Raw genomic sequence first — 1,153,433 nt, 5'->3', positions numbered from 1 at the left:
AAATGTGGTTTGTTAACATTGAATTATCTTGCATTCCTGGGATAAATCCATATTTGTTTTGCTACCTAATTAAAAGTATTGCTATATTAATTTGCTAGCATTTTATTTACATTTTTGTGCTTATGTTTATAATTGAGTTTGATCTCAGTACTTCCTTTTCTTGTATGATATTTGTCTGTACAGTCCTTCAAGTATATATCAGGCTCATAAAATCAGTATGGCAACTGGGCAGGAAGGAGTTAAAGTAGCTGTACTGTCATTCTTCCTCCCAGGGAAAGAAGATAGGTGACCTCATGTTCACAAATCTTCATAAACATACTAATAACTGGATATCCTGATAAACAGGTTGATGATAGCTGCTGAGAGTTCTTAGTTTTTATAATGCTCTTAAGCAAGATGTTTGTAATTGAAGATCATCTGTAGTAAGAAAACCTAGAATCTACGGATTTGTGAGGCAGTGAGATTGTATGTAAACTATAGGAATTATCTGGTGATGTTTCACAACCTACATGCTCCCAGCCGTGGGAGGTAAGAATGTGTATACCTCATTAGTGGCTTCGTTAGAACTCTGAGCCAGAGAAGTGGGTCTGGGTAGAAGGCTCTGGACAGCAATGCGGGAGATCCAAGACCCTCCTCTCCTTGTTGCATGCTTCTTGATAACCTATGTTTTTGAAATTACAGTAAATATTGATACTAATTAAGATTTTTACCAGGCGCAGTGGCTCCAGCCTGCAATCCCAGCACTTTGAGAAGGCCAGGTGAGCAGATCGCTTGAGCTCAGGAGTTTGAGACCAGCCTGGGCAACATGACGAAACCCTGTATCAAAAAAAAAAAAAAAAAAAAACCAACCAAACAAACAAACAAAAACAACAACAATAACAACAAAAGATTTTTATCTATTTTCTAGCATAGCATGTATAGGAGATTATCTGTTCCATGGGCATATAATGAAGTTTAACTTCAAAATGGCATACGTTTTCTATTTTATTGGTGGTTTTTAACATCGAATTTCATTAATGACTTTGGATTATTAAGATTTTTAAATTTCTTCTTGACAATAGGAGTATATATGGAATTCCATGAGGTTATTATTTTTATTAAAGCTTTGGAATAAATTTGCATAAAGTTTTAAAATGTGTCCTCTTGACACAAACAAATGGAAGAACATTCCATGCTCATGGACAGGAAGAATCAATATTGTAAAAATGGCCATATTGCCCAAGGTGATTTATAGATTCAATGCCATCCCCATCAAGCTACTAATGACTTTCTTCACAGAATTGGAAAAAACTACTTTAAAGTTCATATGGAACCAAAAAAGAGCCCGCATTGCCAAGACAATCCTAAGCCAAAAGAACAAAGCTGGAGGCATCACGCTACCTGACTTCAAACTATACTACAAGGCTACAGTGACCAAAACAGCATGGTACTGGTACCAAAACAGAGATATAGATAAATGGAACAGAACAGAGCCCTCAGAAATAATACCACACATCTAGAACCATCTGATCTTTGACAAACTTGACAAAAACAAGAAATGGGGAAACGATTCCCTATTTAATAAATGGTGCTGGGAAAGCTGGCTAGCCGTATGTAGAAAGCTGAAACTGGATCCCTTCCTTACACCTTATACAAAAATTAATCCAAGATGGATTAAAGACTTACATGTTAGACCTAAAACCATAAAAACCCTTGAAGAAAACCTAGGCAATACCATTCAGGACATAGGCATGGGCAAGGACTTCATGTCTAAAACACCAAAAGCAATGGCAACAAAAGCCAAAATTGACAAATAGGATCTAATTAAACTAAAGAGCCTCTGCACAGCAAAAGAAACTACCATCAGAGTGAACAGGCAACCTACAGAATGGGAGAAAATTTTTGCAATCTACTCATCTGACAAAGGGCTAATATCCAGAATCTACAAAGAACTCAAACAAACTTACAAGAAAAAAACAACCCCATCAAAAAGTGGGTGAAGGATATGAAGATACTTCTCAAAAGAAGACATTTATGCAGTCAGCAGACACATGAAAAAATGCTCATCTTCACTGGCCATCAGAGAAATGCAAATCAAAACCACAGTGAGATACCATCGCACACCAGTTAGAATGGTGACCATTAAAAAGTCAGAAAACAACAGGTGCTGGAGATGATGTGGAGAAATATGAACACTTTTATACTGTTGGTGGGACAGTAAACTAGTTCAACCATTGTGGAAGACAGTGTGGCGATTCCTCAAGGATCTAGAACTAGAAATACGATTTGACCCAGCCATCCCATTACTTGGTATATACCCAAAGGATTATAAATCATGCTGCTATAAAGACACATGCACATGTATGTTTACTGTGGCACTATTCACAATAGCAAAGACTTGGAACCAACCCAAATGTCCATCAATGATAGACTGGATTAAGAAGATGTGGCACATATACACCATGGAATACTATGCACCCATAAAAAAGGATGACTTCATGTCCTTTGTAGGGACATGGATGAAGCTGGAAACCGTCATTCTCAGCAAACTATTGCAAGGACAAAAAACCAAACATTGCATGTTCTCACTTGTAGATGGGAACTGAACAATGAGGACACTTGGACACAAGAAGGGGAACATCACACACTGGGGCCTGTAGTGGGGTGGGGGTAGGGGGGAGGGATAGCATTAGGAGATATACCTAATGTAAATGACGAGTTAATGGGTACAGCACACCAACATGGCACATGTATACATATGTAACAAACCTGCACATTGTGCACATGTACCCTAGAACTTAAAGTATAATAAAAAAAAAGTCTACTCTTGATTTTTAACTCTCATTTTATCTTTGTCAATTCTATTTTTTCTCTGTCAGTATTTCAAGAAGTGTTTATTTGTAGATTTAGTGTTTTTAAAGAATCGTATTTTAGGTATTCTGATGTGCTGTCTTTTTCATTTTATTAAAATATGTTCCTATTTTTAATATTTGTTTCTTTCTATTTTCTGTAGGTATACTCTTTTGTTATTTTAATTTTTATATTTTATGTGTTATTTATATACTATATATTTTATATATTTATATTATTTATAATATAAATTATATATTACATATTTTTAAATTTATTTTTCTAGCTTCTTGAAGTCAAGGCTTTCTTATTTTGTAATAGTTGTAATTAATGCTATACATTTATTTAGCAGTGTATCATTTTGGCTGAATTCCATAAATTTTTCTGTATAATATTTAATTTTCATTTACTCCTAAATATTTGGCAGGTTTAACTGTGAGTTCCTTTTTAAGAATGAGTCCTTCATAAATACACGTTTAAGTATCACTTTTTGTTTGGATTATAAATCTTTTATTTTGATTTCTAAATTAACTTCATTTTTTCTGACAATGTAATTTATATGGTATAAATTATTTGAAATTTTTGAGACTTTATGAACTGGTACATGAAAATCTGGTGATATTCCGTATGTTCTAGATAGGAATGTATATTATCTATTTTGGATAGTGTAGGCTTTTACATGTATTAAGTTTTTACTTGTCTGTTGAAATCTTCCATGTTCTATTTTGGTCTTTTTAATTTATCAGTTTCAGATATTGTTATGGACTGAATGCTTATGTCCCCTCAAAATTCAGATGTTGAAATCCTAACCCACAATTTGACAGTATTAAGAGGTGGGAACTTTGTGAGATAATGAGGTCATGAGGGTGAAACTCATGAATGGGATTAGTGCTCTTACAAGAGACACAAGATAAATGATCTCTGCTGTGAGATACATGTGAGGATACAACAAGATGGACACCTGAAAACCAGGAAGTAGGCACTGGATCTTTAGGTACCTTGATCTTGAACTTCCTAGACTCCAGAACTGTAAAAATATGAATGTTTATGTTTAAGCCACCTAGTCTATGGTAATCTGTTACAGCAGCCAGAACTAAGACAGGGAGTTAATGTTAAAATATCCCGCTGTGGCTATAGACTTGTTACTTTTTCTTTGCTGTCTTGTCAGGTTTTGTTTTGTGTATTTAGGGACTGCATTAGTAGGTGTATAGAAGTTTATAATGAATGCATTCTTTTGGTAGGTTTTCTTTATTATGTAGTATCATTTTATTCTTAATATTTTTGCCTTAAGTTCTACTTTGTCTAACATTAATATTGCTACAATAGCTTTTTTCATATGTATTTGTGCGCTATTTTCTATATATTTATTTTCAACCATTCTATGAGTTTTGTCTTAGTTGTATTTTTTTTCTTTTTTTTTTTTTTGAGGTGAAGCCTCACTCTGTCACGCAGGCTGGAGTGCAGTGGAGCAATCACTGCTGCAACCTCTGCTTCCTGGGTTCAAGTGATTCTCCTGCCTCAGCCTCCCAAGTAGATGAAATTACAGGCATGTGCCATCACGCCCAGCTATTTTTTTTTTTTTTATTTTTAGTAGAGATGAGGTTTCACCATGTTGGTCAGGTTGGTCTCGAAATCCTGACCTCAAATGATCCGCTCACTTCGGCCTGCCAAAGTGCTGGGATTACAGGTGTGAGTCACTGCGCCTGGCCATATTTTAGTTGTATTTCTTTATAAGTAGCATATACTTAAAAAAAAAACAACCTATTTGATAGTTTTTAAATTAATAGTTTTACTCTGCAATATTTGGACTTTTTCTATTACCTTATTGTGTATATACAATATCCTTTTTATTTTCTTTGTTTTCTGCATGTTTTGACTGTTGTTGGATCTTTAATTTTTCTACATTCCTTTTTTGTTTCTATCAAATGATTTTGATAGAATATATTCCTGTTATTTTAGTGGCCATTTTAACATGCATATTTAACCATAAATCTTCTTACCAAAGTCTAAATCTATCTCTTCTTTTTCTTTACATGAAATAAAACTTAAAATGATTCAATTGCACATTGAACAATTTCACATTTATTGTTACTCAGAACAAAACTTACAACTACTGGACTGCAGATTGATTCTTCTCTAGCTTTGGATCATCTTGATACTTTCTGAGCTATTATGTAGAAGCCAGGAAGCTTTTTGGTTATAAGTAACAAAAACCTGGCTCAATCAGTGATAGCTTTTATTATCACATAAAAAAAATCCACAGGCAAGGTGTTCCCAAGGTTTGTTTAATAGGTCAGTCATCATCAAGGAACTTTATGTATCTCTTTGAGCGCTTTAAACATACTTAAAAGTCTTTGTTAACCTGTTCCATAAAATTGAGTTTCATCTGAAGATGGTGAAGTATAAAGTTAGAAATGTCTTCTTGCCATGCATCTTTTTAAAGGAAGCTAAAGATATGACTCAGGAAAACAAGAAAGTAAACAAAATAGAGAAAGACATTGATTTATGAAAATAGCATATCCAACCCAGGGGACCAGCAAGGAGAAGACCCAAAATGACAGGGTGCAGCAAGCTTAGGAAGCAACCAGTCCATTTTGAAGCAGGAGAATGGACAACTCCAGAAGACAGGTTCCCTAGAAAAAAGGAGACACTGGGAAAGAAGTGTGTTGTTTATGACAGTACCTGATATAACAGATTATTTGGGAAAAATATATGAGCACTAATTAGACTTAGATTTTTTTACAAAAGAAAAGCAATTAAAAACTCTAGGAAAAATAAAAAGCTATACAAGAAAGAATATGTAATCATAGATTTATACTTAACTTTGCAGAAAAAATTACATATACATTTTTGTAAATTAATAACATAAATACCAGTTACTTAACTGAAAATAGCAATATAATAAGTGTAATGAAAGAATGGGTGAGGCATGATGGTGTGTCAGTAGTGTAAGAAAGAGAATTTTTTATCACAATAGTAGTTCATAATGTCCAACATTTAAAATTAAGATACAAAAATAAAGCATAATATTTAGAAAAATGGGGGTTACAAGAAGAAATAACATAGGGATTTAAAAAAATCAGAAATGAGAACTATGCCTATGGGTGACAGACTGAAAAGAATTGAAGATTTCTCCTACTCTTTGGTTATTTTCCCTTTGGCTAATAAGACTAAATCATGCAAATAAAATTTGAACTCTATTTGCTTATGTAAACTGAAAAAGAATGACAGTGTATCTTTCAGACAAACTGCTGCTAAGAGATATTACCTGATTGGCTTTTTGAATGGCATTTAAAATTAGGAACAAATGTAATCCAAAAGAAAGCAGGGAATACTTCAATAATTTAGGAGTAATTAATTTTACTTTCTACTGAAATATCAACTCTTTGGATGTAGTTGTAATCTGTTTGATGAACAAACTAGGCTTGTTTAGATACAAATCAGGAAACAGCCTATTTGTCACTGGTCTTTCACCAGTACCTGCCACTCTGATGTCTGAAGTAAATGTCACATGAAAACAAGTCTCCTCTGAGTAAGTCCCTTCCCTTCCCTTCCCTTCCCTTCCCTTCCCTTCCCTTCCCTTCCCTTCCTTTCTCTTCCCTTCCCTTCCCTTCCCTTCCCTTCCCTTCCCTTCCCTTCCCTTCCCTTCCCTTCCCTTCCCTTCTCTTCCCTTCCCTTCCCTTCTCTTCCCTTCTCTTCCCTTCTCTCTCTGCTTCTCTCCTCCTTCCTTCTTCTCTTTCTTCTCTCCTCCTCAGTCTCTTTCTCTTTTTCCTTCCTCTACTTCTACCTCTTCTCTTCTTCCTTTCCTTCTTTTTAAAATGAGTCCTGTGCATATCTCCATTTCTTATTAATTCTTGTGGCCTCCTGAATTAGCTCATGAAAAATAGTTTCATGACCAAACTGAACTCAGTAGAATTAGAGCTATAAAATATTTTCTTAATGATATTCCCAGGATGATATCTTCAGTGATCTCACAGCTTTTTGAGTAACTTTCCATGCATTTATATAGAGTATTATTATTGTTATTATTATTTGAAATGGAGTCTTGGACTGTCACCTGGGCTGGAGTGCAGTGTATAGAGTTTTATTTCTAAATTTTAAAAAGTTCTGCCAACTGTAATAGAAAAAAAAATCTTTTATTTATCTTAACATTTTTCCCCTCCCTGCTCTTCAAATCCTTGTCAGATGTAGGATTAGAAGCCTGCAGTAGGGAGGGCACTGTGGTTAGCATTTCAGCGTTACTCCTGGGTCTTACCCTCCCTGTCCTTCATTCTGCTGGTTCTGGCTCCCCCAGGATTGGGTGAAAGGGAAGAAAGATGGGTGAGAGAAAGAGTGCTGTAGTCTCAGATAGCTGCTGTTGTCTGCAGCTCTCCTTTGGTTTCCAATGCCTTTGTTGATGGTAAACATCCTAGGGCTGGTTGTTCATCTCATCGCAAGCTTTGTTTCCCACCCCCTCCTTGCAGGAGGTTTCTATCTCCCTTGCTGGCTTTGAAACTAGTTTGCTATGTTGTGAGTTTCCTCTGGAGAGGGCCATGTGGCAAACAGAGCAGCCTCCAGCTAACAACCAGTAAGACACCAAGAACCTCAGTATGATACTCACAAGGAAGTGAATGCTTCACACAACAACATGAGATTGGAAATGTACCCTTCCTCACTTGAGCTTCAAATGAGACCACAACCCAAGCCTCAGTTGCAACCTTTCAGGGAAGCCAGCTAAGCCATGCCTGGACCCTTGACCCACAGAAACTTTGAGCTTAAAAAATATGTGTTGTTTAAAAAGTTGGTGGTACTATTTTTGCACAGCAATGTATGACTAATAACTAATAAAGATTTCTTCAGAGATTCTCCCACTGGAAACATCTGACTGGAGATCTCCTGATGTACTCTGACTAATGTCTTGTTGCTCTGCTGACGTGTGCCTCTTAAGCCTCTTTACTTACCATGCTATCAGGACAATTCTAGCAAGTTTCTTATCTTTATACTTTCTCCAAGAGAGTATCAGGCCCAGTCTCTGAGTCACCTAAATGCAAGGGGACACATATCCCAAAATAACTGTCTCCACACTCTTCTGAGCCCCTTCCATAGGGAGGGTCCCATATATTTTTGCAGGTTGGCAAGCATTGAACCAGGAGATGTTTCCCTCCTGAAAAGCATCCCCACATTCTATGAGTGGTTCTCTGGAATCCTTTCTTACCTGAAATTGAGGGGGGAGATGAGGGCTTAAGTTCCTCTGTCTGTTTGATTTTTATTTTTTATTTTTAAGATAAGGTCTTGCTCTGTTACCCAGGCTGGAGTGCAGTGGCATGATCATAGCTCACTGCAGCTTCAACTTCCTGGGCTCAAGCAATCCTCCCATCTTAGCCTTCTGAGTAACTTCCACTACAGGCACACACTGTAACTCCCTGGTAATTAAAAAAAGTTTTTTAGGCCAGGTGTGGTGGCTCACGCCTGTAATCCTATCACTTTGGGAGGCTGAGGTGAGTGGATTGCCTGAGCTCAGGAGTTTGAGACAAGCCTGGGCAACACAGTGAAACCCAGTCTCTATTAAAATACAAAAAATTAGCCAGGTGTGGTGGTGTGTGCCTGTAGTCCCAGCTACTCGGGAGGCTAAGGCAGGAGAATTGCTTGAACTCAGGAGGCAGAGGTTGCAGTGAGCTGAGATCACACCACTGCACTCCAGCCTGGGTGACAGAGCAAGATTCTATCTCCAAACAACAACAACAACAACAACAAACAATTTTTTTTTTTGGTCGATATGAGGTTTGACTAACATTGCTTAGGCTGGTCTTGAACTCCTGGCCTCAAGCACTCCTCCTGCTCTGGCCTCCCAAAGTGCTGGGATTATAGGCGTGAGTAACAATGACCAGCCCCTTTCTTAGCTGTTTGTATTCTTAGCCCTGGGGCCTTTGCCAATACTCTGTTGATGATCACACAATGTCTTGTCATTTAACACCCTGCTAGTGTCTTTACCTTTTTATTTTATGGTTGCTCCTCTTTCCCTAGCACCATAGTTGTGGGGGTGGGTTGGGAAGAGTGAGGTGAGAAACTGTTATTTAAGAAAAGGAAAAGAATGCCAATAAGTTACCTATTGTTTCTAAGAAGAGTCTCCCTTTTAACACTTTTCACAGAAATTATTAATTTCACTTTCAAAACAAAGAGAAAAGAGAGACAGCCTCTCCAAATTGCTGAGCATAAGGTCTTGAGAGAGAATTAGACTGAAGAATTAGAAACTTCCAAAAGATTCACTGGGATATAGAGTTCGGAAGAGACCAGAGGGATCCCTGTAAGTTAATATTAAGAACGAGCAAGAGAAGAAAAGGACAAATATTCTGCTCTCCGATGCTTGCACAGGCAGAGGCCAGGCACGTGCACACACACGTCCTTAAAATGAAGGTTAATTATATGCGTTCTTACAGTATTTCAACAGTTCTTCCCAAATACCTCTTACTCCATCATTCATTTTTTGAATAGAAAATGTCCCCTAATTGCTTTTGTAAAGTAGTGTTTTATAAACCAAAAATAAAATTCTAAGCCCCTGGTTGACTGACAGACCCTGCTCTCAGCCAAGGGAATTCCAAAGTTAACCTGAAAAACTAGTTCAGGCCATGATGCAGGGGGTTGGGGGGAGGATCAGCTATGCTGCATTATTCCCTGCTCTCTTTTGGAATTCAGGCACAGATCACCAGCATTAACATCTTAGAGACCTCAAGACTGATAGAACACACTCTAAGTCTGATAAGAAACATTTACAATCTGTTCTCTCTGAAGCCTGGTGCCTGGAGGTTTCCTATACATAATGGGAACCTTGGTCTCCACAACACCCTATCTTAACCCAGACAGTCCCTTCTATTGATGCTACCTGCATAATAGGAACTCTGGTCTCCACAGCCCCTTATCTGTCACCCAGGCACTGGCACGATCTTAGCTCGCTGCATTCTCAGTCACCTGAGTAGCTGAGACTACAGGCACCTGCCACCAGGCCTGGCTAATTTTTTTTTTTTTTAATTTTTAGTAGAGACAGGGTTTTGCCATATTGCCAAGGCTGATCTCGAACTCCTGGCCTCAAGTGATCTGCTTGCCTTGGCTTCCCAAAGTGCTGGGATTACAGACGTGAGCCACCATGCCCGGCCCACAACCCCTTATCTTAACCCAGGCATTCCCTTCTATTGATTCTAGGTCTTTAGACCATAACTTAACTCTTTCAACCAATAGCCAATCAGAAAATATTTGAATCGCCTATGGCCTGGGAGCACCTCTCCCTACTTTCTGTTGTCCTACTTTCGGGACTGAACCAATGTACATCTTATATGTATTGATCGATGTCTGCCTCCCTAAAATACATAAAACAAAGCTGTGGCCTGACCCCACCTTGGGCACATGTTCTCAAGATTTCCTGAGGGCTGTATCACGGGCCATTGGTCACTCATGTTTGGCTCAGAATAAATCTTTTCATATATTTTACAGAGTTTGATTCTTTTTGATGACAGTTTCCATAGCCCAGTGATCCAGGTGGACACAAATGATTATCTAGTAATCCAAAGAATTGTTTCCAAACAGGTACATAAAACATGGGCTGGTGACAAGAAAACTTACACAGTGGTGCTCAAACACGAACCATCCTTGAGTTCTGGTGGGTGAGACAACTGTCATTGATTTGGAGCCTTACAAGCATTCATTCTCTGTCTGGAACTGCAACATGGGACCAGAGGTGGGGCTATTGCTGATTGGGAGAATTAACAATATAATCCTCCAAATTTTCCACATGTCTGTATCCTGGCATTTGCTAAAGTATTCTCTGGCAGCCAGTGTGTCCACAGCAAGGCATGGTAGAAGTAATTCTAGAAACAGACATCCCAGGGGACATTCCTGGCTGTTTTGCACATGTAGCACAGAGCGGTTTCAGGTCTTTCTCGTCAGTCGCTTGCTTTAGCGTTGCTATTGAGTATTGGTTTTACAGCAACACTCAGGCAAATAACTCTCCCAGGGTTGGTCCTTATCCTAAGCCTGCAGGAGTTGGAGGGGTGGGTGTTACATACCATTGTAAATATTGGTCTGCAGGTTTCAACGATACTGACTGTTAAGTTCAGTCTAAGTCTGTCTCTACAAATCTTAAGTTTTGTCTAAAGTTTTCTCTGTACGTACTGAACTATAACTTAACTGGATGTGTAAACAAATTGGAACCACTCTTGTCCCAGTCACTGAATTTCAGCCAGTCACAGGGAGCCAACTGTTCAAACTGTGCTTGTTTTTATTTTTATTTTTTTTAATTTTTATTTTATTTATTTATTTTTTGAGACGGAGTCTCACTCTGTCCCCCAGACTGGAGTGCAGTGGAGTGATCTCGGCTCACTGCAACCTCCGCCTCTTGAGTTCAAGCAATTGTCCTGCCTCAGCCTCCTGAGTAGCTGAGATTACAGGCATGCACCATCCTGCTTAGCTAATTTTTTTTTGTATTTTTAGTAGAGATGGTGTTTCGCCATGCTGGTCAAGCTGGTCTCAAACTTCTGACCTCAGGTGATCCGCCCACCTTGGCCCTCCCGAAGTGCTGGGATTACAGGCATGAACCACCGTGCCTGGTGCTTAAATTGTGCCTAAATAAAGCAAATGCTGATATGTAACAAATCTAGCTGTTTCTGTACCTCACTTCCATTTTCTGTGTGTCATTTTCCTTTTTCCATCCTTAAATCTTCTCTGATAAAGTTGCTCTGAACCTGTTCTAGTTCAGGGGGTGACCAATTTGCAAGTTGTTCTTTGCTGCATTAAACTCTGTTAAATTTAATTTGTCCAAAGTTTTTCTTTTAGCATGGCATTCACCTCTTGTAGCATGGGAAATGCATACTGGAATGTTCTAAGAAAGTTTCACCAGTTTGCATCTCATTATAAGGCTTCTTACTAAACGTGCCAGAAAAATCTCTTTGATTTTATTTGTTTTTAAACTTATCATGTGGAAGTCAGGGTAAGGATTTAGTAAGTTTCTAGTGTATTTTCTCTACTTTTCTTCTTCACTGAATTTGCACGTTCCTTTTGATTGTTATTATTATTACAAAGAGATCAGAAATCAAAGAAAAGCAAAGTGATTTTTTCCTTGGCAGAAACTGTCCTACCAATGATGCTTCTGGACTTCTCATTTCTGTGTTTCTCTTTGGGTCTTTCATTGTATGCAGTTGATTAATGTAGTTGACTGCTAATCAATATTAGCAGCCGTGGTAGTGGAGATATTACTAAATTATAAATGATCTTTAAAGATACATTCCAAGAAGCAATTACTTTTAGGGCTGTATTTGTTATCACAACGTTGACAATGTTGATATCAGGATTTTAATATCCGGTGGGATAATGAAATTTCTACCCAACACAGATTTTCTCTGCCTTTGTCCTAATAACTGAATATTGCTTCAGGTTTGTAAATGGCAATATTTTCTTGGCTTCATTTCATATGAAGTTTCTTAAGAGGGTTTTAATTTTTTTCAAGCCATAGGATTTTATAGACATGAGGATAAAGTATCAAAGGCGAGGTGCCTATCTGAGAAGAGAAAATTTTGTTCTGTTAGCCTTCTAGTGAATCTTCTGCCCCAGGTAGATACTGCTGCAGGTTATATTTGGGCAGTTGGTCTCTCAGCAGCAGTTGACAGAACAATGACAAGAATCTAGGGGAAGAAGTTGCCTTTGTAGAGGTGAACACTGAAGAAAGGCTCAGCAGGAACCTTGCTGATAAGATTGTTCCATGGGCACAGAGAGTATCACAGGATCTCAAATATGTATGAATTTCTGCAATTACTAGGGCCAAGAGTGGCACAATAGTCCTCACTCCATTCATCTTGCTCCTACCCTGTATAGGTACAAGTCTCTTATGGCTAATTTTTTCACTTTCTTTATTTTGTTTTATTTGTGAATTAAAATAAAAATAAAATAAAAATAAGCCACTTTTTTTTTTAATGGAGTCTTGCTCTGCTGCCCAGGCTGGAGTGCAGTGGCGTGATCTTGGCCCACTGCACCCTCTGCCTCCCAGGTTCAAGCGATTCTTGTGCCTCAGCCTCCTGAGTAGCTGGAATTATAGGCCTGCACCACCATACCCAGCTACTTTTTATATTTTTAGTAGAGAAAGAGTTTCACCATGTTGGCCAGGCTGGTGTTGAACTCCTGACCTCAAGTGATTTGCCCGCCTTGGCCTCCCAAAGTGCTGGGATTACAGGCATGAGCCACCGTGCCTGGCCAAGAAGCCAGTTTTTACAGACTCTATTGGTATTGGTGGCAAGGTAAATACATGTTTACATTCTGAAAATTATCATCTTGGAATGCCTGTCATAGAATTTCTGGTGTTATTTGTTGTAAGTTATTAGTGGTATTAGTTAATGAGCACTGGCAGAGAATCAGTTGTGTTCTTAGCCCCAAACTAGGCCCTCCTAATTTCTAGCTCACCCTGCTGACAATTATATTTCATCTTATGCTACTGACATACACTTCTGTGCTCTAGTCTAGTTTCCTGAATCCTCTTATAATCTACAGGAGTCAGAGACCAGGCTATCTTTTCTCCTGATTTTTCGTAGCACTGCCCCCAGTCACTATGGATCAGCTTTATGGAAAAGAAAAGCAAAACAAAATCTCCATTCTGGAGAAACTTACTGTGGGTAACAAGGGTTATTTTTCATAGTTTAATCCTGAAATGTTTTTCATTCTTCCAAATGGTCCACTTCACAGTAAGTATCAGAAAAGCAATGGTTCTATAAAGATGGGGCTATAGGAGAACTCAAGGAAGTTACTCTAACCGCAAAGGAAGGTACTTTAACCCCAAAAGTGTTCTAAAACACCAGGGTCCCTAAATACATGAATGAGAAGCCATTAAGGTGTTACTAAGGTCCTATTGATAAAGATAATAGCTAACACTTCCACATGACAGGTCTGAGAACTTTATATGCATAATGTCTTTTTTTTTTTTTGTCTGCACCACAGCCCTAGGCGGTATTTGAAGATTGAAGAGTTAATAATTTGCCTAAAGTCACACAGGTAGTAAGAGGAGAAGCCAGAATGCAAACCTATGAGAGTCTGCAGTTTACTTTCTACATGTACTGCCTGTAAAACCCTGAAATGAGTCAGTCCTGGGAGATGTAGGGCCTCTGAGTGTGGCTGGTCTTTCCAGCAGCAGGTCCATGGCTGGACTGGGATTTGGCTTTTACTTCTGTTTCCATCCTACTGGCACAGAATATCCTGGGATGAAAAGTCACAACTTAGGGCTCATGATGTCATTTACAGAACGGCAATTCGTCATCTCGTGTCAAATTGTAGATTCGAGACACAAAATCAGAAAAGCCTGGTTAGGACTTTGATAAACAAAAAAGAACAAGAGCCCATAAGGCGCTCCATAAACATGTTTTTATACATGGCAGCAAGTGAGGATGTTATACTTAGTAGAAGTTCTTTTGGAAGTGGATTTAGAAGCAGAGTCAGCTTGGTGCACTAGAAAGAAGAGTTAAAATTCATAAGCACAGTAGAAACTTACGAGTATTCTAAGAGGCGGCATAATCAAACATAGCAGACTTTCTCCCTCTGCACAGCAAAGTGAGGAAAAGTGGGACGGCCTTTATTGCTTCAGTCTGAACTTCTGAAAATCCCGTCAAAGCATCAGAGATTAGGGAGAGGTCAACCTGAAAAGATTCATTTGTTAGAGAGCAACGAGGGTAAAATGTAGACATGAACTGAAGCGCTGACTGTGAGATTTCAAGAAATTAAAAAGAATTTTTCTGAAAAGATACCAGAAAGTTTAGGGAATACAGAAAGGAAGCTGCAAATGACAAGTGCTGTAAAGGAATAATGACCGCAGGGAGATAGACTTCAGACATAATACGCTTCTCTATTAGTAGAGATTTTAACGGCTCAGAAAGATGTTGAAGATATGAAAAGAAAATTCTACTAAATGAACACGATGCTTTTCTACCAATTGGCAAGGACCAGAGTCATAGACGGGGATATGTTTCATAAAATCATTAATATAATAAGCTGCTGTGACAGGAAGGAACCATTGTCTATGAGGCTGTGAAAGCTCTTGAACCTGTTTTTAAAGACAAGTGGTTAACTCCATATCCCCGGGGGATAAATAGGCCACAGTTAATTACTAAGGCTCCTAAATTCCCTCCTGGAACACTGTGCCCTGCACCAACTCTGTGTCCTTCTGTGTGACAGGAGCACAGGCTTCTATGTTACTGAGAAAGCAAAAGGAAACCGGAAATGTTCTAGATTCCATATATGTTACTCATGCCACCTGATTTCCTTTATGCTATAATGGATTTTTCATTGCTGATGGAAAAGTGGACAAAGTGAGCAATTTGGGCTTCTATACGGAACCATGTATAATTATCTATGGTTCTGAAGTAATTTAGTGTTTAATGCCCATGATGAAACACACAGAAGAAAGTCTGTTTTTCATGGTTCCTGTAACTGAATTAATTGGCATAGCTTACTTTCTGGCCTTAAATTTTTGAATTGATTTAATGTAGAATGAATTTGGGCTTTTACATTCGTCCATTTTCATGCTGCTGATAAAGACATACCCAAGACTAGGTATTTATAAAGAAAAGGAGGTTTAATGGATTCACAGTTCCACGTAGCTGGGGCGGGGGAGCCTCACAATCATGGTGGAAGGTGAAAGTCATGTCTTACATGGCAGCAGACAAGAGAGAATTGAGAGCCAAGAGAAAAGGAAAACACCTTGTAAAGGCATCAGATCTCATGAGACTTATTCACTACCAGGAGAACAGTATGGGGGAAATTGCTCCCATGATTCAATTATATCCCGCTGGATCCCTCCCACAAAACGTGAGAATTATGGGAGCTACAATTCAAGATGAGATTTGGGTGGGGACAGAGCCAAAGCATATCAGCCTTGGAAAGCTTGTGACCATATGAATGTCTTCCATTACTTATCATGTTAGAGTGAGTAACTGGTTTGCCTCACTAACTCATTTGTTTCTATCTGCTCCATTTTCACCCATGGGGAACCCTGATGGTCAGTGTGGTAGTATATGGTTCTCCGTAGATTATGAATTATTGGATTCCTCTTGGCAATTAGGGACCATGAACTTAAATACAATAGGATTGAGGTGAGGGAATAGAACAGAAGATAGAACAGAAAGTCGGTGTTCCAAGTCTGTATTCTCTTTAGCAAATCACCCTCCTGAAACCTTTCTTCGCTGAGGAACGTGTGGTAAAGTTTAAATGTACTCTACCTGTAAATTTCTCTTACCAAATGCTCTTTGTAAAACCCAGGGTGAAGTGTTTTTTTTTTTTTTTTTTTTTTTTTTGAGATGGAGTCTTGCTCTGTTGCCCAGGCTGGAGTGCAGTGGTGCAATCTCGGCTCACTGCAGCCTCTGCCTCCCGGGTTCAAGAGATTCTTCTGCCTCAGCCTCCCGAGTAGCTGGGACTACAGGTGCGTGCCACCACACCCTGCTAATTTTTGTATTTTTAGTAGAGACAGGGTTTCCCCACACTGGCCAGGCTGGTCTCGAACTCCTGACCTTGTGATCCACCCACCTCAGCCTCCCAAAGTGCTGAGATTACAGGCATGAGCCACCACGCCTGGACTCAGGGTGAAGTTTTATCCTATATATAGGAAGTTTTCTTTATCTGAAATGCTTAAAGTTTCATAACCAGATACCAGGTCTAGGACTGTATCTGAAATCTCTAAATCCAACATGTTGAAGGTTGAGATTAGGAATCAAAACCCACATACATACCCATATTATTTTATTGGATGGCATCTTTGTCTCACATTTGTCCTGAATTTATAGGCTGGCCTAATTGGAAAATGCAAGCGTCCTGATCCCGAAAACTTTTACAGAGTCTCTCATTTTTAAATAGCCTTCCAAGGAAAGTAAAGCTATTTTTATAACTGCTGGTTTCAAAGTGCTCTCCCAGCAACGGGTGTTATTTTATTTGTTCTTGCCCATTTTGTAATACAGAGTTCATTTTTTATTTTTTGGAGCAATAAAAGAAAGGAATATAAAATGGAACAAAACCTACACTGCTCTTCAACAAAAGTAATTGCTTTTTACCATTTTGAAATTTCTGTCTCAAACCCTGAAAGTGCTATTTTAACATAAGGACATTATATAAAAGTAGAGAAAAAGTGCAAGTTATAAATTAAAAAAATGCTTAATAGCTTAAAAACTTAGAGCTCAATAGCACAAACTAGCAGCTTGAGAGTTTGTGATCGTTGCAGAAAAATAATTGCCAAGGATTGAAGGCATCCAAAGAAGTGCCCGAAAGTCATCCAGAGCCATTTCTTAGTAATGTCTGGAATCGCTGCTCCCATGGCTCACGTAGGAGGCCATCCAGTTACTTTTTAAATAGAAACTCACTTTCTCAAGAGACCGGATGTTTTATTACTGGAAAGAAATTGTTCTTTCACTGAACTACAATATGTCTTTTGCAACTTCCATATTCTTCCTTTAGTTGTATTACCCTCAATAGCATAAGTTGTCTTTCTGTTTCCCATCTGGGCCTTCAAGTAAGTCGGACTCAGAGTAAAAAATATATATTTTACATCACAACCTGTGACACACACACAAAGTTTAAATAAATGTCTCACTCATGTCAGAGGCGTTTGAACCAGAGCAACTCCATCTTGAATAGGAGCTGGGTAAAGTGAGGCTGAGACTGGGCTGCATTCCCAGACATTTATGGCATTGTAAGTCACAGGATGAGATAGGAGGTCAGCACAAAGTACATGTCATAAAGACCTTGCTGATAAAACAGTTTGCAGTAAAGAAGCTGGCTAAAACCCACCGAAACCAAGATGGCAATGAGAGTAACCTCTGGTCATCCTCACTGTTACACTCACATCAGCGCCATAACAGTGACAGATGCCATGGCAATGTCAGGAAGTTACCCTATATGGTCTAAAAAGGGGAAGCACGAAAAATTCACCCTTTATTTAGCATATTATCAAGAATAACCATAAAAACGGGCAACCAATAGCCCTTGGGGCTGCTGTCTATGGAGTAGCCATTCGTTTATTCCTCTACTTTCTTAATAAACTTGCTGTCCCTTTACGGACTCGCCTTGAATTCTTTCTTGCGTGAGATCCAAGGACCCTCTCTTGGGGTCTGGATCCGGACCTCATTTCTGTAACACATTTAATACAGGCACATTTTTCTGGTATTTTCAATTCTCTTCTGTTTCATTAAGAAAGGTTCCTCATTAAGACGTATTGGATCCATCCCAATCCACTAAGTGACTCACAGTACTGGGTTTGGGAGACACCGCTCTAGGTGTTCCTGGTTTTAGTCCAAAAACTGGAACACAACGGTAGCTAAAATCCAGAAACGGAACTCTAAGACATTCTGACCTTGAAAGCGAAATCTGTAACGTATTTTTAGTGTGCATTTGACCTTGCAGAAGGGAGATCAATTGACTTATATTTTACTGATGTCTTCTAGGCATTTTGTGGGCATATGGCTGGCTGCAGTGGGGTAAGGCTGAGCAGATGTTGCCCAGAAGCTGAGTGAGAGCTCAAAGCAGCTGCCCATAGTTGTGCTCTGGGGTGGTAGTTATAGTCCTGGAAACACACAATTTAAGAACTGATAAGTCTCCCTTCTTCATAGGCATCATTCCCACATCTCCAATTCCTAGGGTATGAGCACTGCCCTTGGGTTAGGAGTCACACCAGGAGCCAGGGGCTGGGGTCAGGGTTTGGAACTAGCCACAAGGTCCAAGTTCAGCGGCCAGTCCTGAAGTGGATCCAGGGGTGGTAGATGTCATCTTTGAAGTCCAGAGTTCAGGAAATGGCTGATACTCCTGGTGGCTTCATTATAGTAAAAGGAGATGTAATTGCTTGATGAGCCTCTCAATTCTTAACTGCTGCCTTCAATCAGTGAACATTTAATGAAGTCTACACAAATTAATTCGTGTAAGTTGTAAATGCTGAATAAGCTTGAAATAAAGTGAAAGAGATAAAGAAGGAGACAACTGTGCTTTTTAAGAAATAGAAGAGTCACTTTCATTAGAAATGGCTTTGGGGATGACAAGTATTATGTAAAGAAAAGATGAATTTTCTTCTTTTTTCACACATACAGTAATTATGTTTAGAATTCATAGTTAAAAATAAAACCTAGCTCACTTAGGAAGACTGCTGTGTGGCACTTGAATTATGTAATATTTCAATATATCATGTGTGATGAATTATTAACATGAAAAAGATGATAATAAAAAATATTGGCTTTCAACCTGTTATAAAAAACAGAGATATTTCTGATTTTTAATGTGTTAGGCCAAAAAAAAAAGGCAGGAAGGAGACCACACATGTGACAGATACAGGAGACATTACGTATTATCCACTTCATCCCTTTTGGCTGTTCAATAAGCATAAATCGTTTTCCAAAAGAGGTAGGAAGAAAAATTCAACTTTGTCAAAGAAACACCATTTGGGACTAATCCGGAACAGAAACAGCCCCTTTTCATGTCTAGTAATGGTCCCACTTTCCCAAGTCACCTTGAAATCATCATTTCTTCCTCATATAGCCTTTAGGGTTTTTTGTTTTGTTTTGTTTTTACTTGACCATTTCACTTTTCTTTAAATAGCTCATCTAGCGGTATCAACTGGGTGATCCTAATTTGCCTGGCATAATTCTGGATTACACCAGTTGTTCTGTAGTCCCATCCAGGTTAGCATTTGTCTAAATTATTTTAAACATAGTTATTTTTCAAATTGATAATTGTGTCGACATGATTTTCAAGTTTTATTATGAATCTTACCATTAATAGCTGTGTTTAAAATAAGGCTGGAGGTTGTGTAGACCTTCAGTTTATCCTTGTGGTTTCTGCTGTGGGCTCTTCCACATTATGTTAAAGGCTTAGGTATAGAGTTCTCACTTTAATAACCTTAATACATGGTTACATCGTTTGTTTTTTGTTTTTTTTTTTTTTTTGAGATGGAGTTTCGCTCTTGTTGCCCAGTCTGGAGCTCAATGGTGCGATCTCGGCTCACTGCAACCTCCGCCTCCAGGGTTCAAGCAATTCTCCTGCCTCAGCCTCCTGAATAACTGGGATTACAGGCATGCACCACCACGCCCAATAAATTTTTGTATTTTCAGTAGAGAGGGGGTTTCACCATGTTGGTCAGGCTAGTCTTGAACTCCTGACCTCAGGTGATCCACCCACTTTGGCCTCCCAAAGTGCTAAGATTACAGGTGTGAAGCACTGCATCTGGCCAATACATGGTTACATTTTAATGCATGGTTAAATTAAATATTATATTGTAATTATATCTCTCTCTTTATGAGCCTTTCCAGACTGAAGATAACGAATATCTCCCTCCAGGGGCAGTTTGCAGGGCATCCAATGATAAGACCGAGTGCTCTTGGACACAAAAAGTGAGGAGCAGTTAACTTGTTTCTGTTTAAATATTTGACACTGCTTATCCACTCCTGCTTGGTGCATCAGCTAGTTGTGTGATAGCCTTATGACCTTCAAGGTGCATAGAAGCATCAGGCTGCCAGTCAGTTGGTAATGGGAAACGATAGGATATGTACATTAATATGTGCATACATAGGTGTTTGTATGGAAATTAGTGTTGAGCATTCCTACCACAGAGAATTTAGGGAGTGATGTGAATGTTCTTACTACTGTCATTTATTCTACAATACCAATATAAACCTTAAAAAATTGTTTGGTAATTTAAAAAAATTGCAACAAACCATCCAGAGCAATAAACTGTGAAAAAAGGAAATATTTCATGAAAAATTAAATACTAAATTTTTATTTCCTCAGGTATGCTGATGGTGAATGTGTAACTTATATTTATGATGATCTTCTAATTAGATGATGGTGACCACATGAAAACCAAAATACACGAGTCTGCTAAAGAAGCATCCTTATCTATTTAAAAATTAGTAGTTATTTTGAGACTATGCCCATAGATGACAAGATATCACATGCACTGCAGATGTGTTTACATGTCACTCTGAGAAGCATAACTTTTCATTTAGATCAAATGACTATTCTAAATTTTTTTTGTGTGTGTGCCTTTAGAGTAAGGATCACCCTCTAGAGTAGGGTCTATTCCTTAGGACTAATGATAGGACTGAAGTAGACCTGCTTTAACATAGAATAAAATAAAACTTGACAGAATTGAAAAGGTCAGTGAGTAATTAACTGCCCACCAGAGTACAATTTGGTATCATTCAAAGGAAGACAACATAACCCACTCTCTACAATGTGTCACCCACAGGGTTCAGCATACGTTCACAAATTACTAGACAGTCAAAAGGCAGAAAAATATGATTCATAATTAAGAAAAAATTAATAAAGCAGACCCTGAGATGACCTTGTATTATATTTAGCATAAAAACATATTAAAACTGCTATTACAAACATGTTCAAGGACTTAAAGGAAAAGATGAACATAATATATGAACAGATAAGAAAGCTCTGTTTTGTTAATTTCTTTAAAAACTAAACAAAAATAATATTTTTTGTGGGATTATATATGAGAGTAAAATATATAGTGTTGTGCTGTCAAATGTTTAATAACTGGCTCTTTGAAGAAAAAAAGTCAGTTGCCAAGTGACATGATGTAAATATCACTATTGCCAATTTCAAGTTATCAATGTTATGTCAATCAGCTTGCAAAATTTCTGAAAATTTAATGAATCACATCTCTGCTTAACTCCAGTGCAAAACTGAAAATGTATGACAATGCTAGCAAAGAAAGAGGGGCAAATGGAATTACAATGTATTCTTTAAAGATTCTTGTATTTTTTATTAAGTAGGAAAATATTAACTTTAAGTAGACTGTGCTGTTATACATTTATATCATAATCCCAAGTGGAACCACTAAAAATAACATAAAGATGTATAGCTAAATTATCAATAGTCAATTTTCAAATGGAATACTAAAAGATAATAGAATACAAAGGAAAAGAGGATAGGAGGGGAATACGGGACAAGTTGATAACAACAGCAATCTGGTAGACCTAACCATATCAATAATTACATTAAATGTAATTAAACACTATAATTATTAGATAGATATTGTCAGACTAAGTAAGATCTAAGTGAAAAGTAAGATCCAACTATACACTGTCTATACAAAATTTACTTTAAATACAAAGACCCAGATCAGTTAAAAGTAAAAGGATGAAAATATATATACCATAAAAGAGTAAGCTTAAGAACATTGGTGTGACTAAATTAATGTCAGAAAGAATAGACTTCAAGACAATGTGTATTATCATATTCAGAGAGATGTTTCATAATGATAAAAAGTTTAGTTAATCAGGAAGACATTATAATCCACAATGTGTATGCCCTTATAATTAGTTGGAAGTCTTTAATCAAAGCCCTCCATGAATAAAGCATAAAAAAATTTGAGTTTTGAAGATATTAGCTGATTCTAATTATTAAAATAAAGCCTGCAAAGAGAAAGGCATTAAAATTTATCCCTGTAGAAGCAAGGGAGGAACATAACAACTTGAAAGATAAGAGCTCAAGTTGTTACCAGTTTTAGAGTTCTATAATTGTTGTGTGGAATATCTTGATTTATGGCAAGACTCTTGGAATATAGCTTCTACTTTTAATTGGCTAAATTTGTATTATTCATAAGAATGAAGTAAAACTGAAAGGCCTAAGATTATACAGTATCTAAATGTAGCAAAATATTCAAAAGAATTAGTAAATAGAGGCAATTCATTTGACGTGTTTTATCTTTAAAAAGTGAAAGAAAGGTGCTTAAAAAGGGGTTAACAGTACTTATGAGAATATTAGGGCTTAAATATTTACATATTTCTATCTGAAAAAATAGTAATGAGAATATTTTGTATTTAGTAGAATTTCCTCTGGGTTCCCAATGTACTTTAGCACTTTAGGGTGATGTAAGTATAGACAATTCACATTTATTAACCATGAAATGAAACTTTGAACAAGTTTTAGGAAGTCTTATAAATAAAAATAAAGAGATGATGTAACATTCATTCATCAAAAAATTACTAGTAAAGAGTACTTGACACAGAAATGTTGACAAAACTGTTAAAAGTACACAAAAAAACTTGTTGTTTTTAAGTAGTCAGATAATCATATAGAAGACATTTAACATTTTTATAATATGCATGGTTGTTTTTGTTTATTAAAAAGTAATTTTATTTTTTTAAAAGGCATGCTATGTTTTAGGTTCATCAGTATAAATATTCATTGACTGATAAAAATGTATTTAAAAAAATTATTGTATTGATTATTTTCACTCTCAAAGTTGTCCTGGTTTAGGTGATAAGTTCAGGGTCATCGGCTCAGGGAACAAATTCACTGTCAATCAACCAATTGATAACTACTTCCTGATTACCTATTGCATGCCTGTTAATACCTTTAAAAGAGCAAATACATCTTTTATACTCTCAGAGAGTTTTCATCTACTTAGGGAAGGTTTATTCACTGTTATAGGTGAAGCAACTAGAGAATAATACAGTCAAATAGCACCACAGTTGGTCCTGCAGAATCTAAGCTATTTAAACTTGTTGGATTAACAGCATGAATAAGAATGATGGTCCACAGTAGATGTTGACTATCAATGATGTTTTGGTTAACTCTGGTGATGCCAATAATACATATCATTCTTTTCTGTTGTTATTCAATGTGACAAGAACTGTCTGTGTTTTGAATCCCTTTGGCTTATTCATTAGCCCTGGAATAAGTAATATTTCCAGGCTTCCAGGCATGTGTGTATTCTGATGACCTAGAGTTTTAACAGTGTGACTTATATTTTTCCATTTCTCTAACGTATTACATATTTTGAAGACTTGGTGAAGATGGGATTAATTATACAAACTCATTTGCATATGAATACCAATTTGATTATAATAAGAATAAAAAATAATTTTTATTATCTTTGGGAATTTTTTCTTAGACTATTAGTAATAATAATTTAAATAATTTCCCCATATATCTCTTCTTAAGTCATTTAAAAATCAAATATGAAGATTTCTGAGAGGAGGGGAATTAAAGGGAATGATTTTTTTTACAGACGGATGGAAAATAGACAATACTTTATCTGATTCACTTTTCCTATGGTTAAACCTGCCTTAGCTTTTGGGAGCTTTCACCTTAATTAACCCTACCTTTCAGCAGAAACCTCCCAACATGAGGACATTTTCCCATTTTCTATTTAACTACGCTAAATACTTTAAATATTATTCCAAGGATCTTAGAAATCTAAAATAGATTGCAAATTTTAGTGAAATGTGTACTGACCCTGAGCTAAGTTGTTTGAGATAAAAGACTAAGAGATCTAGGAAAATCTGAATGCTTTCCTAATCACCTCTCATTTGCACAAGCTTTTGCATAAACACACCTGTGAAATATTCTTATTTTTATTGTTTCGAGTTTACAGATGAAGATACTAAGGAATAGAGACATCAAATCACTTGTCTAATAATAAACTCGTGAGTCATCATTTGAACCAGGTCTTCTGACTTGAAAGACTGTTGTTTTCACCACTGCCTAATGATTATATCCTTAAATATCTCTCAGTATCAACCAAGCAAATGTAAAAATTCTTGAATGTTTCTAATTAGTAACCATTTAGTGGAAGATAAATATTTTGGGGAAATGCTCTATACTGTGTCTTGTTCTTGGGTATCACATGTTACGAGAAGTCCTGCTATAGTGACTCACAACTTATTTCAACCAGTGTTTTCCATTCAAACAATGACCCATGATTGTTTCATAGAACTCAGTTTGGGAGACAGTGCCCAATGAAGCAGGTCATTGTGGATTTTAAAAATAAAGGCCATAAACTTAATTTCTTATATTTATTATTAGTCTTGCCCTGTCTTTTCAGGGTTGATTTATTTTTCTCTGAAAAACTCATCTAAGAGTAAATTTTAAAAGTCAAGTATATAATCACCATTAATTTCCGTGGAAAAACATTTAAAGCATTTTTCGACCCTTAAATTAATACCCATTTATAGTAACATGGCATTGAATTTCATAATTGGCAATGATGGCATAGCAGGCAGGGGACCTTCTGTGATGAGTCTGCACTGTGGTGTCTTCCTGGCTTGCTGATCCAGCTTTGTGCAGATGACATATGCAGTAAGTAAAATGCAGCACGCAGGATGCTAGGACGATGCACACAAAAACTGCATACATATTGCTATGGTCTGAATGTTTACATCTATCAAAAATTCATATGTTGAAGCCTAACCACCAAAGTGATTGGTATTAGGAGTGGCTCTTGGCAGGTGGTTAGATCAGGCAGACAGAGTCTTCAGGAATGGGATTTATGCTCTTATAAAAGAGGTCCCAGGGCGCTACTTTTTCTCTTCCACCCTGTGAAGACACATTGAGAAGATGCCATTTAGGAACAAGGAAATCGGCCCCCCCGATACTGAATCTGCTGGTGCCTTGATCTTGGACTTTCTAGCCTCTATAAATTTCAGTTGTTGATAAGTTACCCAAGCTACGGCATTTTTAAAATTAACATCCAAATAGACCGAGACAAAAATGATGCGCAATGTCTTTATAATGAAACATTTAATTTCAAAAAGAACCAAACAGAACAGTCGAGACTGAAGAAATCAGTGAAAGCAAGACACCCATTCTGTAAGATTTTCATGACTATAAAATGGGCGAAGCATAAGTATTTTGAAAGAAGGATTATGGGTGACCTGTGGCAACCATATAATTGGGAGCACGATAAGAGGTGGCTCTTGTTTTACTGGGCAAGCTGCTGACGTGTAAAATCTGAATTTTTCCTCATTATTGAAAGGTAATGTGTTGAAATTAGAACTAGGATTCAAATGAATCTTTTCTCATAATTGAATTCTTATAATCCAAATGGATTTATTCTAGAGAGTGATTATGATGTCATTCAATTTATATCAAGATTCTATTCATTTTCTCATTTGATCTTTGCAGTAGCTCTCAGGTGGCCCTGTTAGGGCTCAACACCAAATTTTCTAACTCTAAGTCCAGTCTTATTCCGTTGGTCTTTTGGGCTTATTGTCTTAGTTCCTAGACTCTCTGTCACACTCCATACCCCAGGCTTTAAGGTGTTAGCTTGAGATCCTAGACAATTCTCATTTCCTTTGAGCATCTTTTAAAAAGGCAAGATCAGATTCATATTAAAGACAGTAAGGGCTCTGGAGCCAGGTGCCTGGGTTTCTTTACCTGTAAAGTGGGATAAGAACAGGACTCAATTTCAGAGAACTATTGTATTGTGAGGACTAAAGAGTTAACCCATAAAAAGTATTTAGAATAGCACATGGCAAATAAACAGCAGAAATAGTAATAATTGCTATCAGACCTCACAGTACAATTCAACAGATCCTTATGGAGCAGTCCATGAGCCAGGCCATGCCTTTGGAGGTGCACACCAAAACTGACATGGCTCCTTCCATGCTAGAGTTTATGGTCAGTGGTGGAGACAGACACAGAAAAGATAACTGTTGTATAATGAAGTACATGCCGGGATAGAATTATACATAGAAAATGTGTGATTTTTTTTAAACAGCTTTTTTGAAGTACAGTTAACAGAATAAATTGCACATGTTTAAAGTGTACAATTTGATGAGTTTTGGCATATGTCTATACTCAGGAACTTCTCACCATGACATAATGAACATTCCACAGTTCCGCAAAGTTTTCTCAAGCCTCTTTAGAATTCCTCCATTTAACCCTTCCCCCATATTCCCAGGTAACCATAGATATGCCATCCATTGTTTGAATTTTTTCCCAATTTTTAGAATTTTCCCCTTCATAATCATTTTGAGATTCATCTATGGTGTTATGCATATCACTAGTTCATTCCTTTTTATTGTTGCATAGTATTCCATTATACGGATGTGTCGCAATTTGTTTATTCATTCACCAGCTGACAGAAATTTGGGGGGGTTTATAATTGGGGGCTATTACAAGTAAAGTTGCTAAGAGCTCTTTAAAATAAAACACTTAAAGTATAAAATTTAGTGAGTCTGGACAGATGGATAAACCCACAAAACCATTGCTACAATCAAGATACAAAACATTTCTATCATCCTAAAATGCTTCCTTGTGGCCTTTTGCAGTCTACCTCTCCTTCCACCCAGATCCCAGTCAGTCAAGGATCTGTTTTCTGTCACTAAAGATAAGTTAGCATTTTCAAGAATTTGGTATAAATGGAGCAATGAAGTATGCATGCCTTTGTGCCTGTTTTTTACTCAGCATAGATTTTTTTTTTTTTTTGAGACGGAGTTTTGCTTTTGTCACCCAAGCTGGAGTGCAGTGGTGCAATCTCGGCTCTCTGCAACCTCTGCTTCCTGGGTTCAAGTGATTTTCCTGCGTCAGCCTCCTAAGTAGCTGGGATTACAGGCGCATACCACCATGCCCAGCTAATTTTTGTATTTTTAGTAGAGATGGGGTTTCACCAGGTTGGCCACGGTCGTCTTGAACTCCTGACCTCAGCACAGATTTTTAAATTCACCGCTACTGTGGTGTTTATCAGCATTTCATTCCATTTTGTCTCTGCATAGTATTCCACTAAATGTATATGCCACAATTTGCTTATTCATTTAATGGACATTTGTTTGTTTCCCAGTTTGGGGCTATTGTGAATAGCTGTGAATAACTTTGTGATAATTTAAAAGTTGTACTTCTAAGAATTCTCTACAAACTAACCCTGCACAGAGGCCAGTTGGTTACTCCTCAATGTAGTTTCTGAATCAGCAACTGTTCTCAACTTTCTGAACCCTGTGAATCTGTAACTAATTTTACTTTTCCCTTTGATTTGTTTCTCTGCACTGTTCAGAGGTAAATTGGAGGACCAGTTATAGCAGTCATAAAATTGTTATTGCATGTTTATTTTGTGTGCTGATATTATCCCTGACTTATTTTGCCTTCTATCATTTTATATACCCTCACCCCTAATTTTATCATCTATTAATTTTTTGTTACATTGTATATTTTTATAAGACACCTCAAATTCATTTTTTTAGAGGAGAAAGAGTGCAAATGAAAGAAGTGTTAAATGTGGCATAATATGAATGGTTCCAGGAAGTGTCCCTCTGCCCCCAAATATCTTGCCTCTCTACTTATGAGGAATACTTGAAATTCTTCCATTAGGGAGTCATTCCTTTAGATTAAGAAGTATTTCCACCAAGGAGGAAATCCTCAGAGAGAGACAACACCTTAATCTTAGGTCACAGACATGTGAATTTATTTTTTCTGAATGTTTCCAAGTAAACAGCTAGAGATTGAGGTCAATAGAAGTGAAGACAGTACAGGAAGAAGGAGAAATCACTACAGGGTAAAAAATGGAAAGGTATGAGAAAAGAACTGGAAGGAAGAAACTGGAGGAGAAGACACCATTTTCTGATTTTGCTCATCTCCTTCTTGAGAACTGAGAATTTTAGTTTTTATTTATGTTTTGCTTTTTTTGGGGGAAGCATCTTCCCAAGGTAGGAATTTAGTTAAATAACAATGACAACTAATACTTCTTTGCTGAACTACCTGGAAATCCGATTACTGAAGCATAGAAATAGAATTTAAAAGTGAATGTTAAGGGTCCCAATTTGAAGTCATCTAGTTACAGAGTAGAAATTGTTTATGTTTATTTTGTTCTCCTCAGTACTGAAGCAGGCACGTTGTGAGGTTGAAGTAAGGAACAGGCAAACTATAGACTGCGATGGAGAGAAAAATCTTATTTATGTACTGCAAAAGGTAGGTGTCAGACACAATTGGCAATTGTAAATACACACCCCCAAATCAATAAACTCGAAAAAGAGTCAATGTAGTACTTGAAAGCAATTCTGTAAAGAAACAGAAGAAAAAGGGAAAGACAAAGTAATCTCCCTTCCCCTTCCTCCCTCCAACAAACCAACTAAACAAAGTCATGGGAATGTGAATGAAAAACTAGATATCAGAAAAAGTATTGAGTGCAGGGAGCAATGATTCTGGCAGCAGAAAAAGAAAAAAAACCCATCAGCAAGCAGCTGAATTGTAGATTTAGAATACTTAGCAGTTTGCACATGACTTGCAGATGAAAATCTTGTTAATGGGAGCAAAATTCCTTATGATATCAAGTTCTTGCAAATATTTTACCCTTTAGAGATGCAAGTCTAAGTCCACTCCATGGTTTGGCAAATTTATGTTAAATGACTACATAGACTTGTCTTTGATTAAAAGTTCATTTTTGGAGCTACCAGGAGAAAAGTCAGTTAGGTTATTCTCCATTATAGACAACAGAAATAGAAAGGGAAAAATGAACGGTTGTAGGTCCTTTGGGGCAGTAGTTGATGGATATGCTTTCTGCATGAAGCCCAGGTTTCTTTTATTACTCAATCCTGAATCTTGATCGCAAATGGGAGGCGACATTTCCTTTTAGAGCTAAGCTATAAACATCGTAGTTAAGAAATCCAACTACAAAACATACAGGTTATAAACAGATGTACATTACAGCATTTTCTAGGAAAGGGGACTTGGGGGATAGTTTAACTGTACCACCCCCACAGTGTGGGAGCCTGAAAGGATGACAGTAAAGTGCCTCATGAATATTGATTAAAGTGGTAAATAAGGATGGCTGCGTGGGTCTCTATATCTCAATACAACAACATCCTGGGAGAAGAAAAATAACGCCGGAACCTATAAAGTCCTCGTTGCCACCTGTGTCAGGGAATCACATTACTCACAAATAGCACAGCCAGGCTGAATTGTAGCTATTCTCTCCCAGATCACAGTTATATTTTATTACCCACTCCATTCTCATTTAGTTGCTACCACTTATTTTCATTGCCTGTGGAGTCTCCCAGTTATTTTTCCAGAGACTCGCAGGTGGAGATACAGGGTTATATACAAGCTGAGCTTGGGAAAGCATGCCTGGGTCTCTGGTGCGTCATAGCCTCAGTGTACTAACATTTGCCATCGGCAATCATTTCTTATATGTTTTTGGATCCTACTTGAAGTTTTGTTTTTAAATTATCAGGGTCACAGTTTTAAATCTCTTTATCTTAGACTTCCCATTTTGCCTACTAGGCTATGAAGACATTGAAAATTAGAAAAATTATCCTGCAGGTAAATCTTGAGGTTTAATCTTGAGGACTGATTTATTTTTATTTTCCCAGATCAAGGCTAAGATTAGCAAACTCTTCTAAATCGAATTCATAGGTTGACCCTTTTGGACTGGATTCTTTTTTTTTTTTTCTTGAGATGGAGTCTCACTCTGTCACCCAGGCGAGAGTGTAGTGGCGCAATCTCAGCTCACTGCAACCTCCACCTCCTGGGTTTAAGTGAGTCCCCTGCCTCAGCCTCCCGAGTAGCTGGGACTACAGGTGTGTGCCACCACACCCACCTAATTTTTGTATCTTTAGTAGCGATGGGGTTTTGCCGTGTTGGCCGCGATGGTCTCGATGTCTTGACCTCGTGATCCGCCCACCTCAGCCTCCCAAAGTGTGGGGATTATAGGCGTGAGCCACTGCGCCCGGCCAGGAGTTACAGTTTTAAATCTCTTTATCTTAGACCTCCCATTTTGCCTTCTAAGCTATGAAGACATTGAAAATTAGCAAAATTCTCCTGCAGATAAATCTTGAGGTTTAATCTTGAGGACTGATTTAGTCTTATTTTCCCAGATCAGGGCTAAGATTAGCAAACTCTAAATCTAATTCATAGGTGACACTTTTGGACTGGATCCTTTTTTAATCCATTTTAAATTAACGTGTAAAGTCCCCAAATGGCAAAATTTTTATTTTTCAAAGTGAAAGGATTAAAAAATGAAGGTGGGAATTCCTTATGTTTCAGGCTACGGCTCAGTTAGGAGTCTGGTTATTGCTACAATAACTAACTCATCTAGGCTTTGCTAAATGCTTGTTGAACTGAATTGGATAAAACTAAGAAGGTATATATTTGTGTAATTAGAATTTCACATTGACACCTACTCTGTTTTCATGGGTTTTGAGATCATAGTGTTTTCCCAGCCACATCCCTGCCAAATGATGTGATAGTCAAAGTTCTGGGATCATGTTCCTGTTCCTGCATCTGTTTAGTATATTACCGCATTAGGTAATATAACCCACTCCATAGGCTCATTTCTGGTCTTCAGCTGTTGCCACAAGTGTGACTTTTCTAGCACAGTCCCTCAATTTACAAAAGCTCTTAGAATCCAGTTTTGTGCATCAAATAACTTTGCTCTGAAATCTTCAGGCTTTCATCTGAGTCCTTCAAAAGCCACAGCTGTAGCTTCTGTCCACAACATCTTGAGGAGATATGGTTGGTAAACATTGTTTACACTGTCTGCTGGATCTTACCATGTGTAACTGACTAGGGTACAAGTCAACCAGCACCACAGACAGTTCACGTTGCTTTGCATTGCAATGCTACGACTTCCTAACTTCAAGAGACAGAATTTGTGGCGATCCAGTTTTCCTGGCATCACGGCCCTGTGTTTCAATCTTTGTGACCGTCTTCAGGATGTTCAGGGAAGGTTTAAAAACCATGCTTGTTGATTTCTATACATGCCGTCTTGTGTTTCTGTTCATGAGCCAACTAGCCCGTCATAAGATAGGAGATATCATGAGCCAGCTAGCCCATCGTAAGATAGGAGATATACAGGTTTCAGTAGGTGATGGCATTTTCCCCTCTGCTTTTTTAGAGGCACACAGCTACATGACATACCACGGGAGACCAAAGCCAATACTTCATTTTCACAGACTATTGAAATTTCGATGTACCCATAGGATATTTTTTATTCACTTTTTTTTTCTTGCACATTCATACTGGCAATTGTTGCACTGCATCCTGGTTGATGCCAAATTATATACAATCTACTTATCTATTTTTACTAGACTTTAAGTGTAGACTGTAGTAAGGGAAAAAATCCTATTTAAACCTTAGTAATGGAATTCAGCTGTAAGTTCTGGAAAGGCTGGCAAACAGGCATTTTCCTGCTTAGATTCGTGCATTCTGTTAGTTTGAGAAAGAGTCCGTAGATGTTCTTGGGATAATTGAATGGGAGAAGAAGCTGAGTATGAGGAAACATTGACAACATTCAGTTCTTGCAGGGGCCTTATGACAGTTTTTAGTGATGTGAATTCCTAGAAAACAGATTTGAATACTCATGTTCAAATATAAATACCCAAATTTGCCTCAAGCTACATATAAATTTTGGAACATTATGCTTTTGCTGTGGTTAATAATGGCATGACCATTCCGTTTCAACACATTGGAATTTGAGAATTGAATGAATATCTTTGTTCAACTTTTTATCCTAATTCTGGTTGCCAGATTTAGCAAACAAAGATACATGTCACCCAGTCAAATCTCAATTTTAGATATGCAACAAAGAGATTTTAAGTACAAGTACGTTCCATGCAATAATTGGACAAATGTTGCATGTGGCACACTTTATACTAAGACATTCTTTGTGGATCTTAAGTTCAAATGTAACTATGCTTTTCTGGCAACATTAATCTTAATGTAGCTAAGTAATCCCATCAAAACCAGTCTTCATTTCGTTTTTATTTTGCCACTCTCTGATTTGGGACATCTGAATGAAAAGAAAGGTCTTCTTTTAGCATCATGCTGAGGATTCCACAAATTCGGTATTATTCACATCTGCAAAGAGAGGTAAAGGCCTTTAATAAGAGAGGCAAGAAAAGGAAATCTGACTTCTTAACTACAGAAATTCACATCTACAATCCTCTCCCAGTTCACCCAGCTCAAGTCATTAGCACATGATATTTTGCAGCTGGCTGGGCCAGCTGTTGTTACCGGGATTCAGGTGGGGATAAAAGGACATTTACAATTTTTATTTCAGAGCTCCCTTCCAAACCCAGATAAATAAATATCTAGAAGTAGGTGATGTGAAGAACCAATGAAAATAGTTGAAAACAGACAGAATGTCATCATTTGAACAAATGCAAAATGCAAAATCTAGCCTAGGGTATAAAATCCTGGAATGTAGCACCTGCCATTTGCTTTCCCCAGGTGGAATATTTTATATCTTCAGTGTGCAGATGTGTGAGGTTTATATTGCCTCACAGCGTCATTAAAAATGGGCCATCAGGGCCCCTCTGAGTATAAATTTGTCTACCAAAAATGGTCCAATTACTAAATTATTCTCCTGATTCTCGTGTTCAGCCCCATTTTCTGAGTCATAAGTTAGAGGAACATAGCCATTACTTTTGAAGTTTCCGCTGTTAAGTGTCCAGACCTGAGGCATTCAGGACTGTTCCTGCAACTAATATGCAGTCTCTAATTACTTCAGAAACACCACTGAGGTCCTGCTCTTCTTGTATCAGAGGCTTGGAATATTACCGTGTTTCGCACTTGAAGGCTGATGACTATCTCTTGGCAGGGCCACTCGGGACCAATGGTACAGTTAAACCATTATTGTTGTAACATTTCTGGAAGTGGGTTCAATTTCTAACATCCGCTTAATGATGTATTCTTTTTGAAAAGTTGCTCATTTGAAGTCCTTTCCAAAAGCAATAAAACCGTTTTTCAATTTCAATCTCAACTCAAAGTCAAGCAAACTGTTTTCTTTTTCTTTTGAAATCAAGCTTAATCTTTCTGAAAAGCTTGAGCAGCTCAAGAAGTATTCCTGCTGGGGCTTCAAATTGTTCACACAGCACACATGGGGCGGGGTGAATATCATGGAGCAAGTTTCCAAAGGCGTTCTTGGCCAGGGTGCTTTGATCCTCAGTGACACTTGAGAAGGATAAGTGAGTAATTCCATTTTCATGGCCATTGCTACTTGGATTACCCCTGGGATGACCAGAGCCTCATAGAGAGGTGGAAGAGGTAAGGATTTGGTTCTCCATATATGTTGCTCCTGCTATGAAACCCTCAGTCACTCCCCTTAGCTACCAAACAATATTCCCACTCCTTAGCCTGACTTTGAAAGCCTTTAAGGAGATTCAATTGGTCTCTCATGACATTTCAACTAGGCAACCCTTCATTGGGAGGGATTGGCCTGCACTTTGCAGAATGTTTAGGGTACATGGTTTTCCTGTCACTCTGCCAATCAGATATTTCCAAAGATCCCTAGGGGTGGGTAATGTTCCTGATCAGAGCCATCCTTTCAGAATATGGCCCCAATTTACTTTTTCCACTTATACTCCCATTATTCCACTGGGGGTGAGTACTATGCCCAGACATATTATTGGCTCTTTGCTACTGTGAGGATTAAATAGGATATTAGTAAAGTAGCTCATACAGTGAATTGCCCCTTGCACTTGGGAGCAATGCCCTGTATGAGCTGCTTTACTAATATCCCATTTAATCTTAGGAAAGGAGCAATTTTTAATCCCATTCATATCCCAGGAGAAATCAATATTCCATTTAATCCTAGGAAGGGAGCAAGGTGCTGTACCTGCACTAGCTTCCATCCTGTATATCACTTTGCTTTCACCCTTATTCCATCCATCTGGGTGGAATGCACTTCGCTGACCTTTGAATATGCAAATCCTACCTTCTTTTAGATACAATTTGACTGATATATAAAATATCTTATAATCTCCTTATTCTCTGTGTTCACTCACTGCTCAGAGTCTGGGATAGACATTCAAGGACTAAGTTGAGGAGACAAATGAAATTGTGTTTATAGTATGACAAGTACAATGACAAAGCTAAGCCCAGGCTGCAGAGGTGGCCCAGAAGAGAGTGATCATGGTAGGTTTTCTACAAGAGTGAGGCTTGGGATGTGTTTTGAAGGCAGATATTTGATTAGGTAAGGCCTGACATCATAGCTCACACCTGTAATCCTAGTGCTTTGGGGGCCAAGGTGGGAGGAGTATTGCTTGAGGCCAGGAGTTTGAGACCAGCGTGGACAACATAGTGAGACCATTACATCTACAAAAAATAAAAAAATTAGCTGTATATGGTGGCATGCATCTATAGTCCTGGCTACTCAGGAGGCTGAGGTGGGAGGATTGCTTGAGCTCAGGAGGTCGAGGCTGAAGTACGCTATGATTGCGCCACTGCACTCCAGCTTGGATGATAGAGGATATCCTATCTTTTTACAGTATAGTATTGTATTGTATTTTTTTTTTTTTTTTTTTTGAGACAGAGTCTCGCTCTGTCTCCCAGGCAGGACTGCAGTGGCATGATCTCGGCTCACTGCAACCTCCGCCTCCTGGGTTTAAGTGATTCTCCTGCCTCAGCCTCCTGAGTAGCTGGGATTACAGGCATGTGCCACCATGCCCTGCTAATTTTGGAATTTTTAGCAGAGACAGGGTTTCACCATGTTGGTCAGGCTGGTCTTGAACTCCTGATATCAAGTGATCTGCCTGCCTCGGCCTCCCAAAGTGCTGGGACTACAGGCGTAAACCTGGCAAGCTCTTATCTTTAAAGAAAAAAGAGAGTTGATTAGATGAAAGGGAAAAGTTAGGTTCAAAAGCCTGCTGGTAGTAGTTCATTTTGGTCAATGCAAATGGAGCACGTAGGGAAGTGTCAGGCAATAAGACCAGCAATGGAGCCAGGAGCCAAATCATCAAGAGTTTTGTAGGTAGGCTGTGGGATCTGGACTTTATTCTGCAAGCTGTGAAAGTAGCTGAAAGATTTTGTTTCTCTTATCACCTTTTTTTCTACCTTATGCTATAATTCCTTATGGATACATGAATATTTCCAAATGACACTATCCTCCTCATAAGCAGCTATATTGTTTCATCTCTGTGTTTTCTACGGCATTTATCAAAACCTTTTGCCAATCGCAGATTTGCTGGGGCTATTTTGGATTAATAAAGGAAGTAATGAGCCTCTTGGAATCTTTTTCTCATCTAAAGAATGCATATTCGTGTGTTTCATCTTGATAAATTGACATGGGATTTGGATTTACCTTTAAATCTATTTAGCAGTTAGCATTTTTTTTTTTGTATAAGCAGTTGACTTCCAATTTCTTGGGTCACTGATGGCCAGTTGTGAGTGGAACCACTAGTCTTTTAGTTCTACTATTTGTTTTCATATTTATAAAACACTGTGTCGAACAGCTGGTGGTCACATGGGTAAACATTTTTAAAAAAAGATAAATTAAAATCAGAGGCTGCAGCTACCCCCTCTTCCTTCTTTGGAAAAAAACCTGAACCCCAGGTTGTCCCATTTCTCTGTCCTGAAAGCGAGCAGGCCCCAGCCAAATGGCTTCAACAGAGGAAGAGAAGCTCAGAAATGTAGCTGGTTCATGGAAAAAGGCTTTTTCTTAAGTCTCCAAACTGTCAGCATTCACACCCTGCCTTATCTCAGTTGACAGAAAATTGGAGGAGAAATATTGAAAATCCTCCTGGGCCCTAAGGGCTGGAAAGCAGACAGACTGCTCCATTCCGAAGGAGCTGAAACTCCGAGTGATGGATTATCTTTGTAGAACATGAAACAGAGTGCATTTCTGTCATCTGTCTGCTTCTACCCATTCATGGTCTGAATGCTCATTCTCTGATTCTTTATTGAGAAGGGGGACATGACTAGAAGGTCACGGGGTTCCAGCTCAGGAGGAAGGTAGTTAACTGATTAAATTAGCCTTACATCAGCCCCAGGGCTTATGGGAAATCCTATTGGGAAGAATTTTTATAGCTCTAATGGCCAAGATTAATTAAGCTGATTTCATGTTCATAATAAACCCATATAACGAGGTGACACTTTTACAGATGTGCCAAACTTTGGCCAGCCAGAGACTCATTTTACCAGCTTCTTCTTTTACAGTTTAAATGAATAGAGAAAAAAAAAATAAAACGCGCATGATTTCTGTTTGCTTTGTGCACGTTGATCGGCCTTGGTTGAGGATCTGCCCGCAGATCTGGGATGAAGGGGATTGTCTCTTGCTTGTCATACTTTCCCCCTTGTTCTGCAGCCTGTGATGTGGATGGAGACGATGTGAGAGCGGCAGCAAAAAGAAAAAACACCTGATGAGGTAATGCCTGTGTTTTCTGTAGTGCCGTCTGGGCTATTTAAAATGTATGTCATGGCTTTTTTATGTGCAAGCTTTGAAAAGATTGGTAAGAGTGTGCATATGTCCTGCCCCAATCTGATCTCATTATGACAAATCATTACACCAGACTGACTCACGTATGATTCTGAAACATGGATGGTTTTCTGTTAATATTATGGCTTACTATATGCCAACATTAATTCAAGGCAGAGTTTCTCAACCTTGGCACTATGGACATATTAGTCTGGATAATATGTTGTGAGGGGTCATTCTGTGCATTTTGGGACCTACCACAGCATCCTTGATTTCTACCACTAGATGAAATAGTCCATTCTTGATAATTAAAATTGTGTCCAGATATTGCCAAATGTCATGGAGTGAAAGGTGGGCAAAATCCACTGTTCTAAGGCATATTGCATTTAATGGGTATTCACTAATAAAATTACAGCCTTAAATTCAAGAAGTCCACCTGCATAACTTGCATGTCCATGTATTAATAATTAGCCAGCACCCACTGTCTTTCCTACATAGCCAACGCTTAGCTAGATGATAATTCTAAACAATGGAGAGCACTTGGTAATCACTGTTTTGAAGTGCTAAGAGCTCCTAGTGAGGATACTAACCCATAGTTAAATGAATAAGCTGTTACACTGAAATTAGAGTATAAATGAATGAGATTCCAACTTGCCAATCACAGATGGACATTTGTCATAAGCTAAATGGGGCATCCCAGCAAGTACTGGGGCAAGTCTTGCTGGCTAAGCAAGGGCTGAATCCTGCCAGTTTTGGTTTTGTGGGATACTGTTTTCACGAAGCCTGTCATAATAAATTATGAAGGGGTTAACAGATACTTGGAAAGAATTCAAGTTCTCCAAAAGGTAAGGAAAGCATTGTGTTTATTTATTTGTTTGTTTATATCTTGGCTACTTTCAAAGACGACTTAAGATTTTTATAATAAAGTCATAATTGATTAATTTTTCTTTTCCAACTTTCCCTGGGGAAACTCACTCAAGTCCATGACTTCAACAATAACTTAGATGGATTTTTCATTTTTGATTGATCATTGATTTTTTTTCGGTGTCCAAAATTCTTTTTTTAATTGAGATATAATTCATACGTTATAAATTATATATAACCTCAGAAACATACATTTTACACTTTAAAGTATATAATTTAGTGGTTTTTAGCATATTTACAAGGTTATATAACCATCACTTCTGTGTAATTTCCAAACATTTCTCGCCTGAGGAAGAAACCCTGTGCCCATTAGCAGTCACATGTAGTCTCCCTGCCCTTTTCCCCACCCCCAGTCCTTGGAATTACTAATCTACTTTCTGTCGCTTTAGATTTCCCTGTTCTGGGCATTTCATTTCAATGGAATCATACAGTAAGTGGCCTTTGGGGTCTGGCTTCTTTCACCTAGCATAATGGCTTCAAGGTTCATCCTGAGCTTGAAACCTATTTCTCCAACAGTAAGCTTAATCAGCCTGTCTATGCCTCAGCTGATCTCACCACACTCCTCAAAAACTATCCCCACTCTCAGTCAGTGGTGTCCAGTTTCGCAAACTATAAACCTGGAGACCATCATAGGCAACTCCTTCTTCCTCATTTACAACTTCCAGTTGGTTAGCAATTCTTCTCCATCTCTGGTGCCACTGCCTTCAGAACCCCCGCTAGATTGGTTTAATAGCCCTTAACAGGTGTATTAGTCCATTTCCATACTACTATGAAGAAATATCCAAGACTGGGTAATTTATAAAGAAAAAGAGGCTTAATGGACTCACTGTGCCACATGGCTGGGGAGGCCTCACAATCATGGCGGAAGGTGAAGGAGGAGCAAATGCACATTTACATGGCGGCAGGCAAGAGAGCGTGTACAGGGGAACTGCCCTTTATAAAACTGTCAGATCTCGTGAGACTTATTCACTATCACCAGAACAGTACAGGAAATCCTGCCTCCATGATTCAATTACCTTCCACCAGTTCCCTCCCATGACACACGGGGATTATGGGAGCTACAATTCAAGATGAGATTTGGGTGGGGACACAGGCAAACCATATCAGCAGGTCATTTTGTCTTCAGGCTCACCACACTCCATGCATTCTCCACACTTTTTTCTGTAGTGATCTTTTGACCATCTCTCTCTCCTGCTTAATTCCTCTGTGGTTGACGTTTGTCCTCTGGAGCAAGGCCATAAGTCTCAGCAGGGCATATAAGGCCTCTTCTGATCTAGCCCTTTCTACTGACTTTCCTGCTTCTCCAATCTGTTCTCTTACTTTTTCTTCCACCCTGTACTCACACTTCAGCTGTAACTCACTTTTTGAGCTCTCTCAAAGACCCTGTGTGTTTTAACTCTGTCTTTGGATTAAACATGACAAAGGGATGTGCTGTTCTTTTAGTCTGGGATGCCTGGTTGCTCCTTCTTCTCCAGGAAGCCTTCTCTGATATCTCCCACCGTTAATCTGGGCAGTGGCTTTTTCTCTCATGCTTATATATGTCAGAGCAATTGCCACTCTGTAATTTTCTGTTTCCTACCTATCATTCCCTCTAAATAGTGAGGCCCTCAATATAGATATTGTGCTTTTGCATTAGTCTGCTGGGGCTGCCATCACAAAATACCACAGGTGGTTTAAAGTCAGGCATTTGTTTTCTCTCAGTTCTGGAGGCTGGGAGTCCACGATCAAGGTATTGCTGGTTTGGTTTCTTCTGAGGCCGCTCTTCCTGGCTGGCAGGTGGCCTCACTTTTGCTGTGTCATGCCTCTTATCTGTACATGCCTGTGTCCTAATCGCTTCAGTCATACAGGATTAGGGCTCACCCTAATGACCCCATTTTAATTTATTTACCTCTTTAAAGAAGATTCTATTTCCAAATACCATCACATTCTGGGGTTCTGGGAGTTAGAACTTCAACATATGAATTTGGAGAAGACACAGTTCAGCCCGTAACAGCCTTCCAATTTTACTTTCCCAACACCTAGTCCTTAAATAGGGTCTCAAAAACATAAGGATAAATAAAAGAATATAAGATTCAAGGTCACTGAGAGGAAGGTGATCAGAAAGGAGGGAGGAGGGAGAAAAGAAGGAAGGTACCAAAAAAACAGCAGAAACCCAAGGCTTAATTGCTAAGTCTTCACATCAAATTTAGTGCTGGGCTCAATTCTGACTTCCTCAGGCCAGGAATGGGGGAAAACACTAAGAATTACATTACAATTTAAAACAGATTATTTTCAGTATAGAGAGTTTATAACATTCAAAGAGATAGACATATTATAGAACTTTTTTTTTTTTTTTTGACAGTGTCTTGCTCTGTCATCCAGGCTGAGGTGCAGTGGCATGATCTCAGCTCTCACCAGCCTCCACCTCCCAAGTTCAAGCGAGTCTCCTGCCTCAGCCTCCTGAGTAGCTGGGATTACAGGCATACACCACTGTGCCTGGCTAAGTTTTCCTTTTTTGTTTTTTTTTTTTTTTTTAGTAGAGATGGGGTTTCACCCATGTTGGCCAGGCTGGTCTCAGACTCCTTACCTTAAGTGATCCATCCACTTTGGCCTCCCAAAATGCTGGGATTATAGGCGTGAGCCACTGCACCTGGCTGTATTTTATAACTTTAATTTTCCCTCTTTAAGAATATTCATTTCTGCCGTTTCTTTTTGGGTTGTGTATAATTTAGAAAACTAGAAAAACTTTGTGATCTAGGATTTATAAAGTTAATTATAAAATCTAATTTCATTCATTTACTTGGTCAGGTGGGGGAATAAAAATAAGTGGTATTTCAATTTAATTCGCTTCTAATGACGACTTTATTATGCCTAATATGAGCAGGATTGTCACCACATTTTCTGTTTCTGTCTTCAATATGATTAAGTCCTCCTACAGAGAATTTAGCACTGACATTTGAAGGAAATTGATAGAGAACTGGAAGCAGATAAGAAACAATTCTTTAGACTGTGACTTATTTTCAGGAAAGATGGCCTATGTAAGGTTGTGTCTAATTTAAGAGTTCAGTAAAGGTCTTCAATTTTGGGTGCTATTGACATTATGAGAAACACAGGAGCTTCAACGTGGTCTCATGTGACCTTTGGCAAGACAGTCACTCCATCAGGTGCTCAGTTTTTTTCCTCCAACACAGGAGAAGGTTAGTTCAGGATCTCCAAGGACCAGTCTAGCACTATCGTTGTGAAATTTTATGAATACTGGAAAGCTGCAGAAATTAGTATTTCTGATAGTCTCCCAATAATTTTAATCTAGTAACTGACATCACTATCAACCATCATTTTTGCCAAAGTTTATTAAATAATTAGCAGGTGGCCAGGCTGCGCTGAGTGAATGCTTTGTATACATTACTTATTCAACACTCCTCACAAACGAGGAAAGCACTATTATACCTTTATTTTACAGATAAGATGACTGAAGTTTAGAAAAAATCTGAAACTTCTGCTAATAAACAGAGGTGTGGCTGGGTATAGTGGCTCCTGCCTGTAACCCTGGCACTTTGGGGGGCCAAGTTTGGTGGATGGATTTCTTGAGGCCAGGAGTTTGAGACCAGCCTGGCCAACATGGCGAAACCTCATATCTACTAAAAATACAAAAATTAGGCAGGGGCGGTGTCGCACACCTCTAATCCCAGCTACTTCGGAGGCTGAGATATGAGAATCGCTTGAGCACGGGAGGCAGAGGCTGCAGTGAGCTGAGATCGTGTCAATGCACTCCAGCCTGGGCAACAGAGCCAGACTCTGTCTCAAAAAAAAAAAAAAAAAAAAAAAAGTAGAGTTGCTTCCAACTGAATGCTAGTTATGTAATTTTTTGGTTTGGTTATAAGTTCTAACCATTGTGTTATATCACCCACCGGAAATAAGTATTTGGTTAATACTGAGCTTAGACCAGGCTTATTAGAGAAGAGTTTAGCAAAGCATGGTGTGTCTACTATGACAGTATGTTAGAAACTCTAAAACGACATTAGAGCTTTTGCAGCCCAGCTGTCAAAGTCCACTGGAAACACATCTGAAGTTAGAGTTGAGATTCTTCATCTTGCTGCTGCATGGAAGAGTGCACAGAGCGAGTGAGGAACACCCAGTAGAAGAAGGTGGGAGCCACCTACTCTAGATGTTGGGCTTATGCTGAATGATTTTGAGAAGGGGTTGTCATGGGTTGAATTATGGCACCCCCTGCCACACACACACACACACACACAAAGATGTGTTGAAATCCTTATCCCCAGCACCTCAGAATGTAACCTTATTTGCAGAATTTGACCTTATCGGGTCTTTATAGAGGTAATCAAGTTAAAATTAGGTCTTTAGGGTAGACGCTAATCCAATATGACTGCTGTCTGTATAAAAGGGGGAACTTTGGACATACAGACAGATATACACAGAGGGACGATGAAGTGAGGACACACAAGGAGAAGATAGCCACGTGACTGGAATGAAGCATCTCCAGGTCAATGAATGTCAAGGATTGCCCACAAACACTGGAAGCCAGAGAGGTAAGGATGGAGTTTTCCCCAGAGGAGCAGGGCCCTGCTGACACCTGGATTTTAGGCTTCCAGCCTCCAGAACTACTAGACAGTACATTTCTGTTTTTATTTATTTATTTATTTATTTTTTAAATTATACTTTAAGTTCTAGGGTACATGTGCACAACGTGCAGGTTTGTTACATATGTATACATGTGCCATGTTGGTGTGCTGTACCCATTAACTCGTTATTTACATTAGGTATATCTCCTAATACTATCCCTCCCCCTTCCCCCCACCCCACGACAGGCCCCAGTGTGTGATGTTCCCCATCCTGTGTCCAAGTGTTCTCATTGTTCAATTCCCACCTATGAGTGAGAACATGTGGTGTTTGGTTTTCTGTCCTTGCAATAGTTTGATCAGAATGATGGTTTCCAGCTTTATCCATGTCCCTACAAAGGATATGAACTCATCCTTTTTTATGGCTGCATAGTATTCCATGGTGTATATGTGCCACATTTTCTTAATCCAGTCTATCATTGATGGACATTTGGGTTGGTTCCAAGTCTTTGCTATTGTGAATAGTGCCGTAATAAACATACATGTCTAGGTGTCTTTATAGCAGCATGATTTATAATCCTTTGGGTATATACCCACTAAGTGGTGGCTGGATCAAATGGTATTTCTAGTTCTAGATCCCTGAGGAATCGCCACACTGTCTTCCACAATGGTTGAACTAGTTTACAGTCCCACCAACAGTGTAAAAGTGTTCCTACTTCTCCGCATCCTCTCCAGCACCTGTTGTTTCCTGACTTTTTAATGATCACCATTCTAACTGGCGTGAGATGGTATCTCATTGTGGTTTTGATTTGCATTTATCTGATGGCCAGTGATGATGAGCATTTTTTCATGTGTCTGTTGGCATTCCTATACACCAATAACAGACAAACAGAGAGCCAAATCATGAGTGAACTCCCATTCACAATTACTTCAAAGAGAATAAAATACCTAGGAATCCAACTTACAAGGGAAGTGAAGGACCTCTTCAAGGAGAATTACATTTCTGTTGTTTTAAGACACCCAGTTTTGGTATTTGGTCACAGCAGCCCCCTGTAATGAACTCAGGGGTGCAGGGAGCTGAGGTCAGTTCTGGGTTGTTTGCCATCAGTTCAACAAATAGGTGTCTCAGTGAGCTTTGTCCAGAGGATGGGAGGAAAAAGGGGGCTCTGGGAATATTAATTGTAAGAATGCACTGATAGTTTAAAAGAAAAAATTGCTGGTCAATTTGCAGCTGCCTTGTGGCTTTGTATGGGTTTTGTTAGAAATATTGTTGTTCTGTTAGGAACATCCCAATCTGACTATCAATAGGGTTGATTTGCACTCTCTCAGATTTTATCTTAAGAGTCACATATTAATTTTTTTTTTTTTTTTTCTGAGACAGGGCCTGGCTATGTCACCCAAGCGGGAGTGTAATGGCACAATTTTGGCTCACTGCAACCTCTGCCTCCTAGTCTTAAGCCATTCTCTCACCTCAGTGTCCTGAGTAGCTAGGACTATAGGTACACACCATCACACCTGGCTAATTTTTGTATATTTTGTAGAGATGGTGTCTCACTTTGTTGCCCAGGCTAGTCTCGAACTCCTGAGCTCAAACGATCTGCCCACCTTGGCCAACCAAAGTACTGGGATTACAGGAGTGAGCCTTAATTACAGGAGTGCCTGCCTTAATTTTAATTAGTTAGTTCTTATTTATTTTTTAAGTAGCAATATACAGTAATAGACAAGGCAGAAAACTTTACCTTTGGTTCAAGTTTATTTATTTAAAATAACCTATGTTAAACTAGATAAATTACATTTTCCTTCTGACCCAGCAATACATTTGTTTTTAATTATGAATACCCCTGGAAGAATCAAAAGACTCTTTTTGTTCTTTATATTTTAATGAGAAGCAATTTCATTTAAGACATTTCTGTCCTAAAACTTAGCTGGCAACATTGATGGGGAGGGCTGCAGACCTCCGTATTACCATCTGTTAAGGATGGAGGTCTCTTGAAGGCAATGGTCACCTAGGACAATGGCTAGGTGAAGGAGATTGGGAAGATAATTATGCAAAGGGTACAGGCCAAAGACTCAAGTCATCTGCTTCTAAAGCTTGCCTAGGACCGGCCTTGCCATGAGGAAAGGGTGAGTGAATCCTGATCCATTGGCTTCCTTCTGTGCACACCTCATGGCAGGCAGCTAGTTTACATTCTTATGCTAGAACCAAGGGTTCCATTATTGACAGGCACTGTGGATAGGCAGGTTTTGAAGGTCTGCCTATAAATCCACCTGACAGTTGTAACCTTTTTTTACATTACCCGCCGTGGTCTGAATAATGCTTTCTCCCAAAATTCAAATATTAAAACCTAACCCCAAAGCAAATACTATTGAGAAATGAGGCTTTTTGGAGGTGATTTGAATGGGATGGGTGACCTTATAACAAAGAGGCCTGAGGGAGCTTGTTCACCTCTCTGCCACGTGAGCATGCAACAAGAAGTTTCCATCTTTGAAGCAGAGATTAAGCCCTCACCAGGCACCAAATCTGTTGGCATTTCGATCACAGCCTCCAGAACTGTGAGCGGTAGATTTCTGTTGTTTATACATTACCTGGTCTAAAGTACTTTATTACAACAGCTCCAATGGACTAAGACAATAACAAAGCTTCCCATTTACAACTGTCCTTGGAGCACAGCCCATTCATAAGTGCAGCTCCACATGCAAGCCCTGTCTGAAGAAGACAAGCTGTAAGCAGCCTCTGATGGTGAGCAAACACTGAGAGAGGCAGAAATTATATTTGCTTTATTTTTCTATTTTTTCCTAATTTTTTCTTATAACCTCTTGATCTCGTTAGTGTTGAATCAGGTTTAGCCTATAGCTGCCTCCTTAAATATTTTAAATTTGGCCTACAGGTTTCTGTGTTACATTGTAAACTATAGCCTAACTGGAAATGTCAACGGACAGTAATCTACTCTCGTGCCAATCACTGAGTTTTGGCGAGTCAAATGTGGTCCAACTGTTCAAACCATGTTCAAATAAGCCAAACACCAAGCCAAAACCAATCTGGCTGTTTCTGTCCCTCACTTCCATTTTCTGTATGTCACTTTCCTTTTTTCTGTCCATATATCCTCTTCCACCACGAGGCTGCCCTGGAGTCCCTGAGCCTACTCTGGCTCAGGAGGCTCCCCGATTCGCGAGTCATTCTTTGCTCAGTTAAACGCTCTTACATATAACTTGGCTGGCGTTTTTCTTTCAACATTAGTAACATCCTTGAGACTTGGATGCAGTCAACCACAGGTAAGTTAGATGTGGAACGAATCATATTTCTCTTCACTTCTCGTGTGTCCTAACCCTTATATTGTATTTCTCATTTTTTTTTCATTTCAAAAGGAGTCCAGTTATTGATTTTTTCATTTTTAAAGGTATTAGATGTATACTTTATAAAGGTATTATACATAAATATACATATATTTTAAAAGTATTACACGTATATACATATATGTCAGCATTTGACAAAAGCACCCCACTGTATATTCAACACAATCAATAGAGAGCAGTTCTAGTAACCCCTCACGCTACCTTGTAGTCAACCCATTCCCTAGCTTCTGACAATCACCGAATTGTTTTCTGTTCCTATAATTTTGCGTTTTCCAGAATGTCACATAAATTGAATCATGTAGCCTCTTGAGTCTGGCTTCTTTCACTTAGGCTAATGCATTTGAGGCTAATCCATGTTTTTGCGGGCTTCTGTAGTGTTAACAAGGTCATTGCTGAATAGTGTTTCATCATATGAAGGCAGAGGTTTGTTCACCCACTCCCCAGGTGAAGGACACTTGTGACAGTCCTAGTTTTTGGTAATTATGAATAAAACCACTATAAATATGCCTGTGTAGGTTTTTGTGTGAACATGAGTTTTCATTTTATTTATTTGTTTTTAATGTGAAATATGCTTAGGTCAATTAAAAACAGCAGAGAATCTCTAACTTAATGAAGACTCTATAACAACTTATTTAGGAAAATGAGAAATAGGTACCTAGTTGACAAACCCCCTGGGGGAAACAGGGAAACAGGAGAAGCTAATTAATTTAGGCCTGCATTTCTTAGTTGCCAACCGAACCTGCCAGCATTTATTTCGGCAAAAATATTTTTGGAACTAGATTCTTGAATTAAAGCAATGAGAGGTGTTAGGCCAAGTGAAGGGAGCTCCTAGAACAGATGTCTTGTGTAAAGCAGGCAACCAAATGGTTTGGTAAAATATGTCTTTTTCACCTAATCCTCATCGCTGCCTGATGCCGGTATGAGGTCAACTTATATAAATAAGAAGCAACACTTCCTATCTATTAGTATCTCTCGCCATGTAATTCATAAAAGCTAGAAGTTGATTGATTTTGATAAATGATAAGTGTGCATCCCAAGAAGACAAGTGTGAAATGGTCCTAACCAGTTGGTACAGGCGGAGCTGTTTAATGACGTTACATGTCATTGGCAACTAGGTTTCTATCCAACGGGGCTCGTTGTAAAATCTAAAAGCCTTATACAGTGATTTGATGCCCAGAGTAAGAAAACTCAGTGAACAAGATCCCTTCCAGAGTAACATATAGAAAAGATTTTTTGAGACTTTCTTTTATTTTCTTCTCCCCATTTTCTTGGGTTTCCATGCACCCTTCCTCAGCTTTTTTACATAGATCAATTTCTACAAAGGCATTTGCGAGCCGTTGAAAGCAGAAAAAAGCATTACCCATATTTCTTTTTTTTTTTTTTTTTTTTTTTTTTTTGAGACGGAGTCTCGCTTTGTCGCCCAGGCTGGAGTGCAGTGGCGCGATCTCGGCTCACTGCAAGCTCCACCTCCCGGGTTCACGCCATTCTCCTGCCTCAGCCTCCCGAGTAGCTGGGACTACAGGCGCCCACTACCACGCCCGGCTAATTTTTTGTATTTTTAGTAGAGACGGGGTTTCACCGTGTTAGCCAGGATGGTCTCGATCTCCTGACCTCGTGATCCGCCCGCCTCGGCCTCCCAAAGTGCTGGGATTACAGGCGTGAGCCACCGCGCCCGGCCGCATTACCCATATTTCTTTGGAGATCAAAGATGGAGGAAACATTCCTTCTAATTCATGTAGATTAAATCTTAGTCTTTTGTTTTTATATCAGCTATAATGCATAGATTTGAGAAACTGCCTCAAGTTCCAATGCTTTTTTAATTTGAAGCACCATTGTTGTGATTACAAATTTGCTGGGTTCCAACACCACAATTTTGCTTCCTTTATCAGTGAGTGTTTTGTTCCTAAGAAAATGTGTTTGCAATTAATGGAATCTTGTGCCTTTAAGTTGCTTTGGCCACAGGCCTGTAATTTGCTTTCTTTGCTTTACCTCCAGGCTTTTGTTTGTCCTTTCTGTTTGCCTCTAAGGAAGCTGAAATGGATGCAAGTTGTCTTGCCGTCCCAGGATCTTTTTGAACATCTGTGTAGTCATCTGATCATCCGTTTCCTCCTCCCACTCACAAAACCCCACAGAGACAGAACTTGCCCAGGTTTGCACATATGGTTGATGTTCACAGCTTGAAAGTGTCCAAGCTATTTAAGTTTGATTTTCATTTTAATGAAAGCTCATAGTTTTGCCCAGAGATGAAAGCAAGGTGTTAGAAATCCCCAGATTTCCAGGTCATTAGATCACTTAACAGTTCACCCACGGCTGATTCGTTTTCAGTAGAGCAGTGTTTTAATGAGCATAATTCAAAAATATCCACCTTAAAATTTTAGAGGGTCCGAAATGTACTTTAGGTGTCTGGTTTCGAGAGTTCCTTTGAACTTTGAAAATTCCATTTTAGTGGATTATATGGTTACCAAATAGTTTCTAAAAACAATCAGAAAAGCATTTTATGGAAACATCCAATTAGAGAAACAGTTTTTAATATTCAGTGCCCATAGCTGAAGGAAGAATTCTCAAGCTGGGATGCTGACCGCTGAAATTGTGACTAATCTTTTGAGCTCTACCTGGCTTGTTAGGTAATATCTGGAAGGGGATTTGGGAATTGTAAAAAGATAAAAGGATTTTGAGGATGATTGAACTCATACTTTTCATATCTTCAGGGCCTATCTAGCATACACCCTGGTCCATAAAAGGTTTCCAGTAAATTTATTTGAAACAGAATTAAACTTGGAAATGAAATAATAGTTCATGATATAGTTAACTGGAACACGATTATGCATGAACCAGACGTAATACATAATAACGTTCAAATATGAACTTCTAAACTTTTGATCTGTCCTCAATAAAAATTGATGATGTCCTCAACCCAGTGGGGCTGGGGAATTCTCCTGTTTCATCTTATGTGATTCATGTTCTGATTCTCTTTGGAGAGTCCTGCTCCAGACTCCTCTTATGTTACTCGCTGTTGAAACTGACTGATATATATACCTAGAGATTAAAAATAACTATTCTTTTTTTAAATTTTATTATTATCATACTTTAAGTTTTAGGGTACATGTGCACAACGTGCAGGTTTGTTACATATGTATGCATGTGCCATGTTGGTGTGCTTCACCCATTAACTCGTCATTTAGCATTAGGTATATCTCCTAATGCTATCCCTCCCCCCACCCCACAACAGTCCCCGGTGTGTGATGTTCCCCTTCCTGTGTCCATGTGTTCTCATAAAAATAACTATTCTTTTAAACTGTTAAAAAAATTCAGAAGCCTTAGTTTGTACTTATGCCCCTTCTGCCCCTCCCCCCCCAAAAAAACCCCTGGAAGTTCACCATAAATACAGAATTTTTATCAGTTGCTTTCCAGGCGGTTTATTCTCCATTCAGCATTCTGCAAAAACACCCACAGCTATGATTTATCACCTTGGCAATAGCATCCTTGATGTGATAGCATTGCAGTTCTTCTCTGTTTTTCTGGCTCTCTTGCTCAAAGGCATCACTGATTCACCCACTTAGCAGTGATGGGAGCAGTGGTTTTAATTTTTCTTTTCTTGGGAAGAATAACTTGAACTTTGAGACCAAGTGGAAAACATTTTCTGTGGGACAGGAAGCCATTTTATGACAATGCCCGTGCATCACTACAACATCATCTCTGGGCGAGGACACTTAACATTTTTCCTAATTTCACACCTACCATTAAACAAGCAACATCATATCCCCAGACATGGCTACTGTATTCTTCTCAAAATACGTGGGAGAGAATCTTAACAAAAGAGACTATGACAGCCTTGGAAAGGGTGGTATTTATAGTTACTTTTTTTTCATCTGCCTTTGTTTTAATACTATTAACCACAGAAACTCAAAAGTGACACAAAGCTTCTAGGCTGATGAAGATAAGATATAGTAAGAACTTTATTTTATTTTATTTTTTAAGTGTAAAGAACAATGAACATAATGGTTAATTTGTCAACACATTCTTTCTCTGCATTTCTTCTCATGGACTGATGTTCTGATAGGTTGGTGTAGAGGTCTTGAATCCCAACATAATCCCCAGAGTTTTGGCTCCTCTGTAGAGCAATGCTTCAAGCGTGCCCATGTTTTCCTGTATAATAACTTCCCCATTCCACCCACATGACATATGCAGCTGGGAACATCTCAACATGCTTTAAGGGACATCCCCTGCTTCCTCCTTAATCCTGTGGGTCTTTACTGGGTTCCACGCCTTCTTACAGCTGTAAAAGGCGTCAGACACGGAGTTGCATTTCCTCACGGGGAGCTGTGTCCAAACTCAGTGAGCCCAAAGTGAGAAACACATACCCACTTTTCAATCAGAAGATATTAAGCCAGCAGTTCCACATTTAACCCCATAAGTAGAGCTTCTGTGAAAGATGGTGACAGAATTTATAATAGGGAAAATGTGGAAAACAGCCGGAGTCATTGGTGCTGGGGAAAGGAAATCCTTTCACTTAGGAGAGAGGGCTATTTCATGCCCTGTCATGCTTTTAGACTTTGAATTCAGGGGGCTTGAAATGGAATCAGAAACTTAGTGTTTTGGTGAGGGCAAGAGGCCAGATGGAATTCAAGAATTTCAGCATTTTTTTCATAGCTCTTTTAATAACTTATTTGATCTTGAGCAACTTCCTCTGAGATTCAACTTTCCCAGAATCATAACTGGAGTACTTATTAGGAAGGCAAATTACTTTGTTAGAGAACTTGGAAACATGTCCTATGGCTTTTAGACATTTTCTGACTTGCTGATTTGGTTTGGGCTGGTCTTCCTCTGCATTTGGTCTATTCATCTCCACGGCATTGCACCATCTTTTCTCCCAGAGCCATCTCAACCTTTCCATCTACACCTCCTTTCTCCTGTGCTGTCTTTTCTGCAGCAATGTGAACCATGTTTTAAGGACTTTGAAGGCATATCATATATTCATATCTTTCTTTCCCTTGACAAGGTGAGAGTGTTAGCAAATAGGCACTCATTCATGAAATTGATTTTGAAATAATAATGCTGTGAACTTACTAGTTAAAATGTCTCAGATCATCAGAGCTCTCACAGGTGCTTTTAATTTGATTTGAGTTTATTGTGATTGACACTATGCTCATCTATGTCTCATTGTTAGTGCCAAATACAGTGAAGAAGAAACTACATCCCCTTTTGTTCTCAGGCCACACTTTTCTGGGGATAAAATGAGGACAACAAGAAGAATCACAAATAAGTGTTTTTCTCCGGCTCCTCCTTCACCTGCCCTGCCATTGCCCCTCTTTAAATTCCTCTAGACAAGTTAAGTTAGTTCCTAGATGATGGATTGTACGGTGCTCTGAGCACAATTCTTCTTGGTTGCCCTGTGGCATAATGATTATCTGTCGCTGCAGGATTTGCTTGTCATTCCTGGTGCTGTTGTTGACTGCGGATGCTGCAGAAGCAACTCCCTAATGCCTTCAGTGAGGCTCGTCGTGTCCATTGTCAGGAGTGCTGTGTCTGGTGAGGTCTTCCATTCCTGACTGCTTGTACCAATGCTCTTGGGTCTTGAGTTTTCAATGCCCCCAATGCTTTAAATAGTATTCCTGTATTTTATACTTTCCGCCACGCATCTGTGGGTGAAGGTCTAGCAGGTAGTTTGCAAAACAGAAGATCCACTGTGCTCGAATGGTCCTTCCTTTCCAATGGTGGGCCACTCTCCTGTCACCAAACATATGCACCCTAACTCTCTGTCAATAGGACAATAGGATGATTCTTCCATTCTCCCACAAATCACAGGAAGCTCCTTGGTTCATCTTCTGAAGATCCTGCCCTACCATGTCTCTTGTAATTCCAGATGCAAAAGTGAACTTAACTTAGGTTAATCTGCAAATCCTATGGCAGAAACTTCATCCAAGTGATAGCATTCATTTCACCCATCTTTTTAATATGGAAGTCTGGGGTCTATCTCTGCATCATGGCCTTGCCAGGGTGATCTTCTGCTTGCATATGGTCTACTTAGTCATGTGGCAGAGTACTCTAGCCAGTGAGAAGCTGCTCAGTGATTCCCACCCACCACCTGAGAGTTTTTAACGTGCACCTGGAATGAAGACCCCCTGGGCAAGGCATGGAGGTACTTCTGAGTTGGCTAAGGTTTTAGTGAGTAAGAAGAAAGTATAGTTTTGAAAGAAGGAGGTCTTCTAGTGAAGAATATAGCAGTCCACAAAGAAGGTAAGTGTTGTGGGACATTTACAAGTTCCTTGCATTAGTCTTTTAGAGCTGCTGTGGCAAAGTGCCATACCCTCCCTCTGAAGGCCCTAGGGAAGCATCTGTCCCAGGTCTCTCTCCCAGCTCCTGGTAGGTCCTTGGCTGGTGGCTGCATAACTCTGATCTTGGCATGGTGTTCTCCCTGCCATGTGTGTCTGTCTGTTCCCATGGTGCTCTGTCATAAGGACACCAGTCATATTGGACTGAGCCCACCCTATTTCAGGATGACTTCATTTTAACTGAAATAGTGTCATCTGAAATGACCCTATTTTCAAATAAAATCCCATTCTGGGATACTGTGGGTTTGGACTTCAATGTGTGAATTTTGGGGTGGCACAATTCAATCCATAACCTGCCTCTTTCTGCTCTATTCCTGGATGTGGAGCCAGTTTAGACTTGAAGTCAAACCAGGATAAAACTATTGTCTCTGTTTGCTTGACATTGGCATGACGCAGATGTACTGTTCACACACAGGATTCAGACTCTGAATTGCTGACATTTTTCTCCCAGACGAATACGGTTCCTGAATTTTAGAGACCTGTCTAAAATACGTTTGTCATGCAACCAATGGACTGCTTAAAAGCAATGACCCCGCAGAGGTAACTAAAAATGAGAAATCAGCAACACAAACCAAAAAAACCCAATTTCTAAAAACAAGAGTTTTACTTGCACTACTAACATTTGTGAATCAAATTACATTAGGTTAGACACTTCTATTAAGAACTGCAAAATATGAGAAGGATTTTTGTGCTTGGATCAGGACCTATTTTGGCCATAATGATAATTTAGAACACAGGATGTTACAGAGCTCTGTGTTCTACTGCTTGAAAAGAACAAATCTCCCATGAGCAATTAGTTCCTTTAAGCTACTTCTAATTTAATGATCAGACTTTAAATGGAAGAACCCTTTCTGGTACTGGCCACATTAAGGCAAGTACTCAGGAGATGAAGGAACCTACAGACTTAATTTTTCAACTTGCTACATTTACATTCAAGGGGAAAAGCCTGTTTTGAAAAGTGATTTTGAGGGAACATTTAAAAAAATATGCTCTATTTCTTTTCTTTTTTTTTTGAGATGGAGTTTCACTTTTGTTGCTCAGGCGGGAGTGCAATAGCACGATCTCGAATCACTGCAACCTCCGCCTCCCAGGTTCAAGCGATTCTCCTGCCTCAGCCTTCTGAGTAGCTGGGAGTACAGGCACCCGACATAATGCCCGGCTAATTTTTTTTATTTTTAGTAGAGACAGGATTTCACCATGTTGGCCAGGCTGGTCTCAAACTCCTGACCTCAGGTGATCCATCTGCCTTGGCCTCCCAAAGTGCTGGGATTACAGGTGTGAGCCACTGCACCTGGCCAAAATATGCTCTTTTTCTACCAACGTACTTGGCTATGTATTCAAAAGTGGGACTTTTCTTGTTTTCAATTTGTGCCATGTCCTGCAGCTTGGAGACAGAGGAAGACATATTTGGGGGCTGAATTTGGTGTGGAGAGACTGGGCCAGGACTTCTGGTCCTGTAATATGGCTTCTGTACTCAGGTCATGTGCTGTCTCACTGTCTCTTCCCCTATTTGCGCAGCCACATATAATAAACATTGCCATCAGGGGATATAGTGACCAAACTTCTACTTTACAGGAGGGGTGTGTGTGGGGACTTCAACACCACACTGGTTCATATGAGTAAGTCTTTCACATTAATTAAATCACCAGTGGATAGAGGTTATAACTTTGACTGTGGTGTCTTTAGCAGTTTCAATGAAAGATAATGGTTTCCTGTTTGATGACAGAGGTTTGGTGTATTAGTCTGTTCTCACACAGCTATAAAGAACTACCTGAGACTGGGTAATATATGAAGAAAAGAGGTTTAATTGACTCACAGTTAATTGGTTTAACTGGCTTAACAGGAAGCATGACTGAGAGGCCTCAGGAAACTTACAATCATGGCAGAAAGAGAATGGGAAGCAAGCACATCTTACCATGGCAGAACAGGAGAGGGAGTGTGAAGCGGGAGGTGCCACACACTTTTAAACGACCAGATCTTGTGACAACTCACTCACTGCCACGAGAACAGCAAGGGGGAAGTTCACTCCCATTATTCAGTCACCTCCCACCAGGCCCCTCCTCCGACATGTGGGGATTACAATTTGAGATGAGATTCGGGTGGGGACACAGAGCTAAACCATATCATTTGGTTATGCTAGTATTTACGGCTTTTCTTTCTCATACAACTAAAAGCGTCATTTGAGAATTGTATTTGAGATATTTCTACTTCTTATGTATAGCATTGTCTAAAATCAGAATGCTTTTGTTTGGGATTTACTGCTGTTAAACTCTCCTTTAACCTGAGATAGGAAAATGACACCATGAATTAAAAAAATCATTAATAGATTGTGGAATAGGGAAAGAGAAGGGAGAGAGATAAGCAGACATTTTTGTTTTCTCATTTTCCCTCCTCCTGAACTCCAGTCCATCAAGAAATCCTGTCTTTCTACATCTAAAATATGTCTGAAATCCACCCACTTCTCCGTAACTACTTCTCTCCAGTTTAAGCCACCAACAGCTCTACCAGGGTGACTGCATTTCTACCTACAGCTCTAGCGTTGGTACATTGCATCCTTCAAACCTAGTCTCATTCTGGAAACCAGAGCACTCTTGCATGAATCTAACACCATCCTACTTACTCTTTGAAAATCCAAAGTCTGCTTAGCCTAGGAAGCGCTTTGTGAGCTGTGCCTTGTGAACCACACAGAGCTCATCTACCTCCATGCTCCCCCCGATCCCTCAACCCCACATACCCTGGGCAATTGCTTTCCTTCCAGGGTCTGCGAAAGTGCTGAGGAGGTCTCTGTCTTGAGGTCTTCCCGCATACCACTCCTTCTGCCTGGAGCACCAGGCTTCTGTCACCCGCTCCCTGCCAGTGCACACGCACACTTGTGCACACTCACACATGCAACTCACACACACAGATGCACACTCACATACACGGGCACACACACGTACACATTCATGTACACACACACACACACACACACACACACAGCTGGCTCCTTCCTATCATTCAGGTCTTAGCCTCCGTGTCTGGCTGCTGTGTCTGGGTATGTTTTCCCTTCTGTGATTCTCTACCACTGCATCTTGTTCCTTTATTTCACATCAGCTCTGCAGTTTTGCTGCTGGGTATTTCTTGTTTATTGACCTCTCTATGTCTATTTTGTCCATGAGATAGGCATCACATCAGTTTTTAAGAAAAATCCAGACATACGTTGTTCTTAGCACATGTTTGACAAATCATAGGCATTACATATTTGTGGAATGGATAAATGAATGAGAAATAGAAAAAGAGGAGAAAAGAGAATGGGAAGAAAATGAGAATAAATGGGCCTCCCTCGCCTCAAAATGAGAATGTTGGAAAAAGCTTTTGAATTTCAAAAGAAGGAATGAATGGACAATGGTACAGGTAAATGGTTATTATGCGGGACTATCTTTACTTGGTTCGTTGTATGCCATTTGTCTGGGAAATTTCCTGTTCAACGTGTGTGTTTTGAGCAGAACTTCTACTACAGGTAGAATTATGCCACTATAAAAGTGCTTAGCCTTTAGTTGAGAAAAAATGAACTCAGAAATTATTCTATGGGAATCTCTGGTATATTTCATATCTCTGATAACATATCACATCTATATAGCTCTTCCTCACTTTCAAGATGTCTACTCTTTCCCGTACCACTAAATGAATCTTATTTCTCACCGTGGTCCCACTTCATTCACTTATTCAACATGCATTTTTGAGTACCTACTATGTTTCCAATACACCCCAGACTTGGCAATAATTTCCATCTCACTTCCTTTGTTTATTATTCCTAATTTAAGGATACGACTTTACATTGAACAAGCCTTTCTGGCTTTTTCAGACTGGAAAATCACTTCTTTTTCTTTCTCCTACCTACCCTTCAAAATCTAGCTTGATCCTCCTTTCTTCATAAAGTCACTTTGGCTTTAACTTGATTCCTCCATCTCTAAAAACTCCTGTTGCGCTTATGGGGTGTTATGCTAACATCTATGGTTTTTCAATTTTTTTTTTTTTCCACACGTGATAGTTTGCCTTTCACCAACAGACAAAAGTATTTGGGGGCTGGGAGTACATACCTTTCCTGGGTACATCATTTTGCTTGAGTTTCTGGCACATGGTAGGTGCTCACTAATGATCCATTCATAGGTTATTTATTTAATTATTTTTGAAATGGAGTTTTGCTCTTATCACCCAGGCTGGAGTACAGTGGTGCCATCTTGGCTCGCTGCGACCTCTGCCTCCCGTGTTCAAGCAATTCTCCTGCCTCAGCCTTCTGAGTAGCTGGGATTACAGGTGCCCACCACACCCGGCTAATATTTGTATTTTTAGTAGAGATGGGGTTTCACCATGTTGGCCAGGCTGGTCTCGAACCCCTGACCTCAGGTGATCCGTTTGCCTTGGCCTCCCAAAGTGCTAGGATTACAGGCATGAGCCACCGTGCCCAGCCCCATTCATAGGTTTATTAGTTGACATAATTGCTGCTGTGAGTACATAGGAACCACAGCAAGTAAGCCCTGTGCACACGTAGGGCATACAATACACAACCATCTCAAGGACTTGGGAATCAAAGGCAGCAGGTGGGGTTGCTTGCTGTGGTTGTTAAGGAGCAGAGCCAAGATACTATCCATAAGTGCATAAGCCAAAGGAATTGGTCTATAATGAAAGTATAGACAAAAGAAAGTATCCCTCAAGTCAATGCTCAGACATCCAAATACCATCCAGGGAGGAGGAGGCTTCGGTACAATAAATTGACATTATGGTTCCATCAGCAGAGATATTCCTGTGGCTGGTGAGAGGGCCTGAAGCACCTTGCACTGGGAGATTCATTTTCAGATCATCTCTACTCCTGTGTTCTGCTTCCATACACACCATGAAACCCTCTAATAACTTGGCTTCCCATATGCTTGCTTCTCATTATATCATCATAAGCAGGCATTTGGTCTCCGCAACTTGATTAAGGCAAGTGGTGCCTCTGAGGGGTGACAGAGCTACTTCCAGGGTACTCAGTAAAATCAAGTTTCTTAACTTGCCAGCTTGAGACCAGACCTTGGGGTGTAGTGAATTCATCAAGGTAGATGTAACCTTGTGGGAACCTTCTGTGCAGCCAGCCATACTATTTGAAACTTTGAAAAATCTCTCTGTATAGTAATTTTCACCTGCATCTTTGCATCTTGTTACATTTTTTTTCTGAATAGAGGAAGAAACTCTCACACCTTTGAACCCTCTGCTTCTCTCTGTCCTGGCAGCAATGAAGAAATCTTAGTCTAGACACCTTCATTTCTAGAGAAAGGGCAGGTAGGGCCAGATTCTCCTCCTTGGGCTACTGTCTCCTGCCTTGTTATTTAAGGTCAGCCTTTCCTTATCTGCAAATTTTTCTCAACTAAGAAAGTGGGAGAAAACAAGCTCTCAATCTGTGATGCCTTTAGAATTCTGTGTAGAATTCCAAGACGTCAACTTATATTTATATATAATTCTGTTGCCTGTTCTTAAAATTCAGAAATAATTCTAGAAATCACTTAGACTAATTTTCCTATGACAAACTTAGTAGCACACATATTGGGAAAGTGAAATGGCTTTGACAGATGAATTGCAGTCAGCATTAGCAAAATAGATCGTGCTGCTTGTTGATTCTTGACTGATTATTTGCACTTCCACTAATGCTGCCACCCAAACTAATCTGGCATTGTGAGTAGCCTCAAGCAGCAGGGGCTCCAACAAAAATATATGTGAGAATGATTATGCTCTTTTGGAAGAAAACTAAAGTGACAATGACAGTCATGTGCCTCTTTAATTTTTTTTTTTTTTTTTTGAGAAAAGTTCTTGGCCTGGGCTGGAGCACAGTGGTACAATCATGGCTAACTGCAGCCTTGACCTTCTGGACTTGAGCTATCCTCCCACCTCAGCCTCCTGAGCAGCTGGGACTGCAGGCATTGCACCACTATGTAGCACAGACCTGCAGTCCCAGCTACGCAGGATTTAAAAACTTTCCTGTAGAGGTGAGGTTTCGCCATGTTGCCCAGTCTGGTCTTCAATTCCTGGCCTCAAGCGATCTTTCCACCTCAGCTTTCCAAAGTCCTGAGATAACAGGCATGAGCCACCATGCCTGGCCCTCTTTAATTAGGTACAGAGTTTTTGGGAAAAGTATATGTTTTACCATCACAGATGCTGTTTAACTTTCTTCTGTATTTAGATAAGAAATTTTAAAAAGGTCATTGATGTTCCCTTTCCTTATTGAATTAGAAATTAGTATTTACAGCCATGTAGTCTGTCTTATGTTTCTATAGAGGAATACCTGAGGCTGGATAATTTATAAAGAAGAGAGGTTTATTTGGCTCATGGTTTTGCAGGCTGCACCAGAAGCATGGTGCCAATATCTGCTTCTGATGAGGGCTTCAGGGAGCTTCCATTCATGGAAGGGGAGCAGGTATGTCACATGCCAAGAAAGAGAGTGAGAGAGAAGGGAAGGAGATGCAAGGCAGGCTCTTTTTAAACAATCAGATCATGCCTGAACTATAGGCAGAGAACACACTTGTTAACACAGGGATAGCACCAAGCCATTCGTGAGGGATCCACCCCCATGACCCAAACACCTCCTACTAGGCACCACTTCCAACATTGGGAATCCAACATGAGATTTGGAGGAGACAAACATCTAAACTATAGCAACAGTTCTGCCTTCAAACACAAACAGAATTATTGCCTCCTTAAAAAATTAGCAAGAAGGTTTTGTGAAGAAAAAGGGTGTCCTGGATGCCTACGTGTCTGTGGGACCTGACAGACCAGCAATTCTGAAGCAATTCCTCTGTCAACATTTGGCTCTCTCACATCTGAGTCTCTGTGAGTTGGTAACATGGGTGAGAGACATTCGTCATGTCCTATTGTATAGTATTATTCCAAGGCCTTACCAATAATCTTCAAGACTATTCAAGGTACTAAATGTTAGACTAAAATTAATCTAAAAATACTTGCATTTAAAAAAGATATATAGAATATAAGGGTGAAGAAGCATGTGAATAGGCTGGTCATGGTGGCTCACGCTTGTAATCCCAGCACTTTGGGAGGACAAGGTGGCCAGATCACCTGAAGTCAGGAGTTCTAGACCAGCCTGCCCAACATGGTGAAACCTCATCTCTATTAAAAATACAAAAAAAATTAGTTGGGTGTGGTGGCATGCGCCTGTTGTCTCAGCTACTCAGGAGGCTGAGGCACGAGAATTGCTTGAACCCAGGCGGTAGAGGTTGCAGTGAGCCGAGATTGCACCACTGCACTCCAGCCTGGGTGACAGAGGGAGACTCTGTCTCAATAAAAAATTAAAAAAAAAAAAGAAGAAGCATGTGAATGAGTGATACTTACAATAGAAGAATGTAAATTATGTGACAGAGAGGATCCCACTTGCTTTGATTTGCAGTGTTGTCCAAACATCTTATGCTATGTTCCTTTATATGTGTTGTTTCATATTAGCATACAAATACATATCTATTCTTTAAAAGCAAACAATATACATTAAAGTGATAAGACTAAAAATATCTTTGAGGTCAGGTGTGATGGCTTGGCTCACACCTGTAATCCCAGCACTTTGGGAGGCCATGGAGGGTGGATCACCTGAGGTCAGGAATTCAAGACCAGCCTGGCCAACATGGTGAAATCCTCATCTGTACTAAAAATACAAAAATTATTTGGGCATCGTAGTGGGTGCCAGCTACTTGGGAGGTTGAAGCAGGAGAATCGCTTGAACCTGGGAGGCAGAGGTTGCAGTGAGCCGAGACCACACCACTGCACTCCAGCCTGGGCAGCAGAGAGAGACTCTGTCTCAAAAAAAAAAAGGACAAGAAAAGAATAAAAGAAAATTTTGAGTAGCTCCCATGACAAGGTCAAGGGAGCAATTACAAAGCTAAACGATGGAAGGGCTTTTGATGGGTGTGGTTTTGCAGCAGAAGGGCTGCCCCCTATGGTGAGGCATGATGCTGGATTTTCCAGAGGTCAGAGATTTGGATTTCTCCACCAAATTGTAGAAGCTTTAGATAAACAGACTTGTTCTAAAAGAACACAATGAGCATGAAAAATGTTTCTATGAAGATATTACCATAGCTTGAGAAAGAAATAGAAAAGGTCTAGTATTTCTTATATTCTCAAAAAGCAGGTAAAAGAAGGCCTAATGTTGACGCTTACCCCTGGGCAAACTCAGGCATGAACAGGTTGCATGAGGCTCCTACTCTGGAAAAAAGAAAAAAAAAAAGAGGAGGTTGAGGTGAAGTGAAGAAAATTGAGCAAGGTCACATGAGCCAACTTGTGGTTGAAAGTGGTAGAGTGGGGAAGGGTGTCCTTTAAGATAATCATGCCCAGACTTGATCTGCCCCAATGCTGGTCTCTAAGAAGATCTGATCCTGGCATCGGATATGACAGCTGGTGCTCCAGTCTCGGGAAGGGTATCAGTTAGTGTTAGCTGAGGATGTGTGTGTGGCATGGGGAAGGGACAGATCCCATGCAATTTGGGAGGATTCCTGCTTGTAGCTGAGTCAAGAACCCAGTGGCCAAGCAGGGGTTTAGGGATGTTGTCAAGCTGACTGGAGTTTTGGGTGGGTCCCCCTAAGAATTTAGGCAGAACCCTTGTTAGATAGACTTGGACAGAAGAGCAAAAGTCATCTGATGGTCAAGGTGCGATGGGCAGATAGACAACCTGGGTTTGCCCTGGCCTTCCTGGATGCTGGATTTCCTAGCAGTGAGTAGTTTCAGTTGGCACCAGCTGGTAAATCAAAGCCTACTGATCTCTGCTCACTTTGGTCAAGATTGATTTAGGAACTAGATGATTAGATGGGTTAAACCAGCACAGTGGTCAGAGGTGGTAAGAATAAATATTGATTCCAACAGATTTTTTTTGTGCTCTTATGTAAAAACCAAATATGAAAGCCAAACATCGGACACCTATATTAGCAGAAGTGAAGACAAAGTTGATTTGTTTATTTGAGCTCAAAGACTGCTCTGCCGAATTGACCTTTACAAAGGCAGGCTGGCCATCACGTTCTGAAGTATTTAGGAAGGTCTGTGCAAAGCAGAGACCTGGATTTGAGCTAAGTCCCTGTATTTGATGCTTTCATTGTAACAGAGCTCAACAGATACTGTGCTTTTTGTGAAACATTTTCCTCCAAACAGAAATATGAAGCTTGATAATTGTCCTCCATCACTTGGCTTGGCTCTGAATAAAATTATGGGTGTGCAACTCACATACTATCGGCAAACACTCTAGCCTCTGAGATCCAAAGAAAATAGACTTGTCTTCATACCATAAGTCCTAAAACATCAGTGTCCTTGAAATATCTCTGAAGATTTTTTGTTCTTTCTTTCTCTCTTTCTCTCTTCTTTTTTAATTTTTTATTTTTTTTGCAGAGGAACATTGGAAGAGGGAAGAGATTGTTTTCTGTGATCTCTGCTGCTCTGAGCTTTACTTTACTGAACTATTTCAATCTCTGAATGGTCTTGCCAAGTCTGTATGTTCTTTTTCTTCTGCCTTGTGCACATACAACCCCATTCTATGTCTTCAAAATGCAACAAATACAAAATTGTAAATGCAGCACAATTTTAATGACATTTTATAGCAATGGGGTAGTCGCTTATAATACTGTTTCTAGGTGGTTGAAAATAGAATATTAACCTTCCTCTTAGAAGTCATCATGCATTTTGTCACTGAGAATTTCTCCCTGGCTAGTTTTTCTAGCACCTAACCTCTGATCACGTTCCTCAGTTTCCACTTGTCTTTTTTCTCATTTTCCCCATTCCTCCTTTTACCGCCAAATTCCTGTCAATTCTTTATTCACAGCAGGTTAGATTTCTGTTTGTTTTGCTGATTTCTTCTAGACCATTGCTTTTCAAGTTGCAGGTAGTAACCAATTAGTGGATTGAGAAGTTTGTTCCATGATGCCTTAGTCCCTTTGGGCTGCTATAAAAATAGTGCTAAACTGGGTGGCTTATTAACAACAGAAATTTGTTTCTCATTGTACAGGAGCCTGGAAAGTTCAAGATCCAAGGTGCTGGCAGATTCCATGTCTGGCAAGGGCCTGCTTCCTTCATAGACTGAGATCTTCTTGCTGTGTGCTCACATGGTGGAAGGGGCTGGGAGCTTCCTTCCCCCAGCCCCCTGTCCTCTCTCTTTCTCTCTCTCTGTCTCTCTCAGGTCCCTCTTTAAAGGGCAGTAGTCCCATCATAAGCATTCTACCTTCATAACCTAATTATCTCCCAAGGATTCTACCTCCAGACACCATCCCATTGGGGATTCAGGCTTCAACATACGAATTTCAGGGCAACACAAATATTCAGTGTATTGCATGTGGGTAGAAACAAAGCATTGAAAAAAAAAAGAATCAAATAGGGAATATTCAAGTGTGGTGCTCATTGTAAGGTGAAATTTTGTTGTAGATTCCATTATGTTGTAAAACATGTTACTTTCTGTAGATAACAGTCAAAATACTTTGAACTCCACTGTTGCAGGCCGTGGAACACAGACCATCTTTCCATCCATATGTGCCCTATATGGTACTTTCCAAAACAAAAGACAGTTCTCCGCTACATAGGTACTCAAATATAAAATCTGCTACTCATGGAAAATTGTGCTGTCCCATTGCTGCTGTTGAAACAAGTGTGGCCCCAAAGGCTTTAAAAGCTGCCCTCAATGAGAAATGTCAGAAATCTTTACACAGCAGAAGCAAAGCCTCCTGCAGGGATACCTTTCTTGGTAACAATCTTTCTTTAGATGTATGCTGAGCTTTGTTTAGTACAAAATTCAGACTGATGTGTTAATATTCAAACTACTCCTCTGTTACTAAATACTTTAAAGAGGGAACGAAGAGTGTGGCCAAGGAAACTGAGGGAAATGATCTCACTTTCCAAACCCAGGGACTCCTCATCTAGGGTATTGGTGTTAATATTGCCCAACCAGTGCCTGCCATACTATAGTGCTGAGAAAGAGTATGTGTGTGTGCTTGTGTTGGCTGGGAAAGTTGCTGATGGGTAATTAGGGTAAAGGACTCCAATTAAATAAGCCGCAGAAGTTAATAAATAAGGAATTTTTTAAAACAATTTCTTTTTCTTTTTCTTTTCTTTTTTTTTTTTTTTTGATCATAGACCAAGAATTTCCATTTAAAATTATGACATCTTGGGAACGGTATTTTTTTTTTCTGCCATCAATTCCTAGAAGATCAATATCCCTAGAATGCACACAATTTATTTTCCAACAAAACTAAAACTTTCTTTGAACAAATTCACAAAAATAATTCTGAGACTGATTCAGCTAGTACACACAAGTGTCATGGAAAGAAGTCTTCATCTATGACAACCGTTAAAAAAATTGTATTTTTCCTTGTTGAGGGATACTATATGATTGATTAGTCATGGACATGCCAGGGCAAGAAAGCATTCTCTCAGACTAACGATGCTTTAAAATGTTTTTATGTCCCAATCTAGTGTTCTGATACAGAGAAACCACCTCTTTTAGCTCCATCCAGCTTGGGGGAGGAAGTACTTTGCTGTTGCAGTGGCAAATTACTCCAGATGACACTCTTTCAAGAGAAATACTCTTGAAAGAGTATTTCTAAACCATAAAGTATTCAGAGCTATTTGTGAAACACACTGATAGACTGATAACCATTCTGCATTTACATTAAAATCCATGATGCTAGTGCAAACTAAGGAAGGAGAACTTTGACCAAGATGGATTATAAAATTTTAGAGCCCATCCCATGCATTCTACGTCTGTGGTTATTTTCAGTTCATTGACCAAAAATCTTCATGAAAGTTTGATTACAAACAGTTACTGCCTATAACCAACTCTATTTATAGTAAATGCTATTTTAATACATAACAATAGAGGTCTGTACTTTAGGCAGATGATGTAGCGTTTCCAGTGTCAGCAGCAGCAGTGTAGCCATTTTTCAATTACTAGAATGCAAGACAGCATTTATTCCTCTTTATTTGTCTTGAAAAAGTACCACACGTCATTTTTCTCCCTTTGTGAAAATGGTTCTTGTTACTAAAGCACACTTGGTCATTTAGGAGGCTACAAGGAGTAAATTACACATCATCTTCCCTACACTAAATTTTAACCCATTATTAAGAACAATTGGTTTCCACTTCGGGTTAAAATGTAGGAGTGTGTGCAAGACCTGTGTTCCTGATGAAACAAGAAATGTTTCTGTATACCAAAAAATTATACTTTTCTTTAAACTATGAATTAGCTGTGAATGCAAAGAAATCTAAAAGAACTAAATTCCCAAAAGATGAGTTTGTTTTCCAGTGTAAGGACTATATGACCTAGCTGAATTTCTACCTTGCCTTAACTCTGCTTATCTTTAAGTAACAGAATGCTTGTAGTCAGATGATCCTCCTCGTGATCAAATTGGCTGAAATCGTGGAATCCAAGATGGCAGCTCATTTGACATATGAGGAACCTCTGACGTCATTATAATCTAATTTCTATGCTAAACAACACTTCCACTATTGCTGTAACAGTTGAAAATCACAGTGACAAAGACTGGAAGAAACTACAAAAGGACAAAAAGAAAGGCAGCACTCCAGTTCCAAGAAGTCCTCTGCCTGTTCCCAGAAAAGTCATAAATGAATATTCCTCCCTTTGCTGTTAATGCCTAGACCCTTCATTGAAGATGCCATTTATTTGTGGGCTCCTGGCTCTCATGACCTGAGAAGTTGATTTATGAGCCTGATGCTTCTTCTGAATTCCATGGCCATCGAATAAAGCCTGCACTGCTTGACACTTTTGGTATTGTATATTGCTTTCATGACACCAAAAGGGAAAGATCCTATTTTTTAGGGGACCAGCTTTGTCAGTAACAAGACCTTCCTGGTAACCAAGGGACAGAGGATACTTTCATATATGGAACCAGTTGGGCAGAGAAAGCCAGCTGGAGAAGGATGATTTTTATTCAGCTTAGGAAAAAGCAACTGGTCTTTGACAGACCTGCATGATATTGTGTTAGATTTGGATATAGAGAGTTCCAAACTCTCTAAGATGACTTTCGCCATTAAGCAATGGCTGAAAAGTGGAATACATAAGATAGGTGGTTGCCAGGGGTTGGAGCTAGGGAGGGTAAAGAGGGTCACACTATTCATTAGGCAGAGCACAGAAGATTTTTAGGGTAATGAAAATATTCTATATGATACTATAAAGGTGGAGACACACCATTAGACATTTGTTCAAACTCATGTAATGTACAACATTGAGAGTGAACCCTAATGTAAACTGCAAGCTTAGGGTGATAATAATGTGTCCATGTAGGTTCATCAATTGTAACAAATACACTACTCTGGTTGGGGATGCTGATAGTAGGGTAGGTTGTATGTGTATAGGGCAGGGAGTATATGGGAAATCTCTGTACTTTCTGGTCAATTTTGCTGTGAATCTAAAACTGCTCTAAGAAAGAAGGTCTATTTTAAAAAATGGAAGGCAATCTTATGATCTCACATTTTCACAGTCTCAAAATCCCCTACTCTTGAACACATAATTCTTCACCTTCCTGATCTGCATTCTCACAGCCTTGAGGCGTTAAGTGGTCTTGGAGTTTCATAGTCTTATATTCCTGCAGTTTCACAGCCTCAAGTTGTAGCAGTCTAAACAGCTCGCGTACTTGAAATCTTGAAGTCCTGCAAAATTTGGCCCCAGGATGCTACTAGAGGGAGAGGCCTAGACATCTTCAAAGTGTTTGTAGGTAAATGTGATCTGAGTCTAAAAAAAGCTGTAACCAAATCCCCACTCAATTCAACTCATGCTAAGATCAAAGGCAACTGTCTTGTGACAGTGCAGAAATATAAGGGGTAGTCTGAAAAACAAAGAAGTTCTTAGACTCCTGGACTTCATATTCAGAGGCTGTGCTAGTAGAAATAAAGCCATATCCCAGCCCCAGATTTCAGCCTCTACTGGTCTTTCGACATAAAGTCTGGCTGCAATTTAGAAAAGAGTTATATAAAAACACAGAAGTCATCCGTAGTCAAGAGAAAAATTACTCAATAGTATAGTCACAGACTATTTAGACACTGGGTTAGCAGAACTTAAAATAATCATGATAAATATTTAAAGAATATATAGAAAAAGATGGATATAATGAATGAAGATACAGTCAACTTTCCTTCAGAAGTAAAGTTTAGAAACTAAAAAAGAACAAAATGGAAACCCTAGAACTGAAATAAAAGATATTCAGGGAATTCAATTGATAGACTTAACAGCAGATGGGACACAAGAGAAGAAAACATAAATGAATTTGAAAACAGACTAATGGAGGTCAAAGTACATGGAGAAAAAAAGATGGAAAAATATGAAAAGAATCTTAATGACCTGTAGCGCAATATGAAGCACTCAAGCCTATGTGTAATTAGAGTTCTAGGAAAAATGGAGAAAGGGAATGGGTAGAAAAACATTTAAAGAAATATTGCCTCAAAATTCCCCAAATTTGATTAAAAATAAGAACTCAATGACAAGTGAAGGCTAAGTAAGATGATCATGATGAGCAATATACCTAGACACATCCAAACACCAAGACACAACTAGGACGACATCCACACACCAGAGCCTAACTTCTGAAAACCACATTAAGCTCTGGGGCAGGCGCACATCAGCTATGGCACCAGAAATCACATCAGTGGTCACCTGAATCTAGGGGATTGACTGGAAAGGGGCATGGAATTTTGGGGAGATGGGAATGTTTTGGATCTTGATGAGGGGCTCTACATTTGTCAAAATGTATCAAAGTATACACTAAGTCTGTGCATTTGATTGCATAGAAATAATAATGTTGATAAAAAAGGAGATAATGAATCCAGAATAGTAGAGACATACCCAATCATTTATTTACCTATTGATTTTCTACTATATACCAGGTAATTTTCAACCCAGAATTTCATATCCAGCCAAACAAAGCTTCATAAGCGAAGGAGAAATAAAATCCTTTACAGACAAGCAAATGCTGAGAGATTTTGTCACCACCAGGCCTGCCTTACAAGAGCTCCTGAAGGAAGCACTAAACATGGAAAGGAACAACGGTACCAGCCACTGCAAAAACATGCCAAATTGTAAAGACCATCGACAGTATGAAGAAATCGCATCAACTAATGGGCAAAATAACGAGCTCTTGGTCTCATTCTGTATCAAGGCATGGGTAGAGTACTAGAGCAGAAAAGTAACAACATAAAAGAAGTGCCCAATAAGTAAAAGCTATGAGCAGCTACAGATATTTTCCCTTTTGCAGCAACCCAAGGTAAAAATATATATTAAAATACATTAAGCTTGGTTTTTGGAAAATTTGATAGTGGATTTTGAAACATGATAGCTGTCCATGAGGAACAATTTCTTCATATTCAGCATGTCATATTTTAGAGCTATTGACAAGAAAACTTTGCTGTGATGAAGTGCAGGGCTTAATATTTTTTAGAAAGATCTAAAATAGACACCCTAACGTCACAATTAAAAGTACTAGAGAAGCAAGAGCAGACACATTCAAAAGCTAGCAGAAGACAAGATATAACTAAGCTCAGAGCAGAACTGAAGGAGATAGAGACATGAAAAAGCCTTCAAAAAATCAGTGAATCCAGGAGCTGGGTTTTTGAAAAGATTAACAAAATAGATAGATGGCTAGCCAGACTAATAAAGAAGAAAAGAGAGAAGAATCAAATAGACACAATAAAAAATGATAAAGGGGAGATCACCGCTGATCCCACAGAAATACAAACTAGCATCAGACAATACTATAAACACCTTTACACAAATAAGCCAGAAAACCTAGAAGAAATGGATAAATTCCTGGACACATACACCCCCCCCCCCCCCACCAAGATTAACCAGGAAGACGTCTAATCCCCAAACAGACCAATAACAAGTTCTGAAATTGAGGCAATAATTAATAGCCTACCAACCAAAAAAATCCCAGGACCAGACGCATTTATAGCCAAATTCTACCAGAGGTACAAAGAGGAACTGGTATCATTCCTTCTGAAACTATTCCAAACAATAGAAAAAGGACTCCTCCCTAACTCATTTTATGAGGCCAGCATCATCCTGATACCAAAACTTGGCAGAAACACAACAAAAAGAGAAAATTTCAGGCCAATATCCCTGATGAACACTGATGCAAAAATCATCAATAAAATACTGGCACACCAAATCCAGCAGCACGTTAAAAAGCTTCTCCACCATGATCAAGTCAGCTTCATCCCTGTGATGCAAGGCTGGTTCAACATATGCAAATCACGAAACGTAATCCACCGCATAAACAGAACCAATGACAAAAACCACATGATTATCTCAATAGATGCAGAAAAGGCCTTGATAAAATTTGACACCCCTTCATGCTAAAAACTCTCAATAAACTAGGTATTGATGGAATGTATCTCAAAATAATAAGAGCTATTCATGATAAATTCACAGCCAATATCATACTAAATGGGCAAAAGCTGGAAGCATTCCCTCCGAAAATTGGCACAAGACAAGGACGCCCTATCTCACTACTCCTATTCAACATAGTATTGGAAGTTCTGGTCAGGGAAATCAGGCAAGAGAAAGAAATAAAGGGTACTCAAATAGGAAGAAAGGAAGTCAAATTGTCTCTGTTTGTAGATGACATGATTGTGTACTTAGAAAACCCCATCATCTCAGCTCCAAATCTCATTAAGCTGGTAAGCAACTTCAGCAAAGTCTCAGAATACAAAATCAATGTGCAAAAATCACAAGCATTCTTGTATACCAATAACAGACAAACAGAAGCCAAATCATAAGTGAACTCCCATTCACAATTGCTACAAAAAGAATAAAATACCTAGGAATACAACTTACAAGGGATGTGAAGGACCTCTTCAAGGAGAACTGCAAACCACTGCTCAATGAAATAAGAGAGGACAAAAACAAATGGAAAAAACATTCCATGCTCATGGATAGGAAGAATCAATATAGTGAAAACGGCCATACTGCCCAAAGTTATTTACAGGTTCAATGCTATCCCCATCAGGCTACCAGTGACTTTCTTCACAGAATTAGGAAAAACTACTTTAAATTTCATATGAAACCAAAAAAGAGCCTGTATAGCCAAGACAATCGTAAGCAAAAAGAACAAAGCTGGAGGCATCATGCTACCTGACTTCAAACTATACCACAAGGGCACAGTAACCAAAACAGCATGGTACTGGTACCAAAACAGATATATAGACCAATGGAACAGAACAGAGGCCTCAGAAATAACAGCACACATCTATAACCATCTAATCTTTGACAAACCTGATAAAAACAAGCAATGGGGAAAGGATTCCCTATTTAATAAATGGTGTTGGGAAAATTAGCTAACCATATGCAGAAAACTGAAACTGGACTCCTTCCTAACACATTATACAAAAATGAACTCAAGATGGATTAAAGACTTAAACGTAAGACCTAAACCATAAAAACCCTAGAAGAAAACCTAGCCAATACCATTCAGGACATAGGCATGGGCAAAGACTTCATGACTAAAACACCAAAAGCAATGGCAACAAAAGCCAAAATTGACAAATGGGGTCTAATTAAACTAAAGAGTTTCTGCAGAGCAAAATAAACTATCATCAGAGTGAACAGGCAACCTACAGAATGGGAGAAAATTTTGGCGATCTATTCCTGACAAAGTGGTAATATCCAGAACCTACAAGAAACTTAAGCAAGTTTACAAGAGAAAAATAACCCCATTAAAAAGTGGGTGAAGTATATGAACAGACACTTCTCAAAAGAAGACATTTACGCAGCCAACAAACATATGAAAAAAAAGCTCATCATCACTGGTCATTAGAGAAATGCAAATCAAAACCACAATGAGGTACCACCTCATGCCAGTTAGAATGGCGATCATTAAAAGTCAGGAAACAACAGATGCTGGAGAGGATGTGAAGAATAAGGAATGCTTTTACACTGTTGGTGGGAGTGTAAAGTAGTTCAACTATTTTGGAAGACAGTGTAGCAATTCCTCAAGTATCTAGAACCAGAAATACCATTTGACCTAGCACTCCCATTACTGGGTATATATTCAAAGGATTATAAACCGTTCTACTATAAAGACACATCCACAGGTATGTTTATTGCAGCACTACTCACAATAGCAAAGACTTGTAACCAACCCAAATGCCCATCAATGATAGACTGGATAAAGAAAATGTGGCACATATACACTGTGGAATACTATGCAGCCATATAAAAGGATGAGTTCATGTCCTTTGCAGGGACATGGATGAAGCTGGAAACCATCATTCTCAGCAAACTAACACAGGAACAGAAAACCAAACACTGCATGGTCTCACTCACAAGTGGGAGCTGAACAATGAGAAAACATGGCCACAGGGAGGGGAACATCATACACCGGGGCCTGTCAGCAGATGGGGGGATATGGGAGAGAGAGCGTTAGGAGAAATACCTATTGTAGATGATGGGTTGATGGTGCAGCAAACCACCATGGCACGTGTATACCTATGTAACAAACTTGCCCATTCTGCACATGTATCACAGAACTTTAATAAAAAAAAGAAAGTGCTCAATTAATGTTAGCTTATTGAAATAATCTTTAATTATAACAACAGAAATTGTTGGTACTAGTATCTCCAATGAGAGGATGATTCACACTCGGTGTCATTTGGCTGAATTCTGGTTTTACGACTTGGACGTAGTTGTAAAAGGCTCAAGGGTAATTACTTTTTTGTAAATTGTCTTAAGGAAACAACCAAAAACTATGCTAAAATTTAGCCACAGAGTTGTTCACGGCAATATAGTTTATATGATTAAAAACTGAAAATAGTATAAATCTTCAACAATAGGTGTTAAACTGCTATATATTCAGGCAACATTAAAAATAAAACTATAGATTAGATTAATAGAAATGTTTATTACTAATATATAGGTATAAAAAACAGAGTCTAAACAAAAAAGAGGTTGGAAGGACAAAAGTCTGGCAGCAGCAATGGTGAGCAATGAAAACTATGACCTCACCTCCAGGCTGAGAGATCTACAGGTGTGGAGGAGAAAGCAGTCTACACTTAGGAGGGCTCTATGGAAGCATGGTTCAATGGCTGTCATTGGAAAGGAATGTTCTAAGCATAGCTGAAGAATTGGCTGATTTTGCTGTACGTTACAGAGGGTCTGGCAGAATGGTTTCAGGAGTTAGGGAAGAGTGGTAACTCGTATGGGGTGGAGTGGTATGGGAGAAAGTCACCGTTTGCATGAGTGATGTAAACCCATTGGGGCTCTTCCTAATGGTCTTCTAGTATGTAGTTGTGGTGAGGATTTGAGGATTTGGGGTAAGGAGGTACAACAGTGTTATCAGGATTACACGGCCTTCTGGCACTCCTTGTGGATGTAAGAAAGGCACATGAAGATCGTATATCTCCAATGTCTCACCCACGTGACTGGGATCTAATAAATACTTGCTGGCTGAATGAATGAACCAAAACTAGGGCTAAAATTAAATAATTCTGAAAAGGAGAAAAAAACAGAGTGATTCCTTAACCTTTCAGGATTCAGTGTTGTGAAAGAGCTCTATATAAATCCATAGAGGAAATGCCAAAGAAATATAGGACATAACCTTTGCCCTGGAACAACTTGGAGTTCAGATTTAAACACAACTCATGTTTGTCATAGAATATTGCATTGTTTTGGTGAGGTACAAAAACAAAATATAATACAAATGAATGTCCTTCTAGTTTTAGCATGAAAGACAAATACATTTGGCTTCTTGAGTCAGGAATGTAGACTTCTTTGCATACGGAGGCACAGGAGACAACTGGATTGTGAATGACAATGATCAGAAATGACCTTCATATTATTCTTGTCTAGGCCAATTAACTGTCTGGGATCCTGGGAGATTCACTTTCTCCCTATGGCTCAGGTTGTTCTTTCTGAAAAACAGGGTTGAGAATTTCTGAGTTTTAAAGTGAGAAATGCTAAAAGATGACCAAATACAGTTTTGGCTGGCCTTTAGAAAAAGTAGGAGTTTGCTATGGAGAGAGAAGGCATGAATGAAAGAGCAGTAGCCTGGTTCCTGCTGTGTCTGGGGAGTCTGTGGCTCTGTGAGACCTGACAAGAGAGGCAGGCTAGGTCTAGGTGTCCATTGAATGGTAAAGACCAGTTTCCCAGCCACTGGCAACTTGGGTTTGGTTTAATCAATTTGTTTATATCACGAGGTTTGGGACATAAGGAAATCATTTATAATTGTGTTTCCAAACTGCTAAACTGTTAAAAAATGATTTTTAAAGTCTTGAAAGGGGAAGACAGCTAAGTGCCTTGAAGAATTCAAATTTGATGATCTGTCTGCTATTTCAAAACTATCTTTTTAAGCCATGTTTGGTATCATACACAAATTAACTTGGTCACTCACCTCTCTTTGAAGCTCATTACTATCACAAAGATTTTTCTTTATATATATAAACTATACTTATCAATATGAAGATAACTTTTACAATGGCAGATGTTATTAAGAACTCTCAAAGTCTTAGCCATTGCCTGTATGACAGTGTTTCTCAAAGTATGCTCCAGGAAATATGGGGTTGGGGACCAAGATCCTTTCAGGGAGTCCACAAGATCAAAACAATATTCATAATTATTCTACTTTTCTTCTCCACTCTCTATCTTTTATGAATGAATAACAGTGTTGTCTAGAAAGTATGAATTATATTAAAAATATTTTATTTGTCTTATTTATATAATATTTACATACATTAACATGTAGTGAGTTTATTATTGTCATCTTAAAAATAAATTAGTAAGGCTGGGTGCAGTGGCTCATACCTGTAATCCCAGCACTTTGGGAGGCTGAGGTGGGCAGATCACCTGAGGTCAGGAGTTCAAGACCAGCCTGACCAATGTGGTGAAACCCCGTCTCTACTAAAAATACAAAAATTAGCTGGGCATGGTGGCGGGTGCCTGTAATCCCAGCTACTCAGGAGGCTGAGGCAGGAGAATCACTTGAACCTGGGTGGCAGAGGTTGCAGTGAGCCGAGATTGCGCCATTACAATCCAACCTGGACAACAAGAGTGAAACTCCATCTGAAAAAAGAAAGTCTCCATTTTAATTTTGAATATTGTAATTGTTGATAGGTGATCCTTGTAAACAAAAGCACTTGGAGGTTTTCAATAATTTTTAAGCCCATAAAGGGGTCTTGAGGTCAAAATCATGCAGAACTGCTGCTCTGCAGTTACCTGCTTTCATTGACTTCTATGGAGCTCAGCCTTTCTCTACCTGCAAAAACACCCCAAAACTGTTACCTCCCTCAGATGGCCAAACAACAAGATTTGTGACAGAAAGCTTTAGGATCTGAAGGTACAACCCTGTTTGCCTGCCTGCACTACTTTCCCTGGCCAGCGTGGGCTTCAGGCTCTTGTTGATGTACCTGAACTCATAGTAGACCCCAACCCTCACTATCTACCAATGAATTTGTCCTTCCCATCTGGAGTTTTGCAAACCTTGGATCTTTTCCTGTTGTCTGCTGAAAACTGTGGTCCTTGCCAGGTGATTTCAACAGGTAGAGACTTTTCCAATCATGGGTAAAGAGAGAACAACCTGGTTTTGGTACAGAGGTACCTGGGGAGGGAGTCATGAACTCCTGTGGTCCTAATTTGTTTGGACCTGTCTACTCTCTTTCTTCCTTAGACATCACTGGGTCTTCTGAGTACCTAATCTGTCTCCAGGGTGCAGGTTTTGGAGGTAGGTTAAGATATACTTTTTTTTGAATGAATAATATTCATTCTTATCCACATTCCATCTATTTGCTGACCTGGAATATCTGCCAAATAATTCTTCTATTCAGACCCAAACTTACTGATCTAATGTTCCTACATAATGTTGAGGCAGGAGAACAGGGAATTAGGGAAACCCAGGGTTAAGGCATAAGGAAGAGAGCAGCAGGTGCAGCCAGTTCACATAAGCAAGAGAACAGCAGGTGCAGCCAGTTCTAGGCAAGAATGGGCAGCATACAGGCCCCATCCTCACCCCTGTGACAACAAGACAGAGGTTTCCACTTCAGCCTCTGATTGGCCATGGGTCAAGTCTCCACTTCAGCCTCTGATTTGTTCTGGGCCAATCCTTCATAGCGTGTAACCAATTGGAGGCCTCTAAAGGTAATCTAGGGGTGTTACCAAATTCTTTTAGCCTAATAAAAACACTAAAGGAGATTGTAATTGGGAAGATCATGAGCTACTTGCTTCAGCCTGCTCCTGCTCTGTGACGTCTACTTTCACTTCAATGAATCTGTACTTTCATTGCTCCATTGTTTTGTTTCTTTGTCTTTCGTTGCCTTGTTCTTTTGTTGATTTGTGTGTTTTGTTCAATTCTTTGTTCAACATGCCAAGAACCTGGATGACTCACAGTCAAGATCTTCCATCCGACAACAACGTGAGCTAATCACTTATGAACTCACTGGAAAATTGTTTGCTGTTTGGTTTGATTTGTGGCTGGTGAAATAACCCTTTTTTGGTTGATAAAATTCAGAATGGTCATTCTTTCTTAACTGATTTTTCTCCCCCATCATTTAATTATGAAAATGTCCAAGTATAAAATTGGAAAAAAGTTTATAGTGAGCACATTTTTCCGCAGCCTCGTTTCTACCATTATTCTATTTGATTTATTCTTAATTTATTCATCTGTTCCTTTATCCAGCCATTAAATGTAATTTTAATTTAAATCTTACCAACTAACTCAACCAAAAATGAAGATAATTTTTTTTTAGCTAACAGTTTTCATGTGGGAAATCTAATGCAGTGAATTTTTTTTTTCTGAATCTCTTAAATCTTTCAAAGCAAAATATTGCTGTGAAAACATGCTGTTTAGAAACTCAGTGTGAAGATGGCACAGTTTGGCGTCAGCAGTGTCTCTTTTTCTTGGTGTACAGTGAGGATCTTCACATTTACTGAATTTTTCTGAAAGCTTCCCAGATGCCTTAAGAAACCAACATTAAAAAGTTATTAGGAACAGCTGAATCAACTTTAGGCAAGAGCCGAGGCCATTGGATTTTCCTAAAGAAAAAAATTAACTCTTTCAAACATTAAAAAAAATAGAGATCTGAACTTTGGTTTTACGGTAAGAGTGAAGTTTACAGGAAAGAAAATAGCTTTGCTCGGACCCTTCTAATTTATTTTTCACTGTACAACATTTAAGTTTGAGAAAATTTTTAAAAATCAGAATAATTGAAGCCTCTTTAGTTCATTAAGGTTTATCTTCTGTTAATACTCCAATTCCCTTGAAGACTTCAGTTATAGTGATTGCTTCTTGAAAGGTCTCCTAGTGTTTAAGTTTGGCTATCTTTTCCTGGCAAGTTATTGTATACATGAACTCCTGATTTTTCTATAATTAAAGTAAGGGGGGTGGTTTTATGACACCTGTTTCAAATTTATTTTGCTTTATTTTGCAATTAAGCTTAGAGCTTTCTTATCTATCTTTTGAAGAAGTAGTCACTGTGTTTGGCATCCTATAGGCTGGTTAAGACTTTATATGCCAAAATTAAATTTCCTCTGAACTGTCTTTTATAGGTTGTAAATTTCTGTTTTTATGGTTTCTCCTTATAGCTTTTCTTTGCCCTTGTATCAATAGCCTTGTGTTTTTAAAAACTTTTAAAAATGAGGTAAAATCCGAAAGAGATAGTGGCCAGGATTGACCATCAACTCTTAACCTTTCCTGTTAGGAATATAATCTAGAGTGCACCTTCAGTCTCACTTTTGATCTTTTTCTCGTTGGGTCTTGACATTTGAGGGACTCACATTATTTTCTTCATTTCATTGCTATAATTTCAGATGCCAGTCACCACTGGATCCTTAGATGTGTTTTTATATTATTTGTATGAGACATGCTCAACTTTATTGTTTTACTATTCCATTTCCTAGAAAAGTAGTTTAAATGGAAATAAGAAGTATTCATCCTTCAATAATTGTGGCTTAGAAGACATACCAGCAAGAATTTCCCTGTCAAAAGTACTGACTTCAAGATTCTGTTTGTGTTAAAGTGAGCTTACTAGATAAGAGTGGATTTCGATTTCTCTTCCCTGCTAGAAAATCTTATATCTCAAATAACTTAGATCTGGCAAGTACTTAAACAGGAAAGTCACAAGATATTCATTTAGGTGGCCTTGTTATTAAATCTAACCTACAATGCAGAAGAAAATAAATTACCAAAAGACATGAAAATCACAGTGGCTATTTAACTATGTAATAAATATAAAGAACACATTCAGTTGATATTTCTTAAAAATAAAAAGCACACTACCATTGTCTGTGTTTTTTAAAACCATTATGAATATGGCTTTCTGATTTCTTCCCTCAGAACCGATATTCAATCCCCATTAAGAGGAATGATTACCATCAGACCACAGGATATGAGAAGTCTCTGACCACTCACATCTCCAAGTAAGCAACTTCTTGCTGATAACTTAATATTCTCTATCTGCTCCATTGTTGCTCATTTGCAAAGCAGGATATTGTATTATTTGATGGAAAATAAGTGCTATTAAAGGAGAAGTACAGAATAAAACTTACTGAACTTTGAACATGGGGACCTGGGGAAAATCTTCATTCTGATGTGGCTTGACACAGAATGTAGTTGCAGCTTGACTCTTCATTGGGTGACTCTTGTCATAATAGATTCACAAATTTCAGCAGAAGTAGAGAGAGGAAGAGACTTGGCTTTTGGGTCTGTTGAGTTTATCTCTGACAGTAGGGGTAAATGCTTCCTCTCTCACTTCTTTAGCTCTCCATTACTTCTTCTGAAAAAATAAAGTGGATATAACTAGAAAATCCCTTCTAGTTCTAAAAGTCTTTCGTTTTTGGCTTATTCAAAATGTTGCTTTATAAATACCACTCAATCTGGGCTTATGTATGATGCCTTTTATAAAGAGATCATGTTATTTTATGACTGTTACTGTAGATAAAAGGATCAACCATTGTCTCTTTGAAAACACAAAGCACCTCTCCATATTTCCTTTAGTTAGACCTGGTGACGTATTTCTAGATGTATTTCTGTAAGTATTTCTAGGTGATCTGTGTTTATGAACTCTGATTTAAGTAACCAGTGTTTCCTACATGGTATTTCTGAAGTTAATTTGATTATGTGGTTGATGAAATATGATGAAGACGCCTCTTCCAGTTAAGCTATACAAATTGGACTAGATGTCTATGACTTTCAAGAATATGCCTTTCAAGTCTTGGTAGACACAGCCGTAGAAAGTATGGGGGCTGAGAAAAGGAAGATAAAACCCTCAGTAAGCTTTAAAGTCTAATTTTACATCTAGGTCAAACTTCCAGTTAAAAAAAAAAAAAGTCCTGAGGTAAATAGATACTCCTTTTCTGCTTTTATCTGAGTCTCCATATGACTAAATTACCTCTATGGATTCTAAGATCTTAACTTCCAGTCTTTTTGAACCTGAGCTTGAATGTCTCTATTACAAATGATTTATGCATAAAATCAAAAGTGTTAGCCCTTGGGGGAAAGGAATCTATGGTGTTGGGAAGATGTTTCATTCTGGGGTGGCATGTGGTCATGGCATTGACTCTTCATTGAATGATTCTTGTCAAACAGCCTCATAAGTTATCAGTGTAAGTAAGTAAAGGCAAAGGCTGTTGACTGTTGAGTCTGTTGAGTTTATCCTAGAAAGTGGGCTTAGAGATTCCCCCTTGAATGGAGAGTTGGAGAAGCAATGGAGTCTTGGGCTGCTATAGGGAACTAAAGATCACTGCAGTTTGGAGCCATATTATTTAATGGAGATTTAAAAATTTCCCACTTACACGACTGACTGTTTTGCATGCTATTTTCCAGAATTTCTAATATACAAACCTAAGTAATTTAAGCAATCATTCCCTATCCTTTCCGAAAATAACAGAACCAAGAAGAAAAGGTTATATCTGTCAGGCAGGATGGCACTTTTTCTGTAGTACTTGCTGAGTGTGTCGGCTTCTGGGTTATGCGAGATGCTTTCGTGCCTTCATGTGTCACCTTTTTTTATTGTGGTATTTGATGAAGGAGAGAACCTGGCACAAGATGCCTGGAAATGACATTAACTGTGGATCTGTAACATGTGTCAACAAATGTGTCTCCCTTTTCGAACACTGTCCTAAAACCACTTTCCTGAATTTGATAGTTTAAATCTTCCCAGATGACATACTTCAGCTGAGCAAGCAGGGTGAATAAGTAGGCGTGCAGCCAAATGTACTGTTGAGCAAAAATAATAGCAAAAATTGTTCCATTGGGACAAGAGAGCGTACATTCCCTCCTGGAATTGCTCTTAGTGGTTTGGGTATGTGTGGTGGTTGAGGGGGAGAGGCAGAAGGGTGAGGACAGGTGAGGAAGTGGTCAGGGAAGAAGAAAAGAGGATCACTGTGAATATAAATTTGGCCTCATTTCATGGAAAAAGCTCATACATGATGAATGTGATATATGAACCATTTGGGTCAGCCAGTAGCATTTAAAAAATATATCATAGAAATGACTCAAGTGTATTATTCTCTATTTTAACAAAGTTCTCAGAGAAACTCAGTGGTGGGGCCAAGAGAGGCTATTTTTGAGGAAAACAAATGGGTAAGAAGGCAACATAATGAGCTCTTTAACAGGAGGCAGGGAAGGTGATTGATTAACTGAAAGAAAGGCAAGTTTAGTCAGGTGTTATGCCTTCTTGAAAAAGTTTCCAGTTTTGAGAAGGCTTACATTGGAAGGTGAACGAAAGGGCATCTGAATGCTGTTGGATTCAACACTGAGGTTTCTATAAGGACTAAGAACCTGTCATTTCAATCTGCATGGTGCTCTCTGTTCTTTTTCTATAATTACATTGTTCTTCAAAGAGGAAGCCAAGTATGGTATGGAGATGTCTGAGGAAGAAAACGTGAACAATCTCCACAGGAATGAACCATTTAAAATGAAAGGATCTTTGATCCTAATTTTCAGATCATTTCATTCCTATCAAAATATTCTCTGAAGAGGTGACATGAGGTATTTAAGTGCTTCTCTTGAGGTGGTGTGGCTCCTTTCCAAGAGGAGAATTGAGGTGGCAAAGGTAGTGGTGGCTGGGTTTTGCTAGCTGAGGCAGAGAGGGAAAGACAGCAGGGCTAGTCTCTAGTTTGAAGGTGGGGAGTAACCTCCCTGATAATGGTTTGGCTGTGTCCCCACCCAAGTCTCATCTTGAATTTCCATATGTTGTGGGAGGGACCCAATGGGAGGTAATTGGATCATGGGGGGCAGTTCTTTCCTGTGCTGTTCTTGTGATAGTGAATAAGTCTCAGAAGATCTGATGATTTTATAAGGGGGAGTTGTCCTGCACAAGCTCTCTTCTCTTGTCTGCCGCATGTGAAATATGCCTTTCATCTTCTGCCATGATTGTGAGGCCTCCCCAGCCATGTGGAACTGTAAGTCCATTAAACCTCTTTCTTTTGTAAATTGCCCAGTCTCGGGTATGTCTTTATCAGCAGCATGAAAACGGATTAATACACTCCCCAAAGGGGCTTCGCTAGGGGCTCAGATGAGGGGATTCTTGAGGATTAAGGCAAAGAACTTCTGAGGGCTGTTTCTAGACTCTGAGATGAATATGCATTCTTAGAAGCTGCCCTGGGGTAAGAAAGTGAGGATAGGAAAAGCAAGAGTGGAGTTGGACTCTGTAACCAGAGCATCTGTGCTTGACTGGGCTTTATATTGGACTTCTCTGTGCAGTTTCCTACGCTAAGGGTTGACAAGTATAGTGGATGCTGCGGTGTGCTGCCTAGACTCTTGCTTTTTGGGTCAGGGCACTGGTTTCCCCAGCTGCTATGGATGGGCAATGCCTGATGATGGCTGAGATCCCATTTATAGGGGTAGCTCACATCCAGTGACAAAGATCTAGTCCCCAGCCTCAATTCAGGAGATCACTGAAGGGCCAACCCAGCTTCAGAGCTCCCTCAGGGACTGGCAGAGGCCTGTGTTAAAGCTGTCTCACAGCCTACCTTCCTCCTCTGCCCAGCCCCGCTTCCCTTATTCGCTTCCAGGTGTTACTCCTGAGTACCTCCCTGTTAAGCCACCTGCACACTGATTTCTAGCTGAGAGTGTTTCCCAGGTCATCGGGGGGCGGTGGTAGAGGGGATGCAGCAGCTGAAACACATGAAAACGACTGGACTAAGAATGCTGCAGTTTTTTTTCACACTGAGTATGTTCTTTTATTTAAGAGAAAGAATTTTTCTTGAATAAAATGTTTAACAAGAACCCATTATGTGCTAAGAATTATATGATCTGTTAACACTGACAGAAGACTCAGGGTGCACTGACTAAACTTGAATTTCTCCATGGTCTGTTTGGAATCACCACCCATATACAGCCTTAGAACACTGAGCATTGGTAACTGAAAGTCAAATCTGCCTACAAGTGTGTTTTTATGATCCATGCAGTGGCTTTAATATTTTGATTTGGTTACAAACTTTTAAAATGAGCAAATTCCACATAAAACCAAGATTCTGGGTGCTTTCAGAAATAGAAAAGTCTTGTGTGGCCAGAAGACCACACAAGACCTGCACTTGTGGAAGAAACAATCACCTGGAGTTAATTCATGGCTGTCCTGAAAATCAGTACCCATTCTAGTTTTCCGCAGTCCCCACCATGCCCTATTACATGACAGCTGGCCTACTTTATTTCTAGGCCCCTGTAGGCATTGCAGTTTGTGGCCTTTCTTAATCACTAGGTTCATAAGTGTTTCTCCCAAGCTTCAGACTTTTCCTAACGACCTTGGTTGAAGATTTGGGACTTCTTCCGCAGAGCTCACCTGTCCATGTGAGATGGTCTCAAAACTCTCTAACGTTCTTTTGAAGTGGAGCACAGCATTAAAAAAAATTATCTTCATTCCTTACCCATGCTTTTAAGGAAGTTATCCAGTGTGTATATCACATTAAGCACAGGTACCATTACAGAATTTTTATTTTGATTCTATTCTCACAGCTTAGCGTTTACTTTCAATAGCAGGAAACAAGCTGAGGGAGAGGTGTGGTGTTCCCGTTGTGACAAAGGCAGGATCGAAGCCCATTTCCTCTGACCTCCATCAGTGCTGTGGCTTCCAGTTTGGCCTGACTCTGGAATTTTATCTCGGCACACATGTAGATGCAGCAGGAGCGGAGATTGGAAATAATTCTTCTGCTGAGAGATATACACTTGTTCTGGTAAAGTTAAGGCATTGGCCATTATCTGGAATATTCACAGAAATCTTTGGCACTGGGTCCAAGTCAAGATAGGTTAAGACACCAACAAGAGAAGAAACAATTTCTCCTGTAAATCTAGCACCTGCCAGCTTTCCACATCACTCCTTCTTGTATCCAGATTTCAGGGATTCCTCAACCCCAACAAGACCCACCATCCATTGATCATATCCTTTTTGGTGTCCTTCATCACCCTCCTACTTCCTGTCTTAACCAGTTTACATTTCATGGCAGGTCATTAGAACCACGCTGTTGTGTGAACTGTAAATCCTTCACCCCTTTCTACTCTCATTGTCCTTGCCTGCCAAAGTCCCATGGTCTGGTTAGTTTGAGCTCTTAGCCTTTTCTACCCCTACACAGGTGCATCTGAATGTGGCTGCAGGAAAACAACCACTGAGAACCCCTGAAGTTGAGAGTGAGCTGAGAGAGAGTGAGGAATTCAAGGATGACCCCTCTTCTACCCCATGTCACCAAAGGCAGGAGTGGAGGTGGGCTTCAGACTCTTCCCCTCCTGCCCAGACTCACCTCCTGCCCTCAGTATAAATAATACAAACGAACAGTGGTATATAGAATTTCCTAATAATACATATGAATGATATTAACCATCTACCTTGAGAACATCAAGGCTACTGTGATTATACCCTGTACCCATCCCCACAAGCAGCACAGAATTCCTTATCCCCAGACTCTAATAATAAGTTATTTCCTTGCACATCACGTGCTTCTGTCCCCAGCTCCTACCATCATTCTACTGCCCTCTGGATCTCCCAGCCAATCATCTGCAACCTCCTCTCTGACAGTGACTGTTACCTGCTTGCTCTATCTGAAATCTGGCCCAGCCCTGAGATCATGGCATCCTCCCTGACAACCTCCTCAGGTGGTGGCCATTTCCTTTCCCACAGCCCTCTTTTCAGTGGGCCTGGATTTGGGAGTTTTAATCCTTTTGTCACTTCCAGATCGTGCTTTCTTCCTTAAAACCTTTCAATGGAGTGTCAGCTGAAGAATGGCAGGGTTCAGAAATTTGGAGAAAAGACCTATATTTCTCATAAGGGGTTGCAGCCTGCAGGGTGGCCATTCTGACAGGCTGGGGAGCAAAGCCTGCAGCCAGAAGCCAGAAACAGATACTTTAAGGGAGGTGCAAGGGGAACTGGCATGTATGCTGAGCAGGGTGGCCAAATATACATATTCATGAAGCAATAGGAGTCATGAATGTTTATGAAAGGAGAAATACTCACATGTGTAATGGAGCTTCATGGCCCTTCATGGGTCCCATGTACAAAAAAGCATTAGCGTGATCGGAGGGTGGAGTTTTTTACCCTCTGGTGTCAAAAGGCGAATCAGAGGATGCCAAAACCCTCACTGTGCATCCTCTGTAGACTGGCAGAACCACTCTGGTCTGCTCCTTCATCAGGCCAAAAAGATGGGGCCGTGTCAGGCAGTTGTTTAATATCAGCAGTAGAGTCTTTTGAAAGAGCTGCTCTCTTTTTAGTCCTTAGGGAAGAAAGCTCAATCGTGGTAAGCCAGGGAGGGGGTATAATGAGCTGTGTCTGACACCCCCATCTAATTACAGCTAAGCTTTCAAGGTTATTCCGGGGTCCCCTTGGTCAGGAGAAGGCCAATTTGGACTTGTTTGGGGGCTTAGGATTTAATTTTCATTTTTCAGGAGTTTGAGACCCCATGTCTGCTCCAGCCTATGGTGAGGGGCAGGCAGGGACCATTCCATGAAGTGTGTGCACCATGTTTTCAGACTATCCAACCCACAACCCCCAGTCCACTTCCCTTGACTCTCAGAGATTTCAGCTCCTGACTCACTGTCATTCAACTGTGTTCTTGTCAAAATTATGATGATTTTGATATCCACGGAATCCAACCATGTCTCATCACCTCTGTTGCTGCTCCCCTATTGCGAGGTTCTGCCATCTCTGGGTGATTTCAACAGCCTCTGATTTTTTTCTTCGTTTCCCCTCTTGTGCCTCTATGGTTGTATTTTCAACATAGTGTACAGGGTGAACTCCTAAACCACCTAAGTTAGACTATGACACCACTCTGCTGAGAACCCTCCGATGGCTTCTTGTCTCATTCGGGATGAAAGCCTGCACTCATTGTCACTTTCCAATTTTGTTCTTGTCAAAATTATGGGGATTTCAATATTTTGGCTATTTGAAATTTTTGTCTCCTCTCCCCCAATGATCCTATCCTCAGCCATGCTCACTTTAGAAGGTACCATTGTCAATAAAACATCTCTGTAGTCTCAACTTGAGTATTCTCCAGCCATCACCTGCTAGCTTTCTAGTTCACTCCCTCTAGCATCCATATTTCAATGATTCCTCAGCCCCAACAAGACCAACCATCCACACTGATCCTCCCAGCTTTTTGCTATCCTTCATCACCCTCTTACTGGTTTTCTTAAACAGTTTAGATTTCATGGTTTATCACTATAATTACTCTCTTGAGTGAACTCTCAACTCCTTCATCCCTTTTAACCCTTATTGTCCTGGGACAGCAAAGCCCCATGGTCCAATTAATTTATGCTCTTAGCCTGTTCTGCTCCTGCAATGGTTCACCTGAACATGGCTGCAAACAAACACAACCATGCAGGCTGATCACACCTTAAAGTCGTAATAATGAATGTTTACAGGTCCTTCCTGAGTGTTACCTGAAAATTCTGTTCAATTTCTTGTCTATTCAATCTCATATTGTACTTGATAAAAGTTTTGTCTTTTCTTGGATCCTCAAGCCTCTACTACTTCTCTGTCCTCCTTACCCTTAGCTGGTGACTTTGCTTCCTATTCTGTAAGAAGATATAAGCATTCAGAAGATAATGTTTTAAATTCCTGCTAACGCATCGATTTAGCGATTTTCCTGTAACATGGAAGACTTTCCCTGGCTCCTATCAAATACCACCCCTTCTATGCTTCTATTTGTGCATAGATCCTAGTCCTCTCACTTACTCAAGAGCATTGTTCTTGCAATTCTCCCCTCTCACTTCCGAATCATCAGTTTTACCTTCTCCCTTTCATTGCTGTTAGCATAAAAACATACTATTATTTCTCATTTATTATTATTATTTTTTTGATGGAGTCTCAGTCGCCAAGCCTGGAGTGCACTGGCACAGTCTCGGCTCACTGCAACCTCTGACTCCTGGGTTCCAGCAATTCTCCTGCCTCAGCCTTCTGAGTAGCTAGGTTTACAGGCACATGCCACCACGGCCAGCTAATTTTTATATTTTTAGTAGAGACGAGGTTTCACCATGTTGGCCAGGCTGGTCTCAAACTCCTGACCTCAGGTGATCCTCCAGCCTTGGCCTCTCAAAGTGCTGGGATTACAGGCATAAGCCACAGTTCCTGGCCTATTTCTCTTATCTTAAAAGTAATTTCCCCTCCACCTACAGTCCACCTACTGCCCAATTTATCTCTTTGCTACACACACATTCTCTCCTGGACTTCTCTAGGATGGTTAATTTTACGTGTCAACTTAGCTAGGCCATAGCATCCAGATATTTGGTCAAACATTAGATATTTCTGTGAGGGTACCTTAACGCAAGATGAACATTTAAATCAGTAGACTTTGAAAGAGATTATTCTCCATAATTTAGGTTGGCCTTTTCCAATCAGCTGAGGGCCTTCAGAGAAAATGACTGACCTCTTCAGAAGAAGAAATTCTACCTGCAGATGGCCTTGAGACCTGAGCTGCAACAGCAACTCTTCCCTGATCTTCAGCCTGTTGGCCTCCACAGTTATATGAGCCAGTTCCTTAAAATAAACTTCTCTCTCTCTCTCCATATACCTTCTATTGGCTCTGTTTATCTGGAGAGTCCTGACTTATACATTGTCTGTCTTATTTCTAGTTTTCTCCTCTTATTGTCACTTATTCCTACTGAAATTGCCTTTGGCCCTTATCACTGCACCAAAACTGCTCTCACCAAGGTCTCTGATGATCTTCATATGGCTAAACCCAAGGGTCAACTCTGAGTATTTTCTCACCCTATCAGTAACTATACTTAAACATGCACTAACCACCTCCATCTTGAATACTTTCCTTATCTCACCTGGGACTCCTTACTCTTGCTTTTCCCTCGGCCACACTAGTTGCTTCTCCTTGTACTTCTAAGTCCAAGTGACCAAGGGCTTGGTCCATGGACCTTGTCTCTTCATGTCACCTCCTAGGTAATCTCACCCTACTTGCATCTGTATATTGAAGACTCTCAAATGTATTTCTGCATGCTGGACCTCCCCCTGGCCTGCAGACTTGTCTATTTAACAGCCTAATGATGTCTTTTTGTGGAACTCTAACAAGGATCTTCAAAGGAACATGCTTAAAATCAAGCTCCTGGTAATCCCTTTATACCCACACTGTTCCTCCTGATAGCTTGATTTTAGTTTAAGCAAAAACCATCTTTTTAGTTACTCTGGACACAAGTTTAGATTTATCATGATTCATTTTTTTTCTTATGCCTTACAGCCAACTAATTAACAGATCACATTGTCTCTACTCTTACAATATATACAGAATGCAGCCATGTCTCACCACCTGTTGCCCCTACCCTGGTGTAAACTTCTCCCACCTCTGGATGATTCCAGTAACCTCTGAATTGTTCTGTCAGTTTTCCCCCCTGTGCCTTTATAGTTATATTCTCAACATAGTTTACAGGGTGAGCTCCTAAACCGCATAAGTTATATGATGACACCACTCTGCTACTCACCACCCTCCAACGGCTTCGTACCTCACTCAGGATAAAAGCCCACACCCTTACCATGTCCTGGAAGGCCCTATATGACTCGGCAACCTCTTACCTGACCTCTTTCCCTACCTCCTTCCCACTCATTCTCTTCCTCACACACACCAGGCTGTCTCCCACCTTAGTCTCTTTGCATGTGCTGATCCTTCTACCTGAATGCCCTTCCCCCAGATATTGGCATGGCTTGCTTCCTTATCTCCTTCAGGTCTCTGCTAAAATATTCTCTCATTGAGGCCTTCACTTACCACACTTCATAAAAGAGCATGTGTATACCAACCTCCCTCCCTTTATATCTATCTCTTACCACAACTTGATACATTATATATTTGCTCACCTTGTTGCAGATCCTTCGCAACTAGAATATAAGCTCCATGCGGACTTTTATTCACTGCTTTAACTCTAGAACCTAGGACAGTGCCTGGCACACAGCAGGTACTCAATTAATATTTGTCAAATAACAAGTGAGTGTAATTTCCATGGCCTGTTAACCAAAAGGTTGCTAATGATCTGAAAATGACCTAACTGTGGTTATCATTCATCTACATTAGCAGTGCCGTGGAGTTACCTACAGAACACATTGCAGAAAGTATGCATACATCTTTATTTTATCTTCTTCAAATCCAAGTCAGCTCTTTTGAGGGATTTAAACCTTCCAGCATGTACCAATTACCTTGTGTCTCAGTCAACTACAGTCTGTTCTTTATGGATCCTTGTAAATTTTTTCTGTTTTTTCTTTTGATGATCTTCTAACACTTCCAAGAGAGTACATTCATAATTTTGATCTATAGTCATGTTAGGTCTGAAAAAAGTAGTACTTTGGACAACAAACAGATGTTATGTTTTGAGACCTTTTATCTAGGTCAATTGATAAATTGTCAAGCTCTCTAAACAAATACCAGTGGGGACAAAAGATCTTCCCGTAACCAAGGAGTAGCCTTGGGAACATAATGAAATGAAGAAGCCAGGAGCCCTAAAAGAATGGGGTCCAGTCTTAGACAAATGCCACCAGGGCCAAAAGTAAACAGAAACCTCCCAGAGCAAGGACATCCTCCATGCTTAGGAGAGCCATTGGTTAAGGCATTCCAGTAAGACAGGCTTAGTGAAAAGGAGGTGACCTAGTCCTGGCAGCTCTCTTCCAGAGGTCAGCAAATGCAGGATAAATCCCAGACACACTAAATTGCAGCACTGACAAACAGACACATTTCAAATGGAGATAAGCCTGCAAATTGATGAGATGCAATGAAACTCATAATTAGAAAAAAGGATGAATAGGCAAAAATGCCTACTCCCTAGAGGAGAAAATTACATTGTCCCCCTTAGGAACATTTATTTGGACAAGATTATCTTCCAGAAATGGGTTTTCTGGAGCTTGGGTAAAGGCTTTACTTGGCTTGATCTCTTAGAGTTAATCTTGAGCTATTTTCAGCCTCCTTACTGTCTCTGGGTGGAAACGTTTATTTTTAAAACATGGAAGAAGAGTCTCTTTTGTCAGGACACAAATAGCTACCCCAGGTTCCCCTGGCATGAGGGCTGACCTTTTCTAACAAAACAGAATACAGACATATACTTAATTACAGAAACTAAAAAATTTAATCAGTTCTTAAAGAATTAAGTGATCTCACCTGCTTATTGACTAATTGAATCCTGAATCCTGTTCATTTCCTTTATTCCAGCCTTTCCCTTAAAAGATCTTAAAACAACTACAAACTCCTTAATCTGTAACCCCCTCAAACAGCCATAAACTACTTATTCCATCTTTTCATTGAAGCCTTTCAGAACTGCAGGCTACATATCTTGTCTCTTCATAGCACTTTCCCTTGGTTGGCAATAAACAGCCATTTGGATCATGGTTTGATTAATGACTAGCTTCTTGCACTGGAATGCAAGCATCATAAGAGTCTGGGCCATGCTCGACGTTGTTCACTGTTTTTATCCCTTTTGTTTTTTGCTACATCTGCACAAGGATGGTACTCAATAAATAGTTGTTGACTTAGTGAATAAATAACTGGGCTCAGCGCTGTCTTGAAAAAACATGTTTTGTTGTTTTTTTTTTCCAACAGAACTCTCTCTTTGCCTCATGCTAATTTCATCTATGGACACAAAAGTTACTTTTGTGCATTAAGTGAACTATTTGTCTCTGACGATAGTGCTGGAGAAGAGTTTGAGAGAAGGTTGTATTATATTTTTTCTTAACATTTGCATGAAATAAATAGGCCTTAAAGCATTTTGGTTTTTCTCTAATAGGCTATTATATATTTCTACTGCATAAATTTGTCATCTTGACACATTTCCTCAATGTACTTTTAGTCCATACTTCTTTGGAGTGTGTTTTTAAAAGTTGTATTATATCCATTCTTAGTTGATTTTGACCCAGATTTTTAAATATTTGGTGTTTGTCTCAATAAAGTGGGACTATTTTTCCTCAATCCTTGCGCCCCCAGGCTGTTTTGTCTCAATTTGCTATTTCATATAGAACTAATGTTTGAAAACTTACTTTGTGTTGGGCATTCTGCTAAGGATTTTGTTTTCCAGATACATATAATACATAAAACAATTCCGTGATAGGGCACTATCATTATTTCCATCCTACAAATGGGGAAACTGAGACTTAGGGTGTTATTACCTGGCTCAAGGTCAAATATTGAATAAGTGGTGGAGGAGATTCTGGATCCAGAAGACAACCTTCTTGTCAGCTGTGCAAATCTAAATGACTTTTAGAAAGTTTGTTTTTAACATGTGTGTTGCTAGTATAGCAAACACATTATGTGCTTTTTATACTGTGATGATTTAATGTTCAAGACAAATAGTAAAGTATTTGCTTATATATTTTTTATCTCTTAAAATGTAAAAAAGTCATATTTTTTATCAGGAGCTTTTTAAATGTGAGCATGCAACTCCCTCCCCCTTAAGTTTATTCATTATCAATGCCAGATACCTAAATGGTTACTCCCTTGCTCTGTCATTCAAATTCCCATTAGGGAGGTAATGAAATCAAGTAGAGGGCGGAGCTACGAAGACTTGTTCTCTGGTGCTTGAGTGACTCTGAATCCAGTTCCCTTTCTTTCTTTGTCCTGATGGCAAATGTATCTTTTATTTCCTGGAAGAATTTGCAGCCAGACTTTTACTCTAACATTTATGCTTCTATAGCAGGCTTCTTACAGTGGAGAAGGTTTGGGGAGGTGAAGGAAAAAAACTAAATAACCAAAGAAACACTTCTACGAAGAGAGAACGATACTTTTCGCTTTGCTTTTAAAAGCTACCTTTATTCATTAAAATAATGCATTTTCCTAATTCGTGGTTATGTATAACTGTTGGCTGAAGGAATATTCAACTTCTTCATTCACATTTTTATGGCTGGAGCAGTTTTTGCTCTCTGGGAAGTAGAAACTCTCTTGGGTGGAAGCAGAGAGTAGCCGAGTGAGGCTGCCTTTCTTATTGTCTCTGTGAGGGAGATCCAGTGGGCCCTAACTATGGTGTTTGCCCACAAATCATGATTTCGGCCTGAAGTCACTGTGAGTAAGAAGAGTGAGGAGTTTTACTAGCCACACTGAAATGATAATGGGAAACATCAAGGTGCAAATGCTGATTTGATAGTCACAGAGATTTGTTCAGAAATCCAGCAATTAGGAATGTGAAGGTTGGCATAAGCACAACAGAGGTCAAAAGGACAGAAGGGACCTGTCTTAGATCATTTGGAACTTATTTTTTAAAAGTCTTTTCTGAGGTGACTTAAGTGAACTTCTTGAAGTAGAATGTAAAATTAGATAATGATGCATGAACATAAAGAGGACATTTGAATCGTATCATTATTGAAAAATCCAACATTATAACAGTAGAAAAATTAAGAGGATATTTGGGGGCCATTCCTTACCTTTCAGGATTGACAATATCCACCTCCCTAGGCTCCCACCACTTACAGTCAACTCTTAAGTCTCCTTTTGGGTACCTAAAGTGATACTCTTATTTTAGAAAGATGATACCACTTCCTGCTGTCTTCGAGCTCTCCAGTGGGCAGCCATGCATCTGATGTTCTGGCCAGAAGTCAGCAAGGGGTCCTTCTAGCTATCTATTTTGAGGTGAAAGAGAAATAAACATTTCCAAATACTATCCCATGGGACATCTCCCTAGCTCACAGGCCCATAAATATACTTAAAAGCATCCTGACAATAGAGACATAAATTTTGTTGAGACACATCTTGAATGGAAAACATTTTATATTTCTAAAGTGCCTCTTCGGACTTATCTATCTAAGAATGAAAAAAATCTCACAAAAACAGATTTTCACAGCTAGGTATATCTTTGAAGCTACATGTGACATTATTACGTGGTCATAAGACATCTTCATACCTACCCACTCCACAACAAACTTGGGTATGTGTATGTACATGTATGTATGTGTATGTGTATGTGTGTATGCATTTTCTTTAATAAAGGTCTCAGACATTTTCTATTCTGAAGAAGGCCAGGTTTTTAACCTCTTACTGGAATCAACTTGTAAATTAAGCTTTGAGATTTTCAGAACCAATTAGTATGTACCAAGTAGTAGCTGATACATAGCAAAAGCTGAAATGCTTGTTGAAAGAATGAATGCATGAGCTCATGGGAATGTATTCTCCTTTGAGCACTCTAAGAGCTGTGAGTCTAGACCTGGATATTTCCACCTATTATTTATAGCTCTAGTGATCAGGAGAAATTTTTTACTCACAGGCATTTTCAGGAGGTTTTCTCAAGTCAAAGTCTTGGAATTACAGTTGCCATAAGTGAACACACTTCTAAATTCTTATGACTTCATTGTGGCCTTTAACATATATTGCAGTCACCTGGTGCATCCTTAAGGCTGCATTGTCATTGTGTAGTTAGACACTTTGCAGGATGACAGAGAATGTGTTGGATAATTGGTTGAAACTGTTAAATTATGAGGACAAGCATCCTGGGCCATATATACCATGTATAATGTGTTGAGTCATCCACAGATAATTGAAATCTGGACTATGTGTGCAGGTTTTATAGTGGCCATAATCTCTTGTTTTGACATTTGAGACAGGAAAATGCCTCCTGCATAATGAGAATTACTAGTTACCAAAGCCTTATATGCAGAAAGTCAACATTTTGACTAAAAATGTACCTAAAAGTGTGAATAATTCAAAATCTGGCTTATTTTATTTTAGATAGCCTGTTAACCGAATTAATAGAATAAATATAAAATAAAGCCAACAAACATCTTTCCTGCAATGCTAAAGAATAAATTAATTGTATCAGATATTTTAAAATACTTTGAGACAATTATAGGGATAGATTAACACTTGGCCTATTAAGTTTGCATTGATTTATCATCACCTAAATATCCCTTTTCTTCCCCAAGATGCTGACAAAAACCACAGGAATACAACTGGGAGTATGAGAAGAGCAGCTAATAGCACATCAACTACTGTTTCCTGACAGTTGTGTGCATGCCTCAGATAATTGGTTGAAGTTTCTTGCCTCATTGTAAGACAACATCTCCTCAGAGATCTCAGGAAATGTGCTCATTTTTCCCAAATTGCATTAAATCACATAAAGATTTTTCCCTCTAAAGATTAGCTTCTAGGAGGAATGGTTAACTATCAGGAAGCTGTACATTAGCTAGTCCAGTTATTGCTGCTCAGAATAAAAGCAAAGAATGGAAATATGAAGCCAGCAGCCTACACTGCAGATGAGCAGGGGCAGGGGATATGATTTAAAAGAAACCAGACTGGCTTCACTAACTTGAATAAGCCCAGCCGAAAGAAAGAAAAAAGCTGCTCCTCAGCTGAGAGGCTGAGGGACAGGTGTCTGGCTAGTTGCACTAAACCTTATTGATCTGACAAAAAGGTTAAATTCCTAGACATTGGAGTGCCCTTAAGTCAAAGGGCACTTTGTTCCTTCTATTTTGTTATGTGTCAATGATGCAAAATTAGCTCTTATTAGAACTTGATGTGTAACATTCAAATCAAAAGGAAGCTTGTAATTATTTTCAGAATTTATTCGGCAAAAATTCAACTTATATAGAATCAGTCAAGATATTTCAGGCAGTGGTGCAACTTCTGTAATGATTTGGCTGATTGATTCTCTTCTCCACTTCAATTGGTTTGTCTGATCTTACATCCAGTAAATTTCCAATATCTACATTCATGCTACAATCTCCATGCAGCCTGTCTAAGGAGTAAATAGAGTGAGAGGTAAGTAAATGACTACTTAATGGATATCTTTGAGAACAGGAAATTAGGGATAGAGATATTTTAACGTATCTTCTACTTTTAAACAGTATTATTCCCTTCTTTTGCATAATAACAGGTTTGAATTCATATCCTTTTCTGTTCTTACAACAGTAACAACAGCTCATTGTTGTCTCAGTATATTACTCATACTGAAAAATAACTTCACAGTGAAAAAGTTTTCAGGGTGGTCACAGTGACTCACACTTGTAATCCTAATTCTTTGGGAGGCCAAGGTGGGAGGATTGCTTCAGGCCAGGGATTTAAGACCAGCCTGGGCAACACAGAAAGATCCCCATCTCTGCAAAAAATAAAAATTAGTAGGGATGTTGGCACATGCCTGTAGTTCTAGCTACACAGGAGGCTGAGATAGGAAGATTGCTTGACATCAGGAATTCAACATTACAGTGAGCTATGATCATGCCACTGTACTCCAGCCTGGGTGACAGAGCAAGATCCTGTCTCAAAAAAAAAAAAAAGTTTTCAACACTCCCTTCACAAAAATTTCAAACATCCATCTAATTTTCTATTTTTGAAGTAGGTAATGCTAATATATCTTATTGGCAATATGATACTATATTGACATATTTACAACACAATATAATTACAAACCTAGAGAGAAAGTAGCATGCATACGTCTTGCTTGAAAGAGAAGTCTACAACCTTCTGTGAATACTGCATACTAGAAAAGCAAATTACTATTTCCAAGAAATTTGCTTTCAAATTTGTTTCATCACAGGCATACTAAGAATATAGAAAATATCACAGTGCAGACATTTCAAGAAGTATCCTACCTAGTTGGAATGGAGGCAGCCAGAGATGATTAGAAATACTGGAAGAGAATATTTGAATTAGAAAGGACTCATGCTAAAGTGGATATAATTACAAAATATAAATTAATGTATAAAATATTATATGAACGAGAGTAAAATTCAGAGGTTAATGAAACCAATTCTAGATTTCCATGGAATCTTATGCCTTGGGAAGTGAGGGAGAAGATACCAATGGTGGAAGGGAAACGCCAAGCCAGAGTCTCTTGGCCTCAGCCCCTTCTTTCTTTTTTTATTAATAGTGGGTGCTACCTAATATTAGGTGAGATAATATCAGACCAAAGAGGAACTATTTCCTCTGAGAATATATAGGAAGTCAATAAAAGAAGTACGTCACATATTTAAGTTTGACAATGTTAGACCTATAAGCTGTAATCTCATTCTATTAGTGGGTTTTAACTTTCTTAAGGAATCTCACTTTTTTCTTATAAACACCTAATTTTGTCCAGGCCTTCTAATGCTCTGAAGAATGCTGATACAATAGGGTTTATTCTGTCTGGATGTGTGTTATATCACGTTGCCCCCTACTGATCAAGAGACACTGGGATACGTCAACCAATCACTAGGACACCCATTAGTGAAATAAGCAAGATGGCTTAGCCAGATATCCATTGCTAGCCTCTATACAAGAGGTCAAAATAGAAGTCTTTATGGCACTAACAATTTATTATTAAAGCAATGAACATCACAAATGTTTGGCAGGTGCTACAATGAGTTATTTCTCTATTCATTTTCTTGAAGGTCAAAATTAATTTAAGAAGACAATCTTGTAAGGTGAGAATAGTTTCAAATTATATTGAATTCCCCTTGGATCAATTGAACAATTTGTCCTTGGAGGTCACATTCCTCAATTGTGATCAGTCTCTGTGGGTCAAATTCAAACTTAATGTTTTTGAATGTTTTTGATGGTTTTGAGAAAGTTTTTATTACATTTCACCTCTGCCAATAAATAGGTGTTCATTTCAAGGCACACTTCAATCTATTGTATATGCTTCGTATCTACTCTGATTCATGGGTCTGCACATAATGTTTGGCCTCTCCTTGCTTTTCAACATGCCGAGGCAAACCATAATTATCCCCACTCCTGTTACATATTACCTTTTAGCATGTATACCTAAAACATCAACTCCTGTTGGAACAAATGTAAAGCAAAGTGCAAGAACACGAAGGGAGTTTGTCAAAATATGTTGGACTAACATGTGGGTGAATTTATATGACACTATCAATTTGGAAATAATGCTTTCAATTCCCTTTTACTGCATATATCAAAACAATTTTTTATTAACTAATATGATATTTTGACTTTTGATTGCACTATGTTTTAGTAAAAAAAAATCTAGGGGCAATGTATTCACTTGAGTATATCTGAGAGGCAAATTGTTCAGTTGATTCCTCCTCTTAATCTCTTTCTCTCCTCATATTAAGGACTGTTTCCAATGCTGAAAGAAGCTCCAGGTCCTAATCTAACCATCTCTTCCAGAACCTTGGTCTCTTGCCTCCAATTTTCTCTGTCTTGGTTTTTCTCATCTGTGGAATAGGGAGACAGGACTACATAAGTGTAAATATTTTTTTCTGACTCAGATATACCTAGAACTTTATCTTGTTGCATCTTTCATTTTTAAAGTAAGTTATGACAAAAGTTCAACAAATACGTCACCTGGGAGAGCTTTGTTCATTCAGATAAAAGTGTATTATACTTGTGATTTGCCAGGAAGGTCTAGTTCTATAGTTAAGAAATCAGTTTCCACAGCATTTTTCCTCTCTGAATGGGAATTTTTAAAATCTTAAACAGATGTTCTATGTGGTCCAAAATTAAGGAAATAACCAGCTGGCCAACAACAAAAAACCCCTGCTTATATTTGCCATTTAAAAAATTCTTTCATGTTGCCTTGTATTCAGAAAACTGAGCATCTAAAAATGAATATATTTTTCTCTATGTAATCATACAATCTGTGTATGTGTACCTTTTGTTCTTGATGATACACCGGAAAATAATGGTTTGTGGAAAAAACCTATCTTTCTCTGGGGCGTAAGCCCCAGTTCTGACACCTACCAGCTCCGAGACTTGATCGCCATCTGTAAAATGGGAATATTAATGCCTATCACATGGGGTTGTAAGTAGGTAGCGTTTGTTCTTATAATAACATGTAAACTAGCTCAGGCAAAGCCTCATATAAAATATACACTTCCAAATGTTATAGTCTGCCAATGAATTATCATATAAATGTGAAATACAGTATAGCAGAGTGAAAGGAGGGTTTTGGGGGGTGAATATTTAAAACTATAAGAAAACTTTCCTGAAATTGAAGAGGACTTGAACATAGGTATGTAAATAGACATGCCACTTTTCAGGAAAAATGGACCCTGTAGACCCAACATGGGATATAGCCTAATAAAACTATTGAATTTAAATGCAATGGGCTTAAAAAGAAGCCAGGCAAAAGGATCACATCTCTCAGAAGAAGGAAACTAGATTGGCATCAGACTTCTTTATGGCGTCAGTTAATGCTAAAACAGGATGCAACAATAGTTAAACAATGCTGAAGCAAGGACAGAGAAAGCCAAGGATTTTATACTCAGGCAAGTTCATAGTACAAAGACACTTGTTATATAATAATCTTGTACAAAGGCACTTGCTGTATAATAGCCTTGAATATATAAGAACCTATGAAATGTTTATTCCCATGAGTCCTTTTGGAATTAAATACTAGAAGACAAATTTGAGCCAATTAAGAGATGATATCTAGGAATAAACTTAATGAGAAGTGGGCATGACCTATATGACAAAAATTTAAAACACTCCTTAAAAATTAAAAAAATAGACTTCAAAATATAAAGGCATACTATGTTCTTGGATGGGCTAATGCACATTATTCTTTTTAAATGTAATGTGATTTTAATAAAAAAATCAGTCTTTTTAACTAAGCAAGCTGATACTAAAGTTCATCTCAAAAATAACCAAGTAAGGATAACCAGGAAAACTATTTAAAATAAAAGCAATAAGGATATGTATCCCTAGAAGATAATTAAATACACTATTGCTTTAATAATATAGTGTCACTGCATGAAAAGGTAACAGACCAAAAGAACAGAGGAAAAGTCCATAAATACCAACACATTTTGGAATTTAGTATCTGTTTAACGTGACAGCTCAAATAATTGAAGTAAATATAGACTCACCATACCCTAAAAATAGGATTGGGAGAACCATGTAGCTATCTGGAAAAAGATAAGATTGTATTCATACCTCAATGTGTTGCATTAGAATTAAAGCACCATATTGAAACATGAGCTGATTCCTTCTTAACAAATGAAGACTTTGCTACTAGTTATTTGAAATCCACTAGCCATTAAAAACAAATATATAAACAAAACCCAAAATAATCCTATATCAATAAAAACAAACCCAAACTTTAGAAAGAGGGAAAATAAAACAACCAAAAAACTTCTGCATGGCTATATGAATTTGAAAGACAAATGAGAAATTAGAAAAACATTTGCAACTCATTCTTCTCTAAGAGAACTAATCTCCCTAATATATAAACATTATTAGAAATAGAGAAGAAAAAGACTAATGAGGCAATAAAGCAGTGAAAAAAAACCTGAGCAGATAGTTTACAGAAAAATACAAATGGCTTACAGGTAATAAGAGAATGCAAATTAAAATGACATATAAAGGCTACTTTTTTCACACCTCAGATTATCAAAACCCCAAAGTTTTACAACTCACACTTTTGACAGAGCTGTGAAGAAACAGGCACTCAGATATCCTGCTGGTGTACAGGGCAGTGCAAACATTATGGAAGATACCCATATAAATTACAAATGCATTTACCACTTGACTTAGCAATTCTACTTCTGGGAATTTATCCCACAAATAATTCTATATTTATAGAACGGCAAATATAAAAGATTATTCATTGCAGCAACACTTGTAATAACCCAAGACTGGAAATTACCCAATTTGTCCAACAATAGGAGTCTAGTTAACTGTAGTGCATCCACATAATGAAATATTGTGCATCTATAAGGAAGAATGGAGAAGCTCTTCAGGATGTATTAATAAATGAAAACAGCAAGGTGCAAATGGTGTATACAGTATGTTATTTAAGAAAGTGGATAACTAGTTTATATATTTGCAAAAACAGATTTGGAAAATGATATGGTTTAGCTCTGTGTCCTCACCCAAATCTCATCTTGAATTGTGCTCCCATGGTTCCCACCTGTTGTGGGAGGGACCTGGTGGGAGACGACTGAATCACGGGGGTGTTTTCTCCCATGCTATTCTCTTGGTAATGAATGGGTCTCACAATATCTGATGGCTTTATAAGGGGAAATCCGTTACTCTTAGCTCTCATTCTCTCTTGCTACCACCACGTAAGAAGTGCCTTTCACCTTCCACCATGATTGTGAGGCCTCCCTAGCCACGTGGAACTGTAAGCCTATTAAACCTCTTTTTTAAGTTACCGAATCTCTAGTGTGTGTTTATGAGCAGCTTGAAAATGGGCTAATACAGAAAGGATATAAAAACAACTTATAAAAGTGATTACCTCTAGTAGGTGGGAGTAGAGGATAGGATGCATGCCGATAGAAATGAAGTGGATCTTCCCAATGCATGACATTCTGTGTGGATTTTATTTGTGAACTAGGTGAATCCATTTCTTAAAAATAAAATCAAATAATAAAATTTACCAGTGCATGCTTTAGGAGTCTGCTTTCTGTATTTCAAATGGTTCTGCGTGTGTGTGTGTGTGTATGTGTGAACATGGGTGTGTATGTAGATGTGTGTGCACACGCAGAAAACTTTTACAGGGTCATCATTGCCGTATTTTTCCTCAATTATTCAGTAAAATCTTCCACACCCCAAATGTCTTGGCGAGTGGCTATTTTGTGAGAAGGAAGGGATAGGGAGAAAGAAGCTTGAGGAAAATTCCACAGTTATGTCGACATGGCTGGAAGTCTGGCCAGCAAACACAAGACAGTGACGCATACAGAAACTGAACTGATTCAGAAGTAGTGGGACTGGGAACCATGAAAATGTCTGCTCCCCATGAATTTGCAGAACTCTCCCAGATAGAATGGCATGGGCTTTCAGACAAATGTTATTTAGACTTTAAGAACTAAGTGTTCCCAGGTAACATGAGGGTTACAAAGCTCTGTTCTTTATTTCTAATTCTTCCAGAGTTTGTAAACCAAAATACCTAATTTTTAAAATGGATATGAAACAGAAGGAAAATAATATAGTTCTGAATATTAAATCCAGAGAAAAGAAAAAAGTAAAATTTAAATATATTAGTAGCAAATGTATTGTGATTTCTAAAACTCTGGAAGATTTTTTTTATATATTAGTATTATTTGAAATATACTTAGGTTGTAATCAAATAGGTGAATTTCCCTCCCATATTTCACCCCTAAAACACTAACTCATGCCCATTCAAATGACAGATCCAAAATTAAAAAGTAAGTTGGTATCTAAGATAAAATATTTATTCATGTAGCTCTAAATTATAATTATAAAATATTAAATTATTAAAAATGAAATAACTAAAAATAACCTAGTAGTGATAGGAATATCAGTATAAATTTTCCTTCTATCTCTGTTTTTTTTGAGAAATAAATTGAAAATCTCAGTAGCAAAGTTCCTGATCAATAAACCATTCTGCAACCTCTCTGACACTTCTGCTCCAAAGATCTTAATTATTTACACAGTTCCACTAGAAACTGCTTGAGGACACAGCATTGCAAAAGATACAAATTGTCACTACTTAATAAATGTCCTTGCCCCAAACACTGAAAACATAAGTCTGTTTTACAAAGTTTTCTTGCTGAATATTCTTAATTTTAAATAATATCAAATTAAGATGATATACCAGCATATTGCTGTTAAATATGTTGCTCAAGGATTTTTTTCCATGAAAAGTTTTGTGAATTTTTTCCTGATGAACACAACTTGAGAGAGACCCAGATTGTAAAACAATCAAGTTGGTTGGAAACTTAGGATGGACTATCTTAAATTGCTATCAGCCTCTGCTGTTTCCAGGCTACTGTTCCCTGGAGATCATTTAGTAGTGATCCTGCTTCAAGAAGGGAAATGGATTAGAAAATCTCTTTAGGTTCATTCACCCTTACCTTTCATGATACTGAAAGCTCTGATTGTCTTTGGAATAGGGTTCAAGAGGACCAAGACAGGAACTACAGGAGGAAGTGCTTCTCTCTGACATTTTTAACTGGGAGGTGGGTGTTTACAAATGAAGACAGAGAAAGGAACAATCAGAAGCAAGCTTGGGACCTCTTAGGCCCAGTTGTGTGGAGATCATTTTATTCGGGAACACACAATTTTAAAAGTCTTTTGAATCCTCAGGGCCAGCAGAGGCCATTGCCTCCAGTCGCTACCCAGAAAAAAAAAAAAAAAAAAAAAAAAAAAAAGAATCGTTCAGAGCCCACATTTAAGAATGAGGCCAGGAAGAGCACCATGGAACTAAAGAGGTCACCAGAAACAGGCAAGGAATCGAAGAAAAAAAAATTGCAAACAATGATTGTGTAGTTTCTCTAGTTCAGACTTATGATTTTTCTGGTTGTGGCCTCCCTTAAAATCAAACAGAAAACCTACAACCGCATTCCAAGAACGCACATGGTAAGCTAACAAGAACTAAATAAACAATGCTCTGTTTGCTCAAATATTTAGCAAATAGCTCAGGGCTTACTTGCATACACCACTGTGGAAATTCTAGCCAATTCTCAAAGATGTTTCTGTGCTCTGCTAATAAAATAACTCATGTATGTACAGTGGTGTACATTGTAATTATTTCCACATGGTTAGCACTTAGACAAAACCTGAGGGAAGAAGGTCAACATTTGATGAAAATTCATCACAAATCAACATTCACGACAGCACAGTCAAAACCCAAAATCCAACACAGGATAAAACCAACAGGTACAATCAGCTGATATGTCAGTACATATTTTTTTTTTCCTCAGGCTTTTTTCTACTTATCACTATTTTTTTTTTCTGGTTATGACTTGCTTATAGAAGGATGATAAAATGACAGGAAATAACACATTGAAGTTTTGTAGATAAAATCTTACAAAGTGTTTAGGGGTGTTTTTGTCTTTAGCTGTAAACACATAGCAAATCCTCGACTGTGAGGCAACAATTTGTAGAGGGAGAAACCTCAAAGAGAAATCTTTCGGTAATGCATCTGGATGATGGGATCAAATCCAAATGATTATGATTTGTGACTCTAATCTCAAGCAAAGCCTTGTTCTGGGATTATTTGTTCTTGTTGCCGTAATTCACTTACATAGTAGAATTTCTATATAAAGTAATAGCTGAATAGAAGAGAATAAAAACCTTTCTGATTTTACATAGTGCAGTTAATGACATTCAGAAAGAAGTCACGGGTCTTCATAAAAAGACTTAGCAATCTTTATGCCTAAAACTTAAAGTATATGTGTTTACAGTTTATAAAAAAGTAATGGTGTGGAATGTGTTAAGCTATCTCACGTTTTATTCTGGGGACCAAAGCTCAATCCATTGAATAGAACTTAGTATTTATTAAAACAACAATAAGTGGATTGGGATACGATTTCATTTTTTACTTTATACAGCTCAAGGATTAAAGTCAATATCTTCATATATCCTTCATTTATTCAGTAAGTATTTGTTGAGTGCCTATTAAGTCACAGGACTGTTCTAGACATCAGAAATAGAGCAGCGGGCAGAACACAGTCTCAGCTTCGTGGGGATTCTCGTTTGGAGAAAATAATATATAATATGATGTTACCATATATTATGCATATTTCAAAGAAAAAGCAGGCTAGAAGGGAAATACTGAGAGCAGGTAAAGAAACTCTTTTATGTAGGGTGATCAGGAAAGACTTGGAGGTTCCAATAGTTAAGATGAGACTTCAGTGAAGGAAAGTGAGACTTTCCATGAGAAAGTCTGGAATTCGGAGGAAGAGTCAGAAGGAAAAATGAGTACAAAGATTCTCATGCAGGACTAAATTTGCCTTACTGAGGAACTTCTAGCAAGTCAATGTTGCTGGAGTGAAATGAAAAGTTGAGAGAGGAAAGAAATGTAGAGGGTAGGGCTGGGTACAGTGACTCAAATCTATAATTCCAGCACTTTGGGAAGTCAAGGCAGGATGATCGCTTGAGGCTAGGTCTTTGAGACCAGCCTGGGCAGCATAGCAAGACCCTGTTTCTACAAAAAAAAAAATTGAAATACCATTAAATTTGAAGTTGTTACTGCATGGGTAGAGTCCAAATCAAGAAGAACCCTATAAAATCAGGTAAGAATTTGGACTCATTCTAAGTATGATGGGAATCACTGAAAAATGTTGAGAAGGGTGACATTATGTGATTAAGGATTTTACAAGTCTCTCTGGCCGTTTTGTGGAAGACAAACTGTATAGAGGAGAAGGATGACATGGGGAGGCCAAGCAGAAGGTTATTGTGCTAGTACTGGCCTTAGATGATGGTGATTTGTATTAGAGCTTAGCAGTGGAGTGAGAAGTGGTTTACTTCTCGATATATTTGGATATACTTCCTAGCCAGGAATACTAAGATTTTTCTGCTGGATTGAATAGGTGTAAAGGAGAGTGAGGAATTGAGAACAATTCCAAAGTACTTAGTCTGAGCCACTGGGAAATGGTTGAGCCAATTATTCATTCTTTTCTCAAGTATTTATTAAATATAATTTGTGCTGGAGGCAATAAAAGGTGCTTGGAAAATGTATTGAGCAAAATAGACAAAAATCTCTGGAAGAAAAGGGCAATAAAAATAAACATAAATAAATCTTAAAATATATTCCAAGGTTATACATGTGGTGGAAGAGAGACACCAACAGAGAAGGCTAAGAGGAGTGGGCAACAGAACAAGCTCCTTTATTTATTAGGGTGATCAGGGTGGTCCCACGGAATCTGAGCCAGGGTAAGGGGGCCAGTGTGTCTGCAGCTCAGTGAGCTAGAGGTAGCATAGGGTGGGTGATGGAGGAAGAGAAACCAGGAGGCATGATTGTTTAGGGCCTTGAAGGCCACTGGGGGTTGTCATTCCTTCTAAATAAAATGTGGAGTCATGTTAGGGTTTGGAGCAGAGGAATTGCATGGTCTGACTTATGCTCAAAAGTCTCACTCTGGCTGCTCCTCTAAGACCATATTGCAGGCAGCGGAGATCAAACAGGGAGGCTGTTGCAATAATCCAGTTGAGAGCTAATGGCTCAGTGGAGAGTGACAGCAGTGAGATAACAAGTGACCAGATTCTAGATATATATAAAGGTAGAACCCTCCTGATTTCCTGATAGATTAGGGAACCTTGATTTTTTGGCCTGAAAAACTAGAAGGATGATGTTGCCCTTGACTGAGATGGTGAAAAATCCTATTTGAATGTGAGGTGAGGGAGATTCAGTAGTTTAGTTTTGGACATTTTAGGTTTGAGATGTCTAGTAGAAGTGAAAGAATCATATTGGTGGTTGGATATTCAAGTCTGGAGCTCAGGAGAAAGTTTTGAGCTGGAGATATGCCTTCTTAGGTGGAGATATACACATAATATTGAGAACCACAGGCAGTGAAAGAGACCACTTAGGGAGTGAATGGAGACAGAAAGTCAAAGACTGCGCCCTGGGGGTAATCCAACAGTAAGAAGCAGTGAAAAGAAGAACTAGCAAATGAGGCCCTGAGGCCAGGGAAGAGCCAAGAGGATGTGTGCTCACCTAAGAGAATGTATTAAGGAAGGTGTGGCCCACTGTTGTAAATATTCTTGAGAGGCAAGTGCAATGAGTGAGAATTGATCACTGAATGTAGCAACATGAAGGTCATTAATGATTTTTGGGGAGCAGTTTTGGAGTTGCCATGGGGGAGAAAGTTTGGAAGAGAATAGTGATGGGGTGGAAAGGAAAAAGCTATTCACTAAAGTGAGGAACAGTGGGGGAAAGCAGATAGGGGCTGAGCATGAAGGGATCAACTAGAATTATTACATCTGTTGGGATTTATTTTCCTTATTGGCCACATAGAGCCAAGTTCTTAGGCAGATCTGAAGGAATGCTGCATCATTTATTTTCTCAGTGATTAGCATTTAATCACTTCATTTAAATATTTGTTGTTTTATTCAAAATCAATTTTGTACTTCTCTGTTTAAGCCTTCCGAAAATCCATCTTGCCAAAAGAAATATGAATCCTTTGTAGGGTTATTGTGGCTCAGAGACAAAAGATTCCTTTCTTTTTATTGAATTATTCGTGTTGCCCAGTCTGGCAATGCTCTGAATCTCATATTGTAATAAGTTAATATTTTATTGTACTGCAAACACAATAATGTGGTGTTTGGTGTTAACTATAAAAATAATTGGATTTTATATATACCTGCCTGTCCAAAGGCAAATGTGATTGTACAAAGGCTTTGTAAATAACAGTACATTGCTCTGTGATGTTCCTTGAACAGTTGTTTTATATTTAGCTTATATTGTTGATCTTCTGTATTTCTATCTGGATTATAAATTCTTGAAAGGCAGAGTGTATATCACGCATATCTGTCATAGCAAAGAGACACGTGTGTATTGAATATTATGACTTTTCTGTTAAATGAATGTTCTCTTGCTTAAAAACTGGGAGTAGGCCAGGCGCAGTGGCTTATGCTGTAATCCCAGCACTTTGGGAGGCCAAGGCGGGTGGATCATGAGGTCAGGATATCGAGACCATCCTGGCTAACATGGTGAAACCCCGTCTCTACTAAAAATATAAAAAATTAGCCAGGCTTAGTGGCATGTGCCTGTAGTCCCAGCTGCTGGGGAGGCTGAGGCAGGAGAACCGCTTGAACTCGGGAGGCAGAGGTTGCAGTGAGCTGAAATCGCGCCACTGCACTCCAGCCTGGGTGACAGAGCAAGACTCCATCTCAAAATAAACAAACAAACAAACAAATAAAACAAAAACTGGGTAGTAACAAAGGCAGGATGTAACTAGAATGTCTTGTAATTTGTAGCTTAGTTTTTCATAGTGCCAGTCCTTAAACTAGATCAGTATTTTAGGGGCTCTTTCATCCTACCTGTCCTTCCTACTCTGTGTTAAGCATTTTGATCACTGAAGTCAAATAGACCCTTTGGGAAGTAGTACATTGTACATCTCTTTCTTCCTAATTGGAATCTACATTTTAGTGCAAGTGGTTGTATTTAATCATTTGTTTTATAAATAAAGGCATTTAATAGCCTTTGTAAGTCTTGCAATTGGTAAGTGATGACTGACATATAATTTGATCCTCAATTTGTTGATTTCATTGCAAATTTCTTTGAAATGACCATTTTTCAATAGATTTTCATCTTTCCAAAATATTTATTAACAAATTTCTCCAAATATATGCAATTTTAAACTATGGTCTTATAATTTCATATAGGCCTTATAACTTGAAAATTTGCCATTTGTTACTTTAAAGTTTAACTTCTTCTCATGTAAAAAATTTGCTGACTCTCTGATAATCTCCTCATATGAAGTATTTTAAAAAATAAATAGAGGAGACCAAGTAAATATTATGAACTACAGAGAATTAAACAGCTTAGTTACCCAACTAAATAGGTGCCTCTTGAAAGAAATATCTGAATGGGCAATTTCTATTTAGTGCTTCAGTTGAAGAACATCACAGAACATTCTCTCTGGAAAGTCTCCTTGCCTTAGCTAGTTTGCTTTCTCTTCCAGCGTAGAAACTGGCACATACTTCTTGAATCTATGCAAAGCAGCTACGTTTCTGTTTGGTTCTTAAGGGCCTGGTAAAGACTTAGGACACACACAGATCGGTACAAGCAAAAACTTAAGTTTGCAAATTGTGATGGTGGAAACTTCATGGCAAAAATTCCCGCCACAGTAATAAAGTAATAAAGGGCTCTCTGGCCTGATATTTTAGAGTCTATCATTTATGAAACACTCTTCCTTAAGTCCTGCCATATGTCTTTAGAGTACATGCTCTTTCTTCCTTCATCTTGTCAAAGAGGAGGACTAGCTTAAGTTTTATGATCTACATCGTTAGGTGTTGTGATGTTAAGACATTGCAGCCAAGTCTCTTTGTCAGTTTATTCCTTTTAAAACTTTATTTATATTTATAGAATCTGAAACAGAATAAGGGTCTTTGGAAACATAACATGGCTGTTATTCTAGTGGAATGTGCACTCCTGCAATCATCAGATATCATCGGGTGTCTGCTATGTGCCAGACGCATTGCAATGTATTAGACATAGAGGCAGAAAAGACACAGTTCTTTCCTTAACAGAATTAGAGGGTAGTGGCATCAGTTTATTTTTAAAATGGGATCAGATGAAAATTGTGATTAGATGATTGCACTTGGTCTTTTCTCTCCCCTTGCACACTGTGGAGTTGTGACTTCTACCCCATCTTGCACTGAATCTCAAGGGGAGGGTTCAATGATGGACAAATCTTCAGGCTCTTGTGCAGAATCAGAGAGAAAGGGGAAGTGGAGACGACAAAGGGGAACAAGGCCTGAGTGCTCTGGATGTTTCACAATGGATCGTGTGATTAGTGAACAATTTGAACGTGAGAATTCTGTGTTTGATTGTGCAAAATTTCATCCACAAGAAACGCTAGTTGAATGCAAAAAATTGCACCATCTGAACAAAGCCACTTACAAATACATAAAATGCACCTCAAACCTCTACCAGCAATGTGTGTCAGGAGTCACTCTCACGCACACAGGATGTTACAACGTTCTCTCCCATTTCTGAGAACCTTCCTTCCACCTTCACGATAGTTCTCAAGCAGTCACAGTTCCCACACCCACTTCCTCAAGCAAACTGCAGGTCTTTTAAAGATAAGGCACCATATTTATTGTAGTACTTAAATATACTTCCTATCCACTTAACATGTGTAAAACTGTGCTGCTGTTGTTATTAGCATTTTACTTTCTTTTACGTGTCACTAAGTTTCTGAGTGGTGTTCCCCAACTCCAATTTTTCCTTAGTTCTGTGGTGTTAATTGCACCATTTTGGATAGCATTGGTAAGTTTTAGAAACATATGTCCCATTCTGTCAGAACTAACTGTATCTTTAATATTCCCACATATCCCATATTCCAGATTTTACAGAAGACAGCATGTCTGGAAGTGTAAACAGTTCGGAAAGAAAAGTATTAGCCCTACAGTTGTAGCCTGTGTATTGCTTTAATAATAGAACTTTTGGAAGATACAATAAAGAACTAAAATAAATTTGAAAGCACTGCTCTGGGTAAGAAGAGAAAAGTTAGAGAATGGGAGGCTCAAGCCAGAGTCAAAATGTGGTTGTTGAACACGCAGTGTTGAATGATCCTGTTAGCACCATGGCCTAGACTTGCTCATGTCTGGCATGATCTAGGTAGGTCATAGATAGGTATAATTTTACCAAGTTGTTTGTTTGCATTGCAGTAACTAGCAGCTAAATGTCAATCTTTCTCAGGTGACTTCACAGTTCTCTGGGACCTCCTTTGAAATAGTATTTGTGTACTTGACTACGGAATCCGCTCTACTGTCTCAATATGAGCAGAAGAGTAACAGTTTATTCATGCTGAGGCCAATGAGTAATTTCCTAATCTGATCAACAAACTCATTCTCTTGTCTTGCAAGCAAGACCATGTACTTAAAAAGTCCCATGATGTTGACTATGTGGTAGCTGTGAATAGCTTTTGAAGACAGGAGTCTGAATTAAACTCGATAATGCTCTAACTTTTCCAGTTAAAAAAGAATACATTTTAGTATATATAGGATAAAGATTACTGTCCCTGATGAGTTCTAAAGCAAATATTGAACTATCTCTATTGTTACCTACATATTATTCTCTAGATAATATTGCTATAGTTAAGGATGTTTTCAAATGTCGGAATAAAAGCTTGATCAAACTTACCTTTTTAAAATTTCTAATTGATATGTGTAGAACAGAGTAAATGGATACAACTGGCTTTCCCAGTAAAATTTTCCTTAGCTGTATTTTGGACCTCTCCCACTATTTAGGCTGGGAAGCTGAATTCCATTTTAGCTTAGTCTTTCTTGGCTTTTCAATCATAAACCAAGGTTGAAAAATGTCACATTTGGAAGTTACTTGGCAATGTTCTTCTCTTGCCTTCAGCACAGCTGACCTCAAAAACATATATTCACTCTTTCCAAGTGTTCAGTCCCAAATCCATGGTTATTTGTTTTGTTGTGGTGGTTGCTCTAGTATGGGAGCCTCTTCACTTGAAATTTTACCCTTGGTAATAAGACATATTTGCTCTACCCTACAGACCTTTGTTAATCCTACATCTGTCCAGCTCATCCAAATGCTATCAGGGAGAGCTAGAGGCAATCACAATGAAACCCTCATCAGTCAGTTCCAACTCCTTACATAATAATGAAAAGGACTTGGTGAAAATTTGCAAGATTGTGAAGTGGCTACGTTGTCTGTGGTAAATATCTGAGGTTCGTTGTCTCACACTAAGGAAATCAACGACACAGACACACAAGAAGTGAGTTGAAGAGCTGAGGTTTAATAGGCGAGAGAAAAGAGACAAGAAAAGCTCTCTTTCCTGCAGAGAGAGCGGGGGGGTGGGGGGGTGGGGGGGCTCCCAAGTGGGTCTTCTGGTTTCCTAGTGAAATGCGTGGGGTTTCATAGAGGAGCTTGAGGAGGCGGTGTCTCATTTACATAGGGATCAAGAGATTAGTCAGATCAGGTGTGCTGTTTGCATAGGGCGTGAAAGAAGCTGGACATCTCACCCTAATCTTTTATTATGCAGATGAGGTCTCTACCTGGCTGGCTCCATGCTTTTTTACCACTTATGTAGCGACAAAAGGGAAGACGGAACCTCCGTGTTGAACATACCTGGCCCTTAGGTAGTGTGTTTCTATTGGCACAGTTGCCACATTTACCTGTGAAAGCTTCTAGATTGCTTATCTGTGTCTGTGGCTTGATTTTACCGGCTGCTCTTTGTTAGAAAAGAAATGATTTGGGGGGTTGCTTTTGTTAAAAGGGAAGCCTTGCCAAGAACTCTCTTACCCTCATTAACTGCCTAAATAATTTCTTTTTATCTCCTGTATCCATTGAACATAGGTATTAACCTCTGCTTCTCTCTGAAGTTCCAGTAAATGACAGTTACATGATTTTTTTTTTTAAAAAAAAGGGTTTAAGAAAGAAGAGATGAAAGAGGAGAACAGAATCATCAAATTTCAGAATCCAGGAAGCAGGATAAATGACATTTTATCCCAGACATTTTATCTCAGACACAGGTCTGAGAAAGCTGATTCCTAAGGCAAACTCTACTAGGGATCTGAAGGCTGCAGTAGACCAAACACATCTGGGAGTAAGGTTAAGAATGACCAGAAATGAGGGATTGGTGAGAATTCAGCTCAAGAAGCAGGTACATCCATCTGAATAACAGGAAAAAGAAGAGAGAAAAGAAATTATTAGAGAAAAAAAATTCAAGAAATTAGCCAGAATTGTAGAAAATGAGTTTGTACATTAAGAGGGCTGTGATATAATAAGAAATATATATTTTGGTCTTTGTATTAGTCTGTTCTCATGCTGCTAATACAGACATACTTGAGACTGGGTAATTTATAAAGGAAAGAAGATTAATGGATTCACAATTCCACATGGCTGGGGAGGCCTCACAATCATGGTAGAAGATGAAGGAAGAGCAAAGTGACATCTTACATGGTGGCAGACAAGAGAGTTTGTGCAGAAGAGCTCCCATTTATAAAACCATCAGATCTCATGGGACTTATTCGCTATCATGAGAACAGCATGGGAAAGACTTGCCCCCATGATTAAATTACCTCCCACCTGGTCTCTCCCATGACACGTGGGAATTGGGAATTATGGGAGCTACAATTCAAGATGAAATTTTGGTGGGGACATAGCCAAACCATATTAGTCTTCCACTAAATATTTGATTTTATGGCATGTAGCTCCTAAAACCCTTGGAACCTCTGACATGATAAGCATCTTTTAGTATGCTAATGAGATGACTAGTGGCTGGAGACTCCTGGACAGGCGCTGGATGGGGCTGCTTGTCAGAGGAACTAAGCAAATGATTAGAGGGTTGGAACATCCAGCCACACCCTTCAACCTTCCACCAGTGGAGAGAGGGCTGGAGATGAACATCACAAACAGCCAATGATTTAATCAATCCTGCCTGCTAAATGGAGCCTCCATAAAACCCCAAGAAGACTGTGTTTGGGGAGCTTCCAGATTTCTCAACACGTGTGGGGGTCCTGGAAGGGTGGCTCACCCATGGAGGGCATGGAGCCTGCGTGCCCCTTCCCTCATATCTTAACTTAGGCATCTCTTCATCTGGCTGTTACTGAGCTGTATCTTTTTATAATAAACTGATAACAGCAAAGTGCTTTTCTGAGTTCTATAAGCCAGTCTAGCAAATTATCAAACCCACAGAGTTGGGTGTGGGAAACTCTGGTTTGTAGCCAAGTAGGACAGAAGTTGTGGGTAATCTGGGAACCTACTGTTTGCAACTGGCCTGCAAAGTGTGGGGCAGTCTTGTGGGACTGAACCTTTAATCTTTGGGGCCTACATTGATTCTGTTAGTGTCAGAGTTGAATTGAACTGGGGGGCACCCAGTTGGTGTCTGCCAAGAAGTGGATAATTACTTGGTGTGGTAACACTCCTCCCCTGTCTCTTGTCAGATGCATTGAAAGTGACGTATCAAGAAGAAAACAGTGTTGTTGTTTTTTTTGTTATTTATTTTTTGTTTTTTTCCTATATAAGGACCTATTGAGTGTACAGCATAATTTATAAAAATAAAACTACACCAAGCACTTCATTGTGAATTTCAGCCATGGGGGCAAAGAGGAGTACCCAAAAGCTACCAGGTAGAGGAACCTCCTTCTCCCCAAAGCAGCAGGAGGTTCTTATGAAGGATCAGGAATCAGAATGGCTTTAGATGCCTCAAAAACAATACTGGAGGGAAGAAGTCAATGCAGTAAACTTTTGATATCCCAAGGGAAAATGATTTACATTAGAAAATAGAGACATGTTCACATCAAGTCTTTGTCAAATTAGTTCTCCACACATGGATACTCTTGAGAATATGCTCCACCAAAACTATGAACTAAACTAGCAATAAAGACACAGGATCCAGTTATAGGAAATCCAAACCCAAGTTGGTGGTTAAGAAAGAGCCAGCTGGGGACTGGGAAGAAACGTGTCCAGATTAGAACAGGTCAGATGTCACCAGAGATGAAATAAAGATGCAATCAATAAAATTAGCTCATGTGTGAAGCTTAGACACTGGAGGAAAAGTTTGCAAAGTTAGTGACAGACATTTGCACAACTAAGCAAACACAATTGTGATGATTAACTTCAAGTAAAACCAAAATATTGCTCAAAAAAAGGAAAAGTTATTATAGATTAATATGTGACCCAGCATTGACCTAACTATAATAAGGTAAATACTGTATAGTAATCTAACTAAACTAATTAAGATGATACTTGGGGGTCAGTCAGGTTGAGGGAGAGTGAATGAGAGTGAATCTTGATTTTCCATGGAGAGAACCCGTTAGCCTCAAAATAGAAATATTAAAAGTAACAGCATGAGCTATTTAGAGTTATGGAAGTAACTGAGCAACAGCAACAAAAAATCTATCAGAATTTAAAACAGTTGCCTCTAGAAAGGGGAGAAAGCTCGGATATATTGGACAAGGTGTGAGGACCCTGTTTTAAGCACATTAGGAAGCCCATGGTCTTCCTACTATGCTTAAAAGAATTATGTGCATCTACAATTTTGATGAAATTAAAAGCCAAACTGAAATATGCAGAATAAAAGAACCAAAAAAAAAAGACAAAAACGTCACACGTTGTTCATTCATAATTCTGCCCAAGTAATTGTTTTTTCAAAAAGTCTGACATTAATCTTTTAAGCTCATCTCCCAAGATGGTGCATTTGTTTTTAATTGATTTCCATGGAAAAGAAGAACATCTAAATGAACACATAACCTAGAATGTTACCTAGAATTCAAGTGAGTAAATTGTTTTCAAACAAAGATGATTTATGATTGAAAATGATTTGCTGATTTGCTGTGTGAATGTGGTAAGAGTTCTTTTGAATGTTGAGTGTTTGATGAGCCTCATGATCACAGAGCATCTTCAGACAGTAAATTTTGACATGAAACAAAGTGGTCAGCACCTGCATCTTTTGCTGGTGCTCTGGAGCTTAAGACACCTGCATACTTATCAAGTGACATGATTTTCTGTTCCTAAATGTAAATACATTAGCTTATGATTCACAAATAGAAATGTGCTCAGTTAATAGCCACCAAGACAGAAGAAAAGGCAAAAACCTTAAATGTCATAAAACTCAGATGTCACTTTATATCAAGGATATGGCTAAGAAGAAACCCTCAATATATTTATTAGGTTATTGGTATATATCATGCTTAAGTTTATTAAGGCCTCTGCAAGGAAGTTACTGGCAAACATCTATCCTGGCTTTTCAGCTGTTGGAGTGACGTGTGTACAAGCAACAATGAAACTGTCATTTGTCAAATTATGGGTTAAGATAATACTAAACTTTAAATCTTGTTACAGACAATTGGATGAACTCTTTGGGATTATACATTTTATAATTTTTCCCCATAGAATTTCAAAACAATCCTTAACTGTGTAGAGCAAGAGTAGGGTAGATGGGTGGGAGACACAAGGAAAAAGTGAGAGTCACTGGGATTGTTTTTAAGCAGAGAGACAGGGAACAATGGAAAAGATGGAGGGGGAGGCAGAAGTTGTGCTTGTGACTTTCTTTCGTTTGTTTGTTTTTTTCATTTTTATTTATTTATTCATTTAAGATGGAGTTTTTCTCTGTCACCCAGGCTGGAGTGCAGTGATGTGATCTCTCGGCTCACTGCAACCTCTCCTTCCCAGGTTCAAGCAATTCTCCTGCCTTAGCCTCCTGAGTAGCTGGGATTACAGGCATATGCCACCACACCCGGCTAATTTTTGTATTTTTAGTAGAGATGGGGTTTTGTCATGTTGGCCACACTGATCTTGAACTCCTGATTTCAGGTGATCTGCCCACCTTGGCCTCCCAAAGTGCTGGAATTACAGGCATCAGCCATTGTGCCTGGCCATGAGTTCCTGTTTAGTTGCTTGTAAATCTGTGCATAGTTTGTGTACTAATAGCATTACCTCTACCCCAATATTTCACTGTTGAGTTCTACGGTGATATGGATTCAGAGAATCAGGGGTTAGGTTTGAGTCAGACATGGTTCACTTGGTTCACATCTTACTAATGGAGTAGTCTTGGGCAAGTCTCAGCTTCCTCCTATGTAAAATTAAGTTAAATTTTAGATATAGTATGTGGAATCATATTCATAATTATAATAGTGTGCTGCTGTGAGGATCAAATGGTATAATACATGAAAAGTACTCAGCACATTGACTGGCACGCAGCAGACACGCAATAAACACTACAAAAATGATGGGGATGGGAACAGAAAGGTAAATGGAAAGAACAGAGGAAAACGGAGTCAGTCAGGGAAAAATTGACGATGAGAATTCAGGCTCTTTATGTTCTTCATTTCCTTTCTGGCTTGTCTTCTAAATTTTGTTTTCTCACATCTGACTGCAATAAAGAATATGTTTGAATTCAGTTATGTGCTTTGGTCATTAGCTTACAGCTATCTATAGATGTAATTCATGATACTCTCAGCTCTGGTGAAACCGGAGTGGATTATGTAGAGAGAGATGGGTCGCTGTTAGTGAAATTCATCACTCATGCACTGAGAGTATTGTGTGAGTCGGTGATTGTGCTGGGACCTCTGGGAGGAAGATGGGCAAGGCTCATGTTCTGTCCTTAAGGTGTCAGGTTTACTGGAAATCACATTATTTCACTTTAGTTCAGTTCAGTTCCACTCAGTTCAGTTTATTTTAGTTCATTTCATGCTTCAGCCAGTTGTAGAATGAAACTGGATCTTAAAATAGCAGCACAAATTATCGAGGGTTCTGATCTTAGGTAGCTGTAGTTTGAGAGGAAAACAAAAAAATCTGCTAATCAGCTTGAGTCTTCTCTGTTCTTATCTGATTGTGAAATAAAGAGAAGTCATCTAGCAAGTAAAGGGGCTAAGATGTATCATTCATATCATCACAAAACATATAATCCTAAAAGAACAATAAACGTTATTTTTATAAAGGTGATCCAGAATTCTCAGCAAGTGATACATTCTGCAAAAAAGAATTTTTCAAGAAAGGTTCATAAGCTCACCACATGGATTCTTTATTTTTTCTTTCTGTTTGTATCCACTCTTACATATATGTGTATTCACTTCTCTAACTTGTTTGTGATTAAGAGTTTATTGTAGCAAAATTATAGCAAATATATCCATTATGGTAAGTTAGTTAAAGCAATTGAATAACTAGAAAGTTGTGTCTTAATCTGTGCTTTAAATTTACTTTCATCCCCCCAAAAATGTATATTATATATATGTGTGTGTGTGTGTGTGTGTACATTTTTTTTTTCTAGACCACCAAGAACAAATAGTCTGACAAAGTCAGATTTATAATGACCAAATCTTGGGAGATAAATAATAAAGCTGACACAGGAGAGACAAAAAGGTCATCAGACCCCTGGTCCAGTGAAAAACTCACACAAATTGGTGACAGGGAAGTCTTGAGTAGGTGAGATTCATAGGGTCTCAAACATACACATTATTATGGAGTTAGGGTCTCAGTTCATGGCAACGAAGATCTTAGCCAACTCTCTGTAAAACCTCCAACTTGTGACAGGCTAATGCGTTAGTCACAAATCACTATCAACAAACCCAGAGTCCGACAAAATCACATGTATTGAGTCAATGCAGCAAGGGGTGGCCTTTGGGAAGAGCTAGGAGTGCTGCATGATAGGAGGAAGTGTCTTTCACAAGGTCTGGGTTCTAACTGAAGAGCTTGGAGGAGGATCCAGCAGAAGCCAGTGGGGATCAGTTCTGATTAGGACAAATGAAGATTAGGGATTATGCCATGTCACGAGGCAAGGACATTTAGCAATTCTGGATCCCCAGGAATAGATGAGTTACAGCAAAGCATGTCTGTGAGCATCATTAGTGACAAGGCAGAGGTGATTCAGGAAGAGGGTTGTTATGGCATTGAGCAGCTGCTGCATGACCTTGGGAGAAATAGGGTTTCCTGTTAATTACACAGCTGGCCTTATGTAGCTGTCCTCTCCACTGGATTAGCAGAAGGACTCCTTGTTTCTTTTTCAATCTGAGTTGATTTTCACTCTTTCATTTCCGGACAGGTTCACTTTCTCTCTTTTTCTCTCTTTCTCTATATATGTAAAATTTATATTTTATATCAATTATGCATATGTATACTATTTATATATTTTATATTTACATTTTAATTTAAAATTATATACATGTAAAAATATGTATCATTTGGGAGCAAAGACCCTATTATCTATTCAAATAGTGAAATTTGATGCTAATAGATGCCTATAGGTTTCAGGTAAGAGAAAATTCTATTTTTAAGCTGAAGAGAACCGGTGAGTTGGAGCTGAATCTGGAGCTTCTAATCTATGATTTTTTTAAAAACAAATATTAGCACATTTTTCTGGACGTTTTAGTGAAGAAAGGGTTGTGATAGATTGTCGAAAGGTTCAAGATTAAACATCCTTGATTTTCCAGGGAAGGCTCTCTGCAGCTTTTCCGGAAGCCGTAGACCTGCTACAAAGATTCCATGCATACTCAGGAGAGAAATTAGCTGCTGTTAGTAAAAAAAAAAATCTGCCCACTCCACAGGTGTTGTCCACACACTGAGGGCTGAATTTACGTATTGTTTGACTTCCTGACACATCAAAAGATTGCATGACATGGGAGAGGTATGGTAATTATTTCCCTGTCATTACATGGAAATCTTGGTGATGAATGGAGAATCTCAACTGGCAATTTATAAGTTGTGTGACCAATATGTTTCTCTGGGAATAGATAAATGTCTTCTTTTGTCAAAATCATATTATTCTTATTTATTTGATTGACTCATGTTATCAAAGAGTTTCTATGATAGATTGGGAGGAATTCAGTTTTATTTATTATTTATTTTTATGTTCAAGAATTGCTGGGCATGGTGGCTTACGCCTGTAATTCCAGCACTTTGGGAGGCTGAGGTGGGCAGATCACTTGATGTCAGGAGTTTGAGACAGCCTGGCCAACATGATGAAACCCCATCTCTACTAAAAATACAAAATTAGCCGGGCATGTTGGTGCAGGCCTATAATTCTAGTTACTCAGGAGGTTGAGGCAGGAGAATCACTTGAACCTGGGAGGTGGAGGTTGCAGTGAGCCGAGATCCAGCCACAGCACTCCAGCCTGGGTGACAGAGCCAGATTCCATCTGAAAACAAACAAAACAACAACAACAAAAAAACCCAGAATGTGTTGCCTGGAAGCCACTTGTAGGGAAACTATCAGTACCTCTTACTTTTGTCTATACTTTCACAATGATTTGGGGTCTTCCAGAAAAATGGGTGCAATGACTTTGAACTAATAATACCACATTATCTCAGTGAAACTGTTTAAAGATTATAGGATGAATTTTCTTTACCCTTTTCTGCAAAGCAATGGCAAAGTCATCATCATCGTCATCATTATTATCATAATCATCATCATAATGATGTCATCTTTATAATTGTGGTCAAGTTTTCATTACAGTGACATTTTTATCAAGTACTAAAGACTTCAGATTAAACTGACCTTGGTCTTGCCCTCTGGGGAACTAAATTGTAAAAAAGAAGAACATCATAATAAAATGGATGCAAGTCTGTAATTAAATAAACATCAAGAGATTAAATGTGCATTCATTTAGTGTCAAAAGCTTATGAAATTAAGCAAGAAAAAAATTGCAGGCTTACAAAGTTTGGCTTCTGATAATCTATTTCACTTTTCAATATTTAAAATAGACTCAATATAATTCTTCCCTCTACCATCTCTGTGTTTGGGTTGCTTATGTTTCAATTTTTAGATTTTATTTCTCTGAGCATAACCAGATCAGAAATTATTCTGTCTTCCTTTTAGAATAAAAGTAAAATCAGAGATAATGCATTCTAAGATTAATTTCTGCCTCAGTTAATAAACATGCAGCAATCTTTATACTTACAAACAAATGTATCACACTAATGCCTGCTACATATTATATTATATTTTAGGAATTAATGCAAAATATGCATTATTGAGAATTGTAAACATGTGCATTCCTTAGTATCTCAGACTCATGAAGAGCAGGCTTTCCTTCTGGGTTAATTCAAACCAGGCATGTAATCTGCATATCCTTGATCATTTGGTCCAGATTAATCCATGAGTGGATATAGGATAAAACTTTATGAACAGGGTTCTGGAGTTCACACCATTTAAATTCAATGGACCTTTATGATTTGTGTGAAGATTTATTTGTTTAGACATATATAACAGCATAGCTCACCTTATCCAAGTCAGAGTTCTGTGGAAATAATCACAAGACAATTTACCTGTAAGTAGAGAGCTGTAGGACATTAGGTACAATAGTGAGTATAAAATTACAGCAATATTGAAAAAACAAATGATATTCTGCCACCTCTATAGTATTATTTACAATGTAATCTCAATATTTGAATGATTTTACATTTCCAACCCATCTAAAATTTTTTCTCAACATAAAATAATACATGCTTATTAGAATAAATAATAAAAGTAAAATTTTATAATTCTATCATTTAGAGAATCTGTATTTCCTTTTGGCCTCTTAAAATCATTACTAGCTTGAAATACATATATTTCTTTGTAAAAATGTTGAAATCATATTGTTTTTGTACATTTTTTCATTTAACATTGTATCAGAAACATTTCCCAATATCATTAAATAATTTTCAAGGCCTGACGTTTAATGAGTACCCATTTTTCCATTGTATAGAAGCACCATTTTTTCCCATTTCCTTCCTATTGTGCCTATTGTATTGTGCTTGTTCCTATTGTTCTTGTAGGTAACAATTCCTTTTGAGGATTCCCCTTTAGTATAATGCAGTACATAACTGTGGTGATGTATACATGTGCGTGTGAGATGAGAGCACACCAAATAGCTTAAGATAGGGCCTAACTGGAAAAAAATCCCTATAATTTTATGTAAGTGTTTGAGCTGGCTTAAGAAATGCTTTTGAACAAGTTGTCTTTTATTCGTTCATTAACTGTGTTTTGTAAAATGTAGAGGTTTAGAAATAATCCATTGTGGCTAATATAGGTATCGAAGATTTTTCCATGTTGTGATTTAATTTGCTTGACTAACTTTAAATTCCTCTATCATCTTCTCCCTGTGACCCCAGGAAATCTTGGTATCAATATTCAGGAAAGGAGTAGGGTAGGGAATAAGAATATGTTGACCTAAAGTATCCTGATGGCTCAACATGAATTCCACATAGCTTAGCAATGCCTTTGGGGACTGTATATAATTCGATGTTTACAGTTTTGATAAAATGAAAGGTGATACAGTACTGTATATTGTACTAGCTAAAACTTATAGCAGAAAATCAGTTGTTAAACTGTGCAGAGAAACAGCACATAACTACTGACAGTGGAATTTCCAGAATGCTGGACTCACAGCTTCAGTTCAACGAACAGAAATCTATTGATGAGTTGAATTATCCCTGATAGCTTTGATGTCCAGAAAATTATAAGATGAAAGTTGGAAAGAAGTTGGGAAGTTGGAAAAATGGAAGAAGAAAACTGTTTTTAGCGTGAACATAAGATAAGAAAGGACGTATAAATTCTGAAAAGCATTTTGTTAGACCCCCCTCTCTGTATATATATATATGTATAGTCGTGAGCTCCATAACATTTTAGTCGACAATGGACTGCATATATAATGGTGGTGCCATAAGATTATAATGCCATGTTTCCCCCTTCCTCCCTTCCTCCCTTTCTTTCTTTCCATTTCTTTCTTTCTTTCTTTCTTTCTTTCTTTCTTTCTTTCTTTCTTTCTTTCTTTCTTTCCTTTCTTTCTTCCTTCCTTCCTTTCCTTCCTTCCCTTTCCTTCCTTCCTTCCTTCCTTCCTTCCTTCCTTCCTTCCTTCCTTCTTTCTTTCTTTCTTTCTTTCTCTTTCTTTCTTTCCTTTCTTTCTTCCTTCCTTCCTTTCCTTCCTTCCCTTTCCTTCCTTCCTTCCTTCCTTCCTTCCTTCCTTCCTTCCTTCCTTCCTTCCTTCTTTCTTTCTTTCTTTCTTTCTTTCTTTCTTTCTTTCTTTTCTTTCTTTCTTTCTTTCCTTTCTTTCTTCCTTCCTTTCTTCCTTTCTTCCTTTCTCTCTTTCTTTTTTCCAAAGTCTCACTCTTATTGCCCAGGCTGGAGTGCAATGGCATGATCTTGGCTCACTGCAACCTCTGCCTCCTGGGTTCAAGTGATTCTCCTGCCTCAGCCTCCCAAGTAGCTGGGATTACAAGCAACCGCTACCACACCCGGCTAATTTTTGTATTTTTAGTAGAGATGGGATTCCATCATGGTGGCCAGGCTGGTCTCAAACTCCTGACCTCAGGTGACCCACCCACCTTGGCCTCCCAAAGTGCTGGGATTACAGGCATGAGCCACTGCTCCCAGCCACTTTACCTTTTCTATGTTTAGATACACAAATACTTACCATTGTCTAACAATTGCCTACAGTGTTCAGTATAGTAACACACTGTACAGTTTGTGGCCTAGGAACAATAGGCTACACCATGTAGCCTAGAAGTGTAGTATGCTATACCATCTAGGTTTGTGCAAATATGCTCTATGACGTTTGCATGACAATGAAATTGCCTAATGATGCATTTCTCAGAATGTATCCTTGTTAAGTGAGGCATGAGTGTATACACACACATACACACACACACACACACAATATTTTACTGCCTCTTGTAGTAAAATAAAGAGTGAAATACAGTAAAATAGTCTATCTACTATCATACAGTAAAGAGTAAAATAAAAGAGAATCAGCTTTTGAAATAAGAAGGAAACTTAGTATCCTACCACTAGATTTTACAGTTGAGGAACTGGGACTCTGGGAATGGAAGTGGCCAGATTCTGACCATCCAGTCCAGAGTGGTTTCCATGGCACTATAGACTTACAGGATGAGATGGATTTTGGTTGTTAAATTATGACAACACTTTTTACTCTAAGGAGTCACTATAACTTACAAAGACATGCATCTTCCTAGTAACTACTGAATTTCTAGGTTGTAGTCATTTCTTCAAGAATGTTATTTTAAGTCTTTACATTGGTGGTGATACAGAAAAAGGGGGGAAAAACAGAAAAGGAAGTCTTCTGTCAGTAAGGTCAATTATCCAGGCTGATGACTATTCCTATCAAAACTCATTTCCTGGGTAATGACATAGTTTAAATACTACCAATATGCTGATATCTCCAAGATGTAGTTATCTAATTCTGACCACTCCCTTAAACATCTAACTCGTGTATTTAGGTGACTGCTGGACACTCCATTTGGATGTCTAATAAGATAATCCAGTGTAACAAAACAAGTTTCAAACTTAAGCCTGGATTCCCCAGAACCCAAACTTGTTCCTCGCCCACAATCCCCTTTTCAGTAAATGGCCACCCCATTTTTGCAATTGTTCTAGTCAATACATTTGAAGTCATCTTTGAGTCTTCTCTTTCCATACCTGGCATCCATTCCTGTTGGCTCTGCCCTCAAAGCGTATCCCCAGTATGACCTTTTCTGTCTGACTTCACAACTGTCAGTCCCAGCCACCAAGCACCTATTGTTTGTCTATTGCAAAAGCCTCTCACCTTGTTTTCTGATTTCCCTGGTTACTTCTCAATAGTGCATTTTCCACACAGCAGCAAAAACAGCCCATTATACTCAACATCAGAGCAAGTCACTGCCTGCTGACCTTCCTCCAAGGCTTCCCATGTCAATCAGAGTCAAATCACCACTCTTTACCATAGATCAAAAGACCTACCACAGGTTAAGAATCCCTTCTCTAAAATGCTTGGTCCCAGAAATGTTTCAGATTTTGGAGTTTTTTTGGATTTTGGAATATTTACATTATCCTTACTGGTTGAGTGCCCCAAATCTAAAAATCTGAAATCCAAATGCTGCCAAATCCAAAAGTCTTGAGCGCCAACATGATGCTCAAAGGAATGCTCATTGGAGCATTTCAAAGTTTGGATTTGGGATATTCAACCTTGATCGCTTTCCCCCTTGCTCACTTTGGGCAAGCTTCCTCAGCCTTTCAGATGGTCTTAGAATATCCCACGCATACTCCTTCCTCAGCATCTTGGTCCTTGATGTTCCCTCTGCCTGGAATGCTCTTCCCTCCAATATGTATGTGGTTCATTCCCTTACGTCATTCAGGCTTCTTGTAAAGGTCTCCTCTAACAGGCCTTCCCTATCACCTTACCTAAAATAGTGCATTCCAGCACGTTTATCTCTTTCTCTTTTTTATCTGCCTTCTTAGAGCTTTCCATTCCCTGAAATGTGTATTTATGTGTTAAATTTTTTTTTCTTCCAGTTCCATTGGAATGTAAGGCCCCTGAGAACTGAGGTCTTACCACTTTTTTTCCCCTACTGCCTTCTCAGTACTTTCAATAGTCTTGGTACATCATAGGTGTCAATATTTATTGATTTATTTTAGAGACAGGTCGTTCCTCTGTTGCTGAGGCTGGAGTGCAGTGGTGCAATCATAGCTCACTGCAGCCGCAAACTCCTGGACTCAAGTAATCCTGCCTCAGTCTCTCAGGTAGCTGGAACTATAGGTGTGTGCCACCATGCTTGCTAATTTTTGTTCAGGCTGGTCTGGCACTGCTGGCCTCAAGCAATCCTCCCACCCAGGTCTCCTAATGCTCTGGGATATGAATGTAAGCTACCACACCCAGCATAATTTCTTTATTGAGTGAATAATGACATGTTTGAAGAGCCAACACTGGACCAATGGTTGAATTTCTAATGAAGGAAACAGAAAGTGTATCCGCTCTGGCTTTGAATAAGAGCCTGGCTCTTGTCCATTCTCTTTTCCCTCTTACAATATTCTGTGGCTCTGTGTAATTGATCCAGTTTTTCTCTGCCTCTCAGTCACCACAGTGATCAAACAGTTGATCCAGTGGCTTGGTTGTGATGTCTCTAATTTAGTTGTACTATATCTTCAATTCTCATATTTCTATTAATAGTTTTGGGTTAAGATCTATTAAAGTCAGAAAAACAAGAATGATCATGAGAAAAATTCTAAATAATTGATTAGCTATTTCTCTGTGCCAACCCTGGTGATGTGTTAATTTGCCAATAATATTTGCCCACATACAGAAAAATGTTTGGTTTGGGGTTCATAAACAATAAATTAATGACAAGCAGTAATGTGACAGCTAAATGAAAAACAGATTTTGCAATAAAAAATGCTTTTGATTAAAGCCAAAGAAATTGTTAAAAATGAATTTTGCTGTTTTTGAGTTCTCTGGCTAACACATAATGTTTTCTTCTTAACTGTCTTTGTTTGCTTGTTTTACATAAAACATTTGCTGCTTCATGAGGGAAAACATTTCATTTTATCTGAAAGTTCTCTTTGATCCCTTAATTTTTTTTCTAAACTTCATTGTAGATGTGGGAAATTAAAGTTCAGCAATAATTCCCATGAGGAGGAAGGGGCTGGAAAACTAATAAGAAAACAATTGGCTTTAAGAAGGTCCAGTTCACGCTTCTCTGTGTCTTGGGCAGACATCTTTTGCCATTTACGTTTTGGGAAGGTTAAGGGTGAACTCCAAGCCTATTTTCCTACAGAAGGAAAAGCTGGCTAAAATGAAACTTTGCTACTCGCTTGCTTTTTCTTTCTCCCAAAAAATAATCATCTATATTTGAAATCCTACTTTTTGTTGGCTTAGAAAGTTACTATACTTCTGCTACTGTCATCATTTCTTTCAAACACTGTTCTCTAAGTTCAAAAAATAATTCATGTTTGTGATGCAAAACTCATTTCTGCTAATGAGAAACGAATCATTATTTCACTACATGCTGTCTATTTATTGCAATAGAATAATTCAATCAAATTAAATAGTGAAAACATTTTTCACCAAGCACAACGAACAATCAGCCCTAACACAAAGCACATTGTGCTAAGAAACAGATAATTCAGTGATGAAGCTTTTCTGTAGAAAGCAAAAAGCTTCTGTTAAAAAAATACACTTAATAGGCTACATGGTAATAAATTATTTTTATTCACAAAAAAGAAATAGTAGTTAATGTTTTTGTTCTAACCTACTGGGAGCCAAGCTCTCAGTATTGTTGATCTAAATTATCAAAATAATTATTTTCTTCATTTTAAAAATGGAAAAACTTTGATGTTCTAAGAGTTCATAAGCTAGGCAAGGTCACACAGCTACTAAGTGGCTGGGACTGGATTTGAATTCAGCTCTGATTATAAATATCTTTTTTCAGTGTGACTACACTCTGTCTCTCCTTCATGCTATTTTGCATCAATCTGAAAAGCTTGAGTTATGTTGATATTTCACAACCCAAATGTTTCAGCTCATTTCCTACCCCCCATCAAAGTTTTCCTATAAGCATGATGTTCAAAATGCAAGACAGAGTATCCCAAGCTTGAGTCATTTGGGAAACTGTTTGTGTGCTCTGAATTATGGATCTGCCTTTCCATTATATTTAGGCCTACATATCTTATAAAAACCTAACTCGTGTCCTGAATACAGTTGTGGCAAGTGATTGGAACTTATGCCTCCCTGTAGAGAAGGAAACTTGAACTTGCTTTAGGAAGAGACCCACTCTTCTTCAAGAGAACTTAGTAAAAGGAAACCAGAATTTGATATGTAACTTAACCTTGCCTTAATGATGGCATTGCCCCTTTTTCTGTCTTCTATTCAGTATTTCTGTGAATTTAGCATGATGAAAATTTTAATGAGTATTGTACCTCATCTTTCTTACTGTTCTTCAAACTTGAGTATAAACACTAGTCATAGTTAGTCCATTTTGTGTTTAAGAAAATTCTTGAGTATTCTGTGTAACAGAATACTTGAGACTGGGTAATTTATAAACAATGTAACTTTATTTGTCTTATGATTCTAGAGAATCCAAAATCTTGGAATCTTGGAATCTTGAATTTCAAGACCATGGTGACAACATCTGGTGAGGGCATTCCTGCTGTGTCATCCAAGGCAGAAGGTGGAAGGGCAAGACAGTATGAGAGTAAGAGAGAGCAAGAAGGGGCAAAACTTACTTTTATAACAACCCACTCTTGTAATAACAAATCCATTCCCTCAATAATGACATTAATCCATTAATGAGGGCAGAGTCCTCATGACCTAATCAATTACCTCTTATTAGGCCCTGCCTCCAAACACTGTTGCATGCGGAATTAAGCTTCCAACACATGAACTTTGTGGGACATATTCCCACCATGGCAATCACCTATCACCTTCTCACTTGTTAGACATAGTTTTTGAAATTCTATTTCAGTAAGATTGAAAGGGAAGCTGGCAATTTTTCCATCCATAGAGTGAGAATCTGATTACTATTGGACCAGCTGGATAGTTGTTTCTCTGTAAGGGATACTAAAATACCTCCCGGGTAATGAAACATCACTGAAAATGTGATGAGAGGGATAACCTTTGTAAGGAATACTTTGATAAACTACATCAAAAGGAAAATGGAGAAATGAACAGCTAAAGCATGCTAGGTTTTTAGGACAGTGAAATTATTTTGTATGATACTATAATGATGAATGTATGACATTAAGCATTTTTCAAAACCTATAGAGTTGTGCAACAAAGAGTTGATTCTAATTTAAACTATGGCCTTTAGTTAATTATGTATCAATATTGATTCATCATTTGTAAAAAATGTACCAGACTAGTGCAAGATACTAATAAGGGAAACTATACTGGGGCAGGGGAGGAGGTATATTACTCTATACATTCTGTTCAATATTTCTATAAACCTAAACAGCTCTAAAAGTGAAGTCTATTCTTTATAGTCTACAGTTTAAAGTCTATGTAAAAGAGGAAATAAGAGGGGTATGTCTTGGTCACAGTAGAGTCATGTTTTAGTAACAATAAATGGCCCTTATTCCTAAAGTACCTTCTCAGGAGGATGGGAATATAGTTGGAAAGCTTCAGTTTTGCTGGGTGAGGTTTTAAGTGTGTTACCAGAGCTAAATTGCTCTGGACAACAGAAGAGAATGTCCTGTCTCTTACCATGTATTAAAGAACATTGATTTGAAGGGGCACCAAATGCTACGCCCAAGTGGCCACATGTTTTGGTCTCGGTAGCTCCTGTGCTCTGAGTCAGATTTGGAAGTGAATTCTGGCTTATTATCCTGGCTCTTGACTCAGCTCTCCAAGGCTCTCCCTGGTGCAAGAGCCTGGTGGGATCTCAGCCCTGTGAGTCATCCTTGCTGCCCAGACGACAGCTGCTACCACGCTAGGACACAGAGGCTGGGGGGCCTCCTCCCTACCCTACCCTTGCAGGATGCACTGGAGAGCCACCTTAGAATGATTCCACCATGGACCTATATTTTGACATGGTTTTTAAGAATTAATGTCCCATAAAGTGTTTCTGTATATTTTGTCAGTGAAAGAGAGACATACAGGTTCACATCATGACATGAATCCAAGATTATCTATGTTTAATATTTATTCCCTAATCAGGATGAAAAGTTTCATTCCATCTTGGAGTAAATTGAAGACATAGCTGGTTCTTTATTCATTTTTCACAGATTTCCTGCGTAGCTCAAAGCACTTAACGAATATAAAATTACTCAGTAAATGGCACGAAAGCCACCTTATAAAGTAGGGATATGTTTGAGTAGAAGAATTATTTGCCTACATATCTGTATTTTTTAAAAAGCCTAAGACAAGACAGTAATGTTAAATTCAGGATGGGCTATTTAGTTTTATAATGTCATAGAAAATAGCCTGGACAGAAATTTCATGATTGTTTCCCATTTCAAAAGTTTTGAATTTTTTATTTTCATCTGTTTTAAATAATATTAGCTCATAATTTATAATGGACTTATTAATGGTAGTATGGTAGTTTTCCTCTTGTACCTGACTTAAAGGGAGACTCAGCAACACATACACACGCACACACACAGACACACACACACACGGTGGGGGGAAGAGAGAGAGATAGAGAACAGTATGCAGAGAAAGCAGGCATATTTAAATCTAAAAAACAGTTAAGAAACTAAAGTCCAATTTGGGAAAGCATTATTTAAGGAGGGATTATAGACTAGAAAATGTTCAAATGAAGGGTAAAGATCATATAGCTTACCTTTTTAATTGTAAATGTTCATCGAAAATCACAAAGTTAAAGGCAGTGCAAGATTGTGAATTCTCCATGTTAATTACTTTTCCTGCTACACACCGGAAGTAACAAAAGGGATCTCCCTGCCTTTCCAGTCACCCTAGAAGGCCCTCCCATCAGACTTTTGTCCCGTGCACTGCTCTGAAGACCTCTTGTTAATGTCCCAAAGACTTTTCTGTTACCAGAATCAATATCGTTGTCATGTTGCCTACCTATTTCGGTACTTGTTCAGTTGATCACTCTTCTTTTTTAACACTTAATTTATTTAACTTTTAGCATATCCCTATCACTGACCTGTTTTTCAGTCTCCTTAGCTCATTCATGCTCATCTTTAGGTGTCTAAAGGCTGGCATGCCTTGGGGCTCAAGCATTTTACCTCTCCTTCACCCCTCTCACCTTCTCACCTGAAAATTACCTGCGGACTATAATCCTCCTTCGGAGAAAACACCCATTAAGGTGTTTGGAACTTAACATGTCAGAACTGAACTTTTAATTCCCTCTGCTCCTTAAATTTGTTCTCTTACCATAAATGACAGCTCTTTTCTTCCAGTGACTTGAACTGAAATCTTGGTCCTCTGACTGAAATAAAAACCTCAGGGAGCTTGTAAAAGGCAAAACTGTGTTGTTGCTTAATGCATCTCTCACTGTTAATTCTCTAGCATTGTCATGAAGGTTTCAACCCTCTTTCTTGTCTATTTCTGGATTGAATGGTGTTTCCCATAGAACTGGAGCACAGGCCTGGAATGTGGATGGAATTTGGATGGTTGCTAAGTTACTTGGTACATTCTATCCCCTGCTTGCTCTTGACAGTGAAGACTTGAATGTGAGATCTTCAGTAGGAAAACAAACCCTGTCAAGGCTTCCTTATGAAAAATCAGATCGTGAATCAAAAGTACAAATCAGAAAAAAAACTTTAACATCCATCCTTTTTGCTTCTGGAAAATAAATGTCTCAGTATAATGAATAGAATTGAAAGATAAAAAAATGAAGGTTTTCAGACTCTTAGTATCAACATACACAGTTTTGGCTATAGACTGAGCCTCTACAAAAGTATCACACTGAACATAGGCCCTGAAGTATGGCAGATTTCATTTAGATAAAAATGCACGAAAAAGAAAGGAGCTGCTATTTTAATTCTATGATTTTTTTGATACTGTCATTTACCATTCAAAAAGAAAAAAAGAGAATAATGGTGTTACATTGACAGTGTTTAGACAAGTGTTTTTTACTTTACAAGGAATGAAAGCAGGGTGCTTGGCTATCAGACTGCATTATTGTGAGATATTTCCCTGGTCAACTATGAATCACTGAACTCTTCATACAAATGATTGTTAAGGATGAGAGTTATTAAAAGTTCCTCATCAAATGTATTGTTTTCAAGGGGTTTATGGGACCAGGCCTCCTCATTCCTAGATCCTGATATCATTAGATTGAACCTTTGGGGTATATATATGTTTTTTTCTTAATGTTGGATAACCTCGGATTTATCAGTCAAATGTATATTTTCTTTAGACACTACCTCATAATGACATAGAGAAATACAAAAGGGAAGAATAGCTTTAACAGGTTAACCACAAACATGAAAGTGCATAAAAATGTTGTTTATAGAAATATCAACTGCCTTAAATGATGTAGCTAAAAGATACCACATAAGATCCAGTTATTTCAGCTTGCTATACAGTTTATGCCTATTGATAAAGCTAATTAACCAAAGTGACAGGCAAAAGTAATGTATTTCCATATAAGATGAATAAAATGAGAGGAAGATAAGTGTCATCTAAATAACCCGTCTTAAACTTTTTCTCAAACTTAGAGTCTAAGGATCAATAAATGATGTAGAAACCTAAGTAAATGACCTATAAATTCATATCAAGTAATATATTCTTATTATTTCAAGGCTTTTTGAGATGGATTTTCACACATTTTCTACATGAGCACACTTAAAATTAAAAAGAAATATGAAAAATATTGTTTCATTGAATATGTTTCATTCTCTATTAGTGTCTTTTTTTTTTAAGACAGGGTCTCACTGTGTCACCCAGGCTAGAGTAAAGTGACACGAACGTGGCTCACCGCAGCCTCAACCTCCCAGGCACAAGAGATCCTCCTGCTTTATCTCGCAGAGTAGCTGGGACTATAGCCATGCACCATCATGCCCAGCTAATTTTTTTTTTTTTTTTTTTTTTTAAAATAGTGATGGGGTTTTGCCATGTTGCCCAGGCTGGTCTTGAACTCCTGAGCTCAAGGGATCTGCTTGCCTTGGCCTCTCAAAGTGCTGGGATTACAGATGTGAATCACTGCTCCTGGGTATTAGTGTCTTTTTTTTTCCTTTTTCCTTTCCTTTTTTTTTTTTTTTTTTGAGATGGAGTCTCACTCTGTTGCCTAGGCTGGAGTGCAGTGGTGAAGTCTTGGCTTACTGCAATTTCCACCTCCTGGGTTCAAGGGATTCTCATGCCTCAGCCTCCCAAGTAGCTGGGATTACAGGCACGTGCCACCATGCCTGGCTACTTTTTATGTTTTTAGTAAACATGGGGTTTTGCCATGTTGGCCAGGCTGGTCTCGAACCCTGACCTAAGGTGATCCACCCATGTCGGCCTCCCAAAGTGCTGGGATTACAGGCATGAGCCACTGTGCCTGGCCTATCAGTGTCTTTTTTAGTAGTATTTAATAGCTATGGAAAAGATCACAATTTTTATATGATCTCTGTGATTATTTCAAATAAAAAATAAGTATTGGTGTATATGTGAAGGTGGTATTTCAAGATGTTTAAGAGCAAAGAAATATAGGTCTTCAAGAGCTGTACCCAACTCTACTGCCTGCAGCTTAACAGTATTCCAGAAAGCTTGTCTCCCTGCAACAGATCCAAAAGATATTTTTAAAAAAGGTCAGATGCACTGTACTGTATAAATATAACAGCTTTTATATGGCAAAAGTACCAAGCACACAAAATATATAACTATATATTTATATAGATACTATAAATATAAAAACATTCATATAGCAAAACTACTAAAAATATTTGCAAGGCAATAGACAAAAATATTATTAGTACTCTACAGATAGTGCTTACAAACTGATAAGGAAAAGACAATAAAAATTGTCAAGGTTATGAATAAATCATAGAAGATCAAGTGGTCAAGAAACACATGACTAAAATGATATTGATTTATATCAGGTCAGTGGGATTTCAGGCAATTTTTACTTTTTAAAATTGCTTGATCTAGGGTGTGAGTTGTATATAATGAATGTGTAGTCATTGAATCTTCAAAAAAGAGCTATTTTTATTGTGGATGAGAAAAAATATTTCAAGGACTCTAAACTATGCAAGGGTGCATGGGGAGACACGAACTACAACAAAGAACGTCAGCGAACATCACAGCATGCAAATCAGTTCTCCTGGTGATCCTTGGACAATTGTCAGCAGTTGGTAAAGTCCAGCTCAATTCTCCTATTGCTCTTATAATTTTCTATTCCTTTAGTAATTTATCCCTGATCACATATGCTGCTTCTACAACTTTCTAAATGTTCCCCTGCAAGAAGTTCAAAGATACCTTGGAAAACTTTATTTATCATCTCCAATTGATCTATTCTTAAAATATGCTCCCAAAATTATTCTAGCACTTCTCAGTATATATCCTTCACATCAGACCACAGGCAGGGAGAGGCACCTCTCTGATGCCACAAGGCTAGCTCTATCCCTATATGCACGCCACGGTGTCTCCACAAGCCACACGCATAAGGAGACAGATACACGGACACACAGACACCTGGATGGGAAGCCACACAGATACAGGAGAGTGGATGGACAGAAGTCATGGAGTGGATGAGAATGTGCACACGCATCAGGCAGTAGGCCGGCTGCTTAGGTCTTGGGGGTAGAGGTTGAGAGGAGACCTTAATTCTCCAAGACTCCAGGCAACTCTAGAGAGGACTGGCTCTCCCTGTCCCAGGACCCAGGGGCAGTATTGAGGCTGGGAAGGAAATGCCACCTTCAAAGGGCCTCCCCACAGGAATCTTGGAATGCTGGCAGCATCCCCAGGCCCAAAGTTGGCAGCGAGCAGTGGGGACATGCAGGATGGGTTAGATATCCTTGCAAGGAATTTCTGAATATATGCATAAGAATTTTCTCAATCATTCTAGAAGTAAAATCGCTACAGTGGTGCTGAGTGTGGGGAGTGGGGAGGAGAGAGGAGTGATAGAGGACATCTGGGGGACTTTTTTCCTAAGTTAAAATTATATTTTCCCTTTTATTTCCTGTTACTTATTAAATTTAGCTTGATCAATTCAGTTTAATTCAATAAGTATGTATTAAGTGGTTATCATGTCATTAAGATTGTGTTGTATATAAATAGGGCTTTGTAAGTGCTATGGGACATTGCCCTAACAGTCATGAAATTTGGACTTATTGGGAGACAAGAACTGTACCCATAAGACATTAGACGTCAATGCATAATAGTCCATAACAATTTATGTACCAAGAGCTGCAGGTGATATCATTCTATGACTTAATTCTGCAAATCAGGCTCCCCAAAAAGGATTTATCTCCCTCTTGTTTCCTATATTTGGGATATGCTGTTAGCAGGGGACATAGTATTACATGATATAAAGGAAAGGAATTTTGAAACTAATCTGGGAATCTGTCCTGAAGCTCTTTGTCCTTTACCACTCTTCTCTGGTCCTTAGTCAGTGTGTGTGCCTTGCAGGGTGAGGGGGGAGAAGAAAAATATTTTTCTCCATTAAATATTGTATGTGCAATAAAGACTTGTTTTATGAAATCATACTTGACCTTCAAATATAGAGCAAATTTGGAAAGTCAACAGCCCTAGGATATCATTAGACAACTGCCATGTTTAACTACTGTCAACCTCATTTCTTTCCTGTTTCCTTGATTTTGTCTTTTCTTATTAATCTTGACATAAAAGATACCAGGATTGTTTTGGTTCATTATTTTTGAGATATTAATAGAAACTTTTCTGTCAGTTTACCTTGAACTCAGGTTCTGTTCTTCTATGATTCTTTCTGCAACTCTCTCTCTCTCTTTCAGATAGCATGAAGAAAAGCCTCATAGACAATGGTTCTCACTAATAATGTGCAATTAATAATATACATAATCACATAATACATAAGTAATAGTTAATACTGTATTGATTATTTTTTCTTTTTAGTTGACAAATAATTGTACATATTGGCTGTGCACGGTGGCTCACGCCTGTAATCCTAGCACTTTGGGAGGCTAAGATGGAAGTATTGCTTGACCCTGGGAGTTCAAGACCAGTCTGGGCAACAGGGCAAAACCCCATCTGTACAAAAAATTACAAAAATTATCCCTGTGTGGTGGTTCATGCCTGTGGTCCCAGCTACTCTGTGGGCTGAGGTAGGAGGATTACCTGAGGTAGGGGAGGTCAAGGCTGCAGTGAGCCGTGATCATGCCACTGCACTCCAGCCTGTGCAACAGAGTGAGACCCTGTCTCAAAAAAATTACACATATTTATGGGATAAAGAGTGATATTTGATATGTGTATACAATATTTAATGATCCAATCATGATAATTAGCATATCCATCACCTCAAACATTTAACATTCCTTTGCATTGTGAACACTCAAAATTCTCTCTTTTAGGTTTTTGAAAATACACAATAAATTGTAGTTAACCATATTCATCCTACAGTGCTGCAGAATGCCAGAACTCACTCCTCTCATCTAGCTGTAATTTACTATCTATTAGCCAATCTCTCTTCATCCTCCCCTCCCCCTACCCTTCCCATCCTCTACTATCAATAATTCTACTCTCTACTTCTATGACATCTTTTTTTTTTAAACTCTCACATATGAGTGGCTGACTTATTTTACTTAACATAATGTCCTCCAGGCTTATCAATATTGCCCTGAATGACAGGATTTCCATTTTTCCTATGGCTGAATAGTATTCCATTGTATGTATATGTATATATGTGTGTGTGTGTGTGTGTGTGTATGTGTGTGTGCCACATTTTCTTTATCCATTCATCTGTTGATGGGCACTTGGTTGGTTCTGTATCTTGGCTATTATGAGTAGTGGTGCAATGAACAGGGGTGGGTACAGGTATTCCTTTGATATGTTGATTTATTTTTCTTTGGGTAAATACTCAGTAGTGAGACTACTGGATTATATTGTAGTTCTATTTTTAGCTTTTTGAGAAACCTCCATACTGTTTTCCATAATGGCTACATGAATTTACATTTCCACCCACAATATACAGTACAGGAGTTAGCTTTTCTCTGCATCTTCACCAGCATCTGTTATTTTTTGTTTTTTTGATAATAGCCATTCTACCTGGGGTGAGATGATATCTTATTGTGGTTTTGATTTGCATTTCCTTTATGATTAGTGATGTTGACAATTTGTTGTATATTTGTTGGCTATTTGTATGTCTTCCTTTTTCTTTCTCTTTTTTTTTTTTTTTTGGTCAGAGTCTCGTTCTGTCTGTCACCCAGGCTGGAGTGCAGTGGCACGATCTCGGCTCACTGCAACCTCCACCTGGTTGATTCAAGTGAGTCTTCTGCCTCAGCCTCCTGAGTAACTGGCGTTACAGGTGCATGCCACCATGCCGGGCTAATTTTGTATTTGTAGTAGAGACGGGGTTTTTCCATGTTGGCCAGGCTGGTCTCGAAATCGTGACCTCAAATGATTGACCTGACTCGGCCTCCCAAAGTGCTGGGATTACAGGTGTGAGCCACTGCACCTAGCCTGAATGTCTTTTCAAATTTTTTATTTTTTATTTTATTTAAAATTATTTTCTTTAAATTTGCTACGGGAGTAGATCTTGTCCTCACCCTCCTCCACACATGCACAAGAGGTATTTGTGTGGTGATGGAAGTTAATTTTATGTGACAGTCATTTCACAATATAAATGTATATCAAATCATGTTGTATGTCTGAATATGTAAATTTTTGTCAATTATACTTTAACAAAGCTGAAAAAAATTCCAGCCACATTTTGTCCCAATATCCTCCCACCCCTGCCCCTTGCAAAGAATGTGTCTGTACTAGATAATCCAAAATCTCTAAAATTGTGTTCTCAAGCACACAGGACTTTCCTGCTTGCTTTACATCTGTGTCTGCTCTTTATGAAGGATGTTTTCTTTAACTTCTAAATGTTTTTAGACCAGGAGCTGTTGGCTTGATTTACATGCAATTCAAAGGTTAACCAACTTTCCAGCAAATGTCCCTTGGGAACCAACCTAGTGATGGAATTCTTCATGCCTGAGAAAGAGGCAGTAAGATTTAAAATACAATGCATGTGAAATAAAAATTTAAAGAAAAGATTCGTATGGATCATGTGAGATTAGAGATAGCCCACTGATGATTGGTAAGCTTTGAGTAGATGAGGAAGTGGGAGTTGAACATTTGGGAAATGTTTGGAAACTGAAAGATTTTTCTTAGTCATCACACATTGATTTCAGTGGATAATTGATCGCTTTTTTTCTTCAGTCTGTTAGTGCCGAGATAGCTTCAGTGAATCGGCAGTTGTAATTTGTACCACCAAAAATAGTTCAATGAGTTTCAAAGTCTTTTCACAAAATGAAGGTAGTATCATCATAGTCTTAGCCTCCTTTGTAAGTGAACCGAACACAGATGGTTATTATAGAATAAAAATTTGTTTTTTATGTATGCAAGACTTTACTTAAATGCACCAGCACCACCAGACTCAAATGCCAAGAGGGCAAGAATATTCTAAATAAAAGACAGGATTCAGTTACACTGTGAGAGTGCCCAGTTACTGACTTTGCTACTGGGGACTTGAGAGAATGGCTAGAAAAGTTACAGTCTTTAGAGTCTGACCTTGATTAGCAACTGGGAAATTTCAGAAACAGAATTTTCTAAAAATACATTTGGCAGTTGTCAGTAACTTTTTCATAGGTGAGTAAGCACAATTTTTACATTAATATGCTCAGAATGGCTCAAGCTAAAGTTGTAAAGTAGAATAAGCTGGTTGTTTCTAAGCCACTAAATGAATATGCAGCTAATAACATCATAAAGTCTTATCATGGCAAGTATATGGTGATTTAATATTCACTGGATTATATTTGATGTGAAAATCTTTTGGTATTCGTGTGGATGTGTATTTTAGATGGTAGGTTTAGCAAACGCAGCATCTCTTCCCTTCTGCTAGAAACCCACTATTGTATATGTTCATTGTCATTTTCTCAAAAGCCTGTGTAGAATGGAAAATATATATTTAGATCTAATGCAAAATGGAGTAGTTTCTGGCATAGAAATTCCACCTACCTTAGAATCATTTGAACAATAACTTTTTTCTTAAACACTGGTCTTAATCACTTATCCACAGTCTTTATAATTTGCTAATCTCAAGACTTACTCCTTTTGTGAAAATTTTTCCCACCTTGTTAGTCCACAGTATACTCACTTTGTTTCCTTTCATTGTTTTATGGCACTATGAGATAAAAATTTGAAAGTATACTTTGCCTGAAAAAAATAAGATCTGGATGATTACAAGTCAGTTTGTGCTTGTATCTATTAGGGGAATAACTGCTGAAAAATATAGATAGGGAAAATGTCCCTCAATTTTAAGAAGGGGAAGTTCTGAAAGTTGAAAAGAATGAGACACGAGTCAGTGGGTTAGTGGACTCTTATTTCCTGATGGAATTGATACTGTATGAGAACAGCTAAGTTTATGTGTTCAGCTTAATGGGGACCAGTATGATCATCATAGAACTGGTGGGTCAAACCTCCAAGAAAGGCCAGGAGTCAGGAATGAAAAATGGCTACCCAATGTAAACTGCTACTTACATGCCTTTGGAACCTATCTCTATGGGAGTGTTCTAGAAAGATCAGGGATCTCTTAGTAAAATTCCTTCTATAGGCTTGAGTCTTCCCAATTCTCTTCTAATAATTTCTTGCCCTTTCTCGCTGGAAACACAAAGAATGAGCAAATTATGACTCTTACCTATCATTTATACCAATGTCTGTGTGTAACTTCCGTAGAATACGGTCATATGTATTACCACAGGTGAACCATTTAATATTTAGAAGTTCTCAGCAGATAGTCCCTTTATCAAGAGTTTTTTATATTGCTCTTAGTGAATAAAGGGGTTCTGCCCTTTAAAATAATGAAATTATAATTAAACGTTACCCATAATTTGCTATCCCTGCAAATATGGAATAGCAAAGAATGATGCTGTCCCATAGCATCAAAAATGATGAACCATATTCATCATCTGTTTTTCAGGGAAGTAATAAAACCTGCATCTTTTTCAGGGATCTTTCAATTATATCCCACCTTTTGGCTAACGGATGCAAACAATCTCAATGTGTTTGCTCCTCAAGACAGACACACTATGCCAGCTCAAAATTCTACTACTGAGACTTTTGGAATGAAAATATCTTTGTCAGTGGCCTGTGAAACAGGGTATGTAATACATGTGTGTTGTATAGCATTGTCTTGGTAAAGGCTAGAGGGAAGTGTAGGGGACCACTTTGACCTGACTTGTACACTGAAATATCCATCCTAAAAACATAGATAAGGGAGCTATGCCTGATAGGGGCAACCTACTTTAGAAACATTCGACCAATAATTTTGTTCTTAAACACTGACTTTAACCACTTATCCACATTCTTCATAATTGGCTAATCCCAAGACTTGCTTCTTTCAGGAAACTTTATCCCACATTCTTAGTCCACAGTGTGATCACTTTGTTCCCATTCATTGTTTGATGGCACTGTGAGGTAAAATTGGAAAGTGTATTCTGTCTTTTTAACTAAGATTTGGATTATTATAAATCAATTTGTGTTTGCATCTTTTAGGGGAATAACAGTTGAAAACCACAGATGGGGAAAATAGCCCTCCATTTTAAGGAGGGGAAGATCTGAAAGTTGAAAAGAGTGAGATAATAGTCATCCCTGATATGGGCAAGCAGCTAAGAAGTTGCTTGGTAACAGTCAGGTAACAAGTCAGTTAATTAACTCCCTCCCCATCCCTGCTTTTTTATATCACAAGTTTAAAAGCGACACACTGATGAAAACAATATGTCTTTGCACTCTCCAGCACACTTCCCTGTTTGATTCCCAATCCAAGGAAGCTTGTCTACTTGGCCTTTGTTACCATTCAGACATGTGTGGAGATGCATGAAGCCCCAAGGGGCAAATCGTAAATTCTTTTAGGATTTATCCCGAAGTCTCAACTTCTTTAACAAGTACTGCCATCACCAATTAATTTAATACTTTAAATATTGTTTTGCATTGCTCTTACTGTTTCAAATGTATTAGGGTGGTTTCTCCAGATTGTTTTCAAGATATATAATTATATAGCATTCTAGCAATATTTAAGAATTACAGCATATACTGGATGAGTGTTGTTCATTTAACGTAGTCACCTTGGGAAGCCACACCTTTATTTCGGTTATGTAACTTGTCAAAGTTTAAAACATCATAAAAAATACTCTAGAGGCAGGCAGAGCTGTACAGTGGTCACCATATTGTAAAGTTTGTTCTTTGGAAATTTGATTTTATTTCATACAAAAAGTTTATTGTGAAAATTTTTGATATTTGTTCAATCATAAAACTGAAAGATGGTTCCTAGAGAAAATTTGGAACATCTGAAGAATTAGAAAGGGAACTACAAGATCAAGTATTGATGCACTGTGCACTAATAATCTCCCTGGATCTTCCTGACCCCAGTGTGACTCCATAGAGTGGGTTTAGACACTCTCCACTTTACCCTCCCACCTGCAATGGCCAGCCTCAGCCAGCCGCAGCCAGCCCATGCTCAGCCTGGCTTCTTGCATTTCTGTGCTAACTGCAGTTGCATTTGTGGTGAGGATACAGGAGGGAAAAGCAGCTGTGTGTCAAATTTAAGCAAATAATTGGAAGGGATACGTTCAAGTGTGTTCACTCAACATTAACTGAGTACTTCTATTTTTGAGACACAGTGCTTGGCTTGGAGGTGCAAGGGAGAACAGGACCATCAAATCTCTCAACAGTTTAATGGATATTCACATAAGCAGGTTACTGTGAAGTAGATGTGAATCAATAGGAAAATATGCAAAGTGCTGCAAGAGTTAAAAGACGGATCATTTCATAGATGAAGTGGTATTTAGGATGGATCTTGAGATACCAAAGCAGTATATTTTTCTCAGGTCTTTCAGCCGTTCAGATCTCAGCTTTAACAGAGAGAGAAAGATAATGAGATCCTCCCAAAAGTCAGAGCCAGAATTATTCACATATCTATAAAGGGCCAAACATAACCTTGGTGCAATGTTGTGGCTTATAATGATAGCAATAAAAGTTGATGGCCATTTAATTTTTAAAAAAGTTATAAAGCAAAAGCTCTAGGTCTTTTCAAAGACTCCAGAGCGGTGATGCTTCTTCAGTGGTGAAATAGCCTATAATTTCTGTAACAGATTCTGCTAAATGGTTCCCTGAATCAGTTTTCCTAACATACAAACGAAAAATGAGCCTATAAGAATTGTGAATACCTCCAACACAGGCACAACTTTGTAGATAAAACAACAAGACTTCTGAATGCTGGAATGAGTTATGAGGCTAGCAAGTCATTTGGGAACAAAATGTACTGTCCCTGTCACTTGCTGACTGGACCTGAAGGGAATGGACGTTTCTATCACACATCTGACTCTCCGAGTATACTAAGAACTGGAGTCAATTATGAAGCTGACATATCCAGTTTGTCTGGAATTCTTTGAGAACATCAAGAATAATAAAGTCATTGTTACCCTCACTTTACCCACTGGAATTCTCTAGCATTCTTGATATTCTTCTAGGGGCTTATAGTGAAACTCAGAAGGTTGTTGCAAGATTATCTAGTGTTACTGATCATCCCCAGATTGAAGCAATTGCTCCTTCTTCTGAATGTTTATTACTATTACTTCTAAGTGATTCATTTAGTTAATGTAATCTTAAGTACATTTAATATCTTTTTCAATTTTCTCCACTTGAACTCTTCATTGGGTTGTATTACTTAAGCTTTCTTATGTCTATGCTTCATATAGCTGACAAAATTATAGTTACCATGATGCCCAAGATCTCAGTCTTACACTTTCTAAAATGCCCTTTGCTTGTGGCCTTTCAGTTTCAAACAACTTGATGTTATTTTGATTGTTTCTATTGGGAGACTTTTGTCTCAGAGGCTTTTTAAAACGATGATTGTAGAGATCTAAACCCCAAATTTTATTTGGGCTGCTAGTCTGTGTAGGGTTTAATGTGAGGGCACCCCAAGTAGGATGAGGGCAGTAAGCATCCTGGGTGCTGGCACTGAAAATGGAGTTGAAGAGCATCAGTGCACACTTGTTCCTCCTCAACTAGGACAGGTCTGTCCATTGTGTAGAGGATAGATAGGCTAATCCAGTGGAGAGGAGTTCTCTCCAGGATAACTGGCTGAGGATGAGGTGGACAGAATGCACAAACTCTCTAAGTGCCTTTTCTGTCACTCTGCTGTAGCATGGTCCCAGAGCTGAGCTGTAGTTGAGAGAGGCTCAGAGGGGAGGCAGAAAGAGCAGGCAGCATGCAGCTGAAAATATTCTGAGATAGGGTTGAAGAGGCAAGGCTTTTTGGTTTTCAGGGCACCAGGAGCTTAAAAAGCATATGTTCAACTTCGGATTTCAGCTCTGACAAGTCAAGAGTTTGGATGTCCTCACTCCCATCCTCACAACAAGATATAAGTGGAATAATCTGAAAATCAAGGACTTTCCTTGGATCTATTAGGGATCTGAGATTGTAGAGCAAATCACCCCCCAGATCTGCAACAACAGGAGAATGCAGAGAATCACAGTGAAATCAGCTTATCTGGAGTAGAAGCCACTGAAGCCATAAACCAGTAGGAACACTAAAATGATCATTTTGACAACTTGCTAAAGGCTGACTATGAACTAGCATGAGAACAGAAAACTTCCAGGGACCACATTCTTGGAGGAGAAGCACACTTTTATGACTTTTATCTCCAGGGACCCCAATAGGTTCTTATGATGAATAGCCAAGAAAATCTCTTTCATGTTTCTGGGGGAGAGATGGGGAGAAATGACCACTTCGAAGTATACCCACAGCATTTGCTATAACAAAGGCCCACTGCTTATGGGAAAAGACTTTCAGAGGCTTATTCACCCCTGGGAGGAAGGCAGTTACCCAACTTCGGCACCCTCTAGACTTCCCTCTAGACTTCCTGTCTTAACTAATTGTAGATTACAGTTAAGACACACTTGTGAAGGTCACATCCTAGGGACATAGGCCTCCAAAAAGACTGGGATTTAATCATGAGATTAGAGAAGGCTTGCTTTCTTCCACACTTTACCACCAAATCAACAGGGTTCCAAAATCATAACAGTGGATTGCAGCTGAAAGAGCTATAAGGCACAGACTTTATTTAAGAACGAGTCTTTAGGGAAATTTAAAGACCTACAGAAGAGGCAAAAATAAGGACCCTAGAGAAAACTGGAGTCTCTGACACCTTCAGTTACAGCAAACATTAAACCAGTCCAACTTCTAGCCAGATTAACATAAAACATCACACTAAAGATGTATTCACCTCAGTACCCATTACATCTGGCTTTTAACAACAAAATAATTACAAGATGTGCTAAAAAGAAAGACAAATTTTGAAGAGACAAAGCAAATGTCAGAATCAGATATGACACAAATTTGAAATTATCAGGGAATTTAAAATATAGTTCATATGCTAGGGCTGTACCAGTAAAAGCAGACAACATACAAGAACTAATGAATCTGACATAAGCAGAAAGATGAAAACTGAAAAGAATAAAAAGGAAATGTTAGAAATTAAAAAAACTGTAGCAGAAATGCAGAATACCTTTGATGGGTTCCTCAGGAGATTGGATACGTCTGAGGAAATAGTTGATGAGCTTGAAGATAATGTCAATAAAATTTCACAAACTGAAATGGGGAGAAAAAAGAGTGGAACAAACAGAACAGAAAATCCAGGAACGTTGGGACAATTTCAAATGGTGTAACACTTATATAATTGGAGTACCAGAAGGAAAAGAAAGAGAAGAAGTTTTGAAGTAATCATTGCTGAAAAGTTTCCAAAATTAATGGTATACACTAAACAACAGGTCCAGGAAGCCCAGCAAACAGCAAGTAGGATAAATATCAAAAAATCTGTTCCTAGGCATTTAATTTTCAAGCTACAGAAAACCAAAGACAAAAAGAAAATACTGAAAGAAATGGAGGAAAAAAAACACACTTTACCTGTAGGAGATAAAGGATAATAATCACATGCAACTTCTTGTCAGAAACCATGCAAGGAAGAAGAGAGTGAAATAAAATATTTAAAAGGGTCAAAAGAAAAAGACCACGGATCAAGAATTCTGTATCTAGTGGGATTATCCTCTACAAGTAAAGGAGAATTAAAGATGTTTTTGGATAAACAAAAGCTGAGGAAATTCATCAGTAGACCTGGACTGTTGAAAGTTTTCAGGAAGAAGGAAAGAATTTTGGTCATAAATTTGGATGTGCATAAAGAAAGAAAAAAATAATAGAAAGAATGAATAAGACCTACTATTTGATAGCACAATACGGTGACTATAGTCAATAATAACTTAATTGTACATTTTAAAATAACTTAAAGGGTATAACAGGATCATTTGTACCTCAAAGGGTAAATGTTTGGGGGATGGATACCCCACTCCCATGATGTGATTATTACGCATTCCATGCCTGTACAACCTCATGTACCCCATAAATATATGCACCTATGTACCCACAAAAATGAAAAGAAATTAAAAATCATTTTAAAAAAGAGCATCAGAGAAGGAATAAATGAAGGTAAAATAATTTTTGTCTTAGTTGATCTAGTATTCAGAGTGGTAATATTAACAAGGTATTGGGTAATTATAGGATATGGATAAATAAAAGAAGTAGCAGCAATGTTATAAGAAACAGGAAAGAGGAAGTAGGGATTCTTTGTTACAAGTTGCTTGCATTGCCTGTGGGGTGGTATAGTGTTATTCAAAAGGGGACTTAAATTAATTGTAAATATATACTGCAAGCTCTAGGGAAACCACTGAAAAAGTAAAAAAATATATATATAAATGATATTTTAAGAGAAGAGAGAAAATGGAATCATGTAAAGTGCTCAGTTAAAAGCAGAGAAAGTAGGAGGAGGGGGGGATATGGTGACACAGGATATTTCCTTGACCCCTTTGCGAGACTCGCAACAGGGGTGCCTCATTTACTCAGCCCACCATTCTCAACTCGTTGACGGACGGAACGCAGGAGCAAATGAGTGCAGGAACTGGAGTGAACAAGCACTGGAACTAGCCGGTCGCTTTGGCACTGGCATGATCAAACTCCACTCACTCGGACCTGTTACTTTCCACCTGTTGTGGGAGGGAGCACACAGGTGAGTGGGTGCAGGCATCAGAGTGGCCACTTTTGGGCTCTAGCAGGAGCAAACCCTATGCAGGCCCCACAGCAGCATTCAGATGGGGCTGCCTGCGACCCCCAAATCCCCAGAGAATATGTTACAGTGCTCTTTTAGCTCTGCCATCCATGGATTGCTTAAGTGTTAACAGCTCAGTGGGCCCTTTGCTTTTTTGCATGAGGTGGCTGCCCTCCACCAGCAAGGGCAGAGGGCCAGTGTGACAGCCTTTTGTATCCACACTAGTGGCTCCCAAGCTCTTGTCTAGCATCCAGGAAAAATGATGTCACATGAATGAATTGAAGGATGGCAAATGTGGGGAATTTTATTGCCAACGAAAGAGGCTCACAGTGGGAAGGGGAGCTGAAAAGGGGACTGGGCAGGTAGGTAATCTTTCCCTGAAGTCTCACCATCACCAGCCAGATTCTTCTCTGGAGTTAGGCCGTCAAGCTGTCCTTCTGAAGTCAAACCACTTCTCTTCGACATCCAGCTGTAGTCCCATCTACCGGGTGAGTCTGGGGTTTTTATAGGCACAGGATGGGGCAGAGGAGGGCCATGTGTGGTTTAGGAAAAGGCAACATTGAGCAGGAAAACAGGTATAGAAGTTATCACTTTGGGCTGTGGTTTCAAGCTTTTCAGCTTGAGGGTGGGGTTTCACCAGGGACCCTCCCTTTTCTGCACAGAATTTCTCTGTCCCGTCCCTATCAAAAGGAAGCATAAGTTGGAGTTTTCTTTGTTCCTGACTTGTGTGCCAATTTCTTGAACAATATTCTGACCTCTTTCTGCCCACAATGACCTGGTTGAAGTGCTTTAATTCTTTAAAAACAATTAATGTGTTTGTTGTAATGTGTAAATTGTGTTTGTTGGAAGTAGGCATTTGCATTAGTCCATTCTTGCACTGCTATAAAAGAGCTACTTGAGACTAGGTAATTTATAAAAAGAAAAAGAGGTTTAATTGACTCAAGGTTCTGCAGGCTGTAAAGGAAGCATGGCTGGGGAGACCTCAGGAAACTTATACAATCATGGCAGAAGTGGAAGGGGAAGCAGGCACGTCTTACATGGCCAGAGCATGAGAAAGAGAGAGTGAAGGGGGATGTGCTACACACTTTTAAGCAGCCATAACTCATGAGAACTCACTCACTGTTCTCACTTGCTGTTCAAGAGAACTCACTCACTCACTTGCTGTTCAAGAGAACAGCAAGGGGGAAGTCTGCGGTCAAGATCCAGTCACCTCCCACCAGGCCCCTCCTCCAACACTGAGGATTGGAATTCAACATGAGATTTGGGTGGGAACACAAGTCCAAACCATATTAGCATTTAAACACATACCTTAAGATAGACTTTCAGTACAATTGACTTGTGAGCAAGACAGGTTTGAACTGCATGGGTCCACTTATATGTGGCTTTTCTTCTGCCTCTGCCACCCCTGAAACAGCAAGACCAAGACCAACACCTCCTCTTCCTCCTCCTCCTCCTCCTCAGTCTACTCAACATGAAGACAGTAGGGTGAAGACCTTTGATGATCCACTTCCACTTAATTAATAGTAAACATACTTTTTTAAATGATTTTCTTAACATTTTCTTTTTTCTAGCTTGCTTTATTGTAAGAATGTAGTATATCATATATATATATCATACAAGATATATGTTAATCAACTGTTTATGTTATGGTAAAGTTTCTGGTCAACAGTAGCTAAATAGTAGTTAAGTTTTGGGAAGTCAAAACATATACACACGTTTTCGATTGTGTTGGGGATCTGCACCCCTAAACCCTGTGTTGTTGAAGGGTTAACTGTACTTTAAAAAGTTACACCAGCCACTAATTTTTGGAGAGTCACTTGCTCTTGGAAAATCATGTTAAAGCTTTGAGTTCACTCCCTAGTAAAATGCATAAATATCCAGCCTTATAAAATGTGTTATGTGATTTCAAGAAGCCCACACATCTCCTGCATCCACCCCTGAATCCTCCAGAGAACCATGAGCCCCATGTTATGAAAGCCTGCACTGTATTTTGTGCTTTTAAATAAAAATGTACATGTGTATTCTCTCATGAGACTGGAAATGGGGAAGAACATATAGAGGGTCTGTCTCTTCAGAGGTTTCTGCTCGGTAAGATTCAAGCCTTCTACCTTTGGTGGCGTGAGTCAGTTGTAATCCACTCACAGAGATGCAGGCAGGCTTCTGCCAGATAGTCATCAGTCCAGTGGAAAGTTATTTTTTGTTCAACTAGAAACAGTTCTGTTGCCAAAGCATTCAATTTCAAGACAGGAAGAAACCATCCATTTCACTGGTCTCCAAACTTTTAAAAATCACACCCCATCAGTAAAACATTTTGATCAAATTTTGCCAATAAATATATATTTATCTACAATTTATACCCAGGCTGGGTGTGGTGGCTCATACCTGTAATTTCAGCACTTTGGGAGGCCAAGGCAGGAGGATGGCTTGAGGCCAGGAGTTCAAGACCAGCCTGGCCAACATGGTGAAATCCTGTCTCTACAAGAAATACAAAAACTAGCCGGGTGTGATGGCATGTGCCTGTAGTCCCAGCTACTCAGGAAGCTGAGGTGGGAGGAAAGCTTGAGTCCAGGAGGTCAAGACTGCAGTGAGCCATGATCACAGTACTGCACTCCAGCTTGGGTGACAGAGCAAGACCATGCCTCAAAAAATAAATAAAATAAAATTGATAGCCATGTGCTCCTGTCGTTTTGTGCAAAATTAGAAAAGCACGATTTCAATCTTATTTTTAGGTTTAAAAATAGGTATCAATAGAAGTTTTAATATTTTCTCCACCCAGCTTAGTGGATTGTCTTGTGCACTCCCTAAGGTGCATGGATTCCTTTCTGGCAACCACTGTGCTAGGTGGAAATGGGAGCTGGGTAGATGTAGGTGCATTAATAAAACAGAGCCCTTGTGCAATGAAGGTGCCCTATGAGGTATCTGTCGTATCCAAGGGAGAAACTAAGTGAAAGTATCACAGCTCATTTTTCACTTAATTTCCAAAGAAAGCCAACTATTACTACAGATTTATTTCATTAAGTACATTGCTTAGCAAGTCCATTAGCACTTAGTATGTACCAGGCACTGTTTTAATAGCTTTACAAATACTGGCTCATTGAATGCTTTTAATAACCTTATAAAGTAAATGCTATCATTTTCCTAAAAACATAATAGCATACAAACAATTTTCAATGGTGTTCTCAAGTTTGTTGAGTCAATGCCATACTTCTTGGGGCTTGAAAATTTGCCTGGAGCAGTGGAGATGGAAGCAGAATGGCTGCTGGTTGGTGACAGTAGCTGGGTGCAGGGGTACCAGGAGGCCAACCCGCCTGAAGGCTGGTTTCCTGCACCTTTGTGGCTGTCAATTGCATCATGGGGTACAATCATATGCTAGCACCCAGGGACCAGGCGTAGTCCACGTCAGCAACCTTTGCAGTTGCTTTTTGTTGACTATCAAGGCAGCAACAGCTGCAATTTCCTGGAAGGAATCTGTGCTAAGGTTATTCTTCACCTTGAAGTGTTTAAGTGTGATTTTTTTTTTTTTTTTTTTTTTTTTTTTTGAGACGGAGTCTAGCTCTGTCGCCCAGGCTGGAGTGCAGTGGCACGATCTCGGCTCACTGCAAACTCTGCCACCCGGGTTCACGCATTCTCCTGCCTCAGCCTTCCGAGTAGCTGGGACTACAAGCGCCCGCCACCACACCTGGCTAATTTTTTTGTATTTTTAGTAGAGACGGGGTTTCACCGTGTTGGCCAGGATGGTCTCGATCTGCTGACCTCGGGATCCAACTGACTTGGTCTCCCAAAGTGCTAATATTACAGGCGCGAGCCACCGCGCCCGGCCTAAGTGTGATTTTAAAACAAGGGCCTGCACCAAAAGGGTTGATTTCATCTAAACTTTAGTGCGAGAGTCACTGGAAAAAGCTGTTTCTTTTATTTATTTTTTTGTTTAGAAGGGTCTTCTTGAATATGAAAACATGCTAAAGGAAGAAAAGAGTAATAAAACACAGCTGAACAATTCTCATTTTCAAAACCTCTCCTACCATCACCTCACACAGGTGCCTGAACAGAGGCCATGCCTTCTTATTCTTCCTTCATTCCCCAAATGCCTAGAAACATTCATTTCTAACTCCAGTTGATAGAATCAGTGGCACTAAAAAACTAGATGTCAATAGATGGGGTCTGTATACTTTTGTATCCTGAAATTGCTTTTCTCTTTGCCATTTATTCATGTAGCAAAGTCAGCTCTGTTTGTACATCCTAAGTTTTTAGCGTCCTTGTTTCAAATGGCATGCTGAGAGAATTAGTCAGTGTGCTGAGATCCTTTGAGTTGTTTGAAGGGAATGAGTGACTGTCTCTCTTATTTTATTTTTCTTCATACCCCATATAGCGATAATATCAGGAAACGTGTGTGTGTGTGTGTGTGTGTGTGTGTGTGTGTGTGTAGTCTGTCCATAAAAGCAAAGACTTTGTTTTGGTCACTGTTAGGTCTCCCAGATCCTAAAAAAAGTTTCTGGCACAGAAATGTCCTCAATAAATATTTGTCACAAGAATGGGTGGATAAGTTAATTTAATAACCATGAAGCATGTTGATTGTGATCCACACTGTCTTCCCAGATGTGCTTTATGGAAAAGCAAACCCTTCCCCTCAAAGGATTTGACTGAAATTATGTGACTAAAGCACTGCTGCCTTCACTATGATGTATATGAAAAAAATAGGAAATACAAGGCATGCTTATGGTGATGTGTTTTCCCGTCCAAAATATAGAGGCTCGTTGGAAATCTATCAGAACTTGAATGGCATACACAGCAGTTCTTTTGGCCTCTATTAAGTAGCAATATTTAGATGCCAAGACCAAGAATTGAAAACTTTATAAAGTCAAAGGTAAATAAAGATTGAAGCAGACTAATTTATTCTTCAGAAATGAATTTTAAAGAAATATTTGACTGGTTTACATCATATTGTGTATTAATAGTGTATATATTTTTAGTCTCCTGTAAAAGGTTGTTGTTTTGATTTGTGTCAACAGGTTTGACATGTAGAGAAATGTTTCCCTCTGGTACTTTTCAGATAGGTTTTCTTTGATTTCTTAAGTGCTTTTTTTGAGCTCTTAATTACATGGATAGGAGATAGGTTGCCTTGATATTTTTACTATATAAATCTCTTGTCCTGAAGGAGGCAAATTGATTTTTAGGAAATTTACAATGAGCTATTGATGAAGAGTCACTATAAAATGAACTTCTTATGTATTTGATAGTTAAAGGGAAAGTAATACCAGCTGTGTAACCTCATGAAAAATTGGTCCTTGCAATTTTCATTATACAAATTAACAATATAATCCCCTCTTCTATCAAATATGATGCCATCTACCTATTTATTTTTCTTAAAGCTTTCTATATTCAAATTACCTTAACAATGTAGCTATTTTATGCAAAATAAATAACTTTGGAATGTTTAAAAGAGAATAGCAAACTTATAAAGAGACTTTGAGTATTCATAGATTGACTTCCTTTTTTATCAAAGCCTATGATTTGGAGGATTTTTATATTCTAGAAGCCAATGTGAGTAGATTTCAGATCTTGGAATTTAATAGCTGCACAAATCATTTATTTTCTAAGTTTTCATAATCGCAAGCCCTATTGCTACCTGAGGCAGAACAGGCATGACAATAAATTACTGAAATACTTTCCCCACAGATGCTGGTAGCAAAAATAGGGTGGAATGAAATCTAGTTTTTATAATATAGACCAGTTAATTTAGCCTAGTGGTGAAAAACAGAAGGTGTAATGTCTGGGGATCATGTATTAAGTATTACTGCATAACAAACTCCAATGCTCACTGGCTTGAACAATTATTTATTAGAACTTACACATTTGTGGGTTGACTGGAGATCAGCTGGTCCAGTGGGGCTTGGTTTACCTCCACTGGGCATAGCTGATTGTGGCTGGGCTCCTTCCTGTGGTCTGGGGATTGGCTAACAGTTCTGCTCTGGGGCAGGCTTGGTGGGCAGCTCAACCCCATGTGTCTCTCATTCCTCCTGGGGCTGGTGGGCTCACTCACGCTTGTCTTTCTCACGGTGTTGGAAGCAGAAATCAAGAACTGGCCCCCCTTCACTTCTGCCTTCGTCTATTACCCAAAGCAAGTCACAAGCCCAACTCACAATCCAGGGGTAAGGAAAATCGATTATGCCTCTTTTTTTTTTTTTTTTTTTTTTGGCTCTTGTAAAAGGCTTTTTTTCCTACACAGCCTAGCAGAGAAGAAAATTGGGTTGCTGTATTCCCACCCACAGAGCTTTTTTGTTTTCCAGTTATTTGTCCCTGGTGTTTAATGACATCTGCCCTTCCCATTCTATCAGGTATTGAATTTAAGGTGCATAATCTATAATAACTATCACATATTTTCCTCTTTTCATAAAGATTTTACCATGTGACTTTTACCAAAAATAAATGTGTGACTTTTTTGGCAAAAAAAAAAAAAAAAAAAAAAAAAAGAGCAAAACATGTTTAAAGGGTAAATTCCTTCACATCCATATCCCTTATTTATCTAACAAAAACATCTTGGTTCCTTTTACTTCCTTAGCCCTTCCCCTTTTTGTCCTCAGTGTAGAAAGGCTGTATAACCACTTTTTTCCTTGGAGTGATTTTTTCCTTTCACAGGATTTTCATGACAATGGTTGCTGTTCCGAACTTCTGAAGACTAAGTTAGAACAATTGAAAAATGGTGTGAACTGTGTTTCATTTCATTCCTTTTTCTTTAAAGTAAAAGGAAGAATATCTAGTCATTGTTCATATTCCTACTATTCTCCTGGACTTTTAGGTTAGAAAGGATGTTTTCATGCTGGTAACTCTATAGTTTAAATAGAAAGCTTTATTCTTTAAGCGTCTCAGTATTTGTTGATACAATATCATGATATAGTTATTGTTTCCATTTATTTTATGAAAACAAATTCTATCAGAAAGCAAAGACTCCCTGGGAGTCAATGTATGTATCAAAGAATTAGTGATGGACTAATATAATATTTACAAACACTCGGTGAAATATTTATCAAGTCATTTATTCAGTTCTCTGAGAAGCAAATCATTTGCCTTCCATATAGAAGATTATTTCTAAGGGCACTGCATAACTGAAGGGAGAAAACCATTTAAAAAAACTATTAGGTACATTATTATAATTATCAAAGACCACATTTTCAGCTCTATCAATCATGCAGTTAAGAGTAATTTGTCTGGGTGCGGTGGCTTACACCTGTAATCTCAGCACTTTAAGAGGCCGAGGCAGACGGATCACTTGAGGTCAGGAGTTTGAGACCAGCCTGGCCAATATGAAGAAACCCCATCTCTACTAAAAATACAAAAATTAGCCAGGCGTGGTCATGGGCACCTGTAATCCCACCTACTTGGAGACTGAGGCATGATAATCACTTGAACCCAGGAGGCAGAGGTTGCAGTGAACCAAGATCATGCCACTGCACTCCAGCCTGGGCAACCCAATGGGACTCTGGTAAAATAATAATAATAATAACTTGACAAGTATAATTTCTGAACCAGTTTGCAAAAAAGAAACAGGGAAAAAATTGTGTTAATTTTGAAGACAATTCTTCTAAACTTGACCACAAGGCTTTGTTGTTTTTCTAAGAAGAGTGCATAGTATTCCAAATTGTTCACATCATAAAGCAGTTAATTCTCCTAAGACACATGATTATTTTCTGAATGTGCATCAGCTTCCAATTTCTTTTTTTCCCCAGTTTTAGAATTAGATTGTTATGATTAGCCTATAATCAGTATTTTTAACTTTTAAAATACATAATATTTCATTTTATGGAAACATATTTCAATATTGCTCTTGTTCTACAGTCTTCTTCTAGATCTAGCTGGAATGGCTAGCCTCAGGATTACCTGATAAGGTTCCCTATGTGGTTTGATTCAACCACATAAAATTTGTACCTAGCTCTTCCCTTCCCCCTTTGATCACAGTGCTTGTTATTTTACCTGCAGTAATTAATTCCTTTGGCATGAATTCCGTATTGGTCACTTTTAGTATGCTTTGAAGGTGTGACATATCAAATCAGTAACATGAGTGTCGATTACGTTCAGATAACTTTACTGCAGTGGTACAACTGCAGTAAAGAGAATTTGTGGGTAAGCAAGAAGGTTAGATTACCAAAGAAGGTTTTTGAAAGGGGTAAAAATGTGGGGCAAGCTAGCTTTCTTTACAGTTTCGCCTATAGCTAAAATAACTTATGAGGAGAATGAAGTGATCCCTGGTAACAAAACAGAAACCTTGCCACAAAGCACCAACTAAGGCCATGGGGATCCTTGCTTGGCCCAAAGGTCACCTGTGATGAATCTTCTGCTCCACTTTTTGCCTGCAAAGTTGGTCCTAGATCTAAAGGCCTGATTAGCCATAACTGGGCACATCATTCAAGGGCATCGTCTTTATTTCTGAAATTGCACTTGGTGAAATGTATTATTCTTTATTTATTCAGATAAATTGTGGAGCAAAAGGCTAAATGATTTGTTTTCATTTTGGAAGCCCATGTTGTTACATAGGCGCTTACTCTTTGAAGGTGTGTTAAATGTCATTCATAAAATAGTTATTTCAGGCCAGGTGTGGTGGCTCATGCCTGTAATCCCAGCACTTTGGGAGGCCAAGGCAGGAAGATTGCTTGAGATCAGGAATTCAAGACCAACCTGGGCAAAATAGATCTTGTCTCTAATTTAAAAATACAAATAAAATAAATAGTTATTTCACATGGTGGTATCTATGTGTTTATGAGTTTGTTTTGCATGTGAGACTGTAAACTTCCTGGGATACAGGGACAATGTTTTTTGTCCTCTTTGTAACCCTGCCTGGCTCATAGCAGGAACTCAGAATATGACTGCTGAAGATGGAAGAAAAGATTTGAATGAACAATGTTAGCAGGTTTGCTGGGCATCTCAAGATGCTACCATATATTATCGGTATTAATTTCTGATTGCTATTGTAACAAATTACCACAAACTTACTGGGCTTGATTTTAGCTCATTGAGACCCAATTGAACAGTGTCTTATTTAAAACTATCCTATATTTTATATTTAAACTATTTTATAGTTTTCGATTAGGTCCCAATGAGCTAAAGTCAAGTTGTCAGCAGGATTGTGTTCCTTATGGAGGCTCTAGAAGAGAATCTTTCCTTGCCTTTCCCACCTTTTAGAAGAATTCTGCATCCCTTGGCATATGGCCCTTTACTGCAACTTCAGAGCCAGCCACGTGGCATCCTCAAATCTCCCTCTGACTCCAACTCATCCACCATCCTCTTCTATTTACAAGTACCCTTGTGACTGTATTGGACCAGAATAATCCCCTCAACTCAGTGTCAGCCAGTGAGCAACCTCAACCCCACTGCAACTTAAATTCTTCTTTGTCATGTCACCTATTTACAGATTTCAAGGATTAGGACACAATTTTGGGGGGCTATTCTGCCTACCACATTGTACCAACAGCACTTTTTAATAAAAGGGTTTTCTATATGTACTGGATGACTGCATCTTTTTTCCATTTTACTATAAACCATGTAGAAGTACACAAATGGCACATAATTATTTTGAGAATGAGAGCCTCAGTATATAAATGAATCCCACTCAGCTTTCTTTCAGGCAAATTGTTTCCTTCTGCTTTATGTCTGTATAAATCATAAGGACCTGGCTGGGTGTGGTGGCTCACGCCTCTAATCCCAGCACTTTGGGAGGTCAAGGCATGCAGTTCACTTGAGGTCAGGAGTTCGAGACCAGGCTGACCAACATAGTGAAAGCCTGTCTTTACTAAAAATACAAAAATTAGCCAAGCATGGTGGCTGGCACTTGTAATCGCAGCTATTTGGGAGGCTGAGGCAGGAGAATCACTTGAACCTGGGAGGCAGAGGTTGCAGTGAGTCGAGATCATGGCACTGCACTCCAGACTGAGACGACTCCTCAAAAAAAAAAAAAAAAAAAAAAAAAAAAGGACTGCAGGAAGAACTCAGAAATCTGATGCAAATGAGAAAGTCCCATTTGAAACAAGTGTGAGCTTTGAAAATAAACCACGATTGTGTTTCAATAATAGCCCATTAACAAAGGTTAATTTTACTTAAATCCCAGAACATTTTGATTTTCAGGAATGAACTTCAAACAATTAGAATCTGTGGGGTAAACTTTTCAAACAAAATCTCAACATATTGTTCTGAGTAATACTATAAAAATATTTTCTAACTTAACATCAATTTTTTAAAGTAAAAAATCAGTAAGAAACCTATTTAAGCAAATAATAAGCAAACTGATAAACTTTTGAATTTACCAGAGAAAACCAGAACGCTCAATTTTAGCTTATAAAGTAATGAATACTAAATTGAGACCATTTCTGAGCAGAATGAACTTTGTTTTTCTTTTGTGGGAAATGGAAAGGGTACTAATTAGGAATATGAAACATTATCGTATAATGAAGCTGCTGAATTGCTCCAAATTTGTCCTGAGTTTTCTTAGCTTTAGGGCTGTGTTGGTAATTTTATTCTCTATCTTTTGTCCAAGAATCAGCCACCATCTGCCTCAAAGTAAGTTTACCTAAACTGGCACTTTTGCTATCATTCTAATGGTTTATTTATTTAACTAATGGATTCTGTCCTCATTACAGGCTGTTATACTAGAATTGTGATTCTGAGTCCAGAAAGAAATATATTGTATTCCAAAAATGTTAAGACTATCTTTTGGGTCTTTTCAGACTACTGTCTTTCTACATTTATATAAACAAAATTAAATACCACAAGTTAAGAGAGAAAACCCTTAATGTAAACCTCTTCTATTTTGAATTTTAAAAAGATGAAAATTAGGGAAAGAAAATAAATTTAGCCTATGCTCTCCTGCCCGAGTCTGAGTTCTACAAATATGCTCATAAAATAATTCGTGATCGCAACCTACATTCCCCTATCCAACTATTGAATATCAAAGCTCTACCTCTTGGATTCTTCCCTAAGAGTCAAAGACAAGATATTAGCAGTACCTGCCCAATGGGGGTGTTCTCTACTTCTAAATGACTTGTGTCACGTGAGGCTCCTTCTAGAGTAAACTCTGTGCGTGGGTTTGCATCTTCCTGGATTTTATCTTTAGAATGTGCTTTTAACTTGGTTCTGATATTATTTCCAATTTCCTCCTAAGATTGGGTCATTTTTGGATCTAGGCCTGGTGATTAGACCCTGACTTCCTGTCTAAATCCTGATAGCTTTCTTCCCCAAGGGACTTCAGCCTCTAACCTCCTCTCCTGTCATTGCATCCCTTCAGGGTAATTTCTCTTTTGGAAAATTAAAGAGTGATCTGTCTGATACTGAGCACCAAGATTTCTCAGGGACTCCTTCTTTTTGTCTTCCTCCCTGGATAAGGTGCAAGAGAATTCCTTCTCCTGGATGGTGGAAGAGGGGAGAGGCCACATGAGTAAAGAGAGGACAACCCTGGGCATAATTAAGGTTTACTTCAAATCACTTTCTTAATGGACAGATTTGCTGCCAACAGTCGAAATTCACTGACTAAACATTTCTTCTGGCTTAGGAGTGGGAGGCAGTAGGGAAGGAGCTACACTAAATTCCTGCTCCATTCCCAGTATCTACATTCTCCATTGCCTGCCAGTCCCCGGTGAAAGCAAATGCTTTAAACACTTCCAGTTCATAAGGTGCAGGTTAAATCTTCTAAGAAGCAGAAGGATTCTCAAATAACAAGCAATTATTCAGCATATCCACACTACTTAGAACAACAGAATGATATGTAGTTGATTTTTAGCATTTTGCTTATACTGGGACTTGTTCTCCCTTTAAATGAAATGTCACTAATCCAGTTTAATTACTCCCGGTAGTGTGAGTTATAGGAAAATGCAGCAAGAAGAATGTGACTCTGTGACCCATTTTCCCATTGTTTGTGTTTCATAAAGGCAAGAGATTTGATTTCTCATTTTGGTAAACTTTTAGCGTGATTTCATTCATTATTTTATTTTCTTAGCTAATGTAACTGAAGCACCAAATACAGAAGTGGCAAAAATATATCTTAAACGTCTTTTTTCACAGCATTGTTGAGGTTTAAGTGACATGAAATACAATTCCATAAATGTTGACATGTGCATAAACCCATAAGACCATATCCACAATCAAGATAATCAACATTTTTTACTCTAGGCTGTGTTCAGAATGCTCAGAGAACATTACTTAAAAAAAGTGGGGCCCAAAGCCTCCCGGTTCTGAAGTACGGCTTGGACTACAGCAGAAAGCCTTGGCCTGTGGGGACAGTGTGCGCTTTTGGCACTTTTTGGAGGAAGAAGCTGTGAGCTGCTATTATTGGCATACCTGGTCTCAGGTATCCTGAGAAGTTTTCCACTTTGTAAAGGTAAAGATGAACTGAAATGGGAATACAGAAGTCTTTTCTTCCAATCTTCACTATTTAATGGGAGTCACTTCAACTCAGGCAACTAAAATGAAGAGTAAACTCAAGCCCACTGTGTATTCTGTGCTTTGGTTGATGTGTTCTGGGATCCACAGATGTGGGCAGAGCACCTGCCTGGGCCCAGAACCAGGGAAGGCCATGGAGACACAGGTATGGTGAAGCATAGATGGGGCTAGAAGCCTCAAGTGAGTTCTGGCTCTTCCCATTCTCTCACTAGATTTGGAATAAACATGATGTACAGTGAAATCTGACCCACTCACCTCCCCAGGCTCACCTCCCACCACCCTCTCTGGTATCCAGCTCACAGACTCCTTCAGTTCCTAGAAAGTGCCAAGGGTTCTTGCTCCACAACTCCTTCCTGCCCACTGTCTCCTGTAATGCACTCATTTCCCTTCTTAACTTGGGTCACTCCTATTCAGCCTTCAGTTCTCCCTGAAACTTCATGTGTTCAAGAGGCCTTTCCTTATTCCCCAGGTGAAATTTAGCTTCACTGCTATCTCTTCTCATAGCATCACTTACCTTTCTATACTGGGACTTGGAGTTTCTGCCTACATATGTGTATAATTCTTTATTTTCCACCTACTGCCACTCTTCCTTTTTTCATCCACCCACCCAGCCACCCTCAACGCAAGCTTCATGAGGACCAGGCAAGTTTTGTTTACTGAACTAGTCTGTTCTCACACGGCTAATAAAGACATACCAGAGGCTGGGTAATTTATAAAGGAAAGAGGTTTAATGGATTCACAATTCCACACGGCTGAGGAGGCCTTACAATCATGGCAGAAGGTGAAAGAGGAGCAAAGTCATGTCTTACATGGTGGCAGGCAAGAGAGCATGTGCAGGGTACTCCACTTTATAAAACCATCAGATCTCATGAGACTTATTCACTATCATGAGAACAGCATGGGAAAAACCTGCCCCCATGATTGATTTACCTCCCACCGGTCCCACACACAATATGGGATTATTACAATTCAAGGTAAGATTTGGGTAGGGTCACATAGCCAAACCATATCATTCACTGTTGTGTCATCAGCACTGGCTGATGTATCTGACTCTTAATAAGTGCTCAGCAATGTTCTTTTGCTCCTTCCACTCTTGCCTGCATTCTCTGTCCCTTACAATCCATTCTCCATTCATTCACCTAATGCAGCAGAGTTAAGACTCTAAGATATGCAGTTGATCTCTCATTTGCTCACTCAAAAGCTTGGAATGACTCCTAATGGCCTAAAGGGTAAAATCTGAATTATAGTGTAGCAGGGTGTTCAAAACTCTTCACAACCTGAACTGGGGAGTTTTATTATTATTATTAAATATGTTTATTAAGCATACACTCTGCACCAGGCACTGTGTAGTCCCTAGGAATTCATCAGCAGACAAAACAAAGATTCCTGCTTTTGGTAGATGGAGACAGAAGAAATAAATAATTTTTATGGAGTGGCAGAAGGAGATACATGCTGTGGCAATAAGGAAAAGTTGAGCAGGGTGTGGGTGAAGGGGAATGTTAAGAGGTTCAGGGAAGATTGTAATTTTAAACAGGATGGTCAGTGTAGGTCTAATTGAGGGGGTGTTTGAGCAAAACTTGAAAAAAAGTGAAGGAGTTCTCTGATTTCTGTGGAATGGCTTCTAGGAAGAGAAAACAGCCAGTGTAAATGCTCTAAGGTAGGAGCGTGCCTGGTGTGTTGGAAGAACACCAAGAAGGTCAATGTGGCCTGAGCAGAGTGAATGAGGGGGTGAGGATTAGGGAATAAGGCCAGAAAGGCAACAAGAATCAGGTAAGACTGACAGCCATTGTAACAACTTAGACCATCACTTTGAGGAGCATGGAGAACCATCGCAGAATATTGAGTAGATAAATGATGTAGTCTGATCTAAGTTTTAAATGCATTTTTCTAACCACTCCACTGAGTTCCTCTGCAGATAACTGGGGAACTAAGATGAAACAAGGAGGCAAGTCCATGGCCCCTGCAGTAATCTAGGAGGCTTGGACCATGATGGGAAGTGTGGAGATCTGCCTGGGTGCTGTTCATTCCTCACCATGGTCAGCCTGCAGTGTACATGGGCAGAGCAGCTTTCTATTTGGAGAAAAGCCATAGGCCAAAGAGTACAGACACTGGCAGATGGAAGGTGGACTAAAGGGGAAAGGCCCAAGGAACATGAGCAGGGCATTTAAACAACATCTACATTGAGGTGTCCTGAAATAAAGAAAGCATCCAGTAAAGAAAGCATGTTCTAGGAGAGTAGGACAGTGGATGGACTAGTGCAAGATGGAAAGATTGCTGAGTCAGTTAAGGTTCAGAGACATGAGGGTAAAGTCTGTTAGTGTGGCTATGAGCTTTGCTACAGCCAAGTTCAACTGCATGGGTGTGGCACGGACTGGGCAGGGAATTGACAGAATGTGCAACAGTAGTGATTATAGCAATTGTCCATGAAACTTAACCCAAGTAAGATGAAGAGAGATGACATCAGAAAGACAAGAGAGAATGGGAGATGATAGGATCAACGGAAAGCTCTCAGGGGTCACAGGACTGGATGAACTGAGGCACCAGGAGGGGTGAGCTGAGAAGGTAGCGAGTTTTGGTCAGAGTAGAGTAAGTGAAATCGAGATTAGAGATGGGTGGAGACTACTGAATAAATTCTAGAATATGACCATGAGAACGAGGAGTGGAGGGAATGTGGAGGACAGATCACTGGCAGAGAAGAGCTCAAGGAACAGAAAAGCCTGGATGTTAGGAGGATCATCTATGAGACCATTGGAATTTCCAAGAATGAAGCTATTCTTGCGATATTATAGACAGTGACAATGAGCCAGATGCTAAAATTGTCAAGAAATGAGGGGAAATGTCCTAGGGTGAGTAGTAGAGTAGTGGGTGATATAATTTAAAGACTCTAGAGCCAGAGCTAGATTATTAGCTTAATTAATTTCTTACCATTCTTCCCCATCCAAACTATAACCATGAATTAAAACAGACATCCTTTTTTTTTTTCCCTGAGATGGAGTCATGCTCTGTCGCCCAGGCTGGCGTGCAGTGGCGGGATCTCGGCTCACTGCAAGCTCCACCTCCGGAGTTCACACCATTATCCTGCCTCAGCCTCCCAAGTAGCTGGGACCACAGGTATGTGCTACCACGCCAGGCTAAGTTTTTTTTTTTTTTTTTTTTTTTTTGTATTTTTAGTAGAGACGGGATTTCACCGTGTTAACCAGGATGGTCTCGATCTCTCGACCTCGGGATCTGCCCGCCTTGGCCTCCCAAAGTACTGGGATTACAGGCGTGAGCCACCGTGCCCAGCCAAAAACAGACATCTTTTGAGAATTTACTGTGAGGTAGGCTCCCCTGTGCCACCAAGTACTTTACATGAATGACCTCAATCCTCTTAACCTAAGAAACAAGTATTATTATTATGATTCTGATCTTACACTTAATGGTACCAAATAAAGGAGTGGCTAGGTAACTTCCCAGTGTCACACAACTACAGTAATGAGGAGAGCCAGGATTCAAAACTAGGCATGGCTCCACTAATCACAATCTTAGCTGCTACACTTTAATGCCTTTCTCAACTAAGACCTCGGTAAACAGAACCATTAGAACAAGTCATAGGCTGGATAATACATCAAAATTAAAGTTGATGTTCTCTGGGCATTGCTACCCAAGTGTAATCCATGGACCAACAGCATCAGCATCACCTAGGAACTATCCAGAAACGCAAATTCTCACCCCCAACACCAGATCCCAGGAATTAGACTCCCAGGAGCAGGACTCAGGAATCGCTGTTGTACAAATCCCACCAGGTGATTCTAATGCATTCTAAATGAGAAGCCCTGTAGGGACTCTTCACAAGTATAACACCTTGAGTATGGATATGACATAACATGAAATTCAAAGCAGGCATGACCTCCTTGCCATTTTATATCTATTTCATTATCTGATCTGACCCTGATTTTAAGCAATCAAGCCAGTCATCCTTCTGTGTACAGTTAGACTTCTTTTTAATTTTTTTATTTTATTATTATTATACTTTAAGTTTTAGGGTACATGTGCACAATGTGCAGGTTTGTTACATATGTATACATGTGCCATGTTGGTGTGCTGCACCCATTAACTCATCATTTAGCATTAGGTATATCTCCTAATGCTATCCCTCCCCACACCCCCCACCCCACAACAGTCCAGGGAGTGTGATGTTTCCCTTCCTGTGTCCATGCATTCTCATTGTTCAATTCCCACCTATGAGTGAAAACACGCGGTGTTTGGTTTTTTGTCCTTGTGATAGTTTGCTGAGAATGATGGTTTCCAGTTTCATCCATGTCCCTACGAAGGACATGAACTCATCATTTTTAGGGCTGCATAGTATTCCATGGTGTATATGTGCCACATTTGCTTAATCCAGTCTATCCTTGGAGATTTGGGTTGGTTGGACATTTGGGTTGGTTCCAAGTCTTTGCTATTGTGAATAGTGCCACAATAAACATACCTGTGCATGTGTCTTTATAGCAGCATGATTTATAATCCTTTGGGTATATACCCAGTAATGGGATGGCTGGGTCAAATGGTATTTCTAGTTCTAGATCCCTGAGGAATTGCCACACTGACTTCCACAATGGTTGAACTAGTTTACAGTCCCACCAACAGTATAAAAGTGTTCCTATTTCTCCACATCCTCTCCAGCACCTGTTGTTTCCTGACTTTTTAATGATTGCCATTCTAACCGGTGTGAGATGGTATCTCATTGTGGTTTAGATTTGCATTTCTCTGATGGCCAGTGATGATGAGCATTTTTTCATGTGTTTTTTGGCTGCATAAATGTCTTCTTTTGAGAAGTGTCTATTCATATCCTTCACCCACTTTTTGATGGGGTTGTTTTTTTCTTGTAAATTTGTTGGAGTTCATTGTAGATTCTGGATATTAGCCCTTTGTCAGATGAGTAGGCTGCAAAAATTTTCTCCCATTTTGTAGGTTGCCTGTTCACTCTGATGGTAGTTTCCTTTGCTGTGCAGAAGCTCTTTAGTTTAATTAGATCCCATTTGTCAATTTTGGCTTTTGTTGCCATTGCTTTTGGTGTTTTAGATATGAATTCCTTGCCCATTCCTATGTCCTGAATGGTATTGCCTAGGTTTTCTTCGAGGGTTTTTATGGTTTAAGTCGAACATGTAAGTCTTTAATCCATCTTGAATTAATTTTTGTGTAAGGTGTAAGGAAGGAATCCAGTTTCAGCTTTCTACATATGGCTAGCCAGTTTTCCCAGCACCATTTACTAAATAGGGAATCCTTTCCCCATTGCTTGTTTTTGTCAGGTTTGTCGAAGATCACATGGTTATAGATACGCGGCAATATTTCTGAGGGCTCTGTTCTGTTCCATTGGTCTATATCTCTGTTTTGGTACTGGTACCATGCTGTTTTGGTTACTGTAGCCTTGTAGTATAGTTTGAAGTCAGGTAGTGTGATGCCTCCAGCTTTGTTCTTTTGGCTTAGGATTGACTTGCTGATGAGGGCTCTTTTTTAGTTCCATATGAACTTTAAAGTAGTTTTTTCCAAATTCTGTGAAGAGAGTCACTGGTAGCTTGATGGGGATGGCATTGAATCTATAAATTACCTTGGGCAGTATGGCCATTTTCATGATATTCATTTTTCTTACCCATGAGCATGGAATGTTCTTCCATTTCTTTGTATCCTCTTTTATTTCATTGAGCAGTGGTTTGTAGTTCTCCTTGAAGAGGTCCTTCACATCCCTTGTAAGTTGGATTCCTAGGTATTTTATTCTCTTTGAACCAATTGTGAATGGGAGTTCACTCATGATTTGGCTGTTTGTCTGTTATTTGTGTATAAGAATGCTTGTGATTTTTGTACATTGAATTTGTATCCTGAGACTTTGCTAAATTTGCTTATCAGCTTGAGGAGATTTTGGGCTGAGACAAGGGGGTTTTCTAGATATACAATCATGTCATCTGCAAACATGGACAATTTGACTTCCTCTTTTCCTAATTGAATACCCTTTATTTCCTTCTCCTGCCTGATTGCCCTGGCCAGAACTTCCAACACTATGTTGAACAGGAGCGGTGAGAGAGGGCATCCCTGTCTTGTGCCAGTTTTCAAAGGAAATGCTTCCAGTTTTTGCCCATTCAGTATGATATTGGCTGTGGGTTTCTCATAGATACCTCTTATTATTTTGAGATACGTCCCATCTATACCTAATTTATTGAGAGTTTTTAGCATGAAGGGTTGTTGAATTTTGTCAAAGGCCTTTTCTGCATCTATTGAGATAATCATGTGGTTTTTGTCTTTGGTTCTGTTTATATGCTGGATTACATTTATTGATTTGCATATGCTGAACCAGCCTTGCATTCCAGGGATGAAGCCCACTTGATCATGGTGGATAGGCTTTTTGATGTGCTGCTGGATTCGGTTTGCCAGTATTTTATTGAGGATTTTTGCATCAATGTTCATCAAGGATATTGGTCTAATATTCTCTGTTTTGGTTGTGTCTCTGCCAGGCTTTGGTATCAGGATGATGCTGGCTTCATAAAGTGAGTTAGGGAGGATTCCCTCTTTTTCTGTTGATTGGAATAGTTTCAGAAGGAATGGTAAAATCTCCTCTTTTTACCTCTGATAGAATTTGGCTGTGAATCCATCTGGTCCTGGACTTCTTTTGGTTGGTAAGCTATTGATTATTGTCTCAATTTCAGAGCCTGTTATTGGTCTATTTAGAGATTCAACTTCTTCCTGGTTTAGTCTTGGGAGGATGTATGTGTCGAGGAATTTACCCATTTCTTCTAGATTTTCTAGTTTATTTGTGCAGAGGTGTTTGTAGTATTCTCTGATGATAGTTTGTATTCCTGTGGAAACAGTGGTGATATCCCCTTTATCATTTTTTATTGCGTCTATTTGATTCTTCTCTCTTTTCTTCCTTATTAGCCTTGCTAGCAGTCTATCAATTTTGTTGATGTTTTCAAAAAACCAGTTCCTGGATTCATTAATTTTTTGAAGGGTTTTTTGTGTGTCTATTTCCTGCAGTTCTGCTCTGATCTTAGTTATTTCTTGCCTTCTGCTAGCTTTTGAATGTGTTTGCTCTTGCTTTTCTAGTTCTTTTAATTGTGATGTTAGGGTGTCAATTTTAGATCTTTCCTCCTTTCTCTTGTGGGCATTAAGTGCTATAAATTTCCCTCTACACACTGCTTTGAATGTGTCCCAGAGATTCCGGTATGTTGTGTCTTTCTTCTCGTTGCTTTCAAAGAACATCTTTATTTCTGCCTTCATTTCGTTATATACCCGGTAGTCATTCAGGAGCAGGTTGTTCAGTTTCCATGTAGTTGAGCGGTTTTGAGTGAGTTTCTTAATCCTGAGTTGTAGTTTGATTGCACTGTCCTCTGAGAGACAGTTTGTTATAATTTCTGTTCTTTTACGTTTGCTGAGGAGTGCTTTACTTCCAAATATGTGGTCAATTTTGGAGTAGGTGTGGTGTGGTGCTGGAAAAAATGTATATTCTGTTGATTTGGGGTAGAGAATTCTGTAGATGTCTATTAGTTCTGCTTGGTGCAGAGCTGAGTTCAATTCCTGGGTAGCCTTGTTAACTTTCTGTCCTGTTGATCTGTCTAATGTTGACAGTGGGGTGTTGAAATCTCCCATTATTATTGTGTGGGAGTCTAAGTCTTTTCGTAGGTCACTCAGGACTTCCTTTATGAATCTGGGTGCTCCTGTATTGAGTGCATATATATTTAGGATAGTTAGCTCTTCTTGTTGAATTGATCCCTTTACCATTATGTAATGGCCTTCTTTGTCTCTTTTGATCTTTGTTGGTTGAAAGTCTGGTTTATCAGAGATTAGGATTGCAACCTCTGCCTTTTATTGTTTTCCATTTGTTTGGTAGATCTTCCTCCATCCCTTTATTTTGAGCCTATGTGTGTCTCTGCACATGAGATGGGTTTCCTGAATATAGCACACTGATGGGTCTTGACTCTTGATCCAATTTGCCAGTCTGTGTCTTTTAATTGGAGCATTTAGCCCATTTACATTTAAAGTTAATATTGTCATGTGTGAATTTGATCCTGTCATTATGATGTTACCTGGTTATTTTGCTCGTTAGTTGATGCAGTTTCTTCCCAGCCTTGATGGTCTTTACATTTTGGCATGTTTTTGCAGTGGATGGTACTGGTTGTTCCTTTCCATGTTTAGCGCTTCCTTCAGGAGCTCTTTTAGGGCAGGCCTGGTGGTGACAAAATCTCTCAGCATTTGCTTGTCTGTAAAGTATTTTATTTCTCCTTCACTTATGAAGCTTAGTTTGGCTGGATATGAAATTCTGGGTTGAAAATTCTTTTCTTTAAGAATGTTGAATATTGGCCCCCACTCTCTTCTGGCTTGCAGAGTTTCTGCCAAGAGATCAGCTTTTAGTCTGATGGGCTTCCCTTTGAGGGTAACCCGACCTTTCTCTCTTGCTGCCCTTAACATTTTTTCCTTCATTTCAACTTTGGTGAATCTGACAATTATGTGTCTTGAAGTTGCTCTTCTCGAGAAGTATCTTTGTGGCATTCTCTGTATTTCCTGAATTTGAATGTTGGCCTGCCTTGCTAGATTGGGGAAGTTCTCCTGGATAATATCCTGCAGAGTGTTTTCCAACTTGTTTCCATTCTCCCCATCACTTTCAGGTACACCAATCAGACGTAGATTTGGTCTTTTCACATAGTCCCATATTTCTTGGAGGCTTTGTTCATTTCTTTTTATTCTTTTTTTCTCTAAACTTCCCTTCTCGCTTCATTTCATTCATTTCATCTTCCATCACTGATACCCTTCTTCCAGTTGATCCCATCAGGTCCTGGGGCTTCTGCATTTTTCACGTATTTCTTGAGCCCTGGCTTTCAGCTCCATCAGCTCCTTTAAGGACTTCTCTGCATTGGTTATTCTAGTTATCCATTTGTCTAATTTTTTTTTCAGTTTTTAACTTCTTTGCCATTGGTTTGAATTTCCTCCTGTAGCTCGGAGTAGTTTGATCATCTGAAGCCTTCTTCTCTCAACTCATCAAAGTCATTCTCTGTCCAGCTTTGTTCTGTTGCTGGTGAGGAGCTGCATTCCTTTGGAGGAGGAGAGGCACTCTGCTTTTTAGAGTTTTCAGTTTTTCTGCTCTGTTTTTTCCCCATCTTTGTGGTTTTATCTACTTTTGGTCTTGACGATGGTGTCATACAGGAGGGTTTTTGGTGTGGATGTCCTTTCTGTTTGTTAGTTTTCCTTCTAACAGACAGGACCCTCAGCTGCAGGTCTGTTGGAGTTTGCTAGAGGTCCACTCCATACCCTGTTTGCCTGGGTATCAGGAGTGGTGCCTGCAGAACAGCGGTGGGTGTAGAACAGTGGATCTTGGTGAACCGCAAATGCTGCTGCCTGATGGTTCTGCTGGAAGTTTTGTCTCAGAGGAGTACCCGGCCGTGTGAGGTGTCAGTCCGCCCCTACTGGGGGGTGCCCCCCTGTTAGGCTGCTCGGGGGTCAGGGACCTAATTGAGGAGGCAGTCTGCCTGTTCTCAGATCTCCAGCTGCTTGCTGGGAAAACCACTACTCTTTTCAAAGCTGTCAGACTGGGACATTTAGGTCTGCAGAGGTTACTGCTGTCTTTTTGTTTGTCTGTGCCCTGCTCCCAGAGGTGGAGCCTACAGAGTCAGGCAGGCCTCCTTGAGCTGTGGTCGGCTTCACCCAGTTCGAGCCTCCCGGCTGCTTTGTTTACCTAATCAAGTCTGGGCAATGGCAGGCGCCCCTCACCCAGCCTGGCTGCTGCCTTGCAGTTTGATCTTATAGTGCTGTGCTAGCAATCAGCGAGACTCCCTGGGCATAGGACCCTCTGAGCCAGGTGCAGGATATAAACTCCTGGTGTGCCATTTTTTAAGCCCGTTGGAAAAGTGCAGTATTAAGGTGGGAGTGACCCGATTTTCCAGGTGCCGTCTGTCACCCCTTTCTTTTACTAGGAAAGGGAACTCCCTGATCCCTTGTGCTTCACTAGTGAGGTGATGCGTCACCCTGCTTCGGCTCTTGCACAGTGCACTGCACCCACTGTCCTGTACCCACTGTCTGGCACTCCCTAGTGAGATGAACCTGGTACCTCAGGTGGAAATGCAGAAATCACCCGTCTTCTGCGTCGCTTATGCTGGGAGCTGTAGACCGGAGCTGTTTCTATTCGGCCATCTTGGCTCCACCCTGTGTCCCAGTTAGACTTCTTAATCCACATTATGCTATTAACGAAGACTGAATATAGGAAAGAAGAAAATGGTATATGAGACAGATGAGGAGTTTGACCTCAGATGTGTTAAATGAGAGACATCTTCAGAATCCTGGGTAATTTTGTAGGAATCAGTTGGAAATAGAGGTCCCTGGTTTGGTGGTGAGGTCAGGTCTTTGAAAATAGATTTAGGAATGATGAGCCCACACTAATTGAAGCTGTGATTTCAGATGAGGTCATCTAGGTAGAAACCAGAGAGAAAGAACAGAAAAAAAATGAGGCCAACAGAGCAGGGAACACTAACATTTGAGAGCTGGGCTGAGAGGGAGTAGACTGCAAACATCTGAGAAGAAATGACATCAGATATAGGAGAAGAAGAAAGTGCTGTTTTAGAACTCAAAAGAAGAAATTTCAAGGAGGAAGGTATGGATAACAATGCTAAGACTCAGAGAAGATCAGTGGACTGAAAACTGAAAACAACGATTTGATGGTCTTTGGTGGTAACTATTATCAGAGAGTAGAAAGGATTGCAATATGTTGAGGAGTTAATAAAATATGAAAGCATGTCTTCAACAGTTTTTCAGGAACTACAGTGGCAAAGGGAAGAAAGTGAGTAGAGTGCTGGTCGGAGAAGGATGAAGGGAGACATTTTTAAGTAAAGTAAACTTGAAAATGCTTATAGGTTGAAAGAAGGAGACAGAGGAGAGACATGGAGTAAGGATGTAGGAAACAAGATTTATAATTTTTTGAGACTTGATCTTATGAAATTCTAAGCATTTTTTGTTCACTAGACACATAAGAAATATTTAATAGATGAATGAAATAATGGTTGGGATACAGTACATTTCAGAAAGAAAAGGAATAGCTCTTTTGTTAAGAAAGGTTCTAGTTCCCTTCAAGATGTACCCACTTCTCCAGCCATTGTGCACCTGTTCACCCCAAGAGCTCCATACCCTTCCCAAAATATGTTGTGCCTTCACTATCTCTTCACATTTGACTTTACGGTTTTACTGCTTTCTAAATTGTCCTTTCACCCACTCATCCTGCAAGAGTTATTGCCAATGTCATTTCCATCATGAAGCCTGCTTTTCTGTAAGGCAGAATCCATCATGGCCTCCCAAAGGCCACTACAACCTTGTGTTCTTGTGCTTTCTGGAACATTTAGCAAATTCATTACCATCACACTGTACGTTTGTCTGAATTCCCCTCACTGGACTGGAAGCAAACCTTGTATCTGCCTGTATCAAGCTCCTAGAACAGTGCTCAGGACATAGGAGGCAGTGAAAGACCATTTACTAAATGAATGAGTGAAAAAACTATTGAATATTGCTTTTCCAAAGCTAGATAAATTTTTACGAAGTTCAATTTTAAAAAATCAGCCTATAGGTTAGTCTCGGGAAATATATAGGCCCATTTGAAGATGTTGAAATGTCAAACCCTAGAGCAATGAGAATTATGGTCACTTGAATAAAGTTACAAAAGGATTTTAATTAGCTCTGCTCTAACATAAGCAAAGTAACAAAGTGAAACAATAGTCCAACACCTCTCAGAAACAGAAATGTGGGACTTGGATAATGTACAGATTGAACAATTGGAATTTTTCTAAATACATTCATTAACAACAACAACAACAAAAAACCCTTCTGTTATTATTGCCTGATACCAAGGCAACATTGATTGAGATACAAGATGTACCAGCTACAATCAGAACCATGTTGACAGGTATTTATAAACACACTGACACTGAAGGCATCTCCTGATAGCTTTTCAAATTAAGACATTTTGTTATTGCTGATGCATCAGATACAATTTTTTTTTGCCTCTCCAGCAGCCATTTCCAGTCTCCCTCCCTTGGTAGCTGACAACCAGTCTTGTCCAAACGTTTGCCACCTTGTGCTTCATGGGAACTGATGTCTTCACAGCCCTAGAAAATGAATCTTAATTAACATTAGTCAGTCATGGGAAGTCTCTTATTCTATCCAGTGGTTGGCTTATGGAAAGGCAGACAACAGAATTCTGGCCAATAAGACAGAAGGAATTATCTTCCTCTCATTCTTGTAAGGAATCTGAGAAAAGGGCCTACTTTCTTCCATTCTTTGGACACATGTGAAGATGTGATGCTTGGATCTGTGGTAGCCATATTGTGGCAGCCATATTTTAACCAGGAGGTGGTAGCCATATTGTGACCAGGAAGTGACAAGTCTGAGTGCAAAAGCCAATGCAATGACAAAAGAGGAAGGTGGAAAGAACTGAGTCCCTGGTGGTGTATTTGAGCTACTGAATCAACCAACGCTGTGAGGGCCTTACTGGTAGACTCTTAAAAAAAAAAAAAAAAAGATAATAAGTAAAGTTCCTGTATTGGTTCAGCCACTTGAATTTTGTCCTCCATAACCTTCAGCTGAATTCATCCTAAGTGAAGCTATTGATTTCAAGATTTGAGGAGAGCTTTTCCAGCACTACAGGCTACTTTAACGTTATACTATACTGTGACTTCTCAAGCTACTGTAAAAAGATGTTGTAAATTCTGTTACTGACTTTTAAAGATGAAAATGCCCAGGCTAATAAGAAATTATATCAAGTGCAAATTTCTTTATTCAGTATAGATTTATTTTTTAAAAATAAGCAGTCTTGAGAATTTGACCTGGTCAACGTTACCTCTCCAAACCACAGACAAGCTTTTTTTTTTTTTTTTTTTAATAGCTTTCAGTTCCAGACCCGACCTACTATCATGATTGATGACAGAGGATTTTTCTAGCATACTTGCCTTGTGGGTCACATGAGCTGAAGAAATTTCCACAACGGCTTTCATTTTGAAATATGTTGCAGGAAGAATGTGGCAAGTGTTTTCAGCTATTCTTACTTGTATATATTTAACACCATTTTAGAAAAGATATATTTAGTAATTCCAACTTATTTATGACTGAAAGAATGATGATAGTGAGAATAATTATTCTGACTTTAGTAAATATTTGTTGGATACTTGTAATGTACCACGGATTCCAGGGAGGAAGTGTAACATAATGCCAAAAAATAAGGGCTTCAGTCTCAAACAGATGTGGGTTGTGGCCTTGAAAGTATTGTGCATTTCCCAGAAAGGAAACACTGAAATGGGAGAATGTGTTCCCCACTTGATTCCAAGTGTGAATAGCTGGGATTTCCTTTCCTTTGAAGGAATTTCTCCTGGGAGAAGGTAAAACTCCTTGCCCACACCCTATTTCTCTCCAGGTAAGTGATTTTTCCTGACATGGGAAGAACTATGCCATGGTTGAGTAAGTCACTTCTACTCTCCTTTTGCTTGGAGAGGGCTCTAAGACTCAGTCCATGACAAGTCCTGCTGGTCAATCACAGCCCTGGAGAGTTTGACCAGGGGTATGGTTGACCAGCAGGATTTCTCATGGAGTGAGTCTGTCCAATTCAGCCTAGATTTTATCAGTGATAAAGCTGACTTTTTAATCTTCATAAATCTAACTCCTGCATGCCTTTCAGTTGAATCTGAACTCCTGCGAGGGTGGAGCTATTGTCCCTAGAAGCCCTATGAAACACTAGATTAGATGCCATTCTGCTTTTTTGCACATAGTATCAGGTGGCAGGGTTGCCATGGGAAGGGGGCAGGTATCTTTCTCATTTTGATTTTTTTCCCTAAAAATGTGTACAAAATCCCTTGTCTCAGTCTCTTGCAACCAATAGTTCTCTTACAAATTGACTCCTGGAAACCTTACCTTCCTATTCATTAGATAGGCTCTGAAATCTGCAACAAAAGCAATTGCTGCTGTTTCTGCAACCTCACTAAATGCTAGGTAGGGGTGTCTCACAATTGTATGTGAGATGAAGAGACATGTCAAAGCCAAGCAGAATTCTGCAAAGTTCTCACTGCATGTGCAGCTAGTTCTGCTAGTGTTCTGAAAGCAGCACAGGCATAGGAACATTGTTCCACAGAGCCTAGGCAGGAGTGAAAATGTCAAGCACTGCCCTCGGTAGCTGTGACTGCAAGGATGTTAACTAATGGGCAAAGAGGGGAAAAATATAAAAATGGAATATTGGTGAACACATATAAAACACCTCACTTACATCCAGCAATACTTGGAGGAGAAATTTTAGGAGGTGATTTTGGGTTATGCAATTTAAGAGCTAAGATCAGCACGATATTAATGTGACCCCAATGTGACTCATGGGCTGGAAAGAATAAGGGAGGGTGGACTGCCGTAAAAATTATCATGTTGATATGCTGGTGTCATAATGCTGGGTATGAATTCAATTTTGGAACATTATCATGAGTTTTTGTGCTTAGGTTTGAACATAACTTTTATTTATTTCCTATTCTTAGAATGTACCTTAAATTGTACCACTAGAGCATCAGGGATCTTGCCTCTTGCCTACAGGCAAGTCTTGCAAAAGAATCATTCGGATCATAGGCCTTGAGAATGGTTCTGATCCATTTCCTGAAGCCCAGCCTGCCATACTTTTTGGAGGGGATGTGGGGTAGGATTCCCAGCTAACCCCAGCACAAGTGCCTTCATATCCACCATCACACCCCCATCATACTCGAATCACACCTGCATCATGCCCACATTGTACTCTCATCACACCTTCATCATACTCCCATTACACCTGCCATTGTGCCACCATAATACTCCCATTACATTTACCATATACTCACATCATAATCCCACCACACCTGCCATCATATACCCACAATACCACCCATGACATCTGTCATCATACCCACATCATAGTCTCATTACATCTGCCATTGTACCGCCATAATACTCCTATCACATTTGCCATATACCCACATCATAATCCCACCACACCTGCCATCATATACTCACAATGTTACCATAACATCTGTCATCATACCCACATCATACTCTCATCACACCTGCCATTATACCTTCGTCATACTCCCATCACACCTGCCATTGTACCACCGTAATATGGCCATCACATTTACCGTATACCCACATCATAATCCCACCACACCTGCCATCATATACTCACAATTCTACCATGAAATCTGTCATCACACCCACATCATACTCTCATTACACCTGCCATTATACCTTCATCATACTCCCATCACGCCTGCCATTGTACCACCATAATACTCCCATCACATTTACCATATACCCACATCAAAATCCCACTACACCTGCCATCATATACCCACAATGCTACCATGACATCTGCCATCATACCTACATCATACTCTCATCACACCTGCCATTATACCCACATCATAATCACATCACACCTGCCATTATACATTCATCATACTCCCATCATATCTGCCATTATATGCCCATCATACTACCATCAAACCTGCCATTATACCCTCAGTATACCCCTATTACATCTGCTATCACACTCCCATCACACCTGCAATTATACCCACATCATAATCCCTTGCACCTGCCATCACATCCCCACCATACTTTTATCACACTTGCATCATAATCCCATCATACCTGCCATCGTACATCCATGATTCTCCCACCAAACCTGTATTATAACCCCATCATACTCCCATCACACCTGCCATTATACACACATCATAATCCCATCTCATCTGCCATCACACATCTATGATACTCCTATCATACTTGCCATCATACCTTCAGTATGATTTTAAGATTATCTCTTTATCAGGGTTTTTATCATCAACTTCTGGGATTTTTCAAGCTTAAAAAAACCTCCTTTCCACTTAAAGATATTGTTCTTAGGGCTGCCATAACAAAATCCCCTAAACTGGATAGCTTAAAACAACGGAAATTTATTCTCTCACAGTTCTGGAGCTAAGCAGTCTCACATAAGAGTGTGTTGTCAGGGTTGCTTCTTTCCCGAGGCTCTGAGGGAGAATCTGTTCTCCTCTCTCTCAGCTACCCATGGCTGCTGGCAATTCCTGGCTTTTTTTGGCTTGTAGATGTATCACTCCAACCTCTACCTTCATCTTCACGTAGCCTCCTCCTCTCTTGCCTCTGTCTCCTTTTCTCTTCTTACAAGGATACCTATCATTGGATTCAGTGCTTACCCTCAATCCAGGATGTTCTCATCTCAAGATTCTTAACACTTATATATGCGAAGATCTCATTTCCAAGTATGGTCAAATTCACAGTTACTAGGAGTAGGACTTGGACATATCTGTTTTGGGGTCACTATTCAACCTGCTAAAAATGAACAAGTATAATTGATATGTCTCATTTTTCTCTTCAAGTGGCTCAGAGTTGAGTCTACTCTTTATGTCTCCCATCTTGGTGATTATTTTCTTTTAAACACTAGTCCAACAGAGCTGATTCACATAAGGTGCAAATTGGCATCTCCCAATACATCCTTCTTTGTGCCCAGCTTCTGATGTTCACCTACTGCTCATAAATATTAATCATGACACCTACTGTCTCATGCTTCTTAATGTAACTTGTGGCTTGATTCTTTTGGGAGTTCCGAAGGATTGCTAATTAGTAGCAGACTTCCTAAGTTTCTAATGGCAGCTGGTTGGTCCAGGGAGCTTAGCTCTTTGGTGAGGCTCTCATTTTAGGAATGTACTCAGAGTTTACGCAAGTAAATTCTGTACAAGTTCACAAGGTGTCTACCCTTAGCTCAGGGCCCAAGGTCATTTACAATTGTGTTGCCGCAGAATTCTGTTGGTCCTCATATTTTCCTAGGCTTCTTCTAGCCAGTAAGATCTCAACTCAGGAATATAAGTGTGATAAACAGTAATGTTGTTTTAACAAATATTTCTGGCTCTCTTGATGTTATGTGATCGTAGGATTGCATTTCCTAGCCTGCTTATCCATAGGTGGAGCCATGTAACGTGTTCTGGTCTATAAATGGTCAGCAGCAGTGATGTCTGTCACTGCCACTTGGGAGTATTTGCCAGTGGAAGACCTTCAGAGTATTCTGACCCTCTGCCACAGTGACCAGCAGTGTTCAGATGATGGTTGCACCATCACTGTAGTTTTGGAGTGAGATCATGAGTGCAAAAACTGGACCCCATCTGAGCTTCTAGCAGAGTCACTCAGATTTTGGGATTGCATGTAGTTTACAAGGAGATTTAATAACAACCCCAAACTCTGTCATATTGTCCCCATAGTAAGTGAAAATCTTTAGGCAATTTGATCATTGAGAATAGCTTTGGACATCTTAGGCAACTGGTGGTTAAAAGTAAAATAAGTTATGTTATTGACTATAAGTCAAAATATTAGAGACATTCTTTATTATACTGTTATGAGATTGTATATGTAAAATCACTTTGACAGTTTTGGTTGGACAAGATTAATAGTGTTGTGGGTGCATTAAATAAACTGTTTATAGAAAGAATAAATATCTCCTGGGTAGACCATACTTACTCCAATTCAAAAGCACCTTTCTTTCTGAAAGCCATGCCACTACCAGCCCAATCTCCTCTTTAGGGCGATGCTAATACTTATTTATTTATTTTTTTTAAAAAAAATAGTATATAGCTACCATAATTCAGGATCTGGTGATGAAAAGGCCAAGATCCAAGAGACTTATGATCTGGAGGAGGATGAACTTGTATATAAACCAGCATATCTGGTAAAGGGCTATAGGTTCTGTGATCAGTCTTTATGAGGTATAGTGAGAAGCTCAGGTAGGATGCAGATGTGTCTCAGAAAAGGAAGTGAGCCTGTGGTCCAGGCATAATTAATAATAGTGCCCTGTTCACCTTGGACACTGTATGTATTTGGATGATAAATTATGTGGCCATTCTGGTCTAAGAAAGGGTGATCTACTCGACCTGAAACTTCAAAAAACATCAGCAGCATCTTACAGGTGAAGTTAACATCATTAACGTAAAAAGTGACTACTAATTTGTGAGTTGCCTGAGGTCTGAGTTTGTGACTTATGGTCTTCGGTGCTAAGCCTATGATGAGTGTGTGTATGCATACATTTTTCACCCCATTCCTTCTTTAATTTCAATTCTTCAATCTGATCATTGGTCAGTCCTTGCATATTAGGAGACAGAAATATGTCATGTTGTCATGTTGTGCTAATTCTTCCATTTCTAAGCAGAGGCGCTGCACCTTGAGCTGCCCATTATAGACCTGGCCCACTTGCACCATAAGCTCCTCCCGCTTGGTGCTCCCTGGCACCTGCAGCAGGAACTGGCTCTTGTCGCCCTACTTCATGTGCAGCAGAACCATGGCAGTCCTGTGTTAGAGTGAAAGTTAAATGAATATGCAAATTCAATGAGAGTATTTATTCAGTTTGAATAACAATCAACCAACTAAATGACTAAAATAATGAAATTACTAAATAACTAAAGTGATTTTTAAAAGATCACCTTTCTGAAATTTCAGTAGGTTTTTCTGGAGGCTTCAAATAAAACCATTTAGGAGAAAATATAGTGGTTTTACAAATAACCTTAAAAGTCAATTGGCCTTAGAAAAATCCCTTGAGTACTCATCGTCTTCATCCACTATGAGATAATGACATGAGGATTCATTTGATGGAAATCTCCGAGAAATTGCTGGAAGAAATTTGCTATAAATTTAGAGTTATTGTGCTTTGGTCCCAATGCAGTGGGAACTTGGGAAAGAAAGTGCAAGACTTATTTGAGAATTGTAGATGGAACTGGAAGTTAGGGTTAAGAAGGAAAAAGAAGCAACCATGTTTCTAGCTTTCTATGAGTTAACAAGTAATCAATAATCCACACATTTTAGTTTCAGACTTTTTTTTTTCTTTGAACCTTCAGGGAAGTCTTCACAAATGAAGGGGATTGGTCACATGGATGCCATTATGTTTTCTTTTTCTTTCTTTCCTTCTTTTTTTTGAGATAAGCTCTAGAGTCTCACTCTGTTGCCCAGGCTAGAGTAAAGTGGCATGATGATAGCTCACTGCAGCTTTGAAGTCCTGAGCTCAAGTGTTCCTCCTGCCTCAGCCTCCTGGCTAATATATATATATATATGTATATTTGAGATGGGTTCTTCCTATATTGACCAGACTGGTCTTGAACTCTTGGCCTCAAGCAATCCTCCTGCTTTGGCCTCCCACAGTGTTGGGATTACAGGCCTGAGTCACTGTGCCTGGCACCATCATCCTTTCTGAAGCATGGAATCATCTACTACAAGACTTTCTCCTTCTTCCATAAGCCTAGCCTGGGGAGTCCATATACAAGCTGATTTTGTATTTTGTGTGATTTTTAGCAGCCCCAGAGACCACCACTTAAAGAAGTTCTCCAACCTCTTGCTGGTACTTGGAATTCCTTCATCAGAGATAATTTTCACTCTGTACAGGAACAGGTGATAGGCTTAAAGTACAAATAGCTGCTAGAAGAGCTAATATTCTCATCCAAACAATTTCAGATGATTGTAAAATTGGCACATCCAATCCTTTAAAGTGAATAGGTTTTGATTAGTATAAGGCAGTGGAATGCAAAGATACTGAAAGATCTAAGAAAGAGATGGTTGAGGAAAGGACACATGGAGTTTTTTACTTTACAACTTTGCTTAGAACCAGCTCTGTTTGTTGTTCTTCCAAAGTATTGCCTCGAGACAGTTGGGAAAAGATAATAAGGGAAATGAAGACAATCACTCATATAATTGCATTTTACCGAACAAAAATATTACTAATTGAGGTTTTCATGGAATACTAAAATATTACATCTTGAACTGCAAAGGGGGAGAAGGGTGTGTGTGCTTTGCATAAGTTGATATATTCAAGTTTTCTGTATTTGCTCTAAGAGGCCTCAATTCCACTCACCTTACACTGCTGCCAACTCCCAAGAAAGACACTATTCTCTACATTTTTCAAGTACATGACTGTTTTGACAAAATAACACGATTATAAATTTTGTATGAACAAGAAACAAACATTTGGGGGACAATGGGACTATTTTAATGTTAAAGACTTCTAGCTTATTAAGATGCTTATTTCATCTTTAGAATGAAATATAAATAATAAAATAAAAATGGGGTCTTTCAATAAGGAAGCCATAAAATTTTTAAACAATTTCTTTCTTTAGTTAATTCCTTACTCGAAATTATTGTTACACGTTTTATGGTAGAGGCTTTGCATTTTGATCAAGCAGGATTTAGTTGATTTTTTTTCCAGAGAAGAGCTATCACACTTCACTGCCCCAATAACCTTCCCATGACATTCTCCCATACAAAATATTGTCAATGCAGAAGCTGCAATGGACTGCAGCCTATCTGTAACTCCTTCAGAATTGAAAGTGGGAAGATTAACATGTTTCTTATTCATAAAACTGGAGAAAAGGCAAAACCAGAAACTTTTGTGATCAGCATAGGTCCTTCTTATTACATCCCAATTCCTGTTTCTATCAGTAGAGCATGAATAATTTGTCTCACAAAATGTTCTTAAAACCATCCACTATAAATATAAGTAGTACATTTTTCTCAGCTTTTACTAGTATGCCTGTGAAAAAAAGAGTGGAGATGACTTCTATATCTTTGCATATTAACAGTGTTTGGAAGATAACATAAGGAATGTACTTGAGATGCACCTGTTTCAGTATTCTCCAGTAGCACTGACATAAGTGACCCAGCTGGGCAGAGACTGGCTAGCCAATCACTGAAACTATTTCCTATTTTTTTTTTTTTGGGAAAATAAGAACCTGCACTATCCAATATGGTAGTTATTAACCATATGTGGCTATTTAAATTAGTAATTTAATAAAATTAAACATTCAATTCCTCAGTTACAATAGCCAGATTTCAAGTGCAACATCGCCACATTTGATGAGTATCTACCATTTTGCACAGAGCACATATAGAATTTTTGCACAGAGCAGATATAAAATATTTGCATCATTGCCAAAACTAATGGACAATATTGAGCAAGACTTCATTTATCAGTTTCCTTTTCAGTTATTGAGCTGCAGTCAAAGAAATATGGGAAGTAAAACCTCCCAAATACAATTATTCGGTCTCTTTCCCCTTCTGTCAAAAACTTGGAAGTGCCCTGTTGCAAACAAAAGAGCCACAAATCAGTAAGAGCCTTAGTAAGTAACAAAGGCCAAGAAGAAATCACAGATGACTTGACTCAAGAAATCACAGATGACTTGACTCAGCTTTCAGCAAACATCAGATTAACGAGGTGGCCTATGCACCTATTTTTTGAGATGGCTTCTAAGTAGCTGTCATTAGTTGATTGAGAGGCATGGGAGGCTGGGCACTAAGAAAAAAAATCAGGCTTCAGTATTGTGTCTAGGTAGAAATTTGGGAAGTCAAAAAATAGATTAAAAGTCTACTAGCTTTTTAGGAAACCATTGGAAACCATTGCCAAGAAATGAGAAGCCTGGACTAAAAATTGAGATTGAAAAATACTCCTAAAATCTCAAACTTGCACTAGTGGCTGCAGGTTCTTCATTGGGGCCCCTTTCCAGATCCCAGTGTCAGCTGTGACTTCAGTGGACAAAAGATTAGATCTTCCCAGAGGGCAGAGCCAGAGGCACAGAGAAGTATAGGTAAGTGAGTTCCTTTCAGAAAATAAGAATCAGAGTCTAATCAAGAAGCTTCCCGCAATAAACATACATGTGCATGTGTCTTTATAGCAGCATGGTTTATATTCCTTTGGGTATATACCCAGTAATGGGATGGCTGGGTCAAATGGTATTTCTAGTTCTAGATCCCTAGGAATCACCACACTGTCTTCCACAATGGTTGAACTAGTTTACAGTCCCACCAACAGTGTAAAAGTGTCTCTTTTTCTCCACATCCGCTCCAGCACCTGTTGATTGGGAATTCAACAATGAGAACACTTGGACACAGAAGGGGAACATCACACACTGGGGCCTGTTGTGGGGTGGGGGGAGGGGGAAGGGATAGCACTGGGAGATATACCTAATGTAAATGATGAGGTAATGGGTGCAGCACACCAACATGGCACCTGTATATATATGTGACAAACCCGCACGTTGTGCACATGTATCTCAGAACTTAAAGGGTATATATATATAAAGAAGCTTCCCTCACCGCTAAAGCAGGGTCATCACACAATGCCTGGCCATCAGCCATCAGGATTCCGTTATTGCTATGGGCCAGGGACTGCTGTGCAGGCCCCATTCTTTCCTTTTGCAAATGAAAGCATTTGCCATCGTCATCCTAGCTTTGATTTGCCACTGAATTTTGAGCATGTGTAAGGGCAGAGGGACAAGTGGGGACAGATAAGTTGCCATTTTAATCAGAAGTCACCAGATAACATAGAGTCCCTTCCAGAGCTGACAGACAACACCAAACATCACCTGAAAATCCCGGACTTTAAGCTGGATTCAGTAACTGAGGGGGATTTTGAGTTGTCACCCTTCAAAATCCTGACTCCATTTGGTCTAATGTCATTTTAGCAATGAGAAAACGTGGCACTTACTTACTTAGAAGATGAAAGTGATGGGTCTAGGATCACATGTCAGAGTGAGAAATAGAGCCCAGGTCCCTGGACATCCAGTCCAATATGCTCTTCGCAGTTCAGGGTGTCCGCTCATTCTAACCTTACTAACAGAGGATTTCAGATTTTTCCAGCTGTATGTAAAAATGATATTGGCACTGAGGAAACAAACTTACAAATTGATGCAATATTTTCTAAAAAGCATTCATTTGAACCAGTAAATATTTCCACATTAAGATAAATTAATTACAGGCTGATATTCTAAGCATGTGTAGAATATTTGGTGTCATCACAAATTACAATTATTGCTCATTTCAAAGCTCCATGGAAATATTGTGGGGAATTTTAATATCTGCATTTATTCTCTCATGATACATTTCTCAAACAGCCCTGTTCAAAGAAATATTTTCTATTACTTAACTAAATCATGTTAATATTTGTGTTTTGTGTTTTTTATTCTTCTCTGTCAACTTTCTACGCACACAATTGGCATTTATAACTGGAGATACTATCGGCAAATTCATCATGCTTTACTGCTGTGCTGTTCTGAGATAAAGAAAATAAGGAATTACTATGTCAATTAACATTTTACATGAAGATTCTTAGAGTTGGAAGACATTCAGAAACCATTTAGCCCATCCCACTCACCATACAGATAAATAACCTGGATAATGGCCAATAATAACTATTACATGAAAGGAATCAATAAATATTTGCTGAAAAGAGTGCATAGATCTTCTTCTCAATCCAAATCATTTAACCAGTTAATGAAAATGTTCCAGGCATCTGACTCTCAAATTGATACTCTTTCCACTACATCATGAAGATCCATTTGACATATTTGATCTATTAATGATAATAATTTATATTAAACATATTTTCACTTGGGAAAGTCAGGCCATTAACTGCTGCTAGTCATTTCTCATTTTGAACAATCTCACATTTTGTTCTGGCCCCCAAAATATATTAATATAGTTGTAGTTTTGAATATTGTCTTTCTTCACTGGAGTCTCTTCTGTCTGTTTTGTTATATTTAGAGGCAAATCAAAGCGGGATGTTGTAAAATAGAAAATGAAAATTGGATGTAACTTTTTAAACCAAATTTTACATATTTCACCTTATTCTTTTATGCTTGGTAGTATTTTCATCTTTATCTTACTCACTATGGATGGCATCTTTAAACTGAGGACAGGAAAGTCAGGCTTCATGAACCCTGAGAACTTTTTCTGAAAAGTCGGCTCTTGTTTGTTGACTGACAGTTGGAGTTTTGGTGTACAGTTCTCAGTTTATATTAGTATTTTTTTGTCATGATAATACTTTATGTCAACTTTAACAAATTATTCATTGAAACCCATTTTCCTAATTTATTATTATCACTTCTCAAGTTTTTTCTTCTGGAAAAAGATGAATCCTTATATTTTATAATGTCTCATGTGTATTTCTAACTAGTCCTTATTTCTTATTTTCCTGCCTTATTAGAGTTTGTATTGTTCTCTATCACTTAAATTCATTTTATTTTATTCTCTCTGTCCTGGGCCGTTGGAGCCATATAATCTTATAACTCTGGAGCTAAGAGGAGCTTTACAGAGTTCAGAATCTCAAATTCTCTACTATTTAGGATTCCTTTACTAATTCTCCTTCTCCTTTGGGTTCTGTATTTTGAAAGACTTTCGTCTAAAAACAATGCATTTACTTTAGTAATCTTTAAGTTGTCTTTCTATCTTTTGCTACCAATGACATATGCGATTGCTATTCAGAATTTCTCATCAGAGCAAGACTGGTTGTCACTGGTTGTGTTACTCCACCAAGGTGATAACATTCTTGCCAATGGAGAAAAATAAATAAACAAACATACAATAAAACTTAATGTTTCCATACGCCCCCCCCAGTGTTATCTTGAGTGAATGCAGTTTTCCATTTGGAGATTTGAAATGCTGAAAATAGTTCACAGAATACTTCTTTTTAGAAACGCTTAGAATCAGGAAAGCTTCAGTTGTGATTCACAGATTTAATCCCAGGTAGGCAAAACAAGATCTACCCTTTAAATAGGGGATGGGTCAGACCCTAGTTTTATTTTGAGTCCTAATTCATGTCCCTTCCATTATTCCACACTTCCTAACTTCAATAAGATACTGGAATAAGAAACCACCAACCACATTGACATACGTGCCATAAGTCCCTGAAATGCAGTATCAATGTATGCAGATTCTGCAAACCCTAGGATACCGGATGCTAGCGTCACTGTGTGTTAAGAGGGTACTAAGTCAGGAAACAGAACTTTTGGTTAGGCAAACTCAAAACATCAGATGACTTTGAGACTCTCTAGAAATATTCTTAAAATATCTGATTAAGTCTGAAATGTGTGTAGCCTGGACTGGTTTAAAAATTTCCTGAATCTGACCTACTTCCACACAATACAGGGTAATTCTGAAGCTAAGGAGGTCACAGTTTCCCCTAGGAAGTCTTTAATTTAAGCTTCTATCTGTTTTAATAACTGCATTAAAGCAGGGGCCCCAACCCCCTGGCCATGGACCAGTAGCAGTCTGTGGCCTGTTAGGAACAGGTCTGCACAGAAGCAGATGAGTGGCAGGCAAGTGAACGAAGCTTCATCTGTATTTACAGCCATTCCCTATCACTCACATTAGTGCATGACCTCTGCCTCCTGTCAGATCAGTGACAGCATTAGATTCTTGTACAAACGTGAATCCTATTGGAAACTGCATATGTGAGGGATCTAGGTGGCATGCTCCTATGAGAATCTAATGCCTGATGATCTGCGTCTCCCCTCACCCCCAGGTGGGACCATCAAGCTCATGGCTCCCACTGATTCTCTGTAATGGTGAGTTGTGTAAGTATTTCATTTACAATGCAACAATAAAAGAAATAAAGTGCACAATAAATGTAATGCTCTTGAATCATCCCGAAACCATCCCTGGACCCCAGTCCATGGAAAAACTGTCTTTCACAAAATGGGTCCCTGGTGCCAAAAATGTTGGGGACTGCTGCTTTAAAGGCATCTGGTACTATTCTAAGTATTTCACAAACATTAACTTTTTAAATTTTCCTAACAACCCCAAGGGGCAGGTATGATTATTATTGCTACATTACCAACAGAGAACTGAAGCTCAGAGCAGGTGAGTATCACTGGAGATCGCACAGCAAGTTAATAATAAGGTGAGTTAGGACCCCAGGCAGTCTGGCCCAGAGTTTATATTTCTGCACCAATACATCATAGTGTCTGGCATCTTGCAGACTAACTTAATACTCTGTGGTTAAGGGGTAGTGAAAAGATGCCCTGGAGCGAGCTTCATCTTTGGGTTTAAGGCTTCATCTTTGACCTCAAGGTCATGGATTGGGCAGTTGTGTTTGTGTTTCCTGCTACTTATTTCTTGGGGTCAATACAATAACATTGTTACCAGGAGGGCAATTTGGAGATACCTAGGAGGGCACATCAATATGTACATATTTTATGATTACCATGTTAAATATGGTTAAATATGGTTTTATGATTAATGTTAAATAACATTACCATGTCATTTAATTGTTATTAACTATAAAGGGATTTTGATGGATTTAGGAGGCTGGTCATCATATATTAGCCATGGACAATGGGTGTCCCTCCCCTTCCTTTCTCCCTAGCAAGATGTAATTACTATTCATTCATTTTAATTCTGGCATGCCAATCTGTATTCATGAGGAAGAAATGTTAGTGTTGAGTCATTATTTTTCTGGTTTAACATTACACATTGTAAGGAAAACAAGGCAATATTTTTCCTCTGTCAACAAAAAATCACAGAAAAGTAACATTAGCATCTACATCACATCAGCACCATAGTAGGCAATCATCAAACTAGGAAAACACAGAATTCATCTTCTGTAAACTAGCAGGACTGCTGTGCTGTTGGTGAAATTATCCATGATTAAAAAGAGGAGAGTTCAAACTGGAGTAACCTGCTGGGGATGGAAATGTTGACCTCATTTTGGATTTTATTATTTAAAGGGAAACTTTTTTTTTTTTTCTTCCCTCAGGCAACATACATGTTAGAGGAAAGCAAAATAGATTATTGATGCTTGGGTCAAAAAAGAAATGTATTCCTCTAAGAGTGTTCCTGTAAGTCAGACTTTGTAACGTTCGTCTGTAGCAATCCCCAGGGGCTGTAGATACATTTGCTTGGAGACTATTCCAGCTGCCCAATCTTTAATAAAACAACTGGTGGACAATTGTTTCATTTACCTCCCACAGTTCAATGACATTGATTCCTGGGGCTTACCGGCTCAAATGTACCAAATTGGAGGAGATCGTGGCAGTGTATAATGTGGTCACAAGGAAGTATATTGTTTATTCTGTAAAGTGCATCGGGAATGACAGCTTCCTCTCGTGAGGATGTCTGTTCAGCTGCACAACTAGTCAGGATAAAGGAGAGTATAGTTCCCTGGGGCCTATGTTTCAAGGAGGAAGAAAAAGTGCTAATAGAAAAACGCTGTGTGGAAATGTTCTTTTTTTTCATTCTCTGCAGTGTATCTTTTGGTATCTGTTTGTTTGCAAATATCAATCACCTTCCAAACTATTATATAAGTTTACAACTTTACTTAAATTGTTAAATTTATTTAAAGTCTTACAACTTTATTTAAATTGTAAGAGATCACTTATGTAATAGTTTGGAAGGTGATTGATATTTGCAAACAAACAGTGAACTTATTTAAATACCAAAAACGCAATGCATTTTAAATTAAATAACTGTTGAGGAACCTAAAAGGAAAATACGTTCTATTTTTATCTGTTCAGGATCATTACAATTCCATTCCAGGTTCAGTCAATTTAGAGAAAAATTTATGTTCCTGTAAATTTCGTAAGTGCCCAAATGATCCCAGTTGGTCGTTATCATCTCACAGCATCTACTGAACAGCATACATATGTCTCTAGTGGGAAAACAGAATGCGCCAAGGGTATGAAATGAGCAACTATTAACCGCCTGAAAAAGACTTTTTACTTTGGCAGTTGGAAGGTTTTTGCAGGATAAATGAGTAACAATTATTATACTCAAGTTTCGTTTTTTCGAATAATAGGCTACCAACTTAATTAGTAAACATTTACTCCTGCCTGCAATCTGTAGAAAATGTGTATGAAGTCTCTGAGCATTTTCATCCATTTTATCATATAAACAATTACTGAAAATTGCCTTCATCTTAGTTATTTATTAACTTGGGAGATATTTAACTCCAGAAGCTGTTTCCCTAGATAGAAAATGCAAGGTCTTCTTATTAAAAGGCAAAATAATTGTATTTTTCCTTGGCAGTATAATTTTGTTTTGATGAACAAACACTTCAACCATCATCTGGGCCAAGGTTGGTGTAAGAAAAGTTACAACAGGAAATTATTCTTTCTGGAACCCTGTTCACCAATGCTCACTGGCTGATTCTCTGCTCGTCCTCTAATAGCCATGACTTTAGATTTTAATGGAAAATAGAAGATGAAGAGAAGAAAGGTTCCCAGATTCAGTAATAATGATGAAAACAGCAGGCTATGAACTTATTTTTAATTCTCAACGCCTAACTAGGGTAATGAATTTAAAATCCACTTTGCCAAATTGTGGGCTGAAAATTAAAATTTTTTAAGGTGACTGTGGATGTCACTATGTGGTCAAGAAATAGTGAGGTGATAATTAGGATAATGGTTTCAAACTCTATGTGGATCAAAATCTCCTGGGGAGCTATTGGAGTTGGGATATATTTGGTTATTTTTTTTACAAAAAGACCCTATTAACAATCACTTAAGCTATAAGGAACTCTGGCATTGAACGGACTCAATGACATGATAGGAGTTTAGCATCCAGAATGGTCTGACCTCTGTGCTTTTCTCTGATCTCTGTATAGCCATTCCATCTCTGTCTTCACATGACTTTCTCTACTTCTCAGTCCAAATGGCAGAAAACCCAGCAAACATTTAATCATAGAGAAAGAGGAGGGGAGACACAGAGAGAAAAGAGAGAGAGAGAGACAGAATTTCTTTCTCCTAATCCCAGTTGTGACATTTCTGGAGAATGACCTATTGGCCATTTTTAACTCAACTGCTCAACCCTAGACCAATTCTGGTCATAAGGGAGATGACAACAGGTTGCAAAATGGTTGTTCCTACACTAACTATGTGAGGGGAGGGGTGAGATGTGGGCACAGTTCACAGAAAAGGGGTCAGGAGCTGGGCAGGCCCAATAGTAAGGACTAGTAGAGGAGCTTTAAGAGACATATCCGGCCAGGCACCATGGCTCACGCCTGTAATCTCAGCACTTCAGGGGACCAAGGTGGCCAGGTTGGTTGACCCCAGGAGTTCAAGACCAGCCTGGGCAACACAGTGTGTCCTCATCTGTACAAAAAATAAAAGTAAAAAATTAGCTGGGCATGGTGGCACACCTGTAGTCCCAGATACTTGGGAGGCTGAGGTGGGAGGATTATTTGAGCTCGGGAGGTTGAGGCTGCAGTGAGATGTTATTGTACCACTGCACTCCATGCAGCCTGGGTGACAGGGTCTCAAAACAAATCAAAACAAAATATCCAAACATTTCTAGTTTCCACTTAGATGTAGATAGCTGGAAATCCCCTCGCTCCCAAATGTCAGTTTTCAAAAAACTAGAAAGACAATACCTTTGAACCTGTCTTGAATGTTCTTTTTCCTACCCATTGGAATAGTGGAGAGGCAACCAACCATCCCAGAGTCTAGGGAGAGACGGGTGCCTGCAGGGAGAGACAAGAGCTGCAAACACTGGCTTATCTGGGCAGATGCAGAGGACTCCATAAGCAGACTCCTGCTAGGGCTGGTGGGTAAATAGGTGGAGCCTGGTTGAGTGTGTACTTCAATGGGAGGGTGAATCCCCTGGGGGAAGTGGACTATAAATATAGGGGGGCCCCCCACGCTTGCAGGCTTTTCCTTCATGAACTCCTCTAGGTGGTCACAGAAGACTGGGAAAATCCTAGGAAAATCTGCAGGATGGGGATGGAGGCATCAGAGGCAAGAAACTCAGAGTGAATTCTCCTCTTTCTCCCCTATGAAACAAAATCATTAATCTGTGGGGACAAAAGCAAGAAATCGTCACCTGTAGAGTACTGGTGAAATTTCTTTGCAGTTCAGGGAGAGAAATTTTTTCTAAAAAATCTTGAGCATCAAGGGAGGGGTAGGAATATATTTTTGGGTTTATAATGACACCAGGATTATCCAGCATTGGGAAATAAACCTGTATCCTGAGGGTTTGTCAACCCTACCTGGGCTGCCTCATGGGAATAGCCAGGATGCTATCTAAGGATCTTGATACCCACAGGTCAGAGGTGGTGCCTCAGTCAGCTCAGACTGCTAAACAAAGTACCACAGACTGAGTGAGTTATGAACAACTGGCATTGATGTCTCATGGCTCTAAGGTCTGGGAGTCTGAGATCAGGATGCCACCATGGTCATGTTCTGGTGAGGACCCTCTTTCTGGTGCTGACTGCCCAACTTCTTCTTGTGTCCCTAAATGGAGGAGAGAGAGCTCTGTGGGTTTCCTTTTATAATGGCATTGTATTAGTCTGTTTTCATGTTGCTGATAATGACATACCTGAGACTGGGGAATTTATACAGGAAAAAGGGTTAATGGACTTAAACAGTTCCACGTGGCTGGGGAAGCCTCACAATTACAGGGGAAGGCAAGGAGGAGCAAGTCACCTCTTAGATGGATGGCAGCAGACAAAGACAGGTTGTGCAGGGGAATTTCTCTTTCTAAAACCATCAGATCTTGTAAGACTTATTCACTATTACAGGGACAGCACAGGAAAGACTTGCCTCCTGGGAGAAGTACCTCAATTAACTCCCACTGGGAGAATTCAAGATGAGATTTGTGTGGGGACACAGCCAAACCATATCAGGCACTAATCCTATTCATGGGGGCTCCACCCTCATGACCTAATCACTTTCTAAAGACTCTGCCTCCACTGGGAACAGTGGCTAATGCCAGTAATCTCAGCACTTTGGGAAGCTGAGGTGAGCAGATGACTTGAGGCCAGGAGTTCAAGACCAGCATGGCCAACATGGTGAAACCCTATCTCTATTAAAAATACAAAAATTAGCCAGGTGTCATGGTGCATATCTGTAGTCCCAGCTACTTGGGAGGCTGAGACATGAGAATCACTTGAACCTGGAAGGTGGAGGTTGCAATAAGCCAAGATTGTGCCACTGCACTCCAGCCTGGCTGACACAGCAAGACTCTGTCTCAAAAATAAATAAATATAAAAATAAAGACTCTGCCTCCTAACATTGTCCCAGTAGGGATTAGATGTTAACCTATACATTCTGGGGAGACACAAACATTCAGTTCATAACAAGGAGTGTGAATGGAAAAGCCCTGGCCACTACTATTTGTGTGGCATCAGAAAGGAGTGAAGTTCTTCTCAACTATATTAATATTTCTTGACCTCCAAACTGGAATATTTTGTACTGGTGGATCTGAAGCACGCCTTAAGAATCTAGATTAGAGGAGAAGTGAGGCAAGATGGCCAAATAGGAACAGCTCCGGTCTACAGCTCCCAGCGTGAGCAATGCAGAAGACGGGTGATTTCTGCATTTCCATCTGAGGTACCGGGTTCATCTCACTAGGGAGTGCCGGACAGTGGGTGCAGTGCACCGTGCGCGACCCGAAGCAGGGCGAGGCATTGCCTCACTCAGGAAGCACAAGGGATCAGGGAGTTCCCTTTCCTAGTCAAAGAAAGGGGTGACAGACAGCACCTGGAAAATCGGGTCATGCCCACCCTAATACTGTGCTTTTCCGACGGGCTTAAAAAACGGCCCACCAGGAGATTATGTCCTGCACCTGGCTCGTAGGGTCCTACGCCCAAGGAGTCTCGCTGATTCCTAGCACAGCAGCAGTCTGAGATCAAACTACAAGGCAGCAGCCAGGCTGGGGGAGGGGCGCCCGCCATTGCCCAGGCTTGCTTAGGTAAACAAAGCAGCGGAGAACCTGGAACTGGGTGGTGCCCACCAAAGCTCAAGGAGGCCTGCCTGCCTCTGTAGGCTCCACCTCTGGGGGCAGGGCACAGACAAACAGAAACATAGCAGTAACCTCTGCAGACTTAAATGTCCCTGTCTGACAGCTTTGAAGAGAGCAGTGGTTCTCCCAGCACGCAGCTGGAGATCTGAGAACAGGCAGACTGCCTCCTCAAGTGGGTCTCTGACCGCTGACCCCAAGAAGCCTAACTGGGAGGCACCCCCCAGTAGGGGCAGACAGACATCTCACACAGCCGGGTACTCCTCTGAGACAAAACTTCCAGAGGAACGATCAGACAGCAGCATTCGTGGTTCACGAAAATGCACTGTTCTGCAGCCACCGCTGCTGGTACCCAGGAAAACAGGGTCTGGAGTGGACCTCTAGCAAACTCCAACAGACCTGCAGCTGAGAGTCCTGTCTGTTAGAAAGAAAACTAACAAACAGAAAGGACATCTACACCAAAAACCCATCTGTACATCACCATCATCAAAGACCAAAAGTAGATAAAACCACAAAGATGGGGAAAAAACAGAGCAGAAAAACTGGAACTCTAAAAAGCAGAGCACCTCTCCTCCTCCAAAGGAACGCAGTTCCTCACCAGCAATGGAACAAAGGTGGATGGAGAATGACTTTGACGAGTTGAGAGAAGAAGGCTTCAGATGATCAAACTACTCCAAGCTACTGGAGGAAATTCAAACCAAAGGCAAAGAAGTTAAAAACTTTGAAAAAAATTTAGACGAATGTATAACTAGAATAACCAATACAGAGAAGTGCTTAAAGGAGCTGATGGAGCTGAAAGCCAGGGCTGGAGAACTACATGAAGAATGCAGAAGCCTTAGGAGCCAATGCGATCAACTGGAAGAAAGGGTATCAGTGATGGAAGATGAAATGAATGAAATGAAGCAAGAAGGGAAGTTTAGAGAAAAAAGAATAAAAAGAAATGAACAAAGCCTCCAACAAATATGGGACTATGTGAAAACACCAAATCTACGTCTGATTGATGTACCTGAAAGTGACAGGGAGAATGGAACCAAGTTGGAAAACACTCTGCAGGATATTATCCAGGAGAACTTCCCCAATCTAGCAAGGCAGGCCAACATTCAGATTCAGGAAATACAGAGAATGCCACAAAGATACTCCTCGAGAAGAGCAACTCCAAGACACATAATTGTCAGATTCACCAAAGTTGAAATGAAGGAAAAAGTGTTAAGGGCAGCAAGAGAGAAAGGTCAGGTTACCCACAAAGGGAAGCCCATCAGACTAACAGCTGATCTCTCTGCAGAAACTCTACAAGCCAGAAGAGAGTGGGGGACAATATTCAACATTCGTAAAGAAAAGAATTTTCAACCCAGAATTTCATATCCAGCCAAACTAAGCTTCATAAGTGAAGGAGAAATAAAATACTTTACAGACAAGCAAATGCTGAGAGATTTTGTCACCACCAGGCCTGCCCTAAAAGAGCTCCTGAAGGAAGCACTAAACATGGAAAGCAACAACCGGTACCAGCCACTACAAAATCATGCCAAATTGTAAAGACCATCAAGGCTAGGAAGAAACTGCATCAACTAGTGAGCAAAATAACCAGCTAACATCATAATGACAGGATCAAATTCACACACAACAATATTAACTTTAAATGTAAATGGACCAAATGCTCCACTTAAAACACACAGACTGGCAAATTGGAGAAAGAGTCAAGATCCATCAGTGTGCTGTATTCAGGAAACCCATCTCACGTGCAGAGAAACACATAGGCTCAAAATAAAAGGATGGAGGAAGATCTATCAAGCAAATGGAAAACAAAAAAAAAGGCAGAGTTTGCAATCCTAATCTCTGATAAAACAGACTTTCAACCAACAAAGATCAAAAGAGACAAAGAAGGCCATTACATAATGGTAAAGGGATCAATTCAACAAGAAGAGCTAACTATCCTAAATATATATGCACTCAATACAGGAGCACCCAGATTCATAAACAGGTCCTGAGTGACCTACAAAGAGACTTAGATTCCCACACAATAATAATGGGAGACTTTAACACCCCACTGTCAACATTAGACAGATCAACGAGACAAAGTTTACAAGGATACCCAGGAATTGAACTCAGGTCTGCATCAAGCTGACCTAATAGACATCTACAGAACTCTCCACCCCAAATCAACAGAATATAGATTCTTTTCAGCACCACACCACACCTATTCCGAAATTGACCACATAGTTGGAAGTAAAGCTCTCCTCGCCAAATGTAAAAGAACAGAAATTATAACAAACTGTCTCTCAGATCACAGTGCAATCAAACTAGAACTCAGGATTAAGAAACTCACTCAAAACTGCTCAACTATATGGAAACTGAACAACCTGCTCCTGAATGACTACTGGGTACATAACGAAATGAAGGCAGAAATAAAGATGTTCTTTGAAAGCAACGAGAACAAAGACACAATGTACCAGAATCTCTGGGACACATTCAAAGCAGTGTGTAGAGGGAAATTTATAGCACTTAATGCCCACAAGAGAAAGCAGGAAAGATCCAAAACTGATACCCTAACAGCACAATTAAAAGAACTAGAAAAGCAAGAGCAAACACATTCAAAAGCCAGCAGAAGGCAAGAAATAACTAAAATCAGAGCAGAACTGAAGGAAATAGAGACACAAAAAACCTTTCCAAAAATTAATGAATCCAGGAGCTGGTTTTTTGAAAAGATCAACAAAATTGATAGACCACTAGCAAGACTAATAAAGAAGAAAAGAGAGAAGAATCAAATAGATGCAATAAAAAATGATAAAGGGGATATCACCACCGATCCCACAGAAATACAAACTACCATCAGAGAATGCTACAAACACCTCTACACAAATAAACTAGAAAATCTAGAAGAAATGGATAAATTCCTTGATGCATACACCCTCCCAAGACTAAACCAGGAAGAAGTTGAATCTCTGAATACACCAATAACAGGATCTGAAATTGTGGCAATAATCAATAGCTTACCAAGCAAAAAAAGTTCAGGACCAGATGGATTCACAGCTGAATTCTACCAGAGGTACAACGAGGAGCTGGTACCAATCCTTCTGAAACTATTCCAATCAATAGAAAAAGAGGGAATCCTCCCTAACTCATTTTATGAGGCCAGCATTATCCTGAAACCAAAGACGGGCAGAGCCACTATCAAAAAAGAGAATTTTAGACCAATATCCTTGATGAACATTGATGCAAAAATCCTCAATAAAATACTGGCAAACCAAATCCAGAAGCACATCAAAAAGCTTATCCACCATGATCAAGTGGGCTTCATCCCTCAGATGCAAGGCTGCTTCAATATACACAAATCAATAAATGTAATCCAGCATATAAACAGAACCAAAGACAAAAACCACATGATTATCTCAATAGATGCAGAAAAGGCCTTTGACAAAATTCAACAACCCTTCATGCTAAAACTCTCAATAAATTAGGTATTGATGGGACTTATCTCAAAATAATAAGAGCTATCTATGACAAACCCACAGCCAATATCATACTGAATGGGCAAAAACTGGAAGCATTCCCTTTGAAAATGGGCACGAGACAGGGATGCCCTCTCTCACCACTCCTATTCAACATAGTGTTGGAAGTGCTGGCCAAGGCAATCAGGCAGGAGAAGGAAATAAAGGGTATTCAATTAGGAGAAGAGGAAGTCAAATTGTCCATGTTTGCAGATGACATGATTGTATATCTAGAAAACCCCATTGTCTCAGCCCAAAATCTCAAGCTGATAAGCAACTTCAGCAAAGTCTCAGGATACAAAATCAATGTACAAAAATCACAAGCATTCTTATACACAAATAACAGACAAACAGAGAGCCAAATCATGAGTGAACTCCCATTCACAATTGCTTCAAAGAGAATAAAATACCTAGGAATCCAACTTACAAGGGATTTGAAGGACTCCTTCAAGGAGAACTACAAACCACTGCTCAATGGAATAAAAGAGGATACAAAGAAATGGAAGAACATTCCATGCTCATGGGTAGGAAGAATCAATATCATGAAAATGGCCATACTGCCCAAGGTAATTTATAGATTCGATGCCATCCCCATCAAGCTACCAATGACTTTCTTCACAGAATTGGAAAAAACTACTTTAAAGTTCATATGGCACCAAAAAAGAGCCCTCATCAGCAAGTCAATCCTAAGCCAAAAGAACAAAGCTGGAGGTATCATGCTACCTGACTTCAAACTATACTACAAGGCTACAGTAACCATAACAGCATGGTACTGGTACCAAAACAGAGATATAGACCAATGGAACAGAACAGAGCCCTCAGAAATAATGCCGCCTATCTTCAACCATTTGATCTTTGACAAACCTAACAAAAACAAGAAATGGAGAAAGGATTCCCTATTTAATAAATGGTGCTGGGAAAACTGGCTAGCCATATGTAGAAAGCTGAAACTGGATCCCTTCCTTACACCTTATATAAAAATTAATTCAAGATGGATTAATGACTTAAATGTTAGACCTAAAACCATAAAAACCCTCGAAGAAAACCTATGCAATACCATTCCAGACATAGGCATGGGCAAGGAATTCATATCTAAAACACCAAAAGCAATGGCAACAAAAGCCAAAATTGACAAATGGGATCTAATTAAACTAAAGAGCTTCTGCATAGCAAAGGAAACTACCATCAGAGTGAACAGGCAACCTACACCTCTGACAAAGGGCTAATATCCAGAATCTACAATGAACTCCAACAAATTTACGAGAAAAAACAAACAACCCTATCAAAAAGTGGGCAAAGGACATGAACAGACACTTCTCAAAAGAAGACATTTATGCAGCCAAAATACTCATGAAGAAATGCTCACCATCACTGGCCATCAGAGAAATGCAAATCAAAACCACAATGAGATATCATCTCACACCAGTTAGAATGGCGATCATTAAAAAGTCAGGAAACAACAGGTGCTGGAGAGGATGTGGAGAAATAGGAACACTTTTACACTGTTGGTGGGACTGTAAACTAGTTCAACCATTGTGGAAGTCAGTGTGGCGATTCCTCAGGGATCTAGAACCAGAAATACCATTTGACCCAGCCATCCCATTACTGGGTATATACCCAAAGGACTATAAATCATGTTGCTATAAAGAGACATGCACATGTATGTTTATAGCGGCACTATTCACAATAGCAAAGACTTGGAAACAACCCAAATGTCCAACAATGATAGACTGGATTAAGAAAATGTGGCACATATGTACCATGGAATACTATGCAGCCCTAAAAATGATGAGTTCATGTCCTTTGTAGGGACATGGATGAAATTGGAAATCATCATTCTCAGTAAACTATTGCAAGGACAAAAAACCAAACACCGCATGTTCTCACTCATAGGTGGGAATTGAACAATGAGAATACATGGACACAGGAAGGGGAACATCACACTCTGGAGACTGTTGTGGGGTGGGGGTAGGGGGAGGGATAGCATTAGGAGATATACCTAATGCTAAATGACGAGTTAGTGGGTGCAGCACACCAGCATGGCACATGTATACATATGTAACTAACCTGCACATTGTGCACATGTACCCTAAAACTTAAAGTGTTATAATAATAATAAAAAGAGTCTAGATTAAAATAAACCTCATGTTTCCTATAAAAATATCTATAGCTAATGGGTTAAAAATTTAATAATTCGATTTTGTAATAGTATTAGCTATTCAGTGTTCTAAGCAAGGATATCTCAGTACCAGCACTGTGTGACTGGCAATCATGAGAGTTCAAATAAAAAGCAAAATAACTGAGCAGCTTGAGAGCAGTGCCTGGGCCCATCTTGTATACCAACAGGGGTTGCCAGATTTAGCAAGAATAGAGAACATGCCAGCTGGGCATGGTGGCATATACCTGTTGTCCCAGCTACTAGGGAGGCTGAGGTGGGAGGATCACTCGAGCACAGGTTGCAGTGAGCTATAATCATGTCATTGCACTCCAGCCTGGGTGACAGAGGGAGACTCTTTCTCTAAAACAGGAAAGAAACAAAGAACACCAAGTTAAATTTGAATTCCAGATAAACAATAAATATGCCCAATGCACTATTTGAATGTTTATCTGAAATTTAAACTTACTGGCTATTCTATATTTTTATTTGGCAACTCTAACACCAGTGCATCCTAAGCTCCATGTCTGGATTATAGTAAGTGCTTAACAACTATGCTCAGTGATTGAATTGAAGGATGTCTTTTAACTCTGAATATAAATTAAATTCATTCCTGGTATGAAACGAAAGAATCAAGTTTTAGACACATTGGCAATTGAATGGTCCTAGAGTGTTTAACCTCCATATATGCTTATATGTACTATCCAGGAGCTCAAATTTGCCTGTACTCTCACTCTGTGGTATCTGTTGCAATCCTTGTGAATCCATGCTTTCAGGAACCATGGCCTCCTGAACCTATCTTCAACAAATCTAATACTTTTAATAACTGCTGATGTTTAGAGAAGTGGATGACATATAAGAATTATGGAAGTGGGGCCAGGTGCAGTGCTCATGCCTGTAATCCCAGCACTTTGAGAGGCGTAGGTGGGAGGATCACTTAAGCCCAGGAGTTTAAGACCAGCTTAGGCAATATAAGGAGACCCCATCTCTACAAAAAAGTTTTAAAAACTAGCAAGGTTGGGTGGCATGTACCTGTGGCCTCAGCACTCAGGAGACAGAGATGGAAGGATCACTTGAGCTGGGGAAGTCAAGGCTACAGTTGAGCCAAATGATCGTGCCACTGCACTCCAGCCTAACTAACAGACTGAAGCCTGTCTCAAAAAAAAAAAAAAAAAAAAAAGCAATAAAGGATTATGGAAGTAAAAAGAAGTCTGAATAATAAAATAATTTTCTTAGAAATAAGCCCTGCTTTCAAGGGGTCTTTAAAGCTCATTTTTTAATTTTAATTTTTTGGCCATCCTCTTCTTCCCCTGTTACCTTTCCTGAAATTGATGGGTAATGACTGTTTTATCTGTGACCTACAGACAACGAGAGGGGACAATTCAATGGCTATTTTCTATATTTCCCATTACATGGGGTAGGCGCAATTCATTAGGAACATGGCATTCCAAGGCTGCAGGTATCTAATCTTTTCGACCTCCTCACAAAAAGTGACATGGGAATTTCATTCCCTCTTGAAGGAATAAACTGGTGGCAACAGTCTCTAGTCACTTGAATTCTAGCCCCTGGGTCTAATTTTCAAATCGCTTTATGGTAATACAAAAAGCAAGAGTAATGTAGAGACCAATAAGGAACTTAAACTCTTATTGTTATATAAAAATAGTGTCAGGTATGGAGGTTGACAAATCAAACCAACTTTGGAAATTTTTTTCATTCCAGAAAGTACAGCCTGAATGGCCACTTCTTGCTTGCAAATGAAAAATCAAAGATCCGTTAGTGTCTGGGGGAGAAGATGCAGCTGCACCCCTTGACTGAACCAAGCATGCGCTTTACTCTGAATGCAGAATTCCTACCCACTAGCATTTGGAGTTGTTGTTATGGCACTCAGCATATTTGCATAAGCATCAGGGGGTCTCCTGGAGTTTGGAGTCATTATAGTGAATGACATATTACCCCATTTTATTGTCCTAGAATAAGATGGTCATATGCAGTCTAAAGACACAGGAGGTTTTTGGACACATGTTTTTCAGCCTGTGACTCTGCATGGGTAATAGACACATACTTCCCTGTGTTTCTTAACGCTTACCTAACATTTACTCACCAAAGCTAGTTGAATAAAGATTGAACAGACTTTCTTGGGAATGTGGAATAGGGACAGTGAAAGACTGATAACGAACTGCAGTGTTGACAGAACACAAGGAATTGGGAGATATGGTGTATTAATCCATTTGTGTTGCTGTAAAGGAATGTCTGAGGCTATGTAATTTAGAAAGAAAAGAGGTTCTTTGGCTCATGATTCTGCAGGCTGTACAAGCATGGCACCAGCAACTGCTCCTTCCTCGTGAGGGCCTCAGGAAACTTACAGTCTGGCCAAAGGCAAAGAGGAAGCCAGTGTATTGCATGGTGAGAGGGGGAACAAGAGAGAGAGGAAAAGGTTCCGGCTTTTTTAAAGAACCAGCTCTTGGGTGAACTACCAGACTAAGAACTCACTCATTACCATGGGGAGGGTACCAAAACATTCATAAAGGATCTGCCTCCTTGACCGAAACACCTCTCACCAGGCTAACCTCCAACACTGGAGGTCACATTTTCAGCATGAGATTTGGAGGGAACACACATGCAAAACCTGTTATGTGGAATCTGACATTATTCAGAATGAAAGCAATAAGTTCAAAGAGGAAATGGGAAGAGAGGAGGTGTCTGAAGACAGCTGTATTCCTTATTTCTTTGAGGTTACCCCCAACTTTATGATACTTATTTTACTTGAATTTGCTAAATGTGCGTTTCTGTTCTTTGCTATTTATGATACCCAAGGGTATCATTTTTTTCCTCTCTGACTCATTTCTGTTAATTTTTTCCTAATTATTTTCCTCTGTGGAGGGTAGGTCTTCTTAAGTTGCCCTTTACTTTTATGGAAGATTTAAGTCATTCAACTCAACTCACAGTCATAAAAATTCATTAACATATCACATACCTTCTTATTTTAGGATGCCATTGGATTCCCAGGAAAACACTTGCTCTTTTAATGTAACAGTCTTTCCGTCAACAAAGGCTACTAAGCCAAAAAGAAAGAATCAGCAAGATTTCTGATGTTTCTATCATACCATAATACTGGGAAAGGTACAACTATTGTATTCATTGTAATTTGCTATTTTCAAAGACTGCTGCCAGTAATTAGGACTCATCAAAATTAGCTAGTATCCAGCTTGTAACTAAAACAATCTCTTTAGTTCTATGGCAAGTAGCTATGTGTTTGATTCAGTTAGAAGCTAGAGTCCACAAAAGTGTGTATTATGTAGCTTTGCTGACTAACTCCTATGAATGAGTGTAGGCGGGTAAGCATTCCTCCACTTCAGTGCTTCCTCTGAAAAAAAACGTACAGTTATACTATAACTTTATTCTTCTTATGTTAGAACTTTTCTTGTGTTTTCTGAAGCCCTATGTTAGTCAATCTGGGCTGCCATGGATGAAAACCACAGACAGTGTCACTTAAGTAAGAGAAATTTATTTTGTCACCCTTCTGGAGGTCGCAACTCTAAGATCAAGGTGCTAGCATGGTTGGATTCTGGTGAGGGGTCACTTCCTGGTTTGCAGACAGCTACCTTCTTATTGTGCCCTCACATGGCAGAGAAAGAAAGTATGCATGAGACTTTCTGGAGTCACTGTATAAGGGCACTAATCTTGTCATGAGATCACACTGTCATGACCTCATCTAAACATAATTATTTCCAAAGGCCCCATCTTTAAATACCATTATTACATTGGGAGACTGGCTTCAACAGAAATTTAGAGATGGGGAAGAGACACAATTTCACTCATAGAAGGCCCTAACAGAAAACTAACTGTGTCTGGGAATTCTACATCACATTGAAAGAATTCAGGAAATGATTTATTGGCATAAGTAGCATGATCGAATGGTTTTCCTTTCGATTTGCAAATGTCCCTTCCTTCTCTCTAATCTGTTCTTAGCCCTCTCCTCTGCATAGCTTGCCAACATTTCACCTGGCTTGTGAATATTTCTGGATTTGTTTAGATCACTGGGTGAGTTTGTGATCATGGCTTTTAATACTTTTCACTCTGGTGAGGATAAATGTTTATATTCTTTCTTTCAAGGGGTAGCTGTGTTTTTTTCTTTTAAATATGTTGAATAAGTCCTAACAAGGTTGTGTCTACTTTGTCTAAGTGAAATTTCCAGGTACTAAAAAATACTCCCTTGAAGCTTCAAAAGTTATTTTCATAAAGGGTTTCTGATGAACATCCTAAATTACTCTAAATGATTGAATCCCTCTCTTAAAGCCAACACTGGGGAGAGTCAACCTTTGCTTGATGATTTTGGCTTCTAATTCTAAACCTAGCTTTTTGTGACAGAGGCCAGGTATTAATAATACCATATTTGGGTCAGACAGATTTAGATTTAAATTTTTGTTTGTCCTTTACACTTCCTAGCCCTTACTTTCCTCATCTGCAAAGCTGTGACAATAACTACTACTTTGGAAGACTGCTGTGCCTTTAACTGTGTTTTTAAAAAAGTTGCATCTATAAGAAGATCTTTAAGGCTTTCATGTAAGTCTTCAATTGCAGTTCAGAAGTCTTCTGCAGTTGAGTAACATGTTCCTAGTATTTAATTTATTTTTGTTTGTGGTGGCTTGACCTTGCAGTATCACTGCCATTTTTTTATTGACCACAGTCTCCCACAATAACAGCTTGAGAATTGCCTGCTTTTTCTTTTTATCTTTATTTTCACAGAGAGTTACAACTTCCATTTCACAATCACTGGAATTTCTCTAATAGTCCCTTTCTTTTCTGGGATGTTTTTAGTGTTTAAATTTGAATAATTTGGTAGTTATGAAAATCATTAGGACACTCTGCTTCTCAAATTGTTTCAAAGATTTAAAACTTTGGAAGGGAGGAGCCAAGATGGCCGAGTAGGAACAGCTCCAGTCTACAGCTCCCAGCGTGAGCAACACAGAAGACGGGTGATTTCTGCATTTCCATCTGAGGTACCAGGTTCATCTCACTGGGGAGTGCCAGACAGTAGGTGCACAACATTGGGTGCAGTGCACCATGCACGAGCCAAAGCAGGGCGAAGCATCGCCTCATCCAGGAAGCACAAGGGGTCAGGGAATTCCCTTTCCTAGTCAAAGAAGGGTGACAGATGGCACCTGGAAAACTGGGTCACTCCCACCCTAATACTGTGCTTTTCCAACAGGCTGAAAAAACAGCACACCAGGAGATTATATCCTGCACATGGCTCGCAGGGTCCTACACCCACGGAGTGTCACTCATTGCGAGCACAGCAGACTGAGATCAAACTGCAAGGTGGCAGCCAGGCTGGGGGAGGGGCGCCTGCCATTGCCCAGACTTGATTAGGTAAACAAAGCAGCCAGAAAGCTCCAACTGGGTGAAGCCCACCACAGCTCAAGGAGGCCTGCCTGCCTCTGTAGGCTCCCCCTATGGGGTCAGGGCACAGACAAACACAAAGACAGTAGTAACCTCTGCACACTTAAATGTCCCTCTCTGACAGCTTTGAAGAGAGTAGTGGTTCTCCCAGCACACAGCTGGAGATAGAAGCACGGGCAGACTGCCTCCTCAAGTGGGTCCCTGACCCCTGAGTAGCCTAACTGGGAGGCACCCCCCAGTAGGGGCGGACTGACACCTCACACGGCCGGATACTCCTCTGAGACAAAACTTCCAGAGGAACGATCAGACAGCAGCATTCGCGGTTCACAAAATTCCACTGTTCTGCAGCCACTGCTGCGGAAACCCAGGCAAACAGGGTCTGGAGTGGACCTCTAGCAAACTCTAACAGACCTGCAGCTGAGGATCCTGTCTGTTAGAAGGAAAACTAACAAACAGAAAGGACATCCATACCAAAAACCCATCTGTACATCACCATCATCAAAGACCAAAGGTAGATAAAACCACAAAGATGGGAAAGAAACAGGGCAGAAAAACTGGAAACCCTAAAAATCAGAGCACCTCTCCTCCTCCAAAGGAATGCAGCTCCTCACCATCAACGGAACAAAGCTGGATGGAGAATGACTTTGATGAGTTGAGAGAAGAAGGCTTCAGACAATCAAACTACTCTGAGCTACAGGAGAAAATTTCAACCAATGGCAAAGAAGTTAAAAGCTTTGAAAAAAAATTAGACGAATGGATAACTAGAATAACCAATACAGAGAAGTCCTAAAAGGACCTGATGGAGCTGAAAACCAAGGCACGAGAGCTACCTGACAAATGCAGAAGCCTCAGTAGCCAATGCGATCAACTAGAAGAAAGGGTATCATCAGTGATCGAAGACAAAATGAATGAAATGAAGCGAGAAGAGAAGTTTACAGAAAAAAGAATAAAAAGAAATGAACAAAGCCTCCAACAAATATGGGACTATGTGAAAACACCAAATCTACGTCTGATTGGTGTACATGAAAGTGACAGGGAGAATGGAACCAAGTTGGAAAACACTCTGCAGGATATTATCCAGGAGAACTTCCCCAATCTAGCAAGGCAGGCCAACATTCAAATTCAGGAAATACAGACAAGGCCACAAAGATACTCCTCGGGAAAAGCAACTCCAAGACACATAATTGTCAGATTCACCAAAGTTGAAATGAAGGAAAAAATGTTAAGGGCAGCAAGAGAAAAAGGTCGGGTTACCCACAAAGGGAAGCCCATCAGACTAACAGCTGATCTCTCTGGAGAAACTCTACAAGCCAGAAGAGAGTTGGGACCAACATTCAGCATTCTTAAAGAAAAGAATTTTCAACCCAGAATTTCATATCCAGCCAAACTAAGCTTCATAAGTGAAGGAGAAATAAAATACTTTACAGACAAGCAAATGCTGAGACATTTTGTCACCACCAGGCCTGCCCTAAAAGAGCTCCTGAAGGAAGCACTAAACATGGAAAGGAAAAATCAGTACCAGCCACTGCAAAATCATGCCACATTGTAAAGACCATCAAGGCTAGGAAGAAACTGCATCAACCAACCAGCTAACATCGTAAGGACTGGATCAAATTCACACATAACAATATTAACTTTAAATGTAAATGGGGTAAATGCTCCAATTAAAAGACACAGACTGGCAAATTGGATAAAGAGTCAAGACCCATCAGTGTGCTGTATTCAGGAAACCCATCTCACATGCAGAGACACACATAGGCTCAAAATAAAGGGATGGAGGAAGATCTACCAAGCAAATGGAAAACAAAAAAAGGCAGGGGTTGCAATCCTAGTCTCTGATAAAACAGACTTTCAACCAACAAAGATCAAAAGAGACAAAGAAGGCCATTACATAATGGTAAAGGGATCAATTCAACAAGAAGAGCTAACTATCCTAAATATATATGCACCCAATACAGGAGCACCCAGATTCATAAAGCAAGTCCTTTCTGACCTACAAAGAGACTTAGACTCCCACACAATAATAATGGGAGACTTTAACACACCACTGTCAACATTAGACAGATCAACGAGACAGAAATTTAACAAGGATACCCAGGAGTTGAACTCAGCTCTGCACCAAGTGGACCTAATAGACATCTACAGAACTCTCCACCCCAAATCAACAGAATATACATTCTTTTTAGCACCACACCACACCTACTCTGAAATTGACCACATAGTTGGAAGGAAAGCACTTCTCAGCAAATGTAAAAGAACAGAAATTATAACAAACTGTCTCTCAGACCACAGTGCAATCAAACTACAACTCAGGATTAAGAAACTCACTCAAAACCGCTCAACTACATAGAAACTGAACAACCTGCTCCTGAATGACTACTGGGTAAATAATGAAATGAAGGCACAAATAAAGATGTTCTTTGAAACCAACGAGAACAAAGACACAACATACCAGAATCTCTGGGACACATTCAAAGCAGTCCATAGAGGGAAATTTATAGCACTAAGTAACCACAAGAGAAAGCAGGAAAGACCTAAAATTGACACCCTAACATCACAATTAAAAGAACTAGAAAAGCAAGAGCAAACACATTCAAAAGCTAGCAGAAGGCAAGAAATAATTGAGATCAGAGCAGAACTGAAGGAAATAGAGACACAAAAATCCCTTCAAAAAATTAATGAATCCAGGAGCTGCTTTTTTGAAAAGATCAACAAAATTGATAGACCACTAGCAAGACTAATAAAGAAGAAAAGAGAGAAGAATCAAATAGATGCAATAAAAAATGATAAAGGGGATATCACCACTGATCCCACAGAAATACAAACTACCATCAGAGAATACTGTAAACAAACACCTCTATGCAAATAAACTAGAAAATCTAGAAGAAATGGATAAATTCCTCGACACATACATCCTCCCAAGACTAAACCAGGAAGAAGTTGAATCTCTGAATAGACTGATAACAGGCTCTGAAATTGAGGCAATAATCAATAGCTTACCAAGCAAAAAAAGTCCAGGACCAGATGGATTCACAGCCGAATTCTACCAGAGGTACAAAGAGGAGCTGGTACCAATCCTTCTGAAACTATTCCAATCAATAGAAAAAGAGGGAATCCTCCCTAACTCATTTTATGAAGCCAGCATCATCCTGATACCAAAGCCAGGCAGAGACACAATCAAAAAAGAGAATTTTAGACCAATATCTTTGATGAACATTGATGCAAAAATCCTCAATAAAATACTGGCAAACCGAATCCAGAAGCACATCAAAAAGCTTATCCACCATGATCAAGTGGGCTTCATCCCTGGAATGCAAGGCTGGTTCAACATACGCAAATCAATAAATGTAATCCAGCATATAAACAGAACCAAAGACAAAAACCACATGATTATCTCAATAGATGCAGAAAAGGCCTTTGACAAAATTCAACAACCCTTCATGCTAAAAACTCTCAATAAATTAGGTATTGATGGGACTTATCTCAAAATAATAAGAGCTATCTGTGACAAACCCAAAGCCAATATCATACTGAACGGGCAAAAACTGGAAGCATTCCCTTTGAAAATGGGCACGAGACAGGGATGCCCTCTCTCACCACTCCTATTCAACATAGTGTTGGAAGTTCTGGCCAGGGCAATCAGGCAGGAGAAGGAAATAAAGGGTATTCAATTAGGAAAAGAGGAAGTCAAATTGTCCATGTTTGCAGATGACATGATTGTATATCTAGAAAACCCCATTGTCTCAGCCCAATATCTCCTCAAGCTGATAAGCAACTTCAGCAAAGTCTCAGGATACAAAATCAATGTACAAAAATCACAAGCATTCTTATACACAAATAACAAACAGAGAGCCAAATCATGAGTGAACTCCCATTCACAATTGCTTCAAAGAGAATAAAATACCTAGGAATCCAACTTACAAGGGATTTGAAGGACCCCTTCAAGGAGAACTACAAACCACTGCTCAATGAAATAAAAGAGGATACAAAGAAATGGAAGAACATTCCATGCTCATGGGTAGGAAGAATCAATATCGTGAAAATGGCCATACTGCCCAAGGTAATTTATAGATTCGATGCCATCCCCGTCAAGCTACCAATGACTTTCTTCACAGAATTGGAAAAAACTACTTTAAAGTTCATATGGCACCAAAAAAGAGCCCTCATCAGCAAGTCAATCCTAAGCCGAAAGAACAAAGCTGGAGGCATCACGCTACCTGACTTCAAACTATACTACAAGGCTACAGTAACCATAACAGCATGGTACTGGTACCAAAACAGAGATATAGACCAATGTAACAGAACAGAGCCCTCAGAAATAATGCCGCCTATCTACAACCATTCGATCTTTGACAAACCTGACAAAAACAAGAAATGGAGAAAGGATTCCCTATTTAATAAATGGTGCTGGGAAAACTGGCTAGCCATATGTAGAAAGCTAAAACTGGATCCCTTCCTTACACCTTATATAAAAATTAATTCAAGATGGATTAATGACTTAAATGTTAGACCTAAAACCATAAAAACCCTCGAAGAAAACCTAGGCAATACCATTCAGGACATAGGCATGGGCAAGGAATTCATATCTAAAACACCAAAAGCAATGGCAACAAAAGCCAAAATTGACAAATGGGATCTAATTAAACTAAAGAGCTTCTGCATAGCAAAGGAAACTACCATCAGAGTGAACAGGCAACCTACAGAATGGGAGAAAATTTTTGCAACCTACTCCTCTGACAAAGGGCTAATATCCAGAATCTACAATGAACTCCAACAAATTTACAAGAAAAAAACAACCCCATCAAAAAGTGGGTGAAGTATATGAACAGACACTTCTCAAAAGAAGACATTTATGCAGCCAAAAAACACATGAAAAAATGGTCATCATCACTGGCCATCAGAGAAATGCAAATCAAACCACAATGAGATACCATCTCACACCAGTTAGAATGGCGATCATGAAAGTCAGGAAACAACAGGTGCTGGAGAGGATGTGGAGAAATAGGAACACTTTTACACTGTTGGTGGGACTGTAAACTAGTTCAACCATTGTAGAAGTCAGTGTGGTGATTCCTCAGGGATCTAGAACTAGAAATACCATTTGACCCAGCCATCCCATTACTGGGTATATACCCAAAGGATTATAAATCATGCTGCTATAAAGACACATGCATATATATGTTTATAGCAGCACTATTCACAATAGCAAAGACTTGGAAGCAACCTAAATGTCCAACAATAATAAACTGGATTAAGAAAATGTGGCACATATACACCATGGAATACTACGCAGCCATAAAAAGTGATGAGTTCATGTCCTTTTTAGGGACATGGATGAAACTGGAAACCATCATTCTCAGCAAACTATCGCAAGGACAAAAAACCAAACACTGCATGTTCTCACTCATAGATGGGAATTGAACAATGAGAACACATGGACACAGGAAGGGGAACATCACACAGAGGGAACTGTTGTGGGGTGGGGGGAGTGGGGAGGAATTGCATTAGGAGATATACCTAATGCTAAATGAGGAGTTAATGGGTGCAGCACACCAACATGGCACATGTATACATATGTAACAAACCTGCACGTTGTGCACATGTACCCTAAAACTTAAAGAATAATAATAATAAAATAAATAAATAAATAAATAAACTTTGACATACTACACATTCATGTTGCCAGGTTGGTAGGACCTGTTGAATTTTATAAACTTTCATGGACCACACATCAAACAGATGTTTATTGGGTTCCATCTATCTGCTAGGAAATGTCCTGAAATTTGAGGAAATGATCAAAACAGCTAGAACTATATTCCAACCGATGGAGGCAGGCAAATAAAATTGCAAATCCACATGGAATCATATCTATGGATAAAAGTAAAGCCAGGCAAGGAGAGAGAAAGTTGTTAAGTGATGTTTGATCAGAACTCCAAACAGATAGAAGAAGCATGAAATTTTCTATTAAAGAGCATTCTGAGCGGGGCAAACAGCAGGTGCAAAGGCCCCGAGGTTGGAACGTGCTTAATATGTTTGAGGCATTGTATGGGAGCCAGAACAGCTAAATCAGAGTGAATGAGGGGAACAGTGAGGAATAGGAAGGCCAACAGGATAAGCAGGTAAGGTAGGATTTTGGCTCCAGCCCCATCAATCTTATTGCTGCTGCTTAAACCTTGTTCTCACCTCTGGGCCCCTGCCCTTGATCTTCACTGGAAAATGATTCTACCAGATTTTCAGATGATTTATTCCCTCATTTCTTTCATATGCCACCCTCAGGTGCCATCTCTTCAGTTATGCCTCTCCTCTGCTCACTTTCTTTCTTCCCTGCTTCATTATCAGTAGTATTATTATTGCTGTTATTATTTAGCATTCATTTAAGGCCAATGGTCTGTCTTCTCCATAAAATGTAAGCTCCATAAGGGCAGGAACTTTCACCATTTTGTTTTGTTCATAGCTTTTGGCTCAGTGCCTTGTACACATAATAATTATCCCCCTATGTTTGTTAAATAAACATGAATGAAGGCTATCATTGTATGAAAAATAATAGAAAATTGATTAAATGTATAAATAGTCATGAGAAAGGGGATTAAGGCAAAATATTTAGAAGAAAATAGTTTGAATCCTGAAGTATGTAATAGATATGTCAACTATAAAGTAAAGAGAGGGTAATACAAATTAGAAAAGAAACAGAAACAAACTGTCGAAACCTTGAAAAATTATGTTTCATCAGAGTGAGTTATTTGGACTGGCTTCCTGAGAGGGACTGTGAAGGAATAATCAAAGACGGGCTAGAAAGTTATTAGAAACTCAGTCATTGGAAGTCTTATATTCTACAATAAAAAAATCTAGATTGATTAGGTTCTGCAGTAAAGAGTCCTGGTTTCTGAGAGCAGAGTACTTAGAAATACAAATGGTGTTTATAACAGAATGTTGTAGTGTCACAGTTGAAGCAGGCAGTAAAAGGTGGATGCTATTTTTGGACACACTTGCAATGGTACCAATGAGATGTAATTGCAGAAATTTAAAGCTAGGAAAGCCTCTTAAGCATTGCTTAGCCTGAAATTTTCGTTTTACAGATGAGGAAAATGGGTTTCTTAAGTGATATTTAGCTGGGTATGGTAACTTGAGACATGGGAGGGACAGGAAAGTGTTAAAGGGGAATAAAAGAACAATGATTAGAGCCAGCTGAGAGCAACTCTGTGCACTAGCTAGCAAGAGCATCTGATATTTACAAAAAATACATCTCTCAGAAGAGTAATATATATTGGAAATAAAATAATGCCGATTTGGAAGAAGAATTGTTCTTAAGGATCCTGTGTCAGGGTCACCCAGAAAATTTGCTTTCTGATAAGCAATGGAAGTGTATTATCTAATTTCATGATGGCTAATTTCCTGATTCAGAGCTTTCTGGCAAATACAAGATACCATGATGTACAGAGCGAATGCAACGTTTGCTGTTTGTGTTAGGCTAAGAAGCATACTCTTCTGACGGGAGATGAGTTCAGAAATTTCTCATTCATGAACAGTGGCAGTCTAATTACCATGTTTCTTTTTTAACACTGCTTCTTTGAACTATCCTATGAGCAAAAGAAAGAATGTAAGAGAGATATCCTGGGAGTTCAGCATTTTCTTTGGTAACAGGTGTAAGAATGAATTTAAGTGATGTAAGTATTCTTCCTCATTTTATGGTCACACGTTGTCAAAGTAGTCATTCTAGGTGTCTGTAAATCACGTACAGGGAAGCTCCTTTTTTGGTGTAACTTAAAGAGGTCCTAACATCATTTTTTATTGTTTTATTAAATTTTTTTTTGAGATAGAGTTTCTCTCTTGTTGCCTAGGCTGGAGTGCAATGGCACAATCTTGGCTCATTGCAACCTCCACCTCCCAGGTTCAAGGGATTCTCCTGCCTCAGCCTCCACAGTAGCTGGGATTACAGGTATATGCACTATGCCTGGCTAATTTTTGTATTTTTAGCAGAGACGGGGTTTCACTGTGTTGGTCAGTCTGGTGTCGAACTCCTGACCTAAGGTGATCCGCCCTCCTCAGCCTCCCAAAGTGCTGGGATTACAGGCATGAGTCACCGCACCTGACCCCATCATTTTTATTGTGTATGAAATTTGGTTATAGATTGGGTGACCCTATATCCAGGTTTGTCTGGGACAGTTCCAGTTTATACCTATTGTCCTGCTATTATGATTAACAGCTCCTCAGCTTTTCACTCTCAAAAGTGTTCTAGTTTGGATAATGAATTATATGGTTGTTGGAGTCTACAGAAGATGTTCCCAACTGCTCTGTAGCTCACCAGCGGTCTTGTCCTGACTTTTAATTACAGGCCATTTATCTCTCCTACTCCATGTCTCTCACATATAAAAATCTGACCTTTAATTATGCAAGTCGTTTTCCAATAAAAATAGTAGAAATGACTCTAATTAATTGAAGTTGGTAGAGGGCTGTGGTGGGAGGAGATGGGAATAATTAACGGGTACAAAAATAGAAAGAATGAATAAGGTATACTATTTGATAATACAACAGAGTGACTATGTCAATAATAACTTAATTGTACATTTTAAAGTAACTAAGGGAGTGTAATTGGATTGTTTGGAACACAAAGAATAAATGCTTGAGGGAATGGATACCCTATTCTCCATGATGGGATCATCTCTCATTGCATGCCTGTCTCAAAACATCTCATGTACCTCACAAATATATACACCTACTATGTACCCACAAAAATTAAAACATTTTTAAAAATTGAAGGCATATATTTTTTTCTGGCATAAATTGTTTCCAACCGTGAATAAAAGGAAAGCAAATGATCTCTATCCTTAGCGTACTGGGTATGAGAACTCACTAGATGAAATCAGATTTGAGAGAGCGATCTCTAGACATGCATGTGGCCAATAGGCCTATCAAAAAAGCTCAACATCACTGATCATCAGAGAAATGCAAACAAAACTCAGTGAGATACCGTATTACATCAATCATAATGGCTGTTATTAAAAAGTCAAAAAATAACCGATGCTGGCAAGGTTATGGAGAAAAAGGAAGGCTTACACACTATGGGTGGGAATGAAAATTTAGTCCAGCCACTGTGGAAAGCAGTTTGGAGGTTTCTCAAAGAACTTAAAACAGAGCTACCATTTGACCCAGCAATCCCATGACTGGGTATATATCCTAAAGAAACTAAAACATTCTACCATAAAGATAGCTGTGTTCATATGTTCATTGCTCCACTATTCATAATACCAAAGACATGGAATCAACTCAGGTGCCCATCAATTGTGGGTTGGATAAAGAAAAAGCCATAAAAAAGAACAATATCATAGCCATTGCAGCAACATGGATGCAGCTGGAGGCCATTATCCTAAATGAATTAATGCAGAAACAGAAAACCAAATACCACAGGTTCTCACTTATAAGTAGGAACTAAACATCGGGTACACATGGACATAAAGATGGCAACAATAGACACTGGGGACTACGAGATGGAGAAAGGAAGTGGGGCAAGGGCTGAAAAACTAACTACTGAGTCCTATGCTCACTACCTGGGTGACAGAATCATTCATATCCCAAACCTCAATGTCACGCAATACACCCACGTAATAAACCCGCACATGCATCCCCTGAACCTAAAATAAAAGTTGAAAGAAAAGAAAAGCAGTCTCTAAGTTGGTTTTAACACTTCAGGCTTTTCATAGTAGGTGGGTACGCAGAACATCTTAGGTCAGTTGTTTCTTCTGCCCAGTAATTTAGGGTGTACATCAAGAAACACCATAGCTGGGACAAATAAAGATGCTATGATATATTATCAAAAAGCAATGAGTGAATGATTTCTCTAAAGATTTTAAAGTAAAAGATGAATAGCTGTTTTTCAACAATCTTTTGAATGGTATGTGTGGGAGTGATAACAAAGGAGAATCTTCGACGTTTTGTTACAACATATATAATTACATGTCACGCACTTTCAATGTCAATGAACGTTGAAACCCTCTCTGAAGGTGAATGACTGTTTTGTCTTGAGACCTCCTAGACAAAAAATGTAAAACTTTCCTAAGAATTTCTTGTGCTTTAGCACCTCTCTAGTTTTTCCTTTGGCTCATCAGGAATCATTTTTTCTTCTTGTTTTATTTATTTGTTTACTTTTATGCATATGTATTTATGGGGTACAAGTGCAATGTTGTTACATGCATAGATTGCATGGTGGTGAAATCAGGGCTTTTAGAGTATCCACCACCCAAATACTGCATATTGTATCCATTAAGCAATTTCTCATCATCCACCTCATTCCCGCTCCCTCAACATTTTGAGTCTCCGGTGTCTACCATGCTGTACTCTATGTCCATATGTACACATGATTTAGCTCCCACTTATATGTGAGAACATGCAAGATTTGTCTTTCTACATCTGAGTTGTTTCCATCACAATAATGGCCTCTAGTTCCATCTGTGTTACTGCAAAAGATATGATTTTATTCTCTCTTTATGGCTGAATAATATTCCATTATGTCTATATACAAATTTTCTTTATCCAATCATCAGAAAAATCTCTCACTCTCTTTAGGTCAGTTTTATTGTCTTGACTTTACAATGATAATTAAAAACCTTTCATTTCTTTTCTCATTGAAATCCTTTGTATTTTGAAACCAATTCTGATTTATTCGTTAGCCTTCTCTTTTTGAGGCTAACCTATAAAAATCCTTTATTTTCTCCTATCATTGGTAAGACAAGGAATCCCTTAGTAAGTCTATTGGATTCCATCTTCTCTCAAGGAATCACTGCCTAATCTGGATACAATATTATATTTACTAATTACAGATGCTTCCCACCTGTTTAGTATATGCATGGTGTTCAATGCCTGTAAGTAATTCTTGGATGAATGAATGCTGAGGCTCTTTTAAGTACCTGTCGTAAGGTAAAACACTATATAATTATGTCTTGCACTTTACATCTTATTAAAATTTTGATATCCTTTTCTAATGAGTCTCCAGTGCTGGCCTTGTAGTTAACACATGGCTAAATTAGGTCACACAAAGATTTCCTGTTAATTTTTAACCTTGTAACCAGCAAGCCTTCTTCCTTCTTGTATTTAAAGTTTGCCCGTTTAGAGAACAGCATAATTTACTTTGATGGCATCACTCTGATTAATAAATTATGTTTCAGTATATATTGTAAGTTTCATAAATTCAGCTTTCATTTCATTCTATAGATGACTCAAAGGAGAAACAAATATTTGTCAGATTAATAAATGGATGAAATAAATATCCAACAATATTTAAAGTACCTCTGTGGAGAGAAATTACAAATGGGATTCAAACCAAATAAAAACATCTTCCTGAGAGTCCACATCCTTTTGGAGGAAAAGTGGGCAGATTCCGTAGATTCTCACATCAGAAGGGTAGAAAGGAGGGGAAGGGAAAGGGAAAATGAGTAATAGCTACAAATTTTTTTAGCACTTATAGTTTACATATACCTTTTAATTCTCTTAATGCTTCCATTAACTACATATTACTATCCTCATTTTACAGGTGAGAAAACAGAAGCTCCAGAAATTAATTAGTCCTCCCCAGCTATAACTGCTGGTAAGCAGTACTTTGTATGAAGCCGATGTTCTCAAACTGTGTCTTGCTGCCATCCATCAATTGCAACACCCTGGAGTTGTCATAATAGCAGCAGTACTTTAAAATTTGGACAGCAATTTGAACTATAGACAAAAGTCACTACGGCCTATAATGGACTGATACAACAAAAACTTCCATAAGGGACACATTGGACATGGTTAGGGAAGAAAGGACATGAATCAAAAGAGAAGTGGAGTTTTTTGTTTCAACACATAGACATTTCTCAATTTCCTCACACAAATGGAAGCCACTTATGGGCTATAAAATTCAAAAAACATATCACACATGCACATGCATGCTTATAGCAGCGCAACTCGCAATTGCAAAGATATGGAACCAACCTAAGTGCCCATCAACCAACGAGTTGATAAAGAAAATGTGGTATATACACACCATGGAATACTCCTCAGCCATAAAAAGGAACAAAATAATGCTTTTTGCAGGAATCTGGATGGAGCTGGAGGCTATGATTCTAAGTGAAGTGTAATAACTCAGGAATGGAAAACCAAATATTGTATGTTCTCACTTATAAGTGGAAGCTAAGCTATGAAGATGCAAAGGCTTAAGAATGATATAATGGACTTTGGGGACTTCGGGGAGAAGGTGGGGATGGGGATGAGGGATAAAAGTCTACACACTGGGTATAGTCTACACTGCTTGGGAGATAGGTGGATTAAAATCTCAGAAATTACCACCAAAGAACTTATCCATGTGCCCCCAAAACCACCCATACCCCAGAAATTATTGAAATAAAAATAAAAAATAATTATTAAAACCAAACCAAACCAAAATATGACACTGTGGTACATAAATAGTTTGGTTTAAATTGGATTCAGTTTAGGATTTTTGATATTAGAATTAAATATAGTTTCCTTTCTGATATAACAGAAAGTGTAAATACCTCAAACAAGATGATGAAGGCAGCTTATGAATAAGTAACACAAAAATCCTCCCAAATAATTCCACCTATCAGGGTCTTTTTTCTAGAGCCAGTGTGCATAGAAGAATACCTCAACTTGACGGGTTAGTATAAGCCTTATGTCCAAATACACGTGTTTTCATCTATATTTGTTGATTGTGCCCTTCTTGAATTGGGGTGAAAGAAAAATCGTAGATGACTTCTTGCTCCATAGCCAAATATATGGAGAAGTAAAAATAAAAAAAGAATTTATTGGATAAACAGATGATGATCATTATGTCAATAGAAATTGGAAAAGAAGCTTTGATGTGAGTAATTTATTCATTCACCCAATTCATTGTATTCTGAGTTTAGAAAAATAGTACAAGATAAAAATTATTTCAGTATATAATCATTGCCTCCAGAAACTTAAAATAACATTAAACAGTAGCTTAAAAAAGCCCATAAATATGTTCTAAAGAGAGAAAAGAATCAAAGTACAAGAGAAAGTTGAGTCCAAAAGAAGACATATGTGTGGGAAGACAGAATCACTCCAGACACTCAGCACTGAGGAAGGACACTTGAGCTGCACACCTTAATGATTTGCAAAGATCAGAGCTGCTTATTGGGGATTTAATCTAGCCTGCAGGTATGTTTTCTTTAGCTAACTCAATTTTTTTAAAAACATTTTAAATTAGTTTTACATATTTAAAAATTAGGAAACTGCACACCAGATTCCAGTGTCCCAGCTTCTCTTAAAAAATTATAAGATCCGGTCACTCTGGGTCTGCATTTTGTCATGGCCTGGAGCTGTAGCATTGGAGTTTGTCACCTTGGTGTAGAAATAACAGAAAAGCAGGTGCAGTGATAAGCACGAAGGAAATTCGCCAGGGGCCTTCAGACTAATCTGACTAGGACACAGGGCTTTCAGGGAGAAAACTTTGAAAAGATCAGTTGGAACCAAACTAAAGGCATTTGGAAGTTCAAGGCAGGCAATTTGGATTTATCTGAAAGGTTCTTCCCACTATGTCCCCATAGATTATTCTTATTTTATGACTTGAACTGAAGTTTCTGAGGTTAAAATCAAATAATGTCAGACTTTTTCAACTTGTTCAAAACATAATTAATAGGGACTTTTCTTCACCCCATTTTTTTTTTTGCAATTTTTCTATCCAAAATATTTTTCTTGAAATTTGGCACCCACTGCTTCTGTTCATCTGCTAGCAAATGTTAGTCCATGTCAATATATGAAGATAGCCAAGGATGGTTTATTCCAAAATATAGACTTAGTTGATTGCATTTAGTCTAACAGCTTTTGCTTTCTTGAGATCTTTCCCTTAGAGTTTATATTTTATAGTACATATCACACAGTCTGTTAAAAAATATTGCTTCTAATTTGAATAATTAACATTTCATAGTTTTCTGTGAAGAGCATGGTATTTATCTAAAGGAGAGAGAAGGATATAAGATTTTTGAGTCTCTATCAAGTGCCAGGTGTTGTGCTAAGTGCCCTATATGTAATATCTGATTTTATTCTCTCCACAAATGCTTCAGATTAGGGGACAAAATCTCCAAGAGGACATGCACTCTACCCAAAGATGCATAGATAGCTACTAAGGGCAGGATCAGGATTTAACCCCAGGCATGTCTGAAGCTAAAGTACTTGCTTTTTTTTTTTTTTTTTTTTTTTTTAATTTATGACATTCCTGGAGCAATGTGACTTAGTTATTCTTGAACTTGAATACATTTGAGAATCATAACTGTAGGCAATTGGGAGCCACTGACTGTCTTTGTTCCTCATTGTGTGTGCATTTTTTGTTGTTGTTGTTAAATAATCCAGTATCCCGTATTTTGAAAGGGTGGATTTGGTATTGCAGTGTAGGATTGGTAACACAAAACAACTGAGGCAGGTATACTGACACATTGAAAATAAATGGTGCCCAAAGACAATGCAATGCATTTGCGCTGTCTCTCCCTATCTGGTGTTGATATTTGCCTAGACATGAATAAATACAGAAATAATATTAGGGACACTTTTATATGTTTCATGGACAACAAACATAAAGTTAGTAACTCAGTACAAAATTGCAATAAAAACATTCTCTGGCATCTTTTGGCAGCCTCACAAATTGGTGCCCATAGAATGTGTATACTTCTCAATATCACTTTTGCTTCACCTCTGAGCCAGCAGACCAATTAGGAGGCAGTTAGATTAGATGTGTAAGGAAACAGAGCTGGCTTAGTATGCTAGCACTAATTTTAAAAAAAGAAAAGAAAAAGGATAGGAGTGTAGTAGTCTAAATAATGGCCCCCCAAATATGTTCATACCCTACTCCCTGGCTCCTGTGAATATAACCTGATATGGCAAAAGGGACTTTACAAATGTGATTAATTTAAGCATTTTGAGATGGAACAGTTTAGCTTGCATTACCCAGGTGGGCCTGAGATAACTACAATGGTCCTTATGAGAGGGACACATGAGAAGCCAGAGGAGATGGCGATGGGATGTCAGAAGCAGAGATTGTAGTGATGCACTTTGTCAATGGAGGAAGGGGCCAGGATCCAAAGAATGCAGAAGACCACTAGATTATGGAAAAGGCAAGGAATTGGATTCTTCAGAAGGAGCCAGTCCTGCCAACACCTTAACTTATAGCCCAGTGAAACTGATAATGGTTTTATTCTTCTTTATTTTGTATGTATATATAAAGTATTTTTAAAAACCAATTCTGAGTGATGGAGAGAATGATGTCACCAACAATAGAAAAATGGAGCTTTCTCAGTGGGAAAATTGGTACACATCTACATTGCTTAAGGTACATGTTATTCATCACCTGTGTTGTACTTATTAAACTCATTTATAGTAGAGACTTAATTATCATTCCCAGGAAGTTTGTGTGGATGACAATTTTATGTAAGAATTTGAAGTACTCACTATATGCCAGACACTGGGTTATGCGCCTGACCAGCATTTTCTCACAACTTCCTGACCACCTAAGGAAGTGTTGTTGACAGAGAACCTAACACAGTCATCAGAAGTCAAGGTGTCAGAGCTGCCTACCTGGGTTCAAATCTTTGCTCTATCACACAGTACTCGGACCTCAGACAAATGACCTGATTTTTCTGAATCTCCGTTTCCTCATCTGAAAAAAATAGAATGGTGATAATAGTAGTTATCTATCTGATATAGTTTGGCTGCATCCCCACCCAAATCTCATACTGAATTGTAGCTCCCACAATTCCCATGTGTTGTGGGAGGGACCCAGTGGGAGGTAATTGAATCATGGGGGCAGGTCTTTCCTGTGCTGTTCTCATGATAGTGAATAAGTCTCATGAAATCTGATGGTTTTATAAAGGGGAGTTTCCCTGCACAAGTTCTCTTCTTTTGTCTACCACCATGAGAGATGTGCTTTCACCTTACACCATGATTGAGAGGCCTCCGCAGCCACGTGGAACTGTGAGTCCATTAAACCTCTTCCTTATGTAAATTGCCCAGTCTCAGATATGTCTTTATCAGCAGTGTGAAAATGGACTAATACACTATCTCATAGAGATGTTATAAATAATGATGAATTAACTTGTGCAAAACGCTTTTAACAGTATCCAATATGTTGTAAAAATAAATTAATGATAAATAAATGATTATTTATTAATAAAAATAAATTAATGAGTTATTTCACTTAGGATAATGGCTCTCCTAAGTGTTTCTCCCTTATAAAGGAATCTAAAAATCTTCCAAGCTGCAAATCAAGAGCTATTATTTTGGTCTTTTTCTTCTCCTGGGGCAGCTACTTCCTGAGGTTGTAAACAGCATCAGACCAGGTGGAAATTAGATGTACTAGGATATGAGTTGAGGTTCCTGAATCAGTATCACATTATGGTCCTAGAGGCAAGAAGGCAAGAACTTGTCTCATTCCACTAGTAAATCCTTGGGTGTTCTTAAAGCTGCCAATCATAAACTAAACTTTGTAAAAATCATCTGGAGAGATTATAGCATCAGTTCCTTTTCATTCTAAATTAGTAATAAATTTTAATATTATAAAAAAGTTGAAGAACCTGAGCCTTAGAGAATTAATCAAGGCCATACAACTAGTAAATGGTAGGTAGGACAGGAATGTCAACTCAGGCAGGCTGGGTGAATGCCAGTAGATAGAGCTAATTCAACTAATAATCAATAAATCCAGTGTGAACAAACTACACAAATCAGGATTTTTAAAAAATCCTTTGGACCAAATTACTTTCCTTGTTTGCTGACGTGAAAAATCGTTTTTTGCCTACTATGTTGTGTTTGATCAGTTAGACACACTGTATTTTCTTGATTCATTTAGAAGAACAGAAAAATGGTGACCCATAACCTGCTGAAAAATATACGTAAAAACTCACCATTATTGTTAAATAACTTTCATTGTATTCCTCTACTATAGAGAGAAAAATTGGAAGGATCCTCATATATCTCTACAGGGCAGTAAAAAATGAGTTCATGCTATGTTGACCTTTCCTATAGCAACTAATAATAGTTAAAATTAATGTTGGGAACTGTTCGTTATTTTTATTAAAAATAATATCTGCTCCTGAGTTCCTTCTGCTTTTTCCATGCAGTATGAGGAACTGGCCAAGGTCAGAATTATCAAGCCACATAGTATGTGCAAAAAGAATCTTGATTATCTGATAATTAACACTGATATTAAAGACTTAGTGAATTTGTGTGCTCTTTTGAGTTATTATGGGAATATTGCTCAAACTAGATATGTTTGAGTAAAACTAGCTTTCCATTTTGAATTAAAGCAGGATTAGATTCCAATCCACAGAGTTTTTATGATTATGTTTTAGTTTGTAAAAAATTTCACTTTTGTGAAGCAGATACCTGTTGAAGAAACTCAGATACCATTTTAAACTCACTTCAAGTAGCACGAGTTAAGTCACATTTTTCTTTAACGGATTAAAAGAGCTGTGTGTATTTATTTCCCCATCATCCCCAACATACACACAAATATCCATATCAAATCAAATGGTTAACTAGCTGTTGGTGTTGCAGAGACTTGAAAAATAATATAAAGCCTGTAGGTAGAAATGAAAAACCATAGCTCTATGGGTACTTATTCCGACATTGTCTTCAATGAACCATCATTTGACCTTCTTCTTGTTATAGTAGTTTTCAAGGCAATATAGTATCAGTTTCTTTTCATTCTGCAATCTCTCCACGTGATTTTTACAAAGTTTAGTTCATGATTGACAGCTTTAAGAACACCCAAGGATTTACTAGTGGAATGAGACAAGTTCTCACCTTCTTGCCTCTAGGACCATAATGTGATATTGATTCAGGAACCTCAACTCATATCCTAGTACATCTAATTTCCACCTGGTCTGATGCTGTTTACAACCTCAGGAAGTAGCTGCCCCAGGAGAAGAAAAAGACCAAAATAATAGCTCTTGATTTGCAGCTTGGAAGATTTTTAGATTCCTTTATAAGGGAGAAACACTTAGGGGAGCCATTATTCTAAGTGAAATATCTCAAAAACAGAAAATCAAATATTGCATGTTCTCACTTACAAGGGGGAGCTAAACAATGGGTACCCATGGACATACAGACTGGAATAATTAACACTGGAGACTCCAAAAGGTGGGAGAGTGGGAGGGAGGGCCAGGGCTGAACAATTACCTGTTGGTTACAATGTTCACTATTGGGGTGATAGTTGCAGTACAAGACCAGACTTCACCACCGTGCAATATACGCATGTAAGAAAGAAACCTGCATTGGTACCCCCTAAATATACAAAAATTTAAAAAATAATGAAAAATTAAAAAACAGGGAGTCATCAGATATCCCCACGAACTAAAATTGTCCAGCCAGTGGGTAGAGGGTGGAGAGAGGGCAAATGTGCTTTTCCTTGGAGTTTCGTTTTGGTGCTGGTGTTTGGAAGTTATGGAGGATGCTTATCTGTTCCTGCACATCCCATTTTCCCTCTCGGGGGAGGGTACTGTATGCACTCTTCATTAAGAGAAGCTGAGGTAAAGAGGTTTTTATTGCTAAGGGAATGCTTCTTAAACGATAAGCACAGAATTTTCAGCTGCTGATTAGTGAGAGCAAGGATAAGTTGAAGACTTTAATGTTTCTTATTTACTACTGCAGTAATGAAACCAGAGCTGTGGAAAATATCTCTAATAACCTCCTCTTTTCCTTGAACCCTACCTGAAAAAAGGGGCTCCAAAAGAACTTTGCCAGCAAGTATAAGACACATGAATATTTCAGATGAAGGGAAACAAATTACTAATGTGACTTAGGAGTGAAGCACAATAGTTGCTAATGAAGTCAGTCAGGTGACAATCTAAAGAGATGTTTTATAATCAATCTTTTTTCCAGTTCTCTTCCCTAATGCATTTGCCTGTTCCTTTCACCTTTTTATACAGACATGTGTTGCTTAATAACAGGGACACGTAGTGAGAAGTGTGCCATTAGGCAATTTCATCGTTTTGCGAACAGCATAGATTGTACTTACGCAAAGCCTTCTACACACCTACACTATAGCCTTCTACACACCTACACTATATCATATAGCCTGTTGCTTCTAAGGCTACAAACTTGCACAGCAGGTTACTGTACTGAATACTGTAGGCAGCTGTAACACAATGGTGAGTGTTTGTATATCTAAACATAGAAAAAGTACAGTACAAATACAGTATAAAATATTTTAAAAAGGTATCCCAATTAAGGCACCCCTATAAGTGTCCTACATGGGGATACTTATGAATGGAGCTTGCAGGACTGGAAGTTTCTCTGGGTGAGTAAGTGAGTGAGTGGTGAGTGAATGGGAAGACCTAGGACATTACACTATTGTAGACTTTATACACACTATATTAGGCTACAATAAATTTATTTAAAAATATTCTTTCTTAAATAATAAATTAACCTTGGCTTAGTATAACTTTTTAACTTTATAAACTCTTCAATTTTTAAAACTTTTGATTCTTTTGTGATAGCACTGAGCTTAAAATGCAAACCTATTACACAGCTGTACAAGATATTTTCTTTATATTCTCATTCCATAAGCTTTTTGCCATTTTTAAAATATTTTATTTTTTAAACATTTTGTTAAAAATTAAGACACAAACACACAGCGTGGAGCTGCCATCTGTTATAACAATGCTTTCTTCTTCTGGAAGATCTCCTAAGAGACCCGCCTGAAGCTCTTTTTGTGAACAGTCACTCTTTCCGGAAATATGTCCATGGTGGTTTGTTTGATTGGCTTCTCTTTTTTTCTGTCATACATTTGCCTGTAAGCAGATAATGCACCATGAATATTCTCTATTAATGAAAACATTTTGATGTTGGGGTCCATGTTTTCAAACTTTCAAGGAATTTGTTGAGGTCTGCAAAAGCTTCTGCTAAATTCGTCATTGTGAATTTTCATGAGGTTCTTCTTTATCTTCTCACGTGCTTTTCTTCTCTTTGGCCTCTCTTTTCAGCTGGGTATTCCTGTTCCAGTTCCAACAACTCCTCATTAGTCAGTTCATCAGGAACCACCTTTATTTGTGAGCTCCTCAATTTCATCCTCATTTACAGCTAGCTTAATAAAATTGTTTGCCATCTCAACCACACAGCCTTATTGATTTTTGCACCCTCCTCATCCTTTGCAAAATACTCTGAAGTCATGAACAAACCTCTTGAATATCTTCTTCCAAATGCCATTTACACACTCCTTGGTGACATTATGCCAAGCTCATGCAAGTTCCTGAGGCAATTATATATGTCATAATCCCTTCAAAATTGCATCAGTGTCTTCTGATTGTCCAATGGAGAAACACTACTTCCATACTGGGATGAAGATCACCAGTAAAGGAGGATGTGTGAGGATTATCAACAATAAGCAAAATCTTGAAAGTTCCCAATTGTGCTTCTCCATTTCTCTGGCATAGCAATTTGAGAGGGCACTTAGGAGAGGACGTGGGTCATTCATGACTTCTTATTATTCCTGTAGTCCACTGCCAGTGAAGTGCCTACTTATATACTTGAAGACCTGGGGTTCTCACTGTGCCATATCACAAAAGAATTCAATTTATAGCCTGCTCCACTGCTCCCAATCAAGACTGTTATCCTGTCCTTAAGAGCCCTGAAACCCCATATTGACTTTCCCTCTTTACAGATGAAAATATTTTCAGGCAGCCTTTTCCAGAATAGAGAAATTTTATTCCTACTGAAGATTTGCTCTGGCAAGTAATTTTCCTCCACAATTAACTTACTTACAGTTTCTAAAAATTCTTCAGCTTCCTTCACATTATCTCTTGCAAACTCACCATTCACTTTTACATTAGGTAATAATAATAATTCTTGAAATATTTATATTATCCAGAGCTTGCAGCAAATTCAACATTATAATGGGGTTCGGCCTTTTTTTTTCAACATCCCAGGCAAACTTTTTGCTTTGACCATAATTGTCACAATGCCGTGAGAAATACACCTGTGTGTCTGGTCTTCATTCCAGGTCGTTAGCAGTTTCTCCATGTCTGATATAGGCCCTTCTTAAAATTGTGTTAGTCTCCTTGCCTTCAATGAAGCAGATCCTCTAACAGCTTCCATCATTTTGTTCTTGTTCTTCCAGATTATAGTTACGGTGGAATGGGACATGTCTGACTGGCAAGCAATAGCCATCACTGACTTTCTACCTTTGTAGTCCTTACTTCACTTTTAATTTCATTTCGAAATCAGTCACTTGATGTGGTCTTTCGCTGGCAACATTAGCAGTAGATTTTGTATGCTTAGGGGCCATGTTGAACAAAGCAACATGAGTTTAAAATATGCAGAAGAGAAAATGATGCAATCAGCAAGCATGGTAAACACAAGATGTATGAGGCTGCTGCTGGTGTAAAACAACATACTGTTTCACAGTAAACTTATTTTTTATAATTTGAAGGAGTACATTGTAAAATCACGATAAAAAGTATAGTATAATAAATACATAAACCAGTAAGATAGTCACTTATTATCATTATCAAGTATCATGTAGTGTCCATAATTGTATGTGCTATACTTTTTTATGACTGGCAGCATAGTAGGTTTGTTTGTACCAGCATTACTATAATCACATGAGTAATGTGTTGTTTTATGATGTTATGACAGCTACAGCATCACTAGATGTCTTTGTTTTGTGTTGCTATAACAATCTTTGAGGCTTGGTGATTTATAAACAAAAGGTTTATTTGGCTCACAGTTCTGTAGGCTGGGAAGTTCAAGAGCATGGCTCTGGATTCTGGTGAGGGCTTTCATGGTGCATCTAAACATGGCAGAGGTCAAAGGAGAAGTAGATATGAGCAAGGAGAGACAGCAAAGGCTTTATAAAAACTCACTCTTCAGGAACTAATACAGTCCCATGAGAACTAACCTAGTCTTGCCAAAGTGGTAGCTCAATCACTACCACAAGAACAGTACTGAGCCGTTCATTGGAGATGTGCCCCCATCACCCAACACCTCCCACTAGGGCCCACCTCCCAACACCACCACACTGGGGATCAAATTTCAACATGAGTTTTGGTGGAGATAAACAAACCATAACCAAACCATAACACTAAATGTTAGGAATTTTTCAGATCCATTATAATCTTATGGGAACACAGTCATATATGTGGTCCATAATTAACCAAAACATCATTATATGGTACATGACTGTGTCTATTTGTGTTGTAGGCAAATTCTCCATAGTGTTTACAAAACTTTTGTTCTGTTTACATAGCAGATGGCCTCAGAAGGAAGAGATCTGTCCTCTGGGTCAGAAGGCTTACTTGTCTCATGACTAGTATAATAAATACTATGCCTCTCTCTGGGGCAATGCTTGGGCAGGTTTGCTTGCAGACCACTTTATAAGATTCAAGCGTTCCTACACTTAGAATTCCTCAGCTATGACACAGACCCTCTTGTATACACAGCAGGTATGTGGACCTGCCTCTTCATTGCCCCTGTGGAACATGAGGGACAAGAGGAGCCAAATGTGGACCTGAAGCTCATGCTGTCTGCTGTGCTGAGAATGAAAACACCCTTCCTCTCTGACCTTGGGGTCTCATATCTCCTAACATCTATGAAACAGTGGAAGGCTAATTGTTTAGCTTGAAAAGAGAGTAGAATTTCAGAACCTTTTCTATTTTATTGTCTTTGTTCTTGTTATACATTATTCATCTTTCCCTGATTTTAGGTTGGAAGTTGGTATGCTGACTACCCTTTGCTAAAGAACTCAAGGCACTCTTAGGTCCCTTAAAATGAAGGGTGACAACTAGAGGGTAGTGATGGTGTAAGTGGAAAACTTCAAACATGATTGTGTTAGGAATAAGTATTAATAGAATAAGTAGAACCAACTGGAAATTTCTCAACAAGCCAGAGCAGTAGGAAACCCCACCCTTCCTGTAACAAAATAGATGATGATTATCTCTTACAAATGGACCATTGCAATGCTGTAAAATACTAAGAAGAGTGTACTTTAAACTTGAAAATCTGTTAATAGGAACAAAAAAGAACTACGAGTTCTTTTAATTTTGTTGTAACAATTTCGTTTTAGAATGATGTCCATAAGAGTAAAATTCATCCAATATGAAAGCCTACTGCTTTTGGGGGGAACATATTTAATATTAAATGACCAGAGGATAGTAGAGTTATAGGAAGATATTTATTTTTAATTTTTTAATCTTTTGTAGAGACAGGGTCTTACTCTGCCACCCAGGCTGTAGTGCAGTGGTGCAACCTTAGCTCACTGCAGCCTTAAACTCCTGGGATCAAGCAATCCTCCAACTTCAGCTTCCCAAGTAGTTGAGACTACAGGTGCATGCCACCACACCTAATATTTTGTTGTCTAATATATTAATGGTAGAGATGGGGTCTTGCTATGTTGCCTAGGCTTATCTGAAATTCCTGGCCTCAAGTAATTCTCCCACGTTGGCCTCCCAAAGTGCTGAGATTATAGGGCATACAATATTTAAAAATGATATTTACTCAACTCCCAAATGAGTTGGTAAGCAAGGGGGCCATTTATGTTACTTTCTTATAAGGGCGCAGTACATTCCATCTGTTACATGCTTGTTCTTTTTGTAAAATTATCTTTACTAAAGATTGAATACACAGAAATACATATTTCTAAAATATGTGAAGTGTCTAAAGATTAAGAGTAACGTACATACCCTGCGAGTTTCTCATTTAGCTTAAGAGACATGACAATAGGAATTGTCTAGGAGTCCCACATCTCCTTCTTCAGTTCTATCCTATTCTCTCCACTACCTCTTTGCAGAGATAACATTGACCTGAACTTTGTATCTACCATTTCTTTCTTTTCTTTATAGTTTTCTGGTACATGCATCTATCAATCCACAGACAGTTTGAATTTTTAAAAATGGGAATGAGCACCTGTTGCAAATTAACCATCATTTTAACTTCACTATCAAAAAGCAAAGCTGATGAATTTTACAAGCATGTTATAGATGCATCATGAAAATTGTATTATTAATCTGTATCTAAAATGAAAACTGATTAAAGAAGCTAAAATAAAACTATCAAGAATTAAAACTAAAAGAATATTACAATTAAAGGGAAAAGTTAAAGGATTTTGAAGGAAATAGTCTTATACACGTATATTTGCCTAATGTGGAATTTATAACAAAAATGTGACAGGCTGAATAATTTTTTTCTTCTTACACAGTACTGGAGTTATACAAAAACTTTTGAAAATAAAAGAGCCCAACTATGAAGCAATTATAAAGTTTTTTTTTTTGCATAAGTGTTCTTAGTTAGTAAGGCAGCTAAATGAAGCACAAATAATGAAATAAAACATTGGCATTTAATGTTCTAAGCAAAGTGTGATCTGTTGTAAATGAAGAGCAAGAAAACTATTAAAATTTTTTTAATAAGAAAGCATGTTTCTTAGAAATGAATTTTAAAAAGCAGTTCTCTTTGAAAATATTTTAAATTATTTGTCCAAAATTTAAGCCACTCTGTCTCTGGTCTGCAAAACTCTCTAAGTGAACAGAACTACTCTTTTTAACTTGAAATTTAATTCTCACAAAGAGAAATGGCCATTATTATGGAAATAAAATGCTGTACATTTTTCTAGAAGTGAGTATATATATATATCATATTCACTTCCCTTTGATGATGTCGCATTTTTTTTGACGTGAAATTTTAAGCATTCAAATGTACTAATTTGAATGCAACTGGAAGTTTCATTATGCAGCTGATAAATGCTAGGTGTTTATGCCAAGAATGAGGAAGGGAGTAGTGTAATCATTTTATGAAGCTCTGTCAATTATTTGTTCATATAAACAACTGATCAGAAGGCATAGACATGTATGTGAAATAGCTACACAAGAAAGTTCCTCAGGAATCAACCTGTTTTACAGTTTACATCAACTGATATTAATTGTTTAAGCTACTTCATATTGATACCCTCATCCAATGATTGACATAGATTAAAATAGACATGATTTCCATCACTGGTTTAGCATTTGCCCATTAGTTTTTATTTTATTTTATTTTTATTTATTTATTTTTGAGACAGAATCTCACTTACTCTGTCGCCCAGGTTGGAGTGCAGTGGTGTGATCTCGGCTCACTGCAACACCTGTCTCCTGGGTTCAAGCAATTCTTCTGCCTTAGCCTCCCAAGTAGCTGGGATTATAGTTGAGCACCACCATTCCTGGCTAGTTTTGGTATTTTTGGTAGAGAAGGCATTTCACCATTTTGGCTGGGCTGGAACTCCTGACCTCAAGTGATCTGCCCTCCTCAGCTTCCAAAAGTGATAGGATTATAGGCGTGGGCCACCATACCTGGCCACTAGTTTAAAATCAAAAAAGCATGTTTAAAATGTATTAGGTTATTTTCTAGACCTAGTTAGAATATGTTTGTGTGTCTAAGACTGAGAGGTACAAATAGTTGTAGAAAGACATTCTCAGCTCCAATGATACCTGTCCATGGGGCTTTGCTTACTTCTGTCAAGCAGAAACAGCCTTGCAGCCAGTGACCCTTGTCCAGGTCTCTCCCATGTCACAGTGTTGTCTCCACTGACTCCCTGGGCCATCAGTTTTTCTTCATTCTAATCCATCCTCATTTTAATTTCTATGGTCACAAAACCCCAAGGGAATCAAATAATGCCACTTGTTTGCTTAAAGTGTTTTCCCAGCCTCATCTCCACCTGGCCACAGCACCATGAAACCTCACAGCTTACATGAACAGCTCACCTCCTCCAACTGCATTGTGGCCCCACGCCTTGCATGTGCCCTCTGTAGCAGGTTGAATTGTGACCCCCAAAATATATTTCCACTAGGAACCTCAGAATGTGGCCTTATTTGGCATTAAGGTCTTTTGGATGTAATAAAGCTAAGGATCTTCACCAGGTATGGCAGATCATACCTGTAATCCCAGCACCTTGGGAGGCTGAGGTCAGTGGGTGTATCACTTGAGGCCAGGAGTTCGAGACCAGCCTGACCAACATGATGAAACCCCATCTCTACTAAAAATACAAAAATTGGCTGGGCATGGTGGCATGTGCCTGTATTCCCAGCTCCTCTGGAAGCTGAGGCAGAAGAATTGCTTAAACCTGGGAGGTGGAGGTTGCATTGAGCTGACTGCACCACTGTACTCCAGCCTGGGCAACATAGTGAGACACCATCTCAAAAATTTAAAAAAAAAAAAAAAAAAAACTAAGGATCTCAAGTTTCACCCTTGATTAGGTAGGTTCTTAATGCAATGACAGGTATCCAGTAAGACAGAAAATAGAGATGCACAGAAGGAGAAGGCCACATGAAGACAACGGCAGAGACTAGAGTAATGCACCTACAACCCAAAGAACACCAAGGATTCCCAAGAGCCATCAGAAACCAGGAGAAAGGCATTGAACAGGATCTCCCTCAGCCTTCAGAAGGAACCGCCCCTGCCAACACCTTGTTCTTGGACTTCTGGTCTCCAGATCCATGAAAGAATAAATTACCAAGGTATTATGGCAGCCCTAACCAACGAACACATCTCTCCTCTGCTTCGGATGCCTGCACCTTTTTTCTATCAGGCAAATGTCTTCCCCAAGACTCAACTCAAATGTCTTATTTACCTAGCAGAGGAGGCAGAGGTAGATGTTAAAAGCCTGGGCTACCTAAACTCAGATCCCACTTCTGCCCCTTAATCCATTTATGCCTAGTGTTCCATTATTGGAACGCTAAGCTTGAGAGAGTTAATTATATCCTACTGCTCAAGGTCATCACCAAGTTCTGATTTTTCACAACAAAATTTTGAAGCTTCCAACATAAATTGGTTAATGAATTTTTAAAAACTTTGGTCCAGGTGATTTGACCTCTCCGGACTTCAGCTTTCTGTGTGCAAAAATGGGGATAATTGTAGAAGTTTTAATAAACATGCTGGAAGATATAAAGCATGTGGAATAATTTCCAATACATAAAAAATCCTCAAAAGATGTTAACTATTATTTTTATGTGCAAATGTCCCTACTTGAGGAAAATATTTGTCACCCACTCTTTAATGGGAATAATAGTATAAAACCATAAAATACTTAATAAATGAGCTAATGCATGACAGGCTTCAAGTAGGGTCTGCTCGTGGAAAGTGGGGAGCAAACATTCACTACTGTGATTATGTGCAGCATTCTCTAAATTCTTCCAGATGAAATCATTCTTTCCTCCAGACTTCTTGTAACAGATCCGTGTATATATATATGTCCCCATTGGAATATTGGGGGAGTATTAGTCTGGTCTCATGCTGCTAATAAAGACATACCTGGGGCTGGGCAATTTATAAAGGAAAGAGGTTTAATGGACTTGCAGTTCCATGTGGCTGGGGAGGCCTCACAATCATGGTGGAAGGTGAATGAGAGGCAAAGTCACGTCTTACATGACGGCAGGCAAGAGAGCGTGTGCAGGGGAACTCCCCTTTATAAAACCATCATATCTCATGAGACTTATTCACTATCATGACAACAGCACATGGAGACCTGCCCCCATTATTCAATTACCTCCCACCAGGTCCCTCCCATGACACATGGGAATTATGGGAGCTACAATTCAAGATGAGATTTTGGTGGGGACACAGCCAAACCATATCAGGGTGTATGAGATTCACATTGACAGGATCTTGCACACAGAATGAAGCTTATTAGGCAGGCAATCAGTGCCGAATAGATGAGTGCACTAATGGGCATGCACATGAATCAGCTGTCACTGCTGCCTCCTGACAGTTTGAACCTGCTTCTATTAATACTCCAGCCGTTTACTTGGATGTTCAATGAGTTGATTACTTGTTTGTCTCTGCTACGATCTGAGAAGCTCCTGGAAGATGGAGACTCTTGAATTTCCCGAAGATCCCAACATCCTGCTCTTCATGTTGCAGTCCCAGGGAAAAGCTCAACAACCAATGGAATTTCAGAAAGGACAGGAACCAGGGCAATTCCAGGGATTTAGTAGCATTTATTTAATCTTTCATTCAATACATATGTTTTTATTATCTACTATGTGCTAGGCAAATGTCTTCTTCATTAACAAGCCACAACAGGTACCTACCCTCTCCCATAGGAGTGAGAGAGGGAGAAAACAAGTAAACCAATAATGGCACATAGAAATTTCACATGACAAAAACAGCAATAAAAAACAATAAAGAAGACTGAGCATGGTGCCTCATTCCTGTAATCCCAGCAATTTGGGAGGCCAAGGTGGGTGGATCACCTGAGGTCAGGAGTACAAGACCAGCTTGGCCAAAGTGGTGAAATCCCATCTCTACTAAAAATACAAAAATTAGCCAGGCTTGGTGGCAGGCGTCTGTAATCCCAGCTACTCAGGAAGCTGAGGCAGGAAAATGGCTTGAACCTGGAAGGCGGAGGTTGCAGTAAGCTAAGATTGCCCACTGCACTCCAGCCTGAGCGATATGAGTGAAACTCTCTCTTAAAAGAAAAAAAAAGGAAAAGAAGTGGAAAGAAAGTGGCAAGGCAGGGAGATGGAGCTATTTAACATGGTATTCTCTGGAAAGTTCTTTCTGGACAACATGACTTTTGAGAAAAGATGGAAATACAATGGTAGAGGAAACCAGGTAAGTGTCTGGAGAAGAACATTCTGGTTAGAGGGACTGACAATAGCAAAGGTATTGGAGGCAGAAATGAACTTAAGAAGTCCCAGAGGTCCTGTGTTGCTGGGCTGGGAAGGAATAGATAGTAGACCACTTGTTTTCAATTTTTCTGTAGCTTAGCTCAGATAAACATCCCTGGAAAGTGCAATTTTATTGACCTAGCTTGGGTTGTGTGTCCATACCTTGGCCAGGGGAGACAAAAACATTAGGAGTGACAGTCCTACCCAGTTTGCAAGCTAGGGAAGCAGGAAAGTTTGTAGAGGAAAGTGTAGCCTCTAATTCTGTTACTAGAAGAAAGATTATGTATGGAAAGGTCACTATACAAACCTCTTAGGGAGAGTCAAATGCTTTTGGTGTCTCCTCTCCAGTTTAATACTATAAATGACTACTGAGTATGTACTATGCCCAAAACACTGGGTCTGTGTTGCGGGGCAGACAAAAGTGGAGATCCAGCTCCTGGATGATCAGGGAATAGTGAGGCATCCGGTAGAGATGGGACAGTTTTAACACTGATGCAGAGAAGACAGAGGGAGAGGAAATCTGTCAAGGAGGCTCTTGGAGAGGTTTACAAGCAGAAAGGCATTGAATATTCCATATATTGTGAGTTCTTAATACTCACTCTAGTAAAACACCATTCATTTTATTTTCTAAAAAAAATCATGCAGAGATTCTTGCAGTACTGGGCTGCTCTGATACTCCCTAAGAACAAACTGGAAAAAGCACATGTAAAAACTAAGTAAAATTTCAGTATTTTGTCTTTTCCAGGGGACAAGGAGAAGTGAAATTACAGGAAGACCCAAAATAAAGAAAATTAACAAACGATCAGGAAGCATTTGTATTGCATTTAAATATCAATAGTAATAACACTATGTGTTACAAATAATTAAATAATTCAGTCATGCAAGTTTTCTCTATTCCAGACAGCATGCACACCATGCCTATGAAGAATACTAAACACCTCTCCATGCATTTTATCTTGAGCTTTCAAGATATTTAAACTGCCTACAAAGTTTTTTCTTTGAAATTCCTGGTGGGTGGAGCCAAGATGGCTGAACAGGAACAGCTCCAGTCTACAACTCCCAGCGTGAGCGACGCAGAAGACGGGTGATTTCTGCATTTCCATCTGAGCCACCACTGTTCTGCAGCCACCGCTGCTGATACCCAGGCAAACAGGGTCTGGAGTGGACCTCTAGCAAACTCCAACAGACCTGCAGCTGAGGGTCCTGTCTGTTAGAAGGAAAACTAACAAATAGAAAGGACATCCACACCAAAAAACCATCTGTACGTCACCATCACCAAAGACCAAAAGTAGATAAAACCACAAAGATGGGGAAAAAACAGAGCAGAAAAACTGGAAACTCTAAAAAGCAGAGCGCCTCTCCTCCTCCAAAGGAACACAGCTCCTCACCAGCAACAGAACAAAGCTGGACGGAGAATGACTTTGATGAGTTGAGAGAAGAAGGCTTCAGACGATAAAACCACTCCAAGCTACAGGAGGAAATTCAAACCAAAGGCAAAGAAGTTAAAAACCTTGAAAAAAAATTAGACGAATGGATACTTAGAATAACCAATATAGAGAAGTCCTTAAAGGAGCTGATGGAGCTGAAAGCCAAGGCTCGAGAACTACGTGAAGAATGCAGAAGCCTCAGGAGCCGATGCGATCAACTGGAAGAAAGGGTATCAGTGATGGAAGACAAAATGAATGAAATGAAGCGAGAAGGGAAGTTTAAAGAATAAAAGAAATGAACAAACCCTCCAAGAAATATGGGACTATGTGAAAAGACCAAATCTATGTCTGATTGGTGTACCTGAAAGTGACAGGGAGAATGGAACCAAGTTGGAAAACACTCTGCAGGATATTATCCAGGAGAACTTCCCCAATCTAGCAAGGCAGGCAAACATTCAGATTCAGGAAATATAGAGAACGCCACAGAGATACTCCTCAAGAAGAGCAACTCCAAGACACATAATTGTCAGATTCACCAAAGTTGAAATGAAGGAAAAAATGTTAAGGGCAGCCAGAGAGAAAGGTCGGGTTATCCACAAAGGGAAGCCCACCAGACTACCAGCGGATCTCTTGGCAGAAACTCTATAAGCCAGAAGAGAGTGGGGCCAATATTCAACATTCTTAAAAGAATTTTCAACCCAGAATTTCATATCCAGCCAAACTAAGCTTCATAAGTGAAGGAGAAATAAAATCCTTTACAGACAAGCAAATGCTGAGAGATTTTGTCACCACCAGGCCTGCCCTAAAAGAGCTCCTGAAGGAAGTACTACACATGGAAAGGAACAACCGGTACCAGCCACTGCAAAAACATGCCAAAACGTAAAGACCATCAAGGCTAGGAATAAACTGCATCAACTAACGAGCAAAGTAACCAGCTAACATCATAATGACAGGATCAAATTCACACATAACAATATTAACTTTAAATGTAAATGGACTAAATGCTCCAATTAAAACACACAGATTGGCAAATTGGATAAAGAGTCAAGATCCATCAGTGTGCTGTATTCAGGAAACCCATCTCACGTGCAGAGACGTACATAGGCTCAAAATAAAGGGATGGAGGAAGATCTACCAAGCAAATGGAAAACAAAAAAAGGCAGGGGTTGCAATCCTAATCTCTGATAAACCAGACTTTCAACCAACAAAGATCAAAAGAGACAAAGAAGGCCATTACATAATGGTAAAGGGATCAATTCAACAAGAAGAGCTAACTATCCTAAATATATATGCACCCAATACAGGAGCACCCAGATTCATAAAGCAAGTTCTGAGTGACCTACAAAGAGACTTAGACTCCCACACAATAATAATGGGAGAATTTAACACCCCATTGTCAACATTAGACAGATCAACGAGACAGAAGTTAACAAGGATACCCAGGAATTGAACTCAGCTCTGCACCAAGCAGACCTAATAGACATCTACAGGACTCTCCACCCCAAATCAACAGAATATACATTGTTTTCAGCACCACACCACACCTATTCCAAAATTGACCACATAGTTGGAAGTAAAGCACTACTCAGCAAATGTAAAAGAACAGAAATTATAACAAACTGTCTCTCAGACCACAGTGCAATCAAACTAGAACTCAGGATTAAGTAACTCACTCAAAACCACTCAACTATATGGAAACTGAACAACCTGTTTCTGAGTGACTACTGGGTACATAACGAAATGAAGGCACAAATAAAGATGTTCTTTGAAACCAACAAGAAAAAAGACACAACATACCAGAATCTCTGAGACACATTCAAAGCAGTGTGTAGAGGGAAATTTATAGCACTTAATGCCCACAAGAGACAGCAGGAAAGATCTAAAACTGACACCCTAACATCACAATTAAAAGAACTAGAAAAGCAAGAGCAAACACATTCAAAAGCTAGCAGAAGGCAAGAAATAACTAAAATCAGGGCAGAACTGAAGGAAATAGAGACACAAAAAATCCTTCAAAAATTAATGAATCCAGGAGCTGGTTTTCTGAAAAGATCAACAAAATTGATAGACCACTAGCAAGACTAATAAAGAAGAAAAGAGAGAAGAATCAAATAGATGCAATAAAAAATGATAAAGGGGATATCACCACCGATCCCACAGAAATACAAACTATCATCAGAGAATACTACAAACACCTCTACGCAAATACACTAGAAAATCTAGAAGAAATGGATAAATTACTCGACACATACACCCTCCCAAGACTAAACCAGGAAGAAGTTGAATCTCTGAATACACAAATAACAGGCTCTGAAATTATGGCAATAATCAATAGCTTACCAACCAAAAAGAGTCCAGGACCAGAAGGATTCACAGCCGAATTCTACCAGAGGGACAAGGAGGAACTGGTACCATGCCTTCTGAAACTATTCCAATCAATAGAAAAAGAGGGAATCCTCTGTAACTCATTTTATGAGGTCGGCATCATCCTGATATCAAAGCCTGGCAGAGACACAACAAAAAAAGAGAATTTTAGACCAATATCCTTGATGAACGTCGATGTAAAAATCCTCAATAAAATACTGGCAAACTGAATCCAGCAGCACATCAAAAAGCTTATCCACCATGAACAAGTGAGCTTCATCCCTGGGATGCAAGGCTGGTTCAACATATGCAAATCAATAAATGTAATCCAGCATATAAACAGAACCAAAGACAAAAACCACATGATTATCTCAATAGATGCAGAAAAGGTCTTTGGCAAAATTCAACAGCCCTTCATGCTAAAAACTCTCAATAAATTAGGTATCGATGGGACGTATCTCAAAATAATGAGCTATCTATGAGAAACCCACAGCCAATATCATACTGAATGGGCAAAAACTGGAAGCATTCCCTTTGAAAACTGGCACAAGACAGGGATGCCCTCTTTCACCACTCCTATTCAACGTAGTGTTGGAAGTGCTGGCCAGGGCAATCAGGCAGGAGAAGGAAATAAAGGGTATTCAATTAGGAAAAGAGGAAATCAAATTGTCCCTGTTTGCAGACGACATGATTGTATATCTAGAAAACCCCATTGTCTCAGCTCAAAATTTCCTCAAGCTGATAAGTAACTTCAGCAAAGTCTCAGGATAAAAAATCAATGTGCAAAAATCACAAGCATTCTTATACACAAATAACAGACAGAGAGCCAAATCATGAGTGAACTCACATTCACAATTGCTTCAAAGAGAATAAAATACCTAGGAATCCAACTTACAAGGGATGTGAAGGACCTCTTCAAGGAGAACTACAAACCACTGCTCAATGAAATAAAAGAGGATACAAACAAATGGAAGAACATTCCATGCTCATGGATAGGAAGAATCAATACTGTGAAAATGGCCATACTGCCCAAGGTAATTTATAGATTCACTGCCATCCCCATCAAGCTACCAATGACTTTCTTCACAGAATTGGAAAAAACTACTTTAAAGTCCATATGGAACCAAAAAAAGAGCCCGCATCGCCAAGTCAATCCTAAGCCAAAAGAACAAAGCTGGAGGCATCATGCTCCCTGAGTTCGAACTATACTACAAGGCTACAGTAACCAAAACAGCATGGTACTGGTACCAAAACAGAGATATAGATCAATAGAACAGAACAGAGCCCTCAGAAATAATGCTGCATATCTACAACCATTTGATCTTTGACAAACCTGAGAAAAACAAGAAATGGGGAAAGGATTCCGTATTTAATAAATGGTGCTAGCAAAACTGGCTAGCCATATGTAGAAAGCTGAAAGTGGAGCCCTTCCTTACACCTTATACAAAAATTAATTCAAGATGGATTAAAGACTTACATGTTAGACCTAAAACCATAAAAACCCTAGAAGAAAACCTAGGCATTACCATTCAGGACATAGGCATGGGCAAGGACTTCATGTCTAAAACACCAAAAGCAATGGCAACAAAAGCCAGAATTGACAAATGGGATCTAATTAAACTAAAGAGCTTCTGCACAGCAAAAGAAACTACCATCAGAGTGAACAGGAAACCTACAGAATGGGAGAAAATTTTTGCAACCTACTCATCTGACAAAGGGCTAATATCCAGAATCTACAATGAACTCAAACAAATTTACAAGAAACAAACAAACAACCTCATCAAAAAGTGGGCGAAGGATATGAACAGACACTTCTCAAAAGAAGACATTTATGTAGCCAAAAAACACATGAAAAACTGCTCATCATCACTGGCCATCAGAGAAATGCAAATCAAAACCACAATGAGATACCATCTCACACCAGTTAGAATGGCAGTCATTAAAAAGTCAGGAAACAACAGGTGCTGGAGAGGATGTGGAGAAATAGGAACACTTTTACACTGTTGGTGGGACTGTAAACTAGTTCAGCCATTGTGGAAGTCAGTGTGGCGATTCCTCAGGGATCTAGAACTAGAAATACCATTTGACCCAGCCATCCCATTACTGGGTATATACCCAAAGGATTATAAATCATGCCGCTATAAGGACACATGCACACGTATGTTTATTGTGGCACTATTCACAATAGCAAAGACTTGGAACCATCCCAAATGTCCAACAACGATAGACTGGATTAAAAAAATGTGGCACATATACACCATGGAATACTATGCAGCCATAAAAAATGATGAGTTCATGTCCTTTGTAGGGACATGGATGAAACTGGAAACCATCATTCTCAGCAAACTATCGCAAGGACAAAAAACCAAACACCGCATGTTCTCACTCATAGGTGGGAATTGAACAATGAGAACACATGGACACAGGAAGGGGAACATCACACTCTGGGGAGTGTTGTGGGGTGGGGGGAGGAGGGACGGATAGCATTAGGAGATATACCTAATGCTAAATGATGAGTTAATGGATACAGCATACCAACATGGCACATGTATACATATGTAACAAACCTGCACATTGTGCACATGTACCCTAAAACTTAAAGTATAATAATAATAAAATAAAATAAAAAAGAAATTCCTATAAGAGAGTCCTGTAACTTCAAGTCTAATTGTAATTATCTGTTTAGAGTTTTCCAAGTAACCATTGTCTTATCTGTAAGTTTCCCAAGAAAATTTCTCTAAGTTTATAATTTCTCCAAATATAAATGCAGTAGCATGTATACTGGCAACATAAGACTGGTATAGAGAATGAAGAGAAAGATGGTGAAAGTAGTTTAGAAATAAATTCGAAACAGGTAAATGCAGGATTTAACTATGAGTTATTAAACCCAGGAAGTGGATATCATAAAATTTTACTGGAAGTAGCTTTCTTGAGAGCACTAGTTAGTTAAAGTGCAATAAATAAAAGTGGGAATGAGAAAGACAGGTGTTTTATCTTAAATAAATAAAAGGCAGGTGACACATTAATGAAAACCATTCCAACAAATGCATTCTCTAAAAATTATTTCATCATCTGACATATATCATTTCATCAGTTAACAAACATTATGTTTGTCATTAAATGTTTGTCATAAATATTCCATTTTGACAGTGCTTACTCAATAAAACTTAAAAATATAGCTTTAATAAGTCTATGAAATTTAAATAGCAATCATGCCAAAATGTATCTCATGTTCAACAAATTGATATAATATCAAACATCTTTTCTCAGGTATAATCCTCCGCAAATCTCACTGTTGGATTTCAACATTTATTGCTTTTATAATAAGTGTAGTTTCTTTTAAAAACACTTCTTTTTCTTCAAGCTCACTGACTTTCCTTGGCCGTGTTCAATCTATTAATGAGCCCCTCAAAGATATTTGTCATTTCTGTACAATGTTTTTGATTTCTTGCATTTCTTTTCAGTTCTTTCTTAGAGTTCCTATCTCTCTGCTTATGTTACTCATCTGTTCTTGGAATTTCTGTGTCAGTACTTATATTACTCATCTGTTCTTGCATGTTGTGTACTTTTTCCATTAGAGCTTTTAGCATATTAGTCATAGTTGTTTTAAATTTCCAGTCTGATGATTTCAACATCTCCTCCATATCTGAGTCTTGTCCTACTGCTTGCTGTCTTTCTTCAAACTGTTTTTTTTGTCTTTTAGTATGCCTTGTAATTTTTTTTGTTGAAAGCTGAATGTCATGTACTGGGTAAAAGGAACTGAGGCAAATGGACCTTTAACATGAGATTTTATGTTATTAAGCTAAGGGTTAGGCTATCTTTACTGTTTGCTTTAGCTGTAAGGATTAAGACTAAAATTTCTTCAGATGTCTTTTTTTTTTTTTTTTTGTCTCCTCTGTTGTCTTTGGGTTTCCCTAGAGAGTTCTTCTTGAATAAGGTCTGCGCCATGCAGCTCTTTCAGTTGTTTTCCCCTTACTGCTGGTTGCAGTGGTGTTTTCTTCTCCTGGGCTTGTGTTTCAGGAAGTTGTGATTCTCTGTATTTTCCTGTCTCTTTAACTTTTGGTACAGTGGTTTTCCTTGTGACCTCAATTCTCTGTTAGATGTAAAAAGGCTTGTTGATTTTCACTTTGTTTAGCTTGTTTCTTGTTGTGAGGATGAAACATGATTTCCAAGCTCCTTACATGTTGAACTGAAAACCAGAAGTCTAGGAAGTCTCCCTTTTTAATTTGGAAGAGTTGAAAAAATATTTATAAGTCATTATATAATTTCTACACTCTGTGCTCAAGGTCATCCTCACTTCTCTGGGTTAGTCCTAAATGATAGATCTTGAGGTATGGAATCTTGACATACCTTAAAATGAAACAAACTATTAAGTATCTTATGAATTAATCTACTTTCATCCTATTTTTTTAATATAAATGTGTCAGAATTCAGGATGATATGATTTTCTGAAGTCATTTTATGCTAGAGTAACATCAGTTACTCATGCCTACTCAAAAGGGGTTTCCACATTGTGCCTTGCTGGAGAGGCAGAGCAGATGTTCCATTTTTAATAATGTCACCTCTTAATGTCAGAATGGTAAGAATTTTTAGAAAATGGCTATTCACAATTTACCTGCCTAATATATGCCTGGCCACTTGCTGGTATTCTTTACATGTGATATGTCATTTTTCTCCATAATTACCATAGAAGATGGATGTTATAGATCCATCTTTGTTTACAGATGAGAAACATGAGGGTCAGAGATGTGAAGTGACTTTCCCAGGTTTCCATTGCTAGTGAGTGATATCTTACATTCATTTTTTTTTTTTGGTACTGTTTTTGAAAGCCTGTGTGTGCTTTGCACTTGCAGCTCATCTCAGTCCAGACTAGCCACATTGCAAGTGCCCATGAACTCATGTGGCTAGTGCCTACCATATTGGATAGCACAGGTCTAATAGGTATGCAATACATGGGGCCGGCAAGTACATGATTCAGCAACAAAATGCCATGTTTGTGTTTCAGATATGGCTACATTATAACAAAAGCTAACATATACATAGAGCTGACTACATGCCAGGCACCGTTCTGAGCACTTTGTTTTAACTCCTGAGAAGTCCATGAGTAATTTACTTTTGCTACCCACGTATTCATGATGAATAAACTGAGGAACTGAGAAGTTGTGTAAATTACCCACAGACACGCAGCAGGGACTCAAAACTGGGATTCAAATACAGTTTGGCTACAGGGTCTATTTTCCCACCACCTTGCTGTTCTCCTTATGTGATAATAGTTGGGCTTCCACATTTTTACTGTGTCATTTTTAAGTTCGGAGCAGAATGTCTGTACACCTGGCTGGAGTGAAAGAGGGTAAATTAATTTTCATTTGAAATTGAAATCACCAACTGTGTTTCTATCTGGATTTCTTTTAATCTCCCATTGATCTATGCCTTTAAACCTGGGAATGGAATTTTCAATAAGCTGGGCACATGATGAACATGGAGTGAGGTCTGGCATATACTTTAGCCACGCCAACAAGAAGCCAAAATGCCCTGTGGGGGCAATTAGTGCCCTTACCTCTTTGTGTGTTCTCAATAAGTCCGGTTATCTCAGAGCTCAGACTACTTCTAGGAGATAATTAGGGGCTGCTGAAAGCTGCATTAACTCTTCCAGGCCACAAGGGCATTGTACATCACTGCTTCTCAAAGAGACTCATCCACTTTCAGTAAGTTGCAACATCTCAACCCTAATCCCCAGAAGGGTTGAACATGGAGAGTTTGAATTGTTACATTCTCATTTGGAGGTTTTGAATATCTTTTTACAGAGGCTGACATCATTTCTGTGTTTTAAAGGTAACTTTGGCAACGTGAGGAGTTAATACCACCCATCCAGAGAAGCCTGGTTAAAAGATGAGGACATTGTTTAAAGGCTGGGAAAGAGAATCATTGACATTTTTGATTCATGACTGTTTGTATTTATTTTACAGCCAGCTTCTCACTCCATCTATCTTTCTCATACAAATTGTCAAGTTTTGCTGGGGCTGAATAGTGGTTGTTTATAAAACTCTTTTTAAGTATCCCACATTTTTCTCGTATTAGTTCTAATCCTACAATAACTGTGTTACAATGATGACAGTAGCAAACACATAGTAAAGAGTAAGAAGGTACCAGGTATGATTCTGAGTACCTCATGTATGTTTACCCATTGAATACCACAACAATGTACAAGGTAGGTACTGCCCATAATGTTTTTCTTATAGACTAGGCATAGCCAAGAATGAAGATAATGAATGATGTCCTCAACTGTCAAGCTGTGCATCCAACGTCAAACCCAGGAGTCTGCTCAGGAATTTGTTTTCTTTCTCCCTACATGACATGGCTTTTACATGAATTATAATTATAACTCTTCATATACTTTAGAGCAAAAAATTAAGGCACAGAGAGATGAAGTTACTTGCTCGAAGTCATGTAGTTTGTGAGGAAATTGAAGCAAGTCTGTCTAACTCCCAAGCCCACTCTTTCTTCTAAGCTGCAAGGGAAGAAATAATCCTTTCCACTAGGGGAGAAGCTTAGGACTACACAAATCCCAGTAATATTTGGCTGTGAAAACATTGTTTTTTCCAACTTAAGGAAAACATGTATTGTATATAAGTCGTGCTGTTGAAGATGGTGGCTTCCAGACTCTTGTGTTTCTCCTATGTATTGGATGAGTGGGGGAAAAATTAATATGAAAAAAGACCCTAAACGCAGTTATCACACTTTCTGTAAATCATCAAACAGTGCAAAAATAAATGTTTTATTTCATGACAGCCTTTCCTCATTTTCTACTTAATTAACAAGTATGCTATCATGGCAAAAGTTTCAGGATTACCATTAGAAATCTGTAAGACTCAAGTGGTTCTCAAGAAAGTTGATTTAGATATATGAATATCAACAACAGAATAAAAACAAGATGAAAAATCTCTGATAACCAGAATGCTCCTAAAGTTTTATTGGCCAGGACATTATTTTATAAATTTGTTTAAATCACCTGTGGTATGATGAAAATTAAAAAAATCTATATGCTTTATGCAGTCTCAATAATTTTTGGACTACTCATATCTTCTACCAATTAATGTATTCTTTTTATAAGAATATCTTGATGTTGAGAAATTTTAAAAAGGAGCTCAAGGAAAAATTAATGAATGCTTATATAACTACCACCCAAAATGACAGTATTAACATTTTATATACATTTAAAGTCCTTTTAATATTACTTTTAATATTCCAGGTAAGCTCAAATTCCCATTTCTTTCCCATGCACAGATACCTTTCTTTCTGTCTCCAGAAGCAATCCCACAGAACAGTGGAAAAACCACATCGTATATTTATATGAATTTATATATATGTTGTATTCATATGTATTTTAAGTTCATATAAGGGATTTCATACTTTACAATGTATCGTTCTTTAACTTTATGTCACTCAACATGGTTTTTGAGATCTATCCATATGAATGCATAAAGATCAAGCCTTTTCTGTTTAATATCCTTACAGGGTTTTATCATATCGTATACCACATTTGATTTATTCATTCTCCTATTGATGGCTCTTGAGTTTGTTTCTAAGAGTTCACTCTAACTCATAGTATAATCCTTTGTATCTCTGTAAGTACCCATATTGGTTTGTTAATTACAAAATATTTTGCCATTACAAAATACCATGAACTACATGGCTTGAATAACTGTTCTAGAGGCTGGAAGTCCAAGATCAAGGTGTCAGTGGATTGTATTTCTCCTGAGACCTCTCTCCTTGACTTGTAGAAGGCTATTTTCTCATTGTATCCTCACAAAACCCTTCCCCTGTGCACAAGCATCCCTGATGTCTCTTCCTTTCCTTATAAATACACCAGTCCTATTGCATTATAGCCTACTGTTATGACCTCATTTAATCTTAATTTTTCTCTTTAAAGGTCCTATTTCCAAATATGGGCATACTGGGGGTTAGGACTTCAACATAGGAATCTTGAAGGACACAATTCAGTACACAACAGGACCGTAGAAGGCAGTCTAAACTGAAGGTTAAGAATAGGGGCTCTGGCACCCGGCTGCGAGTGTTTGGTCTTGACTCACCACATTCCAGCCATGGGGCTTTAGCAAGCAGCTCAACATTGCAGCAGCTCAGCAACAATAATACCTATCTGTTGTAATTATTAAGGGAGCTACACATAAAGCACCAAAACTGTGCCTCACTCAAAATGAGCTATTGTTATATTAACAAGAATCTAAGTAAACATGTACCTTGGCTGGTTTAGGTGGCTCACGCCTATAATTCCAGGACTTTGGGAGGCTGAGGCCAGAAGATCGCTTGAGGCCAGGAACTCAAAACTAACCTGGTAAACAAAGTGAGACCCTATCTCTACCACAGATTTTTTAAAAATTAGCTGGTCAAGGTGGTAAGCGTCTGTTATCTTAGCTATTTGGGAGGCTGAGGCAGGAGGATCACATGAACCCAGGAGTTGGAAGCTGCAGTGTGCTATGATCGTGCCACTGCACTTCAGTCTGGGTGACAGAACAAGACCCTATCTATAATAAGTGAATGAATGAATGAATGAAATGTACCTAGTCATAGAATTTCCAAGGCATAGGGGACACATTAACAATTTTTCTGTCTACTGCCAAATTTCTGTCCCTGGTGGTTACACCAATGAACACTCTCACTAGTTAAGTAGAAGAATTCATTTTTCCTCATTTCCTGGCCAAGAATTCGTTTTTCCATACTTCAGCATTTCCATCCATCAGATATTTGGGGAAAAATGTATGTCATTAATACACTTTTTGGATATAGATTTCTTTCAGAGGATCTACAGACCATAAGGAGAAAAGTACACAGGTGCTCCTGTACATGTCTAATAGCCACCTCATAGCATAGTCCAAAACAGAAAAAAACACACAATACAAACTAAAACTCCCTTTGGCTAGAGTTGGATGAAAGCAGAAAGCCAGTTTATAGAGTGAAGTACCCATTTAGCTGTGACGATTTTCTTTTGGCTGAAGCATTGCTTCCCAAATTTCATTTTGCCCAAGAATCATCTGAAGCACTTGTTAACAGTGCTGATTTCTGGACTGCGCAGTCGGAGATTCTAATTTAACCCTAATTTAACCCTGATGTGATGACAAGAATCTGAATTTGTAACTAGCACCCCTTGTGATCCATTTTAGATATGTAACCTACAGTTTGAGGGATACACCTTTAAAAATAAAATGTTCTATGGACATATTTCTAAGTGGTAGGCTGTGATTTAAACACTTACTTGTATCTTAACCTAAATAGACATCCAGCGTGCAAGTAAACTCTGTCATAGCCTTTGGAAATTCATCTTCCCAAGCATGTTTCCTGTGTTTAATGTGAAAGCCATTGACTAGGGAATAATTTCTAAGGTCCTGTCCAGTTCCTATGTTTTATGTTCTGTTTCTGTTACATTTCTGTCATCACTCCCATTCACTGCCAATCCCGAGCAAGGACATGCTATTCACATACTGCAGGTCATTTAGCAACAATAGTGAATTGATCTCAGAAAGTTGCAACTGAGGGAAATCAGGCTGCTCACTTAACATTAAATTTATAATTTGATCTTATAATTTAACATAACAGATAAGATCATTACATTTGTCAATGTCTCGTTAGAAGGTGGAAAATCTCCCAGATAAAAATCTGCACTCACAGGATCTAAATGTAATTGGTGTTTAACTAGTATGAAATAAAGCTATTGGGGTAAAAACATATGTGGAGGAAATAATGTGAGGGCTGAGAAGGCATTAGAGAATGTGGAGTCAGAGTATCAAATACAGCCTGAGGAACCGGCATGCCTCTAGGCCCTGTCCAAAGAGGTGATTGTCCAAATTTCAGCTCTCATTTATCCCCATGATAAAAGTAATGCCTTAATCAAAACAATGATAGATGCCATTTTTAATGTTAGTTTTATTTTGTTTACAGTACCATTTTTAGCCAATTGACTGGACAAGTAAAGAGATTATGTCTGTGCTTGAGGATTTATTCACCATCATACACTACTAGCAAGATGGTAAATGGACACAAACTTTCTGAAAGCAATTGGCCCATATTATGAACAGCTTCAAAAATGTGTATTTTCATAGATTAATTTCAAATTTAAGAATCTAAGGAAATAACTAACCCATGTAATTTTTTTTCCTATGAAGATATTTATTGCATTGTTTCTATTACTATAAATATATAATAAAAGGAAATAAATTATGTACATTTTTATATATCACAAAAATGAAGTCTTAATTCAGAAATAACTCTAAGAATTATAAATGTTATTTTCATATGGAAAGCTAGAAACAATATATTTTCAATTAAAACAATCACTTTACAGTGCAGTAACTTTTAGTTAGAAAACATCTATCTATTCTCATAGAAAAAGAGTGAAGATAATATACCTCTATATCAAAAAATTCTTGACCAGGCACAGTGACTCACACCTGTAATCCCAACACTTTGAGAGGCTGAGGCGGGCTAATCACCTGAGGTCAGGAGTTCGAGACCAGCCTGGCCAACATGGTGAAACCCCATGTCTACTAAAAATACAAAAAATTAGCCGGGTTTGGTGGCACACGCCTGTAGTCCCAGCTACTTGGAAGGCTGAGGCAGGAGAATCATTTGAACCCAGGAGATGGAGGTTGCAGTGAGCTGAGATCGTGCCACTGCACTCCCGCCTGGGTGATAGAGTGAGACTCCGTCTCAAATAATAATAATAATAACTATTATTATTAGTGGTTACATCTGCATAGTATGACTATTAGTGTGAGGGTCTTTTTCTCTTCATTTATTTCTGTTTCCTTATTTTCTATAATGAAGGTATTCTTTATTTGTAATATGATAGGTAAAAGTTATTGCCCATTTTTAACAGAATTTTGGTTTATGTAATTGGTTTCTTTTGAGTGTCATTAAGGTCAATCCTTCATTTAGCAAACATTGTTTAAGTATGGACCATGTGCCTTGGACTACTTGAGTGAAAAAATAGAGAATCCTACCCCTTTGAAGTTGACCTTCTAGCTTGCATTCTAGCTGTTCCTCTGAGCAAGAGCCATGCTGTACATTGACCTTGCCTGGAGTTTGGACAGTGAGGGTGGTCCCATCTCACTCCCTGTGAACCTAAGGTCCCCTCCAAGGACCTGAGCCACCAAGAGGACCTAGAGCACAGCCTTGTCTGGGATACCTCAAAGGGTCACCATGGTGGTTGTTTTCCAAGATGAATAAACACCTCCCAGCCCCTCCCTGTGTGGTCAGGTCCCAGCTGCCAGGCTCCCTCCCCAGCTCCTGGCTTGGCTGAGGGAATCACAGCTGGAGTCTAACCTAACCTAGGTTTGAGGACCATGGTTGTACATAGAAACATGTGTGCTTGCAAATCTATGCTTGTGGGTGGGTACACAGTGTGCCCCCTCAAAATCCATTTGAATCCTACAAAATTAACAACTCTACCAAGATAATGCTACTGATGTGCCAGTGGCCTCTCAGGGGGTCTGACTATTCTCTCTCTCACTCTCTTTTTTTGTCTCTCCGTTTCTTTCCCACCCCTCTTCTCTCTGGCCAGTAAGTCTAGTGAAATATCCTTGTGAAATGTGATTATTTTTAATCCAGGGGTGTCCAATCTTTTGGCTTCCCTGGGCTACATTGGAAGAAGAATTGTCTTGGGCCACACATAAAATACACTTTCACTAACAATAGCTGATGACCTAAAAAAATAGGTCAGAGCATAAATCTCATGTTTTAACAAAGTTTGCAAATTTGTTTTGGGCCGCATTCAAAGCCATCCTGGGCCACATGCAGCCATGGGCCGCAGGTTGGGGAAGCTTGATCTAATACAATAAAAACTTGTTTCTTTTTCTAGCTGCTTCTGCCTGGTACAAAGACAAAGAAGAGACTAAAACATTCTGTTAAAATTTATCTTGATTCACTTCCATGCTTGATGATTGGTTGAGATCTTGTTTTTCATAAACAGTTGATATTTTATCAAATAGCAGTGGATCAGGCTTAAGAGTGATAGGCCTCTGATCTTCTAGTCATTATCCACACTGATCAGATTAAATAATCACTATAATGGCTCTGCAAACAGATGGTGGTGAGTGATTTTGGTGGTGGTAGAAGGAATGAATAAATTGGAACGAGTCTTATATCTTAATAACAGATTAGATTCACCCAAAACCCCATTGTATATTGAGGTACTAAGTCATTTTTTTAGATTCTCTGTGCACAGGTGCATTTTCCGATATTTCCACAAAAAGATACGTATATACACTTTTAGAAGAAAAATAAAACCAATAAGTGCTATTAAGTTAAAGAGGATGTGCAATTTTCAACATTCCACATGCTTAAAACCTGGCAAGGTTCATTGAGTTCTAACCTCCACTAATAATTTTATTTATATTAAGGGTGGGACTGCTTTGCTGCTCCAAGTCAGAAAACAAAATAGATCATTAATCCCTGACACAGCATTTCATTTACTGATGAAATCCTCAAATGCTTCTAATTTAGTCGGTCATTTTGCCCAGTGCTGAGCAGAGATTAGTAGGCTAAGCCAGTCAGTCTGGGCCTCCCATTCGATCACTGGGAAGGAAATATTTTCTCTTGTAGCAGAAAAGTACCCTAAGCAAACCTTTAAGAGGTTTGGAAAGTGATATTCCTTTGCAGACTGTCGAGTTTTAAGTGCTTCTTCAGCATTTATAAAGCCTCATTGCTTGAGAAGGGGTTCATTTCCCTGGCTTTCTTTAGTCTCCCCGCCACTGTCCCACTTTGCTTCACAGTCCTGAAATTCAGCTAGCGGAATCTTTTTATTAGCAATTGAAACAATGTCCAGTTCAGGAGAGAAGGCTTCTATTTGCACTTACAGTCTAAAATGCCCTCATTAGGGATAAAAGTCCAGAGTTCCTCTTCTATTTCTTAATTCTTATGGGAAAACTCCTCTGCCCTCACTGTCCCGTCATTTTGTAGTTAAAAGTCTCAACTCAGTCTTATCTCCAGTTCTGTCACTTGTGTTTGACATATTTCAGCAGGTTGTCAAAAATGCTCAGACCTCAGGAATAATTAAGCTACCAAAATTAAATTGGATTTTAAAATTTTTCATAGATACTGATCACTCACACAAGACACCCTTTGACTCCCCTCCTGTATAGATCCCCACTTCTCCTAGGTGGGGAGAGCACAAGGATCTCTTTACAGGAAGGACACTAAGTTTATATAAAAACAAACCCTGAATTTGAGCATCATTAGGAAGAAGGAAGTCTTTTGGCTGACGTCCTTTCAGCTCATGTTAATCCATCAGGCTTCCCTAATGATCTGCGTTTTCTTTCCAAATAAAATCTTGGTTGTGAAATAACATAGTATGTAGATTTAAAACTTCCACGAGTGGCACAAGTTCAGACATAACCAGGTCCATGCACATTTGTGTCTTTCCACAAGGTAAGACTTGTATTGATGCTATTTTAATTATAAAACCCGTGAGCTACATTGAGCTCCCAAGGAGGCACTTCTCCTTAGTATTAGCCATACACTCGGTAGCCAGGGCTGTGCGTATACATGCTCAAGCCACTCCACAGGTCAGTCAGTATTACAAAGTGTAGGTAATCAATACATAAGTAAAATAGATCAAACATTCCACATCAAACAAACTAACATTTAACATCAAAAGAAAAGGGAAAAGGAAAAAGGGGTTAATGAACCAGTCTAAGGAGAGTCACATGGACAAGGAGAGTGTCCTGGCTTGGTCCAGATGGATGTTAATATCTTGCAAGGAAAAGTCTTTGATTTGGTCAGAACCTTTGATGGCAGATGCCGGGTACTGATCACCAGTGGCAGCAAGACAGGGTCAGTCAAGACGGCCATGTGTAGCTGGTGAAGTCCTGCTCATTTTATGGCCCTTGAGCCCTCTGACAAGGACTGGTAGTAAATGGTTACACCTCTATCTGGTTGGGTGTTGTCTCTATTGATTAGGTAAGCACCTGGACCCGATGGCTTGATGCCTTTTAAAATGTAAGATGGAGTCTTTTTCTAAAATGGAGTCACTTATGTCAAGGGTATACAAAAACAATGGATTCAAGAAAAAGGAAGGACTATCTAAGATTTCAGGTGGCTTAGTTTTAACCCCAGAATGATGGAGTAATAAGAATGAGAGGTACAGTGAGGTATTAGGATGGCATTTTCCTAGAAAACTGCTGAACACACTATTGAGTCTCAGAGATGTTTGGCTCCCCCTGGGAAGGCACTCAATTTTCCTCACTTATCCTACAGTGTGTCTCAGGTATGGTTGCAGACAGAATAGATTTCTTGTGCCTCATGCCCACTTGAGGAATCCCAAAGCCAGTCTCATTCCAGAGGGTAAAGAGGGTCACAAACACCTCTAATAAGAGGTAATCCTATTAGAACAATCTGAAATGCTAAGGGTAGGTGCATGCTAAGTGTGCACTCTGAACAACAGAATCATACATTTCAGTGTTGGAAATACATAAAACCTATTGTTTTCATTGTGTTTAATGTTCTAAGCATTTCACATGTTTAACAACCCTTAAGTTTGATAAACAGCTGATTTAGATTCTTGATTTTAAGCATGAGAATACTGAAGTGAAGACATTTTATAACTTGGCTAAAGTCACACAGGGAGTTAAGGGCAGAGGTTGAACTAGAATCCAGGTTTCCCAGTTTCAGGAAACTGGTAGATACTTTTAATACACCATGGAATGAGCACATTTTGAGCTACCATCTCTAATTCAAAAGTCCACTGTAACAGGGAGATGTTTGCAATCAACCAAAACTAAGTGACATTATTAAGTTACTTGTTATACTTATGTGCTTATAATGGATTATGACACTTCCCAGAGGCAAGATGTACCCATCCCTAAGAAAAAGAGTGCAGTGAACTAGGTTGACCACTCTGGGTTAATGCTTTTCAGTGTTTTTCTCCTGTTATCTCCACATTTCTCAGCTTAGCCAAGCTAACTCTGCTACTTTATGTTTTCTAGGCTTATTAATCATGCCATTCAAAGCTTTTGGCTGAACTATGTACTGCTTTCTTTCTTTTTTTTTTTTAATCTCAGCTATATGGATCCTACAACATAGTTGTTTTTATGTCTGTTCACATTTATCTCATAAAACTTCTTGAAACTCTTCAGACTATAAACTGTGCCTTGTAATAAATGTCTAAGAAAATGGCACATACAAGCACATTTATTTTAGGTATGCTGTTGCTGTTCTGCATAAGGTATTGCTGTAAAAGAAGTAACAAGCCATTTGGTTCTAGTAGCAAGAAAGAACTGTAAGTATTAACTGCTTTGCATAATCATGATTTGGGGCTTATGTGACGATGTTTAATCTCACAACCTGACATCCAGCAATTATATAACTTTTTTATTTTTATGCAAAATAATAAGATGCCTTTTTACAGGAAAGGTCCAGACTCTACTTGTCAAATATATATTTTGTAGCAGCTTTGTGTGGTAGAGAGGCCTGACTCAGGCTTGCTTATAATTAAATGAGTAATGTGGGTTAAAATTGGATCTATAATTGCATGACGAGATGACTTCTTGAACTTTCATTTGGTGTGTTTTGAAAACAATGTTTGGGAAATGAGGTAGCCTCAACAATTAAAATTGTAATTTATAAATATGAAAATGATATGAGATATAAGTTGCTCTGATAATTTTGTCAAAACAACTACCCTCTAATTTATTATAGAGCTAAAAAAAGTAAATTAATGGGATACTAATAGAAAAACAAAAGGCAAAACATAAGATTAAATAATGTAGTCATCACACATCCGTGAAACAGTAATGGATTATGAAACAAATAATACCCAGACACTTAGCTAAATGTTTAGATCTACGTTTCACAGTATGCATTAAAATGAACTTCTACATCATGAAAAAATAAAATATATTAATAACAATCAGTATTTAAAAATTAAACACTAATGTTCATGAGTATTTTATGTCTAAATGGGGACTGGATGGGGACAAATTAATTGATAGAATACTATAAAACATTGATGAAAGAAATTGAAGATGACACAAATAAGTATATCCCATGTTCACGGATTGGAAGAATTAATATTTTTAGAATGTCCAAACTAATCCAAGCAATCTACAGGCTCAATGCAGTCATAATTTCAAATATCAAAATATCAATGCCATTTTTTCACAGAAATAGAAAACAATTTTGATGTTCATATGGAACCACAAAAACCTCAAAAGCAATCTTGATTTAAAAAAAGATGGAGACGTCACACTTCTGGATTCAAATTATATTACAAAGCTATAGTAACCAAAAACGCATGGTACTAACATAAAAACTGACACATAGACAAATGGAACAGCAGAGAGAGCCCAGACATAAACCCACATACAGAAGATCAATTGATCTGCACCAAGGGTCCCAATAATACAAAATGGTGAAAGTATAGTCTTTTCAAAGAATGTTGGGAAAACTTGATATCTGTATGCAAAAAAATATATATCGTATTGCACACACACACACATACACACACACACAAATCAACTGAAAAATGATTAAAGACTTAAACATAGGACCTAAAATCATAAAACTCCTAGAAAAAAATCGTAGGTAAAATGTTCCTTGACATTGGTCTTAGCAATGATTTTCTGAATATGACACCAAAAGCACAGGCAACACAATTCAAAATAAACAAGTGGGATGACATCAAACTAAAAAGCTTCTGCAAAGCAAAGGAAATAGCAAAATGAAAAGGCAGCATACAGCATGGAAGAAAATATTTACAACCATATACTTGATAAGAGGTTAATATTCAAAATATATAAGGAAATCCTACAACTCAATAGCAAGAAAACAAATAACTTAATTAAAAATGGACAGAGAACCTGAATAGACATTTTTTCCAAAAAAGACTAATGACGGTCAACACGTATAGAAAAGATTCTCAACACTATTAATTATCAGGAAATGTAAATGAAAGCCATGGTGAGATGGTGAGATATCACCTCATACTTGTTAGAATGGCTATAAATAAGTTTTTAAAAGATAACAAGTGTTGGTAAGGATGTGGAGAAAAGGGAACCCTGATACACTGCTGGTGGAATGTAAATTGATAGTCTTTATGAAAAACAGCATACGAGTTTCTCAAAAATAGAACTACTGGCCAGTCGCGGTGGCTCACACCTGTAATCCCAGCACTTTGGGAGGCTGAGGCAGGTGGATCACTTGAGGTCAGATGCTCGAGATCAGCCTGGCCAACATGGCAAAACACTATCCCTACTAAAAATACAAAAATTAGCCTGACGTAGTGGCAGGTGCCTGTTAACCCATCTACTTGGGAGGCTGAGGCAGGAGAATTGCTTGAACCAGGAGGTGGAAGTTGCAGTGAGCCGAGATTGTGCCACTGCACTCCAGCCTGGGGGACAGAGTGAGACTCCATCTCAAAAATAAAATAAAATAAAATAATAAAATAAAATAAAATTAAATTAAATTAAAATAGAACAAAATAAAATAAAATAAATAAAATAAAACAAAAATAAAATAAAATAAAATATAAAAAATAAAAACAGAACTACCACATATTTCAGCAATCCTTTTTGGTACTTATCCAAAATAATTAAAATCAAGATCTTGAAAAAATACCTGCACTTTTTTTGTTCATTGCAGCATTATTCACAGTAGCCAACATATGAAACAGCCTAAATGTGTCCATCAACAGATGAATGGACAAAGAAAATGTGGCATATACATATAATGGACCATTCAGCCTGAAAAACAGAAGGAAATCCTGCCATTTATGATACATCGATGAACCTGGAAGACATTATCCTAAGTGAAATAAGCCAGTGAAGAAATAACAAATACTGCATGATCTTACTTCTATGTGAAATCTAAAATAGTGAAACTCATAGAAGCAGAGATTAGAATGGTTGTCGTTTAGAGCTAGGGAAGGAGGAAAGGAGGAGATAATGGTCAAAGGGTACAAAGTTTGGGTGACATAAGTTCCGGAGATCTACTACAGCAGGGGTCCCCAATCCCCAGACCACAAACTGGTACCAGTCCATGGCCTATTAGGAACTGGGGCCACACAGCAGGAGGTGAGCATTACCGCCTGAGATGCGCCTCCTGTCAGATCAGTGGTGGCATTAGATTCTCATAGGAGTGGAAACCTTACTGGCAACTGCGCATGCCAGGGATCTAGGTTGCACACTCCTTAAGAGAGTCTAATGCCTGATGATCTGAAGTGGAACAGTTTCATCTGGAAACCATTCCTCTCACCCCTGACCCCACTGTACCCTGGTCCATGGAAAAATCATCTTCTGTAATACTGTCAAAAAGTTTGGGGACTGCTGTACTGCTGTACTACACAGCATAGTTTCCATAGATAACAATACTGTATTGTGTACTTAAAATTTGCTGAGAGGGTAGATCAGATCTTATGTTAAATGTTTTCAGCACACACATGTGCTTGTGCACACACAGAATAATAATAAAGGGGGCAGGAGGGAACTTTGGCAGATGATGGATGTGTCAAAGGCCCTGATGGAGTGATGGTTTCATAAGTGTATACTTATCCCCAAACTCGTAGAATTACATATATTAAATATGTATAGCTTTTTACATGTCAGTCATATCTCAATAAGTCATTTAAAAATAAAATCAACCAATAAAATCACAAAAAAGTGATAAAGATAATGATTGCACTATAGAAAACATGCACTAGCCATTAAATTATTATTAGCTTTAATGAGCTAATAATTCAGTGCTAAATTTCAGGTAGTTTTCTGAATGCATTACATAAATGCATAATTAACCCTTTTAAATCTCACAACAACCCTATGAGATAGTTTTACTATCTTCTTTTACAGATGAGCAGCTGAAACACAGGAAGTTAAATCACCTCCTCAAATAAATATGATTAGATCTCGATGAACAGAAGATCTTAATTTTAATACATTTAAATTCACCTTTTTTTCTATTATAGCTAATGCTTTTTGAGTCTTGCTTGCAAAACCATTATCCTCCCCAAAGTCAGCAAGATATTTGCCAATTAAACTAAATGTTTCCAAAGGTTTTGTACTTATCCATTAAGTCCTAATCCATCTGGAATTGATTTTTGTTTTTTGAGAGAAATAGAATCCTATTTTATTAAAAAATATATATAATTATTTATCTAGTTTTGTGAAAATTCCTTTTCCCATGGATGTACCCTTCACTGCCATCACTTCAACTCTTATATATTAATGGGTTTGTTTCTGGGCGGCCTATTTAATTGGTTAATGTGGCTATCTCTGCAATACTCCCATATTATTTCAATCCCTTGAGCTTCAAAATGAGTCCTGTGGTAGGACACCCCTTTCTTATCCTTCTTCTTCTAAAATGTTTAGACTCATCTTCACTCCTCATTCTTCCATCTACATTTTAGAAAAAGTTTTTTTAGTGCCATGAAAAACCCAACTGAACTTCTATTGAATTGCTCTGAAACTATTAAGAGATCTTCAAAAAACAGATACCATTTTAATAAATATTCTTCTCACCCACCAAATTAGCAAATATTTTTAAAGTGAGAAGACTCAAGGGAGAGGGTGGAGAGTGAAATTGTCTATCCTCATACATTACTTGTGAGAGTTTAAATAAGTATAATTTTTCTGAAAAGTTATTTGACATGTATATGAAGAACAACAAAGATAAAACATTTTCAACAATTTTAATTCAGTATTTTGAATTCTGCAAATCTATATACCATAGGGAAAAAATTTGAGTATTTGTCATGGTTTTATGCCTAAAGATGTTTACTAAAGATTGTTAATAAGTGAGAAAATTATTACTAAACTAACAATAGGATCAATTAATGACTTCTGATGCATCCATTTATGGATAATAAGTAGTGTTTTTGAAATGTTTTTAATGGTATGAGTAAAAACATGATATACTGTAATGTTACATGCAAGAAAGCATGCATCAAAGTTTCAAAGGCATGCCTCAGAGATATTGCCAGTGCAGTTTCAGACCAGTGCAATGTAACAAATAATGCAATAAAATGAGTTGCATGAATCTTCTGATTTCCCAGTGCACATAAAAGTTATGTTTACACTATAGTCCATTATGTGTGCAATAGCATTATGTCTTAAAAATTTATATATCTTAATTTAAAAATCCTTCACTGCTAAAATACTCTAATGATCATCTGAGTCTTCAGCAAGCTATAATCTTTTTGCTGGTGGAGTGTCTTGCCTTGATGTTGATGGCTGCTGACTGATCGGATTGGGTGGTTGTGGCAATTTCTTAAAATAAGATATTAATGAAATTTGGCACATTGGTTGACTCTTCCTTTAATGAAATATTTCTCTGTAACGTGATGCTGTTTGATAGCATTTTTACTCTCTACAGTTTCAAAGCAATTCAATAGACATTTCAGTAAAATTTCTTTTCAAATTGGAATCGATTGTGTCAAACCCTGCTGCTGTTTAATCCAACTAAATTTATGAAATATCTTAAATTATTTGTTGTCATTTCAATAATGTTCACAGCATCTTCACCAGCAGTAGATCCCGTCTCAAGAAACCACTTTCTTTACTTATCCATAGGAAGCAACTCCTCATTCATTCAAGGAATCTCATGAAATGTGGGATTCAGTCACATCTTCAGGCTGGATTTCTAATTCTAGTTCTCTTGCTATTTTCACCACATCTGCAGTTACTTCCTTCAGTGAAGTGTTGAAGCCCTCAAAGTCATCCATGAGCACTGGAATCAGCTTCTTCCAAACTCCTGTTAATGATATTGTTACCTTCTCCCGTGAATCATAAAAGTGCTTAATGGCATCTAGAATGGTGAGCTTTATGAAGAAGTTTTCCAATTCACTTTTCTCAGATCCATCAGGGGAATCAGCCTTTACAGCAGCTATATCCGTACACAATGTATGTCTTAAATAATATACTTGAAAGTCTAAATTTTCCTTGATTCATGGGCTACAGGAGAAACATTGTGTTAGCAGTCATGGAAACAACATTATTCTCCTTGTACACCTCCATCAGAGCTCTTGAGTGACCAGGCGCATTGACAATAACATTAATATTTTGAAAAGAATCTTTTTTTCTGAGCATTATGCCTCAGCACTAGGCTTAAAATATTCAGTAAACTATGCTGTAAACAGATGTGCTGTCACTCAGGCTTTGCTTTTCCATTTCTGGATCACAGGCAGAGTAGACTTGACATAATTCTTAAGGACCCTAGGATTTTTGGATGGGAAATGAGCATTGGCTTCAACTTAAAATCACTAGCTACATTAGCCCCTAACAAGAGAGTCAGGCTGTCCTTTGAAGCATTGAAACCTAGGCTTCTCTAGGCATGTAAGTTTTAGATGGCATCTTCTTCCAATAAAAGGCTGTTTGGTCTACATCGAAAATCCGTTGTTTAATGTGGCGACATCATCTTCATCAATAATTTTAGATCTTCTAGATAACCTGCTGCGCTTCTCCATCAGCACTTGCTGCTTTATCGTGCACTTTTATGTTACGGAGATGGCTTTTTTTTGACAGAGTCTCGCTCTGTTGCCCAGGTTGGAGTGCAATAGCACCATCTCGGCTCCCTGCAAACTCGTCTCCTGGGTTCAAGCAATCCTCTCACCTCAGCCTCCAGAGTGGCTGGGATTACAAGCACCCGCCATCATGCCTGGCAAATTTTTGTATTTTTGTAGAGATGGGGTTTCACCATGTTGGCCAGGCTGGTCTTGAACTCCTGACCTCCAGTGATCCACCCGCCTTGGCCTCCCAAAGTGCTGGATTACAGGCGTGAGCCGTTGTGCCTGGCAGAGATAGCGTTCTTTCTTTCAACCTCATGAACCAGCCTCTACTAGCTTCCAACTTTTCTGCTGCAGCTTCCTCACCCCCCTCAGCCTTCATAGAATTGAAGAGAGCCAGGGCCTTGCTCTGGATTAGACTTCGACTTAAGGGAATGTTGTGCCTGGTTTGATCTTCCATCCAGACCACTTAAACTTTCTCTAAATCCAAAATAAAGCTGTTCTGCTTTGTCATCATTCATGTGTTCACTGGAGTTGCATTTTACATTTCCTTCAAGAACTTTTTCTTTGCATTCACAACTCCACTGTTTGATGCAAGATACCTTGCTTTGGGCTTATTGTATTAGGGTTCTCTAGAAGAACAGAACTAATAGGATGATATTATGATATATATATATCATATACGATATATATCATATATATCATATGCGATATATATCATATATATCATATGCGATATATATCATATATATCATATGCGATATATATCATATATATCATATGCGATATATGCGATATATCATATATATCATATGCGATATATATCATATATATCATATGCGATATATATCATATATATCATATGCGATATATATCATATATATCATATGCGATATATATCATATATATCATATGCGATATATATCATATATATCATATGCGATATATATCATATATATCATATGCGATATATATCATATATATCATATGCGATATATATGTCATATATATCATATGCGATATATATGTCATATATAGCATGTGATATATAGCATATGTCATATATATCACATGCGATATATATCATATGTGATATCACATGCGATATATCATATGTGATACATATGTGGTGTATCATATGTGGTATATCATATGTGATATATATCATATATATCACATGTGATACATCATATATAATATGTGATATATATATCACATGTGATATATCATATATAATGTGATATATATCACATGTGATACATATATATATCATATGTGATATATATATGGGAGATTATTAAGTACTATTAACACACATGATCACAAGGTCCCACAATTGGCCATCTGCAAGCTGAGGAGCAAGGAAGCCAGTCCAACTCCCAAAGCTGAAGAACTTGGAGTCCGATGTTCCAGGGCAGGAAGCATCCAGCACAGGATAAATATGTAGGCTGCGAGGCTAAGCCAGTCTTTATTTTCATGTTTTTCTGTCTGCTTTACATTTGCTGGCAGCTGATTAGATGGAGCCCACTCAGATTAAGGGTTGATCTGCCTTCCCCAGCCCACTGGCTCAAATGTTAATCTCCTTTGACAACACCCTCACAGACACACCCAGTAGCAATACTTTGCATCCTTCAATCCAATCAAGTTGACACTCAGTATTAACCATCACACCTATCTTGGCTTTCAACAGGTTTTCCTCACTAAACTTAATCATTTCTAGCTTTTGATTGAAGGTGAGAGATGTGGGACTCTTCCTTTTACTTGAAAATTTTAGAGGCCATTACAGGATTATTAATTGACCTAATTTCAATATTTGTGTCTCAGGGAACAAACAGCCTGGAGGACAGGGAAAGAGACAGAGGAACTGCCAGTTAGTGGAGCAGTCAGAACACACACAACACTTGTTGATTATAATCACTGTATTATGTGGGCAAGCCTCATGGTGCCCAAAACAATTACGATGACATCAAGATCACAGATCATAGATCATAATACACATAATAATCATGAAAAAGTTTGAAAGATTGTGAGAATTACCAAAACGTCACACAAAGACACAAACTGAGCACCTGATGTTGGAAAAATGGCACTGATAGACTTTGCTTGATGCAGGGTTGCTACAAACCCTCAATTTGTAAAAGCATGGTATCTGTCAAGTGCAATAAAGCAAGTGCAATAAAATGAGCTGTTTCTGTATCTGCTGTATGATTTTAATCTTTCAAAAAGATCATTGAAAAAGACTAAAAAGAATATACTTAAATGTCAGAGGTTTTCCTTGGATAATAAAACTACAGGTAATTATTTTCCTATTTCTTATTCTTTCCTGTACTCACCCAAGTTACCTTTTAAAAAGTATCACAGATGCTTTTTCATGAAGAAAGTAAATAGAAATCTGTTCCTCAGCAGCCTTTCAAAATTGTGATAATATGAAAGTCTAAATGGAATGATGCAAACTTTGTGTTTCTAACAGTAAAGTGAACATCTGGTATCAACCATTCTAAAAGAGTGACATTTCACTTGACTATGTCCAGGATAGGTCCCTGGTCTCTCCTTTTGATGCACCACTGGAATATCTCAGAAGGAAACTCATTTCCACGAAGGCAGCTTTGTATACTTCATCAATATTCCACTGCCGCATTTCTCCCAAGACAAAATTCCTCAGGGTCAAAATGTCCAAGCCTTTGAATGGCACTAGAGTGTCAGAAACTGTTTCATTTTGAAATCAGATGTGTGGATTCCAAGCTGAAGGAGCTTAGATACACAATGAATTTTTAAGCTATGTGGAGAACCTGCGAGAGTAGGTGGGTGTATCTTTGAAGTTTTTGTGGCCAACTGTCATTCTGCAGATAATCAATAGCGAATGCTTGAGAAGCTCAGCTCCCAGAATCTTGCTGTGGCTATGCAGACATTCCTATTTGTTATCCAGTGAAGTGACTGCTACACACCGCCTTATAATAAAGCCACTCAGCTGAACTGAGTTGATCAGATGGTGAAAACTAGTAAGATAAAAATCCTGAAGAACTTGCATCAAAAACAGCCGAAGCAACATTGTGTACATGTGTCGGGCACATAAAATCATTCCAGATGCCTCAACATACGAGATGCAGTGCTGCAATGCCCGTGTGAACAGGGTCTACTCTTGCAGGAGAACATGATAAGTGTGAAGGAAAACCCCTCAAAGATTCGATGTACGCATTGTGGGAAGGATGGTATGAGATAAATGATTACATTGGTTATACCTCATTTCATAACTATTTAATAGTTTCTTATTTAATGACTGTGTTAGTCAGGGTTCTCTTAGAGTGACAGAACTAATAGGATATATATCCTATATATATGATATATATATGGGAATGTATATATATTTATAGGAGCTTATTAAATATTAGCGTGAATGATTACAAGGTCCCACAATAGGCTCTCTGCAAGCTGAGGAGCAAAGAGAGCCAGTCTGAGTCCCAATCACAATGACTAAACCATCACAATGACTAAAGAGTAGAGTCACCTTTGTATAATTATTATTATTAATGAGGCACTACACTGGCTTTAACACTGCTCATGACAATAATTCTGGAATGCTGTGCTGAACTAGAAGTGTTTGCAATGTTAGCAAGCAGCTATAAATTATGCATTTGTAACAGAGCTTCATCAGGCTTGGCACATACATAACTTATCACTCCTTATTTACATGCCAAACAGTTTGGGCATTTTAAAGGCATAAAGTAAAGCTAAAGGCTAAGGGACCTTGCAGTATATAATAGGCTTCCTTCCTTTAAGGGAATATAGTTTCTTTGAAAAAAAATAATTCCTCCAAAACTATTTCAAGTAATACTTTCATTGACCAAGGCTATGGAGCTGTCAGGTTGTCTTAATCTCGGGATTAAGACAGGAACCCTCCTTCAGCAGTTCTGGAGCCTCAGACTAGGACAGTTTTGCTCTTCTCCTTTTGCACATCTGCGGTTTCTTTTTTTTTTTAAGTTTTATTTTCACATTCATTTTCAGTTCAGGGGTACAAGTGCAGGTGTGTTACATAGGCTAACCTGTGTCATGGTGGTTTGTCATACAGATTATTCCATCACCCAGGTATAAAGCCTAGTACCAATTATTTTTCCTGATCCTCTCCCTCCTCCCACCCTTCCCTCTCTGAAAGGTCCTGGTGTGTGTGTTGTTCCCTTCTATGTGTCCATGTGTTCTCATCCTTTAGCTCTCATTTATAAGTGAGAAAATCCTGTACTTGATTTTCTATTTTCTGTGTTAGTTTGCTAAGGATATTGGCCTCCAGCTCCATTCATGTCCGTACAAAGGACATGATCTCATTCTTTTTTATGATTGCATAGTATTCCATGTTGTATATGTACCATATTTTCTTTATCTAATCTATCACTCATTGGCATTTAGGTTGATTCCATGTCTTTGCTACTGTGAATAGTGCTGTAATGAACATCCACATGCATGTGTCTTTATAACGGAACAATTTATATTCCTTTGGGTATATACCCAGTAATGGGATTGGAAGGTTGAATGATACTTCTGTCTTTAGGTCTTTGAGGAATCGTCACACTGTCTTCCACAGTGACTGATTTACACCATCACCAACGATTACAATCCAGGGTTTGTTTTCAAGTGCTTTGTTTCTGTGAAGTGACTTCTGGGCTGTCTTATCAAATTTGGCATGAATTGATCTACACAGGATGACCAAGCAGCTGTCCATAATTTGAGCTTGCACTGGATATGTAACAAGCAGAATATGTACAGTGAGTGTTTCCTGTGATAAGCTATTATTCAACTTTCTTTTTATTCTCAGCAGATTCCCTCACCGAAGATGCTATGCATGTTTGGGAGAACAGTAAATATTAGGGCTAAGCAGCTTCCAAACCAGAACTTCATTTCATGTCAGAACTGTCACAAATCACTCTTTCCAGGAAGCAAATTTAAAAATCTAAGAGGAAAGTCAAAAGAAAAAAATAAGCACAGTGAGAAAATGAGGACTCTACCCTCACAGTACTTTGGACACACAGCAGAGGATAACTTTACCACTTAGTTATGCTCTGCCTTACGACAGAAAGAATGTTCTGTTAAAAAAAAAAAAAAAAAAAAGACAGCTGACCATGCACATTTGGGCCTATTTCTGGATTCTCTATTCTGTTCCATTGATTTGTTTATCCTGACATCAACACCACACTGTCTTGATTATTGTTATTATATAATCAGTCTTGAAGTCAAATAGTCTCATCCTCAAATTTTGTTCTTTTTCAAAGTTTTTTTTTTTTTAGTATTTTAGGTTCTTTGAATTCCACCTGAGTTTTAGAACTATTTTAAATATTTCTACAAAATCATGGCTGGAATTTGGATTGAATCTATAGATCAGTTCAGGGAGGATAATATCTTAACAATATAGAGTTTCCTAATCAATAAATACACTATATTGCTATTCTTTTAGACATTTAAAATGTTTTCTTAGCAATTTTTGTAATTTTAAGTGTGCAAGTTTTGCACACCTTTGTGAGATTTATCACTCAATATTTAATATTCTTTATGTTATTTTAAAATTTCTGATTGTTCATTGTAGTATATAAAAATAAATTGATATATTATATGGATTATATTCTGAAGCTTCCTAAATTCGTTTATTAGTTCTAGTAGTTTTTCTGAAAATTACACAGCGTTTTCCACATATATCACGAACTCTCAGTTCCTGGGTGTCATGATAGCATTTTCTAAATAGTCCCAAATTTGATAAGACAGCCCAGAAGTCACTGTGAAGTTAGTATGTCCAACAATGTTCATACAACTGAGAGGTGCTTCTTCCTTTCTAACCTGAGTGCATTCGATTTCTTATTCTTGCCTTACTGAAGTGGCTAGAACTGCCAGGAAAATCTTGAATGGAAGTGGTAAGAGCAGAGAGAGACTCTTGTCTTCTTCCTGATCTTACGAAGAAAGCATTTCATATTTCACCATTAAATATGTTTGCTGTAGTTTCACACCGCCATTCATCAGGATGAGGAAGTTTCCCTCTGTTCCTAGTCGGCCGAGAGTTCTTATCAGGCATGCATATTGGATTGTGTCAAATGTTATTTCTACGTCTACTGAGATGACCTGGTAATTTTTCCTTTAAAGTTTATTACTATGGTGAGTTACACTGATTGATTTTCAAATGTTTAATCAGCCTTGCATTCCTTGAGCCTGCGTAGGATGTGTGACCAGCAGATTATATACAGTGTTTCCTGTGCTGAGCTAGTATTCAACTTTCTTCTTATTCTCATTTAAATTATTTAAATATTAAATATTTAAACACCATTTGGTTCTGAGATAATATCAGCCCCCACCCCACCCCCTCCACCCCCCCCCTTTTTTTTTTTTTCAGACAGAGTCTTACTCTTTCATCCAGGCTGGACTGCAGTGTCACCATAAGGGCTCACTATAGCTTAAAATTTCTGGGCTCAGGGGCTCCTCCCACCTCAGCCACTGAGTAACTGGGACTACAGGCGTGCACCACCACACTCAGCTGATTTTGTCTTTTTTGTAGAGGCACAGTCTCACTGTGTTGCCCAGGCTGGTCTTGAACTCCTGAGCTAAAGCAATCTGCCCAACTCAGCCTCCCAAAGTGCTGCGATTACTGGTATGAGCCACTACACCCGGATGAGATATTACCTTTTAATATATTAAATTTAATTTGCTAAAATGTTAAGAATTTTTAAATCAATGTTCAAAGAAAGTATTGGGTCTGTGTTTTTTCTCTTTTTCTGAAGTCTTTATCTGATTTCGGTATCAGGGTAATACTGGCCTCATAGAATACATTGAAAGTTATTTTCTCTTCTTCAATTTCCTAGAAAAGTTTATATAGAATCAATAACATTTATTTCTTAAATATGTGGTAGAATTCATTAGTGAAGCCATCAGATTCTGGATAATTCTTTGTGGAAATTAAAAAAAAATCTTTGCTGCCTGTTTGTTCTACTAGTTATTGAGAAAATAATATTGAAATCTCTGACTATAATTATCATTTGTCAATTTATCCCTGCAAATCTGACTTTTTAAAAGATTTGGTAGTATTGTTTGCTCTAATTCTACTTTGTCTAATACCAAAATAGATTTTTCCCCTTTTAAGAACTTTCAGGGTTTACATGTTTAAGAACAAATTAACAACATTTAACACATATCTGAGAGTCTATTTCATGTTAGCATGTTGAAACATACAAAAATAGTATTCCAACTCTTTTAGAACAGTGTTAGCATGCATGGTTTATCTTCTTCCATCCTTTCACTTTTAACCTATTATTCCTTTATATTTAAAGTCCATTTCTTGAAGGCAGTGTATCGTTGGATCTTATTTTTTAATCTAATATTTGCATTTTAATGGGGATATTTACAGGATTTTAATCTTAAAGGGTTATTAACATAATTCGTTTTAAATATACATTTTTGCTCTGCATTTTTTTTCAGTCTATTCTTCATTTTGTTTTTCTTTCCTGTGTGCTTTTGGATTAATACAGTTTGGTTTTGTTTTTGAGACAGAGTCTTGCTCTGTTACCAGGCTAGAGTGCAGTGGTGTGAACTCAGCTCACTGCAACCTCCACCTTCCAGGTTCAAGCGATTCTCCTGCTTCAGCCTCCCTAGTAGCTGGGACTACAGGTGCATGCCACTATGCCCAGCTAATTTTTGTATTTTTAGTAGAGAAGGAGTTTCACCATGTTGGTCAGGATGGTCTCTAACTCCTGACCTCGTGATCCACCCACCTCAGCTTCCCAAAGTGCTGGGATTACAGGCATGAGCCACTGTACCTGGCCCAGCTGAGTATTTTTTATGATTTCATTCTACTTTTTGACTTAGCAGCTAAATTTTTTTTTGTTTTGTTAGTTCTTGCCTTAGGATTAAAGTACATATTTTTAACTTATCATAGTTCTACCTTCAGGTGGTTTACCTGTATTTTTACAAGACTATATTTCCATTTCACACTTTTCAGTGTTAGTGCTATTATCATATTTTTTAATTTCTACCTATCTTAAAATCCACACTTAATAAATACTTTCTTTTAAGTTTTGCTCTGATCAGACTATTTAAAAAGTATGACTTCAACATTAAGAAAGAAACATCCTATATTCACCCACATCATTACTGTTTCTGGTCCTCTTTATTTAAATACATAGACCTATATTTCCATGGCATTATTTTCTTCTATTCTGAACTTCCTTTAACTTGTCTTACAGTACAAGTCTTCTAGTAATACATTATTTTAGATTCTATGTGTTTGATAAAGTTGTAATTTCACCTTTGTTTATGAAAGACATTTTACTTGGTATAGAATTCTAGGATGGCAGTTTTTTACATTTCAGTTCTTTAAAATGCTGCTTCAGTCCCTTTGTACTTGCTTTGCTTCCAGGGAGAAATCTGTTGTCATCATTTTTTTGGTTCTTCTGTATGTAGTCTGTTTTCTTTTTTCTTCCGGACACTTTTAAGATTTTTTTTCTTCATCACTAGTTTGAGCAATTTGATTATGCTATATCTTAAAATTGTTTACTTCATATTTTTCCTCCTTAGGATTCATTGAGTTCTTGGATCTGTGAGTTTATAGTTGTTATAAAACTTGTAATATTCACCCATTGTTTATTTAAATACTTTTCACGTACATCCACTTTTTTGAGGATTACAAATATTTTAGGGTGCTTTAAATTGTCACAAAACTTACTGGTGCTCTGCTCATATTTTTCCCCAATTATTTTTTCTTTTTGTGTTTAGTTCACTACTTCTTTTGTAGTGTCAAATCTGCTGTTAATCCTATCCGTGTATTTTTTACTTCAGAAATTGTGTTTTTATTTTTAAATTTTTTTATTTGCATTTTTTGTATTTTCAATATCTCTAATTGACATGTTTAATATTTCCTCTTATTTTTCGATGTATGGAATACTTTTAAGTTTTAATGTCAAATGTTACTAATGCTATCATTTGTTTTGGTTCTAGGGCTAGAACCAAAAAAAATTCCATACGTTGAAAAAATTTATATATATATACATTTATATATATATAAAACTCCTTTGTGAGTCATATTTTCCTGATTCTTTGACATCCTGGTAATTTTTTATTGAATGCCATTCATTGCCATTATTAACTTGATGGGTGCTAGATATTTTTGTCTTCATAGAAGCTTTGTTGTGGAATACAGGTCAGTTCATTGGAAGCAGTCTGATCTTTTTGAGTTTTACTTTTAAGCATTGTTAGGTGGGACCACAGCAACATTTAGCGTGGAGCTAACTCAGGCCCTCTACTAAGCAAAAACCTTCTGAGTATTCTCCTTATGTCCTATGAATTATGAATAGTATTTCCAGCCCTGTGTAAGTCCTTGAATTCTTGCCTGCGGTCTTTTTGAGTGATTTTTTTTTTTTCTCTAGAGGCGAGTAGTTTCCTGTCATGTATGTTCTTGCCGAGCACTCCTTATGGGTGCAGGGTTTATAATAGCTATGAAATTTAATTGATGTAGTTTAAAATCCCAGCTTCATTGTTTTTTAGCTATTTGTTCTAGGGCAAGACCTTTACATTTTTCAACTTCAATATCTTTTTTCAGCATTATTGTGGTACTGTTTTCAAAAGCAATTCCATGAAAATTAAGTGAAATATTTAGCTTGACGACTGCTACATAAATTTCAGAAAATGTTTTTAGAAAAATTAATGTGCTTTGAGAACTGTTATCTTTAAAAAAAATAGATTTTTCCCCTTTTAAGAACTTTCAGGGTTTACATGTTTAACAACAAATTAACAACATTTAATACATGTCTGGGAGTCTATTTCATGTTAGCATGTTGAAACATACAAAAAGGCATGCGATATAGTCATTAAAAAAAAGAGCCTGTACGGGCTATAACTTTAGAAAAACACCTCAGTCCCATGGCCGGGCGTGGTGGCTCACGCCTGTAATCCCAGCACTTTGGGAGGCTGAGGTGGGTGGATCATGAGGTCAGGAGATCGAGACCATCCTGGCTAACACGGTGAAACCCCATCTCTACTAAAAAAAAAATACAAAAAAATTAGCCAGGCGCGGTGGTGGGCGCCTATAGTCCCAGCTACTCAGGAGGCTGAGACAGGAGAATGGCATGAACCCGGAAGTCAGGGCTTGCAGTGAGTTGAGATCGTGCCACTGCACTCCAGCCTGGGCGACAGAGCGAAACTCCATCTCAAAAAACAAACAAAAAACAAAAAAAAAGAAAAAGAAAAGAAAAAGACCTCAGTCCCTAATGAATTGTTACCTAACTTCAAGAAGATTGTTGGAGGTATACTTTCTGTATTTCTGAAAATAATTAGCTCTTTGTAGTCCATTAGTGCTTTCAAATTCCTGTCTTCTGGGATGTTAGATTTCTAGACTGATAGGGCAGCTAATTGCCCTTTCATGGAGCTCTGCAAATATGTTTACATCCAGTGATGCTGTAAGCATAGTAAAGCCTATGAAAAAGTTTTCAAATGAATGATGCTAAAATTAATTAATTAAAAAAACAAAACAAAACAAAAAAAGCCAGCATCAAGGCCCGGGCACAGTGGCTCATGCCTGTAATCCCAGCATTTTGGGACAAGATGGGTGGATCACCTGAGGTCAGGAGTTCAAGACCAGGCTGGCCAACATGGCAAAATGACATCTCTACTAAAAATACAAAAATTAGCTAGGCATGGTGGTGCATGTCTGTAATCCCAGCTACTTGGGAGGCTGAGGCAGAAGAATTGCTTGAACTCAGGAGGCGGAGGCTGCAGTGACCTGACATCGTACCACTGCACTCCAGCCTGGGTGACACAGTGAGATTCTATCTCAAAAGAGAAAAGAAACAAAATGAAAAGAAAAGAAAAGAGAAAAGAGCCTCAAGTGTTAAAGAGAAAACAGATAGGAAGTCATAGGTATTTTTTAAAGTCTTTCTCTTTTTTTAAATCAATGAAATTCTACACAGCGGGGGTGGTTTTTGCATTTACAAGTATCACTATTAAAATTTTACCATTCACTGAGAAATATCTTAGACAGGTAGTCAAACAAAGAGGATTATTTTTCTCACAACATCAATAAAGGCATTTTCTTCAGACATCTTGTTTATACTCTGAGAGTTATATTCCACAGAATACATTTTCTATTGCAGGCAGTCCAGTGGCATTCTGGTGCAATGTCATTTGGGACACTGCATTCAAATGAGACATTTCTAACTGCAATCCCTTTGGTCCTTGTTTTAGACTTTTCCTGCTGGCCCTCATGGGGGATCTTAGTGCCAAGGCTTTACACTAGATGCTGCACTACACGACATGGCAGGAGAAAGAATTCCAAGTCACTGAATCACAGTAAGTCATTAGTAAAAAGAATCCATTGCCCTAGAATGAAAAAACAACCAATCTACCTTAAAGATTCAGGATCTAGAGGGCATTCCAAGTCTCAAAAAACTGTATTTGTCTACCTAAGAAAAGATGATAGTAAACATCATCATGAAACTTTAGAAGACTAGTCCTGGGAGAATTGTTACATTTTGGTATGATTTATTTTAGTCTATTTTAGCAGACTTCCACAGCAATGGTGACTCCTACAAATTCCAAATTATTTCCTCTCCCCTCTGATCTCACATCTTTGTATCACTCTAGTAATAATTTCCTATTTCAAAGAATTAAAGTATACTCACATGGAAAATTAGTGAAATGAATCCTTTACAGGATCCTGTCATCAAAACCTATGAGTTAATCATATTTAATGTTCAGTCTATGGCCTGAGCAATTGTGTCCTGACATTGATCACAATTTATGGACCATTCTTTTACTGGTCTGTATGCTGTTCTGAAATTCCTAGGTGTTTAATTCTTCTCGGCTTTACATAAAGACTTAATATCCATTGGGATGACACTGCATCTCACCCAAGTACCTGTGACTGAATAAGGATGTAAATGTCTTAAAATATATTCCTGGCCAGGTGCGGTGGCTCACGCCTGTAATCCCAGCACTTTGGGAGGCCGAGGCGGGCGGATCACAAGGTCAGGAGATCGAGACCATCCTGGCTAACACGGTGAAACCCCGTCTCTACTAAAAATACAAAAAATTAGCCGGGCATGGTGGCAGGCGCCTGTAGTCCCAGCTACTAGGGAGGGTGAGGCAGGAGAATGGCATGAACCTGGGAGGCAGAGCTTGCAGTGAGCCGATATCACACCACTGCAATCCAGCCTGAGCGACAGAGAGAGACTCCATCTCAAAAATAAATAAATAAATAAATTTGGGTGTTTTGCTCAGATTTTCTACGAACTATAAGACGATTCTTTTTTTAGGATAAGAGGAAGCAAATAGACAAGAATAAGCCATTTTGATAAAATGTTAAATATTTTTCTGTCCCTTTTCTGTGGGCTTCCTAATCAGTACTTTTAAAGTTACGGTGGAGGAGCCAAGATGGCCAAATAGGAACAGCTCTGGTCTACAGCTCCCAGCGTCAGTGACGCAGAAGATGGGTGATTTCTGCATTTCCAAATGAGGTACCGGGTTCATCTCACTGGGGAGTGCCAGACAGTAGATGCAGGACAGTGAGTGCAGTGCACCGTGCGCGACCCGAAGCAGGGCGAGGCATCGCCTCACCCAGGAAGTGCAAGGGGTCAAGGAATTCCCTTTCCTAGTTAAAGAAAGCGGTCACAGATGGCACCTGGAAAATCGGGTCACTCCCACCCTAATACTGTGCTTTTCCAACGGGCTTAAAAAATGGCACACCAGGAGATTATATCCCGCACATGGCTCAGAGGGTCCTACGCCCATGGAGTCTCACTCTTTGCTAGCATAGCAGTCCAAGATCAAACTGCAAGGTGGCAGCAAGGCTGGGGGAGGGGCGCCTGCCATTGCCCAGTTAGTTGTTTGATTAGGTAAACAAAGCCACGGGGAAGCTTGAACAGGGTGGAGCCCACCACAGCTGAAGGAGGCCTGCCTGCCTCTGTAGGCTCCACCTCTGGGGGCAGGGCACAGAGAAACAAAAAGACAGCAGTAACTTCTGCAGACTTAAATATCCCTGTCAGACAGCTTTGAAGACAGTAGTGGTTCTCCCAGCACGCAGCTTGAGATCTGAGAATGGGCAGACTGCCTCCTCAAGTGGATCCCTGACCCCCGAGTACCCTAACTGGGAGGCACCCCCCAGTAGGGGCGGACTGACACCTCACACGGCCGGGTACTCCTCTGAGACAAAACTTCTAGAGGAACGATCAGGCAGCAGCATCTGCAGTTCACCAATATTCGCTGTTCTGCAGCCACCGCTGCTGATACCCAGGCAAACAGGGTCTGCAGTGGACCTCTAGCAAACTCCAACAGACCTGCAGCTGAGGGTCCTGAATGTTAGAAGGAAAACTAACAAACAGAAAGGACATCCACACCAAAACCCCATCTGTACGTCACCATCATCAAAGACCAAAGGTAGATAAAACCACAAAGATGGGAAAAAAACAGAGCAGAAAAACTGGAAATTCTGAAAGTCAGAGTGTCTCTCCTTCTCCAAACGAATGCAGTTCCTCACCGGCAACAGAACAAAGCTGGATGGAGAATGACTCTGACAAGTTGAGAGAAGAAGGCTTCAGACAATCAAATTACTCTGAGCTACAGGAGGAAATTCGAACCGATGGCAAGGAAGTTAAAAACTTTGACACAAAATGAGACGAATGGATACCTAGAATAATCAATGCAGAGAACTCCTTAAAGGACCTGATGGAGCTGAAAACCAAGGCACAAGAGCTACACGATGAATGCAGAAGCCTCAGTAGCCGATGCGATCAGCTGGAAGAAAGGGTATCAGTGATGGAAGACAAAATGAATGAAATGAAGTGAGAAGTTCAGAGAAAAAAGAATAAAGATAAACGAACAAAGCCTCCAAGAAATATGGGACTATGTGAAAAGACCAAATCTACGTCTGATTTGTGTACCTGAAAGTCACGGGGAGAATGGAAACAAGTTGGAAAACACTCTGCAGGATATTATCCAGGAGAACTTCCCCAATCTAGCAAGGCAGGCCAACATTCAAATTCAGGAAATACAGAGAACACCACAAAGATACTACTCGAAAAGAGCAAATCCAAGACACATAATTGTCAGATTCACCAAAGTTGAAATGAAGGAAAAAATGTTAAGGGCAGCCAGAGAGAAAGGTCGGGTTACCCACAAAGGGAAGCACATCAGACTAACAGCGGATCTCTCAGCAGAAACTCTACAAGCCAGAAGAGAGCAGGGAACAATATTCAACATTCTTAAAGAAAAGAAATTTCAACCCAGAATCTCATATCCAGCCAAACTAAGCTTCATAAGTGAAGGACAAATAAAATACTTTACAGACAAGCAAATGCTGAGAGATTTTGTCACCACCAGGCCTGCCCTAAAAGAACTCCTGAAAGAAGCACTAAACATGGAAAGGAACAACCGGTACCAGCCACTGCAACAACATGCCAAACTGTAAAGACCATCAAGGCTAGGAAGAAACTGCATCAACTAACGAGCAAAATAACCAGCTAACATCATAATGACAGGATCAAATTCACACATAACAATATTAACCTTAAATGTAAGTGGGCTAAATGCTCCAATTAAAAGACACAGACTGGCAAGTTGGATAAAGAGTCAAGACCCATCAGTGTGCTGCATTCAGGAAACCCATCTCACGTGCAGAGACACACATAGGCTCAAAATAAAGGGATGGAGGAAGATCTACCAAGCAAATGGAAAACAAAAAAAGGCAGGGGTTGCAATCCTACTCTCAGATAAAACAGACTTTAAACCAACAAAGATCAAAAGAGACAAAGAAGGCCATTACATAATGGTAAAGGGATCAATTCAACAAGAAGAGCTAACTATCCTAAATATATATGCACCCAATACAGGAGCACCCAGATTCATAAACAGGTCCTGAGTGACCTACAAAGAGACTTAGACTCCCACACAATAATAATGGGAGAATTTAACATCACATTGTCAACATTAGACAGATCAGCAGGACAGAAAGTTAACAAGGATACCCAGGAATTGAACTCAGCTCTGCACCAAGCAGACCCAATAGACATCTACAGAAATCTCCACCCCAAATCAACAGAATATACATTCTTTTCAGAACCACACCACACCTACTCCAAAACTGACCCGATAGTTGGAAGTAAAGCACTCCTCAGCAAACGTAAAAGAACAGAAATTATAACAAACTGTCTCTCAGACCACAGTGCAATCAAACTAGAACTCAGGATTAAGAAACTCACTCAAAACTGCTCAACTACATGGAAACTGAACAACCTGCTCCTGAATGACTACTGGGTACATAACGAAATGAAGGCAGAAATAAAGATGTTCTTTGAAAGCAACGAGAACAAAGGCACAACATACCAGAATCTCTGGGACACATTCAAAGCAGTATGTAGAGGGAAATTTATAGTACTAAAAGCCCACAAGAGAAAGCAGGAAAGATCCAAAATTGACACCCTAATATCACAATTAAAGAACTAGAAAAGCAAGAGCAAACACATTCAAAAGCTAGCAGAAGGCAAGAAATAACTAAGATCAGAGCAGAACTGAAGGAAATAGAGACACAAAAAACCCTTCAAAAAATTAATGAATACAGGAGTTGGTTTTTTGAAAAGATCAACAAAATTGATAGACCGCTAGCAAGACTAATAAAGAAAAAAAGAGGGAAGAATCAAATAGATGCAATAAAAAATGATAAAGGGGATATCACCACCAATCCCACAGAAATACAATCTAACATCAGAGAATATTATAAACACCTCCACGCAAATAAACTAGAAAATCTAGAAGAAATGGATAAATTCCTTGACACATACATCCTCCCAAGACTAAACCAGGAAGAAGTTGAATCTCTGAATACACCAATAACAAGCTCTGAAATTGAGGCAATAATCAATAGCTTACCAAGCAAAAAATGTCCAGGACCAGATGGATTCACAGCCGAATTCTACCAGAGGTACAACGAGGAGCTTGTACCATTCCTTCTGAAACTATTCCAATCAATAGAAAAAGAGGGAATCCTCCCTAACTCATTTTATGAGGCCAGCATCATCCTGATACCAAAGCCAGGCAGAGACACAACCAAAAAAGAGAATTTTAGGCCAATATCACTCATGAACATTGATGCAAAAATCCTCAATAAAATACTGGCAAACTGAATCCAGCAGCACATCAAAAAGCTTATCCACCATGATCAAGTGGGCTTCATCCCTGGGATGCAAGGCTGGTTCAATATATGCAAATCAATAAATGTAATCCAACATATAAACAGAACCAAAGACAAAAACCACATGATTATCTCAATAGATGCAGAAAAGGCCTTTGACAAAATTCAACAACGCTTCATGCTAAAAACTCTCAATACACTAGGTATTGATGGGAAATATCTCAAAATAATAATAGCTATCTATGACAAACCCACAGCCAATATCATACTGAATGAGCAAAAACTGGAAGCATTCCCTTTGAAAATGGGCATGAGACAGGGATGCCCTCTCTCACCACTCCTATTCAACATAGTGTTGGAAGTTCTGGCCAGGGCAATCAGGCAGGAGAAGGAAATAAAGGGTATTCAATTAGGAAAAGAGGAAGTCAAATTTTCCCTGTTTACAGATGACATGAATGTATACCTAGAAAACCCCATCATCTCAGCCCAAAATCTCCTCAAGCTGATAAGCAACTTCAGTGAACTCTCAGGATACAAAATCAATGTACAAAAATCACAAGCATTCTTATACACAAATAACAGACAAACAGAGAGCCAAATCATGAGTGAACTCACATTCACAATTGCTTCAAAGAGAATAAAATACCTAGGAATCCAACTTACAAGGGATGTGAAGGACCTCTTCAAGGAGAACTGCAAACCACTGCTCAATGAAATCAAAGAGGATACAAACAAATGGAAGAACATTCCATGCTCATGGGTAGGAAGAATCAATATCGTGAAAATGGCCATACTGCCCAAGGTAATTTATAGATTCAATGCCATCCCCATCAAGCTACTAATGACTTTCTTCACAGAATTGGAAAAAACTACTTTAAAGTTCATATGGAACCAAAAAAGAGCCTGCATCACCAAGTCAATCCTAAGCCAAAAGAACAAAATTGGAGGCATCACTCTACCTGACTTCAAACTAGCCTACAAGGCTACAGTAACCAAAACAGCATGGTACTGGTACGAAAACAGAGATATAGATCAATGGAACAGAAAATAGCCCTCAGAAATAATGACACATATCTGCAATTATCTGATCTTTGACAAACCTGACAAAAACAAGAAATGGGGAAAGGATTCCCTATTTAATAAATGGTGCTGGGAAAACTGGGTAGCCATATGTAGAAAGCTGAAACTGGATCCCTTCCTTACACCTTATACAAAAATTAATTCAAGATGGGTTAAAGACTTACATGTTAGACCTAAAACCATAAAAACCCTCGAAGAAAACCTAGGCAATACCATTCAGGACATAGGCATGGGCAAGGGCTTCATGTCTAAAACATCAAAAGCAATGGCAACAAAAGCCAAATTGACAAATGGGATCTAATTAAACTAAAGAGCTTCTGCACAGCAAAAGAAACTACCATCAGAGTGAACAGGCAACCTACAAAATGGGAGAAAATTTCTGCAACCTACTCATCTGACAAAGGGCTAATATCCAGAATCTACAAAGAACTCAAACAAACTTACAAGAAGAAAGTGAACAACTCCATCAAAAGTGGGCAAAGGATATGAACAGACACTTCTCGAAAGAAGACATTTATGCAGCCAACAGACAGATGAAAAAATGCTCATCATCACTGGCCATCAGAGAAATGCAAATCAAAACCACAATGAGATACCATCTCACACCAGGTAGAATGGCAATCATTAAAAAGTCAGGAAACAACAGGTGCTGGAGAGGATGTGGAGAAATAGGAACACTTTTACACTGTTGGTGGGACTGTAAACTAGTTCAACCATTGTGGAAGTCAGTGTGGTGATTCCTCAGGGATCTAGAACTAGAAATACCATTTGACCCAGCCATCCCATTACTGGGTATATACCCAAAAGATTATAAATCATGCTTCTATAAAGACACATGCACACGTATGTTTATAGGGGCACTATTCACAATAGCAAAGACTTGGAATCAACCTAAATGTCCAACAACGATAGACTGGATTAAGAAAATGTGGCACATATACACCATGGAATACTATGCAGCCATAAAAAAGGATGAGTTCATGTCCTTTGTAGGGACATGGATGAAGCTGGAAACCATCATTCTCAGCAAACTATCGCAAGGACAAAAAACCAAACACCGCATGTTCTCATTCATAGGTAGGAATTGAACAATGAGAACACATGGACACAGGAAGGGGAGCATCACACACCGGGGACTGTTGTGGGGTGGGGGGAGTGGGGAGGGATAGCATTAGGAGATATACCTAATGCTAAATGACGAATTAATGGGTGCAGCACACCAGCATGGCACATGTATACATATGTAACAAACCTGCAAGTTGTGCACATGTACCCTAAAACTTAAAGTATAATAATAATAAAATTAAAAAAAAATAAAGTTACAGTAATATATACATTCATCTGAATGGTCTGTCTTTTGCACAGTTATGATCTGAGTTCTAGATGTATTATTAATGGCTTTAGAAGTGTGAGGCTATGAACGCACTGAGATCATAATTACTGAGGTATAGATGATAAAATACCCACTATAATATGGAATTAAGTAGAAAGCAGGGTACATTGGATCACAGCTATATGATTTTCTAAATGAAAATGTCAAATAGTACTCAACATCACAATCTCTTGTAGTGTAGCGCTACATCAAGGTAACTAAGCATACTGACAGCTGTATTTCAAGGCCCAGTTGTCCCACTTCTATCTGGGGTCTTTCAAAATGGTACCTACCACTTTATGTCTGTACTTCTCTCATTTGGTGGTGACACATGAAGAATATTAATAACACAAATTTTAGCAGGCTTCCACAGTAGTGGTGACTCCTACAAATTCCAAATTATTTCTTCTCTCCTTTGATCTCACATCTTTATATCACTCTAGTAATAATTTTCTATTTTGAAGAATTAAAGTCCTATGAAAAATCACTGAAATGAATCTTTTACAGTATCTTGTCATCAGAATCTATGAGTTAATAATATTTAATGTTCAGTCAATGGCCCTGAGCAATTGTGTCCTTATGTTGATCACAATTTATGCACCATTCCTTTACTAGTCTGTGTGATGTTTTGAAATTCCTAGATGTTTAATTCCTTCTTGGCTTCAAATAAATACTTAATATCCATTGGGATGACACTGCATCTCACCCAAGTACATGTAACTGAATAAAGATGTAAATGTCTTAACACATATTCCTGGCATCACTTAACAGCTATTTTCCAATCCAGGGAAAAGACAGGAAGTTTTAAAGGCTGCTAGTCACAAAATAAAGATGCCATGATTTGTAAACCAAGATCACAAATATATCAGTCTTGGATAAGTGTCCATGTCTTTTAAATTGCTTGTTCTTAGTTATTTAGGTATACCTTAACAGTCGTTGCTATTAAAGGAACTAGTAGCTTCTGGTCAGAGGAATTTTACTTTAAGCCCCAGCTTGCTCCTGTTTAAATTTGAGTTACTTTGAGCATCCACAGTAGTATACTGCCAGAGATAACGTATTTGGTGCATTCTATTATTGTACTTTAATTCAACATGCTTTTAGAGCAATTGATTGTGCTCAACAAATATAGCTGCATCATAAAAAAAATTAAGAAAGTAAAAAGAGAAAAAAGAAAGCCTGTCTGTGTGGGGCCAGCACATTTTAAGCAAAATATCCCTTATATCCTGTTTTCAGAATTTCTTTCTCTGCAAGTCTTAGTGTCACTACTGTGACCTTAGCAACAGGCAACATCAATGGTCCTGACAGTAACTTGACAATGAGCTTCCATAGGCATTTTGATCCTTTTGTGCAGGGGGTTTCTTTTTCTATTATTTAGTGAAATCATAGGAATGCAGGGAGAAACGTGGAGCCTTACTTCTCATTGGTGGGTTATAAATGAAGCTGAATGACCTCTAGTACTTGGTTCTGAGGATTTCACAGCAGGCATCTTGGAAGCACATATATTGATGGGGAGAGGGAGAAGCCCAGTGGGTAATACGTGGGAAATTTCTATCCAGAATTGCTGCTATTTTAAGTGGCCTCCAGAAATATGCACTTGCTTTGTAAGGTTTTTTTTTTCCCCCCAGAATTGAGTGGGTATCGGGATGGGAATGTGGGAGGATGGGAGAGTAGATTGGAAAAAGGAAAAATGCCTCCAACCTGATCTTTTGTTTCCAACCTGGAAGTGACATACAGATGGAACCCCTTTTACCAGATAACGCTGAAATGTCACAGCAGGGTTTATGCTTTTTATGTGGAGCATATGGTTTTAAGAAAGAACACAGGCTGCTAGGAATCAGAGCAGAAGCTAATTTTTTTAAATCAACTTTTACTGATTTTGAGTCATTTTTAGCAGTTTCATGGGCCTTGAATAGCAAAAGTTGGACTTTTAGCCTCTTGCAAAGATTAATGTAGCATGTTTGATTGAGAATTGCATTTTGTGTATAACTCCATGCACCTTTGAACAGAAAAGTGATGGATTTGTAAACCTTTTGGTACATTTATGTCCTTTGTCAACATGTGTTGTAATAAAACCTAAGAACAGTACTATAAGACATGTCCATTATTGTGTTTATTATTAAGAATATAAATGTTGTCAGCAACGACATCCAAATCTACCAAGTGTTTTCAGACATAGTCTGATAAATTACAAAAATATCATAAAACCAATAAAAGATACTGTATCATAATTTTTAAATCACTATGAACTCTGAAAAGCATCATCTGGAAAAGAAGACTACTTCAGAAACTCAATGCGAGGCGTCTGTGCAGTCGGTGGAAGTTAGTGGTTTTAATCGCGAATTGAGGATAGGTTAACTTGGCCTGCACATTAGCTCACTGCATAACCTTAGTTAGTTTATTTGCTTGCACTTTCTTTCATTTCTCAGACTGCAGGTAAATTTCATCATGAGTTGTTTCTCCTCCGGCTTCACTAAGGTTTATGTGAGCGGTACTGGCTCTCTTCCTGTCAGTCACTAGTCACTATGTCTCATATTTCAGTGTCACATGAGTTTTACATACTGTCCTTATACTGACTGGGTGAATGGTCAGGTGCCTCTTAAGCAAAAGGAAGGTATCTATAAAGGCACTCAGAACTTTGGGAAACCGAGGTGAGAAGATAACTTGAGGGCAGAAGTCCACGACCAGCCTGGAAAACATAGTGAGACCCCATCTCTAAAATATACATATATATATATATATATATATTTTAAATTAGCCAGGCATGATGGGGTGCACCTGTAGTCTCAGCTACTTGGAAGGTGGGAGGATCACTTGAGCCCAGGGGTTCAAGGTTATAGTGAGCTATGAGTGCACCACTGCACTTCAGCCTGAGTGACAAAGCGGAGCAATACCCTGTCTTTTGTCATTATTATTTTCTTAAAGGCACATGCCTTGAGCAAGATACAGTGCTGGGCTCATTTCTTCACCTTATTTCAGTTATTTCTCTTTATGATTCCTGAAGTGGATGTTGTTTTTCTCATTTTACTTATGAAGTTCAGAAAAGTTAGAAGGAACCAAGGGTCTTCTCTTCCCAACCTCCTGCAGAGATCTCATGTCTGTGAGCAATTAGAAAAGAATATTTATGACTATCCTAAAGGTTAGGGCTGTTTAAGATTTACTGAATTAAATGTCTTCTGTGGAAAAACAGTAATTGATAATTGAGGAAATGTGTTTGATTTGGATCAAAAATAATCAATAGACTTATTTGGCTATTCGTTGTATATATGCTGTCATATAAACTCAGTACATTTTCTTTACTTATAGGTAATTGTACATTTACAATTGTTAAATATATGTTATTACAGGGATAAGAAATCCTTTCATGATCTTCATATATTATTGGATCAAATAGGAAGACTAGATGTAAACTCTATGAGCTAAAATTCTTGGCCCATATAGAAACTTAGTAAATATTATTTGACTGACTAATTGAATGCATGAATAAAACTGTGTCTACTCAGACTTTATGGAATATAACATAGTACCATTGGCATTATCTAAGTCATTTGTGGCATCTGCTAAGAGACCCCAAATCTGATTTTCTTTTATCTACCCAAAGGCAGATGTTGGATGTTGTATTAGAATAATTTAGAGTTAATATCCTTTTCATTTCTTTAATAATTATCTAGTTACCTGGAAAACTGCCATCACTTTGTGATACTCTTAGCCGCCATAGACAACCTTGAAATGATCTTGAGAGCTGCCTCGGTGGTCCAAGGACTTTGCCGTCTGACATCATTGTCAGTTACACACACCATTTGTCGCTACAGGCATTCTGCTTGCAGCCAACCTCAAGGTTGATGGCATAAACCTTGTGTTGCCATATTTGGATTGAATGTATTTTTGCTTTGTAAGGCAGCTGCGGGTGAGAGTGGAAAAGCAGACAGGTTTTTTTGTTTAATAAAGCAGCTAACCAGGGAATTCACGAGAAGCACGCATTCCATTCCACACCCAGTTGATACAGGTCAAGAAACACAGAGCCCATTGGTTTCTTTTGTATGAATTTCCTTTAGAATCTCATTATGGGAATAATTGCCATTTTGGCCAACAACTTTGCTTGATTATATGTATGAATCTGTTTTTCATTTTCCTTAAAGGAAGACATTATTATTAGAAGCAGCCACATCCTCTAATCCTTGAGAGGCTGTTCTTTATTTAATTATGTTTAAGGCAGAATCCAAACACCTCAGGTTTTTAAATATTTTAAAAATGTATACACCAAAGATTTTTATTTTTCAGAAATAAACATAAAATAGCTTACATTATGCCTGGTAACATTCCTAAGACAGCAATAACAACATCCTTCCATTTTAAAACAAGTATGAAACCCACACATTAAAGTTGTAACATTTTTTACATGAGTAATTTTTTTAAAGCTTAAGAAGTTCCTGAACTCAGTGTATTCTTACTCTTAACAGATCATTGCACCTTCTATAAATTCCTTTTTTGAATTTTGTTCACTTTTTCACATTCTAAACATGTACTCTACAGAGAAAATTGGATTGTTGGTGATGGTTGTACAACTCTATAAATTTACTTAAAAATCATTGAATTGTATACTTAAAATTTTATGATACATAAATTACACCTCAAGAAAGACAAAAATGTAGGAAGGTTACCGATGTGCAAATGTTCTTTGTATGCTCTTTGCACATTAGAAACCTTGCCATATTTTTTAACAGCTTCATTGAGGTATAATTTATACATCATAGAACTCATTTGCTTCTCAGATTAATAATTAATGCTATTTTGAATTTGAAATGATTAGTTTGATGTAAAGATTTCTAAGGCAGTCTTCTTGCCATTCTAGCGATTAAAGCAAAAGTTCAATTCCACTCTCCTCCCTTGCCCACGTTCCGGAGTTCTGTAATCATTCATTAGCAGAAATTTTAATAAAGGGATTATGCCAGCGATAGTGGAGGGCTGTGATACATTTTGTTTCACTACCTTGACATTTGGCTTCTTAATGCTGTCTGTCCATCCGGTGCCTTGTGAGCACTGCATGCCCTAATGAGATAACCGTCAACCTTCTTCACTCAGTCTTAGCTTTGTAGGTTTTTTCCCTGCTAATGAGGACTGTTGCCTTTGGGTAGATAAAAGAAAATCAGATTTGGTGTCTCTTAGCAGGCTTTCAGAGAAAGTTACAAGGAGTGAATAAGATTGAAAAGGTTTTCTTTATTATGTTTCTTATTTGTTTGTGAAATCTACAAGGAATAAAAATCTCAAACATTTCCTGCAGTGTCTAAAAAAAAAAACAAAAAACACCAAACTGTGTTGTACGGTATGTCAAAAATTTCCACTTATTTATGGTTGTTTAAGAAAGAAAGAAATGACTTGACTTGCTCTGAAGGAAAAATACGTCTGGAGAGCAACCTTCCAAGGTGAACATTCCAACCTCATTCTCACTTCAATAAATTATTGCAAAGAAAACTCAGCAGTCAAATATTTTCTAGCTAAAGATTACCAATTCCTCTGTACTCATGTCCTGTTAAAAATTAAACATTTTATATGCAGATGTTGACGCACAAGCCTCTTTGATTAACATATGTAGGTCCAGACCCCTCTAATGATTGTGCTCTTGACATCCTGCTGGTGTCCTTTGCACATTGGTAAACTCATCTTATTTTTTAACAGCTTGATGGAGATATCATAAAATGCATTCATCTTAAGTATACAATTTAATGATTTTTAGTAAATTGATAGACTTGTGCAACCATCTCCACAATCTAAGTTAAAACGAAAGAAATCTTGTACCAAATTAGCAGTCACTGCCTATTCTTCCTCCCTTCCTCCCAGCCCTACTTCCAGGAAACCACTAATCTATTTTCTCTCTATACACATTTGCGTAATGTGCACATTTAATGTGAATGAATTCATTCAATTTGTGGTCTTTTGGCCGGGCGTGGTGGCTCACGCCTGTAATCCTAGCACTTTGAAAGGCCGAGGTGGGCAGATCATATGAGGTCAGGAGTTCGACACCAGCCTGACCAACATGGTGAAATCCTGTCTCTACTAAAAATACAAAAATTAGCCAGGCATGGTGATGGAGGCCTGTCATCCCAACTATCTGAGAGGCTGAGTTAGAAGAATCACTTGAACCCAGGAGATGGAGGTTGCAATGAGCCAAGATCATGCCATTGCACTCCAGCCTGGGCAACAAGAGTGAAACTCCGTCTCAAAAAAAAAAAAAAAAGAAAAAGAAAAATGTGGTCTTTTGTGACTAGCTTCTTTCATTTATCATACTGTTTTCAAGGTTCATTGATATTGTGTCAGTACTTCATTATTTTTGTTGTTGATGAATACTGTTCCATTGTAAAGATACACAATATTATATTTATTCATTTTCTTGTTGTTGATGAATAGCATTCCATTGATACACAATATTAAATTTATCCATTCAACAGTTGGTCACAATTTAGATTTCTTTTACCCTTTTGGCTATCATGCGTAACGCTACTGTGAACATTTACGTACAAGTTTTTTGTGTGGACATATGTTTTTCCTTCTCTTGCGTATATATACCTGGGAGTGGAATTACTAGGTCATATGGGAACTCTATGTTTCACATTTTATGACACTGCCAAACTATTTTTCAAAAACGGTTGCATATGAACAGTCCCACCTGCAAGGTTTAAAGGTTTCAATCTATATACCCTTGCCAAATTACCTGCCTTTCAAATTGTATCCCTTCTAGAATATTACTTTATTTTGGCTTTAATTTGGGTTTCCCTATTCATGACTTTAGCATGTTTTAAATATTCTTGTATATATACGATGCCTCTAAAATAATCCAAAAACACTTTTAAAGTCAGGAGAACAGTGAGGTTCATAGCTCTTCATGCCAGGTCCCCCTTCAGTTATATTCAGTTCATCGAAGCTATAATAATTAAAAAAAGGAGGCTTAATTAAGTAACAGTATTTTCCACACTGTCAGGGATGCCAATTCAGGAATAAAAGTTATATAAGCTGTCACCTAAGTAAAGTCATTTTTAAAATATATTGAGATACATTTCAACTACTGAAATTCGGTGTAGCAAAAGCCATCAACAATTGCGGGGTAATAAACTTCAGAGTTTAAGAAAAATACTTCTTCTCTCCCACTGAGAAGTCAAATAAAAAGTTAGAAAATATTAATAGACTTTCTTCTTATTTTCTGCAGGCAAAGCTGGTCCCTAATAAATAAATGAAGGAAAGAAGCAATTGTTCTGTTTTTGCACTGATGCAAGGGTTTCTTACCACTCATGTATTTCCCTGAAGCTTCTTCCTAAAGGCATTACTTTTTCATTTAGGCAAACTTGGGCTGTTGCCAATACTGTGTGGTATGAAGTCAGTGAATCCAGACATCAAGGACTATATAGAAACTGGAATTATGATTATGACTTTATTAATACAAGTATTGCATAATATCTAACCATGTGAATATCTATGTATTCCCTCCCTCAGAGAGCCTTGAATCTCTATATCATTTAACTACAGTTGACCTATGCCACTCCGAAGTTCATTAGAATTTCTCGTTCTTTTAAAATACAAGGACTTGGGAGCGAGCAGATCAGGGCAAATCATAACTATATTAAAATAAATAAAATTTATTCCCAGATTCAAGTGATCCTCCTGCTTCAGCCTCCCTAGCAGCTGGGACTACAGGTATGCACAACCACACCCAGCTAATTTTTGTATTTTTAGTAGAGACAGGGTCTTACCTTGTTGGCCAGGCTGGTCTCGAACTTCTGACCTCAAGTGATCCTCGCACCTCGGCCTCCCAAAGTCCTGGGATTGCAGGCATGAGCCACAAAGCTGGCCAGATTTCTCAAATTTTAAACCCAAATATTTGAAAGAAACAGAGTGCATGAGTGAGTTTATGTGTCTTTGTATGTGTGTGTGATAAAATATGATAAAATTGTTTATGTACAATGTGATCAAGTTATCTAAGTTCTCACCAACTTAAAGTTGTGTGGGAAAACAAGTCATCAATATTATTAACTAATGAGCAAAACAATGATAAAATTAGCACTCATTCAAACATTCCTCCAAGCCTAACCTCTTAAACATCCAATTATTCAATGCACACAGATTGCAAAATGAAACTGAAAATCTTGTGGAAAAAAAATACAGGACTTAAGAATTTGATGGAAAGGAAGGTTGGTGCACTGTTTCAATTACAAGCCAAATCATGGACACATGAGAAGTTGGCACCATTCACCAATTAAACTAAGGGGAAAAAATACACAATGATGACCATACAATAGCTACTTCGAAAGGGAATAATTAGATTATTCAAGGATTAGGCAAAACCCCTGGGAAAACTAATGCAACCTTCAAATATGACCCTCTCTATGCTGCAGAAATCAAACATGAAGTATATAATCAAGTAATTATATAAATTTGAGAAAGAAAAAGACCAAAATTGCCACTACTTTAATGTTCTCAATTCTCTACTCTCTAAAGACATAGCTCTAACAACATAGTTACATCTGTAACAGAAATTTAGTAATAACAATACATAAAATGAAATAAACTTATTTTATAATTCCAGTTCTTCTTTTTAAGATTAAGACTCAACCCAAACTGGATTTTGAGAAAACTGTTTATTATGAAATTTTGGTTCCCATCCAGTTACCAACTATTGGCCTATAGTAAAAGCCTCCTATTATATATATATTTATTTTAGGAAAGTCATAACAAACAAACCACAGCAACAATAATAACAACAACAATAAACAGAAATAGAATGACCATCCAGAGAACTCACTATTAGCATTTGACCTATCAACCTTCAAACTTTTTCTTCCAGGCAACTATATACATGTAATTAGAGAAGTGTTCTTCTACAGCTGCGATTTGTAGGTTTCATTTCTTACCAACTATATTGTTTCTATTAGAGTTTCCTAAGTCTTTTTCCCATGGAATACTTTCTTAGTTATTCACTTTTAAGAATAACTCTATTTTTGCTAATTTTCTGATCTGCTCCAGATTAAAGCAACAGCTTTTGGTGCTGTAAAATTTACTCATCCAAACACTAATGCCATAAAATGCCCCCATTTTATGAAATTCTGCAGTCAAATAGCCTGCTTGTCATCTTCTAGCGCAATATTACTCAATTTGTTTTCATTATTGCCCCCCAAGGAGCCTTTTTAGACACATTTTTCCTAATTGGCCACCAACGACATTTTAATACTACAGCTACACTATGTTTGTATTCTATGACCTTTGGGAAGGTATATTAATTGTCCCGCTATTTCTGCTATAATAAATTCCTACAAACTTAGCAGCAACAACACACATGTGTCATCTTACAGTTGTACAGGGATATCTGTCTGACACGGGTCTCATTGTGCTGGAGTGGGGGGATCACCAGGGTTGCATTTCTTTCTGGAAGTCTAGAGGCGAATGTGTGTCCAGCTTCTGGGGCCACCCATATAACTTTGCTTGTGATGGCCCTCCTCCACCCTCAAAGCAAATGTGGGATCTCTCTGTGCCTTTTTAGTCCATCTTTGTCTTCCATTTTTAAGGACTTTTGTGGTTACATTGGGCACCTGGTGAATTAGTCCATTTTCGTGCTGTTGATAAAGACATACCTGAGACTGGATAATTTATAAAGAAAAAGAGGTATAATGGACTCACAGTTCAAGTGGCTGGAGAGGCCTCACAATCATGGTGAAAGGTAAAAGGCACGTCTTACATGGCGGCAGACAAGAGAATGAGAGCCAAGCAACAGAGAAACCCCCCCTATAAAATCATCAGATCTCCTGAGACTTATTCACTACCACAGGAACAGTATGGGGGAAACTGCCGCCATGATTCAATTATCTCCCACTGGGTCCCTCACACAACCCATGAGAATTATGGGAGCTACAATTCAAGATGAGGTTTGGGTGGAGACATGGTGAAACTGTATCACCTGGTAATCCAGGCTAATCTCCTCTCTCCTTTCCAGGTCAGTTCATTAGCAACCTTAATTGCACCTACAACCTTAATTCCTTTTTCTCACCTACCATAATGAGGTCACAGGTTCTAGGGAGTAGAGAACGGACTTCTTTGGAAGGGTGAGGCCCTGGAAAAGCATTATTCTGCTTACTGAAAAGGGGAATAAACCACTGTAATACCTGAAGATTTTCTTGACCCCTAAGAATGAATGTTTACCCCCGTGGGAGCAGTGTCACCTCCTGCTGAGAATCCATGCTTACCAGGTGGTTCTACCATTATCTCTTCTTCTCTTCATTTTTGGACTTTCAGGCCAGTGTACAATATTCCTTTATAATCCCTCCAGACTAGATTATAAAGTTTTTTCTAAATACACATAGGCATCTTAATGCACACTTTTAAAAATAAAATGAACAACATTCCCATTTTTTCAGTATAGAAAATCTCATTGTTGACTGAATACATTATTGTGCTCTTTAAGAGCCTTTGAGCTATCAAGTTAGCCTAAGAGACTCATAATAGTGTCCAATGGAAATTTCTCCACGTAATCGTTAGAAATACTAGGTACTGAAATGCAGACTGGAAAAAATGATATGTACTTAAAAGTTTCGTCTAGATTGTTCAATATCTCTATCTCTTAAATCCATTTGCTATAAATAATCTATCTCTGGCACTTCTGAAAAATGGAATATAGAAACTACAGCTAAAAATATGCAGTCTCCAGGGAAATGATCAACCCTATAGTTTCCTTTTGTTTTTTTAACTGGAGGTATAGCTGCAGAACCAGCAAGAAATCTGACATTTTGGGCCTGGAGGCTATTCTCACTAAAGTCTTGTTCCTTTTCTTTTTTTTCTTTTCTTTCCTTTTTTTTAAGGCCTTGAGCCAAATCATTAGGTTTCTGTTCTCTCTGTTACATCAATTAATGGTACCTGAAAATCCAATTCAATTTAATTTTCTTGAAATGGAAACCTAGGGAAAACTCCTTCTCTTGTTCAAAGGAAACCTATCTGAAAAACTGTCCCCACTATCAAAGATAATTGTACTCTGGGCTTCAGGACATCAAAAGCACACTCAGAATAATGGTGTCTGGAAAATGGGACAATTTTGAAACACATTTATATCTATTTAGGTAATTACTTGGGAAGGAAGGCCCTGATTCTATGCATTAAAAATAAAATCACTTCCAATGGTTGGAGAATTCTTTCAGTGTTAAACTTTCCCATTTTGCCCTCAGTCATTTTAAAGTCAAAGGATTTGGTGATATCTTCTCCCCAGCCTCCAAAAGTGGTATTATTTTTCATCCATGAGTTTATTATCAACTAAGAAGTTCAATTATTCATTAAAATGTGCAAAGGATTAAGTCTGTTTTCAATAAGCCTGGCTTGACCACCCACTTAAGCCTGGCTTCATATCTATGCAACCTGGATCCCTCCCAAGGCTGTGCTGACACAGTGGGCTCTTCCTTCTTTCATCCTAATTGTGTCTACACATCACTTAAAACCTCAACCACCCTTTCTTCATCTGCTGGAGAAAAACCTCTATTTTCTGAATTAACAAGTAGCCAAAATGACCCACCAAACCCTCTTATTGGCTCTAATAGGAACAGTCACCACCGCCACCACCAGCCCCAGCTCCTAGGCAGAGCTGCTGCTCCTCTGGGTTCTTGCTGAAGGCTCTATGCTCCAACCAAAGAGTCCACCACTCCTGCCGTTCAGAGTAGTCCATGCAACCAGAGGGATCCGGTTGAAGTGGACTGTCACTCCCTTCAGTGGCTTCTCATCTCACTCAGAATAAACTGTAAAATTCTCACCTTGCCTACTGCTTCCTTCCTGATCCGCCAACCAGCCTTGTTTCTGATGTCTTCTCCAGCAACTCTTTGCTTTCCTCATGGTGCTCCAACCATTCACGTAGCCTCAATTTCCCTCGAATACATCAAACACATTCCCGCCCCTGGGCCTTGGCACTTGCTGTATCTTCCGCCTGGAATGCTCTTCCCCAGAGATCAGAATGGCTCATTTCTTCACTTCACTCAGGCCTCTGCTTAAATGCTACTACTGGGGAGAGCTTTCTCTGAACACCCTATTCACACACACAATATAGCTCCTCTCTGTCCCTCTCTCACTTTGTCTGCCTTTGTACCTTCTACTGTATAATTATGTGTTCATAAACCTCATGTCTCCCCTTGCTGTATGTAAATTCCATGAGATTAGGGTTTTTCCTTATTCACTACTGTATTATCTAGAGCTGTGCCTGGCACATGTACCTTGATATATATTGTCTATTTAGCAAATATTTAATAAGCATCTCCTATGTGGACAGCAGAAGGATGACTCAGACATGAAGCAGCCACTATACAAATTGTGGTACCACAAGAGAATAAACTGATGGGGTATGGGAGAATGAGAGAATGCTGACTGCACCAGAAATCAGATAACCAGAGTCAAGTTCAGTTAAGCAACTAGTAGATTTGGAACTTTATATAATGGTTCTACTCTCTTAGCCCTGATAGGCTCATCTGTAAAAATGGAAATGCCACATGAAGTTATTATAAATATTACATGAGATAATGTAGACAGAAGTGCTTAGCTTGGTGCCTGGAAAAATACAGGGAGAACAAAATATGTTTGCTTATCGCAAGAACAAATAAACTAACCAGCATGATGACACTAGTTGGAACAGTGTCTTTGCTACAGGCCACTTTTTAATGTCTCTTTATTGTAAGGTCATACTTAGAGTGTCCTTATGGGGTGGGATATAGGATACATTTGAGGCTGAATTACATTTTCTTTTCCTCAATATTTTTTCCACTCTAGGGAAGGGAAGATATCAATCATTTTATGGACTTTGGCTGAATTCTTCATTTGGAATTCCACTGTAGCATATTTAGAAATGAAAATAAAAGTTCTGTAAATGAGTAACTGAATCAGTCTTTATTGAAAGAAGAGAAATAATTCAAAGACATCAAAAATTCTCACAGCAAGCTCCAGTTATTCTTGGTAAAGCTTGAAAAATGCAAGGAAGGCCGGGCGCGGTGGCTCACGCCTGTAATCCCAGCACTTTGGGAGGCCGAGGCGGGCGGATCACGAGGTCAGGAGATCGAGACCATCCTGGCTAACATGGTGAAACCCCGTCTCTACTAAAAATACAAAAAAAATTAGCCGGGCGTGGTGGTGGGCGCCTGTAGTCCCAGCTACTCGGGAGGCTGAGGCAGGAGAATGGCGTGAACCCGGGAGGCGGAGCTTGCAGTGACCTGAGATTGCGCCACTGCACTCCAGCCTGGGCGACAGAGCCAGACTCCGTCTCAAAAAAAAAAAAAAAAAAAAAGAAAAGAAAAATGCAAGGAAAATTTGGTCAGATTTCAGGGACTCTGGATTCTTCATACTTGCAAGATTGTACTTCTCCCTTCTGGGTATGAAGCATGTTGTATGCCCAAAGGCAACGGGAACTAGAAGGCAAAGTCACTCTGTGTTTGGAAGAGTTGATGCTGATGGTGCACAATGCTAACCAGGTAGAAATATTAGTTTCCCGCATGCAGGTAAAGATGAAATGACTGTGTGAGGAAAAATGACCACTGAATCTCACAAATAAAGGGGAAAATGTTAAAACTCAATTATTCTAAATTTCCAAAGAGTATTAAGATGTGGGACCTCAGATTGAATTTTCATAAAAGAAGATGAGCATTTACCAAACAACCAAACAAGGGTATGAGTGTATAGAGAATTAATGATAGATTTGGGTAGGGATTGAGGCAAGGAAGAAGTAAAAGTGATGAGAGTGGAGGGAGACAGAAACAAAAGGATGTAAGCAAAATGTTTCTCACATTGAATAAACAAATGTCTTACCGAAATCACAAAGATTTGAGAATTGAGTAATGGTTTAGGCTGCTATCACACAATATCATAGACTGGGTGGATGAAACAACCAACATATGTTTCTCACAGTTCTGGAAGATGGAAGTCTGAGGTAAGGGGTGTCAGCATGACGGAGTTCTTGTGGAGGGCCCTTGTCTTGGTTTAAAGATGGGAACCTTCTCCCTGTGTCTTCACAAGGTATACAGAGAGAGAGAGAGAATTTCTTTGTGTTTCTTCTGATAAGGGAACTACTCCTGTTCATAAGGGCTCCATTCTCATGACCTAATTACCTCCCAAAGACTCCACCTCCAAATACTATCATGTTGACGATTAGAACCTCAACATATTAACTCTGAGGGGCACAAACATTCAGTCCATACCAAGTAAGTACCAAGACGAGAAATCCTTGCTCCCTTCTCAGACTCTGTGGACTTCCTGAGTTGGTGTGGAGTGTGTGGAGTGTTGGGAGCGTTTGACCATTCAAGACAGACATAGGCAACCACCCCGCCAGAAAAAAAACCTCAAGGTACTGAGAAGTGGCATCGTCTGGACTTGAACCCATTGTTTCTGACTTTGAGTTCAGCACTGTTTCAATCCCTAAAGATGCTTGGGAGAATCACAGAGCTGTTTGTTGAGAAACGGTTGAATCCAAAGAACATTTATACTCATAGTGGTGATTTCTGTTGTTGACACTGAGTGGTGGGTACAAATGGCTGAGTTTTAGATGCAATTTTTGAAGAGAATTTTTTTGTTTTTTTCACTAACACAACAGGTGTAGTCACTTACTAATAGGGTTAGGATTAGGGTATTTCATTCCTAGCCTTGCTTTAACTAATGTCCCACCATCACCACTACTTACTGTCACATTTTATGTCACTCATGACTATTGGGTTAAATACAAGATGCATATATTAATATTTTCAAAATTTCAACTCTTGCATCTCTTCAGTGTTGTGTAGCATGAAGACTACTTTTGGAATCTCTTAATATCAACTTCCTATGATCTCTTTTTTTTTTTTTTTCGTGACAGAGTCTTGCTCTGTCACCCAGGCTGGACTGCAGTGGCGCGATCTCAGCTCAGTGCAGCCTCTGCCACTCTGGTTCAAGCAATTCTTCTGCCTCAGCCTCCTGAGTTGCTGGGACTAAAGGTGTGTGCCACCACGCCCAGCTAATTTTCATAATTTTATTAGAGATGGGGTTTCACCATGTTGGCCAGGATTGTCTCGACCTTCTGACCTCATGATCTGCCCTCCTTAGCCTCCCAAAGTGCTGGGATTACAGGCGTGAGCCACTGCGCCGGGCCCCTATGATATCTTTTGCAGCTCAAAACCATAGGGGTTTCAAAGTTCATGCCTTTGCCATGAATTTAACAATGAACACCTTGGAGTACTAATTGTTGCATATTCTCTTTTTAAGTAGTAATTTGTCCCTTTAGAAGATACAAGTTCCTGTAAGTGTCATTTCAAAAGGCCTAACTGTCTGATGAACACTGAACATGGAAAGTCCAGAGTTCAGAAAAACATTTAATTTTTTTAAAAATTGGGAATAATTTGAAAATAGCCTGAGAAAGTCCCTTATGTAAAGTGAAGGACGTATCTTATTAGAAAAGATAACATACACACTTATTTTCTATCACTGTTCACACAGCAGATCTGTAGTATTTTAGCAGTTGTGAGTGTAGCGGGGAAGGGGGGCTGGGATAACAATTCATACTAAGAATATATTTATTTATTATTTCCTGATATTGATAATCAGAAAAGATTCAGAATTTGCACTACATCTATACACATATATGTAAAAATTACTATAAATATATATATCTTTTGATGAAATTTTAATTTATGATGTTATTACACTCATATGGAAGAGTTTTATGCACTTTTAAAGTTTTAAAGTTACTTCTTGAAATGTGCTCTGGCTTTTATGCTAGATTACAGTAACAACTGCTACACTGGCATTTAAAACGAACCAATTAAATTATTATGCTACAAATGGATTTTTTTTAAGTAAAACAATGTAAAAAGCATGGCTTATAATTTTCACAAGAGCTGTTAGAACTACCCAAACTTAATTTTAACAAATGGTTGTTTCCTTTTTTAAATAAACAAAACAGGAAAAATGGAGACTATCAATTACATTTAATGGTATCATAAAAGCATAAACTTGATCTTGAGCGTAATATTTACAAAAAAGGAGAAATAATAACTCTGTTTCCCAAAGAACAAGCAGGTCTTATTTCTTGTTACTTTAATTAATCTTTTTAATTGTATATGCATATAATAATGAATTGTTCCTTCCAACAGCCATGAAAAGAGTAGTCACGTAAAACCATTCTAGAGAATTTCAAAGCGCGGTCCTGTTTCCATAGTTTGGAAGGGCACATGACTCTAAGTTAATAAATCATATTCATTTTACATTTTGTCTTTTCTGTTATAAGAGACCATAAGGACTCCTAAACTTTTCCTTTCTTGCTTTTTCAGAAAAGTTTTGTCATTTAAAAAAATTGTCAGACTTTTATCAAGCATGTCTATAAAACTCATACCAGTTGGTAATAACCTTACACATTGGAGCACTATTCTAATCTCAGATGTCTGTGTCTGGCTTCCCATAGAGTTTTGGCTGAGAGAAATATCAAAAAAACCTAGACTCTATTTAATCAGGTAGTTCTGCTTGTCTCTGCAGTGCCTTTTCAGGTCAATATACGTGTAACATGATATCCTCATTTCCTTTGAAATGTGTTCTGAATGGCTCTGTTTGAGGACACTTTCCCTTCGGGAAATATACAGTGCATTCTCAATGATAATGAAAAAATATCTAGTGAAAGGCTGAAGGTTTTCATGTGTGCCAAAACTGCATCAACTTGTTTTTTATCATCTGATGCCCTTTATTGCCCTCAAGTTCATTTTAAAACTCTCCTCTTACCTTGGTAATGTCCTCTAGGCACTTAGAGAGGAATTCAGCTAATCTGCTATGATACAACTGAGAAAATTCCCATCTGACGCTCACCCCATCTCAGGCTCCCTTGACATTTCAATATCTTCCATTAGATGCCACAGTGGAAAATTCTGGTATTCACATTAGTCTGGCTGAAGCTACAATTTTATCACCCAAGAGTTGCCTTGAAACTCTGAAGAATAATATAATGGAAAGATTTTGTGTGTCAATTTGCTGCCATAATTCTAGGCAAACTTTTGGGTTCCAGGGAATCTTGATGTTGATTTTTGGACTCGTTGCCCTGAATCTTTTGGTCTTACTGGTCCAGCAGTGTTTGTGTTTGTGTTGTTTTGGCTTGAGAGATGCTGTTAAGTGGAAGTTAAAACATGTTATTTAACTTTTTCAGATATATTCCTTGTATATCACATGAAAGCAAAACATAAGCAAACAGAAAGAAAAGACTAAAATGAAATGTAACAAAACAGTCACAATTTTTCACTAGGTGATGGTAATGATCTTCCCTCTCTTCTCCTATTATTTTTTCCGAACTTTTTGTAAGAAGAAGCAATATACTTTTATAATAAATATAGTAAAACAAAAACCCACACACAAATTTTTAAAGCACACTGTTTCAGTAAGGGAAGAACTTGGCTCTTTAGAGATAAATGCTGAGATATTTCTGGTTAATCTCTGCAATTTCCTCTCATGATTGTTTAGAAAACAAACAATAAAAATTAAAAGCAGGGAGCCAAAATGGCTGAGTAGGAACAGCTCCAGTCTACAGCTCCCAGAGTGAGTGACGCAGAAGATGTGTGATTTCTGCATTTCCAAGGTTCATCTCACTGAGGAGGTACCAGGTTCATCTCACTGGGGAGTGCCAGAGAGTGGATGCAGGACAGTGGGTACAGTGCACCATGCGTGAGCCAAAGCAGGGCGAGGCTTCACCTCACCTGGGAAGTGCAAGGGGTCAGGGAATTCCCTTTCCTAGTCAAAAAAAGGGGTGACAGATGGCACCTGGAAAATCGAGTCACTCCCACCCTAATACTGTGCTTTTCCAATGGCCTTAACAAACGGCACACCAGCAGATTATATCCTGCACCTGGCTTGGAGGGTCCTACGCCCAAGGAGCCTTGCTCATTGCTAGCACAGCAGTCTGAGATAAAACTGCAAGGCAGCAGTGAGACTGGGGGAGGGGTGCCCACCATTGCCCAGGCTTGAGTAGGTAAATAAAGCCACCAGGAAGCTCAAACTGGGTGAAGCCCCCCAAAGCTCAAGGAGGCCTGCCTGCCTGCCTCTGTAGGCTCCACCACTGGGGGCAGGGCACAGACAAACAAAAGACAGCAGTAACCTCTGCAGACTTAAATGTCCTTCTCTGACAGCTTTGAAGAGAGCAGTGGTTCTTCCAGCACACAGCTTGAGATCTGAGAATGGGCAGACTGCCTCCTCAAGTGGGTCGCTGACCCCTGAATAGCCTAACTGGGAGGCACCCCCCAGTAGGGGCAGACTGACACCTCACACGGCCGGGTACTCCTCTGAGACAAAACTTCCAGAGGAACAATCAGGCAGCAGCATATGTGGTTCACCAATATAGGCTGTTCTGCAGCCACCGCTGCTGATATCCAGGAAAACAGCGTCTGAAGTGGACCTCCAGTAAACTCCAACAGACCTGCAGCTGAGGGTCCTGTCTGTTAGAAGGAATACTAACAAACAGAAAGGACATCCACACCAAAAACCCACCTGTACGTTACCATCATCACAGACAAAAGGTACATAAAACCACAAAGATGGGGAAAAAACAGAGCAGAAAAACTGGAAACTCTAAAAATCAGAGCACCTCTCCTCCTCCAAAGGAACGCAGCTCCTCACCAGCAATGGAACAAAGCTGGAGGGAGAATAACTTTGACGAGTTGAGAGAAGAAGGCTTCAGAAGATCAAACTACTCCGAGCTAAAGGAGGAAGTTCGAAACAATGGGAAAGAAGTTAAAAACTTTGAAAAAAAAATTAGATGAATGAATAACTAGAATAACAAATGCAGAGAAGTCCTTAAAGGACCTGATGGAGCTGAAAACCATGGCACGAGAACTACGTGACAAATGCACAAGCCTCAGTAACTGATGCGATCAACGGGAAGAAAGGGTATCAGCGATGGAAGATGAAATGAATGAAATGAAGCATGAAGAGAAGTTTAGAGAAAAAAGAATAAAAAGAAATGAACAAAGCCTCCAAGAAATATGGGACTATGTGAAAAGACCAAATCTACGTCTGATTGGTGTACCTGAAAGTGACGGGGAGAATGGAACCAAGCTGGAAAACACTCTGCAGGATATTATCCAGGAGAACTTCCCCAATCTAAGAAGGCAGGCCAAATATTAAAAGTCAGGAAATACAGAGAATGCCACAAAGATACTCCTCGAGAAGACCAACTCCAAGACACATAATTGTCAGATTCACCAAAGTTGAAATGAAGGAAAAAATGTTAAGGGCAGCAAGAGAGAAAGGTCAGGTTACCCACAAAGGGAAGCCCATCAGACTAACATCGGATCTCTCGGCAGAAACTCTACAAGCCAGAAGAGATTGGGGGCCAATATTCAACATTCTTAAAGAGAAGATTTTTCAACCCAGAATTTCATATCCAGCCAAACTAAGCTTCATAAGTGAAGGAGAAATAAAATATTTTACAGACAAGCAAATGCTGAGACATTTTGTCACCACCAGGCCTGCCCTGAAAGAGCTCCTGAAGGAAGCACTAAACATGGAAAGGAACAACCAGTACCAGCCACTGCAAAAACATGCCAAATTGTAAAGACCATCAAGGCTAGGAAGAAACTGTATCAACTAACGAGCAAAATAACCAGCTAACATCATAATGACAGGATCAAATTCACACATAACAATATTAACCTTAAATGTAAATGGGCTAAATGCTCCAATTAAAAGACACAGACTGGCAAATTGGATCAAGAGTCAAGACCCATCAGTGTGCTGTATTCAGGAGACCCATCTCACGTGCAGAGACACACATAGGCTCAAAATAAAGGGATGGAGGAAGATCTACCAAGCAAATGGAAAACAAAAAAAGGCAGGGGTTGCAATCCTACTCTTGGATAAAACAGACTTTCAACCAACAAAGATCAAAAGAGACAAAGAAGGCCATTACATAATGGTAAAGGGATCAATTCAACAAGAAGAACTAACTATCCTAAATATATATGCACCCAATGCAGGAGCACCCAGATTCATAAAGCAAGTCTTAGGGACCTACAAAGAGACTTAGACTCCCACACAATAATAATGGGAGACTTTAACACCCCGCTGTCAACATTAGACAGATCAACGAGCAGAAAGTTAAGAAGGATATCCAGGAATTGAACTTAGCTCTGCACCAAGCAGAACTAATAGACATCTACAGAACTCCCCACCCCAAATCAACAGAATATACATTCTTTTCAGCACCACACCACACCTTTCCGAAATTGACCACATAGTTGGAAGCAAAGCACTCCTCAGCAAACGTAAAAGAACAGAAATTATAACTGTCTCTCAGACCACAGTGCAATCAAACTAGAACTCAGGATTAAGAAACTCACTCAAAACCGCTCAACTACATGGAAACTGAACAACCTGCTCCTGAATGACTACTGGGTACATAACGAAATGAAGGCAGAAATAAAGATGTTCTTTGAAACCAACGAGAACAAAGACACAATGTACCAGAATCTCTGGGACACATTCAAAGCAGTGTGTAGAGGGAAATTTATAGCACTAAATGCTCACAAGAGAAAGTAGGAAAGATATAAAATTGATACTCTAACATCACAATTAAAGGAACTAGAGAAGCAAGAGCAAACACATTCAAAAGCTAGCAGAAGGCAAGAAATAACTAAGATCAGAGCAGAACTGAAGGAAATAGAGACACAAAAATCCCTTCGAAAAATCAATGAATCCAGGAGCTGCTTTTTTGAAAAGATCAGCAAAATTGACAGACCACCAGCAAGACTAATAAAGAAGAAAAGGGGAGAAGAATCAAATAGACGCAATAAAAAATGATAAAGGGGATATCACCACCGATCCCACAGAAATACAAACTACCATCAGAGAATACTATAAACACCTCTACGCAAATAAACTAGAAAATCTAGAAGAAATGGATAAATTCCTCGACACATACACTGTCCCAAGACTAAACCAGGAAGAAGTTCAATCTCTGAATAGACCAATAACAGGCTCTGAAATTGAGGCAATAATCAATAGTTTACCAAGCAAAAAAAGTCCAGGACCAGATGGATTCACAGCCGAATTCTATCAGGGTACTAAGGGGAGCTGGTACCATTCCTTCCGAAACTATTCCAATCAATAGAAAAAGAGGGAATCCTCCCTAACTCATTTTATGAGGCCAGCATCATCCTGATACCAAAGCCAGGCAGAGACACAACAAAGAAAGAGAATGTTAGACCAATATCCTCGATGAACAATGATGCAAAAATCCTCAATAAAATACTGGCAAACCGAATCCAGAAGCACATCAAAAAGCTTATCCACCATGATCAAGTGGGCTTCATCCCTGGGATGCAAGGCTGGTTCAACATAAGAAAATCAATAAAAGTAATCCAGCATATAAACAGAACCAAAGACAAAAACCACATAATTATCTCAATAGACGTAGAAAAGGCCTTTGACAAAATTCAACAACGCTTCATGTGAAAAACTCTCAATAAATTAGGTATTGATGGGACGTATCTCAAAATAATAAGAGCTATCTATGACAAACCCACAGCCAATATCATACTGAATGGACAAAAACTGGAAGCATTCCCTTTGAAAACTGGCACGAGAGAGGGATGCCCTCTCTCACCACTCCTATTCAACATAGTGTTGGAAGTTCTGGCCAGGGCAATCAGGCAGGAGAAGGAAATAAAGGGTATTCAATTAGGAAAAGAGGAAGTCAAATTGTCCCTGTTTGCAGATGACATGATTGTATCTCTAGAAAACCCCATCATCTCAGCCCAAAATCTCCTTCAGCTGATAAGCAACTTCAGCAAAGTCTCAGGATATCAATGTGCAAAAATCACAAGCATTCTTATACACCAACAACAGACAAACAGAGAACCAAATCATGAGTGAACTCCCATTCACAATGGCTTCAAAGAGAATAAAATACCCAGGAATCCAACTTGCAAGGGATGTGAAGGACCTCTTCAAGGAGAACTACAAACCACTGCTCAATGACATAAAAGAGGATACAAAGAAATTGAAGAACATTCCATGCTCATGGGTAGGAAGAAGCAATATCATGAAAATGGCCATACCGCCCAAAGTAATTTATAGATTCAATGCCATGCCCATCAAGATACCAATGACTTTCTTCACAGAATTGGAAAAAACTACTTTAAAGTTCATGTGGAACCAAAAAAGAGCCCGCATCACCAAGTCAATCCTAAGCCAAAAGAACAAAGCCAGAGGCATCACGCTACCTGACTTCAAACTATACTACAAGGCTACAGTAACCAAAACAGCATGGTACTGGTACCAAAACAGAGATATAGACCAATGGAACAGAACAGAGCCCTCAGAAATAATGCCGCATATCTACAACTATCTGATCTTTGACAAACCTGACAAAAACAAGAAATGGGGAAAGGATTCCCTATTTAATAAATGGTGCTGGGAAAACCAGCTAGCCATATGTAGAAAGCTGAAACTGGATCCCTTCCTTACACCTTATACTAAAATTAATTCAAGATGGATTAAAGACTTACATGTTAGACCTAAAACCATAAAGACCCTAGAAGAAAACCTAGGCAATACCATTCAGGACTTAGGCATGGGCAAGGTCTTCATGTCTAAAACACCAAAAGCAATGGCAACAGAAGCCAAAATTGACATATGGGATCTAATTAAACTAAAGAGCTTCTGCACAGCAAGAGAAACTACCATCAGAGTGAACAGGCAACCTACAGAATGGGAGACAATTTTTGCAACCTACTCATCTGACAAAGGGCTAATATCTAGAATCCACAATGAACTCCAACAAATTTACAAGAAAAAAACAAACAACCCCATCAAAAAGTGGGCAAAGGATATGAACAGACACTTCTCAAAAGAAGACATTTATGCAGCCAGAAAACACATGAAAAAATGCTCATCACTGGCCATCAAAGAAATGCAAATCAAAACCACAGTGAGATACCATCTCACACCACTTAGAATGGCAATCATTAAAAAGTCAGGAAACAACAGGTGCTGGAGAGGATGTGGAGAAATAGGAACACTTTTACACTGTTGGTGGGACTGTAAACTAGTTCAACCGTTGTGGAAGTCAGTGTGGCGATTCCTCAGGGATCTAGAACTAGAAATACCATTTGACCCAGCCATCCCATTACTGGGTATATACCCAAAGGATTATAAATCATGCTGCTGTAAAGACACATGCACACGTATGTTTATAGGGGCACTATTCACAATAGCAAAGACTTGGAACCAACCTAAATGTCCAACAACGATAGAGTGGATTAAGAAAATGTGGCACATATACACCAGGGAATACTATGCAGCTATAAAAATGGATGAGTTCATGTCCTTTGTAGGGACATGGATGAAGCTGGAAGTCATCATTCTCAGCAAACTATCACAAGGACAAAAAACCAAACACCGCATGTTGTCACTCATAGGTGGGAATTGAACAATGAGAACACATGGACACAGGAAGGGGAACATCTCACACTGGGGACTACTGTGGGGTGGGGGGAGGGGGAAGGGATAGCATTAGGAGATATACCTAATGTAAATGACGAGTTAATGGGCACAGCACACCAACATGGCACATGTATACATATGTAACAAACCTGCACGTTGTGCACATGTACCCTAAAACTTAAAGTATAATAATAATAAAAATATATGTATAAAATAAAATAAAATAAAATGATATTAATTTTAAAAAAATTAAAAGCAAGTGAACTTGTCCAGAATAAAGTAGGTGAGGATATATCAACTACATTCAATACATGATTTTTTACCCCACTGTTTATTTTTTTTTAAAGTTATAAAGGACATTATTGGAAAATAAGGAAAATTTGAATATAGGGTAAATATTAAATGATGGAATTGTATCAATGTTAATTTTATTGACTTGAATAACTGAATTATGTTTATGTAGGAAAATATTCTTGTTCTTTTGAAATAAAGGCTGAAGTATTCAGAAGTGAGGTTGTCAAGATATAAACTGACTCTTAAGTCACAAAAGAGAAAGGAGAAACGTGGTAAAATGCTCATAATTGATGAATATAGATAATTGGTATATAGACATTAATTGTCCTTACTCTTACAACTTTCCTATAAATTTAGAATTTCTCAAATTAGAAAATTGAAGGGGAAACACCAACATAATAGGATAGTATATAAGATACAATTTAAAATATCCTTGCCGCCAAGAAGAAAAGTAATAAGGCATTTTGCTTAAATTTCTAAGATAGACTTTCTTTATTAATCAAGATGGATTAATTTATTAATCTATATTAATCCATGTGGAGAGTAGTCTATTACCTTTACTTATTAGCTTTGTTACTTTCAATTGCACCCCAGGACAGAATAGTTAAATAGAGGTAAATTAATTCAAGTCACTGAATTTGAATACTTATGAAGGGTTGCCTTTGAGCACTTTCAATTAAACAAAATAGTTTTTGGAGTGCAAACTCTGTTTTTTGCTAATGGACAGATAATTTAAGGGGTTTAGATTCAAATTACATGCTCCCTATAACGTAGATTAAATGTGTATCTTCTGAAGTGATGTTTTGCTTTTTAATTGCCTAAAGGAAAATTGAGAAATAGGAAATAAAATTTGAGAAACATTTTTCTGAGACTGAATTTCAAGTAATGCGCTTGTTTTTTTTTTTTCTTTCAGCTTACATTTTAGATTTGGATGCAATATCCCCAAAATACCTGAGCTATATATTATAGCTCAAAGAACAGGTACAGCAATTCCAAAGCTCAGTAGGACCATCTTCCTGGTCATGAAGTAGACCAGTTGGGATTTTTCACATTATAAATCACATGCAACGTCAAATAAGTAGTCCATAAAATTGGTAAGTAGGTTTTAAAAAGTGCTGAAGGGAAAGTAAGCTTCTCGAAACTATGAAAACTTTTGCAATGCTCAGAGCAAGTGAAAGCAGGATGACTTTCTGCTAGTCTCCAGGCTGCTGGAGGGTGGAGATAAGGTCTCCAGTGAAAGAAACACAATCGTTGTCTCCCTCTCCTCCCACAGAGGGCATTCTCTAGGCTCCCAAATCACTCAACAACTTCCCTTCCCTTGGCAGAAAAATCTGGATGGTTCACCCAGAGTACTCCAGCTTCTGGTGCCAAATATCACCTAATCCTTGAGATAGGATGCAGCCTCGATTGGTTTTCATTTTAGCCTCCACCTTGATGCTTACACCAGGGGCTGCGAGTGACTTGGACCTAGTGGTTACTCTCATAATAACATCACTCACGGGCTTGCTGTGTGGTCATCATGACTTGGCCCCCACGCCATTTCTCCTTCCTTGGTTGTTCATGTTGGTGGAGTTGGACCCTCCCAAGGGTTATAAAGTAATTATTGAATTTCTTAATATATTGAGCGTATTAGTCTATTTGCCTTGCTTTAAAGGAATATTCGAGGCCAAATAATTTGTAAAGAAAGCAGGGTTAATTTGCTCATAGTTCTACAGGTTGTACAAGCATAGCAACAACATCTGCTTGGCTTCTGGTGAGAGCCTCAGGAAGCTTACAGTCGTGGAGGAAGGTGAAGGGGGAAGCCAGTGTACCACATGGCAAGAGAGGCAGCAAGAGGCAGGGAGGAGGTCCCAGACTTTTATAAACAACCAGATCTCATGTGAACTCAGAGAGTGAGAACTCACTCATTACCCTGAGAGGATGGCACCAAGCTGCTCATGAGGGATCCGCCCCCATGATGCAAACACCTCTCACCAGGCCCCACCTCCAGAACTGGGGATGACATTTCAACATGAGGCTTGCGGGGCACACACATCTGAACCATATCAGTGGTCTTACTCCTCTTAGTTCTGTTTTTGTTGCTGTTGTTTTTAACATTGCAGTCGTTTGTGTTGTTTTACCATATCCTCAGGTTATGTTATGACTTTTATTTATTTCACTTTACTCCCTATTTTGAGAAAAGCCATGCCAGCTCTTATATCAGGATCATGGAACACGTGAGTGGCAGGACTTCACATGATCTCTCAGAGCCCTTTTTCCCTGCTATTAATGAGCCATCAGCCTTGGAGGGGCTCAAATATTTAACTCTCCCCTTCTTCAGAATGAGTCAGTTTCCCACCTCAGACTATCAAAAATTTATTTCTTGAGGCTCAGTAATTATTTCCTTTATAAGCTTATTTCTGTGAGGAAGCTTATTGGGAATTCTTTGAACAAAAAACGCCAGGAAGTCTAATAGTATCATTTATGAAATGAATAACCTTTTCAGCACGCTCATGAACAGCACAGAAAAAGTACTGCCATAATTGTTCTTTTGAAAGGACAAAACTCTCAGGTATATTTAAAACAATGGACTTAACAAGGTGAATGTTTTTAAGAGATTAATAAGAAATCCTTTATCAAGGATGCTGTCTGCAATGTTCAAGGAGCTAAACTTGGTTGCTTAGTTTCTTTCTTATGAGTTTAGAAAATAAATAAATTTGTATACTTTGGAAAATAACTAAATTTGATTTTTTTCCCTTTTGTCCACCAATTTTGGGGTTGCTGCCATGCTGACAGTGAAGATTCTGTGATATAGAAGCAGCATTTTTTCCTAAGAGGAATGAATTGGCTATCAGGGTCAAAAGTACCTTAGGTAATGGAAATTTTACGAACATCGATCACCATTAAAGTATAACAGAATTAAACATGAAACTTCAGTGAATAATGTGGCCAATCTGTGTAATCTCTAAGTAACAAATAAAATCATGACTATGAATAATTAAGATTTGGATTCATTTTTACTCCTTCTAGAAAGGAAGAAAACTCTCCCTGCCATCTCCACAGTGTCTCAGTCTAATCACAGAAAAAGCACTTTAAGTGTACTATGACTGTAAACACAGAGTAAAAACGAAGACAGAACGTACGCATTTTTGTTCATGTCTTTTTCTCACCGTTCTTTTGGATGGTTTGTCTTTTTCTCATTGATTCTTAAGTGCTCATATACTCACTTGAAATCCAACTAGTCTAAATTGAGATGTTTTGTAAAAGTAGCACAAAAACTAAATTTTGAAGACAGTATGAAAAAGTATAAAGTTCTCATTAATTTTTATATTTATTTACTGTTGATGAAATTCTGATGCATTGGCTTAAGTAACAATATATTATTAAAATTATTTTAAAAAATTGTGTTAACATTTTTAAATGTGATTATTAGAAAATTTAAAATTACATAGGTGGTTTGCATTTTTTCTATTGGACAGACAGCACTGTTCTAAACTTATAACAATTTTTGGTAGGCAGCAAATCTTTTTAGCTTTTATTTTTTTGCTTTTTGTGGTTTGTCTTTGCTACTTTCCTTATGGTGTGTTTTGATGAGCAGAAGAGACTGATGTGCTTGCAAGGGTTAGGAAACTGTAGAGGGGCCAAAGAGAAAAGTGAATGAATCCTGGAAAATCTTTGGAAAAGCTGCTGATGGATTGGATGTAGTGAGCAATGAAGTAGAAAGAGTTCAGGATGACTTCCTGGGTTTCTAGCTGGACCGAGGTGGCATTTACTGTGCTGGGAAACTGAAAGAGGAATTAAGTTCAGAGGTAGAAATAAAGTGTCCAAATTTTGACCTATTAAGTTTGATACATTCAAGCACACATTACTTTTACTTTATAATGGAAGTAATGGCTGCAGGTCTTAATTCTCTGTAATCATGATTTTCTTGTTACTTAGAGATTAAATAGGCTGACCATATTATCCATTGAAGTTTCATGTTACAAACTGGATAAATCAATCTGGAGTGCTTATATTCTAAATTCCCCAGGAGGAAGAGAGTGAGGCTTGTCTCTGTTAGCTATCGTGGTGTAAACGACAACCATAAAAATCTCTGTGGCATGTACCGTAAGTATTTATTTCTCATGCTCTTGAGGGAAAGTTGAAGATCAGCTGATCTAAGCTGAGCTAGGCTTCTTGGTGTGCGTTTGTCTCTGATGCGTTCCAACCTATGTTTATTGTAGGGCTCAGGCCGAAGATGTGCAGTTACAGAGCAACTTTTTTGAATAGCCATCATTAATATGCATGAAAGCATAAAGTGCACATGGACAGCATGCACAAGGAGAAACAGGCATTGCACCGTTAGCCTCAGTTGGAACTGTACATAGTTGCTTTTACCCTTATTCCATTGTTCAAAGCAAGACAATGGTCAAACCCAGTGTTGATGGGATTGGGCACTAAACTCTGAGCATTTTGGTAACTGGAATTAAAAGGGCAAGTGGTAAGGGGTGTAGATGTATAAGGTGTAAAGAAGGGGAGGCAAAAAGAATTGCAAACAATGATTCAATTTGCCACAAGGCTTAACAATGTAAGATAAAAGTAATGGCTTTAAAATCCTATGTTTAATAAGGATCCTCGGGAGCAAATGCATATTCCTAATAGCTATTGTAATCTTACAGTGTATTAGGATAGATCTAAATTTGAAGAAGAAGAGTTGTGTTGAGAATATATTAATAATCAATAGATAATGCAGACTGATGAGCTCACAGAATGACTGATGCTCCCGGAGCCACACTTTTCTTGCCACTGTATCATTAGCTTGACTAACAGGATAAGTGTAGTGAGCGTTTGAGGGTCTACATGACAGACTGTAATAAACACAGTTTTGCAATCAGGGGACCTTGCTTTGACTTTCTATCGTGTTACTTATTAGTTTTTCTAATCTTTTTAAAGTTCTTTAACTTTCCTGGGCCTTAATTTCCTCATTTATGTAGTGGAGATGGAAATATCTGATTTACAGGGCTATTGTGTGTATTAAAATGAAACAATGTACATTAAGCACCTATATATACACTAATATTGTTGTCTTTTGTTCATCCCCTGTACCCTATAAATACTCTGTTCCTGTAACACTTTATTATATTTATTGGTTTGCATCTTTCTCCTCATCCTTCTCAAACTACAGTCCCCTTGATGATAAATAGATCACATTTTCCATTGTAATACCTGGTAAAATAAGTGGCACATAGTAGGCATTTAATATTTCTTTAAGACAAATTGAATGAATACTTCACTTTTCTGTTACAGAAACTAGAAAACAAAGGAGGGCTATATTTTGTGGCTGCAGAACTTCTCCTGAATGACAGTATTATGAATTATTTTTCCATGTAGTAAAATGCCTAATGAAGTCCCTGGCCCATATTATGAGCTTAGTAAGTCTTAGCTTTCTTTCTTTTTAATCTGAAGATTTTTAGAAGGAAGAACAAACCATAGTAAGCCACTGTACTATTGACATCACAATATTACAATATCTTTAATTAACAGATAAGTAATCTGACAGTTCCCTTTTGTAAAGATAATTCTGAATAGAAAAATCTAGTAAGCGCTTCAAGTTATAATGGCCAGAGAAATTTTATTGCTTTGGTGGATTCTCAGAAGAGTAACTAAAAAATGACTATACCAGATAGTTACCCAGGAGCTGTTCCAAAATTTTTTTCTGTAGTGAATTTATCCTGGAAAATGTTTCTTTACTGTTAATCAAAATTGTCATTCTTAGCTAACTCATCTGTTTGTTTGTCATTGTGTGATACAGGCCTGATGTTCACTATGATGCTATTCATTTATCTTAATGATAAAGATTAATTCTTATAATAAAAATAAGTGTGGACTTCATAAAAATTAAACCATTTTGTGTTGCAAGTAATACCATCAACAATATGAAAAGACAATTCAGACTGGGAGAAAATATTTGCAAACTACATATCTGATAAAGGACTTGTATCTTGAATATATAGAAAGTCAGACAACTCAATAATGAAAAAAAGCACAATAAAAATGGGCAAATAATCTGAATAGATATTTATCTAAGAAGATATAGAAATAGCTAATAAACACATGGAATGATACTCAACATCATTACTCATTAGAAAAATGTAAATTAAAACCACAATATGATACCAGTTTACACTGATTAGTATGGCTATTATAAAAAAGATAGACAATACCAAGTGTTGACAAGAATGTAGAGAAATTGAAAACTCTCATGCATTGCTAGTGGAATGTGAAATGTTACAGGAACTTTAGAAAACTAGTTTGGCAGTTCTTTGAAATGTTAAACATAGAGTTGCTACATGGCCCAACTTGTAAATGCGTATAGCAGTATTATCCATAATAACTGAAAATTGGAAACAACCCAAATATCTGTAATAAACACAATATGGTATACATATGCAATAGAATATTATTCAGTACTAAAAAAGGAATAAAGTATTGATACATATACTATGACATGAATGAACTTTGAAGACATTGTGCTGATGGAAAGAAGTCAGTCACAAAAGATCACATATATGAATCCATTTGTAAGAAATGCCCAGAATAGGCAAGTCTATAGAGACAGAAAATAGACCAGTGTTTGCCTGGGAGGAGGAAGAAAAACATGAGAAGTGACTGTTAATGGGAATAGGGCATTTTGTGTTGTGTAACGACCTAGGAAACGTCTATGGTTTCAAGGCCACTTAGCTGGAAGAAAGGCTGGAAATACAGTCAGTCATTAGTTCAGCGTCCACTTCCCACCTAAAACTGTGTGCTCTGAAAGAGACCAAAGGAGTTTTGTCCACAACTGGCCATCCCTGCCAAAGTTTTATACTAACTTTTAATCCCATCAACATCCTCACCAACTCTTGATGCTGGCAGAATATAATTTACTGCCAATCCTATGGATAAAATGCGGCATCTCATTGGTGTTTTCTTTGTATTTCCCTGATTCTTATTCAGATGAGAAAGAAATAAACAGTATATATTTTCTCAGGAACTGAGGAAAAGGAGGACAAGTAAAGATGATTTTGAATAATTTCAAAATGAGCAGATGAAGATGCTCACATAAGTGCCCAATAAATGACACTGACTACTCAGCAAAACTGTGACTCAGTATCTGTGTCCTGTAGGCTCAGCAACAGGATGACATTTTATCTTGTCTACTGCGGGGTAGAATGAAAGCTTCTAAGCACAGAAAGACCAGGAAGTAAAATGGCTAGCATGACATACTTGAGTTTGCTGCCTCTGCTGTGTTTTGAAACAGGAAGTATTGCTGGTCTCAAAGATGGCAAATTTCATACAAGTTTTAATTGAGAATCAATTTGTACTATCCACAGCTCAACTAAAAAAAAATTCATCTTAGACAGAAAAGATCCCATCGTACTTAATGACCAAGTAGCAATCAGACCTTCAAACAAAGAGTCTTTGTTGCCACAAGGCTAATACTCCCCTAAATTATAGTTACTAATGTCCAAGGAACCCTCCAAAAACAAAACACTAACTATAGTACTCTTTGGCATGTAAGACCAAACCAATTTTCCTCTGCAGTGTTACACTCATTCATTAGGAGTGTATTTGGCTGCTTAAATACTATGCGATTTGTCAATATCCATAAATAACTATTCATCATTGAGTCTTTAGATCATTGTATGCAATTCTACATCATTCTCTTTTTCATTTCCCAATTGGCCATGTAGCAAAAATGTAATATTTCTTCAAATACCATGAAGATGTCAGTAATCATTACCACGTGGAATCATGAATCTGTTATTTTACTTCTGTAGCATACAACAATTAAAAAATAATGATGATGATTCCCTGAGAAACTTTAATTAGATTAAGTTGGCCAATATCCTAGACTTCTAATTACTATAATATCAATTAGAGTTGAATATGAAAGTTGCATATTTCAAAAGAGACAAATGAATTTTTAGAATATATAGCACAATCATGTAATTTTGAGGTCCTGATGAGATTGGATAAGAAAGTAGCATGAAATTGAATGTCCCTGAACTTTTTATCTTGGGTTCACTGTGCCTGTTTTTCCATTTAAAAGTCACTGTCTTATTGACAGACATTTAAATTCTGTTGGCAATTTTACGTCACTTTTAATTTCTTGCCCTGTAATTTCTTCTAAAGGGTAAGACTTTCCTTCTATATTTTTCTTTTTTATTTTGTGTATATCTTTATGTGATTTTTGTTTCAGGAATAGTTTTATACTGCCTCTTTTTAAAAAAAATACATTTTATTTTTTAGAGCAGTTTTTAGTTTACAAAAAAATCGAATAAAACTACAGTGAATTCTCATTTATTTCCTCCCTCCTGCCAGGTTATCTTCCAAAGTGGCTGTGCCATTATGCATTCTTACCATCAGTGAATGCGGATTCCTGTTGCTTCGTATTTTTACTAGCATTTGATTATGTCAGTATTTTGAATTTTAGCCAGTCTAATGGGTGCATAGCGGTATCTCAATGTTGTTCTAATTCACAATGCTTCAATGATATATGATGTTGAACATCTTTTCATATGCTTATTTGTCATCTGTATATCTTCTTTGATAAAATGTCTGTTCAGATATTTAGCTTATTTTAAAATTAGAATAGGGAGAGGAGCCAATATGACTGACAAGATGCATCTGGAAAGAGCTTCTCCCACTGAGAGACCAGATCATCAAGAAGGCTAGCACACTCTCAGCAGATCTTTGGAAGGCAGACTTTGAGATTGAATGGTGAGAGGACTCAGACCCTGGGCTGAAACAGAAGGAAATTGAGGTCCCAGCACAGGGTTGTCAAGCACCAGGATTTGTTCCTGGCTCCAAGTGGCTTTTGGGGAAGGAATGAGTTACATATGTGTGAAATGGCCCACTCTCACCACAAACCTCCAGATTCCTAGCTGCAGGAGACCCAGTGGCCACCATGGACATTTGAGCTGGAAGGGAGAACTGCTTGAACGGGTGGCAGGGACAAGACTCTGGTCTGCACAGAACCCAGAGGGTTTGACACAGGAATGCTGGCAGTGGAGCACTCTTCCAAGGCTTGCAATGCTCATGTAGGTGGTTGTGGCATTTGTTGAGTGTCAGACCTGTATAGAAAGGGGCTATCTTGCAGTTGGGATGGGACCAGTCTAATCTGAGTGCCCTGCTATCTGCTGGCTTTTCCCAGGGTCCCTGCCTGGCTGCAACTGCTTGCAGCACAGCCTCAGATGCTCAACCAGGGCACGTGCCAGTGGCCACTGCCATAGCTCTTTTGCTGGTAGACTTTGCCTACCCATCAGAGAGCTTTGGCAAATGAGCTCCTACCAATGCACACCTGCCTGCAGCCTCCTCCCACTGCTTTGCCAATGTTCACTTTCCCACAGCCTCCCCCCAACTGCTTTGCCAGCATGCGTGAGCACATGGATGCCACTGCCACACCAATGTTGTCACGCATGCATCATGCATGCAGACCCTGAGCCCTGCTGCCACTGCCATGCACTTGTGAGCACAGACCCCACTGCCACCACCCCAATGAAGTACTTGTGGTGCACCCCCCATTAGACTGTTGTTGGCACTGGACCAAAAACACCTTGGCCCCTCCATCACAGCAGGTGCTTAACCTCAAGAGGCCATAGAAGAGAGGCATGGACCTGGTCCCAGCACCAGAGGGTTAGGGCACACAGCCCAGGACTGCTGAGCTGAGCCTTGTTCCTCTGAAATAATCCATAAATGAAGCTAGTTGACTAAACCCATGTTATACCGTAGTCAATCCCTCAAGGACATCAAAGATTATAAAAGCAAAGAACCCCATCCAAAGGACAGCAGCTTCAAAGATTAAAAGAACATCAGTCCACACAGATAAGAAAGGACCAGCACAAGAACTTTGGCAACTCTGAAAGCCAGAGTGTCTTCTTACTTCCAAATGACTACACTAGCTCCCCAGCAATGGTTCTTATCCAGACTAAAATGGCTGACATAGAATTCACAATCTAGATAATAATGAAGATCATAGAGATTCAGGAGAAAGTTAAAACCAATCCAAGGAATGTAAGCAATCAAGTAAAATTATACAAGAACTGAAAAATGAAATAGCCATTTTAAGAAATAACTAAACTGATCTGATAGAGATGAAAAAATCATTACAAGAACTTCATAATACAATCAGAAGTATTAACAGCAGAACAGAACAAGCTGAGGAAATAATATCAGAGATCAAAGACCAGTTCTTTCAATCAACTTAGACAAAGATAAAGAAAAAAGGGGAAAAAAACCTTGGAGAAATATGGGATTATATAAAGAGAATAAACCTACAAGTCATTGGCATTCCTCAAAGAGAGGGAGAGAGAGCAGGCAACTTGGAAAACATATTTGAGGATATTGTACATGAAAACTTCTCCAACCTTGTTAGAGAGGTCAATATTCAAATTCAGAAAATTCAGAGAACACTTGCAAAGTACTATACAAGATGACCATGCCCAAGACACATAGTCATCGGATTCTCCAAGGTCAACATGAAAGAAAAAATACTAGCACTGAGAGAGAAGGGGTAGGTCACCTACAAAAGGAACCGTATTAGGCTTACAGCAGACCTTTCAGCAGAAGTCCTACAAGCAAGAAGAGATTGGAGCATCCTTAAAGAAAATAAATTCCAATGAAGCATTTCAAATTCAGCCAAACTGAGCTTCATAAGAAAAAGAGAAACAAAATTCTTTTCAGGCAAGCAAACACTAAGGGAATTCATTACTGCCTGACATGCTAAGAGACATCCTTGTGGGAGTGCTAAACATGGAAATGAAAGACTGTTACAGGACACTACAAAAACACACTTGAGTACACAGACCATTGACACTATAAAACACTGACACAATTAAGTCTACATAACAACCAGCTAACAACATCATGGCAGGATCAAATTTGCACAAATCAATATTAATCTTGAATGTAAATGTGCTAAACACCCCACTTAAAAGGCACAGAGTGGCAAGCTGGCTAAAGAACCAAGACCCAACTGTATGCTGTCTTCAAGAAACACATCTCATATACTGTGACACCCATAGGCTCAAAGTGAAAGAATGGAGAAAGATCTGTTAAGCAAATGGAAAACAAAAGAGAGCAGGGGTTGGTACTCTTATTTCAGACCAAACAGACTTTAAACCAACAAAGATCAAAAAGGACAAAGAAGGGCATTACATAATGGTAAAGTGTTCAATTCAACTCAAAGGCTGAATTATCCTAAGTATATATGCACCTAACACTGGAGCACCCAGATTTATAAAAACAAGTTCTTAGAGACCTACAAAGAGACTTAGATAACCACACAATAATAGTGGGAGATTTAACACCCCACTGACTGTACTACACATATGATCAAGGCAGGAAGGAAACTAACAAAGATATTTGGGATCTAAAATTGACACTGGACCAAATGGACCTAACAGACATCCATGGAACAATCCACATAACAACAACAGAATATCCATTCTTCTAATATACACATGGCACATACTCTAAAATCAGCCACACGTTTGGCCATAAAGCAATTCACAGCAAAAAAAAAAAAAAAAAAAATGAAATTATATCAACCACACTCTTGGTCAACAGCACAGTAAAAATAGAAATTGCTACCAAGAAGAACTCTTAAAAACATATAATTTCATGGAAATCAACCAGCAATCTGCTCCTGAATGACATTTGGGTAAACAATGAAATTAAGGCAGAAATCAAGACATTCGTAGACATTAATGAAAACAAAGATACAACATACCAGAATCTCTGGGACATAGCTAAAGCAGTGTTAAGATGAAAGCTTACAGTGCTAAACATCCACATGAAAAAGATAGAAAGCTCTCAAAATTAACAATCTAACATCACACCTAGAGGACCTAGAAAAACAAGAGCAAACAAACCCCCAAGCTAGTAAGAAAAGAAATAACCAAAATTGATTTGAACTGAACGAAATGGAGATGCAAAACAATACCAAAAAATCAATTAAACTAAAAGTTGGTTCTTTTAAAGAATACATACAATTGATGGACCACTAGCTAGACTAATAAACAAAAACAGAGAGAAAAATCCAAATAAACACAAGCAGAAATGAAAAAGGGATATTAGCACTGGTCCCACAAAAATACAAAAAACCCTAGAGACTACTACAAACACCTATATGCACATAAACTAGAAAATCTAGAAGAAATGGAGAAATTCCTGGAAACATACAAGCTCCCAAGATTGATCCACGAAGAAATTGACACCCTGAACAGAACAGTGATGAGTTCTGAAATTGAAACAGTAATTAAAAACCTACCAACCAGAAAAGCCCTGGATCAGATGAATTTACAGCCAAATTCTACAGACATATAAAGAAGAGCTGGTTCCAATCCTACTGCAACTATTCCAAAAAATAGAGAACAGGGAACTCCTCCCTAATTCATAAGGCCAGCATCATTCTGATACCAACCTGTCAGAGACACAATAAAAAAAAGAAAATTTCAGGAAAATATCCCTGGTGAATGTAGATGCAAAAATCCTCAACAAAATGCTCGCAAAACTTAATCTAGCAGCACAGCAAAAATTAATCCACCACAATCAAGTAGGCTTTATCCATGCAATGCAAGGTTAGTTCAACATACACAGATCAATAAAAGTGATTCATAAAGAACAGAAACAAAGCAAAAATGGTGTCATCATATCAAACATAGAAATGACATTCAATAAAATTCAACATGCCTTCTTGTTAAAAACACTCAACAAACTAAACATCAAAGGAATATACCTCAAAATAATAACAGCCATCTATGACAAATCCACAACCAACATCATACTGACTAGGCAAAAGCTAGAGGCATTCCTCTTGAGAACCAGGAAAAGACAATGATGCCTACTTTCACCAGTCCTATTCAACATAATTCTGGAAGTTCTAGCCAGGATGGTAAGGCAAGAGAAGGAAATAAAAGGCCTCCAAATAGGAAGAGAGGGAGTCAAACTAGCTCACTTGCAGATGATATGATTCTATACACAGAAAACCCCTGAGGCTGGGCACAGTGGCTCATGCCTGTAATCCCAGCACTCTGGGAGGCCAAGGCGGGTGGATCACTAGGTCAGGAGATCGAGAACATCTTGACTAACATGGTGAAACCCTGTCTCTACTAAAAATACAAAAAGCCGGGCGTGGTGCTGGGCGCCTGTGGTCCTAGCTACTCGGGAGGCTGAGGCAGGAGAACGGTAGGGACCCGGGAGGGGGAGCTTGCAGTGAGCAGAGATGGCGCCACTGCACTCCAGCCTGGGTGACAAAGCGAGACTCCATCTTAAAAACAAAAAACAAAAAACAAAACCAAAAACTCTATCCAAAGTTTTGTAGAATTGATCAACAACTTTAGCAAAGTTTCAGGTACAAAATAAGGTACCAAAAAGCATTTCTGTACACCAATACATCAAAGCTGAGAGCCAAACTAAGAATGCAATACCATTTACAACGGACACAAACAAATAAAATACCTAGGAATACAGCTAATCAAGAAGGTGAACAGTGTCTAAAATGAGAATTACAAAACACTACTGAAAGAAATTAGAGATGACACTAGCAAATGGGAAAACATTCCATGCTCATAGTTTCGAAAAATCAATATTGTTAAAATAGCCCTACTCCACAAAGCAACTTATATACTCTATGCTAGTCCTATCCAACTACCAACAAAATTTTTCACAGAACTAAAAAAAAAAAAAAAAAAAAAAAACTATTCTAAAATTCACATGGAACCAAAAAACAGCCCAAATAGCTAAGCAATCTTAAGCAAAAAGAACAAAGCCAGAGGTATTCTACTACTCAATTTCAAGTCATTCTATAAGGTTATAGTTACAGAACACCATGGTATTTGTACAAAAACAGTTACATGGTCCAATGAAACAGCATAGAGAACCCAAAAGTAATGTGGTGTACCTACAATCATCTGATATTCAACAAAGTCCACAATAAAAAGCAATTTGGAAAAGACTCCCTATTCAATAAATGGTGCTGGAACAACTGGGTAGCCATATACAGTAGATTGAAATTAGACCTCTTCCTTTCACCATATACAAAAATCAACTCAAGATGATTTAAAACCTTAAGTGAGAACTGAAACTATAAAAACTGTAGGGATAAAACCGCTAGGAAACACCATTCTGGACCTAGGTCCTGGCAAAGATTTCATGATGAAGATTCCAAAAGCAACTGCAGCAAAACCGAAAATTGACAAGTGGGACATAATTAAAGAGCTTCTGCACAAAAGGAACTATCAACAGAGTTAACAGACAACTTACAGAACGGGAGAAAATATTTGCAAACTATGCATCTGACAAAAGTCTAATATCCAGAATCTATAAGAAACTTAAACAAATCAACAAGCAAATAACAAAAAATCTCGTTAAAAAATGGGCAAAGGATATGAACAGACACCTCTCAAAAGAAGCCAAAAAGCATATGAAAAAACGTTCAAGACCACTAATCATTAGTGGAAGGCAAATCAAAACCACAGCGAGATAGCATCTCACACTGGTTAGAATGGCTGTTATTAAAAAGTGAAAAAAAAAGAACAGATGCTGGTGACGTTGTGGAGAAAAGAAGTGCTTATACACTGCTAGTGGGAGTGTAAGTTAGTTTAGCCACTGTGGCTATAAATTAGTTTAGCCACTCTGGCTAAAGTAATTTGTTATTAATTTTGAGGTTTCTCTAAGAATTTAAAACAGAACTACCATTTGACTCAGCAATCCCATTGCTGGGTATATACCCAAAGGAATATAAATCATTCTACCATAAAGACACATGCATCATGTATTTATTGCAGCATTATTCACAATAGAAGAGACGTGGAATCAACCTAAAGGCCCTCATCAGCGGACTGGATAAAGGAAATGTGGTATGTATGCATCATGGAATATTATGTAGCCATAAAAAGAATGAAATCATGCCTTTTGCAGCAACAAGGATGCATCTGGAGGCCATTATCCTAAGGTAACTAACACAGGAAGAGAAAACCAAGTACTGCATATTCTCATAACACAAAGAGGGGAACAACAGACACCAGGTCCTACTTAAGGGTAGAGGGTGGGAGGAGCGTGAGGATCAAAAAACTACCTCTCGGTTACTATGCTTATTACCTGTGTAATGAAGTAATTTGTACGCCAAACCACAGCAACATGCAACTTAACCATATAATAAACCTGTGTATGTATCCCCTGAAATTAAAATAAAAGTTGGAAGGAAAAATAAATAATTAACTTAATTACTGGTTATCTTCTTGTTGAGTTTTTTTTTTTTTTTACTATACTTTAAGTTCTAGGGTACATGTGTGCAACATTCAGGTTTGTTACATATGTATACATGTGCCATGTTGGTGTGCTGCACCCATTAACTCGTCATTTACATTAGGTATATCTCTTAATGCTATCCCTCCTCACTCCCCCCACCCCATGACAGGCCCCGGTGTGTGATGTTCCCCTTCCTGTGTCCAAGTGTTCTCATTGTTCAATTCCCACCTATGAGTGAGAACATGCGGTGTTTGGTTTTCTGTCCTTGCAATAGTTTGCTGAGAATTATGGTTTCCAGTTTCATCCATGTCCCTACAAAGGACATAAATTCATCCTTTTTTATGGCTGCATAGTATTCCATGGTGTATATGTGCCACATTTTCTTAATCCAGTCTATCATTGATGGACATTTGGGTTGGTTCCAAGTCTTTGCTATTGTGAATAGTGCCGCAATAAACATACGTGTGCATGTGTCCTTATAGCAGCATGATTTATAATCCTTTGGGTATATACCCAGTAATGGGATGGCTGGGTCAAATGGTATTTCTAGTTCTAGATCCTTGAGGAGTCGCCACACTGTCTTCCACAACGGTTGAACTAGTTTACAGTCCCACCAACAGTGTAAAACTGTTCCTTTTTCTCTACATCCTCTCCAGCACCTGTTGTTTCCTGACTTTTCAATGATTGCCATTCTAACTGGTGTGAGATGGTATCTCACTGTGGTTTTGATTTGCATTTATCTGATGGCCAGTGATGATGAGCATTTTTTCATGTGTCTGTTGGCTGCATAAATATCTTCTTTTGAGAAGTGTCTGTTCATATCCTTCACCCACTTTTTGATGGAGTTGTTTTTTTTTTCTTGTAAGTTTGTTTGAGTTCTTTGTAGATTCCGGATATTAGCCCTTTGTCAGATGAGTATATTGCAAAAATTTTCTCCCATTCTATAGGTTGGCTGTTCACTCCGATGGTAGTTTCTTTTGCTGTGCAGAAGCTCTTTAGTTTAATTAGATCCCATTTGTCAATTTTGGCGTTTGTTGCCATTGCTTTTAAAACCCCATTGTCTCAGCCCAAAATCTCCTTCAGCTGATAAGCAACTTCAGCAAAGTCTCAGGATACAAAATCAATGTGCAAAAATCACAAGCATTCTTATATACCAATAACTGACAAACAGAGAGCCAAATCATCAGTGAACTCCCATTCACAATTGCTTCAAAGAGAATAAAACACCCAGGAATCCAACTTACAAGGGATGTGAAGGACCTCTTCAAGGAGAACTACAAACCACTGCTCAACGACATAAAAGAGGATACAAACAAATGGAAGAACATTCCATGCTCATGGATAGGAAGAATCAATATAGTGAAAATGGCCATACTGCCCAAGGTAATTTATAGATTCAATGCCATCCCCATCAAGCTACCAATGACTTTCTTCACAGAATTGGAAAAAACTACTTTAAAGTTCATATGGAACTAAAAAAGATCCCGCATTGCCAAGACAATCCTAAGCCAAAAGAACAAAATTGGAGGCATCACACTACCTGACTTCAAACTATATTACAAGGCTACATTAACCAAAACAGCATGGTACTGGTACCAAAACAGAGATATAGACCAATGGAACAGAACAGAGCCCTCAGAAATAATACCACACACCTACAACCGTCTCATCTTTGACAAATCTGACAAAAACAAGAAATGGGGAAAGGATTCTCTATTTAATAAATGGTGCTGGGAAAACTGGCTAGCCATATGTCATATGTAGAAAGCTGAAACTGGATCCCTTCCTTACACCTTATACTAAAATTAATTCAAGATGGATTAAAGACTTACATGTTAGACCTAAAACCATAAAACCCTAGAAGAAAACCTAGGCAATACCATTCAGGCCATAGGCATGGTCAAGGAATTCATGCCTATTGTTGAGTTTTAAGAGTTCTTTGTATATTGTGAATACAAGTCCTTTATGTGGTATGTGTTTTGCAAATATTTTTTCCAAGTCTGCGACATGTCTTCATTCTCTTAACTATGTCTTTCATAAAGCAGAAATGCTCAATTCTAATGAAGTCTAACATATCACTTTTATTCTTTCATGGATATTGCTTTTGGTGTTGTAGCTAAAAAATCATAACTAAAGCCAGGTAAGCTAGATTTTGTGTTTCCTTTCAGTAGTTTTATAGGTTTAAACTTTACACTTAGATCTATGATCTGTTTTGGTTGAATATTTTGGAAGGTAAAAGGTCATGTCTATATTCATCTTTTTTTGCATGTAGGTGCCAAGTTGTGTCAACACGATATCCTGTAAAGATGATCCTTTCTTCATTGAATTGCCTTTGCTCCTCTGTCAAAGCTTACTTGACTATATTCATCTGGGTCCATTTCTGGGCTTTCTATTCTATTCCACTGATTTATTTCTCTATTCTTTTGCTGATACTGCAGTGTCTTGATTAGTTTTATACCAACTATCGAAGTTGGGTAGTGTCAGCCCTCTGGCTTTGTTGATCTTCTTAAATACTGTGTTGAAACACTATGTTGGCTATTTTAAATCTTTTGTCTTCCCTATCAACTTACAATCCGTTTATTGATATCTACAGATCAACATGTCATGATTTTAATTGGTTAACTCTCTTTTAAAAATGTTTTATTTTCTGATCCTTGTGATTCAATTGTCTTCTTTTTATTTATACAGGCATAGTAAGTTACAGACTTTTAGATTTTTTCTTTAGTTGCTCCACTGAAATAAAAAATAAACATACCCACATACATCCTTTTCTAAAATATTTGCAACTCATTTTGAAGGGGCTTGAGCTTTTCATGGTTCTACTAATGAATTTTGAAAGCTCCTTCTTACCTTTTTCAAGCTGATCATGAAAGCTTTGCAGGCATGATTCATATGTTTCAAAGAGCCGAGGAATGTGTAAACTTGACAAGGGTCAGAAATAGCTGCTTATCAATGTGAGATTATACCAATGAATTTCCTCTATGATGTTATCTCGCTAAGCCATTTATGTTGAAAAATTTCTCAGTCCAAGATTTCTCTCTGCCTATATTGTCCCTGTAACCCTCTATGGAGCACGACCATAGGTCTCTTACACATAGATAAATGTGGAAGTTTTAAGCCCCCACAGGCATTGTTGACACCACAGGATGCCTTTTTTCAAAGAGTGCCCTGCTTGCTTGCATAAAGAGATTCAGGTGGAGCTGTAGTCAGTAAAATATTCACTAAAAAAGTATTTTAAATTAAAACTACAAGCCTTGTATGAAGCCTTATATCAGGGATGTATTCACAGCATAGCATGAAGTGGCACTCACAAATCTTGCAGACTGTGTGTGATGGCAAAATAAAACATATCCTTTAAAAATAAAACTCTTGTTAAGTCAGTACCTGCACATCCCCTGTGTGTGTGTGTGTGTGTGCGCACATGCTTGCATGAGCACATGTAGGTACTCCTTTTTTTTTTTTTTTTTTTGAGACAGGGTCTCGCTCTGTTGCCTAGGCTGGAGTATAGTGCTATGACAATAGCTCACTGCAGCCTGGACTTCCTGAGCTCAAGTGATCCTACTGTCTCAGCCTTCTGAGTAGCTGGGATTACAGGTGTGAGCCACTGTAATATTTTAATAGCTAATATTTTAAAATTTTTGTTTTGTAGAAATGGGTCTCATCGTGTTGCCCAGGCTAGTCTCCTGGGCTCAAGCAATCCTCCCACCTGGACCTCCCAAAGTGCTGAGATTACAGACATGAGCCACCACACCCAGCCATACGTGGACACTCTAAAAACTCCCAACTGCCAAGGGCAGAGACCTTATAGTTCCTGTTCATCATATAGAAATGGATGAATGAGTGGCTCATGTATGAATGAATGATTACCTGAAGGAAGAGATCTATACACTTTTCTATTTTAATTCTAAAGCCAATATTGGAGAAATACTGGCTTTCTCTATTATTCTGTGAGTCTTTTCAAAGCAAGGACTGTGCTGTCCCACTCTCTATACCTCCAGCTCCTAGCACAGTGCCCAAAGCATAGCACCCAATAAACCTTTTCAACATTAATAAATAAATAAACTGAGGTATCTTGGTCAGTTTGGGCTACTATAACATAATGCCATAGACTGAGTGGCTTATAAGCAACAGAAATTTCTTCTTCACAGTTCTGGATGCTGGGAAGTCCAAGATGAAGGGGTTGCTGGAAGATTTAGTGTCTGGTGAAGGCCCACTTCCTGGTTCCTAGAGAGCTGTCTTTTCACTGTGTCCTCATGTGGCAGAAGGGGTGAGGGAACTCTGGAGTCTCATTTAAAAGGGCACTAATCCCATTTGTGAGATCTCCACCCTCATGATCTAATTGCCTCCCAAGAGCCCCATTTCCTAGTACAATTACAGTGGTGATTAAATTTCAACATATGAATGGGGGGGTGGGGCATAAACATTTAGTTTATTGCATGAGGCGGGGGTGGCCTCAAAGGGAAACTGATTTATCTCTCACTGCTGAAAAACCAATAAGCAGGCTGGGCATGGTGGCTCATGCCTGTAATCCCACCACTTTGGGAGGCCTGGGTGGGGGATCACTTGAGGTCAGGAATTTAAGACCAGCCTCACCAACATGCTGAAAGCCTGTCTCTACTAAAAACATAAAAAATTAGCCAGACTTGGTGGGAGGCACCTGTAATCCCAGCAACTCGGGAGGCTGAGACACAAGAATTGCTTGAACCCGGGAGGTGGAGGTTGCAGTTAGCCGAGATCCCGCCACTGCACTCCAGCCTGGGCAACAGGGCAATACTCCATCTCAACAACAACAACAACAAAACAAAAAAAACCCTAATAAGCAGCTAAAAAAGTGAAAACCTAAGGGAGCAGAGGAAGAAAGATACATTCCTAAAATGTCTTATGCATGTATATGGGTGCATTTATCTTGCTTTCACTGGCTCTCAGTGTAAATGAAACATTGGAAAAGGCCTCTTTTAAATGGTATAGTTTATGCTACTGAAATAAGAGAAGCAGAAGCAGAAAGATATTTGGGGTTCAGTGGATGTGAGATAGAAAAGAGAAATGAAGTCAACAAGAGGATACCTTTATTAAATTACGGTATGAATATTGAAATTGTACCACAGTCAAGCTAATTTTAGGATGTTTTCTTTGAAGCAGATCTGATCCTGGGGAAAGGGTCAAAGAATAGGGAGCTGAGAGGAATTATAGGCCAGTGAACCGAAATAAACCAAATAAGGCTTTACAGTCTTACCATGGTCCGTGGACATAGTAATGTGAGTGGCAGTATCTGGTAATACAACCTGGTGAAAAGATTTTAAACATTCCATAAGGTGATTATGTAATGGTCAGCGTTCTGCAAATATCCCTAACTTTTTGCTGAATTTCATCTCGGAGCTTTGAAGACCTCTTTTAACTTTAGTAAAACCTTATTAGTCAAATGACAAAACATCTTCCCTCTAATAGCCATAGCTATGAGTAACTCTACATTTCCACCAAATGGAATCTTGGCATAACATCAGCCAGGCTGTTGCTGTTAGACCAAGGCTAAAACAAACAAAAGTGAGTTCTGAGAACATTTGGAGAGATGTATTTGAAGGTATAAAGCACAATGTTGCCAATAAGCTGTTATCTAAGATGACTAAGGGAATTTTTTTTTTTTTTTTTTTTAGATGGAGCCTCACTCAGTCACCCATGCTGGAGTGCAGTGGCACTATCTTGGCTCACTGCAACCTCTCCCGGTTTCCAGTGATTCTCGTGCCTCAGCCTCCCAAGTAGCTGGGATTACAGGTGAACGCCACCATGCCAAGCTAATTTTTGTATTTTTTAGTAGAGATGGGGTTTCACCATATTGGCCAGGCTGGTCTTGAACCTCCTGACCACAGGTGATCTGCCCGCCTTGGACTCCCATAGTGCTAGGATTACAGGCATGAGCCACCACGCCTGGCCGACTAAGGGAACTTTTTAAGGATTCATTGTGTTTAGGGCTTTTCCTTTGCACAGTAATTGCCAAATCTTATTAGAAATAAGTATATCCCAGGGATATGACTGAGCCTTGAGGCACTGTGTCTTTGTAACCACTTAGTACTCTCTTTGGGATTATCTCCACTGCCTCTATTACCATATTTAACCCTTCTTTTCTATTACTGTCCAAATGATAATTTTTCTCTTATCATTCCTCTTATACTACCGGCAGTATCATTATGTTGCAATGGTACTTTATCCACAGAGATCATTTAAGTTAACTTTAAAGTCCAGTTAAGTAGTGTAGAGAATGTTGATATATTTTCTTTCTTTTAGGTTTAGGGCTGGATATTCACATGTTTCTTTTTATTTTATTTTAACTTCCAGGATACATGTGCAGGACATGCAGGTGTTACATAGGTAAATGTGTGCCATGGTGGTTTGCTGCATGTATCTACCTATCACCTAGGTATCAAGCCCAGGATGCATTAACTATTTATCCTGATGCTGTCCCTCCTCCTGTGCATCCCCTACCCCACCAGTAGGCCCCATTGTGTGTTGTTCCGCTCCCTGTGTCCATATGTTCTCATTGTTCAGCTCCCACTTATAATTGAGAAAAATGTGGTGTTTGATTTTCTGTACCTGCATTAATTTGCTGAAGATAATGGCTTGAGCTCCATCATGTCCCTGCAGAGGACATGATCTTTTTCCTTTTTATGGCTGCATAGTATTCCATGGTGTATATGGACCACATTTTCTTTATCCAGTCTATCATTGATGGGCATTTGTGTTGATTCCATGTCTTCCCTATTGAATATAACAATGAACATATGTTTGCATGTGTCTTAATAGTAGAATGATTCATATTCCTTTGGGTATATACCCAGTAATGGGATATATGGGTCAAATGGTATTTCTGGTTCTAGATCTTTGAGGAATTGCCACACTGTCTTCCACAATGGTTGAACTAACTTACATCTCCACCAGCAGTGTAAAAGCATTTCTATTTCTCTGCAGCCATGCCAACATCTGTGGTTTCTTGAGTTTTTAATAATCACCCTTCTTATTGGTGTGAGATGGTATTTCACTGTGGTTTTGATTTGCATTTCTCTAATGATGAGTGGTATTGAGCTTTTTAAAAGTATGTTTATTGGCCACATAAATGTCTTCCTTTGAGAAGTGTCTGTTCATGTCCTTTGCCCACTTTTTAATGGGGATTTTTTTTTTTCCTTGTAAATTTGTTTAAGTTCGTAGATTCTGGATATTAGACCTTTGTCAGATGGATAGATTGCAAAAATTCCCATTCTGTAGGTTGTCCATTCTCTCTGATGATAGTTTCTTTCACTGCGCAGAAGCTCTTTAGTATAATTAGATCTGATTTGTTTGTTTTAAAATTTCCGTATGACTGAAGATTATTTGTCACCATCATTTGTTGAATCCATTCAACTGTATTGTTCAATATAAACAAATACATAATGTTATTTGCCTTTAATGCTTCCCAATTATTAAACCATAAAAAAGGAGATTACACCATGAAATCATATGAATTAATGTTTTCCTTAGAGAGATGCTTTATCTTAATTAAAATCAGATATTTTTATATCTGCAGATAATGCATTTACTTCCAATTTTGAATAGATTCTGTGAAATCAGTATTAATATGGGCTTAAATGCTTCGCCTACTTTAGCTTTGTCTAGCTATCAATTTCCATCTTTCCACAGTCTGTTCACTAAGCATAGATTTTTGGAATTCTAATACAAAAGAAATTATATCCATAGAATTTGGGGATTTGGGTATCAGAATGTATGACGTTGCAATATTTAATACAGTTGTTATCTTTCATGTTATGCCTGATAATGTTTCTTTAATTCTCCCTTACCTATTTTCTATATATTTTCTATTTCCTCCTATATGTTGCTCACCTAAAATTCTTTCTTTGCTTAGAATTCTAATGAATATCTATCTTTTTTGAGGAATCTATAATTTATTTTAGTATAGAAACTTGTTTATTTCATTAAATTATAGAAATTATTTATATTTAAATTTACCTAGTTAATATATTTCCTTATGTATTATATTCTATGTCATAATTTCTGCTTCTTAAGAGTTTGTTGGGCCAGGCATGGTGGCTCACATCTGTAATCTCAGCACTTTGGGAGGCTGAAGTAGGTGGATCAGCTAACGTCAGGAGTTTGAGACCAGCGTGATCAACATGGACAAACCCTGTCCCTGCTAAAAATACAAAATCAGCTGGGTGTGGTAGCACATGCCTGTAATCCCAGGTACTCGGGAGGCTGAGGCAAGAGAATTGCTTGAACCCGGGAGGCAGAGGTTGCAGTGAACTGAGATCATGCCGTTGCACTCCAGCCTGGGTAACATGAGAGAAACTCCATCTCAAAAAAAAAAAAAAAAAAAAAGAGTTTGTTGGAACACTTCGGTAGACTATAGCAATATTCCTAAACAGCCAGCCAACATTTCACATCCTTTTCCAGCTAGAAAATTACCTATGAAAGACTGCAATGCTTGAGATAAATCTCTGCACTAGTAGCTATTTCATTTCAAAGTCCAAGCAACTCAACCGCCCACAGAAAAGTGATGGAGCTCTTCAGCTATAGAAACCCAAGGTAAATCCCTTGACCTTTTCAAAGTATAGTAATTGTCATTCCTTTTGGTAAGAAGTTCTTGAAAGTAGAAAACAACTTTCAGTCCTTATGTGCAAAGTTTATTGAAACAAAAAGTAATTTTTCTTTCATTGAAGGTGTGTCTCTGTATTTGGGTGACCTTATTTGGCTGATACATGGTCCTTCAAATGTGTAGTTTGATTTTATGAATTCAGTGTAGGGCCTGCATACTGAATGAGCCAGGTAAAGATAAAAGCAGTTTCTGAGTGGAAATGTGGCATTTTTTTTTTTAGTGCATAAAAATGTAGACTTTCAATGTCACTCTCAGAATATCTCCAGAAGACATGCAAGTGTTATGATTGATGGGTTAAATGATAGTTGCTTAACTGTGCTCCTCAAAGTGTGGTCCTCAGACCACCAGCCTCAGCATGTCCTGGGAGCTTGTTATAAATGCATAATTTCGAGCCCTACACCAGACCTACTGAATCAGAATTTACTCATTACCAGGATCATTGGGTTATTTGTATGCATATGAAATTTTGGCTTAATCAACTTGTTGATTCAAAAGACAAAAATTCAGGCAAATCAAAGGGCAGACTTTGTGTAGGGTTAAACAAGTAATTTAAAAAGATAACAAAAGCTACAATTTGTTAGCAAAACCAAATCTGTTTAAATGGTTAAACTCATGTGTAAGAGAAAATAGGAAATTGTGATTATGCATAGGAAGAATTCTCAGAAGCAAGTCCAATTTAAGAAGGCACTTATTGGTCCATCCAATGCCAGGACATTCAGATGAAAAAGGAAAGAACCTAGCAAGCCATGCAGAAGTCCCAATTTATTTGTAGCACTTTAAGAACATCTTGAAGATTTTATTTTAAAATAATACATTTTCATCGCAACCTTTGGCCTCCAATTGATGTAGCTTAAACTAAGCCCATCACTCTTTTATAGAACCCTCCAAAGGGCACATAATTTACATATCGACTTCTATACGTACCAGGCACGGGGAAAGAAATGGGGCTCTTTTCCCATGTTATTGTAGGTTTTCCATCACTTCAGTATTTGGCCTGTGAATAGGCAGTGTGCCCATATGATCCAGGTTTTAAACTATCAAATGATAGATCTCATGGTGGTGCTTTCTGATATAACACTTCAACGGAAGCATATTTTTTACCCATATGCTTTTTTTTTTTTTACCAATGCATTCTTTCCAGACATATTTCAAAATTGCACCTAGAGAAGAGAGACGTGGATTTTACTTTATGATTTTCTTAGCAGAGGGAAGAAAGAATTTTGATCCTAGTTACATAATTGGAGGTACCTAGTGCATCTGTTCCTAAGAAGATAAAGGGCAATCATTTCTGAAGCAAATTCAATCAATCATTATTTTATCCCTAAGTCACTGGAGTCTTCTGTGTATCCTTCTTGCCCCGGTACAACATTGTAGAATGAAAGGTGACTTCCTGATAATAAACAATTATCTGCATTTTACTAATCTCATTTGTTTATTAACCTAATACAATCCTGGCTTGTAAAACAGGGGAATTGTTTTAGATGTGGTTATTGAAATTTTCATGAAACCAGGTGAATCCTGATCCAAATTCTGTATAAACATATCTTTTTCTTAATCTGTTTTTGTCAAAGGCAATGGTCACTACAAATTAGCCCAACTGTTACTGAGGATGTACTTCTTCAATTGGATTTAGCTTTAATTTTGAAAAACAGGAGAAAAAAAGAAATTAGAAATGGTGAGCTCTCCAGTCTAACTCATTTTATAGAAAAGCCAAATTATGAAATAATTGTATAAATGTTATGATTATGAGAGTAATGCTTTAATCATAAATACAGATTAAAAGATTCATCAATGATTTCCTTTCCAGAAGAAAAATACTTCTTTTCTAGCATTTAAGAGTGTGATAATATCATTTACATATCTTGAGGATCTGTATGATTTCAGAATATTCTCATTTTTTTTCTCTAAAATGGGTAGATTTTCTTAAGTGTTCTTTTGGAGTAAAGAACAACGTTGTTTAGTAGCTTTCTGTAGAGCCATTTGAAATCCATGGCCAGGCGGGCTGCAAGGCTCTGGAGGAGAAAGCTTTCCAAGTATGTATTCTGCTTAATTTCTCTTTAACTTACAAATGACAGCCTAGGTTGCAGTCAGGTCTCCCCTCTGGAGTTGGCCTTAAACATAAGAGCATAAGAATCAGAAGAGTAGGTCATACTTATTGTCCTTATTCAGTCTAGCATTCTAAAATTGACTATCAAGAGATGTAATTCTGGAAGATACGTTTGACTGCATGAGCATCTCCTTTAAAGGTAAGGAAAATCCTAAATCTACTAATTGTCTTCTTCTCACATCATGAACTTGTCAAGTTGTGAATTTATTTCAATTGCTTTTTCTCTTCATGTTTGAACTCTATAACAACTAGTCCACCTTGCACTATGAAGTTCTATCCCAAATAATTATCTTAAAACTTTCCTCACTAATGACTGAAGAGATTTCCTTCTTGTTCTAGTATTCCAGAATGTGATGAGCTGGCCATACGTCTCCCTAGTTTCTGCTTTTACAATTCTAATAACATCAAAAATACCCTCACTCTGTCTTTACCTTTGCAACTAAATTTCAAAACTTTTACATTTGTCTTCACGGATACCCCCCTCCACACCTCTGATCATTTTACTTGTCCTTTGCTGGACTTTTTCCAGGTCAATTATGCTTTATCCATTACAAACTGATCTATTAGATCTTTGTTAGTTAACAGAAAAAGGAGGGAAAGCTGGCAGGAGGATGATTTGAGCCCTGGAGTTCAAGACCAGCCTGGGCAACATAGTGAGACCTCCATCGCTACAGAATTTTTTTTTTTTTTAATTAGCCAGGCAAAGTGGCACATGCTTGTATTCCTATCTACCAAGGAAGCTGAGGCAGGAGGATAGCTTGAGCCCAGAAATTCGAGAGTGCAGTGAGCCGTGGTCACACCACTGCAGTCCAGAGCCTGACCCTGTCTGAAAAAGAAGGAAGGAGGGAGGGAGGGAGGGAAGGAAGGAAGGAAGGAAGGAAGGAAGGAAGGAAGGAAGGAAGGAAAAGAGAGAGAGGGAAAGAGCGTGACAGAGAAAGAAAGAAAGGAAGAAAGAAAGAGAAAGGAAGGAAGGAAGGAAAAGGAAAAGGAGGAGAAAAATGAGGGAGAGCTTGGAAGTAAATAGGCCCATGGTTAATTTGGATCAGTCAGTATTATATCTACTAAGCTTTACAAGTTTGGCATTGTTTGAGTATTCTGGTATGTTTTAAATTCTCTTTTAGTTGAATGACATTTTCACATTATTTCATACTAGCATTTCCACAATTAGGTACGTCATGCTTTACCACCTGGTAATAACTTGTAAGTTGTTGATGTTGAGAATAACATTTGATAAAAGCTAAATGATTACTTCTGGTGTTCCTCCAGTTAATTTGAATGTGTTTTTCAGATTTCTCTTGTGAAATTTTTTAGGCATACTTTAACCAAAAATTTTTCACAGTCATATCATAGTATTGTTCATGTCCACATAAAATGTGAATGTAGACTTTGTTTTTCTTTAAAAAATTATTTCTCAATAAGTTGATATTTCCCAATATGTCAATGGACTTTGTGACCTTGTGAGACTGCAAGATTATATTCATTCTATAATCCCGTAATTTCAAACATCTAACATCTAATTCAGTGTATGTTCTAAGTATGACTGTTCTAAAATGATGATTAGGTTAGGAGATATTATTGTGGTCTGTTCCCAAATAGTCATCATATCTTACACCATTGTATTTGTTTGTTTGTTTGTTTGTTTAAATCATATGAGCCCACCATAACAATTGTGATGTGGGAAAAATTTATTTAGGTATTTATACTTGGTCATATTTTATGGAACATAATAGCTATATTTAAACCCATTCTTTAGGATGGATTGTACTATTTGTGTTAGTTCACTAGCCTTTTCAATGCTCAATGAAATGTTTTCATCATTTTTATTATTGTTGTTCATTCATAAAGCATGGTTTCATCTATGGTTTCCTTCCTTGAAGGATTTATTGGCCTAGGTAAGCTTGGAGTTTTCCCCAGATGCTCTCCACAACATTACTTAAAATATATTTAGAATAGAAGTAGTCTTAGAGCCCAATCTCTAAGGTGACCCATTGTTTATATTTTTTTCTTGCAAAGATGTAACACTTCATATCCTACACATTTTATTTTATTACTTGTGCTTCCTTTTTCCCTTGGGAGGTAGATTTGGGAGAGTGCAGGGAGTATGTCTTATTTTGTATTTTCCATAGTTCCTAACTAAGCACATCATAAATATTCATTGAATGGAATGTCAGTTTTCTATAATGGTAAAACAGTTTGCTCCTATTTCCAATCCTATGGTGATTTAATTAAAACATAATAGCTTTGGTGTAAAATTTCCTCCAAGACATTTTGGGAGCTTAAAGCAGCCATATTCTCAGTGTCTGTTTTCCCACATAAATATGTATCATCTCAAAGAAGTCTATTAAATTAGTCAGGCATGATTTATGCTTAGGAAAAACACATAACCTTTTCTCAAATAGATTACACTAGTGAAAGCATTCAGTGATTCTGCCCTTTATTTTATATACATGCAATTTTTACCAGCCAGTCTTTATTGATGCTGAGCACTGAGAGGCCTATCACGGGATGCCTCTCCTTAGAGCATGTACAAAATTGCAAGGCATTCAGAATGCATGTGCACCTGACTGCAAAGTGCAACCAGGCACACGTTCTCTCCTTTGAAAGGCATACGAAAGTCAGTTAAGCACAGTATCCAAAGGGTTTCCACAAAAGATGTAAACAACCCAAATGCCCATCACCAGATGAATGGATAAACAAATGGGGTATGTACATGAAATGGAATATTATTCAGCCATAAAAAGGAATGAAATTCTGGCACATGCTACAGCACAGATGAACCCAGAAAACATTATGCTAAGTGAGATAAGTCAGACATGAAATGACAAATATTGTATGATTCCATTTACATGAAGTACCCACAATAGGCAAATTCATAGAGCTAAATAGTACATGAAAGGATACCAGGGGCTTCTGGGAAGAGGAAATAGGGAGTTACTGCTTAATGGTTACAGAGTTTCTGTTTAGAGTGATGAAACTTTGCAAACAGTGGTGATGGTTGCACAACACTGTGAATATAATTAATGCCACTGAATTGTATATTTTAAAATAGTAAAAATGGAAAATAACGTTCCACAAGTCTTATTGAATAATGATGTAATGTATCAAAAACCATCATTGTGCATTTTAAATGTGCAAATTGCACAAAGTATGAGTTATATCTCCATAAAGCTGTTTCAAAATAAAGTCAATTGGAGGTTGAAGAGTAGGAGCATAAGACACTTTAGTGCTCTTGCTATCCTTTCCTTAAAAGAATAGATGGGAATAATAATAATATTAAATGAAAATAGAAGTTGTTAACCTCACTATGAAAACCTACGGAGTCTGAGCACATTCTGGGAAATGTGTGGGAATCAATACCTGGATGGAATACCATAATGCCCGTTCAACATTTATGCATTTATACACTTGCAAAATAAGTTTTCTATTGGAAAGACTTGTTAAATATATTCTATCTTGGCAGAGCTGGTTATATTTCCAGAATGCCTGTAGGTGTCTGTGATGGATCATTGCTGCCCTGTCCCCACACCCCTCATCTAGGAACTTTGCAAACTTCAAGGATTGCTTTGTGATCTGAAGGGCCCCCTGGTAGTCTGTGAGCTGTGTGGTTTTGCCAAGATTGCTAGCCTGCCAAGTCTTTGGCCTCCAAAAGACTAGCCAGGGCTTCCTCATCTGATGAAAGTACAGAAAAAGGCCATGTGCTTGGCAGACTTGGCCAATTCCCTCTGCTTCATAGAGAAAATAAATCTCTAAAGAAGTTCAAGGGAGAGCTACCATCTGGTCAGACTCCTGGCTTTCTCAATATGGCTCCCAACACCTACTGCCAAGTGTCAAGAGGGCTTCCTGTGCCGGACAGAGGCTGGCGTCGGTGTTCAGTGCCAATATGCTAAAGTCAGATGGGCCCCTAATGAGGTGGGGATCGTCAGACTGGTTTCAAACTGCAGTCTTGTCACCGCCACTGACACATTCACAGAATGGTCAACATTTCAGCAATAAAAGTTGGAGCAATTTCATAGCTGGCCCTGTCATTGCAGACTATCTGTTAATTTCTTGAACAATCTATGAGACATCCAACTAAAAACCTACCCAATAACTACAGCACTGTGCATCCTAGATGACTCAAAGGCAGTGCCATTGGAAAAAGCTGCAGAACTGTTTTTATAGTGCAGACACTTTATTTGCAGCTAATTTGGCCTGCTTCCTGCACACTCAGATCTTCAATTCTAAAAGCCAAGCCAGTTTTTCTTTTGTTCAGGGCTGTTCATGCTGCAAAAGTTCACATCTAGTAAGATGCTTTTCTTTGAGAGAAAATGGTGATCTGAAACTTGTGCACTTGTTGCATTATTAGATTAGCTATGAAGATCTGGTTGGTTTAAACATTAATCATGTTTACTCATTGATGTTTCATCTTTAATATCTGAAATTAGTAGTAATAATAAATGTCAAAATATTGACCTATACTAATATTTCATATTTTTATGAAGATTGGAAGTCACTGATAGGGTATGCAAAGTTTGAACCAAAAGAGTCAGTATCACTTTTTGGGACTCCACGAGAGAATTTAATATTTTTTATTATTGTCCTTTAGGTTTATAAGCAAAGCCAGTACATGAATATTTTTTGTCTCTAACTAAAGACTCTCTTCTGTAAGTTCCCCAGGGAAGCAAAACATCTGTATGCAGCTGTCCTTCAAACCAAATTCTTCAGCACCGCATGCCACAAACAAAGCCTCAAGATCAAACCCATCCATGAGTGATTTCTTATAGCTGGGCTGTGCTGCTGTCCCTTCAAATTCAACATAGTCACCCTTCCTTGGCTTTCTCTCTCTCTGTCTTTTAACATATGCCTAGCATTCTTCATCCCCCTTCCAAAGCTGGGAGTCCCTAAGACACTCCCTACTCCTTCCCCCTCTCCGTCTAGTTGGGCATCAGGTCTGGTTGGTCCTGTCATTGCTCCATCTTTCTCATGGTTACAGCCCTCCTTATTCTATCACATGGATGACCACAAAATTCTATTCCTTCCCATCATATTTTTTACCTATACATATTGTCATCCTGAGTGTTCCCAAAAGTTGCTTTTACTACATCGGCTATAAAATTTTAAAAGGAAAAAAAAGGAAAGGAAAGGAAAGGAAAGGAAAGGAAAGGAAAGGAAAGGAAAGGAAAGGAAAGGAAAAGAAAGGAAAGAAGGGTGGGGAGGGGAGGGGAGGGGGGCAGGGAGGTGAGGGAGGAGAGGAGAGGAGAGAAAAGGAAAGGAAATGAAAGGAAAGGAAAGGAGAAAAAGGGAAGGAAGAGAGAAAGAGAGAATTCCCTATTGCCCTAGGTGTCCTATAGAATAAAATGAAAATATACAGATATGTTCTTCAAATCCATTATGCATGCACCTCTTTACTTTGCTACCCACGATCTGCCTTGCCAAAAAGACCAAGAGGGCACCCTTTCCACTAAGTTGCTCCATTTCTCTGATTATCACCTTTGTGAAACAAACAAACAAACAAACAAACAAACCTTTCTTGGCCATCCCAAACCACTGTCTTCATGCCTCTAAGACCTTGTAGATTTCACTGAAAGTACAGCTTTTTGGAATTTATGATACATTTGATTATTCTTTATTTTATTCTGATACTGTTTGCATTTGTATTCACATATCTTGCATCCCCGGCTAGATGTTGAATTGCCTGAGATGGTGTCTAGATCCTGGCATCATCAATGGCTAATACACTGCTCTCTGTTTATTCATACCGCTCAACATTTTCATTAGATCTGTGATGTACTTACTGGTTATTGTGCTAGGCCTGAGGATGCTGCCAGTGAATAAGACATTCTCTGCTCTCCTTGAAGTTATAGCTTATCGAGGAAGAAAGGTATGGATTGTTAAAGCTGCAGGATATGTAAGTAATGAAGTTTGCAGTGCTACACATGTGTATGTTACCATGTGACTGCCTTAGTCTATCCCTGCTGCTCTAACATAATAGTCGAGACTGGGTCATTTATAAACAACAGGAATTTATTGCTCACAGTTCTGGAAGCTGAGAAGTCCAAAATCGAGGTGCCTACAGGTTCAGTGTCTGGCAATGGCCTGTTCCTCATAAATGGTGCTGTCTAGGTATCCTCACCCGACAAAATACAAGAGCAAAAAGCTAACTCCTATACTAGCTCCCCCAGTCCTTGTATGAGGCACTGATCCATTGTAAAGGTGGAGAACTCATGACTTAATCGCTTCCCAAAGGCCCCATCTCTTAACATCAACATAATGGGGATTACGCTTCAACGTGAATTTTGGAGGGGACACACATCCAAACCACAGCAGTGACCAAACCTGGTCAGGGCAGCCTAGAAAAGCTTTATGAAGAAATGATATTTAAACCGAGACCTGAAAGGCGAACAGGAAGAAGTTAATAACTGGTAATATTTCTCTAATTAAAAAAAATACAGAATGAATTGACTTTAAAGAGCTTGACAAAAGGTCAGCGGGGGATTTTAGAGGTTCAACCAATTTTTAGTTATGGCAGTTTCAATGCAAGTGAAGGACAATTAGTAAAAGAAATAGTATTTTATTTTATTTAGAGCTTCTTTAAAATCTTCCTCAAGAAAAAAGTTAATTGTATGTTGGTCTTTCTATGGTGTAGGGTTTTTTATGATTTGTTTTTAATTCTCTATACTGAAATAAGCAGCTCCAATTCAGCAGCTAGATTTGGAGACAGAATTGGAATCCTGACTGAAATAGACCAAAAAACAAAAACAAAAACAAGAATTAGTAATGGAAGCTGGAACTTAGAGCAGGAGGCTAAGCCAGGACCAGGGCTTAGAGAAATCAGAGTCAACCGACAAAGAGATAGGAGACTCCCATGGCTGAGCTCACGGTCAGGGCACATGAAACCAGGCTGGTCTGTGAAACAAATAACTGAATGATGGTTAAAAGACGAAATAAATGTTTCTTGGAGGCATATGCTTTAAACACCAGCTCTTATCCAAGTCTATCTAACCATTTCTGTTGCTGCCATCACCTTTATTTTCACCCAACGTGTTTGTGAAGATGACGTGAATTATTCAACATTAAAGTTCTTTGAGAATGTAAGGACTCCAGAGATAAATGGAACTTTTATCTATCACCTTCCTTTGTTCACCACGATACAGGGGTCTATTTTCTTTCCAAAGTATATGAAAAAGCAATAATTAAGCATGGCCTCAACAGCAATGTACGCAAATAAACGATTTACTAAAATTATATGAAGATTCATAAAGATATAAATAAGGGGAAAAAAGATATTCACAGAATCTTTTGTTATGGCTGAGAAGCCCATGACCATTGGAAGTAAAGTGCTTCTTGGTGCTTAGCAAAAATGCATAAAGGAATGAGGAGAAAGCCTTGGGGCAGACACTAATACAAGACCAGATGATGCGGTCTCCCCAGTAACCAGTTTGCCTCTTATTAAATGTCTGCAAATGATTACATTGACTTGAGGGAAACTCAAAGTGAATGACTGCAGACAGGCCACTGAGGACCTCCTCTCCCTGTATAGGTGATTTTAGATAGGAGGATACAGATATATCTGGAAAGTGAGGCTTCTAGGATACACTGAAAAGCACACCAGGGAATGCTATTTCCTCCTATTTTCTGAGATGTTATATAAGGCAATGATTTATCAAAAGGAATTTAAGAATTGCAGGACACTGTTTTCTTTTCCTTTTTTTTTATTTTTTGAGATGGAGTCTTGCTGTGTCACCCAGGCTGGGGTGCAGTGGTGTGATCTCAGCTCACTGCAACCTTCGCCTCCCAGGTTCAAGCAATTATCCTGCCTCAGCCTCCTGAGTAGCTGGGATTACAGGCACTCGCCACTATACCCGGCTAATTTTTGTATTTTTGGTAGAGACAGGGTTTCACCGTGTTGGTCAGGCTGGTCTGGAACTCCTGAACTTGTGATCTGCCTGCCTCGGCCTTCCAAAGTGCTGGGATTACAAGCGTAGGCCACCGTGCCCGGCCAGAACCCTGTTTTCAATGAGATATATATGGAACTCACATAAAAGCAAGATGAGGCAAGCCCTGATTAGAGCTGGTGATTACAGACAACAACCTGCTCTTTCTTCAGCTGGACTCCATGATGGTGTCACTGCTCCCGGAGTCCTCTCCTGGCAAACATGGAACTTCCCGGGGGCTTAAACCCAGGTCAGTCTGTATCTTTCTGGAAGCCAGAGCACACTGCAAAGTCTGGAGTTGCATTCCCATAGTCTATGGTAGATAAACTTAGCATGAAAAAAAAAAAAAAGCAGTATCTCAGAGGGGCAATATTAGAATAGTAGTCCTATCAGAACTGTGGATCAGAAGAGGCCAACAGGATTGAGCTTAGCAGACAGTGAACACTGGAAGATGGGCCTGCTATAACTTCAATTACCAGAAAGTAGGTTTTTGAACCTGGACCAAATTGAATTATAATATACTGAGATTTTCCATGATAAGTGAATTTCCATGCTTTCTTGTTAGGCATCTGAAATAGCTTTATTTTATATTTTGGGTTTTTTTTATTTGTACCTGCCATAATATCCCCAGATATAAGGATATGTATTCAGAGCTTAATATAAAGACATAAAATATATCAGAATTCAAAATTAGATATTATAGTAAGATTTAGCCAGTAACTAGTAGGAATCTAACATAGAAAAAGAAGAGAGAAAACTTTCATGTGTTAGGAGTTTATTCTTAATGAAGAGCATTTTCTGTCTACTTGAATAAAGTAGTATAAATCAGATGATCACAAATTATGAATGCTGATATTTGAAACATGCAAGTGTAAACTTAGACCACTAAAGTAGGTGCTATCTTTTCATTATGCAAAACAAAACGTAATCACAGCTGAGTGTTTCAATATGGAAAAAAAATGACTAAGGTTCATTTTAGTCTCGTCATTTTAATTCGTTTGGAAATAGGACCCAAAGTGACAACATTTTATTCACTAATTTTTTTCTATCTATTCTATATGGCAGACTCTCATGACTTTCTCCATGTAAAGTAGAATTTTAGGGCAAAAAAAGAGAGTGTACTCCTTTATTCTCATTGCTTTGGTATTTGTCACAAGGTCAGGTCCAGCACTGGGTTTGGGGTATGGGATGCTGCATTCTCCTCTCTCCACCCCGTTTCTCTCTCCAACAGAAGGTGGGTGTAGTTTAGGCACTATTATAGGTCTTTTTTTTTTTTTTTGACAGAGTCTTGCTCTGTTGCCCAGGCTGGAGTGCAGTGGTGCAATCTCGGGCTCACTGCAACCTCCACCTCCCAGGCTCAAGTGATCCTCCTGCCTCAGCCTCCCAAGTAGCTAAGATTACAGGTGTGTGCCACCACACCCAGCTAATTTCTGTAATTTTAGTAGAGATGGGTTTTCACCACGATGGCCAGGTTGGTCTTGAACTCCTGACCTCAAGTGATCTACCTGCCTTGGTTTCCCAAAGTTCTGTGACTACAGGCCTGAGCCACCATGCCCAGCCTGTTATAGGTACTTTTATTTTAATTGGTTTATGACCCCCAAAGTCCTGCTGTAAAAACCCCAAACCTCTGGTGAATCCTTGGAGACCCAGTCTGACCACATTGGAAACATTGAAACCTGGCTTACCTGCTCTCTCGAGAGCTTTTCAGTTTAGCCAATTAGCTTCCCCTTCCAAATAAGGGGAAGCTAATTTCTCCACTCCAAAATAAACATATTTTATTTCTCCACTCCAAAATAAACATACATGGATAGACATGAGCCTAACCCATGAAAACTGACCTGGTATCACGACCAGTTACACCATAGTCTGAAGCAGAGCACACCCTACCCTAAATCAGCAGAACCACAGTCAACATGCAGACTTAGCCTGGGAATCAAAGTGGAGGGCTATATACCACTTTCTTTGTGGGTAGTTGACTACCCAGCATTATTGTGGCAATAACTGATCAATGTAGTACTTTAGCCCATCCTGCTCCATTTCTTCCTTCAAAGCAGGTCTGAACGAGGTAGTTTTCAATCAAAAAGTACTTTGGTTCAAACAAGCAGAAAGAACTGGTTGCAGTTACATCACCGAGAAGCACTTCTATCATCCTGATCGTTGTACTGGTTGTACTTAAAGCTAAAAAGGAATTCATCACAGGCCCTTCAGGCGTTTTTCTCACAAAACACAGGCTCAAGATTTTCACAGAAAATCAATAGATGAAGTAACTGACTAAAGCCATACTTAGGATAAGATGCAAATCTAGCTCTTTACAGTGATCACAGTTTGGCTATTTTGTGTCCCTTTAGAGGGAGTGATCAATCCCACGTTCTGGCAGGATTTTCATCCTGACTGTGTTCTGCCTGGGTCATTATTCTTTCTGCTCAATTCACAGAAAACAGAGATTTCATTGCTACACAGAGGCATTTCACTGTTGCAGTGAGAAATTACAATGTATTATGGATTAAAAGGAAGCAAAAAGAAAGGAAGAAATCCTAGGTTTGTCACCTATTGCCATTGTTTACTAGGTTTCTTGCTTTGGGCTGGACACTCAGTCTATTCTTTGTGCTGGCATGTATAGTACAAGGGTGGCATCTGCTCCACCTCCATCTACAGTGCTGGTGTGAGAATGCCGTGCGATAATGCTATCAAGCTGCAAAGAGCTATACATCTGTTAGTCTGGGAAACAGATGGGAGGAAGCAATGCATCATAACATTGAAGAGCCTGGCTTTGAAGTCACACAGACCTGGGTTCCAATTCCAACTCTGTCATTTACTAGATTTGTGATCTTGAATAAGTATTTTTTTTTCCCACCCTGAGCTACAGATATTCCTAGAAAAGTTGGGTAATAGTGCCCATCTTAGAGTCACGTGTACTACATGAGATCAGGAATGTAAGGCATTCAGCACAGTGTCTGGCACAGAGTAAGGGCTCCAGAATATGGTAGGTGGTTTTGTTCTTCTGCATTGCTTTTTAACACTCGTCGATCAATGCAGTGGTGAAAGATACCCTCTGCCTTCACACTGTCCTTTGTACCAAGGAGAATGTCTAGAAATTGGCTGGTATCTTTGGCCCTTGGTCACAGAGTTGCCGAACACTCATTATCTTCTTTTCCTCCCTTCTGCTGTTGATGTCCAATGCTGCTTTGTAATAGTAAAAACTCCAGACAAGAGTTTTTGCCATTACCTTTCTTCTGTGTCTCCTCAACCGGCTAGTATCTCCAGTGGCTCATTCTGCATGATAATATCTGGATTATACTGAGTCCGGGAAGATCATCCTTGCCTCTTCACTAGTAACTGTCCCAAATCTAACCCTATATCATTTCTTATCTTCGCAGGTGGCAGCTAGGATGTGCTAGGATGTAGCTATCATTGGTTCTTATGAGGGAAAACAAATCACTAGTGATGTGCTCTGTTTTCAAAAGTAAGATTAAAAAGCATATTATTATTATTATTTTGTTTCTTTGTTTTTTTGAGACAGAGTCTCACTCTGTCCCCCAGGCTGTAGCGCAGTGATGCGATCTCAGCTCACTGCAACCTCTACCTCCTGGGTTCAAACGATTCTCCTGCCTCAGCTTCCCAGGTAGCAGGGATTACAGGTGTGTGTCACCATGCCCAGCTAATTTTTGTATTTTTAGTAGAGGCAGGGTTTCACCATATTGACCAGGCTGGTCTCAAACTCCTGACCTCAAGTGATCCGCCCAGCTTGGCCTTCCAAAGTGCTAGGATTACAGGTGTGAGCCACCAACACCCGACCAAAAAACACATTATTGATTGGTATATGAAAATAAAGCTCATACTCCACAAATATGGGAAATCAGGGGCCATAATATTTTCTTTTCTCTATCAGTAGAAAACATGTCATGGATAGCTAGAGAATTAAAAAATTCACTTAGAAATTCTAGCCACTTATGAGCTAATGTGCTCATTTTATACAGGAGAGGGCATCCCGTTAGATGTTACAGGAAGTAAAATTTAATTAAAACATTTAAAAATATTTAGTTTCACCTCAATTAATTATTATTCCATTCCTATGATAGAAAATTTAGAACAATAAAGAGATGCTGGAAGAACAATCTAAAGTCAAACATAGTCCTCCCACCTACAGATGATGATCATGTACATTGACGTATTTTCTTCAGTCATTTTTCTCTGCTATGTTTTAATTTACAAAAATTGTATATATTTATGGTGCATGACATATCGTAATATATATACAAACTGTGGAATGGCTAAATCAAGTTAATTAACATATGCATGACCTCACAGGTTTACAATTTTTTTGTGGTGAGAACACTTAAAATCTACCATTTTTAGTACTTTTCAAATATACAGTATGTTGTTTTTAATTGTAGTCACCATGTTGTACAACAGATCTCTTGACATATTTCTCCTAATTGAAATTTTTGTATCCTTGTTTTTTTTTTCTTTTTTTTTTTTTTCTTTGAGACACTGTCTCACTCTATCTCCCAGGCTGGAGTGCAGTGGCGCCATCTCCGCTCACTGCAAGCTCCGCCTCCCGGGTTCACGCCATTCTCCTGCCTCCGCCTCCCGAGTAGCTGGGACTACAGGCGCCCGCCACCACGCCCAGAGAATTTTTTGTACTTTTAGTAGAGACGGGGTTTCACCGTGTTAGCCAGGATGGTCTTGATCTCCTGACCTCGTGATCCGCCCGCCTCGGCCTCCCAAAGTGCTGGGATTACAGGCATGTGCCACCGCACCCAGCCGAAATTTTCTATCATTTCACCAACATTTCCCAGATCTCCCCACTCCTCTGACCCCAGGCCCTGGTAACCACCACTTTCTTCTCTGCTTCTATGAATTCAACTACTTTATTTTCTACATATAAGTGAGATCATGTGGTTATTTGTCATTCTGTGCCTAGCTTATCTCATTTAACATAATGTCCTCCACGTTAATTCATGTCATTGCAAATGGCAGGACTTCCTCCTTTTTTATGGCTGAATAGTATTGCACTGTGTATCTAATTTTATTTTCTTCATTCATTCGTTGATGGACACTTAAGTGGGTTCCATATCTTGGCTATGTTGAATAGAGTTGCAAAAAACACGAGAGTGCAAGCCAGACACAGTGGCTCATATCTGTAATCCTAGTGACTTCGGAGGCTGAGGTAGGAGGATTGCTTGAGGCCGGGAATTCAAGATTGATCAGCCTGGGAAACACAGCAAGACTTCATCTCTAAAAACAAAACAAACAACAACAACAACAACAAACTTGGCATGTTTGCTTGCATCAGTAGTCCCAGCTACTACAGAGGCTAAGCTGGGAGGATCGCTTGAGCTCAGGAGTTGGAGGCTTCAGTGAGCTATGATTGCACTACTGCACTTCAGCCTGGATGACAGAGTGAGATCTCAACTCTTAAAAAACATAATGGGAGTTTAGATATCTCTTTGACATACTGATTTCATTTCCTCTGGATATATACCCAATAGTATGATTGCTGGATCATATGGCAGTTTTATTTTTGTTTTTCTTTTTGAGGAAGCTCCACACTGTTTTTCCATAATGGTTGTACTAATTTCCAGTTGTTTTTCTGTGCACAGTTTTGACTAGATCATTTCCAAGTGTGTTTTTGTCCTTTTCTGCTGAAGGCTGGCTTATAGTAAAGACATGCGAATGTCACAAAGCTAGACAGCTTCCAGAGTCAAACTGAGCACTTAGCATCTTTGGTTTTACAATTTTCCAAGCCTGTGAAAACTGGGCTCATTTTCCAAGGCATCTAGAAGGGTTGCTTAAAGCGCAATACCGACAAACACTCACTGTCTTAAAAACGTGCCTCTAAACCTCAACTATTTAGCTAAAAAGTTAAGAGACAAGTTTCAGCAAATTGACTTGTAAAGTATTATTCTCAGTTCTGCTAAAAAGAGAATAATAAATTGCAATTGACAATAGTACAGACACCTTATTTAGATTTGTTTTTCTTAGTGTCTTCCATTGGGATTTACAAGATCCACATGAGCTCTGAAAATGCTACAATTTCCTATCTATGAAGCCGCACATGGAAAAATAACAAATACAATGAAAAACAGCAATCTAGTTGACAGATTAATATATATTAATCCCATCGCCATGGTTAAGAGATGGAAAATTATTATTGAATAAGACTCTTTCATCAAACCAAATATTTCCTAATGCTCCAAAGTACATAGCTGGCATTGCGTCTGCCTTACGCATCTGCTTCTCTCTTTGAACTCTGATATTAATCTGAAGGTTGCATGCAGCTGCACAGTTCTAAGGTAATTAGTTCTTTCCATTATATATTATGACTGATAGGGCAGACCTCAGAAAACATTCAGAGCTTGGATTTGCATAAACTCCAGGCAGTTAGACGACTTTTCCAAAATTCAAATCAATCTCCTGGAAAAACTTGTATAATTTCCAGATCCTTCCTGGAATCTTTTATTTTTCATCTCTCTTAGAATCTTTTCTCTTTTGCTCATCTCTCTGCATTTTTATATTTAATTGCTGTTAACCTCTTTGGGATATTTCAGAGAAAACCAACCAGAAGTAGGTGACCCGAGCCCTACTTCCACAAAGCATTGAGCTAGTTTTTATACAGTGCTAAACATGGAGGATTTTGACATTTCCTCCAGAACTTCCAGATTTTGCAAACATCCATAGAAGAGTGGTTCTACAGTTATCTCCCCACAAGAGATGAAACCAATCATCCTTAAAGACATTGAAAATGCTTCATGTCATGTATCAGTGTTTCCTTCCACAGTAGGGCAGTCATCCATAGAGTGGGTTTTAGGGCCTCTCAAAGAAAAAAGACTCTTGATTTTTGTCCTTGCTTTAGGTCAAATGCTTTGTGTCCCTTGAAGGAGAGAGGAGACCAAGAAGGAAGTGAGATGGAATCTTGACATCAGCGTGTCCAGGAGCTGGACTTGAGGTGAATAAAACATTCTAGAATGGAAGAGTATTTTAAGCAAATTGCAGTGTTCCCTTCCAATAAATACAAGCCAACTTGAACTGATCCAGCAATACCACCCAGGCAGCCATCATTTCCAAAACTCAGTTTCATGAACATGGTTTCAAAAGGAAATTTCTGCTTCTCTACAGCATTCTTATTTGATTTACACCTAGTGAAAACATATATCATATCTTGGTTGTTAATCTTCCAGAAAGACAGTCTTTCTCCTTTGAAATAAACAAATGAAAGGGCAAAATGGCTGACCGTGGTGTGCAGGGATGATTCTCAGGTATGCTGATGGTTTGGAGTTCCTTTTTCTGTTTTCTGCGTATCATCCTTATTAGAAATTCGGTAGATTCTGCTCAGACAATAACTATCATAGCTCTCAAGCTTTCTGGTTCTTTATATACATAATTTTTTATATGGAAAGTCACAGTATCTAAATATTTCTTTGCTTTTACAAAACCATATTTCATAATCTGGCCAAAACCCTGCCAGTAGCCTTAACCCAGCAGGAAAGTATGTTGTTTTCATTTGTTATTCTATGTGCTTCATTTCGTTAAGTTAGCAGGAGGCCTGAGGGGAAGTGCACACATGTTATGAGATGGCTGGGTTTTTCTTTTGTTTGTTTATTTTGTTTTTTTTCTTGAGACAGAGTCTCCCTCTGTCACCCAGGCTGGAGTGCAGTGGTGCGATCTTGGCTCACTGCAATCTCTGCCTTCCGGGTTCAAACAATTCTCCTTCCTCAGCCTCCTGAGTAGGTGGAATTACAAGCACCCAACCACCACACTCGGCTAATTTTTGTGTTCTTTTAGTAGAGATGGGGTTTTGTCAAGTTCGCCAGGCTGGTCTTGAACTCCTGACCTCAAATGATCCTCCCAAAGTGCTGAGATTACAGGTGTGAGCTACTGCACCCAGCCAGACCACTGTTTCTTAACTCGTTCTCTTCTTCGACTTCCATGACACCACACTGGTCTGGTTTTCTTCCTGCCTTTCTGGATACTCTTTCTTTGTCTACACTGCTGGATGCTCCCCTATCTGACACTTCTGTGTTAAAATTTCTCATGCATTAGTCTTGAGTCTTCTTTTCTTCTTACTCTAGACTTTTTTGGGGGTTAACAGTATTCATTTTCATAGCTCCCAGATTTATTCCTCAAGCCGAGATCTCTTTTTGGGGGGATCTGGAATCACATCTAAATGCCTATCAAAAATTTTAACTTGTCTGTCTCTAATTCAATGTGCTGAATTGAGCTCTGATCTCAAACCTGCTCCCACTTCTTACTTCCCCATCTGTGAGAAGTAATTTTTTTGACACTAGTTTCATTCCCTGCCCTTAAATCTGGACAAGCTTGTTCAGAGCGATGCTGCTCAGCTTCCGGGCCCAGCTTTTAAGAGGCTGGCACCTCCCACATGCTATCTCTTGGAGTGCTTGAAATATATTATATCTAGAACCAGAATTTGTTACCTAGATGTAAGATGATGCCATAACCAAATATCAAAACATAGTGTCAGCTCTGGGACCAGGTGGCAGGTGGAAGCTGAAAGTGATTGTTGATTAAGATTTGAAGTTGAAAGACAGCAAGGGAAATGCTGCAGAAAAAATGACCTGTATTAGGCAGTGGTGAAAAGTGTAGCAAAACTGTCACCTGTAGAATATAGTAGAGAAAATGTCTAATAAGCTCATGGATCTGCCTAAGGAGATTTCCAGGTAAAATGTCAAAAGGGCCATCTGGTTTCTTTTAGCTGCATGTGATAAAATATAAGAAGAGAGAGATAAACTTAAATAAAAACCGGTTAAGCTTTCAACCTAAGTTTAGAGGAAATACAAAGAATACAGGACTTGCTGTGTTCAAAAATAAACTTTCTCACTGTCATTTTTACCCAGGAAAAAAATGTTCAAAGTGAAAAATGGCTCTAGGGCAAAGACCAAATCCAGGCCTCTATCAGTAAACCATGGACTCAGGGCAAAGATTTCAAGAGTATAGCTTTAAGATTTTTTGTTAAGACTTCAGAAAAATTTAAGGTTGTACCTAGTAGGACTTCTGAGAATCAAAAGGCCTGTGATTAAGAATCATAGATACTTTAGTTTAAATAACAGGGCTTTTAGGTGTTAAGAGCAATATTCCACAGCAGTGTCACCAGCCACCCAAGGCACACAAGGTCTGTCTTGGAAAGAAATGTGGATGTGACTTCTATTTAATGAAATTTACTATAAATTGGTAAATAAGAAACCCGCAAATGTTTTAAAGAAATTGTGTCAGTTAGGAATGAAATGGAAAGATAGTACAAAGTAAAAAGAGATACTTAGAACTCCCAAAGTCTGTAGGAAGGAAGCAGGCTGAGAAAAAAAAGTACTTAGCTGTAAGACAGATGATTTCTTACGGAAGATGAAGTATGACTCGGCGGCTACGACTACAAACCTAGAGGACAGAGCCAATAGCTCTGCAGGATAATTTCCATAGAGTAGGAATTGCCCTCATCAAGAAACTGCAATGTACGCTGTTGTGAACTGTAAACATGCAAAGGACCAGTGACTGCTGCGTGGCCGTGTTGCGGCCCTTTTGAATGGGACTATTACAGTTAGGCTAAGCCTAGTCCACTATTGTATGTTGAGTTTGTGGGGAACACGCTGGTCTTCAGACGGACAGGAACTACACCTAACAAGCCTCATCTACACCTGAACGTGATTTCAATGATAATGAGATCTTAGACTCTGAGTTGACGCCATAATGGCATTAGATTTGGGGGAGCCTTAGGAAAGGATAAGAGTATTCGTCACATGGAAGGAGAGTAAATCATTTGCAGCCAGACAAACAAATGACACATATGGATGTAGAAATGGATGGTTACATCTGTTTATAATAATAAATGATATCCACAAATTCTTTGACAATTCTCCCACTGCATCTGAGTAGGCTTGATAATTAGAATATGGCAGAAATAATCTTGTAGCAATTTTTAGGTCCAGGTTTTAAGAGATTGGAAACTTCCACTTCCTGTTTCTCAGAATAGTAAGTTTTGCAACCTGTCATTTTATAAGGAAGGTCAGGCCGCATGGGAAGGCCCACATGTGAAGAAACTGAGGTCACCGGTCAAGAAGCCTGGGTTCCATCTGACAGCCAGAACCACCTTGCCAGCCGTGTAAGGGAATCTTCTTGGAAAAAGATCGAGGTGACCCAATTTATGTCACATGGGGTTGAAATGAACCACACCCTTTGAGCCTTCAAACCCAAATTGCAAATTTGTAGGCAAAATAAGTGATTGTTGTCTTAAGTCACTAAATGTGAAGACGCTTTGTTATGGAGCAATAGACTACCAAAACAACATCACAGTAATTGATACCATAATAAACCATTACTCAAGACAATGGATGGAGTTCTTGACATCTTCCTCTTCCTTACTGCCTAAATTTATTTTGTTGCTTCAGTGCTTCATGGTTTTCCCTAGACTGCATCCACCAACTTTTAATGGTGTATTCTCTTAGTAAGAGGGACCCAGCTTATATTCAGCTAGCCAGTAACCCAAATAAATGTCCTTATTCATATTCACTTATGTCTTATGAGAATTATTTGCAATATATATACCAAGAGTAAAATAACTGGGTTGTCAGGTATATAGATATTTAAGCAAAGTAGATATTAACAAATTGTCTTCTAGAATTGTTGTATTAGTTAAAGCTCCCAATGGCTATATATAAGCATTCTTTTTCTCAGTATCTTTACCAATACGTGTTACTATTCATCATTCTAATTTTGCCCACAATATGGACATAAAATGATATATGGATGTTTTAACTGTTTATTTTTCTTTTTATAATGCATTCTTGTTAACTATTCAGATTTCCTCTCTGATTTATGCTGATTCGTATGTTTTCAAGAAGCATTTTCTTCTCCTAAAATTTCCATATTTTTCTCATTAATTGTTAGGAGTTCCATGTGGTTTTGTGAATGGAAAATAATGGTCAGTTGTCTTCTAATTTTATATATCCATTCTTTTGGTAAATAGAAATCCTTAATATGATACAGGTAAATTCATCAATATTTTGCCACCTGATGCTATGAAAACCTTTTGACTTTTCACGTTTTTAAGAAGATCTTCTCCACTTTTAGTTTACAAGAACTTCTCTGTTTCCTCATATTAGACTTATGGCTTCAATTCTCATGTTTAGAAGCTTAAACTCTCTGGAGTATCCATTAACTTTGTTACGGTGAAAAAAAGGACCCAGCTTTTCATTTTTGTTTTTTTTTTTTCCTCTAAAAAATGCCAGTTCTCCCAGCACTACATATTAAATAGTAGAATCTTTCCTCATTTTATTTTAAAGCAATCTATCCATATTTCATAAGCATTTTAATTCTCTATCCTGTTCTTCTGGTATATTAGAAGTTTCTTTCCCAGCATCATTGAGTATTTATTATGTCCTTGTATTATCTATTCATATTTGCTGGAGCAAGTACCTCTCCTTTGATATTCTTTTCCAAATTTGACTTAACTACCAGAGGGTCCAGTTTTGGGATTTTTTGTTAATCTATTTTATTTGGTCCTCCATGAGCATTTTAATCTCTAATTCTGGGAATGTCTGAATGTTTTTCCCAAAAATATTTTCCTTTTCTATTATTTGTCTTTATTATACGGACATTTCTATTTCTCTTTGCCACATCTCTTAACTTTCATATTTTTCTCCTGTTTATGGCTTCCTGAAGACTTCTGCTCACTAATTCTCTCTTCTGCTCTAATTCTTTTGCCATTTATTCCCTCTGCTGGGTTTGTTGTTTCAACTCTTGTATTTTCACATCAATAATTTTCCTTGATTTTTAAAAAATAGATGTTTGATCTTGCATTATGTGATTAGAATCTGCCCTTATTTCTTGGAGGATACTTATTTATCATGCTTATTTTAAATGTTTCCGTGCTGTAGTGATGCTTCTCCACCTGGTATAGGTTGTATGATTTTGGTGTCTCTCTCTGATGTAATTTGTAGGTCTCAGATAGATTTTAGAGATAGATCTTAGGTAGGTGATCTTAGCTAGGTCATTGTTTTTCTCTGAGGTCACATTCCTTAGAGGTGCCCTAGCAGCTTCTTTGGGGAGAGGGACCATAATCCAGGTCTTAACATTTTCCCCTCCTGGAGCAGAAAGGAGGGTTTTCTATGCCAGGGTGAAGAGCTCCCTCACCTGTAGGAATACCCTCTCTATGAACCCTTGCCTTCATGGAAACACCCTCTCCCTCCACGCTGTTTGATTTGAGTAGAAGAAATTTCTATGGCTGTCCGGTTTGCTGCATCTGTTGATAAATGCTGCTCCATGCAGCAGGGTTTAACAGTTGTAGCTGCCACTGCTTTTTTTTATGCCTTGCTAGTATGACAGAGTAGGTAACAATGCATGCAGGCAGTTTTGAGCAAAAGAAGAGAATACAACCTGAAATCTCTTCCACAACCTATCCCTTGACCATGTTACACTCTTCTCTCTTTCCCTGGAATTCCATTTCCTTTCCATGCCACGTAACTGCATACTGATGCCCTGATGATTTTGAATAATTTTAAAATAATTTTTCAGGTACACACACATGCCCCTCACTTTCATGACACCTGTAGGGATGGGAGGAGACTGGGACGTTGTAGGCCTTGTTGGTTTGCTCTCCTCTCAAGAATAAGCAGCTTATTTATTTACTATGGATTTCTAAAAATTATTCTTATATTACAAACACTAATTCTTTTTAACATATGCAAATATCTTTCATTAGCCTGCGTCTTTTATGTTTGTCTTTTATTATACCAGCATTTTAGATTTTGATGTAGTCAAATGTGTCCATCAAATGATATAATCAAATGTGTCATTTACTTTTATGAATCAAATATTTTGAGCCTTGTCTAATAAATCCTTTTTAAGGTCTCTTTATTTTCTTATAATTTTCTGAAAGTTTTGTTTTCCATATTGAGATCTACCACCCACGTAGAATTTACTTTTTTTTTTTTTTTTTTTTTTTGCATGGTAGGAGGAAAAACTACTATGGTTTTTCATCTGGAAAATCAGTGGTATAAACACCTCTTGTTTGTGAGTCCACCCTTTCCCCACTGATTTCTAATACTACTTGAATCATATTCTCATACCTCTAACTAATTCTCACATGTAGCTAGTACTGTCTGGGAAGCCAATATGTTTTATTTATCTAACATCTATGTATCCCTTTGCCAAAACCACATCTTAAAAATTACTACAGCTTTGTAAGTTTTGACATTTGGTAGAATAAAAAAAAATCCATCATTATTGCTCTGTTGTTCCTGGCTCTTTATTCTGTAACTTGAATTTTAAAATCAATTTGCTCCTTTATCCAAGTCGTATTTGAATTAGACTTGCATCGGATCCAAGATCAATCTATAGGAATCATGAACACTCCTTGGCACCATCACAACTCATCACAAAATATTGTAGGAAGATAATATTTACGAGGGAAACAAGACTATATACCTATAAATAACCTAGCAAAATGTGTACAAGACTTTGATAAAAACACAAAAACTGCCTGCACAAATGTTGAGATGTAGTACATTCATAAATGAGAGGACTCAATATACCAAAGATTCCAGTTCTGCTGAAATTAATCAATGACTCCAGGTCAGTCCTATTAAGTTTGAACAAATGAAAATATTCCTTAACTGTCTGGTTGTCCAAAATATGATGAAATTATTTTTTACCTCGTCTCAGTGCAATGCCAGGAATTTAGCATGTTGTGCTCCTTTACCTTCTCTTCCTTCCTCTTTCCTAACCTCATCAACATCTTCACACCTTTAAGAAATGTTTTTTCTATGATTTATTACAAAACAACTCTCTCATTTTGATTCTCTGTTATTCTAAATATTCCCTCTCTGAACTTCTTGGTTTCTATTCCTTGCATAGAATGTTTTTTCTATGATTTATTACAAAACAACTCTCTCATTTTGATTCTCTGTTATTCTAAATATTCCCTCTCTGAACTTCTTGGTTTCTATTCCTTGTTTTCTGTCCTTGTTTCTCTTCTACCTGTATTATGTATACTTCCATGGTTCCACGATCTTTTCTGTGAGGATGACTCCCAAATCTGCCTTCACTTCAGGTTGTTCCCTTGAATTACAGGCTCACATGTCTACTTGCTGATAAGGCATGTTCATTTCTATATCCACCAGTGACTTAAAATATAGTACTTCCCAAATGAAATTAATTTCTTTGCTTGAGAATTGGTTTCACTTCTGTCTTCAATAAATGCAACTGCTGCCTATAAATACTTTCAGACCAAAGGGGGGTGTCAGACACCAGCAACATAATATAGCTAAATAAAAAAGTTGCTTTGCCCACGAGGGTTTTTCTCACTATAAGTTTTATTTGCACTTTTTCACAACTTCATGTCAAGCAATGCTCACATTATTCTCATTTGTCTTTGTGACTTTAAGCCCAGGAAAGTGGTGTTCTTAGTAACTACACGGGGCATACAGGTTCTCAATAAGTTCACAGGTGTACATGTATGACATTGTGTTGGAAACGAACTAACAAACACGTCATGATGTTATAGATTAGCTGAAGTCTGTTGGAAACAAAAAAAATTAGACTATGGAGTCAACAAATATTACAGTATAAAGCTATTGTCCAAATATCAGAAAACTTATAGTTATGCATGTTTGAAAAACAAAATTAAGGAAATGCATCTATGTAAATACCAAATGCTTCTCGTCTGTTTTCAATTTTGGCAATTCACCTGGATTTTTTTTTGTTACAATTGCATTTAAGGTGGATAGCTGTCAGCAAATGACATTATTAATTGTCCTTCCATTCCTTTCTTCTGTTTATGTCCACTTTTCCCATTGCAGTCTCAAAGCTTATGATCACCCAACAGAAAGGTGGGCTGTGGACACTTCACCTGGCATACTTGCAAGTCTTTGCTTGAACCATATGCCTGCCTTGGAGACAGAGCAATTAAGAAATAGATGAAACTGATATCCCTGCTTAGAAGCAAAATAAGTAGAGAAAGCTAATTGCAGAAACAACAACGAAGACTGACAATTAAGACAAACTTTCTTTTCTCCTTTTACAGCTTGCCTCAGAAATCTGTCCTTTGAAATTATTTCTATTCTTTCAATTCTCAACATGAAATATCATCCAGGCCCATGCTCAACCACCAGCCTTATTTTCTATTAGTTGCCAACAGGAAACTTGGCTGACTGTGTGATCTGTCCAACTGCAGATAGTAAACCAGAAAACTTTAAAAGTGTGTTTTATAATAGAGAGAATCAGATTCAACCATATAACAGGTGCATAACTTGGGGCAAATAACTCCCTGAACTTTAGCTTCCTCGTTTATGAAATAAACAATATTGCATTTGCAGAGAATGTGGTAACCACTAAATAAGCTCATGCACCTCAAATGCTGAACACACTGGAGTATAAGCACTGCAAATGCAGTAGCTTAATAAGAAAGGCCAAGCCCAACAGGAACAGACCAATCTGCCTATTAAAAGTAGCTATATTTCCACATTTGCACACTCCATTTGAGCCCTGAGTCATCCTTCCATCACCCAGTGCTCTTCTGTACCATGATGGGCTTAGTTCATGCTGTCCCTTTGTCTCTACCACACTATTGGTTTTCCTGGTTCACCATCAGTCTCTGATCTCCTGACTTCCCACTGCTTGGTTTACTCCTTGGTATTTGTTCTCTTTCCTGAGCTGCACTCACTGAAAATCCAAGCAAATGTATCCCAATCCTTCCAGAACCACCCCAACTCCCTGTACTTGATCCTGAAGTGTCTAGTGTTGGATCAAAATGAAGATGTATTAATTACTTTGAAGGAATGCTTGGAGTAACATTAATAAAGTCATGTGAATCTAAAACTGGAGGTGCCTGCTGCAGTTCCCAAAAAGATGGAAGACTTCCGTTTATGATAAGTACTTGGATACTTCGAATAAATAGCTCATCGGAATTTGAGATATTTCAGTGATAACATTCTAACATAACATCTTCCAACAAATTTAATGCCAGATGAGTCCAGGAGATTAAAAAGCAATTTGATAAACTAAAAGAGCTTGCTTCTTACCAAAATGAAGTCATCTGTATGTTATCCTATTAATACACCCTGCTGATAGATATAAATTCATCAAAATTATTTTTTGGGGAAATAAACAACCTTACTTGAGACTACAGGCTCATCCTCCAACCTCCCATTTCTCCGCTCCCCTTTTCAGTGGAACTGCAGGAGAAGAGCTATCTATACACACTCTATCCACCGTCTCGTTTCTCACCCTGTCTCAAACACCCTTCAATCAAGTTCACGTTTTAACAATTTGATATAAACTGCTCTTGTCAAGCTCTCCAATGACCTCCCTGTTGCCAAATACAAGGGCTGATTACTAATCTTCATCACATTTAATCGTTCACTCCCTCCTTTCTTGGAAACACCTGCTTCACTTGGCTTTCTCATGGCCATTCTCTCGTCTCTCCTCTGACTTTGCTGGCCACAAGCCAGTAATCTCCTTTCCTAATTTTTCCTCCTATCACCCTAAGCATCAGAGTTTAGGTGTCTTGCCCTGATTTCCTCCTTTTTTCTATGTGTAACCGCTCTCCAGGGATCTCATCCACTCTCATGTCTTTAGCGACATGCACCTGCTGATAACATTCAAACTTTAATCTCTCAGCACAAAACTCTTCTACACTCCAGACTCGTTTATCCTACTGCTTACTTGATACTTCTACTTGGTTGTCTAATAGGCATCAAAAAACTTAAACATGCCCCAAATCAATCTCTCAGTCTTCCCTATATCCACCTTTCAAATATGGTTTCCTTAGTCTTCCCCATCTCTGCAAATGTCAGTTTCATTGTTCCAGTTGCTCAGGTCAACAATCTTGGAGGAATCCTTGATGGCCTTTTTTCTCTCTTATTCCACCTTCAATCCATCAACTAATCTTATAGGATCTATCTTCAATATAAATATGGAATTTGAGCACCTCTTACCACCAGTACTGTCACTATCGTGTAAGCCATCAACCTTTCTTGCCTGGTTTAAAGCAGTAGCCTCTCGCCTGGTTTAAAGCAATAGCCTCCCATCTGCTCTATATTCTTCTGCCCTTGTCTTCCCTTTATTTATTCTTACGATAGACAAAGTGATCCTTTTTAATGTGAAAGTCAAATTATTTCAATTCGCAGATAAAAAACCTCCACTGACTTCCCATGTCCCTCTGAGTCAAAGCAAAGTCCTTATCATGGCCCCTTGCTTCCTCTGACTTCATTTATCTCTACTCTCCCCTTAACTCTCACCATTCTGGTCACACTGACCTCTGTTGTTCCTCAAACAAGTCAAGCATATTTTTGCCTCTGATCTCAAGGAATTCCAAATTTAATAATGAAAACCTGGTTTGATGATAGCAATCGTCTTAGTCTGTTTTGTGCCGCTATAGCAGAATACTAGAGGATGGGTAATTTTTAAAGAGAAATTTATTTCTCACATTTCTGGAGGCTGGAGAGTCCCAGATCAAGGCACTGGCATCTGGTGAGGGCTGCTCCCTGCTTCCCAGATGGTGCAGATGACTTGTCTGGAGCAGAGGAATGTTGTGTCCTCACGTGGCAGAAGTCAGAAGGGCAGTAAAGGGCAAACTCACTCACTCCATCAAGATCTCTTCCAAGGACACCTAATCCCTTTCATGGGGGTGGAGCCCTCATGACTCAATCACCTCCCAAAGGCCACCATCTCACAATACTGTTGCCTTGGGGACTACATTTCAATAGGAATTTTGGAGGAAACAAAGATACTCAAACCATAGCATAGCATTCTACCCCTGGACCCCGCAAGGTCATGCCCTTCTTACATGCAAAATATATCTTTACCATCCCAATAGTCCCCAAAGTCCTAACTTCGTCCAACATCAACTCAAAAGCCTAAAACCCTGAAGTTTCTTCTAAATCAGATATTGATGAGACTCAAGGCATGATTCAACCTGAAGCAAATTTCCCTCCAGCTGTGAGCCTGTGCAATCAAACAAGTTATTTACTTCCAAGACACACTGGTAGGTCAGGCATAGGATAGATTTTTCCATTCCAAAAGGGAGACATAGGAAAAAAGAAAAGAGTAACAAGTCCCAAGTAAGTCTTAAACCCAACAGTAAAGGGAATATCCAACATTAAGGCTAAATAATAATCTTCTTTGACTCCATATCCCACCTCCTGGATACACTTGAGTGGAGGTTGTGGCCCCAAGGCCTCGGGCAGCCCCATTCCCATGACTTTGCTGGGCACAGCCCATGCCTTACCTGTGATGTACTGAAGTCATATGTCTGTGGCTGTCAGGGATTGGTGCTGCATGCTGGTGGCTCTACAGTTCTAGGGTCTCAGGGGCAGCCCTGTCCCCATGGCTCCACCTGGCATTGCCCTAGTAGGAACTCTCTGTGGTGTCCGCCACTCCACAGTTCTTCTGCTCATTGCCCTAGCGGGGGCTCTCTGCAAAAGCTCCACTCCCGTTGCTGGTCACTACTTGGTCCCTGAGGCTTTCTGAATAAAACACTCCTTGAAAACATTCTTTCTGAAAATATTATTTTTGAAATCTAAGAGATTTCACTTAGCACGCTAAGCCAAGCACACTTCCACAGCTCTTGCATTCTCCACACCTGCAGAATTAGGACCATCTGGATGCAGCCAAGGATCGCTGCTTGCGCGCGCCTGACAGGTAGCATGAACTACACCTGCGCCTGCTTGAGTCACAGCTAGTCAGAGCTTCACCAGAATGCAGGAAGCAGAGACCTGAGGAGGTCCTTGGCAGCAAGCCGAATGACCACACGGGTGCCCTTGGTCCCTCTGGTGTCCTGGAATGGTTTTCTGGACCTGTGACGGGCTAGGCAGCCTTTGAAGACCTCTGAAATGCCTTTAGGGTAATTTTCCCATTGTCTTGATGACTAGCCCCTGGCTTCCTTGTATCCATGCTAATCTTATCAAATAGTCACTTGGCAACGTTCTTGGTTTTCTCTCCTGAACGTACTCTTTATTTTTTACAAGGCCAGGATAAGAATTTTCCAAACCTTTATATTCTGCTTCCCTTTTAATTCTGAATTCTATCTTTAAACCATTCTCTTTCCTCATGCGTTACTATAAACATTTAAGAGAAGTCTTGCCGCATTCTGAACACTCTCACTAAGCCCTAGGATATGGACATAATTCAGCCAAGTTCTTTGCCACTTTATAACAAGGACCGCCTTTCCTCCAGTTTCCAATACCTTGTATCTCATTTCTAAGACCTCATCAGAATGGCCCTTCCAGTCCATATTTCTGTGGACCTTCTGTTCATAACCACTTAAGTAATCCCCAAGAATGAAGCTCTTCCTACAGCTCTCTTCTGAGCTCTCATTAGCATTGCCCTTAATGCTCCATTCTTTGCAATATAGGCTTTTTCGAGCACTTAGTTCAAAACTGTTCCAGCTTCTACCCATTAACCTGTTCCAAAGCCACTTTCACATTCTTAGGTATTTATTATAGCAACCAATCCACTCTCCAGTACCAATTTCTGTTTTAGTTTGGGTACTCCAGAGAGACAGAACCAATATGATATACACAGAGAGATACGTATGAAAAGGGATTTATTAGGGGGAATTGGCTCACTTCATTATGGAGGCTGAGAAGTCCTTCAATAGGCCATCTACAAGCTGGAGAAACAGGAAAGCTAGTAGCGTGGTTCAGTCCAAGTCCAGAGGCCTTAGAGCGAAGACATTCGATGGAGTAACCCCTAGTCCAAGGCTGAAGGCCCAAGAGCCCTGGAAGCCACTGGTGGGACAAGTCTCAGAGACCAAAGATAGGAGAAACTTGAGTTCTAACATCAAGAGGAAAAGGCTGCCTTGGCTCCAGAAGAGAGAGATGTTTATCCTTCCTTTGAATAACTTGCTTAGTTAAGTATGACTGAGGCAAGGGGACAAGCTCAACACACCTTTATATCTGGCAATATCAAGGAATAAATTGGAAAAGAGAGCATTTCTTTAAATTTTATTGAGTCTACTTCAGAACTTGAAATGTCAGTAGTAAGCAGGACTGGGAAACAGAATTCATGATTAATTATGAATGGTTGGTAGTACCAATAGAAAATATTTTCAAGAATAAAGGATGGGACTGACAGCAGCAATAAGATATTATGTTGGTGCAAAGGTATTTGTGGTTTTAGCCATAAAAGTAATTAACTTTGCACCAACTTAATATAAGGCAGGGTGTGGGCAATTCATATTGCACTTCACAATCAGGGAAAATTAATTCAGCCTTTATACTCCTGAGGGCTCAGAGAAGCTCTCAGGAGCACAACAGCTCAAGCTGTATCCAGTGCTTCCCAGGAAAGCCGTTATGCAGGCATGTGGCTCTACATAGGTTATCTCCTGGGCCACCAACTGCGCTCTAATCAAAAGCCCTGTGATAGTTTGGCTGTGTCCCCACCCAAATCTCTATTTGAATTATATCTCCCAGAATTCCCACCTGCTGTGGGAGGGACCCAAGGGGAGGTAACTGAATCATGGGGGCTGGTCTTTCCCGTGCTAGTCTTGTGATTGTGAATAAGTCTCATGAGAGCTGATGGTTTTATCACGGGTTTCCACGTTTACTTCTTCCTCATTTTCTCTTGCTGCCGCCATGTAAGAAGTGTCTTTTACCTCCCGCCATGATGCTGAGGCCTCCCCAGCCATGTGGAACTGTAAGTCCAATTAAACCTCTTTTTCTTCCCAGTCTCAGGTATGTCTTTATCAGCAGCATGGAAAAAAGCTAATACAGTCTGTCATCTGCAACAAGACTCAGGAGCAAAATCCAAAGGCATTGTAAATGACAACCATCAGATGTTGCTGCATGAGGCCCCATTTCTCCACAAGCCCTTGGAAGTCTGCACTCCCAAGGGACTTGTTGAGCAAGACAGTGATGCTGTAGCACTGCTATCACTGGAGCTTTTTAGGATGCACACGGTTTCAACAGAGTTTTGAGTTGTTGCCAAAATATAAAAAATAAATTAGAAGAGATAATCCTGATAACTAAAATACCCCAGAATGGCATTAATTCAATCAGCAGATTTTAAAGCAGCAAAAGAAATTGATAGAACATGGCCAGCAAAATAAACAAAGACAGTGCTATTCAGTTGACAAATTAAGTAATTGTCCCTTTCCAAGCTATTATGTTGACAAGAGTAAGTTCTTGATGAATAATTAGGTGAATATACCCAAAGGAAAAGGTGTGAAAACATATTATCTTCAGAAGAAGCAATGGGTTTGAGTGGTTTCTGCCAAAATTATGTGCAAGTTAACTACTTGCTCAGGTACACACACACACACACACACACACACACACACACAGATGCACTCCAGACCACCTGTATTACATAGCAGCCCTTGGGCTTCAAAGATCAGAGATACATTAGGTTACTTCAGATGATGGGGATTTAATGAAGGCTACTTAGTTTAAAAATGGCAGATGATATCAAAAATTAAACTTAGGATTTCTTTCTACAGAAAATGACTCCCTCAGGTACCAAAGTTAGAAGTCTTTGACCTCTGTTTATCCTTAACCACCATTTCTAAGGCTTGTTCCCATCAAATTTTCTCATATTGTCATGATTTCTTAACTAACCTTCCAAGCTTTAGTCTTGTAAGTTCTGATCCATGATGTGTGACTTCACTAGATGAATGTTTCTAATGTATTACCTTGATTATTAATTCAAAAGGTTTCAAAGTTCTTCTTGATCTTGACATTGAAGATACAATAATGAACAAGACAAACTCTCTGAATTTAAGGAGCTCCCTGTGTAGTGGGTAAAAGAAATGTGCCAGTAATAATTACAAAGAAATATACTATAAGTGGAGGTAATAATAAATATTCTGAAATGTTTGAGTATATGCTAAGGGTTAGCACTCTTATTTAAAATTTTCGAGAGACATATGAAGTAAATATTGTTACTAAATAATAAAGCATTATTTGCTTTATTATTTATTATTTATGATAGAATTCTGACACAATCATGAACTCCATAATTAGTGTATATTTTAAATAAAGCATTATTTGAATAGTAAATATATTATTATAAAGATAAGGAAACTAAATCTCAAAGGGCTTTGGTAACATAACAACTATGTTGCAAAACTGGAATGTGAACTTCAGTCTTTCTAATATTAAGTATAGCATTATAACCACAATGCTTTACTGCTTCTCACTCATAAAGCGCTCATGTGTCTGCATGAAAGACTCCTGATATTGTAACCATTACTCATCTACACAGGACTCCAAGCACCTCCTGCAGATCCTATGCACCTAGGATGTGATATCTGTCACTGATTTTGGAATTCTGAAGATGTACTTAGGTTAGGTGGAACAGGGACTATTTTCCTTCCTCCAAGCCCCTTCAATACATCCATGCATTTGTGAGGAGAGAAGACCTTTCAGGCTCGTGCATCAGACTTGAGTGCCTCTCTTTGTAAAACTAGAATCCAAGTAGCTCATCCATTTACATTAATTATGGAGTTCATGATAGAATCAGAAAGAAAGGGGCTTGACTTTTATTTCTCTTTCCATGATGCACACCATAATTGTGAAAATATCAAAACTCTGTAATTCATGTACATAAGGAAGAAGCTGTAAAACTGATTCTCAGAAGAAGGAGAGCTTATTATTCTGTCCATGTTGTGTGTGCATGTGTGTGTGTCTGTGTTTATGAAGCTAAAGAGGACAAAGATAATTTCCACCGGTTTCTGACGATTGCCTGAGTTGATGCAGACCATGACCTCTAATAGGCATACCAAACTGCTAGATAAAATACAGTAACAGCAACATTTAAAACTTAAGCCAAACAGAAAGAAAGGAAATCTCTAGGTGCTAGAAACAAAGAAGAAACTCAGAGGCAGAAGTGTGAAATGGAACTGATATAAGACAGAGACAGACTGAGGATGTTGGTGGTGGGCATATCTATGTGAAATTAAATTGTTACAGATGGTGGGTGGTTGCAGGGGTGTATCAGCCTGGATATGGGGCCTAGAGCAAATGCTGAAGTTAATGGCCATGAGAAAATGTCCAGGTAGCCATAGATCCATATAGGGTAGTGAGTTGAAACAGAGACCCCTAAGTTAAGCCTAGTCTGCCAAAAGGACCCCGGGTTAGTGAAAACAGACTAGAGAACTCTGCCTGCCTGTAACCCTGTTTGTCTTCCGCCTGAGCTCTGGAGGGGCATGTTTGAGGGAGAAGCATAATTTCCCATGAGAAATCAAAACTCCAGGTCTTTGCCACATGCAGGTGAAGGTGTAGATTTACAAACTCACATTGTGCAGAGGCCATAAGCCAAGAAATTAATATAAAAAAGAAAGAAAGTAACCCATAGTAACACCATGAAAAAAGAGGAGGCTGATTTGGGGAAAAAAAAAAAAAAGAAAAAACAAAGAAAACTTACAGAAATGAAAAACAATCGTCATCGAAATTACCACAACACAGTTTCAACTTCATTGAAGTATAAGTGACAAAAATGTATATATTTAAGGTGGCGATGTATAAATCACATTATCCATCTCAAATATAACATTTTTGCCAATTATACCTCAATGAGGTATTATATATATATATATAGAAAATATGTATAATATAAAATATTATATATTATATATACATATATATGCATATAATATACAATATAAATTTTGTATTAAATGATTACTACAATCAAATTAATATATCCACCACCTCACATATTTATTTATCATGTTTTTGTGGTGAGAACACTTAAGATCTACTCGGTTCACATGGCCGGGTGTGGTAGCTCACACTTGTAATCCCAACACTTTGGGAGGCCAAGGCAGGCGGATCACTTGAGGTCAGGAGTTCAAGACCAGCCTGGCCAACATGGCGAAACCCTGTCTCTACTAAAAATACAGAAATTAGCCGGGCATGATGGTGGGCGCCTGTAATCCCAGCTACTTGGGAGGCCGAGGCAGGAGAATCACTTCAACCCAGGAGGTGGAGGTTGCAGTGAGTTGATATGGCGCCATTGCACTTCAGCCTGGGAGACAGGGTGAGACTCCGTCTCAAACAAACAAACAAACAAAAATATATATATATACACTCTTGTTACAAATTTCAAATACATAATGCAATGTTACTAACTGGAGTTGTCATGATATACATTACACCCCCAGAACTTGCTAATCTTTTAACTAAAAGTTTGTACCTTTGACCAATCATACTGAATTGATTCTGATTACAGAGACCAACTCAAGCGGGTTTATCTGGGGCTTCCTAGTGGTGCTAAAAGTCCCGTGTTCTGAGAACCTCATCAATCCTGGGTAAACTACGACACTTGGCCACGCTACTGAGATGCACGAGATGCACGTATTTTTTGCATGTTAACATCTCAAAGGTTGTAGTACTTTACACAATCTAGAGTGTTCACAAAAGCTGCTGGCCAGATAGCGTCACCATATGCCATTTCCTGTACTTGGGTAAAGTTGGTCATAGATGCACATATGCTTGCCACTTAAAATGTCTTTTAAAAGATTACACTATGATTTCATATGGAAACAAAAAATTGTATATCTATAAAACGTGGAAACAGTGGCAGGGTGAAAATATTTAATAAAGCAAACAGTCCTCATTGAAAGAATGACTGCAATTCCTTTCTTTTTCCCTCAAATAAATGATTTACACATAGTGCCTTTGTGCAAAACAAACAAACAAACAAAAACCACTAAAACTTGAATGGATGAAGAGTTGCTTCTTACAGATGAGCAAAGAAAGTGGTTTCTGGAGATGGAATCTACTCCTGGTGAAGATGTTGTAAACATTATTGAAATGACAACCAAGGATTTGGAATACTACATACATTTAGTTGATAGAGTAGCAGCAGGGTTCGAGAAAAATAACTCCAATTTTTTTTTTTTTTTTTTTTTGAGAAGGAGTCTCGCTCTGTCACCCAGGCTGGAGTGCAGTGGCACCGTCTCCGCTCACTGCAAGCTCCGCTTCCTGGGTTCATGCCATTCTCCTGCCTCAGCCTCCCAGGTAGCTGGGAACTACAGGTGCCCGCCACCATGCCCGGCTAATTTTTTGTGTTCTTAGTAAAGACGGGGTTTCACCGTGTTAGCCAGGATGGTCTTGATCTCCTGACCTCGTGACCCACCCGCCTCGGCCTCCCAAAGTGCTGGGATTACAGGCATGAGCCACTGCGCCCAGCTGAATAACTCCAATTTTGAAAAGAAGTTCTGCTGTGGGTCAAATGCTACCAAACAGTGTCGCATGCTATAGAGAAATCTTTCATGAAAAGAAGAATGAATCAGTGCTGCAAACTCCACTGTTGTCTTATTTTAAGAAATTGCCACAGCCTCCCCAACCTTCCGCAACCACCACCCTCACCAGTGTGCAGTCATTAACATCAAGGCAAGGCCCTCCACCAGAAAAAGATGAGTCTCGCCGAAGGCTCAGATGATTGTTAGCATTTTTTGGCGATGAAGTATTTTTAAATTAAAGTGTTTATTTTTTAAAAGACACAGTGCTATAGCACACTTAATAAAGTACAGTATAGTGTAAATATAACTTCTGTATTTGCTGGGAAACCCAAACATTTGTTTGACTTGGTTTATGGTGATAGTTGCTTTATTGTAGTGGTCTGGAATTAATGCTGCAATATCTCTTAGGTGCTTGTATTGAAAAAAAGAAGGAAACACAAGTGTCTAATAAACATATTAGAAGACACATAATTTTATTAATCATCAGGCACATGAAATTAATATAACAATAAGATATGACTACATACCAGCCAGGTTGCTAAAAATGAAAAGGCCCTGTAATACTAACTGATGGTACTATGTTTAAGAGTGAAAGTCTCATACATTGCTGGTGGGAGTGTAATTTGTTATAACTACTTTGGAAATTATTTAGCATTATCTAATAAAGGTGAGTGTATATTGTGGTATATATTATATATGTATATGTATATAAAATGACATAAATATTGAAAAGGTATTAGCATATAATGTCCAAGAGGACATAACATAAAAATATTTATTTCAACATTGTATAAAATAAAAGCCTTAAAATATCAAAAGTCAGCAATGGTAGGTTGCATAAATACACAGTAAACATATATAATAATAGACATAAAAATTAATATTCTCCAACCACCTTGGATGAATTCCCAAAACACAATATTAAACAAGAAAAGCAACTCAGGAATGCAGTTTGATTATATTTTTACAAATGATAAGGAGGGGCAACAATAAAGGCAATATGTTGCTTAGGGACCTAAGCATTAAACAACAAAAGAAAGTGTCATCTAGTGATGTGTGCAGAAGAGCTGAGATTAGAGAGGAATACGCGTTGTAATGTTCTCCTTTAGACACTGGTTTATGGGCATATAGGTGTTTTTGTTCATTCTTTACACTGTTTAAATATATTACACATTTTCTTTTTATTGTGCCATACATTTCATAATGTATGATGCATTATGATATGTAGTATATCTTTATAATATATGATATGTTTTTGATATATTACTAAATATAAAACCTGAATCTATAAAATTCTGGAAGTGTAGGAGAAAAGCTTTGTGGTTTTGTATTAGGCGAAGACTTCTTAGCTATAACACCAAGAGCATAATCCATAAAATAAAAATATCAATAAATTAGATATCAAAATTTAAAACCTGGTTTTCTAAATACAATGTAAAGAAGACAGGATGAATCACATATTGGGAGAAAAGATTTACAAAGTATATATCTGATAAAAGACTTATATCTACAATACATGAAAACTCCCAAAGCTCAAGAGTAAGAAAAAAAAACAACTAAAAAATAGACAAAACATTTGAACACACACACTTCACCAAAGAAGCTAGACAGATGGTTAAAAAGATGTTCAACATTATTCATTATTCATTAGTGAAATGCAAATTTTATCCTTATGAGATATTATAAGACATCCATGAAAATAGCTACATTTAAAAAGTTTAAATAAAGTGTTGGCAAGAATGCAGAAGAACTGGAGTTCTCATATGCTGGTGGTCAAAATGTAAATTGGTAATAACCAAGCTACTTTGGAAAGCAATTGTACAACTGTAAATTGTAAATCTGACATGATTTCTCCATTTCATTCCTAGGTATTTACTCAAGAGAAATGACACTGTATGTCCATAGAAAAGCTTGTACACAAATATTGACAGTAGCACTATTAGTAATAGCCAAAAATTGTAAATAGTCCAAATGTTCATCAACAGGTTTATGATTTTAAAAAATGTTGTGTATCTCTTTAATGGAATGTTACTCTGGAACAAAAAGAAATGAACCATTGATCTACACAACAACATGAATAACTCTAAAAAACTATTCTGAGTGAACAAAGCCAGACAAAAAAGGGAGATATACTGTAGAGTTCCAGGTAATATAAACTTATGTATAGTGACAGAAAGTAGATGATTGATTGCTGGAAACTGGGGACAGAAATGATCATTTCATAATATTTAATGTGTAATATTTACACATTAATATTGTAATTTATTGTATGTTAATTATACCTTAATAAAGCTATTAAAAATTATGAAATGCAGTTTAAGTTAGATAGAACTACACTTATATCCTCCAATGCATATGTTAGAGAATAAAATAATTTAAATTAATGAACAAACTTTTACTCAAAAAAAAAAAATTTCAGTATGATATGGTTTGGCTGTGTCCCTAACCCAAATCTCATCTTCAATTCCCATATGTTGTGGCACCAACCCAGTGGGAGGCAATCAAATCATAGGGGCAGGTCCTTCCTATGCTGTTCTCATGATAGTGAATAAGTCTCACAAGATCTGATAGTTTTATAAGGGGGAGTTTCCCTGCACAAGCTCTCTCTTTTTGCCTGCTGCCATCCATGTAAGATGTGACATGCTCCTGTCTGCCTTCCGACATGATTGTGAGGCCTCCCTAGCCACATGGAACCTTTTTCCTGTAAAAATTACCCAGTCTCACATATGTCTTTATCAACAGTATGAAAACAGACTAACACACAGAGTAAATCCAAAGAGAGTAAAAGGAAGAAAGTAATAAATAAGAGCAAATTTTAATGAGATATAAAACCAAGGAATATAGAAATAATCAACACAACCAATGTCTTGGTTCTGAAAAATCTGATGTGATGAATAATCTATGGGCAGATTGATAAAAACAATCAAGATAATGAGCAAGGGACAAGCAGTATAGCTAATAGAAAATATGTAAACATACGAGAGATTACCATGACTAATTTTATGCCAACAGATGTGAAAACTTGGATAAAATTATTAAGTTTCTAGGAAAATATTAATTCAAAGAAGTTACCTAAGAAGAAATTAAAAGCACAAATAAGTCTATATTCATTTATGAAACTTGAATCAGTAGCCAAAATACACCCACAAAATGTTACCACACCCAAATAGTATTACAGAAGAGCTTACCAAAATTTGCTTACAAATAATCCACATATTAAAGAAATTATTTCATAAAATAGAAAAAGTAGGAATTTTTCACAACTGTTTATTAATGCTATGGTAACCTTTAATCCCAAAATTTGACAAAAGAGGGTATAAGAAAGAAAATTTATAGTTTAATATTACATAAATAGAGATATAAAAATCTTAAATACTGGCCAATTGAATCCAAATAGTCTAAATAAAATCTATCATAAAATACATAGATTTTATTTTAGAAATTTAAGACTTCTTTGTTAATAGAAATATTTTAATTCCAATAAGCATATGAAAATGAATAAGTGAAAATCAGCAGAATGTAAATGTATCCAACAAGTAGATATTAGTTCACTCTAGTTTAATGGGCAATAATCAAAATGTCTCAGAAGATGAAGTATTAGAGAAGATATGGAAACATGGCAATTCTAATATACTGATTGGGGACTGGAGTGGGCAGGGGTTAGGGTGTTAGGGGACGATGAAACAATTAATTGAAAGAACAATTTTGCATTATATAGTAACTTCATAGATACTCATACCTTTTGTCCAGGAATTTTATTTCTATGTCTACTTCCCAAAGACACCCCTCATGTTAACTAGCCTATATGGCCTAGCTGAATTCTACCCCATCCTAACTTCTTTAAGAAACAGGGACTAGGCACGGTGGCTTACACCTGTAACCCCAGCACTTTGGGAGGCCAAGGTGGGCAGATCACCTGAGGTCGGGAGTTCGGGACCAGCCTGACCAACGTGGAGAAACCCTGTCTGTACTAAAAATACAAAAAACACACAAAAAAGTTAGCCAGGCATGGTGGCATATGCCTGTAATCCCAACTACTCGGGAGACTGAGACAGGAGAATCGCTTGAACCCTGGAGGTGGAGGTTACGGTGAGCCGAGATTGCACCATTGCACTCCAGCCTGGGCAACAAGAGTGAAAGTTCGTCTCAAAAAGTAAAAAAAAGAAAAGAAACAGGATGCCTGTGACAAAAAGTTCTACTTATAATCAGACCACCTGAGACTGGTTAGAATCATGGTAGCTAATCAAAGGACTTAACAACTTCAAAAAGAGCTCAGGTTTCATTATAATCTCATTCTCATGCTAAATGACACTCCTACTAGTGCCATGACAGTTGACCATCACCATGACAGTTTACAATCACCATGACAATGACCAGAAGAAGCCATTAAAGGACAAAAGGAAGGCGGCACTCAAGTTCACCACTCATTTCTGGAAAAGACATGAATATTTCCTCACTTCATTTTTAATGGCCAACCCCTTCATTAGACAGAGCCTATATTTTTGCCCTCTCACTCCTCACTTGTCCTAAAGTTGATTTCTGAGCCAGGTTCCTGCCTTTCAATTCTGTAGCCATGGAATCAAGTCATCACTAGTTGATGCTCCCTTTCAGCTTTGTATATAGGCTTCAGTGACACCAAACCCAGAAAAAGCCCATCTTTGGGGAGAACAGATTTGTCGATATGCATGTGTCAGACATATGACCAGGCAGTTCTCTATTTTTTTATACCTCTATATATTTCCCAGTACAAGTGTATTAAAGTAGCATACCACATTAACATACCACATTAACATTTTAAAGATAAAAATTTATGTGATTATATAGATTCCAAAAAAAAAAGCATTTGAAAATTCAATATCAATATATAATTAAAACAAAGCAAAATACAAAATCCATCTAGCTAACTGGAAATAAAAGGAAACTTTCTTAGTCTGCTAGAAGGTATTTGCCAAAAATCTGTAGTACACACAATATTTAATAGTAAAATACTGGAAGTTCTTTAAAGCTAAGCCAAAAATAAGACAAGGATACTTGTCACCATTTCTATTCATTTTTCTAGGTTTTAGCTAGTACAGTAGATCTAAAAACAAAGAATGTAGAACAGATGACAATTTTTATTTTACTAAAAAACAGAATTCAGAACACACAGTTAATATGGAAATATTAAAAGCTCCAATATTGCTCTAATGAATACCATAGAAAAATACAAAAAACCCAGAAAAAGCCCATCTTTGGGGGGAACAGATTTGTCGACATGCATGTGTGAGACATATGACCAAGCAGTTCTCTATTTTTTTATACCTCTACATATTTCCCAGTACAAGTGTATTAAAGTAGTATACCACATTAATATACCACATTAACATTTTAAAGATAAAAATTTATGTGATTATATAGATTCAAAAAAAAGCATTTGAAAATTCAATATCAATATATAATTAAAACAAAGCAAAATACAAAATCCATCTAGCTAACTGGGAATAAGAGGAAACTTTCTTAGTCTGCTAGAGGGTATTTGCCAAAAATCTGTAGTACACATAATATTTAATAGTAAAATACTGGAAGTTCTTTAAAGCTAAGCCAAAAATAAGACAAGGATACTTGCTGTCACCATTTCTATTCAATTTATTTTTCTAGGTTTTAGCTAGTACAGTAGATCTAAAAACAAAGAATGTAGAACAGAAGACAATTTTTATTTTACTAAAAATAGAATTCAGAACACACAATTAATATGGAAATATTAAAAGCTCCAATATTGCTCTAATGAATACCATAGAAAAATACAAAAAAGCAACAAAAGTTCTCAGTATATAGGAATAAATGAACAAAAAACTAAGTAGATAAAAGAAAGCAACAAAGTTTTCAGTATATAGAAATAAATGAACAAACCATTAAGTAAGTAGATAAAAGAGAAAAATATTTATGATAAAATACTCAATGGTATAAAAATACCTATTCCTTCTAACTTAAAATAAAAATCATGTCATTTCAATCACTGGCAAATTGATTTTTCTTTTAAATTTCTCCCAAGAATATAAACAACTTATAAAATTAATACAGAAGAATAAAGAATGGAAAATATCCAAGATATTTAAGAATAGGGTGGAAACATATGCCCTACAATAAGTTAAGACTTACTGTAATCCAAGATAATTAAAAGATATTGACATTAACGATAAATAAAAGATACAGAATTCGTTCAAAAATAGACCGTCAAATCTATGGGAGACTGATATATAACAGATTTAGTATTACATATCAGCAAGATATGATGGACTTTTTACAAAATAGTTCTAGCAGAACTGGTTATTCATATTAGAAAAAAATTAAAGGTGATCATCATGGCTGACAGGAGGCAGAGCTGGATTGCAGCTCTGACTCAGACAGACAGAACAGTGTGCGGAGGCTCGCATCACGAATTTTAGCTCCCGAACGACTACAGAAATAAATCAGGAATCCTGAGAGGACCCACCAACCTTCTGAAGGAAGCAGACTGCTCCTGCAGGACCCAGGAGACACCCCAAATACTGTGAGTGCCCAACTGGGGAAGTGGGTGTCAGGCCTCTGAGCCCAAGCCAAGCCATCGCATCCCCTGTGACTTGCACGTATACGCCCAGATGGCCTGAAGTAACTGAAGAATCACAAAAGACGTGAATATGCCCTGCCCCACCTTAACTGATGACATTCCACCACAAAAGAAGTGTAAATGGCCGGTCCTTGCCTTAAGTGATGACATTACCTTGTGAAAGTCCTTTTCCTGGCTCATCCTGGCTCAAAAAGCACCCCCACTGAGCATCTTGCAACCCCCACTCCTGCCCACCAGAGAACAAACCCCCTTTGACTGTAATTTTCCTTTATCTACCCAAATCCTATAAAACCGTCCCACCCTTATCTCCCTTCGCTGACTCTTTTCGGACTCAGCCCGCCTGCATCCAGGTGAAATAAACAGCTATGTTGCTCACACAAAGTCTGTTTGGTGGTCTCTTCACACGGACGCGCATGAAAGTGGGAAAGGGAGATCATTTGCCCCTGAACAAACACCCCCACTACGGACACAGAAGATATAGTTTGTAGGAGAAGTTCCTGACCTTACCTGGAGCTGAGTCCATTTAGAGAGCCGAGCGAAATACAGGGGTAGAGGAAGCAGCAGCAAAGGCCCTAGAAGCTTGCTGGGTCCCCAAGCAGGCCATTCCTGCCTGGCCTCACAGGGATCCTTTGGGAGGGTGGCCAGAGGCATGAGGAAAATGCCACGGAGAGAAGGAAGTCTCCAGCTGAACTTTATAACAATTTGAACAGGTGGAGAAGCCTCCTGGCCAGAACTCAAGGGAGGGCACAAATCCAGCGTGTAGACTCCACAGGTGGGGGAAGAACGAAAGCCCTTTTCTTTCACAGCTGGGAGGTGGGTAGCCTGCGGCAAGTTCTCACCCCTGCTTACTCACTGCTTGGAAACAGACTCAGTGCTTTAGAGGGGGCATGGTGAGAGTGAGACTGGCCATTTGGATTGCATGGGAGCTGGGTGAGGCCCGTGACTGCCAGCTTTCCCTCACTTCCCTAACAACCTGCATGACTCAGCAGAGGCAGCCATTATCCTCCTAGGTACACAACTCCATTCACCTGGGAACCTCACCCCCCTCCCCCACAGCAGCCACAGCAAGACTAACCCAAGGAGAGTCTGAGCTCAGACACACCTAGCCCTGCCCCCACTTGATGGTCCTTCCCTACCCACTCTGGTAGCTGAAGAAAGAGGCTTCTAGAGCCTCTGTCTTGGAAGTTCTAAAGCCCCACCCACTCTCTGGTTTCTCTCCATATTACCACAGCTGATGCTCTCCAGAAAGCGCCACCACCTGGCGGGAGGCCAACCAGCACAAAAACAGAGCGTTAAACCACCAAAGTTAAGAATCCTCACAGAGTTCATTTCAGCCCCCTGCCCCCTCCATTGGAAAAGATGCTGGTATCCACAGCTGAGAGATGCATAAATGGTTCACCTCACAGGACTCTGTGCAGACAACCCCCAGTAACAGCCCAGAGCCTGGTAGACTTGCTGGGTGGCTAGACCCAGAAGAGAGATAACAATCTCTACAGCTTGGCTCTCAGAAAGTCACATCCATGGGAAAAGGGGAACAGTACTACATCAAGGGAACACCCTGTGGTACAAAAGAATCTGAACAACAACCTTCAGCTCTAGACCTTCCTTCTGACAGAGCCTACCCAAATGAGAAGAAACCAAAAAACCAACTCTGGTAATATGACAAAACAAGGCTCTTTAACATCCCCCCACAAAAAATCACACTAGCTCACCTCCTGTGGATCTAAACCAAGAAGAAACCCCCAATTTACCTGAAAAAAGAATTCAGGAGGCTAGTTATTAAGCTAATCAGGGAGGCACCACAGAAAGGTGAAGCCCAATGCAAGGAAATCCAAAATATGATACAAGAAGTGTAGGGAGAAATATTCAAGAAAATTGATGGCATAAAGAAAAACAGCCAAAACTTTAGGAAACATTAGACACATTTGTAGAAACGCAAAATGCTCTGAAAAGTCTCAGCAATAGAATTGAACAAGTAGAAGAAAGAAATTCAGATCTCTAAGGCAAGGTCTTTGAATTAACCCAATCCAACAAAGACAAGGAAAAAAGAATAAGAAAATATGAACAAAGCCTCCAAGAAGTCTAAGATTATGTTTAATGACCAAACCTAAGAATAATTGGTGTTCCTGAGGAAGAAGAGAAATCTAAAAGTTTGGAAAACATATTTGAGGGAATAATCAGGGAAAACTTCCCCAGCCTTGCTAGAGACTTAGACATTCAAATACAAGGAACACAAAGAACACCTGGGAAATTCATCAAAAAAAGATTATTGTGTGTCATCAGGTTATCTAAAGTTAAGACAAAGGAAAGAATCTTGAGAGCTATGAGACAGAAGCACCAGGTAACTCATAAAGGAAAACCTATCAGATTAACAGCAGATTTCTTAGCAGAAACCGTACAAGCTAGAAGGGATGGGGCCCTATCTTCAGCCTCCTCAAACAAAACAATCATCAGCCAAGAATTTTATGTCCAGTGAAACTAAGCATCATGTATGAAGGAAAGATACAGTCTCTTTCAGACAAACAAATGCTGAGAGAATTCGCCACTACCAAACCACTGCTACAAGAACTGCTAAAAGGAACTCTAAATCTTGAAACAAATCCTGGAAACACATCAAAACAGAACCTTTTAAAAACATAAATCTCACAGGACCTATAAAACAAAAATACAATTTAAAAAGCAAAAGCAAAAATGAAAAACAAGGTATACAGGCAACAAATAACATGATGAATGGAATGGTACCTCATATCTCAATACTAACATTGAATATAAATGACCTAAATGCTCCACTTAAAAGATACAGAACTGCAGAATGGATAAGAATTCACCAACAAACTACCTGCTGCCTTCAAGAGACTCACCTAATACATAAGGACTCACATAAACTTAAAGGGGTGGAAAAAGGCATTTTATGCAAATGGGCACCAAAAGTGAGCAGGAGTGGCTATTCTTACATCAGACAAAACAAATTTTAAAGCAACAGCAGTTAAAGAGGACAAAGGGACATTACAAAATGGTTAAAGGCCTTGTCCAACAGGAAAATATCACAATCCTATACATATATGTATCCAACACTGGAGCTCTGAAATTTATAAAACAACTACTAATAGACCTAAGAAATGAGATAGGGAGCAACACAATAATAGTGGGCGACTTCAATACTCCACTGACAGCACTAAACAGGTCATCAAGACAAAGTCAACAAAGAAACAATGGATTAAAACTATACCTTGGAACAAATGGACATAAGATATATATATAAAACATTCCATCCAACAACCACAGAATACACGTTCTATTCAACAGCACATGAAACTTTCTCCAAGATAGACCATATAACCATAGGTTACAAAATGAGCTGCAATAAATTTAAGAAAATTAAAATTTTATCAAGCACTCTCTCAGACCACAATGAAATAAAACTGGAAATCAACTCCAAAAGGAACCTTCAACACCATGCAAATACATGGAAATTAAATATCCTGCTGCTGAATGATCACTGGGTCAAAAATGAAATCAAGATGGAAATTTAAAAATTCTCTGAACTGAACAATAGTAGTGTCACAACCTATCAAAACCTCTGGGATACATCAAAGTTGGTGCTAAGAGGAAAGTTCATAGCCCTAAATGCCTACATCAAAAAAACTGAAAGAGCACAAACTGACATTCTGAGGTCACACCTCAAGGAACTAGAGAAACAAGAACAAACCAAACCTAAACCCAGCAGAAGAAAGGAAATAACCAAGATCAGAGCAGAACTCAATGAAATTGAAACAACAACAACAATAAAATACAAAAGGTAAATGAATAAAAAAGCTGGTTCTTTGAAAAGATAAATAAAATTGATAGATCATTAGCAAGATTAATCAAGAAAAGAAGAGAGAAAATCCAAATGACCTCAATAAGAAATGAAATGGGAGATATTACAACTGACATCACAGAAATACAAAAGATCATTCAAGGCTACTATGAACACCTTTACACACAGAAACTAAAAAACCTAGAAAAGATAGATAAATTCCTAGAAAAATGTAACCCTCCTAGCTTAAATCAGGAAGACTTAGATACCCTAAACAGGCCAATAACAAGCAGTGAGATTGAAATGGTAATGTAAAAATTACCAACCAAAAAAAATCCAGGACCAGATGGATTCACAGCAGAATTCTCCCAGACATTCCAAGAAGAATTGTTACCAATCCTATGGACACTATTCCACAAGATAGAGAAAGAGGGAGCCCTCCCTAATTCATTCTATGAAGACAGCATCACCCTAATACCCAAACCAGGAAAGGACATAACCAAAAAAGAAAACTACAGATCGATATCCCTGATGAACATAGATACTAAAATCTTAACAAAATACTAGCTAACTGAATCCAACAACATATCAAGAAGTTAATCCACCATGATCAGGTGGGTTTCATACCAGGGATGGAGGGATGGTTTAACATACGCAAGTCAATAAATGTGGTACACCACATAAACAGAATTAAAAACAAAAATCACATAATCATCTTAATAGGTGCAGAGAAATCATTTGACAAAATCCCGCATCCCTTTATGATTAAAACTCTCAGCAAAATTGGCATACAAGGGACAGACCTCAATGTAATAAAAGCCATCTATAACAAACCCACAGCCAATGTAATACTGAATGGGGAAAAGTTGAAAACATTCCCTCTGAGAACTGGAACAAGACAAGGACGCCCATTTTCACCACTCCTCTTCAACATAGTACTGGAAGTCCCAGCCAGAGCAATCAGAAAAGAGAAAGAAATAAAAGGCATCCAAATCAGTAAAGAGGAATTCAAACCATCACTCTTTGCTCATGATATGATCGTTTACCTTGAAAACCCTAAAGACTCCTCCAGAAAGCTCCTACCTAGAACTGATAAAAGAATTCAGCAAAGTTTCCAAATACAAGATTAATGTACACAAATCAGTAGCTCTCCTATACACCAATGGTGACCAAGCAGAGAATCAAATCAATTACTCAACCCCTTTTATAAAAAATCAAAAAAACTTAGTAATATGTCTAACCAATGAGGTGAAAGACCTCTGGAAGGAAAACTACAAAACACTTCTGAAAGAAATGAAAGATGACACAAACAAATGGAAACATATCCCATGCTCATGGATAGGTAGAATCAATATTGTGAAAACGACCATACTGCGTAAAGCAATCTACAAATTTAATGCAATCCCCATCAAAATACTACCATCATTCTTCACAGAATTAGAAAAAAGTATTCTAAGTTCATATGGAACCAATAAAGAGCTTGCATAGCCAAAGCAAGACTGAGCAAAAGACCAAATCTAGAAGCATTACACTACCTGATTTCAAACTATACCATAAGGCCATAGTCACCAAAACACCATGGTACTGGTATAAATATAGGCACACAGACCAGTGGAAAAGAATAGAGAATCCAGAAATAAACCCAAATACAGCCAAGTGTTCTTCAATAAAGCAAACAAAAACATAAAGTGTGGAAGGGATACCCTTTTCAACAAATGGTTCTGGGATAATTGGTTAGCCACATAAATGAGAATGCAACTGGATCCTCATCTCTCATACTATACAAAAACCAACTCAAGATGGATTAAGGACTAAAATCTAAGAGCTGAAACTATAAAAATTCTACAAGATAATACTGGAAAAATCCTTATAGATGTTGGCTTGTGCAAGGATTTTATGACCAAGAACCCAAAAGCAAATGCAATAAAAACAAAGATAAATAACCAAGATTTAACTAAATGAAAGAGCTTTTGCACAGCAAAAAGAGCAGTCAGCAGAGTAAACAGACAACCCAAAGAGTGGGGGAACATCTTTACAATCTATACATCTGACAAAGGACTAATATCCAAAATCTAAAACAAACTCAAAGAAATTAGCAAGAGAAAAACAAACAATCAAAAAGTTGGCTTTTTGGTTGTTTGGTTTGGTTTAGTGGGCTAAATCCCTAGCCCATCAAAAAGTGAGCTAAGGACACGAATAGACAATTATCAGAAGAAGATGTACAAATAGCCAACAGAAATGTGAAAAAATGCTTAACATCACTAATGATCAGGGAAATGCAAATCAAAACCACAGTGTGATACCACCTTATTCCTGCAAGAATGGCCATAATAAAAAAATCAAGAAACAGTAGATGTTGATGTGGATGCAGTGATCAGGGAACACTTCTACACTGCTGGTAGCAATGTAAAATAGTACAGCCACTATGCAAAACAGTGTGGAGATTCCTTAAAGAACTGAAAGTAGAACTACCATTTGATCCAGTAATCCCACTACTGAGTATCTACCCAGAGGAAAATAAGTCATTATATGAAAAAGATCCTTGCACATGTTTACAGCAACACAATCCGTTAATTGCAAAATCGTGGAACCAACCCAAATCCCCATCAATCAATGAGTGGATAAAGAAAATGGAATACTACTCAGCCATGAAAATGAATGAATTAATGGCACTTGCAGTGATCTGGATGAGATTGGAGACTATTATTCTAAGTGAAGTAACTCGGGAATGGAAAATCAAACATCATATGTTCTCACTGATATATGGGAGCTAAGACATGAGGATGCAAAGGCAAAAGAATGATACAATGGACTTTGGGGACTTGTGGGGAAGGTTGGGAGGTGGGAGAGGGATAAAAGACTATCCAAATCGGGTGCAGTTTATACTGCTCGGGTGATGGGTGCACCAAAAACTCACAAATCACCACTGAAGAACTTATTCATGTAACTAAACACCACCCGTATCCCAATAACCTATGGGAAAATTAAAAAAAAAAAAAACACACACATTCCTACATCACAGTAGAAAATTAAAGTACATACTAAATGAAGTACTTACCCTGCCTCCCAGCCTGACTTCCTTACTGAGATATTTGAGCTTTTTCTTTTTTAAAAAGCTTAACTCAGATTTTTTCTCCCTAAAGAGTTTAGAAATGACCCCCCAACACAAATCAGAAAAGAGCTGAACTATCAGAACTAGACTGATCTGGATTTTTATTAAATTTAAATAGATTTACATGTTATTTTAACAAATACTTGGACAATTTTATTATCCAAAAAATGTGCAGACCTAATATTAACTTTACAAATAAAAATAACCCAATAGCAAATTTGCATAAACTATGAGCTGACAAGTAGCAGAAGAGAAGGTTTTAAAAGCCAATACATATACTTCTACTCACTGTAATTAGAAAATTGAGAATTTACACAAGAAGGTACAATTTTGTAACCATCAGATAGAGAAAGATTAAAAATCTATATTACTAAGTGAGGATCAGATTGTAGGCAATTGGGAATTCTTACACAGTGCTGGAGAGACTGTCAACATGATTAAACTATTGTCAAGAGCAATTATAAAGATTGAGTTAAACTGAAAATGCTTGTGACCTTGAGACCTAGCCATGCCACTTTGGGTACATACCACAGAAAAGCCCTCATACAAGGCACAATGGATGTTTGTGAAAGAGAACAATTAGAAAAAAGCTGGATCACAAAGACAAGAGTATGGCTGAATACATTGTTTTCTATCATAAAATGGAATATTGTAACATAATTATGCTAATACTGTAATTATTAACATAATTAATGGAATGAATTAAATTTACAAATAGCAATTCAGATATCTTAAAAGTTTAATATTTAGCCAGAACAAAGCATGTTGGAAAATAATATCATTTATATTAAAAACTATGTTTTATTAATGGTTACCAATATATGTTATTAAAATTGTAAACGTATTTACTGAATAATAAATACAAATCTAGGGTAGGCATTACCTCTGGGGAGAGAGACTGAAAAATGAAATTATAGTGAGGAACACAGAGGGCTTCAAAACACCCAGTCATATTTTCTGCCTTAAAATAATCAGAGATAAATGTGACAATTATCAAGGATTTATACAATAAGGTGTTATGAGTAAGAGCCTTCATTACTTGTCAATCTGAAATATTTAAAACATTTTTTAAAGTTACAAAAGTATTAACTGCAATCTTATTTTGTATCACAAAGGTCTGAAATACTGAGTTATACCAGTAAAGAAAATTTGGAAACAGTATGAAAATTAGTTTACTTGATTTCTTTTTTAAACTAAAGACAAACATTAGTGCAAATAATCCAGTTCTGTTATTTCAGCTCTTCTCTGATTATAGTGTTGGATGGTCATTTTTCAAACCATTACAGGGGGAAAAATTCTGAATTAGGCACTTTAAAGACTTTAAACTGATTTGGATTATGGGTTGATACAGTGGATAATGATGCTTTATTAGTCCTAACAGTGTCTTGCCCCATCAATCCTACTTAAGTTGAAGAAATGATTTTTCTTTGGATAATGTCTTTCTTATTATTTTTCTTTAGATAATTCAACAGCTTCTTGTGGTGACTATTTGTTTCATGTAGAGTAAGAGTACCATGACCCTTGTTAAAAGGTGTTTGAGCAGGAAAATGAAAAATGTTAATAGCCTCCCTATATAACTCCCACCTTCTAATGGAAATCCAGGACTTTAGATTCCTTTCTTCTTATTGAAATGAGACAGGCTGGTCACCATTTTCTGTAAAACAGTAGCAATTTTTAAAATTCTACATAAATAATAGATAACAATCCTCCCCCAAAGCTTTGCTTCACCCTTCCAGTTACTCTTTTTGACCTTTTAATTATCTTGTGACTTGCACCAGTTGACAACAAATATTTTATGCTATCATGTTAGTCACACACTTCAGCCAGAATTTTTTCAAACGTTATTTAACAATAAATTTGATGTGGGTGTGGGTGTGTTTCCTACATAAATATCTCCACTGTAAATATAAAATGCCTCCTACAGTTTATGTAATACTCTTCCCCTTTTCTTGGTTGCTATCTGTTTTTGTCTGTTTGCGTTGTTATAAAGGAATGCCTGAGGCTGGATAACTTATCAGGAAAAGAGGTTTATTTGGCTCACAGTTCTGCAGGCAAGTACAAGAAGCACAGTGCTGGCATCTGCTTCTGATGAGGACCTCAGGAAGATTTTACGCATGGCAGAAGGCAAAGGGAAGTGACTATGGGCAGATCACATGGAGGGAGAAGCAACAATAGAGAGGGAGTAGAGGAAGTGCCAGGCTCTTTCCAACAGCCAGTACTCTTGGAAACTAATAGTGAGAATTCACTCACTTCTGTGAGAAGGGCACCAAGCCATTCATGAGGAATCCACCCCTGTGACCCAAACAGCTCCCATTGGACCTCACCTCTAACATTAGGAATCATATTTCAACATGAGATGTCAAGGAACAAATAGCCAAGCATATCAACACCCAAATAAATTACTCTTAAAATCTCTCTAGAATTATATGTTAGTAATAATTACATTATTAGTACTATCACTTGTCTAAAGATTTCATTAGAGAACATCTAATATAGTCCCAATCACATGGAACTCTAAACTTCACTCTTTCTGATTTCCCATAAAAATAGTAAAACCAATAGTTATTGAGTATTCACAATGTTGTAGACACTATAATATTACATTATGTATGTCTTATAACAAATACTCCGTAAGGGAGTTATTCCAATCTGACAGATGAAAAAACTGAGATTGGAAATGTTACACTTTAATTTCTGGCACACTACTGTTCAGTGTTAGAAACAATATTGTCCGATGCAGAGATTAAACTAGTGATCTTCCATGTTTGACAGACAGCAGTTATCTGGAGAGCTTGTAAATGGCACCAATTCCTGAAATGGAGATTTACCTGAAGGAGAATTTTTTAGGCAGTACACCTGGGAATAACCCTGTGAGGAGGTGGGGGAAGCAGGATGGGACAGAGGGTGACTGAGAACTGTGAGGCCTTTGCAAACGGGGCCTCTACTGTCCCAGCAGAAAATGAAATCTCGGAAGACTCTTCAAAATTATCTTCAGTGGAGGTAGAGAGCTGGGCCCGTGTATTCTTACATCGGCTGATCTTCAGAAGCAGACTGCTCCAGGGAAGGCTGTTTCCTTCTGATGTGGGCATTTGCTGGAAAGGAACTCAGCTATGAGCTCTCAGTAGCCAACACTCACAGCAGCTGGGGGAATGGGCACCTGGAGCCTGAAGGCTTGACCTGCATGGCACTCCAAAACATTAGCATTTCTTTTTTTTGAGTTGGGATCTTGCTTTGTTTCCCAGGCTGAAGTACAGTGTCCCGATCGTAGTTCACTGTAACCCTAAACTCCTTGGCTCAAGTGATCCTCCCATCTTAGCTTCCCAAAAACCTGGGTTGGTGATATGGCTTGGCTGTGTCCCCACCCAAATCTCATCTTGAATTGTAGCTCCCATAATTCCTATGTGTCTTGGAAGGGACCTGGTGGGAGGTAGTTAAATCATGAGGGGCAGGTCTTTCCAATGTTTTTCTTGTGATAGTGAATAAGTCTCATGAGCTCTGATGGTTTTATAAATGGGAGTTCCCCTGCACAAGCTCTCCTGCCTGTGACCACGTTAAGACATGCATTTGCTTCTCCTTTGCCTTCTGCCATGATTGTGAGGCCTCTCCAGCCATGTGGAACTGTGAGTCCATTAAAAGTCTTTCCGTTATAAATTACCCAGTCTTGGGTACATCTTTATTAGCAGCATGAGAACAGACAAATACAGATGGTGTTTCTTATTTAAGTCCTTGGATGAAAATAGTTGAATAGTTGGCATTATTATCAACCAAGCAGCTGGAGAACCAAGTCTTACACATTAAGAGAACTGAACTACTAACCACAGAGTAGAATGACCTTAGCTTTTCACCTAGTGTGGCACAGTTTACAAAAACACATCCAGTTTCATTATTTCATTTGAGACTCAAAACAACCACTGAGGTGTTTTAGTTTTACAGGACAGGGTATTGATACTCAAAGACTTACATGTCCAAGTCACTCACACAGAAGTTCGTCAGACTTACTCCACGGCCAGTCCTCTGTTTAAATTGATCTTTGTGTGTTTTAGCCTTGTGTCCAAAACACCAGTGTGGCAATAAAACCCAGAATTCCCTTCATCTCTAACTTTTGACAACCTTTTAAGCTTCCATACAAAGTATAAGCCAAGCCCATGTAATAATTTTAAATGTTAAATACAGAAACTGCACATCACTGCCTAAATATCTGTTTTATAAGTCACCTTTAATAAGGAAGGCTATTAGATTATATACTTTTGCATAAAATAAACCTATTAGTTTTGACATCCACTACATCTTACTTACCCACATGTTTTATTGGAAACACATGAAATGTCATAGGAACATATCTAAGGAAAGATTTTATGCTTAACATCTCAGTATATAGTATAACAGGACACTTTTAAACAGTACAGTATGTCAATGGGGAAGAATATAGAAAAAAAATTTTGAAAACCATGGTCACTTTTGTTTTTTTTTTCTACTAATCCACGTTTTCCCTAAAATCTGAAGAATCTGCATTGAGTTCACCCTGGGAATGTTCAGGAAATGATGTGATCATCATTGGGAGAACCGCAAACAAGCACAACGTTTAAGGAAGTTAAGAGATTTGTAAAAAGATTCAGTACACATGGAGCTTTCATTCCACAAAGATGGAAAATAATGACATCTAAATTCTTTACAAAACTGTCATTATTTATTTAACTTAACAGGAGGAATATTAGTCAAACAATAATTTTATAGGGGGAAAAACTGAAATAAAGGTCTGCTCTCTGAGTTTGGCCACAGGGCCAAATAATTTAACTTGGCAATAATTTAACTTGGCAAAAGCCAAGAAAGATAGTTTAAATCTAGCAGTTCTGTGCTTGCTTTGGACATTTTGGAGAATTCAGGAGTTAAATCTGCAGTCTCTTATGGGAAGAGGCCACTTGATTCTGCAGGTAAGACCATGATGGTGAGACAGCTGTTTTTGGGAGGAGGGGTCACAGAAAGATCTTTCTGGAACAGGACACAGATCCTGATGGTCTGGAGGAATTCCAGTTGCCAAAATCTCCAGCTCGGATTGCACCTGGAGGCTAAGGAGAGGGGACGATAGTCTTTAATAAGTCTGGGAGGAAAAGATGATATTGTGAACCAAAGCTCAGTAAAAAAGTGAGGAAGGATGAAGGCTCCTAGAAGCTTCTCGTTTACCTTCTTGGAGGCCATCAGAAATTATACACCAGGAATCTCCACAGCAAGAGCTCAGAAGACTTTGAGCCTCTTTGGGCTGTGTCTTCTTTCCTATAAAAATTTGTTAAGAGAATCTTAAAACACAGAGGCAAGAAGAAGGATGTGAGAATGTGTGAATGTGTAGAGACTAGATTCTACTCCTCAGTAGGCTACAGAGTAGGGAAGGCAGGTGTATGAATCCATTTTCATGTTGCTGATAAAGACAGACCCGAGACCTGGAAGAAAAAGAGGTTTAATTGGACTTACAGTTCCATACAGGTGGGGAGGCCTCAGAATCATGGTGGGAAGTGAAGGCACTTCTTACATGGTGGCAGCAAGAGAAAATGAGGAAAAAGTAAAAACGGAAATCCCTGATAAAACCGTCCGATCTTGTGAGACTTATTCACTACACAAGAACAGTATGGGGGAAACCACCTCCATGATTCAAATTATCTCTCACCGAGTCTCTCCCACAACATGTGGGAATTATGGCAGTATAATTAAATATGAGATTTGGGTGGGGACACAGCCAAATCATATCAGCAGGTAAGAGAGGGGAAGGAAAAGCACTGTATATGAAAGAACAGGAGAAAAAGAGGCTGAGTCCTCGGGAGACTGCTCATAGAGGAAAGCGAAGCTAAGTATCGGTCTCGAGCTGAGAAAAATACCTGGCACCAAGCAGTAAAAACTCCCATGTAATGATCAATAACTCCCAAATTGCTATCCCTAACCTTGTCTGCCTCCCCCTTCTTTTCATCTCACTCCTAGGTTTGTGTCTCACATGTCTTCTAGACTTGCTCCCATTTACGACTCACTGGCATCTCCAATTCAACCCATCTCCTGATTTGTGTAGTCCTGAAAGTGGCAACAGCATTTGCCTTTCTCTTCCTGCATTTACCAATATCACTGGTGTCTCTTCATTTCTTTCTGCTTGGATTATTGAAATAGCCTGGACTAGTACGTTTTCACTGCACTCTTCTGTACGATTTCCCTACTCATGAAGTTTTGAATGACTCTTCTTTGTCAACCTGACAATTTGTGCATGCTTGGATGGTAACCCCCAGTCCTCACCAGCTGGGTCTTTTCCTTCACATGGACCCCGGTTAAGCTCGACCAGACTCCCTGCTTAAAGAACAGCCTTGTTTCAAATTGCTCATCTTGGCTGGGTGCGGTGGCTCACTCTTGTAATCCCAGCACTTTGGGAGGCCAAGGTGGGTGGATCATCTGAGGTCAGGATTTTGAGACCAGTCTGGCCAACATGGTGAAACCCACATCTCTACTAAAAATACAAAAATTAGCCAGGCATGGTGGCAGGCGCCTGTCATCCCAGCTACTCGGGAGGCTGAGGCATGAGAATCGCTTGAACCCATGAGTAGGGGGTTGCAGTGAGCCAAGATGGTGCCACTGCACTCCAGCCTGGGTGACAGAGCAAGACTCCACCTCAGAAAAAAAAAAAAAAAAAAAAGAAAAGAAAAGAAAAAAAAAAGCTTATCTTGCTCAGCACCTTTTCTTGTATGGTATCCTCTTTTCTGGAGAGCCATTCCATCTGTGCCTGTCCACATTCTCCAATGCATCTTCAATATTTTATGCCATAGGGTACCTCCTTTGAAGCCCCTTCTTTTAACCCCATGGAACTTAAAAATATCAAACTATGGTTTATTTATAGTCAAAAGGCAACATCTCTTTACAGTTACAGAAATGTGTGGATCCATTCTCGAAAGCAATTGTTTTCCAAGACCATGAAACTGAGAAAGCTGAATTGTAAATCAGGTCGTTGGTGCAGGCAGGTGTAAGGCGCCGATGGTTATTTCTCCTGGGCTAGAGTGAGGCCTAATTCAATACTGCGCCTCACAACAAAGAAGTTCCCTTAGGACCAGGTGCCTTTTTTCTCCCTCTCAGGATCTCTGTACTCTAGACAGAAGCACAGTCTAATATCTTGATGCTGGAAGAAGCAAAAAAACACGCCACAGCAGTTCTTCCATCTTTCTCCACTCATACAAACTTTTTGTTTCTCCTCCAGTTTCTAAACAAAAACACCTAAGCATACGAAGAGGTGGAAGCACATAAAAGGTCCTAGTGTGGGGAGGTAGGGAGGCAGGGTAATAAGTGTGCACTAAAAATGCGTGGGCTCCAGCTCAGCTATTCCAAACAATCAGATAACACTATTAAAATCGTTTTTTGTTTTCATTTTTTACTTTGTATTTTGTTTGTCTTTTGAGACAGAGTCTTGCTCTGTTGCCCAGGCTGGAGTGCACTGGTGCCATCTTGGTTCATTGTAACCTCCACCTCCCAGCTTCAAGCAATTCTCATGCCTCAGCCTCCTGAGTAGCTAGGATTACAAGCACACGGCTTATTTTATTTTATTTATTTTATTTTATTTTTAGTAGATACAGGTTTTCATCATGTTGGCCAGGCTGGTCTCGAAATCCTGGCCTCAAGTGATCAGCCCACCTCAGCCTCCCAAAATATGGGATTATAGGCGTGAGCCACTGCACCCAGCCTGACACTGTTAAAATCTTACTGGAGTCAGTTACTTCCTTCTTTGCCCCTAAAAGTGGTTACACATATTGCTTTAGTACAAAGCATATACAAGTCTTAACAAAAGACTGGCACAGTGGCTCATGGCTATAATCTCAGCATTTTGGGAGGCCGAGAGGGGAGGACCTCTTGAGGCCAGGAGTTTAAGACCAGCCTGGCAACATAGTGAGACCCAATCTCTACAAAAAATAAAATAAATCAGCCAGGCCTGGTGGTGCACACCTATGGTTCCAGCTACTCGGGGAGGTGAGGTGGGAGGATGGCTTGAGCCTAAGAGACAGAGGCTGCAGTGAGCTACAACCATACCACTGGACCATATAGGTTGGGTGACAGAGCAACCTTGTCTGTAAGAAAAATAAAAAAATCTTAACGAAGAGTTCCCAAACCTGCCCTTCACCTATGAGAAGTGAAGCCCAGAAGTGTTCAGTGAGTATGGATTCTGCTGGTTGGAATAAACCCTTCTGAAGGTATTTCCCTTCAGTGTTGTGACATGTGACTTGGACTGTTGATGAGATAATTGGCTAGGCCTGCTCTGAAAATGGAAACCACCCCTATGAGGTGTAATCAACCATGAATCTGCACAAAGAAACATGCTGAACACAAGACTTTCTAAGCATAAGCTTTATTCTGGTATATGGAAGGTTTAGGCATTTCTTGATAATTTATTAAGTATTCATGTGGCTGAGTGTTCTCCTATGCCAGGCACATTTTTTTCCCCAGAGAATACATGGCAATATTTTATAAAAGACTTACCCCAGGAACCTTTAATCTTTAATGTCTACAATAGAATAGTAGTAATATTTCCAGAGCAGCACAGGGAGACATCTGTAATAACCCTGCTGTTGTTGACCATATTCACCTAAACATTGAAGGAGCATTTTTTCAAACGCCACTGCTTGCCAGAAAAAAAAAAAAAACAAAAATGGGCAATTGTTTTCAAATACATACCACTAGGCCACATTCCCAGGGAGCTTATGGTGAGCCATTAATTAGCATTTTTTAAAAACCACCACAGGTTATTCTGATGAAGGTGCTATTCAGTATTCCTCTCAGAGCGAATAAATTTAAAGAGCTATGTGAAGCACTGGTATCAACTGTAATTTTTTTTAACTTTTATTTTAAGTTCAGGGGTACAAGTGCAGGTTTGTTACATAGGTAAACTTATGCCATGGGGGTTTGTTATACAGAGTTATTTCATCACCCAGGTATTAAGCGTAGTAGCAATTAGTTATTTTTCCTGATCCTCTCCCTGCTCCTACCCTCCAACCTCCAGTAGGCCCCAGTATGTGTTGTTCCCCTCTATGGTCCATGTGTTCTCATCATTTAGCTCCCACTTATAAGTGAGAACATGTGGTATTTGGTTTTTTGTTCCTGTGTTAGTTTGCTAAGGATAATGGCCTCTAGCTCCATCTATGTCCCTGAAAAGAATATATTCTCATTCCTTTTTCATGGCTGCATAATATTCCACGGTGTATATGTACCAAATTTTCTTTATTCAGTCTATCATTGCAATTTTTAAAAGAAAACAATCAGTTGCTCCATAAAGCAATGGCATATACCATAGTAGCATAACTACTACAACTTTTGCAGATGATAATTTTATGTCTTTTTGTTTTCCAAGAGAAAGGGGAAAAGGACAAACACCTTTTGACTGCCTTTTGCAGGCTAAACAGTTTTCACACAGCTTGCTAAATCCTTAGATAAACAGTGACATGATTGTTAATTAATACTTAAATTTTTATACCATACTTTATTTCAAATAATACTTAACGCAAGATAAAAGTAGTCATATTCTAACTTTAGAGATGGGAGAAAGTGAAATTCTGAAATATTTAGGTACTTTTTGAGTTTATAGAACATAAAATGGCAAAAATTGAACTCTAACTAAAGTCTGAGTCTGCAATCCATTCTCCTTCCCAGATTTTTGCAGAATTAAAATTAATTTTGTAGAGGGAAAATATATAGCGTCTGTGTGTGTCTCTGAGAGTAAAGGCAGATAAGACGACTAGGAAATAAATAGAAGAGATCATGGGTAATTGTTAGCCCTAACCACATTTCTCTGCATTTTACTTTCACAAGTATTGATATTTAGATTTGAGGTTGAAATTTTTCATGCTTTTTCTCAGCCTGAAGGTAATTTTTTTTCTGGAACATATAATTGAAAGCAATGCATGAATGGAAAATACTTTTTTCCCCCCATTTTAACTTCATTCTTTAGCTATTTTTATATTTGAATAACTTGAAAGGCCAAACTTTAGAGCTGAAATGTTCCATATGCTCAGTTTTACTTAGGAAGAGACTGTTGGCATATGTACAATGGAAAAGCTGAGTACTGTGGTTGACAAACAATTGAAAAAATAGCCTTTGAATATGAACAACATGAAATCTTGTGTTGTGATTCAGTGACTTGCATGTAGCTGTGGTTTGTCTCTAATATGTCTTTGTAAAATTAGATGCTTCCTTGTAGGATAATTAAATGTTCTTTATTTACCTTTTCTTTGGATATGTCTACAAATTATTTCCAGTAGTTGATTTGTGATTTTAAACTTTCAACTAAGAAGAAAAGTTTTTATCTTAACTTTTCTTCTCAATTGCCATGTTCATCTCTTTTCAAGTGCTCCATTTCATATTCAGTTGTTTAAAAACTGAAAAATGCCCTTTTTGAAAAGATTTGATTGAAGTTTTATCATATTGAAAAATTGAAACCAATTGGAAAGTTGAAAGTTGTCCAACTAAAGGAGAAAGGTTTAGTATTCAGCCAATGAAACACTAGGGAAAATTTAAGAGTTGTATTCAGATTACTGTGTTATACAAAAAAATTACAATGTACGATTAAGTGGAAAAGTGGGAAACAAAATTATTTCAATTTTTACTGTGAAGTATATCAAACATCCAGAAAATAACCTATAAAATATATTGAAAAATTCTTTCAAATCTAAACTCAATGCTCCATTTTTGTAAGACACTTTAAACACAGAAACAAGGTTTCAAACCTGGTTGAGGCCTTCATCACTGTCCTTTTTTTGTTTTCAATTTTTTTTTTTGAGACCGAGTTTCACTCTTGTTTCCCAGGCTAGGGTGCAGTGTGCAATCTCGGCTCACTGCAACCTCGGCTCACTGCAACCTCTGCCTCCCAGGATCAAGCAATTCTCCTGCCTCAGCCTCACAAGTAGCTGGGATTACAGGCATGCACCACCATGCCTGGCTAATTTTTGTATTTAGTAGAGATGGAGTTTCACCATGTTGGTCTGGCTGGTCTTGAACTCCTGACCTCAGGTGATCTACCTGCCTTGGCCTCCCAAAGTGCTGTGATTACAGATGTGATCCACCACACCTGGCCACACCACCCTTTTTGAATCCATGTTATTCACTTATTCCTCAGTTAACCAGTAAGAGGACCTCATGTTTATCATTCTTATCCATGGTTTTATATTGATAAACATATTTTTATATATGTAAGCAGTGCATAAAAATTAGGTGGAACATTTTAAATTTTATGTAAATTTGATAAATTTATATATTCTGCAACTTGCTTTTTAATCCTCTTCCCAACATTATATTTTTTAGATTTACTCATGCCATACTTACAGATTCAATGTATTCATTTTTTTGTTATGTAGTGTTGCATTAGATAACTATGCCACAATTTATTTATCTGTTCTCCTGTGGGTGGACATTTAGGCTGTTTCTATTTATTCACTAATATAAACAATGCGGATGAATCTCATTGAATGCCAGTTTCTTCAGGATTTGCACCTGTAAGTGGGATTCCTGGATCATTGAGCAAGAGCATTTGCAACAATTAGATTGTTCAAGATGATTTCTGATATGATTTGGCTGTGCCCTTACCCAAATCTCACCTTGAATTGTAGCTCCCATAATTCCCACGTGTCATGGGAGGGACCTCGTGGGAGATAATTGAATCGTGGGGTGGTTACCGCCATACTGTTCTCATGGTAGTGAATAAATCTCACAAGATCTGATGGTTTTATAAGAGGAAACCCCTTTTGCTTGGTTCTCATTCCCTCTTTGCCTGCCGCCATGTAAGACATGCCTTTCACCTTTTACCATGATTGTGAGGCCTCCCCAGCCACGAGGAACTGTGAGCCTATTAAACCTCTTTTTCTTTATTAATTACCCAGTCTCAGGTATGTCTTTATCAGCAGCATGAAAATGGACTAATACAGTTTCCAAAGCATTTGTATACATTTATGCATCCACCACCAGGAATTGGTGCTCCTGTTTTTCCAAATTCTCACCAACATAGTTTTGTCAGATATTTAAATTTTTCCCAAAAGACTAATAGGACATAATAGTCTATTGTTTTAACTGGAGTTTTCCTGATGTAATCTTTCATAACTGCTTTGGCTATGCTAGTTTCCTTTGCATCAGTTGCTTATTTTTGTTTTTCCTATTGGGATGTTTTATTCTGATTGGGTCATACAAATTCTTTAGGTAATCAGAAAACTAATTTTTTTTGGCTAAAATTCCCCAATTTTGTTCATTCTTCAAAATTATAGTAACTATTCTTGGTAAGTAAGTTTTCTGTATAAATTTTAGAAGCACATTTCAAGTTTGACAGAAACCTTGTTCAGATCTTGATTGAGACTGCATGAAACTTACAGTGTAATTTGAGGAAAATGAACATTTTTCTCATATTTCCTCCAAACCATGAGCAAGTTATACATTTTCACTTATTTGGATTCTTTATGTCCTTCACAAATATTTTATACATTCCTCAACAGAGATCTTGCATGTTTCTTGTTAAGTCTATTTCTAGGTATCTTTTTTTTTTTTTAATCGTGAATGTGATCTTTTTGTTAGTGCAATTTTTTTTTAAGTGTATTGCTTTATTTGGTGGGTTTGGGGAATACATCATGGTGAAAGAATAAATGAATTAAAGTACTACCGATACAGGGACCAATAACGTTAAAAGAGGCATACACAAAATGAGTAGCTGAAATCATTTTCATAAGAGGACTTGACTCATGGAAGAAAAATTTTAATTACAGTGGCAAAAAATTCTGTATAAAGTAGAAATTGGTTTCAGTAACAGTAAAGAATGTGTGTTAGCAAGTAGAGGCAATTGGATGTAAAATTCTGGCAGCAATTTTACAGAACAGTCTCAGATGGTTAGGCGGAGACCAACACCTAATTGGGACAAAATTGTGTGCGGGAAATTTTGGATGATACTTGGAGAAATATTATACTGCACATAAACTAAATTGAATTGTTTTCACAAGTGTTGCAAAGTTTTATATCATAAAATGTGCTTTTTCTACACATACTTCAATTTCACAGCAAGAGTGATAGAGAACGTCTAAACACAGAAGAGAGCATTCATGCAAGATATCTAACTCCTTCATATAATAATGCATACAGTTCAAAATGATTGCACTATGATTATATCTAAGGCTTTCTGCAACAACAAGGTGATGGTTATAGAAAGCATGGTCCCTGGCATGAACATCTAGAAAGCAGCCACTCCCTTCTACATGTGTTCTCTTTTTGCATTTCTTCCTTCATTTTTCTTAATCAAGTCTCTGTTGTCATTGCTGCTTTGCAAAACCGGTAAAAACAAAATTGTAATCATTGAACACAGCACTCTGGCAATCAAGACATTTAAAACCTTCAATCTGCTGGGGTGAAGAAAACATGGTGTGACATTTAGAGCTCTGATTAGCTAACAAGGTGGTCACAAATTTTCCTGTCTTGAAGACTTTCACAACTGTCCCGATTAGGTCATCATAGGAGGTATGACCTAAGTTTCTTTTAAAACTAAAGTAAGAAAATTCTGGTTCTGGAGTGATATGAATAGTCCAATAAGTTCTATCTTATTTCATTCCATTCATCAGATCCCCCAAGGATTGAACAGTGTGGCATCAATGACAGGATCTGGTATCAAGTCATGAATTTCATTCTAGAGACTGACGTCATCTACAGTAACACCATCTTTCATGTAGAACTGGTCCATAACTGCTGGGTCAAGCACACTCATCAGAATTTCCAGGGTTTAATCTGTCTGACTGATTACCCCACTCACTGGGAAACCCAGTACATATAAGTACCAACATCACAATTCATACATCTCATACAATATGCTGCTCCATTTGGGAAAATTGCATTAAGAATCTCTATTTCTTCCTGGAAATTCTGGCGTGAGTATCCTTGGTGAAGAAGCGTCATGAAATTCTTATGCGAATAAAAGAAGCTTTAATTGAGTCAAACCCATTGTCATGTCTAGCAAGCTTCAATATGGGAACCAGTGCTTGCAGAAAGAGGGTAGATCCACATGTCTGCAAAACGAGACATCTCTTGAAGACAAACACGCTACTCTCACTGCGTACATAAGCTTCCTATTTGTCAGTTTTTGTCAGGCTTAGGATTGAACATTGCACATTTATCAAATGTGTTCAGTTGGTGCAAAAGTAATTACAGTTTTTGTCATTACTTTTCGTACTTTTAATACAACTTACATTACTTTTAATACGACTCACTCAGATCTTGAAGTAGTGCAAAGGTTCCCAGATCCTTGGGAGCAGCAAACCTCCAGCAGCTTCTCGTCCCCTTTGAAAAAATGTCTACTGTCATCAGCATGAGAAAAGTGAACAACCAACAACTACAGAAAATTGTTTAAATTAGACCTTTTCTCTCGCCACTGCCACCACTCCTGCAGATTGTTCCAGCTGTGTTACTAAATACAGGTTGCTTTTCTTTTAATGCTATAATTTTATATTAACTGCTTTAAAAAAAAACTGGCAGGTTATAGTGACTCATGATTGTAATCCAAACACTTTGGGAGGCAAAGTAGGGAGGATCACTTGAGGCCAGGAGTTTAAGACTAGCTTGGGCAACATGGCAAGACCCTGTCTCTATAAAACATTTTTTTAAATAAAAATTAGTCAGACATGGTGGCACATGCCTGTAGTCCTAGCCTCTCAGGAGGCTGAGACAGGAGGATCGCTTGAGCCCAATAGCTGGAGGCTGCAATGAGTTCTGATCAAGCTACCATACCTCCAGCCTGGGCAACTGAGCAAGACCCCATCTCTAAATATAAATATATGCACACAAATAAAATAGATAAAGACTAACAAAATTATCCCAGCTGTGCGTTTGTGTGAATGAAAGTTGAATGTGAGTCTGTTGGAAATAGAAGCAGATATAGTTCAGTCTCTTATAGTCCATTTTATCCTCATTAGAGAGACTAGAGTGAGTGCTACCTAATGTCACCAGCCGTGCTGTGTAAGCCTGTAGTTTCTAATTGTACATTACTGTTGGATAGTGTGTGATTTACTTTCTATATAGATTTTGTATTCAGCAACCTTGTTAAACATTCTTATTTCTAGTGGCTCATAGGACATCCAAGAGAATCTATGTTGTTCCTCACAATATGGTCCCTTGATTAGTGGCATCAGGATCATCTGAGAAAGTGTTAGAAATGCAAATTACAGGCTCAACCTGGCCCACGGAAACAGAAACTGCAGATGTGGTTACATTAAGAAACATGAGATGTGCAGATTATCCTGGCTTCTGTGGCTTCTCTGGCTTCTCTCTCTCTCTTTTTTATTTTTATTTTTTTTTTGAGATGGAGTCTCACTCTGTCGCCCAGGCTGGAGTGCAGTGGAGCAATCTCGGCTCACTGCAACCTCCACCTCCCGGGTTCAAGTGATTCTCCTGCCTCAGCCTCCCAAGTAGCTGGGACTACAGGTGCCTGCCACCATGCCCAGCTAATTTTTGCATTTTTGGTAGAGACAGTGTTTCACCATATTGGTCAGGCTGGTCTCAAACTCCTGACCTTTTGATCCACCCACCTCGGCCTCCCAAAGTGCTGGGATTACAGGCATGAGCCACCACAGCCGGCCCTGGTTTATCTTTTTAGGCTCAATCTAATCACATAAGTTTTTTAAATCAGAGAAGTTTTCCAGGCTGTGATTAAAGGATATGAATATAGAGAAATATAAGGAAAGATGCATGTGGTCATGGTTAGACAAGGAAGCAGATTCTCCACTAAAGCCTCTAGAAAGAATCACAATCCTGCTAATACTCAGATTTTAGTCCAGGGACGTGGATGTCAGACTTCTATAAAACTGTAAGATAATAAATTTGTGTTGTTTTAAGCCACCTACTCGGCAGCAATTTGTCACAGCAGAAACAGAAAACCAATACAATTTATATTTAGTAAAATTCAGCCTTTTCGCCTGTTTTTACAGAGTTTGACAAATGCATGCAGGTACATAATCACTACCACATTCAAGATATAGAAGATTTCCATCACTCTAAACTATCCCTTTATGGCACTTTGCAGTTAAACTTGTCCCCACTAGCTCCTGGCAATCCTTGACTTACTTTCTGTTACTAGTTTTGCATTTTCCAGAATGTCATATAAATGAAATCAAACAGCATGTAGCCCCTTGTGAATGGCTTTTTAAAAAAAAATTAGATAGAGTCTTGCTCCGATGCCCAGGTGATCATAGCTCACTGCAGCCATGAACTCCTGGGCTCAAGCAATCCTCCTGCCTCAGCCTTTTAAGTAACTGGAACCACAGGTGTTACCCACCATGCCTGGCTAATATGTGTGTGTGTGTGTGTGTGTGTGTGTGTGTGTGTGTGTGGTGGGGGAGGGGGCAGGGGGACAGGGTCTTGCTGTGTTGCCCAGCCAGGTCTTGAACTCCTGGACTTAAGCAATCTCCTTACCTGAGCCTCCCAGAGTGCTGGGATTATAGATGTGAGCCACCATCCCAACCTTCAATGGCTCTTTTTTCACCTGGCATCATCGTTTTGTGGCATGTTGTCAGTAGCTCCTGCCTTTTCATGGCTGGGCAGGATTCCATTGTAGTAATGCACCGCAGTATCTTATCTATTCAAAAAATGACAGACATTTGAGTGTTTCCAGCACTGAATACTGCCTTAAAAGGTACCAATGATATTGTGTTTTTCAGGTTTGGTGAAGCCAACAGATCAGGAGACAACTGCCATCGGGAAGGTACTTTGTTATTCACAGTTTCCAAGAGAAGGGGTCATACCATGGTAGGCAGGACCCCACAGGGAAGCACCTGGGTCAGTCGGGAGGCAGAAGCAGAGAGGAGAGGGCAGATGCACAATCTTAATTGTGGTTTTTCACAGAAAGGAATGGGAAAGACAGGCCAAGAACCTGAGCAGGTTTAGGATTGAGTGAAGAATTTTAGCAGGCTCTGTGCTGCAGGGGTGGTCTCTCCTTGTCTTGGTATCTGGCTTCGGGTTGATTTATGGCAGTGGAGTAGTATCCCAGGATGAATTGTTTGCCGTCTCTAGGGATTAGCTAATCCAGGAAGGGAAGGTCTCTCCCTCAGTCCATAAATTCTCAGGATAGCAAAACATCATAGAATACAGAAAATTTTAAAAACATGATTACCGTAAATATTATGAATAAAGTTGCTATAAACATTGCATATAGCTCTTTTGTGGGTGCATGCTTTTATTTCTCTTGAGTAAATATGCAACTGAGGAGTCATATGGTAAGTGTGTGTTTAACTTATAAGGAGCTGCCACACCCTTTTTCAAAGTGGCTGTACCATACATGTGGACATAGAGAATGGAAAAGTAGACATCGGAGACTCTGAAACGTGGGAAGAGGGGGAAGGTTGAAAAATTGCCTCTTGAGTACAATGTTCATTATTTGGGTGATGGTTACACGAAACGCCCAGATTTCACCACTATGCAATATGTCCATGTCACAAAAACATACTTGTACTCCCTAAATCTATAAAAGTAAAAAATTTTAAGAAAGGTCGGGTGTGGTGGCTCATGCCTGCAATCCTAGAACTTTGGGAGGCCGAGACGGGTGGATCACAAGGTCAGGAGATCGAGACTATCCTGGCCAACATGGTGAAATCTTGTCTCTACTAAAAATACAAATAATACAAAAAAATTAGCTGGATGTGGTAGCGCATGCCTGTAGTCCCAGCTACTTGGGAGGTTGAGGTGGGAGAATCACTTGAACCCAGGAGGCGGAGGTTGCAGTGAGCCGAGATCATGTCACTGAGCTCCAGTCTGGCAACAGAGAGAGATTCTGTCTAAAATATAAAACAAAACAAAATAAAATAAAATAAAATAAAATAAAAATTTAAAATAAGACAAGGTAGCTATACCATTTTGTGTTATCACCAACCATAACAGTTTTTCCTCATTCATGCTAACACTTCGTATTGCCTTTTTTTTTCTTTCAGTCATTCAAGAACTGTATTGACTGTGGTCCCAGCTGCTCAGGAGGCTGAGGTGGGAGGATCTCTTGAGCCTGAGAGGTGGAGGTTGATGAGCCAAGATCATGCCACTGCACTCCAATCTAGGCAACAGAGAGAGACCCTGTCTCAAAAAAAAAAAATTGATATATCATCGTAGTTTTAATTTGCAAGCATCTTTTCATGAGCTTATTTGCCATTTGCATATTTTTTTCACTTAATTATCTGTTCAAATATTTTATGTATTTTTTATTTAGCTTGTTTGGTTATTATCAAATTATAAAGTCCTTGATATAGTCTGGATACAATATCTTTATGAGATATACATTGCAAATATTTTTGTTTTTTACAAGTATTAATAAATGCCAAGTTTTATTAAGTGCCTTTTTAATCCTTTTAAATTATGTGTTTTTTCTTTAATCTGTTATTGTGGCTGATCATATAAAAATTTTCTAAATTTTGAACTACCTTAAATTCCTGGAATAAATGTCAATTGGTAGTGATAGTTTAATACTTTGTTGCATTTATTCACTAATGTGTTTTCTCAAATTTTACAACACTCACAAATAATCCATAATTATCTTTTTTCTACCAGTCTTTGTGCATACTTGATATCAGTGTTATTCTAGTCAGATTATGCAAACTGGTTAATTTCTCCTTATCTTAATTTTCTGAAATAGATTGTATAAGAGTAGCTGTCTCTCGCATAATCAAACACATCAGATCACAAGTCAGCTCCCTTTACTATTATTATTTTTTAGCCCTGCAGACTGATCTCTGGGAATGCTCATTGTTTTTCCCCAGTCTGGATTGGGATTGGGTGCACCCTTGGCCTTCTGCACAGCTTTTGTTCAACAGCATCTTGGAAATTCTTTTCACTTTTTTCTGCATTGTGTACTCTGTTTGTAAGATCTACTCTTTCTCTCTCATTCTCTCTCTCTCTTTCTTTTTACTGTCATTTTGGTGGAACATGTCTTCCCAAAACCTGAAAAAATGGTCCATAGGGAATACAGTGCTCCTGAAAACTTACATGTCTGAGAATGTCTATCCTATACTTACACTTTTTATTATTTGACTGGAAATAGAATTCGAGATGACAAGCCATTTCCTATACATTTTGTAGGTAATTTTCTATTCTCTTCTTCTTTTAGGGTAGTTATGGAGTAAGTTGATGCCATCCTGATCCCTTTGGTATGTGGCCTAAACCTGTCCCTCTACCCCTCTTCTTATCCCTACAAATTCCTGAAATGTCAGAATGATAATTTTAATGTCTGTCAGTTTGTCAGGCAATGTGTGATATCTCATCACTCAATGAGACCTTAAGAATATTTGAACTGAAAAGCTAGGAGTCACCTCGTGGATTCCTTTCTACATATTGAGGCAAGAAAATCCACAAACACTAATGTGTTCACCAAGTGGAGAAATCCACCAGACACAGGACATGAGTTAAATTAGACCCATTTGTCAAATAGATGGAATTCTGTTCACATTTACTCCATGTATCAAATGAGACAGCTCTTCCTTCTGTGTGATTTTCCTCCCCACTTTCATTTACTTCATGCTGAAGAGAAAAGTCGATGGTTTGGGATGAATGCCGGGAAAAGAGAGTGCTCACCATAGATTTCTGTTGTAATATACCCACATATAAAATTTCTTTAAGCCAAGTGATTAAATGAAAAGTTAGAACCTATTGCTGACATATTGATATGACCTAAAGGACATATATATTAGTTTTAAGTTACTTCATAAATTAAAACAGATTCTGAAATCTTAGCATTATGTTAAAGTGAAACTCATGGCAGTGTCCATGATTTGTTTTACCAATTAATCTTAAATAGGATAAGGTTGGCAAAACATGAAAAAAATGATCTGACAAAAGAAATACCTTAATACGCAAGAAAATTATAAAGCATGATGCCAAACAAGCTAGAAATACAAACTATAGAATTACCTACCCAGAAGTACCCATGCTCGTTCCTTCACCCACAAGTCATATCCTGTCTCTCCTCTTCTCATCCTTTTCTCATCCTGCACTCCGTGTTCAGGGGTGCTGACCTAGTTGAACTTCAGGCTTCCTTTTTTTTTTTTTTTTTGAGATGAAGTTTCACTCTTCTTGCCCAGGCTGGAGTGCAATGGCGCAATCTCGGCTCACTGCAACCTCTGCCTCCCGGGTTCAAGCGATTCTCCTGCGTCAGCCTCCCAAGTAGCTGAGATTACAGGCATCCACCACCACGCTCGGCTAATTTTTTGTATTTTCAGTAGAGACGGGGTTTCTCCATGTCGGTCAGGCCGGTCTTGAACTCCTCACATCAGGTGATCCACCTGCCTTGGCCTCCCAAAGTGCTGGTATTACAGGCCTGAGCCACAGGCTTCCTTCTTCTCCAGGTTCTGATTGGTAATGAAGTGGTGTCATTTGTCTGGGGTAAATACTTGAGGTTCCTCATCTCACACCAAGGAAACTGAGGACGTGGACACACAAGAAGAGAGTTTAAGAGTGGAGGTTTAATATGTGAGAGAAAAGAGAAAAGGTCTCTCTCTTGCAGAGAGAGAGAGGGTCCCAAGTGGATCTTCTGGTTCCATGGTGAAATCCATGGGGTTTTATAGATAAGCGTGAGGAGGCAATGTCTGATTTACATATGGCACGTGAGATTGTTAGGACCAGGTGTGCCATTTGCATAGCATGCAAAGAAGCTGGCCATTCTACCTTAATCTTTTATTATGCAGATGGTGTCTCTACCTGGCCTGGCCGGCACCACGTTGCCTGCTTTTTTACTGCACATGTGGCGACAAAGAAAAGGGAAGAGGGAACATCCATGTTGAATATACCTGGCTTGAATAGAGAGAGACTGTAAGCATTGAAGAGAACCGGGAGATTACTAGAGTTGTTGAACACAGAAAATAAGATCTGGGTGACTATAAGTCAAAAGGGAGAAGAAAAAGACTATAAAAGGTTAATAAGAATAATTTTGTAGTTTTGGGTGCCGGTGCCAGTGCCAGAAGTTAGACTGTGCAGAGAGGCAAATGGCTTAGGAGGAAAAAGAAGTTAAAGGTATCTTTTGGACGCATGTGGAAGGGTGGACGGCAGCTCTGGGGAAACCAGTGAGCTTGGATACAAATATGGGCACGCTTTTGCTTTGTGGGATTGAGGCCAATAGACTGGCCAAGATTTCAGAGGGAAATACTCTGGTGTGAGCTGCGTGAGAGCAAGGGATCTGGGCATGGAGCCCGTGAAGCAGAAGCAGTGAAGAAAAGAGAGACTAGAGGAGACAGCTCCCCATCTCTCTATGCTACTGAGATTTGGAAGGAGGGATTTCCAGAAAGACAGGGTTAGGGATAAAAGTATGAGGTAAGGGGAAAGAAAAGGTCAGCAGGGTTAAGAATGATGAACCTATTGGGTATTTTTGAGGCAGAAGCCAGACTGAGAGGGTGAGGAAGGAATAGGGAAGGAAATGGCAGAGAAAGGACATGTAAATTTAGAAATTTTGAGGGAATGATGATGTAAGGAGGAAGCAGACTTTTGAAATGGGTAGAGAAGTCTACCTAAGATTTCTTTGAAATTGTTTTCCAAAGAATACAGGGAGTGACATTTTCATTTCATTTATTTTCTTTTTCTTTTTCTTTTCTTTTCTTTTTTTCTTTTTTTTTTTTTTGAGACAGGGTCTTGCTCTGTCTTCCAGGCTGGAGTGCAGTGGTACATCCACAGCTCACTGCAGCCTCAACCTCCTGGAATCAATTGATCCTCCCACCTCAGCCTCCCAAGTAGCTGGGATCACAGGCACATGCCACCACACCAAGCCAACCTACGTTGTCCAGGCTGGTCTTGAACTCCCAGGCTCAAGCAATTCTCCCACCTTGGTTTCCCCTAAGTGCTAGGATTATAGGCATAAGCCACTGCACCTGGTTGGAAATGCCATTTTCAATCTCATTTATGCATTTGCATTTGCAATTTACCTCTGCTGTCCTTTGGTTGAGAGGTGGTCATTGGCAGCATTACACATTCCAGCATTCCAGGACACAGATTTGTGTTTATCTTTTTATTTTCATAACCATGTACAGCACATTTAAACTTTGCTTTATAGCATTACCTCAGACATTCTGCAGATGATCCTCCCAAGACTTCAGTGTGTTCTCTTCTGATTTCTTTAATGGAGTGAACTGTTTACTCCATTCAGACATTCTTATTCCCCTTTCTTATGCCCCTTAAGCCCCATTTCCAGTCTTCTGTACTTCCTTTTTTTTTTTTTTTAATGAAACTCCTAAAGCAAGTCTTGGAATTTGATAGCCCATTCAAGTTTAAGGTTTCGAAATTTGGTTTTTCGTATTAGAAAATAGAAAACATCCACGGAATATCCATGATTAAAGGGAAAAGAAATAGTCCTAGTTCCCTGATTCAAAAAAGAGAAAGGAAAAAGCTCATTTCTTCCTAAGAAAGCTTTCAATCAAATTAGCAACACTGGATTTTTATTACACAGAAGCTCCCAAGATGACTTTATAGGACTGGATAATCAACTCTTAATTCCTTGCAGGAAAACCTTGAAAAGGTGAATGCAGATCCCACTGTGGTGCCTCATCAGAAAACAGAAAGTGAAGAGCAAGTTGATGAGATACAGATAAAATAAACCCTGTGAGTAGACACATGTGACAGACCCAGCTGCAACAGTGGAAAGTGTGAAGTGTGTTATTTCAGTTAGCCTAAGGAAATAAAATGTGATTCTACAATGGAGAAAAAAAAAGGAAGCTTGGAGATAATAGCAGCTGCTGAAATTGAAGAGTTGGCACCTTGCTTGCAAAAGGTATATAGGAAGAAAAGACCCAGAGGGAAAATGTAAGAAAAGATCTAGAGGTGTGTGGATTTTTCATCTTTTTCCCGTCATTGCATTTGATTATTCCTTGGAGGGCTCAGAATTCTTTGTATTCTTGCTGTGGTGATAACAATCTATATTGCACCTCAGCTTGTGCACTCCAAAGGACACAAGCACAGGAATTCTATTATGATAGTGCCTGATTTGGTGATAGAGACAAAATGAAGCGGACAACTTGTACTGTTAATAGAGTAGATTCCTAAATGTTAGTAGACATCCGATTACATTTTTGAGCCCAGAGATGCAATTTTTGAAGTTCAGTATTTTGATATTTGGTTGTAGGTAAATAAATGATGGTCACTGCTTTCTGTCCTTCAAAAACATAGAAATGGTGGAAAAGCTTGAAGTCATGGCTTCTCTATAGAATTTGGATCCTTGCTCTCAAGCAATGTCGGAACTAATGGAGAATAAGAGAGTACATTGGAGTTCTGTGAAAGAGTATTTTCTAACATGCTTTTATTTAACTTCTTCTTTACTTCTTAAAAAGTGTTTCCACCTGGCATTATGTACTCTAATTTTCTGACTCTGAATATTTCAACTTTCCATGCATTCCCTCCTAAACAGTAACAGGAAATATTTTCCAGGGTATCTTATATTGTATTTGTATTTCTGTTTATTTTATTTATGTATTTATTTACTTATTTTTTTTTTTTTGAGACAAGTTCTCACTCTGACACCCAAGCTGGAGTGCAGTGGTATGATCTTGGCTCACTGCAGCCCCAGCTTCCCAGAATCAAGTGATCCTCCCACTTCTCAGGCTTCCGAGTAGCTGGGACTACAGGTGTGTGCCACCATGCCTGGCTATTTTTTTTTTTTTTTTTTTTTTTGTAGAGATGGGATTTCATCATGTTGCCCAGGCTGGCCTTGGATTCCTGAACTCAAGCGATCCACCAGCCTGGGCCTCCCAAAGTCATGGGATTATAGGCATAAGACACCACCCCTGGCCTTTATATTATATTTCTTCTCAGAGCCTGGAACACTCAGATGTCTTCTCCCTTTGAACAGTAAAAGTCATGCCCATTGCAGCTAGGAATTTTATAACATAACTATTCAACTTTAAGAAAGATTCATTGAAATGATGATATAAGCGCTCCGATTAAATATATTCACAAGAACTCTCCATTTGATGGAAATCAATATTGCACCAGATCTGTCCTTCATAAAATCCAGGTGTAATGTCACTTTCTTTATAATACTTTAGCCAAGGCACTTTGGCAGACACTTCTAAAGCAAACCCTTACAACTAAGGCAGCATTGTTGAAAAAGAGTAGATTTCCTGGTGGTGGTGGCAAGAATGTGTAGAGGTGACCTGCAGAGTCAGCGTGTTCAGCTTCCAATGTGAATTACACAGTCTGAGAGGTTATGAAGAGGGAATCCAGTTTTGCCATGTACCTATTACGATGACATGTTATATCCCCTCTGTTTATATCAAGAAAAGCAAATTTGCCCAGGTATTCTTGATATCAACCATGGTAGAGATTATGGTTTGTTGCTAGTATCCACTTCTACCCTGACTTTTTCTTTGGAGAACGATGCTATCACCAATCTCAGTTCATTCAATTTGAGAATTATAGGAGGAGTCAAGATGGCCAAATAGGAACAGCTCCGGTCTACAGCTCCCAGTGTGAGCGACGCAGAAGACGGGTGATTTCTGCATTTCCAACTGAGGTGCCAGGTTCATTTCACTAGGGAGTGCCAGACAGTAGGTGCAGGACATTGGCTGCAGTGCACCGTGCGCGAGCCAAAGCAGCGAGAGGCATCGCCTCACCTGGGAAGCACAACGGGTCAGGGAATTCCCTTTCCTAGTCAAAGAAAGGGGTGACAGATGGCACCTGGAAAATCGGGTCATTCCCACCCTAATACTGTGCTTTTCCAACAGCCTTAACAAACTGCACACCACAAGATTATATCCCGCACCCGGCTCAGAGGGTCCTATGCCAACGGAGTCTCGCTCATTGTTAGCACAGCAGTCCGAGATCAAACTGCAAGGAGGCAGCGAGGCGGGGGGAGGGGCGCCTGCCATCGTTCAGTTTGTTGTTTGATTAGGTAAACAAAGAAGCCGGGAAGCTCGAACTGGGTGGAGCCCACCACACTCAAGGAGGCCTGCCTGTCTCTGTAGGCTCCACCTCTGGGGGCAGGGCACAGACAAACAAAAAGACAGTAGTAACCTCTGCACACTTAAATGTCCCTCTCTGACAGCTTTGAAGAGAGTACTGGATCTCCCAGCATGCAGCTTGAGATCTGAGAACGGGCAGACTGCCTCCTCAAGTGGCTCCCTGACCCCCGAGTAGCCTAACTGGGAGGCACCCCCCCATAGGGGCGGACTGACACCTCACATGACCAGGTACTCCTTTGAGACAAAACTTCCAGAGGAACGATCAGACAGCAGCATTTGCGGTTCACCAATATCCACTGTTCTGCAGCCACCGCTGCTGATACCCAGGCAAACATGGTCTGGAGTGGAACTCTAGCAAACTCCAACAGACCTGCAGCTGAGGGTCCTGACTGTTAGAAGGAAAACTAACAAACAGAAAGGACATCCACACCAAAAACCCATCTGTACGTCACCATCATCAAAGACCAAAGGTAGATAAAACCACAAAGATGGGGAAAAAACAGAGCAGAAAAATGAGAAACTCTAAAAATCAGAGCACCTCTCCTCCTTCTAAGGAACGCAGCTCCTTACCAGCAACGGAACAAAACTGGATGAAGAATGACTTTGACGAGTTGAGAGAAGAAGGCTTCAGAAGATCAAACTACTCCGAGCTACAGAAGGAAATTCAAACCAATGGCAAAGAAGTTAAAAGCTTTGAAAAAAATTAGACAAATGGATAACTAGAATAACCAATGCAGAGAAGTCCTTAAAGGACCTGATGGAGCTGAAAACCAAGGCACGAGAGCTACGTGAAGAATGCAGAAGCCTCAGTAGCCGATGTGATCAACTGGAAGAAAGGGTATCAGTGATGGAAGAGGAAATGAATGAAATGAAGCAAGAAGAGAAGTTTAGAGAAAAAAGAATAAAAGCAAATGAACAAAGCCTCCAAGAAATATGGGACTATGGGGAGAGACCAAATCTACGTCTGATTTGTGTACCTGAAAGTGATGGGGAGAATGGAACCAAGTTGGAAAACACTCTGCAGGATATTATCCAGGAGAAATTGCCCAATCTAGCAAGGCAGGCCAACATTCAAATTCAGGAAATACAGAGAACGCCACAAAGATACTCCTCGAGAAGAGCAACTCCAAGACACACAATTGTCAGATTCACCAAAGTTGAAATGAAGGAAAAAATGTTAAGGGCAGCCAGAGAGAAAGGTCAGGTTACCCACAAATGGAAGCCCATCAGACTAACAGCGGATCTCTCGGCGGAAACTCTACAAGACAGAAGAGAGTGGGGACCAATATTCAACATTCTTAAAGAAAAGAATTTTCAACCCAGAATCTCATATCCAGCCAAACTAAGCTTCATAAGTGAAGGAGAAATAAAATACTTTACAGACAAGCAAATGCTGAGAGATTTTGTCACCACCAGGCCTGCCCTAAAAGAGCTCCTGAAGGAAGTACTAAACATGAAAAGGAGCAACTGGTACCAGCCACTGCAAAAACATGCCAAAATGTAAAGACCATCGGGGCTACAAAGAAACTGCATCAACTAATGAGCAAAATAACCAGCTAACATCATAATGACGGGATGAAATTCACACATAACAATATTAACTTTAAATGTAAATGGGCTAAATGCTCCAATTAAAAGACACAGACCGGCAAATTGGACAAAGAGTCAAGACCCATCAGTGTGCTGTATTCAGGAAACCCATCTCACATGCAGAGACACACATAGGCTCAAAATAAAGGGATGGAGGAAGATCTACCAAGCAAATGGAAAACAAAAAAAGGCAGAGGTTGCAATCTTCGTCTCTGGTAAAACAGACTTTCAACCAACAAAGATCAAAAGAGACAAAGAAGGCCATTACATAATGGTAAAAGGATCAATTCAACAAGAAGAGCTAACTATCCTAAATATATATGCACCCAATACAGGAGCACCCAGATTCATAAAGCAAGTCCTTAGTGACCTACAAAGAGACTTAGACTCCCACACAATAATAATGGGAGACTTTAACACACCACTGTCAACATTAGACAGAACAAGGAGACAGCAAGTTAACAAGGATACCCAGGAATTGAACTCAGCTCTGCACCAAGCAGAACTAATAGACATCTACACAACTCTCCATCCCAAATCAACAGAATATACGTTCTTTTCAGTACCACACCAGACCTACTCCAAAATTGACCACATACTTGGAAGTAAAGCACTCCTCAGCAAACGTAAAAGAACAGAAATTATAACAAACTGTCTCTCAGACCGCAGTGCAATCAAACTACAACTCAGGATTAAGAAACTCACTCAAAACTGCTCAACTACATGGAAACTGAACAACCTGCTCTTGAATGACTACTGGGTAAATAATGAAATGAAGGCAGAAATAAAGATGTTCTTTGAAACCAATGAGAATGAAGACACAATGTACCAGAATCTCTGGAACACATTCAAAGCAGTGTGTAGAGGAAAATTTATAGCACTAAATGCCCACAAGAGAAAGCAGGAAAGATCTAAAATTGACACACTAACATCACAATTAAAAGAACTAGAAAAGCAAGAGCAAACACATTCATTCAAAATCTAGCAGAAGGCAAGAAATAACTAAGATCAGAGCAGAACTGAAGGAAATAGAGACACAAAAAACCCTTCAAAAAATTAATGAATCCAGGAGCTGGTTTTTTGAAAAGATCAACAAAATTGATAGACTGATAGCAAGACTAATAAAGAAGAAAAGAGAGAAGAATCAAATAGATGCAATAAAAAATGATAAAGGGGATATCACCACCAATCCCACAGAAATACAAACTACCATCAGAGAATACTACAAACACCTCTACAGAAATAAACTAGAAAATCTAGAAGAAATGGATAAATTCCTCGACACATACATCCTCCAAAGACTAAACCAGGAAGAAGTTGAATCTCTGAATACACCAATAACAGGGTCTGAAATTGAGGCAATAATCAATAGCTCACCAAGCAAAAAAAGTCCAGGATCAGATGGATTCACAGCCGAATTCTACCAGAGGTACAAAGAGGAGCTGGTACCATTCCTTCTGAAACTATTCCAATCAATAGAAAAACAGGGAATCCTCCCTAACTCATTTTATAAGACCAGCATCATCCTGATACCAAAGCCTGGCAGAGACACAACAAAAAAAGAGAATTTTAGACCAATATTCTTTATTAACATTGATGCAAAAATCCTCAATAAAATACTGTCAAACCGAATCCAGCAACACATCAAAAACCTTATCCACCATGATCAAGTGGGCTTCATCCCTGGGATGCAAGGCTGGTTCAACATATGCAAATCAATAAATGTAATCCAGCATATAAACAGAACCAAAGACAAAAACCACATGATTATCTCAATAGATGCAGAAAAGGCCTTTGACAAAATTCAACAACCTTCATGCTAAAAACTCTCAATAAATTAGGTATTCATGGGACGTATCTCAAAATAATAAGAGCTATCTATGACAAACCCACAGCCAATATCATACCGACGGGGCAAAAACTGGAAGCTTTCCTTTTGAAAATTGGCACAAGACAGGGATCCCTCTCTCACCACTCCTATTCAACATAGTGTTAAAAGTTCTGGCCAGGGCAATCAGGCAGGACAAGGAAATAAAGGGTATTCAATTAGGAAAAGAGGAAGTCAAATTGCCCCTGTTTGCCGATGACATGACTGTATATCTAGAAAACCCCATCGTCTCAGCCCAAAATCTCCTCAAGGTGATAAGCAACTTCAGCAAAGTCTCAGGATACAAAATCAATGTGCAAAAATCACAAGCATTCTTAGACACCAACAACAGACAAACAGAGAGCCAAATCATGAGTGAAATCCCATTCACAATTGCTTCAAAGAGAAAAAAATACCTAGGAATCCAACTTACAAGGGATGTGAAGGACCTCTTCAAGGAGAACTACAAACCACTGCTCAAGGAAATAAAAGAGGATACAAAGAAATGGAAGAACATTCCATGCTCACGGGTAGGAAGAATCAATATCGTGAAAATGGCCATACTGCCCAAGGTAATTTATAGATTCACTGCCATCCCCATCAAGCTACCAATGACTTTCTTCACAGAATTGGAAAAAACTACTTTAAAGTTCATATGGAACCAAAAAAGAGCCTGCATCGCCAAGTCAATCCTAAGCCAAAAGAACAAAATTGGAGGCATCACTCTACCTGACTTCAAACTATACTACAATGGACATAATATAATATAAAAATAATATTTTATGTTATATATAAGACATATGCTTTTAAAATTGTTTACTGAGCATCTACTATGTGCTGGGTGCATTGTTTTGTACATGTTAGTTCATATGAACACATTTAATTCTCACCAAAATAGTTACCACCAGGTAAGAACTATTACAGTCTTCATTTTATAGATAAGCCAATTATAAAATTTAAATAATTCACCTGAGGTCATACAACTAAAAGCAAAAGAGTAGTATTCAAATATGGATGTAAAGTCTACATTATTAATGCATTAATGTATTATGTATGAATAATTATTAATGCATTAGCTTCCTCTCTAACTGCCTGGATAATTCGGCCACCTCCTGTCATAGGCCATTGGCTCCATTCATGCTCCACCTGTATGCAATGCTCCCTTTGTGGCAGGGGTCAACCCCCAGGCAGATCACTACTGCACAGTGTGGCATGCTGACTAACATAAGAAAGACCTTCTGTCCTCTTCATTCAAAGCGGCCTGTGGGTTCGGGCTCTTTCTCAGCATTTGTCAGAAAAATATGCAACTTCCTGTCATTGTTTCTTCTTTCAACAGAAATACATGGTTAAAAAACTTGTGTCTCAAACTACATTAGGGGGATGTTGCACTCTGCTCTTATTCCCATTTCCCTGCTCCCCTGCAGCCGGCCCAGTCATTCATATCCCTATTTTCATTTTGACCACATGCCTTTTAGCCATAGCACATATCACAATGCTTACTTTTAAATATTTACCGTTGTGTTTATTTTCCCAATGTTTATCTCCTCTATTTCTGCAAGGGCATGAAATATAACCTGTTTACCAGTGCTGGAACATCAGCAGGTTCTGGCTATGGTGGTTGATCCATAAACATCTGTCACGTAAATAAATGAGCAAAGAAATAAATGATGAATGTCTTACCTGGATTCCTCTTTTAGGGAAAAGAAAGTCTAAAATAGAGGTGAAAGTGGCAATGCCCCCAAACTAAAGCAAATGTATTAGTCAGGATTCTGCAGCAAAATAAAGCCAATACAATATATATAGATTGAAAGAGAATTATTGTGAGGGGTTGGCTCACATGATTATAGAGGCTGAGAACTCCCACGATCTGCTGTACGCAAACTGTAGGCTCAGAAAAAATAGTGGTGTCGTTTCAGTCTTAGTCTGAACACCGGAGAACAGGGGAGCCAATGGTAAAAATCACAATCCAAGTGCAGAAGCCTGAGAACCAGGAGTACCAGCATTGGAAGGCAGGAGAAGATGGATGTCCCAGCTAATGCTGCGAACACCTTCTCCCTTCCTCCACCTTTTTGTTCTATTCAGGCCTTCCGTGGATTGGATGATGCTCACCCTCATTGGTGAGGGCAATTTTCTTTACTCGGTCTCCAGATTCTAATGGTCGTCTCTTCTGAAAATACTCTCCCATACACCCCCAGAAATAATGTTTTACCAGCTATCTGGGCACCCTTTAGCACAGTCAAGTTGACATATAAAATGAACCATCACAAGTCATTTGGGAAGACAAATAGGATACTGATATTATGTAACTAATGTGCAGTATATATGTTAATTTATTTACTACCAGGTGTTTCTAACTGTCAGCTGTATGTCTAATAGGAGGCACATTCAGTGACATTTCTTACTGAAGTTCAAATCAAGATGATTTGAGGTCCTGATATCTTGTCTGATACTACCCATGCTCATGACCATTGATGGACAATGGTTCTTTTCCCAGGCTGGTGTGGAACTTGCTAAATTTAACAGTAGAAATATGTTGTGTATGTATAATTTGTGTGTGTGGTATCTACATGCAAGCACATGTATAATGGTGGTTGAAGGGAATCAAAAATAGGAATAATACTGATATTTACATCAAGATAACATGGACAATATGGATCTGTTTCATATCAATAGATGAGAAATTTAAAAACTGGATTGTGTACCTAGATATGTACACATTATAGATTGTCTTTTAAAAAGTACATTTTTCTTTGTGCTTCTGAGAGCACTCTGTTTTTTTGTTTTTTTTTTTTAATCGACCCATCTGCTGTATTTGCCATACAGAAGAGAAAATGTTCTTGATTGGGTAGAATTTTACTAGTTAAAATCATTGTACTGAGTGGTTTTGAAAAATAACAGATCTAAAAACGGCTACTTTGTTTCTTACAAAAAGGTCCCTTTGGTCTGATTCTTGAATGTGGTGGTGCATGGATGGTGCAAAAGTGAGGCAAGATGCATATCGAAGGGCTGGATCTTATTCTGTCTCTTCACATGCTGGTACATGTGCTGTCAGCATGGCCGGCCAAATAGAAACAAAGCAGACACTCACCATCAGTGTCTGAGAACTCTACAACATATTTCAGCATTAGGAGACAAACAGAGCAAACCCACCAGTGGTATTTGTTAAATGTCAGCAATAAGAAAGAAAAACAAAGACAGATTTCGGTGGGATTTTCAAAGTTCTGGATATAGCAGTAAGATGCAGTAGAAAGAGCTCTTTACTAGCAGGGAGAACGTTTAGGTTTGGGTCTTATCTCCTCTATTTATTACTTCTGTAAAAATGTCAAATCTTAGAGGGGAAAAGATGGTGAGTAGGATTACATATTCATGTTAATTACCTAATGTTTCAGAACTTTGTCTATTATTGGGGATGACAATAGCTACTGTATATTGTTATCCCTATGATGCAAGGGTCAACTGAAGAATGATAAGGTTCGTCAGTTTGAAAAGGAGACCTTTAGTTCTCATAGAGGGTTGCAGCCTGTAAGCTAGCCATCCTGAAGACTGAGAAGCGTGACCTCCAGCAAAAGTTGAGAGCAAGCACTTCAAGGCAGGAAAGAATAAGACAGGAATTTAAGATGAATTTGTTAGCTAGCTATATACATATTCAATATGCTGTAGGAGGAGCATAAATATTTATGAAAGGAGAAACATGTACATGTGCAATTGAGTTTCATGCCTCTTTGTGGGTCCCATGTACGAAAAAAAATGGCAGTGCTGGCATAATCCAAAGGTGGGCTTTTCAGCCCTCTGACCTCAAAAGGTGAAGCAGAGGATACAAAAACTCGTGCTGTGTATCCTCTATAGACTGGACAGACTCTAATGAGGAAGGGATGCATTGTGAAACTGGCAAGCTGTCATGTCAAAACTGTGAAGAGGGTGGGGGCATCTGGTGATGGCATCAGTTGATTGGCTAAAGACAACAAAAGAATAAGTCATCTGTTTCTTGTTTTCCAGAGCTGGTTTCTGCTTACTCCTTAGGAAAGAATTCTGGTTAAAGGTTAATAAGAAATGGGCATTTTAAGACGTGTCTAACCTCCCATCCCATCATGGCCAGGAACTCCATTTTTAAGGTTTCTTTGGGGTCCCCTTGACCAAGAGGGAGTCCATTCAATCAGTTTAGTGACCTAAGGTTTTATTTTTATTTCTTACAAGTTAAAACCCATGACAAACCATTTACAAAAGCAATTGATCCTAGGAAAAAACTTTGGGTTTGGGATCTATGAATGCCCCAGGTGGAAGAGGGTAGGGGTGGGAGAAGTAATTTGCATGTTGAAGATGACAGTCTCCTTGGTATGGGACTTGGAGCCTGCAAACCTGTGTTTGCAATTCTGGTTCCACTAATGTCTTAGTTCATTTTGGGCTGCTATAACAAAATACTACAGACTGCGTAATTTATAATGAACAGAAATGTGTTGGCTCACAGTTCTGGAGGCTGAAAGGTCCAGGAACGGGGGACCAGCATCCGGTGAGGGAGTTTTGTGCTGAGTCATCCCACAGCAGAAAGAAGGGCCTAACTCGTCTTCCCAGCAATCACCTTTTAAAGTCCCACCTCTCAATGCTGTTGCAATAGCAACTAAATTTAAACATGAATTTTGAAGGAGATAAAAATATTCAAATCATTCCAAAGGGCCTCTAGCTCTCTAAATCTCATGTCCTTCTCACATACAAAATAGACGAATTTCATCCCAATGGCCCCCAAAGCCTTAACTAGTTCCAGCATCAATTGAAAAGTCAAAAGTCTCACCTAAACATCATGGCACAATCCATTCTGAGGCAAAGTGCTCTCCAGCCTCAAGCCTGTGAAATCAAACAAGCAATGTACTTCCAAAATACAACTGTGGGACAGGCATAGGATAGACATTCCCATTACCAAAAAAGGAGTAAAGAAAATTAAAAAACAAAGTAACTTGTCCCAAATAAGTGCAAAACCTGACAAGGCGAACAACATTAAATCTTAAGGCTCCAGAAAAATCTTCCTGGACTCAGTGTCTCACCTTTGGGCATACTGGAGTAGGGCTGGGTCTCCCAAGGCCTCAGGCAGCCCCACCCCTATGGCTTTGTTGGGCTCAGCCCACACATCTGATTTTGCAGATTAGAGTCACACGCCTGAAGCTTTCCCAGGCTGGCATTGCACACTGGCAGTGTTACAGTTCTGAGATCTTGGGGGTGGCTCCACTCCTGTGGCTCCACCAGGCCCAGCCCTAGTGGGGACTCTCTGTGGCATCTCTGACCCTGTGGCAGGTTTCTGCCTGGGCCTCTAGGCAAATACATCCTTTGAAATCTAGCTGAAGACCATCATGGCCCCGCAGCTTGTGCACTCTGTACTTCTGCAGAGTTAGCACCACATGGATGCCACCAAGATTCACTACTTGTGCCTTCTGAAGTGGTGACCTGAGCAGCACCTGGGCCCACTTGAGCAATGACTGGAGCAGCCAAGGAGCACTGCATCAGAATGCAAGAAACAGACACTTGAAGTGGTATGAGGCTCCTCTCTGGAAAGCTTGCCCTCAGGCTCTTCTCTGGGTCTGTAATGAGAGAGGCAGCCTCAAAGATCTCTGAAATGCTGTTGGGGACATTCTTTCATTGTCTTAATGCATAGCAGCTGGCTTCCTTCTATCCATACTGATCTTATCAAAGGTCTACTTGGTTGTATCCTGGATATTCTCTCCTAAACAGACTTTTTTATTCTTTACATAGCCAGGCTGAGAATTTTAAAAAATATTTTTTATGCCTTACATGGCCAAATCTTTATGTTATGCGTCCCTTTTAATTATAAATTTCATCTTTAAATTATTTCTCTCTGCTCACATTTTAAGATATGTGGTTAAAAGAAGCCACACAGCATCCTGGATGCTTTGCTGCTTTGATATTTCTTCCACTTGATATCTTAGCTCATTGTTCTTACATTCTGCCTTACATAAAGTCCTAGGACACAATTCAGCCAATTTATTTGTCACTTTATAACAAGGTTGACCTTTACTACAGTTCCCAATACCTGTCTCTTCCTTCTATCTGAGACCTCATTAGAATTGCCTTTTCTATCCCTATTTCCACCAAATTTTAATCATGTCCACTTAAGTAATCTCTAGGAAGTTTCAGACTTTCCCTGCAGATATTCTCTTCTGAACCTGCACCAGAATCATCTTAATGTTCCATTCATGGCAACTGATGCTTTTTCCAGCCTTCAGTTCAATACTGTTTCAACCTGTACCTATTACCCAGTTCCAAAGCTGCCTCCATAGTTTTAGATATTTTTATAGCGATGCCCCACTTCTCTGGTCCCAATTTTTTGTTTTTGTTTGTTTTTTGCTGTTACAGCAAAATATCACAGACTAGGTAATTTATAATGCACAGAAATTTATGGGCTTATAATTCTGGAGACTGTGAAGTTCAAGATCAAAAAATCAGCATATGTCAAGGACCTTCTTGCTGTGTCATCCTATGGCAGAAAGCGGAAGGGCAAGAGAAAAAAGGGACAAAACTTGCTCTTTTTCTATGGTAGTAATCACACTCATGGGGGCAGAGCCCTCGTGGTCCAGTCATCTCTTAAAGATCCCACCTCTCAACACTATTACAATGGTAACTAAATTTCAGCATGAATTTTGGAGGGGACATTCAAACCATAGCAACTAATTTCTAGCTAGGTGACCTTGGGCAAGAAACACAGACACTTTAAACCTCAGTCTCTAAAAAATAGGGGTAAACCACAGTATTTACTTCTTGAAATTGTTGTAAGGATTCAGAAATGGCTTTTCAATAGGCTGGGTGAGTGTCTGGTGTACAGACACACTCAGCACATGCTGAATGTGATTATTATAATTCCCCTCAGTGAGACACTGATAAAAATCAGTGGCATTACATGCACTTCATTAACTGGAAACTATTTTCTTTGATAGATTTTGGAATTTTCTCTTTTAATTTCTGAGCCTTTTAGAATTACGATTGAAATGTACACTGGAGATCCCTTTTAAACTTTTTTTAAAAAATCCTTTATTAAGAGTGAATTCAAGCTGGGCATTGTGGCTCATGCCTGTAATCCCAGCCCTTCAGGAGGCTACAATGGGAGAATGCTTGAGGCCAAGAGTGTGAAAACAGCCTGGCCAACATAGTGAGACCTTGTCTCTAAAAGAAAATAAAATACAGTAAAAAAATAAAGAAAAATAATTTCAAGAAACTTTCTTCAGTGAATTTCCTAATGAGTGTTTTAAAGCATAGGTATCGCAGTGAAAGTTATTGTCAGGGGCAAGGGAGGAAGAAAGGAGAGCAGTAGGTTAGGAAAACTCTACATCAAACTTTTTTCTCAAGAATTTCTCAGAGACCTTATTTGTTTAACAAGTACTTATTTAGTCATTATGTTCCAGGCACTGTATGTTAATATACTAATTCTATGAAATAGAAGATATTATTATCCTTATCTTACTGGTAAGAAAATGGAGAGGTTAAATTCATAGCCCAAGGTCTTATAGCTAAGAAAGAAGAGCCCTGATAATCTGGCCCCTGGTCTCTACTTTTAACCCTCATATGCTAATAGACAGCTTAAAGCCTGACCTTTGACTCAGCAATTTCATCTATTTACCTGACCACAGAATCCATTTTTTTTGCAGAACATCCATGGGACTTGTAAAATTAAGTTTAACCTAAAACAGTTTGCTTCCATAGTCTAAGTTTAGCCTAAAGATTTCCCCATACATAGTGAACTGTAACCTAACTGGATGTATAAACAGGCTATAACCCACTCTTTTAACAAGTAGCTGAGTCTCAGCCAATCACAGGGGACCAGCTATTCAAACTGTGTTCAAAGAAGGCAAACACTGAGCTGTAACCAATCCAGCTGTTTCTGTACCTCACTTCCATACTTCACTTTCATTTTCTGTATATCACTTTCCGTTTTCGTTCATAAATATGATCTGACTATGTGGAAATCCCAGAATCACCCTGAACCTTTTCTGGTTGAGGGGGCTGCCTGATTCATGAGTTATTCTTAGCTCAGTTAAACTCTGTTAAACTTAATTTGTCTTTAATTTTTCTTTTAACAGATGGCTTCAGAAATGGAATATGAAGTAGAGTTTCCAGTGACCCCTGATGCACCTCGTGACCAAGTGAGATAACTGCCAGGCCCATTGTGCCCATTGCTTTCTGACAGCAACTAAGTTCCTTCTTGGATTCCAAAGCCCCATGAATTTGTGTTTTGAGCTATCTGAATTTGTTTGAGAAAACTTTTGATTTAAACTGGGTTCAGAAGTTGTGACAGAAACTAGCCAGGGCCCAGGATCAGATTGGATCTGATAATTAGCTATACTGTATCCAGTTGCACACTGAGATATCTGACTGGGTCAGATGGAAACTGACAGTAAATGGCAATACTGCAAAAGGTACAAACTCTAGATTTCAAAAATTTGCAGAAATGTTTGTGTTATATCCCCTTTGTTTCTTTCTCTTGTGTGCTTAGGAAGGGAAAAATTATTGGCTAAGTTGATCAAGGAGATTTGATAGCCAAAGCCAAGATTCGATGTAAGAATGGGATCCTTAATTTGTGAATAACAGAGCACTGTACCTTTTGGCTACACCTACCTGTACTGGGCTCCTTAAACACCAAATGCTTACAGAACTGGTAAAATCCTTCTAAAGATAATTTAAAAGTACAGCAAAACATTCCAAATGAACAACAGTGCACTTTAAAAAGTACTTTTATGGATAAGGGCTCCCAAATTAGTTTAACTCAGATACATCTATTGATATGCAGAAGTTTCTAAAAAATATTACAATATTTTTGTTGCCACTCTTAAAAAGCTTTTTATGAAAGGAAAATAAACAGCTGAAACAACTAATTGATAAGAAAAATTAATTCTGTTAGTTTTTGTGTTAGTTACTATACCACTCTAGGGGCTAGAAGAATGCAAAATAAATGTTTATAAAATATAGGCCCTCAGGCAAGGTAGGCTTGCTTATTTTTTCAGAGCTATCCATGCTGAGTCCATGCATAGAGGATGCTTTCTTTGCCCTGTTGCTTAATGGGCTTTGCCCTAAACTCGGTAAGTTTTACTAAGAAACAGGAGTTAAGAACACTGCCTGTTGAACCCAATCAGTCTCCACAATACCACTTTCTGGTATTTAGTTGGCTATTTTGAAATCCTTTCATAAAATAAATTTACGTATAAAGAAAATCTCCTTTCATAAGGGTGTTTGCCTTTGTGCATCCTGAAGAGAAGGAGAACTGAGTCACTAGAAACTCTTAGTATTGTTTTAAATTTACGTAAAGAGTCTTACCTTTGTTTAACATGTGTTTTCTGACCATCTTTTCTTAACTGGGCTTTTATCTACACCCTCCTTTCTTAATTTGAGCAAAGAATGATACAATATTTAGGCCTGAAGTTTCAGTTCTGTGTCTTTGAGATATAAATTTTCTACCTTGTTTCACTTAAGACTTATTTGATTAGAGGTGCACATTTAGGGTTGTCCAGCTAACAATTGCTTAGGGCAATGAAACAGGAAATTTAAGAGTGATAGTGTAAATGGGGAAAAGAAAAACTATTTGAAAGATGACAACTGAAAAATTTTCATGAAAGCTGTAAGATTTTCTTCTGTCTGTATGTCTGTATGTTTATATGTGTTATATGTATGTGATATTTCTGTGATCTAAGATGATATTTGGTAAATGAAACTAGCTTTAAAATTGTTGGTAAAATAAAATAGCATATGTCTTCAAAATTTTTAATAGTAAATATAATGCAGACATTTTTGCCTGGATTTAGTGATGCAACAGGTTTATATTGTCTCTAAAAGATGTTTTAAGGGTATAAAACTGCTCCTTCTGTAGTATTTTTTATGCTTGTCTTGTTTATGAGCTTATGTCTTTGGTTTTGAGACTTTAGATTCTAAAGTCTAGGCAGATGGCTATGGTGAGGCCTAGGGACATGTGTGGCCACAGCACCTGTGACATCAGCTGCAAGTCAGAGATAAGCCCAATATGGTCCTATCCTTTCTGGCCCAGCTTTGCCTTTTGGCCATTCTGGGAGAGTTTAGATCCTCCAGGCATGGTCTTCACAGTTCTCTCTTCTATCCTGAGCTATATGTAAATTCAGGACCCAGATGACCTCTGCTTTTCATAGTCATTCTGGGTGCCACGTGGGTATTTGGTACCCACAACTGGGGAAGACATTAGGGAGGATGCCTATATCAGAGTTTCAAATTTTTTTTAATAACTGAAAATATTAAGGTCATGCTATTTTAAATTAAGTAGTACATAATCATAAAATACTCTAAGTTAAAATATCAAAATATTAATTATTAAACATAAATGTAATTTTCAGTTTATATACTTCAGCATATTATTTTTATATGGTGTAGAAAAACTTTGCTAAATGCATGAATTATGTATGATTTATAATACATACTATTTATTGTAAATATATTTATATGTTAAATATTTATTAATAAATATTTACTAAATCTGTTACTTTAGAAATTGAGGAAATATTTCTTTCTTAAAAATTATGAAACGATTTTCATCTAAAAATATAAAATATGTGGTTTTTGTTATACGAAAAGTTATTTGGTTTAGTTGAGAGGTTATTTAAAGATGTTTCAAAATGAAGAGAAGATGGTATAAATAAAACTACATAGATAAAAATATTTCAGAAAAGGACAAATAGAAAAAAATGTTGTAAGAGGTTATAAAAGGTTTATGGAAATCTTAACTTGTATGGTCAAAAGCTGGATGAGATTGGATGGATTTATTCATAAGGTTTTATTGGATTTGGTATTGACAATACACAGATACAAAAGTAAAATTTGTTTTTCTCTTTTGAAGAAGAATTTTATATAGTATTAACAGAGACAGTAAAATATTATTCTTCCCCCTTTGTGTAGACTGCAGAGAGAGAGAAAATGAGTGGAGAGAAGGAGAGACAAATTATGTCTCATGCTGTCTTGATTGTTTGAAAAATTGAATCTCCTCTAGAAGAGTAAAGTTTTGTTTTTTTTTAACCCTTTTAATTATCACTTTGGCTAAATAAATGCTTGTTATTTTTACAGTAATCTGTGTTCCTGTTTTGATTACTTTAAATCTTTGACATATTTGACAAGCTTCCAAAAATCAAACTTCAAATTGTAAAATTGTGTCTTTTTGACCTCAAACTAACTTTGAGATATTACAAAGGATCCCTGAAGTGTCCAAAAGGGAGACACTAAATAGGCTTATTTGATACGTTAAATTATATGGGAAGCATTGTCAAATAAGAAATTATTTTTAACATTGAGTTGTATCTTTTTGGATATGTTATTAATATGTATTCCAAAATTGTATGAGATTTCAAAAATTCTGATATATCTTGGTGTATGTGATTAGTGATAATTATGGTTCTTACATTAAATTATTGTAGGCCACAAAATAACCAATATTTTTTTCAATTGGGTCTTTAAACCTGACGATTTTAAGTCTCATTCACAGTTAATTGCTTAAATCTGATGCATTTTCTAACTTCTGATGTATTTACTAGATTTTTATAAGCAAATAAAATCCTAGAGTGTTATGTCTTCATGGATTTTCATGGAAAGGATGGAAAGAAACCAGATAAGCGCTCTTGAATACAGGTTTCAGATAACTTTAGAATCATATTATTTGAGTAAATATTTCCAAATGGGTATTTCCATAACACTAATAAAGAGATTTACTGGTTTATAAAACTGCTAACCCAATCAAGACAAGAATTAATTGAATATCAAGGAAATACTTTGCCAGATTTTCATGCTAAATCTGCCAGTACTGAAATTGAGATATGTAATTTGAATAAACTCCATGGTCCAAGTCAAATTACCTAATGCGTTACCTAAGTAACCCATTAAATGGGTTTACCTAAGTTAACCCATTTAATACACAGTGCTATACACCTGAGTTGGAGGAATAAAATGAATATTTAAGAGGATAGACATCCAGGGTTAACTATTATATATAATATATAAGTATATTATATATAATGACTGTTCTAAATTTCAAAAGTGGTTTATGACCAATGTTTTGTTTGTCAAATCCATAATCTTGGGAAGACAATCAAAATTTCAGATATATCTTTGCTACCTGATGGCCCATTTGAACATTTATAAAGGGATTTCATTCAATTGACATTTTCAATGTATCTTTTCTAGTTGTGTAGAAGCTTTCCCATCTATGCAAGAAGGTGAATGCTATAACATTCCCCTAAAAGCCAAAAGGTGTTTAGAAAATGTGTTTTTCCCTCGTGTGGTGTTCCTGGAGAGACCTCCAGCAATAGAAGCACTTGTTTCACTGGACAAGTTGTAAAGCATCTAAATAAGATGTTATAGATACAATAGCATTTGATAAAGCTAACTGAATACAATCAGATCCACTTCCACTGGAAAACTAAGTTGGTCCCTTATGAAATAGTCACTTGAAGGCTTATGACACTAATAATAGAACCTCATGTATCTTCCACTCCTAAACTCTGATATGACTAAATGCTGCAATGCTTTAATGCATTATGTCGGAATATATTTTCACCAAGTAAAACAAGATTTCCATGATCCAGTGACTGAGGATAATCAAACCTTTCATGTTCTAGAACCCATAAACTGAGCCTTCTGGAAATGACATCAAAGAAAGACTGTCCTTGCCACACAAATTGCAAGGGTCCATAATCTTGCAACTCAAAAGGGGCCCTCCAGACTCTTAGAACTGTACAGCCATTTAAGACCTTAAGGTAAAGCTAACCAGGGAAGTTTCTTTCCAGAAGCAGATGGCATCCTAGACATGAACAGCTTTCCCAGGATCATGGATCAAGATTTCTCTGCCATCATAAGCCTTCTACCTCTCTTAATTTTTTCCCTTCCTATACCTCTGTGAACAATGAAACTGGAAAAAGTATTGTGTACACCTATGGAGTATAATTTTATTTGTGGAGGACTTTGCAGCCAATATTGTGTACACCTATGGGGTATAATTTTATTTGTGGAGGACTTTGCAGCCAATATTGTGTACACCTATTGGGTATAATTTTATTTAAATTTAAAAAATTATTTTAAATTTTAAAAAAATTATTCTGTTTCCTTTTTCTCACCTTACGAAACCCACTGTTCTGCTCTTTCCCAGGGGGACTTCAGACAAAACAAGTCCATTTATGATGATGACAGGGCAGCATCAATACCTTAAGTTTTGGTTAACCTCTGAAGCTGAGAGGAATTGTTAATTTAACTTAAGTTCAGCTTAAAACTGCCTCCTTTCATATTTTAAGTGCAGCCTAAAGATTTTTCCATACATAGTGAAGTACAACCAGTTAGGTTCTGATTATATAACTGCATAGGATTTATAAGCAGACAGTAACGTTCTCCTGTACTAGTCACAAAGTTTCGGCCAATCACAGATGGCCAACTGGTCAAAATGTGTTCCATTAAGGCAAATGCTGAGCTGCAACCTATCCAGCTATTTCTGTACCTCACTTCTGTTTTCTGTACGTCACTTTCCTTTTTCTGTCCATAAATATTATCTGACCATGTGATAACCCAAGAGTCACTCTGAACCTATTCTAGTTCAGGGGGCTGGCCAATTCTCAAATTGTTCTTTGGTCAGTTAAACTCTGAAAACTTTAATTTGTCTATAGTTTTTTTTTGTTTGTTTGTTTAACTGATTTTCTTTTAACTAGACTCATTTTGTCCATAATTCACTAATTTCTTAACTTTGAAGGGGGAATAAAATTTACATTTGTTGAACAACTGCACCATGGAGGTGTGGTGTTTTTCTAGGTTTTTCTTCCATCTGTGATAGGTAGTACGTATGCAAGCAAAGCTTTAACCTGAAAATGACTGTCTGTGGATTGGATTAATAAAGCCAACGATATGTTATAGCTATGCATCTAATTCCAACCGCTGGATTTTCCTGTCTACAGGACACAGTCATTTATGTTATCCGCCAAAATGAATTGGACTAAGTTTTGGGATCATAAACAACAATGTCAAATGAGATCACAATTCATTTTCTGAAACAGCAAAGCCAACCCTTGAGCTGAAGGTGTTTGCACTGATATACAGGTCTGCAGATTCTTTCTATGAAATCCATCTCTCCAGCTCAGACCCCACCAGATCACCACAGGTCTCCTTTCTACTCAGCCTTCCCACTATTTGACAAAGCAAGGCTGATTTTTCTAGAAACCACCTTTATCTTTTTGGAGAGATCTTTGTGTCTGTTACTTGGGGAATTTTAATCCAAAGTATGACAGAAGAAAATCAAATCACAGAAATAAGCACATTATAGTTACTAAATTCTTCAGAAAATTAAAGAAAAAGGCAACTACAGTTTAAATTTAACAGAATGTTCTTTTATAGCTGTCTTGGCAGCTATAAAATACGAAGGCATCTGAAGTACAGTGTTAGGTAGATTTAAGATAACCTAGGCTGAACATAGAGGCACAGAAATGGGAAAATGATCAATGCTTCTCATCTTAGTGAATCCCCAAACATAAGTGGCTACAAAGTCATCATCCTTCTTGAAGCAAATAAATTATTTTTTTAACTAATTTGTATTTTGAGTCTTATTCTTCATTTAAATGTGGTTACCAACGATAATGAACAAATAAATCTCCTAAACATTCATAAAGACATAGGGTAAATACTGCACATACTTTGCTATGTATCCTTTATTTATCGCTTTAAAACTAAAAATTCCAAGAGATTTTTGTTCTATGTTTATTTTTTTCAGTTAGCATATTTTAAACTGGTTGGATTAAAGTAGAATTTTTATCAACAACAGCTGGCGCTACCATATCAGCTTTTAAGGTATCCCTAAGAGAATAGTAACACACAAATGAACAAACCAACAACAGAAGCAGCACACCCTGAAGATTTAAAACAATAAAACAAAACAAAAAGATTTAGTATTTTAGAGTGTTTACTTTTTTCAAAACTTTTCTTTTAAGTACTACTTTCCAAACTCATATGTCAAAAATAAGAGGCAATTTTCTAGAAAGCTATATAACTATAGGAAAATGTTTTTATAAGAAAATGGTTATATAGAACCACAAAGCTTCATTATTTGACACTAAGCTTAGTGTTCAAACACTTAGTCAAAAGTGAGTTCATTCCTCCTTTTCTTTGGAAACTCAAGCCATGCATCAAGTAATTTTTTTTCTGTCTATAGCTTATTGGGAGACAGGTGAACATTTCACCAAGTTGTGAATCTATCTTTCTTTTCTTCTCACTGTACTGCCTCTTTGCTTCTCTCCTTTCCTTCCCCCCAATTCATCAAAGAGTTTGCTCTGTGCTCATCAGCTCATTTCATACATGTGACAGAGAAGAAAACTGAAGTTTGGAAGTAAAATACTTCCCTTTCCAACTATTATCTTCCAGAAGCCTAAGCACTTAAGAGCATTTCGATGGTTTGCACAGAGAGATAAAAAGGACAGAACTCCTGAGTGTAGATAGCCAAAGAATCATGGCCGGAAACACTAGGAGAGTTTTCTCCAATCTATAAAGAGATTCCTTTGGCTGGGTGGTGGGTAGGAGAATGGAAGATTCAGAGCTTGCCAGAGTCAGGAAGATCAGAGTCAATGGCCATATGCTACACCCAGGAAAAAGCTGGCCTCCCCAAGCATGCCAGTCTGGGGACTACAGGCCACCTGGCAACACCTAACTAGACCCAGGTATGTCAAGGGAAAAGACCTTGGGAGGAACATCATTGGGTGCCCAGGGTTATGAGGTAGCTGAGTCATAGTTTACAGGATGACCCCTTCCTCTGCTCTTAGCCATCACGTAAGCAGCCTTGACTATGACCTCTCTCTGGAGAACATACTAAATATCCTTCCTGTCAAAGGCAGTGAAAATATTTAAGTGAAGCAGTGTCTTCGTCTGGGGTAAATGCCTGAGGTCTGTCGTCTCATGCCAGGGAAATGAAGGATGTGGACATACAAAAAATGGGCTTAAGAGTGGAGGTTTAATAGGCAAAAGAAAGAGAAAAGTGAATAGCTCTCTCTCTTGAAGAGAGAGAGGGGCTCCCAAGTGGAGCTTCTGATTTTGTAATGAAATGCATGCGGTTTTATAGAGGAGACTGAGGAGGCTGTATCTGATTTACATAGGGCCTGAGAAATTGGCTGGACCAGGTGTGACGTTTGCATAGCACGCATAGAAGCTGGCCATCCCACCCTAATCTTTTATTATGCAGATGGGTTCCCCATCTGTCCAGTGCCATGTTGTCTGTTCCTCACTGTACACATGGTTGACAAATAAAAGGAAAGATGGAGCCACCAGGTTGAACATGCCTGGCTCCCAGGTAGCCTTTTCCTGTTGGCACAGCTGCGGCATTTACCTATGAAAGCTTCTAGTTTGCTTACCTATGCTTGCAGCTTGATTTTTCAGGCTGCTTTTTGTTAGAAAAGAAATGATTTTCAGGATGCTTTTTATTACAAGGAAACCTTATTGAGGACTTCCTTACCCTCACTATCTGCCTAAATATATTTTTTTAACTCCTATATCATTAACAGTGGACAGCACCTTGCCCAGTGAAAGCCAAGCAGTTTCTTCATTCATTCATTTTAATTAATTCAACAAATAATTACTGAATACCTACTAATATCAGGCACTTTTGTAGGCACTGGGCATAGAACCTCTCCTTACAGCTCTTCTACTCTTTTGGGGAAACCACCAATAAACACATAAATAATATGAAGCATGCCAGGAAGCCATAAGTGAAATGAAGAAAAATAAGGATTGGAGACTGGAAAGGAAAAGGGGATGCTTCTAAATACAGGCTGTTCAGGGAAGGCGGCTGTGAGGAAATGACTTGTGACTTAATTGCAGGGAAGGATTGGTAGAGGAGAGGAGCCTGGAGGAGAGGAAGAGTGGTCCTGACAGAGGGGCAGCAAGTGCTGGGTAAAAACCTGAGGCCTGAGCATGGGTGAGCCTGTAAGTGGAACAGCAGGGAGGTCTGTATGCCCCGGGAGAAGGGGTCCATCCATAGGGGTTACAATAAGGGTTTTGTATTTCATTCAATGTGCTTTAGGAAGCCATTGGAGAATGGAGAGGATAGAGATGACATTTAACAGATCACTGGGGACTGTGAGTCTCCAGGTCAAGATTGCTGTAGGCAGAGACCAGGAAAGAGGTGGAAGGACATCTTGGGCCCCACAGTGCTCAGATTGAGGAAAGCTGAGCTGGGCCTCCTTGTTTCAGTTGTTGTTGTTGTTGTTGTTGTTGTGTTTTGTTTAAAGACAGAGTTTTGCTCTGTTGCCCAGGCTGGAGTGCAGTGGCACGATCTTGGCTCACTGCAGCCTCCATCTCCCAGGTTCAAGCAATTTTCCTGCCTCAGCTTCCTGAGTAGCTGGGATTACAGGCATGCAACCACCATGCTTTGCTAATTTTTGTATTTTTTGTAGAGATGGGGGTTTCACCATGTTGGTCAGGCTGGTCTCGAACTCCTGAGGTCAACTGCTCCTCCTGGCTCAGCCTCTCAAAGTGCTGGGATTACAGGTGTGAGCCACAGCACCTGGCCTGGACATGCTTCCTGAAGGCACCTTGGTGCATGCTCTGTACCTGTTTTTTACAAAGTGAGATGTTTTTCAACTATATGTTACAAATTATGGTGAAGACTATGTGGTAAAGTGTTTAGAAAAATTCTGTTACTGATCATTTTAAAGTCTCTAGACTGGGAAATCTCAAAATTTGGAAGTAAGGACTTCCAGTCTGATTTTTCACCGTGGAATAAATCTTCCAGGCCTATGGAAGAGATTAAAGACATAATTACTTCATTCTTTATTTACTTCCCCTGTTGCTTAAATCAATGGTGAAGTCAATAATCTCATTCTTTTTCAAGGCCATTGAATGTTGGTTAATTTCTGACACAGAAAATGATAGCAATGTGACTTATCTGACACTGGAGAAGCATTGATAGGATTACTGGAGCTCAGGAGCTAGTTTCCTTCCTTAACCCACAATAAAGAAGGCTCTCTGGATGAAAATGTACAGAAGAGTCTGTACCAAGTATAATGGAGAGTATAACATTAATTACTAGAAATTTTCAACAGATCTGGTTAATAATCCCAAAGGACTAAAAACATTTTGATTACTTAAGAATTATGATACATAATAGCTCCAGGTAGTATATGTGGAAATGAAGCTATAACTAAATGGGGCAAATGTATAAAAATGGGAAAGTTACTGAAACATACTTTGGGGGGTTGGGAGAGTTTGGAACGACTTCATTGACAGATTATCAGAAAATCCCTGCCGAGGGCGGTGGCTCAAGCCTGTAATCCCAGCATTTTGGGAGGCCAAGGCTAGTGGATTTCTTACGTCCAGAAGTTTGAAACCAGCCTGGACAACCTGGCAAAATCCCGTCTCTACTAAAGATACAAAAATTAGACATGCGTGGTGGTGTGTGCCTGTAGTCCCAGCTACTTGGGAGACTGTGATGGGAGGATTGCTTGAACCTGGCAGGTGGAAGTGGGAGTGAGCTGTGATGGTGCCACTGCATTCCAGCCTGGGTGACAGAGTGAGACCCTGTCTTAAAAGAAAAAAAAAAAAAGAAGAAGAAAAGAAAAATCTCCATGACGTCCTGCAGGACAGTTTTTTGGATAGCTTTGGATCAGCCCAATTCTCCCCTCTTTTTACTTGTAATTCTTAAGAATACCTTTCCAATATGCTGGGAATGCAATATCCTGAGATAGGGAGGACCTGGCTAGAAAAGTCCAGGCCCTCACCCAATCTCTTCTAGAAACGGGATGACCTTCAGTGCCTTAACCCAGCATATCCTGTAACCCCTGAAGCATAAAAACCCAGGGCACGCTGATTTCTGGGGTCCCTCCACTGCAGTGCAAGTGGGACATGCACAGATGAGACTCCATCCACTGCAGGTAGCTTTCCTGAGCCTTACAGACCAGCTTGTCATGAAACCTCATCTTCTGTTGCCCCTTGCTGCCTATCTGTAAGTAATAAGTCTGGTTCATGTAACTTAGTATGGGTGTTCTATCTCACTGGACTCAGGCAAGCTGGTGACCTGTACACAGCAAACTCACTTTCATTCCCTCTGTCATCCATTTGTGAGAAATATAAACGTAGCCTGACACTAAGTAATGATAACCAGAGTACTGGGAAAATCACCTTGAAGAGAACATACCAACTGAGTTTTAGAATTCTATCTTAAAAGGGAGAATTCTAAAGTACTTTATGGGCATCACTATCTTGGTGCCTCAGCTCAAGACTTGTTGGCTGAGGGCACTTTTAGCACCCGGAGGTACTTGGAGTGTAGAAGGGAAGTGTGATATTGTGAAATGTATATTTGGTCTTCATCCCAGTCTCCTGGTATGCATATTCTAAAATACTTGGACTCTCTGTAGTGATAAGTGTCTTTTAGTATGGCAATGAGTTGATTGATGGCTAGCAGCCCCCTAGGTGGCTTCAATATGGGTCTGCTCACAGGAAAGACCAAGGCAGGATCAGAGGGTTGAGACATTCAGCCTCCCCAGTAACCTGCATGGAGGGGAGAGGAGTTGAAGGATCCGTTGATTACCAATGGCCAATGATTTCATCAATCATGCCTATGCAATGAAGCTTCCATAAAAACCCAAAAGGACTGGGTTCAGGGAGTTTCCAGAGATCTGAGCATGTGGAGGTTTCCAAAGGGTGGCCCACCATGGGAGGACATGGAAGCCCTGCACTCCTTCTCCCATACCTCATTCTACGCACCCTTCATCTGTATTCTTGTAATATTCTTTATAATAAACTGAACGCCGGTGTGTGTTTCCCTGAGTACTGTTAGTTGCTCTAGCAAATTAATTGAACCTGAGGAGGTCATGGGGTCTCTGATTTATACTGGGTTGATCAGAAGCACAGGTAAAACCACCTGGAACTTGTGTATATAGGTAGAGGCAGCCTTGTGGGATTGAGCCCTCAACTATGGGATCCACTGCCATCTCCAGGTAGGCAGAGTCAGAACTGAATTGGAGGATGCCCAGCTGGTGTCTGCTACAGAATTGATTGCTTGCTGTTGGTAGGAAGAAATCCCCATGCACTGAGACACAGCAGTCTTCTGTGTTGATTGTTGTGGTTAGAGAGCAGAGGAAAAACAATTTGTTTTTTTCATCACAGAGGGAGCGTAGAAATGCAAAGAATGACCACCCACAAATGAGACTGGGAGTTGGTGGTAACTACCTCAGCTTCTTTGCCCAACACTGGGGCAGCTCCAAGACGAGTCCCACACAGTTTCTCAGTGGATCCTCAGTGGAGTTGAGCTCACGGCAGTAACTGCATTTCATCACATGTTTTCTTGGTTTGCTTTCTTTCCCTGCCTTATCTCCTTACTTTCTCATGGTATTTCCTAGAATTATTGCCCAAATAAACTTCTTGATCTTAAACCCATGTCAAATTTGTCTTTCAGGGAACCCAAACTAGGACCATGTTATATCCCATGTCACAGCCAGAGATACCTCTTGATCAATAGGCAACAAGGTCAAAAACTTTCCAGAGCTTTTTAACCATAGGACCTGAGGTGTTGATGGAGGAGGTCAGTCCTCCATGGGCAATGAAGCTGGTGAGCCAGAAGAGAGAACAGATGCTCGGCTCTGTTGCTTCTGTTTTGACATGGGCTTCAGAATTGTATCCAGAGAAGCTGTTATTTGAATAAGTAACATGATACCTAGTTTGATAATGTGGGATTAAGGCAGAAACACCTTTCCTTTTTTTCTTACACAGTTGTCAATGTATTTCTTGTGACAAACATCCCATTTTGACTGTTCTTTCAGTTTAGCTTGAAACAAGAAATGCAATATCAGGGACAGTTTGCACGTGGCAAGACACTTATTCTTTCAACATATTCGTTTTTGTTCCTGGCACTGTGCTAAGTTCTGTAGAAAGCAGTGAACAAGACAGATTCACACCCGGCCCTGATGGAGCTCAGAATCTGGTGGAAGGCAGATGTGAATGAATAATTGAAATTATATAAGGTGATTGTTTTGAGGGAGGAAATGAAAAACAATAGGAACAGCTGAAGGAGTACGTTTAATGTGTGCATCAGGGAAGTCTTCCCAGCTAAAGTTGAGATCTGAAGGTGACTAGGATTTATCCAATCCAAATAGGAAGTTAAAGCTGGGGGTGGGTGTGAATAGCAGATGTAAAAGATTTTAGGATTGGAAGGCTCCACACAGCCTGGAATCTATCATTAATCTATCCAGATTCCCCACCTCTAGCCTTGTTTCTCTCTGGACTTCAGCAAGGATGACCTTATTCTTGATGCTGGAATATGCAATACTTCAACCTGCCTCAGAGTCTTCCCACATTTGAGTTTTCTGTGTGGAAAATTCTTCCCCACACTCGTCTTTTGAATCTTACCTCAAATGTCATTTTGTTGTTGTTGAAACCTTTCTGACTTCCAGACTAGGATGGAGTCTTCTGTTAAATGCTGCCTTAGAAATTTGTACTTTTCCTCCATAGCTCTTACCACAGTTTTGTTCATATGTTTATGTATAGGGTGATGTGTTTAATCATGTGTTTAAAAGCTGCTCCTTATATTAGACTGTGGACTCCATTGGGGCAGAGGCTGGTTCAGGTTTGGTTGTCACTTTTTCCCCAGCATATAGTTTAGTAATAAGCACATCGTATACATGCAGGAAAGTGATGGGATTCAGGTTTTACAATTGGATGTACACATGTGTTAGGGAGGTGAACAGCATTTAAAAGTAAAGGGAAAGGGCCGACAAGGAATCCCACGTTACCCTTATGTGTATGGTGATGCTGCTGCTGACACAGGAGAACCTCCTTCAGCACTTCTGACATTGGTTATAGAGCAGATCATGGGACTAATGAGGGGTCTACCTCCATCTCCTTAAGAGTGCTGCCATTTTATCAGGCAGAACTTTCAACAAATTAGCAATAGTGTTTTCAGGGGAAGTGAAATGGCACTGTGAGATTACAGCTAGAAAATGTTTAGTTGAGTTCAGCCGTGGAGAGAGTCCTGGTCAGTGTATCCAGGAATCCTGACAACAAACACTCTAGAAATCATCTCCAATCAATGGCACTGAGGGCAACCAATATGATTTGGCTCTGTGTCCCCACCCAAATCTCATCTAGAATTGTAATCCCTAGGTGTTGAGAGAGGGACCTAGTGGGAGGTGATTAGATCATAGGGACACTTTCCCCCATGCTGTTCTCATGATAGTGAGTGAGTTCTCTTGAGAGCTGATGACTTTAAAGTGTGGCACTTTCTTGTTCTCTCTCTCCTCTCTCTCTCCTTATGTCGTATGTCATGTAAGATGTGCTTTGCTTCCCCTTCACCTTCTGCCATGAGTGTAAGTTTCCTGAGGCCTCCGAGCCATGCTTCCTGTTAAGCCTATGGAACTGTGAGTCAATTAAACCTTTTTCCTTTATAAATTACCCAGTCATAGGCATTTCTTTATAAAAGTGTAAAAATGAATTAATACAGAGAATTAATACAAAGGTAGTGGGGCACTGCTATAAAGATAACCTTAAAATGTAGAAGCAACTTTGGAACTGAGTAACAGGCAGAGGTTGGAACAGTTTGGAGGGCTCAGAAGAAGACAGGAAGATGTGATAAAGTTTGGGACTTCCTAGAAACTTGTTGAATGCCCTTGACCAAAATGCAGATAGAGATGTGAACAATGAAGCCTAGGGTGAGTGGCACTGTGTCCCAGCCATTCCAGCTCTAGCTGTGGCTAAAAGGGGCCAATGTACAGCTTGGGCCATTGTTTCAGAGGATGCAAGCCTCAAGCCTTGGTGGCTTCCACGTGGTATTGGGCCTGCAGGTGTGCAGAAGACAAGAGTTGAGCTTTGGGAACCTCTGCCTAGATTTCAGAGGATGTATGGAAATGCCTGGATGTCCAGGCAGAAGTCTGCTATAGGGGCAGAGCCCTCACAGAGAACTTCTGCTAGGGAAGTGCAGAAAGGAAATGTGAGGTTGGACACCCCCACACATTGTCCCCACTAGGGCACTGCCTAGTGGAGTTGTGAGAAGAAGGCCACTGTCCTCCAGACCTCAGAAGAGATTCACTAACAGCTTGCACTGTGTGCCTGGAAAAGCCACAGGCACTCAATGCCAGACCAGGAGATCAGCCATGGTGGCTGAACCCTGCAAAGCCACAGGGGCTGAGCTACCCAAGGCCTTGGGAACCCACCCCTGGCATCAGCATGGCCTGGATGTGAGACATGGAATCAAAGGAGATTATTTTGGAGCTTTAAGATTTTATGACTGCCCCACTGGATTTTGTACTTGCACTGGGGCTGTAGCCACTTTGTTTTGGCCAATTTCTCTCATTTCTAATGGGAGCACTTATCCAATGTCTGTACCCCAATTGTATCCTGGAAATAAGTAACTTGTTTTTGATTTTATAGGCTTATAGGAAGAAGGGACTTGCTTTGTCTCAGATGAGACTTTGGACTTGGACTTTTGGATTAATGAGTTAAGATTTTGGGGGACTGTTGGGAAGGCATGATTGGTTTTAAAATGTGAAAAGGATGAGATTTGGGAGAGGCCGGGGTGGAATGGTTTGGCTCTGTGTCACCACCCAAATCTCATCTTGAGTTATAATCCCCAGGTGTTGAGGGAGGGACCTGGTTGCAGGTGATTGGGCCATGTGGGGTGATTTCCTCCATGCTGTTCTCATGATAGTAAATAAGTTCTCAAGAGAGCTGATGGCTTTAAAATGTGGCACTTCCTTGTTCACTCTCTCCTCTCTCTTACCTGCCACCATGAAAGATGTGCTTTGCTTCCCCTTCAACTTCTGCCATGAGTATAATTTTCCTGAGGCCTCCTAGCCATGCTTCCTGTTAAGCCTGCAGAACTGTGAGTCAATTAAACCTCTTCCCTTTATAAATTACCCAGTCTCAGGCATTTTGTAATAGCAGTGTGATAATGGACAAATACAGCAACTGTACAAAACTGGACCAATTCTAGGGTTTGAACCTTTTAAAGCCAGATTTAGAAGTTTTACATCAAAGTGAATTTTCTCTGTACTAATTCAGAGTAAGTAAATATCTAGGTTTCTAATGGTGCTTTGTAAATAAATAATTATGTGATGAATGAAAAATTATAACAAGATCTATGCCCACCAGCATAGTCAGTGTGCCCATTTTCTCACACCTGCACCCAAAATGAACATTAGTCTTTTATTATTTACCAAATTGATAGGCATGTCCCCTGCCAGGTTTAAGTTTGTTCATTTATAATTTTTTTAATGAAAGAGGGGATTAATTCTCTCATAAATACTGTTTCTTTCTTTTTTTAAAGACAGGGTCTCTCTATTTTGCACAGGCTGGCCTCGAATTCCTAGGCTCAAGTGATCCTCCCACCTGAGACTTCCAAGTAGTTGGGACTACAGGCATGCACCACCACACCTAGCTCAACCCTGTTTCTTGATAGCATCACATAGCCAGTTCTACCACCCTCTATCCATGCTCGCTGCTATTGTCAATCTAAATAATAAACAAAGAGAGGCTCTCTAAAAGAAAATGATGTTTATCTGGGAATAGAGCATTGCAATGGGAATGCACATACCGTAGCAATCTATGTGCATAAGCTGTGTGTTTTGAAATAATGATCCTTGGCTACTAAGATTAATAACAAGGATGACGCCAGTCCCAAGGTTGGACAGGCAATTGCTGGGCAGATGTCCTTGCAGAAGTGAGTTTTGTGAAAGGCTATGATGGCCTTGGCACGAGATTGTGGTTTTTGCAGTCTTTTGTGATTGTTTTTGTTATCAAGTATACAAGCCTGAGAACCCTCTCTTTCTGGCCTTCCCTAGCTCTATTTGACAGAATTTTTCTTAACATTGGTGACTCCATTTTGATTCTGATGACTTTCCCACTGTCATCTACTGATTAGCTGTTAAGCTCCCAGTGCAAACCCACTGCCATCGCCAACACACTGAAGACTTTGGCACAAGATTCATTCATGTGCCTCTTTTCTCCTCAACACCACTATTGTCTTGTGACTTCAGGGCATGGTGACCCTTTCAGTGTGTGAGTCTCTTTGTCTTGACCTTCCCACCTTTAGTAAATGTCCACCTATTTCAACTTTGTCACAGCCCCACCCTGGGTCTTGTTAGAACCTGAGATGCCTTCACCTTGAGAAGTTAACTTCATACATTCTTCTCCCTGACTGTGACACACTCTTCCAGTTCCAACATTTAGTCACTGTCACTGCATTTATTCTTGATCTTACAGACTAGTCAGCTCCTTGATGTTCTTCTGCTTTCTTCTCATCAGTACCCTGCTGTCTTTACTTTTTTTTCCATTCTAGCTCAGTTTACCCGTCACTTCAATTATGCTTGCCCATTTTGTTTTCTGTTCCATCCACCAGGGGGAAAAAGATCCCAACTCTGGGGCACTCCAATTCTCTATTTTCTCAGTATCAATACTTTGGTTTGGTTTATTACTTCTGGGGGAAAAAAATTCCTCAGTCATGCATACTGGGGCCTCTCCACATCCTGGGACCCAGTGTCGCCTGACCCTGCCATGATATCTGACAGATATTGATGATTCCCTAAATCCTCCCCTGTTTTCACCACAGCTTCATCAACCTTGTCCTGGAAACCTCCCACTGAGCCACATTCCCTCTAAGGTTTAGAACATGCTCTCACCCTCAGCTTCTCAGAGGAAGTAGGGTCCATCCAATGAGGACTCCACAAGCCTCCTGCCACTGCCACAAAACCAAAAAACTTATTTCTATACTTGTTCATATTTTCCTTAATTCTATCACATTTCCTTCTGCCTTCACTGGCTCGCTTATTTCTACTTTCCTGAAGTTTTAAACATTTACTCTCTCCTCACTCCATATTAATTACAATTTAAAAGCTTAAATGACCCTCATCCTAAAAAGAATAACGAAAAGAAACACATAAACAAAAATCCCTTCCTGGACTCCACATCTTCCTTCAGATACAATGGTATCTTTCACCTCCTTGATATCACCAAACTGTTTCCAGTCAGGTCTGCTCATTTCCTATGCATTCTTCAATTCGCGAAATGCTGACTTCCACCATGGGCAAACCCACTAATGTTGCTGCTAAATCCAAAGATTACTTCTTAAATCCTCATTATTCTCATCACATTGGCTGTTTACCTTCTCCATTTTTTTTTTGTTCAACCTCGCTCAGGGCCCATTGTGCTCTCTGTTCCTCTGTCCAATCTTAACAATTGCTGTTATAAGAGTTTTGCCTTGAATCCTCTTTTCTTCTTTCTCATGATGAGAAGAGCTCTCTTAATGAGCTTATCCACTTCAAGATTTTACTATCGTTTATTTATAGCTGATGACTGCTGAATCAGTATCACCAATCTCAATCTTAATCCTGAGCTTCAGACCTTGTGGTAGATTGCTAAAATGGCTACAATCCTTTACTTTTCCCTGTCTCCTTGTTTTTTGTAGCATGGCTTGGCTGCTCCTTCCATCAAATGGTAAAGTCTGTTTTTCCTCTCTTTGAATCTGCCTGGTTTTGTAACTTGCTTTGGCCCACAGGATGTGGCAGAAATGATGGTGTGTAATTTCCAAGCTAAATCTTTAAACCTTCTTGGTCTTAAATTCTTCCTGTTAAAACTCTGCCACTGCCATGAAAACAAGACTTGGCCAGCCTGCTGGAAGTTGGAAGATTGTAGAACAGCTGAGTATACAGCTGACTTCAGGCATGCAAACAAACCTAGCCTGGGCTAGATCAGAAAAACTGCCCAGCTGAGCCCAGACTTAATTGCTGACCTGAAGAATCATGAACAAATAAATGATTGCTGTAAGCCATCAAGTTTTGGAATGATTTGTTATGTAACAATAGCTAACTGCTACAGATTTCTAAATACTTGTAATGATAGCTAACTTTTATTGAGTGCATTCTATACGGCTGTCTCTGTTCTAAGCACTATGTCTATTTCAGATTTAATCCTTATACTGATATTATGAGGTATGCGTTATTAACATCAGCTCTCATCTTCTAAATGAGGAAACTGAGGCACAAAGAAGTAAGCAACTTGCTGAAGTCATACAGCTTTAGTACTTGAATCCAAGCAATCTGTGCTCCTGAACACTGAACTAAGTTTCCTGCATTCTATTCTGCCTGCTGAACATTACTGTCATAGGCATGCAACTAAAACGGAACTTAGATGATTTTTTCCATATAAAAGCTTTTAGTGCTTTCCTAGTTTCCAGGCATAAAAAGAGTTTAATAATCTTATTTTATTTATTTATTTATTTATTTTTTGAGACAGACTCACTCTGTCAACCAGACTGGAGTCCCGTGGCACGATCTCAGCTCACGGCAACCTCCGCCTCCCGTTTCAAGCAATTCTGCTGCCTCAGCCTCCCAAGTACCTGGGATTACAGGTGTGTGCCCCCACGCCTGGCTAATTTTTTGTATCTCTAGTAGAGATGGGATTTTACCACGTTGGCCAGGCTGGTCTTGAACTCCTGACCTTGTGATCCGCCCACCTTAGGCTCCCAAAGTGCTGGGATTACAGGAGTGAGCCAGCACACCCAGCCGAGTTTAATAATCTTTACCTTAACTGTTATGTTAGCCCTATGCATAGCTCCATTCCTGTCATGCTGAACTACTTGCTATATCCAGCCCACTCTAGGGCTGCCACGATTCCATTTTTTGATCCTGCTGCTTTCTGCTTAGAATATTGTCTCTTTTACTTTGCTGATAACCATCAGGAAACAGTGAATGCCGTTTTGTTAACTGTATTGCATGTATGTGTGATGTGTTTGTCTTCTCCTCCAGAGAGTGAGCTTGTCTGCAACAGAAACTACGTATGACTTATGTTACAGTGCAATCTCCACAAGTGTCCTCCAACCACATCTCAAAGAACTAGCAGAGTGTCTTCACATAGTATGTCATCATGAAATGCATTAATGAATACATTAGAATGCTGAGCACATTAATTTTCATTCCTTAAGAACCTGTTTGAAAAATATGTGTTACAGAATGAAGGGGGAGAATATTGTGTTGAAAAGGTAAGCACTGTTCATCTTCAAAATACATTTTCCAAAAGTATTTTGCCTCACAACAAACTAACTCCACTGCTGAAGAAATAAAAAAATACAGTTGGCCCTTGAACAACAAGGGCTTGAACTGTGTGGGTCCACTTGCACGTGGATTTTTTTCAATAAATACATTGGAACATTTCTTTAGAGATTTGTTACATTTGAAAGAAGCTGGCAGACAAGACACACAGTCTAGAAATACAGAAAAATTTAGGAAAAATGTAGGTAAGTCATGAGTGGATTAAAATATATGTAGATACTAGTTTATGTGTTAATGAGCTGTTAATGTTATTGGCAAGGCTTCTGAACAACAGTAGGTTATTAGTAGTTAAGTTTTGGGAAATCAAAAGTTATTAGCAGATTATCAACTTTGAGGACGTCAGTGCCCTTGATCCCCAAGTTGTTCAGGCATCAACTTTATCTGGCAGTGCTAGGGGTTTCTATAGTGATCCTTAGTTTTATAGGTGAGTGGTTGGAATTATGAAATTAAGAGAAAATGAATTCTACAGGAAGAAATCAGTGCTTACTTCTATGTTTTGTTGTCATTCTTAGAATCCCCCTTTAGAAAAAAAATCATGAACTCACAATTTGTATTACATTTCCACAGTAGGTCATGAACACTTCTTTAGGAACATAGGAGTTTTTAGGAGAGGCCATCAGATTTCCCTGTGTGTGTGTTGTGTGTTTCCTTCAGATCCCAAATGTGTTAATATCAAATACAATATGATCAAAACAACCTTCTGAGCCTTTGCCTTCTCATCATACCTATAATATAGAATTAAAAATAACACATATAAATGATTAGCACAGTGCCTTTGCACATAGTACATGTCTAATAAGTAGTAATTATTAGCTGTTGTAACTGTGAGAAAGAAAAAGCATTACCTTGTTTTCCTCAATTAATGTAGCATCATGAGGACTTTCACAGGTCATTAAATATACTTTTGAACCATGATTTTTCTGGGCTACACAATCCTCTTAGTATTAGGCTCATAATTTATTGAATAATTTTCCTTGTTCAAAATTGAATTTTTTTCTTAGTTGTTTGTTAGTACGAATAGCTTTGGAATGATTTTTTATGTAACAAATCTTTGTTAAACTTTTCTGTAACAAATCTTTGTATAAAACTTTGTCCAGTTTCTGCTTATTTCTTCAGGGTAGACTCCTAGAAGAGGAACCGCTGAATGTCAGTGTGCAGACTTTGTATAGAGATTCCTTTTATATAATGTTAACTTGCTTTCCAGAAAGTTCAACCCAGTTTTTTTCCTAATTGTGGTGTAAATTGGTACAAATGCTGCATGGCACCCTTGACAACATGAAGTGTCTGTTTTGTAAATGACTTCCTAATTTGGTGGTCAAGAGTATCTTATTACTATTTTCAATATACCTATTTGGTTGTCAGTGAGTCTGAACATTTCTATATCCTTGAAACACTTTGCTCACTCAGATCCTAAACCCTCTACTCCACCACTTTTCCTTTCCTTCTACTGTTTCTTCCTCCTTGGCTCAACTTCTTCATGTTGGACTGCCCCAAAATGCACTCAATAGGCCACATACTTTTCTTTATCTACCTTCACTTCTTGGATGATCTCAGTGGGTCCCATGGCTTTAGATACCATATTTATGTCAAACACTCCCAAATTTATATCTCCAGTCCAGACATCTCTTTTGAACTTCAGAGCCATAAATTTATTTTCTGCTCAACAAGTTTACTTAAATACCTTGTATTTTTAAAAAAGATATTTCAAACACTGAATGCTCTAAACTAAACTTCTAACTTTTCCTTACAAACTTGTTCATTTTGTAGTCTTGTTCATCTTCATTAGTGGCAACTGCCATCCAGACTCAGGCCTTCAACTCGGAGATCCTGTGGACTCCTCCTTCTCACACACCCCATATCTAACCTATCAGAAAACAGTGTTGGCTCTTCCTTCAAATAGAACCACCATTGGACCAATTCTCACCATCTTCATTACTTCATTGTAATACAGGTAGTTTATTTATGTTTTTGTTTTACATCTTAACCAAGTTTTGAGGTCCTCGCTGGAGGCTGGACTGTTCCCTTCTTGAGTAGCCAATTAAGTCTATGCTGAAACCACTTTCCTGCCTGGGCTCACAGTCAAACCAGTATACATTCACCCTAATTGCCCCTGGGCCACTTGCCTGACAACTAGGAGCAGCCTCTATGTTGCAGAGCCCTCAACCATATTCAAACTGGCCCATCCACAGGGAGCCCAGAACCCTAGCTATTCTTACCTGACTTGGCACAGGTAAACTATCCCCTCCATTGTCAGCTTGCTGTTGCTTTCTCTGGGGTGCAGCCCCATGTGGCCCTGCCTGGCAGCCTCCTCTGCTTGTGAGCTGTAAATGGCAAAGAGTTCTGCCTTCTGTCATGTTGTCATTGTGTTGTGTCTCCTACCATCAAGAACCTTTACATCTTATAAGATGGCAGTCCCCAACCTTTTTGGCACCAGGGACTAGTCTTGTGGAAGATAATTTTTCCACAGCCCAGGGTGGAGGGATGGTTTTAGGATTATTCAAGCTCATTATTATGTACTATCTTTCTATTATTATTGCATCATAATATATAATGATATAATTATACAACCCATCATGATGTAGAATTAGTGGGAGCCCTGAGTGTGTTTTCCTGCAGCTAGATTGTCCCATCTGGGAGTGATGGGAGACAGTGGCAGATCATCAGGCATTAGATTCTCATAAAGAGCATGCAACCTAGATCCCTCACATGCCCATTTCATAATAGGGTTTCCTCTCCTATGAGAATCTAATGCCACTGCAGATCTGACAGGAGGTAGAGCTCAGATGGTAATGCGAGCGATGGGGAGTGGCTGTAAATACTGATAAAGCTTTGTTTGCTCACCTGCCACTCACCTCTTGCTGTGTGGCTCAGTTCCTAAGCCATGGACTGGTATGGTAGGTCCCTGTTATAGGACATTGGATGACATTAGCAGCCTCCTCCTACTTAGTCTCCTGTTTCTTCCTTTGTCCTGCTCAGAAGCCAGAGTAATCCTTTTCGTTAGGAAGTCAGATCTTCTCCCTGGACTGCTCTGAACTCCCCACTGGTTTTCCATCTTTCTCAGGATCACACAGATGTTTTCTCTCTGACCTGTATAGAACTCTCCTTAATTCATTCCTTGCCGGCCACAGTGACATCCTAGCTGCTTCCTGAAAGTGCTGGAAGGTTTCCTCTGCATGGTCTTTCTATTTGCTGCTCCCTTTGTCTGAAATACTCTTAGGTCAGTGCTCAAATGTTCCCTTTCCTGATTACCCACTTAAAAAGAGAAATCCACTTCTCATTACTGATCTTTCCCCTCTTTTGTTTTTCTACATAGCATTCATTTTCTAACTTACTATATGTATACATAGATATTACTTAGATAACTGATTGTCTGTAGCTCCTCACTAGAATATAAACTCTTGGGGGCAGGGATTTATGCTGGTTTTGTTTGTTTGTTTGTTTACTGTTTTTTTCCAAAGACAGCCTGGAGTAGTGGCCAAGAGCAAAGTCTCCAGGTTTTTATTTGGTCTCTACTTCTTCCTTGCTGTGTGGCCATGGATCAGTAGCTCAACCACTAAGTAAATGTTTTTCTCTTCTGTAACATGGTGACAGTAAGAGCACCTGCCTCACAAGGATAATAAGAGAATTCAATAACTAATATCTGTAAAGTGCTTAGACCAGTGCCTGGCACAAAACAACACTATTTGTGACATAAATATATCACTCTACTTCCAACAGGTGAAATGGTACTTGGATCTTGAAAGGTGATCAACAAACATGAATTGAATAAATGAATTTGTTTTGTTTGCTCTTCCCAGGTGAGTTTACTATCACATTACAAAGAGACATCTACTTGGAGTTGCTTCAGGAATGATGGGAGTATCTGGGCAGATACCTTTTTTTTTTGGAGACAGTGTCTTACTTGTCACCCAGGCTGTAGTGCAGTGGTGCAATAACTGTTCACTTTAGTCTGTTAGTCTGGTACGTCTGGGCTCAAGTGATCCTCCTGCATCAGCCTCCTGAGTAGCTGGGGCTACAGGTGAGCACCACCACAGTCAGCTAAATTCCTAATTTTCTGTAGAGATAGGGCCTCACTGTGTTGCACAGGCTGGCCTCAAACTCCTGGCCTCAAGTAATCCTCCCGCCTCAGTACCCCAAAGTGCTGGGGTTGCAGGTGTGACCCATCACACCTGGTCCAGGTGCATTCCTATTGTTGTAAGCAAGAGCACATATCACAGAAGGAGAGGGGGATGGTAAAGATCCCTGACTCACAGGGTTGTGTGACACAGTAAGTAATAAATATTTGGTCTTTGTCCAGGTTCCTGACACAGAACTCCTAAATCCCTTGGAATTTCCCAAGCGATAGGAACATCTTTTGTTCTAAAGAAGTGATTCTTGTTGGGCCCCTAGGTAGCTTCAGGATGGGGGCTGATTAGAGGATTGCACTTTGAGCTCCACCTCATAATGTCCAGGAGGGGAGAGGGGCTAGCTAAGGAGTCAATCACCAATGACCAATGATTAATCAATCATGCCTCTGTAATGAGAACTCCATAAGAACCCCTGCTTCCAGGTGGGGAAAACATGGAGGTGCTGGGAGGGTGGAGCACCCAGATAGGGCATGGAAGCCCTGTGCCCTCCCCCATATCTTGCCCTATGCCTCTCTTCCATTTGGCTCTTCCTGAGTTACATCCTTTGTAATAAACTGGTGACAGTGAGTCAATGGTTTCGCTGAGATCTGTGAGCTGTTCTAGCAAATTAATGAGCCTGAAAAGTGTGTCGTGGGGTTCTGCAAATTTTACCTGGTTAGCCAGAAATGTGGTTGGCCCAAGACTTACTTTTGGCATCTGAAATGTGGGGTGGTCCTGTGAAACTTAATTCTTCACGCCTAGGGTCTGTGCTCACCCTGGGTAGTTAGTGGAGTTGAGTGGATGGTAGGAAATCCAGTGGTTTGGAAAACTGGAGAATTGGCTGGTGTGGGAAAAATCCACCACACATTTGGTGTCAGAAATAGTCTGTGGGTAAACAAGTTCAGAGGCTAGAATCTGTGACTTAGGCTATCCATATAAAGTTCGCACATGCTTAAAACATTTTATACTTACGACTTCTCTCTTAAACTACTTTGAGATGTCAGAAAAATTTTCCTCATTTTGCTAACAGAGAAATTAGATAAAGAAACATAAAAATAGTTTTCAAAATAACACTCAGCAGCCTTATTTTATTTTTCTATAAAACCATACATAAATTAACAAATGAATTAAGAACATACAAGGAAGGCAGTTACCTCCTTAAATTCCATAACCCACTATCTGTTCTTAATACAGACTTGGGTTTTGGTATTTAATTTTTAATTTTTTAATCACTTGATGTTTGAAATTCCCTTCTTTTTGCTTTTTTATATTTTAGTATGGGGAATGAATAATACTGACATAAATGCTAGAAAGAAATGAGACTTGAGGGAGAATGAGTAAGAAGACTGTAGGGGAAATGGTCTTCCTCCTATGCAATTTCTAGTTTGAATTGCTTATTTTGCAATCTGTTCATCCAGTTAATTGTTCATCTCAGCTTTTTTGCCTTCAGTTTATCCCCTCAAGGAGTAAGACAGCATTCTTGCTGCCAAAATCAACGCATCTTTCATTGGCAACAATAATGGTTGCATAGCTAACTGTTCTTGAGTTTAATGGCAGAACACTAAGCTAAATATTTTAGACCATTTACTTGTCATAATAATTCTAGGAATCAGGTACTATTTTTGTCCTTACTTTATAGATGAAGTAGCCTGGGCTGTGAGAAGTCACATGCACAATGTCACAAAGCTTGTTTCTGTATTTTTTTTTTTTAAGACAGAGTCTCGTCCTGCTACCCAGGCTGGAGTGCGGTGGTGTGATCTTGGCTCACTGCAACCTCCATCTCCTGGGTTCAAGCAATTCTCCTACTTCAGCCTCCTGAATAGCTGGGATTACAGGTGTGTACCACCAAGCCTGGCTAATTTTTGTATTTTTAGTAGAGATGGGGTTTCATCATGTTGGCTAGGCTGGTCTCAAACTCTTGACCTCAAGTGATCCGCCTGCCTCGGCCTCCCAAAGTACTGGGATTATAGGTGTGAGCCAAGACGCCTGGCCTTGTTTCCATAATTGTTACATGGGCAGATATCACATGATCTGATGTATTACTGGCAGAGAGAGAACTTTTCTGAAGAAACTGATAGATGTATCCATGAATGCAGATGCACTTTGGCTGGCTTCTTATAATCCAGGGGTCTTGGTTTGATCCTTATGAAAGAGGCAGAGAGAAGTTTGCAGTGGACCTTTCTTCCAGTTTTAGAGGGAGCTAAGTGTTTTCCTATCTCTAGATGGCAACTGCCAGGTTAGGTATTTGTTGTGGTTTTATGACAAGGAAATCAATCTGATTACAGCAGTCTATCTGAAGTAAATAAACTCTCATCTCAGTGCCTTAATAAAGCTTCACATCAGGTCATAAAGCAAAACAATAGAAAATCCACATGGTACATATACATCATGGAATACTATGCAGCCATAAAAAGAAAGGAGATCATGTCCTTTGCAGGGACATGGATGGAGCTGGAAGCCATTATCCTCAGCAAACTAATGCAGGAACAGGAAACCAAACACCATGTTCTCACTTATAAGTGGGAGCTGAACAATGAGAACACGTAGAAACAGAGAGGGGAACGACACACACTGGGGCCTGTTGAAGGAGGGTGGGAGAGGGAGAGCATCAGGAAAAATAGCTAATGCATGCTGGGCTTAATACCAAGGTGATGGGTTGATAGGTTCGGCAAACCACCATGGCACACGTTTACCTATGTAACAAACCTGCACACCCTGAACTTAAAATAAAATTAAAATTAAAATTAAAATCCACATGGATGCCTTCCCCTTTCCAGGAACACACCCCTTCTGCTGGAGTTTATTGCCTCATATGTGACTGAGAAGTCTCCTGTGATCTAAACAACCTCATTTTAACTTTTCTTTCTAACAAGGGTGTTCCTTTCTTATTTACCCTATTGCTGTTTAACCTGCTGGGATCTGCCCTAGTTCAAATAACATACATTTCCTCAAGAAGATGACATTTAATTAAATTCCAGGTGACAACATTTTACAAAAAGGATGTTTCATTTATTTTTTTTTTTTGCAAGTCACTATTTCTCTTTTGTGCAATGAGCTCTTGCTTGTTCAGTGTCTCACTTCCACGCATCCTGACGCAGATTTAAAACAGTCTAGAAAGAAACAACATGCAAGATTCTATGGCATTTAGAATAATTTATGCAGCCCATCCTCCAGGATTACAGCCAAATTCCAGGAAGAGAATTTGCTTCACATTCTATCAAGTCTCACGCCACAATGAATCTATTTGGAAAGAAAGCTAAATTGCAACTGTACAAAGAAATTCTGGGAAGAAAGCTGAACATGATTCTGCAACCCCCAAATGTTTGTAAAGTTTACCATAAAAAAAATATCGGGAATATTTGGTAGACGATCAAAGGCTTTAAGTAAAGTTTGCTGCAGACATTAGAATAATACACGTTAAAAAGGGGTCAATTAACATTTATCAAGAGATGCTGGCATTTCTAAAGTGTATTTGCTTTGGGAGACCAAGTACTTCTGTGTGTCTTGAAAGTGAGAGCAATTCACAGAAAATAACAGGTGCATTACCGGGTGGAGGCTAGGGTTTCTACCTGTCCTGAGGTTGCAAACTCTTATGGGATTCTCATTGGATTTTCTCTCTTTGACACATTTTAAAAATTTCCAAAATCTACAATTGCCCTATCTTTAGACTTGGAGAAATAGATGTGTAGATGACAGTTATTAACACACCCACTGCCTGGAGCAGGAAAATAGGCACCAGCTGAAGCAGTAGCTTCCTGTCCGCACCTCTAGCTTTTCTCAATTTCTGCATTCTCCTCCTCCTTCCTGTGTTTATTCTATGCTCTATGGTAGTGAAGTGCACATATGAAATCTGGTTCCCCATAAATGGGAGGCCTAACATGTAACAAACTAGTTGGTTCCTGTTCTTCCGCCAGCTCCTTACATCTCCAAGGCACAAACCAAGCTCCCTTGCAGGGTGAATGGACTTGGACCCTGCAGGGCTATGATCTTTAAACACAGAGCCAGGGTCATGGGAGCCAATCAGTTTCCTTTATGACTGACATCTTCATAGTTTCCCTGATGACTAAATCAGGTGTTTACCTGCCTCCTCAGAGAGCTCTGAAACACTTCAATATACTCTCAAGTTATCCAAAGGCAGTTTTGCATTCACCCTTTGAAATCTTCTGGCTGTAGACTGTGGACTGCCTAAAATCTTGGAGCTTTTGTCTTTCGTTCCTGTCAATCCTGACATTCAGATCCCCTCTAAAGTCTAGTTCTCCCCTTAACAGACATTTGAGTGTCTCCGTGGCGGAGGCTTCACCATGCAACCAGTTCTCAACTCAATGGGAAGCTATTCGATCTTTTCAACTCCTTTCTTGACTGCAGGTTTTCTGAGCTTTGTAATAACCCTAGACACTCCTGAACAAGCATTTTCTAAGTCATTAATTCTGAGTACTAATTAATGGGTTAAGTGCTAATATAAAAAAAAGGAAATAAATTTTTAGGCTATTTCAGGAACCACACCTTAAATTCAAACCCCTCCACCCAAATTGCAAGTGATTTAATTAATAAGATGTCTAGAATGACCGGAAGGAAATTGACAAGATATGTAATTTTCCTGTTTTATCATCATCTGGAGGAAAGTTAATCTCCACCTCAGGCTGTGTTGGTTGTCTGGGTTGCCTTGGGTGTTTAAAAATGAAAAAGGGGCGCAGGAGAATCACTTGAACCTGGGAGGTAGAGGTTGCAGTGAGTCGAGATTGCGCCATTGCACTCCAGACCAGAAAACAAAAGCAAAACTCCATCTCAGAAAAAAAAAAAAAAAAAAAAAAGGGTTTAGGAGGGTGGAGCCAAGATGGCCAAATAGCAACAGCTCTGGTCTACAGCTCCCAGCATGAGCAACGCAGAAGACAAGTGATTTCTGCATTTCCATCTGAGGTACTGGGTTCATCTCACTAGGGAGTGCCAGTGGGTGCAGGACAGAGGGTGCAGCGCACCATGCATGAGCCAAAGCAGGGCGAGGCATCACCTCACTCGTGAAGTGCAAGGGGTCAGGGAGTTCCCCTTCCTAGTAAAAGAAAGGGGTGACAGACGGCACCTGGAAAATCAGGTCACTCCCACCTTAATACTGTGCTTTTCCAATGGGCTTAAAAAATGGCACACCAGGAGATTATATCCCACACATGGCTCAGAGGGTCCTACGCCCATGGAGTCTCGCTGATTGCTAGGACAGCACTATGAGTTCAAACTGCAAGGTGGTAGTGAGGCTGGGGGAGGGGTGCCTGCCATCGCCCAGACTTGATTAGGTAAACAAATCAGCCAGGAAGCTTGAACTGGATGGAGCCCACCACAGCTCAAGGAGGCCTGCCTGCCTCTGTAGGCTCCACCTCTGGGAGCAGGGCACAGACAAACAAAAAGACAGCAGTAACCTCTGCAGACTTAAATGTCCCTGTCTGACAGCTTTGAAGAGAGTAGTGGTTCTCCCAGCACGCAGCTGGAGATCTGAGAACGGGCAGACTGCCTCCTCAAGTGGGTCCTTGACCCCCGAGCAGCCTAACTGGGAGGCACTCCCCAGTAGGGGCAGACTGACACCTCACACGGCTGGGTACTCCTCTGAGACAAAACTTCCAGAGGAACCATCAGGCAGCAGCATTTGCAGTTCACCAAGATCTGCTCTTCTACACCCACTGCTGTTCTACAGCCACTGCTGCTGATACCCAGGTGAACATGGTCTGGAGTGGACCTCTAGCAAACTCCAACAGACCTGCAGCTGAGGATCCTGTCTGTTAGAAGGAAAACTAACAAACAGACAGGACATCCATACCAAAAACCCTTCTGTACATCAGCATCACCAAAGACCAAAAATAGATAAAGCCACAAAGATGGGGAAAAAAACAGAGCAGAAAAACTGGAAACTCTAAAAAGCAGAGCACCTCGCCTCCTCCAAAGGAATGCACCTCCTCACCAGCAACAGACCAAAGCTGGATGGAGAATGACTTTGACGAGCTGAGAAAAGAAGGCTTCAGATGATCAAACTACTCTGAGCTACAGGGGGAAATTCAAACCAACGGCAAAGAAGTTAAAAACCTTAAAAAAAAATTAGACGAATGGATAACTAGAATAACCAATGCAGAGAAGTCCTTAAAGGAGCTGATGGAGCTGAAAGCCAAGGCTCAAGAACCATGTGAACAATGCAGAAGCCTCAGGAGCTGATGTGATCAACTGGAAGAAAGGGTATCAGTGATGGAAGAGGAAATGAATGAAATGAAGTGAGAAGGGAAGATTAGAGAAAAAAGAATAAAAAGAAATGAACAAAGCCTCCAAGAAATATGGGACTATGGGAAAAGAAAAGACCAAATCTACCTCTGACTGATGTACCTGAAAGTGACGGGGAGAATGGAACCAAGTTGGAAAACACTCTGCAGGATATTACCCAGGAGAACTTCCTCAATCTAGCAAGGCAGGCAACATTCAGATTCAGGAAACACAGAGAACACCACAAAGATACTCCTCGAGAAGAGTACCTCCAAGACACACAATTGTCAGATTCACCAAGGTTGAAATGAAGGAAAAAACGTTAAGGGCAGCCAGAGAGAAAGGTCGGGTTACCCACAAAGGGAAGCCCATCAGACTAACAGTGGATCTCTCAGCAGAAACTCTACAAACCAGAAGAGAGTGGGGACCAATACTCAACATTCTTAAAGAAAAGAATTTTCAACCCAGAATCTCATATCAAGCCAAACTAAACTTCATAAGTGAAGGATAAATAAAATACTTTATAGACAAGCAAATGCTGAGAGATGTTGTCACCACCAGGCCTGCCCTAAAAGAGCTCCTGAAGGAAGCATGAAACATGGAAAGGAACAACTGGTACCAGCCACTGCAAAAACATGCCAAAATGTAAAGACCATCGAGGCTAGGAAGAAAACTGCATCAACTAACGAGCAAGATAACCAGCTAACATCATAATGACAGGACAAAATACACACATAACAATATTAACTTTAAATGTAAATGGGCTAAATGCTCCAATTAAAAGACACAGACTGGCAAATTGGATAAAGAGTCAAGACCCATCAGTGTGCTGTATTCAGGAAAATCATCTCACGTGCAGAGGTACACATAGGCTCAAAATAAAGGGATGGAGGAAGACCTACCAAGCAAATGGAAAACAAAAAAAGGCAAGGGTTGCAATCTTAGTCTCTGATAAAACAGACTTTAAACCAACAAAGATCAAAAGGGGTAAAGAAGGCTATTACATAATGCTAAAGGGATCAATTCAACAAGAATAGCTAACTAACCTAAATATATATGGACCCAATACAGGAGCACACAGATTCATAAAGCAAGTCCTGAGTGACCTACAAAGAGACTTAGACTCCCACACAATAATAATGGGAGACTTTAACACCCCACTGTCAATGTTAGACAGATCAATGAGACAGAAACTCAACAAGCATACCCAGGAATTGAACTCAGCTCTGCACCAAGCGGACCTAATAGACATCTACACAACTCTCCACCCCAAATCAACAGAATATAGATTCTTTTCAGCACCACACCACACCTATTCCAAAATTGACCACATAGTTGGAAGTAAAGCACTCCTCAGCAAACGTAAAAGAACAGAAATTATAACAAACTGTCTCTCAGACCACAGTGCAATCAAACTAGAACTCAGGACTAAGAAACTCACTCAAAACCGCTCAACTACATGGAAACTGAACAACCTGCTCCTGAGTGACTACTGGATACATAACAAAATGAAGGCAGAAATAAAGATGTTCTTTGAAACCAATGAGAACAAAGACACAACATACCAGAATCTCTGGGACACATTCAAAGCAGTGTGTAGAGGGAAATTTATAGCACTAAATGCCCACAAGAGAAAGCAGGAAAGATCCAAAATCGACACCCTAACATCACAATTAAAAGAACTAGAAAAGCAAGAGCAAACACATTCAAAAGCTAGCAGAAGGCAAGAAATAATTAAAATCAGACCAGAACTGAAGGAAGTAGAGACACAAAAAACCCTTCAAAAAATTAATGAATCCAGGAGCTGGTTTTATGAAAAGATCAACAAAATCAATAGACCGCTAGCAAGACTAATAAAGAAGAAAAGAGAGAAGTATCTCATAGACGCAATAAAAAATGATAAAGGGGATATCACCACTGATCCCACAGAAATACAAACTACCATCACAGAATACTATAAACACCTCTATGCAAATAAACTAGAAAATCTAGAAGAAATGGATAAATTCTTCGACACATACACTCTCCCAAGACTAAACCAGAAAGAAATTGAATCTCTGAATAGACCAATAACAGGGTCTGAAATTGAGGCAATAATCAATAGCTTACCAACCAAAACAAGTCCAGGATCAGATGGATTCACAGCCGAATTCTACCAGAGGTTCAAGGAGGAGCTGGTACCATTCCTTCTGAAACTATTCCAATCAATAGAAAAAGAGGGAATCCTCCCTAACTCATTTTATGAGACCAGCATCATCCTGATACCAAAGCCTGCCAGAGACACAACCAAAACAGAGAATTTTAGACCAATATTCTTGATGAACATTGATGCAAAAATCCTCAATAAAATACTGGTGAACCGAATCCAGCAGCACATCAAAAAGCTTATCCACCATGATCAAGTGGGCTTCATCCCTGGGATGCAAGGCTGGTTCAACATACGCAAATCAATAAATGTAATCCAGCATATAAACAGAACCAAAGACAAAAACCACATGATTATCTCAACTGATGCAGAAAAGGCTTTTGACAAAATTCAACAACGCTTCATGCTAAAAACCCTCAATAAATTAGGTATTGATGGGGTGTATCTCAAAATAATAAGAGCTATCTATGACAAACCCACAGCCAATATCATACTGAATGGGCAAAAACTAGAAGCATTCCCTTTGAAAATGGGCACAAGACAGGGATGCCTTCTCTCACCACTCCTATTCAACATAATGTTGGAAGTTCCAGCCATGGCAATTAGGCAGGAGAAGGAAATAAAGGGTATTCAATTAGGAAAAGAGGAAGTCAAATTGTCCCTGTTTGCAGACGACATGATTGTATATCTAGAAAACCCCATTGTCTCAGCCCAAAATCTCCTTAAGCTGATAAGCAATTTCAGCAAAGTCACAGGATACAAAATCAATGTACAAAAATCACAAGCATTCTTATACGCCAACAACAGACAAACAGAGAGCCAAATCATGAGTGAATTCCCATTCACAATTGCTTCAAAGAGAAAAAAATACCTAGGAATCCAACTTACAAGGGATGTGAAGGACGTCTTCAAGGAGAACTACAAACCACTGCTCAATGAAATAAAAGAGGATACAAACAAATGGAAGAACATTCCATGCTCATGGGTAGGAAGAATCAACATCGAGAAAATGGCCATACTGCCCATGGTAATTTATAGATTCACTGCCATCCCCATCAAGCTACCAATGACTTTCTTCACAGAATTGGAAAAAACTACTTTAAAGTTCATATGGAGCCAAAAAAGAGTCTGCATTGCCAAGTCAATCTTAAGCCAACAGAACAAAGCTGGAGGCATCATGCTACCTGACTTCAAGCTACACTACAAGGCTACATTAACCAAAACAGCATGGTACTGGTACCAAAACAGAGATATAGATCAATGGAACAGAAAATAGCCCTCAGAAATAATGCCACATATCTACAACCATCCGATCTTTGACAAACCTGAGAAAAACAAGCAATGGGGAAAGGATTCCCTAGTTAATAAATGGTGCTGGGAAAACTGGCTAGCCATATGTAGAAAGCTGAAAATCAATCCCTTCCTTACACCGTATACAAAAATTAATTCAAGATGGATTAAAGACTTACATGTTAGACCTAAAACCATAAAAACCCTAGAAGAAAACCTAGGCAATACCATTCAGGACATAGGCATGGGCAAGGACTTCATGTCTAAAACACCAAAAGCAATGGCAACAAAAGCCAAAATTGACAAATGGGATCTAATTAAATGAAAGAGCTTCTGCACAGCAAAAGAAACTACCATCAGAGTGAACAGGCAACCTACAGAATGGGAGACAATTTTTGCAACCTACTCATCTGACAAAGGCCTAATATCCAGAATCTACAATGAACTCAAACAAATTTACAAGGAAAAAACAAACAACCCCATCACAAAGTGGGCGAAGGATATGAACAGACACTTCTCAAAAGAAGACATTTATGTAGCCAAAAAACACGTGAAAAAATGCTCACCATCACTGGCCATCAGAGAAATGCAAATCAAAACCACAATGAGCTACCATCTCACACCAGTTAGAACAGCGATTGTTAAAAAGTCAGGAAACAACAGGTGCTGGAGAGGATGTGGAGAAATAGGAACACTTTTACACTGTTGGTGGGACTGTAAACTAGTCCAACCATTGTGGAAGTCAGTGTGGCGATTTCTCAGGGATCTAGAACTAGAAATACCGTTTGACCCAACCATCCCATTACTGGGTATATACCCAAAGGATTATAAATCATGCTGCTATAAAGACACATGCACACGTATGTGTATTGCGGCACTATTCACAATAGCAAAGACTTGGAACCAACCTAAATGTCCAACAATGATAGACTGGATTAAGCAAATGTGGCACATATACACCATGGAATACTATGCAGCCATAAAAAATGATGAGTTCATGTCCTTTGTAGGGACATGGATGAAACTAGAAACCATCATTCTCAGCAAACTATCGCAACGACAAAAAACCAAACACCGCATATTCTCACTCATAGGTGGGAATTGAACAATGAGAACACATGGACACAGAAAGGGGAACATCACACTCCGGGGACTGTTGTGGGGTGGGGGGAGTGGGGAGGGACAGCATTAGGAGATATACCTAATGCTAAATGACGAGTCAATGGGTGCAGCACACCAACATGGCACATGTATACATATGTAACAAACCTGCACATTTTGCACATGTACCCTAAAACTTAAGGTATAATAATAATAATAATAATAATAATAAAATGAAAAAGGGAGTTCTTGCATAAAGAGGTAAGTAAACCTTGGCAGGTCTGGCTGATTTCACATGAAAATCTGTCCAATTTTGTTGTGCCATGCCTTTGGGGTAAAGGGAATATATATTTTGCTGGAAGGGGTGACTGCGAGGGGAGAAAGGCAGTGCATATGTGCTGATGGGCTTGGGTTTTTATTAATAGAGGACTGAAGACATGAAGAGGACGATCAGAGAACTAAGAAGGGATAGTCCTCAGGAAGCAGTAGTCAGATTTGAGCAGTTATGTCCAGAACGGCCTCCCAGCTTTCTCCTATGCAATTCATCTCTTCCTGTGCTTATGAGGTGATCTTTCTGAAATAGTTGGGGTTCTTCAAAGCTATCAAGTGCATCTGTGCTTAGAAGGTAAACTCTAAGGTCATGGAGGTCATCAAGGGTCTAACGCTCTGGCCTCAGTGACTCTCCAGCCTTCCTCTCCTTGCCTGCCTTTTGGATCTCTCTGACACAGCCAGTCCGTTAGCTCCTAGTCCACCTGCTCCCCGGTAAGCATGGGCTGGTTGGCTGGGGAAGGCCTACTCACCCTTCAAGACCAAATTCAAATACCACTTGCTTCATGAACGCTCCTGGCCTTTTCCACACAGAATTAACTCTTCCCTCCTCTGCCATTACATTGCATTACATAAAATTTATAGCCTGGGACCTACAGTCCTTGGTTTGCCATATTTATTTAAATGTTTGTCTCCCCGAATGCACTGAAGGCTAATCAAAAGCAAAGATTCTGGCTGAGCACGGTGGTTCATACCTGTAATCCCAGTACTCTGGGAGGCTGGGACAGGAGGATCTCTTGAGCTCAGGAGTCTGATATAGCCTGAGCAACATGGTAGAACACTGTCTGTACAAAAAAAAAAAATTCTTTTAGCTAGCCAGGTACATGCCTGTAGTTTCAGCTACTCAGGAGCCTGAGGAACACCTGAGCTTGGGAAGTTGAGGCTGCAGTGAGCCAGGATCCCACCACTGCACCCTAGCCTGGGCAACAGTGCAAGACCCTGTCTCAAAAAAAAAAAAAATAGATATAAAATAAAAGGAAAGAAAGGAAGGAAGGAAGGAAGGAAAAGAAAAAGAAAAATCAACAAAAAATTTTTTGTTTTTTGTTTGGTTTTGTTTTTTTGTAACCCTGGTGTCAAGAACACGGACACTTGGGCACATAGCACAGAGTAGTTATTTAATAAATGTTTAATAAAATAAACTGAAGGGGAAAAACTTCAAACTGCATATCAGAAGACTCTGATTCTAAAAATAGTGCTTTGGAAGAGAGAACCTGTGAGGAGAAGATCTGCTCTCTTTATTTATAAGAGATTGATCTACAGCTGATTTAAAAGCTGTGTGATTGTCATTAGCATATTTTCCTTTAACATATATCTGAATAAATGTCTATTGAATTATTTAAAGAAATGGTACACACTAAGTCATTTTTAAGAGCATTGGCCTAATGTTTTTCTATTGTTAGGGAAGATTGCATGATTCACATTAATAATTTTTCTTTTTTTGGCATCATAAAGACAATTCACACCATTTAAAATTGCACTTCTGAATTTACTCCACAATATCAAAGTTTAATCAGTACAGTCCAAAAGATCTATACAGAGGCATGATTCTTAAAAAATTATAATTGAATTGTACAGAGCCAGTGCTCAGGGAATGCCACTGACAGGAATTCCTGACAGCTCCAGTCACTGTGTGTGCTTCTTGGGCATGGGTTCGGGTCTGTGCGTACTCGGTGTTGTTATAAAGGTAGTCCAACAGTGGAGGATTGGGAAAAGGGGAAGGAATATTCAGAATTGGGGACATCTCGCTTTACACATTCCACATAAATTACCTGAGGCACACATCCAAAATATCCTGAGAATTAGATACAGCCATTTCCAGTTTGGAAGAAGGATAGAATAGAGAACCTTCTGGAACTTATTCAGAAAATCAAAGGAGTTCATAAAGCAAGATTAATGACAGAGGCAAGAGCTGAACTGAAGTACCCTGACTTATTCTAGCACTAGGATTTAAAGCAGCAGCTAAAATCCCATCTGTCTGATCCAGGAGACTTGAACGCTTGGGCACTGTGGCTGGGAATAGGGGAAAAAGTCTCCATCCCATTGCCCACACACTGTGCAATCCTGAAATCTTTGTTTTCTACAGCTCCCTCTAGCTAGTATCAGTTTCCACATCGGGATGGGTTTAGAAGCAAAAGAACTTTCTATCTTGCCATCAGCCTTGCGCCTCTGAATTCTGCGCACAGAATTTCTTCCACAATGGGTAGAACCTTTTGAACACTAATGGAAGAAAGGAAACAAAACGTATGCTGAAAGACAAGGTATTTAAGAAATTAAAACAAAATGCTCATTTATTGTTTTTAATATGTAGTCAAATATGACAGCAGTCTTACACAAATAGCTCCCTCCTCCCCCTTCTAAAATCCCAAATTTGTTGACTCCTACTGTAAGTGAAAAACATGGTTTGCTTCTGAAAATAGCAATCAACAGCAAAAACACAGGTAACATTTGGTCCCCACCAGCTTCCACACCTTTAAAGATAAATTGTGTCACTGAGGCAGTCAATACACTAAATTTCTTATCAAACTATTACTAGGGGAAAAAAATCAGATTTCCCACACACTGTAAGCAGAACCAAAAAAGCTGCAGAGAAACTTGGTTTAAGAAGCTGTGTGAAGAAAACATTAATGACTTATTGCAATCGTAATAATCCCCAGGTAAAAGATGGATGTCAAATTAATGGACTGTAAGGAAATACATTCAAACTTAGGTCATTAATATTACAGTGAACATAATCAGGAAGCTTGCAGAAGTATGTAGCATCTCTGAATTATTGAATTTGAACAAAGGTTTCCAATAGAGGTCACACTCTTTTTGCTCTCAGACACCATTAGTGCAAATTCAGATACAATCATTTTTACATTTGCAGGCTCAGGTACGTTCAACAGAAGGTCATCGAGAAATATGGGCTGGTTATTTTAGCATGACAGAATGCAGGCTTGGAATTTCTCCTTGACATGGCAGAAGAAATAGGAATGATGCCCAGAGGACTGGAATAAATTCAAAATGCTTGGTTTTCCAAGTTCTATTTTAATAAACTTCGGAAAATTAACCTTTCCCTGAAAGACACGTCCTTGGTTTGGCACACAGGGCTTTCCAAAACAGTGAGAAACGAACTGGCCATGTGCTGCACTCACACACATAGTCATTCTTTTTGCTTGGGGTTGACTGGGTTCATAGGGCCAGATTTTCCTCAGTGTTCTCTTGTAGCAGCGCCGCAGTGAGCTTTGTGATTCTGACAAAGGGTGCAATTATATCCACTTTGAAATGCATTACAAATATTCTGCATGCTGGTGCAACTGGCATAAAATCTGGAAAGCCACCGCCCCCCCTTCCCCCCGCCACAAGAAGTGCCCAATTTCTTCTCTTTTCACACTTCAACATTTCAAATGACTACAAACAGAATTACCAGAAACAGTAGTAAATTCCTGGCATTCGAAGTTCCCATGGTCCCAGCTGGCATATAAAAAAGACTCTCTCCTTTTTTTCCCCTGAAAATAATGTACTCTCCAGGCACTGTTGAAATGCTTCAAATCAGGCAAATGAGAGATTTGTTTTGACCAATCAATGAAAAGACTTCCCCCTCTTCTCCGTGAGGGCCCCAAGACTGGGTTACGCCATACACAAGATGTCTGTTTCTAAAGAGACTTCACTGATTTCCCTAAAATGATTTTAACATTTCTTTGCAAGTGAAGCTCTGATGTTGCCTAATGTTATTTTCAGAGTAGCCTGCTGCAGGATGCCTAATTTGAGTTTTTATTTCCCCGCTATAAATGTGACAATCTGAGTATGTTTTCATTCAAACTACCTTGAACATGGTGGCTGAGGCTTCACCACAAATGTCCAGAAAATAGCACTGGAGTCTGTCTGGGTCCTGAGATGGTCAAACCTCAGAGAAATCCAGCTCTGGGCCCAGAAAGGAAAGTGCCATCTCTTAACCTTTCCTCAGGAAAATTATTTTATTGATTTTTTTGCCTTATTTTCATGCCTTTTAAGTCAAAGGAAGATAAATGGAAAGTCTCTTTTTGGTCATTCACTAATTCTCTAGGGCAAGTCACATAATTCTCTAGGACAAAGGCCTCCATGATGTTAGGACGAATGCCATAGAAGAGGTATGGGGGGTGATGGCTGCATTTTAGAGTAATCATAGGCATATCCTTTGCTTTCTCTATGTCAGGGGTCTCAGCATCGCTTGCAGAATATGTGCCCCAGTGTCTGGATGTCTGAATGACCTAAATTTGAGCTGGTCATCAATGAATATTTATTAGCACATTGCTCTTAAGAAGTTAATAACTCGGCCAGGCACGGTGGCTCAGGCCTGTAATTCCAGCACTTTGGGAGGCGGAGGTGGGCGGATCACCTGAGGTCGGGAGCTGGGGACCAGCCTGACCAGCATGGAGAAACCCCGTCTCTACTAAAAATACAAAATTAGCCGGCTGTGGTGGCATATGCCTGTAATCCCAGCTACTCGGGCGGCTGAGGCAGGAGAATCGCTTAAACCTGGGAGGCGGAGGTTGCAGTGAGACGAGATCACACCATTGCACTCCAGCCTGGGTAACAAGAGCAAAACTCCATCTCAAACAACAACTAAAAGAAGTTAATAACTCTACCTAATAGCACATTCAGATTTTTATTTTTTTTCCATGAATCATCTCCATTCACTCACTCTTAGGTTTATACTTTCCCCTAAAATTCCCCCATGAAACTTCTAAAATTAGTTGCATGCTATGTATTTGTTTGATAGGCACACAAGGTTTACAGCTGCATGGTCAGTAAGCGATACTTTGGTCATGAATATATATACATATATATTTGCAATGCTGGGAAAAAGAGAGACTGCTGTTAAAAATCAAAATTCTCGTGGAATGAAGAGAAGCCAGAGATTTTTTTCAACCAGAATGAAAATAAATAAAATATCACTATCTGCCAAATCAAAAGCTTTTATGTTATTCCATTATGAAAGACATTTATTGAGTAATTCGCAAACGTTAATAAGCCTTAGAAACTAGGAAAAGCTGAGTACTAGTTTATGACTTACATTTAATTTTTTTTCCAGCCTTTTATCCTGGATTTAAAGTAACACAGAATCTTTCAGTGTCAACAGTGAGCTGGAAATTAACCTATAATAACAAGTTTTGAGCATTTTGCTCCTCCAGGCAAAATTTGGTCACTCATAATAAATATATTATGAAGAAGCCAATGATGATGTATTCCATAAACTTGTTATGAAAAACTGACTCCAGAAATTATGTGACTTTACTTGAATAATTACCATTTTACTTCTCTACAATAATCATTGTGAGAGCAGTGGGCATTGGATGGTGGGAAAGTTATTCCAGACAATAATTAGGCAGATGTATTACAATTTAAGTTGAGGCTAGATCAACTTAATCAAAACCTTAAGAAGTAATACCATGTTATGATACGACAATGGTAGAACAGGAAATTATAGACACATTTGAGGCTGGAGTTTTCTGATTTCCCTGATTGTCTTATGTCTGGGATGGTCTAATAAATGACATAACCACCACACACACCTAAAGTGCAAATGCTTTTTTGATACACTGGTGTTTCTGAATACCTCAAAACAGTGATATTAATAATTCAAAACCCAATAGAAATATTGGGTCGAGAAATCAAACTTCAACTGTTGCATCTGGTCAGTAAGACCACAGTGAACTAGAAAGTATTCTTAGGGCAGGGAGAATTTTGAGTAACTTTTTTTCTCACAAATAAAATTAACAGGTCTACAGCACAGACATGCAGTGATGTATTATGTTTCAGACACATTCTTCAGGCAAACAGTTTCTAGTTCCCATTTTAAGTAGAACAGAAAATTGGAGTTGAAAATTGATAGAGTATTGTTGATCCTATCTACTAGTAAAGTCTGGTTTAGGGATGTTATTGTATTATAATGATCAGTTACATGCCTGGACTCTCACTACTGTATATCACAAGTTACTAGCACAGTCACTTGGTTCCAGTAGGTGTTCAATAAATATTTCAGTGAACTGAACAGTTAAATAAATGAACAAATAGGGAGATGAATCAAAGTGCTCTGTAAAATGTAAAATGCTTCACAAACATAAGGTAATAGGAGTATATAAAAGGTAACACCACAGACCTCGCATTATCTGCCCAAAAAACCTTATGAGGACAAAAATGTTGTAATAGTTTGAAGAGCAAATAAAAATTGCAATTATATATGTGGTCAGAAAATCGGCTATATAGATCATTCATTTTCAAATACATTTGGGAGGAAATAAAACAAAGGCAGAAAAATTTTAAATGGCCAAAATAAATTGTATTGCTAACTTAGATGGCCACAGATGGGGGCAGGGGTGGAGAGAGGAGAAATTGAAAACACCACAAAGACCCTGCAATGGCTAGAACTTGAAATCTCTGGATGTTGCAACAATAGCAGCCTCCTTAAGTCAGCAAAAAGATAAAGATTGATCCAATGTTCTATATTACAGAACAGAGCAGATCGTCAATATAGCAAATAAAGTTACCGTTGAGTGGACTGTGCTGTCTAAGCTGCTTGGTTGGCCTTAAGTGCCGACAATTAAGAGATGTAGGCAATGAGAACTGAAACAAACATTTAAGTTTAAGACCCAGTTTACTGACACTGGGACTATTACTATATCTCTTTGGGCCTCAGTTTACTTATCTGTAACATTAAGAGGTTGGATTACACGATGTCTCACGATTCTTTTTTTTATTGAGAGATGGGGTTTTGCTCTGTTGCCCAGGCTGCAGTGCAGTGGCATGATCATAGCTCACAGCAGCCTCTAACTCATGGGCTCAAGCAACCCTTACACTTCAGCCTCCAAAGTAGCTGGGACTACAGGCATGGGAAACCACACTTGGCTAATACACACACACACACACACACACACATATAATTGCTATCATCTCTATCAAATATACATATATATTTGATATACATGTATATTTGTGTGTGTGTGTGTGTGTGTGTGTGTGTGTATATATGTATGTATATTTGATAGAGATGGGTCTCACTATGTTGTCCAGGCTGGATCTGCCACGATTCTGGCATATGACGCTGATAACAAAAGTGGGGTTGGAGGTGGTGAAGTAAAAGCAGCAGTAACTCGGAAAATACCTAAAGAAATACAAACCAAAAGAACATTTCACAGGAGGAAGAAATTAGAACCAGATAATCTAGTTTTCAATTAGTCTTATTTAAATATTAATTTCCTATCATAAATGAAAGCATCTTGAAGCGATCCGTGGATCCTGGCAAAATCTTTCTCAAGTGGGCAATAGACACTAGGGACGTGATCAAATTTATACTCCCTCATGAAGATGTAACATAAGAATCTGTTGCCAAAAACTGATAAATGATACTAACCTTAGAATATGTATCTGGATATTAGCATAATTTTAAATAATTTTATTCCCTTTATATAGTCTGCATGTGCAAAGGTTTACATTAAGTTCCAAATAGTTTTATATTTTAACGCCATAGTTCCTTACATTAGTGTTATAGTGATAAAATAAATATGAAATTATTTATGTTTGAGATGGTGCCTTCTAAATGGAAGCCTCCTTTTGCTGTTAAGTGTAAAACAGGAAATCATAAGAAACTAGAGAAGCTAAGTGGCTCTATGCAATAAAGAACTGAGCCAGTTGAAGGATGTTCATAGGCAATGTTGGCAAAGAGTGGATAAATACATGGGATGGATGTCATGTGGGACAAATACTAAAGGAAATATTCAGATGGGCAGAAAAGAAACTGAAGCAATTTTGCTTTGTGTTTTGAATGCATTCTCTTTTTCTCAAGATACGTGATGAACTGATTACCTTTGAACGCTTTTTGCACTGATGAACTATTCTTCCTTTGAATGCAAATTTGTGCTGGTACTCGACCAAAAGTCGTACTTTATATGGGTTACATTAACATAAGGTTTTTAAGAGTCTGCACATCTGTACATTTAATCAGGTTGCATAATAATCTTGCAAGAAAGACAGGACAAAAATTGTTTTTCTTTTCCAAAATTGCAAATTGATACTCATGGAGGTTGAAGTGATTTTCCCAAGATAACACAGTGGGGATTTAAAGCTGTGTCAGCTTGTATTTTTTTCATTACTCCATAGGGCCTCTCTAAGATCAAAAATGCTTGGATATGCCCAAGAGCTACCAAATCTTGTTTCTTTCCTCTTCTTCCCTTTTCTTCAAGGACAAGGAATTCAAATGAAACACAGAATTGTCCATTAAAATTTTCTTCAACCATGGAAGTGTTTCTTGTTATCCAATATGGTAGCCACAAGCCAGGCGTGGCTATTGAGCCTTTGAAATATGGCTGGTGTGACTGAAGAATTACGTTTTTAATTTAATTTTAATTAATTTTAATTTCAAAAGCCACGTTGGCTAGTGGATCTAATATTGGACAGCACAACTCTAGAAGCTACATATAAGAGATTGGCAAATGCCCTTGATACCTCAAACTAAAATAGTAATTGGGGGTCAATTGCACTTTTAGTTTTCTAGGTGTTAGTATATCTTGAAGTCCAAACCCTTCACACACAAGCCACCATTTATAGTCAATGCCATCTGTTGGGCTTAAGCCATTTATTCCTGAGGTTGCAATTTTTTGAATTTTTGCAACCAGACCTTGGTGATGACCTTGAGCAGTAGGCTCTAAATAACTCCCATAAGCTTAGCATTCCAATAATGGAACACTAGACATAAATGGGTCAAGATATTTTTCTTGAGTTTCAGTATCTTTACCTAATCACTGATTATTATTTTTACAAATAATTAAGCTGAAATAACTAAATTCCTCTGTAGCACCATTTATCTGATTTATCCAGAAGTTTGCATCTCTTTGTTATCTTTAATTTTTTGTTATTCTATTATGTTCATAGTATATTAAGTAATGTACAGTTGCACCTTCTCTAATACATAATTATGTAAAGTCCAAAGCATTGATGACCATTTTGAATTTTCAGAAACTGTGTGTATGTTTTCTCAAATGGGAACAAGAACAAACCAGAAATATAAAATAGAATGAGAGTTTCATGAAAGAAAAGGATTTAGCCAACATTTCCCCTTACCACTAAAGAATTCACACACCACACACTTCTCACTACCTTTAACTCTTAGTTCTGTTATGAAGTTTTCCCACACTCCAGTTTCAAGAAGTTTTCTCTATTATTTGGTGCTTTGGTTCACTGAAGAATTCAGAGTGTTTATGTTTTTTTACAGAATTATCAATTGTTTTGAATTAAAATAGAAAATTGATTCAAAATTGTTTTGAATCAATTGTTTTGAATCAAAATAGAACGATGAAGGGTATAAGAATAACATTACTACTTGAGAATTAAGTAGTACTTAAGGGACACAAACTAAGAATACACACGCAAGATTTATATAACTGTCAAACACTTGCTATTGGAAGCCACAGCTACCACAAAAGGTAGTGAAAGAAGCATCATTTTATCCTAAAAGGAAGTCGTCTATGTGTTCCTTATGCATGTGTAGAATACCAGTTGCACCATTAATATTGGCATGTCATTTGGTTATTGCTGTCTCACCAAACCTACTCCACAAGAATAAGCGGGGATACTTCACATAAACCATACATAGCTGCTGCAAAGAGATTGTCATCACAATCCTTCAATCACCTTGCTTTTCAAAATTTTTTTTAATAGTTAACTAAGTTAGGAAAAAGTTACCACCTTCATCAAATACTTAAAATTGTAAAGCAAAATATATGGAATAGAAAATGGCATTCGTTCACGTCAGACACTTGTGATGATAAAGTATGGTACTCTGTGAGTGGACTGATGTCCAAGGCAGATGTGTACAGATGCTAAACTGTTGGGAAAATGCTGCTTATGAGACATCTCTGCTTCTTGAGACCTGAATCTGCAAATGTTGAGCACTGTACCTTACAAAAGCCAACAGTTTCTTGGTACAGAGTGTAAAGGTTTCATGGGTTAGAATGTTGGTGAAATTGTACACTCAGTACCTGAATTTAAACTTTAGGAGCTCAGTATGTATATTAACCACTTTCCTTCTCAAGGGATGCCATTCCTTTCTTCATTCATGGGGAATTTTCAAAATCAGGATTGTGATTCCAAGGCAATCGATATCTCCATTTAAGGAGCTTTCTGCATCCACTTTATTTAGCCAGAGAGGGAAGGGGTTGACATAAACGAAAAAGTGGATCAAATAGTCAAGAACATGATGGGCACGGCAATGAACTGAACCACTTTTGCTAAGTGACAGAAAAATATTCTAATATTAAGGATTATTTTACAACTCTATGGAAGTAATGCAGCGATGCATCTTGCATCTGTTTTGTCTTGATGACAAAATGCACTCTTAGAGTCACAAGATCCTGCCTTGTGTTAGTTATAAACAAAAATATATTTATATATATATTTATGTAACTACTATGTGCTTTAAAGAAAATTACTGTATGATTCAGCAGGGTTTTTTCATTCTTTCTATCGCCATGCTGACGTGAATGGCTTCTTAGGAATCAGCAATGAAATGGGTCTTTAGTACTGAAAAGGCATAAAATTAAAAATAACCATATGTTTAAAATCCCTTAACATTTTTGTTTCAAAAATGATTAAGGAACTCTTCATACTGTTTCCTTTTGTTTCCATCAGCCCAGAGCAACTGTGGTTTCATGGGACTTCACAGTTGGGGAATGGAGGTAAGGCTTCCATAAAGCATAAATCAGATGTTTTTATGCTGAGGCAGGAAAACAGAAAGCCCCGTTTGCCACCCCCTCTTCCCAAATCCTTAGCTAATTGTTCGGAAATTTTGTCACAGCTCATAGAAAGGTCATTCATTACGAAGGAAGAGGCAGACATAGTTTGAACCTCCTGTACAGATAAAAAGATTCGTTCTGTAAAGTGATGAACTTGTTGGTACAGATGGATCTAGACCAGAAAAACAACATCCTTTTGCCACACATCTGTTTTGAAAATGTAGAAAATCTCTTATTTTGTGTTTGTTTTCACTCCTGCATGGGCTGTTTTTCTTAGCAATCTTGAGACATTCATCATTGCTCTTTTGAGTGAAAGGGTTCAGGCTTTGGAAAACAGTTATCTGTGAGACATCAGAGAATATTTGAACCAAAGGTGTCGATCCCTCATGAACTAAAGCTTTATTATGATTTTTTTTTTCTGATCCCTTTGCAACCCTGCACCTAAGCCAAAAGCATTATAATCTTGTCATACTTCAGATAAGTCCACGGGAGATGTTCCGAGTGAACTACAGATGACATTCCACTAGGGAATTCTACGTTCAGTGTAAATGGTATCTTGTATAAGTTTTAGTTTTTTGTTTACCCTTTGTTTCCTGGGCTGAGCTTGTCCAGAAATCTTGTCTTCTTCAGGCTACAGCAGCTTAGAGCTTGTTTGTGTGTGTGTTTGTTTGTTTGTCTTAAAGGTATAGGCAAAATTTTAGTCTTAACACCTGTAAACCAGTACTGGTGTTGTTCTGTCCTAGAAATTTTAGCACTGCTCTGATACAATAAAGCCTTCTTTCTCTCCAACTGGTTCAACTTCAGCATAGGCAGGATGTCCAGAGCCTCTTCTAAACTTCATCGCAGGCCATCTGCTTGGGCGTCTCTGAAACAGAAAACACAAAAATAAAAAATGTGCGTCAGGGTAAGATTCTAGCACCAGAAAAATCTATTTGCTAGCTATTTTAGATTAAATGTTGAATTAATTAACACGTTAAATTATCTCTTATTATAGCTACAGTCAGAATTAAGAATTCCCCTTATCAACCCTCCAAGCCCTGTGCTTGCATTTCCAAGATGGCACTATCTACCCCTGTCACAGGAAAGACCATTTGTCACACCTGCCCTCAAAGGATTCAGAGCTTCTCCCAAGCAAGGTTTAATGCCTTATGCATATGTCTGAAATGCTCAGATATAACTAGGCAAAAAGGAACTGTAATAAAAAATATTTTTTAATATATGGGCACAGACACTCTCTCTTCTCTACAAGTCAATACTGATATCACTTCATTTTGTTCATTAATTCACTCAAAAACTAAGGTCAAAAAATTCTGCTGTTCCTAGGAGGGTATTTTCAATTAGGCACCAGACTTCCTAGCAAATAAGCTAAAAGCAATATCACTTAATATCTTAAGAAATTATTTATTTAGTTAAGCATACCCATCTATGTTTTTTTGTGCTTGAAAATTAAAGCTGTTATATCCTAAAAATGGAATCTATTATCAGAGGGTGTGGCCAATCATGAGCTTATGAAATAAATATTGTACAATAGACACTAGTCCTAAAATACAGGTTATTTGTATTGACAAAAAGAGAGCATTTCTTCTCAGCACTCCATCCATCAAACAAACCTGTGATTTACAAATAGATGTACTGAAATGAATTACTGAGTTATCAGAGCAAAAGACACTAAAATGCATTTCACAGCCATAGTGACACTAGAAACTATTACTCCATTTTTCAAAGTGCCTGCAATTTTGGGCTAAATAAGATGATAAATATTGAAGGAAGTTCATTTCTATCTAAAGAAGTCTAATGTAAAACAGGTTATATATCAGTGTACATATACTGGCATTTGGTATCTTTCTAGATTTTCCAATTACATGCCAATGTCGATGGTTAATGGCTGTGAAAGTTTTTCACATCAGGTAGGGATGACTATTAGCTCTATATTGTGTAAAAAAAAAAATCAAGGTAATTACATTCTGCCTACTAATAATATTAAGTGCTATCTCTATAACATTATGTGGTCAGAATGCCTTAAATTTATTTGCTGATGAAGTTCCATTAAGTGGAACTGAATTATCCCTATTTTCCAAAAGAAGAATTTAAAACTAAAGAGAGGGCCACACAACAAAACAACGTGTCTGTGGTGGGGCTGAAATCATCAACAATGGAAACATACTAAGCACCTCTAGGGAGGTGGGTACCATAACTCATGGTTATGCCTGTTTGTAGGGTAAAGATGACATGTTGCAGTGCTCACTACTTATAGCCCCAACTCTGGTTTTAGTGACTTCACAGCTGAGCTACTCCAAAGCTACAGCTTCCCTAGGCAAGCAGCACCAATGAGATTTTGCTCTGAAATGCCACCTTTCCAAGGCCAGTTGGTAGCAAGAACAACCCTGCCACCTAGCATGAATTTACAGTTACATAAAGACATTGTGCTATACTGTTCACAGTAGCCAAGATTTGGAAGTAACTGAAGTGTCCATCAACAGATGAATGGATGGATGAAAAAAACGTGGTACATATACACAAAGGAGTACTCTTCAGCCTTAAAAATAATGAGATCCTGTCATTCACAACAACATGGATGGACTGGAGGTCATTATCTTAAGTGAAATAAGCTAGGCACAGAAAGGCACAAACATCACACGTTCTCACTTACTTGTGGGATCTAAGAATCAAAACAATTAAACTCATGGAGATAGAGGAGAAGGATAGTTACCTGAGGCTAGGAAGGGTAGTGACAGGGTTGGGAGGAGGTGGGGATAGTTAATGGGTCCCCCCAAAAATAGAAAAATGAGTAAGACTTAGTATTTGATAGCAGAACAAATCTAACAAATGTCATGTAGCTCAGGTTTTAAACATTTGATCTTATTTTGTATTCTTTTATAATCCCTTCACATCTCAGTCTTAGCCATAACAACGCCAAGCAAAGAGTAACAACTTCACCAAAATTCTCCTTTCTTTTTAGAACACTTTCATAATGAGATAGGAGATGTCATCTCACATTGCAAAGCAATTACATGATTGTGAATAAATGACTTGATTTCTCTGGGCCTTTGTTTCTTCATCTGTGAAATAATAGCTAATTTGTCCTCTAAAACCCTAGGATCTTTATATTTGCTTGCCTGAGATAATTGCCTTTAAAGTGGAGAGAAGATCATAATTTTTAAAGAGAACCTTCTGTGTTGAGGTTTTTCTGATCCTTGTCCCTTCTGCCTCCTTCTGCTAACTTTTAGAATTCCTATATTTAAGGGAAATCTATATAAATCGGCCCTAACTGAAATTAATTTTCCATGTCAGTCTGCATGTGGTCAGATTATTCTTTATAAATGAAAAGAATGGCACAATTCTCTTTTTTTTTTTTTTTTTTTTTTTTTGAGATGGAATCTCGCTCTGTCACCCAGGCTGGAGTGCATTGGCAAGATCTCGGCTCACTGCAACTTCCACCTCCTGGGTTCAAGCGATTCTCCTGCCTCAGCCTCCTGAGTAGCAGGGATTACAGCCGCCCACCACAGCACATGGCTAGTTTTTGTATTTTTAGTAGAGACAGGTTTCACCATCTTGGCCAGGCTGGTCTTGAACCCCTAACCTCGTGATCCACCCACCTCGGCCTCCCAAAGTGCTGAAATTACATTCTTTAACAGAATAACTGAATATTTAGTTAGCATAGAAAAGTCCTTAACATCTATGCCATAATAGGAGCCATCTACCCAGAGTACGGGGAAGGGCTTGGATGCAAGGATCTGAAAACCTGAGCCTCATGTCCAGCCCTGTCACAAACTTGCAAGCATGATCGAGCACAGCCAGGGATTTCAGAGAAGGGATATGTTGTTCTTTCTCAAGGCCTAGACAGTTCCAAATCTGTGTTCTTTTTAGAATGGCTAATTCAAATTGTTACAGAAACTCATCAAGGCCACAGGGTCACTTGCTAACAGGGCAGGATATATGCTGAAAATTGAAGAACTCAAACCAGACTGTAATGTTAATTCATTACAGAGTTTCAGGATGTAATATCTTAAAACATTACTGGGTGCAGTGCGTGGGTGATTTCTAATTTCATTTCTGAGAATTATTTATGTGATTAATCACATTCAGAAGAAAATGCTTGCAGCAATAACGTTGGCACTGGGGTTGGCTGTGCAGTCAGGAATTCTCCCTAATTCTTGCTTCGGTACTACTAATTGAACAGTCATCTAGGTCTGACTCTAAGGTCTGCGACAAGATAATTAGCTAAAATATCCACAAACAAACCCGGAGGGCACCCTCAGTTAGCAGTGTACACAAAACCGCAGCTGGAGACCTTTCTTCCGGTTCAGAGAGCAACACAGAGAGGGTTTTGTGTTGGGTTAGATGAGCCCTTGAAAGGAAGTTACAGGCATGAGTATGAAAGAAAAGGGACTGATTTTGAAATTAAAGGCCCAGATAGAAAACACCTGTGGTACATAATGGCACTTGTCAAGCAGTCGATTAGAAATTTCTGGATTTTGGGGCTGTCTTCCTCCACGAACAGTGAGGGAATAGAAAGAGGCTGGGATCACTTCCCAGTGTAGGACTTGGGGAAAGTCACGTCTTGTTACTCAGTTTCCAAATCTAAATGAACGAGAGTATTGTTTTTCAAAAAAACCTACCCTTCCTTCCGTTTTTTAGTTTTATTTTATTATTATTATTTTTTGAGATGGAGTCTTACTCTGTTGCCCAGGCTGGAGAGCAGTGGCGCGATCTCAGCTCACTGCAACCTCTACCTTCTGGATTAAAGCGATTCTCACACCTCAGCCTCCTGAGGAGCTGGGATTACAGGCGCCTGCCACCACACCCAGCTAATTTTTGTATTTTTAGTGGAAACAGGGTTTTGCCATGTTGGCCAGGCTGGTCTTGAACTCCTGACCTCAAGTGATCCACCCGCCTCAGCCTCCCAAAGTGCTGTGATTACAGGCGTGAGCCAAAGCGCCCGACCCTTCCTTCCTTTTTAATTTTTAAGCCGTGGACCCTTTTTGTTTTCTAATAAAAATCTTACCTTGAAGCCCAGAGTGAAGCACACAGGGTCGGTCTCCTTTAATTGTGGTGTACAGTTCCTTGCTTGCGTGCGCTCCCCGAGCCCTCATGGAGTTTATGAATCCTATACTTTCTAAAACATGTGTTTTGGAAACTATAGAACTAAATCTGCGTTTCTCAAACTTGCATGGCCACACGAATCACAGGGGATCTTGTTAAACTGCAGCTCCTGATTCAATAGATCTCAGAGAGGCCTGGGGGGGTCTGCGTTTCTCACAGGCTCCCAGGTGATGTTGAGGCTATGGATCCACACAACACACTTCAAAGAGCAAGGGTGATGATTTTCTAAGGTCTCTTCTAACAGAAACTCCTCCAGGAGCCAGTAGAAAAAAAAATATTGAACCTCAGCCGTCCTTGTGTCTCTGGCACACCTTCATGGGAATTGAAGGTTTGTTTTTGCACCCAGGTCAACCTTTCAATATTTAGCTTCGACAGTTTGACTGTCCAAGGGAAGGAATTTTTTTCTATTTCAGTCTTTGAAATACAATTTTTTCTCTATTTTCCTTATTTTGTGTTGAATGTTTCTTTAGTCTTAACAAGTTAAAGGTTGGATTGCCAGATTTAGCAAATAAATGACACACGCATAAAATTTGGATTTCAAATAAACAAGTCATTAAACATATATATTTAATTGGACATATACTAATTAATGGCTCTTTTGTTTTTTTGAAATTCTGATTCACATGAGTGTCATGTATTTTATTTGTCAATTGTATCTATGAGGAAACACAATGGTTTTGGGTCCTCGCCAGGGAAACCAGCAATCTAATTAAAACAAACGGCTCCTGTGTGTGGCTGTATCTCTTTGCTTCGTGAAATGTAGGTCACTTTTTCCTTAAAAAGAGTAACTCAAATTGATCTGTTGGTCTTCTGGTGCGGTTGAGAATTCCAAGCAGGAGCATTCTAATTGCTCGTGTGGGAAGCAAAGCCTGTGTGATCTTTGCACATTTTCTGCTCGCCCTCTTTTGATTCTTCCTGGTGTGGAAGTTGCCTTATTTTCCTGCGTCAGCTCATCTCTAGTCTCCCGTTACTACCTGTCATTGATATGTTGCCTTCATTCTAGAACTGTCTTATGGATGATCTTCAAGGATTAGTTATAACCATAGTCGGTTCATGGGCAAGATGAAAACTGTTCCCAAGCATATACAGATCAGCTCTGTACTAGGGTTAACATAAAAACATACAATTTGTGTGATTTTCCAAAAGCTAATATCTTTAAAGTACAACGTCAATGATTCTCCAATGGCTGAATAAATATCTTTCAATCACACATTGCAAACACTTAATGTGCATTATTTTCTTTCACTGTTTAGTCTAGGTGACTAAAAATAAAAATCACCTGGGGAGGTGCAAAGACTATCCATTTATCCATTTCACATATTTCCAAGAACACTTTCTTTCTTTCTCTCTCTCTGTTTTCTTTCCTTCCTTCTTTCCTTCTTTCTTTCTTTCCTTCCTTTCCTCCCCTCCCCTCCCCTCCCCTTCCCTTCCCTTCCTTTCCCATCTTTCTTTCGAGACAGTATCTCACTCTGTAACCTGGGCTGGAGTACGGTGGCATGATCAACTCTCAATGCAGCCTCAACCTCCTGGGCTCAAGTGATCTTCCCACCTCAGCCTCCTAAGTAGCTGGGACCACAGGAGTGCACCACCACTCCTGGCTAATATTTTTTAAATTTTTATTTATTTATTTATTTAGTAGAGACAGGTTTCACCACATTGCCCAGACTGGTCTCCAACTTCTAGACTCAAGCAATCCTCCTGCCTTGGCCTCCCAAAGTGTGGGGATTACACGTGTGAGCCATTGCACCTGGCCATGCAAACTTTCTGAATACCCACCTACAGATTACAAGTCACTTCTATTTTTCCTGTGCTGTTTCAGATGTTTCTTGGTATTTTATCAGTATCTCTTGTCACATTGTTTTCACATATTGTGGTTGTACATGTGATTGAAGGGATGTAGTCAACATACATATATATATATATATGATATGTATATATGTGTGTCTATGTATGTATATCTATCTATATCGTGCTCTATGTATATGTCCTAGAAGTCGAATGTCATATTCTGTGAACTCTGAAATATGCACAGCAGTGGAGTATAGAAGCTATCTGACACCAGGAGTGAATCCTTTTCATAACATCTGCTCCTCTAGAAGACAGCATTATTTTCAGTAATAATCATGAAAGGAAATTAATAATAATGGCTATAAAGAAACACAGACAGAGAAAATTTTCTTGTTTTGAACTTTGTCGATATACAATCATGCCAGTAAAAATCATTAAAAATAAAAAATAAAATATTGCCATAAAAAAGAGGAAACAGAGTGAATGAATGCACTTTTTGGTAAGAAAAATAAGGGGTATATTGCCAAATGAAGAATTCCACAAGGTTCAGAGAACGATTTGTACTTGCAATGGCAGAATTGAAATGCCTTAAGTTCTGTTTTTCCGTCTTTACAACCACAGTGCTATCATTCTTTGTTTTGAATCTACTATTTTAACACAGATATATAAAGTACCATATAGGTTGAAGACACCAGTGTGCCCAAAACAAATGCAATGGATTCCAAACCCTGATTAACTTTTATTCTCTAAATGAATGCATGTAGCTGAGTTCATTGTTGGGAGCCAAGTGTGTTACTGGGAGTTCTCTGAATTAACTTCCATGTGGAAGGCAATGTTTACTAAAGGATAAGTAATAACACTGGACTAACTTGAAGCTTATTTATTATGTCAGTAAAACTCAACAGTAAGCGAGCCCACTCTTTAATGCTTAGATCAACAAAAGTTTCTTTCAGGGAGGAATATTTTATCACTAACAGAGTTTAGAATTTTTAGTACATGGTGATAATAACAAGCCAATTTTATTTGAGTCAGTTTTATTATAATTTTACCATTCTCTCAAGACGATGCAACCCCTTTTTACCTGTACTTGGGAACAGATAGCTTTGATCCACCATGGCTGGCAAAGCATTATATACAGGGAGATTCACAATAAGTGTGTTCACTTGCACAGATCTTATAGTTTATGTGGCCATGAGAGGCATGGCACTCAGACTCATGGGTGACAAGCTCTCTTTCTTGAATTTTTTTTTTCCTTTTTTGACTTCATTTTTTTAAATACTTACTTTTTATTTAAAATAAATAAGCCCTCTTACTTACAGGGAAAATATGAAAGTAAACTCTGTCCTTCTGGTCTAAGACAGAAACCACATTCAGAATATGTTCATTTAAAAAGGAAATATTTTTTGATTATCAAACAAATCTAGGTACTTCAGTACACATTGTTTCTTTGAAAAATAAAGACTGATGATGAGCATTTTTTCATGTGTTTTTTGGCTGCATAAATGTCTTCTTTTGAGAAGTGTCTGTTCATGTCCTTCACCCACTTTTTGATGGGGTTGTTTGTTTTTTTCTTGTAAATTTGTTGGAGTTCATTGTAGATTCTGGATATCAGCCCTTTGTCAGATGAGTAGGTTGCAAAAATTTTCTCCCATGTTGTAGGTTGCCTGTTCACTCTGATGGTAGTTTCTTTTGCTGTGCAGAAGCTCTTTAGTTTAATTAGATCCCATTTGTCAATTTTGTCTTTTGTTGCCATTGCTTTTGGTGTTTTGGACATGAAGTCCTTGCCCACGCCTATGTCCTGAATGGTAATGCCTAGGTTTTCTTCTAGGGTTTTTATGGTTTTAGGTCTAATGTTTAAATCTTTAATCCATCTTGAATTGATTTTTGTATAAGGTGTAAGGAAGGGATCCAGTTTCAGCTTTCTACATATGGCTAGCCAGTTTTGCCAGCACCATTTATTAACTAGGGAATCCTTTCCCCATTGCTTGTTTTTCTCAGGTTTGTCAAAGATCAGATAGTTGTAGGTATGTGGCGTTATTTCTGAGGGCTCTGTTCTGTTCCATTGATCTATATCTCTGTTTTGGTACCAGTACCATGCTGTTTTGGTTACTGTAGCCTTGTAGTATAGTTTGAAGTCAGGTAGCGTGATGCCTCCAGCTTTGTTCTTTTGGCTTAGGATTGACTTGGCGATGCGGGCTCTTTTTTGGTTCCATATGAACTTTAAAGTAGTTTTTTCCAATTCTGTGAAGAAAGTCATTGGTAGCTTGATGGGGATGGCATTGAATCTGTAAATGACCTTGGGCAGTATGGCCATTTTCACGATATTGATTCTTCCTACCCATGAGCATGGAATGTTCTTCCATTTGTTTGTATCCTCTTTTATTTCATTGAGCAGTGGTTTGTAGTTCTCCTTGAAGAGGTCCTTCACATCCCTTGTAAGTTGGATTCCTAGGTATTTTTTTCTCTTTGAAGCAATTGTGAATGGGAATTCACTCATGATTTGGCTCTCTGTTTGTCTGTTGTTGGTGTATAAGAATGCTTGTGATTTTTGTACATTGATTTTGTATCCTGAGACTTTGGTGAAGTTGCTTATCAGCTTAAGGAGATTTTGGGCTGAGACAATCGGGTTTTCTAGATAAACAATCATGTCGTCTGCAAACAGGGACAATTTGACTTCCTCTTTTCCTAATTGAATACCCTTTATTTCCTTCTCCCGCCTGATTGCCCTGGCCAGAACTTCCAACACTATGTTGAATAGGAGCGGTGAGAGAGGGCATCCCTGTCTTGTGCCAGTTTTCAAAGGGAATGCTTCCAGTTTTTGCCCATTCAGTATGATATTGGCTGTGGGTTTGTCATAGATAGCTCTTATTATTTTGAAATACGTCCCATCAATACCTAATTTATTGAGAGTTTTTAGCATGAAGGGTTGTTGAATTTTGTCAAAGGCTTTTTCTGCATCTATTGAGATAATCATGTGGTTTTTGTCTTTGGCTCTGTTTATATGCTGGATTACATTTATTGATTTGCGTATATTGAACCAGCCTTGCATCCCAGGGATGAAGCCCACTTGATCATGGTGGATAAGCTTTTTGATGTGCTGCTGGATTCGGTTTGCCAGTATTTTATTGAGGATTTTTGCATCAATGTTCATCAAGGATATTGGTCTAAAAATTCACTGGCCATCAGAGAAATGGAAATCAAAACCACAATGAGATATCATCTCACACCAGTTAGAATGGCAATCATTAAAAAGTCAGGAAACAACAGGTGCTGGAGAGGATGTGGAGAAATAGGAACACTTTTACACTGTTGGTGGGACTGTAAACTAGTTCAACCATTGTGGAAGTCAGTGTGGCGATTCCTCAGGGATCTAGAACTAGAAATACCATTTGACCCAGCCATCCCATTACTGGGTATATACCCAAAGGACTATAAATCATGCTGCTATAAAGACACATGCACATGTATGTTTATTGCGGCATTATTCACAATAGCAAAGACTTGGAACCAACCCAAATGTCCAACAATGATAGACTGGATTAAGAAAATGTGGCACATATACACCATGGAATACTATGCAGCCATAAAAAATGATGAGTTCATGTCCTTTGTAGGGACGTGGATGAAATTGGAAACCATCATTCTCAGTAAACTATCGCAAGAACAAAAAACCAAACACCGCATATTCTCACTCATAGGTGGGAATTGAACAATGAGATCACATGGACACAGGAAGGGGAATATCACACTCTGGGGACTGTTGTGGGGTGGGGGGAGGGGGGAGGGATAGCATTGGGAGATATACCTAATGCTAGATGACGAGTTAGTGGGTGCAGCGCACCAGCATGGCACATGTATACATATGTAACTAACCTGCACAATGTGCACATGTACCCTAAAACTTAAAGTATAATTAAAAAAAAAAAGAAAGAAAAATAAAGACTGAAAGGAATAATTCATTTCAAAAAGTCACAGGTTAGAAAACCAATTTTCCTTCTGAGGCTCATTTTAGCAAATCCTCCAAGTGTTCCTAAATCTTTTTAAAAAGCTACATCCCCTGAGAAAGGGCCCTTCCCCTGTAGCCCTCTTGCTCTGACACCAGCAGCCCTGCACCCTTCCCACTATTGGCCACTTTGTTGTTCAAACCGAGCATGACTGTGTGATAATGCATTCAGTCATCCGATAAAATTAATATTTGCACAACTTTATGTAAAACAGTACTAAAGATAAGGCATTTATCTTATTTATAGGGAAAATAATATATTTGTACATAAAAACTTGAACGGGAGCTAACCAATGAGATTTGAGAGTCAGCATAATATCCACTTCCATCCCTTCTACATTTCTCCTTCTACCTCACCTCAAAGCTGCTACCTCCAGAGCCTGGCTATTACATGGCACTGCACTATGGCGGAAGATCACATCTAATTAGCCTCTGTAGTTCACCCAGGCTTCACTTAACTTCCTGCCAGCCTGCATTCCATAGAGGGCCTCTTCAGTCAACTTACTGTCTGTTCTCTCCTTTATCTGACCATCAGTTCTGGGTAAGTTTCCCCAGTCCTCAGCACAGATCCTTATCTTCTACATTTTTCTATTCCAGATCCTAAACAGAACCAACTAGTGAAGAAAAAAGTCACATGTTCAGGTTCACCCAGTGTCAAAGAATCACACTCTAATTTCCATTGGAAAGTCAGTGATTCATTTACTCTTCTCTTGTTGAATGCTTTTGATAGACCCAAATTCCATCTATTCGCTCTAGCATCCAATCCCAGGGTGCCCTCTCTCAATTGTCTATTTCTCCATCTATTTTTACTGAGCCAGTGAAGGTGTTTAGAAGATGCTAATCCCTTGCCCCCATCAATGCTTTTATATCTACTCATGTTTCCTTCATATCTGCAAAAGTCTTCCTCAGTTGCATAGTTAATTGCTTTCCCTGCTTAATAATACTGTCTCTGCTATGAAGTTACTTCATTTCTCCCTCCTCTCCAAGACCCTTAAAACACCGCTTCCATTGTTTCTTTACCTTTTGCCTACACCAAACATCAGGAAAAAGCGTTTATTTGATGTTTCTTTGAACTCTCAATACTATATCTCTCTGAAATGTCTGGCCCAATCAACTGCCTTCATGGTACAAAACCATTTTTTACCCTCAGTGCCTGCTCCCTGCTTTAAAACTGCATTCTATAAGGTTACCAATGACTTAGTCGTCAACATCTTCTGTGACTCCTCTAGAGCACTTCACTCTGCTGCCTGTCTCTTCAATCTTGACCCTTTCCCTTTTGTGGCTTTCTAGGATGGTATATTTTCTTGCATCTTGCTCTGTTTTTTTCTTTTTTTTTTTTTTTGTGTGTGTGTGTGTATGTGTGTTTGTCTGTTTTGTTTTTGTCTTAAACGGTCCCCTTTTCTGATTCATCAACATTAACTGTCAACACGTCCTAAGGTTTCGTGTTGACAAGACCCAACTCTTTATTCTCTTGGGTTTCAACTTCTACTACTAGTTCCCTATTTTCTCACCTGATTGTTTACCCATATCCATTCCTTTTTTTTTTCAGTTTTTTTTTTTAAGATACCCAATTTCTTGACCATCAGCTCAAACCAAACCCGCCTGAAATCCATCCTGTCACTTTCCTTCCTAAACTAAGCCTTCTGATGTTTTTAATTCTGTCATTAGAAAATTCAGTTTTGGCAGGTCATGATGGCTCACACCTGTAATTCCAGCACTTTGGGAGGCTGAGGCAGGCATATTACCTGAGGCCAACATGGTGAAACCCCACCTCTACTAAAAATACAAAAATTAGCAGGGTGTGGTGGCAGGCGCCTGTAATCCCAGCTAATTGGGAGGTTGAGGGGGGAGAATCACCTGAACCTGGCAGGCGGAGGTTGCAGTGAGCCAAGACCATGCCATTGCACTCCAGCCTGAGCAACAAGAGCAAAACTCTGTCTCAAAAAAAAGAAAAGAAAATTCAATTTCTCAGTTGCTCAGATTCTGGACTTTGAAGTTATCTTTGATTCTTCTTCATCCTACATATTCAATGTAATGAATCAGGGCATCCTCCTCACCTTTACCACTAATTTGATATAGGAAACGTTCAGAAATTGCTTACTTTCTTGGAATCTCAGTCATCCTATCTGTAAAACAGGGATCTAACAATTCTATATTTACTGAGCTCATTGGGGAGTACTGGGAATCGAATATAACTGATTGAAAACCCTTTCACATATAAACCTTTATGCAAACAAAGATTGCTAAATTCTATCCTCTTCCTTCACATGGCTCCTGTATTAGCCTCATTCTTGTCCCTCTATAAATACCCCAATTCAACTCTCAGCAACCACTTCACGTATAGACTACTGATAGTCTTCTAACTCCCTTGTGACCATCATTCCACTCTTCTTCTGGCTCACTCTCTACTCCTTCCCCACAACCATTTTAAACTCCCACTTCTTTTTTATTTTATGGTTTGTTTTTTTTTTGATGGAGCCTATCTCTGTTGCCTAGGATGTAGTGCAGTGGTGTGATTTCAGCTCACTGCAACCTCCGCCTCCTGGGTTCAAGAGATTCTCCTGCCTCAGCCTCCCAAGAAGCTGGGACTACAAGCACGCACAACCATGCCTGGCTAATTATTGTATTTTTAATAGAAATGGGGTTCCACCATGTTGGCCAGGCAGGTCTCGAACTCCTGAACTCAAGTGATCCACCTGCCTCTGCCTCCCAAAGTGTTGGGATCACAGGCGTGAGACATCATGCCAGGCCCAAACACCTACTTCTTTATTACATCACTGATTCTCGCTGCTTATAGAATGATAGTTAGATTCTGTGGTTTGTCCTTCAAAGCCTACCATATCTATTTTCCGTCTATAGTAAAGCCATTTTCAATATTTGCCCATAGATATTAACACATAGTTAAATAAGTTGATTCATCTTGACCTTTCTTGATATGTTTTTAAAATCATAATATATCCCCATTCCATCTGAAAAGGTATCTCCCCTTCCTCTCTGCTTAGCCAGAGCATAGCACCCTTTCAAAACCCTGCACAAATGCCATGTCTTTAATGAGATTCCTCCTGATTCTCTCTAAGTATTTTATAGCATTTGACGGAATCCTTTATTCAATATTGATCATATCTTTGATGTTCATTTCATTATTACTGAATTCTTATGTGGCTGTTTGGCCTTAAAAGTTTTTGTGTCCTCTGTCTTTAGATGCATACTAAGCTGGAAAATATAGCTTAGTATGACCATATGATTTATTGTCCAAATCAGGACACTTTTGAGAATAAATGGAGAAACTATTAATAATTATATCAGACAACAGACATACACAGCATGGTTCCTGGCAAAGTGGAATGTATGTTTACCTTAGTTATACCCCCCTGTAAGTGTAAGAGACTCTAGCAGAGTGTACTGCACAGACAGATTCTTTGGTTTTGACTAATTTTCTGTGATACCAGCTAAGAACATTCTAGTCTTCTTCAGCATTAGCCTTAGTTCATAATATGTTAATAATGCTTTAAGCAGCATATCTTTATTTTTTGAGCCACATTGCCACAAGTGGTTATTTTCTACCCAAATCATGTAATAATTTGCTATTAGAAAGGCAACTTATTCTAAAGAAAAGTACTTTGCAGGAGGTGTGAAAACAAGCCAGTTCACCGCTGCCTGGTGACTGAGTTAAAAGACAAGATAGTGCTGCACTGGTCATAAATATTCTAATGAAAGTTGAATGTGAGTTAGTGCTGTCTCCCTACAACAGACTGGCTGTGTTCCTTAAGAAATTGTTCTTGTCAAGTTACTTGTGTCTGGAGTGCCAGTGTGTTTCTAAGTGAAGCTCAAGAAATCTGGCAAGTTAAGGTCTAATCAGCAGTGACCCTAGGAATGGTTAATGGTGAGTTATTTTCTATTCTAAAGTAATTGTGTGCTTTACTCCATATTTAATCACATGATTAAGAAACAACACAAGAGAATGATTTATGTCATCAAATCCAAGAGTGGACACTATTCATTTGAAGCTACAGAGTGATCTTATCAGTCAAACTAGGACAAAACCACACTTACATATATGACCAGTTTCATCATATGTTTTTAATCTGTATATGTTGAAATAAAATTAAAAGTTTTAAAGAAACTTTAAAAGGCAGATAGCAAACTTTTTACCTATTTAAAGTCCTACATTGAAAAATGAGTATCCAAAATGGTGTATGTTTTTAAATCTGAGGAACTTGATTTACTTATTTTGCAATTTTGGGCACATACTGTCTCGTGTCAAATCAATTCAGAGGTTGAAATAAAAATATAATTATGACCCTGAGAAAAGGAACAATAAAGTATTAGTGTAGCAGGAAAATAAAAGTTAATATGTAATATAGAGGATCAATTATAGAGCCTTTACAGATGCATTTGTAATTATATTGTCATACAATGTTATAACTGACTAATAACAGTGTTTAATCATTCCTTACTTAGGGCTCCAGTGATATTCATTACTGTCCTTTACACAGATTCATGTAACCTCCACAGAAGCTTTCCTGAGAGTGGACTGCATTCATCCTGTGATAAAGAAGTGCTGATAACCATGGTAATGACATTATGTGAGCCAGATGATAGCTCTGGAAGTAATCCTGTTTGCAACACTTCAAAAATAAAAAAAAAAAAAGATAAAAAAGCAAGATGACTGAGATATAACAATTAGAACCTATAAAAACAACTTCTTTTGTTTTTGTTTTGTTTTGTAGTCAATGGTATAATACTCAGGGGTTTGATAATATGGTTTGTGAATTATTTAGGTCATTTGTTCTTTTTCCCTTCCTCTTTTCATTTGGATAACTTAACAATAGCTCAAGAAAATTGTGTAGGAGTGGGAAATAAAGGAATCCCTCAAATTTTGCCTGAAACAGACTAGTGTTTAAAATAGCACTTTTAACAAAGTTGAAGGCTGCTTGGGAGAGTCAGCAAATTTGGTTTTAGCTCCTGGTTGAGTTACATAGAATGGTTCAGGATTGACCAGAATCACATAGTTAGTAAAAGCTGGAATTTTTGCAAAATCTGCTGCCTTCTTGGTGCTATCTTCTTCCTGCTGCATTTTACTGGTTCCTGATTCTGCTTCTGTTAAGCACTAAGGCCTTTGGCAAGTCAATTCTTATCTCATATTCTCCATGTTCTTATATATAAAACAAGAAAGAGGATAGATACTGATTCTCTACTTAGTAAGAAGCTATGGCCTTCAGTCAGCCTTAACAACTAAACACTACATCATAATAATTTTTAAAAGGCGAATATTTATCAATCACACCACTTTCGTTTTATGCATTTAAATCATACTGTGAATGATTCAACTAAAACATTTCTAATAAGATTTGTATAAAAATGTCTGAGCACATCAAATCAATGTTGTAATTTAAAGAGTTGTTTATCTTTTCAAACACACAAATGTTCTTTTGGGAAAACAGAGTTTTATGTCTCTTTAGGTGAGACGTATAATGCAAAAAGTTATAAACGACTTTGTTTGATGTTTCCTTAAATTCTCTGCTAACTCTTAACTTTCCGTCATTTCATGATGCTGTTTGTTTATTGAAGTTACACTTGGATTATTTTAGATAACGCATTTATTCAGCAAATATTTACTTAGCATTGTGCTTGCCCTTGGGGATAAAAACAATGAACTGAGACAGATAATGTTGTTCTCTGGAGCGCCTATATTGTTATTAGAATTCACCAAGAATAAGATGATATTCTCAACAAGGAAAGTCTCTCGATTTAGCTTTAAAGCCAGTTCTTAGAAGTGAACTGATCAGCCATTTCTACCTATTAACCAGAGTTCTGCCTACTCTGACAAATGAAAAAGAATTCTAAATCTCCTAATCTCCGGTTATTTACTTTTCTCACTGAAACACCATGAATTGTTTCATTTAATAAATAGACATACACTAAATTTTCAGTTATCCTAAATATATTCTGCTAAATAGCTTTTACTGATTGGGAGTAAACATTTAAGTCCAAAAATATAATTATTTAGATTTTAAAAATGTATTTCATTTTGTTTTCCCTTTTTGGGTACTGCTGTAATTTTCAATAAACAACAATTGTTCTTGTATCACTTTCTGTCATTACGTTTTTTTTCCCCCCCGCAACAATTTCATTAGTTTACATTTGGGTTAGTCACTATAAATATATCTATAATCTTAATCTGCCTTTGATTTTACTTTGCTCAAAATTTTCAATGGCTTTTAATCCACCTGGTTCTCTTTTTATAAACCACTTTTTCTAAACAAAGAAATATTCAAATGTCATTATGTTGTTTGCTAAAACACACCCAGTCCATTGATTTTCCCTGACTTCTCATTACTCTAATAAACGTCTTATGTGACCTTATATGCACTGGATGGTGACTATTTTCTATGTGAATAATCCCTTTTAAAATTTTCTCAATGGTATAATAAAGTAGAAGTTTATCTCTTGCTCATATCACAGTCCAAGACCAGTATTCCTTACAGGGAGGCAACTTCTTTCCATGTGTGGATCCCAGTTCTTCCAACTTGACTTTTCCATTATCCGGGGACTGTATACCCGGTTGGTGGGGCAGGAGAGAAGGTGTGGCAAAGGCACACGTAATTATTAAAAGCCTTGGCTTAAATGTGACTTTCTGGAGTGACAAGTAGTCACCTGTCCATCTTTGGGTGCAACAGAGTTTGAAAAAGATAATCTTTAATTGTGCAACTACTTTCCAGTCACAACCCTCTACTCTAGAATTGGGAACATGAATTATAGTAAGTAGTTAGCCTGCTCTCCTACAAATATCTATATCTTTTTAATGACTTACATGAGGCTCAGAGATTATAACTATGAGGTATCTAGTACTTTATATGCCAATATATACAATTATTGGCATATAATTATCCCCAGTATTATCCCCAGAAACATTATTATTATTTTAACATTCAATAAATGAGAGCTTAGAATGTGCATGTATACGTGTAAATTACCAATTGCTGTTTAATAAATATAGATGGAGTAACATATATAAAAAAAGCTGTAAGCATGTTCCAAACATTTCCAAAATGTTTGTTGCCAAATGAAGCAAGCTGAAATATGAGATGTGTGTTACAGCAGTAGCTACCTTCAAATGCACAAAAGATAGTCATAAGGCAAAAATGTATGCACGCATTCTGAGTTCTGGCAGAAGGCTGCACTGATTCCACCAGTGCTCGTATGATGTCCTTCTGGTCATTTTGTTTATCTGAAGCTCATCTCGGAAAGAGTTTTCAGGAAGAACTCATGGAAAGAACACTGGCAGAGTTCCTGCACATGGATAATAATTTATTTATGCCCTTTCTACTCAATGGTCAGTTTTGCTGGATATAAATTCTCGGCTGACATTTTCTATCCTTTCACATGGTTACTCTATTTTCTTTCTAGCACAAAATGTTGCTGTTAAAAACTTCATGATTGTCTAATTCAGATATGCTTATAATTCAAGTGTTTTCTTTATCTAAGTGCACAAAACTTTTTTTTTAATATCATCCAGCGACTTTACTAGTATAAGTCTTAATGCTCATTGTTTTGGGTAAATAATCTCAGGTACATAGCATGCTCTTTCAATATTTACTTTTTTTAATTTCAAGAACTAAAAATTTTTTAGTTTGTGGCTTATTTTTCTTTTGCTTTGGTTTTTTTCTTTCCTACTATCCAGATGTTGAAGCTTCTTTGACAAACTTAAATGTTTGTCATTACCTCTCAAATATTTTTATCTGATTTAATTCTTTTCAATTAAAAAATCTACTTTTAAACCTTTTATTTCTTGTAATACATTAAGAATTGTGTTTATTTACTCTTCTAGTTTTTTATTTTCAAAAGTATTATTTTTTTCTGTATTTCTAATTCTCACATCTATTTCATTTTTTGGTTGTTCTAATGTTAATTTGGGTTGTTCTTTTCATCTTTTAAATCACTTTCTTTATGCTTTTCAGCTAGTTTTAAAATAGTTCCTTAGAGTTTTTATTAGATTTTTTTAAAAATTTTTATTTGATGTTTGGGGGTACATGTGAAAGTTTGTTACATAGATAAACACATGTAATAAGGATTTGTTGTAGGCATTATTACATCCACCAGGCATGAAGCCCAGTACCTGATAGTTATCTTTTCTGCTCCTCTCCCTTCCACCCTTCCCCCTCAAGCAGACCCCAGTGTCTATTGCTTCCTTCTTTGTGTTCATAAGTTCTTATCATTTAGCTCCCACTAATAAGTGAGGACATGCAGTATTTGATTTTCTGTTTATGCATTAGTTTGCTAAGGATGATAGCCTCCAGCTTCATTCATGTTCCCACAAAAGACATGATCTTGTTCTTTTTTATGGCTGCATAATATTCCATGGTGCACATGTACCACATTTTCTTTATCCAGTGTGTCATTGATGGGCATTTAGATTGATTCCATGTCTTTGCTATTGTGAACAGTGCTGCAATGAACATTTGAGTGCATGTGTCTTTAGGATAGAATGCTTTATATTCCTCTGGGCATATACCAAGTAATGGGATTGCTGGGTCATATGGTAGTTCTGCTTTTAGCTCTTTGAGTAATTTTCACAATGGTTGAACCAACTTATACTCCCACAAACAGTGCAAAAAGGGTTCCCTTTATTCTACTGGCTCACCAGCATCTGTTATTTTTTGACTTTTTAATCATAGCCATTCTGACGGGTGTAAGATGGTATCTCATTGTTGTTTTGATTTGCATTTCTTTAATGATCAGTGATACGCAGCTTTTTTCTATGCTTTTTGGCTGCATGTATGTCTTCTTTTGAGAAGTGTCTGTTCATCCACTTTGCCCCCTTTTTAATGAGGTTGTTTGTTTTTCTCTTGTAAATTTGTTTAAGTTCCTTATAAATGCTGGATATCAGACCTTTGTCAGATGCATAGTTTGCAAATATTTTCTTCCATTCTGCAGGTTGACTGTTTACTTTGTTGACAGTTCCTTTTGCTGTGCAGAAGCTCTTAAGTTAAATTAGATCCCACTTGCCAATTTTTGCTTTTGTTACAATTGCTTTTGGTGTCTTTGTTGTAAAACCTTTGCCCGTTTCTATGTCAGGATGGTATTTCCTAGGTTGTCTTCAGGTGTTTTTATAGTTTTTTGGTTTTTATTTAAGTCTTTACTCCATCTTGAGTTGATTTTTGTGTATGGTGTAAGGAAAGAGTCCAGCTTCAATCTGGTGGATATGGCTAGCCAGTTCTCCCAGCACCATTTATTGAATAGGGAGTCTTTTCCCCATTGTTTATTTTTATCAGCTTTGTCAAAGAAATGATGGTCATAGACGTATGGCCTTATGTCTGGGCTCTTTATTCTGTTCCATTTGTCTGTGTGCCTATTTTTGTATCAGTACCATACTGTTTTGCTCACTGTAGCCTTGTAGTATAGTTTGAAGTTAGGTAATGTGATTACTCCAGCTTTGTTCTTTTTGCTCAGGATTGCTTTTTGGAGGTATGGATAAGGTACTTAGGGTCTTTGCTCCTTCATTAGTCAAAGGGTGGCAAGGGCAGTTCCACTGCAAAGGCAGTAGCAGAGAGCCTTCAGATGTCCCTGGAGGCTCTGTCCAGGGAGTTGCTGAGTTGGTAATGGCTCAATATATCCGGCAAGAGGTGGCTGGAGGCCCAGGCCTGGAGGACCTGCCTGGTGAGGAGATATGGGAATGGGCCCCACCTAACAGTCTGGCCACTTTTCTGTAAGGCTGCTGTGGTATGCTTGGGGCCCATGCCAGTCCCTAGTCACCTCAGATTTTTCAGAACCTGTAGGTGTCACCAGTGAAAACTATGAAACAGTAAAGATGGCAGCAAAGAGGCTGTGGTTGGGAGGTCCCACCTAGGTGGAGGTACGGGATTCGGTACCAGCTTAAAGCAGCAGTCTGGCTTTCGTTTTGGTAGAGCAGCTGTGCTTTGCTGGGGTATTCCTTCTGTCCCAGGTTGGCTCAGACTCTCTGAAGCCTGAAGGCTGGAATGGCTAAGGTGCCAAAGATGGCAGCCTGGAGGCTGCCTGGAGGGAGGTATATACAGGAGTCTAACCTCCCACTTTGCCAAGGCTACAGCTACTTTTTCCAGAAAGTCAAAGTATCTAAGGCTCCTGGGTCTCCACACATGCCTGGGCAGCATAATTTTTTAATATCACACTGAAACTTCAGATAACAAAAGCAAAAATTAAAAAGTGAGATTACATAAAACTGAAAAGCTTCTGTACAGCAAATAAGCAACGAGACTCCTTATAGCTCTGGCTGTCAGAATGAAGACTGAAGGCTTTGGTGGAGTGGGTTCACAAGGAGATCTCATGACCTGTGGGTGCAAATATCTGTGGGAGAAGCGTGCTTTCCCTGGGTTGGGGAGGATCCCCTGGCTCTGGTTGCTCCCAGGTGGGCCGTTGTCCTAACTTGCTTTTCTTCATTCTCTGTGGGTCAAGTTGTTTCCTTGAGAGGAAACCAATGAGAGGACCTGGATGTTTCAGTTGAAGGTGTTGTATTTGCTCATCCCTTCTGTTCCTTTCCATCAGAGCCATGCACACTGGCTGCTTCTAGTTGGCCATGCTGGCCACTCCTAGATTATTTGAAAGCATGTCTTCCTGATAAAATTTCATTGTCTGTAGGGATATTATTCTTTGCTTTATTATTATTATTATTATTTGAGATGGAGTTTTGCTCTCGGCGCCCAGGCTGGAGTACAATGGCACAATCTTGGCTCACCGCAACCTCCGCCTCCCAGGTTCAAGCGATTCTCCTGCCTCAGCCTCCCAAGTAGCTGGGATTACAGGCATGCACTACCACCCCCAGATAATTTTGTATTTTCAGTAGAGACGGGGTTTCTCCATGTTGGTTAGGCTGGTCTCAAACTCCCAGCCTCAGGTGATCCGCCCGCCTCAGCCTCCCAAAATGCTGGGATTACAGGCATGAGCCACTACCCCCGGCAGATTATCTTTTAAATTAGAGTATTTTTGCATGAGATTCCATGTCCAAAATTTTCTTTTGCTCATTTTTGTGTGAATTTAACTTTTCCGAACATTTAGAAGGAAGGTTGGTTTAAGCAACATTTGTATCTTTAGGAGTTTTCTGTTCTGCTGTTATTCTCTTGTATTTTAAAAATGTGATGAAACTGGACCTTTCTCTTACACCACACACAACAATCAACTCAAAATGGATTTAAAGGCTACATACAAGACCTGAAGCCATCAAATTCCTAGAAGTAAATATAGGGAAAAAGTTCTTTGATACAGGCCATGAAGTAATTTTTTGAATATCACACTTAAACTTCAGGCAACAAAAGCAAAAATTAAAAAGTGAGATTACATAAAACTGTAAAGCTTCTATACATCAAACAAGCAACAACATGAAGAGGAAGCCTATGGATTTTGATAAAATATTTGCAAACCATATTTATCTGAGTAAGGGGTTAGTAGCTAAAATATATAAGGAACTCACACAACTCAATATAAAAAAAAACAAATAACTCAATTTAAAAATGGAGAAAGGACTTGAAAATTTCATTTCTCCAATGAAGTCACAAAAATGGCAACAGGTGTATGAAAAGATGCTCAACATTACTCTGTCTCAGGAAATGGAAGTCAAAATTACAATGAGATATCACCTCACACCTGTAGGATGAATATTATTGAAAAGACAAGAGATAACAAGTGTTGGGAAGGGTGTGGAGAAGAGGGAACCTTTGTACATTGTTGGGGGAAATGTAAACTGGTACAGCTGTTATGGAAAAACGTATGAAGTTTACTCAAAAAATTAAAAATAGAACTACCATATGACCCAGCAACCTCACTGTTGGATATATATTCATAGAAAATGAAATCAACACCACATAGAGGTATTTTCATTCCCACGTTCATAGTACCATTATTCATAGTGGCCAAAATATGGAAACAACAGAAGTGTCCATCGACAGGTGAATGGATATCACAACATGTGGCATATGTACACAATGAAATACTATTCAGCCTTAAAAAAGGAGACACTGCGTTTTGCAACAATGTAGATGAACCTGGAGAACACTGTGCTAAGTGAAATTAGCCAGACATAGAAAGAAAGATACTGCATGATGTCTATCACATGTGGAATTTTTTAAAAGATCAATTACATAAAACCAGAGAGTGGTTACCAGCGGCAGAGCAGGGCAGGAAATAGGGAAATGGGAGAAAGTAGACCCAAAGGTACAAACTTGCAGTTATGTACGACGAATAAGTCTAGAGATTTAATGACAGCATGAGGACTACAGTTAACAACACTGCACTGCACAGTATACTGAAAATATGTTAAGGGCATAGATTTTAGGTGCATGTATCACACAAAAATGATATCTATAGAAGGTGATGGATAGGATAAATTCCCTGACTATAGCAATCACTTCACTATGGATATATATGTATATCAAAAATGTCATTGTCGTATACCTTAAATATATACAATTTATAAAAAAGAGTACCTGATATAGAGTTTCTGCTAAATAAATGATGGCTATCATTAAGACAAATACGATGGTTTGCTTCTTAGTATTTCTCGACCCCCTTCCCTTCCCCAGCTTTTATAGGAATCTGCTTCTTTTTTTTATTTATCTCTGTTGTCCCTATCCTACTCATTATTCATTTTACTCCCAGGATTTTCTCCTAGTGTGGACCACTGTCATGGAAGATGGCCTTGGCAGGTCAGTTTTGAGAATTCCTTGTGCTATACTGCTCCAGCCCCTTCAGAAATTCTTATACAGGTCCCCTGTACTCCCCTGCAAATGGAGTGGGCACTTGCCCCTCTCACTTTCTGCTGCTCTTCTCACATGGGCCTGCTGTGTTTTCCAGGCAATGCGTGTTGGCTTACTTTGTGTTTTTCTTGTTTCCAGTCCTGCTAGACACCTTGTGGATTCCCTTTGCTTTCTCTCACATAAAAACCAACAACATTCAGGTCTTGTGGCTATTGGCGGTTTGTTATTACATGAAGTATTTAGAGCTGATGCCTGCAGTTTGGCCATAAGCTGTCAGGTAATTTTTTTGTAAATATTGTCCACAGATTTTCTAAAATCTGATGCCTAATGGTTCTGTTTTTAATGTGGATATTTTGGAAAATAAAAAAAAATTATGCTGCTTTCATTGCTATCAACATTCCAGAACCTTTCATCAGCATTCCTTTTGACATTTAAGGGACAAGGACTCTTTTTGCATTTACTGTTAAATCACTTTCCTCATTACCATAAAATCTTTCAACAAATTGATCTGAATGAAATGTTTCTGAACGTTTTAAAATATTTTACTATTATACCCACCTTTCGTTAAAAAGAAAAAAAGGCAATTGTTCTGCTATGTGCTGAGATGAATTAATAAATATGTGTGTGTGTTAATATATATTCTTTAACTTGGAGATCAATAAGAGATAAAGAATCATGGTAAGAAGCTATCTAAGTATCTAAGTGGTTGTAGCTTCCTCTTAGCTCATCCTGATTAAGATTGAAGTTTTCCATCCTTTCTTTTCTTTTTTTTTTTTGAGACGGAGTCTCGCTCTGTCGCCCAGGCTGGAGTGCAGTGGCGATCTCCGCTCACTGCAAGCTCCACCTCCCGGGTTCATGCCATTCTCCTGCCTCAGCCTCCCGAGTAGCTGGGACTACAAGCGCCTGCCACCACGCCCGGCTAATTTTTTCTATTTTTTGGTAGAGACGGGGTTTCACCGTGTTAGCCAGGATGGTCTCGATCTCCTGACCTCGTGATTCGCAGTCCTCGGCCTCCTAAAGTGCTGGGATTACAGGCATGAGCCACCACGCCCGGCCAGAAGTTTTCCATCCTTTCTATGTTAGGAAAACAAATTTGCATGTCTTGGATGTGACTGAATTGCATCATTTATGAATACATACGGGATTCAAGTTAAACAGTCTTTGTTTGCTACGGTGAAGAGAACGAGTGAGAAGAAAAAAACACTTTGTCCATCAGCAATAGTATTACTATAAAGATATTGATGATCACAGATTCTAATAAAATAGAAATGGAACAAATGCCAACTTAAATTTCAGGAAAAAATGTGAAGGTAAATACTTAAAAATTCTATAAAACTGTTTGGCCGAGTATAAGAGGGAAGGAAACAGAGTAAGTAGCAAGAGTGATTTTGTGTAACTGGAGCTTACATGCTATATACCCAAAGCTCTCAGAGTAGTCAGTCTTAGGCGAAAGGAAGGAAAAGACAGAAATAGAAAGAAAATTGGGCAGGCACGGTAGCTCACGCCTGTAATTCCAGCACTTTGGGAAGCCGAGGTGGGCGGGTCACAAGGTCAGGAGTTTGAGACCAGCCTGGCCAACATAGTGAAACCCGATCACTACTAAAAATATAAAGAATTAGCTGGGAATGGTGGCAGAGGCCTGTAATCCCAGCTACTTGGGAGGCGGAGGCAGGAGAATTGCTTGAACTCGGGAGGCGGAGGTTGCAGTGAGCCAAGATAGCGCCACTGCACTCCAGCCTGAGTGGCAGTGCAAAACTCTGTTTCAAAAAAAAAAAAAAAAAAGAAAGAAAGAAACAAAAGAAAATCAAAAAGGCTTATTTGTAGGTAGAAAATACCAAGTATGCCACTCCTACCTACTTGCAGAAAGCATGGGTATTTAATCATCAATTTATTCTCTTAGTAAAATTTAAGAAATTTGTTAGTGAATATATACACCTACTATGTAGCCATAAAAATTAAAAATTAAAAAAATTTAAAAAGAAATTTGTGAAAAGGACATAAGGGAAAGTAAAGAATAGCACCTTGCATCTCTGGCTCTATGTCACTTTCTTCTGTTTCAAGTAACTTCTTATTGAAAACGATTTGCTTAAGGCATTTTAAATCATTGTTATGTTAATGAGTAGTTCTTTTGTTTTTAGGCGACTTTCCACTAAAGGCAAACCTGAGCCTTGCTTGCTCTGCAGCAAGGATCTCTTCTCCCCAGAGATCCTTGCGTCCCTTCCTCAGATCCATCCAGCATAAGTCATCTACCTTGGTCTAAGTTTTGTCTTTACTGTTCTTAGTCAGTCTCCACTGAACACAGTTGAGGCTATGATCCTCTAAAAGTATGGGGTACTTACTATTTCCTCTACAAGAATGGACCCTGCTTCTTTTGAAGAAGTGCTGTCCTGCTTTTCATGAAAAATATGATAAATTTTTGAATTGACAATCACAATTACAAATAAACATTGTGAGATTCCTTGTGACTAAATTCAATGTTCAGTATCTACTCTCATGATATGTCAAATTTTCTCCCTATTAAACTTATACATATTCAGGATTCAAGTCCACTTATAAGCTACTGGATCACAATGAGATACTTCAAGGACAACATCAAGGGAAAAACTGAGAAAAAAAAAAAAGGAAATAACATAAATTCCAACATTAAACAAGACAAAATCTGATACACTTTTGGGAGGATTAAATCTTATTACAAATCTAGGTGCACAATGAATTTTAATAATTATAACAAATTTATTTTACTTTTGTAGAAGAAAGTATTTTCTCCTTTTTACGAAGCAAATATCATTTCTCCTTCAAAGGCTGTCCCAAGAATCACATTTGGTGCAGTCTCAGTGTTAAAAAAAATTTGGGGGGCCTGGTGCGGTGGCTCACTCCTGTAATCTCAGCACTTTGAGAGGCAGAGGCCGGTGGATCATTTGAGGTTAGGAGTTTGAGACTAGCCTGGCCAACATGGTAAAATCCCGTCTCCACTAAAAATACAAAAATTAGCCAGGTGTCGTGGTGGGCGCCTGTAATCCCAGCTACTTGGGAGGCTGAGGCAGGAGTATTGCTTGAACACAGGAGGCAGAGGTTGCAGTGAGCTGAAATTGTGCCACTGTACCCCAGCCTCGGCAACAGAGCAAGATTCTGCCTCAAAAATAAATAAATAAATAAATAAATAAAAACAAAAACAAAAAAAAAGTTGAATAGAAAAATGGCTTTTCATCTATTTAAAATTTATCTCATCTACGGTAATTTTAAGTATTATGTTAATTAGAATACAAATGTAGTAATTAGTTGAAAGTAGAAAGTATAGACATAGAATAATTCTGACCCTATATTCACTTACTATGTGATGTAAGACAGGATGTATGAATTTTGCATTAAAATTTACTTTGTTTCCATTAAGGAAGTTTTTATAAAGGGATTACCACAAGATCATATAGTAAAATAATCTTAATCCATTTTCAAACTAAAAATACCATTGATTGTTCACTTCTAATAAAATAACAAAAAGCACGATTACTACCATCATTTATAATACATTCTTTTCATTCATACTCTCTAGATTGTTAATGTTTTTGGTCTCTGAAAATTTTACATTTTAATTTTCTTACAATCACAAATAACTCTAGTATTAGTTATAAACCAGAATATGCCGTAATAATAAACTAATTTAGTTTAGTTGTTTGGCATGTTTGCTAGAAAAGAATACACTAAAAGGAACTGGTGGAAAAGATAATCTTGTAATTGAATGAATTAATTTTTACTGTGAAGCACTAATTATTGCTAAAATTAAAGTTTTTATTATTTGTTTTCACAATAGAAAGGCTTAAGTATTTATTTTAATGCAGAACAATTAACCAATGTCACAAGGAAGAAATTATTCAACAGGTGGTACTGTCAGTAGAGTAGTCTCTTCAAGAGGTAACAGAAGAAAAGAATCAGAATACTTAAGACATATGTTCTTAAAATGTCATAATTCAGGCTTACAAATGCCCAAGTTGAATTGTAGCTTTGCAGGTTTTCATTTATTTATCCATCTGATTCTTTCATCTATTAAGAACCTTTCTGTGGTATCTATCTATCTATCTATCTATCTATCTATCTATCTATCCATCCATCCATCTATCCACCCATCCATCCATCCATCCATCTATGGATTTTCATGGTCTTATGTAGCATTGAAATAATTAGGGAATTAATTAGTAAAACGAAATTACAGCAAATTAGTATAAGATATTTTATTCAGTATTTTCAGTAATTCTCCCCAATGAAGGGAAGAAATTATTTCATTAAATTAGAAACACTATTATAGTTTCAGGAATTTAAATGAAAATATGTTACTTAGAAGAGTAAATTAAGGATGTCATTTATAAAAGAAATCTTATTTTTATGATTACATATACAAGGCAATTGCCATGCACTTGAACTGATGTCTCAAAAACATTCAGTGATGTTCATGAATAAAAATTCTAGCATCTTAGAACAGAAAGTGAGAAAAGAAAACCACTGACATACATACAGTGTCTCTTTTTTTCAAGTGACCCAATTTCACCTATTTTTCTCTGCATTTCACTATATTTCTGGAAAGCTGTCATCTACTAATATAGCTTCTTTAATGAGAGCTATGTCAAACCATGTCAGATGTGTTTTGCCTTATCTTTCTTTCCTTGCAGCAGGCCATAAAAAATGAATACCATCTTTTTCTTCATCTAAGAAATATAAATAAAAAGTATTTTATTTCAATGAATCATTTTTTCCCCTTGAGTTTTCTTTAAAACTGAAGTAAGACTAAGAAATACCTGAAGAGCAAAACTCAGTTATTAAAAATATGTGACTTCAAGACAAAAAAAGATTTGTGGTTCTGTGAAGTGATTTCTCTATGAACTACATAGGTTTGTCCACAGATTGCGTCTTCCTAACTCCCCAAGTGCAATCCATCCAGCAGCTGCAAAGCAAGAGGCCAAACTCTTAGCAAATGCTTTTTTCTTCCCAGCAGTCTTTGAATTCTTGCCTGGCTCCTTCTTCTGGCTTGTTTCCTGGTGGTACTATTAGTTGCCAGGAAAAGTTGAGGGCCACAGCTGCCTGTGTTTCTTTAATCATATTCTCCACAGGTTCTTGTGATCCAGAAATATTTCTTGGGATGGGGAATCCCCTTGAGTGGCAAAAAGCTTAAAAGATTCTTGCTATGATGCTGTGTAGCTGCTCAGGCTATAGGGCCAAGGTGAGGAATTCTAGTTTGATGTCTTGGCTCTGTAACCGGGTGCCATAGGATCCAAACAAATTGTTTCACCATCCTGAATATTTCTACCTTGGACTTGACTCCAACAAAGGGGTAGAAAGGATATTGCCCACTCAGGTTTCAGGAACAGAGGTCTTATCTCTGCTGGTTTAAACTTATCTGGATTTTATAACATCTACAACCATACAGCTGGGGTTGTATAGCTACAAGAGTGATATGAATCACCTTTTGAAACGTTAATGTTGGTTGAAGATTGTGTGGAATCATTTTTTATATCAAACATGTATTAAAGAGAATAATACAAAACTCATATAAATTTTTAAGACAAAACATGAGTCCTCAAGGAAATTTACCTGTGCTAGATACCTGGAGAATTCATCTACTTATTTTGGAAAAGTTACAGAATCCCTAGGTTGCACACAGGCTGAAGTTTCTTTTTGCTTTGGTATCCTGATTTTGCTGATAGAAAATACAAAGTACTCCCAGTAAAGGCAGATATTTTGATGCCCTGGAAATAATAAGAATTTAAAAAGCGTGGTATGAACAATGACTGGTATTTAGACATTTATGTCCAGATTTTATTATGGAAATAACTTATAACTTCTAATTTAGGCACACTTTAAGAATGGTGAGAGTGTTTCCCCATCAAGAAAACAAATTATTATTATTATTATTATTATTATTATTATTATCATTTTGAGACAGAATCTCACTCTGTTGCTCAGGCTGGAGTGCAGTGGCGTGATCTTGGCTCACTGCAACCCCCTTCTCCCAGGTTCAAGTGATTCTCCTGCCTCAGTCTCCCGAGTAGCAGGGATTACAGGTGCATACTACCATGCCCACCTAATTTTTGTATTTTTAGTAGAGGCGGGGTTTCACCATGTTGGCCAGGCTGGTCTCAAACTCCTGATTTCAAAGGACCCTCCCGTCTCGGTCTCCCAAAGTTCTGGGATTACAGGCGTGAGCCACCGCACCTGGCCTAGGAAAATAAACTGTTTTGGAGAGCAGTCTTTTTTTATTTATTTACTTTATTTAATTTTTTTTTAACTAATCTGTACCTAGAGCTCCATAAAAAGTTCTATGATAAAATAAGGACAATGATGATAATAATAAGGATGCCACTTATTATCATGTTGAGCCCTCCACCTCCTGAGCTCAAGCGATCAAAAAAGGTAACATTGCTCAAGCAATTAGAAAAGGCAACGTTTTATCAAATATTTTATGGTGACTGCCTCTTTTGTAAAACTAATCATTCAACGTGAAATCCACACCTAACTTAAAATGTGTTTATCATCTGTCTCCACCCACTGGAATGTAAGCTCCCTGAAGGAAAGGATGATCTTGTTCATTTTGTTTACCAATGTATCTTGGGGACTTGGTGCATAATAGAAGCTCAACAAATATTAAATACATGAATGAGTGACTGGTCAACTTATCCAGGCTTCTGCCTCCTCATAAGCTCCTCCTTTCCCTCTTGCTAAAAACCAGTTGATTTCCTACTTTTAAAAAATATGGAACCAACTTTTCTTTCTAATTCTTTGTCTCTGCAAAGTTTTCTCTACAAACCAGCATCATCCAATAGAAATATAATGTGAGCCAAATATATAATTTTAAAAGTGTCTAGTGTCCATTTAAGAAGTAAACATGAATAAAATTGTAATAAAATTTATTTAATCCAGCATATCCAAGATACTATCATTTCAACATGTAATTATACAGAAATTATTGATGAGATATTGACATTATTTTTTGTACTCAGATTTCAAAATCCAGTGTATGTTTTACATATAACTTGTTCTAGACTAGTCACATTTTAAGACCTCAGAAGTCCATATAGGCAGCAGCCACATATTGACAGCACAGGTCTATACTCTGTATTTCTCCAATCCTTAAGGTAGGAATTATAACCACTATTTACAGGCAAACTCCATTGCCATTGCACGATATCAGTCCCCTCCTGAAATACAAGGGCCATTGTTCCTATAATTTTTGCTTCTTCTGATTTCATTTTAAATTAATCATTTGAACTGACTCCTTTCTCTCTGAGGACATTTCAAAGCTTTGCAGCATAAATGGCAGGATTAGGTACTCTTAGTTTTTACTTCTTTTTTTTTTAAACCCTCCAATATTTTACTCATAGAATCTATTTTCCAAGGCTGTAATCATTTTTATCATGAGGTTCTTATCAATTTCTCTTCATTTTTATGTGAACAGAGCAATCAAAACTGTACATGAGTGTCCAAATACTAGCAATTATTTATGTATACTAAGAAAAATTAAGGGCAATGTTCAACATTAATACTTTCAGCAAGATGGCTAGTCTAAACTATTTTGTTATAGTCCAAATAGAATCCTTTCATAGGAATGCTGATTTTGTATGATTATCACTTTGTAATATTATTTTCTTGACCTTCAGTTAGATTACATTTTATGTATTTTATTTAAAAATCTTGAATAGTGATATGTGTAGAATATCACTCAAGAGTGTAAACATTTATCTCCGTGACCTATGTTCATGAAACAATAAAATATATTACAAGTCACAAAATTTATGCTTAGCAATGTTGAACAATCATTAAATTTAATGTAGAACCTAGATATATTGACCCTTCCAAAAAGATACTAGTTTCATCAAGATCTTTTAAAAATTAAGGAATTCATGCTTACTTAAATATGTATTCTCTGCTATTTTGTTTCAAGATAATAAATTTCATTTTCAAAAAAATACTTAAAAGCATATGTAGACATTCTTGTACATAATGTGATAGATTTTCACCAAAATCAGACACCCTTTAGAAAATTACTGTGAAAAGCTAGACACATAACTTGAAATGCAAGCCAGTCAGTTGAAGAAACTGCCCAGTCTAAGATCTGAGAATGATGGAGCAATATAGAAGATAAGTTAATAAAAAAAATAGGCTATTCTGCTTGACTGAATAGAAATGGAATGTTTTAGGAGAATGGAACTCTTGTACCTAATCTTGTATAAGAAGACATGGGATGTATATAGTTAATTCACTTGTTTATGGAGTGATGATTTGCTTAATTATCTCATTTCCTTTTTACAATAAGAAATCTAAAAGCTAAAGCCCATGTAAGTATTTTATATAAGGAAGAGTGTTGGTGTCCACAAAATGTATAATAACTGGTGTATATTTTCTGCAAGAAAAAAATACACAGATAACAGCCACTGACATTATCATCACTAAAAATAGACAACAATAGCAACAGCTACATGAATTGGTGTCATGCTTTTGGCAATATTTACTAAGTTCTTTTATACCATTCATTTCTTTCCTTTGATTCTACTTCTGGAAATCTGTTCCAAGGACATAATGTATGTCCTTGTATATATATCAGCCTGAATTTCTACGTACAGCATATGAAGAAAAACTCTTTACACATACAGAGGCAGCACAGCCTGGTGGTTATGGGCATAGTCTCTGGAGTTGGAGAGCCTGGGCTTAAATCCTGACTCCACTACTGACCAAATGTGTGATGTTGAGAACTTACTTAAGGCCGGTGCTTCAGCCTCCTCGTCTATGAGATGAAGATAATCTTTGTATCACACACAGTCTTCATGAGGATTAAATGAGGTAATAATTGTCAATCACTTTATTAGTGAATTTGATAAATGTTGGCTGTTACTATTAATATGTTTATAATGGGGAAGATTAAAAATAAGAAAAAGTAGGAAGAGCACCATTGCTCTGCAATAGGAGACTGGGTGCATGAGCTCTGATATATACACTCAAGGATAGAGTCATGAATTTTTTTTTTTCTTTTGAAACAGGATCTCACTCGATTGCCTAGGCTGCGACCAGTGCAGTGGTGTGATCTTGGCTCACTACAACCTCCACCTCCCAGGTTCAAATGATTTTCCTGCCTCAGCCTCCCGAGTACCTGGGATTACAGGCACATACCACCATGCCTGGCTAATTCTTGTATTTTTAGTAGAGATGGGGTTTCGCCATGTTGGTCAAACTGGTCTCGAACTCCGGACCTCAAGTGATCTGCCCGCCTTGGCCTCCCAAAGTGCTGGGATTACAGGCGTGAGCCACCGCTCCCGGCCTAGTGTCATTCGATTTCACCATATTATATACACTGTTTAGCACAGGAACTAACTCATACAAGTGTTTAGTGAAGCCTGGATTTCACTGTGAAATATTCAAGATATCCATTGGGTTACATTTTAATATAACTGAAACTGGGACATATCTTACAGTCAAGGGTGTGTTACAGTTTAATTGGAAGCGTGTGATGCATCTCACATTTGACGCACTCTGTGCTCAACAGAATAATGGCCTCCCAAAGATGTCCATGTCCTAATCTCCAAAAGGTGTCAATGTTACCTTACACCGTAAAAAGGAACTTTGCAGATGTGGTTCAGTTAAGGACCTCGAGATGCAGAGAGTATCCTAGATTACCCAGGTGAGCCCAATGTAGTCACAAGGGGGCCTTACAAAAAGGAGGCTGGAGGGTCAACGTTAGTGGTAGGAGATGTGATGGTGGGAACAGAAGTTGGAATGATATGAGAAGAAACCATGAGCCAAGGAACACATGCGGCATGTGGAAGCTGAAAATGGCAAGGAAACGATTATCCCCTGAAACCTCCAGAAGGAACCAGCCCTGTCCATATCCTGATTTTAGCACTTCTGACTTCCTGAGCTGTAAGACAAGGGTGTGTTATTATAAGTAACTAGGTTTGTGGCAATTTGTTACAACAGCAGTAGAAAACTAACACACAGTCCTCATCTGAATGAAAAGAGGTCCTTTTTGACTTCTAGGCACATGTTAGGCTCTCAGTGCTTTCTGAGTCACCACTTGACTGCATAAGAGGCAGTCAATATAAAGCTATTGAATGAATGTTGAATAGAATAGAATACAAACATTAAAATGATGTTTACAAAGCCATCATAATAAAACAGAAAAATGTTATTTAAAAAAGAATACCTATTTGTATTGCAGTGAAATCACCACTGTGTTAAATGGGCAAACATCAAATTATGTACATAAAAATTCCAGAAGAAAATAAATTAAACTATTAATAGTCATCATTTCTGCATGCTGGAACTATAAATGGCTTTTCTTCTTCCTTTTACATTTCTGCATTGTCTCAATTTCCTACAAAGAATGGTATCACTTTCATAAAAGAAGAAAGCACATCAATTTCACTTCAAAAGTAGATAGGAATATAATATGGAACATAAAAGGCAATGAAAAGAATGTTGTTATATTCAGTTCCCCCATTTATGCAACAACAATTCTAATGTAACTAATAATTCAAAAATTTTAAATCCATGTGTCTGCATATCACAAACCATGGTCATTGTGGATCCGTTTTGATTTTGTAAACAGTGGTCAGTTTTAATAATAGTAAATTTATGATTATCACCTCCAAAAATCAGCTGCTTACCAGCCACTGTGAGCCGCATGACCCCAGCAGCGTGTCAGATAGGTAGTGATTTAAGCAGACTCTGGCAACTGACTCCACAGGAAGGAAAAAAAGTGGAGAAAAGCTGGGAGACCGGCTGAATGAATCTGCTTCACTTACATGTGAAAAGAAGAAAGAGTTATTCTTAGAACTATGGCTCTTTGACCTTGGATAAGTCATTCCACTCTTCTGAGCCTCACTCAGTCTCTCCTTTTGTGTTAGGAGAGTATAGAACTAAATTATCTCTAAGATTCCATCTAGCTCTAATATTCTATAAATACATGTGTACATATACACATGTAAACACTCCACACCTATGGACATACAGGCTCTGAGACATAAGACAATGAGACTAACACTCAAAACAATATTCCACTATTTTGCAGTCATACAGGGGTTGCTTTGAACCAGCTTTAACTAGATCTTTCATACTATGCAATTTGCTGCTAATACCATCACCATCAGATATTTCACAGTGTCTTCTTTTTCACCATGTCAGAAAATAAACTGCACAGTTTGAAAGGCTTAAACGTGTGAGGGGTTATGGCAGTAGCAGCAGCCTGAGGTCTGGCTAGTCCCTGAGGCTTTCCACCTTGTCACTCAGCAGCTCTTTGAAGAATGCATTTGTAACTTTGAGAAGGTTGTCTACTTTCTTCCAAGAAAATGAAGCACATTAACAGAACTTAATAACAGATTTCCAATTCAAGGCAATGCCTGATAATATCTCAATTACTGATATCAAATGAAGATGCCATTTCTGAAATATGTTTTATATGAAATTTCACTGGAAGTCTGAAATGTCCTAGGATATTTATTATGAACGTTTTTCCAGGAAATATTGGCAGAATCCCTATTTTTCAAAGGAAATGTAAGTGATTTAATCCAAAGCTTAAGGCACTTAGAAGTCTTGCAGGGTGGAATAAATCATGCGCATACTGGACTCTAATGCAAAACAGAAAGATGAATGCCAGAGAAAGGTAGGGGTGTATCCCTGCAGATAGAGTTTCAGAAGAGAAAGAGATTATACCCAGCTGCCGAGGTAGGAAGATGGTCTAGAGAAGTTTATGGGGTACACAGTATCAAAGGCCTTTTGGCTCCTAAATTCAAGAACTAATATGGGAAGGGAGGAATTTTTTTTTTTTCTAGACCAGGCCTCACTCTATCACCCAGGCTGGAATGCAGCGGCACAGTCACGGTTCCCTGCAGCTTTGATGTCCTGGGCTCAAGCAATCCTACCATTTCAGCCTCCCAAGTAGCTTGGACTACAGGCATGTGCCACCATGCCCCATTCATTTTTTTCTTTTTTTCTTTTTTTTTTTTGTAGAGATGAAGTTTCACCATGTTGCCCAGGCTGGTCCCAAACTCCTGGGCTCAAGCAATCTGTCTGCCTCAGCCTCCCAAAGTGCTGGGATTACAGATGTGAGTCACCATACCTCACCAGGAGGAATTTTTGATGGAGGAACTAGAATGAGCAATGTCTTTGTGACATGGAGAATTTGGGCTGTGTACAGAGAGAAAGCATGAAATTTGACAGAAGTGCCAACTCCAGATTAGGGAGCCAAGGGAATAAAGATTGAAATGACACATAAGATTGAGAGTGCCAAGGCCTTGAGCCCCCACAGAAGGAAAAGGAGACGGCACTTTCTTCTACAGACAGTTGTGAGCTATCAAGGACATTTAAGCAATTGTTTGATTTGCGTTTATTCACCCCTCCCCATTATAACTGGCATAGGTAATTTTAACTCCATAGTTTAAAAGGCATTAAAAAAAAGGCATTATAATTTCTCGCTCAACAAGTGAACATAATTCCAAGCAACCTTTCCATGTGTCATACAATGAATAATTCTAATTACATGTTTGAAATTCTGCAAGAGAAGATTTCCTTTATTGCTTTAGTATTTCTAGTTCTATCTGGTGTTGGAAGAGGAGTGGTTCCATTCAGATGTTAGAGTCAAAGGTGCATATGTGGCCGGGCACAGTGGCTCACACCTGTAATCCCAGCACTTTGGGAGGCCAAGGCGGGAGGATCACTTGTGGTCAGGAGTTTGAGACCAGTCTGGCCAACATGGCAAAGCCCCGTCTCTACTAAATATACAAAAATTAGCTGGGTGTGGTAGTGCTTGCCTCTAGTCCAAGCTGCTCAGGAGGCTGAGGCACAAAAATTGCTTGAACCCGGAAGGCAGAGGTTGCAGTGAGCCGAGATCGCACCACGGCATTGCAGCCTGGGTGACAGAATGAGACTCTGTCAAAAAACAAACAAAAAAAAAAAACCTGCATATGCATGGGGCCCAGGAAACCCAACCTTCTGGAGGACAGAGGTGACTTCGTCACACAGACACACAGACTGTATCCACTGGTCTCCAGGCTTGCTGGTTTCAGCCTTTTAGACCCCAGGGCTTAGCCATGGCTCCTTATGCACAGCTCCTTGTCTTCCCACCTGTTTACTCCTTGGCACTGGCACTAAACTTACATTCCGTACATGAAGACATAACACTTATTCAGCATGGTGTTCTGGTCGTGTGTCTGAGTGTGTGGATATGTGTGTCTCTGCATTTATATATAAATGTACAAGTATACATACATTATGCAAAATGGCAACAGCACATACCATTTTTTATTTTTATATCTGTCATTTTGTGGTGAAAACCATATTTTTTCCAAACGGTTTGTGAGCATTTTGAGAAGAGGCCCATCATATTGTATCATGCACACAGCCAATACTCAATTAGCATTTACTGAGCAATTAACTTAAGCTAAGTCTTTAGCCCCCCAGATATGTAGTATTTCCTTCTAGAACAAGGAGAACAGCTGGTTAACATACTCGGTATAAAAGGACCAAAAAGTATGGTTCCCATTTTCTTTTAGATCTCAGAAAGACAAGATAGTTTATGTCTTTAAAAGCTCCTGAGATAAGGTAACTGAATCCATCATCTGAAAGCAATCTATCAGTATGTACGTGAGTGCATGGGTGACAACATCCATGTGTGTGAAATCAGAAAGCTCGAAACTGAAAAATGGAGAAGCCATGTGGTAAATATTAAATCCAGGTGGTGCTAGCAAATGGATACAGTTCATCAACTGGCGTGGTTTTCATGTGTTGAACTCAACACTTACCTCAATAAAGAAGATGCTGGCTGCTGATGTTGGGTGGTGATACATATAGACTGTCACAAGAATGGCTGTGGCTACAATGAGGACCAGGATGAGGATTCCAACGATGAGGCCAGCGTGGAGGGTTCCCCCTTTCTTCTCAGCTGCACTGTCATCTGTAGAAGCTGAAAGAACATCCCAGCTGTCAGGACCTTTATGAGTTTACCCTCAAGTTTGCATTTTCATCTGAGGAGATATTTGTGTTTTTAATAAAGTACGACTGGATCTTTACTTCCCGGACAACTTTTCCGCAATACCAATTTTACAGGTGAGGTGCTCTTCATATGGGCAATGAAGAATCCATAGGATTCATGAGTAAAAATACATTTGTCACTGTGTTTTATTTTTATTTTTTGAGATGGAGTTTTGCTCTTGTTGCCCAGGCTAGAGTGCAAAGGCATGATCTTGGCTCACTGCAACCTCTGCCTCCTGGGTTCAAGCGATTCTCCTGCCTCAGCCTCCTGAATAGCTGGGATTACAGGTGTGAGTCACCACACCTGGCTAATTTTGCATGTTTAGTAGAGACGGGGTTTCACCATGTTGGTCAGGCTGGTCTCGAAATCCTGATTCAGGTGATCCGCCTGCCTCAGCCTCCCAAAGTGCTGGGATTACAGGCGTGAGCCACTGCACCTGGCCTGTGTTTTAAAATTTCTAGTTTGATAAGCAAAATGAATAGCTTTTATTCTCAAAGTACTGTGGGAAACCTCAAACTCTAATTAACTACACACTAAATTTAACTTTGATTTTTCTCATTAAACCACCAAAGTTACCTATGGAAAAGCTGATTAATTTTGAAAGCGCCTCTCATTTTCTTTTGGAAATTTTAAATTAAAGAGTATCGGACATCTTTTGATAAGCTCTATAGGCATTTTCGGAAAGTCTGTGCATGAACTCCAACAATAATTTGTGAAAAATCTGTTTTAAGCAAAAATACTTTTTAAAAGTGTAACAGATGGATGCTCAATGACCCTCAAATAGTTTTGATCACTAAAAGGAGCGCCACAGCAAAGGAAAACTTTCCACTACACCCCAGAACAATATAATTTCCTCTAACTTTTACTGAGATGCTTTCCACTGTAATACACATTTTCTGAATTAGCAAAGGGAGGAATTAAATTTATAAAGTAATAACTATCCTAACCAAAGCCAACCAGCCAAATACAACTAATCTCTAAAGTCTTCTCTTTTTCTAAAATTCTATAATCACTGATGATTACTCAGGCATTTAGAGATCTTCCTGAATTATGTGCAGCATAATTGTAAGATACAATAAGTTGTATCTTAAGTGCACCATATGACTGGTATTCTGAATCATGACATAATTTTTTAAGATGTACAAAAGTTTCAGAACAGCGGCTCTCAATCCTTTCTTTCTCTTTTTTTTCTTTCTTTGTTTTTTCTTTGAGATGGGAATCTCGCTCTGTCGTCCAGGCCCAGGCTGGAGTGCAGTGGTGTGATCTCGGCTCACTGCAACCTCCACCTCCCAGGTTCAAGCAATTCTCCTGCCTCAGCCTCCCAAGTAGCTGGGATTACAGGCGCTTGCCACTACACCTGGCTAATTTTTGTATTTTTAGTAGAGATGGGGTTAAACCATGTTGGCCAGTCTGGTCTTGAATACCTGACCTCAAGTGATTCACCCACCTCGGCCTCCCAAAGTACTGGGATTACAGGCGTGAGCCTTTGCACCTGGCCTCAATAATTTCATGACCAATTTACCTCTTTTTTATTTTTACCCTTTGCCTCTATGTTATAAACTTTTTTTTGTCTATTAAACTTCATTTAATAAGCACTGATTTCTTTCTTTTATTTTACCTTTTTTTAAAGAAAAACCAAATATGGATGTCTATCACAATGTGTGGTCCACATGAACTGACGGAATTCCAGATAAAGTGGAGAAACATGACTTCCTAATTCTTTCCACCTCCCCTCTACGTTTTTATTGCTGTTGTTTACTCTTTGCTTGAGAACCATTGTTGGTGTTCAGTTATCCTTCTCCAAATCTAGTAAGGCTGAAAATTCTAAAGATTTCCCTTATGTAACAGAAATTAATTAGTGAAAGAAGATCAAATTTAGAGTAATTCATTATATAATAGTTCATTTACACTGTGTCAGGGATAGTTGTATTACTTTGCAAGTACCAAACCAACAACCCTAAGAGGTAGGCACTATTATTATTTCTGTTTTATAGGTAAGGAAATTGAGGCACAGGATAATTTAAAAATGAGCTAGGGTTGCAAAATTATTAAGGTAGAACTGAGCTCACACACCAGCAGTCTGGCCTCCAAGTCTGAATTCTGGACCTCTGATCAATACCTCCTCAATGAACACTGGGCTGTAGGTCCTGCTATTTCCTCTTATTTCATGTTGTGAGTTCTTCTAGGAAATAATTCTGAAAAGAATCTGGTAATTTCAAGCAAAGAAAAACTAATGTAAAAAACAGTTAAAGAATTAACATTGGAGCCGGGCGTGGTGGCTCATGCCCGTAATCCCAGCACTTTGGGAGGCCAAGGCAGATGGATCACCTGAGGTCAGGAGTTTGAGACCAGCCTGGCCAACATGGCAGAAACCCTGTCTCTACTAAAAATACAAAAAATTAGCCAGGCGTGGTGGCGGGCGCCTATAATCCCAGCTACTCAGGAGGCTGAGACAGGAGAATTGCTTGAACCCGAAGGCAGGGGTTGCAGTGAGCCGAGATCCTGCCACTGCACTCCAGCCTGGGCGACAGAGCGAGACTCCACCTTATAAAAAAGGATTAACATTGCACCTCCAAGTGCTGGGTCTTAGGTCAGTATCTGCCATCATAAACATGTTCATCCATATTTGGTGAGAAGGGAAGAGGAAAAGAGAGGAAGGAAAAAGATAAAAATAAAGGCTTTTGGAAATAGGTTACAGTATTAGAATGACCACATCATCAATAAAAATCAAATGAGGCTATAATAAATGACCTCATCTGTCTGGTCTTCAGCTAACCTTATCTCCAAAACGCAGTCAATAACAGTAATTACCCCATAGGTTTGATGTGAGAATTCCACATTTAATACATATAAAGTTCTTAGGAGAGTACCTGACTCATAATAAGCACTTCATGAATATTGAGATATTATGTTATTATCATACTTTTTATATGAGGCAGGTTGAGACAAATTACACAGTCAGATTCACGACAATATGTAAACTATGTTTTTGCCCTTAACATGTGTTGCTTTTAAAACTTTGGCCTCATTCTTATGTATGCTTATATTATCGCATCTTGTGGACTTGTCTATTTTCTTATTTTTATAAGAGTATGACACAGTGCTCTCCTGGGAAAATAGGATTAATTGAAAATGTGGCTTTAGGGAAAATGTAGCAAAAATAGTAGATATTTTTGAGTCAAAAATGAAGACTTGACTGTTTCTTCAAATCCTTCCCTCCCTCTTCCATTCGTCTTTCCATCCCTCCATCCCTCTCTTTCTTGCTGTTTCTTATCCTCCCTTTCTCCATCCATCCATCCATCCATCCATGCATCCATCTATCCACCCATCCAGTGTCTGATTCTATTTCCGGGGTTTGTCTTTGGGATGGGTTTTAGGTCAGTATCTGCCATCATGAACAGTCCTTTATACACAGCATGCCAAGTTTTAGCCTCACAAATTTCTGCCTCACTTCTTCTTCTATTTTTTATTTTTGAGACAGGGTCTTGCTGTCACTCAGGCTGGAGTGCTGTGGTGTGATCTTGACTCACTGCAGCTTTGAACTCCTGGGCTCAAGGGATCCTCCTGCTTTGGCCTCCCAAGTAGCTCAGGCTACAGGCATGTGCCACCATGCCTGGTTAATTTTTTTGTAGAGGCAGATTCTCACTATATTGCCCAGGCTCATTTTGAACTCCTGGGCTCAAGCATTCCTCCTGCCTCAGCCTCCCAAAGTGCTGGGATTACAGACATGTGCCACTGCACCTGGTTTAGCCTTACTTCTTTTGTGTATGCAGGAATGGAGAGGGAAGATTAAGGTATTTGTGAGTTGACCTCAGGTTGCTACTTCCCAAACGTGCTGGAGGACCAGAACTTGCTAAGGAGGCAGCTTTTCCCAGGAAGGAAAAAGAGGGCAAGGGTCATGTTTCACTTAATAAGAGTCCTTGTCAGAAATAAAATTAATTTTGTCTTGCAGGGCATAAGTTGCCAATGTTTGGAATATAACAACCAGAACCAGATTTGCACCTTGAGTGTGGTAAACCTCACTACCTTTATTTATACATAAATACTTCTCTCCCAATTATTATTTATTCATACTTCCAATAATAATTTAGTGACATTATCTCCTTTTAAAAATGTTCCTTTACATTTCTGCTTTAGATGTCAAGACACCATGGCCATATCTAATAACACAATTTGTCCAGAGTCTAGTTTATTACTATCCAAATAACCATTTAATAACATTTTTGGATGACGATTATTTTAATAAAATAAACAGCTTTCAAGGATTCTCAATACTAACCAGAAGACAAAATAAATATTTAGAGGTCTATGAGTATGACATGACTTGATGTGTTCTAACAGAGCAAGTCATTTAAGGAAAAATGTAGCATACTCAATTCCAAAATATTACAAGACTTTCTTTGTGTCACATACCAATGACTATTTCAAAATGCTTTAGAGTGACCATCTGAATGGAGGGACCAAAATTGCACACATAGTTTTGGAGAAAGCATTTTTCTACTCTCATATTATTTAACCTTTTTTTTTTTTTTTTTTTTTTTTTGGCTACTGCAATGATTCTACAATTTCCTACACAGTACAAGCATCTCTATTCCAGCTTCTTTCTATGGGCTTTAGATGAGCGTATATTAGCAGGTATTATGACGGCTTAATTAGAGACTGTTAAATCTGAAGGTGCAGGGAGCACTTCATTGATATGCTTTGATTTTAAATTCTTTCACTAGTTGGTTTCCAGTTTAATATCATGCTTGATCAAATGGTACAGATTTTGCATATTTATGGAGATTTGCCGACAGAATTTAGAGTATCCTAGGTATATACTCAAAAGGATACAAATTATTCTACCAAAAAGGCACATTATGTCCATTACAGCACTGTTTACAATAGCAAAGACATGGAATCAACCTAAATGCTCATCAACGGTAGACTGGATCAAGAAAATGTGGTCCATATACACCATGGAATTCTATGCAGCCATAGAAAAAGAATGAGATCCTATTCTTTGAAGGAAGCAACACGGAAAGAGGTGGAGGCCGTTGTCCTAAGCAAACTAACACAGGACCAGAAAGCCAAATACCCTATGTTCTCACTTTTAAGTGTGTGTTAAACATTGAGTACATATGGACACAAAGAAGGGAACAACAGATACCAGAGCCTACTTGAGGATAGAGGGAGGCAGGAGGGTGAGGATTAAAAAACTACCTATTGGGTACTATGCTTATTACTTGGCTAATGAAATAATCTATACAATAAACTCCCATGATAATTTACCTATAAAACAAACCTACACAGGTACCCCTGAACCTAAAATAAAAGTTAAAAAACATAGGCACCTCAAATGCAAAGCTGAAATTTAGAAAGTGTAAGTGCTTACTAATTCCCATAAATGAAGTTTAGTTCATTCACCTCTAGGGAAGACTGCTTGAGTATGCTCATTTCCCTCCTGCAGAAAATACAATAAACTAAGATGTCCATATGTGGCTAGACTGATTGTTCTTTTATATTGGCAGATAGAAGTATGTCAAAGAGAATTCTGAACTTGCTTCAGGGACAAACTTCTCAGTAAGCTTGATATGGTTTGGCTCTGTGTCCCCACCCAAATCTCTTCTTGAATTGTAATCCCCACGTGTTGAGAGAGGGACCTAGTGGGAGGTGATTGGATCATGGGTGTGGTTTCTCCTATGCTGTTCTTGTGATAGTGAGTTCCCATGAGATCTGATGGTTTGAAAGTGGCACTTCCCCTTCTTTATCTTTCTGTCCTGCCGCCTTGTGAAGAAGGTGCTTGCTTTTCCTTCGCCTTCTGCCATGACTGTAGGTTTCCTGAGGCCTCCCCAGCCATGCAGAACTGAGTCAATTAAACCTCTTTTGTTTATAAATTACCCAATCTCAGGGACTTCTTGATAGCAGTGTGAAAATGGACTAATACAAAGCTCATCAGAGTCTAGTAGGCTTTAGGGGAATATTAAAGAAACGTGAGAAGGAATCTAGTCTTAAGACCTAAACTCTTCCTCTATTCATGGAAACATCTTATGAGCTTTCACTCATGTCCAAAAGCAAACAAAAACGAAACAAGCATCTTTCTCACATACTTAGTAAAACGTAACACACAGAAGAATTCAAATCTTTAGTCTTTGTTAAGCCTTACCTTGTGTATTAAAATAACAGGGATTAATAAAGGGCAACAAGAAGCCATAAAATAGAGTCTCTCCAAGCCAGAAATGGAAATACAGGAATATACTTTAAAAATCTCCAAAGTAAAGGTCTTTTTTTGCCCTGTGCTTAAGACATTTTTAATATAAAATGAAGCAGAGAAAATCAATAGTATCCAAGATAATATACTCTAATCTGACCCAGTGAGTGTCATTGCTTTTCAACACTTTATGAAATGCAGATCAATATTTAGACACAGAGAAGACCATAAGAACTGTCAATTCTATTAAAGCAATCTGCTATTTTTGGGAAAGTTTTAGCTACCATAAGAGCAAAGACATCATATATATATATAGATATAGATATAGATATAGATATAGATATATAGATATATATAGATATAGATATACACACACACATATATACACATGTGTATATATATACACATACATATATATATATATATATATTTTTTTTTTTTGAGACGGAGTCTTTCTCTGTTCTCACTCTCACCCAAGCTAGAGTGCAGTGGTGCGATCTCGGCTCACTGTAGCCTCTGCCTCCCGGATTCAGGCAATTCTCCTACCTCAGCCTCCTGAGTAGCTGGGACTACAGGCATGGGCTGCCATGCCTGGCTAATTTTTGTGTTTTTAGTAGAGACGGGGTTTCACCCTGTTGGCCAGGCTGGTCTTGAACTCCTGACCTCAAGTGATCCATGTGTTTCAGTCTCCTAAAGTGCTGGAATTACGGGTGTGAGCCACCGCGCCTGGCCAAGAGAACGTATTTTTAAAATACATTAAGTATATACTAGAAAATATTCAAGACCTCACCTCAGTGTGTTTAATTTGGAGAAGTCCATGAATCATGGAAAATAAAGAAGGAGGAAAGATGAAAGAAACAAGGAGGTAGAAAAAAAGAAGATAGGAGGAAAGAAGGAAGAAAATGCTATATATATAATGTATATATACGTATATACATATATATATTTATTTATTTTGTCAAAGTGTAGCATTTAATTTTAAAACTCTATGTCTCCATGTTTCTATGACTGTTATTTTCCCTTAGGATTTACTTGCATATGGCATTGATATTCTGTATTTAGAAGTATAATTCTCCAATATGGTAAAATATTTTAATGCATTGCCAAAATGATCTGTAGCTACTATTAAATCTTGTCAACAATTAAAGTCCAGAAATAAAGAAAAAACTAAAATAGAAATATTCTTTGTCTGAAATTTTATTCACTTTAGAACTAACTCTTCTCCTGGGCTTAAAATGAAACACTGCAGCCCATAAATTCCATAATATATTAATATCCTTTGGGGAACTGAGAGGCTGATGGGTTGGACAAAGTCATGCACAAATTTGCTAAAAATTCATAAATCTTACACAAAAGATGCCAAAATGTGCTCTTTTAAAGCTTCAGAATAAAGTTAAACTATAAATGCTGAAAATGTTAGTGTTCCACTTTGGGATTAAAAATGCACACAGACATGAATTCCCCCATGGAACAGCACCTAACCCATTTACAAGCTAAAGCATGTAACGAAAGAAAATCAAATGAAAAAAGTTTTAAGTAAATTGTACTTCCCTTTGTAAGTTTCCCTTGCAACTGATCGATCTCATTTTGTAGCTCATTTATTTTCTCTCTTACCTCTTTAACTTTCTATATACACAATCATGACCTTGACTTCATTCAGAGTTTGTTTGGGTGTTTTATGTGTTTTGTAATTTTTCATAATCCTCTTAGTTCTTTCATTTTCTTAATCACAGTGATACTATTTTTTTAAAATGCTTACCAGCCTGTCAATATTATTCCAGTATTGGAGTGGATTGAAACTATTATACAAGGTGTACCTAATTCACATTAGCATTACTGTGACAATACATTCACAATTCACGTTAAGACATTGTGTAGAAGGGATTAGGGTAATCACTGTGAAAAGATACAAAAGCCGGTGCACAAAACACATCTAAGGGCATTATGTATGGTGAGACCAATATCTGGCAAAGGCAGCTTTCCTTTTACAGTCTGTCCTACTATCGGGCAGCTGTGAAATTCATTCAGGGAAATATATAAAATGTTCTGGGCTGGAAGATCTTAGAGGATGACTATCCTTTAAAAAAAAAACCTCATAATCCCTTACCATTTATCTTAGAAAAATAAAGCTGAATAAAATTTCTATGAAATAATATTAAAAGGAATACTTAATTCTATTAAAATGAGGGATTTGGGATAACAATCACCAAATGATAGGCTGATTCTAGTCTCATTCAATGATCGGTGCTTTTAGGCATGTGTATGTGCAGATATCTTAAAGGGAAAGTTTTAAGAGATCAAGGCTGCAGTGAGCTTTGATCCTACCACCGCACTCCAGCCTGGGTGACAGAGCAAGACCCTGTCTTTAAGAAAAAAATTGAAAAAAGAGAAGGTTTATGGTATTTTTATATAGTACAAATAAGACCAAAAATAAATATTTGGAATAACCCATTATCATTTTTCACTTCTTATGTGTATATGTGCTTTTCTTCGTAACAATCTGCCTACGCATATGTTTTCAGCAGTCAAGATCTTTATGACATCTAACTTTTAAACTTTTCCTAACATCAGCTTTCTATATCAAGTTATCATTTTTCTCTATTTAAAATATATCTTAAAATTATTGTTATTATTATTATTTTTGAGATGGAGTCTGGCTCTGTTGCCCAGGCTGGAGGTCAGTGGTGTGATCTCGGCTCACTGCAACCTCCACCTCCTGGGTTCAAGCGATTCTCCTGCCTCAGCCTCCCAAGTAGCTGGGACTATATGCACACACCACCATTCCTGGCTAACTTTTTTTGTATTTTTAGTAGAGACGGGCTTTCACTATGTTGGCCAGGCTGGTCTCGAACTCTTGACCTTAGGTTATCCACCTGCCTCAGCCTCCCGAAGTGCTGGAATTACAGGTGTGAGTCGCTGAGCGCAGCCAAAAATTATTTTTGAAAAATAAAAATAAAATGTGTCTTGGCTTCTACCAAAGAATACACAGGGGAAAAGAAAATCCTAGTACCTAATGTTTCAGCTAAATATGAAACCAAAGGGGTTAATAAACTATTTTCTCTTTTAATCTCATGCCAAGCCTTTGCATGGTTAAGATATTAGGGTTTTTAACTACACAAAAAACTTAGTAGAGTTTTCCTAACAAGGATATTCATAGTGACTACGGAATATCAAAAATAGGCCGACAAAGCACTTTCAAGGTTTGGAGGTACAGAACAGAGTGACTCTCCGTGCCATTTATTCTATCAATTTCAGAATAGTCACTTATGTTCAAACAGATCATTTATATGCATAACCTGAGATTGTAAGGATGAATGTTTACTACTTATTAAATCCATCAAGTTTTCTGAACATGGAAGAAAAATCCCCTTCACTCTTCTTATCAGTGTAGAAAGACAGATCTGTGTCTAAACCACCTGGCTAACATAAAGATGGAACCTTTGGGGCTTCCAAGAATAACACCAGATCTCACATTGCTGGACCTGAAGGAGCGGCATCTTTTCAATCCTGTCTTCTTTTCTGCAAAATGGACATAATAGTAAGAGCTATCTCCTGATGGTTGTGAAGATCTGAGAGGATGCTTATAAAGTGGTTGGCATTGTGCTTAAAATATAATAAATCCTCAATGGAATGGTTGTACTAATGTTGTTAGTGCCACTCATATTACTTGCTATTCTATTGATTAGTATACTTTGTTATATTGATCTTCAGTATGATTGTTAATACTATTATTAACTCTCATTAATATTCTGTTGATTACTACCCTCATTCTTCTCAATCATGGCTGCAGAGGGCAATGAGAGGACTTCTTGAAATTACTCATGGCAAGAAGGAATCCATTCCCTCACGGAAGCTTAGGGGCATGCTGAGTGAAAGCAAGGACATTTCAGTGAATAGTTTTTCAAGCGGAAACGCCAAGATCAGCCTCTCATGTACTTGCAACCACCTGAAGGGAACCATGTTGTCCCAAACCGTAGCTTGGACATAGGATATAGAATCCACAGCCACTATTTGAAAAACGAAAGTCTAGCTTCTGAGGTCTAGTAGCCTATCTAAATAAGATCAACCCTTCAGCAGTTATCTGTAAGCAGCTTCTTTGGAAAACTGCAGAATACTAAATCAATCTCAAGTTCTTTGGTGCTTGAATTTATGCATAATGTTAATAAAAACCTTTGGATCTCCCAAGGAAGCAGGGATTCATTTAGTTGCTGGAGATATTCATTTAGCCTGTGCGTGAGTGCCTCAGTACTGGAACCTTAGACACTGATGTTCTCAACAACCATACAATCTTTTTGCTATTTGCTGTGGTTTGATGCACATTATAGCTCTCCAGGAAAGTAAGTGAGCAGAATTCTATGTGTGTGCTGTGTAGCTCAGGGAGACAGAATAAGAAGCAAGAAAAAGGAAAAAAAAAAAAAAAAAAAAAGAAACCCTGAAAACAAAATTAACAACAACAGCTCGGTAGAGCTTTGAATTTCATTTTAGTTTGTGTTACGAGAACTAATAAATTGTGCCACATAGGACAGAAAGAAAACAAAATGAAAACACTGAGCAACACTTGTACAGGGTACTTATATTTCACTGCTTTGCACCAATACTGGCAAAATATGGCTCAAACAATGTCTTTAACATGGACAGAATCACGCTGCTTAGGAAAATGGATATTATAAAGCTATATTTGTCACACTGACTGCCCCTTAGCTACTGCAGCACCAAGTCTCCTGAAATATAAAGCTCTATGTCTTGAATGTGGAACAGAGCACGTTTAGTTGAGGGAGTGTGCACTGGTCCTGACCTAACCTGTTCCACCAAACCATCTTTGCAAACAGACTCTACTGTGTGGGCATATGACACTTCCACGAGTTGTATAGTTGCAAGGGCTTTGGTCTTAAAGTGTTGGGGGATGGGATTCAAGAAGAAGTTAAGGTTCCCTTGGACTTTAAAACTCTGTGATTTGCTGGCCGGGCACGGTGGCTCACATCTGCCATCCCAGCACTTAGTGAAGCTGAGGCGAGAGGATCATTTGAGGCCAGGAGTTTGAGATCAGCCTGGGCAACATAGTGAGATCCCATCTCTACAAAAATTAAAAAAAAAAAAGTAGGTGGGCATGGCGGTGCACAACTGTAGTCCCAGCTACTCAGGAGGCTGAAGTGGGAGGATTGCTTGAGCCCAAGAGTTCCAGGCTGAAGTCAGCCATGATTGCACCACTGCACTCTAGCCTGGGTGACAGAGTTAGACCATGCCTGCCTCTAAAAAAATAAATAAATAAAAATAACTCTATGATTAGGCAAAGTTGGTGCTGCTATGTTTTTTTGAGACACTGGATGGCTTTAATAGGAGAATAGCAAACAAGTGACTATATACTCTACTGGACCATATTAGAAGCAACCCTCCTGGCAGGACAGCAGGGTGATAAAGAGCACACAGCATGCCTGGAAATCAGAGCCCTTGGTGCTATAGACCAGCTACATTCCTTAGAAACCATGTGACTATGAACAAATTACTTAAATCCCTGAGCTTCTGAGACTTCAAGTGTAAAATGGGATTACAAATAGTACTTTCTTCTTAGGGTGCTGTGAGGATTAAGTGAGTTAAACATGCAAAGCCCTCAGAAGATTGCCTGGTATATTGTTAATAGCCCAATAATTGCTAGATAATTTTATCATTATTATCAACTACATGGGAAGGTTCTGTGAATATTTTAAAGCAAAACATGAATCACATGATCAGAAATGTTCAATTTTATGCCTTCTAATTAGAGATGCTGTTTCACCAAGGATAAGCTTTTTATTATTATTATTATTTGGCTTTACTTGAGAATTTTAAGAAGCCTGGAAGAATTTATTCATAGGAATTTAAAAAAAAAAACTATGCCTAGTTTATGAAAACATATCAAAATGCTTCTTTTCTTTCTTCTTTTTTTACTTTTACAGAAGCCAAATTTGCATATTTGAAATACAGGAATTTTAAATGTACAATTTACCAAATTTTTATAACTGTATATACCAAGTAACCATCACCCAAATCATATGAAACACTTCCATTCCCCCATAAAGTTCTCTTGTCTCCACCTACAGTCATCCTAACAGCCCCGACCAACACCGCATAGGCAACCACTGTGCTGATTTCCATTATTGTAGATTAGCTTGATTTTACTTGAAATTCACATAAATTGAATCATACTACATGTACTCCACTGTGTCTGGCATCTATTGCTTAACAATGTTTTAGGTCGCATCTGTTTTATTGCATGTATCAGTAGTTCTACTTTTTTTTCTGCTGAATAGTAATCCCTTGTGTAACATGCACTCAATTTGTTTACTCTGTTGATGAACATCTGGACTATTTCTAGTTATTGACAATTATGAATTTAGTTGCTATGAATATTCTCTTACAAGTTTTGTGTGTGTGTGCGTGTGTGTATGTGGACATGTTTTCTTTTTAAAATAAATACATAGAAGTGGAATTCCTGGCTTAAAAGGACAGAACTTTATAAGAAATCGCCAAAGAGTTTTCTGAACTGATTGCACAACATCACACTCCAATCAGAAATGTATTGAGTTCAAGTGCACCATATCCTCATCAATATTAGTGTTGTGTAGTGTTTAGCTATCCTAATGGGCATGATATGGTATCCCATTCAAGTTTTGGTTGTTTGTTGTTACTTTATAGGAGTTATTTATATTTTCTGGATACAAGTCCTTCGTAATATAAGCATACTGTAAATATATTCTCTTATCTGTAACCTGCCTTTTCATTTTCCTAACAGAGTTTTTGATGAACACAGAATTTAATTTTTTTTTTTTTTTTGAGATAGGGTCCTGTTCGGTCACCCAGGTTGGAGCTGGAGTGAGGTGATCATGTCAATCTCCCAGGCTCAAGTGATCCCCCTAACTTGGGCCTCCCACATAGCTGGGACTACAGGCGTATGCCATTATGTCTGGTTAATTTTTTAATTTTTTTGTAGAGACAGAGTCTCGCTATGTTAGCCAGTCTGGTCTCCAACTCCTGGGCTCAAGTGCTCCTCCTGCCTTGGTCTCCCAAAGCGCTAGGATTACAGGCAAGAGCCACTGTGCCCAGCTCCAGGCTTTGAATTTTGATGTTTATAATTTTTAAAAAAATCCATCTTCTTAGAGATATTAAATTTATTAAAATTTGCAAAAAAAAGCTTATGACTGTGTTAATATTCTCTATTATTTGTCTATTTTCTATTTTATTTTTCTACTCTTATTTCCTTCTTTTAAAATTAATATTTTTAATAAAATTATAATTTTAGAAACAATTATTTTGAGATAATCTTAATTGGCTTATCTACTTAAATTGGACACATGAGTTATTAATTTTAAACCTTTTTTCCTTTCTAATCCTTTCTAGTATAAACATTTAAAACTATAAATTTCCTTCTAAATACTTTCTAGCAGCATTCTATAAATTTTGGTATTTTGTATCAGTTATCATTCCATCAAAATATTTTGTAATTTTCCTTATAGTACTTTTCTTCAATATATATTTTACATATATCAAACATTTATATATATTTGTATATATTTGTCAATATTCACATATATTTATATATATATATTAGAAGTTTGATTTGCATTTCACATATTTGAGGATTTTGTAGATATATTTTTCTCCCAACTTCATTAAGCATAATTAACAAATAAAAATTGTATATATTTACAGCACACAATATACTTTTTTGTTATATATATACATTGTGGAATGATTAAACCAAGGTAATTAACATATCTATTCACCTCATATACTTATCATTTTTGTGTGTGGTGAGAACATTTAAGATCTACTTTCTTATCAATAGACATTATATTGTTACTGCTTCTCGTTTAATTCTTTTGCAGTCAAAGAGTGTAGTCTATAAGACCACAATCTAGAAATTTATTTTTTATGGCTCAACATATGGTCTCCTTTGGTGACCGTTTCATGTGAACTTGAAAAAAAAAAACCCTCCAGGGACACTGCTGAATTATGACAAAGTGGTTGTCAGTCTTGTTCAAATATATATCCTTCTTAATTTTTTTTTTTGTCTAACTTAAAAAAAATTATAATGGTTCCTAATGAAATGACACTGTTTTCCTTTTTTTTTTTTTTTGAGACAAGGTCTGACTCTGTAGCCCAGGCTGGTGTGACCATGGGCTCACCATGGTGTGAACTGGTGTGACCATGACTCACTGCAGCCTGGACCTCCTGGGCTCAGGAGATCCTCCCACCTCAGCCTCCCATGTAGCTGGGACTACAAGTGCATGCCACCATGCTCGACTAAATTTTTTGTATTTTTAGTAAAGATGGGGTTTCACCATGGTGCCCAGGCTGGTCTCAAACTCCTGGGACCAAACGATCTGCCCGCCTCGGCCCCGCAGATTGCTGGGATTACAAGCATGAGACACTATGCCTGGCACCTTTTTTTCCTTTTCATATTTTCCTCTGTTAATTCTCCTTGTCTTTAAATCTAATTTAAGCCTACTTAATTTGATATTTATATAGGCATTCCAGCTTTTCTGTGGTTATATCTGCAGTGCACATATTTTTCTATAATTTTACCTTGAAGTATTTTATATCTTTGTCTTTATTTTTCACACACATTTCTTATACACAGCATAGAGTTGGATCTGGCTTTCTTAAAAGTCAGTGTGATAGCCTATGCTTTTAATGAAAGTGTTTATTTTATTTACATTTGAAATAGTTACTAGTATGGTTGTATTTGGTCTGCCATTTAGCTATTCGTTTTCTTTGTGTTCATCTGTTATAGGGTCCTTTGTTCCTTCTTTCTTGTCTTTTTCAGGTTAAACAAATATTTCTTAGAATTCCATTTAAATTCCTCCAATGAATTTTGAGCTGTATGTTTTTGCATTTTTTTTCTTTAGTGGCTGGTGAGTATGTTAACTGTGTTAAAAATCACTTATGGCTGACACTTTATCCAACAAGTTGTTAATTTATTACTGTAACTGAAATAACATTCGGTCACAGTAGCTTACAAAACTGTTACAAATTAGTTTCAGATAATTAACTGCTGTCCTTAGTACCCAAGTTACATTAAAAATCTTGCACAAATAATAATTCGAGCTGTGAAGAATAAAACTAAAGCAAAAATTAGTCTTAACGGGAGGAGCAAACCATTGAAAACCTAGCTGTTTAGAAGAAGATTAACTAAATTTACCATCTAATGGATTAAACTACTCTCTTTAAAGCATTATGCCATTTTGAGACTAGCATATCTTTTCTCCCCATCAACCATCAACATCAATTCCTTTTTTTTTTTTTTTTTTTTTTTTTTGCTTAAAGTGGATCGGCATATTACGTGAGTAATATGCATGGCTAATTCAAGCACACGTGAACAAAATTCTCCTAAACACCATGAGCTCTGCCCTCTTCCCACTCACTCTCACCATATTACTTGTGTCTTACTATATTGAGAAAACAGCAATCTCAGATGAAACCCCCTCAATTTCTCCCTCCTGTCTCCCTTCCCTCATTCATGCTGATTGGCCCCACCCATGCTTGTGGATATATCACTTCACTCCCAGTCATCTTTTGACTCTTTTTCTTCTTATGGGGTCTTTCTCCTCAGCACCTGTGACAGGTAAACAACAGCATTGAGAATCTCTACTTCCCTTCTTCCCTTTTTCTTGAAAAAGCAGTCTGTCCTTGTGGACTCCAATTTCCTCGTTGTCCACAGAATCCTCAAATTCTGCCTGGAGATTGTACAATGGTGGATTGTTATGCAATCCAGTCAAGATCAACAAATGTCTTTATGCCACCAACTCTCATGGTCACTTTTCTGTGTGTGTTTTTTTTTAACTTGACTTGTCTGCAGCACTGACACTCTTCACTACTTCCTCCTTGAAATTTTCTTCTCTTTTGGTTTCTGTAATACCAAACTTTTTCTGTTTTCTTGCTGTCTCTATGACACTCTTGATTTTATTAACAGGACTTTAAATCCTGTATTCCCTCTCTAGTCTTTGGCCCTCCCTCCCTTCCTTCCTTCCTTCCTGCTTCCTTCTTTCCTTCCTTGTTTCCTCCCTCCCTTCCGCCCTTCCTTCCTTCTTTCCTCCTTCCTTCCTTCCTGCCTTCCTGCCTTCCTGCCTTTTTTCTTATTTTTAATTTTTTTTTGGAGACTCACTCTCACCTAGGCTGGAGTGCAGTGGTGCAATCATGGCTCACTGCAGCCTTAACCTCCCAGTCTCAAGCAATCCTCCCACCTCAGCCTCCCCAGTAGTTAGGACTACAGGTGTGTGCCACCATGTCTTGCTAATTTATGTATTTTTTTTGTAGAGACAGGGTTTCCCTGTGTTGCCCAGGCTGGTCTCAAGCTCCTGGGCTCAGGTGATCCACCCAGCTCAGCCTCCCAAAGTGCTGGGATTACAGGCGTGAGCCACCGTGCCTAGTCACTCTTTTCATCTTTATACTATCTTCCCATACCTAATTCATCTTCTTAACTTCAACTGTCATTTATATGCTGCTGATGCCTAAATTTGTATCTTATGGTTATATTTCTCAAGTTAATTTCAGGCTTATATAGAAAAATGCCTACTGACATTTTCATTTAGATATCAACATCAACATGCTCAAATTAAATTCACTGCTTACCCCCTTTCTCTTCCTGTATTTCCTATTCAATGGCACCATTGTCCACCCAGATAACTTACGCCCATGTCCTGGGAACCACCTTCGTCACTTTCCTATGACGTAAATCACACATCCAATCAAATATTAGCTCATGTAGCTTCTACTTCATTAGTAAATACTTCTCTTGTGCATTCTCTTTTTTTATTCCCATTGTCAACTACTCTTTTTTTAGCCTCTGATCATTGCTTCTGTGGATTACTAGTATAACCTCCTAACTAGATTTTCTGGCCTCTCAGTCTTACTCCCGTCCCTCCTGTTCCCTGTAATACTTCAAGGGTCAACTACTAAACATGTAAAATGTATCCTGACACTCCCTTATCAAAATGACACAAACGGTTCCCAAGATCTCTAGGTTAAAGTTCAAACCCCATTGCCTGGCATTAAAGACTATGAATGCTGACACTCCGCTTATTCTGATACTTTATGGCTGGTGAGGTTGAGAAATAAGCCTACCTTCTCAGCCTCACCAGCCTTAAAGCACTATGTATATATCTTTACCCCAGGAAAATCAAATCTGGCAGCTCTTTAGAGTTATCCAACCAGATCTTGATGTTTCATGCTTCTGAACCTCTTTCTATGTCAATCCCTTTCCTGAAATTCTTTTCTTCTCTCCCTTTCCTCAGAAATCCTGCCCATACTTCAAAACTTGGATCAAGTATCACCTATTCTTGTAATTTCATTTTTGTTTAGATACCTCTTCTCTGTTCTTCTATAGTTTTTCTTGACTCTATCTTTGCACTCTTCACACTAAACTTAAATATCAATTTACTTCTCTATGTCATCCCCTTAGGCCACTTGCTTCTTTAGGACGGGCATCAGACCGTGTAGATCTTTGCATCTTCATCACCTAACAATGGGCCTGGTACACAATAGTTGAAGAAATGTTTCCCGAGCAATCAAACCAAGTCAAATCAATTCAGCACCAAAGTTAATTGATGTTTCAGTGACATACATATTTTAGTGGTATACGGCCATCTACTATAATCACTAGACATTTCACGTTTAAAAAAGAATAATCACTTTACACATGTAGAACACACTGAGAAGAGGCATTGGAAATATTGGGTAACACAAAACCTGTTCCTGGGGCCCCTCATATATCTCAGATTCCAAAATCTAATGGTATATGGAAGTTTCTTTCCTCCAGTAGAAGGTTCCCTGGTCCGGGTTTCTGGTAGGAACAGGGCAGGTAGAAAATGAGACAGGAGGCGGACACTGAAAGGAAAGTAGGTATCCACCAAAGGGAGGTGGTCAATTATTTTGCTGATGGCAAATGGAAAGTGCATTTAGAGCTACTTTGTGGAAGCCATCTGTGTGCATTTCCTAAGAGGCACTCTGCTATATCATCTCGTTCTGTGTTCTATCAGCAGCATAAACTCTAACTACACATTCTATCTACAAATTAACCTACAGGGGAAAAAGTATATCCTGATGTGATTTTTCTTTTTCTTTTATTTTCCTATGCTGGACAACAATTTGTAAAACTATTAGGCTGAACAACGAAATTGCAACCTTTCTGGGTCAAAAGTGTTTTGTAAAAATCAGCAATTTCATATGGTTCAACAAAATACAGAAAATGTAACTAACTACCTTTACTAAAACAAATACATTTGTCAACAGCTTAAATCAGGGGTGTCCAATATTTTGGCCTCCCTGGGCCACACTGGAAAAAGAAGAATTGTGTTGGACCACACATAAAATACACTAACACCAACAATAGCTGCTGACGGTTGGACAAGCTTGGCTCAAATGGACTCATTTTCACTTACTATATTAACATGAGTTAGGAGGTATAATGGATATAATGCTTTTGGATTCCTTTCCCCGGCAGAGTAAGATGCAGTTTCTACATGTAGAAAGAAATAATTTCTTGTTGCCACCAATTAAAATACTGTTTCAGGAGAGCCAGGAAGTATAGGTGAGGACCAATGGACCAATAGGTAGTTTCAGAGTAAAATACGTTATTCTTCTTTTGGTTAAATATCCATTCAACTCTTGATACTCAAAGTGTAGTCTGTGGCTTGGTGGCAACTGCATTACCAAAGTGCTTGTAAAAAATGTAACGCAAAGGTTTGGGCTTCACCCCAGAACTACCATATCAGCGTATGCATTTTAACAAGAATCTCCACCCACAGTGATTCTAAGGGTTCTTAATATTTATGCATTGAATCAGACCATTTATTATCAACTTAACATTGGAATAATCTGGGAATTAAAAAAAAATTGGTGCTCTGGTTCCAGCCCTAGAGGCTAATATTTAATTGTTACGGAGAATAGTTTGAGTGTAGAAATTTTGTAAGTTGGAATAATAAAATAACAATTACATCTCAGACTGGAACCAGGGGATTTAAATGTACAGAAAAAGTGAAGAACCACAACTCTAGATAAAAGTTTGGGAGAGAAATCCTAAATTCCAGGGAAATCTCAAATTAACATTGTAAAGTAGAAGAACTTTTCAGTATGATGACACATATATACTTAGAATAGGGTTAGTGCTGTCATGAAAAGTAGTCAAACAAACCAAACATAAAACTAAATGTCAAGATGTTTTACAGTTTTAAAAACAGAAAGTGATAGATATTCAATAGCCTGTCAAAATGAAATAACAGTTTCCCTTTGCTCATAGGACTATGATCTACACAAAAGAAGTGTACAAAAAAAATCAACGAAAAGTAGAAAAAAAGGAAAAGATACGTTGCTTTGATGATTTATGTACGAAAGTCAAAAAATAATTTGACTGAATGACAAATGACTAGACACTTGATCTATCACTACAGACTTGGTAATAAAAATATAACCTTAGAAGTATTCCAGGAAAAAGGCAGAATAATGTTCTAAAATTTTATCTTGGGATGAAAAGTCTTATGATATCTTCAGAAATAGAAAGCTAAACGCAACAGAAATAGAATTTAGACCAGCCATTCCATAGGACTTCATTCAAAGTATATCTGTTTTAATTCTTAGAAATCAATCACTTTCCAGATTTGTACCTCTGTATTAACTTAAACATGATCTTCAAACTGCTTAACATATCAACTTTGGTATCTCCTTGATGGGGATACCATCCTCTGACTTAAAAATGCAGCCTTTCAGAGTTCAGGTTCATAAAGTTCGCAGCAATAAGAAGAAATGATAAAAATGCTGTCACCTGGAGTGCTGATACTTTAAATATTATCAACAATTAAGAACTTATATTTAAATATTTTTTAAGCAAACCTTAACTCGATCAAAGAGAAGAAACTTTAAATGAACCAAGAGATAATGCAGTTTTTGGTATTTTGATAAATCTCAGTTAACCAATTTTGAATAATGAAATCAAATCAGAATTTCAGAGCTTGAAATAATTTTAACATCTGCAGTGTAGCAGAGTGGCACAATTCAATTTGCTAGACTGAGTTGAATCTGGTTGAAGACTTTAGTTTTCAATAAAAAATCCTGCAATTGATTCAACTTGCAAATGTCTTCTCAGCCCTGGGTATAACTTTATCCAGTTTGCATTTTGAAGACATTTACATTTCTAATCAGGAAGTGAATGCCACTTGGAAGCAACCTAATCAAATGTCAAAGAAGACATTTAATAGTTGTACCTGCTAAAATATATAGCTAGGTCATTTTTTAAAAAATGTAACTCTTCTAGTCAGCTACTTCTAGGATTTGAAAATCCAAAAGAAATGTTATAAATGCATATAAATGCATTTCCAAAAGAAAATGTTATAAATGCATATAACCATTACTCAAAGAAATACAGACATTTGAAAAATACAGCCGGGTGCAGTGGCTCACACCTGTAATCCCAGCACTTTGGGAGGCCGAGATGGGTGGATCACCCAAGGTCAAGAGTTTGAGATCAGCCTGGCCAACATGGCGAAACCCCATTTCTACTAAAAATACAAAAATTAGCCGGGCATGGTGGCATGTGCCTGTAATCCCAGCTACTTGGGAGGCTGAGACAGGTGAATCGCTTGAACCCAAAGGTGGAGGTTGCAGTGAGCCAAGATTGCACCACTGCACTCCAGCCTGGGGGACAAAGCGAGACCCTATCTCAAAAAAAAAAAAATACATTCTAGGATTTTAGGTACCCCTTACAGGTGAATTAAATCCACATTTCTAGAGAAACCAAGAAGGCTTAAAGAATCTTAAATCAGATTTTGAACATAAACTAGAGCATAGCGCTGTAACTTAAAGATCACATGACAAGGATTCTGACAACACTGAAACACACAAGAGAATTAATGCATTGTGATTTTCACAGAAAGGATTAAATGGAAATGAATACACAATTACATGAGAAAGGGAAATTTCACTTTCAAATACTTTAAGTATAATCAGTTGTTATAGAAAAGGTGAACTATAGTAGGTATAAGTAAAATAGCTTATTGTGGCATTTCCCATGGGAAGGTTGATTGTAAGAGATCTAGGCTGGGCAGGATGGCTTACACCTGTAATCCCAGCACTTTGGGAGGCCAAGGCAGGTGGATCACCTGAGGTCAGGAGTTCGAGACCAGCCTGGCCAACATGGTGGAAACCCTGTCTCTACTAAAAATACAAAATTAGCCGGGTGTAGTGGCACACACCTGTAGTCCCAGCTACTCGGGAGGCTGAGGCAGGAGAATCGCTTGAACCCAGGAGGCAGAGGCTGCAGTGAGCCAAGTTCGCATCACTGCACTCCAGCCGGGGGGACAGTGCGAGACTCCATCTCCAAAAAAAAAAAAAAAAAAAAAAAAAAAAAAAAAAAAATTCAATTCTGTGAAAGAGAAGGACTACCATGATGTTGTTAAAGACTTGGAATTTGCATCAAGTCTAAATAGATTCACATCCCAGCTCTGCCATGTGCTAGCTACATAACTTAACATTTTTGTACCTCTGTTTCCTTGTCTATAAAGAATAAATAATAATAGACCAAGTCAGGGATGTTGTGTGAAGTAAAAGAGTTAATTTAGGTGTAGCATTTAGAATGGTGTCTGGGACACAGCAACCATTCAATTCAATAAACATTCTTCCTCTCTCCTCTTCTTCTGCCACTTTTTCTTCCTTTCTCTTTCCTGTCCCTTCTCCTCTTCTTCCGCCTCTTCTGTTTTTCACATAAACAAGAGACAGATAAACTATCTGATTATACCTACGTATTACTCTAAACTTAATATTACACATGTAACTAGAAATATTTCAGTTGGAGATAAAATGATGTCTTTACATAAGATCTTCTTTTTAATTTTTTTATTTAATTTTTTTTTTAAGGACAGGGTCTTGCTATGTTGCCCAGTTTGGCCTTGAGCTCCTGGGCTCATACAATCCTCCTGCCTCAGCCTCCTGAGTAGCTGGGACTACAGGCCCATGCCACCACACCTGGCTCTGCAATGGATCATCTGCGTTTTTAGAACCAGCCATTTCAATGGTCAATCAAAGCTCTATCTTACTAAAGAGACCTGAATTTATTAGGTATCTTTCTCTTTTGTTTCAATTTTTTCATGTTCCTTTTTCCAAATTGTTTAGAGAGCTTAGAATTTCCACTTAACCCTGAAGACTAATAAAACTTCTCCTATCAAACAACTATCCTGAAACTTTAAGAGGCTCTAACTGGACCTAATATAAATGTATCAGGAAACTCACTGCACAATTGAAGATTCATCAAGAGTGACTTAGCAGATTGTAACTCAGTCTGGGTCCTCTCAATGAGAAACCCTGTTGTGTGACTTATGTATCCAGCTGCTCAGAAGTATTTAATGCTTTCATATCAAAGAAGAAAGAAAAATCTCCTGGAAACTGAATGTATAATCATGTCAGCAGTGGATCCCATTAAGAAAATCAACTATTTTAACCCATGGAAATGACCCAGAAACACTCAGAGAGAAAGTAATGCAATAACTAAGAAAGACAACGTAGGGAAAGGCAGTCATTTGTTTCTAGCTACTTAATGACTACTTTGAAAAATGTCACCCTTTTTCCAGAAAAGTACAGGCCCCTAAATAAAAATGCTTTTAAGAACAGCCAATTAGTCACCAAAAAGTAACTATGTGAGATGACAGACCTGTCAATCTGCTTTATTATTGTAACAATGGTATTTTCTATATGTAGTCCCATAAATTCATGTTGTAAACCTCAAATATACATAATAAAACTTATTTTAAAAAACAGCGGTCCAATTAAATAAATTAAATCAAGAAATCAAATGTGCTAAAATTCTTTGCAACAATACAGAGAAATTTACAAAAATGTATTAGCTTGCATGTTTTTAAAAATCAACCTCAGTAAATGTTAGAAAATATTAAATTAGGCACACTTATTCATTATTACCTCAATCTTGCAGAAACGTTTATTAAATTGGAGTGAAAGGACAATTCTGAAATGTTTTCAATATGCTTAATTAAATAATGAAGTTAGATTTAAATTGGTAATCCTTCCTGCATCTCCACATTCCATAAAATAAAAAACAATAGCACACTAACTTAGTCAGGTTGCTATAAAAAGCAATGTGTGATTTCCCTTAAGTACCCTTTTGAAGAACCGTTTATCTTAATACTAGTCAGGCTGGTCTGTTCTAACTGCGCTTGAATGTTTTCAGGAAAAGTGCTTTGTTAACAACCATAGATATAAAAAGAGTCTGAAGTCTAATTGCAATCTTTTGGAATTCTCATGAATGCCTGCTGCATATCAATTATGTAAATATCATCTGAGAATCCAACAGTTGACTCTCTAGTATACCAAAAATCCTATGCTTAAATCGTAGGATTTACTTAACAATTTCTTAGCATCATAAGGCACTGCTTTAAGAAAATCTTCAGAGTTTTATGATTCTTTGATGGCTCAAACAAAACTAAGTATTTTCATTGGGATAAATGGTAATGTTCTAGAAAACTCTTTATCAAAGTATATTCCATAAAACATTAAGTGCATGACATACTACTCATAAAAAAAGTGTTGGCCGTGCGTGGTGGCTCACGCTTGTAATCCCAGCACTTTGGGAGGTCGAGACGGGTGGATCACCTGAGGTCAGGAGTTCAAGACCAGCCTGGCCAACACGATGAAACCCCGTCTCTATTAAAAATACAAAAATTAGCCAGGCGTAGTGGTGGGCGCCTGTAATCCCAGCTACTCAGGAAGTTGAGACAGGAGAATCGCTTGAACCCAGGAGACAGAGGTTGCAGTGAGCTGAGATTGTGCCACTACACTCCAGCCTGGGCAACAACGAGTGAAACTCGGTCTCAAAAAAAAAAAAAAAAAAAAAAAGTGTTAAGAGCAAGCAGTGGAGACATGCCAGTATGAATTCTTTATAAACGTCTTGAAGATTACTCAGGATGCATGTTCTCTCAAAGCAGAGATTTGTCTAAGCCTTGTTCACTTCTGTAGCCCCAAGCCAGCAACAATACTTGGCAATTAGCAAGCATTGAGCAGAAATCAATGAATGAATGAATTATCGGTTTTCCAGCAGGGAAATTTCTTTAACTTTTTTTTCCAGAATCTCTCACACTTATTCGATCACAAGAATCCTTTGTTTGTTTTTTCCTATTAGCAGGATAGAATATTTTAGATAAACAAAATAAAGAAAGAAGGAAAGGAAGGGAAGGAAGGAAAGAAAGGAAGGAGAGAGAAAGCATAGAAAAAAATCTAACATATATACATATAATGACCACCCATATTAAGATTTAAAGGTAACAAGTAAAAGAGAAGTCTCTTGGGGACTCTTCCCCCATTCCATTAACTTTATACCCCGTCTCTTCCCTCATAATGAGGTAACCCCAACATAGGGCTTATGTCCACATGCTACTAACATCCTCCTCTGGGAAATTCTTAATTGAAGGATTGCTAAAGTCCCTTTATGCCCTAAGATTTTAATATATTTCTAGCTAGTATATATTTTGCAGATGATCATTTCTAAAACTATTCACTTACTGCAGTAATACAATGATGAATAAGAAATGAATGAAATAAAGCACTACAAAATGAAGCAAGACAATGGGAAATTGATATAATAATGGTATTTATGAACAGGCTAACTGTTCTCTCTTTCAGATGGATTGATATAAACTCTAAAGACATATATAGATATAAACAATGTCTTAAAAAAGCATGGAACTACTAGCTACTTAACCTAAACTGAGGGGTTTTGAAACTATTCTCTACCATTATAGAGAAAAACATGCTTAACATGTATATATTGGATTTTGACTTACTCAAGAAATCATCTAGGGCTTTAAAGGCAAAACTATGCCTAGATCAAAGTCACAATGTGCTCACATTTACATAAAGATGCTGCCAAGAAGAGGACACCCTTTCCCTGAACTGAATAAACAATTACTAATGAAAATCTCTTTTATTAAGACCCAGCATACATGAGCCAACATAGTTTAAAAGGAAAAAGATCTATTTCTAAAAACATAGCCAATATCGTTCACAATATTGTTTCAGTAAAACTTTTTTCCCTCAAATTTTCCAGTACCATTATAGATATTTCTAAATTGTCTTGGAAAACCTTTAAGTATGTTACCAACAAGATATTCTTTCAGATATCTAAGTTTTGTTCTTTGCTTCATAGAGCTGATAAAAAGACCTAGGACAATATATTTTCATACTTGCTGTATTTCTAATTTTATGCATAGAAGGTGCTGACCAAGGAGACAATTTAGTGAAACACAATTGAACCCAATACCTGTAGCTGTGTAGATAACTACACACCACTATAATACAACAAAGACTAGACCAACAAAGAACAGCAAGATGTGTGGTTGAATTTTCCACTTTATCATTGGGAATTGGTGTCACAGTTTTATACACAAACACAAGGGTGAGGATTTCATTTCACTTTCAAGCCAACCCACTGACTCCTTCCCATGTTAAATCCCAACGGAGAATAAAACACAACCTCACCTTTTATCTAGAAGCCCGTATGGCCTTTCTCATATTAAAATAAATGAAATGAATTCATATTTAAAAGATGTTTATGAAAGAAAAGTGTCAATTCCTACCTCCATTATCTTTTAGATGTAGTGCTATCTTGGTATCATCTGGAAGAGAAATTCAAAGTTACTACAACAGAAAAGGATTAATTTCAAAGGAGCATAAATCTTATGACTAGTAATTGTCTACTAACTGCCTTCGTCGGCACATGACTAGATTTTGATAATTTATTGTGGTAATTTCTAGTGCAATGAGAGCAAGTCCTAGCTTTACATGATGTAGTTCTAAAATTTCCTACAGAGATTGTAATGTCAAGATTTTGGTAACATCTTGAATGATCCTTAAGTTCTACAAGAAAAGTAAGCAGTAATAATTAAAAGTTAAAATACAGTTATTTTTAATTCTCTAAAATCACTTATTGTAATTAGAACCTTATTGTAAATAGTTATCAATAAAAAGTTACAAAAAGTGATTTTGTAAAAAGTTACAAAATCACTTATTGTAAATAGTTATGACCTTATTTATTCATTTTTAAAAATCAAGATCAAGGAAAATCCAAATTAATTGTAATAGTTAAGATTTGTCAATATTTACAAATTTAACTCCAAAAGTTAAATGTTTACCCATTGCTAGAAAAGATGACCAAAATTCTATATAAAGAGATCTTATCCTGACTGAACAAAATGTAGGATATGCTTTTTTATTTTACTGGTTATATTTCACTCTAAAGGATAGGGTTTAAATTATAGGAATATTTTCGTGGACTTTAATATAATAATCCAAAATAATATGGATTAAAAGATAATGTTGCTTTTAAAAGCAGTAAAATGCACTTAGCAGCTGCTTTCCACCCCACTTTATTCCAGTTCACCTTATAATATCAAATTAAATTCCAATTAAAAGTTCCATATTTAATTTAATTTTTTATTCAAGCCAAAGAAAGTGAGGCTTATAACAATAAACAAGTAAGACCCATTTATCCCCCTCAAACCTGATTCGTGGCCAGTCTTATGTTTCTGCCCTCTCCCTCCTGATGGTATCATTCAGAATAGAAAATTATCGTATGTTGGGTAATACACTTTCTTCCTCCTGAGCTGTGCCCAAGCATTAACACTCTCTAGTATTTCTGCCTTCCTTAGAAGAGGAAATAGTTGTTTTCAAGGACAATTTCTATGACACATACAGTGTTTCTGTATAGGTTATAGACCAATATATTTTATTGACTGCATTCTGGAAAACATTAGAATTATATATTAATAGAATTATTGTTCAGAATCCAGAATCAATAGACATTTTATATGCATTTTGCCTTTCTAACCTGTGATTGTGAAGTTGGATTTGTTTAGTACAAAATTTAGCCACATAGGAAGAAATCTGTATTTCTTTTCTAGGAAGGAGAGGACAAGAAGCCAGAATCAATGGTAAAAGCTATGTCTTAAAAAAAGGCACAGTGCATTAAAAGAATCCCAGCATTTACTTTTAGTTCATAATAATTTTGTCTTTTTCCCCTTTGGAAATCCCTTAGAAATCCAGTTTGCCAAAGAATAACTTTAGAGAGACCTAGAGAGTAGGAGCTATTCCAGTACATGTCAACACAGTGATTCTTCCTTCCTTCAGGGAAAAAAAAAAAAAAAAAAAAAGCAAACTATCTCTTGGGTACCTTCTGTAGGGAGGCTGGTGGGAAACTGAGAAGTCACTGCTCTTCTGGTGGTAGTTAGGACCCTGAACTGGGTGGTTGTCGCTCCTACGGTTGTGGTGGTTCGAGAAGAAGTTTCCACTGGTTCTGTATTCTCACACATCTTCTCTTTTGACTAGTAAGAGAAAAGAAATGGAAAAAAAATGGAGTGATCACAAATCTGTTTTTAGAACTTACATCAAAGAAGCTGGGCTGTAAAGCACAAAAGCCTCTCATATCAAGACAAGGAATAAATTACTTTTGTACAAGACTATATTAATGATTTTGCTAATTTATGAAGTTTATAAAATAGGAAAGAGAAAAAGATGGATGGAACAAGGCATTTCCATTTTTAGATATTTAGGTTTCATCATTTACTGCTGTTAAGCTTTCATATTACTGTTTACCTTGCCCTAAATTTTACATTGGTATATTTATAAAAGACACACTGTCAAAAGTGAAAATTTATACTAGAAGAAAAACAGGTGCATAAAGATGAGGTTTAAAACATACTCAGGTTTGTGGAGAAAAAGTGCATTCCTTTCGTATCAAACTGACAATGCTAAATCCGAAATATTTGCTAACTTCCCCATACTACTTCATTGTTTCAAAAATCATCTGTCACAAGTTGAATGAATGTCTAAAATTTTGTTTTCCTTTATGAAATATTCAAAGCCACATAAGCAAAGGATTGAACAGAACTCATGTAATCACTCAGCCTATCTTCCTCCTAGCAGAGCTATATTGAAAACATCAGGAAATGAGACATACTGAATTTTTTATTTTTAATTTGTGAAAACAAATCCAACAACCTTCACTGGTAACAATCTCCAACATCCAAACTTTTATAGCTTAGAAGTTGGTGTTTCTATTCACCTTTTGTGCCTCAATGGACTCCCTCTCTTGGATGGGCCTTGAGTAGAAAATAACTATTCTGGACATGAGTGGTTCTCATCCCACATTTTAAAATTATTGTTAGATAAATATCATTCTTAAACTTCTCTCATCATTAGTGGAGCACTAGGTGCCTTTCCCCTTGTTAATGCAGACTTCCTGAGACAGCCTCCTTTTCATTAATAGGATATGAAACAGGTTTACTCTCCACTTCAAGTCTAAACATACTAGGGTCTCATTTAATTCCCCAAATTCCAGTTCCTGCGCCTCTGAGCCCCATTAATCTAATTATTTCCTTTCAGATACCACTTTAGTTGTCATCCCCACACCCTGGACTATATCTGCAGTGGAAAATGTTTTAGATCTGAAATCATAAGCTCAGTTATCCTTTTTCCATCTATCCCTGTACCTGTGAACTCCAATTCTTCTTATTCTTTGACTACTTACAAAGCCTAGGAAAATGATTTTGTTTTTTAGTTTCTTTTTCCCCCATTACTTCAACCACTCATTTCAGTAGCTTCAAGCATCTTGCCCTATTTTTTTTTTTTAGTTTTTTTTCTACAACACCTTTAAAGAAAAGATCTGCCTTTTCCCTGCCTGCTCCAAAGCCAGGCACAGCTGGAGAATAATCACACAGACCCGCCATGGGGGCTCCACAAACATCTCCTGCATCCTTAGCAGGGCCGTGCATACCACTTGGCAGCATTGCTGTGTCTTGCTAATCACCTCTCCCATTATGCTCAGTATGAATTTCAAGCTCTCTCCACTTTACCTAAAACTGCAATCCCATCATGATTCTCCCAGTTTTACTCCTTGGGTTCACCTTCCATTTCCTTGATAAAGAGGCATGATCAGCAAGATTTCTTTAAATTTCTTAGTGAATCAGCATACTTACTTGACTCTGGGCTGACCTATTCTTTCCTTCTGTGATAATGGATGGGGACCTTTCCTTATAGCCATTCTTTCAACCTATTTCAACCTATGTCCTAGCTCAACTCAGCCCACCTTCACAGGTATTGTGAATTTGCTTATGTGATCATAGTCCTTTCTCTACAATATTTGCCACCTCTGATTCTCTGCTGGCTTCTTATCAACAACACTTAAAGGTACACAAGCATGCCTAATCTTATTTTGCAAACCCAGTCCTCCCTCTTCTCCCCAATGCATCCTGACATTATACTGCTTTCCCTCCATTCATACACAGTCATATTTCCAGAGAGATCAGTCTGCTTTGGTCTTCTCCGACTCCCAGCTTTCCCTTTTCTGACAATCTTGCTCTTACCTAATCCAAATGAGTTGAAATTTCTCGTACCAATGTTTCTAAATATCTCCTTAGCTAAATATCCAACATCTTCCATGGTGTCCTACTGACACCTCATCAGCCTATGGTGCAGATGTCCACTCCCCTGTCTTGGTTTCTGTGACACACCCTCTCCTCCATGTTCTGACACCTCCCTCACAACTCCATCTCGATTTCCTTTTATTTATGTCAACTCCTTAAGTGCTGGGGTGGTTCTTATGGATCATTCTTGCTCTGGCACTTCATTCTATGCATTATCTTTTGCAATCTCTTCTACACCCATGACTGCAATGAACATCTTTATGTTGATTATTCATAAATCTATATTTCCAGTCCACATTCCTCTTCTGGATTTCAGGCCCAAAAAGTCATCTATTGACCAGGTGTCTGCATGTGAATGTCACACACATCTCAAACTCAAGGAGTATGGAATGGAACTTGCCATATATTATTCTCTCTTTGTGTTTCTATTGTCAATGAACAGGACCTAGTATTCCGTAAACAGGATCTAATGTTCAGTAAACACCCTACGTTTAAGGTAAAATCCTAGGCTCAGATTGCTTTTGGCAGTAACGGCAGACTAAGGAACTAAATAGCCCTCCTATTACAAAACAAATAGATTCTGAATAAAACTTGAATTTTAAAGCCTTAGGATTTGCAGGAGGTAAAGAATATCCCAGTGGTGCCTTTCCATTGTTTATTCCCCTCCCCACTCAAAAAGTAAAACAAAGCGAAAGCTATGTGCTATAAAGACAGTAGGAGCTGTATACATTAAGGGAAGTTAAAAAAGCAGAATTTGCCCTGAGGAAAAAAATCCAAAATCAATATCGCTCTAAAGAGAACAAGCCTTGCAGCAGCAGTAGACAGGGGAGAAAAATCTGAACTTCTCCTCCTCACATTAGGGCAGAGACTTATGGTAGCCTGAAAATCCTGAGGATCCCATCATCAAATCCTCTTTGGTGGAAAACATCACCTATTTAGGTCTTAGAATAGGATCAGACAAATATACACTAAAAAAGAAAAAAAAAATAGCTGTCTGAGAAAGACTCAGCAAAAACAATGACCACACGATTTAGATCACCAAAACTTTAGATAATGGGATCATCCAATATGGAATATATAAAAATCATACACGGAATATTTAAAATCATAAAAGATAAAATTGAGAAATGAACGGTTCACATGAAACTATAAAATACTTGGCAGATGTAATAAGTGTCAAATTTAATTTTAGATACGAAAAATATGTTTGTTGGAATTTCTACTTCAGTGAGTAGATTACATAGAATATTAAATGAGATGAAGGGAGAATTAATAAACTGGTAAATACATCTGAAGAAATTGCTCCAAATACAGCACAGAGTAATAAGGAAAGAGATTACATATAATAGAGGTTTAAAAATATGAGGAAAAGATGAAAACGTCAAGCTTTCAAAGAAGTCAGAAGGTGAAAATAGAGTGAAGTATAGCTGAACAGTACATTTATCAAGCTTGACACCCAACCAACAAGAAAACACACATTTTTCTTGAACACACATAGACCCTTTGTACAAAATGCCCATGTACTTGTTCATGAAAAATTTCCAATCAACTTTAAAGATCATAACATGTTCTCTGATGATGACTCAATTAGTCTAGAAGTCAATAGTAAAAAAGGTAAATTTTAAAAGCCTCTGTAATTAGGAAATGTGAAATAATTCATAATTTAATGTATTTCCAATAAAATGTTAGTAAGATGTATTGATTGATGGATTACAGATCTCGACAAGGTGAGTTTAATATTTATATGAAGGACAAAAGCCCTAAAATACCCAAACACTTGTGAAGAAGAAAAAGTAAGGAGATTTGTCCTGTATATAGTAAGATTTCTTATAAAACAATAGTAATTAATACAGTGGGACACTGATCTAAGTGCTGACAGAGCTTTAGAAGAGGAGAGCCCAGAAAATATACATAAAACAGGTGACTTTGCCAGATATTGCCAAAAGAAAGGATTAGTCAACAAATGGTGCTTGAAATTTGGCTATCCATCAAGAAAAAAAACCCCACGAAACTGAATCTCTATCTTATATAATACATAAAAACCAATTCCAAATGGAATAGGTTTTGACGTGTAAGACAAAGCTTTAAAACATTCAGAAAAAAATACACAAAAATAACACCTAGATGAAATTTGGTAGGAAAATTCTTCTAAAGCAAGATGCACAGGCATATAAGACTCATCATAAAAATAAAAGATTCATACATTTGACAGATTAAATTGATAATTAATGTTAGGGAAATAAAATCATAGAGAAAATGAAAAGATAAACCAAATTTGGGAGAAAAAATATACATCTGAATTACATTCTCAATCTTTATACATATGGAGATATTCATTTTCAACATTTTATATTGAGGTAACTGATTATATGAAAGAAATGATTGTCTCAAAACACAACTATGGCTTTGTCAATAGATACTCTTTGGAACTACGTTATTAGATAAGTGAGGTGAGATGGATGAGCACACACTGCTGTCATTCCCTAAATGAAATGACAAAAGGTTGGTTATAGCCACGCTGGCAACACTGCATTTAAAGTTCAAGAATGTTTTTAAAAATATATTGCTCAAGATCTTTATGAAACATGCCCTCCAAAAATGAATTTTAAAAAAGTCTCTAAGTAACCATTGAACAAATAGTTTTTAAAACAGCATTTCGGCATGGCTTGCTTTGCTAAATAAAAAACTTTTATAATTGTTAGCAGTTTTAATTCAAAATTGATACCCCAAAACTTAATGAAGGGAGAAGAAGTAAATGCTTTTCTTCATAAACTTTGTAGGATATCTTTATATGATCTTGAAATGATAGTATAAATGCGATTCACTGCAAAGCTTTTAAACGGGTTAAAATTGTTTCTTGTATCCAATTGCTTACATGACTTCACTGCATCCTTGTCTCTATCATGTTTCCCTCAGAGTTAACATTATACCATCTCTCTATGCCAACTAATGTTATACAATTTCTCATTTATTACAGCACATCAATTTGCTGCAGTCTTCCAGCCTCCACAATACCACTGGTCTTGCTGTTTGAATTACAAAGAGGAACAATGGTTTCGTACATCCTAGAAAAATAGCAAGCATTTAAGAGAACTCCTCTTTGCTCATACAGATTCCAATCCTGGCCCTACTATTCCCTAGCCATTTACCTGACTCTCCAAGAACCCACACTTCACCCCTCCCCACAAGCTCCCCTCACTCCTCCCCTTTCTCTCCTTGGTAATATGGGGGTAGTGACAGTGCAGGCACTGTTCTTCATAGAATGAATATGATAATGAAATGAGATAATACGTATAAATAGTTAAGCCCAATGTCTGCATCTATTAGGGGTTGTAGCAAGTTGCTACAATGTAATGAAAATGTTATCTAATTTAACAAAAATAGCTGTTATTGAACCCCTAATATTTGCAGACATTGGGCTTATAGAAGGATTCCTCCCCTTTCATTAAGTTTTAGGGCATAAATTTTGAATAAAAATTATTAACAGTTAAAACACATATATATGACAGCTTGGTCCCAGGATTCTGTCACAATAAAGCATGTGTACCTCTTCAGGGCATCCACTGTCCACCCAGTCCTGCCGATGACGATCAAATCCACTGGAACATCTTCAAAGAAGACCACATTGCAGTTCAGAAAAGGAAGGATAGGGTGCAGGGTGATGGACAGAAATTAAAAGTAAAAGATTAGTAGGTAGTTCATTCTCACATTTTCAGTTTAGCATAATATTAACTCTTCTATAGAACTAGCAACTGGAGAAGCAGGGAAATATTCAGAGGGTTGCTAAATAATCACTCTTTCCTTAGGATGTCACTGTTAGGATCGCACATGGCAACCAAATCACTGTTAAAGCAAACTGCACTGTACAGAATACCTAGATCCCTGCACAAAGATAACACCAATTGCTATTCTATGAAGTGGATTTTCTTTTACCTTGTATTTTTTTTCTCATCATTAAAACAAATAAATACACACTTTTTTTGCAAATATTGTATTTCATGATTTCAGGTTCATTCATTCATTCATTTTACTCATTCATTCAAGACCCACCATTCACACAAACTCTTTCCCTTTTGTGCAGTAAAATGTTAACTTGGCAGTTGTGGGGTTTTCAGACCCTGCATGTTCCAAAAAAAAAAGACTGGCCCTTGACTTGCTCTTGAGAAGTAACCTCTAAACTCCTGGACTATCCTGCCTATTAAGAGTGTCTACCTCGGGTCTTGAGCCATGCAGATAGTTTATCCTGACAATTTGATTTATTGTGAATATGTGACTTCATTTACTTGGGACCCTGGGCCATGCTGTAACAGTTTGACCCTGGGGAGAACTGATGACTGGAAGATAAGATTAGTCACAAGGGCATTCTATCCTGATGAATGAACCCTTAATAAAAACCCTGGAGACCAAGCTTGGGTGAGCTTCCTTGATTAGCAGTACTTGTTGTGTATTATTGCACATTGTTATTGGGGAAATTAAGTATCATCTGTGCAATTCCACTGGGAGAAGACAACTGGCAACTTGTACTGGTCTCTCCTGGATTCCACTCTACATGCATTTCACCTTTGCTGATTTTAACTCATCTCTTTTTCCTGTGGCAACCTTGAGTATAACAGCTTTTCTGAGTTCTGCGAGTCTTTCTAGTGAATCATGGAACCCGAGTATCTTCTTGGGGACACCCAGTTGCACTAGAAATAGGTCATGTCTAAAAGATCTAATTTAGCAAGCATTGTGTTAATTAGACTTTGTTCACTCATACTGTCTTCCTTGACTGGAATAATTTTCTGTCTTCCCTATGTACTCTTACACAGCCCAATAATTTTCTAAGACCCAGAAATTACTATCCAGAGCACATTCTGATAAAGCATTGCTACCATAGTCGCTCCTTTTAGGAGGTTTCAGTTATCCATGGTTAACTATGGTCTGAAAACAGGTGAGTACAGTACAATAAGATATTTTAAGAAAGAGAGGAAAAGATCACATTAATATACCTTTTATTATACTATATTCTTATAATTGTTGTATTTCATTACTAGTTGTTAATTTCCATGGTGTCTAATTTGTAACTTAAACTTTATCATAGGTATGTATATACAGGAGAAAACATAGTATATATAGGGTTTGGTATTATCCTTGATTTCAGGCATCCACTAAAGGTCTTGGAGAAGGGGGGCTACTGTACTGCTGTGAATACATCTTACTTTAATTTTTGTCTCTTTTATGTAAAATCTCATGTACTTATGTGTTGCGGGAAGTCAGGGACCCCAAACAGAGGGACCGGCTGAAGCCATGGCAGAAGAATGTGAATTGTGAAGATTTCATGGACATTTATTAGTTCCCCAAATTGATACTTTTATAATTTCTTACACCTGTCTTTACTGCGATCTCTGGACATAAATTGTGAAGATTTCATGGACACTTATCACCTCCCCAATCAATACCCTTGTGATTTCCTATGTCTGTCTTTAATCTCTTAATCCTGTCATCTTCCTAAGCTGAGAAGGATGTATGTCACCTCAGGACCCCGTGATGACTGCATTAACTGCACAAATTGTAGAGCATGTGTGTTTGAACAATATGACATCTGGGCACCTTGAAAAAAGAACAGGATAACAGCAATGTTCAGGGAACAAGAGAGATAACCTTAAACTCTGACTGCTGGTGAGCCGGGCGGAAGAGAGCCATATTTCTCTTCTTTCAAAAGCAAATATCTTTCAAAAGCAAAAAGAAATATCACTGAATTCTTTTTTTTTTATTATTATTATACTTTAAGTTTTAGGGTACATGTGCACAATGTGCAGGTTTGTTACATGTGCCATGTTGGTGTGCTGCACCCATTAACTCATCATTTAACATTAGGTATATCTCCTAATGCTATCCCTCCCCCCTTCCCCCACCCCACAACAGGCCCCGGTGTGTGATGTTCCCCTTCCTGTGTCCACAGGTTCTCATTGTTTTCCTCAGCAAGGAACATCCCTGAAAGAGAATGTGTCCCTGAGGGTAGGCCTCTGAAATGGCCGCTTCAGGGGCGGCCGTCTTCTAAGGTTGCAGCTGCAGGGATGAAATAAGCTCCAGTCTCCCGTAGCACTCCCAGGCTTATTAGGATGAGGAAATTCCCACCTAATAAATTTTGGTGAGACCAGTTGTCTGTTCTCAAACCCTGTTTCCTGATAAGATGTTTTCAATGACAATGCGTGCCTGAAACTTCATTAGCAATTTTAATTTTGCCCCCGTCCTGTGGTCCTGTGATCTCACCCTGCCTCCATTTGCCTTGTGATATTCTATTACCTTGTGAAGCACGTGATCTCTGTGGCCCACACCCTATTCGTACACTCCCTCCCCTTTTGAAAATCACTAATAAAAACGTACTGGTTTTATGGCTTGGGGGGCATCACGGAACCTGCCGACATGTGATGTCTCCCCTGGACACCCAGCTTTAAAATTTCTCCTTTTGTACTCTGTCCCTTTATTTCTCAGACCGGCCAACACTTAGGGAAAATATAAAAGAACCTATGTGAAATATCGGGGGTGAATTTCACCCGATATCTGGCTGAATTTCCCCCGATACTTATGTCTTAATTACCAAACTTAGTTGAGAACGTTTGAAAGCTAGGGTCTTATATTGATCATATTATCCATTATATCTGATACATAATATCTTTTTCATATGAGAAATTCAAACTACTTTTGCCAGTCCATTGAAATTAAAGATATACATTGCCCCTGAATGTTAACATATAAACATATACGATACACTTTGGCTGTGTCGTGTCCCCGCACAAATCTCATCTTGAATTTTAGCTCCCATAATTTCCCTGTGTTGTGGGAGGGACCCAGTGGGAGATAATCGAATCATAGGGGCAGTTTCCCCCATACTGTTCTCATGGTAGTGAATAAGTCTCACAAGATCTGATGGTTTTATATGGGGTTTCCCCTTTTGCCTGGCTCTCATTCTCTCTTGTCTGCACCATGTAAGATGTGTCTTTTGCCTTCCACCATGATTGTCAGGCCTCCCTAGCCATGGGAAATTGTGAGTCCATTAAATGTCTTTTTCTTTATAAATTACCCAGTCTAAGATATGTCTTTATCAGAAGTGTGAAAAATGGACTAATACAATATATCTATATATAATATATAAAAATCCATGTTAATTATATTACTCTAAATAGATATCTATATATTTTTAAAAATAAATGGAAGCTGTCCAATTTTTGCCTTATATTTTCTTACAGTGCTCAAAGCATTACTTTGCAATCTTTCTTTTTTTTTTTATTATTTTTAACTTGTTTTGCAATGAGTCCACATGATAGCTCTTTCTAAGAACCCTTGCCAGAGATTATGCACCATGGGATGAACAAGCATAATTTAATTCAAGTGGAATGTGAAAACAACCCTCCTGTCAACACAGAAGACCATCTCTCTCATTCTCTCAGGGCATGATCCATTGAAGTTAAGCTATTTTATGCCTACCATCTGTGTTGAACAAGCTTAAGTGTGGAGTAAACATCAGTGTGGGATTTGGCATCCCAAATTTGAGAATCCCCAGTTGGTCAAGGCCATCTCTGGTTACCCAATGAGATTTTGATGTGTGGAGTCTATTTAATTCCAGATGAGTTAGATGAGTGCTCCCTCCTATATTTTCCTTTCGAGTTTGTTTAAACATTGAAGAATGTACTGACATTCTGTTTTGGAAGATGGGGAATTTTCTACAGAAGAAAAAAACATTTTCTTGGGAGCCACCTGACCATAACCATAAGTAATTCAATGGAACAGATTGTTCTTAAAGCACGGTTTGTTTTCACTTATTCTGTTTCAAATGTATCCAAAGCCAATGGGATGTACAAACTTTTACCTTATATTTTAACAAGATGGTGCCAAATCTTAAATTTGCATATCAACTGAAATTTTACCTTGGAATAATTAGTCCTTTAAATTATTAAATTAATCCCAGGGAAAAGTGCAGAAATGCAGTTTGCTTGATTTATTAATTAATCCCCCAATTATGTTGTGTGAAATTAAGTTCTACTGAAAATATAAATCAATTAAGTAATTCATCATTTATTTAAGACAATAATTTCTTATTAATTGAAATGTACTAAGGGCTAGAATGGAAAGGACTGAGAATGGCAAAACAAGTGAGATTTGGTTTGAAAAGCTCATACTTTTTGTAGCATATAGTGCCTTAAAAATGAATAAAACTGGATCCAGCCATTTTAGCATTTTTTAGAGGCCAGTAACCTAAATGGCATCGAAAAGCAATTATAAGCACAAGAATGTGTGTGTGAGAGACAGTTGTATAAACCACTAGGAAAAGACACCTTTATATTATTTCTGAATTCTAAATAAACCAAAATCACTTTTGAGAACAGCTTCCTGTCCCCACTGTGGTGCTGTGTGTGTGTGTGTCTGTGTGTGTGTGTGTTTTAAAGCACAATGACATTAACCATATCACTATCCAGCACATTGTTTTCCAACATTTTTAATGGTGATTCACAAAGAGGCTCTCCCACATTGGAATTACCTGGGATGCCTGTCCAAATGCAAATTCATAGGTCTAACTGAGTAAGATTCTCTGGCAATTGGAACTCAGCAATTTTTATTGTAAATAAACACCTTCAAGGGATTCTTACCACACTGACCTCCTCTACAATATATTCAGGCCTCTTGCTCACTCCTGTAGCCCATGCTCTACAACCCATTCATACCCTCCTTTTGCTCTAAGCACAGCAAATTTTTTTCCCTTCCCCGAAGGTGCTGTACTCTTTCATGACTCTACCTTTGAACACACTATTACATATGGCTGGCCTACCCAACTGGCAAACCCAATCCAAATCAACCCCAATCTCCTCCAAGAAATAGCTCCTTCTCCTTCCACCCAGCAGATTCAGCAACCCTTGCTCAGAGACCCCCCCAACACCAAGTGCAAATGTCCACTATTATACTACAATTGGCTGCTTTTGAGTTAATCTTACAAAGCTTTCAGGAGAACATGATTAAAAGTGAGGCTTTGGAATCCAATTGTTTGAGTTAGTATTTTGGCTTGGTCACAAAAAAGGTGTGTGATCTTAGATAAGTTATTTTTCTTTTCTTTTTTTTTTGAATGATTGTATTGCATGTTGACAAATTATAATTGTATACATTTATGAGGTACAGTGTGATATTATGATATATGTATGTAACGTGAAAAGATTACATAAAGCTAATTAATATAGCCGTCATCTCAGATACTGATCTTTTTGTGATAAGAACATTTGAAATTTACCATCTAAGCAATTTTGAAACATAAACTACACTATATATACAATATAGTCATTATATACTATAATAGGTACAGCAAAAATACACAAAAATACAAAAGATACAATATGCTATACTCACTGTGTTGTGCAATATATCTCAAGAAACTTATTCCTCCTAACTGAAATGTTGTACTCTTAAGTTATTTTCCCTTTCTAAGCCTGTTTCCTCATCTGTAAGATGAGGTGGGGGAGGTTATATAAGGATTAAAAGTTCGGTATTTGTCTAGTAAAGATTAAGTAAGTGTTAGCTTGTTTAATACCTAATTATACCTTTGTACCTAATAATACCTCTGCTACATGGTATGCATGTACCAAATCTGACTATCATGGAAAAATGAGTAAATGAGGTTTTCACTTCGTAGACAGGATTTAGAAAATGTTTAGGAGTTAATTATATGTACCATATTAATGTGAAATGTGTTTTATAACATAAAGTCCCTTATCATTTTGGGGAACTAATATCATAGAATATTATGAGAGAAACTCTAAGTTGCTCTCACATATGGGCCAAATCTTTATTCAAAATGGACAGAAATTACATGGTTTTGTAAATATTTCTCACATAATTGATTTCAACAAAACGTGAATTCCTAACTACAGTAGGGTTTTAATGTTTTTATGTCCAAATTATTCTCTTCTCACCATTATCTAATTCCAAAACAAATTAATAGAGAGCTATACAGTACTTCAAATTAATTATACTAATTTCCACTCAATTTCAATGGTGTGTTGATTTCAAAGCCCCCAGGGAACATACTAAGAGAATTCCATTAAATAAGGCAGCCTAGAAAACAAGCAATATTCTCCCAGCTTGTGGCATGTATCAATTCAAGAGATAAAAGTATAAATCTCATAAAATCTCTAACTTATGACAGTTTTGCAGAAAGAATTTCAGAAATAGGAATTATTTTGCAAGGGTAATATATTCCTATGTAGGAAATAGAGTAAATATTAAAACATACATAAGCAATACATAAGGATCAAAAATGAAGTGCTTGTCTTACTGAGCAATTGAACATGTTTCATTCCACCAGCGAAATGAAACATCTATGAAGAATTTAGCAAAGAAACTACATAGAATCTTAAGACCTCATTAGAAATCAGTTTATAGATCAGGGGCCGGCAAACTTTTTTTGTAAAGGACCAGATAGTAAATATTGTAGGATTTGAGGGCTACGTTGTTTCTGTCCCAACTAGTCACCATCGTAGCTTGAAAACAGACACAGATAAATGTGTAAACAGAGTGGGTGTGGCTGTGTGCCAATCAAACTTTATAAAACCAGAAAGTGGGTCATATTTTTAATTCATTTGCTGTAGTTTGCTTAACTATGTTCTATATGTAAAAATAAAGCTCTGTAAAATTATTAAGATTTTTGGACAAATATTACATCGAATTATCTGGTGATTTATATGATCCTTTTAGCCTTAGGTTATTTATCAGGATGTGTTATCTTAATGGAAACATCAACTGTGCATTTAGTAAATTTTCTTGCCACAGTATGCAAAAGTATGAAAAATGATCCTCCGGCATCAAAGAAATGGAAAGATGCTTTAAAAAGAAGCATCAGTATTTTAAATGAGATGATAAACAGCAGTGATTATAGCCAATAACATGTTTTATTATGACATAAAATAGGTAACTGGTAGTATGGAGCTGTAAGATAAGGGAAAATAATTTTCTTTAGAAATACTGAAAAAGTTTAACTGAAAAATGGTCATAAAATTTAAAATGTTAATTATAATTATCCTTATTTCAAATTATAAATTAGTAAAAGATCGTATCTCATTTCCCATACAGGCATGCTTGCTCCTAGTTGGCCTCAGGCATGAAATGGACAAGTACATTTCTAAACACATTTCCCCTAAAATCAACAATCTTGAGCTGAAAATTTTCAGAATTTTCATACCTGAACCATTTATTATATACTGCTCTGGGAACGATAGATGACTCTATTCATAACCTATTACAGAGACAATATTGTAGGATCACTTATGAAGTTTTACATCATTAGAATATGCTAGAATATTCAAGAAGGTGGAGTGTGTTTTCTTCTGATAAAAGATCTTGATGCTACTTGTAGCTGAAATCATAATCCAATGTTCATAAGAATAGTTATCTGCAGAATACAAGAACTTTGCTTTAAAGATGAGTTTCAGATGGAAAACTGGGATCACTTTACCTAATCACCAGAATGTAGTCACCCGTACATGTGGCATCTTGCAGAGGTGCAGGTTTTCCAAAGTAAAGGCTCAATCTTTCCTCTAGTTTTCCAGAATCTAAAGTAGCCCTAATATGTATGTATTTACAAAGCATAACAACATCAGGGACTTTTATTCTTCCAATTCTGTCATCTCACTTAAAAAAAAAAAAATTCGTATTGGGCTGGGCACGGTGGCTCATGCCTGTAATCCCAGCACTTTGGGAGGTCAAGGCAGGAGGATCTCCTGAGCCCAGGAGTTCAAGACCAGCCTGAGTAGCCTGGCAAAACCCTGTCTCTACAAAAAAAAAAGAAAAAGAAAAATTAGCCAGGCATGGTGGTGCATGCCTGTAGTCCCAGCTACTTGGGAGGCTGAAGTGGAAAGATTGCTTGAGTGCAGGAGGTTGAGTGTAGGAGGCTGAGGCTGCCGTGAGCTGTTATCATACCACTGCACCCCAGCCTGGCCAACAGAGTGAGACTCTGTCTCAAAAAAAAAAAAAAAAAAATTCATCTTATTTCTCTCTCCTCCAAATAATAGGCAAAAAAGGTATTTCCATTACTTTTTAGTTGTTATCCTATCTTTCATTGATAAAATTTCCAACAAGGAAAATGATTTTTGCAATTGGCTTTACATGCTGGAGTTCTTCCTGTGAATGTCACCTCTTTATAACTAGTCTGTTTTCAGTTTGGGAGTCTGTAGGATAGGAAAGAGTTGACACTGGGTGAAGCTACAATATAGAGTCTTATCTGGAAATAGGTGAATCTTCTCAGAAATCGTTCTGATTAAAAGCCACTGATGATGTTGGCAAAATGTCCTCATTTGTGCATTTTCAGGGCTTTACAGGGATGACAAATATATAAAAAGGTAGACAGAAATACAAGTTGAAATTGTGATGCCTTAAAACAAAGCCACTTATACAATGGGACAATCCACTAAGCCCAGTTTAGGAAACAGCAACTCTAGCTAGATTATTAGATACTTTGGTGTTTATTTTATTTCTAAATTTTAAAAATTTCTTAAAATACTACTTAGAATGGGAAAGAGAATGAAGTATTCATTCATTTGAAAATAGCTAAAAGTTACAGTGTTCGACTCTAAAGACTTGACTGATTTGCTTGCAATACTATTCTCACAGTGAAATCCAGTTTCTGTCTTTGCTACCTGTGTAACTTCTTAAGTGATGCTAGAACATATTGAAATATGCTGGCTAAGGGAGTTTTAAATGGTGCAAGTTTGGGTGTGTATTGACTTACACAATCCTTCTTTACAGAGCATTGTAGCTTCAATAATTTCACAAGTTTAAGCCCCGCTGGGTTATTGCCCTTGTTACATTTTTAAAAACCAGCAGATGTGGAAATAGTGAAACCCGAATTCCTCACTGACTTTCAGTTTCACCTGCATCAGGTGGATGGAAATGCATTGGCAACATAAAGTATGAGATTTCTGAAATCTTCAATTAAAATTTCTCCAATATAGAGTCTTTGAAACTCTTTAGAATAAACCATAGTAGCAAGTATATTTAACATTGTGTTTGGGTATTTACGTGTATATCTGTGTGTACGTATTGAAGCTAAATATTTGTTGCAATGATTCCTTTTTTTCTTGTTCCTTTTTAATAAAGATCCATGTAAAGCACAGATATATTTTCTATGTCATTATATTTCATTTAAAAAATGCTGATTGTAACCCACTGGGTGAAAATGCTGAACTGAAGCACACAATTTGAAAAATATTGTCCAATAAATAATTCGAACTCTAAATAATATGTATATGTTAAATAGCATTGGCTGGTTTTAAAAATAACCATTTTGAAAGAAATTTACAAAAAATTCACAAACAAACTAGGTGTATCCCAATGCTAAGATGGTGTTAGTTTTACGTTCAACCTCATCTTTATTTAATGCATATTTACTTGTACCAATGAATTAATCAATTAATCGAAATCACAACATGTAATAGCTTGCTTTTCCAAGTTGATAGTCTAGGCATTTTCCCATGTCCATAAATATCCTTTGAGAGGAAATGTTTTAATTGATATATGACAATTTTACATATTTAATGGGGTATGAAGTTATGTTTTAATACATACAATGTATAGTGATCAGATTAGGTTAATTAGCATATCCGTCGTCTCAAACATTTGTCATTTCTTTGTGTTAGGAACATTCAATATTCTCCTTCTAACTATTTGAAAATATATATTATTGTTGACTATATTACAATATAGAGTTATTGTTAAATAGTTATATTGCTATTATCTATGTTATATTGTTATATAGTTTTATATCGTTATAATCTATTATATTGTATATAAAATAGAACATTAGAACTTACTCCTATCTAGCTATAATTTATATCCTTTAACAAATCTCTCCCTTTCTCCCTCTTTCACCTACTCTTCCCAGCCTCGAATATCCACTGTTCTGCATTTTATTTCCATGAAATCACCTTTTATTTTTTAAAGCTTCTGCATATGAATGAGAATGTATAGCATTAAACTTTCTGTTCTGGACTTCAAATCAGTGAAACACTTAACGTAATGTCCTCCAGTTCCATCCATGTTACTTTAAATCACAGGATTTCCTTCTTTATAAGGCTGAACAGTATTCTATCGTATATATATATATACACTACATTTTCTTTATCCATTGATCTGTTGTTGGACAGCTGGGCTAATTCCATATCTTGGCTATTGTGAATAGTGCTGCAGTAAACATGGGAGTGGAGATGTCTCTTTAATATACTGATTTCCCTTCCTTTGCATCAGTGTCTAGTAGTGGGATTGCTAGATCATCTGGTAGTTCTATTGTTTTTTGAGGAACTTCCATACTGTTCTCCACAGCGGCTGTACCAGTTTACATGCCCACCAACAGTGCATAAAAGTTCCCTTTTTCTTCATGTCCTTGTCAGCAGCATTTGTTACTTTTTTATCTTTTTGATGATAGCTACTCTAACTGGGGTGAGATGATACCTCATTGTGGTTTTGATTTGCATTTCCTTGATGATTAATGATGTTGAGTATTTTTAAAATTATATTTGTTGGCCATTTGTATATCATCTTTTGAGAAATATCTGTTCAGGTCATTTACCTAGTTTTTAATTAGGTTTTCGGTTATTTGCTGTTCGGATGTTTGAGTTTCTTGTATGTGGATATTAATCTTCTGTCAGATGAATAGTTTATCAATATCTTCTATTTTGTAGGTTTTCTCACTTTGCTGTTTCCCCTGCTGTGGAGAAGCTTTTTCGTTTGTTGCAATGCCATTTGTTTATGTTTGTTTTTGTTGGTAAGAGGTAATTTTTAATGACAGCATACACCCCATTACATGGTTTTATGGAGATTTATTCAAGCCATATATGAGATTACTTATGTCATTTTAACCCTTATAAAATACACAACCTCACCTTTTTTGGATTTATATTAAAATGATATTTTATGTTTTAATTAACATTTCTTATATTACTCGTGAGGTTAAATGTTCATTGACTCTTTGTATTTCTACATTTTTAAACTGTACAATCACTTATTTTCCCCATTTCTTTTGATTGGGCTGTTCTTTTTGTTAAAGCAAACGTTTCTATACAGTAAGAGCATTAAATCTCGGTCAATATACCATGTGTCTGTAATTTTCCCTTTAATTCTATTTTGTTTTGTTTTGTTTTTGGCATACAGCAGTTTGTATATTTACATAGTGAAGTTTTCCAACCTTTTCTTTTAAAATTTCTTTTATTGCTTTTCTGCTCAGAAAAGCCTCTCCTACCTTAGCATTAAAGAAATAACTGCCAGATTCTCTCCTAGCTACCCCATTATTTCATTTCTTAGTTTATTTCTCTAAACTCTTTTAAATTTATTTTGGAATAGGGTGAAAAGTAAGAACCAAATTTAAAAATACATATTTTTTTTCCCAAATAGATGACTAACATTCTCAGAATCCTCTGTTGAATAATACCTAGGAGTTTAAATCCTCCATCCTTGTTTTCATTTTTATTTTTTCCTTGAGTAGTCACAGACATTTAATTCTTCTCTGCAATTTTTATAATCACATTCTAATGTTCCAAATAATAGTGCTATTGTGAATCTGACCGAATAGATGTGGAAATAGTTGACATCTTACTAAATGCAACTTTACATCCATTAAATGTTTATTCAGCTGTTAGTCAAGTGCCTCATTAAATATTCATTCTTCTTATATAATTTCCATATGTTACTAATTTTGTTAGTAACTATTTTTGCTAATGTTAAGAAGCTTAAATCATTGCATTTCTTAAATAGTCATTTCTGATATAGAACGCTATTGACTGCTGTGTAGTAACTGACTCTTTTATCTACAAATAATAACTTTTGTTTCTCCTTTCCAATAGTCTTATCTTATCTCTTACTTATGTTTCTTTTTTCTGTAACTAGAATTACAGAATTATGCTACATAAAAATGGTGATCACATCCTTGCCTTCTTTGTTACTTCAATGTTTCTTGGGCTTCAGTGTTTAGCATATTTTTATGTTGTAAAATAATATTTATTATTGCATGTAGTAAGTATCCTCTGTCTCAGTTTGCTAATGTTAACTTAGAAAAAATGGTTAAATTTTATCAAATATTTTTTCCACCTGTCAAGATGACCAAGTGATCTTCAGTACCAGTGCTACTAATTGCATTAATAGATTTCTTTAAATTAAACCATATTTATATTCATAAAATAGATTTATTATTTGACCATGTTTTAGTTATTTTAACTATTGACTGGATTAACTATTGAGGTTTTAAAATTCTATACAGAATAAATAATACAGGATATCCATGAATAATCTACAGCTAACCTCATACATTATGGTGAAAGACTGAATGTTTTCCCTTTGAGTTAGAAACATAACAAAATGGCCAGTCACCGCTTCCAATCAACATTGTACTTTATCAGTATGAAGAAGCAAGTTAAGAACCCAAGAAAGTGAAGCCTTGGGAGAATAAATCATTAATTGCTTTCTGCCTTGTGTCTTCTTCATATGAATGCAAAGTAAAATGATAAATCAACTTACAGCTGGATTATGCGACAAAAACAAGGTAAACACATCAGATTATAGCAGAATTATTGAAATGTTGACACTCATAACAACCCTCATCAGAGATATAATTTTTTCATGATGTTGGAAAGTTGAAAAGCTAATGATTTCATTAATACAAAGTCAGCTATAACCCAAAGGATATCTTAGGGTTAAATGACCAGAGTTGGGTAAATTTTTGTAGTAAGGTGGAAATTGTAGATAACTAAGAGTTAAAAGTTGCAGACATTTCTCTTTTTGAGATTAGTACCCCACAAATATATACACCTACCATGTACCCACAAAAATTAAAAATAAATTAAAAATAAAACATTGGGATTAGTATATACGAAATTTATATCTATAGTCATAGAAGAGTCGTCAATATTGAGCTCAAGAAATGATGGGCTTTAGAATTTCCAGAGGAAGGTATTTGCTGGGGGTTTAGATGAGAGTGAAACGCAAAGAACAATTAATAAACACAACATTTTCACTGACATTTTGCATTGCCTTTCTACAAACTACTTTCCAAATCATTTCCCTCTGATTTCTAACATACTTCAGCTGCTTGTCTTCTGTTTTACCATATTCCCTTTTACCCTCCCATCCTACTCACACCCTCAGAAATATTCAACCCAAGCTGCCTTCCCTAGGGAATGTTCTCTGATCAAGGAGTATTATTCTCTTAACTGGAACTCCAATCAAGGTTACAGCACCCAGCTTTAGGACAGAAAATTTATTATCTAACAGAAGTTTAATAATTACAAATATGAACACAAAACTTCTGTTTATCAAGAGCTATTAACATTTAAGATCAAGCTAGTTTTTCCAATATTATTAGGAAAATATTTCTTCATTGATTGTTCTTAACTATGACTTGGGCCACTAACCAGAGTATGGCTGAATGCATGTTTTAACAATTTGGCTTTTTATTTATGAAAGATCTTCAACCTCTTTAGAAACACCATAGAATCCCAGCTACTTGGGAGGCTGAGCGGGGAGAGTCGCTGGAACCCAGGAGGCGGAGGTTGCAGTGAGCCGAGATCACACCACTGCACTTCAGCTTGGGCGACAGAGCAAGACTCCATCTCAAGAAAAAAAAAAAAAATAAAGGCCGGGTGCGGAGGCTTATGCCTCTAATCCCAGCACTTTGGGAGGCCAAGGTGGGTGGATCACGAGGTCAAGAGATCAAGACCATCCTGGCCAACATGGTGAAACCCCATTTCTACTAAAAATACAAAAATTAGCTGGGCATGGTAGCACATACCTGTAGTCCCAGCTACTCAGGAGGCTGAGGCAGGAGAATCACTTGAACCCAGGAGGCAGAGGTTGCAGTGAGAGCCAAGATCACGCCACTGCACTCCAGCCTTCTGACAGAGCAAGACTCCATCAAAGAAACAAACAAACAAAAAACAAACACCATAGATCTTCAAAGATAAATAATAATCTGAAGCTGATGTATGGTTTTTTGAAGGAAGACTATGATTGCCATTAGGTAAATGATTTGTTTTTTTCTGATTATGTATACATGAATGAAATGTTGCATATTTTTTACTTTAGAAAAAGATGCTTATATTTATTGTTATATAATTCCTAAGAGTAAAATTAGTTATTTTCATAGCTTTTGGCATCTATAATTAAAAGTGACTATTCCATTAAACAACACTGCTATATTTCCAGTTAACTAAAAGTACAACTTCTGAGGCTTGTTCTAGGCAGAAAATTAGCACATCCTGAAGAATTTGGGAGCACATTGCATCGTATTAGAAAAAAAACATCCAACTTTGCCACATCTGACTTTCTTTTCAAGTGCAGGCACTAAGAACAAGAGAGCCTCTAGCCGTGAATTAACAATTAACAAGCTGATTAGTGATTTCCAACATTTTTACTTCCAGAAAAAAAAGCCACATTTAATATGGCTATAATGGGAAGAAGAGAGGGAAAAAGTGCAAGTTACTAACACTGTTTGAACTTGAAATAGTTGACATGAACCGTGTTCAACAATTATCTGTTATACAATTTTCACATCAACTTGACACTATTTCTCAAAATTTTTTCCCATTTAACAACTGCAAAACATGAAGCTGTATTATTTAGTGGAAGGAACATGAACTTTAGAATTGCATGCATAAAACTGGGGCTGGTATCTCTCTCTGCCATCTACTGGAGATTACTGGGTGGTATCTACAGTAAGCTATTATTTGAGATTCTTTTTCAGTAAGATAGAGATTTTGAAATCTAACTTTGCTAGGTTTGGGTGTGTATTAAATGAGATAATGTAAACAAGGCACTCTTTTGGTGTTTGACATAGAAGGTGCTCAACAAATGTCGGTTATTTTATTCTATACCCTCCATGGCACCTAGCACAGGTCGAGAAGTGCTTATGGGAAGTGCTAATTGAAAATAAGATGTTATTATTTGACATATAGAGAAAATCTACATGAAATCCTCCAAGTCAGGACTTCAGCCTCTTTAGCCACAGAAATCAGTTATAAAACAGGGAGGGAAAATCTTCTCTTTTTGATAGATGAATTCTATCAAAATCTAAAAGGTCCTTTCCAGCATCCAACTTTGCTATCTTGGTAGGACGGAAGTGAGAGTTGAGTCTTCCAGGAAAGGAGGAGAAAAAGATCTCCCCATGGCTGTGAGCTGCCAAAGCAAACAGCCCATAACAAATAAAACTAGTGGAAGTGTCAGGAATCCGTTTTGGACACCCTTTCTTAAGAATTCTTGACTTCATACCAAACGTTATACTTGAATAGCACCTTTACATGCATAAAGGGGGAAAAGAGAGAGCTGTAACTTTTACTTTGTTGGTGACTTGGAAAAAGGAATGTAACATCTTGGGGGTTGAGGTGTGCTGTGCCTCTGTAAAATGCTATCCTGTCACCAATAGATTTTGTTCAGTGCTGTTCAGTTTAATGGCTTCTGGTGTTTTAAGGTTGTCTAGCTTCCTCGGGAACATCAACCATGAATGAATCAACTCATCTCTGTTCTGCCAAGATGGCAAAGTTGGACTGTGGAGCAGAACTAGAAATTATTTTAGATGAGACAATTGCCTCATCAAAGAAACATCTTTTTCCTAATTTATTAGTTTACTACAAATAAGCTCCAGAATTTAATTTGGAGTGTTGAGAATTACAGAGAGATGGATAAAGACAGTATTTCTTGTTTCTCAGAGAACTTGCATAAACTTTACTCTGTTTTTGAACCATAAACATTTAGAAAAGAACAATAAATGAATAGAGAAGACCATTATCATTGCCCCCATCTCTCAAAGAAGGGCAACCAACAACTGCCCCAGAGAAATAAACGGCTTTGATTTGCACCCACTCCACCCGCTCGTTGCTTAAGAGACAAAGTATTTCTAATCGCGGTTGATTTGGGTCCTTGGAAGTGATCTGCAAAAAGAATGGCTGGGTGGATTAGGAAGGTTAGCATTTTCTAACCAGGAAAACAGGCATGAATCACTGATCTTCGAGCTCTGTCCAGAGTTCAAGGACCAGTTTTGCAGTCTCTCAGTGGCTGCGGTAGCCCTTTCAGTGGAGGAGAGATAGACTTGGCTGTGAAGCCGGGACCACAGGCTGCACCCAAGGTGATCTCATCTTATCTGTTTTATATTTGGAGTTTTATTTTTCAAAAATGTTCCTCCTGCTTAAGGAAAATAACAATTTGAGAACCATTTTATGAAATCATTTGTTCACTTCACCCCATTAATTCTTCTAGGCTTGTTATGATTATCTTTTATAATGTAATACAATCTTTCAGGTAAGCACTATGAGCCCACTTAAAATATGATAATGTGATATTGATAGGGGACTACAAGAAGAGAAGCACCTTTTTCCGTAGAAGGTGCAATGCAAGGGAGTATAATGCCACATAATAGTAATTGAGCAAAGCTCACAAAAATCAGCAGAACATTGTCTCTTAAAAGGTATTTCTTCCTGTGTCCAAGTGGGGCCTGCCGTGGGGTGGGGGGAGGGGGGAGGGATAGCATTAGGAGATATACCTAATGTAAATGACGAGTTAATGGGTGCAGCACACCAACATGGCACATGTATACATATGTAACAAACCTGTACGTTGTGCACATGTACCCTAGAACTTAAAGTATAATATATATATAAGAAATTTACCTCAAAAAAAGATATTTCTTTAATGAAATTGACTTTTACATCTTTCAAAAGATATATTTGTGAGATACCTTTTCTAAGCACCAGATTAAATTAGAATATCTTTTAATAAATATGTGGTAATCTATATTAGTTTCTGCTAATCGTTCAAACTTGAAAATAGCCATTGTTCAATTTCATTAATTTATTTTGACCAAAAAACATTATGTTTTTCCCTTCATATTTAGAGTTCATGGTAAATTCAGCTTTGTCATCTGAACTCTTAAGGATGATTATTCCCAGTCGAAGTAAATTGATTTCAGTAGAAAAACTTTATCAAGGCTTATAGAGTTTGCTACAAGGTTACCAAGATGATACCCTTAATATTTTAAAAACTTCATGCTTGAGAATTTTAACTACACACACACACACACACACACACAAACACAGCTGAGTTCAATTCGTCTCTCAAAGTCTAAGTTAATAACAATGCTTAAAAATTACATATATATATTTAGTAGTGCCTTTAATATAAAGAAAGCTTTGTTTTCTTTTAAAATTCTCGTTATGCCCTCTTTATTATAAATTTGTGAGCTTGCCTGGGTCAGTTTCTAAGATTGCACCAAGCTCAGGTCCTTAAGTAGATTGCCAACAAAGAATCAGCAAATTCATTCCACTTTAAAGCATGGTTCTGGTCATAAAACAGTGTTCTTCCCTATTTCCTTGCTTTTTCTACATCAGATTTGCCAGGCATACAAAATATCAAATTACTAAATGCTAATTCCATTAGACTGTTATGCAGCTCATGTGTACCAATGTTCTATGTCTTATTAAAGACAGCACAAAAAAAACGAATTTTAAGAATTTGGGTGTGAAGCAATTTTCTGCTTCATAAAATACACTTAATGTCATCTTATGTTAACAGACGCACTCTTAGACTTGTAGTTTTTTCTTAAAATTTGCTTTTCCCGAAACTGACTTAGAATTTCAGAGCACACCCCTTTTATCCAGACAGAAAAATATTTATAGCAAAAGCTATGTAAGCATATATAAAATGCATATATAGTGTTGAATCTTCATGTTCTCTCTCCTTCCATTTATAACACCCATCAACTCAACACCTTCAAAATCGTCTCCATTATTCATCTGCAAGCACTATTGTATCAGTCTGACTTGGTCCCTCACTTGCTGTCTGCTGTTTCCTTTAATAATACTCATTAAAAGTGTTTATTTGGCACACTATCACTGTTTACACCATTAAACTGCTTAAAACCAGATAGTCAATATTTTTTTCAAACTAGATTATTGTGATTACATGTTTGACTTTTTTTCCCATTAATCAATACATTTGTTATGTATCCTCCATTTATCTGGCAAACTTGTACTGTAGTAGGCCAGACACGGTGAATATTCTGGGCTTACAGGCCATATGGTCTGTGTCACAAGAATTCCATTATGGAGAATAATTGCACTAACGTAGAATTTCTACCTCTGTCTTAGGTTCTGAATGTACCAAATGAAGTAAAAACTTAGACAAGAGCAGGGATGACTGGAGGATGTCCAGGAATACCAGAATAATTCTAGGGAGGGGGGCCATATAATTTATGGGGCAAACCACTATATTTTTGTAAGAGAAGGAGGCACTCACCGACTAAATGGGACATTGGGACAACAAACCTAAGACATGTTGTGTAGAGGGGACTAATCTGATTCTCATCGTTCAGAGACAACATTGGTCTCTTTATAGACTCTGTGTTCAATTTCAGACAGTCTTTTTCGTCAAGTTTTCTTGTATGCTTGTCTCCTATTATAAATGCATTCTTGTCCACTTCGTTATTTTAGATAAATTAGGTTTATGTTTGCATACTAAAATCTTAAATGTCTGAAGTATTTTCAGCCCATTTTTTCTAAAATGTTAACATCAAAGATTATTCTCTCTTTTCATAGGTCACGTGTCTGGCTCTATGTTGGTGCTGTAGAAATATAAATATATGCTCCACTTTCTGATCTATGAGTAGAAAATGTTGCAGAAAAAGTGATACAGAAATAATTTTCCCATGAAAAATAACAAATTCTTCAAACACCATTTTTGCTACATGCCATTTTAATTAATTATTCAGAAATCATTTTGTCATAATTCTCTGTGTGCTATTTTTATTACTTTGTCCAGTCTGTGGTTTTAATTTTTTTATGAGGACCCTACCTTGTCAATTATGCACTTTGCAATAACCTCAATTATTTTCAAAGGCAATTTTATATGTATCTTTTATAACATGCCATTGGAATAATTTTTGAACAGAGGTTAGTATACATAAGCTAGTAAAACGTTTAGAGTAGGCCAGGAAGGGCTTCTTCCCCTTTCCTGATGGACACAACTGCTTAGGATTGATTAGCCAGTCTGTGCACATACTTGGTAAGGCTACGTGTAGCAAAAATTTCAACCTTAGCATTTGCTTTTTCATCTCTTCTACAATCCATGCAGCCTACAAAAAATTTATTTCAAGTCCTGCCTCCACCAATTCCTAGTTTCATAACCTCGGGTAAGCTTTACCACCTTCCTAATTCTCATTTACTTAATTTATAAAACAAGGATTCTAACTCTTAACTCTTCATGCAATTGTAAGGTTTGAATTAGATCAAATAATTAATAGACTTCAGAGACAGTAAAGCCTTTCATGGAATGTGTGGCACATAGTAAATACAAAATAAAAGGTAGCTATTATAAATATTTTAAGCATCTCTAGGTATAAGGCAGGCTTACCCTTAAAACAGCCCTCATGTCCTTTCTTACAAAGCCCCTGTGATTTTTTATTTATTTACTTGTTTATTTTTTATTATTATACTTTAAGTTTTAGGGTACATGTGCACAACGTGCAGGTTTGTTACATATGTATACATGTGCCATGTTGGTGTGCTGCACCCATTAACTCGTCATTTAACATTAGGTGTATCTCCTAATGCTATCCCTCCCCTCTCCCTCCACCCCACAACAATGAGAACACATGGACACAGGAAGGGGAACAACACACACCAGGGCCCCTGTGATTTAAAATCAGCAAAAGCAGCAGGAAATCTGGGCAGTGACAAAAGAAACCTCTGTGTTAGTGGAGTGCAGGGAAAGGAGAGAATACTTCTGATGAGGGCATGGGTCAATACAGAGGTCTTCTCGGTGATCAGAAGACATTATTTTAGAAATATAAAATCTGTGTATTTTTAAGAAAACCTATCATTAGAAATTGTTGCAGCCGAGGCCATGGTTCACGCAGAGAATAAGAATAGTTCTTCCTTGACTGTGAAGTGTCATTGAAGAAAAAATTCAAGAACTGAGGGTAAAAGTAAAAGTGGCTTTCTAGGAAGGAGAAAAAAATTAGTCTCATTAATCCAGAATCTGCCAATTGCTTTCTATAATATCCCAGAAAAAGAAAATTAAAATGTTGACCTTTGTTCAACCAATAAATCTTATTTTTATGCTAACTTATCTTTACCTTTGTTTTGCCTAATAATATATATTAACTTGATCACATTGGCTTAAAATAATATAGGATGATTCATCTGCATTTCTTGCACTTTTCCATGAATGACAGAATTCCTAACACATAATTTACTTCAAAACTCTTTGCAGGTCTTCTTAATGGGTAAGATTGCATCTCTGACTCAGAACTGGACAGAAAATAAATGCTTTGGGTTTCAGAAAACACAATCAAAATCTTAAGTAGGATGTTCCTATTAAGAAATATGAAATAGTCATATTTCGATTTTCTGGGGTATAGCTTTTAATGGAAGAGAAACATCAAAAACTATCCTGATTACATTTTAATAATTTTCTTACATAAATATTAAAACAGCTGGCTTGAGTATGAACGTGTATTTTAAATGTCTTTCTATATTTTAACATTAGATTCCCCACAAAACAAATAATCAAACCATAAATAACTTTTTAAAAATGTTATCATTTACCATCATATCAGCTTTTACAATAGAAAACTGTTAATGTAATGTTCCTTTTATACTCAATACTCAGTTTATATATATATATATATTTTATTAAACTTTAAGTTCTAGGGTACATGTGCACAACGTGCAGGTTTGTTACATATGTATACATGTGCCATGTTGGTGTGCTACACCCATTAACTCGTCATTTACATTAGGTATATCTCCTAATGCTATCCCTCCCCACCAACTGTGAGCTTTGCCTTTTGTTTTTAAATTTTTATTTCCTTGTCCTCTAAGGGTATTTTTTTCCATACCAATTTAGCACCTACTGTTCTTAAAGTGATTCCAACTTCATTTTCGGACAATTAACTTTTAATTATTTCCAGGGGAACTCATTTTATTAGTGCAAGCAAGCTAAAGGAATGAAATATATAATTTTCACTAAAATGCTCCATTTAGATACTCCATATATGTTTGTTAGATTGAATTTGTTGCAGTCTAGCCTTTCTACATTATAACCACATAAAGTGCAGCCACCACATTTGGTTAACATATAAACAAAACTTTAAAATTACTTGGATCATCTTGAAAAAGCAATTATAAACATATGTAATGCTAAATAATTCTGCAGACTTTATCTCCAGCTTGCCAAATGGTACTCAGATGGGAAGCAAACACTGTATTTGCTGACTGGAAAATCAAAGATAACTTAAAAGAGTGTCTTGATATTTCAGGTGGGACTTAGTTATTAGGAGAACTTGGCTTAAGCACCTATTTCTTCAGAGTTTGGAAAAGAAGAAAACCGGTTTCTGTTCTTTATCCACGTCCCTCATTAAAGACTGGTAGATGACTCAGTGGCCAAAAGAAGACAGAGACCAAAATGCAAAATAGATTATTAATAAGTAGATAGATAATACAGGTAGCTATAAATATACAGAGTTCAATACTATTCATATTTTGAAAAAAGACAAGAATTACATGCATTTTATATCCCACATCTAGTTAGTCAAGTACTATCTTTGCAGAGGAAAGTTATGTAGCATATAGATTCGGCACTGATAATTTTCTGCTTCTGAAAAGTTTTGAATTTTTCTGAGTGCCCAAATTGCCCTAATAAACTTTTATATATATGTGTGTGTATATATATATATATGTGTGTGTGTGTGTGTGTATATATATATATATATGTATATAGCCTACCTTTCTTTTAAAAAGTGTATTCCTTTGTTTATCGATGGTTTTATTATAGACAATATGTGTGTGTGGTAAAAATTCAAATCTTTCAAAGATCTGATTATGATGAAATGGTAATACGTATTTCTCTTTATGCCAGTTTCCAATTCATGACAGGTTCTCCAAAGGGAAGCCCTGTTATTAGTACCTTATGTATTTTTTTCAAAAGTATTATTTACATCAAAATATATTTCAAAATGCTTTTATGTTATGGATAAAATAACATCATACCTCACTGTATTGTTATATTTAATCCACACAAAAATAATTAGTACACTTTTGTTAAACTTAGGTTTGGAAGGCTTAAAAGGAGGTAAAAATAAACTTTTACTTTGCATTCTTAAAAGACAATCTTGTTTATGCTATATTTCAGGACAAGCAATTTAATAGAAAAGCAAAGATTCTTCATTAAAATTTGAAAAAAAATGGATTATAAAAGGTCTTGCATTAAAATAAATCCAAAGTTCAGTTTATCTCTTATAGCATTGTAAGCTAAAAACAACCACCTTAGTTGTATGGCATTTTTAGAACCTCCTTAAATTTCTTTAAAACACTGATTACCATTGGATAGCAATAATTTAATATCAACTCAGAACTAAAGAAAGTTCCAATATTTTTAACTAGTTCACAACATTCTAAAATCTTCTGATTTATGTATCATATACACTACACTTATTCAAAAGCTTCTTACTTTCTTTTATCAGGCTCAACTTCATTAGCTCTTAATATGTTTTAATAATAAATATATCTACAGATTTTTTCTATAATATTTCTCAATTCCATATTAAGAATGAATAAGTGCTTCCATACAACTTAGGCAAAATCACTGCAGCTTCCAGGCCCCTTAGCTCAGACATACAAGATCAGCATTTCTACTGCCCTAGTCCTAGACTACCTCAGCATTCCCCAAAAAGGCTTATTAAAAAGCCAAATCCCTGGGATCCACTTTGGACCTACTGAATATGAATCTTTAGTGAGCTGTAGAGCAATCTGCATCTTGACAAAATTCTGTGCCAATTCTTAACTGTATTAATATTAATATTATGCTGTGAAATAAGCCAGGCACAGAAAGATGAGTACCACATGTTCTCACACACGTGGAAACTAAAAATGTTGATTTCATAGAAGTAGAGAATAGGATAATGGCTACTAGAGTTAAGAAAGGATGGGGAAAGGGGGAGATACTGAAAAGTTTGTTAGTGAATACAAAGTACAGCCCGATAGAAGGAATAAGTTCTAGTGTTCTATTTTTGGGCAATTAACTTTTAACTATTTTAATATATATTTAATAACATATATTTAGTATATATTTAATAACATTCTCATTTATTTACACTTATATGAATTGGGGGGCAATGAGTCGAATATCCTTTTATTATCACTGGATGAACAGCATCTATTACGTACTTCTCTATGAAATATATATTTAATATATATTTAATTGAGTATTGAATATAAAAAGAACCTTAGATTAACAGTTTTCTATTGAAATGGCTGATATGATGGTAAATGAGAACACTTTTCAAAAATAGTTTACAGTTTAGTTATTTGTTTTGTGGGGAACGTTATGTTAAAATATAGAAAGACATTTAAAATACATGTTTATACTCAACCAGCTCTTTTAATATTTATGTAAGAAAATTATGAAAGTGTCATCGAGATCGATTCTGATTTTTCACTTTTGTTAAAAGCTATCCCCCAGAAAACTGAAAATGTGACTATTTTACATTTCTTAATAGGAACATCCTAATTAAGATTTTGATGATGTTTTCTAAATGCTAAAGCATTTATTTTCTATCCATTTCTGAGTCAGACATGCAGCCTTACCCATTAAGAAGACATGCAAAGAGCTTTGAAGTAAATTATGTGCTAGGAATTACAGTTATGTCAATAACTGTAATTAACAATTTATTGTATATTTTCAAATATACAATAGAAGAGCAGATTTTACAGGTTCCTAACACCAAGACATACTAAATGTTTAAGGTGATTGATATGTTAATTATATTGATTTGATCATTACACATTGTATACCTGTATTAAAATATCACACTGTACCCTATAAATGTGTATAATCATTATGTGTCAATTAAAGATAATAAAAGCAAAAAGATCTACAAAAAAGAAACTTTGAGAACTACTGAAATTGGGTCCATTCAGCTTTAAGGAATATCAGAATCAGATGTATCTAGAGGCCAGATGTATTTTCCATTCTGGGATACAGAGTAAGCAGGCTTTATTGCTTTGTTCAAGGTGAGATTGTTTATTGCTGGCTGTGCCACTAGGTATCCAACCAGACATTTCCATGTAATTCACCTAAGGTCATAAAACACGGCCTCCTTTCCCGTAGTATTCTTGGGATTTTTTTTTGAATCTTTTGAATAACTCAGGAATGCTTCCTCAACTTTTGAATGCTCCTGAACCTCAGGTACCCGGCAGCTGAGTACCTCCTGACACAGAAAGCCCAAATACACTTACTATAGAATACACCATTTGACCCTGCAATCCCATTACTGGGTATATACCCAAAGGAATATAAATCCTACTAGAATAAAGATACATGCACACATATATTCATTGCAGCACTATTCACAATAGCAAAGATGTGAAATCAACCTAAATGCCCATCAATGGTAGACTGGATAAAGAAAACATGGTACATATACATGATGGAATACTATGCAGCCATAAAAAAAGACCAAGATCATGTCCTTTGCAGGAGCATGGATGAAGCTGGAGGCCATTATCCTTAGCAAACTAACTGAGGAACTGAAAACCAAATACTGCATGTTTTCATTTATAAATGGGAGCTAAATACGAGAAAACGTGAACACAAAGAGGGGAACAACACATACTGAGGCCTACCAGAGGGCAGAGGGTGGGAGGATGGAGACGATCAGAAAAAGTAACTATTGGTTAGTAGGCTTAGTACTTGGATGACAAAATAATCCACATATCAAACCCCCATGACGTGAGTTTACCTATATAACAAGCCTGCATGTGTACTTCTTACCTAAAATAAAAGTTAAAGAGAAAAAGAATACACTATAGAGAAAGAATCTCATGTAGTGCAGACCTACGCTAGTGTGGTCATCAATTTCAGACTTATGAGCAATTTATGCACTGTTGTTAACTGCAAACAATTAAAATCTAATCTCTCTTAGATGCCTTCAATTAGAAATGACAGCAGTTCTCTCTTTCTGTCTATGATGACTAGGTAGCATGACAATAAAGTATTCCAATTAATATTTTTCAATTAAATAATTTTGTTGAATCTGATATTTCAGCAAGGACTTTTTTTTAGCAAAGACAAAAATGGATTTTGTCCAAATTATAAGTAGATTCGTATTTTTAATTTTAAACTTGGCATTCAACTTATATAGTGAAAATTATAACATTTTTAGCTATCAGAATATTACTAATCAGTAATTCTGATAAGCAAAAAGAAGGAGTGTCAACTTACAAGGAAGTCAGCATATTGGAACCTGGATCAACAAAAGTTTGTAAAACTCTTAATGCTTGGTGAGTTCTAAATGTCTATCTGAAATTAGGTGCTTTGGCAAGCAAAACTTTATCCTATCCCAAACCATTAAAATAAGCCTAAAGTTGTAATTAATTTTAGAACCAGGCTCTTGGATTTCCTACATAGCTTTCATTTTGATTATTAGGTATGAATTTCACAACTGATTAGTAAAGCGAGTTAATTTCCTTATATGAAACAATCATGTAAATTTATAGTCTAAAAGTAGCTTCAAATATGAACTTAGACCATAATGGCAAAAGGGTTATAAGCAATGCTTTGTCTCTAGCATAAAAGGTACCTTTGAACAGGAACAATTATACCGACTCTAACTAGTGATTTATTTTAATTTACAAATTTTACTCTTGGTCATATGTTCCAAGAATATCTGGCTTGTCATTCAACAATTGTGGTGTCCTAATTCTCTCCTTTCAATCTTAAAATTCTTATAGCTAAATTAGTCCAAGAGAATGCTTTATATGCCCCTGAAGGATGAGCATGGAAGCTGCCCCTTGTTGGAAGGCTAGGCTCTGCGGTGAACAAGTAGGCAAAACTCAGATAAAATCAAAATATGCTAGGAATTCCCTTGGTATGACATTCTTCAGGAGCCTGACACATTGTCTCTTAATACACCCAGTTTTTCCTGCAATGTCAGAATGGACTGTGAGGCCTTGGGTTGACCCTACATAAAGTTGTTGGCTTACTTTGAAAACCTCACTGTATGGAAAATACCCATAGTTTTTTTTTTCCTTTCAGTTCTGGGATGTATGTGCAGAATGTGCAGGTTTGTTGCATAGGTATACATGTGCTGTGGTGGTTTGCTGCACCTGTCAACCTGCCATCTAGGTTTTAAGCCCCGCATGCATTAGGTATTTGTCCTAATGCTCTCCTTCCCCTTGCCTCCCATCCCCTGACAGGTCCCAGTGTGTGATGTTCCCCTCCCTGTGTCTGTGTGTTCTCATTGTTCAACTCCCACTTATGAGTGAGAACATGCGGTGTTTGGTTTTCTGTTCCTGTGTTAGTTTGCTGAGAATTATTGTTTCCATCATCATCCATATCCCTGCAAAGGACATACCCACAGTTTTATTAAAGTCACACTTAATGCTGCAAATATACCCACTTAAAGGGGCACATAGAGACAAAACCAAAGGAAAAAGGCATATTCATGTTTCTCTGTTACTTTCTTCAGAAGCAAAAGATTAGTGATTCAGGAAACGTTGGATCGGTTGAACTACTTAAATTTGTTTTCTGTCTCTCTCTGTCTGTTTCCAAACTTAGTTTAATTTCTGTAAGCTAAATGAGCATATGATATGAGTGCAGTTTATTTGCAAAAATTAGCTGCCCCTATGTAAGAAGGAATTATTTTACCCTTAATTAATTTTAATCAATAATACATTTTCATATTATTAACCAATTAGCCAACATTTCTGACTTAATAAATTTTCAGATTTTTTGAAATATAATACACATGATTTATTTAGATTTCACTATGTAAAACTATATATCGTTTGTATATAATTTTATATATAATATAATTTATATATTACATATAATTTTTATATATTATGTTTTATATATACATAAAACAAGTATAACACTGGCGCCTACTTTTAAATCAATTAATTTATGAAATATAGGTGATTCTTTTTGTTTCTCTTTTCATTACTGCAAAGGAATTAAGTTCATTCAATGGAAAATAACAGCAGTTCCAGAGTACACTCAGGGAAATGCAGTAGAAATAACAAAGTTGAAAAATGTAGAAAAGTTGTTAGGAAATATCTTTTTTCCATCATCTCATATTTTTTCCCAAATAATTATGTGATACTACTATTCTGTAAATACATATCTTTACCATTAATAAGGAGGGGCTTATTCTGTTTATTCTTTTAATGGATGGAATCATGGAATACTTTTATTTATATGTTTTTACCAGGAGCAAGTTTATAACTTTGATTGGATTAAAGAAAATATAAGGTGGAAAATTTTGTTTTAAAGTGAGGCACCAAAAGACTAACACCAAGAGGTTAAGTGTTCAACATGCCTCACTGCGAATATCTTATGCCATGATCCAATTTACTTCTCTCTATAGCAATTTGGTTAACACTGACAAAACCCAGTGGATGGTAACAGCCAAAATGGGCAATTAGAATTCTCAGGAAAGTTGATATTCCTGGCCTCAATTATCTGCATAATTCAGTCCAACCATATGTGTAAAATATCTGCATTTGTCCAGACGCTGTGTTGGGTATTGTGGAAGATGCTAAAATGAGTAAAAGTGCGTTTCTACTCCTTAGAAGAGCTTATGTTTCCTTATTTCTCCTTTGCTGGTTCCTCCTTCTGTCTCCCAATTCAGGTGGCAAAAATTCAAATCATACAAAAAGTCTGTAATAAACAGTAACAGTCTCATGTCTCTCCCTCTTCACTTGTTTCCTGAGTGACAAATATTGTTGTTTCTCACATATCTTTTCAGAGGTTTTCTATGTCTATCCAAACATACCTGTATGTAAATGTATTTAAAACAATTCTATGTAATGAAAAATTAGCATCATACCTTATGATGCCATGCCACAAGGTCAGTTTCTGAAACCTCTTAAGCTGCTTTCAATTTATACTCTCTCCATAGCTGATTTCATTCAGTCCCATGAATTTAAACACTATCTATATGATAATGATTCTACAATCTGAACCTCTAGCCTTTCTTGGAATTCCTGGCTTACATATCCCCTATCTACTCAACATTTCCACTTGAAGTCTGATAGGCATCTCAGACTTATCTTGTCCCAAAGCAAACTCTTTATTTCTTTTCATCCTAGTCTTTATTTCTTGTGCTGTCTTACCCATCTCAAAAGAGTGCCAAATCCGCCAAGGTGCTAAAACAGAAATCAAAGAAATATCCTTGATTCTTCTTTTTCCCATCTACTTCACTTCTAATTCATTAGTAAATAATCTGTTTCAGAAAACCAAACACCTCATGTTCTCACTCATAAGGGGGAGTTGAACAATGGGAACACACAGACACAGGGAGGGGAACATCACACACCACGGCCTGTCAGGGAGTAGGGGACAAGGGGAGGGATAGCAGTAGGACAAATATGTAATGCATGCAGGGCTTAAACCCTAGATGGCGGGTTGATAAGTGCAGCAAACCACCATGGCACATGTATACCTATGCAACAAACTTGCACGTTCAGCACATGTATCCCAGAACTTAAAGTAAAATTAAAAAAAAAAACAAATGTAAAATAGCCAACCACTATAGAAAACCAATTTGATAGTCCTTTTAAAGTTACATATTTACCACCCAACCCAGAGAAATGAAAACATCTGTCTGTAAAAATAGTTGTACATGAATATTCATAGTGGGTTTATTCATCACTCATAAAAGCCTCTAAAAACAACCCAAGTCTTCATCTACAGGCAAATAGTAAATAAATTGTTGTGTATTCACTCACTCAGCTATTAAAAGGACCCAATTTCTGATATTTGAACTAGTATAGTATGGATTAATTGAAAATATGTTACATTGAGTGAAACAAAGCTAAATTCAGAATTGTTAATACTGTGTGATTCCCTTTATATATAGGTGTAGATTGGGCAGAATAAATGTATGATGATAGGAAGAAGATCAATGGTTGCTACATAAGGTGGTGGTACCAGGTGAGGAGGAATTCGCTGTAAAGGAACATGAAGGAAATCTGTATTTTGATGCGGTGATGGTTACATGGGAATTTACACTTTTTAAAGCTGCCTCATACATTTAAAATGTGCATATTTTATTATATGTAAATTATACTTCAATAAACTTCATTAACACACACACACACACACACAATCAGTTTCCTTCCCAAACACCTTGCATTCATTCATCTCTCCCGATCCTCAGAATCATCATCCTCGTCCAAGTTACTATCATACCTCCTGTGCACTATTGCACAAGCTCACTACCAGCCTCTTCCTTTTCATTCTAAACCACTCCCCAAACAAACAAATAAACAAACCAACAAAAACTCTGTTCTCCATGAAGCAGCCAAAGTTCCATTTTTTTAATATGGTAAAGTCACATCCCTTCTTTGCATAAGTTATAAAGTCTAAATGCTTTCCATTATTCTGAGGATAAAACTCTCCCTAGCTTACAGAGTCATCTGTGTCCCAGCACTTGAGTAGCTTTCTGAGCTTATCTGATGTCACTCTCACTCCAAACCAGCTCGGAATTCTCCCAATGCACTAGGCTTATTTCCTTTCCTCATCAGGTCAAGCTTGAACCCACCATAGGGCCACTGCGTGGGCCATTCAAATGGCATTGCAAGGCTCTTTGCTTTCACTTCGCTGTAGCTGCCTACCCATCATTCAGATCTTTGTTTATTTATTACCCCCTCCAAAAAGCCTTTCCTGGCCACCGAGTCAAGAACAACTACTGGCTCTTTCAAATCCAGCAGACAATCCATCACTATCTGACTTTGTTTGCCTAATTATTAATTCATTAATTTTCTGGCTTACTAAGCTAAACTCCAAACTCCATGAGAGCTATGGTTTTGATTAATACTTGATTATTGCTCTAACTACCTCAGTGTTTAGATCAATGCCTGACATGTGTTATGCATTCTATACATTAAGTAAATAAATGAGTGAATGAATACTTTAAGTGCAAAGAACATATTTTCATTTAAAAACTAATCAAACCATGCTCTCTTCAAAAGAGCAAGGTTACTTAAAGACGATATCAAAAAGTAAACTCCTGCTATTGTTACCAATTTTGCTATATTACCCCCTTACATTTTCCTGTTTATTTCTCTTACCATAACACTCATCACTATTAACTCTGTTTTCTATATATCTATTTGCTTAAACTCTGTCTCCGTATACCAAAATGAAAGCTCTCCTTGGGAAGTGATTTTGTCTGTCTTTTTTCACTACTGAATGCACAATCTTGGTAAGTGACTTGAACAGAGACACTCACAGATTTTTGTGGAATGAGTGAAGCTATAAGGTACAGTTGAAAGTGATTGATTAGGTATTTCCAGTCTGCAATGAGGAAACATAAGCACTCTTAGTTCAAAGAAATGGACCAAGTAATTTAAGTAAGCACTTGAGATCATGGATCTCCTTATGTTCCTCTAACTCAAATTCTGTCAGAGCTTGGGAAAGCCAATGCAAACATTTTGCCTTAGTTTTTGCTCCTTGAAAAATGGAAATTAAATGAAATAAACAAACCAATTAAAAGTATCTTATCTTTTTAGAGCAAGCCCTACTTGAGAGTTCAGAAATTACCACCAACCGATTATCATTCAGGGATAAGTAAGCACAAAGAAGAAAGTAAGAGCTATGGAAGAAAAAAATCAGAGGGGCAATTTTTGTGCTGCTTAGGATAAGACTTCTCCTGTTTTGTTGAATTTGTTCATAAAAGCTCTAAAGTCTGGGGAAATGCTTCTGGGCAGCAAAGCAAAGTTTCAAAGATTACAGGTCTAAGGAGAAATTAATAAAATGCAGTGGGGAAATTAAGCTGAACAAAAGTGCAATGAGGCATAGTTAAACCGATTAATTAAACAGGTTTTGATATGTATATAACTGGGTTGCTGAAGAATTAAAAATAAATCCAAGATTTTAAATAAGTGTTCGGTATTCAATAAAACACCAAAAGATAACATTCAGAAAACTTGTAGTTTTTTTTAGTAGTGTTCTTTGATGAATTTCTTTCTCATTCATATGCCTCACCAACTCTCTTTTCCCCAGTAATCTTAAAGAAACTATGCTTTCAATAATATGCAAAAGTCTTAGACTTTGCTCGATTTTCCTCTATATTCTTCTTATGCCAGTTTCAAAACGATGATACTTTCTTGTGGTATCAACTAGGAAAGATTTATTTTTCAGTAATATGTCTACAATTTTTCAGAAAGCAATGAAAATTATCTTGCTTAATGCACCTGCAACCTGGCAGGTGTGACACAGAACAGGTATTGAAAACACAAGACCAAAAGCTGGGTGTCACAAAGACGGAGGTTTGATTCCAAACTTATCACTTATGAGCTATGAGACCCTGCACACGTAGCTTAGCTCCTAAAAATTTCAGTTTCCTCCACTGTGAAAATGTTAAGTGTGATATTTGAAAATTCCTTGGCTTAATGTCTGGCAGAGACATCTCTCAATAAACTGAAAGTATTAACAGTAAAAGCAGATTCCAACTTGCAGATATGTTTCGAATGTCAAAATTGCTTGTTTGGAAGTTTAAACATATATTTCATCAAAAATTATATTAAAAAATGAAATGGTCAGTGGTAAGCAGGTTTCTAGATGAACCTTCAAAACCTTCATTTACCATAACATAATTTAAGTCAAAAATTCTTCTAATTGTCTTCTGGTTAGGGGGGTCAAATGGTCCTTGTTTTTTTTCTGGACTTTCCTGGTTTTAGCATTGAAAGTCCCTCATCTTGGGAAACCCTTTGTGCTAGACAAATTTTAGCATGATTCCTTCGTTTGGAAGCTAATCATTATTCATTTGTTCATCCATTTTTTTCTGCAGTCCCAGGTATGTTCTCAGGCTCTGGAGATATAAGGGCAAACTGGATATGGTCTCTGCCTTTAATAAACTTAGAGCCTAGCAAAGAAGACGACAAATGAACAAGCGTCAGCAAGCCCTACACAAAATGCTAATGATGGCGGCTTGCCCAGGATGCAAACAAACATAGCTGATAGGCACCTCATGCAGACTTGGACGAGGTGATCACTGAAATGGATCTGAAGTAGGTATGCAGCTCAAACCAGTGCCTCCTATTTAATTCCTTTGGACATTTTCCATTTCTGAGCTCAGAATTCCTTAAATATACATATTAAAATGCCGTCTCTTTAAATTCCCTTATGTCGTTATCTAAACAGAGTTTGAATAACTTCTGATATGCATATAATCTTTATGGAAAACTTAGTAAAATATCAATATAAATAACCAGAAACCGTTGCTTTTATAGCAGTTCCTCCTACTTTGGATATATAACTAACTTAAAAAATCTCCTTTTAAAATTGCAAACTGCCTGCTTGCTTTTTTTATTATTTGGAATTCATTTCACAAAGGAAATTACTAGAACGCCTTGTTAAATTGAAAACAAAACAGACGTTATCATAAATAACATTGTTCTAGCCATAATACTGCAGTAGTTGCTCTAAGGTTAGTGAGTTAAAAATGCTTCCCAAAGCTTGTGATCAAAATATCGGCATTTTATTTTTGCATTCTTCAATAAGTTTTAAAGTATTCCTGGAGCATGTCTTTATCGTTACAGCAAATGCTATAGCAAGAAGATGATAAGACAGACTGCTCATACAACCGAAAGCTCGGGTGTAACATACACGGATTAACAGCATGAATATTCTGTTTCCCTCCTGGGGAAAGAAACATTTTTCATAGACTCTGAAGGTGAGAAAGGGACTTATTCTCAGGCAGACTGTAAACTTCATGGGGGGCAGGGACCATGTCAATATTGTATACTGCTGTGTTCCCAGTACCCGGAACATAACTGAGGCACAAAATGGTTGAGTAAATAACAAAACAAATTTACAAGTCTTCATCCTGTATTTCCAACAAATGATTATTCAGTCTCTGAAAAGCTCTAGCAACTGAAAAACCATCTTTGCCACTTGTCAAAATCAGTAAACCTCTTTGACACCAGTAAATTATGCAGCTTAAGTTTCAGGATTAGCTAATTACAACATGACATCAAAACCACATGTTCTATTTTTGTATTAGATTATATCTCCAATCTTGACTAATAACCTTTGAGATATTGCATACAAATTTACTAAGAATGTTCATGTGATTATTATAAACCACCCTTGCTATGAAAATATACCTCATAACATGCTTTCTGTAGAATATGAACCAAAATCTTTGCTTTATAGGCTCATCAACTGCTCTATAATCATCCTGTATTTTAAGTCCCACAGAGAATTATAAATATATGTCAGATAATGGCCTTACTGACTATAAAGGCTGTTAGTAATTTTGAGCTCTCAAACAAAGGAAAATAGTAAAATACCCACTTATGAGTTTTGTTTTGCATTTTGATCACGATATCTATATATTTTATACATACAATATTGCTAATGCATAAATATGCTACACTTTTGACATCCACTTCAAATTCAGTGGGACTTTTTTTTCTTATTTTTTGTAAAAATGGGGTCTGGCTATGTTGCCCAGGCTGGTCTTCAACTCCTGGACTCAAGTGATCCTCCTGCTTTGGCCTCCCAAAGTGCTGAGAATACAGGCATGCACCCCCCATGCCCAGTTAATTTGTTAAAACTTTTTTGGTAGAAACAGTGTCTTGCTATGTTGCCCAGGCTGATCTTGAAATCCTGGGTTCAAGCATTGCTCCTACTTTCTCTCAAAGTGCTGGGATTACAAGTGTGAGCCACTGCGCCTGTCCATAAGTTATTTTTTTTTAAATTTCTAATCTTTTAAAATATCTTTTTAAATTTTATTATTCTTCTTATTATTAAATTTTTACCTTTGAAGTTTACTACACCAACTGCAGTTGAAGCCAATCTGAGAAGATACACAGGGGCCACATCTGTTAAACTGGAGACATGCTAGGAAAGAGGAAAGAACAGATTCACCAAGACTAACAGGCAACTTGGGGGGAAAGAGATTACTCAACCAAAATAAAAATCACTGTCCCCTAATCCTCAGGAGCAAAATGCCCATGCATGCCAAACACAGTTATAATGGTAATTATTTAATACGATTATTATAACTATTGAACAGATCAGATCATCAAATTTGGAAATCATGTTTTCCACCTAGGTTTACATATTCACTTACTGGGTAATGGGGTCATCTCCACAGCCGAAATGTTGGTAATTTTTGACATTTGTAGCTCTACTCGGTGGTATTCATAAATTGTTCTTCTTCGAACATCTAGAAAAAAAAAGGAAAAAAATCAATTTTTAACATCTCCCCACTTACAAAACAACAGCATTTTAATAATGGATATAGAATTATATACATACAGCCCAATGTGGTTTTAAAATTAAGCCTCATCCTGTGAGAAGACTGATTACAAAATATGTAAAAATCACATGTCAAGTAACCAGAAGTCTTTTTATCAGCGAAGTTGAAAGTGTTGATTAGGGTCTCAGATATCTCACTTACCTATTAAGGCTTCGACTCATTGGCACTCAGACTATACTAAAGATTTTTTTGGATAAATTTACATATTTTCAAAGATTTTGACTCATGAAATCAAGAAGGTAAGATGATACCATTTCTTCCATACTAAAGCTAAAGTGTTTAGAAATGGGTAATTAGAAATGTTTCACACTCTAAATAAAGTTAATGGAGAATAACAATGTCATTGCTTTAAAAGTTTAGAATAAACTTCTTCAATAAAAGTAAAACAGAAGTTAAATCATTCTTATATTTCCTGGTGATCATAGTTAATAATATTGCATTGTGCTTGAAATTCAATAAAAGAATAGATTTTTAAGTGTTCTCACGACAGACACACACACACATACACACACACACACACATAATAACTATGTGAGATGATGAATGTGTTAATTAGCTTGATTGTGGGGGACATTTCAGCATGTATAAATATATCAAATCATCACCCTGTATATCTTAAATACATATTATTTTTTATTTGTCAATTATATCTCCATAAAGCTGGAGGGAAAAAAGGAACTTAAATCACTTTAAAAATAAGGATTGCTATGTATTAAATATACAGTATCATATCTAAGGAAGGTTAATTAGCATTTATATTGCACGATGTAGTTTAAAAATCATTAGCAAATCCATCAATGTCCCTGAGGAAGAAGATAGATGGAGACTTTGACAAGAACTTTAATCATTTAAAATATAAGCAAACATATTTTAACATCAAACCACAACAAAACATTTAAATATACTTAAAATCCCCTTTTAAGCCTTATACTAATGTGCTCGCCTGGGTTTGGTCAATGTAAGTGGAAAAAGAATGTTGTCAGCATTTTATTCCTCTCTTGAAATGCCTGTAGTGATAAGAATGCATTTCCGGAATAACATCACATCTATCAGTAATTAGTGGGGCTATAAACTATTTTTATTTTTATTTTTGAGACAGGGTCTCCCACTGTTGCCCAGTCAGTGGTGCAATCACGGCTCAATGCAGCCTGGACCTCCTGGGCTCAAGCGATCCTCCCACCTTAGTCTCCCAAGTAGCTAGGACTACAGGCATTTGCCACCATACCCACTTAATTTTGTCCTTATTTTTTGTAAAAATGGGGTCTGGTTATGTTGCCCAGGCTGGTCTTCAACTCCTGGACTCAAGTGATCCCCCTGCTTTGGCCTCCCAAAGTGATGGGATTACAGGCATGCACCCCCACGCCTAGTTAATTTGTTAAAACTTTTTTGGTAGAAACAAGGTCTTGCTATGTTGCCCAGGCTGATCTTGAGCTCCTGGGCTCAAGCAATCCTCCTACTTTGGTCTCCCAAAGTGTTGAGATTACAGGTGTGAGCCACTGAGCCTGTCCATAAGTTACTTTTAAAATATCACAGTATCCAATTTGGGGAAGTAATGTCATAGTGGTTAATAATATGTGCTCTGGAACACTCTGTCTGGGCTCAAACCACAGTTTTGCTGTGAGGAATCTGTGTTACCTCAGGCTCCTTTGCTAGCTTTTCTGTGCCTCAGTTTCCTTATCTATAAAACAGGGATAATAGCACCTATATTACTGCATAGCTTTGAGGATTAAAATGAGATAATATAGGAATATTGCTAGACAGTCCCTTTCACATTGTAAATGCTCAATACATATTAGATACAATTTTTGCCTAACTTTAATATGACAACCTTAGATCATATAAGTTATATGCTGCATTTAATAATATAATCTCTATAGATCCAAACTCACTGAAATCACACTACAATCCTGGAATCAAACTTCTAGTAATTTTTTCCCATTCTTCACTTAGAGAAAGTTAAATTTATATTGAAATCATTAGACCCAACGATGACCTCCTCTAAAATATAGAGCAGGGAGTGTGGTGGCCCAGATGATAGTGAGTTACCTTTTAGTAGAAGTGTTCAGAAGAGGAAGATACCTACTCATCCGAGAACTTGCAGAGGCTGTCAAATGTTTACTAATAACCTATAAGTATCTCTCCTTCCCTCTACTCATATCTTTTTTTTTAAATTATACTTTAAGTTCTAGGGTACATGTGCACAACGTGCAGGTTTGTTACATATGTATACATGTGCCATGTTGGTGTGCTGCACCCATTAACTCGTCATTTACATTAGGTATATCTCCTAATGCTTTCCCTCCCCGCTTCCCCCACCCCACAACAGGCCCCAGTGTGTGATGTTCCCCTTCCTGTGTCTTTTTATCCACTTCTAATTACTCACCATGACATTGTACTGCAGAAGGGGTGGAGAAAGGGTCGAAGCAAACCCTTTTGGGGCTAGGAGTGGCTCTGGGTCACAGGCTGAAAATATCTCAGGGGTATAAGATTGGAAAACACTGTTTAAAAACTCTAATCCAGTGAAATTTTGGTATAACTGAAAGATGCATACACATTTTTCAAAAAGTAAACTTCATAAAAATCAGAGGAAATGCTGGTTTCATGGTACGTAGCAAGGTTTCACGAAGTATATAAATCACATCTTTTTTTTTTTAGTTTTTAAGACAAATAAAAAGATGGCTTATCTTCTGTCTGTGTCTAAATAGTATTCATTCCTATGTATTGCTTTCCCATGGATTTTTCTAAACAAGTTCTTATAAATAAATAAATAATGTGGCCTTTCCATAAGATCACTAGGATGCGGGTTCTTGAGTCTTTGCACAGTACCTGTCATATTACTTGGTGCTTAAAATACTAGTATTCCTTTTATTTCATGTTACACTTTGAAATTCTCAACTACTAACAATGATTGAGAAGCTTCTGAGAATTATTGATCGTGCATATGGAGTAAAGAGAAAGTGTGACCATTTTTTGCTAGGCTAGTTCTATTACCTACTCAGAAACCTCTAACTATTGAGAGGAGATGAATTTAACAAAACCCAAATTAATGAGAATTATTGTTGTTTGATGAGCTGCCAATTAACAACAACTTCCAAATGGTAATTTATGTAGTATTTCAGAGATACCTCTGTCAGAAACAAGTAATTAGAATTGTGGTTACCCCTGCCAATACTAGAAGCTTTCATTTGATTCCAAAAATATATTTCGCTCATGGGTCTTCTTCAAGAATAAGCCAAAATAAAGTTGAATTAAACATTCAGTCTTAGCGATGGTGATTCAACTTCAATAGATCAATACTCACCCATTAGTGCCTTTTAAAAATTAAGAAAAATTAAATCTGAGCGGATTAACACAGAGAGAGAAAATGTGATCGAAAGCTTAAGGCGATGTGTTGCAAAGTGCAAATACTGAATGTTTTAGAAAGCCTGATCAGCATCAGCAGGAGGGACAACGTGATCATATGGAAACACCAAGAATCTTCTTTGATCAATATCCACTCTAGCTGAAGTGAACACAGACTAATGAGTACCTTGAGGCATGATTAGCCATGATCTAGTTTATTTTTCTGTCTTGAAAGCATAACATTCACACAGAGACTATATGAGAAATCTCCTAACTTGGCTTACTCATATTGTGTAAGTATTATATTTTGTCTGAATTGTCAAATGAATGATTTACTAACATTTCCCTATTTATGTGTTGCCAGTGCTTAATGATTGGCTCCATATGGTTGTATCTTATTTCTTTTCTGGTTCAAATCGAGTCCAGCACAAGCACCGTTTACTGAGTACTCTTTAATGGAAATAGCCTGTATTGTATAACCACAAGATTCATTTCCAGCATGAAGACTCAGGAAAAGAGAGACTCTTGAGATACAATTGACACTATTATAGTGGCTACAAGCTTCCCACAGAAAAGTGCAATGCATTAGCAGAATTAGCTAGTTGGAGTTGTTAAATAAAGTAGCTACAAATAAAAAATGCATTTGCCAGAATCATTTTTAAAATCTCTCTCTGTAGTTCTAATTCTCTGAAATAATAATGTCATTAGGCATTCAATAAAACATAAACCTTAGTTGAGCGTGAAATGCTAATTTAAGCCTTTTAGATTTTCCTGTCAACATTCCCTCATTGCTTGCAAAGTTTCAGGACACTGGTAATACTTAAATGGCCAGAGTTCCTAAGTTACTTGAGTAAGCATAAAGGAAATAAAAAATAGGACCTAAAACAACCTTCAAATTTCTTTTTCTCTCACATATACTTTGTTAATGGCTTAAACCAGCTGCATTTCCTGCCTTCCTTTGATAATTACTTTGCCCTGGACTTGAAATGTTCCCAAGACATTAACTGATAAACACTCAAGGGGATGGACACCCCAAATACCCTGACCCGATCATTACACAGTCTATGCAGGTAACAAATACTCACATGTCCCCATATGTAAAGTATTATGCATCAATAAAAGAAAAAACAATTAAGGAAAAAAGAGAGAATAGGAACCAGCAGAGGGACAGTAAATTGTCCGCGCAGTGTCACAGTGGGCCGGTGAGGCAGGTGGGCTGCGGGCCTGTGACAATATCATGGTTCCATTGCTGAGGGCTGCTTGTCCTGAACCTGGTGTTTTTGCAGGGGGACATGCCTCCCTGCTCCTGAGACTTATGGGAAGAAGACATGATATATATTTGCCAAGTCATTACATCTCTCTCTCTTTTTTTTTTTTTTTCCTTTTCACAAAGGAGACTGTGACTTCATTAAATTGAATCAGGTGTGTTGGGTCTCAGAAAACAATATCCCAAAATGAAGGCCTCAGAGGCAGCCACTGAAGCAAATGTTTTTCCTTTTCTTTCTTTTAAATTCGTATAAATGTAAGGGGTAGCAGTGCAATTTTGTTACATGGATATATTGTGTAGTAGTGAAGTCTGTGTTTTTGGCGTTTCTGTCACCCAAATAGTGTACATTGTACCCAGTAAGTAATTTCTCATCCCCAAACCCTCTCCCTGCTCCCACCCTTCCCAGTCTCCAGTGTCTTTCTTCCAGGCTGGTCTGGAACTGGCGGGCTCAAGTGATCCTCCCACCTTGGCCTCCCAAAATGCTGGGATTACAGGCACGAGCCACTGCTCCCAGCTAGACACAGTTCTAAATTGTTAAAAATTTACTTTCTCTAAAAGTATTGTATAGGATTAAATGTTAATAAATCAAGAAAATTAAATAAAAGAAAGAATTTAACCACAAGTCCATGAAGAAAGCCTTTCCTGTTCATAAAAATTTTAGAAAAATTCTCAAATATGTAAAAATTAATCAGTGATTTCTATGTCCAGAAAATTTTAGATTTTTTTACTTGTCTTTAAAAATTAAGTCAGAGTCAGTCAACTAACTTACATTAGAAATGGATGCATTAAACTAATAAAATATCATTTTGTACAATGCTCTCTTTCTTGGAAGTGTTTTATGAGTAGTTACTTTATGAGAAAACATCATGATTTCTATTTATTTCTGCTTTTGTTGAGCCTTTGGTGAGCTAGTGCATACTTGAGAATGTAAGCACCTAATGAAATTGTTCTGTTAAGAGAAGCAATTTTATCTTCTGAAAAATGAATACTTTTGAAGGGTTTTCCATTTTGAGGTGAGCAAAAGTAAGATGACATAATTTACTGGAGATCTGCAGATTGATCTGCTTTTAAGTGAATGAGAAGACTACAACTTTGAAAATAAACGAGGCCTAGTTCCTCTGAAAGGGCTTGAACTGGGTTCTAGAAAATATTATAAAATAAAAAAAAGTTCAAGTTTTTCCAAGATTATGTGTATTTTTCATAAGTTTTGACCACATATTTTCATTATAGCTGCTACATAATTATAGTGAATGTGTCCTACCACTAAATCAAAACTGCAAATTGTTTTCTATGGGAAAAATTAGTTATAATGGTTATGTTTGAAAATTTCTTATTTAATAAATACACTTATATTTGAAAATTTATTATTTAATCACATCTAATATTCTGGGGCCTTTTAAAAAGCAAAGAAGAAATAAGAATAATGTTTTTACATAAATATTATACTTGGCATTTAATATTTTATTTAAATATGTGGATATGGTCTATTGTTACCCTATCCAACATGATAGCCATTAGGCACATCTGGCTATTTAAGATGAAGTTAATGAATTAAATTCAATTAAAAATTCAATTGCTCAGGCTCACTAGTCATGTTGCAAGTTCATAGTAGCCACATGTGGCTACTGAAATCACACTATACGATTCAGATTCACAACATTCCCACCAGCACAGGAAGCTCTGAATAGCATACTGGTCTATGCTATTATTATTATTTTAAATTTAAGCTTAAGATAGTGTGCATATTTCATGGGCAAAGCTGTGTTTTTGTTTGTTAAGGTTATTTTATTCACTGTCTAAAAGTAATTTTAAAAAATTACTGCCTGTGCCGGGCATGGTGGCTCACACCAGTAATCCTAACACTATGGGAGGCTGAAGCAGGAGGATCACTTGAGGTCAGGAGTTCGAGATCATCCTGGCCAACATAGTGAAACCCCGTCTCTACTAAAAATACAAAAATTAGCTGGGCGTGGTGGATGCACCTGTAATCTCAGCTACTTGGGGGACTGAGGCAGGAGAAGCACTTGAACCCAGGAGGTGGAGGCTGCAGTGAGCCAAGATCGTCCCACTGCACTCCAGCCTGGGTGACAGAGTTAGACTCCATCTAAAAAAAGAAAAAAAGTGGTGCCTAGTCTGTAATCTTATAAAGAGACCACATACAGCAAAATATATACCTATAATTGTTCCTCAAAGAGTTCAAAGACCCTCTTTGTAGTATTTTTAAAATATATTTGCTCTGCTAGTTGTCAGTTTTATTTGTGAAAATGCTTAATGTTTCTTATGGAGTTATGAATAATAACCAGCCAAGCAAAGGTGCATTGTAACACAAACAATGTCAATAAATTTAAAACAGTAGATACTGATACAAAGAGGCCTGATGTTAAGAAAGTACCAAATAATGTACTGTGAGTGAGAAAAATAAAGGAATATTCTAAGGGACTCAGATATAGACACCATCATAACTTGGAGTAGAACCATTTTAAGTGAGGTCAGCTGCTTTCCAGACTGGTTTCTAGTGCAAGGCCCTGCATGTGAGTGTTAACGTAACTTTCTCTTTACTTAAGTGGCATGGCCTTATCTGTTCCAAATTAAAGAACCACATGGCATGAGTGGATTTTCCGAGTTTCTTGCTGGAAAGATTAAGCTCATTAAGCTTGGAAAGTAGAGAAACAGTAAGGCCCGATGGGATAAGTCAGCACCCCACAGATGATGATTGAAATTCAAAATGTTACATTGGAGGAGAGAGAAACAAATTAGTGCAAGTGGCACTAGCGAGAATCGTGCGTGCATCCAGGAAGACCTCTGCATGTTGTGTAAGGATTTGGAAGGACATAAGCTGAGGCTGAGAAAGAATTACTTAATAGAGCTATTTACCAAGAAATTATGGAAATTACAAACAACACATGAATATATGACGGTGTTAAAACTTTCTGGTAATCGAAAGACAATTAGAGCAACAATGAAATACCATTTCATGCTTAACAAATTTGCAGAGTTAAAAATGAATATTAGAAAGCACTTTGGGAAATGGGATATTTCTAATATAACGATGGGTAGTAAACTGGTACAGCCTTGATGGAAAGCAATTTGTCAAAATACATTCAAAACAATATTAACATTCAGCATCCACAAATTCACTTTTTGAGAATCAGATACATGCAAAAATTTAGAAACAAGGATGTTTAGCACCATTTTACTGATAATATGCGATGCAAACTATGTAACCAACCTCTTTAGTGACAGGTTACATAAATTATGAAACAGATAAATTTCTTATAACTATTAATGACCACATTTTAGACAGATATTTAACAGTGTAAAAAATATGTTTTATATATGAAGGTGAAAACAAGGGGCAGAATAATTTACAGCATAATGCCAATTTTCTTAATGTGGGGTATCTTCATATATGTGTATATTACAAATAAATAGTTGGATACAGATACGTGAAAACATTTATTACTATTTCTCTGTAGTAGATTTCTAAGTAATTTAAATTTTCCTCCTTGGGTTTCCTGTTAATTTATAAATTACTCAGAATTATAATGTGCTATGCTTCTAATCATAATAAGTATATTTTTACATTCATATTTCTGAAATGAACAACCAAAGTCAGTCCTGTACTTAGACCTGTTTTTCATAGCTGTACCTGTGGATATTGAATTAGCTGATCTCTATGGTTCTTTCTGCTTCTAAAGTTTTACAAATATATTTTATGAAAAACAGTGATTTAGAGACATACAGATGGACAGACAGGCAGACATAAGTCTTATGAAGAGACATAAAACAACACACATCAACATAGTCAGAAAGCACTGAAGTTCCAGAGAGACACTGTCACTGTGTTTCTTAGTGGGAATCTCCTGTGGTTCCACTCTGAAGGGCACTCAGGTTTGGCAGTGACATCTAAGTTAGTATCGCTGTTTTTTAAAGTGATAACGATGATGGAAAAAACAGTAACTTTAAGTACAAGTGTACTACTTACTCTCTGCTAGGTAATGTATGCTGTGTACACATTGCATTTTTAGGTACTAAGACGCTCATTTTATGTAGAAAGAAAGTTACAGAAATCAATTAAAAGTTTAATGTTTCATGACCAATAATCAAATGACAATATTCCTTATACTTGCTTTACTTTTAATTTCCACCTTTTTAACATAAGTCTTAGTTTTACCATACTTTTCCCTCTCTTTTTGAGGGAGCAAAGGTATTTCCCTTGTAAACTCAGAAGGATTTATCAATTTAGTAACAATGCCTGAATTCCCTTTGATATTGAAACTATCAGATCACCTGATCTTTTATGAAAGAAAATAAAGCTACTTTAATTAATCATGCTTGAAATTTACATTGAAATCATTTACTATTTGGGGGTCTTCAAAAACTGAAAAACAAGTGTTTTGTTGTTGATGTGAGGAAGAATGAATAGGGAGAAATTTTAATAATAAATAAATTAAAATTGCTTTACAGCATTTTGAATGCTTTACCAAATCTTCACCAAATCTGATAAGAATGAGATAGTAATGGTGATCTACTGGGAAATACTATTTTCCAGACTTGAGCTCACATTCCCATGTTCCCATGGCTACATGAAGCCAAAGGTGTAGGTAATATAACCTATGTAACTAAAATGATTAATAGAATAGAAAACTGATCTTATGAGAACAGGGTTCTATGTAACACACCTTGGAATACAGAAGAAATGAAACTACTCACTACTTAGAATAATAATCAGTTGTTCCCTAAATCCACTTGGTGGGGGTAAAAAAGTTAACAGAGGCAAAGTATTTAAATTCCCTACAAAGACAATTCCTAATAGTGAGTGTTGCTAAATAAGGGAAATGAATTTTGAAAAGGACTTAATATCGGTCTAAATTCTGATTGTTGAATATGTAACATAGCTCTGTAAGAATCAACTTATTTCTCACAAAAGAACTGTACTTGTATAACTTGCATTGTGCTAATCTTGGGTTATCCTAATCTCTGGCATAAAGATGTACTTTCTGTTAGCTGAGAATACAATGCAACCATGTATCTCTTGTTATACAGAAGCTCATGTATCAGACACAGTTATACTTTATAAATGTGGGAGAGACTTTTAAGGAGATAAAATTTTGTGTTCCCAAAATGATTTTTAAGTAGAACATATTGATTCTAATTTTCTTGCATAAATATAGTCGCATCTAACAGCAACAATGGCAGAACTCAAGACCCAAATCTTTCATTCCTTCTTGGCTAATTTTCTCAGGATGGAACAGTAAGGTTAACAGAAAATGTGACTGCTTTTCCAGTATGCAAATTGTGTGAGGGACATTTTTCTCTGAACTCTACGTTTGAATTAAGTTCTTTTAGATAACTGCTGAGTCCCAAACTTTAGATATAATCTGGTCTGAAAATTCATATAAATGTTGCCAATTTATTAAATGAGATTTGTATTTGAAAATATTTTTCCCCCAACACATAACAGTTATCCTTTTACAGCATAACAAAGGATGCAAAATTACACTTTAGGGCCCTGATATCTAAGTACAATTTTATCATTGGGAATATATCAACATAATACTTGCATATTAAACTACATTTGTAAAAAAAAATTTTTGTATTTTGGTTGGTGTTTTTTTCTTTAAGCAATAATATATCAGAACAACAATATGGACTAAAAGCCCTGCTGAGTAAGCTGCAAATAATTTTTTTCAGCAATTTAAAAAAACAACTAATAAATTAAAACTAGTGTTTCTTTTTACTTGTGCAATAATTGACTCAAACCATGCTTGATTTAACAACTCTGAAAGAAAGAATGTGAGAACGGCCATCCTCAAACACAAGCCAACTTCAGCTGTCCCAGGGCTCAGCCTCTTATTTAAGAGCTCTGTCAGGATGCCTTTATGTTGCCTACACATACTCATGTATCCTTGCTTTGTTCACAGTACGATTTAGTTTCTGGAAAACCTGCTTTGATTTAACAATTCCCTTGAATATCGCCTCCCACAAATTCTCAGCTAACAAGGAGAAACCCCATGTTCTTCATCAAGCAGAACCACCATGTATCAATGCCATTCAGTTGTAACATAACCATTCAGTTCTAAGATATCTTACGGTTGTAAGATAACCCTTATAATATTTCTGCTAATCCATTGCTTTAAAAAGTAAAGCTTCCACTCCAGTTGCTGCCTACAGTTGAGAGTTGACATAATTGAGTACAATCACCGCAAGTCACAACCCAAGAACATGAGCATGTGATAAATTATCTACCACTGTAACCAAATAAAAGAAGAAAAAGAACTTCGAACAAAAGAGAAAAAACGATCTCATCTTGAGATATATTTTATTATCTCCCCTTTCTTTAAATAAGAACACATAGGACACAAACACCCCCCACCCCAACTTCGCGTACTACGACACCAAAGCATCTCTCGGGACTGTTCTTGGAGTGAAGGAGATTCAAAAACCAGAAGCTTTCAACAGATGCCTATTTATAGGGTCAGAATGGCTAATGCAGTTAGCATTTTGGTTTCTAATATAACGAACAGTTGTCCAAAGCAACACGTCCCTTTTTATTCTATAAAATGTAAACTAGACTAGATGGGCAAACATAATTTAAAGAAAATACTTATCTTCTCTGGTGGTAGGTAGAGCTGCCCCCAGATTTTTATTTACCTAAATCTGTACCTTTTCTTTCATCTTCCTTTAGACTCCCAATCAGTTTTACACAAATACATTAAATATAAGATAGCACAGGGACATGGATGAAATTGGAAATCATCATTCTCAGTAAACTATCGCAAGAACAAAAAACCAAACACCGCATATTCTCACTCATAGGTGGGGATTGAACAATGAGAACACATGGACACAGGAAGGAGAACATCACACTCTGGGGACTATTGTGGGGTGGGGGGAGGGGGGAGGGATAGCATTGGGAGATATACCTAATGCTAGATGACGAGTTAGTGGGTGCAGCGCACCAGCGTGGCACATGTATACATATGTAACTAACCTGCACATTGTGCACATGTACCCTAAAACTTAAAGTACAATAATAAAAGAAAGAAAGAAAAAAAAAGATAGCACAAAGCTGCTGTTTTGCTCAGACACTTAAGCCAAACATATATGAAAAGTCATACGCCTATCAATCAAATAATCTGTCACTGTTTTATGTCATTCTCATTAATAAAAGAACTGTATCTGCTAACTATCCCAAAGAATCTGGCTGGGCATGGTGGCTCACGCCTGTAATCCTAGCACTTTGGGAGGCTGAGGCAGGAAGACCACTTAAGCTCAGGAGTTCAAGACCAGCCTGGGCAACAGAGCAAGACCTCATTTCTTCAAATAATAAAAAAAATTAGCCAAGCATGAGCATGATAGCGCATGCTTGTGGTCCCAGCTACTCAGGATACTGAGGTAGGAGGATCATTTGAGCCTGGGAGGTCAAGGTTGCAGTGAGCTGTGAGTGCACCACTGCACTCCAGTCTGGGTGACAGAGTAAGACCCCAAATCAAAAGAAAGAAAAAAGAACCAAGAAAAAGAGTCCAAAATTACACATTCTTGGCTTCACTATTTAATTTATCTTTACCTGAGTTAGGTCAAGGGTGACAGAGATAGCCCAATCAGAGTTACAAACCAAACAACAGAATTAACAAGCATTAATCAGCTAATCGATTAGCTATTTTTTTTTTTTTTTTTTTTTTTTTTTGAGACGGAGTCTTGCTTTGTCGCCCAGGCTGGAGTGCAGTGGCACGATCTCGGCTCACTGCAAGCTCCACCTCCCGGGTTCACGCCATTCTCCTGCCTCAGCCTCCCGAGTAGCTGGGACTACAGGCGCCCACTACCACGCCCGGCTAATTTTTTGTATTTTTAGTAGAGACGGGGTTTCACCGTGTTAGCCAGGATGGTCTCGATCTCCTGACCTCGTGATCCGCCCGCCTCGGCCTCCCAAAGTGCTGGGATTACAGGCGTGAGCCACCGCACCCGGCCAGCTATTTTTTTTTTAATTCAGGTACAGCTGCCATAGACCAATCTCCTTTAAATTTACCCCCACAGAGGCTCACTCATTGTGACTGCCCTTCTTCTACGTACTGGGAATTTGTTGGATCCTGTGGACAACGACAAATGCATCGGACAGTCCGACTTTCACTGGATGATTGGTTGAACTTATCTGTGTGACCAAGACAGGAATCTGGAAAAAAACAAAGCAGGTTACTATATGTTAGATCTGAATTTCATACAGGGAGGAAAGGTAGTAGGATCCTCTTGTTTCATGGACAAAACCATGGGAAGGAGATAAAAGACTAGAAAGGGAGTCAAAGGTATTAGAAAAGAGAGACATACGAAACCAAAAAATAACATCAGTTTAGTGCTATTGAATGAATAGAAGAGACAGAGAGTTCCTGGTTCTAAAGAAGGCTACTTGATGTTGAAAGTAATAGATTCTCAGATAATATAATTGATGTTAGATGCTGCAAACTTATCACACATATAGGCACACCATGAATTCATTTAGTGTTGGCTATAATTTTGGAAACAGAGATTCTCCTCTTACTATTTGTTTTCTGAAAAAAACTTTACTGTATATTTGTTTTTATACAGTTTTAGAAAATCTTTGTTTATAAGCAGTCTTATAGATATAAAATCTAGAGAAAAACAAATAAATGCACTGTTAAATATACATTTGACAATATCATTGTTGATTAATATCTAATTAAATTTGGCAATCATTTCACCATTCTGGTTGAAACTACTATGAAAGATTTCTAAGTTCTTATGGGTCATCTCAATGTCACAGTTCTTGTATTTGAATCTCAATGAAACCAAGATCTGAATACGATAGACATTTCTAATATTTACAGTTAAAAATTATGATACATTGAGAATATATGAAAAATGATATGAGAGTTATAAATGACATGAACTCTTGGAGTCCATGTTTCCAGATTCAGAAAAGATCCATTGGAGATACGATTACTCTCTTTATTATCAGTTTTACAGAAACAAAAATGGGAATGAAACCATCTTCAATAAACAAAGAAACAGGAAAGTAAAAGAAAAGAATAAATGCACCAAAAACGTCTTTAGGCAGAATAAGCAGATTTTGGGTGATCTGTGGGCAATTCATTAAATAACATGTTAGATCAGATATTGCTGTGTAAGCCATAATAAACAGCATAACAATAAGAAGGGGAATAAGTTGGAGAGAATATATAATGAGTTGGAGAGAATATATAATATAATACAATACAATCTATAATAAAAACTCTCTGACTTATTTTTGACCAAGACATCATGAAACTGTGAAAGGGCTATTTTGTTAAAATGGACAAATTAAGAAAAAAGTTCATTGCTTTTGGAATTTGTGGAATTACCTTGAAACAAGTAAACAGAAGATGACATTTTCCCTTAATGTACTATTTCAGGTCTCTCTTAAACAACGTTAAAGTGTTTGCAAATTTTGTGTCAGTATGCTCAATTCTTAACCAATATAAATTAGTCTTCTGGTATTTGGATAACAGAAACACACAAAACAAGCAAAACAAAATCAAAATTTATATCCCAGTCTGATATACTTTATTTTTTATTTTTGGGACAGTCTCACTCCATCTCCCAGGCTGGAGTGCAACCTCCGCCTCCCGGGTTGAAGCTATTCTCATGCCTCAGCCTCCCAAATAGCTGAGATTACAGGCGTGTGTCACCACACCCAGCTGGATTTTTTTTTTTTTTTGTATTTTTAGTAGAGATGGGGTTTCACCATGTTGGCCAGGCTGGTCTGGAACTCCTGGCCTCAAGTGATCCACCCACCTCAGCCTCCAAAAGTGCTGGGATTGCAGGCATGAGCTACTGCACCCGGCTGATATACTTTATTTACTGATTTACTAACCTAAATTCAGATAAATATGTGAAATCCTCTTTCTTATTGAGCATTATACTGTTTCCCAGTCTTATACCCCATGTTGAGTACTCTAATATGAAAGTAATTTGTATTTAAGACAGACTTACAGTTAAAACATACAAGAAGATGGAAAAACATAGGGAAAAATTCCAATTCACTTATATTTTTGTAACCTAATAAGACATGATCATCTCATTTTTAAGCAGAATCTATTAATAGAAGCAAGCATCTATTAATGCCATCATATAAATGCCACTGCTCCTGTCATTTGTCACTTGACCCCCTTCTCCAACATCTATGAGTTCAGTTTTCCTCTGCAAGCTGAAAAAGGCTTTACCAGATAATTCTGTGGTAATTTATTGCTTGTCTTCTTTTCCCATACCCACAGCAGTACTTGAGCTTATACTGCTATCAAATGGAAAATCCTATTATGTCATTATGTATCGTACATGTTTATGTCAGAGCTTGTTTTTTAAGTCACATGTCTTGGTTCCTGCAGCCCTCGCAGATGCATTCTCCACTCTCCAGATTATGCATTCTACCCTTTCTTTCTTTCTTTCTTTCTTTCTTTCTTTCTTTCTTTCTTTCTTTCTTTCTTTCCTCTCTCTCTCTCTCTCTCTCTCTCTTTCTGTCTTTCTTTTTCTGACAGAGTTTCACTTTTGTTGTCCAGGCTGGAGTGCAATGGCACAATCTTGTCTCACCACCTCCCGGGTTCAAGCAATTCTCCTACCTCAGCCTCCTGAGTAGCTGGGATTAAAGGCATGTGACACTACTTTGTATTTTTAGTACAGAGGAGGTTTCCCCATGTTGGTCAGGATGGTCTTGAACTCCTGACCTCAGGTGATCCGCCCACCTCGGCCTCCCAAATTGCTGGGATTACAGGTGTGAGCCACTGCACCCAGCCGCATTCTACCTTTTCTGTCTCTCTTCCCTATCTCTTCTTCCCTTACCCAGCCATCTTCTATTTTTATTTTTTTTCCTCAATCTCTTTCCTTCCTTTCACCCCCTTCCTTTATGTTTTGTGTCTATGTCAAGCCCTCTCCTCCAGTGCTTTTTATTGGTGGTGGGTTGATTGCAGTAATGGCCTCAATCAATGGCTTCCTTGTGCCCAGACCCTCTGTCATCCTCTCCCACTCGGATTCCAGGCTCAATAATATGGCAAAAGAGGACAGCAGCAAACTTGAAGCAAAAAAAAAAAAAAAAAAAAAAAAAAAGAGAGAGAGACTCGAAAAACTGCTTACTACTTCCTTTCTTGGACCCTTGCTACAGCCAAAAAAATGTACACTACTGGTCTTCTGCAGATGTATACAAGACACATGAAGGATTTATTTTTTTAATTTTTATTTTTTTGCACCAGAAGTTATCCTTGCCTAGCCAGCTCCCAGCCAGTCCACCAGATAACAGCTTACACATTCAGAAGCTCAGCTGAGATCAGCAGGGTCCAGCCCATATCAGTAGAACCAGCAAGCTGATTTATAGGCAACTTGTGAGAAATAAGAAATGGAGTTGTTTTAAGCCACTACATTTTGGGGTGGTTTATTACACAGCAATATCAATCAATACCTTCTCTGTTAAAAGTCAAATAGCCAATAGAATAGAACATGGGTGTTTCTCCATAAAATGAGGTAGTATTGCTCATCCTAATTTTCTGGGAGTCAGATAAATATCTATTTTTAAGACATTGGGTCTCACTGTGTTGCCCAGGCTGGAGTGCAGTGGCATGATCATAGCTCACTGCAGCCTCAAACACCTGGACTTAAGCAATACTCCTGCCTCAGCCTCCCTAGTAGCTGGGACTACAGGTGCACACCATCATGCCCAGATTTCAGATAAATATCTAATTCTAGGTATAATTAAACTTGAAAGATTGGAATGTTCCAGTACAAAAGTTTCACTTTGTGCAGCATTTTTTTTTCATTCTTTTGTCTCTTTAGTTTATTCTTTTGTCTGTGCATTTCAAAAACTAAGCCCAATATACATAAATTACCTAGATTTAGATTCATTTAACAGGAGAAAAATTTACCCGAAACCAAAATGGGTAGCCTCATGGTGTACTGAGTTTTCTATCACTGAAAATTATCTGATATATAACTGACCAACCCTCTAGGAAGATCACTATAAATGATCTTTGATTCTTTCAGTTATCAAATTAAATTTTTTTCAAATGATTTTGACTTTTCCAAGCTTCAACAAGTAAATTGTTAACAACGATACAAACTAAAATGATAAGGGTGAAATACTCTACCTTTACGTAAGGAGAGTAGAAGTTAGATAGAAATCATCATTTGTAGTCAAGAGTTATGCTTTAACTTGTTGCCAGTTTTTTAAATGTACATATTCACGGGTTAATGATTTCTGATTACTGCATCTGTCAAACCACCACTACCATATAACTCTACTATGAGTCTTAATATAATTGGGGATTAGACAGTAGAAAATAGATTCCTAAGAATGATGTCTACTAGATATAAATTATTTTCCCCAAAAGGCATACACACTGTCCATTTGATAAGATAGAATCCATTCATTATTCATTCATTCATCAGATATTAATTGAATATATTTTCTGTATCATTGTAGGCACTGGAATTACAGCAGAGAGGAAAACAAAGACCCTTCTCTCACAGAGCCTACATTCTAGAGAACAGGGACAGGCATTAAAACAAGTGAACATAAAACCTATAGCAAACAAAAACCTATAGCATACTAGAAGGTGGTTAGTACCAAGGAGAAAACTAAAACAGAGTAAGAAGATAGAGAGGAACAGGGGTCTCTAGGAGAGAAGAGAGTCGCAGAAGCTCTCTCTGAGAAGGTGATTTTTCAGCAGAAACTCGAACGAAGTAAGAAAATCTGTCATGTGGATATTTGGGAAACAACTGTGGGTAGATGTACCGGCACATGTAAGGGGCTTGACTGAATTTTAGGAGTTAAAAGGTTGTCTCTACAGCTAGAGCAGAAGTAGTAAACAAGTGTGTCAAAGGTGATGGGAGGTGGTAGGGGCAGATCATAGGGAGCGTGTATTCCTTGCAAGCCATGACAGTGACACTGGATTTTAGTCCAAAAGATACAGAAAGATTTGGGAGGTTTTGAGCAGAGGAAAGGACATTCCTTTATTTTGGGAAAATATCACGCTGGCTGCTGGGAAATCAAGACTGTAGAAAGACAACGGGAGCCAGAGAAACTAGTTAGGAGGGTATCACAGTTTTCCAGGTAAGAGAAGGTGCCATGCTCCACCCCAAAGTGGTAACAGTGGTGGAAGTGACAGAGGCCAGATTCTGGAAGAATTATGTATGCACTGCTATTGAGACTCCCCATAGATTTAATAAAGACAGCGAGTGACAAAAGCACAGTAAAGGATACCACAAAGCCTTTTGGTTTCAGTAGCAAGAGCAATGAAATGGTGTTTTCATCAGGAATGTTATAGGTTGTACAACTCCAGAGGACTCACTCACTTCACGGTCTATGAGAAGTGTCCTTTCGATATGCAGGGAACAACATATGCAGCTCTCAAGACCAGTCCTGAAACATTCAGAGACCAGGAGAGGAAGCGCTGGAGAGGGATGACCACTTTATGGCAAAACCAGTGGCTTCAAATGTTCTCCATTAAAATTTTGTAGAGCTCATGAGTAAAAGCCCAGGATTTCTAAAACTGTACTCTTTCGTCCTGATTAAATATTAAAATGAAAATGTACAAGAAACTTTCAACTCCTTATATTTTCCTAGAAGCCACCCAAGGCTTTTATGAAACCATTACATGCCAGATTTTGAAAAAACTGATTTTGCCAAGTGAATTAAATGCCTAACGTCATCAAAGATTAATGAGGAAAAGGTGAACAATTCCAGGCTTTCTCTAAAATTTCCTATGGAACATGTCTGCCTCTCCACACCTGATATTTCCCTATCGTGAGACCAGTCTGCAGGGTCCTCTGTCAGCATAAAATTAGAGACTATATTATTAAAAGGTATATTTAAAATAAACTACTTTTAAAAATATTTATTTATTTATTTATTTATTTATTTTCTTATTTACTTATTTATTTGAGACAGAGTCTCATTCTGTTGCCCAGGCTGGAGTGCAGTGGTGCAATCAGAGTTCACTGCAGTCTCAACCTCCAGGGCTCAAGTGATCTTCCTGCCTTAGCCTCCCGAGTAGCTTGCTAGTTCTTTTTAATTTTTTTTTTTTTTTTTTTTTTTTTTTTGCAGAGACAGAGTCTCATTATGTTACCCAGGCTGTAAAATGAACTTCTTTTTGACTAATAACAAGGACATTATGTGTGTGCATATGTGTATGTATAAACAAGCTATTTAGAAGTATGGCTATTTAGAAGTATTGGGCAAATTAGCACAAGAATGAACATGTTATTGCCATGATCACGTATTTTATAGAAGACTCTGTATTTAGAAGGATATGAAGTGCCAAAGTCAATGAACATATGGACCAAAAACATGTTAAAGCACCAAAACTTTAAAAACTTTGATTACAGGAAGCGATTTTCTTATCCTTTCTACAAATTTATATTCATCCTCAAAATGTCTCGTGAGTCATCACGAGATCCTGGGGATGTAAGGAAGCCAAACTGAAATAATAAAAACTCTAAACTACAGAAGTTTTTTTTTTTTTTTAAACAATGTAGCTTTATTATTTTTAAGTGTCTATAATAGTTGCCTTAAGAGTAAAGCGAAGCTAAATTTTAACTGGGCCTCTGTATGATCTGTATTGAATAGCACATTTCTGAGGAATTGGTTTTACAATTACATTCTCTCCACAGGATAGAAATAAAAGGAGCTTTCACACTGGTTAAAATATGCTTCCATTTTGACCCCAAAAGCATTCATGAATACTTCTTTTAAATAACAGTATAATTTTTGCTCTATATAACAAGATAGAGATAGGTTTATTACTTGGTATACATTTTTCTATAACACATATTAAAGCAAAGCAAAGTAAGCATAGAAGCAGAAAGTGGTTGCAATTGCTACAAAAAATCAAGGCAGGAAAAGATGTCAGGGGTAAAAATAGTAGAGCAGAGCACACTGGCCTTTGGAAGGAGAGTCAAAGACAGAAGCTCCTCTCTTCTCCACTCTGTGGTATCTTTCTCCAGCACACAGGAACCCCAAACAATTCCTTAACCATGAGCCTTTTTCATCTGTCTCTAAACCACGGAGATAACGGCATGCCGCTTAAGTAATAGTTAATGGAATTTTATTTTCCTCTTTGTTCTGCCCTGAAAACATCACCAAAACATTCATTTGTTTCCATTACAGGCCCAGCTATCTATCCAGTAGGCAGCACAGTATCTCAGCAAGGGTTTGATTGTATAGTATGTGTTCCAAGGTGTGAATCATATGCCTATCAAACCTTAACTGGAAAAGAATTACTCCAAACTCATTTTTGTTTCCTTGCTAATCTGCAATATGGTGTTCAGTAGCTTAATATTAAAAACAACAGCAACAACAAAATCCCACAATAAACTCAAAGCTTTCTGTTTTACCCATTCTTATCTGCCTGTAACCCTTAACTTTCTCCTTCGTTTTACTTAAGTATCTGATCTGGCTTCAGTGTTATCAGCAGTGAATCTAATTTTTAAGAGTCATGATCTCTTTTATTATTATCAAAACAACAACCTGTAGCACAAGCTACCTTGGAGGCTGAGGCAGGAGAATCGAGCCCAGGAGCTGGAGGCTGCAGTGAGCTATGATAGTGCCATTGCACTCCAGCCTGGATGACAGAGCAAGAAACTGTCTCTACAAAACAAACAAACACATAAAGTCCAAAATATTAATGGTGAGTTGTCTGTAAACTACACTTGAATAGAAGGGCTTTCAGTTAAACTTGACAACGTAAAAATCCATTTGCTTTCCAGGGTATCAGTAACAATTTGCACAATTATTTCAATCTTTTTTTATTGTACAGCTCCTGAACTCTCATCTGCCAGGTATTGAGCAATGCATCTAACAGCGTGAAAGTCAAGGTGAGCTATCATCAAACGATCAATTCCTAACATGCCTCCTGCCCCCATCTCCACAATCATAATCTGTAGAAAATCTGGAAGCAGTCAACTAACAGCATGAAGATGATAAGTAAAATCCACCTCCACTTTAAAAAAGAGGTTTCAAACTTCCTTTCTACACAAGCTACTGTGTGCCTTGGGTAAGAGAAGAAACTCATGAGGGAGAAATTGGAGGGTGCACACTTTGAGTGAATTTTCCAGGCAATATTTGCAAGCCAAGGGCTTCCAGGGCTTTCCGAGTCCTCAAGGAAAAAACGCACATCTATATTTTTACTTGAAATATTTTAATATTTAGATGTTGGCAACATATCTGTTTTACAAACATATGTGTACACTTAAAACATAAAAACATACACAGAGTAATAAGTGTGCCCTCTGAGTTAAGACTGCTCACATTGAATTGGAACACGAAGAGTCTGAGCTTTACACAAAAGACAGTGACTCAGGGTGCCCACTTGAAGAAGCTTGTGCCATTGGACTCAAGATAGTCAAGACTCTGGTGTGGATTTTACCTGGGACAATAGCTAGATAAGGAAACTTATCTAAACATGGCTTGGGACTTAAACATCAAGGGAAAAGAAAGGAGATTAAGGAAAGTCTACACCCTGGGTTTGGGGGAGACACAAAAAATTAGCTAGGCATGGTGGCATGCACCTGTAATCCCAGCTCCTTGGGAGGCTGAGGCAGGATAGTCATTTGAACTCGGGAGGCAGAGGTTGCAGCGAGCTGAGATCGCGCCACTGCACTCCAGCCGAGGCAAAAGAATGAGACTCTGTCTTAAAAAGTAATAATAATAAATAAAATAAAATAAAATAATTTCCTCTGGGACATTGATCTTTCTACCTGGCTACTTTATTTATTTATTTTTACACACAGCATTTGCCATGAGAACATTATCAAGGGAGAATAATTCAACTTATTTTCTTACACTAGGAAAAGTAAACAAAAAATTAAAATGTCAGGCACTCTGTATGTGAGATAGCTAAAAAATAAAATATCTCTACAAATGCAAATGAATTAGATCTCAAATGAAGCTGTGTAGATAAAATTTTAATATTTTACTTGTTTAAAATATAGGGAAGTCCTATGATATAAAATATCTGTCTCAACATTTTCCTTAGAATTATTTCTTGAGAGCTTTTAATAAGCATTTTATTCAATCTGGTTTTCTTATCCTTGTATTAGATATATATGTACATATATATTATTCTTTTCTGCTCACACATTTATCAAATGTTTTGGCTGTATACACTATATTCACACATCAAGTATTCTCACAGATGTAGCAATAGTTATAGAAGGAAATTACCTTATATGTAAATGGTGGTGGTCTCACTGTTCTGTTCTTTTTGGCCTTCTCTGACTTTCTTGAATTACCTTTTTTCTATAAATTCTACAAGTTCAGCCAATGTTCATCTTTCAATACTTTCAGGCTGCTAACCATGAGTGAAGGGTCATTACAGTTTAAATAAGAGAAATAATCTTCAAAGAAATTTAAAAAAAATGCATTAAGAGCACCATTGAAACTTACAACTAATTGGCAATGGTGATTTATTAACTATGTATTCTTCCATAGAAGCAGCAAACGTGACACCAAGGAACATTAGGTTTAAATATTTAAGTAGAATAGATTAAAAAGTGATTTTACTTAATAAACAGTAAAGTTCCTCTATATTGACCTCCTCTAAAATTTGCTGCTGAAGGAAATGGTAAAGTATTCAACCAAGAAAATGGATAGAACAGGCTGACTCCTGGGCTAAGCCTGCCTTGCCTCTTCTGTGATTTTTCTCCTGTTGCCATCTAGCAGGATTATATGACATTTTTATTTAAATTACAGTTTCCTAACCTAGTGACTATCCTTATCCCTCACATAAGCTAGTGAAAAAAAAGAACCCGAGTTTGCAGTTGACACAAAAAGAGTCACATCCATCTATAGTTTGTGTCCAGAGTGATTACAAATGCCAAGTATATCAAGAGAATAGAGATAAGACAAGTCAAAGAAACTGCAACTTCTACAAAGTAAGAGTATCCTAGAATAGACAGCATCAAGGCCTGTAAAGACCCTTATTTCAAATCTCCAGGATTTTTTAAACACATTTTTTTTTTTTTTTTTTTTTTGAGACAGAGTCTCCTTCTGTCGCCCAGGCTGGAAGGCAGTGGCATGATCTCTGCTCACTGCAACTTCTGCCTCCCGGGTTCTAGAGATTCTCCTGCCTCAGCCTCCTCAGTAGCTAGGATTACAGGCATGCACCACCATGCCCAGCTAATTTTTGTATTTTTAGTAGAGACAGGGTTTCACCATGTTGGCCAGGCTGGTCTCCAACTCCTGATCTCAAGTGATCAGCCCACCTTGGCCTCCCAAAGTGCTGGGATCACAGGCGTGAGCCACCGTACCGGGCCATTGGAATAAAATGTTTTTTTGAGAATTGTTAGTTTCCTTGTTACATTATCAATAGACCACAAATTTTAGAACCATATCTACTGTAATCAAGCAAAAATCATCACTATTTAATGGCAACTTAATATGAAGAAGCTGAGATTTAGGGTTATAGCTAATTACTAATAGAATAGGAAAATAAGAGTTTGATTTCCAAATTCCATGTATTTAAGAAAGGATCCGGTTTTTTTTTGGCCTATGTACAGGTTCTTTCATTTAAAAAAATTATAGATTAATAAGATAAATGCTGTGGATAGGCAAACCTTACCTTTGCTCCCAAATGGCCTTGATATGCTATGATATGATATGTTAGGCTATGGTATGATAATGACTGGCCAAGGAAGACTGTCAGGGATATCAAAATGAATGAATTGATTCAGTCACTTATTGAAAAGAAAGTTTTTAAGAGGGCATTCTGGTACAGTAGCTAGGCCTTAGGGCTTTAGAGTCGTATTTCTTTGGATAAATCTTTGTTCCATATCTTTGGAAAAGTTACTTAAGGTCTCTGGGTGTTTCAGGTTCCTTTTCTGTAAATGACAAAAGTAGCTACTCATGGTTTTTGTGAGAAGTATACATAATTTATTTTAAATGCTTAGGTCGGTGCTTGACATATATGAAGAGCTCAAGAAATGCTAGATTTTATCAGCTTTGGAGGTTATTGTTAAATGTGAATGTGACTTTCACTTCTGGTTATGGCACACAAGATTAAGATCATTTCTACCACTTAAATCAAGCAGGAAATGTGAATAAAATATGGAAAGCTTCCATTGAAAACTTCAGGTAGTTATCAAAGAGCAAGGTCTTGAAAAGACAAAATCCCAAAGAAAGGAAAATGCAGACGTAAACCCAACAACACTTTTCCCATCAAAGCATTTGCCAATGTATAAGCAAGTGTTAGAGAGTGAGAAAGTCTCACTGACTTAGCCCAGAGAATTTAAGTAACTACCCTATACACTTTCTTTTCAATACATGACTGAATGGTTCAATGGTTCATTTTGATATCCTTGACTGTCTTTCCTGGCTAGTCATTTTCATTCCATAGCTTAGCACTTCATATTATATCAATCATATCATAGACACTTGTGAACACAGGTAAGAATGATTTGCCTTTCCACAGCCTTTGGGCTGTCTCATGGAGCTGAAGAAAAATACGTGCATTCAGGGGCACTAAGGAAAAGGTCCATAGTAAAAATTCAGATCTTTAGTGGAGATCCCTGAAGCACTAGAAGAGTAAGGGCTTACCAGAAATATTCTGGTCTCATAAGAACTGATGCTCAACTTTGAAGGGGCTTAGCTGTACAGTATTAAAGTTATCTGTTCTGTACTAACTGCCAAAAAAATAAACTGTCTTGTAGGAAGAAAACATTATCTACATCCTCAAAGTACTTTGGTACTTTGTAAACCATGTCCAATATTTTATTTTAAAAATCACCTAGCATGCAAAGAAATATGACCAATGAATGAAAATCTAGAGGAAATAAAAAGAAAACGGGTGATAAGAGACAGACCTATTAGACATTTAGATACTGGAGTTATTAGTCATAAGGTTTAAAATAATTGTTATTAATATAGTCAAGGAAATAGATGTTATAGTTAATTTCATCAGGTAATTAAATCTGTCTAAAAAACAACTGGATACTCTCAAATTGAAAAATGCATTATAATGAACAGTTGGTAATTTGAGAAAAAGAACTTTAAAAAAATATTATTCTTATTGTATTTTGGCTGAATTCTAAGCAAACTCTATCTTTGAAGTTAATTAAAATATGCAGCTGTGTAACAGTAAGGGCCCATAATTTAAAACAGAATTTCAAATCTTTGGTTGAACAACACAGAGCTATAACCTCAGGAAAAATAACTTAATTATTTAAGGGAATCCATGCCTCCACAAGTCTTCTCTCCAATATGGTTCTAGAAAACAACAGGGTATTAGTAAAGAAACATTGAATATTATGAGCAAATCTGTATTCATTCTTATTTTAAGCAGCAGTTGTACTTCCCTATTTCAATCCCACTATAAGCAAGATTGTTATAACTCTAAATGTATTTTCTTATTTATTGATCATTCATTATTTAGTGTGCACTGCAAAAAAATTATGCTATTGAAGAAATGACAATATTAGCAGCATGAAAGGATTGGAGGTCATGTACGTGCTTAGCATGGTTGGCACATTTAAATACTAAGATAAATTGAATGAGGGCATTGAAAATGAAATTTACTTAACTATATTTATTCAGTCCATTACTAATTTTAATGTAAAATTTAATGGTAATTAAAATTTACAATTTTAAAACAAGTCCCAAATTGGTGGTGGGTTTTGTGTAAATCAGAATTTTTCTTCTCATTCACATAAAACATAATGAAACAAAACAAAGCTGGTGTTAGCCTATTAGAAGAAACTTATTACAGAAAGAATTACACGTACTTCCCTATGTATAATTTGGCAAGTTTAGCTTGGACAGGAACAGAAAATTTTACTCCTTGTAATTATATGCTTTTAGAATTTGGTTAGTTCTGCAAATGAAGTAGGAATACCTCTCTTATCTATACTTGTAATTGTGTGATATGACAAGTCTAGTAAGCAAGATTGTTAAACAGCCAATATTAAGAAACGCTTATTGGAAAAACAAATGAGACATAGATTTGTGAATTGTTTTACATAATCTCTTTAGGCAGAGAAAATGGTTGAGATGTCTTGGGATCATCAAATTAAATTCTGGATTTATTCTTAACTAGCTCTGTGACCTCAAGTATGTCATTTAACCTCTCTGACTTAGCTTGCTCACCTATAAAATGAAGATAATCATGTATGATCTATTTCCATAATTAAGTCATAAACATTTATTGAACAGCTTCTATGTACCACCGCTATTGTAAAATACTTAAGGTATTAAAGCTATAGGAAACTATTGAGGAATTAAATGCTATAATGCATGTGAAAGTACTTTGTAAATGATAATACATTACGCAAACTACTATTTTATGCTATCATGTGATTAGGAATATTTTTCCAGCAGTGCCAGGAGCTTCTAGCCCTCACCTCAAATGCAAGGGGACTCGCTTATGACAAATTTTACAAATAACAATTTGCCTTAGCAAAATAAAATACATAACAATTATTGGGAAGAAAAAAGTGGTAGACTAGAAAAGTAGAAACTGCTTTGTATCGAGAACAAAGAAAGAACAGAAAGGCAAATAATAAAGTAAAGTAAATAATAAAGTAAAAATGACTTCCTTGAACTCCAAGTGCAGAGGGAAGACATTCTTCAGGACAAGAGCCTGGGAATATCAAGAAAACATTAAATTTGCCTGTCATCTTGAAATTCCCCATAACAAAACAGGAAAACCATAGTGGAACTTTTTTCATTGATTAAAATGAAGAAAAGAAAAGGCCTTTAAAAATACCAACCTAGAACAGAGAAAAGGAAGAATTCTGCAATGTGAGACACCTTTGAGAACAGCGTAAAGAAAGATGACAATTTCAATAATAAAGACTAGCAAGCGAAGCCACAATAAGAACACAAATTTCTGTTTTGACAAAGCCTCCAGGTGGTGAGACCTAAGTCTCCAAACTTACTGACCTTGCGTCTTTACAGAGACTTGACCAGTGTTGGTTGAAACCGTTGAAAATGAACATTGCAAAACGTCACTGTGCAGTTACAGCAATATACTAGATTGCAATGAAAACTAGAAATGAATAAGTCCTTTTGAGAACTATTCTCTCAGCTTCCAGGGAGTGTGACATAAAAATATAGTGGGCTCTGATATAAAAACATAGCCCTGATGTTATTTCTTTGAGGAATCGCCACACTGCTTTCCCCAATGGCTGAACTAATTTACACTCCCACCAGCAGTGTATAAGCATTCCCTTTTCTCCACAACCTCACCAGTAAAACTACATTCAGGCCAGCAATCCCATTACTGGGTATATAACCAAAGGAATGTAAATCCATGTAACCAAACACCACCTATTTCCCCAAAACCTACTGAAACAAAAAACTGGGTAGAGCAAAGAAAATTTTTAGGGCAGGGAAGATTCTGTAGGACACCATAATGATGGATGCATGACATTATACATCCTTAAAACCCTTAGAAAGTACAGCATCAAGAGGGAACTCTAATCTAAGAACTCTGAGTGACATTGATGTGTCAATGTCAATGTAGGTTCATCTACTGCAACAAAGGTACCATTCTGGTGGGGCATGTTGATGATGGGGGAGGATGTTCAGCAGGGCAAGAAGAGTATGTTCAAACTCTGTGTATTTTCTGCATCATTTTCTGTGAATCTAAAACTACTCTAAAAAAGTAAAGTCTATTAATTAAAAGAATAAGTAAATCATTCTGCCACACAGACACATACATATGTATGTTAATTACACACTATTTATAATAGCAAGGACATGGAATCAACCTAAATGCCCACCAATGATAGACTGGATAAAGAAAATCAGGTACATATACAACATGGAATACTATGAGGCCATAAAAGAAATGAGATAATGTCTTCTGTAGGGACCTGGATGGAGCTGGAGGCCATTATCCTTAGCAAACTAATGCAGGAATGAAAAACCAAACACCAAATGTTCTCACTTATAAGTGGGAGCTAAATGATGAGAATGCATGGGCCAAAGAAGGGAACAACAGACACTGGGGCCTACTTGAGAGTGGAAGGTGGGAGGAGGGAGAAGATCAGAAAAAATAACTATCGGCTGGGCGCAGTGGCTCACGCCTGTAATCCCAGCACTTTGGGAGGCCGAGGCAGGAGGATCACCTGAGGTAGGGCGTTCAAGACCAGCCTGATCAACATGGAGAAACCCCGTCTCTACTAAAAATACAAAAATTAGCTGGGCATGGTGGTGCATGCCTGTAATCCCAGTTACTTGGGAGGCTGAGGCAGGAGAATTGCTTGTACCCAGGAGGCAGAGGTTGTGGTGAGGCAAGATCTGGCCATTGCACTCCAGCCTGGGCAACAAGAGTGAAACTCCAACTCAAAAAAAAAAAAAAAAGAAAAGAAAGAAAAATAACTATTGAGTCCAAGGCTTAGTACCTGGGTGAGAAAATAATCTGTACAACAAAACCTCCAGGACATGTGTTTCCCTATATAAGACACCTACACATGTACTCCTCAACCTGAAATAAAAATTAAAAAAAAAAAAACCATACACTTGGACAAAGAAACATAGAGTAAGACATAGTCTATAATTATATCCTGTTTACACAATTGCCCCCAAGAAAATGAAAAATTTCATTAAAAAAGTTTTTAAAGGAATAGAAATATCTGACATGGTTACAGAATTTTTAAAAGTTGGCCTATTTAATTGTAATTAAATTATGCCGCACTTTATGGAATAGATGGATTTCAGAAGATTTGACCAAAGTGCATTCTTTCTTTATCCTCAACATCCCTTTTATAATCTAGGATTCAATTCTCAAGGAAAAAGTAATCCCTCAGTTGAACATAAGATATCGAGTCTGTAATATTATAAATACCCATTAACCTATGGGTTAATAATGCTCCTTAGTAATTCTCACTGTCCAGGTTTCTCTCATAATTAGAGACTAACTAAAACATTACATTTGTAGTTCCTGGAACTTTATTTTTATATTCTTAGTCCAACAGGCCTTACTTACTTTGTCAGAAGAGTTGGAAATCAAACATACAGTTATTCTAGTCTAAATATTCTGTAAATCTAAGGCTACAATTTAGTACATTTTCATTCTTTACTTTGTCAGTTTGTTAAAATGAAACAAACCTAAGTTTAAATTTCCTTGTTTTTTCTGTCGCTTAGGTCTCTAATTAATCTTTCCTATCTGGTTTCAACAAACATTAGCCAAAGCTCAGCCATCCTAGAACTCTCTCAGTACTGGGTCCTCGAGCCACATAAGTTTTCGTGTCTATAAATGCTTTTGAAATTAGAACCAAAATATAACACAGAAATCAACCAGGTGAAAAAAAAAACTAACTAAACAAAATACGTAAATATAAACATTTAGATTTAGATGAGAAATCCCTCCAAATTGAATTTTTTTCTTAGAGACATTTCACTCTAATTACTCGATAATGAGTCAATATAATTACTCAATAATTTTATGAAATTGATGAGTCCTGATGCCAACAATATCAGAATACAAAACAAAAGAGCTAACAATCAATGCACCCAGAAAATTAAAACTAATCAAAACATTTTTTATTAAGCAAAGGAAACCAAGAGGCAAGAAAATGATTCGAGGATCATGGCTGTAAAATGTCCCTTTCTTGACACTTGGAGGAAAGGCAGCAGTCAAGAACAAGGGGAAGGGAAAGAAATTATCAACGCATCACTTACTTCTTTGTATCCGAAGATGATTCTTCCATCCATGAGCAGGGTTGCCTGGAATGTGAAGCTTCCCAGATTATAATTATCCTGGAGATGTACATGGTCCCACTGGACCACAAGTGCTGTGCCTATACACCCATTGAAAAAAGAAGAAATGCAATGAGAAAAACATACCAATCAATTCTGGTGGGAGTTTTCACAAAAATGTTTTTGCATCTGGCCTTCAAATCTGGTAGTTGTACTATTTCGATTTTATGTGGTTAATCAAATTCTGTTATTGAAATAGCATTTGGGATTTTTTTTAAAGTATTGAGTATTCTCTAAATATTTAGTAAAACAGAACCTCATACTAAGGTCAATAATTGAGCAATGCAGTGTGGGGGAATTTTGCCTTAGGAATTTTATTAATGTTAATAGATACTGTCTGCTTAAATTTCCATAAGCCACTTTCAAAATGCAGCCCAAGTGGACTGAATGAACTTCAAATACATTTGACAAATGCTGAGAGAGAAACACATCTAAAAAGTTAGGACCACATACAAAAGACCTGAAAATGTCTTTTCCATACTTAGAATTATACTTTTCCACATTGAAGGAGTTCCTTTAACACTAATGGGAATTTTCTCCTTGAGTTCACAATGCTTGTATTTCTGTCTTTGTTGTGTTTCTTGCAGGAAGCTGTAAGAAGCTCCAAGGGCCCTGGGCTAAGATTTTTGAAGCCCCCTTGAAGCACACTGGGATGAAACTTCAGTGCTGTATATTATATTCTGACTCACTCTGTCAGTGTTTACCATAAACGATTGGGCATGAAATAAAAACTGAAACATAGTTTAATCGTCACCAGTGAGAATTCAAATTTTTGTTTTAACTGACATTGTGTACTCTCTTTTTTTTTAAAAAAAAAAAAAAGAAAAGAAATGAGCTGATAAGACTTTTTCTTCACTCTAAATATTAGATTTTTCTGTTTGGTTAGAAAAACTGTTGCCCAAAAAAGTTGTGCTGAAAATGAAAATCATAGAACTAAAAGAGCAAATCTTATCTCCCAGTAATAAATATCTGATATATTTAAAAATTACAATTGCATGGAAGAATTAATTTTCAGTAACTATTTGGTGCTATTAGTAATATCTCTTGAGCTGGTTGACAATTTTAAATAGACATATTATTTCAAATATTTTGAATACCCGATTGTAAGTCGTGAAAGGATGTTGAAGTATAGAAATGTATTTCTTTTGAGGCAAAACTTTAAAAGTAAAAAAGAAAAAAAAAGTGTTTTAACTTGACCTTGGTGCTTTTAGCCATTATCACTGCTGTGAGTGAAGACCACCCAGGTCTCTTCCTTCCACGGGCATCTCCGTGTCTATACTGTCCTGAGGGAGGGAGGGAGGGAAGGAAGGAAGGAAGGAATGAAGAAGAAAAGAAAAGAAAGAAAGGAAGGAAGGAAGGAAGGAAGGAAGGAAGGAAGGAAGGAAGAAAGAAAGAAAGAAAGAAAGAAAGAAAGAAAGAAAGAAAGAAAGAAAGAAAGAGAAAGAGGAAAACAAAGCAAGGAAGCAAGGAAGAAAGAAAGGAGGGAGGGAGGAAGGAAGGAAGGAGAAAAGAAAAGAAAGAAGGAGGAGAAAAGAAAAGAAAGAAGGAAGAGAAAAGAAAAGAAGAGAAAACAAAAAAAAGAGCAAAAGAAGACAATAGCCAGGAAACCTCCCATGATTTTATAAGTATAGGAATTTTCTGATTGTGAAATGCCTCCTAACTTCTTTTTCCTTCACACATGTCTACAACCCTCAAGCTCTAGTCTATTCCTTATTTTCTAGTTTCTATCGCACTCTGGTGATGCAGTGAAAACAATGAACCAGAGGGCAGAAGACTTAGACTTGCATCTTGTCTCTATAAAACTTTCCATGTGAACTTGGACACAAGTAATCTGCATGAACCTGTTTCCTTTCCTATAACATGGGGAGTATAGTTTTTGCCTTCAAGCGATTCCTGCATTAAATACAAGAAAATATAGTTACCCTTGATTATTTATGAAAATAAGAGGGCTATATAAATTAAAGTTTTTAATGCCAATTCTGAGGAAGGGATTCCTAATATTTTGTTAGTAGCAGGTTGTTAAAAAGCACACTGTTGGCCGGGTGCGGTGGCTCACGCCTGCAATCCCAGCACTTTGGGAGGCCGAGGCAGGCGGATCACGAGGTCGGGAGATCCAGACCATCCTGGCTAACATGGTGAAACCCCATCTCTACTAAAAAAGATATTAAAAAATTAGCCGGGCGTGGTGGCGGGCGCCTGTAGTCCCAGCTACTCGGGAGGTTGAGGCAGGAGAATGGCATGAACCCGGGAAGCGGAGCTTGTAGTGAGCAGAGATCATGCCACTGCAGTCCAGCCTGGGCAACAGAGTGAGACGCCCTCTCAAAACACAAAAAAACAAAAAAAAGTGTACTGTTCGCACATGCTAAGTTTTATATTATGTAATAGCGTAGCTCTCTCAACATTTGCTGATTTAAATTTTCTAATCTGCTGCTGTCTTCTCCAGAGAAGTTTGCTTTCCTAAATTGTTGAGTTTCCAATCTTTAAGTATCCTGTCAATGATTCTAACCAAACTTGAAAATATTTCAGCAAGTTGTTGTGGTATTAAAAGGGCTTCGTGAAGAGTCTTACAGTGTTTAAAAGCGTTTCATTCATTTAATAAAACGTAAGTTTTCATTATCATATTGTTCGAACTCAATATTCCTCAATATTCGATTCCTATGGAGTAAGTCATTACACAGAAGATATTTCAGTGGGTAAAAAATAAATGCATTCTTCAGTATTAATACTTTTACAATTCTCAGACATAAAACTCACTTTACATATGTAATTATTTTTATTCATTCATTGAATAATTATTTAGGACCTACAGCCTAAATAATAAAGTGCCTATGCAGGGTAATGGAGATAAAATGATTTCTTATAGCCACAGTCCTTGTTTTTAAAGAACGTAAGAGTTCAGTTGGAGTAGTATACATCAATTTTTAAAAATAGTTCAAATACCAGTAAAATTCAAATATTAAGAGCTACCTAGGAACAAGGTATATGAGAATATATGAAGAGAGACTTATTTAATATGCTTTATGATTTTGATAGCAACAGTATAAAAACTTGGTCATTAGAATCATGTGCCCATGAGTAAATGACCCTAATATCACCTAGTGAATGTCGGAGTTTGGAAAATAGTCAATGTTCGCTAAATCATTTATTATTTCCGTAGGATCGATTCCCAAGGCAATTTTGCATGGTAATCATAGAATAAGTTTCAGATAAGTTTCTGGCTGCAGTTTTGCCTCAAGAATACTGTACTTACAGTCCACTTGCATATCCTTGGGTGTTAGCACCTCATGAGTTTTTAAAAAATGGAAGAGAAGAGAATATAATAGTTCTTAAAATAACAGAGATGAATCATTATTGCAGCTAACACTTAGAGTTACCTAATATTGGATCATACCTTGGTGTTACTCAAAATGTTCAACATGTATTTCCTAAGGTGAATGTCTAACTATGTTTAGTTTCCTCGTTGTGCTATTTTGACCTGTAAAATGGCTTTCATCACACTGGTCAGGAGACGGCTCTTAGCAAAGTGATCATATTTCTCCAAGGCTACAGCTACCATCAAGTCTATTCCAACCATGAGCAAATTTCTTCCTTGATCATCAGAAATAAGATAAGAGTAGAAATAACTCTGTTCACCCCAAATGCTTGTATTATTTGCAGGCATAAAATTGTCTTTTAAACAAATAAATATCATTTTTGAATGATAAATACACAGAAAATTCTATATTTAATCACTGCAATATAAACTCTTTGTTACCTATAACTTATTTTCTCTACCAAAGTTACAGCTTTCAATAAGATGTTGAGATGAAAATTCATTTATGTCTCCAAGACCTTGAATTTCTCGCTTGGATTTTGGCACCACTTAATGATATATTATAGTTTTCTCTCTATTTTATATGTCCCAAAAAGTAATAGCAGGGATACATTGCTCTTGGTATATTCGATAAATCTTGACAGGCTCTCACTCATTTTCTAAAGTCAAGAAATTTTATTTTCTTCAGTTGAACTACCCACAACTAACTACTTTATACTTTTTAAAATATGTGTTCATCTTATTGATACATACAAGTCATAAGTTTTGGAAATTTAATGTCAATATATTATGCCACTTGCCTCAACTGGAAGATCAGAACTAACAAAATTATTCTTATTTCCATTTTTTTCTGATGGGAAAATTGGAAAACTGACTTATTGAAATAGCATCAAATAAATGCATTTGCTTTGTCTGAGGTCTTGTCTACAGCAACTCAGTTTTACTGTGTATAGTAGATGTTAATAAATGTGTTGAATGAATGAATGCCATTTGTGTACTTTACAAATCTTAGCAGTATAATATTTGTCCTCTCAGACCATTTGCATCAAGCAGTTTACACACCAAAAAATAAACAGTTTACAAAAACATTAACATGAATCTGATGCTTGAGGTTTAAAAATATACATGCAGCAAAAAATAGGCTACTCAACACATACCATTATCAAAATATCTGACAGTTGAATTTCTGGATACACTGGGATCGAAATTTGCCATTAAAGGTGCTATGTACTGTGTGGCTGTTAGCATTCGATGTACAACTTCTCCAGTGTATATGAAACCTAGAATTAGAAAAATAGGAAACATATTCAGAAAAAGAAGCCCATATAAAATTATGATTAAAATACTTCCAACTCAATTACAGTCATATTATGAAGATAAAATGTCATGGTAGCTGGAAAAAAAGGAACATATTTAATATCTTAGTATCTAATTAACAATACTTGGTCTGGATTAAGTAACAAATTCTTGTATAATTTGGCAGAACCTTGCAAATCCGAAATCTATAACATGTACAGTTTTAATTCGGGGGAAAGTGACCATTATCTGGATGAGATTATTAGGCTAAAAATGCTAATACAGTATTATAAGTAATTCAAATATTCAATTTGCTATTATTAATCCCTTGTTATTTTAACAATAGCTTACCACACAAGTTCTTTTAATTAGTGAATTCATTTTCATGATATTTATGTAAGCTACCATCTCAGCATAGGAATTTTAGAAATGACATCTGGTAAAACGCAGAAAATGTTTTGATTCTTTTCTTTTTCTTGAAAGTTGAAAGGGGGCTAAACACCCATGGTGACGTTTTCAAATTGTTGGTTTGCTCAAGCCTCTATATTATCAGCACACTATCAAGAAGATAAAGTCTATATGTTTGCAGATAAGGTGGTAAAACATTGACAATGCACAAATGCCTCTCTATTTAGAGATTTAATCAATGCCAGTCTATTCTAGCAGTTGGATAACGAGAGGGCATTTATTATGGAGAACTTTGGCTTTGAATTAACTTTCAATAGCTCCTATGTTACATGTCTAACCCACTTTCAATTATTCACACTAGGTTTATTTACTTTGTGGATTATCCATGACAAATTGTTAATCCTGTGCTGGCTTCTTGCTTTCAAGGTCTTTAGCTGCCTGAAAGGAGAGTCAGCTCAGGGATTGCTAACTAATTTTAATATTAATCTAAGAAATACACAATCGAGATTACATATGCAAATGCACACACACAAATAAAATGCAAGGCAAATTATTTGTGACAATGCAATTGTAATGTTTGGGCAGTCATCAGTTAATTAGATACCCGACACTAATATAAATCATTTTTCTACTTTCACAGGAATTAATAAGATAATAATATTTAAAGCTCAAAAAATGTTAAACTTTGATCACTCATTTTATGGTCTGAATAAATATTTCATTGGCAGATTGCGGTCTTCATTGTTTCAAATTCAAAATTGTGATGTCTAGGTAAGTTATTGCAGAATTAAACCTGTAGTTATTTACTTAGAAATTAATTTCTCTCTTTTTGGCAATATCTTCTTTCCTTTGACTACCTTTTAACTTTTCATCAAAAGCATAATTGAACTCTAGCTATTCATCTAAAAAAACTTTTAACTGGAAAAATCTTCAATGTGTACTTTTATCATCATGACTTTTTGTTTCTTATGTGACTCCTTGTTTCTTATTTGCCAAGCACTATCTTTCAAAATAAATACCTGATGTTTTAAGTAGAATTTTGTACATTTGTAATTTCACATAGCTCAAGTGTATTAAACATACTATGGTGATATGGTCATTGCTTTTATTATATTTCCTTCTAGATTTTCAGAGTCATACTCCTAATATTCAAAGTGCAATATTACATCCTTAACATTATAAATATGAAGAGTAACTGTTTTCCAGGGTCTCTATTTTTTCTCCTATCCTCTCCAGCATGCATTTATAATTTATCATTAGAATGAATACAAAAATTCTATAGATACCATCTCTTAAGAGAAATGTTTGAATTAGACTCTGAAAGTGTTATTTCAGAGAAAATAGCTCCAAGTAGGTTATTTTTCTTCTTTATATTCTCCAAGTACAAATAGAAGAAACTGCTTAACTTGGAGGATGGAGGGCAGTTATTCAAGGAAGGAAGATAATTTTAAATAAATACAAAATCCATTCTCCAAGACAACTTTGTAAGAAAAACAGCAGCAATCCTTAGAAATACACTGTTGCAAAATGTAAGAGCATTGATGATTTCAGACACTTCAAACTTACTGTTAGTATTTAAGTAAATAAGATATATATACTTTCCCCTCAATGTTTCTACATAGATTTGCCAAGAAACTGCTCCCACTCTCAATAACCCAATTTTTAAATCACAGAAACCATTAACTGTTATTTCTTTTGATCAGGAAAATGTTTCCAAAATCTACAATTTATCAAATGTCAAATGTGAAATTTCAAATTGTTTCCAAAGAACTAAGTAGAAATACAGAAGAATTTGTTAACATGTAAAAGCCATAGATATGGTTTTTAATTATTTTATTACTAGAATATTAAAATAAGTTATGTTACTATGAGTATTATGGTTGCTACAACCAAAATGAACAAGAAACTGCTACCACAATTATCAGCATGTCTGGCACTACTATTACTACTACCACTATTAGTACCACCACCACAAAGACTTAATATGAAAAAAAAATAAAAACCCCAAGAAGGAAAAAAACCCTACTACTCTGCAAAAATGAGTTTAATTTTACTAATTCAGGGAATATTGTTTGTTTTTCTTGGCCATATTGAAAGTTACTTATATCAATATCTCACATCAGTTTCTAATGACCAAGAAATAAAATTCTTGACTTCTTGGTGAAGCCCATCTAATGATAGGCTTTACCTAGTTCTCCTTAACTTTCCAGATTTTAAAAATATCACTTCAGTAGTGGTTAATAATTGAGTGGAGAGAAACCTTACAAGCTTTCAGGGCAATGTAATTAGGTGTTAAATAAGAAAGAGTTATGCAAATTAATGCAACAAAACTCCAAAGCTTTAAAGGTACTCATAGATACCAACACCCCATTAGACATTTACTTCTTTTCTTTGGCTGTTCTGGGCATTCCCAGCTAAAGATTAGATAGATAGATAGATAGATAGATAGATAGATAGATAGATATTTTATATATATATATATATGTATATATATATATATGTTATTTTTCTGGTCCTTCATGTTTTGGGGTAATTTAGCAATATGTTTGTTTGTTTGTTCATTTATTTATTTATATTTTTATTTTTTTGAGATGGAGTCTCGCTCTGTTGCCCAGGCTGGAGTGCAGTGGTGCGATGTCCGCTCACTGCAAGATCCACCTCCCAGGTTCAGCCATTCTCCTGCTTCAGCCTCCCGAGTAGCTGAGACTACAGGTGCCCTCCACCACGCCTGGCTAATTTTTTGTATTTTTAGTAGAGAGGGGGTTTCACCGTGTTAGCCAGGATGGTCTCGATCTCCTGACCTCGTGATCTGCCTGCCTCGGCCTCCCGAAGTGCTGGGATTACAGGCGTGAGCCACCACGCCTGGCCGTTTTTATTTTTATTATTATACTTCAAGTTCTGGGATACTTGTGCAGAACGTGCAGGTTTGCTGCATAGGTATACACGTGCCATGGTGGTTTGCTGCACCCATCAATGCGTCATCTACATTAGGTACTTCTCCTAATGCTATCCCTCCCAAAGCCCCGCACCCCCTGACAGGCCCCCGTGTGTGATGTTCCCCTCCCTGTGTCCATGTGTTCTCATTGCTCAACTCCCACTTATGAATGAGAACATGCAGTGTTTGGTTTTCTGTTCCTGTATTAGTTTGCTGAGAATGATGGTTTCCAGCTTCATCCACATCCCTGCAAAGGACGTTAACTCATCCTTTTTTATGGCTGCATAGTATTCCATGGGGTTTATGTGCTACATTTTCTTTATCCAGTCTATCATTGATGGGCATTTGGGTTGGTTCCAAGTCTTTGCTATTGTGAATAGTGCTGCAATAAACATATGTGTGCACGTGTCTTTATAGTAGAATGATTTATAATCCTTCAGGTATATGTTTTAACTATTTTACTTACATGTCTTTGTAGCCATTTGAAGAGCTAATCATACAATGTCTCCTTTGCTTACTGTGTGATTCTTCTATAAATAGCACTCATCTGCTCATCTGCCTTTGCAGAAAAGTGGTCATTTATGCAGATAATTTGGGACTGAGAAAGACACCTTCATTTAAAAGAATCAAGTAAGAGAAGCAAACATATTTAGTTCTTTGAATCTCAAATAATAGCGAATACATGGCCACTCCCTTTTGCCTTAACAACTAGTAAAACCAGAGTCAAATTCTGAGATCAGTTGTAATCAACAGCTTTGTTTTTGTACCTTGAAAACTTTCCTTGGGGTGCTTTCCATAGGTGGTCTCTAGTCGTGTGAATAATCTGTTTTTACATCTGTAAGCCTCATCAAGTCATTTAGGGGATTCTATCATTGTAGATCTTGTCAGGAATAAATCCCATTCAATCATTATAGATTTATTAACCATAACAATGTATTTACTAATCTGAAAAAATATTATTCTGATAATGGTGAAATTAACCAGTATCTATATAGGCCTTCACTAATTATATTATTTTCCTTTTTGTTTTTTTTTCTCTGAGACAGAGTCTTGCTCTGTCACTCAGGCTGGAGTGTAGTGGCACCATTTTGGCTCACTGCAAACTCCACCTCCCAGACTCAAGCGATCCTCCTGTCTCAGTCTCCTAAGTGGCTGGGATTACAGGTGTGCACCACCATGCCCAGCTAATTTTAGTATTTTTAGTAGAGACATGGTTTCACCATGTTGGCTAGGCTGGTCTTGAACTCCTGGTCTCATGTGATCCACTCGCCTTGGCCTCCCAAAGTGCTGGCATTACAGGTGTGAGCCACTGCACCCAACCTTCATGTATTTTCTTTGTTGTATTCTTGCACTAACTTTAAAAAGAATAATGGTGCGATTAGTGTTATTTCCATTTATTAAATGAAGTATTTAATAAGGCTGGGCAATTTGCCTAAAGCCACATGCCTAGTATAGGTCTCATGATTCCAAATGTTACAGACTCTTTACAACATATTTTTGCAGTCATTATGTGTCCAGCCTTACAAAAGGTACATTAGAAGACAGAAAGTTAGGCAGTATTATTTTTACTTCTCTTGAGGTCATTTCTAAGGCAATCACTCTGTAAGAATGCTGACAATCCCCATAAACAAGTTAAATTTGCCACCAGATGACAGTTTTCACAATTATCCAGTAAGTCCTCACTTAACATCTCCAGGTTCTTGGAAACTGCAACTTTAAAGTAAAATAGGTAAGGCAACAATTTCAGCACTGGCTAATTGATATCAGTAAGAATTAAGTTACTGTGGTATATTTCTGGATACAAAACCTCACCAAACTTCTAAATCAAGTGTTCCAAAAACACTTCTGATATTAAATATTTAAATAAAATTGAGCTCTACATACATTTAAGAAAGGTTAATAAAAACAGATAAGATAATTATTTATCCAGTTATTTTGATTCTGGGTCACAGGTGGACTGAGCCTTTCCTGGCAGCTAAGGGAGTGAGGCAAGTACCAACCCTGGACCAGATGCCATCCCATCCTAGGGCACATTCCCACATACACCCACACTCAATCACACTGAGACCATGTCGACATGGAGTAAATCTGATGTGCATATCTTTGGAATGTGGGAGGAAACCGAAGTACCCAGAAAAAGCCTACACAGACATGGGGAGAACGTGCGAACTCCACACAGACAGTGGCCCTGGCCACGAATCAGTTTTTTTGTGTTTCTTTTCTCATCAACATTGAAGAATGATGTTGAACAGAACAACTTTATTCAAGGATCTGCTATATACTCTCCCTCACTGGATTTTATACTTAAACAAGGAGGTTGAAGAAGAAAAGACCTGTTCTGTCTGTGCGAAAATTCCAGCACCTACGCCTTAGAGCAGGGTGGTGGCCACCTCAAATCATGCTACTTTTATTGTAATACCAAAGCCTCTGTTATTTTAATTGGAAGATTTCATAAATAGATTTATATTATATTCCTCTATTGCAATTCATAAAATGAGATGTAAATTGACATAGGAATCACACACGATGCGATAATTCATTTCCTAGTAGAACAAAATGACTTCCTAGTGATGTGACTAAGTTACTTAAACTCTGTGTACCTGTTACCTAACCTGCTAAATGAGAGTGTAACAGAGTCAATATCACTGGGTTGTTGTGATGGCTGAAAGAGTCAGTACTACAAGACAAATGCTTAAAAGTTTGCAGAAAACCAATGAATCACCTATATTTGTTCAAATTTTTACCCCTTGAGGCCTTTTCTATGAAGTATTTACAAGTTAATCTTGGACTTATGCTAGGAGATTTACATAACTTTAAAATTGTGCTTCAGGCCTAAATGTATGACATGTGTCTATCTGCCTTATTCTTGTTCGAGTTAAGGTACATTATTGATCCTAACTACAGGATAATAGATAACAAAAACATGAGGGTCCAAAGTTCTTGGTTTGATATATTTCTCCTTACATTCTGATGGAACAAACACTTTGTAAAAATGTTAACCTCCTATTGGTTGCAAGTAGTTGTTTTGTTTAATCGGAAGTGTCACAGTAATAAAGGATGCATAAAGAAGTTATAATTGCTTGTGAAACACTCCATAAAACTTGAATGTGTAAGGTACTCCATAAAATATTCTACTTCATCATCTTTTAGTTAATACTTTGGACCCAAAAGGAAAGGTTGGAGTTAGTGGGTATGCCTGTAGGGCATTGAACATTTGTAGTTAAATGCTGTCTTCAGAGTGCAAATGATAATGGTATATGTCATCTTTGTTATGACGTATGTACTGTTATCTCTACATATTAATCAAATAGATCTGAAATTTATGATCTTTTATCCATAAGGATTTGAAGACCCACCTCCTCATCGTGATCTCTCACTAACCTTATATATATTCCACTTCTTCTATTCATGAAGAATTGAATTATTTAACTGCGGGTTTGCAGTTATTGTCAACAGCTCAGTGTTGGTGGTGGACAAGTCGCTTGAACAACTTGATGAGGTCTCAGAACAATTCAAATTATGTTTTGCACAAGTTCTATTTTGTAAGTCATGATACATTTCATATACTATAAACTACCTTCTTTAATACAAATACTTGTCAGATTTTTTAACAAAACCATGTGTGGCAGCAATTGATAATTTGAAAATTAAAAGTTGTGGTAAGTTATTTCGTAATGTAACTGTCTGTCAGCTGCTACAGCACAATGACAGGTTTTACATAACAGACTTCCTCTGAATAAAATTGGTGCTAGTAAACCACATAGTTCACTATGAGGATATTGGCTTGTATTTGCAAACTAGACGGTTAATAGAAAAAATGAAGGGAAGAGATAGAAGCATTCAGAAATTCATGTGAGTTTACTAATCTCTGGTTCCTAGGAAGAAAACTATAATATTGTCAATCACCATATACTTTCCCTTTACAATTCCAACCAGCTATCAAGTTAAAATATATGAAGAGTTTTTTATATTAAAATATATCCATCAGTTCTTAGGAAGCAAACTATAATATTGTCAATCACCAAAGAGTTACCATATTCATACTCATAACCAGCTGCCAAGGTAAAATACATCAAATAGATTTTGTATACGAAATTAAAATATATTTACATGTGTTAACATATATCACATGTCATAGACTTCTTAATTTTATTGGCACCATTGGGGATTATAAACCACAACGAAACCATTCCTTGGGGGGAAAAAAGCAACAAGTGACAACTCTGTTATCAGCTGCAAATTATGTTCATAAAATTACCAATACAAAAATTTGTATTGACCATATACAGAGGCTCTCCCCAGCTCCAGAAAGAGCAGGAACTGAAATGTGTACATGAAGAGGGGAAGATAGACAAAAAACAAACGAACAAACAAAAGCCGAAAATCAAAAACCAAAAAGCCCAAACCTTTTTCCTGAATTTTCACTTTGAACTAACAACAAAATTGTTGATTTCAGTTCTTGTTTCCTCCATCTTGTTCCTCAAAGAAATTCATGTAACATGTTCTTAGTTAATGTTAATTCCTCCTAATGGTCACTGTCAACAGCTCCCCTCCCCACCTCCCTAAATGCTTCTGATTATCTAGGATTTCTAGATATGGGTTCATTCAGAACCATTTCTAGACTGCAGACTATGCATGCCAACCCTTGCAGTTTTATAGTACACAAAGTACCTGGCTTTTCATGGAGACATTGAACTGGCCATCAAGTTTATTTCCTCTATCAAAATAGAACCAAGTAACATTTCAAAAGCCTTAATCGTGCAGGTAGAGTAATGGTAGCAATATGGCAGAATAGGAGTTTCCAGTACTTGTCCACTCTCAGAAAATCAATTTATACAACCATCCATGGACAAAAATACCTTCAAAAGAACTAAGAGATCCAGGTGAGAGATTATAGCACCTAAATGGAGCCCAGAAACAAATTGAAGAAGATAGGTAAGAAAATTTCACATTACCCACATCGTCTTCTCCAAGCCTATGCAACCCAGTGCAGAGAAATATACCCTCCAGGTGAGTAAAGTGAGCAGTACCAAGTTTCGCTGTAGACCCCAACACTGGCCCATCCCAGTGAACCCCTTAAGGCAGGCTCATAGAGACCTGAGCTCCAGCCTGGCCCATGTGACTCCAGACTCCAGGCCCACCCCAAAACCAGGCCAGCACTTGCAATCCTAGGTTCCAGGCTGGCCCCCATGGCTCCAGGCTCCAGGATGAATGATGTGGCACCCAGTACCAAGTAGTTTGGCCTTCACAGACCTAGGTTTCACGTAAGCGCCTGTGAACACTTGTGCCAGGTTGATTCCCACAGACCCAAGATGTAGGCCCAAACTCATTGACCCAGGATCCATGCCTGTCATGCAGACCCAGACACTAGGATTGCCCAGTTAATCGAGGCTCCAGGCCTGCATCTGCAGACCCAGGCATCAGGTTAGCTCCTGTGGACCCAGGCAGTAGGCCCACCCAAATGCTTATCTAGCCAGCCTGCCCAAAAACTCCAGAAGTAAGCCTGAACATAGACTTTGTCAGCCACTGACACAGAATTTCTGGATGGACTGAGTGGTGAAGGACATTCTTTGTCATCATCAGTATATAAAGACTGAAAGAAGTGCCTACTTCTTCAAATGCAGATTACATTACCAATGCAAGGTAACAAGGCTCACAAATAACCAAGGAAACATGATAGCATCAAGATAACCAAATAAAGCACCCATAACAGGCCTCAAAGAATCGGAGATCTATGAACTGCCTGACAAAGAATTGAAAATAATCATCTTGAAGCTGAGTGAGCTACAGGAGAACACAAGTACAAAACTAACTGATATCAGGAAAGCAATACATGAATAAAACAAGAAGTTTAACAAAGAGACAGAAACTATGAAAAAAAGAACCAAACAGAAATTCTGGAACTGAAGAAAACATTAACTGAACTGAAAAATTCCATAGAGAGGTTCAACAGCAGACTTGTTAAAGCAGGAGAAAGAATCAGCAAGCTTGAAGACAGAGCATTTAAAATTACCTGGTAAGAGGAGCAACAACAAAAGAATTTTTAAAAGAGTAAAGAAAGCCTACAGGAATTATGAGACATCATTAAGTGAACCAATATATTCATTATGGGAGTTCCAGAAGAAGCAGAGAAAGAGAAAAGGCAAAAGCTTATTATGCATAAACAATAACAGAAAACTTCCCAAATCTGGAGAGAGAAATGAACGTTCAGATCCATGAAGCCCAAAGAATCCCAAGTAGTTTAGACATAAAGAGATCATCACAAAAGCATGTTATTAACAAATTCTCTGAAGTCAAAGACATAGCGAGAAATTTGAGAGCAGCAAGACAAAAATCTACTCATGACATGAAAGGGAAGGTCTGTAAGGCTATCAGGGTGTTTCTCAGCAGGAACCTTATAGGGCAAAAGAGAGACAAATAATAAATTCAAAGTGTTGAAAGTAAACCAGCAATGACCAAGAATACTATAACTAGCCAAGTTGACTTTTACAATGAAAAAGAGAGACAGAATTTCCCAGACAAACAAAAGACAAGGGAGTTCATCACCATTAGGACTACCTCACAAGAAATGGTAAAGAGAATCTTTAAGTTGAAATGAAATGATAGAAACTAACAACGTGAAAATATATGAAAGAATTAAACTCACTGTAAAGGTCAGAATGCAATCACACTCAGCTATTCTTATGTTCCAGTAGTGCTCCACAACTCACTTTTAACTCTAGTATAAAAGTTAAAAGACAAAAGTATTGGAAATATAGCTATAATAATTTATTAATGAATACATAATAAAAAAGATAAAATTGTGAAGTCATCTACAAAAAATATGAGAAGACAAGTTAAAGTGTAGTTTTTGTATGTGGAGGAAGTTACATTGTTATCAGTTTAAAACATATGCTATGACTTGAAGATGTCTTATGTAAGCTTAGTGGTAACCACAAAGGAAAAATTGATGGTAGACATAAAGATAAAGAAATTAAAGCAAATCACGACAAAAAATTATCAAATCAAAAAGAAGGCAACAAGAGAGGAAGAAAAGAAGAAAAGGGCTATAAAATAGAAAACAACAAAATGGCAATAGTAAATCTTTACCTGTAAATAATTACTTTAAATGTATGGATTACATTCTTCAATCAAAAGACATATAGTGGTTGAATGGATTTTTTTTTTAAAGATCAAACTACATGTTCTTTACAAAAGACTTAACCTTAGCTTTAAGGACACTCATATGCTGAAAGTGAAAGGATGGAAAAGGATAGTCCCTGCAAAAATAGTCCAAAAGAGAGCAGGAGTAGCCATAACTATATCAGACAAAAGAGATGTTAAATCAAAAACTGCCACAAGAGATAATGATAAAGATACGAATTCATCAAAAGGACGTAAAATTGTAAATAGTTATGCCCTCAATATTAAGAACATAAATATATAAAGCAAATATTAAGAGAGCTAAAAGGAGAAATAGTTCGCAAATACAGTAATAGTAGAGGACTTCAATATTGCCACTTTCAGCAGCAGATAGGTCATCCAGACAAAAAAAATCAATAAGTATATAGAAGACATGAACAAGACTGAAGACCAAATGAATTTAACAGAGATATACAGAACGTTTCATCCAACAGCAGCAGAATATACATTCTTTACAAATGCACATGGAATATTTGTTAGGATAGATCCACATGTTAGGTCAAATAAAAGTCTCTACAGATTTAAGAAGATTTAAGTAATACCAAGTATCTTTTCAGATCACGATGAGATGAAATTAGAAATCAATAAGAGGAGGAAAATTGGAAGCATTCGCAAATATGTGAAAATTAAATAACATAGTTCTGAACAACCAATGAGTCAAAGAAGAAATCAATAGTGATCTTAAAAGATATCTTGAGACAAACAAAAATGCAAATATAATTTTCCAAATTTTATGGGATGCAGCAACAGCAGTCCTAAGGGGTAAGTTTATAGCAATAAATGCCTACATGAAGAAAAAAGAAAGATGTCATAAAAGCAACCTAATATGACACCTCAAGGAACAAGGAAACAAGAACAAACTAAGCTTAAGAAAGGATATAATAAAGAGCAGAAGGAAGGAAATAAAAAAGATCAGAATATACATGAATGATATAGGGACTAGAAAAAACAACACAAAAGATTAATGAAACTAGGAGTTGGGTTTTTTTTAAATAAACAAAACAGTAACTTTTAGTTAAACTAAGAAAAAATAGAATAATAAAATTATAAGTGGCCGGGTGCAGTGGCTCACGCCTGTAATCCCAGCACTTTGGGAGGCTGAGGCAGGTGGATCACCTGAGGTCAGGAGTTCAAGACCAGCCTGACCAATATGATGAAACCCTGTCTCTATTAAAAATACAAAAATTAGCTGGGCATGGTGGCATGTGCGCATAATTCCAGCTACTCGGGAGGCTGAGACAGGAGAATTGCTCGAACTCAGGAGGCAGAGGTTGCAGTGCACTGAGATTGCACCATTGCACACCAGCCTGGGCAACAAGAGTGAAACCCTGTCTCAAAAAAGAAAAAAAATTATAAGTGAAAGAAGAGATTACAATTGATACCATATAAATATAAAATATCAGAAGAAACTACTATAAAAATTATATGCCAACAAATTCGATAACCTAGAAGCAGTGTATAAATTTCTGGAAACATACATATTACCACGTCTGAACAGAACAGTATAGAAACACTAAATAGAATAGAAAATATGGATAAAAGAAACCAGAACAAAAAACAGAATAGAAAATCTGAAAAAACAAATAACAAGTAAAGAGACTTAATCAGTAATCAAAAACCTCCAAACAAAGAGATGCTCAGGACCTGATGGCTTTACTGGGGTAAATTCTACCAAACATTTAAAGGATATTTAACACCAATACTACTCAAAATCTTCCAAAAAATTTGAAGAGAAAGAAACACTTGCAAACTCTTTTCTCATGGCCAGCATTACCTGGATACCAAAGTCAGACGAAAACGTTACAATAAAAGAAAACTACAGGTCAATATCCCTGATGAATGTAGATGCAGAAATCCTTACCAAATAATAGAAAATCTAATTCAATAGCACATTAAAAGGATCACTCCGCATGATCACATAGGTTTTATCCTTGTTTTAACATACACAAATCAATAAATGTGATATACTACATTAATAGAACGAAGATTAAAAATTATATGATCATCTTGATATATGCAAAAAAGCATTTGACAAAATTTAACATCCTTTCATGATAAAAACTCTCAACAAATTAGTTATAGATGGAATATAACTTAAAATAATAAAGAATATGTATGACAAGTCCACATATAGTATCACACTCAATGATAAAAAGCTAAAAGCTTCTCAGGATTAGTAACAAGATAAGGATTCTCATTCTTGCCACTTCTATTCAATATAATATTAGAAGTTCTAGCCAGAGCAATTAATCAAGAAAAAAGAAATAAAAGACAAACCAGAAAGGAAGAAATAAAATTTTCTTTGCAGATGACATAATGCTCTATATACAAAACCCTTAACACTCCTCCAAAAACCTGTTAGCATTAATAAACAAATTCAGTGAAAGTACAAGATACACAATAAACATGTGAAAATCAGTTGTGTTTCTAGACACTAACAACAAACTATCCAAAATAGAAATTAACACTCTCACATACAATAGCATCAAAATTTAAAGTATTTAGAAATAATTTTATCCAAAGAGATAAAAGATCTGTAAACCGAAGCATTGGTGAAAGAAAATTAAAGAAATCACAAATAAAAGGAATGATATCCTGTGATCATAGATTAGAAGAATTGAAAATTAAAAATATTAAACTTTCCATGTGACCCAAAGCAATCTACATATTAAATGCAATTCTTATCAAAATCCCAATGGCATTTTCAAAGAAATAGAAAAAAAAAATCAAGAAATTCATATGGAACCACAAAAGGCCTGCAACTGCCAAAGCTATCTTGAGCAAGAAGAACAAAGCTAGAGGCATCACACTACCTGATTTCAAAATCTACTACAAAGCTACAGAAATCAAAACAGAATGGTTCTGGAATGAAAACAGTCACACAGACCAAAGCAACAGAATAGACAGCCCAGCCCTAAACCTAAGCATTTATGGTCATTGATTTTCAACAACTATGACAAGAACACAATGGCTGAAAAGGTAGTCTCTTTAATAAATAATGTTAGAAAACTAGATATCCGCAAGTAGAAAAATAAAATTGGAGCATTATTTCACACCATATGCAAAAATCAACTCAAAGTAGATTAAAGGCTTAAATGTGAGACCAGAAACTGCAAAACTATTAGAAGAAAACACAGGGAAAATGTTTCCTGACATTGATCTGGGCTACATATATATGTGTATATATACATACATATATACGTATATATACATATATATACGTATATATATATACATATATATACGTATATATATATACATACATATATGTCTGTATGTGTATATATATATGTGTATGTATATATGGGATGACCCCTAAAACAAAACACAAATGGACAAATGAGATTTCACGAAACTGAAAAGCCTTTAAAGAAAACAATCAACAGAGTCAAGAGAAAAACTACAGAATGGGAGAAGACATTTGCAAATTACATATCTGCTAAGGGGTCATTATTCAAAATATATAAAGAACTCAGCTCAAAAGCAAGAAAGCAACCCAATTAAACAATGGACAAATGACTTGAACCGACATTTCTCAAATGAAAACACACAAATACCCAATAGGTACATAAAAAATGCTCAGCATCACTAATAATTAAGGAAATGCAAATAAAAACCAGAATAAAATATCATACATTTTGGGATGACTATTACGAGCAACATGAAAGATAACAAGTGTTGACAAGGAGGTGGAGAAAGGGGAACTCTTATACATTGTTGGTGGAAATGTAAATTAGTATAGTCATTATGGAAATAACGCAGAGGATTTCCACAAAATTAAAAGTGGAACTACTGTATGATAAAGCAATTCCACTTCTGAGTATATATCCGGAGGAAGTGAAATCAGTATGTGCAAGGGATAGCAGAACTTCCATGTTCATTGCAGCTTTGTTCACAATGGCCAAGATATAGGATCAACCTAAGTGTTCATCAGCGGATGAATAAATTAAGAAAATGTGGTATAGGTACAAAATGGAATACTATTCAGCCTTTAAAGAGAAGAAAGTCATTTGTGTCAACATGGATGAACTTGGAAGAAATTATGTTATGTGCAATAAGCTGGTCCCAGAAAGGCAAATACTATATGTAGAATCAAAAAAGTTAGACTCATAGAATCAGAGAGTAGAATGGTGGCTGCTAGAAGCGGGGGGATAGGGTAAATAGGGAGACATTGGCTAAAGGGTATAAGGTTTCAGTTTTTCAGAATAATAAAGTTCTGGAGATCTCATATATAGCATAGACAACTATTGTTAATAATATTGCATTGCATACTTGAAATTTGCTAAAAGAATAGATCTTATGTGTTCTTATCAAAAAAAGTAACTATGTGAGGTGATGGATATATTAATCAAGCTTATAGTGGTAATTGTTTCACAATGTATATGTATATCAAAACACTATATTGTGCATCTTAAATATATACAAATTGCATTTGCCAATTATATCTCAGTAAAGCTGAAAAAAACTCAATACCTCAAGAAAATAAAAAGTCTTACTCCTACATGGGGGACAAAGAGAGGGTTGCTTTGAATTATTTACACTCCTAGACTAAAGATATGGAGATCCTGTTGTCAAATGCTGGAGTCACATGCTGCAGCCAAATTATAGGTGAGAGATCATCCCCAGGACATGAGGTCTGCTTGGTCTTTGGGTAGACTGCCCTGTGTTTGCAAAGCGTCTGTCTTAAATCCACCTAATACCTTTGACCATGCTCCCTGCAGGCAGCCTTTCTAGAAGACAGTTATTCCACTTCCATGTTTGTGAGTGTTGGTTCCCCCTGGAATTTCTGTCTAGGTTGATCAGAGCCTACATAACCCATTTGGGATAGATACTGTCCAGAACAGCTCTACATTATTAGCAGGGCTTCCATCCTGGTTCTGTTCTGCTCTAGAGAGGGAAGCTCATGCATTATTCTGCCTTTCACTTCAACCATAATACCCCCAACCTAATGAAGATAACAGTCTTTTTCCTTTTTCCCTTCCTTTTGTTTAAGAGATGGGGTCTTGCTATGTTGCCTAGGCTGGAGTTGAACTCCTGGGTGCAAGCCATTCTCCTGCCTCAGCCTTCCCAGTAGCTGGGACTACAGACATGTTCCACTACACCCCATTTTGTCTCTTTCTTTTCTAAAGACTTAAAAACTATCATTTGAAATCCATTTTTAAAATGTCCAGAAGCAGCCCTGGAAGGAAGATGCCCATATATAAAGAGGGGGCTGCCTTTGGATAGGAGTCCTTCTTTCTACATCATCGTACCTTATTGTACATGTTGAATATTCTATAGTAAATGAAGCCTTATTTTAAAAATCAGTTCTATTTAAAGTAAAAATATTACATAGCAGGAGAATATCCCTTTCAGATCCTTGCCCAAAATCCAGCCTCTGGTTTACAAAACAAATTTTATTGTACAATTTTGAAATAATTACACTTTTGCAACTCTCATTCTTCTGGAAATGTTTTTGTTTTCCATGATTGTTTACACATTTCTAGGAAAGACAGAGATCTCATCTCTGAATTTTACCAGAATCCATCCAAATCAGAACACTCAATGTCCTGAATGTGCTGACAATCTCTTCACTGTCTTTCCCTTTTCATGGCAAGATAAATCCCATTCATTTAGGAAGGAAAAAAGCTCAAAAGGAGTAAAAGAGCTTTGCTTTCTCAAAGACAGCCATCTGCATTGTACCAACATTCCCAAATCAAGAGTCTATTCCTTCCTTCTTTCTTTTTTTTCCACCCAAATACCTAATGTATCCCAATAATTTCTTTAGATGCTTTGGGTTTTAATTGCCTTAGCACTTATAGATTCAAGCTAATGTCATATCCTTATATATCCAACCTACTGTTTTATATATATGTATATATAACACATATACAATATATACATAATATATACATATATATTACATAGTATATATCATATATAATATATACATATATAACATACAATATATGTATATATATCATATATTATATACACACAAATATGTTATATATACATATATAACATATATGTGTGTGTACATATATAACATATGTGTGTACATATATAACATATATGTGTGTGTACATATATAACATATATGTGGGTGTACATATATAACATATATGTGGGTGTACATATATAACATATATGTGTGTCTACATATATAACATATATGTGTGTGTACATATATGTATTATGTAACATATGTATAGATACATAAATATATATGTATTATATATAACCTATATATGATACATATATATGTATTATATAATATATAATATATAATATATACATATATAGGTTATATATACACATATATAATATATATTATATATAAAACATATATAGATGTTTTATATAGCCTGTGTATATACTATTAAATATATGTGTATATATGTATACGCAAATGTACAAATGTATGTGTGTATATATGTAGTGTTTGTATAATAGGTTGTGTGTATGTATAGCACATATAAAATATATATTATTATAAATATTATATATATATATATGCTCATTTCTCTCTGCAAGGAGTAAAAATGCAGTGGAAAGGCTCACATTTGAGTTCTCCTTTCCGTGTTACAAGTTGTATTACCTCATGTCATCACTTACTCTCGTTGAGTTGCAATCTCCTCTATAAAATGAGGCTAAAACTAATCCCTTTAAATAACACTGCTGTGTACATTAATCAGTTAAAAAAAAGACAACAGAAATGCAGCTGCAATTGCTCAAAGCAACACAAATATAAGGAGCATTGCACTGAACTCTGACATCCTTTTAAAATCAGAGCTCTATAGAGGCTCTCTCTATAGCTGCATTGATTCCTCTCTTCGCTCTTGATCTTTGCAGTCCTATGGTCAGGCTCAAACCTCTGTGATATTTCCACCTTTATTGAGACATGTGCCCTTTTGCAATCTCAGAGTTGTGATCGTGCCTACATTTTCTCAGATGTTTTAGTAGTCTGGTCCCCCAAGGTGATGGTATACAATCTCTCTATCCAGCCCTTCATCCAAGACTACAAACAGGTTGGATTTTGTTCAAGCTTTCAATCAGTTCTACACCACTTCAAATACACCATCCAATTGTGTTTGCTCCGCTAGGACCAAGCTCATAGGATTCATTTCAATCTTCCTTAGGTGCTTCATTTCACTTTTCGGATATGGAGTTGTTAGTAAGTTAAGTCAAGATCTCTACAACATTCTCTTAGAGTCCCACTGCAAGGTGTTAGTACCACTTCCCTAATACTCTGCTTCTCAAGTGCCAGTGGATATTAGGAAATAGGTGTATGGGTAGGGGGTTCATTGTCACAATGTCTGGGGGACATTACTGGGATCAAGCTGGGGGAGGTAGCTGTTAAATGTTTTGTATTTCTGCTCAATGAAGAGTTGTCCTATCCAAATGCCAATTGCAATATTTATAAACAATTAAGAAACTGCAAGTTGTTGCTGGTTTCCACGGTAGTCTGCCACTATATTACCCTCTCATAGCTTTCTAAACCAAAGGTCATTACTGTCAGGCCTCTGAGCCCAAGCTGAGCCATCATATCCCCTGTGACCTGCACATACACATCCAGATCACCGGTTGCTGTCTTAACTGATGACAATGTCTTGTGAAATTCCTTCTCCTGGCTCATCCTGGCTCAAAAGCTCCCCCACTGAGTACCTTGTGACCCCCACTCCTGCCCACCAGAGAACAACACCCTTTTTCCTTTACCTATCCAAATCCTATAATACGGCCCCACCCCCATCTCCCTTCGCTGACTCTCTTTTCGGACTCAGCCCACTTGCACCCAGGTGAAATAAACAGCCATGTTGCTCACACAAAGCCTGTTTGGTGGTCTCTTCACTCGGATGCGCATGAAATTTGGTGCCGTGACTCGGATCGGGGGACCTCCCTTGGGAGATCAACCCCCTGTCCTCCTGTTCTCTGCTCCGTGAGAAAGATCCACCTATGACCTCAGGTCCTCAGACCTACCAGCCCAAGGAACATCTCACCAATTTTAAATCGGGTAAGCGGCCTCTTCTTACTCTCTTCTCCAACCTCTCTCACTGTCCCTCAACCACTTTCTCCTTTCCACTCTTCAATCTCTCCCTTCTCTTAATTTCAATTCCTTTCATTTTCTGGTAGAGACAAAGGAGACACGTTTTATCCGTGGACCCAAAACTCCGGCGCCAGTCAAGGACTAGGGAAGGCAGCCTTCCCCTGGTGTTTAATCATTGCAGGGACGCCTCTCTGATTAGTTACCCATGTTTCAGAGGTGTCAGACCACGCAGGGATGCCTGTCTTGGTCCTTCATCCTTAGCGGCAAGTTCCGCTTTTCTGTGGGAGGGGCAAGTACCCCAACCCTTTCTCTCCATGTCTCTACACCTTCTCCGCCTTTCTGGGGGGCAAGAAACCCCCAACCCCTTCTTCTTCACCCTTAGCAGCAAGTCCCGCTTTTCTAGGGGAGGGGTAAGTACCCCAACCCCTTATATCTCTGCACCCTGATCCCTTATTTCCTCACCCAACCTCTTATATCTCTGTGCCCCAATCCCTTATTTCCATGCCCCGACCTCGTATCTCTGTGCCCCGACCTCTTTCCCACTTTTCTGGAGGGTAAGAACCCCTGAACCCCTTCCCTCCATGTCTCTACTCTCTCTTTTCTCTGGGCTTGCCTCCTTCACTATGGGCAACCTTCCACCCTCCATTCCTCCTTCTTCTCCCTTAGCCTGTGTTCTTAAGAACTTAAAACCTCTTCAACTCTCACCTGACCTAAAATCTAAGCATCTTATTTTCTTCTGCAATGCCGCTTGACCCCAATACAAACTCGACAGTAGTTCCAAATAGCCGGAAAACGGCACTTTCAATTTTTCCATCTTACAAGATCTAAATAATTCTTGTCGTAAAATGGGCAAATGGTCTGAGATGCCTGACGTCCAGGCATTCTTTTACACATCGGTCCCTCTCTAGTCTCTGTTCCCAATGCAACTCGTCCCAAATCTTCCTCCTTTCCCTCCCGCCTGTCCCCTCAGTCCCAACCCCAAGCGTCACTGAGTCTTTCTAATCTTCCTTTTCTACAGACCCATCTGACCTCTCCCCTCCTCCCCAGGCTGCTCCTCACCAGGCTGAGCTAGGTCCCAATTCTTCCTCAGCCTCCACTCCTCTACCCTATAATCCTTTTATCACCTCCCCTCCTCACACCCGGTCCGGCTTACAGTTTCGTTCCATGACTAGCCCTCCCCCACCTGCCCAGCAATTTACTCTTAAAAAGGTGGCTGGAGCTAAAGGCATAGTGAAGGTTAATGCTCCTTTTTCTTTATCCCAAATCAGACAGCATTTAGGCTCTTTTTCATCAAATATAAAAATCCAGCCCAGTTCATGACTCGTTTGGCAGCAACCCTGAGACACTTTACAGCCCTAGACCATAAAAGGTCAAAAGGCCGTCTTATTCTCAATATACATTTTATTACCCAATCTGCTCCCAACATTAAATAAAACTCCAAAAATTAAATTCCAGCCCTTGAACCTCACAACAGGATTTAATTAACCTCGCCTTCAAGGTGTACAATAATAGAAAAAAGTTGCAATTCCTTGCCTCCACTGTGAGACAAACCCCAGCCACATCTCCAGCACACAAGAACTTCCAAACGCTTGTACCGCAGCGGCCAGACATTTCTCCAGAACTTCCTCCCCCAGGAGCTTGCTACAAGTGCCAGAAATCTGGCCACCAGGCCAAGGAATGCCTGCAGCCCAGGATTCCTCCTAAGCCGCGTCCCATCTGCGTGGGACTCCACTGGAAATCGGACTGCCCAACTCACCTGGCAGCCACTCCCAGAGCCCCTGGAACTCTGGCCCAAGGCTCTCTGACTCCTTCCCAGATCTTCTTGGCTTAGTGGCTGAAGACTGATGCTGCCCAATCACCTCGGAAGCCCCCTAGACCATCATGGATGCTGAGCTTCACGTAACTCACACAGTGGAGGGTAAGTTCGTCCCCTTCTTAATCAATACAGAGGCTACTCACTCCACGTTACCTTATTTTCAAGGGCCTGTTTCCCTTGCTTCCATAACTGTTGTGCGTCTTGACAGCCAGGCTACTAAACCTCTTAAAACTCCCCAAATCTGGTGCCAATTAGACAATACTCTTTTAAGCACTCCTTTTAGTTATCCCCACCTGCCCAGTTCCCTTATTAGGCCGAGACACGTTAACTAAATTATCTGCTTTCCTGACTATTCCTGGATTACAGTTACATCTCATTGCTGCCCTTCTTCCCAATCCAAAGCCTCCTTTGCGTCCTCCTCTTGTATTCCCCCACCTTAACCCACAAGTATAAGATACCTCTACTCCCTCCTTGGCAACGGATCATGCACCCCTTACCATCTCATTAAAACCTAATCACCCTTACCCCGATCGATGCCAATATCCCATCCCACAGCATGCTTTGAAAGGATTAAAGCCTGTTATCACTCGCCTGCTACAGCATGGCCTTTTAAAGCCTATAAACTCTCCTTACAATTCCCCCATTTTACCTGTCCTAAAACCAGAGAAGCCTTTCAAGTTAGTTCAGGATCTATGCCTTATCAACCAAATTGTTTTGCCTATCCATCCCATGGTGCCAAACCCATACACTCTCCTATCCTCAATACCTCCCTCCACAATCCATTATTCTGTTCTGGATCGCAAACATGCTTTCTTTACTACTCCTTTGCACCTGTCATCCCAGCCTCTCTTCGCTTTCACTTAGACTGACCCTGACACCCATCAGGCTCAGCAAATTAACTGGGCTGTACTGCCGCAAGCCTTCACAGACAGCCGCCATTACTTCAGTCAAGCCCAAATTTCATCCTCATCTGTTACCTATCTCGGCATAATTCTCATAAAAACACACGTGCTTTCCCTGCTGATCGTGTCCGATTAATCTCCCAAACCTCAATCCCTTACAAAACAACAACTCCCTTCCTTCCTAGGCATGGTTAGTGCGGTCAGAATTCTTATACAAGAGCCAGGACCACACACTGTAGCCTTTCTGTGCAAACAACCTGACCTTACTGTTTTAGCCTAGCCATCATGTCTCCATGCAGTGGCTGCTGCCGCCCTAATACTTTTAGAGGCCCTCAAAGTCACAAACTATGCTCAACTTACTCTCTACATGTCTCATAACTTCCAAAATCTATTTTCTTCCTCATACCTGACACATATACTTTCTGCTCCCCAGCTCCTTCAGCTGTACTCACTCTTTGTTAAGTTCCACAATTACCATTGTTCCTGGCCCGGACTTCAATCCGGCCTCCCACATTATTCCTGATACCACACCTGACCCCCATGACTGTATCTCTCTGATCCACCTGACATTCACCCCATTTCCCCATATTTCCTTCTTTCCTGTTCCTCATCCTGATCATGCTTGATTTATTGATGGCGGTTCCATCAGGCCTAATCGCCACACACCAGCAAAGGCAGGCTATGCTATAGCACAAGCCACTAGCCCACCTCTTAGAACCTTTCATTTCCTTTCCATGGTGGAAATCTATCCTCAAGGAAATAACTTCTCAGTGTTCCATCTGCTATTCTACTACTCCTCAGGGATTATTCAGGCCCCCTCCCTTCCCTAAACATCAAGCTCGAGGATTTGCCCCCACCCAGGACTGGCAAATTAGCTTTACTCAACATGCCCCGAGTCAGATAACTAAAATACCTCTTAGTCTAGGTAGACACTTTCACTGGATAGGTAGAGTCCTTTCCTACAGGGTCTGAGAAGGCCACCGCAGTCATTTCTTCCCTTCTGTCAGACATAATTCCTCAGTTGAGCCTTCCCAACTCTATACGGTCTGATAACAGACCAGCCTTTATTAGTCAAATCAGCCAAGCAGTTTTTCAGGCTCTTAGTATTCGGTGAAACCTTTATATCCCTTACGGTCCTCCATCTTCAGGAAAAGTAGAATGGACTAAAGGTCTTTTAAAAACACACCTCACCAAGCTCAGCCACCAATTTAAAAAGGACTGGACAATACTTTTACCACTTTCCCTTCTCAGAAGTCAGACCTGTCCTCAGAATGCTACAAGGTACAGCCCATTTGAGCTCCTGTGTGGACGCTCCTTTTTATTAAGCCCCAGTCTCATGCCAGACACCAGACCAACTTAGACTGTGCCCCCAAAAAACTTGTCATCCCTACTATCTTCTGTCTAGTCATACTCCTATTCACCGTTCTCAACCACTCATACATGCCCTGCTCTTGTTTACACTGCCGGTTTACACTGTTTCTCCAAGCCATCACAGCGGATATCTCCTGGTGCTATCCCCAAACTTCCACTCTTAACTCTTGAAGTAAATAAATAATCTTTGCTGGCAGGACTATGCTGAATCTCCTTAGGCACTCTCTAATCAGATATCCTGAGTCGTCCCAATTCTTAGACATTTTATACCTGTTTTTCTCCTTCTCTTATTCGATTTAGTTTTTCAATTCATACAAAACTGTATCCAGGCCATCACCAATAATTCTAAGTTACAAATATTCCTTCTAACAACCCCACAATATCACCCCTTACCACAAAATCTTCCTTCAGCTTAATCTATCCCACTCTAGGTTCCCACGCCGCCCCCAATCCCGCTCGAAGCAGCCCTGAGAAACATCGCCCATTATCTCTCCATACCATCCCCCAAAATTTTCGCTGTCCCAACACTTTACCACTATTTTGTTTTATTTTTCTTATTAATATAAGCAGACAGGAATGTCAGGCCTCTGAGCCCAAGCTAAGCCATCATATCCCCTGTGACCTGCACGTACACATCCAGATCCCCGGTTCCTGCCTTAACTGATGACATTCCACCACAAAAGAAGTGAAAATGGCCTGTTCCTGCCTTAACTGATGACATTCCACCACAAAAGAAGTGAAAATGGCCTGTTCCTGCCTTAACTGAGACATTGTCTTGTGAAATTCCTTCTCCTGGCTCGTCCTGGCTCAAAAGCTCCCCCACTGAGTACCTTGTGACCCCCACTCCTGCCCGCCAGAGAACAACACCCTTTTTCCTTTACCTACCCAAATCTTATAAAACGGCCCCACCCCTATCTCCCTTCGCTGACTCTCTTTTCAGACTCAGCCCACCTGCACCCAGGTGAAATAAACAGTCATGTTGCTCACACAAAGCCTGTTTGGTGGTCTCTTCACACGGACACGCATGAAAATTACTACTTCAGAATGCATCACCCTTTCCCTTCAACTCAGCACATGTCTCTTACATGTTCGTTACTTGATTGTTTTCCCCATCCTCATATACTCTTCTGGATGCCTCTACCCTCAGGTTCATGGTTTTCTCACGAGTATATTTATTATTGACACTTACTCCTAAATCACCTCTCCCAGGAGATTAATTTACCTTCAAGCAATATTTAATTCCCAAAGAGTTTCTACTGGAAAAGATATACAGGGTCAGAAATTGCTTTTGGAATTAAAAAAAAAAAAAGGCTTCAATGTAAATTCTGGCCCTGCCATTTAATAATTGCATTGTTACAAATAAATTATTTAAATGCTCTGATATTCAGTTCCCTGGCTTCAAAATGGAAATACTAATAGCCTCTGTGAGAATTACATGAGATAAATAATGAAAGAAACCTAGTATAATCCTGTCCCTGGAATATGGTGGTTTATCATTAAATGTTTAGTTTCTCTTCTTTGCTTTTCTTCCCTGTCTGAAGTTTCTGTAATTTCCTTAAAATTACCCAACATTCTACATAGTTGCTGATCATGACCCCATTTCTTGAAAAAAGTTTCCTGGGACTGGCTTTGGATTAAAGAAAAGCTACACTATGGATTTAGAAAAACAATTCACTTTTGTGCAGTGCCGCTCCTATCAGTACTCCTGACATGTCCTATTGGTCCCTTGGTGGCATTTAAGAATTAGGTCTATGCCTTGACATGAAAACTTTGGGTACTTTACTAGTTCATAATCTGTCCCCGATTGCAGTTGTGTTTGCCATATACTCCTCCTTCTCTCCCCCAGCCCAGGAGCCATGAGATACTGTAGTCAGTGAGAGGGCCAAAATAACCATAACAAAAGAGCATTGACCTGGTTGCATATTCATATTGCAATTCACTCTTTGTACTTCCAAAATGCCCTACGATTTGAACACATAAGACACTGCAAACTGAAAGAAAAACTCACCCTATTTGAGAAAAGAAAGGAATTTATACCACATTTGGCTTAGTCTTTATAAAAGGGTGTGTGTGTGTGTGTGTGTGTGTGTGTGTGTGTGTGTGTGTGTAGGCATATATGGATGCATGTATATACAGACATATTATTATATAGACACATATGTATACATGTAGCTACATATATAGAGACGGAGACAGAAAGAGATGGCATGTTAAAGTACATTGATTTTATACATCAATACAAAACACATATCGAGTATCTTTAAATCTGAACCGCAGTAAAATCCAGGAAGCATCCAGCTTACTTAGTCTAAAAGCATTTCAGCCGTGGTCTCTTTCATTTTGTTGACCCAGATACACATACCTTTCAATATCTTGGTTAATTTCATCTTGACTGAGATTTTCAAAAATGCATTTATTTTCACAGATATAATGTGTTCGTCATAAAATTCATCAACTCTATTTTAGGAAGCACTGCAATTACTGAGAACAGGGAGAGACTGAAAGAAGCCCTAAGTCCTCCTAGCCATATCCATGACTTGTATTTCTCTCCCTACTCCATCCTCCACTCTAAATAAAAAATAAACAAAAATCAACTTTACTCAGAGTCATCTCCTCCTGGTGAAGACTCCAGGGAAGGTTTATTAGAATGTACATTCTTCCAGCATGGTTACTTGTATTTATTTGAAATATGTTCACAGAAACCAAAAAGAGTAGAATTTGATGAATGTATTAAATTATCATATGCACCCGGAAAATACATATATCTGTTGTGTATCAATTTTTAAAAAATAAAAATAAGAGTAGAATTTGGTTAGCATTACTATTTTTCTCCCTAATTATATCCACTTTCAAATGTTAGAGATTCTATTTCCTATAATTTCACCACAACAACAAAAAAAAATCAACTGACAAGACTGATTTTGATCAAAATACTGATAAGGCATTTTCCCTTGACCTTGGGAGCCACGGCAAGGACAATTGATATTTTAAAATTCTTAAATACATATTCATATGCGTCAAAATATCTTGTGATGTTCATCTAATTTCTATTTACATGTATGACTGTTTTAATAATTTTTAGAAATAAATCTTAAAAAGATAAAAGTCACAATATATGCATAGAATTTGTGTTCATGCACATATGACTAAGTAGGCAATGGGCACCTGTATGTCAGTTTACCTACCATCCAGATTAAAAGGCTTATCTAACAAAAAACAATAAGATCTTTAGGATGCAGTGTTTCCCTCCTACTGAGAGCTAATGACTCTTACTCACTTTTGTTTACCATTTGCTTTCTTTTCTTTATAGTTTTACATTATACATTTGTGTCCCTATAGTGTAGCCTATGTTTAGATTGCAAAATGATTGATGGACACTGTAAGCATTCTTCTTAAATTTTTTTATTTTTGTTCAATCTGCACTGCTAAGAGAATCATCCCTGTTCTGCATGTAGCTGAGTTCCATTCATTTTTCACTGCTGTATCATATTCCTTTATATAAACATGCCATAATTTATTTATTCATTAGACTCTTGATTACATTTTTATTGTCTTGGGTTTTTTTCTTTTTTTTTCTTTCTCGTTCTTTTTTTTTTTTTTTTTTGCTATTTCACAGTACTTCCATAATTTTTTTTTGCACATGCCCTGTTGCATATGTACAAGACTTTCCTAAAGTATAAACCTAGAAGTTATATGTTTAGGTCACAGGTCATGTGCATATTAAACTTCACCAGATAATGCCGAATTGTTTTCATAAATATACCAATTGAGACATCTATCACCACTAAGTACATATTCTTGTGGTACTGGGCATTTTCTGTATTTGTGCATTCTCATATTGCTATAAAGAAATGCCTGAGCCTATAATATCAGCATTTTGGGAGGCTGAGGCAGGTGGATCACTTGAGGCCAGAAGTTCGAGACCAGCTTGGCCAACATGGTGAGACATCGTCTCTATTAAAAATGCAAAAATTAGCAGGGCATGGTAGTGAACGCTTGTAATCCCAGCTAGTCAGGAGGCTGTGGCATGAGAATTGCTTGATCATGGAGGTGGAGGTTGCAGTGAACCAAGATTTCACCACCGCACTCTAGCCTGGGTGATAGAGCAAGGCTCTGTCTCAAAAAAAAAAAAAAAAAAGCCTGAGAATGGGTAATTTATAAAGAAAAGAAGTTTGATTGGTTCACAGTTCTGCAGCCTGTACAGAAAGCACAGCAACTTCTGCTTCTGGGGACGCCTCAGGAAACTTACAATCATGGCGGAAGGCAAAGGGGGAGCAAGACATCTCACTTGGCCAGAGCAGGATGAAGAAAGATGGAGGCTGGAGGTGCGACACACTTTTAAACAACCAGATCCCAAGATAACTCACTCACGAGAAGATGGTGCTGAAAAATTCATGAGGGATCCACACCCATGATCCAATCACCTCCCACCAAACCCCACCTCCAACACTGGGAATTACAATTCAACATAAGATTTGGATCTGTTAAGACACAGATCCAAACCATATCACTGGCATTTGTGAAATCATATCTCATGTGTTATTTATTTACATTTCCTTGAGGTTGAATTAACATAAAATTGAATATTTTCCAGAAGCTAATTTGCCATTGACATTTCATTTTCTCTGAAGTAACTAAAACACCTTAACCTTTTCTTATTGATTTCTAGGTATGACTTTTAGCTTTAAAATACAGATCGATAGATAGCTTTCTATATTTTAGCTTTAAAATATAGATAGATAGATAGAGAGAGATAGCTATCAATAGATATCGATAGATATAGATAGATGATAGATAGATAGATAGATCGATAGATAATATCCCAGATAATTTCCCAGGTACATGGAAAACACTTACCTGGTTTGTGCTTTTCGTGCATTCTTAAAATGCTTCCCTACCCTGAAGTCAGAAAAATATTTTTCCCTACTCTGATGCAATAAATATATTTTTTTCTAAATTGTTCTCTAAATGATTTGTAAATTTTCCTATCACATTTAAGTTTTTCTTTCACCTGAAATTATAGGTTATTAGATACAGATCAATTCGATGCTTTTTTTTTTCAGTAGAGATAGCAAATATCACAGACTCATTTTTTTGAAAATTCCATCCTATTCTTACTGCTGGGCAATACATAGTTGAATTTTCATAAATATATGGGATTTTTTCAGGAGTCAACTCTGATTCATCGGTCAACTTGTTTATCCCTGTGTGGATGGCTCCATGTTTCCTTGTTATGTCTTTAGACCTGGTGAATCAAGAGTCCATCAACTGTCTGCCTTGAATGTGTGAAAATCACTGTTCCTTTGTTCTCTCATATAAACTTTGTCAGTATACATGTGCACTCACACACACGCATGCACACACAAACACATATAATAATCATATTATATTTTGACTGAAATTGCATTGGAGTTATAAGTCGGTTTGAGAGGAATTCATTTCTTTTAATTTTGAATCTCCCAATCCATGAACATGGTATTTATCATTATTTATTTATGTATACTTGGAAATCTTTTAATTTTTTATGACATTTTTCACAACATCCTTCACATAATCTTTATATGTCCTTTGATTTATTTAGCTCTTTTGAAGCTACTGTTATTGAAAACTTTATGTTCAATTATATTTTCTGACTGTGTATTCAGAAACACAACTGACTTTATATATTGATTTTATATTCTACAATCTCGCTCAACTGCTGAACTATTTTTTTTTCATTTTTAAGGACTTTAGTATGTGATAATTATATTGTCTGAAAATGAGCATATATTTTTTCTTCCAGTCTTTATATATTTTATTTATTTTTTCATTTTTATTCATTGTGCATTATTTTAACACAGAAACAATAAACTCTTCCTTTAAAATCGATACCTAAATGATAAATAACAATCTGTAGAATTTACTTGCAATTAGGTAATAAGCAAAATACAAGTCAGAGACCTAAAACAACTATCAAAAAAATTTTTGTAAGACTGAATAAAATATTTTGTAGAACATTTAGAAGGGATGTCACTGCTTACAAACAACAATTCTGACTTCAAATTTCTCCTTTCTATGTCTTCTTAATTCTATTGACATCATACACACTTTGGAGAGAAACAGGTACATTTCTTTCAAGCCACCAATCTGTAGGTATCCAAATACCTTACTTCTAATGCTACTTCATTAAATAACTTATTTTTCCATTCCCTCAACAACCTTTTTACTTCTATTAAACCTTAACATCTGATTATCCAACCAAAGTAAAGCATTAAGAAGTGCTCTAAAAAAAAATGGCTTATTAACTTCTCGATTTACTGTGACTTTGCCCAGAGCAGATTACTGATAACAGGGAGAAATGGGTATATAGAAAAAAAAGGCAGGCAATAGAACCAGAACTGTGGGACAACCCGAGAGCAGATAAGTAATAACAACACTACATCTCCTCTTAGTTTAACTGGTGCAACGAAGAGAAAAAGACCTTCCAAGTGCAGCTTCAATATTTTACTGTTTTCCGGGGGGGAAAAAGAAACTTAGGGTTATTTTTCCCATAGCACCTTTACATTTACGTCTACAAAAAGGCTTGGGGGCAAAGCTATGATCTCCTTAGGTTGAAAAGAGGCACTTCTGAAAGGGGACTGCAGGAAGGCATGCAAGGTCTTTTGTGATTGATAACCTGGTTTCCTAACATGCAGCTTTTGTAGAGGAGCAGCGTGAATCCACATCTCAAACACACTTTTGTGTAACTGGTTCAGACCAATCAGAACTGAAGGATGACTTTTTAAAAATTCCACTTTCTATCTGCTGAAGAAGAGAATAAAAAGGGTCATCGTGCTGCGAGGAATTCTTTCCATGGACATTTATCTGCAGCTCCCGTTTAATGTGTGAGTGCACCAGTCAAGATGGCTGCAGGTAGGATTTAGCCCGGATAACCTGACCTGACCATGACAGTGCACCTTGCCTAAGTGCCCAAAGCTTCATGAAACTGGGGCAAGCCTATATTAGAGAAGACACTCAATCATACTAAAATAATACTTTTTAAAATTATTTAAATAAAATGTAATAGTATTTTAACCTTTTCACAAATTTTAGATATGGGAAGTATGGGGGAGGTGTAGACAAAATGTTCTAGAGTTCATTGTCTAATCTTCAACACTGTGCATTTCTTACATTGCCATTGTCAAAAACTCTACCCGGGTAAGTATGACCATTAATTCTCTCCTTCCTATTTAAATCCTCTCTCAGGAAAGATATAATGGATTTTTATGTACTAACGTGTGAAGGGTATATATTTATTACATAATCACCCTTAGGACTATGTACACATTATTGAGAAAGATGACCCTCGTTAAGCTAAAAAAGTGATTCTCTACTGTTGTTACCAAAAAGAGGCTGAAACAGCTCCAGTGTGTGGCTACTTATTTCTGGCCTTGGATAAGGGGTCAGCTTAGGTGCCCCACATTCAGCCCAGACCATCTCGCAAAAGGAAGAGGACAAGCTGACACGAGTCAAGGTCGCTAATGCCTCTCAAGTGGCCTTTGCTATCCTTTATAAGCTTTGCAATGATGAAGGTTTCTAAAGACTTGACATGAACACTCCTCCTGGATGTGCCAGTGACAGGTGAAAGAGTAACGTGCTGGCCCTCTGGTTTATGGCAACATGATTACTATCCAATGTCTATAAAAATGACAAATCCCCAATGTCATCAGAATCTAGCCATTCAGGAAACAACTGTATTTGAAGAGAAAGTGGTAAAAAAAAAAATGCATTGTGGATTTATTTATCTCCTCATTGGTTGGATGAGCTAGCTTTTAAGGATAGATGGGTCAGTTTACTCATCTTTGTATTCAGTGCTTTACTTGGCACAATACATAAGTCATACATTGGGTTTCAAGTGTGAATTGCTGAATTTTCAAACACAGCAGCTTGCCATATAAAGCCCTCCCTGGTCTGGTCACTGCCTGGCTCTTCAACTTTACCTCTCACCACCCCTCCAGATGTATCCTGTGCTCCAGATACTCACAGTTCTCTCCAGGTACCATGGGTTTATGCATTTTCACAGGCTGCTGTTTCTGCCTGAAATATACTCTCCTGCTTCTGTGCCCTGAAAAATCCTATTCATCCTTTAAGCTTCTCCTCGTCTGTGAAGACTTCTTTCATTCTCCACAAACCCAGAAGGCCTGATTACACCCTTTGTGGTCCACACCTGTGCTCATTCAGACGTCTGTTACAGATCTTCTCACACTGAGTTAAAATTGTTTGTTTTCACATCCATTCCTAGGTCTATTCCCCTCTCTCACCACCTCTTACAGACCCCAGAGGACAGGGACCATAACATTTTCATGTTTGTATTTCAACACAGCGTCTGACATTGATCCGTGTACTCACTGGATTTACAAGTAATCATTGACTGCTTAGTATGTTTGAAGTATTGTGCTGGGCATTAGGGCTAAAGTAGAGAGAAAAGCCTTCTCCGGACTTCACAGAGAACGGTGCAAGATGTGGCCAGAGAGCAACAGGCTGAGGTCAGATGGTGGAAGGCTATGCCAGCCCACAGCAAAAGTTTGGGGATGTTTTTCAAAGGCAATGGCCAAACACTGAAGAGTTCAACAAAGACTTGACCAGATTTGCCTAATTATTTTCTGTTTTATTTTATTTTGTTTTGACATGGGGTCTCACTCTGTCACTCAGGCTGTAGTGCAGTGGCACAATCTCGGCTCACTGCAACCTCCGCCTCCCAGGTTCTAGCAATCCCCCTGCCTCAGCCTCCTGAGTAGCTGAGATTACAGGCACCTGCCATCATGCCTAACTAATTTTTATATTTTTAGTAGACAGGGTTTCACCATGTTGGTCAGGTTGATCTCTAACTCCTGACCTTCAGTGATCCACCCATCTCAGCCTCCCATAGTGCTGGGGTTACATGCATGAGACACCACGCCCAGCCAGATTTGCTTAATTGGAAGAGCATTCTGATAAGCACCACATTAAGGAGAATGGTTTCTTCCAAAGAAGAATGGAGGAAAAAATTGAGAAGGGTACATGGCAAAATCAACTGTGTCTATGTTTTTTTATTTTTCCCCTTCAAACTAGGGAATGGGTACACTAGTGTTTTCCACATTATCTATTGTTTATGCAGCTGAAGTGGTTCAAAAAAATTTTTTTAAATAGTAACTTCATTCAGCCAGAATGTGTAGAAACTGAGTAAGGAGGGGTTCACTGTTGAAACGAGAGAATAATTCCCTGTCTATCTCAGGAGCCCATGGAAGGATGGAATTGGCTTTAATTAGGAGTGGAGTGGGCAGAAGTAGACACATCAGAGAGTTTTTCAAAAGTAGAACCAACGTCCTGATGGCTTATTGGATAAAGGGCGAAAGGGCTGAGGAACGCGTTCAATGGAAGATGATGGTACCAGTTACTACAGTAAGGAAATTGGAAGAAAAAAGCTAAATTTGGGTTTGAAGGCTGGTTTAGAGTAAAAGTTAACCCAATCTTGGCAAGCAAGCTAGCTAGCAAGCTAAGAAAGCTAACCCAATTTCTGTAACCCATACAGTGTAAGGTATTACAATAAAAAGGGTCATTTGGTGGTTTTCCATCACTGAACATCTACCTTTTGAGGCAGTTGTCTTTGCATTAAGCCGTTGCACTTTGAAGTGAAAAGTCTGGAGATCTGGGAAAAGAATCCGATTCCTCTGATCAGTATTCTCCATTGCAAAGCCTACAGATGGGAGGGATTACCTGCTAAACTAACCATGAAACTGAATTTGCATCTCTGTACCTGATAAGATGAAGATGCATGAACACACACTGGCAAACTACTCTTCCATGAAATAAAAAGATATCACTTCAAGGGTCATTTTATTTCATTTTGACTTATTTTTCCATAGTCTAAAGAAAACCTTAAGCAATGAGCTTATTTGATAAAAGCATTAATTTTCCTGTTGGCATTGTGTTTGTCTATAATATTAGTACTTCACAAGTATTGTATAAAGAGCTACAGCACATATATTCCATGGTAAAAATTTTCTTTCCAACTTTCATGTGGTCTTATCTTTCGAATAAACTAAGGTAGCCTAAGTATTAACACAATGTTAAATTAAGGCAAAGTGAGAAAATTTCTATACTTAAAAATCTATAAAGCAGAACTCTCCAAGTGTTATAAATCCACTGTGATAGAAGTGTGTTCTGAGGGTTCCCAACTTAATACAGATGAACAAATATGACAGCTTAACAAATTAAAAAGATCACTAAATATGCCCATGGGATACTGTCTCACTGAAGCAGGGGATGATGGAGAGGAGGACATGGAGTCAGAGCTCAAGGGAGAATTCTTTTTTTCAGGAAAACAGTGATCAAGTCTGTACATTCAGGAAGAGGAGAAATCTGAAATCCAAAATGAGGCTAATGTCAGAGTGAATACTAATTGGAAAGTAGAACCTTTTTTTTTTTTCATTTTCCTATGTGAACAATTTAAGTTCAGTAACTGAAAAACTTTGTGAGTGACTTTCAAATATAATTCAATTGCTATCTTGGTCTTTTCAGACTGCCATAACTAAATATCATAGACTGGATGGCTTAAACAACAGAAATTTATTCTCTTACAATTCTGGAGGCTGGAAGTCAGAAACCAGGGAGCCAGCATGGTCAGGTTCTGGTGAGGGCTCTCTTCCTGACTTGCAGACGGTCACCTTCTTGCTGTATCCTCACATGGTATGTGCAGGTGGAGAGACAATGACTCTTCCTAAGAGGGCATTAATGACTCTTCATAAGAGAGCATTAATCCCACCATGAGTCTCCCCCTCAATAAATTTGTATAACCCTAATTACCTCTCCAAAGTCTCATATTCAAATATTGTTACATTGGGAAAGGGGTTTCAGCATATGAATTTGGGAAGAATGCAGACATTTAGTTAAAAAGCTGTTAATCAAAATATTGCCAGAGTGTTAGAAATTACTTGAAGTATACGTTAGGATCTGTGAACTTTCTGGATGTTAGAAGAATCTCAAAATACTTGTCCTCTGAGAGAATGAACTTTCTTACGAGAAGGAGTAACCGTGAGATTGGCATCTTGGGATTTCACGCAAAGTTTACAAAATATATTTGGTCATCCTTAACTACTTTTAAAATGAAGTAAACATGTCTTTCCTGCAATGATTACAGTGTGATTCTTTTTACACTGTTTATTGAGAAAACAAACATTTCAGTTTGACATTTTTGTTTTATCTTTTGAACTAAACTAAACCAAATGTTAGTATATGTATGTGTATAATTTACTTAGAGAACACATATGGTCCAAGGAAAATGTATTTTTTTCTGAATCACAAGATAATTACTTTCAGAAATCCAAATTTAAAAAGTGTCCTTATCTGTAAAATGATAAAATATTGTAATATTAGTTGCTGGTGTGTGTAAAATAAATACTTCTGTTTTTAAAGTAAATAGAGTCATTGAATCATTAACAAATGGCACGAGGGATTTACCATCAAGGTTAAAATTAATAAGCTGATGTGAAAGTACTAGAAAATGATACGAGACATGTTAAGGCACTTTAGAAGGTATTCCATTGTGAGTACAATGGTTTGCAAGTCTATCACCCACACAAAACTGAACATTCCTCTAGAGCAGGGGACGTATTTGTCATCATAACTCCATCTGCCTAGTGTTCTGTGCAGCCCACCATGGTTCTCCATAAATGCTGGCTGATTTCTGTTGTATAACTAGGCAGGAGAGAAAGTAAAGACATTGTTTTTGTTTGGTAGAATTATATGGGTACCCTGGTCAGGGGGTGAGCATAGACAAGGGAGCCCGATAGATGTCAGAGGTGACTGGAGTAGTACAAGTGTGAGGTGACATGGAACTTGGCTGTTAGCAGAGAGAATGGAAAGGGAGGGATGGCTCAAACAGAGTCTGTGTGGGGAATAAAAGAGCAAGGCCGATCAAAAACAAAACGAAACAAAGATAATTGTAACATGCAGAGATCCTGAAAACCTGGGAGAAAAACAGAAAGATTGATGAACTAGAGAGCAAGGGTTAGGAGAGGAGATGCTGATTCCCCAATCCTGAAGTCCTCCAAGGTCAGCTGCGGGGAGGAACAGTGTGGGGGCACAAGGAGGGGCTGACTGTGGCAGTGACCAGCGTTCAGAGCCAAGCCAGGGGGCAGGCTGCTGAGACCAGTCTTGGTGATGCCTGAGAGTGGGAGGGAGCCAGAGAAGGCGGGAATATGCCAGGAAAGACGGCATTACAGAAATCAATGAAGGTGATTTCCAAAAAAAGGGGATTCCACAGTATAAATACTACCATTGAGGCAAATAAATAAGGAGACAATTTCTGATCAAGCCATTCCCTGTTATTACTTGTGAGAAAGATTGCGGGAGAGACAACAAATTTATGGTGAAAGGGGAGGATAAGTGTTAAGTGGTACTGTCTGTCATTCACTGCCCTCCTTGACCCAGCACTAATTAATCTATCCTGTCTTCTCTCCAGGATAGGCAAGGGCAGGCCTTCTATTCTTCATTCTTTTCCTCCAATTCCTTCCTGCATGCTCTCATCTCTGCTTCCCTTTTCTGGAGAGCACCCCTCCTTGCATAACACCACCTGCCAAAAATCTCACTTTCTCTCCAGCTTTGTCTTCTTCCTGAGCAGTCTCCATCCCTGCCAGGCAGATGTCTTGTGTTCCCTTGAACTTTCCTGTCACTTTTCATCTTTTTTTCTGGCATGTGGAATATTTTGGATGCCTACATATATATTTTTTGTGTGTTGACTTGTTTCCTTTGCTAGACATATGCCTTCTGAGAGAAAAAGCAGCAGATTCAGCTTTTATTACCTCTCCGTGAATGCTTGGGAATGAGAACTGTGCTTCACACATTTCATTTATTCCTCCGTTTAGCAAGCTGAGGGCTGACTTGATGCCAGATGTTGTTTTGGGAGTTGGATTCAGGAGTAAAATGATAGGGAGGATCTTGCCCTCTGGAAGGTTACTTTCCATGTTTGGAAGTTAATTGAATTGTTAAGTCATTCGAGTTCTAAAGATTTATTGCAATGGGGATCGTTTTCTAATTATAGTAGTTAAAATAACATTTAAACCTTTTTCACTGAGATGGCCTTATAATTATCTTCCATGTGAGAGAAGACATCTGAAAGATGGCTTTCAAATAGAAAATTAATGCTTACAATCATTAAGAATATCAAACTGATATTTATGGAGCTAAGCTTACAAACACTGGAGCAGAATGTCCTAGATGAAGAAAGACTCTGGTATAATGAGTTCTTAATGTTTTCAGTGTATCACTGGAAATATAATGTAATGTATCAATTTAAGAGAGAAGCTGCTTTATCTCTCAGGGATTAACAAAAATATCTAATATGCTCAAGTTACCAATTTGTATGGAAACATTTAAAGCCAATGCATGGCCACAATTCCCATGGCAGGCAGCAAGATGCTGCTTTATAAAAATAATGCCTTATAACAAAAGGATGACACAGTGTGTCATTGAGACAATGTGCAACACTCAACAGCTATTGCTAAATGCCTCCTGGCAACAAGAGGGTGAAAACTCATGTTGATATTAAGATTAACTGGCATAACAAAATTTTGGGAAAATGTAATATTCTATTTCACAAAGACAAATAAATAAATATCGTAACCGCCTCCCTGAGTGCCAGGTTAGCATTTCAAATAACAATGAATGGGATTCCTCTCACTTATTTTACCAAGAAATTTATTGTCTGAGTATTAGGCAAGATCCAAAGTTCTTCTTTTTCTCCTTGGAGAAATGTTCAAGACATTTGTTGATTCCAGTTCTTATTTGATCTTTACAGCCTTTATTTTATACATAAACAAATGTCCATATAACTTTCCCTTGATTGCATCACAAAACATTTAAAGACACTTAGCAAAACCCTACATTCTTATTCACCTGCAATCTTACTTTGTATCTATTACAAACTTGATATTCATTGAATATTTCTTTTAAAAAATCAGGATAAGGCAGATACATGGAAGGTTTTAAAGTCAAAGAGATTAGAAGATTGGGGATGAATGGTAATTTGGAAAACTATCAAGTGACATAACCTCAATTTAAAAAAGAGGATGATGAGATTTCTCCCAAATTTAATACTGATAATAACCTATATCCACCCCTTTTCAAGTACTGGCGAAGTGGTATGAGTCCTTTTCTGCCATTATATGATTTTACCGTATCCACCACGCACTGATTTTCTTAATTGCCACTAACAATTTTCTCATCTCCTCCACATAATACGTATCCACTGTCTACTGTACAGATGATATTGCGAAAAGGGTAGAGAAACAAATAAACAAAAAATGCTATTATTTCTGTTTTCTGTGCCTTGATTTTTCCCTTTAATGCTGTAATACTTCACCTTAGTACATTTCCTAAGAATTGTAGGATGCCTTAGAGTTTTTAACCTAATGTAAATTTCCAAGAAGGAAAATTGGTATGTGGTAATCCCCAGGCTTATTTGAGAAGGGATCCAATCTTTTCTTAAATTGCTGACAATCTCTAAGCCTTACAGAACACAACTTGGGAAACATTACATTAGAGAGAAAGGAGTTGAGCCAAAGGATTAAGAAACAGTCACTGCTAATGTTGCCTTGCTGTGCCGACGGATTTTTCATTCAATGCTTATTGGAAGATGAAGTTTTTCTTCTGTGAATTTTTAAGACTGTATTGAAGACTTACTTAAAATATTTCAAAGGTGGATGATGATATCTATGTAAAGGAGTCCAAAAAGTCTAATAAAAAGAATTGCACAATATTTAATTTGTATCTGAATCATTTACAAAACCTGGTGCAAAGATTAATCTAAAATAATTATTAAAAATAATTTCCTTAGGCATAATCTTCTAGGTTTATTTGTTAATTTTTCCTTCTTTTGCTTGTATTTATTGGTAAAATTGTTTTGTTTCAGATAAATATATACACCCTTATGCCTAGGAGTTAAATGTTTTGAAATAATTTTCATTCTGAGGAAAAAGAAACAGCAAAAGCTAAAATACTATAAACTGAATAAACTCTAATACTCAAAAACCTCTAAATTGAATACCTCTTTTCTACATTGACATTCGTATGTCAGGAAGACTGGTGAAAGTCACCTTTGCAGAATAACTCTCCCACAACAATTTTAGGACATAGACTCTGACAGTCTATGAAGGCCAGTAAAAATCACTACTCTTAGGACAATGTCTCATAAAGACAGATTTAATCTTACAATTGATTACAATTAAAAACAAAAAAAGAACTTTAGGTGTTGCCTGATAGGTGCTTTTTTTCTGCCTTTAATTTTTAATCCAAGCTATTTCAATTCTCCAATTTTCCATCAATGCATATGCCTTCTTTCAGAAATATCAAAGTTAGTCTCTTCTAGAAGATTATCATCCTCTATTCAGCCTTTGAGGAATATTTGTGGAAGGACTAGATGGATAATGGGAAACAACACAGACATGGTTTCTAACCTCGTGAAGCCTTTTACTGGAGATGAAAGACATTTAATCAAATAATCAGACACATTGACATATACCAAGGAATAGTAATAGATGCTATCCTATGGAGAAAATATACAGTATGCAGGATACAGTGTAAAGAGTATAGTATGCAGTACATAATGTAGAATACATAGTATATAGTATACAGCACAGATATATACTATAGTATATATATAGTGTAGATATATACTATATATATAGTATATGGTGTATATATATATATATACACCATATATATAGTATATGGTGTATATATATATATATACACCATATATATAGTATATGGTATATATATATATATATATACACACCATATATATAGTATATGGTGTATATATATATATATATATATATATATATATATATACACACTACATGTCCCCTACATAAAATATAAAGGATAAAGGAGTTCAGAGTTTTTTGAGTGTTAGCATTTAATCATTTTAGCTTTTACTGTTACTTTATCCTTTATACTACATGTAATATACATCCAGTATATAGCAAATAGTATATTGTATATTATGGTATATGGTATATAGTAAAAAGCATATAACATATGTGGTATATAGTATATAGCATACAGCAAATAAGCTACAGTTTATAGGATATAGCATAGGACAGCTAGGTGAGTGTTCTGAAAGGCCGAGAGTTGAAGGATGATTAAGAGATAATTGGGAAAAAAATAGAGAGGTGAAGGAGAGTTCTGGCCAAAGAAAACAGACTACGAACAGCTCTCAGATGATAAAGAATATGGCTCCTTTGAGACACTGAAAGGTCCTATGACAGCTCCCCCCTCCTGTTCTTCCCACATGCACAATCCCATATGCACATTGCCAATGAGAGGCTTGGTCAAGGGGGTTAGAGGGGAGCAAGCTATCTCGAAGGACCATCTCAAGGGATATCACAGGCCAGATTCCAGCACTGGCCAATGTGTCAGTCAGAGTTATCTCTCAAAAGTCAATCCAAAAATGAGGGATTCCCCTGCTTAGGAGCCTTCCAGCCTCCTGTGGCTCTTATGACAGAGACAAAGACCCTAACACAGCCCAGACCAACCTCATGGTAAAATCAAGGAGCTTCAGGGCAGCAGTGGCTCTGCCTACTTGGAGACCTGGTATTTTCTTATAATTCAACCCATGAGTCATATGATCTATGTGGCCTGATTTTAAACTTACGTCTAAGTGGAGATTCTTCAACCTACCAATGAATTTTGCAAAACAAAACAGAAGGAAGTTCCTCCTGCCATGGAAATGAATGTGGTTAACAAAGCCATTATCATCCAATTCCTTACATAGCTGTGTGACTACTTAGAGGCAAGAATTCTGCTTTATCTTTGAATCCCTGATGTTTAGTTTAATGTCTGATACAAAATAACCACTGGAATTATACATGTGGAATTAATGGAAATTTTAAACTATTCAAGGCCAACACTAATTTAAATAATCATATTTTTCAAGGCTTTATTGATGGTCTAATTTAATCTCCAATTTTGAAATGAGCAAATTAATCTTTGGAGATTAAATAATGCTCTCGTCCACATCACTAGAGAGCAGCTCGAGGATTTGCACCGAATGTGGCTCTGAATGTGATGTTCTCACAAGGCACTAGGCCCGTCACTGGAAGTTTCTTAATGAGGATGTTGAGAGCCTGACAACCAAGGTGATACCCATTTCAGCTTCCTTTGAGAAACTTGCTCTGGGTTGCTGCAGAGAGAAAGGTGAGGTGGGGGTAGGGGGCAGGAGGAGAGACTACAGCCTTGGGTTTACTCTTGACAATCCACTTTGTGAATTATCAGCAGACTGGCTTTTCCTCATCACTCATTCCCCACTCCCAGCTGCTTGGAGAACACAAGAACTGAATTGCACAATGCTTGCTGGAGCCATATAAGAACAAATATTTGCTTTTTAATGCATATGTCATTGCTTTTTGCCATTAATATGGATGCCATGTTTATCAAAATAGTCATTCGAGGTTGGCAGTGTTACCACTAGTTGTAAATCATTTTACCTGAGAGTCAGAAGATATTTTCCATGGAAATGACATTGTACATTGTGGTTATATCTTCAAGCCAGTCCAAAAACAGGATGTTATTTTATGTGGCACAAATATTTGTGGTACATGTAAAACGTTTCTGGAACAGAATGAAGCAGCAGTAATACGAAAATGAATACTATTTCATCATACGCCAATAAAAGGCGGGTGGAGAGTCTCAAGGAAACATAAGCATCACCTTGTTCCTTAAGGTGAAGCACTCAGAGAGCCGGTGGTGCTCCCCAGAGTCCAGGACCAAGAAGATCTGGAAGCTCTTTTTTTTTTTTTTTTTGGATGGAGTCTAGCTCTGTCGCCAGGCTGGAGTGCTGTGGTGCGATCTCGGCTCACTGTAACCTCTGACCCCCTGGTTCAAGTGATTCTCCTGCCTCAGCCTCCTGAGTAGCTGGGATTACAGGCACATGCCACCACCCCCAGGTAATTTTTGTATTTTTAGTAGAGACATATTGGCCAGGATGGTCTTGATCTCCTGACTTCGTGATCCACTCGCCTCAGCTTCCCGCAGTGCTGGGATTACAGGCGTGAGCCACCACACCCGGCCTGATCTGGAAGCTCTTATGTTAGAGTTGGCAACATTGCAAGAAGTAAGAGAGATTACTGCTGAAAATGTGTTTTCCCCCCCATTTAACAATGTTAATAGTGAAATAGTGAGAGAAAACCCATGTGCCAACAATATTTATATATAGGACATTTATGTAAACTAATACATTAACAGCAATGGATGCCTACATGGAACCTAGCTGCTGCAGTAAAGAGTTGCTACTTTCATTAGAAAAACAACATATTCAAACAGTGAGCAGTTGAAATAACCTATAAAAATATGTATTACAGAATGCTGTCATACACTGAAGACTAAGTCTTCAGGGAATTCTTACAAGGGGCTGGAGTTGGTCTACAGAAAATTCCTAAAGAACGTAGAAACCACTGCAAGATATTAAAGATAGGAGGCTTAAAATTTTCAATAGCTTTTGAAGTGAGAAAACTTCAGTGTAAAATATTTGACAACAAAAACCATAAAAATAAAAATAATATTTGATCCTATTGCCCAGAAATAACTACTGCTGCTAACATTTTCAATTTTCTTACATTCTCTGTCAGCAATCTCATTGCGTTTCCCTAGACAATCCATTCTTTCAAGATAAATGTGACTAATTCATATTGTGTCCTCTCTCCTCAAATCTACCACCTATGTTCAGACTTCCTAACTCTCAGCTAATGACTTTACTTCTTATCTCACTGTGAAAGCAGAAATAATCAGGAAAAACCTGCTCCAATCTTAGGCCAACTCCTTTCTTCAGGTACTGGACCCTATGTCCTTCTGCTCTGAAAGTCTCTGCTCCTTCAATTATATCTTATAAAAGATGTGTCAGCCAGGCACGGTGGCTCACACTTGCAATCCTAGCACTTTGGGCGGCCAAGGCAGGCGGATCACCTGAGGTCAGGAGTTCGAGACCAGCCTGGCCAACATGGCAAAACCCTGTCTCTACTAAAAATACAAAAATTAGCTGGGCGTGGTGGCGCATGCCTGTAAACCCAAGCTACTCAGGAAGCTGAGGCAGGAGAATTGCTTGAACCCAGGAGGTGGAGGTTACAGTGAGCCAAGATCGTGCCACTGCACTCCAGCGTAGGAGACAACGATACTCCGTCTCAAAAAAAAAAAAAAAAAAGAAAAAAAAAGAAAGAAAAAAAGAAAAGATGTGTCTTCCCAGTTTTCTCTCTCTCTCTCACACACACACAAACCGCCTTTAACCCCACATCTCTTCCAGCTATGATGCTATTCCTTTCCTCTGCACCCCTTTACAACGTTCTTTTAATGGTTTGTTAAAACTGCTATCTCTGGATCCACATTCAATTTCCTCTCCACCTCTTCCTTGAACCCACAAGTCTCGGGTGTCTGTGCCCAGGACTTTTTCAAAGCTGTTCTTGTCAATATGAGCAGTGACATCTACATGGCCTATCTAATGCTCATCAGAGCACTTGAAGTCCTTTGTGGGCCTGATCTTCCATAAAACAGTATTAAAAATTATATGACTGCATTGTTATCAACACAAATACAACCCAGGCAGGTTTCATTTTTATATACGCATTGTCATTATATTTATATGTTTCTATCAATTTGAAAATAAATAAAAATTAAAATATTTTGGGGGCCCCTAAAAGTATTGTGGGTCCTTAGCACTGTGGTCCCTGATGGCTGCATTAACCCTGATGGCGAGATTTCTGTCCTCACCTTCTTAGACTCTCAGAGGTACTCCACATAATTATCGCCTTCTTGACACCTGTTAGCAAATGTCTTCAAAGACACTGCACTCTTGGTTTTCTTCCCACCTCATTGGCTGCTGTTTCTCAGTCTCTTTTGGAAGCATGTTCTGCCTCTTCCTGCTTTGTAAACATGGATGCACTCCAGGGCTGGGCCTAGGATACCTTCTCTAGCTGCCTATACTCAATAATTTGGTGTTCTTGTCCTATCCCGTGGCTTTAAAAACTGATAAACTCCTAAAATTATACCTCCAGCCACCATTTTTCCTCTAGACATTATACTCAAAGATCTTAACTGCTTATCTGACATGTTCATTGGAATATTTTATGGGAATCTTAAATTTACCATGCCGGAAACAGGATTCCCCCATCTTGTCCTTCTGCAGTGTTCTGTACCACAATAATAGGCCCTGCCATTTGCTCAGTTGCTCAAGCCAAAATCCTTAAAACCACCCTTGACTTTTCTATTTTTCTCGTACCCCTTACATAATTTATAGCAAATATTATTACCAATCCCTTCAAAATATATCCAGAATCCTTCTGCTGCTGGTGATGGAATAGGACAGACATATAGTCCATTTAATAGAAATAAAAGAGTGATTCGATTTATGGACTAAGGGATAGTAGGAATAAAAACAATGACTATATCTTGGGATAAAGGCTGTGGTGCAAAGAGAAACATGAAAGAGTGTTCTTTTTACCCTCACACAGATAACGATAATTATGCAAATGTACTGCAATTTAGGAAACACCGAGTTATCTAAATCAAAATAATTTAATCAACATATGTAAGATGTTGTCTAGGCGGAATAACAACATGGAATGTAGATTGTGGATTTGGTATTACAGCAGACGGAAAACTTCTGAAATATAGAAATAAACAATGAGAAGGTTAGACCACAATGGTAGCAGTCACTGAGCTGAAATAGACAAGGATCTCTTAGAAAGGCTGGTAAAAAACTGACTGGGCACAGTGGCTCATGCCTGTAATCTAAGCACTTTGATAGGTGAGGTGGGCGGATCAATTGAGGTCAGGAGTTTGTGACCAGCTTGGCCAACATGATGAAACCCCATCTCTACTAGAAATACAAAAATTAGCCGGGCACGGTGGGGGTCGGGGGGCTGCAATCCCAGCTACTCGGGAAGCTGAGGCGGGAGAATTGCTTGAACCCGGGAGGTGGAGGTTGCAGTGAGCCGAGATCATGCCACTGCACTCCAGCCTGGGTGACAGAGTGAGATTCTATCTCAAAAATAATTAAAAAAAAAAAAGTTTGGTAAATAAACAAGATATTGTCACTTAATAGACTCTAGAAGAAGAGAATGTTTCCTGAGGAGGAGATGTTTCCTGAGGAGGAGATGATCAGTAGAACCTAATCCCACAAAGAGGTCAAGAATGCAGGTCAGTCAATGGCCTTTAGATTTGTTAAGGTGTGGGCGCACTACGGACTTGAGCAGCTGAAGTTTTTTGATGATGAACCCAGGAAGCAAAGTAAGAACATTAAGGATTTTTCAATGATAAGTATTAATCAAAGACCTTTTTAGTAGAAGAAATAGCACAATGACTGAAGACAGAAATTAAGTGAAATCAGCTTTCAAGATTTGAAATACAAAGATTTGAGATATGAAGTGCACAATAGCTGAAGAGAGAAAACAGGAAACTTCAAGAAGCAGAAAGGATTGATCTAGAGAGTAGATTCCTTAGGAGTCTCAGTCTAAAGAATAAAATGATTGATGACGGTTGACAGGAGTTTGCTTTCTTTGGGTGCATAATTCAATTTCTCCTTTCTTCACTCAGAATTAACACAAACTTTCTGATACTGGCTGAGCTGAATGAAATGAGAGCCATCCGCCTACTTTGGAAGAATGTGGATGAGTAGATCAACACTACCCCCATCCTCTCAAATCTTTATCCTCACACATCATTTTTAGAAGCCACTGTACCCCTAAACCAGATGCCATCAATACTTATCTCTATCACAATTTTTCCTTTTGACATATTTTCATCATTTGGCAGAAAAAAATTTAAAAAGAAAAGAAGAATCATAACTGTAGGCCAATAAATGGCTTGAAATCTTAGTAACAAGTTCAAATTAAATTACCAAACTAGTAAGTGAGAACAACATACAATATAATATGGCGATTGTCATTTAATTGCCAACACAATTCACAACTTGCTGTTAATTTTTTTTTTTAATTTTAGCATGGGTAGATATAATTAGGGCTGCTAATACATAGTATGCAATTTTCATCTCAATTGAGGTGAGTACTCAGCAAACACTGTGTTCTGGTAGTGGACATTTTCAAGATCACCTGATTGAACAGAGAATCAAAAGGTACAGTGCACCAAATTTTTGGCAAAAAATATTGAAGTAACCAAAAGACTCTCTTCCCCTTCCTTTCTGTCACCTGTGTTGCTAAGCTGTTATCAATTACTCTGCAGGCCAAGGCAATTTCACCTGAAATTACATATCAGGGAGAGAGGAGAAGGGCAACAGGAATGGCATGTCCAGAGCAACCGTATTATAGTCAACTATCAATTAAATTAAGTGTCTTCTGAATTACACAAAATGCTTGCACTTGGCTGATGACAACACAATGTTCATTGTACTTCCACCCTTTCCCTTGGAGGAAAAAAAATCACTGACATCACATCACTTCCATGTTATGGATTTTCTGTTATGTTACCATGGAAACACCATTTCCTTTCATTATCTCTCTTTCCCACACAAACACACAAAACAAAAATGGAATTACACATTTATAAACACTTCATTACAAACTCCTCTGGTAACTAGGTCCAGTGAGAAAGAACAGGACTCAGTTCTTGCTGTGTCAGTCACTGGTTTAACCAGAAATCATTCCTCACTTTTCCCCAGTGCAACGTACTGTTTTCCATGATCAGGATTATTTCCGTGGATATAATCAGCATTTGCTAGACTAAGATTCTTTTAAAGTTTGGGCTCTTATTGTGTAGTAACAAGAAGGGCATATTTTGCTTTCTTTAAGGTACTGGTCTAAATTCCTCCTATAAATTTTGCGACAGGGAATAAGTTGTTAGACTCATACTTTCAATTAATTCAATTTTTGAATAGGTAACATACGAAATAATATTTTATTTTTCTTTTGTATCAGTAATACATACTGGTTTGTGATTTTAGGCCCCATAAATCATAACCGTGCAGTATTACTTTTGCACAAAAGGTATTTTGATTTTTTTAAATGTCTACTTTAAAATGAATTACTAAAAACAAAAATACAGTAAAGCAGATGATATGATACCAATTAAACATAATTAAAAGAATCTCCCTAGCAACATAATCACTCCCTCAGCCAACTCTAACTAGGCATTGTCCTCCCAGAACCTTTCTAGCAGATCTTTTCAAGTGAGAAAAGTTCTGTGAAAACATTTTCTGATGACTCAGAAGCCCTCACTCACACAATTTAGCACTTGTTTTTCTTATTTCGCTCTTCATGGACTATTATTTTCTATTTTCTTGCTGAGCAAAGAAACCCCACACAATCAATATAAAGAAAAACTAACTTTGAAACAACATTCCTTTGAGGATCTGTGAGAAGTGGATGGGAAATGAAAGTACATGAAATATTCAAATTTTCATTTCTAAATAAATGGTAGGTGGAAGATTTTTAAAACTATGATTTATCAAAATGATGGGCCATCAGGCAGACATTAGTTTTGCAAATTAATATTTATATGGTCATAACACAATCAGACCTTAAAAGAGAAATTTCTAAAATAGAATGAACGAGAAGATCTCTTTTGTGTGGCTGGAAGAATATACTACAAAATGTTAACAGTGATAATTTCTGGTTGTTGGTATTAATGGTGATACTGTTTTCCTTCATGCTCTTCAGTATTTTCCAAATATTTCAGAATGTGCTTGTTAGTAATGCTTTTGGCTGCAGTAATAGATAACTCAGCAGTGCGTTAAACAAACATGGGTTTATGTTACTTTATTATTTATTATTATTATTTTCTATATTTTTTCATATCAAAAAGTCTGAAAATGACAGTTGTTAGTATTGTTTAAGCTGCTTAATAACAATCTTCTTATTTCAATTTTCCCATTCTTAGCTGTGTCACTTTTTTGTTTATCAGCTTTTGGCTTCATGATTTAAAAAATACTTGCCTTGGTAACAAGGATGATGTCTAATTTCAAGGTGGAGAATAGGGCCCACGATAATGTTAGCCATTCTTATTGCATTCAGTGCTTCTACCAATGCTCCCTTCAGAGGATTAACTCCCAATCTGATTCTTTTCTTGTGTCTCATTTGTCAGAATTGGATTACAGGGCCATCCAGGGCTGCACAGAGTGTAGAGATAGACTCCCATAATTGGTCTAGATTTATTATAAGCCACTACCTACATATGATGGGAGCAATGCCATCTTGAACAATATCAGGATGCTATTGGCAGGAAAGAAAGTGAGAATGTGTACTGAATAGGATGTTAGGCTGAAAAATGCCCTAACCATGCTCTCCCATCATAAACATCTTCATGTCTTAATCTCTGGAACTACAAATGTTACTTTATATGGGAAAATGTGTTTTTGAAGATGTGATTAGGTTTAGGATTTTGAGATGGGGAGAGCATCCTGGATTTTCTAGGTGGCCCCTAAATGCAATCCATATAAACTGAAAAGAGGGAGGTACTGGGAGATGGGAGATTACATACATACACACACACACACACACACACATACACACACACGCACAAAAATGACGGGAAGACAGAGCAGAGAGAAGATACAGGTCTTGAGGATTGGAGTGATGTGGTCACAAGTGAAGGTCTTATGGCTAGAAGAGGCAAGGAACACATTTTCCTGTAGAGCCTACAGAGGGAAGGCAGCACTGCCAATTCTGATTTCAGCTAAAGGACACTGGTTTTGGACTTCTGGCCTCCAGAACTGTGAGAGAATAAATTTCTGTTGTTTTAGGCCACCCAGTTTGTAACTTGTTACAGCAGCCGTGCCGCCCCCCACAAAAAAAACAATAAAACTGATAGGAGACTAATATTTTATATCTGCCATATAGTTAGTCTCTCTCCACCACACACAACACACAACTTCATAAGTAATATAAATAATGCTATATAAATATATAATACTATATAAATACATAATACTATAAATAATATAATGCTATATAAATATATATAACAATACTATATAAACATAACTTGAAAGCAATAATCACTTTTAGATGACTAATATTTTTAAAATTAAATAATTGTAAAGCAAAGCAATAACTCTTCCTATATTTCCATTTCAAGAGAATATATTTTCAGCAAGATGTTGCCTCACATTTGAACATATCTTCCCATGGTCCATAGGCACCTATAACAAATTTCCACTGACTTTTGCAGAAACTACCTGAGTGTTTTCAAAAGTAGATTTGGCTGTACCATATAAGTTGTTGATATCTTACTGGGTTTTGATTCATCAGTGTTTTTCTATTCAATCACAACTTTAAAATTAGAAAAAAAAAGTTATAAGTAAAATCAAAACAATTCATGCAAAGCGCCAAAGGTATAATAGGAGGAAATTTTTAAGGATTACATTCAGGAAATGGGAAAAAGATCCTGCTCTCAATTTTCCTACAGAAACAGGTTAAAATAGTAATAGTATCTCTAACCAGCCATGGAAAATAAATGAGGGCTGACCGAATATTGGTTTTCACTTCAAAGTCGGTTATTAATTTTTTTTCATTTTTTCCCTGCAGAACGCAACACGACATGGGCTATTTTCAGACGATGAGGTCTCTTTCATCAAAGTCAGCACTAGCTGTGAAGACCACCTGCTTCCAGTAATTACCGTAAGCACACTCAGTGTCTCCGGATTCAAATGACCTATTTCTTGGTGAAATAAGACATCTCTTAACTTCAACTGTGTTACATATACTCTCAACTCTAAATTACTTATTCACAGGAGACAAATGCCCCTAGATCAATTCAAAGCACTGATCTCGCTCAGTGGGCCCATCAGAACTCGAATCCCAAGGCACAATAAGAAAACTATCTGCCGAGTATCCGACAGAAATGACTAGATAGATCTGAAAACCAGCCACATGGAAAACTGCAAAACTGTTTTTCTGAAATTTTTATTCAGAGTAACTTAAGAAGGGAATTAATTTCGCTTTTTTTTATGTATGAAAGAAACAGACCCTACATTTAGAAGAGTAGGTTGTTTGCTCAATACTTATAATAATTTCATAGCACCAATTAACACTTTCTTGCCTAGCTTCTGTCCTAAACACATATAAATCTGCTTGGATTTTCAAGTTTCAAGATTAAAACAAAATATATCTCAGTAATCAGACATACAAAACAATTACTGAGCTTTACAGATTAATAATTCATATAGAATATAAGCTTGAGGTCCTTAGGGCTAAATTATTTCTCCTACTTGATTCGTTTCTGCATGTGGCATGGTTGGTGTCTCTCTTTGTTTTGAGACTATTTCCTGCCTTAAAATCTGAGTACTTGTCCTCTTTCTTCTCTTCCATTTGCCCCTTGCCTCTTCATTTGCTTCATTTTCTCTTCTGCTGCTGCTGGCTGTTTAAATACTCATAATTTTCTTCCCTTTCTTTTTATCACCATCCTACACTCCTCTCCCTTCCCTCATCTTTCCTTCCCTTCTCTTCTCTGTTCATCCCATTTTTAGGCTTCTATTTTTATCCCAATTTTCTCCTACAATCTTATTTTCTTTCAGGGTGATTTTATTATCTATAAGGTAATAATTCCACAATTAGTTTCTCTAGCCCTGATTTAAAAAGCGGGGGACGAGGAGTCATGCCCAAATCATTTAATCAAAACTGAAACATGCACAGAGAGATTCGTTATGCACAAGATACTAATTAGGACAAGAAACAGAGTGGAAAGACCTTTGAAAGGTCACACCATGCCCTCCTTTTATTCCAGCTAAGGCTTTTCCTAAATCAGCATTCCGGAAGTATTCCAGGGAACACTCGTTCTGCAAAATGGCTCTTGAAAAGAAGAAGAAGAAGAAAGAAGGAGTTCTATGGCCAAATTAATCTGGGAAAAACTGCATACTATGTCTCCCTCATGAATTTCAATGAACATTAACATTGTAAAAACTGAAACATCTTAGAAGAGATATATTTATTTGCATTTAACCCAACATTACACAAACTCATTTGACTCTGCAAGATTTTTAATAAGTCATCTCATCTTCAGAAACATTCCTTTGGCCATTGCAGTAACCTTTTAACTATTTTCTTCTTTAAGCATCATCCTTCTCCAATCCACTCCAAACTACCACCAGGATCATCCATCTAAAACATTAATCACACCTCACAACTCATCTGCCTAAAATAATCCAGTGGCACCAGGCTATATACAAGAAAACATCTGTATTCCTCAGCAGAGCACAGAATTTTTAGTAATTCTATCTTCAGCTTCCTTGCCTTCACATTTTTTTTTGCCACGAACTAGTCCTTAATCCACTCTCCCTCAGGGTACCCAATACTGTAGTATCACCAAATTACCTAAAATCTTAAAAATGCCCACTTACACCTGATCCTTTCCCTTCTCTCCCCTGACAGGCTATTCCATATTTTTTCCATAGTTCTTATGTATGCTCCTTTTAAACACATTTTCTCGATCACCTTCTTTTATGTCCAAGTAAGTTAGTTGTTCTTTGCCTTGTGTTTCCTCATCACTTTGTAAATATCTCTAGAAACATGAATCCCTCTGAATTTTTTGCACCTAGGAAATTGCAAGCCTGTAGACCTGTACTGTCTAATACTGTAGGATTAGCTACCATGTGACTTTTGAGCACATGAAATGTAACTAGTTTAAACTGACAGGCTTTTAGCATAAAATACGCACTGATTTCACAAGAAAAAAACAATAAACTTATACTGTTAATAATTTAAAATATCGATTTTATGTCAAAATTATATTTTGGAAATATTTAGTTAAATAAAATATATTCTTAAATTAATTGTGCCTGTTTCTTTTTACATTTTATGCAACTATCAGATATTTTTAAAATTACATGTGCGGTCACATTTGTGGACCACATTACATTTCTATTAGACTTTTCTAATTGTGCAGTTCTAGAAGGCTTGAGCCTTCTTTTATAATTACAGGATCCAGCTATCACTTGAAATCAATACTCAGCAAATGTTTCTTGAATCAATGAAGAAATAAATTAGCAGCAGTGTTTTCACATTGTCTCATAAAATAAAATTCTTGCAGTTCGTTAGCATGACATGAGTCCCAGAGGAAAAAGTCTTCCACATGAATGATCTCAATATTTGATGACTCTAAATGATGTCAGTAGCGACAGCAACAATACCCCTTTCTTAGAAAAGAGAAGGAAAGGAAAAGAAAGAAAAGGTCCAAGATCATATTGACCTTTTAAATAAACCTTATACCATGAACTATTCTAGGTTAGGATGCACATAAAATGACATCGCAGCCTCTATAACTTTCTATGAAATGCATGCTACCAGACTTTGATGAGATCAGAAAAAAAATAATGAAAAACAAACTCAGTTGTAAGGCAGCTCAAGTCCTCTATCACTTCCAGTCATAAATGGTCTTCTATGAATCACTTCGAGAGCACAATTCCAGAGAGAAATGCTATAGAAACTCTTGTCTAAGCCTGGACAGAAAATCAAACCCATATGAGGTTGTGTATTAGTGAAAACTCTCTGTGTGACCTTAGGCAAGTTGCCTACTGTCTGTGTCTCAGAATATGCCAGAGTTAAAGCAATAATTCTGAAAACTATAAAGCAATTGAAACAATCTAATGCTGATGATGATGTTCTCAGATATTTTAAGCCATACCCAAATTACTTTCAACCAATGTACATGGTAGGATGTTCCTTTACTTCAGCTAAAATTCCAAGTGGTGACTTCATCTACAGATGAAGGCTTTATCTACAAAAGATTTAATACATGGCAAAATATTTTGTAAATTATTTCCTCTATTCCTAAGTTTTCTCCGTGTATTTTAAATTTTTGTTAAAGCCATTTGTACTGTTTCCAATTAATGTGGGAAGTAAGGAGAGTAAGCTGCTATTTACAAATAATTTCACTTGAATTTAAAAGATAGTTGGCCAGGCATTGGGGCTCATGCCTGTAATCCTAACACTGGGAAGCCAAGTCCGGCAGATCGCTTGAATTCAGTAGTTCGAGACCAGCCTGAGCAACAGGGTGAAACTCCACTTCTATCAAAAATACAAAAAATTAGCCAGGCATGGTGGTGCTAACCTTTGGTCCCAGCTACTTGGGAGGCTATGGTGGGAAGATCCCTTGAGCCCAGGAGGCAGAGGTTGCATTGAGCTGAGACCGCGCCACTACACTACACCTGGGCAATGAAGTGAGACCCTGTCTCAAGTAAATAAATAAATACAAGATAAACTGGTTTTTGTTTTTAGCTATTTTCTCTCTTGTGGTTTTTGTGGTAACTTATGTATAAACTAACTTTTTCTGGAAAAAAAATATTGTTCTTTATTTCCTTAACTGAACAATAAACTTGCCTGAACTTGGTAGAGCATAAGTGAGTGGCCACCAAAGACTGCTGCTATCATGACTACAAGCATCATGGCTGTGGAAACCAAAGTTCCTATGGAGCTCAGCAAGGGTGGAATCCAAATTTGCCAATGGCTGGCCCATTAGAAACAAGAGCTATATAGTCAAAATATTAATATAGATATTGGTAGATAGATATTGATAATCCTAACATCCTATATTAGGATTAATATTCTCCTAATATTTCTCATACATTCTCCTAAATTATTATGGTCTAATATGAAGAATGGGGAGAGAGAAAGAAAACAAAAATAAATATTATGGTGATTTATTTTATACACGAAGTCATTCCATAAAGGGATGATGGAATCCAAAAATCTACTCATTTTTTCCCTAGACTTGTATCAATAATATAGTTATAAACTCAGGTTAATCAATTATAAGGACAGAAGAAATGATAACATGGACATTATATTAGTTTCCCGTAGCTGCTGTAACAAATTTCTACAAACATGGTGGCTTAAAACAACATGCATTTATTCTTTCACCGTTCTGGAGACCAGAAGTCCAAGATCTGTATCACTGGGTTGAAATCAAGGTGCCAACAAGGATGGACTCTCTCTGGAAGTTCTAGGAGAGAATGTGTTCTTTATCTCTTCTGCCTTCTGTTGGGGGCTGGCATCCCTTGACTTGTGGCCACATCACTCTGATCTCTTTCCCCGTGGTTGCATTGCTTCCTCTTGTTCTGCTTGTAAAATCTCCCTTTCCCTTCCTCTTATAAAGTACTTGTGACTGCATTTAGGGCTGACCTTGATAATCTAGCACAATCTCCCCTCAAGATATTTAATTTGATCCTGTCTCCAATGACTTTTTTTCTTTATGAGGTAACATTTACAGGTTCTAAGGAACTGGGACCCAATATCTTTGTGTGGCCATTATTCAACCTTCTACAGATCATAAATAGTTTAATTCGCTTCCCAACTTCCTTGTCAACAATCAACTTCTGTGAGATTTTGTCCAAAATATATTTCCAAAATTTAAACACTTTGTAAGCATTTTTAACATCTTTTTAAATTTCGAAAACCTTTCTAGTCATGGCCATTCAACCAATATTAACTGAGCACTTACTATAGGTCAAGCGGTGCTAACAGTATAGAGTTTATAAAAATATTTATTCAAGCAAAGTGGAATCTTAGCTTGAAAAGTCAATAGCATACATTTCCTCACGTTAACTGTTCTGTCAGTGCTACAGACTTTGAAAAATGGATCACCGGATAAGGCTTAAAGTAAACATATTTTAAGTTTTAAAAATCATATGATCAGTTTAAGCTTTAATTTAAAGCTAAAAGCCCTGCCCCTCAATTACTTATGCTGTATTTCATAAATACATTACAGAACCGCAATGTGAAAGGACTGTGATCCTTTCCTTCTTTTCTCCACAGAAAGCATTTGTTAAATTGTCCATGTGTTCAGTTCCCTAGGATATAATAGGTAGTAAAATGAAGTTTCGCTTAGTAAATATTTGTCTAAGGTTGGGATTAGATGTATAAAATTCACTCATGTATTTATCCAGTGAATATGTATTAACTGTCTTTACTACGATAGGCATTTGCCTAGGTGCTTGGCTGACAATGAAGCCATCAAAGGGTGTGGAGGTAAATGAAGGGAATTGCAGCACAGAGGAACAGATGTTTTACAACAGGTGTGAAGAGCAGGTACTAGAGAGAGTAGTCCGGTAATATGGAACTCAGTCTTGGGGGCCGGGGGTGGTTTCTGTGCAGAAGTGCATCAAGCTGAGGCTCTAGGACCTGCAGGGATAACCCAGGTAAGGAATCTGAGGAGGAGCCCTCGCAGACTTAAAGATTTTAAAACTTCAAGCATTTAAAAAGGGCCGAGCTAAGAAGAGGGTTATTGGAACCTGGAAGTACTTAAAAATGTCTGAAACTCAGTGCGGGAGGAGGGGAAATGAACAGCCTTCATTTCATGAAATTCCTACTGAACAGAAAGGTCATGCCTCATCCTAGAAAGGTTCTTACTCTCTTATGTGAAGAAAAGTTTGGAAAGGCAAGATTAGGAGAATAACAATGAGTCAGAAAACTATATGAGCTATGTAGTGGAGAGGGGAAGGTGAAGACCGAAAGTATGTAGAAAACATTTTGCATTAGAGGAAGATTTAGATGTATAACTGTTCAAGACTTGGTCATTGTTGGATACGATGAGAGCCAGTGAGAAGAGTCAAGCATGACAGCAAGATTTAAGGTTTGGACAAAGGGGTGGATAAAAATACAGTTCACAGGGGGAAAGGTATGCTGGTGGTGAGAAGTGGGGAGTGTGATGTTAAATTCAGTGTGGCCTTCAAGGCCCCTTGAACCTACTGCCCATGTAGGGCCTCAGTACAGAGATGCCCAAACATGCTGGTGGACAGATACAACTGAATTCCTATAGAGTTCTAGGCTGAACATATCACATATTGATGTTTTAAAACCAGGGTGTGGGGGGGCTGGCAGTAATTAAATTCACAAAGCTACATTCATCCTGTGTGCAACACAGAGAGCAAAATGATTTGTTACCTATTACGTCAGAATACTGTGGCTGAAATTGTATTCATTAGACACTTGATTGCATTTTCTAAGGAAAATACCTTAATATAAGAATTGTGCCAATGGGATAGCGCATTCATGATACTAATGATATTGTTTAAAAGTATGCTTTTTAAATTAATATTAACATCTGATAAATCTTTACCTTTTAAGATATATTTTGTGGGGTAATTATTTTCTGGAGCTGTTAATAAGCTAACTAAGTAATGTCAGTTTCTGTCAAAAATATTGTGCAAGTCATGTACAACGTTAATGGAATATTCACAAGTATTATGCACAGAGAAAATATTCAACTTCAGAATTTCAGGACTTTTCTGTAATTTTTTTCTACCTTGCTAAGGAATCACTCTACTGGAGGCATTAAATGTACCTTAAATATTATATTTATGTGGCACAACATGAAGGAAGGTGAGCTAGTGAGAAGAATGCATATAGTTGGAAAAATAAGTTTAAATATATGGACAATATTGTTTCCAGGGCATGGGGGTAAAAGAACTCCACAACTCATCTCCCTGCATATCTTCCCCTCCATCTCATTCATTGACTGTTCTCACCACCAGGGCCACCTCTTGCTTGGATTTTGTGGCTTCCTAATCCTCTATTACCATTTCAGATGTTGCTGGTGAACATAAGGGTGTTGCTTTATATTCTGTGAGAAAGAGTTGCTGTTACTTGATTTTGGTGGGAATTGTACTTGAACTTGAAAAAATAACCTGGTATCTGAGAATACACATGGGCATTTTTCTGTTTTATATTTCATTCTCCTGTCATCTTCCATGGCATAAGATAGACATGTGAACCACTGCTGAACCACCATGAACATCTGTGGGCTCTGTGCACCCAGCACTTAGGACAGCTGGTTTACCAACTGGGAAGATTCAGCTTCATTTGTGGTGAGCCAGCTTCCTTGACACTCAGCGGTGTCACTGGCAATGATAACTAACCAAGGCCATGGTTTACCAGGGTGCCCAAGTCAAGGCAACGATGAGCCTTCCCTCTAATCTGAAAAAAAGGACTTGAACCTAACGGTCATGTCATCCTTACAAAGTCAAGATGGAGTCTGTGTTAAAATAAAAAAGATGGGACCATCACAAAATGTATGAATTTTATTTGTTCCGTGTTTCTTATATCAGTTAATTATTATTCTCTCTTGGGCTCTCTTTTACCTGCAGTGAACTAGCATATAGTAAAAGTTCTGTCAATGCACTATTCTCTCACAAATTCTTCCTTTGTAGTCTTTCACCTTGGCCCAATTTACGCACCACTGTTTTTTAATCAAACTAGGAAAATTATGGCCAGGACCCTGTTTTCCATCTACCTTCCATGATACAGACAAAAGAAAACCATAGTAATTTTCTCCATAAAACTTTCAATGACCCCAGCTTACTGGTTAGTAAACAAAGTTAGTTTAACCTTCTCCTAATATCAAGGACTTGTACATAATGTTCCTCATCTGTCTTCCTGGCCTTCTCTCTTAGTAACTCTCACCATGAATCTTAGGGACAAGTCACTGAACTACTCAACAGTCTCCAAACACATGTGTGCAGTTTACCTGTACTTCTACTTCTGCTGCCTGCAATTCCCTTCCCCAGCTTCTCAGCCTACCACAAGCCCACTCTTGCTTCAAGATTCAAGCCAAATGTTACTTCTTCCGTAAATACATTCATGACTCATACATTGGAAATTGATTTTATGTTTGAGCTTACAAAGCCTTTGCTAACATCTCTACATTGTATTTAAACACACACACACACACACACACACGTATATACAGGTTTTTTTTTTAATTTAACAGCAGACCTTTAAATTTTACTTATGTTAACGTTCCTTATTTTGACTCTAAGTAGTTCTGAAGATCCATGACATGTATTAGTTATGGTTCTGACAAAGCACAGATTCAATCATCCACTGTTGAAAGAAGACAGATGCTGGAATGAGTTTCACAATGAGTTGTGAGCCCAGCTTATGCCTGAGTATTCCAAAAGCGATGTGCTCCAGACAAGGTCAAATGCAAAATTTGGAGGAAAAATGATATGCAGTATTAATACTCCTAAATCATAGAGCATTCCTTAGCAAATATAAAAGTAGCAAATTTTCATTGAGTGTTTAGCATTTGCTAAGGACTGCTCTAGGCACGTTAAGTATAATATTAATCCTCATAATATTTTTTAAGATAGGTGTGATTGATATACCCAATTTTCAGATAAGACAGCTAAGGAAAAGAAGACACAAAGCTGTAAATAGCAGAGACAAGATGTGAACCAAGGCCATATTATTTCATAGATTGCCCTTTAACCAACATACTCTGTTGCCTACCTATGAGGTGGAAATTATGAATAGTTTCCTATGGGTGGTGTTTACAATCTATCTCTACCTTTCTTGGGGACAAAGATCATGCCTTTTGGTTTCCTCAACAGTACCCAGCGGTGTCCCATGTAAATAGCAGACTCTAGTACTAACAATAGGCTTTAAAACTGTTATGAAATCATAGTTATCCCAGAGTAACAGCTGTTCACTAAAATGTTGAACTCCAGTAATTCTTCTCAACCAAGAAAAATACCTTATTCACTCGTAATTCTGCTTGCCTCTTAATTGCAAGGCTACAAATTCTCATTTGCCTTGGGGATCTTCACTAAAATATTTAATACACACTGGAAACATTTAGCTCCTTCACTGTAGCTATGTAAAATAAGCATTGGCACAGAAATTGCAGCATTAGGAGATATCGTTACTCTACACATTAGGGAACACTTGTCAGAAGCAGAGTTAAAGTAGATTTGAAACATCTCCAGGCTGCTTAGGTCTCTGGTGCTCTGAAGTATTTGAATGTTCACTCTTTGACCCATGGCTGTTTAGATCATTTTGATTTTAGGAAAAAAAAAGAATAATGATTATAGAGCCTGTTCCAGAGGAACTTATCCCTTCCATTTCTTTCATTCTACATGGGCTAAAATGCACTTCATTAGCGTTCAAGTTAAGGCATGAAGATGGTAGTGTGACCAAATGTCATAACCAATGTGTCCTTTGTGCCCTTGATTAAAACACTGGGGAGGTTCATGAATATGTTGGAAGTGGTAGGGAAATTATTAATAAAAAAATTCGGATGAAATACAAATGGGCCATGAAAACCACAGTCCCGTAACAGAAATGCTACTACTAAATGTAGCCTATTTATTTTTCTTCTAAAACAAACTGCAAATATATCGCCCTTGGTTTTAAATTATCTACTTCATTAGGTTAAGAAATTGCTTTTTCATTGCTAGCTAGTGGCTCTTCATCAGAGATAGTATATCCAACTGCCAACAAGTCAAGGCTTAACTATTTAAACTGCATCTATTGGAGGAAGAAAAATTCCATACGCTTAGAAGCTCCTATTGGATCTGTAACCACTCAGGGTTTTACATATGTAGCTCAAGAAATATCTCCCTGGACAACATCAGTATTTATTGGCTGGAAGTTACTCTCCGTGGAAGGCAAATGGAATAAGAATGATGAATTGTGCTTTACTACATGGAAATGGACAACTTGGCAATTTTTTTAATTACTCAGCAAGCCAACCATTTTTAGTAGTAATAAGTTATCTTAAATATTCTCTGAGTTACAGGTAGATCCTCAATATCTTTGAGCTAAACAGCTCACATGAACACCTCCTCTGCAAGCCAGAGTATGGAGGTGAGGGTGGTATCTGCAAATTTAATATGTGGTTCTCAGATACAATTCTGGGGCCCGTGTAGACCTGCCTAGCCTTGCTACAAAGCAAAGCAGGTTTGACTCCTGTAGGAAAGACAGGCCATGCATTTGAACTAACAACCTGCAATAGATTTGTATGTCATAAAATTCAAACCCTTTGAAATGATCTTTTTGACATTGTTTTTTATTTTTGTTGCGTCTTCAGAATTAGGGGCTCACAGGAAGTCCTTACTAATTATGAAGGTATTCTTTATCCTTTAACATTTGGAAGAAATATCTTCTATGTTCTTTTGCCTTAGATTTAGGATCCAACAGGCTCTATATGGTAGGCTTTAATCTTTGGAGAGACATTGCTTTTAATACAAGCCATGTATAAGTGGCACAACAGTTATTCAGATTGGCACTTACATTGCTTTTTTGAAGTTAACTGCTTAGGCGTGCTACAGGCTTGATTTTTCAAGGAGCTGCTACAAATGTTCACTTCAAGAATGGGTGATTTTAATGAGGTGATTGTGACAGATGCTGTCTCTTTGAATACTGTTCTCGAAGGGGAGGAAAAAGAAAACCTTCTCTTCTATGTACCATTTTGAGATCTTATCCAAATGGCAACAATAATGTGAATTTGAAGAGGCCGCCCCAAATTCTGCATTTGGAAGAAGCTGAGAGGCGCCCGTAAACCCATGCTTTGCATTTAGGAAAATGTCAAAAAGAACATGCAAAATGCCCTTATTTCCTAAAAATACAGCATAATAAGGCTGAGCATAATGGTTCACGCCTGTAATTCCAGCACTTTGGGAGGCTGAGGTGGGAGGATTGCTTGAAGCAAGGAGTTTGAGACCAACCTGGACAGCATAGGGAGACCCAGGCTCTACAAAAAAAAAAAAATTAAAAAATAAATAAAATAAAATAAAATAAAGTAGTCAGGTGTGCTGGCTGGTGCCTAAAGTCCCAGCTATTTGGGTGGCTGAGATGGGAGGATTCCTTCAGTCCAGGAGGTCGAGGCTGCAGTGAGCTGTGACCACCCCACTGCACTCCAGCCTGGGAGACAGGGTGAAACCCTGTCTCGTCAACAAGCACTAGCTCTCTTTAAATACCATCAGACCACAAACCAGTGAAAATAACAAGTATGTGTCCCCAATGAAAAACTCAGGATGACAGAAATAAAACAGAGGTGACATTGAGCCTTGTAAGAACAATATCCTGTTTTGCAGTCTAAATCCGAATTTGTCAAGCAAACCATTACAAGAAAGTAATTCGATTCTATTAAGGGATGAGTAGTGGCTTAGTTTTTCCTTTTACCATTTATAGGCAGCTGTAGGAATTTATGCCTAAAACCTCTAATTGCTTTCTTGATGGTGCAAATAGAATGATTTTTCTAACTACAGTTTTTACTACATAGTTCTCACTGACCAGATGTTACATAAAGGCAGTCTGTTTCTTAAAGTGCATTTTGTTTTTGTAGGAGTGCACATTAAACAAGAGAATCATCTTGAGGGAGGTGTTGAAAAAATGACATGCCTGGGTCCAAGCGTCAGAAGGTCTTAACTGTGTAGGAGTGGTGGTACCTAGAGGTACTTAGATGGGCTTTGGGTCCGCATATCCATATCACTTTCCCATGTCTCCCCAAATCAAATCATAATAATTAATTCTAAGTACTAATCTTGTATACAGTTTGAAATTTGAAACACTAGAAAATGTTGCTGTTTTTACTAAAATGAAACAGAATCTTAGCAACAAAAATGTGGATGCTATGCAAATTCAGCTTAAATATCATGTAGCAGATCATCCTTCCCTTTCCCTCACCTTCTAACCAGGTTACTGACCCTCAGCACCTCCCACACGGAAATTCCAGAGCAGGGCCTGTAAGCAGGAAACAGCTAAGGACATTTTAGAGAAACACTCCAGGCAATTCTCTGAGGCAGGCTCTGCAATGCATTCTAACATTTTATCAGTTCTGTGCTAGCCACCTGCTGCGCACAAACTGTTGAGAAACACAGTTGCAGTTTAGTCTATGAAACTAAGATTTTTTTTTTTTAACAAAAAACCTAAATCACATAGGCCCCCCCCACTTGTTTTTTAAGCACACAGATGAGAGCTTGGTACTAACTGCCAAGCTGCTTGGAGAAATGCTGTAGAAGGTACCATTGGACAAAACAACCCAGCAACTCTAGAGGAAAAAAGAAATGCACACTTTTGCCCTTGACCCGAGGGTTGTGCCATTTACATATCAAAAAGGCAAGATATTTATTGTACAGGAAAGACACTGAAAGAAAGATGCCACTGAGACCATATTAAAAAGGTACAGCTTTCTCGATAGGGATACTTTTCCAGAACCAGAACTCATGTGATTTTTTTTTTTTTTTTTTCCTCTGCCACAGCCTTCATGAGCATCTTCAGCATCTGGTCCTGAAAGCCTTCATTGTACACATTATTGACCAAATATAAGATAAAGGAAATTTGTGACTGTCCTATCAGGCCAGCCTTTCCTTCTGTCCAATGGTGTATCTACTAAGGGCAGCCAGCAGCTCTGTGTTGTTATACACAGCTGTCTTTTTAGAGGAATCTCATGGTCTGGAAGTTAAGGTATAAGGCCAGAGGCTAGTTTATTCCTTCTTGCCTAAACTAGCCTCTAGCCTTATGCCTTACCTGGGCAGCTGCCTTCTACCTGCCTTCCACAAGGAATCTCAGATATTCAGAATGATTCTCCAATGTAGCTTCATGAAGGTATTACTGAGTCTTCTCATCCCACTACCCTGTTACAAAGCCTGCTATAAGGTCAGCCCTGAATGACTCCCCACTATGGCTTCATGGATGTGTTACTGTGTGTTCTCACACCACCTTCCTGCCATAAGGCTTGCTCCTGCTTTTTGGAACCTTACTCAAAGACAGGGTGCCTCCAATCAGGACATTGTGACTTAAGTGAATTTAAGTATCGCTTTGGTCCAAAAGAGCTCTATTTCCAAAATTTGACTCCTGCTCAGCTTAAAGCCCAAAGTCACTAAGCCCTTTGGACATCCTAATTTAAAAATGTCTGGCCACACTGCAAGAGGAGCTCCGCCTTACCCATTTCTAACCCACCTCCTTTTCCGCATTGGTCTACTCTTGAAGTCCCAGTGCTTCTTGCTGCCAAATCTGTAAGACTTATGATAACACCTACAAACCATTTAGATTTGCCTGTTTCTCCTTAGTCTGGGGAATCTGTTTTTAGTTTGTAATTATAATATTGTTAATTAAATAGTTGCCAATAACATAGAAATATGTATTGGTTAATTAAATGGGGATACTTACTATTCCTAGTGGGACTGTTACATTTCAACCAAGAATCATGAAAATCTTTTTTCTGTCCTTTTTCACTGCAACATTCAGCAATTTGATATTAATTCGGTTTTATCCAGAGTAATCTTGAATGTAATAAACTAGTGTTGTGGGTCCCTTGTTTTAGAATGGTACTCATAAGCCCTTTAATAAACAACTTAAATAATTTTTCTTAACAAAATAGGCAATTTCATCAGCAATTTATACTGTCTCAAGCTCTAAAAAATTTTGAAATAAAATAGTTATGAAGAAAGCTTTATACTGCATACTCTTTTAAATATTGTTAATTTTGTTTGACAAATACATATTACAAGATGCTATTAAATAAAAACAAATACATACACTGCAGAAATTATTCCTGTCCAGTCTTACCAATAAGAATTTTAAATATCAATGCTGTTTGAAAAGTAATACATGCACATAGTAATAATTTTTTTTTTTTTTGAGACGGAGTCTTGCTCTGTTGCCCAGGCTGGAGTGCAGTGGCGTGATCTCAGCTCACTGCAAGCTCCACCTCCCGGGTTCATGCCATTCTCCTGCCTCAGCCTCCCGAGTAGCTGGGACTACAGGCGCATGCCACCACGCCCAGCTAAGTTTTTGTATTTTTTTTAGTACAGACGGGGTTTCACCATGTTAGCCAGGATGGTGTCGATCTCCTGACATGGTGATCCACCCGCCTCGGCCTCCTAAAGTGCTAGGATTACAGGTGTGAGCCGCCCCGCCCGGCCGCACATAGTAATAATTTGAAAAGCACAGATGATTGTGAAAATTACATCTCTTTCCTACTCCTAATCTCCAGCCATCTGTCAAGTCTCTTAGGGGGTTACTACTATTAATAGTTACCTGTATATCTCTCTAGAGATCTTTCTGCTCACTTGGAAGCATATCTACGTTTCTTCCAAATTATTTTAGAGATAGCTTCTACATGCATAAATACATCTGTCTGTATACATACATACATACATACGTACATATATATATGTACATATATATGTAAGTAACATTTATCTGCATCCTGTGGTGTTCTATTGTTTTAAATAAGCATACATTAAATATCTCATTCTGTTTAAAGGCCACATAGTATTCTACTCTATGGGTTCCCAGTAGTTTATTTAACCTGTCCACAACCTGAACATCCTTAATGATGGGCGTTAGGTGGTTTTCTGTCTTTAGCAGTGGATATCCTTATACACATTGTTCACACACAAATACACCTACAAGATACATTTTTACGAGTAGAAATCACAGTGTTAGTTATACATTTTATATTTTAGTGGATAATGATACATTGTCATCAGCAAAGCTTGAGAGTTTCTTTTCTCCATACCTTACAGAAAATATCGAGCTACAAAACTTGTTTTTTAAAAATCCTGTGAAAATCACTCAAGTAAAAACAGCATCTCTATAGTTTTAACTTGCATTTCACTTATTAGGAGTGATATTATGTATTATTTAATATGTGTAACAGCTACTTGTATTTCCTTTTTTAAAATTAAACTTTTAATTTTAGAATAAGTTTACAGGTACAGAAAGTTGCAAAGACAGTGTAGGCCTCCCATATACTCCACACCTGATTTCCCATACTACTGACATCATACATACCTTGACAAAGGTATGATACCTTTGTCAAAATTTTTGAAACAATATTGATATATAATTATTAGCTGAATTGTTGATATTGAATATTGATATATAATTATTAGCTGAATTATTAACTAAATGTATTCAGATTTTTCTATGTTTACATAATGTCCTTTTTATCTTCCTGAATTATATCCACAATATGACATTATATTTAGCTGTTATGTTTCCTTATGTTCCTCTTAGCTGTGATAGTTTCTCAGACTTCTCCTGTTTTTTTTTTTTTCAGATGGAGTTTCACTCTTGTCACTCAGGCTGGAGTGCAATGGCGCAATCTCGGCTCACTGCAACCTCTGCTTCCTGGGTTCAGGCAATCCTCCTGCCTCAGCATCCCAAGTACCTGGCACTACAGGCATGCGCCACCATGCCCAGCTAATTTTTAAAAATTTTTTTTCTAGTAGAGATGGGGTTTCACCATGTTGGCCAAGATGGTCTCAATCTCTTGACCTTGTGATCCGCCCACCTTCACCTCCCAAAGTGCTGGGATTACAGGCATGAGCCACCGTGCCCGGCCAGACTTCTCCCGCTTTTATTTAATGACCTGGACAGTTGAGGAATACTGGTTGAGTATTTTGCAGGGAGGTGTAGTTTTATCTGGTTTATTTAAAGTTTGTTTGTTTGTTTGTTGGCAAATAATATGCCTACATGTGGTTTTTTGGTGATTTTCCAGTTGTTTTTCTCCGAGCTTCCTAGTTTGACATCTGTCAATTTTGGAAAGCACTCAGCTATTATTACTTGAAACATTTATTCTTTCTCTTTTTCTTCTCTTCTGATATTCCAATTAAGTACATGGAGGTTATAACTTTTATTATTATCCTACTGGTCTCTGATGTTCTGTTCTGCTTTTTTTTTTTCATTATTTTTTTCTTTGCATTTCAATATTAGAAGTTTCTTAGTCTTTAGTATTTAGTAGGTCTGTATCTTTAGGCTGTGACTCTCTTAAGGGTGTCTCTAGTGGAATAGTTTTTTCCCCCTCCCTGCCTCCTATTCCCCTCCCTAGATATAGCATTCCAGATGTATTTCCCTAAAGTCTTGATTCTTGTTGACTATGAATTTTTATTTCTCCCTCATGTGAGCCTAGAAGACTCAAGGGGCTTGTTCCAGTGGGAGAAATGACTTTCCCCCAGCTAGGATAAGGTCCTAGGAAGGTCTTTGTTCTGGAGAAGGCTCTAGGTGTATTTCACAATGATTACTCTTCCCTTGCTCCAGCAGAGCCATCCGGGAGTTTCACACATCTTCACTGGGAGAACCTTCTGGGGTTCCTGGGGCTGAAGCCCACAGAAGTTTAAAGGTCCCCCTAAGACTAGAATCCTCAGGAGTTTCTGACCCTTAGGCCAATCCACACTGAAATTCTAGCTTTGTGGAAGTTACCTTTTAAGTGTTATTAGCAATCTGTGGTTGCAGTGGCTTCTGCCCCAGATGGGCGGATCTCCTCTGTGTGTCTTTGGATGTGCCTGTGTCTCTACATTTTGGGAACAGTGGTTTGCCTTGTGTGATGGGGTCAACTTGATTGGATTGAAGGATACAAAGTATTGTTCCTGGGTGTGTCTGTGAGGATGTTGCCGAAGAAGATTAACATTTGAGTCAGTGGACTGGGAGAGGCAGACCCACCCTCAATGGGGGTGGGCACCATCGAATCAGCTGCCAGAGAGGCTAGAATAAAGCAGGCAGGAGAAGGTGGGAGAAGCTGACTTGCTGACTCTTCTGGCCTTCATCTTTCTCCTATGCTGGATGTTTCCTCCCCTCGAACATCAGACTCTAAGATCTTCAGCTTTTGGACTCTTGGACTTACACCAGTGGTTTGCCAGGGGCTCTTAGACCTTCAGGGACAGAATGAAGACTACACTGTTGGCTTCCCTACTTTTGAGGTTTGGGGGTTCATACTGGCTTCCTTGATCCTCAGTTTGCTGATGGCTTGTTGGGGGACTTCACCTTTTGATCATGTCAGTCAATACTCCTTGATAAACTCCCCTTCATATATCCATCTATCCTATTAGTTCTTTCCCTCTACAGAACCCTAATACAACCTGCAATCTCAGCTCTCTCATGGGTCTAATAGAAATTGTTGATTTTCAGTTTGTTTAGCTTTTTCTCGATAGAATGAGAGTGACAACCCCCAAACGCTTTATAATAAATACCAGAAACCAGAAGTTCCTGCAATTTCTTTTTAATAAACTGTCTTTGTCATTTGCTCATTGTTTAGTTGCTACAGTTCTCTTTTTCTTACATGAGCTCTTTATATATTAAGGAGAACAGTCCTTTGACTGTCATATGTGTTTTAAATATTTCCTTTCCCAGGTTTTTGGTTCTTGTTTTTTGTTTGTTTTTTTACTTTAAGTTCTGGGATACATGTGTAGAAGGTGCAGGTTTGTTACATAGGTATACATGTGCCATGGTGGTTTGCTGCACCTATCAACCCATCATCTAGGTTTTAAGCCATGTATGCATTAGGTATTTGTCCTAATGTTCTCCCTCCCCTTGTCCCTTACCCCCTGACGGGCCCCATTGTGTGATGTTCCCCACCCTGTGTCCATGTGTTCTTATTGTTCAACTCCCACTTAGAAGTGACAACATGTGGTGTTTGGTTTTCTGTTCCTGTGTTAGTTTGCTGAGAATGATGGCTTCCAGCTTCATGCATGTCCCTGAAAAGTACATGAACTCATTCTTTTTTATGGCTGCATAGTATTCCATGGTGTATATGTGCCACATTTTCTTTATCCAGTCAATCATTGATGGGCATTTGGGTTGGTTCCAAGTCTTTGCTATTGTAAATAGTGCAGCAATAAACATTCATGTTTATGTAGAATGATTTATAATCCTTTGGAATTGCCACACTGTCTTCCACAATGGTTGAACTAATTTACATTCCCACCAACAGTGTAGAAGCATTCCTATTTCTCCACAGCCTTGCCAGCATTTGTTGTTTTCTCACTTTTTAATAATCACCATTCTAACCAGCATGAGCTGGTATCTCATTGCAGTTTTGATTTGCATTTCTCTAATGACCAGTGATGATGAGCTTTTTTTCATATGTTTGTTTGCCACATAAATGTCTTCTTTTGAGAAATATCTGTTCATATCCTTTGCCCAATTTTGATGGAGTTGTTTGTTTTATTCTTGTAAATTTGTTTAAGTTCCTTGTAATATTTCCCAGGTTTTACTTCTCTTTTCTTAAGTGAGGGTGTTTAAATATGCCATGAATTTTTAATATATGAAAATTTTATTATATGCATTTTTTTCAATATTTTTATTTATGGTTTCTGGGCTTTGTATCAGTCTTAGAAAAATGCTCCCAATCTCAGGATTATAAAATAGTTCTTCTCTAGTTTTCTTCTAATGCATTGTTATATTTTATTTTCATGATAAAATAAATCAGGTTAATTTAAATAATATATTTCAAACCTTGTGGAAAATAAGGGAATTCAGAATATAAGCAGCATTAAATACCAGTAGGAGAAATAAACTCTGACAAATAGTGTTAAAACAAATGGGTACCCATCTCTGTTAAAATAAATGGGTAGAAAACAGATTTCTACTCACTCCTTATAATTATTATTACAAGAAGACTGAAATATAAACAACATTTTTCAACTGAATACTTGGAAACTAGGGAATAGAAACATCAACACAATGTCATCATTTCAAAGCAGTCAGTATTAGCTCTTCCTTCCATTGCTGTGTATTTCTAAAAAATTACCATCACAATACACTTACAATATTATATCTTGATTATTATGACATAACATTCTTTCCCTGCTAACACATAATCTTATAACACTCATTTTTACATATCTAATGTTCCATGACTCTTATTTTTCAAACTGTATAGAAATTGGGAGCACTCAATTATCTCCAAATTATATTGTCAGTTATTAGATTTTATTCTATTTTTTTAGAGACAAGATCTTGCTCTGTCACTCTGACTGGAGTGCAGTGGCATAATCGTAGCTAACTACAGCCTTGAACTTCTGGCCTCAAGCAATCTTCCTGCCTCAGCCTCCTGAGAAGCTGGGACTACAGAAGCATACCACCATGCCCTGCTAATTTTTATTTTTATTTTTTTTCTGAAGAGATAAAGTCTCACCGTGTTGTCCAGGCTGGTCTCAAGTTTTATTAATATAAAACTAATATAAATATCTAATTTATATTAATATATATCTAATATATTAATATATCTATATTAATATATAATATTAATATCTAATATAATATCTAATAAAATATCTAATATAATATAAATAGCTTTAAAATATCTAATATAAAATAAATAGCTTTAAAAATTTCTGCAAGATAATCTTTAATTATTAAGAGGTAGAAAGGTTAAAAAGAGAGTGTGAGAACAGTAAACCTGGCTTATAAAAATACATTGGAGTAAAGATTTGAAAAATAGTTGTGTTTTCAAGGCATTTTGGAAGAAACTAGTAAGTTACCTGAAGAGATTACCACGCTTCAAAGAAGGAGAAAGAGAAAGGGAGAAGGAGGAGGAGAAGAAGAACAAGAGAGAAAAAAATGTTTTTTCAGAGCTTAATGACTAAAACTTCATAAACAGTAAATTCATAAACGGCAAATTTTATGCTGTGCGTATTTTATCACAATTAAAATATTTTTAATGTTTTCACTCTATAATTTACACTTTTTTTTACAAAATCTAATTGCTCTAAATTATCTTAATTTTATATTTTTCTGGAGTCATCTAAAAGTGCTTTGGATTTTCTCTATAAGCTATTAACAAAATTGTGCTTATTTTTAAAATTAGCTGTGGAAATTGACAATAGGCCAATTAAAAGACATTTTCTTCCATTTTCTTTGCCTTCAGGAGAAGCTTCTCATTTGAACAATAATTCCAGCAGATTAAATGAAAATCTCTCTGTAGCCCTCAGGCTAGTCAGATCAACAAAGTAATCTAACCCCATCGTAACCCGATTAGAATTAGCCAACAAAATATTTAGATCTATTACTTTTTTATGACTATGTCTCAGTTCCAGAGCTATATAGCTCTAAATGAGAGCATATTTTTTACCTACTTTCACATTATACCAACTGATTTTCTGTAATTTATTTAAAAATAGAAAAATATCTTGAAAATAAAGGTAGTAATGAAATAACGACTACACATAAAGAAATCTGTTTCCCAGTTCAAAGGCAAAATGTCACATAGAAATTGGACTAACATTTAACTTTGCATTTGGGGTTGGATCTTTAATACATTTTTTAATTGGGTTGTTAGCAATTAAATAAACCTCAAGGCTAAAAGGCTACCTGGCTGCTACCAAGGGGGATGTCCATTCTCATCCCAATCATCTTACCCTTGACTATCTTTATGCTTTGATGACTTGTCCCTACAATTCTTGCTATAAAAAGGATAGAATGAATACGTGGGTATAACAATATATATGTCTTACTGATTATAATGCTTGTTACCCAGTTATAAACCATGCTGTCGCAATTAGAGAAATATTTCGAGATTCTACCGTGTGTTACAAAATTGCTAAATTTTGTAAGGTTTCCAGGCAGTGTCCCAGAGTCCCAAAATGTCATCATGGGACAGTCTTTAGAGAGATTCTGAACAGCACCAAAAAATGATAGGTATAGCCATGCTGATCAAGTGGACATCCCAAGTTATTTACATGCTATTCTACTTCCCAGACATCAGTGGTTGAGCCAGCCTTTAATAGGAGCAGTTAGAGATGACAATGGATTAGGTTCCTAAACACTCCTTGAGACCCCTTCTATGCTTTATGGAGAGAAATCTAATGAATGAGGTCATCAAAGAAAACAACAGACAAACTAAAAAGGCAGCACAGGACTTAAAGAGAGAGCACTTTGAAAAGAAATAAAGGAGAAAATGTAAGTGGGGGGAAAATGCAGTATTAGCATATGCTGTCTATGTAGCATTTTCTATGAAACAGGTATCATTAACATATGTTAATTAATTTAGTCATCACAACAAATTTATGCACCAGGTATTTTTATTGTGCTATTTTATAGGCAAGGAAACTGAGATCAGAGAGATTAAGTCATTTGCTGAAGATCATACAGTTACGATTGCCTTGGCTTATGAACTGAAGTATTCAGATTCAAAAGTCTATTTATCTTAACCTGGAAGCCTAACTTCTTCTCTAAGAAAATGCAACTCAATTTCTGGCTTAAGTAGGAATTGAGGGAACTCTTTTGAACTCATTTCTGAAATGGCCAGGGTCTAATGTCAGTCCTGCACTATTTACTATTTCTTTCCTTTATTTTCCAGGATTCGACAATGTTAGAGCATCTGGCATGTATTGTTACTTTATTAATTGCACAGAGTCACTTAGACACCCTTTATTTTCAATTGGGTGATGTATTTAAGGATCTGTGTAAAATTGCTATTTATCTGAATTACTGCTGCAGTGACTAGGAAAGGCTACAAGCAAAAATATTATTGCCAGTGTTTCCAATAAAGCCTGGATGTGCTGGAAGAAGATGAACGATGCTTTCCTGGTATAAACATCCCTAAGGGAGTATTCTAGCACTAGCAATCAGTGGACTCTTCAGTGGCTGTTATGGCAATGGAAGGGGATGAGCCTGGAGACCATGTTTTTTACCAACACCCTTGTCTCAGCTGATCCACGTTCCCCCATTCCTGTCCTAAAATCATGACTTATCCATCATGTGCCAATGCTCTGCTCAGTTTTGTTTACATCTAATTGTTCTCCTTCATTCTACCCATATTTCTGTCTCTTGTATTTTTCTTGCTGATTCCTATTGAGTCAACTCTTGCTCCTGGGTGCTTTCTCTCTGGGTCTCCTACTGGCTTAATTTCCAATTATGCTTCCCACCCCTGCCACATGGAGCCAGTGCTAATGAAATAAAGCATGTATGGACAGACATGCAGGAGAAACAAGTGGTTGTGAATATGCAATTCGTGAAGGACAAAACAACATAGCTTGGCGCAGTGTCTCACACCTGTAATCCCAGCACTTTTGGAGGCTGAGATGGGAGGATTGCTAGAGGCTAGGAGTTTGAGATCAGCCTGGACAACATAATGAGACTCCATCTCTACAAAAAAATCTAAAAATTGGCCAGGCATGGTGGTGCATGCCTGTAGTCCCAGCTACCTGGGGAGCTGAAGTGGGAGGATCACTTGAGCCTAGGAGGTCAAGTCTGCAGTGAGCTGTGATTGTGCCACTGCACTCCAGCTTGGGTGACAGAGTAAGATCCTGTCTACAAAATAAATAAATAAGTATATAATAATGGTCAAGCTACTGAACCTACTGCTGACACTAGACAGTTTGAGGGAGGAGTAAGTTATCAAAGAAGACAGCTCAGATGAACTCTCAGGTTTTTGGAGGTCTATCTCAGAGAATTATTCAGATGCAGCAGATCAGACATCATGCAATTTATCTTTCTGTCTAGGAATCCTTGAGACTTGAGTTTGTAACTTTAAATTATTGAAGCAAGTTGGAATGGATTCACTTTCATCCAGCATCTATCTCTTTAGTATCTTCCATAACACATAGATCTCCAGATAACCATAACCTGTGATCTCTGTTAATAATAATAATAATAATACAAAACAACTCCATTCACCTTCTCCCTAGATGCAGAAAGTTAATGGATACACCATGCTTTGTTTTATGGGGTTATACACTTGAAAGAAGAAGTTGTTGGTATTTACAAATCAATCATCATGAGTAATAACTAACTGTCTTCCTCTCCCAAAAAGCCTTTTATTCTGTTATTAATCAAGTCCCTATAAAGAGTATGAAATATTATTTGGGACTACAATTAAAATATTACCATTTGAAAGCCAGAACAAAAAAGGAGCTGGGAGATTTGGTAATATACTTCCTGAAAAGCTAATGAAGATAACACGCATTATTATTTTTTAAAAATCTCTCTTCGTGGGAATTTAAACAGAAAAAAAGCTAATGATTATTGGCCAGATATAGGAAACTACTCTAAGTTTGAATTTTAATATACCATACCTCAAAAAGTAAGGTTTTTTTTTTTTTGGGAGGGAAACTGGTGAACTAAGAGACAAAGGAAGAAGGGAGATTTACATTTTACTTTTGCCTGTTTGACTTGTTAAATGTCCATGTTATTAGTTTTTCAGATATGTACAGATATTACTTAATAAACATTTTAATCTTTTACGTAGCAAATGCAATAAAATAGAGCTAAAATTTAAACAGCTTTCTTATGAAATCTGTAAGTAGAAACCTGTGTAGAAAGGGAAGGCAAATTCTTCCTATGATCAAGATAAGTAATACACATTCATTATTAGCTTTTAAATTCATATCACCTTTGCTTTTCAATCTCATATCCAACTTCCCACAATTCCACATATTATCTTAATTAAGAACCACCATCTGTCTACATACTTACATTCTGGGGCCAAAATTATCTGTATAATGTTACCTCTTCTCTTCCCCTTTACATAAAGTTGTAATTAACCCATCTCACATGCTCCCATCTCATCACTGTAATGGTACCCATGACGGACTCAGGTAAAAATATCATTCCTAGCGATAGCTATTTGATTACAAATCAAATCCTCAAACTTAAATCTACATTTTTGAACATTTAAAAGATCACACTAGCAGGCTAATAATAAAAAAGAACCAATTAAAATATTGAAATAGAAAGAAAATAATGTAGTGTGATATGCAAAAAACACATCTTGGTGGTATCACTAATGAAACTGTTTTGATGAAATTCACAGAGAACTAGGTTTCTAGTGCCTGAAATATTTGTATTCTGAAGTATTTTTGACATAGAAAGATAAATGAATGCTTTCAGATTCCACTATCAGTGAACCAGAAAATAAAGATGATATTTCCAATTCATTTTGTACATAAGGATGATTGAAGCTTTTGAATATTAAAATGCTTAATAGGCAAAGATTCTATTTTTATAGTTTATAAATAAATGACCAGATATTTAGCTGTAATTCACATTTTAAACTAGAAACTTAAGCTTATTCATAGTAAAATACATATAACATACAAAGAGGGGCTGTGGAACGATGTATATGTCTACACTGTTAAACAACTTTCCATTTTGTGCTGATCTTAGCAATAACATGAGACATTATCTTGACTTAATTTCAATGTTAAATTTGTGTCTGTGTGGAGAGAGATAGATTTCAAGGAAATAAGGCAAATGGCAAAACAATGAAGTAAGATGAAGAGGATTGTGGTTTAAAGCATTCCCTTTATTTATTTGCACAGCATGGATTCACCATGAAAATATATCACTTTAATTTTTCCCACACCCAATGTAGAAACAGGTTCAAGAGTAATTTGTAAACACAAAAAGAACTGACAGTCAACAAAAGAGGCATCTTTTGTGTTTCTACTTAAAACTCCCAGCCCAGGTCTATTTAGAATGGCCTGTAGTCAACTTTATTTAACCTGACTTGTGGTTTCCATTTTCCTTCCAAGCCTTTCATGGTTAAGAACATTTTTAAGATTTGTAAGGCTGGCAAGCATCTGTCAAATAGGTCTATCTGATTATAATATCTGTCTAGTCAATCACGGAAGAGATCCATCAAAAGTCTATGGTTCAGAAGTCCTTGAAGCTGTTCTTAGCTTGATTCACTGCATCCTAGTGGATCCTTTTGTCTGGAAGTCTTTCCAACCACAGTGATTTAACAACTCAAATGATGTGTCTTGCACTGGCTCCATGTGTCTTTTCCCACTGCAGCCATCCTAGTTCAGACACTGTATCCCACAAGCAAGTATTCAAACAACTGGTAACTATTTTTTCTGCCTTCACCCCCTTCACCCTAACCTGCCTTCCACTGACAGATCAGGCCAGATCTACTTCTCTAAGAAACCCAGTGCTTGCTGGATGTCATCTAGATTTCTTCGTTTCTTTCCTTTTCTTTCTTTCTCTTTCTTTCTTTCTTTCTTTCTTTCTTTCTTTCTTTCTTTCTTTCTTTCTTTCTTTCTTCTTTCTTTTTCTTTCCTTCTTTCTTTCTTCTTTCTTTCTTTCTCTCTTTCTTTCCTCTTTCTTTCCTCTTTCTCTCTTTATTTTTTTTGATAGAGTTTTGCTCTTGTTGCCCAGGCTGAAGTGCAATGGTGCTATCTTGGCTGCCCACAACCTCCTCCTCCAGCGTTCAAGCGATTCTCCTGTCGCCGCCTCCTGAGTAGGTGGGATTACAGGCATGTGCCACCACGCCCGGCTAATTTTGTATTTTCAGTAGAGATGGGGTTTCTCCACGTTGGGCAGTCTAGTCTCAAACTCTGGACCTCAGGTGATCCAAACTCTGAACCTCAGGTGATCCGCCCGCCTCGGCTTCCTAAAGTGCTGAGATTACAGGCATGAGCCACCATGACCGGCAAGATTTCTAATGTTCAAAGTACTCCACATCACTCTTCCCAACTCCCCTTCACTAGACTCATTCCAACCCTCTCTTCAGGATAAACTAATTTAGTTGAGAGCCCTCCAAATATACCCAATATGGTTTCAGCACTGTCATTTAACTCAGCATCCCCTTGTCTGGAATGCCTCTTCCTTCTCCACTTCTTCTCAACTGCCTCTTTGCCTACTAAAATTCTACCTTCCTCTAAGGCCAATGCCAAAGATTATCACTTTCCCAGACTCTTCTTAATTGACTGGCCCAACAAGCATGATCTCCTTTTTCAGCAAGCTCCTGCTCTTTCAGCACCTGCAGTCAGCCTTCTCTATTGCTTATTCGCAGCATGCCTATATTAGTCTTTTCTCATGGCATACCCAAGACTGGATAATTTATAAAGGAAACAGGTTTAATGGACTCACAGTTGTACATGGCTGGGGAGGCCTCACAATCATGGCAGAAAGCAAAGAAGGTGTAAAGGCATGTCTTACATGGTGGCAAGCAAGAGAGGGTGTGTGCAGGGGACCTCCCCTTTATAAAATCATCAGATCTCCTGAGACTTATTCACTAATCATGAGAACAGCACAGGAAAGACTTGCCCCCATGATTCAATTACCTCCCACGTGGTCCCTCCCACAACATATGGGAATTACGGGAACCACAGTTTAAGATGAGATTTGATTGGGGACACAGCCAAACCATATCAACACCCCTTCCTCTTTTTTGACTCTAAGCTCCTGAACTTAGCTTATCCTTCTCTGTATATAATGACGCATCTTGTACTTTGTGTTTTGTAGGGGCTCAAGAAACACTGATTGAATGAAATGAACAAGGAAAGAGCAAGCAAGCTATGTATTTCGCTGGAACCTTTTACATGAGACTCAGGTTTCATTTTGAAGACACCCAGGTCAATGTGTAGATTATCTTGACTCCGCCTCTTTAAATAGAGCACAGATTGTTACATGCAAGTTGCATGCTAGTGTGTTTTAAGTAGAGAAACAAAAGGAGTGTCTTTACATTAGTGTTTTCTTCAAAGAAGATAGAGATCATTCAGGACGCTAGGTTTTTTTTTTTTTTCACTTATTTTGAGGATCTTTACAAAGGAAAATGGCACTTTGAAATCGCAAGGATGATGTAGCTATCTGGTTGGGTTTGATCCTGCCAGTTCCGCTAGGAGAAATCTTACTTCATATTGGCTGAATTGCTGACATGAGTTTTAAAGATAAAACAATTTGAGAAATTGAAAATGCAAAGCTGTCATTATTTTTACACTGTGTGTACACATTTTAAGCACATGTGATTCATAGTTCACTTTTTGAAAAATTCAATAGAACACTGTTCACCTAAATTTCAGAAAACATGCCTAATGTCGGTATTTTAGAATCACCATATTTCTATTATATTTTATGACATGAGTGGACAGGATATGATTCATGGCTTATTGGGGCCACCTTTCAATTTTCCTCTTCCCTTTTCATTTAACCCTTCAACAAAATTAATTAAATGCCTGGCACTATACTGGATATATCCGATGAGGTCAAAAGACATACTTCTTGTGAGCTATTTTATTTAGATATATTCCTTTTTATTTTCACACAAAATTTAAGTTTCACTATTGAAGTCACTGGTTCTCCCTAAAGCCAGTGTTTCTTGACTCTGTATTTGGTACCAATAGTATGATTCCTTTTCCTTGGGTTGAAGCAACAAAATCACCAAGGGCTTCAATATTTTTCACACAAATAGTTGCAATATTCTTCCAGTTAAATGTACTAACTTCAGTCTTTCTACACTTTAATGTATTATACACACATCTATATTCATCTTCCTAAAGTTTATTACTTAAGGACTAATGACTCGAACTATCCCTTATGGCATTTTGTAAAATTGTCCCAACCTACTTTTCCAATCTTAACATGCCACATTTTTTCGTAAAGATACCATTGACATAATTCAAACTCAATTATTTACTATCCCAAATATACCCTACCATTCTCCTCGTCTGTATATTTACTCAGGATCTTCCTCTCTGTGATCCTCTCTTCCTTCTCTACACAACCATAGAAATTCTGACATCCTCAAGAAAAACTTTGAACAACAATTTTTCTATAGTCTTAAACAACTCTCACTTGAAACTCATAGATGTCTCAGTTATATCATCCCTGGAAACCCATAGCTTATCATTTGTATTTTCTTTTTCTGGTTTTCATTTGTTTTTTCTTTAGAGACAGGGTCTTGCTCTGTTGCCCAAGCTGTAGTGCAGTGGTGTGGTCCTAGCTCACTGCAGCCTCAAACTCCTGGCCTCAAGTGATCCTCCTGCCTCAACCCCTCAAGTAGCTGAGACTACAGGTGCATGCCATCATACCAGCTAATTATTTCATTTTATTTATTTTATTTTCAGAGATAGAGTCTTGCTCTGTCAGCCAGGCTATAGTGCAATGGCATGACCATAGCTCGGTGCAGCCTCAAACTCCTGGCCTCAAGTGGTCCTCCTGCCTCAGCCTCCTGAGTAGCTGGGACTACAGGAGCACCCCACCATGGTTAATTTTTTAAATGTTTTTGTAGATATAGGGTCTCACAGTGTTGCCCAGGCTTGTCTTCAACTCCTGGGCTCAAGCGATCCTCCCACCTGAGCTTCCAAAGTAGCTACAGGTATGAGCCACTGCACCTGGGCATATTTCATCATTTGTATTTCCTAAGCAATTCCCCACATTCTGCTTCACTTTGCCTAATATTCCACTAAGCTACACACCTCTAAGGCAGTGGTAGACTTATTTACCATCACTCAGAGTTGGTGCTCAAAAAACTTCCATTTACTTGTTGATATTTCTGATTACAAATCTTCTTCTGAATCCTAAGTATCTTCTAGGTCTTATATTAAAGTATGGCAAAAAATGGCAATACTTAACATGGTCTCCACACCATCCAGAAGACCCCTGGTAAGATTCAGTGAAGGAAAGAGACTCTGTCTATGGTGCTTTGGGCATAGATGCTCACAGCCTCTTTGTACACCTATGGAATTTCTTTTAATTACTTCTTTACTTACTGTTCCATTTTTATGTGTTTTTCTCCTTCTTCCCTACCCCTGCATCATAAAGCCTACAGGGATATTCCCTGGCATTTTGCTTATTGCTTCTAGTAGCGCTTGAAGATTAAAATATTTCTGACTTCTGAGATGTACAATAAAGAATGATAATTACTTTGCTAGGATATTGCTAATCGCTAAACTAACCTCCAAGCTTGTGGAGAAAAATAAAATTTTAAAAATTTGAGCTGGATTTCAGCTTTATTTGAAGACTCTCAAATGAGTTGTCAATCAAAATAGGTAACATTCAAAGAAAAAAATGATCAAAGCTAATGCACATATGGTAGTGTGTTTTTGTGTATATATATATGTGTGTAAGTGCATATATATCTAAATATATATTATATATATATAATATATATATAGCGACTATATACATTAAAAGAAAATTTAAGATCACCAGCAGCTTCATTAAGCAGCCTTTCCTTCTATCTCTATTCCAATTTCTGCCATTTGGACAGTCTTACCACACTACCAAAAATGAATTAAAATTTGGAAGAAAAGCAGAGGTGATCTAGGTTGAAAATTATTATAAATACTTTTTTTGTCTGCTGAGAAGTTTTTCCAATAACCATACCCTTTCTTTGGTTTTATTTATACCTATGACTTTGTGATAAAATACAATGGTTTTCTCAATAAATATCCATCTTGAAATATAGAGTAAATTAAAAATAATAACTGCAGTCAAACCATAGATTACTTAAGGTGAATGGGTAGAAAACCACTTACCCCCGGTTGCCACAGTGATTTCACGTAGGAAGTGGCCATAAAATGGAAAATCGAAGGACAGATTCACTCTCTGCAAAGAACAACACCAGAGAAAAAAATCAATAATGTGTAGCATAGTAAATGTGAAATGAAGAGCCTTTCACTTAAAACAAAAATGATGCTTCTACTTTACCCCATAATTATTGTAGTTCTCTTTTAAAACCTGAGTCCTCGGTGGTACTAAAGAATAATTTTTTCTGATAATTAAAGTTTTGAAGTATGTGAAAAGAATAAAGTTAACATCACCACTGCATTTTAGTTGTCCACTGAATAATCAGTTCAGTCTTGATGATAAGCAACTTATTCTGAGATTCTTTTTAGTTTGACTAGTTCCTCCAAAATAGTAGAGCATGTTAGGTCAAGATTCATTGGATTAAAAATCAAAATAGATTTTATGTTACATTATTACATTTTTAATTTGTTTTCTATACATCCCATAATGAAAAGCAGTTTCACGGAAGAAGATGTCTTGCACTGGTGGATCTAGACCTGCAGAATTTTTTTTTTTTTTTTGAGTCAGAGTTTCTCTGTTTTGCCCAGGCTGGAATGAAGTGATGCAGTCTCAGCTCACTGAAACCTCTGCCCACCTGGGTTCAAACAATTCTCCTGCCTCATCCTCCCAAGTAGCTGGGATTACAGGTGCCAGCCACCATGCCAGACTAATTTATTGTATTTTTAGTAGAGATGGGGTTTCGCCATGTTGGGCAGGCTGGTCTCGAACTCCTGACCTTAGGTGATCCACCTGCCTCAGGCTCCCAAAGTGCTTGGATTACAGGCGTGAGCCACCATGCCCGGCTGACCTGCAGACATTTTCATCTTTCAAATACAATCAGCTCTCCAAATTTAGCATATTGTGTCCACTCTTAGAAACACAAGAGTTGTAGGATAAATAATATTGGTTACTGGAGAGCTACTTTTACTTGGTTTGGAGTAAATTACAGAGACTTAGGGAGAAAGTTCCTGGATTGCACCCTTTGTTTTCCTAAAATGGGGCCATGAACGTTAGCTCTTAATATTTAACTCAACAGGTATATAGTGTCTATTTTTTAAAATAATATATATTAAAATGTTAAAACCCAAAACATATTTAAAATCCTAATCTTTTTTATATGTTTGAAATGATATTAAGTAGATATTATTAGGCAAGAAACAAGAGAAACACTAAAAGTAATGGAAAAAACCGCAATTACTTTTGCACCAACCTAATATAATACAGATGATCAACTGAAATAAAAGTATCCAGAGGGAAAGTAATTAGCTGGTTGAGAGCCCAACAGCACACATGTACAAATTACCTATAACAACAGGCTATTACATTAAAATTCCACAGCTGCTATATTATATCTCTCCCAATATACAAACTTTAAATGTAGAAAAGTATATCTAGATTGAATTTAGCTTTCTCCAATTTTGCAAATAATTGCTTTTTTATAGCCATCACGATTTCTAATTACTTATTTGGCATGAAATTAATCACTCAAAATTTAAAGCGACTTTCAATTAGGTTTTCTTTTTAATGCAAGCCTCATCTTTATAAAAGGTTTATGATCGCTTTTATTTTGTGCTGACTAACAGGAACAACAAAACTCATTTTCACAGAGCTAACTGAAATAAGTGGTCACTAAGAACCCTAAAATGAAGGAAGAGTTCAATGGCAGGATCATTTATCTCAAAGATGTCAGGAATAATTTTATAAAAGCACTTGCTTATTATATTGTTTTCCATCATTCTAATTTATTTCCATGCTTATCAGTAAATTGGTAAAATTTACCTTATGCATTCTCACTTTCAGAGTCAGAGTTTGATTTAAACATATATCTCTAATGGACCCTATCAATTACCACCAAATATCAACCAAAACGCTATGACATGAGATTCTCAGCCACTGCAAGTATTTAAATATGTTTGGAATTAGATTAAGATATAAGTTAAAGACCTTTTCTTGAGGACAAATAGATCTTCAAAGGAAATTTGCAAATGCTTCAAGAATTCTGAAGAGCAACACCAGTGACTGAAATGCTCCCCTATTGAAATGACCAGTTTTCCTTAGTTACCACTATTGTCTGCTTCACTCTGATATGGAATCATGATGGCAATCTAGGAAGATACTGTCTGCTAAACAGTTGTGTAATCCATTCATTTCTTGCCAGTCGCTACTGATACTCTTCTCCAAACATCAGTCACTATCATTGCAATAACTTCCTCAGAAGTGTCATGGCTCTACTTCTCTTTAAATTCATTCTCTAAGCCAGGGCCTCAACTCCCAGGCCACAGGCCATGGCCTGTTAGGAACTGGGCTACACAGCAGGAGGTGAGCAGCAGGCAACCCAGGGAAGCTTTGTCTGTATTTACAGCTGCTCCCCATGGCTTGCGTTACCACCTGAGCTCTGTCTCCTGTCAGATCAGCACTGGCAGCATTAGATTCTCATAGGAGCGTGAGTCCTATTGTGAACTGCACGTGCGAGGGATCTAGGCTGCATGCTCCTTATGAGATCTAATTCCTGATGATCCATCACTGTCATCCATTACCCTCAGATAGGACCTTCTAGTTACAGGAAAACAAGCTCACGACTCCCACTGATTTTATATTATGGTGAGTTGTATAATCATTTCATTATATATTGTAATGTAATAATAATAGAAATAAAGTGCACAATAAATGTAATGTGCTTGAATCATCCCAAAACCATCCCCTCCTACCCTCTGTGGAAAAACCGTCTTTCATGAAACTGATTCCTGGTGCCAAAATGGTTGGGGCTTGCTGCTCTATATTACCTAGCATATCAATCCCCCACTTGAAATCATTCAATCTAGAATTCCATTTTCACTGAGAGTCACACCAACATGGTGAACATGAGTTCTAGGGCACACCATGAACTAGTCCCTGCTACTTGACAAGTTTTGCCTTCATACTCTCTGCTCCAGCCAGCCATAGGCAACATCTTTTAGTTCCTTGCACTTGCTACCCTTAGCTCTTGTCTGTGGTACGTACACATGACATCCCTTCTGACAACAATATTCTCTCAACCTTGGTCGGTCATGGCTTCCATATTCTTTAAGCCTTGGCTTAGTTTGGATTACCCCTAAAGCCAATCTTGATATAAGGACTTAGGGGCAGACAGTTTATTTGGAAGGTGATCCCAGATGGCACTTGCTCAAGGAACTAGGAAAAGTGAGACAACGAAAAGAAAAAAAAAACAATAGCAGGTACAGTGTTGGACATGTTATCATTATAGCCGGTTGGGCCTCAGTCCCCATGGACTGAGCAAAAGTAGAGAAAAAAAAACCAAACAAACAAAACAAAAAACAAAAACAAAACAAAGCAAAAACATGCCCGGAATCATTTCACTGGAGGTCAGGAGGCTGGGACATTCATCTTTCCAATCCTACAGGAAGGACTTTGTGATTAATTTGACTTAAAAGTTGGGAGTGAGTGAGAGACATCTGGAGTCAAGCACAGGTTTCTAAGATTTCTAGCTGGTTGACTGGTGAACCACAGGTCACCAATTGAGATTATGAATGCAGGAAGAAGAGCTATTTTGGTTAGCTGTGAGTGAGAAACTTTGCTGTGTCACTAATTAGTTATGCATCCTTTAATTAGATAATAAATGACCCCAAATAGTATATAAAACAAAGGACTCTTCTGCAACCAAAAAGGCTAACAGAACCCTGGGCATTGTCATAAAAAGCAATGTCAAAGAAAAAATCACAGCACTTTGGGAGGCCAAGATGGGCGGATCACGAGGTCAGGAGATCGAGACCATCCTGGCTAACACGGTGAAACCCCATCTCTACTAAAAATACAAAAAATTAGATGGGCGTGGTGGTGGGCACCTGTAGTCCTAGCTATTCAGGAGGCTGAGGCAGGACAATGGCATGAACCTGGGAGGTGGAGCTTTCAGTGAGCCACGATCACACCACTGCACTCCAGCCTGGGTGACAGAGCAAGACTCTGTCTCAAAAAAAAAAAAAAAAAAAAAAAAAGAAAAGAAATGTAATACTGAAACAATGGTGTAATTACTACAGCGTAAACATTATGCGCTCTTGGATTTCATCCTTTAAGAAATATTTAACATGAAAGAAAAAAAAGAGATTCAAGAAAATAGTGGTGGGAAGACCCAATAAATGGATTAAGAGTCTTGACAAAATAGAAGACAAAAGCTCTGAAGTAAAATATTAAAGAACATAAAAGGCATAAACAAAATCAACTGAATTTGCTAACTCATTTCTTAAAAACTATGGAAAACAGTTAACTATTCAAAAGAAGGGGGAATGGTAACTTTGAGACAAACAAAAAAAGTATTACGTCTTCATATGGTAGAAAATAAATTTATGAAACATTTTTTGAAGACTTGGTCGAAGCGTACAGAGTCCAGGTGGTTTGCAGTAAATTTATGGCACCTACATCCATATACGACTGTGCCTTAAGGCCACATCATGCTTTCCCAAAACATATCCCATTACAATTTCTCGGGGCAACAGACTATCAGACTCATTCAGGTCATACTCCTAGATTTCTGAGTGTGCCTACACCTCTTCTTGCCTTCTTTACATATTTTTCCTATGTTAATTGCTATCCATTTTCACACTAATTATTACAATCTCTGCTAATTCTTTTTTAATAACACAGGAATTATAATCCTAAATATACCCAATTCCCATTTGACTTGTTTGCCTATTTCTCAGTGGTATTGCAAGGATGAATTAATTAGTCAATGCCTCAAAACCTTGAATACAGAAGACTTCTAATAAAGAGCTAAGAATCTGGAGTGGGCACATTTACAGTCCTCAAAGCCATGTTTTAAAATGTCACTAACAAAAACTTCTTTTTGTTTTAGGACAGTTTCTTATTTACCATCATAAAGCCCTACTTTTCTGACTCCCCAAGTCTTTTTATTTCAGCTTTATAAGAAATAATCCTGCTGAAAGTGGCTTGTAGGAAGAAAATTAGTAGTCACTGTGATTTTAATAATTGCTGATCTCATGAGTTTACCATAGCAAAGGATCAAAAGAATACAATGAGCATCCACTTATTCAAGAATGAATTGATAAATTAATTAGTTTTTACAGACATATTATAATATTCTATTTTTAATCATTCAAATAATTATGTTTGAGGGGCACATATTTGTCTCCCGAAACTCTCAAATAGGTGAGATGTTATTCTTATTAGTAAAGTGGTATTTATGATTTTTTTTCAAAAAACAATTTCAAATACAAGATCAAATAAATATTGAGTCACATTATTTTCAGTTCATTTATTTACATCAAGTATTAACTTTGGGAAGAGTTGTAAAATATAAGAAAAATTATATTTGTTTTATTTATGTAAATATTTCTAGTATATTGGCTTATTTCCGGTAACATTTACATCTCTAATACCTAAAAATGATTAAACAAATACCATATACCTATAATAAATTTAACTGGGATGTGATATTTTCTTCCAAGATACATGTAACAATTTACTAACTTTATTGAAACTGTATAAGGTCCACATAAAATTTACTCATCTATAAGTGCTTAGAATAGGTTATTGTTGTCTTGCTCCTTTACTCATCATAAAACACACATTTTATCATCTTCTTTTAATGGAAGTATATGGAACTGTATTTTTAAATATTTAATCACTCTTCCCAAATTATTCAATGCTTTAGCTGGTTTTGGAGTTGCTGAGACCTGAAATTACATTTCAGCTTTGGTACTTAGTAATTGTCCGATTTCATACGTTATTTAACCTTTTTAATTTTTTAAATTTATTTTTTATTATTTATTTATTTATTGAGATGGAGTCTCGCTCTGCCACCAGGCTGGAATGCAATGGCGTGATCTTGCCTCACTGCAACATCTGCCTCCCAAGTTCAAGTGATTATCCCGCCTCAGCCTCCCTAGTAGCTGGGACTACAGGCATGAGCCACCATACCCAGCTGATTTTTGTGTTTTTAGTAGAGACGGGATTTCACCATGCTGGCCAGGATGGCCTTGATCTTTTAACCTCATGATCCGCCCACCTCGGCCTCCCAAAGTGCTGGGATTACAGGCGTGAGACACCGCGCCCAGCCTATTTAACCTTTTAAAGCCACAGTTTGCTCATCTGTAAAGTCAAGACACTTCTTCGAAAGATTATCATAAGGATCGAATGACCAAATAATACCTGGACCATCATAAGCACTGAGTCAATGAAGTATAACAATATACCGTGTACATGAAGGTGTCTAGCAATAGTTCTTTAAAACTAGTTTCCTAAACAAGCATAGCTCCTTATTTCATTCCTAATAAATAGGTGAACATTATTTATGTTATTTCAAATACACCAGTGCATTATCACAGCTCTTAAAGAATTAAACCAATTCTGGTAAATTGTTTTTCTAATAGAATCGGTATCACAATTAGACATGTTTCTAGGCAATGCTACGATGTCTTCATTTTTGTTATATTAAAATAATCATAAGTATTGTATATGCAGGTGTTAAAAGAATGAAATTACATTTAATAGATCAGACATTATGCTAAGTATTTTGCCTGTAGTTAGCAAGAGTGAATGCTAAAATCAGTAGGTAGAAGTATAATGAGAAGCAGGACATTTGTATAGTCTCAAAGCATCTTTCAACAAGATTTTTTTAATTACAAAAGGAAAAAATGGTAGCTTTACAGTGAAAAGACAAAACCTGGTAGGTATCACCTTAACCAGGTAACCAAAATTAATCTCACCACTAATGAGACATATTGTCATCATGTACCTCATGATACGATGCACGAGGAAGGACAAAATATCATCCCCATTGTAGTATTGCCAAAAACAGAGACCTACATTTAATCATAAAGCAAGAGTAGACACTCAAAATCAGGGACATTGTACAGAATAACTGACCAATACTCTTTAAGTGTGTCATGTTCATGAAAGGCAAAGACTGAGGAATTCTTACAGATTGAAGGAGGCTAGAATATTTGACAAATAAATGCTATATGGGTCCTAGGTTGGATCTTGAATAAGAAAAAATAATTTGCTGACAAGTAGCAAAATTGGAATAAAGCCCCTGGATTAGCTAAGAGTATAGTACCAATGCGAATTTGTTTATATTGTCAATGGTACCATGAGTATATAAGGTGTTAAAATTTATGGCACTAGGTGAAATCTACGTGGAAACTCTTTAAAAATTTTTGCAAGTTTTTTATAAGTCTGAAATTATTTCAAAACAAAATTTTACAAAAATAAAGGATGAGTGATAAATTCAAATCACCAGTAGGCATTAGAGCTAAGACTTCAATCCAAACGAGTTGGGCTCCAAAATCCTGCATCTTGACAACTGTATAATTTCTATATTTCTTCTTTTATAGTACGTGATTCATTTCCTACCTGTTATAAGCTTTCAGTGACTCTGTTTTCTACCTGGAATCTTTAAGACTGTCAGTCTTTTGCTCTTGGTAGACATAACAACATAATTTTCTCTAAAATTTAGTAGTAGTAAAACATCATTTGAAACCACCTAGACACATGAGGCCAGAGACACAAAAGAGTGAAAATTTGAGAAAGGCACAGAGCGGTCTAATCAGATCAAATGCACCAAATAACAGGAACTGGGCTAACAGAGCACCAAGCTGGGCTGAGCCTTTGCACCATCAGCAACACCTGGGCCTAGGCACAACAGGTGGCCCCTGCTCGCCCAGCGACCAGCCCAGCCTCAATGACTTTTCTTTTTTTTTTTTTTTAACATTCCAGGATCAGATGTTTTCATTTCTTACCCTCTAAGTATAGTTCCAGGAGCCTGTCTTCTAAATGTATAAAACATTTACTTTCTTTTTTAAAATTCTCAGTGGTCATTTCGTGCTTTATTCCCCTATTAAACTGAAATAACTTTGCTTATACAAGTAATATAGGCCAGGTGCGGTGGCTCACACTTGTAGTCCCAGTGCTTTGGGAGGCAGGAGGATCACTTGAGGCCAGGAGTTTGACACCAGCCTAGGCAAAATAGCAAGACCCTGTCTCTACAAAAATAAAAAAGAATTAGCCCGGCATGTTGGCCTGCAATTCCAGCTACTGGGGAGGCTGAGGCAGGAGGATTGCTTGAGCCTAGGAGATCCAGGCTGCAATGAGCTGTGATCATACCACTGCAATCCAGCCTGGGTGACAGAGCAAGACCACATCTCTAAAAATATAAAAAATAAAAGTAATATAAACTAAAAAGTGGTTCACAGAAAAATGTTAAAATTGATAGGCTTTCACAACAAGCAAATATCAAAGATGGAAAATAAAATATGGAAAGGCATATATGTGAATAAGAGCATTGCGAACTTCCTTGTTATACCCTAAAGTAAGATCCTGCTTCTAGACCACAAGTGGGCCTAGTGTATCCCAAAATAAAATAGCATAGTGGCCAGGATAACTAATAATGCTTTTACCATGTAGAATTTTTTTAAATGGGATTTTAACCATTCTCATACTCTGGAAGGAGCTGACAGACATAGGTCATTAATCCAGTCCCTGAAAACTCTGGAAACCTAATTAAAAGATCAAAATGTCCATGGAAAGGGGCTGATCAATACACAAATATACAAACAGAGAACTGGCTACTTCTTTCAGAATAAAGTCCATCAATTGAATTGATTTTCTGAGTTAGAAATTCTAACCTCTTCACCACTTTTTTCATAGCAGAACTTAGAACTTAATTAATCCTGGCTATTGAATGGTGCTCTTCAAGAGAATATTCATAAACTGGAAAACAAAATTCAAACATTTTCAATTACCTGATGCTGGTGCACATGAACTTGAGAATAAGTGAACAATCACCATATCTTTTGACCTCTCTCACTGCATGGTTCCCAGAAAACACGTGGCTACATTAGCTTGCCTGTACTTGCAAACGCTGAGAATTATTCTTATTAGTTATGTGATATTTACAACTCAGGCAGAATTCAGAGAGTCCAGCTGTTCAGGGATACAGAGAGAGTGTGACAGGATTTTATAAAGAACACTTCAAGGAAACATGGGGTTTGGGTGAGAGCCAGAAGAAATTGCTTCTAGATTTTTCATGCTACCCTAGAAGCAAGTCAAGAGAGTTCTCCAAGCTTCTCAAACCTCGAGGTGCAAATGAATCACCTAGGGTTCTTGTTACAATTCAGATCCAGATTCAGGGGGCTGAAATCCTGCATTTGTAGCAAGCTCCTGGTACTTCTGATACTGCCTCCTGAACCCCACTTTGAGTAACAAAGCTCTGCTATGTAAGTGGCCTTTGAAACTCCAAAACCATTGCTGTAAGGAAACTAAGAGTGAAATAGTTTAAAAGGATGAATAGACTTGTTTCTGGAAAACATAATCTCACTTTACCTGGTAGCACTTGTATGCCCTAAAATTTTCCATTGACAGAACTGAAATCTAGAGGTTCCTGATAGACAAGTGTCTTTAAAACTATGATTTGCAAAACCTGAAGGTTGTGATGTTTTTGTGACATCCTTGACCAATGATCCTCAAACAGGGCAAGACAGAAAAATATTTTGTGTTTATCGTTCAGATAATGGAAAGGTCCTTCCTTTTCTCAGTTGCTAACAATCTGCCTTTCAGAGAACAAACTCCCTAATTTCCATTCAGTGGAAAATGACTGTTTTAAAGGTAAGTGTTTGCATAATAATTATTATTATCGATGTAACAGATATCTTGGACACTATGCCAGGTATTGCTTTAGCATTGTATAAATGCTAAATTATTTAGTCCTAATGACAACCTTAGGAGGTAAGTGCTGTTATTACTTCTATTTAATAGATGAGGAAGTAATTAAGAAAGAGTAAATAATATACTCAATGTTAAACCTCACAGTTGGCAAAGTGAGGACTCATATCCAGGCAGTCTGGTTCCAAGTCCATGTGTGTTGACACTACTTCAAGCTGCCACTCCACTAGCATGTTAGGATGAAATGTTCCTAACACACAGAAATGATGAATCCTCTATGTGATGGGTACCCTAAATGCTCCAACTTGATCATTACACATTCTATGCATGTAACAAAATATCACCTGTACCCCATAAATATGTAAAATATTATGTACCAATTAGAAAATATTTGGAATTCAGTGGATAAAGATCATGAGCGAAGTGACTAAATAATTCAAAATTAAATTGCTGTTTGAAATTGAAAGTTAGACCAAGTTCAATTTTAATTCTTCATCCTCCTTTGCTAACTTCTCTTTTTTTAAAAAAAAAATTATTGGAAATAATCTCAAATGAAAGAATAGTTACAAAAAATAATACAAAGAGCCCCCCACATCTTTTTTTTAATTCAGATTCGTGTTTTCCATTTTGCCACATTTATCAACTTTCTGATTTTTTTCAAAAACTAAGTACATTGATGCTTCTCAACACAGCGTCCGAGAGTTGCTCCCTTATGACATCCTTTTTGCATCCTACAGTTTAGCCCACATGGAATCAGGACTAATGTGCTTCACCTTGGCCCAGTTATTAAACTTGAACCTTACTTGGCATTTCTTTTCAGACAGATGCTGCAGGGTAGGAAATTTCTGGCAATTTATCATTAATAGAGAGTGTCTAATAGGGTTTCACTTCCAGTCCCGTTGGCATTTTAACAGAGCACTTCTAGCAAAATGAGAAAAAAAGATGCCTATTCTCTGGGGCTGGGAATTCTCATGGGAATACTATGTCTAGAACACTAGACATTCTGATGGGAATGCAGTTTATAAACAATCCACATAGAAACCTGGCCATTTTGCATAGGGTATTATCCATCCATCACCTAAGTGATACACTATAATTAGGTAGAAAGGAACAGACAAAAATAAAGATATTGGGACCAGGTATAAAAAATATTTTTAAAATATACTGAAATACTAACCTACCCAGGAAAACTCAATCCTCAAACACAATCCTTTATAATTTAAGATTTTTCACAAGAATTAAGATTATTTGCTTTCGGATGTGTTTACTCTAAAAAAAATTATATTCCATTTACAGTTTGCTAAGTTTTCTGTTATGAAACATTTTCTTTCAAAGGAGCCATGTAAAATCTTTATCATTTAATAACTTTAGGATGAGAATATGTTTTACACTCATGTTATGTAAAATTAAACCATCGTTAAGTCTTCATAGGCTCCTGAAGAGATGGCAGAAAAGATGATAAGAATTAAGTTAGAAAAGAGAATCTCAGGTGAAAGGCAGAGTAAATACCTGCCTTGTTTATTGCACCTGAGACATGGTTGAGGGGTCTCCCTTTTAGCAGCCTTTATGATTATAAAAGTTTAATATGGAACCTTCTAACAAGATTTATCAGAAACCTAAAATGTTTGCCTCACTCGTGCCTTTAAAAGGTGAATAGATGTTTATCTATCTAGAATTTATTTGATAGCCTTCACTGGTAATAGAGAATGTATTATATTACCTTTCATGGCTAATTTTATGTAAAAGAATGGTGCTCATCCTCCACTAAAGACCCAAGATGAAGAAATAAGATTAAATTGTAATGAAATAGGAACTCAAATATGATCTGTCAAATAAGAAGGCAACTTCTTGCTTTGGGAAGCTAAGATTTGTTATATGCAAAAGAAATGGATCAATGTGAATTTCTTAAGGCAGCTGTCCTCAAGGCTCTCCAAAGTCCTTTCCATGTCTAAAATGTGGTTCCTAGATTCAGGAAGAACAGCAAGGGTAGATTAAATTATTAGTAATATGCATGTATTTATGTAATTATGTCAGTAAAAGGAGTTGGTTAACTTCAGCATATTAGGTGGGCTTAAGGAATTTTTAATCTGTCGTGAGTGCCATCGGCAGGACAGCGGTAGATTGTTCCATGTACTTATTGGCTTCCAGGCTGGTGGACCAGCCCATTTCCCAGGCATGCAGAGAAATACAATTCAGCCACTCTAATCATGTTAATTTTGTGCAATGAAAAAGAGTCAGGCCCTGGAATAATACTTGGGACAAAGGGGATTAACCTCAAGTTTGGTAAGTGACCTAAGTATAATTCAAGTAAAATGAATTAACGGTAGAATGTGTTAAACTACATAAGTAACTATAAAGTGCCATAAAATCTCATTTGAATATATTGTATGTGGTAGGCAGGACAGACATTACTATCACAACTACATAGTACAGGATGAAATTGACAGGGAATTTAGGGATTTGCCCAAGGTCTCATAGTTGTAATAAACTTGAATTTGGATCCGATGATGCCAAATCCTATGCTTTTGAATCCCTATTATTTTTTAAACAAATTAATCTATGATTACTTTGGAATGTACATCTGTTTCTTAGGAAGTTGAAGACTAGAACACATCTTTTAAATATCCAAAGAGAATTCCTTTAATATTTTATAACCATATGAATGTTCTGAGTATTTAGAATTTGATTAGAGCAAAAGTATGAATAGTATTGAATAAAATATTACATTATGTCCAGTATATTTCTTCCTTTATGTATGTAAAATACTTTATTAAACTGAAATTAAGCTAAAGAGACATAGGCAGATACAACTTATCCCAATCTGTTATCAAACTTGAGGAAAATCCTACAAGCAAAGACAAGTAAGACCAGGCTGATAAACTTGTGTCTCACTTGAATTGAAGCAACTCAAAAGACAGAATGCAGTAAGTTTATTCAACCAGTCAAACGAGAGAGTAAATAAAAAGCAACCTACTGTTTGACATTATGAACAGAACTCAGGCAAAAATGTGCAGTCTAGATAATAGCCTAATAGAGAAAGTAAATTAAACTGCCTTTCAATTTAATCATTTTGAAAAATGAGCACTTATCAACAGATTTTTGGATGCAAAGAAAAAAATAAATATATCCAATATGAAAAACCAACTCACTAAAGTCACCATAAACAGCTAAATTTAGTTATCCCAACATAAACATTATGCAAATATGAGACCCATGGTAATGCTAGCTGAAGCAATGAGTTATTTTCCTGAAGGGAACAAAAGAACCCTCCAGAAAACTTAATTTTTTAAATGAAATTTTCTATGTATATTCAAGTAGTCAGAAATGTCATCAAGGACAGTTCAATATAAAAATTTTAAACAATCAACACATAAAAAGTCATACAAGTTTCATCAAAAACCTTACCTGCATTATGACAGATATAGAGTGAGACAGACAGAGAACAGCACTTCAACCATTTCATTTTGCTGGTGTTTCATATTTAAAGAATCAATCTTCCTACCAACATATAGAAAGATAAAAAAATATTTAAGCCAGAGTATGTTTATGTCTGGCAAACAGTATATTGGCAATTGTTTGGCAAAAATATATACAAAGAAAGATATAAATAGAAATATATAGATCTATCAGTCATCTTTACCTATCTATCCATCCATCTATCTGTTTTTTTTTATTATTATACTTTAAGTTTTAGGGTACATGTGCACAACGTGAAGGTTAGTTACATATGTATACATATGCCATGTTGGTGTGCTGCACCCATCAACTCGTCATTTAACATTAGGTATATCTCCTAATGCTATCCCTCCCCCCTCACCCCACCCCACAATAGGCCCCGGTGTGTGATGTTCCCCTTCCTGTGTCCATGTGTTCTCATTGTTCAATTCCCACCTATAAGTGAGAACATGCGGTGTTTGGTTTTTTGTCCTTGCGATAGTTTGCTGAGAATGATGGTTTCCAGCTTCATCCATGTCCCTACAAAGGACATGAACTCACATCCATCTATTAATATATCTGTCTACCTAGCTATCTTTCCATCTACCCATCCATCTATCCTATACCTATATCTCTATCCATTCTTCCATCCGTCATCCATCCATCCGTCTGTCCATCCATCCATCCATCCATCCATCCATCCATCCATCCATACTTACGCATCTACAAATTTATCTATCAGAGAGACTCTTAGAGAGACTCAGGTATTAACTTACCCGGGAATGACAAGATGCTAAGTCAGTTTAGCAAGACTCCCCACCCTTGCTATCTGACCATCCTCAATACGGATCAAACCCTCATCCCCCACGCTTGCTATCTAATCATCCTGACCCTCCTTCAGTAAAAATCCTAACAACTCAGTTTAGGCACAATCACCACTAACTTCTCACATCTCACGCCCTCCACTGACGCCCACTCTGCTCTTGGCCAAATTTTCCGTCTTGCTCATGCTACATTCAGAACTGAGCCCAGTTCTGCATCAAGGTTCTTTCCCTCATTGCAATAGCCCTAAATACAATCTGGCTTTAATGCTTTAACTACTTTCTTTGACAGGGGTTATTATTTTTTTGTTGTAAAGAATTAGAACTCTCAAACAATAATACTCAGGAACTGTATGGTTTTGTTGAAGTTTTCAGTGTTCTTTTATAACTATTTCATTTTTATTCTCCACACCGCACTGTGAGGCAGTAAAGGCAGGCATTTTTACCCCCTTTCTTCCAGGTTACAAAATTGAGGTGCAAAGAGGCCAGAATCCACCAAAATAAGTGTTGGAGATAAGGTCTCCTAACTTCAAACACTGGACTCCTTCCACCAGGACAGAGATATATCTGTAGGAGTTGTGAATCAGAATGTCATCAACTGTCATTTCAGAAGACAAAATAATTCTAATATGTCTGGCAGTTGAATCAAACTCTGTGTCCAGAAATAAATTAAATAACATGGATGTAGAAATATAGAGGAAAATCACAAAAATGTGGAATTTGAAATGTCTACCAAGAGGGAAAAGAACAAGTCCAGGCCGGTTTCTAGGTTTATAGTCAGAAACTTTTAGATTTGCAAACTGAAAACTGTGTAGCTCTGAATGAAGGATAAAATAACCAGATAACTGTGAGAATTTTAATATAAAGTGCCTGCCTCGTTGCTTACCATATGGTAGGAACTCATACCAATTCTTTACTTTGGTTTATCTAGAAAGACATGGTCTTTGCCTTAATTTGTCAGCTGCAAAACTTAGGTTTTAGCATCTGCTTATTTTGCAATGATTTAAAAAATGTTATTTAAACAAAAATCACAATGGAGAGATTTGAAAGCACATGTAATCAAATTCCAGTATATACAGATGTCATGTAAATACTAATGATTATGGCTGAGATGATAAAAGGAAAGAGATACCAATATATTTGGGCGTGTCAAATATGTGAATTAAATGATTTCTAAGTTTTATTCTGCTCTGAAATTAGAAGATATTATTGTGGATGGAAGAAAAGGGAAAACTTACTTTATTTCCACCCTCCTCCTCTTTCAAGAATATTATCTAAGATTCCAAAATAGTGTTTGGACCACATTTATATGCAGTGATGGTAAAGAGGGAAATATTTCTTTAAAAAAATGTCCCTAGGTAAAACATCTCTTGTAGCTTCCTGTCTTCCATTTCAAGAAGGAGGGAAGTGTGTGGGAAGTTGCCTCTTCTGGGAGGGTCAACATTCCTGCCTTCTCACTCCACCTCTTGCTTACTCAAGGCTAAATCGTTAGCCCTCTGGCCCTGGGACTATCCCTAGCTAAATCTTTCTTTTCTTTTTTTCTTTCTTTCTTTCTTTTTTTTTTTTTTTTTTGCATAATTGGTTGACAGAATATATATTCTTGGGCATGCAAATTACATGAACTGCTGATAAGATTCGCGAAACTCCCTTCTTCCCCTTGGAGCTTAAATTTAAACCCTGTTTCCAGCCAAATTACCAGAGAGCTTTTCATGTCAACGAGAACAAGAGCAAAGCTAATTAATAAGGTTGGATTCGTGTTTGCCATTTTCCTATGTGCTTAACCACCTCAGTAATATGAAGTATGTGTGTGTTTGTTGCATGTGGACGTGTATGTGGACATTACTCAGCCCCCTGGTCACAATATTACCTTAATATTAAAATTTTGTAATCTTTTGTAACTACTTGATTTTATTCTCAGAAAGTCACAATGGAAATGAAACAGAGAACCAGGCAGGATTGGAAAGGTAGAAAGGCCAGTTGAGGAAATACTAAAATATGGATTACTCTATACAATTTGGAAAGCTCAGGCTAATATTTAGTAATTGCATTTATGAAAAAAGAATGTAGGGAATTTAAAAAATATTCTAGCAAATAAATTTATAAGATCTAAGCAGTAAAGCTTATTTAAATGAAGGAGTTCACATAGCATTTTTTTTCAAATGGAAACTAGTTAATATTACCAATCTTCTTGTTATAAATGGAAGTGTGTGTCAGTGTGTTTTAACTGTGTGTGTGGTCATGTGTGTGGTGTGTGTGTGTTTTCTGTTGAGAGTGATAACAAAGTACTTACAGGACCAATGTCTTCTTTATTTCCATAAATAAAGCTTTACTGGAACACAACCATGTCTGTTCATTTACATATTGTCTATGGCTATTGAGCTATAACAGTAGAGTCAAGTAGTTGTGACAGAGACCATAAGGCCTGTAACAAATAAAATATTATCTGGCCCTCTTGAGAAATAGGTTGCCAACCCCTGCTATAGAGTCCAAGCATGGTCCCTGGATTAGTGGCATGAGCATGACCTTGGAATTTGTCAGAAATGCAAATTTTCTGGCTCATCCTAGACCTATCAAATAAGAGATTTGTTTTTTATACTAATAAATAAAAGCACAGGAGAGCACAAGACTGGCTAGCAAAGCTCTGTGCTGAGTCAGCCTTGCATGAAACATATCATGAAGTAAAAACTATAATGATGGAATCAGATCTGACAAGACAGAGGCCAAACATATTCAAAATTAAGAGAAAGAGTATTAAAAATAGGGTTTATACCTCCACTGTCATTAACAATGAATCCAACCCTAAGTGTATATTGCGTCTTGAGATACAATATAACCATAATAGCACATATATATATATATATATATATATATATATATATATATATTTAACCTTTATTTTAGGGTCAGCAGTAAGTGTGAAACTTTGTTACACAGGAGAACTGATGTTATAGGAATTTGTTGTATGGATTCTTTCATCACCCAAATATTAAGCCTAGCAACCAATTGTTACCTTTTCTGCTCCTCTCCCTCCTCCCACCATCCACCCTTAAGTAGACTCCAGTGTCTATTTTTCCCCACTTTGTGTTCATAACTTCTCATCTTTTAGCTCCACTTATAAGTGAGAACATGGTGTATTTGGTTCCTGTTCCTGTGTTAGTTTGCTAAGGATAATGGCCTCCAGTTCCATCCATGTTCCCACAAAAGACATGATCTTGTTCTTTTTATATGGCTGCATAGCATTCCATAGTGTATATGTACCACATTTTCTTTATCCAATCTGTCATTGATGGGCATTTAGGTTGATCCCATGTCTTTGCTTTTGTGAATAGTGCTGCAATAAACATTCACATGTGTGTATCTTTATGGTAGAATGATTTATATTCTTCTGGCTATATACCCAGTAATAGGATTGCTGGGTTGAATTGTATTTCTGTCTTTAGGTCTTTGAGGAATAGTCATACTTCTTTCCACAATGGTTGAACTAATTTACACCATCACCAACAGTGTATAAGTGTTCCCTTTAATCTGCAGCTTCACCAGCATCTTTTTTTTTTTTTTAACTTTTTAATAACAGCCATTCTAGTAGGTGTGAAATGATATCTCACTGGGGTTTTGTTTTGCATTTCTGTAACCATCAGTGATATTGAGCTTTTTTTCATATGCTTGTTGGCCGAATGTATGTCTTCTTTTGAAAAGTGTCTGTTCATGTCTTTGCCCACTTTTTAATGAGTTTTTTTTCTTGTAAATTTGTTTAAGTTCCCTATGGATGCTGGATATTAGACCTTTGTCAGATGCATAGCTTGCAAATATTTTCTCCCATTCTGTAGGTTATATCTTTACCCTGTTGATAGTTTCTTTTGCTGTGCAGAAGCTCTTTAGTTTAATTAGATCCCATTTGTTAATTTTTGCTTTCATTGTGATTGCATTTGGTATCTTTGCCATAAAATCTTTGCCTGTTACTATGTCCAGAATTGTATTGCCTAGGTTGTCTTCCAGGGTTTGTATAGTTTTGGATTTTACATCTAAGTCTTTAATCCATCTCGAATTGATTTTTTGTATATGGTGTAAGGAAGGGATCCAGCTTCAATCTGCTGTATATGGCTAGCCAGTTATCCCAGCACCATTTATTGAATAGGGAGTCTTTTCTCCATTGCTTGTTTTTGTCAGGTTTGTTGAAGGTCAGATGGTCATAGGTATGTGGCCTTATTTCTGGGCTCTCTATTCTGTTCCATTGGTCTGTGTGACTGTTTTGGTACCAGTAACATGCTGTTTTGGTTTCTTCAGCCCTGCAGTATAATTTGAAGTTGGGCAGTGTGATGCTTCCAGCTTTGTTCTTTTTGTTTAGAATTGCCTTGGCTATTTGGGCTCCTTTTTGGTTCCATATGAATTTTAAATAAATTTTTCTACTTCTGTGAAGAATGTCATTGGTAGTTTGATAGGAATAGCATTGAATCTGTAAATTGCTTTGGGCAGTATGACCATTTTAATGATATTGATTCTTCCTATCCATGAGCATGAGATGTTTTTTTCCATTTGTTTGTGTCTTCTCTGATTTCTTTGAGCAGTGTTTTGTAATTCTCATTGTAGAGATTTTTCACTTCCCTGGTTAGCTGTATTACTAGGTATTTTATTGTTTTTTGTGGCAATTGTGAATGAGATTGCCTTCCCGATTTGACTCTTGGTGTGACTGTTGGTGGTGTATAGGAATGCTTGTGATGTCTGAACATTGATTTTGTATCCTGAAACTTGCTGAAGTTGTTTATCAGCTAAAGGAGTTTTTGGGCCTAGACTATGGGCTTCTCTAGATACAGAATCATGTCATCTGAAAACAGGGGTAGTTTTACTTCCTCTCTACCTATTTGGATGCTCTTTATTTCTTTGTCTTGCTTGATTGCTCTGGCTAGGACTTCCAATACTATGTTGAATAGGAATGACGACAGAGGGCAACCTTGTGTTGTGCCAGTTTTCAAGGGGAATGTTTCAGCTTTTGCCCATTCAGTATAATGTTAGCTGTGGGTTTGTCATAGATGGCTCGTATTACTTTGAGGTATGTTCCTTCCATGCGTAGTTTCTTGAGTGTTTTTAACATGAAGGGTGTTAAATTTTGTTGATAGCTTTTTCCACCAATTTCTAACTCTGAAGAAATGTTTGTTAATGGCTTAAATACTCATGGGTAACCAAGAACCCAAGCTATGAAAATGGCAGGGTATCTAAAATAAAAGCCTCTAACAATTGTATATATTTAACAATCAACATAAAGAGCACCAGGTAAGTTACAACCAGAAGTTCAAGTGCTTCCATTTATGTTTGAGGCGACCTCAAGTGTTAAAAGCAACAATGTCACTGCCACACTAACAATAAGAAAAAAATGGACTGTCTACAGTATTATCATTTTTCATGACACAATCAGAGAGCTGTCACAAGGCAACCAAGTAAAACCTATTGCAAAGAGAACAGGCTTCTTTAAGGAGAGGCAGGACACAAACTGTCTTACCTTGGGGGGTGGCACAGAGGAGACAGATGGTAGTCATATTTGTACAGAAGAAGAAATCAGCTAATACTTTAACTGAGGAACTCCTTTCTCTGCCTATAGATGTCACCCATAGTGGCTGACACTAGGACTAGGCCACGTCACAGAATCTCCATGTGCATACACCAACATTCAAAATTCCACGAAGTATATTTTATGCTATTAAACACTATAAGTGCCATAGTAGGAAGGTTGTCAAATGCAACAGATCCCAGAAAGACATTGTTAAAATCTAATCTTTATCATTTTCTCTTCTTTTGACAATCTGTTGGAAATTCCACTGTGAATTATTTCTAAATCTGTCACCTTGCCTACCTGGGGTTGCCTGAATATAGAAAAAACTAGGGTGGGGGTGGATGATGGAATTTAGCAAGGAAAGGCAGCTACTTCATTTGCTTCTCAGACGCAGAAATTCAGTGAATCATCATGGTATACTATTCTTAATTTCCATTTAGCTTTTAGCAATTGATCTCCTGATAACAGGAACATCTACATATAAACAAGGAAGACCACTGCCAAAAATTTTGATATTTAACATTTATCAAATCAATGCCTCTCTAAATAACTTCAGCCATTGACTCTATTAATCCTGTCTTTATATCAATAATGACAAAAGCACTTGAAACGTTAAAGTTATTTTCTTTTCACTTCAAGTCATACTAAACTGAATATCTCATGGCTTCATCGATGATACTATCACCACTGTCACCCAGGCCAGCAAAACCAAATACCCTTTAAAATGTGAAATCTGGCATTTATCATAAAATGATGATCAAGGAACATTCTGAGAACCAAGTGTGATAAATCTTACACACACAATTTGAGCATCAGCTTTGCTACCTAGGTTAACACCCCAGTTTACCACTTTCTAGTGGAGACCTTGGGCAGGTTATCTGAATTTTCCAAGACTCCTCCGTTCTCTTATCTGCAATGTGTGATGTAATAATATTTAAATCATAGGATTATTGTGAAGATTGAAAAAGCTAATGCATTTGAGCATTCAGGCTGGCCCTTGAATAGGCTATTCATGACCATGTAAGGCAAGGGAGGCTGGTATTAATATTCCTTCTCATCTCCAGTTTACACATGCAGAAAGCACCTCAGAATAGTTAAATTATTTATTTCAGGAGACACACTTAGGAAATAATGAGCCCAGTTTTAAAATACCAGTCTGATGCTTTCTATATTTTATTATTTTTCTTTATATTAAACGTCTTCTTTTAAGACCATAATTTGGTCATATACGTTATCTAAGTCATAAATGACTTCGGTTAAATCTTTGGTTAAATCCAAGACCAACAGCAATAAACCCATGTAAATGGGAAGATACCAAATTCAAATAATTTTTAAAAATGTTCTATACACTCATGGATTATAAGACAACTAAAAATAATCCAAGATAAAGCTCAATTTTGAATCCAATATATGTTCATCAGATATACTGAGAAAATTGGTTCAATTAATGGCAGTTTATCAAAACAATTCTATTTCATTTTCTTTAATATCTTATATGCAGTAATCAATCTAAATTACAATTACAGAACTGAATACACTTGAAAAGTGATTACCACAGATAAGGCCATTCTAATATTTAATTATCAAACTCATAAAAGAAATGGTTATAGGCCAATTAAAGCAATTATTTTTTCACAGTAGGTAAAATGAACCCTGAATGTCCGAACACTTACTGCAGCTTGCCGATGAGTATTGGACAATATTCCATGAATCTTCACTTTATCTTTTTCCATTTGGTCTATGTTCACCCATAAATCCCGGCTGGCAGAATCAGATGGACCATATATTCGAGATATATAGTAATTGTGGTCTGTATCCTCCTGCAATAATAGATAATAATGTATATCAAGAACCGAGATGTTTTACCTACAATTCTTTAAAAAAAATCCTGTTGAACTCAAGAGTATTAATAGTTTTTAAAAGAGCAAAATGATTTAAACTCTAAGAGAAGTGAATTTGGATTAAATAAGTAAATGTGCACACACACACACACACACACACGAACTGTAAGAAAAAAATGTTAATAAATAGCTCTATGATTTGAATAATAAAAGTTAATTTATTATCTAAGTGCTAATCAGATAAAATAAAATGATTACTGAAATCCAGGCAAACCATAAATTCCATGTATTTTTTCGCAAATCATCAATCAAGATATATATGTAATTGATTACAAAAAGGAAAAGAATATTCTATGCAGTATTCTAAATGGATTTTGCCTTGTGATTAAAAGAAATACTATGATCCAAATGTAAACGTGGAGAATAGTGATTAAATGTTTTGCATATTTAAAAATTTCAATATAAATTTCCAAGTTTTGTATTTTATATGTGTGTGTGTGTGTGTTTGTGTGTGTATAAAATTAGTAGTCTTCTGAAGAGGAAATTGTTAAATTTACAAGACTTAGAAGGAAATATATACTGGGTACAAAGATCTAATTTGTCACAAGAACAAAAAGGTCCTTTTGAACAAAAATGTCTCTTTTGAACTTTTTACTAAAAACCTAAAGTATAATTACAATTAGTAATAACAAATTCAAACTTCTTTTCTTTAAAAATAAGGTTATATCAGGGCCTGCTTTCAGCTAATGGTCCTAGAAGTGGACACAATATATTTTTTCCTTTAATTTGAGTTACCACATTCTACTTTTATTTGAATTCTCATTGTTGGTGTTACCATAGTGCCTGTCACAAAGGCTTTATTCTTCATGGTTCCCACTCAGTGAGGAGATATAAATGTTTTAAGAGGCAATTTTGATGAGAAATATCCAGAAAAATTATATAATTATTGGCTAATTCTGATTGCAATGTTTTATAACCATGAAATCAATTTGAGGAGTTAGTAGACAAAAAATATTTTAAAACATTCAGGTAAATATAAGAAAAAATGTTGAATAAATAGGTCTATGATTTGAATAATAAGGTTTGGGATGTGAATTTTGTGTAATTCATTTATCATCTAAGTGATAATTAAATATAATTCATTTATCATCTAAGTGATAATTAAATATAATAAAATTATTCTTGAAATCCAGTCAAAACATGAATCCCATGTATTTTTTTTAACAAATCATCAATCAAGATATATATGTAACCGATTTCAAAAAGGAAAAGAATATTCTATGCAGTATTCTAAATAGATTTTGCCTCATGACTAGAAGAGACACTATGATCCAAGTGTAAATGTTGAGAATAGTGATTAAATGTTAACAGTAAGTTTTTTTATGTAATAAAGACCCTAGCACAGTGGCTCATGCCTGTAATCCCAGCACTTTGGGAAGCCAAGGCGGGCGGATCACCTGAGGTTAGGAATTTGAGATCAGCCTGGCTAACATGGCAAAACACCATCTCTACTAAAAATACAAAAATTAGCCGGGTGTAGTGGCGGGTGCTTGTAATCCCAGCTACTTGACAGGCTGAGGTAGGAGAACTGCTTAACTCTGGAGGCAGAGGTTGCAGTGAGCCAAGATCGTACCACTGCACTCCAGCCTGGGAGACAGAAAAACAAAACAAAACAAACAAAAAACCCTACGTATATCTGCAATTAAACTGTGGGTATGGAACACAAATTATATGTATACCTTGGCGAAAGAAAAGAAAGGTCTGCAGAGAAAGAAGAACAAAGTAGATGTAAAGAAAGAAGAAGGAAGATCATGCAGCCCCCAAAAGCTCTGAAACTTCAATGGGTTTCCAGCCCTCCCTCTGTTTCAGAACCTCATAATGACACGGATAGTTTGGGTTGTCTGAGGGTAAAACACACTGTGAATGTGTCTGCGGTATGTATTCTACTCATCTGTGTATATTGGGCTTCACCATCAGAAGATTTGGAGGTGGGAACCTTCCTTGACATTGGGCACAAGCCATTTTGCTCATGTTATTACACTGGTCACAGTGGTTGGTGGCATGCATGAGCAGATAACCTAAGAAGGAGCAATTACTGAGACATTCAGGAATTTAGGTAGAGAAGTGATCATTTCCCTTGTTCTGATTGCGGAGATGTGTGGGTGTGAGACCTGGAATCACTGGCTCCATTTTGCTACTATGAGGAAATTCTGTCTGAAGATGAGGCAAACACATAGCTAAAGAAAGAATTGCAGGCTGGACGCGGTGGCTCATGCCTGTAATCACAACGCTTTGGGAGGCCGAGGCGGGTGGATCACCTGAGGTCAGGAGTTCCAGAACAGCCTAGCCAAAATGGTGAAACCCCGTCTCTGCTATAAATACAAAAAATAGCCAGGCGTGATGGCAGATGCCTGTAATCCCAGCTAGTCAGAGGCTGAGGCAGGAGAACCGCTTGAACTTGGGAGGCGGAGTTTGCAGTGAGCCTAGATCGTGCTGTTACACTCCAGCCTGGGCAACAGAGAAAGACTCAAGAAAAAGAAGGAAAGAAAGAAAGAGAGAGAGAAAGAAGAAAGAAAGAAAGAGAAAGAAAGGAAAGAGAAAGAAAGAAAGGAAAGAGAAAGAAAGAAAGAAAGAAAAAGAAAGAAAGAGGGAAAGAAAGAAAGAAAAAGGAAGGAAGGAAGGAAGGAAAAAGAGAGAGAGGGAGGGAGGGAGGCAGGGAGGAAGGAAGGAAGGAAGGGGAAAAAGCCAGATCCCTGAGCAAGTCTATCTAGATGTGACCTACTACCGGACTTGTTCACTTCCATGAAACCTTGAGCCTTTTTCTATTGTTAAATCACCTTGAATTAGGTTATGGTCAACCAAAAGAATCATAACTGAAAAAACAGGCCTTTTTACTTGCAACCAAACTTAAGCAACTTTGAACAAGGCCACCTAGAATTCATTTCATTGACTGTTTTCTTCAAAGCCACCCCTTTATATCATTCACTGAAAATTTTTAAAAATTAAAAATTAAATTATGTAAAATAATAATTCATTTAATTTTTCAGGGAATGGTATAAAAGGTGGTTTGGAAGAAAATATTCAATGCGTTTAAATCAAAATTTAAATTTTTTCCCTATTGACAGTATTATTACAAAGATTTCAGGAACATTGAGGTTAAAGATGTAATCTTTAGGTGAATTACGTAACAGATTTTATGATGCTGCAAAATTTCCCTATAAATAGGGAATATTACAAAACAGATATTTTCTTTAAGGTGTCAAAATTTCACAATTGAGTTCAGTATAATTTTTGAAATCAGCATTTATAAAATAACCTTGGCATTTTCCTTAATCTCTGGATTTCTGTGATTAGTTAAGAAATAGTCTTGAAGTTATCATAAAGAACATCATTGCGCTTAAATAATGAATTACCTGCAAAAATATACACGATTTAGTCTAATTACGAAGTCTACCACTGACATACTATGTGAAAATACACCTTCAGTTTTTCTTAAATCAGACCTGCCAAAAACAATATCACATCTTCGAAATACTAGAACTTGGTATTTGACTTCTACAGCCCACGCTTGCCAAGTTGTCATGGCAACTTTTATTCAAAAAGGAAGACAATTTATTGTTTACTTAGGAATGCAGAGACACACATTATTAAATTCCAGAGAGGTGTTTGGTTCAGATATTAAGAAAAACCATAAAATAGATTTCTCAAAAATGTGACATTTTAGCACTAGTAAATTATTCAAAACACGTCTTATCCTTTTTTAGGAGTAATGACACTTAAAGAGTTGTCAAAAGCCACTTTGAGTACAAAGATTTTCATTTTCTTTTCAAAAGTAAAGCATTTCTAACACCATAGAAATTAAAACAAAACACTACTGTGATATGCCTAGTTGCCAATTCATTTAGGAAACCAACTGTTAGAGAAAGTAGGTGGCACCATGTGTGGTATCAAATCGTATAAATCCATGTTTCTCGAAAATGCATGGAAATGTGCAGCTGTAGACAAACAGAGGACCTACACCAAAAATACGGAGGAAAAGTTATCATAACTACAGCTTAGCCATTCTGCAGCAATCAATCTACATCATTCCTAACCCAAATGCTGCCTTCTTTTCTAGCATGGGTGTGTTGACTTTATGAGGGGTAATGTTTATGAATGCCTCACATTGCCTCATGCAGTAATGATATTTGAACTCCAGCTTCATTTCATTTAGAACTTAAAACAAACAAACAAACAAAAAAGATCACATACATATTGTATGACTATCAGTGTAGTAGTCATTTGATATACATGGATACTTAAAACATAATGAAAATTCTTAGTAAGGTTATTTAATATTGAATCAATTGGCCACCACTTGAAGATCATTCCTTAATTAATAAAGGAAGATAATAATTTGAATGGTTCTTGCCAAGTCTTAACAAATATATTGCATCCTTATAAGAGTGATTTCACAAGGGCTACACAGTTCATTTAAAGGGAAATCTATTTTAAAATACTACTTGTGAATATTATACTCCTCAGAAATAGAGTTAATAAAAGAGTTCCCTGTGTTCTAAGAAAAAAACATGCTGGTATAAGAAACCAAAAGGACATGATGAAATAACAACAGGAGAGAAAGAGTGAACTGGCAGTAGTCAGGTAAAGAATTACAGAGATGAACCCACTACTAGCCAGAATAAGCATGACTAAATTACCAGTCAGGACACAGGAAATAGCCCCGAGGTACACACCATGAAATGGAAAAGAACAATGAAATAAATGTCTGCGATGAATGTTATGGATTGAATGTTGGTGTTGCTAAAATTCGTAAGTGGAAGCCCCAATGCCCAGTGTGCCTGTATTTGGAGACAGAGTCTTTGGGAAGGTAATTAAGGTTAAATAATATCATAAGAGTGGGGTCCTTATTCAATAGGATTAGTGTCCTTGTAAGAAGAGATATGAGATTCATTTTCTCTCCTTCCCTCTCTTTTTAATTCTCTTTTTCTCTCATGTGAGGATACAGAAGCAGGCTGTCTATAAGCCAGAAAGGGAGCCCTCACTAAGAACCCAAACAGCTGGCACCTTGATTTGAGACCTTTACCTGCCAGAACTGGGAGAAAAAATATTTCTGTTCTTTAAGCCACCTAGCCTATCATCTTTTGTTAAGGCATCTCAAGCTGACAAGACAAAAGTCATCACATAAATTGCAGGGGAAAAAAAAGGAGATCAGGTGCATACATAGTTGTTGTAGAAAACAATTAAAGATATATTAGAAAAATATTTTTCTGAGATTAAGACTTGAATTTGCACATCACGTCTCAAGAAAATTTGCTATAGAATTTTGAGTACTACAAAATTTCCTAATGAGGTTTTCAATAGATTAAACAAGGAAATCTTATAGGCATCTAGAAAGATAAATTGAGTTATCAATATGGAGGAAAAAAATTCAATAAGCTGGTACCTGGTACCTCTCCATAATATCTGATAATAACAATGTTTATGCAATCTCAGAGAATAAAGTTGTGACTCAGGAATTTTTTTGTTCAGTCAAGATGTAATTTAACTATATAGGCAACACACATATTTCTAACACATACAAATATACAGAGAATATGCCACCAACAAGAACTTCTTAAAAATGTAATGCCTAACTATACACTAAATCAACCAATGGGTGATCAATGTACCTCTAATAAAAATTCTGTAACTATTAGCTGTATTCAGCATGTGGTTATCTATGGGAAGAGAGAAACTATAGCAAATCTTCTGATGGTGAGCACTGTCTCCATGAAAATTATGTAAAGGGAAAAATGACCATTTCATTATTATGGTTATAAATCAGAATGCTATTACTATCAACCATGAAAATATAAAAATGACTATCTAATGTTTCATAGCAGGCAACTGACAGATAAATCGGAAAGTACAAAAATAAAGTTTTAAAAATAGTAAACTCAAAATTTTAATGTTTTAGGTAACCTTTTAAGGTAAAAGTCTACAACTAGTGGCCTTCAGGTTGTATACCTGGCACTGAAAGCCCATTATTTTCCTCAAACATAGTATTGTCAACTGAAGAATCATGAGGTTCATAAATTTGGAAAGAAAGCTTTATTTCTCCCTTCCAAATTCTAATAAACTTGGGAAAGGTGAGGGAGGGGATAGGATCTTTATCTCACATTGCATTTCATGTAGTCCACTCACAAACCAGCTGAGAGTTACCAGTCATTCTGCAAGGCAGCTCCTGCAAGCTACAGTCTGGCCACCCTGTAATGGAAAGGGTATCCTCCAGCAAAAGTCGAGAGCAAGACGGGGATTTATGTTAATTAGGGTAGCTGAGTATACATATTCAATAAGCTACAGGAGGAGTCATGAGTATTCATGAAAGGAGAAACACGTACAAGTGCAATCAAGCTTTGTGCTTCTTCATGGGTCACATGTACAAAAAATGGTATTAGCATGATCCAAGGGTGGAGTTTTGGGCCCTCCAACATCAAAAGGTAAAGCCAAGGACACCAAAAATCTCACTGGGCATCCTCCTTGAGTCAGCGAAAATCTGTCCAGACGTGGCAGTCTAGTTTCAGGAAGGGGTGCATTGGGAAACTGGCGAGTGGTAATGTGGAAACAGCAAAGTGGGAGGGGGAATCCAGTCTCTGCCTCAGATGATTGGCTAAGGGTGATAAAGGAATGAGTCATCTGTTTCTTGTTTTCCAGAGCTGATTTCTGCTTATTCCTTAGAAAGAATTCTGGTTAAAGGTTAATGAGGAAGGGGCGCACTGAGGCGTGACTGACCTCCCACCCCACCATGGCTGGGAACTCAGCTGTTAAGGTTTCTCTGAGGTCCTCTTGGCCAAGAAAGGTCGATTCAGCTGGTTGGATGCTTAGAATTTTATTTTTATTTCTCAGCACTTACGCTATAATCTCAGTTTTAGAAAGTTACATCTATTCAAATATGAATGTGTATATTTCTACTCACCTATTTCTCTCTCCTCTGATAATTTGTCTAAAGATATGGGTGGAAGATATTTACCTTATATTGACTGGTTAATTCTGGATGATGGAATTTAGGATTCTCCTCCCTCTCATCTGTATTATTTGAATTTTTTATAATAAACACATTACATGCAAACCACTTTTTTTCTTTTTCTCTATATAAAGCTTTAGAAAATATGTGAAGATGTTCAAGGGTATTAATTGTTGATTTTTTGAATCAAACCGCCAACATATATCAAGAGACACAAGGCCATATGCTATACACAGTAAATAGTTCTATAGAATTTCTATCATAAGTACTTTGAAAAGTTCTCAAAAAAGAATCCTTTAACATACTATAGATCAGATATTCAATATGGAGATTCAAGGTCAATAACCTAAAATTGCTCCGCGAAACAGCTGATATATAAATTTCCATTACCTTTTCTTTCGAATACCAGCTTCGATAACTTAACTGCTGTAGAGTGCAATTTTTTTTACTAATTGCCATAAATAAAATCGGCATTAAGAGAAATGCAGTAAAATATACATCTCCACTAAATTTTGAATGAGAGATTGGAGTTCAAATCTTTATAAAGTGATTTTTTGTTGTAAGTGTTTTATAGAAACATCACCAAATCATCTCCTTTTTTCTCTCATTTATATCGACAGTAAACTGGACACACAGCTACATTCTCACATAGTTTTGGGTAGATCAGGAAGGAACCAAGGGGCGGAGGAAGATATAGTGTGGTTGAAGACATTAAACTTGCAGACAGGCGAACTGATCTCTAGTTCTCACTGGCTTGGTCCCTAACAAGCTGTCACTTTAGTGAGGTAAATTATCCAGTCAGTTCATTTCAGTGTGGCCTTTCCTGCACATAGATTCCCTCTTTTGCCAGAAGTAAAATCATACAGAAAAAGGTAGGGGTCTTGGACTTAAAGAGCTGACCAGTGGAATGAGTAACGACTCCTGGCTGGGTTGGAAACAGACCTCATTGAAAGCAATGTGAGATAAAGTTCCCACCCCTGAATCTCCACCTTTTTCAATTACCTTAGAAGGTGACCTATAGGGAGTGAGGTGTGGACAGATAATTAAGTCACATTAATTTTTTTAATCAAAAAAAGTGAATGATTGATAGTATTTAGCTTTCTTTCACTGGGTTGCTAAAGAATTATATTAAACGAACATTATTTAAACACATTTGAAAAGCGTTAAGGACAGAATATAAAGTATTCAGCATCCTTAAATCAAGCCCAGACAATTTCAGCATGATAAGAACAATCACATATTAGCTTTGAATAGACTTCAGTACCCATCATCAAATACTACATTAATACCTTCTTCAGATACTAAGAACAATTACATGGTATACAATTCAATTTACTGTTAGAGTGTCAGAAGAATTAAAATCAATCCATCTGTCTCCTGTTGGTTATATCAGATTATTGCACCAGCTCTCATTATGCACATCTTTTCCATGTTGTTACAGTTGTTTACCCATATCTTCATCATTTCCCCAAGAATTTTCACCTACTTGATCTATTTGCAGCATGGACTATCCCTCTAGCATATATCTTATCTATGACTTTTCTAGGTATGATTTATTTTATTCTTTTTTTTAAATTTTTTTTTATTTTTTTGAGACAGAGTCTTGCTCTGTCACCCAGGCTGGAATGCGGTGGCGTGATCTCAGCTCACTGCAACCTCCACCTCCCAGGTTCAAGCGATTCTCCTGCCTCAGCCTCCCAAGTAGCTGGGACTACAGGCATGTGCCACCACTTCCGGCTAATTTTTTTGTATTTTTAGTAGAGATGGGGTTTCACCATGTTAGCCTCAATCTCCTGACCTCGTCATCTGCCCGCCTCAGTCTCCCAACGTGCTGGGATTACAGGCATGTGCTTCAGAAGAGTTTAGTTAAGTGACCCTCCTAAAAACTTTAGATTAGTAGAGTGGGGTGTGTGTATGTGTGTAAATTTACTGTAAGGTCAGAATACTGTACAACACATTAAAGACAGGATTCCAGCGGTATTTCCATTATAAAACAGTTTCCATTTTCCCAGTAACCATCTCTCTCATAGATGAGATTGTCCTCTCTGCTATGCCGAGTTGGGTGAGCTATATGGCCATGAAAGCACAATACCCTTGTGATCTTTCAAATTCATGACAAAATTAACACAGCTCAGTTAAGTGCTTGCCTATATCTACAGGCATTTTGAGGTATATTAGTATGTGTAGTATGTGTTTATGTTGGTTCATTTATTAAATGAAATAGAGTGTATTTTTTACTTGGGTACGCTACACCTTTATTTATCTACTCCCTGGTACAAACCTTGAACCTTTTCAAGAATGAGCCCCAAAGACTATTCCCAGGCATGGAGTGATGAGATAGAGCATTAGGAGATATACCTAATGTAAATCACGAGTTAATGAGTGCAGCACACCAACATGGCACATGCATATATATGTAACAAACCTGCACATTGTGCACATGTACCCTAGAACTTAAAGTACAATAAAAAATAAAAATTAAAAAAAAAAAAGAAGAAGATGCCAGAAAGAGAATCTGAGGCAGAGTTAGGTGAACTGCCAACTTACAAGGGATTTCTGAGGGCTTCACAAACTCAGCAAAAAATGTGATAAAAAAAATGTTTAGAATATGTATGAGATTTCTACTAAAATACATAAAATTAACATTACAATAATGTAGCTCAGAGGAGATTTGAGTTGAAGTACAGTTTCTGACTCTAAATAGGCACTGTAAGTTCCAGGCTTTAGTCTGCATAGGAAGGAGTTGAACTAGATCTCTCATGGAATGCCTTTTAACTAAGCTTCTAAGATCTTTTGGCCAAAAGGCAAACAGAAAGTGATTGCTAGGTATAGCTCAGAAGACCATAAGCCTGATTTAAGAGGTCCTCGCTAAGAGAGATAAAAGCATGTATTTGAATACCTAGTGCAGGTAGCTAGTTACAATTAGCACTGGTATCAATTGCATTGTTACATAATCATCCTTGTTGATAAATTGTAGATTGGCCCCAAAGTTGGAGGCAAAATTCACGAATGTGTTGCAGGGAATATAAGAATCTTGGAGACCCTATGCATTTTCTACATAAACGGAATAAATTATGGGTCTTGCATACGTGTGCACCATTATCTTTCAAATGCACAATATAATTGTGGTGGGTAAAATGCATGTTCATTTTTCAGAGCCACTGATTATTTCTGTAATTCTTGATACTGTGATTTTCCAGTCCACTGGAAGTAAACAACTATGGTATGGAGGGCCTTAAAATGTTCTAATAATTTAAAAAAAATCACCATTTGTAAAAGATGGAAATTTCTGTTCTAGATTTAACAGGGCTGGAAATTGTGTACTGTTTACATATTGCCTTAGTTCAGGCTACCATAACAATGTACGATAGACTGGATGACTTAAACAACAGAAATTTATGTCTCACAGTTCTGGAGGCTGGAAGTCCAAGATCGAGATTCCAGCTGATTCTGTTTTCATTGAGGGCTCTCCTCCTGGCTTGTAAAGGGCTGCTTTCTCCCTGTGTCCTCAGGAGATGGACAGAGAGTTCCCTGGAGTCTTCTCCTCCTCTTATAGGAACACAAATCTAATGGGATTAGGGCCTCACCCTTATGGCCTCATTTAACCTTAATTACTTCCTAAAGGCCTTGATTCCAAATACAGTCACAATGGGGCCTAGGGCTTCAACCGATGCATTTGGAGTGGGCGGGGGGTACAACGTTAGTCCACAGCACACACATACAGGTCCTTTATTAAGTTTGGATTTATAAAAAAGCCCCAGATGCCAGATATATTACTTTCAAAAACTCATGTCATTTTCTAGTACTAATCAGAATTGCCATTCAAGCTTTCTAATATAAGGAGGCTTTTGGAAAAATCCACATTTATCTGTCTTGATCTATTTCTTACCAAAAAATTGATAACTGACTTCTATGTATAATTTTAAAAGAATTATGCAAAAATTTACTCAGAATCAACTTCTAAAAATTATAACTCAGTTAAGAATTTCACACAATCAACTTCTGTGGAAAAGCTGGGTGGTTTCTTTCTACCAACTTGTGACTACTTGGCCAATAATCTCATTTCTAAAGTAACTGTTACTGTTTAGTCTGGTATTTCCAGTGAAAGGTAATCATATACTTTTTAAAAATTTTTTATTTATTTTTTTTAGACAGAGTCTCACTCTGTCACCAAGGCTGGAGTGCTGTGGTGCAATCTTGGCTCGCTGCAACTTCCGCCTCCTGGGTTCAAACGATTCTCCTGCTTTAGCCTTGGGAGTAGCTGGGATTACAGGCACGCACCACCATGCCCAGCTAATTTTTGTGTTTTAGTAGAGACGGGGTTTCACAATGTTAGCCAGGCTGGTCTCGAACTCCCAACCTCAAGTGATCCACCCTCCTCGACCTCCCAAAATGCTGGGATTACAAGCATGAGCCACCACATCTTGCCTAATATACTTTTAATCAGTCAGATTTTTAAAAATACTATTACTCATTTAATGTCAGAGAATGAAACTTTTCTTTAGCCCTTTCTCTTTGTTTCTAACTTCTCCATGTCTTTAAAATCTTAGCCTCCCAGATTCAGGAAGTGATTAACAAGCAATTAATCAGCTGCAAATGGAATTTTTCTAGGAGGTTTGATGTCGTTTGCCATAGAGTTAGAATCTAATACTACATTACCCCTTTGCACATCATTTTGCAAATAAAGATAACTTTCCAAGCCTCTATTTTCAAGATTACAAAATGGAAGTTAGAATAAAACCAGTGTCATCACACTGGAGTTATGTCTACTTGAGATAAACATGTGAATATATGTTGGAAACTATAAAATGCTATTAGACATCACCTTTGTTAACACAAACAGTCATGGGTTGCTTAATGACAAGTTTCTGAGAAATGTGTCATTAGGGAATTTCATCATTGTACAAACATTATGGAGTATACCTACACAAACCTAGATGGTATAATGTACTTCACACCTAGGCTATGTGGTATGGTCAACTGTTCTAGGCTACACACCTGTACAGCTGGTTACTGTACTGAAATCTGTAAGTAGCTGTAACACAATGGTAAGCATTTGTGTATCTTAACAGAAAAGTTACAGTAAAAATACGGAATCACTGTCATATATGTAATCTGTCCTTGACAGAAATGTTGTATGTATCACATGATTATAAACCATGGCAACAAAAACAAAACAGGCATTCTACATTCTTATGCTATTAACATTAATAGAAGCATGAATTCTCCTCAAACATTAGAGATCTCAAACCAGACTTTACAGAGTGAGCAATGTTCTGTAGCCTCTAATATTGGAAAACAATTTTACAAATAAATGACACTCTGAAAACTCCCTTTTTCCTGAATTTTATATGTGCCTCTAAGCATATCACTTTAATTACGAAAATATGTCTCAAACAGAACAAGCATAGAAAGAGTAGCAAACAAATAAATTAATTTGAACATTAATGGCATATATTATGCCAGCATAGAGAATTATTACCCTAAAGAGAATAAAGAGAATATTTAATCAATCTAATTTTATGAAAATACTGTTACTTTTAATAGTAAACCTAGTATCCAAATATATTTCTGTCTAATGGGATTAACAGCTACCTCTAAAATGAAATCATATATACGTAATGGAAATTCTGGGATTGCATTTTAAAAACTTAACAGGAAGGACAGGTAAAGGGGACATGCTATGTTGGGTAATTGTTTTCAAACTTATAATATTTCAAAATGGTAAAACAATGTATAGCTAAACCTTGAAGGAGTCTCTCTTTATGCATTAATTTTTGGATAAAAAATTCTCATAATCAACTTTTTCACATGTTGCACAATAAAACCTTTTTTAAAAAACAGGATGCATGGTACTAAGAGTCAAAAACAAAATTACAATAGATTTCATATTATCTTAGTTTGTCTCACCTTCAAAGTTTATGGCATTGTTTTGAGGAACGATGAACATGTGAAGAGAAAAAGAATAGTAATAAAGAGAAAACATAGCTTTAAAGCAAATTAATTTTTTAAAACAACCTACAAAATATATGCATGATATGGTTTGGCTGTGTCCCTACCCAAATCTCCAATTGTAGCTCCCATAATTCCCACGTGTCATGGGAGGGAACTCGAGGGAGGTAATTGAATCATGGGGGTGAATCTTTCCCACGCTGTTCTTGTGATAGTGAATAAGTCTCATGAGATCTGATGGTTTTATAAAGGGGAGTTACCCCACATAAGCTCTCTCTCTTGCCTGCCACCATGTAAGATGTCCCTTTGCTCTTCCTTCGCCTTCTGCCATGATTGTGAGGCTTCCTCAGCCATGTGGAACTGCGAGTCCACTAAACCTCTTTCCTTTATGAATTACCCAGTTTGGGGTATGTCTTTATTTAGTAGCATGAGAGCAGACTAATACAATGCATAATTGATAAACTGGGGCCATATTAGTTAGTAAACTAGAAATGAATAAATATGCTATAATACTTGGAATGCCAAAATGAAGAAGAAATGGGTCACTTACTTTCTGTGTTTCAGCATCCCCTTATGCAAAAATATTTCCAGCAAGCTTCAAGAAGTATCAAGAATATTGAATTAGGTTTCTACATTCTCTCCATCTTTAATCCATTGCCTCAATCCCTGCCATCTATCATACTGGGATTTTGGTGCTTGTTTCTTCTTTTGGATCCTTTATTTTATTTTATTTTTTTATTTTCCTTTTTTATATATGTTTTATTATACTTTAAGTTCTAGGGTACATGTGCACAACGTGCAGGTTTGTTACATATGTATTCATGTGCCATGTTGGTGTGCTGCACCCATTAACTCATCATTTACTTTAGGTATATCTCCTAATGCTATCCCTTCCCCCTCCCCCCACCCCACAACAGGCCCCGGTGTGTGATGTTCCCCTTCCTGTGTCCAAGTGTTCTCATTGTTTACTTTTCACCAAGAGTGAGAACATGCGGTGTGGATCCTTTATTTTAAAACTAAGAAAATGATTAATCACATATTTACAAAAACTGGGTAATAAGTGTAACTAACATGTATGTACCTATGATATTCCGAAGTCCTCTGCTTGGCACATAATATATATTATATATTTAATCCTTCCAACAAACCAGTGAATTAGATGCCACTTTAAAAATAAAGAAACTGAAGCTGAGACATATGGAGTAGCTTCACTAGCACCACATAAATCCCAGGGATATAAAACCAGTTCTATATAACACATACAAACTCCAGAGTCAATGTTCTCTCCGCTTCCACGTACCTTGTAGTTATCAAAATTTTTATCAACGGTATCAAAAAACAATCACACTTGCTCAGATTGTTTCTATTAGGCTACTTATCAGACCTTCTGTAAGAGCTCTCTCACTGGTCTCCCCGTTTCTCGTATAAGTTCCCCTCACTCTATTCTCTACATAGTAGAGTAATCCTTTTGAAAAGTAAACTTATTAAACCAGAAATCTAATCATATCATGCCCCTGTTCAGATGAGGCTTCTCATCACACTTAGAATAAAATCCAATATCCTTACCACACACTGTGCTTGACACAACCATCTCTCCAACTTCATTTTCCTCATCTCACATGCCACACCAACCACAATGGTTTTCTTGTTGTCCCATGAATATGTCCTTATTCTCCAACATCATACATTGCACCTGCTGTTTCATGCCTCTGAAATAATCCTCCCTTAGTCTGTTTTAATTGTTCTAAGTTCCTTTTAAACATTGTTTATCATCGGATCTTTTTTCTTCTTTCACCTCCACTGAACTTTAAAATCTCTCTCTGGGCCAGGCATGGTGGCTTAAGCCGGTAATCCCAGCACTTTGGAAGGCCAAGGTGGGCAGATTACTTGAGGTCAGAAGTTCAAGACCAGCCAGGCCAATATGGTGAAACCTTGTCTCTACAAAAAATACAAAAAATTAGCTGGACGTGGTAGCACACACCTGTAATCCCAGCTACTCGGGAGGCTGAGGCAGGAGAATCTCTTGAACCTGGGAGGTTGCAGTGGACCAAGATTACGCCACTGCACTCCAGCATGAGTGACAGAGTAAGACTCCATCTCAAAATAATAAATAAATAAATAAATGATAAAAACAACTTCCTGTATTGTGTCCAATTCTGTATTATAGTGATTAGAACTTTGCCTAATACCTAATAGATATTCCACACACAATTGTTGATGTTAGCGCTTCTTTATATTTTACAAGGCTAATTTATTTGGCTTTGTCACCTCCTAGAAAAAAGGTCACAATGGCCTGGGCATGGAGCCCAGTGCACCTCACCAATCCAAAGAATCCTGAATGAAGAGATAGTTGTTTTAAGCCATCAAGTTTTGGAGTTGTTTGTTACTTAGCAGTAGACTACCAACAGAGGTGGCTTGGGACTTTTTGTAATAGAGCATGGACATTTCAAGAATCAAAAACTGAATAGTGAATCAAATTTATAAGTAAATTGGACTGGTTTGTAATGTGCTGCTACATCTTCCTTGCTGTCATGAAGAATCCAGCACTGTGACTTTTTTTTTTAATAGGATCTTGCTCTGTCACCCAGGCTGGAGAGCAGTGGCACAATTGTGTCTCACTGCAGCCTGGCCCTCATGGGCTCAGGAGGCTCGTCTACTTTAGCCTCCTGAGTAGCTGGGACTACAGGCACATGACACCATGGTCGGCTATCTTTTTAAAGTTTTTTGTAGAAACAGGGCCTCACTATGTTGCCCAGGAGGTCTTGAACTCCTGGCCTCAAGCAGTCCTTCTGCCTCAGCCCCCCAAAGTGCTGGGATTACAGGCATAAACCACTAAGCCCAATTCTTTCTATTCCACACAGTGTCAGCTGAGTTCACTGCTGGCCTGCAATCAGTTGGTATGTCAGCTGGGCCTGGTTGGTCCCAGTCAGCCTTGGTCACATGCTTAGGGTCTCCATCTCCATTTGCTGTCTCATTTCTAAGTGGGCTAGATTGGGTTTATTCACAATGAACAAATATGAATCTGAAAGAGCCATTTCTCCAAGGCAGATCTCAAGTTGGTAACTGGGCCTAAATTTAAAATAGAGCCAAGTGGCCATTGGCTGATAAGGGGTCAAACACATACTCTGAGTTCCCCAGAAACCCACACCTTTTTATTTTTGGGACTTTCAGAGCTCACCTGAATCAACTAATCAGCTCTCACCTCTCTCAGCCAGTCAGGGCTCAGCTGTATAAACCAGTCAGGGCTCAGCTGTATCTACCAATCAGAGCTAAGCAAGTTTTGACCCTTTATTTACATAAACAGACCTGATTGGGAACTGTGGCAGGAATCTTTGCTACAAAACCTGAGCCTACCCTTTGCTCTCTGGAATGTACCTTTGTTTTACACCAGAGGCTGCTGCATCTCCTTGGTTTGCAAATTGTTCACTGGAATAAAGTCTCTTTCCTCCAAATTCCTTTTCAGAGGATTTTGTTCACATCATAAAGTGACAGAATCTAAGAGGGGTAAGAGCAGAAGCTGTACAGCCTCTTGAGGCATTGCCTACAAGGTACACAATGTCACTTCACACTGTTTTCATCAGAACAAGTCACAAGGCATGGCCTGGGTTGAAGAGGTGAGAAGAGAGATCCTATCTCCTTATAAAAGGAACTGCAGGAATTCATGGCCATTTGTATAATACAATGCCATCCAGTTTTTTGTTGTTGTTGTTATTTCTTGTTTGTTTGTTTGTTTTGTTCCTGAGCCGTTGAGCTGTCTGGCTACATGTAACTATATGGCCACTCTGCCCCAAAGAGATGCTGTACCCATTTTCACTTTGGTGAGACATCATTTCATAATACTCTTAAGTAGCATCCATTTTTTTTCCAAATAATCTCTAAGAGTGCCTTCATTTGGCACAGAGGAACTTTTAGCAGTGTAAATCTTCCTACTGCTTTCTAAATAAGAATTTAAAAGCCAAATTCAAATGATAAATTCTTCTAGGATCACATCTTAGAAGAGGGAAAACCTTGTTGCCAACTCACTTAATGTCAGGTAGCTGATGTGGAGGGTAAATAAGGGCAGAACAAAAGAAGAGAGCTTGCAATCCTTTTGTGAGTTATTAAAAATAAAGAAGCAAGAAGAAAAAGCACAATCTGTTGAGCAGTTTTGTTTTAAAATTACCAATGATACTTTCAGACAAATATTTTCGTAATATGGTTTTGCTGATTTTGCAGAAATATTCTCTTTCTGATCTATAAACCTGGCATTTATACTTTGTAAAAAAATTACAAGATAGCTAAAAGAGATTTTATTTCAGTGCAGCCCAAGAAGTGTTTGTTCTTTATTTATTTATTTATTTATTTTTTATTTTTTTGGTTCTGTCTTGCAAAGTCCCAGGGGTGAGGAGGGGAATCAATATTATTAGCTTTTCACTTTCCTAAGAACTAGCTGGAAAGACCCCAAGAAAAAGAAATATACAGGAAAACATTCAAGATACTATAGTCCAATATAAGAAGATGCCGTCAAATCGCCTATTTTTTTTTACAAGCATTTCTTTTACATGTCATGCATTTAAGTTAACAAGTATTCATGATGCATGGATTATGTATGTGGGAGGTATGAAGGGCAAGTAGGTATTTATGATCTAGTCTTTGCTCTCCAGAAGTCTGCAGCCTAGTAAGGTGATACAGATATTCAAGTATCTCTTTTCCAAACCAGTAGAAGATAACTGCTGAACTAAAGACAAGACTCAGTCTATAAGCCTTCTAAGAAAGGAAATTTCATTCAGTTTTAAAGGTAAGAAAAATAAGGTTCATAGAAGTAAGAGCATTAAACCTGGCCCTGGAAAAATGATTTAGAATTTGAGAAGGTCACTCTAGTCAGAGGCACTGGTCTGATCATAGGAAAAAGGACAGAAATCAACTAGATGTAATACAGAAACTCTCCAGAACAAAAGCTCATACACAGGAGTAATGTGAATTGAGGACAGTTTGATATGCCAAAATTAGAATGCACAAAGCCTCGAATGTCTGTCCCGAAAGTCTGAACTTGATTCTGTAAAAGATGAGAGCCTTGGAAGCAATGGATTAAATGTGGACTTAGAAGGAACAATCTAGAAAATAGGGTGGAACAGAGAAGGCACAAATTATAATCAGACATTGGTTTGGAAGCTATTTCAATAGGCAAAGAATAAAACTCATAATAGCTCATACTGGGTTACCAACAAGAGCAAAAGAGAAAGAGGCTGTTATGAGAAAGACTGTAAAAAATCTAAAAGACTTGCCAGTATTTGAGAGGGAGAGGAGCACTCAGAAACGACCCTGAAGTACTTAGTATAACTGAGACAGTCCAGAAGGTTTAGAGTAACTTATGCCAGTTAACATTTTGAAACAGAACCTGGTATATCTATATATCATTTTAAATACTAAAAAACAAATATGGGAAAATAATACCATTGATTCTCAAATATAGTACATTCGCAACTCACAGAAGCAAGGTCTTAGGAGTAGTCAGTTGTAATTGAGAGGCCTCCGTCTCATATTCAAATAACACCTGCATTTCTATTTTTCTTTCACTGAGTATTTGATACATGCTTAAAGTGGGACACACCACGACCTAACAAATCCCTTTGAACTAGAGCAGTGATTCTCAAATTTGTCTGTGTATTATAATCACCTGGAGACCTTGAAAAATTCCAAACCCCAGGCCACGTTCTAGACCAATTAAATCAGATTTTGAGATGGAATGCAGAGTGTGATCCCAACGTGCAGACCAGTCTGAGAACCGCTGAATTAAAAGCAAGTAATACCAATCAGCTGAAATGTCCAAATTGCAACACACTGTACTCTACATGACCATGCCCAAGCCAAGACTTTAGAAATCTATAAAGTATTTCAATTTATCCTTAAAGAGTGATCAAAATGTAAGAATTTCACTTCTGTCAATTTAGAGCTTACCACTTTGCACATCATGTACAGCAAGGTTTATGTTCCAGAAAAGTGTAGAGAAACAAATAGTCCTAAGTCTGTTTTTGAAATGGTGACTCCTAAAGTTCTACCCGTGTTGAAATCAATCTCAGTAAAGTAGGCTGTGTCCAGATTTCTCTTCCTTAATGGATATCAGATCTAGACAATTTCTGAGATTTTTTAAATGTTTCACAGGTTGCACCTATACGTGTTCCAAATATAAATATGGAATCTTCATATCATGGTTTCTGCTGCATTGATTTGATGTAGAATTTTATGGAGTTTTTTTTTTTCAGGTTATCCCAGCTTCAAAACAAGTGTTCAGAGAAAGTATCTTCAAAAGTGCAATGGACAAGCTGCATCATGTTGAGATATCTACATAATTTTAAAGATCATTAATCAGACTGCAAGCACAATGCCTTTGTCCATTTGTGCTGCTATAACAGACTTGGCAATTTATAAAAAGAAGAAATTCATTTTCTCACAGTTCCAGAGGCTACAAAGTCCAAGATCAAGGTACTGGCACCTGTGTGGGCCTTCTCGTTGCATCCTCACATAGTAGAAGGCAGGAGGGCAAGAGAGAACAAACACTGTATCCTCACAATGAGAAGGAGAGAAGGGGATGAATCCAGTGATTCAAGCCCTTTTCATAACAACATTAATGTATTTATGAGGGCAGAGGCCTTATAAACTAAACACTTCCCATTAGGCCCCAGCTCTCAACACTGTTGCACTGGTGATTAAGCTTCAAACATATGAATTCTGGGGGACACATTGAGACCACCACACATAAGAACTAGGCTTTGCATAACTATGCCATGCAAAGCATTAAATTGGGTGTGTCTACATGTATTAGAATATATTATGTATATTAGAATATATTATAAAAGTATATTATATTCTATATATTAGAATATATTATAAAAGTATATTCAATAGATTAGAATATAATGCTAATTATACATAAGACTTAGTAGAAAGAGATTATATTTAGTTTGGGGAAGATTAAATTTGTGCATCCATCAGTTTAGAAATTTTGGCTAATTTGTGGTATCTGCTCTTGTTTGGTGGTTCCCAGACTTGTCTGCATGTTGGAATCACATCCTGCACTGCAGCCCGGATTCAGATTTAATTGGTCTAGAATATGGCATGGGCTTTGGAATCTGTAGAAGATTTTCAGGTAATTTTATCCATCATACTTTATCCTTAAAAAGCTAAAAGTTGAACCACTTTCCTGAAAAGATACCACTTCACTTATTTTTTCTTTCCTTCAAGGAGATAAATCACATGATTAAATTGACCAGTTTGGACTTCTTATTGGTATTTGATACCCTTAGGGGGAGACTCACAGAAGGAGAATATTCTCTTTCCAAGTCTTTGCAGTTGAAATACCAACCAGCTGCCTTTTTAGATTAAATGTCATTCACTATTAGGATATTAAAAAAAATTTATTCAGGAGAATTTCATTTTAAGAAATATATAGCCAGCAATATAAAAAAAAAACCATAGTCTCTGCATTTATGCTGCTTATAGTTTAGTGGAGAACATAGGCATTAAGTTTAATTAAGCCTTAATAACAAACCTAGAACCACTTGATTTACCTATGCATCTCAGATGAAAAGTCCAAAAGAAATCAGAAAACGAACTCAATTGAATAATCGAATACTCTGCATTAGAGCTCCATATACTTGTAAAGTTCAATGCTTGTAAAAGTAAACAAGTTTCATTTGCTCATAGCTTTCCTCTGCCTGAGTTTATCTACGTAGTTCTTTTCACTAATCTGTAGTGTGAATACAAATTGCTTAGAATGGTCAGCAATATAATAAATTTAGTTAATTTATATATAAAATTAAAATTATTACTCAATGGTGAAAAAATTAATAATAATCTGGAGGGGAAAACAAGTGAAAAAAAGCTTATGTCAAAGTTATCCTTGGGTCTCATATCCAAAATGTATAAGGAACTTACTGTTGAATAAGTAAAAAACAAACAACTACATTAAAAATGGGCAAAAGACATGAATAGAAACTTCTAAAATGAAGACATACCAGCAGCCAACAAACATATAAAAAAAAAGATTATCACCACTAATCATCAGAGAAATGCACATCAAAACTACAATGTGATACCATCTTATGCCAGTCAGAATGGCTAGAATTAAAAAGTCGAGGCTGGGTGCTGTGGCTCACGCCTGTAATCCCAGCACTTTGGGAGGTCAAGGCAGGCAGATCACCTGAGGTCGGGAGTTCAAGACCAGCCTGACCAATAAGAGAAACCCTGTCTTTACTAAAGATAAAAAAATTAGCCAGGCATGGTGGTGCATGCCTGTAATCCCAGCTACTTGGGAGGTTGAGGCAGAAGAATCATTGAACCTGGGAGGTGGAGGTTGCGGTGAGTTGAGATTGCACCACTGCACTCTAGCCTGGGCAACAATAGCAAAACTCTGTCAAAAAAAAAAAAAGTCGAAAAAACAATAGATGCTGGCTAGGTTGCAAAGCAAAGGGAGCCCTTATACTCTGTTGGTGGTAATGTAAATTAGTTTAGCTACTGTGGAAAACAATTTGGCAATTTCTCAAAGAAATTAAAACAGAGCTACCATTCAACTTACAACAGAATTACCAATTAGCAATGGAATTGCTGGGTATATATTCAAAAGAAAATACATCATTTTGGTGTCTACCAAAAAGACAAATGCACTTGTATGTTCATTGCAGCACTAGTCACAATAGCAAAGACACAGAATCAACTTAGGTGCCCATCGATGGTGGATTGGATAAAGAAAATGTGCTACATATACACCATGGAATACTATAAAACCATGAAAAAGAATGAAATCATGTCCTTTAAGCAACATGGATGCAGCTAGAGGCCATTATCCTATAAGAATTAGTGCAGGAACAGAAAAACAAATACTGCATGTTCTCACTTATAAGTAGGACCTGAACGATGGGTATTCATAGACCTAAAGAAGGCAAAAATAGATACTGGGGACCACTAGATGGGGAAAGGTGGGGATCAAGGGTTGAAAAACTAACTCTTGAGTACTGTGCTCAGGACCCGAGTATCAGACACAATATATCCAGGTAACAAACCTGCACACATACCCCTTGTATCTAAAATAAAATTAGAAATTATTTTTTAAAAAAGAAAAACAAAAACAAGAACAAAAGTTATCCTTGGATTTTCCTCTGGAAAAAAAGTTTATTACTCCAGAGAGCAAGAATGGAGACAATGGGGAAAGACAATAATGAGAAGAATTCATATGTTCAATTGGAGACCAAAGATTGTTAATAAATATTCCTTGGAATCAGATGAGTAAGAACAGGCATGAACAAATAGCACATCAGTGTTCTGTTACAACTAGCATAAAATCCAAAGTTCAATATAGGTCTATGCACTAGATTATTTTGACTTAATGATCTCTTACCAATTAGTCCAATATGAAGGACATCATTTATCAAACTCAACACATATTTGGTTCCCTTGTGTAACTGAGATTTTACAAAACTTGTGATGGCTTAGAGTTTTTTATTACAAGAAAAACACCAACAATAGTTTTTAAACCATATAGAGGAATAAAAGGAATGTTTTTGAAAGTCAAGGAGGCAAAATAAGCAGATTGCCTTGGAAACTGTAGGTGGAAATTTCCCCCAGAATATCATATATGTTCCTATTTGCAGACCAATACATTGACCAATACATCTTATATATAAGATCAATCAATATATTGATTCTGCAGAATAGGAACAAGGAAAATCAATGTCCTGGCAGTTGATATAAGAGTTCTTAATTGTTGTTATTTCTAGGGTAATGAAGTCTGGCTCCAGAGATCCAGAATGAATAAATAAATCCTCTTTTCTACCCTGTCTCTGTGATCATATGACATCTTAAATGCAGCAGATACAAATTGAGAAATATATTAAGTAATCAAATAATTTGCAGAGTTTTTTTTTAATAAAACATTTTTTTGAAAGTGGCTGCCTATAAATAACTTTTGTGGATTGCAGACTGTCTTAGTCTGTTTTGTGCTGCTATAACAGAATACCACAGACTGGGTAATTTATAATGAACAGAAATGTATTGGTTCATGATTCTAGATACTGGGAAGTCCAAGATGGAAGGGGCAGCATTTGATTAGGGCACTCTTGCTGTGGAAGAAGGGCAAAGAGAGGGCAAGAGAGAGCAAGAGAAAGGAGCCAAACTCATCCTTTTGTCAGAAACCCCTCCATCAATAACAGAATTAATCCATTCATGAAGCAGAACCTTCATGGCCTAATTACCTCTTATTAGGCCCCGCCTCCCAACATTGCTGCCTTAGGGGTCAAGTTTCAAACACATGCTTTTTGGAGGACACATTCAAACTGTAGCACATACTTATAAGGTATTTATGACATCGAGAAATGTTTTAGATCTACAATAAAGAATTTGTAAAGCGGTAGTTCCCAAAGAATAAAATGTGAATAAATGAGGATAATTCCGTAAGACACACGTAGTTATTTATCGATCATTTATTCTATCATGTTTTATTTCTTTTTAATGCTTTCTCTTTCTGAAACAATACGGATTGTAGATAATACATATAAAATTGTATTGTGGATAATATATATAAACATATATATTTAAAATATTATATATATATATATACATATATATTTAAATGCCATTATTTTTCCAAAAAAAATTAAGAGCCTTTTTTTTGAGGGGGGAGGGTTATAATAATATCCAAGCTGCAGTGGCCACTGCCACAATGTTTGTCTCCCCCTTTGGAGGTAGAGTAGAACATATTTAAATAATCCAAGGTATTGGCCATTAAATTGCAGAGCTAAGGTCCAGAGTATTTCTCATACTCTGCCAAGTATTAACATAATTTATTCACAAAAACTCTAGGAAAGTTGCAAGATTTTCATCTTCAAATTCACAACTCCCTCTTCCCAATAACAATAACAATGAATGTAGTAAATGATTATTTGCATGTGCATCACATTTCTTTGCCTTGGTACAGGGCTTCAAGAACTCCTAAGCTCATTCTGGTTACCCATAGGAGGCGAGGAGGCTATCGTGCAAGCAAAAGGACCCATACTGAATGTGTCAAAGCGTGTAGAGGAGGGAGTTTGTTCACATATTTCTAATCTTCTAATCCTTATTCTAGAAAGCAGCCTGCAAGGTGCTCTGAGGATCAAGCTACCCATGATACAAATAATGGCCACAGAATACATCAGGTTCCAAAGAAATGCAGTCCCCCATGTGGCTTTCAAGGACCTCTGGGTTCTGACCTCAGCCTTTCTAACAAGTTTTCCCAATCATCCTATCTTAGAAGGCCTTTCTCACCCTCCACTAATACCCCATGTCTCTGCACCCATTTTCTTTCTTCATATTTAAAATCGTGGATTTATTTGTTTACTTTATTTCTATCTAACCCAACTAGACTGTAAGCTCCAAGAAGACTCCATTTGTATCTGCTTCATTTACTAAAAAAATACTGGCAACTAGCACTCATGAAAGAGCTGTTGAATGAATAAATAGATGAACACAATCTAGGAACCTTATTGCTTTAACGTGTAAAAAAGTGCACTCTGAATTTCTAGATGACAGTTGATAAACAGATATATAGAGGAGAATCCAAGAGTAAATGACGGATCATTGCTAGTCTGCTGCTTCAATACAGTTCCGTGATGCATTCTTGCTGAGTACAATTGTAAGTTCAACATTTTAAGCAGATGTCTACAAAATAAAATGTGAGCTGGGCGTGGTGGCTCACGCCTGTAATCCCAGCACTTTGGGAGGTCAAGGTGGGCAGATCACGAGGTCAGGAGTTCGAGACCAGCCTGACCAACGTGGTGAAACCCCGTCTCTACTAAAAATACAAAAATTAGCTGGGCCTGGTGGCGCATGCCTGTAATCCCAGCTACTTGGGAGGCTGAGACAGGAGAATCTCTTGAACCAGGGAGGAAGAGGTTGCAGGAGCCAAGATCACGCCACTGCACTCCAGCCTGGGCAACAGAGTGAGACTCCATCTCAAAAAAATAAAAATAAAAAATAAATAAATAAATAAATAATAAAAAATAAAATGTGACTGGAGGAGAAAGATCAGAATGAGTGAGATTTGTGTCATTTGAGAAATGAATGGGGAAGAAACCACAGCAAGACAAGAGGGGGTGGCCTTATTGTGTACAGAGGTCAGGATGAGGATTAATATGTGAATAATCTGTGGATGAAAAATTTGGCTAAGAATTGTAAAACAATTTAATCAATTAAAATGTCTAAAACAGAATTTTCTCACTTAAAACAGGATAAAATTACACCAGGGCCTGTCAAGGGGAGGGAAAGCATTAGGACAAATCCTAATGCATGCGAGGCTGAAAACCTAGATGATGAGTTGATAGGTGCAGCAAACCACCATGGCATGTATATACCTAAGTAATAAACCTGCACATTCTGCGCATGTATCCCATAACTTAAAATAAAATTAAAAAATAAAAATAAAAATAAAATGGAAGTAACTGTGTGCTAAAACAAAACAAAAACAAACAAACAAACAAAAAACAGGATAAAATTACCATAAGAAGATTTTGAGCAAAGGCTTTTGAGAATGTGCAAATGTTTCCTATGTGTGGATATAAAATGTATTTTATAATATCTGACATCTTTTTAACTATGCTTAACTGTATACTATATTTTGCTTAGTGACATTTAAAAATAGTTCTGGAAGTAAACTGTGACCAGTAGTTTGCTATTCAGACAGGAAATAACAGGAAATTATTCTGAATTTTCCAAAAAGCTCCAGATTACTTTTTGTCTTCTCCTCTACCTTTCCTTTCCAGGTTTTATTTCTGGCGTGTCCTCTTTTACTTGGGTCAGAGCTCTTAGGACACTATTTATCTTATGCAATACCTCATTCTAAATAGGATTATCTTGGGTATAAGGAAAAAAAGGACTGCTAATTGATGTTCAGTTTTCTCATCAGGCATTAATGTTTATTGAATAATATACGCAATTGTGAGTAGTTCTGTTGACATATGCAAAATGTGTTACAGATATAAAGGATTTAGCTACCCAAATCAGTTTCAAAAATAGCCTAAAGCTTTAAGAACATTAAGGAATAGTGTTTACAAATAATAGATCATGAACGGAGATACACACATATATATATATGAATACACTTATATACATATACATATATATCTCATGAACAGAGATATATATATACAGGTGGTTACAAAATCTCCAGCACCATAACCAGAAGGAGTCCATATGAATGAAGAAAGAGAAACTGTATAGTCTGGAAAATTAAAGTGGCTTCTTTTATCTAGGAGATAAATGATCACAAGTTCACTGGGAAATGGACCATGAGGAACTGGGAGTGAAGATGTACTAGGAGTCTGGTATTGTCGGCTATCCATGCAGCCAGTCACAGGATTCAAGAGGAGTTGTATTCTCTTTTAATAAAAAGGTGCTTTGGGTGTCTGAGGCAGGGGGATTGCTTGATGCTGCGAGTTCAAGACCAGCCTGGGTAACATAATAAGACATCCTCTCTACAAAAAAAAAAAAAAAAAAAAAAAAAAAAAATTTGCTGGGTGTGGTGGCATGTGTTTGTAGTTCCACCTTTTCAGGAGGCTAAGGCAGGAGGATCACCTGAGCCCAGGAATTCAAGGCTCTAGTGAGCTCTGACTGTACTGAGCAGACAGAGCAAGCCCTGCCTCAAAAGAAAAAATAAAAAATAAAAAAGAAAGAAAGAAAAGAAAAGAGATTTTTGTTTCCTTTTTTAAAAAGTACCCTACACTCATAGCTGAGATCAGATTGGCAGGTTAGGTGTTCAACGGATGGAAGTTTCATGAGGATCCCTTTTGGAAAAATGTTGTGTAATAGAACATTTTTCCACATATATAGTCTTAATATGCCTGTGCTGCCATGGCAGCTTAGTGGCCACAGCAAAATACCATAGACTAGATGACTTAACCAACATAAATTCATTGTCTCACAATTTTTAGAGGCTGGAAGTTCAATGTCAAGGTGCCAACATAATCAGGTTCTTGTAAGGACTCTCTTCCTGGTCTTCAGATGGCCACTTTCCCACTGTGTCCTCACATGGCCTTTCCTCAATGTGTGTGAATGGAGAGGAATGTCTTTTTCTCTCTCTTTTTATAAGCCCACCAATCCTATCAGATTAGGACTCCGTCCTTACGACCTCATTAAATTTAATTGCCTCCTAAAAACTCTGTCTCTATATACAGTCACATTGGGGGCTAGGGCTTCAACATATGAACTTAAGTGGATAAAATTCAGTTCATAGCACCAGGCATCAATTACCAGGAACCAGCAGAAAAGGTGCAATGTCGGGGTGCAGGGGAAAGGGTCTGCTAAAATCAGTAGCTGCAAATAGAAGATGTGGGTCCTGACCCTGGCCTTGCCTGTAATTTCTCAATCTACACTGGACCCAGTTACTTCATCACACCTCTAAAACCAGTGTCTTGCATAAGATATCAGCTAGCTATATCTGTAGAAATTATTACACTCATGAGAAGAAATTCTACCAGTTATTGGAGTCAAAGTTTGCCCGTAAAACAGTCAGCTATTTGGTTTTCACTCTTTTTCACTTGGTTGAGCTTCATTATTTAAACATTTTTTTATTAAATTGATATGCTGTCTCTCTATGTTACCCTGGCTGGTCTTGAACTCCTGGGCTAAAGGGATCCATCCTCTCGCCTTGGCCTCCCAAAGTGCTGGGATCACAGGCATAAGCCGCCATGTCCAGCCAAGTTCCATTCCTTTTTATTTAGCTGAGCATGATTCTTTTTCTCCCTTCAAATCTAGACAATTTAGAAATAGTTATAGCTATTTTATATATACTCGATCCACATATGTGGTGTTCATATGATCCTACAACTTAACCCCATTTGTTTATTTTTAGTAAACTAGTAATCACCATAGAACAGCTCCTGTCTTATTAAAAACTGAATCTTTTGCCAATGTTTCAAATCATGTTGACTTTCTAAAGTCTTGCTGGCAAGTCTAAAATGTTTCAGTATTAAAAAAAAGAAGAAAAAAATGATTACATGAAGAAATGTCATTGTTTAAATGACAATATTTACATGCAATTAATAGTAGATGTGAGCTTTTTTCTCCATATGTTTAAACACTTTTGAAAACTTGGAGTAGTAAACCGCTTATAAGCAGGCAGTAAATTTCCTGTGACTGCAATTTCAAAAACTAATATTTCAGAGAAATATGAACATGATCTTGGAAACTCTCTTCAAAATCACTAGTGGAGATGAGAGCTCTAAAACTATCTTCCATTTCTTATTTTTAATGATTTGTTCTTAATAGAAGCCAAAGGAAGTATTTCATCTGGATAGTGCTTAAATAAAATAAGTATAGGAGAATAGTAGAGAAGAAGTCTGGAATATATATCCAAGAATCATATATCTTACTGATTTCAACTCAACATAATATGGGGAAAACAGGTAGACAGCAGTGAAGTGTCTCCTGGAATCTGGAATAAAATGTTTTCTGGAGAGAAGGCCTAGTAAGATTACGTCAGGAAGGTGATGAGTCATTTGCATGGTGTACACTAGCAATAGCAACTGGGGGCCCATTGGAGAGATGGCCCTGTAGAAATATTTTGTTTTGCCATCACTGTGTTGGGCTACATATGACTAAGAAATAATGAATGAATAGCCAATATGTAAGCGTTCGGATGTCTCTGGAGAAACTAGGAGATCTGGCATCCTGGGCCCAGGTTCCTACATGCCCCTAATCCTCCACAGCTGGGTAATGGCTGTCCTGTTAGGCTGGGCATTCTCCTTATGGTCCCCATGGTCCCCATGCCCCACTATTTTCCTGCATCCAGAAAGAAAATCTCTTAAGATAACTCATGCTATGTGGTCTTCTGTCTTTCTCCTTCTTTTAACACCAGAACTACTTACCTGCATGACTCCAAGGCCACTTGAATTTGCTCATCAAATGTAAGTGCAGTGATCATCTTTAAATATGAGAATGAAAAAGAAATATGGAACTGAAGAGTTTGAAATCCTTAGAACTCTAGTCAAGTTAACTTTCATGAACTCAGGAAAACAAATTTGGTACGTGCTAGTAATTGAGGAAGTGGAAACCTCCTCTACTATTTGTTCGGATGAATTCTGTTCGGAGGAAGTCTGTGTGAGGGCAAAGGGAGTAATCAATCCAAAATAGTGGTTAATAGAGCCCTTTTTTAAAACTGGAATTCGGTTTCTTCATGTGAGAACTAGGCAGATACATAATACTTCAGGAAGATGGAAAGAGAAATTTCAGATTGATCGCATCGCAGGGGAACTTGGAAACAGGTATTTCTTGATACCCTGAGGAGGTTGAGAGATGGATTACTGCATGAAAGGAACCTGAGGGGGGGCATGAATGAATCTACAAGGAGCAAATGTGTGCACAACCCTGGAAGGGTCCCATGTTTTGATCAGCCTTGTTCCCTTTATTCTACCTAGCTGCCCAGTGGCCCCTGCCCCCCTAGAAGCACTGTGATGCCTGCTCCCTACTGACAAAGCCCAATCAGCACTCAGGGAGGGCAGTTTAAGATTCACAGCAGTGGCTTCAGGTTGTCTGTCATCACTGACACCAACGGGAATCAGTAAGGTGCTTCTCGGTTCTCTCTCTCTATTTATCTCTCTCTGCCTTTCTTTCTCCAGGCATGTGTGCTTTGCAGCATTTCAATTTGTGATTGCCTAGGAGAGAAAGCAGAGAGGAAATCAGCTAAGTAGGTAGAAACAGCCACCTCGGAAGCAAAATGACCAACGTGGAACAGAAGCTGCAGCATGCTAAAGCCAGGAAGATACTTTCCCTGTAAGCCCCCTCATTGTCTTTGGAAACTGCTGGTGGTTTCACTTTGCTCTGTTCCAGAATTCTGCAAGGAGTGAGGCTGCTAATACAAGCGCTGCTTCATCTGACTCTTATTTTGTATGTGGATGGCCTCAAGTCTGTAACTCATCCAAGACATAGGAGAAGGAGGAAGAAGAAAATATGTGCAGGTAGCTTGAGCTTTGATCAGCATAGGTTATTGAAGACTATAGTAGACAAGGGTGGTTTCCAGAAGGTACTAAGCACTGTCCTGTGCCTGAGAGTAGACAGATTTTGACACCATGGCCACCAGGTAAACACTTTCTCATTTCCTCTGTAACTAACTTACTTTCCTCTGTTTTTCATCAGTGTATTCTTTTGCAGAAGAAAATGGTACTCAGATAATTTGAGTGTGAAAACAAATCTACTGCTAGACAAAGAATCCCAGTGGCGAAGCTATAATCCCATATTCTACTTCACTATTCATTTTAGTGTGGAAATGGTCAAGTAAAAATGTCAGGCTTTTCTTAGCAACCTAGTTCTACTTCTTGTCACATGGACTCTATTTTACTTCCAGTCCAAACCACAAATGAGTCTTGGTTTTCTTGGTCAGAAAGGAAGTAGTCTCTCTATCCTTTTTGGTTTTATGTCTAACCCTCAGTTAAACACTACTTTCCCTACATCCATACAAGTTGCTTCAGATCAATGGATGCTTTATGAACATGAGCAAAGTACCCAGCATTGTTTCTTTTCTCAAGGAGATTCCAATCTGAGTTAGATTTTCCCCAGACTTGGTCTTTTGAAACAGTCCAGTCATTTCATGGCTTCTTGGTTTGGAGCGATATCCAGAGAGTTTAATTTGCCAAACCTTGATTTAAATAGAGAGGCCCTTTCACTTATTCCAGAAGAGAATGTACTTTATACTCGTGATGGCTTTGTCATAATGGTGACATGGGGAATGGTTTCAGACTACAGAAGTCGTTACTAGTATATGAGTTCTTAGTAAAAAGAAATACTTGGTTGAGAGGGCAAATTTGCCAATAAGAAAGGAGAGTGAACACGATGGTTGGAACAAACCAAAGTGGACAAGGCTCATGGGGATTTATGTGCTTGTATTGGAAAGAGGCCAATGAGGATGAGAGAATTGGAGATTGCCATTTATGGTGCCCAGAATGTTGGGTTCACCATCGTATCCTCTCTCTATCTTTTCATAATTTCTGATCTCTGTTTTTTTTTAATCGATTATACTTGGTCTCTTTTCATTGTCTCTCTTCCTTGTCTTCCAGAGCCACAAACTAGAGAGCATATAAAGTTTAAGGAATTCAGTGGAGCAAATGGAGTCTTGGCCAGTCTTCCATGTACCTGTTTAGTTTATGTTGATTTTAATGCTCAGTGAAATAACATCTAATTGAAGAGGACAATAAGTATCATGTACAAGGGCTATCCAAGCCACCATTAATTTCTCCCACAAAAGTCATTTTTAATTAAAATCCTTTGAAATAATGCACACATGTTGAGTATGCACATACATACACATACAAACATACACAAACTCACACACAAACACACAGACACATGCACACACATACAAATTACCAAATTTCTCTTTAGAGACTTTGGAAAAAAACACTTTAGTATATTCCAACCTTGCCAAGACATAAGGATTTTTAAAAGCACTGCTGACAATGCCAAGTTCTTGAGTTCCTAATTTTGCAACTGCAGCCCAAAGGAAGACAATGATACATTGATAAGGTGGCCATTGAGCAGAGGGAGGATGACTGGGGGAAAGCTCTGTTGGAATAAAATGGAGTAAAGTGAGAAAATTAATATTTGTCCCAGATTCTGATTCCCTGCTGTCAACTCACTCCTGGCTTTATCTCACGGACTGCTTCAAAGTTGAAAATCATTTTCTCTTCCTCGATTCTTTCTGATCGACATTTAAAAAGTCAATAGAAAATCAGGAGGAATAGTGCCACAGCCATTTACCATTTACTGCAATTTGCATTCACTAGTGATCACTAACTGGAAAAAAAAATGTTCTCTTTGAAATGTTTCAACATTGTCCTTAAGGAAAAGATAAAAATAGAGTTTTTTTCTTTTGTCCTTTTATGCAAACGACTTTGATTGTGTGCAGAATATATCACATTCTCTCTTTAGAAACAAGGTAAGAGATACACATGGACAAAGCAAAATTTTTTAAAATCCTTGAAATGGCTGTTATAATTATTGTTCAGCAACAAAACTATCTGAACAAAGCCTATTAAATATATTCTAAATCTGCTCAAACCATAGCAAACTTATTCAAGGGAGCAAAATAACATTTTGACTCTCATGGCAAAAGTAATTTTAATTTCCATTTTAGTTACTTATGGACCAATAAGTAACTGAGCTATAGCTGCTTCAAGAAGGTGTCCTGAAATAAACAGATTTACCTTGGATAGGTTGATGACAGAAAGAGAGAAAGAAAGAAAAAGAAAGAAAGAAAGAGAGAGAGAGAGAGGAAGGAAGGAAGGAAAGAAGGAAGGAAGGAAGGAAGGAAGGAAGGAAGGAAGGAAAGAAGGAAGGAAGGAAGGAAGGAAGGAAGGAAAGGGAAGGAGGGAGGGAGGGAGGTGGGGAGAAGGAAGGAAGGAAAGTGGGGGGAAGGAAGGAAGGAAGGAAAAAAGGAAGGAAGGAGAGAAAGAGAGAGGGAGAGAGGAAGGAAGGAGGGAAGGAAGGAAGGAAGGAAGGAAACAAGGGAGGGAGGGAGGGAAGGAAGGAAGACTTCTGAATGTACTAAATCATGTTATTTCCTTATGCACATGATAGAAAACATTATTTTCCATAGAGTTTTGAGGAATAGTGAATGTAAAAGATTTCTCTAAAAAGTGTATTTGCCTTTAGGAGATAATTTTACTGTCATCTGGTACAATTGGTAACATGAGAAAAATTTCTAATGAATACTTATAATTTTGTTCTAGCACATTTCTGTATTTATTCATAGTTGTTTCCTTACAAAGCCTTATTTAACTACATTTCTCCCATTTGAATGTGACACTCTTCTATTCTGACGAAGATTAACCTCATTTACTCGTAAAAGAAATAAAGCAGTATCTGATTACTCAGTGGACAAAGGAAGATAAGTCATTTTTTATTAAAATAAGTTAAAGAAAAAGAAGATGATCATTTATACCTGGTTTTTAAGATAACAGATAATTCTATAATCCTGTTTACAATGGACAAATGAATTGTTTTCAGTTCTTTGGGAAGGTTTGGTGAGATACCTTGTAAACATTTTCAGAGCATAGAATTTTAAATTAGCCTTTACTCTATACTAGTTTTAAATGACAGAACTAGTAAAGATTTCCATTCAAATAATAAACACTGTGCAAAGCACTATAATTTTAGAAAAAGGAAGAATATTATAACCTAAATGTTCTTAGGAAAAAATCTGAGAATCAAAAATCAATGCATTCATCTTTGAAAATTATAAAAATTTTCATTAAACCACAAAAGATCAGGGAGCATTATTTTTAGGTAAACAATCCTGTCATGAAATAAAACATCTTCAGTTTTGGAAGTACCTAAAAGAGTTCCTTAATAAGAGGTGATATAACATGTGAATTTTAAAAATTTAAACAATATTAATTAAAGTTTTCTTTGTAAGTTTTTCTTTCAAATTGTTTTGGGCACAAATGGGAACCGCACTGTGAATTCAAAATAAAAGAGATAGATGCTAGGTAGGCAGGTAGGTAGATAGGTAGGTATGTAGGTAGACAGATAAACAGATTGATAGGGACAAATCTCTAGATATTATCTAAAAGGTGAATATTAGTGATTTATATAGCTTTGCTCTTTAAGCTAGAGACTGCATAAATATATAAAATTTACAAAAGAGTTAGAAATTACTTGTAAAAGCCAAATAGTTCCAGCCGTAATAGTTTATCACATTCATTCAATTCAGTGCAATGGATTCCAAACTATTACTTCAATTTAATAGCTAAAGCTTGAAATAACATATAGAAAATAACTCAAAACAACTGTTCCCAAGGGCTGCCAAGTTCAGTACTTTTGTTTCTAGACAGATTCAGACATCTATGCATTGCTCGGGCATGAACAGAAGTGTTTTCTTTCAGGGAAACACAAAAAGAAAACTAAGGCAGTCTCTTTTCATTCTAAATGTTACCATCTTTTCTTCAACATTTGAGTATTTGATGCCTTCTTTAATAGTTCATAGAGTGACATGTTAGCAAATATTTCTATCACAAACACAAAAGCAATGCCTGGATAAGACATGCAAATATTTTTATAAGGAGACCCTTATCAAGCCAGATGCGGTGGTTGACGCTTATAATCCCAGCACTTTGGGAGGCCGAGGTGGATGGATCACCTGAGGTCAGGAGTGTGAGACCAGTCTGGCCAACATGGCAAAACCCCATCTCTACTGAAAATACAAAAAGAAAAAAAAAAAGCTGGGCGTGGTGGTGGCACTGTAATCCCAGCTCCTCAGGAGGCTGAGTCAGGAGAATCGCTTGAACCTGGGAGGTGGAGGTTGCAGTTAGCCGAGATCGCGCCACTGCACTCCAGCCTGGGCAACACAGCAAGACTCCATCTAAAAAAAAAAAAAAAAGAGAGAGAGAGAGAGACTCTTATCCCCTTATCTATCTTAGATCTGCTTCAGAAATACAAGGTGAAGTATAACTCCCTGAATATTTAGCAGAGTGTAAATATTAATCATTGCTTAAAAATAGAAACACAACTTTTCATACATATGTGTAGATAATCAGAGAAAAAATTAAATGCCTTCTCTATTTGTAATGGCCTATCGATGTGTCTACCTAATAGTGTTTCCATCTAAGTCACAATATTTGACAAAGACACAAGAGACATTTTTGGGGAAGGTTCATAGAAAATTCTGGTTGCCACCATACAATTACAGAACGTCACTGTTTATCAGACACTATCATCCTTCATGTTTTCAGTGAATTGGTGCTAAATTGTTGAGTACACATTAATTTGTATGATAAAATAAATGGCAAAGACTCACTGTGATTCGTGTACCCAACTGGCATTAGTCTTTGTACATAAGTTCACGGACAGAGTAGATTCATCATACTACGGATCTTCATGGAAATAAGTAGTAGCTCTGATGTTCCCCCATATGCAGTAATAAAAATAATGCTATCAGCATGTCTGTGCCAACTCAGATTTACTTAGCCTTTGAGCTACAATCAATTCATTATCCCATTTGTGATTCTGAAAATCACAGGAAGAAAACCTAGTCTTTAAGGTCTAATCCATTGATATGGAATGGGATTGCCCAGTGAATGATCCCAGAAGCGCTCTCCTTATTGCCAGGAAAACAGATAGCTGAGAAGATGAGTTATGGCCCCCACAGGGACATGAGCTGAGCTGAATTCAATATTCCTTGAGACCTGGTAACTCCAATCTAGGTGCTGGTGGATGACATTTTTCACACTTTGCTAAACTGCTGGCAGTTAAGCCTGGACCATATGGTGTGGGATCCTCAAACGTGAATTTCCCTGTACAATCCCCCTCCCATGCTTGGGAGAGCAAAGAAATCCCTCCCAGGAGTACCATCCCTCTGTGGGTGCATCCAGCTGCACTCTGGCCCCAGCACACCTCTCCATGAGCCACCAGGAGAACGGAGGCCTCCTGCATCTTCTGACCTCCCTGCTCCTGAGTTCCAGCCCATACTCAATGGCCACTTGCTCCTTCATCCTGAGCCCTTCGTTCAACATATAAAGAAGGGACATATTCTGAACTACAAAAACAATTAATTTTAACATGATTTTAAAAAATCAACTAGACAAATATTTAGACCTATGACATTGGGGCTGAACTATAATTTTCATATTGAAGGTAATAATTTTCATCTGAGTATGTTTGATATGTCCTCTTGGAAATTAGTATAGGCAAAGAAGAGAAATATGTTTGCAAAATGATAAAATAGCAAGTCAGCTGATTGACTGTTACTTGGCATTCTCTATATTCAAATTCACCTATCACTGTCACTATTTAATGCAGAGTAAGGATATGTTAAAGTCCTCATGAATGGCTATGGAATTAAAGTAGAAAGAACTTGATGTGATGATCATATAATTAATCTTAGGGTCCCTTGGGGAATGGGGAGATTAAATATGAGATTTCTCTTTGAACATGGAGAATGCAAGAATATTATTCACCCTGAAACATAATTCTTGTTCTGAAAATAAATTATATGACTAATGCAGTTAATAATTTTACAACCTGCATGTATCATTCTAAAGTCTATTTTCATGCCATGACTATAAGTAAACTCAATTAGCTAACAGTGAAGCATCAAAGAGAAAATTCAGTTATTCTTCATGGAACTCTTTGAAGGACAGTTATGGATTTTTTCCATTTTTGTTTCAATAAAGAGCTGACATGTCAAGCTAAGAATAATCTATAATTGAGCAAGATATATGATACTCTATTTTAATCCTCATTATCTTTTTTGAGGGTGAGCAATAATTGCAGATATCACTTCTGTCTGATTTACTATTTTCGGTACACTTTCTTCTTTGCAAAGTAAAGCCCTCATCAATATGTTAAAAGAAAATGAATGGGAGAAAATCAGAAGTTTAAAATCCATGTGTTTTTGCAAATTACACAAACAGAAAAGACTGAAATAGATTTTACTGTCAGTTAACACAACCTTTGGCAACACAGAGTGGAAGAAACAAGGCCGGTTCTCAACCCACATTAGATAGGGGCTGTCAAGGTAGCATCAGGCCTCTCTGCCAGGAAAGGCAATGACAGAGACCTGCAATTAACCTTCAGAATCAAGCAAGGAACAGAAGTTCGGGCAAAATTTCAGCAATATCGATTAATTTAAAAGAATGAGTAGAAATCTAAATATTTCTGAAATTCATATGCTCATCCACAGCCTTTCCCCTAACCACTATCTCATGTCACACCACAACAATTCCAATCTAAATTTAACTCATCTTTTCACTCCTAGCTTTGGGATTTCTGAGTCAGTTCCCATAGCAATCAGGTAGGAGCATCAATGCAAACTTGCCTTTCTGTATTTAATATTGTATAGCACTTTCCAAGTGCCTTCCTGATAAATTCTAAACACCTTAGTGTCATACACAATGAAGTTTAAAATCTTGCTCCTGGTTATCTATGTAAAACACGCTATCTAGTATGACCTTGACACCTGGCTATCTTCTGACACTTTCTTCGTGATTTGGTTCAGATGACACCTCATCGCTGCATTAATCCTGCCTCTCTACAGAACAAAGGTCTCCTTCTGCCTGTTCGAGAACCAATGCAGTATTTCTCCTTTTCAATTACGTGCTTTCGCATGCTTTCATTCTCATCTTCTGTGGAAGCCAACCTGACACCTACAAGCATTTGGAAGATTTCAATTCACTTGGAGGTCCAAGATGTGCACTTCTTCAGGATTAATCTTTGCCTTCCCTTTGCACAATTTTCTGATTTTGCAGCCACATGTTAAACATCTACCAGTTTAAGATCCCCCCAAAAGGAAATATTTCACACACAAAAACTCCATCAGATTTTCACATTCGTAATAAATATAGTAAAAGGACTGTTCAATATCAAAGGATACTTTCTTTTGAAAAATGTCAAAAATCTACACTATCACATTCTCCTTGTACGTGTTTTATTCTAAGAATTCACTAAGCACAATAGTAGTGTAAAGACAGAACCAGCAGAGCAGCATTCTGCAAAATTTTATCACTCTATTTCTGTGAAATGGGATGATGTCTTACTACTCCTTTATAGTTATATTCATTATTGTAACTGTCAGACCTCTGAAATTGAGTGAGCTTCCTTAGGCTTAAAATATAGACGAGGAGTAAGATTTTCCACGTCTATGGATAATCCAATGTACTCTCTTGTATTAGTCCATTCTCAAGCTGCTGATAAAGACAAACCCGAGGCTGGGTAATTTATAAAGAAAAAGAGATTCAATGGACTCACAGTTCCACATGGCTGGAGAGGCCTGACAATCATGGCAGAAGGTGAAGGAGAAGCAAAGTCATGTCTTGCATGGCGACAGGCAGGGAAACTCTGCTTTATGAAACCATCCGATCTCAAGAGACTTGTTCACTATCACGAGAACAGTATGGGAAGAGCCTGCCCCTATGATTCAGTGATTTCCCACTGGGTCTCTCCCACAACACATGGGAATTATGGGAGCTATACAACTCAAGAAGAGATTTGGGTGGGGACATAGCCAGACCACATCATCTCTATACTGCAAACATAACATGGAGATTCCGTCCACATCAACATTACAAAATTTGCTTTTTCTTCATAAAATCATCATCAACACAATCACATTTTTTATTTTTATTTTTTCGAGACAGAGTTTCACTTTCATCACCCAGGCTGGAGTGTCGTGACACGATCTCGGCTCACTGCAACCTCCGCCTCTCAGGTTCAAGCAATTCTCCTGCCTCAGCCTCTCGAGTATCTGGGACTACAACATGCACCACCATGCCTGGCTAATTTTGTATTTTTAGTAGAGGCAGGGTTTCACTATGTTGGCCTGGCTGGTCTTGAACTCCTGACCTCAAGTGGTCCACCTGCCTCGGCCTCCCAAAGTGCTGGGATTACAGGTGTAAGCCACCACGCCTGGCCTACATTCTTTTTTTAGATTAAGTATTTTCTGGTGACTTATTTCCTCTTAAACAGATTTTCTAGTTAAAGGCTGCAATCAGCTATTAGAGCCCACACAATGACCTTGTGTACAGCAATTAGCAACTGGTAAAATTTTTAAAGAAACATATTGCACAATTTGTAAAAATAAGATGCCAACACAACTGGCAGTGTATGTGTGATAGCCGAAGATCAAAGAGAGTTTTTAGGAATGCATTTAAGAGAAAGACTGTTTATCTCTACTTTTTAGCTAAATCTATCGCACATATTTGTTGATCATTCTTGACTGTACTTTCCTCAGATATGAACTTTCATGCACATGAATAATACAACAGTTGCTGGATACAACTGAAATTTTTAATTAGGTACCAGAATGAGAATTCCATGAAACATACTGTTGGCAGGCACCTAAATTTAAGCTAAGATTTCTGCTCTCAAAACTAATAGCTAAATCCTTGCAACCCAAAGTGTGGCCTATGGCCTACCCACAACTATATCACCTGAGACCTTATTAGAAACAGAATATCAGACCGGCTCAAGCCTAGAACTAAGAAATCAGAATATGCATTTTAACCAGATTCCCAGGTGATTTGTAAGCTTGTTAAAGTTTCAGAGGCATTGGCCTAGCTCCCAATCTCTGAGTCACTTTTGATCATGAAACTATACTAATATGATCCATAATCCCTATTTTTAAAACCTCCCTTCTTCAGTCATCCAGTGGCTTTTGAGTCAAGGCAAAAAATCACACAGTACAGTCCTTTTAATAAACACTTTCAATGTCCCAAGAGTGGAAATAGGACACTTCCAAATATTGCATGTGAATAAGTGTTCAAAACCACATATTTGGTCTAGCATGTCACAAAGGACTTTGAGACTGATTTCTATAAAGTGAAGAACACTATAAGTGACCAACACTATTCTACAGCAATAGGCTGGTGAAACTGAGCTTTATTAAGCATCAGTAATTTCAGCCAACACTGCTGAAGCACTCTCCATCCTATGAGGTGCTATCATTGCTACGAGAGCTTCATGCCAGATAATGGGAAGGTGCCAGCTTCCAGGGGAAGATGCATGCCCTGCTCATTTACACATGTGTCCCTGAGGTTGTGGAATTCAGTGAAGGCTGCTCCAACAAGGCCAAATCATGAATGGAATCCAATCCTGCCTGAAAGCCCTGTAAGCCTTTACATTCCCAAAATAATTATACAAAGTAGCGCATGCAGTGACTGTTTACTGACACCTCATTTTTAATACCTACACTTCAGCAGAAGGTACTTTACTTCTCACCTGGCTAAGTGGTTATATGTCCGTATGAATGAACAGAGGAAATACAAGAAGAAAGGTCTCACAGAAATCAACATTCAGATCAATAGCGGCATTTGCCATCTGTTGGGCCCCTGCTTATTCAACAGGATATACAGTTGGCTTCTAGAGATTTTATATGCTCATGGGAAGAATATTAGACAATGAAAACAATAACAACAACAAAACCTTAACTGGAAGAATTCTTTAACTGGGCTACCAAGTTTTACAATCCTTCCATTATCTGTTCTTGTGAAGAGCCAGAAAAAATACTGTCACCAAGTACCAAGTGAAGAGAATAACAACCTTTGTGTCAAAACAGTAAACATGCTATTGTCTTGTTTTGGTTTGGGATTTTTGTTGTTGTTGTTGTTTTATTTAAGTGAAAGTAGAACATAAAGTCGAGACAATGAAAAAAAATGAGGAGAACATCTGAGGAATACCATTCCGGGTGGTTTTTGTCTCACTGTGATACACATAATTTTAACAGCCACTACTGCAGCCAGGGCTACGAGACAAAATAATTCTGATCCCTGAAACTGAGTTTGAAAGCATCTAAAGGAAAAAAGCACACAGAGTCTTTCTAGCTCATTGTTTGTATTTAGCAATACAAACCAAAAAGATAAGCAAGACCTTGTAACAATGCCAGGCACAGAGTATTCACTTTATAACCATTTGGTTTCTTTCTTATTTCTGTTTAACAATGGGGCAAAACTATTTTAACCAAAAGAGATGCAACCGTGTTCACAAATGCCTTTTTTACCTTTTTTTTTTCTTAGACTGAGTCTCGCTCTGTTGCCCAGGTTGGAGTACAGTGGCGGAATCTCAGCTGGCTGCAACCTACACTCCCGGGCTCATGCAATTCTCATCCTCAGCCTCCTGAGTAGCTGGGATTAAAGGCACTCGCCAGCACGCCTGGCTAATTTTTGTATTTTTAGTAGAGATGACGTTTCACCTTGTTGGCCACGCTGATCTCAAACTCCTGACTTCAGGTGATCTGCCCACCTCGGCCTACCAAACTGCTGGGATTACAGGTGTGAGCCACTACACCTGGCCCACAAATATCATTTCAAGAGCCAGGATATGTAAAACTTTCTGATATGGTTTGCATATTTGTCCCTTCCAAATCTCATTTGGAAATGTAATCCCAGTGTTGGAGGTGGGGCCTGGTGGGAGATGTCTGAATCACGGGGGCAGATCCCTCATGAATGGCTTAGTGCCATTCCCTTGGTGATGAGTGAGTTGAGGAGAGATCTGGTTGTTTGAAAATGTGCAGCACCATGCCCCTCACTCTCTCTTGTTCCTGCTCTCATCATGTGACACGCCTGCTCCCGCTTCACCTCCTGCCATGGTTGAAACCTTCCTGAGGCCACACCAGAAGCCAACCAGATGCTGGAGCCATGCTTCCTGTAGGGCCTACAGAACTGTGAGCTAAATCAACCTCTTCTCTTTATGAATTACCCAGTCTCGGTATTTCTTTATAGGAAGGCAAAAATGGCCTAGTACACTTTCCAAACTTTCAGAGGTAGATTTTTGTTTCCGCAACTAGTGGCAGTGCCAAGGAGCTACTTGAGGAGCTTTAGATCCCAATAATCTCCATCAATCCCCAGAACCCCAACAAAATAAATGAATCTTGAAATAAAAGCAGTGTTCTTAGTATGCAACCCTGGCTTCAAGACAAGTCTTTTATGAGCCAGACTGAAACCCCACAATTACCCTCATATGGATACTCAGGGGCTGCCGCTGTTCAAAATCACTACATAATTCAAGTGTCATTTGTCTTTCCTTTTGCTAGAAAGAGCAACGTCAAGCCTAAAGGATCAACCTTGTAAGCCTGGCAAAGCTTGCATTTGAATACCAGCAGGGTTTGAATGCTCATTAATGGGAGACCTTAGGAAAATACTAAAACCTAAATCTGAAATTGCCCTCATGTAAAAAAATCATTGAAATTGCCCAGAAAACACAGGGACACAAATCTTTCAAGGCTGCTGTGGACCAAACAAAAGAGCATCCACACAGTACCTGGCAGATTTTAGCCCTGGGTGAGTACCCACCAAACAGTCCCCTGGGCCATCCTTCTGCCCTCTTTTTACTGATTCAAAACTACTGACACTTTGTGGTCTCCCTCTGTTAAGGTAGAAAGTAGAAAAATTGGCTGAATCACAAAATTACAGCTACAGTAACCACTGGGATTGCATTTTCAGGAGTGTTAATATACCCCCAATCAAAGAGATTTCTTATTTTATAAATGATTAAGAAAATTCAGCACCCCACAGGAGAGATTACGGAGTTCTTGGAATCTGTGTTCTCCTCTTTCCTTTTTCGAAGAAATTTAAAAGTCTTTACATACTTAGGGGGTACGAGTGCAGATTTTTTGCATTTCGTCGTGGCAAAGTCTGGGCTTTTAGCCGAATAGGGATGTGTTGTTCCCTTTCAGTATCCATCGAGTCCTAGTTCTGGGCAGAGAGTAAATGCCTCTGCTTCTATTCAGTTCTCCTTTCTTGATGCTGCACCCCAGCTAAAGAGTGGCTCGGGGAAGAATTATGTTGCCTACCCCAAGTTGCTATAACATCATCATTGCCAAAATAGCAGGCCACTCTGCAGGAGTCAGAATAGCCTCTTATAGATATCATAAGACTTCTGCTCCTGACACATCAACCGTTGCCTGGTAAGGGACCTGGCTGGGGCAGCCTGCCAACACCATGGCCACATAATAGCTAATGCCATGGAGCGGGGTTTGAGAAATTGCTGTATTTTTCAAATATACTGAATTCCCACAGCCTATACTTCAGATCTTTTGAAGATTTCTCTCACTGTGAGGGAACAAAATGATGCCTTGATACTATTTGCAGGACTAGGTAATATCTGCTTCAGGAAACTGAGTTTTTTTTCTTAAATAATGAGTATTTCAGGGATTGTGGTGCAGTAAAAAGAATGCTGCCTGGTTCTTAAAAATCATAAGCCTGTCAGCTCAGAGAAAGTAGGAACTGAAACTTCAGGTTGAGAGAGAATGTACCAGCACGCAATGAGCAGACCGTACGTGATGATAGAACTCTGATGCAACCTCTCCAGCAGCCAGTTCAGGAAGCCACACCACAGCCTTGGCAGTAGTCAGCCCGGAAAGGTCAGGACTTCCTTAGTAACTGAGAGATTCTCTATTTCTTTGTCTTCATATCACTCTCAGGACCAACCATCAAAAGCCAAAGATGTTCCTCAAACTAATAATAAAAGATGCTGTTTCTTGCTGGGTGCAGTGGCTCATGACTTCAATACAAGCACTTTAGGAGGCCAAGGCAGGTTGATCACTTGAGGTCAGGAGTTCAAGACCAGCCTGGCCAACATGGTGAAACCCCGTCTCTACTAAAAATACAAAAATTAGCCGGTGTGGTGGTGCACACCTGTAATCCCAGCTACACAGGAGGCTGAGGCAGGAGAATGGCTTGAATCCAGGAGGCAGAGGTTGCAGTGAGCCGAGATCATGCTACTGCACTCCAGCCTGGATGATAGAGCGAAACTCAGTCTCAAAACAAACAAACAAACAAACATGCTGTTTCTAATTAGCCCACCTCCAGGTTTGCCATGCCAACAACCTCTGATCAGAGTGCATCTGAACCTTCTATTTTTCACCAAAAACCTTCCCACTCCCTTACCTGCCTTTATATCTCTGCTGAAAACAAGTGATGGCAGCCGAAGCCATGCCTGAGCAAACTGGATAAATCACCTCTGTTTGTTCTCATTTGGGTGGTCTTCGCTTTTTTGCCCAAGTTTACTTGCTTGTTTCTGTTGTACCTAGTTTACAAGCAAGATCGTATTTTGTGATTTGCAGCGCTAAGGACTACAGAAACTTAAGAAATAACACCACCTTTGAGGCCTTCGAGCAACCCTGAAATCTGCCTAAAATGCACCCTCTGCAAATGTCTGTACTTAGCAAACTGTTCTCTGACCATTCTCCTCCCTCCGCTTCATAGCTCCAACCATAATAAAGAATAACTCACAGTCAGAGAGACCAATCATCCCAGTTTGTCCAGAACTGTTCCATATTTAACACTGGAAGCCATCCTACGTTCCAGAAAACCTCTCAGCCCCAAGCCACTGGAACCAGTGGTCACCCTATGAGACAGTCCTGGAGATGTCATTCTATACCTCAGCCACTGCAGAGGAAATTTACTCTGCCTAGCATGCCCCTCCCTCTTCCCATAAACAGGTCATCAGTTAGGTGAACTCCTCTCAATCTGTCAAGCCCCCACCTAAATGCCGAGTTCTAGGCTAAGCCTCTTTGACAACACCCCAACTCTCAATCCCAAGCAGTTTCATCACACTCTCCTTCATGCCACACTACAGCCTGCATACTTTTATTGTACATATCACATGGCCCTGGGATGATTTGCTTATGGCACTTAGATGCTGTTACACAGGGCCAGGTGAAGTGGCTCATGCCTGTAATCCCAGCACTTTGGGAGGCCTTCGTGGGTGGATCACTTAAGGTCAGGAGTCCAGACCAGCCTGGCCAACATGGTGAAATGCCATCTCTACTAAAAATACAAAAAATAGCCAAAAGTGGTGGCATGCGCCTGTAGTCCCAGCTACTCAGGAGGCTGAGGCAGAATAATTGCTTGAACCCAGGAAGCAGAGGTTGCAGTGAGCTGAGATTGTGCCACTGCACTCCAGCCTGTGTGACAAGAGTGATACTCCATCTCAAAAAAAAAAAAAAAAAGCTCTTACACAATGAATTCCTTGAGAGCAGGCACAGTATTGTTGCCTCACTGCTCACTGTCATCACCACACCAAGCCTGTGTTTGTCTGTAAATGAATTAATAGGTGGTAAAGTGGCTTAGTTATTATATTTATTAATGAATTAAATTGTTCTTTAAAAGAAATCCAAAAGTTCTAGATTGAGATGAAGAGACAACTTATGTATATATAAAAGTTGGGCACCTACATGAAACATATTCATTAATCCATTTCAGTTACCCAGACTATTTATCTACCTCGATCTGAGTGTTATTGTCCTGCCCATCATCCAGCAGCAGGTCTGTGAAGCTTCTGGGCTCAGGAGAGTCTTGGCCGACGCTTGCTCGGTTCGTGTCTACCGCCTTGAGAAAGTCCAAGTTTCTTTTCCACCTGTGGCTGTACGCGTGTGAATCAACTTCCACCTCCTCCTCTGTGTGAGGGAAGGCCTGAGTAACTCCATACTGCCAACCTGTTTGAAAAAGAAAGAAAATGGGTTACCACTCATTATGTGTACCATACATGCACGTGCTATTGGCTCGAGAAGAAAAAAGAATTCTGTGAGGCACGAGAACAGGAAACTAACTTGTAACAGTTAAATCTGTTTACTTGCAATATCTTGAGCTGGTACGAACATCTCTGATTGGAATGCAATTGCAGGAAACGCCAGGAGTTGTGACAGTGGTTAACGGGCAGATCTTGCAGAGTTTTTAAAAACAGATGTACAGCCCTGAAGCAATGCATTTTTATTCCCTTCCCTTGCCCCCTCCACACGCACACTTCATACACATTCTCTAGCTGTTCTGAGAAAGCAAGCTAGAATCCAAACAAAAGGATGAAACCAAGTAATTGTCAGATTATTTTGAAAATAAAAGTCAGACCTCCTTAACTTGTAAGCTTATATTTATTTCACTTGAGTCATGCTGGACAGCAAAGAGACACCAGTGTATAGGAACGGGTTAAATAATACATGAAATTGTCTTCGTGTAAATGGGTGAAACTACCTTGTAGCTTACAAGCCAGTCTTCATTCATTGCCTGACCCATTTAATAAGTAAGACCCTCAGGAGTCATCACTGCACTTTTGTTCATCTGTGCCATTCTCACCTTGAAATCTCGTCAGGGTCTAAAGGATGACAGTGATGGGCACTTATAGAAATGGATGGGAAGGCAAGGAGATCAAATCACAAAGGCATTTTAAAGTCATCTGCAGGGACTGGCCTTGCTGACCCAGCTCATCCTGATACTCCAGAAGGAAAAAATGAGATTTAATCATTGCTCCTCTTCTCTCATTTCGGTAGGTCAGCAGGGGAAAGCATGCCACAAGTATTGGAAATTCAGTTTCTGAACAAGAACAGCCTTCTTCTACCCAACTATTACTAAAAGATATGAATGGACGGGTTTTAGAACTGGCAAGATATGGGTTCAAAAAGGCAGAAGAGAGCAGTGATTTAATTATAGCCGTTATGTTCCCCTTGGTACAAGAACATTCTAAGAAACCAAAATGTATTTAATGCAGCTTGTAATACAATGATTCAGCTACTTAGAACTCTAATAACTAACTTAAGGTTACCACTACCAATCACAGGCATAATTACCTAAACTACCTCCTTTTCAACTCAGAAAGGTGCTAGTAATTCTTCTAGACAGAGAGGATATTATTTGGTTTCACAGTAAACCAAAGATCTCTGATTGTCTGATGTCATGATGCATACAGTAAAAGATCCCTTATTGTCTGATATTATGATGCATAGAGTAAGGATATATGCTTGTCTCATACCAGAGAGAAACACTACCATGAGGTCTGCCATCTAGACCTTTCCTTGAGCTCATAGAATGTTAGAGTTCAAAAGAACCACAGAGACCAAAGTAGCCAAAACTCCACAGGGAGAAACCCAAGAGCAAGAGAAATGTAGCATTGTGTTCTTTGTATTGAATTGTTAGAGGCTAAAAAAAAAAAAAAACAAACTCATGTACATAAAGGGCTGAGTGTGGACCCCCTCCTGCCCTCCATACAGTAAGTGTTTAATAAGCACATCTAAGCAGTATTGTCATCATCACTGTAGAAAATATCTCTTTTTTAACACTGTTGTCCCTACTGGCCATTGGATAGTACTCAAAATGTGTTTATTGATTGACTGAATGAGTGGACGAATGAATTGTTGACAGTCTTTCTGGAGCAAGCATCATCGGACCAGGCAAAATTAAGTAATGAAAAAACTACTGTGCAAGGAAGAATCCAGGACTCTTGGGCTGGAATTCTGTCTAGTAGGTTTGCTGGTTGTATGATCTGGCATCATTCTAAAAAGTCTCCGTGCTTTTGTTATTCTGTATTTTAAATGGGAATGAAAATATCCTGCCTGCAAAAGCAGACAGCTTTTCCTGAGAATGTGTCAGGCTCTGAGACCTGTGGTTTTAGGCAAAGCTACATAAAGCAATTTTACTTGCTTTATTTATATATCCTGCTTCATTACCAAAAATATATGAGGCACCTTATAACCCAGCAATAAAACTTCATGACAACCAGATAAGACCTCCTAGCACAACACTTAGGTCAATGTCAAGATACCTGCATTTTCCTTGCACTTGCTATAGTAGCTCTTAGCAAGTTACACCCCTGACATAGCTATGCAAACACAAAGAGTCATGTAGGAACCACTGAAAACCCATGCAGGATCCTTGTTAGAATGTCAACCTAGATAAGAAATGGTAGCAAACATCATGCAGAGAATAGATTAAATGATTCCAGATTTTAAAAAATGGTATTTAAAAAACATACACACTAAGGCAATGGTGTCAACCAGAGGCCTATCAGTCTTTCAAAATGTAAATCAGAAAAAAAAAAAAACACCTACAACTTCAAAGGATTTGTCTTCATTAAAATCTTTAAAACAGAATTTCAAAGCAGCTCTTGGTTTCTTTTAAATAAGTGTTACTTATTCCTCCTTGATATTAATTTTTAGTATTTTTTAGATATTTATAACATAGGACAAAACAGAACTTTCTGGAATACCCATTAGCACCTTCCCTCCCCTTTTAAATTAGCTTCTGGGATCCTGGCACAGAACAGAAAGTAAACGGAATGCCTAATACTGGAGGAGCCTTCTGCATGGGATTCTACTTCTAAATTTTCTCAAATTCGCTTTCCTATTTTTCTTCCTGCCTTCCTTCTCTAGAGAACAAATGAAAAGGAGCTCCAAAACTTGGAAACGATGAAGTCTCTATTTCCCACTTAAGTTGAAATTTGAGAAGTCTGATGAATGTGTCAAACTCTTGTTTTTGTACTGAACATTCAAGCTCTTCCTTTAGTAAGATTATTAGGAAACAGTAAATTTAGCAGACAGGTATGAGACAAGCATATATCCTTACTCTAGCACTTACAAGGTTTGGTCTCTAGACAGCTGAGGTTTGATTTTTTTTCCCCCCACTGTTTAGCAGAGTTTTATGATTTTGTATCTCTCGCTTGCTGTCACCATTGACAGCTGTTACAGTCAAATGTTGACAAACCTCCATCTCTGTGCCTCCTAGAATTTGCTACCTCAAACTTGGAAAACAGATCTCTTGCTTGCTCCAATTGTGTTTGCAAAGAGTAAACAGGATCTCAGGAAAAACCTGAGGTGTTTTCTAATGAGAACATTTGTGAGCTTTAGGGCCTGGCATCCATGAATATCCTTTTGGTTGCTTCTTTTGGTTGGCATTTTAAACCTAATTCTTTCTCTCTGGTTATGTCATGAATAAACAAGGCTACCTGGTCGTGCATAGAGGAAATCCTATTATATGTTCATAATTCGGTAGTACATGGCTCATCAAGACTGAAAAGTATGAAACTGAGTTAGATTTTGATCCCACTTCTAAATGATTTTTAGAGAAGATAAAACAAGTCAAAATATATGTTTTACAGAATAAAGACAGGATAATCAGAAAAATCACAGCTTCGTTATCTATATTGTAAATTACTCCTAGGCATTTCACAGACTTTCAAACTCATACAAATGTTTTAAATTACTCTTTAAATCAGCACCAAAACAAATTACTCAGAAGCAAGATGAAGGAATATATGTGATATAATTTTTCCCTTTCCAGCTGTAGTAAAAACAAAAACAACAGCAGGGATCTTTGAATAGTCTGGCTGAACAGATTGTTTGCTTTCTGTCTACTGTATGTTAATTAAACCACTGATGGAAAAACCTTCAAAGATCATTTTCCCCAACATATTTGGCTATAGTCATTAATCACATAGCTCATGGAAACACTAAATGCATCTCTTGATTCCCATTGGAATATAAGAAGACGAAGCTTTGAAAACACATTTCTGTAAATACAATATATACATTGATCTTAACACATTCTTGAGAATTTTTATCATAATAGCAGATAAACTATTGTAGAAAGTTCTTCATTGTTTTTCCAATAAACATGAGTAGGAAAACCCACAACGTTCAGTTAATCTGAGATTAGAACAGGAAATTCATGTGTATCCTCATATATATTCTCATATTATTCTTTGCAAACCTTGCAGGTCTCTTTTTTGTCATCATATACTATAATATAACATAAAAGCAAAGAGAAGAAAGCTTTGCTTGGAAGGATACGTTTATGTATTATTAATGATTTTATTAAAATATCTTGCATTTAATTAATAGTTATTTGCTGAAAACATTTGAACATTTTTTGAGTTTTACATACAAAGCACACACATAAGACAGGTGAAACCACCAAAAAGTAACTGCATAAATTGACATGCATCTTATGTAATTAGGATCCATCTCTACTGCACCTTATGACAAACACTTTGACCTGCACATTTCAAGTGAACCAAATCACTACTGTAAATCCTCTGAAACATTCAGATTGTTCACTGAAAGCAGATTGGCTGGATAGATACATTTGAGACTAGATGAAAATATTTGGCTAAGATAGAATGCCATATGTCTTTGCATCTCAATTCATTGCAGAACCAAAGATAAAATTCTACAGAAAATAGTTATATCTTTAGGTATGTCGATAAACTAGACTACTCCAGCTTTGAGGTTTTAACTGGCAGCATTACAGACTAAGGTAGCTACAGAAGATAAAGCTTACAGAATGTTTGGTTCAGAGATACTAAGGAGTTGAATGAGACCTAGACACTCTATTAAAGCTCTGAGGAAGACTTTTGTGTCTCCTAGGTTGAAGTTTGCCTCATATTCTATTCCCACCATAGGTGCTGATATGGTTTGGCTGTGTCCCCACCCAAATCTCATCTTGAATTCCCAAGTGTTGTGGGAGGGAAACAGCGGGAGATAATTGAATCATGGAGGCAGGTCTTTCCCATGCTGTTCTAGTGATAGTGAATAAGTGTCATGAGATCTGATGGTTCTATAAGGGGAAGTTTCCCTGCACAACCTCTCTCTCTTTGCCTGTTGCCCTCCATGTAAGATGTGACTTGCTCCTCCTCGCCTTCCCCCATGATTGTGAGGCCTCCCCAGCCACATGGAACTGTAAGTCCATTAAACCCCCTTTTCCTGTATAAATTACCCAGTTTCACGTATGTCTTTATTAGCATGGTGAAAATGGACTAATACAGGTGCCTCAGGTCACATTTCCATAATCTTTTGTCTCCTGGCTTCCTAGCCTGTTTGTTTATTTGTTTGTTTTAGAGACAGGGTCTTGCTCTGTCACCTGGGCTTTAAGTGCAATGGCACGAGCATAGCTCACTACATCCTCAAATCCCTGGGCTCAAGTGATCCTCCCACCTCAGCCTCCTGAGTAGCTAGAATTACAGGTGCACACCACCATGCCCAGCTAATGTTTAATTTTATTTTTTGTAGAGATGGGGTCTCACTTTGTAGCCCAGGCTGGCCTCAAACCCCTGGCCTCAAATGATCCTTCAGCCTCAGCCTTCCAAAAATGCTGTGATTACAGGCATGGGCCTCCATGCCTGGCTAATTTTTAATTTTATTTCTTGTAGAGATGGAGGTCTCATTTTGTTGCCCAGGCTGGTCTTAAACTCCTGGCCCCGAGCAATCCTCCCACCTTGGCCTCCCAAAGTGCTGGGATTATAGAAGTGAGCCATGGTGCCCAGCCCTATCTAGTCTTATGTTGTCAAATTCTTCCTTTTACAACCTTTTGTCCACTTGTTACCAGAGACACCTTTCAAATTTTTCACTTCACTTTTCTGACAAGCCTCGAATGACTCCTTATATCCACTCAACTATAAGACACTCCATCCTCTTGCTCCAGCTACTTTCCTATCTCTTCCTTGTCCCCATCATGCGTATGTTCCCATCACACAGAACTTAATAGTTTCTTTACCTACAATGAATATAGTTACTATTGCATGGATGAAAGCCTTTACCCTACCCCAAGACTTTGGGAAATCTGATAACTCCTTCAAGATTCAGCTCAATATTGTCTGTTTAAATGAACTTCTCTTGACTCCCCCAGGTAGAGCTAATTGAGTTTTCTTCTGTAATCCAGTAACTCCTTTGCCTAACTCCTTCAACATTCTTATGTCTACCACCACTGGAATGTGAGACTGTGCAGAGGAGAGTTAACACAGAAGGCATGAGACTGCTATCCTTAGAAAGTGCTATTTGCAAGTCTGGCCCATATCTGGCATCTGGAAATTTAGATTTAGGGAGGGTTCCCATCATTCCCTAACTGATAAAAGTGGCTCACAGTGCCTAAACCGGGCAAACAATGGGATTTATGCTGAACACCTTCCTTCCTTCTGGGAGTCTGGAATTTTGGTACATGCTAGACAAAAGGTAGTTTACATGACTAGCCCACAGTAAGACCTTGGGGACTGAGTTTTTAATGAACTTCTGAGATAGACAATATTTCACACTGTGAACGTGTTATAACAATTCATTGCTGAAAACATGAAATGCATACCGTGTGTGGAAAGGACTCTTGGAATTTTGGCCCTGGTTTCCCTGGACATTGTCCATGTGCTTTTCCCCTGTACCAATTTTGCTTTGTCTCCTTTTGCTGTAATAAATCATAACCACGAGCATGACTATATGATGAGTCTTGTGAATCTCACCAGCAAAATCACCAAAGCTGGGGTAGTCTTGGAGACCACTGATACAGAGATGTCTCAAAATAGAGACTCTAGCTTATTTATATTTTTTGTCCCATCAGTACAAGCATGGACATTGGCATATAATACCTATCTAAAGTTTTTTAATAAAAATTCAATGAGGCCTGGCGCTGTGGCTCACGCCTGTAATCCCAGCACTTTGGGAGCCAAGGTGGGTGGATCTCCTGAGGTCAGGAATTCGAGACCAGGCTGGCCAACGTGGTGAAACCCCGTCTCTACTGAAAATACAAAAAATTAGCCAGGCATGGTGGTGCACACCTGTAATCCCAGCTACTTGGGAGGCTGAGAGGCAGGAGAATTACTCGAACACGGGAAGCGGAGGTTGCAGTGAGCCGAGATTGCACCACTGGACCCCAGCATGGGTAACAGAGCAAGACTCTGTAGCAAAAAAAAAAAAAAAAAAAAAAAAAAAAATTCAATAAATGAATGATTAACCAGGTTAACTGCTCATCTGAGATGGTGTCTTAAAAGTTTATGTATGAAACCTCTTGTCTAACTTACTAAGATTTTAAACTGAGTGCAGTGGCTCATGCCTTTAATCCCAGCACTTTGCGAGGCTGAGGCAAGCAGATTGCTTGAGACCAGGAGATGGAGACCTGCCTGGGTAACACAGCAAAATCCCATCTCTACTATAACTGCAAAATTTAGTAAATTTTGGTGAGAAACATTTGGGTATGGTGGTGTGTGCCTGCAGTCCCAGCTATGTGGGAGGCTGAGGTTGGGGGATTGCTTGAGCCTAGGAAGACAAGGCTGCAGTGAGCCATGATGACACTAATGCATTCTAGCCTTCCAGCCTGGGTGACAGCAAGAAGCTGTCCCAAAAAAAAAAAAAAAAAAAAAAGATTTTAATCATGTTTCCAAGTAGTCAGAGAAAATGGTAAAAAAAAAAAAAGGAGAATACAATGGGAACCTATAAAAGCTTCTCTTTATCCAAGATGATCTTAACCCCAAAATAGCTCACTGGCCAGTTGGGTAATGTTTAGCTACACTTATGATTGCAGTTCATCATCTCTGTTCTTTGTGGTTAATGAAATCAGTAAGAAATATAACACATGTCTTTTTGGAGAATGTGGGCATGGCCCAGTGAGATTGAAAGGCTATGAACTAGATGAAAAAAAGAACAATTTTAAGTTGAAACTAGAAGATGAGCAGAGAATGACTCTGGAAGTTCGAGGCATAAGGGTTCAATCTCTGAGGCAGCAGAGAATTAGAACCATGCAGGCCTATGGCCAAGATGCAAGTGCCCTGCACATTCCCTACTCTCTGTCCTTACCCTTCTCTGCCTTTGAAGTCATTGCAGGAATTTGGGCTATTGTAGGGTAATGTTTTGGTGAAAAACATTTGGCAGTTAAAAAAATACATATATAAAACGAAACAGAACGGGAAAATCCAATTAAGCAGGCACTCAATCCAAAATACACACTTGGCCAGGTACTGTTGCTCACGCCTGTAATCCCAGCACTTTGGGAGGCCGAGGTGTGTGGATCACCTGAGGTCAGGAGTTTGAGACCAGCCTGGCCAACATGGTGAAAGCCAGTCTCTACTAAAAATACGAAACTCAGCCAGGTGAGGTGGCACGTGCCTGTAATCCCAGCTACTCAGGAGGCTGAGGCAGGAGAATTGCTTGAACCCGGGAGGCAGAGGTTGCAGTGAACCGAGATTGCACCACTGCACTCCAGCCATGGATACAGAGTGAGATTCCATTTCAAAAAAAAACGAATAAATAAATAAAACAAAAATACACACTTAACTAATTTACACTTTTAAAATGTAATGGTTTATAATTTTACTGTTAAATAAAAAAGTAAAGAGACATTATAACTTTATGTGTAATTATGATATATTATCCTATGGAAAATATAAATATGCCAAGCCTAATGAGCCATAATTAATAAAATTAAGACAACTTTAAGGTATTGCTACATCTTTACTAAAGTATTAAAAATAAATAGAATAAAACTGTATTAATGATTATAAAACAAAGTTGTTTTACACATTGCTTCTAATGAAAGGTTAATAATAATAACAATAACCCTCATTTAGGGTTAGTAATGGGCTTGGGCTTGGCATGAATTATTATCCCATTTTACAGATGAGGGAATTGACGTATGTGAGAAGTCCAGTGATGGTTCGGGGAGGCAGCCAGAGCCGAGTCGTGAGGCTAGGTCTTAATTCCTGTCTAATCTGTCTCTGATTAATCGTTCAGAGGATCAGTTTAGCAATCTGTCACAAAGCCTAGTGATATAACACAAGAAAACAATCAAAGGAGAAAAAATAATCTAAGCAAAGTGAGCTATTTAAAGCAGCAAAAATCTGTAAACAATTCAGCAAGGAAAAGCAAATAAGAAATAGGATATCCCATCATGGTGACTCTGTTAATAGAAGGAAACGAAATGCTGTTAAGGTAAAAATGGAGTAGAAAGTAATACTACAGTAATATTGGTTGTTGTTTTCTATTATACCTTGAAATATTTGGGAAGTACTTTAAAACAATTAATCTTTGCATTAATTGAGGGTTTTCTACTAACTGTCTAGTAGGAATTTAAAAGAAAAATGAAATTCAAGACAATTTTAGCACTTGTTATGCTGTGATAATGATAACCTCTTATCTTATAATAAAAGGAAAATGATCAAAGAACTCAGAGCATCCACTGAATTTTCATATAAAATCTGTGTGATTTATTTAAGGAATAGGCTTCTTTCCACAGGAGCCATAATCCACAGATAACCTATGAATAGGAAAAGAGCATTTAATGAAATCTGAAAATCTATTTTTTAATAAGATTCTTGTGATTTTTCACAAAGAACATTGCATCGTAAACCCAGAAACCACATAAAATGTTTAGGTATGTAATTTCCCACCATTGGTGAAATGATAGGGTGCAGCTTTATAGCCATATGGTTCTTCCCACCTACAAAAGTCTACTATCCTCCAGCTCAGCTAAGTGTCTAGTTTTTGTACTTTAGGCTATTTGGGGTCATATATTAAATATTCTACATTGATTTTCAAGTTTTCTATTTTATTTGTGAAAATTCATGTGCTATGATAGTTTAGTGGTTCCAGAGCACAACAATCAACTAAAACCACTTGGTAAAACACTTTCACATTGCTATTCATCTTTAGTCATCTCAAACTGCTCTTGTTTCCTGTATTGGGCTAATTTTATAATGAGGGCTCTGAACTAACAGGTAAGTCCCACTGCATGAAAAGTTTGAGTCCGCCAACCAGGGGAGATGGAAAATTCTGTAAACAAGGACCAATCATGGCCAATACCTCACTATGGAAAATATGAAATGGCTGAGGCAGAAGAGGCCAGATGTAATCAATTCTTTTAATGGTACCCAGTGTGAGAGATGATCTGCAAATGTCTCGGACTCAAATCACCGAGGGCCTTCTATTAAATCTAGGCTGCCAGATGTCTGATAGACTCTGATAGACTCAATCTCACTCCATATTGTCATAACATTATATTCAGTTTGTGGGGTTGGAATCCATAATGGTGCAACATTGAGCCCAGGCTGACTTACCCAACGACCAGAGACAACAGCCAATAGATGTACTTCTATCTGATTATGTTTTATAAATTGTATATGATTTAAATCAGATAAATCATAATACCATTATCATCAACTTACCCAGTTCCCATTCTGATTAATTCAAGGTAGTATTAGGGGTGAAATATTTTGATTTGAAAAACATGTTTCTCTAGGTAAAATATGATTTTGAATTTAAAAAATCACTTTTCATTTAGCTTCTTTCCTCAAAATGGTAGAACATTAAGCCAAAAAAAAAAAGGGAAAATGATGAGAAACAGAAATTTCAACATCACTGTAAATTTAACAAAGAAATATTGGGTATTCACAAACTGAATCACAGTTGTTGTTTTTTTTTTTTGAGACAGTTTCGGTCTTGTTGCCCAGGCTAGAGTGCAATGGCATGATCTCGGCTCACCGCAACCTCTGCCTCCCAGGTTCAAGCAATTCTCCTACCTGAACCTCCCAAGTAGCTGGGATTACAGGCACGTGCTACCACGCCCCACTAACTTTGTATTTTTAGTGGAGATGGGGTTTCTCCATGTTGGTCAGGCTGGTCTCGAACTCCTGACCTCAGGTGATCCACCCGCCTCAGCCTCCCAAAGTGCTGGGATTACAGGCATGAGCCATCATGCCCGGCCTGAATCACACTTTCAATACTATGTCACTCCACTGAATTTAGTAAGATTTTTTTCACTTTTTTGGGAATAAAACATTTAAATCTGGATATGAACTACTGTTCATCCAAGTAGCAGTTTTAAAATAAAGTTCCCAAGAATTTCTAAAATGCTATGAATGTCTGAATTCTGACATTGCTTTCCTAAATGACTTTCCCTAATTAAATTGCATGATTGCATATATTTACACTGATTACATAATTTAACTAACATTGTAAATAATCCATAATCAACAAAATTACATTAAAAAAAGAAATCAAGACAGTAAAAACTATACTAAAATTAGATTTCCATTTTTGTGATATATTCCTTAAATATACAAACAACCAGTTAAGAATTAAGCATTAAAATGAGATAGAAACTCACATTTCAGAAGTAATCTATCAACACCTGTAGATTAGTTGAGCTCTGACACTTTTAGAATCCAGTGGCTTCTCTTTTTCTTTATTTTTGAATTACATTTTTATAAAAGGTTTTCATAACTCACAAAAGCAAACTCTAGATAAACTAGAAGACTCTCTGCTTAAGTAGTTGTTAAAATATATATTTAGAATAAATTCCTTCTAAGGGTGTGGCCTACTTTAGTGTAAGACTAAGAAAAATACCTGAACTTCATAAAATAATTGAAAAACAATGTCTTTCATATAGGACAACAAATTCTTGCCAGGATTTTGCTAAAAATTATGTTTGATATATAGTCACTAATGCTCAGGACAAAGTACTAAGAAATCATGTTCTTTATTTTATAAATAAGCAACACCTGAAGAATATGGACTTAACATGGTCCAGTTCAAAAAGTCATTAAGTGATGAATTTCATTGTATATACAAAAAAAAATCCTTGCGGTAAAGTAAGCATGACCTCATTCTAATTAAAAACATTGGCCAGGTGCGGTGGCTCACACCTGTAATCCCAGCACTTTGGGAGAATGAGTCGGGCGGATCAGGAGGTCAGGAGTTTGAGAACAGCTTGTCCAACACGGCAAAACCTCGTCACTACTAAAAATACAAAAATTAGCCAGGCATGGCGGCGAATGCTTGCAATCACAGCTACTCGGGAGGCTGAGGCAGGAGAATTGCTTAAATCCAGGGGATGGAGGTTGCAGTGAGTCAAGATCACACCACTGCACTCCAACCTGGGTGACAGAGCAAGACTCCATCTCAAAAAAAAAAAAAAAAAAAAAAATTCACATAAGTAAAAAAATTGAAGGACTTTATAAAATTATTAAATTAAAATACTTTTTTAAAAATATAAAAAATAAATCATTAAAACGGAAATAAGAAAACAATTAAAATATTATTCTATCCTGGGTGCAGGGCTCAGAGTTATCACCTTAATGAATATGCTTCCAGAATATTTCTCTGAAAGCCTGCACATGTCTTCAAATATACAGGTATGCATGTGTGTACATATATGTGTGTCCATATATGCGTATAACTTGATTTCAGCACCACATAATAAATATCTTTCCATGTTATTGACTATATATTATATTTAATGGACAATTTGTGTCTACCATAAACTATTCCTGAATTGTTAACATTTTAATTTGATACTAGAGGCTACATTTTTGTGAACTACCGCAATCATTTGCTCAGAAAAAATTTCTGAGTAGAATCTGTATGCTAATGCACTCAGCCTGTATCAGTTTACACACTCACCAGCAGGACATGATAGCATACCACATTTTATAAGGTAAGCTCCAAAACATACTTTACAAACTTTTGCTTGTAAAAAACCATTTACATTTTGTTAAGCATCTCCCAGATATTTTCTTCTTACTCAGGCTAAACCATAGAAAACTGGATTTGTATTGTTAGTCACCTAAATGTGGTATTAGGCCAGGTGCGGTGGCTCATGCCTGTAATCCCAGCACTTTGGGAGGCCAAGCCTGGTGGATCACCTGAGGTCAGGAGTTTGAGACCAGCCACACTGGGCAATATGGTGAAATTCCATCTCTACTAAAAGTACAAAATTTAGCCAGGTGTGGTGGCAGACACCTGTAATCCCAGCTACTTGGGAGGCTAAGGCAAGAGAATCTCCTGAACGGGGGAGGCGGAGGTTGCAGTGAGCAGAGATGGCGCCATTGCACTCCAGCCTGAGCAACCGAGTGAGACTCCATCTCAAAAAACAAAAAAAAAAGTGGCATTATTAACTTAACCCTAACTTGAAATTTTGCCAATATAAACATTTTAGACCTTATCAAATGATGGAAAAATCTTGACCAGAAAATAACAATACTGAAAGCACTACATTTGATTTTATCACTGTACAGTGAGAATATTAATATGTTTTATCTTTGCTAAACCATACAATTTTGGAGATAATATCATAACTAAATACTTCATTTTTAATATGTCTGTGGTATAGGTTGAAGTATGCTAGTCCTTGAATCCACTATTAAGTAAATATATATTTTTGAAACATGACACCTAATCTTAAATATTATCTATTTTCAGTCACTTCTCACAAATTATAGATAGTGATATTAAGAGGATTACTTAATTTTGAGAGTGAAGGTAAGATATAATTTCTCTAACCTACAAATGGTTAAGGAAAAAAAAAGTATGAACTATAGCACAAAAAAATAGTAGGAAGTTGTCAGTTAACCCAAGAGAGGTTCCCAATTTTGAAATATTATTAGAATATCTTAATCTTTCCTGGAAGCTACACATATCAGGTATTTTCCAATTCTGTATTTCCTTAGTTATCAGTTAGGCTTGCAAAGGCTTTCAAAATCATTGAGCTTCTAAAATTCTAACAAAAGGACAGTAAGCTCATGTGACATTACCCCAACAATGGTGATTATGTAAATGATGAACCTCCAGCCAAATCAAGGACAAAAGCATTACATTTATTCATGACTAACAAAGGCTGGGAGAAGAAAAAGTGTAATTATTTGGTGGTAAGAGTCTAAATTTTAAACAAGATAGGTAGGGGAAAGGGAATAGGGTATGAAATGTAAGTTATATATAAAATGTAAGTTAGATTATGAACTTTTCCTCCTCTTTTCTGTTAACAAAAATGTAAAATAAAAACAAATAACATCGGCAGGGCGCGGTAGCTCACGCCTGTAATCCCAGCACTTTGGGAGGCCGAGGCGGGCGGATCACAAGGTCGGGAGATCGATCGAGACCATCCTGGCCAACACGGTGAAACCCCGTCTCTACTAAAAATACAAAAAAAAATTAGCCGGGCGTGGTGGCGGGCGCCTATAGTCCCAGCTACCGGGGAGGCTGAGGCAGGAGAATGGCGTGAACCCTGGAGGCGGAGCTTGCAGTGAGCCGAGATCGCGCCAGTGCACTCCAGCCTGGGTGACAGAACGAGATTCCGCCTCAAAAAAAAAAAAAAAGAAAAGAAAAGAAAAAAAAACCAAATAACATCAACACTCAAAGAATCAACCTAGAGTAAAAAAAGGATGGCAAGTATACCTTAATATTTAAATTTCAATCCATTTACATCCAGATTTGCATGCATGACACTCTGGACTAAAGAAAGAGTATTCAATCGGTAAAAAATTATGTTCTGGGACGGCGGGATGCACGTGACCATGAAAATCTAGACAAACTTTTAACAAACTAGGACAAGTAAAAAAGAAAGCGACATTGTTTAGGTATTTAGAATGGTGGCAAAGTCACATAATAATAATTTTGGGAGTTGGTTAAAGCAGAGGGAACCTCTTTGGAAATAGACTGATCGAACCTGTGGTTATTCTATGAAGGCATCAACTGCTCCTCGCGTGGGTCAGGGGTCATCTCTCTAGGCTCTCCAGCCAAATGGGATTAACCTCACTTGTCTTTTCACTAAACACTGAAACGTGGGTAATGGCTTTGCTCCATTTACGTTTCAATTAATACAAACAGTGGTAGTACTTGAGAAAATTGAGAAAGGGAGATATCAGTGAAATACATATCTTCCTTTCCCAATTAAATATATATCCCACAACCACTTCCCACTTCAAACATCTGTGATAACTAGCCTTGAGCACTTCCAGTGTTCATGCACAGAAATCACTATTTGCCTTGAACTCCAGTCCCGCTCAAAGGTAATAATCCTGCATCTCTTCTAGAATAAATTAATGAACATTAACATGTTCCCATTCTACACAGATAATTTTCTTTTGCATTTCCCCAGAGGAAAAGCAAAATGCTGTGAGACAAACTTTCAAGTATACTGCTTATAAGGAATGGCATGTGGATAAAGAGAGGAAAAGACATCATCGTGTTCTCACTTTAACTTTACATAATGTCTCACAACTCCCAACACACTGCTCTGGAGTGAAGTGTTTTAACCTGCCTTTTGTTATGAATTACTTGGCTGGGTAACAGACAGGCAGCCTGGGATCATTTCTTTTTCTTTTTCTTTCTTTTTTTTTTTTTAAGCCATCAACATCTTTCAATGCTATTTGGAATGCTGAGAGAATGCTTTGTTCCATTCCCATTTATCAATCGAATACTTCATGAAGTTTAATTAAAATTAAGTCAAAAATATTCTCTGTATTTGTATAAACCTTAAATTTGTTAACCTGTTATTGGATTTTCAAAAATACCTGTTTAGAAAACTGATTTAATTTTCTATTTATATGTAAATTCCAGTTTCTAAGCTTGGATTCAGGTCTGTTCTGAGAATGCTAATCCTAACTCCACTGTATTTAAACTCATTGTAAATACACTTAGAAAGACCTCTCACTAGTTCATAATACGTTTATCAATCACTGACATTTAAAACATTTCAGAGTGCTCTGCAAAATGCCTAAGTTCCTGTTTGTGAAAAAAAAGAAGTGCTTTCTCCTCAATTCGATGTAAATTCATCCATTCATTCATTCATTCATTTCTTGTTAATCAAATCATGCCAGCTTCAAGCTTTCCAAAGGCTTCCCAGTGGTTTGCAGAAGCCCCAGCCAAAACATGGTGCCAGCAAGAATTAGTCTTCTACTGGAGGACTGGAAGGAGGACCAGTGTGACTGGAGTGGAGGAAGCATAGGCAAAGTTGTCTGAGACAAGGAGGGAAGGTGAGAAGAAACTGTATCCCCCAGGGCCTTGCAGAATGCAAGGAAGTTGCATTTTACTCTAAGGAGGTGTAAAGTCACTGGAAGTGTTTTAGGAAGAAAAGGCTTGATCCAACACATGACTTAACATGATCACCTCTGCTATTATTGACTTCAAAATAGATTGCTTGAGTATATGTTTTCACCACCTTAGGCTCACTTGATAAAAGCAAATAATGCTTTTATTCTGAAGATATCCGGCTATCACACATAAAGTCAGTAAAGGATTGACTAATTTGATGAGTTACTTGTTAGCATAAAGAGTGGACTCAGAGAAGAAAAGTAAGTACTTAATTAGGCTGACAGGTGAGTAACAATTTTAATGTCTAGGATTGTTAATTCTCCATTTCATGTATTTAATAAGACATATGAAATACCTGACTGAGTTTTCCACATCACCAGCAACTTCTCTAAGTGGAAATAAGAAAACAACTGAACACTACTAAAATCCACTACAATAGTCTCTACTATAGAAAAAGTGGATTTAAACTTCCTGCATCAAGGTGTGGCGTGCAAGAGCAAAAATAACCTGATTTGTTCTATCCCCATTTTTCTCTGTTTAATATTCCAACAGGTAGAAAGGACAGCAATTAATTTTAACAAATAAAATCAAAGACAAGAGAAGGGGAGGAGTCACTCTAAAATTTATGGTAGCTTATTGGCCATAAACAGAGACTGTGTCTGAGGTCCATATCTTACCAGAAATCTGACCAAAGCATCTCAGTTTGCAATGCATGTATCGCCCTGATAATGTAGGAATGCAAAGAGTAATGAAATTGGTTTCCTAAACAGAAAATTAGCCTTCGCAGCTGTAGAAGAGGCTCAAGAAATCTTTGTTGAATGAATGAACAAATAACATTTCGAAGAAAGAAAACAGAAATGCAATTTCCTTTTACAAGAGTAAGAATTAAAGAAAAAATTAGGGACAGCTGTTATACAATCGAAATTCCTACACGTTGAACATCAATAAAATCTCTACATTCTTCCCATCATTGATAATAAAAGTACACATAAAGTAGTTTCTCAAACTTTAGAATGCACTAAAATCACATGGTATTCCTGAAGATTCCTCAAACCTACACGCTTCGCAAAGACCCCTGGGGATACTGAGGCAACTAGATCAGAGAACTGCACTTGAAGAAACATTGTTGTCAGTAAAACACTGAATAATTCTATTTCTCCTGTGTCTCTGAAGTTCAAGGTCATAAATTTATACTTCGAAGGCATCAACCAAAATTATATGTGGAATATGATTGCATATATAAGATAATCTTTAGATATTGGTTTTGATTTTATTTTAAAAATGACAAGACTTGTTCAAGTATTTGCAACTTTACATTAACTCCTTAGTGGCATACACCTCTTTGAAAAGTGCTTTCTTACTATCGACTTCGTTTTTCACAATAGCCCTTGAATTATGTAAGGCAGTGTCATTGCTCCAATTTTATAGAAGAAATTCAACTGCAGGTGGGTAAAGTGCCCTGTCAGAGGTCCCACCATCAGTCATGCACAGAAATCACTATTTGCCTTGAACTCTAGTCCCACTCAAAAGTAATAATCCTGCATCCCTTCTAGAATAAATTAATGCACAATTAACATGTTTCTACCCTACACATATAATTTTCTCTTACATTTCCCCAGAGGAAAAGCAAAATGCTCTGAGACAAATTTTCAAGTGTACTGTTTACAGAGAATGGCATGTGAATAAAGAAAGGAAAACACATCACCATGTCCTCACTTTGACTTTACACAATGTCTCACATCTCAGGCTGATACCTGAGCCTGGGTCTTCAGACCTCAGGTTCAGTTTCAGCTCCCACACAAAGTCCACCTGGGATGTTCAGTGTCATTATCCTGCCTCTTCCCCCCCTGCTTTCACTAGGACACACCTGCCCCAACACCAGACCTCTTATTGGAGTGGCCATCCAGAAATGGGGAACCCTGAGATAGGGGTACACGATAGAAGTGAGGGATACAGGGGACCTGAATTCTTTCTGGAACTTGAATTATACCCATATAGGAAATACATATGTGAAACTCAAAGCGGTAGCTTCTGCTTTTTCTTGCCTGACACTTTGACAACCCATGGGAATATGTCATCATATGGAAAACCGCTGGACCGAGTCTCAGTAACACATTTAAACTGACGTAGCACCCTATAGTTTGGGCCTGCCTTTTATATTGTAAATATCAGGATTAATTACTGGAGTGATGAGCTGGGCAGGCCAGGTACTAAGGAAAATCTAGGAAAAGCTCCCACATGCCTAGGATTCACCTGAGGGAAGGTGAGGGACTATTAAGAGTTAAAATGCAGATCTGACTCGGGAGGTCCAAGGTGGGCCTGGAGTCCTGCATTTCGGACGAGCCTCCTGGTGTTGCTGCTGCCACCCCTGGTCCATGGACCATACTTTGAGGAGCAAGGTTATAGGAGGCACCTATTAAACCTGGGATTCCAGAAAATAATAGGAACAAAAGAAGAACCCAGATAGAGGAGGGAGGCAGAAGGAAATAAAGCTACATACATATTCTTATCTCACTGGGGTGTTAGTTTCTTTGGAGTTACCTAAAATTACTAAGTAAGAGCAGCTATTACAACAGAAGACTTAATGTCTTCACCCCCTCAGCAGTACATTGTTCTAGTCCAGCAGATAATTCCTCCACCTGACTTGACTTCCAAAAAAGTTAAGTAGGCATTTATCCTCTAAGAACAAAACAAACAATACAAAACCTTAGGAAGCCACATATATCAATGTAAGAACGCTTAGAAAAACGTTTAGTAAAGAAAAATGTTTCTTTCCTTTCTTTTTCTTTTTTGCGAGATAAACAGTATGTCCTCTTTCCCAGTTTGGCTGGGTTAATTCAGAAAAAAGAATTAATTATAAAATAGAATTCACCAATTACTCACTGCAGACCTGATTGCTATCAAATCTACTACCGATAATTAGGAGTATCAAGTGATTCGTCCAGTAAATACTAAAGATTTAGAATTTTCTCTTTAGTGATTAAGTGGAGGTTACCTACAGAGATATGCTGCTTAGAAGAGGATTTATATCATCAAATGTGATATAAGTAATTTTAGATTAAAAACAGTCTAAAGAACATATAAATGGTGTAAAAAGTATGTTAACATTGAAAATAGATGATTCTTTGGAGACTATGACGAAGTACTAAAATGAAATTTTAAAAATAATATACCTAAATTTTAGCAGATGAACTGTTTATAGAAATAAATGGACTTTCAGATCTACTGTTCTTTGTTCAATAAAGAGGCAATTGCATAATGATTCAATGTCCCCTCAGTAATATGAATGACCCCTGTGAAGAATGAAGGTTATTTAGTTTATTTCCTTATAATCCTATATTGTGTATCCACCAAAACTAATAAATAAGCTGATTTTTACAGATCATTTATTTTTAAAGATATAAAGGCATGTTTACTAGATGCTGGGTAGACATCTCAAAAAAGAACAACAAAAAAGCTTACTGTCGTTGCTGTTGGGCATCAAAAATGTAGCTAGTGAGCATGTTTTCTATTTTTAAATGATGTAACAATCATATCACCTACCGATCCTGTATAAAAACATATATGTTAATTAATTTTACTGTCCTAACATTGAATTGAAGAAAACAAATAAGATTGTTAATATTATTGCTGGTATTTCTGGATTAGGCTGCAAAGAGCAGCCTGTATCACAACTGAAATAAACCTAAGAGTCTATGATATCCTAGAAGAAAGATTGTGAAGGTGTTTGAAGGAGGATACTGCAATACTAGACTCGCAAATAGACAAAGACTCACAGAACGGAGGGATGGTTCTGAATGTATCTACCACCAATCAGTCACACGGGAACATTCAGGGACTCTAGGAATAAAATTAGTCATGTGACATGTTGTCGTTTCTTCCTCAAGGAAAAAGATTCTGAAATATTATTTCAAATGACTCCTTCATTGTCATAAGATTTTACAAAAATTCAGTTTTAGAAAAATGAATGCATTTACTCTTTGGGGAAAGTTTCTTGTCATTTGTACCAAAATGTGGAATTGCAGCAATCTGCAGAGGCAGGCATCATGAATACCATATATTCTGGACGAATGATAACAGCACTGGAGATTCCCATTTTACTCTGTCAAAGGGCTGTGGGTGTTTTCACATGCATTGCCTCACTGGACTGACCAGCTCAAAGAAAAGGGAGGTCAGGAGTTTCTGGATGGTTAGGGTTCACAAGAAAGCTTTACAATGAATCGGGACTAGCACTTCATCTTCAGAAAGGCCTGAAGGGCAATTTTGCTCGAACTCCACAGTGGGTCCTTACAATCAGTGCCATACTAATTTGAAATAATCCATTACTGTATGAAGTACTTAATTTCAACTTTTTGTGTTTATATTGATCGATACCATTCACAAAGAGTTGGCTGCAACCTAACAAAAAGGCGCATGCTGAATTAGCCACCACTAAAAAATAAGATTGTCACCCACCAGCCTGACTTTCAGTCATTCCGTGAAACTCCATCTTGACCCCATTTTGTGCAGAGATGCTTCCATGTTCTGAGTAAGCTTACTAAGAAAAGACAGGTCAGATGTCTGTGTGAGTCCCAGAGATCTCCTTCTGCTAAGATTCTGCTGCATCAGGTATAGAATAAATTCACCCATCATCTCCAACGGAATGAGGTTCAAGTCTCAATTGCACTTCAAACTACGTAAACTGACAAAAGACAAAAGCATGTACTACAAACCCATGTATCAAGACTTTAGTATCACTTCCCTCTGGGCCTCAGTTTCTTCATCTGTAAAAGTCTATGAAAACTATTTCATTTTCAAGGTCTAGGATGTGAAACAGAGATTGAGAGAGGCAAACACTAAATTGTTCAAATTGCTTTGTCTCTTCAATGAACTCAAAGAATTTCAAAGTAAATTTAAAACGCAGAAACAGAGAGCAACTATTGAAATTCTTGAAGATTCAACTATCAAAGATTCAACTATTGAAGATTCAATGGCTGTCAGTAATTGTCAGTAACTACTCTCAATAACGGTTCAGCAAATGTCAAACAGCTGAGAAACAAAAATAACACAAGATTTTTTAAAAATCTTATACTTGTCACAAAAATCATTAGGCACCAATTCTCCCTATTGAAATAAAGAGGTAAAACTGATTTGGCATTTTTCTTGACAACTTTAAATGTAAACCTTAATGAATTAATCAAGACCAACTCAAAGTGAAAAATACAACAAAAGTTATAAAACCAGATGTTATGGACTGAATGTTTGAGTCTCCCTAAGATTTGCATTTTGAAGCACTGACACCCAGTTTGGCTATATTTGGGGATGGGGCATCTATGGAATTAAGTAAAGTTAAATGAGGTTAGAAATTTGACACCCTGATCTCTGATCCTATAAGGTTAGTGCCTTTATGAGAAGAAATACCAGATCGCACGTGTTCTCTCTCCCTGCTTATAATCTTGACTAACATTATTTACAAGTATTTTCTTATACGTATGTGTGTATACACATAGATGACTTGACTATGTTCTTGCTGTATCATTTCCATAGATGTCTGGCCCAAACCAAGGAAATGCCATGTGAGAACATAGCAAACAGAAGGCCAACTACAAACCAGGAAGAGGTCCCTCACCAGAATCCAGATCTGCTGCCACCTTGATAATGGACTTGTTGCCTTCAGAACTGTACTGAAATACACGTCTGTTGTTTATGCCACCCAGTCTATGGTATTTTGTTAGAGCAGCCCTAACAGGCTGACACAAGACATCACAAACATAACTGATCCTTGACTATGTGTTTAGCAGTTAATTAGTTTCTGGGAGGGATACTGAAGAGTATAAGGTTCCTTCCTAAGTACAACTTGCAAAAATCTGTCAGTACACTGAACCCTTCAACTAGATATACCCACTACAAAGATCCATTCATTTAAGCATAAAAGACATGTCAAACAAACAAGAACATCTTGCTATTAAAAAATGCAGTCACACCATCAAATTGACATTCACTCTCATCTTTTATATGTCTTGTATGTCAACAGTTTAGTAAAATATAATTGAAACACGAAGTCAGAGGCTCTATGAAAATCAAAGAGAATTTGAGTATCTCTTAAGATGCTTTTGTATTACTTCAAATGGTACCCAGGATATACGACACTAACTAAGAAAAGGAAATTGTTTTTTAAGGAGACATTTTCAATGATACACATTCAATTAGAAAAATGAGCAGAATGCCAGGCTCCCAGATCAGTCTGAATTATCTAGGCTTAGTCATTTCTCCACTGTGGAAATGCCGAGGGGCAAGTTTATTTTAGGAGGTGGGAAGGTGAAACTCACATTGCCACGTTTAGTCATGTAACTAACCCCTAGTAGTAAGGCAAACTGGTCAAGTGGTACCTTTAGAGAGTTTAAAGCAAGAAGGAAAACAAAACCCCAAACAACTCAGGTGATAATTTGAAAAAGTTGCTTTAAAAAGGTGTGGGAGCTCACGCCTGTAATCCCAGCGCTTTGAGAGGCTGAGGCAGGTGGATCACTTGAGTTCAGGAGTTCAAGACCAGTCTGGCCAAAATGGCAAAACCCCACCTTGACTAAAAATACAAAATTAGCCAGGCATGGTCGTGGGTGCCTGCAATCACTCGAGAGGGTGAGGCAGGAGAATCACTTGAACCTGGGAGGTGGAGCTTGCAGTGAGCAGAAATTGCACCACTGCACTCCAGCCTGGGCCACAAAGCAAGACTCAGTCTAAAAAAAAAAAAACAAAAAACTATCTATCTATCTATTGATAGACAGATGAAAGGAAGAAGTAAAGCTTATCTAAATTGTCTCAGATTATTTTGAAACTATTTATTGAATATTGTGCCAAGTACTGAACTAGGCTCAGGAGGCACAAAGTTAGTATCACGCAGAGGTATCACAAAATTGGCTTTAATCTCCCCCTTCCTTTTTTTCTATGGGAGCATTTAAAGTCTTATGCAGAAGTGGGAGAGAAAGGTCCCACAGCAAATGAAGTTCATGAATGTTTGGTTAAAACAAGTTAAATATATTTTAAGGCTGAAGAACTACTGTGTCAACATGGACTGAGAATCTTCAACCTGGAGATCTTTTATCAAGAAATGTTTATTTTGTTTCCTGCTCCACAACATACACACTTTATACATACATGCATAGATATAAGAAAATACTTGAAGGTAATAATAGTCAAGATTACTTTGTTCTTGTTCCATCATTTCCACAGATGTAAGAAATAATAATTATGAGAACTTACTCTTATCCTGTAATCAATACTTTGCAGAGTAATCAATAAACTATCATTGTAATAATGAGTTATTTGCCTCTCATGCCTCCAAATTACTAATCATCAAATAGCAGGTCCAATTGTAATCAAAACTAAAGTGCTGAGTTTTATGTGGAATTATGAATGATTGTTAGCACACTATTTAAAATCCAATTCAAATGCCAACTAATTACTGAGGGGTGAATCTAGAAAGAAAACACACCTGCTATTGCTATATTTCCGAAACTCTAACAACCATTAGTAACACTGAATTCTGCTGGCCATAAGTTACTTTGACATCAGAACTGGGTTGAAATTAAATCTGAACATGAAAACTTTCTTCTATACACCTGAAGATCTTCTTTTTCAAAAAAGATTATATAGAATATTTCTATACAAGTAAATCCTTTTTAACACAACACTCTTTACTGCACATATGAATCAAGTATGAACAAAAGAGCTCAGGGTTTTATAAACAGTGGAATAAAAATAAACTATAAAGAAAAAAGTAAGAAAAAAATCCCAGTAACAAGATATATTTAGTCTATAGAGATAATAGAGAAATTGACATGTACAATTTGAGAGTCAGAAGAATCTTAAAGATTAATTAATCTACTTCAGGTTAAAGACTGTAAGCTGAATCTATGCATTTGTTTCTGCTATTACTATAAAACTCACTAAAATCCAGGTATAGGGACCTTTAAAAACCATAAACCCATAAAACAAATAAAATGGAAAAGAACAGAAGAGATACAAAGTTTAGCCTCCAGAAAAATAGAATGCTGATTTGCTCACAGGTTGGATATACCAGAAAGATAGGGAAGGTAGGGTAGGAAATTTAGGAGGATTAAGAAGCAGCCAGACTACCAGATGATCTGCTCAATTTAGCAGAAAACTGGAGACATATTATCTGGAAAGGGTAAAACAGAGAGACACCAGGTACTATTAACTAAATGTTTACATTTTTCAAGATTTATATATTGAAGCCTAATCCCCAATTGGGTGATATTTGGAGGTGTGGCCTTTGGGAGGTGATTAGGCTCAGATTAGGTTGTAAGGGTGGGCCTCCCATGATGGAATTAGTGCCCTTATAAAAAAAAGAAAGACACATGAGATTTCCCCACCCCACCCCCTCTGCCATGTGAGGATACAGCAAGAAGGCAGCCATCTGCAAACCCCAGAAAGAGTCCTCACCAGACATCAAATCTGCTGGCACCTGGATCTTGAATTTCCCAGCCTACAGAACTATGAGAAATAAATGTATATTGTTTAAGCCACCAATCATATGATACATCGTCACAGCTTCCTGGACTAACATACTGTGCAATGGTGAAAGCGGCCACACTGCCCTTATAATCAGGAGATTAGCTGAAAGATTATCATCAGAATGTGGAAACATTTGCCCTCTGCCCCCTCCCCCAGTGGCCTCCTAGAATGCTAATATCCAGGCTTAGGCCCTCCAAGCAGATGGATAGAAGATTGTTCTCCAGGGCAACGTTCCTATCCTGGGGATCTTGTGAAAGATTTTATGAGTAAGTTTGAGGTTAGGCCAGAGATTCTGCATCTAACAATCTTCTGGGTGATGTGGATACTGTTGGTCAGAGTCCATACATTTAGTGGGAGGTCCCAGAATCTCCCCAGCACAAAAGACCGATAAAAAGACCTGGTTGGATCCATCTAGAGTGAATGCCAATCGGCTTTCTAGCATCCCATTTCACAATACAAGCAAACAGCCAAGGACTTCACAACGTCTGAGGAATGCCTCTAATATAAACAAGTGAGACTCAACAGACACAGGCAATTTGAAGGGAACAGATATTACGCCATGAGATGGACACTATCATTAATATCCTCAGAAAGATCAGAGAATACCTTTCATTCATGAAATAAGAACAGGATTTTATTTAAATAAAAAATAGGAGGAAATAACTCCTAGAAATTGAAATTTCAATATTAGGAATAAAAGAAGAATTAAAAGAGGATACTGAAAGAAAAAAATAAGGGGAAGAAATGGAAAAAATAAGGACAAGAAAATGAAAAAAAAAATAAAAGGGAGTCAGAAAATATTATTCCAGAAGGCCTCAGAACTCAATAATAGACCACCCCCACACACACAAAAGGGAGAGAACAAGTAAAATATAGAGGGGGAGAAAATTAAAGAAATAATCCAAGTAAGTTTCCCAGCAATGATGAGTTTCCAGACTGATAGAACACAATGGGTGCTCTGCAATGAAAGAATTACACCCACATCTGGGCACATCATCATGAAATTTTTGTACGCTGATGGCAGCTAAAAATAGTTAAGAGACTGAGAAAGAGAGAAAGAAAAGATCTCACACCAAAGATTAAAATGACTTAGGGCCAGGCACAGTGGCTCACGCCTGTAATCCCAGCACTTTGGGAGGCCAAGGAGGGTGGATCACGAGGTCAGGATTTCAAGACCAGCCTGGCCAACAGAGTGAAACCCTGTCTCTACTAAAACTACAAAAAATTAGCTGGGTGTGGTGGCAGGCACCTGTAATTCCAGCTACTCGGGAGGCTGAGGCATGAGAATCACTTGAACCTGGGAGGCAGAGGTTGCAGTGAGCCAAGATCGCACCACTGTACTCCAGCCTGGGTGACAGAGTGAGACTCTGTCTCAAAAAAACAAAACAAAACAAAAAAACAAACAACAAAAAAAATTACTTAGGATTTCTCAACAATAACACAGGAAAACTAGAAGACAAAAGAGCAATGCCTTCAAAATTGTGTGGAGAAATGAATTTCAACTTAAAATTCAATGTACAGCCAACTATGCATGGGGATAGGCCACTTAGGGATGCAAAGGCTGAGATACTTATCTCCAATGTATTCTTTTTTATTTTTATTTTTAGAAGGAGTCTCGCTCTGTCATCAGGCTGGAGTGCAGTGGCACGATCTCAGCTCATTGCAATCTCCCCCTCCCAGGTTCAAGCCATTCTCCTGCCTCAGCCTCCCAAGTAGCTGGGATTACAGGTGCATGCCACCATGCCCAGCTAATTTTTGTATTTTTAGAGGAAATGGGGTTTTACCATGTTGGCCAGGCTGGTCTCAAACTCCTGACCTCAAGTAATCCACCCATCTCAGTCCAAAATATTCTTTTCCAGGAAACTATTAGAGGACATATTATACCAAAATCAGACAGTAAATCAAGGAAAAGTAAAGACGAGAAATTTATGAAATAGGGAATCCAACTCAAAAGAGAGATGAAGGAATTCATAATATCTGAAACTTCTCAGCTCTAAATAGTGCTCTTATTAGTAAGATAGCTAAGAATGTTAATATCGGAAAGTTGGGGGGATGGCGTGTGACAGGGGCTGGATTAAATTTAAAGAACAAAAATCTCATCTTCCTTTGTGTTTTATTTATTTATTTTTAATTATTTATTTATTTATTTGAGATGGAGTCTCGCTCTGTCTCCCAGGCTGGAGGGCAGTGGCGCGATCTCTGCTCACTGCAAGCTCTGCCTCCTGGGTTCACGTCATTCTCCTGCCTCGGCCTCCCGAGTAGCTGGGACTACAGGCGCCTGCCACCATGCCCGGCTAATTTTTTGTATTTTTTTTTAGTAGAGACGGGGTTTCACCGTGTTAGCCAGGATGGTCTCAATCTCCTGACCTCGTGATCCGCCCGCCTCAGCCTCCCAAAGTGCTGGGATTACAGGCGTGAGCCACTGCGCCAGGCCTTCTGCTGTGTTTTAAGAGATAATTATTAAAGTTGAAAAACCAGAGCTAGCACTATTACCATATTATTTAGATATAAGTAGAAAAATACCATGAGAAAATAGCTAAAAAGAAGTGAAAACAGTTGCCTCTGGGAAATGGGATATGACAGAGCCGATGATTGTTTACAACTCTTTAAACTATGTGTTCATATGATTTTTATGAAAATGGAATAATGATAACTTGTCTAACACACTCATTTTCATTATAAAGGTCAGAAGATGACCTTTTCCTAGGTCCTTCAACAAGTTGCCTTTGAGAATCAAGACCAGAGCGTTTCATTGTTTCAATATTTAAACTGGAATGATTCTGTTACTAAACAAAATTACACTCCAAGTTTAGATATTTGTTCACTTATTTATTTAACTGAAATCTATTGAATGCCAACTAGGTTCTCCATGGGTATAGTAGTAAGCAAACCAGACCCGGTCCCTGCCCTTACAGCGCTAATAAGTGGCTAAGAGATAGCATAGGGCATTTACAGCTAACTGTGAGAAGACCACAGGATTTGGAAATTAAGTCCCCTAATTGTATACTCATCTGTTTCTTTCCTTCATTCCCCATGAAAGTTTTTCTCCCCACATACAAGATAATTCTTGACTTCACTTCCAGACACAGTAAACACCAGAGCAATTTATTTTTCCCTTCTTCCTCTGAGCTAAGAGTCCAGCCATCAGCCAGTGAAGTATGGCCTTTGAACGACTTCATATTTCCATGTTAATGTTGCTTTGTCACCAACATTTCAGCCCATAGACTGGCTGACAGCCCTCCCTGGGCCACAGAAACCACCAGCTGGTTGTGGAACTAACAATTTACATCTCGTGGTCCAATGAGGATCCAGCAATAAGTTGATTTTGTTGAAGATTGTGGAACTACATGAGAAATTGGCCACTTACCTACTTCCTGATGCAAACATGACATAAGTAATCCTACTTAAAGGAACAGCCACATAATCTAGATAATTTGAGTCTTTCTCTAGCTTTTCAAAAAGAGCTTCAAAAGGCAAACTATTGATGATCTCTATCAAACTTGCTTTCCACCCTTTTAGGCTCTCAAAAGTTGAGTATTGAAAATGTTTGGCACTTAAAACACGGTATACATAAAATATCCCAAGTCTTACTTTTTAGCGTAATCGAAGTAACTATCATGATTCTAGTTTCACCTATAAAACTCTCTTGAAAAAATGAGATGTTTTAATTTTAGCTCCTTATTCTTTACTCCAAATGAAGACTTTTTCAGTCTGTTTCAGGAAGAGTTTATACACTTCCATTCATTCTCTTACTGACAATTCTGAATGTCAAATGGAGGCAGAATGGCGCTCTCCCAGGGAGCTCAGTCCCCATAATGATGGGTGTTCAACCAAAGAGTGCTTATTAATGGTTGTTCTTGGGGCTTTCAGGCTGGTGGGCCACCATTCCCCAACCACTTCCTCTCAGACTGGCAATTCATCATCACAGGGAAAATTCCAGTATTATAACTTTTTCCTGTACTGGCAAAACTGCTGTTTCTCTAAAGGTAAACCTAAAACGTATGTCTTTTGATTCTGTAGGGTCTACCAAAGCAATTTTTTTTGTGTGTTTCTACTTACAGATTTTAACTTCTAAATAGAAAGTAGAAATTCCAATTAGAAGTGGAAAGCCCAAAGTATCTTTGAACAAATATCCTTCTTTTCCTACCAAATTCCTTGACAATAATGAAGACAATAAAGTAATTAGTGCATTGCAAGAAGCACAATAGCAATGAGTATATATATTCACATATATATGTATACATATATGTGTGTATATACATATATATACGCAGATCTTGAAGAAAGTTAATCAAAACACCTTCATCAATTGAAAATGACAAAATTTTCACAAAGATATAGAAATTAACCATAGGCACAGCTTATTAAGAAAAAATATAATTAAAATTCAAAGCCAAAAACTCTTTTTAAATCTCATTAAGGACTCTAAGTTAAAAATCTGAATTTTAATCTGTGGATTGAAAGAATTATTGTATTCCTTCCACCATAGAAAAGTTATTAAAATCTTAATAGGTTTTTCCTTTAGCAAAAATACAAGTTAACATACAATTTTAGATATTTTTCTTAATTCTGACTATTCACTACATGTAGATAGGAAGTAGTGAGGTTTTAAATACATTTGTTTCATCAGTGCAGTAAAAAGCACCCTAAGGACACTAATTAGCTCAATTTTCTCCAACTGGTCAATTAAGTACCACTTCCTTCTTATTTCAACATTACATAAAAGTTTAGGCTTTTTAAAAATAACTCTTCCCTATTTTAACAGCTCAACTGTGCCCCTGTATCCATTCTCTCCTTAATCAAGTCTCCCTTGGTCATGATTGCCAGACACATCATTTTTTTCCTTCCAACTTTTATCGTGGGAGATGTGTGTGCAGGTTTGTTTTTTTCTTCCAACTTTTATCGTGGGAGATGTGTGTGCATGTTTGTTACATGGGCAAATTGCATGTTGCTTGGATTTGCTGTACAAATTATTTCTTCACTCAGGTAGTGAACACAGTACTCGATACATAGGTTTCAATCTTCATTCTCCTCCCACCCTTCACCCTCAAGTAAACTCTGGTGTCTATTGTTTCTCTCTCAATGTCCACAAGTCCTCAGTGTTTAGCTCCCACTTTTGAGTGATAACGTGGGGTATTTGGTTTTCTGTTTCTGCATTAATTTGCTTAGGATAACAGTCTCCAGCTGCATCCATGTTGCTGCAAAGGACATGATTTCATTCTTTTTATGGCTACACAGAATTCCACAGTATAGATGTACCACATTTCCTTTATCCAGTCCAACACTGATGAGCAGCCAGATATATGTTGATAGTATCAGAAGTCCTGCTCAAAAATGTATACTGGCTCTAAATTGTCCACAGGATAAAGGCTGGGCATCTTAGTCTGATCTTCAAGTCCATTTCAAATGATATCTCAACTCACCCTTCAAAGCTTGTAGCTATAATGAACTGCTCTCCCATTCCCCAAGTAATTACTGGAACTTCCTCCCTCTATGCACAACGCATGCCACTCCCTGTTCCTAGGATCTCTCCCTCCATCTGCCCTGTGCTTTAGCCGCCCCTGCCCAATCAGATCCCCAGCGAGATTACACATTCACAAAAACTTTCTTCCTCTCGGCATGGCAATGAACATATGCTGACTTAAATCACATGTAAACACATCTTCCATTCCTTCTTGGATGGGCTGAGTCGACTTGTTATAATCCCAGCTTGTTATGATCATAGCAAGTTATGATCAGACACATTGCTTCATAAAAAATGAGTTTAATAAATGTTTGTCGAGAGATGAATAAATGGAAAAAAACACATGATAAGCAGAAAAGTCTAGAACAACACAGTTTCCTAATAAATATTAGAATGTAGAAAAGCCCAAAAGTATTTCTTTTGCCCAGAAGCTGCTCATTTTTCTTTATCCAAGAATTTCAAACCCCAACCTTTACATCCGGCCCCTACCCAGCCTTCTTACTCACCAGGGTACACAATGTACATCTCAGCCCTCTCATTTCAGCACTCTTATTGAATTCTTACCTCTGATTTCCGGTATAACAACTTTGATTGTTAAGGGGGAAATAATAACTAGCCTATAGTAATTTTTTGCTTACCCATGTTATTAAGGAACTGAGCTATGTGATAAACCCAAATATACAGTGAACTGGGAAGTTTAGTTTTGGCCAGTGATTTTCACCTCTTGAAATAACTCACTCATCATGTTATGATTAGTATATAAAAAACACAGGCACATTCACTCCTCTCATTCTCAAGAGCTTCTTGAAAAACAGAAATAACTAAAAGGTAAGCAACAAAATGTGAAGAGGAATAATGAGTCAGTAAGTCAGCTTCTTTAAAATCTAAACAATAATCACCAACGGGCTGTATTATCACTTGACTATATATTATATTAAATCATATCTAAAATCAAAAGTCTTACTAAGACAAAGAGAATCAGGAGCAGAACTTGAAGTTTCTAGGAACAGCTGCATGGTTTCATCTTTACCTACCCATGGGATTTTATGCTTTTTAGGTCCAAGCCAACTTCAGCAAATCCTTCTGTGAGATTGGAACGAAGCTCAGAGAGAGACTCCCACGGAAGAACATGTTTACTCTAGATTTCTTGGGACTGTTTTAGGACTACTCAGGGGCATCAGTGCAACACCAGGCTTGTTCTCTATTGCTTTTTCACTGCCCTAGTTCTTGAACCAATGGAGGTGCTGCCCGGATGTTGCATCCCACTCCCCAGAAATCCCTTCCTGAACCATGGCAGTATACCTGGGAGCTACAAAACCACAATTGAGGATTTGAGAATTTCATAGTCAAAAGCATCTAAAATATGTCTTTATGTTTACACAATGACATCAATAGGAAAATGCCATATCTATCTTCTCAATGAAAAAAATCGGAAGCCAAGATAATGTCTTCATTGGCTGTAGAGGAGGCTACTACTTGTGCTTTGCAGTTAGCAACAGCTATGAAATCTGAAGGGTGATGTGTGTAATCCAACAGGGCTTTCATTATATATAGAAGGCTTAAGTTCACATCACAGTTATACACAGGAAGGCATTCACTGTCTATTGCTTGATTCCATTTCCCTCATATGAACTGTCTTGGAAATGTCATTGTAATCTGTCAAGGGGCTTACTGCTTTTAAACTTTAAAAACATTCAGCCTCCTGATTATGATGATGATGAGGCAGTTGATGCATACAAAGTACGAAGGCCATGATGACCAGAAAGTTTTTGTCAAACAATAAATCAGTCATTCATGACCGGAATAAACTAATAAAATACAAACCAAAGCCTTGACCAAAGCCAATAATGCAAAGTGCTTTCTTCATTTTAGAGAGGAGAATAATGCCTAGTAGAAAACAAAGCAGCAGATGAAGATAAAATTTCTCCTGGTATAGGGAAGAGGCTGGGGGACAGAGGCAAGTTCAAGAACATAGGCATGAGATTAAACTTCTTCCAATGCCCTCTACTGCTTCTTCATTTAGACTAAAAATGTAGCCACTTTATGTGGCTGACTTCCGCCTTTGAGTCCTCTATGTCACTATGGAGAAAACGGAAAACGTGGAGGTGAGTGAACTTCCGGATTGTATGCAGTATGTTTTATTTGACTTCACATAGCGTTTATTTTCCAAAAACAGGGTATTTTAAATCATTCTGCTGTTTTCTGTTACATTTCTATTCTGTTTCATGACCTGTCTCAATTGTTATAGATGCAGAAACTTACTGTTTCCATAAAGCAAATGCTTTTCTGACAAATTACTGAGTATAGTCAGAATAAAAATTATCTTACCATATTAACTGAAATACTGGCCAATAGCGTTCATGAATATACAGAGATCTTCCCATGGTATGTCCAAAGGACTCTAAGCTATTCGTTTTTCCCCAAACGGAGTAGCCTGGCTTTTCTACTAAATTCTCACTTTCCATCATACTTTCCAATGAAGCCTTGAAGTAGAAGACCCAAAGCTTTGAAAATATCGATTTTGGACAATGTTAGCAATTTATGTCTTTATCCATTGTCTTATATGTCAATTTCCCTATGAATAAACTTTAATTTACTTCCATCTCCATTGGGGAGGGGGAGGTTGGTGGAATATCATGTCAGAAGGGTTGGTAACATACTTTAAAAATGACTATTTTCAGTTCAAATCACAGTTTGGTTTTCGTGGGATTTAATTTCCACTGAACAGAAACCGAGTACATATGTATTTGATTTCCCCTTAAGGGTCGGTTATGGATGAATGGAGGAACCAGAGAAAATGCAACAGAGAAACCTTCTAGCAGTATAGACAGACAAGTCCATCTTGCCTTCCATCACGTTTCTGATCTTTTGGTGTCGCCAAAATAAAATGTCTGGCTAGCATATTGTAACTTAGGCCAAAAAAGTAGAAGAGAATCAAACAATTGTCAAAGGTGATAAACTGCATGTATATTGTATATTAAAATTCTAATTAAATAAAGCTGTGAGGTTCTTCAGCTATTAAAAATGTCATCAGCAATGAAGCTAATTTGTGTCTGACCAGGGCTTTTACAGTAACTGATTACTTACAGATGCCAGGTCCCCCAGGGAACTTTTGCCACCTGTTTTCAATTTGTGAATTGGCGGCCTTACCCTGATGAAACTTACTGGTCTGACACTGGGTTATGCCATCTGTTGCAATGATGTTGGTACTTAATCAATAGTTTTACAGGCTACCATCTACATCACTGAAAGACATTTTATTTGAGTATTTCCTCTATATCCTGCTACTATTTACAATATATGAAAATAAAATGGCTTGAATGAATAGCACTGCTCAAATATTACAACCCTGCACAGTTGCTGAGTAAGTTCAAAATGACACTCCACCCCAAAACCAAACAGAATTTTAGAAATGGGCCGGGTGCGGTGGCTCATGCCTATATTCCCAGCACTTTGGGCGGCCAAGGCAGGTGTATCGCTTGAGTCCAGGAGTTCGAGACCAGCTGGCCAACATGGTGAGACCCCCATCTCTACTAAAAACAAAAAAATTAGCCAGGCATAGTGGTGTGCACCTGTAGTCCCAGCGACTCAGGAGGCTGAGGCTGGAGAATCAGTTGAACCTGGGAGGCAGAGGTTGCAGGGAGCGGAGATTATGCCACTGCACTCCAGCCTGGGAGACAGAGTGAGACCCTGTCTCAACAACAACAAAAAAGAAATGAAGGAGATCAGTGAGGTCATCGTATTTAATCACTCATCTAATACAAGAATTCCTTCCACCATAAACCTGAACAATTGACTTCACTTTCCATTTGAACAGGGTTCACTGTCTCAGAGCAGTTCATTTCCACTTTAATTAAACAGCTGGCAATTGTACAAAACCCATTTTAACGCTGAGTGGAGACCTGTTTACTTGTAACCTCAACTTACTGATTGTTCTATTGTCCAATGCAATGACATAAATGAAGCCTAAATCTGACAGCCTTTCAAATATTTGAACTAACTTATCTTTCTCCTCAAGTCTTTTCTAGGTTAAAATATTCCAAGTCCTTTCAGCTAATGCACATAATATTTGTTCCCTTTTCTTCATAATTTTAGTTGATAGAAATCAGATCTGTTTCATCAACATTAATGTAAGACATGTTCTCTGAAAACACAATACCAAATAATAGTCTTAATTAGGATGCATCTTTGATTTTTCTGGAAACCAAACTTCTGTCAATATAGCCTAATGCTCCATTCACTTTTGATGCAGGATGATCTGATTTTTTACTGTTTTCTCTGCTTTAAAATGAGAAAGAAAGCAAGTCGTGCTGCTAAGGTGGACATGACATAGTATCTGCAATGTTTTTTCAGTATGCTGTAACATCGCTCATTTGTACCTGGAATCTTCAGCTGATTTTAAGTGGTAAGGTCTGATTTTAACATATTTTCACATATTTAATCTCCTCTTATGTTTATTATTATACTTATTATTATGATTGTTTTCTCTTAGTATGTTTATTCTATTTTTTCCAGTTCGAAGATAAGGTTTCATTACAGTAAGAAATGAAATAGTGTTTTTTCTGGGTTTAAGCCCAAATAACTAAATAATACTGTGTTTGAGGCCATTTTGTTACTTTCTTTTGATTTGTCTTTTTCAATTCCCACTTCATCCAGATACATTGCAGTTCCTATCCTTTCTTTTTCCTTGTCTTTGATACTGTTACCATCTTTCTGTGTTCTAGGCATATCTTATAAAAATCTAGCCCAATATGAGAATGCTAATGAACTCACATTGGTTCCCTAAATTACTATTTTTTGCTAAACAAGTCCATCGGTGATTTTCTACACCCAAAAATTTAGATTGATGCAGCTAATACACTGTACCAAAGCATGTATGTTACACATTTTTGCTTTTTAGATAGAGGTGGGGAATGCGATGGTATCATTATAGTCACATTTTATACAAGGTTGGCTGCTCCAACTGAGTATAAAATCTGTGCCATAAAACAAGTCTCGCCATGAGGTTGCCATCTGTTAGCACTGACAGAGAGGGGCTGGGATTTACGTCTGGGCAGACCTTTCACAGCTCCGGAATGTGGCTGTGGAAACAGCGACCCAGCACCAGCTGTGATAATCACACTGCTAGGTCCTGGGAGCCCTCTCCCCAGTGTTTCCCCCTGGCCTCTGCATTTCAGGCCAGGATATGTGAGGGAAGCATGCTGGGGAAAAAAAAAAATGGTAACGTGAACCGTTCTCTTCCCAGGAGGCCTGTTCTCAAATTATGGGTCTCTCAGCACAGTGGGAATGTCTCAGGCCTAGTGTGGTGGGACTACAGTCTTGCTTAATGTTCAGTGGTATTAAGAAAGGTGAAGGGAAGGAAAAGGAAGAGAAAGACTAGTTCAATCACAAAATGCAAAACTGTGTGTTAAATTCATGAGACAAGATAATTTAATAAAATAAGCTCCTTTAATGACATTTCACTTGTGCTTTACCCCATTTAAAAATGTGACCCAAATTATGATATGCATCTATTTCTATATCTATATCATACAGCTGCATTGGTCTACTCATCTATGTGGGTATATATACACACACATATTTTATATATATGTGCACATATATATTTTTTATATATGTGCACATATATATTTTTATATATGTGTATACATACATTTATTATATATGTGTACATATACATATATAAAATAAAATGGCTGATACACATATATGTGTATATATACACATATATGTGTACTTAAACATACTATATACACATATATAATTTTAAGTGTGTATATATGTATATGTAGTATATATATGTGCATGAGTACATATATACTATATATACTCATGTATATGTGTGCGTGTTTATATATACTATATATATAAAGAGAAAGAAAGAAATATGACTTTACTCTGTGTTTTTTAGTACCTGCAGTTCTATAGTTACATATTTCTCTAATTTGTAATACTAGTGATTACAATATGATTATAATAGCACTTCCCAGTCTTCCCTAATTCAGGAAAATTGCTGAAGGTCTACTTGTCCCACTTTACTGATACCTAAAAGAAGCATCTTCTAGAATTGAGACTGAGATCTTGTTAATAAGAAGGGCACTGTCAATCCATTGAGGACTACTGAGATATAATTAAATTAGGAATTTCATTCTAAAACCAGGGCATACAAGCCCAGTGTTAATAATGGCTGTTTGAGGCCATGCCAAAGTCTGAAGTTAATCATCCTGATTTCTGAGATTCATACATTAAGACACTTTCATTGAATTATGTAACACCCCCCCCAAAAAAAACTGTTTTCCAGAGAAATCTGCTGTGCTCCTGCAGACCGGGATGGTTCAAGTACATGCAACAATAAGCTTCCTGACTCACAGAAGCCAAGGTATGTGCTAGCACCACAAACACAGCTTTATTATTCCAGAAGCAGATGTCTGATTGTATTGGCAATGTGACACACAGAACAAGTGGGAATTGTTGGTACCCAGGAATCCCAGATGACATACTAAGGAATTCAGGTGATGTGAAAGTAAGTTCTATTAAAAGGTGATTTCTTTTGCAAAAGCATAGCATTTGCCTTGGGACCAAACGCACATATCCACCTGTTCAATGGCAGTACCTACTGCCACCAAAAAATGGCCAATAGTCCATGGCAATTATTCAAAATTATCCAGGATAAGACTTTATGATTATGGTAGAACTCCTTCTCAAAGTGTTTGCAGTCTGCCTTGAAACTCTGTCAATCACATTAATCACAGCTAAGTCAGCTGATTTCAGTGCCCAGTGATAGAAACATTTTTAGGAAGTCAAAGATTCTAATGGATCATCTAGTTTAATAGCACCCTCAAGCAAAGGGCCACTGGTTTCATGTGATACTCAATTTTGAATAACGCAAATTATTTCATGCTGTGAAATGCATTACTGTAGAAAAGTGGCCAAACGAATTTCCAAATTTCTCTGTGCAATATTCAAAATGTCATAAATTAAATATTGTCTCTGAAATGGGGACTTGCAAGCAGGATAACTGTTACGGAGCACTCTCAGGAACAATTCCTACCTACAAAGGCATGAGGGAAGCTGGATTAAGCAAAGAGAAAATTTAATTGCAAAGTGGTTGCACAGAAGCCTGGGTTGCTCCCAGAGGGAGATCTGGAGCTGGAAAGGCTCTTAGAGTTGCCCCCTATGGAGGCACAGAATACAGGAAAAGAGCCTGTTATTAACCAGGCACTCTGCTAAGGTTAGGAGATAGTGAAGAAAAAAAAACAAAAACAAATGGTTCCTGCCCTCAAGGAGCTCAGGCTCTGTCTACTGGGGCAGAGAGACACGCAAACAAATAACAACACAGCAAGGGGACAAGTGCTGTGACAATAGTGTGTGATCCTGTGCCAGAGAAACTGCATAAGCAACCCACACCCAAGGCTCAGAGGCATTACTACATGAATATAGCTAGGATGATGTGTGCTTATTATATTTCCTATAGGGATTGTTTTTAACTCCTTTCAGTGTATTGCTCTTTTGAGTTTCTGAGTTATTTCTTCTGCAGTGATGAAAAATGGAAAGCTATTTAGTATATTATGCAGGAATGGGAAGCTGGAGATTGGAAAACGGCCAATCCTGAAACTCCATTTTGCTCTCATAAAGGACTGAGGAACATCAGCCCAACCTCCCTTCCTTCTTATTGTTGTGCTCACCCAGCTGAAAACCAACCAACTGACAAAAGATAAAGTTGTAAGCCTCTAAGGGTGACTTGGAGCCGGCTCCCCGGAATCAGTGGTCTGCATCTCTCACCAAATCCATTTCAGTGTGGTCTGGCCAGTAACTTGACTTCAGTCTTCAGCCATGGTGGGAATAGCCAAAGAAATTGGCAGAGGCTACAATCAGGGGCTTTTTCTTTCCTCAGAGAGTCTGTTGTTAAATGTTCACTGGCAGACCATTGCTTATAACCAATGATGTTGTTTTGGCAAAGTGTTCCTAGTTGCCATATTCTTTATATTTTTCCCAATAATGAATTTGCCATTATTGCACTTACACATTTTAGAATCACTGCATGTAGAAGGTGAAAAACTACTGCTACCTTCCCCAAGAAGCAGACTGCAAGCTCAATTTCTGACTTCAGGCAGGACCTAAAGCCTAAAGAAACAAAAGCTTGTTTTTGTTTTTGTTTTTTTTATTATACTTTAAGTTCTAGGGTACATGTGCACAACGTGCAGGTTTGTTACATATGTATACATGTGCCATGTTGGTGTGCTGCACCCATTAAATCGTCATTTAAATTAGGTATATCTCCTAATGCTATCCCTCCCCCCTTCCCCCACCCCACAACAGGCCCCGGTGTGTGATGTTCCCCTTCCTGTGTCCATGTGTTCTCATTGTTCAACTCCCACATATGAGTGAGAACATGCGGTGTTTGGTTTTTTGGCCTTGCGATAGTTTGCTGAGAATGATGGTTTCCAGCTTCATCCATGCCCCTACAAAGGACATGAACTCATCATTTTTTATGGCTGCATAGTATCCCATGGTATATATGTGACATGCACACGTATGTTTATTGTGGCACTATTCACAATAGCAAAGACTTGGAACCAACCCAAATGTCCAACAATGATAGACTGGATTAAGAAAAGAAGCAGAAACTTGGTTCTAATCAGTGCTCTCAGTGGACATTTTCTCTCTCTTTGGACATTTTCCATCATGCCCTCCCCAAAATCTGTATTCTTGGTTCAAATACATCAGATGTCAGATGAAAATAAAAGTAATGGAAAGTGTTCGTACTCTAGTAGGATTCAATGGAGTGTGTTACTTCTGATTTCAAGGGAAATGAATGTGTGAGGGATTCCCCTTCCTTTAATGTCTACTTCTGAAATATTGTAAGCCTGATGTATAAAGTGAGCTACCAACAGAAAGAATCCAGACAAAGGAGTCTCTCCATAGACAGGGAAGGGAGGGCTCTGAGCTACAGCCTATTACACAAGCAAGAAAGAGAAAAAAATAAACTTTTTTTTTTTTTTTTTTTTTTTTTGAGACGGAGTCTCGCTCTGTCGCCCAGGCTGGAGTACAGTTTCATGAACTCGGCTCACTGCAAGCTCTGCCTCCCAGGTTCACGCCATTCTCCTGCCTCAGCCTCCCCGGTAGCTGGGACTACAGGAACCCGCCACCACGCCCGGCTAATTTTGTTTTTGTATTTTTAGTAGAGACGGGGTTTCACCGCTTTAGCCAGGATGGTCTCGATCTCCTGACCTCGTGATCCGCCCCGCCTCGGCCTCCCAAAGTGCTGGGATTACAGGCATGAGCCACTGCAATTTATAAGTAAAGATGGCTGAGCCGGGCGCGGTGGCTCACGCCTGTAATCCCAGCACTTCGGGAGGCCAAGGCAGGCGGATCACGAGGTCAGGAGATCGAGACCATATTGGCTAACACGGTGAAACACCGTCTCTACTAAAAATACAAAAAAATTAGCCGGGCATGGAGGCATGCGCCTGTAGTCCCACCTGCTGGGGAGGCTGAGGCAGGAGAATGGTGTGAAACCGTGAGGTGGAGGGTGCAGTGAGCCGAGATCGTGCCACTGCACTGCAGCCTGGATCACGGAGCAAGACTCCATCTCAAAAAAAAAAAAAAAAAAAAAAAAAAAGTAAAGATGGGTGCATGAGACTCCATCTCAAAAAAAAAAAAAAAGAACCTCCTTTTCATCACATTTTATCATATTACTATTGTAAGATACAATCCTAGTTTCAAACAGAGGATCTGGGATGTATTTTCACTGTAAGCTCTCCTGGGAAAAATGACAAGACATAAAATCATCTAAGTGCTCTAAACTCAGTAAGATTTAACTTGCAACATTCATCCCTTTATTTCCTGAAACAAGTATCTCATATATAAGACTTTTTCCTAAATTTTAGCTTTACAGCAAAAACAATTCCTGATTTCTTTCTTTCCACATTTGAAACACAAATAAGTATCCAGTCACTAAAAACACCTCATTTCCACATGATAAAAGGCAATACATTCAGTATCATTTTCTTTCAAAAAAGGCATAGGAGATGTTATAATTGGAGCAAGCTCTCTGCTCACTTGGTATACTCCAATTGCCACAACAGAAAATGGATCCTTCAGATTTGTAAGCAAGTGCATGACACAGTAGAAAATGTGTCATCATTTTGAGGGCCTTCCTAGCATGGCAAAAGCATCACCCATGCAAAGCAATCAAGCTTCGATTCAGAAGTTGAGGCAAACCCTGATGAGCCTGAGCAAATTGACTCCTCTCACAGGTCACTGCGATGCTTCCTCAGAGCAAACATTTTTCCAAGACCTTTGTGCAATGTACCACCCAGTCATCAATGGCTGATATGGGTATCAGTGCCATTTGACCCATTTAGGTGAACTACACACATTAACAGGATCAGCTTTGTCTTCCGTAACTTCCTGGAAAGTTAACCTGGCTCACGGCATGAATTCTAGAACCGATCGTGTCATAAGACAACGATTCCTGCTGAACCCTCCTTACGCAATTTTTGTCACTTCTAGTGTATGAGATTTTGCTAACAATTTTTCTTTTCTTACAAGCTTTCTTTAATGTGACACTTGTGTCAGAAACTTAGTAGAATGCTAGGAACAAAAGATTTTCAAGTTACACATACTCAGATGTGCTTAGAGCTCCACAGCGATCCAATTGTGGCCTCACATTGATCATCAGAGTACCACTATCTCATTTGGTTGGATTGTCATGATGCATGTTGATATATGCAGGGAGAATCAATGACTTCTATTTAGACCTTGAAAATAATGAGTTTGCACAGCGTACATCTCTGCCATGGGGTTACATCCATCTCCATGATAACAATGCAATAATTATTTCATTTGGGGTATTTTACCAGTAAGAAATCACAGAAGTACTGCCCGAAAACACTGCAGAATTTTGTTATAAAAACACACAGGAAGCATCCTGCTAACAACAGCTAAGTAAATTCAAACAGCCCATGCCGTATGGTCTAACTAGTAGCTTTCAGAACTACCTAGCAACACAGAAATACAAGTCAAGGAAAGTAACTTACTGCTCATCAGCTTCCTGAGGCGCTAAAGAAACTGCTACACTTAAGCCTCCATTGATTTTATATTCTTAGTTTCCAGGGACAGCAAGCTATGTACACTGATGATTTGTATGCCAATTGATTATGCAAATAGCAACTGATTATGCAAATAGCAATATTGCTCAAGGTCTGTGTCGCTTTCATGTTTTAATATGAAATGTTTATTGTAATATGGAAGGAAAAAATATGTAATCAGGCATCACAATTCCTTGGTCAAGGGGTAAACAGGAACTGCCTTTGCTTGGAAAGATATTTTAATATGTGTTTGAATAGATGGTACGAGTGCAAGGTCATAGGACATTTGAAAAATTCAACTTTAGAGTATCTGGAGAGAAGTGTTCTACTTTCATAGAGGATAGAAGAATAAAAGAGGGTAGAGAACAGAATAGGAAGGAAAAAGAGAGGAGCTAGCAAAATCAAGAGGCCCCATCCTCACAAATGTAACAGGTTGGACTGCCCAAAAGACACTGCAAAGAGATAACCTCTGTTTCATTTGGCCAGTTTTTGTTTCTGTCATTTATTTTATTTTATTTTATTCTTCTTATTCATTTATTTATCTTAGAGACAGGGTCTCACTCAGTCACCCAAGCTGGAGTGCAGTGGTGAGATCATAGTTCACTGTGACCTGGAACTCCAGGACTCAAGCAATACTCTCATCTTAGCCTCCCCAGTAGCTGGGAGTACATGTGTGCACTACCACCCTGGCTAATTTTTTTTTTTTTTTTTTTTTTTTGAGACGAGCTCTAGATATGTTGCCAGTCTGGTATCAAACTTTGAGGCTCAAGCAATCCTTCTACCTCAGCCCCCCAAAGCACTGAGATGTCAGGCATGAGCCGTCTTGCCTGGCCTTGTTACTGCAATTTAAACCCCTTCTCCAGATTTCCCTTTCCATAACAAGTATTTATGAAATCATTACATTTTGTGTGAGTGATTGGGGAGGGACTCAAAGATGCTGTGGATTTTCACATCTGTGCCACATAGTACAGCACAGAAAAAATAGGTAGGGGACAGAACTCTGAAATAATAGAGACACAGAAAACGTCCTTAGAATTTTCAGAAATCCTGGCTGTGGCTCTGTATTTCTATAGGTCATATAATTGGGGGTGAAAGTGTTGAACAAACTCTTCATAGAAGATCTTCAAAATCCGTGGGTCCCTAGGGTTCCATTTGGGTTACTGGATGTTTTACATTCTGCATACATCTGGCACTCCCAGGAGAGGAGTTTATAAGTGATACATAGAACCCAGGTTTTAAATTGCTGATTTAAATAAAGACCTAAGCTGTTTACTCTACACTGTGATATATCTCAGATACGAATATTTCTAAATTTAATTTAAGTAAGTATCAAGGAGACAAGCCATTTCAGGATTCTTAAATTAAGATATGAACTCTTAACACACAGTCAGCATAAATTTAATAAAAACTTGGACAATGTCCTTGCTAAGAAAGGCACCAAATAAACTCACTGCTACAAAGACATCATTTTAATACTTGCTGTTTTCTTTTCAGTGATGAATTACTTTTTAGTAGCTTTTTATCAAAAGGTAAAGTTGGATGAGGCTTTGACCCCATTATTTCTAGTAGTAAGCTCTTTGATTTCATCTTCCTTTTTGGTTAGAAATGCGTTTCTCAGAAACACCAAGACAATCATTCCAGGTATCTTTATTATCCTTTCCATAAAAATCATTCAACAGTTTTGTAAGATTTTAAAAAAAAAGGGCTTATCAGATGGACAGTGGGATTTTTATGGAAGGGATGATAATCCTGGGTAAACTGCTCAACATCTCAGGATTAATGTCTTCATTTGTAAAATGAACATTTAAGGAAACGACAGTCCAAATTTAGCTTGATTTCTCCCTTCTATTCAGAAATCACAAAGAAGAGTAACAACTATGTTGCTTTCTGTTTCAACTTCTAATCAGAAGGCTGTCTGCCATAGGCCACAAAACCTGGTTAATGATCTGTTAGTGGCTGCTGATCACTCAAGATTTCCTGTTAGCTACAAAATAATGTGCCTAGACAGCATTGGCAAACTGCTCCTCTTAATTCTCTGGAAACAAGGTCTAGTTGAGTTTCAGAACTTAATTTGAAAAACAAAACAAAAACTTACATACACTTTCTGATATATTTATTTGTATAGATTTAAACACAATTATTTATGATGATCTGACCTTCCTTATACCTAATTTAAAATAAAATTTAAACAAAATCCCTTCCCCATACAAATTCTGAACTGAGGGGGAAAAAAGGCAGATAGCTTTGGAAGTACCTTCAAGTACTGAACTACGTTACAACCTATGAGGTATTAATTCTAAATGCCCTGGTAAATCATATTTTACATGCAGTTCCAATCAAATGTAGAACAAGAGGAGATCTGGTTACAGAGATACTTGGCTTTATCAGACATTTCATTCATGGACAAAGGGGATACGTCAGTTTTCCAGTTCAGATTTACATGTTTAGATGTCAAAGAACAGTAGAGCAAATAGGTTATAATTTATTTTAGGTCGCAGGTTTTATTACATATTTACTCAAGCATATAGTGAGTGCTCAAGAAATTTCTCTCAGTTCAGAAAGGAATCTAAACTTTCACTTTCCACAATAGCATGAGACAGGTGTGAACAAAGCCATGGAATTAGTTATTTGTGTCTCTCTTAGAGAGTATACTGTATAACAGGTACCTCACTGCTATACAATCAAGCTTGATTTTGCCCTGAGGTGATAAAGAAGTGGTATCCTCACCTGCTCTTCTCTACGTGAAACGCCAGCAATATACATAGAAACAACAATTTTCATTTAAGAAGAACATGTGTTAATCCAAGAAGATACTAGATGCAATGAACAACAAGTTAAACTTGTAGCTGAAAGCTGAACTTAACAAGAATATGCAGATCTAAGTCAGACAATCTCAAAAGAATAATTTAACTATTTCACCTTGAGGAAATCACAATCAGAACAGTATTTATAGTTGTTAATCTTTCTGGTAGCACCTAATATATAGACTGCATAAAACTCAAACTCTAAAGAATAAATGTTACTGTCCCAGTAACTTTCATTGCAAAAACTAGATTTGTATTGCTAAGGAATGTGGAAGCAGAATGTAAATTGGTACAACTTCTTTGAAGACAGTTTAGCAACATGTATTAATAAGTGCATAACCTTGACCCAGCAAGAACATATGGTCAAATTTTTACTAAAGGGCCCATCAAATCAGTGAACAAAAATGAATGCATGAGTCACTTCATCGCAGTGTTATTTGTATCAAAAACTGGAAAAGATTGACATGCCCATCATGAGGAGCCAGGTTACATATATTATGATGCATTAATTTAATGCAACATTATCCTGGCATAAATGTGGTAATTTCATGTGTTGATATGAGAAGAAGATATTTCCAGCGTATTATTAAGTTAAAAACCTTACAAAATTGACCTAATTTTTGTAAAATTGTATACATGTAATCCAAATGTGTGCATGACTAAAATGTCTGGAACTTTGTGTGTGAAAATACTTTAAGGGCTACTTTCGGGTATCAGAAACTCAGATCTTTTTATTTATATTAAACTTTCTGTATTTCACATATTCTTACAATGAGCATTTATAGTAAATCATTTATAGAGTCAACAAAGAACTACAAAGAGAGCAATATCCTTCTTAAAATGTGACACACATCAATAGTATACTCTCTGCTCAAAAACTAATTTCCACACAGTACCAGTTCAAAGACTAGAATGAGAGATGGAAGTAAGTTGGTACTAGTTTGCTTGTGAACTCTAAAAGCCCCAGTTTTCAAATAAAGCATATAAATCTTTTTTATGATTTATAAAATTTCCAAATTGTTGAATTTCATAAATTGAGTTGCCCTATATGAAGACAGGAACATTTGTGCTGATATTTCACAAATTATGCCAGTGCCCACAGAGTAGATATCTAAAACTGCCCTTTTATAATTAAACAGAATTGTTCCCAGTAGCACTTCTTAATTGCTAAGTTGTCTTAAGTTTTTACTATCTGCTCTACAAAATAGAAATAGTCATGTAACCTATGGGTGTAAAGCAAGCCATTAGTCATAGACATTCCAGTATTGAGGTAGTTCAATACACTTGGACTAGGCCAATAAAAACTTTTAGACAACGCTAGTATGTAAGACATGCATATAAGCACTTAACAGACACAGAATGTTCTAGATGCTAGGGACACATAAATATGTGAGACAGATACAGTCTGTGCCTTCATTGATCTTTTATTCCATCTCTCCTTTTGTCCTTCCATGTGTACATTTGCTCATTTATTCATTTACCTATTAATCTACATAATAAATCAGCTAGTGTCTATTATCAATCAGAGATTTGTAAATTCACAAGTCCACAGTTTCCTTTGAGAGCTGATGTTTTTGCTGAGGAATGTTAATACTGAGATTCCAGAGCTGTACAATAGAAACGGAATGGGAGACACACATGTAATTGTACATTTTCTGAAAGGTAAATTTAAAGGTAAAATTAAGTTTAGTAATATAGTCCAGTAAACCTGGCAGATCCAAAATGTTTTATTTTAACATGCAGTCAATACAAAAAATGATTACTGAGATATGTTACATTGTTTTAAAAAATTTATTCAAGTGCTGAGACACCCCCCCGCACCTGAGAGTAGTTGCCATTCTTTCACTAATATTTCCAGTCAATTAAGACTCGTTTTCATGTAAAAGGGATTGTTTCAAAGCTGTGGACATTACAGAAACAAATAAAGTATTTATAGTTTCAAGAATTTACAGCCTAATAGAGATGATATGTCCAATATCTACTCTAATAGAAAATTATGAGAATTTTTTTTTAATGGAGTTTCACTCTTGTCACCCAGGCTGGAGTGCAATGCCGCAGTCTTGGCTCACTGCAACCTCAGCATCTCGGATTCAAGCAATTCTCCTGTCTCAGCCTCCCGAGTAGCTGGGATTACAGGTGTCCGCCACCATGCCTGGCTAATTTTTGTATTTTTTGTAGTGATGGGGTTTCACCACTTTGACCAGGCTGGTCTCGAACTCCTGACTCAGGTGATCCACCCACCTCAGCCTCCCAAAGTGCTGAGATTACAGGCGTGAGCCACCACGCCCAGCCAAGAATATTTCAAAATTTTAAATGAAGTGCCATGACAGGTCAAAGGAGGAGAGCTTATTTCCAGTGTGGCAACAGAAAACAGTTATGAAAAACTTTTTTTTTTTTAAGCTGGGAATTTATTTTATTACAGAGCACCCAATGTATTCCAGGTATTGTGTATGTGTTTTGCGTATTTTATCTGATTTGGTCCCTAAAACCATTGTACATTAAAAGTGCTGTATTACATTTACAGATAAGGAAACTCTGGCTAATAAAGCCACTTAACCTGAATGAAGGCAGCTCTTGGACCTGGGACCATGAGCTTTCTCTCCCTGACCTTGGATAGCACTGGTTAGAGAATATGGGTGCCATGTAGAAAGATGATGAAAAGGGGAATCAAGACGAGGGTGCATTTCCCAGAAATGGGTTGGGGAATGTCATTTTTCTAGGAACATAGTTCAGTTTGGTACAAAATCCAGGAAAGAGGCTGGGTGCAGTGGCTCACATCTGTCATCTCAGCAGTTTGGGAGGCTATGCAGGAGGATCCCTTGAGGCCAGGAGTTTCAGGCCAGCTTGGGAAACATAGCAAGACCTTGTTTCTAAAAAAAAAAAAAAATTGAAAAATGAGCTGGGCATAGTGGTGCATGCCGATAGTCCCAGCTACTCAGAAGACTGAGCAAGCACTCCAGCCTGGGCAACAGAACAAGACCCTGTCTCAGGAAAAAAAAAAAAAAAAAAAAAAATCAGGGAAAGGCAGAAGGAGAAATAACTACAGGCAACAAGGAAGGCCCAACTAGAGCCCAATCTGGACTTCATTTAGTTGATAACAGAGAGTTAGGAATTTGTGAGCAAGAAGGTAATATAATCACCCATTTGCTTTAGGAAAAGGGTCCTGAAAGAAGTGTACAGATAGATACGACAGGGATGGGGGGGCAAGAGTGCCAGTTAAGGAATCACTTATGTGACATCTCCTGTAAGTAGACCAAAAGGTGTTCTGATTATTTGCTGACTGCTTAAATTGTGACAGAAGTATGTTTTTCCAACTTACATCTAATTCCATCTAACCAGTTTGAAACAATTTCATCATGCCTATTTGTTCTCTATGTGAGCAACTGTATTAAACATCAGTCTAAGTTAAAAATATCAATAAATGGAATAGAACCCCAATATAATAGTTTTTTAGTCATTCCGAAATAATCCATTTAAATTAAATTTAAAATAAGATACATGTAAATTAAGTGGTATTGTGAAAACAAAATTAATGCTCATTCCATGTTTTTGTTCTAAATCCTATATAGACAATATAGACTACAAATGGATCATCAAAAATCAGATATCATGTGCAAATAATAAATTACTCCATTCTACAAAATGCAGATCATCTGCAACATCTGAATAAGCTGTAAGATGTTAGATGCTTACTCCTGGGTTTCTTCTCAAATAGCATTTACCAATTACGTTAGCGGCCAATTACACAAAATTGGCTTAGAGAGTAATTTTATTCAAAATGTCCATAAGGATAATAAAAGATTAATATACACCAAATTTTGTTTTCAGTAGATAATGTTCAATGGGCTGATAGAGAAAATCAGTCAATATACCAAAAGCTTATTATACTTTTCATCAACTATCTACAAAGAAATTGCTTTAAAAGATAAGCCCACACATTTTGCTTAACTGAATTTATTGTTCTTTGATTATTATTCTCATAATCTCTGCCTATTCCAGTGTCTACCTCCTGAGTCCTCCTTCCATCAGATTCAGCTGGATTTATATCACTGCTGTAAATTACTAAGCTTCCAAAGACTCAAGCCAAGTTTTTAACATGATTTAAATGCACGATTTTATCACCCCGCCCACACTTCCAAAAATTATCAGCTGTCACTTTCATTTCCAGACTCTTTGAAATTAAAACAATCACCAAGGCTTGGAAGAACATCATTTCATCAAAACAGTACATTTGCTGTCATATTTAAAAGAAAAAAAAAAACAGGCTGGTTTCTTTTCATTTTACATTAAGGACACTTTGTAATAAAAATTTTAAAATCACTCTTAGAGATCACTTTGAGTATGATGATCATAAACTCCTTTCAGAAAAATAATTTTAGAGTTCAAGAAAGATAGAAGATTGACAGCTCTGAAATTGAAAGTTGAAATGTCTTTTGACTTCTGATCTTTCCAGTCGTAGACAAATCCAGAAGAATGGATTTTAATGCTAATACTACTTCTAGACCTACTGGAAATTTGAACTTTTGATCAAACTGAAAACAGGATTGGTATTTTTGCTAGACCTGTTTCTGTTTTATTGTTCAAAACAAAAAGGTGTTACCCCGGATTTCTCCTACTGCTTCATCTCCCATTTCTGGGCACACTTTTTACCCTTAACAAACAAGCACGTGTGAACTTACACACTCACAGGTATATACATCCAGTGTTTCTGCAAGTTCTAATGGCTCTACCCCAAATACTTAAATCAAATGTCACTACTTCCCTTCCCCTCCATTCCACGTCCCTATTCCGAATCACAACCACTTAGCATGGTCACTCTTTTCTCACTGCGATCTCCCCACATTTCATTTGCTACACAGCAGTCTATACTAACTAGTTGTATAAATAAGGTCAAAACGATGGCTATAATATCAGAAATTTGTTTCTAAAAAATGTACAGAAACTATAGAATTCCAAGTTTACACACCTAGGTGGGTGGATCACCTGAGGTCAGGAGTTCGAGACCAGCCTGGCCAACATGGTCAAACCCTGTCTCTACTAATAAATACAAAAATTAGCTGGGCGTGGTGGCACATGCCTGTAATCCCAGCCACTTAGGAGGCTGAGGCAGGAGAATAGCCTGAATCCGGGATGTGGAAGTTGCAGTGAGCCGAGATCACGACACTGCACTCCAGCCTGGGGGAGTGAGACTCTGTCTCAAAACAAAAAAAAAGAAGAAAAAAATTAAAATTAAAATTACTTTTCCTTAGGTTGACTCCCTTCTGGCCAGACAAAAACAGGTTAACCCGTTTAAAATGTGCCCCTCATGACTACGTCTTATTTTCCTTCTGGAAAATCCGAAGCAAGTAACAACTAGCCGATTCTTCTACAGATCTCACTTACAGCTCAATGTATTTCCAAGATAAATGCTTTTTAAATAGGTACACATCCAAGCAGGTCCTCTTTACCCAAGCAATCATTTTAGAAATTCAGATACTCAACATTTCTCTGTATATTCTCTGAACAAAAGATGGAGGCAATGCTCTGAATAAGTCTGGTATGCTCTGGGGTTTTTGACTGCTAAATGGAATTTCCTGCATTTCAACTCCCATTAGTTTTATACAGCCAAAGATTGTTTAATTTCAGCTGAACAATTTTTGGTTTGCTTTTGAGATCCTGTGGGAGAATCCATACGGTATTTATTCAATTAAGGTTGAATGAATTTAGACGGTTGATTTTCATTACTTATTTGAGGATCTTAAGAAATCAATGTCATTTTTCAGAAAGTCAGCAGCCAGTCAGCTGGCAAAAAGGCTGACTTAATGAATAATTCACTTTATGGTTCAAACAACAGCTGCTGTTAAGTAGCCAAGCGGACGGAGAGATATCTCCTGGATACTCAAGGGAGGAAGGAAGAAAGGGAGAAGGGGAAGAAAATACCACTTTGTTTTTCTTTTTATATTTTAAAAAATGTATTTTTTAAAATAATTCCAAATTTTATTTTAGATTCAGGGAGTACATGTGCAGGATTGCTACATGGGTATATGGCATGATGCTGCCATTTGGGGTATGACTGATTTTGTCACCCAAGTACTGAGCATAGTACCCAGTAGTTTGTCACCTCTGGCTCCCCTTCCTTCCCCTCTCACCGTGTAGTCTCCTGTGTCTACTGTTGCCATCTTTATGTCCGTGAGTACCCAATGTTCAGCTTCCACTTATAAGTGAAAACATGTGGTATTTGGTTATCTGTTCCTGTATTCACTGGCTTAGGATTAGGGTCTCTAGCTGCATCCATGTTGCTGCAAATGACAAAATTTTGTTCTTTTTTATGGCTATGTAGTAGTCCATGGTGTTTATGTCTCACATTTTCTTTATCCAATCCCCCACTGATGGGCACCTGAATTGATTCCACATCTTTGCTATGAATAGTGCTGCAATGAACATACAAGTGTCTCTTTGGTAGAACAATTTGTTTTCTTTTGGATATATACCCAGTAGTGGGATTGCTGGGTAGAATGATAGTTCTGTTTTAAGTTCAAGAAATCTCTAAACTGCTTCCCACAATAGCTGAACTAACTTATATTCCCACCAACAGCGTATAAGCATTCCCTTCTCTCCACAGCCTTGCCACGACCTGTTGTTTTTTTGACTTTTAAATAATGTCCATTGTGAAAACTGGTGTGAGATAGTTAGTATCTTATTGCATTTCTCTAATGATTAGTGATAATGAACATTTTTTTCATATGTTTGTTGGCTACCTATGTGTGTGTATGTGTTTGTTTGTTTTGAGAAGTGTCTGCTTATGCCTTTTGCCTACTTTTTAATGGGGTTGCTTTGTTTGTTGAATTGTTTAAGTTTCTTATAGATTTTTGGATATTAGACATTTGTCAGATCATAGTTTATGAGTATTTTCTCCCATTTTGTAGGTTGTCTGGGTATTCTGTTGATAGCTTATTTTCTTTGCCATGCAGAAGCTCTTTAATTAAGCCTAACTTATTGATTTTTTTTTTTGTTGCAATTGCTTCTGAGGACTTAGTCATAAATTCTTTCCCAAGGCTGATGTCCAGAATGGTGTTTCCTAGGTTTTCTTCTAGGATTCTTACAGTTTGAGGACTCACATTTAAATCTTTAATCCATCTTCAGTTAATTTTTATATATGGCAAAAAATAGAGGTCCAGTTTCATTCTTCTGCATATGCCTAGCCAGTTATCCCAGCACCATTTATTGAACAGACAGTCCTTCTCCCCTTGCTTATTTCTGTCAACTCTGTCAACAATTAGATGGTTGTAGGTATGTGACTTTATTTCTGAGTTCTCTAGTCTGTTGTATAGGTCTATGTGTCTGTTTTTGTACCAGTACCATGCTGTTTTGTTTACTGTAGCCGTATACTATGTTTGAAGTCGAGTAATGTGATGTTTCCAACTTTGTTCTTTTTGCTGAGGGTTGCTTTGGCTATTTGGGCTACTTTTTGGTTCCATATGAATTTTTGCATAGTTTTGTTCTAATTCTGTCAAAAATGTCATTGGTAGTTTCATAGGAATAGAGTTGAATCTGTAGATTGCTTGGGCAGTATTTAAAAATACTAATTATTCAAATCTATTAGCATGTAATATTTCTCCCTTTGTCTGTGTTATCTGTGATTTCTTTCGGCAATATTTTTTAGTTCTCCTTGTAGAGATCTTTCACCTCCTTGGTTAGATGTATTCCTACGGATACTGTATGTGTGGCTATTGTAGGTGAGATTTTGTTCTTGATTTGGCTCTCAGCTTGAACACATTGGTGTATAGAAATGCTAATGATTTTTGTACCTTGATTTTGTACCCCGAAACTTTACTGAAGTCATTTATCAGTTCTGGAACCTTTTGGTAGAGTCTTTAGGGTTTTCTAGGAATAGAATCATATTGTCAGTGAAGAAAAATAGTTTGACTTCTTTTTCTACTTGGATGCCTTTTATTTCTTTCTCTTGCCTGATTTCTCAGACTAGGACATTTAGTACTATCTTGAATATGAGTGCAGAGAGTGGGCATCCTTGTCTTGTTCCAGTTCTCAAGGGGAATGCTTCCAGCTTTTTCCCATTCAGTATGATATTAGGTGTGGATTTGTCATAAGTGGCTTTTATTATTTTAAAGCACGTTCCTTTGCTGTCTACTTTATTAAGGGAAAGTATCACTTTGAAAGACAGCCTTCCCATCAATAATTCACTTTGGTCTCCAAAAGTTAGGCTATAATAATGTATCTGCCTATCGTATATTGAGCATGGATAAAATGATCAGTACATCTTCTGTGACTCAATTAACATTCTTTAAACAATACTATTGTGTTATGGCCAACAGGACACACACATTACTAACTACACTTTCACTTAAAAAATATCATATAACTGGAGCAAGAAAATTCCTCTATTATCACATTGCTATTTTCTAGTCCCAGTGTACATGTAGACCCACTTACAGAAGTCTCTAATATCAAGATGAATTAACATTTTGTATTACATATTCACACAGTAAGTCAGTATGTATTAAGGAATGAATATTTCTTATACATTCTAACATAAGCTGCATTTACCAAGCACCATTCTTGTTATTTTATAATAGTACTCTGAAATGTTAATCTTGTTTATCACATTTCATTTGGGGTTAAAGGTGCATCTCTAATCTATCCCCTCCTATTCCTATTAGTAGTTTTAGTTTTTCACTGCATCCAGCCTCATGTATTCTCAGAAGATATTCAGAGCCCTCTGCTCTGACAAGCCTTGAAAAATGATCATGTCAGAGCAGCTGTTAATAAATTTCTGCACATCAGAATTTTTTTCCCACTAGACTACTAATGGTCAAGTATTCAACTAGCCTTAGCCTTCAAACACCCAAGAATGAGTATTTTGATGTGTAGAATGCTTTGTCACAAATTTAGACCCTAGACTCTTCCAGAATGAATATCAGAGCACACGTTTTATACATTAAAATAGCTTTAAAATGTAAATATATAACGTATGTCTATTTTTTTTTTTTTTTGACAAAGTCTCGCTCTGTTGCCAGGCTGGAGTGCAGTGGTGCAATCTTGGTTCACTGCAACCTCTGCCTCCTGGGTTCAAGCAATTCTGCCTCAGTCTCTCAAGTAGCTGGGACAACAGGTGCCCACTACCATGCCCAGATAATTTTTGTATTTTTAGTAAAGACAGGGTTTCACCATGTTGGCTAGGACGATCTCGATCGCTTGACCTTGTGATTTGCCCAAAGTGCTGGGATTACAGACGTGAGCCACCGCGCCCGGCCAATGTATGTCTATTCTAATGCACTTATTAAATAATAATGCAATGCTTTATTATTTAATGAAACATAATATGGGCAGCAGAGCATCTGAAATAATAGTAACTACAATTTTTAAAGTTAAGTTCTTTTATTATCAACACCTTTCTACAAAGAAAAGAGAGGGTTGGAGAGGTTAACCATGGCTCAAAGGCATAGGAGCGCTAAATGACAAAACTGGAATCACATTAAGGTCTCTCTTCCTTCAGAGCTCAGAGCATTAAATGCCACACAGTCACACATTTTTCTGATCCCAGACATAGTTTTCCATTGAAACAATAAAGCATCATTTATAGAAAAAAACCATCCATCATCAATAGAGATGTGGAACTAGCAAACTGTTGGTCATTCTACTCTGAGTAAGAGTAGAATGGAAGATCAAAATCATTCTTAACTGAGAGCACTGCACTCTTTCCATTATACCAAAAAAAAAGAAAGAAAGAAAATCATTCTGCAAAGCCATTCTCTACTTGCTTGCTGTTAATAGTCTTGTTTATTTTCTCCATTTCCCTTCATTGAAAATTGAGAAATGGCATCCGTAGAGAACTAGGCAATAGGAATGAGAACACAGCTCTATTCGTTTTTACCTTCTTCTGAGGCCCTAATAATAATATGCTGAATGTCTGGAGCCTCTACTACATAACACATGCCAAGGATACCTTTGGGTATTAATTTAATGAAGAATTGTAGTACAAATGACAGTTGTGAACTTAAAAATCCATTTCACAGGAAGTCCTTAAAAAAGATTATTTAACCATTTCATCCTTTAACTTTTCTAAAGTGCTTACTGCACTGTATATGATGCCATTTAGTTATTAAAGTGAGTAACACAGTCTCAAACATAAAATATCTTATTGGACCCTTAATTTCACAAGACTCATGTCAATAGTTAAGTTCAATTTCAGAAGCTTTGAGGGACATCTGCAATAAGCAAGGGACTTTTCTAGACCCTGGAGGGAAGGAGGGACTCAAACATGAATGAAACCTATCCCTCTCTTCAAGGAGTTATTAATATTAGTAATGACAGTAAAGCAAATATAATAATTAACTATAGTAAAAGTTATAACTTGTTAAACAGCAAAACACTAGAATTGTGAAAAAAAGAAAGAAAAGAAAAAAGGAGAGAGAGAAAGAGAGAGAGAGACATAAATCACCCTGAGGTGTATTACAGAAAGTTTTTAGGGAAGATGTAATATTACTGCCAAATTCAATGAGACAGGTAAATTTTTTCCAAAAAGAAATGTGGATCTAATAATATTAGCAAACATGGGAGCAGTAAAGCACAAGATGTTTTTGGAGAAAGGAAATATTTTGTTATCTGAACATCAGTGAGCAGGAAAAGGAATCCAAGTCCTAGAAAATGTCAAGTAACTTGCCAGGGACACAGAGCTAGCATTGGGGTCAGGATTCAAACCTGATAGCCTGGGCTCTGAGTCTGTTTTTACAACTACTGCACTCAACAGTGGTGTGTTTCCCATTGCTGCTATAACAAGTTACCACTAACGCAGAGGCTGAAACAAATCTAGTCTCTTACCATACAGTTTTGTAGGTCAGAGGTTCAAAACTGGCCTCACTGAAATAAAATCAAAATTTCCATAGGGCTGCATTTTTCTACAGGCTCTAGGGAATAATTCAATTCTTTGTTGTTGTTGTCTTTGCTTTTTTTAGCTTCTATAGGTCATTTGCATTCCTTGGCTTCCCCTATCTTCATCTCCAAAGCCAGCTGTCTAGAATCTTCAAGTCTCTCTTTATTCTCTCTCTCAGTTCTGCTTTTTACTTATAAGGACCCTTGAGATCAGGGGCCCCCAACCCCAGGGCCATGGACCCAACAAGTATAGGTCCATGGTTTGTTAGGGACCAGGCTGCACAGCAGGAGGTGAGTGGCAGGTGAGCTCCATCTGTATCTGCAGCTACTCCCCGTCACTCGTATTACAGCCTGAGCTCCACCTCCTGTCGGATCAGCGATGGCACTGGATTCTCACAGGAGCGCAAAGCCTATTGTAAACTGCACATGGAGGGATCTAGGCTGCATGCTCCTTAGGAGAATCTAATGCCTGATGATCTGCCTCTGTCTCCCATCACCCACAGATGGGACTGTCTAGTTGAGATAAAGTGCACAATAAATGCAATGTGTTTGAATCATCCCCAAACCATCCCTCCCTCGCCCCGTCCAGGGAAAAATTGTCTTTCACAAAACCGGTCTCTGGTGCTTTATAAAGGTTAGGGACCACTGCTGGAGATTACAGCAGGCCCACTAGATTAATCCAGGATAAACTCTCCATCTTAAAGGAACTGATAAGAAAATTTAATTCCTTCTGCAAACTTCCTTCCCCTTAGCCATGTAAGTAACAGAGTCACAGGTTCTGGGAAATAGGATGTGGACATCATCGGTCAGGGGGTCAGGGGAGGGAAAGGTATCATTCTTCCTACTACAAACAACATATTTAATTTGGTTGGAGTGAGGAGATAGAGTGGAAGCTGAAGCCAAAAAGAAAAGTTATAGAGAGTATTGAATATTAATGTTTTTTTAATTTAAACAATGAGAGGCTTCCCCATCCCCTATTATTAAATCTACATTTTCGAAGATTACTCACTCAGGCAGTGACATCTAGAATTAGGTAGAGGAGGAGATGACTGGAGGCAGGGGATTCCATGAGGAATCAGCAGATTCAACTGAGCTGCTTTGAGAAAATTCTCTATTATGCCACAACCAATTCATAATGATGTTAACAGTGATTTCAATATTGGAAGCATTCTGCCTGATCCATTGTTATCCTTAATCAAAGGGCAAAGGGAATTTGAGCAGGATGCAGTATTGGGTCCAATTTGAATCCATGTTGTCTTGCATGGTCTTGTCCAAAATTATAACAGGGGATTTGGAAGCGGGTGTGAAAATATATTTCCAGTCCTCTGGAAACCTTTTTCAACTTAACAGAGAACAGCATAATATAAATCCTTCATATCTGATTGGAGTGAACTGGGGGCTTTGTCACACTGAATGAAAGTAGTTTGTTGGAGTTAGATACGGGCTCTTCTCACTCCACAAGACTCAGTTAATTCGCTGCTATCAAGAGGCAATTGAACTGACTCTAAGCATATGAGTGTACTTGGGAAGCACAGACAAGATAACACGGAAACACTGTGGAGTCCTCTGTGGATCTGATGAGCCCACAGACAATTCAGGTCACATAACAAACCACTCTCAGCCAAGGATTTCACTAGAACCACAAGGCTAAAAGCCATCCTCCATTCCATCTGGGCTGTACAAGGAAGAATAAAAAACCAAGGCCAAGAGAACTGAATCCAGGCCAGCCTGGCCTTGGCAAAGCAGATCCTCAGTGAGTGTTGCCAGGATGGTATCCAATTCCAAACAAATTGAAGGTTTGCAGGACGGGAAGAATACCTAATCACCAGCAGGACTGCATGACTTTGGTCTGCTACAAGCACGTCAAGATTTTTTAAATTGTCTCAAGAGACTCCCTTGTTAAACCACCTGAGACACTGACAAAAAGACAGACTCCTCAATGAGGAGCCACAGTACAATCACTAGGTCAGCAAAAGAAGCCTTTAAAGGGCCAGGAAATCTACAAGTGCTCATGTATTTATCTGGGCAGAAATATGAACATGTTAAATTAAGTTTGGCATAAAGCTGCCTCTTTACGTATTTTAAAGGTTTCTTCATACATAATGAACTGTAACCTAACTGGATGTTTAAACAGACTGTAAGCTACTCTTGGGCCAGTCACTGAGTTTTGGCCAATCAAAGGTGGCCAACTGTTCAAACCAGGTTCAAATAAGGCAAACGGAAAGCAGTAACTAATGCTTCTGTTTCTTTTTTTGTTTTGTTTTGTTTTGTTTTGTTTGAGATGGAGTTTCGCTCTTGTTACCCAGGCTGGAGTGCAGTGGCGCAATCTCAGCTCACTGCAACCTCCGCCTTCTGGGTTCAAACACTTCTCCTGCCTCAGCCTCCCGAGTGGCTGGGATTACAGGTGCCCACCACCACACCTGGCTATTTTTTTGTATTTTTAGTAGAAACGGGGTTTCATCATGTTGGCCAGGCTGGTCTCGAACTCCTGACCTCAGGTGATCTGCCCTCCTTGGCCTCCCAAAGTGCTGGGATTACAGGCGTGAGCCACCACACCCGGCCACCAATGCTTCTATTTCTTTACCTTACTTCCGTTTTCTGTACGTCACTTTCCTTTCTCTGCCCATTAGTCTTCTTCAGTCACATGGTATCCCTGGAGTTTCTGAAACCTATTCATGTTCAGGGACTGCCCAATTCACCAATGGTTCTTTGTTCAATTAAACTCTGTCAATTTAATTTGCCTGAGGTTTTTCTTTTAACAAACATAAACTTCACTAAACCCTGCAACAATATGAATGCAGACATCTTTTTTTTTTTGAAAAGTTACCAACCACATGAGTTAACAGACAAGGAAACATACATTCCAAGTATATAATATCTGGCATATCCATGTGAATTCATATATACTCTGAAGATTTTCATGTCAGAAGTTGGAGGGAAAAAAAAGCAGATTCTTAATCTGCACCTTATTTGCGTTTTTTAAATACAGAAGCCGATGGGATGGCTTCTCAGTGGGATTATACCTTTCATTTCTCTATTCTTCGGGAGAATATTTACTACCATCAGACTGCAAGAAAACTCGAGAAATTCTGCACCTACCGGAAAGCATACCAAAGTGATTTCAGGTTCATGACAACATTACAGTTATAATCTAAAATTCTTCAAATCGTTATGAAATTTGTGGCCGTTTCTGCATCATCGCTACGGGAAAGTAAAAATTAGCCCACGAGTTTTTAGAGGAAAGTAGTAAGAATTAATACCAAGCCATTTTAATGGTGCAAAGGCGACATTCTGTCAAATATGGCAAGTGATGTTCCCAACAAACAATGCACAGCAAAAGTCCATTTCCTCCAAAATGAAACACAAATCACCTTTATTATTACCTGCTCATTCAAGTAGACAAGTCACTAAAATAGCCCATTTTCTTAGGATGGGTCAGTTTGATTTAATAAATCTAAAAGGACAAGATGAGACTGTTCCTCCTTGAAGTATTTCTTTAGAAGTCTGTTCCTACTTCTTTAGAGACTGTTCCTACTTGAAGTATTTCTTTAGGGTACAAGGGAAAAGGGAAAAATATTCAGCAAAGTGTGTGAAGAAAGCCAGCGGCCCAGGGTCGTGTGGTCTAATGTTTTACAGGGCACAGCAATTTTGTGCTTCAACAGGTCTTGACCAATAAATTAAAGCCATGCCATTAGTATATGGTTATGCTTATGTGCTAAAGCACTTTATGGGATGAATTTTACATAATGGCTTCTCAATTAAAGAATTTTCACTCTGCAAAGGTGTGGTCCTGTTTCTGGGACAAATATAGCGAAGACATAAAACTCCTTACATTAGAAGCACAGAATATTCACCCAATACCTAAAGTAGATTATACAGAACATTACAGAAATGCTTAAATTTAGCATCTATTACTGTAAAGATACGTGTATACTGAAAAATATCCTAATGTTACAGAACACTTATAAGAAAAAAAAAAGCTCTATCAAATCAGCAAACAGCAAAAGTTGGCTAAATCTGGATTATTCAATAATTGTGGGTTAACTCCATACTTCGGCTCCAGAATCCTCTCTGTGAAAATGTTCAGCCTACATCTGATCTTCAGCCACTCTAATGGCAAGTGTATAAGGATGGAGAGGAAGCTGAACAAAATTATTATAACTTCTCTAAGTAAGTGCATGACAAAGAGACTTTTTAAAGTGGTGAGATTACAATTAGTGGCTAAAATGCTGCTTTTGAATTAAATGGAGGCATAATTATTCATAATATACATCTCCTTGTTATTACAAATAACTGCTTGATTTTCCCCTACAAATATTTAAATGAACATTTCGTCAACTAAGGATAAAACGATATAATATACACCAGAAAGTAGATTTGACTTTTCTTTTGAGTATTTTTTGAAGAACCCAATTAGTTGTTTCGGTTTTTTGGTTTTGTTTTCTTTTTTGTTTTGAGACAGGGTCTTGCTCTATCACTCAGGTTGGAGTACAGTGGTGCCATCTCCGCTCACTGCAATTATCTCCGCCTCCCAGGTTCAAGGGATTCTCCTGCTTCAGCCACCGGAATAGCTGGAATTACAGGCACACGCCACCATGCCCGGCTAATTATTTTGTATTTTTGGTCGAGACGGGTTTCACCGTGTTGGCCAAGCTGGTCTCGAACTCCTGACCTCAAGGGATCCACTCGCCTTGACCTCCCAAAGTGCTGGGATTATTATACGAATGAGCCACCATGCCTGGCCCAATTAGATTTAATGAGAAATGTTTTGAGTCATGTAAGACAGTACATAGTAACTACAGAATTTGCCTATCATAAGAGAAATGTATGAAATTATTAAATGCAACCTCCATAAGATAGTGTACTTAAAATTATTAGGGGAAACAATAACCACAAAATACCAGACACATAAATATCCTGTCTTTTTAGTATAGTAGAAGGTATTATGTTGCACTATTTAGCACACTATAAGGTAGTCAACAGCTTTTACCATCTGGACAATCTTTTCTTTTCAATTGCATCTCTAATATTTTAGTTTAAGTCCATTTAATCTTACTCTGGTCTTTGGAAAAGATAGAGAATGACTGCACAATTACCACTATCTTTACAAAATAGTCACTGTAGATAGTTAATAAATCTTCCCCTTAGTTCAAGATAAATAATACTTGGGCTTTCTGCTTCTGTGTCCAACTCTTCAGTCATGTTAAAAAGCTCCACTCCAAAACCAAAGTTCTTTTTTTTTTTTTTCTCTAAATGTCAAAGGCTGGAAACAAACACAATACAAAACGGGTTTGATTAGGAAATAGGTGTACCTCATCTTGTGAAAAAAATTAAAAAATACTGAATAGCTCGCTGAGATAAAATGAGAAGAGCTATGTGAAACAATCCACAGTACATAATGAGAACTCAACACGTTAGTAGAGTCAAAAGGTATGAAGTGAAGGGGGAAAAAAGAGAAAGAAGGAAAAGAAAACCTATGGCCATGTTCATTTCCATGAGTGAAGGGTAAAGTTCTTTGTACTTTCAGTAGTCACAGAAGGCATTCTTCTCCCTTCTGTAAAGATCTTCAAAAGGATAAACATGGATTAGGCATTATTTAAAGTGACAGACTCCCATTTGAACTGGCTTATGATGAATTCCTAAAAAAGGTTCAGTGGTGTGCTAAATAGTCAATACTGCTGGTTCCTGCAAGTGACTGGACCCAGATCTTGGAAGCCAGCAATGTGCCAACAAAATGCTCTGCCCATCATGTCTTGCTGTGAAACGACCAGCTGCATCTCCTCCAAGAGCTATAGGATGCCACCAAGGACACCTGCATTCACTGGGAAAGGACAGTCATATGACACTAACTTTCTGTCACAATTTCCAGGTCCGAGAGAGGGCTCTGATTGGCCCGCCTTGGTTCAGGGATCCATGTGTGGGAGGGTAGCATCATGATAAGAACACATTATCTCTACAAAGTGAAAATACATAGCAGACTCACACGGTACTGCCTTTTGCACATCCAGTTACTTGAAAATGTCTATTCTCTGGGAAGTGTCTTTGGAAGTTTCCATGACTAGGAATCAGAAGCATTTATCCTTGAGATAAAATGAAACAGAGGCATGGGAAATTCCACTAGGGATTAAGAATTCTTTCATGGCATAGCTGTGTAAATTTAATCAAATCCTATTTGAATTCTGCTTTTATTAGTTTATTTACCTATAAAATTAAAGAACTAATCTCTTCTCGCCCTGAAATTCTTTAGGTCTGCAAGTAAATGATTCTAGCAGTCTACTTCCTGTGTGATGGCAGCTTCCGAAACCAAACAAGATAATTGTTTAAATGTTAAACACACCCCATAGCTCAGAGATAGCTCAAATTAGGAATATCCAACATTTACAGGTACAATTAGAAGAATTATTAATAACTACTCTGACAGAATTCCTTCTCATGAAATATTTAATTCTACTGCTTCTCTGTCTCATAAATTCTTTTCAAATATCAAAAGTACCAAAATGTCTCAAATTCTTCTACTAAGAATTTGATAATAATAGGTGGTTGGCATGTATTCTTTTATTTCTTATTATTCAAGGAGACAATGATGATTTATTTTCAGAAAGTTGTTTTAGAAATGGTTGAACATCCAAGAAAAATTGTTTGTTTGTTTTTTGCACAATCAAATAAGCTTTAATAAGTAATGAGATGTGCTCAGACCTACCCAAGTAAAACATACAATGAAGGAATGACCTGTCTTAGGAAATTCAAATAATTAAAAAAAATACTTAGTCCATTACTCTTCAATTAATTGTAGCCAAATTCAGATTTATTTTAAAGGTATAAATCATGCAAATGGTTTCTTTGATTCTATATATCGTTCTGAATGTTAATGTGCATTTAAAACTTCCTAGCAGATTTAAAAAAAATTTTTTATTAGAGTATATATTTCCATGTTCTAGGCATCTTCGTACAAATCACATCACTATGTTCAAGGTTCTTCACTATATTTTAAATAAAGTAAATTCTCCCAGAATGTAGAATTAGTATGACATTAAATCACGTTATTTCTCTACCTTCCATTTCCAGCATATGAATTTGCCCAATGACAAGACCCTCTAGTCTTGAGATTCTTTCGCATGACTATATTAAATCACCTAAACTCTTTGAAATTACTAAAATTTGAATTTATTCAAGCAACCAGCTTAAACATCCATGTAAATAGACATATTATATAAAAAGCCAACCATACCAATGGAATTCATTCCCTTCTTTGACATCTCAAGTCCAAATATAAACAACTTTCAGATTTTATAAGCTATATAGGTGGAAAATTAGAATTCCCTTCTGCTCATAATTCAAAAACATCCCTATTTTCTGTTATTTATGCCATATTTGTCACATGTCATCCAACAAAAGTCTGGAGTAGAACCCTACAAATAATGGGTCTTTCTCAGCCACTGTGTTCCATTTTCCTTTCCACACATCATTATATGAAGGAAGTTCTTTCCTTTAATGTATGCTTTCTTTGGATAGGTACAAATACATCACCACATGACATTTTTCCAAAGGGAGAAAAAGGAAGAGGGAAAAATTTTCAGCCCTTTTAAATCCTACTTTCTGTGAGCTTTCAGTTACAAAATCTTGCATATAACTTGGAAATGGAAGTTTAAACGTGTAGCTAGATAAATCCTAGAGCTGCTATACATTTTTTTTTTTTTTTGGCATCTTGGAGAAATCATGTCCCTAAACCCTAATTTGATGTAATTTAACTATCATTGAGAAAACCCTGACCAGGGTTGTCCCTTATTGGCAGATATAACTCCCTGAGATTCTTTCTTTTAAAGCAATATTTTCTTTAGATTTTTCTCCATTTCCAGAGGGGGTGTAATCTGTTCCACCAACTCAATCTGTAGCCAAGATCACCGCTAATGTTGCTTTACATTGTTAAAGTCCTATTGCACCTTAGCCTAGAAATGACTGTTTCATTAATTTATGAAGCACAGCACAGATATCCCAGAGGGGACACTCAGATGTGTTAATTGATTACTTTGTGTTATTCAACAAATTTGCACCTGTTTATCCCTTATTTATCTTTATTTCATTTGAGCCTTCTCAGCCACTGGTGCATAAAACCTTGAAATATTTTTGGATTCCACTCTTTGATTACAGGATATTTCTCCCTCATCGTTATATACAACTGGCTCTGAAGTTCAGAAAATTCTATCTCAGTTTTTTTTCATGCCCACTCTATCCTTGTCACCCATTCATTCTTACTGCCAGTTCTTCAGTTAGGAACATCATTACATTTTTTTCTGGACTATTGCAACAGACTACTTACAGATTGTTTGGTTTCTGTTTCTTCCTGCTCCAATTAATTTTGCACACAACTGCCAGTTTAATCTTCCTCTGACCCAACTCTAATTACAACACTGTTGATAATCAGCCTTCATGTACTGCTGATTGCTTACCCAGGAAAGCCCATCTCTGAAGTTACATTTCAAGACTATCCACAACTTGATCTCACTATCTGATATGGTTTGGATCTGTGCCTCTGCCCAAATCTCAAGTCAAATTGTAATACCCACATTGGAGGTAGGACCTGGTGGGAGGTGATTGGATCACAGGGACTGATTTCCCTGTTGGTGCTGTTCTCGTGATGGTGAGTGAGTTCTAGTGAGATCTGGCTGTTCAAATTGTATAGCCCCCCGCCAAACTCTCTCTCGGTCCTGCTCCTGCCATGTAAGATGTCTGCTCCCACTTTGCCTTCCACCATCAGTAAACCTCCCTGAGGCCTACCCAGAAACAAATACTGCCATGCTTCCTGTACAGTGTGGAGAACCATGAGCCAATGAAACCTCTTTTCTTTATAAATTAGCCAGTCTCAGGTATTTATAACAATATGAGAATGGCCTAATACACTACCTTTCCAATTTTATCTTCCTATGGTACCAGGTCACTGAAACTCTTGCTTGTGAGAGATCAGACTCCTGCCATGGGAACCACTGAATGCTTATGCCTGAGTTAGAGCCTCAAGCCTCCCCACTGTGCTAGGGGATTATGCAAATTATGCCAAGGTAAGATAACCAACATTTCCCGTATGTAATGTATACAATCTTGTGCCTATGGACATAGGGCTTGCAAATCAAGAGGGCTAGCAATGCCACCAAGCAAAGAGAGGTTATGAGTTTTTATAACCACTGAGAAGTCAAATGCAGAAGCATCCAGGGCTGAAGGAAAATGTGTTAGCTATTGTTACCCTGTGCCTAAAGCCATGATTACCACTGATATCAGACAAAGTCAACACCAAGCCAACTAAGTGGGGTACGAGTTCTCCTAAAGGTGTTCTGAAGACAGGATAGTGACCAAGGACTGGACGTTGCCTCCTTCTCTGCCTCTTTCTCATATGTCCATCTGACCAGGAACCCTTCCTCATCTAGAAAGAAATTCTGTTTAGATGAACCTGCCCAGAGATGGCCCGCCCTGCCACAGAGTGTGGCAAGAAACCTCCATTATCCCTGTCCTTGTGTTTCCTTGTTTTTCTGAGTTACATTCCAGCCATCTATTGGCATGCCAGAAAAGTTACATTGGGACAATATTCTGATGAAAAATACAGCCTCTGTCCTCATAGAAGTTGCAAATATATATATATATATATATATATATATATATAAATTGACTATAATGTGATATGTATTCCAGTAACATTAAGTTCCTATAACCATGGGAACACAGATGAGGGAACAATTCATTCTGCTGTGGATGAAGTTGCCAGCAGGGGTTAGGAAAGAAGGAAGTGAAGAATGAAGAGGTATCTTGTAAACCAGCCTTTAAAATTGAGTACAGGTGACCCAGGAAGATGCTGTGCAGAGACCAAAACCCTGGCATATTCCGATTGAGGGCAGACCAAGTAAAGGTCTGGAAATGATCACAAAGATGTGGGACTAAGACCATCCATGACATGCGAAAGATGACTACATTTAATTTCTGGGCATCAGGAGCCATTAATTTGTCCCACATGCAGATTAATGTAACACTTCGAAAAACATAATCCTGGAGATCATTGTGGAGGATGAACTGAAGGAATGGAGGATCAAAGGAAATCAGGACAGTTTTAGGTAAGAAATGTTGAGGGTCGGGTCTAAGTCTCAATGTCATTAGAGAGCAAGGAACACATGCAAGAGACATTTACAAAGTCAGTAAGAACATCAAACATCTAAATTGAAAAGATAAAAAGTGCTGAGATGAGCTCTCCATATCTGCCAATATCTGGAATATTTTAGAAGACCATCATTGTATCAGAATAGGATATTATGTAACAGCCATCTTGCTAAGCAGTTCATATATAAAGTATCTCTGGATGTTTCCATATCCTCAATGCAGATGAGGAAACAGAGGCTTGGAGATATCAAGTTAATTGCCATTGAGATCCAACCCTGTCACATTCTAAGGCAAATGGTGGTGGTGGGAGGCACATAATTTGTGACATTTGCCAATTTCCTTGGTGTAAATACTCCACCATGTATTATTTCAAGTTACCAACAATACATCACTGTATGAATAGTTGGGATGATATGTGCACAATGAGATCAATTCTCATAAGCTGGTGTGAGCCCACCCAGTGCACCAGTAGATAAAGCTCACAAACATATTGTCAGGCATTATATAAAGCAGAGGCTGGCAAATTATGATCCATGAGCCAAATCCAGCCATCACCTGTTTTTTAAATAAAGCTTTATTGGAATACAGCCATGCCCATTTATTTTGCTATGGTCTAGTGCTACTTCTGCAGTGCAGTGTCAGATTTGACTAGTAGCAACAGAGTCTCTATAGCCTCTAAAGCCTAAAATAATTACCATCTGTCTCTTTAAGGAAAACATTTGCCAACCCCTGACATAAAGCATAAAGCACACAAAACCAATCTATCCTATTGGAATTCACGGTAATAGAGACCCTGAGAGAGGTGAGATGAATGGGGAGTTTCCAGAGCAGAGTACACAGGACTTCTGGGTCCCAGTAAAATCCTGCTTCTTAAATCTGGGTTCTGGTTACCCAGTGAAAATATATCAAGCTTACAATTGGAATTTGTAATTTTTCTATATGCAAATTAGACTTCAATAAAAATTTTGTTAAAAAGAAATCAAGACACCCCATGAGCAAATTTATACATTTTGTTTCTCAACGATTTCAAATTTTTGTTTTAATATCAAAATAGCACTAAGAACTAAGACATGTTTGTCTGTTGGATTTACAACAGATGCTGATGAATTCTTTAGATATCTACTAGGAATAGCAGTAACAGGATCTAGCTATTGGATGGATGAGTTTCTGGCCCACACTTTTCTTCTGATGGTTGTACTAGAATGTTCACTTCTTTAGTCTGCCGGCAAAGTTGTCATGGTTATAACTTCACTGTCCTAAAATGTGCTTTTGAATACTAATTCCTTTCAGTGGCATTTATGACTCTGTTTATGGGTTTGCTGCACTTCCTTGGGGAGGTGACACTTCATTGTCATTATTGTGAACAGGACTTTAAAACATAGGAGTCAGGTCAATGCATCAGTGTTAACATTCTCTTGGGTGACTGAGTTCTCTTGGATGCTGAGCCAAGCATCTCTTTGCCTCTTGCTAACCACTGATGGGAATAGCCAGATGTGTGCATTGCAGCCAAAGAGGAAGTGGTGACATGTCCAGCCTGAGCTCCCAGGTGTGCTTCCTGGACATATGCACCTCCTCTGGCCAACTCTCACAGCCCATAATGGTGAGGAGCTGGAGCTCATGCATCCTTGGGTTCTTCCATGGGCCAGGTTGCAGTATGGCAAATTTCCAGAGTGCACATTATTTCCCTCACTCCAGGCCCACACCACCTGTCAGCTGTCAGGGCAATGCCTGGCTGTGCCTCTCTCGCAGCTGGCCAGCCTGTTACTCAAAGCCAGGTGCAGAAGCACGTGGCTGATGGTGGAGCATCTGAGGAGACTACTGGTCTTATCAAAGAGCATTAGGTCCCCACTGTCAGCATCCACCACCCGTGAACTCCAAGGAAGGGCCAGACCAGGTTGTGTGTGCAGTAGTTGCAAAGAGGCTAAAAGCCCCCACAGATAAATGATCAATGATTTGATGAACAGAACAATGAATTTCTGACTCTTCTACTAAATTTTCAAGGGGAGCATATGTCCTTTTTCTGGAAAAGGGGCAGCCCTGGGGCATTATCAAGGCCGGCATTGATGCTGAAATACTGTGGACCCTACAAGTCAACACATCTCCTGAGATACATGAGAGATATTTCTTTGAATATTTTTTACTAAAAAGCCAGTGAAAGGGCCTGTTTCACCTTAGTGAAAGAAACACAAAAGGAACAGGTCTCGATGAAGACCCTATCATTATAGATGATTAGATGGCTCTTATACAAGCTCAGGGAACCCCTGAAGAAACAGTCTAGAAAGCAAACTAGTTAGGCACTGCATTGGATAGGAAGCACTGCTAAACTAGAACACTGTGTTTATTTTAATTAACTATACCACAATATGGAAAAAGAAGTAGAAGCTATGCCCATAATCTTTCTTTCGCCACCAAAACACGTCAGCAAATTATAGGCAAATTTGATTAGGAGATTGAATGGAGTCAGGCCAAGACTATTAACAAGACTTACCTTTGCTTGCCATCAAGGTGACCAATGCAATGATAGCAATAGGAAACCTCACACTGGTGCACTTACGTTGGGTCTGAAACTATCAACCTTATGCAGAAGGTGGCATCTCTCTTGTTGTTCTATTGTTCAAAGGCATGAATGTGGTCATTACACGGAAGTACCAAGATCTTGTTTTATATTAGCTTTTTTCTTTCCTTTGGTCTAAAAAAGGACCTGAGAAATCCTCAAAGTAACTTTAACTTTTCAACTCTTTACTTATCATTCCTTTCTCATGAATGGTCATGAGCATTATGGAAGATTGCAATTTGCTAAATTAATAAAGGTATTAGAAATACAGATTCTAAATAACTTTAGGACCCATTGTGTAATGCAAGTAAATCAATGGAATATCTACCACGACAGAATATAGTGATTGTATAAGGTAATGAAGTGGTATCCCAATGATCACGCATTTTATCTAGCTCTTCTTTTCAGACTTAAAATTGGAAGGAAAAGTAAGGAATGAGAGAGATTAATAGGACTTTGCAATTATTATTTAATATTCTACAAAACAAGAAGAATTGACAAAAAGGAAAAAATGATTGCTCAAAGTAATTTCATTTGATATCTTCCTTCCTTCTGTCCTTCCTTCCTTTCTTTCTCTCTTTCCTTTCTTTCTTTCTCTTTCCTTTTTTTCCCTCCCTCCCACCCTCCCTTTCCTTCCTTCCTTCCTTCCCTCCTTCCTTCCTTCCCTCCTTCCTTTTTTCCCTCCCTCCTGCCCTCCCTCTCCCCACCTCCTTCCTTCCATACTTTATCTTCCTTTTCAGTGGAAAATGAAAGAACTTATCTTTTCCTTTCAAACATAATCCTCACCTTTGTGTGTGTGTATGTGTGTGTGCACGTGTGTGTGTGTGTTTGTGTGTGTTTTGTTTGTTGTTTTTGTTTGTTTTTTGAGACTGAGTCTCACTCTGTCACCCAGACTGGAGGTCAGTGGCTCAATCTCGGCTCACTGCAATCTCTACCTCCAGGGTTCAAGCAATTCTCTGCCTCAGCCTGCCGAGTAGCTGGGATTATAGGTGCCCACCATCATGCCCGGCTAATTTTTGTATTTTTAGGAGAGATGGGGTTTCACCATCTTGGTCAGGCTGGTCTCGAACTCCTGACCTCGTGATCCACCCACCTCAGCCTCCCAACGTGCTGGAATTACAGGCATGAGCCACCATGTGTATATGTGTTTTAACTGCTCTAATTGGTGATTTGGGTAGACATAAAATAAAAAGCTGTAGTTGAAATTAACTTTTCTATTTCCACAGTAAATGATCTAGGCCAAAATTTAATATTACAAAAGATACTATAAAATGTCTTTAAGAAAAAGAGGAAACAGAAAAGAATAACGAATAATTTTGCTGACGTAGAACCTTTGCTTGACAGGAGTTAAGTAGTTTCCCAAAGATCTCCAAGTACCAAGTGAGTTACCCAGAAGTCTAACTCAGGCCTAACTAACAACACTTGCATGCTTGGTACCATGCTTGTTTGTTTGACACTGATTTTCTTCTGTTGTCAAAATATTACCTAACCTCTCTTTGGCAAAGGGAAATTTTATGTGTGGCAGCAAGAGTGTCCTAGATAAAAGGACTAATACAAAAGGTAACTGAACATGCCAAATCCTGTCCCCTGTTCTCCAGATCCCTTTCTACTTGACCCAAAGTCATGAACTTCATTCTGTATATCTCAAAGGCGACATATTACCTAAATGGAGCACAACAAATTCAGAAGAACATTTGGTTTGAAAAGTGTCGTGTTCAAACATGCTCAGAAAGAATGTGGTTTTTTTAATTCCCACAACATTCTGACTTTAGGTTCTGCAACTAAAACCTCCAATATGAGATATGAGGATAATCGATCCAAAGATTATGATTTACTTAAAAGTCATTTTGCATGGAGAGCTATCTTTTGCTCTCCTTCCACTGCCAGTACATATGGTTGGTGTCTTGCTTTGCAGAAGAAAACATAATCCCAAAGTGAGAAAATCAAAAATAAAGAGAAATCATAAAATGCTGTATAGTGTGTGAAACAAATAAACATAAATGAAGGATGCTGAAGGCAGGTCTATGAAAGTGCATGTTTATTTTAATACGTGCTGAAAGATATTTCAAGCTTTGTCACCCTGATAACTCCAGTTGGCTGACTGAATGGTCCTGGTATATAGAAAGGAAAGGCTGGAAGGGAAGATAAGTTCAAGATCAGAAAAGCCACATGTGTGCCAAGAGAAAAGAAAGTGGAGGGATTGTGGAGAAGGATGAGAAAAAAATAAATAGAGGAGTGAAAAATAGACCCTTTGGAAGAATTGATAAATAAATTAGGAGTAGGAATAACACCAGCAGTTGAGCTGGTTTCTGGTACTTTGTCAACATTTCGACAAAAATAGCGAACACTATGTCATCATGACTGCAACAAAGCAGGAAGGGATGTTGACCTAGGACCTATTGGACTGACAGGTTATTTGAACAGCATGTGATACACAGTATCAAAAAGCTGTTTATACAGTCATGCAAGTTCTTTAGGCAGGAAGTTTTTATAAGATTTCATTATTTAGCTTAAACACACACACACACACACACACACACACACACACACACACACAGAAACTTCCCAAATTAGAAGATATTTCCTGTTTTGAAATTAAACTTCATTAAGTATATTTCCTGAATTTTTCATCCTTGAAGGTCCAATAATATTTTTTATGTGACCATGTGATTCTTCATTCACAGAAAGAGGGAATGTGGAGACAAGCCTGAAACTGCTCTGTATGGCAGGGAGGGTGAGTCAGATAGAGGCATAGACGATCTGCCTTTTCCTCCTGCCAAACCAGCTGATGCTCCTGTGGGGCAGGAAGGCAGTGACAACATTGATAAACAAGCTGGTGAAGTTCAATCTGGAACTCTGCAGAGCGTAGCGGCCTGAAAATATATCTCACCCCACTTTAAATCTATCAAATATACATAAGGCCAAACCTAGGGGGCGGTGATCGTTACTGGCATTAGAAGGAGAGTCTTCCCTTTCAAAAAAGATTTGCTGTAGGATTCCTTTAAATAGCGAGCCCACTGGAGCATTTAAAAACCTTTTCAAATGATTTACATGCACCTTTTAAATCATACACTCACAGTGAGCTAGTTGCTGAATCATGTGCACCTGTAAAACAGCTGTTGGGCTGAAGCTTAAGGAAGGTCATTAAAAACAGCTTGGCTCACAGCCTGGGTCTTAGGCAGATCAGCGCCTTCACACAGCATTGAGAGGTGAGAGTGGAAAGGAGGAGTGCACACTGGAGGCTGAAAAGGAGAAAACTTGCCAAGCTGGCCCATCCTCAGGACTTCTGAAGAGTCCAGGTTCAGCTCACAAAGGAAAACGGATCATGCTCTTGAAAACCTTTTTCCTGCCATGCATTTGTACTCTTCATCTACCCAAAGTCATCTAACTAACCAGACAAGCTCTCCTTCCCATGGGTGTTTGCCGGTTCCAGAAGACAACACTGGCTGCTCTGAATCCCATCATTCAGCAAACAAAAGCACACCATCTTTTCTTTCTTTCCATCTTTCTTTCTCTCCACTTTCTCTCTCTCTCTCTCTCTTTCTTTCTTTTTAGCGGAGTCTCTCTCTGTCGCCCAGGCTGGAGTGCAGTGGTGTGATCTTGGTTCACTGCAACCTCCGCCTTCTGGGTTCAAGCGATTCTCATGTCTCCAGCCTCCCGAGTAGCTGGGAGTGCAAGCGCCTGCCACCAGGCCTGGCTAATTTTTGTAGTTTTAGTAGAGATGGGGTTTCACCATGTTGGTCAGGCTGGTCTTGAACTCCCAACCTCAGGTGACCCACCCACCTCGGCCTCCCAAAGTGCTGGGATTTACAGGTGTGAGCCACCGTGCCAGCCTTTTTTTTTATTTTTTATTTATTTATTTTTTAAACAGGCTCTGTTTTAGGTGGTTTAGCAATCTTCCAAATTGAGCTGACATATTTTCCAAAATCAGTATACCCTTCTGTTTATCATAGAGCAAGTATTATTGTTCTGGTCTTCCTATGTATGTAGAACAGGCCCAGTATGCCTGAAATAAAAATTCTGAGTACAAATATCAGCTTCATTGCATTTCATTGATAAGAGTCAACATATCCTTTAAGTCAGCAAATATTCCTCTTGACAACCACGAATTATGCTAAGATCACAAAGCTAAAGACCTCATTAGCGGTTTGCAGAGAGCTCAAGTGGAAAAAACCATCCTGGCTGTTTCTGGATAAAAGGAAGTTTCTTTTTTTCTTTTTTCTTTTTTTTTTTTTTTGAGACGGAGTCTCGCTCTGTCGCCCAGGCTGGAGTGCAGTGGCGCGATCTCGGCTCACTGCAAGCTCCGCCTCCTGGGTTCACGCCATTCTCCTGCCTCAGCCTCCCAGTAGCTGGGATTACAGGCGCCCGCCACCACGCCCAGCTAATTTTTTGTGTTTTTAGTAGAGACGGGGTTTCACCGTGTTAGCCAGGATGGTCTTGATCTCCTGACCTCGTGATCCACCCGCCTCGGCCTCCCAAAGTGCTGGGATTACAGGCGTGAGCCACCGCGCCCGGCCAGGAAGTTTCTATCCTTCTATAAATCAATAAATGTTTGCTACTGAAGTTCTACTGTTTCCAACTGAGACATATCATCCTCATTTTTAAATTGATTTCAGTCAGTTTCTTAATGAAATAATCGCCTAAAATGGAATTTTAGAATTTGGGCCTAAGAAGAGTATAATGCCTGCTGTGTAAATGACATTAAGGGAATTTGGGCAACTTAAAATTTATCTGAAAACAGAAAAAAAGAAAAAATGTGGGCTGGAGCAATGAAATTCTAGGGAGGAAAAAAAAATGAATAAATGAGCATCTATGCTCTTCTGAGAGCACTAAAAGATGTTCAAATGACACATCCTCCAGGACGGAGGAGAAATTTTCCTTCTGGATTGTGCAAGCAGACCAAGGAAACTTAGCACCATAGCGCTTTCAGAATAACAGTCACTACCACAGTTCCACCTACAAAGTGATTTTCTGGAACTGAATATGGACAGTGTGAAATGAATGTGGGGAGCATTAAGATAAAATTACAACAGAAACTATTCTCTTGTCCTTTACCTTGGGACATGCAACCAACAGGCAGTTTTTTCGTATCAGTGGTTATATTTCAGAGTGCCTGGATGGAAACACAGCTTTGTTTTATTTTTTTTTTCCTGACTCATAGCTTTGTGCTAGTCATTGCTTAGACTCTGATCCTGTACAAGAGAGAAAAAATTGATCTCAATCCTGTGTGTGTTGGCACGTGTACAAATAGCTTCCAAGTCAGAAGGAAAGAGATCCAAGGGCACTTTAGAACATGATTTTTAAAAGATTTACTGTTAAAACATTTATTTGTCAGTCAGTTGTTAAAAGGTGTGGACAAATTTCCACAAAGAAATGGAGATTCTCTTGACAATCTATTTAACCTTTCACGTTGCTGAAACAGAACCTAATTACTCCATGTGCAGAAAGGAAATTTTGAAACCACTGGGGGCTTAGGCTAACTCTCCAAGATAGAAATCTGAGGGTTGGGTATGAATCAAGGGGTCTCTCTGGTCCCATTTGAGTTCCCCAGTAAAAAACTGCTACCCTCTAGAGAGTGGGTCCTTTTTTGTTGCTGTTGTTCTTTTTTTTTTTTTTTCTTTTAGTAGAGCAGGGTTTCACCACATTGGCCAGGCTGGTGTTGAACTCCTGACCTCAAGCAATCCGCCCACCTCAGCCTCCCAAAGTGCTGGGATTAGAGGCGTGAGCCAACCACCATGCCCAGCCAAGAATGGGTTCTTTTTAGAATGATAAAAAGCCCTATCGTCTGGGCATGGTGGCTCACATCTGTAATCTCAGCACTTTGGGAGACCGAGGTGGGCGAATCAGCTGAGGTCGGGAGTTTGAGACAAGCCTGGTTAACATGGTGAAACTCCATCTCTACTAAAAACACAAAAATTAGCTGGACATGGTGGCACGCGCCTGTAATCCAAGCTATTTGGGAGGCTGAGGCAATAGAATCACTTGAACCCAGGAGGCGGAGGTTACAGTGAGCCAAGATTGGGCCACTGTACTCCAGCCTGAGCGACAGAGCAAGTCTTTGTTTCAAAAAAAAAAAAAAGTCCTATCTTCCCTTCCATCACCAAAGACTCAATCTAGCACAGACGAGATCTCTACGATAAAACTAGTGAAACTCCAGTCTACTCTCCTTTCTCTCAAATGCAGCAAGGTCCTGAGAATTAAGCCCCGCCAAGGGGTGGCCTGGATCTCTGGCACACTTCATCACGGGATGGTCTCCCAAGTGCCCCCATATTATTAAAAGGATATAGGTCTCTTAATTTCTTCTGCTTACTTACCCATTTTTCCAAATTTTGCAGTAAACACAGATTATTTGCACTACAAAAAGGTATATTTGTAAAAGCCTTAATTAAATGAAGGCACTCAATTTACCCTAGTATCTAAAGCTAAAAACTCATAAAATGGTATATTGTGTCCATCATTAGTTTGTCCCAACTTTCTCCCCCAGACCTAAAGTCTTTCACAACCTACTACAAACTTAAGATTGGGTGGCATTGGAAAAGAAGTCACTATATCATAAAGACACCTGTACATGTATGTTTATTGCAGCACAATTCACAATTGCAAAGATACAGAATCAACCTAAGTGCCCATCAACCAATGAGTGGACAAAGAATATGTCATATATATACACCATGGAATACTATTCAGCCATAAAAAGGATAGAAATAATGTCTTTTGCAGCAAGTTGGATGGAACTGGAGGCCATTGTTCTAAATGAACTAACTTAGAAATTGAAAACCCAAGATTGCATCTTCTCATAAATGGGAGCTAAGCTATGGGTGCACAAAAGCATACAGAGTGATATCATGGACCTGGAGACTCAGAATGGAGGAAGGTAGGGGAGGTGAGGGATGAAAAACTACCTACTGGGTACAATTTACACTACTCCACTTGACAGGTGCACTTTCCCACTGTACGATTAATCTGTGAAACCAAAAACCACTTGTACTCCTAAAGCTATTGAAATAAAAAATGTATATAAAAGAAGTTAGTGACACTGAACTTCACATTTTTCAAGGAGGATATTATACCCATCCATGATTCCTTGCTTTTTTTTTTTTTTTTTTTTTTTTGCTTTTATTCCTTGAGATGGAGTCTCACTCTGTCACCCAGGCTGGCGTGCAGTGGGCAATCTCGGCTCACTGCACACTCCACCTCTCAGGTTCAAGCGATTCTCCTGCCTCAGCCTCCCGAGTAGCTGGGACTATAGCCATGCGCCACCACGCCCAGCTAATTTTTGTATTTTTTTAGTAGAGACGGGGTTTCACCATGTTGGCCAGGATGGTCTCCATCTCTTGACTTCTTGATCCGCCTGACTTGGCCTCCAAAAGTGCTGGGATTACAGGCATGCGCCACCGTGCCCAGCCAATTCCTTGCTTTTATAAATTTGTCTCTCTACCTGGATTGCCTTCATTCCTAATTCATAAGAGAAAATAATCTTATCCTTCAGAGTCCAAGTGAAATGTCAGCTTCCTCCGGGATCTCCTAGGTGTTGTCACTCCCTCTCCTGTGCTCCCAATGCCCGTGACTCATAACCTACCCTGTTTTACTGCAGTTCAGTGTCTTGTGTGTTACTTATTTTTCTGCCCAATCTTTTTATTCCCAGAATTCTAACAGAGCACCTTGAATGTTTTAGCCACTCCAAACAAACTGAATGACTACTGAATAAATAAATGACTGAATGAATAAGTCAATTTTGTCAGCAACAACGACACCATAGTAAATCAGAGAGCAGATGGATAAGGTCAGCAAGAAGGGAGGCTGATGACTCCCGGGCTCAAACATTAGAAATGAAGATGAGGAAAGAGACAGAAAGACTTAGGACAACAATCATGATTCACATTGAGGAAAACTCCTAGGTTAGGAGCTACCTGTGAACTTCTAAAGTCTATCTTAATAAAAGATGCGATGATCAAAATGTCAAGGGCTCTCATTGGTCTTTATAGATAGATACTCAAATAATTACCCCATCTCATTGCTACACTGCATAGAGTGTCTTATTTCAGTAACTGAAACTACGTGCTTTCTCATTTCACTGTGAAGTCTTCTATACATTTCTCCAAGGCACCGTTGAAACTGGGGGAAGTGCATGCTTTTAACAAAACTGACACTGAGTCTACTCTCACAACCAATGTCTCCCCACAATATGAGAACAATGGGAAAAAATGGAAAGGAATTCTGCATTTGGCCAATTTTTTCCCATCTGAGATTCTTGAGAAAGTGATTCAATCAGCCCTTTCCGATAACTGGCTATTACATTTCTCAGGCAAGATGAACACAGTGCAGCAAGCCCGTGAATTTCCGCCTGCTGACGCCTCTATTAAGCAGACAGCCCTTTCTCCTCTACTCCTTTAGGTGATTTTCTGACAATATAATACTGCAATACTGCAGACAATAAACACCTGCCACCCACCCTATGGCAGAACTGTAATTTCCATAAAACTAAGCTGCAACAGAGGCCCTGTCCATTCCAATGGGGACGTAATCTCACCTGGATCATTGGCCAAGCACGAATAAAAGTCATTATTTCTTGCCTTTATTTTATACCATGGGATGATAGAAAGTCACAGATTCATAACAGGCAGAGATTGCTGTGTGAGTAACTGGCAATTCTGCTTCTCTAAATTCATTTCTGGTTAAACCAGACCAGGTAGAACTGTATTTTGTGTCACCTCTTTTACTCTCCAAATTTTTTATGTTTATTCCTATTTGTCCTATATTTAAAAAATAAAGAAAAATATCAACTTCAGCTCCCCGAGGTTGCTGCCTAATGCCTCCATGTGGATACATTGAGCGTTCATACGTGGGAGCTCTCTAATGCCAGCAGATCAATATAATGAGCATAGAGTTTAGACGATCAACCCCGGTACAAAACAGCAACTGAGAAAAGCTCATCAGACTGCACGCATTCTCAGATTACTGTGTGGAAAACAGCAGGTAACCTCAACTCGGTGAATGCTATTCCTCACCTAAGTATTGTCCTACAGAGGCTGATAAAAGCCCGCTTTGGCATGGGCAGATTCCAAACAGAAAAGTCAACTCATCACTCTGTGACTTCAACTACTCTCTGTCACCCCATAGCAGTCCCTTACTCAAAGTCTGTGCAAAGCCCATGTTTGAGTCTACTCTCACAACCAATGTCTCCCCACAATATGAGAACAATAGGAAAAAATGGAAAGGAATTCTGCATTTGCCCATTTTTTTTCCATCTTAGATTCTTGAGAAAGTGATTCAATCAGCATAAAACTTAATGATTAAATACATAATCAGATAGTGGCCTTATTTTCAAAGATATGAATGCAAATGTTAATTGCTAAAAACATAAATTTTTAAAAAGCAGATCAAAAGCCTCTCCATGCCCTTCTGTCATTAACTATTCTGAAATGAGGGATTGCTCAACTCCCTCCTGACTATTCTCAGGTCTGTCATATGTCTTTCAAAACTGTCCACACAAGGCCCACTTACAGCAGAATTGCTTGGCTGCTACTGTGCATGCCAGGTGATAAATTCACTGGTGTGCAGAGGCCATGCAGGCTCTCCATGCCTTCTGCTGCCTCCTGGTTCCAGCTGAGCTGCAATAAGCTCGACGGACTTTCCTGCAGGACCTAGGTGACCTTCTCTGGCACTTTGATGTTAAATACAGTTCACTGGTGTCACGGCTGGAACTTAAGTGGGTTAACTGTGCTGTCTCAAGCAGGTTCACAAATTTATATTCTATACAGTCACAGTTTGCAGACCTTTAACTTCACCCCAATTTTGAATCCATTTACTGTCAACCTCCCAAAAAGCATGGTGAGGTAACCGATAAGAAATACAACTTCATTGAGATGTGGGACAGGCCATTATGATCTCTATAGATGGTAATAAAATGGGCACCAGGAAATTCCATTTTCCATCTGGGTAGTGAAGTACATTTTTCTAGCACTAACCTGTCACCTTTATTACAGGTGAACACACAGACACCAATATCTATTTTATAAATGTGGAAACTGCACCATCAAGAAGTTGAATGTCTTTACCAAAACCTGTTACTTACTAGAGATGAAGAAACATGGACACAAGGTATCTGTCATCTTTTCAGATCTCCTCCAAATGATTTACACAGACTGCCTGAGAGATAAATACAGATCTGGGGATTTTATATCTATTTTTTAACTCTATCTGGAACCACACTACTCATGTTGTGGCTGGGAAAGATGGTTTTCCATTTATGTTTCAATGTTTTCATCTGTGAATACATAAGGACATTTATTGGCCACTATTATATAACCTTGCCAAGGAATCACAGGCCTTCGCTCATCAGAAATGTCAATGTAATTGCTAGCCGTACATAAAATTCAAAGGAAATCGGTAAATTATATACATAACACACGGGGTATATATAAAGGAGAGTGGGCTGTGAAGGTGCAAAGAAGGGTGGTAGAGGGGGCTGGGAATGGGAGGCTGCGAGAGACAACCTCTCCGCCAAGAAGCCCAGAGCCTGGTCCCAGGTTTCGGCACCAAATGTTAGGAAAACGTAAAGGAAGAGAGTGAGAGATGGGAGGCAACTCAATGGCCAAACAGGTTTATTCACAGGAATAAGCCTGTGAGGGGTCCCAGTCAGGAGTCTGACTGAGACCCTGATTGCTTACAAGCTGAGGCTTTTATAAGAAAGTTTTTTATTTGGGAGGAGAGGTTGGGTAAATGCTGGCCGGTTGGGACTTCTGGGAACTGTACAGACACAGAGTCTCATTCTGTTGCCCAAGCTGGAGTGTAGATCATGGCTCACTGCAACCTCCACCTCCCAGCTCAAGCAATCCTTCCCCTTCAGCCTCCCGAGGAGTGGGAACTACAGGCATGCACTCCAAATGAAGCTAATTTTTGTATTTTTTTGTAGCCACAGGGTCTCGCTATGATGCCCAAGCTGGTCTTGAACTCGTGGGCTCAAGCAATCCACCAGCCTTGGCCTCCCAAAGTGCTGGGATTACAGGCATGAGCCACTGACTGGCCAAATTATATACTGATAAATAGTAATGGAGGGAATCAGTTATAGATTATTAACTTTATTTTATACAAAATTTGGGCAGGATTTATATCCCTGTTTTTGCTAGAAAAAAAAATCCAAATCAATCTTTTCACATGAAATCAAAGATAAGGCTTGTTAGTTCCTTTTTCTCCCCCATTTTCTACGGACTGTCATGAATTTTTTAAATTATCCTTAATTGCCTCAGTGTAGCAATTGGATAAAGCAATTTTTTCTGCCCATATCAAATGAAAAGTATTCAGTTTAATAAATATGTATAATAATGCCAAGCCCTCAGAATGACATTTTATTAGCATGAAGAAAAATTATATAAATCCTTTGATTTTTACTCTTACATAACTCTTTGATAAACCCTGTGTTAATTCTAAATGTGCTTATGTTTCATCAAAATAATTTGGATTGTCATTGTTCTAACTAGGCAATACTTTGTCTTTTGTTGTTGTTGTTTGTTTTTGTTTTTGTTTTTCTTCAGGCAAGACTTGTTTTTGTTTTTGTTTTTCTTCAGGCAAGACTTTTCCAACAGTATATCTAAGAGAAATGATATTTTGGGGTGGGTTGTCAATAAAGCAAATCTCAAAAATACATAAAACCTCATTCTTTTTAAATAAAACTAGCACTCAACAACACACCTTCTGCTTAATGCTGGCAATTTACAACTTCCTGGTCTAAAGAAATAAAGCCCTTAACAGCTTATAAAATGACTTAAGAGATTTTTTTTTAAACATAAGCCAATCTTGGCCAAATAGCATTTGGATGAGTTAAGAATAAACAACATATAAAGAGATAGATAGATCAGATTTCCTTTGAAATCACAAAAGTCTCAAAATTAAGAGTTTTAAAAAGCTTTGCATTTGAGAGGCTCAAAGGTTTTGGACAACAGTTCAGTTATTTTTTCAACCCTCAAAAATGCTTGGTACTATGTCTGTTAATAAGGAAATAGTTCAATGAGTCAGTGTCTGAGCTTTCATTGCCTTGAAGCCAGTCCAAAATGGGAATTTCTGGCACTGGAGACCAACTTTATGAGCTTTCAAAACATATTTTAGTTTTTGAACCACTGAGCTGGATTTTGCCACTGAAATCACTAAGCTGAGTCTCATATATACTCTCCAAGGTGACAAGCGTTTATCCCTTCTTCTTGAGTTCCACACAACTAAGCCGTAAAGTAAATGTGGTAGCATCTATTCAAAACTGTACTGAGTGAAAACACACACAGTACTGGTCACAAATGAAGCCTCCAACAAACCGTTGGGGTTGGAAGCCTCCGACAAACCCCAGGGACACTCCAAAAGGCTAAAGTCAAGTAAGTGGAATCATGACTCATAAAAGGAAGCCTCACCTCCAACACCATCTCCTTCCTCCTGATCCCAGAACCTGTGCTTTAAAAAAATAGCAAGTAAACAAAGCTCTCACTGATGTGTGTCTCACTGCCTCTCTACACCAACACACACACATAACCCTACCCTCCATGGACAGCCCCATAAAGTACAAGTTACGATAAGCTTTTAACCACACCGGAACACTATCTCTCAATTCACAATGGGTAGGCAGAGGCATATGTCTAGCTCCAGAGCCTCTGCCAGCCTGTAGAGCATTTCTGTGGACATCAGAATTGGGTGTCCTCTGGGTGAAACATTTAGACACAGTTGTCCCGGCTGAGAACGGTGGCTCACGCCTGTAATCCCAGCACTTTGGGAGGCTGCGGCTGGCAGATCACTTGAGGTCAGGAGTTCGAGACCAGCCTTGCCAACAAGGTGAAACCTCGTCTCTACTAAAAATACAAAAATTAGTCGGGCATGGTGGTGCATGACTGTTAGTCCCAGCTACTCGGGAGGCTGAGTCAGGAGAATCACTTGAACTCAGGAGACGGAGGTTACAATGAGCCAAGATCGTGCCACTGCATTCCAGACTGAGACAGAGTGAGACACTGTCTCAAAAAAATAAAAAAATTAAAAAAAATTAAACAATTAAAAAAAAGATAGACACAGTTGTCCCAACTGGCCCTAATACACTGGGCTTGGCACATGGAATGCAGGCTCTATTTCAGCCCCTTGCCTCACTAGGCCAGGGCCTATGTGCAGAGCACAGACCACACAACACAATTGTCCTGTAGCCCTGTGTAGCCTCACTGGCTCCATGAAAGCTAAAGCTGCAACATTAAGGAAGAGGGAAATTGTAATCATAACAGAGTTTTCGATGGGGAAAAATGCAGCTAAGAGTAAAACTAACTTAGCATGCTTTGTTTTTGTCTGGTTACGTAATGATGCGTGGTCTGAGTCAATTAATCATCTGAGAGTCTGTGCTCTGTGAAAGCAAGAATCATGTCTTCTTAGAATACTTGCCAAATCCCTAAGTGAATGTCATAGCTTTCCAGAAGAAGGGAGGTTCTCATTATTAGTTACGAGGAAGATGGCCAACAGGGATGAAACTGTCCCTCTGAAACATCTACAAAATCATATATCCTCTATGCTTTTGATTAATTGTCTCTTATTGGTGTCCTGTGAACATACTTTCTCAAATTTAACACATAAAAATCAAGACGATTTTGTAGGTCACATTCTAAGTGATACTTTTAAAATTATGAAACCAAAGTCCTGCTTTTAAAATTCATATGCCCAGCGTTTTGGGAGGCCAAAGTGGGAGGATCACTTGATGTCAGAAGTTTGAGGCCACCCTGGGCAACAAAAAAAAAAAAAAAGAAGAAGAAAAGAAAAAGAAAGCCAGACATGGTGGTGCACACCTGTAGTCCTAGCTGCTTGGGAGGCTGAGGTGGGAAGACTGTTTGAGCCCAGGAGTTCAAGGCTTCAGTGAGCTATGATCATGCCACTGCACTCCAGCCTGGGAAACAGAGCTAGACCCTCTCTCTATAAAAAATAAAATAAAATAAAGTAATAAAAATAATAAAAATCATACAAACTGAAGTTAATTTAAATGTTCACTTAAACAGAATAAAGGCTGGGCATGGTAGCTCATGCCTATAATCTCAGCACTTAGGGAGGATTAGGCCGGCAGGTTGCTTGAGGCCAGGAGTTCAAAAACAGCCTGGGCAACAAGGCGAAACCCTGTCTCTATAAAAAATACAAAAATTATCCAGGTGTGATGGTGCATGCCTGTAGTCTCAGCTACTTTGGAGGCTGAGGTGGGAGGATTGTTTGAGTGGAGGTAGCTCTGAGCAGATGGGGGCAGCCAAAAAGGCGGATGGAGTGGGAGGGTTTTCCCCTGGAGTGGCCTGGCCTCTCCTCTGACTGCCCCAGCCAAACTCCCCGTCCTTCCACCAGTTCATGGCCTGGTGGCATGCCGCATACGCCTGTGCATTCCTCTTGACATCCAGCCACCATCCATCCTCAGTGGAGGAACACATGCTCCTCTGGATGTCCAGCCATCTTTGTGTCTGCCTGCTATGGTCTCTGGGGTTTTTATAGGCACAGGATGGGGGTGTGGCAGGCCAGGGTGGTCTTGGGAAATGCAACATTTAGGGAGGAAATGCCTGTCCTCACCTAGGTCCGTGGGGGTGGAGCCCTAGCCAGGGACCACAACCTCCTCTGCTCAGCAGTTCCTTTCCCCCTACCCCACCACCCATTATGTATCATTTAAAGGGACCATGCTCTTCCCTTCCCAGCACTGCCGTATCACATGCATCCATGACAGCCACAGGAGCTTGGCCTCAGGGTTGGGAATTAGCAGGGGTAGAGGCAACAAGATATACTGCCCCATCTAAAAGTGGTAAAGTGGTAGCAAATACCACCTCCAGCCACTGACTGCTGTGTGAGAATGTTGTAGTTATAAAATTACTTGAGTGTGTGTTTGGGGGTGGGTAAAGTTGTCATTTGTTTTCTTTTTTACTCCATTCCTCCTAAATCAACAACTCTGCAGTATCATAAATCTCTGACTTTTCAAACAGCCTTTCACACACTAGAAGGTAGTTCACACCTAGTGTTTGCCTAGCATTTTCTTCTGCAGACTAAACATAGTAACTTTTACAATCACCTTGTTGTGTTGTGTCTAGAATGGAATCGTCTAGATAGAGTTTGAACACACCATGACCAAAGGGCAAGGTTTAATAATAAAAGGCACAAGAGAAAGGCAAAATAAACCAAAGGTCTGATGGGCCAAGAATCACCACTATCAGCTGCAGGTATATGTCAAAAAGAAAATGTATTATATAACACGAAACATGTCCATAAGAAATAACTGTGAGGACAATACATATTGCTGTCTTTCTCTGAATTCGTTTTGCTTCTTGTTTTTTAACTGGGTAGACTATCAGCTCAATTTGTTAATTTCTTTCCTTAAAACAATTAACTATTAATTATAGTCACTGTTATTAGCCATCTCCAATTCTTCCAAGCTGCAGATATTTTTACAGCAGGCTCCCAACAAGATTGGCAGTTTAGAATATTCTCTGGCAGCAAGCTGCATTCCTGTTAGCAAGTGCCAACATGCAAGATAATGTCCTTTTTCAATAAGGTTTTTGTGCAAACCAAAATAAGAACAACACTGTAAAAGCACACCCAATATCGATTAAAACCAAAGTGTTTATAAGATGGATTTTTATTTTCACCCTTTTGGATAAGAATATGACATACTGTACTAATTGAAAAGCAGTTTTCAAAGAGCACACTATTAGGAATAATCAGACGCTATTTACAGAGTTAGACCCTGTATTTACATTTCTCCCTAGTTTATAGCCACAATGCAATACAGGAAATACCCTATATTTACAAATGTACAAAATCCAAGTTTACATAATCAACACTGCGCTTCTCACAATCTGCTCTGACCCATCCCATGTGTCATTAACTATCCAGATTGTTTCCTGGGAGACAGACCTCACAGGATCCTCAGATGCAGGAATGCACATTTATACTTAATACAATCATGCTTATATGCCCTGCAACTCAACTTGCACTCCATACTTGATGAAATAACTTCTTAACGATTGAGAAATGCTTAGCAATCTATTACCTGATACCGAAAGGGAAGCCATTCTCATCTATGTCCTTTTAAGAAAGTTTATTTGTTGTTTGAGGTAAGAAAATCTTCCATAATCAACCTACTTATGTTCGTCAAGAGTCTCGATATTAAAGTATGGGAAAGTACTGCCTGTGTTAATATTTTACTTTTCTTTAATATGTTCTCTCACACAATTTCTAAGCCTCCCAAATCCAAAGTTAGAGGCCAGGCCAAGCTTCTATTTTTGTTGTTTTAAAATGCATCATAGTTGAACACTTTATTTCATTACAAAATAGTTGCATCGATTTGCTCAACTTGTGTTTAATGTACTTGATGTTAGAAAAGATCGGTCAGCTCACGATCCTCCATGCCCATATGTGCTTTTCAGTGTTTCCAAGGCCTTCCTTTCACAGCTTCCCTTAATGTAGAGAATGGACTGACTTTGAACTCTACCTGCCCTGTTCTTCTTGTCACTTAGGCTTATAGGAAGCTCCACCTGCTTTGCAAAGCATTTTCTCAACTACTGCAACCCAGGTTAATTACATTCTTTTGAAAAGAACGGGTGGAATTTCCTGACTCTTTCATGAACCAGCTACACATCTCAAACCACAGATCTCTTGGTCTCTCTCAAACAGCAGAGGACTAGATGAAATTGGCATGCCTGGGGTAACTCATCTAAACTAGGATATCTGACCTGCTCAAGTCTTCTGGCAAGAAGATAGTATCTATAGGGCTACCATACACAAATTATCCAATGGCTGAAATGGAGTGTGGGAACTTAGATCTCAGTCCAAAACTGCTGAATGCAGTGATGGGACACCAGCATAGAAATGGTAAAAATATTGCAGTAGTTCATTCAAACCCGAGGAGAAATACCGTGGGTTCTTTTGGCATAACTCACCAGGAGAGTGTGGGCTGTGAACTTTGCAAATAGGTTCACTGCTTTAATATGAGAAAAAACTGATCATGATTGTGTGTTTTCTTTGTTGCCCAGTCCCCCAGTTTATGAGTTATTCACAGGCAGCTGAAGCAGAATATAGGCATTTAATTTATTTTATCGTAATGCATTCAGATGAGTAGGTTTTAAACACCCACTAAAAAGTTTACTCAGCTGTTGACACATATCATGGACTTTCGGAGAATTAAAGGTCTCTAAGAGACCCATATTGTCTGAATCCCTTTCTTACTAATGTGAGAAAATACAAACAGCCTAAACTTAAAAGGACAGTTATTGAAATTCACACTGAACATATGTGCTTAAAATCCAGAAACTGCATTCCCTTTCATTGCTAAAAAGGATTGAGGCTGAACTGAATCAGATATTTTCAAGAATTTCAAAACCATTTATGAGAATTTATGTCCACAATTCAAAGGAAAGTCATAGAATTTGAAGAGTATGAAGCATGCTTTAAGTTTTTGTGATACTTTTGATGCTCAATTTCAGGATGGATTTGAAGTATCATGGAAAATATATTTTTGTTTATAAGGTAGCCTGGCTGAGCTTAAAGCAAACTGTAGCCCACCAAGAACATAAAATATCCTTAATGTTGTTATAGCAGTACCAAAAAATTGAACACAGTTCTATCCTGCCTCTGTGCCCAGCCTTGGAGCAACGCTCAAGTCACCATGAAAATGTTCTTTCTCACACCGCACTGCTAGACTCAATGTTTATGCCACTCTTAGCAACATAAAGCAAGAGTCAGACTCAAGAAAAGCCCTGACTAAATAAACTTCACAATTTTCTAGAAGAGTTGAGATATTGTCAATAGTGACTTTCCAACTTAGATGATGAAAATCAGTCAAAAGCCACACCTACCAGTGAGCCTTTTATAAAGAATGGTCTTCAAACTCTTTTCATAATACTTTTATTATTTTTAATCATCCCTCTTATTGAATGACTAAAAAGCTATATTTAACCACTGTTGCTACAAAAATCTCTGCTCTGCATACACATGGAATTTTGCTCTAGAGACTCAATGTTGGGAAATCATGAGTATACCTGGATGACATGATTATTTAAATTACAGAAAATTATAACTATGACGATTACTCCAGTTTTCAAGCACTGAATAGGTGCCAGGTATTGTACATATTTATTTCTAATCCACTGATCTTTGGGGGAAAGTTTGAGTTCACTGCAGCTCTACCACTGTGTAGCTCAGTGAGATTTGTCTCTGGACTTAAGTTTCTTGGTATGTTAAATGGTGATAATAATAATAATAAATAATCATTTCCTAAAGTGTGACAATTGTTTTATATAGTACATAGCTTAGCATAGTGCCTATAAATAATTGTTGGCTACCGTTACCATTGTAATTTTTATTTGAGTATTTTTGAGACTTTGATTGCTTATGTATCCATATGTATTTTGAAAAAAGAAAAAAAAGTCCCCTTCCAGGTTGGGCACGATGGCTCACACCTGTAATTCCAGCACTTTTGGAGGCTAAGGTGGGCGGATCACCTGAGGTCAGGAGTTCAAGAGCAGTTTGGCCAACGTGGCGAAACCCCATCTCTACTAAAAAAAATACAAAAATAAGCCAGGCATGGTGAGGTGCCCCTGTAATCCCAGCTACTCAGGAGGCTGAGGCAGGAGAATTGCTTGAATCTGGAAGCAGAAGTTGCAGTGAGCCATGATCCTGTCACTGCACTCCAGCCTGGGTGACAGAGTGAGACTCCATTTAAAAAAAAAAGAAACAAGAAAACAAAAAAAACCACAACTCCCTCCACATAATTTCCCCGTAAATATTTTATCTACGTTGATGCGGCTCACATTCTTACCCACAGAGCATTTCCAAGTCAGATGTACTTTGTACTTTCTAGGATGCAAGAGAGGTACACATGAAAGCACCACCTGGCTGTTAGGCTCGAGCTGAGACAGAGGGAAGGGAGAAATAAGCTCTCTATTCCTAAACAAGCTCTCAGCAAGTTGCAGAGGCTACAGCAGCTGTTTTTTTTCTTCTTCTTGTTTTCTTTTGGTTTAACATGAATAAATTTTAAAAAGTATAGGGAGGACTTCCAGTTCCAGAAGGATGGGGCAAGCATATTTTGCGTTAGTCCACCCTCTTATCATACCTAAAACCTTGGATAAATCAAATGAACCAAGCAGCAGAAGATTCCAAAAGGTAGAGACGGAGAAGACAGAGTTTCTAGGGACCTCAAGATGGAAGAAACAACTTAGTGACCTGATTAAAAGAACTGTTAAAGGAAGTTCTTCAGAGAGAGAAAATTACAACAAAAGGAACTTGGAACATTAGTGCAAAGGAAGAACAATAGAGCAGGAAAATTTAAGGGTAAAATACACTACTCATTTTCTCATGATTTTTTAAAATTAAATCTGATGATTGAAAGCAAAATTATATATTGTAATGTAGTTCTCAATGTATGTAAAGAAGACATTTAGGACAATGTGAGATGGCTAAAACGTCTTAAATGATAGTAAGAGTCATACATTTCATTTGAAGTGCCAAAATATTGATATTAGTAGACTTTGATAAGTTTCAGATGTATTGCATCATCTCTAGAGTAACCACTAAAAATATACAAAAAGATATTCTCAGAAACACTATAAGTAGAGCAAAATGGAACACTAAAAATGTTCAAATCACTCACAGAAAAGCAGAAAGGGGAAGCAGATAAACAACAATAAAGGAAAACAAACAGAAAACAAATACTAAAATGGCAGAGTTGAGCCTTAACAAATTACCAATAATTTTATTAAGTGTAAATGTTCTAAATATACCAGTTAAAGGACAGAGATTGGTAGAGTAAATTTAAAAAATATGACTCATCAATACAGTGTCTATGAGAAACTAACTTTAATTTTATTGATAGAGGTAGTATGAAAGTAAAGATGTGTCATACAAACACCAATCAAAAGAAATCTAGAGAGGCTATATTAGTAGCTAGAGTGGCTACATTAATATCACATAAAGTAGACTTCAGACCAATGAAAATTACCAGAGACAGAAAGGGATTGTCTTGATAAAACTGTCAATCCATCAAGAAGACATACAATTTTAATTCATGGTTTCAGGTCATAAAGGTGTGGGACTAGACTTTGACTATTGTACTTGTGTGACCCTGGGCTTCAGTTTTCTAAAAGTTTCTCTCAGATTCTGTCTTCCCATCCTAAAATAATGGGACTGATGGAGCCTATGCTATAGAATTGTTCAAAGGTATAAATTAGGTCATTACATGAAAGTACCAAGATCTTGTTTTATGTTCGCTTTTCTCTTTACTATGCTATAAATGCTTTGGCCTGAAAAAGAACCTAAGAAATCCTTGAAGTAACTTTAACATTTCAACTCTTTACTTATCATTTATTTCTCATGAATGGTCATGAGCATCATGGAAGATTGCAATTTGGTGAATTAATTAAGATATTAGAAATGCAGATTCTAAGTAACTTTAAAACCCACTCCGTAATGTAAGTAAATCAATGGAATATCTACTGAGACAGAATATAGTGATTGCATATGGTAATGAAGTGGAATCCCAATGATTACATATTTTACCTAGCTCTTCTTTTCAGAATTAAAATTGAAAGGAAAAGTAACGAATGACAGAGATTAATAAGACCATGCAATTATAATTTAATATTCTACATAAAAGAAGAAATGAAAAAAAGAAAAATGATTCTCAAAGTAATTTCACTTGATGTATTCCTTCTTTCCTTCCTTCCTTCCTTCCTTCTTTCCTTCCTCCCTACCTTCCTCCCTTCTTCCCTCCCTTCTTTCCTCCTTCCCTTCTCTCCCTCCCTCCTGCTCTCCCTCTGTCTGCTTCCTTCCTTCCCTTCTTTATTGTCATTTTCAGTAGAAAATGGAGGATCTTATCTTTTCCTTCCAAGCATAATATTTACCATTGTATGTGCTTGTGTCTGTGTGTTTGTCTGTGTGTGTGTGTCTGTGTTTTAACTACTCTGATGATTTGGGTAGAGCTAAAATAAAAAGCTGTAGTTGAAATTAACTTTTCTATTTCCACAGTAAATGGTCTAGGTCAAAATGTAATATTACAAAAGATACAATAAACACTTTCTAAGAAAAAGAAACAGAAAATAATAATGAAAGTAATTCCCCACTCCCAGCATACTCTTCTATCACCTGCTATTGATAGCTGATGACACAGCCTCCTAAAGCGGCAGGCACTATTATTTTCATCCATCATAATTGATCAAAACACTACAGTGAAGCGAGAGATTTACACATTCACCCTACATTTCGACTTAATTTTAAGAAATGACTTAAGTTACCAAATGAGTTACTAAACGAATAATTGTAAATAAAAGAGTTGACATTTGAAACATCTAAGTTTGAAATCAGCAATGCACTAATAGGAATAAAACTGAGGGTATTAGTCCAGTATTACACTGCCATAAAAAAATACCTAATACTGGGTAATTTATAAAGAAAAGAGGTTTAATTGGGTCATGGTTCCACAGGCTGTACAGGAAGCATAGCTGGGGAGGTCTCAGGAAACTTACAATCATGGTGGAAGGCAGAGGGAAAATAAGCACATCTTACACGGCCAGAGCAGGAGGAAAAGAGAGAAAGGGGAGGTGCTACACACCTTTAAACAACCGGATCTCTTGACACCTCTATCACAAGAACAGCAGCAAAGGGAGAAATCCACCCCCATGATCCAATCACCTCCCACCAGGCCCCACTTCCAACTCTGAGGATTACAAATCGACTTGAGATTAGGGCAGGAACACAAATCCAAACCATGTCACTGATGTTCCTAGATATTTCTTTTGGGGATTCAATTCATTGTGTATAGCCGCATTCAAAAACATTCAGATACTTTGACAACTTGTGAGATCTAGGACACTAGAACCTACTAAAGTCATGCTCTCAAGTCAAAGCTTAAGAAAACACAGTCTTTCAGCTGTATTTTTCATAAAAACTGCCTTAGGAAAGAGGTGCAGATTAACACAGCTCCAGTAGCTCCTGGTTTTCTGCACTACACAGTTAGGATAGCTAGTAATTTAAAAAATATAATGAAATCATTGGATGATAATCAGAAGAAAAATCCACTGTCTAGCTAGAGAAAGAGCTAGTGAGGTCATAAATTTATTTTATCATATTTAATTGTTGTCATTTATCAATTTTTATGTTCATAGACTTTATATACTACTAACTTCTAAAAGGATTTGTGGCAGTTTTCAAAGTTATTCCTAATGTTAATTATTAACGTTTTTAAAGTAACTAAAATAAGCATCTTTAAGGAGGAGTAAAGAAAATAGATGGCACCAATATCTCTTATCAACAGATGTTACCAATATCATTACTCCTGTTGTCCAGGACCAATAAATTTGATTCTGAAAAAAGTGATATCAAAGTCATATGTATCATAAGGTAATTAAGGCAGGATTTGCTAGCCTACATAAGAGATGTTTGATAACTAACTTGTATATTCACCTCCCAAAGCCCCATTCTCTTCATGTTATAGCTAAGTTCTAGCCCATTTTGTTAAACAGTTTACCAGAATGTTCAAAGGGGAAAGTTCAGATTGATTCCTCTTCATTTGATGAATTTTATTTCAAGATAAGCTTATAGAAGTCTGCATTCATAGACAAAGAATAAAACAAGTTTTTGTATTTCTTTTTAAAAAATCAACTGGCTTATAGAAAAACAGGCAAAAAAAAAAAACACTAAGATAAAGCATTCAGCAGCTCAGCTCTAATAGCTCTGTACACTCAGACTAAATTCCCTTTAGAATACCAAAGAAGCAAAATGCTTCAGGGCTGTTCGTCCAAAGTCTTGAGATGCTGTGATTGAAAGTAACATGTGGAATCAGTTTGAGAAAAATAAACTAAGTCGAAAGAAAATGGCACAAGTAATAAGCCAAGATAGAGTGGAGCCTATATAGAGAAAAGAAATAGCTTCAGGGAAATATTTTGAGACACAGCAGACAGACATTTCAGAGAAAGAGAAACAATTTGCTTACATAGAACATACACTCTTAAATATGTATCTATCTATTCACTATCCATATTTGCACAGAATTAAATACTGATCTGTAACACAGAAAAACGGTAATATATTTCATTGATAAAATAATTTTCTTTTTTAATGAACTAAAAATAGAAAAGACTGTATGTGTCTTGGCATGGTAGAAAAAGCTCTCAACTAGAGACTAGAGAACTGGGTTCTACCTGGCTCACTCACCAAAGGCTCTGGCTTCAATGGGGAGGTTATTTCATTTCTCTGGGTCTTCAGTTTTCACAACTATAAGGTGAAACAAGATGACTTCAAAGATCCCTTAAGTTCTGTCTGTGAATCCATAAGCCTAGCACCTCTCATGGCTTGGATGTTTGACAAAGGCTCTACTGAAGCTGATACCTACTTTTTTACCATCACAAGCAAATATAATGTAAGGTATATGGGAAATTTTATATGGCAAAACAGTAACCTTAGAGAACTTGAATGAGACGACTAAGGAGGTTTTATTTAAAATTATGCTAGAGCAAATTGGAACATGTTTATAGGAGGCATTCAGTATTTAAAGTTATGTGTAGGTGAAATATACCTAGAAGGGTAAACTTTAGATTTTTATCCCCTTCCACACATACGTTTCAGTTTTTAGCACTATCTCAAAATGATCAACATGCTCAATGATTCCTTTCACGTTTCTGGCCTAGTTTTTGAGCATGCACACTAGATAATCTGTACTCACACTTTCAAATATTATATGGTCTTGGATCAAGGAAGGTTAACACCAGGTAATACCTGCAGCCCATTTCCTGGTGAGCAAGTCACACCCCCGAGAAGGTTCAAACTTTTGAGAGCGAGATGAGGCATAAACTAAGCTATTCTTTTTTGTTTTTTGTTTTCTGAGACTCAGTCTCACACTGTCCCCCCAGCTGGAGTGCAGTGGCATGATCTCGGCTCACTGCAACCTTTGCCTCCCAGGTTCAAGCGATTCTCTGCCTCAGCCTCCCAAGTAACTGGGATTACAGGCGCCTGCCACCACACCAGGCTAATTTTTTGTATTTTTAGTGAAGACAGGGTTTCACTATGTTCACTAGGCTGGTCCCGGATGCCTGACCTCATGATTCACCTGCCTCAGCCTCCCAAAGTGCTGGGATTACAGGTGTGAGCCAGTGCGCCCGGCCTGAACTAGGCTATTCTTAGATAGTGGCAGCTGGTGAGGATAGGCATGGAATGTTCTGTCTTCCACCTTTGAAGCAGCTCTTCAACATTCCTGTGCCTCTTCTAATAAGAACTCCTTCGGAAAAAAAAAAAAAAAAGCAACCACTTAAAAAGTGATGTCTCTCTAAGTCTCAGGTGACCAAAAGGGAAAGGGTAGTTATCAGAGCTCTAGTGGAAGGATCCAGTCCTTTATTATTTCACAGAAGGCACCAGATCCGTAATCCCACAGTCTCTCAGTGACTCATTTTCCTCGCCCGGATAGTGGTTATAATAGTAGTATCAACTTTATTGACTTGTGAAGATTAAATGAGATAATCCATTTAAACTCCTTAAAAAAAGTGTGAGAAACACATACTACATGTCACAAAAATGTTGTTGTTCTTCTAATTATCATTATTATCATACAGCAGCAGCATCCTGACTCCCTGGACAATGAACATTTAATTTCCAAAGATGAAAGAGGTTTACAAGTACAAATCCACTGAACTTGCAGGCATATATATATATAAAAGTGTACACTTTACTAGTCACTGTTACGTCCTGTCCCTGGGGTTCGTGGATGTCAATGATATTGCTGTTACACAATGGTGACTTCAAAAATTGTGACATCACCCTGGACCGCTCAGGCTTTGTAAAATGTATGTGAAAGATTAACACAGACAAAACGTGGATTTTTGATTTTATGTTCTGTACTAAATATTTCCCAAAATACGTGAAAGTAGAATTTTGGGGTCCCAAGTATGAACAGCACTAAAGATGACATCCTAATGAGTCCTCTAGAAATACATTGAACATACACTCATTTTGTAGCACCTACAGCATTTGACATCTAGGGGCTCTTAGAACGGTGCCTGGCTTATGGTAAGTGTTACAAAAGCATCTGTTGCTGTTGTCATGATCATCATCATCATTTGTGTAATGATCTATGTATCTGTGTCTATTCCGTCTAGGCATTAGACAATAAGCTTCTCCAAAGTAGGGATCACGGTTTATTCTTCTTGATATCCCTACTACACTGAATACTGCTTAACCTCAGAAGCATTCACTAAGAAATGAATCATTCAATAAATAAATGAATGCAAGAATGAATAGTAAAATAATTGAGAGAATAAATAAGAGCAAATAGATTTGTTGGTCCTTTTCTCTTCTGCTGTGGTCATCTGATCATTTCCTTAATCTCTTGCCAAGCTGTTGTCAAGTTTGATTTGTGACTTTGGTGAAATATATGCTGGCTTTTAAAAGCCTTATTAATCTCTTTCTTCTTGCTAACTTGCATTTGGATAATGCAATGCTGAGGTGGTATGTCTCTGCGATAAATTCTGTTTTTTCTACAAAATGAAAATAAAGTCTAGTTTGGGCTAGATAAATATGAATCTAAACAAAGAAATGAGATTAGCTTCACGATCTCATCTGTGTGTGAGTGTGTGGTGTAAAATTGTCACACAATATTTACCAACATCCCTGAGGTTTTGATTCAGGGATTCTCAGCTTTTATGAGACTAGTCACCTTCTTTACAGGTCCACAGCTGCAGTTCTTACCCATAGAAACTTGGTTTCTGAGTAGTAACTCACACTATCTAAATTCAAGAGAGGTTGATATACACACCAGAATGCTGACATTTTCACGAACACACATCATAGGAAACAGTCATAAGGACTACTTTGCTAGTGTATGAGTTCCTTGGAGGGAACTTTATTTTGGTGGTCAAATTATAATCAAAGTTGTTTGGTGATCAAAAACTCAAAACTAAGGATAATTAGGTGGTCTTAATATAGCAATGCTCAGCAAAGAAAAGCAAGGTCGTCTTCTCATTGTAGGGACAGAGCTTTCTGGGGCCTCTCTTTAGAAACTCCCTTCCCTGGAAATACACAAAGACCCATGGACAGTATCCTCATGTAGTCTCAAGAACTGCTGTGTGATGTAGTCTCAAGAACTGCTGTGTGGAATAAATGAGGTAATATATATAGGGTATATTGTCAGGTAAGTCACAGTACCACTGAGAAATACAAACACAATCTTGATCCTAAACTTACATTCACTATGTCTTCTAACTGATCCCTGAGAATACCTTTGACTCGTCAGAATCTTAATATGTGCATTTTTTAGGAGTATTAACATCTCCTGGGCTCCAAGCAAAGGACAATTCAACTCCTATGTTAGAAGAATATTCTTAATCAGTGCACCTAACTTCCACACCCATCCCTCTCTTTTAGATATAAATTTTCAGCAGTACATTATCTTTTATGTTTAATAACTGCTTATCAGAAAACAGAAAACACTTGTGATATTTTGATCAATTAGGTACTTCTAGCGATTGTAATCCCAACTCACTCAATGTAGAGAAATAGATCAAAATATTGCAGACTACCGCCATAGGAAACTTCTTAAAATGTCCTATTTCAATTTATAAACATGCGTTTTATTTCAAAGAATGATAAGAAATTGATTATTAAAAGATTTTTAAACTTAAAATAAATTATGTTGACAGAAATTTTGTGGTATAATAACAATGAAAACATAATTTTAAGGATAAAAACATCCATCTAAAAATTCTTTTAAGATCTTTTTTACAAATATATATTTAGTAAATAGTTGTGAATTATAAACTGCTATTTTTTAATTGTTTCATTTTAAAGAGTGACATCCCACTTTTATAGTCAGAAATTACTCTTTTGTAACACAGCGATTAAATCTTATAATGAAAGATTTTGAAGCATGAGATTCGGTAGCTGGTGCACACAAGTGAGGGTCTGAAAACTGGTCAGATTCTGGGTCTGTTTTGCCGACAGACTTTCCGAAGATGAGAGGTGTGTGCGTGAGGTTCATGGCAATAAAGTTAGAGCCAAGGAGGGAACAGTCTGTTATTAGCCAGTCCGATACCCTTTTTATGTCAACTGTAAAATAACCGAGGAAATAGACAGGTTTCCACATTCTTTTAAGCGATGTACAAGAAAAGCATTTGAAGAGCACTGGAGTAAGTTGATTTCCTGCTTTCTGTTGAAGCATTTTCTACTAAAAATGTCAATGTTGCTGATTTAGCCACAGATTTAGGAAAGCTAATATAATAAGGTGTGCTACGTTGCCATTGCTTTCATGTTCCATGACCTCCTTAATCATATTTAATGTTATTGCTTAGGTGTGGTTATTTTGCTGTTCTGCTTTGTTTTGCAGATCGTGGACTGAGTCCATCTTCAGTTTGCCTTTTCATAATGTTGATCCCAGAACACCATCCTTCGCTGCGTTCCTGTGCTAACTTGTTGATTTTCCTACATACTGTGAAGGTGGGGAGAGGGTGAGGACATCATAAACAAGGATGGAAACATCTTGGGACAAACAACAGAATAGTCAATGTTACTTCTGGGTAATAAGACACAAGTGGTTAAACCTTAAGCTTTTTAAAAAGTGTTTATTGGAACTAGAAACAGCAAGATCCTTAAAGGAAATGATCATGGAGAGTCACCACTATCATCTAAGGCCAGAATTTCAGGCTCTTAGCGCTCAAGAAAATAAAATTCTACTTCCTGAAAATCAAAGGGAAATTTAATGAACACATTTCCATGGAAAAAAATGATTACCATGCCACAATAAATCTTCCTAGGAGTTACACTGCCATCTCTTTGAAGCTGACCAACTTTAATTATTGATCAGTTGCATGCATGCTTCTTTGCTTGGGAAAAAAAAAAAGAAAAGAAAATATCAGAACCCTCTAATAGGTGACAGGCAGGCTATCACACATGACTGTGCAGTCTGTTCACTGTCAGACATGGGGTGGAGAATGAGAGGGATCGACATCCGGGCTCCAGGCAGACAGAAGAGTAACGCTTAGGATTTTAGGGGAACAATAATGCCCAAATGTCATTTCATATGTGAAAATCTTCTCTGACCACCTCATTTAGAAGGGCAGCAACACACACATGTACACAGCATTAAGTATGTCTTTATTATCTGTATTTTTGCTGCTGGGGCCTTCTGACTCAGGAGAAACTGCCCCTTCCTGGATTAGTCCCTTCCTAGAGATAGTAAAAACCCCTGGCCTATGAGCACACCTGTGATATGCAAACCAACCAGTCCATGACCCACACCCCTAACCACCTCCCCTATGGGGCTCTCACACAATCACTGTCCACCTGCCCTAATCTCCCCAGAGTCATGTAACAGGCAACCAAGGACAGTCCCTATGCCACAGAATCCACTAAAAGTATTCACACTAGCCAATCCAGAATCTGTTTCCCCTGCCTCACCTGTTTATTTCTGCATAAACCATAATACAAGCTCTTGTCCACATTTTCCTTTTGCTCATCTTCCTCCTGACTGACCCTGGTGCTTCCCCATGTGGCCCTGCGTGCTGTGGCATGATGTGTCTCCTTCTCCTGGGATCTGTGAGTAACAAACTATCACTCAGTGCCAATTGTTTCCTAATCCACTGGCCACCCTATGCCTGAATAATAATAACACACATCTTACAACACACACTCATGTGCACATACACATGCACACACACACGTGAACACATATACACACGCACTCACACTTTAGTCCCTCTCTCTTCTTTATTTTGCTCCATACGACTCATCACTGTCTAACATGCCCTATCATTCACTTTAGTTTGTGTCTGTTTCACATCACTAGAATGCAAGGCCCATCAAGGCAGAGATTTGAGTTGTTTTTTTTTCCACTATTGTATCTCTTCAACACTAGAACAGGGCCCAGATATATAACAGATTCACAGTAAATCTTTGTTGTAAAAATGAATGAACTAGAAATAGCCTCAATAAATGGTTATTCCAACTTACCAACTATTGTTAGAAAGACTGTCTTAAAATCTTCTACTCAAAAACTAAAATCATGGTATTTTGCAGAGATGCCCTAAATTAATTTGGCTTATATCCAACGACACCAGGAAAAAAGTCATATTTTGTAACTTCAGGGTACCTTTTGCAATTAAATAATTCATTCTGGGGTATTCAAAAGGAGCTAATTATTCTAAATCATAATATAATTGGGAGTGCAATTGAGAATTTTCTATGGCTGACTGGTTGAATTAGAAAAGCAAATCCAAAAAGCACTCAGTATAGGGACCCTCAATGTTTGCAAAATATCACCAGTCCTGCCACCTTCCCCACACTCCGTTGATTTTTAAGTGTGTGAGTCTTCCCAAGATCACTTAATCAGAATGCCTCCTTTGGGTCTCTTACAAGAGAACCCCAAAACAACCTTTAATTGCTTATTTCCCAGAGTCTATCAAAAACCCAGTTAGGAGAAATAATATTTACAAGGAGTGGCTTAAAAATATCAGTTTTGCCAAAAGTTTTACATCTCAGTAAACCCAGACCATCAGAGAGCTGGATGCTTGGACCATGTTTCTTTTGGCCTCTAGTTAAATTATGTCCACTGACTATCTTTTTGGATTCATGGCTATGGCTATGCCAAAATCATCCAAGAACCCATTCATACACCAATTAAAATAAACAAAGGGAAAAGTAAACTGTGCTCATCTATCAACAAGGAAAAAATTACAGTGAACCAATCAGAGCACACGAGGTTCTGTTTCCCATTAAGATTTAGGGTGTTACCTATGCCTACACCTTAAAATCAACCTGAAAGTGGTGAGCAGCACAGAGTGTTTCTGTGCATATGAGGTGGGTCAAAGAGCACTCTGAAGGAATGATGTCTGATGACATAAAAGGCTAGCACACATTGTGGAGGGAGGGTGCTCCTATTCTACATGACACTAGGTGAAGAGGAGATTAAAGAGGGTCTCACTTCCCAAGAAGTAGTAGTTTATAGCTTTCAAAGATGTCATCTCAAATTTAGGATTCTTACTTATTAAAATCTTTTTCCTAATAACATACATCCTTGGCTTATGCTAAGAAACCCTAACACAGGAAGATGGAGGATAGAAGGCAGGACCAGCTTGCAGCTCCTGCTTGGACAGACAGAGCAGCATGTCAAAACTCCTATCGTGAACTTTTGCTCTAAGAACTACCACAGGAACATACCAAGAAATCCGAGAGAATCCTCAGACCCTTTGAAGGAACTGGATCACTGCTACAGCCTTCATAAGACACTGAAAAACTGTGAGTCTGCTTGCTTTCTCAGCAGGGAGGCTTGTGGTCTAGGGAAGTTCTCAGCCCTGGTCACCAGTTGCCTGGAAACAGACTCGATGCTGTTGCTGGGGGTGGGCAGGGGTTGGGGCATGGTGGGAGTGAGACCAGCTTTTGGGACTGTGGGCTGTGTGGGAGTGGGGTGAGGCCTGTGACTGCTGGGGTTCCCTCACTTCCCTGGTGACCTGTATGACTCAGCAGAGGCAACCATAATCTAGTAGTAATTACTACTAGACCTAAGAAATGAGATAGACAGCAACACAATAATAGTGGGGGACGTAATGCTCCACTGACTGCACTAGACAGGTCATCAAGACAGAAAGTCAACAAAGAAACAAGGGACTTAAACTATACACTACAACAAATGGACTTAACAGATATTTACAGAACATTCTATCCGACAACTGCAGAATATGCATTATATTCATCAGCACATGGAACATTTTCCAAGACAGACCATATGATAGGACACAAAACAAGTCTCAGTAAATTTAAGAAAATCAAAATTATATCAGGTACTCTCTCAGATCATAGTGGAATAAAATTGGAAATCAACTCCAAAAGGAACCCTCAAAACCACACAAATACATGGAAATTAAATAAACTGATCCTGAATGATCATTGGGTCAACAATGAAATTAAGATAAAAATTAAAAAAAAATTTGAACTGAACAATAATAGTGACACATCCTATCAAAACCTCTGAGATATAGAAAAAGCAGTGCTAAAAGGAAAGTTCATAGCATTCATGCCTACATCAAAAAGTCTGAAAGAGCACAAATAGACAATCTTAAGCTCAAACCTCATGGAGCTGGAGAAACAAGAACAATCCAAACCTAAACCCACCAGAAAAAAAAAAATAATGAAGATGAGAGCAGAACTAAATGAAACTGAAACAAACAAACAAAAATATAAAAGATAAATGAAACAAAAGAAACTGGTTCATTGAAAAAATGAATAAAATTGACAGACCGTTAGCAAGATTAACCAGGAAAAGAAAAAAAATCCAAATAAGCTCAATTAGAAACGAAATGGGGGATATTACAACTGATACCACAGAAATACAAAAGATTATTCAAGGGTACTGTGAGCACCTTTATGCACATAAACTAGAAAAACCTAGAGCAGATGGATAAATTCCTGGAAATATACAACCCTACTTGATTAGACCAGGAAGATGTAGAAACTCTGAACAGACCAGTAACAAGTGAGATTGAAATGGTAATTAAAAAAAAAAAAAAGCCAACAAAAAAAGTCCAGGACCACACAGATTCACAGCTGAATTCTATGAGACATTCAAAGAAGAATTGCTATGAATGCTATTGACACTATTCCACAGGATAAAGAAAGAGGGAATCCTCCCTAAATCATTCGATGAAGCCAGTATCACCCTAATACCAAAACCAGAAAAGGACATAACAACAAAAAAAAAAGAATCTACAGACGAAGATCCCTGATGAACACAGATGCAAAAATCCTCAACAAAATATTAGCTAACTCAATCCCACAGCATATCAAAAAGATAATCTGATATAATCAAGTGGGTTTCCTACCAGGGATGCAGGGATGGTTTAACATACGTAAGTCAATAAATGTGATACAGCACATAAACAGAATTAAAAATGATGTGATCATCTCAATAGATGTAGAAAAAAGCATTTGACAAAATCCAGCATTCTTTTTATGATTAAAACCCTCAGCAAAACCAGCATAGAAGGGACATACCTTAAGGGAATAAAAAATATCTATGACAAATCCACAGCAAACATTGTACTGAACAGGGAAAAGTTGAAAGCATTCTCCCTGAGAACTAGAACACACAAGGATGCCAACTTTCACCACTTCTTTTCAACACAGTACTAAAAGTCCTAGCCAGACAATCAGACAAGAGAAAGAAATCAAGGGCATCCCAATCGGTAAAGAGGAAGTCAAACTGTTGCTGTTTGCTGATGATATGATCGTATACCTAGAAAACCCTAAAAGCTCTTCCAAAAAGCTCCTAGAACTGGTAAACGAATTCATCAAAGTTTCAGGATACAAAATTAATGTACACAAATCAGTAGCTCTGCTATAAACCAACAGCAACCAAGCTGAGAATCAAATCAAGAACTCATTCCCTTTTACAATAGCTGCAATAAAATAAAATAAAATAAAATAAAATACTTAGGAATGTACCTTACCAAGGAGGTCAAAGACCTCTACAAGGAAAACTACAAAACACTGCAGAAAGAAATCATAGATGACACAAACAAATGCAAACACATCCCATGCTCATGGATGGTTAGAAACAATATTGTGAAAATGACCATACTGCCAAAAGCAATCTACAAATTTAATGCAATTCCCATCAAAATACTGCTATGATTTTTCACAGAACTAGAAAAAAAAATCCTAAAATTCATATAGAACCAGAAAAGAGACTGCATAGCCAAAGGAAGACTGAGCAAAAAGAACAAATCTGGAGGCATCACATTACCGAACTTCAAACTATAATATAAGGCCATAGTCTCCCAAACAGCATGCTATTTGGATAGGCCAATGGAACAGAATAGAGAACTCAGAAATAAAGCCAAATACTTATAGCCAACTGACTTCAACAAAGCAAACAAAAACATAAAGTGGGGAAAGGACAACCTATTCAACAAATGGTGCTGGGATAATTGGAAAGCCACATGTAGAAGAATGAAACTGGATCCTCATCTCTCACCTTATACAAAAATCAACTCAACATGGATCAAAGACTTAAATCTAAGACGTGAAACTATAAAAATTCTAGATGATAACATCGAAAAACCCTTCAGACATTGGCTTAGGCAAAGACTTCACGACCAAGAACTCAAAAGCAAATGCAACAAAAACAAAATAAATAGGTGGGACTTAAATAAAATAAAAAGCTTCTGCACAGCAAAAGAAATAATCAGCAGAGTTAACCAACAACCCATAGAGTGAGAGAAAATCTTCACAATCTATACATCCGACAAAGGATTAATATCCAGAATCTACGAAGAACTCAAACAAATCAGCAAGGAAAAAACAAATGATCCCATCAAAAAGTAGGCTAAGGACATGAATAGACAATTCTCAAAAGAAGATATACAAATGGCAAAGAAGCTTATGGAAAAATGCTCAACATCACCAATTATCAGGGAAATGCAAATCAAAACCACAAGGCAATACCACCTCACTCCTGCAAGAATGGCCATAATCAAAAAACCAAAAAATAAAAGATGCTGGCAGGGAGGTGGTAAAAAGGGAACACTTTTACACTGCTGGTGGGAATGTAAACTAGTATAACCACTATGGAAAACAGTGTAGAGATTCCTTGAAGAAATAAAAGTAGATCTACCATTTGATCCAGCAATCCCATTACTAGGTGTCTACCCAGAGGAAAAGAAGTCTTTATATGAAAAAGATACTGGCACACACATGTTTATAGCAGCACAATTTGCAATTGCAAAAATATAGAACCAGCCCAAATGTCCATCAATTAATGAGTACATAAATAAATTGTTTTATATATATATGTGTATATACACATACACATATATATATGTATGTATACACACACACACACACACACACATCACACATATATGCCATGGGATACTACTCAGCCATAAAAAGGAATGAAATAATGTCATTTGCAGCAACCTGGATGGGATTGGAAACTATTATTCTAAATGAAATAACTCAGGAATGGAAAACCAAACACCGTAGCTCCCACTCATAAGTGGGAGCTAAGCTATGAGGGAACAAACACATAAAAAGGATACAACGGACTTTGGGGGCTCTGGGCAAAGGGTAGGCGGGGGTGAGAGACAAAAATCTACACATTGGGTACAATGTACACTGCTTGGGTGATGGGTACACCAAAATCTCAGAAATCACCACTAAAGAACTTATGCATGTAACCAAATACCACCTACTCCCCCAAAACCTATTGAATAATAAATAAATAAATAAATAAGAAACCTGAACACAGAAAACCATGAGGCACCCATTATTTCCAAAACTATGTGGATGTTGATAAAAACTTTCACCACTACACTTCATCCTGAAGAAATACTGCACAGTGTTTGCTTTTTTTCCTCACCTAAAGTTGAGGAAAAATTTTGCTCCTTTTAAAGAAATGGCATACATTTTCATAATGGACATTGAGAATCCTGTAACTGTTGGTTTCTCTTTTGCTTTAGTCTTCAAGAAGTTCAGAACCACAATCTCAACTTGACTAACTGATTTTTTAAAAGAGGTGGCTCATAAGTTGTCATTCCAAATGCCACTTCCCACCATTCATCTCCCAGGCCCTCCTTGATCTTCTGTTCTCTATATTTTCTCTAATTCTCATATTGCATCTATTTGTACTTCAATCTTATTGTGTGCTTTTCAAAATCCTTTGTGGATTGATGAAAATAATCAGATAATTAAGTAGGCACATGAAATCTCACTGGCTATGTGCCTTTGGAAATAATCATTAAAGTTCCTTTAAGTGGGACATAGAAAAATAATGTGGCCAAATTGAAATTCCAAGAAGTGTGATAAATTTCCTATTTTTATGTCTATATCTTTTCTCATTGTGATGTATCTTGAAGACTTTAAACATAATAATTCCCTAACCATCTAGGAAAATGTGGCAAAATGTTAAATAACCAGATGCTCTTGACCCAAGAAATATCAAGATTTGAAGTTAACATAAAATTAGAACAGGTGAGCCAGATTAATAAAAAATACTCAAATTAACCCATTTCATATCATGAACACATAAAGGTGTTAAAGAAATCTAAAATACTTAACTAGTATTTATTGTATTAATATATACTGCTAATTTAGTATCCTATCATCTTTTCATATTTGGCTACTATATGAAGTTGAATGATTTATAGATTTTTACAACTTCACTTTTTCCCCATAAGAATTTAGTGATACTTTCAGACCAAATATATACTTAAAATTTACAATTACTAGCAAACTATTGCTCCTTTTTATACTTTGTGGTGACTCAAGCTTCAAAGGCCCTTTCTGAGGCTTGATAAGATTCATGAGTATTTATTCTCATATAATACGTGCAATCAAAAACTCCTGCATTAATTTTGTAGAAATGATGTCTTAATTAGGCAACAGTTGGTAATTTAAATGCCAAAATGTTTAATTATCAGAACATCACCAGCTCTAGTAGCAGATGAAGGGCAAGCAGGTTGTTTGATCTTCATAAACTACCTGGTTGGAAAAGAAATTGGACCTTATGATAACTTATTCTTATTCCTTAAGTGACTAGCATATCAATGAAGTGTGCACATTTTACATAAGTGTAATGCAAAATTATGAGAAGCAGCTTTAAGGGCAAAAGTCAGATAAACAACTGGTCTGAGAGGCCTCAATGGGACTGGAGGTGATTCTCTTGGATGAAAACGAAAAACACATGAGCCAGGGTGGAAGAGGAGGAGCAGGAGACAGGCAAAGAAAATGGTTACCTTCCCCTTCGCAAATCCTGAGTGAATTCTACATGTGGTTAATGGGTCATCTTTTGAGTTTCTGGGTTGTTTTTGTTTTATAATGTATTCATTTCTATTTCTCTTTTTGTATTCTAGCATAGACAAAGTGTTAAGAAGTTGTAAAACTCCCAAGGGCAAGAACTCTGTATATGAAATCCAGCCCAGTGGCTATAAAGTAGCCTCCAAGTAAATATTTGTTTAATTCACCCACTGTAGCTTCCAAGTAAATATTTATTTAATTCACCCTTCAAGCTTTATTTTAATATATATTTCATGAATATCTGTTGCGTATAAGAAATTGTTCTAGGTCAAACACGTCTATGGGCAAGGAATAACTAAGTACGCTGGATTTTGACAATTGCAATTATTTGACAGTGGGACAGGTCTCAACTTCCACTGATCCAGAAACTTCCTCATTTTCTGCTTCCCCGACAAATAGATATATAAGCCATAGGCATTAATCTCTAAATTAATGTCAGTTTTTTCATTGTTGTTAAAGTTTGCTGTTGCTGTTAATTTTCTACCAGCTAGGCTCGCCAGACTAGATGAAAATTAGTTTTTGTTGTTGTAAAGTTAATTTTTGTTGTCACTGTTCATTTTCCACCAGTTGTGCTTGCAAGACATATGTGTACAATAAGACCTGTTTTAATGTTTCCAGACACTATATAGTGTAAAATTCGTAAGTGCAGCGCGAGAAAGAGAATTTACTTATATATAACCAAAACAAACCTGATGATTATTATATCTAAATTCCTTGATGTCAAGTTTAAACTGTCTTGCCTGGGATCATTTGCACTCTAAACCTTAACATCACACAATATACTCTAGTAACAAGCCTGCACATGTGCCACCTGAATCTAAAATAAAAGTTGAAACAAAACAAACCAAAAAATACAAATAAAAAATAAACTAGCTTCCCTCTTGTTTGTATTTATTGAGCGAATGATTCAAGGTTAAGCTTCAAATTGTCTGTCTACTTGGAAATAATATTATTTATTTTTCTTTTCAAAAAATCAATAATAAATAAACTTCCAAGTATGTGGTACTCAAGATAAAATAATTTCTTAATGAGTTTGATGTTACAGGGGAAACAGGTATTTTTTTCAGTTTCATTGATTACAGAAGAAGATAAACATGATAGAACTTTCATTTTCACAAAAACAAATCTTGCAGCTAGTCCTTCTACTTAAAAAATTTTTAATTATATTACTAATAATGAATGTTATTACATCTGAAAATTATCATATATAATCCCACATATTCTCAAATTAGGGAGATCCAACATCTATTGCTAGCCCTGTAACTAACTGGCTCCAAGGTCTCGGACAAATCATTTAATTTCTCATGGTGTCAGCTTTTCACATGTAAAAGTGTTTATTTCACATGTAAAAGTGTTCATTTAAAAAAACATATTTTATATATAGTCTTAAAAAAGCTTAAAAATTTAAACACAACACAGAAACATGTACTTATGTTTTCTGTTCCCTAAACTGCTTTCCTAATTCCCTCTTGACTAAAGAAGGGAATTGGCCCGGCGTGGTGGCTCATGCCTGTAATCCCAGCACTTTGGGAGGCCGAGGCAGGTGGATCACCTGAGGTTGGGAGTTCGAGACCAGCCTGACTAACATGGAGAAACCCCCTCTCTACTAAAAAAAACCATACAAAACTAGCCAGGCATGGTGGCATATGCCTGTAATCCCAGCTACTGGGGAGGCTGAGGCAGGAGAATTGCTTGAACCCGGGAGGCGGAGGTTGCGGTGAGCCAACATCGTGCCATTACACTCCAGCCTGGGTGACAAGAGCAAAACTCCGTCTCAAGAAAACAAAAAAAAAAAAAAAAAAAGAAGGGAATCATGGAAGACACATGGAGACATGGAGAAAAGAAACAGTAGACTCATATCCTTCTGAAATATAGAGGCTCTTTAAACAAGACGAGTCGTGTACTCACAGACAAAAAGAGCTTTGATGATAAGAAAAGAGTGTTAAACTCCTGAGGGCAGAAACTTATGTGCAAGAAACTGTTCTAGGTGACAGGGGACTGCAGTAAAGAAATAGGTAAAATTTCCCATTTTTAGGGAAGTTACGTTTTAATAGGGAGTAAGACAATAATCAAGTAAATATGAAGAACCTCAGGTGGTACTAAGAGCTATGCAAAAAATTAAGCAGATAGAGGGATACATTTTGGGATTTGCGAGGCAGAGAGGCTACCATGTAACAAAATGCTCAGGAAAGACTTCACTGATAAATTGAGACTTGACCAAAGACCCAAATAAGTTGAGTCTGAGCCATGCAGACACCTTAAGGAAGAGTGTTCCTGATGCCATTTTATTTTACTTCAATGGCACTTGTAAATTTCTGCCCAAAATTATCTCTCTTCCTCAATCATAAGTGTTATTTACCAAAAGCCCACCATTGTGCAGAACTGCTATCCATGAAGCTCAAATCTAAAAAAATCAAAGGTAGAAATCTGCCTAGCAAAGTGAGTGACAGGAGTTTCCATGTCACTTGTTATGATGATATTAATAACAAGCATTTATTGAGGACTTATTAATAACAAGCATTTATTGAGGACTTATTTATGTCTGGTACTTTATACTCATTCCTTCATTCAATCCCAAAAATAACCACGGTATCCAGAAAACCTAGTTAACAAACTGGTGTAAGATTATACAGCTAGCAAAGCAACCAGCCAAAATGCAACCTAGCTCTGTGTTAGTATTCAAGCTCTGAACCGCAATTCTTGCAATTCTCTGCCTCTCTCTGGTGCCAGATTGAGTACCATGGTTTGCCAGAATGTGCCTTCCCTTCCATGTGTGTGCAAAGCTAAGGTTGTGTGTACAAAGCCAAGGCTGTGTTTGCAAGCATAGGTTATACAGTCAGCTCATGGGCTGCTTTCTTGGACTCAGCCTGATTGGTGGCTGAGTCAGCTCTCAATGGCTGTGGAAGAACTAAGCCAACATCATGGCAGATCAAGAGAAGAGGAGTTGGATACCTTTTGAACTGAAAGCCTGGAGTGAAGGAAAGCGAAAGACTGCAGGGTCAGCTAGGGCCCCCCGACCTTGACCTGCTCCAGGACCTTCCTGGAGTGGTACCATGATTCCGATGTGGGCTTCCTTCTCAGACCTACTTTTCCTTCTTAAAATTTTTTTAGAGACAGAGTCTTGCTCTGTCACCGAGGCTGAAGTGCAATGGTATGATCATAGCTCACTGTAGCCTCAAACTCCTCAATCAATCCACCAGCCTCAGCCTCCTACAGTGCTGGGATTTCAGGCACGAGCCACCATGCCCAGCCCTTAGCATGATTTTTAAGGGCAGAAGATGATCTCACATGGTGGCTGGAAAGCTTCCTTCAGGGGCCTGATGAAAGGGAATTTCAGAACTAAGCTGTCTAAGGCGGTGGCCACTAGCCACGTGTGACTACTGAGTGGGTAAAATGGGGCAAGTCCAAAATGAGATGTGCTGTAAGTGCAAAATACACACTGGATTTCAGTGATTTCAAATGAAGAATCATGGAAAATGAATACCACACAAGTAATTTTTATATTTGTTACCCAACGAAATGATAACATTTTTGATAGGTATAATGCCGAATATTAAAATAAAATATATTTAAATTAAACCCATCCATTGCTTGGCTTTAAAAAAATATACGGCTACTGGGAAATTTAGAATTGCACAGGAAGCTCACTTTTGTGGTTTTCATCAAATTTCTATTGGACCATTTTGCTGGAGAATGTGGAAACATTTTGATGCTGTTCACTTCTGTCCCCTTTACCTGTCTTGAAGGTGCCCAGCTCTACCATGCTGGGCTGGTTCATCCCCTGGCCCCTGTGACACCTCCAGACCCATCATCATCCTCTTAGATACAATTATGACTTCCCTGGTTCAAGGCTTCCCCTAGTTGTTAAGAAAAGTAGTTCAGTTTCATCCATGTCCCTGCAAAGGACATGAACTCATCCTTTTTTATGGCTGCATAGTATTCCATGTTGTATATGTGCCACATTTTCTTTATCCAGTCTATCATTGATGGGCATCTGGGTTGGTTCCAAGACTTTACTATTGTGAACAGTGCCGTAATAAACATACGTGTGCATGTGTCTTTATAGTAGAACGATTTATAATCCTTTGGGTATACACCCAATAATGGGATGGCTGGGTCAAATGGTATTTCTAGTTCTAGATCTCTGAAGAATCGCCACACTATCTTCCACAATGGTTGAACTAATTTACACTCCCACCAACAGTGTAAAAGCGTTCCTGTTTCTGCATATTCTCTCCATCATCTGTTGTTTCCTGACTTTTTAATGATCACCATTCTAACTGGCGTGAGATGGTATCTCATTGTGGTTTCGATTTGCATTTCTCTAATTACCAGTGATAATGAGCATTTGTACCCCAGAACTTTAAGTATAATAATAAAAAAACCTGATAGTTCTGATGTAAGATAGTAGATAAAAATAAAAATACTTATGCCAGTTAAATTAGAAAATATTTGGGTATCAACTGTTTATAACTTAAAATTTCAAAATAAATATTTAAAAATTCAAGTAAAAAAGAAAAGTAGTTCAAATAAAAGGATCTACAAATAGATATGGCCAAATAAATGTCCTCCAACCTACTTTTGTCCCCTCAGGAATATATAAATTCCAATTGAAATTGAAAGTGGTTAAAATTCAAATGAATCTCTGATTCATGGCACCAGGGCATATAGGAGAATTTTACGGTATGTCATAGAAAAGTTTGGGAAACAAATTAACTTCCTAGGATTGTGCTAATAAAAAAAAAAGGAAAACATCAGTTTTTTGTTTTTGTTTGTTTTGTTTTGTTTTATGTTTCCAAGGGATTTCTGGGATCTTGAAGACTTCAGGGACTCTGCAGAAATTTCTTTTCTCATTAAGGTGTACTTTTCTTTTTCCTTGGATGATTCAAAAGGTTTCTCACAGTTCTGCACTATAGCCTGTGGTGCTGTGTCCAGGCTAATTTCTCTTTCTAAAAATTGGGCATTGACTTCCTCCTCTGGGTGCTTCTCTGAATTTATTCCATTCGTGGGAAGAGAATCACACCAAATCCAACTCTAGGGCAGTGAAGAGGGTTCAAGGGATTTCAGCTGTTAGCATGGTTGACCCCCTAACTGGTAAAGTCATTTACTAAACTCTACTCATGAATATACAGATTCCTTCTTCAAAGTTCACTTGTGAGGTTTCCAGAAAGGAAACAGTGCTGGGAAGGGCTGTGTAACTAGTTGAGGAGACATGAGTTGTCATTTCTGACATGACATGCTGATGAGAAAGTAAAAAGGCTGTAAAGGACTGTTTCACTTATGACAGAATTTCACTTAGAATAACTTCTGTCTCCAAAATTATTTTCAATTATTTATTACATACACATCTAATGCATTCCTCTTAATTTCAGAAGTATTCTTCTTGCAAAAGGAGCCATTATTATATTGGTCACAAATCCATCTTTTTGCACAGAGCTTCCACCTGATTTAAAACAAGCCCCAAAGTTATCAGGTGGAGTTTATGACCAGCCTTATGCTAGGAAAACTTCTCTCAATGTATTCATGTTAGATGACTTTCTAAAGACATTTACGACTGAGAATGACCATTATAAAAATGCACACACAGGAATTCACTACAAAATTTAAGCAGTCCACAGACTACTTTATTATAAGTGGTCAGCTATTTCAACCAATGAAATAACTGGATATGGTGCTTTTTTCTTCCAAATATTATTTAATGCTTCCTACAACAAACATCAAGAATATTAGACACTTCGAATGTGTATTCAGCCTTGGAAGTAAGTATACAGTGGGGCTTACAATTCAGCATTATGTTTGTATCCACACTAGACTCCTAGCTAAATGTGTGCTTGTCACAGCCACATCTGAATGAAAGTAATCCCCACACCTAGGTGTCCCCCAAGCATAGCGTGCATAAGCTGATATGATTACCTATGCTAACCCCCTTGAAACAGGATTATTACCCTTCTTTGATGAAAGTCAGAGCCATGCCCTAAGGATGTAATATAAAGTAAATCTAGATCTCTAAATATCTATGGAACTGAACTGCCTTGAGTGAATCTTATTGTGATGACAATGGCAAATTGTAACAGTGGCAAAAAAAAAAAAAAAAAAAAAAGACCATTCCAACTAGGCCAACAGTAAGAAAGCCAGGCTCCTCCTGCTGTCTGATTGGGTCTTAGCTCGTACTGTATACTAAGAGTTTTATTTATAGATAAACAAAATCCTTATTGAGACTTATTGTTGTGCCGGCCCAGCAGAGAACATCAAAACATATTGCTGCAGAAAGTGACCATCGAATACGGGAATGGTTTGCAGGAGAAAGCAGAAGAAATCCCAAACTATAAGAAGTCTACCTTTATTTATAAAAGCTATCTTTCCTTCAAATACAATTCTACTATAGGATTGGGCTTTTATAGCCAAAGATGAAGTCACAGGAACTATCTGAGTTAAGAATTTACAGCAATCAATATGCCTAGACATGACTATGTACATAGCATTAAGCAATTTCAGCTGGAGTCCTAGTCGTAACTTTACATCTGAAGTCTTCCTGCATAGAATTATTTCAACAAGCATTTTTGGCATGTGATCCACAAGCAAGTTATTTATTTATCAGCACTGGGCGGGTAGTGTGGCATAGTGGTTAAGAGCGGATCTTGGAAGCCAGGCTGCTTGGGTTTGAATCCCAAGTCAACTTCTTACTAGCTGAATGACTGTGGACAAATTAGGTCCTTCAAGTTCACCATGCCACAGACATTCACCTCTAACACAGAGATAATAATAGCACAGACCTCCTTAAGTGGTTGTGAGAACTCACTAAGAGCCCTTAGACAGTGGCTGGCACTTAGTCAAAGAAATATTTAAGTATTTATTAAGTATTATTGTTATATGTAAACATTTATTAAGTAGCTACTGAGTACCAGGTATATATGATTTTTACAGTAAATATTAATGTAACTTGAATATTTCTCCACACTGGCAATATTAATATTCTGTCACTCTAAGGTCCCTTGTTTTACTTTAATGAAAAGTAGTGTCTCTTTGCATAAGTTCCTTTTTCTATAAATAAGCAAATTAAGAGGGAATGATCTAATATGAGAATAAAGCTAGGCTATTCTTTGTTTCAGTAAGGATCCTTTAACCTATTCTGTAAAAACAAAAATCCAATTTTTTCAATCAAAGAAGCAATTTCACATGTAATATTATTTGGCTTTGGCTTTGTTGAGAATTCGAAGGCGAAACCAATTCTTTGGTTTATTAGACTTGGGTTTTACTTCAAAAACTAAGTTATAACAGCTAAACGAAATTAATCTACAAGCAAAAGAGAAGTTTCCTCAATCATGCCTAGCTTTATAATCGCTCCAGAGGTTACCAACCTCCCAAGGGCAGCTGGTCTAAAATTAGGCCTAATCTCTTTGTAGGGAAGACACAGGAAGCTTTTAAGGAGGAGGCAGAGGTGGAGACCCATGGCTTTCTTTTTCCAAAGCCTGCAGTAGGTGCTTGAGGAGTTAAGGAGCACAGCTCAGAAAATAATATTTCCCATGTTAGACTCTGGGATAATGTCATTCAAAACTCTATAGCACAATCTAATAGATGTGAACGGTAATTACGGAAGATTGTGGAAGAAAAAAGGGAGAAAATAGAAAGAGGCAAAGGAAAGTGCAGGCGAAAGAAGGTAAAAAGCCAGCTGTGTGTGGAACTTTAAATTGGGACTCAGAAAAATGGAAAGCCAAGAAATCGTGTGCTTTTACCCACATGGAGTGACACACAAACCACTATAATATTGCATTTTGGTATTACTATCCAGAGAATAGAAATACTAAGTACCCAATACTTTTTTGTTGTTTTAAAGGAGAATGCAGCATATTTTGCTTTATTCTAACTCCTCAACTGGGTACTTATATTTTTGGGAGGTGGGAGGGCTGGACAGAGAAAGACATAAAAGAGAAGCAATCACAGATGTCTAGGCAATTGCATAGGAAGAAGAGTGTATGGCAGATCAGCAAGAAAGAAATGAGGTCAGAAGTTAGACCCTACATGGGAAAGTCAGAAATGATGGAATCTCAAGGAAAGCAGCAAGGAGGGGGACAGGAATTTCCTGGAGCTGAATAGTTTCAACTGGCTTTTATGTATTCTAGGCTTCCACAAGCAGGGAGCATATATATGCTGGGAATTATCAGTATCACTGAGAGAAATACATTAGTTATATACAGATGCATGCACATCTAACTATATTGCACAAGTACAAGAAGTCTAAATGGTATTAAATAATTAAATAATTATTCTATGTACACATAGTTCAGTTTAAAATGTGGGGTTTAGCCATTCTTGATTAAAAAAAAAAAAAAAAAAAAGCAGCTGGGCACGGTGGCTCACGCCTGTAATCCCAGCACTTTGGGAGGCCGAGGCGGGCGGATCACGAGGTCAGGAGATTGAGACCATCCTGGCTAACATGGTGAAACCCTGTCTCTGCTCAAAAAAAAAAAAACACCCTGTCTCAGAAAAAAAAAAAAAAAAAGAGCAGTTCTCAGAAAACCAAATACCGCATATTATCACTTATAAATAGGAGCAAAACATCAGGAACTCATGGACATACAGATGGCAACAATAGGCACTGAGGACCACTAGGGAGGGGAAGGAAGAAGAGGGGCAAGGGCTGAAAAACTAACTAGTGGGTACTATGCTCTGCACCTGGGTGATGGGATCATTCATACCCGAAACCTCAGCATCACACACAGTACATCCAGGTAACAAACCTGCACATATACCCACTGAATCTAAAATAGAAATTTAAAACAAAATTAAAATTTTTAAAAAATTAATTAACAAAATGAAAAAAGCAGTTCTCTATCATGACTATGGAGTTTAAAGGAATTAGAGGAAGCCCAGGGCTATCCCCCAAAGTTGACACAGTAGACTCCCTGTCCTTCACTCACAGCAGGCTATCAAATTTGTCACAGAGTGGGCATTAATAATTGAAACTGGAATAAATACATGAACAAATGAATGAATGAGAAAGGGCCCTGAAACGCGAGACTGCCTCTGTTAGGATCCCACTTCTGCTACTTATTCTACCTGTCACTACTCTAAGCCTCAGTGGCTTCCTCTGTAACATCCAGGCTAATCTAAAAACCAACAACCCCGTAGTATTTTTGTGAGAATTCAGTGAGAAAATTCAGAGAAAGACTTAACCCACTGCCTACACGATTAGCCCTCATTTTAATTATATGGGTTACCTGCTGGCACTATTTGGAGTTCATCTCAGAGCACAAAATGTCAAGGCCTCTCTTGATCTATGTTTTTCCTGCCTGTGGATGTCTAAAATTAAGGCCAAGAAACACACTATCTCTTAAAGTTGCAATATTCCAAGGTTTTTGTACTATTTTTACATATTTATAGTTGGTGCCTCAGTAAGACGTGTTGGAAAGGCCACATACAGGGAAAGGAAAAGAAAGCAAATAAGAAAATAACACTCCATTTTATAGCCCTAGCATAGTTGTGGTCACTTAATAAATTTTCTCTTTAAGAGTGCCTGAGTCATTAAACAGGGATACATTTTGAGGGCACTAGGACACTATTTAATTGAATGGCTCCAGCAAGTTATTAAATGAGACCCTAGTGGTTTGAAAACAATTAATGAGTCATTTAATGATTTGCATTCCAGTGTAGTTGGAGGGGCCCAAGCGGCTTGAATGAGTTAATTCATGGTCCCAAGAGCATGATTAATAACAGGAGTGACATGGTCATTAAGAGAAATAAAAATAACTGGCAATGAAAAGAATAGACAGAGCTTGTCATCATATGAATTTGAAGAAAAATAAAAATATATATATATATGTATAAAATGGGATGTACCGTGTCCCAAAATGATCAAGCACTTTAAGTCATAAACAAGGAGGAAATGAATACTAGTCCTGGATGATCTTTCCAATAAAGCAATGGGTCAAAATTTGGGCTCTATTATATTATCATAAAAAATGTTTCCCAGAGATAATGGTATTTTTTTTGTACTACCCTCTGCAAGATTAAGCTATGGGCTAAACTTGAAAAAAAAAAGTCTCTCAAATTACTCCAAAGTATTTAATTAATGTTCATAAGAGTTGAAATTCCTTTGGAGGTAGTCACCAAAGAATACTGGTTGGCATTGTCAAAACTGTGACATTTCTGTTCTATATACTCAGATAATACATCTTGCCTGATTTCCAGCTCATCTCCCTTTTTAATGACATTTTTTTAGTAACCGTGCTTTCCTTGATTTTACCAGCCTCACCCTACCCCTCTGCACATCTCATAGGGATGGCCAATCCCACCTCAAACCTCATCATTTGACAAACTTCTCGGATGTATGTCACTTGGTCACCTAGATCTGTGCAAGTACCATCTCTTCCAATGTTGTCCTTGTCTCTGTTTCATCTGCCTAACTTAAAATGTATCCCTCGCTTGCAAGTGAGCTTCCCTGATAATGACTGCTTCTCTGTGCCCTACAGCTATATTCTGGTTACAGTATTGTCCACTGACCTGCTTTTCTTCCCAACTCCTCAGGCCACCCCTCTCTCAACCTCTCTTAGATAGTGATCTCATTGTAGGTCTAACTCTCTCTAGGCCACTGCACCCTGCTCTCGGTAATCCATTCCTGTTCAAATGGTTGCCAAAGAGTCTGTTGAAGATCAATAGCCAGAAGAAAAAGTACTTGGCCTGAAAAATAAAATCTGGAACTTATGCCAAATCCTAGATACATTTGAATCATTTCCCAGTTGTTCTGTACACTCCAAGAATCAGGGAGTGAAATTCCTATCACCTTTGATCTACTCAGTTCAATAAATATTTGTTAAACAATAATTTCTTATCATTCTTTTGGCAAAGCAATAGCCCAGTCTGCTAGTTTGTTTTTTAAAATTAAAGGTATGAAAGGAAAGCTCTTCAAAAAGGGAGTGCTTTAATATAGCAAATTCATTAACAATTTCTCACAGCTGAACACCAAAGCATCTTGCATGTCAGAAGTGGAGTGATAGGCGTGTTCCTTCACAAGACCACACAGCAAACTGCAATTAAAAAATTATACATGACAGAATGTGGGCTGTGCAGAAGTAATTCAAAGTTGTGTTTTCTTCCTTCTTTTGGTTGGCTCAGCATTAATGTCATTTGTAAGTGACTTACATCCTGCTACAGTTTTCTATGTAATTATAAAAAGCTCTCTATTACTATTTCAAGAAATAATCTATTTTACTCTTACTTATGTGTCAAGTGACCTGAATAAGTTTTAGCACTTTTACACCCAAGACAGAAGAAAATACTGTCTATGCCACTATCGATATTTTGAGTGATTTCTATTATTTCATTCTCTGTTGATCAATAGGAAATGCATTTAGATTTTACATGTGTGACATACACTTGTGAACATGCATGCATTCACACTTTTTATTTATCCCAGGTACTCTTGAGGCAACATTTCACTCATATAAATTATTTTCCAAGTCTTCGGGGTTTTTTTTGTTTTTTGTTTGTTTGTTTTGTTTTTGTTTTTGAGATAAAGTCTCACTCTGTTGCCCAGGCTGGAGAGCAGTGGCGCGATCTCAGCTCACTGCAACCTCTGCCTCCTGGGTTCAAGCGATTCTCCTGCCTCAGCTTCCCAAGTAACTGAGACTACAGGCACCTGCCACCACACCAGGCTAATTTTTGTATTTTTAGTAGAGACGGGGTTTTGCCATATTGGCCAGGATGGTCTCGAACTCCTAACCTCAAGTGATCCACCTGCCTCGGCCTCCCAAAGTGCTAAGATTACAGGCATGAGCCACCGTGCCTGGCCTATTTTCCAAGTTTCAGTCACTAGCTTCTCTACTATTATGTTTTAATGAATAACTGATCCATACTCTAGTGTACAGAAAATGTTATTGGTAACTACAAAAGACATAATTAGAAGATTTAAAAACGCATACCAATATCCTAACTAGTGGTTTTCAAAGTAGGGTGTTCTGGGAACCTGTAGGTGTCCCTGAGATCCTTTCAGGGGAGCTATGAAGTCAAAAACTCTTTTCATAATAATACTGAGACACTATGTTTTTCATTCTCATTCTATCACAAGTATACAGTGAAATTGTCCACAGGTTATATGACTTAGGATAGCATGAGAGACTGAATACAGAGGGAGATACACAAATCTAGTCATTTTCCATTGAGTTGAATGCTAACATAAATACATATTGTGACTCTTCTAAGTTTTTTTCTTTTCAGAATTACAGCATTTTTTCTCATAAAAATCTTATTTATTGCCCTGGCCAGAACTTCCAACACTATGTTGAATAGGAGTGGTGAGAGAGGGCATCCCTGTCTTGTGCCAGTTTTCAAAGGGAATGCTTCCAGTTTTTGCCTATTCAGTATGATATTGGCTGTGGGTTTGTCATAGATAGCTCCTATTATTTTGAGATACGTCCCATCAATACCTAATTTATTGAGAGCTTTTAGCATGAAGCGTTGTTGAATTTTGTCAAAGGCCTTTTCTGCATCTATTGAGAAAATCATGTGGTTTTTGTCTTTGGTTCTGTTTATATGCTGGATTACATTTATTGATTTGTGTATATTGAATCAGCTTTGCATCCCAGGGATGAAGCCTGCTTGATCATGGTGGATAAGCTTTTTGATGTGCTGCTGGATTCAGTTTGCCAGTATTTTATTGAGGATTTTTGCATCAATGTTCATCAAGGATAAAGGGTATTCAATTAGGAAAAGAGGAAGTCAAATTGTCCCTGTTTGCAGACGACATGCTTGTATATCTAGAAAACCCCACTGTCTCAGCCCAAAATCTCCTTAAGCTGATAAGCAACTTCAGCAAAGTCTCAGGATACAAAATCAATGTACAAAAATCACAAGCATTCTTATACACCAACAACAGACAAACAGAGAGCCAAATCGTGAGTGAAATCCCATTCACAATTGCTTCAAAGAGAATAAAATACCCAGGAATCCAACTTACAAGGGACGTGAAGGACCTCTTCAAGGAGAACTACAAACCACTGCTCAATGAAATAAAAGAGGATACAAACAAATGGAAGAACATTCCATGCTCATGTGTAGGAAGAATAAATATTGTGAAAATGGCCATACTGCCCAAGGTAACTTACAGATTCAATGCCATCCCCATCAAGCTACCAATGACTTTCTTCACAGAATTGGAAAAAACTACTTTAAAGTTCATATGGAACCAAAAAAGAGCCTGCATCGCCAAGTCAATCCTAAGCCAAAAGAACAAAGCTGGAGGCATCACACTACCTGACTTCAAACTATACTACAAGGCTACAGTAACCAAAACAGCATGGTACTGGTACCAAAACAGAGATATAGATCAATGGAACAGAACAGGGCCCTCAGAAATAATGCTGCGTATCTACAACTATCTGATCTTTGACAAACCTGAGAAAAACAAGAAATGGGGAAAGGATTCCCTATTTAATAAATGGTGCTGGGAAAACTGGCTAGCCATATGTAGAAAGCTGAAACTGGATCCCTTCCTTACACCTTATACAAAAATCAATTCAAGATGGATTACAGACTTAAACATTAGACCTAAAACCATAAAAACCCTAGAAGAAAACCTAGGCATTATCATTCAGGACATAGGCACGGGCAAGGACTTCATGTCTAAAACACCAAAAGCAATGGCAACCAAAGCTAAAATTGACAAATGGGATCTAATTAAACTAAAGAGCTTCTGCACAGCAAAAGAAACTACCATCAGAGTGAACAGGCAACCCACAAAATGGGAGAAAATTTTCGCAACCTACTCATGTGACAAAGGGCTAATATCCAGAATCTACAATGAACTCAAACAAATTTACAAGAAAAAAACAAACAACCCCATCAAAAAGTGGGCGAAGGACATGAACAGACACTTCTCAAAAGAAGACATTTATGCAGCCAAAAAACACACGAAAAAATGCTCACCATCACTGGCCATCAGAGAAATGGAAATCAAAACCACAATGAGATATCATCTCACACCAGTTAGAATGGCGATTATTAAAAAGTCAGGAAACAACAGGTTCTGGAGAGGATGTGGAGAAATAGGAACACTTTTACACTGTTGGTGGGACTGTAAACTAGTTCAACCATTGTGGAAGTCAGTGTGGCGACTCCTCAGGGATCTAGAACTAGAAATACCGTTTGACCCAGCCACCCCATTACTGGGTATATACCCAAAGGACTATAAATAATGCTGCTATAAAGACACATGCACATGTATGTTTATAGGGGCACTATTCACAATAGCAAAGACTTGGAACCAACCCACATGTCCAACAATGATAGACTGGATTAAGAAAATGTGGCACATATACACCATGGAATACTATGCAGCCATAAAAATGAGTTCATGTCCTTTGTAGGGATATGGATGAAATTGGAAATCATCATTCTCAGTAAACTATCGCAAGAACAAAAAACCAAACACCGCATATTCTCACTCATAGGTGGGAATTGAACAATGAGAACACATGGACACAGGAAGGGGAACATCACACTCTGGGGAATGTTGTGGGGTAGGGGGACGGGGGAGGGATAGCAATGGGAGATATACCTAATGCTAGGTGACGAGTTAGTGGGTGCAGCGCACCAGCATGTCACACGTATACATATGTAACTAACCTGCACATTGTGCACATGCACCCTAAAACTTAAAGTATAATAAAAAAAAAATCTCATTTATGTAAAGATGTAGAGGTTTATATTTTTAAAGAAGTTCTTGGGCAATTTTTTAAACTCTCATCTTTAATTTCTGACATAGCAAATATCAAGAGATATAACTCACAATAAACAAATTATTATTAATGAGTCCTCAATACTTTTGAAAAGTTTAGGCCGGGCACAGTGGTTCACACCTGTAATTCCAGCACTTTGGGAGGCTGAGTTGGGTGGATCGCTTGAGCTCAGGAGTTTGAGACCAGCCTGGCCAACATGGCAAAACCCCATCTCTACAAAAAAAAAATACAAAAATTAGCCAGGTGTGGTAGTGCACACCTGTAGCCCTGGCTACATGGAGGCTGAGAGGATCACCTGAGCCCAGGAAGTTGAGGCTGCAGTGAGCCGAGATCAATCACGCCACCACACTCCAGCCAGGGCAGGAGTCAGATCCTCTCTGTTAAAAAAAAAAAAAAAAAAAAAAAAAAAAAAAATTTTAAAGGGATCTGGAGACAGTAATACTTGCACATCACTGATCTAAACAGAGATGCCCTTCCGTAGCACTAACAAGTACGGAGGTGGGGGAACACTGGATGACTGAGAGGCACATAGAATTTAACACAAAATGCTTAAACTGAATTTTTCTTTTTATTACCCATTCTTCTCTCTGAATTTTTTTTTTTCAAGTCTGAAGAAAGCAGAAAGAAACAGCATGAAAAGAACAGGCAAAAGATTGATCCTAGGAGACACTATTCAAACTATTTCAACATTCTAGAAAAGAAAAGGGGACGTAAGTTCTCAGGATTTTTTTGTGTGTGTTCCTTGTGACCAACCACTCATTTGAGGTCAACCATTATAAACTCATGTAGGAAGTAGAGCAACCTATACAGACATAAAATAGAGAGAGAATGATGATTTTCAGTTTTGAATTTCATGCTATGAATATTAAATCTGGACAAAATAATCTGCATAGTGAAAAGAAGCGGGTGGAGTTTTGATGGCAACTGTCATGGCCACCAAGGCTACCTTAGAGCTAACTAAACACCTCTCATGCTTTTCACTATTCCGTATAAAATACGCACTTTTAACTTGCCATTTTTTTTCTTAAGAAATTTTAGTGGCCAGGCGGGGTGGCTCACGCCTGTAATCCCAGCACTTTGGGAGGCCAAGGCAGGCGGATCATGAGGTCAGGAGATCGAGACCATCCTGGCTAACACGGTGAAACCCCATCTCTACTAAAAATACAAAAACAAAAAATTAGCCGGGCGTCGTGGTGGGCGCCTGTAGTCCCAGCTACTCGGGAGGCTGAGGCAGGAGAATGGTGTGAACCCAGGAGGCAGAGCTTGTAGTGAGCCGAGATCGTGCCACTGCACTCCAGCCTGGGCGACAAAGTGAGACTCTGTCTCAAAAAAAAAAAAAAAGAAAGAAAGAAAGAAAGGAAAAAAAAAGAAATTTTAATTGCCAAATTTTCCTTGGTAGTGTAGGAAAAACAAAAGCAAAAACAAAACCAAGACTCAAGCACAAGCAACCACTATATAATGGTGGTTTCATTTTATTTGTTCTTGATACTGTTCTGCTTTTAACACTGTTCAAGGCATAATCTTCGCTGGCCTTGTCAGAATGTTGGGCAATATTGAACTTACATTTAACAAATCTTTCTGACATATGCTACTGTTTATCCACATCTCATCCATTCGTTCAGAGTTGTTTCTTTGAATCCAAGTTCAGAACTTAACATTTGTCCCTCGAAACCTTTCATGCTATTATATTTGATTCATCGATTTAGCTCTACCACATAGCTTCGTGACATCCATTTATGGAAGCAGGGCAGCAAGGCTGAAAAAGAAGTACCTGACTTTGGACTTAGACAGAACTGGATTTAAGTCCTGGGTCTACCAGTTGTTGGCCCGATTTTTTTCAAACTTCACTAACCTCTTCCTTTGCTTTTCCATTATTAACCTACACATTTCTTCGGCTTCCTGATGATGTTGACCCTCTTCTGGGCTTCTTGTTTTCCTTAATTAGAGAATGGAAATTCCCTGACCCCTTTGTCTTTATTGGCATACTCAGGTTAACGTTGTTGCTCTAGAATAATAGATAATAATGCATTGATGTTTATTGTGTGGAGTAGTGGCAGAAATAAACATAAGTGAAATGTTTAAGATCTTAGGAGGAAAAACAAGCAGCTTTAACTTTGCATGAACCTGAATCTTATTTTAAACAGTCAAATTATTTCAGTATCAGCTGGAGTTCCATCATTTAGGAATCCATCATGAGAAACGTCTACTAGTCACTTAACTAGACACTTAGTAAGCACTCAGTGTCAACATTACCAGAAACATGTCAAGTATTAACACATGAACTTGAGCTGGAACCAGCAGTCAAAACCTTTCCAAAATATCTAACAACGTAAGATGACTGCATGAAGAAGTAACTAGAAATTAAGATAAGCTAGGCATTCTTTCAGTTAGATGAGGACGACACTGAGAATTAGTACACTGTCAATATGGGCTTTGCATAGTAACAAGATGTATAAAATATATGAACTGTCATGACCCAAACATTTAAAATTGCTAATAAATTACCATGCCTTCTACAACAGGCAACTGGAGAAGTTATCAGAACTTTTTGGCAGTTTCAATAATTAGGAAATAAATAAGCAAATTTTATTTAGTACTGTCATTATTGAAATTCTTTGACCCTTTTCATTTTCTCAATAATGTAACAAATCTTTAACATTTTTGTTGTCACATCTTGTCAAAAAGTAGGAACGTTCCGTTAAAAATTCTGTTATCTGGCATCATATATATGATGTCCATCAGTAAATCTAGTAGATATTCCATTGAATTAGAAAGTGCTCACAGTTACTAATTAAGTCTTTGTAACTAGTCTTGCGTTAAGCATTGAAAGAGTCTCGGTGTAAAGGAGTCAATGGGGGAAAGTGAAAGGCTCCATTCTTAAAAGAAATTGGCGGCCAGGCGCAGTGGCTCATGCCTGAAATCTCAGCACTTTGGGAAGCCAAGGCAGGTGGATCACTTGAGGTCAGGAGTTCAAGACCAGCCAGACCAACATGGTGAAACCATGTGTCTACCAAAAATACACAGATTAGCCAGGCATGGTGGCACATGTCTGTAATCCCAGCTACTCAGGAGGCTGAGGCAGGGGAATCTATTGAACCCGGGAGGCAGAGGTTGCAGTAGGTTGGGATCATGCCACTGCACACCAGCCCGGGTGACAGAGCAAGATTCCATCTCAAAAAAAAAAGAAAAAAATTCGCATTTTACACATAAATTTCAGAAACTGGAGAAATGGGAGGTAACTGGGATATTGGAAAAAACCCTCAACTCGTTCAGAGATGCAGGCAGGCTCAGAGCTCATTTGAGCACAACCTAATTTTAAATTACTCTTGTGTAATAATTGGAAAATAACATTCTGGATCTCAAAAGATTGTTAAGACAATTAAAATGAGATAATTGATAAGAAAGTTTTTGCAAACTCCTAAGAATTAAAAACATGCAAAGTTATTTTTATGAATCATCTTTGCTGATTCCTATAGTATGTTAAATGGTTCTTGAAGATGCAGAAATTGAAATTAAACATTCTGGGGGTAATAACAGCATGATGTAAGGTAGAGGCCCTAAAAGAATAAGAAAATGGAAAAAGAATAATGAAAGTGAAGACAGATGATGTTGGGAGAATATAGGTAACTCATGGAAAGTCCTGAATACTTTATTTCATAGAAAATTCCAAAATATCACTTCAGCAACATTTCTAACTTTAATACAGTAGTCCCCTTTATCTCGGGTTTTGCTTTCCGAAGTTTCAGTTACCTACATTCAAACTGCTGTCTGAAAATAGATGAGGTCAGTACAATAAAATATCTTGTGAGAGAGAGAGAAAGAGAGAGATCGCACATTTATATAACTTTTATTACACTGTCCTGTTACAATTGCTCTATTTTATTATTAGTTATTGTTGTTAATCTCTTACAGTGCATAATTTATTTAAACTTTATCATAGGCATGTATGTATAGAAAAATTATAGTACATATAGGATTTGGTTCTATCTGAGCTTTCAGGGATCCCCTGGGAGTCTTGGAACATATGCCCCATGGATTAGGGAGGACTACTGCAAGTATGTTTTTTAAGAAAAGTATAATAGAGAGGGTTTTTGTCTCACTGATTCTAAATAGAAAATGATTTTTAAGTATCACTATTCAACTTTGCCATGTAACAGATACCATCATATACCAAAAAAATTATTAGTAAATACACGTCAAAGAGTAGTCACCCAAGCTTTAAAGGACTGATTATCATACATTGTGTTTTCAATGTTTTGAAATCCTCAAGTCATGGTCTAAAATGTTATCTCATGTTGCGGTTTCTTACATGGAATGGTTTTGCTACTTCAAAATAACGTCAATCCACATGAGTCAAAACAACTAAAAGTCTGTTTCAAAACTCACCATAATATTTTTTTCTCCTCCAATAACATAACAGAAGGAAAGAAAGGTCCCTAGATTAGGGGTTTCCAAACATTCAGAATGGCCAAGAGAACCCAATCAACTCACTGACCACAAAAATCAGAGATTGACCAGCCACAATCTTACACTATCGACTTGCCTCCTGAATTACCCACTGAGTTCCAAACTGGGGTCCCATCTTTACTTCCTTCACACTTTCATTTGTCCTATAAGACACACCTAAATTAATCCTTCTAAAACATACTTTTACTGCATTTTCTTGATCATGTGTGTGCAATGAATTCCCACTACCTGCCGAAGTCAATACAACCGTCTCAGTCTGCAATGCAAGGCCTTCTATTATGTACCTATGTCTAATATATAAATCACTAAACAAGGGTATTTGTCGAAGTACAAGCACTTGGCTAAGTGTCTAGTACATAATGAGCGTTTAAAATTGAATAAATTATGGTACAATTTGATTTTCACCATCATACATAGAGATATAAAGCTCACTGACTGCCAGAATTTAAATAAAACAGCATCCACATCATTCTAGATGAATAATATTTACCAAGAAATCAGCACACCTTAGCTGAGTACATTCTATGTGCCCAGCACTCTGATACTCTCATAGTATTTTGTAAATCATCAAATCTAACCAGAGCCTAAATATTTCAAATGTAATCAGGCTTACACTTCGCATTTTATTCTTTAGGGTATTTTGGAAGTTGTCATTTTCAGGGTCTTAATTACCTATCCTATCATTGCTTTAGTCCCCGAAATGAAGGGATGTTATTTTTCCTCTAAATGCATGCTTAAGAAATTTTAATCCCTAGATTCTGCAATGATTCACTGGCTAATGATACAGGCAGAGACAAGACCACTTACTTAAAGACAAACCTGTGTAAGGCAGTGGCATCAATACAAACTAAGGAAGCTTGGGATTAGACTAAGCTAAAAAGGAAATATTCTATACCTTTGTGGAGGAGAAACCCTGTGCTGCTTCTTAATTCCCCATGGTATGACTCAAGTTTACTGTTGAAAATCAAAATGCCTAACGAAAGCCATTTCAAAATACTATGACACTCAGAAAAAGCCAGAGTTCATTTTATATATCTTCTGTAATATGTGGGAGATGACAGGGCAATTTGAACCTGAAAAGTGTTAGTGGAAAAAAGACACAAAATGATTTATTTTGGCAATAAAAACAAATTAAGTTGTGAAAACTATGCAATGCAACCAATAAAACAGAAATACCTTAAACCATTTGAGCTTCAATTAACTGTCGGGGGTAAGGATAGCTTGTTGATGGATTAAATAATCCAAATGCCAATGAGCACATTATAAATTAAAGGAGTTTGCCTAGAATTGACTACTATAGTTATCCAAAGATTTTCTTTGGGAATTCTATCATTCGCAGAAAAAAATTATTTTACTTCAGCTAGACTCAAGATCGTATTTACTAATGGAATTTGCAATCTTAATGTTTCTTTAAATGTTTATGCTCTTTTCCAAGAAAATACATTTTTTAAATCCACGAGATGGCAATAAGCTTTTATTTTATTTTATTTTTGTATACTGGTACATGGTTGTAGTTCAGATACTTAGGAGGCTGAGACAGGAGGATCACTTGGGCCCAGGAGTTTGAGGTTGCAATGAGCTACAATGGCATAATCTCATGCCAGCCTGGGTGACAGAGTGAGACTCTATCTCTTTAAAAAAAAATCAAGAGTCTGATAAAAAAATATGTGATGCCCATATGATATTTTCCAAATATTTATATCCACATATCTTATAGCCAATAATTTGTAAAAAGCACATTTATAGCTTATAGAACAGTCATTCTTACTTATTTTCAATGACTTGACAAATTCTTTCTTGCTCAAGCCCAGTCGAAATGTCTTTACTATGCATATTCTCAAAATTCATCAGGGTTGATCATTATGGGACATATTGTGGCAATGCTGCTGGAAGCTGCTTCAAGCCTCACCAAGGCACTTACTTTCTGGCATTTTGTTAAGTAGGACATGTTACTCCATTGATGCAAAACCCATGTTGAGGACCAAGTAAGAGGGAAGGAAAACACATTAAAGCTTTAAAGAATATACTTCAAGCACTGAAATAATTAAGGGACAGACTAAGCTATTATAACAAAGCCCCGAATAGTGGCTCAACGAAGTGACAAGTTTATTTTTCTCTCCAGAGGCAGGCAGGCGGCCAGGCTGAGAGAGTAGTTTTGCTCCATTAGGTCATTCGGGAATGCTGGTGCCATCCACTTCATCGATCCACTAGGGCATGGCCCTTGAATACATACTTGAAGCTGGGTTATCAGGTCCACATTCCAGCCCACATGGAAAGGAAGCAATCTTTTACTTTTTAGAGTAAAAGTAAGAGAGATTTTGCACACATCATTTCTACTCATAATGGGCAAAAACGTAGTCACATAGTCATATCTAGATGCGTGGGTGTATGAGAAAATACTTCATAAGCTAATAAGCCATGTGCCCAACTAAGAATTGCATTACCCTGGAAGAAAGGGAGACTGAGTTATGGGGGCGAAGAACAATCTATGGAGTTGGATTTGAATACAAACTAATAGAAATAATGGTGACCTAGAAAAACTTTGTCAAGTCCCAGTTTGCTACAGTTATATCATCTAATTCTCTCTCTCCCTCTCTCCCCTCCCTCTCTCTCTTTCTCATTCTATCTCCCTTCAACTCCCCTCCCTCTCTCTCCTTCTCATTCTATCTCACTTCACTTCCCCCCCTTATTTTACTGATCTAAAAAATAAATAGCTTTTATCAGAATATCACTAGTGTTATTTTAACACCACAGAATTCAGCGATCAATTTATATTCAGTGAAATGCAAACAACTTATTGAGGTCATCTTGAAATCTTTAATTGAATTTTCATTTTAGATAGAATCACATATTTTCTAAGCTTCTTTCAATGTGGGCAATCTATGGCTAATATTAATTACCAGAAGATCAGATACGTTTTTGTATGAGTTTTTTAAGTGCCTGCAATGTAATTTGTAATAACACCTATGAAACATCTGAGTTTAACAACTTTAAGCTAGCCAAAAGATAATATTTAACCTGACAACAGTTACAGTTGTTAGAAACAGAAATGCTTTTATCTTCTATGCAACATTGTCATAACTCAAAAATCTATGAAACACTGTGAAATTAAATTGAAAAACACTGATATACAGAGTTCCTATCACTAGACACATACAGGAGTGATTCTGTCATAACTACTCAGATGTAGTGATACTTTGTTTCTCTCTCTCTCTTTTTTTCTTTTTTTTTTTTGAGATGGAATCTCACTCTGTTGTCCAGGCTGGAATGCAGTGGCACAATCTTAGCTCACTGTAACCTCTGCCTCCAGGGTTCAAGTGATTCTCCTGCCTCAGCCTCCTGAGTAGCTGGGACTACAGGCACGCACCACCACGCCCGGCTAATTGCTTTGTTTCCTCTCTAAAAATTCGCTTTTAAAATCTTTTCCTTTCTTAGAGGAAGATATACATGCAGCATAGTGTGGGTTGAGAAACCAAAATCACATCTTTGTATACATTTCACCACAATCAAGCTGAGAAAAAGATCCAGTTTCTGCAAAGGTTTTGAAATGTTGAAGCATAATTTTCTCTTACTGGTTTCAAATTAGTTTCAAAGATAGCAAAACTCATTTTACCACAATAGAAAAGATCTCTTACTCTGCAATCCCAAATCCTTCCTCCTGACCTATTTTTTTTTCCTTCTGGTTCCTTTATTACTCTCCCAGACCCATAGTGTAAACAGGACTTGAAAATAAGAAATGGGGAAGGATAAACTAGGAACCAGTGTTTGAACTCATAATCCCCACCACTGATTGTCCTCAAATTTTGTGGAGTCCGTCTGAAGAAAATGCTCCAGAAAAATGCTGCTAAGGTTATTTTTTTTTTCAAGAAAAATGCTACAAAAATTTCAGAAATAAATTTGCATAGACTGCTTTTGCACACATCAAAAAAAAAAAAAACAACATGTCAAGCTATTCTCTCTTAATCAAAATGTCCCATATTTTACATGACATTGAACTAGAGATAGAGGACAAAAATCTCTCATCTCTCTGATTCTCAAATGCTCGTATTTTATTTTATTTTGAAAGGAAAATAGACAGTTGAAGGAAACAAATTTTGCGGTTGATGTCTTAGAAAATTTGAATTAATCACATTTTGGATTTCCATTTCTGCTATAAAACAGAAATTCACAATAAGAACTCTAAATCCTATTTATGCTCAGCTGAGCATTCTGGGAAGGGATTGAACATTGACTAGTGCACACGTGTGCACACACACACCATACAGCACCTTTATTTCCATCTTACTTATCTTTTATTTTCTAGCTAAGTTTTGGACCTTTTACTACCTCTATGACGGTTAATTATCAAGGTCGTTAGCTGGCATAATCCTAACTTGATTATTCAAAAATTCTACTTAAAAATATTTCTAAAAATGAACTTTATTCCATTTTATCTTTCTAACCTCTTGGATTGTTATTCTTGAATAAAAACCAAAGGCATTCTATTACATCCATGATGCTCATTACAACCTTCAGTTACCTACTTTTTGTGACACAGTCAACGAGTAAAACTGAGAAAGAGCCACTAACTCCATCCAGCATTTCTTTCCTGTTTATTTTCTACTGCTGCCATATTATTGAACATTAACCGAAAAACTAAATGGCATAGAATTCTGCCTTCTGCACCACTTCCTACATCGGATCCTAAGTAAGCATTATAAGGCTAACCACATACTATGGAGCACCTACGAACTGCTTTGCATGCATGATTTAATTTTTGCACCTTCATTCTGAGAAAGATATGATTGGCTTAAGGAGTGATGCTGTTAGAGGGTGCCAGAGAAGTCATTTTGATGAATCATCTGCCCCATGACGAGGTTTCCTCTACAACAATTCTGACAGTTGCTTCTCCCAGGTCATAAGTAGGTTACATTCCTTAGCCTTGCACAAGAACCTCGAAGAACAGGTGCCAATGAACCTTCCCATCCTCGTCTCTGAAAAATCCCCCAACTTCCCTGACAGTCGGGCCAGATATCCCCCGGGTCCCCTAGACAAGCACACAGCTTTTCTAGCCTTCTGATCCCTTTAACTGAAATGCTTTCTGCCTCTAACTGTACCTACTAACATCACATATACCCTTTAAAGTTCAATTCAAATGTTATTTCTTTCAAGAAGCCTTGTCTAATAATACCCCAGCTCCTAGAAAGAAAATTCGCTTGTCTGCATCCAACACATTCAGTCCTTTAGCAATATGATCCTGTTCTCAAGCATATGACACCTTATATTCTAAGTGCTTTTGTGTTTTACTTATTCTTCTCTTAGACCTACAGTCCTCTGAGGGCAGGGATCCTACTTTTGCAATTCCTACACATTACAATGTCTTTTACAACGAACAAGATTGAGAGTCAATGACCAGCCGAGGTTGAGCAAAGCAGGAAAGAGCAGCTGATGTGCCCTGTGGAACTTAGGAAGACTCTATTTCTAGAAAGTGAGTTGCTCCCCTCAGTACTAACCAGTAAGAGGAGATCCATGGTTTAAAAGAAAATTGTTCCATGTCTGCCTAATAGAAATCGTTTCCAAACAGAAAAAAGGCTTTATCTCAAATACTCTGCAGGTCTACTGCATGTCATTTTCCTGAAGTTAGACCTGCACTCTAAATTAAATCATAAATACAAGCTCATTAATAGTCCTACACTTGCTGCTGATTTCATTGGCAGGAGTAACAGAGACAATCCACTGTGATCGTAAGTGTTGCTGAACTTTGCTAGAAAACTGTGTATTGGGTTAAGCCTAATTTAGTGAGAAGAGTTTCATACATCTATTGACAACCTTGCTGAACTGGCTCTGTCCCTCTCTGCCTTCTTTGGCCACCCAGATCAACACCTGAAGTTTTAAGAGTATGGAAATCTGGCCTCAACATAAAGAAAAAAAACCTCACAAATCATTTATGGTAAGTCCTCACAAGAACTAAAAAATTGGTTCCCAGAAGTTACTCTCAAACCTCATTTTCATGCCAGACCATTTTAGGGAGTACCAAATACTGCATGCCACCAAACACCCCTAATCCTACTTTGCAGTGGAAATAGATCTTTGTGATACCAAATAAACGAAATGGAATTTCTTATCATGTACATTTTCTAGTAAAAAGTAAACTTTACATAACGTTTTATAGGATATTTTACAAATGTTTTTGTCAAGCCCAGATTTGCTAAAACTACACTTCTGGTTCAATGTGCAAAGGATCATACTTTGACAAACACTGGATTAAAGAAATGGTAACTCTAGCTGGGAACTGTGGTGCACACCTGTAGTCCCAGCTACTCCAAAGGTAGAGGAGAGAGAATGGAGAGAATGGCTTGAACCCAGGAGTTTGAGGCTGCATTGAGCCATGATTGTGCCACTGTACTACAGCCTGGGTAAGGGAGCAAGGTCTCAGTTAAAAAAAAAAAAAAAAAAAAAAAGACGAAGAAGAAGAATGTTAATCCCAATATTCCAGTAGTGGGAAGCTGGATTAGATACACACTCCCTTTAAATCTAAAACCATAATCCACAAAACAAAACAAACAGACCCACAAACTACTCTGTTGAGTGTGCCATCCAATAAGCATGGAATTAGCCAGCATCCCATAGAAGAGTTTTGTTTTGTTTTGTTTCTTTATCATTTCTAAGGCATCTCTAGGCTCCCTCCACCCGAAATCTCTGCCACAAAGCACTCTGGGAACTCCATGGACAAACATCAGTCGTGAACTTCAGTGCACTTTGGAGCACATGATAAAAACACAGCATGAACACCCTTGTTTTGAACCTGTACCGACCGTTTTGCTGTATTAGGAGATTTCCTGTCAAAACAATTCTTTGGTGCCAATAGTCAAACTGTTCTGTTAGGAGTTTTGTAATCATTTGAATCAGCATAAAGATTAGACATGTGGAAAACGGGAGTGAACCAAACAGTCCAGAGTCTTTCCCGCACACTGGTGACCTTCAAGGAGACCCAGAGAAAATTTAAAAGTGTGTCCCAGGGTGCAACAAATGGTGTGTTTTTTTTTACATTTGGGTTGACTTGTCCCAGGGAACAAGTATGTCCCATGATCATAGCCCTCTTTGCCAGAGAACAGCCTGGAGGGAACTCATGGATGCCGACCCAAGCCCAATCACCCCCACCCTGTCTCTAACTCTGCCCAGTTCCCCTGAGCCCCACCCGGTTTCTTAACTCCACAGCTAACACCCCTCTCCCTCTGGAACATCCCAAACTCCAAACCACATTTGTCTAGGTGTGGCTGAAATGCTTTTCCCCTTAGTTAAGCTAAGCCAAAGTCAAAATTATTCAGGGAACTTTACTAAGCACTTAAGGGTAAAACTACAAAAACATTTCAAGTACATAGTGACCTTAGGACAAAATAATTAATGACTGACACCAGCTCTGCTGGGCTGATTCTCCTTATGAGGCCACTGATTTCCAGTCCTGATTTTCATTCTTGCTACATTTGCCAATTTTGACCTATCATGGCTTCTAATAGAGCTGTCACCACTGTCAAGGTGAGTGAGATTTCCTTGACTTTTCAATCCTGCTTTGAGGTGCTCGCCATTATGGGGCTGAACGTCACCTCAGGGATGAAATGGCCTGGGCTGTCTTCTACAATTTCTCTCCTACTTGACCTGCGTTGCCTTTGCAGATGTCTTCATTCATGTCCTGGACTATTTCATGGCTAATGGTCCCTGAAATTTCTTCTTTAACCTGTTGGATTTTCTGAAGAAAAGTAACTCACCCATTGCTCCAAACCAGCATTGCAGCTTACTCACCCTGAAAAGGTGCCTTTCATTCATTCAATAATGACTTATTAAGTGCCTAACATGCCAGGTACCCACCCAGGCTCTGGAAATATAAAAGTAAATAAAAAAGACAGAAATGCTTGCCTTTATAGGGTTACACTTAAGAAAATGGACATATGGTAAACAATGTAAGTTTTTTGTGTTTTTTTTTTTTTGACAGTTTCACTCTTGTTGCCCAGGCTGGAGTGCGGTGGCATGATCTTGGCTCACTGCAACCTCCGCCTCCCGGGTTCAAGTGATTCTCCTGCCTCAGCCTTCAGAGTAGCTGGGATTACAGGCACCCACCACCACACCAGGCGGATTTTTTGTATTTTTAGTAGAGACAGGGTTTCACCAGTAGAGACTGGCCAGGCTAGTCTCGTACTCCTGACCTCACGTGATCCACTTGCCTCAGCCTCCCAAAGTGCTGGGATTATGCGTCTGGCCCAATATAAGTTATTTCTATGATACACTAGAGGAAAAGACTCATGGGAGCCAAAAAGACAAGAAACGGATATTGGATGATCAATCTGCACAATTAAATGGGAAATATCAGGATGGTCCTCACTGATAAGATTATACTTGGAAAGGACTTTTAGCTCAAAGAATTTAAAAAAGGAAACCTTATAATAAAATTTCTCACTGTGATACAATTTGGCACTAACATGATGCTATGGTCTGTCTTCTATGTTTTGACAGCTCTTTTATTTATCTTCTAATTATTAAAAGGTTCATGATGGAATGTCCCCAAGTCAACACAATGTGGTTAAAAGAATGACAAGGTCCTCATCAATTCCTTTGCCATATATGTGAACAGTTCTCTTCATGAGGTCCTAATTCTTTAGGAAGAAAAAATGGTGCTGTTCTTCAGGAAGAAAAATGGTGTTACCTCTTGCTTTGCTGTTCTTCTCTTCTTGGGACACTAAATACTATAATGTTCCAGCTTCCAAGAGGATCTCCACCTGCCTTCTGTCCCTGACAATCCCTTGTGATGAGAAAGCATTAAATCAGTTCCTAATGGTTCCTAGCAACGAAACTGCCCAGAGGTCAAATCCCAGCTCTGGTCTTGGGCAATTCATTCAATCTAAATCTCAGCTTATTCATCTGTATAAAGGAGATAATCGCAGAATCTACCTGATGGAACCTGCTTTGCTGTATGTATTACATGAGATCATGCATGTAAAGCACATAACGCAGAATCCAGTGCACAGCAAGGAGTAATTAAGTTACATATGACAGATTTTCTCTCCTCATCTGAGCCTGACACCAAACAGGTGTTACATAGAAACAAATGTAACATAATAGTAATAGTTGAAGTACAAATAGTAGTAGTAGGCTGGGTGTGCTGGCTCACACCTGTAATCCCAGCACTTTGGGAGGCCGAGGCAGGCAGATCACTTCAGGTCAGGAGTTCAAGACCAGCCTGGCCAACATGGTGAAACCCCATCTCTACTAAAAATACAAAAATTAGCCAGGTGTGGTGGCAGGCACCTGTAATCCTAGCTACTTGGGAGGCTGAGGCAGGAAAATCACTTGAACCTGGGAGGCAGAGATTGCAGTGAGCTGAGATTGTGCCACTGAACTCCAACCTGGACAACAGAGCAAGACTCTGTCTCAAAAAATAAAAAAAAGTAATAGTAATTATAGCTAAGCTTCATTTAGTACTTACTAATGCCTGGAAACGATATAAGCATTTGCATTTTTCATACATTATTTCAGTTAATTCATCACCTTTAACTATATTCAGAGGTGAAGAACAGATGTCACATTTTCCACTTTGAATTTTGCTGAACTACCCTAGTTGATTTGACCTTTTCCCTTTGATGTGCATTTCTCCTCCTCCCTGTCTATCTTTACTTAATTTGGGTTTTACGCTGCAGTATCTCTTCATTTCAATCATTTTATAATAGTCACTTGAATAAGACCCCAAGTTTGTTCTCTTTGTCGCATTTGTGCAAAACATTACCAAGAAATCCTTACTTTCTCTTAGGGATCATCCTGCTTTCCTCTCCAAGACTATGTGAGTCTCACCAGAAATTACCTTTATCTTGTTCCTTCAAGAGAATGTCCAAATCCCCATAGAGTGCTTTTATAAAACAACATCAAAGGATAAGCTCACAATGACTTATTAAAGGCTTTAATGACCATTGCATTATTGCATATTCCTCCATAATGAATCCTAAATTATATTTGCACTTGTTTTCTAACCAATAACGTAAGGCGAGCTGGCAGTGGCGGGGGAGTGGGTGGGGGGGGGGAGTTAAAAAAAGTTAAAAAGATAATAATAACTATCAAAGCTATAGCTATGGTTTTCTAGCATTGTTATTACGTTAAATAAGATAAAAATAAAACATTTCAGATAATTAAATACAAATAAATACTATTCAATATATTAAATATTAATTAAATGTTTAAATGTAACATTAAAGTAATATAATAACTAACCACATTGTGCTTATTCTTTAATTTAATCCTCACAAGATTCCTATGATATAGTTATTAATATGTTGTACAAATGAGAAAAAATGTTGGCTTAGAGAAATTTAATGTACTGGTCTCCCTCCCTCCCTCTCTCCCTCTCTCTCTCTCTCTCTCTCTCTTTCTCTCTTTCTCTCTTTCTTTCTGGTAGAGTCTTGCTCTGTTGCCCAGGCTGGAGTGCAGTGGCAGCATTTCAGCTCATGGCAACCTCTGCCTCCCAGGCTCCAGCCATCCTCCCACCTCAGCCTCCCAAGTAGCTGGGACCACAGGTGCACGCCACCACACCTGGTTAATTTTTGTACTTTTTGTTGAGATGGCGTATTCTCATACTTTTTGTGAGACGAGGTTTCTCCATGTGGCCCAAGCTGGTCTCAAACTCCTGAGCTCAAGTGATCCACCCACCTCGGCCTCCCAAAGTGCTGGGATTACAGTCATGAGCCACCGCACAAAGCCCCTTTTCACAGTTATTAAAGGTTGAAAAGTATAGAGCCAAATCTTGAACCCTGAGTTCTCTAACTCTAAAGCCTATGACAAGTCACTCTAATATGCCCATAAAAATCTATGGGATAGGGCAGAAGGTGCTAGCATATTTTTAACTAAAAAATTATCACCGAGGGTATAATCAAATGTCAACAAAAAACTTACAAGAAATAAAAATATCTTACATATTTTAACTTAAGGTTTGCAGTTTCTCACTAAAAGTTTTGAATTAACCACAAATATGCTTCATCTTGGTAATTTCTATATACTTGGTATGTTTTGAAATAATATTTAAAGAAGAATAAAGTGTCAAGGTCAAAAAGTATATGCTGATAGAGTAAATACACTAAAACAGTTTTCAAGGAAAACAAATGTATTTTATTAAATAGAGGGTAAATTTTTTTAAAATAAATCAACAGAATATACACTAGCAGTGGTCTCTACCTACTGACTGGGTAATTACGTAACTAAATATGAATTTAAAAATAAGGGTCACATTTTTTGTTTCAATGGTATAGAGTTAACATTTTCTTTTCAAGCTAATTTTATAGAGTCAGAAAATGAATAAACTACATAACATTTTGATCAGGTGCAGACATTGCAAGACATTGGTTGCTATTTCCGAGAATGTGCCAATAGTTTGCTAAATGTTGGCAGAACTCCTGGGCACATGGACTCCCTTATTTTAATGCACATGAAGATGACTAGACTAAGCTTCCAAATCTCATATAAAACTACCTATTAAGCTAAATATTGAGAACAAACGGTCACAAAGAAGGGAATGACAGACACTGGAGACAATTGAGGGTGGAGGGTGGGAGGAGAGAGAGGATCAAAAAAACTACTTATCGGGTATTATGCCTATTATCTCGGTGACAAAATAATCTCTACACAAATTCCCCGTGAAACACAATCTATCTATGTAACAAACCTCCACAGGTACCCCCGAACCCAAAATAAAGGTTAAAAAAGAGCTTTTTCAATTCAATTCAAAAAATACAAAATAAATAAAAATATTACAAAGCCACCTATCACATTGAAACGGGTTCTACAGCCCCCAGATAACAGTTTTAATTTATATATTGGCATTGACAAATGACTTGTTTAAACCTAGTTGAAACTTTCTAATATTTTTAATGCTGATATTTTACAGATATTTTATTACAATGTATTTATTAATGTTGACAACAAATAACCAAATTTCAGAGAGGCTCTCCTTCTGCTTTTTCAAGGGTACATTTATACATACACACTATATTTTTTTCTGCAGTTTCCAAGGATGAAACTTTACCTCCACCAGGTCTTTCTTCGCACATTGAGAATACCCCGAGACTGGTGAGTGAGAGAGGAATTTGAAGATGTGATGCTGTTGGTCTGAATATGGAAGAAGGCCATGAGCCCCAGTTTGTGAGTGGCCTCTAGAAGTCTGCCACACACCTCCCCACAAGCATGGAAATAAAGGAAAAATTGTGAGTTCCTTCAAGAGAAATTGCAGGTACTTAGTTAGCCTTGAGGAGTCAGTGAGCAACCTGAGAAGTAAGAAGGTAATAATAGCTTAAAAAATAGCCCCCAAGTAAGTTAAAGTTACCCGATGTTTGGCTCCTTATAGAAACTGAACATACCACCTTGACCTATGTCCCTGAGATGTTTTACAGAAATACAGATCTCCACCAGATGGAAAATGCTGAGCCCTGTCACATAGGCCTCAGACAAGAGGGAACGGAGGCCAGGAGTGGTGGCTTATGCCTATAATCCCAGCACTTTGGGAGGCTGAGGCTGGTGGATCACCTGAGGTCAGGAGTTTGAAACCAGGCTGACCAACAGAGTAAAACCCCATCTCCACCAAAAATACAAAATTAGCTGGGCGTGGTGGTGGATACCTATAATCCCAGATACTCAAGAGGCTGAGGCAGGAGAATTGCTTGTACTCAGGAGGTGGATATTGCAGTGAGCCAAGATCGCACCATTGCACTCCAGCCTGGGCAACAAGATTGAAACTCTGTCAAAAAAAAAAAAAAAGAGAGAGAAAGGAGGACCGAATTCCAATTGTCATTCTTCTTTATTCTAAATTTCTTCCTGAGGGACCTGGATAGAGGAACACCCACAGGCCAAACTATCATATTCTTTTCTGCTGACCCCAACTTTTTAGACAAAGCCTTGCTTCCTTGACCAATTGCAAATCAAAGAATCTCTAAATTTACCAACGACCTGTAAGATCCTGCTTGAAGATATCCCACCCTGCTGGGCCAAACCAATGTATAACCTCCATGTATTGATGTACAATTTTGCCTGTAAGTTCTTCTTTCCTAAAATGTACCCTTGCGTTTCAGTTCTTTGCCTCTTGGCCATCTGGAAGTTCAGGTCTTAAGCAGTAGGAGCCTATTCTCCTTGCTTGGGACCATGCAATAATTAGTTCACTTTCTCTTGCTGCAAATCCTGGTGTCAGTATTGTCTTGTTCTGTGCACTGGGTGAATGAACCCCAAATCAGTTTGGGAACAGAATGGGAAATTCTAGGTGGAAATTGCAGATGGAATAAAAGTTACTCATCAATTGACTTTAAGATAGGGAGACTATCCTCAATTATCCATGTGGGCCTAGTGTAATCACAAGGTTCCTTTTAAGTGTGAGAAAGAGGCAGAACAGGAGATTTAGCGAGCGGTGTCCCATGGAAGAAAGATCAGAGAAATGCAACTTTGCCAGCTTAGAATAAGGAAGATGGGGCCACAGGCCAAGGGATGTAGATGAGCTCTAGAAGCTGCAAAAGGGAAGGAAACAAATTCTTTCCTAGAGCTTCCAGAAGGAATACAGCATTTCAACAACTTGATTTGAGGACTTGTGACCTCCAGAAATGCAGGACAGTAAATTTGCATTGTTTAAGCCACTAAACAAATAAAGAATACCCTAAGACTACATAAATCAATTATATTGCTATTCAGTTCCACCCCCAAAAAAATACGTCTAATGTCCTTTGTTTTCAATCATTCTAAAGAGCCAAGAAAACTACAAATTACCTACAAGATAATTTTTTTGCAATGTATCCATTCCAGTAATTTATTTTATTCATTGGCAATGAAGTATAAATGAGGGGGGAAGGTGTGAATTTGTGAAGCCAGCAGAAGCATATAAGAATCTTTGAGATGGCTGAAATAATAACCAGGAAGGTGGCAATGGTAGCCGTGTGCTTGTTAGCAAATTGAGGGAGGATTTAAGGGCATCATATTTTAGGTGTTCATCATGTGTCAGGCAGCTGGAAGTTAAGACTGTGTATTTCCAGAAAGAGAGCTTAAAGAAATCTGTTACACAACTGTGAAAACCAACTTTATGCTTACTACTGCATTAATGGTTTGTTCTTTCTAAATTTTCAATTTTTAAGGCCTCAGTTCTTTATGAAGCTTCCAAAGATGATCAAGGGCTGAAACAGAAAGTAACAACCTTCAATTAGAACTTTCACAGGAATATTCAGGTGCTTGGAGGTACTTTCGACGTTTTTTTTACTACCGTTTATACTCTGGAAGGCTAAATGGCAGAGAAGTAGCAAAGTAGATGATAATGACGTAGGAAAGACATAAAAACACAAAGCCAAAGAGGCTATCTTTGCATCCATTCATTCCAGTAATGAGAGGGCAGAACCTCCAGAGTACAGTAAAGCTTTTTCACTGTTAACAAAATGAAGCACAGCCCAACTCTACCATTGTCATGTAGAAAAATACATTTCTGAAAAATAACAAAGAGCCAAGTTTTTTCCATCAGTGTTCTGAACTCTTACGCTCAAAATGAAAGCAAAAGATTTTAACCCAAAGTGAAACAGCAGATCACCCAGGAGAGAAGCCACTTGTGCAGGTTTAACTTTGGCTACAGGCGAAGAGTCACTGAGATGTCCCAGCTTTCAGAAAATCCGTGGTCTTACACAAATCTACTTTCCTCCTCCACTGCCTTCATCACTGGGTCTATGCAGAGACAACCTAACAACTACAACTTTGCTGGTAAAACAACTAAAGAAGAACAATTTCCACTTGTCTTTTCTCTCTCCTGTAACCTCCTCCAGCCACATTGAACTGTGGTCCTTTTCCTAAGACATCATCCTCTCTGTCTTCTGTGAACACTGATAAAGTTTACCCTTAAAGGCAAGAATGCCTCTCTTCCTGGCTTTCTCTGGCTTTTCCAACTCTCACTTACCCTCCCAAACTCAGGGGAGGAAGCCTCGTTTGACTCACCCTTTAAACTTACAGTAGGTGTCTCTCAATTCCAACTACAGCCCGATGTGAATTCCTTCCTGAGTTGTTTTCCTACTCCCCTGAGAAAGTCTCTTTACTTGTTTGCCCAGTCCACTTATCTGTGCTCTCTTTGAAGGATCTGTCTCTTATTCATCATTGCATCTTCATTGCCTAGCACAACGCTTATCATAGCTGCTTCATGAATAACAGTAGCACGTATAATAAAATGAATTAGCTAATTCTCATCTAGGGTCCATCTTCTCCCATTTTGCCAAGTATCAGCATCTCATCAGCACTTCCCCTGAAGCTTTACTATTAGCAGAAAGATAATATTTTTGATAAAAAAATTTAAATTGTTCCATTTTTGATTTTCAAATTTTTTAGACTTTATATATTTTCACAAAGAATTTGAGACGAAAATCAAAATCAGGAGACAAAATAGGCTTTCCAAGTGATAGTTTCAGAATTCATCTAAGAAGTGTGCCAGATAGATGCCTATTTTAGCCTAACATAGATATGATTAATCAGCATGAAATCATTCTTTCTTATATTCAAATTTCAAAATCTTGGCAGGGCAAGGTGACTCATTCACAATCCCAGCTCTTTGGGAGGCCAAGGCTGGAGGATTGCTGGAGGCCAAGAGTTCCAGATCAGCCTGAATGACATAGCGAGAACCCTATCTCTACAAAAAAATAAAAAAGTTAATTAACTACATGTGATGCACCTGCCTGTAGTCCCAGCTACTCAGGAGGCAGAGGTGGGAGAATCATTTGAGGTTACAGCAAGCCATGATCACATCACTGCACTCCAGCCTGAGCAACAGAGTGAGACCCTGTCTCAAAAAAACTTTTTTAATCTTCCCAGGTTTAATAAAAAATAGCATTTTTGCTTCAATTTATGCATTTTGCTCCCTCACCTAAGAAAACAGTATGTTGTATTATACATAGATAATTAGCTTTAGAGACCAACATATATTTCATTAATTATTTTATCTAAATCACACACTTATCAAGTCTAATACTCTTTCCCTCTGATATTAAAAAAAATGTTGAATAGTATCTTTGGTCTACAACTTCTAGGAAAAAAAAACGGTTTTTACTCTCTCTCATCCAACATACAGCTTATTTATTACTTTGAACTGACATAAAAAAATGCTTGTTAATTTTTAATATACAAGCTACAAAATATATTAAAATGATATGAAATTAAGCCACGGCATGCATGTCTTGTTTCTTTCGGGTACTAAGTCATTAACTTATTCAAGCAAAAATTCCATCCTTGGAGTTATGTGTACAACAAAGCTTACACATGAGGAAGTGCTGCGTGTCACACTTGCCTTTCTGCAGGGCTGTTTGAAGTGGGCAGTGATGCTCCCTGTATTCTAGGATGTTCTGTCTAATATACAACATCTCACAACATCAAATATAATTTCTTTGCAGCCCAGCTATCAGTTTATAAGAGTCAAATGCAAAATGCTCCGTGCAACGTACCAGCCCTGCAAGCACTTCTAGAACATAATGTCAGCCGGCAGCTGTCTCTGAACAATTCCCAGAACTAAATATTGTTTTGAACTGGGATCTGCACAGATGTCTTTGTCAATACAACTTTTGCACAAACATCTACCCAAGATCCAAGATTCATCTAAACAAAACCCGGAGGGAAAAGGGCCCCAAAACATAATAGCACAATATTCACATCCTTAGTTTCTCCGATGCCATTAAAAATTGAAATATGACATGAAGATTCAACGATGAGTGAGGTGGTTCATTTTACATGATAAAGATTAAAATCACCTCCTCTTACCCTCTAAAAATAATAGCACAAAAGGAAGGTCCCCATTTGTTCTTGTCATTTAAAAAGAAAACCAGAACAGGGTTGATAAAAGACAGACACACGCTACTTCCGTGGATTATAGGAAGCTCTTCACAACCTGCTTCTGCTATTCCTCAGAGCAGATTTACATAGAGTTGCAGCCCCATAGAACTCACCTCCTCACTTCTATATTCTGAAAGAATAAGATATCAGGGCTCTGGGGACTCACAGCAATGAAAAGAAACATATGCAAAACTACAATAAGTTTAAGAAGGCTGGGTATCTCTTGGCAGGGTGTAAATAGATCCTACACCATTTACTTCCACTTTTCCATGATTGGGAAGTTTCATGTTGAAAAGAAAAGAAAAATGAGTAGCTGTTGCATACTTGTTGTGTAGCGTAGGTAGTATAAATGCCTTTACTAGCTATATATCAACCCAGTAAACTTTCTCATTTATGATTCATGAGCTGATTCAAATTCTTAAACTTGAAGAAAACACAAATTAAGGGAAGAGAACCTTCACCCTCTTTGTTCTTCCTTTCCACAATTCTGTTATCTTATTGTAACGCTTGGCTATCTTTACTGCAAATCTTTAGATAACTACTGAAATTCCAGTGCCTGAAAGAGTGCCTTGAAAATAGTGAGAATTTAATAAATTTTTTAATGAATAAACAAGTATTGGCTACATAAAATTGTTACTCCTTGGTTCAATGGGACTAATTCCATCACATTTTACATAAAAACACCGTATCTGAGGAACTGGACACATGAGTGATTGATATAAAACTAGTCACAAGAACCATAAGCTTTTTAGAGAATATAACTGATTCAAGATGCTAGTTGGATTGTAACACTTTAGTTTAAATAATTTTGGCAGGTTATGCATCAATTATGGCTATACATATAATTCATAATTTTTAATTATTATATTCTTTTGATATATAACTTGCCACTATAAGTTCTACCAAAAAAGTAGATGTTAAGAACATCTTTCCTTATCTCCTATGTGAAGAATTGTTTATCTTTAAATATCACCATTCAACATATCTCCTATATTTAGAGTTTAGGAAAATGAGCTGGCTTTTCCCTAGGTGGTTGAAATCAATCCTACTTGTTAATCAATGTGAGTAGCCCACAAATAACACCTTCTCCGAGTGAAAGACCAGGATCTTGATGTAGCTGCAGGTTACTAAGGAAGAGTTCCAGCCATCAACTTCAGAGTCCAATGGAGATATTAGCATGAAGCCAATTATCTTAGCATTCAGAGGGTTATAAAAGATGTGCTCCAACTCTAACTGAGGTGGAGCTAGAGGTCAGAGGAGCTGCAGAAGAGGTCAAAAAGATTGGACATTTGAATTGAAGTTTGAAAGATGAGAAAGAAATTGCAAGGCAAAGAATCAGGGTGAGAAGGGAACCATGAATGAAAAGAACAGGAATATATATGAGAGAGGATAGTACCTTAGGTGAACTCAAGTCATTTAGGGGAAGCTGAGAATGGAGAGGCATAAATTGAGGCTGAAAAGGCTACTGGAATGTTGTGCTAATTAAAGGGTTCAGACAATCTCATGGTGGCTAAGGAGACATTAAACTTTTAAGCAAGGAGGGTGGCAAATTGAGATTTTATTTTTGGAAAGACCAATCAGGCAAGAAGAGGAAGGAAGGAGACACTGACTGGAAGTGTCTGGCCGAGAGGTTACTGCAAAAGAAAAGTACCCAGCAGGCTGGGCTCGGTGGCTCATGCCCGTAATCCCAGCACTTTGGGAAGCTGAGGTGGGTGGATCACTTGAGATCAGGAGTTCGAGCAGCCTGCACAACATGGTGAAACCTCGTTTCCACTAAAAATACAAAAATTAGCTGGGCATGGTGGAGCGCACCTGTAATCCCAGCTACTTGGGAGACTGAGGCAGGAGAATTGCTTGAACCCAGGAGAGGAAGTTTGCAGTAAGCTGAGATTGCACCACTGCACTCTAGCTTGGGCGATGCAGAGAGACTCCATCTCAAATAAAATAAAATAGAATAAGTAAAAATAAAAGTAGGACTCTGAATCTTAAAAAGTTAAAAATCCATTGAGTTGGATGATTTCTAAGATTCCTTAAAATTCTAAAATGCTATCCTGTGCATTTTCCACATGGAAAGGCTTTAACAAATGGGGATAGGTCCCCAGGTCAACACACTACAGTTTACTTGACCTATAATATGTCTGAAATTAATATGTAATTTCAATTACATATTATTTGCATATTACATATTAATTGCATATTACATATCAATATGCAATTTCAATATGTAATATGAAAATAATATGTAACACCAAAAGGTACAGTCTGAAAAAAGAGTGTTGGAAACAAGAAAAATTGTAGCAAGGAAAGGATGTAAAGCATTTAATGCCGTCTCTGGGGCATTAGAGAGTTTGTGGTTTTACAGCGTTGCTTTGGCATCTGCTATTGTGTGAATACGGTTTGTTTTTTGTTTTTTGTTATTTTTGTCTGTTTGTTTGTTTGTTTTTTGCCCTGTGGAATCTCATGGTGAAATCTGGTCCCCAATGTTGGAGGTGGGGCCTGGTGGGAGGTGTTTGGATCCTGAGGTCAGATCCCTCATGGATGCCTTAGTGCCATACTCATGGGAGTAAGTGAATTATCACTCTTGTTCCCTGAGAACTTTTTGTTGAAGAAAGCCTGGCACCTCCTCCTCTCTCCCTCACTCTCTCTCTCTCTCTCTCTCTCTCGCTGCTTTTCTCATCATGGGTTCCCTGCTTCCCTTCACCTTCCACCATGAGTGGAAGCTTCCTGAGGCCTTCATCAGATGTAGATGTTGGCGCCACGCTTTTTTGATAGCCTGCAGAATCATGAACCAAATAAGCCTCTTTTCTGTATAAATTACCCAGCCTTAAGTATTTCTTTATAGCAACAGAAATGGACTAAGACAGCATTTTCAGCCTTCTCTTTACCAGTCTCTTTTACCTTCCTAATGACTTCTAGTGCCATTATGAAACCTTTTACCTCCCGTCTTCCTGCCCACTGGACCACTCTACAATGCAAAGTACTCACTATCCCCAACACTGCTGACTTTTCTTCTCCCAAACTCTCCCCTGCACCTTGCACCCTCAATTAAACTTATGTTTCTTCAATGCAGCTAATTTCATTTAGATGTTAAGAAGACAGAAATCTAAACTAATTCATTTCTATTAACCTGAGAGTTTCTGACTCTACTGAAGGTACTTATATTTTTACAAAGTAATATTAGCTAATTCAATGAATGCCTAATTTGGTGTAAGTTCACTGCAATCTTTAAGCAAAAGGGAGAATGATTTCGAGAATTCTTCCCTTCATTTATTCAACAAGTATTCGTTGAACACTACTTTGTTCTTGAAACTGCATCAAACACTGCAGATTTCGGCTTGAAAAAGGAGTAGATAGTACACCTCAGGAGCCCACAGTTAAGCGGGAGACAGCAGGTTAGCTGCATGGTGCAGGTTCCTGGCAGATAAATGAGCATAGAAAGAATGAGTGATGAAGGAGGGTAATTTGGGGGACTAGAGCCACCCTAGGGAGATTTTTGCTTGAAAATTTGTCCCCAGAAATCAGCAACTCTAAACTGTTCTTGCTATTCATATCTTCTGTCCTTTTTCCACTGCCGGTTCTGTTCCTCCAAGAGGCCAGATGAGCGTTTGGCCAACCTAGCTGCATGTTGCTCCCAAACAACAGTAATAAAAGCAAACAGATGAACGGGAAGTCATTTATAATTTCAAGAACATATTTATGTAAGTCAAACAACAGGCAAGTCCAATTTTTAAAAGTCTCCCAACAAATATATTTAAAATGCCAAAACCACCAATTCTTAGAGAAAATAAATAGTATTTTAAATATTTTGATAATGAATCAATTGCCCATGGATTTGTTGATTCATTATAAATTGGGTAAATAAGATTTCTTTACATCTACTCCTGTGGATATTATTCTACTCCCATAAATAATACTTCAGAACCCAAGCGTGTCCAGCCACTGAAGGGAATGGAGAACAGGCATATATTTTAGCACATCTCTAATGTCTTTGTTAGTTTCCTATTTGAACACTGCGCCATGATGCAATGTGCTTCTTCAAACTGTGCAGCCCATAGCAATACACGGATACAAACTTTACAAACTGGAAAAAGAAAGGTCTGACAATGAACCCTTCAGGCAATTGCCACTAACTAGAAAAATTGTTCATCTGTACCTTTTCTAGATATCTTCTAAATTGATGAGAAGAATATTTAAGTATATGAATAATTCTTGGTCAAAAAAGTACACAAATATAAATGATTCATTTCTATCTGAAGTTCTAATTAGGAGTACAAATGATCTTATCCCTCAGTTGATTGGGTTCAGTTTGCAATTTTAATATTAATACAGCTTTAGGAAGTGTGTTGGTTGCAGATGTAGAGGACAGCGAGAGAGGATTTAGTTCTAGGCCATTTTGGTTTTCTCCTGTCATTGAAATCTAAAAAGTGAATAGTGTTAATTATATTGTGGGAAGCTGAAATAAATAATAAAATGACTTCCTATTCTAGTGAGGGTCTTGACTAGCTCTGTAACTTGCTAGCTGTAGAACTTTAGGCAAGTAACTTAATTTTGTACACCTTAGCTCCCTCAGTTGTAAACTAGGTAATTTGTTGCTTCTTGTGAAAGTTTAATAAAATAGTCTACTTAAAGGGCATGGCTGAACATCTGCCATACAAGTGTTTAATAAATTATGACTATTATTTGTCACTTTAAAAATAAAAGAGCCACAGCAGAAACTCAGTTTGCATGATCCTAATTATTTTGTACATATCTATCTTCCCTGATGATTTCCAATAAGGAAATGATTTCAGCAATGATTGATTTCTTTATCCCTGTAACCATGGTATGATGTATCTTCAAGGATGCAATTTAAAAAGATATTTAAGAATGCTTGTTAAATAAGAAGTAATGGAAAATAAATAAAAAGTCTTCAGAACTCTCAAATTTTTAGTACAAGTTGTTTTGATTTCCCCTATTTATTCATGTCTGGAAACAGTTTATTTTCAGTATGGAGAAAGCAGATGAAATGTGTGAAATGCCAGCGTTGAGCTGTCAGGGCCAGGAAAGACAGGGATGTAAAAAGACGAAGTGAGCATCAAAACTCTGAACAAAGCTTGAATTCTTGCTGCGCTTACAGTGATTGACTAATGCTTCTCAAACTCAACGTGAACTTTTTGGAGAAAGTTCTCAATGCCCATCTCTGGGTCCAAGTTCATCACAGACCATCAAACTGGCAGATGACGATGTCTGGCAAACTAAGTTTATTATAAGGAGAGCTGACATTGTGTGAGTGTGTGTGTGTGTGTGTGTGTCTGTGTGTGTGTGTGTCTGTGTGTTTGTAAAGCTTCCACTGTTAGTTATCTTCAATGAAAATCACTTTTATTAGTATAATGTTATCATGCCAAAGCCTAAAAGCAAAAAAATAGAAAAAGACAAAGATCAAGAAAAGCATATAATATATATGTAAACAATAAATAGTTCACAAAATATTCTACACTATTAGTAAATACATTAATTGACAAAATACCTCTGATTTATAAAATCTGACATACCCAGTTTTTAAATAGCACCCGATTTATTTTTGTTTTTGTTTTTTTATTTTTGGAGACAGAGTCTTACTCTATCACCCAGCCTGGAGTGCAGTGGCACGATCTTGGCTCACTGCAACCTCCACCTCCCGGGTTCAAGCAATTCTCCTGCCTCAGCCTCCCAAGTAGCTGGGACTACAGGCACCTGCCACCATGCCCGGCTAATTTTATATATAATATATAATTTTTTAGTACAGATGGGATTTCACCATGTTAGCCAGGATGGTCTTGATCTCCTGACTTCATGATCTGCCTGCCTTGGCCTCCCAAAGTGCTGGGATTACAGGCGTGAGCCACCGAGCCCGGTCTAATGGCACACAATTTTTGAATACTTGCTTTGTTGTAGGCACTAAACTATGCCCATTATATTAGTTTATTTAATATAGATTGAGCATTCCAAATTTGAAAATCCCAAATCCAAAATACTCCAAAATCCAAAACTTTCTGAGGGCTGACATGATGCTCAAAGGAAATGTCCATTGGAGAATTTTAGATTTCAGATATTTAGGTTAGGGATGCTGAACCTCTAAGTATAATGCAAATATTCCAAAATCTGAAAAATATGAAATCAGAAACACTTCTACTCCCAAGAATTTCAGATAAAGAACATTCAATCTGTACTAAAAGTTTTACAAAAGAAGAAATGAAGGTTTAGACAGTTCAAATAAATTGCCTGAAGGTACACAGAAATAAGAGGTAGACCTAGGACTCAAATCCAGTTCTGTTTGATTCCATAAATAAAAATATCTAAGGGGGGAAAAGTGAAAAAACCTCCATTTCAAGGACTTCAAAAGCCAACCATTGATGATAATTTGAAATGACACCAGCCTTTGATGGGCCTGGTACCTCTGATATATTAACACAGAACAACAACAACAACAACAAAATCGTATTTGAGTTTTAATTACTTGTGTATTTATACAGTTCTCTCATAAAAACTGTCATTTCTACTGCGAAGTCTCCAAAATTATATTCAACAAACATGTGTTGTACGAACCAGGCACAATTCTAGGCTTGTTGGATATACTTATAAATAAAACAGAGATCCCTGCCCTGAAGTAATTTACATTTTACTCCCATCACAGTTGAATCTATTCATAGTAATAACAAAAGTGATTTTAAGAACTGTGGGGGATTTCTTCAAATTGAGGTATATAAAAATATTTTAAATGAATGCTGAGCTGATTCTAATAACTGTACATATGTTTCTAATATAACACATTTTTCTCGCAGTGGAAAACTGTTATAAAAATGGTGGCCAGGCTCACAGATGTGTGTCTACTCCATAAACTATCAGGACTGGGGTGACTATGTGACATTTGCCCCTGGCACTCTCCAACACCTCCCCTGGAGTTCCTGGGACTCCTCTTTCCCAGGGGCACCAATTATCCAAAGACATTGGTGTTTGTGGAAGGCCACGCTAGGCTGGAATTGCAACTAAAGGACAGGAACTGAGGTTTTTTTTAACTTCGCTTGCCAAATAAAATATTAAATTAACCTTATAATGTAAAAAAATATCTAGGTCTTGCGTCTACATGAACATTTCTCAACCAAGATATTTTGGGTTGGATAATTGTTGTAGAGCACTGTCCTGTGTATAGCAGCTGGTCTAGTAGAATCTCTGGCCTCTACTCACTAGACACCAGTAGCACCCCTCAAGTTGTGACCACCTCAAATGTCTCCAGCCATTGCCATATGGCCCCTGGGAGGCAAAATTGCCTTGGGTTGATAGCCACTGATTTATATTAAAAACAACATATCTAGGACTTTTGTCTGCTATAGTTTAGGCTAGTCTGGTTGTTGCGGAAAGACAAATGGGTGTTTTCTTTTAAGATACTATCATTTCAGGCAATTATGTAGAGACTGTCCTAAACACAGTTTATATGATGTCCCGATCTGCTCAGGCCACTTGCCTCCCAGGCCTCATCCACTCACCCTGCTGCAGGGGAGAGCAGCCCCCAGAAATTCCAGCCAGTCTGATAGCACATGTAAGACACCCAGTTGTGGCTATGATAGCCTTGTCTCCTGTCACTACGGTAGACGCAGTCTCCCCGGGGGTCAAGGGCCAGCCTTCTGGGCTGATTCCATGGCACGCACCACAGTGGGAGTCACAACACCTCCGGTGCCCAGGTCTGACTCAACCAGAATCAGGGAAATGCTGGTTTCTGCAGAGCCTGTGCAGAGAGCCAGAGTAAATAAAGGGGAGTCAAAGCCTGCTGGGGTAAATGTGGACCAAAGAGACACAAAAGATGGGAGAAGCCAGAAAAGAAATTGATCCACATAAAGATATATTCCAAGATTTGTTCATTTCCAACAACCTGGCAGGAGACACAACCCATGGAACCAAGCACCCAGCTATATTTCCTTATGAAACTGTGGCCTTTCATTTACTGTGTCCCTTCATCCCTCATTTTCACTTTGTCTTTGCTCTAGTTTTTGAGAAATTGCAACCCCCCCACCCAAAGCAGCAGGAAAGTTAACTCAAGTTCAGTGTTCTAGAGATCCTGAATGAGACAGAAACTCGAAGGGGAAAGAGAAGAGGAATAAGGACAGGCTGGGGGTGGTGCCCCATATTTGTAATCCCAACACTTTGAGAGGGCAAGGCAGGCAGATCCCTTGAGACCAGGAGTTCAAGATCAGCCTTGGCAACATAGCGAGACCTCATCTATATAAAAATAAATAAATAAATAAAAATTAAAATTAAAAAATAAAAATAAAGGAGGAGAAACAGAAGGAAGAAATTTGTTATAGCAAAGTGGTAAAATCTAATTAAAACACATGCACTCTTCAGCAAAGAGAAAATAATGTTCACATTCTTTGCAGTTTTTATTCAATAAGCAATATAAGAATAATCAGTATTGCTTCTAATGAACTGTGATGCTTAATGTAAGAACAAAACCAAGGCATTACTCACTTTAAGTCCTACAGTTTCAGATAATAAATGGTGCCACATTTGATACCTTGTCCATTCCTTCAGCCTTTTAAAACTGTACTCTATTTTCTGTATTATCTTTATCTGTAACCTTTATTGAGCAACTGAAAGAATGAATCTCGAAGCAGTTAAATAAATGGCTTTCTTGAATTGTGTCCAAGATTCAAATTACCTTGATTAGTTTGTGTCTGCAAAATTAGTAAAAAGTATTTTCACTCAGCCTGGTGATTATATTGCTTATTTTATTGTGCCAGACTAAGAACATGATTGAGTTAGAACTATCAGTACAATTTGAAGAGATCAAAAAATACTTTTACACAATCAGATTCCTTTACTTAATAATTGACTTGTGGTAACGTTCTCACCTCAGAAGCGTCTTGCAATGGGCACTATTCTGTAGACTAGACAAAATAATAAACTCCATCATAAAAACATAGATTTTTTATTAACTAAATGGCACAAAGTCCACAATATCATCCATTTGGCTGAATATGTGTTTTGATGTGATTATCCATCATTTGCATATTATATTATCTACAGTCAATAAACTTTGTGGAATATGAGATGGAACAGTATCACCATGGCTGGAAAACTTTGCTTTCTAGAATCCATTTGTATTTCTCATTTTTCAATGATTTGAAATCTTTTCCACTGAACTTAGAACAAGCCTCAAGGTTTAATATGCAAAGCAGCCTACTGAAAACTTTTTTTTTTTTTTTTTTTTTCTGAGACAGGGTCTTGCTCTGTCACCCAGACTGGAGTGCAGTGATGCAATGTGGGCTCGCTGCAGCCTCAACCTCCTGGGCTTAAGGGATCCTCCCACCTGGGACCACAACCTCCTAGGCTCAAGGGATCCTCCTAGCTGGGACCACAGGCATGAGCCACCATGCCTGGCTAATTTTTTAATTTGTTGTAGAGATGGGGTCTCACCGTGTAGCCCAGGCTGGTCTCGAAATCCTGAGCTCAAGTATCCTCTTGCTTCACACTCCCAAAATGCTGGGATTACATGTGTAAGCCACCATGCCCAGCCTTGATAAACGGTTTACAATGCAGATCCTCGTTCAGTAGGTCTGCAGCGATTCTGCCTTTCTCAGTAACTCCCAAGTGAAACCGATGTTGCTATGGACCACACTTTGAACAAGATCCTAGATTACCTTTCTGTGGCCTGATCCAGTATTTTCTCTTATCCCTGAATGTCAATGTCAGGCTCTTTATTGATTAAAATCACTGCTCCTTATTATCACCATCTGCTGGTTTTCACTCAGGTCTGACTACCTTGGCTTCTTCAAAGAATAAGAGAAAAGATGCCAGGTGCAGTGGCTCATGCCTGTAATCCCAGCACTTTGGGAGGCCAAGGAGGGTGGATTGCTTGAGGCCAGGAGTTTGTGACCAGCCTGGCCAACATGGTCAAACCATGTTTTTACCAAAAATACAAAAAAATTAGCTGGGTATGGTGGTGCATGCCTGTAATTCCAGCCACTGGGGAGGCTGAGACATGAGAATCACTTGAACCCAGGAGGTGGAGGTTGCAGTGAGCCAAGATTGTGCCACTGCACTCCAGCCTGGGTAACAGAGCGAGACTCTGTCTCAAAAACATAAAAATAAAAATAAATGAGAGAAAAGAGCTGAAGGAAAGTGTGGGTTACCCCAGCTCTCTTGATTGGTCATATGCCCCGTCAAAGACAGCTTCTCAGAGTCATAAATGGTTACTGACAAGAGAGGTACTAAAACATGTGAGGAGGGGTAAGTTGCAGGCAAGAAATCTTTGTCAAATCTACGAATTGTTAAGTGTAACTACTGCTTAAAAAACAACAACAACAAAAACCCTAAATATTTTAAGAACTAGAAATGCTACAATTCAGGTCAAATGAACAAATATGTCTTGAGAGGTTATTATAGGAAAGGCCCTAATCTATGTTACTTTATTCCTTTGGATGATGACAATGGAGCAACAGAAAAGCAATCTTCCTGAGATTTGACCGTCCTTGGAAAGAATAATTGTTCCCCATCTATGTCCAAAAACATAGCACTGTGAAGACATCACTATTTATTACCCTTATCAATGTCATAAAATACTTTGTTTATATATCTAGTTTTGCCCATTTATCATAAAATCCTTTATTTTGAACACTTCAAAAGCAAGAAGTAGGTCTTGTGATTCCTTAAATCTTCTGGGGTTACATATCTGAATGCTTGGCATGTTGTAAGCATTCAACAAAATGTTTGTGAAAGCAAATTGAATGACATGCAGAGTCTGCTATTTTTGAAGCAGAGAGCCCTCTGAGTTCCAACAGCACGGGACTCTGGGCTTTATGGCTGAATCCATTTTTTACTTAGCTCCAGGTCTGGGGTTGCCATTCGAGAACACTGAGTAAGCCCTGATTTGCTTTCTTATCTGCTACTTGGAAATGCATTAAAATTCATGTCTTTCCTAAAGTGCAGTGTACAGGATATTTTATTTAAAATGCATATTTTGGTGGTGCTTATGAAGAATTTAACAGATAGTAATTTAAATGCAAGTTGTTTGCTTTAGAGTCTCTTAGTATGGGTGTGTAAGTGGTGGACATGGAGGAACCAATTAGACGATTAGTTGGGTCTTTCATGATGAAACATTCATGAGATACTAATCTTTTTAGCAAATTTGCTTTGCATTTTGCCTTTTAATTATAATGCCCAATAAAAGGAGTACAGGTTCAAAAGTTTTAAGAACATCGTCTATAAACAACTCAGCTAACTTCTCGCTGAATATTATGAAGTAGGGAGACTTTTACTAAAGGAAGTATTAGTATTAGGTACTGAAAATTACTACTGGGGAAAATACATATTTAATTTTTCCTTATTCAAAATGTGTGTGTATCTAAAAAAAAAAAACCTATCAGTTAGGCAGGTGCAGTTTTCTCCTAGGTTAGATAAGGGATATTTCTAATTTAACTACACAGGACAAGGAAATTGACATGTAAAGCAATTATGTCGGTGAAGTCAGGCAGTGTGGTTAGCATTAAATAGCATCACCCACCCTCCTGACCATTGCTCTCTTTAGAGGGTGCAAAGTATATTGATGAATGTTGCTAAGGTGAGTGACAGTTACTGACTACCACCTTAGGTCAATCAAATTACCTTAATATAATTTAGGGAGTAAGGAAATATAACATAGAGAACTACATTTAATGCTGCTAGACACGGCCGTACTTGGACCATCCTCAAAGCCCACACCACAAGTGAAGCAGACCTCCCTTTAGGAAGAACTTTGGAAAATCTCTACTGCAATTTATTTTCTCCTACACTTTCTCCTACCACTAAGTGCCTATGTCTTTTTACAGCCCTTTAACTTCAAAATAACCCATCCCAACCATTGAAATAGGATAACAGATATAATATGTACTGTATTAGTCTGTTCTCACACTGCTATAAGAACATAATGGAGACTGAGTAATTTATCAAAGAAAGAGGTTTAATTGACTCATGGTTGTGCAGGGTTAGGGAGGCCTCAGGAAACTTACAATCATGGTGGAAGGGGAAGCAAACATGTCCTTCATCACATGGCAGTGGCAAGGAGAAGTGCCAAGCAAAAGGGGGAAAGGCCCACTATAAAACCATCAGATCACTATCATGGGATAGTGAGTGAGTTCACATGAAGAACTGCCCCCATAATCTAATATCCTCTGACAAGGTCCCTCCCAAGACACGTGGGGATTATGGGAACTACGATTCAAGACGAGATTAGGGTGGGGCCACAGCCAAACTATATCATGTATCATATTATATTGGATTTCATTTTGTAGAATTAAGTTTTCATTAAAAAATTTGGTGACTTGTGTGTGTATGTGTGAGAGAGCGAGCGAGACAGAATACTTGTCTACATATACATATCGTAGTTTATAATATACATCAATAAATTCACCACATGGAAAAGAAACATGCATTTGAATTATGTTATTGTTATTTATTTTTTATTTCCATTATCTACAATAAACTTGTTTCTTTTGTAATAAAAATACTATTCTTCACTTTTAAAACTATGTACATGTGTGGGTTGCAAAACTACTTGTATAAATTCCACAAATCCCTATGATTAAATAAAAAACAAGGGCATTGAAGGGTCATAAAGGAATTTAAAATTTCCTAAATATATGTGACACAAAATATTAATAGGATATTAATAGGACATTAATAGGGATTCCTTCGTCACATAATCAAATCTTCTCACTTAAAGTGAAAAACTTTTTTGTATCATTGCTCAATGTTGTAGCAATGAAGTGAAATCGTCTTTTCTGAAAGCTTCTTTTCATGGGATGAAGAGTGAGTTCATTAAAAAAACCTGCCATCCTCCCCTTCCAAAACCCTTAGAGGCAAACAGCATCACTTCATGAAATTCAAGTGCAGCCAGAAAGAACAGCCTGTGGGTACAACACAGCCACAGGAAGGAGGATTGAAATCCTAGTGGGTATTTCGTGGAAATATTTGAAATTCTCTACTAACCTACATGGAAGATGTTTGGAAATTCAACTTAACAACAAGGACAACAGTTATTTCTTCTTTTGGTACTTTTAGTAAGTATTTTGAATGTATTTTAGCCATTTCCCTCCAATGCTTCAGGTGGTTCCCTCCCTCACCTAACCTGGATTTGTATTCGCATGGAAGACGTTTTACAAACATCCTTAAGATTCAAGAACCCTCACTGGATGCCTCCTGTGTCAAGAACACTGCTGGGGAACTGGTAGAAGTCACCAACAGATAGAGTCCCTCTCTTTTAAGAATTTGCAATGCATCTGCAGGGAGTAGAGGTAAGAGACACACACAGTGAAAACCACCAAACTGCAGAAACAGATGACAACAAAAACTGAGGCAAAGTGTCTAAAGAAAGGATCCATTCCATAAGGAAAAGCAGAGAATGCTTCCAGAAATAGGTACGTCTTGTGTCTCATTTTCATAGCGGCCATCTTCTAGGTGAAACGGCTTGCACTGAAAAAGCCAGGGAACACAATTGTTTCTTTTTTTTAATTAAAAAAAAAATTTATAGAGATGGGGTCTCAAAGTCCTGGGCTCAAGTGATCCTCCTGCCTCAGCCTCCTAAAATACTGGGATTACAGGCATGAGCCACCGCACCCGACTTCAATTTCTAATGTATGAAAATGGGATTCCATCGGATAGGGGACTATTTTGTTCTAACACTGGCATCTAACTGCCTAGCAATCGGTAGGTATATACAATGAATAGTTCTATGGTTAGGCACACAGATTTAGGAGTTAAACACTGTGGATCCCAGTCCTTGCTGTTTACTAATTGTGTAATCCCAGTACAGTATATCACTGTAACCATCAGTTACCCATCTTTAAAATAAAGCCAAAATATAGACTCTATGTGATAGTGGTGTTCCAAGAACATAATCATGCATGTAAATTGCCTAGCATAGTCCATAACACCATTTAGAACAGAATGTATGTTAGCTATGACAAGTATTGGGCTGAAATACATTGAGGTTGGGATTATTAGAAAATGAGAGCAGGGGCAGTAAAGTGATCTTCAAACTTAAATGTGTATGGAATTTCCCGGAGGCTTGTTAAGGTTCAGTTTGCTGGGCTCCACCCCCAGAGTTTGTGACTTAGCAAATCTGATTTGAAGCCCAGAGTTCTTCTTATAAATTCCTAGGTAATGCTGAATCTCCACACTTGGGCAACCACTGAATTAACAGCTACATGCCAGGCAGCCTTTTCCACCAGAGATAATGACTTATGCCAGTAGCTCTTAAAACGTGCTCTGCAGACCTGCACAAACCAAAGTGACTCCTTCTGAGTTCCCAGAAGCAGTTCTCAGATTATTCATTTTGCCACACATGAAAATCCACTGTTTGGAATCATCTGGACTTTTCTCTACCCTCTAAACAAATATAGAAAGCATGCACATTCAAACACTTTATACAAAAGCCTATGAAATGCTGTATTATCTTCAGGAAGAACTTCAAGTAAAATAGAACACAATGACCAATAAATTCTTTTTTGGGGGAAGTGTTGTGGTTTGACTCTGTGTCCCCTCCCAAATCTCAGCTTGAATAGTAATAATCCCCAGGTGTTGTGGGAGGGACCCGGGGGGAGGTAACTGAAGCATGGGGGCGAGTTTTTCCCATGCTGTTCTCTGACAGTGAATAAGTCTCACAAGATCTGATGGTTTTATTAAGGGAACTCCATCTGCACACGCTCTCTCTTGCCTGCTGCCGTGTAAGACGTGCCTTTTCCCTTCTGCCATGATTGTGACACCTCCTCAGCCATATGGAACTGCGAGTCCATTAAACCTCTGTTTCTTTATAAATTACCCAGTCTCTGGTGTATCTCTATTAGCAGTGTGAAAACAGATGAATACAGGAAGCTTGTCACACTTCTGAGATGGCCACTTGATGCCAGATCAACTATGTGACTTGTGGTCTTGGCCCATGAGACTGTCCTTCCATGTTTCCCTCTTCCCACACTGCATATCTTGACATTGGCTCCCAAAGGAGTTACTGATATCAGACCCCCAAAAAAGTTTGGTGAGGTAAAGGAAGTCTTCCATGCAGGGTTTATTATGGACAAATCCAAAAACCAATTTTATTGTAATGGACCAAAAAAGTTTATAGTAGGATTTATTCTTTATAATGAAAGAGAGGTATGATATATGAAAAAAGATAAATGGAAGGTATCACATCAATAACGCAGTCCCTTTGAAAACCAAAGGGTCATTCATTCATAACCCATCAGTAAGAATTGACTTTCTTTTTCCCTCCTCGAGATTTAATCACTTCATAAAGCCCCCATTTTCTCTTTCCAATCTTATCTTCTGTGGTAAAAATATCAAATCACAGGGGATTAATGGAGAAAAATAATGCTCTTTTCCTTTTATTTTATTTTACCCTCCTTCTCCTCCCCTAAAAACAGCTTTCCTGCCACTACCAGATCCAAATTACTCACCTTTGGCACAGGCATCAGGTTTATATTTATTCTTTAGGGTGGCTGCCATGACTACACTTGAGGTACCAAGGAAGAAGTGAAAGGTTGGACTCAAGCAATCTTTGAGTGCAGCTTTGTAAATTTTTGACCTGGGCAGGCTATTTTGGAAATAAAGAGGATTGACCTGAAGGAATTAAATAAATAGCCTCCATAGATAGAGTCCTACTGAGGTAGGAGGTGGGATTCAACTCCAGGGCGAGGGCTCAGACACTGGACCAGATTGAAGACTGACTAAAACGGGACCAAGGAGGAAACAGCTTTAAATCAGGCTCACTAGTATGGCATGCCAATTTACCATTACCATGGTAACACCTGGGAGTTACTGCCCCTTTTCCATGGCAATGACCCAATGACCCAAAAGCTACTACCACTTCTTAGGAAATTTCTGTATGAACTGCCTCCTGATTTGCATGCAATTAAAAGTGGTATAAATAGAACTGCAAAACTGCCCTGAGCTGCTTCTCTCTGCTGAGGGGTTGGCCCTACTCTGCAGGAGCAGTCAAGGAGCTGCAACATCACCAGGGCTATAACACTGCCTCTTTCATAAAGCTGTTTTCTTCTACCTCTAGCTTGCCCTTGAATTATTTTCTGGGGAAAGCTAAGAACTCTCATGGGGTAAGCTCCACTTTGGGGGTCACCTGTCCTGCATCACTACTAATTTGGTCACCCTTGACATGGCATGACTTACTGGGGAGAAGGGTTTCCTGCTAGGGCCTTGCTCTATCATTAACACTCAGAAGAAGAGTTTTCAAAGATCCCAAGGAACACCTCACGGCACAGGCTTAACGTGACACTTCACCTCCTGCTTGCGATAAATTACCCTTACTCTCTGCAGTTCAGTTTAACATTTCATCTGGCAAGAAGTCACCATAATTGTTTCTCCAAAGCTGCAGCAAAAAACAAATCCTACATGTTTATTACAATTTATGGGCACACTGGTGGAACCTTTGTGTTATGGCACACCTGGTGAGAATTTCAGACTTGGTGCAAGGGCCTTCTTCTATAGACAGGGAACGTGGAGAGCAGAGAAGGGAAGTGACCTGCCCCACAGGTTGGGGGTGGGCAACTCCCTATGAAAACCACATCTGGAAGCAGACAGCCTGCTAAGGAAGAACCTGTGTCATGTCCCAGTGGGTTCCTACCACACGTAACCAGTGAATAACCAAAGCAAGATATTTTCTTGTACAATTAGATCCTGAACCAAAACTGGGGCTATATTCCTGGTCCCAATGTCCAGTACCCTGTGAATTTTGGCCATCATAAGTGACATTTTTGGACAGGTGTATTGGCTCTTGCCTGTAATCCCAGCACTTTGGGAGGCCAAGGCCAGAGCTCAGGAGTTCAAGACCAGCCTGGACAACATAGCAAGACCTCACCTCTACAAAAAGTTAAAAAAATGAAAATATTAGCCAGGTGTAGTGATGCACGCCTGTAGTCCCAGCTACTCAGGAGGCTGAGGTGGGAGGATCACTTGAGCCCAGAAGGCAGAGGTTGCAGTGAGACATGTTCACACCACTGCACTCCAGCCCAGACGACAGAGCCCTACCTCAAAAAGAAAAAAGAAAAAAAAATTAAAAAATAAAAATAAAAGGAGGAAAGAAAAGAAAAGACAGTGACCTTTTATAGGACCTCAACATCGCATTAGAAAATCCCTCATTCCTGTAGCCTTTGAAAAGCAAGACCCTCCTCTATTTGTGAGTGTCCGGTGGTTTGTAATACATCACTTTTGACTAAGTCACTACATTTCTACCCATTCAGGCACAGACTTCAGTGAGCATCCAGGAAAATGTCCAGCTTCATTCAGCTTTTTGGTTACTTAGTCATTTTGACTGAAACTCTGTACCCGCTGGGATAGGAACCATTCGTTCAAAAACAAATTTACAAAATAAACTATGATCCTAATCCAGTTTCTCCACTAAAAATCAGACTAATTTTTCAACAAATCATACTTTCGCTCTTCACGGTCACGTCAAAAAACGTTCTGCAAGAGAGAAATTGAGGTAATTGATGTTGAGAACACCGCTCACTACAGACACAATTTTCCTGTGTGTCTGTCTTATCTGTTCTTTAATTTTTTTCCATTTTTATTTACTTAGATACATAATATTTTGCATATTTGCAGAATACATGCCATATTTTGTCACATGTGTAGAATATGTAACCATCAGTCAGGGCATTTGGGGCACCCATCACCTTCACTGTTTATCATTTTTATGTATTGGAAACACTTCAAGTCCTCTCTTCTAGCTATTTGAAATACACAATACAGTTTTGCTAACTACAGTCACCCTCCTCTGCTACAGAATGTCGGGGCTTATTTGTTCTATCAAACTGTATGTTTATACCCCACTAACCAACCTCTCTTTAACCCCCTTTACCACCCACACACTCTTCCCAGGCTCTGATATCAGTCATTCTATTCTTTAGCTCCAGGAGATCAGATTTTTTTAGCTCCCACATATGAATGAGAAACATGTGGGATCTTTCTTTCCGTTCCTGCCTTATTTCCCCTAATATAATGACCTCCAGTTCTATTCATGTTGTTGCAAATGCCAGGATTTCATTCTTTCAGATAACTATTGTGTATATACACCACATTTAGTTATTTACTCATTTTTCCTGTACATTTCTCACTTCTCTTATTTTCTAATGTTTATTTTTCTGTCTCTGATTTTCTTCTTCACTAGAAAATATCTTAATGCAGCCAGAAGCTCTCAGTGGTACCCGTGGATGGAGTCCTTATGGAGGAATACTACGATAACAGGGGTAGACTCTTTGGAAACCCAGAAAAACTTTATAAATAAAGAACATGAGAATAAATCGATATTGGATAAATTGACATTGAATAATTATCAAATTAATACCTTAGCTTTAAATTGTGAAACAAAAAAATAAGTATTCCATTGCATTTATCTTTTAAAATGCAGCAATGAAAAGCATGTTTACCACATAAACACTTTGTTTTCAAACAGTATTCATAAATAAGTCAATTGCGCTAAATATGATTTAAAACTACTTTGGTGGGAAACCAAAATGCTGTAGATATAGTGGCAGATCGTTGCAAAGACATTAGGGGTCCGGCAAATTTTATAGAAAAAAAAATATGACATAAGTTAAAAGCATTACTAAGAAGGAGGATATGTAATAAAGGATAAAAATATATTTTTAAATTGAAGCTATGTGGGGAAAACATCTCAGCCAATAAACACTGAATACATTTAGCTGTGCACTGCTTTTTTTAGTTACTCCTATCAGATTTGTTTACATCATATCAGATAATATAAACATGAGGTCAAAAGATAAAAAGCCTTTATAGAGCAAAAAAGAAAGCTCCATTTATGGCCTATATTAATAAGAATTCACAAGAGAGAGAAGGATATTCATTAACCCATATACAAGGAAAAGTCTATCCACAAGTTAAGACCTACATCCTTCTTCTAAATTTAAAATGTGTTTAGCTGCCTTCAAATTCACCTTGTCCGAGCAAGATAAAAGCTTCTTACTGGCTTAGGTTTTGCAGATAATCTTCAGGCCTATGAGTTGAAGTCAGCATGAGTGTTACTTATAAAGATGTTCATTATGCTGTGACTCAAACAAGTGGGAAAATAAGATGGTTAAATGATCAAGGTTTCAGTGGGTAATACATGGGAGAAATCAACAGAGAGCAAGGACATTGGGAGCTGCAATAGGCAGGACATTTCTTATGAAAGGACGGGGTGGGAAATGTATACATTTAGCTGAACCCTAAAAAGTAATCCCAGCATTGAAGCCCATTACTGTACACCGGTGAGTATTATATGCCTCAACACATGCTAAGAGGTCCTGGAATCATATCTCCATTCAGTGAAGAGACATAGATAACACTAGAGTACCAGGTTATCAAAATGACTCCAGTATCCTAATCCAAATCTGAAACCTCAGTGTAAATACAGGAATCTGAAGCTACCTGTAAATATTATCATTTATTCTCCTTGTCAATTCTCAGCCTCCAGAGTAGCTGAGATCACAGGCATGCACCACCATGCCTGGCTAATTTTTTAAATTTTTTGTAGAGATGAGGATGTTGGGATGTTGCTCTACCTGGTCTTGAACTCCTGGCCTCAAATGATCCTCCCACCGTGGCCTCCCTAAATGCTAGGATTATAGGCACCGGCCACTGTGCCTGGCCCCAAGTGGTTTTTAATGTGGGGCATGACAGACTATCCATTGGGGTGTTCGTTTCTTTTCATTTCTATTTTTGTGTATGTTATAATGTACATAATACTACGTACATTATAAACATACTGCTATGTACGTATATACTACTATGTTTGCTATAAAATACAAACAGAAATGAAAAGATGTACAGGCACATAAGATATAAATGAGCAATGCTGAATAAAAATCATCAGCACTTACTGAAAGTTTCCTATGTCTGGCATTCTGTTAGTCACATTACCTGAATTAACTAATTTAATCCTCAAAGTCACAAATGAGGTAGAGGTTCTTATTATTCTCATTTTACAAACGAAGAAAGAAAGGCACAGAAGTCTATCTGTCTAAGGTCACAGCTAGTGACCAAAATAGATGGGGAAAAGATGATAGATAGACAGATAGGCAACAGTTAAAAAAAAACAAAAAACAAAAAAAAAACCCTGAAACATACCATATTCTAATAATGGTCATTTATGATCACTAGATGATAAACAAGATTTTTCTTCTATATACTGTTTTGTATCTTCTAAAATATCTATAATGAACAGAATTGCCTTCATAACTTGAAAGAAATATGAAATAAGGAAAAGCATTAAGTTTTAAAATGGAAACACTGAAATTTAGTGAAAAAGGTAGAAAACCAAAAGACACACTGAAGAACAAGGTAGAAACTTACATTACTTGAGAAATAAAGAATGGGCATGGGCTGATTTTTTAATCATAATGTGCACATTTCAAACTGTGATGATGGTCAAATGAATAAAAACAAATCTAAGAAACAAGTCTCCAACTGTGAAAATAAGCTTCAACAAGAAATGAAATCACTTTGAAAACGATGTAAGATTTAAAGAGAAGGATTCGAACACTGATGTTCCATGTTCGGTTAATCAAAAATGCTCAAATGTTTTAGACTGTGATGGGTAAAGGACACAGATCAATGCCTATTCTAGACAGCTGAGGAAAATTACTTGCTTCATAAGGATTCTAAGCAGGTTTCTGGAATTAAATTGGTGGCAGTAATCATGTTGTTATTAGTGTAATTGCTTTCTGACATCTGTTTCACTGTCATAATCAGTTCTCTGATAATAGCAAATGACATGAATAGTATATATCTAATCAGTAATATTCAATGCTTCACCAAAATAAAATTGAAATTATATACCAATTATATACACTCCTTACCAAATTCTCTTCAATCACGTAGTATCATACATATGATATTTACTGCAATAATGAAGATAGGCCAGTCCTTACTGTCCTTTCCTAGTAATTTGTTTTCAATAATTTTTATGAGGTCATATAAATCAGAAGTTCCTTGATGAAATAAGAATGTATACATTGTGGCTCAAGGCATAAGGATGTGTAATTTTTAAACAAAATGTGTTTTTATTACATTTTTATTACCAAAGCTTACTATTCAATGTACTCTGTCTTGGAACTGTGAACTTACTTAGTTTTTAATGATAAATTTAATATTAATAACAGTAAGATTGAAAGAGTATTTTAAGGCTGAGCCTGCCACCACAACTATGGTTATGACCTTCAAAAATAATATAAACTTCCTGGGTTATATTTGTAAAATGAAGAGATTGGACCAGATAGCCCCTAAATCCTCCATCTAGGAAAGTTTTGTAATCTTATTTGAAAGCTGCATACTTATCTAAAGCTTAAACACTTGAGTTTTTAGTTAATGTTAATCTTCTCCCTTCTCTGTAGCCAAATGAATAAAACTTTTATTTTAGTTTTAATCCTAAGAGATTCCTTTCCTGAAAAAAAAATAGCATTTCACAACTATATATAGATATTAACTGTCAATGCAAAACACATTGCTGACCACTGTCATTTCCAAGATAGATTTTAGTGAAGAAAAAGAATCTACAGGACATCAGTGCATCAGAAAATGAAAGGAGAGTGGTGAACAAACCCTTTGGGTTCCAGTAACATTACACAGGAAATTAGCTAACATTTAGTTTTTGTCTTCAATTATTCCTCCTTATCAAGAAGTGATTTAAAAAATTCTACTGCCAACCTATTCAAACGATGAAATTTTAGATTGTTTGAAGATCTAAATGGCTATTTAGAATGAAAGCAAGTGAATTTTCATTCAACCTTTGTTATCATAAAATGTTAATACATATGTAACCTTAACAGGCAGCAAGAAAGTAAATGGATGTATGCCCAAAATCTACATTCTAAAGAGTCTGCCATTACACATTAATCTCTGTCGAGTATCTCTAGTATCTGTTTAACAAACAAGTAACAGTTACCATTGGTGAACGCCCCAGATCAGGTACTAAGAATTTTCTGTTTCATATTTTAATCATCACAAAAAAAAAAAAACACCAACATGTGAGGTGGGCATTATCATTTGATTTTACAGAAGACAAAACCAAAGAATTAAGGGTGAAGCAATTTCCCAAGTACACAGAATTAATAATTCATGAAACTTGGAATCAAACCCAGGCCAGTTCTTTAAGGCCCCTGTGAGCTGAGTCTAGATCAGTGGTGTCCAATCTTTTGGCTTCCCTGGGCCACATCGGAAGAATTGTCCTGGGACACACATAAAGCTCACTAACACTAAAGATAGCTGATAAGCTTAAAAAGAAATTGCAAAAAAATCTCATAATGTTTTAAGAATGTTTACGAATTTGTGTTGGGCTGCATTCAAAGCTGTCCTGGGCCACATGCCCAGGGCACATGGGCCATGGGTTGGACAAGCTTTCTAGACCTTTCTCTGTTGTTTCTAAAGCTGAAGGTAGCAGAGCAGTAACTTTTTTTTTTTTTTTTTTTTTTTTTTTGAGACTGAGTTTCGCTCTTGTCTCTCAGGCTGGAGTGCAATGGTGGGATCTCTGCTCACTGCAGCCCCTGCTTCCCAAGTTCAAGGGATTCTCCTGCCTCAGTGTCCTGAGTAGCTGGCATTACAGGCACCCACCACCGTGCCTGGAAGATTTTTGTATTTTTATTAGAGACGGGGTTTCACCATGTTGGCCAGGCTGGTCTTGAACTCCTGGCCTCAGGTGATCCACTGGCCTCGGCCTCCCAAAGTGCTGGAATTATAGGCATGAGCCACCACACCTGGCCCCAGAGCAGTAATCTTAAGCCATGCTTATAAGGAGCCGTAGCTTACACTTGTAACACCTAGAGTCATCAGAATTCACTGGTGAGCACCACAATCCAGTTTGCATGTGTCACCACTTTTCTAATCAACCAGCACATTGTTAAAATCAGCAATTATATCACACTTATTTATCTTTATTCTCAATTATGAAATAACCATAAAAATAAATTCAATTAAGCATAATTCAGATGGAACTGTTTGAACAGGCTGCGGTTGTGTACACTGTCACACTCAATTTCCAAAACAGGCTTTTATAGCAAACATTTCTATCTTTGTTCTATAAGACTGAATAATTGACTTAAGTTCATCTGAGCTCACACTTTTCAAAAGCATTTCAACACCTCCATAAATTTAAGGAGACTATAGCAAAGTGACTTGTCTGTTTTACTTGGACTTAAATTCCTCTGATTACAGATTTCCAGTGTTGTATTTATTATCATGGGCTAGGAAACCACAGAGTAAAGTTAACAAATAGTACAGAAAATACTAAAAGCTTGAGTAGTTTCCAGTCTTTTATATGTAAATGAATAATTCCATAATCTATTCTAGCAATACAAGTGAATATTTAGAAACTGGAAGTTTAAATCTTTTAAAGTTATATATTAGCCGGGCATGGTGGTTCACACCTGTAATCCAAGCACTTTGGGAGGCCTAGGTGAGAGGACTGCTAGAGCCCAAAAGTTTGAGACCAGCCTGGGCAACATAGCAAGACCCTGTCTTTACAAAAAAACTTAAAAATATTGGGAGTCTGGGGTGGAGAGATGATTTGAGCCCCAGGAGTTGGAGCCTGCAGTGAGTCATGATCGTACCACTGCACTCCAGTCTGGGCAATAGAATGAGACCCTGTCTCAAAAATAAATAAATCAATACATATACAAATTTATTGAATTGTAACTATTTTTTCCTTCTTGTTTCACCAAAATGGAAGTAATGGACAGAGGAAATGGTTTTACGTTAGTCACTTTTTGCTAATATCTTGTCAGGTTAAGAGACTTACATGAACAAGAAATAAACTAAACCAAAACAAAAAGGACAGGCCTCCGTTGCTGATTTATGTGGAAGCATGTGACAAAGCAATTTACATAGGCAAACAATGATAAATGACCTAACAAGTTTAGTTACAAACTGAACGATCACTGCAGACTGATGCACATTTATATTCTATGTTTGCATTTCTGCATGTCTTATAAAACAAATTGCAAAATCCATTAATTTTGCATTTTGGTGTTTTCGTGTTTGCAACTCATTACAAAGTTAAACTAGGTTGGATCATTTAAGCAAGCACAAACTATGTAACCACCTTAGCGTTCATCCATAAATATTGTAAAATTATCAGAACCTGACCTAAGCCACCCATTTATCATCTTTTACTTTCTTTCCAACTCATTTGTCTCTGCCTGCCCACCAACACACACGTACACACACACACACACACACTCTCTCTTTCTCTCACTCAATGAGAAAACAGAGCAATGTTGCAATTACTAAGAGAAACAACCGTATAATCTATCCTGAAAGATAACCTACTGATAAGAAGGGCTTATGTGTTTTAACTTTTGTTCTTGTTTGTAATTTCAAACTTGCATAAGCTTGATATTTCACTTCTTCAATTTTTTTTTTACTTCAACCTGGTGAGGAATGTCTTGCTGGGTAGCATGTTACAGGTGATTACAATCAGCCCTTTTAGTCCTCAAACAATCTTATAAAACAACTGTTGATAAAAAAAAAACCTTCAATTCACCTCGCAAGCAATACTTGGAGAAAATAAATAATGTCTCTTTTATAAGACTTTACAGTTTCTTAGTGAGAAGAGAGTTCCAAAAATTTCTTGAAAGGCAATTTTGAACTTATTCCCTGATTCCTTAAACACAAATAAAGGCTAGAAAATCCCTATTTCACAAATGCTTACTGAGTACCTAATATGTGCAAGGGACTATTTTAATCACCACAAAAATTCATCTTCGCAAGAGCCATAAAATTAATTACAGTGAGGAAAAACAACATTCTTTCTTCTATTTATTATTGTAATTCCCGATCTCCTTATTGGCGAAAGAACAATGGAGTCAGGATTGCCTTTCTTTCAGGGTGTAAAATTGACTTTAAAAAGTGGCTGAAACTAAACAAATTATTTTACATATCCTGGTCTCGAATGCAGCTGTTATTTCTTTACGCTGTTAGAACCATTTCGTAGCCCCAGACTTCACTGATAAAATAAAATGGAACTTACTCATTTTTCCCGCTGCCATTTCTTAAGATGAGATTCTCTTTCCAACAGACTTGATTCTATTTGAGTGATTTCATGGATTTAAGGACTTCAGGTTACATAAAATGTGATATCATCTAAGCCTTAATTAAATTTTTATTAGGTGTCACAGCAATATTCTTGCAAGTGATAAACGAAAGCCTTTTTAAAGTCAAGTTGCATTTTTGGAGGGCCGTGATCATTTCTGTTGAGACAGTGATCCTAACATGGTTTCCTGTATTGGTGGTATAGATTCTCAACTCACTAATGCACCTACTGATTGTCTTCCCCCATGCCTATAAATGAGCTCAAATCTCCTTTGCCAGCAAAAAACCCTCTCTTCCCTTATGTTCCCCTCTGGCCACTCCCTCTCTGTCATTTACTTCCCAACCATACTCTTTTTTTTTTTGTTTTCTTTTGAGACAGGGTCTCACTCTGTTGCCCAGGCTGGAGTGCGGTGGACCAATCTTGGCTCACTGCAGCCTCAACCTCCTGGGCTCAAGAAATCCTTCCACCTCAGCTTCCGGTGTAGCTGGGACCACAGATGTGCACCATCACATCCTGCTAATTTTTTTATTTTTATTTTTGTAGAGATGGGGTCTCACTTTGTTGCCCAGGCTGGTCTGAAACTGCTGGGCTCAAGCGATCCTCCCATGTCAGCCCCCCAAAGTGCTGAAATTATGGCCGTGAGCCACCACACCCAGATCCCAGCCATGCTTTTTAAAAGGCTGGCACGTCATCCACCTTACTGCATCCTTCTCTGATCTTCATCACTACCCTACCACAATCTGCCACCAGCTAGCCACCATTCCTCCATCAAAACCACTCTTACTGAATTCCCTGATGTGTCCTAGTGATGCTTTTCCTAATCTGCCTCTCACTCTAGGTTGCTCCTCCTATATCTCCCGCCTGGGGGCCCATTCCTCAGTTTCCCCTTCCCAGACCAGCTCTCTAGGACTCTGACCTTGACCCTCTGCTCGTCTCTGATTATTCCTGCTCACTGGCTGGTTCCCATCACCACCAGATACACCTCGATGATTTGACATCCTGAACTCATCTGAGCCCTCCCTGCTGAGCCCCAGTCCTGGGAGAGTTGCTGTCTTCACTGGTATGTCCCATGAACACCTCAGTACTCGCCAAGTCTAAGGTTGAGCTCATGTTTCTATTCCCTAAAGCACCTGGAAAACATGAGAATTATCTTAGCTATCCTCCTCTTATCTGAAGCCTGCATCACATTCCATCTTTATTGATCCAGTAGTGCTGAATTTGGTCTATCTCTAGACCTGCCCTTCCTAGCTGCTCTCCACACTAGAGAGACCCTTTGAAGAGCCCATCTGAGTTTGGCATTCAGCTGATAAAAAACCTGTCTGGGTGCGGTGGCTCAAGTCTGAAATTTCAGCACTTTGGGCCAACTGTCAACTTCATGGGAGAATTCAACACCCGGCTAGGTGTGCAAGGCCCTTCCTAATCTTGTGCCTGCTCTTGCCCAACAGGTAAGGGCAGTTCCCTGAAGATTTCACAGTTCTCTGCCCCAGGATTGTTCTCTCTGTTCAGGATGGCTTTCCATCGTCTCTGCCCTCCTGCCACTCACACTTCAAATGCAGACCCAGACATACCTCCCTAGGAAGCCTTCCCTGACTCTCTAGGCTAAGACCTATGCTCCCATTTCTCAATGCCATAGTGAATGCACCCACTCTCTCTCTCTCACACATATATACACACATCACATTTTCTTACAATTGTCCTTTTTACTTCATGGTAACCTCTACCTGGCAAACGCTGTATTTTGTATCCCTTCACATCACAATGCTAGGCGCATAGGATACATCTAGCAAATGTTTGTATAGTGAATAAATAATTCTTCTCAGAGCTAAACCTCACTATCAACCCCAACCTAACAGCATATTAATGTCACTTTAATTCAGTCATCTCAGTCCTTTCGAAACAATTACATCTTGAGCCAATTTTGTTTAGTTTATAGACTAATCCAATTAGATAATTTGGGAAGCTTGAAAAGTTCTACTAATGTCTGATAATATTAACAAACAGTCTATTGCCAGATGTGTATTGAAATGGTGGCTTAGGTGGTATACAGATAGTGTAGCAAATGGGATATTGATTCGGTCCTCAGAGACCCCTAACCTCTTTCTTGAGCAGTTTTCTCTCAGCCCCTTTTTGGTATATCTGTCCCTCTGCCTTTGTTAACCCCTGTCTCTTCACAGACACACACAGACACACACACACACACACACACACACACATTCTCTCTCTCTCTCTCTCTCTCTGCCTCTCTCTTTCTCTGTGATTTTGTGCTGTTCTTGATCTAACCAGGGGCCTTGCCAAAGGCTTCCTTTCCCAGTCCATTGAAACCTGGACACTATACCTGTCTTTTAAGCACACCTGTTCTAGGTTTCAAATGCAGAAGATATGGATGACCATTCCTCCTCCTTGCAATATTTCACATTTTCCAAGATATATTAACTAAACCCAAATAAATGACTCTGTAAGTTAATGACAACCTGCAAGTTCATGCAGGAACAAGGACTGGTTCCATTGCTTTCAAATAACACCATGAAGACGTCCACTTCTATTGCCCATATGTTTAGGGCTAGCCTCAACCAAAACACTAAAGGCCTCCATACAGTTCTGGAGAAAAAAAAAAAAAAAAAGCAAAATATGAAACGCCCAGGAAACTCTGAACTCTGAATGCTTTTTAAAGATTTGTATGCATTTTTTATTTTGACATTTCTTATCTTCTATTCATTGATGCAATCTTAGAACAGGTGTCTTTTTCTTACACATAGATTGCTTACCTTTTTGATTAATTCACTAACACTCAGGTAGCATTTTGGATTCCTTTATACACAGAGCATCATTATCCAAAAAAAGTTAACTTGTCATCCAAGGGAATTGTGTAATCTCCTAAGGTGGTTTATTTATCCCTAGAAGCAAGTACATTAATAAGGTCAAAGTATTTTCTTGCTTCAAAGTAGATGACGCGGCAGAATTTCGCTTAGTGTCCTCAGCCCATGCCAAGAAAAGAAAACTGTTTCTGAGATCCTCATCTCATTTTACACAACATGAGTTTGTTAAAAAATAAACTCCTTGAGTGTTCTTTTAACGCACCTTTTATTGGAATAATGTTTTCCACATCCGGATCTGGCCCTAGGCTATCAATGAGTGAGTGGGAGGGTTGTGAATAAGAGAAAAGCTTTGCATTCCAGCAGGCAGCCATGCAAGTCTGAGCCTGCTGGAGGTTCAGTCGGCACTTCTAGTTAATTGCAGCACTGCTGCAATTTACTGTTCCCATGGCCATCAAAGGCTCTCATTGGCCTGAATTTTTCCCAGACCTACAACAGTAGCACTGCACTTGACTATCATTAGACCGAAGGTGATATGGTTTTATGTCTGGCACTTTGAAATATAGATTCATCAATAACCAATACTTAATGAGATTAAGTAAAGTTTTCAGAGAAAACTCCATGCCTTGCCCTGCCCTTTTTTGTCTCTGCCTCTGACATCCTTAACTTCCCACTTCCAAGTTCCTTATTTTTTCTACTGAAACCCACCAAACATTCAGAGAACAGACATTTTTGACAACAGTTATTATGACTGGAGAGACGAGTAATTTTACTGCTGTGTTACAGATGAAGAAATGGAGGTTCGAGGGTTAATAGTTTTTCCCAAGGTCAAAATGGCAACGAGGAAATTTCAGAGCCAAGATTTGGACTCAAGCCCATCTGGCATCAAAAGCATCCTTTTAGCAACCACAAGACAATCGAATGTTGTCTTCCCTGGAGAACTTTCCCACCACACACACCCCCGCGGGACTCTTCCCTGGCTCTCTTGTGCAACCACAAGTATTGGTGTGTCCCTCGCACTGTATCCATGTTATACACATGCACATAGTCTCTTGTAAATCACACCCCTTATATATAGAAACCATGTCTTTTTCTATCTCACACAGTGAATTACAAAATTCAATTGACAGTAGAAACATCTTCCAACTGAAGTTACCCTGGTGGAGGAAAAGGTTAACTAATATAAAAATTAGGCAAATTGAACTTTACAAAGATATTTCAAATTATATCATGAAATGTCATATGTTTTAAGCACACATCACACATACATGTGTAACATGTATCATCTCCAACTTATGTATAAAGACTATGAGATAGAATGGCTAGGTTTTCAATTAACCTACAACAGTCTATTTCATTTCTAATAAGTGCATTCATGCATTCCTCTGGGTTTCTTTTTAATTGCTGATTAGTTATTGAGTAAATGAATGGAAAGATAAATGAGGTAATGCATTTACTGGATGCAAGATAGACCTTTGTGGGCTATTCAATAAGTCAGTCAACAATTTTTAAATTAAGAGCCTACTATGTGCTAGGTGCTATGTCTGAAGCATAGTTATACTCTTTTTGTTTTGTTTTTAAATTTTTTAAATTCTGGAGAACCCCAATAAACAAAAGTATTAAATAAACAAAATCAATAAGCATTGGCTATGGAGCACTTATGAATAAATGAAAAATAATAAATGAACAAACGAAAAACTCATTTGTTTGATGGGTTTTTGCCTCTTATTTCTGGGTGCAGATTATTGGACTAACAAAAACTATGATATATCATCCATGAAAGAGTTAAAGCTCTGGGTGTATACCCAGTAAAGGGATTGCTGGGTCAAAAACATAAATCATTCTACCATAAAGACACATGCAAGCAAACATGCATTGCAGTACTATTTACAATAGCAAAGATGTGGAATCAACCTAAATGTACATCAATGATGGACTGAATGAAGAAAATATGATACCTATACACTATGGAATGTTATGCAGCCACAAAAAAGAATGAGATCATATCCTTTGCAGGAAAATGGATGGAGGACATTATCCTTAGCAAAGTAATGCATGAGCAGAAAACCAAATATCACATGTTCTTACTTGTAAGCGGGAGCTAAATGATGAGAACACATGGGCACAAAGAGAACAACAGACACTGGGGTCTACCTGAGGGTGGAGAGTGGGAGGAGTGAGAGGAGCAGAAAAAATAACTGTTGGGTACTAAGGTTACTACCTGGGTGACAAAATAATCTGTACAGCAAACCCCTGTGGCACAAGCTTACCTAAATAACAAACCTTCACATGTACCCCTCAGCCTAAAATAAAAGTTAAAAAAACAAAAAAGAGTTAAAGCCTTCCCTTTCATGGTTTCCCATTGCCTAGAAAGTTCATCTATACCCACAGGAAAAATAAAATGAGGACAGGAACTGCTAGCCAAATAAAGGAAGACAGTAAGTGAAACACCAAGAAAGATGAGAAAAATAAGACCCAGGTACAAGAATTGAATATGTAATATCAGAATGGGATTTAAAAATCACCCAAGAAAACCAACAGAGAAGAAAGAATCTATCACAGTCACAGCTTATGACTTATCTGATGAATGTCACTGGACATCTGAGATTTGAATCGTTTTAATGGTCATTGATAATATGCCCTACCAAATGAAAGTATGCAGAAAAATTCATTAAGTATTTATTAATTGCCTTCTATATACCAATCACTATGAAAGGTGCCAAGAAAACAAACAAGCAAAAAAACAAACAAACAAACAAAAAGGAAACAAACCTGGTTCCTACCCTCATAGAGCTTACAATTTAGTGGGAAGAATAGTCCTCAATTGACTACTTACACAAATAGCAATATAATTAAACACTTTGATGGATTTCTCAAGACTCTTTCAGCAGCAAGTAACAAATCCCAGCTCAAAATCAGAATTTCCTGCTTTATCACATTGGGCAGTCCAAGACTGCCTATGGATGGCTCTAGACTTTTATCTTCCCAATGCAACAACTCCCAGGAAGAAAAAAAAAAAAAAAAAAAAGACCTTCTCTTTTCCAGAGCATAGTTAGAGAAAGACCAGTTAGCCTGAGGTCCAGGGGTGAAGGTACACTCTGCATGGCCACTTTTGAGACACAGGCTGATCACAGGAAATATGCCACTATTAAAAGAAACCCAGGAGAACAACATAGAGTGGGGAGAGGACATTCCTAAATAATGGGAGGGTGCTGTTACCAAAGGATGGGGGAAAGAGATACTGAGGAGACAGAAATATCAGATGTTCACACCATACCATGAGTATGGAAGAGAGGAAGAACTCTGGAGAATGTTTCAAGAAAAACGCAGTAAAAGCCAAGGTAAGAAAAAAATGTGCTCTGAGTATAAGAGAAACAAACTGTTGATTACATGGAAGATGCTGACCTGAACGGATTAAAACGTCAGCAAGTGTATCACATTAAGACTGTGAAAAGAGTTAACTCAAGTCCCTGAGTGTGGTACTAAGAGATTGTATTGATTCTTTTGTTGAAAAATATTTAAAAGGCTACCTAGTGAACTGTATCTGAAAAATCTCTTAAATATCTATTTCCCAGGGGGTGTTTCCCAGTTGGACTCCTTTGCCTTGAGATAGGTGGAAAGCTAATTATGCAAATTTCATGGCTCTATCTCTAATTTCTATTTCACTCATTATTTATCCATATATCATTTTTAAATATGGAATTCTCTCCAGAGAAGCAAATTACAGATTTTAATATTTTATCAGACAATTCAAGTTGTGGGTTACAAGTTAGAGAGGATTAAAATCTTGTCCTTTCACAGCCTTTGAAATGTTATTCAGATTTACAAAGCTCAGAAATTTAAAACTACTCTTGATAACACCGGTTAAAGTATCCCTTTCTCTGTTCTTGCTAGCTTAGTATATGACTGGACAATTTGTAAATCGTCCTTTGTAAATGAGTTCTCAGTTCTTCACAAATATATATGACAAATTATCTTACTTTGCAGTCACTCCATCTCTACCTTCTCTGTACATTTTGACTTTTTTTTCTAATTTTTTTTTATTATACTTTAAGTTTTAGGGTACATGTGCACATTGTGCAGGTTAGTTACATATGTATACATGTGCCATGCTGGTGCGCTGCACCCACTAACTCGTCATCTAGCATTAGGTATATCTCTCAATGCTATCCCTCCCCCCTCCCCCCACCCCACCACAGTCCCCAGAGTGTGATATTCCCCTTCCTGTGTCCATGTGTTCTCATTGTTCAATTCCCACCTATGAGTGAGAATATGCGGTGTTTGGTTTTTTGTTCTTGCGATAGTTTACTGAGAATGATGATTTCCAATTTCATCCATGTCCCTACAAAGGACATGAACTCATCATTTTTTATGGCTGCATAGTATTCCATGGTGTATATGTGCCACATTTTCTTGGAACCAACCCAAATGTCCAACGATGATAGACTGGATTAAGAAAATTTGACTTTTTTTTTTATTTTTACTTTTGATATGGAGTCTCACTCTGTTGCCTAGGCTGGAGTGCAGTGGCATGATCTCGGCTCACTGCAACCTCCACCTTTTGGGTTCCAGTGATTCTCATGCCTCAGCCTCCGAGTAGCTGGGACTACAGGTGCCCGCCACCACGTCTGGCTAATTTTTTGTATTTTTAGTAGAGGCCTTCCAAAGTGCTGAGATTATAGGCATGAGCCCCCGTGCCTGGCCTGTCATTGATATTTTAACCCAGGACATCACATTACAGAAATTGTGACTTAGAAATTTTGCTCAAAGAAACATGTGGTAAGAAAGTATCAGCAAAACTCTTTGCATGAGTGATAAACCTGAACAAACACAGCACCATTTATAAAAGTGGAACACTAACAAGCATCCTACAGCAAATTTTCAGAGAGTTTCCTATGCTTGGAGCTAGGGAGGCACTGGAGAATGAGTCACAGAAGGCAGTTTGTAGTCAAATGCAGGCACAAGTAATTACTATTGATAATCAGTGAAACGATGAAGACATCAAGGCTAAGTGGAGATCTGAAGGACAAAAAGCCAAAAAAAAAAAAAAAATAAGGAGGAAAGCGTGCACCAAAAAGAGGTAAAAGCACGTGCACAATTTCAGAACAGAGACAATGTACGGGGATCCTGGGGAAGGACAGAAAGTGCTGAACTTGAACCTGAAGAGGTCAAACAGGACCAGATACCTTCAGCATGAGAGCAACAGAAAGGCACAGGAGTGGTTCCAACAGAGGAGGGACACAGTCAGATTTGCATTTTAGAAAGATCTTTCTGGCTGTGGAATGAAGAATGGGTTCCAGCAGGGCAATTTTGGAGGTAAGGTGGGAAGCCTTTGCAGTCAGCCAGCCTAGAAAGGCCAGGCCTGTTGAAGACAGAACAATAGAACTGGGGGCTGGAGAAAAGCCATCTGAAGTCAAACAAAAGTGCTTGGCTTAAAAAAAAAATCAGCTTCTTATTGGCCATGCCTATTTTCAAACATCTCTTCTAAAAACAGCTTGACAAAACTGAGATTGCACCAGTCTGGCTTCCTGCATGGAGCTGTTTTGCAATGTCCAGACAATGAGACTGTCATGTGCAGAATGACTTTAAATCTTGCTTGTTTTTAAAAATATCTGAAATGAACAACAGATGTTAAAAAGATAAAGAAGACTAAACAACCAAGAAATAAAACAAGCTGCCTGGCTTTTCCATATACTCCTGATTAAAAAATACTCAGATCACCAAGCCTGACTTCAGAGCCGTAGCCAGTCATGGACTGTGCTAAGCTGGAGGTGGAGTTCACATTTTCAAATCAAACAAGAAAATTGTACCCCTCTCATTTGCAAATGCCTGTAGTCTAAATAAAATAATAAATTCTATTGTCTATGGAGGGGTAGCAACTTGCAAACTGTACTCTCACTCAAAGTAAATCTCCAATGGGATCAAAATGAATCAGCTAGTGAGCCATTGTTAAGGAGGATCCTAAAGCTTGGAGATTTTACCTTTCTTTCCAAAGCTGTTTCTTAGGATGCAGCAAACTTAAGACAAAGTCTTGGTTGGAGCGTTGCTGGTCCAGAGATAAGATGCGAAGAGGCACATTGCAAAAATATCATCATGTCCATGTGTTATTTGAGTTGAGCTCACTCCTCCATCGTGATAGTTCCTAAGAAGCCAGGTATTAACATTTCCTTCCCTTAACTGAGTTGTTCCTTTTAATTAAACTATCATTCCCCATTTGTTTCCTAGGAAACAATTAGATGTATGGTTAGTCTGACGATGTGATAAGAAAACCTCCCCAGCTCTCCATCTGGAAATTTCATTTCAACTAAAAAAGGTCACCGTCAAATAGTCACTATTAGTTTGTTATGATGGCTGGGCGCGGTGGCTCATGTCTGTAATCCCAGCACTTTGGAAGGCCAAAATGAGTGGAACACTTGAGGTCAGGAGTTGGAGACCAGCTTGGCCAACATGGTGAAACCCCATCTCTACTAAAAATACACAAATTAGCTGGGTGTCGTGGCGCGCCTGTAGTTGCAGCTATTTGGGAGACTGAGGCAGGAAAATCACTTGAACCCGGGAGGTGGAGGTTGCAGTGAGCCAAGATCGTGCCACTGCACTCCAGCCTGGGCAACAAAGTGAGACTCAGTCTTAAAAAAAAAAAAAAAGAAAAAGAAAATTGTTATGAAGCCCTGTGGTACTTGTTCTGGCCATTGGATGTTGTAGAAAAGAAACTATGTAGTCTCCCAGTTGTTTAGAAATTGAATTATTTACAAAATGACCCAGAGATTTCATAAGATTGCAATCAAAAGCCCAAGAGTTTGTAGCAAAATCTGAAATGTTTATTCTAAAATGGCTCTGGAAAAGGAAAGAACCTCCTGAAATAGCCAGCTTCTAAGAGCAAGAACAAGGAGGACCGGTTTGTCCCATCAGATATAAAGACTTATTATAAAGCTACAGTAATTAAGACTGTGTATCAGTACAGGGATAATTATGGGTTCCCCCACCCCCTTTATCTTCAAAGTGGATTATCTCAGCAGGGCTTATTTCAGGATTTATCTTTTTGGAGTAGCCCTTTCACAAACCCAATAACCCAGAAATTCTAGCTCTAAATATAAGCCAAGCATCTCCTGCATGTAAACAGGAAAAGACATTTGCAAGGATGCTCCTACCCTCACATTCACAAGAGCACTAATTATCCATGGATGGAAAACTGAATAAATCAGTTGCGGACCAGCAGATTACAATTAAGACCAACACAAGTAGATGCAGTTGCTAAAAACAAAACAGCAAGTGATGTGATTTATTACACAACTCAGTCTTCACAACATACCCATCAGTATTTTGCAAGTCTTTCCATATTAACAAACGCGACCACAAGATTCTGATACAGGAGCTATATTTACTCACACTTCACGTAAAACAAAAGGTTTTCATAAAATTCATTCAGTTTGAACAAAAAAAAAAACCTTTTTTAAAGCTACATAAAAATTTTAAAGCCAAGTTATGAATCAAAGTAGGTACAACTGTACATTATACAAGATATATAATATCCCATGCTAGTTTAACAAAACCAGCATATGAAAATAAAGCACTGAGCAATATCTTTGTAATATAGCAAGAATGCTCTCAAACTAAAATGTGAAATAAAATTTGTTTTAACCTCACAAGTCAACTTGATTTTCACAGGGCATCCACAGTTTTCAAAGTATTAAAATATTCTTCAAATTTTTCTTATATGACAAAAAAACTAAAATGACCCTCCTGTTTCTGCTCCAAACAAGCACCAAGGAAAAAAAGTGCAAAGACACAGTGGTATGTCTCTTAGTTCAATTTTTGTTTCTTGGAATTAGCAAATTAAAGGGCTAAATGACAACAGCAAAAAATTCAAAGGTGTATATTCCCAGGACCTATATAAATAGTAAATAGAATTAAAATGGCTAATATCAGAAGCAATAATTCTTGAAAGAATTATGGACAGGCAGTACATTTTGGGCAATCTTAAACATAAAACTACGGACCGGCAAAATAATTAGGAGGTTGAATGTTTTTAAATTAAAAGTTCAGGACAGTATTCCTTGAAATCACAGGAACCCATATCCAGTAAGAACATGACTCAGTTTGCCAAAAATTATTTCATATATACTTTTCATTGGGATATTTTGCAATGCAGATTGCATTTATGTAATTTATATATAGACATTTTTCAATGAATTGAAGGGAAAAGATAGCAAAAGGAGAAGGAGAAGAGAAAGCCAAAAGGAGAAGTCAGCTGAAATACCAGACTTGCTCCCGCCAGCTATGCCCACAGGAAGGTGAGTGGGCCCTTTTGACCAGACAAATGAACAAAAAGACAGCATATAAATAACCAGGTTCATTAGGTCAGCGGTAGCTACAGTATAAGTTTGTATGTTGGAAAGAATTCAGCAAATAGATATAATAGATTCAGCATGAGCAGTACCTGAAATGTACCTTAAATACTTTCCCATCTTAAAACTCATCATTATTGGTACATTTCATGCTCTAAAAGATAAATTCTGCCTGTCCTACTTCCCTTTTAGGCTTTAGGGAAATAAATATTTTATTGGATGTTCATATGTTTTCAGAGAGAAAAGGGTAGGAGTTACTACTGTAAGCAGTTACCACTGTAAGCAGATATCTGTAACTACTACCCAAAAAACATTATCGAATGTTCAATGTTCCATATTCCAGCTGGACCCAAGACTACAGTATCCTAATCAAAATGAACCAGAGTGTACTTACCAAGCATCATACTCAAAGAGAATATATCAGTTTTATTTAGACTTTTTGTATCACTGAACACTCCAAGGAAAATATAGAAAACTGACTTTCAAATATTCGGATTCCTATGCAGTTTTTCCACAGGGCAAACTCTTAACATTCTCTCCATATTCTCAAAGCCTCAATGAGCTACACACCTTACCTACAGGACGAGACCTCGAGCAACATGGATTCTAAGGAAAATGTCCAATTATTGAGTAAAAAATAATTGAGGAACTGAGTAATAAGATTCCAGACAAGTAAAAAGGAAGTCAGTCTGCATCTTGGCCTGTGACCCTCTCTTGACAAAATTCACAGACCACTATCTATGATAAGGCCTCAAGCAGAAAGAGTGAGGACAGCCTATTCTAATTTGAAGGGTAGGGTAAAGGTACCAGCGCTTAGATCTGGTTTGATGGCCTCTGGCGGAAGAGATTAAAAGTCTGGATATCCAGTAAGGTCACTTAGTGTCTGACCCCATGTTCAGATCTGTAATCCTTAACAGGCTAATTCCAAACAGGCCCTTGACGAGACCTCTAATTCTATTTAAATATACAAATCTATACCATCATTCCACAGCTTACCACCTTTTTAATTAAAAAGAGGAAAATAAAACCAAACAATAAATACGAAATGAGTTCACTGTCTGGTTACAAACACATGTGGAATATTTTACATTCTCATCTTTTTTCAGCTATTACCCTGTTAATGTATAACACAATAAATAGTGGAAGAAACTTTCTTAATAAATGCATCACTACTTAGCCTGTCATTCTCTAGTAACTTCCTCAGCTTAACAGAATCATTGTGTGGGAGGCAGAGAGGGAAGATATCCTGTGTGAACTCAGTGAAGAAAGACCTCTCAGAATGGAGTACTCTACAGAGATAATTAAAGCTTTGGGAAAATGTGCTCAGAATAAAGCCAAAGGGCTGGAATTCACCAGATTAAGAGAAAGTGGAAAGCAACTTAGTGATACACAACTTTATGTATTATGGCGATTCAATTTTATTTGCTTTTTTCCCATCTCCAAAACAAGTACCACACAAGATTTTAAGTGAGAAAAGGTAGAAAAGGTCAGATGAAGACAGAGGTAAGCTAGCACACAAATGTAGGCCAGAAGGTTTATACACTTGTTGGAGGTGGGCCACAAATCGTGCACTGAGATTTCAAGAAACCAAAAGTTAAATGGTAAAACTCCTAGGTACTATTTATAATGTCCAGAAGATACAAACAAGTTCAAAAGAACCATGTCTGTTATTGAAACATAAGGTCTCTCACCCTGTCTCTGTCTCTTTCTCTTTCTCATTTTCTCATGGCATAATATCTTGCGGAGCAGACACCGTGCAATGTATTGCAGAATATCCTCATCTACTTCCCTGTAACAGCTCCCACAGCAAGATTTTTTATTATTTTATTTTTTGAGACAGGGTCACACTCTGTTGGCCAGGCTGGAATGCAGTGGTGTAATCACAGCTCATTGCAGCCCTGACCTCCTGGGTTCAAGTGATCCTCCCGCCTCAGCCTACCAAGTAGCTGGGACTACAGGTGTGCACCACCATGACCAGCTAATTAAAAACAAAACAAAATAAAACAAAACAAAACAAAACAAAAAAACTGTAGAGATGAGGTCTCTTCCCTATGTTGCCCAGGCTGGTCTCCAAATCGTGGACTCAAGCAATCCCCCTGTCTCGGCCTCCCAAAGTGTTGGGATTACAGGTGTGAGCCACTGAACCTCACCTCAAAACAAGTTTTATGAGAATTTTTTTTTTTTTGAGATGGAGTCTTGCTCTGTCGCCCAGCTGGAGTGCAGTGGCGCGATCTCAACCTCCACCTCCCGGGTCAAGCGATTCTCCTGCCTCAGCCTCCTGAGTAGCTGGGACTACAGGTGCATGCCACCATGCTTGGCTAATTTTTTTATTTTTAGGGAAGACGGGGTTTCACCATGTTGGCCAGGATGGTCTTGATCTCCTGACCTCTTGATCTACCCACCTCCACCTCCCAAAAAAGTGCTGGGATCACAGGCGTGAGTCACCACGCCCAGCCCAGACAATATTTTTACAGCCTCCTTCATTATAGTTTAGTGACATGAGGCCTAAAACAGTTTAATTCAAAAAGAATCCCACAAAGAACCAAAATTATTTAATAGTCTTCACCTTCAGTGAAATGAAACACCACCCACCATATATGTATGCATATGTACATATATATGTATACCATATTTTAAGATATTAAATTAAAAGCATAAGTAAATATCCCAGCACTTTGGGAGGCTGAGGTGGGTTGATCACGAGATCAGGAGATCGAGACCATCCTGGCTAACACAGTGAAACCCCGTCTCTACTAAAAAATACAAAACATTAGCCGGGCGTGGTGGCGGGTGCCTGTAGTCCCAGCTACTTGGGAGGCTGAGGCAGGAGAATGGCGTGAACCTGGGAGGCAGTGCTTGCAGTGAGCTGAAATCGCGCCACTGCACTCCAGACTGGGAGAGAGAGCGAGACTCTGTCTCAAAAAAAAAAGTAAATAAACATCCAGAAAGAAACTAGCAGTATAGGAAAATAGTGGAATAAACTTTTTGAAAGTCCTATCTGTCAACAGAAGGCTTAACGTAAATAACTGATATTAAAATAGGCAAAGTGCCTAAAAAAGACATTTCTCCAAAGAAGACAAAAAAAATGGCCAACAGGCATATGACGTGGTCCTCAACATCACTAATCATTAGGGAAATACAAATCAAAATCACAATAAGGTATCATCTCGCACCTACTAATATTAAGATGGCTATTGTCAAAAAGACAATAGATAGTAAGTGTGGGTGAGGATGTGGAGAAAAGGGAACCCTTATACACTGTTGGTGGGAATGTAAATTGGTAGAGCCATAAAAAGAACAATATGAAGTTGCTTCAAAAAATCAAAAATAAAACCACCATATGAGCTAGCAACCTCTCTTCTGTATATATACCTGTAGAAAATAAAACCAGAGCCTTTAAGAGGTATCTTCACTCCCATGTTAATTGAAGCATTATTCACAATAGCCAAGATATGACAACAACCTGAGTGTCCATTGATGAATAACTGGATATATATTCCATATACATTGCATATGTAGTGCATATATATTCCATATATAGTGCATATATTATATATATTGCATATATAGTGCATATATAGTGCATGTATATTATATATTGCATATGTAGTGCATATATATTATATATAGTGCATATATACTATATATTGTATATATAGTGTATATACATTATATATTGCATATATAGTGCATATATATATGCAAAATGGAATATTATTTAGCTTTAAAAAAGAAGATCTTGCTATTTGTGATAGCATGGATGAAGCTGGGGGACATTGTGCTAAGTAAAATAATTCAGACACAGAAATACAAATGCAATTTGGTTTCCCTTATACATAGAATTAGAAAATAAACAAGCATCATGTTGCACAGCTTAAATACATATTATTAAAAATTAAAAATTAAAACAAAGAATTTTTTAAAGGAATGTATAAAAGAAAAAAGATATGAGATTAAGAACATGAGTGAATATTCACTCAGAAACCAGCAGGATAGAAGAATGGTCGAATGAATTTTTTGAAAGTCCCACCTAATAGTAGAAGGATAGTTTAGCAGACTTCTGGATCTTATGCTTTGGTTTCAACAGTTACTCTCCAAAGTTAGTTTTAAATTTATTTCTATCCTAGGGATGGACAAAGTCTTAGCATGGGAATTATTTAAAAAGTCTCCCAAAGTGGCATTCAAATTAATAATTCAGCTTGAACTATAGTTCTATTCAGTTCAGTTCAGTCCAACAACCATTTATTGCATCTATTTATTGGTTGTTGCCACAGCAGATTCAGAAATAAATGACAACAGACCCTGACCTCAGGAACGTATGGTCTGGTCTAATAGAATACATGAGAGAGAGGCAGAAATGGAAAGAAAAGGAAACCCTACAATATCAAGCAAGTGCCTTTGAAGAAGGCATAAAGTGCACTGAGAATTCTAAGACAACACGTCCTTTTGTGGAGAGTGTCACTTGAGATAAATCTGCAGGAAAAATTGGAAAATGGATGGATGGAGACGCACTTAGAGAAGGAAGAGCAGGAGGAATGGCAGAAGTGATAATGCATGGTACACACTCAGGGAACTTCAGCAGCTCATCTGGTGAGAGCTTTCAGGAACAGGCAGGGGAGAGAGGGTGGGAAAGTGCTTGAGGCCACACGGCAATGGCCTTGAAGACCATGGAGAAGAGACTGTATTAATGTGATGAGAAAGTAGCTGAAGACTTTATTTATTTATTTGTTTGTTTACTTATTTTTATTTATTTATTTATTTTTGAGGCAGGGTCTCCCTTTGTCCCCCATCCAGGCTGGAGTGCAATGGTGCAATCTCGGCTCGCTGCTACCTCCACCTCCTGGGTTCAAGTGATTCTCCTGCCTCAGCCTCCCAAGTATAGCCAGGATTACAGGGGTCTACCACCACACACGGCTAATTTTTGTATTTTTAGTAGAGACGGGGTTTCACCATGTTGGCCAGGCTGGTCTGGAACTCCTGACCTCAGGTGATCCGCCCACCTCGGCCTCCCAAAGTGCTAGGATTACAGGCGTGAGCTGCCGTGCCCAGCCTGTAGCTGAAGACTTTAGATCCCATGATCAAGGCTGTTGATCAACTCATTCCTCTTTAAAAACATAATGTTTCTGCAATAGGAGATAGCTTTTAGGAAAAAATGACAAAACTAATTGATAAGGACACATATTTTCTACATACTCTTTGAGTATCTGATTCTTGCAGTGAAGAAACCTGTCTGGAGCAAAATTAGTATCTTTCATTATTAAGTTTTATTCAAATACATTCTCCCTGACAAGAGTTTATTTCTGAAGATCACATTGAAATGTGCAAATTCTCCTGATTATAATAATTCCAAACCTCTAGGCAGACATCCATGAACAACAAGAACAAAAATTACCTTTGATATAAATGTTCTACACTACAATTATGTCTCAGTCCAAACTTACCCAACCTCAAGCTTCAAAACTTGTATCTATTCTCTAAAGGAAAAAGAAACTCATATTTCATATTTTTAAAATTTTGCATGTAGCCTCAAGTCATTGATTGATAAAATAATTAACCTGTCTTTTGTCCAACAATATGACAGATGTCCATTTTAAAATAAATATTCACTTGAAATAACCCCTCTATTATATCATTGTGCTCTAGGTTTACATGCAAACAGAAACTTTAATGATTATGTCTCAACAGCAACACTCTCATAACAAACTCTACAAATGAGTAATATTTCAAAGTAAATTGTTTAACTCCAACAAAAGCAGGAAATAACAGAAAAATATTCAACCAGAGAAGAACAACTAAAATAAGTGTAAATTATATGATAAACATAAACTACTTCCCTCTAAAACAGAAAAGGGAATAATAGAGGAAATTAGCAGTTTATCTGCCCTCTGGTGGCAATAAAATCAACTGCAGCATTTACTAAAGTAACGCATAATAAAATGTCCCTGTTATGAAATCAGATATTGTTCCTGTGTCAACATGTCTGTAATAAAAATCCTGATTGTTGCATGACAAATGTCAAGACTGCTGGACTTTTCCCCCCATATTGAACTTTTATATAGACTATTTTACAAATAAAATTGTATACTTTTTTCTGTTTCACCTTGCTTTTTTTATATATTCAGTAAGCTAACCATTTAATTACAATATTTTTTTCATAAAACTACATGTAAATGATGACCAGGAAAGAAGCTACTTCTGTTTATAAAAGTCTTCGAAAATTTGCCAAGGAATTTAAAACCATTCTTTTTAAAATCAATCCTATCAATATATGGGTTTCTAGCGTATATTTCCCATCAGAAATATTCAACTAGCTTAAAATACCAGTGCACTGATGTTGAACATTTTAAGTATTTTATATTTCCCACAGCAAGGGCTTTTAATTATATGGCCAATCTTACTTTGGGATGAATTTCATCCTCAATTTCTGAACTTCTTAGTATAGCAAATGTGTGTGTATTGTGTGTGTGTGTGTGTGTGTGTGTGTGTATACATATATTCTTTTTTCAGTAACGTTACTGGAACAGGTTTATAAAAAGATAAATATTTGCTGGCATTTATTTTTTTTCTTTACTGCAAATGCATTATTTATTCCTAGTGCCAAAGAAGTTTTTAAATAAACAACTTGGGATGCACATTGGCACACACATCCTTTTAACCTCGTTTGTGGTGGAGTTAATTGTTTTTATTAAGCATCTATTCATACCATGAATAAGTACATGAAAATTACTGTTGCAATTTTTAAATAACTGTGTCCTTTCCTGGAAGGCTAAAAGTGTTATTTTTTTCGGACCAATGAAACGTATCAGAGAAATAAACAAAAGGTATAGTCTACTGTCATAAATCATACACAGTCAAGAACAACCTATGTCCATTAATGCAGAACAATTAAATGTGACAAAGACAAGTCAACACCCAAGAAATCTGCATTTTATTCTCAGCTTTAAAAGTGTTGTCATCCTATTGCCTCCCTGCACATACACCCCTTCAACCACAAATAAGAGCGCAGAGTCAGTATCTGTGCTTTATCTAGAACAGTTTACAGCAGGGACAGGCGAAGTGCTGTGACTGTCTTCTAAGTCGCGGCTTGGTAAATTTCACTCGAGGGTTTCCTTCAAGATCTTCAAGATTCACCTTGCCTGGAATCCCCAGGTGTCCCCCCAGCCTTCCATCTGTGACTCTCTAGTTGACTGTTGAGGACGCATGCATACTTTCCGGCAATCATTTAAATTACACACACACACACACACACACACCAGAAAAGAACAAATTGACAAATCGATTATCCTAAGGAGAAAGTTTTCGTTTTCTTTTCTTTTCCCTCCAAGTTTTTTCTTTTTTCTTTTTCTCTCGTTTCACCTCCTCTCGAAGTCCACCCTAGTTCACCAATTTCTGCCAAGATCTCTTTCTGCCTGTGTCTTCACTTTCTTCACCGAAAGGCAGAAATGGGGAGTAGGCACCCAGTTCGCGGTGGGCAGGGTTCCAGGAGGCAGCCTCCTGCTCGGCGATCGCCCCCGGGGCGCAGCTCCCCGCAGGACGCGCACCTGCCAGGACAGCCACTAAGAGGATGTGGAGGCTGGGGGCCCTCTCGGGGACAAAATCAGGGCACTCCGAGGAACCCTCTGCGCGTTCAGGCCTGTCTGTGAAGCTGGCAGGCGGAGGACAATGGGAGCAGGGGTAGGTCTCCAGAGGCGCGCCCGCCCCCACCTTTCCCACCTGCTCCCCACCTCTGCGCCGGCCGCATCTACCCCGCCCCACTTCCAGCGCCCGCTTGGCCCAGTTCACTAGACGGAGCTAGTGGGGATCGCCAGGGGAAGGAAGGTGCTGCCACAGGGAATTTTCTCGTGCAGAAGGGAGACCTGCAATCCCTGGCTTTCACCACGTCCCCCACCCACCCCATACCACACACTCGCTTAGTTTAACCAGCAGCGAGGAAGGAGGAGCCGGAGAGCACACAGCCTGGAGATGCCAGGTCCTAGGAGATGTATCCACGGAAGAAGCTTTGCTCTCACACTGAAGCCCTCCCTGGGCTACTTGGGGGAGACAGTACCACCCCCTGCCGCCCAGGTGAAGTAAGCCCGAAAGCCTCAAGAAAACCCCTAGTCCCCGGCGTCCTTCTCTTGATAACCCTCTTTTCCCCATTTGGGAAGCCTAAGTTTAGCCGAAAAGCAACTGCAATAAGTTTCCCAAGGGCAGATAGGTGATGTTGCGGGGAGAGGGTAGGGAGCACGAGAGTGCCAGAGAGGTCTTCAGCTGCGCACAAAATCAGCAAGCTAAAGTGCATCTTACTTACCAAGGATTCGGTCTCCGGGTTTCCCATCGGCTAACTGAAACTGGTCCGTGAAGAAGTGGCAAAGTAACACAACTCCTGCAGCGGCCAGGTCGGCCCTCGGAAACCTCGCCATGCCGCCGCCGCCACCTCCCTACCCCGCCCGCCAGTCCTTCGCCGGTGCTCGGGGGCTCCCGATGCAATAGGCGCGACCGGGCCAAACGCTGCGGATCGGTCTCGGTAGGACCCGGAGGCCTTTGTAAATGTCGCTGCGATTTCACAGTAGGGAACCGAGAAGAGGAAGAAGCGAACGCGAGTAGGAGCGCAGCGCTCTTCGGACCTCTGGGGCTCTCTTTGCAACTTGCCACACTCGCAGCCCTCACCCGACACTGAACAACAACTGCGGGGAGGAGAGGCCACTTGCAGCCGAAGCTCGCAAACTGTCGGTTCCACTCGGGCAGCGCCAACCCGGTGCCGGCAGACGGTGACTTCCGAGCCCCAGCGATGCGCTCCACTGGGTTCAAAACAGATCTAATTCCACAGCCAGCGCCGCTGCCTGCCCCAGATCCACTAGGGCTGGTCGGCTCTGCAGGAACTTTCCTCTGTCTAGGGATGGCCCCGGCAGGAGGTTTAGGTTTGCGGGAAGGAGGTTGATGACGAAACCCTCCCGACAAGTTTTGCTTCTTTTCTTCGCCCGACGCAGGGCGCGCGTCCTTTCTCGCAGCCCGAGGAATGGGCAGCTCCAAAGAGCTGAGCCCTGGGAAGGTTAGGGCTTCAGCAGTCTGAGGTCCGAAGCCAGGAAAAAAAATGTGTTTAAAAAAAAAAAAAAAAAAGAGGAAGAAGAAAGGAAAAGGGTGGAGTGGGAGGGAGTCAGGCTGGAACCTATCGGGAGAGGGTTCCTCCAGGCTCAGGAGGAGGTGGCCCCAAGCCCCCGCGGAGCCCCAGGAGTTTGGTGGCGGAGGAGGCGCTGCCGTCGCCACGCTCCCCCGCGCTCCTTCTCCACACTTTGAGGAGGGAAGGCAGCTCGCAATTTGCCAGATCTGCCGCCGCACCCTCCTCCCTCCTCCCTCCGCCCTCCCCTTCGCTCCTCCAGGCTTCTCCCACCTTCCTCCCTGAAACCGGCAGCCCGCACAGACCTGTCCAATGGCTGCACTTTCCTCGGGGCTGGCTGAGGAGTCGCGGCCAACAGATTAAGCCGGGGGAGCCTAGCGAAGGGGAGGGAGAAGGCCACTCCAGCCCCGCGCGCCCCAGGCAGCCGGCTGCCCCAGAGCGCGGGGAGAGAGGACAGTCCGGGGAGCTAGCGGGGGAGCGCGGGGCGGTACCTCCGCGCCGCCGGGGCGCCATCCTCGCAGCCTGCTCGCACGCCCTGGGCAGCTCCGCCAACTGCGCCCCACACCCACCTGGCTCCCGGGCCGCCTTCGCGCCCGACTGCGGGGGGCGATCGCGCCCCGCCCCGACCCTGGCGGGGTCTCTCTGGGCACCAAAGGGTTAACCACAGCTCGCCCCTTCGCGGAGGCTGGTTCTGGTAGTGGCTAGGGAGTGGAGAAAGCAAACCAGAGCCAGTTCGGTTACCGACTCTGCGAAGCCCCCCACGGACCCCAGCCCAGCGCGGGAGGGTGGCGGAAGGTGGCGCACCGCAGCGTGGTCCCCGCCGCTGCCGCCGCGGCTTTGTAAAGTGTCAGCGGGGGCGAAAGCGAGAGTTTAAAGGAACAGGAGGCCCACTGAATTTCCTACCGGAGCTTTCAGGGGCTCTGACTCCCCGGTTTGTTTTTGTTTTTTCAGCTAGGGGATCTGCTTCCGCGTTAACCCTTGACGGCCCTCTCGTTAGTTGATATCTTATTTTGCATACAGTTAATCATTTTTGAAAGGGATAAATACAAGGAAAAGAAGCAAAGCGCTATTGGTTAAAAGTACAGGATCTAGAGCCCGGACAGCCTGGGCTGGAATTTTACCTCCCCCGCAATGAGCAGTTTATCTCCTAGCCTCAGTTATCCATCCATCAAATGGAGAGAATTAGAGTAACGCCCTTATAAGGCGGTTGCAATGGATTGCATGAGTTAACTGTATATTTAATAAATATAGAACATTGCCTACCGCAAAGTACATGGCTTTGTTTAAGTGTTTACTGAAGCAAAACTGAGAGAAGACGACTTCAATCACATAATAAATGCGCATGTGTTCTAAGTTCAAGGTCCTTTCCACTCCAAGCTCTGAAGAGTCTATGGATGCTGTCAATAGATGTCTCGGCTTGCCACAAAACCCACTGGAAGTGGATCCGGATAATCAATCTACCTTTGTAAATGTGATGCTCAAAGGACGGCTCTCTCATGGGAAACAAGAAATGTTTCCCTTAATCCAATACTCAATTTGCTCTTTATTTCCATACAACAGATATACACGTATAAACACAAACATATATCATGCCTATACCCTTTATTATGCCAGGACCCTGGCTCTTTCCTGAGCTTTCCTCCCATAGGTTGATTTCTACTTAGGTAACTGGGTTTTTCTATTTCTGCTTAACTAGGAGTGTTTAAGTTCTATGTAATATTACATCCGAATTTGAGTACCTGGATATATACCTGCTTAAAATCAAGTTTGAAAACTGAGTCTTCTCATCAAAACCTGATTGTGCGGTTGACCCTTGAACAACAGGGGTTTGAAATGCGAGGATCCGCTTTTGCATGGATTTTCTTCCTCCTCTGCCACCCCTAACAGAGCAAGACTAACCCCTCCTCTTCCTCCGCTTCAGCCCACTCAATGTGAAGACGATGAGGATGAAAGCCTTCCTGATGATCCACTTCCACTTAATAAACAGTAAGTATATTTATCTTCCTTATGATTTTCTTAACATTTTCTTTTCTCTAGCTTACTTTATTTTAAGAATACAGTATGTAATATGTAGAACATACCAAATACGTGTTAATCAACTGTTTTTATATTATCAGTAATGGTTCTAATCAACAGTAGGGTATTAGTAGTTAAGTTTATGAGGAGTCGAAATTATACATTAATTTTCTACTGTGTGGGGGTCCGTCCCCCTGACCCCCATACTGTTCAAGGGTCAACTATAGTTTAATTGATGCCGATTCTTTTTGAGGATCATAAATCCATGTGGAAAGCGTCCCAAAATATTCTGCACAACTCCAGCTCCCATCATATCTAAAATAATGGGGAATCCAGCAGAAACCATTTCAAGAAAGCACCTCTTTTTTCAGACCGAGTTATTTTTCCTTCTTTCACAGTCGAAAAATAGGTGTTTCCTCCTCTGAGAACAAGCAAATCTCCACCTCTCCTTGCTATCATTTTCTTTCTTTTTTCCTTTATTATTTTATGTGCGTATTCGCAGGGTTCATTTTTCTTGTTACTTGCGGTCATCAATGCTTTGACCACCTGATTGAAACTATATACTTTTTGTAAGTAGAAATTTGATGCCAAAATTTGAAAGGGGGTAAATGGTCATTCAGGGTCAGTCAGGAAAGACTTTTATATGTTTGGTTATGTCACTGATGCTGCTGAATTGTATTGGTTTACTCCTATCTTATTTTTATTCTGAAGAGCTATACACATAGTAAATGCGGAAGTAAGGGAGAAGATACAAGTAAGCAAAACTCAATCATGCTTGATGAGATTTGCTGTTCAGAAATAAAGAAGAAAGAGCAACATTGTATAACAATAAACTCAAGCTCTGATCATTTGCCTTAAATGTTGATGAATGATTTTTTTTTAAAGTATATTCTGCCTTTACACTGTAGCAAGGAACGAATAAATAAAATGTATGTAGGACAGTATGTCCAGAGTGAAATGGAAAAAGTAGATTACTCATATAATTCTGGCTAAACTAGGGTATTTTGTGGCCTAAATTATTTGGGTTTGCCATACACATTTCACCACAGTAGAAGTGTCTCTTTCCATTTTGTAGTAACAAAGTAAGTCTTTGTGGAAGATGTTACATCTTCCATCTGACATGAGGGAGAGATGCAGTAACGGCTGTTTGTATTCACTATAGACATAGGAAAGGAATTGGTGGTTCTTTCACCTACTCTTAATTTTAGCTAATCTCTCAAGGAACAAATGAATCAGGAACCACAAATGAATAGCACTTAGATTCTTTGTCCATGACAAAGATCTGGAATTCATACAACACTCTCTCCTTTAAAATAATATATCAGAATCATTCTCAACAACATAGAACTTTGGGCAAAGATTAGCGTGTGAGCTATCACTGTGTGGATTTCAAACCTGTTTACAACCCTTATCTCTACCAATCTTCAGAGAGACTTTTACACACTCCAGGTGCAATACTATCTATAGAAATGTACTTACAATTAATCACCTCGTATCATCTCTGTCTTTAACAATGTTGTGTTTCCTAGGACCTGTCCAAAATTGGAACTTGGCTAACAGGATGCTGAAGAAAACAGCATGCTCACTTGGAAATGAGATTATATACATGCTGTAGAATACTTGGCATTTATTATAATCTTTTCTTAACTATTCAGGAAATAGTTTTTGTCCATTTTAACAGGATTTGTTAAAACTTTCTACAATTGCTGTCAGATAAAGGGAAATTGCTATTAGTGAATTGCTTTTATTCAGTCCAAATATTATGACCTTTCCTCTAGGTCTAAGCATTTCCTCTCCCTCCTCATTTGGTAGGGCTAATTTTTTGACCTCTGGTCTGCAATTACAAGACTCATTTGTTCGTCTTGGCTGATCTGCTCTCAGAATAACCTGTAATTCTATTGTACTGTTGATGGATATTCCAGCTTTTTGTTCTTTATAGTTTTAAGGTGAAAATTTTATCAATTATGTGTTTGAATTGAATAAACATCTTTTTAAAACTCACTTAACAGCTAACATAACTCTTTTCAACTGGAGCGTTTAACATACAAGAATACTTTATGCCTTTTAGCCTCATATCAATACTACATGTACTATCTAGATGAAATTAACAATATAGGCACATTCATAATGAAACAATATCCTGCATTAAAATGGCATACATGTTTATAGCCTCCTTTCCGAATCTTAATGAGCTAAAGTGGTTTTGACCAGTAAATAGCAAAGCATAAAAACGTGTAACTCAAAATGTAGAAAAGATATTAATAAGATGGAACACTGTATTATCAAAAGGGGGTAGGAGCATTATGTTACATTTATTTTTAAATGGCAACATTGTATCATAGAAACTTAGACCATATTCCTAAATTGTACTCAAAGATAGGTTAAATTCCTGCATTTTGCAAACAAAGGAAAATGGGCAAGTGCTCAGCAAGCACTTAGTGAATTGAAAAATGAAATAAATGTGTTAAAGAATATGCTGTACAATGCAGAGTGATGGGGCACATGGAAAAGTTCTCAAGCGATTATTGCTTTGGACACAGTTGTCAGCCTTATAGCCTATCCAGATTTTGCTAAACTGGTGGAAATATCTAAACTGCAGGAAATTTGACTCTCAAATATCAGCCCCAGGAGAAATTGTGTTTCTGCAGAGCCCCTAGTGGAGGCTGTTACTCCTGGCACAGGGCTTCTTGTGTTGGAGGCAGGACTGCTCTGATTCACATAGGCACCACCACTGCTAGTGTCCGCCAAAATGACTTGTACTGAATTTCCTTTCCCCATCTTGCATTCATCCTGTTTTCATTTGCCCTAAATTTCCAGTCTTTTTATTTCCATCTCTACAAAATTTTTATTGAGATATAATTTATGTAGCTTAAGATTCGCCTTTTTAAAGTGTACATAATTCAGTGGTTTTTAATATGCCCACAAGATGGTAAAATCAAGACTACCATCTAATTCCAGAACATGTCATCACTCCAAAAAGAAACCCCATACCCATTAACAATCACTGCCCATTCCCCTTTCTCCTCAGCCCCTGGCAAACACTAATCTACTTTCTGTCTCTGGAAATTTGTTCCTTCTGGAGAGCTCACATAAATGGAATCATACAGTATATGGCCTTTTGTGGCTGATTTCTTTTGCTTAGCATAATGTTTTCAAATTCACCCATGCTGTTGACTGTATCTGTACTTCGTTCCTTTTTATTTCCAATATTCCATTGAATTATATTATGGATAAAAGATTAAGTCCATCAGTTATTGGACATTTGGGTTGTTCCCACTTTTTGCCTATTATGAATAACGTGACTTTAAAAATCTATGCACAATCTGTGTGAACATATGAGCAGTATGGTAACACTATAATTAACTTTGTGAGAAAATGACAAACTGTTTTCCACAGTGGTTGCACCTTTTTACTTTCCTAACAATGCATGAGGGTTCAAATTTCTCCTCATCTTTGCAAATACTTGTTTTTCATTTAAAAAAAAATTACAGTGATCCCAGTTGGTGTGAAGTGGTATGACATTCCGGTTTTTATTTGCATTTCCCTGACGACTATTGATGGTAAGCATCTTTTCTTGGGCTTATTGAGCATTCATGTATCTTCTCTGGAAAAGTTTCTCTCTAAACCCTTTCTCATTTTTAATTCGACTGTGTTTTTATTGTTGAGTTGCACGAATTCTCAACATAGTCTGGATGTTGGGCTCTTACAGTATGTAGGATTTGCAAATATTTTCTGAAAGAAATGACATAATATGGGTTGTCTTTTCGCTTTCTTGATAGTGTTCTTTGATGCACGTTGTTTTTTATTTTGATAAAGCAAGATGTATATATTTTTCTTTGGTTACTTCTACTATAGGTGTCATGTATAAGAAACCCATGCCTAATCCAAGGTTGATTTATGCCTATATTTTCTCCTAAGAATTTTATAGTTTCATTTTCATATTTAGTTCTTTGATCCATCTTATATAAATTTTTGTATAAAATGTGAGGAAGGGGACAAAAATTATTCTTTTGCATATGGACATACAATTGTCTCAGCCACTTGTTGAAAAGATTGTTACTGCATTGAATGATCTTGACATCATTGTTGAAAATCAGTTGGCCGTAGACATATAGGTTTATTTCTGGACTCCCAATTCTATCCCATTAATATATATGTCTCTCCTTATACTACACTGTTTTGGTTACTGTAGCTTTTTGGTAAGAGTTGAAATAAGGAAGTGTGAGTCCTCTTGCTATGTTCTGTTTATCAAGATTGATTTAGATAGTCTGAATCCTTTGCATTTTCATATAAAGTTTAGAATTCGCTTGTCCATTTCTCCAAAAGAGGCTGTTGGAATTTTGATTGGGATGTAATTGAACCTCTAGATTAATTTTGGGACTGTTGCCATGTTGACAATATGAAGTCTTCCAATCCATGAATGTGAGATGTCTTTCTATTAATTTTGCTCTTCTTTAATTTATTTCAATATTGTTATGTAATTTTGTAGCTTCAATGTACTAGCATTGCACTTGTTTTGTTATATTTATTTCTAAGTATTTTATTCTTTTTGATGCTGTTATAAATGAAATCGTTTTCTTAATTCCATTTGTAGATTTCGAATGGCTCTCATATTAGTTTGCTAGGGCTGCCACGACAAAACACCACTGAGTGGTGTAAACACTCACATTTCTGGAGGCTAAGAGTCCCAGATCAGGGTGCCAGCAGTTTTGGTTTCTTCAGAGGCCTTACTTCTTGGCTTGTAAATGCTCATGTTCTCACATGATCATTTCTCTGTGTACACATCTTCCTTTTTATCCAAATTTTCTTTTATCATAAGGTCAGCAGTGAGATTGGATTAGGAACCACCATAATGGCCTCATTTTAACTTGAACGCCTCTTTTAATGCTCAATTCCCAATTACAGGCACATTTTCGGGTTCTGAGAGTTAGGCCTTTAACATATGAATTTGGAGGGGGACAAAATCCAGCATATACCAGCTAATAGATAGGAGTACAACTTATTTTTTGTTTATTAATCTTGCAAACTTGCCAATTGATTGGGATTTAATTGAACCTCTAGATTAATTTTGGGACTGTTGCCATCTTGACAATATGAAGTCTTCCAATCCATGAATGTGAGATATCCCCACATTCCCAATGCATTTATTATATCTAATAGTTTTTTACAGGTGTAAGAATTTCTTAGGGGTTTTTTTTTTTAGGTATAAGAGCTTCAAATATCTTTTTCTTTTGTCTTCCTTTCCCATATAGATAGATGCCTTTTGTTATATTTTCTTACCAAATTACCCTGGTTAGAACCTCTGGTACAATGTTAAATGGAAGTGTTGACAGTAGTTGTCTTGTTCTTGATCCTATAGGGAAAGCTTTAACTCTTTCACCATTAAACATGGCATTAGCTGTGGAGTTTTCACTGATGCCCTTCATCATGTTGAGCAAGATTCCTCCCATTCCTAGTTTATGAGTATATTTATCATGAGTGGGTGTTGGATTTTGCCAAATTTTTTTTCTGCATCAACTAATAAGATTGTGCATTTGTTTCTTTTATTCTGTTGGTATGGCATATTACTTGGATAGATTTTGATGTGTTGAACCAATCTTATATACTCAAGAGAAATTCTACTTGGTCATGGGATATGGTCCTTTTTCTCAGATACTAAATTCAGCTTTCTAGCATTTTAAAAAAATTCTGCATCCATATATGTAAGGGGCATTACTTTTTATTTGTCTTTTCTTGTGAGGTCTTTGCCAGGTTTTGGTATCAGGGTAATACTACCCTCATAGAATGAGTTAGGAAGTGTTCCTTCTTCTTTACCTTTTGGAAACATTTGGAAAATATGTGTTAATTTATCTTTAATCTTTTAGTAGAATTCACCAGTGAAGCCATCTGAGTATGATTTTTTGTGTGTGTGGAAACTTTTTTCTTTATTAATCTACTGTTTCTCTTTTTTATCAGTCTTGTCAGATTTTCTATTACTGTTTGAGCCTGTTTCAATATTTTCTTTGTCAGGAATTTTCCATTTGTTATCTAATTTATTAGTATACAATTGTGTATAATATTCTCATATAATAATTTTTATTTCTGTATGGTTGGTAGCAATGTCCACTTTTTCATTTCTGATAACTTGGGTGTTCTGTCTTTTTTTTTGGTAAATTGAAGTAAAGCTTTGTCAATTTTGTTGATCGTAAACTAAGAGTTTTGTTGACATTCTTGATTGTTTTTCTATTCTCATTCTCTACTTCTTTTATTTCCACAATAATCTTTCTTGTTTACCGCCTATTTGCTTTAGGTTAGCTTATGTTTTTTTCTAGTTTCTTAAGGTGGAAAGTTAGGTCATTAATTTTAGATCTATTCTTTTTAAATGTAGGCATTTGTAGCTATAATTTTCTCTCTGAACACTGTTTTTGCTGCATCCCAAGTTTTGATATATTCTGTTTTTATTTCACTAATCTCAAAATATTTTCTAATTTCCCTTGTGATTTCTTCTTTTATCCATCAGTGATTTAGGAATGTGTTGTTTAATAACTATGCATCAGTGAATATCCCAAATTTTCTCTATTATTGATTTCTAACTTTATTTCATTTTGGTCTGAGAACATATTTTGTAAGATGTCAAACCTTTTACATTTATTGAGACTTGCTGTATTGACTAATACATAGTCTCTTTTGGAGAACATTCAGTGAGCACTTGAGAAGAATATATTCTGTTGTTTCACAGATGTTCTACAGAAGTCCACAGACATAGAGAATGTTCTGCAGATGTCTCTGGTCTAGACGGTTTATAGGTTTGTGCAAGTCTTCAGCAGTATGTTTAATTTTGTGTTTACTTGTTCTAACCACTATTTAATGTCTTCAACTATTATTTTTAACTGTCTTTTTATCTTTTCAATTCTTTCCGTTTGTCTTTATGTCTTTTATGCTCCATTGTTAACTGCATATATGTTTATAATTGTTATATCTTCTCAGAAGATTGACTCATAATTATAAAAAGTTCTTTTGATCTCTGGTAACAAGTTTTGTTTTAAAATCTTTTATTGTCAAATATTAGTATGGACTCTCCAGCTCTCTTGGTTACTCTTTAGATGGTATATGTTTTCCTATTCTTTTAATTTTTTTGTGTGTCATGGAATCTAAATTTTGTCTCTTAGAATTAGCATATAGATAAACTTTGTTTTAAAAAAATATATTATGCAATATCTTCCTGTTAATTGGAAAGTTTAATCCATTTAAATGTAATATAATTACTGATAAGGTAAGTTTCATATTCACAATTTTGTTATTGTTTTCTTTTTTTGTTGTTGTTTTTTGATGGAGTCTCTCACTCTATCACCCAGGCTGGAGTGCAGTGGCACCATCTTGGCTCACTGCAAACTCCATCTTCCAGGTTCAAGCGATCTCCTGCCTCCGCCTCCCAAGTAGCTGTGATTACAGATGTACACCACCACACCCAGATGATTTTTGTATTTTTAGTAGAGACAGGGTTTCACCATGTTGGCCAGGCTGGTCTTGAACTCCTGAACTCAGGTGATCCACCCGCCTCAGCCTCCCAAAGTGCTGGGATTACAGGTGTGAGCCATCATGTCCGACCAATTTTCTGTATGTATTTTTCCCCATTATTTCTGACTTATTTTGTGTTTAATAGATATATCTTCTAGCATACCATTTTAATTCTTGTGTTATTTCTTTTCTTTTATATTTTATTTTCCTAGCAGTTGTCCTGTGGATTATAATTAATATCTTAATTTATAATGATCTAATTTTAATTAATACAAAATTAATTTCAATAGCATACAAAAATGTTGCTCCTATGTAGCTTTGTTATCCCCCCATACTGTTTTTAGCATAAATTACATGTTTATACATTGTGCACCCATCAACATAGATTTATAATATTGCTTTATGCAGTTGTCTTTTAAAGTCAGCAGAAAAAATTACAAAAAAATAAACTTATACTGTGCTTTATGTTTATGTGTGTAGTTGTTTTTACTGGTGCTTTTTAGAAAAAAAAAGAAAATTCATATGAATTAGCATTACTATCTAGTATTCTTTCATTTTAGCCTGAGAACTTCTTTTAGTATTTCTTGTCGGGCAGGTTTTCCAATGATGAACTCCTTTGGTTTTTGTTTCTCTGGGAATGTTTTATCTTCACCTTTATTTTTGAAAAGTAGTTTTGCCTGCTATAGAATTCTTGGTTGACGAAGTTTTGTCTTGTTTCGTTTTCTAGCACTTTGAATATATCATTTCAATGCCTTCTGGTCTCCAAGATTTCTGATGAGAAATTAAATATCAGTCTTATTGAGAATTCTGTTTATGTGATGAATCATTTCTCTCTTGGTACTTTCAAGATTCTTTCTTTTCCTTCAACAGCTTATTATGATATATCTAGATGTGGATTTCTTTGATTTTTTTTCCTAGTTGGAGTTTGTTGAGTTTCTTGGATATGTAACTTAATCATTTTCATCAAATATAATAAATTTTTCCAACTACTCCCTCAGATTTTTTTTCTGCCTCTTCTTTTGTCCTCTCATTCTGGAATTCTATTTTGCATCCATCGGTGCACTCAATGTCGTCCCACCATTCTCTGATAGCTGTTCATTTTTCCTTAATTTTTTCTTCTTTTTATCTCTCAGACAAAATAATCTCAGTTGACTGTATTGAAGTTTCCTGATTCTTTCTTCTGACTGTTCAGATATTCTGGTGAACCCCTCTAGTAAATTTTTCATTTCAGTTATTATATTTTTCAACCCAGAATTTCTTTTTGGTTCATTTTTATAATTCCATTTATGAGCATGAATTCTCATGCTTTAAAAAAACTTATTTATGCATGGTTTATTGCAGGTTTTTGAAAATATTTGAAATAGTTTGTTTAAATTTTTGTCTAGTGAAACCAACATGAGCTTCTTCAGAGATAGTCTCTATTGACTGAATTTTTCCCTGTGCATGGGCCAAATATTCTTACTTTTTTTTTTTGCATGTCTCATAATTTTTTGTTGGAAACTGGACATTTTAAACAATACAGTGTGACAACTTTATAAATCAGATTCTCTCACCTCACCAGGGTTCATTGTTATTGCTGCTTGATATAGCCACTGTTGTTTACCTAGTAAATTTTCTGAACCAGTTTCATGAAGTCTGTATTCTTTGTTACATGTGGTCTCCTAAGTCTCTATTTGGTTAGCCAAGGGGTCGGCTAATGGTTACACAGAAGTTTCCACAAAAAAAAAATGGATTGAAAAATTATTTCAGTCTATTGCAAGGGGCTCTGTGTGCTTGTTGGGGTTAGCCTTTAACACTCAGCCTGGCAGTCCACAAATCTGCTTTGAGCCTTCACTTTCTGTTGACAGTCAGCCAGAAGTGAGTCCTTACAGCCTTATAAGGTCTTTCTGTAGCCTTATGCATGCATGTGGCCTTCTACAATCCAGAAATACATTGTAGCTTCTCAAAACTCATCTAGGTATCTCATTCTTCAGTTTCTCCTTTTAAGCTTTTTGGTTAGTCTATTATTTGCCCCATCAATTATCAATCTCCATAGGCAGCCACAAAGGTAAAACTCTTGCTTATAATTGTTTCTGACAAATGCCCCCACACTCACCTGCCATATGGCTTTTAGTACTGGGAACGTGCCAAGTTACCTTGTGAGTGGGTCTTTCTGGAATCCTTCAGGCAGGTCAAATAAGGACAGATATTCAGGAATGACTCTTTGAAATGGCTCCAGCTCTGTTTGCTAATTCCAATAGCTACCAAGGTGCACCAGGAATGCAGACTGTTATTTTTTATGGTTGCCACTGAGCTGAAGAGTAAGACATAGAACTAGAGCATGATAAAATTCCACAAAACTCCCAGGTTTTTGTTGAGTATCTATTTTTTCTTGAATAAACACTTTCTGGGTTCTTTCAAGCATTTGGTTAATTTCTAGAATCCTGAAAAGGATGATACTGTTACTTTTGCCGGTTGCTTTTCTAGAGGAGAAAATTTTTGAGATCCTTATTCTAACATTTTTACTGATGTCACTCCTGCACCTTTTTAAATAGTCTGAAAACTTTAGAGATTAAGGACATTTATAAAAAATAAATTTGAAATAATTAAAGTATAACAAGAAGAAGGTACAGTACGTGAAGTTATAATATCTAGTTTAACATTAAAGTAAGTTAAGTCCTTCAAAATATGTGGGGATAGAATAGCATCACATTTGTATATTCTTTTGATTTAAGAATATTTGTTAAGAGATTTAAAAAATACACTAGTTCCCCCCTACCTTTTTATGGATTTTGGTTTGAAAATGTTAACATATGTCATAATAGAAAATATTTATATCTTTAAACTCATTAACCTATACTGCCTGCTCCTACACAATGCAGCACTGCAAACTACTGCTCAGCATCCCTTTGAATAATTGTTAACTAAATAAGTATTAACTTTTAATCTGTAAGATAAAAATGAGTTACATCAGGCCAGGCACAGTGACTCATGCCTGTGATCCCATCACTTTGGGAGGCAGGTGGGAGGATCACTGAGTCCAAGAGGTCTAGACCAGCCAGAGCAACATGGCAAGACCCCGCCTCTACAAAAGTAAAAGAATTAGCCAGGCTAATTCTCTGTGTGGTGGCACATACTTTAAGTCCAGCTTGAGCATGGGAGGCTGAGGCTGCAGTGAGCCATAATTGTGCCACTGCATTCCAGCCTGAGTGGCAGAGTGAGATCCTGTCTCAAAAAAAAAAAAAAAAGAAAAGAGTTGCATAGATGAAAGTTGACTTCTGAGTTATTAGAAATCTTAGCAAATAGTTCAAATAAATATATTGATTTATTTTCTCACTTGACTTCTTATCGATGTATTCTTGTAAAACATTAAAATCTTTTATTAATCAGTCCAGTCTCAACAAGTAAACAGATGTAGAGCATGTTATCATATTTTGAACATTTCTTAAAAGAGGTAGATTCACCTTAAACACATTTCTTTATACATAGATGCTCACTAAAATGAATCATGAAAGTGATTTATTTTAATAGCTCTTTTATCACTAATGGATGTTGACCTCAGCCCATTATTTTGTGCTTCTCCATACTCTTTCTGGTTGGATTTTAGCATGTTTCCGAAGTGATCCTAAGATCTTAAATGGGCTAAAGATGTTTCAAGTTCTCTAACATCCTTTTATTGTGATAAAATATGCATAACATAAAATTTAGCATCCTAACCATTTTTAAGTGTAGAATTTAAGTGGCAATAAGAACTTTCGCATTGGGCCAGGTGCAGTGGCTCACACCTGTAATCCCAGCAATTTGGGAGGCCAAGATGGGCAGATCACTTGAGGTCAGGAGTTCGAGACCAGCCTGGCCAACATGGTAAGACCCTGTCCCTGCTAAAAATACAAAACTTAGCCAGTTGTGCTGGTGTGCACCTGTAGTCGCAGCTACTCAGGAGGCTGAGGCAAGAGAATAGCTGGAGCCCGGGAGATGGAGGTTGCAGTGAGCCAAGATCATGCCACTGCATTGCAGCCTGAGTGAAAGAGCAAGACTCCATCTCAGAAAAAAAGGACTTTCTCATCGTTGTGCAACCAACATCATTCTCTGTCTTCAAAACTTTTTCATTATCCCAAAGTGAAATTCTGTGTTCGTTACACAATAATTCCCCATTCCACATTCCCCCATCCCTTAGTAACCACTATTTTACTTTTCACCTTTATGAATTTGACTAGTCTAGGTACGTCATATAAATGGACTTATATAATATTTGTTCTTTGGGGTCTGGCTTATTTCACTTAGTATAATGTCCTCAACGTTCACCCATGTTGTGCCATGTATCAAATTTCATTCCTTTTTAAGACTGAATAATATTCCATTGTATGTACATAACACATTTTGTTTATCCATTCATCCATCGAAAGACATTTGTCTAACCTCCTTTCTTGATATGATTTTAACAAAACAATGGCATATAATTAGTCCATATGTTCAATCCAAAACTAACTTGGAAAAGAAAATTATGCTCGCAAGTGAAGAATAAAACGCATTCTATATAAATCCCTTAGGCCACATTCATATTTCAAGATACCATATCTACATGACTAGAATGCAGATACATTTGAGATTTTGTTTACCTGCATATGAACCATGCAGTACTGACTGCTGGCTGAAAATTAACTTTTACTTCCTCTTTTATTTCATGTAATAAACTTGGTGTAAAAATCTCTATTCTCAATATTAAGATTTGTAAAACATATACACCAAAAGTCTTAAATACTACTTAATAATATATTCTTTATAGCAATGGTTTTGCAATATACCAATTTTAATTTTTTAAAAGACTAATTAGTCCTGTTTGTTTGCTTTTTAGTCTCGTTACTCTGGTTTCATTCTTGCTCTAACCTACTCTTCTATTGTCACTTGCTTCAGAATTTTCCTGACAATCTGGTTTTTCCCCTAAAGCTCTCCTTTGCATCCTCAAATATTACTACTTTGTTTCTTAAGATATTGCACTTTCATTTCTATTGTATTTTTCTTTTATCCTCAACTAAGACAATACCACAGAATTAATTTGCTATAAACATATTACTGCAAGGAAGGAAATTTAATATCAATGTGATTGCAGATATGAACCATTTAAATGTGAGAAATGTTACTGGATTATCACAACGTATCCACTTTTATTAAGGAATGAAGGCTAAATGTCACATGGGACATGGATAATTAAAATCAACATATACAAGAGTCAAAACTGCTCATGTAATGTGATATGAAAGCTTCAGAAGGCAAGAAAAGGGTGTGGTGAAAACTCTTTCTGCTGTGTATGCAGCCAATTGAAACTCGATGGCTTCAGCAAGTTCCTGCACAGTCACATCAACAGGCTAATATCAACCCAGTCATCTCAGGGATTCTTCACTGTGCCTCTTTTATGGCCGGGATGAAAAGATAAACCTATTTTTTTTTTTTTTTTTTGAGGCAGGGTCTCACTCTGTCGCCCAGCCTGGAAAGCAGTGGCGTGATCTTGGTTTACCGCTGCCTTGACCTTCTGGGCTCAAGCAGTCCTCCCACCTCAGGCCCCTAAGTAGCTGGGACCACGGCACACACCACTACACCCAGCAAATTTTTGTATTTGTTGTAGAGACAGGGTTTCACTATGTTGCCCAGGCTCGTAAACCCAGAATTTTATAGGAAATCATATTTACTTCACATGTGATGCTTAGCAGATCTGAATGTATATTTCTAAATTTAAAAACAATATAATGTTCCTTCTTGTTCTGATAAATAAATAATTAATTTAATGTATTAAATAATTAGATAAACAGTGTTATACTAGGAGAGAATTCGTAGACAAATATTTGGGAGATCAGCTTAGAATAAGCTAATAAACAACCCCTCATTTTAATGGAACAAGTTGAAAATACCTTTCAGATTGAGTTGATGTAGATGGCACAGGCAAGTCAGGCAGAAGACTTCTTTTCATAGTTTATTAAACCAGATAGAACTAACTAGCATCTTTCAAAAGAGAAATATACAAAATCTTGGCTCAGAAGGCATTATGCTTCAAAGGTCCATGTCTGTCATTTTTAATTTTTAACCTGCAACCTATATTCCCATTAGCAAATATGTTGTGATAAATGTTATGAAGTATGTCAACACCAAAGTAAGTTGCCAGGACAGTCTAAAATATGTTTTTGGTTCGTAATAGTACTGAAATTGTACTAATAGCAGAAAAAAATTGACAAAACTAAAACATATAACCATTAGTTATATACATGGTTATATACGTATAACGATATAACACACATACATAATAATATCCTACAAGTTAACTACAAAAAAAAAGGATGGGAGATATTTCACAGAAATACATATGATAATATTACATTGATCTAATAATAATATGATGAAAAGCCATGAGAGCAAAAAAGTAATATGTTACTTTCAAGTAATATGTTATTGTACACTTTGAACTTTCCTATAGCTTCGTATTGAGTTTGTCAGGGCCAAGTACTTTAGAAGTCACAGAATTTGGCCACCAATGCATTTTTCCAGTAGAACAGAAGTATTATTTAATCATGACTAATTCACTGAAATATGTATGCACTATTTACTGAAATCCTGCAAAAGATGAAGGAACAGTGAAACTCAGATATTCTCTGATCTACTTAAAATGACAGACAAATCACAGCGTAATTTGTGTATTAAAAGGCAAATGAAAGCTTTAGAATCTCTTAAGGGCATCCAAAAAATTTTAATGAATGCTAATGTGGTATTGTTAATGAATGCCTTTTGCACATAACTGGAAAAGTCTATTAGTTTCTTTTAATACTTGGAGGATTCCATTTATTATTAAAGAATTCAATACTCCCATTTTTTTCTAGTTCTACAGAATGTGGTCTGACATATTTTACTATCTGTGTGTGTTCTCTCTTTCTGGTTTAATTTTAGTTGCCCTGATTAAATCATCCATCATTTTTAGGATGATTTTTCTCCTTATTGGTTTTTGGGACTGCCTCACTAGCTTTAGCTATTTGCAAGTTTCTTTTTCTGATATGTCACTTTGAAAATAGTTCAGTGACTTTCTGACTGAAAATTTTTCTAATAGCATTTTAGTTTCAGTTCATTTTTCTATTTATTATTCTTTATGCTTTTCCTGTCTTTTCATTAGTCAATATGACTTAGGTTTTGAAATTTTGAATTTCTATCTTGATTTGGGGGCTTCAATAAAATAAACAGATCCCCCAAATAAAAAACATTATCTCTATATTTTCATTGTACATCTTGTAAATATTCCATAACCTCTAAATCCTGTGGTAATGAGAGGGAAGAGCTTTTTAATGTATTGGATTAAGATGATCATGTTAGTTACTTACTTTATTTTAGGGACTGGAGAGTTGATATGGTTTGGCTCTGTGTCCCCACTCAAATCTCATCTTTAACTGTAACCCCCACGTGTCAGAGGAGGGCCCTGGTGGGAGGTGATTGGTTCATGGGATCAGATTTCCTCCTTGCTGTTCTTGTGATAGTGAGTGAGTCCTCATGAGATCTCATGGTTTAAAAGTGTGGCACTTCCCCCTTCACTCTCTCTTTCCTGATGCCATGTAAAACATGCTTACTCTTTGTCTTCTGCCATGACTGTAAGTTTCCTAAAATCTTTCCAGCCATGCAGAACTGTGAATCAATTAAACCCCCTTTTTCCTAAATCAACCAGTCTCAGGTTGTTCTTTAACAGCAGTGTGAAAATGGACTACTACAGGAGTGTTTTGTATTAATCCCCTTAGACCATTCAAACTTTCTATTTTGTGTGGAAGGGAAAGCAAACAGATATATTGCTTAGGGACCTGAGAATTCACTTTTAAACTTACTTGATGAAGGCCAACCAAGATCAAAGTCTAGACAAGAAATGCTTGCACTACAGTACAGAGTGCATACACTATCCTTGGTAGTATCTGAACATGAAGATAGAGGATGTGTAAGAGGAGTAGGAGCAAACAACTCCATGCTTGAGTGGGAGGAAGTTCATTGAAAGATAAAAATCAAGAGGTAACATTTCAAAGACGCTGAAGATCTATGAGAAGCTATAACAACTGAGCATACTCTGGATAGATATATATATTAGCAAAGGATGGATCAGAGATAACTGACGTGTAGCTCTGGAGACAGCACCAAAGAATGATTCCAGATACAGGACAGGGAGAGATACAGGCATAATATGATCAGAGGATAGACATAGAGTTACAACCACATAATGATCCCTCTCTTGGTTTCAAGTGATACCCAAGAGTCCTCACATCATTAACCTCAAGGCTTGTGTACCCAATTTTATAAACTCAAAAATTAGATCCAAGATTAATAATGGCCACTTGACTCGGTATCTGCATTTTTATTTGATGCACATTGGTATCTGAATTTTATTTATTTATTTTTGAGATAGGGTGTCACTCTGTCACCCTGGCTGGATTACAATGGCACTATCATGGCTCACTGCAACCTTGACCTCCCAGGCTCAAGCGATCTTCCCACCTTAGCCTCCCAAGTAGTTGGGACCACAAGTGTGTGCCACCATGCCTGGCTAATTTTTGTTTATTTTTATTTTTTGTAGAGGCAGGATTTCACTATGCTGCCCAGGCTAGTCTTGAACTCCTGGGCTCAAGTGATCCTCTTCCCTCAGCCTCCCAAAGTGCTGGGATTATAGGTGTGAGCCACCATGCCTGGCCCTGAGGTTTTTACATAAATGTGATTCTCAACAGGATAAACTTGTCATTATTTCCTGCAAATCTGAGGATATTTTAGGAAAAGCACTCTGATCATCTGAGTGTTCTTCCTGCCCACTGCACAAATGAAAAGCATCCACTGAGATCACAGCATTACAGTAGAGAAAGAGTTTAACTGATGTGAGGCTGGCCCCTGAGGGAGAACTGGAGTTACCACTCAAATAAGTCCCCCCAAAGGCTTAGAGGTTAGAGTTTTTATGGATAATTTGGTGGGTAGGGAGCTAGGGAATAGGTGCTGCTGATTGGTTGGGGATGGATTCATAGGGGTGTGGAAAACAGTCCTTGTGCACTGAGTCTGCCTCTGGGTGGGACCACAGGATCCGTCCAGTCATGAGTCAGGAGTCCTGGTGGGGTCAGTCTGAAAGATATCTCTGAAAACAAATCTTAGGTTCTACAATAGTGATGTTCTCTATATGAGCAACTGGGAAACTCACAAATCTTGTGACCTTTGGCCACAGAAGCCCTGAGCAATAAAAGATTATAGAAACTATGCATATCTTATCATAATTCAGGTACCTCTCATAATCCTATTCTTGAGGCCTTTTATTAGTCTTCCAAAGGTGGTTTTGGGCCCCTGAACAAGGAGGGGATTAGTTTTAGGGAGGGACCATTATCATCTTTGCTTTGAAGTTAAACTATAAACTAGATTTCTCCCAAAGTTAGCTTGGCCCATGCCCAGGAATGACCAAGGACAGCTTGGAGGTCAGAAGCAAGATGGAGTCAACTATGTCAGATTTCTCTGTCATAATTTTGCAAAGGTAGTTTCAACTATATGTAGATAGAAAAAGAAATGATGTTATAGTTTTGCTTTTGGGAAACAAAAGAAGTCTATTTTTAAAAATACGAACTACAAAATAAAATCTCAATTAATGGCAATATTAAAAAGATAGTTATTCCTTTTTGTTTGTTTTGTTTTGAGGCCATGTCTTACCCTGGAGACCAGGCTGGAGTGCAGTGGCACAATCATAGCTCACTGCAACTTTGACCTCCTGGACTCAAGCAATTCTCCCTCCTCAGTCTCCCAAGTAGCTGGACTATGGGTGTGGACCAACACACCTGGCTTATATATATATATATATATATATATATATATATATATATATATATACACACACACACACACACACACACACACATATATACATTTATTTTTTATTTATTTTTTTGGAAAGTTGGGAGTCTTACCCAACTATCATGGCTCACAGCAACCTTGACCTCCCAGGCTCAAGCGATCTTCCCACCTTAGCCTTCCAAGTAGTTAGGACCACAAGCGTGTGCCAGCATGCCTGGCTAATTTTTATTTATGTTTATTTTTTGTAGAGACAAGATTTCACTATGTTGCCCAGGCTGGTCTTGAACTCCTGGACTCAAGTGATCCTCCTTCCCTGGCCTCCCAAAGTGCTAGGATTACAGGCATGAGCCACCATGCCCTGTCAAAAAAGATAGTTATTCTTAATGGGGCTGTGGTGTAGCTGCCATACCCTGGAAGTGGGGTGTATGAGAAAGGAATTAGATTTTTATGCTTATTAAAAGAGAACATTAAATAGCACACAAAATATCAGTCATGTATAATGGCTAATCAGTGCTGTTACACAACTGCTTGCAGGAGTCAGCATTTAAGTAGCTATGAATGGCTTAGTATCAAATTGGGGACAGGACTAATTTAGTGACTCCATAAGGACTGCCATTGTGGGCAGTTCCATTCCTTGTCAATCATTATTTTAAAAAGAAGCCTCACGGACCAGGCACAGTGGCTCACCCCTGTAATCCTAGCACTTTGGGAGGCCAAGGTGGGTGGATCGCCTGAGGTCAGGAGTTCAAGACCAGCTTGGCCAACATAGTGAAACCCCGTCTCTACTAAAAATACAAAATATTAGCTGGGCGTGGCGGGGGGCGCCTGTAATCCCAGCCACCGGGAGGCTGAGGTAGTAGAATCTCTTGAACCCAGGAGGCGGAGATTGCAGTGAGCTGAGATTGTGCCATTGCACTCCAGCCTAGGCAATAAGAGCGAAACTCCATCAAAACAAAACAAAACAAAACAAAAAAACCTTACGAAATACACAATAGAGATCCTCTGGTATTACATTGAAATGTACTATAAGGGAGCTTTATAGAGCAAACCTTAGATAAATCTGACATCAGCCCCTAAAGCAATGCTGCTTGGAGGTCCCTCCTTCCACTGCCTCTACCAGTATCACCAGATAGTCTTGTTTCAGATGCAGACTTCTGAACCACACCCCGCCTGGTGATTCTGATTCAGTGAGTCTGACTCTGGGCGGAACGTGGGAAAGCACTTTTTTAACAAGCTTTTTAGGTGATTAAATGATGCAAGTCATCCTAACGCCACACATCCAAAACAACCCTAGGTTAAAGACATCACAATAAATTTCCATTATACACGTGTATCTGAATGAATTTTTTATACTCTCTCTCGAATGTTAATGATGAATGACGATAACCTTAAAAGAAAATGTACCTCTATAAAATAATAATGCACAATATTTATTATTTTTATTGTTTGTAGAGATGGGATTGCCCAGGCTGGTCTTGAAGTCCTGGCCTCAAGTTTTCTTTCTACCTCAACCTCTCCAGTAGCTAGGATTATAGGAGCAAACCACCATGTCTAGCTAATGAATGATTTTTTTTTTTTACACTTCTCTAGTGTCTACATTTTTTTGTTTTGTTTTGTTTTGTTTTGAGACGGAGTCTCGCTCTGTTGCCCAGGCTGGAGTGCAGTGGTGTGATCTCGGCTTACTGCAACCTCTGCTTCCTGGGTTCAAGCCATTTTCCTGCCTCAGTCTCCCAAGTAGCTGGGACTACAGGCATGCACCACCACACTCGGCTAATTTTTTGTATTTTTAGTAGTGACAGGGTTTCACCATGTTGGCCAGCCTTGTCTTGAACTCCTGACCTCAGGTGATCTGCTGGCCTCGGCCTCCCAAAGTGCTGGGATTACAGGCATGAGCCACTGTGCCTGGCATCAGTGTCTATATTTCTGAAGTGTGTTTTATTTGGATTAGAAAGTAAGAAGCATACATTAAAAGTTAAATATGAAGCACATTCCTCTAAGATGAAATCCGTTTATATAATGAGTTGTTACTCAGAATTTAGGAAGGACAGTAACAGGTAAGTTGAAGACCAGCCCATCTTATTAAATGGCTCCTCCTTGATTATGTTCATATGTTACCAGTCAAAGCTTAAATCCTTCTGATTCTAAAACAATAGTTTCTCCTATAGGGTTTTTTAGAGATATTTAGGGAAACTTTCTTCTTCCTTGCTTCATTTATCAGAATAAGTAAAACATACCTACAGAAGGCGGTGCATTATTCATATTGTAACTATTTTAAACAGGGATATAATTGGTGTCTGGGAAAACTAGCCCTTTAATTACACATAAAAATCTCTCATTGCTTATACATACATATAATGACATCTATTATTTGATTATTTATTTTAGCTTTAAACAACTTTTTAAATTATTGAAAGCAATGAAAAAACACATTATTCATGGCTTTATCTGAGAAAATAGTACAGACTGTAAGAAATAAATACTTTGTGTTTTAAGGGTTCACTGTTACCCAAATACTAATTTTTAGCTTTGTGATGTATGCTTTTGGTTATGTAAAATACTTTATAGGAATTAATTCATATGCATCATTTAAATAGCAGTAAATTTATATCTTGTTTTTATATAAATTATATTATCTAAAACTTGTGTTAGAATATGTATTTATTCATTTATTTATTTATTTTGAGATGGAGTCTTGCTCTGTTACCCAGGCTAGAGTGCAGTGGTACAATCTCAGCTCACTGCAATCTCTACCTCCCGGGTTCAAGCAATTCTGCCTCAGCCTCCTAAGTAGCTGGGATTATAGCTGCGTGCCACCATGTCTGGCAAAAAATTTTTTTTTTTTTTTTAGTAGAGGCAGGGTTTCACCATGCTGGCTAGGCTGGTCTCGAACTCCTGAACTCATGATCCACCTGCCTCGGCCTCCCAAAGTGCTGGGATTACAGGAGTGAGCCACCACGCCCAGCCTATTTATTTATTTTTTGAGGCAGGGTCTCATTCTGTCACCCAGGCAGGAGTGCAGTGCCATGATCTTGGCTCACTGCAACTTCCACCCCTTGGGCTCCAGTGATTCCCCCCACCTCAGCCTCCCTAGTAGCTTCGACTACAGGTGCACACCACACACCTGGCTAATTTTTGTATTTTTTGTTGTTGTTGTTGTTGTTGTTGTTGTTGTTTTAGTAGAGACAGGGTTTCACCATGTTGCCAAGGCTGGAGAAAATTTAGATCGACCAGGGTCTGATAACTTGTTCTTCCAAATGAATCAAAGTAGTTGTTCAATGGAAACTGATACTGTCATATATACAGTTTGGAATGTAAAACTTATTAAAAAGTTACAGACCTTGAGAATATCTTATATTTTAGATAGTCTTTAATTTGGGGATTCCATTAGGTCAACCTCTAGTTTTGTGATATTTTACAGCTGGAATGAATCCGGATCCTCATAACAGAGCTGGGTTCTGCGTAAGTAGAGAGTTCATCCAAATTATGATCAAGCTTGACAGAACCTCTTCTCAAATCAGATTGTGAAGTGGCCACGATACACTTGAATAAAACAGTGGAGTTACAGTAAAGGGAACAATATCCTTTTTATTGCCTTTTCTTCACAGCTCAGAACAGAGACCAGTCTGGCTAATTTGGGAATGGTGACAAAATTAGTAACGGTTTGTAAACGCATAATTAGATGATTTTTAAAATTTTAACTTTTCATACTTTAAATGTGAGGTAAAATCAACAGTGAAAATGAAATGCCTATCTAGAAAAAATAGCTCCAATTAGCTCATTATTCATTTCTTCCCTTCTCTTTCTCATTTTTCCTTCTTTTAATGCCTGCATTTGCCTTTTCTTGTCTATGAAGATATTTTGGAGTCTAAAAGGATTATTGTCATAAAGAAGCTATAATGTATAACCTTGGCTAGTTTCTTCAAGGGTGTTTTTAAGAATAAAATAAAACCTTGGTGCTTGCTTCATTAATATATATACTAAAACTGGAACAGCACAGGGATCAATATCGTCCATGTGCAAGGGTGGTTCACACATTTGTGAATCATTCCACATTTTTCAATCTTTGTGTTGGAAGAGACGAGAGTATGGAGGGAGGATGGAAAAGGGGATTAAAGGGTACTTCATCTCTATCACTAATATTTTACTTCTTATATTAATAAAAGTTCATCTTCACATATGAATCTAAGTGTTAGTTGTATCTTTCTCTCTACTGATTTTTGTGTTTAAATATTTTTAAAAATATTACAGCAGTCATTTCATTTCCAAGTTCTTATTTCTTCCAATTTTATTTATTTTTTTATCTATTTAGAGACAGGGTCTCAGTCTGTTGCCCAGGCTGGAGTGCAGTGGCCCGATTACAACTCACCACAGCCTTAGCTTCCCAGGCTCAAGTGATCATCCCACCTCAGCCTCCTGAGAAGCTGGACCACAGATGTGTGCCACCACACACAGCTAATTTTTGTAATTTTGGTAGAGATGGGGTTTCACCGTGTTGCCTAGGCTGGTCTCAAACTCCTGGGCTCAAGCAAGTCTGCCTGCCTCATCCTCCCAAAGTGCTGGGATTACAGGTGTGAGCCACTGCTCCAAGCCATTTCCAGTTTTTTAATCTAAGGAAAATAAATCAGAAGTGTATGCCAAGATTTATACATAAGGATATTCACTTCAGCACTATTTATAATAGAAAAAAATGGAAACAAGCTAAAAGTTAAACAATACAGAAATGGTTAAGATAATTATAGCAAAGTTATGTGATTATTATACATTTATTTGGAAATCTTAATTTCAGTATGTTTCCTATTGCTGCTGTAATATATTACCACAGGTCTGGCATGGTGGCTCACACCTGTATTCCCAGTTCTTTGGGAGGCCGAGGCAGAAGGATTGCTTGAAGCTGGGGAATTGGAGTCCGGCCTGAGTAACATAGCAAAAGCCTATCTCTACAATAATAATAATAATAATAATAATAATAATAATAATAGTAATAATAATAATAACACAAATAAAAAGCTAGCTGGGCATGGTGGCATGAGCCTGTAGTCCTAGCTACTAGAAAGCCTAAGGTAGGAAGATGGCTTGAGCCCAGGAGTTCGAGATTGCAATGAGCTATGAGTGTGCTACCGCACTCCAACGTGCAGGACAGAGCGAGACCCTGTCTCTAAAATAAATAAATAAACAGAAACTTTGTGTCTTAAAACAACATGAATTTATTACCTTACTAGTCTGGTGGGAGGTCAGAAGTCCAAAATGGGTCTCCAGGGAAAAAGCAAGATATTGGCAGGGCTGCATTTCTTCTCTGGGGGAACACATTTTCCTTACTTTTCTCAGCTTCTGGAGGCTTCCTGCATCCATTGGCTCGTGGCCTGAACCTTGCATAGCTCCAGCCTTTTGCTCTCATTGTTACACTTTCTTCTACTGACTCTGATTCTCCTCCCTCTCTCTTGTGATTATATCATGCCCATCCAAATAATCCAGAATCATCCATCTCAAGGTGCTTAAATTAATGTCTACAAAGTCCCTTCTACCATGTAAAGTAAGATATTCATAGGTTCGGGGAATAAAGATGTGGTCAACAAACCAGTGGGAAATTAGGATATCTCTTCAACTCTTATAACATTTATAAACACATATAAATATTATGTACACATTTGGATGGAAGCAAATTAGCCCTTCTCAAAAGTTGTTTTCTTATTAACTATTATTTTTAAGCTGTGTAAAGTGTAAGCCTTTGTTTGAAGTGCATCCTTCAGTGTGTAACATGAATTCTTGACCCAGTTATCAGGTGACTTCAGTCTCACATGTACATATCATGCAGGCTGGGATTTTTCCATTCATTTTGTTGGACAACACCCAGATACCTACTTTTAGAAATTAAGCAAGCACAGAAATGAATCATTTGTAAGTAAAGGTGTTAATCTGCCTGATTGGCACTTTCTTCTCTTTTCTATGTATCAAGGACACTTAAGTGTTAGAAGGAACAATCTGATGCTGTATCATTCCAGATATCTTTTAAGTCAGACTATATGTAGTACACACCAAATGACTGACATGCAACTTTCTGGTCTCAACCATGAGATTAACAAAGACTGGATGAGATGAACAGAGACTGGAGAATTTATCATTTACTCTTCCATTTCACTTGATTTTCTTTTTTCCTTTAGTTATGCTACATGTTTATTCTTCTTCTATTACAGAAAATAGTCTATTGAAATTAACAAGTATAACTATTAACACTATAATTTAAAGATTCATTAAAAAGCAAAATTTAGAGAAATTCAACCACATGAGTATAATAATCAATCATGCCCTTTTGGTGGTTTAAAATGCTATTAGAGTCTTTCCCTTCACATTTTGTGAGAAAATACAAGTCCTAATTTCTCCTCAAATACTAATGAGATATATGAAAACAATGTAATCTTTCAAAAGGCAGCCATTATTTTATGTATTTGTGCTCTGTGTGAACCTATTAATCTTTTAAAAAATTATTTGGTGGACATTTTAAAAATCAAATTTGGAAAGCCATCTGAATTTTGGAAAGGTGGGTAAAGACTGTCTCATTCTATCATCAACTATAATTTTATTACTTTCAGATATAATTTCCAATTATAATCCCAAGCCAATAACATGAGAATTATTAAAGCACAATTAACGATACATCAGATAAATTATCTTTTCTTTTTTACTTACTCTATAGTGTCATATGGAAGCTGTGTATTGCCTTTGAAACCAGAAATGTTAAATTCCATATTTTAAAATCCCAAATCACTGACACCTCTAAATAACTGTTAAGTTGTTGTGACTTCTGTTGTTGTTTCCTATGTTTCTAGTTTCAATTGAAAGACCCGAGATCTAGATTTTACTTATTACCTGTGTCCTGGAGCTTGTCAGCCACACCCTCTGAGCATCACATTTCTCCTCTGTAAAGCAAAAATAACAATTCCTTCCTTAGTTCAGAAGGTGGTTGTAAAAATGAAATAATATAGAACCACACGGTAAACTCTACTGCAACTAGAAATGCAGTATTATTTTATATCAGAAATACTAAGTGCTTAGATAAGCATCCCAAATTTATTATTTCAGGCACTTGAAATCTCAGGCTTGGAATGTTACAATGAGTAAGTTATACCTCTTCCTACCATCCTTTCTCCATTTTGTCGCCAAAATTATTTTCTCCGAGATGTTATGCTCTTCACTAGAGTTCAGCCTCCTTAGACTGTCTTTCAAAGCAGGTTTCGGTATTGCCCACATTTCGTGGATCTTCTCCAGTAGCCCTGAAACTTGATGACCTGCCTTTAACCCAAGTCATCAAGTTTAAACCTGTATTCTTTCTGTCTCTGTTAACTTGCTCATGTAATTCACTTTAATGGAAATATACAGTCAACCCCTTATGGTATCTTCACTTCTTGCTCTATCCATTACTGAATATGTAACCCTATCGCCTTTGAGAGAAACCCTAGTACAGAATGTGCTCTTTCCTCTATACATGCCCACTGCTTTTTAAAATACCAACATTTTTCAGGTCCATAATTTGTTTTCCAGAGCTCATATTTTTATCTATTTAATAAAGCTGGTACTCAGCTCAAGATGTTCTCAAATTGCCCTTATATCTTAGAGTGTGGAATCAAAAGATGAATCATAAATGAAAACGATCATGAAAGAGGATGAAAAAAAAAGAGGGGAGGCAAAGTTTTGAGATGTTGGGAAAAGAAATCACTATCCAGGACAGAGAAGAAAAAAAAACTGGGGGGAATACATATATAAACAATAAAATAAAGAAATGAAACAATTCAATTATTCCCTCGGCTGTTGATTTTTGTTTGTTTTAATGGTTCCCCTGTGTTTTCTCCCGAGGATTTAAATAAGGCCTTTTTAAAGCTGGATCAGTGGGAAGAAGCAGACATTCAGCAGTTCTTGCTGCTTAATTTTGAGATGTAAATTCTTTGAATTCCACTGTTACTGAACATTTTCTCCTTTCAGTTAGTAAGGATAAGGAGAGTGGCTCTCTCCCTCTCCCTCTCCCTCTCCCCACGGTCTCCCTCTCCCTCTCTTTCCACGGTCTCCCTCTGATGCCGAGCCAAAGCTGGACGGTACTGCTGCCATCTCAGCTCACTGCAACCTCCCTGCCTGATTCTCCTGCCTCAGCCTGCCGAGTGCCTGCGATTGCAGGCGCGCGCCGCCACGCCTGACTGGTTTTTGTATTTTTTTGGTGGAGACGGGGTTTCGCTGTGTTGGCCGGGCTGGTCTCCAGCTCCTAACCGCGAGTGATCCGCCAGCCTCGGCCTCCCGACGTGCCAGGATTGCAGACGGAGTCTCGTTCACTCAGTGCTCAATGGTGCCCAGGCTGGAGTGCAGTGGCGTGATCTCGGCTTGCTACAACCTCCACCTCCCAGCCGCCTGCCTTGGCCTCCCAAAGTGCCGAGATTGCAGCCTCTGCCCAGCCGCCACCCCGTCTGGGAAGTGAGGAGCGTCTCCGCCTGGCCGCCCATCGTCTGGGATGTGAGGAGCCCCTCCGCCTGGCTGCCCAGTCTGGAAAGTGAGGAGTGTCTCTGCCCGGCCGCCATCCCATCTAGGAAGCGAGGAGCGCCTCTTCCCGGCCGCCATCACATCTGGGAAGTGAGGAGCGTCGCTGCCCGGCCGCCCATCGTCTGAGATGTGGGGAGCACCTCTGCCCTGCCGCCCCATCCGGGATGTGAGGAGCGTCTCTGCCCGGCCGCCCCCTCTGAGAAGTGAGGAGACCCTCTGCCTGGCAACCGCCCCGTCTGAGAAGTGAGGAGCCCCTCCGCCCAGCAGCCACCCCGTCTGGGAAGTGAGGAGCGTCTCCGCCCGGCAGCCACCTCGTCCAGGAGGGAGGTGGGGGGGTCAGCCCCCCGCCCGGCCAGCCGCCCCATCCGGGAGGGAGGTGGGGGGGGTCAGCCCCCCGCCCGGCCAGCCGCCCCATCCGGGAGGGAGGTGGGGGGGTCAGCCCCCCGCCCGGCCAGCCGCCCCGTCCGGGAGGTGAGGGGCGCCTCTGCCCGGCCGCCCCTACTGGGAAGTGAGGAGCCCCTCTGCCCGGCCACCACCCCGTCTGGGAGGTGTACCCAACAGCTCATTGAGAACGGGCCATGATGACAATGGCGGTTTTGTGGAATAGAAAGGGGGGAAAGGTGGGGAAAAGATTGAGAAATCGGATGGTTGCCGTGTCTGTGTAGAAAGAGGTAGACATGGGAGACTTTTCATTTTGTTCTGTACTAAGAAAAAATTCTTCTGCCTTGGGATCCTGCTGATCTGTGACCTTACCCCCAACCCTGTGCTCTCTGAAACATGTGCTGTATCCACTCAGGGTTGAATGGATTAAGGGCGGTGCAAGATGTGCTTTGTTAAACAGATGCTTGAAGGCAGCATGCTTGTTAAGAGCCATCACCACTCCCTAATCTCAAGTACCCAGGGACACAAACACTGCGGAAGGCCGCAGGGTCCTCTGCCTAGGAAAACCAGAGAACTTTGTTCACTTGTTTATCTGCTGACCTTCCCTCCACTATTGTCCTGTAACCCTGCCAAATCCCCCTCTGCGAGAAACACCCAAGAATGATCAATAAAAAAATAATAATAATAAAATAAAATAAAAAAAAAGGAGAGTGATCATGATTCAGTACCATTTTGGTGTCTCAGAGTTATGAGAAAATCTAGAAACATTTTGTTCATTGTCTTATTTTTAAGGAAGAGATCTTCTTTCACAATTAATTTATTCACTGTCTTAATTATTTGAGCTTTTGTCACTGACACCCAAGGCACCACTGTTAAACATTTAGGAATTTATTAACACTTTCTTAAAAATCAGATAAAAATATGAAGTGATAGTCAATTTTGCTTTCAATTTTCAAGGTTTTCTTGAGGGCGCCATCTTCAATTTCATTTAATTTTACCCATGTTTTAAATGTAAAAATAATTTAATCCAGTGTAATAGAAAATATGAACATTATAATTCACATCATGATAATAATCCATTTATTTAGCATCTACTATATGTCAGGTGCTTCATATACATATATCTGATTCTCACAAAAATTTTAAGTGATCAGTATCTTAATACACAATTTATAAATGTGGAACCCAACTTTTTAAGTGAATATGTTGCTCAAAGTTACACAGCTGATCAATGACAGAGCCACGTTTTTAATCCAGTGCAAACACACACACACATTTTCCACTATGCCATGCTGAACGAGCCAAGCATTTTAAAAATTATCAAATGTCTTCAAACTCTCTGTAGCATTTGTAAAAATGGGACAAAAGAAAACATATAGGTTCCAAAACCTCTCATTATTTAAAATTCATAGTAGAGATCAACCAACTCTTCTATCCTGTGGTATGTCATGCCTGCAGATACCTCTAGGTGTCACTAGCAAGCCTAACGCATAAGTAGAGAAAATGCAGAAAAACAAGGAGATAGTTGGCTACCAGAGACCCCTGTTGGATAGATCTACTTTCATATCAAATGCATTTTTGAAAATGTGTGTGAAAGTCTCATGTACATTAATCAGATAATAGTCAAATATGGGAAGAGTTTCTCTTCCCAGAGATTTTAAAGAAAAAACAAAAAAAAGGCAATCTCTTTTTGTTACATTTAATCTTCCATGATAAAATTCCAACATTTTATACATATTAAAGTTGTTTTTTTTTTGTTTTAATTTAACAACCAAATACAGGGTAGACCTACTTAAATCTAATCAGAATCTGGTTAAGATATATATATATATTTTTTTTTAAAACTTTAAAAATTTTCCACTGCTATTTAAAATGTATTAGGTTTATGAGAGCCATAGTTCTTGTCAGCCAAGTCAGCATGTTTTGTTTTTCAGTTTTCATATTTTTTGTCAAGCAATAAGGACAAAATGCAATAAGATTAAAATAAGTATAAAAACTCTGGTGCACATAAATGGTAATGTCATCAAAAGGGAATAGCCAAAGAAGAGTTCTTTTTTGTGATAGCTTAAAATGTGCGTCCGCTGCTTATGAAAGTCTGAAATCAGAATTCTGAAGGTCGTTTAAAGGACACAGATGTATAATTTGTGAAAATTAAACTTCTATGGAAGATGAACACATTTAGAAAAAGGTAACTGCCTATAATTATCTACATTTTGTCTCCTTGGTTCAATCTCTCTGAGGCCATCTGGTGTTCCTTTAAGTATAATTTATCAAACACAGGACTGCATTTTAAAATCTGAAGTAGTGAAAAGTTCACTTCATTAATTCAGGTTTTTTTGTTGTTGTTGTTTTTTGTTTTTGTCTAAAAGGCAAATGCCCTCTTCCAGACACCATGGAAAAATGTAAGAATGGATCAGACTGAGTCTTCTCTCAAGGAACTACAAATCCTGAATCCATGAGAAGGCAAAGACTTTTTTGATATTGCTGAATTACACTGGAAGACTGGGTGGTAAGCCTTCAACAAATAATGGTTAAGTGGATGAACATGGTCTAAGAAGGGGAATGTATGCTATACAGACGTAGAAAGGAAGGAAAGAGAAAAAAAGAAAAAGAAAGGAAAGGAAGGAAGAAAGGAAGGGAGGGAGGGAAGGGAAGGAAAGAGAAGGAGAGACAATACTAACACTAAAGGACTTAGAGCCAGGGGGAACTTTAGCAGTTACATAATCTATGAAAAACCAGTCCAAGGTATTCCATTTAATAAGTGTTAGTAAGTGATTGAATTAGAATTAGTGTTTCGTTTATACTTCTCAATACAATGTTTTCCCAACAACGTAGTAAAATAAACAAATATGTATTAAATACCCAAGGTAATCTGAGGCAGGATCAAGCTTTATAAAGGATATAGGAAAAATATGACTAGATTTCTTTGTACATTACTGTGTTTGCACAATAAATGGTAACTATCATTTATTAACTAGTTCATGTGTAGAATTCTGAGGATGCCTCTTATTAATAAAACTATAACTACAAATACTTCTCAAGAAGTAAATAGAAAAATAAGAGCAAAAGGAGTCAACATATTTTTATTTTCTTTATTTTATGTATTTATTTAACTTTTATTTTAGGTTCAGAGGTACATGTGCAGGTGCGTAACATAGGTAAATTGGTGTCATGCGGGTTTGGTATACATATTATTTTGTCACCTAGATACTAAGCATAGTACTGGATGATTACTTTTTTCAGGTCCTTTCCTTCCTCTCACCCTCCTCCCTCAAGTAGGACCCAGTGTGTGTTGTTCCCCTCTATGTGTCCATGTGTTCCCATTATTTAGCTCCCACTTGTAAGTGAGGACATGAAGTATTTGCTTTTCTGTTCTTCCATTAGTTTGCTAAGGATAATGGCCTCCAGCTCCATCCATGTTACTGCAAAGGACATGATCTCATTCCTTTTTATCGCTGCATAGCATTCCATGGTGTATATGTACTATGTTTTCTTTTTCCAGTCTACCATTGATGGAAACTTAGATTTATTCCATGTCTTTGCTATTGTGAATACCACTGCATTGAACATACAAGTGCATGTGTCTTTATGGTAGAATAATTTATATTCCTTTGGTTATACACCCAGTAATGGAATTGCCGGGTAATATGGTAATTCTGTTTCTAGCTCTTTGAGGAATCTCCACACTGCTGTCCACAATGGCTGAATGAATTTATACTTTCACAAACAATGTATAAGGGTTTCCTTTCCTCCACAACCTCACCAGCATCTTTGACTTTTTAATAACAGCCACTCTGACTGATGTAAGATAGTATCTCATTGTGGTTTGATTTGCATTTCTCTAATGATCAGTGATAATGAGCTTTCTTTTTATATGCTTATTGGCCATTTGTATGTCTTCTTTTGAGAAGTGTCTGTTCATGTTCTTTGCCCACATTTTAATGGGGTTGTTTTTGCTTGTAAATTTGTGTAAGTTCCTTATAGATTCGGGATATTAGACCTTTGTCAGAAGCAGAGTTTGCAAAAATTTGTTTACCATTCTGTAGGCTGCCTGTTTACTCTGTTGGTAGTTTCTTTTGCTGTGTGGAAGCTCTTTGGTTTAATTAGATTCCATTAGTCATTTTTTGCTTTTGTTGCAATCGTTTTTGGCATCTTCATCAGGAAATCTTTGCTCATTTCTACGTCCTGAATGGTATTGCATAGGCTATCTACAAGGGGTTTTTATAATTTTGGGTTTCACACTTAAGTCTTTAATCCATCTTGAGTTGACTTTTGTATATGGTATAAAAAAGGGGTCCAGTTTCAGTCTTCTGCATCTGGCTAGCCAATTATCCCAGCACCGTTTGTTAAATAGGGATTCATTTTCCCATTGCTTGTTTTTGTCAGTTTTGTCAAAGATCAGATGGTTGTAGGTGTGCAGTTTTATTTCTGGGCCGTCTCTTCTGTTCCATTGGTCAATGTATCTGTTTTTCTCCCAGTACCATGATGTTTTGGTTACTGTAGCCCTGTAGTACAGTTTGAAGTCAGGTAATGTAATGCCTCCAGCTTTGTTCATTTTGCTTAGTATTGTCTTGGCTATTCAGGCTCATATGAATTTTTAAATAGTTTTTTCATACGAATTTTTGGTTTCATATGAATTTTTAAATAGTTTTTTCTTGTTTTGAGAAGAAATGCCATTGGTAGTTTGATGGGAATAGCATTGAATCTCTTCATTCCCTTGGACAATATGGCCATTTTTAACATTATTGATTCTTCCTATCCAGGAGCATTTGCTTGTGTCATCTCTGTTTTCTTTGAGCAGTGTTGTATATTTTTCATTTTAGGGATGTTTCACTTCCCTGGTTAGCTATATTCCTAGGTATTTTACTCTTTTTGTAGCAACTGTGAATGAGATTTCATTCCTGATTTGCCTCTGGGCTTGGATGTTGGTGTATTGGAATTTTATTGATTTTTGTACATTGATTTTGTATTCTGAAACTTTGCTGAAGTTGTTTATCAGCTAAAGGAGCTTTTAGACAGAGACTATGGGGTTTTCCAGATATAGAATTAGGTCCTCTGCAAACACAGTTTGTCTTCCTCTTTTCCCATTTGGATGCCTATCAAAGTAATCTTAAATAGCACCATAACATTGCCAGACTTTGCCACACTTTACATAATATTTATCTTGGTTCTTTTCAATAAACAGCTTACTAAACATCTTTCAATGTCATGAGGCATTTATTTTTTAAGATAAACTAAGGCTATTAAATGTTTCTTTTTAACTTCAGTTATACCTTATCTCTAGTGTTCTTTGGAAGTCTTAAAGTTTTTCAGCTTTGATTTCCGAATGGTGCCTTTCCCTGAGGATGTTATCCTGTAGAAAAGGCAGATTAATCCAGCATATGTCAAATAAGCTGCTCATTTTCCCTGAAGTAAGCTGAACAGCATTGCAGAGTCAGACCAAGTGTTGGAAAATACCTTCCTAGCATCTAGACAGCAATTGCAGGCATACTTGGGAACTTGCTTCAGAGAGTGGTGTTTTTCTTTGTTATTTGTTTTTATGTTTTTTTTTTTAATTCTTTTCTTATTTTTATGTTAGATTTGCTTTTAGGGCAAATAATGACAAAACATGAAATAAGATGGAGAAATATTTGCTGTAAGATCAAGCAACAATTTGAATTTTTGCTTTTGCTGAGATAATTTTTGGCATCTTCATCAGGAAATCTTTGCTCATTCCTGTGTACTGAATGGTATCGCCTTGAATACCTGAATGGTATTAACATTCCAATACCTGAATGGTATTGTTATGTTACTTTACATAACAGCTGCACAAGGGACACTCACTAGCACAAGAACAGCAAGGAGGAAATCCACCTCCATGATCCAGTCACCTCCCACCAGGGCCCTCCTCCAATTCCACAGGAGATTTGGGCAGGGACACAAATCCAAACCATATTGTGTGGCTAAATGAAATTATCCATAACACATGCCATCACAGTCTTAATAAGTGGTACAAGAATAGTCTCAGAACTCTTTGTTTCAATTGGCCATTTAAGTTTAATAGTAAAAAACTGGGTAATGATAACAACGCATCATAAAACCTTTAGAAGAAAAGAAGAATGTTTTGTGGACTATTTTGGCCTTTTCTGCATGGGGCAGTTTTAAGTTATTAGCTTTTAAAGTGAGTAATTTTTAATGGAAACAACTTGATCAAAAATCTGCCACAGAATTTTGAGACCCATTATAACAACATTTAATGAGAAAAAATTATATAGTAATCACTCACATTTAACTTATGTACCTTTTCTAGAACTTAAAAAGTCTGGACTAGAATATAGATAGCTATGTTTATTTCTTAGTTCTCATTTCAGAATCACAAGTTCCTCGAAGTTATAATGTGGGTTGATTTGTTTGTTACCTGATGTTCCTACACTATATATTAAGTATTCTAGGTGCTGCTGCAAAATATTAGTTGACATTACTAATTAATTAACTTCAGACTTAAAATTATACACGGCAAATTATTTAATGTAGTCACTAAATTAAACCTTTTTAACATTCAAGAGCAATCCATGTTTGCTAAAGAATATTGAGAATATTTAGAATAGAATATAAGCCATAATAAGAAATCAAAATTGTTCATAGGTTCACAAATAAGAGATGCATTTGTTCATTCAACATTGTTCACTACCACAAGGGTTTAGGCCAGTCCCTTTGGGTACAGAGCTCAGACAAGCCATACATTCACAATGCCTACATTCCCATGGTGGGAGACAAACTGCAAACAAAATGAGCAAACAAAACCATAAAACTTGGAAGGAGTATGTTCTGGGGCAAAGATCACAAAGTGGGAAAGAATTTGATGTATGTGAAGCTTTTGTAGCTGAAGCAGAGGATGAGAATGGAATGAACATGTAGATGTTCACTAGGGCCTGTGTTAGGAAGTTGAATTTTTACTGTTAAGTACAAAAGGAAGCCATTGAAAGTTTTTAGATAGGGAACTAATGTGGCGTTATTGGAAGGAAATAAACCCCCCTAACAGGAAGGCAAAACCAAACCAAACCACACTGATTGCTATAAGGATGGTGGGGGAGCAAAACTGGATCAAAAGAGCTCCAACAGGAAGCAGCTGCAATAGTGCGTCTATCTAAGAGATGATGTGGCTTATGTTAAGGGGATAGCAGAGGAGGAGAGAAGATGATACAGTCAAGATGTATTTGGGAAATAGAACTAAGAAGACTTGCTGATAGACTGGAAGGGGGTAGGAGGAGAGAAGAATGATCCTGGGATATTTTACTGGAACACAAAGTGGACAAGAGTTCTATTTCCTGAGATGGCAAGGGCTGACGGAGAGTTAGTGTGGCAGAGACCTGTGCTTTTCACGCATTACCAATACTCCCTTTCTTTCTTGGTGTCAGAATTCAGATTTTATTAAGGGTGGGAATGGATCCAGCCAAAATCCACTGCTGCCTTCCCTTTCTTGAAGCTAGGTATGTGGCCTTCAGCTGGGTTATGGCCAATGAGATACACATACTCAGAAGTATCATGTGAGATTTCTATAAAGGTGTTTGAGACTACATGATGTGACCCTTTTGTATTAAAGCTAAGCAAACGTTTATCTGAAAACATAGCACTTCTTTTCTTAGATAAATATCTAGCAAAAAATGCATACATATGTTTACCACAAGGCAAGTCCAAGAATATTTAAAACAGCACTCTTTCTATAACTTCAAATTAGAAACAGGCCAAAATGCCCATGAACAAATAGAATGGATAAGTAATTTTTGGCATATTCATTCACAATGAAAACTGCTGCAAAATGCCACAAGATGAATGAATTTCACAAATATAATGTTAAAAAAAAGCAAGATACAAAAGAATATATATTATTTCATTTACAAAGGACAGTAACATATGATGTAGGAAGTCAAAGAGTAGATAGCAATGGGAAGGAGGTGGGGTTGATGATTGGGAGAAGCCATTAGGGGAGGTTTTAGGGGTACTGGTGATGGTCCATGTTTTTATATGAGTGCTGTTTTCATAAGTCGTCATTCACTTGGCAGAGTGTCAAATATAACAGGCATTCATTAAAGATGTGTGCTGAATAAACTTGTTGAATTTAAGGTGAGAAGGAGTTTTACCAGTGAGAAAATAGCTGTTGTATTATTGCAGTACTCCATAATAATTTATACTCCTACTGAAACCAAAATAACAAACGTGGTTAGGTTGTGCTTCACATATTCTTTTTAAAGCAAGAAAATATTTGTCAATCATATATATTTTCCACATTTTGAATATTTAAATTAGCAAATTCCTAATTTCTGGAAAATTTCTTATTCAGATTATTTCTTCCCTGATTATTCTAGATTAATGAGGTAGTGGGGGTGAAAACATGTACATTGGTCACTAAATGTGTTTCTTGTGGTAATATCCAAGACAAAATGGTTTTCATTAAATTTCAGAAATGCAATGTTAAAGTTAACTCTAGAAGTTTTAGAAAGTGCCAGGAGAGAAAAATAGGAAAGCTTAAAAATGTCCCTAAAATGATAAGGCTTTCAACTCCACACTAATAGATTCTGAAGAATAAATTGGAATGCTTGGGAAATGTTACATGACAAATGAGAGTACAAATATTTTCTTTTTCTAAATGTGCTAAGAAAAACAAACAGAAAGATAAATACTTCCTGAAGAATAACTAAGCCATAGAAATTCAGAACATTTCAAATTTATAAGATATTAAAGACAGGAAGTATTGCACATGAAATAAATTCTAATAATCTTAGAAAAAAATTATAATAATCTTTTGTCTCCATGGTAAAGGAAGGTGATGGATATCAAAGGGAAAGGAAAAAAAAAACAAGTTTGCACTTTCATGTTCTTCTTTCCTATAACTAAATTTCAGATTTTCTACTTGCAGAAAAGGAGTGAATTCCCTTTTGTATTATAAGGTTAAGGAAGAAGGAAACCATTTGAACTCTCGATTATACTTTGAAGTGGACTCTGATTGTAATAATACTTTATAAAAATTCAAACAACCCCAAAAGGCTATTAATAAATAGTTATCTTAGATTTAACAACAAACAAGAACCCCCTAATGTTTCCTAACTACAGATTACATTTCCAGTTCCATTTAGCCAGCCCCGCAAGGGTGCTCCTATTTAGAGGAACCAGGGGAGAGAGCAAATAATTTAATTCAGTGCAACCCATTCAACTCATTGAAAAACTACTCAAAGCATGGGACTTACCAATGGGTATCTATAGTGTCATTGATTGTTTGTTATTATTACTATGGAATGTACATTATGAAAGGCCACTGGAACTCATAGTTCAGAATACAAATTCTAGAGGCAGATAGAGTTTGAATGCTGCCTTCACCACTTTTAAGCTGTTAATTTGGGTAAATTGCTCAACTACTGAGGGCCTCAAAGTCATTAACTGAGAAATGGGAATAACAGAGTCATATGTCACTTCTTGATGGGAATACATTCTGAGATATGCATCGATAGGTGATTTCGTTGTTGACAAACATCCTTGGGTGTACTTACACAAACCTAGATGGTAGAGCCTCCTACACATCCAGGTTATATGGAATGAATAGTCTGTTGCTCCTAGGCTACAATATCGCACAGCATGTTATTGGACCGAATGCTATAGGCAATTGTAACACAATGAAAGTATTCATGTGTCTGAACATAGAAAAGGTACAGTAAAAGTATAGTATATAAGAAATAGTACACCTATATAGGGCAGTGACCATGAAAGGAGGTTGCGGAATTGGAAGTTGCACTGGGTGAGTCCGTGAGTGGGTGGTGAGCAATGGCCTAAGACATTACTGTACACTACTGTAGCCCTTATAAACACTGTATACCCAGACTACGTTATTCAAAAATATTTTTCTTTCCTCATTAATAAATTAACCTTAGCTCACTGTAATGATTTACTATATAAATGTTTGATTTCTAAATTTTTGTCTCCTTTGCAATAACACTTAGCTTTAAAACACAAATACATTGTACGACTGTCCAAAAATGTTTTCTTTTATCATATCCTTATTCTACAAGCTTTTTTTTCTCTTTTTAAAATTTTTCACTTTTAAATTTTTTACTTTTGAATCGCTTTTGTTGAAAATTAAGACACAAACACACATATTGATCTAAGCCAATACAGGGTCAGAATCACCAATTTCACTGTCTTCCACCTCCACATCCTGTCCCACCTGGAAGGTCCTTGGGGGTAATAATATGTATAGAAATGTCATCTCCTGCATAAACAGTGCCTTCTCCTGGAATACTCCCTGAAATATATGCCTGAGGCTGTTTTATAGTTAACGTTTTTTAAGTAGAAAGAGTACACTCTATAATAATAATAAATAGTATGGTAAATGCATAAACCAGTAATAACATTGTTATCACTAGCAAGTATTATGTATTACACATAGATATGCTATATGTGCTATAGTTTTACATTACTGTCAGCACAATAGGCTTGTTTACACCAGCATCACCACAAACATGTGAGTAATGTGTTTCACAATGACATTAGGATAGCTACAGTGTCCCTAAGCCATAGGAAGTTTTCAGCTGTATTATAATATTATGAGACCACTTTTATTTATGCAGTCTGTCTTCCACCAAAACACTGTTGGGAAGCACATGACTGTCTATTTACCTCATGGAACTACGAAGATTAATGAGTTACATGTAAAACATGTGCTTATTATCTCACACCTAGTAAGTTCTAACAAATGTTAATTATCATCATTGTCACTTTTCTTGCTATTATTCTGTAACCCAGAGAATAGGAAAGGTCAGAGACTTACAAACTTTGTCCTAAGAAAGAGGGATGCACGAGTCGTAATTAAATTGATCCAAGTAATCACAGCATCCCCTAGGGCTGCTGTGGGAGCAGAGTGTGGAAGAAAGAATCAGTCGCCAAAACTGCTTTCTCCATCACTTCCTGGTCTAAGCGGGAGTCTTCCACTACCACTGGGGCAGTTACAGCTCTTCCTATGGATGATGGGAAAAGACATGGGAAGCCCCACTACCTGCTGGACCAATCACTGTGAGGCTGAGAGATAAGACCTTGAGGCTAGGTGATGTGAGATGCATGATAATGACTGAGCAATGGGCAGAGGACCCAAGTGAGGACAGTGAGGGGAAAATGAGACTCCTGCTGAGTCTGCCATACCTCTAACAACTTTAAGGAGCTCTTTTTGTTTTTTTTTTTTTATTGTGCATTTATTTTTGATACAGAGTCTCACTCTGTCACCCAGGCTGGAGTGCAATGGCACCATCTCAGCTCACTGCAACCTCCACCTCTTGGGTTCAAGTGATTCTCCTGCCTCAGCTTCCTGAGTAGCTACAATTACCTTCCAAAGACTCTACCTCCAAATATTATCACACTGGGAAGTAGGTTTTCAACATATGAATTCTGAAGCAAAACAAACATTTAGTCCATTCTATGTATGTGTGTGTGTGTGTGTGTGTGTGCGCGCACGCGCGCATATGTGTGTGTGTATATCTGGTTTCTTTTGCTAGGTAGGGTAGTGAGGGAGGCATAAGTAAACATAATGTGTCCTTATGCTTTTGATAATGGTAAATTAATTCAACTTTCTAAGCTTCTCCCCTCTTTTTTATTTGTCTAAACATAGAATTTGTTTTGCCCAATGAGTCAGTTATGACGGGCCTGTCAAACACAGGAATAGACTGTTGCCAAATAGCCTCCAAAAAGCAAGTGCTGCTTTACAATATGAATGCATGCCAGCACAAACGCTCCTCTATCAAAGCACTGAGCCAATATTTCTTAAAACCTATAGTAGACTATATGTTTTACATCAAGTTTAAAACAAAACAACAGTAATGAAGAACCCCAAATGCATTCTATGTAAGGCAGCATGCTTAGCCTTGTTGTGGATAGAAAGACATGCAAAGACCCTACTCTCTAGGTACACAGAAAGAAAGTAAAAACACTGGGGAATGAGAGATACATTCATTCCTGCCATGCAAACCTGTGAATGTGAGCCATTCGTTTACCCCCTCTTGGTGAGCCCCAGTTTCCCATACATTCTCAAGTCCCAGGGTTGATCTGAGATAGCGTGGTGGTTTTTCTTACTCTTGAAATTCTTGAAATCAATCTGACTAGAATGTATGCACAAAAAACGTAGGCAATAATGGCAAAACATAAGGGAGGTTAAGTGTGCAATGAGTGTTATCACTACCGTGAGAATCCAGGGCAAAGAGTTCACTGCAGGCTGAGAGGTGGAGGAGAGGCTTCCTGGAGAAGGGAGGACTTCACTGGAAACTTCAAGACAGAGTACGAGATGGATACACAGTGAAGACAGGATAGGGAGTTTCATTTGGTTGACGTGGCGGTAGGATTGTAGGTGATAAAGATGGAGGGTAATGACATGAGAAGAAAGTTTTGTTGAACATTAAAAACCACAAGATAAGTTTGGGAAAATACGCTGCAACTTGTCTATGATTCACTCATTCCCCACTTTTCTGTGAAAAATCTCAAACAAAGAAACATGATGCCTTGTGAGATGAACTCATTCTGGCAATGTTATTAATTACTTATTTTCATGATTTTCTAATTGTGTTATATATTTAATAAATTATGAAACAGAACAATCTTTTATAACATTTTCTAGTTTTTTATTTTCTTAAAGCAAATAAACAATAAATTTGTATAAAAAACCCTTTATAGTAACAAATAATGTTAAATATCCCGTGAAAAATAACAAATAATAATTTAATAATTTTGTAATATATACAATTGGTCTAGATGTCAATAAATATTTATTTGGCACCTGCTATGTGTCAGGCTCTGTGGCAGGTGCTGGGACAGATACAAATCAAAATGATCTGTGATTGGAGTAAGAAATAATTTTTCAAACCAAGAGTGAATGGAATAAGGAAGAAGTTATGAAACCAACAAAACATAGTCAATAATATAATGCAAATAGGTCTTTCTAATAAATGAACAGTGTTTCGATTTATATGTACTTTATTCCAAAGAAACCTGACAAATATTTTTTGCCTTGATTTATTAATGTTGATCGATCCTGATACATAATTATTAATTTCATTCAACAAATATGTTTTTACAATATCACCGCAGAATATTTAAATTAGATTGATTATTCTTAGCTTGTAGAGGTGACCAAATTTATCATATAATTATTTCAAAATATCTATTTATTAGAAAGAAGGAAATAGAAACTTTGGAAGTCCCAAAAATGCCTACAAGCTCTGTTTCCTTAACTACAAAATAAAAAGGTGGTGACAGAATGATGACATTACTTCCTGGAAGAAAATTTTACAATGCCATGAATTTGGCAGGGCATACCCTTATCTATCAATTTTCAGACTTAATATGGTTTGGATGTGTGTCTACTCCAAATCTCAGGCAGAAATGTGACCCTAGTGTTGGAGGTGGGGCCTCGTGGGAGGCACTGGAACACGGGAGCAGATCCCTTATGAATGGCTTGGTGCCATCCCCCTGGTAATGAGTGAGCTCATGCTCTGAGTTCACGCAGGATCTGATTGTTTAAAAGTGTGGCTGGGCGCAGTGGCTCACGCCTGTAATCCCAGCACTTTGGGAGGCTGAGGCGGTCGGATCACATGATGTCGGGAGTTCGAGACCAGCCTGACCAACATGGAGAAACCCGGTCTCTACTAAAAATACAAAAAGTAGCCAGACGTGGTGGCACACGCCTGCAATCCCAGCTACACGGGAGGCTGAGGCAGGAGAATCACTTGAACCCAGGAGGCAGAGGTTGTGGTGAGCCGAGATTGTGCCATTGCACTCCAGCCTGGGCAACAAGAGTGAAACTCCGTCTCAAAAAGTAAATAAATAAATAAATAAAGTATATGGGACCTCCTGCTTCTCTCTCTTGCCATGTGATGTGCAGGTTCTCCTTTGCCTCCTGCCATGATTATAAGCTTCCAGAGTACCTCATCAGAAGCAGATGCTGGCACTGTACTTTGTGTACAGTCCGCAGAACCATGAACCAAAATAAAACCTCTTTTCTTTATAAATTAACCAGCCTCAAGTATTCCTAGATAGCAACGAGAAAACAGACTAACACAGGGTGTTTTGGATTTTCCTTGAAGAAACAGAAGCTATAGAAGCAGGCACACACAAGGTTAACTGCATAGCTGCTTTTCAGGGGAGAATTTGTTAAAGCAGATAGACTCAGACAGTGACATGAACAATGACACAGGCTTTTCACTTGTTATCTAAGTCCCTTTCCTTCCTCAATTCTCTGAGATTTCGCTTCTGTAATTTCTCTGAGTCTACAAAATACCCATCAGTTTCCTCCTACAAATGACTAAAGTCACATTTTGATTTTTTAAGCAAAGTGTTTAATGTTAGCATTAACAATAGTGATTATTTGTGGGGTGTGGCTAAAATGGGATTAAGAAGATGGAAGAGAGGGGTGAAGACTTGGAAGCAGGGGACAGAGACAGGAGAGAGATGTCTCACTGTATATATTTTAATGCTTTCTGGTATCTGAAGCACATAATTGTAGCCCCTTGACAAAAACACAAGTAAATGCCTAAAAACAACAACAAAAAAACAAATACCTACACCTAGCAACAATAACACATCTGGAAAGAACAAAATTTACCCTTCAATATATATGGAGATTGTTAGTGTTAAATTATAATAACCAGAAGTTGCTAGTGATATATAAGTAAATTAGGTAAGATATTTCAACTGTGAACTTTTCCTGTAAAATATACAACCTACACAACATTTTAAATATTTCTAATGGCTGGGTGCAGCGGCTCATGCCTGTAATTCCAGCACTTTGGGAGGCCGAGGCGGGTGGATCGCCTGAGTTTAGGAGTTCAAGACCAGCCTGAGCAACATGACAATACCACATCTCTACTAAAATACCAAAATTTGCTGGGTATGATGGTGCGCACCTGTAATCCCAGCTACCCAAGAGACTGAGGCACAAGAATTGCTTGAACCCAGGAGGCAAAGGTTGTAGTGAGCAAAGATCATGCCACTGCACTCCAGCCTGAGCAACAGAGCCAGACCTTGCCAAAAAAAAAAAAAAGAAAAAGAAAAAATCTGCTTATGTTTTAAAATATTTACTTAATTGACATGTTTACACCATTAGGTATCTTCGCAAGCCCCAAATGCCTCAGATCATATTACTGTCACTCTACATTTGTGGGAAGGACATCAGTCTAATTCCTCACAGCTTGAGCTAAGGTTAAATATTGCATGCTATTAGTCAAGTATGATTTTACATATGATAATTCACAAAGAAAGCCAACATTTCTCAAGTATTTTCTATTAAAAGAAAAGCTCTCTTTCAATTCTTTCTAAAAGTAAAGAAGAGAGGAGTTTTACTCATTTTCTTATTACATGCTGTTTTTCTAGTACAGAAAACATTTTAAGTACTTTTGCCATTCCTGGGTTCTAAAAAGAGTGGTAAATAAAAAACACTGAATGATTGTGGCTGCTCTAATGCCTTACTCTCTAGAAAGTCTTCCATAGGCAACTTCAAATACATTGCATTTAGAGTACTACAGTACTATCCTTATTTTACACACAAGTCAACAAAGACTTAAGAGGCTAAGGAGTTATCCACAATTACAGAGTTAGTGGGGAAGTATGTTCTCAGAGAAATCCTCATTCAGGCACTTTGCTGATGACATCTGACTACAGGGTGGAAAGAATGACTATGATAATGTGGAAATCTATATGCCTACACAGGGCTAATCAGTGATATTATGATTTGAGAGGCTTTATGCTACAGACTGTATGCTTGGATCCCCCCAAATTTATATGTCTAAACCTGACCCTGAATGCAATGGTATTTGGACATGGGGCTTTGGGGAGATCATTAGGTAATGAGGGTAAAGCCCTCATGAATGGATTAGTGCCTTTATGAAAGCAACCCCAAAGAGCTGCCTCACCCCTTCCACCATATGAGGACATAGCAAGAAGAAGGTCATCTGTGAACCAGAAACAGGCCCTCAATATCTACCAAGTATGCCAGAGCCTTGATCTTGGACTTCACAGCCTCCAGAACTGTGAGAAATACATTTCTGTTGTTTATAAGCTACTCATTCTAAGATATTGTATTATAGCAGCCTAAATGGGCCAAAAAACTTTTCTACTTAAATATACATCTTCCCAGAGCTTGGATTCAAGCTGAACCTTGTGGCTGGAATGCCTTCTCCTCAGTCATTGTTTTCCATTAGGCACCATGGGAATACTGCAGAAAGAACATGAGTTCTCCAAGAGTGTAAGAAAATGTTGGAAAGTGGAGAAACTATTGTAATAAATATATTTTTAAAATCACAAAATTGAGTTGATGAACATTTAATGTCTACAAAGTGCACATTGCAGTATCTTGTCAAATGTAATTCAACTCATATGATTATGCATAAATGGGCACATTTTAAATATGTTTCATGTCATTAAGTACTTCAAAGAGTGTCAGAGGCTCTGAGGGACTTAAAAGAACCCCACCTCTTACCCTGGCCTGCCTGGAGACAACTCTACATTGGTCAAATGCCAGCTCAAGTTCACTTCCTCTGAGAGGCTGTTTACTAATCTGCATTTCTGTTTCCTCTAGGCTAAAAAGTTAAGCATGTATTTCTCTGTGTTGTGATGATAATTTATTCGTATTATGACTTCAGTCGTTTATTGTGGTTTTTGTTGTTTGCTTGTTTTTGGGTGTGCTCTAAAATACTGCCTGGATTTTTAGTTTATCCAGAACAGGGACCAGGTATTACTTATCTTTTTATTTCCAGCAGTAAAAACAGTACAGGTAAGATAGTAGGTGCCCCAAAGTCATTTACTGGATTAAATTCCATTTCTGTTCAGATGCCAGAGCACCTGAAATTATACCTATATAATTATAGTTTGTTGGAGTTTACCAATATTATCATAAAATGCACATAATCTTGAGAATTATATTGGAGGGTTTTTCTTGGATCTTTTGCATACCTTACTGTTTTACCTAGGAGTGCATAGGCACAGAATATTAGAATCATATTTGATCATTTAACTTTTACTCAAAGGATGATGGCTAAACTGAAACTTCCTCTCTCCCCCATTTACTTTTTCTATTTCTTCTCTTTATTATAATAAAATGTTTTCTCCTCATTCCTTCCAATTTGGACCTATCATAAAGGTTTTTATCAAGAATCAGTTTTCTTTAGGGTTATTTATCTCAAAACTTTGAAGATTCAAGATTTTCTTTCAAATAAACCTTTTCATAATTTACTCTTAATTCTAAGATATTCATTCTCTCTTTTAGTGAATAGGAAAAAAACAAGAGACAGAGAATGCTTATCCTCATATTTAATATTTTCACATTTACTGGTTCTTGATTAATTACAGCTATATGCTACAGATGTCCAGTATAAACTGGATCATTTAATGCATAATTGCTCTTTTTAGATGAACTCAAGATCTATTGCTGTTATTTTCCATGGACTGCAGCAATTATGTACCTGAACAGAATTAAGTTCCCACCTTCTCATGTCATGGGACATTGTTCCATGGAATATAAGAAATAGAAACTAACTTGAGGAGAAAGTGTTCTTATCATAGCCAAAGTGATACTTTTATGAATGCTTTGAAGTTCCTGAAAGGAGGAAAACTGCAGATATCACCATTAACTCATGTAAAAAACAAATTTCATTTTGCAGAAATTGATTGTTCACATGATAGTAATATTGTCACTAGCGGAGTAAGTTTTCAAGAAATGCATCATGGACTTGGTAACAAAATATTGTTCATATGCTTTAACTTTCTTCAATTAACAAGAAAAACCTAAGAAAAAATTTAGATTGTTGAAGAGATGAAAGAGTCAAAGGAAGAAAAGTCTATAGCATATATTTTTGCTTCATTTTGAATTTTATTTTTCATATTGACTTATAGCTAACAAAATGTGTTAGTTTTTCCATAAGGATAACTATTATTTATGACAGCACTGAGTGTGTGGGGGCTGAATTTTTGGTGACAAAAGTAACCTTTTTACAATTTGATTGGTTTAATGTCATAACAGCATTAGAATTCCAACACAGACTTTTGAAAAAAACAATATCACCTATATTTCCAAATTATTTAATTGAATCGTGCACCTAACACCTTAATTTACTTGTTGGTTTTGATCTCTTGTCTCCTTCTTGAAGGCGTTTTTCAAATGGGAATAACAAACTACTAATGTGCTTTCGAGCCAAAAAGGTTACACGTCAGAGCTGCCTTGCAAAGGCCCTCTTTCATAGAGCTTTTTTATTGAGGTCTAAGATCAGTTACAGAATAGGACGATGAATGTGGAGCCCGCTGAGTGGCAGGTTGGATATGGCAGAGTTGTAGGCTACAAGCCAGAAGCCAGACTTAAGCATTCAGTTCCATAACTACACTTTGTGATTGACTTTAGGCAGGCAAGTCGTAAATTGTATAAAATTGGGGTGAACATACCTCATTCAAAGAATGGCTTTGAGAATGTGATGAGATGATACATAAAAAATCACTCAAAAAGCGCAAAAGGCAAAACAAATCTCAAACTCTATTTAGATTTTCTCCTGGTCTGCTACCTTAAAGCATCAAGCTTGACCTAAGGTTGAAGTATTCTGTTAAACCACAAAACTGTACCAAGAAGCACTTCTTTGGATTTAACTTCAGACACATTACAGGTTGAGTGTTCCTGACCTGAAAATCCAAAATTGGAAATGCTCCCAAATCTGAAACATTTTTAGTGTTGACATGATGCTCAACCTTAATTTGATATCCAGATTACAGATGCTCAACTTGTAAGTATAAATCAAATATTCTCAAATCAGAAAAAAAGCTGAAATCTGAAACATTTCTGGTATCCAGCATTTCAAATAAGTGATACTCAACCTGTATGTACTCTTTTTGTTTGATTTAATTCATCTCTGTTAATACAAATCAGACTTCATTAATAAATAGCATCAATACTTAGATGGGGAGAATAAGTACCGCTGTTCTATTACATAGTATGGTGACTATAGCTAAGAACAACGTATTGTTATGTTTCAAGATAGGTAGAAAAGAGGATCTTGAAAGTATCATTACAAAGAAATGATAAAGGTTTCAAGTGGCGGACATCCTAACTACCCTGATTTGATCACTATACATTGTACACATGTATTGAAACACCAGCCTGTACCCTATAAACATGAACAATTATCACATATCAATTACAAACAAAATAAATAGCACCATAGCTGTCATTTATTGAAGCACTGTCCACTTCTAATTTAATCGCCCACTAAAAGCTCTGTGAAGTAGCTCATATTACTTGTACTTTAAAAATGAAATTAAAAGAACTTGTTTAAGAAAACCAGAATGTAGGCCAGGTGCAGTGGCTCATGCCTGTGATTCCAGCACTTTGGGATGCCAATGCAGGCAGGTCACCTGAGGTCAGTAGTTCAAGACCAGCCTGGCCAACATGGTGAAACTCTGTCTTTACTGAAAATACAAAAATTAGCCTGGCATGGTGGCACATGCCTGTAATTCTAGCTACTCGGAAGGCTGAGGCAGGAGAATTGCTTGAACTCAGGAGGCAGAGGTTGCAGTGAGCTGAGATCATGCCACTGCATTCCAGCCTGGGCGAGAGAGTGAGACTGTCAAAAAAAAAAAAGAAGAAAGGAAGAAAGAAAAAGAAAGAAGAAAGAAAGAAAGAGAAAGAAGAAAGCAAGCAAGCAAGCAGGAAAGAAAGAAAGAAAGAAAGAAAGAAAGAAAGAAAGAAAGAAAGAAAGAAAGAAAGCAAGAAAGCAAGCAAGAAAGCAAGCAAGCAAGCAAGCAAGAAAGAGAAAGAAAAGAAAGAAAAGAAAAGAAAAGAAAGAAAGAAAGAAAGAAAGAAAGAAAGAAAGAAAGAAAGAAAGAAAGAAAGAAAGAAAGGAAACCAGAATGTAAATCCAGGTCTGCCTGTTGTCACTTTCACACTTTCACATTGGTCTAGAACCACAGATCCATGTTACCTACAGTGTATTACAATCTTCACTGGAATATCTAGGTTACTCAAATTTAACATGTTTAATTCTGAATTCATTATTTTCCTTCCAAGATGAGATTCTCTGCCTTGCATTAATAATTTAGTTAATTGTAACAATATCTACTTAGATTTGCAAGCCAGAAACCTACATTCGTTTTACGTTCTCTTTCTCTAAACCACCGTGGCCAAATAGTCAAAAAAATAGCCACTTCTACTATAAAAGTAGGTTTCACCATCTTCTACTCACACGGCCACATTTTTAGTCCAAATTCAAATAATTGTTGGTTGATATGATAGCCTTTACATTGGTCTCCTTGCTACCAATTATTCTCTATCCAAAAGCACCTATCATGTTGTAACTCCTTATCAAGACACAGCATCCTTTATTAACGTGCCTTGACCTATATTTCTGGTTTCATTTTCGGCATATTTTGTATCCAATCCTTGGACACATGAAACTTGTCTAGAAAGTGTTTATTCTAGCTTCTACTTCAGTGGGCTTCCCCAATATTTCTTGCCTTTAAAACTCTCTTCCATTCTTCAGACTTAGCTTTTCCTAGCTCCTTTATTAAGTCTTTCTTTAGTTATCTGTCTGCATGCATGTGTCTCCTGGTAAACTGACATCTCCTGGAAGGTAAGACTCAGGATTTAGTCCCCTATCCCTGAAAACTACCGTATTATCATATATAGAAGTGCTTAATAATTTTTTTGTGAAATAAATGATTGAATTAATAGTCTACATCTGAATACACAAGAAATTCAAAAGGTTATCAAAACCATATTTTATTTTAATAAGGTCTGGACATATTTATACTCAGTAATATTGTATAGACATAGAAAATGTTAACCTTAAATAATGAGATTCAGAAAATATAATTAGTTATAGAGTATATTCTAGATCAAAGCTTGAGAATAGCCACCTAGTAACACAGATTCCAGTTTCCCTAAATATGTACTCCAATTAGCAGCAGTTCCAAGTAGATTTTTAAAGAAAAAAGAAGAAGCCATTCCTAAGTTGTTTTCCAATAATTTACCTTAAAATAACATAAGCTCTTGATTGGCTGTAGATTGTTTTTTGCGTCACAAATTCCAGGAACATGAAGGTAATGGAGGAGGAAGCTAGTCAGGAACAAAATGCCCTTTAACAATTGCCCTGGCATGAGTGTGGGAGACGTGGAGTGGAACGTGACTGAAATAATGAGTAATGCCCCAACCAGGAAAGGAACGCTGATTCAAAGTCTTGTTGCCATTGGCCAGACCACCAGGTGGCCCATTACTCAAGATAACCATCACAACCAGATAAGCGACCTGCAGGCCCTACCCCTCACCTGCTTTGCCTAGCAGAGCCTGCATACCCTATCCCTGTTGTTGTCACCAGAAAAAGAGGTCCTGATCCAGACTCCAAGATAGGATGTTTGGATCTTCTGCAGGAAGGAGTGCAAGGCGAGTTATAGAGTGCAGTGAGAAGAGAGAGTTTATTGAAAGCTACTCAGTTACAGAGTAGGGTGTTCTCAGAAAGCAAGAGGAGGAATGCAACATCTGTGTTTTTAAGTTTTTCTTATATAGGGGTCTTATCTATGTAAAAGCTAAGCTAAATTATGTCTGCATGTGGGTGGGCTCACAGAATGACAGAATTTATTACTTTGTTGATTTAAAGAAGGTTATCCTTGGCATTTTAGTGCATAAGCACAAAGCATAAGTATTATCACTTAAAAAATGCATATTGTTAAATAATATTGGGACATCTGGGTGTTTAGTTGTCCCAGGTGTTTATCCTTGCAGGCATTATTAAGCTGCTTCCTCAGTCTTAAACATCATATGACCGTGGGTCGTGACTGGCAAGGAATGTGCCTTGCTAGTTTTAAGATGGAGTTGATTTTTAAAAAGGTGTCACTCGGCCGTGACACTGCGGTGGCCCATGCCTGTAATCCCAGCACTTCGGCAGGCCAAGGCAGGTGGATCATGAGGTCCAGAGATAGAAACTATCTGGGCTAATACGATGAAACCCCGTCTCTACTAAAAATACAAAAAATTATCTGGGCATGGTGGCGCGTGCCTGTAGTCCCAGCTACTCAGGAGGCTGAGGCAGGAGAAACGCTTGAACCTGGGAAGTGGATGTTGCAGTGAGCTGAGATCACGCCACTGAACTCCGCACTCCAGCCTGGGTGACAGAGCTAGATTCCATCTCAAAAAAAAGAAAGATGTCACTCTGGCTCTCCTATGCTCCCGTTTTCCTAGCAAAGTCAATTCCTGCACTTTGCCTAATTAAAAAAATCCCTAGTGGCTTTTTTTTTTTTTTTTTTTTCTTGACAGAGTCTCGCTCTATCACCAGGCTGTAGCTCAGTGGCATGATCTCAGCTGACTGCAACCTCTGCCTCCCAGGTTCAAGCAATTCTCCTGCCTCAACTCCTGAGCAGATGGGATTACAGGCACGCGCCACCACGCCCAGCTAATTTTTGTATGTTTAGTAGAGACAGGGTTTCCCCATATTGGGCTGGTCTCAATCTTCTGACCTCGTGATGCGCCCGCCTCAGCCTCCCAAAGTGCTGGGATTACAGGCGTGAGCCACCGTGCCCGGCCCCTACTGGCTTTTTAAGGAGCCAACCAGAGGATCCTTGTACCTCTGCTGTTTTCCTTGCACTGGAGCACAAGCCCTGAAATAAAGCCTTATCTGAGAAATCCGCTTAGCCCATGTAAATTTCCATTACATAAGGCCCCAAGAGCCTGTGGTCTGTAACAAAAGTAGGTAAGAAAGTAGGTGATAGACTTCCAGCGTGGCAGCATGAAGAACCTTGCTCCCCTGTTCCTACTGAAATGGCTGAAAACTACAAGAAATAACAACCATGTAAAACCTCTAGAGATCATCCCAAGGACAAAGAGCAAATGAACAAACATCTATTCAAGAACACCTCTGAAAATTCAGTAATAAAGGCAAGAATTTATAGTACTTGAGCCAAGACCAGTTCCTCCCGACTCCCTGTCATCTCAGTGAGGCAGACTCCACGCTGCTGCCTCCAAGAACACAGGGCTGCCTTTCCTCCCAGTTTGCAGTTGGAGGGCTTTCCTCCCAGGAGGAGCAGGGCATCCTCGCTTTCGATTCCTGATCCCAACCACCTGCTACTGAGGCAAAGTTCTGCCTGAGTGCAGTGGAGGAGTGGGGATACCCTTCTCCCTAACCATCACTCCTTGGTCAGAGACTCTACCATGGGTGTGTTCTGCTGAAATACTGGGGCCATGCTCACTCTTGTTCTCACTCACTGAGTACTGGGGTCCTAGAGCAGGGATGTCGCTCACAGAGACTGCCATCATCTCCGCCCATAATTCCAGAACCTTAGTTCAGAGATTTTGCCTGAGTGAAAACAGGCCAAAAAATAGTTAACACCTGATTGATTGATTGAGACAGAGTCTTGCTCTGTCGCCCAGGCTGGAATGCAGTGGTATGTTCTGGGCTCACCGCCTCCCAGATTCCAGTGATTCTCCTGCTTCAGCCTCCGGAGTAGACTAACTGGGATTATAGGTGCGTGCCACCATGCCGTGCTAATTATTGAATTTTTAGGAGAGACGGGGCTTCACCATGTTGGCCAGGCTGGTCTCGAACTCCTTACCTCAGGTGATCCACCCTCCTCAGCCTCCCAAAGTGCTCGGATTACAGGTGTGAGCCACCGTGCTCGGTCCACCTGATTTATTTTTAAGGAACTGACTTCATTTGCAACAGAGAAGAAATTCAATTCTAGAGGCACTGTCAAGAATAATGGCAGTTGTGGCTGGGCGCAGTGGCTCACACCTGTAATCTCAGCCCTTTGGGAGGCCAAGGCGGGCAGATCACCTGAGGTCAGGAGTTTGAGACCAGCCTGCCCAACATGACGAAACCCCATCTCTACTAAAAATACAAAAAATTACCTGAACATGGTGGCGGGCACCTGTAATCCCAGCTACTCAAGAGGCTGAGGCAGGAGAATCGCTTGAACCCGGGAGGCAGAGGTTGCAGTGAGCCGAGATCACGCCACTGCACTCCAGCCTGGGCAACAGAGCAAGACTCTGTCTCAAAAAAAAAAAAAAAAAAAAAGAATAATGGCAGTTGGAGTCAAAGGCAATTGAAAGGAGATTCAGAGATTCAAGATCTCCTTATAAAGTAAGGCTAGGCTAGGCTCATGCCTGTAATCCCAGCACTTTGGGAGGCCAAGGCAGGAGGACTGCTTGAGTCCAGAAGTTCAAAGCCAGTGAGACCCCATCTCTACAAAAAACAATTTTAGAAAATTAACCAGGTGTGATGGTGCACACCCATAGGCTGAGCTACTCAGGATGCTGAGGCAGGAGGATTACTTGAGCTCAAGATTTTGAGGTTGCAGTGAGTTGTGATTGTGCCCTTGTGCTCCAGATTGGGTGACAGAGTGAGATCCTGGCTCTAAAATAAATAAATAAATAAAAAAGATACAGTCTAAACTGTAGGTCAGCAAGTTTGAAGGAGAGAACCAGGGAATCTGGAAAGAGTCTTCCTGGAGTCTGCCTGAGGTCTGAGCAAAAATCAGTCGCTTCAGTAACTATTCTGTCAAAGAAGCTACAATTTGATTGGGTTAGTTCATGGGACAGTTTATGTCACAGGGCATTGTTAAAGACAATAGAACAATCTGCCGGCAACTGGTGGAGTTTAACAGCTAAGAATGGTCAGTGAAAGAGATGAAAATAGTCCTACTAGTACCACTGTCATTCTAGGGTGACTATGGGCACACCTGAAGCTATACCTCCCAGAGGAAAAACATCAAAAGCTAACACCAGAGATGAAGAGAAATATATTTTGCTGAAATAATCCACTCAGGCAAATAATAACAAGCCCTCCCTGGGGTTGGCTAGTACTCAGAATTTCTGAGTAGTCTTATAAATTAATTAAGATATACATTAAATATATATGTAATTATATATACTATATAAAATTTTCAACAAAGAAATTGTGAGGCATACAAAAAAAAGGAAAGTATGACCCGAACAGTTAAAAAAAAAGTAAATAAAGCAATAGAAACTGCATGTGAGAGAGACCAGATGTTAGGTTTTTCAGAAAAAGACTTTGAAGTAGCCATTATAAGCATGTTCACAGAGCTAATGCAACAAAAAATAAAGAAGTAAAGAAAGAATAATAACAACATTGAATCAAATATACAATATCAATAGAGATAGAAATTTTAGAAAACAAATGAAAATTCTAACTAATTACTAAAATTTAAAAAATTATCAGAAGGGCTCAAAGAAGGGCACAACATTAGATTTGATCTCACAGAAGAAACAATAAGGAAGTAGAAGACAGATCAATAAAAATTATGTAAGCTGAAAAACATAAATAAAAAGAATGAACATAAAGTATGAAGAAAAGTGACAAATGCTTCAGAGAAATGTGGGACATCATTAAGCATAACAATATATGTGTAATGGGAGTACCAAAGGAAAGGAGAGAAAGGAACAGAAAAAGAGTAGGCAAAAAATCAATAGCTGAAAGCTTCTCAAATTTATTGAAAAACAGTATTGTACCCATCCGGAAAGCTCAATGCATTTTACATAGGATAAACTCAGAAAGAACCACCAATGTACAAATCATAGTAAAAATGTTGAAAGGTGAAGACAAGGAAAACATCTTGTGGGCAGTAAGAGAAAAATTACTCAGTATTTAAAAGGGAACCCCAGTAATATTGCTAAGCCATAAAACAAGCCTCAATAACTTTAAAAGGATAGAAATAATGCAAAATACGTTCTCTGACTACAATGAAATGAAATTAGAAATCAATAGCATTCAAAAAATTGGTAACTCATAAATATGTGGAAATTAAACACACTCCTGAATCATCAGTGGGTCAAAGAAGAAATCAAAAGAAAAATCAGGAAATACTTTGCGATAAATGAAAATGAACACACACCACATCAAAACTTGTTAGATGCAATTGAAGCAGTGCCTAGAGGCCATTTTCCTGCAGTAAATGTCTACCACGTAAAGGAAGAAAATATCTTAAATCAATAACATAACCTTCTACCTTTTGATGCTGGAAAAGGAAGTGCAAACTAAACATAAAGCAAGCAGAATGGAGAATATAATGAATATTAGAAAAAAAATTAATGAATTAATGGATAGGAAAATAATAGAGAAAACTCAATGAAACCAAAAGCTGGTTCTTAAAAAAGAATAACAAAATTAGCAAGTCTTTAGCTAGATTTACCACAGAAAAGAGAGAGGACTCAAGTCACCTGAATCAGAAATTTAAAAAGGAACATTACTATGGACCCTACAGGAATAAAAAGGATTTTAAATGAATACTATATACAATTGTATGCCAACAAATCAGGCAGCTTAGGAAAAAAATGGACTAATTCCTGAAAATGTATAAATGACTAAAACTGACTCCAGACAAAAATAGACAATCTGACTAGACATGTGATAAGTGGCTAGAACAAAGGAGTAATAATGATAATAATAAATTACCCATAAAGAAAAGTCCAGGCCTAGAGGGCTTCACTACTAAATCTTGCCCAATATTATATTTAAAGAATAATTAAAACCAATTATTTATGGACCTTTTCAAAAAAATGGAAGAGAAGGGAATATTTCCCAACTCTTTTTATGAGACTTCTACTATGTTGATACCAAAACTAATTTTGGTATCATAAAACATCATAAGAAAAGTACAGCTTAATATATCTTATAAAGATAGGCACAAATTTCCTTAACCAAGAAAACGTAAGAATAAATCTTTATGACCTTGCATTTGGCAATGGATTCTTAGGCATGGTACCAAAAACATGAACAACAAAACAAAAAATAGATAAATTAGACTTCAACAAAGTTAAAAAAAAAAACTGTTGTGCTTCCAAGGACACCATCTAAAAAGTAAAAAGACAACCCTCAGAATGGCAGAAAATATTTGCAAATCATATATCTGATAAAGGACTTCCATCCAGACTACATAAAACCTCTTCCAATTCAAAAATTAAAAAAAATTTAAAAATGGACACAGGATCTGAATAGATACTTTTGTAAGGAAGGCATACAAGTGCCTGATAAGCACATGAAAAGATTCTTGACATAATTAGTCATCAGGAAAATGCAAATAAATATCACAAGTTACCACTTCCTAACCACTAGGATGGCTAGAATCCTAAGTCTGATACTATCACGTGTTGGTGAGAAACACCAACACTGGATAAATCAGTAACTTCATACACTACTGGTAAGAATGTATGATCATGCAGCTGCTTTGGAAAACAGTCTAGCAGTTTCTCAAATAATTAAATATGGTGTTACCAAATAACTCAGCAATTCCACTGCTAGATTTCACCCCAAATAAATAAAAACATATGTCTACATAGCAACTTGTATAAGGATATTTATAGAAACACTATTTGTAACAGCCAAAAGGTGGAAACAAACTAAATGTGCATCAACTGATGAACAGATAAACAAAAGGTTGTATAGCAATACAATTAAATACTACTCAGCCATAAAAAGGAATATAGTACTGATATGCTCTACAACACAGATGAACCGTAAAAATAGCATGCTAAGTGCCAGAAGCCAGTCACAACATATCACCTATTATACAATTGTATTTATATGAAAGTCCAAAACAAGGAAATCTGTAGAGACAAAGTAGATTGGTAGATGCCTTGGGCTGGGTTGACAGCTTGGGTGAGGATGATAGCTTGAAAACTATGAGGTTTTTGAGATGAAAAAATGTTCTAACATTGACTATAGTGATGATTATACACAAATCTGTGAATATATTAAAAACCATTGAATAATTGTACACTTAAGTGAATTGGTATGGTATGTGAATTATATCTCAATAAAGTTTTGGGTTTTTTTGTTTTGTTTTGTTTTGTTTTGAGACAGAGTTTCACTCACTGCAACCTCCGCCTCCCGGGTTCAAGCGATTCTCCTACCTCAGCCTCCAGAGTAGCAGCGATTACAGGCGACTGCCACCACGCCCTGCTAATTTTTGTATTTTTAGTAGAGACGGGGTTTCACTATGTTGGATAGGCTGGTCTGGAACTCCTGACCTCAGGTGATCTACCCGCCTCGGCCTCCCAAAGTGGCCAGATTACAGGCATGAGCCACCACACCCAGCCAATAAAGTTGTTTTAAAAAAGAAGAAATCAGGCAAAACTTTAACATTTTTCAAAAGGCCAAGCATGAGCTAGCATGTCAGTTGGTGGAAGGTGGAAGCCTCAGGCAAAAGCTGCATTCACAGTTATTTTTCCATAGGCTTCTATCACTTCTTCTCACGAAGACGTCTGGAGGCAGAGCAAGAAACTGGAGATTTCCCTTTGACGGCAACGAAGGCAACTGGCTGGTGGTGGAGGACAAGCCTGGAGTACTATCACTTGGATGGTCTCTGCTGCGATGTAGAAGGCTTAATTAAATCACTGGAATAGGGGCAGCAATTCAGTCCTTGTCCATATACCGGGAGCTCAGCTGAAAATCCATGTCCTCTGGGGAAGAGTAGAAACAAAATCCATCTGCCTGTAGAAGGGTAGGTAAACCTCTTGTATGTCAGGACACAGACAAAGGTTTATTGCTGCTAGGGAAGTGGGGGACAAAGGGAACGTACTGGTTCGCTAAGGTTGTCGTAACAAACTACTAGAGACTGGGTGGCTTAAATAACAGAAATTTATGCTTTCAGAGTTCTGGAGGAGGTCCAAGATCAATTGGCAGGTTTGATTTCTTCTGAGGTCTCTCTCCTTGGCCTGAAAACAGCCATCTTCTGTGTTCTCACATGGCCACATCTGCCCAGGTGCACATCCCTGGGGTCTCTACAAGTCCAAATTTCATTTCCTTATAAGGACACCTGTCAGATTGCATTAAGGCCCATCCTAACAACCTCATTTTAAGTTAATGTCCTCTTCGAAGGCTCTGTCTGCAAATACAGCAGCATTCTGAAGTACTGAGGGTTAGGGCTTTGACATACTAATTTTGAGGAAGACAAAATTCAATTCTTAACAGGAGAGAAACTATAACTCCCAATCCTTAGAAAGAGCAGAAAATTGTCTTGTCTGGGATCCTAAATCCAGAAGAGATCTATTAATGCTGGGTTAGGTCATAGAACTCTCTCCTCCTTAAGACCAATGCCACAGTGAGGATACCTGGGAGTGGTGAAGTACCACCCCCGAGGGCCAGTCACACACACAGGCCAGAAGGAGACCGACCCACCCCCGAGGGCCAGTCACACACATAGGCCAAAAGGAGACCGACCTACCCCCAAGGGCCAGTCACACACACAGGCCAGAAGGAGACCCAGCCCCCAGGGCCAAGAAGGAGACCACAGAACTCCCTCCATTGCTGCTCCACCCTAAATCTAGCACCTTGTGGGGATAGAAAGTGAAGAGAGACTAAGGTTTTTACCTTAGACATGCAGGTGTTGCTGAACATGAGGGTGGAGCATGAGCACAGAAAAAAACCTCTAGTGCCTTAGTCTGTACTCAAAGCTCAAGATAACAATAGCCAATTGCTAGAAGATTTGAAGTCTGGTAAACTAAAGAGCATGAGAACAGAAACAAAGACGTAAGCTTCTGATTAAAATATCTCAAACCCACGCACTAAAACCATGACTAAAGAAGAGGTATATGCTCATTTGTACACATAAATACTATTTACTTCAGCCTCTGCTGTTCTATGTATGATATCCAGCATTCAATAAAAATCTACCAGGGCCAGGTGCTATGGTGGCATGCACCTGTAATCCAAGCACTTCGGGAGGCTGAGTTGGGAGGATCGCTTGAGCCAGGAGTTGGAGGCTGCAGCAAGTCATCATTGTGCCACTGCACTCCTGTCTAGATGACAGAAGGAGACCCAGTCTCTTAGAATGAATGAATGAATAAATAAATAAATACAGCTATTTATCAGACAGATTAAAAAACAAGGAAAACAATCCATCATGAGGAGATAAAGTAATCAAAAGGTCCAGTTTTGAAGTGACTGAGATGTTGAAATTATCTGATAAAGAATTTTAAATAACTATAATTCACAAGAAGCTTATGGAAAAGTAAACACACATGAGAAGAAGGGGAATTTTAGCAGATAAGAAGAAATCATTTCTAAAAAGTCCAATGAAGACATTAAAAATAAAATGTAGGATATCAGAGGTGAAAAAGTCCTGCAATGGGCTCATCAGCTGGCTAAGTGTAGCTGAGAAAATAATAAATAAACTTGAACATGGGTCAGTAGAAATGATCCAGACTGAAGCTCAAAGATAAAAACTAAAAACAAACCCAAAACAGACTGAGCTCTCAGGAGCTTCAGGACAATATCAAATGGTCTAACATATACGAAACTGGAGTCCCAAAAGAAGAAGAAGACAGAGAATGGAACAGAATAAAAATATGCAGAGAAAACAGCCAGACATTTTTTTCTTTTTTTTTCTAGACACCGGAAAAGGCAAGGATTGTTTTTTGAAATTTTTCAAAATTAATGGAAAAAATATAAGCCACAGATCTATGAAGCTCAAAGAGCCCTAAGCAGGGTAAATTTCTGAAAACACACCTATACACATCATCATCTACCAGCTAAAAACGAATGATAAACAGAAAAATATAGAAAGCAACCAGAAAAAATATAAATATTACAAAGAGAGAAACAAAGATAATAATTTCATTAGACTTCTTAGAAACTCCGTAACTCCTCCAAAAATTAGTGATATCTTTAAAGTAATGCAAGAAATCTTTCAACATGACTTTTATACTAAGCAAAAAATATCTTTAAAAAGTTAATATGAAATAAAAAGTTGATTAGGCAAATAAAGGCTTAGAGGATTTATTGGCATTAGCCCTTTGTTTATTAAAGAAGTTCTTTATTCTTTAGACAGAGGAATATGACATCAGATTGAAAATTAGAAACTATCCAAAGAAACATTGTGCCTGGAAGGGTAAAAATAATGGTAAAATATAAAAGACGTGTTTCCATGTTTTGAATTGCTTTAAAAGATAATAATGTAGAAATATTAGCAATGTATTGTGGAGTTTTGACATACACAGATGCAAAAGTATACAAAAAACAGCATATAGGAAAAGAGGGAGAAGACAGAAAAATACTGTTGTAAGGCCCTTACACTATACGTGAAATGACATTTGAAAGTTTACTGTGATAAGTTACTGATGTATGGTATAAACATCTACATGAATCACTTAAAAATAATATAACATTTTACCTATAGTGGAGTATAAGAAATCCTTAAAATAAAAACATAACAGTTTAAACCAATCTTGATAATAATTAGTGATCTGATGCTCTCATAAAACCTTTGCTATCAGTTGAAAATGCAAATATGTTTTAATATGTCTTTAATTCTAAAATCAATACACTTATCTTTTTACATGCTGTAGTCTTTCTGCAAATTCAAACATAAAATACCTAAGATTAGCTGGGCATGGTGGTCATGCCTGTAGTCTCAGCTACTTAGGAGGCTGAGGCAGGAGGATCACCGGAGCCCAGCCCAGGAGTAAGTTCAGCCTGGGAAACTTAGTAAGAGGCTGTCTCAAAAACAAACAAACAAAAACCACATAAACAAACATAAAAATCCCCTAATATTTATATAGTAAAGAATCTTGTGGAGCAAGTGAACAATATTTTGTTAGCAAGTAATAAGATGAAATCTTCTCCTTTCCACTCCTTACCATGGTAGAAAAAATAATGAACATGCATTATAAAATCACTTTCCAAGGCATTATATTTCTAAATATACCATTGCAAATACATAGACAGTGTAAAAAGCTTCAGCACAAAGAGGAATTATATTTGTGGAGCTTTTAATGGGAAGAAAGGACATGGTTTATATGGTCCTAATGCGTTTTACTCCACTTTAATTCATACTGATATTTTAGATCCAAAAGACATCAATAAAATATAATATTTATCTTTTTAGTTCCCATCAAACACATTTAGTTCCAATAAAACATAAAAGTTGAGCTTTTAATTGTAATATCAGCTTTGATAATTTTTCAACTTCCAAATTATAGATATTGCTGTAATATGATTCATAGAAGCCCATCAAACCCTGGCTCCTTTCTTGCACTAATTGATCTACATTCATTCTGATCTTTGGCTTGGTAGTGGTTTTATGCTCTGTGTAGAAATAAATACTGGCCAGGCTGGTTTTCAGAAATCCTTTTCCATCATTCTTCCTTTCTTTTCAGTTCTGCCTCTAGATGCTGCAGTAGATCAAAGCATCTCAAAAGCGGCAATGTGCTCATTGCCTTTTGAGTCATGGTATGATAGAGAGTGACGAAGAGGAACAAGAATATTTGGAACAGCTACAATAGTATCTATTATGCATCAGTCATAGAAGGGAGAGCTGAACTGTGCAGAATTGATATGTGCCTATTGTAGAAGCTTTTTCTGTAACCTCAGATAGAAATAATCATTTGGAACTAGGATTTTTGGGGGGAAGATAGCCTCTGTTGGACAAGCATTTTCAGTGCGGTAGGTGGTTCTGCAATTAATGTAAGACACATCAAATGAGCAATTCAATTTCAAAGAATTAGTTTTAATTACTTTGGCAACATGAAATGACCAAGCATTGAAATGTATAATACCAAGCACCGGTAGGCAGTCTTTTGAATCAGAAATAGTCTATTTTCATATTTGTGTCTTGCAAGCATCTTAAGTGTGGAAAAATGCAAATATTTCGGGAAACTGCAAGTGGGCATCTGCCAAATAGGTATCCATTAGGAGAAAAATTTCTAGTGCTCTCAAAAATTTTAAAATTTGCTTTCAGAAATTTCTAGATCACAGAAATCCTGTTTGGCACACACATAATGTGCCTTGTCTCTATATGTAGGGCACAGGTGACTCTGCATTGTTTTCCTCTATTAACGTTTACAATTTTAAATAAAAATGTTCCATATTTTATTCTATTTATTATATGATACAGTATCTCTGAATCTGATATACTCCATCAAATGTTCTTCAAAAAGTGAAATTCCAAGGTCCTTTTGTAATCAAAATTTTCTAGAGGAATTTATTTTGTAGAAAAATGTACAAATTTAAGAAAAACTGGTGGATTTTTGTAGCTTTCTGATACTACCAAAAAATACATTTTCTAATAGGCATATTATTAGAATGAAAACTGACCAATTTTAGCAACTTAAAAGGTGACTAAAAAGAAAAAAAAGTCTCATGCGAGAAGTTGATCTTAACTTATAGATTAAGGAATCTATAAGTTCCTTACTATTTTTTACATGTGAGGGAAAGATCTGCCTCCAGACTATCACACGGGATTCTTCCCAAGAAACAGAGCTCCCGGGACCCAAGAACTGTGCAGGCATAGAGAGGGCGTGACCTAAGAATTTCCTACCAGGGGCACTGAGACACTTGGCTTGCCTGGGCAGGTGCAGAGACGTGACTTCTTTCCATCATGGCCACAATTAGACTGGAATAGACTAAAGAGGGTAGCAAAAGAAAGGACTTAAGCCTCAATTTCATGATTTGACACAGACCAGAACCAATCTCTCCTTCTCTCTCTCTCTCTCGCTCCTCTCACTATATATATATATATATATATATATATACATACATACACATAGACATGTATCTCTATCTCTATTTCTATCTCTCTATATTGTTCTTGAGAATGCTATGCTTTTATCAGTACTTTGTTTTACCATCACTACAAAGTTCTCTGTTAAACTGCACATTTTCTGGACAAAAAGAGTTTTCCTTTTGCGGCCTGTAATGTAACACTGGTGTACAGACATGGGATAGAATTATATATGGGTTTGAATGTGCTACTTATATACCTGGACAGACTTAATGCCATTTAAATGAATAGATTTCCTTCTTTCTTTAGCTGAGAAATCATTACTAATTTTCAGGCACACTGACATCAATTATTATCATTTTTGATATTAATGTGATTATAGTGTCGCGTTCTATCACAAGTCTGCTTTAATTTGACATTAAATACCCTCTACTTCCTGAAATTTGTTTCCATGAGCAGATTAATAATGAACAGTGTTGTGACATGTATTTTAATGTGTTTCAAGATTTGTACAGTTCAGTACTTTACACATTTGCACCTGCAGCAAAAGTAAGGTCCTATACATTGATTTGTGAGGAATAACATATCACCTCCTCAGAATGTCTCACCATAGAATGTTCACTAGGAAAGTCAGAGTAAAGTGGAATTGTGCTTATTGAAGTCTACTAGACCAAATGAATGCAAAATTTGCCAAGTAAATATTTATTGTGATCATTCCTGATTTATTTTAAAAGCAATTTTAATAACTTTGCTAATTCAGTGATAACCTTTCATGAGTTTTATTTTTAAGGTATTTTTATCGTTCTCCTCTTACAGTCTGTTCTCAAAGCACGTAATGCCTTCTGTATTAGTCAGGGGTTTTCTACAGGAACAGAACTAGTAGTATATATGTATGCATGAAAGGGCGTTTATTAAGGAGAATTAACTCACAGGATCACAAGGTAAAGTCTCACAAGAGGCCATCTGCAAGTTGAGGAGCAAGGAAGTTGTGGGTCAGTACAAATTCCAAAACTTCAAAAGTAGGGAAGCCAACAGTGCAGGCTTCAGTCTGTGGCCAAAGGCCTGAGAGCCCCTGGCAAACCACTGGTGTAAGTTTAAGAGTCCAAAAGCTGAAGAACTTGGGTCTGATGTTCGAGGGCAGGAAGCACCCAGCACAGGAGAAAGATGAAGACTCAACAAGTCTCCCTCATTCCACTTTCTTCTGCCTGCTTTAATCTAGCCATACTGATAGCTGATAAGATGGTGCCCACCCAGATTGAGGGTGGATCTGCCTCTCCCAGTCCAATGACTCAAATGATAATCTCCTTTGGCAATATCTTCACAGACATATCCAGGAACAATACTTTGTATCCTTCAATCCAATCAAGTTGACACTCAATATTAACCATTATGCCTTCTGAAAATCTATCAATATAATATTTTGACTGGACATGGTAGCTCATACCTATAATCCCAGCACTTTGGGGGGCTGAGGCTGGAGAATCACTTGAGCTCAGGAGTTTGAGACCACCCTGCACAATGTAGTGAGACGTTGTATCTACAAAAAAATTTTAAAAATAGCTGGGTGTGGTGGCATATGCCTGAAGTCCCAGACTCTTGGGAAACTGAGGCGGGAGGATCATTTGAGCCTACGAGGTTAAGGTTGCAGTGACCCGTGATGATGCCACTGCACTTCGGCCTGGGTGAAAGAGTGAGACCATCTCAAAAAATAGGAAAAAAAAATAAAATTTTTTTTTGTTATTTTAATAAATTTTTTTCTGAAAAACTTAACTTGTGATTGATTATGATTAATCCTGAATAACAGGCAATATGCAAAAGTATCTGTAAAGAAGACGTGGAAGAATTATTGGAAACCTGAAGGGATACATTTTTCTAACACATTCCTTGTCTGCATTCCCAGGTCCCCATCTGCATCTGAAGTTGCATTCTTATTCTCTTGTATTCTCAGCCAATTCATAATATATTTCCCACGCCTATTATCTATGAACTAATAATGGCAAAAATGGTAGGTTCTTATAACGGTAGTATTATGAACCGAAAGTTTGTGTATACCCAAAATTCAAATGTTGAGGCCCTAACCTCAATGGGATGGTATTTGATATGAGGCCTTTGGGAGATTAATTAATATTAAATGAGGTTATGAAGGTCGAACCCTCATGATGGGATTAGTGCACTTATAAGAAGAGAAACCAGACGGGGCATGGTGGCTAGTCTGTAATCCCAGAACTTTGGGAGGCCAAGGTGGGTGGATCGTCTGAGGTCGGGAGTTCAAGACCAGCCTTGCCAACATGATGAAACCCCATCTCTACTAAAAATACAAAAATGAGCTGGGTGTGGTAGTGCACGCCTGTAATCCCAGCTATTTGGGAGGCTGAGGCAGGAGAGTCTCTTGAACCCAGGAGGCAGAGGTTGCAGTGAGCCGAGATTGCGCCACTGCACTCCAGCCTGGGCAGCAGAGCAAGACTCCATCTCAAAAATAAATAAATAAATAAAGAAGAGACACCAGCGAGGTTAATTGAGTGTACACAAAAAAGAGGTCATATAAGGACAAATGGAGGTTGCATCCACCTCCAAGCCAGGAGGCCTCAGAAAGAAACTTTCCTTGTTGGCCCCTTGATTTTGGACTTCCCAGCCTCGAGACGTTTGAGAAATAAATGTCTGTTTTTTAAGCAACCCAGTTGAGGATACATTGTTATAGCAGCCAGAACTAAGAAAAGCACCAACTTACATTGCTTAAGTTGGTATTCTTTGGTTGTTTAGCAACAGAAACTAACCTTAATAACTTAAGCAAGAAAAAAAAGACACACTGGAAGGATACCAGGGAGCTCTCAGAATTAAAGAGAAAAGCAGAACAACCAGAATCCATGAAGAATATGATGTAGGTTTGCTTTGCGAATGGCCATATCAGGAGTAAGGTCATCATGTTTCCAGGCATTTCTCTCAGGTGCTTCAGCCTTGTTCACTTCATAACCACTTTCCATTCTATGTCTTTGTTTAAGACGCAAATTCCCACTAGAGAGAACTTCATTGACGTACCTGGGATTGGTAACATTTATTTCATAATTTTATATCAATCTGTATAAGTAACATCTGTCAAAATTATATTTTCTTTGCTGTATTCCAGTTTTTTCACATAGTAAGGCAGGTATCACAATTGAAAAAGGAGAACAATGGTATAGAATTGCTTAAATCACATGTAAATATCCTTTTTTTTTTTTTTTTTTTTTTTGAGACAGAGTCTCACCCTATTCCCCAGGCTGGAGTGCAGTGGCACAATCTGGGTTCACTGCAACCTCCACCTCCTGGGTTCAAGTGATTCTCATGCCTCAGCCTCCCAAGTAGCTGGGACTACAGGTGCGTACCAACATGCCCAGCTAATTTTTGTATTTTTAGTAGAGACTGGGTTTCACCATATTGGCCAGGCTGGTCTCGAACTGCTGGCCTCAAGTGATCCACCCACCTCGGCCTCCCAAAGTGGTGGGATAACAGGCATGAGCCACCTTGCCTGGCCAAATCACATGTAAATATTTTTCTAGAAGATCTGAAATAATTTCCTTTGAAATCATCTTTGCTTTTGGATTTCTGAATGTCTGCTATAGTTATTACTCCATGATTTCTGTTATCTGTTGCCTCAATTTTTTATTGACATTTCCCTAGAAAATCATTAATTTTACCTAGGTTTTCAAATTGATTAGCCTTCATTAGTACAAATAACTTTTTATAGTTTCAAAATCTGGCCAGTAGTTGTAAAGCTTTTCCTTATCTCGTTTCTCTTTGTGATTTTCATATTTTCTTTACTTTATTGAACTAGCTGGTAGCTTATCTCTTTTATTACCGTTGAAGTGCATGGGTCTCATAATCAGTTTTAATATATGCCCGTGTGCTATAATTTGTCAAATTTCCCATTTGATCTTTATTAGTCCGTTTTTAATGTAGTCCATAGGTTTGCTATTCTTTTGCCATTTTTAATTGAATTAAACACATAATTAAATTATCCTTATATCTACTGGCAAAATAAGTAAAGTGACAAATCTTCATGTGCATACAACTTTGGTGACATCTCATAAAAGATAACTCTTTGTCACCAATCCTCAAATATATTACACAATCAAACCGTTCTTTTATCTCTTCTTATTAACAGTTGCGTCTGAGACAGATTTTAATTTTCCGTCAGGTAAATAAGTTTCAGTTTGGTTTCTACTTAGGCCATAATGATTTCCATTGCTTTTTGAAAAGAGAACATAATCAATTCAGGTGATGTTAATGTATTGATTTTTCTAGGATTCTTTTAATGATCAATTTTTATAAATATTTCTTGGAGCTTGGAAAGATGTTTTTGATAGGGTGTAGATTTTTATGTGTTTCTAGACTAGCCTTATTATTTATACCTTATACACTTAAGTTTTTGATGTATTTGATTTGCTAATGACAGGGACAATTATGTTTAAATCTCTCCCTAGTATTTTTTTCTACTCAGAGGATTTTTTTCCTTATATATTTAAATATTATGTGATTTGGTAAAGAGGATTCATGGCAGTTATGCTATCATTACTTATCATATTCTTTATAAGCATAATAAGAGCTCCCATAACACTTAATGATATTTCCTTGGCTTCAGCTTTTTCAAATATTAATTTTCTTAATCAGAATTTGATTTTGCTGACATTTAAAAAAATATGACTTAGTTCACCACTCTACTTTCAACTTCACTTTACATTAGGTGTATGTTTTGTATACAGTAAGTGTTTTTGTGTTTTTAACCAATAAATATTCTTTTTGCTTTTACTGAAATATCTATGGTATTTATAAATTTTGTTTCCTTTACTGTCATTTTTAAGAGCTGAAAGCATAAAAATTTAGAAAGCATAAAAATTAGGTCTCACCAAATACAGAATATCAACAAAGATATTGAAATTATAAAAAAGAACTAAACTGAAATTATGCAGATGAAAAATACAATAACTGAAATTTTAAAAAGATTACTAGAGGGTCTCAAAAGGAGATTCCAGCATGCAGAAGAAATAAGCAATACATTTAAAGATCATACAATTCTCTAGTATAAGAAACAGAAAGAAAAATAAACGAAGGAAAATGAACAGACTTCAGAGATCTGTGGGAACTATGAAGTACACCAACAACCACTCATGGGAGGCCCAGAAGAAGGAGGAAAAGTAAAATGGCCAGAAAGAACATATGAAGAAATATGGGCAAATATTTCTCAAATTTGATTTCAAAAAACTATACACATGCAAGAATCTCAAGAAAAACTCTAGAAGAGAACAGTATAAATCTTCTTGACCTTGCAATTGGCAAGAGTTTCTTAGATATAACATCTAACACACAACCAAGGGCAAAACATAAAGAAATCATACATCATAAAAATAAAAACAAATTGTACATCAAAGGACACGATTAAGGAAGCAAAAAGACAACCCACAGAATGGCAGAAAGTGTTTGCAAATCATCTGTCTGATAAGGGTCTAGTATCCACAATATATAAAGAACACTTACAACTCAACAATTTAAAAATAAGTCCATGAAAAATGGCCAAAGTATTTGAGTAGACAGTTTGTTTTTGGAGCTCCCAGCTAAACTGAGGTTCTAGTACTAGAGAAGCTAGCAACCCTCCCCTAACACAATACAAAGAAGAACTAGATGTGGGTGTTTACTCTGTGCTTTTCATGGGATACTTCTTTTACCTGGCAGGTGAGCTGAAGCCTTGTTGTCCAACCTGTGACTAGGGGATTGTCTCTCACATGGGAAACCTGTTTATACTGGCAGATGCCCTTGTGGCTCTTCTGCAATGTGTCAAGTTTATGATTCTCTGACTAAGGCTCTGGGGCTAGGAACCTGACCTTGTGTTCTCTTCTGGTGTCCCAGGGAAAGCTCAACCTGGAGCAAACCTTGGTGCTTTAGGTAGAAAGCGCAAATTTAATACACCACCACAATAGGGAACAAGTTCAAAGGTTTTTACTTACAGATCCTGGTCAAGGAGGGTGCAATGAGTCAGAAGAGTGGTCCTTTATCCTTGTATCATGTAGGCAGGAATGAAGAGTCAGGCAGAAAGAGAATGAGCTCATGAAAGTATATATAAGGAAATAGGGTGTGGATCACTTTAAGTTTTTGGGCAAATGCTTGAATAGTGCATATAAAGGAAGTGGCAGGAAACAGGGAATCCAAGTCTCCTAGACAGAAAAGGAGTCCCTAAGTTCTCATCTCTGGCCACCAGCTTGAGTAATCTGGGTGTGGTCTAGACTAGACACTGTGTCAAGGGTAAATGAGTGCTGCTTCTGGTGTGAGAAAGTTAAACTTGTATTGAAAATGGATACAGGTGCAACATAAAATTTTAAGAATTCATTACACAGATCTCCAAAGAAGATATACAAATGGCTAACAAGCACATGAAAAGATTCCCAACATTATTAGTCATTAGAGAAATCCAACTTAAAACCACAAAACACCACTTTATCACCACTAGGGTGGCTACAATAAAAAATATGGATATTAACAAATCTTTGTGACAATATGGAGAAACTGGAAACCTCATGCATTGCTGGTAAGAATGTAAATGATGCAATCAGTGTGGAAAATAGTTTGGTGATATCTGAAGAAGTTAAAAAATATAACCCGGTAATCTTACTCCTTGATACCTACACAAGATAATTGAAACTATTTGTCACACAAAAACGTATACATGAATGTGCACAGCAGACCTATTCATAATAGCTGAAAAGTGGAAATAATTCATTTTATCAACTGATGAATGTACAAACAAAATATGACATATCTATACCATTTAAATATATCCATATATCTATATATTATTCAACAATACATAGTATTAAAGTACTAGAACACCCTACAACATTGACAATCTTGAAAACATTAGCGAAGTGAAAGAAGCCAGACATAAAAAGTTCCATATTACATAAGTTCCCTATTTTTCTGTGAATTCTGCAGAGAAGTAGATAATTTCGTCTATATTAAGTATCTAGAATAGGGAAATCTACAAAGACAGAAAGCGCATTACTGATTGTCAGGTAATGTGGGAAAGGGAGAATTGGGAATAAGGGCTCACAGATACGGAATTTGTTTTTGAGGTGACAGAAACATTCTGGGATTAGACTGTGGTAATAGATGCACAAGATGAGAATATATATAAAAATCACTGAATTTTATAATTTATATAGGGGTAATAAGGCTATTGTTTTTTGTAAGTTCTTGGATGATGATTCATTTAGGCAGGAACCCTGTTAATGGGGGTAAACCTCCTAGGGATAGTAGAATTAGTGGAATTATAGGTGTCAACCATGCTCATTTGTTTCAGGTGTGAGATAGTGACAGGGTTGTGGTGCTTACACTCTGGTTGAGTGCTAGAAATGTGGTTGTTGTTAACATAAGGTAAATAATCAGGTTTAGGGTGGTAATACTTGGGTTATAAATTAGTACTGCTGTTATTCAACCTATGTGAGTGATTGAGGAGTAGGCCAGGATTTTACACAGTTGTGTTTCATTAAGTCTCCCTCAACTGCCCACTCTAATGGATAGGATTCTGATAGATAAGGGGATGTTCATGTTTGTTGATGGGAAAATTTGAAACATAATCGAGATAGGGGCTAGTTTTTGTCATATCAGGAGAAGTATACCAGACATTAGAGAGATTCCTTGGGTTACCTCTGAGACTCAGAAGTGAAAGGGGGCTATTCCTAGTTTTATTACTAGGGCCACTATTATTAAGAATGAGAATTGATTGATAGTGTTTATAACTGTTCATTGTCTGGAAGCCAGGTTATTGGGAGGGATGTCTATTATGAGAATTATAGATGTGCTTGCTTGTGTAACGAAATATTTGGTGGCTGCTTCTGTAGAGTAGGGATTTATTTTTTAAATTAAGATTGGAGTAAGGCTAGTTTGTTTATTTCTAGGCCTGTTCAGGTGAGAAATCAGTGTGAGCCTAGCATTGTGATAAGAGTTCCTGTGAAAATAGTAAGAGAAATACTAAGTTGAGCTAAGGGATTAATTAGTACGGGAAGGGTGTAACCTACATTTGTGAGGTATGGGCCCGATAGCTTATTTAGCTGACCTTGCTCTAGGACGTGGTGTAATAGGTAGCACAGAGAATTTTGGATTCTCAGGGGTAGGTTCAATTCCTATAGAACCTAGGAATTATTTCAAATCCTAGAAATAAGAGCATCTTAACCTCTATTGTTTACTCTATCAAAGTAATTCTTTTGTCAGACATATTTCATATGTTTGGGGTGGGATGCTGGAAATTAAGACAAGCATTGAGATATGTCATATGCAAAAATGCTAGTGTAAGTGGTAAGTTTGTTAAGATGGCAGAGCCCAGCAATTGCATAAAACCTAAAACTTTATAATCAGAATTTCAACTCCTCTTCTTAACAATATGCCTATAATTAACCTTCTCCTTATCCCCACTCTTACCGTTATAGCGTTCCTTGTACTCATCAAACGAAAAATTTTAGGCTATATACAACCACACAAAGGACCCAACATTGTAGGTCCCTATGGCCTGCTTCAACCATTCATTGATGCAATAAAACTTTTCACCAAAGAACCTTTACCGCCCTCAATATCTACTAATACCCTTTATATTATTGCTCCAACCCTGGCCCTTTCTATCGCTCTTCTCTTACAAAGTCCCCTCCCTACGGAGGTTGAATTATGCTCCGAAGTCACCCCAACCACATTTTTTAATGCAGAGATAGTAGGCTAGGGCCTCTAGGCTTGTTGGAGTTTTTATTTGCATTAATGAATTAAAGCTCCATAGGGTTTTCTTGTCTTATTTGTTTATATCCGCCTCTTCATGGATAGGTCAATTTCACTGATTAAAAGTAAGAGACAGCTGAACCCTTGTGTGGCCATTCATACAAGTCCCTATCTAGGGAACAAGTGATTATGCTACCTTTGCACAGTCAGGATACCACGGCCATTGAACATATATCACTGGGAAGGCAGTGCCTTTAATACTGGTAATGCTAGAGGTGATGTTTTTGGTAAACAGGCGGGGTAAGATTGGCTGAATTTCTTTTACTTTTTGTAATCTTTCCTTAGAGCACGGCTGTGTTGGGTTAACAGTGTAAATAATAGGGTGCTTATTATATTGTTTATTAATATTAGGCTGTTAACTATCAGTGGGTTATTCCGGTCTGATGTAAGCTTATGCAATGGAGAATGTCTTCGTGATACCTGTATAATAGGCTAAATGGTAAATGTTATGGTATGTGAATTATCTCAACTTAAAAAAATCAAAATACATAGTTTCATGAATTATCACATAAATCATGGTTGTGTGATAGCTTCTAAGTCAAAAAGTAGGTAATTGTCAAGATCTCCTTTTCATATTTTCTTTCATAATTTCACCACCTAGACTTGCACACCTAAATACTATATTCCTAATATATATGTTTTTGCATCTACCCTCTTTCCTGAACGTTGTGTTTGTGAGATTCGACACTGTTGCATGTACTGTAGTTTGTTCATTCTATTGTTCTATTTTATTACTATGCTACACTTCACTTAATGTATTATACAGACACACACACAACTGACAGATATTTGGATTTTTTCCTATTTATCATAATGTGGTGATCATTACTCTTATATATGTCTCTCAATCCACATATGTATGCAATTTTGTATACTGGTTGCACATTTTATTGGAGACATATATATATATATAATTCCTGGATTGACATATATATGGAATTCCTGAAGGGGGTGAATGGTGGGTTATGAGGTAACCATATGCTCAGCTTTAGAAGATAATGACACATTAACATTCTTAGCAGCAGGTATGAAAGTCTAATTTCTTCATTTCCTAGGCATTGTCAACAGTTTCTTGGCAGCATCCTTGGTATCTGCCAGTTGTCTTAGTGAACTTGGGCTACTGTAACAAAACACCATAGTCTGGTGGCTTAGACAACAGAAACATATTTCTCACAGTTATGGAAGCTGGGACGTCTAAGGTCAACGTGCTGACAGGGTAGGTTTCATTTTGAAAACTCCTCTTGGCCTTAGGCAGCTGCCATCTCACTGTGTGCTCACATGATCTATTTTTTTCGCATGCAAGGCATAATGGAGAGCGAGACAGAGAAACAGAGAGAGACAGAGAAAGAGAGAGAAAGGCAGAGGCAGGGAGAAAGAGAAAGAGAGAAAGAGACAGAGAGGGACACAGAGAGAGGTTTCTCTGGGTGTCTTTCATAAGGCCACTAATCCCATCATGGTGGTCCCACTCTCATGACCTCAGCTAACATTAGTTACCTCACAAACGCCCCATTTCCAAATGCTATCACATTGGGGGTTACGACTTAACATATGAATCTGAGGAGACACAGTCAGTCTATAACACTAACATTTAGTATTGTCAGTCTTCTCAAATTTTAGCCATTCTGCTTGGCAAGTAGTAGTATGTATGAACGAATTATCTAGTGCTATCTAGTTGTACATTTAATTTGGATTTGCCAGATAATTTACAAGGTTAGGATGTATTCATATGATTATTTGCTCATTTTGTTTTGTGAATTTCATGTTCAAGTATCTTGCTAATTTTTCTGTTGCTTTTTTCTTATGGATTTAGAGTTTAAAAAAAATATGTTCTGGCCAGGCATGGTGGGTCATGCCTGTAATCCTAGCACTTTGAGAGGCCAAGGCAGGAGAATCACTTGAGACCAGAAGTTTGAGACCAGCCTGAACTACGTACTGAAGTACTGTCTCTCCAAAAAAATAAAATAAAAAAATAAAAAGCACACACCAGTAGTCCCAGCTACTCTGGAGGCTGAGGCAGGAGGATTGTTTAATCCCAGGAGATTGAGGCTGCAGTAAGCCATGATTGCACCATTGCCCTCAAGCCTGGGTGACAGAGTAATAAAAATATATTCTTTGTATATGTATCTTATTAGTTTTATGTAGTTCACTCTTTTTCATCTCTTAATGGCATCTTTTGTTGAACAGAAGTGTCTAAATTTAATATCATCCAATTTATTAATCTTTTATGGTTAATTTTGTGCTCATTTAAGAAGTCTTCCTTTTATGGAGATAATAATCACATTTTTGTATAGATTATATTCTAGGTCATTCTAGGAGGTTTAGTGTTATGTCTTTCACATTTAGATGGACAGATGCTCCTCCACTTATGATGGGGTTACATCCTGATAAACACATTGCAAATTGAAAATATCATAAGCCAAAAACGCATTCAACACATTCAACTTACCAAACTTCATAGCTTGGCCTAGTCTACTCTAGACATGCTCAGAACACTTACATTAGCCTACAGTTGGACAAAAGCATGTAACAAAAAGCTTGTTTTATAATAAATTGTTGAATATTTCATGTAATTTATTGAACACCATACAGAAAGTGAAAAACAATGGTTGTGTGGGTACTCAAAGTACAGTTTCTACTGAATATTCCTTTCATAGCATTGTAAAGTCAAAAAATCCTAAATGAAACCATCATAAATTGGGGAACATTTGTTCAATAAAACCCACCTGGAACTGAGATTCACATAAAGTAGGTGGGGGGTGTCAGGTTTCACTAATTTTTCTGCATGGAAACAAAGCTTTAGCCCATCATTGAAAATGCCCTTTCTGCACTATTTTGCAGTGCCCCATTTGTTGGAAATCAGATATCCCTCTGTGTGGGTGTCTATTTCTGGGATATCTACTCTTTCCCTTTGGTTTGTCTATCTTTATAAACAATATCACAATGCGAAAATTATGCTAACTTTATATATGATCTTCAATAAAGAATTCCTCACACCACATTCTTCAAGACTTTCTTGGCTAATTTTAGGTCACTGCATTTCCTTATACATTTTAGAATCAGTTCCTCAGGTCTTTAATATCTGGCAGAGATTTGGTAAGAATTTAATTGAATCTTTAAAGATCAATTTGAAAAAAATACATAGTATGTGTCTCTATTTATATGTCTTCTTTAATATCACTCATTAAAATTTTTAAGTTATATGTGTCTTTTGTAAAATTTATTCTAATGTATTTATTTTTAACTTATGATTTTACTTATTTTATATTTGTTTCAAGATCTATAGAAATTCAATTAAACATTATATATTAATTGTATAACTAACAAACCTACTAAAGTCAATAATTAATTTATTAACCTTGAAATTGTTCTAAACTTTATGTGTAACCAATCATACTAGCTGTAAATAATTACAGCATTTTTTTCCTTTTCAGTCCTTATAACTTACATTTCTTTTTCATGTCTTATTTTCTCACTAAGATACCCAGTAAGCAGTTAAAATATCTTGAAAGAAGTGGCAATAGTGGGTATACTTGGCTTATTCCTCATATCAAAGTGAAAGTTTTCAACATTTTACCATTAAATATGCTATGAGGTTTTTTTGCAGATGCCTTTTATTATATTAATAATGTTAACTTTCCTTCATTTCCTAGTTTTCTAAAAATTTTTATTATGAACAGATGTATTTTACCAAATGTTTTCTATGCACCTATTATAATTATCATGTACTTTTTTCTCATTCCGCTAATGTGTTGAGTTACACTGAGGTTTTAAGTTAAGCCAAACTTGCATTCATAGAGTAACTATAAAAACAGATATATATATATAACATATAATATATATTATATATATACACACATACACATATATTTGGTTATTCACATATATCATATATTTATATTATATCACATTTATATATAACATATTTATTACTTCACATCATATATTACATAATATATATTATATGCATACAATGCTTCACATTTGTGTTTATATGTAACATTGGTCTAAAATTTTTCTTTCTTACAATGTCTTTGTCAGGGTTTGTATCAAAACTATGCTGTGCTCATGACATGTATTGGGAAGCATTACATCTTTTCCTGTTCTTTGAAAGTACTTGTTGAAGTTGGTCAATTCTTAAATGAAATTAAATTAAATTAATTAAATGTGATTAATTTTTTTTTTTTTTTGAGATGGAGTCTCACTCTGTCACCCAGGCTGGAGGGCAGTGGCGTGATCTCAGCTCACTCCAAGTTCCGCCTCCCAGGTTCACGCCATTCTCCTGCCTCAGCCTTCCAAGTAGCTGGGACTACAGGCTCCCGCCACCATGCCTGGCTATTTTTTTTGTATTTTTAGTAGAGGTGGGGTTTCACCATGTTAGCCAGGATGGTCTCAATCTCCTGACCTCATGATCCACCTATCTCGGCCTCCCAAAGTGCTGGGATTACAGGTGTGAGCCACTGTGCCTGGCCAAATGTGATTAATTCTTAAAAGTTGCTAGTGTCAGAACAGGAATTAAAAGAAATTAAAGAATGTGCAAGCAAATACTCAGCTGTATGTAAGAAAATCCAATTCCTCCTGAAGAAGAGAAAGAGCTGGAGTCCTTTAAAATTAACTGCCTGTTTTTCTGTGGCTAGTGAGCCTTATCTCTCCCTTTCCCAGGCATTGTGAAGACCCTGTTTCTCTAGCTGTGCAGCTGCAAGGTCACTAGGCAGATAAACTCAAGTCGTAAAACATGTTGTTCCTTGAAAAGTAAGAAATGATGTAATGCATGTCTTAATTGAATAACTGTCTTTGTTTCTCGCTTCTGTAATATGCTTCCCCCTGCACAGATCTCCCCCTGCCCCACAAAATGCTTAAAAGGTAACCGGACACTTTGTTCAGGGCTCAGTCCTTTGGATGTTAATCCAACTGGGTGGGTGCACCTAAATAATTAAATAATTCCTCCTCAACCCCTCGGTCTCTCTGATTCCTTAATTATGCTGCTGCAGTGAAACTTATGAACTTAGAATTTGTTGAAGGAAGATTATTTAACATGAATCAATTACTTTGTTATAGGACTACTTAGCTCTTATATTTCTTATGTTTGTTTTAGAAAACTTGCATTTTTCAGAAATTTATTTCCACTGAATTTTGATTATTTTTGTCATAAAGCTTTTCAATAAACAACATTTTACTTATCCTCTTAATGTTTGTAAGATCTGGGGTGATTATATCATTTTTATTTCTGACATTGGCTATTTGTGCAGTCTTTTTTCTCTGATTTTTAAGTGTTTATTATTCATTTTGTAATTTGTTTTTGCCAGAGGTTTATCAATTTTTGTTTCATCAAGGATTTATCACTGTTTTCATAAAAGCAATATTTAGTTTCGTTTACCGACTTTATTTTATATGTGTTTCTATTTTATTAATTTCTTACCTTGTATGCTTGAAAAAACTCCAGTACTGATGAGAGAATAATTATGAGGCTGGCATCTAGAAGGTAGATGTCCTAGGAGGATAGATGGGCAATGGCCACATTATACACATTGTTTGTTACTCAGCTGTCATCTCACTTCCTTATTGCCTTCTCTTACTTCTTTCACTATAAAAATTCTTTACAAAGATTTGTTGAACAAATTAATAGCAAGTCAAGTTTTGTCACAGTGACTAAATCTTTTCTTTAACCATTAGTTTATGGTTATTAATAGATTAAATATTTATGTAATAGTTTTAGTAAGAAACTGGATTAAAAAACTAGATTTGTCATTGCTGATCTATTAGGATGGCATTTCTTTTATTAGCCCTAAATTATATTACACTGACTGCAGATAATTATGCTAATTTACTGAGCAGATTTCTCAGTAACAAAACTCTGGATAGATATTATGAAGTTTCAAGGAAGCTACCTCTAAAAAAGCCAGACCACGCCTAAATAAATAAGCAAAAATTTAAATAATTAGAAAAACAAAAAACTATTATTGCTTCTCCATTCTAGAGAAGAAAAACGTGCTTTTTAGAGCACTTTAGTTTCTCAGAATGTTTAATGACATGTATCACTGTGAACTTTTAAGTAGGTCCTTAAATATTATAATCATTTATTTTTTGTTCATGCATACTTAAATTGATTCACAGATATAGAGTCCTTTAATTCAAGATATAGCTTCTACCTAGTTTCATTAAAATTTCACAAGTGGATGCTTGTAGAAAGTGGTGCCTTTCCACTCGTAATTAATTATTTAAAGAGTAGGTTCTTGAGTTTGATGATTACTTTCTTTAGGTACTAACCCTTGCATTAGTTTTATAGACATATTAACAATGAAATGCAAAGCATTTTGCAAGTTGACACAAAGAAAAGCAAAATAACATTAAGAATTGCAAAGCTGTCATTGGTTTGACATTGAAACATACACTTATGTTTGATTTTTTTTTAAAGGCCATTAGGGAAAAAAAAAGTCCAGTCTTTTTATGTTTCATGATGAATTTTCCCTGGTTTTTATTTATAGGAATGAAATTTAAGACTACTTATAGCAAAAAAAATTCCCCTGGATATAGTCATTGGTTTATCTAAAGGTATACCCTTAAAAGCCAAACACAATGCAGTTAGTATTTCAAGGAGAACGTGAATCTTCAGTTCTTTGTATGATAAATATGAAAAATGATTGAAGAACAGGAAGCTAAAAAGGGAAAAGCAAACTCTTACATAGTTTTTTCAATGTTCCATCTAAATATAAAAAGGAATATTCAAAGATGATATGGATATAATAGAATGACATAACACATTTATATTGTGAGAAAACATTAAAATGAACTTCACATACATTTGCTTTCAGCTCAATATCCTTTGTATTATTTTTAATTTATTATCATGTGAAAACTGGCTGTTTCTGGTTAAAATACACATACTGGGAAATAATCAGAGCACCAATTAGGTTAATAAAGACTACTCTACTATTTTTTTTTTTGAGATGGAGTCTTACTCTGTTACCCAGGCTGGAGTGCAGTGGCGCGATCTCAGCTCACTGCAAGCTCCGCCTCCCGGGTTCACGTCATTCTCCTGCCTCAGCCTCCTGAGTAGCTGGGACTACAGGTGCCCGCCACCACGCCCGGCGAATTTTTTTGTATTTGTGGTAGAGACGGGGTTTCACCGTGTTAGCAAGGATGGTCTCGATCTCCTGACCTTGTGATCTGCCCGTCTCGGCCTCCCAAAGTGTTGGGATTACAAGCGTGAGCCACTGCGCCTGGCCTACTGTACTATTTATAGTACATTATTTCAACATTGTTCTAAGCTAATGCTCACCAAAAGAACTTATTGGGATGATGACAATGTTCTCTAGTTGCCCAATATAGTAGCTACTGGCACATTTAGCTACTGAGCACTTGGAATGTAGCTAGTGCGTCTGAGGAACTACATTTTAGATTTCATTTAATTTTATTGACAGATGGAATCTAATTAAACTAAAGAGCTTCTGCACAGCAAAAGAAACTATCAACAGAGTAAAAAGACAACCTGCAAATGGAGAAAATTTTTATAAACTATGCATCTGACAAAGGTCTATTATCCAGAATCTATAAGAAACTTAAACAAATTTACAAGAGAAAAACAAACCCCATTAAAATGTAGGTGAAGGACATGAACAGACTCTTCTCAAAAGAAGACATACATGCAGCCAACAAGCATATGAAAAAAAAGCTCAACATTACTGATCATTAGAGAGACGCTAATCAAAACCACAATAAGATACTATCTCACAACAGTCAGAATGGCCATTATCGAAAAGTCAGAAAATAACTGGCAAGATGTTGACGAGGTTGCAGAGAAAAAGGAATGCTTATGCACTCTTCACAGGAGTGTAAACCAGTTCAACCATTGTGGAAAGCAGTGTGGTGATTCCTCAAAGAACTAAAAACAGAACAACCACTTGACCCAGAAATCCCATTATGAGAGATATACCCAAAGGAGTATAAATTGTTCTATTATGAAAACACATGCACACACATGTTCATTGCAGCACTTTTCACAATAGCAAAGACATGGAATCAACCTAAAGGCTTGTCAATGGTAGACTGGATAAAGAAAATGTGGTACATATACACCATAGAATAGTATGCAGCCCTAAAAAAGAATGAGATCATGTCCTTTACAAGAACATGGGTGGAGCTAGAAGCCATTAACCTTAGCAAACTAACATGGGAACAGAAAACAGAATATGCTTAAGGGTATGCATATTATCACTTGCAAGTGGGAGCTAAATGATGAGAACACATAGTGGGGAACAACAGACACTGGGGCCTATTGAAGGGTAGAGGATAGAAGGAGGGAGAGGATCAAGAAAAATGGGTCCTAGGCTTAATACCTGGGTGACAAAATAATCTGTACAACAAACTCCCATGACACAAGTTTACCTACATAACAACCCTGCACATGTACCCCCAAACATAAAAGTTTAAAAATATATATGTAATTTTAATTAATTTAAATTTCAAATTAAATAGCCACATATGGCTAGTTACTACAGTAGTATATGGTATGTTATTTACATTTACATGAGTTAAAATACATAAGATACTTAGAACAGCATTTGGCAGATAATCCATACTTACTTGTGTTTCTTGTTGCTATTGTTATATAATTGCATGCTTAAAGTATGTTTTGAAAATAGGTTGTATAATTGTGGGCACTGTACACTGCTGGTTTTCCCTCCTTACACCTTTGCCTATTTTTACAATCACAATGGTGCAAATTTGGACTTATGCCAAAATGTTTTCCAAAGAAAAATGATGCAAAGAAAACTACATTCTTCATTTCTGAATCTCATATCAAATAAAGAAAACTGAACAAGGGCACTGAAACTATTTTACATATTGAATAAGAAAAATCAGTTTTATTTTTTTGGTTCACAGAATTGCAATCTGTATTTATAACACCTTACTAACTACTTGCTTTAAGCAGTTTACGGCGCATATAACTTGCACCTGAAGAAAAATTTAAATACCCTTAAGAGTACTCTCCTTTGGGTGTATACCCAGTAATGGGATTGCTGGGTCAAATGGTATTTCTGGTTCTAGATCTTTGAGGAATTGCCACACTGTCTTCCGCAATGGTTGAACTAATTTGCACTCCCAACAACAGGGTAAAACCATTCCTATTTCTCCACATCTTCTCCAGGATCTGCTGTTTCCTGAATTTTTAATGATCACCATTCCAACTGGCGTGAGATGGTATCTCATTGTGGTTTTAATTTGCATTTCTCTGATGACCAGTGATGATGAGCTTTTTTTCATATGTTTGTTGGCTGCATAAATGTCTTCTTTTGAGAAGTGTCTTTCGTATCCTTTGCTCACTTTTTGATAGGTTTTTTTTTTCTTGTAAATTTGTTTAAGTTCCTTGTAGATTCTGGATATTAGCCCTTTGTCAGATGGATAGATTGCAAAAATTTTCTCCCATTCTGTAGGCTGTCTGTTCACTCTGATGATAGTTTCTTTTGCTGTGCAGAAGGTCTTTAGTTTAATTAGATCCCATTTGTCAATTATGGCTTTTGTTGCCATTGCTTTTGGTATTTTAGTCATGAAGTCTTTGCCCATGCCTATGTCCTGAATGGTATTGCCTAGGTTTTCTTCTAGGGTTTTTATGGTTTTAGGTCTAACATGTAAGTTTTTAATCCATCTTGAGTTAATTTTTGTATAAGGTGTAAGGAAAGGGTCCCGTTTCAGTTTTCTGCATATTGCTAGCCCATTTTCCCAACAGCATTTATTAAATAGGGAATCCTTCCCCTATTGCTTGTTTTTGTCAGGTTTCTCAAAGATCAGATGGTTGTAGATGTGTGGCGTTATTTCTGAGGCCTCTGTTCTGTTCCACTGGTGTATATGTCTGTTTCGGTATAAGTACCATGCTGTTTTGGTTACTATAGCCTTGTAGCATAGTTTGAAGTCAGGTAGCATGATGCCTCTAGCTTTATTCTTTTTGCTTAGGATTGTCTTGGCTATACAGACTCTTTTTTGGTTCCATATGAAATTTAAAGTAGTTTTTTTCTTATTCTGTGAAGAAAGTCAATGGTAGCCAGATGGGGATAGCATTTAATCTATAAATTACTTTGGGCAGTAAACCATTCTACTATAAAGACACATGCACACATATGTTTATTGCAGCACTATTCACAATAACAAAGACTTGGAACCAACCCAAATGCCCATAACTGACAGACTGGATAAAGAAAATGAGGCACATATACACCATGGTATACTATGCAGCCATAAAAAAGAATGAGTTCATGCCCTTTGCAGGGACATGGATGAAGCTGGAAACCATCATTCTCAGCAAACTTAAACAGGAACAGAAAACCAAACACCACATGTTCTCACTGATAAGTGGATGTTGAACAAAAAGAACACACGAGCACAGGGAGAGAACATCACACACCGGGGCCCTTTGGGGGGCGAGCAGCTAGGGGAAGGAGAGCATTAGAGCAAATACTTAATGTAGATGAGTGGTTGATGGGTGCAGCAAATCACCATGGCACATGTATACCTATGTAACAAACCTGCACGTTCTGCACATGTAGCCCAGAACTTAAAGTAGATTTAATAATAATAATAAAAAAGAGTACTCTCATTTCTGTTCTTTGTTGATTTTCTGTCACTAACCTGTATTTGGGGCTCCTTATATGTCATGAATTCTCTCAATATCCCTGTGAAGCAGGCCAGTTGAAGTTGTACAATAATCCTTATTATCTTTTGTGTAAGGAATTGCATTTTCCTACATTTTTCATGTAGTAGCCTCAAGTTCTTTACTGAGACCACAGCTGAATTTTAATTCTATTCTTTTTAAAAGAATACTGTATGGTTAAGCAAAGATTCTGAATCTATGTGGATAACATTAGTAGTTTTAAGCTAAAACAAATGCAGCTTTCAAAAGTGCATATGTCCCACAATGCCAAGATTCAGACTGAGTCAAGGACAAGAACAACACCTGCTACTACTACTGATCTTTCCTTGTGTTAATATTTCTCAAATCAAAAACGTTGGTGTCAATATGAAAGCAGCAATTAGAAAAAGATGATACAGAGCAAAAGAATAATGCATTCAAAAAATTAATTTTGATAAAATTTGAGATCAATTTACTGCAACATTGATGAGAAATAATATTTCCCTGCCAGACTGTACTTTTACAAAAGGCACTAATAGAATAATGAAACTTACATGGTGTACAACTGACTTTCTATTCGGCTTAGAAATATTCCAGATTATCACGTGGTAGTGACTCCCGGCTTTTTCTCCTCTTCAACGCCTTCAGGGCAAAGGCTGGGCAGATTGTTAATCCATTCTATCTAAATGCACTGAAATGATTGCAGGGCACATTACTAGAGAGAGGAACATTTCTTTCCTTTAGATGCTGATTGCTGCCTAATAGATATAATCCCCTTCAACTTTCCTAACTTCAATTTCATTTAAGAACCTACCGTCATCTGCTTCACAAGGTGCTTCACAGCTACTCTCAGCGGCAGGGGGTATAAGCGAAGAGTTCCAGCCAATCATGGTGGCCTCATTGCCTTTGAAGAGACTGGCTTAGCCTGAGCTCCACGTTTATGCTGGCCAATAAGAAGAATGCTGTGGAGGGAAGTGCGTGGGGGAAGGGATTTTTTTGCTGGTAAAACATGAAAAGCAGAAAGAAATGGGCCTTTCTCTGCCTCTGAACTTTACTGCGAACACAGCGGTGCTGCAGCTCATGGAGCCCTCATCTAACCTGCAGGGGAGCTAACCTGAGAGCACAGGCTGGGAAGTGAAACTCATCAACCGATGAGGTCCTTACTTGGGTCATGGAAGTGTTGCAACGACATCGTTAAGAGGGGCTCCATCTCCTAATTTCCTGGTTTGGGGGGTAATTATTGCCACATGATTCAAGACATTCGCTTGGGGAGTTTTCAGTTTCTTGTAGCTACAAGCTTCTTAACTCATAGGTTTAGCATTATTTTTACGTCTGTAGAAAAGTATTAAGTAATCATTTGAAAAACGCAAGAATAGGAGGATAATTTATCACATTTTTTTACAAAGTGCTGAAACAACTTATGATTATGTTGCCTTGGATTTCTTTGATTTGTTCATTTCTGCCCGTGTGTACACCAAGTCAGTTCACCTGTGTTTCTAAGCTATACGGCAAAGAAAGAGCATTTTAAAACTTCTTTACATTCAGAATCTGAAACAAATTCATTCATCATTTAAAAAAAGATAAAATCAAAGAAAAACAAGAAACTTGATTAAATAGAAATTTTATTAAAATATTCAGATGTTCAGTGAAGATAAGGTACTGATTCTGATTCCATATAAACATTCTCTATATTCTGCAAGAAAATTCATTCATAAATGTTATAATTACACTGGCATTTACAATCCTTTCTCTTTTTACCATTGTAGAAGATGAGTTTCTATCAGATTGTGGAGACTTCAATTTTCTAGAAACTACACATGTTGGATCAGACTTGGTCTCGATGCTGCTGTTTGAGATGATGTGACAGGGTCTCCAGGCTTCCTGATGTTGTGCCATATAATGGGTTTGAGAAGGAATAGACAGAACTCTGACGAAGAAAAACACATTTGAAAGGGTGGAATTTTAGGCATTAAGATAAGAAAACTCTTTAAAGATCACGCAGAATGCAGCAAAGGTCCCAATGGATTTTCACTGGAGTAATAACTAGAACATCCCTGACTCTTCTTCCAGCACCTACAGCCCACACTGCTTGAGTTTCTGACACAAGCCTAGATTCCATGTATCCTGGGGTCCTCAGGACTTAGGCACCACTGCCTCACCTCTGGTGGGGTGGGGAAATGCAATGACCAATATTTTGACTACTGCTTTCTCTGGTGCTGGTTTCACTAAGCCTTCTGTATTGAATACAGTTAGGTTAGACAAAACAAAACAAAACCAATGGCTTTAAGTAAATAAAGGCATTTTATATAAGTTTAAATGCCATTTCATTTAAGTTTCCTGTAAACTATATAATTATATATATTTATATATAATTACATATTTACTATAATTTATATAATTTACTATATATAGTATATATAGTAAATTATATAAATATAATTTACTATGTTTATTTATATAATTTTATATAAATTATATAAATTTTATATAAAAATTTATATAAAATTATATAAAATTATATAATTATATATTTATATATTATATAATATATGTAATATATATTATATATAATATATGTTATATATAATATATGTTATATATAATATATGTAATATATGTTATATATAATATATGTAATATATGTTATATATAATATACGTTATATATTATATATAATATATATAATATACGTTATATATTATATATAATATATGTAATATATGTTATATATTATATATAATATATGTAATATACGTTATATATTATATATAATATATGTAATATACGTTATATATTATATATAATATATGTAATATACGTTATATATTATATATAATATATGTAATATATGTTATATATTATATATAATATATGTAATATATGTAATATATAATATATGTAATATATGTAATATATATTATATGTAATATATGTAATATATATTATATATAATATATGTAATATATGTAATATATATTATATATAATATATGTAATATATGTAATATATATTATATATAATATATATAAATTTATTATATATAAAATTATAAAATTATATATTAAAATTATATAAAAATTATATAAACATATATATAAAATTATATATATTTATATAATTTATTAAATAAAATTATATAAATATAATTTACTATAATTATATAGTTTACAGGAAAATCTAAAATGTGTGAAATTCTATAGGACAAGCAATCTGGTTTCTTCAACAAATAACGTGCAAGAAAAAAAAATAAGAGAGAATGGAACCTAGAGATGAAAAGAGAATTAAGAGCCATATCTACCCATTTGGATGCATATACCTTCTAAAATTTCTGATTTTTAAAATATAGCAACAACACAAAACCACAGAAGAAAACCTTTTAGGTTTTAATGAGACAATTGGGGTAGGATGAATACTGAATGTTTGATGGCCTCAAGACATTCTTGTTAAATGTTTAGGGATGATCCTGCAGTTATATTTTTAAAAGTCCTTGTCCTTTAAAAACACAACTGAAGTCTTTACAGTTGAAATTAAATGATATTTGAGATTTGTTTGAAAACCTTCTGGAGGGTGAGGAAATGGAGGGCAGTGGAGGTGAAACAACAATGACCATGGGTTGATAGTCCTTGAAGCTGGCTGATGGGCACGTGGCAGTTGCTTACAATGAATATCGCCATGAATATTGGCATGAACTGCCAACGAATGTTGCCATGAATATTCTCTCCATTTCTTTATCAGAATGTGAGAGTTTTCTCCAATAATTTAAAACATAGTTTGAAAGATAGACTTAGAGAAGTCTATCTTTCTGATGATGGGGAAAGTAGACCTAGTTTAATCAATACAAAGTCATTTGTTTCTGAAACAATAGAAATCAAAATAGCCACAAAGGTCAGGAGATGTGCCAGGATTTCTTCTTTAGCCATTCATAATGAAAGGAAAACAGAAAATGAAAAAGGAATTTTTCTTTTATCGAAATAGAAAATAAACATAAATCACTTCTGAAGTGCTCTCAAGTCATCCATTATGCCACCACACTCACACACAGTGGAAACCATCTTGAAAGCAGGTTGAAAGGTGGGTCTTTGATGGAGGCCCCTTCCTGTACTTGCTGAGAAGTACAAATCTGAATGCAACAGAACCCATCTCAGTAGAAAGTAAAAAATCCATAATACCTATCGAGCCACTTTTTAGTTACTACAAATTTATGAGGCACTAATACAAAAAATATAAAATTTAAAAGATCTCACTTTAATTCCTTATCTCATGTGTACCTTTCAGACAGTAAAAGTTAAACTAAGCTGAGGGTAAAAAATATTAAATGTTCTGGCCAGGTACATTGGCTCACGCCTGTAATCCCAGCACTTTGGGAGGCCAAGGAAGGCGGATCACCTAAGGTCAGGAGTTTGAGATCAGCCTGGCCAACATGATGAAACCCTGTCTCTACTAAAAATACAAAAACTAGCTGGGCATGGTGGCAGGCACCTCTAATCCCAGCTACTCAGGAGGCTGAGGCAAGAGAATCACTTGAACCCAGGAGGTGGAGGTTGCAGTGAGTGGAGATCACGCCATTGCACTCCAGCCTGGGTGGCAAGAGTGAAACTCCGTCTCAAAAAATAAATAAATAATAGATTTTCTTTCTCTAGTAAAAATGAAAATATATTTATATTACACCATCCTATTTTGTCAAAAAGATATATTACATTTGTTTTCTTAAATGTGTATGTGTTTTTTTATCCATGAAGTAGGTCTACCTTTTCATTTTTACTCTGTCTTGATTTACTTGTCGAATCATCTAAATTCATTTTCTCTGTGCTTTAGGAAATCATCTACTTCCTGTTTTCATTCCTACCAAAACAATACTAAAAGTGTGTATCATATCATTATTGATTAAAACACAAAAATTAAAAAGTCAAGTGTTTGGTTAAGCTTCGGCCACAGCACTCAAGGCTCTTAAACTACTAGAAACCACCTGACCTGATACCTCGCTACTCATTTTCATAACCAGGAACAAGATAAAAAACTATGACCTATTTTCATAAAGAAAGAGAATAATTAAAACTTTAGCCTTCTATAATACTCATTTTATAAGAAGTGAATTTTATATAGCTCTAAACTCAGATGTAATAAAACTTTTACAGTTCAGAAGTGGTGTGTCATAACTAAACTTACTTTATATCCAGATGAATTCTCATAACACTTACTTAAGAAAGGAATGGGAAAATAAAAAGAAAGGAATGAGATATTGATCAAAGAGTGCAAAGTTTTTGTGCAGGATGAATAAATTCTGGGGATCTAATGTATAGCATGTGACTATAATAATGTGTGATATACTCAAAATTTGCTAAGAGAGATCCTAAATGTTTTCAGCACACACACACACACACACACACACACACACAAAGTAAACTATGTGAGGTGATAGATATTTTAAATAGTTTCATTGTAGTAATCACTTCACAATGTATACCTATAGTAAAATATAATGTATACCTTAAACATATAAAAGTTTTATTTGTCAACTATACCTAAAAATGACTTAAAATTAAAAAAATCTAAAAAAGGAACAAGAAAGGCTTTCTTTGCCATTTTCTCTCTGCTTATAAAAATAAGGGGTAGCCCCAAAAAGGGCCAAGGAAGATGTAATACATTCTCATTTGTTTTTTCTCTTCTAAGTTATCAGGTAATGGCCCTCACTAGTCACCCTAAATTTAAACAGAACATAGAATGCTATCCTCTCTTTTGTTTTTGAAAATAAAATATGAAAGACATTCAATGAATAGTTACTGTAAGCAGCTGACTAATACTCTGTGGGTTAAACTGATATTTCCCAGATTTTTCAGCTCTTTTTGAGTATAAACAGTGACCACAACACCATTTAACAGTGAAGTGATCTTACAAGCAGACTGAAACTGTCCTGAAATAAACAATTCTCACAGCATATTTATAGAGATGGAAACTCCTTTCTACCCCCAATTGAAATAACTCCACTGAAACATTTCTTTTAGTTATGATGTAGAAACATGATCAAGCAACACTGGTTCAGCGTGTGTGTGTGTGTGTGTGTGTGTGTGTGTGTGTGTGTGTGTGTGTATGTGTGTGCATATGTGTGAAATGATACAGTTCACCCTTGCCACTTACCTCTGTTTTCTCTGGGTTGCTCCAGTTCCCGTAAACTGGGTTGACAAAGGCACAGTTACCACTTCCCTCGGTTTTCCTTAAAGCATACAGGACCATCAAAAATAAAAAACTATTGACATTTACCATAGTACATTTTCAGGTTATTGTTTGTTAGAAACTTTTGAGAGACATGTTGTCTAGCCAGCACACTTATTTTCATGAATGTATTACCATAAGTAAAGTTTGTTTTTTATTTTTTATTTTTTGCAGGACACCAAGGCAACCACATTCATGAAAGCAAATGTAATTTGAACTCTGAGTGTTTAGATCCAAATAAACTCAGGCAAATAAAAGAAATTGCAAAAGTTAGTCTTAATGTTGATTCTTAAAATATTACTCAGCGCAAAGTGTCCAACATTAGAAAGAACAATGTAATATGAAGCTGTACTAGTGATAAATAAAGGCCATCTTGAAGTCCTTTACACTGCAAAGTGCCAAACCACTACATCCTGAAGACTGTTTTCCATGACAGTATCTGTCATAAAGATCTGTAGCACATGAGTCATAGTCTTTAACATTTTAATCAGCAAATTTAAATACAAGTGTTTTGAAAAGTTCTTTAGGGTAGTGTTTCATGAAAATCAAAAACAGAAAGCCCTTGGTAATATCACATATTGGACTACCTGTGCATAATTCACTATAATTAACTGGGCTCCATATGATTATTTTCCTTTTATACTTTACTTAAGAATTAATAGACTTATTAGAAGACACGCAGCCCTGGACTACTTGGTGACAACTGATGAAGAAAAAATGTCCATCATAGGAACAAAAAAAAGTAACCAAAAACTAAATACACATACACACACACGAAAGGATCCTATACACACATGTGTACACACACACACAAGAAAGGATCCTATACATGCATGTGTACACACACACACACAATGGAGAATGGAAGACCAATTCCAGGATGATTGTTTTAAGAGCTTAATGACACGAGTAACAAATATATAATGTATGATAATTATATAATACAATGTATAATGTATGTATAATGTATATTTTTTGCCTATTCAGGATATAGTGAAAATTAATGTTTGTCAGTAATATAATTCTAAATCCCAAAATAAAATGTAGCAAAAAGGGGGCTCTTACTGATTTGATTTCTGAAAACAAATTGCCATAGGCATAACTGCCTATTGTCATCTACCAAACCACATGGTCCTTTTAAAAGAAACTGCAGCATCAGTGAGCCTAACAGTCTAATCTGGCTAATTATGTTTGGCTGGCAATACATTGTCCCTGTGGATTCAGTGTCTTTTAAGCTTCCTGATCTCCAATGGCTTAAATATACAATAGATTAAATGTTTCACCCTCACTGCGGGTACATTTTGCTTATTGATGAACAGGGCCATATGCATCTATTTTGTGGGTTATTATTGAAAAAAGTCTGAATTGAGTCAACAAATATCTGTTAATTCCTTAAGCACTAACTGAATGCTTATTAGTTGCTCTGATTAATTTGAGTAAGTTGTGTTTGACTCTTTGCCTTTACTTTATTCAAGACTAGTCTACGTTAAATTCTTGGAGTAGTAATCTCAGTACATAGCATGGTTAGTGCATGAACTGAGCCAGGGATGATCTTGGAGTTGAGATTGGGTAGGGAGTGAAGTGTAGTTTTGAAATGCATCAAAATACCAAAGCAGGAAAAATTGGACATGGAAGTAGGGATGATCAAAACATAATAGAAATTAGGAACTAAGTAAAGATAAGACAGACACTGACACCAAGAGTTCAGAAAAATTAAGAGGCTGAAATCAGGCATGAAATCAGGAAGCAGGAGGAAACCCAAACCACAGGGCTAGACAGGACAGATGGTCAAAGCCTGAGCATACAACCAGGAGCTGAAGGGACCAGCTTGGCCATCAGTTGCAAGAGTGTGAGGCAGAAGCAACACAAAAGATCTTGATATGAAGCAATTATTTTTGGTCTTAAACTGCTGGGACTCCAGATGACCCAGACCACGGTCAGCAGGCAGAAGCCAGGTAAATTTATATAATTCTCAGCTCTGTTAATTCAATTATTGAAGCTACTTGTCTTCTGAAAGGGTTTTAAGTCTGAAATAATTTTCTATTAAAATGAAAAAACATTTGAAGGTGTCTGGCCTTCAAGATTTGGGTAACTACAAAGAAGGAAGATGATATTTAAGAGTAAGGATGTGGAGTTGTAATAAAAGAAGAAAGGGTTTCAGTGTGAGTATTGGAAGGTGAGGAATGGCAAATCCTTCCTACTTCAACTTTTGTTTTTTAGTAGTCTCAAATTGCTTTTATTTTTCCTAGATTAAAGATATATCTCCCATTCTTGAAAATCCCTGGATTATTAGACTTAAATTTTAATGTCTTTCCTATTTATTTATAAGGTAAACTATTACACCATCCACAGATTCTTCCATGAAGGAAATTGCTAGTGTCACTCTATACATTTAGTATTTCAAGTTCAATATTATGATTTTCCATTTTCATCAACTATGTCAATTTGATATTCAAACACAGGCAATGTTACTTAAAATGGTGGATCCTTACATGAGGGAAATAAAATGTTTGTTTCATTATAAAGTTTCCTGCCAGTTCTGAAACTCAGTGGTGTAATGATAAGTCTTCATCAGGCCAAAAAAAAAAATGCAATGTTTGACTTACTGTATTTGTCAATATGCTGGTAGCTCTTAAGCGGTTGATTTTTTTTCCCCCAATGAATAAGTGAGTTGTAAGAATTGAGGTTCTAAAGAATATAACCACCTCTAGGAATAATGATGATAAAGGAACTGACTTAGAAATTTTGAGTAGAGGAAAGGAAGTTGCATGGATCATATAAGTTTTTCTCCCTTATCATGCATTCACATAAATTATTATTAAGTTTATCTTACATCCATTACGTGCAGATACTGTGCGAAGTGGCATTCCGAATGTGCGACGAGAGACCTAGATCAATGCAGAACTAAGATAATTCTGATGGCAGTTTCCAATTTTAATTTAGTGAGCATATTTATACTTCTAATGCAATTCACTTATTAACTCACAACAGTGTTTTAGTGTTGATAAAAGCATGGAAGTGTTTATAATAGTCTGAAATTATTACAAGTGGGAAGGGAGAAAAAAAGAATAAAACAAAAACCAATCTATGTTACATCCAATAAACATGACTTTGAGGTGAAGATTTTGTATTTTTATTTTTAACAGCTTTATGGAGCTATAATCACATGCCATACAATTCACAAACTTAAAGTACACAATTCAATGGTTTTCAGTAATGTTACTTTCATTAATTTTTAATTCTTAAAACAGTGGTATATATCACATAAAATTTGCCATTTTAACCATTTCAAGTATACAATTCAATGCCATTAATTCCACTCACAGTGTTGTGCTACCATTACCACTATTTCCAAAATGTTTTTATAACTCTGAACTGAAGCTCCGTAGCCAGTAAGCATTAACACCCCATTCCCCTCCAACCAATCCCAGGTAAATTCTGATTTACCTTCTGTCTTTATGAGACTCGAGGTACCTCACCTAAGTGGAATCATACAGTATTTGCCATTTTGTGTTTGGCTTATTTCACTTAGCATAATGTTTTCAAGATTCATCCATATTGTAGCATGTATCAGAACTTTAATCATTTTTATTGCTGAATAATATTCCCTTGCATGTATATGCCACATTTTGTTTATTCATTCGCCTGTTGATGGAAATTTGGGTAGTTTCCATCTTTTCACTATTGTGAATACTGCTATGGGGAACACTGCTGCATGAATATCTGTTTAAGTCTCTATTTTGATTCTTCGAGGTATATAACTAGGAGTTGAATTGATAGAACACATGGTAATTCTTTTTTAACTTTTGAGGAACTGCCAAACTGTTTTTGATAGTGCTGCACCATTTTACACTCCCACCAACAATGTGTGAGGGTTTCTATTTCTCCTCATCCTCATCAACACTTGTTATTTTCAGTTTTTAAATTATTATTATTATTGCTATCTCAGTGGATGTGAATTAGTATCTAATTGTGGTACTGATTTTCATTTCCCTAATGACTAGTGATGTTGAACGTCTTTTTATGTTCAACTACATGTAATCTTCTTTGAAGAAATGACTATTCTAGTCCTTCGCCCATTTTAAAATTGGGTTGTCTTTTCGTTCTTAAGTTGTATGGATTTTTATATATTCTGGATATTAAACTTTTATCAGATACATACTTTTGAATATTTTCTACCATTTTGTAGATTGTCTTTTCACTTTCTTGATAATGTCTTTTGTTGCACAAAAGTTTTTGATTTTGATAAAGTCCAATTTACTTATTTATTTTTTGTTGTTGCTTGTGCTTTTGGTGTCATATTTAAGACAGAATCAATTTCTAAATCCAAGATCATGAAGATTTACCACTATGTTTTCTTTTAAATGCATTATGGCTTTTGCTCTTACATGTAGCTCTTTGATCCATTTTGAGCTAATTTCTGTATGTGGTGTGAAGTAGGGGGTCCATCTGCATTCTTTTGCATTGCAAAATCCAGTTGTCCCAATATCATTTATTGAAGAGACTATTTGATCCCCATTGGATGGACTTGGCATCTTTGTCAAGCATCAATTCATGACAGATGTATAGGATTATATTTGAATTTTCAATTCAGTTCAATTCAATTGATCTATATGTCTGTTCTCATGCCTCATGCCAATACCACACTGTTCTGTTTACCGTACTTTTGTAGTAAATTTTGAAATTTGGAAGTTTGAGTTCTCCAACATTGTTTTGGCTATTTGGTACCCTTGCAATTTATAAATTTGAGAAGAGGTTTTTCATTTTTGCAAAAATGGCTGTTGGAATTTTCGATAGAGATTGCCTTGAATCTGCAGGTTGCTGTATTAGTCTGTTCTCATGCTGCTGTGAAGAAATACCTGAGCCTGGGTAATTTATAAAGGAAAGAGGTTTAATTGACTCACAGTTCCACAGGCCTGGGGAGGCCTCAGGTAACTTATAATCATGGCAGAAGGGGAAGCAAACATGCCCTTCTTCACACAGTGGCAGCCAGAAGTGCAGGGCAAAAGCCGGAAAAGCCCCTTCTAAAGCCATCAGAACTTGTGAGAACTTACTCACTAACCTGAGAACAGCAGCATGAGGGTAACCACCACCATGCTTAGATTACCTCCCACTAGGTCCCTCCCATGGCTTGTGGGGATTATGGAAACTAGAATTCAAGATCAGATTTGGGTGGGGACATGGAGCCAAACCATATCAGTTGCTTTAATTAGTATTAACGTCTTGACAATATTGTCTTCCTTTCCATGAACTTAGTGTGTCATTCCATTTAGTTAGGTCTTATTTAATTTCTTTCAATAATGCTTTGTGATTTTAAGTGTATAAATCTTTCACCTCATTGGTTAAATTTATTCCCAGGTATTTTATTCTTTTAGATGCTATTGTCAATAGAATTGCCTTCAAGATTCCTTTTCTGATTGTTCATTGCCGGTATGTAGCAATACAACTGATTTTTAAGTGTTGCTCTTATACCTTGCAACTTGTCTGAATTTGTTTATTTGCTCTAGTAGCTTTCTTGTGGATTCTTTGGGATTTCTTATATATAGTATCATGCCATTTATGAATACTGAATTTTATGTCTTCTTTTCCAATTTGAATGCCTTTTACTTCCTTTTTTCCCAATTCCTCTGGCAAAAGTTTATTTTTGATAACCACATTTATCCCTAGCTTAGTGGGGCTATAAAACTTCCTTAATATAAACAATTTAAAGCTAGTGTATAGGACAATTATTATGGCAATGTTGGACAGTTTCAGGGTATAGTCTCATTGCCACTTAAAGTGAACATCTTTAGACTAGATAAGTGAATAAACCTTTATCTGGGTTGAAAGGAAACAAAGGTGACAGTGAGACTAGCTGTCACTCCAAATGCTGAAGTGTCTAGGACAGTGTGACAGCACAATGTTCCTGCTGAGAGGCCTGTCCTTCAAAATGAACATCTTTTTACACACATTGCAAGTTTGTTAATTTTTAAAATACACTTTTATAATTTGTTTTACTGAGTGTTTTCTATTAACTTTATTTACTAAATTGATTGCCATTTTTGGTGATAAACGGGTGATTTAATTTCTTTATGTTAACTACAGACGTGTGCTTCCCCCCGCTGCCCCCAATTTACCAGTAAGTCACTTGGTGTGTCTGTAAAACTGCTCAGGCTGCTTAGTGAAACTCACCGGACACCTAGTTTGCATTACGATCTCATGGGAGTAACACTGTTACAATAGTTCATATTTAAAATTAGGTTTAGAAAATATTCAAAGAAAAATGAGCTCAAAAGCTTAAATTTTTTTATTTTTTATTTTTAGAGACAGAGTCTCACTCTGTTGTCCAGGCTTGTATACAGTGGTGTGATCATAGATCACTGCAGCCTTGAACTCCTGGGCCCAAGCGATCCTCCTGCCTCAGCCCCCTGAGTTGCTGGGACTATAGGTGCATGCCAACACACCTGGCTAATTTTAAAACTGCTCAAGCTGCTTAGTGAAATTCACCAAACACCTAGTTTCTACTACTATCTCAAGGGAGTAACACTCTCGCAATATGTTCATATTTAAAAGTAGACTTAGAAAATAGTCAAAGAAAACTTAGCTCAAAAGTTCAAATTTTTTTATTTTTTATTTTTAGAGACACATTCTCACTCTGTTGCCTAGGCTGGTTTACAGTGGTGTGATCATAGCTCACTGCAGCCTTGAACTCCTGGGCCCAAGCGATCCTCCTGCCTTGGCCTCCTGAGTTGTTGGGACTATAGGTGCATGCCAACACACCTGGCTAATTTTTTTAATTTTTTGTAGAGATGGGGTCTTGCTATATTGTCCAGTCTTGTCTTGAACTCAAAACTCCTGACCTCAAGCAATCCTCTCATCTTGGTCTCCTAAAGCACTGGGATTATGGGTGTGAGCCACTTTGCCTGACCTGAGCTCAAAACTTTAGCACAGTTTTTTTTAAGTGAAAGGGAATACCATTTGTGAGGGTCATGGATGATTATTTCTGTCGTATCTTGGTGGACTGTGTTATGAAACTTCGGTGTCAAAACCTGTCCACTCGAAAGTATGAAGAATCATACTGTCTGAAATTAGGATAATTACAATGCAGCTGTCAAATGATGTTAATGGATAAACATAATAATTTATCTATCAAAAGATATTTTCCCTGTATTTCATGTGTGGAGGCACTGGTTCTCATGCTTCCATGAGTGAAATGATTTCTAAACACTGTTTCTAAGATGTCAGACAATATCCTAAAATCCGAGACACAGTCGTCATGGGTTAAGTGCCTGAAAGGAATTGATGCTCTCCAGTGTGGTAACTCACTCCTTAAGATGGTGGAAAGAGAATTTTTAAATGTTACTTATCTTTTTTCTTACTTATTGACATTCACCCAACATGTCTAGGACACATACTACGTACTAAACATTGCACTGGGTCCTACACTTACCAAGTTGATTAGTATATGGCTCCTACCTCTAGAGCTTTTCAGAGGGTGGCAACTGTTGGTTTCTGTCTCTTAGATGAAATGACATGTTTATAAAAATGCTTATCACAAGTAGGTGCCCACCGATAGTTGAGTGCTATTCTCTTCACCTTCTTTCCTTATGCTTTCCTCCTTTTGTCATTTACATCTTCTTTTAAACTTCCTGCTTCTTTCTCCTGACCCCCAAATTTGTGAAATGAAAGGACATTGGTATAAAGAACAATAAGGAGGTGTCAAAATTAATAATCACTGTAGTACTTTAAATTTTTTTCCACCTTTTTTATTTATTTATTTTTTTAGAGACATGGTCTTGCTCTGTCACCTAGGCCGTAATACAGTGGCGTGATCCTAGCTCACAGCAGCCTCCAACTCCTGGGCTCAAGAGATCCTCCTGCCTCAGCCTTCTGACTAGCTGGGACTATAGGAATGTGCTACCACACCCAGCTAATTTTTTAATTTTTTGTAGAGATGACATCTCACTATATTGCCCAGGCTGGTCTTGAACTTCTAGCCTCAAGCAATCCTCCCACCTCAGCCTCTGAACGTGCTGGAATTACAGGTATGAGCCACCATGCCTAGCATTACTTTTAATTTAAAAAAATAGATTAATTTAGAGCCTAGCAGGAACCCTTGCAATCATCTTGTCTCTGTCTTCTATTACAGATGGAGCAACTGACATTCTTCCCCAACTAGACTATAAGTTCTCTGAGGGATAAGGAACATGTCTGGTTTCCTCATCTCTCTGTCACAGCACCCTGTGAATGCCTAGAAGACAGTAAGGATCAACTGAATGTTTGTAGAAAGAATAACAATAATTACCTATAGTCTAAAGGTTTAGTGATGAAATGAAGTCCACTAACTTCTCTCTGCTTATTTCCACCCTCAATAATATATTTCCTCAAACCCCACAGAGGAAAGACAATTCATTTTTTACTATTGTTTAATAGAGCCATGTTTGTATGTAGCTTCCTGTTCCGCTTAGCCCAAGACATTAAGTGGGTCAGTAGTAAACTCTGCCCTCTGTTTTTTTCCATTCCTTTGTCACCTACTCAAGTGGCAGCCCAGAGTAGCTTGGCGGCTTCCCTGAAGATGAGCAGAGTACAGTAGATTAGGCATGGCCTTTCTATCTATTTCTACTATGGAGAAACTGAAAAAGCTATATGGCTGGAAAAAAATCACCTTGGTACTAATTTGCTATTTTACAATATTTGACAATAAAGACCTGTGGTCTTCCTATGTATTTCTCTTTAAACAATGAGGGGTATGGAACATTTATGCATAAACATCAAGGTCTTCAATCGAGTTTTCAGGTTGTGAAGTATGTGATTTGTTACTACTAGGGAGAGATGTTTCCTAACCATAAAAATGAATGTGACTTTTTTTTTTTAAAGGATGCATCTAAATTATAAAAGACAATCATTTCACTGGTGGGAATAGAATTCACTTATTCTGAGTCATGCCTATTACATTACATTTTGTTTAGCATAATTAATGGTGAATCTGAGTTGTCCCACAGAAGTAAACCTTAATTCTCCTCTCCCTACTTCCACCTCTCTCATTTTAAAGTCTTCAATTAGTTTTTCCCAAATGTTTCCAGTCTTAAGATTTACAGAATTTGAAGCCTTTCCCAAAGATCCAATCTTCCAGATAAAAGGAAAATACAATACAGCATTCCAATAAAAATAAAATATTCTTGGGTTTCCATTTTTAATTATACCAATTTTTAACGTTCATTAAATATATTTCCCTCTGCCAAGAAGAGATCTTTTTAGAAATGTTTGTTTCTTAACCAGTATACTGTTTTCTTTTTTTTAACTTCGTCTCATCCTAAAAATCAATGAGCAATGTTCTTTTATTTTTTTTTCTTCCCTGGCTTTATAACCTAAGGAAATAGGTTTTGTGGTATGTTTACTTATTCATTTTTAACTTGCAGTAATCATGAGAGATTGGTGCCCTGTGTTTCCTATGTAACTCACAGTCTCAAATGAATCACATGTATCATCTTTCTTTTCTCAAAACCTTAAAGTGTTATTTTATACCTGGTCTCTGATCATTTGCAGTCCATTTTTTAGCCTGTTTGAATAGACTGTTTTTTCAAGGAAAGTAATCATAAATTTTAATTTTAGGCACTATTTTGTCCTTTTTGTAATAAAGACAGATTTATAGCATTTTACAAAAAAAATAGCACAGTAAAAGAACATAAAACAAATATGAAGTAGGAAGTTGGAGAAGGGGAATCTAAGAACAGGAAAATAGAATTGAGGCAAAGGTAACAAGATGGAGAGTTCATGAAATGGATATCATCGGAGTATGTATATTTATTAAAGGCAGGATGGAACTTAGACTTTAAGATTCTAGAAATCAAATTTAAGCAGGACAATCAATTACACAGGCTATAATTTCAAAAAGAAACAAACAAACCAGATGCTTAGAAGCACTTCTGTAACTCAAGAGATACAGCATTTATTTTGTGGATCCTGTTACTGTAATCTAACGTAACGAAGTAACAAGTCCCTAACCACATTATTTTAGGAAAATCAGCAAAGGATTACACTAGGTTGTTTCAACTAATACTTTTCAAACACCAGGCTGAAATGATGCCAAGATGTGCTTCAGTAAAAGCTACCCAGAAAGTGTTGGCAAGGAGGGAGGAGAGATTTTATGGAGATCTTGAAGCACAACAATGCCTTAGAGAATTTGATTTTGGGGGCATTTTCATATGTTCATGTTTATCATAAAAAAGTCAACACCAAGCTTATAATTTATAGTGCATCATTGCAGTGTAACACATTAGATCTGTTATAAAAGTCTACAGGTAGAAAAAAAAATTGCACAGAGTCATAAGGTAATAGAAGAAATAAGTCTATGAAGTCAACCTATTCTCATTGAGTGTACACTCCCATAAAATACCATGTTATCTGACTACTGCTAATAAAAAAAGAGAGAGAGAGAAATTATAAGAGAATGTAAATAGTAAACTATCTAATGGTCTCTATTCCTGTCAAGATGATTTTTTTTTTAAATAAACAATCTGGAGGAAAAGGAAGAAAGAAAAGAAGCCAATTTGAAAAAGCAAGGATACATTAACGAGAAATGTCCATGAACTCACATTTTCATTTCCAAGTCCTTAAGGAACAAACTGAACCAAATGTTTGGGTGAAAAAGTTCAGAAAGAACTGCGTTTGCAAACACAACCAGAAATGCCACAAAAGGCAGAGGAAAAGATTCATCACCCAGGGTCACAAAACCAAACAATTGGAACACCAAATTTTGCCAGACTCATTCACATGATACAGCAGCTGCTTTATTTTTCTTCCACTCTTTTCAGGCAGGAAGTAAATATGCTGACCATGAAAGCCGTCACTGTTTAAGCACTCTTGCTGTGGCAGAGCATTTTAATGGGAACATGCCCAGGAATATGGAGGCAATTAGTAGGAATAAAACTGACCCAGGTTTCTGTAACTTAATCTTAAAGAAAACCCAGGCTGCCAATGGGAGCTCCGTCTTCACTCCACTTCACAAGTGCAGTGTTAGCAAATTCACAACCACCTAATAGAAACCAGATGCCTAGCAGGAAAGTCCCTTTAGAAATATATTTGATAGCATATATATATATATTTGGACAGTGTCTTGCTCTGCTGCCCAGGTTGGAGTGCAGTCGTGGGATCATAGTTTGACCTCCTGGACTCACGCAATCCTCCCTACTGAGCCTCTTGGGTAGCTAGCCCTACAGCCACGTACCGCCATGACCAGCTAATTTTTTTTTTAAATTGTTCTGCCGAGATGAGCTCTTGCTGTGTTGCCTCGAGTTCCCAGACTCAAGCAATCCTCCTGCCTCGGCCTCACAAAGCACTGGGATTAAAGGCATGAGCCACCATGCCTGGCCTAACAGCACATTTTAAAAACCCATCTTGGCCTAGTAAAATTACTGGAGTCAGTCTTTAGGTAATAATTAGAGAGAAAGACAAAAATATATATAGAAAAAGGTTCATCACAAATTAGAAAAATTAGACGCAAGCTCAATGTCTAATAATAGGAGAATGGTTAAATGACGATGCATGTACTTGACACAGCATTATTCAACCTTTTCAAGTCATGCTTTAAAGAATGTTTAGTGGTACAGGGCTGTGATATGGTTTGGATGTCTGTCCCCTTCAAATCTCATGATGAAATGCGATCCCTAATACTGGAAGTAGAGCCTGGTGGGACCTGACTGGATCATGGGGGCAGATCCCCAGGAAAGGCTTAGCGCCACATCGCCTAGGTGATGAGTGAGTTCTTGCGTTGAGTTCATGTGATTTGGTTGTTTAAAAGTGTGTGGGACCTCCTTCCGGTCTCTTTTGCTCTTGCTCTTGCTACGTGATGTGCTTGCTCCTGCTTTGCCTTCTGCCATTAGTAAAAGCTCCCTGATTCCTCCACAGGAGCTGAGTAGATGCTGGCACCAAGCTTCTTATGCAGCTTGCAGAATTGTGAGCCAACTAAGTCCCTTTTCTTTATAAATTATCCAGCCTCAGCCTCAGGTATTGCTGCTGCTGCTGCTGCTGTTGCTTCTTCTTCTTCTTCCTCTTCCTCTTCCTCTTCTTCTTCGCCTTCTTCTTTTTCCTTTCTTCCTCTTCCTCTTTTCCTCTTCCTCTTCCTCTTCTTCCTCTTCTTCTTCCTCTTCTTCCTCTTCCTCTTCTTCCTCTTCTTCTTCTTCTACTTCTTCCTCTCCTTCTTCTTCTTCCTCTTCTTCTTCCTCTACTTCTTCTTCCTCTTCTTCTTCCTCTTTTTTTTTATTTTTTATTTTTAAATAGAATCTCTCTGGAGTGCAGTGGTACAATATTGGCTCACTGCAGTCTCCACCTCCTGGGTTCAAATGATTCTCATGTCTCAGCCTCCCAAGTAGCTGAAATTACAAGTGTGCACCACCACGCCTGACTAATTTTTGTATTTTTAGTAGAAACAGGGTTTTGCCATGTAGGCCAGGCTGGTCTTAAACTCCTGACCTCAAGTGTTTCACCAGTCTTGGCCTACCAAAGTGCTGAGATTATAGGTGTGAGCCACTGCACCCAGCCCCAGCCTCAGGTATTTCTTTATAGCAACCCAAAAATGGCCTAACACTGGCTGTGGTTTTCAAAGTGTGGGCTCTGGACTTCTGGAGGTTCCAAGACACCTTCCAAGGATCTACAAATTCAAAACTAATTTTTGCATTAATAATAAAACACAAGGGTAAAATATTCACTGAAATTTCAAGCTAAATTAATGAATTTTTATTATAACAGACTTTTTACTGGGATGACATTTACACTGATGGCCCAGATGTGATGGAGGGGAAAACTGCTGGTATCTTAGCACTAGTTCTTAGCACCAGTTAAAGCCATGGTGCCAAATTATACACTGTGTTCTTCATCACCATCTGCTGCCAGTAAAGTCAGTTATACCTCAAAATGACTTTGATAAAGCCTCAACAATTATTAATCATATTAACTTTCAAGTCATTAGTACAAGTCATTTTTATATTCTGTGAAATATGCATATAAAGCATCTTTGTGGAATACTGAAGCACGTGTTGTCTTATGGAAAAGCACTGAGATTGAGTTGCATGCTAAACGAGCCACTTTTTCATCTCGGAGCAGAACTTGTATTTGAAAGAATTACTGACAGAAAAACTATGGTTCTTTACACTCGGGCATTTGGCAGACGTTTTCATAAAAACAAGTGAAGCAAGGCTCTTAAATCAAATAAAACACCTGATAGTATCTATTGCTGATGAGAAACTTCAAACATCCAAATGAGAATTTTGAAAAATCAGTGTTGTCCACCATGAGTATGACAAGTTCCCCATACTTTAAATACTTGATTGATGAGGGGTTTCTTTTTTGTTTTGTTTTTTGTTTTTTTGCTATATTGCAGAATGAAATGGGTCAGCATCTGACATACTGCATAAATCACTGAACCAATATTTTCTAAATGTAACATGCATGATGCTACAAAATCACACATAGGTAAGTGATCCATTCAAAGTGAAAAATAGACCAGTGAATTTTTAATGTAACAGTTCAAAAATTCTATGGATGTGGTTTCAGATTCTGCATTACAACTGCATTTTAAGAAACTACCTCATGTAAAGTTTTGGTGTAAAAGAAAAGTATCAATAATTATCTCAAAAGCTAGTAAAATACACCTTCTGTATTTTTCCATTCTTGCATCGCTATGATGAAATACCTGAGACTGGGTAATTTATAAAGAAAAGAGGTTTGATTGGCTCACAGTTCCGCAGGCTATACAGGAAGCATAGTGGCTTCTGTTTCTGGGGATGCCTGAGGAAATATACAGTCAGGTGGAAGCAGGCATGTCTTCCATGGCTGGGGCAGGAGCAAGAGAGAGTTGGGGCAGGTGCCACACAGTTTTAAACAACCAGATCTCACAATAACTCACTCACTATCAGTAGAACAGCACTGGGGGGGACGGTGCTAATCCATTAATGAAAACTCCGCCCCCATGATTCAATCACCTCCCAGCAGGCTCCACCTCCAACAATGGGGATTACAATTTGAGCTGAAGTTTGGTGGGGACACAGATCCAAACCATATCACCTCCTTTTAAAAAATACATATCTGTGTGAGGTTGAATGTGTTTAATATATTTCAACAAATCAAGATAATGGCTTTAATGAAGAAGTAGATATAAGAATCCCACACTAGCCCTCACTAAAGGTTTGTTTTAGTTTGAGTAGTGATATGATTTGGATGTTTTGTCCCCTTCAAGTCTCATGTTGAAATGTGACCTCCAATGTTGGAAAGTGGGCCTACTGTTGAAACGTGACCTCCAATGTTGGAAAGTGGGCCTACTGGGAGGTGTTTGGGCCATGGGGGCAGATCCCCCATGAAGGGCTTAGTGCTGCCCTTGCAGTAATGAGTGAGTTCTCACTCTATGAATCCATGAGAGGTCTAGTTGTTTACAAGAGCATGGCACCTCCTCCCTCTCTCTCTCAATCACTCTTGTCATGCGATGCACCAGTTTCCCCTTTGCCTTCTGCCATGATTGTAAGTTGCCTGAGGCCTCACCATAAGCAGATGCCGACATCATGCTGTTTGTACAGCCTGCAGAACCGTCAGCCAAACAAATCTCTTTTCTTTATAAATTACCCGCCCTCAGGTATTTCTTTATAGCAGTCCAAATGGAGTAATACAAGTAGCTTTGTTCTACTAAGCACTGGGGGTTCAAATATGAGTAAATACCTATTTACTTGGCTAACATATACTTTTCTCCAATAAATTTTTGCTAGTTACCTATTCTGGAAATATTTTTTCACTCACTTTCTTCAACAAATGTGATACCTCAAAGCCCCATAGTTGGTAAAGGTCATTTTTAAACAGAATGTTACATTTTATATATAGATAAATATTATATATATACTTTAAATATACAAATATGTTTTCATAATAAGTTATAATGGATATCTTGTCATTTTAAAATATATTAATAAATATAATTGTAAATATTTCTTAGTTTAATTTCTTATATGGTAAGTCTTGATAGGTATAAACCACCTTAAGAAAAGTCTTTGGGGTCTTCAATAAGTTTTAAAGGTGTGATGGTATGTTGAGACCAAAATATTTGAGAATGGGCGGTATAGGGAAATAAGGAGCAATAAATTTCGTAGCAATTTCAATTTTAAGAGGAAAGAGTGCATGTACATATTTATACACTGATAAAAGTTCAAAAGAAGATACATCAAAATGTTAACAGTATGTAACTCTGGGTGATGAGATTAACTAACATTTTAAATTATTTTAAACCCATGTAGTTGGATTTCCCAAGTTCTATTTATGGGTCTGTTGTGCACTGGAATCTCAGGGTAGGGGTGATAGTTTCACAATTTGGAAAGATCACAAGCTGTGTCCCCAACTTGAGCTCCCCACCTCCACCCTGCCCACACACCTTGTAGGCCATTTGCCTAAATAAAAGATGCGATCCGCATGCCTCATGATCTTCACGTTTCCTGTTTTGCTGATTCCCGTCTTTTATCATCTCTTCTCCTAGCCCTGCAGCACTACTCAACACTTTTATGGATGTGTCACATTGATACGGGGAGGGGGACAGGGAAGTGCTGGGTAGAAAAGGCAGGTCCCTGCTGAGGGCTCTACCCCCAGGACTGTGCCCACGGACCTAGGTGAGGACAAGCATTTCTGTTTTCTTGCCCAAATGTTGTATCTCCCAGACCATCCTGGCCTGTCAAGCCCCCATCCTGTGCGTATAAAAACCCCGAGACCCTAGCAGACAGACATGCAGGCAGCTGGACGTCGACAGGAACACTCTGGTGGAAGAACACCCAAACAGACATCAGCAGAAGCCGGCAGACGCTGGCAGGCTGACCAGCAGAACGATGCGGAGTTTGGCCGGGGTGGTTGAAGGGGAGCCCGGCCACTGGGCAGCCCTACTCCGGAGGAAAACCACTTTCCCAATCCATTCCCTTCTGGCTCCCCCGTCTTCTGAGAGCTACCACCACTCAATAAAAACCCTTGCAGCCATCCTCCAAGCCCACGTGTGATCCGATTTTTCCAGTACACCAAGGCAAGAATCCAGGAAACAGAAAGCCCTCTGTCTTTGCCATAAGGCAGAGGGTCTAATGGAGCTGAATAACACAAGCTGCCTACAGACAGCTAAACTGAAAGAGCACACTATAACACACGCCCACTGAGGCGCTGTAAAAACTCAACCCTAGACACTGCCATGGGGTCGGATCCCCACAACTTGCCTGTCTGCATGCTCCCCCTAGAGGTTTGGGCAGCGGGGCATCGACGGAGCAAGCCCCACACACCCATTGCATGCTCTGCAAGAGCGATAAAGGGACTTTTCCCATTTCAACATTTTTCTTAACTCTTGGATTTGCTTTTGAATCTCTTTCTCATTGGCCAGAACCTTTGCTAACTCCGGAACCAGACTGACCACTTCTCTGCACGTCACTGTGCATTGTGCGTTTTACCATGAGGATGTCTAGTACTTTCTCTCCTTGCAATAAAATATTTTTCCAACGAGATTGCTCTATATGGAAACTCACTCTGCTTTCCTTATTAAATTCTATTAGACATATAATCTCTTGGGTTGAAAATGAATTGCAATACTGCTGTCTTTGTGATTGCCCTTAGCAACCACCTAGCAACTTGCTTCTTAAATATTTTTCAGACAATTAAAAGTTGACAACCTATGTAAGAATCTGTCCAGAAAAATGGACTTAGTGGCATCTATTTATTTACATTCATGTCTCTTGAAGATTAACTTCCTATGGGCAGAGCCAAAGTCTTTATTTTCCAACTTGCTTAGGAAACATTATTTGAGCTCCAACTATATGCCTTATCCCCTACCACAGAGCTACTCAAGAGTGTGGTTTATGTATGGTTTTGGTCTTATCTGGATATGGTTCCAGGATCAGATGAGTATAAGAACAGAGAATAAATGTTTAGAAACATTCATAGCAATTTGACAGAGTAATTTTATGTCTGTTGATGATAAGAATAAGAAAGTTGGACTAGTATTTTGTGTGTCTTTTTATTTCCTGTTTCTTTTTTTTATGTGTGGCTTTAAGGAGTGGAGAGTTTAATAGGCAAGAAAGAAGGAAGAAGGCAGAAGAAAGAAGCTCCCCTGTACAGAGACAGAGGGAGGGGGTCTCCTCCAAAGCTGAAAGAGGAACCCCCCCTTCATTTCTGGTTTCTAAGAATTATTTTTATTATATTTTACAAAACATTGGCATATAATGGATTGGAAACAAAACAAAAAAAAAACCCCAAAAAACAAAAACAGAGATATTCCTTCAACACACAGCATTTGAGTGGCTCTGTTCTATTGACAGGGATATGAGTAAATATTGACTTACATGGTTGACTTCTATTTTTCATTCAACGTGCTTTTGCTGGCTATCTCTTCTAAAAATAGTCTTTTCTCTTCCTTTCCCCTTATGAATGTGATATCTCCGAGTTTCCACAGTTGGAAAGGTCCAGGTACTGTCTAACCTTCTCTGATCATATGGAAATATTTTTTCCCTACAAATGGCTCTATATGAAAACTCACCATAATTTTTTATTGGGTTCTTTTAGACACATAATCTGTTTGATTGAAAACTAATTCAATGTTGAAGTTAATTATCAGCTTTCATGATTTCCCTGAGCAATCACCTAGCAGCTTCCTTTTTCCTATTTTTTAGACAATTTAAACTTAATAGCCTTATGTAAGAATCTGTCTAGAAAAATGGTCTTATTTCATTATGACTCCTGCATATCCATAAATTCCTTTACATATATCTCATTTTGGGTTTATTAATACATTTAGTTAAACTGCTCTGAATCTATGAACAATTTCAGCTTTTAGGACAATGGAAACATTGCAAAAAGCAATAAAACTGCATTTTCTTGTAGTTATTTTTAAATAACCTATTTAAAACAAATTATAGGCATACAAAGATACAATTAGGATTTTATTCGATTTCTTAAAAGTGATCTTTCTCTATTAAATTCCTAGTCAATTGCTCACCATTTTTTCATCCCTGACCTGTGTTCTATTCACAGTAACCATGCAATTCTGAAGCTGACCCAAGTGTTCCATAGAGCTGATGTTTATAGTTTCTTTGACTAAACATAGAAATTGATATTTGTCTTATCTGAGTTCCTTTCTTGGGAAACCAACCATCAGGCTTCCCAGATAGTATCAAGGACCTGAAACACATCAGACCACTGGATCTGGAAAATGAGATGTCAGACCCCTCACCCATTATGATTTTCCAACTGACCACCTGCCCCCTTTTGACCAGCTCCTCTTCCTTACCCCTCTGTAATACCTGTCTTCCCACAGATGGTTATATTTCTTCCCTGCTACTCCCTGATTTTAATTGGTCAGGGAGATGGATTTGAGACTGATCTCCCATCTCCTTGGCTACAGAACCCCATTAAAACCTTCTTCCCTGGCAATACTTGTTGTCTCAGTGATTGGCTTTCTGTGTGGCAAGCAGCAGGGCCTAGACCAAACCCCTGGTGTTTCAGAAACAATTCCCTGTCACAGTCTGTGCCACACACATATACACAGGCTGTTCTATTTTTTGGGGTGCTCTTCTTTGACACTTGGTGGATTTCAATCCATGAGTCTAGGTTGGAGTGATACAGCACCTCTGCACCAACCCTTTCTCAACCTTCCATATTATCATTACCTTCAAACCAAAGACTGTTTCTCCTTTTCCAGTGCTTTCTATGAAGTACTGTATATGTTTGATATATGCTTATTGCAGTATTGAGATTATTTGCTTTTATATATACCTCCTCCATTAGAGCATAAACTATTATTTATTCTTATATTCCTAGCCCCTAACACAGTGACTAGCAAATAATAGGTGCTTAACAGATGTTTGTCAAAAAATATAAGAATGAATTGCTAAGAGTTTCTGACTTATGTGTTTCTTTCTTTGAAAAGATGAAAATAAACTGGTCTTTGAAGAACTTTGATTCATTAGTGAGCTTGAAAACCCAACACAATAAACAGATAGTGGAAGTTGAAGGAGTATCCCTAAGGATGCATTTAAGGAGAAATGACGTGACAGAAGATTTGAAAGCAAAAAAGAATCTATCAGGAAGATAAGAAAGCAATTCTTAAACAAAAATTAAGAAGCCGATCGCCCTCCCAAGTTTCTACCCCTTGGTAACATTACTGATTCACACTAGTCAAAAGGGCTGAATAATTTGCTACATGCCATTGGAAAACTATATAACTTACTACTAATAAAACACCTCACTTCTTTTTACTGTCTTTCTTCATTTACCCAAGTCACCTCTTTTAAGAGGCATCTTTGATTTGCCTACAACACATTCATCTACACTGATTGCTTGTACAAGAAAACAATGCAACCCAGAAATGTCAGAGACTGAAAGGTTGTCTTCTTGCTGTGTAAGATTTACTGTGAATAGAGGGAGGATGCGGAAAAATGCTACAACCATTGCTCCAGGGACTATCTCTGCCAAACAGAGATATTATACTGACGAAATGATAATGGTGAAATAGCTGTCAGACCAAATAATTAGAATATGGAGCCATAATACAGTAAAGTAGTCTTCATATATTTTATACAGTTTGTATTGTTCTATAGGTTGCTTGGAGTTTGTGTCCAATGAAAATGGATTTAGAACAACCTGGCATACTTAGTAATAACAACGCACAAACATGTGTATACACACCAAAGAAGCATGCATTATTCAATAAATGTGCTCCTGATATGTTGCATGTAAACTGATTTTGTATGGTCAAATAATATCTTAAATGATCAAGGAATTGATTAAATAAATATGAGATATTAGTTACAATACGAAATCATTTTGAAATACACGTGAAATTTTAAATCATGTTCCATCAATAAATATGATTATTACTTTTTTAAAAAGGGTTCATCATGCACTCATTTCTCTAAAAAAAAAATGCAAGAGTGATATCCTTATTAGTAACATTGGTAAATACGTTTTCAGCTGCCAGGCACTGCTTTTCAGGAACTTAGGGGCAGAATCTGTCACACATATAGACATCCAAATTAAATAGTCTAAAGTGAGGGCAATATTGGAATGACTGAGCACAGTCCCTCTGCTTGTTTTGTTTTGTTTGGTTTGGTTATTCAGATAGGGCCTTGCTTTGTTGCCCAGGCTGGAGTACAGTAGTGTGATCACGGCTCACTACAGTCTCCAACTCCTGGGCTCAAGCGATCTTCTCCCTCAGCTTCTGATTTTGCACCTGCCCAACACGTTATTTATAAAATTCCCACAATGTGTTAGGGAAGATGCAAGACACACAATGCTGTCCCTACTTTCCAGAGGTTTTTCAGCAAATAGAATAACAACAAATGAGCCCCAGACTTTGTTGTTTTAACCATCAGTCAGTTGTGTAGTTAAGACCAGCACACAGATAAAGTTGCCGAGAGTCTCATCTAATCATGAATTGTAAATTAGGCATCTTTTTAATTTTTAAAATGAGCATTAACTCTTTCAGGGAGTTGTAATGCAAAGATAAGTGTAGAGCACTACTCAAATTAGAGACACCCTAAGAACTGAAAGATTTAATGCCAAGTTACACTGCAAATAGGGAATACTTATGACCCAAAAGAACTAAGCTCAATATTCTATTTAAATCATAGAATTTCAGACCTGGGAAAGAACCTTAAAATAATTTATTATTTCCCATTACGTTGTGGGTGTGAATGGCTCATAAAAGAGATTAACTTTGGGCAACACAAAGATTATAATTTTATAGTTAAATTTCATATTAAAGGTATAATGAAAAATAATACATATTTAGACAGAATCTTGCTCTATCACCCAGGCTAGAGTGCAGTGGCCAATCTCCAACCTTATCTCACTGCAACCTTTGCCTCCTGGGTTCAAGCGATTCCCCTGCCTCAGGCCCTCAAGTAGCTGGTGCATGCCACCATGCCTGGCTAATTTTTGTATTATTATTATTTTTTTTTAGTACAGATGGGGTTTCACCATGTTAGCCAGGCTGGTCTTGAACTCCTGGCCTAAAGTGGTCTTCCCACCTTGGCCTCCCAAAGCACTGGGATTACAGGCATGAGCCACAGCACCCAGTCATAATGGAAATATCTTTAAATGGCACATCAAACCCATGACTTCAAACCCATGACTTGTATTAAGCAATCACCGCTGCTCAGGTTCAAGTCCTCATCATCTCTTATCTAACTCGTGGGAACAGGCTTATGCCCTCTAGACTGAAAATCTCTTTCTCAATCTTTTAAAATCTATTCTCACACTCTGCATTCTTCTCTTAAACACAGACTTGCTCTTGTCTTCTTCTGTTTAGAGCACTTGCCTTGTTTGTATCAGTTAGGGCCCTAGCAGGAACCAGCTGACATACTTAAATTGGAAAATTTGAGTTTTTGATAAAGTGGCAATTTACGAAGGTGTGGCCAGAATAAAGTGAAATCATAAGTGATGTGCATTGTGCTGGGCTAAAAATATAAGGCCTGTTACCACCTTAAGCTGGAGGAAAGAAGGAGAAGGAGAAGGAGAAGAAGAAGGAGGAGAAGGAGAAGGAGGAGGAGGCAGAGGAGGACGACAAAGAAGACAAAGAAAGGAGGAGGAGGAGAAGGAAGAAGAAGGGAGGAAGAGGAGGAGGAGAAGGGAGAAGTAGAAGAAAGGACGAGGAGGAAGAAGAAGAAAGGAAGAGAAGGAGAAGGAGGAAGAGGAGAAGGAGGAGGAGGAGAAGGATGAGGAGGAAGAGGAGGAGGAGGAAGGGTTACTGGAAGTTTTCAGTGTAAAGGTATGCTGACAGACCTGTTGCTCCAAGCAGCCAGGTGGAATTAGGTTGCAGGAAGGAATCCAGGATTATGAATATCCAGTTCTCCCTATTTTTCCTGTCTCAAGGTGCTCCAGTGTGGTCAAACATAATGCAAATTCAGATGACAGGGAGCCCATTAATGAAATCCATAAAAGTCAGCTCCTAGATCCAACTGCTATCCTTCTCTGTCTAGTTTGGTGGACAATGGGTGGAGGGTGTATCTGAGAGGGAGACAGAAGAAAACACTCGGCCCTTTTTTTCCGTTTTAAAAATAAATTACAGGCGGTGGCTCATACCTGTAATCCTAGCACTTTAGGAGGCCGAGGTGGGCAAATCACCTGAGGTCAGGAGTTTGAGACTACCCTGGACCATGTGGCAAAAACCCTGTCTCTACTAAAAATACAAAAATTAGCCAGGCGTGGTGGCGGGCACCTGTAATCCCACCTACAAGGGAGGCTGGGGAGACTGAGGCAGGAGAATCACTTGAACCTGGGGCCAAGGGGTGCGGGGGCATAGGTTGCAGTGAGCTGAGATCACACCACTTCACTTCACTGCAGCCTCTAGCCTGGGCGAAAGAGCAAAAGTCCATCTCAAATAAAATAAAATAAAATAAATGAAAATAAAGTAAATGAAAATCTCTTTTGTTAGCTTTCAAAGACCTAAACCACGTCTCCACAACACACTTTTCTAAGTGTAATCTGTTTCCCTTCCCAGAGTCTCTAGCTGTGTTCATCGTTTTTGAAACCACAAGTTTCTGCATTTTCTTTTATTTTCTTGAACTCCCTTTCTGCATCTCCACCAGATTTCTCCATCCTTCAGATCTCAATCCAAATGCTATCTCCTTTTATAGCCCTGTGAATTCATCCATCCAAATTGCTGGCTCTCCAGTATCTTTTAATACTGGAAGCTCTTTAATACTGCTGGCTCTTCAGTATCCAGTATGACCTTCAAGTCATATATCAAGGTGCACCTCTCATTTGACTCTGAACAAGGAGGTCTAACTTCATGAAATCTCTGGAAAAAGGGTAAGGGGTAGAATGTTTTCTGGGTGGAATAAATAATGACTGGCTTGAAAAAAATGCTTTCTTTCCTTTGAAGCCTCTCTTGTGGGCTTTTTTTTTTTTTTTTACTATTGCAGGACATGAGAACAAGGTTAGGGATTAAGGAAAAAATCAGAGATCAGGCTGTTTAGGCTTCTCTTTCAAAATAGAAAAGAAGAAAAAAGGAGGAGGAAGACGAGGAATAGGTGGCGCAGGAGGAATAGAAAGAGGAGGAGGAGGAGGAGGAATCACGCTGGTGGCCTAATCCTGTTTTTAAGGGTAAGATTTCAAAACCCTGTACTCAATTTCCCTTTTCTTGCTCAAAGTTAACATTTAGCAGGATTGTCAGAGCGTGGCCAATATATGCACAAGGGACTGGGATTTGGGAGTGAGGTTTGTGGATCTCAAACTGTGAGAACAGCTTTACTTCTTGTAGGCGAAGGCACTTGTGGACACGTGGAGAGAGTAACGGTTTTGCCAGCATTATGAGATGACCTCGGTCACTGTGCTAGCGAAATTCCAGTTTGCTAAGGCTAAGTATTTCTGGGACCAGGACATGCTCACTCGTGACACTCTAGCTGCAAAAGCAGCTGTATGCCTTGAGGTATAGAGTAAGCAAGATTTTGATTTTTGCTAAGGATAAATATTCATCAGTGGGCGCAGACTAGGCCTATCTAGGTATGTCAGGCTTGGATAGCAGCTAAACTTCTGCCTTCAAGGATTCACATTATCATACAAATGTTTGCAATGAGAAAGGGTCTGATAGAGAGAATATAATATTACAGGCCAACCATTCAAGAATCTCAAACAATATTCTGTACCTCCCACGGGGTTAGCTAGTCCAAGATTTGGGATCCTAATCACCTCTGTTTCTTTCTTTTTTTGTAGAGACAGGGTTTTGTCATGTTGCCGTAGCTAGTCTTGAACTCCTGGGTTCAAGTCATCTGCCTGCCTCGTTCTCCCAAAGTGCTGGGATTACAGGCATGAGCACCCACTCCTGGCCTCTTTCTTTCCTTATCAGAAATATAAACAAGCATCATTCTCTTGATCATTCTTTCCTTCCATTTTACCCCCAAAGTATTTTGGTTTACATTTCTATCACAGCATTCATCAGAGTCAAACATATATTATAACTGAACATATTCAGATGAACCAGAAAGTGAGGGTATTATTTGCTGACACAAAGGAAGTCTTAATAAACGTTTGTGGAAGGGAATTATGAGACTTGCTCCAGATCACATTCATATCTTATAATTTCCTACTCAACAATCTTTCTACTATTGCATACTTACTGTGATGAACTGAATGTTTGTGTCCCCCCAGATTTATATCTTGAAGCCCTATTAATGCAATGGCATTAGGAGCTGGGGCCCTCGGAAGTAATTTGGCTTACATGAGGCCACGATGATGGCACCCTCATGCCCTTATAAGAAGGCAAAGAGGCTCCAGATCTTTCTCTCTTTGCCATGTAATAATACAAACGAAGGTGGCTGCCTGCAAGCCAGAGAGAGGGTCCTCACCAGAAACTGAATCTGCCAGTTCCTGGATCTTAGACTTTTTAGCCTCCAGAACTGTGAGAATTAAATGCTTGTTTATACCACCCAGTTTATGGTATTTTGTTGTAATAGCCCAAACTGACTTACGATTCTATGAAATTACTTAGAATACTTCCAGATCTAAACTTTTCAAACAACTTTTCACATGAATATATGTTATTTCTCAGCATAGCTAAAAAAAAAAATTCTGATTTTTAACCTTAGTTAGTTTATTTACTAAATTAGTACAATGCTTCAAGAGGATATGCCCCAATGCTGAATAGTAAACATTTATTGCAAATGTTTCCCCAGTCAAAGATGATACAGTCTAAAAAGGAAAGCAATGGGCATAGTCAGGCTGCTGGTAAGGTAAGAATAAATGGCTTACTGTTTATTTTTACCCTTTATTTTGTAATTTTTATTTAATTTATTTATTTGTTTTTGAGTCAGAGACTTGCTCTGCCACCTAGACTGGAGTGCAGTGGCACAATCTCAGCTCACTGCAACCTCCGCTTCCTGGGTTCAAGTGGTTCTCCTGCCTCAGCCCTCTGAGTAGCTGGGATTACAGGGACCTGCCACCACCCCTGGCTAATTTTTGTATTTTTAGTAGAGATAGGGTTTTGCCATGTTGGCCAGGCTGGTTTTGAACTCCTGATCTCAAGTGATCCACCCGCCTTGACCTCCCTAAGTGCTGGGATTACCGATGTGAGCCACTGCACCAGACCTATTTGTACCCTTTAATCTTGATTTACAGATATAGATTTGATGATTACATGTCTCTTCTTTTACTATGAACTCTTGAAGGCTGCTGTATTTCCTGCTTCCTTGAAGGTGTCATGAATGAGAATCTGGAGTATTTTAAACCATGAGGATAGATGTAGAAGACAGCTTTCAGAGATCTTTCATGATGACTTCTTTTTTGGCCCATCCCCGCCATGAGAGTGCCTTGGTATGTTTCCCTGCAGCTATGGTGTGCTGTGGCCCTCGCACCATATACAATCATCCTCTAGGTAACACTATTTTGTTACAGGGACAGGAAGCAGAGGAAATATACCTGCAGAGAGAGAATCAAAACAGACGAGCAAAAAGAAACAGAGATGAGAGGCAGATGAAGAATTCCTCTGGCTCAGGCCTTTCTGAGGCCCCACTCATTCATTCCCACCCTTGAGCTCTGTGAGACATCCTGTGTCCTTACCCTAAATTCTTTATTGTGACCAAATCATCCCGAGTTACTTTTTTTCCCCTGCAATCAAAGTGTCCACACTAACAGATTAGGTGGCAAGTAGCTAACAGAAGAGTCACAGAATGTATAATAAAATCCAGGAAATCAAATCTCTAACAACAACTTTAAAAGGCTTGTTCCTGTGCTTAGCTTTGTCTGAGTACACCATGCTCCATTCCATGTTTTTAAAAAGCAATACAAAAATTTTACTTCACGTTATTGAAGTCCTCTTATGCCACAGATTCTTTGTACAAAACCTAATGAAAAATATTAAGGTTAAGGTTAATTTCGAGAGGGTGATGGTTTTCTGCTTACATGAAGTTCTGTGTATCTCAAGGTTTTGGCATTATTTTCAAGGTGAGCCACGTTATTTCATTTAGCCATCTCTTGCCCAAACATTTTAACTTACTTTAGGGCTTAAATGCTTTCATGCAAAAAGACTGATTTTGAGGTTTAACTTGTAATATCATTATGTGGATGTAATCAATGGATATAAGCAATGGTTTTGGTTATGCTTTCAAGTAGATAATCTTAAATAAAGTCTAGATAATCTTCGGCAATCATATACTGGACACAAATTATGCATACAATCCCAGATACCAGAAATATAAAAATAAGGATTAATATGGAAATAGCTGTTACAACATGATGTCATCATTGCTATAACATGGTTGCTGAGGACAGCATTCTGAGTGACTCACCCTGACAGGATGGCAGGAAATATTTGCCTGGTATCAAATATATGTGCGGTTGAATAGCTCTGCCAGGCAGAGGGCATGAATAGTCATATGCTTTTTGGGAATAGTGAGACTTTTCCCAAGAGTACGGTGTGGAAGAATGGGAACAGTGAAAAATTAAACTTGCTGTAGTGGTTTTTGAACATTATCACTTGAACATTTCCTAAAATAATTTTGAAAAGCTATGCATCTCCTTTTGCATCTTTAAGTTCATATCTAAGACTTTTACTATACATTTGCATTTCTAACATATTTTATGTTGTAGACGTGCTTTAAATATAAAAGCATGAAATTCTGAAGATGTAAATTGAGCTCCTTAAAACTAGATGAATTGTCTTTCATTTAATCTAAAGGACAAAGCCAGTCGGGCTGTCTGTCCAGTCAATGAAATCAGAATTTTCTTTTGAGAAGTTTAAGTTTATTGTCCAACTCAAATAGAAATGTTAAAATATGTCCTAGCACAATCATCTCTATTGATTGTGATTTCTAATTCTAAGGGGTGAGAAGAGGGAGAAGGGAGGAGGGAGAAGGGAGAAGGTGAGGGACGGAGAAAAGAAAGAGAAAGAAGGAGGAGGAAAAGGGGGAGGGAGAAGAAGAGAATGGGAAGGGAGAGGAAGGGAGGGGAGGGGACGGTGAAAGGGAGGGGGAGGGGAGGGGAAGGGGAAGGGGAGATGAGGACACGGAAGGGAACGGAAATACAGAAACTTGGTAAAGGTTTATCTCCTGCTCCTTTTTCCGTATTGCTTGTCTCAAATCTCATCTTTTGCTACTTGAGTTTCTTTTTTGGGTGCTTCAGTCCCCGACTGTCCCTCTGCTCCCTTCGTCCAGGGCGTATTCCTCCGTCACCCCAACCCAGTTTTAAGATAAGGAAAAGGACATTTGAGAAAGAGGAAATGACGAAGAAGGCACAGCAGGCTGGTGCACCTTCCTCAATCAGATCCCTTTCAGAAGAGAATATATGACATTGGAGCATCTGCAAAATGATTCCCTAGAACTATCTGGGCCACATTCACTTATGAGGTCACTGAGGCCTGAGAGTAAGGGTCTGAGGATCTGAAGACCTGAGAGTAAGGATCTGAGGATCTGAAGACCTTGAGTAGGGTGAACCTTTGGGTCTGCCTAGCCATCTGCTAGGCTGGTCTGCTTCCTTTGAGGGACTCCTTCTCTCTCTCTTTCTCTCTTTTTAATTTATTTTATGTTATTTTTAGAGAGACAGGGTCTTGCTTTGTCACCCAGGCTGGAGTGCAGTGGCACAATCACAGCTCATTGCAGCCTTGACCTCCCAGGCTCAAGCAATCCACTCAACTCTGCCTCTGGAATAGCTGGGACTACAGGCACGTACCACCATGCCTGGCTAATTTTTGTATTTTTTTGTAGAGGTGGGGTTTTGCTATGTTGCCCAGGGTAGTCTTGAGCTAAAGATCCCTCACCTTGGCCTCCCAAAGTGTTGGGATTACAGGTATGAGCCACTGCACCCAGCCTAAGGGAATCCTTCTCTCTTGAGTGCAACTTGTAAGAACTTCATTATCTTGGTCCTAAGAGCAGGTGTGGATCAAATGACTCAAAAGATCACTAAGACTGACAAAAGTCTTGGGTGATAATTGTTTTTGGCAGTCATAGGGAAAAAAGCCTTTTATTTGGAGATTACGGAAATCAGAAGAGAAGGTATCAAGGAAAGGGAAAATGACAACAGGAAGATAATCAGAGGGTTAGAGACATATATTATTTTGGACCTAACCCACTTCTATTAGGTAGCAGAGACCAAGACTTGAGTCACTCATGGATCGAGTATCACAACAAGGTAGTTTAAAAATATGAAAGTGCTCCTATTTTTTGCAATTATTCATTTCTTTCATATTTTATCAACCTCCTTCCTTCCTGGTCCAGTTCATCTATCTTGGGCAAATTTCATAAATTTCTGGTCACTTTTAATGATTAAAACTTAGTCCAGTCCCCTTTAAAGCTGTCAAATAAAACCAGATTCCAACCTCTATTTGCCCCCTACCCTTTCCTCATGGCAGGTTGCAGATTTGTACAAGGCTGCTGCCTCGAGCAAGGAAAAGGGGGAAGGTTATGTTCTGGCTCTGAAGCATGACCCTCTCTTTTGTCAAGGCTTAGCTGTAAGGTGTAGTAGACACAGAGAAAAGATGGAAACAGAGGGTGGAAACTTCTTCGGTAACTTGTTACTTGTCAACAGTAGGGAGGTGTCTTCTATTGCAGTGGGTTAATGTAGTTCTGACTTTTTGGCTTGACTTTTCTGTTGTTGTGGCCTTCATGGTGACAGTGTAATGATTTCGTGTGTGTGTGTGTGTGTCTAAATCAATTTCACTTGGGACCCTTCTATCATTGGATGTCTTTTGATATACTATGATATATTAATAGTTTGGTTATTTGTTGCCACCCAAATCTCACGTTGAATTGTAATCCCCAGTGTTGGAGGTGGGGCCTGGTAGGAGGTGTTTGTGTCATGGGAGCAGATCCCTCACGACTTGGTGCTGTTCTTACTGTAGTGAGTGAGGTCTCACCAGATCTGGTCATTTAAAAGTCTGTGGCACCTCCCCGCTACTCTCTCTCTCCTGCTCCTGTTTTCACCATGTGACGTGTAAGCTCCTGCCTTGCCTTCCGCCATGAGTAAAAGCCTCCTGAAGCCTACCCAGAAGCAGACGCTGGTGCTATGCTTCCTATATAGCCTGCAGAACTGTGAGCCAATTAAACATCTTTCTAAATAAATGACCCAGTTTCAGTCATGTCTCTGTAGCAATGCAACAATAGCCGAATACACCTTTTAAAGGAAAGGTAGCTGTGTCTACCTTCAGCTCAACCCAGCCCCTATTGCCCTCTCCAGGAAGGGCATCACCTCACCTGAATGAGCACTGCCTGAACAACCCTACAGTTCCAATTTATCTCTATTTTCCATGTTTCCTCAAATGGACTGAAAGTAAACTCCAGCTTTCATATCTTCCGTGGATCTGCATAACTGAGACATAGTACAATTTCCTCCCTCCTTCCTTTCCTTCCTTTCCCTCCTTTCTCCACAGTACAATTCTCTACCTTCCCAGGTACATATTTACACCATGGTCTTTATTATTATTATTATTATTATACTTTGAGTTCTGGGATACATCTGCAGAACGTGCAGGTTTTTTACACAGGTATACATGTGCCATGGTGGTTTGCTGCACCCATCAACCCGTCATCTAGGTTTTAAGCCTTGCAGGCATTAGGTATTTGTCCTAATGCCCTCCCTCCCCTTGTCCCTCACCCCCCAACAGGCCCCGGTGTGTGATATTCCCCTTCCTGTGTCCATGTGTTCTCATTCTTCAACTCTCTCACTTATGGTGAGAACATGCGGTGTTTGGTTTTCTGTTCCTGTGTTAGTTTGCAAAGAATGATGGTTCCCAGCTTCACCCATGTCCCTGCAAAGGGCATGAACTCATTCACTTTTTATGGCTACATAGTATTCCATACCACAGTCTTTTTAAGACTTGCTGGGACAGAATACTCCAGTGGCCATCTACTTTCAAAACATTAAACCAAAAATTGTCTTTATACTCCTAGCAATGTTTTCTTTACTCTCTACTCTGACGCAGCTCCGGGGAGATTTTTGTAGATTTTGCACCTGTTTTCTAGGCATCATCAATCTGAACTATTGTCTTTTTGCAGCCTTTCCATCATTGGTTTTGGGTAGTGCTGGTGATGGTATCTTCCTCTCCTTCCCCATTTCTTCTCCCAGGAAAGAGGAAAAACTTCTCACCAAAGATACCGCACTATTCAAAAGACAATAACTTCAAAAACTCTCATCCTCCTTTCTTTCCAGTTGTCTCCTAGTATAGACTGGGAAGAGGAAAAAGATGGTTCAACAGAGATGGTTCTGCTTCCTTTTGTGAGCCTCAGGGATTGTGTCTGACCCCAATTATTAGTAGTCTTTGGCAGTTCATAGAACATGTGTTACTTGGACCTCTTATGTGAGGGGTGTAGCCACTTTTACTCAATTCTTTGTGATACTTGTGTATGAGGGATTGATACTATTAGAGTTCTGATGTGTTTGGTAAGACAATAAAAACAGCTATATCTAAGCTTTACACCTCAAATGATGATGGTACCCTTTATTCCTCAGGCTTCAAAGATAGATTCCAGGATATAGAAATTATAAGCACTAATATCTCATACGTTAAGGTCAAAGTAGTTAGAGAAATATTCAGATGGAAAGTCCAACAAATGGTTGAAAGCATGGTATGGATCTGGAGCTTGGAAAAATATTTCAGTAACAGAGAGACCTGACTTGAAGGCATTTACATCTAGATGTCACTTAAAACCTTGGAAATGAATGACATCTATGGAGAATGTGTAGAGGAGGAAGAAAAGTGGATGGAGAGGCAAACCCTGGGGCATCTAAATAAGTTACTGGAAGAAAATACTTTTAAAAACAGGGAGACAGAAGAAAAATTGAGGTTAAGAGAAGATGGACAAAGAAATAGGGAAAGGGTAAATAGGAGTAGAGCCTGGCAAAGAAAGAAGGTAAGAAGCAAAGAGAAAGGAACATGTAAAATTAAAGAAAATGAGAGAAATAGAAGAGAGCAAGAGAGGTGGCTCTGTTGGGCTGTGGCATAGTGCCACCAATATTTGCCCGAGGGTCCTCTCAATAACTTCCATATGACAGGCTGTTCAACATGAATCTGGAGAAACTGAAATTTAGAATTCTTTTGGAACGCTCTTGCTGGGGGTGTGAAAATGACAGCTTGCTTCTATATTATGAAAGTAAACTTTTTGTGTTAACTTGGCTAGGCTATGATGCCCGATTGTTTGGTCAGACACTAGTCTAGAGGTTGCTATGGAGGTAGTTTTCAGACATGATTAACCTTTATAATCAGTTGACTTTAATTAAGGCACATGGCCCTCCATAATGGGGGCGGGGGCGGGGGCTCAAGCTCAGACTGGGATTTCCTTATGAAGAAAGGGTTCTGCCTCAAGACTGAGATTCAAAACTCTGTCAGAGTTTCCTGCCTGGTGGTTTGCCCTGTAGATTTTAGACTCAAGACTGGACCATCAACTCTTACTTGGATTTCTAGTCTGCTGGTCTGCCTTACAGGTTTCAAGCTTGCCAGTCCCCACAACTGCATGAGACAACTCCTTAAATCTCTCTCTCTCTTTCTCTTTCTCTCTCTGTCTCTATCTCTATATCCTATTTTTTTGTGTGTTTTTCTGGAGAAGCCAGACAAATACACTAGTATTTCATCTAGTGGTTTATGTATCTGCTTCTTTCCCTAGATTACAAACTTCTTAAAGTCTAGACTGCTTCTCATTCATGTTTGTGTTCATGTTGTCTAGCATATTGTAGGCTCATAAAAAATAATTAAAGAATTACTAATGAATAAGATAGTCTTTTTTTGTTTTCTGGAGTCTCACTTTGTCACCCAGGTTGGAGCGTGGTGGCGTGACCTCAGCTCACTGCAACCTCTGACTCCCAGGTTCAAATGATTCTCCTGTCTCACTCTCCCAAGCAGCTGGGATTACAGGCATATGCCAACACACTAGGCTAATTTTTTTTTTTTTAATTTTGGGCAGAGATGGGGTTTCCTCATGTTGGCCAGGCTGGTCTTGAACTCCTGACCTCAAGTGATCTGCCCATCTTGGCCTCCCAAAGTGCTGGGATTACAGTTATGAGCCACTGTGCCTGGACCAAGATAGTCTTAATGGATTAAAAATATCATTTTTTTTTCTAATGAACACCATAATTCTATAATAACCTTGCTATAATTGCTGTTATCAAGATAGCTGTCTGCTTATTCACATGACTGCAGGCTGAAGATCTGAAGAGAATTCATCAGGCGGTTGTACAATTTGACATCAAGGAAAACAGTGAATTATCCTTTGCTCTGTGACATATTTGGTGTTGCAGCAGATCTGAATTTCTGACCACAAACTCAGGTGTTCAAGACATGATGTATTTCTTTAATTTCTAAAAATGTTATTAAATCTTTTAGTGAGCCCTTACCTTGCTGAGTTCATAAAAGCCAATCACATTTGTTACTTGGTTTACTTGGAACCAATACTAGGAATGAGAAAATGGGTAATGGGTTGAAGAGATCCAGGACCCTTAGTGGCACTGTTGATTGGCAGGGTCTCTGAGTCTTGCATGAGCCCAGCCTGCAGAGTTCCTTCATGCAGATGCAGCAGCTCTTGGCCTCTGTTTTGCACATGCTCAGTACATGGGATGTGTGGGCTAAAACATTAGTGCCACGAGTCCTGCCTCCCTATGTGATATGGTTCAGCTGTGACTCCACCCAAATCTCACCTTAAATTGTAATAATTCTCACGTGTCATTGGAGTGACTTGGTGGAAGGTAATTGAATCATGGGAGTGAGTTTTTCCCATGCTGTTCTTATGATAGTGATTAAGTCTCACAAGATCCAATGGTTTTATAAAGGGGAGTTCCCCTACACAAGCTCTCTTGCCTGCTGCCATGAAAGACATGCCTTTGGCGGCCGGGCCCAGTGACTCATGCCTGTAATCCCAGCACTTTGGGAGGCTGAGGCAGGTGGATTACGAGGTCAGGAGTTTGAGACCAACCTGGTCAAGATGGTGAAACCCTGTCTCTACTAAAAATAAAAAATAAAAAATTAGCCGGGCATGGTGGCAGGTACCTGTAATCCCAGCTACTCGGGAGGCTGAGGCAGAAGAATCATTTGAATCCAGGTGGTGGAGGTTGCAGTGAGCCAAGATTGTGCCACTGCACTCCAGCCTGGGCAACAGAGTGAGACTCCATCTCAAAAAAAAAAAAAAAAGAAAGAAAGAAAAACATGCCTTTGCTTCTCTTTTGCCTTCTACCATGATTGTGAGGCCTCCCCAGCCATATGAAACTGTGAGTCCATTAAACTTCTTTCCTTTATAAATTATGCAGTCTTGGTATGTCTTTATTAGCAGTGTGAGAACAGGCTAATACACTGCATAAGCGAAGAAAGAATTACCTTTGCCGTTCTGCTATCTTCCCCAGGCACCACCAGTAATGGCAAATCTAGCCCCTCATCTCTTTTTAGTCTGTGAATAATGTCATATATATATATATTTCATATATATTTATATATATTTTTTATTGTACTTTAAGTTCTAGGGTACATATGCATGACGTGCAGTTTTGTTACATATGTATACATGCACCATGTTGGTGTGCTGCACCCATTAACTCGTCATTTACATTGGGTATATCTCCTAATGCTATGCCTCCCCACTACCCCCACCCCATGACAGGCCCCAGTGTGGATGTCACCCTTCCTCTGTCCAAGTGTTCTCATCGTTCAATTCCCACCTGTGAGTGAGAACATGCGGTGTTCGGTTTTTTGTCCTTGTGATAGTTTGCTGGGAATGATGGTTCCCAGCTTCATCCATGTCCCTGCAAAGGACATGAACTCATCATTTTTTATGGCTGCATAGTATTCCATGGTATATATGTGCCACATTTTCTTAATCCAGTCTATCATTGTTGGACATTTGGGTTGGTTCCAAGTCTTTGCTATTGTGAATAATGCCGCAATAAACATACATGTGCATGTGTCTTTATAGCAGCATGATTTATATTCCTTTGGGTATATACCCAGTACTGGATGGCTGGGTCAAATCGTATTTCTAGTTCTAGATCCTTCAGGAATCGCCACACTGTCTTCCACAATGGTTGAACTAGTTTACGGTCCCACCAACCATGTAAAAGTGTTCTTATTTCTCCACATCCTCTCTAGCACCTGTTGTTTCCTGACTTTTTAATGATCACCATTCCAACTGGTGTGAGATGATATCTCATTGTGATTTTGATTTACATTTCTCTGATGGCCAGTGATAATAAGCATTTTTTCATGTGTCTGTTGGCTGCATAAATGTCTTCTTTTGAGAAGTGTCTGTTCATATCCTTCGCCCACTTGTTCATGCGGTTGTTTGTTTTTTTCTTGTGAATTTGTTTGAGTTCTTTGTAGATTCTGGATATTAGCCCTTTGTCAGATGAGTAGATTGCAAAAATTTTCTCCCATTCCGTAGGTTGCTTGTTCACTCTGATGGTGGTTTCTTTTGCTGTGCAGAAGCTCTTTAGTTTAATTAGATCCCATTTGTCAATTCTGGCTTTTGTTGCCATTGCTTTTGGTGTTTTAGACATGAAGTCCTTGCCCATGTCTATGTCCTGAATGGTATTGCCTAGGTTTTCTTCAAGGGTTTTTATGGTTTTAGGTCTAACATTTAAGTGTTTAATCCATCCTGAATTAATTTTTGTATAAGGTGTAAGGAACGGATCCAGTTTCAGCTTTCTACATATGGCTAGCCAGTTTTGCCAGCACCATTTATTAAATAGGGAATCCTTTCCCCATTTCTTGTTTTTCTCAGGTTTGTCAAAGATCAGATGGTTGTAGATGTGTGGTATTATTTCTGAGGGCTCCGTTCTGTTCCATTGGTCTATATCTCTGTTTTGGTACCAGTACCATGCTGTTTTGGTTACTATAGCCTTGTAGTATAGTTTGAAGTCAGGTAGAGTGATGCCTCCAGCTTTGTTCTTTTGCCTTAGGATTGACTTGGCGATGCGGGCTCTTTTTTGGTTCCATATGAACTTTAAAGTAGTTTTTTCCAATTCTATGAAGAAAGTCATTGGTTGCTTGATGGGGATGGCAATGAATCTATAAATTACCTTGGGCAGTATGGCCATTTTCACAATATTGATTCTTCCTATCTATGAGCATGGAAGGTTCTTCCATTTGTTTGCGTCCTCTTTTATTTCATTGAGCAGTGGTTTGTAGTTCTCCTTGAAGAGGTCCTTCATGTCCCTTGTAAGTTGGATTCCTAGGTATTTTATTCTCTTTGAAGTAATTGTGAATGGGAGTTCACTCATGATTTGGCTCTCTGTTTTTCTGTTATTGGTGTATAAGAATGCTTGTGATTTCTGCACATTGATTTTGTATCCTGAGACTTTGCTGAAGTTGCCTATCAGCTTAAGGAGATTTTGGGCTGAGACGATGGGGTTTTCTAGATATACAATCATGTCATCTGCAAACAGGGACAATTTGACTTCCTCTTTTCCTACTTGAATACCCTTTCTTTCTTTCTCCTGCTCGATTGCCCTGGCCAGAACTTCCAACACTATGTTGAATAGGAGTGGTGAGAGAGGGCATCCCTGTCTTGTGCCAGTTTTCGAAAGGAATGCTTCCAGTTTTTGCCCATTCACTACGATATTGGCTGTGGGTTTGTCATAAATAGCTCTTATTATTTTGAGATACGTCCCATCCATACCTAATTTATTGAGAGTTTTTAGCATGAAGGGCTGTTGAATTTTGTCAAAGGCCTTTTCTGCATCTGTTGAGATAATCATGTGGTTTTTGTGTTTGGTTCTGTTTATATGCTGGATTACATTTATTGATTTGTGTATGTTGAACCAGCCTTGCATCCCAGGGATGAAATTTTATATATATATATATATATGCCCTCAAAAAGGCTCCTAATATAATCTGAAAAGTAAACTTCAGGCTTTATACTAAAAAAAGAAGAGCAATTCTTGTTAGGTAGCTCCTCTTTTCCGCCCAGAAAAATAAATCCATAAAGCAGCAAAACACTAAAGTTTCCTGCATGTAATATGGAGTGAAAGAAAAAAATAGCAAAGGAAATGTTGAAGAAAATTTTTCTGCTATGGTATATTTCATTTAGCAACTAAAGGCATCACTTACCTTATTGGTACCTTTCTGTTTACAAGAAAACACAAGACTGCAACTGTGATGTGAGTCATCAGGAATGCTAATCCAATACCCAGGAGAGTCCATGTACCTGGAATTTTAAACCAAAGAAAAAGATAAGTATGCAGTGAAATATATTAGAGACCACCCCAAACCAAGCCATTTGTTTAGTCATAATGTCACCTACCATTCTGAGTGTATGTGAAGTCTGTAGTAGGAGGATTAAACTTGATATGGCATCGATTTCCTTTCCAGCCTTGTCTACATCTGAAAATGAGATAAAATGAAATAGTTGGAAAAAAGAAAAGTGAAAAAATATTTGAACACAACTGGCATGGGATAAAATCATGAATGCCAATAAATAACGAGATACTAGGAACATGGATAACTTTGATAAAAAAACCAAAAACTTTAAGCCAAAGCAAAACCAAAATTAAATTGTATTATTTTCATATCATTGTGTAAGATAATTTTCTTCAATATTCATCTTCTTGACTTTATAAGGTAGAAACATGGTTTCCACATCATTCTTTGTTTTTAAAAATTGACTCATTTTTCACCAGTGTCCAATATTACTTTACTTTATCCATCATTTGCCTCAAATCCAAAAGGCAGCACATTTTTCTATAGTGAAGAGATTCAAGTCATTTCAGAAAACCAACAGACCAGATTCAAATTTTACATTACCATAAATACAAACCAAAGAACACATTTATTTCTCATTACAAAGGGATAATCCTTCAAGTGTTTAGATTTGGAAACAGGTTAATAATCTCATTTGATGTACTAGTAAATTCTCAGACACTTACTAGGGTTCCATCACCTTTGTTTTATTTAGGGATGTACATGATGAAACTTTTAACACTGGTACGGATGGTCTTGAGAAAGTTAAGAATGAAAGAGTACCTTCTGCCTCTAAGGGATAAGGTTTATTGCTAAGCAGTAAATGTATTGAAATTTTTCTGGTAGTATCTGAAAGTTCACATATACACACTTGTTTAACAGCAATGACAGGATACAAATTACGAAGGGTTTGGTCAAATTTCCTGCAACTTCACAGTACATGCTACAAAATAGGATGAAAACGTAGCTTTTGAATATGAGCGTATAAAAACTGAGTGTTAGAAGCAATGCTTCTTCAGTACAATGTATTGAATTTTCACTTAATCTCTTTTAAATTTGAAAATTCGTATGCTCAAAAGTAATTCCTTCACAAAAGCAATCAGCTTCCTTAAATATAAAAAGCTTAGAGGTTCATGGAGGCCTATCAGAATGCCTTTCTTTGTTTAGCAAATATTATTTTTAAAGTAGAAATGAAGATAATTTCATTGTTTTAACGTCTCTGCAATTCAAGTTAAAATAAATTAGAATTGTGAGAGATTGGGGTATTTGTTTTTTCCCTCACAATCCTTAAGATGCATTCCTTGTCAGTCCTCATTTGACCTTGTGAATCCTACTTGTCAATCTTTCACACGTGCACACACTGGTATGATCTAGAGATAGGGACACATTTTCACTCTGAGTTAATTCAATTCCTTTAAATGTTGAAAGTGCCACTTTCCTGGCATCAGGGCTACAGTAATCATCTTAGACAAATAGTACACATTTGAATGTGCCTATCGATAAATTTTAGTGGAAAACTGTCTTGGATTATCAGTTAAAAAAATAATGGAGAAGCCCAAGACATATGGAGAAAGAATATTAATGCTGTCTGTCTAACTATCTATCTACCTACCTATCGTTCTTTCATTCTATCTTCTATCCATCTATCTATTATCTATACTGCCTATTTATCTAAATGTATATATATTTATATTTATATATAAAACCTGGTGATGAACAAAGAGTACTGAGTGGCCTTTTGACAGTTCTATGGAGAGTTCAACTAGACTGAAATAATTCTTATGTTAATTTTACAGAAAATGCACATAGAATGAGGGATGAAACAAAAAATAAAGATAGAAAATTTGCTCTTATTGACAAAAGTTTGCCTAAAAAAATAAAAATAACAGAAAGATTTGGTGAGAAATAAACCTCGTCACCCATTTAGAGGCCCAGGATATTCTCCAATTCTGAACTTTGTAAAGACTTGCCCATTCTAGTGCTAGAAGTTTTATTATGTATGTTTCTAAATAAAACAAAGGAATTGGAATCTTCATAGGGATCTTCCTTCTAATAGCTATGGAAATATATACTACTAATTGATTGATTGATTTTCCACGGAGTAGTTATGCTATAGAGCAAATTAAAGTAATATCATCCTATCGGTTAACATAAGAAAATAATAGGAAATAAACTACTGTAAGGGTCAAAAGCAGTTTCAAAATATGTTGAATTTTAGTTATTTTTGGCCAAGGAAAACTTCAATTTAATAAGTATGATTTATCTGTATCTTTATTTGTTGTGTATTCACATAACAAACTGTGACAAAAAAAGATTTTAGAGAAAAATGAATACACTACCCCCAAAAATTTCCACTTCAGTTTTTCTTGTGTATCAGCCAGCCATCTTGAAACGAAATGATTTCTATACATGTTTTCAAGAAAATTCACCTTCTATAAATTTTAATAGATTTCAGTAAATTTTCAAATGGGAGTAGAGATTACTGAGATTTTAAACTTATATGGTGAAATCTATGACTCCAAAAATTTTAGTCAGTAAGGCTTACTATAAATGGATATGTTGCTACTTGAAGAAAAAAATTGCAATCTCCACACTAAAATTCTCAAATTATCCCCTCCTGCATAACAATTTTCCTTGTAAAATCACAAAACTGTCATGGGATAAAATGATGAATGTCAATAAATAATGAGATACCAGGAACATGGATAACTTTGAGAAGAAACCAAAAACGTTAAGCCAAAGCAAAACCAAAATTAAATTGTATTATTTTCATGTCGCTGTATAAGATAATTTTTTTCAATATTCATCTTGTTGACTTTGTAAGGTAGAAACATGGTTTCCACATCGTTCTTTGTTTTTAAAAATTGGCTCATTTTTCACCAGTGTCCAATATTACTTTACTTTATCCATCATTTGCCTCAAATCCAAAAGGGAGTGCATTTTTCTATAGTGAAGAAAAATGTTCTATAGTGAAGAAAATTTTCCTTGTAAAATTGTCACTTGATGTTTATTACATTAATAACAATATATGCTTGAAGTGTCAAGGAAATTACCCACAAATGTATGTTAAAACACAAACCTTCATTCCTATATGCTATTCTGTCCTCCCGAGGTACCTAAGGTATGTCTCCTTCTACTACTTTTACCTTCTCATAGAACACACACACGTACAGATACACACACACACACACAGAGGTATCTATATATCAGTTTTGTATGTGTGTTTCCTGCAATAGAAGCATATTCTTCCCTCTGCACCTAGATTTTTCTCTCAGCGATGTATCACGAACTTCCTTAAGGTCAGATGTCTGTACAAATAACTGTCACGGACATTTATTTTTAGAAATTATCTCATTGTATGTGTATACATAAATATGTATTTTTAGTTCAAACTTTTTGTTGCTGTTGCTTTTCTTTCCTCTTCTTCTTTCCTCTTCACCCCAATATATAAATGTGGAGGGGGAGGAGAAGGGAGAGACATTTGTTTGGTTGCAGAAAGAAGCAAGTGAGAATATTTAACATGCATTTTCATCTTTGTCAAACTAAACCTCCTCCATGGAATATCCAGTGTTCAAAGTAATTGTGACAGTCTGATCCCTGGATTTCTTTAAAATCTCCCTGAAAGGGGTGAGTTTCCAACCCTTCTAATGGCACGCTGAGAACAGCGTTAACCGCATGCTAGAATGGTGTGTTGAAGTTCCACCCATTCTTTGAGCAACAACAGTGAAAGAAATTTCTCTCCTGCCATCCCCCTGAGTACTGTGGGCTGGAAGCAAAAACAGAAAATCCTGTCTGCACTAACTAGAGCTTGGTGGACTCCCTTATCTTCCAAGCTGACCATAACTACCTATTAACAATCATTAGGGCTGGGCATGCTGGCTCATGCCTGTAATTCCAGCACTTTGGGAGGCAGAGGTGGGAGGATTACTTGAGGCCAGGAGTTTGAGATCAGTCTGGGCAACAGGGAGAGACCTTCTTTACAAAAATTCTAAAAATTAGCCACGCAAGGTGGTGTGCCCCTGTAGTCCTAATTACTAAGGAGGCTAAGGTGAGAGAATTGCTTAAGTCCAAGAGTTGGAGACTGCAGGGAGCTATGCACTGCATTCCAACATGGGTGACAGAGCAAGACCCTGTCTCAGATAATAATAATAATAGGCCAGGCACAGTGGCTCATGCCTGTAATCCCAGCACTTTGGGAGGCCAAGGCGGGCAGATCATCTGAGATCAGAAGTTCCAAGACCAGCCTGGCCAACATGGCGAAACCCCTTCTCTACTAAAAATACAAAAATTAGCTGGGTGTGGTGGCGGGTGCCTGTAATCCCAGCAATGTGGGAGGCTGAGGCAGGAGAACTGCTTGAACCTGGGAGGCGGAGTTTGCAGTGACTCGAGATCGCTCCACTGCACTCCAGCCTGGGCAACAGAGTGAGACTCCTTCTCCAAAAATAACATAACATAACACAACATAACATAACATAACATAACATAACATAACATAACATAACATAACATAACATAAAAATAAATAATAATAATTAAGGTGTTTTACAAATAAAATGTTACAGTGATTTTCTCCATTATTTTTCACATGGAATCTGGGTAGGGAAGCTTAGCTATCTTCCTCAACTATTTATTAGATTGGTGCAAAAATAATTGCAGTCATTGTCTCTAAAAGGAATGGCCAAAAGCGAAATTACTTCTGTACCAACTTTCTCAATAGTAAATCAGTAAGATTTGTATAACAAATGAAAAACGAGAAAATGTCTAATCCTGAAGGGATAAAGCAAGTATTTCTTTTTAAGTGGTGTGTTGGGTATTTTTATAGTTGGTTGGGGTAAAGGGTGAAGGTTGCTATACAGAGAAATAGGAAAAGGAAAGTGGATAAGCTCTGTGAAGGTAATTCAGTGGGTTTAGGCTAGGCTGATGCCAACCAGAGAAAACCAGTGCAAGTGGGGATATTTTAGGCATAGCTGTGGGAAGCTGAGTGGCTAAGTAGGTTGGTGGGTGGGTATGGGAAATGCTGAACCATTGTCTGAGTCCAGAAAGAAGGATCTTAAAGGAATAGCACAATGAGATTCACCTTATGAGCTTGACAATTACTTAAGGACTAGAAGAGCCCTTTGCAGGTAATCTCTTTGCTATTTCATGACTACACAAGGCTGAATGCAAATATGATTCTGCCCCTTGTGTAATCCAAAAAGATCCATAAAGACCATAAACATTAAATAATACTTGTACTAAGACACATCAGTCTAAATTAGAATGCTTGTTTGTTTTAACGTCAAGAAGAAAAAAAATGTTAGATACGATGTAATTACTTTGGCCATCTTGTTATAGGAAATTATTAGAATCAGTTTTACCCATAAAATTAACAATTAAGCTTAATAGGAGGGAAAAAAATCCACTTGTTATTTATTTTTTTTTCAAAGAGCACTCATAAGCAAAAAGCATCCCAGGAGGACCTGATGTATTTTGAGCTTTTATGGGGCTCTACATTTTACCACTTCTTTTGTGTGTCTAGTAAGTGTGACTGTAACACTGCGGCATTTCAGCCTTATTTTTTGAACTCTGGAAGTTTAAACTATTACCCAATGTATGTTGCATACGCTGTGGTTGCCGCCTTCAAATTCATTTAGCCTTCCATCCTCACTCCCTTCCCTCCACAAATTGTATAGCATTTCCACGATTTGGTTGGGATTGTCACAGTAGGTCGCTAGTCAGATATTAACAGGGCAGGAGAAGGCACCCCTCCACCAGAAATGCCAGGTGACCATCAGGTGATGGTTAGGCAGTTGTTAAGCTGCCTCTCTAAAATAATAATTGGCCACAGCCGGAGCAAGGAAAAGGCAGTCTCCCATTGGATAGAAACACCTGAAACTGGAGATCAGCAGCTTCCTAATAAGATCTCAGGAGTTGAGCAAATGGGCTCACACATGCACACTAAGAGGCAAAACGGCAGAGTTTAACTGGTATATGACCTTCCTCTAGGGATGTTGGACTGGTAAGGGAAGAACAGCTCGAGTGAGCATGCACACAACTGCAGCAAACACGCCACGCACGGCCACTCCCAAGCATCAGTGGGCCCCCACACATGCAGACAGCCCACCCCAAGGGAAGAATCAGGGGAGAAGGGATGCAAGACCCTGTAAGTATGCCAACATGTAAAACTCCAAGTCAAACGTCAAACTGTGCTCTTGATCTCTCAAGTTTCCCTCTTGGCCCTCTTCCAAGTGTACTTTACTCCTTTTCATTCCTGTTCTAAAGCTTTTTAATAGATTTTCACTCCTGCTCTAAAACGTGCCTGTGTCTCTCCTCTGTCTTATGCCCCTCGGTGGAACTCTTTCTTCTGAGAAGGCAAGAATGGAGGTTGCTACAGACCCATAAGAATTCACTGCCTACAGTAACATACTTAGGTGCTGCATGACTCAGATACTCTCCATTGCTAACAGAATTAGACCCTCAACCCAATTCCTAGGGCCATGCCATTTTTCTTGCTGTAATTGGGCTCAGAACCACACCTGTCACCGCACGGCATTGCTAATCCATGGGATTGGTTCACAGATAGACATGGATGTAAGTTTGTCCAGTAAGAATTCTGTCACAAAAGGGTACATTTCAATGGATAATTGTGGTAAGAGACCTATTCTCCCCAACTCTGATGTAAAACAGGAAGCACCCAGCTCTCTTAAGTTCAGGTACTCATCTGCTAGGCTGCTACAATAAGCAGCCTAGGGATAAAATCATTTGATAGGAAGACAGAGCCTTCAAAGTCATTGAGAAACAGCAAAATAACTTTGATGGCATTGCAGACTTTTCCATCAGTTCATGTTCCAAGCCTGCTCTGCATGTAGACTTTTGGTTGTATAAGTCAATAAATTCCTGCATCATTTGAGCCAGTTTGAATTGGGTCTTCGATTACTAGCACACACACACATCTACACACAAACTTTAATTCTTCTACTTCTCCATTTTGCTCCCTACAGTTCTTCTCATTAAATCAATAATCCTATTTTCTTAAAATATTTATTGAACGTCTACTATGTACAAGGTACTCTACCAGATATGTTGAGGATATAAAGATGGACAAGCCACGGCTGGGGAATTTGTAGAAGTATGAACTTAGAAAGAAAATGAAAAATACATGTAAAAATAACTAAGATGCAAAATAGAAAATAAAATAGAAGAAAGATAAAGAAAAGTTCTTAAAGAGAGCATGAAAAAATTGCTTCATGAATCTTTATTTTTCCAGACCTAGAAAGTAAAAAATGTGCAATCTCACCTAGGCATTTATGGACCATGTGATATATTAAATTATATTTATTCCAAAGAAGGAAGTGTTTATATATGTAAACTGTATCTGTGCTTTGAAAAAATTGGTTATCCAAGTATATAGAAATCCTATAACTGATTTTTTCTGGAGAGATATATCCAAATATGAGTTGTTAATAGGATCCTACACTAACCTGCAGATTTACTAATTCTATATCGTAGTATACTGATTCCATACCATGCTCAGTCTCTAATTTTGTAGTTTTAAAGGATGTGGAAGAAAAATTCCTTCAGAAGCAGTACGTTTGGAATATATTCCAGATTCGATTTATAATTTTGTTTCACAGTACATAGCCTTGTTTTTCTTTTTAGCAGGCTATGTTTATTTATTTATTTGTTTTTGAGTTAGAGTCTTGCTCTGTCACCCAGGCTGGAGTGCAATGGCACAATCTCGGCTCACTGCAACCTCCATCTCCCAGGTTCAAGAGATTCTCCTGCCTCAGCCATCTGAGTAGCTGAGACTACAGGCATGTGCCAGCATGCCTAATTTTTGTATTTTTAGTAGAGACGGGGTTTCGCCATGTTGACCAGGCTGGTCTCAAAATCCTGGCCTCAAGTGATCCATCTGCCTCAGCCTCCCAAAGTGCTGGAATTACAGGCATGAGCCACCATGCCCAGCCATTAGCAGGTATTTTTTATAGCAACTCATGTCTATCATGTTGAAAGGTGATGGTGTCACTCTCCATTTACATTACATGCTTTAGAAATTATATAAAGCCCACCCAATAAGAAATATTTATTGAGCACTTGTTATGTGGTAGACAAGATTCTAAATGCTTTCTCAATTTTTTTATAATATGATAATGTTACAAAGTCAGAATTATTTCCTCATTTCACAGTGGAGAAGATGAAGTCACAGAGAGATTGCGCTGTAAATCACCAAAGGGTGCAATCTGATGGAGATTTTCAACTTTGGCTCTGTTGACTACATGGTTTTGCTTCACTGAAGTTAAAATATGCAGACATAAAAAAGAATGAGTTCATGTTCTTTGCAGAAACGTGGATGAAGCCGGAAACCATCATCCTCAGCAAACTAACACAGGAACACAGGAACAGAAAACCAAACATTGCATGTTCTCACTCATAAGTGGGAGCTGAACAATGAGAACACATGGACACAGGGAGGGGAACATCACACACCGGGGCCTGTTGGGGGGTGAGGGACAAGGGGAGAGAGAGCATTAGGACAAATACCTAATGCCTGCTGGGCTTGAAACCTAGATGACGGGTTGATATGTGCAGCAAACCATCACAGCACATGTATACCTATGTAGTAATCCTGCACGTTCTGCACGTGTATCCCAGAACTTAAAGTAAAATAAATAAATAAATAAAAGAATGTATAAAAAATCATTTGTAATGCTAATTAACTTTACAATTTTTATCTGTTATGAGAGCAACACTCCCATAACATAATAAATTTCTGGCTGTAAAGGTCTGAAAATGTCCGTTTATCACATTAAGCCTCATCCTGCAAACATCTCAAGATATAGAGAGGCAGCTGTGATGCTGGAAAGAGAAAGGAATGCAGGACTCAGGGCACCTGGAGTTCAGGCTAGACTCTGCTGCTTTCTAGCTATGTGGCTTTGGGAGAGTCGGGCAGATTCAGTTTCCTATTTACAAACTGCAGTAAGTATTCACCCTCAGAATGTGTATGAGAATTAAATATTACGATGCACATCAAAATACACTGTAGACTGTAAAGTGCTATGCCAAGCTATTTGCTACACAATCTTCAGCTTTCTGCTATAAATTCTGGTCGTGGCTTTTCCCAGTTGACCTTAGGCCCACATTCCCTAACAGCCTGGCCTGCCAGGGAGCTGGATCTAACAAAGGCAGTCTCCGATCCCATTGTGAGCATTTGGTTAAGACTTAGAAAGAGTAAAAAGTGACTGCCATAGTTTCTGTTTTCATGGCTTACCAATTCTGCCATTTTGAAAACTTCTTTCTTTTTTTTTTTTTTTTTGGTAGAGATGGGGTTTCCCCATATTGGCCAGGCTGGTCTTGAACAACCTGGCCTCAAGTGATCTGCCTGCCTCGGCCTCCCAAAGTGCTGAGATTACAGGAGTCAGCCACTGTGCCTGGCCTCAAACCCATTTTGATGTCTCAGTAGGCTGGAGGCTTTTGATCCTGTTACACAGGAAAGGGAAGAATCAGCAGGTGCTGAAGATGCTCAGGGCCTGCCATGTACATGACTTTTCCCCATGCCCAGGTGAGGTTTCTATCCCATCAGAAGGGTTCCAGGCGGGAGAAAGTACTGCTCTTCCAACTTAACTTGAAAGCTGCAGCTCAGATCGAGTGTTTTCTGGGCCATGTGCTGAGCCTCTGTCAGCAGAAGGGGAAATTGAGGTAATCCTCAGCAAGCCATTCTCATTGTCATGGGTGAATTATATTGCAACAAAATGAGAAAGCAAGAGAAGCCACTAAATAATCTCTGAGCCACAAAGCGCTAAAATTCCACATTGAGTAGCAGTGATTAATTTGCTTGGACTAATTTCTTCCACATCTAATTAGCTCTGGCATGTTTCATAATATTTATAAGTATTAGGCAGAGCCCACCTGAAAGAGAGAGATAAACATCCCGCTCCATTCATGCATAAGAGCCTGTTTTCTTAACATGAAGAGGAGAAAGGAAAAAATACAATATAATTGGACGCTTTCAGCCACAGCCAACCTAATCAAATCTTTCTTAAATTCTAACAGGTCTTTTGCTATTAGTAGGTTATAACGAAGGAGTTTTTGAAATAACTTATTTCTGAGTGTGCCTGGTAACACCCATTCATTACTCACTAACACCTGGAACAAAAACTCCTCCCACCTTTATTGTCATTGTGTGCCCATCTCAGCTCATTTGTCTCATTGTCAGAGAAAACAAATGAGGAACCTCACGTTTTCTAAGCATGGGTTCACGATTAATTTGGTAGGAACTGGCAGAGGGTTTACTCCAGTCTTTTAATCGACTTGAATTGTTCTAATAAGTTTAAAGTAAAAAAAAAAAAGTTTTATTTATTTATAATTGTTCTAATAAGTCTAAAGTAAAATAAAGTACTAACACAGAGATGTAGTTATTCCATAAAATGTTGGTATCCCAGAAATTAGCTGGGTGTGGTGGTGCATGCCTGTAGTCTCAGCTACAGCTAATGTGGGGAGACAGAGGTAGCAGTGAGCTGAGACTGTGCCATTGCACTCCAGCCTGGAAACAGCAAGACTCTATCTCAAAAAAAAAAAAAAAAAAAAAAAAAAGTGACATTTCCCCACAAAAACCCCATCCAAAGGTCAGTAGCCTTAAAGATAAAAGATAAAGTCATGAAGATGAGAAAGAATCAATGAAAAAATGCAGAAAACTCAAAAACCCAGAGTGCCTCTTTTCCTCCAAATGATCACAACACCTCTCTAGCAAGGGCACAGAACTGGGCTGAGGCTGAGATGGATGAACTGACAGAAGTCGGTTTCAGAAGGTGGGTAATAATGAACTTTGCTAAGCTAGAGGTGCATGTTCTAACCCAATGCAAAGAAGCTAAGAACCGTGATAAAACATTACAGGAGGCGTTAACCAGAATAACCAGGTTTGAAGCAAGCATAAATAACCTGATGGAGCTGAAAAAACACAACACAAGAATGTCACAATGCAATCGCAAATATCAATAGCCAAACTGACCAAGCAGAGTAAAGAATTTCAGAGCGTAAAGACTATCTTGCTGAAATAAGACAGGCAGACATGATTAGAGAAAAAAGAATAAAAAGGAATGAACAAAACCTCAGAGAACTATGGGATTATGTAAAAAGACCGAACCCATGACTGATTGGGGTACCTGAAAGGGATGAGGAAAATGGAACCAGGTTGGAAAACATACTTCAGGATATCATCCAGGAGAACTTCCCGAGCCTAGCAAGACAGACCAACATTCAAATTCAACATTCAAATTCAGGAAATCAAGAAAACCTCAGTAAGATACTCCAGAAGAAGACCAACCCCAAGACACATAATCAGATTCTCCAAGGTCAAAATGAAGGAAAAAAATGTTAAGGGCAGCCAGAGAGAAAGGTCATCTACAAAGAGAAGCCCATCAGACTAACAGCAGACCTCTCAGCAGAAACCCTGCAAGCCAGAAGATATCAGGGGGCAATATTTAACATTCTTAAAGACAATAATTTCCAACCCAGAATTTCATATCTGGCCAAACTAAGCTTCATAAGCAAAAGAGAAATATTAATAAAATTCTTTTCAGGCAAGCAAATGCTGAGGGAATTCATCACCACCAGATCTGCCTTCCAAGAGCTCCTGAAGGAAGAACTAAATATGGAAAGGAAAAACTGTTACCAGCCACTACAAAAACACAATGAAGTACAAAGACCAATGACACATGAAGCAACTACATCAACAAGTCTGCAAAATAACCAGCTAGCATCATGACGACAGGATCACATTCACATATAACAATATTAACTTTAAATATAAATCAGCTAAATACCCCAATTAAAAGACACAGAATGGCAAGATGGATATACAGTCAAGACCCATCGTTGTGTTGTATTCAAGAGATCCATCTCACATCGAAAGATACACATAGGCTCAAAATAAAGTATGGAGGGAAATTTACCAAGCAAATGGAAAGCAGAAAAAAGCAGGGGTTGCAATTCCAGTTTCTGGCAAAACACACTTTAAACCAACAAAGATCAAAAAAGACAAAGAAGGGCATTACATAATGGTAAAGGGGTCAATTCAAGAAGAAGAGCTAACTATTCTAAATATATATGCACCCAATACAGGAGCACCCATATTCATAAAACAAGTTCTTAGAGACCTACAAAGAGACTTTTACTTCCACACAATAATAGTGGAAGACTTTAACACCCAACTGTCAATATTACACAGATCATTGAGACAGAAAATAAACAAGGATATTCAGGACTTGAACTTAGCTCTGGATCAACTGAACCTGATAGATATCTGTAGAACTGTACGCTGCAAAACAAAAGAATATACATTCTTCTTGGCACCACATGGTACTTACTCTAAAACTGATCACATAATTGGAAGTAAGGCACTCTCCAGCAAATGCAAAAGAACTGAAATCATAACAAACAGTCTCTCAGACCACAGCACAATCAAACTAGAACTCAAGATTAAGAAACTTACTCAAAACCACACAACTAAATGGAAATTGAACAACCTGCTTCTGAATGATTCCTGGGTAAATAATGAAATTAAGGTAGAAATGAAGTTATTTGAAACCAGTGAGAACAAAGGGACAACGTACCAGAATCTCTGGGACACAGCTAAAGCAGTGTTAAGAGGGAAATTTGTAGCACTAAATCCCCACATCGAAAAGCTCAAAATATCTCAAATTGACATCCTAACATCAAACTAAAAGAACTAGAGAACCAAGAGGAAAAAAACCCCAAAGCTAGCAGAAGACAAGAAATAACCAAGATCAAGGTGGAACTGAAGGAAACAGAGGCATGAAAAAGCCTTCAAAAGATCAACGAATCCAGGAGGTGTTTTTTGAAAAAAATAATAGACCACTAGCTAGACTAATAAAGAAGAAAAGAGAGAAGAATTAAATAGACACAATAAAAATGATGAAGGGGATATCACAACTGAACCCACAGAAATACAAACAATCATCAGAGAATAGTGTAAATACCTCTATGCAAATAAACTAGAAAATCTAGAAGAAATAGATAAATTCCTGTACACATACACCCTCCCAAGACTGAACCAGAAAGAAGTTGAATCCCTGAATAGACCAATAACAAGTTCTGAAATTGAGGCAGTAATAAATAGCCTACCAACAAATAAAAGCCCAGGACCAGTTGAATTTACCACTGAATTCTACCAGAGGTAAAAAGAGAAGCTGGTACCACTCCTTCTGAAATTATTTCAAACAATTAACAAGGGAGGACTCCTCCCTAACTCATTTAATGGGGCCAGCATCATCCTGATACCAAAACCTGGTAGAGATACAACAAAAAAAGAAAACATCAGACAAACATCCCTGATGAACATTAGTGTAAAAATTCTCAACAAAATACTGGCAAACTGAATCCAGCAGCACATCAAAAAGCTTATCTACCATGATCAAGGTGGCTTCAACCCCAGGATGCAAGGCTGGTTCAACATATGCAAATCAATAAGCATAATTCATCACATAAACAGAACTAAAGACAAAAATCACATAATCATGGATTGTCTCAATAGATGCAGAAAAGGCCTTCAATAAAATACCACATCCCTTCCTGTTAAAAACTCTCAATAAACTAGGTATTGATGGAACGTATCTCAAAATAACAAGAGCCATTTATGACAAACTCACAGCCAATATCATACTGAATGGGCAAAAGCTGGAAGCATTCCCTTTGAAAACCAGCATAAGACAAGGATGTCCTCTTTCATCACTCCTATTCAACATAGAATTGGAAGTTCTGGCCAAGGCAATCAGACAAGAGAAAGAAATAAAGGGTATCCAAATAGGAAGAATTACAGATTACATAATCCAATATCTAAAAAACCCTATCATCTCAGCCCAAAAGCTTCTTAAGCTGAAATGCAACTTCAGCAAAGTTGCATTGTACAAAATCAATGTACAAAAATCACAAGCATTCCTATACAACAACAATATATGAGCAGAGAGGCAAATCATGAATGGACTCCCATTCACAATTGCTACAAAGAGAATACAATACCTAGGGATACAGCTAACAAGGGAAATGAAGGACCTCTTCAAGGAGAACTACAAACCTCTCCTCAAGGAAAGCAGAGAAAACACAAACAAATGGTAAGACATTCCAGGCTCATGGATAGGAAGAATCAATATTGTGAAAATGGCCATACTGCCCAAAGTAATTTATAAATTCACTGCTATTCCCATTAAATGACTATTGACATTCTTCACAGAATTAGAAAAAACTACCTTAAAATTCATATGGAAACAAAAAAGAGCCAATATAGCCAAGACAATCCTAAGATAAAAGAACAAAACTGGAAGCATCATGCTACCTGGCTTCAAACTGTACTACAAGGCTACAGTAACCAAAACAGCATGGTACTAGTACAAAAACAGAAACATAGACCAATGGAACAGAATCTAGAACTCAGAAGTAAGACCACCCATCTACAACTAACTGATCTTTGACAAACCTGACAAAAACTAGCAATGAGGAAAGGATTCCCTATTTAATAAATGGTGCTGGGATAACTGGCTAGCATATGCAGAAAATTGAAACTGGATCCCTTTTTCACACATTACATAAAAATTAATTCAAGATGGATTAAAGACTTAAATGTAAAACCCAAAACTATAAAAACCCTAGAAGAAAATTTAGGCAATACTATTCAGGATATAGGCATGGGCAAAGATTTCATGATGAAAATGTCAACAGCAGTTGCCACAAAAGCAAACATTGACAAATGGGATCTAATTATAATAAAGAGCTTCTGCACAGCAAAAGAAAGTATCATCAGAGTGGACAGACAACCTACAGAATGGGAGAAAATTTTTGCAACTATTCATCTGACAAATGTCTAACATCCAGAATCTACAAGGGACTTAAACAAATTTACAAAAATAAACCCCAAATAACCCCATTAAAAAGTGGGCAAAGGACATGAACAAACACTTCTCGAAAGAAGACATTTATGCAGCCAACAAACATATATTTTTTAAAAAGCTCAACATCACTGATCATTAGAGAAATGCAAATCAAAACCACAATGAGATACCATCTCACAGCAGTCAGAATGGCGATTATTAAAAAGTCAAGAAACAACAGATGCTGTGAGACTGGAGAAACGGGAATGCTTTTACACTGCTGGTGGGAATGTAAATTAGTTCAACCATTATGGAAGACAGTGTGATGATTCCTCGAAGACCTAGAACCAGAAATACCATTTTACCCAGCAATCCCATTACTGGGTATATACCCAAAGGAATATAAATCATTCTATTATAAAGATACGGGCTCCCATATGTTCACTGCAGCACTATTCACAATAGCAAAGACATGGAGTCAACCCAAATGCCTATCAATGATAGACTAGAAAAAAAATGTGGTACATATACACCATGGGATACTATGCAGCCACAAAACAGAATGAGATCATGTTCTTGGCAGGGACATGGATGGAGCTGGAAGCCATTATCCTTAGCAAACTAACTCAAGAACAGAAAACCAAACACTGAATGTTCTCACTTATAAGTGGAAGCTGAACAATGAGAACACATGAACTCAGGGAGGGGAACAACACACACTGGGTCCTGTCGGGGGAGAGGGAGAGCATCAGGAAAAATAGCTAACGCATGCCAGGCTTAATACGTAGGGGATGGGTTGATAGGTGCAGCAAACCACCATAGCACATGTTTACCTGTGTAACAAACCTGCATATCCTGCACATGTATCCCAGAACTAAAATAATACAATAAAACAGTGACATTTGTATGTTCCAGTTTAGAAGACATTATAAATGTAAACAAGATAACAGGATCCAATACTTTTCCCTGATTCAAGATAACGGGGAGAACACATTTGGCTGCATTATTCAAACTTAAAGGAATCATTAAGTCAATTTCAAATCATGACATTCCAGGCATCAGAAAGAGATAAGAATTTTATATTACAAAACTTGTAGGTTAAAAAATATGTCCAAATTCTCATATTCACTCCATCACTTTATCTTAGTCATGACTGTCCCATCAATTTCGCCTAAATATCTCTAGGCTACTTTGTCCTGCCCATCCTGAATCTGCCATGTGGCAAAGGCCCTCATCACTCTAGTACTGTACCAGGCTCTGAACTGCATTTCCTGACTCCAGACTGATGTCACGTGGTATAAGTTGCCTGACTCAAAACCTTTACTACTTTCCCACAGCTTTTAGAATCTTGCCCTTATGAGGTGGTTTTACATACAGGCATCTTGTTATCTGGCTTCTCGCTGGCACAGCTAGTTTCATCTCAATTCCTCCTTGACTCACAAACCCTCTACTCTTATTCAAAGCCCCTTCCCCCAAGAAACATACTCTCATACTTCAAGGGCTTTCCACGACATCTGTTTTCATTGGCTGGAAGATGGCTTCACTTCTTATCAATCTTGCTAACTCATCTTTACCTTTAAGGATACAGACCAATTATCATTTATCTCTGGAAGCCTTTCTTTGTGCCTGTGCTTTAGACATGCCATCTTTGGTCTCATGGAACCCAGCAAACTCTTATGACAGTGCATAATCACATAGTACTGCCCTTGCCAGTTTTTTTATCAATCTTTGCAAGCTATACGCTTTTAGAAGATAGGATCTATACCTGTTTACTCTTGTACACTGCAATTAGCACAAGCTTGTCCATCAATATTTACTGAAAATATGCATTACCATCACAGTAACAGTAGTTAACATTTGGATAATGTGTTACGGTTAACAAAGCACTTTTTTGGAGTACATATATTATCTCATTTAATATTTAAAATAATCACTTACAATTTTAGCATGCATCAGAATCATCTGGAAAGTTTGTTAAAACACAGATTATTTAGTCTCCTCCCCAGAGTTTCTGATTTATTAGGTCTGGGGTGGCCCAATAATTTCATTTCTAACACTCTCAAGTGATGCTGCCTCCGCTGGTCTGGGGTACACACTTTGAGAACCACTGCCTTAGAACATCCCTGTGAAAGGTTAAATGTTATTCCCAATTTACAGAGGAAATTGAAGCTCAGAGAGCAATGGCTTTGTAAGTAGTAAATTCACAGCCTCTGAACTGCTTGTCTGCTTGTTATTGTACCATGTGAATATTAGTGAAATGATAAATTTATTTCAGTTCTTCATAAAAGGCAGTTTATATATTATCAAATTCTGTCCTTAGGAGATTATAATTTGAAAGCGCAAATCATGTGCTCCTGTGTGGTTTTTATTGCAATTTTCATTTGAATTGGTAGTCAAGTTGCATAGAATTGCAAATGTAGGAAGGAAGCACATTTCAACATTATTTCAAAATTATTACAGTACAGTAGAAATAACTTTAATTACTTGAGTAGAAATGCAGCAGACAAAAAGTGTTCTTCTTTTCCCTCTTTGTTCAAACAGGTTGATGGTATGATGTTATGGCTGAGATGATACTAAAAAAAAAAGTTTAGTTTAAAAAAATGTCCTGAAGTTGGTGTTTTGAGCTTCTATTTCTCCTGCCTTTCCTTTTTTTCAAGCTGTTATGAAGTAATATTTCCCTGGAGCTGGATAGAAAAAAAAAGGAAGAAGAAATAGAGAGGAAACTAAATAATTCAGAAACTGGGCAATTGAAAATGGCTGCAAGTCAATAGAAAACAGTCTTGTTTTAAGGTGAAGAAGGTGAAGGCATTAAATTTTTGCTGTGGAGTGTAGTCCTCCCAAGAAACAGGTTTTTGAAATTTTTCTCCTCTTTTCATAGGAAGTCTGAAAAATTTTTCCTTTAAAATGTATATTCTGGCCTCTTACTTCCAGTAAGATCTTATTCATGTTTTCTCTTTATCACTTGAAATATACATAAAAGCACACAAATAAACAAAAATGGGAATGTTGAAATTAGAAAGAATAAGCAATGAATTGCTGGGATCTGGAAGGAAGGAATTTCTACCAACTGCAGAATCTGTGAGGGGCCAGGCTGAGAATCTATGACGCTCTAAGACTCTCTTTGACCTTTTGGGAAAACAAGGAGGTTCTCTATTTGCTCAACTAAAACAGGAAATTTTTCAATGGCTTTCCATCAGACGGAGATAAAAAGTGTAAACTCTGAACATGTTGGCTAGCGAGTAATCATTGAGTACCTTCTATTTGCTAGGCTTTGCACTAGGCTGTAGGCATCATATCCTATCAAACCATGTGCTTTCTGGCCTCTGAACTCACTCACTGGAGATGAGGTTACGCCATTCCCTAAATATACTAAGCTTATCCTTTTCTTAGTGACTTCATGTTTGCTCTTTCCAGTGACAGATACACTCTACCCAAATCTTAGACTATCTTGCGCTTTCATGGAATTGAGGTCTTAACTCAAATTATACCCTCTCAGAGATGTCTTAGTCAACAAGTCTAAGATAGGCCACTGCCATCATCTCTTCCCCATCTCTTTCTGACATCTGCTTACTCTAATTCTCTTTATTGCATTTTTTACTACCCAAACCTTATGCACACACACATGCACCCAGACACATACATGCACACACATATAAATTATGTATATATATTTAAAATATATGTGTAAGTATAATAAAAGTACTTAAATATTATGTACATATATTAAAATAGATATATCAATAGAAATCTGAAAACCTGACCAAAATGAATGATTTTAAAGAGATACTATAAATCATAAAAAAGTAACAGAAACTGTAGAAATCCATGATAGTTCAATAATATTTATGATACTAAAAAATTCTTACCACATGCTTCAATCTAGGCTATTTGGCTGTTTGTTCTTTCCAAGTTTCAGGAAAAGGTAATCTTCATGCTATACATTTGAAAAATAAGCCAATATTTGCCTAGTAATAGAAGCTCAAAAAATCTTATGCGCAGAAGAAAATCTGAAAACAGTGTCATTTATAGATGTGAACATCTTAACTAAATTACCGGCAATCTGAATATAAGAGTATATGGTGCTGCAGCATTTAGTGAACACTGCCTCTTCCCTCACTGAACAGTTCTAATCATATATGGAAAAGGCAAATAATTTTATTTATTTATTTATTTTGAGACGGAGTCCCGCTCTGTCACCCAGGCTGGAGTGCAGTGGTGTGATCTCGGCTCACTGCAAGCTCTACCTCCCAGGTTTACCCCATTCTCCTGCCTCAGCCTCCTGAGAAGCTGGGACTACAGGCGCCCACCACCATGCCCGGTTAATTTTTTTGTATTTTTTTTAGTAGAGATGGGGTTTCACCATGCTAGCCAGGATGGTCTCGATCTCCTGACCTCGGGATCCGCCCTCCTCAGCCTCCCAAAGTGCTGGGATTATAGGTGTGAGCCACTGCGCCCGACCAAAGGCAAATAAATTTGTATAAAAAGCAGAGGACCTTGTGGGAGAGAAGTAAAAATATAGCAGAAAATCTAATGTCCTAAGTTATCAACAGACTACCTCCAATAATATTTCCACCAAAGAGCACTGTACTTAAGAATTTCCTCAAACTCTTAGTGAATAAATAATCCTCATGTTATACAAGCTCTTCTAAACATATAAAATGAGTAAAATCAAAACTATTTTCCTATTAATGAAGAATCTCTTAAGATATTTTCTGGCCTCCATCAATTTACTGGTGAATTATCTCAAAAATGTTTAATAAACAGGTAATTCTCAGGTTATATGTACTCTTTTAAAAAGATGAAGGCTAACTGATAGGTTTCAAAAAGATATATATTGGTCGGGTCCAGTGGCTCACACCTGTAATCCCAGCACTTTGGGAGGCCGAGGCAGACAGATCACCTGAGGTCAGGAGTTCGACTTCCGCCTGGCCAACATGGCAAAACCCCTTCTCTACTAAAAATACAAAAATTAGCCGGGCATGGTGGTGTGCAACTGTAATACCAGCTACTCGGGAAGCTGAGGCAGGAGAATTGCTTGAACCCAGGAGGCGGAGGTTGCAGTGAACTGAGATGTTGCCACTACACTCCAGCCTAGGTGACAGAGAGAGACTGTCTCAAAAAACAAAATACAAAAAAAAAAAAAAAAAGCTATATATCTCTGTTGCATCAATCAAATATAACACATCTACAAAGTCATAGATAAACCTGAAAGTTGATCTGTGCAGTAGATAATCTCCTATAAAAGAGTCTAAAGAGCTGGTAGTAACATAATATTATATATATATAGAGAGAGAGATTTAAGAGCAATTCCACTGTTTATATATCTTTGTTGTTAGATGATTTAATGATCTCTGAAATCTTCACACCCTTGGACAAAATGAAGAATGATGGTCTTTAATGTGTAACACCTGTGAAGATGGGGCTGGAGGTGACAGAGATGTGGACTCTCTGGAATAAGAATAGGGTGGCATGGCTAACAATGGAAGAAAAATGAGTCTCCTAGGAACTATTTCATGTTGTAATAGTCTCATAAGTTTTAAGGACAATAGGACATTTACCACCTGGCCTGTGGCCACTCTAGTTGGTTAGGGCAAGAGAAAAATTGGAAAAAAGAAAGAATGAAAAAAAAAGCAGAGCAAGAGATGATTGCTACCAAAGAAAGGTTGCCTTATCTTCTGCTTAGGGTTCAACAGTTTCTGTCACAATAAATCCTGGTACCAAGTGATTTTGCCCCATCCCATCTACAGAGCAACAGGAATTTTCTGTTAAATTAAAAATGCATAGAGTTTTCATTATTTCCTGAGCATTCTACCACATTTTCCAGGAAACAAATGGACATTAAAATTCTAATTTTTAGGCAATGGATACGTGGCATGTATTGGTGGTGTTTGTAGTGACAAATATTTGTTTATTATTTATTTTTTTGAAAAGGAGTCTCGCTCTGTCACTGAGACTGGAGTGCTGGAGTGCAGTGGTGCCATCTCAGCTCACTCTATCCTCCGCCTCCTGGGTTCAAGCGGTTCTCTTGCCTCAACCTCCTGAGTTACTGGGACTACAGGTGCGTGCCACCACACTGGGCTAATTTTTATATTTTTAGTAGAGACAAGGTTTTGCCATGTTGGCCAGGCTGGTCTCGAACTTCTAACCTCAGGTGATCCACCCACCTCGGCCTCTCAAAGTGTTGGGATTACAGGTATAAGCCACCATGCCTGGCCAATATTTAGCTATTTTTGTAGCATGTTATATTTACATATGTAACATACACACAGATTGGTGCAAAATAATAAATGTATATCAGCATGGGTTTTACATTCCATATTTATACTAAATAGAAGGGGTTTTAAAGTTTAGATTTTAAAAATCTATTCAAGTAGTCCTCATATTGTACATTCCACAGTGTGTACTATACATTTTATGCTAAAATATCTTTTAGCAAATCATTGTCTTGTCCTGGCTAACATGGTGAAACCCTGTCTCTACTAAAAATAAAAAAAATAAAAAAATTAGCCAGGCGTGGTGGCGGGTAACTGTAGTCCCAGCTACTTGGGAGGCTGAGGCAGGAGAATGGCGTAAACCCGGGAGGCAGAGCTTGCAGTGAGCCAAGATGGTGCCACTGCACTCCAGCCTGGGCGACAGAGCAAGACTCCATCTCAAAAAAAAAAAAAAAAATTCATTGTCTTGTTGAGAAATAAAGATATTATAGTGACCAAAAATACGTATTGAAGGCTAGATGCTATGTATTAAGAATCAGGATAGCAGCACAAAAGATAAACTCCCTGACTTCAAGAAGTTTACATTTTATTGAAGGGAGTGTGTGTATGTGTTGAGAAAGACAATATGCAAAGATATAAGTAACTAGGTTGTTGGTGGAGTCAGGGGTGTTGCAGTGCCAGTGTGAGGACCAAGTTGGAAACAGCAATGTGGTCAATTCTTTCAAGAAGTTTTATCATGAAATGAATAAGACGAATCTGTTGGAAGCTGGAATAGGAGTGGAGACAAGTGAGGGTTGTTTTGTGTTTTTCTTGTTTTAGGGTGGCCATGTGAATCTGCTTGTTGATAATTCAGCATACAATTCAGTAGAGTGACTAGTGTGTGAAAAAGAGAGCAAGACCATAAAGAAAATTCTTGGGAAGAGGAGGAGGACTGGGTTTCCGAGTGTTGGAGGCAAAGGGTCTTTTCTGAGGGAAGACATGGATCACCACAACAGGTGAAGGCTGGCTGATGGGTTTGCTGATGGAACAACATGGGAATTCTTTGACAATGAATCCCTTAAGAAAATTCATGGGTAAATAATTCGCAGAAATGTGGAGTGGGAGGATTGAGGGGAAGAGAAGAAAGCATACATTTGGAGTAATTTTTAACTTCCAGAAAGCATTCGAACTGGAAACATGTAGTGAAACTTTAAAGCAGTGCTGAAAGCCTATTTAAGGTTATAACTGTGTGTGTGTGTGTGTGTGTGTGTGTGTGTGTGTACGTGCGAGGGAAGAGGGCGTTATACTTTATTTTAATTATTTTATGCATATTGTTCAAAATTTCAAGTTGCACTAGAAGTCCTGAGCTCTGATGACAAAGAATTTTGATTTCTTTGTTTCTTCTAGTGTGAACCTCCATTTTGATAAATAATAAACATGCGTGAGGTTCTTTATTTTATTGTTATAACTAAAAATTTTTCTGTATTATATAATCAGCAGTTTCTTATTCACTCACTGCCTCCAAGCAGCCATTCTCTACCACCTGATATTATTAAATTCATATTCATAATTTATAACATTATTACTACATAAATAGTATGGTTTACTGCTGAGCCAATAGCGTTATGAGGATTAATGATCACTTATTTTTTAATTTTTTTCTGGAGTTAATTATCTAATTTATTTTCATTTGCTCAGTTCTCTATGCTTTATGGCTAATTCCTAAACTCTCCAACAACTTCTCAACACAATTTTGTACTAAATTAAATTATTAGATAAACTATGAGTACCCTTTTCCTTTAGGAAAGGGAAATTTATAAATGTTTTAGAAGAAGACTTCCAAAACCCCCTGTCCCTTTGCTCCAAACTGAAAGGCTTGCTCTCAGGGTCTTCCCCTTAACAACCTGTAGGCCTTCTCTCGAACATCAGCCCTGAGTCCCAGATCCCAGGTCTTCCTCTTCCTCAGTTTCCTCCCTCATTTTGCTAGAGTACAGGATGCATGGGAGGTTAATTTCTAAAGATTTTTGTTTGTTTCAAATACTATGTTCATAGTCCATTTTTAGTTTGGTTGGCTTTGGAACTCAGGTTCAAAAATTATTTAATCTAACGAACGCAAATCTTCTAGCTTCTAGATAGCTTCTCCATTAACTTCTAGCTTCTAGATAGCTTCTCCATTATCTTCCAGCTTCTAGATAACTCTATCATCTTCAGTTTCTAAGAAGATCGCTCCAGTATCTTCCAGATTCCAGTAATTCTTTCAGTATTCATGAATCTTTTTATGTGGACAGTTACATTCACAGATAATCTTTATGGATAGTTCTGCCATCTCAGTTTCCCTGAAATTTCCCTGTGGAGGGCCTTGGCATAAATCTTTCCTAATTTATTGTACCTGGAAGTTAGAGGCCTTCATCAATCTGGGGAAATTTTTCATTATTTATTTTACCATTTTCTCCCTGGTCCATTTTCTCTGTTCTCTCTTTCTGGAATTTCTACTATTTGGATATTGAACCTTCTGAATTGACCCTTAAATTTTCTTTTTTTTCCATATTTTCCTTTCCTTTATACTCTTTTTTTGGAGGAGAAGGGGTTGAATTTATATTCCGGTATTTTTGTCAATGTCTAAAATTTTCGAGTGTTGTATTATAATTTCCTAAATCCTTTTTTTCCTCTAGTCATCACTTTTTCACAGACACCAGGTATATATTCTAACTCTTTGCACACATTAAATAGAATTAAATGTTTCTCTTCAGCTCTCTATGTCATTTCTGTTTCATCGGGGTTATATTTTTCTATCAGAATCTGTTGATTTATTAGTTTTATCTGCCTTTCTTATTAGTGGCGTTCTCCTACATTTGGTTATTCTCAGCTTTCTGGGTGCATTGATGACTAAAGCCCTGAAAAAATGATCACTGGATGTCTAGCATGGGCTAGAATGGGTGATTGAAGGGGCTATGTTTTAGGTCACCAGCCTCCCTTTCTTGGTGCATGCCCTATTATAGAATTTTCAAGGCTTCATTCTGGTGTCATTTCACCTCCCCATTGAGAAATACTTTCGTCTTTCACTCTGTGGTGACAGTGGGAGTTTGGCATGGGGAAGATCTAAGAGTGACTGCTGGTGTCCCAGGAACCAGGGAGGAAATGAAACAGGTTTCTCTCCAATAAACATGAAAATGGGCAATTCTTGGGTGCTAGGGTCTGAATGTTTGTATCTCCCTAAATTTATTTCTTGAGACCCTAATTACCAATTGGATGATATTCAGAGGTGAGGTCTTTGGGAGGTGTTGAAATCATGAGGGTGGAGCCCTCATTAATGGGATTAATGCCCTTATAAAAGAGACCCCAGAGGATTGCCTTGCACCTTCCATCATGTGAGGACACAGCAAAAAGGCACCATCTATGAACCAGAGATTGCTCACAACAGACACTGAATCTGCCAGCACCTTGATCTTGGACTTCTCAGCCACCAGAACCATGAAAAATGAATTTGTGTTGTTTATAAGTTACTCCTTCTATGGTGTATCAGGCCATCATTGCATTACCGTAAAGAAATACCCTAGGTAATTTATAAAGAGAGGAGGTTTGACTGGCTCACAGTTTTGCAGACTGTAGAGAAAGCATGGTGCTGCATCTGCTCAGCTTCTAGTGAAGCCTCAGGGAGCTTTCAATCATGGCAGAAAGCAAAGGGGAAGCCAGCACATTACACGGTGAAAGCAGGGGTAAGCAAGCAGTGGTAAGCAAGAGAGAGAGAGAGTGGCAGGGAGGTGCCACACACTTTTAAATAACCAACTCTCGTGAGAACTCACTATTGTGAAGACAGCACCAAGCCACAAAGAATCTGTCCCCATGACCCAAACACCTCCCACAAGGCCCCAACACTAGCATTGGAGATTACAATTCAACATGAGATTTGGGCGGGACACAGATCCAAACTATATCATGTGGTATACTGTTACAGCAGCCCCAAAGGACTAAAAGATTGGAACAGTACCTCATAGCTGGCCCCTGCTAAGTAAGCTGTTACTGAGTCCAGATTTTTTTTTTTTCCTTTTTAAAATAGAGATGAGATCTGCATATGTTGCCCAGACTGGTCTCAAACTCCTGGCTTCAAGCGATCCTTCGCCTCAGCCTCCTAAAGCACTGGGATTATAGGTGTGAGCCACAGAACCTGGCCTCAGTCCAAAGTTTTTGGCACAATTTTTCTAGAGAATAAATCTCCTTAATTGAGAGGCAGTGCTGGAGGTGGGGCCTTCTGGGGTGCAGCTGGAGTTTGGATATCAAAGAACTCCTTACAGGGTAGCAAGCAATTTCTGTCCAATTTAGTGTTCCACCCAGCAGTGTGAGGTGCAGGTTACCTCTAATTCCTGGGCCTCCTAGGATGTCTGTAAAGTGAATGCATTTGCTCCTCATTGATAGCTTCTTCTGAAGGTACACAAGTTCTAGCTCTTCCACTCAGATAAGTCACTCCACCATCTTCTAAAATGTTATTAACTTTTTTTGTTCAGTCTTCACTGCCCTGCCCTTGTGGATTTATATGGCTTTATTCTTTTTTGTTATTGTTTTGGTGAGTCTGGAAAGGGAGAAATGATAAAGGCTTATGCTACCAGCTACCTACCAGCATTTAAAATTTTCTCCATCTACTTTAGCTGCTCTAATGCAGTCATAGAAAAGACAAGTAGTTGGGTTCATTTCGAAGTAAAGTTTTTCCCAATAAACATGATTCAGGGAAAAAGGTAAAAAGAAATTGGCAATATTCCCAAGAGAATAATCTCAATAATGGATCATGGAATTTAAGTTTGGTAAGAATGGAGGCAAAGGAAGATGAGGAAAATGATGAAATATGTAAAAATGGGTTTGAGGTCAGTAGTTTGAGAATCTGAGTAAGAACAGGGAATATTGCAGTGAAAGTACTAGACTGATTCCATAGCCTAGTAGTATACAGCACTATAGTCAGAAACAGTGATATCTGAAATGGAAATACTATAGCTGTAGGTGATGACAACGTCCAGAATGTGACAAAAAGAATGAAAAGATCTGAAAGTATAGAAGACAAGCTAATTAAGGAGAGGTCAGAGAATTGAAAGGACCAAGAGCATTTGGAAGATAAACTCATGGATGGTTAGGTGACTAAGAATGATTACAGGAATGGAAATAAATACAGGTAAAAGATACAAACCAATAAATGTGAGATGGCTGATGCCAGGAACTATGAGGAGTAGCAAACAGGGTAGCCAGATGGCACATGCCTCAAAGAAGCTTGTGGCTTTGAAAGAGGAGGGAGGATGAAAGTTTTGGGGGAAGCAAGGAAGGATGAAGAGGACACCTATCTCCCTCCTGGGTTTGAATTCCAACCATTTGACTTGTGAACATATAACCAGCTTGCACTGAGAGGGCCACAGCGAAAGCACTGTCCTCCAGGGACAGCCTGTTTTCTGTTAGGACAAGGAATAAAAAAAAAAAAATCATTAGAGAAGATCTCAAGGCTACAGGATAGTTAGTTAACCACAGAGCTGGAGATCCAGGGGACACAAAGAAAGAGTTTGGGAAAATGGAGGGAGGACAGGATTAATTTAGATGAGCAAATGTATTCTGCAAAATGGAATCAGAAATCCTGAGTGGTAATCGACGGCTTTGAGAGCAAAAGCATAGAGAAGTTAATGTTTAAGTTAAAGCCCTGAATGCCCAAGTTTTAGTAGAATTTCAGGGAAGCTGCTGTATCAGTAGTGTGAAATGGTGCGATGTCTTGGGGGAGGAAGGTGAAGGGGATCTGAGTTATGTCACCCTAAAATGTGCCACTTTGGAAAAAGGATCACTTTGAGGCAATTGAGAAAAAAAACACAGAGAATGAACTCTACCATTCCCTTTATCTGCCTGAAAACAGAACATAAATTCCCCTTAGGAAGGTCCTACCCCTGCTCTGCTTCCGGTACGAGAAATGGGAGAACGACCTTATCACCGGAGGAAAGATGGCACTGAGATGCTACGCAAAGAAACTTTATTAGCTAGCCCTCATCTACCATTAGTTTCCCTCTATATTTGTCCCACAACTTTCCACCACAGAAGCTCAAAGTCCGTTTTGTTTGTTTGTTTTGTCTTGTCACTTCTCTGTAAATGTATTGTTCTTTCGTTAGGATGCTATGTAAGCCTAAATTCTAACCACCTCGGAGTTACTCATCACGGAGTTCTCCCACATGTATATATGCGTTAATAAACTTCTGTTTGTTTTTTGTCTTGTTAATCTATATTTTGTCAGTCTAATTTGCAGAGCCCTAGTTAATGAACCTAAGATGGGTAGAGGACAAAGTTATTTTCTTCTCTTACAAAAGGTATAAATATAATCAATCTTAATAAGTGCCTCTTGATCTGCTAAGATTCAAAGTAATTGGCCTTTGGTTTAAACCTAAATTTTTGATGATAGGTGAATGATTAATATTATTTGACGATAATATTTCTAATGAAATGCAAAAAAATGGTCATGATAAAAAGTACAAAAATAAGCATTCCAATGGTTAACAAACTGTATGATCCCACTTTTAAAGGTAAAGATACACAAACATATTAATTTTGGTTATTTCTGAGGTTTTCGGTTTAAACTGGATAAGCTTCTGAATTTTTAAATTATTTATAATAAATATATTAAAATACATTTTTTCAATATAGAAACAACACAAATTTAAAAATTGTGTCAGCAATACAGGAATTACATCTTTTTCCTTCCTTAGACGTGGGGTTCCATTTATTTAAAGAAAGATGTTATTCTGTGAAGCCTTTAACTTAATAAACAAGCTTGCTTTTGACATATACAAAGGCCATTAAATTGAATTAACACTTGAAGCCAGCAATTTACAACTACACTCATCATCAGAATTACTAGGAAAGCAATTAAAAACAGAAGGAGGAAAAAAAAGAGATCTCCTGAGCCTGACTGAGAATTACTGAATCAAAAATCCCTGGAGTGCATGATTATTCTGATGATTAGATAATATATAAAATTTTGAAACCACTGTCACAAGAAAGGTACAAAGCAAAAGAAATTAAATTAGATCTAATTAATCATTAAATTAATCTAAATTAGCAGGTAGATGGAACTAGTCACCATGTTTCTTTATTTTATTTTATTTTATACTATGACACTAGAGTCTTAGATGGTGTAAAGGCATTTCATTTTATTCTTGCAGCCGATCACAAGAAAAAAAAAACCCTGGAAAAAATATGAAGGTCACCTATGGAAGACTCTGAAGGTAGAGAAGAGAGGCAAATTGTTCAGGGACTTCAGGAATCAATGGACCACTTAGGGATGAATTCCCTCTTGTTTTTGCTTGTTTGTTTGCCCTTTCCCTGTTTCTTATATGTCCCTGCCTGGCAAGTAGAAAAGGCCACAACCCAGAAATGTGTATGGGTGTGGCCAATAAAAGTTCCCCAAAAGGCCTGTTCTGTCTAGCTGAAAAAACACTGGTCAAAGCTAGCCCAGCAGGACAGAACATTTTAACCATATCCACCTGTTGTCCAGAACAAAATCTGGGAAAAAAAAACTCCCATTTCTCTACCCTAACAAGTGAATTATTCTGAAATGGTCTGAAAGCAGTTCACCTGTTTCCCAGATGAAGGGTTTGAGAGCCGCATGCTGTCTGTCTGAGGGTTGTGGGAGCTCTGTGGAAGCTGAGTGCAGCCCCTATCATGCAACCTGGGTTCTGCTCTATCTTCTGACAACCCGTTAAAAATCCTGCTCCAATTTCTCAAAGAACTAAAACTAGAACCACTAATTGATTCTGCACTCCCTCTACTGGCTATCTACCCAAAGGAAAAGAAGCCATTACATTAAAAAAAGACACCTGCATTTGTATATTCATTGCAGCACTATTCACAATAGCAAAGTCATGGAATCAACTTAAGTGTCTTTCAGTGGAGGACTGGATAAGGAAAATGTCACAGATATATACCATGGAATACTACTCAGCCATAAGATAAATGAAATCATGTCTTTTGCAGCAACATGGATGAACCTGGAGGCCATTATACTAAGTGAAATAACTGAGAAAAACAAAGTCAAATACATGATCTCACTTATAAGTGGGAGCTAAATAATTTGTACACATGGGCATAGAGACTGGAATATTAGGCACTGGAGACTAAAAAATATGAAAGGGTGGAAGAGGGGTGAGGGATGGAAAATTACCAATTGGGTGCAATGTCCATTATATGGTTGATGGTTAAACTAAAAGCCTAGACTTTGCCACTACGCAGTATATCCATGAAACAAAACTGCACTTGTACTCCCTAAATCTATAAAAATAAATAAAATAAAATATAGAAATCCAGCAATTACAAAAAATCCCACTACAGGGCCACTCAAGCCATCCATGGATATGGTATACTCCTTTTCTGAGGGTCAACATTCTATGATTAATGAAAAATGGACTCTTCTCTTGAAGCTTTTTACCTTGGCTTTTTCTAGAACAAATTCTTGGCCTCCTCGTCACACTTATCTGGGTGATCTCTGAGTTTTCAGATTTTTGATTCATTTTTCTTACTCTTATTGCTTTTGTTATGGAATTGGCATGGGTGATAGGCCAAGTCACACCTCGATGAATCATAATCAGGATCATGTTTTCCAAAGTTATATACAGAAATGCACAAAATGATGCAAAAACATGAGCAGTTGAAAATTTAAAAACCTGACTTTTCTCTTTCCTTGAATAATTGGATGACCTTGAGTAAATCACTAAAACTCTTAATACCTTGGTCTGCACACACTGCTTTATATTCTTTACATCTTAGAAATGCTACAAATACATAACGTTTTAAGAATGGGAGAGTCTTTTGGATTCTTCAAAAAGAATGACGGTATATTAAACTCCAAAATAGTATTTAATTTTGTTAAATAACAAATGGTGAATAAAAGAATGAGTTATCTTTCTGCTTTTTGCTTCTGCAACCTGCTGTTCTGTAATGAAATTAGTGTGCTTCCTAATCTCCCTTAAAGATCAAGTGAAGGAGAGCCTCAATGGAGACTTTCATCTTAAAGGTCCTTTAACTTCCATTCAAGCTTTGATTTTGCTGTATGCATTTTGTTCAAATAACAAGTTAATTTATGTGTATTCAATTATAAATACGAAATAGTGTTAGTATTGAACAGTACCTAGTAAATAGCAAGAATATACGAAAAAAGTCTTATTCAATTATTTTTTTTCTTCCTAGGACTTAGAATAGTACATAATAATTATACTCTTTCATATTAAAATAGTCTGTGATTACATTAACAGATGCTACTTGTTTGAATATTTAAAAAATAAAAATGAAGGAATATGTGTCATATTGAATCCATTTATATATTGGAAAATGAATTTAGAATCTCAGTTTTTGAACCTGAAGTACTTATTTTGTTCATCTTGGTGTTAGCCATGGTGTTTAATAGATGTATTGTTTCTGACAATAGCAGTTAAGGCTGTTTTCCTTGGTTTGTTCTCTGTAATTATATTCTTGTTAATTTTCATCTGTCACTTGTTTTCCTTTTTACCAAACAAAAATTCTTTTTTTTTAAATTATACTTTAAGTTTTAGGGTACATGTGCACAACATGCAGGTTTGTTACATATGTATACAGGTGCCATGTTGGTGTGCTGCACCCATTGACTTGTCATTTAACATTAGGTGTATCTCCTAATGCTATCCTTCCCCCCTGCCCCTACCCCTCAACAGGCCCCAGTGTGTGATGCTTCCCTTCCTGTGTCCATGTGTTCTCATTGCTCAGTTCCCACCTATGAGTGAGAACATGCGGTGTTTGGTTTTCTGTCCTTGCGATAGTTTGCTGAGAATGATGGTTTCCAGCTTCATCCATGTCCCTACAAAGGACATGAACTCATCATTTTTTATGGCTGCATAGTATTCCATGGTGTATATGTGCCACATTTTCTTAATCCAGTCTATCACTGTTGGATATTTGGCTTGGTTCCAAGTCTTTGCTATTGTGAATAGTGCTGCAATAAACATACGTGTGCATGTGTCTTTATAGCAGTATGATTTATAATCCTTTGGGTATATACCCAGTAATGGGATGGCTGGGTGAAATGGTATTTCTAGTTCTAGATCCCTGAGGAATCGCCACACTGACTTCCACAATGGTTGAACTAGTTGACAGTCCCACCAACAGTGTAAAAGTGTTCCTATTTCTCCACATCCTCTCCAGCACCTGTTGTTTCCTGACTTTTTAATGATCGCCATTCTAACTGGTGTGAGATGGTACCTCATTGTGGTTTTGATTTGCATTTCTCTGATGGCCACTGATGATGAGCATTTTTTCATGTGTCTGTTGGCTGCATAAATGTCTTCTTTCAAGAAGTGTCTGTTCATATCCTTCACCCACTTTTTGATGGGGTTGTTACCAAACAAAAATTCTTAAGTGTGTTAGGAAGAATGATGTTGAAGTAACTGAAGTATCTACTACCTCTTTCTGCATGCAAAAATAACAGGCTGAACTTAGGGGAAACATAGTTAAACAAGGAAATCCAATTGTAAAATAGTTCTTTGAGGAAAGATGAGAACTGTGGCTAACTAGGTTTCTCTTTTATGAACATGTAAGGAAGTGGAAAAGCCTGCTAGAATTAACGCCACTGGTATTTTGACACATGCTATTTTATTAGATTGGATACTTATGGGAGAAAAAATTCCATGCTTTCAAGTGATGACAATCGCTCTTTACTCTCAAAAGCAAGTCAAGTCAAAATAAAACAAAACTACTTTTGACATGGAGAAAGGTGAAGGTAGTGCATAAGGTACTTTGGGCATTTTAACATGGTGCCTGATGACTGTAAACATGCCTAGGATGCTGTTCTTCTACTCCCATTAAACTCGTCATGCATACAGAGTGACTCATTAAAAGTGTATTTCTCCTCTCACCCTCTAAGGTCCAGGAAAGCAGTAGTACCATCTACCTTGGCCACTGCTTTGTCTACAGGTCTGAATAGGTTTGGTTTTTGGTCATAAAATTTACACATTTTCAATTAAATTGTGCTGATGTGGCTGTATAACCCAGAATGTCACAGAGAAAAAGGAGAAAACTTAAAATCAATATTGTCTAGGAGAAATTTCTCCAAATCATAAATCCGGCAGATTAAGACAAACATACCCGAGTTCTGACATATTGTCTGTATAACCAGACTTTAGTCACAAGTTCAGAGTCAGTGCCTAGCAGAGAACAAAAAAGTCATTTTGTTACTACAAGGGTGTACTTTTCTCTCTACGTCCTTTCAGTGGAATAAACCCCCAGAGAGAAACGCGGCCCAAAGGTACTGACTGGGGCATATGACGACTGTCTGATTTAGTTCTTACAGCTAAAGGCACTGTAAAGGGGGATGGAGTTAGGGAGAAATTCTCCTAATAGCTCAGGCTGTGCTCTGTATCTTAGAAAATTCAGTGCCTGTTATTTACCAATTCAGCAAATCAGAGGACAAAATAGCATGGACAGGAAATTTTCTACCTCAGTAGAGTGTGGAGCTGAAAATGGAACACTCATCATTGGATTTGAGACGGGGCTTCAAATTACCCAGGAAGAAATGCAACAGGGGCATGAGTACCTTATATATTTTATTTATTGACTTTATATAAAAAATGAGAAAATTAAATACGCAATCTATATGTAATCTTACAATTATGTTAGAAAAAGTTGAAAAGTTGAAAGGAACATTATCCTGAAGATCCAGACAATGCGTTATTCTAAGCAGAAATGGCTTTTATGAGGCAGACAACTGGTGAAGAGAATGAAATTGATATGAACAGGAAAAATATATGGAATCCCATATTAAAATTTAAAATAAAATTTAAGGTTATCTATATATCAGTGGTAATGAATATAGAAATAGGTATTTCAAAAAATAGTTGATTGATGAGGAGTAACTTAAGAATCTCATCATGTAAGTAAGAAGATAAAGACAATGATTTAATCCCTTTGTGTTTCTGTTTCCTTATTTGTGAAATACACAAACATAATATTTCCCATCTCCTAGGGCTATTGTAAGTCTTAACTCATTAAACACATGAAAGTGCCTAGAACTGTACATGTTACACACTCTATGAATATTTGCTATTATTACCATAAATGATCATTTTATTAAGCTCCTAATATATGCAGTGTATAGTGCTAATTATTAGAAGTATAAAGGCTAAAGCAACTGACATATTGACAAAACTTGTTCTGATAACTAGCAGAAGACTGAAATAGGAAGAGCCCTCTGTCCTAAAATAACCCTGATGGCTAAAGAGCAAAAAGTAGGAAAATACACAGACTAGTCATTTTTTTGGTCTGTTTGGTAAACAGGCAGCTTTCTGCCTTGCCAATTAAAACACATACAGATAACAAACCATTTGTTTTCCAAAGTAAACATTTGGCTCAATTGATTTTTCATTTCTTTCTTAAAAAAATATCAAGATTGTTTTTAATGGCATTCTTCTAGGAAAATTCATGCAGCAATGACTACTGTCTGAGGTAAACCATCAAGAGAGACCAAGCGTGGTTTTCAACTGTGGCCAATGGTACGGTGGAAAAGAAATAGTATGAAATTGGAGGTCATACCAACTACCATGGTAGGTAAATAGGAGAGAGTAATAGAAATTCAAGTTGGCAGGGACCTTAATTGTTCTTCTTGTTCAAGTCCCTGCCTCTACTTTGATTTACACATAAGAAAGTTGGAGATCAGAGAAGTGAATTAGCTGGAGAGAAATAGCCCAGCTTTTGACAGAGCAGTTATTAGGCCGATAACTCTTAACCCTTACTTAATATAAAGATCTCTCTAATATTCCAAACTGGCGTGTGTGTTTGTGTGTATGTGTGTGTGTGTGGTGTGTTTTCCTAACCACTAGACTACCAGGGATAAACTGTTTAGCTCTCCTGCTCTCTTTCAAAAGCTAAACTATCTTTGATGCTTGATATCTACAGAATAGAAGCTTCAAATAACTTCTATACGCATTATTTTTTTCAGATCTCAGAATAGCCCTATGAATCACCCAAGGCAAACATTGTTACCACATTTTACAGACGAAGATATCAATGTTTAAAGAGGTCTCAAAAGCAAAAATAGCAGAAAGCAAGATGTGTAGACTTAATGAATGTATAATGGAGATTCTTAATGTTTTATGACTTGTACATTTTGAAATTAGTGGGGTTTTTTTTGTTTGCTTTGTTTTGAGATTGAATTTCGCTCTTGTTGTCCAGGCTGGAGTGCAATGGCATGATCTCGGCTCACAGCAACCTCTGCCTCCTGGGTTCAAGAGATTCTCCTGCCTCAACCTCCCGAGTAGCTGGGATTACAGGCATGTGCCACCATGTCTGGCTAATTTTTGTATTTTTAGTAGAGATAGGGTTTCTCCATGTTCGTCAGGCTGGTCTCAAACTCCCAACCTCAGGTGATCCACCCGCCTCAGCCTCCCAAAGTGCTGGGATTACAGGCGTGAGCTGCTGCACCTGGCCAAAATTAGTGGTGTATTTAACTAATTATTAAATGTATGTGTATATAATCTATATTGTTTGATTCTTCTTTCTTCATTCCTTTATTTTTGAAATAACAAAAAAAACCTGTGAGGCTATAGTCAGTAATAATTAACTGTTTAATTTAAAATAGCTAACAGAGGCCGGGCGCGGTGGCTCACGCCTGTAATCCCAGCACTTTGGGAGGCCGAGGCGGGTGGATCACGAGGTCAGGAGATCGAGACCATCCTGGCTAACACGGTGAAACCCCGTCTCTACTAAAAATACTAAAAATTAGCCGGGCGTGGTGGCGGGCGCCTGTAGTCCCAGCTACTCGGGAGGCTGAGGCAGGAGAATGGCGTGAACCCAGGAGGCGGAGCTTGCAGTGAGCCGAGATCGCGCCACTGCACTCCAGCCTGGGCGACAGAGCGAGACTCCGCCTCAAAAAAAAAAAAAAAAAAAAAAAACAACAACAACAACATAAAATAGCTAACAGAGTATAATTGGTTGTTTATCTCAAAACATAAATGCTTGAGGTGATGGATACCCAATTCTCCGTGATGTGATTATTATTCATAAATGCTTTACCAAAATATTTCATGTGTCCCTTTATATATATGCCTAATATTTAACAACAAAAATTAAAACTAAAAAAAAGTTATGAAAAAAATCTCAACTCTGTAATTTACTGTCTTTGTAGTCATTTCTCAGTATGTAGGGAAGGCTCCTTCTTGACTGGGTTTCCTGACCCCAGATACAGATGCCCCTGATGTGGACCCCTGGGCTGGAGTGTGTTCTCCCTGGGTTCTTCTGGAAAGCCACTCTGAGCTCTGAAGTTTTAAGAAACAGAAAGCAAAGACCTGAAGATTGAGTATGGAAGAATGTACATAGTTAGGATATGGGAAAGGGGAGCTAATTCAACAAAGAATAAAAATTCAATTAGTGTAAAGGCCAGAGTAGTCCTCAAAGCAAAAGCTGAAGACAGGTCAGAGAGAGAAAAGACTGAATTAGCTAATTAGGGAGTGGGCGAAGGGTCGGAACACCTTTGCCAGTGCACCACAGTATCAAGGGTAAAGGAATGAAAAGACTGTGAGAGAATGAGGATAGCAGCTGTGATCTATAGATTGGAAAAATTTGGTGGATGGAAGGAAGGATACAAAACCATCACTTACCATTTTGTCAAAATATTATTTGATCCATATCTACATTGGTGCAATACATTGATTTAGTAGCAACTATGCTCTTAGATCCTCTAAATTAAAAATAAAAACAAACCAGATCGATAGATAGCTCACAACAAAACTGCAAGTGCTTGTAAGCAGAGTGAATAAAGGTATTACAGCAAATGACACTGAGTGTGTCATAATGAAAAGAGTCCCAAAATAAAATGCTTCATGAAGACAAGGTCAAGGTCACTACTGGACAAGCTGATAGACACCCTGATGAATAAATGGTTGTCTGCTCTAAAATCATCATACCACTCATAAAGCAGGTATACAGCTGAGAAATGTTCCCAGAATGCCAAATTTGTATCTATTGGGAAAGTTTTTGCAAGATTACATGGAGGCTGCAGATAAATATACACGGCAGAGGTTAATTTGAGTCAGACAGAAAAAAAAAATGTTTGCTGTGTGAAATATTGCCAGGGTTGCTTGGGCCACAGTAGCAAAAGGAATACTGAGAATGAATGGTGGCCCTTCAGAAAGAAGTAATTGGCCCTTATTATTATTCTAAATCATATTTAATAAAGAAAAACACTTATTTATAGAATTAGTAAATTGGAAAGTTTAGGTGAATGTATCTGATTATTGTTCTCACAAAACACTAATTATAAGAGTAATATATAGGCTATTGTAAATAACACCAAATAAAGCACTCTAAAATAATTGAACTTTCATAGATATTTTTCAAATATGAGTTTATAAGTGGTTAGCATAAATAAATCCAAGAATGGCTTGGAATCTCTAAACACCTCAAGTAGTATTAGGACTCATCTATTTGGGTCAAGATATCAGATACTCTGCTTTTTGATAAGTTCTGTAAAATGGTAGAGTTTTCCTTAGTGCAAATCCACTGAAATAATTATAAATCATTTCAAGAATTGAGCACTTACTATATACCTGGCATTGTTTTACAAATATTCACTCATTTAATCCTTACACTTAAACTCTGAGATGGGTTCCATTACTATCTACAATTTATATATGAGAATATTGAAGAGAATGTGATTAACATGTCCAAGCTCCTGCAGCTAGACAGCATCAGAGCCAGGTACCAACTCAGACACTCTGTCCTCAAATTCTATACACTTAATCAGCTAGATGGCATCAGACCCAGATACTTACTCAGACACTCTGTCCCCAAATTCCATACACTCTACTGCCTGAAATCAATGAAGGTAAGTGTGTGGCCCTTTAGCGGAATAGAAATATGTAGAAATTGGCAGAAGGTAAATTAGAGATGTGGTAATAATGAGTCTTCCTATTTCAGTCACTACCTGCTCTAAAAGAAAATCTTTATCCTAGTGGTATTTTTTTTTCGACAATGAGTATGTCGTATGTCTAGATATATCTCACAAAATAATTATGTTATATCTCATGTATAATTAGAATTAGAATTGTGAATAAAATTATCTCCATAAATATATATATATACACACACATATATATGTACACACACACATATATATGTACACACACACATGTATATAACTTCCTGGGATCTCTAGCCTCTTTGATGTCAAGAATATCTTCAAATCAACAATAATTACATTGAAGAAAGTAAGATATGGAGGGCCAGATCATATGGAGAAATTGGGGCCAGAAATGGTTTATAAAATTACTTGTCTCTTCCTGCCATTCGGGCATACTAAGGACAAACTTCTAGAAACAGACCCTTTTTCTCAAGTCTAATTGCAGAAATTTAAAAAGTCTCCAATTTGCATTTCATTTTCAAAATTAATTTGACCAAAAGACTGTGGGAGAACAACAACAACAACAACAAAAAACAACGTATGCATGTTTCTTTTTGATCTCAAATGCAGTTTCTATAACCTTTGCAGCTTTATTCTGTCTACAGATTCCTATTCTTCATGATTCTTATTCCATAGAACAGGGCAAAGTATTGACAAATTGCATCGTGTTTGTTTCTAAAATGCATATTTAGTTCCACATAATTCTGATTTATTTAAAGTTATTATTAATAGGAAATAATGCGGCACTTCTTTAATCCCTACTGAACTCAAATAGCTCAAATCTTCATAAGATTTTTATGCAGCAGGTGGGGTAGGAAGCTGAAACAGTCCATAAATATGAAAGCGTCCAGCTCCAGCACACACAGATGTGTCTTTTACATTCCTTTCTTGTGTCTAATTCTCTTGGTAGCCACTTCCTGATTTCCCTTCTGTGCCTGGATATTTTCAGCTTCAATTTTCGTTCTGTCTCATTTGTATTTTACTGTAGTCAACAACAAAGGTAGTTTATTTCGGGAACTTTGTGTCTTAAGCTCTTTTTACTTTAAGAACATAGGATTTTAGATTCAACTTAAAGTTATTTGATAGCAATTGAGAGTAAGTGAAAGCAAAGAAAAGGCAGTCATTTATTACCAGCAAAGGTTTCCTTTCTCAAATATAGTCAGAACAAGCAACTTCACTATTTAATATGACTCTCCTTTTGGCTTCATCTATGTAGAGATATTGATAATGGTCATTTGTCCCAGCTGAAGTCAGCCTTTATATTTGTTTCCATTGATGCTTGCACTATAAATCATCAAAACACTGAAAAAATTAAACAGACATTTACATACAGGCTTGAATGATGACTGTGTTTGGTTAAACGTGTTCTGCTACACATCTTGTTAATAAGACATGCTAAAAAAACCCCACTTTTTTGATAAAATTGTTTTCTTTCCCTTTTCTTAATCGTGGCTTAGTCTTTTATCCATCAAACGTGTTTGTTCCCACTGGATGGAGGATGCTAGGGGATGTATCATTCCTGCCAGGTAGACGGCAGTGCTTATGGGAGGTGATAAATCATTTTGTCATTTCAAAAAAATCACAAATTCATCTGCTCCCACAGGAGACAATATTATGCTTTAAATAGCTATGGCTGCCTATTTTTAATGTGGCACATGTCAGGAAGCTACTCACTGTATTAATGATAACTCTGCTCATTGTTAACAAAGAGTTTAATTAAAAAGTTAATGCTTGTGATTAGTTGCACTTGGATTTCACCCATATGGATGACTCTGGGTTGAGATGTAGAATCATTTCTCAGCAGCAAAGGAGTGCCCAAATTAGCTCTCCATCAAAGTCTCAAAAAAATAGAGGAGAAAGACAAGACCTGATAGTGGAAAAATTACTGAAATGGATCACCATGGACCACCAGAGAATAACTTGGATATTACTCTGAAATTTACGTAGACTATTTGGACGTTGCCTTTGAGTTACCTGCTTAGAGAAGAAGTTTGATATTATTCTGAAATTTACATAGACTATTCGGACATTGCCTTTGAGTTACCTGCTTAGAGGTAAGAAACAAAGTCTCCCAGAGGCAAGAAGAAAAAATTAAAAATGAACAAATGAAAACTTCAACACAAGAGGACATAGAAACTTTAAGCTCTTTCCCAAGGATTTCTTTCTGCTACTATTTCTGTTTCACTTTTAAACCTATGGAACAACAATTTAGATCTGAGGCAACAAAAAATCTTGCTTTGGGAGGCTGAAGTGGGTGGACTGCTTAAGACCAGGAGTTTGAGACCAGCCTGGGTAACATAGTGAGACCTCCCTCTTTCTAAAGAAATTCAAAAATTGGCTGAGCATGGTGGTGCATGTCTGTAGTCCCAGCTAGTCAGGAGGCTAAGGTGCGATGATCACCTGAGCCCAGGATTTTGAGGCTGTAGTGAGCTATGATTGCGCCACTGCACTCCAGCCTGGGTGACAGAGTGAAACTCTGTCTCAAAAAAAAAAAATTAATAAAATATAAAAGAGAAATCAGCAAGAGATGGAAACTGATCAGATGTTTCCAGCTGCTCAGGGATGAAAGAAAATGAATGGCTTCCCAAAACACTCAAGACTGCTGATTTGTACAATAGACTGCTAGGAATAATGGCCACTGAATAAGAGAGGCAGATACATTAGAAGGTTTTACAAGATGATGTTGAATTCAATCTTAGACATACTGATATGTAAATTATGCCCATGGTGATTCTTCCTGGAGAGTTCTAAATGAATGTCTGGCACTTAGACAGATTGTTGAGAAAGAAGCAACGTTGCATGGTGGCAGGAGCCAAAGCTTTTTGTCAGACTGTCTTTGGTTTGAGTCTCTGCTCCACAACTTACAAGCTATATGATCTTGATAAGTTATTTAAATCTGTAAATCTCAGTTTCTTCAACTATAAAATGGGAACAATCTCTACCCCTAATGTTTATATAAAGAGTTAGATAATGTATGCCAATCACAGGGTATACAATTTCCTGGTAAGCTGGTAGTTCTTAGGTGTTGGGGTTACAGGTGTGAGTCACTGCACCCAGACAGTTTAATCACCTCTGGACAAATCCTCCTTGCTTCAGTGCAGTACTGACCCACGCTTGGTTCACAGAGCATCTCCCACAGCACACAGTGAATTTCATAAAACTCAAATCCCAGAATATCTCTTCCCATTTCTCCAAGGATAAAGCTTATACTCTACAGTATCATACACAAACTTTCATGATCTTGGTACTATCTACCTTTGAAATTTCATCTTCCATGCCTCTCTCATATGGGCCACATACTTGAGCACTACTAAACTACTTGCAGTTTGAAAATTATGCTTTTGCACATTTGGCTCTTTCTTCTCAGAACATACAATTCCTTGCCTATTTAGTAAGCATGTATTTATTGTTCAATATTCACCTCAAGAGTGCTTTAAAAATGAAGTGGGAGGACAAACCAACCTTGTATGATAAAATCGGACACACCTGACACTTGCTTTTTTGGTTTCCACATCAGCCAGGGTGTTGGCACATGACACAGGCTCTGCCAAGAACAGGCTCTCATCCTGGACTTTGAATTTGGATCTAGTGATGCCTCATGGTCACCCTCGCTGGCTCTGTTGGCAGTTTGATCAGTTGTCAGCTTCTGAGACAGTATCGCCCCAAGGCTAGCCCTAGGTTCAAGTCGCAGCCACACTGGTGCCCCTTCTCCATCAGCTCTGTGGCATCAATTTGGCCCTTGTGCCTGGTTTCATAGACCCCAAGCCTTGTTCTCCAGACCTCCAAGTGTTTCTGTGGGTCATTCAACATTAAGAAAAACAAAATTCCTCCTCTGTATTTAAATTCGTCAGCGTCATTTCTGTTGCTTGTAACTAAGAGCCCTGACATCATGCCCAGACGGAATGAACCAAGCCCCACTCTCTGATCTCATGGCATTCTTTCTACAGTGCTTACATGTATTTTACAGTGAGATGTTGTACAATATCTCATTATATTGTGGCTCTGTTGCTCATCTGTCTCTCCCATTATATTAACCATCTGAAAGCTTGGATAATTGCCTTCTTTATGTTTTTATCCACATCTGATCCCAGGTCCTTGTATATAATAATGCTCATTAAGTGTTGTTTGTTTGTTTTTTTTTTTGTATGAGGGAACTATTTAATGAATAACTGAATAATTGTGGTTTTGAAGTAGTCTGCTTTTTCACGTTATGCTTTTTTCTCCTCAAATAATGGCCTTCTTTTAAAATAAGAATAATATGTAAGTAGAATGCATTGACCTACCTTAAATCATTATTTATAGTGTTTTCTAAAGACACATAGTTGAGGGATGAAACAATCCCTTGTTTTTAATTTAGAAAGAAACATTAATTTTCTTGAAGTTAGATAAGAACTAGATCACCATAGCACATCCCAACATATTCAAGGATGCTCCAGTCCCAATCAATTTTACTAACTAATCTTTAGTTAACTAGAAATATCAACTTCCTAACCATGATAGTTAATTAAAATATTACTGTAACTAAGACAGTAACTAAATTCTTTGGACTTGTGGCCATTTAATATTTTTCTAAACAGAGAAAAAGAAGAGAAATGGTATTGTGTAAAATATGCCATTATTGACTTTAAGTATTCCATTTGGGTCAAGAACAGAGACCATCTTTTGATATGAACAAGGGATTCTAGAGATAGTGGGGAGACTGGCTTTCTATTATCCACTCAGTGGGTTTGGAAACCACTCCTGATGCATTCCCTATTTGCAGTACACTCTCCTGCTGTCAGGATTGACTGTCAGGCCAAAAGGACACCTGTTCTCACTCTTAGTAGAAACTGCTGCTAAACTGCTGATACTAAACCTAATAGGAGACAAAGGAGGCAGCTCGGAGAGCCTGAGCTGAATTGAAAGGTGCTTGAGAACTGGTTGGAAATCTGGAATGTTAAGAAGTATTAAAATGCGATTACAGAGACATTAGTTGAGGCTGCAATCTACTTTTATTGACTTTACACCTCCCTATAATTGAGAAACTCCCTATCTCCTACTTTACAAATGTAATAAATTCACAACAATATAATTCCATTTCCTCACATCATCATTATTTTGCTATTATTATGTCTCTTACTCTACATATTTCCTATTTCCTACCTAACGATGTTACAGAAAACTTATTACAGATTTTCTATAAGCTGTTAGTTGTCTTTTAAGGAAAAATAGCATAGTCTTCTACATTTATTTCTTAATTGCCATTCTTGATGCCTTTGTTTTTCTCTATAGATGCACGTTTCCATTTTGTATTATTTCTCTTCAGCCTGAATGTTATTTTTATGCATTTCTTATAGTAGACAGCTGCTGATGACAAATTTTCACAGTTTTTGTCTATCTGAAGTTGTGTTGTATTTCATGTTCGCTTCCAGTGATATTTTTATTGGACAATTCCTTTTTGCTTCATCACTGTAGACTTTTCCAGATAGGATAATTTCTGTCTCCAAAGCCACTGAATCTTTATTCTGCCATCTGTAATCTGCTAATCCTACTCAGGAAAATTTTCAGTCCAATTATTGACTTTTCAGTTCTAGAGTTTCCATTTTGTTCTTTTTTTACAATTTCCATTTCTCTGCTAAGATTCCATATCTGTTTAAAAATTAAGATCATACTTTCCTTTAATTCTTTGAGCATATGACAAAAACAAGCAATGGGGAAAAGACTCCCTGTTCAATAAATGATGCTGAGATAACTGGCTAGTCATATGCAGAAGACTGAAGCTGGAAATCTTCCTTACACCATATATAAAAATCAACTCAAGATGGATTAAAGGCTTAAATGTAAAACAGAAAACTATAAAAACCCTGGATGACAAGCTAGGCAATACCATCCTGGACATAGGAATGGGCAGAAATTTCATGACAAAGACACCAAAAGCAATCATGACAAAGGCAAAAATTGACCAATGGTATCTAAACTAAAGAGCTTCTGCACAGCAAAAGAAACTATCAACAGAGTAAACAGACAACCCACAAAATGGGAGACAATATTTGCAAACTATGCATCTGACAAAGGTCTAATATCCAGAATCTATAAGGAACTTAAACAAAGTTACAAGAGAAAAACAACTCCATTAAAAAGTGGACAAAGGACATGAACAGACACTTCTGAAAAGACATACATGTGGCCAAGAAGCATATGAAAAGAAGCTCAATATCACTGATCATTAGAGAAAGACAATCAAAACCACATGAGATACCATCTCACACCTGTCCAAATGGTTATTATTAAAAAGTCAAAAAATAACAGATGCTGGTGAGGTTGCAGAGAAAAGGGAACACTTATACACTATTGGTGGGAGTATAAATTAGTTCAATTATTCTGGAAAGCACTGTGGTGATTCCTCAAGGAGCTAAAAGCAGAACTACCATTCAACCCAGCAATCTCATTACTGGGTGTATACCCAGAGGAATATAAGGCATTCTACCATAAAGACACATAAACATGAATGTTCATTGCAGCAGTGTTCACAATAGCAAAGACATGGAATCCACCTAAATGCTCATCAGTGACAGACTGGATAAAGAAAATGTGGAAGATATCCACCATGGAATATTATGCAGCCATAAAAAAGAAAAGTTCATGTCTTTTGTGGGATCGTGGATGGAGCTGGAGGCTATCATCCTTAGCAAACTAACGCAGGAACAGGAAACCAAATACCACATGTTCTCACTTATAAGTGGGGGCTAAATGATAAGAACTTATGAACCCAAAGAAGGAAACAATGGACACCAGGGTCTACTTGAGGTGGGTGAGAGGAGGGAGAGAAGCAGGAAATATAACTATTGGGTACTGGTCTTTATACCTGGGTGATGAAATATTATGTACAACAAATCCCCATGACACACGTTTACCTATATAACAAACTTTCACATTTACTCCCAAAACTAAAAGTTTAAAAAATGTTACAATAAAAAATTGTTTTAGCATATATACAAAATAGATGCTAACTACAATAATCAGATATTTTGGAGTTGGTTTGTATTGGCTGCTTTTTTCTTTGACTAAGGGTTACCTTTTTCTGAATCTCTGTAAGTTTGTATTCACTTGATCTGTAGGTTATATACTGGAGATATTTTGGTCATCTTCCTCTGAAGAGTGTTGATGTTTTTCTCTAGCAGACCTCAGTTGTTCATTTATTGGTTGATTATCTTGAAACTTGTGAAAGCATGGTTTTAAGCTATGATAGGGCTGATCTGTGAAAGCCTAAGGGGTTTTCCAAGCTCCTCTAACTTGGTGGACTCAACCTCCAAACTTTCTCTCCCTGGTGCATTTGTCAAGGTTTGATTTTAGGCTTTGTTGTAATGATCTATGGAATAGGCCTTATTCTGGGGTGTGATTCTTAATCTAAAGTAAGGCTTTATCTTGTAACAGATTTTATGTGTCTTGAATGAATACCAGTGATGCTAAGAAATGTGTTAATAAGATCTTTCTATTTGGTCATGTTGGACTTCCACCACCTATCAGAACTGCTTCATCTCTGGTATTTCTCTTTCATTTCTGGCCCCACAGCAGTTTCTCTCTGGTAACCCCTGAGGAGTTTTGCACTGTGCATGTGGAACACAGCCTTCACATTCTTCTAGGCCTCTCTTCTGCAGAGGTTCCTCCTCCCTGAGTCCTGCTTTGCAAATTCCAGTAGCTCCAGCTTCCCTAGTCATCATACTCTGCTTGGACACTTACATTCTGTGCCACAATTGGGAAATTATCCCCTGGCAGAGAGTCTGCAAAATCATGGGACTTACCTCCTGAGTTTCCCTTCTTACAGGGATTGCTGTGTGGTACAGCCCTCTTGTCCAGTGTTGGAAAAGAGTTGTGTAATGTATTTTGCCTAGTTTTATGGTTGTCAAAAACAAGATGGTTAAGTCTTATGTGAGTTATTCCACAATAGCTGGAAACAAAAGTTCTAATATTTCATATTATTGATGTAATGACTTAATTTAGTCTATCTCCTGCCAATCTTTTTGACACATAAGATGTCAATATCCCAGGTTAAACCAGTTGGACAGTTCTTGCTCTATCAGTTGCACAATTTACTTAGGCTCTCCCTATATAAATTAGATTACCATATGTCCTGGTTTACTTGGGACAGTGTTGCTTAATTTGTCCTGGCTAAATTGTGACCCTTTCACATTCAAGTATGTTCCACTTTCCACTTTAGAAAATAAATCACTGGTCACTTTACTCGTCTATTCCTATTCCTTTTCAAGTGCAGCCCATTTGTAACAGTCACTTTCCTATGGAAGGCCTACTTGCTATGTACTCCCAAGGAGACTGGGCGTGGTAAGCTCCTCTACCTTGGTTTCCCTCTAACAGGCTGGTCTAATAGTGGTGTGCTAGGAATAAGCAAAACACAGTAGAAATGGCATACTTAATTGTGAGACATCAATTAGATTCAATGAGTTTGGAAAAACATTGCTATCTAAAGATACATGCAGATAAAACAGGGCGTACATTGCAAATTTGCATGACTTTTTCCAGATAAAACAGGGCACTTTGATGAAATGTCACATTTGCAAGGAGCTGCTTCAAGCTGTACCCTCAGATTTCTCCAGGGAAGTGCCTTCGTTTCTTCTCGATGCTAGGGCTCTGTTGTTGAAACATATTAAGAAACACTTCTAGGTCACCTGAGGACATTTTTCAAGTTTCATCCAGCTTTATAAAGTGATCTCTGTTCCTTTCTCCTGTCTGCTCAATTACCCCTCGTAGGTCTTTGATCACTCAGTGCTCAGCAGAGCTCAGTTAGGAGTTTTCAGTTAAGGATTACACCTCCAGCGTATTTCGTATCTTAAACTACAATGCAGTGCCTTCTGTCCCTTTCTTCTGACACAAATGAGAGTGAAAGATTACATGTGTTATCTCTCATTCAACATACAACTTTATAAAAATGAGGATTATCATTAGCATTATATATATTTTTTTAAAGCACACATTTGCCAGACACTGTTTTGAGTGTCAGGGATACAGAGGTAAACAGTACTTACCTCCTATTGTTGATAAACTAATAGAGCCTAACAGAAGAAACTTCAAGACCTACTTTAAAATTATTATTATTTTTTTTTCTTGAGACACAGCCTCGCTCTGTCACCCAGACTGGAGTGCAGTGGTGCGATCTCAGCTCACTGCAACCTCCGCTTCCCACGTTCAGGCAGTTCTCCTGCCTCAGCCTCCCAAGTAGCTGGTATTACATGTGCGCACCACTACACCCAGCTAATTTTTTGTATTTTTAGTAGAGATGGGGTTTTGCCATGTTGGCCAGGCTGGTCTTGGATTCCTGGCCTCAGGTGATCTGACCCCCTCGGCCTCCCGAAGTGCTGCCATTATAGGCATGAGCCACTGGGCCGAGCCCTAAAATATTTTATGTTCTACACCTATTTTGGTCATTGGTTAACCAAAAGCTGGAAATGATGTAGTAGATCAGACAGTGTAGAGAGTTTTCCTATTAGTAACCCCAGCCAGCAGCCCCTACATGCCAACACTCTTCCTAATGAACTGCTGTAAAGGAAATGCTAACATTTGGGTAGTCTCAGAGAAAATAAACAAAAGAAGAAACAGTCTCATGTTTTAAAAAGAAAAGAAAAATTTTTTAAAAAACTTTATCCATGTTTGTTATAAAAATAATTTGCTTTTTCTATTTCTACAAGCTACAAAACTTACATTTAGTTCACAAGAACAAAAACAAAGGCAAACCAGAATTTGTTTTCATAGGAAGACAGACAAGTTGTTGTTTAATTTACTATTTAAAAATAAAAAAAATAATTTGACTCCTATCCATTTCTTTTTTTCTTAATTATTACACTTTAAGTTTTAGGGTACATGTGCACAACTTGCAGGTTTGTTACATATGTATATATGTGCCATGTTGGTGTGCTGCACCCATTAACTCGTCATTTAGCATTAGGTATATCTCCAAATGCTATCCCTCCCCCCTCCCCCCAACCCACAACAGTCCCTGGAGTGTAATGTTCCCCTTCCTGTGTCCACGTGTTCTCATTGTTCAATTCCCACCTATGAGTGAGAATATGTGGTGTTTGGTTTTTTGTCCTTGGGATAGTTTGCTGAGAATGATGGTTTCCAGCTTCATCCATGTCCCTACAAAGGACATGAACTCATCATTTTTTATGGCTGCATAGTATTCCATGGTGTATATGTGCCACATTTTCTTAATCCGGTCTATCATTGTTGGACATTTGGGTTGGTTCCAAGTCTTTGCTATTGTGAATAATGCCGCAATAAACATACGTGTGCATGTGTCTTTATAGCAGCATGATTTATAATCCTTTGGGTATATACCCAGTAATGGGATGGCTGGGTCAAATGGTATTTCTAGTTCTAGACCCCTAAGGAATCACCACACTGACTTCCACAATGGTTGAACTAGTTTACATTCCCACCAACAGCGTAAAAGTGTTCCTATTTCTCCACATCCTCTCCAGCACCTGTTGTTCCTGACTTTTTAATGATCGCCATTCTAACTGGTGTGAGATGGTATCTCATTGCGGTTTTGATTTGCATTTCTCTGATGTCCTATCCATTTCTTATATACTGAATTCAGAGGTCACATCTAAGATTTTACAAGATATAATGACACTATTAAAATGAGAAAATAAGAAAAATGATCTGATAATGTCTTTGAATTTGAATTAATGTGATTTATTCCAAGTTTTAATCAGTACTAGATAATTGCTTCATTCTATTATCAAAACAATATTAATTTTTACAGGATCTGTTACTTACTCCACATGGACAATAGATTTATGAACTATTGCTTTCTTATCTGCACTAAGAGTCTAGTTATGAGAGTTAAGAGTTATAGGAATATTACAGGTAGACAAATTTGGTTTACATTCCAATTTTGCTGCTTGTTAGCTGCATGACTTTAGGAATGTATGTCTAATCCTCAAATTCACCATCTGGAAGTAACACCCTCATTATTTTTCTTAGAATTAAATGAGACAATGGTGCCTGACTCATAATATTAAAAAATGGTGACCATTTACATTATTATATGTTATATTATCTACTAACACATTTTTTGGGGTCTTGTCATGGGATAAGTTCTTGGAAAGTGCTTATCTTTAAGACGGTCCTGACTTAAGTCCATTTCATGGCTTAGAATCAGATGCTGTCTTGTATGGAAGGATAAAGTCATATAACCTTTACTTACATAAGCACAAACTGGCCCCCATCACTATGCATGATCTAAATGAAGTAACTGCTTCCTTTTGTTCATGTCTGATGACCGTAAGCAAAGCATTTGGGGGCATAAGTTTCTTCTAGCAAAGCAGACTGATAAGGCAGTTGCAGTATGAACCTTCTGAGCCTCCAGGCAACGTTAATGTCTCTTTCAAATGAATGATGATGGGATTTCTTCACCAGATCAGGTATCTAAAATGAGCTCAGGAAGAGAGTATCCCGCAGAATTTCTGGTTCCTGTAGTTAGGGAAACTACAAACCTATAAAGCATTGCCTTTGAATCTTCTCCCTTCTTAACATCAAGAGTTTGAAGATGAGGAGTTTATCAGGGTTCCAGCAGAACACAGAGGACACAGTCAAGTTGGGTTTTTAAGGAGAGTCCATTGAAGGGAATTTTACAAAACACTGGAAAGGTTTAGGTAATGCAACAAAAGATGGAGCAGTATGTTAGGTCAAGTAGCAGTAAAAAGCCAAAGAGGCAAGAGGAGAGAGCTCTTTGAAGAAACAGATCTCTAGCAGAGAGCTGCCTGCCAGAAGCTAGCTCTTCTTAAAGCACAGTCTACAGTGGTGCAGAAGGAAAGGAGCTGGGGAAGATACTCATTCTCCCTCTACCCTCTGACCTTTGCCAGTGCATCCCACTGGCTAATTCAGTTAGAAGCCAGAGGATAAGGGAGCCTCTTGACGCAGCCCAGGATGGCCAGCATCCCAGGCACCGAGTACAGGAGAAGAAAGGGAGAAAATAGATAGAAAAGGGGAAACGCAATGCATGCTTCAAGGAACGGGACAGAATAGGCAGTGTTTCTGGAGTTGATATACTGTATACTAATAAATATGATTCTACTTAAAACATACTGGTGTCTACACTTTAATTTCATCTGTTATTGGAGTAGTGTGGGGGCTCAAATCAGAATTAGTGCTGATTTTTCTACTCTAATGTCTTAATATGAGGGTCTATTATAAAATTATGTTGAAACTATTGGGCATTTTAGTCAATTAATCAACTAACTTTGGTTAATTGCATAAATAATAAACACAGTCTTATTCATGAATGCTTAAACATTTTTTTTGAGACGGAGTTTCTTTCTTGTTGCCCACACCGAAGTGCGTTGGCACAGTCTCGGCTCACTGAAATCTCCGCCTCCCAGGTTCAAGCGATTCTACTGCCTCAGCCTCCTGAGTAGTTGGGATTACAGGCACCTGCCACCATGTCCACCTAATTTTTTTTTCTTTTTTCTGTATTTGTATTAGAGACGGGGTTTCACCATGTTGGCCAGGCTGGTCACGAACTCCCGACCTGAGGTGATCCACCCACCTCCGCCTCCCAAAGTGCTGCGATTACAGGCGTGAGCCACCGCTCCGGGCTTAAACAATTTTTATTTTACCCACATTACTACTAATTACCACATTACTACTAATTCTACAACAGACAGAATATAAAAAAAGAGATATGAAGACAACTGGACTTGATCACTAGCCACAAGGATGTGATAAGATGGCAACGTTCAAACTAACTACAAAATTACTACAATAATTAAGTCATAGTGTGAATAAAGTCCAATGAGAATCTGAAGAAGAAGGAATTTCTGGAGCCAGTGGTAATAATCCCTTTGTTTGCTCACGCCTATCAGCATCTACTCCCTGAAACCTATTAGAAATATTCTTTCCCACGCCCTCCCTCTTCCCTAACAACCTTATACCCCCTACTAGTAATACACAGATGCAATAATCTTTGACTCTTTCCCTCTAGGCTCTCAAACTTGAGACATTTAATCAAGGACTTCAAATTTCAGAAGCCTCAGATCTTCTCCTAGGAATGTTACCCACACTGAACTTGAGGATTTCTATGCAGAATGTGATTTTTGTTGTTGCTTTCAGATCTTTCTAATTTGTTCCTAGCTTTAGAAGTAGGTTTGTCCAGATAGATGGTAGGTATAGTTACTGTACTGCTAATTTTGATATTTTTCCCCGTGATTCTATTCAATACATTCTAGCTTGTTTTGTATTATTTTGCTTTTCCTTTATCTTCCACTTTTACTGAGGAATGGGAGGTAGCAATGTCAAGAGGGTCAACTATGCAGGCAGACTGAGTTTCAAGTAAAGAAATTTGTCATTCTTGTTTGCTTTGGTTAGCTCTTCGTAAGTATTCTCTGTACCTCTGAATGGATTTCAAAAGCACGAGTACAGTCTCATTAAAAAAAGAAAAATTTTAAAATTACCCATTTGCTAATTCTCGAGATCACAGAGTTCAATATACCTTCACAGAAGAGTGATAGAATTAACTACCAAGATTCATTAGATTTTCTGGAATAGTCTGTCATCTGGTTTCTACAATTCAAGCCAATATGAGAAGATGCATAAACTAACAAAGCAAAATATATGTTTTGCTGATATAACCCTTTGAAACTAAGCATGTTATGAACTTTTAATAAATTTAGTTTGGGGTTGAGTTTGTAATGTATCATTTGAAGACATTTTTTAGAAATATTCTCCAAATGATCAAGATTAGTTTTAATTTTGAGGCAGATTATGCATTAATCTTTTTTTTCACTCAAAGACAATCTTTTGACTCCTATTATTCTGAACTACTTGTTATTGCCAATAATAAAAGGACAGAGTTTAGATCTGTGGGTTGTAACACCACTTGGGTCATTTAACATATGTGGGCATTAAATTTACAATTTCACTCTGGGGAAGCCATGTCTAGTGATTGGGAAATATTTTGTAAAATGCACTTGTAATTAAATTTATGCTGCTTGTACCAGCCATGAAAAATCAACTAATGAGCTTGCATAAGGGAGAGGCAAGCTCACATTATATTATAAATTGAGAAACATAGCCACAATGCTAATTCTTTCCTAACAAAGGTTCTTGACTCCAAGAATATAACAAACGGTTTCTGAAGGTCCTGTTTTTTCCATAATTTATATGTTGCCTCCCATGATATGCAAAGAAGAACTAGAGTCTAACAAAGGGTTCTAAATGATGTCCAATATGGTACTGGGGAGAAGACATTTGTTCAATAAGTAAAACAAAATTATACATCTTTCTTAGTGCAGGTGTCTTTTGCTCGTCTGAACCATATTTTTAAAATAAAGTATTACCCACTACCTTGTTTCCTTTTTGTATTTCAGAGTGCATTCTTTTCTTTTGCATGTAAAGCCTCTGTTTAGTGATCAAAGGGCAATGAGTGGTATACATATAACTATTGCTTTACAGTCTGACATGGACATTTTATCTATAATATCTTGAGTGTTGCATTATTGGATTATTTTATCTGAGAATGAGGTTTTCAATGCTAACTCTAGAATGTCACTATGTATCTAGCTGTTTGTCACATTCATCCTACCATATTTGCTGTCCTAAAAAAATTACCCGCCATCATAGAGACTGTATTACATTAAACATAACTTTAGGGACGTTTTAATCTGATAAATGCATGCAACAGTCTTTTTCACTCATTTAAGCCTATCTTTTTCTGCCAAGGGACCATTAGTAAAAGTGAATATCCAAGATAAATAAATGTACATGGCATTAAAATGATAATATGGGTAGAAAACAATTATTAGATGATTTCCTATTGGATACAAAAACTATTTTTTTCATATACAGAACTCCATTATTCTAACAAATTATTTTATTTGCCTTTTAAACAATTTTCATTAGATAAACAAGAACTTACTACATCATTTCCACATTTCAGCTATTTTGCAGTGTAATACCACAAATACAGTTATTTCTGGATTGGGTAGAAAGGGGAAAGGAGGAAACTAGATAAGTTCAAAAAATGAAATTTTAAAAGAAACCTTTTAACCACAGGGTAACAGTGACCTAGAAAGATACAAATTAGAATTAGATGCTGTTGGATACCACATTTTCCAAAATAGTCTAGTGCTAGGAGACTCCATAAAATATCTTATATAGAACAGGGTTAGCATAGAAAGGAACACGAATAAATGTTATCACAATTAGCAACTTTTTTGAAATTCCCCACAGACTTTTATTTATTTGAAAAAAAAAATTAAAACATACTTTCTTCTCCTGTCTCTTCTTTTCCAGGAATGAAACTGCCTTTGGATGTTGCAATGGGACCCTAAGGAATGTCAGCCAGTGAGTAGAAGACAATGAAGTCCGGGTGCGGTGGCTCATGCCTATAATCACAGCATTTTGGGAGGCCGAGGTGGGTGGACCACCTGAGGTCAAGAGTTTGAGACCAGCCTGGCCAACATAGTGAAACCCCACCTCTACTAAAATACAAAAATTAGCCAGGTGTGGTGGTGCACACCTGTAATCCCAGCTACTCGGGAGGCTGAGGCAGGAGAATAGCTTGAACCCGGGAGGTGGAGGTTGCAATGAGCCGAGACAGGGCCACTGCACTCCAGCCTGGGTGACAAGAGCGAAACTCTTTCTCAAGAAAAAAATAAAATTAAAAAAGAAGACAATGAAGCATCCCTTCCCCCACGGTGGGCCTCACAGTCAATGGGGAGTAACTGCATTTACTCCCTATGCATTGGGAGGAAAGAAAGTGACTTGACCCATTTCAGTGGAACCTGCACAGCTTTGCTGTGGACTTAACCTCCATCTCCATTCTTACCACTCCCCACAAAATCCCATATTTTCTAATATATGTAAAATATAGATACAAAGCTACACATTGACTCTTTAGGGCAATGATAACTCTAGGTTTAGTTAATGGTGACTGAAACTACATCTTGCCCTGTTGTGTTAAAAACATTCACATTATCTGTATTCTGAAAATGATACTGTGCTTAGCTTCCCACCAGAGGCGTATATGTTGGAAATAGGATCAGAGAGCATACTAACATTCAACTGCTATACATTTATACTCTTTTAATTTCCTCTCTCAGTAAAATCATTTGTATCTGTCATTTCTCGCACTAACATGGTGGAAGGCTTGAGATGCACACTAATGGTTCCTGTGAGCTACAGGAATGGACCACTGAGATTTAAGTGACTCCTTCAGGGATACTGTGCAGAGTGAAACTCCAATTTTGAAGTGTTATTTTTGTTGCTGATGTCTCCAAATGTATGGTGTGAACTGAGGAAATGTTGCCTTAAAGGGTATGGCATCTCCATGTGTGGTAGGCAGAGAATTATTTTATAGGATTCTTGTGGTGATCAAAGAGATGTGTCTATTTCATTTTAACTCCATCTCAGCCACTTGCCTAATCAAGATGCCTTAGAGACGACTATATCCTGGAGTGTTCCAGAGACAAATAATAAACTCATGTAAGTTTCACCCATCTGTGTACAGCTGAGTCTTCCTTGCTGATATAATGGATACTTTTTCTGAAACAAAAGTTCTGGATCAAGACTATTTTATTTTTCTTTGCTACACAATCACTTTTTGAAGGAGAAAAATATTGCTCATTTTTAAACTCATATGTGTTTCTACATCTGAACTTTTGGACCATGCCATACTTCCATTTCCTAATTTTTACTTTCGGTTTGGTTTTCTTTCTTAGGGAGCTCTGGTTGATTTATTCCCCAACCTTCACCCCGCTCCCACCCCCAAACAACCCCGAGATAAAGCAAATTTTGAGAACTTAGTATTCATGAGGCTTCAATTGCAAAAATAAAACATAAAATAAAATAAAGACAAGCTTCCTATTACGATGGTCACCCACATGACAAAAAGGAAGTTAAACTGTTTGCTGACATGTCTCTTATGGTCTGAGTCTGAGCTCCCTTCTTAGGAGTCTTGCCAAATACTCAGCTTCCACAGACAATCTTCTGTGGGTGGTGACCTCACTGGAATCTGAGGGCAAAGGCTAAAATACATGCCATAATCATTGCAAACAAACCCTAGCTCTGGTGCAGGATTGCTTGACTCACATTCCTGAAGTAGCTGGAAATATGCTTTTTGGACAGTTTAATAGAACAGTAGGTCTCTTCTCTTAAAAACAACACTTCTTCTAGACATTCCACTTCCTGCTTGCAGTACTGCCATTTTCCAAGTGATTAAGAAGGCTCAACATACTTTGATTTTTCTTTCTTCTTGATCATCCCTCACTCATACTCAATTAATTAATAATTCTAAAATCTCTTTTCTAAAATAAACCTTCTGCTACTCCCTTAATGCAGTATCACTTTACTTTTAGATGACTAATACAGTGTCTGTCACTTTTATTATTTTCAGTCTCTGTAAACAATCTCTCTACTTTCATCCCAACCTCCTTTTGTTTTCCCTGTGTCTGTAACATACTTGACATGTTTATATAATTCATGGAAAGTAACAAAAAGGGAAAAAAAAGTAGCCTTTGGCATGTGACCTTATTCACAGGCTTTGCTTAGATACTTACCTTATAAAACCTTGGCTGTCCTTTTGTTGACAAATTAGCATGGATAGTTTTGCCATGGCTACCGAATTCTGTTTTTTTTTTTTTTTTTGAGAGTGAGTTTTTCTCTTGTTGCCCAGGCTAGAGTGCAGTGGCACAATCTCTGCTCACTGCAACCCCTGCCTCCTGGGTTCAAGCAATTCTCCTGCCTCAGCCTCCCGAGTAGCTAGGATTACAGGCACCTGCCACCACACCCGGCTAATTTTTGTATTTTTAGTAGAGATGGGGTTTCACCATATTGGCCAGGCTGGTCTCGAACTCCTGACCTCAGGTGATCCACCTGCCTCGGCCTCCCAAAGTGCTGGGATTACAGACATGAACCACCATATCTGGCTTACCGAATTCTTATATGTGCTACATGATGCTCTCTCCCTAGGATCACCTGGCTGCTTTTCAAGGAAGTCATCTCAAACCGGTTTTGGGAACTACATGTACTTTCACTACTGCATACCAGTGCCCTGACTTAGCCCCAGGTGCCCACCAAGTCATGTGGCTGGATGTTGGCTAAGGCATTTCTTTTTTCTACAAAGTGAATACGACAATAACCTCTCCAAAAATAATTTTAATCATATGGCTTATGTAGTTACACACCATCAGCAACTCCTCTCTCAACTGGAATTCTGGAGCCGGGTCAACATGGTATCCAGTTTCATCGTGAGCACAAGGGAAAGCTTCTGAACCTCTCTATGACTAAGTCACTTTACCTGGTGGCAATTAATCAATTTGATTTTCTAATAATTTACTTCTGATTTAAGATTAATCTATACTTCCTTTCTACTGTCCTTAATCATTGTTGATACCATCATTATCTCAAGTCTTATCAAATAAGTAGGATAGTTTTCTACCTCTTTTTTTGTTTGTTTGTTTCTGAAATAGGTGGCATGAAACTGACATTATTGTTCCATGAAAATATGGTAAAGTTTTAAAACCATCAGATATGGGAGTTTGCTTTGCAATTATTTGTTAGGTTGACATATGTATTTTCTTCAGTTTTCTAAATGTATATTTCACATTAAAAGGTGAAGGAAAAAGTAAACTTATCAAGTCTTATTGGCCATTTAATAGGATGACTTTTTGGTTATCAATTTAATTTATTTAGGGTGACAAGTTTACTTTTATTTCATCCTAAGTCATTTCTGGTAATTTAAAATTTCCAGATAATTACCAATTTTGTATAGTTTTAAAATTTATTGACAAAATAATATAGTAATCTCATATTTTTTAAAAAAATATACTCTGCATTTTTGTGTTTTTTTGTTTTGTTTTGTTTTTTGTTTTTTTTGAGACAGAGTCTCACTCTGTCACCCAGGCTGGAGTGCAATGGCACAGTCTTGGCTCACTGCAACTTCTGCCTCCCAGGCTCAAGTGATTATCCTGCCTCAGCCTCCTGAGTAGCTGGGATTACAGGCACATGCCACCGCGCCTGGCTAAGTTTTGTATTTTTAGTAGAGACGGGGTTTCACCATGTTGCTTTGGCTGGTCTTGAACTCCTGACCTCAAGTGATCCACTCGCCACGGCCTTCCAAAGTGCTGGGATTACAGACGTGAGCCACTGTACTGGGCCACTGCACTGGTTGAAATACATTTCAACCCTAGAAATGTATTTTTCTTGTAATTTGGTCAATTTTTACTATACATATTTATTTTGAGGGTGTGTTTTGTGTATTTAAGTTCATGAGGAATTTTTTTTAATCCACCTTTATTCATAAGAAAGATTGGTCTATACTTCTTTTGTTCTGTCCCTAAGCATTGTTGATACCAACATTATATCCCAATTGTTTTGTTTATCTTCATGTTCTCTTTGGGGATAAACTTCTCTTTTTGCTTAAATACTTACCAAGGAATTATTTGCTTTATTGGAAAGTCAATGGGTAGTAAATGTTCCTAACTCTGTTTGGCTGACAATGTCTTTATTTCACCCTCCTGTCTTAATAGAACTAGTTTACTTGGGTATGAAATTCTAGTTTGACAATTTGCCTTAGTATTTTCTTTCTGTTGTCTTCTGATATCTATTGTCCTGAGAGAATTCCATGGTCAATGTAGTTGTTAAAACTATATAGGTAATTTGTATTACTTCTGTGAAGGCTTTTAAAATATTTTATTTTCCAAAAAATTAGCCAGGTGTGGTGGTGCGTGTCTGTAATCCCAGCTACTGGGAAGGCTGAGGCAGGAGGCTTGCTTGAACCCAGGAAGAGGAGGTTGCAGTGAGCCAAGATTGTGCCACTGCACTCCAGCCTGGGTGACAGAGTGACACTGCGTTTCAAAAAAAAACAATTAACAATAAATAAATAAATACAATAAAAAATTAAATATTTTATTTTCCTTGTTTTCCTGCAATTTTACAATATGTCAAGGTGTGCATTTTTAGTTTATTTCAGTGTATGTTTTGCATGCGTGTGTGAGAGCATTTTGTGTGTTAATTTTGAGGTTATTTTATGCAAATTTATGCAAATATGAAATATTCTCAGATATTTTATTCTTTCACTATGTTTAAAAAATATTTTAGCTAAGAGTTCTAGAAATCCTAGCAGCCATACATTGTAGCTTTTCCATCTATTCATCCATATATCACATATATCATCACTGTTCTTCTGTATTTTTTAATCTTTTTTTCTTTCCGTGTTGTATTCTGAGTGAATTCCTTAATGATATCCTTCACTTTATTACTTCTGTCTTCGACTGTATTTAACTTAGAATTGGATTTGATTTTAAATTTCCAGGGACTAGTTTTTATGCCTAATTTTTCTTTAATCAGCTGCTTTTGAACTTTTTAACTCTTTTTGTTTCTTATGAACTATATTTCTTCAAGTTTTTGAGAATCATAAACACACTTATATAAACAGATTTTCAGTTGACTTATTCTTTTTATTTTATCAGGAGCATATTTTCCAATTGCCGATTTCACTTTCTGTCTCTGTTACCATGAGATTTTCTTACTATCTTGGAGTTTTATTTTTGAGCTTCTCTTGAATTGAAGTTTTCTCCCTTATGATGTTTTTCTATGGAGTGATTTTAGGGTTACTTTCCTTAGGTTTTCTTCCATTCTCCAGTTAAGTCTTTTGCTGTTTCAAGGTCCCTGTGCTGCCATCACCTGAGGGATTGTTCCTATAAAAGGTTTGATCCAAGTACTAGTTGCAAGGCAGTCTGTGATCCTTGCCATGACAAATATTCAGTTCTGGAAAAGCTACAGATCAAGGCAAAATTTTACCATTTCTTCATTCTAATTTCATGGGTACAGGATGTTGCTTGCACATCCAGTTTCATCCGGTGAACCTCTATTTCACCAACCTGGAAGCACTTTTTGTTGATTCTTTTAGGGGAGTCAGATGTCCAGCCAATTTAGCTTTGTTGTTGTTGTTGTTGTTTTTCAGATAGGTCTCTGGAATCCAACTCTTCTTGCTAAGTTTTTACAGCATTCTGACTTCTTATAGCATATGATTATTTTTTACCTGTGCAACCACATTGAGGTCCCTGGTCTAGTTCACTCTGCTTGCTTTCCAGATGAGTATTACGGAAAAGACTGCTGTGAGCTTAGCCCATGTCTATTTTTCCCTTTCTTACCAACAGAATCCAGAACAATGCCGAGCTGAAAATCTAAGTCTCCATATTCCGCAAGCATGACTTTTGGAATACAATTTAAAATAGAAATCCATTTTGTCTTCCATGATCTTTAAACCTGCTACACTTGAATAACATTTCTACTAGATCTCCTGACTTCCTTGATCACTCTTAGGTAAACCAATAATGTGATGGGCACTCTAAGTCACAAAAATGGGCCTAATTTTGGTGATTTAAATGCTCAGTCTTGTGTAACAACAAAAACCTCAAATTTAGCAGCATTTCTTCCCCTCCAGAAGGTTGACCATCAACTAAGTAGGTGAGTTGACATTTTCGTTCTTCTTCAGATACTCCAGTCCCAGTGTCTTCTGCTCATCTGGCATTGGAGTCTGGGAAAGCAGCAGGAAATGAGAGGAATAACTTTTTTATTTGAGTGTGCTTCCGGTTCTCTGGGCCTGGCAGGTATTTTAAGAAGAAACTGTGTAGCCGGGTGGGGTGGCTCATGTCTGTAATCCCAGCACTTTAGAAGGCCGAAGTGGGAGGATCACTTGAGGTCAGGAGTTCAAGACCAGCCTAGCCAACATGGCAAAACACCATTTCTACTAAAAATACAACAAAACTAGCTGGGCCTGGTGGCGTCCCCCTGTACTCCCAGCTACTTGGGAGGCTAAGGCAGGAGAATTGCTTGAACCCCAGAGGTGGAGGTTGCAGTGAGCTGAAATCGTCCCACTGTACTACAGCCTGGGTGACAGAGTGAGACTCTGTCAAAAAAAAAAAAAAGAAAAGAAAAGAAAAAGAAAGAAACAGTGGCTTATAATCATACTATCCTGAATGTGTTTGAATGTCTGATCTCATCTGGTCTTGTCGAAGCTAAGCCAGGGTTGGGCCTGGTTACTACCTGAATGGGAAGCTTCCTAGGAATACTGTGTGCTGTAGGCTTAAAAAAAAATCTGTAATTGTTTTTTCACAAGGCTTTTTGGAGTTTCTTTACTTTGGGGGTCTCCTCAACTTCTGACAAAACTATTTGGGGAAATCTTTTTGAAGCCACCAGGCTGGCATTACTAATATGGGTAGGATATTCTGTCTGTAGGATTTGTATATCTTTGACCCACTTCTAAGGGGAGAAGTGGAGTTTCCAATGTTCCAGCTACTCTCACTCTGCTTTGACATCATGGGCCAACAGCCACAGCAAATGTCTTTAGATATCTCATGTGCTTGATAAACGTTCCTACGAGCTTTTACTACTGTAAGAAACATATCAATGCTCTCTGGGAAGTCCCCTCAAAGTTAATTACCCCGTGTTTCTCCAATGAGGGGGCGTGAAACTCACAACATGGCCAAGAAATCTTGAAAAGTCGTCTCTCTCTCTCTCTCTCTTTTTTTTTCTTTGAGACAGAATCTTGCTCTGTTGCCAAGGCTGCAGTGCAGTGTCATGATCTTGGCTCACTGTAACCTCCACTTCCCAGATTCAAGTGATCTCCAGCCTCAACCTCCAGAACAGCTGTGATTACAGGTGCACACCACCACACTCAGCTAATTTTTGTATCTTTAGTAGAGACAGGGTTTCACCATATTGGCCAGGCTGGTCTTGAACTCCTGACCTCAAGTGATCCACCTGCCTCAGCCTCCCAAAGTGTTGGTATTACAGGCATGAGCCACCGTGCCTGGCCCAGAAGTCACTCTCTTCACATTTCTCTCTCAACACTTTTCATAGCCTCAATGTAGCACAAAAGTTCTAAAAAATCACACTCATAATCTGGATAATCTCTCATTTATTGGTCATTACACCTTAATCTAAACATTCACTTAACATTTTTTCAGCATATTTCTTAGGAAAATGAGACATATGTAAAAATTGTTGGGTGAGGCCTCTGGTTGAGCTCTTTTTGTTTTTCTGCCCTGTCTTTTTTGGGGTTTGTCTGGAAAGGGGTTAGGGTGGAGCTCTGGGCCCAGCATATAAGGTTGGGAGAAACATAGATTTGTTTCTGACATCCTTGAATAAGTGAAACAATGCTGGTAATCATTTACCACTAGAATTTTTGTTATCAAAAAAATCGTTATTCCTTAGGTTTTTAAGCCAGATTTTTATTTCTAGAAACTGAATGATCTTTATAACTTTTACATATACTAAGATAGAGATGAAAAGATTCACCAGCATCACTATGCTGGCTCAGAGCCTCTTCTATGCCCTATTCAGAGCTCTGGGAGAAAGGAATCTATGGACTGCTTTCCTATCCATGCTGCCTGGTTGGCTGGCTTCCTGCTGTTCTTGGCCTACGGAAGATAGCAACTGGAGATTGGAAGGTGGAAGGACAGAGGATGTGGAATACATTTTGCCTGCTTGCTCCAACTTCTTCACGATGGCAGTAACCAGGTTGTCCTCCAACTACAGATTCTTCTTTGAAGCTCTACCACAGTGCTAGTTCTCATTAGAAGCTAGTTAACCAAGGTCTACTCCTTGTCTCTTTAGATTTAGGCTTTCTACTGCTGCTAGTTTTCTGGAGCCTCAATATGTTGTTCTTTCAACCTTGCTCATACCTTCACTAAACTAAGAGGCCACTTCATGAAAATTTTGTTATTTGGGCCATCTGGCTTGAATTCTCTTTCTACCAGGTTCCTGACTGATACTGCTATACAATTATTAAGTGCAGCAGCAGAAGAAACTATCAACAGAGTAAACAAACATCCTATAGAATGGGAGAAAATCTTTGCAAACTAGGTATCTGACAAAGGTCTAATATCCAGCATCTATAAGGAACTTGAACACATTTACAAGAAAAGCAACCCCATTAAGAAGTGGGCAAATGACACGAACACACTTTTCAAAAGAAGACATACATGCAGGCAACATGCATATGAAGAAAAGCTCAATCACTGATCATTAGAGAAGTAAATCAAAACCACAATGACATAGCATCTCACACCAATCAGAATGGCTATTATTAAAAAGTCAAAAAATAACAGATGCTGGTGAGGTTGTGGAGAAAAATGAACCTTATACACTGTTGATGAGAGTGTAAATTAGTTCAACCATCGTGGAAAGCAGTGTGATGATTCCTCAAAGAACTAAAAGAGAGCTACCATTGGATCCAGCAATCCCATTACTGGATATGTACCCAAAGGAATATAAATTGTCCTACCATAAAGACACATGCATGCGTATGTTCATTATAGCACTATTCACAATATCAAAGATATGGGATCAACTTACACGCCAATCAATGGTAGACTGGATAAAAGAAATATGATACATATACATCATGAAATACTATGCAGCCATAAAAAACAAAGAGATTATGTCCTTTACAAGAACATGGATGGAGCTGGAGGCCATCATCCTTAGTAAACTAATGCAGGAACAAAAAACTACATACCACCTGTTCTCACTTATAAGTGGGAGCTAAATGATGAGAACACATGGACACATAGGGGGGAACAACAGACACTGGGGCCTACTTGAAAGTGCAGGTTGGGAGGAGGAAAAGGATCAGAAAAAAATAACTATTGGTTATTAGACTTACTACTGGGTGATGAATAATCTGTCCAACAAACCTCCATGACATGAGTTTGCCTATATTACAAACCTCCACATGTGCCTCTGAATCTAAAATAAAAGTTTTTCAAAGGGCAGTCAAGACAGGTCTTTTAATTCCAAGGCCAGTCTTCCTTCTTTTGTACATCACAATGTTTCATATACTTTATAGCCAATGAATGACTAATTTAGTTTTATATATTATGATGTTTTGCCATAAAAACAAACCAAAAAATATAGGCAAATACTTGTCAATATAAGTATATATTTGTTTGCTAGGGCAATTTATCCTAGTTAAATATATGCTTATAAATACATATTTATATCTATAAAATGCCTTTCACTTATTCTTTTTATGTACATAACTTGTGTTCTCTTGACACCATAAAATCCATAAACAATAGCAAAAGACAATACATCATAACTTACATTGCTATGGAGAAAATTCTTATAATATCATTTTTAATTTCAACAAATGGAAAAGAATAATATATGCAAAGCCTTATTCTCATTACTAAAGTCTTTATTCAAACTAAACACACTCTCATTCTAACACTCCAACAGGAAAATATTGCTTTTTGGTTTTTATCTACAGAATGAAAAATGTAATTCTTAGAAAATGTTCTTATTCCAAAGTTAGAATTCCCCCTATATATTTAGAAAGCATGCTACATTAGTCCTCAAAATTGTTAGATGGTGGTAGCACTAAAATGAAAAGACTTACTATGAAGTGATATTATATATTTTCATTCTGGATGCCCAAAAAATAAATTTAAAAGAGATGTATTTATGAATTCAATACCAACGTGTATGTTTATATAACCATATATAAAAACTCTAACCACTGATCATGAATAGTCATAATTTAACCTTAAACTTAGGAAAATAAACCAGTTTCATTATCTCCTTCTTTTGCCTGATGGACATAAGGAAAATAAGTCTTTCTCTGAAAAATACAAAGGGATTTCCTACATGGCAGAATTACAGACAGCAGATTAGGGCAATAGCAAACATAAACTAGTTCTTTCAGAGGATAAGAAAAGTCCCACGGGGGTTTCAAAATTAAAATGCATTGAACTACTTAGATCTGTCAACATTTCTCTACTAAGAGGGATAAGTTCAAAAAGTTCTACCTCATTTGCTAGATTTTGCTTCTGTAAGGCAGAGATCAGCCACCTAGCAACAGCACAAAAGCTTCTACTCTGACATAGTTAAACTCATGCTGGCTGAGCAGGAAGAAAAGCTGTGTAGGATCAGAGCAGAGCTGGATGGCCAGCCGTTCCAGGGCCACTGGGGAGGCCTGATTGGGGAAATTGTGAAATTCAGTCTGAGGAATGACTTTTTTTGTCAGCATTCTTAGAAGCTCCAGTCTCTTGAGCGCCACCACTGAGCTGTGTCTCTTGCTTCCATTCAGTAGAGTGCGTTGGCCACATGCACACACATCACACACAGCAAAGAAAGAAGAGGTGTCATCTTCAACCAACGGCTACCCCATGAAGCTTGGTCGTGCACATACTAGGAAAACTGATAAAGTGAAAACTGTGTAGAAACATTTTCCTATGCAGCTACTTTAGGATGGGGGATGGAGTGAGCTTTTTGAATCTCCTGATTCTTACACTCTAGACAGCTATTTCTTGTTCTCTTTTAAAGCAAGTCCTCTGGCATTAGATACTGCCTCACAAATAACCCACCACTCCTCTCGGAGGACAGAAATATCTACTTAACAGTCAGGTCATACCAGAGATCTTGGAAAATATCTGGATCACAAATCCCTGTCAGCAATGACCAGCGAACAGAATCTGGGCCGTGCCTTTCCTTAGAGGATGCCCTCCCTGGATGAGTCAACAGGTCATTCATTTGGAAGGTGCCAACTGCGAATGCTTACAGCTATCACCAGGAGCCTAAAAACCATTTAATAGCTAAGTGTACAAACATATCACGCGGCTTGCTTTCTGGGAAAGGGGCAGAGAGGGGAAATTAGGTATCACTGTGCTTTTCATTTTTGTGACTCTGTTAGCATATGTGATTGGAGTACAATCCAGCTCTGCAAATTAGGCAGGGAAGAAGGCTTGGTGAGCTGGGCGAGAGCAGTTTGTTGCTTCACCTTCAATCACATTCCTGGTCTGTCTTGCTTGCTTGGCTCTGCAGGAGGCAGAAAGTGTGTAATGCTTTCTGACAACACGGAAAGAAAAACTGAGGGACGGGCACATTCATCCGCAGGACACTTTGTTAGAAGCAGCTAACTGACTCTGCCTTTTACTGTAAGATATGTTAGTATTTTTAAAAATATAAAAACTCTTTTTTCCTTTGTTTCTTACCTGAAAAATTAGCAACATATGTTTTCAAAAATCTTTTTAATGCTTTTTTAAGTTATAAAAAGCAGTACCTGGTAAAATAAAAATGCAAAAATTCAAGTATGAAATCTCTCTTTCCCCCAAGCCAATCTTCTACAGAGCTCACTAACTATTCTTAACAGTTTGATGTGTAACTCACCAGTCTCCTTCTTTTCTTTTTCATACACAGTTACACATTTTCTCCCTCTCCAAATAGGATCTTAATATACATATTATTCTGGCGTTTGCGTTTTCACCTAACAATATGGATACTTTTCTATGTCAGGATTTATATCTTCTATTTTAAAAAAATGTTACATACTATTCCATGACACTATTTGGAACACTTAACTGTGTTTTCAATATGGTGCTATTGCAAAATGCTGAGAGCAATACGTTTGTGTTTATATTTCTTGTTAATATGTTAGTAGGCTACATTCCTAGGATTGGGATTGTTGAATTAAGGAATGTGTATATTAAAACATTGAATGAATACTGCCACTTTATTTTTCCAAAAGTTGTATTTTTCTCCATGTTGTATATTTAGAAAAGCTATAGTCCCACAAGCTATATATAAAAGGGACAGTGTTTCTATAGTCTCATAAATAATGGATATTACCAAAAAATGTTTTGTCACTTTAATAGGTAAAAACAGGATATCAATGACTTACTTTGCACTTATTTATTCATTAGGTTGAATTTTTTTTTCAGATGTGTGTTGACCATTTATTTTCCTTTTTCTGTAAATAATGTTTGTCTAGTTTATCTGTTACATAATTTTGTTTTGAATTTTTTTCAGATGTGTGTTGACCATTTATTTTCCTTTTTCTGTAAATAATGTGTGTCTAGTTTATCTGTTACATAATTTTTATTGTTTGAGTATATATTATGACTAATCCCTAGCTGTTGTGTATCCTGTATATTTTCCTCCTGGCCTGGCCTATTATTGTTTTTTCTTTCTTTTTTCCTTTTTTTTTTTTTTTTTGAGACAGTCTTGCTCTGTCGCCCAGGCTGGAGTGCAGTGGTGGAATACTGGCTCACTGCGAAACCTCTGCCCACCGTGTTCAAGTGATTCTCCTACCCCAGCTTCCCGTGTAGCTGGGATTACAGGAACCTGCCACCACGCCTTGTTAATTTTTTGTATTTTTTTGTAATTGTATTTTTATATTTTTAGAAGAGATGGGGTTTCATCATGTTGGCCAGGCTAGTCTTGCACTCCTGACCTCAGGTAATCCACTCTACCTGGCCTCCCAAAGTGCTGGGATTACAGGTGTGAGCCACCGCACGTGGCCTGTTATTGTTTTTTTGTTGCTTTTTTGTTTGTTTGTTGTTTTTTTCTTAATTTTGTTTATGGCGTCTTTTACCACACTGAATACTTTTAAGAATCATCCATGTGATCAAGTTTTCGAATCTGTTTATCTTTTATTTTACGGCTGCTTACTAAGCTTAGAAAAGACCTTCATACTTCAAGATTTTAAACTATTCTTGTATGCTATTTTCCCAAAGAAATTTTATACTTTTCCCCTATATATATTTTTAATAATTCTGAAGTTAACTCCTGTGTGTTATGTCAATAATAATTTACATTTTAAATTAATGGCTAACCAATTATCTTAATATCAATTATTACATATTCCAACTCATCCATTCTCATTAACTTGAAAGCCACCTATTTTATATTAATTTTAGGTAACCACGTTAAGCTATTTGTAGACTTTTTATTCTTTTCCAAGTGTCTATTTGTCTATTCCTGTTCCAGCTTCATAATATTTATTACAATGACTTTATAGCAAGCAGTATTGTCAAGTATTGTAAATACCGTTTCATAATTTTGGCTTTAAGTTTTATTTATTTTTCTAAGTGAACATTAAAATCCATCTGCCTATTTCAAAATCAAACAAAAATCTAAATTATTAACTAGATTTAATTAGCCAATGTAATTAATTGGCTAACGGTCATTTGTGCAATATTGAAACTCACTAACTCTAGAAAGTGGTTTGTTCATTTTTTTTTTCTATCCATTTATTTAGGTCTTCTGTGAGGGTCCTTCATTTGTGCTTTTCAGCACTCTTTATGTGGGTGATGTGCATGTACTATTCAGTATAGGCCCCTATATATTATAATAATTGCTGCTGTTTCAGAATGGAGCCCTTTTCCAATTATCTAGTTTAATTATTGATACTACTGGTGAAAAGGAAATTCATCTAGTCTTTTATATCTATCTTATGTCCATCTATCTCGCTGAACCCTGTTTTCAATCTAATAGTATTGCAGTAGATTTGCGTGGATTTCCTAGGCTGTCAGTATCTGCAAAAATATTTGTTTATTCTTTTTCAATATGTTTAGCTTCTACTTATTTTGGCTTGTACCTTTGGCTAAAACCCCGTGAGCAAATAGAATAATCCAAGGCCTGGCAGACCTCCCTGACTTAAAAAAAAAAAAAAAATCTTGGTTTTAAGGGAAAATGCCTTCAGTTTTTTGACAGAAAAAACGTTGAAATTTTTTGAAGGGAGAGACTACAGTTTTGACTTTTAGATTTCTCCTATGTCCACCAATGTATTCAACTTTTATGCCTATTCTTGGGCCAATTTTAGTAATTAATGTTTCTCTACAAAATTGTCTTTTCCATAAGTTAGATTTGAAAATAATGCACCACCCTGCATGGTCTCTTAAGCTTATTACCTAAAATATATCTAAATATTCTCCACTTTAAATTGACTTTTTGAAACTTTGGAATGATTTTTCTTTGCAAAACATTCCAGTGTTATTATGAGGATTTTTGTTAGTCCTTAGCACTTGAGTACTATGTTATATTTGAAAAAAATAACAGCGGAGGCAATGGTCTTAAATTTTGATAATTTTTTCTGTATTCCCTCTAGTAAAGAATGATTGTTGGTTGCTAAGGAGATGATTTAGCTAATGTTAAATATGCAATTGGCAAACAGATTACTAGTGGCTCCCACTTAGATACACAATTTTTAAAAAACATTCTTCAGTAAAGAAAACAACTATTAATGATATATTTCAGCAAGTGCAGTACCTTTTAATTCACAGCTTCATCATGGCAGAGAAGGTGAGTTTTAAGCAAATGTCCATTTTCATCTTCGGCCTTAGAGAGAGGTTAGGTCATTTTTTTAAGTCATGGAGTTAGTTAGCAGTGGAGCTCATATCCAAACCCGGGTCTGCCTGTTTTTAGAATCATATCTCTTTCCTTTTTTGTACACTGCACTGCACACAGGATATGATCTGTATGCTTATGGGTTCAGGGAATGTTCTAGAGAGGATATTCTACATTAACTGGGAAGTAAAGGATGAATCTGGAGTTTTTCAGTTAGTCAAGGTGGGAAAGCGTAAAATAGGCAAAAGCAACCATATGAATTTTCATAGGAACAAAACTGCACAGTGTGTTAAAGAAAAGGAAACAGCCAAATGCAAATAAAGTAAGTTTTAGATTTCCTTTAAGGCATTTTATTCAAATTTTTCCTCATAGTATCATGGAACTCTAGAATCATAAGCCGTCTAGTCAGATCTCCAAAGAGGCAACATCCACAAGGGTTGAGCATAGATCGTGGCCAAAGAATTAGGTTTGAATCTGGACTCTAGCTCTGTTTTATTTTTTGTCTCTGGGAAAAGTACTTAATTTCACCATGTCTCATGTCTCTCTCTCTCTCTCTCTTTTTAAAATAGGCTCTCGTTCAGTCACACAAACTAAAGTGCAGTGTTGCGATCATAGCTCACTACAGCCTGGGCTCAAGCAATCCTCCCACTTCTGACTCTGAAGTGCTAGGATTACAGGTGTGAGCCACTGTGCTCAGCCTCATCTAAATGTTCCCGATCTTTCTTTCTTTTTTTTTTTTTTTTTTCCTTTTTTGAGATAGTCTCCCTCCGTCACCCAGGCTGGAGTGTGGAGTGCAGTGGTGCGATCTCAGCTCACTTCAACCTCCACCTCCCAGGTTCAGGTGATTGTCCTGCCTTAGCCTCCAGGGCAGCTAAAATTACAGGCATGTGCCATCACCCCCGGCTAATTTTTGTATTTTTAGTAGAGATGGGGTTTCACTATGTTGGCCAGGCTGGTCTTGAACTCCTGATCTCAAGTGATCCACCTGCCCTGACCTCCCAAAGTGCTGGGATTATAGGTGTGAGCCACCATGACCGGCCTAAATGCTCCTCATCTTAACTGCTAAATTACACATACTATTATCTGCTCCACAGGTTTATGTCATGACCATAGGCATGTCAAACACATGACATGTAATTATCAACAATAACACACTTTTTAGGTTATTTTAAAATTTGAGTCAAATGAAAGAAAGCTGTAGAACAGTTTCAGTGATAACTATATTTTTTTTCATTTACCTTTAGCTTTCCCCAGAAAATAACTTTTCTATACCTGGCCCAAGGAATGCTTCTTAACTGTTCTATGTTCCCTTGCATTCCATTATATGGGTGTATCATATAATAGATTATTCATCCATGGGCATTTAGGATGTTTCCAATATTTTGAAATTATAAAAGCGACAGAGTGAGTAGCCTTATGGACATGTATTTTCACAGTGTTAGAACGGTGCCTACAGAATCAATTCTATAAATGGAATTGTTAGGTCCCAAAGTGAATGAATATGTAGTTTTGTGAGAGATTACCAAATTCACCTCCATGAGAATTACACCAATTCACATTAGCAATTAGCAAAGTGTATGTTTCTTCATATCTTTACTATCAGAATATGTTGCTTATTCAAGAGGTGAGAAATGACATCTTAACATTGTTTTAATTTGCTTTTTTAAATAAATGAATCTTTTTTTCATATGTTTATGCATTATGATGGTTAATTTTATGTTTTAACTGAGCTGAGGGATGCCCAGATACCTGGTAAAATATTATTTCTGAGTGTGTCTGTGAGGATGTTTCCAGAAGAGATTAGCATTTTAATCAGTAGACTGGGTAAAAAAGATTCACCTTCACCAATGAGGGGAGGCTTCATGCAACCTACTGAGAGCCCACATAGAATAAAAAGGTGAAAGGAGGGGGAACTGGTTCCTTCTTGAGATGGGACAACCATCTTGCCGCTGTTAGACATCAGAGGTCTTGGTTGTCAGTCTTGGGATTTTGGATGTACACCAGCCATCCCCAGTTCTCAGGCCTACAGCCTTGGACTGGGAGTTAAAGCACTGGCTTCTCTGGTTCTTAGTTCTTCAAACTGGGACTGAATTACATCACTGTATTTCCTGGTTCTTCAATTTGCAGATGGCATGTTGTGGGATTTCCCAGCCTCCATAACTACAGGAGCCAATTCTCATCATAAATCTTTGCTTATATATCTATACATATCCTATTGGTTCTGGTTCTCTGGAGAACACTGATAAATACCAGCATCATTCTCTATATTTTAAAATGAATTTTTTTATCTCTTTCTTCTCTGTGATATTTGGGCTTTCCCTGTATATTAAAATAGTTATTTGTGTATTAGGGATATTTGTCCTTTTTCTGATACATGCAACATAAGTATTTTCTCTCAGATTGCCACTTATCTTTTGATATTGCTTTTGGTGGTACTTTTTGTCATTAAAAACGGTTTTTAAAAATAAATTTGTATGTAATTAACTTTATCTGTCTTCAAATGCAATTGCATTTGAGTCATTGAAAAAAAGCTTTTTCCTACATTCATAATATAAAGAAATTTACTGCTTATTTCTATAGTGTGTATGGTTTCACTTCGAACTCTGATTTAAGTGAAGATTATCTTTATGTATATATAGTGTGAGGTATGGTTCTAATTTTATCTTTTTCCAAATACTTACTAGTTTCCCCAATACTCCCTTTCAAAAAGTTCATCTTTGTCCAGAAATTTGAGATGCCATCTTTATAATTTACTAAATTTTCATATGTAATTGGATACATTTTTTAACTTTCTACTCTGCTAGTCTGAAATGTCAAATTTTCTATTCAAATGCCTGCATAATACTGTTTAATAATAAGAGCTTTATTCTATTGATATTGGTAGGCTCAGTAGTACTCATATTCTCATAGCTTCTCATAGCTACTCAGATTCTCATAGCTTGGGTTTTTTTTTTTTTTTCAGTGTTTTACTAGCTATTGTTCCACTCATTTTTCCATACGAATGCAATATCTAATTGTTTACCCCTATGAAAACCTTGTAGGTCTTTTTGTTGAGTTGTGTTAAACTTATAGAATTATCTAGGGAGAAGTAACACCTTTATGATGTTGAGTCAACTATCCAGGAAAGGAAATGTTTTTCCACTTGTTTAAGTTCTTCTGGATTGTTTTTATTATACAGATTTGCTTTTATTTTATTAAACGTATTTCTAATATTTTCTCTTTTTGTTGTCAATGTGAATAGAGTTTTGTTTTTCATTTTTTCCTTTTAATAGTTTTGTCTATGTATGTAGACTATTAATCTAAGAATACTAATTTTATATCCTCCAAACCTACTTAGTAAATTGTTTTTATTGTTTGAATTAACTTTTATCAATTCTCTAGGGTTTTCCAGGTATACTATCATGATAACTTCTTTTCTGATTCTTAATAATTTTTTTTCTTATTGGTGACTACCTCCAGTACAATATGAAATATCAGTGAAACTAGTGGTTATACTTGCTTTGTTTCTAATTTTAATGGAATGGCTTTTTATGGTTTTCTCTTAAGGAAGGTGCTACATTTAGGAATAGGGAATATAGACTTTACCATACTTTAAAAATATCCATCAATTTACATTTTCCATAGTGCCTCTTTTTAAAATATAAAGAATGGATGTTAAATTTTTTCAAAGACTTTTTCACAACTCTGGAGACAATCACGAGTTTTCTTTGTTTCTTTGTTTTCAGAAGTCTAATGCCAACCAAATTCTTTGTCCTCTTGTGTTATTTGGTTCTTTTCCTAGAGGCCACGAAAAATTTTTTTCCGTATCTTAAAGTTTAATATTTTTACCAGGATATACATTACAGTATTTGGTTTTGTGTTTAAAATTTCAGGTATTTGCTCACTTTTTCAACATGTAAATTCAGGTCTCTTTTCATTTTTTGAAAAAAGTTTACTTGAGTTATAGTTTAAATGTTAGTTCTGTTCTACTATTTTATTTTCCTCTTAAAGGACTCCAATCATATGCATGTTCTTTTTCTTCCACTTTAACTACTTTCTCTTTGATTCTCCTTATTTTATCTCATTTCCATTTCCTTATTTTTGCACCTTTGTTAAAAATTTCTGAATACATTTACATTTGAATATATCATCCTTTGAAAATGATAATTTAATCTTTACTTTTTCAATTTCATTTTTTCCTGGGTTCAAGCAATTCAGTTAATCCAGCCAATTTATTTCCTTGGGTTGAATTGATTCCTACTTTATTTTATTTATTTTTTTTTTACATATTTTTACACTTAGACTTTAAAATTTTAAATTAAAGTGTTGCATGTATTTGTTTTCAAATATCCCCAATTATATGTTTTATAAATAATATTTAATTTAGCTTGGAATTGGAGTTCAAGGTCTTAATGTATTTATTTTTTACACCATGTTTCTTTGTTGTTTTTTGGGTGGGGAGGGGAAGTGTTCTAACTGAATTTTATTTTTAACAAAGGCCTTGTATGAATGAAAATTTCATTTGCCTCTTCATTTGATGAAATTTGAGATAGTTTAAAAGATTCCTAATTTAAGAGCACCCTCTTCTGTCACTGTAGTAAAATGGAATTTCTTTAATAGATGACTTTCTTTTTTTTTTTTTTTTGGTAGTTTCTCTATCCTATAAACTGGAGAGTAATTTCTTTTTAGTATGATGAACACATCATATGCTTACTCAATACTTATTGTTGCATACATAGAAAATCCCCCACTAATTCTTTTTTGAATGGTAGTTTGGGTTATGGTGAGGTCATTTTCTCATATTTCAATACATTTCAAGAATATATTTCAATGTATTGATGCTTTTCTTTGAAATTTCAGGACATTACATTCATTCATCATTTATTTTGTGAGCACGTATTGAAATAACTCTTGCAATGTCAGTTATACATTAGGGACGGATCATGAAAATGTATTGAAGACATGATCTTTATTTTCTTGGCCCATGGTCTTCAAAATCTTTGCCCATGAACTCTCCAAAGGAGTTTTTGAAAAATTTCATAGTCCCTTTAATTTTACGTCAAAATTAATGTTTTTCAGGTTAATATTAATCAATTGCAAAAGATACAATTTCCAGGTTACTGTAAATGAAACTGACATCACTCTCTTAAATGTAGACATCGAAAATGTAATTACAATGGTGATTGAATATGCGTCATCTTTCAATACAAAATACCTAAAAGTTTTTAACAGTTAGACATTTTAATTGGGAGCTAAACATCAAATATACATGGACACAAAGAAGGGAACAACAAACACTGAGGCCTACTTGAGAGTGGTGGGTGGGAGGAGGGTGAGGATAAAACTACTACCTATTGGGTACTACGCTTATTATCTGGGTGATGAAATAATCTGTACACCACACCTCTGAGACAACAAACCTACACATGTACCTGTGAACCTAAAATAAAAGTTAATAAATAAGTAAAAAAAATTTTAAATGTACCTCTCCTCCTTAAACTAATACTTTGATTTCTCTTCTTGACATATTTTATCCTAATCTATTTTATACTTTAAGGTCTTTGATTGTATTATTAATCTTTTTCTGCCACAAAATATAAACAATATATTATTATTATTATTATTATTATTATTATTGAGACAGGAACTTACTCTGTCACTCAGTCTGGCACGATCACGACTCATTGCAGCCTCTACCTCCCAGGCTCAAGCAGTCCTCCTGCCTCAGTCTCCCAAAGTACTGAGACTATGAGGGTGAGGGTGAGCCACTAAACCTGGCCTTTATTTGGATGAAATGCTTTTTATTAACCATGTCATTTTTAAGTTGTCACATCTGTCAGATAGTAATTTAGTTTTGATATCTTGAACAAATTATCAGATCAGAAATATAAATTCTTGCAAAAGATAAATAAGAATTAATAGCTAGAAAAACTTGCAATGCAATGATGTCAGTATATAATGTTACACTTTACAATAGATGTTTCTTTCAGAAAAGCAACTGATCTGTTGTGCTATTATTTATTCCTTTCTTTCCTCTTTTGTGTTAGTTTTAAACATTTTTCATTCCTGTTTCATTAATTTATATCATGTGTAATTTGTAAGAAGTCAGCATATTTTATGTTTTTTCAATGACCATAATTGTTGGAGGTATCCTTAAAAATGAAAACTAGTAAAAAGTTGGTCAAAACAAATTCTGATCATCATAAAGAACAGAATTTTACTGGAAATGCATTTTTTTAGATAGCTAGGGCTGATTTTCAACAGGTAGTTTTGTAAAACTTACACTTATAAAATATTGTGGAAAGGGAAGCAAAAGAGGAGAGGAGCCAGAAGGAGGAAAAAGCAACCCTCCCTGGCTGGGTTGGAATCGGCTTCCCAGAAAAAAACGTCACCTATGTTGGATCTAAAGGATGAAAAGGCATCCTCTGGGCAAATAGGTTAAACAAAGAGAAAGTTCTAGACAGAAGGATCAGTTTATCCAAAGCTTGGAGAAATAGAAGAACATGGCCTGTCCAGAAAACTGGTCTTTTAGAACACGTGAAATTCGTGATGCCTAGGAGATATCCAAATAAAATCTGAATGAGATCTGGCGTCGTGTCGGTGGTTAAATCTAAGAATGCGGAGTCTGGTCTGCTGGTAAGCTGTATTTGAAGTCTACAAATTTTATTCACAGGTCCAAGGCTAGACAAGATTAGAGAGTGAGCGAGTGTAGACAAACAGAAGAGAAACTGCAAGCATCGTCTAACGTCCCAATATTTAGACAACAGGAAAGAAAAAGAATGGGTGAAGGAGAGTGACAGGCATGGGCAGTGATATCCCAGCAACCAGGTAATGAGAAAGAGCAATCCACTGTAAACACTGCCAAGACGAAAAGGTGAAAAGTAAAGATTATCACTTTATTGTAAATTCCAGGTTAAAGTGCCTTTTTAATATAAGGGGTTTCAAATTTACAAGAAGAAAACAAACACCCCCATTGAAAAGTGAGCAAAGGACATGAAGAGACATTTTTTGAAAGAAGACACACATGCTGCCAATAAGCATATGAAAAAAAGCCCAACATCAATGATCATTAGAGGAATGGAAGTCAAAACCATAGTGACATACCATCTCACACCAGTCAAAATGGCTATTATTAAAAAGTCAAAAAATATCAGATGCTAGCAAGGTTGTGGAGAAAAAGGAACACTTATATACTGTTGGTGAAAGTGTAAATTACTTCAACCATTGTCAAAGCAGTGTGGTGATTCCTCAAAGAGCTAAAAACAGAACTACCATTGGACTCTGCAATCCCATTACTGGGTATATACCCAAAGGAATATAAGTTTTACTGTCATAAAGGCACCTCCATACGTATGTTCACTGCAGCACTATTCACAATAGCAATGACGTAGAATCAATCTAAACGCCCATTGATGGTAGACTGGATAAAGGAAATGTGGTACATATATACCATGGAATACTATGCAGCCTTAAAAAAAGAATTAGATCATGTCCTTTGCAGGAACATGGATGGAGCCAGAGGCCATTATCTTTAGCAAACTAACGCAGGAACAGAAAACCAAACACCACATGTTCTCACTTATAAGTGTGAGCTAAATGATGAGAACACATGGATGCACAAAGGGAAACAACAGACACTGGGGACTATTGAAGCATGGAGGGTGGAAGAAAAGAGAGGATCAGGCAAAATAAAAAATGAGTACTAGGCTTAGTACCTGGGTGATGGAATAATCTGTACAAAATCCCCCATGATGAGTTTACTTAATAAATATTTAACTCAATAAATTTTGGATAAATAAAACTACATGTGTAGGTTTGTTACAAAAGTAAACTTGTCATGGGAGATTTTGAACCTAAAATAAACCCTGAACCTAAAATAAATGTTAAAATATATAACGGATCTAGGAATTTAAAATTGTGTGTGTATGTGTGCTTGTGTAAAGAAAAATATATCTAAAGGGATACAAATCTTACTACTACAGTGTAGGATTTGAGTGTCAAGAGTTCTACTTTTTGCCTGATATACTACTGTATATTTTAAAAAGACTCATGACAACCCACATATATTACTTTTTTAGTACATAATTTTAAAGAAAGAAAAACTTGAATGAAATGGCTAAGCTATTACAATATGGACAAAGTTTCAAAAGTCATTTTTTCATACCTACATTCTAGACAGCACTAATTCCAACATTTGTTTGCATTGATGTTCATTATAGTTATTTCACTATTTGTAAAGTATTATTTGCTATCAAAAATAATACTTTAGGATAACTGATTGACTTTCTTAGCAGTGAATTCCTTTCTACATTTTTCTCCATTGACTTCCTTTCTTCTCTCAATTCTCTGTCTCATCTCCCTCACCTTAGAGTTCTCCCATTTGAGAGAAGTTTAAGACTTCACCATCTGGATTTTAATTTTTCAAGTTTATTTAAGACCACGAGAGTGTTGCCAAGAATGTAAAGCTCTTTTCTTGCTCTTTCTGGGAGTTTTCTGGCCTAACTGTCAGGATTAAAGCGGACAAAAATCAACCTCTTTACTGTAAGCAGTTGACATTAAATAATATTATCTACTCAGCTGATATTTAATAAACTTTTTGTCATCATTCAAACTTCTTTCAGGAGATTTTAGAAATTAATATTATGTATCCTGTCTTTCCATCAAGTAATAGTTTCTGATAAATTAATTTCCATGGAAACTGATATGGGGAAAGTATAATTTTGTTGACATGTTGAGAAATAAATTATGTAAAGTATTGAAAGAGAAAACAGTTCCAAGAAACTCATTAGTAATTACATTTCAACAATGTTAAACTAAAGCAGTGTCTAAATATGGTCCATCATAAAATTTTTGTTATTGTTTTAATTGGTAGAATTTTTTATTTTTTAGGAATAAATTACTTTTTCTAAACTATGTGTGTTGATTAAGACAGAAATAAGGACTCAAACAACTATTAATCATTGTTTTTCAGATATCTTTGTGTGTTTTGTAATGACTTGAATAGCAACCTTCAATGAGTTTTCTAATAAGGAAAGTGATATATCCATTGGTCTGCTAAATTATAAAGGCATAAACACAAATATAATGAAATATGCATCATTTCCTTTGGAGTTTTTGAAACTGTTTTGCACAATTCCCCAAAGGGTGAGAGAAGAAATCAAGCCATCTTTGATATGCAATATAAATATTTCCCCAAAGAAATCACAACGCCTATTTTTGTTTACTCTTGCTTTGAGTATGCAAATGTATTTCTTATCTATACCTTAACTTTACTTATAAATACCCACTGCATAAACCAGCAAATGATTTTATTTATAAATTAATTTCATCCTTTGTTAAAGAGAAATAAGAACATTGAAATGAAAAGAGAAAATACAGACACAAAGTTTATCTGAAATAGAAAGATATTCATATCAGAAAAAAACTTTTAAAAACCTGATAGAAATAATAAATGCAAGGAATAGTGAGTATTATTAAAATTATATATTACACATATAAAATGTTGAAAAACATGCACAATCATAATAAAGAGATATTTTTCTAAAATGCACTCACATATTCCTTTACCTTATTCAGACAAATAAATGTAAATAGTACCATTATCAACTATTTTTACCTTACTAACCACAGACTGATTGATGCTGTATTATATCAGCCTATAGAAAAATAAGTAAGCCAGCTCCAAAAAATCTTAAAAAAAAATTAAACAATGCTTCTTACCGACACATAGGACCATTTTTCTCCACTACACAAGTCCCACCATTTCTGCAGTAATTTAATGGACATTCTAAAAAGAAGCATCACAAAGACACCAGTTAATTATAAATAGTATTAGGAGGAAGAAGAAGATATCACTATTTGTCATTACATTAAATCTAATCTCTGAGAGTAAATTCCTTTCCAGTTGCAAAAAGCAAAAGAATTCCCATAGGCTACTTTCCTGTACTCTCTTCAAATTTGTTCACTGGCCCCTGCTGCCCTGAATGTGTTCATGCCCTTTGCATGCTTGAATAATCCACAAAAAGAGAAGACTTTTTAAAAAATTATTTACTTGTTTAATTTTTTAAATTTTATTTATTTTTTGCTATTTTTTCTTTCTCTCTCCCTCTTTTTTTTTTTTTTGTGAGGCAGGGTCTTGCTCTGTCATTCAGGCTGGAATAGAGTGGCATAAACACAGCTCACTGCAGCCTCAACCTCCTGGGCTCAAGCAATCCTCCCACCTCAGCCTTGAATAGCTGGGGCCACAGGGGCACACTACTACACTTGCCTAATTTTTAAATTATTGTAAAGATGGGATCTTGCCATTGTTGTCCAGTCTGGTCTTAAACTCTTAGCCTCAAGCAATCCTCCCACCTTGACCTCCCAAAATGCTAGGATTACAGGTGCGAACCATTGCATCAGACCTCTTTTTATTAATTGACATATAATAATTTTTCATATTTATGGAGTACAAAGTTATATGTATATAGATAGTGTATAGTGACCAGATCAGGGAAATTAGCATATCCATCATCTCAAAAATTTATCATTTCTTTGTGTTGAGAACATTCAATATCCTCCTTGGAACTATTTGAAACTGTACGATATATTATTGTTAACTATAGTCATCTCACAGTGCTTTAGAACACTAGAACTTCTCCCCTGGATTGGGTATCATCTACTTATTTAGAATGTGTCTGCAAGACATATTTGTGATAACAATAAAGTGTTTTGTTTACTGAAATATTTCTCTAGTTCTACACAACAGTCCTCATGTCATGGCAGGCAAAAGCCTTTTTTAATAAGTCACTCACTTATGAGCATGCAGATATCCTACCTCTGCATCCATGATCAATGTCAGTATAACTCAAGTTTGCCCCTTGTCCTCCTATTTCACTGCTTGTGTCACTCTCTAGTTCCAGTTTAACAAGAGCATTTATTTTCAAAGGTGGTTTACTTATAGGTTAAAAAGAAGCTAAATATCTTCATAGAGTAACTACCGTGAGAGTGGTTAGCACAGTTAGCTCCTGATGTTGTGTTCATATGAACTGCCTCCTTATTTCCTCATGAGACCTTGACCTACTAAGGCCTGTAAATTCCCCTATTCAGTTAAGACCCAAGTTGCTCCTAGGCCTTTTGTTTTACTTAACACATTGCAAATGTACATATTTATGGGGTATAATTCAACACCTTTCTTGCAGGATACCAGTCCTCCCTTGTTGGGTTACTTTAACTCCAACACTTGATTAAAATTTCCTCTGTCTTTAATTTTAATTGAACAAATTTATTCTGAGTCCCTATAAAATGTCTGGCACTGGGCTGGGCACTGGAAATATAATGATAACATAGACATCTTAGTATAGTTGTTCACACTGAGGGCACAGGAGCCCATTTGCTCTTCTCAGCTCAATTTATTAGCTGAGTAGTATTGGGTAAGGTAGTTAATCTCTCTGTGCCTCTGTTTGCTTTCTGTAAACAAGGTTAACAAATAATAACTATCTCATAGGGTTGTAAGACTGTTAGAAGAACAACCAGTTCATAGTATGAGTTTAATAAATGTTGACTTTAAAAGATATACAGCCATGGTTCCTGCTCCTACTGTCCTTCCAGATGAAAAAAAAAATGTGAGTGTGGCATTAAAATGCAGAATGAAATTACTCTATTGGGATGGATGTTCTAAGGGTGATGGGAACACCAAGAAGAGCACTTCGGTCACGTTTGGGGAGTAAGAAAAAGCTTTCCAGAGAGAATCAGCAGCCATTTATTTGGGCAGTAGTGGTAGTGTATGTGTAAAGGTGAGCATAAAGACCCAGAGGCCAGAGAAGAGGGTGTTGCATGTTTGAGGAACTGAAGACAGCCCAGACTGGTTGAATTGCTCATAATACAAAGATAGTGCAGAAAAAATTCAGAGACACACAGCTTCTGGGTCACATCAGCCCAGCAGGGCCAAGATTTTAAGAAGGAAAGTGCCAAGTTTCACGTGTTAGAATTCTGGCTGCAGTGTGTCAAGTCAACAGAAAGACCAAGACTAAAATTTGGGAGCCCTGTTAAAGAGTTTTTTTTGTAATAAACTAGCAAAAATATAATGGTTGCCTGAACTAAAGGATTAGGGTGGGGTTGGGGGTAGAAAGTTGCTGAATTTTTAAGAGATATTTAAATATTAGGATTGAAACATCTTGGTGACTATTTGGAAGAGTCGAGAATAATGTCCACACTGCTGGCTGGGTCATTGGCTAGTTGGTGGTTTCATTCACTGAGGGGGATTTATGGAGAATTAAGATTTTTAAAGGAAAAGATAATGTTATATTTCAAGTGCATAAGGGGCATCGAAGTGGAAGTGACCCGACCTGTGGGCACTGGAATTTGCAGGTCTGAACCTCAGATGAAATATTTAATATGAAGTAGAGATATAGATGTGTGGTCTTTCTTCAGATTTTTTTCTCTGCCTTTTAGATAGCACCACTGTTCAGGGTTTTTCCTCAAGTCATTTTGAGATCATTGCTTCTGGTACATAGATATGCTCCTTGTCTTTGATAAGCCCAGTCTTAGCAGAGACAGAGAAAACATTTACTAGAACAGAGAAATGATGATAATCATGAAGGATAGTGAGAAAATAGAGAACTAGAAATTTTATGAAAGCAATACGTATTGAAGTAAAACATACAAGGAAAGGGTGGAATGAGTGAGTAGCCTGTTAAGCAGTAATAAGGTTTGGTTCTGTGTCCCCATCCAAATCTTATGTCAAACTGTGATCCCCAGTGTTAGAGGTGGGGCCTAGTGGGAGGTGACTGGATCATGGGAGTGGTTTCTAATAGGTTACCACCATCCCCCTAGTGCTGTCTCATAATAGAGTTCTCATGAGATCTGGTTGTTTGAAAGTATTTAGCACTTCCCGTTCTCTCTCTCTCTCCTGTCGGCCAAGTGAATATGTGCTTGCTTTGTCTTCCATCATGATTGTAAGTTTCCTGAAGCCAGCTTAGAAGCAGAATCCTGTCTAACCTGCAGAACCATGAGCCAATGAAACCTCTTTTTTTTTGTAAATAAACTACCCAGTCTCAGGTATGTCTTTATAGCAGTGTGAGAATGGGCTAATAAAGGCAGTCATTGCACACTAGAGAAGGGATAGCAGGCATTAAGAAAGAGGAAAGCAAGGAAGGAGGGAAGTTGCAGTATACGATCAAAACTGAAATATATCTTGAGTCTGGCATCATTTTTTTTTTGTTTGTTTCAAAAAAATCAGCAATTTGTTTTCCCGGGGATGTATTTCCCATCTTGCCCTCCCTTAGTCCTCCTTATTTAACTAATTACATAAAACAGGGGAGTAAGGTGCCAAAGATGAGAGTAAGGAGCTCCATATCTCAGGACTGGGGGGCATGCTCCTCTGAACAGAACAAACATAAGCTCTCCTTTACAAATACGGAATTTGCTGGTTTGACTGAAGAATAGCCACCAAGATGATAAAGCATAAATTGGTATAAATGTTGTTAGATAAGCTGTTTTATGGTTATTTTTGATCTTAGGTATAATTTCAGTCTTCCTCAAATATGGATTTTGTTTTATTGAAAAATGAGAAGAGTGTCTGAGACTGCAGAGTATCAGAAAACAAACAGTACAGGAGAGCTGCCCATTTTTGGGTGGGTCATTCATATTTAAATTTATTACAAAAAATGAAACATAAGCTTGCTTTACATCAGAATGATTCTGTGTGAATCTAAATATGCATTTTTATGCTCTATAGTGGAGTACAGTGCAAAGAACACAGATGTTCACTGGAACCAGAGGTGAATCCTGTTGTTTAACAGGGCAGAAAACTCACAGTTCATCTCTGTGATAAGATTATATAAGTTTCTACTTTAGACCCAGGTTCTTTATCCATAATACAGAAAGAAACAGCACAAAGTATTTTCAGCTTTGATTTACTCAAAACAATTTTAAGGAGAGAGCAAATGAAATGGGGAAGTAGATGGATATAGCTAATTAGCCGTGAAGAGGCTGAGTATTTCCAGGAGATAAGTAGATATAATTCCCAATATGGGAACTGGGAATCTATGGGATAATATTACCATTAGCAGAGGTTCCCAATCTTTAGCCACAGCAATGTCTCTCTGGTTTGTACCCCTTTGTGTTGGTTATTACGAATATGTGTCTGGAGGCCAATACAATTCACAACTGATTACACAGAAATATCATTCTGAGTATTTCACATTGAATCCCATTCTGATACATCTCATTGGAAAAGCAGGAACATGCATATAAAAACAATAGTAACTTTTAAACGCAAATAGAAATAATTTGCAAGTAAGCCCTCATTTTTCCCCCTTAATGTACATAGAGACTAGGGAAGTGACAGGTGCTATATACTAGTTCGCTGGGAAGATTGATAACCACATGAGTCCTGGTGTTCCCTGATGATACCTGGCTCAGTCATTTAAGAGTTATGGGACTTTGAGCTAGGTACTCTAAGATTCTTCATGTAGAAATATGTATGATATCACTTTCTTATAGGACTGCTAAGAAGGTGAAATTAAATTTGTTAGAATTTTTATACTAATGAATGGTGTGTATAAGGTATTAAATAATTGTTCTCAATCATCTTTCTATACTGGGGGGAGTATTTGTATTGCCTATGAAACCTAGTTTCCTCGATCTTGTTCTCTCCATCTTCTCCTTCTTCTCTTCCTTTTCTTCCTTTGTGGTTATAATCACCATCACCATCACCACTACCATTTACGTAAGGCCTGCTACGTGTCAGGGACTGGCCTAAGAGTTTTACATGTGTTATCTCACTTAGTCCTTCATAACATTGTGTCTTATATACCATAATTATCCTCATTTTTGCAGAGGAGGAAAGTGAGGCCTTTCATATAGTTTACTTGAGTTAATAGCAAAGAAGCATCTGAACTAGAACTAAACCCTGGTCTTCTGACTCCAAAGCCTGTTAGAGTAAAAATGTCAAATGATTAGCTATTTATCTCAGAATTTCGACAACTGCTTGCAGTTTTTGATGCTGTGAGCATACAAACCCCTTTGAATCATGTGGCATTTATGTACTGTCCCAGATAAGTATGCATATACACAATTATCTGCACATAGTTTGAAGAGATATATACACCTAGGAGTCCACCCGAAGATTTTGTGCAACAAACCAAGTCTCAGAGGGAAGAGATTATTCTCTTTATCTTGAAATCCTGGCACAGGGACTGCAGGACAATCTATCAAACCTCAAAAGTTAATATCACAGAAGCAGAGAACAGAACAGTGCTTACCAGTGACTGGAGAGAGGAGAAAAAGGACAGGCAGAGGTTGGCCAATGGGTACAAAGTTACTATTAGATAGAAGGAATAAGTTTTGGTGTTCTATTGCACAGTAGGGTAATGGGTGAATATTAAGATATTGTATATTACAAAACTGCTAGGAGAGAGGCTCTTCAACGTTCTTACCACAAAGAAATAATTAATGTATGAGGTGATGGATAAGCTAACTACCCTGATTTGATTATTATACAAAATATATGCACTGAAATGTCAAATTGTACCTCATAAATACATATAATTATGATGTGTTAATTAAAAATAAAAATAATAATAATAAACAAACTTGAAGTAGCTCCATAGTACTTGCCTGAGAAGTGTTTGTGTTTGTTTTGGTTTGTTTTTTAAATACTTCTGAGACTTTATTAAGCTGTATCATCATCATCATCATAATCACCACCATTATCAATATTTATTATGTATAGTATTATATTTATAATGTCCATCCTACAATTTTATATTTTGTGTCCTTTCCTAATTCTCCTTCAAATGAATGATTATCATAATTATAGTTTCACCTTAGCATAAGCTTTATTAACCTCTACTACTGCAAATGACTAGAAAAACACTTTCAGTTTAGATTTAGCCAGACAAATGCTGGCCAATAATTTCTGGTTGCAAAGCAACAAAAACTTGAAAATAATATACTTTCATAATATAAGTTAGGCATGAACAGGATTCATTGAAATATATGTAGCCTGCAACATCTATACAGTGCCCGAGCTTAATGTTCTTGTTTATGACTTAAACCTCAAGGTAGGTGAGGCCAGATAGTGACCATGATGAGACCACTATGGGAATTATTGGATGCTGTAAGGATTGGGTTTACAAAAGCCTATTAAATGCTGACCTTAAAAGAATATAATGTTGGAAAGAAAGAGTAATGTGTAATGTACATTGACAAATCTGTAGTGTGGGTCAGGCTTAAAGATATCTTAAAAACAGAAGCTTGGCTTTATTATATTTGATTGACAAGCCAAAAAGCATACAACATGTAAATAGATAAAACATAATATAATAGGGATTTTATTTCTGAAAACTGTATTTCACTAGTTCTTTATTTTACTCTAACCCAATATCTGTGTCAACATGACCTACACTTTCTAAGTGAACTGTAAACATGACTGGTGAGTGATGAAAAGAGACGGACAACAAAAATGTGTTCTATAGTACTACCTACAGATTGTCTATGGCTGGGCATGAATGACAAGTCTTCTGTTTTTCTTATCCTATTTTTAAAAGTAGATTATATCAAAGAAGATAACAGATTATAAAATATTATATTTGTGCTCCTATAGGACCATGCTGAAGATAATCTTGTCTTTATGTAAATAAGTTTGGGTCTGGCATAAATACTGTCTTAATAGTGTCACAGAATGGAGCTATTCAGTAATGGCTTTCTTACTCTCTGAAAAGAAAATAATACTGGTATCTCATCTGAAGTACATGCATTCTGAGTGTAGAGAAAGTGACTAAGAGTATCCATCTTTGCACATTTTATGGGGCCAGATCTGGCCACTTTTTCATTTGCTTTTGTACTCATAAAATGCAGTGGTGTGTGAGTACTCACTTCCAGCAGTATAAAAAAATAAGACTTTTTCACAATGTGATTTGATTACAATTATCATTCTTACACCACATATCTCATAATGTTCTCCTCTCTTGAAAGATACAGAGTATTTTCTTAACTAGTTTTGATATAAAATATTTCCAACTTATTTAGGAAATTTCACTGAATATATCTCTATCATTAATTTATATTATCCTTTAGTTAGGACAAAATGATATTACTTTTAATGGTCTGTTATTTTATATATCATCCATGTGAAATAAAAAAAAATCATCTACTCAGGAGAGATGTTAACAAAGGGCTACAATAAATTAGAAAATTTTAAAGCAGTTTTGATAAAAGTATAATGACAGATATATACTGTCAGTTCCTATGCTGTATAAATGTTCCAAGGTCAGAAGAAAGAATAATGTTTAGAAGTCAAGCTAAGGTTTAATAAATTTGCTATTAAATAAGTAACTAGATTATGCAAATAGAAAACTCTTATAAAGAAGTGGACAAAGGAAGACCACAATTTAAAAATTAAATAATAGCACTAGATTGTATAGGGTTTCCTTATTACAGAAACCAAGCAATTTTCAGAGGAGAGATTATTAAATGCTAATAATCTTAAATTACATTGTGTTAAAATTACATATTTGATTTTTATTTTCTCATCAAACATTGTGTAGAACTAGCATGAGCCCATTATATGTTTATAATATTTTAGACATGTGGCAATTAATGTCAACATTATTTCTGCCCCCAAACCAAGAACAGAAATTCAATTATTCCATGCTTGCCATTATTTAGAACCTCAAGTTTTAATATTTCCATTGTGTTGCAGGTTAAGTTGCTGGTTCATATCACAAGAATATCTGAATGGAAATGGGGTACCTGAGCAGCTGGACTCATCAAGCTGGAAATCCATGCAGTTGGCAAAACCATCACAGCGCTGGTGGGCTGGGATACAGCTGTTAGAGGAGGCACACACCAGAGCTCCATTAGAACAGCTTTTGTTGGCTGCAAAAAAAAGAATAATGATCAGGGATGCCAGCATGATTTTTTTTTGTCCCAGTGAATTCTCACAACAAAATAACATAAAACAGTTTATTATATTACTCTTGATTTTTTCTAGTCTGATATTTTAGAACACAGTTCTTTTTGAAGAATATTTCAAATGGATTAACTTAAAAATGTCTGAAAGAAAAACCACATTTGCCTGAAAAATCACTTCCCAGATGTGCATTCTTAGGGACTGAATTGTATCCTCACCTCAACTTTCATATCTTGAAACCCTAACCCGCAATAGGACTGTATTTACAGACAGGAGCTTTAAGAAGGTAACAAAGGTTATAAGAAGAGAGAGACATCAGGGATGCACTGACATACAGGAAAGGCTACGTGACGACACAGCAAGAAGGCAGCCATCTGTAAGCCAAGGAGAGAGGCCTTAGGAGACACCAAACCTGCCTACATGTTGATCTTGGACTTTTAGCCTCCAGAAGTGGGAGAAAACAAATTCCTGTTGTTTTAGCTATCCAGTGTGTGTTATTTTCTTACGGCAGCCTGTGCTGACTAATACATGCATTATGTAGTATTACACATATCATCAAATGCATTGCATGAAATGCAAGCAGACACTGATCTGACTTCAATAGGCAAACATTTCAATAGCATAGAGATGCTACTACTCATAAGACTTCGGTTGTTTCGAAAAGTGTCCTTATTGATGCCCATCAAGAGCACTGATGCCTGTTCAATGGCTACCTAGTCTTGCAAAGCACTTTACCTTTCTGTATACAACTTGATTAATTTAATTATATCTGATTTGTCTATTAGGAAGCTCAGTTTTCCTAAAATAATTATCCTAAAATTGTATTATGTTCTTCCTTTCTTTAGGATTACAACTTCCTAGAAAGAAGAGGCTATGGTTGGCATTGGTTTTATGTGTTAGAGTTAAATGGGAACTTCTCATTTCAGGCTGCCACCCAGTGTGAAATATGGTTCCTCTGTTATCCTGCTTGCTTCAGGACCTGGAAGCCAAGAAGGCTGGGTTGCAGGCCTGATCCCTTTTCTGGTTCTCCTCTGGTTCTGGTCTGTGCCAGTGGTGATGATCATCTTGTTTCTCAGAGTGTTTAATGGGATAACTCTACTCTCTAGCACTGTGATGTGTGTGGAGCAGAGGGAATGTGTCAAAGCATGAACCTACTGCATCATTTTGTCAGAAAGTCTGGATAGATTTCAAAAGCACTAAATAATAATGGTATTGACCTATACTTGTTTTCTAACCCTTCTCCTCTGAGTACCAGGGTTCAGCAGAAATATGTCAAAGGCAGCAGTACATAGTCAGAACTGTCTTGCACTTAACCCAGGTTCAACAAGAACAGCTTTGTTTTCCTCTGATTTACTTAATGGTATCACATACAACTTCTCATTTGAACATTTTACTCCAAACCTGCTACTAAAAGTTTAAAGAGGATTAGTCTGAAAAATTCCTTGCACATGAATAAAGACAATGAAGTTACAACCTTTTCAAAGTAAATTATTTAAATGACCCAAGAATAAATGTCCCCATGTATGGTTCTTATACAGATATTGCCAGTTCTTTCACAAATTATTTTTTTCTTCAAGTATAATTATGAGTTGGAACAAATAATTTATTTTACTTATCATAGGTAATTGACACAATTAATTTTGAAAATGGCCCATTAAAATATATTTTAAAGTTGGACGTAAAAAAATAGTGTTTTTAAGAATATGTATCTCCATTGACTGAAAATGCTGACTCTGAAAAATTTAGGCAATACTCTTTATTGAGCAATTCTTCCTAAGGTGCTAGAATATCAATTCACAGCAAAAAATATTGAGCTTCCACCACATGTAACACAGTGTCTTAGAACTGAGAATGTAGAGTTCAGGGGAGAAATTTAAAAATGAATGACCAGAATCATACATGGTGATGACAAGAGAACAACAATACAGGAGTGATAAACAGCTCAAAATAATAACAAAAGAAATTCCATAAGGTCAAACTTAGTAGGCAAAGCATTGTTGTAGATAAGCATTTATAAAAACGAAAATTCCTTTAGCATACGGAGATCTATAAAGGCTGAAGGTTAAGACCAGAATATTGAAATATATTTTAAATTTTAATATTTCTAGAGAAAAGCCATATAGTAAAGTAGGAATAAAGTCTACAGATGGAAAATCAATAAGTTTTCTATTGGTTCAGTGAGTACAGCAGGTCGCTTTTGATTAGGGAGGTTGGATAAGGAAGTAGCACAGATAAACCAAAAAAAAAAAAAAAAGAAAGAAAAACAAAGCTGGTCCAGGCGCAGTGGCTCACGCCTGTAATCCCAGCACTTTGAAATGCCGAGGTGGGCAGATCACATGAGGTCAGGAGCTTGAGACCAGCCTGGCCAACATGGTGAAATCCCTTCCCTACTAACATAATAATAATAATAATAAAATAAAATAAAATAAAAATAGCCAGGATTGGTGGCTCATGCCTGTAGTGCCAGCTACTTGGGAGGCTGAGGAAGGAGAATCACTTGAACCTGGGAGGTGGAGGTTACAGTGAGCCAAGATCGTGCCACTGCACTCCAGCCAGCGAATGGAGCAAGATTCTGTTAAAAAAAAAAAAAAAAAATCTGTAATCAAATGGTAGAAATTGTCTAGGGTTTCAGAAGAAGACTGATCTTCAGCTTTCCCAAATGTTTAAATCATTTTAGCATATACATAGACAAGATAAATTACATTGCAAACCAAGTAAACTAGGAAATAATAATCTTCAAACTCTTATAAAATAAACTCTTAAAGCAAAATCTTAAAGATAATGTTTATTAAAAATGAAGAAGTATGCACAGGTATATCTCAGCAATATTGCAGGCTCAGTTCCAGATAACCATAATAAAGCCAATGTTGCATTAATGCAAGTCACAAAAAATTGTTTTGTTTCCCAGTGCATATAAATGTTATGTCTGCACTATACCTTAGTCAATTAAATGTGCAACAGCCTAATGCCTAAAAAAATAATAACTAGAAAATATTTAGTTTTTAGTTAAGCCAGGCATTGACTTCTCCTCTCTAGCTGTGGAAGTCCTATGTGGCATCTTCTTCCAACAGAAGGCTCTTTCATTGACACTGAAAATCCGTTGTTCAGTGCAGCCACATTCATCAGTGATTTTAGCTAGATCTAGATAACTTGGTACAGCTTCTCCATCTCAGCATTTGCTGATTCATCCTGTACTTTCATGTTATGGTGATAGCTTCTTTCCTTCAACTTCATAAACCAACCTCTGCTATCTTCCAGCTTTTCTTCCAAAGCTTCCTCACCTCTCTCAGACTTCATAGAATTAAAGATAGTTAGAACTTTGCCCTAGATTAGGCTGGAGCAGAGGGAATGTGTCAAATAATGAACCCATTGCACCATTTTGTCAGAAAGTCTGGATAGGTTTCAAAAGCACTAAATAATAGTGGTATCAATCTATTCTTGTCTTCTAACCCTGCTCCTCTGAGTTCCAGGGTTCAGCAGACATATGTCAAAACTTTCTCCATACCCACAATAAGGCTGTTTTGCTTTCCTATCATTTGTGTATTCACTGGAGTAGTGTTTTAAGTGCCTTCAAGAATTTTTCCTTCACATTCACAACTTGGCTGTTTGGAGCAAGAGGCCCAGCTTACAGCCTATCTTGGTGTTCAACATGCCTTACTCATTAATAATCATTTCTAGCTTTTGATTTAAAGTCAGAGATCTGCATTTCCTCCTTTCACTTGAATACATAGAAGCTATTATAGCTGGCCAAACTGCAATATTGTTCAGCCTCAGGGAATGGGGAGACCTAAGGAGAGGAAAAGACAAATGGGGGAATGGCTGGTTGGTGGAGCAGTCAGAACATACACAACATTTATCAATTAAATTTACCATCTTATATTAGCATGGTTCATGGCACCGCAGAACAATTACAATAGTAACATCAAAGATCACTGATCGCAGATCACCATAGCAGATATGATAGTCATGAAGAAGTTTGAAATATTGTGAGAAACATTAAAATGGGATACAGACACGAAGTGAGCATATACTGTTAGAAAATATGAAACCAAAAAAGGGCCCGTATTGCCAAGACAATCCTAAGCCAAAACAACAAAGCCGGAGGCATCATGCTACCTGACTTCAAACTATACTACAAGGCTATAGTAACCAAAACAGCATAGTACTGGTACCAAAACAGAGATATAGATCAATGGAACAGAACAGAGCCCTCAGAAATAATACCACACATCTACAACCATCTGATCTTTGACAAACCTGACAAAAACAAGAAATGGGGAAAGGATTCCCTATTTAATAAATGGTGCTGGGAAAACTGGCTAGCCATATGTAGAAAGCTGAAACTGGATCCCTTCCTTACACCTTATACAAAAATTAATTCAAGATGGATTAAAGACGTAAATGTTAGACCTAAAATCATAAAAACCCTAGAAGAAAACCTAGGCAATTCCATTCAGAACATAGGCATGGGAAAGGACTTCATGTCTAAAACACCAAAAGCAATGGCAACAAAAACCAAAATTGACAAATGGGATCTAATTAAATTAAAGAGCTTCTGCACAGCAAAAGAAATTACCATCAGAGTGAACAGGCAACTTACAGAATGGGAGAAAATTTTTGCAATCTACTCATCTGACAAAGCGCTAATATCCAGAATCTACAAAGAACTCAAAGAAATTTACAAGACAAAAAACAACCCCATCAACAGGTGGGCAAAGGATATGAAGAGACACTTCTCAAAAGAAGGCATTTATGCAGCCAACAGACACATGAAAAAATGCTCATCATCACTGGCCATCAGAGAAATGCAAATCAAAACCACAATGAGATACCATCTCACACCAGTTAGAATGGCGATCATTAAAAAGTCAGGAACAACAGGTGCTGGAGAGGATGTGGAGAAATAGAAACACTTTTACACTGTTGGTGGGACTGTAAACTAGTTCAACCATTGTGGAAGACAGTGTGGTGATTCCTCAAGGATCTAGAACAAGAAATACCATTTGACCCAGCCATCCCATTACTGGGTATATACCCAAAGGACTATAAATCATGCTGCTATAAAGACACAAGCACACATATGTTTATTGTGGCAATATTCACAATAGCAAAGACTTGGAACCAACCCAAATGTCCAACAATGATAGACTGGATTAAGAAAATGTGACACATATACACCATGGAACACTATGCAGCTGTAAAAAATGATGAGTTCATGTCCTTTGTAGGGACATGGATGAAGCTGGAAACCATCATTCTCAGCAAACTATCGCAAGGACAAAAAAACAAACACCGCGTGTTCTCACTCATAGATGGGAATTGAACAATGAGAACACTTGGACACAGGAAGGGTAACATCACACACCGGGGCCTGTCATGGGGTCGGGGGAGGGGGGAGGGATAGCATTAGGAGGTATACCTAATGTAAATGACGAGTTAATGGGTGCAGCACACCAACATGGCACATGTATACATATGTAACAAACCTGCACGTTGTGCACATGCACCCCAGAACTTAAAGTATAAAAAAAAAAAAAAGACTATGCTACCTGCAAAGATGGACAAAAAAAAAAAAAAGAAAGAAAGAAAATTGGCACTGATAGACTTGCAGGATGCAAGGATGAAGACCTCCAATTTGTAAAAAATGCGACATCTGTGAAGCACAATAAAGCAATACACAATAAAACAAGGTATGCCTATTTTATTTCTTTTATTTTGTATGCACACAAAAATATGTGTGTATATATGTATCTATGATATATATGTGTGTATATATACACATTTTTTGTGTGCATACATATTTTTATCATTATTTTTCATTGCAAAAAGCTGAGAGATCATATAAGATCATAGTTTCAAGGTTTTAAACAATATAACTTAACATTTTTACACAAATATGGCAGATACTACTCATTTTCCTGAAAACGTATATTTTGAACCCTTCCTCTATTGGAGATAGGAATTTATCCATATTTCTTCATCCAATTTCTAATGTGACTGGTAACTTATTTTCAAGTTGACTGTTTAATAAAGAGCTCTAATTTATAAGTGTTATAAGTTCACAACTTTGGCACAAATACTGTTGAAACACATTAAAAAATCAGAAAAAAATGGTTTCAATATAAAAAGCTTTACTTTTTTCTTAGAAAGTTAACCGTTTAGATAGTTAAAAACTGACTTTGGCTTTATGAAATTTGTAAACAAAAATATTAGTTTCTGTTGCATTTTAAATAGCATTAATGTTATATTTAATATTTATAAATTTTCTTTTAAGAGTAGGTAGCAAATAAATTATGAATGCATCTAATATTTATTGGCATCCATAAAGCAAATAACATTGTACTGAATATAGGAAAATAATCTGAGCCATTTACTTTCTATTTTTCCTTCTTTATTAATATATGTACAACATAGAATAATTCCAAAATTAAGCCAAAAAATTCACACATAAAATTCATGGAAAACTTAGGTTTCAAAATGTTTCCATGAATAATATCTATTTTTTGGTACATTCTCTTTCAGACATTATATTTTAATATGTATAAAATATTTATTTGTCTGAGCACAGTGGCTCACACCTGTAAGCCCAAAACTTTGAGAGACCAAGGCGGCAGGATCATTTGAGCCCAGAAGCTTGAAACCAGCCTGAGCCACCTAGCAAGACCCTACCTCTACAAATTTTGTTTTAAAAAATTAGCCAGACATGGTGGAGCATGCCTGTGCTGCTTGGGAGACTAGGGTGGGGGGATTGCTTGAGCCTGGGAGGGCAAGGCTGCAGTGATTTACAACTGTGCCACTGTACTCCAACCTGGGCAAAAGAGTGAGACTCTGTCTCAAAAACAAACAAAGAAACAAACAAAAATAGTTATTTCATCTATCATCCTAGAAACTGGTATTCTTTCTTAACAAAATAGGCTAAGTAACACAGGGCATTTTGTGCCACATAGCTCATTCACTCAGGTTGATGATACTTTAAACAATTCATGGATGGTTCATTGGCGCAACTTCCTGAAAGCAAAATTTCTTAATTGATTATAGTTGCTGCATGGAAAATATATTTGAACATAGAGTATGTAAGACTATGGATGTATACCCATTTTCTACTAAAATAAAATCTATATGCAGCAGGTCAATATTTCTAATGGCAGAGAAACTATGGTCTTGGGCTATGAGAATGAAGGCTACAAGCCCTTCAGGGCACACACACCTAACATACAGCAGGATGGGTATTTATTTTATTCTTGATTTAAATTCAACCAGTACTCTTATTAAAATACCTTAGCAGTTTAAATAATTTTCAATGAAACTATAAGATAATTCAATGGGGAAAGGATAATAATTTATTGTGTGTATTATGCACTTTACCATATTGATTTCACTTAGTCCTCCAATATCTCCCTGAAACAGATTAATTACCATGATTTTTAATGTCGAAGAAACTGAGGAACACTGTTGTAAGAAATGAAGCTGGTAAATGCAGAGGAATAATCTTTACGCTGTTGTTCAAAATCACTATCGGATGTTGGGATCATAGCTTTCATATTTAAAGGCCAATAGTAAAAATATTGATCATAAGGTTTGATCTACAAGTCTTAGGAATGTGGACCATTCTAAATCACTAGAAGTGGCATGCATGCACTTCACAGGACACATCCACTGCTACTGGAAAGGAGGTAAGCTACCCACTTCTTCCCTTTGTTTTTCACAGTTGCTCTGTCACTGATGGATAGTTTCCACGTACTTCTCCTGATCTATTCTCCACCTTGTCTCCCCATCTGGGCCCTGGAAGGCTGGATGATAAGGATACATTAATAAGCCTTTTAGTCTTCTGGTGTATGATTGGATTTGGCCAATGGGTATCACCACCAGCAGATTAATACAGAGCAAAGAGACTCTTTGAGATCAGCATGGACTAACTGCTTCACTTAACTAAATGTCATGCCTCTTACCAAGTACTCCCTTCTCACTCTAGGCTCAGGCAACCGAAAATCCTCTCACACTCTTTGGTCTATAGGTGATAAAACACCCCACTCTTACTATCCCTTATGGCTTTGCTATGCATACTATTTCTCTAATAAACAATCCCCTTATTAATATTTTTTCAACCTATGCGATATCAATAACTATTTCTTGCCAGGATATTGACTGACACAACAGCTGATGAATATTGAAACCCTCCTGGTGAACAGAAGATGGCTATCAGAGGAATATCAGTGAAAAGAGTGTTTCTAGTTTTGTGCTGTTCTTCCATATAATTAACTATGCTTCTTTTTTCTTTTTCTTTTTATTTTATTTTATTTTTTTACAAAAAGGGGATATGTTTGATAAAAACTATATTGCTTCAGTCCATGAAAAATTAATGTTTCCAGTGGAAAGACAATATTCAATACGAAGTGTTCTTAAACGTTGAACTCACAGGTTTATCTAAACACTTCCAATGCTAGAAAAATTATTTCTGCAAAAATAAAGGCCTGTAAATATCAATTATTATTGATTTCCCTGTCTAAAATTGTAAACATCTCCAAATCCTTAGTCCTACAACATTTAAACATGAGAAAGCCACTGAAAACAAAGAAACCAATTCTTTTTTCCCGCATTCCACTCCAATTGCAACTTCTTGAAAGAGTTATCTACAACTGATTTCCCTCTTCGACATTTCCCATTTGCTCTTAAAAAAGAATGGCTTCAGAATTCTGCCCTCCTACTCCATAAAATGTTCTCTCTCCAAAATCCCAAAAACCACCTTTTTGGCTTTTTCCAATTTATATTTTTTAGGCCCTCTCTTATTTGATCTCTCAGAAACATTTCAACCTGTGAATATTTTGATACTAAAGGATTTTTGCCGTTAAGATCCTCAGTCTCTTGTGACCCCGCTATGTCTAGGACCACATCTTCTCAGTGTCTTCAATGTCTGCTTTTTCTAAACGGTCTTTTAGCTGTTCCTTCAAGTTCTGCCTGCCACTTTATCTCTATCCTCTCTCTTTGATCTCATCTACACCCACAGCTTCAATAATCATACGCTGATGGCCATGTAACCTTATGCTATTTTAGCTCTCTCCTGAGCTTTATGTATACACTTCCAAACACATTCTGAACCTTTTCACGTGCATGGGTCTCAGGTATCATAAATACAACACATCTAAAACTGAAGCCACATCTTCCCCCAACATGTTCTTCTCCTCTTATTTTCCCTAGCTCAAGCAATGGCACATGAGCTGACCTGATGTCCAAATTAGAAACTTGGAAGTCCTTCTTTTTTTTTTTTTTAATTAAAAAAACTACTCAGACTGCATTCTCTCCCTTTTACTTTCTGGAAGGAAGAGAAGGACATAATCAATGGCAAATGGTAGTTGGAACAAAGCAAGACCAAGAGCCAGCTTCATGCTCAGGAGAGAAGGCTGTGCCTCTTCCTTGTGCTTCTGGTGCCCTACTACGTGTTCAAAAAAATTCTCTAGTGGCAAACTATAGACATGATCCCTGAAAGCACAGTCTTGGAAGTCACTGTTGATTCCTTTCTCTTCCTCATCACCTGACCATCCCTTAAGTCTATTAATAATATTTACCTTACACTGTTACCTAATCAATTGCTTTGTACTTGAACTGTGACATCTCCTAACCATTCCTTCTTCCTCATTCCAATCCATCCCATATCCAAGTTAAGTGCAGTTATATAGCACCGGCATGGTGGCAGGGTGGTGAGGATTCTGCAAGATCTGGGTCCTGCTTCTCTCTCCAAGATTCTTTCTACATTTCCAACCACAGGCTCTGCTCTAGCAACACAAAATATGCTTCACTCTAACGACTTGTTCTCTGCTCCTGGAACAATCTTCACTTCACTTGAATCCAGATCTCTGCTTTATTCGTCCAATGACTATTTGTCTTTCCAAGTTTGGCTCTGTAATCACTATTCTTGTGAAAATGTAAAGACTCCCTAGCACCATAGAGACTTCCCTACGTGCCTTCTAACACGAGGTGCTTGTCTCTGTCACAGGATTGCTCATATAGCATTCCTCACTTTCACTGACTAGCCTCCTTCACTAATGTATAGCACATCTTCAGCCTGAGCTCTGACAGTGTCATATCCATCTGTCTCATCAATGTGTAACATAATATGTGGCATCAGTTAGGATCTTAATGAGGTTTGTGAATAAATGAATGAATGAATGTGAGTTTACAAAATGACATTCTAAACCAATAGGAAAGTCCTCAAAGTCTGTTATATCTTCAAATGTTTGGTGAATTGTGGCCACTGAATTCTCTTATTCTATAATTTTGCTCTAGAATTTTGTCCCCAGTCTATTTCTAACATGGGCTTATTTCCCTTTTGGAACAGAACTTCACAGGACTAGGCAAACTCCAATATTCCAATGAATGCTTAGCATTATAAGGACACAGTACTTTCCTAAGCTTCTCTTTAAATAGCAGTCTTATTTGAAGCCAAATATCATATGGCTATATTGAACTTAATATGATTTCTATCAGCCAAATTACATTAGAGCTCTGATGGGAACAAGGATAAGTAATTTGGCAGGCTTTCTCTTTTCTATTCGCCTCCATTTGCTTACCTTGTTTCTAAGAAAAGATTAGAAGACCTGACAGGTTGGCTTTATCTCAGAGAGAATATATAGGTAGGAAATAACAGGGAGTTGGAAAACCAATTTGTTAGCCCGAAACAGGAAAAGAGTTTCACTGATTTAAGGCTAAAGCCTTTAAACATCCCAAGGTCAACTCTCTTTTCTTTCATTCATCTTTACTCCTCTTCCAATTGTTCCAGATTTCTAGAGGTCCCATATTACACAGGACCCTAAAATAGCCCTTGCTTTCTTCCTTCCATCTTTCCATCTTTCCTTCCTTCCTTTCCTTCCTTCCTTCCTCTCTGTCCCTCCCTCCCTCCCCCACTTCCTCCTTTCCTCCCTTCCCCTCTTCCTTCCTTCTGTCTGTCTCTCTTTCTTTCTTTCGTTTCTTTTCTTTTCTTTTTGAGACAGTCTCACTTTGTCACCCAGGCTGGGGTGCAGTGGTACAGTGGCACAATCATAGTTCACTGCAGCCTCAAACTCCTGGGGCCAAGCAATCCTTCCACCTCAGCCTCCAGAGTAGCTGGAACTACAGTCATGAACCACCACACCTGGTTATTACTATTGCTATTTTTGTAGTATAGATGGGGTCTCATTATGTTGCCCAGGCTGGCTTAAACTCCTGGGCCCAAGGGATCCTCCCACCTTGGCCTTTCAAAGTGCTGGGATAATAGGCCTGAGCCACTGCACCCAGCCTCATTCAACGTTCCCCTCTTATAGTTACATTTCAAACTGCCTTTTACTATACCAAAAAGTATAATCATTAACATGTAGTTTATGGAATACTATCACTGCAGCACTCACCCAAAAATATAATATGGTATAATAAAATATAAAATAAGTAAGGAAGCAGACAAATAATAAAATGTTAGGGGTGTTTGGACACCACCATGATATGTACTCACTTTAAGATGTGTGTAATTACTTCTTACCTAACATTTTTCCTTCCCTACCTGACACTGGCTAATCATACTAAAAATCAAAGGTACTGAATACACAGCCTGGAATTTTACATGCATTTGCTCAAATCATCACAGTCTTGTAAGTTAGGTATTATTGAATTCAATACCTGGATGACAAAATGAAATTGGCAGCACTTAAATAACTTCTGCCAAGATTGCACACACAGTAAGTAACAGGGATGAAATTCAAACCCACATCCCTAGGATGCATTATCCCATGAACTCTTAATGACATGACATTTACTCAGGTAATTATCCAGATCCAACCCTTAACTATATATATCCATTAAAATCAATATTTGTCACTTGATCAAAAAGGAAATCTCTATCAATATGCCCTTTACTTGAGCCATTTTCATGAACCTTTATGGTAGGAAGAAATTCTAACTGAACTTCTTCAAACCACTTCCATAAACACGTTAATGAGATAAGAACACATAACGGCATCTCCCATATGAATGACTCAGATATAAATGGAAAAGGAAAAAGATAGGTTTAACAAAAATTAGCATGACCACAAACGGGGTGTTGCTGGAAACACTAAGCAAAGGACAGATGCCTTGTTTTGCAACATAACACTGAAAGCTGTGTTATTAATGATACAATCACGGTAACGCTCTAGAGAACTTCATTTTATCTGTCGAGCTTTCTTTCTCATTTAAAAGCAGCATGCCTTCCCTGACACACTGAGTTAGTGAAAATAACTCACAGCAGATGAGCTCATCTTCATTAAAGTGGCAGTCGGGCACTCCATCACATAGCAGGACGGAAGGTATACACTCGTCTGTAGAGCACGGGAACTCCATGTTACTACAGAGTGGAGGAGTGGGGCTGAGAGGACAATCCATTTCATCAGATCCATCTATGCAGTCTTCATGTCCATCACATTTCCCTGAGAGAGGGACACATTGGAGTGTGTAGATACAAGAAAACTGATCAGCTTCACAGGGTGATGGCTGCACTGGGACAGGACCTAAAAAAGAGAGCAAGTCAAGTTATTTTGGCATTAGGGAGTTTCCCTCCATCCAGTGTTGGGACATTACAGGTTGCATTTCTTATTGTATAAAATGAATTTTGTTAATTGAAGTAAATAATTTCTAATTAGGATTAATATGATGCCTACAAACCTGATTCAAGAATATGCCTTATCATAATGTCAGGAACATAAAAAATTATTTTAATTTCAATAATTTGGGGGGAACAGGTGGTTTTTGGTTATATTGATAAGTTCTTTAGCGGTGATTTCTGAGATTTTTGTGCACCCATCACCTGAGCAGTGTACACTGTACCCGATATATAGTCTTTTATTTCTCACCACATGCCCAATCTTTCCTCTTGAGTCCCCACAGTCCATTATATCATTATTATGCCTTTGCATCCTCACAGCTTAGCTCCCACTTATACATGAGAATATACGATATTTAGTTTTCCATTCCTGGTTTACTTCATTTAGAATAATGGCCTCCAGCTCCATCCTAGTTGCTGCAAAAGACATTTTTTCATTCCTTTTTATGGCTGAGCAGCGTTCCATGAAGTATATGTACCACATTTTCTTTATCAACTTGTTGATTGATGGGCATTTGGGTTGGTTCCATATCTTTGCAACTATGAATTGTGCTGCTATAAACATGCATAAGGATGTGTCTTTTTCATATAATGACTTTTTTGTGGGGTAGATACCCAGTAGTGAGATTGCTGGATCAAATGGTAGTTCAACTTTTAGTTCTTTAAGGCATCTCCACACTATTTTCCATAGTGGTTGTACTAATTTACATTCCCACCAGCAGTGTAAAAGTGTTCCATTTCACCACATCTGCACCAACTTCTACTGTGTTTTGACTTTTTAATTATGGCCATTCTTATCAGTACAATATTTTTTAAAAAGCATCATTGACATGAAAACTGACACCTTCAAATTAAAGAAGAAATTTTGATTTCTATGCCTTCAATTGGACTATTAAATCAGATTGTGCTCGAGTGAAAAGATACTTTCATGCAGAAAATTGAAAACTTTGGAAAGATGCACTCACAATTTTAGAATTTAAGGGAACTGTTACAATATCAGATATCATTTATTTACTGTCTCTTAGTGGCCTCCACCCAGGGAATCTGGCTCTTGAGACCCTGGCCAGGGTTGGGCCACAGAAATAGAGATCCGCTATGGTTTTGTCACACTGCACTCTGTCCTTGAATCTTGGTTACAGGTCAAAGGCCATGTGCTGTCATATCCAAAGCTAGATAAAATCACAGTGTAATCTAAGATGTTGCATTAGGAATCCTGAAGATAACCTGCTTCAAACCCAACCAACTCATTTTACAAACGAAGACACTGAAGCCCACAAATTTTAAATATCCAAAGACTCAATGCTAGTGTAATAAACTTTTGTTACATGAAACTTTTCTGCAGCAAAGGTTTGGGTCTACATTAAGTCAAACTTAAAGCAGAGGCTGACTGTTGAGTGTTGACTATCTCATGTTTCTAAAGGTCAGAGAATGTATGTGACTATATAGAACAGAACTAATTGGTGATTAGTGGGATGCTTCTTACACTTTGTATTGTCTCTGTGCTAGTTAATGAGGGACTCATCAATATATTAAGGGAAAATATAGAGCCAGGTAGCAATGGAGGCCAGTACAGGAATGGTTTGTTTTCTTGACATTTTAAACTACTTTTATTTATGGGTTGTATGAGAATAATTTGTGTTATATGTAAAGATGATATAGCAAATTCATTTATAAAATGAGATTTGAAAGTCCCTCTCCCTCCTCACTAAACCAATAGTGAAGATGTATCTAGAAGGTATTTAGACTCTGACCCTAGGACCAAAGTCATGTATCTGAGATATATGTGGCTGTGTTTAGGGAGCCTATGTTTGTAGAAATCAGTATATTTAAGTAGGAGCGAGATAAATGTATGACTTGGAGACATCGCTATCACGTTTTAATCTAACTGCCTGAGATCACAGCAACATATAAAATTGCAATGTTCCAATGTACAAATTATAAATTCAAACTTTGAAAATAAATTGGATTTAAATCTTTATACTTTTATACGTAGCTCTTCTGGTACTGGACCATGGTCAAATAAATAGTTTCTCTGCAATCTTTCCATTAGATTAATCTCACACTTAAAGTACAGAAATTCTTTGCTTTTTTTTAAAGTATTTTATGCATAAAACTTTCATCTTTATGAGCTCACCAAAGGTTGAAAAGATTTAGCAAATTCTTTGCATATAATGAGAATCTAGAACCAACTTTAGTAATATATCTATGACTTAGCTAAGTATTAACCTTTCCTTTTCAAAAAATGAGGAAAATAATGTTCTCTATTCAAAAACAAAGAATTTTATGTTTCCCAGTTCCTATTCAGAATGGTGTGTCTGTGTGTGTGTGTCCCTTTATATTTTTCCTTATAGTGGATATGCAAAAATAAAATTTTCTCCTTTTGGAGGTAGGCATTGCATTAAATGCAGAATTTTTTTTTATTGAATGGTACTCAGAACTCACTTGTTCTAGGCCCTTCTTTTCAAGGACGCCATTGGGCTTGTCCTGCGTATAACAGATACTGGCTTGTACTGCCCAGCTTTCCCCATCCAAATCAAGGTGTTCATTCCCCCAGCTCCTGGGAGGTTGCCAGATGACAGCTCATGGTTGAGTGAGGCCCCAGGAATTGCCCTCCAGAGTTACACCTCCTCCTGGGAACAGCTCCATTCATTGACGGGTGAGTTGGAGATAAGATGGCCCAGGCCCTATGCCTCAATGTAGGGCATCTACGAAGAGCCAAGGCAGCTCCAGAGCTCCCCGTGGTATCGGCTGAGCCTCTTATTGCACCTGCATCACAGCTAAACCCCAATTGCCACCAGGCAGATGTCCAGTTCTGTTTCCTCCCCTCCTTTGCAGGGATGTTCCTGAGAGAATTTCTAAGAAATTTCTGATTTGGAGTCTGCCTTGAAGTCAGCTTCCCAGGGAACCTGACTTATAACACTCTCCAAACATAAAAATGAATCTAGTTTAAATTAAATCTCCTCTGAATTGCCCCTCAAATTTTCTAATGAAATATTTCTGATGTAGGGAGAACATGACTTTGCTTCCTACAGAGAGTCTAGGTAGTCTCTTAGCCAAGAGGCAGTCCTTCATTCACTCCATATTTCTTTTGTCTCTTGTTTTAACCTAATGAAAATTCTGTATTCTACTATAAATCTATACTTTTTGATATAAGTGGTTTCCTTTACGTAATCAAATAAAACTAATACTCCTCGAAGATGTACTATCTTTATCTTTTGACTTGGATGCACTTTGCCACATATATGCTTCAAGAAGTGTGGCCGGATGGGCATAGCGGCTCATGCCTGTAATCCCAACAGTTTGGGAGACTGAGGTGGGCAGATCATCTGAGGTCAGGAGTTCAAGGCCAGCCTGGCCAACACGGTGAATCCCCATCTCTTCTAAAAATACAAAAATTAGCCTGCGTGGTGGCACACGCCCGTAATCCCAGCAACTCAGGAGGCTAAGGCAAGAGTATCACTTGAACCGAGGAGGCGAAGATTGCAGTCAGCCAAGATAGTGCAACTGAACTCCAGCCTGGACAACAAGAGCAAAACTTCGTCAAAAAAAAAAAAAAAAACTAAAATAAAAGGAAGGAAGGAAGGAAAGAAAGAAGTAAGTGTGGCCACCGTTAAGAAAGTTAATGTTAGTGGATTTCTTCTTGGGTTTCACCCATGGATTTACCTAATTATCATAGGAGGATCGCAAATTTCAAGTGTGTTGGAATCAACCATAAAGTGTATCTCATTTTGCAGTTTGCAGTTGATTTATTCTTTAGATATTGGAGCTGATAATAATATACAATTCCTTTAACTCTGTAAAATAAGAACAACATTCATTGTTCTCTTTTTAATACTCTGAAAAACCTCAGCACTACCTTAAATGTAGGTTACTAAGTGAAAGAAGCCAATCTGAAAAGGCTACATGCTGTCTGATTTTGACTATATGACATTCTAGAAAAGGCAAAATTATGGAGACAGGAAAAATATCTGCCAGGAATTATGGGGTGGGAGGTAGGGCAAGGAGGAATGAATAGGTAGAGCACAGGAGATTTTTAGGGCGGTGAAACTAACTGTATGTGTCATATTATAATGGTGGATACATGTCACTATATGTTTGTCAAAGTTCACAGAACTTTCAACACAAAGAGTGAAACTTAATGTATACTATGGACTTTGGGTGACAACAATGTGCCAACGTAGGCTTATCTCACTGATTGTAACAAATGTTCCACTCTGGTGCAGAATGTTAATAGCAGGGAAGACTATGAGGTTGGGGGCAGGGAGTATATGGGAAACTTTCTTCTCAATTCTGCTGTGAACCTAAAAGTGCTGTAGAATATAAAGTATATACATACACACACACACAGACACACACACACACTGTATATATACACGTATTAATTTTGATATATAAAAATAAAATACTGGTGGTGAGATATCTATTTATTGATCTGTCTTATGAAAATTTGAGGAGCAATTCAGAAGAGATTTAATTTAAACTAGATTCATTTTTATGTTTGGAGAGTGTTATAAGCCAGGTTCCCTGGGAAGCTGACCTTAAGGCACACTCCAAATCAGAGATTTCTTAGAAATTCTCTCAGGAACATCCCTGCAAAGGCATAGGACAGATCTATAGATAGATCTATAGATAGATATCTAACCACCTATATATGTTATATAAAATATATACATATATAAAATATGTATATATACATATACATATATTATAAAAAATATGCACATATGTAAAATATGTATATATACATATATAACATATATAATATATACATGTATATAAAACACATACATATGTAAAATATGTATATATACATATATTATATATATGTCACCACCAATATTCCTTAGAACCTACATTGTAACCAACACCTCATGTTTGATGATTTTCTCTTAAAATTTCTATGTTCTAATTTCTCCAAATTTATTTGAGAATGTAGCAATTCAGCAAGTAAATGCATAACATTTTGATAAATGTACTGTGCCTTGATCAAGCACACTGGTCCATTTCTTACTATGCCCAGTGAGCTGCTTGGTCAGGTTGCTTAAAACCAATGGCATTGAGGTGTAAGGCCAGTGACTGTGCAAGGGAAATGTTGTAAGGTCGGTCCCGACAATAGTTAGCTTCCTTGGGAATTCATGTTGTTGTTCATTATGCGAGACAATTACTGTGTAGAAGAGCCTAACACGCTCAGAGCAAAAATAAAACTTAGATCAGGAAAGCAAACGAAAATAGCACATTCTGTGTTGATAGTGTCGTTTGCATATACCCCAAAGAGTACCATCAGAAAGGATGAAGGGATGTACAAAAGAAATGTAGATGGGCACTCAGAAATGTTGATGACTGTGATGGAGGGAAAGAGATGAGAAAATAAAAACATTCCAAAAAAGTGTTGATTAATTTTGACAAGATGACTCATTATATATCTTAGGGTTGTTTGTTTCTTTATGTTTTGTTAAGTCAACAGTTTTCAAGCTACATCTGATTAGGGGTATTATACAGACCTAATGCTGGGGTGAGAAGAACAAAGAGACTTATATGAAAGCTTAGTTTATATGCTTTAGGGAGTGTTTCTCAAAAGGAGGATCCCAAGTTTCAAGTGTGTTGGAATCAGCAATAAAGCGTATCTCATGCCATTGTTTGCAACTGATTTATTCTTTGTATATTGGAGATGATTCAAGGCTGTACCAGCAATAAAGTTACTCTCATTCACTTGCATGCCACCAAATATGCTTCCTTCAGTAAGGAACAAGGGTGTGGAGTCACAGCTATATATACAGCTACATATATATAGACATACTTTATTTATACACACTAACACTGGTATACATAAATACCAATATTGGTATTGAGCTATCTATCTTCTATCTATCTATCTATCCACCCATCTATCTATCTATCTATCTTGGACCAATATCCGTTAGAACATATGTTTCAGTCTGTACACTGTATCTGATACTTTTCTCTTAGACTTTTAATTTTTTTAATTTCTCCAAATCCCTTTTAATATTCAGTAATCCAACGCTTAAAATGTACAATAAAATGTTTACCCTTGTCTTTATTGTGCAAGTAATGTGACAAGCACATAAACATCAGCTAGCATGGGTTTCAGCAGAAAACAGGTTAAGAAATGTTGCCTTAGACTGGGCGCGGTGGCTCATGCCTGTAATCCTGGCACTTTGGAAGGCCAAGGTGGGCAGATGACTTGAAGTCAGCAGTTCAAGATCAGCCTGGCCAGCGTGGTGAAACCCTATCTCTACTAAAAATACAAAAATTAGTCAGGCATGGTAGTGGGTGTCTGTAATCCCAGCTACTTGGAAGGCTGAGGTGAGAGAATCACTGTAACCCAGGAGGTGGAGGTTGCAGCGAGCAGAGATTGCGCCATTGCATTCCAGCCTGGGCGACAGAGCAAGACTCCGTCTCTACATACATGAGTAAATAAGAAATGTTGCTTTAGAATTTAGGGAATCAGTGTACAAATTAGTTTTGAGAAAAAGGATTCTGAAACAACAGAAAATCCCACAATCAAAGCTATACTTGTGCTTTGTCAGGAAATTGTAATTGCATCACTACAACAGCATCTTCATCAGGTCTTTACTCAGGTTTTGCTCAAAATTGTGACTTCAAATAGAGCTTGGACACTCCAAATCATATTGGACAAGTTTTAACCTCTCTTTGAGAATACACTGACTCCTATTGCCCAAAAGAGTAAATGGCATGAGATGTGTGTTCAATCAATATTTCTTACATTGATGAATAATAAATCAATGGTTTAAATAGTAATTTTACTTTTCTTGATAATTAATATGGAGTTAGATAATCAAAATGGACGAACTGAAGAATGATTTCATTGACTATATCCATGGAATAAATCAAAAATAGTAAAAGGATAGATCAACAATATAGAAATTGGAAAGGTCTTTAAAAAATAAATTTTCAAATATATTTGAATATAAACTTATAATTAAGTAAAGAACTCTGTCATTCATTTCATATGCATCCTACAGGTCTTTACCAATTGCTTCAGAAGTTTTATGTGATTTTACATAAAGGACTTTTGCAGATGATGTTGTATATACATGTATATATATTTAAAAGAATAAACCTCCCATTTTTGTTTTCTACTAGATCTTAAAAGAGAGGAAAGGAAAATATTTAAGAAAAAAAAAACACCTAGGATAAGGGATTTAGGAACTGGCATTTTGGAACTTTGACATTCCTAGTAACCAAGACATCTCTCTGATTACCATACTCTACTTCACTTTGTTCTATGCAGACAGTTCCAATTCCTGGCATTTAGGAACTTCGACATTCCCAGTAACCAAGACATCTCTCTGATTACCATACTTCACTTCACTTTGTGCAATGCAGACAGTTCCAGTTCCTGATATTGTAGGTGTTTCTTTGTCCTCCCAGAAGACGTTAAGTTTCATTGTTCATTTAATGTTTGCACAGCAGTAGAAACATATTTCTTATAGGAATAAAAATTACATCACACTGATAATTTGCAATGAAATTCAATGAAATGTGCTCATGAATTTCATACAAGTTCCATAAAAGCCTAAAGTGCCCAAGGATAATCTGATGGATTTTTACCTTTATGATTAATATGTTTAGAGAAAAGGAAAATTGTCTGTTTTGAAAGAAAAAATGATATGCAAGTAGAACTTCAGTTTTAAAGGGCAGAAATTATGTTGTTGCCAAACATTGTCATACTCAGTGATATAGACAGTAAAAATGCTCATTGTAAAATATAATACACCTGTTACAAATGGGTAACTATCTCTGGCAGGCATTTTATTAACAGCATTCAAAAAGATTACAAAAGAGGGGAGGAGCCAAGATGGCCAAATAGGAACAGCTCCTGTCTACAGCTCCCAGCGTGAGCGACGCAGAAGATGGGTGATTTCTGCATTTCCATCTGAGGTACCGGGTTCATCTCACTAGGGAGTGCCAGACAGTGGGCGCAGGTCAGTGGGTGTGTGCACCATGAGCGAGCTGAAGCAGGGTGAGGCACTGCCTCACTCGGGAAGTGCAAGGGGTCAGGGAGGTCCCTTTCCTAGTCAAAGAAAGTGGTGACAGATGGCACCTGGAAAATTAGGTCACTCCCACCCAAATACTGCGCTTTTCCGATGGGCTTAAAAAACGGCGCACCGGGAGATTATATCCCGCACCTGGCTCGGAGGGTCCTACGCCCACGGAGTCTCACTGATTCCTAGCACAGCAGTCTGACATCAAACTGCAAGGCGGCAGCGAGGCTGGGGGAGGGGCGCCTGCCATTGCCCAGGCTTGCTTAGGTAAACAAAGCAGGTGGGAAGCTCGAACTGGGTGGAGCCCACCACAGCTCAAGGAGGCCTGCCTACCTCTGTAGGCTCCACCACTGGGGGCAGGGCACAGACAAACAAAAAGACAGCAGTAACCTCTGCAGACTTAAATGTCCCTGTCTGACAGCTTTGAAGAGAGCAGTGGTTCTTCCAGCACGCAGCTGGAGATCTGAGAACGGGCAGACTGCAAATCAAGTGGGTCCCTGACCCCTGACCCCTGAGCAGCCTAACTGGGAGGCACCCACCAGCAAGGGCAGACTGACACCTCACACGGCCGGGTACTCCAACAGACCTGCAGCTGAGGGTCCTGTCTGTTAGAAGGAAAACTAACAAACAGAAAGGACACCCACACCAAAAACCCATCTGTACATCACCATCATCAAAGACCAAAAGTAGATAAAACCACAAAAATGGGGAAAAAACAGAGCAGAAAAGCTGGAAACTGTAAAAAGCAGAGCACCTCTCCTCCTCCAAAGGAACACAGTTCCTCACCAGCAACAGAACAAAGCTGGATGGAGAATGACTTTGACGAGCTGAGAGAAGGCTTCAGACGATCAAATTACTCCGAGCTCCGGGAGGACATTCAAACCAAAGGCAAAGAAGTTGAAAACTTTGAAAAAAATTTAGACGAATGTATAACTACAATAACCAATACAAAGAAGTGCTTAAAGGAGCTGATGGAGCTGAAAACCAAGGCTCGAGAACTACGTGAAGAATGCAGAAGCCTCAGGAGCCGATGCGATCAACTGGAAGAAAGGGTATCAGTGATGGAAGATGAAATGAATGACATGAAGCGAGAAGGGAAGTTTAGAGAAAAAAGAATAAAAAGAAATGAGCAAAGCCTCCAAGAAATATGGGACTATGTGAAAAGACCAAATCTACGTCTGATTGGTGTACCTGAAAGTGACGGGGAGAATGGAAACAAGTTGGAAAACACTCTGCAGGATATTATCCAGGAGAACTTCCCCAATCTAGCAAGGCAGGCAAACATTCAGATTCAGGAAATACAGAGAACGCCACAAAGATACTCCTCCAGAAGAGCAACACCAAGACACAAAATTCTCAGATTCACCAAAGTTGAAATGAAGGAAAAAATGTTAAGAGCAGCCAGAGAGAAAGGTCGGGTTACCTACAAAGGGAAGCCCATTAGACTAACAGCAGATCTCTTGGCAGAAACTCTACAAGCCAGAAGAGAGTGGGGGCCAATATTCAACATTCTTAAAGAAAAGAATTTTCAACCCAGAATTTCATCTCCAGCCAAACTAAGCTTCATAAATGAAGGAGAAATAAAATACTTTACAGACAAGCGAATGCTGAGAGATTTTGTCACCACCAGGCCTGCCCTAAAAGAGCTCCGGAAGGAAGCACTAAACATGGAAAGGAACAACCATTACCAGCCGCTGCAAAATCATGCCAAAATGTAAAGACCATCGAGACTAGGAAGAAACTGCATCAACTAACGAGCAAAATAACCAGCTAACATCATAATGACAGGATCAAATTCACACATACCAAGATTAACTTTAAATGTAAATGGACTAAATGCTCCAATTAAAAGACACAGACTGGCAAATTGGATAAAGAGTCAAGACCCATCAGTGTGCTGTATTCAGGAAACCCATCTCACGTGCAGAGACACACATAGGCTCAAAATAAAAGGATGGAGGAAGATCTACCAAGCAAATGGAAAACAAAAAAAGGCAGGGGTTGCAATCCTAGTCTCTGATAAAACAGACTTTAAACCAACAAAGATCAAAAGAGACAAAGAAGGCCATTACTTAATGGTAAAGGGATCAATTCAGCGAGAAGAGCTAACTATCCTAAATATATATGCACCCAATACAGGAGCACCCAGATTCATAAAGCAAGTCCTGAGTGACCTACAAAGAGACTTAGACTCCCACACATTAATAATGGGAGACTTTAACACCCCACTGTCAACATTAGACAGATCAACGAGACAGAAAGTCAACAACGATACCCAGGAATTGAACTCAGCTCTGCACCAAGCTGACCTAATAGACATCTACAGAACTCTCCACCCCAAATCAACAGAATATACATTTTTTTCGGCACCACACCACACCTATTCCAAAATTGACCACATACTTGGAAGTAAAGCTCTCCTCAGCAAATGTAAAAGAACAGAAATTATAACAAACTATCTCTCAGACCACAGTGCAATCAAACTAGAACTCAGGATTAAGAATCTCACTCAAAACCGCTCAACTACATGGAAACTGAACAACCTGCTCCTGAATGACTACTGGGTACATAACGAAATGAAGGCAGAAATAAAGATGTTCTTTGAAACCTACCAGAACGAAGACACAACATACCAGAATCTCTGGGATGCATTGAAAGCAGTGTGTAGAGGGAAATTTATAGCACTAAATGCCCACAAGAGAAAGCAGGAAATATCCAAAACTGACATCCAAACATCACAATTAAAAGAACTAGAAAAGCAAGAGCAAACACATTCAAAAGCTAGCAGAAGGCAAGAAATAACTAAAATCAGAGCAGAACTGAAGGAAATAGAGACACAAAAAACCCTTCAAAAAATTAATGAATCCAGGAGCTGGTTTTTTGAAAGGATCAACAAAATTGATAGACTGATAGCAAGACTAATAAAGAAAAAAAGAGAGAAGAATCAAATAGACACAATAAAAAATGATAAAGGGGATATCACCACCGATCCCACAGAAATACAAACTAACATCAGAGAATACTACAAACACCTCTACGCAAATAAACTAGAAAATCTAGAAGGAATGGATAAATTCCTCGACACACACACTATCCCAGGACTAAACCAGGAAGAAGTTGAATCTCTGAATAGACCAATAACAGGAGCTGAAATTGTGGCAATAATCAATAGCTTACCAACCAAAAAGAGTCCAGGAACAGATGGATTCACAGCTGAATTCTACCAGAGGTACAAGGAGGAGCTGGTACCATTCCTTCTGAAACTATTCCAATCAATAGAAAAAGAGGGAATCCTCCCTAACTCATTTTATGAGGCCAGCATCATCCTGATAGCAAAGCCGGGCAGAGACACAACCAAAAAAGAGAATTTTAGACCAATACCCTTGATGAACATTGATGTAAAAATCCTCAAGAAAATACTGGCAAACTGAATCCAGCAGCACATCAAAAAGCTTATCCACCATGATCAAGTGGGCTTCATCCCTGGGATGCAAGGCTGGTTCAATATATGCAAATCAATAAATGTAATCCAGCATATAAACAGAACCAAAGACAAAAACCACATGATTATCTCAATAGATGCAGAAAAGGCCTTTGACAAAATTCAACAACCCTTCATGCTAAAAACTCTCAATAAATTAGGTAGTGATGGGATGTATCTCAAAATAATAAGAGCTATCTATGACAAACCCGCAGCCAATATCATACTGAATGGGTAAAAACTGGAAGCATTCCCTTTGAAAACTGGCACAAGACAGGGATGCCCTCTCTCACCACTCCTATTCAACATAGTGTTGGAAGTTCTGGCCAGGGCAATTAGGCAGGAGAAGGAAATAAAGGGTATTCAATTAGGAAAAGAGGAAGTCAAATTGTCCCTGTTTGCAGATGACATGATTGTATATCTAGAAAACCCCACTGTCTCAGCCCAAAATCTCCTTCTGCTGATAAGCAACTTCAGCAAAGTCTCAGGATACAAAATCAATGTACAAAAATCACAAGCATCCTTATACACAAATAACACACAAACAGAGAGCCAAATCATGAGTGAACTCCCATTCACAATTGCTTCAAAGAGAATAAAATACCTAGGAATCCAACTTACAAGGGATGTGAAGGACCTCTTCAAGGAGAACTACAAACCACTGCTCAAGGAAATAAAAGAGGATACAAACAAATGGAAGAACATTCCATGCTCATGGGTAGGAAGAATCAATATTGTGAAAATGGCCACACTGCCCAAGGTCATTTACAGATTCAATGCCATCCCCATCAAGCTACCAATGACTTTCTTCACAGAATTGGAAAAAACTACTTTAAAATTCATATGGAACCAAAAAAGAGCCCGCATTGCCAAGTCAATCCTGAGCCAAAAGAACAAAGCTGGAGGCATCACACTACCTGATTTCAAACTATACTACAAGGCTACAGTAACCAAAACAGCATGGTACTGGTACCAAAACAGAGATATAGATCAATGGAACAGAACAGAGCCCTCAGAAATAACGCCGCATATCTACAACTATCTGATCTTTGACAAACCTGAGAAAAACAAGCAATGGGGAAAGGATTCCCTATTTAATAAATGGTGCTGGGAAAACTGGCTAGCCATATGTAGAAAGCTGAAACTGGATCCCTTCCTTACACCTTATACAAAAATCAATTCAAGATGGATTAAAGACTTAAACGTTAGAACTAAAACCATAAAAACCCTAGAAGAAAACCTAGGCATTACCATTCAGGACATAGGCATGGGCAAGGACTTCATGTCTAAAACACCAAAAGCAATGGCAACAAAAGACAAAATTGACAAATGGGATCTAATTAAACTAAAGAGCTTCTGCACAGCAAAAGAAACTACCATCAGAGTGAAAAGGCAACCCACAAAATGGGAGAAAATTTTTGCAACCTACTCATCTGACAAAGGGCTAACATCCAGGATCTACAATGAACTCCAACAAATTTACAAGAAAAAAACAAACAACCCCATCAAAAAGTGGGCAAAGGACATGAACAGACACTTCTCAAAAGAAGACATTTATGCAGCCAAAAAACACATGAAAAAAATGCTAACCATCACTGGCCATCAGAGAAATGCAAATCAAAACCACAATGAGATACCATCTCACACCAGTTAGAATGGCGATCATTAAAAGGTCAGGAAACAACAGGTGCTGGAGAGGATGTGGAGAAATGGGAACACTTTTACACTGTTGGTGGGACTGTAAACTAGTTCAACCATTGTGGAAGTCAGTGTGGCGATTCCTCAGGGATCTAGAACTAGAAATACCATTTGACCCAGCCACCCCATTACTGGGTATATACCCAAAGGATTATAAATCATGCTGCTATAAAGACACATGCACATGTATGTTTATTGCAGCATTATTCACAATAGCAAAGACTTGGAACCAAGCCAAATGTCCAACAATGATAGACTGGATTAAGAAAATGAGGCACATATACACCATGGAATACTATGCATCCATAAAAAATGATGAGTTCATGTCCTTTGTAGGGACATGGATGAAATTGGAAAGCATCATTCTCAGTAAACTATCGCAAGAACAAAATACCAAACACCACATATTCTCACTCATAGGTGGGAATTGAACAGTGAGAACACATGGACACAGGAAGGGGAACATCACACTCTGGGGACTGTTGTGGAGTGGGGGGAGGGGGGAGGGATAGCACTGGGAGATATACCTAATGCTAGATGACGAGTTAGTGGGTGCAGCGCACCAGCATGTCACATGTATACATATGTAACTAACCTGCACATTGTGCACATGTACACTAAAACTTAAAGTATAATAACAATAAATAAATAAATAAAGATTACAAGAAAACTATGAGGGAAGAAACTTATAATTTAGTAGCTGCAATTATAAGTACCCTTGTTTTGAGGTTATTGTGAATTATAACTTTGTGCTTATGTCTCCATAAGAGCCCTTCATAAAGTATACAAATATTAATTTTTTTTTTAGTTTGAAAAATCATCCTCTGTAATGGGGAAAGAGAAAAGAATAATTTGATTTTATTTCATTTCCATATATTTAATAGCTTAAATATTCCTAGAAATATGGAACATGACCTCTGTTTGACCTCTATTTGACTAAAGACTCAGAGAGTCCTGGCATGCGTGGGAAAGTACACAGATTGTGTGTAGTATAAGGAATCAGGAAGGCTTGTTTGGCCATGACCAAATGTCAAAAGCCAGACAGAGAGACAAGAGTGAAGAAAATGGAGAATTTTCCAGAACTTATGTCCAATATGGAAGCTAACAAGTACCTGAGAAGAGATGCCAAGCACAAAATGATAACTATTTTCAAAGTGAATAAGGGCAGCTAGTCGAGGCCAAGGCTAAATAAAATTAACGTAAGAGGGAGCTGGAAAAAATTCAGACTTAACACAAACATAAATGCACTTATGTATGTATACGTGATTTGTATAAATATGTGTGCATGCATGTACACACATCCAGAGGCAGGTTACCTGAAAGCAGGAAGCTACTCACTAATAATAGAGGAGTTTTGGAGAAGATAGCTGGGCAGTGGATGATGGGCGATGTCATTCAGAGGAAACATGAGATTGAGGTGGAGAAGTGAAAACCCTATTATCAGAGTTCTTCCTTTCCTCCAGCACATACAGAGGCTGCAGACTTGAAAGAAAATAAGATCTGAAGAAACAGAATGTCTTAAGAGGCCCCAAAAGAGTTATCGCTTTTACCCAATATCAATATTTGCCGGGATTGTAAAGAATTCCTCCATAACCAAAAATAGTGATACCACTGCAAATGGCTGAAATTGCATACATGATGAATTTGCTGCCTTCGTATAACCCCCAATAATCTAAAACATATGTAAAAGTGATAGAATATATTAAAAATATAAAAAAGGAGTGTGGTTGCTGGCCATTTTTTTCCTGCCATAAGGCCTGCAACCCAGAAGGACCCCTGTGGATTACAGATTCATTCCTGTTTAATCATTTCCATATGGTGCTATAGTTCCCAGTCTGACGTATCAGTGTTAGTGTGGCCACAATTATATGCAATGTTGGACGAGGTTGTGTACTTGGCCTAATTTAACACTGTTGCTCACTGATAGCTCTAGCTCATATTGACTGCAAGTTTATTTAATAGCTAAAGCATTCCCCAAATCCTCAACTCCTGACTTCTAACTTTAGGCCCAGTATTATTAAATACATTCCTCTTTTAATTCAATGTTCACATTTCTTCCAGCACACATTTCCCAAAGGAAGAACTCTGCTCAAAAATGGTTCTCCAACGCCTTACAGGGTTAAGTCTACCGTTTTTGGTTGGTATTCAACAAACTGACACCTGATTCAGACTCGCCTATGCCCACGTTCTTCCCCATAAAACCCTAAAATTACAGAGGAAATAATGAATATATCAGATGATAGGACATGCATTGTATTCTTGGCTAGCTGATATAGGGCTGAGAAAGAGAAAATCATCATCAGTCCTATGAGTGGAAAGCTGTTACTCACAGAAATTATGAGCAGGTGCTTTGGTACCAAAACATAATCAGATCTTTCTCTTAGTATAAAAGGCTGAGAATGGTGAGTTAGAAGCCATCTCTCATCACATACCGTAAATATATACAATAAAAATATTCTAGGAGTTTTAGACAATCTATCAGTGAAGGAAGTGTCAAATTTCACATGGACTTTGGGAACAACAGTTTTATCTGTCTTAGAAAGGTCAAATGAGAGACAAATCATTTAGTGAGATGGGCATTAGAGAAGACCACTCAAGACTCAGATATTATTCTACAATTGTCTATTAGAGACCTTCCAGGTGCAATATCTCAACTACTTTATGATGCAATCAAATAGAACAAGTGGCTGTGATACCATAACTTCCAGTTAACAGTGATCAGCACTGAAGACAAAGACAAATATAGCTATGTTTAACGGAAGACTAACTTTTGAGGAATGTGAATGAGTAGCTTAACCTAAACTTTAGAGCATTGTATACGACTGTATGATTATTTTATAAAAGAAAAAGGTTCACATGAATTTCTGCCTTCCTAATAGAAACAACTAAATGTGATTAGATTAAGTTGTGTTGGGTTATCTCGTCCCATTTATATAACACGTGTTCTTGGAGATTGTTGGTCAGAACTGGATGGCTCAAGTACGAAGATGTAAGCTAAAAGATGTATATATGGAAACCGACAAGGCGCACATCACACCAGCATAACATGAGTTACATTACCATCGGAAGAGGAAGGAAGGGCAAAACACAAGGTTTAGATATTTTGGTTCTTGGACTGGTCTTTAAATTGCTTAGTCATGTGTACTGTGAAAAAAAAGAAAAAAAAAAAAAACCAGCCATGAGCTTGTCAACTCTTTTCTGTCCCCCCAGGCTGGAGTGCAGTGACATGATCTCAGCTCACTGCAACCTCCGCCTCCTGGGTTCAAGCAATTCTTCTGCCTCATCTTCCCAAGTAGTTGAGATTACAGGCATGCGCCACCACATTTAGCTAATTTTTGTATTTTTAGTAGAGACGGGACTTCACAATGTTGGCCAGGGTGGTCTCAAACACCTGACCTCAGGTGTTACATCTGCCTCAGCCTTCCAAAGTGCTGGAATTACAGGCATGAGCCACTGTACCTGGAAGCTGGTTATTTTTCTAATCCCATGCTTTCTATTTTGAGCAACTTTACACTGGTGAAAAATGAAAACTCATATATGTATAAACAGTCACTGTTTGTTGAACCATGACTCCCACCCAGGCCCTCATTTTCAGCTATTTCTACAAATAGCAACTGGTCCTTTCTGGGTGAAATATTCTTACACATCAATAAGATGCTACTGCAAAACAAACAAAACAAAAACTGGTCATTCTTGGAAAGTCTCTTGTTTTTCTATTTGAAAAAAAAATCTTTTCTTAAAACTTAGACTATTAAGTAAAACAGTGTTGCATTCTCCTATTTCTTAGGCAACAAATGAACTTGTTTTTATAAAGTCTGGATGCTTTCCAGCAAACAACATATGTGTTCCAAGGAATCAGAAAAATCTTAATAAAAGTAGCCTCTCATAGCCCAGGTGAACAAAACAGGGCCAGACTGACCCTGGCTGTGAAATGCCCACAGAACCTCTCTGACATACTTGGCCTGGTAAAACATTTGGATGCTGAGCTTTTCTGAGTGAAAATAAGAGTCAGCAAAGGTTATAATTTCCAAAAGTGACCAGGAATTTAGGAATTTATTATTGTTTCCATATGGTTGTGAAATGACTAAGTTACCATGTTATGTTTTATTTTATATATATATATATGTTATGTTACATATATATTAATGCATATGTGTTTATGTGGCCAATGTCATCATTCACATAAAAGGCTTCATCTTTAAGACAGAGTGTTGGGACAGTGATTTGTGTTTTATCTTTGACTTCTGGATGAGACACTTGTGAAATTCAAGCTAATGGAATATAGTTCACACTGAGAGTGATTTTTCCGTGGTTGTCATTTGGAGTTCCTCCTCTTAATTCAACAAAATTCCTTCCAGCCTGATGATCAGCAGGCAACCAAGTAAGAACCACCTTCTAGTATAACAGGCAGACTCCTCCAAAGGCTGACAAGCAGGGAATCCAGGTTTTACCCCCTTAAGCCTGCCTGGTATTAGCATTTAATGGCATTTCCTGGCTCTAATGTTTTTGCCTTCAAATCTAATATCCCTTCTAGGAGCAAAAAGGAATTAACCCATCTTTTGACAAACAGTAAGGACTTCATGACTCACAATAATAGATTTAAAATCTAATAATATTCTATAATCCAATAAGTGAATCAGGATTGCCTGGTAATCATTTCCTTTCGGCTTTTATACATTTATCACTATTCATTTTAAAATGAGGCCTTATGAATCACTAACTGAACCAAAATCATAAAAATGACACTTGTATTAAAACCAAGTTTTAAATAATTTATCTACAATTGTTATATTACATACAATACATACCTACTCTGTTATATAT

The 1,153,433-nt window shown here is 37.8% G+C and overlaps 2 protein-coding genes, 3 long non-coding RNA genes, 1 other non-coding gene and 1 pseudogene across 7 annotated transcripts in view; 2 read left to right on the top strand and 5 right to left on the bottom strand.

Annotated features, from left to right (window-relative positions):
* Positions 1-164,607: 164,607 nt before the first annotated feature.
* On the bottom strand, positions 164,608-211,257 carry LOC134759158 (uncharacterized). 2 transcript variants are annotated; one of them, XR_010135084.1, is made up of 3 exons: positions 211,118-211,257; positions 175,482-175,633; positions 164,608-165,063 (listed from the first exon to the last, which is right to left on the bottom strand). It is a non-coding gene; the product is annotated as an uncharacterized lncRNA (long non-coding RNA). The 2 variants fall into 2 exon arrangements; XR_010135085.1 differs by lacking the exon at positions 211,118-211,257 and adding an exon at positions 190,393-190,493.
* Positions 211,258-377,649: 166,392 nt separating this feature from the next.
* LOC101150869 (S-adenosylmethionine decarboxylase proenzyme 1-like) lies at positions 377,650-378,837 on the bottom strand (annotated as a pseudogene).
* Positions 378,838-438,290: 59,453 nt separating this feature from the next.
* On the bottom strand, positions 438,291-915,399 carry PLXDC2 (plexin domain containing 2). The gene is made up of 14 exons (XM_031015325.3): positions 913,566-915,399; positions 729,671-729,882; positions 684,839-684,985; positions 663,662-663,731; positions 586,180-586,302; positions 581,632-581,750; positions 565,050-565,149; positions 552,179-552,274; positions 551,865-551,946; positions 517,592-517,652; positions 511,794-511,944; positions 510,202-510,240; positions 484,175-484,335; positions 438,291-447,642 (listed from the first exon to the last, which is right to left on the bottom strand). The coding sequence occupies exons 1-14, from the start codon at positions 913,675-913,677 to the stop codon at positions 447,526-447,528; spliced, it is 1,590 nt and encodes a 529-aa protein (XP_030871185.2). The 5' UTR covers positions 913,678-915,399; the 3' UTR covers positions 438,291-447,525.
* Positions 915,400-916,139: 740 nt separating this feature from the next.
* Positions 916,140-973,084, top strand: LOC129525193 (uncharacterized). Its single transcript, XR_008669318.2, has 3 exons — positions 916,140-916,358; positions 944,966-945,105; positions 970,817-973,084. It is a non-coding gene; the product is annotated as an uncharacterized lncRNA (long non-coding RNA).
* Positions 973,085-997,098: 24,014 nt separating this feature from the next.
* The window catches only part of MALRD1 (MAM and LDL receptor class A domain containing 1), a 689,301-nt gene continuing 532,966 nt past the window's right edge, over positions 997,099-1,153,433 (bottom strand). Inside the window, exons 34-40 of the mRNA XM_055354139.2 lie at positions 1,135,048-1,135,311; positions 1,122,643-1,122,768; positions 1,114,627-1,114,693; positions 1,037,886-1,037,965; positions 1,037,693-1,037,789; positions 1,001,629-1,001,704; positions 997,099-997,420 (exon numbers count right to left, since the gene is read on the bottom strand). Of these exons, the coding sequence (XP_055210114.2) occupies positions 997,319-997,420; positions 1,001,629-1,001,704; positions 1,037,693-1,037,789; positions 1,037,886-1,037,965; positions 1,114,627-1,114,693; positions 1,122,643-1,122,768; positions 1,135,048-1,135,311 (812 nt within the window). The 3' untranslated portion in view covers positions 997,099-997,318. The remainder of the gene's footprint in view (positions 997,421-1,001,628; positions 1,001,705-1,037,692; positions 1,037,790-1,037,885; positions 1,037,966-1,114,626; positions 1,114,694-1,122,642; positions 1,122,769-1,135,047; positions 1,135,312-1,153,433) is intronic.
* LOC134759157 (uncharacterized) lies at positions 1,003,281-1,021,561 on the top strand. Its single transcript, XR_010135083.1, has 5 exons — positions 1,003,281-1,003,658; positions 1,009,635-1,009,727; positions 1,009,832-1,009,943; positions 1,015,061-1,015,152; positions 1,020,608-1,021,561. It is a non-coding gene; the product is annotated as an uncharacterized lncRNA (long non-coding RNA).
* Positions 1,132,080-1,132,295, bottom strand: LOC115936163 (small nucleolar RNA U3). Its single transcript, XR_004071731.1, has one exon. It is a non-coding gene; the product is annotated as a small nucleolar RNA U3 (small nucleolar RNA).

The sequence above is a fragment of the Gorilla gorilla genome, chromosome 8, assembly GCF_029281585.2.
Source record: "Gorilla gorilla gorilla isolate KB3781 chromosome 8, NHGRI_mGorGor1-v2.1_pri, whole genome shotgun sequence".
In the NCBI taxonomy this organism is placed as follows: domain Eukaryota; kingdom Metazoa; phylum Chordata; class Mammalia; order Primates; family Hominidae; genus Gorilla; species Gorilla gorilla.
The sequence above is the reverse complement of the archived record's forward strand: the minus strand, read 5'-3'. Positions and strand labels throughout refer to the sequence as shown.

Coding starts and splice junctions, on each gene's coding strand:
- PLXDC2 (XM_031015325.3), bottom strand. CDS start 913,677: ATGGCGAGGTTTCCGAGGGCCGACCTGGCCGCTGCAGGAGTTGTGTTA. Junction 581,751..586,179: donor TGTCAGATATTTTGATAATG/GTATGTGTTGAG, acceptor ATGGGTGTATAG/GCACAGCACTTGTGGTCCAG. Junction 552,275..565,049: donor CAGGATCCAACAAATTCCCA/GTACGTAGAAGA, acceptor TTTTTTTTCTAG/ATGTTCGAAGAAGAACAATT.